At 45.2% G+C, this 1,153,433-nt stretch overlaps 2 protein-coding genes and 1 long non-coding RNA gene across 7 annotated transcripts; 1 reads left to right on the top strand and 2 right to left on the bottom strand.

Annotated features, from left to right (window-relative positions):
• Window positions 1-193,127: 193,127 nt before the first annotated feature.
• Window positions 193,128-485,791, bottom strand: CAPN15 (calpain 15). Of its 3 annotated transcripts, none has more exons than XM_069210362.1 (12): window positions 485,657-485,791; window positions 358,525-360,001; window positions 293,225-293,433; window positions 281,535-281,718; window positions 270,025-270,248; window positions 262,223-262,348; window positions 256,420-256,572; window positions 227,937-228,098; window positions 218,450-218,682; window positions 217,626-217,792; window positions 215,445-215,623; window positions 193,128-198,703 (listed from the first exon to the last, which is right to left on the bottom strand). In XM_069210362.1, the coding sequence occupies exons 2-12, from the start codon at window positions 359,977-359,979 to the stop codon at window positions 198,526-198,528; spliced, it is 3,270 nt and encodes a 1,089-aa protein (XP_069066463.1). In that variant the 5' UTR covers window positions 359,980-360,001; window positions 485,657-485,791; the 3' UTR covers window positions 193,128-198,525. The 3 variants fall into 3 exon arrangements, with proteins under 3 accessions (XP_069066463.1, XP_069066461.1, XP_069066462.1); XM_069210360.1 differs by lacking the exon at window positions 485,657-485,791 and adding an exon at window positions 420,725-420,849; XM_069210361.1 differs by lacking the exon at window positions 485,657-485,791 and adding an exon at window positions 361,441-361,584.
• A 47,529-nt stretch (window positions 485,792-533,320) lies between these two features.
• RAB11FIP3 (RAB11 family interacting protein 3) lies at window positions 533,321-1,112,331 on the bottom strand. Of its 3 annotated transcripts, XM_069210357.1 has the most exons (16): window positions 1,108,494-1,112,331; window positions 911,585-911,678; window positions 880,979-881,070; window positions 746,376-746,551; window positions 723,494-723,685; window positions 690,392-690,526; window positions 685,059-685,094; window positions 679,834-679,921; window positions 636,999-637,102; window positions 635,713-635,853; window positions 633,548-633,629; window positions 632,631-632,768; window positions 564,528-564,683; window positions 536,662-536,802; window positions 536,384-536,493; window positions 533,321-536,290 (listed from the first exon to the last, which is right to left on the bottom strand). In XM_069210357.1, exons 1-16 carry the CDS (start codon window positions 1,109,454-1,109,456, stop codon window positions 536,281-536,283), a joined length of 2,658 nt encoding a protein of 885 aa, XP_069066458.1. In that variant the 5' UTR covers window positions 1,109,457-1,112,331; the 3' UTR covers window positions 533,321-536,280. The 3 variants fall into 3 exon arrangements, with proteins under 3 accessions (XP_069066458.1, XP_069066459.1, XP_069066460.1); XM_069210358.1 differs by lacking the exon at window positions 690,392-690,526; XM_069210359.1 differs by lacking the exons at window positions 533,321-536,290; window positions 536,384-536,493; window positions 536,662-536,802; window positions 564,528-564,683 and adding an exon at window positions 630,063-630,245.
• Window positions 1,112,332-1,112,424: 93 nt separating this feature from the next.
• Window positions 1,112,425-1,124,104, top strand: LOC138261420 (uncharacterized). The gene is made up of 2 exons (XR_011199090.1): window positions 1,112,425-1,112,627; window positions 1,123,734-1,124,104. It is a non-coding gene; the product is annotated as an uncharacterized lncRNA (long non-coding RNA).
• Window positions 1,124,105-1,153,433: the final 29,329 nt, after the last annotated feature.

The raw sequence follows: 1,153,433 nt of genomic DNA, 5'->3' as shown, positions 1-1,153,433 counted from the left end.
GGTGGTGCAGGTCTCTCAATCATATCTATGAGGCAATGCAAAGTCACCCTGCGGGCCCTTGCGTTGCCTCATAGATATGGACAAAGGCAAGGCAATGCAAAGTGCTGCATTGCCTTACTCTACATCAAGGATGTGTCCCATGGGCCTTACAGCGGGTTTCCCTATGTAACACCAATAACATTTGAAACATTCCTAGAATTACAAGGACCTAGAAGACTGTAAATGTGTCAACATGTGTGCCTCCCCAGGCAAGGTGTAACAAGGAGAAATAACTTCATTTCTCCTTGTCATTTACTCATTCTATGTGTGCTGCATTCTGCTGGACACATACAAAGAGGAAAAGCTTCTATTGTTTGTTCTTGTGCAGGAAGGTGCCCCTTTCCACATAAAAACAATTGAGCCCATAACACAGACACACCTTCACTCTGCTGCAAGGGGCATGTGTTGGTGCTAGTCACCAATCTGTGATCTTGCGCATGCTGAAGGAACAACAATGCGCTGTTTTTTGTTAATATGGCACATTCATGCCCTTTTCTTTTGATGCAGGGCAGTGCAGCTAAGTGACTCCCTATGCTGCCCTGTGACAGCAACCCATAAATGAGGCCCTGTGTGTTTTGGAATGATAAAAAGATCCTCAGCAGTGCAACACTATGCATAATGCTGTGTCACAATACTGTGTTGAAGAAAGGGCCTCCATTTCTATTGTCTATTTGTCCACAGGTCATTTCTATGGTCATGAGGCATGTCACGTAGCCAATACTTGTGAAACTGAAAAGGTTTCAAATATTTGGCCCTCCCCAGGTCATGTGTGCCTTGGGAAATACCATTATGCATCATATATACACACCTGTCATCATATATCCACTCCATTGTGTGCCCGACAAACCTACTCTAAGAGTCATCAAAGGGTTCTAACTGTGCATCAAGGTAGACCCTCATGCACAAAGTACAGCTCATAGGACAGGGAGCCACACATTCACCATTCACATAATGTGCCTGCCTTCGTGCTATGCCGCCCATTGTCTGCCAGTGCAGGCTTCAAACCCAGAACACTGGATCATGTTGAAAAATAAGTCCTACACTGTCCTCAGTTAGTAAGGCAGTGCAATTCTGAGAGTTTAACAGTTACATGGTTAGCACAAGACTCCAACATATCTCACCCCTTGTGTACTGTCAACATAGTGATGTTTAGGTGTAGTTTAGGTTAGATAGGTAAGGTAGTGTAGGTTAGGTAGGTTTAGGTAGGATACATTTTATACATTACATTAAATATCATTATTTTCTACACCCAAGTCTACCTCATGTTTTACTGCGTAGGAGTTAGCATATCTGCCTAGGTAATGTTAAGTATGTGCAGTTGGCTTTGCTAGCAGTGCTTGTAGATATGTGTGACTAGGTGAAAGACCTATGGAGAGGAATCTCTCAGGTTGGGCATGGAATCGCATAAGGGGTCGACAAACCTAGTTGTGCACTCTAATCGGCACTCTTGATATGAATGGATAGACAGGACAAACAAGTATTCACATTCTGTTGCCCTATGTGTGTAAGTCATGCAACAGGCATTGGAGGGATGGTGATATCAAACCAGAGTCACTAATCAAGGAGTATCAGGGTTACACACTGATGCCAGCCCCTTACACACTCACCCTTGCATCTCTTGCTTGTCACATCAGTGTTGCTGGCTGACTAGTATCCATGAATAGACTCCCCACTAGTGCCGCAAATTGATTCACCATTAACACTGACTGCATGATATGTGTTTCACTTCATTCTTGTGACCTTGAGTAACTACTTGCTAGTCTACATATATACAGGGTTCAACAAATACCCTTCTGTGTAGCTTTGTCCATGACTCCATTACATACATGTCCTTGTGGGGAGTAGTTGGTGTCTTTGCCTCACACAATCCACCATGTTCTACATAGCCCAGACTCCAACAGACATACAACACACAGGTTGAACTCAGTGCATTTATTTACATGTGCAACAGTTTGTAGAATCATAGGCACAGTTACTAGGGTAACAACCACAAAAAGTTTGTTTGAGCAATTGAATGTCCAGACAGAGTCCATGGGGGATACGCTGCATGGGACATGTGGAAGAGAAGAGTGTTTCAGCAAGGATGAAAATTAACAAATTGCCAATAGGGAAGATAGTCCACATTGACAGTCCACAAATGGGTGAAATCAATATGTGGGACAGCAAACTGAGGACAGTACCAGTTGGGAAGTACATTGGCATTGTGGTCAGCACTGGGCAAAGGAGAAACTGGCAATTTGGCACAGGGAAATGCTACTGGGCAGTTTTACATTGGAAAGAGGTGACGTCTGCATCGTCCTCTTCTGATGTGTGTGGTGCTGCTCATGAGTGGGGCTTTGTAGGTGCTGGAGGCAAAAGAGGCACACACACACATCAGGGACTGAAGATGTGGATCCCCAGTCTGCAACCGCATTTCTCAGTGCCAACAAATTAGGCAGCACTGCACTGAGAAGGGCCTGCTGGTTTACCAGCACAGCACCAAGGTTGCGGTGGCAGGCACCCATTGTGGCAATGTATGTGTCCCATTGTGTTTTGCCCCAAGCTGTTTGGCAACCTGGCTGGTGCTACTTTGGCAGGGCAGTTGTTTATGCCTCTGCCTCATAACTCCAGCAATGTCAGCCAGGTACTGTTGGAGACCACAGAGCGGAGGGTAGGTGCCTCGTATAGCGGCCGATGTGTCCTTATTGGGATTCAGGCATCTATGGACTGCCTCTAGGGTGCTTGCCAGGGGCTCCTTCCCCACCTGCACCACATCTAGCATCTGCCGCTGAACTCTTACCAAACAATTTGGGATTTCTACCTGGGGGCCCTCGGACTCCAGGGCTGGGTGTGGGTGTGGGCTGGAAGGTGGTGTCTGTTGGGTGATGAGTGAATCCTTTGGAGACACTGCAACACTGTTGGCCTTCCCTCAACACTGAGATGGTGTGTCAAAGGACAGGATTTGCTGGAGTGTGTCTTTGTTAGGAGTTGGCAGGCTGTCATCCTCATCCAGATCGTCATCACGGACAGGCAGCTGCACAGGAGGTGTAGGTACATCCTCTGCAATGAGAGAGAGACATGTTAATTGTGTCCTATGTTACATGTTTTCATGAGTAATCTGAATGACTATCAGGCTTGCTAATATTTGAATTTCAATACAACATTGAGGCATAGGATGTCAGTTACACAGAGGTATGAAGGCAAATTTGCACTGTAGTTGCCTTTCAGATAGCTGTATCTCTGTATTCTTAATACAACCAGTGTGTAACAAGGAATACGTTTTGAGCCATGGCACAAATTGCAAGAGAATTACACAGGTCACTGGACATATGATAAGATGATGCCTATAGTGATTGTGTTTTAACATGTTGACAACATTACTGTTCAGATTGCCTCGAATCCCCAGGGTGCCTGCATTCCCTGTAGCCAGTATTCAGCCCACTGCTCCGGTGCTGGTGATGTGTGTTTAGCCATAAATTTGTGATGATCCTGCCATCTGGGTTTCACACTGTCCACTATGACACAATCTGCGTTGTTGTGCTGTCTTGCATGCACATTGTGCTTCATGTGGTCAAGGGTTGATTTTGTAACACCTATCCTGCTCAACTCATACACCAAACAACCTCCTCATTAGATTTGATTGTATATATGTTTGGCTTCATCTTTGCACTGACACTCACTCCAGTTGATAATTGCCAAAGGTGGGTATCTGCTTAGTATGACACATCCTTTGACTCAGGCCCACTCACTGATACATGTACATGCCTCCTCTGTAGCTCCTCATTTTGTGACAGTGACTCAACTTACTGACACACAGTGATGTAACCCAGATCATAGATTGACTCTCAGGTGCCTACAAAACCAACAATACGTCTGCCCATATTCAATGTACTAACAAGTCTGGCTGGTATTGAGGGTTATGGACCAAGCTGTACCTCACATGGTAGTAGTGCTGGAATTGGTGACAGGTATCTACCAAGGTTTGCAACATGACTGGCAAATCCACCTCAGTCTCCAACCATCGCTGACTTTTGCCCTTTGTGGTGGCAGTCTAGTTCTTCCTGTACCTTGACAGATTCCTATTTCACATCCTCCTACTGAGACATATGAAGCATGGTGTGACAATTTCCCTTCAGACTCCCTCCTGCCACATGCTACATCTTCACCCAGGAACACATCACATGTATGGTGTTGTACCCCAGTGGGCTCTTCTCTGTCATCCCTTCCTGCTGCAACACAAGAGTGACACTGTCAGACACAGACGTGCATGTGTATTGGTCTAGCTGTCTTGCAGTAAACATATCCATTTTGAGATCCTTGCTATGCAATGTCTCCCCATTCAGACACAGTGGCAGTTCAACCTACTCCTCCAGCACATACAATGCACTGCACAACCATGGGTCCGCCAGGGCCACACCTCAGCTTTGGTTTTATCACACATAGCCTCTGATGTGCATCACTTGCATTAACCCTGACCCAGTCAGATTCAGTACATGGTGTGAATTCTGGTGGTCCCTACCATGGCAACTGACACCTGTGTGGTCTCACCACGCACATCAGGACAACTGTGTGCTATGTATTGTCATGCCAGTTAATAAACACGTGGCTCTTGGCATGTTCCTATGTGTTGATACTTCTCATACCTCACACTTGACCCCGCCTCTCAGGCGAACTGTTTCTCCTCTCACAAGCACATGCCCTTGGTGTACTTTACAGTGCATATTTGTGTTTATGGGCCCATGGAAGACACAGTGGCCTCTGGGTGCAAGGCGGCCTGCATTGTTACCATCAGGTTGTGTAGGGTTCAGATGTCTATGCATGATGTGTTGTTCCAGTGCATGGGGCATATTTCCATTCAGTGCAGGGAGAGAGAACAGGAATGCATGTTATCTTGTAGGTACAGCCCATTCCTACTGATTCCAAATGGCATAGGGCAGCGTAGAAAGGTTACTAGCAGTGCTGCCCTTCGCCACTTACCTTGTTATTGGGCCCCCATGTTTTTACTTTGTATTGTGGGACTTGTAGTTTAGGTGATTCATGTTGTACATTCCACTACACATGTCAGTATACAAAGGAGAACCTGGACTGGTGCTGCACTTCCCAGATGTAATGGATAAACGTGACGGAGCCTGACTGAGCTGTGCAACATGTAACTGGGCAGTGTGACTGACATTTCTGCACCATTTAACAGGACATGGTCCAGATCCCTTTCCTTTGCCCTGCTGACAGCACATTGGAAGTCTTGGACATAGCTAGCTGCACTGCACAACATAACTTTTTTGCCCACATTGCCTCTTGTTAATATTTACCCTGTGTCTGTGGTTGTTCCTCGCATGCTGCACTGCCATGTCCTGGGAATCCAGCCACCAACCCATCTGGGATGACAGCTGTTGCCACTCCTCCAAGGCATCCAGCTTCTCCTGGGGCGCAGGCCTCCCTCCTCCAGTCTGCATTGCTGCCTTAAGGTTGTTGGCCAGTTTCTCCTTTGTCCTACACTTATAATCTTGCAGCACTTCTTGCAGTCTGTGATGGTCCTCTTTGCTTGTCCCACACTGTTGACCTTCTCCACTATGGACTGCCAAATTGCCTCTTTCCTCCCTAGAGGCAATTTTGAGGTGACAAAGAGCTGATGTTGGAGCTTTGTCACCTCAGTGATCAAGATGTCATTTTCCTCACTGAAGTTGCACATCCTCTTTCTCTTCCCCTGCGAGTCTGTCTGGACATCCTGGCTGATGCTGGGGTTGTTGTCCTTGCTTCTGCTGCTTGCACCATTGCTGCCTTCTGTGAAGTGTGCCATTTTGATTTCAAAGGAAGTGTCATTTTTAAAACTTTTTTTCTGCATGTCACACTCACAAGTGATGCAGGGCCGATTTGTGTCACTTTAGGTGGCAGAAGTCATCCCTGCGTCACTTTTGCAGCAGAAGCATCAGAATTCTTTATGACATGGTGCACATGGATGCGTAGTTTTTTTGACACAGCCAGGATCCTTACGCCATGGTATGCCATATTTTAAACACAACGCTTCCATGGCATAGGATTCTGTTGTACCGAAGCGCAAGTTATTTTAATGCATGGCTGATGCAACCCAGCGATGCATCATTTCTTGTAAATATGGCCCAAAGTCTATATACAAAAGGGACCATATAAAGAATCCTTTATTTTGCCCAAAAACTCAAACTTCACAAAAAGTCCACTGTCCTAAATTATAATAAATTAATTGTCTGAGCTAGAGTCATGTTCCTGGCTTAGGGTCAAAGGTTTCTGGCAGTGCTCAGTCTCAGTTTTCACCACAGCGATGGTTAAGACCTCTCCTGGCGTGTATGTTATATGTGGACCATTGCAGGCCTCGAAACCCAATGGGAAGGAGAAAACACAGAATTGCAGTGGAAACAGGAATGACAGAAAATTGACAGATCGGACAACAGGCAGTGGGGTGAGTTTGAAAGGCAGATGCAATATTAGATCTGCTGTCAAGGAAGTCATAAAGCCACCTAAGGATCGGAGATGTTGAGTGACCATTTCTCAGTGTATCTGGGTCTCTCCTACTAAGTTCCAGATATCGTGAGAGATGGCTCCCTGATCTTCTCCAATTAGCCTCTGGACCTCCCTGAGAGCAGCCAAGGACACATAATCTGGGAGAAGAGAGTGGGCTGTGCAAAAGGGCTGTACGATATCAGGGTCTAAAATATCGGTCAACTGCTGGTGTTGTTCTGAGCAGGCACTTGGCGATGATGATGCCAGTTCACGGGGTGCAGCTAGAGGTCCAAAGGTATGAGGCCACTGGAGGTAGGGTGGGCCAGGCCCAGATCGTGGTGGGTCCTGCTGTTTGAAGACCAATGGTTGGTCTGGCTCAAGGCCAGGAGGAGCACCAATATCTGCCTCCTCCTCGCTGGTGGTGTCCCACAGTTCTCCATGGCCTCCACCTGCAGTATTTTTTCAGTAGATCTTGTTTGTCTTGGGGAGATGCGCAACCCCTGCTTTTTGGGCTTCTTTCTTGTCGCTGCTAGATAGCTCTGTGTCTGCCTTTAAGTTGAGGATCATCTTAATTGCTCCAGATCCTGAAGATGGAAAAAATAAACTTTGAATTCATATGTCAATGCTGCATGTTAAATGTACTTTATTTAAAAGGGATATTATATCTCTAAATAAAAGAACTGATATTGTGCAGTCTTTAGCAAACGTGTAGCAACCCAATGTTTATATACCAAGGGGCTTATTTACAAGACCCTTGCGCCGCCAGTATGTCAATTTTTATATGGGAAAAAGTGGCACACGTGCGGTGCAAGGGGCTTGTAAATAAGCCCTTAACTTCCAAATAGTAAAACATGATAATTTTGCAATCAGGCATTCAATGGAGGTGAAAGGGTTGATCAAGGAGGGTTTGTTTAGCTAAGTTGGGCTTAAACTTGTAAATGATGTTTTGCAATATCTTCAACATGTTACCTGTTGGAAAATGGCCCTCTCTGAAGGGTCACCACAAACTTTTTGACTTCCCCCTCCTCTTTTTCTGACCTTATTTATGTTGGCTTTAGGGCTCTAGACACGTTACCACTGCTAATTAATGCTAAAGTGCATGTGCTCTCTCCCTAAAAACATGGTAACATTTGCTCTTGATGCCATCTGTGCCTTACATCCTTTCTCCAACCCACGTCTGCTCTGTGCTGGTTGATAGCTCCCCTTGTGCATTCCACTCAGACAGCCATAAACACAGGACACACAGTCACATCTGCACTCATCTGTATACTGAATGGGTCTCCCTGGACAAGACAGGTAGAGGGGGTCTCTCTTACACTTCAAAGGTCAGTGGCATGCCCTCCCACAAAGGACTGATAACCCCCCCACAGGGATCCTGGCAGACAGGACTGGGTTGAAAGAGGAACTTGTGCACTTCAAAACCACTCTTTGAAGTTTCCCCCACTTCAAAGGCATTTTGGGGATATATACTGGGTCTGTGACCCTCCAAAAGTAGACATTTCTGGATCTACACCAGGACTCTGTCAGAGGGACTGCCTGGCTGCCCAAAGGACTCATCTGGACTGCTTTGCTGAAAAAGACTACTGCCCTGCTTGTTGCCCTGCTGCCTGCTGCCTGCTGCCTGCTGACCCCTGACTCAGCTAGAAGGACTCTGCCTTCCCCACAATGCTTTCCAGGGGCTTGGCTTGAACTTGCCTACTGTTCTGAACCTTCAGGACAACAAAGACTTCACCAAAGAGAAGAAAATCCCCGTGCTTTGGAAAATCAGTGCAACGCCTGCAGAAACCGACGCAGCGCCTGCCTTGCAGCTGAAAAATTACTGCATCGCCTCCCGATCGACACAGTGCCTGCTCATTCTTACCAGCCCATCAAGGATTTTCAACGCATCGTCTGTGCCACGCCGGAAAATCTGACGCACCCCCTTATTTTTCAACGCATCTCCTCCTCTGCAACCCCGTGCATCGTTATACTTGGGTGCATCCCACGAACTGTGTGTTACAAGGATGTAACCACTGATTCTTAAGGATTGAGACTCATTTAAACCTTTAAAAGGTCATATCTTGACTTATGCATATTGGATTTTTTTTATTTTGATCTTGTTTTATTTGGATAAATATTATCTATTTTGCTAAACTGGCGTGGAGTACTTTTTGTGGTGTTTTCACTGTGTTACAGTATGAGTTATTGCACAAATACTTTACACGTTGCCTTCTAAGTTAAGCCTGCCTGCTCCATTGCCTATCTTAGATTAGATTACAGCGTATTTGTACAAGGCAAAAATCATTGTAAAGGATTATGGGGGTCATTCCAACCCTGGCGGTCGGTGTAAAAGCGGCGGCCAACCCGCAAACAGGCAGGCGGCCCAAAAAATGGAATTCCGACCCTGGCGGGAACCGCCAACACAGCCCGCCACTTTAACACTCCGACCGCCACGGCGGTACAGACAAGCAGGGCGGCGGTCACCGCCAACAGACAGGCGGCAGACAATGTACCGCCCACCTTATCACAACTCACCAATCCGCCACCTTTTCCAGGGCGGGAGCCCCGCCGATAAAAACACGTCGGAAACAGACTTCGAACGGGAAAACGCTCACCTCTACACACTCCACGAGGAATCTGGACAGCATGGAACTCGAACTACACATCCTACCAGCTATTGTCTACCTGCTCCTCTACCAGGAGCACGAATGCCGGCGCAGAAGACAACGGTGAGTACTGCACCTATGACACAGGGGAGGGGAGAGCCAAAAATTACGGGGACACACATACGCCACACACCCACCCCCACCCTCACCCACTACAACACACACATCAATGCAGAGCAACAAGTCAGAGTGACACCCCCCCGGAAGAATGCAAAGACAAAATAAAATGATCATTAAAAATGAAGTATATTATAGCATAATTGAAGTTAAGTGAAATATGAAATATATAAATAAAATATATTACATCATGAACAATATATACATAGGTCAAAAGTCCGGGCCATATTGGCTATCATCCATTGTTCGTGGGCCAATGGGCCTAAACACATGGGCAAAGCCCACCCACGAGACCCGATTCCATTGGAGAGAACACTGCAGGGGCATCAGATAGTAAAACTACAGGCACCTCAGGGGGAAGGGAAGGGGGGCACCTCAGCCAGTTGAGTCCACGACGCCAGATCCACGAGGGGCCTCCATGGCCACTGTACCATCCTGGGGAGTGCAAAGCCACAGTCTCACAAGTCTCTACAGTGGGTGGGTTGCCCACTGTACCATCCTGGGGAGTGCAAAGCCACAGTCTCTCAAGCCTCTACAGTGGGTGGCTTGCCCACTGACCCATCCTGGGGAGTGCAAAGCCACAGTCCATCAAGTGGATTACAGACTCCACTGGTTCTGGAGGAGGCATGGTGCCCAGAGTGCTTCGTGTAGCCCTGGCCGACACAGATCCGGCCCTGCCAATGGGCCAGCGGTGCTTGAGATGAAGGGCCCAGCGGAGCGGTGCTTGAGAGGAAGGGCCCAGCGGAGCGGTGCTTGACAGGAAGGGCCCAGCGGAGCGGTGCTTGAGATGAAGGGCCCAGTGGAGCGGTGCTTGACAGGAAGGGCCCAGCGGAGCGGTGCTTGACAGGAAGGGCCCAGCGGAGCGGTGCTTGAGATGAAGAGCCCAGCGGAGCGGTGCTTGAGATGAAGGGCCCAGCGGAGCGGTGCTTGACAGGAAGGGCCCAGCGGAGCGGTGCTTGACAGGAAGGGCCCAGCGGAGCGGTGCTTGAGATGAAGGGCCCAGCGAAGCGGTGCTTGAGAGGAAGGGCCCAGCGGAGCGGTGCTTGAGATGAAGGGCCCAGCGGAGCGGTGCTTGAGAGGAAGGGCCCAGCGGAGCGGTGCTTGACAGGAAGGGCCTAGCGGAGCGTTGCTTGAGATGAAGGGCCCAGCGGAGCGGTGCTTGAGATGAAGGGCCCAGCGGAGCGGTGCTTGACAGGAAGGGCCCAGCGGAGCGGTGCTTGAGATGAAGGGACCAGCGGAGCGGTGCTTGACAGGAAGGGCCCAGCAGAGCGGTGCTTGAGATGAAGGGCCCAGCGGAGCAGTGCTTGAGATGAAGGGCCCAGCGGAGCGGTGCTTGAGAGGAAGGGCCCAGCGGAGCGGTGCTTGAGATGAAGGGCCCAGCGGAGCGGTGCTTGAGAGGAAGGGCCCAGCGGAGCGGTGCTTGAGATGAAGGGCCCAGCGGAGCGGTGCTTGAGATGAAGGGCCCAGCGGAGCGGTGCTTGACAGGAAGGGCCCAGCGGAGCGGTGCTTGAGATGAAGGGCCCAGCGGAGCGGTGCTTGAGAGGAAGGGCCCAGCGGAGCGGTGCTTGAGATGAAGGGCCCAGCGGAGCGGTGCTTGAGAGGAAGGGCCCAGCGGAGCGGTGCTTGACAGGAAGGGCCCAGCGGAGCGGTGCTTGACAGGAAGGGCCCAGCGGAGCGGTGCTTGAGATGAAGGGCCCAGCGGAGCGGTGCTTGAGATGAAGGGCCCAGCGGAGCGGTGCTTGAGATGAAGGGCCCAGCGGAGCGGTGCTTGACAGGAAGGGCCCTGTTCAGCGGTGCTTGTCACGGCGGGGCCCAGTTCAGCGGTGCTTGACAGGAAAGGCCCTGTTCAGCGGTGCTTGTCACGGCGGGGCCCTGTTCAGCGGTGCTTGTCACGGCGGGGCCCAGTTCAGCAGTGCTTGACAGGAAGGGCCCTGTTCAGCGGTGATTGCACGGCGGGGCCCTGTTCAGCGGTGCTTGTCACGGCGGGGCCCAGTTCAGCGGTGCTTGACAGGAAGGGCCCTGTTCAGCGGTGCTTGCACGGCGGGGCCCTGTTCAGCGGTGCTTGTCACGGTGGGGCCCTGTTCGGCGGTGCTTGACATGTGTTCCCAGGGAACCAGATCGGGCCAATATTTTCCGCTCAGTCGCCATCCGACCTTTCGCTTGCGGGGCCCTCCTGTGCTGGAGTCCTGGGCCCGTGGGTGTCCTCCTTCACACCCGAAATGGGGCTGGTGGGGCCCTCCTGGGCAGCTCGCCTGCTGCCGGAAATGTCCGCCCTGCTGCCCTTGCCCTCCTTCGCCGATTCTCTGGGGCCCTTGCCTCCCTTTGTGGATGTGCCAGGTGACGGTGCCAGGGTAGTGCCTTTGGGGGCTGCCGTCTCTGGCCTCTCGCGCCGGCCCTTCCCTTTTTTAGTTTTTTTCCCAGGGGGTGGGCTGGCTGTCCCCTTGCTGCTGGCCGATGTTGCTGCCCTAGAAGCTGGTGGACTCCAATAGCCCTGGACTATGGTCCTTGTAGGTGCAGGGCTTGTGGTGGCTGAGGTGCTGTTTGGACTCTTACGAGATGGAGGGGGTGGGTCAGGTGATGCAAAGAGGTTAATTTTGGAGAGGAAAAACTTTTTAGGAGCAGTGGGAAGGGTAGGTGCAGTGGGTATGGGAGTGGAGGAAGAGGATGTGGTTGTAGGAGAGTCAAGTGTGCTGTCTTTGGGTGCAGGTGCTTGTGACGGAGGCTGTCATGAGGTGGATGGCTGTTGGGTGGGTGGCTGCCTGCGTTTGTGTGGTTTGGAAGAGGGGGTGACAGACACACTGGGAGAGGACACAGGGGACGTGTAAATGGCAGTGGGGGTGGTGACTGCACGTGTGCGGAGTGTTCTGGTGGGTGTACTGGTGATGGACGTACTGGCTGATGGTGGTGTGCATGCAGGTGTGAGTGGAGACGTCACAGGGAGGGAGGAGGGAGACGAGGAGGAGGGGGACACAGAGGAGGCAGTGGCTGTTGGCATGTCTGCATGTGGATGTTGCATGTGTGAATGCTTGTGTGATCTGTGGTGCTTATGTCTGGATGAGCTGCCCTTGGGTGTTGATGTGTGTGCAGGCTGGTCTGTAGGTGTGGCTGGGATAGGCAGAGGAACAGGGGAGTGGGACTGGGATGAGGAAATTGGAGGGGGGAGGCAGGAGACAGGGACAATGGCTGCCGTCAGTGCTAAGGCCAGAGCGTTGAACGATCGCTGATGGGCAGCCTGACCCGAATGAATGCCCTCCAGGTATGCATTGCTCCGGTGCACCTCCCTTTCTACACCCTGGATGGCATTCAAAAGGGTAGACTGCCCAACAATGAGCGTCTGGAGGAGGTCAATGATCTCCTCACTGAGGGCAGCAGGGGTAACTGGGGCAGGGCCTGAGGTGCCTGGGGCGAAGGAGATGGCCGCCTTCCTGGCCGAGCGGGCACGGGGCGAACGCTGAGGGGCTGCTTGGAGGGCGGAGCTGGTGCGCGGGGTGGCGGCTGTACCTGTTGTAGCGGTGGGCACGGATGTTGCCGCCACCACAAGGGAGCTCCCTTCCGAGGACGTGTCTGTGTCGCTGACGTCTCCACGGGTCCCCGTTGTGGAGCTCCCCTCGCCCTCCGTCTCACTGGTGAACTCGGAGTCGGTTGCATGGCCCTCCAGGGCCATGTGAGATGCAGCTCCCTCGTGCTCCGATGCCTCTTCTCCTCCGCCTGATGATGCTAATGCACACATGAACAGGAAGACCACAAAAAAGGGGGGGGGGAGAAAGAATGACATGTTGAGTGCATGCAATGGCGACACCGTTGGCGGAGAGGACAGACACAGAAGCCCCCTGCACTACGCCGCGCACTCGGTGTACACTACTCAATTATTGTGACTTGGCCTACAAGCCTATGGACGACAACTGCACACATAGGTGACCTTATGGAGGGGACCAGCCTACAGAAGTCGCCCTGGCCTAGAGATACCCACAGCCCTCCTCCCCCACCCAGACACCTCCACTGTGCGCTAACATAGCAGAATGTGCTGGTACTCACCCCCTTGTGTTTGCTGTGATGTCCTCACGCGCCCATCCAAATCCGTGTAGGCCACCGCCAGGATCCGGGACATCAGGGGGGTCAATTGACGGGAGCCACCCCTCCTACGTTGGGAGGCCATCCCCAGCAGAGCCTCCGCGGTCTTCCTGCTCCCGCGGCGGATGTCCTCCCACCTCTTGCGGCAGTGGGTGCCCCGTCTGTTGTGGAGCCCCAGGGTCCGGACGTCCTTGGCGATGGCACGCCAAATGTCGATCTTCTGATGGGCGCTGACCTATGTGACATGGACAGGGTGGGAAAATAAATATCATCATTTTCTGCATGGTCGATGTGAGTGGCCCCCCCTCCCCAACCTAGCCATATGGCACATGCTCTCATCTGTCGTGCGATGCATGCCTCATTCGCTCCCCTCCCCACCATCTTTTATCCACCCCACTCAACACAGGCATTGCCCACAAAGCATGGTCCCAGTGTACTTACCTGTTGGTCTGGAGGACCGTAGAGTAGCGCATACTGGGGGAGGACCCCATCAACAAGTTTCTCCAATTCCTCAGATGTGAAGGCAGGGGCCCTTTCCCCAGTCGCAGCAGCCATTGTATCTTCCAGACCGAGGTCACAGCAGCACTTGCAGTATAGGTCCTCTCCTGTAGATGATCAGGTCTCGAGTGATTAAGCAGATAGAAGATGGCGGTCACGCCCGCGGCGGTGCGTACCGCGACCGCCGGCGCACATCGTCATTGGCTCCTGAGACCCATAGGGTTCAATGTTAACCAATGCTGCTTTGCGCCGCGGTCTTCGACCGCCTACCGCCACGGTGTGCCACGCCAGCGCATTGACCTCACATCCCATTGTCACACTTCACAGGTCAGGCAGCCGCCATTTCAAGGGCCCACATGGCTTAATTTGTACTGCGTCACACAGGCCTAGGCCTTGCATTGCCACTCATACAAGCCATTCAATGCATAGCGAATCGTGTTCTGTGCAAGCTGTGGTTACGTACCTGTGGGTTGCTTGACTCTGTGCTCCATGTTGTCCTTCCTAGGCACCGTCCGCTGGGACTTGCGAGGAGATGGAGGTATGTTCCCGTGTACAAACCGCTGGTGGACCTGTCGACAATGGAAGAAAGACATGTCATACTGACATACAGACTTGACCGAGCCACTATACAGGAACTGTGTGCCCAGCTGGAGCCAGACCTGATGTCCCCCATTCGCCAACCCACAGGGATTCCCCCTCTAGTGCAGGTTCTGTCAGTACTCCATTTTTTGGCTAGTGGATCATTCCAAACAACAGTGGCCATATCATCAGGGATGTCTCAGCCTATGTTTTCTAAGGTTTTGTCCAGAGTGTTGTCTGCCCTGATGAAATACATGCGGAGCTACATTGTTTTCCCTGAGGTGGGCGATTTGGCTACAGTGAAGGGTGATTTCTATGCCCTTGGTCATATCCCCAACATCATTGGTGCCATTGATGGGACCCATGTGGCTTTGGTTCCCCCCAGTGAAAGTGAGCAGGTGTACAGGAACAGAAAAAGTTATCATTCGATGAATGTCCAGGTGGTCTGTTTGGCTGACCAGTACATCTCCCATGTAAATGCCAAGTTCCCTGGGTCAGTGCATGACGCGTACATCATGCGAAATAGCAGCATCCCTTACGTGATGGAACAGCTACAGAGACACCGTGTGTGGCTAATTGGTGACTCTGGTTACCCCAACCTGTCGTGGCTACTGACCCCAGTGAGGAATCCCAGGACAAGGGCAGAGGAACGGTACAATGAGGCCCATGGGCGTACTAGGAGGGTGATCGAGCGGACCTTCGGCCTCCTGAAGGCCAGGTTTAGGTGCCTGCATATGACAGGTGGATCCCTAATGTACTCACCAAAGAAGGTGTGCCATATCATCGTGGCCTGCTGTATGCTTCACAACCTGGCTTTGCGACGGCAGGTGCCTTTCCTGCAGGAGGATGGTCCAGATGGTGGTGTTGTAGCAGCTGTGGAGCCTGTGGAGAGTGTAGAGGAGGAAGACGACGGGGACGACACAGACAACAGGGACACAGTGATACAACAGTATTTTCAGTAGCACACAGGTACGAATCAACCCCGCCATTTTACATTTACTTAAAGTCTCCTGCCTCTCTAATGTCTGTGTTTCCCCCCAGTTCCTGTTAACTGAGTTGTGACTTTCGCTTCCGTTTTCAGAGCTTTGGGCCCCACTGCGTGATCTCTGCTTTGTTTGCCCATGGACTACAGCTGTGTGACCGTGGTATGTTGTCATCACAATGTAACTGAACATTTTGGCAACGTTATGTCTAATACATTTGTTCAAAATACAAGCAGACTCCAGATTTTGTTAAGTGCAATAAGTGATTTTATTAAAGTGCTAAATTTAGGGACATGATTGTAAAACGGTGATGGGTGATGGTGGAGTAATGTCCATGGCAGAGTCCAGTTTTCAGTCTCACAGGTGCATTGTCCATATGCCTGTGGAAGGATGGAGCAGGGGCAGTTTAAGTTTGGACAGGGTGACAATGTGGGACAGTGGGATGACATCAGGGGGTATCGTTTGCTGGCGGGGGTCTTGGCATCCTACTCTGTCTTCTTGTGAGATCTCAGGTACCGCTTGCGGGGTGGTTCTTCTTCTGCAGGAGGTGGGGTTCTGGTGGCCTGTCGTTGTGTGGGGGCCTCCTGTCCACTAGCGCCGGCGGAGGTGGTAGGCTGTTCCTGGTCCATGCTAATGACAGGGGCCCTTTGTGGTGCCACATGGTCCCGCAATGTGGTGACTATCTGGTTAAGGGCCACGACGATGGTCCCCATTGCGGAACTAATGTTTCTCAGTTCCTCTCTGAACCCCATGTACTGTTCCTCCTGCAGTACCTGGATCTCCTGGAACCTGGCCAGTACCGTAGCCATCGTCTCCTGGGAGTGGTGGTATGCTCCCATGATGGAGGAGAGGGCCTCTTGGAGAGTCGGTTCCCTGGGCCTGTCCCCCCCCTGTCGCACAGCAGCCCTCCCAGTTCCCCTGTTTCCCTGGGCCTCTGTCCCCTGGACCGTGTGCCCACTACCACTGCCCCCAGGTCCCTGTTGTTGTTGGGGTGGTGGGTCAACCTGGGTGCCCTGTAGTGGTGGACACACCGCTGTTTGACGTGTCTTGGAAACAGAGGCATGGGCCCGCTGGGTGGGAGCTGTGCTGGTGTTCCCAGAGGGGGTTAGGTCTGCTGTAGCTTGTGGCTGTCTGTGGGGAACCGACTGTCCTGAGGTCCCCGATGGGCCGGGCTGGTCATCTGGGTCCAGGGAGACAGAGCTGCTGTCATCACTGGGGGCCTCTTCTGGGGGTGGGATGGACATCTCTGGACCCGCCTGGGCGGTGTGGTGGCGTTCGGGTCCTGCAGGGGTATTAGAGTATGGTTATTGCTTCTGTGTGTGCCATTTCGTGTAATGGGTGGGTGGCTGTGTACCCCAGTGCTGGCATTCCCTTGTGGGGGCTTTTGTGACGGTGGCTTGTGGGGGAGATGGGTATGTGCAGTGGGCATGCTTTGGTGATGGGTGTCCATGCTTTGGGGAGGCATGCAGGGCTAGGTTTTGGGATGGGTGGGTTGTGATGGTGAGCCATTTGCAAGGAGTTGGTGTGATGGGGTTGGGGGTGAGGGTGGGGTATGATTTGGCATGCAGGTGGGGTGGGGGGAATGAAGTAGTGAAGATTTGACTTACCAGAGTCCATTCCTCCGCCTACTCCTGCGAGGCCCTCAGGATGCAGGATGTGCAAGACTTCCTCCTCCCATGCTGTGAATTCTGGGGGAGTTGGTGGGGGTCCCCCGCCAGTCCGCTGTACCGCGATGGTGTGCCTTGATACCATGGAACGCACCTTCCCCCGTAGGTCGTTCCACCGCTTCCTGATGTCGTCCCGATTTCGTGGATGCTGTCCCACAGCGTTGACCCTGTCCACTATTCTGCTCCATAGCTCCATCTTCCTGGCAATGGTGGTGTGCTGCACCTGTGCCCCGAAGAGCTGGGGCTCTACCCGAACTATTTCCTCCACCATGACCCTGAGTTCTGCGTCAGAGAGCCTGGGGTGTCTTTGGGGTGCCATGGGGTGGTGTGGATGAGGTGAGGGGTGGTGTATGTGTTGTAGAGTGTGGTGAGTGTGGTGGTGTATGGTGTTTTGTGCGTGGATATTGTGTGGGTGATGTTGTGATTTGCCTCTGTGTGATGGTCTACTCTATGCTGTGCTGTCTCTCTCTGTCCTTCAGTCGCAATTGTGGTCATAAGGGTTTGTGGGTGATGTGGGTGTGTGTTTTATATTTAATTGGGTGTGTGGGAGTGGTGTGTGTATGTGTCTCAGGTGTGTGTATTTTGAATTGTCCAATGTGGTAGTGTTTTTGTAAAGGTGTGTGTATTTTGACCGCGGCGGTGTGTACCGCCAATGGAATACCGCGGTTGAAAGACCGCTGTGGGGATTTGTGGGTCAGAATGGCATGGGCGTATTTCTGTTGGCGTGACGGTGGAGGTTTGGTCATCGCCAGTTTTTCGCTGGCCGTTGCTGTGGCGGACTTTTGTTGATGTCGGGTTTTTGGCGGTTTGCCAGTTGCGGGTCAGAATGACCGTGGCGGTTTACCGCGACCGCGGCGGTGTTATGGCGGTCTTGTGACCGGCGGTAAGCGCCTTTTACCGCCGAGGTCAGAATGACCACCTATGTCTTATGTTGGATTCAAGTGTAAAGTTTTCATACATTCATTTAAAAATTATGTGGATTTACTTTTTAATAGAAACGACTCTGGTGGCTTGAAATTAAGGTAGAGCTACACAATGTCAATATCACATAAACTAAATTTGACAACATAGAATTGTTACGGATCCCAAATGTTGAAGTTGTGTTTGAATTGCTATGTTGACCCAAAATATAGTATTTGAAAAGCATTTCCATTATGCCAGAAAGACTATTAGAGAATCCAAATAAAGCTACAACGACGCATGTATTTTAGTATTTCTAAACTTTCATTCCTTTCATACCACACTAACAACTAATAATTACAACATGAAATGCTAGACAAACAAAGGTCATGTAGAACACATAACTGAATCCCACTTTTAAAATGCATGTGCTCTATAGTGTTTATAGAAATAATACATGTATGACCTGTCTTCAGCTCAAACGTTTCCAGTAGGCCAGGCAGCGCTTAGGACCCTCCTGTGCAGTACTGTAAATCAAGGGTATCAGAAATGTCCTAATTGTCCTGGGCCCAACATTCAGGACCCAGTTACAAACATCCTCCCAGGACTTGCTGCATAACTTCCTGTGCTGGGTGTGGACACCTACTGCGTTGCAGTGTGTGGTGATGTCTCCCTAAATTTTTGCCAGCACTGTGTTGCTCAGCTTTATATCATGCCCCTGATAATGCTCAGGGTACCTTTGTCGGACCCCCTCACAAATAATCTCAAATTATTAAATAATCATTGGATAGGCTCTCTCATCTTGCCCTTCAACCCTCTTTGGGGTTTAATAAAGGGAGGAGCTGCAGGATGGAGGAGTGGTAGTCCATTACTCATCATTGGCAGGAAACTGTGCAACTACATAAATGCAGAAAGCAAACTCGCAGCTAATAAAAAAAAAAATCAATAATCAAGCCTGTATCAGTATTCCCTGACCTTCTGATTTGTACCCCACCCTGGGTTCCCTGGATGTGGGCCTAGATCACGTTCAAGATCTAAATATATGCTTTGACGCATGCCAATGCTGTGCAACACACAACAGGCTACAACAATCTTGCACACAATTTCTTTGGAGTACACCAGAACCCTCTTGTATGGCCAAAATATCTGAATCACAATTTAAGGATTCCAAAAGTGTGTTCAATAACATTAAGTGCATGTATACATGTGAGCCTTAATACACCTCTGTTGAGGTAGTATGGTTGGACATCTTTAGGGTGTGAGGATATAGGGAGAGAGAGCATTCCTTCCATTACTTGCAAGACATTTTTTTACAATTTCTTAAAAAGGGACACTTTTCTAAACAAAATACATCATGCCTTCATACAATTCCCTTCCCACCCTTTGCCTTTCCTTCAGTGACTCTGTCTCGGAGGTAAACTGGGTCACTCTTCTGTTGAAACATCTCAGTAACCGATGCAAGCATCAAAACTGGTTTGCCTCTGAGATGCCCACATTGTCAGAGCTGGCCCTCTGGAAAGATCATATAGCAGTAAAATGAAGTGCAGCCAGTATTATTACATGAGCAGGGACAGACATACTTCAATCATGCTCCTGCTCCCAGTCTGCAACCATGGCAAATATCACTTAACGTATGAAGCGGTATCTGGCACTGACTGTATCCCCTTGACATCCTAAAAATGTTGGTTACTAGCCTGTAAACCCTTTCCGTCCTCCTCAAATAATTGTATAAAATGAGTGGCAAATCACCAAACACATTCACCGACATATTGAAAGTAGAAAAGGGTTGTTTGGTGCATGAGTGGATTTCTTATGTGGTTATAGTGGTTGTGATTGGTTGGTGTTGATATGTGTTTGACCAGCAATGTGTGGTGGAGTTTGGAAAAATTACTCCTTGCTTTAGAAGGTGTGTTGCAAGTTTTTAAGCCTTGTTATACAATTCAGCAGCATTAGCTTTTTAAAAAATAAACTTATTGGATATAAAAAAAACTTGTTATAACATTACAGAGAATTTCCTTCAAAGGTTATAAAATTTGGGGATCTTAAAAATCGTAAAGGTTCCTTTCTTTTCCAATAAGTATCTCCAGTTATTTTTTGACTCCATTACTAAGTTGAGCCTACCAGGCAGGCCAATTATGGACTTTGCAGGAAGCTACAGTGGGCTTACAGCCCATTCACTGTTTGCATTGGTTCCTTTTATAGCCACTGTAATTTTCTTGCTTCCTATTCGATTATGTTTCTTTGTTCATCTAGGTCCATATTTATAGGAAAATTGACGAAGCGCGTCCCTGTGCCAAAATTGGCAGCGCCGCGCTCCGTCATTTTCACAGCGCAGGGATGCTTTGTATGTAATTGAACACGGCCCACCCCTGTGTTGTCCCCTGCGCTGGCGCTAAATTTATCTGCCAGCACCAACGCAAGCATCCTTGCACCATCGTGCAAGGAGGTCTGCATTGAGGAGTGCGATTGTTTATGTGTGGAAAGGTGTCCCTTCCTGCACACAAACATTCACTGATGTTGATTTGGCACCTCTGCAGAATGCAGCACACACAGAAGGGCTAAAGCGTCATTTTCAGATGATTGTTTATGTGCAGGAAGGGACACCTTCCAGCACATAAACAATAATTTCTGGCATTATGCTCTTTCTATGCGTGCTGCAGAATGCAGCCCACACTGAAAAAGCAAAAAAACGAAGAGGAATAAAAGTATTCCTCCTCGTTGGGCCTTGCTAACGCCACCCCAGGGGTGGCGTTAGATTTTGGCTCTGCCTCAGGTTTAAGAAAACTCGTAAATCTGAGACAGTGTCAAAATGCAAGGGGTGTTGCTGTGGCACACCCACAGCAATAACCAATGCATGCCTCTTCCACGCAAAGGGCTGCGTGTGAAGGGGTCGTATTTACAAGGTGGCGTTAAGCCACAATAAGTGGCTTAACACCACCTTGCAAATACGGCGCAGGGCATAGCGCCACCAGAGCATCTCGAAAAATGACACTCCGGTGGTGCTAGGGGCTCATAAATATGACTCCGTAGTGTTTGTCACTCCCTTGGTGAATTCCCTCATTACAATACTTTTGTTTGGCTTAAATGTATTGTTTCACTGTTGACATGCATAGAACTACTTTTTTTTTTCTTCTTTTTCTTTAAGCTCTCAAAGAGAATGCAAGTGTTTTGCAGAACGTTCCTTCATGGGGTGCATGTCCAAAACATTCCCCTCCATGCTTTATATTGCTCTCCCTCCCCCTCCTCACAGCTTATTCCTGGCTTTTCCACACTGCTTCCTGTCCAGCTTGGCTTTATTTACTTACTTTCTGCTTTTTAATTCTCTCTACCACTCCCATTCCCCTGCTCTTTCCTGCTGAGAAATACTTGGTCACAGCATGCTGCTTCCCAGCCTGAGGACGTTTTCCTGCTTCTTCCTTACAGTCACTTAGCATTTATTTGCTTTTTCACTGTCAACGTTGCGATGGGTCTGTCAGACCTATTACTGTGAATTTCCCTTGCCAGTTTTCTCTGAAAGCTCCCATTTACACACCATCTCACTTTGTCTTCCCTGGAAGGAGCCTTTTACTCCAGGACCAACTTACTTTCAAGAACAGCAGCACTTTCATTCTTAATCTTATCAGCAAAATTCCAAGGAATTGAGTCACAATCTTTGGGGCATATGTACAGTGAAGTGGGGCAGGCGGCGCAGCAAGTGGTCTTGCTGTGCTGCCCTGCACTACGGGGAAAGGGCAGAAAAGCACTGTATTTATGAAATATAATGCATTTGTGTCATTTCCCCCGCACAATTTGCTGCCCAGCACCAACGCAGGCACCCTTGCTCCACAGAGGCATTTTCCTAATTTTCCTCTTTCTTTGTGTGCTGTAGAAAGAGTAAAAAAACACAGAGAAATAAAGGTTTGGTTTGACTGCCCTGGGGAGGTATAAGATTTTGACGCATTCCCAGGTTTGCCTTGCCTTGTAAATCTGGAAATGTATCAAAATCCATGGGTGTTGCATGGGAAAAACCACTGCAATGCCCATGGATCTCCCCCCTGACGCATTGTTAGGTTATGTGGCGACTTGCGCTGCGTTGCCTTACATCATAGCTAAGAGGCCAGTGGCTTTGTGTGGCCTCGTAGATATGGGTCTGCACTATGCACAGCTGGAGCATAAAAAAAAGTGGCCCACCTGTAGCCTCTGTTTAGGGTCAAGCGCACGAGCACTCCGTCCCTATTGTAATCTCTCATTGGGCTTTTAACCATGCCCATGTCATGCCTGTCACTTTCATTGGTTCGTGGGCTTGCCTTTTAAAATCCGCTTGATTTAATTAGTGAAAGGCACGCATACGTGATGCGTTTAAAAAGTCAAGCAATCATGTGGTGTCTCTCAATTTTCAGTGCTTAATTTGAGCCAACACTCGGTTTTGGGGACCTTCTCAGGCAGTTACGAGCATAAGAGAGAGAAAACAAACAAATCAGAAAGACGGAGGAAGATAAAGACGGAAAAACGCCACAAAGGTAGACAGCAGGAACCTGCAAGCAGGGTTGTAGATTGGTCAGTAATATTGAGGGTGTTGTGAGCATGGACGTCAATTCACCAACATGCCAGGGGTAGCAGAAGTGACATCACATGCTACTTTATCTTTAAATTCACTCACACACGTTTACACATGCACACACATTCACTTTTTTTACACAAGCACACCTGCAAGCATGTACACAACATACATTAAAAAGTGTCTTTTTTTCTTACCTCAGCTAACATGGAGGGTCATAGACGCATAGTCCATCTAAATGTACTCCATTTATATTACAATAATAGTGAATAGTATAATATCATACACTATTATCGTAATAAAAAATCTGATTGAAAACAAGGAAGTGGATCACCAAGTGACCTCCGTAAGGATGAACTGCCCCTGTGTTCCTGGCACTGATTTTGCCACCTTTGAGGCCAGGTGTCGCAAAGGTAGTGCCGGGGTTCGCAAGGAACTGGGGGTCGCAGCTGCGACCCCTGGCAACCCCTAAATGAGTCCATGGTTGTGAGCTGCAGACTTTCCAACAATAAAACACTGGCATATAATGTTAAATACAGTATACAACAAGCAGGGCGCACCAGAGGGGCTTAAGGGGCAGTGGAAAGGGAGAGGAATGCAGATTGGTAGAGCTACTAAGTGAAAGAAAAACAACATTTTGTACAATAACCAACACTTTTTAAATCTTAAAACAATGCAGAGGGGAGAGAGTGTGTGGGTTTTAGTCTGTGTGTATGGAAAAATCCTGATGAAATCTGACAGACACCTCACAATACCCGACTGAAAACCCCTGTACCCAATTATTTACCTGAAAATACATTTATTAGAGGGGTGTAACACCCCAAACACCCCCCCCCCCCCCCACTAAGCAACGCCCCTGCGTGCAACAGTGAAATAAAGGGTCAGGGAGTATATGGAAGTGGATTAAAAATGCCTTAAGTGGATTATAGACTACCCAGCCTTGGTGTTCGGCGCTCAGGTTCAGCTGTGGACTCCTGAGCAGAGCTTTGGGCACTGGCACTAGTTCTTTTACAAATCAAGCACTGATTAGCCCTTGCGAAGCGCTATGTAAGTGTTTCTTTGTTAGCATCAAATTCTGGTTGTTACCGTCCCCTCAAAAGTAAGTTAAGATAATTTGTGCCTGTCTTGACCAGTAGCGTCCTACACACTGGTATATAAAGAGCTCATGTCTGCGTATCACTCTTTTCGGACAGCGGGCAAGGACTGTGAGTGCGGCGCGTATTAAAACTCATCTACTATCTTTCGCATTGAAACTGGCAATTCGCAAATCACCCTACTCTGCAGGCTAGAAGGCAATAAAAGATGCAGGAATTTATCAAACAGCACCAAAACCTACTATCCCAAACTGAATGCTTTTCCTTACTAGCACATGTAAAACTTTCAGAATTAGATCTTGCTGAGTTTTTGAAAAATAAAGGGTCAGATTTACTAAAAAGTGGCGCAGCGCGGTGCTGCGCAAAAAATTTCAGTGCCGCTATGCGTCACTTTAAAAACACTGGGATGCACTGTATTTAATCAAATATGGTGCATCCCTGTGTTTCCTCCTGCGCCGAAGCTAAATTTAGCTGCCAACGCAGACATCCTTGCATAATACTGCAAGGATGTCTGCGTTGAGAGGATTGATTGTGTATGTGCATGAAGGTGTCCCTTCCTGCAGATAAACAAAATACAATGGCAATTTGGCACTTCTATGTGTGCTGCAGAATTCCAAATCGTCATTTTGAAGGATTGTTTATGTGCAGGAAGGTGAACTTCCTACACATAGACAATAATTCTTGGCTTTTTGCACTTTCTATGTGTGCTGCAGGATGCAACACACATGAAAAAAGCAAAAACTAGGTGGAATAAAAGTATTCCCCTTTGATGTGCCATACTAATGCCAACCTGGGGTGGCGTTTGTTTTTGGCGCTGCCACAGATTTCAGACTTGTTGTAAATCTGGGGTAGCATCAAAAGCAATGGATGTTGCGGTAGAACATCCACATCAACACCCATTGTACGCCCCTCTGACGCAGAAAAGTGCGTTGGAGGGGCCCATATTTACAAGGTGGTGTTAAGGCACAAAATGTGGCTTAGCACCACCTTGTAAATGTGGTGCACTGCACAGACCACCCGAGCGTCCCAAAAAGTGGTGCTCCGGTGGTGCAATGGCATTGTAAATCTGGACCAAAGGGCACTCAGACTTCATTGAGTGGTAAAGGGCTCAGGGCGTATACAGAATGATGTGTTTATGGGTTTTGGTGAACTACTCACACACTGACTATGTCTACATAATAACCACTGCAAACACGGAAAAAAAGCAGATGGTGTATGGCTGATGATTCTCCTTTCGGACATAAAAATCCAGAAGAGTAAAGGTCTGATTCACAAAGGTAATTTACATGTTTGAGTAAGTTAACTTTTAGTACTTAGAAACTCTGGCCCAGATTTATACTTGCTTTGCTCTGAATTTGCGTCATTTTTTTACGCAAATTCGGCGCGAACCTAACTCCATATTTATACTTTGGCACTAGACCCGTCTAGCGCCAAAGTTTTGGAGTTAAAGTAATTTTTTGCCTGCGGTAAACTACCTTGCATCAATGGGATCAAGGTAGGCGTTCCCGTGCAGAAAACGACGATATAGCCTTAGAGCCATAATTACCCCCCCATGCTAAAATCATGCACTGGGGGAAGGGTGCCTTAAATAATGGTGCTAAGCTTGTTTAGCGCCATTATTTAACGCCTGGGACAAGACAGGTTTTAGGGGACCTGTTTCCATGGTAAGAGACCATGGAATGGGCCCACATGTGCCCTTCCGTGGTCCCATGGACACCCCCACCCACACCAGAAGGACACCACAGGATGGGGTGACCCCATCCCAGGTAAGTAAGGTAAGTATTTTTTTTTTTTAAGTGCCATGGGGGGCCTTACTTGGGCTCCCCTACATGTCACTGGGACCAATGGCCATGCCCAGGGTACGCATAGCAAAGACAGGAGTCATGTCCATGGGGGTTTTATGTAAAAAAATGACGCTAGTCTGGTTAAAGGCATTTTCATGCCTCTGACCATACTAGTGTCATCCTTTGACGCACAACCTCCTGTTCCCCCTACGCCTCCCACACCCGGCTAGCTTCCTTTTTCATGACGCTAGCCACGCTTTATCACCAACTACTGTCTTCCATAAATATGACGCCTGGCCGGCGCCTTGGAATGGCGCTAGCAGGCGGTATACTTTTTCACGGAAACCTGCGTTAGCACAGTTTTGTGTGAAAAAGTATAAATCTGGGCCTCTGAGTGTAAACTTACTACAAAAGTTACAAGTCTTCACCCCCCCCACAGTAAAACAATTGGCTTACTCTTTTATGGGTAAGTGATGGCCCTCCCTCAACCTCTCTCAGGCCCTACTCTAAACCCATTTTACCCTTCACTAATCCCATCCAGTTTTGGAGTCATTCTGACCCTTCTCCTGCCACCGCCTTGTGTTCCTCTCACATATACTACTAAAAAATATACTTATGTATTTATGTGTGCGGAAGCTCTGCAGTCATGGCGATGAACTCCACATACATAAGTATAGGTAAAATATAAATTTTGTAGCATGTTTCGCAGTACTACAAAAGGGACTTCAAAGTGTAGTTGTGACTCAGGCCCTAAGTCTTTTTTTCGTTTGGATTGACAGTGCAGCTGTCTGCATGACCTACTGTAACCAATTCTTTAAAATGTACATGTATCCAGAGGAATAATTTCTCTTTTATCTCATCCTATTGTCTGTTTGGTGTATCATCCTGTTTCCCATGGAGCTCTGACCTTGCAATGGACTATTTTTCATCTCAAAAGTACAAAGAATCATTGAATATGGAATCATCTATTACATAAGTGCATTTCATATAGAAATCAATCTTATTTTGTTTTGTGTTTTTTCATTGCAGCAGGCATTTTTTAATATTTTAATCAGATCTCCAAATGTTATCCAGGCCTATTGACTTTACCAGTTCTTGTTTCTCCAACATGCTGTTTTCCTTAACCTCAGGCAAGAGTTTTCCCAGACCCTGCTGTGTTAGAATCTCTGGGCATCTACTGTGATCTCGGTGCCGGTGCATTAACCTGCCTCCAGGCTGCTGCTACCTTTTGGAATGCTCTCTTGCTATTATGTGGATTCCCTGCACTTTCTTTCACACAATGGCTCGAAAGTGCTTCTTTTAAGATCGGTGTGGCAGCTTTTCTCTGTTCCTCCTCTCAGGCTGTTGTTCAGAGTGCCCAGCTCCCTCCAGGCTGTTATGTAAAAACACCAAACAGACCTTATTTTAATATTGCAACCTATATTTTTTACAAGAACCATTTGTGCTCACAACAGAAACACTATTAGGAAATATTTGCTCTCAGTTTTGCATGTTAGTGAAAGAAAAGATGAGGGTACCATACCTGCTGTCCATCAGACCAATAAAAGCTCAGTTGTATTTTACTGTTCTCTGTGAACAAAACATATCTTTATGGACTCACCACAGGAAGTGATTTCATTACCTGTTCCAAGTAACAGCAAAGTGATCAGGGTAAGCTGTAGGCTCTTCCTTGTGATAAACCTGTATCCTTTTACTGTAACTATCAAGTACCACAAAGCAGGGGAGCAGATACAATACTTTACCGCTAAAGTGAAGGAGGCAGAAAATGCCCCCCGAGAACTTTTTAATGTGATAAATACATTATCCACCCCCCTTAGGCCTCGGGATCAGGAGAATTCTCAGGATTACTGTGACAAGGTCGTGGAGCACTTCAAAAATAAAATCCTCTGAATACATGCTACCTTTGACCCTCATGTGATTTCCAGGGAATCCTTGGCAGATTCGGTCACAGATGTTAATGTAAGGGACACACCTTTAACTGAATTTCATGCCCCCACTCAGGACCATGTTAAAAAGATGATTTGCTAAATAAAGTCAGGCTCCCCACTGGATCCGTGCCCCCCGTTCACTTTTAGATTAGCCCCTGACCTGATGGCTCGGGCTTTAGTCTCGACCTTCCAAGAAGTGCTAGACTCTGGGATCTATCCCTCCTCCTGGAAGGAAACGATAGTGATGCCATTAAAAGAAAAGCATAACTTACGGCCTATAGCGCTCCTCCCCTTTCTGGCCAAAATTCTAGAGAAATTGTTGAATAAGGAATTGGCAGAATTCCTAGTGGATGGGGGAGGCCTGGATTTGTCACAACATGGCTTCAAAAAAGCGCACAGTACAGAGACTGCTTTGATCTCTTCTTCTGATTCAATCCGGAAATTGGTCGATGATGGCCAAGGGGCCATTCTATATTGCTGGACTTGTCAGCAGCATTTGACATGATTTCTCCTTAGCTATTGATATCCCGCCTTAGTCAAGCGGGAATTAGAGGGTGAGCCCTTAAGCTTTTAGAATCCTTCTTGTCAAATAGGTGGATAACTGTAAGCTGTGGCAATTTCCAATGTTCTCCTTTTTTATTGCCATGTGGGATTCCTCAGGGCTCATCCTTAAGCCCTACTTTGTTTAACCTCTATGTTGCACCTTTGGCCGATATCATCCGATCGTTTGGGTTTATCCCAGCCTCCTATGCTGATGATACTCAGTTTATTATACCGATTGCAAAACCTTGGGAGGAGGTTGCGGACCAGTTTAGCAATTGCATGCAAAGTGTTAGCAATTGGATGAAGACAAACTTGCTGAAAATGAATACCAGCAAAACGGAAATTCTCTGCTTTGGGCCAGCAAAAGAATTATGGAACTCACATTGGTGGCCAGTAGACTGTGGGATTCCTCCAGCACCGACCACGGTCAGTAGGAACCTGGGCGTTTTCTTTGACGACCATTTGTCTTTCAGAAATCACGTAAATCACACTCTGAAGACATGCCTCTGGCTGATCAAAATGCTTCGCAAAATCTTTCCTTACCTCAAGCAGGAATGGAGAGTCTCTGCGGTCTTAGCTCTAGTAATGTCGAAAGTTGATTACTGCAACGCCTTACTCCTTAATGTTGATAAGACATTGATTAATAAGCTGCAGATGGTCCAAAATGCAGCAGCTAGAGCAATTTTAAATCTTCCACGGTGGAATTCATTCAGTGGGAGCCTTAAGAAATTACATTGGCTTCCAGTGTCCCAGTGGATTATTTTTAAAGCACTTTTGTCTAACCCACAAAGCAATTCATGGAATAGGTCCCAACTATCTCACCACTAGGCTTTGTTTGTACACTCCCAAGAGAAACCTGAGGTCCGCTAAAGCATTTAGAATTCAGGTTCCTCGTACACACAGAACAAGATGGGGGGACAAAGCTTTCACGGTGGCTGCTGCTAAAGGATGGAATTCATTATCGCTGAATATCAGGCAAGAACCAGCTTATTTAAGGTTTAGGAAATTGGTCAAGACTTGGCTCTTTCCTCGATAGTCTGTTGTTTTCTGGTTAACTCTTATCTTAGTAGCATTTTGGTATAATTGAGGAGGGTGGGATGAAGGTTGGGTTTGCTAGTCTGTTTTCTTCCTCATCTTCTACTCTTTTTAGCGCTTCAATGCTCCTGGTGAGTCGGAATGCGCTCTACAAATACCACATTCATACTTCACACTGCTTCTATGACAATACCCCCTTCATATCAAAATAGCCCTATTCGAACCAATTAAAAACAAATAACAGCCAAAATGGTGCCGCACAAGATGAGTCTCCACCACACCTCATACAATACACAGCTCTCGCTACACTTCCTTCCACAGCAGCTTTTTTGTGAGGCATCTTCTGTTCTGAGGCATAAATCCGTCTCTTTACGCCCTGTCTAGAAAGCGCATGTGCTGTCTCTTTGAGGCCTCTGGTTTTCTATCAGTGAGCTTAGAGACCGCTCATTCATTACCATCAGTTGGATTCATTGTCACTCTCATTTGCTTGCTTCTTATTGGGCTGCTGCTGTAGGCATACTTCCTCTATGAGTGTTTGTACTTCCCCTGCATCATGGATGCTTCACTCAAATGTCCTTCTACTGTTTAATTTTTGTAAGTGCTACTTTTTTCTTTTGATTTAGGCACTTTACCAAAGAGCGTCTTTTTCAGGTGGCCCCCTCGTGTACTTTTCCCCCCTTTGTGCTCTTCCCCTGTGCGTGTGCCTGCGTTCACCCAACCTCCCTTCTCCCATTGTCAGTGATGGCATGCCCCTGCCCTCCCTCCTTCCCTTTATTTGCGTTCAGTATTGGCTCCCACTCACCCTCCCTTCTTTGTGTAGGTTAGCTTACTCCGACCCTCCATCCGTTTGTTATCCGTGTTTGCTTGCCCACACCGTCCATTTCTCAGTGTGTTGTGTGTTAGCTTGCCCACACCCCACTTCTCTTCCTTCCTTGTCATGTTTTCTTGTCCCATCCTCCCTCCCTCTCCCTTTGTTGTCGGTGATGGCTTTCTCTGCGCCCATTCTCCCTTCCTCCTTCAGTCGTCCATGTTGCCCTGACCCCTGCCTCTGTCCACTGTCTGCGTTGCCCCCAGCCGCCATAACAAAAAGAAGCGCTATGACACGGACACTGGACACATCGTAGTGCTTTTTTCCCCCACACCCTTCACTTTCCAATTTGTCTGGCCTCCCTCCCTCTGTGTTGCATCCTACCCTGACCTCCTTCGCACCAGTATTTAAAAAGGACTATGGTGCAGACACTGCTAACAGCGTTACAGAACTTTTTTCTCCACACCTTTCACCCTCCGTGTTGCCTGACTCACCTCTCCCTCTAAGGTGGCTTGGGGGGAGCGAGGGCTTGCCCATCTCCCCCCAAGCAGATCGGGCATGGGTGGTACAATCCATCTCACAACATTTGATTGGGCAAAAGAATGGAAGGGTGGGCCCTTTGTTTAGGGGTATATATGGAGGGGGCAGGCTGTGGGTGGCCTCTTTGGCTGTCTTGCCACACCCAGGGTTGTTGCTGTGGGAGATTTTTGTGTAGGTAGGCCTTAGAATAATAGAAGTCACGTTGGTTTTTGAAGTTTAGTAAGCAGTATGGTTACCTCAGTTAGAGTACTGGAGACTTTGAGGGTTTTGCAGGAGGAGGGTAGGGAGGACCTGTTGCAGCAAGGAGTATTGGATCAGGAGGGGATGGGGTTAAAGAGGCCTAGGAGGGTGTCATCTGAGGGCGTGACGGCAGCTGTAATGGCTTGTTCGTCACCGGTGTCGGGAAAAAAGATTAAACAAAAAAGTATTGTGGGCCGGCGTTATGCGCAGTCAGGGGCCGATTGTGAAGTTGTGGAGGGATTTGACTTGGCAGGCTTACCGTCGGGATTTGCTTGGCCAGGAGGGGCGGTTCGAGGCTCGCACGATGCGCAGGAGCCTCGATTAGGCAGCGTGTAGCCTCTCGTGGGAGAGGCGCTGCCGATCCTTGTGCAGTGGCAGCTGTTGGCCGCTTGGGGGCGGAGGCGCGAGCGACTGCGCATGCGCCCGCTTTGAAGAAGAAGGTGGCGCGTTTAAGAAAACAAGCTCCACTCCACTCACGAAATATTAGTGAACGAGGGGAGGGAGTTTTCGAGGAAAGGCCCTTAGCGGAGGGCGGCAAGATGTCGGTCCGCATGGAGGATCGGCAAGAGCCGATCCTCATTGTGTCAGATTCGGATGGGGACAACCCCATGGGCAATTTTAACGCTAAAATGTCAAAGAGGGACATTGAGGCTTCCATGAGGAGACAGAATAGGGCACAGGTGCAATGGGTGCCTAGGTTGGTTAGCCCGATGTTGCACAAAGTGCAGCATTGGGATGTAGAGAATAGGACCCTTATTCAGTCAGGGCAATTGGTTGAGGTTATGGATAAAGGTGAGATTAGGGTAGCATGTATAGCCCTTGGGGAAGCTGAGTTAGGAGATAATGGCTGTAGGGCGCAGGTTAGTGCGGATTTCTTGAACCCTGGTTGTGTGCATGGTATGCCTGGGAGTGGCAATGCGCTTGCCTTGAGTGGGCTTGAAGAGCATATAACAAAGGCAGGTCACGGGCGGCCTGCCATTGCCCCAGGACACACGGTGGGGGTTAGTACACCCCTAAGACACCGAGAAGAAGAGAGGGTGAGACCAGGAGCGGCTCACCCGACATCAGGGGAGGCACCTTCATCATCTCAGGTGTTTAGACGACGTATCCCTTACGATGAGCCCTCTACTAGCCAGAGCGCTAGTGGATTGACAAAGGATATCGGTTCTGGGGAGGAATTCTTGGATTTTGATGAGGTCAATGAAACAGTTGTTCTAGTTGGGGGTCTTCAAAAGGAATTAGGTGGGCAAGGGAATAACAAGTCTTGGAGTTTTGGTGTCTTGCAGGATCAGAGGAAGGCGGCGGTCCGGAGCGATCGTCAAGGTGGAGAGAGGAGTTTATCCAGTTCGGCTGTGAACTTGCCTAGAGGTGAGGAGAGACCTTTTATTTCAGGTTTCGAAGGGGCAGTGGAGCTTGGGTCAGCTGGGAGGAGGGCGAGGGTACAGAATATGGGTGTGCAGACTAGTAGTTTGGACAATGATGTGGTGAGTTCAAAGGTTGCTGACTCGGAGGTAAGTATTCTGTCAGGCAAGGCAGAACCGGAGCGTTTTGCCCAAAATCAAGGAAAACACTGGGGGGAGTGTAAAGAATAAGAAGCTTCCTTACATGGGAGTGTCGATGCCTTTGGGGGCACATCTCACTCAATCTTTAAAAGATAAGATTTGCAGGGGTGAGTTTATAGATGTGTTTAAACTGTTGCATAGGGAGATTCAAGCCAAGGAAGGGTCAAAGGAAGAAGAATGGGAGTTGGCCAGGAGCCCAAAAGTGCCAACTACGATTGAGAATTGGACTTCGGCATTTTTGATATACACTAGTGTATACTGTGAACGCTTTCCAGATAGGAGTGTGGCTTTATTAAAATACATGGACATTGTTCATCGGGCCCAAATGGATTATGGAGGTTTTGGGTGGTTTTCGTTATGATGAGGAATTTCTAACCCGCATGGCGATTTATCCTGAAAAATAATGGGGTGGAATTGACAATGAATTATGGATGCAGTGGTTGAGAACGGCGAGGAATGCGCCTGTCATGCACACAGCTAGTGGTTTACCTTTACAGTACAAGCCCTTTCAGAGCCGTTCCACCCAATATGGGGTGGGGAATATCTCAAGAGGTCAGTTGCCACCGAATGGGTTATGTTGGTCATTTAATAGCAGAGGATATACGAGGCAACAGTGTAAATTTAGGCATGACTGCTCCAGCTGTGGGGGTAGACATCCAGTTTTCCAGTGCTTCGGGGGTATGCATTGGGGAGGACAAGGATCGCAGGGACGAGGTGGGGATAGGGGCAGGGACATGTGGCTGCTAAAGGGCCCTACACCTATTAACCTGGAGGTTTTGAGTTTCTGGTTACAGGCCTATCCGAAGGAGATAGAAGCAAAGGTGCTGGAGTGGGTATTTACAGTTAGTTTTAAGTTGGGTTATCAAGGGCTGAGAGTTAGGAGGTGGACGAGGAATTTGAAATCGGCCCTAGATCATCCGGATGTGGTGAGGGAAAAGTTGGACAAAGAAGTTTCGTTGGGAAGAATTGTTGGTCCATTTCATAGTTGGCCTTTGGAAAATTTGACAATTTCTCCAATGGGTGTAGTGCCTAAGAAACAGCAGGGCGAATTTCGTTTGATCCACCATTTATCTTGGCCTGTGGGTGCATCCATTAATGATTTTATTGCCACTTTGGATTCGGTTGTGCATTATGGGTCAATAGACAAAGCAATTGCTTTAGTAAAACGTTGTGGCAAAGGGGCAAGGACGCAAAATCTGATATTCAGTCTGCGTTTAGGCTTCTTCCAGTGCATCCTGAGGATTTCTCTTTGCTTGGCATTCAGTTTGGAGGTGTCATTTATGTGGATACGATGTTGCCTATGGGATGTTCTGTTTCTTGTTCACGGTTTGAGATGTTAATTCATTTTTGCAGTGGTTTTAGGACAGGTTATAAATTGGTGACGCATTATTTGTATGACTTCTTTTTTGTGGGTGCGGCCAAATCAACCGATTGTGAAGGGGCGCTATGTGGTTTTCAGAGAGTCACATCTGAGTTGGGAGTTCCTTTAGCGCCTGAGAAGACCGAAGGTCCAGCAACTTGTTTGAATTTTTTGGGAAGCGAATTGGATTCGCAAAAAATGGAAAATCCGTTTGCCTTCAGACAAGGTGCAGTTACTGATTGGTTTGCTGGAAGAGGCTGTACTCAAGACTAAGTTGGAGTTGAGGCAGGTTCAATGTTTACTTGGTCATTTAAATTTTGCTTGCAAAGTTGTGAGGGTTGGAAGGGCTTTTTGTAGGAGACTAGGGGGCATATTTATACTCTGTCTGCGCCGAATGTGCGTCAAACATTTTTACGCACATTCAGTGCAAACGTTGCCCCGTACTTAAACTTTGACGCCCAAGCCCGCGGACGACAAAAGCCTGCCGTGTGCGTCATTTTTGGGATGCGGCAACCCGCCTTGCATTAATGATATGCAAGGTAGGCGTTCCCATCCAAAAAATGACTTAAACGGCCGTGCGTCGTATTTATGCTTTCGGGCAAAAATGACGCACGGCCGGAGGCGGACCCGGAAAATGACGCACAGCCCGATTTGCGTCAAAATTTAACGCCTGGTCAAGGCAGGCATTAAAATGGGGCAAACACACCTGTATTTAATCAGAACACACAAAAGCAACAGCAGAGCAGCAGAGCAGCCAAAGGGAGACATGGAGGGGATTCTTATCCAGCGTGCACGCAGACGCAGAGCCCAGCAGCAACAACAGCAGCTACCACAACACCAGCAGGGACCCCAAAGGCAGCGCAGAAGGCAGGAGAGGATATTCCGCCCCAGAACAACCCTTCATGGCCTCAGGGAACACAACATCATCCAGAGGTACAGGTTGAACTGGCAGGCCATTCAGCAGCTGCTGCGAAACATTGAACCGCAGTTGGCACCCACCTTGCTGACACCCCGCACCATCCCAACAGAAACCTAGCTGCTTGCCGTACTTCACATGCTAGCAAGTGGCTCTTTTCAAACAACTGGTGCCCTGGTTGCCAGAATATCACAACCATCATTCTCTGCCTTTTTGCCCAAAGTACTGGATGCCATCATTGGACTTACACCCCGCCACATCTGCTTCCCTAATACACTGCAGAAGCAGCAGGAAACAAAACAGGGGTTCTACCTCATTAGTGGCTTCCCACACGTCCTTGGTGCAATCGACTGCACACATGTACGCCTTGTGCCACCTGCTGCAACTGAACACCTCTACCCCAACAGGAAGCACACACACTCTATCAATGTGCAGGCCATAGTCGATCACCAAGGATTGATCACCAACATCGTGGCTAAATATCCTGGGAGTGTCCATGACTCATTCATCTTCCGTCACTGCACCATCAATGAACACTTCCAGGATGGACGGTACGGCAATGGACTACTTGCTGGTAAGTACAAAAACCTACTTATTTACACACTGCACAGCAACCCTCTAGGACACACAACACATACACCACAACAGCAACATGTGAACAGGAACACACTGAGGTCGTGACATCGCTAGCCATGTTTCTTAGGTCACCATTGAACCTGTCACACATCGGAAATTAGTGTACAGTCTAATGTTAAGACGTCAAAGGTCACAATGTGTGGAGTGGGTTGCCTAAATGTCACCTTGCAAATTGTAAGTGTCCCAATGACGTTTACATTAATCCATTGCATAAGTCTAAAGGTATGGGATGTCAAGGGTACATCGATATGAACGTGTTAACAACACTGTCAAAATGATTCTGTGTATGGAACTATCATCTCACCCCCAGTGAAGACACAGGGACACCTGTATCACAAGTCACAATGCTAGGGAGGGCACACTGTACAGCAAATCCCAAAACATACTGCTGACAAACGGTCAGCAGCCAAACACTTGTTCAGCCAAGGAAACAACACAATGCAGATGGTACATCCTACAGGCCTAGGATGCGACATAATAACACAAAAGAGTCACAGACAACACAAGACAACTACTGCCATGAAAGGTCATTTCAATGGGGCTAGCTACATCAACATGATCCCATTCATTTTCTCTTGCAGCTGATCAGGGGTAATGGATCCAGCCATGGATAATGACACCTATTGGCAACCCGAGTACTGCATATCATTTACGCAAGGCGGGTTGCCGCATCCAAAAAATGACGCACACGGCGGACTGTTGTCATCCGCGGGCTCGGGCGTCAAAGTTTAAATACGGGGCAACGTATGCGCTGAATGTGCGTCAAAATATTTTACGCACATTCGGCGCAGACGGAGTAGAAATATGCCCCTAAGAGCGGAAGAAAGCATAGGGCATTATTGTCCAAGGATGTGGAAAGGAAGAAAGATGGGAAAGATGATGTGGATGGTGATTACATGGTTGGCGATGGTGAAAGGGAGGAAGATCAATAAGTGTGAGTCCAAATTTTCAGAGCCGTTGGATGTGGTAAAGGTGTACAAATATTCCCTGCTGTTCAGTGATGGGAATATGTGTAATCGCAGTAAAGTTGTAAAGGTTCTGGAATGCATTAGGTGGAAAATATATACCAAGGTTAGTACCAAATCATTGGTCACGGAGGATGGTGGCCATGGAGTGAGATTGCGTGACAGGACAATGCTAAGGTTGCCCAAGAAATTGGAGGACTTTGTAAGGTCACAGAGAATTATTCTTCTCTGCAGTATTAATGTTTTTCTAGGCCAAGGTAATCTAGTGAGGGAAGGGGATGTGTAATGTTCTTCATTTTATGTTATGTTGATACAGCCTCATGCTGTAGAATACTGTATGAGGATTCTAAGATACGGTGAGGGCTTGGAACGGAGGAGCTCAGCAGTTTTTGAGAGTCTCCCTCTCGGTCGCACTTGGAATAAACTTATCTCCACTTACCTGCGTGCTAACTCAGTTTCTTTACAGTGCCCTCCATATGGAAAAGATAGGTGAGGTAGAGCTGCAGATATAGACTATAATATTACCACATATTATGACCTCAGGGTTAGTGCTTGTGCAATTAAAATGAAAGTAACCTGTGATGTAATGGGCCCGTTTCACAAACAAATTTGTTTGTGCACGGTGAAAATTAAGCACTTACATAGAACACTCATGTGGAGGCGTTCTTGTTTCTAATTCACAGAATTAGGAAATGTTCACATTTGCCATATAACTGGGATTTCTTCACAAAGAAATTCCTCCAGTGGCGTGGAATTTTCACGAGACATAATGTGCTCACAGTTTTTTGGCTTCTAGAGTGGGTCTACCTGTAAATGTTGGTAAGGTGAGAAAACAGGCTCTTTGCAGATTTCTGCAACTTTTTGCCCCATTTTAGACAATTAATTGCTGGTTTTCGACTTTGAGAGTGCATTGAGGCCTGCTGTCCATACGTCATTGACAGTGTTCTTTCCTTTTCAAAATGATATGTTTAATTGGGTGTCCCCAATTGGCACGTGCTGACTTACTTACAAGTCCCTAATATATCCTACCCAGGTAGCCAGGGCAGGTAAGGCTGGTTGTCAACATAAGTGCTGCAGCACTGGTTGTGCCACTCTGTGTGCGACAAAGTGGAAACATGACTTTCAGCTGTCACTGCAGACTGCAGAGGCTGTGCATGCACTGCACACACAACTTTACCATTACCACTAATGTAAGGTGCACAAGACCCTTAACTATATATATATGTATATATATATATATATGTGTGTCTCCTCTAAGGCAGGCCTATGAAGCCCAATGGAAAGGAGCTGTATATTTTTAAGATAGACATATAGGGAGTCATTATGACCCCGGCGGTCGGTGTAAATGTGGCGGTAGTACCGCCAACAGGCTGGCAGTACATACCACCACCTTATGACATTGGCGGTTGGCTGAAGACAACCCACCAATATACTACACCGACTGCCATGGCGGTAGCAGCCGCCGGGTCGGCAATAACAATCTCCAGCTCGGCAGCCGCTACTGTACCTCCGACGGCATTTTAACCCTGCCTACCACCATGGTCTGTGGCATTCCTTCCCTATCACTGGTAGGAGGCCCACCCACCTCCCTTACACTCCCCAGACGCCCCAACCCCCCTCAATCCACACTCCCCGCTTCCACTCCCCCCATACACGCACACTCGCAGGCACACACCACACATTCACACACTCACTCACACAGGCATACACGCATTCATACACGCATGCATCCATTCATTCACGCACGTATCCGTACACACATTCATCCTGACATGCAGACACGCATTCACATTTCCATTCATACATGCATTCTCACACATGCACACACACATGCAAACAACACTACATACATTTGCATTCACGCACATACTAACACATTCATGCACACACCCCCACACACACACACAACACCCCCCCTCACCTGTTGGAAACCCGACTTACCTGTATCCAGGGAGTCTTCCGGCAGGGGACGCGACGGGGCGCTGCTACAGCCAGCAGTGCCCGCCAGCAGAACACCGCTAGGCCGTATTATTTGACATAATACGGCTGTCTACTGGCGTGGCGCTGCTGGTGGTAGCAGCGCCACCTTAATGCCATCCACCAGTATGACCACAGCTGGATTTCCCCCCTTCTTGTGGCGGAAATCTGGCTGTGGTCATATTTTGGCTGACGGATGTTACTGCAGCGACGGTCTTTTGGTGCCCGTCGCTGCGGCAGTAGGCAGCACTTACTGCCAATGTTATAATGTGCACTATAGTTTTTTATATGTCTATACATCAAAGTTCTAAAGTGTCGGTGTTTAAATAGTTAAATAGCCTTATAAGGTAATTGCAGGGTTAACAATTGGCACGCAAATGCATCTAACTCCTGACAGAGGCTACCTAACTATGGCAAGTAAGGTATCAAATTAAAGGAGACATTAAATGTGACTCAATAGTGCAGTCAACATTGATAACAAATTTAATGCTGGCAACTTCTTCAGACGTTGGCATTCTTTGACCCAGCTGATCCAGTGACTTTGAGAGGCACTGGGACTGAGACAGGTTTCTGCCTGCCTGGGGAGGTGTGTAAATGACTCCCAGTCTGGGAACAAAGGCTGTTGCCGCACTGTAGATGTAAACCCCTCCAACAGGATGCACTGCAAAGGGTGTTAGCCCAAAAGACAAGCACCAACAGTGATGCCCCCTTTGAAGGGCCGCTGTGACAACACTCCTGTGCAGGGAGCCTTTTGTTACCTCTAGACAAGGTAGGCCCATTGGCTAGTGACCTTGTTGTCCCCTCAGGGCACTTTACTAGGATATAATGGGTACCCCTGGTACCCAAGAACTCAGTACTTGCTGCATTTGGATCAACAACAAGAAGAAGACCACTTTGCACCTGTTGGAACCGACTGCAACTGCACCTGCTGCACTTTTGGCTAATGGAGTTTGGACCCTGATCTGCTTGCCAGGCTCATGGAAAAGTTGACTCTCAGCCCCAATCCGAAGAAGAGACTCCAAGGGTCAATTGGCTGATCTCAGAATGGCAATGGAGACATTAAAGCTGGAAGAACCCAACTGCATCTCTGTTAGCCACCTCAGCTGTTTTTCCACTACCGGTCGGCGGATACTTTGATAGACGATTTGGAAATAGCCATCGGTTGCACCTGAGTCTGCTGGACCCGTGGGTGTTTGTTGTGACTGGATTCGTCCACCTCAAGGGACAATAGTCCCCACCAAAGGTTTGCACCATGATCCCTGTGTTGCACAACCTAAAGGTCTGCATCAGCAGCCCATTGACCCTTGCATAGAGGACTTCGTGGGACCCTGAGATCTGTGGCTGGAGTCACCCCACTCACTTCTAGACCAGGGACTACACCGGATTTAACCCCTAAGGATTGTGCAGCATCTGGAGCATTCACTGAGCATCTTTAAGCCTGCCTCCCTCAGCATCAGGACCACTCAATAGAAGTGAATGGCGGTCATCCTGTAAAGTTAGGAACTCACTCTAAAAACACTTTGGTGGCAAGGAAACTGTCCAAAGATTTCTTTTACGATTTCTGGACCTTGACCCTTTTGGATTTGGTCTCCAAACCTGGGTCGGAGTTGCTGAACTCAGTGTTACAAATGCTTCCAAATTTTTCAAAAGTTGTCAAAGTTTGACTTGCCAGTGCTTGTTTGCGGTTGATGTCAAAGTCTTTAAATGCTTTAAAAATTCATGTCTCCGGACCCCTCCAGTGGATTTTGGTCAAGAAGGACTTTAAAAATTCATAAAAATATGCTCTACTTTTATAAATTCCTGTTGTGTCTCTTTCTTGTTTGGTGACTTTCGTATTCTATTGTTTGGTGCTGTTAAATGCTTTACATATTGTTCCTTTGCTAATCCTCGCTGCTCTGTGCCATAGCTACCAAAGGGTTGAGATGAAGGTTCAGTAAGTAACTTTGACTGGACCCAGGAGATAAATGTGAGTGTACTGCACAATGAGACCCCCACCCTATCATATAGTACACCCATTTTCTTACTGTAAGTATCCACAAACTTGCAGATCTGCCAGTATTCACTAAGGCCCATGTTTATGGCCTGGTTTACACTGCTCTTGCACCACATAACGTGATGCAAGAGCGACGCAAACCTTAAGTGAGATTTATTAAGCCACACAAGGCTACATTGCATGGCCCTGCGTGACTTCATAAATCTTGAGTAATGTAACACAGCGCATATCGCTGCGTTACATTACTCTGCCCCAGGGAGGCATTTCCATAGTTGTTATGTGCATGTTCCCATGCAACATCCATGGACTTTGATGCATTCAGAGAGTTACAAGAGCTTGTAAACCTGCGAATACTCCAAAACGATACGCCTCCCAGGAGAGGCACAATGAGGAGAAATATTTATTTCTCCTCAACTTGTCCTCATTCTATGTGCGCTGCATGCTGCAGCACACATAGAAAGAGGAAAATGCCACTCAGGATTGTTTTTGTGCAGGAAGGTGTCCCTTGCTGCATGAAAAAAATCCTGCATGCAACACAGGAACCCTTGCACATGGTGCAAGTGTGCCTGTGTTGGCGTTAGGGCGCCAGCACAGGAGGAAAGGCAGGAATGTGCCACATAGAATAAAAACAGCGCATTCCTGTCCTTTCCCTGTGACGCAGGGTAGCACAGCAAGGTGACTTGCTGCACTGCCCTGTGCCACAAAGCCCATAAGTATGGGCCTAAAATTTCTGTAGTTACTTTCACCATCTAAAAATATGTTTAGACTTGTTTTGCTCAAGGACAGGAGTAGTTTAGTTTTCAGAATAGAAGTGGGAAAAGAACATCCCTGGAATCGATGGGGGTTTGGGGAGTGGCGTTCTTCACAATGAAGAAGAATGTTTTAACTGTGGAGAAACAAAATAAAAGGTTAAAAAGTGAAAATTCACTTCAACGTAACACACCCCCATCCAGAAATTTACATTTGGTGTAATTTAAATTGAGGTCTGATAGATTTTGTGGTGCACATGAGTGCTGCTGCAAATCTGTGAGGGGTTCAAAGTTTAAAGAGTACTACTGGATTTCTTTGAGGGTCCTTGCAAAGTCAGAAATTTGGTCACAACCTAGGCATAAAGCAACAAAAGTAAATTCTGACTTTCATTGGACACTTTTGTGAATGCGGTCGAAGGTCACCAAAGATATTACCACAATTGTTTGACTTAAGTTTCCAACAGCTTTTGCTCATGGAATCAATTCATTGTAAGCCCAACCAACAGAGGAAATAGGGAAATAAGCCTTTCAGTGCGACACAACTATTTCTTTATGAATATCTAGGCGCGCCTGCCAAAGGCACTGGTGGTTGGATGAAATTCTTCATAAGACCCAGTTCAATATGTTATTTATATGTTATTTTATGACATTTTGCTTTGTTCAAGCCGGCCCATATCCCCACATATGCTTTTTCATGCCTCATATTAATAGCGCAATGGTATGAATGAGTGCAGGAATTGCTCTGCTAAATAATTAAACACTATTTGACACGATATTGGAACTTTAATAGTTTGCTGATTTCTCGTACCTTAAGAAACCACGGCCCATATTTAAACTTTTTGGAGCAAAACTGCTGAGCGCCACCCAGATGCCATATTATTGGAATAGCGCAAGCCGGCGCTAAGCTTGGGCTAGTGTCAACTAAAATGACGGGTGGGGCTGGCGGGAGTGGAGATGGAGGTTGAGCATCAAAAATTACTCTAGGCTGGTTAGAGGCAAAAAAATGCCTCAAAGCAGCCTACCGTAATTTCGAGACACACAAATATCCATAACACATGACTCCTGTCTCAAAAAAGACAGGGGTCATGCCCACCACCCCAGTGGCCAGCACAGGGGACCAGTGTCCCCTGGCCATGGCCATTGCACCCAGTGCCATGCAGGGGCCCCTTATTAGGGCCCTCAATGGCACTTTAAAATAACAACAAAAAATACTTACCTATAGTTACCCTACTTACCTGGGATGGGGTCCCCCATCCTCAAGTGCTCCTCTGGTGTGGGTGGGGATGGTCCTGGGGCGGCCACCTGTGGACCCATTTCATGGTGTTTGACCATGAAAATGGCTCCACAGGTCCACTAACGACTGGTCTGACCCAGGCGTTAAACAATGGTGCAAAGCAAGCTTTGCACTATTATTTAGCCCCTTTTCCCACCCGTGCATCATTTTAACATGGGGGATAAATATGGGGCTATGGGGTTAGCACCATTTTTTAGATGGGAACACCTACCTTGCATCTCATTGACGCAAGATAGGTTCATGCATCCAAAAAATGGTGCTAACGCCAATACTTTGACACTAGACGTGTCTAGTGTCAAAATACAAATATGGAGCTAAGTTTGTGTAAAAGAACAATTATGCAAATTCGGGGCAAACAGAGTATAAATATGCCCCCACGAACTTTTGATTCCATTTTACAAACATTTAAACTGGCAATCTTCTGTATTAACAAAACCTCCAGATCTTCCACTGGACCAAATGGTCATGCATTGTAACACATTGTAATCTTAATTATCCAAACAAATGTGATGAATTCATGATATTCAACTCGATCCTGTCTTCATCACACGACGTTGTCCTGAATTCTATTGTCTACAGTATAGTTATGCCAGCTGTGAAATTATGCTACCACTACTCTTGCTATCTTCAGGTTTTTCTTTTTGTTGAAGAAAATGTGTGCATCTTTTACAAAACGTTTATTGACAAATTTACCAGCTGCTATAAGACAAAATATTCCAGATTGTGCCTTCAACTCTGCCAATACTTTACGGAATTTCCAAAAATATATGTTTCTTCTAGAGGTTTTACATAAATGAGTCACTGCCACTTATTGATTTAGTGTGCCATCCTCCCTCCATACTGATCCTTGTATTTCCTGCTGGCACTCTTGGCCACCGTCTAACAAATGCTGCCTATAAATCTTTTGTAGCTCTGTTCACCACCTTTGCTTTATAGCTGGTGCTAATGGATCATGGATTCTACGCAGTGTCATGAGCTCAACCTCTTCTGTCGATTTAGAGTCACGCTTTGTCTTGTGGAATATCATTGTATGCACCTCTCTTTTTGGGACGTTGCTCTATCCAACAAGCAATAATCAAATTATTATGTTGCTAATCAGTCTAATAATTTGGTGTCCGTTTCAAACCATACAAATGCTAGATAGACTGGTGAATGTGAAGTGAAGTCTGGTGGTCTCAGTGTCCTAACCACTATTGAGAACCTAACGAAAGAACACTGTTCCAAGAAGGGTATATCCAGTGGCAACTCCTCCGTTAAGGCAGAGGAGCGTCGCCTCCCCCCACCAGCAGCAACAGCTGCAAAACCTTTAACAAGGAAAGGATAATAAACTATCTTTGTTATCCTTTTCTTGTTAAAGGGTGGGGCATGTGGGGTGATGAGTAGTGAGGGGAGTGCACTGTGCACTCCCCTCACTGCGCATGTATGTTTGTCCGGCCGTACACACATGCGCAGTAGGCTCTCTCAAGCCCGGCAACTGTGTTGCCGGGCTTGAGAGAGCCTGTACAGGCTCCCATTCTGCTTGGGTGCGCCCTGGCTGGGCGCTCGCAGCCAGTCCTGACGCTGCTATGAGCAGCGTCAGGATTGGCTCCCAGTCTGCCTGGGAGCGCCCTGGCTGGGTGCTCGCAGCCAATCCTGACGCTGCTATGAGCAACGTCAAGATTGGCCGGGGGGCAGGCTGGGAGCCTGTGCCTGCAGCATCTGGATGACAGAGAGGAGAGGAGTGGCCTGCAGAGTGGAGGTAAGTTTTTTCAAGATGAATTTTATTCGTATATTTTGTGTAATGTCCCCCCACCACCTCCCCCGTGTGCCAGCCACCCCACCCCCTCTGAATCCCACAAGCCGCAACTGGGTATATCTAAGTTCATACATTCAAATTACTGGTGATGCCAGTGAACGAAGAATCAGAGCAGCCTTGTCATAAAAAAATGAGACTAGAGCAGACTTCTCCACCGAGTAGCTTGCGAGGTACTTGTAGCTCTCTGGCTATCTGTAAGTAGCTCTCTTGTGTGCATTGCAGCGTATGAAATTGAAACACTTTGGGCCTGCACCCCTTAGTGCCCCCCTAATGCCTCCATGTGCACGCCATATCTAAGATGCAGCCCACCATGGCAGTAGTTAGTGAAATAGCGCCAACATTTTTTACGTCTAGTTCGGAGCTTTGCAAGATTAGCATAAAAAATTTGGCGCTAATCCTGCAAAGCCCATTAAAGCCCATTGTAAACAATGATGTGCCTCCTTTTAATGCCCACTCTGTGCAGGCATTAAGAGTATCGTAAAAAGTAATGCAAAGAAATCTCTTAGATTTCTTTGCGCCATTTTTTCACTCCCCCTTACGGGAGAACGCCCATTGCATACATTATGCCTGGCGCAGGCATAATGTATTGCAAAGGGTTACAAAATGGCTCAATGCATGCATTGTGCCACTTTGTAAATTTGGCACTGTGATTTTTGCCTCGTTGGGCTACATTAGCGTAAATAAAAATGACGCTATTGTGGCACAAGGAGGCACTAAGGGCTCTCAAATTTACTCCTTTGTGTGGTTACATTAATATGAATGTATGCCAAGTTGTATATTTAGGGGCAAAGTGTGTGTTTTTCAGAACTCATAAGTAAATGTTTGGAGAAAAAGTGGCAACATTTTCAATTTTAAATCTGTTCTTTTTGAGTGATAAATCATGTGAGGAGACTTAATAATAATATTATTACAAGGGCACTGCAGCTGCGACTGACTGCATTACCTTTGTACAGTCATTCCAAACTGACAAAGCTTTTTTACATTACTGCTGGCTAGCCTGCCTGCTGGCAGTGACTAATTTGTAAAATAATGAGTGCCAGTGCCCAAAGCACTGTTTAAAAGCCTGAGGTTGGCACTATTAATTGATAGTACACCCAGTACCAAGGATGCATAGCCCTAAAACTACCTCAGGCCTCTTTAATCCACTGCCTTGCACTCCCTGACCCTTTATCTCACTGTTGCAGGTTTCAGCTTTTTTACTTGGCGATGTTTTTTCCATCTTTCTGTTCCTCATCCTTTTCCATTCGTGCATTTTTCATGCTCTTGGGAAATGTCTGATGAGGGAAAATAAGTGCTGGACCCCAAAAATGAGTGCCGGTAGCTTCCACTGGAAACCACAGGCTCAGATTAGGCACTGGCTGCTGGTAATCGCACGTATGGTGGCCACTAATGTAATCTTGATCGGTGTGATCACTATTACAACACTACAATTATTAGTAGCTTGTAATCATTTTAATTGAACATAAATACCTTGTGCTACACAAAAGGGCAAAGACCCCTGAATTAGAAAGACAGTTGCTTTTGCATTCGGTGCTGTGAATGACTCAGAAAAAATACCCTGTCATTGAGTGAGGGGGAAGCATTAGAAGCATCATGGGCATGGACTATTTTAAGGGATTTTTGTGTGGGGAAGAAATTACTTTGCAAACAGATTCTAAACTGCAGCTGAAAATGTTAAGACCTTTGGGTCAATAAATCAATCAAACAAATTTCTTAAGCGCACTACTCACCCGGTAGGGTCTCAAGGTGCTGGAGGGGGTATCTGCTCGAAAAGCCAAGTTTTGAGGTGCTTTCTGAAGGTTAGGAGGTCCTGGGTCTTGCGTAGGTTGGTGGTGAGGGAGTTCCAGGATTTGGCGGCGAGGCGGGAGAAGGATCTGCCGCCGGAGGTGGTGCATTGGATGCGGGGGACTGTAGTGAGGGGCAGGTCGGCAGAGCGGAGCTGTCGAGTTGGTTTGTGGAAGTTGAATCGTTCGTTGAGGTAGGCCAGTCCGGTGTCATGGAGGGCTTTGTGAGCGTGGACAAGGATTTTGAAAATTATCCTTTTGTTGATGGGCAGCCAGTGTAGGGATCTGAGGTGGGCAGAGATGTGTTCGTGGCGAGGGAGGTTCACGATGAGGCGTGCAGCTGCGTTCTGGATTCGCTGGAGTTTTCTCTGGAGCTTGGTTGTGGTCCCTATGTAGAGGGCATTGCCGTAGTCCAGTCTGCTGCTTATGAGGGCGTAGGTGACTGTTCTTCTTGTTTCTAAAGGAATCCATTTGAATGTCTTGCATAGCATGCAAAGGGTGTTGAAGCAGGAGGATGATATGGCGTTGATTTGTTGAGTCATGGAGAGAAATGAGTCCAGTATGATGCCAAGATTGCATGCGTGGGTGGTGAGTGTTGGGGGTGGTCCAAGGGTGGTGGGCCACCAAGAGTCACACCATGCTGTCTTGTTGGGACCAAAGATGATGATCTCTGTTTTTTCTGAGTTCAATTTGAGGTGGCTTGCTGTTATCCAGTTAGCGATGGCGAGGAGTCCCGCATGTAGGTTATTCTTGGCAGTAGCTGGATTCCTCGTGAGGGAGATGATGAGCTGGGTGTCGTCAGCGTATGAAATGGTGGTGAGGCCTTGGGGCGTATGATGTTGGCGAGAGGAGCCCTGTAGATATTGAAAAGGGTGGGGCAGAGGGAGGATCCTGGGGGACCCCACAGATGGTCTTGGTGGCTGTAGACCGGAAAGGAGGGAGGCAAACTCTTTGGGTTCTTTTGGAGAGGAAGGAGGTGAGCCTGTCCAGGGCTTTGTGGTGAATTCCTGCGTCGAAGAGGCGTGTGTGGAGGGTTTGGTGGCATACGGTGTCAAAAGCTACGGAAGGGTCTAGGAGGATGAGGGCGACGGTTGCGCCCTTGTCCAATCTAGTCCTGATGTTGTCTGTACAGGCGATGAGGGCAGTCTCGGTGCTGTGGTTTTTGCGGAGTCCAGACTGGGAGATGTTGAGTATGTTGTTGTCTTCTGGGAATCAAGACAGTTTTGTGTTTACTATTTTCTCCATGACCTTTGCAGGGAAGGGGAGAAGAGAGATAGGTCGGTAGTTTGTGAGGCCTTCAGGGTCTGCTTTAGGTTTTTTTAGAAGAGCGTTGACTTTGGCGTGTTTCCAAATATCTGAGAAGGTTGCGGTCTCAAAGGAACTGTTGATGATGGCCCGGAGCTGGGGAGCGATGGTTTGTTTGGCCTTGTTGAAGATGTGGTGGGGGCAAGGGTCTGTTGGGGAGCCAGAGTGGATGGAGCTCATGGTTTGCCAATTTCTTCATCGTTGGTGGGGTTCCAAGTGTTCAGTATGTTGGTGCGGCAGGGTGTTGTGGTGTTGGTTGTGTCGGTGGGGGTGATGGTGGGTGCTGACGGTGTGAAGCTGTCATGTATGTCTGCGATCGTGCGGTGAAAGTAGTTGGAGATGGAGTTGCAGAGGTCTTGGGAGTGTAGAGGGTCAATGGTGCAGGATTTGGGTTTGGTGAGTTCTTTGATGATGGCAAAAATGTCCTTGCTGTTGTGTGTGTTGTTGTCTATGCGTTCTTTGTAGAAGGACAGTTTGGTGGTCCGGATGAGTTGGTGGTGTTTACGCATGGCTGTTTTGAGGGTGGAGAAGTTGCTCATTGAGGGTTCTTTGCGCAAGGCTTTCTAAATTTTTCGGCATTCTCGTTTGGAAGCCTGAAGTTCTGTGGTGAACCAGGGGTGGTCTTGATGGGGCGGGTGTTGTTTATTTTCAAAGGGACGAGGGAGTCTGTGCAAGTTTCTAACCATCGTGTGAGGTTAAGGGCGGCAGCGTTGGGGTCGTTGTTGCGGGGAGGTGGAGCTTGTGCGAGGTTGGAGATCATGTGTTCTTTGGAGATCTTGTTCCACTTCCGGTAGGGGTTAGGATGTTCGTGGTGGGTAGGTGGTTTCAGGAAGGAGAAATGGGTGCAGTGGTGGTCAGTCCAGTGGAGTTCGGTGGTGTGATTGAAGACGATGAGCCTGCTGGATATGAAGATGGCGTCTAGCGTGCGTCCGGCTGAGTGGGTGGGTGAGGTGACCAGCTGCTTGAGGCCGAGGTTTGCGAGGTTGTCCAGCAGGGCCGTGGAGTTGCAGTCGTGAGTACTTTCCAGATGAAAGTTAAGGTCACCAAGGAGTATGTATTCTGTGGAGGTGAGGGCGTGGGAGCTGATAGTGTCGGCAATGGTGTCACAGAATGGGGGGCGGGGTCCTGGTGGTCTGTAGATGAGGGTTCATCTTAGGGTGATGTTGGCGTTGATGTGTACCTGAAAGTGTAGGTGTTCTGCGTTGTTTAGGGTGTCCTTGGTGTTGGTGGAAATCTTGATGGAGTTTCTGTGTATGATGGCGATTCCTCCTCCTGGTTTGTTGTTGCGGTCTCTACGGGTGATTTTGTAAGCTTCTGGGATGGCTATGGCGATGTCTGGTTCTGATGAGGAGTTCATCCATGTTTCAGTGAGGAAGGCGATGTCGGGAGAGTTTGTGGTGAGTAGGTCCCAAAGCTCGATGGCGTGCTTGTGGACGGAGCGGGTGTTAAGGAGGATGCAGTTGAGGTGATTGGGGGGTTTGGTGTTGTTGTGGTGCTTGTTGGTGTTGGTGTGAGTGCAAGAGAAGTGGCATTTGAAAGGACCATGTGTGTGTTTGGGGGTGGCCTGGGCGCAGGCGGGGTGCCGGCCAGGGTTGAGAGCAAGGAGCACTGTGGAGGAGTAGTGGCGCTTGGGGGGGCCGGAGGAGTGTGGACCAGGGGGACAGACGCTGGGCGCAATCCAGGTGCGGACGGGCGCAGACCGGCTCGCCTCTGACGCGCCAGCGGCGCGGCTGCCATTAAGATGGGGAGGTGGGAGGGAGGAGCATCAGGGAGGCGGAAGGCGGGAGGGAGTGGCCAATGGGGGCGTGAGGGGGGTGGGGCCGCAGGGGATGCAGCGGCACGGTCAGAAAAAAACGGCAAGAGCCGGAAAAAGAAAAACGGGCACAATCAGAGCAATACGACGAAGTGGAGTAGAAAATGGGCACAGGCAAGTTTTAAAACAGTGTGAGAAACGAAAAACTAATTGCAAGAAATGAAATACGATAGGCAAACAACAAAATACATGGTACAAAGCAGATACGCCTACCACTAGGCACCAGGGACTTCTCCTTGCAGCAACGGCAGGGTCAGGGGCATGAAGGCAAGCTGGTGGAGCCGAGTGTACTCCTGGCCCAAAGTAGGTCAGGTGGTCCGGATAAAAGTTCTGCCATGTTAGCCATATTTGCTGCCAGATTACAACAATTCACATACACCATGGAGTACATGCCATGGTGGCAGAACTGTATGATAGATTGTCTGTCAAGACTGCCTAATGGGACTGAGGTCATGAATTCATTTGAAATAAAGGACATTGTTGTGGCCTGTGTAAATGATGCCAAAGAAGCTAATTATGATGGTGTATTCTGGAAGGACTGAGTTTCAGTCATGAATAAAGATCAGGTGATAATATGTGTAATGAGGTTGATCAGGAGGGTTCTAAAAGAGAACGTTGTTTGCTAATAAGTGTGAGACCCTATAATAAAGTCACATATGAATTGCAGTGCAGAGTTGGTCATGAGAGGTGGGAGACTGGTGCCGCCTCCCTGTGAATTCGGAAATGCATTGATCAGGGTGGCACCCCAAGGGCATTTGGGTCTAACAATAACCAAGAAGAGGCTAATTGAGTGATTTTTGTGGCTGGAACAGGATTTAGAGATTACTAGAAGTGTAATTGGTTGCCAGTATGGTGAGAGAAGTGATTAAAAGTGGGAGTAGGTGATAGCAGCTGACCACAACACATAAGGAATCCAGGTTCACCTTGGAATAAGATCTGTGCAGATTTTATTGGTCCATTTTCTTTCCTTTCAGAAATTCAACAATTTCAGGCTGTCATTGTGGCTGTTCACTTCATGTACTTAGAAGTGAGTTATGAGTATTTGCCCTACCTCTAGCACTATTGAATTTGTAAAGGATATTTTTACCAGTGAAGGGCTACTACAATACATCATCACAGATAATAGAACACAGATGGTGCCTGTCCAGATGAAACATTTAATTACAAAGAGTGGAATCAATCATGTTAGGACTTGACTCTGTAATCCACAGTCCAGGGGTGAAGTAGAAAGGTCCTTCTCCATGGACACTGGCCATGCACAGCTTCAGTGCAGTCATAGCTGTTGCATGCATGTTCAGTGGTGATCAGACTTTAGGATGCTGCAGAAAGCAAAAATCCTTTTCATCATCCAGGGCTAGTGACAGTTACCACACTGCTCCAAAGATGCCATATTTTCAGGTGGGGGACAAATATGGAAAGAAGCACACAGGGCCACCATCCAGGTGCCCAGTCAGACGTCACCTGCTGACATTGCAGGAAAGCTAAGAACCCTATGAAACTCTTGAATGTAGATGCTGTCTCAAGAAAAACAAAAGTCACTAACATATTCCACTACTACTCTCATCATGTTAACACAAGGTGTGAGGGCAGAACATGGAACGAGTTACCATTCCCCAGGTGACACTCTCTCACAGATTAAATCCTTGAGACTCTCAGTCTCAAGGACTTAAGCTGACAATATACAAAGTGAAACATCTTTCAAAAAATGCTGAACTCTAATGAACTGTCCCAAAGAGTTACTCCATATCCTCTTACAGTAAGCTTCTGTCCAGGGCACAACAACTGGATGAATTGAGATGCAATACTTTAGAGGTTACTTCTCAAGCAAGATTACCAAGCCAAGGAAAGAAATGTACAACTTGCCTGACTCCACTACAGAGATAACCACCTTCACATCTAGACAACTCATATCAACAAGTAGCTCCTTTAACCCCATCATTCCTAGAGACTTTAAAGAAATCATTATAGAAACAATACCATTGCATTATGCCGATGACCCCATCCCTACATCCAAGGGGAAGGTAGTGCTAAGGGACAACTTTTTTTTTAGTCCCAGGATATGCAATTTTGCTCCAACCAGGTGGGGATGGTGCTAGCCCCAGATCCAGTTCTGCGTAGCTTAGGAAGAGGGGTGTTGTTTATTGTTAGTACATTTGTTTACTTATCTTTATATTCAATTGATAGTATGTACAGCTGCTGGGCTGGAATCTGTGTGTCATTTGGAATAGTCATTGTTGGGTATTGCAATGCTCCAAGGAGATTGTCTGTTGGTACCTGACTGTCCAGCACCTGTGCCTGCTCCCCGTGGGCTCTTTCATATTTAATATCTACTAAATTATTTTCGTATATACTTGCCTGTTTTCTGTAAATGTCTCTTTTCAGTACAGCGACTGCTAATTTTTCCAAAAACACTCCTACCTGGCAAATAAGCTCACTTTAAGAGCCCCTGAGAATAGTGCATTCAGAGGCAGTTTGCAATAAAAGGAACTGCAAAAGTGGTTAGAGTTGTCTCTCAGACCTTTTCACCCATTGGCTTGGAAGTGCCCATGAGTCACCCCTCACTCACTGGCTATTGAAACCTACAGAGCTGGCGCCTCACCCACAGCTCCAGAGAGCACTTTCTGGATCTGTGGAAGAACAGATGAAGGACTGCTCCTGCTGGTTTAGACCTGTGAAGAGACCTGAAGGGCTGGACCTGCTCTCACTTGTACCTGGACAAAGAAGTGGACTCCAAGGGTCAGTTTACTGACCTCCTGTGTCGCCACAAGGACATCATAAACTGCAAGAGGCCTTTTACCTAAAGTGACCAATGGGCAGTGCTAACTGGAAGAGGACTGGACACTGCAGGTGGCCTCTGTCAGAGTGAGCTCTAACCCTGAGTGCTCTCCCTGATGTCATGTGAGCCTTAGTAAGGACTTATTCTGAACTCTGTGAAAAAATTCAGACCTAGAGAAGACCAGGACCAACCACTGAAGCCAATCCACCCAAAACGTGAGCTCCCTGAGCAAAAAATCAAATTGGTCCCGACCGAAGCTTTAAGCTGCACTAAAAGCCAGTTCAACAGACCGTCACAGGAATCCAATTTGACTTCAGTGCAACTTTCCCAGATACAGCTTTCCCTTCTGGGGGATTCTGAGCTCTAAAAAAGGGACTAGGGACTGATCTAATTTAGAGTTTGGAGGAGGGGTTACTTTGTCACAAACATGGTGGATATACCATCCGCCATATTACAAGTACCATTCGATATTATGCACTTATAAAATGGACGGGATATCTGTCACGTTTGTGACAGAGTAATCTGTCTGCCAAACTCTAAATCAGGCCCTACGAATGTAGAGCTCTCGACCTGGCAACAGCTTCAGCAGGACCTTGTCAGAAAAGCTATCTGTCTTCAAGAGGTCTTCCCTGGAGGCAGTCTGCAACCTTGCCCCACTGGAGGATTGCAACTTCCATATCAGAGACTAAGAGGCATATTGATAATGCCCTAGAGCCACCTTGCGCCACATTAACGTAATTATTTCTTACGTTAATGTGGCCCAACGAGGCAGAAATCCCCACATCGTATTTACAGAGTGGCGCAATGCATGCATTGCGCCACTCTGTAACCCTTTGTGCTGCGTTATGTCTGCGCCAGGTATGCAAAAAGTGCGTTTCCCCATTTGGGGAGCCGTAAAAATGGTGCAATCTATGAGATTTCCTTGCACCATTTTTATGGCACGTTTAACGTCTGCTCATGAGCAGGCGTTAAAAGGGGGCCTTCATTCTTCAGAATGGGCCCCCATGTACTCTGCAGGAGTAGCGCCAACATTTTAACGCTACTTCTGCAGAATACATCAATAGCGTCATGAAAAATTCCACTATTGCCCCTACCCGGCCCATGGTGAGCCGTATTTTAAATTCAAAGTACACATAGTGGCGGAAGGGGGTTGCTAAGGGGTGAAGGGAAAGTGGCACTGCACTCGGTGCAGTGCCTCTTTCCATAAATCTGCCCCTCAGTTAGAAGGTAGAATTTGTGATCTGGACAAACCCGCTTGGCATATCCAAGCCACGTTTCATCAGGGTCCTCCAGAGGGTCCCTGGGTTCTGACAGGGAACTCTGGGAGCATCTGAGTGCCCAGGCCAGACAGGTGACATCAGAGCACCCCCCTTATAAGTGCTTACCTGATTAGGTGACCAATCCCCCTTTCAGGGCTATTTAAGATCTCTCTCTTGGGTGGGACCTCAGATTCAGCTTGCAGGATTCCAGCAGGACTCCTCTGCAACCTCTGCTTCGACTTCTGGCCACTGGAACAGCGACTGGACCCTCCAGGAACTGACAAACGGTGCTACAATGAAGAAGACTCTTCTGCAACTTTGTTTCCACATCTCCTGCCAGCTTTGCAACATTTACCTGGCCGTGCATCCTCAGAAGACTGCAACTCGTCAGCTTGCAGAAGAAGAAGAAGGAATCTCCCTTGGAGTGAAGGAGTCACTTCCCTGCAACAGCAGGCACCTACAGCAAGCGACGACCAGTTACGTGGATCTCCTTTCATCTTGAGCTGTGTGGATCCTACATCACGGGTGATGGTCTGAAGTAGTTCTCTTGGTCCTCTCTGCCAGCTGTTCAACTTTGGTGGAGGTAAGCCTTTGCCTTCCCACATAGGCAGTACCCTGTGCACCACGTCCCTTGCAGCTGCCAAGGCTTGTTTGCATCTCCTCCAAAGGATCTTCAGGCAACGTGTAGCTCCAGCCCCCAGCACTCCATCCTGCAAAGCACATCCTCCTGCGTGGTTCTCCTGCGGCGTGGGATTCCCTCTTGTAGTGCTGCAAGGGCTTCTCCTGTCGCTCCTGTGTCCCTGACCTGTGGGACACCTGTGGGTGCTGCCTCCGCCCCTTTGGACTCTCTGCGACGCTGAGGGTCTCCTGTGACTCCCCCTCATGGGATGAGTCCTCCTGGGCCTTGCTGGTCCCCGCAGCACTCCTTTTCCACTAATCACGAGTTTGCCTTTGCTAAAGCTTGTTGGTGGAATTCCTGCACCGACACCCATCTGCAATCTTCCTTCCAACGTGGGACATCATCTGCATCAATCAGGAACTCTTCTCCGACACCAGGGCTGCAGTGCTGACCTGTTCTTCATCACCGTCGACCAACTCCTGCATCCACAGCTGGGTGGGTAGTAGCCTCTACTCCTGCACTCCACTGTGACTCTTGGACTTGGTCCCCTCTCTCCACAGGTCCTCTTTCTTCAGGAATTCACTGCTGGTTTTCTTGCAGTCTTGTCTGGGTGTCTTCTTTTCTTCTTTTTATCCTTTTGGGTAGTTTGGGGAAAATCCAGTGTTTTACTGCTGCATTCCTGGTAGCTGGAGTGTACTGTGTTACTAACCTCTGTGGTTTTCTAGTACTCCCAGCTCCCCTCTACACATTTTACTTACCGAGGTGGGGGTACCTTATTCGCATTCCATTGTTTTAGTATATGGTTTGTGCTCCCCCAGGGTCACTATTGGTTATTGCTACTTACACTGTTTTCTAATCTTTTCTATGCCTGTTTCTGATTACTAGTGTATATATTTAGTGTATTATTTACCTCCTAAGGGTGGGTCGCCTTTTCTAGTATTTTGTGGTGATTTATTAAAAAAATAAAGTACCTTTATTTTGGAACAACTGAGTGTTTTCTTTCATGTGTGTAAGTGCTTTGTGGCTACAGTAGTACTGCATGAGCTTTGCATGTCTCCTAGATAAGCCTTGGCTGCTCATTCACAGCTACTTCTAGAGAGCCTCGCTTCTAGACACTGCCTACACTTCACTAAGAGGGGAATACCTGGTATAAGGTGTAAGTACCATAGGCACCCACCACACATCAGGCCAGCTTCCTACAACTCCACTCTACCAGAATCAACTAGGCCGTATGCCACACTGCTTTCTGTAGTCTCCATCACTTTCAAATACTACACGACACGCCACTACACGCTACTGTGCAACACAGTACTCCAATTCATGACACTTTACTCAACTGTATGTTATCCCACTCCACTTTACTGCACTCCACACCATTTAGTCTATAACATGCCACTGCACTCTGCAACACTTTCCTCTACTCCACGCTACCCCACTCCAGTGTACCCTACTTTACTATATTCCACTCTGCTACACTTTAGCCCACTCTACGGAACTGAAACATACTCTGCTATTTGCTGCTCCACTGTCCAACACTCTACTCCAATCTATGCAGCTCCATTCTACAATACTGTACTATGCTCTATGCCACTCTATGACATTCAACTCCATTCTATGCCCATCTACTCTATGCCTCTGTACTACATTGTTTAACACTCAATGACATGCCACTCAACTTCCTTTCTTGATATGCCATTTCACTGTATGATATAGCACTTCCCTCTATGTCACTCTCCTCCTCTGTACTCTACGACACTCCACTTGATGATACTCCATTCTATGACACTCTACAACACCCTACTCCACTCTAAAACACTCGAGTCCACTCTCTGACAATCTACAACACCCTTCTTTACTATTTGACATGCTATTCCATTGTATCACTCATTGCTTCAGTCTATGATTCTTGACTCCACTATGAGACTCCACGCCACAACAATATATAACACTTTACTACAATGGACGATACGCTACTACACTCTACTACACTCGATTCCAATCTACAATACTCTATGACAATAGACTTTACAACACTCACATCTACTGTACTGTAGGACACTTCACATAACACCTCTCCACTGGACTCTACATTTTGAAACACGTTTTCATTAAAAACATTTTTTAAAAACCATTGAAATTCAATGAAAGCACCAAAAGTTAAAGCTTAGATATAGGTAGGAAAACTTATTTTCCCATTACCAACCAAGTTTAACCAAGATTGAAAGTGTAGCCATATTGAGTATATGGTCTGGGGGTTTGTCATTACAAACTCCACAGTTCTATAATGGCTTCAATGAAGAATGGGAAATTTGGTATCAAACGTCTCAGCTCAATAAACCCACACTGATGCCAGTGTGGGATTTATTAGAGATGCCCCCTGTATGTTAGCCAAACTGCTAGTGTAGGACTGACCGGTCTGTCCAGCCTGCCACTTTCAGGCAAGTTTCTGACCACATGGGGTGAGTGCCTTTGTGCACTCTGTGGTCAGAAACAAAGCCTGTCCTGGGTGGAGGTGTTTCACACCTCCCCCCTACAGGAACTGTAACACCTGGCGGTGAGCCTCAAAAGCTCAAGCCTCAGACTACAGTGCCCCAGGGCACTCCAGCTAGTGGAGATGCCCGCCCGACAAAGTCCCACTTTTTGGCAGCAAGTCCGGCGGGAGGAAGCACCACCTCAGCCAGGACCACCGAGCTGAGAATCCTCCATCTTGATTTGGAGGACAGGGACCAATAGGATTAGGTTTGTGCCTCCCTCCCCATAAGGAGTGGGCACAAAGAGGGTGTAGCCACCCTCAGGGAAAATAGCCATTGGCTACTGCCCTCTAACCCTTAAAACGCCCCTAAATCTAGGATTCCAGGTACCCCCTGTCTTTATAGGAGCCCACGTTAAAATTGCTCATCTTTGACCTCTGCTCCCGGCCGTCCCCATGTTGCTGGTGGTGGGTGTTTGGGGTTAACTTGAACCCCAACCAGTGGAATTTCTAAAACCCGGAGACTTACACTGTAAGTGTTGTACTTACCTGTAAACCGATCTAACTTTTCTTCCCCCCAGGAACTCTTTCTGAAAATTGGTGAGTCCATTTAAAAAAAAGATTATTGCCAATATTTCAAGAACTGTATTACTTATTGATTTCAAACAAAGTATTGTTGTTATCTACGTGAAATACAAACCTTTTAAGGTACTTACCTGCTACTTGAATCTTGTGGTTCTAAAAATAAAATTTAAAAATCTAGCTTTGCCATATAAAAACCATTGGTCTGGAGTTAAGTCATAGAGTGTGTGCTTCTTCTATTGTCTGTGTGTGTACAACAAATGCTTTGCACTACCGTCTGATAAGCCTAACTGCTCGACCACACTACCACAAAAGAGAGCATTAGTATTACCTACATTAGCCTCTGTTAAGCCTCTGGGGAACCCCTGGACTCTGTGCACATTATGGGCCATATTTATACTTTTTGACGCAAAATTGCGCTAACGCAATTTTGCGTCAAAAAAATTTGCGCCGTCTAACGCCATTTGGATGCGCCATGCGGGCGTCAAATTTATACTTTGACGTACGGCGGCGCAACCAACAGGTGGGAGTCATTATTTCGTGACGCAGACAGCGTCGGTCTGTCGTAAAGGAAACCAACGTAAATGCGACGCACATCACTGTGGGTCGATTTACGACAGCGAAATCGTGAAAACGCCGTTTTTTTTCACGCAATTGCGTCACATTTTTGCGCGAAAACTGCCCTTTCAGGAGAGGAGACCCAAAATGGATCCTAGATGCCCCAACAGACCCCAGGAGGATGAGAGCAGACCAGGAACCAGCCAGGAGGAAGCATACAGGAACCAGGACATTTAAAAAAAAAATAGAAAGTGTCGCTTCAGTGCAGAGGAGCAGGACATCCTGGTGAAAGAGGTGACGGAACACCAGCACCAACTTTTCATCACCTCCAAATTGCCACTCAGTAGGAGAGAGGCCATCTGGAAACAAATTGTGGACAAGATTAACAGTGTGGCTGAAGAACGCCGGACAGTCACCGAGTGTAAGAAACGCTGGCATGACTGCAAACGTAGGACCAAAGAGAAAATGGCCAGGAACAGGAAGGCAGCAATGCAGACTGGAGGGGGGAGTCCAGCACAACAGGAGGCCCTGGACCACATGGAGGAGATGGTCGCAGCCGTCATCCCGGAGGAGATCGTCACAGGGATTCAAGGACTGGACAGCGCAGACTACCACGACACTACGCACATGCAGGGTAAGTCGCATGGGGAATCCTAATACAATAATGGGGACTGTAAGCAGGGGGGGGATACCTACTACACAATGCATGTAAGTCAGCACATATATGAAGTGGCATGGGGAAAGGGGCACGGCAGGGGGGCATGCCCAGTACTGACCGAAGCTGGGGCACGACAAAATACAGCAACCACAACAGTCCCACGGGGACATCCTGTAATTACAACAAGAGAGCCAAGGGAAAGCAGTGACAGGTGGGAAGGACACTACCTCAAATCCACATCCAGGCACTTGTATTGCAAAATCTATTCTACATCAACTAGGTCCCTATCTGTAATGCAGTAGCAAATACAACAACTGTAACTTAACTGCAAACACAGTTGACAATAACACCTCTCATCTCTGTGCAGCTATAGTACCAAATGGCAGAAACCCCACCCTGGAACATACATACCTAAATTAGGGGGTGAGGGTGACATCTGCAATTACTCCTAGAAATAAGACAAAGGTACCAGTACACTCAAATGCCGAATGTCCATAACTGACACATACATAAGCCTAAGTAAACAGCAATAGGAGCCACACAGCACTAACGATACACACATGCTGCATACGTCAGGGTCCCTCACGTGCCTGGCTAACAAGGCTACATCACTAATGTCATACTGCTCAGACAACAACATTGAGGAGGGGACACAGGCAACTGGTCACTGAAACACACCTGCAAAGTCGGACAAACAAATAGGACCTTCATACGATAAACAGGCCAATCCAATTCAAAACACATCACCCAACATCATCTCAAAACATCAAGAATGTTTACATCCATACCACATCCTAACATTGACATGCATAGGTAATGCCACGTTACATGTACAGATCATGCAATGTGAATAAAAAGTGTATGGGGCAGGTCCTGAGAGGCAAGTGTGCTGGCAGGGCAGTCACAACACCCACAGTCAGTCAAAGTGTAGTGTGGCAAGTGAAACGTATACTTTGCGCATTAGCCTCAGGCTGGAGGCCTTTGTGCATCTTACCCTGAATGTACTTATACTCATTTGCTCACATCTAAGTGCCTCAGAGCAATTTGCACTAAATGATTCTCATTGCCCTTCCTATCAGTTAATGTAGCAAATAGTCAGTCCTAAGGTGTTGTCAATTAGTCGAATCACACTGTTTTGCCTATTTCTGCACTGGAGTTTGCCAGAACATATTCACTCTGTGCCCCAGTCAAGGATACCGTCTGGTACGTTGCTGATAGATGTGGTAGGGGTCAAGGTTTGGCATTCCTGTATAGGGAAACTTTGTCATCACCATGACATATGTCTTTTACATTCACTCCCTTGTCCCAAGACACGCATGGGGGAGTTTCCAACAGAAAATAACAACTAGATGCTGCCTGCCTTGCTGCTGATGCACAACCAGATCCTAGCCCATTCCTCTGATATGAGGGATGATGTCTCCCCTGTGATTCTGACAGGCAACCTCCAAACTTAACAAGCTGTGCTATACATAGAACATGCAGGGGGAGAGTAGAAACAGTTAGGCACCATGAAAGCTGTGTACTAATGTATTACTCTCCTGCGGACTATTTCAATTCTAACAGTGTGTATTGTTTGTGTAAATGGGGCTCACACCTAAATTCCTACAAGTCAGTTGTACAATAAAACTTCATATCAAACTAATACTGTCTATGTCATTTGTGTATGGGAACCTACCGGAAAAGATACAAATGTGTAGGACCTGAGTGACCACCACTTCCCTGAGAAGATCCAAAGATGTCATGCGCTCGGATGTCTAAACATTCCTTTGATGTGGGAGACCAGAGGCACTGCTAGTTAGTCTTAGCTAAATTGAATATCTGGGTGACAGAGTTATTTTCAAGTGGGTCAAACTTAGTCCCCCACACCATTAGCTATCCTGCTGCCTACAAAGCCAAGAATCACATGTTGGATAATGAGAGCCCACCCTACAAAATGTCCCTCCATAACAATAGTGAAACACCGAGTGAGGAGTAGGAGAAAAAAACACATATTCCTAAATAATTACAAAGCAACACCTAGAGGCGACCTGGCAGACATGTCTGAAAGATCCATATCAAACATGTGACACACAGGTGGGCCATAGGCCTACAACAATGCCCTATGACGGACAGCAGATACCTAGACAAACACAGAGTACAATGTTAAGGCATCCAAAGGCTTGTATCTTACTGCAAAATTGTCACAACACAGACACACTAATTGTACCCTGTTTCATTGCAGAGGAACACGGATCTCCTGCTGATCTGCCTGTCCATGAGTTCCCTGATGACATGGATGACGACACCATCAACCTCCCACAAGAGACCATTGACATGGTCCTTGAAAGCCTCCAAACCCCACCTTCAGTCACAAGGAGGAGCACAGAAGAAGCAGCCACCACAGTAGAACCACCCGCCACCCCAATTGTAAGACCTGCCAGCTCCAACACAGCTGAGGACTCTGACGACACTGGCACCAGCTTCGAAAGAACTGTCGTTGGGGTCCAGAGGGAGCTGGCCAAGGAGGTGCGGGTGGGGATGCAAAATATGGCAGCCAGCCTTGAGGGGGTGCGTTCGTGCATGTTGTCAACTGCTGATCAGGCAGCTGCAATGCAAGCCAGAAATTTTCTCTTGGAGGACATTTCAAAAACACTGAAGGAAATTGGCACAGCTGTCATCCAGTTGACACAACAACTCAAACTGCAAGCCACTCAACGTGTGCACGAATGCAACATAGAACCCCTCAGGGCCGACCTGGCTGCCTACCATCGGGATGTGGCTGCCATTCTGAAAAACCAGCAGGCCCTCCTTGCTGCAGTACTGCCCTTCCTTACTCAACAGGGATCAGCCCCCGGAATGTCTGCTTCCATGTCTTCTAACACTGAGGTGTGTGTTGCCCCTTCACAACCAACAACAACAAGGACACACCAGGCAACACACACATCAGAAGAAGAAGACATGGAACAGATAACATTCACACGCAAGAGTACCCGGAAGCCCTAGTCCCTGCACCATGCCCTAGTCTGACCAAGGTCCTACGTTTTGACACATGCCAGTCTCACTACAACTAACCTCAATGACTGTTCGGCAATCCACTGTCTGACTTGTCCACCTTGCCAGTGAATGTTTCTCTCCTACCATTTGGCATTTCATGTTCCTCTGCACTGTCTGTGACATCACCCCAGCATGTCAGGAGCATCATCCACACCCCTTCTGTAGGATCACCATGTAATAATGCACCAGAAAGGAGTCAGCAAACATGGTGAATGGACATTTTGCACAACACCACTTATAAATAAATATCACTTGCACACCTATTGTGTCTCTGTGTCATTTCAAAATTCAACTGTGCAGTAGATAACTCCAAAGTGGCTGTGTGGAAACCATGTCGATTCTCTATACTACTGTCCTGATTTCATGTATACTGAATCATCTGTGCAGTGGCCAGGATTGCATCATAGCTTTACTATACTGAGGAAAATAACTGATGAAGTGACTAAGCACACACAATCATGCTGTGTTGGACAGAATGATGCACCATCTATAGCTATTCTACACAACTAATGGTGGCTGAGAAATGTAGGCACCATGCAATACTAAAATTTGAAATTATGCTGTAGAATGAAAGGAATGATAAACAAATTACACTGCATCAATCACCCTTACGGCGTATACTTCTATGAAGGAAAGTCATGCTGAATCAGTACACACATGATGTAGGTCAGCAATGATAGCAACAAGACAAGAGTGTGAACAAATCATCATCTATAAAGCTCTCCCTGAACTTCACAATGCTGTCCGACCTATCTATTTACCTACAATAACAAGTCTGGAAGCACTCTTTGTGAAGTAGGATACATACCAACCCCAAACCTTGATGATCAATGCACACTACCAATGGTGGCTCTCCAACATGGTGGATACTTACCAAGTTAGCACACGGGTAGCTGGCATGTTAAACCTCATAAGCCTGGGGATAGGGAGCATGGAACACAAATGTCATACTTAACATTTCTGCTACACTGATGTCAAGGCCATGAAAAGGTAGCACCTAACGCATCAGGTAAAGGGTTAACAAAATTTTTATTTAAAAGTAGTAATAAAAGAGGCAACTAAGGGAAAGGTAAACCTACACTAATCTAACCTGACTACTACTAACCCACAACTGTCCCTAACTAACCTAAGCTAAACTTACTCTACACATGTAACGAAACGATCTAAACATCAACCCCCCACCCACCATTAAGAGACAAGACACATGCAGGACAACACTTACTAACCTACACACATACTATACTATCCTAAACAAACATATATATATATATATATTTTTTTTATTATTTTTTTTTTTATTAAACAGGAATCCCAACTTTGCCCCCCACCCACCCACACAAAAATATTAGATAGAAAGTATAAGGACCCCCCACCCTCTTACCTAACACTAACTAAGCTAATTACCTATACTTATCCTATAACTAACCCCCCAAACCCAACTAACAGTATGAAAAGAGGAAAGAGGGGAGAGGGGAGGGGTAAAAGTTCAGGAGGGCAAAATAACTAAAGATTTGCCCTCTGAAGTGTGCGCCGGATGGAGCGCACCTTCTTTTTAACCTCCGCCATGTCCTCCGTCAGGTTGTCCACCTTTTGAATTAACCTGTCCAGTTTCCTAGACAATGCCTGGAAGGCTGCAGGGTCAATTGGAGGGTCACTGCTGGTCTGCGTGCCGGTGGAGGTGGAGATTGTCGCTGGAGTGGAGTGGCCACGGGACAGCCCTGCTCCCAACACACGGCTGGGTCCAGGTCTTGAGGAAGATGGCTGGTCCGTCGCTGGGTCCCCTTGGGCAGACCTGGTGGTTGTAGGTGGCACCGTTGGTGGAGCCTGTGGTGTGGCATACCACGCCCCGGAGGCCCGATCGGAATTGTATCTGCGGGCCATCCTCCGATACCCACACTGCACCTGCAGGATGTGCCTGTACCTCATTGCCCTGTGCTCAAAATGGTTGCGCTCTGCGGCACTCAGGTTTGCAGCTGTGAAGAGAAAAGGGAAATATTGAGCATTGAATTTACAGTGGGTTGAATCCCACACTGGCTCATTTGTCCATTACTAGAAATATATTGTATGCAGCAATTGTTACAACATAGTTCACGGAAATGCTCAGAGGAAGTACATGTGAATCATGCATCCCTAAGGTCATATCACACCTAGCATATCCATGTCTCTACATGATGGATGACATCACCCTAAACTACTCATCCAAATCATACCTAAGGCATTTGACATTATGGCACCAGCTCTTCCGCATACTGACTTCAGTACATGTGTCATTCTATGTGATTACACTCACACTCCTCACTCAATAGCATTTTTAATTAGTTGTGTGCTAAGATTGAACCCCTGGCCCAGAATCATGTGTCCACACTAGGTGTCAGATGTAGGAATTTAGGAAAATCAACTAGCAAATTGCAAAGCAGAACGGTGTCTCTGACACCGTCTGCGAGTTGCTATGGGGTCCCTAAAACCCACCTCATGAACATCAATGATGTGGGTTCCAAATTGCCCCACCTTAGCAACATGGGCACTCACGGGGAATGGTGGCCTGCTGGGACCAGCAGAACTCCATAGACGTGACTGTTTTTAAATTAAGCAAGTTATTTCTCCCCAAGTGTAGGCCGTTTACCGGAAAGAAAAATGAGCTGCAATTATTTTTAAATCACAACAATTGTACTTGGAAATTTTCACGGTAATTATTGGTCCCTTAGACCACTGGCTTTTTTGCGCAGGATTTTTTTAGTCCACTCACAAAGGCTGAAGCTTTACAATGAGGACCCCTTCCAGTCAGCAAGGTGGTTACCATCCACTTCAAGTGGATGATAACAGCTACTCACTTTGCAACCACGTACTCGGTTGCAAATGGGATTGCCTACCACTGTGATTTGCAAGTAGGTCTGGTAAAACCCTTCATTATATCAATTTTGAAAAGCATTTTACTCATATGTACATGACCACCAAGGACATTTTGGATTAGGAAACAGACGTTTGCAAATCCCACACAGATATTTATGCCATTTGCAACGTGTAGACATTTTTCTCACTCTGGCCCAAGGTACTAACTCAAGTCACAAAAGGTGTTAAGTACGTGTAACATACTGGTTGCTACAGTCCTAGGTACCCTGTTTCACAGTAACATCCCAGTCTTTGTGGGTGGTGTGGGAAGAACAACCAACAATCCCATGTTCAATGCACACCCAGGAGTGTACAGAAAGTGCTACAATTATGTGCCTTCACACACAACACCTATGAAGGGCTAGCCACACGTTGTAGTCAGCCCAACCTTGTCACATCCCAGGTCCACACATGTCAAAATGTTATGATTTAGCCCAACATAACATACTATTAGTGAGGCATGTTTAACAACACACACAGGGGAGGTAGTACACCCATTCACATGATTCAACTGAACACCTAGGGCATTGCACTCAAGTCACACACACTTCGAGTTCACCTTGTGGAAGTACATGCCCATGGAAGATCCAACCTACAGTGTACACAGTCCATCCTCAACTAGGAAGAAGCACTTGTCATCAATGCCATGTGCCTAAGCTATCTGGGAGACTGTCAGTCTGATATGCAAACTCAGTTCATGGCAAGTCCCTGACCAAGTCTAACATTGACCAGTCTATTCGAAATGAGTCATACCATTCCCAATTGCCGCCATAATTGAATGGGCTACAGCCCCTCAATCTGAGAGATGACTACGTATTGCTTTGCAGAAACATAATTCTAATTTGATATCACACTAAAAGAACAAAGCCAATGAACGGCCAGCACATCAAATCATGAATTCTCTTGAACACACAGTAATCCATCATGCGTCATTACCAAACAATGTAAATAGCACTCAGGCGACACTCACTGTAGGTATCGGGGTCGTCAAAATGGGCCACCTCTCCCACGGTGTACGGGGCTGGTCCACCTGTAAAGCATGAAACAAAGATTATACTCAGACTGGGTGAACGGACAAAAGATTTCTGTTACAATGACACTGTGGGAAAATGACATGGTAATGATAGACTTTCACACATGCTCATCCTGCATGGATCACTTTGTATTCAACATTAACATTGGATGAGTCTCCTGCTCCAGTGTCACACCCTACTACACTCATGCAGTGGTCAGGACAGTCAGGTGTCGTCCAAGTTAATCCTCCATGAGTATGCCCCAACAATAATGTTATCCATACATCTCAGCATGTGCATCCCCGAGAGACATTCCAAAACTGGTTCCATGAGGACTGCATGACCACTCACAATTAAACAGGCTATTTGGACAGGGTCAACAGACAGCAAACAGACACACATGTGACATATGTGTGAACAACATGACTAACTTCATGTGACGTGACGGCAACACACATGTATAGCATCATCATGTGTTTCCAATTTTCTGTCTAGCTATGGCGTCTGCATATGTAGGTATGTTGTTTCTACATGACATACTCACTGGCCATTATGACCAGTGGAGTACAAATGGAGCCGTTCACGTGTTGCTTTTCTGACACAAAGGCAACACTACATTACATGCAGCTACAGGCATCTGGTATGTGTTGCAAAAATGATCCATCGGACTGGTAGCATAGGTCTTCATACACATTCTGCAACAAATACACATTAGGACACATATGTATACCTTTGTAGCGCAGCATTTGAAACATTTTGGGACGCAGAGAGGGGGCGACTTAGCATAATACAAATAGATGTTGAATTTATAAAGCTGTCATTGCGTGTACATGTGTTGCAAGAATGGGGATTAATGTGTATAACCATGGGCCTAGGTTTCCCTGGCATTACACACACTCAGCTACTTATTTTGCAGATTCGCTAACAATCATCACATGTTCCCACACCGATTTCTGTCATTCCCATGTAATTGTTTTTTACTCACCAACATGGCCACCAATCTGGAGTCCCAGGTGGTCCAGCAGGTCCTGTTCCCTGGTGATCAGATCTGCCCAGCGGTGCTTGAGTTGGTGTACATTCCTGAGACTCCCATAGACCCGGACCAGGTGATGGCGCACCTTCTCCCACTGGATTTTCCTGGCCTCCGTGTGATACCCCTGTATCACACGGCCCCCAGCTTCCAGCATTAGTGGGAGGAAATGGCTTACGAGCCATATGAACCCCCCCAATTCGTCTTCCCCCATCCTGGACAGGCGAGGCCTACCTGACATATTGAGAGGGATAAGAATGTACCAACAAAATATAAAATATAAAGGGGGAAATGGGGAAAGGTAGAGGTGTGAAAGAAAAAGGAGAAGTAGAAAAATAGCCCAACTAACCCCCCAAACTATGCTACCCACAACAGACTCCCACAGACAATACAAACTATCACAGGTATAGACAAAATAACACTAAACCGACTGAGACAATGTGATACAACAATAATAGATTGACACTAAGACAAAATACAAGGCACACAGGACACTAGAGCAGTAAAACACACGACAACACCTTTCACACAACCACACAGTCTAGAGAAATCTGAGACTGCAAAGTGAAAGTGAAAGTTACCTCCCAGTACAGATTTTGTAAACAGGATATCCTATTACATCACTTCCTGCATAAAATGGCCGCCGTTTTTATTTTCCCATTATGCGTCATATTTTCACGCATACACAGTTGTGCGTCAATTTTTTATGACGCATTACAGTGCACATGATGCGGAGTGAAAAAATATGATATGAATATTAATAATTAATACTGTACATGAAATGACCAATATATTGTGCATGTAGCGTCAATTTCACCACGCATACATCATGGGCGTCGTTTTTTTTACACGTACAGTGGTGCACATGATGCGGAGTGAAAAAATATGATATGAATATTAATAATTAATACTGTACATGAAATGACCAACATAATGTGCATGTAGCGTCAATTTCACCACGCATACATCATGGGCGTCGTTTTTTTTACACGTACAGTGGTGCACATGATGCGGAGTGAAAAAATATGATATGAATATTAATAATTAATACTGTACATGAAATGACCAACATATTGTGCATGTAGCGTCAATTTCACCACGCATACATCATGGGCGTCGTTTTTTTTACACGTACAGTGGTGCACATGATGCGGAGTAAAAAAATATGATATGAATATTAATAATTAATACTGTACATGAAATGACCAATATATTGTGCATGTAGCGTCAATTTCACCACGCATACATCATGGGCGTGTTTTTTTTTACACGTACAGTAGTGCACATGGTGCAGAGTCAAAAATATTGTGGATGTAAATAATATTTTGAAGGCGAAAGATCAAGACACTTTTGGATACATTTGTATCTGACTCTGCATTGTGTGCACTCATGTACGTGAACAAATTATGACGGCCATGCTGTATGCGTAGAATATGGAGCAAATTTATCCAAATGTCTTCATGTGTTTAGCTTTGGAAAGGTGATTTGTCATGGTCAAACGGTGCGATGTGAGACACATTTGTGTTTGTATATGACAAATGTCCGTACTTTTATGTATAGACGGCCTTCACACTGTGATGTTTGGGATACGTTAACTAATGTATTGACCATATTTGACAACATATTTGGTGTAATTGCTGATGGCTATTTTGAAATGATGTTTTTGATACCATTATGTATTCCGTCTCCAAAATGTGCCCACCTTTATGATGGGGATGCTTTTATCTGTAGTCCTAACAGGGAGTGGGAGAGTCACTTTCAGTTTTTATGGGGCTGACCATGTCCCATTATGATTTTGTGTTTCATATTTGTGTAGGACTTGTGACATGGAGGCCACACATGTGCCTTATGCATGTGTTTAGTTCACAAGTACATGATTCTTGTATGTTTTGGGGGTGGTAGAGGTGGAGTTAGGCCCCCAGCACCCTAGGATTTGACCATCCAGAATAGCTACTGTATCCATGGAGTATTTTTATCATATCATGGCAAACCTGCAGCAACGGGCGAATGTAAGGCCATATGGTATGAATGACTGTTGACCATTCATTCATCTCATTAGCCCATTTGACGTTTGCAGTAATGATGATTTTGAGCTAAGTTGCATACCATTTTCATATGACTAAGTTTGCAAGACTCTCAGCGTTCACGATGTGATAATGCGAAGATTGTTTTGCTTGTCTGTGTCCCTTTCTGCATAAACTGGTTTAGTGTCATGTTACAATCTTCCTGCTAGGTTCAAACTGGGACACAACTGTGATGGTCTACTTTCAAATATTAGGTTGGTTGTATGACATATGTGTACATGTGTGTGGGAATGTGGATCCAGTATGACCTGTCTGTGTGTATGTTGTCACTGTAACTTCAAGGTCTCCTCCTGAGTTAGTGGCAGCTGATGTTGTTGCAATTGTGTATTGCTCACATCATAGACTTGAGAGAAGCCATTGATGACATGTTCACGTACACATGGATGGTCCCACCCTGTCTCTGAACACGTGTGATGTGACTTTCAAATGATCTCCAATTTTGGGCAGGATGAGAGACTGTTTCAGTTGTTTGGATCCGGCATGTGTAATTGTCACATTTGTGCTCTTGTTGGGCTCTGTGTATGGTAATGTAACATGTCACATCCTACCCTCTGTGCATAGAGTTGTGATGTTTATTTTTGGTGTGATGAATTTTTATGGCATTCTTGATCAATGAGACGACATTCATCTTCAGCTATTTCAAACTAAAGGTGGTCAGAAATGAATAGGCCAAAGCATGATGTGGTGTTTGTTATCTGTGTTTATTTACAAGTGTGGAATACAAGTGATTATAATAACTTAAGTACAAAAATTGTTCACAAGCTGTTGGCGCCTACGCACTCCTGCTGCGGTGTTAGGTTGTTCCCCCTCCTGTTGCAGGCCAGCATCCTCCTCATCATCATCCTCAGGCATGTCTGGGTCCGGTTCAAGGAGGGGAATGTTCCTTTTTACACAAATATTGTGTAATATGGCACAAGTGAGTATGATCTTGCAGACCATCTCTGGGGAGTATAGTAGGCTTCCGCCAGTGATTTCAAGGCAGCGGAACCTTGACTTTAGGATCCCAAAGGTCCTCTCCACAATGCTGCGTGTCCTCTTGTGGGCGTCATTGTATGCCCGCTCAGCAGCAGTATTTGGGTTCCCATATGGTGTCATTAGCCAAGGCTGGATGCCATACCCCTGATCAGCTGAAAAAGAAACACAGAATGGTATCAATTAGATGTACGAGGCACTGTTGTACGTATCTTTGATGGCAGTAGTTGTGTTGTGTTGTCTGTGACTATTTTGTGTACTAATGTGACAACCTATGGTTGTTGGTGGAAACTTTGGCATTGTTTTTTTTCCTTGGCTGAGCAAGTGTTTGTTGTCTAACTGTTTGTCAGCAGGATGTATTGGTTTCTCAAGTACAGTGTGCCCTCCCTTGCATTGTGACTTGTGACACAGGTGTCCGTGTGTCCTCACTGGGGGTGTGATGATAGTTCCATGCAGAGTTGAAACATGAAAGGGTATTAGAAACGTTCATATGAACATACCCAGGCCATCCCATCCCTTAAAAGTTATGCATTGTATTAGTGTACAGGTTATTGTGAGACTTCCAATTTGCAAGGTGACATTTAGGCAACCACAGTCATGAATGTCTTCACACTAAGCTGTGGAGTAAATTCAAATGTGTGAGAGGTTCAATGGTGACTTGTGACACGTGGCTAGTGATGTGAGTACCTCAGTGTGTTCCTGTCTAGGTGTTGCTATTGTGGTGTATGTGTTGTTTATCCTAGAGGGTTTCTGTGCAGTGAGTATATAAGTAGATTTTTGTCCTTACCAACAAGTAGTCCATTGCCATACCGTCCATCCTGGAAGTGTTGGTTGATGGTGGAGTGACAGAAGATGAATGCGTCATGTACACTCCCAGGATATTTAGCCACAATGTTGCTGATCAGTCCTTGGTGATCGACTATGGCCTGCACGTTGATGGAATGTGTGTGCTTCCTGTTGCGGTAGAGGTGTTCACTCGCAGCAGGTGGCACAAGGCGTACGTGTGTGCAGTCGATTGCACCAAGGATGTGCGGAAAGCCACTGATGGCGTAGAACCCCTGTTTTGTTTCCTGCTGCTTCTGCACTGTGTTAGGGAAGCAGATGTGGCGGGGTGTCAGTCCAATGATGGCATCCAGTACTTTAGGCAGGAATGCGGAGAAAGATGGTTGTGAGATTCCACCAACCAGGGCACCAGTTGTCTGAAACGAGCCACTTGCCAGCAGGTGTAGTACGGCAAGCAGCTTTGTTTCGGTTGGGATAGTGCGTGGAGTCACTAAAGTGGGGGCCAATTGCTGTTCAATATTTGTCAGCAGCTGCTGAATGGCCTGCCAGTTCAACCGGTACCTCTGGATGATGTCTCGTTCCCTGAGGCCATGCAGGGTTGTTCTTGGGCGGAATATCCTCTCCTGCCTTCTGCGCTGTCTTTGGGGTCCCTGGTGTTGTTGTTGTGGCTGCTGTTGTTGCTGCAGGGCTCTGCGTCTACGTGCACGTTGAAGAAAAAGCACCTCCATGTCTCCCTGTTGCTGCTCTGCTGCTCTGCTGCTCTGTTGTTTGTTCTGTGTGTTCTGATTAAGTACAGGTGTGTTTGCCCCATTTTAACGCCTGCCCTGACCCAGGCGTTAAAATTTCACGCTATTCGTGCTTTGCGCCATTTTTTTGCGCCGCCTGCCGCGCGGGAGTGATTTTTGCCCTTGGAGCATAAATACCACGCACTGCTATGTGCGTCTGTTTTTGGACGGGAACGCCTACCCTGCATGTCATTAACGCAGGGCGGGGTGCCGCTTCCAAAAACTGGCGCACATAGCGCCATTTTCCTGGTGCGCCGGATCGGGCGTCAGGGTTTAAATATGGGGCAACGTTTGCGCTGAAAGTGCGTCAAAATTTTTGACGCACATTCGGCGCAAACGGAGTATAAATATGCCCCTATATCTCATTTTGATATAGTGTATACAGAGCCAGCGTCCTACAGTAAGGGTATAAGCAGTGCATGGAATATGAATGAGTTATAGTTATAGATATAGTTGTAGTTATAGAGGAAGGGTTGCCCCGAAAATCTCCCCAATCCAGCGTGCAAGAAGATGGCAATAATAAGGCGCAGAAAGAATGGCACACACCTTTGAGCTAATGACAAAGGAAGAAGGTGAGACGGCTCTCTGGCTGGAACATGGACCGCAGGGGAAAAGAAGGATATGGCCACTTCTCTGGCTTGTCGGGTTTCATGCATGGGCATCACGAAGCATGAGCAGGGGTCGCTGTCGGCCACACAGCAGGAAGACTGAGTATGGCATGGATGATCTTCCTGTGCTTATCTAAGTTAAGGGGGTCATGTTCTTTGTTATACTGGGGGGGTCGTTGTTGGGAAGTGGGGGTTAGGTGTTGGGGGTGAAATTTATCACAGTTGAGCCCAGTTGGCTAGGTCCCTAGACACATCATAACAGGTTCTTCTGGTTCGTGAAGTACAGGGGGCATTGGGATGGAGGGAGTGGTGGGCTGCTGGGGGGTTGTTTTTTTTTCTTTTTAGCTTAGGTAGTGGAACCCAACAGATAATCAATACAAAGTCTCAATGGTGACAGGTGCAATGTTTCAACATACCTTTATTTGGAAGATATAATTTTGTCCGGGAATGACAATTCACCCCCTACGAGGCTAGATACCCTTCAGGTTCTGTCATGGAATGTAAACTGACTCTTAGACAAGATTAAAAGGGGAGTGGTTCTCAAACGAGCATCGAGAACAGAGGAAGATAATGTTCTCCTCCAAGAGTCTCACTTGTGGGGAAATAATTGCCCATTCCTGGTTTGTAGGGAATACTCCAAAATCTACCATGCAGGTTTCCATAGAGGCTTCAGGGGCACAGCCATCCTGATCATTAAGTGTACTCCATTGGTGATCTCAAATGTTTAGCAGGAAGGCTTGGGCCATTATGGGGCGGTCACTGGGGCCCTTCAAGTTCTACCCATATCAATAATACGTGTCTGTGCCCCACTTCCTCTCACAATGGGCTTTTGGGCTATGCTGGGGAAATTGTTGAAAGAGTTAGCGGAGGTCCCATGGATGCTGAGAGGGGATTTTAATGAAGTGTGTGATGTGTATAAGGATCGCTCCATGGCAGGGATGGAGGAGGAGAACCCACAAATTTAGCTACCTTTGTAAGTAATCTGAACCCAATAGATTTGTGGAGGATGCACCATCCAATAAAGCGGGGCTATACCTTCTACTCTGGTGCACATGGGACATATTCTAGAATAGGTCACTTTTTCATGCCTGCCAGGGAGTGTCATAGATTGTTAGAGGTTAAACATCTTACACAGGGTCTGTCCGATCACTTGCGGGTGGAGCTAATTCTGTCCTGATGGACGGGAGGGGTGAGGGCTGGGTGGAGACTCGATTGCTAGTACTTCCAACAAGATGATTTTAGAGAACTATGTCAGCAGTGAAGTAAAGAATTCTTGGCAGACAACCAAAGCTCAGTGTCCTTGCCTGGAGAATTATGGGAAGCCGAGAAGACCACCTTGAGAGGTCAAATTTTTTGTTACAGTGAAGGACTCAAGGAGAGGAGTAGGCAGAAAGTTCAGGCTCTGGTGGAACATATTTTAGATTTAGAGAGTCGATTTGCTGCCTCCAGTCAGGAGGATATCATATGTGACTCACTGCATGCACAAGCTGTGCTTTTCCAGGAATTGACACTGGAGGTTCGGGTTGCTTGGAAAGACACACATAACAGAATTTATCAGTGGGTCGATAAGGCCAGTAATACCGTACACTGGCTATGTACACCCAGACTCCAGTGGCATACTTACAGTTGCAAGATGGATCAAGGGTGATGGGTAGTGAGCCGAGTGCAGGCTCTTGCCGCCTATTATCAGTACTTGTATCGGGTGGATCCGTTGAGTCCACGTGCAGACCTGTCACAATTCATACAAGACCTACTGTTTCCCATTTTCTCTCTGGAAAACAGGGAATCATTGGAGGCTGATATTACTTTCGAGGAATTGTGGCAGCCCAAGCCCAGTTGCAACTGGGTAAAGTGCCTAAGTTTCCACACGAGTATTGATACTTGGTCTGGCCACATGCAAGTCAGCCATTGTTGGATATGTTCCAGGAGGCTTAGAAGAGAGATGAATCGTCCTCAGACCTTAGGACGGCAGATATCACAGTATTAACAAAACCAGATACAGATGGCGCACGCTGCGAGAATTTCCAGCCCATTTCGTTGTTGAATACCAAGATGAACCTGTGGGCTAAGATGCTGGTGAATCACATTTGGACATTGAACACTTGGTCCAGCCGGACCAGTCTGGGTTTATGCTGAAGTGGGCCACTCAACACAATCTATGGTGAGTGCGCAATGTAATAGCCTTGAGTCGGTCATGGAGCATAGATCCTTGATGTCAGTAGATTTTCAGAAAGCTTTTGGCTCTGTCGATTGGGCATACATGTTTGCTCTGCTTGAGCAGATCAGGCGTGGTCCCAGGTTTATCAGTTATGTGCATCTCTTATATACAGATCTTAGAGCTAGGGTGAGCATGGGAGTAGTGGTCTCTAAATGATTTTCAGTGATGAGGGGCACCCATCAAGGGTGCCCCCGTCCCTGCTGCTATTCACAGTCATGAGTGAACCATTAGCTGCCTGGGTACGTGTTGTTGCCCTGTTTAGGAGCTTTAAATGGGATGAAGCGATAAACGTTAGGAAGCCCCTATGCGGGGATGATGTACTTTTGTACCTGAGAATCATCAGGGCCTAGGGTGCTGCAAATATTGGATGTGTTCGGTACATTTTCAGGGATCCCTATCAACACCCAGAAATCGGTGAATACTCTTTAGCCCTATGCCCGACTGTTATGACATCGGCATCTGGCCTGTGGCTACAACCTAATGGGCTCCTATACTTGGGGATGTTTGTCATCAGAGATGTACAGCAATCCTTTGAGAGACACCTGGCACAGCAGCTGGAGTGGCTGACAAGGAACATTAGGATCTGGACAGCCCTCCAGCTGTGCCTATAGGGTCGCTCACCCATCTTTAAGATGTATGAACTACAGCGACTTCTATATCACTTGCAAAATCACCATTACCCAATTGCCAATTCCTGTTTTTATGAAGGTGAATGAACATCTTCAAGCATTACTTTGGGAGGGAAGGGCTTCTGACATCTGCCTGCAAAAGTGCTGCCAACCAGTATTTGGGGGGGATATTGCCACACCTGATGTTCGCTTGTATTATTAGGCAGCACATCTTGTTGTTGTCAACGTTTGGTGGTCGAGGGGTTCACAGATCCGGCTTACGTTCTGGAAGGCAGGGCCATGGCACTTTCCACTTTTGCTGTATGGTGGTGCCACATGAGGGGACTTGCCCTTGGCGAATTGGGTGGTATTTGAGGTGTGATTGGCAGCAAAGAAAGTCATAGATTAGATAAATAGGCTAACACTGGAAACTCCACTTTGACAGGGAACCTGCCTCCCACAGATTGTGCACCCTACAGTGGTTCACAGCATGAGACTCCACAGGGATTTCCACTCTGGAGGATGTCTTAAATAATGGGGTATTGAAATCCTTCCAAGAACTACAGGAGGAAGATGCTCTCCACCGCACATAGTTCTTTTGCTATTTACAGCTTCGCCATGCCCTAACGCCAGCGCTTCGAGCAACTCCGGAAATCCCTGAGTTCTCACCATGGGAGGCTAAGCTCCTTCTGACAAACATCAAAGAACACAAATTATCTCAGACATACAAGATGCTCTTAAGAAACATGCCAGATCCAAAGGTGGCAGTACGCAGGGCCTGAGAGAGGGAATTAGGAGAGCTTGAGGATGATGGCTGGAGAGAGTCATTGGAGGCAGCCAGGGAGGCAGTTATGGCATCAGTTTCGACACATACAACTAAAACTACTTCATCGCATATATTACACTAGAGCTTAGCTCCATCTAATGGATTTCATCCCAGGTGGTGGATGATTGAGATGTGGAAGTTCTTCCGGGGACTTGGCACACACGTTTTGGCATTGCCCCGCCCTCTCTCTCTTTTGGGTGGAGTTGTGGGGAGCTTGGGAGAGCTATTGGGTTAGAGCGTCCCGAGAGACCCTAAGCTGGTGCTCGTACATGTTACAAATTAGCTGTGGGACACACAACACCAAAGGGCGCTCCTACGGTTGGGCCTCATAATTGCCAAAAGGGATATTGCGAGGGCCTGGAAAGACGTGGTGGCCCCCTCAGTAGAGGGTTGGGCCAAAGAAATGGACTATCGTACGGAGCTAGAACAACCCATATAAAAGGCACAGGGATGCTCCAAGAAGCATTATAAGATATGGAGAAATGGGTGGAGACACAAGGAATACATTTTGGAGACATGCCTAAACAAACCATGGGGGACAGACGGCCTGGAGGGGAAACATGGGGATAGCAGAAGGCCACAGAAGTATTAGGTGCCAGGGGGTTGGAATGGAGGGGAACTGCACGCTGGATATGTTGTTTTAATTATTCTCTGCCTCTAGAATATGCGTGATCATAATCATTTTTACTATTGTTATGCTTACAGCCAAATGCAATGAATGTAATATGCGATATTGCTCCACTATGTTTGTGAAAAAATCAATAAATTGTTTATTTAAAAAAAACAAAGGTTACAGGGATCTCATAGTTAGGTTCTGAATTTACATGCACAAACTCAGAGAAATTCAGCAGTTATAGTTATGGCTATGTCAAGTAACTATAAATCGTGCCCTAAGGTAACTATGACTTGTGGCCTCGCCATGCACAGTTTTCTCCTCAATAATTTTACTGCAAATGTTACATTGATATCATCAATGATGTTATCAAAGATATCATTAGTGATGTAATATGGAGGTTTAGCAGCAGTGCATGGAGAGAACACGAGTTGTAGTTACCTTAGGGCACGATTTTTAGTTACTTAAGATAACCATCAATCAATCAATCAATTTTTGTAAAACGCAGCTACTCACCAGTGAGGGTCTCAAGGCGCTAGCTATAACTGCTTTATTTCTATGGTTTGTGAATGTAAATTCAGAACCTAACTATAACGTCTCTGTAACCTTTGGTTTTTAAAGTGAATTTCTATGTTTTTTTAAATTTTATTTCCTAACTACAAAATCCCTGTAACCTTTGTTTTTTTCAGTGAATTTCTATGTTTTTTTAACTTTAAGTAATTTAAATTACTTTATGTTAATCCAATGGCCTTCAACTGTGCACAGTGGAGGTTTGCCGCAGGGCTTGGTCTGTGGCCAGGCCCAATGGCCTACCCCATATATACACCCATCACTATGCCACACACGGCCTTTGGCCATGCACGTCAGGGGTTCTCTGCAGGGCCTGCCCAGCAGCCTACCCTTACATGATCTCAACCACACACTACGCATGGCCTTTAGCCGTGCACTGCAGGGGTTAGCTGCAGGGACTGGCCTTTGGCCAGTCCCTGCAGTCACCCACCTATGACCCCCTATAGGCACCCAACGTTGCACCAGTCGTGGTAACAACCCAACAACCCAATGAAGCAGGCAAACCAGTGCCACGAACGTCCTAGGGAGAGAAAAGAAAAAGGGGCAGGGTAGTAATATTCTGACCCCCTAGCCTTAGGGCAGGGGTCACCCTGGGACCCCCACCAGGGCAAGAAGGCACTTTTTAAAAAATGTTGCCACAAAATCACGGGAGGGCAGCAAATCCATGGCAAAAGCTACAAAGAAAAAAACAAGCATGGTCTTCTGCGCTTGTTTTTAGTTTAGCCCCCGAGTGGGCCAGGTCCAGGGGCATACATTTATATAAAACAAAGAAAAAGGGCACATGGGCCCCCACTCCTAAGGCTCTTAAGAGCCCCAGGAACCACCAACTCCCTGGGGCTTGACTCTTATTATGGAGGGGGATGCATGGACCCCCCCTCCTTTGGCTCTTTGAGCCCCTGGGGACCACCACCTCCCGTGGGCTTTATTTTATAAAAAGGAAGGGGGGGCGTGTGGACCCTCCTCCTGAGGCTTCAGTTTGCCTTGGGGACCACCATCTCCACTGGGCTAAATTTACATAAATAGGGGGCCGCGTGGACTCCCCAGCACTGGGGACTACCACCTCCCCGGAGCCAAATACCTGATTGAAATTAGGAGGGAGGGTGGCCCATTTTGTGCCCTGGGACCCCACCCCTTGGGCCTGGCCACGTTCTCCTGCGTACCCTGGCCCCAACCGGGGCTTCCACTTTACCATGATGGGCACTGCGGGTGGAGCCTTAAGGCCTGTGGTCCCAGTCGGCTCCAAGCCTCCTGCGGGAGCCAACATTGCTCCTGCATGCAGGGTGCTGCCAAATATGCAGCTACCTGCATGCAGGAGCAATCTTTCGTCTTTTTTCTCTGCCCACATAATTTCAGGCAGGGAAACAGATGAAAACTCTGCTCCCAGCAAGCGGGAGCAGTTTTCACACTCCCACTTGCTGGGAATGAAGTAGCTGCCTTGACAGGAGCTGTCACAGTTTGACCAAGCAAAAGCAAACAGCTAGCTCCAGAGGGTAGGCACCTCAGGAGATAGCAGGAGCAATCCTTGGGGGTGGCGGTCCCCAGGACTATTAATGGCTTGGGGGAGCACACTGCCCTCCTCCTTTAATAGGCTCTGGCCATGCCCGGGGAGCTGGTGATCCCTGATGCCACATATGGCCCAAGAGAGAGGGTCTCAATTTTATTACGTATTTGGTCCCTGGGGGTCCAGGTGTCACCCCATGCATTTTTTTTTTCTGCTTAGCACCATTATTTAACGCCTGAGTCTGACCAAGCGTTAGGGGGCCATGGCTAAACACCATGGAATGGGCCCACAGGTGCCCACGCCAAGCCTCAGCAACACCCCCACCCACACCAGAGGGACGCCATAGAATGGGGGACCTCATCCTGGGTAAGTAGAGGTAAGTATGTGTATATATATATATATATATATATATATATATTTTTTTTTTTTTCAGTGCCATTGGGGGCCCCTTACCTGGGGCCCCCTGCCTGGCACTGGTTATTATGGCCTTGCCCAGGGTCACTGGTCCCCTGGGCTGGCCATTGGGGTGGTGGGCATGACTCCTGTCTTTACTTAGTCAGGAGTCATGTTTGGGTGGTAGTGCGTCAGGATATCACGCAAGGCTGGTTGGCAGCATATTTCTTGCTGCCAACCATCCTAGCGTCATTCCTGGCCAACTAATGCTAACGCAGTCTTGCATCAAAATTCATAAATATGGGCCCTAGTTTCTATAGAAAATCAATGTTTTACGTGCCTATATCTTTGGCACCTCTTGACAAATCTTCACAAAATTTTCCAAACAATTTCGACAGTCATGTCAGTTGCTGTATGGAAAGTTTTGGGGTGATCCGTCTCGTGGTGCCCTCCCAAAAAATAAATTAATAATTAAGCCAGGCCCAATGGGATCCCCCCGGGCTGAGATCGGTACGGGAAGGGAGGCCAAACGGCCCTTCTTCTAAAAAAAAAAAAGAATACAAAATTAGCCTGGGCTCCAGGGGAAGGGGTCATGACGCTAGTCCACCTGACTACCGCCATGGTGTGCCGTATTTTAAATACAGCGTACACATGGCGGTGTTGGGAGGGCGCTAAGGGGCACAAGAAAAGTGGCGCTGCACTAGGTGCAGCACCACTTTTCATAAATCTGGGCCATAGTTTGTGAATACGAAAGAACTTAGGGGCAAGTTTAAGAGCCCCTGGCCCCTCCTAGTGCCACATTAGTGCCATTTTCTTTATGCTAATGTGGCCCAACGAGACCAAAACCGCCACGCCAAATTTACAAAGTGGTGCAATGCATGCATTGTGGCACTTTGTAACCCTTTGCACTACATTATGCCTGCGCCAGGCATAATGGATGCAAAGGGGATGTTCCCCCGTTGGAGGGGAGGGGTGAAAAATGGTGCAAAGAAATCTAAGAGATTTCTTTGCATCATGTTTGTCGGAACTGCACCTGTTCCTGTTACAGAATAAATATTACTTATCCTATAACTTAGTTTATTTTCGATGTGGCTTACTTCATAGGTGTAGAATGAGGTTCTATCCTTCTAATCCCTGGATAACATTAATACGCTCGTAAGCATATCTCTGCTTAAGTGCAAGCAAGCAGTTCAATGGACGAGGAGAACCACACTGACAAGCAAGGACACCCCTATCTTAGTCCCACACCCCAGGAGAAAGGTTGGGACAGAATCCTATTTATCATAAGCCTCGCATTCAGAACTGTGTAAAGGTCTTTTTAATAAGCAAGGTGGATATGTTTTTCTTCTTGCCGCTGAAGCTTGTTCAAACTTTGATGTCATTGAGTTTAATTGGCTGGAAGCTTTTTCACAACTGTTAAGCCAATGGGCAGCAGAGGGTGGTGGCCTCGCCTTTGACTAACTGTCCTGCGACTGCGGGTGACAGCGAAAATACCTGAAAGGGGGTTAGTTTAGCCTGTTACATGGAAAAGCAGTATATGGTAACATGAAAACCCCCATAAAGAACTAGGGGCTGATTTAGAAATTGGCAGATTGACTACAGTCCATCAGGGTGGTGGAGGACATTACCTCCACCACCATCACAGACCACCACCCGCCAAATCTAGAGATAGCCCAGCGCCATCTATGAACATTGTGTACTGACCTGTGACAGTGGTTCATTTCAGAGTACTAAAAGTTTGGTGGTAAAGCACCGTCTGTTTTGACGGCCACCCATCAAAATATTAACTTTCTTTTGTTTTTCAAAACAAATTCGCAAAGCCTGTACTGGTTTTTAAAAACCAAAAAGACAAGTGATACCACCCCTGGGGTTGAGGGTCATTATAGTTTTTTCCTGCTGCTGACTGTGAAAGACAGAAAAAAAGACACTACAAAATTTACCCTAACGAAAAGGCGAGCGATGTAATGTCTTTCCGCCAAAGGCCCCTTCTACATTGGGCCGTAGGAGGAAGTATTCCGGTGACAGAGCTAACTCGGGCTACATAGACAAATTCTTAGGGCCATATTTACTAACCTTACACACAAGGCAGTGTAGCAAGGCAACTTGCTGCACTGCGTTACATGAAAGGGAAAGAGCAAAAATGCATCATATCTACTAAGAAATGGCACACTTCTGCTCTCTAATATCCCTGGCGCAGTTCAGGCAGCCTAGCTCCAACACAGGCGCCCTTGCACCACTATGCAAGGTGGCCTGCATTACAAGTAGAATTGTTTTGTGCAGGAAAGAACACCTTCCCGCCCAAAAACAATCTCTCAAGGTGCTTTCCTCTTTCTATGTGTGACGCAGATTGCAGCACGAATAGAAAGAGGAAATAACAAGGAGAAAAAAATATTTTTCTCCTTGTTACGCATCCTCTGAGAGGCGCAGCGATTTCACGCAATACCAGGTTTTACAAACCTTTGTAAAACCTGGGTCTCCGTGAAATTCGTGGGTGAATGCAGGGGGGGAGCCCCCGCTCCACCCATGGAACACCTCCCAGAAACACAAATCATAAGTCGCTACATTGCATTACATTTCTTTACAAAGCCACGCAATGCGGCACAAACCACCTCTTGCATAGCTTGGTAAATATCTAATAGCATTTTACGTCATGGAAGCGCCACAAAAGTGGTGCAAGCATGATGCAAAATGTTAGTAAATCTGGTCCTTAGGGTCTGCTTGTCTGTAAATTAGCTGGGTGGACTAAGGGTTTGGCAAGGAGAGTACTCCATCATGGAGTAACAAACAGTTAGGAGCACACCTGCCTAACATCCCAGCAAATAATCTGCCCCATTGCATCATGATAAATGTAGTTTCCTCAAAAAACGAACTCAGTTACTTTTAAATATTTCACCTCTAAATAGGTGCAGCCTTTGCTGTGTATCTCTGGACACATGTGTTTCTGGGTTAATCCCTTCTTCAGCAGAGAACAAGTTTGCGGGGTGCTGGAAATGCTGCCATTAATCATCCGGTTTCAATACCTCTTCACTGGCATGCCGGCGCCTGCTCCAGAGCTCGTCAGCCCAGTGGCTCAAGGGAGCCTTTTAAAAGTCACAAACAGTTAGGAGCACACCTGCCTAACATCCCAGCAAATAATCTGCTCCATTGCATCATGATAAATGTAGTTTCCTCAAAAAACGAACTCAGTTACTTTTAAATATTTCACCTCTAAATAGGTGCAGCCTTTGCTGTGTATCTCTGGACACGTGTATCTGGGTTAATCCCTTCTTCAGCAGAGAACAAGTTTGCGGGGTGCTGGAAATGCTGCCATTAATCATCCGGTTTCAATACCTCTTCACTGGCATGCCGGCGCCTGCTCCAGAGCTCGTCAGCCCAGTGGCTCAAGGGAGCCTTTTTAAAGTCACAAATAGTTAGGAGCACACCTGCCTAACATCCCAGCAAATAATCTGCCCCATTGCATCATGATAAATGTAGTTTCCTCAAAAAACGAACTCAGTTACTTTTAAATATTTCACCTCTAAATAGGTGCAGCATTGTTATTTTTTGCTGAAAGAAACTTACTTTCTGCTTGCAGGTTTTACATGTTTACAATATAAATAACCGAAGGTGACACATCTGCTTAAGCACACTTAGCATGACCAAGAATAACAGGGCTGCGATGGTTACACACAAAAACATAGAGTACTGTTCCAAGGGTGAGAAGCAGGAAAACCTAAATATTTAGGAGCAAGAGCTCTCACACATCCAATTGGATGTCATGCTTCATCATCGGGAATGCTCCTCGTCAGACCGGCACCTCAATGTCTAATGGGCTCCCCAAAAGGGGGCTCTTTGCCAGAGTTCTTTAGTAGTTACTGCCGTAATAGAATATACTGTGGACAATGCCTACCTGCAGACACTAAGGGCCGTATTTATACTCTGGTTGCGCCGAATTTGCGTCGTTTTTTTCGACGCAAATTCGACGCTAAACTAACGCCAACTAACGCCATATTTATACTATGGCGTTAGACGCTTCGGGCGCCAAAGTGCCCGGAGTGTGCGTCATTTTTTAGCGTGAACCCCTTCCTTGCGTTAATGATATGCAAGGGAGGCGTTCCCGTCTTAAAAAATGACTCCCAGGCCTTTACGTGGAATTTATACTCCCGGGCAAAAATGACGCCCGGGAGTGGGCGTGGCCAAAAACGGCGCATTTGCGCCGCTTTTTAACGCCTGGGTCAGGGATGGCGTTAAGGGACAAGTGGGCTCAAAATGAGCCCAGAGTGCCCTCCCCTGCCCCCAGGGACCCCCCCCTGCCACCCTTGCCCACCCCAGGAGGACACCCAAGGATGGAGGGACCCATCCCAGAGACATTAAGGTAAGTTCAGGTAAGTATTTTTTTATTTATTTTTTGTGGCATAGGGGGGCCTGATTTGTGCCCCCCTACATGCCACTATGCCCAATGACCATGCCCAGGGGACATAAGTCCCCTGGGCATGGCCATTGGGCAAGGGGGCATGACTCCTATCTTTACAATGATAGGAGTCATGTTGATGGGGGATGGGCGTCGAAAAAAAATGGCGCAAGTCGGGTTAAGACGATTTTTTAGCGTCAACCGGACTTGCGCCATTTTAAGACGCCCTAACGTCATTTTTTCCCAACGCCGGCGCTGCCTGGTCTACGTGGTTTTTTTCCACGCACACCAGGCAGCGCCGGTCTGATTGCGCCGTCTAACGCCATTCCATAAATACGGCGCCCGCATGGCGCTTCAGAATAGCGTTAGACGGCGCAAAATATTTTGACGCTAAACTGCGTTAGCGCAGTTTAGCATCAAAAAGTATAAATATGGGCCTAAATAAACAGGAGAGGGAGAATCTAAAATTGGCTCTAAACCTCAAACAACATCACCTATTTATTCAGCTAATATAAGGTGTAGGCCAAGATTAAAAACAAGTCGAAAGTCTCAGTTTCTCTCTGAATAAATAAGAGGCCGGAAATTATCACAGAACCTCTAATCATGGGTCTGCGATGGTTACAGTCACACCAATATGCATTTTTCATTTACACCTATTAGCACCAACCATAGGCCAGCTAGTATGTCCTCAGCCCACTGTAAAGTTCATCTCTTATCACAAACAGCTGTTCTAAAGTGGCACGGAAGAGTTCCGGCATGCGAGTTCATGGAAAAAAGGAGTACACAGGGTCTCTGGGTCAACCTTTGGCATCCCGTCCAGTAGACAAATGGTGAAGTGGAGCAACACACCTTTCAGACTGTCACTCAGTCAAGACTGTGCTCCATGAGTCCTTCATTTACGTGACATCAGCCTCATACATTCGTAGGTAGCTTTTGGCAGGGCCTCCAGATTGTCACTAAGGGCAGCTCTGAAAACAAATATATGTTTAACAGAGTTCTTCTGGAAGGTGGGTTGAAGGATTCTGGGCCAAGATATAAGAAAAGTGGCCCTTCATTACATGAAGCACCACTTTTCTTGTGCCTCATTGCGCCCTCCAAATGCCACCATATGTGTGCCGTATTAATGATACAGCGCACAATTTCTGACGCTACTGTAGTACTTTGCAGGATTAGCGCCAAAACTTTTGGGGCTAATCCTGCAAAGTACATAGAGGCCCATTATAAACAATGGTACCTCAATTTAATGCCTGCAAAGAGCAGGCATTAAAAATGAAGAGAACAATGGCGCAGTGGAATCTAAAAGATTCCACTGTGCCATTTTTCTGGGCCTCCTAACAGAGGAACGCCCCCCTTGTATACATTATGGTTCAGGCATAATGTGGTTTAAGGGTTTACTAAGTGGCGCAATGCGTGCATTGCACCACTATTAAATTTGGTGTGGCGTTTTTGCCAACCTAACACCACATTAGTGTAAATAAAATGATGCTGTGGCGCTAGGTGGTGCTGGGCCCTTCCTAAATTTGGGCCTACTTAGGTGTGCTGTTACCAGAGATTGTGCTTGACTAACTCAAAATCCGTCTTCAACTGACTGTGTATTTTTTCTTTGGCCATTTTTGCTCTGCTTAGTAAAGAGGTGGATACACAACTTCCGCAAAGGCATGGGTGCAGTAGCCAACTGGATGAAAAACACCTGCCTCCAACTCAACGCAAACAAGACAGAAGATCTCATCATGGGCCCACAACCCGACGCATGGAATGACTCATAGTGGCCACCCACCCTCTGAAACCCGCCCACCCCCAAAAACCAAGCCCGAAACTTCTGCATCATCCTGGAGGCCAAACTCAATATGGACCACCAAATCAGCTCAGTCACATCCACCTGCTTCCACACCCTCTTCCTCCTACGCAAGACGTTCAAATGCATCCCCCTGGAACACAGAAAGACCATTACACACGCCCTTATCACCAACAGACTGGACTACGTCAATGCGTTCTACGCCGGGATCAACAAGAAGCTCACCCGCAGACTACAGAACATCCAGAACGCCGCCGCCAGACTGGTCCTCAACCTGCCCGACACTGCAGTATCTCTTAGCACCTGCGAACCCTTCACTGGCTTCCCATAGAAAAAAGAATCACCTTCAAGATCCTCATCCACACCCACAAAGCCCTCCATAACACCGGACCAGCCTACCTGAACACCTGACTAAATTTCCATGTACCCCACAGGACCCTCCGATCAGCCCAGCTCTCCCTTGCTGAAGTACTCCACATCAGGAAATCAAGAACAGGGGGACGCTCTTTCTCCCACATCGCAGCCACGGCCTGGAACACCCTCCCCCTTCACCTTAGACAAACTACCTCCCTCCTCAACTTCACGAAGTAACTGAAGACATGACGTTTTGGAGAACCACATCACTGATGGTAGCTATGCAACCTCCCCTCCCCCAGCGCCTTGAGACCCCTACGGGTGAGTAGCTGCGCTACATATAAGCAATGCCTTATCTCATATATTATTCAGGTCTGTACTTTCAGAACATCCTTTATCTCCACCACCATTACCCCTTATTTCATCGTCAAACTTTTTCCTCACCATCACCTTTAGCAGTAACACTCTATTCTTATTCCATATTCTACCATCAGCCCTTTTTACAGCATTGTGAAATAACTTAATTACTTTCTGTGTTTTTGTATATTTGGCCATGCCACACATCCTACAGGAACTTTGATTTTCACAATATCCCCTATTTTAACTTTTACATCACAAACATTTTTTCTTCTATCAAAATCCTGTTTCCTTTTCAACATAAGTCTTTCCTCTTTGCTCCTCCAATTTGTTGTATCGACATTTGTCATGTTTTTGCTCCAATCCATCCAGCCTGGGCACAAATTAGTGTTGGGCAGTCTTCCTTTGAACAGTTCAAATGGTGATTCCCCAGTTGTCATGTGGGGAGACAAACGGTAAGCTGTTGTCCTTTCCTGCAGCTCCTTTTTCCAATTCAGGCAGTTTACTCTTGCTAACTGTATACTATCTTTTATGCATTTATTAACTCTCTTGTTGGCTTCATTAGTTTCCGGATGATAAACCGCACACTTTTTGTGTACAATGCCACAAGACTCCAAATATTTTTTTAATTCTTTGGAACAAAACTGTGGTCCATTATTGGACAAAATGCTCTTAGGGAAACTTTTTCTCCTGAAAATGTCCTCCATAATTTTTTTACACTCAATGGCAAAATACCTCTTACACTTTTAACCTCCACTCACCTTGAGTACACATTCAGCAACACACTAAGGTAAGGTGTGGACTGTTCACCCTGCAAAGGACCCACAATATCTATGGAGATGTCATCCCATGCCTTGTTGGGTAGTTTCCTGCAGATTAAGGGCACATGACGAGTTTTCAACACTTTTTCACTACAAGAGCATTCTATACACTCTCTGACAGTCCGCTCAACCTCCACATCCATTCCTGGCCACCAAAAACTGTCTGTCATATTTTCTTTTGTCTTAACAAATCCTAGATGACCCACATGAGGCTGTTGTATTACCTTATCGCTCAAACGTGATGGTGGAATTAATCTGGTTCCTCTTAGAAACACAGTTCTGTCAATTAATAGCTCCTCTTTAATTAGATTCCTAACTTTTTCTAGTTTGTGAAATTTCCCATTATTCACTGGTTCCATGACTTTCACCAACATCTCATCTTTACATAATTCATTTTTCTATTCCTCCTCCATTATAGCGCCAAGAGTAATCTCACTCACCTCCCAATCGATTTCACATACATCTTCTTCCACACCTTGTTCCATATTTTGTTCCTCTTTGGTTTGATTCACATTAACTAACCTTGAAAGTTAGTCTGCACTAACATTTAGTATTCCAGGTAGATATTCATCTTCGTATTCTTGCAGAGATGCAGTCCATATGTTTATTCTTACATATTTCAGCTAGTGGCTTGTTCTTAAATTTTCTAAGGGCCCAGAAAATGGCCAAAGTCTCCCTTTCTATTACTGAATAGTTTTTTTCTGCCACACTCAACATTTTATATGCACATGCAATTAATCTTTTCTGTCCATTATTGTCTTGTGTCATCGCAGCTCCTAAACCTTTGGTGCTGTATGTCTCTCTACCAGGGACAAATGCCTGTAAACACGATTCTTCTTTTAACTCTTCTTTTATTCCAAGAAATGCTGCTTCACATAACTCATTCCACGTAAACTCTTTGCCCTTCTTCCCCCTCATATTCACCGACTTCTCCACTAAATGTTTTATGTTTCTACCATAATATTCAACTGTTCCAAGAAAAGAGCTCAACTCCTACTTTGACTGTGGTGCCATTACATTTCTTATGGTGTCAACTAGTTCTTACTTAGGTTTCACACCTTCCTCTGAAATCAGATGCCCTAAGTATCCACCCTTAGTCATGCTAAATTGGCATTTCTTCTTCTTGAGAGTGAGACCAGCCTTTTCCAACCTCTCTAATACATTGCAAACCGACTATCATGTTCTTCCACTGTTTTACCAAATATCAACATATCATCCTGGTAGCACTTAACTCCCTCCAGGTTCTTTAATACTTTGCACATTATGCATTGAAGCACCAATGCAGCTGACACAAGACCGAACAGCACCCTCCTGAATTTAAATGCTCCGAAAGGTGTTATAAATGCTGTAAGGTCCAGTGACTTCTCATCTAACTCCACCAGATGGTACGCAGATGCCAAATCCAGTGTGGTGAACAGCTTCGCTCCTCCCAACAACGGCAATATTTCTTCAAAGTTGGTACGAGGGAACCTGTCAACCACTACTTCTCCATTTAATGCTCTGAGGTCCACACATTACCTAAAATCCCCATTGCTCTTTTTTTGCCACCACTATGTGGGCTAATCATTCAGTTGCTTCTACTTCTTCTATTACCCCTGACACCTCTAGTCTCTTAAGTTCTGCACTTACTAAGTCCTGCAGTGCCAAGGGAATTCTTCTAACTTTAGCAACCACAGGAATGGCATCTCTCTTCAATCTAATACTATGTTTGTATTTTTAAGACAAAGCAAAAACAACAAGTGATGGACGGAATGCTGAACATTGTCAAACACTCACACCCAGTCATAGATCTGGGTTTAATCCATCGTTCTTTTGCTCACCTTGCCACCCCAGTTTGGACCCAGCCATATGCAAATCAGTCTTGACCCTGTTCCTCATGGGAACAGTCCAGACCGAACTGCCAAGCCAGGTCCTCACTGGACCGGAAACAAGCATCCTGGGACCGGTTTCGGGGTTTCACCCCTCATCAGCCAGGCTAGCTTGAATCCAGTGGCATGGGAAGCACGGGACCCACGTCCGGGCATACCCTTACCACTTAGGGCGACAAAGCAAAAACAACAAGTGATGGACAGAATGCTGAACATTGTCAAACACTCACCCCCAGTCATAGATCTGGGTTTAATCCATCGTTCTTTCACTCACCATGCCACCCCAGTTTGGACCCAGCCATATGCAAATCAGTCTTGACCCTGTTCCTCATGGAAACAGTCCAGACCGAACTGCCAAGCCAGGTCCTCACTGGACCGGAAACAAGCATCCTGGGACTGGTTTCGGGGTTTCACCCCTCATCAGCCAGGCTAGCTTGAATCCAGTGGCATGGGAAGCACGGGACCCACGTCTGGGCATACCCTTCCCACTTAGAGCGACAAAGCAAAAACAACAAGTGATGGACGGAATGCTGAACATTGTCAAACACTCACCCCCAGTCATAGATCTGGGTTTAATCCATTGTTCTTTTTCTCACCATGCCACCCCAGTTTGGACCCAGCCATATGCAAATCAGTCTTGACCCTGTTCCTCATGGGAACAGTCGAGAACAAACTGCCAAGCCAGGTCCTCACTGGACCGGAAACAAGCATCCTGGGACCGGTTTCAGGGTTTCACCCCTCATCAGCCAGGCTAGCTTGAATCCAGTGGCATGGGGAAGCACAGGACCCACGTCTGGGCATACCCTTCCCACTTAGGGCGACAAAGCAAAAACAACAAGTGATGGACGGAATGCTGAACATTGTCAAACACTCACCCCCAGTCATAGATCTGGGTTTAATCCATTGTTCTTTTGCTCACCATGCCACCCCAGTTTGGACCCAGCCATATGCAAATCAGTCTTGACCCTGTTCCTCATGGGAACAGTCCAGACCGACTGCCAATGTTCAGCATTCCGTCCATCACTTGTTGTTTTTGCATTTGTCGCCCTAAGTGGGAAGGGTATGCCCAGACGTGGGTCCCGTGCTTCCCATGCCACTGGATTCAAGCTAGCCTGGCTGATGAGGGGTGAAACAATGAAACCGGTCCCAAGATGCTTGTTTCCAGTCCAGGGAAGACCTGGCCTAGCAGTTCGGGCTGGACTGTTCCCATGGGGAACAGGGTCAAGACTGATTTGCATATGGCTGGGTCCAAACTGGAATGGCATGGGCAGCAAAAAAACGATGGATTAAACCCAGATCTGTGACTGGGGGTGAATGTTTGACAATGTTCAGCATTCCGTCCATCACTTGTTTTTGCATTTGTCACCCTAAGTGGGAAGGGTATGCCCAGACGTGGGTCCCGTGCTTCCCATGCCACTGGATTCAAGCTAGCCTGGCTGATGAGGGGTGAAACCCCGAAACCGGTCCCAGGATGCTTGTTTCCAGTCCAGGGAAGACCTGGCCTAGCAGTTCGGGCTGGACTATTCCCATGGGGAACAGGGTCAAGACTGATTTGCATATGGCTGGGTCCAAACTGGAATGGCATGGGCAGCAAAAAAATTATGGATTAAACCCAGATCTGTGACTGGGGGTGAATGTTTGACAATGTTCAGCATTCCGTCCATCACTTGTTGTTTTTGCATTTGTCACCCTAAGTGGGAAGGGTATGCCCAGACGTGGGTCCCGTGCTTCCCATGCCACTGGATTCAAGCTAGCCTGGCTGATGAGGGGTGAAACCCCGAAACAGGTCCCAGGATGCTTGTTTCCAGTCCAGGGAAGACCTGGCCTAGCAGTTCGGGCTGGACTGTTCCCATGGGGAACAGGGTCAAGACTGATTTGCATATGGCTGGGTCCAAACTGGAATGGCATGGGCAGCAAAAAAACGATGGATTAAACCCAGATCTGTGACTGGGGGTGAATGTTTGACAATGTTCAGCATTCCGTCCATCACTTGTTGTTTTTGCATTTGTCGCCCTAAGTGGGAAGGGTAGGCCCAGACGTGGGTCCGGTGCTTCCCCATGCCACTGGATTCAAGCTAGCCTGGCTGATGAGGGGTGAAACCCTGAAACCGGTCCCAGGATGCTTGTTTCCAGTCCAAGGAAGACCTGGCCTAGCAGTTCGGGCTGGACTGTTCCCATGGGGAACAGGGTCAAGACTGATTTGCATATGGCTGGGTCCAAACTGGAATGGCATGGGCAGCAAAGAAACGATGGATTAAACCCAGATCTGTGACTGGGGGTGAATGTTTGACAATGTTCAGCATTCCATCCATCACTTGTTGTTTTTGTATTTTTAAGACAACCTAGAGATTCAGAGAATACTTCTGGAAATTTCAACACAAAATCCATCCCATTCTTTTTACTTCCCAAACTTGTACCTGAGGCTGGGCATTAGGATTAAGCACCACACCTAACGATCTTTGATGTGACCAACTTTCAGTTTGTCCCTTTTGTTTTAAACATATACTTTACCTAATATATATATCCCACCTAACTACAAATATCCTTCAAAACATCTTAGTGTTTTAATTGGCTATCCCCCATGCCCTCCAGGGTTCACATCCATTGCATGCAATTTCTTTCACTTCACAAATATTCTTTCAAAACACTGCTTTGAAATAATGGTCAAATGCGACCAAGAGTCAAATCGCATTAGCACTTTCACCCCAGCCGCTATAACATTCTCATTGGGATGTTAATTCTTGTCCGGAGACATTTTAACTTGAAACACTACTTCTTGAGACAGTTTTTGACCTATTTTGTAATATATTTTTTTTTTCTCCTATTACGGGAACACCTGTAAAAATGTTATTTTTTTCCACATCCATTGCATACAATATTCAAGGTAGGATAATTGCATGCATTTGCCTTATGACCACTATTGCCAGTACCAAACATTCTCCTTTAAATTACATACGTACTTCCTTCTCTTTTTCCTTAACCACTTCCTTGTTCTTCACCTCACAGACCACTTCCTCAACTTTCTCTGTGCTAATTTTTTTTAAAAATCTTTAATAGAACTTAACTCTGTAACACACTTCAACATATGCTCAACTCTCTTTGCCACCATAATCACTTCTTCTAAAGGTGGCTCATCCTTCAAACACAACTCTTCTCGGATCTTATCACTACTACATTTTAAAACAAATTGATCACAAATCCTTTCTTCCAGCCGTGCCCTGAATTTACATGTGGCTGCTAATTTCCTTAAACTTGTTATGTAATCTTTCACAGGCTCATCATTTCCTTGTTCCCTCTTTCCAAAATAATATCTTTCCATTATCGTACTCACTCTGGGTAAATAATGTCTATCCATTTTCAATAAACACATTTCAAATTCATTTAATTTTTTTCTTCTTCAGCATTCAAATCTGATAAATTTTCCCAAACCCCTTGCCCTTCACCACCCAAGACAATGCATCAATAAAGTATGTTTTCTCTCAGCACTTAGCGTGGGACCTCATACTCTTGCATAGTGATTAAACATTTTCTTCCACTTGCTCCATTGATTTACAGGTTTACCTGGGCTACTTGACAAAAATGGGGGTGGTGTACCATTTTGCATCTTGACTAAATAAAATTTCCTCTCTCTGTAAAACAACCTTTGTTAACTATTTCCCCTGTCACACCTTTGTTTCAGTGCACACCAACTAACTTTAATGTTGACCTTTCTTATTTCCTGACCCACTAATCTGTTCACCACCAAATAAAACTGTAAAAAATCTCAACTGTACAACAACAACAAAGTCATATTTCTTGAGATATGATGACTGGCTCTGGTGTGCCTGACACCGTTTTTATACTTGACAGGGTGTGCCCATCACCACAACTTGTAATCCTTTGAGGTGTGCCTGTCACCGATCTTTATTACAGGCAAGTGGATAATTCAAGCAGGTGTACCTGTCACCCAGTAAGACAGAGTAGAATATAATGCTTACCTCACAATACGTGTACCATTAAATAAACGCCACAATTTTCCTTTAGAGCGCACTCATCCTCTTTTCTTGTGTAACGCCACACCCAAAATGGCCACTCAACGCTGCTGTTATGTAATTTTCAAAGGTGGGTGGCCTCACTCTTCATGCTCTAAGCGAACCCCTGAAGGCGGAGTCCTTCCAGTGATGAACGCTGACCACACTGGCAATACAAGCATCCCCACTTTTCCTCAATTCTCAATGTCTCGGTTAGTGTCCAATGTCCGAGATCTCCACTCCTCCCAGCCGATTCAACTGTGCTCCTCCCCAGTCCGCACTGCTTCCTCTTCCTCTGTAAGTACAGTCCATCACCGCACGCCAACCCTCAGCATAACCGACAGAAACTCTTTGCCATGCTGAGGCGTATTTTTCCACATCGCTCATCGCCAATGTAAAGTTAATAATAATAAATATTCTGACGCCGGTTGTTAGAAAGGAAAATAACATAGGTTTATTCGTTACACCTCATCCATGGACAGCCTCATCATATTGTTCCTTCGCAAATGTCAGCCGTCCCGCATCTCTCATTGTTTTCTTAATTCTACTCAACTGCATGTGATTCTATGTGTAGAATCACATGCAGAGAACACCACAGTAAATTTATGCAGGTTTGACCTGATTGACCTGAGCTTTAGCGGGGGCGCTAGTGGGACAGATAAAATTAGCTTTAATGATCGTTCTCACCTGTAATCTGCAATTGGAAGGTCATAAGACCGAAGCAGAAGGCTAATAAATACTGAAAGAAATTAAGATTCCATGCCAGAGCAACAATGCCGAACAGGATGATGAAGAGGGATGATTAAAATGACAAAGAAAAATTGTGAGGGGCAAGCACGAGGAGTCATTTGCATCATCCAGCTGTACAGGAAGTGACATCACTGGATTTCCCGCCATCCATCTGCACAGGAAGCGACATCACTGGATTTCCCATCATCCATCTGCACAGGAAGCAGCATCACTGGATTTCCCATCCTCCATCTGCACATCACTGGATTTTCCATCATCCATCTGCACAGAAAGTGACATCACTCCTCTCCCCTCCCAAGACCTACTTTTTGCCTGCCACTGGGTAGACGAGCAGTGAACGGACGCAGCGGGCGCTACACTGGCGTGCCAAAAGCAAACCCATCTGTGCCCAGGACCCTGGTCCTCCATCCTCCTGCTGCTACCAAGTTGCAACCCTCTGCACCTTCAACTCTTGCCACTACTCTACACTCTGCTGCCTCGCTGCACCACACAACACCAAGGGGGAGTTCTCCCGAGCTTCCTGCAAGTTACCCACATTCAATACTCACCTCACCAACAGCACCCTACTTCCCGCTCTCTCACACTTACAGACTCCTACAACCAGCCAAACAACACTCAACATTCGCGTTTGTTCTCCTCAACACCTGCTCGCTCACCAGACATGCCACAGAGATCTGAGCTCAGCTGCACAACAAAACCCCTAACCTGCTTTTCCTCACTGAAACCTGGCTGAACCTTGCATCAGCACTTGACATACCCACAACCATCACTCCCGGCTACAAGATTGCCAGGCAAGACAGACTTCACAAGCTTGCAGGCGGAATCGCCATCATCCACAAGAACACCATCAGCTGCACCATATGCACGGACATATCATCCTCCAACATAAAACACCTGTAGTTCAACTTCCACATCACAGCCAACTTCACCTTAAGTGGCACTCTCCTCTACAAACCACCAGGACCGCACACCAACTTCACCAACACCATTACATACTTTGCTGCGCCACTCACCCTTGAGCTAGTAACTACATACTGCTCAGAGACCTAAGCTTCCAACGGGAAGACCCCACTGATCCTAACTCAAGAACACTCATTGAAGACCCTGGAAGCCTTGGCCTCACCCAATGAGTAAAGGAACCTACCCACATCACCGGACACTTTCTGGACCCTATTTTTACCAGCTTCAGCAACTTCTGAGTCAATGAGCCCAAATCAGTCCCCTGGACAGACTATGCCCATGTCAAGTTCAGCATCCCCACCCTGGTCCAACACACATGCATCACTGCCAGACCAGCCCACCAAAACAAGACCAGAATCACTGACAAGGATTAGAACACCACTCTCAACACTCACTGACCCAAACACAGCAACAGAGCCCTGTCAAAACCATTAATGATTTCAACAATTGGATTAACTCTTCCACCAACTCCATGACCACCTTCAAACAAGGCAATCCAAAAAGATCCAGACCTGAGGCCATTTAGTACATGGAGGAACCCAGATTGATGAAACGCCACTGCAAAAAACTGGAGTGCTAATAGAGAATGAGTCAGGACAATGCAGACTGGAGCATGTTCAAATCCACCCTAAGACGCTACCACCAAATCACCAGGACCACAAATGCGCCATTCTGGCAGACCGCATCAATGACAGCACCAGCAGAAGCAAAGAAATCTTTGCCATTGTGAAAGATTTCACCTCATCATCGGCTGCCTCCAACTCAATCACCCTCTCACAGGCCCTCTACAATGTTTCTGAAATCTTCAGCAACAAAATTACCACCATTCAAAGCAACTTCAGCCTGCAACCGAACCTGACAGACCTCACCAAATGCCTCCTGATCTAATCCACAGAACCACTGCTAACCGCTTGGCCCATTATCACTCTAAAAGAAACCTCTGCCACCATGAATTCCATCCACTCAGGGGCCCCATCGGACCCGTGCCCCACCACGTCTACTCCAGAGTACTGCAACCCATCAGCACCATGATCACACCCATTCTGAATCCTCCACCAATTTTTAGACCTTTCCAGATGCTTAGAAATACGTACTCTCCTCTCATTGCTGCAGAAATCTTCTGCGGACCCTTCAGTATTCGTAAACTACAGACTGATCTCCCTTTTACCCTTACCATCCAAGGTCTTAGACAAAATCATCAACATACACTTTACCGAATACCTCAATGTCCACCAACTACTTGACATCTCTCAGTCTGGCTTCAGACCCAAACACAGTATGAAAACTGCGCTTATCACTGCCACAGATGACATGTGCCTGTTTCTTGATGGAGGAGACACAGCAGCCCTCATCCTTCTGGACCTCTCGACAGCATTTGACACAGTCTTCCACAGCATCCTCATCCAATGCATACACGACATTGGAATCTAAGGACAAGGACTCCGATGAATCTGCTCCTTCCTGACTAGAAGGACTCAGTCAGTTAGTCTGGCATCATTCACCTCAGATGCCCCCAAACCCATCTAAGGAGTTCGGCAAGGATCCTCCCTGAGATCGACCCTCATCAATGCCTACATGATCCCATTAGCCAGCATCGTCTCCCACAATATCAATGTCCTCTACTACGCCGATGACACCCAACTCATTCCCTTCCTCACAAACAAAATGCCCAGTACCTGGATCAAGTTCAATGCCTGCATGATTTAAATCTCTCACTGGATGAAGACCAACGTGCTAAAGCTGAACACCGACAAGACTGAAATATTGATTTTCAGGAAGAGCACCACCTGCTAGCTACTCAGTATGACCACCCAAGTCAATGCCTTCACTGCCTCATGCTTCCATACTCTAAAGATACTGACAAAGATTTCCAAATTGGTCCCAATCAGCACCTGGAAAAGCGTCATGCATGCCCTGGTCACATGCAAGCTGGACTACTGGAACACCTTCTATGCCAAGAGCAACAAAAAACTCACCAGAAGGTTCCAGATCATTCAGAACTCAGTGGCCAGAATCACTCTCAACATCCTACACCGCACTTACATCCAACAACTCCTGAGGGAGCTCCACTGGCTCCCCAATCACAAATGTGCTCAAATTAAACTCTTCACCCACACTCTCAAGGCACTACATAGCACTGGCCCAGCATATCTCAACAATCGTATCTGCTTTCACAAAGCTTCCAGGCGCCTCAGTTCATCTGAACATCTATTTGCACGAATCCCATGCATATGGAAAAATAGATCTGTTATTTGAGACTTCTACACAAAAGAGCCCCTCCTCACTTTTTGAATTCCACAAGAAGATGAAGACTTGGCTTTTCAAGTAGTCCGCCTAGGCCATAGGTAGGACTAGACTCACACCTGTATTTACAAGAAAGTGGCACATCAGCTCTGATGCATCACTTTGCTTGTGTCGCCCTGCGCCACCCAAACGTCAGCATGGTTGATGTATTTACTATACAGCTTACCATTGCACATGTTAGCATCATAGCATTAAAATGTATTACGCTATTGTGGAACTATGCTGGATTAGTAGCACCATAAATTATGGCGCTAGTCCAGCAAAGCATAGGGAGGCCCATAGGTTATTATGGGAGCATCACTTTAGCGCCTGCCCTGAGCAGGTGTTAAAAATGACGGAAAAAGTGGGACAGTGAAATCTTGTAAATTGCATTGCACCATTTTTTTGGGCTTCCCTGCATGGGAACACCCCCATTGCATACATCATACCTGGCGCAGGTATAATGTGGTGCAAGGGGTTACAAGGTGGCACAATGGCACAAGGTGGGGCTTCCTTAAAGCCTCCTTACCATAAAAGAAACATTATGCTAGGGGGGCGCAAGGAGGCACAAGGGGCTTGTAAATATGCTCCTTAGGGCCATATTTACAAGCTACTATTGCCTCCTTGAGCTGCTCTAGCGTCACTTTTTTTTACGCTAAGACGGCGTCAAGAAGGCCTTTTCCCAGCGCCAGATTTATAAAGTGGTGCAATGCAAGCACTGCACCACTTTGTAACCCCTTGTGCCAAATTATGCCTGTGCCAGGCATAATGTATGCAAGGGGGCATTCCCCTGTTAGGAGGCCCAGAAAATGCTGCATTTGTAACGCCTGCCCAATGCAGGCGTTAAAGTGATGCTCCCATTGTTTCCAGTGAGCCGTCCACGCATTGCTAGTCGACCAATGTGCCACAAATAGTCAAAAATGTTGATGCTATTGTGCTAATGTGCACCGTGGTACGCCCTATTGTAAATACGGTGCTACTATAGTAACATTACAGGGGTGCAGGAGGGAGCAAGAAAAGTAGCGCATCATAGTTGATGCGCCACTTTCTTGTAAATATGCCCCTTAGTGTCATACGGTTCAAAGGAGGAGGCATTATAATTTTCTCCTTTCTCCTTTGTAACAGGGTAACAATATTTCTTGCTAAAGAAAAAGACAGCCCAAACCAAAAAACACAAATTAACTCTCTATATAACTGCAAGCAGCCCCTGTTATGTGTTACACTTTCATTCCCTCCTAGCGCCAGATTTGTTAAAAAGTGGCGCGGCGCAGTGCTGCTCCAAAATTTGCAGCACTGCGCTGCAACACTTTAGAAATGCAGGGATGCGCCATATATACCAAAATACGCCGCACCCCTTTGTACCCCCCTGCGCCAGCGCTAAATTTAGCTGCCAACGCAGGCACCCTTGCACCATAGTGCAAGGGTTTAGGAAAATGCCTCTGTTGGCATGGTTACCCCCTAACTTTTTGCCTTTTGTTGATGCTAGTTATGATTGAAAGTGTGCTGGGACCCTGCTAACCAGGCCCAGCACCAGTGTTCTTTCCCTAAACTGTACCTTTGTCTCCACAACTGGCACAGCCCTGGCACACAGATAAGTCCCTTGTAAATGGTACCCCTGGTACCAAGGGCCCTGTGGCCAGGGAAGGTCTCTAAGGGCTGCAACATGTATTATGCCACTCTGGGGACCCCTCACTCAGCACATGCACACTGCCTCACAGCTTGTGTGTGCTGGTGGGGAGAAAAAGACTAAGTCGACATGGCACTCCCCTCAGAGTGCCATGCCCACCTCACACTGCCTGTGGCATAGGTATGTTACCCCTCTAGCAGGCCTTACATCCCCAAAGCAGGGTGCACTATACTACAGGTGAGGGCATAATTGCATGAGCACTATACCCCTACAGTGTCTAAGCCAATTCTTAGACATTGTAAGTGCAGGGTAGGCATAAAGAGTATATGGTTTGGGAGTTTGTCAAACACAAACTACACAGTTCCATAATGGCTACACTGAAAACTGGGAGGTTTGGTATCAAACTTCCCAGCACAATAAATCCACACTGATGCCAGTGTGGGATTTATTGAGAAATGCACACAGAGGGCATCTTAGAGATGCCCCCTGTATACCAGTCCAATTACTAGTGCTAGGCTGACCAGTTTCTGGCAGCCTGCCAAATTCAGACGGGTTTCTGGCCACATGGGGTGAGTGCCTTTGTCACTCTGTGGCCAGGAACAAATCCTGCACTGGGTGGAGGTGCTTCACACCTCCCTCTGCAGGAACTGTAACACCTGGCGGTGAGCCTCACAGGCTCAAGCCTGGTGTTACAGTGCCCCAGGGCAGTCCAGTTAGTGGAGATGCCCACCCCCCGGACAAAGCCACCACTTTTTGCGGCAAGTACGGAGGAGATAATGAGAAAAACAAGGAGGAGTCACCCTCCAGCCAGGACAGCCCCTAAGGTGTCCTGAGCTGAGGTGACCCCTGCCTTAGGAAATCCTCTGTCTTGTTTTGGAGGATTTCCCCCAATAGGATTAGGGATGTGCTCCCCTTCCCACAGGGAGGAGGCACAAAGAGGGTGTAGCCACCCTCAAGCACAGTAGCAATTGGCTACTGCCGCCCAGACCTAAACACATCCCTAAATTGAGTATTTAGGGGTGACTCTGAACCCAGGAAACCAGATTCCTGATGACCTACAACAACAAGAAGGACTGCTCATCAGAAAGCCCCGCAGAGACGACGGAGACGACAACTGACTTGGCCCCAGCCCTACCGACCTGTCTCCAGACTCAAAGAACCTGCACAGCGACGCATCCAGCAGGACCAGCGACCTCTGAGGACTCACAGGACTGCCCTGCAACCAAAGGACCAAGAAACTCCCATGAACAGCGGCTCTGTCCAAACTGCAACAAAGAAACCATCTTTAAAGGGACTCCACCCTCACTACGGAAGCATGAGTCCCCAACACTCTGCACCCGATGCCCCTGGTTCGTGTACAGAAGAACCAACACTGCAGAGAGGACCCCCAGGCAACTCCAACGACGTGGACACCCTGAGACGACCTCCCTGCACCCCCACAGCGACACCTGCAGAGAGGATCCACAGGCTCCTCCTGACCGCCACTGCCCGGTAACAAAGAACCCGATGCCTTGAAGAAGCACTGCAATGCAGCCCCCAAGCCGGCGAGAAACCAACTACCGGTGCAGGAGTAACCAGCAGGCGGCCCTCATCCTTGCCCAGTCGGTGGCTGGCCTGAGGAGCCCCCCTGTGCCCTGCCTGCATCGCCAGAGTGACCCCCGGGTCTCTCCATTGATTTCTACCTAAAACCCGACATCTATTTTGCACACTGCACCCAGCTGCCCTTGTGCCGCTGAGGATGTATTTTGTGTGTCTGTTTGTGACCCCCCAGTGCTCTACAAAACCCCCTTGGTCTGCTCCCCGAGGACGCACCTTCGTACTTACCTGCTAGCAGACTGGAACCGGAGCTCTCCTAGTCTCCATAGGCGCTTCTGTTATTAGTGCTCTACTTTGACCTCTGCACCTGACCGGCCCTGTGTTGCTGGTGCTGGTTGTTTGGGGTTGACTTGAACCCCCAACTGTGGGTTACCTGTGCCCCGGAGATTGAACTTGTAAGTGCTTTACTTACCTGAAAATCTAAACAACACTTACCTCCCCCAGGAACTGTTGATCTTTGCAGTATCCACTTTTAAAATAGCTTATTGCCATTTTTGCCAAAACTGTGTCCATTACTGTTTTAATTCAAAGTTCCATATTTACCTTTGCCAAGTACCTTACAATTTATGTACTTACTTGAATTCTGAATCTTGTGGTTCTAAAATAAATTAAGAAAATAATATTTTTCTATATAAAAAACTACTGGCCCGTAGTTAAGTCTTTAAGTGTGTGTTCTCATTTATTGCCTGTGTGTGTACAACAAATGCTTAACACTACCCTCTGATAAGCCTACTGCTCGACCACACTACCACAAAATAGAGCATTAGTATTATCTAATTTTGCCACTATCAACCTCTAAGGGGAACCCTTGGTCTCTGTGCAAACTATCTCTCACCTTCAGATAGTATATACAGAGCCAACGTCCTACAAAGGGTGTCTGCGTTGAGGGGATTGATTGTTTATGTGCAGGAGCGTGTCCCTCCCTGCACATAAACATTCTACAATGCCGATTTGTTACTTCTGTGTGTGCTGCAGAATGCAGCACACATAGAAGTAGCAAATCCTCCTTTTTTAATGATTGTTTATGTGCAGGAAGAGGCCACCTTCCTGCACATAACCATTCACTCATGGCTTTTTGCTCTATGTGTGCTGCAGAATGTAGCACACATGGAAAACGCAAAAACAAGGAGGAATAAAAGTATTCCTCATCATTGTACCATGCTAACGCCACCCCTGGGGTGGCGTTAGTTTATGGCGCTGACAAAGATTTACGCCTTCTTGTAAATCTGGGAACGTCCACATCAATATCTACTGCATGCCCCTCTGCAGCAGCAAACTCCATTAGAGGGGCCCATATTTACAAGGTGGTGTTAAGCCACAAAAAGTGGATGAGTGCTGCCTTGTAAATGTGGTGCACTGCATAGAGCCACCAGAACATTGCAAAAAGTGAACTCCAGTGGCACTAGGGCCTTGTAAATCTGGCCCCTAGTCTTTTAAACACCAGCAGTTGGGCCCAGATTTAAGTGGGCCTAGTGTCATATATTGCTACATTAGCATCATTTTTTTTTACGCTAATGTGGTGATATTGTGGCAAAAACGACGCTCCATTGCATGCATTGCGCCACTTTGTAATCCCTTGCACCACATTATTCCTGCACCAGGCATAATATATGCAAGGGGGGGCGTTCCCCCGTTAGGAGGCTGAAAACATGGCGCTATGAAATGTAAAAGATTTCTTTGTGCCATTTTTTGCTGCATTTTTAACACCTGCACAGAGCAGGCGCTAAAAGGAGGCACAACATTGTTTTCAATGGGCTTCAATGTGCTTTGCAGGATTAGCTTCAAAAATGTTGGCGCTCAACCTGCAAAGCACCAAACTATCATCAAATATTTGATGGTAGTTCCCTAACTACCGCCATGGTGTGCCGTATCTCAAATACGGCGCACACGTGGTGGTGTTAGATGGGCACTAAGGGGCGCAAGAAAAGTGGCGCTGGGAGGATGCAGCGCCCCTTTTCTTAAATTCGGCCCTTGGTATTCTCGGACTTGTAAGTAAGAACTCAACAATCCCACCATGCAAATTTCTGTTGGCTAAAAAGCCAGGACTAGCTGAAGGTGTCACGCAAGACATCGAACCCCTTGACAACTGTGTCACTCCAGCATCAGAAGTGGAAAGTATTCCATTTCCTATCCACCTTTATGAAGAGGAGAGGGCATCACCTGGGGAAACGCCTACAAAAAAGTGGGAAAAATTAATGTCGTCTGTGGACCTATTGATGTCACTGTGGTGCCGAGTGCACTGACAAAAGACTTTAGATCCTCGAGACTGAACCTGCAAAAGAACAGCTCGGTGGGAAGTACCCGCCGCCAACACACACACATACACGCACCCTCACGAACCACCACGTCCATGTTTTCCAACATTCCCTTGTCTCTAGGCGGAGATTTGTGGCGTAAAATGCACAATATGTTCCATCTGCCCTGTGGGAAGCATAAAATATTCACCAGCAGCTCCCATTATAGTCAGAGCAGATCAGGCAGGCGCGCGGCGATGGCTGCCTCGTGGTGACACGCCGCGCGCTTCCCTCCTAATGGGGTAAGCTGTGCAGCTCCCAGGCCTTCACTAGCGCTCAGTGGAAACACCGCGCGCAGACATCTAGAAGGGCCCTGCTGGGGAAACGGAGAGGGGGCGAGAGGGGCCCACTGCAAGCCAGCCGCTACCACCTTACACACACACCCTCCACCACCACCACATCACTGACTTATTTTGGAGATAGTAGCGCGTACTGTCTGTCTGTCTCGCTTCACAGCGCTGTGCCACTCGTTGCGACGTCACCATAGTAAAGGTGGTCAGACCAGCAAATTCACAGGAAGAGCTTTCCTTACCAGAGCTCGAGGTATGGTTTTGCCATAAGAACAAAAATATGATCTAAAAAATCGAAATAACTGCAGTGGTGGATGGTGATTGCAAAAAGTGGCGGGGCTTAAGTCAATACATGGAACTACATCATGTAAAGCCAAAGTCAGTGGTATTCATTTTATCGACCTCAGCAGGATGAACTGTTGACTGAACTTACCAGGAATCATTTGAAAGTGTACTATGGAGTCAAACACAGATCCTTCCAATGAATACATTCCTTAGTGAGATGGGGAAGTAAATGGAAAACTTAAAGAGGTTTTTATCTTCACTTTGCAGGCACTCAGAATAGATTTGGACATACTGTTTTTTTTCTTTAGTCACCCAGTGCGCTGCTATGGTGGGGCATGTCTGGGAGACACTTTCACAGCTGTGACACTTCACTTGTTTTGATGGCAGGCCTGATATGCTGAGATCCTGATAAGCATTTCGTCCTGTCACATGTACAAAATAAAAAATAAAAGCAGATACGGCCTGACATTAGAGAATACAAATTATGCAGTATTTCAAACTGTTTTTAATCTCGCCCCTTCCATTTCATCACAGGGTGGGTTGTGGTTATCAATTCCACTTCCTGATTCCACAGACACCACCACCCTTTGACAAAATGGAGAAGGGTGGAGAAAGTGTTCTTGATTGACGTTCAGCCTCCTGGAGCCTGAGCTGAAGAGTGAAACGCCCAATGCTAATTTCTATAGCGCCGCCAGAAAGAGGAGGAGACTGGGAAACAACGTTACATGGGATCCGAGGCAACACAAATGCTGACTGTGCATATGCCCTGTTTCTGCTATGAAAATGCACTCAGAGGTGCAGTGACTGCAGCTGCTGAAAGGGCCTGACTGCTGATCTCTCTGTATCAGAGCGAAGCAGTCAGGCATGACCTACATTTACCATGTCTAAGTAACTAACTTTATTTATGGCAGAATACACTTGGTGGGCGAAGCCCCAGCGCTCTCAAGCACGGGCCGCTGCTGAATAATTGTCAAGTAAAAAAACTCAGGGCCTGATTTAAGAGGCCTTAGCGCCACCATTGCGTAATTTTTTTTACAGTAATGCGGTGCTTAAGTGGCTTTTTACACGTGCCATATTTACAAAGTGGTGCAAAGCATTCTTTGCGTCACTTTGTAAACCCTTGCGCCACATTATGCCTAAGCCAGGCATAATGTATGCAAGGGGCGCCTGAAAAAAGGGCGCAAAGAAATCGAAGCGATTTCCTTGCGTAATTTTTTTCCGCATTTTTTATGTCTGCTTCGAAAAGTCGTTAAAAGGGGGCATGCCATTGAATAGAATGGGCCCCTCCGTATTCCACCGGAGTAGCGCCAATATTTTGGTGCTACTCCTGCAGAGTACATCAATAGCATCAGGAATTCTGACAGTATTGCCCCCTACCCTGCGCCATGGTGTGCCATATTTTAAATATGGTGCACACATGGTGGAGGTAGGGGGGGTGCTATAGAGCGCAAAGAAAATGGCGCTGTGGTGGGCGCACTGCCACTTTTCTTAAATCAGCCCCCTCAGTCTTTTTTTAGTATTTGAAAGTGTTTCAATTTTGTACAGTAAGTTATTGTTCTATGAGTCCAACAATATTTTGACCTCTAACATGCCCACTGAGCCACAGTGAACGCCACTATACATCTTCCAAAAGGAATTAAAACCAAAAATAGGGGCTATCCCTCTGGACTTGAATATCTAAATGATACTGCTATGAGTGATCTAAGAAATAAGCCATGGTGTCCTGTACACTATGAAAAATAGAAATGTACGGAGCTTCATTATGCCAATTTAAACTGTATGAGTGAACATTTTGCTTTTCCACAACCCTTGATCTGAATAGCTTCAGGTATAGGCGATGGAAGGAACGTCCGGTCAGAGGTCAGCCATTTGCCAATTACTTTTGTTCCTTTTTCCAGTGGGAATAGATAACCTGAGCTACCGGGTCAGGTCCCCACCAAAAGGGAATACAGGCAACTGAAGACCAAATTGGGCCTTGAATCCTGAGGCTGACTGAGCACAGCTCCCATGTCTGGGCATACCCTTTGCCACTGTTGGAGGTGGGATTGAGGCCAAAGAAATTAGAGACTGGAATGGGGTCTATAATTGGGCCAGTTGGCCTCTATTCCTTTGACGCAGATAACAAGGTCTGGTCACAACTACTAATTCGCGAAACAGTACAAAGCCACCACTGCCCTCCATTCTAGATCCATGACTGGGATGGCAGTCCACTGTTTTATTTCTGCTCTAGGGCCAGACTGGCCTTTAGGGCTATCTGACAGTGCCAAAAAGACTGATCTGACACATTACTGTATGGGTCAATTTATGGCTATTTATGGGCCTGTTTTAAGGTTTAGTTAGCCCGTTTTTACTTTGAATGCTCTATTACCACAAGCATTACCTGTAGCTCGTACAAATGTATACAATCTCCCAAGGCTTGCAATACATCTGTATAGCATCTCTTTGCAAGTTCAAAACTGCCCAAATTTCCAGAAGGTGGTCCACTTTTTTAGCGATCCGTTATTCTAATGGGAGACACTTTCATTTTGGTGCCCAGGGCTACTTGTTGTCCCAGGCTGACCCTGATCTGCTGTAAACAACTGCATGTAATCCCTAAGGCATGAGATTGAATCGTTACAAGATGTACCTCGACGTTTCATTCTTATAAACTTAATAAAAGGCGTACAACCAAGTTAGCAAATAATTAACAATTATTAATAATTCCGAGAAACAATTTGGTTTGTTTGGAATGCTTTATGAACACGCCCTCACAGGATTTGTGCGAATCCCTCGCCACTTTCTTCCATCGCAAGATCAGCGACCTCCACGACAGCTTCGGACACCAGACCCAACCATACACCACTGAACCCGCTTCCCCGGACATCACCCTCAACAACTGGACCCACATCAACACGGAAGAAACCAAATCCATCATGAACTCTATCCACTCCGGCGCCCCTTCGGACCCCTGCCCGCACTTCATCTTTAACAAAGCCGACGACATCATCGCCCCGCACCTCCAGACCGTCATCAACTCTTCTTTTTCTTCTGCTACCTTCCCCGAATGCTGGAAGCACGCTGAAGTCAACGCCCTACTAAAGAAACCTACGGCTGACCCAAGCGACCTGAAAAACTTCCGCCCCATCTCTCTTCTACCTTTCCCAGCCAAGGTAATAGAAAAGACCGTCAACAAACAGCTGACCACCTTCCTGGAAGACAACAACCTGCTCGACCCTTCACAAACCGGATTCCGAACCAACCACAGCACGGAAACCGCCCTCATCTCAGTCACAGACGACATCAGAACCCTGATGGACAACGGTGAAACAGTCGCCCTCATTCTCCTCGACCTCTCGGCTGCCTTTGACACCGTCTGTCACCGCACCCTAATCACCCGCCTACGCTCCACCGGGATCCAAGGCCAGGCCCTGGACTGGATCGCCTCCTTCCTCGCTAACCGCTCCCAAAGAGTTTACCTCCCTCCGTTTCGCTCAGAACCCACCAAGATCATCTGCGGCGTACCTCAAGGCTCATCGCTCAGCCCGACACTCTTCAATGTCTACATGAGCCCCCTCGCCGACATCGTACGCAAGCACGACATCATCATCACCTCCTACGCCGACGACACCCAACTTGTACTCTCCCTCACCAAGGACCCCGCCAGCGCCAAGACCAACCTACAAGAGGGTATGAAGGACGTCGCAGATTGGATGAGGCTCAGCCGCCTAAAGCTGAACTCTGAAAAAACGGAAGTCCTCATCCTCGGCAACACCCCGTCCGCCTGGGACGACTCCTGGTGGCCCACGGCCCTCGGCACCGCACCGACCCCCGCAGACCACGCCCGCAACCTCGGCTTCATCTTGGACCCTCTTCTCACCATGACCAAGCAAGTCAACGCCGTGTCCTCCGCCTGCTTCCTCACTCTCCGCATGCTCCGCAAGATCTTCCGCTGGATCCCCGCCGACACCAGAAAAACCGTGACCCACGCCCTTGTCACGAGTCGCCTGGACTACGGCAACACCCTCTACGCTGGGACCACCGCCAAACTCCAAAACCGCCTGCAACGCATCCAAAACGCCTCGGCCCGCCTCATCCTCGACGTACCCCGCAACAGCCACATCTCCGCACACCTGAGACACCTGCATTGGCTCCCAGTCAGCAAAAGGATCACCTTCCGTCTTCTCACCCACGCACACAAAGCCCTCCACAACAAGGGACCGGAATACCTCAACAGACGCCTCAGCTTCTACGTCCCCACCCGCCCCCTCCGCTCCGCTGGCCTCGCACTTGCTGCCGTCCCTCGCACCCGCCGCTCCACGGCGGGTGGGAGATCTTTCTCCTTCCTGGCGGCCAAGACCTGGAACTCCCTCCCCACCAGCCTCAGGACCACCCAGGACCACTCCGCTTTCCGGAGACTCCTAAAGACTTGGCTGTTCGAGCAGCGATAACCCCCCCTTTCCCCCCTAGCGCCTTGAGACCCGCACGGGTGAGTAGCGCGCTTTACAAATGCTAATGATTTGATTTGATTTGATTTGATTTGATGAATGATCATTTTAGTGTGATTACATGCATGCACTCGCCTTTCCAATCTTGATTTATCTCTAGGGCACCCTGGGAAGTGGCAAGCAGATTGCATATTTTTTCCCTGGTGGCCTGCTGAGTCTCGTGGCATGGTGTGACACACTGCCTATATTTGCCGACTTTAAATTCCAATATATTCTCACAGCTTGGATAGAAATCCACCAAAAGTTATTACCCGATTGTCAATTATGTGAAGCTTGTTGAGCTGGGCAAGCTGGCAGGCAGAAATGAGGAAAAAGTGTTCAGTCCTTTCAACCCATCAGTATGCAGCTTCTGCACATGACAAAGCACACACTGAATGAGGCAAAGGTACCTTTGAAGGGACCCTATTGTCTCCACACAGCACTGGAGTCAGAATAATAATATTGGGCCAGTGGGACCTCAGTTCTGGAACAATAATAGCCCTCCGAACCACATCCCGACCCTTTATCTCTATATGGCAGCACTGGGCACGCTGGGCAAAATAATGGAATGACTGTCAGTATTTTATGTGAGGATGGTAAATTGGATGGGGATGACTACTTTTTTGTTGTCTTTTTTTTTAATGAGGGCAATTGACTCTGAGGCATCAGCATTTGCCCCCCAGCGCCTTGAGACCCTCATGGGTGAGTAGCCATGCTTTACAAAAACTGATTGATGTAAGGAACTTCAGTTCAACTCTTTATACGTTTTGAATTTGTTTTACTATCTTTGAGATAGATTGGTATGACTGTTTTTAATACAAATGAGTGGCTATTTTGCATTTATTTCAGAGTTCGTCATGCTTCGGTGGTTTCAAAGTTTGTCCATCTTTCTGAAAACAAAAGTAACTAATTATTAAATAGGAACAGATCTCCTACCAGGCTTTCAAATTAGCAGTAGTCCTGGAGCCCCGGGCTCCTTAATTACGGGGAGAGTTCTCTGATTAGCCTCTGCAGCTAGCCCTCCAGGCTACTTGACTTTCCCATTTGCCGTTGTTGACAAAAATGCACGGTTGCCAGGCTCAGGACTGAGTTTCTGTGGCTGTTGGCTGCCACCAATCCTTGCAAATCTCCTATGATACTGTGGTTGCTGCGCTGCATTGTGTGAAGAGTTAGTAAGTCGGCCCCTAGTTGTCTCTCCTCCCCAGGTCTTTTATATTTGTTAACATCCCTAACCACTTCAGGAGATAGAGATATATATATATATATATATATATATATATATATATATATATATATATATATATATATATATATATATATATATATATATATATCTTTCTCTCTCTCTCTCACTCTCTCTCTCTCTCTCTCTCACTCTCTCTCACTCTCTCTCTCTCTCTCTCTCTCTCTCTCTCTCTCTCTCTCTCTCCTCCCCTCCCCTCCCCTCCCCCTCCCCCACTGCATCAGAAATAGGCCTAGATAAGGGTGTGAAGGTAATCATTCCAAGGTTTAGGGATTATACTTCTGTTTGTGGTCGCAATTTGGCAGATGTAAACTAGGCTACTTCTTTTTCTGATTTTAATTAGCCCAAGTAGTGGTCAGGAGAGGCTGTGAGTTGTTACCAGTGGGGAGTATTTTTACGCAGGAGTTTCCTGTATCTTTGTACATCTGCGAGTGTACATGCGTATTCCTGCTTTGTCAGAAGGTTAGAGTGCCAGCAGAGACGAGACACTCATGACATCATTGTGGAATGTTGACTGTGTGCATTAGTTGAAAGAGTAAAGAGAGAAGGTGATTTTCCAGCTTAGGTTTAGGGGACCAGGAGCTGGTGTTTCTGGTACCCCTAAAGATGTCTTTGCGCACCTAGTCCCACGAGTAGCTCTTAGTTTACTGCGCGGCCAGCAGGGCCTCTCTTAGGCTTGTTCTGGGAGATGCCCCAGTTTGCCGGTGACACAGGATGTATCGAGTGAGCCAAGCCTTACTCTAGGACAAAGGCTTTTGGTTGAGAGGTGGACCTGTAGTAATTAGTATCTAGGTGAACCATCAGCATCCCACTTATAGCTGCATTGTGAGTATGACTGGCCTTTCTTTGTGACATTTGCAAGTAGAACTGTTCTGATGAGTGCATGGGCGGAGTGTACTGTGACCTCAATATACACAGAAGTCACGCAATCCAACGCAGCAAGCAAAGTTGCTGTGCTGCGTTGCATGAAAGGACGAGATCTCCTAAAATGGACACTGCTCTGCCATCTCACTGCACGGGCAAAATTTTGGCTGCCATGTGCCAATGCAGACACACTTTTACCACTGTGGTACTGTGATATATATATAGGCCCATATTTATACTTTTTTAGCGCCGCATTTGCGTCACTTTTTGATGCAAGAGCGGCACAAGGTTACAAAATACAATTATATTTTGTACGTTTCGGCCGCTTTTGCGTCAAAAAATGATGCAAATGCGGAGCTAAAAAAGTATAAATATGGGCCATAGTTTTTTTGTACAGGAAGAGTTCACACCCAGTGCAACAACTATGGAGATGGTTCCACTTTGTATGTGCACTGTACAGTGCAGCTGACATGCAGACGGAAAAACGAAGAGAAGAAAACATTTCTTCTTGTTAAGCCCACCCTCATGTAGGCATAGGACTTTGCCCTGAATACATGTCTACAATTCTTTGTAGATGGGGATTTGCATAAAAACCCATGGGGAGTTGAATAGGAACGTGCATGCATCACCCATTGAATGCTCACTTACTGCAAAGTAATGCAAAGTAGTGCATTTGCCAGCTTTCCGTTACTTTTCATTACAATCCAATGCAAATTGTGATTTGCTTTTGATTGTAAATACCACCACCATTACACTTTGTATCTGGTTTGCATTAAAGTAATGCAACTTCGACAAAAAAGGGGTATATTTACTGAGCTTTTGCGCTGTGTTTGCATCACAAAGAGACACAAATTGACACACATTTTTCTTCCAATTAACTTTCTAGCGCAAACGTTTGCAAAATATACTTGAAAGTTGCACTGCTTTGCTTTATTCAGCACCAAGGAGCCGTTCCTTATGTGGTGCATGGGTGTTTCCATGCAACCACCCAATGATTCTTGACACAAAAACCTATTTACTAAAATAGTAGACAGGATTTTGTATTAAAAAATAATGACTTTTGTGAAATAGGCGCTATCAAGGAGAAATGCTTTTATTGCTCCTTTAGTTTCTGACTTTGCATGTGTGCTGCAATGCACAGCACCGATACAAACTGCGAAAAATTTGAAGTCAATATAAGCATAGTAATGCCATATCTCTGTAGACGTGGAACTGTCCTGCTCGCTCCTTCCCAGACAACACAAGGCAACATTTTTGGCTGCTGTCCTGCGTTACATGAGAATTTAGTAAATAGACCCCAAAGTGTTGTGTATCTGTGCTCACATGTTCAAGGGTTTTAGAGAAAACAGGAAGTTAAGGGATCAAGGCAATAATTGTAGATGGAGGTGGATTTTGCCAGATGTCCTTAGGAGTCTTCAAAAGACAAGAAGTTTTGAAACTTTGACAGCAAATGTCAACCGGAAGGAAGACAGGATAGGACTCGAGGTGAGAGACAGCTATATGTCTGGGCATATGAAGGTGAGTGGGTGTATGAGAGTCAGAGGGTGGCCATTTTAAAAATGAGAATAATAGAGGGGTTTCTTGGGCACCAGGCCACGAGCTGAGTGTGATAAGTGGGGGGTGAGAGAGAAGGATGGAATGGAGAGCACCTAGGCACATGTGGAACTTGTGATTGAGATTTTGGACATTGGTAGTGAAGAATGATTCCGATTTTAGATGTTGGTGATGAAGACTTCTACAGAGACAAAATTGAGTAATGGCTGTTGGTTGGTGGTGGGGGCAGGGACCTGAGAGTGTGGGAAAGCTCTTAGGGGTGTAAATAGAGACAATCAAATGAAGCACTCCATTTCTTATACTGGTTGCACACCTCAGAAGATGTTCAAATGGAAGTGCCCCTAGGATTCCAGATGTAGTATGTGAAGCTCAGAAGATGCTGACGAGTTGCACATGCTTGTCCAATGCTGTTGTATAACAGAATTCTGGAGTAAAATTGCAGGAACCCTCTCGGATCTGCTGAATATAGATATTGTTTTATCAACTGGGGTGATTGTATGGGATTTTCATGATGAGTTGATAAATGCTAATAGTGTCTTTATTTTTAACTCGATCGTAGTGGCAAGATTATGTATTGCCATGGAAAGGACTAGCCATCAACCTTCAAGTAGTTAAAAATGGTGGAAGGCAATGTATCATACTTATGAAATTGAAGCTGATTTGCAATTGGCTAAAGGTTAACAAGAAAAAAGACTTCATTAAAACGGGGGGCACTAATTACGGTGCACAATTATGGCAATACAAGTAATTTCCACCCCAACCCATTATTTGTTTTCTTCTTTCTTCCTTCCTTTGACTATTGAAATTTATAAAGAATGGAGACAGTAGTTATGCAATATCTAAACTTAATTGTGCATTTGAATACTATTGCCTATTCAAGTATGTGTGTGCGTATATATCTATATATATATATTTCTTCTGCCAATTAAAAAAACAGATTACTGCTCTGGTCTTTCAACTGAACTGCATGTCCGGCATGTCTGGTCCCCAGCCTGGCCAAGTCAATGCACATATAGTCTGGTAATGGCAGACAGATACCGAGAGTGCACTATAAATTGCTTGACAGATTTGGTTCTACTAAATCCATTTCCATCTACAGGAGAAGATGTACTTTCCATTAGACATAACAATTGGACAATTAGCAGATACACGTTTTTTCAGTTTCTGACTTTCAAAATGACTGTTCGAAAGTTTGTGAATCACCGTTTTTTGTTTGCTTAAATATTAAATAGTTCTAATCACTATTTATGACTCTTCCCTTTCCTCTTGCTTATGGAAGTAGTAATGTGCTCCTGATGAAGGACAGAATGTCTGAACAGCATAGAGAATTATTACCATTTGTTCCACCATCAAACAATCAACATAGAGAAAAGAAAAATATTATGTTTTCAAATTGTTCAAAATTTTACTTTAGTCATAAATACATAAACAGATCGAACAGATTGCGGTGGGCCTGTCTGAAACCGTGAGGTTTCGCCTTGGGCCCAGAGAGCTTTCTCTGATGCTTTACACTCAAGTCATTGGAGGAGCAAGTGGTGAGGACCTGGAAGGTTGTTCCTTTCTGCAGTGTCGACTGCAGACGAGAATGTAGAGAGGACCAATTGGCGGCCTGTAAGGTTTTTCAGGAGTACAGGGTTTCCTTCCTTTGTAGGGAATCCACATATTTGTGTTGATGTTGTGGATGGCAGACGTCTATGTTGTTAGGAAACTATTTGTGCAGTGAAGGCTGTTATCCCTGGTGCAAACCATTCCAGTCTAATTAGCTCATTCATCCCCCCTTGTGCCATGTGAGTGGGTCCATGAGCAAGCCTTGTAAGGGGAAGGAACATACTACGTGGAGCCACAGGTCTCCCATCCTGGTGGACCCATAATCCCTCATCATTTTGCAAACACCCAGCATCAATCCACACTCTTTCCTCAGCTAGTGTTGCAGACCATTGTGCTTTCTTTGCATCAGCTAGCAACAATTGTCTCTGAATAAGCTGAATTTTTTGAATGCTTTTTGCCATTAGGGGCACCATTTGTACTGGCTTTAACATGCTTTCTCTTGCTGCTGTGTCAAATTAACAGGCTGCATTTTTTAATGGTAATATTAGTGTTAGACAACAACGTGCCCTCATAACCTGTGTGCCTGGCTGCCGAAAAATGCTGTGTTGCTGCTGATGACAACAACAACTGTACCGAATGTGGCACATAAACAAAATAAGGGTAGTCCATCACAATGGGAGCCGCCCTCTTTACCATCACAGCGGCTGCCCCCACTGCTCTCAAACAGGCTGGATGCCCAGTCACTGCAGAAGGCAAAGTCACAGAGTAATACGCCACAGGTCTTTTTCCAGAGCCATGCTGTGTGTCAGTACACCATTTGCAATACCATTTTGCTCTGACACATAGCGATGGGAGGGCAGTTTGTAATCAGGCAGCCCCAATGCTGGCACAGTACACAATGTCCCTTTCAGTCTCTTGAAACATTCTGCAAGTTTATTACTCCATACAATGTTGTTGGGTGCATCTTGTAGCGTGCATTTACTCAAGAATGCATCATAGGATCTGTACTCAGGGATCCACTGGCGCAGTAGTTCATCATCTCCAGGAAGGACATAATTCTGCCATTCATACTTTGAATCATTTTTATCCTGTCAGGTGATACGCAGCGTGTACCTTTGGATACCACATAACCAAGGTAAGTCACTTCTTTTTGGCAGCACTGAAATTTTGACAATGAGGCTTTGTGTCTTCTCTCCTGGAGGTGGTTCAGCAGAGCTAGTGTCTGTTTCACAAGCCTCAAGTGATGGAGATGCTACAAGGAGATCACCAGGGTACTGCAAGATTACACTGCTGCCCTCCGGGTGTAGGCTGTCCAGGTCTCTCTTTACTGCCTGTGCATAGACTCTCTGTGAAGCCTTGGGCCAGTCTTATGAAAGTGCACTGGGTATCATTTACTGTGAAGGCAAAGAGGTACTCACTCTCTGGATGGACCGTAATACTGAAAAACACACTTGCAAGACTTAACTGAAACGTACTCTGCTTCTGCAAGTATAGAAGATAACAAAGTATTGGTGTCAGGCAGAACAGGTGCTAAGGGAACCACGATGTAGTTTATCTGGCGTAAATCCTGTATGAATCTATATTGCCCAGTGTTGCCCTTGGACAATGGAATTATTGGACTATTACAGGGGCTATTGTACTTTTTAATGATACCCTCTTGTAAGATAGACTCAATCACAGGTTTTATTCCCTCCTCTGCCTGAGGTGACAGTCTATACTGACGCACATAAGGTAGTTCTGCATTTTCCTTAAGCGTTACTTTGTGGGGAGGGTGTGTTTTTAATTATCCTGCCTCATTTTTATGTTTGCCCAAACCTCTGAGTTCAGTTGTTCTAGGACCTTATTTTCAGTCAGCTGTAAAGTCATATTCCCTTCAAGCTTGTCAAAAACTACAGCCCTGTTGTTTCTGAGCATACACAACATTCAACACCATCCTTCTCCATCTCCCAACACAGTCACAACTCCCAAAGGAAATGTAAAATTCTTAGTTACCATGGGGCCCAAATTTGTAGGGTAGAATCATGGTGCTACAGCTATAGACGTGCTGTTCTGAAGCTGGCCCTATAAGAATTTCTCTTTGTGTGATCCTAGGTCAATGCTCACTGCTGCAGTTTGCGCTGTGTTACTCAATTCTAACCTGCGCTCAGGTGCTTGTAAGTAAATCCCATTTCTCGAAAGCATATACTGTTGCAGAAATTGTGGCAGATGAGGTATACCCCCAGCTAATTGGTGGGGCACATCCATATTGAAATTAAGAAATCAACCATTTTATCTCCTACCTTAGTTGGAAACATTGTATTCTCTTCAGATGTGTCAGATACCTCCATCATAAAGCACCAGGTTCATCGGTTTTCCACTGCATGGGTCATGTCTCTCTCTGCGTCATCCTATGTTCCTACTTGTTTTCTCTGGAAAGCGTTCCCCAATAGTGTTTTTTCTTCTGTAAGCCTCTTGGCATGGGCAAGAACAACACTGATCCCTACTCTTGTCTCCTTGCTGGTATCCTTGCCCTCCATCTTATCTATACTGTGCCCCTTGATAATGTTATTCAATAATGTAAGTCCTACCTTGCATATCTCCTACAAAGGTACTATTCCTCAAGAAAACAGCAAAAACTCTGCCCTGTCCTTAATAGAATCTGCAATTCTTCCTTTATCCAGTCTTGTTAGTTGCTTAGTGATGGTCCCTCAAGGAAGTTACAATCCAGTGAGACACCGGCTCCTTCTTTTAGTTACGTTTTATTGACACTGAAAAATGCATCATAAGGGGGTCAATCAGTTTCATTCTTGGACCTCGAATGGACCTATGGTGTTCAATTTAGTTTCAAGAGGGCTGAATCAAAGCCAGAAATGTATTGCTACCACTCTGCTAATTCTTCCATTTATTAAATGTATTTAAATTAATAATGATGATATTCTAAAACAGTTTACATGTATTCAGCAGCAATTTGACCCTCTTTTTACAAAGCAGAAGGACTTTCTTTCATTTATTAGCTCTTTTTTACCGAGTATGTTCTGGTTTGTATATTACTCGAAGTGGGTTCTCCTACCATGGAATAGTTAGAAAATGTAGGAAATTCAGTTATTCTTAACCTACTCTTCAAAATTACAAGCATACATTATATATTTTTTTCTTTGGTCTGTACTACCTATTTAGAATAAGTTGCACTCCAGTGTGCCTTTTTTTGTGTTTGTAACTTTTATGAAATTGTGCTCATTCAGTGTGGTGAGGGCTAACATGACACTGCACTGTTTGCACGTGTGTGGAAGAGAGACGTTTCAAATGAGGACAAAGCTGCAAGCCTCCCTACACAAAGCATCTGATGCAAACCATAAGAAATAGAAGCAAAACTGCTGAAACGAAGTAGCCAGTCCTCCAAACTAGCTCACCCTTTTCATTTTCTTTAATATCATTACAAGTAGTATATACTAAATGTACAAATTGCATTAGTACAATTAAAAATGTACATGTATATATACATATGTATCTCATATTTAAAATATGGTGATGACCTGCAGTCATGCTTTCACAGTCTAATGTAGACCCTTCAGCAGTTTGCCAAGCTGCGCGTGTGCATGTGTCCCTTTCAAATCATTTAGATAAAACCAGTTTAATCAGTGTACTGCTACAAATCTGGTGTAAAATAGGACTGCCACATTTGTCATTACTTATTTGCATAACTTTGAGGAAATAATCAAAGATACCCTTGAGTTTTTTTTTTTTTTTTTTGGTAACAGCAGTGCAAGTCAGGGCTAATTACAGATGCTTAGCATCTGACACTTGAACCTGCTGTCGTAAATTCACATCCCCTGTCCCAGCACAGTTAACAACTGCTGTTTAGTGTTTTAGTGTTTGTCCTATGTGAGAGTCCCATCAGAGCTCTGCAGGGCCAGAAGCATGACTGCTTAACATCCACATTTTCAGTCTTTGGAAAGGTAGGATTTAAACTATGCTGTTTTTGTATTTCTGTGCCATGCACTCTCTACCACCAATTAACATCATTAGGGAAAAGTAACCTTCCAAAGAACTGGCTAAAGAAAATTTAGAATGCCAGTATGCGCATAGAAATCCTGTGCAAAAAACAGGCCAGGAGCTGGGGTACTTGAGAACAGTGCAGCCATGAGCCCACATTGAAACTAAAGCTCACATTTTAATTTTGTCTCTAAGATACAGAAATATTGGCATTGTTAGAGCTCACAATTATCCTATTTTGTACTCAAGATATTTTTACCTATTTAGACCCAGAAATCTGAGTGTATAATGTGAGAAAAATGACACAGAAAAGTAGCAGCACCTTAAAAGTGTGCTTGAAGCCGTAGAAATGCAAAACGTTAACTGCTTCTTAATAAGATGTTATAACAGAATACTTATGAAAAATACTATTTAAAATCATTATGTGGACAGAATAATGCAATTCTAATGATGTGCCTTAGCCTTTCTGTTGCCTTGCATTGTAGTACACCATGAGAAGAAAGGGGTGCAAAAATGTATGGGAATTAGTTACATAGCTGATATTTAAAGTAGTGATATTAGACATCATAAACATCATAAAAATGAAAAAACGATTTTAGTAAAATTAATTTTAATAATAATTTACATGTGTGTATGTTGAGCAAACATTGTGGTAGTTGGCCATATTCAGCCTTGGTCATTACTGAATAATGTTTTAAGGTCTTCAAGCTTTAGCTTCACACTGTAATAAGTGTTTATTCAGAATTTACATTTTATGTTGATATCTTTATTGCTGCGAACATGATCCCGTACTGAATCCTAGAAATGTTTATTTTATCCTTTAGATATAAGTAATTATTTCCCATCCAACCACAAATATATTTGAAAGGTCTTTTTTTTTTTTTTTAAAGTTTACCTAGTGCCCAAGGCCAGTAAATTAAATGCTACTAGGGGGCGGTAGTACTGGTTGTACCACCCACAGACGTAGCCTTTCAAAACCTGTCTCAGGCCTGCCACTGCAGCCTGTAGGCGCAGTTTACTGCTACTTTGACCTAGCATTTAAAACTGTTTGCCAATCCGTAAAAATCCCTTTTTGCTACATATAAGTCTCCCCTAAGATAGGCGCTAGATAGGTGGGGCATGTACTTTTAAGTTTACATGTCCTGGTGGTGTCACGCACAAATTCGTTTTTTTTTTTTTTCTTTCTTTCACTACTGTGAGGTTTACTCCTCTTAAATTGAGTGCTCTTTTAATATTAAAGTTAGTTTTATCATCACTATGTTCTAAATGTCACTCCTAAAATGTAGATATGTGTCTGCTGTTACAGTTTTGTGTGCATGCAGCCTGTGTTTAATACCCAGGCTTTGTTACAGCTGCACTCTGCTTTTCCTCTCTCTGTCCACATTAGCACGCAAACTAGTTTACATTTGTTACACAGTCTGTGTCCTTCTTACCTTGCTCTATGGGGCTATCTGGTCAAAACATTTCTCGCCTGTCATCTGTTTAAACAACTTTTGAGTCTTTTTCAGCATTCTAGGGCTTACCACCATTACGTTTCCTTTAGACTTGCCGCTGCCCATTGTGCCCTTCCCTCTCAATTTTACAATCTGGAAAAAATAAACACAATGGTTGTATCCTGCAAAAAAAAAAATTGTTAAACAGGGAAAAAAAATTGTTATGCAGTGGTGGATAGACAGATAGATAGAGAAAACAGGAGCTGTTGACAATTTAGAGGCACAACATAAAACATTTTTCTTGTCTAATACATGGAATTCAAAAACATTGCAATGAAACATAGTGGCACATTTACACTTAAACAACACATAATTCAAATACAGCCATTGATCAATGACAGACTATTTGTTTTGTCCACATTTCAAAATCATTTCCTGTGTTCCGGCGCCAGCCGATCAAATGCTTCCCAAGCTACACTCCAGGAGGGTTTTAATTAATTAATTAATTAATTTTCTCTCTGGGATTCCCGTTAAACAAAAACAAAATTCTCTTCTTTCTGTTCAGGATCTCCTGCGTGGAATTACAATTCGCCGTACGAATTTGTCACTATCATTTAACGTAATGATACGGGTAACTTAGTTATTCCTCAGTCACCTATTAAATAGCCAGCTATATTTTTATTTACATCAATCCCCAGTTTAACTCTTAGCTAAGCGTTGAAAGGCCACAACAACAGGCATTTAATTAACTTACCAGTGGTGGCATTTCACGCATCCCACTTCTCACGCCATTTGTTAGGAAACTATTTTTCAACCCTCCCCAGAGTGGCGCAAAGAAAACACAAACACCAGGCAAGGCTCCGGAACAGATGAAAAGGGTCTTGAGGTACCAAGGTTTATTGACATGCCAAGGCAGAAGGCAGACGCACATCCCAGTGTTACGTCTTACAAGCTGGCATCTTCTGCCCTGAAGCATATAAGTCAGGCACTTATATATGTTAATAAGTGATGTCACAGCACAACCCCAAAAGGGGACACAGTCCAAACATGGGCACGCACATACAAAAGAAATGCTGCACATACAAAACTAGAAGTCCATAGTGTAAAAATATACATAATGCAGTGTGAGCATGAACACGTGAACAGGCAACAGGTGGTCCCTAAAGAAAAGGGGGCTGGGTTGCTGACTGGCTGAACTAAAAGTGCGGGGAGGTTTGTTTGTACAACTGGCATAGGTGTCAGAGAGGTCAGTAGGGAAGTCTTACTGGGATTCAGATAATGGAGGAGAGAATTGGAACTAAAGTATCATATCTATAGGTACATACATGTGAATATATATTTTTCCCGACATATGTTTGGGGAATGGGGGCCATGATGCCAACGATTTTTTGAATTATTGAAAGCTGAAAGTCAACTGGAATGTGTTGTTGAAAAGATCAAATTGGTTAGGTTCTGCTCGGGCATGTAAGAAGGGGTTGGTTGTGTGCTATCTCTGGGTGATGAGGAAGGGTAGGTCGCTCCCCCTGCCGCTGCAGCTCCTCCAGCTCCTCCAGGTTCCTGAGTTCCTGAGACCCACCTCACAGTAAGTACCCCCCACCTCCCAGTCCCTCGCTCTGCCCCGAGGTACTCACCCTCTCTCCTGCTCCTGCTTCTTTTCTTCTTTTCTTCTTCTCTGTTCTTCCTCCTCGCTCCTCGTCTGTAATCTTCTTCTGTACTCTTCTTTTCCCCGTCTTCTCTCTTCTTCTCTTCTTCCTCATCTTCTTCTGTGGTCTTCTGCCTTCTGTTCTTCGTTTTCTGTATCTTCTTCTGTGTTCTTCTGTGTTCTTCTGTGTTCTTCTGTTCTTCTGTTCTTCTGGTCTCCTGTTCTTCCGGTCTTCCTTTCTTCTGTTCTTCCGGTCTTCTGTTCTTCTGTTCTTCCGGTCTTCTGCTCTTCTGTCTTCTGTCTTCTATCTTCTGCCTTCGGCTCTTCTGCCTCCTCCGTCTTCTTCTCCCCGCGCCCGCCCTCCTGCTCCTGCCTCATCCCCCTCCCTCACTCGCCTCCCCCCTCTCTATCACCCCTATCTAACCTGTTCGCTATCTACCTCCCTCACTCCTCCTATCTACCTATCTCTCTATCTCTCTATCCCACTATCTAACTCCCTCACTCTCCACCTCCTCCTATCTACCTATCTCTCTATCTATCTATTTCTCTATCTATCGATTTCTCTATCTATCGATTTTCTCTATCTATTTCTCTATCTCTCCCCCCCTTCCCGCCACCCCCTCTATTACCTATCTTCCTATTCTCTCACTCTACCTCTCACCCTCACCCACCTCTACAACCCCCCTCCCGTATCTTCACAACCCTACTCCTATCTTTCTCCCTAATCTCCTAAACCTCCTAACACTCACCCCCCTCCACCCTTAAACCCCCCTCCCCCAGCTCTTCTCACTCTACCTGTCCCCCCCTCCCTCGCGCTTTCCCGCCGTGACCTCCTGCACGCCCCCGCCCCCCAGCCCCCATCCGCCCCCAGCTGACCCCTCCCCCCCTCCTACCTCATATGGCGGCCGCTGCGCGACAGTGGTAGCGACCCTTGACCCAAGGGTAGGTCGCTCCCCCTGCCGCTGCAGCTCCTCCAGCTCCTCCAGGTTCCTGAGTTCCTGAGACCCACCTCACAGTAAGTACCCCCACCTCCCAGCCCCTCGCTCTGCCCCGCGCTACTCACCCTCTCTCCTGCTCCTGCTTCTTTTCTTCTTTTCTTCTTCTCTGTTCTTCCTCCTCGCTCCTCGTCTGTAATCTTCTTCTGTACTCTTCTTTTCCCCGTCTTCTCTCTTCTTCTCTTCTTCCTCATCTTCTTCTGTAGTCTTCTGCCTTCTGTTCTTCGTTTTCTGTATCTTCTTCTGTGTTCTTCTGTGTTCTTCTGTGTTCTTCTGTTCTTCTGGTCTCCTGTTCTTCCGGTCTTCCTTTCTTCTGTTCTTCCGGTCTTCTGTTCTTCTGTTCTTCCGGTCTTCTGCTCTTCTGTCTTCTGTCTTCTATCTTCTGCCTTTGGCTCTTCTGCCTCCTCCGTCTTCTTCTCCTCGCGCCTGGCCTCCTGCTCCTGCCTCATCCCCCTCCCTCACTCGCCTCCCCCCTCTCTATCACCCCTATCTAACCCGTTCGCTATCTACCTCCCTCACTCCTCCTATCTACCTATCTCTCTATCCCACTATCTAACTCCCTCACTCTCCACCTCCTCCTATCTACCTATCTCTCTATCTATCTATTTCTCTATCTATCGATTTCTCTATCTATCGATTTTCTCTATCTATTTCTCTATCTCTCCCCCCCTTCCCGCCACCCCCTCTATTACCTATCTTCCTATCCTCTCACTCTACCTCTCACCCTCACCCACCTCTACAACCCCCCTCCCCTATCTTCACAACCCTACTCCTATCTTTCTCCCTAATCTCCTAAACCTCCTAACACTCACCCCCCTCCACCCTTAAACCCCCCTCCCCCAGCTCTTCTCACTCTACCTGTCCCCCCCTCCCTCGCGCTTTCCCGCCGCGACCTCCTGCACGCCCCCGCCCCCCAGCTCCCATTCGTCCCCAGCTGACCCCTCCCCCCCTCCTAGTTCATATGGCGGCCGTTGCGCGACCGCGCCGCTGGAGCACCGGAGGCGTGCCAGAGGCAAGCCCGTCTGCGCCCGCCCCGCGCCCAGCGCCACGACCCCTGGTCCCCAGCTCTCCCAAGCCCCGCTGATCCGCTACGACCCCACCACCCTCCACGCCCTCAACCCAGGACGCTCCAACACCTGCTTCCAAGCTCACCCCAAACGCACCCATGGACCCTTCGCCTGCAACTCCTGCAAACGCATCTTCCACCACGCAACTACCACAACCACAAGCCCACGTGCCATCAACCACCTCAAGTGCATCCTGGTCAACGCTCGTTCCGTCCACAAGCACGCCGTTGAACTCTGGGACCTCCTGGACTCCACAGCCCCGGACGTCGCCTTCATCACGGAGACCTGGATGAACGCCTCCTTTGCTCCAGACATCGCCACCGCCATCCCCGAAGGCTACAAGATCTCCAGAAAAGACCGCACCAACCAAGTAGGAGGAGGTATCGCCATCGTCTTCAAAGACTCCATCAGCGTCACCACCTCCACCGAAGACACCCCTCTCGCCGCTGAACACCTGCATTTTCGGATTCGCACCGACCCGAGGACCACCCTCAGAGGATCCCTCGTCTACCGTCCTCCCGGACCGCGCGCCCCATTCAGCGATGCCATCGCCGACTTCATCTCCCCGCACGCCCTCGCCTCACCGGACTACATCCTCCTAGGCGACCTCAACTTTCATCTGGAACAAAACAACGACCCCAACACCACCACCCTGCTCGACAACCTCGCCAACCTCGGCCTCAAACAACTGGTGAACACCGCCACCCACATCGCCGGACACACGCTCAACCCTATCTTCTCCGCCAGCAAACACATCTTCTTCAGCCACACCTCCGCTCTACACTGGACCGACCACAGCTGTGTCCACTTCACATTCCGACACGAGACCCGCCACCTCCGCACTCAACCCATCCCTTGTCGACAGTGGAACAAGATCCCCGAAGAGCAACTCTTCTCCGCACTCGCCGCCAACCAACCCACCCTCACCACCGACCCCAAAGACGCAGCCCTCAGCCTCACAAACTGGATCTCCAACTGCGCATACAACCTTGCTTCCCTCCAACGCACGCATCGACAGACCAACACCAAAAAACCTCTCTGGTTCTCTGACACCCTCAAAGAATCAAAGAAAACTTGTCGCGCTCTCGAGAAGGCCTGGCGCAAGGACCACACCGCTGACAACATGACCGCCCTCACGAACGCTACCCGCGAACACCACCACCTGATCCGCGCTGCTAAAAGGAACTTTTTCACCGACAGACTGGACAAAAACAGCCACAACAGCAGAGAACTCTTCAGCATCGTCAAGGAGTTCTCCAACGCCAACGCCATCACGCCCTCACAGGATTTGTGCGAATCCCTCGCCACCTTCTTCCACCGCAAGATCAGCGACCTCCACGACAGCTTCGGACACCAGACCCAACCAAACACCACCAAACCCGCACCCCGACCATCACCCTCAACAACTGGACCCACATCAACACTGAAGAAACCAAATCCACCATGAACTCTATCCACTCCGGCGCCCCTTCGGATCCCTGCCCTCACTTCATCTTTAACAAAGCCGACGACATCATCGCCCCGCACCTCCAGGCCATCATCAACTCTTCTTTTTCTTCTGCTACCTTCCCCGAATGCTAGAAACACGCCGAAGTCAACGCCCTACTAAAGAAACCTACGGCTGACCCGAGCGACCTGAAAAACTTCCGCCCCATCTCTCTCCTGCCTTTCCCAGCCAAGGTAATAGAGAAGACTGTCAACAAACAGCTGACCACCTTCCTGGAAAACAACAACCTGCTCGACCCTTCACAAACCGGATTCCGAACCAACCACAGCACGGAAACCGCCCTCATCTCAGTCACAGAAGACATCAGAACCCTGATGGACAACGGTGAAACAGTTGCCCTCATTCTCCTCGACCTTTCGGCTGCCTTCGACACCGTCTGTCACCGCACCCTAATCACCCGCCTCCGCTCCACCGGGATCCAAGGCCAGGCTCTAGACTGGATCGCCTCCTTCCTCTCAAACCGTTCCCAAAGAGTTTACCTCCCTCCGTTTCGCTCAGTACCCACCGAGATCATCTGCAGCGTACCCCAAGGCTCATCACTCAGCCCGACACTCTTCAATGTCTAAATGAGCCCCCTCGCCAACATCGTACGCATGCACGACATCATCATCACCTCCTACGCCGACGACACCCAACTTATACTCTCCCTCACTAAGGACCCCGCCAGCGCCAAGACCAACCTACAAGAGGGTATGAAGGACGTCGCAGATTGGATGAGGCTCAGCCGCCTAAAGCTGAACTCTGAAAAAACGGAAGTCCTCATCCTCGGCAACACCCCGTCCGCCTGGGACGACTCCCGGTGGCCCGCAACCTCGGCTTCATCTTGGACCCTCTTCTCACCATGACCAAGCAAGTCAATGCCGTGTCCTCCGCCTGCTTCCTCACCCTCCGCATGCTCCGCAAGATCTTCCGCTGGATCCCCGCCGACACTAGAAAAACCGTGACCCACGCCCTCGTCACGAGCCACCTGGACTACGGCAACACCCTCTACGCTGGAACCACAGCCAAACTCCAAAATTGCCTGCAACGCATTCAAAACGCCTCGGCCCGCCTCATCCTCGACGTACCCCGCAACAGCCACATCTCCGCACACCTGAGACACCTGCATTGGCTCCCAGTCAGCAAAAGGATCACCTTTCGACTTCTCACCCACGCCACAAAGCCCTCCACGACAAGGGACCGGAATACCTCAACCGACGCCTCAGCTTCTACGTCCCCACCCGCCTCCTCCGTTCCTCTGGCCTCGCACTCGCTTCCGTCCCTCGCATTTGCTGCTCCACGGCGGGTGGCAGATCTTTCTCCTTCCTGGCGGCCAGGACCTGGAACTCCCTCCCCACCAGCCTCAGGACCACCCAGGACCACTCCGCTTTCCGGAGACTCCTAAAGACCTGGCTTTTCGAGCAGCAGTAACCCCCTCTTTCCCCTAGCGCCTTGAGACCCGCACGGGTGAGTAGCGCGGTTTATAAATGTTAATGATTTGATTTGATTTGACTTTTACCCATGTTTTTCCACATTCATGGCAATCTGGGCATGAGTAGAGAATGAAGGGTCAGTGGTGGGGATTTAGCTAAGTGAGGTGCTTGAGGTTAGTGTTGGATCAGTGAAGAGGGAACCTGTATTAGAAGGTATGTGCAGCATCACAGGCTGTGAGTGTGACACCACAGGACAAAACCAAAACACAGCCTTGAGACACGGTAAAAAAATATACCTACCTTACCATGGGTTCAAGAAATAAGTAACTTAAACAATTAAACCAAACAAATGTCAAGACCTCTGACAAAATGTCATGTGTATCACAGCAGATAATCACAGTAATTCTAGGAAGGTGCAGGAGTAAGCCTCAGAGTAGTGAAAAAACGACCTTGTTTTTGTGAATTGTCACTCAGTCTTGGAGTGTTTGACTCTCCAGTCAAAGGTACCTTAGGAGTTGGGATGCCTGAGGTCGGCTGCCTACCGACGGCTCCATGGGAACAACAGGACCTCTCTGGTCAGACATGTTCCATGATATCAGTTGTAGGCCCAACTTCCCTGAGTATTTTTTCAGTGACATTCTTGAAAACAGACATGTTCTCTCTTACCATATTGCTGCTATGTTCTACAGTTACCACCAACACCTTCTTGGTAGCAACTGTCCCCGGACACAAATCAAACAGAGTTTGGGATTTGCTACCGTGGAATCTACTGCACAGGAGAACCTCGTCTCCAATCTAAGGCCCAGAACAAGGAGGGCCCATACCCACTTTAGCGCTGCCTTAGTGTCATTTTTTTTACGCTAAGGTGGCCTTTTCCCCGTACTATATTTACAAAGTGGCGTAATGAATGCATCACACGACTTTGCAACCCTTTGTGCTACATTATACATGCACCAGGCATATTGTATGCAAAGGGGGGCATTATCCCGTTAGGGGGTTGAAAAAATGGCGCAAATAAATCTAAGAGATTTCTTTGCGTCATTTTTTCGGCACTTTTAACGCCTGCTCAGAGCAGGCATTAAAAGTGGGCACACCACTGTTTACAATGGGCCCCTATGTACTGTTCAGGGTTGGTGCCAAAATTTGGGTAGTAACCCTGAACAGTACATCAATAGCGTCAAAAATGTTGATGCTATTGCCCCCTACCCTGCGCCACGGTGCACCATATCTTTGATACAGCGCACACATGGTGGCGGTAGGGGGGCGCTAAGGGGCGCAAGGTAAGTGGTGTTGCACTTGGTGCAGCGCCACTTTCCTCAAATCTGCCCCTAAATGTTACATTCTGCAGATGGCTTTTACCACATGCCCATGAATATTGAAATTGGTGGCAATTGCTCACACCACTCTCACTTTCAAAAACAGGTAAGATCGGATGTGTTAGAATGCTTGCTATTGCTCGAACTCCGAACATCAAGGCAGGGTTATTGCTGGTGGGCAAATGAGGAGCACTGTGGTATTCACATAGCCATCTGGACATGACCCACTCGACGCTGTCACATTCCAGCTCAGCAGAGGCACCTTCTTGCTGCGAGTCCTCCTGTAACTTCAGGCTTTGCCTGGTCCACTGAGGTGTTGTCTTACAATGGATAATGTTTATTGATGATAGGTAGATTCAAACTCATTCCATTGGGAAAGCGGGCTGTGGGCAGTGCAGACTTCCTCTGGAATGTCATGACATTTGGGCACTATTTCATCCACTGACATGAATTGTATAAACTCTACCTCTAGATGTTTGCTGACATCAATGACCATCACAAAGAGATGATGCCTTCCTGGGAGGCTGGCAAGTTCCACGCTACTCTGCGATAGGCGGATAGAGGGGATTATTTCAGTAATAACAGTGTAAGCAGGTCCCTGGGTCCAGTAGCTTGGCATGACAGTCAACTGGCTATCAAGTGTTCAAGTTGCTGGCCAGTATCCGGGCACCGCACTTTCTGTTGAAACCATCCCACGTCTCTTTTACCCTCGTTTTACTCACAATCTCCTGATACTCGGCACGAGTTGACTTTAGAATGTGTGGCGCTAGAGATGTGGAATCTACAATTCGGAAACCCCCCAGCAGCAGTCTTTCCTTATATTTATTTTATTTGAAATTGTTATATAGTTTGCTCAAGGCCCATAACAAAGCCATTGTCTAATCAGAAAAAATGTAACAGAGAAACAAAGCATTACAGTCACCCAGAGTCGTGACACGATAGCACTTCGGCCAGCAAGGGCTCAGATAGTAGGTACCTAGAGTCCTGTAAACTCCTCACCCTACACATTGATGAAGAGAGTAGTATTTAGCCAAGTACAAGATTCTCATAAACAGTAGCTCCCAGGCAGCCAACCTGATTCTGTGCTGATTCTGTGAGATTACTCTATATGTAAAGAGGGTAACGTAAGTTACACCAAGACCATCATCACAGTGAGTATCAGGTGCATAGGGCTAATGTCAGAAGATCTAGCCAGGCTGTCCCAGACAGACAACAATGTCCTACAGATGAGTCAGTTAGGAGGTGGAGTGCTTGAAATAGTGATTGAGCAGGAAAGGTTATAGGCCGTTTCGGAAAGTAGGTAGGCAGGAGGTGCGAATGGTAGGAAGGAGTGAGTTCCAGATTTCGGGTGCACATCCTAACAATGACTGGGTACTCATGAGTTCTTTGTTCGAAGCTGGTGCTTCAAGTAGTGATCCTAAGCTGTGTAACTGATGTGCACCATTACAGAGCTTCAGTATCTGTGCCAGATAGTTCGAGTGAACAAAGTGAATCAGTTTGGGATCCATGCAGGCAATTTTATAGATGGATTGAAACTCCCAGTCACCCAGATCAGGTGTGATGGTGCGTGTAAAGAAACTTTATGTGTGCCTTATGAAGTGTGGGAATACCAGAATGAACCAATTTCTCATAGTCTAATCTTGACAGGACTAGAGCACAAATAACTTCCTGAGGATCTTGTTTATGTAAGAAAGGCTTGAGTGACCTGATCAAGTCTGCGCTAATGATTCAGGTTTCAAGCCATGGTATAGAAATATTTATGAAGATTCAGCCCACTGGCCGGAATGAAGCAGAGAGAGATTTTGTGCTATGAATGATCACAGGGTAGTAACCAAATATGTTGTTGAATTGCAGCGATTCATGCATGAAGCCCTGCAGAACTCCTTGTTATATGGAGACTTGGAGGGTCAGTGGGCTGTCTGCTTTAATCAGTTGTAATTCATTAGCTATGTAGGATGGGAAGTAGTTGAGAACATTATCTTTAATTCTTGTGTGAGCTTTTAGTATGTGGAGGGTGATATCATGATTGATGGTGTCGGATGGGGTGAGAGATTCAGTAAGATCAGCTGACATGAGTCGCCATTAACGAGCATCCCAAGAGTGCCATGAATCATTTGCAGGATGGCAGTCTCAGAAATAAATGCCGTTCGGAAGCTAGACTGGAATTTGTCAAAAGATTTCTGTCATGGGTAAACTGTTTGAGTTGACTTTTCACACATTTTTTCCAGGTGTCTAATGACACAGCGAAGACTGGACGAAGTTAAGTTCATTGGGACATCTTACAAGTTTTCTTAAATGGAGATTCAGTCGTCTGACATTTAGGAATTCAGGAAACTTCTCTTATGATAGGAAGAGAATAATTAATTTGACTCACTTTTCTGCAGATCAGCAGAGAGTTTTGAAGGATTAAGTTTGAATATGGTGATGGAGGGTTTCACTTGGAATATTTCTGTAGAGGTAAACCAGGTATTAGGTGTTTTTTATGCACAAGTCAGGTCAGGAAGAATTTGGTTGACGAGAAATAGATGCTACACAGTTTTTAAACTTGGTATCAAAGAAGTCAGAAAGGGGCAGATGTACGATGGAATTCTGGGGTTGCAAAATGTAAAAATCGCCTTTTGTGACCACAAAATGGCCTTGTAGGATGTAATATCCCTATTTTGCGAATTGGTATCCATTTACTGACTTGCAAAATAAGGATTGCGACTCGCAATGAGGAAGGGGCGTTCCAAGGATGTCCCTCCCTAATTATGACTCGCAGGCCCATGTATGATTGTTTTGTGACTGTGAATGCAGTCGCAAAACAGTTGCAGTTACCACCAATTTCAAATTGGTGGTAACCTATTTGCAAATGGGAAGGGGTTCCCAAGACACACCTTCCCCTTTGTGAATGTGGGTGCCGACATTTTGTTAGAGCAGGCATTGGTCCCAAGGACCTCTGCCTACTCTGAAAAAATGAAAAGGTAACTTTTCAGTTTTGCTTTTTAAATGCATCCCATTTTCCTTTAAGAAAAACGGGCTGCATTTCTTTAAAAAAAAATTGCTTTATTAACAAAGCAATCACAGACATGGTGGTCTGCTGACCCTAGCAGATCACCATCCATGTGATTGTTGCCATTCACAAATGAGTCACAATTTGCAACCTGCCTCATGGATATTGATAAGGCAGGTCCCTTGCATCCCATTTGCGAATTGCAAACAGTGTGCTTGACACTGCTGTACATTTTGTTTTGAGACTCGCAATTTGCAATTTGCAAAAACTCGCAAATTGCACATCGCAAAACAAAAAGGTCGTACATCTGGGCCCAAATTCTTTGCATTTTTTCAGGATCAGCTATACTGGGATGGATGTGGGCTGTGTGTCAAAAAGCTTCGGTCTTTTTTCAGTCAGGTAAATGTGGGATTTGATCGACTGCTACTTTGCTTCCTATGTGCCATGATATAATCGTCTGGACATTCCATCTTGAGTCACTGAGAGTTGTGTTCACACATGGAACTGGCACTATAATGTAATTTTAGCTTCTTCTATATGGTGAAATAGTACTTGCATTATTTGGAGCCACAAGTTATTTTTGGATGCATTCTTGGCAAGGACTAGGCATTCATACTAGGCATTCATACTAGCAGCAGCCACCCTACTCCCCAGTGTGTATTCTTCTGAATATTCTGGTTATTCAACTTCTTCGGCAGTCACTTCATGTGGATTGCATGACAGATAATATAATGACTTGCCATTGTCGGGTTTGTACACCCCTTCAAGAGTTCTTGTAGTTGCAAGATTCACTTCTCTATGCAAGGGGGCAGGGGGTGTTGCAGACCCCCAAAATAGAAGCAGTGTGTGTGTGTGCGTGTGTTGGTGTGTAGCCTGTGCCTAAACAAATTAGATGTGGAAATGCTGCCAACCCTGTAGATAGCTATTGCTTTCTTTCGATATGTGAATATTGTTACACATGCTCAGTTACTGCCCATCATGCATAGACTTCCAGAGTGCTTAGGGGAAGATGGTGGCAGATTGTCCAGGATGGTGCTTAAAATCATTGAAAAATCTACCATATGGGTAGATCACAAAAAAGTGGGTGTCAAAAAGAGCAAGAACTGTGAAAGAGAGGTTGATTTCACCCAATGGGGCAATCGGGGCAGGAATGTAAAGGCCTTCCATTCTACTAGTTTGCTGAGAGGGATGGTAAACACTCCTACTAAAGATACAAATAATGCAGACCTGCCAACTTCAAAAAATATTCACCATGTGAGCTAGGAAGTGGAGAGGTGTCAAGCGCTCCTTAAAGCATCCAGCTTTCCCCAAAAAACAAACAAAAACTAGTGAGGCTGCCGCTGATGTCTTCGGGAAGTAGAAAAACATTTGATGGACATCAGCAGCACACAGCCTCCACACAAACAAGCTGGAAACTCACTTTTGCAAGGGTTTCCAGCTCACCTTGTGCTGCAATGTGCGATACTGACTCTGCACTGGGTAACCACATGAAGACAGTGAATATCATGTGACAAATGGCAGATCTGAAAATGGTCTGTTTACGGGCCATCTTCTTTAAGCACATAACCCACACAGTGCACTATTTACTGTCTGTGTGGCTGCTTAAGACATATGTAGTGGATGGTCAGTGTCCTATGGTGGTGACCTAGTTGTGAACACGGGCCCAATTTGCTTTCCTTTTTAGGTGTGATGCCTAATGAGTACAGCTGACAATAAAGATGTATAGGATTATTCTTCCTCTAAGAAGGACAACAGTGTCTGTGAAACTCAGCCAAAGATAGTGGGTAGTGAACAGTGGTCATGCTGTGCTTGCCCTAACAGACATGGTTGGTCTGGCCATTCTGCTACTCTTGCATTTCTGTAGTTGGTTACAGGTGAGGGAGCTGCTCTTTGAGTCACATTGCCTGCCTTACCCCATTCCTTCCCTGATGTTCAAGTTATGACTTCCTGCAGCATGGGGCTGGTTTGAACAGTTTCTAGGTCTCCGCTCTAGACAGCACACATGTGCTGTCTCCAACCGAGACATGCTGTATCTACATAGTGGGCTTTAGCCCGCCCATAGGCTTGCCATTTGCTGGCACCATCGTCGCTCCTTTTTGCTTCCCCCCCATTGGGCAAGGGCATGCATACGTCATGCCTCTTCTGGGATTTAGCTGTCCCCAACCTCACCGCCCAACTACTGCTAAACATACGCAGTGGGCATTTTCTTGCATTGTTTTGGAACTACTTTTTTGTTTTCAAGTGTGTGATGGTCCCACCACAGGTTAGGAGCGCTGGTTATGTCTTGCTGCCCCTTTTATTCACAGATTTACACACATTTAAAATGTGAATTTGATATAACATGCACAAGCAATGGACGCTGAGCTCAATATACCAAAGAGACAGGTGGCAAGGACAGATTTAGTGAAGATAACAGTGGTCAACCAGCATGTATCTTCGTATGCTTGTTTTTTTTTTTTTTAATACCCGGTATTGCCTGTAGAAAAATCGGTTTAGTTTGTAGATGGCTATCTGAGTTACACGCACTTAATTACATCAGTTTAAAAGGATTCACTAATATTTAAAGACTATCAGATTACTCTCCGTTGGCGCCCAGATTCTTTTTAAATAAAAAAACATTTTGTGCAACAGGCAGTGGCTAATTACAAATGCTGCAGACTAGTTCTAAGCTCAGGCTAGTTTTTCCTTATACGCGCGTGTGGGCTAAGAGAACATTCTCAGTCCTATAACACTTGCTTGGGATGCAGCAGCATTACATTTCACCAAAACCAAGAATATATACATCGTGGACCACTCGACACTGCCACAAGACCGTATTATGGGAACAGAATTCTATATTTCTTCAACATTCTACAAACCATGCCCTGTTTGAGCCCGTAAATACCATCTGTCACAGTACGTGCAATTCACTTTGGCGTTACCTTGCTAAAGATACCACGAATCCCCAATCACTCAGAAAGTGACCCACTGTTCAAGAAGTCTGTTCTAGAGCCTGGAAGGGATCTTGTGACTGTCATAAAACACTCAGGGCGATTTTAGTATCCAGTCCAGCCTTGGTAGCGATTGTAAAGACAGCAGTGGAAAAACAAAGCCAGCCACACTTCGCTCTATGGCTTGCAGTCTTTGCGGTGGGAACATGTGCAGAGCTCCTTGCATAAGATGGAGAGCCAGGGAGCAACCGACCAGGATGTTTCATTTGACGTCTAGCAGTTCATAAAATACCTGCTTACAATCTTTTTCGAGGTAAGATACAGTTCAATGTGTTGGACAAACAACTGACTGAAGGAAAAGTCTGTTATAGAGCACGTTGGCTTTATCCATTTGTGTTCATCTCTTTATTATATTCGTTAAGTTGCTTCAAGTAACATGAGACAGAGATGTTGATCAATTCAACCTTTGAGGTAATGTTGCATATCTCACATACATAACTTGTGTGTGTGGGTGTACATGTGTGTGCGTGTTTCTCTCAATCTTATTACTAATAATACCATTGCAGGCCACTGTTGTATGCAGTCTTGATGATTAGGGGGCACCAGGAGCTGAAACAGGACCTGTGCAGGCAGTAAGGTGCATAGCAAATGGTTCAAAATGTCGTGTGAGTGCATGTGGGTTAGAGTATATGTTTGTGTTAAATTAAGTGATGGTATTCAAGTGCCTAAAAAATACGTACTAATCGTGGTTTGAGGCACGGATGCATGCTGGCCAATCTTCTGACAAATCTACATACAGCTGACTTGGGAGCATCTTTAAACCCCATCTGGCTACCTTCAACAGCCCTCTGCTTCAATATCTAAAAAAACATAGCCATGCTAAAAGGAACTCCTGTTGGTTTTCAATGATCGATGGATACATTGAGGACAATAAAAGGAATGATTTTGAGGTAAACACAAAACAAACACCATAGTTTACAGTAAAACAAAATGTAAATTTAGCTGGACGATGGGTACAAGCAAAATTGGCCAGGGGGACTCTTACCAATTTCTGGAGGTGAGGGAAGTGGGTGGGACATGATAGATAGTGTGCACTAAAACCAATTGCACGCTCAGAAACTTAGGGGCATATTTAAGAGCCCCTAGCGCCATTCTAAGGCCACATCAGCGTCATTTTTGTATGCAAATGTGGCGTTAGAAGGCCAAAAACACTGCGTCATATTTACAAAGAGGCGCAATGCATGCATTGCGCCACTTTGTAACCTTGTGTGCTAAATTATGCCTGCATCAGGGGACATTCCCATTTTAGGGGGGCCGAAAAAACGGCGCAAGGAAAACTAAGAGATTTCCTTGCATCATTTTTATCAGCACTTTTAACGCCTGCTCAGAGCATGTGTTAAAAGGGGGCATACTATTGATGACAATGGGTCCCTATATACTCTGCAGGAAGAGCGCCAAAATTTCGGCACTACACCTGCAGAGTATATCGATAGTGTCAAGAAAAATTACGTTATTGCCCCTACCCTGCACCATGGTGCCCCGTATTTGAAATATGGCTCACAAATGGTGGCGGTAGTGGGGTGCTAAAGGGCGCGAGAAACGTGGCACTCCAGGTGCGTTTTATACATTTTGAGGCATTTTCACATGAAAGTGACACATCAGCTCTGATGTGCCACTTCTCTTGCATCACCCTGCACCCCCCTAATGTCACCATGGTAGCGCTGTATTTAGAATACAGCATATCATGGCGAACGTTAGCGTCATAATTTAGCATGCTATTGTGACGCTTTGTTGGATTAGCGTCATAAATTATGGCGCTAGTCCAGAAAAGCACAGGAAGGCCCCTGGGTTATTAAGGGAGCGTCACTTTAATACCTGCCCTGTGCAGGTGTTAAAAAGGATGGGCAAAATGGCACAGTAAAATCTTGTATATTTTACTGTGCCATGTTTTTTGGGACTCCTGCGTGGGAACACCCCCCCTTGTATACATTATACCTGGCGTAGGTATAATGTGGCACAAGAGGTTACATAGTAGCGCAATGCATGCATTGCGCGACTTTGTAAATATGGTGCACGGTGGAGGCCTCCTTAACGCCTCCTTAGCGTAAAACAAATGACACTAGGGCGGCGCAAGGAGGTGCAAGGGTTAGTAAATATGCCCCTTTATCTACAATCCAACTCTGACTGGTGGATAAAAAGATAAAAAGATAACACCCCCTACAAAATAACACCAATGGCAGCATGCAGCCTGTCTCAATATAATTTGGAAATCCAATATGTCCCAAAGGCGAGACCTATTGGCTTTCCCAGTGCTTGTTCCTTTTTCTATGTGTGCATTCTAGCACATAGCACATAGAAAGAGGAAAAAGCCTCCCAGGAATGTTTTTGTGCGAGAAGGGGCATCTTACTGCACAAACACAACTCTGCCTACAATGCAGACTTTTGCACCATGGTGCAAGGGTGCCAGCGTTGGCGCTAGGCTGCCAAAACGGTGCCAGTGCAGGAAGAAAGGACAGGAATGCGCCGTATTGCTTAAATATGGCACATTCCTACCCTTTTCCTTTGACGCAGGGCAGTGAGGTAACAAAACTTCAGGCCCCTCTCCAAAGTCCCTTGAGGGAGGGCCCCTTCCCCGGACTCAGTCAGGAGCCTGCCGCCTGTGCACAGCAAACCGTGCTGAGGGGCTCCCTGGAGCTCGCCTCCCATTCCCCGCACCTTGAGGTTGCGGGCTCTTAGTTACACCACTGACGCAGGGCAGCAAGGTGACTTGCTGCGCTGTCCTGTACCAAAAGCCCATAAATATTTGCCACAGTGTGCAAAGTCAGAGCCAAACCTATTGGCATTGTCAGTGCTGGTCACACTGGTCTACTGAATTCCAGTGAAAACTAAACAGTTGGCCCTTGTGCTGCCTGAACACGGAGGGCCCACAGCATAGCCTGGTCTGCTTCTGGTTTCCTGTGTGAATGGAGAGGCCTGCTCTCCTCCTCCCCTCCTCAATCCGTCCCTCCATCTGTCTTCCTCGGTCGGATTATAATGGCAAGTGACAGGGGCTCTTGAAAGCAAATATGCCTTGCCCGGAAAGAAATCTACGGAAGTTGCTCTAAGAAAGACAGAAACGCTGTCCGTCTGTCTCGCCCTACTGGTTTCACAAGGTACATACCCCAGGCTAACGTGGGTTTGAGTCTGCCTCACACAGTCTGCTGCCTTAATTCTGCTGAAAAGCTAGATCTCCCCTACCCCTTCTTTCTCTCGCCCTGCACGCTTTGCTTAATCAGTTTTCTCCCTCGATAATTTCCCAGGCTCAGAAGAGCAGCCAGGGCGCTAGGGGACCCAGTGCAGTGAAGGCCTGTGCTCCGGGTCCTGCCTGAGCAGTAACAGACAGTAACAACAGGAGTCCAGAGGACCCTCACATCCCGACCCCGGTGCCACTGCACCTGCTGCACCATAGGTAGCTGAGCTTCTGCCTGATCTTTTTTTTGCCTCGGGGGCAAAAATGGAGAAGGGGTAATCCCAGAAGGAGCAGAAATCCCTGACAGAAATTATGGGGACGAGTGCGAGAGCTGATCGCAGAGGGGGGGGCAGGGAAATGACACCCAGAAGGATGACGGGAAGGGTGGAGATGAGCAGACAGGCCGCGTACAGTAGAGGTTCTTGGAAAAGTGTTGCTTTTTCATTTTCTTGATGTTGGATCGAAATTCCGCTGCATGGCTCCGAAAGCCTTTGCAGCTCGCTCTCTCCGTTTTTCCTGTCCCATGTTATGTTTATAGCACACAGGATGCTCGACACACCCCAAAAGCATTACAACAAATTCACGCGAGAGCTATTTCGTAACACCCAAAGCTGTACTACTCCAAGGGGCGTGGCTAGTAATTCCTTACGCGCCGAAACTTGGCCGAAAACATACGCCAGGCAGACTCTCACTACATGCATGTTCTTTAGTTACTCCTTCAGGTGTGCTGTGCTCGACTACCACAAACCACCTGTTGGGTGGGGGCGGCTGCCTCCCCATTGTTCAGAATGGGTTTCCCTTGCTTTGGGATGCTCTCTCCCGTGCTGCTCGCTGCTGTCTGGCAACATCGGTCCTCTGTGGGACCTTGACTGAGGGCGATCCGCATCCAGCCCTTGATCAAGCTGTTCTGGCCAGGAGCTCTGCTCAGGAAGGCCACGGAAACAAAATACAGAGAAGCAGCCGCACATCTCCAGCAGAGGCCGAAGTAATCACACTTTGAAAAGCCTGCATGTTGTTGGCTTTGGCTTTCCGGCTGTGTCCACGCATAGAATAAATATTGGTGCGCTTGGCTCAGTAATTTATGGATTATTTGAACACCAACGTGGCCCTGCAGAACACAGTTGGGCAGTTGTATTACCAGAAACTGAGCCATTGCTGGTTGCAGCCCTCCCTCAGGCTGTGGACAAGCCATGTTCCTGCAGGACACGGAGGCCGCGACCTACTGGAGACGAGGAGCTGGACTTCAATGCTGCGAGATAGGTTGTGCCCGATCAATGGAAAACTCTTACCTCATTAGATGGGATCTGGGTTTTTGTAGCTGGGGTGAGGGACATTTATTTAATTTTGCTCAGTTATAACTGGAAACTCGGCAACTGGGGCACTAGCTCTCTGAGTGCCCAGGTGACTTTGAAATTGAAGCCCGGGCTCTTTGTAGTAAGATGTATAATTTTTGGATGGCATCTCTGCAATATTTGTAAATTTTGCAGTACAAAATGCAAAAAAGACTCGATGTTTCCTGAGATCACTCGAGCACACCCATATAAGATAGCAGTGGTCGTACAGTCAGTGTTCTGAAAACTGCATTGACCTTTATGTAAATGTAATAAAAATGTGTTGCTTTAAATGTCGGCTATAGACGGTGTTAGCAGTTTCTTAACTGATATTTGCAACCCTTTTTTATGTGTTATTTTTACTTACATGTAAATATATATTTTTAAGTCTAGCACTGGATGGACATCAAAGTAATTGGGTGCTGTTTATTTGTCATGTTGTTTGTGTGTTTCACCCCTGCTGCCTCTTAGGGCAAGGTTGAATGCTCGACTTCACCGCCCAGGAGGATCCTAGCGCCTAAAGGGAGTAATTTGACTATCAATTGGAGTCAAGTGGAGACCACCTTCTTAGCATTATGGTCCCCCTTTCATTGCTCATCCTACGCCTGGTGCTCAGTTCGGCAGGGTACCTCAGGCATATTGTGCCAACTTTTAAGGATCACGGGTGGAATCTTTTTTAAAGCTCTGGTGCTGGCATCTGTAATAATGAACCCCAGTGCAGGGATGTGAACGGGTGAGTTGGAGAGGGCAGCGGAGAGATGAGAAGGTGCTGGTATGTGGAGGGAGTTATGGTCAGGCGGCGTTGAGTTAAGGTTGAAGGGAAGCTGGTACTAAGTTGAGGGGGTGGCTGAAGCACAGTTTTGGTAAGGGTGTGTTGTAAATTAAGGTGTAGTGACTGAGGAAGAAGGTTGCAATGAGTGTGAGTTGAGAGAGGAGCAGAGGTGAGGTGCTGCTCAGGTAGGGATGTGGTAAAGTGAGGTTGGGTATGAGTGAGACTGAGGTGGGAAGAGAGTGAAGCCTTGGGGGTGAGGTGATTGGGGTGAGGTGATTGGAGAGAGGCCGTAGGTGCATTTATGGATGGGGTGATGTGAAAAAGAAGCTGTAATTTTGGTATGAAGGGCATGACACTTAGATGAGTTTTAAGTGCAGTGGATAAACGGCTGAGTTAAGAAGGAGGTGAGGAGATGGTTCACTTGGGTTACGTCAGTGAGATGTCAATCTGAAATATAAGGATAGGCAGATTCAAGCTGAGTCTAAGATGTTGAGGTAAACTTGAGGTTTGGAAGAGATAAGCTTGAGATAGGGTGGTGGGGAAGAGTTTTTGTTTTTTAGGAAGAAGTGAAGTTGAGCTGAGGTTGATATTAAAGTCAGGATGTGGCTGAGGTGTGGTTTATGTGAGGATGAGACTTCAGCCAGGCATGCACCCCACCATTTGGGAATGCCACAGAGGGAAATTTACAGAAAAATGGGACTAATTCAATTTCTCTACTTGTTTACATTGGAGTGGAAAACCTTTTTAATTAGGGGAGAGGGAAGAATTCCACTCCACCTGCAGAGTTTTCCCTACTGCGAGTGGAGTTCCGAAAAAACTCTGCAAAGTGACATAGAGCAGAGTTTTTTCTCTCACTCGCGTTTGCCAACGTTAAGTTGGCGAGGGTGAGAAATCACTGAGTTGGCAAGCGAGAATTCTGAACGCGAGTAGTCTCAGTAGGGCGGGACCGCTTCTGATAAGAAAGCTGCTGCTCGTGTTGAGGAAGCTGCTGTTTGAGTAGAAAATCTACTTGAGCGGCAGAAGAAAGTTATCACTCTCTGATGCGCCGCATGATGCAGTCTGCGCTGATTTTACAGTACAGGAGAAACTCCTGATGCTGTAAATCACAGCTAATAGCGTGACTTACCCAAACTCCGCCTCTCGCGGAAGTCTACGTAGCATGGCAGAGTTTTTTCAGTACTTCGCGGAGTCCTGCATCAGTGAAGTCCACCCAGACCTACTTTTAATGGAGAAAACACTAACATAACATTTTTGGGCCTATAAAACTGTGAGTCGCCCACCTAAGCCTGGTGTGTTGACATGTATTCCCTGGTGAGGTTAAGGTAAACTTAAGGTGAGGTACGTGTGAGTTCAGATCATGTCAGTTTTTGGTGGGGGGATGAGGATGAATTAGGCATGAGTCTAAGGTAAGGAGAGTCTAAGGCTTATTTGAGGTTGAGATTAAGATGAAGAATCAGATCAGCAGAAGATGCTCCTGAAGGAGTTAATGAATTACACATTGTCTCCCTGAAAGGCATATGTCACACTGGTCCACTGCTTCTACAGCTGCTGCATGCAGGATTCCCTGTAGAATCGCCTGTCTAAACTTTTATGTGAAAAACATAGATTGCCCTGGATACCTGGCAGCTTGTACTGTTCTGCTGCTTCTCGCTACCTCCACTATTTAATTTGAGCCAGCGGTGCAGCACTCATTTTTGGGGACCAGGACGTATTTTTCATCATCAGACTTTGACCCTTGGCACAACAGAGAATGACTGAAGAGGATGAAAGAGAAGCCTGAGAAAGATTGGAAACCAGAAAGAAGGGAGAGAAAAAACATCAAATGAATGAGATAAGAGACAGAGAGTATAGGGTGACCCACAAAAGAGGCATTAGATGGAATCAAAGCTAGGAAGCCTGGTATGTGGCAACCCGAGCATTCTGAAGCACCGGATGTTCATAGGCAATCCTTTGGCCCCTATAATGTAATCCAATCTACCTATCTATCTATCTATCTATCTATCTGTCATGAGGTTATTCTAGTGAGCTTTTTATGGGCACGTTATTTTAGCCATAGGCCTGCCGCTTGTGCCCTTTAGCCCAATAGCAATTTATTTTATTTGTTTACATTTCTGAGCAAAAGCTTAATTCTGTGGTGATGTTTTATTTCTTTTGTCTCATACACTTTTAGCCTAGGAACTGTTTTCATTCTTCTTAGTAGGACATTCTCGTTCTATACCCTGCTCAAGGCTGTACTCAATATGGTTGCTAGTACAAAGTAGGAACACTACAATCTTTGCCACTTTACAGGAAACATATGTGTTCTTATGTTAGGACAGTTTTCTCAGAACACTAGCTGTTTTATTATAAAACATTCCTCTGCCCCCCATTACGTTAGAGGCAGAGTTCCAGCCAGAAAACTGCAACTGCATACTGTCGCTTCACTGCAGCTGTCTGCTGAGACTTGACATCTTTTCGACCTCCCTGGAAGAGGACTCTCAGTAGGCCAACAGTCCTCTTTGCTTCTGCTATATTCAGGTACGGGGAATGGTGTCTTCCTAGGGATCCTGATGGGTGGATATGGGCTAACACTGCTGTGCTCTAGTAGTACCTTAGTAGTGTAGTTAGGAATTCCAATCTTTAGCATTCTCACACTATGGTGGGACTTTTCTTATGTTGTACTTTTCTTGTCACTTTATCACTAATGTTATGTTTTATCTTTACAGTACATGCTATTGTAGCTAGAACACTGTTGATTCAATAAAATGTATTGAACCAATTCTTACTTCTGTTTGTCTTCGCATGCCTTAGACAAATGTAACAGAGAGAAAAGGATGAGATCTGTTACACCATGTTTTTCCTGAGAAATCAGAATGTCATAAGCACGGCTGCCACACATCACTGCCACTTTTAGGTGCTGGTGAGGTACTGCTAGCTGGCCAGAAGGATTAGGCCGACAGTTGTCACACGATGTGGAATTGGACTCAGTTCCCCACAACCTGGTGGTGCTGCCATCTGAATCCAGCAGTCTCATTGGTACAGTGAGGGCCAACATGACATATCTATTGCTTAACAAATTAAGCATTGACTACTTCATAGGCTTGACTTCTTAGTACATTACTTTCTGCATCCACACATTCCAGACACTCTTGAGGGCTACATTGGCAACATTAGCTTTATCTCACATTTAGTAATGGGAAGGGTCACAGTCCAAGATGGTGAAGTAGTGGTTTACGTAAAAGAAAAATCACTCAAACCACTGTGTACTGATGCCCTCTTCACCATCCATAAAAATCAATGGACACACTCCTTGACAGATTGAGGATCTGAGAGTCTTCCTGCCTTGCGGCTCATTTCTTGCAATATAATTAGAATGTTTTACAGCTAATGGAGCTAAAATGTTAAAAATGTAAAAGAGAGTGGATTATGAGAGAGATAGATATTTAAGTGGAGGGTCCCAGAGACAAGAAAGCACACATAGGTGAGAACATGTACCTCTATCATTTGTAAAGTGCAAGACCACTAACACAAACCACAAAGCCATTATGTTGCTTTACAATTGCAGATAAATGCATGGATTATGCAAAGTAGTACAGTGAATTCTGGGTCTGTACTCATTTTAGTAGTGATCACTGCAATGGACATTTAGGAAACCACCAATGGCATTCAATTTGAGCCCACTCATATACTGAGTTCTAGCAAAGGTTTTAATCATTGGCTCAGGATTAGCAAAACACTACGGGGCTTATTTACAAGTACCCGTGTGCTACCGGAGTATCACTTTTTTTACGCTCCTATGGTGCACAGCGCAGACCAATATCGTGAAGGCCACGCAAAGCCATCCTGCATGGCTTTACATGGCCTTGTAGATATGGTGTAGGGCAACACAGCACAGGTGGCTGCGTTCCCTCACACTGCATGGGGGAGGCGTGCTATGGGCAGTGCTGTGGGCGTTCCCATGGACATTTCCACTCAATACCCATGGTTTTTTACACTGACCCAGATTTACAACATAGAGTAATGTGGGGCAAGGCCAAAAACAAATGCCTCCCCAGAGCAGGCGTAACAAGGAGAAATGTTTTTACCTCTTTCCACATGTGCTGCATTCTGCAGCATACACAGAACGAGGAAATGCCTCTCTTGATTGACAAAAACAATCATGCCAACAACACAGACACATTGCACCATGGCGCAAAGGTGCCTAAGTTAGTGTTCAGCTGCAATTTGTGCTGGCTGGCTGAAAGGACTGGAATGCACTGTATCTTGTAGATATGGTGCATTCCTGCACTTTTGAATTGCCTTAAGGTAGCGCAGCAAAATGATTTGTATCACTGCCCTACGCCAATTCTTTGTAGATAAGGCCCTACAAGTGCCCAGCCTTGAAGCCACATGGGCGTCAATTTGGTTTAGTCAGTAGCAGTTCCTTCTAAGTCTGGCCTCTCCTTTGATACCCGTGGTACTGCCCTACATATCCCTGATTTCGGGATTCATCAAGGCAGAGGAAAAACAAGACTTAAATTGAGCTTTAAGAGCCATTCACTCACTGATTTGCCCTGCTATAGACTCCCAGCATCAAATAGGAGGCAGTTGAGGGGTTAAAGAGGAAACAAGGGATCTGCCCTCTGATGTCATCTGAGATGTGTGTGTTGTCACTTACGCTCCCCTGGCGTCATGGTGTAGGTGCGTCCATGGAAAACACTGAAGACATTTAGCAGTCCAGGCTACCCTTTGCAACTTTTGGGTTAGTAAAAAGCTCCCAAGCCCGCCTAGACTAACGTATAAAGCAAATCTTTACATGAAAGATTGTGGATAGTGGGTTACGACTCAAATACTATAAGACTTAGACAAATAGAAAACTATAAGTGGGTTCAAATAGACTGCTGGAGTGCGAAGCGTTTTTTCCATCGGATTGCTGTCTGACTAATTTGGGAAGTTACCCAGAGTGCCATATGTAGAAAGAGAGAGGGAAACTCTTATTTACATACAAACAGGCTTTTGCTGTGTGCCAATGCAAATGTATTAATGTATTTAGTTCACCGCATTGCCTCAGTAGTTTACTAAGTGGGTCAAACATCTCAGCTTCCAGCATGAATTGGGAATTATAGAATTTTAATAAACACATAGACTTTGCACCTTATTTTTCTCCACATATACACAGTGAAGATATAAAACTCATAAATATTTAATCATGAATAAGTTGAGTTATGAAAATAAATGTTCTCTCTGGAAGATAAGCTCATGAAGGTAAACAGTAAGGTAGTGGGCACTTCAACCAACTAATGATCCTTATGTAGAATGCCCTTACATATGCAACACGTTTATTGATCACCCCCAGTGTACTACATTAGGCCCTCATGGCATGGGACTTGTCTACTGGCACAGATTACCCAAAATCCGATCTGTCCAGATACTTGAATAATGAGTTACTAACATTAGGTATGAGATAGTATATGAGCACGCATCATAACATAACATAACATGCCATGTTGGCATAGTGACACTGGGATGCTATAAACAACCCCCCACACCACCACCATCAAGTATTCCATTTCTTTGATGGATGAGGACCAATCCTCGGCCTCTGTCTTCAATCACCTTTTGCACCAATGCCGGATACAGGTGACCCTGGGAATTGCTTCGCAGACCCAAGGTGAGATAAGTACATCTCTAGTAAACGCTTTGGCCTACCCTCTATTTTTGCAGTAACATAAGAGATAAGGGCTGGCCTCGTAATAAACTGATCAACACATTTAGACAAGCATCTGCTCCATTGGGTGAGAACAAAGACTACGGTGCAAACTCATCTCTTAATATCTCCCGACACATTTTCCCATCCATGCATATGATAGTGGATGGAGCTGATTGGTGTGGGAATAATTGTGGTCGGAGGGCAGGAAGGAGTTGAATTAGTTGTGTTGTTTGTTAATTATAGTGACATGCAGCAAATGCATTTCCTGCACTGAGAGATAATCCCTCCTTTACAGAGATTAATCCCTAATAACTATTCTACTGCTGTATAAAATGACACCCATGCACAAGGCTAAGAAATTGATTTTCCTTTTGTGGAACAACTGGGGATTGACTAATCCTCAGAAAGTCTGACAAGTACCAACAACCATAGAGCGAGACATGGACCTGATGTGGTCCTTCTGCTGGAGGCTCGCTTATATCCGGGCGAGGTGACACGGCTAGATCACCTGTACTTTCCAGCAATTCCACAACCAGTATCCTTGATAGGTGGAAACAGGGCTTTGAGTGGTTGCAGGGAGCTGGGCTGCTGAATCCCGGACAGTTATACAAGGAAGGGCCATTTATATCTGTAGCACAGTACACCGAGGGTAGGAATGATCCAGCAGTGGACATGTTTCTAAATTTCAGACTTCAGTGTTACCATCAGAGAGGCAAACCAACAGTTCCAAATGAACCATCAGTAAATGTGCTTCTAACACACCTCTTGCATATACTGGACAGCAGAAGGCAAGACTCTAGATTATTCGACACAGTGCCGATAAAGGGTTTTAGTATATTATAGTAATCACATGATAATAGATAAAATGTATGTGCAGTTGATCGCATTTATGCCAATATTTTGTAATGTAGGCTTGGAATTCAAAATGTCAACTCTGCTTAAAGCCATCTTTCAGCACACAGTCATCTTTTAATTTCTGTCTCTCTCTATACACAGGCATTTCTTGCACAAGCAAGCTTGTAAACAATGTTTTCAGATGGAATGGAATTTTTCCAGCCACAGAAAGATGTTAGACCGCTGTAGAACACAGGTCTATTGAGAGTGAAGGTTTCCAATGCCCCCTCTTGGAGCCGCAATGTGATTCTCATGAGGACGTGTTCATGGACATCAAGTAGCGGTCTGTGTACTTACTGGTTAAGTGCTTGGAGGGCACCAGGGATGGAAACTGCATTATGTGAATCCCTGGGATGCTGCATTCTTTGCTGCCGCGGTTTGTGTGCCAGGAGGTCTAAGAAAGGAGACTTGCGCTCCCAGAAACCAGTGTTGGGCCTGAGAGGGTGGCCTGACTCCATCGCGCTTATAGTGCTGCGAATCTTCCAGTGGTGCGGGACGTGCCCGGGCCAAGAGCAGGCCCGTCTTCCCTCCTCATCGCCCAGAAGAGGCCGGGCCTCCCCTGTTGGATATGTCATGAAGCAGTCAGTTATTTGATCTGGAATGTACTCGTGCCATGAGGCAAAGTGACTACTAAGCGCTTGCAGCTATTGGCAGTGCTTGAAATGGAAAAATAGAAGTGCAGGTACTCTGTACTAGAGTGCCTGCGTGTTTCTGAGTAGTGCTGGTTCTCTCCAATTAAAAGTGTTACATTTTTCTTGAGAAGAGCAGGTACTCTCCCTCTCAAAATAAATAAGTGCCAGTACTCAGTACCGGACAGTACCGGCCCATTTAAAGCACTGCCTATTGGTTTATCTCTTTTCTTCTTCCAGTTTTGCTAGCCCTCCTGAGCGAAAGGACAAATTAAAAACAACAGCTGGGCCAATTTTGCCCCTCGAAATTAATTCCCGCACTACTATAGACAGTTTTCTAGTTCGAAAAGTAGATGTTGCCTCAAAGTAGATCCAGCTTGCGGAATGCAGACTCTTCATCACGGCCAAGGAGCTGAGTGGCTTATCCACCTCCGAGACTCAATCCCCAATAGAGAGCTGGGGCAATGTTGAGAGCGACACCAGTGCCTTTGCCAGATGGGAAACTACCTGACATGGCCTCTGCTGAGCCCCCCCATTGAACAGGCACTCCAACAGGCACCGGGTATAACTAGTTTAGAAGTTCTTAAAGCCCTGGAATCAATTGCACCTGACAAGGCACCAGGGCTGGATAAAGTGCCTGGAGACTTGTTTAAGCTGTTTAAGGATGTATGGAGTCCTTACTTCATCCTGTTTTTAATGCTCTGATGGCTGGAACGCCAATGCCCCCTACTTGGGCTGGGGATGAGACTATCCCTGTTTTTGGTTGTAGGTCCTTACCTGAGTGAGTGGAAGATTTGCTTGGATGTCTTGACCCCGCTATAAGATGTCTTTAGAGATGAGGTAGGAATGATTGATCAGGTATTTCACCTGCAACTGCTATACTGGAAGTATGGCTCTCTGAGGGCTCTGAGGGGTGGCAGACTTTATTTTATATTTGTGGATCTTCAATCTGCTCTTGGCCTCTCCCCTGGTGAGTTGTTATGGAGGGTGCTGTTGGGGATGGGGGTTCCTCCCTATCTTCTCAAAGTTATTATTAGATTACACACTAAGAATTTTGCTAAGGTTAGATGCAGGTCCCAGAGTGAGCTAACTGACCAAATCCCCAACAATCAGGGAGTGAGACAAGGGTGTGTCTCATTTACATTAATGATTTAATATCTGAACTAAGGAAATGCAAGGGTGATGTTCCATGCTTAGCAGGAAACAAGATTCCAACCCTACTATTTGCAGACAATACCCTTCTGCTGCCCAAATGCCCCATGGGTGCACAAAAGCTCTTGGACTGCTCTAGGGCCTTCTGCAGGCAACGGGGGCTGGAGATCAACCTCAGTAAGACCAAATACATGGTACTTAACCTTTGCCCAACATCACGCTCAAACCCAACTCTCAATGGTGCAAGTTTGGATTGTGTTCAGGTATTTGATTATTTGGGGGTCACACTCTCTGAACACTTTGATTGATCATTCCATGTTCAGAAGCTCAGGCTTAAGCTTGAGCAGTACTGTGGGGGAATATTGAAGGCCCAGTTTAGCTCTTTTTTCCAAACAATCTCCCCAGCCCTTGAGATCTACAGGTGCCAGGCAATGAGGGCCGAATTGTACAGTGGGGAACTGTGGGGCCACTTAGACCCCAGGGCTCTTGAGCAAGTAGAGAACCGATTTATGAAGAGCCTAAGCAACCTCCCACCAAGCACTCCTTTGCGCCCCCTGTGGCAAGATTATGGCTTAAAGCTCATTATTGATGTAGTCGGCCTGAAACTGTTGTACTAATGGTGGATATGGACAGTTTCTGAGCTCAAACATTTTAGTAGGGCCTTAAAAGAAGTAATAGGGCAGGCTGGGGCTACTAAGATCCCTTGGCTCAGGACGGTTAGGGACCGACTGAGGCAGATTGGGTTTGAGAACATTTGGTCCACTCCAGTGGATGTTGTAACAGTCCCGAAGCAAGAATTAAAGAGTGCCTACTGGTGTTATATTGATCATCTCACTTTAGCCTCTTGTAGGGTTGGGCTCAAAGATGACTATAGTCTAGAACCATTTCTGGGCGAGGTTGAACCCTTCCTTGCAATGACTCTATGGCCCTCATTACAACATTGCCAAAGGCCGCCTTTCAATTTTGTACCGCCAGCAGGCCGCCAATGCGCCTGAATGCCGCCAGCCGTAATATGACATCCCTGCTGGGCCAGCGGACGGAAACAGAGTTTCTGACCGCCGGCCGAGTGCGGAGTACGGCCATAACATTGCAGCCGGCTCCTAATGGAGCCGGCGGAAATGTGGCGGTGCGGCAGCACCCGTCGCGCAATCCACTGCCCGTAATTCAGGCAGTGGATTGCACGACGGGGCTGTGCATGGGGGCCCCACGAGTCACCCATTCCGCCAGCTGTTCCATGCCGGTATTTACTGCTTGCAGCGCTGCCCTGGGGGAATACAACCACCGGGACTGCCATGGCGGTAGCCTGGAAATCCCCAGCGGTATGACCGTGGCGAGACCGCCATGGTCACAATGCGGGATGTAGGACGGCCATCCTGTTAGCGGTACTACCACCACTTTTGCGGTTGTAATGAGGCCCTATATATTACATTTTGCTTAGGAACCTTACTTATTTGTTTCTTCTTGGCTACAAGGAATCATGGGAACCCCAACCCTATTTAATTAATTAGAGGGACACTGGACCAAGCCAATGGTAAGATCACATAAGTAAGGAGCAGTTTCCAAGCCCCTTTTTACATTTTTTTTTTTTTATTCAACAAAAGATTTGGCAAGCACAGCGTCCAAGCGCAATTATGCAGACAAAGCCTAAAAAGTGCTAACAGTGGTATCATCTAGAATAGAGTTTAAAATATCTTTCAGGTAGGCATATCCTCGAGACCCGAAGAAGAATTAACAGAGTAATAATGGACATATAGCTCATGTATGTCATTTAGGAGTCGCCAGGGGGTCACATCTGCGACTCCTAGCTTGCCCCTTTGCAACCCCTGGCACTGCCTTTGTGACCCCTGACCTCAGAGGTGGCAAAATCAGTGGCAAGAGCACACAAGTATCTTTCATTTACCGCTTCTGGCTCAAAACTCGTTTTCTGCTCATTTTTATAACACTAATAGTGAATAACAGTCTATTATTAGTTAAAAGTGTAGTGTAGTTAAAAGTGGAGATGCAGGGTGTGGAATGGACCTTTACTGGCATTTAAGGTGAGAAAACTAAAATGTCTTTAAATGTATGTTGTGTGGGTGCATGTGGGTGAAAGTGAATTTGTGAGAGTGTGTATATGTGTGAGCATTTATGTTTGTATGTGGGATTGTGTGTGTATTTGCGTGAGTAAATATGAGTCAGTAAGAGCAAGTGAGAGAATGTGAACGAGTGAGTCAGGGTAAGAGTGAATGCAAGAGACAGTGAAAATGAAGGAGTGCAAGTGAGCGCTCCGCAAGACTGAGTGTGAGTGAATGTAAGTAAGCATAGGTGAGAATGAGTTATGCTTGAAAGTCTGATTTTGGACCTGGCATGCTTCTTGTCTTATAGAAATACAATTGTAAAAATGCTATCACTGGCTTACTGTAATCAATGCTTGCTTACGGGACATCCACAGCAAAATGCTTGCGCTGGCTACACCATGGGTCAAATGTGGCATGGTTGACACCTGCGGCAAATTGCTGATGCTGGTACACTAACGGAAATTATTGGCATATGGGAGGACAAAGTGGCATATATCAGGGTGCCATCAATGGCAAACTATTGCCCTCGACATACTATATATAACATTTTACATAACGCCCCCCTCACTAGAACATGGACAGCAGTACTAGCAAAATTCTGTCTCTGGCATATTGTGTATAATGCTTCAGCAGGAGACGCTCCCAGAGCAAAACACTGGCCTGGGCATTGGAGGTAATTTTTGACATATGGAGCACACATAGGATATTTTAAAAACATAATAGGTCAACTCATTGGCACTGTCAGATTTCAATAGCTTGCCACACCATGAAAGGACTTTAAATGCACTATTTAGGGCCCATTTGTGTTCAAAATTGTGTCAGGGAGGAGAAACTTCCACCCTCCAGTCGTCATTAGAAAACTTCAGACTCACTTTGCTTGCTTACTACAATTCATGTACCTGTTCCCTTAACATATTATATCTGCACCTTTATATAGATGATTTCCAAAAACAGACATTTATTTGTGTTCTATTAATCATGCAATGATTATAGAACTTCACCAGTGTTAATTATTGTGATATCTTTGGGATTAAGATCATGTGACATCATTGCCTAGGAAGATTTAAAGTCAAAGGTCATATGATGTCACATGAAGGTTAAATGGTATATGCCACTTCTGCTACCCCTAGCATTTCGGTGGCATCTATGATACAGCTGCTCACAAACAACAAAACCATCTGTGAATGTAGACACAAACCAATCCACTTTAAGATTCTGCACCAGTGGCTAGACACAGCTTTACCCTATCCTAGAGTACAGAGTGTAGAAGATGTCATTCTGTGCAGGCTTATTTCCAGTATTTAGCATGGTCCTGCCCAGAAGTGTGGGAATACTTGTAACAGATACTCAAATGATCAAGTTCATGTTTAGACAGACATCAACTGTGGTACTGCCGGGCTACATACGTACCTGACTGGTTCCACAGCGGGTACAAAAAAACAAGCATTTGCAATGCAGTCGTTCTCACATTTGCTCCAGTTAGAGCTATTGGTGTTGTAAATTCCTAACTGGACTTTTCTTGCCACATAATTTGAAAATGAAAAGTAAAACAGTTGACAAAAGCAAGCTGATTCAAAGCGCCATGACCGCCATGAGCGTGAAGGAGGGACACAAATGGAAAAAGAAGTTCGCTCACAGTCAAATATATCAGCAATCTTGCAATTATCCATTAAACAAGGTCAGTATGCAAGGTGGTAACAAAACCTCCCCAAGGAGGGACAAACGTAAAGCAAGCCTACAAACGAGTGAAAGTGATAGGCGTGAGGTGGGCGTGGTTAAAAGCCCACAATACTAACAACAGATCAAAGCGCTTGCGCGCTCAACCTAAAAACGATAGCTCTTCAAGCACTGCGGGACAGACGGAGTGTGGAATTGTGATAATGGCAAGGCTCATGGCATGTCAAAAAATTAAAATAACCCTAATCCACGGAAAATATATTGTATTTTGCAGAACTCAGATATGGTTGCGATGCAATATAAGATGTGAAAGTTCTTTCAAATTTGTGGACTAGGTCAGCCTTCTAAACATTCAAACCTGCCTTTAGATGGTGCCTTTTCTTGTATGATACCTACGTCTGCTATTTCCTTTTTGAAAATGACAAACTTAAAGAAAACATGAAATAGGCTGTACCAGTTCTTTTTTTTTTCTTAGCTCATCTGCAGAGCAGATCGAGGGCAAAAAAAACTCCTAAATCCACTTCACAGGTGATCTAGAAGAAAGAGCATTTTCCTGCCATGAAACATGAAAGTTCAAAGAAACTTTCTTGCTTGTGCACCCTGCCCCTTCCGAAGCGACAAAACCGCAAAGGGAGGCATGGCCTACAGATTGTTTTGGGCGAAAAGGCTGTCCACCACCAATCCGAATCAACTAACCACCAAGACCATGATTCTTGGCAGTGATAATTGCTGAAAAGATCCACTGTTGCAAGGCTTCTGAGAGGCTGGCATCAGCCAATCAGATCAGGTTTACTGTGAGATAACTGCTGGAAGTCTCGCTCTCCTTATTTTTTTTTTAATAAATGGCAAGCAGAAGTGCATCCTCACAATTCCTTCCTTGATCTGCTAACTGCAAACTTACAAACGAATTACTGCGAACTCTACTGATTAAGTAATATTTTAATTTCCATCCTTGGTTTCCATTGCCCAGACAATGAGCATTTGCAATGCAGTGGGTATCACGTTTGCTCGAGTTAGAGCTATTGGTGCTGTAAATTCCTAACTGGACTTTTATTGGTGCATATATTGAAAATGAACAGTAAAACTGTTGACATAAGTGAGCTGATTCAAAGTGCCAAGGCCACCATGAGCATGAAGGAGAGACAAAAGGAAAAAGAAGTTTGCTTGCAGGTAAATGTATCGCAATCACGCAATTAAACACGTACCAGGGTCAGTGTCCAAGGTGGTAAAAAAAAAAAAAAACACCCCAAGGATGGACAAACGTAAAGCTTTAACCAATGGTAAAAAGGATTTTGAAAGGCAAGCCTACAAATGAGTGAAAATGATGGGCATGCAATTGGTGTGGTTAAAAGCCCACAATACTTACAAAAGGTCAATGCGCTTGCACGCGCGTCCTAAACATGATGGAATCATAGTTTGTTTCATTGCTTTTGTCCAACAGAGTGAACCCAGTGAGGGTGTGCCGTGTATTTTGACATTTTGTCAGTAGAGCACCAGACAATGTTATTCCCCAGTTATGGAGAAGCTGGTGTTTGGTAGCCTCTAGGGTGTCAGTTAATTGCATAAAACGCTTTGCCTGTGTGTACCATGCAGTTATTCACCCCAATTCACTCACTCCCTGCATTTACGTGGTTAGTTGTGACACAGACATGTATGCCGTGCATTTTGTCATCATGTGCCCTGTGGATGGTGTACTACTGGAGGGCAAACTGAAGTAGCATAATATGAAGGTCTCCATCCCAATGTTGTCAGTTGATTTGGCATTCCATATGCAGATCCCCATTGCAGTGCCCTTCCTTCAGGTCAGCTGCGAGGGGTGTAGGAAAGCCAAATGTAGTTCTGTCCAGAACCAAGTCCTCCAAAAATAATAAGTTATGTCTGATATCACGCTTGTCTGTTTTGGCAGTAACTGGCAATGCTTGTTTACAGTGCTTGGCCCATCACAGCTTAAATCCTAATCTTGTACCTATCTGCAGTTTACCCCTTTTATCTTGCAAAAAGAGCTATCTGGAAATTACAGAGACTCCACTCAGAAAGCCTACCCTCTTCTTTCTGGAATTCATATTCCTGTGACTGAGGCTGTGCATGTCCACCCCTCCATCATGGAGTGAGCCCGGGACGATGTGCTGTTCACTGGTTGGGTAGTTCCGACTTTGAACATACCACATAGTTTGATTGGCCTGACTTCCTGCCACTGCCACCTTAGTTAAAAAGAATTGATCCTTTAGGGGTATTCCCTTATATTTATCTGCACCTCTGGAGACATTCTGTTGCACCAGCAAAATAGGGCCTTCTGACCAGGATGGTAGCTGAATCCCTCCAAAACTGGGAGTAAACATATTACTTTAAAGGAAGCCCTGCTGTGCCGAGAGACATTTTAAAGCATAGGGAAGGTGGCCCATTAATTGGGGGTCCAACTTTCCAAGGGGCACCTTAGAAAATTAACTTTTGCTCTTTAAACATATGTCTAGTTCTCTATTTCAGCCTTTAACATATGATTCAATAGTGTTTCACATCACGGGCTTCAATTACGAGAAAATGAGTAATAAAATTCAGAGTTGTTCCGATCGGACGCCCCTAAAATACTTCTTGTCTGAGGCCCCAAAAATCCTTAAGGTGACACTGCCTGTGGTGACCTGCCTTCTAAGAAGCTGAAGCTCTGCAGCCCTGTCTGGAGAAGAATTGTCCGCGAACCAGAAGGCGGAGAGCAAGATCCAAAGGACGGCAGTCTCAGCTTCAGTCAGACACAGGGTCCCCCCTAACAATAAAAATAAGCGAGCTCTCACAGTAAAGGCAAGACCTCAATATTTAGGGGCATATTTATCATAGTGTTGCATTGCCCTTGTGCCATGCAAGGGAGAACAAGGGCGACGCAACGCTAAAGTCAGATTTATCAAGCCACGCAAGTTGGCATTGCTCGTCCACGAGTGGCTTGATAAGTCTAGAGTAAGCCAACGCAGAGCAAATCACTGCCTTGTGTTACTCTGTCACAAGTACTGGTCGATCTGGGAATGTGTCACAATGCTACGCCTGCCCAGGGGAGGCGGAACAAGGAGAAACCCACCTTGTAATATTAAATATGGCACATTCCTATCCTTTCCCTTTCCCGCAGTAAAGCAAGGTGGCTTGCTGCATTGCGCAGGATGAAAGTTTGATAAGTTTGGCCCTTAGTGTTTTACACACAGGAATCCAATGCAGCTCAGGCGACCTTGTAGAAAAAAGGTGATACTGCAGGCAGAAATCTGGGATCATGGGAAAGAGAGAGAGATGAACTTCAACATAAACTAGAATATAAACTATTTAATAATTTTCTTCTCTTAAAAACCAAGATGTCAACGGGAGACTCTAAAAGTCGGGTACATTTTCTTAGGCACAATTAGCCCGAGAAACGGAAACAAGGGTGCAGTGATTACAGTTACACTAACATGCAATTTTTCTTTATGACTTTAGACGTTTTACGGAAAATACATTGAGGAGGATTCTCTCGTGACTTTTGTACACACGGGCATTCGTCGTATACAGATTTTGCACTGACCACCCACGAACCGTATTTCGCATAAAACACATACTTTAGTGAAAATGACAGGTATTTTCTGTGGAAAAAATAGCCACAACCCAGCTACACGAAAACGCCTGGAGCAATTAGAATAAAAAACTTGTTATAGCTGGTTGCCTTTGGAACTGTGTCCATGATAAACAATAAGTAATGTGCAATAAGTATTCCATTCCAATAGCATATTATGTCATCTAGAAGATAGGTAGGTATAATCATTGAGCAATCTCCACATACAATATGCAGGAGTAAAACGAGTGACGCTTCAACAAATAAAAGAAGTAGGAAGAGAAAACCGATAGTAACCGTGACCCTGGCCCTGATTCTTCATAGCCGAATGTATGTCGGAAAAACGAATGCTGGAACAACGCATGCCTGAACAATGCGGTCGGAACGACGACCGCGTTGTTACCTCTAATGCCTTTACCACGAATGCCTTAACAATAATTTTTCTTTGTAAAGGCATTCCTGGTAAAGGCATTAGTGAACGGCATGCATGGTCCCAGCATGCGTCTCCGCTAGCCCCCACCCCTGCCCCTAAAGTGATCCCCCCACCCCCACCCCAATTCCCCGAGGAACATTCCATACCATTCTTGGCGTGTTGAAATATTCAGCCTGCCAGCTATGTGCTATTAACGGGGGCCTACAAACAAAGCTATAGTAACAGAGACCCCAAAATTGCCCAGCCTAGTCGAAAACTAACAAACTTTCACTCAAGGGATAAAATTTACTTTTGACACCCTGGATTTTTGTATTACTGCTTAAGCGCTATAAACTGTTTGGGGACGCGTCAGGAATCACCTAGTCTGTTGATAGCCCCTCATTTTAAATTACACTTCATTTACGTAAAGATCTGTTCTGTTGAAAATGTGGGTCCTTCAGGGCTGTTTTGCGTTTACTGTGGCCGAATGTTTCTCAAACTGCAGCCGAACTTCACACTCTCAATCACCTCCTGGCCAGCTTGGCGAGCAGCCCTCAGAGAATCAAAGGAGTAGCTTGGTGAGCGGTTGACTCGCGGCGCTAGACGGCCCTTGGCACACACCCGGTGACCAGCATCTACCACAATCACTGCCCATTAACCTTGTCGGCCTCGTGGCCCAGACATAAGCCACCACACCCCCTGAAGGCAGCATGGGTTGTCCTTATTTTGTTTCTACGTTTTCTGTAATGATATGGATTTTAGTTTTCGAAAAGGAGTGATGGTCAGACCAAATCGCTTTCATGATTTCCACCTTCTACGCAGGGTGAGATTTCACTTTAATTCTCTTTAGTGCCTCTAACGTCTTATCTTTGGAGATTACTTTCTTTGCCAAACCTGTGAACCCTTCCTACACCTAGTAAAAAGCCTACATACTCTGGCAAAGCAGTTACATTGTGAGAGCAGGACTACACTGTGCCCCTCTGCCAGGCCTTTACCAACCACCCTCACCCCCATGTCTGTAGTGCATTTCCCTCCCTCGGATTCCAGTGATGTAAGCTGGGGGTCCTGGGCCTTAGTGCAAGCAATGAAACTTGGCCCCACATCTGATATTAAAATGCAACCATCAATAAGGTGAACCGCGCCCATCACACCCCAGGACCCCGGTGTCACTGCACCTGCCCACTGATGTTATTTACGGGTCGCTCCGTTGTTCGTTCTACTGCCTTCCCTTCTCGCGGTCTCTACCCGCTCCTCGCACCTGCTCCCTTTCATGCGCTCCTCTGCCCCGTCCCTCCCTCTCTCTCTTCTCCCCCTTCCGTCTCTCTCCTCTTCACCTTCTGCGCTCACTCTCTTCTTATTTCTGGATCATTTCTTTCCCTTGCCCACTCTGCTCACATCCGTCACCCTTATCTTTCCCGCTTAACCTTTCTTTATTCTCCCATTCTCACCTTCTCCAGACCCCCTCTTCGCTCTTTCACTCTCTTCTTTCATTCCTTACCTCTCTCTTTATTATTCCCCGATCTTCAACTCCCTCGGTACCCCTGCCCTGAAAATAAACACTGACAAGCCCCTGTCGTGCAGTCTAAAAAAGATTAGAACAGACAGGCTCTGAAATAACAACAGAAGGTGCAGGGCAGAATCTCCCCCCCTCCCCAACACACACACCTCTGAGCCCGGTGCACCAGTGATCGCGTCAGACTCGAGTCTAAGGCGTCACCAAGACTGACACCGCAGCACTGGAGGGAGGTCGCTGAGGCCTAGAGCGGAGAGAGCGGGAGGCCATGGCGCCCCTGTGTGCACTCGGCACCTTGCTGCCAGCGCACTGGGTTGGCCAGATCCGCAGGGCTCGGCGGACCGGAGAGTGATGGGTGGGGATGGTGGTAAAGCAGAAGGGCCCATTGGGCTACATTTACAGATGATTAACGTATCCGTCCTTTTACTGCGCATCGGACACTCGTCCACATCCAACTCACTGGAAACAGTTCATCCGGCAGAAAGCATTTCGAGGGTGGATAATATGAAGACCAACACGACAACAGTTAAACATGTTTATTTAAAGCTAGCACATCAAACTGAGCATCTGCACTCTTGCTAAATGCCCATCGAGGTCTGGATTTGGTAAAACTTATCACCAGGTTTGTGTTCCTTTTGTAACGCGAACCCGGCGCAAAGTGTTATGTTGGCATTTACTATCCTGGGCACATCAGGATTTGTGTTAGTTATTTTTTCCAAAGAAGGACAAAGTTGCACAATGTGCTGCTTTGCGTTACAATGTTCTAAAGGGGTGTGCTCTTTGGGAGTTGTAGGAGTGTTCCCAGTAAACCATCCTTTGGTTTTGATACAAATCCCGATAGACAAACTATTGTAGACAGGGATTTGCAGAAAAATCCTACTCCTCCTCGAAGCAGGTGCAATGAAAATGTTCCTTTTTCCCCGACTTTGCATGCGCGCTGCATTGTACAGCACATATACAGAGCAGGAAAATGTTAAAGCATAGTGTTTGTACTGGAAGGGTATCCCTCCAGTATAAAAACTGTTTCTGACAGAACTATGGTGCAAGGGTGTTTGTGTTGGTGCATGGCAGCCAAAAGTGCTTCAGCGCATAGAGAGAGGACACCAGTTCCACATCTTAGTAGATTCATGCAACACAGTACAGCAACTTTAGTTGCTGCACTGAGTGGCGGCTGCCATTCAACAGGGGTAGCAGGGCAGGGCGAGATGATACGGAGGGGTGAAAAAAAATAGAAAAAAGAAAAAAAATGCTTACCTTTGGAGGAGACGCATTTGTCTCCTCTCCACTGTCGTCCTCTTCCTGGGTGCACACAGGCTCCCAGCCAATCACTTCGCTGCTGTCACCAGCATGATAGCAGCGTCATGATTGGTCTGAGCAGCCTGCTTCCCTGCTCAGACTAAGAGTGGGATCCTGCGCATGTTCTCCACTCAACGGTTCAATACAGCCGGGTAGAGAACATGAAAAGTGCACGTCTGTTTGGCCGGCCCAACACGGCTGGCCAAACAGACATGCAGACTCTGTGGTGCACATAGGCCTTCTCCAGCCCTTCTCCAGCCCTTCTCCGGCCCCCTCCCTCCAGCCCCTCTCCTTCGCCCAGGAAAAATAAAATGATTATAATGTAGCATTATTATCATTTTATATTTCCTTTCCCCACAATCCAGTGGGGCGACGCTCCTCCACCTTGGCGGAGGAGCTGCCCCCCTGGCTGCACTGTTTTACATGACTTTTTAGTAAATCTAGGCCGGGGTGCTTCATCTATTCCATGTGGCTGCTTTACATGTCTCAGAATAGGAGACATTTCTCTTGATGGCCATGAAGGCTGCCATTGTTCAAGGGGCATGAATGCCATTATGCCAAGAGCACAAGACCCTCTGTCACAGCTTGGATAAATCAGGCCACAGTCCAACTAGAAAAGGTGGCTCCGGTAGCTTTTCTGAAAGGCATGTTTGCTTTGGTAAAGGCAAGACCTGAAGTACCTGTGGTCTCAATGCTGTGCATATGTAACAATGACTAGTATTTGAGTTTTTATGTCCACATTTTTCATTCCCCTGAAGTTCCCGTGTGTGCAATTGACATTTATTCCACATCAGACCACAGATTCAAACTTCAAGTTTTGCTCACTCAGTGAGCAGTGGGTGTAAGAAATAAGAGGAGAAGCCCTTACCAGCTTCTGTACCCATGCTACCCAGTACCCTATGTTCTGACAAAGAGCTGAAATGTATATTCGATTTCCACTTTCTCAGGCAAATCAATTATTTTCTATGGTTGCCTTCCTTTGTCCCTACTCTTAGATTGTTGGTGTTTTCTTTAAGCACTCCAAACACTGTCTTCCCATAAAGGTACTAACTATTCTCACAGCAATAAAACCGCTCATAACCCCAAATTCATTTCTTCCAAGACACAACCCGTGCCAATTTCCGTGCTAATGTAAAACATAGAAAGCCTGTTATTGGGTTATGTCTGGGCCAGATGTTGAATAAGGGCTGCAGCAGGCCTGTGCTTTATTTTTACCTCAGATACTTCAGATCAGGTTCCTAAGCAGTAAGCTTTGGTGTTTACCTTGTGATGGAGGTCTGCAAGATGAGGAAACATTTAGAGCCAGCCAGAGAAGCTTATGGTGTCTGTGATGCCATCGCGGAATGTGGAGGCTGGAGCGCACTGAAACCTGCACGGGGCAATTGTTGACCTAGAGTGTGATAGAGGTAAAGATTGGAGGGAGTACACCAAGTCTTATGAGGAGCCTTCATTTGAAGGGCTTCTAAAGAAGAATGTTCACATTAGATTTCTATCCATGCCACTTTCATGAACTAGTCATAAGAATGACACCTGCATTTTGCCAAAACTTCTGGTGGCCACAAATCCTTAAATTAATGCAGCTTTAGGAGTCTGGAGATGGCCTCAGCAACCATAAGCAGATCCCCTGGATCCTTTTTATGTGACATTATAGAGGGTGTTGATTATGGTATCTTCTTCTTAAGAAATAAAACTCTCATGCTCGAATTGGTGCGGGTCCCTTCAGATTTAATGTGGAATAGCAGCAGCACCCCCAAGTACATTGGCCTGGATTTACCAAAAGGCAGACAGCTCCGCGCATCGTCGCACTGTGTCGCATGAATGGAAATAAAATTGTTCAGGACCACATTTACAAACAGTCATGCACTAAGTATGACATCAACTGTTTTAGCGTAATGTCAATTGTTGCACAACAGTCGAGGCAATGGGGTCTTGCATGATACTTGTACCAAGAGATCCACCCTTCAGTAGAAATTTCTATGCAGTGGCAACTAGCCAAGGGTAATAACCAGTCAATTTCCTGTCCATATACTCGGTAACTGCTGCAATATTCAGAAGGTGACTTTTATGACTTTTTAAGAACAAGTAGTGACCAACAACAATATATTAAATCATATATGAAAAATTATCAATATGTAGAATTACAGAAGGGCAAAAGTGATTTTTTTTCACAGAGGGGTTCCGAGTGACATCAAATAGACAAGACTGGCGAAGCTCAAATTGTTTTTGAAGTCACTCAGAACCCTGATATGAAAAACATCCCATTACCCACTTTTTACCCATCTATAACTTTTTGTTACGTGTAGCAAAATCATCTCCCCATGCTTTCAATTGATACACAGGCGCAGAAGGGTAATGGGAGACACACATAACATGGCCTTTCGTCTCTGTCCAAAATGTAAAAAATAAAAATAAAAAAGATAAAATAAAACTGACTTCCTGCCAGCCACCCCCAAAAGCCTCTCTTTCCACACTTTTCATGAAGCAGAGTTCTCTGCTCTCCATCTGGCGCTGAACTGAGGGGCTCTCTGACCTTCCTGACAGTGTGGCTTCATATGCCTTTACAACATAGCAGAAAAGCATGAAACAACTCATATGTCCCCCTGCTGTAAGATCATATCATTAAATAACTAGATTTAGAATCTGGTACTCACGCTAGGGGCACTCAGTGGGAGACATATATAACATGATATACTTCATTTGTAACAGTGCAGTGTGGTTCAATATTACCATTGAGGCATTCTGGGGACATCATGAGCCATCAGGCTGAAGGCAGAGAGGTCTGTAGATATCACCAGAACTCCAGGTGGCAATCTATATAGGATCAAGCACTGCCTGATGTATAAGGATATTGCAAGTCACAGAGGACTTCCACAACAATAAAGGGGAACGAGGCTGAAGACCGAGTTCCTTTGAAATGTAATGGAACTCTGAGATGACTTGCAATATCCTTACCACGTACGGCAGGGAGTACTTTATTCCTTACAATAAATGGTCACACCAGCACCTTTACCACAAACCACTTAAATCCTTGCTGCGTAGTTAATGGATATGAAAGTGAGAGCAGCTTTGCAAACACCTGTCTATAATTACATCAGAGATGCAAAAAATAAATATGTTGCCATAAATATCTCCTTTCTGCTTGTCATTACACAGTAAAACAGAGAAGAAAGAAAAGCCATGTAGTGCTTTAAACAGCAAAATGAGGTATAGCCCCTAATTCCAGTGGCTTTGACACACCAAGGTGTTAGGATCCACCGTGTCACATGCCACTGAGAGGTCCAATAAAACTAATGCAGACGTGCCTGGAATCGTCTTCCCCTCTAAAGGCATCCATCCATATCTGCCAATAAGAGCGATGTGGTGTTGTGTCCAGAGCAGAAGCTTGCCTCCTGCCAATCCAAGAAATGTGACATTTGATGGTGGTTACAAATGACGTCAGAGGTACATGTTTCCAGGATTTGAACCAGAATGAGAGCCAAGAAACGTGTCTACAGTTCTTTGAGACAGTCGGGTCGGCTGGTGCTTATTCAGCGAGGAATTACCGATGCATTTATCAATTGATGAGGTACCACTCGCTGAGACAGAGAAGCACTGCGAGAGGACAAGAGCTGGCTGTGAATCGGAAGCCTATTGGAAAAGCAGGGATTGAGCAGAGAGCCCGATTTTACTCTAGAAGTTATTTTCTGGCGAGTAAATAAGTTGGTTAGTGAAAGATCATCAATTGCTGCAGCAGGAGCCATCACCTTAGTGCCTGCAGATTGAAAGACATCACCAATAACGTCATCACTTTTGTCCTTGAATTGACCTAGAAACAAGAAGTTCTCCCAGTCACACAAAGCATTGGGGAGTTGATTCCCGGTAACATCCTTCCTAAATATTAGAAACATTCAAAATCTCAATGGCATAAATTGTTTAGTATCTGATAAATGTTGCTTATAATCATGCATACGTCCTTTATATCTCAACCTACCCTCTTCCAAATAGTGTCTGTGGCTGCATAATTTGCATTTTTTTACAGCCTAATCATGAAACCTTTGCCGAATAAGATGGTCCTCCATGTCAAATAATCCTTCTGGCCCAGGCAATGGTAAAGCTCTGCCTTTTGAGGGGCTGCCATTATGATAATGAAATCCATATTTCACAGGGAAAAAACACAATATGGCACTGTTCCTTTTGAAATATGGGTTTTATATCACTGCATTTGTGCAATAACAAACACTCAAACATGTACTGTATAAATGTATACTTAATACAAAATATGTTAAAAAACATTCATTAAAACGATATCTCAACTTAAAAGACGTAAGAAAGACATTGTAAAACCCACATTGACATTGTCTTCTTCTATAATACATTCCTTATATACTTGGAGTCTGCCACGCGACATCATACAGAGCTTGGCAACTTACAAATCATCTCTCCAGTTTTAAATCATACTGACGCCTTTCGGTAGCTACATCTAATTCACTCTACCGTCATCAGGTCATTGGACAAAAACTTCAACAAACAAATTGATTCAAAACTTGTGGGGACATCACCGACCTTCATACAATAGTGTTACCCATGTACCCCAACAACGCACTAGTGCTTCCTAAACCAGTCCCCCTTAAAGCATTGTAGAAGCATTGATAAGATATGATCATCAGTATTACCGAAAGCCATCTATACCTTTTTTGGTTAGATCTTCTATGCAAATTATGTCCAAATAGTATTGTGATGGAAGCAACTGTTGTGAAGGTTGTAACATTTACTCTATTCTCCGTTATTAATTTAGAGGAAAGCAGGATTGCCCAATAGGGAAGACATTTGAAAATAGCTGGTTCTACCATGGTCCACATCGAGTAGTTCTTCTTCCAGACATTCCAAAGCTCACAAACCGGTTCCGTGATAGTGGGGGAGAAAAAATATGGTAAGTCACAAAACAATTCTGTAGAATTGCACGGTACAAGTGGAAATTTCACGATATTCAGCTTCTTCATTGTTTATGCCTGGTTTCATTTATTGCCTGAATTTCACACACGGCCAGGTCATGCTTTTTAAGTGATCGCTTTGTGTGAAATCCTATGGTTGTTTGCGCTGTTCCAACCCTCTTACACTCCCTTTGCTATTAATAACAGCGATTTGGCATTCTGTGATACAAAGTAATTGCCTTAGTGTAAATTTGCTTGCCCAAAATATATTTTGCACTGGAAAGATCAAAGTTGAAATTTGCGCCACAGAAACGCGCAGTGAATTTGGGTCATTTTTTTTCCCCACTGCCTCAACTCAAACCCTTCAGGTGGAGACCCTACCAATATTCCAAACATAGGAAGATCTGCAAGGTGCTCCTGATGATGGCAAGGGGCATCAAATACCAGGCAATGGGTGGACTGCTTGAAGGAATCTCAGCCACTGAATCCCTCAGGCCACTTCCCTAGCAATCCTAACTGAGGTGGCATGGTGGGTGAAAAATGATGCGTTGGGATGCGGCTCAAGTGATTGCCAGTTATCTGAGATTAATTGAAGCATTCCATCTGCCACTTTGTTTTTGGTGCTGTAAGTGGAACTGGTATGTCCAGACATGCCTCCTGTGCACACTGTGTTACTGAAACCAAACTTTACCAGGCTGATGAGTTTGAATAAGGGCAAAACTGGTCCTAGCTGTCTCGTGTTCCGGTTCCAGCAGGATCTGGCCGTGCAGTTTGGGCTGGACTGTTCCCATTGAAGCAAGGACAAGACTGATCTGCATATAGCGGAGACCAAACTGAGGCAGCATAGTGGGCGAAAAATGATGGACTGGGATACAGTCCCTGGCAATTGCCAGTTAATGAGATAAATACAGGCATTCCATGCACCTCTTTATTTTTTATACCCTGATGACAGGAAGGCATAACTAGGTACAAAATGAAAGATGGCTAAAAAAAAACACATTATAACAGGAGTGTTCCCTTGAAACTTACTATAGAACAACATTTTCTGCTTCTCTTAATACCTGGAAAAAGGATTGGTATATGACAAGTCCTGCTACAAGTAAAATGGGATTTTATAGAGTGATGGTTCACCTGGCAGGGTGCTCACATTCTAGCAGAGTCCTCATCTGTAATTAGGGATATTAACCTAAAAGGTCTACATTGAAAAAGAAAATTAACAAGTCTAGGGCACGTGACCCCAGTGAGCGGGCTAGGTCACTGTTCACCTCCACCAAGGAACTTGTGGTATGAGATACCTGAGCCTCAAGGGATAAACGCCCTGACAAGGGGACAGGAGTTCACATTCTGAGAAAGAACAGTGCCTAGTCCAGACTTTTATGAAATACTATAACATGAGAAAGGTCATCTCTAATAAAGACACAGAAGGTATATCTGTAACTTGGTGATCACACAAATGTTGATTGTAACCTAAAAACCATAAAAATCACTTGAGAGGAGTGAATTGGAGGTGAATCGGCGCTCAGTAAGTAGTCATTATTCGGTTTACCTGACTAGATTGGTTCTCCCTCACTACACAGACCGCAGTGACACCACCTGAGATGGTCACTGAGTAATTGGCAAAGTGAGGTAGGAGTAAGACGCCATCTGACAACTATGGTTGTGTGAAGAAAAAGATGTCCTTTTACGAGGGATTGCGCTGAGGTGTATTCATGAGGAGATCGTATTTCAACAACTCAGCTATTGTGCTAATAATTTACTTATCAAATGAGTGGGACACTTTTCTCCTCGTGCTAATGGTGTAGACAGTGTTTCTTTAGCAGTGTTTACATGTTTCGACAACAGACAAGAAATGTCTCTCTCATCCAGAATGTGCTTTGGGTTCAGGAACTGAATGGTTGTACATTGCTATTTCAATCCAGAATGTCAGTCTAAGGTTTTTTCTTTTAACACGGTCCCTAAATGCATTCCTAATAATTACTAATACGAGGGTTCAGATTGATTTAGCCTTTGGAAAACAAGTGGCAGATATAAAAAGGTTTTGCCTCTGGTTTGTATTACTTTTTTAATACGGACCAGACACAAAATCCTTTTTGGTATTCAAAAAAAAAAAAGTAGCACCGCAGCGCATGCGCGGCCTCGTGTTACTTTGCAACAGGGAGGCATTCTTTGGGCGCGCGGGGGCATTCTTGTGCACCATTCATGAATTTTCACGCAAACCCATATCTACAAAGCCGTATAGACATGGATGTGCGAAAAGTGTCTGAGCCCGCCGTAACAATGAGAATTATATTTATTTCTCCTCCTTATTTCCTCTTTGCACGTGTTAGGAATAGGAAATATCCTCAAAGGATAGTTGTTGTGCAGTAAAGTACACCTGGCGGTGTGTTAACACTAAATAACTTCAAACATTCTTAGTATTCAATAAACATGAGTTCTACACTATATACTTTGTAAATACACAGCATATAACTCAGGCCGATTAACACTTCACCCGATCGCCCAGACACTTTTCTAAGTCTCTATTGAAAGCAACAAGGACCATTAGCAGCGACCTCTACTTTTCAGGGTTTCTAAATAATCCCAAAGGACAGAGGGCTGGTGCGTAAACGGAGGTACTTCTAATGCAGTACATCTGCCTTCCCTAAGTCGAGACTCTTTCTTCGTACACAAAACTGAAAAACAAACTGCAGGCTGACATTGTTACAGGTGGAAAAGAATAAATCAACGCAGAAAGTTTAATATATATGAGAACACAGTGACCCCTGGTGGACAATAAAGATACTTAGTAGGAGCAGCCCGAGTCTTCAGAAAAAATATGTGCAATTCTTACTTGCAAATCACCGATTTAGACCGTAAGGTACTGTTTTCCAGACAGCACTAATGCCTGAAGATTTCAGTTCACAATCTACTGCTTTTTTTTCCAAGAAGTAGGTGATCCGCACGGCATGAGAAACTCACGAAATCGGCCTTTTTGTCCCGGAAAAGCGATATCCACACAGCTCTGCCACAATTTCTGGTTATGTAGTGGAACTAGAATTCTAAGTTCCTTTTGCCGAAAGCCTCGTTCTCAGTGGTTCCTCGGGTTCCTTGAAGCTACGTTTCCAGTTTCCTCCATTTTCATGGCGTTTCTTCATGGTTCCCCTTCCGCCTAGGCTTGCTTGCTGGCCTATAAAAGACAGCCTACCAGGCCGAGGGTTATATTCTACCTCTCGTCATTGAAGTAAAGAAAGAGTTCACGTACCAATGATGATCAAAGGTCTTGCTAATGCTAGGTATTGGCTTTGCCATTCAATGTCTTTTACCCATATTGTACAGCAGCATGGCGAAAAATTAAATTAGAAAAAAAGCACTATTACATAGAAAGCGCTGGTGCCGCGTCATACAACTTTTTTTCAGGTAGAATGAGCAAGCCGGGATGGGGGTACGACAAGAAACAAAGGTGAAGGAGTGGAAAGGAGGTTCAGCAAGACAGAAAATGGGTGGGCTGGAGCCAGGGACAGCAAGACAGAAAAGGAGTGGGTGGGAAGGGAAAGTGAAATAGTACCTCAATCACAACGCGAGCAACGGACGGACAATTAATAGAAAACTGTCTGTGCTTAGTCCATGTTCCACAGAAAGAAAAGGAAGTGATGCCTGGCACGTGGTGGCCAATTAGGAGGCAGAAAAGAAGAGTGGCTGTCAAGCCAGAGAATAGTAAGCAATGGGTGGACTCCAAGCTCTTTATTGTAAACAGTACCCCACACATGGGCGTAGGAAGTGTGGGGAACGCGGGGGATGTATCCCCCCAGATTTTGGAGTGTGGGGGATACAGGGGACAAAATAATTTCCACTCTCATTATGATTTGCAGGGCCATTTCGTCCCAATGTATTTTGACATTTTCACAAGCGCCTGCACACACTTTCAGAAGTGCTTTCATTCCTTCCAGGCAGCATGGAAGAGGGTTTCTGATTTAAAATTTCTGCTGACCCAGGACAAAGGTTGAAATTAAGGGGCCATCAGGCATTCTTTTGATTGATTATTCTAGCTGGAAGCTGTCTGGAGCCTCACACCTTGGTGCTATTTAGGAAACAAAAGCACACGGCTTGCTATTACTTCACAGGTATCCAAGAGAGACATGGTTTTGACTGTGTTCAGGCACTACATATAAGATATAGGTATTCACTGTAAGAATGTCATATGTGTTGGTTTGCCCCAGTATTTACATAAATAACAATTTAAATACCACTATTTAAAAAAAAATATGTTTATAGCGCTACTTAATCCAATGCAGGGTGTCCAAACGCTTTACATCATACACATTATTATTATTCCCTGAGATATACCTGGCACACAAAGATCTATTCAGTAGATGTCTTAATCTCCACAAAATATTTTAAAATGCAGACTTTGCACCAATTAAGCAGAAGTGATTTACTGCCACATTTCTCCGTTATGCCAATTTCTTGGTGGCAGAGCCTCTAAAAAATAAATGTATAAATTGAGGCCCAGATATTGTGTCAAGGTTGCCTAACACTTTTGGCACAAGCCCCAAGCAAAATCTAATTTGTTATATATAGTAAAGCGCGCAAATGTACTCATGATAGACCTGCTAAACATATGTCTTGAGGTGTTAGGATCTGATGCCACCTTCTTTGAGGTCATGGGTTGTGATGCCAAGTGCAATGTCACATGCCATGATGTCATGCGTTGTGATGTCACTTGCATACTGCCTAACTTGGTTAGTCCCCCCACTTCTTTTTTTAGGACTTGTCCCTGAGTATTTGTAGTTGCCTAGGATCACACCACTTACTGAAACTGGTAAGGCGAGTTTTTATCTTCTCACACTATACAATTTATCTACTAGAAAGGTATCTCTTTCTAACATTTACACGTAACGGGGATCCGCCCCAAGTGCAGACGTAAAGATACTGCTTGTAAATGTCCTTTGTGAATTCCCAAAAATCGTAAAATTAGAAATTTGGTCTAAATTTAGACCAAACATCTAAGTTTACCTTTGTGAATAAGGCCAAATGTTTTTTTATCTAAGTAATAAAGGGTTGGATTACAATGTAGCTAACAGGGAGAAGCCACGTTTAATATTAAGCTGTTTGCCTAGCAAAATTAGTTATGTTGTTGGTATTGTCACATACTTAAGCATATTGAAGTATATTATCTTTTCTGTATTTGACATTCTTGTTTGATTTGTATTATAATTGTTTTAATTAATTTTCCATTTTTATGAGTAGACAGAAAAAATGGCAAATAAAGAGTAACAGTAACATGAGGATACATTGGTGAGAGGGCCACTAGAATTATGCAGCAGGGGAGGGCCAAATTATGTGGCAGGGTAAACTAAGTTATGCAGGCAGAAGAGGCAAATTATGCGACATAATGTGATAGTATTTCATTATTTTGTCATTTTTACACATGTTAACACTCTCTGGGCTTAGGTTTCACCTCATTAGTACCAGCGTAACACCTAAATATAGCAACAAGCAAAAGAAACGTTAGCAGTCAACGTTTGCAAAGGGGCCTTCCACTGTGCACAAACACGTGTTGCTGCGCTTTTAGTAACTTTTGAACCTTTTTTGTTTAAATCTGCAGATTAAGCAGCAGATGTTAGATTTTGTGGCAAAGGCGGCAAATCCATAACTATGCGAAAAACACTGCAGCGCCCAATCACATAATTCCAGTGGCCCTGGTGATAGCTAACTCAGGCATTAGAAATACAGTGTTCGTATCAATGCATTTGCAAAGATCTGCACACATTTCATAATGTTACAGGACAATACAGCAGTCCTGGCCCATAAGAGCGTGTGTAAAAGGCCCTAAATAGCAAGATACAGTTTGACTGTCACAATCACAGAGGAGTTCCAGTTCATTAGATCGAATCTGTCTGGTTTGCTAAAGTCATTTAGAGGACATTTGGAAAGCTCCCCAGGGAATGCATTCCACCCACTGCTAACCTTTGACTTTGCAACTAACATTTACTTGATTTCTATTTGCTAGCTGTATTTGATTTAGGCTGTCCAGCTTGAGTTTATCCCTCCAGTAGAGCATCTCTTGTATACTGTATCCTTCCACCAGTGTTTGATGTCTATAAACAGGCCTTTAAATATTATTCTTATCTAGTCTCACTTGCTGTGCATTCAAAGACGAAAGTCAAATTATAGGCTCTGTCTACCCATGGAGCTTGGCGTTTATCTTTCTTTCTTTCTTTGACTTCAAAGTGAGGGAACTTATATGACAATCATGATAGCTACTGGGGGTGTGGTGGAGGAAGGCTTTAGGATGCTATTTTATCCTCCACACAACAAACTTCAAATGTTTGTAAATGAAATGTGTTGATACTTAAGAATATAAGTGTAGTGGAAACAAATATTTTAAGATGATCAAAACAAAATCAATACACTAAGTAATGACATTTCCACACATTAACATTTGTGTGCTGTATGTTTTTATCAGTAAAACTGTATGTCTTTGCAAATGTAACGGTCATTTCAGCTGAAGACGTGTTGCCTGTAATGTAGTTTGCTTCCGCACTATGCATACTCCACTTTATGTCACTCCACTTTACTCTGGATCACTCCATGCCACTGCAATCTACTCTGCACCACTCCATTCTGCACCTCTCTACCCTGTACCATTCTACTCTATGCCAATGCACTTTACCCCACTCTAGACTAGGCCATTCCACTCTACTCTGCACCACTGTTGACTATGTCCATACACTCTACTATACACCACTGTACTTTACTGCAGCACTCTACTCTACCCCACTCTATTCTACTCTGCACCGCTGCACTCAACACCACTGCTCTCTACATCACTCTAACACCACTGCACTCTATGACCCCCTTAACACTGCACATTACACCACTCTATTCCACTCTGCACCACTGTACTCTATGCCACTCTATGCGACTACACTGTACGCCAATGCACTCCATGCCACTCTACTTTACACCACTGCCCTTTATGACACTCTACTCTGCAACAGTGCTGACTTTGCCACTGAACTCTATACGACTGTACTCTGCACCACTGCACTCTACTCACCACTGCTCAACTCTGTGCCACTGTACTGCACTCTTCACCAATGCACTCTACGCCATTACACTGTACACCCCTCTATGCTGCATTACTGCCCTCTATGCCACTCTATCTTGCAGCATTCCACTCTACCATGCACCACATCACCCTATGACACAGCGCTCTGCACCACTGCAATCTATGCTTTACCACTCCACTCTGTGGCTCTACTCTTCACCACTAGGGTAGTGCACTCTACTCAAAACCAGTGCACTCTACACCAATGCACTCTACACCACTTTACTAAAAACCAATGCACTCTGCACCACTGTACTCTGCACCACTTCACTCTAGACCACTCTACGACACTTCACTCTGTGACATTACACTCCATAATATTCCGTTCGGACACTCTACTCCATTAAACTTTACTCCACTCTGCGCCACTATACAACACTTTACTCCACTCTGCGACTCTCTACACAATTGCCTCTACACCATTCCATGCCACTTTACTCCACACTATTCTATGACATACTACTCCACTCTATGCTACTCCAGGACATTCTATTCCACTTCAATCTATGATACTCTACTCCACTCCACTATATGACACTCCATGCCGCTGCACTATACCACAATGTACTATGCTCAGCAACATCCTACTTTACTCCACTCTATGCCACCCCACTCTTCTTTATGCCTCTCCACTTTACTCCACTCTGACACTACTCCACTCTACCACACTCTACTCACTCATTGACACTCTAAGCCACAAAAATCAACAACACTTTGACGTGTCATTCTCCTTTATGCCATTAACTTATAGCCATACTGAACAGCAGCCATGCTAGTTTACAACACGGCTAAAACACACAAGCATAGCCAATAGCTCTGCATAGGTGAGACCTATTGGCTTTGCCAATGCTTGTTTATAAAGTATGGAACTCCAAGATGACTTGCAGTATCCTTATCATCTATGCCAAGGGGTACAAAATCCCAGTTAATACATGCTCACACCATCAACTTACCCACAACCCACTTAAAACCTTAGTGCAGCAGTTCCCAACCTGTGATCTGAGGCCCTCCCAAGGGTCTGTGACGCATTCCCAGAGAATCTGCAGACTTGGACCAGCAGAAAGACACTTCTCCAGCTGGGGAATTTAGAAACACATGTGTTTTTATCCTTTGTGCAACAGTTTTAAAAACACTGCAAAGTTCCTTGTACATTCAGCAGCAGCAGCTCCTCCGCTAAGGGGGAGGAGAGTTGCCCTACTGCTCTGAGCAGTGCATAAAAGGAAAAATAAAATGATAACAACACAATGTTATTATCATATTATTTTTCAGTGCAGAGCCAAGTTAGGGCGGGGTGGGCTGGGCTGTGTCACACGGAGGAGGGGTGGAATATGCACCATAAGTGCGCATGACAGTTTAGCCGGCCATCTTGGGCCGACCAAACAGACATGCACACTTAGTATTTCCCCATCCGGCTGTATTGCACAGCCAGGTGGAGAACATGAACAGGCTCCCACTCCGTCTGAGTGCTGAACCAGGCTGCTCAGACCAGTCATGATGCTGCTGTCATGCTGGTGACAGCAGCGTTTTGATTGGCTTAGGGGAGTTTGAGAGCCTGTGTGCTTCCATGCTGCCGGGACTCAGGAAGAGAAGAGGATGGAGGAGAGATGGCAGCCATACACAGATTAAGTGTTCTTTTTTTATGTTTCATCCCCCTACCTCGCCACCCCGTTTCTTAGCAATCACCAGAGTCTTTCGGGCAAAAATAAAAGCATCAAGATAACTCTGGTGATTAATGTACCTGTGGGCGAGAGGTAGGGGTTTTGTCTAGTGACAGTTTTGACTCATCTAAGGTAGCTCAGATGGTTAATATGCCTGCTGCTTAGAACATGTATCATGCAAAGAACAGTATTTTATGTGCCTAACACAGTTGTTACTACTTTTGTCACAGAGATTCTTTTGTTACTGTGCAGGTCATAAGTTACAATCGTAATCTAGCACAGTGACCTATGAACTGCCATCAAAGAGCTGCATGCAAACTGCATGGCACAAATTAGAGAGTTATGTTTTGCTTTCCCAGTCTTTCATTTTTCTTAGGCTGCTAAATAAAGGTTTGCGTGTGTAGAAAGCTATTCTTATTATTAAAGTCAAAGCTAACCACTGTGTTATGTTCTGAATCCAAAGTTTGTGCTTCTCCACACCAATTACTCTTAAAAAGTGCCTACCAGTGTGGATGACGTGAATCCTACACCTTGTAGTCCCCTGTAAAGTGCACCAACACCTTACACTGGTATGAGAGGTGCTATTAAACAAATGAATTATACGTAACAGAGAGGCTATGGAGAGATGTGAGACCCTTATGGTTTACTTCTTTTCCCCACCACGTTTATGTGAATAAAGCCTTTTCAGATCTTACATACCTTAAAAATAAAAACAGAAATCACCTGGGAAATGTAGAATTGGACCTGAGGATTCAGCTTTCGTAAATAAGACCAAACATCAGTCACCTGAGATGCAGCGCCAACCTTCCCATTAAACTTTTTTGATTCTTGGATATTTATATAAAATAATGAGATCTTTAGTAATTCGAGTGTTTGTTTGGTGTGAATTTGCTTGTGTATTTTATTTAGCAAATTACTGTTTTAATGTTTGAAATTTAAATTATATATTTTGCTTGGGGGTCCTCGGCTTCCAGTAGTGATTCAGTGGAGCTCCTCAGGAGTCAAAAGGTTGTGAGTCACTGCCTTAGCTTAAAGTTACAGAAGCTGCGCACTATTAAAATAGAGCAGAAGAAAGAAAAGCAATTTTCTATTTGTTGCTTTAAACAGCTGTTTTAATTATGTTTCATGTCCTGACCTGCCTTTCACCTTGGCTGCTGGCTCTGGCAGAAGGCAAGTCAAAACTGGACTTTAACAACCTTATAATAGTCGAGTTCTGACGTCTTTTCTTTGTAATTGGTGACTTGATTCATTAGAAGTAGCCAATTATATAGACATTAATGACTGCTGTTTATGCAGGGATCACAGGATCCCATGTATTAAATAGTCTGTAACACCAAGAGCTTCTTCAGTGTAAATGCTCCCAGTTTTGACTGATGTGGAGCTGACCTGCCCAAGATCGCACAGAGGAGCAGAAGTGTTATTAGAACTATGGTTTCAGAGCACAGTTTACATTTATTGTACCTGATCGCTTTTGATATCTCGTGTACGGTTTCGATTTGCATGAGGTGAGAGCCATGATTGGTGCGGGGAACAAAAGGTATGTTCTTCCTTCTCTCCCTCCTACCTTTATTTGCTTGGTGCATGAAGATGCAAGGTTAATCAACATGTTTTTTACATTTGGTATAAAATCTTTGTGAATGTAAATAACAATAAAACATACTTTCAAACTGACAACACGCCTTCTTTTGTCCCTATTTCATGTCCAAACTATATGAATGTACACTTGTATCTGAGCCTGCATTTCGCAAACAGTGGGCGATTTGAATAGGGTCAGATGAGAAGTCCCCAAGGCTGTTGCTGTCCCCCCAGATTTTTTTTGTCTCCTGCGCCCCTGACCCCACACAGCAACAGCAGGTGTACTATTGGTAGGCAACACCTAAAAATGGTTCATGAACCCAGTCTTGCTTCGGGGGCCCTCGGAAGAGGCAGTTCTTGCATCCTATGCATGAACTGAGCTAGGTTCAGCACAGAGAGAGCAAGTGATAGGGTGGGACGAAGCTGAGGGGCTCAGGTGAGAGGACTAATCTAGCATGAACTTCACTGGCTCTGGGGGCCCTGTGAATACGGAATGTAGCGCCCATGTGCTCAAAGCGCTTCTCGATGCTTCCTCCATACATTACTGCGATATGCAACAGGCCTGGAAAACCCAAAGCAGACGGTGGTCTGAGATCAAACTGCTCAATTGCTCGTGAACACATCCACACAAGTGACACGTACATTTTGTTCCACATCTTTAAATAAATGCTTTTAAGACATGCAAACAGCTCCTATATTTTACTTTGAGCTAAAAGCCATAATCGTTACTTTGTGGATATATAATCCAGAGCCCTGTTGACCAGGCCCTAGCTGCGAGTTTGACTCTGAAAGTGAAGGCTTTCTGAAGGAGACGGTGTAACAGGGAGGTTGCTGGGATTGCGACACCCTGCCTCCAGGGTATCTGCCCCACCCAACCTTTAAAGGGCCGTTCTAGCCATTCAAAGAGCCCGTTCTCTGCTATCTGTGAATCTGCATTCCACTTCTGTTGATGATGTAGCAAAGTGGAACTACTCGGAACACTATTAAGATCTTCCTTTGGCCTTCGCGGAAGCATTAAAGCATTTTTATTTTGCTAAAAGCCTCTCAAATGTGAACGTTATATTTTCCCTTGTTCTCGACTGCAGGTGTTGCCTTCTTTTTTTACGTAGCGCCTAGAAACTTTTGAGTACCCACAGCGGTGTACAAGTATTCAACTCGCCTAGCACTTCTGTTGACCGAGTACTCACACCAGCATTATTTGCCCCAGACTTTCTATGACTCCTGGGTGAAACGCTCTCCCGCTGACCCATACTGGCGATCCTTAGCAGCCCTATTACTGGCAAACATTTGCCAAAATACACATTTGGCAAAGCAAAATATTTGCATCCATCTTCAGTGGCAAAATTGAAGAAGCAAAAAAGTAAGAAGATGAAACCCCAAAACCTGCACATAGGTTAGAAGGATGCATCTATGTTTTTGTACATTTGGTGGTTAAATTCCTCTGGTTTGTTGAGCGCTGTAATTGTTCTAATGCTTTACATGCACAAGTGCTCGGTGCAGAGAAAATCGTTTCGTGCATGCTCTGGTGCACGGAATAGAGGGCCTACATACATGGTTTTCTTAGTATGACCAGTGCATATCAGCCTATACCCTTGGGGCCAAATTTACAAGAAAGTGGTGCAGCGCTGAGCTGCGTCACTTCAGAAACGCAGGGATGCGCTGTATTTCTGAAAAAAACAGGGCACACCCCTGTGTTTCCCCTAGCGCTGGCGCTAAATTTAGCTGCCTAGCGCCAACACATGCACTCTTGCACTGTAGTGCACCGGTGCCGCGTTGCAGGGAATGATTGTTTATGTGCAGGAAGGGACAGCCTCCTGTACATAAACAATCCTTCATGGCGTTTTGCCGAATGCAGCACACATTGAAAAAGCAAAAACAAGGAGAAATAAAAGTATTTCTCCTCGTTGTGCCCTGCTAACGCAAACACTGTGGTGGTGTTAGTTTTTGGTGCTGCCTCGGGTTTACGAATGCTTGTAAATCTGGGGCAGCATCAAAAAGCAAAAGGTGTGGCGTGGGTACGGGTACGCCCACAGCAACACCCACTGCATGCCCCTCTGCAGCAGAAAACTGCACGGGCCATATTTACAAGGTAGTGTGTTAAGCCACAAAAGGTGGCTTAATATGCTGCCTTCTAAATATGGTGCAGGGCATTGCTCCACCAGAGCGGTGCTGAAAGTGATGCTCCAGTGGCACAAGGGAGTAGTAAATAAACCCCTTGGAGTCAAGCATGGCACTATTGCATGTGCCATACAACACTTTTTGAGCCCTTGGATGTACAACACCTCATATTTTTGTAGGAAGCGAGGCGTGTGCATTCAGATGTCCATTGCGTTCTATTGGTATAATTGCACAGCAGATGCCCTCAGTATGCACAGTGCTGGGCACTTCTTGCCCTGTGGAATTGACAGCTTTGAGAGTGCTCAGATGTTGGATGCATCATATTTGTATAAGGAGCTGGAGCAATTCATGATATACACTCGATGTTGCAAGGTACTGTCCACAGCACAATACCATGTGCCTGCAATCACACAACAAATCCTCCGATATTCATAAAACACAGCTCATGTTTGTTTAAAGTGCTCAGGGAACTTTCCGTCATGGTATACGTGCTATGATCTACAGTACATGCATGCACAGCATTCTGGGTAAGCTTAGCACGTGACACAAAGAGCTTGAATGTCCCCTGTGCATACAACACATTAGCACAGTTAGGAATGGTAGAGCAATGACGCCCGGGTGGTTATCAGAGGCATGCTTACGTGTGCCCTGCACTGAGGGCCCAGTCTGCACTCGGCGCTATGTAACACTTTAGGTAACTACAGCAGGTGAGACAGAGTGCGAATGCCCTTTGCATATACAACATATGGGTTGAAGTTGAGAAGCTTATGTGACCCAGACCCACTTCCAACATGTCAGCGCTGACGAGCCGACAAGCGGGTGGAGCAAGCGTCGAGGCGCGTCGAGCAGAGCGCCTTACTGCAACCTCACTTGCCACTGTTCCATCACCCCCTCACCTCTGGCAGTAAGGCCCCTATCCGCAGCCAGCAGCCAATCTCGAGGGTGTGTGCCAGCAGCTGGCCGGAAGATAGGACAGCAAGGATAACGGGTATCTTGCATCGCACCACAGCACCAGCAGCCATGACAACAGTCACTGCAATCAGGACTCAGAGCTGATCTACCCTTCAGTGAGGCACAGCTAAAATCTACAAAGCTAGAAGCCACTGCCAGCAGCTGTCTAATTGTTCTCCTCAACGAGTGAGGAGTAAGGAAGGAGCAGCAAGGAGTAATCTGCAGGCAATCGGTACTGCCCAAGGGGGGTGAAGTTGCGTGAAGTAGTACGCGGGCTGCACGGGGAGAGCAGGAGAGCATGAGAACCCGCAGCTCCCTCCTTCTGGTGGCCCACGACAGGGTGCAGAACCTAATGAAAGGAGAGAAGGTGGCCCCAAACAAATTGGGGGGGTGTGCAAAAGGGTGAAAGGTGAAACGTTCCTCCAGGCCCCCAACAACGACACAAGCAATACCTCAGGGGATGAGAGTCGAAGGAGATAAAGGAGTCAAAGGAGCTCACCTCTGGAGAGCACAAATTGACACAAGTGAGAAGTTGAAAGGTGAACATAGGGGGCAGAGACATCGAGTACTTCACGCCACTGGGGAAAAATGTCAGCCATAAAACCCTCCCTGGAGGAACTTTTCTGAGATCACAGCTCAACTGGAGATCTTTTAGCGACAGTGCAGTTACCCTGGGCACTTCCTGGGAGGATGCTCCACCAAGTAAAGCAGCACAAGAATCTATGCCGGAACTGTCTGCACCAAGTGCACCACCTGGTCTAAAAGTCCAATATAATCTAACTGAGCACGCTACCCAACTGCAGAAGTGAGAAGTCCCCCTATCTCCAATCATAGTGATAAAAGGCAGAGGCAAGACATCTGAAGACTTAATTTGTAATGGCCATCACACAGAAGGAAGCCTTGAAGGAAACTTGGTATAGTTGACCTTAAAACCACCAATTTCAAAAAAGAATCTTACCAGCCTCCGCTGGGAGGTCTCTCACACAGGAAGAAGTAGAGGAGGTCTTCAACAAAGAAGAATAGGAGCAACGCTCAGTGGACGGGGGTGCTCACCCAACGCCTGCAGAAACTAGTGTAAATCAGTCCTCTACCAATAAGTCACAGGCATTCAATTCATCACAGAACTGAGGACTTACTGACACAAAAGACGCCCAGCTTTTGACAGGATGGGATGCCTTAAACAAAAATAACGGCCATAACTAACGCAGCAATCTTCAATACAGACAAATTGGACATTCAAATTCAAATCCTTCAAAGTTTGGCAACCACCACCCTGGCAAAAGACAAGTTGGACAGGTTAAATGTGCTCATTAGAAGAGCATAAGCTCAAGTGGAGGCAGACAGGGAGTTGGCAAACCAGACTTACTACTGTCATTGTAGCCCAATTCTGAACAAATTGCAAGAATTGCCGTTAATTATGTCCACAATAGTGACAGATCTAAAACAGGAGTTGGAACGGTAGAGAGATGGCAGGCGGCGTCCCCTGTGTCTACACGGCCCAGAGACAACAAACAGCTTGCAAGAAGGAGTGCCTGATGAGGCAGCTCAGGAAGTATCAAGCCAAGCACAGGCTTCCGGAGAAACAGCGGAAAGCTCAAATAAGCAGCTCAAAACTGTGGACGTACCCGTCACATCTGTTCTGTCCAGGAAAAACAAAAAACGCTTAAGGAAAATGCATAATAAAACAGTTATGGGTCAGGAAAAGAAAGACCCACACCTCCCCACATACAGCAATGACACCCCACTGAGAGGGAAGCCCAAGGAAAAGTGCACAAAAAAAGTGGACAAGACAGAGTGCACGCCTCTTGCTCAACTGGCAGACACTGATACTCAACCCATAATAGCACAGCTGCCAACCTCACATCGTTGAATTAATCTTCAAAGGCAGCAAGAAGAGGGAGGAACAGACTCAGCTGGATGCAGGAACCCATGAGTCCCTGGTTTGTTAACCGCAATAGTAGAGCCCGAAGGATCACGACAAAATTGTCAAAGGTAAATCCACCTGCAGTCAGTACTCCCTGAAACTAATACTCAGACACCCACTGCAGGGACCCAGGATGGAACAGGAACAGATCAAGGAACTGTCTTTAGCTCAGAGGCACAACCTAAAAAAACAAGAGAGGTGGAGTCCCGCGAGAACTGTTTCCATGTGGATCAATATGAGACCTCCATTAAGGCAACCCTTCTCGGGACGGCCCGAGGGGACAATTGAGCAATCTGGCGACCCCACCCATGTGGGGTCCGTATCTTGGGCCCCAAGACCAATGTGGCCCTACACAACCCTCCAGCTCGTCAGTTTAGTATGTACACCACAAACTAGGTGCCCTTTGTGGCAGAGCAAAAGGCAATCACAGACGCCACAATTACATCAGCCCTTCATATCACAGAAGGCCACAAGGCAGCAGCATATAAGCATTTGCTGCCCTTAAAAGTTAGGGGTGCTTACACCCTAATGTTTCGCCCGACATAGAAATCCCAGGGTCCATGGGATGTCCTCAACCTTATGAGAATCCGTAAAGGCTTGGAACAAATAAACAGTAAAGACCTCAAATACGTAGCTTTCTTAGTAAATGAGTGCACTGAAGTTTGTTTCGGCAGCAAAGAGATTGTGCAGTTACTGTTGTTGAAGTCAGAAATATTTGAAGACTGGGGCAAAGAGTTAAAGGAAGTTAACAGAGTAAAATACCCATCCTTTCTCATCCCTCAAAGAGAAAACACAAAAAGTGACATTGTCTCAACAACTAACTCCTTGGCAGGCAACAAGAGAACAGTTCTTCAATGCGCAAAAGGGGCATCCCCCACCTTCATAACGGGGCCAAGTGAGTTCTCAATCTCCATCGCACAGGGCCACCTAGGGAAAAGATATTACCAGGAAGTGGGTTTGCAAAATGAGGAAGCTAGCAGGAACAAACTCACCCTTTGATCCTGACACAGCCCTGCTTTAAAAGGATGGAGCTGAAACCAGCAACGTCAAAGTAATCCCAACCTTAGGACCTCTGTCCAAATGCCGCTGGGGAATACAAATTAATACCCTGGAATATTGAAGGGCCAGCAAAATCGCTCAAGATCCTAGTTTGGAATCCTTTTGGAGGGACTTTGACATCATCTGCCTACATGAAATCTGGCAAGAAACTGAAAATCCATTTGCTGGGTTCCAAGAATTCCGAAGCCCGGCTGCAAAGGCAAAGCCCAATGGACACCCAAAAGGAGGCCTCTCAACCTACATAACAAGCAAATCCTTTAACACAAGAAACATTGACCTGCAACCAGCCCACATGTTAACAGTTATTATTGAAAACTGGTTACTGGAACAGACATCTACGTTCATAATAATAAACAATTACAATAATCCAAATGCGTTACATAAACAGCATCTATTAGATATAACAGAAAATGAATGGTTAGCCTTAAGAGAATGCCTCTTGGCTCATTACAAGCAACTTTAACCAAAACATGGCCAGCCATGGGTAAAGACGTTGCAGAGAAGGCACTTTGGATCAGAGCCTGGGTATCCCGCAACAAATACCGCTCTTCAGGGATATGAATAAATGTGATCACCTTCTTGTAAGAATCCTTGAGGCGCTAGGGTTGAAGACCCTAAATGGCTGATTCCCCAAAGACTGCCCAAAGAATCAGACGCATAAGTCAAACAAATCTGCATCTACCCTAGACTACACATTTGCCATCTTCAAGTACTTCCAAGCCTTTAGTATAGAGGTGGGATGTGAAAGCGACCACCACCCACAAACTATGGAAATAGCAAACAACAATCATTATGTGGTGCAGTTATAGAAGATAAGAGAACAGTACCCTGGAAGCCACCTACATTGCATACGAATACCCAATCTGTGTATGGAGAAATACGAGGCATGGAAAGCCAACTTATTATCCAACCAAGTGGTACAGGTGGATATAATCACAAAGTGGGAGGCAATGTTGTCATCATTAAGGAACCAGCTAGAACCCAATCAAAGGCCAAGGGCTTTGAGAGTCCAGCAGCAGTGAGTTTCAACGAGGACTCATGTGTCTGACCTCCCCGTGTGATTTATTCACTCTTTGTCGGGCAGTGCATGTGGGGTACTATGTAAATTATTCACTCAACGCGTGCCTCACACTTGCAAGCCTTTGACTTATGAGCGCGTTTTGGGGTGCCCCTGATTTTTGCTGACTTCAAAGGGAAATTGGCATCGAAACCAGAGTGTCGCCTAGCAACACCAAAGTCCTGTGTGAAGTTGACTTTTGGCAGGGACCTGTCCCTGGAGAAAACCTTGCCCTGCACGGTGTCTGGTCCAACCGCCTAAGGAGACTAAATCACCCCGAAATATGCCCATATCAGCGCTGTCACCGAGGGTCACTTCAGCGGCCACCCAACACCGACCACGTACTGTACACGGGGGAGCGGTGCGGACTGGTCAGCCCCAGGGTGTGCATGCACCGATTCTGGGCTGCTGTTTTGGTGTTTGTTGTCTCACTTTGGCCCCTAGTTACAAGGGACCGTAAGCTGTACATCAGGAGGGAGTTGGTATCCCCGGTGAATTATTCCGGTCGGAAGACCGCACCTGAACTAATCTTGTGAGGCTCTCCTTGAAAGAAGAGACATTATCGTAAGTCCATTAAAGGGACTGCTTGCATCTTTCCTGAGCACCAAGATCCCGCATCAGAACAAGACAGTAACTTTAAAACTTGCATAATGCTTGAAATACTGATTGGATCAGTGTCATTTTGGTCTGATTTTAATTTGATAAGGACTGTCTATTTTTCAAAGACTGGTGTGGAGTCTTTTTGTGGTGTCTTTCACTGTGTTACTGTACCACAGTGGTGCACAAAGACTTTACACATTGCCTCTTAAGTTAAGTGTGACTGCAGTATGCCAAGATTCCAGAGGGTGAGCAAAGGGTAATTTAGGGAGTGTAACTGACTTACCCTGACTAAGATTGTGGTCCCTACTTAGACACAGTACATACCTCTGCCAACTAGAGACCCAATTTCCAACAGGAGTAATACTTCAGATTTAACTAAGCACTGGCAATCAATCACCCAGGGTAGTATCCCCTCACACACAGGTTACTGTGCTACTGGAACCAAGCTACATCCAACTGCACAGCCTAAATCAAGGGGAAATTGGTCTTAGGTTGCTTGTGTTCTGGTTCAGAGAAGACATGGCTTGTTCTGGACTGTTCCCATTAGAGTAGGAACAAGTGATTTGCATTTGGCTGTCGCTAATCTCAGGTAGCAAGGTGGGCAAAAGAACAATGGATTGGAATTCTGCCACAGCGACTGCCGGTGGTTAGATTTATTACATGCATCCTCCCATCACCTTTTGTGTATTTCACTGACTATTGGCTGTCATGGCAAAATTGGTGTGCTTTGCTGCTGGTGCATCTCCTTAAGCCTCCTGCTGCATCAAACTACACTCTACTTTGAGAGTTTTGATGCTCTCACATGAGGCTCCAGCTGTGAAACCTAACCTGGATGGTGTAGGTCTGAGTTGTTGCAGCCGCATTCCTTGCAGGTATGCATTGCGGCGGCTGTTGTACTCGAGTATAAAAGGAAGGTGTGGTTCGCACTAGCACACTTACCAGTAGATTTGCTCAGCTGTCCGCTACCTAGCGTCCAGTCAGAGTGGGTGTTTAGTGCTGCTCGAGCACAGAGACTGACAAAAAAAGATCTGCTTATCACCCAACACTACAGAGAGACTTACCTTCACCAAGATTAGAACCAGTACCTAATAATACTGTAACTTGCGTCCCTTTCAGCAGATGATGAGTGATACCTGCGTTTTGATGTTTGGGAAGATATCACAACTCTTGAAAAGCTGACTAATAAAATAATGTTGTGCCTACTGCCCAGCGATGCCAATTGACTGCAGTGTGTGTAATTTCTTTCCAGATGCAGAATGTGGCCTGGGAACTGACCATGTTCTGTCTGAAATTTTTCTGTGAGACAGATACCTCACCAGACACGCCAAAGAGCAGCACCCATATCTTCCCTCAGATACCTATGAGGACACCCACCAATATCCACCAGATACACGTACAAACATCTTCCCTCTGACACCCCTAAGAGGAGCATCCACTAACATCTTTCCACAGGTACCCCTGAGAGGAAACCTACCAATGCCTTAGTGCAGACACCCCTGGGGGAACACCCATCAACACCTTCTCCCACCTGCCCTTTGGAAAAAACCCATAAACAGCTTCCGTCAGACAACCCTGAAAAGCACATGCACCAATACCTACTCCTAGAAAACCCTAGAGGGATAGCCACCAATACCTTCCCTGAGACTCCGGAGAAGGCACCCACCAACACCTTCACCCAAAAAAGGCTGACAAAAATATACACTGTCCATGCACATTGCTAGTTAAAGCAGTTCTTACGCAACAGGGAATACACCAGGTCCAGCATTTTATTTTCCACTACCCTCAAGAATCTGTGAAGTAAAAAAAAATCCATCCATGGAATGTGAAAACCAGGAGTGGTAGTGTTTCAGTTTTGTGATCACAGTGCCAACATAAGTTAGAAATACAACAGCCTATGTCCAGGTACCCTTACACATCCATCTTTCTTTGCATGTTTGAACACCTAACCACGCATGCAGGCTTCTGGTAGAGACTTGATCTAACTTCAGACTCCTCACCTTAGAATATTCCTCAAGTGTCAGATTGGATCCATAAAATCTTGAGCAGTACCTCTGCGCACTGGCAGGTGGTGTCATTCTGCTCCACGTCTGCTTCTGAAGTGACGTTGCAGTGCCTATATAGGCACTGCCATAAGTTTCTTTCATGACCAGGTCTGTGCCAAAAATGCGGAGCCATGTAAAAAACAAACTTTTTTGACCAGAGTGCAGTGTCTAACAGGATTTTTGGGGTAAAGAGCCCTGTTCACAGAACAGGGGGGGTGGAAGGTTCAGTAAGGAATCTATGGTTAGAGTCTCTACCAGAAAAAGCATTACCAAAGGTAAGTTCTTTTTACAGACACTTCTAATCGCAGATTCCTCGCCACAGACTAAATACCCAACCAATACTTACCTGGAGGTGGTTCTATGAACAGGCTTAGACCAAACACTCCTGGTAGATTGAGTGGGCAAATTGCCTAACAGGACAGGCTTGACTGTTGAAGCAGTAGTGCTTTGTGAACATAAGGAGAAACATCAATGTGACAGCTTGGCAGATGACCAAGACAGGTACTCCATACTCTAACGCAGTAGTGGTGGCCTTGGCTTTGGTGAAGTGAGCCCACAAGCCCTCAGGGGATTGCTTATTTGCCAGTGCACACCAGATTTTTATGTAGAGTACTATCCACCCAGAGATGGTTTGTTTCTGCACAGTTTTGCCCTTCTTTGCTCCAGTGAACCCACTGAAGACCTGATCGTCCATCCAAAGACCTTTGGCGTAATACACATAGAATGACAGAGCACTTTTAGGGTTCAAATGATGGAGTCTGTCCTCCTCCTTGGATGGATGAGGTGGTGTGTATAAAAAAGGCAGGGCGATGCTCTGGCCTATGGGAAAGGGGGTGACCACCTTTGGAAGAAAAGGCTGGTGTCCGAAAGACTAGTCTGTCAGGGAAAAGGTTGGTGTATGGATGACTAACTGCCAGAGCCTAAAATTCATAGACATCCTTGCTGATGAATGGCCTCCAAGAACACTGTTTTTATAGTCAAGAGACGCAAAGAGCAGCCCTAAAGAAAGAAGAACAACAAAACGTCAGTTTGTGGTGAAGAAAGAGGGTCCAAATTGCTTGAGAAACAACAAGCCACAAACTTATCCCAACGGCAGGCATAGACAGTTTTAGTGGAGGGACACCTGGCTGCTAAGATCACATCACAAACTTTGGGAGGGAGATCGAAAAACCTCAAATGTCACTGCTCAATCTCCATGCAGGAAAGTGTATTGTGCGCAGATTCATGTGTACGACCCTTGCCTGGAGACCATCCTCAAGGGGCAGCCAGACTGGAGGACAGATGATCATGCTCAGGAGTTCTGCATACCATACTCTCTATGTACTCTATCCAGAGCCACTAGATGACTTGGGCCTGGTCGTCCTAATCTTCTTGAGAACTCTGGTCAGGAGTGGTATCTGTGGAAATGCGTATAGTAGCCCCAAGTTCCATTGGAGGCGGAACGCTTCTCCAAGTGACAGCCGCTTTAGAAACTGATTTGTTCAGCATTCCATCCAATGGCTGTGTCTGCTCTTTTTGCCAGACGTGGGTCCCGGGCTCACTGTGCCACTGGATTCAAGGTAGCCAGGCTGATGAGGGGTGATACCTCGAAAAAAGTCCCAGGATGCTTGTTTCTGGTCCAGAAAGGACCTGGCCTGCCAGTTCAGGCCGGACTGTTCCCATGGGGAGCAGGGTCAAGACTGATTTGCATATAGCTGGGTCCAAAACTGGGGTGGTGTGGTGAGCAAAAAAAACGATGGATTAAACCCAGATCTGTAACTGGGGGTGAATGTATGATTTGTTGAGCATACAGTCCATCATCTTTTCTTTTTGCTTTTGACACCCTAAGTGTAAGGATATGCCAGACTTTTGTCACCTTAAGTGGGAAGGATATGCCAGACGTGGATCCTGTGCTCACTGTGCCACTGGATTCAAGCTAGCCTGGTTGAGGAGCGGTGATACCCCAAAAACGGTCCCAGGATGCTTGTTTCCAGTCCAAGGAGGACCTGGCCTTGCAGTTCGAGCTGGATTGGTCCCATGGGGAGCAGGGTCAAGACTTGCCTATGGCTGGGTCAAACTGGGGTGGCGTGGTGAGCAAAAAAAACAATGGATTAAACTTAGATCTGTGACTGAGGGTAAATGTCTGATTTGTTCAGCATTCCATCATCTGTTCTTTTTGCTTTTGTCACCCTTGGTGGGAAGGTTATGCCCAGACGCGAGTCCAGTGTTCACTGTGCCACTGGAATCAAGCTAACCTGCCTGATGAAGGGTCCCAGGAAACTTGTTTCGGGTCCAACAAGACATGGCCTGGCAGCTCGGGCTGGACTGTTCCCATGGGGGAGGAGGCTCAAGACTGATTTGCATATGGCTGGATCCAAACTGTGGTGGCGTGGCAAGTAAAAAAAAAACAATGGATTAAACCAAGATCTGTGACTGGAGGTGAATGTCTGACTTGTTCAGCATTCCGATCATCATCTGTTCTTTTTGATTTTGTTGCCCTAATATGGAAGGTATGCCCAGACGTGGGCTCCGTGCACACTGTGCCACTGGATTTGAGCTAGCCTGGCTGATGAAGGGTGTCAGGATGTTTTTTCTGGTCCAGAGAGGACATGGCCTGGCAGCTCGAGCTGGACTGTTCCCATGAGGAACAGGATCGAGACTGATTTGTAAATGGCTGGGTCCAAACTGGGGTGGCGTGGTAAGCAAGAAACAATGGAATAAACACAACTCTGTGCCTGGGGTGAATGTTTGATTTGTTCAGCATTCCGTCCATCATCTCTTCTTTTTGCTTTTGTTGCCCAAGTGGGAAGGGTATGCTCAGACGTGTGTCCTGTGTTCACTGTGCCACTGGATTCAAGCTAGCCTGGCTGATGAGGGGTGATACCGTCCCAGGATGCTTGTTTCTGGTCCAGGGAGGACCTGGCCTGGCAGTTCAGGCTGGACTGCTCCCATGGGGTCAAGAATGATTTCCATATGGCTGGGTCCAAACTGGGGCGGCGTGGTGAGCAAAAAACAATAATGGATTAAACCCAGATCTGCGACTGGGCGTGAATGTTTGATTTGTTCAGCATTTTGTCAATCATCTGTTTTTTTTGCTTTTGGAAACTACAGCACACAGAAGTGCTGACATAGTGCATTCTTGGCAGTAATGAACAGATGGAGCCAAGTTCTCCCCAGTCTCAGAAGATACCTTGCTCCATGTCTGGATGTAGATGCCATTTGGTATCTGCGATGCAATGACGGCTGAGTTCACCCACCCTTGCAATCAGAGATCTTCCCTGGTGTTGTACAACCAGGGAAATGTCTTGACGTTTCAGCTATGTTCAGAGGCACAGAGCCTCCTGGCACTAGGTCCACAACCCCACCCTGTCCTGTATGTTGCAGTACCACATGCCAATGGTGTTGTCCTTGAACGCCTAAACCAGCCTTCCTTTGATGGATGGAAGGAAGGCTTTCAGTGTCAAGCCCTCAACTTCACCAAGTTGTTGAAGAGCTGAGGTTTTGCCAGAGACCAAAGTCCTTTAATCTCCACCCCTCCCAGATGGACACCTCAACCCAGGAATGATGCATCTATCACCACTGTGAGCTCTGGGTGGGGAAAGGAGAGAGGTCTGCTGCTAACCCAATTGCAGTTCATCAGTCACAACTGCAAATCTTTCACAGTTCCCTCTAATATCTGGTCCAGGTCGGAAAGATTCCCCTGATGCTGCGCCCACTGAGACTTCAACTCCTATGGCAGAGCCCACATATGCCATTGAGCATGCTGTTCCAGCACGATCCAGGAGGCTATGAGACCCAGCAGCCTCAGAGTCTGCCTCACTGAAATCCAAGACAGAGGCAGAAACATCAGAATCCTGGCCTGAATATCCTGGACTCAGCGCTCTGGAACATAAGTGCAGAACTGCAGTGCCCAGAATGACTCAGATGAAATGGGGCGCCCGAGAGGTAGTCAGGTGTGACTTTGGCATGTTATTGTGAACCCCAACAAATCCAGAAAATTAACAGTAATCTGGAGGTGAGCGACGACTGCCTGTGGCAAGCCCAACTTCAACAGCCATTTGTTGAGGTAGGGAAAGACTGGAACCCCTATTCTCCAAAGATAGGCTGTAAACATCCCCATCACTTTTGTGACCATCCGAGGGGCACTAGTGAGGCCAAAGGGGAGCAAAGCGAACTGGACCTGCCTGTGGCCCACCGTGAACAACAGGTAATGTCTGTGGGCCAGCAGGATGGGGATGTGGAACTACACGTTATGCAGGTCGAAAGCTACCATCCAGTCTCCAGGATCCAAGGCAGACAGAACCTGAGCCAATATGAGCATCTCGAATTTCTCTTTTTCCAAGAAGGCATTGAGAGGGCACAATCTAGTGTAGGGCAGAGGGCTCCATCTTTTTTCGGCACCAGACTAAATTAAAATAAAAAGAAATGGACAGGGGGTCGCCTGTGGGCAGGGCGACCCCCTTTGGGGGCAATATTTTTTTTAGTTGTTGTAGGGTTTCCCTGGGGGCCATTTTGACCCCCAAGGAAACCGTACAACTACTAAAAAAATATAGATCTATATATATAAATATAGATTTATATATATATATATATCTATCTACATGGATATATCTATAAATAGATCTATATGTATATAGATCTATCTATGTAGATATATATATATATATAGAGATATATATATAGAGATATATATATATATAAAAAAATCACTTTTGTCAGTACATGTGTGGTTTCCCTGGGGGCTGCGATCGGCCCCCAGGAAAACCAGACCCACATATAAAAGTGATATATATATATATATATTTTTTTTCCACCAGTTGTCTTGCAGTTGCAGCTTGCGTCTTCAAAGCAATGCACATACTTCAACTGACGCATTTCAACTGCAGCTTTTAGGCAGCAATAAAAAAAGTCAAGTAAGTATTGTGATTATGTTTCTGCTACAAAAGGGTCAGACTTTTGTCTAGTGGCAGTTTTAGTGCCATAGAGAAGCGCAGAAGGTTTATATGCCTACTGCAAAGAGCAAATCTGTATTTTAAGTAAATAGCAGAGGACCTTAGTAAAGTCAGCCATTACCTGCGCTATAATACAAATTAAATGTATGTGCGTGGTGGAGGGCGGCTATGGAGAGATGAAGGGCACTTTTGCTGGGTGGTAATGAGGGAATCCGAGGAGGAGGGAGTGGGAGCACCAATAATGATTGTTGGACTGGGTGCAGGAGGTGCTAAAGACTGTGACGAATGGTATATGACAAGGTGTTTTTTGAGTGTCTTGAAAGAACATGCTGATTGAGGGAAGAAGCGCAGGTAAGGTGGCCTCTACTGTTGCACGTATCTCACACACACCATCGATTTTGTGACTGTCTACGTAGGCTAGTGTTTTAGAGCAATAGTTTAGCCAATAGCAGAGATGGCATCTTGATGGATGACTGCTGCCGTCACTGAGGTTATAGAGGACAGCTCTGACATAGGATCAGAGACTGAGACATCAGATACTGAGACAGCATCTGAGGGATAGGACAATGGCGCAGACTCTGGGAGTGATTTTTCAGTCGGAGGAGTCCCATTTGATAACTCCTCTTCCAGTAAATTATGAGGGAGGTGATGAGGACAGTCCTGCTGTCCCTTCGCAAGCACAGTCTGTAAAACGGGGTAATAGTGGGTTAGCCCAACCCAGAGAGCAGGTGAATGCGGCGGCAAGCAGAGAGAGAGAGTGCTCTCTTGGGAGCTCCCCAATTTAGTTCAGCCCCAAAATCCACCGCCCAAATCGTATTGTGGAGACATCAAAATTATCTATCACAAAACAAACTGGTTTTGTAAGGCAGGCACCTGTGTTTTTGGTCCTGGGATCAGCGGCCATATAGAGAAACACACTAAACACACTAAACCCAAACATTTCTGGAAACTAGACATTCGGGGGAGTCCACAGAGGTGTGACTTGTGTGGATTCCCCAAAGTTTTCTTACCCAGAATACCCTGCAAAGCTGAAATGTTGAATAAAAACTCTATTTTTCTCGCATTTCTGTCACACAAACTACACAAATATGCTGGGATCCACAAAATTCCTACCACCCAGTGATTCCTCACCTGTCCTGATAAAAACACTACCCCACTTGAGTGCCTACACCTAGTGCCTGCGTCAGGAATGGATCACCCCAGGGTCAACAGCTGCCTCATGTAAGGACCAACATTGACCGTTGTGTGATCTATTCCGGTCGCTGGCACCAGGCCTACCCACACAAGTGAGGTACCATTGTTATCGGGAGACTTGGAGGAACGCTGGGTGGAAGGAAATTCGTGGCTCCTCTCAGATTCCAGAAGTTTCTGTCACCGAAATGTGAGGAAAATGTGTTTTTTTTAGCCAAATTCTGAGGTTTGCAAAGGATTCTGGGTAACAGAACCTGGTCAGAGCCCCACAAGTCACCCCATCTTGGATTCCCCTAGGTCTCTAGTTTTTAAAAATCCAGCATCTAAGAGGTTAAAGGGCCAACCTGCTTAGCGTGGTCCGCACTCAACGGGGTATGGCCACAAAAGCACTCACCTCAGTTTAACAGAAACAAGGCCACTTTCACATCTTTTTTGGAAATTCAGACCGTTTCTCACAGGACAGAGTGGCTGGTCTGTAGTGTGGGAGAAAGCAGTTCCTTTCCGGTTTGGCTGGGGACAGCTTCAGTTCTTTGTGCTACTGCAAGGAATGTGCAGCAGCACATTAGGTCAATGCTCTTGCAAACGGGTTCAGTTGGTGAACGTTTTGTCTGGCTGCAGAGCTGAGCCCATGCTAACCAGAATGACATGCGCAATGAGAGGTGCTCTGCGGAAACGCGCAGGTACACGCTGTGAATTTGCTATTGGAGTTTGTGCTTAACTTTCAGAAGTTATGGCTGACTTTGAAGCCCAGAACCTTCCGTTTGCCCTCTCTCCGCTCAGTCCCATCCCCACAGCGTTCCCACCACTGCAGAAGCCAAACCCTTAACTCACCCAGCTTACTCCTGCCGCCAAAGCCCGCCAACTCACTGCAAGTCCGTGTCAACCATCTTTCAGAACGCACCTGCACTTATAAACATTTTTAATCCACAAAATCATATAAGAGAAGCTGAGGGCTATACTGTGCATATGCAGGATCCCCTCCATGCTGCACAGGCCTCAAGCGACCCTCATTTAGAGTTTCCCGTGGTTATTGTTGTCCAGTTGCATCTTTTACATAGCATAGGTGATAAATTTGTGTGTTTATGATCCCAGGGCCATAGGTCGTGGCAGCTCATCAGTGCACCGTGCATCATGTGATAACACAAGTGCTACTTGCACATGGTGCATACACAAATACACACACCCTGCACCAGTACTGCCTTCACACTTCTGTATACACGTGTCATGCGTAGTACAAGCACCATGTAAACACACGTGACTGCATTAGTGTTACATTAATGGGTGCCCACATTTATCATCCCCCCCCCTCACACACAGCATCAGTGCTACATGCACCACGCCCATGTGCATACATCAATACAACATTAACCATTTGGGTTCCGGAGTAGCGTGCTACTTGCCGAAAAGCACTTCAACACCTCATCAGGGGTATTAAGCGCTATATAAGGAAAATGTCACTTACCCAGTGTACATCTGTTCGTGGCATGAGATGCTGCAGATTCACATGCTGTGCATTATCCTGCCATCTAGTGTTGGGCTCGGAGTGTTACAAGTTGTTTTTCTTCTAAGAAGTATTTTCGAGTCACGAGACCGAGGGACTCCTCCCTTTCGGCTCCATTGCGCATGGGCGTCAACTCCATCTTAGATTGTTTTTCCCGCAGAGGGTGAGGTAGGAGTTGTGTATATAGTAAAGGTGCCCATGCAATGGAGTAAGTATGTCTGTACAGAATGTGATTGTAAGTGATATATATTTACAAATTTACAAATGTACACGTTTTTTCAACATATAATATATATAGTTTTCATCAACTTAAAACGGCTACTGGCTCCCGGGGAGGCGGGAGGGCGTATGTGAATCTGCAGCGTCTCATGCCACGAACAGATGTACACTGGATAAGTGACATTTTCCGTTCGATGGCATGTGTAGCTGCAGATACACATGCTGTGCATAGACTAGTAAGCAGTTACTCCCCAAAAGCGGTGGCTTAGCCTGTAGGAGTTGAAGTTGTTTGAAATAATGTTCGTAATACTGCCTGTCCTACTGTGGCTTGTTGTGTTGTTAACACATCTACACAGTAGTGTTTTGTGAATGTATGAGGCGTAGACCATGTGGCTGCCTTACATATTTCTGTCATAGGTATATTTCCTAGAAAAGCCATTGTGGTGCCTTTTTTCCTAGTGGAGTGTGCCTTTGGGGTAATAGGCAGTTCTCACTTTGCTTTAATATAGCAGGCTTGAATACATTTCACTATCCATCTGGCAATGCCTTGTTTGGATATTGGATTCCCTGCATGAGGTTTTTGGAAGGCTACAAACAATTGTTTTGTCTTGCGAAATTGTTTTGTTCTATCAATGTAATACATTAGTGCTCTTTTAATGTCTAATGTATGTAAGGCTCTTTCGGCTACTGAGTCTGGCTGTGGAAAAAAGACTGGAAGTTCCACTGTTTGGTTTAGGTGGAACGGTGAGATAACTTTTGGTAACAATTTTGGATTTGTGCGTAGAACCACTTTATGTTTCTGTATTTGTATAAAAGGTTCTTGTATAGTAAATGCTTGTATTCCACTTACTCTTCTAAGAGATGTGATTGCTATTAGGAAGGCAACTTTCCAGGTTAAGTACTGCATTTCACAAGAGTGCATGGGTTCAAATGGTGGACCCATGAGTCGTGTTAATACAATATTAAGGTTCCATGAGGGAACTGGTGGTGTTCTTGGGGGTATGATTCTCTTTAGACCCTCCATAAATGCTTTGATGACTGGGATTCTAAAGAGTGATGTTGAATGTGTATTCTGCAGATAAGCAGATATTGCTGTGAGATGTATTTTAATGGACGAAAAAGCTAGATTTCTTTTTTGTAAGTGTAATAGGTAGCTTACAATGTCTTTTGCGGACGCATGTAGCGGTTGAATTTGATTATTATGGCAGTAATCTTTTCCATTTATTTGAGTAACAATGTCTTGTAGTAGGTTTTCTTGCTTGTTTAATGACCTCCGTACATTCTTGTGTAAGGTCTAAATGTCCAAATTCTAAGATTTCAGGAGCCAGATTGCTAGATTGAGCGATGCTGGATTCGGGTGTCTGATCTGTTGTTTGTGTTGAGTTAACAGATCTGGTCTGTTTGGTAGTTTGATATGAGGTACTACTGACAGATCTAGTAGTGTTGTGTACCATGGCTGGCGTGCCCAAGTTGGTGCTATTAGTATTAGTTTGAGTTTGTCGTGACTCAATTTGTTTACTACGTACGGAAGGAGTGGGAGAGGGGGAAAAGTATAAGCAAATATCCCTGACCAACTCATCCATAACGCATTGCCCTTGGAGTGAGGGTGCGGATACCTGGACGCGAAGTTTTGGCATTTTGCGTTTTCTTTTGTTGCGAATAGGTCTATTGGTGGTGTTCCCCAGCTTTGAAAGTAAGTTTGTAGTATCTGGGGATGAATTTCCCATTTGTGGGTTTGTTGGTGATCTCGACTGAGATTGTCGGCTAACTGGTTTTGAATTCCTGGGATTTATTGTGCTATTAGGCGAATGTGATTGTGAATCGCCCAATGCCAAATTATTTGTGCTAAGAGACACAGCTGTGATGAGTGTGCCCCTCCCTGTTTGTTTTATGTAATACATTGTTGTCATGTTGTCTGTTTTGACAAGAATGTGTTTGTGGGCTATTATCGGTTGAAATGCTTTCAATGCTAGAAATACTGCTAGCAGTTCCAGATGATTTATATGAAGTTGGCTCTGTTGATCGTCCCATTGTCCCTGAATGCTGTGCTGGTTGAGGTGTGCTCCCCACCCTACCATGGAAGCATCTGTTGTGATCACGTATTGAGGCACAGGGTCTTGGAATGGCCGCCCTTGGTTTAAATTTATAGGATTCCACCATTGAAGCGAGGAGTGTGTTTGGCGGTCTATCAACACTAGATCTTGAAGTTGACCCTGTGCTTGTGTCCATTGTGTTGCTAGGCACTGTTGTAAGGGCCGCATGTGTAGTCTTGCGTTTGGGACAATGGCTATGCAGGAAGACATCATGCCTAGAAGTTTCCTCACTTGATAGTGTTGGTTTGGGTGCATGTTTAGCATTACATTTTGGAATGCTTGTACCCTTTGTGGACTTGGAGTGGCAATCCCTTTTTGTGTGTTGATTGTTGCTCCTAAGTATTGTTGTATTCGACACGGTTGTAGATGTGATTTCTGGTAGTTTATAGAGAACCCTAGCTTGTGAAGGCTTTCTATAACGTATTTTGTGTGTTGTAGACACTGTTGTTGAGTGCTGGTTTTTATTAACCAATCGTCCAAGTAAAGGAATACGTGCATGTGCTGCCTCCTGATATGAGCAGCTACTACCGCAAGGCATTTTGTGAATACTCTTGGTGCTGTTGTTATCCCGAACTGTAACACTTAATTGGTAATGCACGCCTTGGATTACAAAACTTAAGTATTTCCTGTGGGAAGGATGTATGGGTATGTGGAAGTAAGCATCCTTGAGATCTAATGTTGACATGTAGTCCTGTTGTTTGAGCAAGGGAATCACGTCTTGAAGTGTCACCATATGAGAGTGATCTGATCTGATGTAAAGATTTAGTGTTTTGAGGTCTAATATGGGTCTCTGGGCCTGATTACAACTTTGGAGGAGGTGTTAATCCGTCCCAAAAGTGACGGTAAAGTGACGGATATACCACCAGCCGTATTACGAGTCCATTATATCCTATGGAACTCGTAATACGGCTGGTGGTATATCCGTCACATTTGGGACGGATTAACACCTCCTCCAAAGTTGTAATCAGGCCCTCAGTGTTTTGTCCTTTTTTGGAATTAGGAAATACAGGGAGTAAACTCCTGTTCCTTTTTGATGGTTGGGTACTAGTTCTATTGCTTCTTTTTGTAACAGCGCTTGGACTTCTAGTTGTAACAGGTCTAAGTGCTGTTTGGACATGTTGTGTGCTCTTGGAGGCACATTTGGTGGTATTTGTAGGAACTCTATGCAATAACCATGTTGGATAATGGCTAGGACCCACAAGTCTGTAGTTATGTCTTTCCAATTTTGGTAATAATCTGTGAGTCTCCCCCCCCACTGGTGTAGTGTGTTTGTGACGTTGGAGTCACTGTTTAGTTTGTGGGGTTTTTGGGCTTTGGAATTTCCCTCTTTTAGGGAACTGTCCACCCCTATATTGTCCCCGGAAGCCTCCTCTTTGGTATTGGCCCTGGTATGTGGGTCTGGCCTGTGAGGTAGAGGGTTCTGTGCTTTGGGCCCGAAACCCCCCTCTAAAGTGTGGCTTCCTAAAAGTGCCTCTGCTCTGTGGGGAGTAGAGCGCGCCCATGGCTTTGGCCGTGTCAGTGTCCTTCTTTAGTTTGTCTATTGCTGTATCCACTTCCGGCCCAAACAATTGTTGTCCGTTGAATGGCATATTCAGCACAGCCTGCTGGATCTCTGGCTTAAATCCGGAGGTACGTAGCCACGCGTGTCTCCGAATGGTGACCGCCGTGTTTACTGTTCTGGCCGCCGTGTCTGCTGCGTCCATAGCTGATCTTATCTGATTGTTGGAGATGATCTGGCACTCCTCTACAACCTGTTGGGCACGCTTCTGGAATTCTTTGGGAAGGTGTTCAATGAAATGTTGCATTTCGTCCCAATGTGCCCTGTCGTATCTTGCCAATAGGGCCTGTGAATTGGCAATTCGCCATTGATTGGCTGCCTGTTCTGCCACCCTTTTGCCTGCAGCATCGAATTTCCGACTTTCTTTGTCGGGTGGTGGTGCATCCCCAGAAGTTTGTGAGTTTGCCCTTTTTCGGGCTGCTCCCACTACCACTGAATCAGGAGTCAGCTGTTGCGTAATGTATACAGGGTCCGTAGGGGGAGGTTTATATTTGTTTTCCACCCTAGGTGTTATGGCTCTGCTCTTGACTGGGTCTTGAAACACCTGTTTGGCATGTTTTAACATGCCTGGTAACATTGGAAAACTTTGGTATTGGTTATGTGTTGATGACAGGGTATTGAACAAGAAGTCATCTTCTATAGGTTCTGAATGCAATGCTACGTTATGAAAAGTAGCCGCCCTGGAAACCACCTGCATGTAAGCAGTACTATCTTCCGGTGGCGATGGCCTTGCCGGGTAGCAATCCGGACTATTATCAGAGACTGGTGCATCGTACAGATCCCATGCATCTGGGTCATCTTGGCTCATCCCTGTGTGCATTGGTGACTGCACCATTGGTGGTGTTGCTATTGGGGACAGATGTGGTGAGGCCGGTGGCGATGGCTGTGGAGAAAACTGTGGTGTTGTTTTTTCTTTAGCCACTTTTGCTTTTGGCTGCATTTCCGCCTCATGGAATGCAAGCTTCGGCTTCATTTTAATGGGGGGGGGGGAAGTGTACTTATTTTCCCCATGTCCTTCTGTATATGGAGCCTCCTCTGTGTATGGTCTGGCTCTCCCATCCCCAGTTCTTGTTGTAATTGTGAGGACAGGCCCTGTGTTCCTCCGTATAGGAGCTTTGTTTCGGCTCCGAGGCTGGGTGTTTCGGCACCAAAACTTTTTCTGTAGTCTTTTTCGGCTCCGAAGAAACCTTTTTGGCTTTCGGGGTACCGATTTCTCAGTGCCGGATCTGCTCGGAGCCAGTATCTCGGTGCCGAGTATATTCGGAGCCGGTATCTCGACCGGAGTCGGATGTTTTCGGCTGTTGTGAAGCCTTTTTCGGTGCCGATGCTTGGTCACCGTGCTTTCGGGTAAAGCCATGGCCTGTCGGCGGTGGCGTCCCCTTGGCTTTCATGATTTTCGAGTGAGTTTTTGCTGGGGCTGGTTTACTCACGGTTTGTTGCCTCGTCGGCTGCTCACTCTCGGGCTCGTCCGAGTCCGAATCTGGAACGGAGAATGTCTCTTCTTCTTCGACGTCGGGTTGTCCGGCCGGTGTAGACGCCATTTGAAGCCTTCGAGCTCTACGGTCCCGCAGCGTCTTCTTCGACCGAAATGCCCGACAGGCCTCGCACGTATCGTCTTTGTGTTCGGGGGACAAACACAAATTACAGACCAAATGTTGGTCTGTATAAGGATACTTAGCGTGGCATTTAGGGCAGAAGCGGAATGGGGTCCGTTCCATGAGCCTTGAAGACGCACGCGGTCGGGCCGACCAGGCCCCGCCGAGGAGTGGAAGCCCCGAAGGGCTGCCGGAGCACTTCTTTTCTTCGGTGTCGATGTGTTATCACTAACCCGATACCGAGCGCAAACAATACCGTCGGATTTTCCGATTGTTAACTAACTTTTCCGAACCGAAACACGGAGCGAAGAGGAATACGTCCGAACCCGATGGCGGAAAGAAAACAACCTAAGATGGAGTCGACGCCCATGCGCAATGGAGCAGAAAGGGAGGAGTCCCTCGGTCTCGTGACTCGAAAAGACTTCTTCGAAGAAAAACAACTTGTAACACTCCGAGCCCAACACTAGATGGCAGGATAATGCACAGCATGTGTATCTGCAGCTACACATGCCATCGAACATACTATTACGATACAATGTGCACATAACTGCTTCGGTACTACACTGATGGGTACTCAAACACCCCCAAACACTTGCACACAGTATGAAAACTTCACACTACCTGTAGCCGGTGGGCACAGAAGACAGCAAGTGCTACTGCCCCCAGGAGACACAAACTCACCGTATGTCAGTAAGTCCTGCACCAGGTGTATACACACACACACACACACACACACACACATCACAACATCAGTAGTACATGTACCAGCTTGAAATCTCACGAGAACATAATTACAAAACAAAACTTTATTTGGTCCAAGGGAACCTGAGTTTGTGAACGGTCAAAGGGTTATTATATTACAAGGAATAAGAGCTCTGTTGTACAATTGGTAAAATATCCTATGTAATCACTGAACAGTATATACAGCTTTTAAAATATTCACATCTCAGGCGAAAATAGGGTAAACAACGAAAAAATGAAACATGAAGGGTTACAGGTGAAGTGAAAGAGTAAAAAAGGATAAAAGAAGAAAACATGATTCCACTGACTATGCGCTGAGAGAAAATAAGGAAGAAGCAGGAAAGAACACGGGAGGAGCAGAGAAAGCCAGAAGAGAGAGAGAGACATATGAAAAGTAGAGTACGACATTGAAAAGAAACAGGAGAGATAATTTAGTATTCCTATGTCAGGAGTCATTATTCCACAACAACAGTGGCACAAGTCAGCCCGTAACTCTCTCCCCAGTGAGAATCAGCTTTAGAAGACAGAACCTCCTTGAAAGAGCCGTCTGCTGCAGAGGCTTCTTGCAAACTACCAAAACCTAGTGTTAAAACACAAGCATCTACCCACAGAGGCAAACCTCCAGACCCCAATCAGCAGTACGACCAGAGTAAGACTTTAAGTGTTCCAGCAACAACCCTCAACCTAACAGAAAGCCACAAGGTGGCATCATGCAACCTGTACACACAAGTGAATCGCACATATCGTGCCTGCAATGGTACACAGTTAAACGCCTGCCCTCCACCTAACACACCGCTTCCAGGAAATGCTGATGCAATGGTACACCGATTCTAGGAAGACCTGTGCTCCTTGTACACAACCTCCAAGAAATAATGTGCCACGTATGCACAACTTCAAGAAAACCCTGTGCCTCAATAAGCAACCTCCAGGACAACCTGTGGTTGCGAAAGTTAACTTCTAGAAAATTATGTGCCACTGGCACAGACCATCCCAATAAACTGATCACTGTACAGGATTTCTGCCATCATAAAAATATATAAAAAAATGCTTCTATGCTCTTAATTTTATAGGAACTATACGTTGTCGGGCGCTACTTCCCATGAAACCCTGTCTCCCTGTGTGCAACTCTGGCCCATTTACAACCATGGTAAGGTAGGACCTGATAATACAGTAGGAACACAACATATGGTCAGGCCCATAAGCCAATTCACTTGTTCAAATTTTGGTAGATCATTGCAAAAAATGTAATATATATACTTTCAAAAAATAGCCTAGACTTATCCCGTGACCGACCATCCTGGGCAGCTATACTCTAAAAAGCTGGTTTTCAAATAAAAGCACAAATAAGGCAAGTATAATCACAATTCTAAAAATAGCAAACACCCAGGTATAAATAAAGCATAACTCTATGCATATATCTCTAGTTATGCTCCGTTTCTCTTTCATTCAGGCATATTACAAACCATTGGAAGGACCAGTGCTAAGCTGTTCTGGGTACAGCAAAGATTAATAATTAAAAAAGCTTACATTATTAAACGAAAGCAGAGATGCTCCCTAACACGAGGCCAGATTTCACACTGGTCCAGACATCGTAGTAGAAAACATTAATTGCTATACAGGGCCAACTCACACTTCAAAAATAGAGACAGGAGAACAACTGCTGGTCAAACCAGGTAACCTCTTCGAACAAGTATTAAATAAATCATTTTCAATTAAAATATGTGGCCATTAAGTAGCCACACATATGCCCCTCAATTAGATTTTTTGGAAAGCCAATAGGCAGCAAAAGGTCTGACACAGCCTAATACGGCCAAGCGAAGCTTCTCCTTAATGCCACTGCACCAGAGGGCTTTGAAAACCTTTGGACTCTAGAGGAACCCACAACAGTTAAAAAAGATATGAGATTACGGAATTGGTTGGTCAAAGAAGCAATGATCAAAAGTGGAGAAGCTTCTGCCAAGAGATTTAAGGTTGTAGCTCAAGAACCTCAAGGGGTTCTAGCTCTCAAGTCATAGGCATGCGCTTCACTTCATTTTAAGAGTGATTTGAAGATGTACCCATCAAAGTGCCTTTCCTGATGCTCTTGATGAAAGCTAATTACACACTCAACTCCTTTAAAAGACCTAAGCAATTGCAGTACGCCACTGCTAAACTGGGAGAGACTGTTTCCTATGTTTTGTTTTAAATATGATCTACTGAAAGCCTTCATCACTCATCTTACATCTTACTGCCCTTCTCAGAGGCTTGAAAAGGGAAGGGCCTTGTGAGGGGCTCTTACCTCTGCAGAATAAAGGATCAACCACAGAGCTTGCTTGATGGGGCTTGGACGGATCACTTACATCACCAAGGAACTGGCTAAAGGGCTCAAAGCTATCTTTTACCATATGATGCGAAGGAAAAGGGCACATTCACAGGGTTTAATTTCCTGCGTCCGAAACAGGGCATGTATCCTGTGTGCTAGGTCACTTGCCACTACTTTTAGGGACAGGATTTCCACTCTGGTGTTTAATCTATCATCTGATCTCATAAATCTATATCAAATTTAGACCTGTGGGTGGCAGCTTTTGCCTGCTGGTGTATTAAGGCGCTACTGAGGTAGGGGTCTCTGCAGAAACATTCCATATTCTTAGTTTAACTTTAAAACGCCGGGTTACAATTTCATAGGATATATATATATATTCCAGATAGACAGGATATCAGATGATCCCATTATTACCACATATGGGGATGTTCCTGAAAGCAAAATCGACTTGGCCAGTTGAGCACCCTAGGGTTTTTTTCTGGATCTCTTTAGACAAACCATCTTTCCTGAAGAGTAGACACACATGATCCAAACAAAACCAAAACATGATTTGGACTTTTCTGAACAAACCCTCCTGTGTCGTAATGGTCCTGGGACTACAGCGAAGTTCCTCTGTTTACCCTGTGGTGGTGTTCAGAGTTTTCTTGTCTTTTTTAGCCTCTGGGTTAGTTGGTGGTATGATTTGCAAAGGCACAATACAGCGCATAGAAAAGGTGGTGTAAGCACATTGGCCAGTGGAGTTGGCTAGAGCACAGGTCTATTTTAGATATGTTGGCCTTGCAGACAATGCAGATCTTGATGCCCTACTCAAAAGCTATCCACAAAAGCATCATTCAACAGTAAAACAAGGTTAGTAGATCAACAGGGCAGCAAGCCCAAAATAGTCTGAGTGCAAAAAACAGAAGAAGGGCATGAATGTTTGCACTGCACTACTCAATAGGGTCAACAACCTCTATGAAACCATTAAGTGTTGTATATAACCTCCAACAAAGAAGAACACCGACCTGCTATGCACCTTCCAATAAACCCGATGGTTCTTTTAATGACATTTAAATTTTAGATCACCAAGCCTACTGAAACACAATTTGTGTACAAGCACCAACCATGTTTGCATATTTAAGCATACCAATGAGAAGTACTTTACTTGATGGTGCATACCACCCAGAAACCTTGACTATTGATTTGCATTCTGATAAACTACGAAACAAAAATGTGTTGGAGCTATACCTCATTGAAACTCATGCCATGATCCATTTGTGGCAAAAAAAATGTGACTGCATGAAACGTATCAAGGATGACTTACTATTCTTTCTCCAAACATCTATCAGGATAATATTCTGTCCCATTCACCAATAACGTGCTCAAGGTATAACTAACACAACATTTCACCTTTGGTACCTGTACCATTATGATGCTTTTAACAGTGTTTCCGAAACTCAAAAAACCCAATTCATAAAATCTTCTCCTAGCCAACATAACAACCTAAGATGTCATTATGTCTGGGAATCTAAGCACTGCTTTATCAACCCAGAATCTAGTTACTACACACTTTAAAACCAAATTATCTGACCATTACTTAACCTCTTTCTAACACTGGAGAGATTCCCATCCTCTTCATGGAAACTAGTTTATCAGCATTTTGCTTTTGACTCAAAATCTTGTACTTCGAGACACTGAGCCTCTAATTCTAGTGTCCAGGGACATAGGCATTTCATCGCTGCCCCCGGAACATACAATCATTTAACAATCAACAGCTTTGCAGACATATCCTGGGAACCCATTCACCTCAACCCTTCTAAAAGAGCCTGGTCCAGAGAGACAAACATATTCAAAGCTTCTTGTTCTTGCACCAAGAATCCAAAAGCAAATTCCCAGCTCATGGAATGGAAGAATCTCAACATCAAGTGCTTCAGAATTGTATCCCACAAAAGGGAAGCAGAACAGCCCAAGACTTACAGAAAACATAAATGCCTGTAGATAGGAAGCTAATCAACTGCCTTACAGGAAAGCTGAGTACCTGCGCATCATCCTAGGAGTCAAAAGTGCCAGCTTTACACAGTGAGCCCAAATGTTGCTTAATAGAGAACCACAATGTCTCAGCCTCGCATATAGAGCCCAGGCACATCACTCTCACCCTAGTAGTCCAAGGGTTTCCCACTCACATATAGAGCTCAAGCACCACACTTTGGGAACTACAATCTCTCAGCCACGCATATGTGGCCAGAGTGCCTCCTACTCACACAGGGAGAGTTCACATCTCTTCACACGGGGAACAGAATGGCCCATTCTCAGAATGACTGACACTTTATAGTTATGTCTCCCTGAGTTGCACGTTCTAACCATGGAACCCACAACAATTGAAATGTAGCATTAGAAGCCCTTAAGGTCCCATTTTGGAATACTCTGGCAAATTCAGTAAAATGTGTGTGCATATTAGAGCAGGCGGGCGGATGAGATGAGACGCACAAGGGGTAATGTTACATTTGAAAACTAATCTTTAAAAAAGGGTCCCAAAAATGTGTAATTGAAGAGGACAGCCAATAACACAATGCCACCACCCAGGTGATACCAGTTAAAGGACTGCAAGGATGTTCAAAGTACAGCCTTTGACACTCAACAGCGTGTTTCTCAGAAGACAGCCTGGCTTCCTAAGCGGGTCCTGATTTCTCAGACGCACACAGAAAGGACCTGCCTTTCTGACCAACAGACAGCAGCAATGCGCAGTCTTGATGAGGCAGTAGTCTCTCCTTGCAAGCTGTGCCAGTCCTCAACCCCATCATACCGGTGCCCTGAGAGCTGAGAAAATTTCAAGCTTGGTTTGCATTAATTCACACTCTTCCTTGATTTTCAATTTACCCAGTATAGCATGGCATAGTTCTTGAGAGGGTCACAGCAATAGGCAGAACACAGACTGCAGGAATAATGATCTTATCAGGAGAAGAAACTTCATTCTGTGCTGTTCGTTCGATCACTGTTCACACCAGGTGCCCACCATAGTTGTTCATGATATAGATTCAAGCACATTTCCTCAAGATTAGAAAGATGGGTGCTTCACGCCGCTGGAAGGCTCTGGCATTTTCATAATTATGGGTTGATCTGTGGTACCCAAGGCAAAAAGGATAGGATGGTGAAGGGTCCATGTGTCATAGTGGTCGAGGGCCATGCAAACCAGCCACCTCTGGAGTGAGTAAAGGGCTATGGGTCCCTTTCGTGGGTATCCAGTCATTGAGGAATGCCTGACTGGCCTTGCGGTGGGCCAAGCGGTGGGTGATTGAGAAACCTGCGTTGCCTTCCAGCTGAGAGAGGATCACCAGCACCTGCCTGAAAACACATAACAAGAAAAAATAAGAGAACTGCATGCATGTTAGCTTGCACTACATGTCAATACATTTTCTGTATAACTTCTTATTTAAAGCAACACATCATTGTGAGCTTCTCAGCCTGCATTACATTGTATTGTAATTGCATTTATATAGTGCTTACTACACCGATGAGTGCAAGAGCTTTATGCTGCACAGCACGCTGCCCCAGGAATCCAAGGTTAGAGGTTAGTCCAGAGTTTAATGGTTATTACTGGTTTTTAGATTAATCTTGTGCTCTCAAGGAAACCATTCCATGCATTGACTCCAGTTCCTTTGAGGTAGTTCCAATTAATAGCAGTAGGTGTGATCTTTAGTAGGAGATAAGCGAGTTCATGCAGATGACTTGTGGGATTAATATAGTGGGTTAGAGGGGATGCAGGGTTATTGCTTACGAAGGAGTTTGTTACGATCTTTAAAACAAAGTGAGGAAATGTGCAGAAATGCAGCAATAGAGACTAAGGCACATACACATTAGACAGAGGAGACTGTATTTAGAAAGAGGAAGACATGTAGAGATGGGAGGTAGGAGAGTATCATTCAATGAAAACGAGGAGAGGCAACAATCAGAATTTTAAGTCAAGTCCAGTGTTCATGCAGGGTTTTAGGACTACAGAGGAGGCTTTTTGAGATAGGATGGAATATGAGGTTAAAAAGAGACACGTTTTAAGGCTGGGCAAAGTGGGCAACTGCCCAGGGCTCACACCTTCCATGTGTAAAGTTAAACGACAGATGACATTTCTGTCATATTAACGCTGTTCATGAAAATAAGCTACTTTAATATGACATCCAAGTACACTTAACAAGACTTAGAGCCCCATTTACTAAGGATTCGTCCTGGGGAAGTGTCATGTAAAGTGATGCAAAGCAATGCAAATATTGCCAGGGTACGTCCACTCCACCGCAAAGGTTATTTTGCAATGGAAAGGTACCCTTTTCTAAGTGTAGACAGCGATTTGTGCTGCTTTGTGTCACTGCGTCAAGAGGGCATTACTTGGGTGAATTAGTGAAAGCACCCCTAGTTTCTTTATTTTGACACAAAGCGTGATCTACAAAACACAGTCAGACCGGGATTTGCATAAAAAATAAGGCCTCCTTGCACCAGGCTCCAACATGGAGAAATGTTTTAATTTCTGCAAATATTCCACACATTGCATATGCGCTTGCCTGCACAGCACATATACAATGTGCGAAATGCTTAAGAATTTGTCTAGGTATGGGAAGGGTATGGTTCTAGTACACATCCAATATACACAAAAACCTCTGCATCATTGTGTAAGGGTTGTTAACTAACATAGGGGTAGTGAGCAGCAGCAGCCCAATTAATAATGCGGCCGTGAGCTGCGTTCTCCCCACGGCACAAGTCAGCACAGCAACTATGGTTGCTGCCCTGACTGTGCTAAAAAATGAATCGGCCCCTTTGTGTGCATGTCTGGCTTGCCCAACCTTCACCCTTGTACCTTCAGTTAGTTGGTCACTCACCTCATATCTCCTCACCCTGCCCCTTAACCTTCTTTCTCTAGCTCCACTTCTGTATGCACTTTCATCCTCTCTATTCCAGCTCTCTTCCTCTCCTTTGCCTGTCTTGCTTCTCTTCAATATACCCAAAATACCTCACTCAGTTTCATCCATACCTTTCTCATGACCTTGACCCTCTCCCTTTCACTCTTTGCACCTATATCTGATTCTGTCACTCTTGATCCTCTACCTCATCTCTCTCTCCTCCTCATGCCTCTTTGCTTCTGCACTTTTTTCATGTGACATCCCTGTATCTCTCCTCCATCTACCTCACTTCTCGGACAACCTCTTTTCTACCTTTTCACTTCACCTATGTAACAGTCTCCATGTCTATGCTCCCATGCCTCTCAGTATCTCTCAGCCCTTCCTCACCACTCTGCTTCACCTCACCGCACATCTCCCTCACTACCTCAGCTCTCCATTCTCCATCACTCACTCACTCTCAACTGTCCTCACCAATAGTTTCCTAACTCTCCTCACCCCTCCTCTCTTTCTACCTCTGTTCCCCTTCATTCACTTCCCGAAATATCATACACCTTTGTGGCTGCCTGTTTCTCTTCCTCTTTTCCACAGTCATCTCTTTCTCTGGCCCTCGGTCTCTATTTCTACTCACCACCTCCACCTCGGCAATCGCCCTCAAGCTCTTCCTGTACAGATGCCATTACCTCATCATCACTTCCTCTATTTTATCTCACAACTCTATCTCTGTAGAAAACTCACCCATTTATCTCTAATTCATGTGTCTCTCAACTTCCTCTTTTCGCTCCACACATTCCTCCGTTTACCCTTCATCCCCTCTGCCTTGGTCTCTTCCGCACTCCTCTTTGTTATTCCTCAAGTCTCCCTGTCTCTGTCTCTACGTGCACCTCTCATCGCCGGTATCTTGCTCGCATTCTCTTTTTCTGTACATTACCATCTTTCTCCACCTACATTGTCATCTTTCTGCTTTCATTCTAGCCTCCTCACCTTTCTTAAATTGCTTTACTTCTTTCCCTACCACATATATTTTTCTATTTTCTATTTAGGGTAAATAACGCACACATCGAACAGGAGATTCTGCAAATGCTGGAGCAGATGCCGTCTGGTCTTCTGCTGTTGACCCTTAAAGTGTCCTCATTGTATTAATTACAAAAGCAAAGTGGATACATTTAGATGCCCCTCGTTTAGGAGGGCACAAAGTGAGGGACAGGAGACCTTCCCCATACAATGGAAATGTATCACATGCACTCCTTTGACTGGACACTGGAAATGCAGACACTGAAATGAGAAAGGTGGAGACTCCATATATACTTTGTTAGGAGGGGGCTACAGTTTAGTTTTTCCTGAGTTCTGCCATTTGGTGGGCTGTAGTGTCTGTTCAAAATAAAGAAGTTCTTGCCAGGCGTGTTCTTTTGTCTGTGTCAGGAAGGATGAGGTGCAGAGAAAGCACACATCACTGTGCCCGTGTTGTGAGTGCTCCTGCTTGGAGCCAGCCCGAAACTTCACTGCTGTGAGAAGCATCACTTCACACAAATAGACTTTAGGGTAGCAGACTAAAATGACACTTAAAAAAGAACAACTCTAAACTGATTCCACAGCAGTAGACAGTGAATGTATTCTCTATGGTGCTGTTTGCCGGACTGAACAAGCGCAGAAAATAGCTACTTAAAGCAAAAGGCAGAGAAGTCAAACATACTTAGGCCTTCTAGGTGCAGCAGCACAATAGGAAAAAATTAAATATTTAAATTAAAAAAAAACATTAAAAACGGTGGCCTGTAGGTTGAATAGATATCTGCAGTAACTCAACTGATCCTCTTTGATTATATTTTATATGTCACTGGTCGTAAAGTCTTAAAGATAATGCATCAGAAAAGGTACATTTGAAGGCTGCACTTGAGCTCAGAGTCTCTGGAGGAGGAATAAGTGATGCTCATCAACCACAGCAGCTCCATTTGGAATTAAATATGACTATAACTGGTCCACTGGCTCCAGAGAGGCTGCATTAAGAATGCAGATTACATTTGGGCTATAGCAGTATGTTAAGACTGTGGAACAGAAAGACAGACAAAACCTACTGAACAATTTTAAAGCAATTAAGAGACAGCAGTATTCTGCACTTCAATACACTATACATATTTGTGATTGCAAGCCTTTGAAAATACATTAATTTCAAAAATATATTTTTGTTTCACTACGATGCCCAAGATTTCCAGCTCCTCGAAAGTTTAATGCCGTAAACGTAAAGTTTTAAACATATCCATACTAAATTTCATTTCATTATGGAAGCACATCTGTAATATCTACCAAAATCGAACTGTTTCAACATATTTGCTACAGCTCTTTCAATGAGCTGTTATGTAGGAGTTGTGATCTGTGAGGGAATTTTCAAAACACAAGCATTCAGGGCAATTTATGTATGCCTAAATAGAAAAAGAGGGGACCAAACCAGTACAGACCTCTGGCTTAAACAGTATTAAACTAGCAGATGACTTAACTATGGTAATGTACAACAAGTTACTTACCTTCAGAAATGTTTTATCTGGTAGCAAGTATATCTAGCCATAGATTCCTTACCCTAAAATCATCCCCAGGCTTTAGGCTGGATCCAGAAATTGTTTTTCAGTACCCTTGTGCACCAGAAGGTGATGTTGTTCTGCCCCACGTGGTGTTGACAGTGCAGTCCATGTCGGAAATGGCACCCGTGGACCCAGCACTTTGACGCGAGTTTCTTTTTGCATACAAAGTACATCAACCACTGGTATAGAAAACTAGGCCCCTAAAAGGGAAGGAACGCTGCCCCTTGAAATCCGTTTGCTGAGCGAGGAGGATGGGTGGGTCGGTAAGGAATCTGCGATTAGATATAGCCTGTACCAGATAAGTAGTTACAGAAGGTATCTGAAAGCCGCAGATTCCTTACCTTAGAATAGATACCCAAGCAATCTTGGTCTGCAGACCAATATCAGATGAGGAAGTCCTCCAGGATCACACGGGCAAAGTGCCCAAACTGTCCAGCAGTAGTGTTTTGTGAATGAGTCGATAAGGCAAATGTTTCTGCCTAGCGGATATCCAGGACTGGAACTCTGGTGCTAACACAGTGATCGCTACTTTAGCTCTGGTGGAATGAGCATATAAACCCCAAGGGAGTTGCTTCTTGGCCAGTGCATAGCAGATCTTAATGCAGAGCACCATCCATGGGGAGATGGTCTGTTTCTCCATGGCCTTTCCCTTCTTCACTCAGACATACCCCATGTAGTTCTGGTCGTCCACGGGTAACTCCTGTGTGTTGGATCCAGTTGGTGGAGTCATTCATATTCCTTGGAGGGATGTAGTGGAGCATAAGAAGTAGGAAGGGTGATGGATTGGCCTACGTGAAATGGAGTGACCATCTTAGGAAGAAAGGAGGCTCTGGTGCGAAGCACCAGTTTGTCAGGAAAGATACTGAGGCAAAGAGGCTTGTATGATAAAGCCTGAAGCTTACTGACCCTCTGGCAGAATTCACAGCCAAAAGGAAGGTTGTCTTAATGGGAAGTAGCCTGAGAGGGCAGCTTCTCAAAGGGAGTGCATATTAGCAACATCAAAATAAGATTCAGGTCCCACTGATGCATGATAAAAGGTGAAGGAGGGAGCATATGTTGAAGACCTATCAAGAAGCGATTTACAACTGGAGATTTAAAGAGGAATAGCTGATCAGGAATCCACAAAAAAGTAGACAGCAGAGCGATAGCTCTTCAGAGTGTCCAGAGCAGAGCCCTGCCAGGCAAGAGAAAGAAAAACCTGAGAGTGTTTGGGGGTGGCGGGGCGAGATCAGTTTGTTTTTCTGAACACCATGCCACAAATTTTTGGCAACAGCAGGTGTATACCGTTTTGATGGAGTGCTGCCTGGCTGCCAAGATAAAGCCACAGACTTCAGGAGGAAGGTCCAAAGCGGTCAACTGTCGCTGCTCAATCTCCATGCAAGAAGGCCGGAGAGTTGACAGGTTTGGGTAGAGATCCCTCCCCTGCGGCAGTGATAGAAGATCCTCCAGAAGGGGCTGCCTGATCAATGGATTGATGGTCATGCTCAACAACTCAGGATATCAAACCGTCAGTGTCCAGTCCGGGCCACAAGGATGACTTGAGCCTGATTGTTCCTCATCCTTGAGAACTCTGGGTAGGAGTGGTATGGGGGAAAGGTGTACAGGAGGCCTAAGCACCACTGCAGACAAATAGCGTTTCAGAGCGAGAGCTGCCTTGGAAACTCTAGCTGACATTGTAAGTTCTCAGCTGTGGTGAACAGATCAAACCAAGGCTCTCCCCAATGTTGAAAGAGACTGATTCGCTAGGCATCTTCAGCTGAGTTTGTCTGCCCTGGCGTTGAGAGAGCACACCAGTGTTGAACTGCCAGGGAAATGTCCTGACGTTCCAGCCATGTCCAGAGACAGATGGCCTGTTGAAAAAAGTTCACGACCCCTACCCTGCCCTGTTTTTTGCAGTACCACATGGCAGGGGTGTTTTGCATGAACGCCTGCATTAGTCTTTGGGTAGAAAGGCTTTCAATACCAATCGGATCACTCGTAGGTCCAAAAGGTTGACGTGGAGTCTGGATTTCACCAAAGACTAGAGTCATCTGATCTCCACCTCTCCCAGAAGGCCACCCCATCACAGAAGTAACATATCTCTCAATATTGCAAGGTCTGGTTGGGGGAGACAGAAAGGTCTGCCACTGGCCCAATCGTGGTTCGCTAGAAGCTGTGCACACCGGAACTTTAGGTCCCAGTGCAGAAATTGCATATGCCAGCAGGAATGCATCACCAGCAGGATCCAGGAGGCCATTAGTTCCATCAGCCTCACGGTCAGTCTCACCAAAATCCAGGATAGAGTCCAAAACATCAGTTGTCAACAGAAAGTGTACAACACCCGAGGGGCACGGGTAAGGCCAAAGGGAAGCACAGTGAATTGAACGCGCTTGTGGCCTACTGTGAACCTCTGGTAACACCTGTGGCCAGGCAGGCCAGGAATGTGGAGGTATGCATCCTCCAAGTTCAACGCTACCATCCATTCTCCCGGGTCCACGGAATACATGACCTGAGCCAGTGTGAGCATTTTGAACTTGTCCTTCTTGAAGAACTAATTTAGAAGGCATAGGTCTAGGATAGGATGAAGGTCGCTGTCCTTTTTCAGCACTAAAAAGTAGTGGGAACAGCACCGACAACCCACTTCTGGTGGCAGTACCCTCTCTATGGCTCCCTTGGCCAAGAGAGCTGGACCTTCCTGGTAGAGAAGGGATGGGTGATCCTACGTCTCCCTGTTGTAAGTTGGTACTGTGAGGGGAAGTGTAGTCATGAAAGGGAGGGACCCCTTCAGACGATTTGCAAAACCCACCTGTCCAATGATATGGATTGCCACTGGGGCAGGTGAATCCTGCAGCCAACTGGGTGCCCATGATGGTAGAGGGCAGATTAGGAGGGTTTGGAGGCTGCTGGGGGGGGGTGGACTGATGTGAAGGACATGAAGGAATCTTTCTTGCATGATTAATTAAAATCGTTGCAGCAACTTACAATAAAAGAGAAAAAGGAAGCAAAGAAAACAAGAAAACACCCTTCATATGCCAAAGCTCTGAACCAGCATAATCCCACCTAGGACCTATAAGGGTGCATAATCATAAAACCTTCTCACTGAATACAATAAAATACCAAAAAAGGAATCCAATCATGGAATCCCTGAAGATCAAACTATTGCACAAAGTAAGCGCCCATTGTGCCTCCCAGAACAGGCACCAACTAATTGTTCAAACATTAACCCAATACCATATCCAGCGTTCCCCTAGGCCCTCTGATTGGCTCATCCTTTAGAGATAGAAGTACAAAGAATACATTCCGTGGGCCCTACGTACATACCACAGAGCCATGCCAAACTCAATGGAGCTTGCCAAAGAGCTACTAACTTCTCAGGTCGATGAGCTATATCAAACTAATATAGAAAACAATACAGGCTCCAATAAACCACTTAGGTCGTATTGGGGGAGTGCAGAAGCCAGCGACCATGAGTCCGAAGCTGCTATGCATAGATTACCTCTCGCAGTTCGTGATCCAGAGCCATTAAGTAGAAATGTGGGATAGCTTAAGTGGTAGGAGCCATTTCGTCAGAGGCGTTTCTTTATAGACCTCTCCCCTTCTGTAAATACCCACACTAATTTGGCCCCTAGCCTGACGCAAGGCTAGTCTCAGCTTATAAAAGAATTTCCCGAAGCAGGCTAGTTCCATGGGGACCACTGCATAAATGGTGGTGGTGGACTGTCCCGACCGCTGGCTGCCCCACCCACGAGGTCCGTGGGTACTGTGCTCTTGGTCACAGTGGCTGAAAGGGTAAAGGTGCAGTTGGAAGACTCTTCTGTGGCCATGAAAGTAGCAAAAGGTGGATTGTGGTGATGAGGGGCCATGGAAAGGAGCTATGGCTGTAACCCTGCTGTCTTTAAACACTCCAGCGCCAAATACGCCTTATCTCAAAATTTATGGACATGCCATCAAAGGACATGCCCTTAAGTGATGATTGGACATCCCCAGAAAAGCCAGGTATTCTCAACAAGGCGTGGTGGTGTAAAGTCACTGTTGCTGAAACCGCTCTGCCCAGTGAATCAGTCATGTCCAGTCTACATCTGATAGTGAACTTTGCTTCGCGGTAAGGTCACCGTCAATGAAACCGCTCTGCCCAGTGAGTCAGATGTGTCCAGTCTACATCTGATAGTCAACTTTGTTGCACCTCTCCCGTCGGCAACAGCCTGAGAGGACAGCCAGGGCCTCCTCCAGGACCGATAAGAGCACCCACCCAGCTGTATTACACAGTGCGTGGCAATAACAACCCAAAAGGCAAGTGGTGTTCCTGGACTGCAGTGTCAGGGATGTGGAAGAAACCCTCTTCTTCCCTAAAGTGTCTGACCTCTTGGATTTCCTATCCGGGGCTGTAGTAGGGAATGCACACGAATTTACGTGGGTAAACAGGCTTAGACTACCAAGGGTTTTGGATGGGGAAAATTACGTCTCCTGGAGTGAGCGGTGGCAGTGGGCAATGACCTATTCTCAGGAGCTCCTGTGCTGGGATTGGACCAGGGTTCAAGTAGAAAGTCTGTGAGGGCCTCGGAGAGCAGGAGTAGTGGTTCTGAGAGGGACATCCCCGATTGTAGCACCTCTATTGAGAGGTTAGTCTTCAATGCCACCAGGGGCAACAGAAGGTTGAGAACCTCAGCTGCCCTACGCACCACCACTGCGAACGACACTCCCTCCTCCGTAGCCACGGTTGAGGGCGAAAGCATACCAGTATCTGGAGAAGTGTCCAGTCCACTGGCCTCATCCAGATCCTCATACAAGCCCATGTTGGGGTCATAAGGCTTGTATTCTTCAGGGTCCAGAGACCTGTCCCAGTCCTCCTCGAGGCTTAAACAAGTAGAATAGGGCTCAGGCTCTGACCTAGAAGTTATGGCTCCAGACGGCACCCTAGGCGGCGTCAATCGACACCCATCTGGCTCTGTGTCATCGTTGGGGATGAGGACTGGGGCAGCACCAGGGGCGTCGGCGCTGGAACCAGTGCGGAGGAAGGCCAACATGGCATGACTGGCGTGGGCATCGGTCCAGATCCAAGATTGGATCCTCGGGGCCTGACTGGCCAGAGTGATTGGCGTGGAACCAGAAGGCGCTCCTTCCAAACCCTTGGAGCCCGATGGCATGCAAATATGAGGCACATGGCCTCATAGAACTCCTTGAATTGGTGAGTAACACTGGGGAAGTACGGAGATGCCCCAGTGTTGGCTGTACCGTCGAGCCAGGCCTCGATGAGCAGCACTCCCTCATCTCGTCGGCCAATGGACGAGGTGAAGTTGAAGACCTCTTCAAGACTTCTTTTTGTGGGGACTGGACTTGTCTGAGTGACCCGACAACTTCAAGTGCAACAAAGATCTTGGGCTCTGTGACATCTCCCAGAACCTTCTTCTCGACCAGGATCTGGATTGTGTCGGCGCAGCACACCAAGCTGACGGGAGCATGAGGGATCACTCCCTCAAGGCTTTTGGGTTCAGGGCATGACAATTGGCACAGGCCTTTGGTTTGTGGTCATGCTTGAGGTGCCAAAGACATACAAGGTGCATGTCTGTCACCAACACTGAGCAGTGACAGGCGCGGCAGGGCTTGAAACTGACCCTTTGAGATAACATTCCTGCCACACATGGAGGAAAAACTTCAAAAAGACGTCAACAAAAAGTTTTTTTTTTAAAGTAAGCCAAAAAATGACTTGAGGTAGCTCTTCTCCAGATCTGCGCTGAGTGGTACAGAATGAAAAGAAGTGATGACAGGGAGCTAGGGTGGCGCCTATATAGGCACCGTGAATGGTATTTCCAGAGTAGGGGAAGCCAGAGCGGAACAGCCTACCAGCACACAAGAGTACTGCTCACAAAAACAATTCTGGATCCAGTCTGACGCCTGGGAATAATTCTAAGGTAAGGAATCTGCGGCTTGAGGTCTCTATCAGAAATAAAGTTGTTATCCCACATGTAGGAAGCTGGCCTGGTGTGTTGTGGGTACCTATGGTACTTACACCTTATGCCATGTATCCCCTCTTAGGGAAGTGCAGGCAGTGTGTAGAAGCCAGGCTCTCTAGAGGTAGCTGTGGACAAGCAGCCAAGGCATATCTAGGAGACATGCTAAGCTCATGCAATACCACTGAAGTCACACAGCACCTACACACATGAAAGAAAACAGTTGTACAAAAATAAAGGTTCTTTATTTTTGGCACAAATCACCACAAAATACTAGACAGGTGACCCACCCTTAGGAAGTAAGTAATACACTAAATATATATACTAGCAATCAGAAATAGGCATAGAAAAGGTTAGAGCACAAACAAGCTGGGACTACTAAAGAACCACAAATGTAAGTAACACAGTCCCCCCCAGCGACCAGGAATGCAGGAGTAAAACGCTGGATTTTCCCCAAACCACCCAAAAGGAGGAAAAGAGGAATAAGAAGAAACCCAGAGAAGACTGCAAGAAAACCAGCGGTGGATTCCTGAAAGAAGAAGACCTGTGGAGAGAGGGGACCAAATCCAAGAATCACAGTGGAATCCAGGAGGAGTAGGAGATACCACCCACCCAGCTGTGGTTGCAGGAGTTGGTCGAAGGTTCTGAAGAACAGGTCAACACTGCAGACCAGGAGCCAGAGAAGAGTTCCAGATGGATGCAGAAGATGTCCCATGTTGAAAGGAAGATTGCAGGTTGGTGCTGGTGCAGGATTTCCACTAACAAGCCTTGGCAAAGGCAGACTTGCGATTAGTGGTAAAGAGGTGCTGCCAGGGACTAGCAAAGCCCAGGAGGACTCAACCCAGGAGGGGGACGGGGGGTCACAGGGGACCCACAGCGTCACCAAGACCACAAGAGCAGAGGCAGCACCCACAGAAGTCCCACAGAATGGGGACACAGGAATCACAGAAGGCGACACTACAGAAGTGGATCCCATTTCGCAGAACCATGAAGGAGAGGCTGTGCTTTGTAGGATGGAGGGCTGGGAGCTGGAGCTACTTGTCGCCTGAAGATCCATTGGAGGAGATGCAAACAAGCCTTGGCAGCTGCAAGAGACGTGGTGCACGGGGCTACTTTCCTGCGTGGGAAGGCAAAGGCTTACCTCCACCAAAGTTGGACAGCTGGCAGAGAGGACCAAGAGGACTACTTCGGACCACCACCCGTGATGCAGGATCCACGCAGCTCAGCAGTAGAGGGGATCAGCTGGTCATCGCTTGCTGGAGGTGCCTGCATTTGCAGGGAAGTGACTCCTTCACTCCAAGGGAGATTCCTTCTTCTTCTTCTTCTTGTGCAGGCTGACGAGTTGCCATCTTCTGAGGATGCACGGCAAGGAAACTGTTGCAAAGCTGTCCGAATCCCTGGAAACAATGTTGCTGAAGAGTCCTTTCTTGGAAGCAGCTTGTCTGGTCCTGGTGGTTCCAGTCACAGTTCCAGAGACCAGAAGTCAAAGTATAGGTTGCAGAGGAGCCCTGCTGGAATCTTGCAAGCCGAATCTGAGGACCCACTCAAGAGAGAGACCCTAAATAGCCCTGAAAGGGGGATTGGTCACCTAACCAGGTAAGCACCTATCAGGAGGGGTCTCTGACGTCACCTGCCTGGCCTGGCCACTCAGATGCTCTCAGAGTTTTTTGCCAACCTTAGAATTAAGATGACAGAATCCATGGACCTACAAAAGAAAAGGGATCGGTGGATTAAGGGTCCAGTGTATACCCTCCTGAGAATCTATTAATATAATGCAATACACGGTTCCAGAAAAGATTAATGAAAAGAAAACAGGGGAGTCCTAATCAATAGGAGCAAGAGTCCTCACACACCATATTAGGTGTCATGCTTCATCATCGGACGGCTCCTCGTCAGACCGGCGCTGCAATGTCTGACGGGCACCCCCCGAAGGAGGGCTCTTTGCCGGAGGTCTTTTTACTACAGATGATGCCGCGGAACCAAATATGGGTCTGAGAAGAAAGGAGGAAAAGTCAAAAAAGGTAGAGAATAAAATTGGCTCAGAACCCTTACTAACTATTCATTTATTCTTTGATGTTTGGGTGATGGCCAAGATTAAAAAATATATAACAAGGGAGTGTGATAGAGATAATGCTCAGACACTCACTAGTAACAACAATAGAATGGGAAGGAAGTCGGTCATTCACAGACGTTCCTTAATATACGGTCGACATGTTTCGTGTCTCTTTTGGTCCATAAGGATCCTGTGACGCTTCTTCAGGACCTATTATATCACTAGACTTCTCCAATAAGAAAAAACAAATGGTATAGACTCCTACATACTGACGCTCACAGTCAAGACGTCTACAGTCACTTACTCAAGGTCACTTCAACCCGGACTTGCTGTTCCTATCAGTCACCCATCCCAACTAGAGGACGAGCTTCATGGGATCGCGCAGGCCTGTTGCCAGGTTAACAACAGATTTGTGTGTAGACTGGTGTCCGAATTCGCACCTTTCGTTTAAAGGTACGCTGTGACGCAAACAAGGAAAGTGTGCCCTACAGGTATTACAGGCCCAGGAGACCAAATGGGACCTGAAGAGGCAGCAAGGTAAATAATACTTTTAAATACTGTGTATGCATGCACCAGTGTTTGTCCGTGGGAGCGCATGTGTGAGCACATCTGTGTTTCTGTGTGTGTGAGTGAAAGTGAAGGAGTGTCAGTGAAGGAGTGAGTCAGAAATGAGTGAGGATGAGTGTCAGGAAGTGTGAGTACAAGGGAGAATGGATAAAAGCTAGGGAGAATAACAAAACACTACTGAGAAAGTCAAAGGGAGTCAAAGAATAAGTGAGAAAGAGTAAAAATAAGAATCAGTGGGAACGACTGACTGAATCAGACGGAGTCAGAATGAGTGAGGATGTGTGAGCCAGAGTGAGCCAGAGTGATACTGAGTGATAGATACTGAGTGATCCAGAATGAGAGGGAAAGACGGCGAAAGAATGGCTGAGACTGGCTGGGGGTGAGTGAGACTGAAGGGGGCAGTCAAAGTGAGACTGAGTGAATCAGAAGTGATGGGAGTGGATCAGGGGAAACAAAGAGGCTAGGTGATAATGAGTGAGACTGAGAGGGAATGAGTGAGTCAGATGAGACTGGGTGAAATTGAGTCAGACTATGTGAGAATGAGTGCACCATGGTGAGAGTCAGTCAAAATGAGCGAGACTGAGTCAAAGTGAGATTGAGTGAATCAGAAAACGAGAGTGAGAGTAGGTGGCAATGAGGGAGACTGAGTGGGTCAGAGTGAGAATGAGTGAGACAGTCAGGTTGAGTCAGATTAAGTAAAAGTGAGTGTACGTGTGAATGAAAGTAAGTGAATGAGATCATGTGAGGGATTAGGACTGAGTGTAAGTGAGTGTGTGCGAACCTACCTCAGGTAAGTCAGGCTCACTCACTGGAATTTGAGACAAGGATTACGCCCACCACTTTTAATGGTCACCAGTTGCCACAGGTTTATATTGCTTGTACCAGACGAGTAAACTCATTTAGAAAGCATTCATTTCATCCAAAAGAAGTGTCTCCCATTGTATGCACTGTCTCCTTGAAATCATTATTATTTGGGTATGTAGATCTGAACGGGCATCTAATCCTATACACTTCTATCAAGCTCCACTTACCTTTTGAGAGGTATTAGATAAGCCAATGGGACCAAAAAGAAAGATAGGAAAAAGCCACATACAACTCGTCCTGTGCTTCTCAGTTTGCCAGCTGACTATTCCCCTGACTGTCCGCATCAGTCACTGAGTCAGAGCACAAACCCAACTATGTATATGAAGAACTGTTAATGTGAAAAAAACTCAATCCAAAAGGTCAGATATGCAAAGTATTACAAGAAACACAAATTTAGTCATATTTGAGGAGAGGATAAATGGGCGTCATGGTAAGCAATGGTAGAAAATTATAGAGAACACATACTACAAATGTTGAAAGGCTAATTCAACTTACAAGAAACATCAAGAGGAGGAACTATCCCCAAAATGAATAAAAGTATAAAGCAAGTGCCTCTTCCCGACAGGTGCAATGATGGGGCTACAAGGCTGGTAAGTGATTGTGGCTGGCTCATGTGACTCTAAAACTGATTCTCAACGTCTTAGAGAAAATTGTTGTCTAAATCCTACAACTAACTGCAGCCTTTCTATCGAGCTGTTAGGAAGCAAGTAATTCAGTTTAGCATCACTGAATGCTAGGTCAGAGGAGAATAATAAAAGACCTGTATTAAGGTCATATGAAATAATGGTGTGAAAACTGTAAGGTCCCCATTACACAACCAGAGACGGCCGGCCAGCCAAACACACATGCGCTGTGAAGGGGGAGTGCTGAGAGCTCCTCCTCAGTGCATGTCACCCCTGTGGCCCCGCCCCTTTCAACATAGTTTATTATAGTTTTCTTTAAAAGGTTTTGCGGCTGCCGCTGCTGGTGGGGAGGGCAACGCTCCTCCGCCCAAACGGAGGAGCCACCACTGGTCTCTTGGGACATGTTTGCTGTGTGGCTATGGTTTGCGGGCGATAGGTTACATATTGAAATATATAGATGGTGCAACCCAGCAATCAGGCGTTGAAAGTTAAAATGCATATTATTTTGAGAGAGGTATATATAATTTGCTGAACCTTAAAGGACATCAGCAGTAACAGGTCATTTTACTTTTGATGTACTATGATAAATTTGGACAAACAGCTGGGTGGCAGAATGTCACTAGGGGAACGTCAGAAAAAAACATACTAAGAATAAATATAAAGCTTGAGTTGAAACATCTCATTTGAAAGTGGTGAGCCTTTAAATTATTTCAATTAAGTATACATATTTAGCGAGACCAGTCAATTAACAGAGTTTTTTTTATATACTAGTAGAACCACTCTGGGCAAAAAGCTGTTACGGTCTTGCCCACCTCCCCCCCAAAAAATCATAATATGTTAGAGGTGTGATTTTTGCGTTCTTTGTAGTTGTAATTTTATGAATTACATATGTAATAGTTTTAATCAACCAGACAAGCACACATGAATGGGTTTCCAGTACGATTTACTGTTATGCTAGTAGTCATTCATGCAGACTCCTCCTAGTGCCGACCCTCATGTTCTGTATCTGGAAGAGACAGCTCCGAACTCCCACAAGTGCAGACTCTTACAGCTCTGTGTAAAAAGGCATTGGAAGACATATCTTGGACTATTCTTGCAGTCCCTTATATATTTCTAAAACTCCAGCTCCTTGCCTCGCACACTGTAGGCGCGATGCAATGAATACTTGGAGCTGACAGCCGCTGCTTACAATGTTGCTGGACCAGGGTGCTTAGATGCTATGGTGGATGGCTGTGGCCATATTGTTGTGTACTCCGTTTAATGTTTTCACACTGCCTTTACTGCGTGAGTACATCAGAAAATGGAACATCATGAAGTGGATTCCATAAAAAAGGTGAAATAGTTCCACCGCGCGAGCAGCATAGGCTAATTAATCTGTACATGGTCCGTGCACCACCACCAAGCAAAGGAAGGGACACATGGACAGAGCTGCCCAATGAAAAGGCTAGAAAGAACAGGGACAATGATGCAAACGAATGGTAAGCTATGGGCAGGTTCCAAGACCATTACTAGACACAAGAGTCTCCCAAGTGAGCATGCTCTTGCGCATGCTCTTGCAGGTTCAACCTAAAAAGGGCCTGTTTTGGAACTCCTGTGACTGAAATATAAAGTAAATTACATGTGGCTGCCAGGAGATTATTTCTTTTGTGCACTGTGGGCTGAAGGAGTCTGAAAACTGACTCTCAACCTGAGAGGAACGGTACAAAACTACCATTCTAAGAACCAACTGTTGGGGAAGTGGAGTTATAATGGCTGCTTCCTTCTGACAGTGGCTGCATCTGCGAAGACGGTGTAGAAATAGTTCCATGTAAGTGAATTAACTTGGGGGTTTCTCCCTGCAATGCTCTGTAAAAGTTATGGTAGTGTGTGCTTTTCACAAAGGATGCCTTGCCTTTTTATAAAGGCATCAGGTGTGGGACCGTTATCGTGCCCTTGTCTAGTTTCTGGCACTCAGCAGTGAGTTACCCATCAGCAATGCCCTTTCTCCGAGAGGAACGGGTAGAGTGAGCTCTCATCGTATACCGACCTTTCAATGCTCAAGTAAGCCAGAAGAGTGGTGAATACAGCAACTGAAATACCATGATCCAGAAGCGATACAGGCTACAAGCAGAGTGTCTCTCCAAACAGTGCCAAGTTCACTCTGCTTGGATAGTAACATTGTGAAATTCTAAAAATCAGTGCCCTCAGAAGTGCCAAGTTAGAGAGACAGAAACTCAGTAGCAGCACTCTCTCCTCATTATGCCCTACTACCAGCATCAACCTGGCAGTACAAGTGAGCTATAGGAGGCGCCAGGAGTGTTCTCAGCGTGCCGTACGATCCAGCAGTACTCCTTTATGAACAAGGTGTAGACAAGAAGATGGAGTGTATACAAAAAAGGGATGTTAATGTAATGGCTCCACAGCAGCATGCAGTGCTCCTAGGGTGTTAGGTCAGAGACTCAGTGGCCCAACAAAGGCAAAGAAAAAAAGTGATGGAGAAAGGGAAGTTATGTGTGAGTGCATGTTTGTGCATGTAGAGATGGTATGTAAGCAGGGAAGTCAAACACTGGTCTAGAATCACGGAATCACTGGCTGTGTAGACAGAAATCCTCTGTACCTGTGCAACGGAGGCACGCTGTCCTGGGTTTTCAGGCTCCCTCTTGTAGAAACCACATTAAAGCTGTCTGTGCAGTCACACTGTACATGGAGGTAAGACTTCGGATGTCGGTTCTCCACGACCACAATTAGTCCGGCCCAGCCGTGGGTCAGGTAATAGCAGGTCATCCCCTCCCGACCCTAAAATAAAAATACCAAAATGTTACAGCCCTTGAGGTAGACCTCTTTATAACTTATTTTTCACAGCAGACTTGCTTTAGAAGTCTTGGAGGCAAACCCAGGTACACAAGCAGCCCGACAAGATAGTCCTAGGATGGGACTCCACTTGTCCTACATTTGTTTTTTTATCATTCATTTGAGTTATTTGGTAAGACCAGGTCTGGTGCATGCACCATGATAGGAGTGAACCAGTACAGGCACTGCAATTGTGTAAATATATACAGCACAGCGGTTTAAGTGGCAATAGGTGTGCTACAGGCATCAATCACTCAGTGAAGGAAAATGAGGCTGTTGAATTGACATGCAGGATTACAGACAAACAGTCAGGATCCATACAATGTAACCATAGCCATTTACCAAAATGTTTTAACAAACTTATTTCGGATTTCTTTCTTCAGTGAAAGTCCATAATGTTATGAAAACACTTTGAACTTGTAGGCGATGAGGATCTAGGACAAAGTCTAACAGCCTGTATTCGCCCTGAGGATAATACAATTTGCCATATTAACGTATATAAGGTATGGGAATAGGACAAGAAGAAAAAGAAGCCTATGTATCCAGTTTTGCATTGAAGGTATGCCTCCATGAAGAGGAGGTCTAGAATAATTTGAGCATTTGGACAATGAGAAGACATCGTGTGGCAAGACCAAGTATACATAAACTCAGTGGGTGGAATTTCAGAAAAGGAGAGCCAATAGGGAGAGGGTAGGCCAGGTCAGTAGGATTAGGGTTTCCAATGTAGGTCGTATTCTACTGTCAGATTTCCAGTATCCACATACAATACATTTACATACAAGGAATCTAAATGGGATTAATTTACATAGCAAGTGGATACAAAGCCAATCTGTTGTGGAACTGCCGTTCCTAATCCCACATATCAGAGGCATCCCAGCCACAGAAGAAGGTTAAGTAAAGTAACCATTCACTTATGAGGAGTTGTTTAAAAATGTATTTAGATGCACACAGCATTGAATTCTTTGATATTTAGTAGAAGTTGTGAACAAACTATCAGGTACTCCACGTACCTATTTGAGGAAAGCACATTTTTCTTACCGACACCTGTGAAGTTGCTTCATATTTTTAAACATTTTTGTGTTCTAGAATTATTACTCATTTAACTCATCCTCTATGTTCATCAGCAAAGATATGACTAGCATAGTCAGACACTAAAGTAGCAGCTAGTCATTGAGGATATGTGAAACTCAATGGAGCAAGACAGGAGATTGGGGCCTTTGACCCGTGACACGTGTCCATCTCTTACACCTTCAAAGGTTAAACTCCTTGAAAGATCTTATTAAGGATAGTGATTTCCCCCACTTCTAATAAGCAGCAAGCATTATATTGCCAATTTACTCCATCCAGCCAAGAGATGGAAAACCATGTAATGCTATAGGAGTTTGTAAAACATCCATCTCTGTCATCCCTTGCCCACGCAATCCTCAGGGTCGAGGATGAATAGCCTTTAACTAATTGCCAAGGACATCTATAACTAAACATAAAATACTTGCACAATATCTGCAGTGCTAAATATGAAAGGCAATTTAAGGGCTACACTAATCGCCTGAGCTATCTAGGCAAGTCTCCCCATCCCTGTGCTGATGCATTTTCATTTGTCAAAGTCCAGCCATCCAGGTCTCTTTTAAAAGGCGCAACATGACTCACAAAGTTAAGAGCTTCCTGCAGACATCTGGGTGGCCTGCCCAGGAGTTTAAATCCCAGCAAGGACAACTAAGCTTCTGATCCTTCAAAGGTTATTAAAGTGAATAGTTACATAAGGTAATATATTCCTTAAACACAGCAACGCTGTGGTATTGTGGTATTAAAATTGCGGTAAAAAAAGAACTTTATTAGTATCATTTTCAGTCTGTCACCATATCCAGGTAACTTCAATGGTAGGGTGCCCCAACACGAGAGGGTGCGTGGAGGCTTATCCTATACCACCGGCATACACTAATGCCCTCACCTCATGCCGCTCGCCCTTGTCCTCAGTCAGCAGAATTATGGCATCAGCTAGCGTTGTAGGCTGTGCCTCAACCTGCTCCACCATCACCTGGCGGGAGCTGTAGATGCACAAAATGTAACCAGAGTAGTCCATCGAGGTGCGTCCACCACCGCTAGTGGGACTGGAAACTGTGAAAGGAAATAGAAACAAAAAACAAAAAATAATAAATAATTTATGCATGGAAAAATGCATGCTCTCTTTATTCTTAATCTGATTAAAAAACAACCTTTATATTTCAGTCGCCCTGGTGGGTACAAACGGTGCCTCTAGTTAAATACTTAACTTATATGCTGTAATGTGACACAGTCCACATTGATGAGTGATAAATTATCCATTAAATATTAAATGTAGCCTAATCAGTCAAGTTAAATGCTACTACACCAATTCTATTGCATCTCACAGAAGAAACGTTTTTTCAGGGATGAATCCAATTTGTTTTGCATTAAAAAACATGGTAGACATGTACAAAGACCGATTACATTCTCTGCAACACATATACAGCTCAATCCTGACATGCAGCACAAATTAGTTTTCCAACAGAGGCAGCCTAGCACAACCCTTCAATAAACCCATGAATTCCACTCTGCTTGCACATCAAACACCACTCATTCAAGCCGCTCTCTTTTGACTTTCATAATCGGTCCTAACCAACTTAGACCCTCCTAAATAAAGCAGCACATGGCCATGCATTTTGAACCAGACATGTATTAACCTTGCTAGTCTCTTACATATGCCACTCATTCATTCCCGTCAATGCATTTCACCTATGAATTACTGCCGGTTACCCTGAGAAGTGGAGGAGGAGCCTGGCATAGACGTATGCCAGTGGTTGAAGGCACAGGATACAACAGCATACTCGCCCGGTTCCAGCATGACGTCACAGCCGACAAACTTTTTGACTGCTCGCTTGCTGTGTGCCACTAGCCGGCCAAGGGCTAGCTTATTCCCACTGCTGAAGGAGGCACGGAACACCATGATGCAGAGGTCCAGCAGGTGGCTGTCTACGGTGTCCGAGCGCCTGCAAGGGAAGACGGAAACAAGGCATGGTAAAAAAAATAAAAGAATGCAGTGGCGAACACCATAAAACAGCATTATTTATTTCAAAGCACTCAATCTCTATGTTCCAGGGCTAATTATATGGAGTTGGAGGTGCAACATGGCTATTTTGCCATAAAGTATATCATAGGATGAGACTTGAGAGCCATTATATTTCAAGTTATAAGTTACAATAAGCTTGAATAACTTCAGCCACAGGTAGGAAATGCATTTTAGGGCTTGCCATCTAACACAGGGGCACAGTAGATGCCTATCCGTGCCATTCCGTATAAATTTGCAAACTCTAACTTCACCAAACATTATGGTTTACTTTAATACCAACAGTCCCGTTTAAGACCGGGCATAGGCATAGGGTTAGTCGTTATATCCATCTAGGACAATCTAAAACTCACAGAGAACAAAAACAGAGTAGCTGCCTTACTTCTTCTGGATTAATCAACTGCATTGACACTGTCCAACACCACATGCCACTGCAAAGACCTCACATTATCGAAGTCTGTAAAAATGCTTTAAAATGGATAGCTTATTATCTTACAGACATACAAAGTGTAGTCTACCTACCCGCTTTCACATCACCAACTCACACACAACACTGTGGCATCCCTCAGGTGCCCATAATATTCCCTCTATTATTCCACATCTACCTAACAACCTTACCAGACTTGATTAAATGATACAACTTCACCAGTTACAAATATACAGATGTCATCCAAATCATTTTAAAAATGGAAAGTCCGAAGACCTCAGCAAATCAAAACTCAACTGCCTTCATGCCATAAACACATGGATGATGAATAGCTATCTAATGCTCAATATTGGAAAGACAGAGATTATGATATGAGGACAATGGGAAAACTAAAAGCCTGCCACCAAATGGGCTAAGGAACTTAATGCCCCTCTAACAACATCAAGAGAAGTTTGAAAACTACGAGTAACCAAGGATTCAGACTTATCCTTACACATGCCAACTATGTCACAAAGAGAGCATTCTACACAATATAAAGCACTGAGTCACATCTTTCCATACCAACATAAATTGCAAGTCATTCTCAGGCTCCACTGTTTTCTAATTGCTGGAAGGGCAATGTTCAAGGCACTCTGCATTATCCATGGAAGGAAAAGGATTGCTATACCAACAGGGTAAATTCAAGCAATATAAACCAAACAGAACACTGTGCTCCAAGTTTGCACCACTTATCATACCACCTTACCAAATGATACACTTATGAGGTACTGCTTTCTCAGTACAAGATGCCACACTCTGGAATTCAGTACCAGCTAGTATCAGAAGCACCCAACACAAAATCTCAGATTGGACAACCCAGTGCAGTAACCACCCCATACATCTATCTGCTGAGCTGTTTCAATGCAACCAATGCTACCAGCGTGCTGAAAACCATAAAAATGTGCATCTGCCTCTTACAATTAACGATCCAAACACTCTCCCACAACATGATAACTGCACCTAACAGCACCTCGGTGGTCAACACGCACAACACTGAACACCTGCGATGTAAGAACACAACAAAAACAACTTCCTTCCAACCACACACCCTACATGATATAGCATGCCACTCATGTAGGCAAGACCAACATAAAGGGGTAGTAAGCGCTTTATAAATGCTGCAGTACCATACAACAGTGCAGAGCACGCAGGCCAATGCATGGGGGTTGGGTCAAAACTGGGAAGGAGCTGCGAGGTACAAATGGTACGGTCACACTGAGGTCTCTATAGCGAAGACCGCAATGAATCAGGGTCGGACTGGCATGTAGGAAAATTTGGCAGTGCCTGAAGGACTGTTCTGACAGACAGTGGGTGAGGCAAGTGGGTAGGGCAGTTTGTGGTCCTGTTTTAAGGTCTGGCTCTTACTGTTAAGCACTGCCTGCACCAATCACAAATGCTTGTAGTCTCCCATGCCTTGCAAAACACCTATACAGCATGCCATGACATGTTCAAAACTTGACTGATTTGCAAAAGTGAGTCACTTTTTCAGGTACATTGTTTGCTAGAGGGGGATACATTTATTTTGGTGTTGGGCCTATTTTTTTTTTTTTTAACCAGTCCGACTCTGGGGTCTGCCCTGGGCACCACTGAAAGATAAACCAAGGCTGCATCCTAGGAAACTAACGAGGTATAAAGGAATAGCAGAAAATCCCTATCTCAGTCACAAAAGAAGGCCTAGAAAACCTGCTTGCTGACTGGCAGAAAGGGTTTGAGTAAACACTGTGGGGAACTATGGTTACCTTTCAAACAGAACAAGGCATACACTTTACTGGCATCAGGTAGATATGCAATAAGTGTCAAATGTCTGTTGAAAATTAATCCAACAATGGAACAACTCATGGACATGCTCATTGCAAATTTAGAGAGCAAAGCGAAATTCTGCACAGAGAAGTACAAGGATTTAGAAAATAGATCCATATAGGATAATATCTGGATTAGTAAACTCAAGGAAGGCACCAGGAGAAGCAATATCAATATCTGCCCCCTTGAGATACTTAGGAGGGTATTGAAGTTGGAAGCTGTTTACCAAACAGGAATAGTTAGAGGGCACATGGTGGACCAAAGATCAACAGAAATAGATAAGTTCAGGAGGTATTGTGGCAAAAAGTGGCAGAATACCAGCTGAACAAGGAATTATTCCAAGCTAGCAAGATACCCAACATCCCATACTTCAACAGCCGGATACTGCTCTTTCATGATTTCTCAGCAGTGACTGTGCAGAGTAGGAGAAGCTTTAGACTTTTAACCCGGGAATTAAATAGGAAACATTACGTTTTGATGGTTACTCCCATTAGGGCTATATTCTTCCGGGCACTGAGAAGAGAGAACAATTCCAGCCTTGAAGGAAGGCATGAAAGTGATCAAGGTACCATAGGCACCCACAGTGACAGCAGACTCACACAAAGATCCACAATCAAGAAATGGCTTGACGAAGGGAAAGCATTTAACAAACTACCAAAAAATTATAAGGACAGATCATTAAAAAGGAAAGGAGGTAAAACGACTGTTAACGGATAATCTACCATGGGCAAAAGAGGCCTGGGTGTGCAACTCACTAGGGAATTCAAGCAAAATCACTCACAGTGCAAACCAGATTCCATTATTCCCATACAAGTGGGACAGTAGTGCAACAGGCAAAAAAGGGGGGCAAAAATGAAGAGTGAAGCAGCACACTGTGGGTGAGAAGCTTGGATGGCGATAGCATATATTCGATCAACAGCAGATGGTGTAACGATTTATGGGGGTGAAAGTGGGGGTGTGGGTTGCTCAAAATCAAAGGGGGAAGGAGCAAAGGAGCACACCTCTGGCCCACCTCCCAAATGAGTGAGGAATATGGAAACACTGATAACACTGGGCAACAAGGCCCAAACATTTTTATCTTTACATAAGCAGGCAGAGGCCTTACATAGAAACATCCTGGGTGAAGGATGGGGAAACTAGGGACAAGCATACCTAAGTGGTACTTGAGAATACCATAATGAGAATGTATATACAAATTATGGTACATGACATCAACAAGGCTCCACCAGATATTCCCAGCGGTGCCGGACTGATGGCAGTATTGCTCAAAACAACAGGGTTTTTTGTTTCACATTTGGTGGGAGTGCTCAGTCATCACCTTGTACTAGAAGGAGGTCCTTAGCCACCCAAGAGAGGAGTTGAGATATCCAGTCTCCTTGAACAACTGGGTTAGGTATTGATGGGCTTCAGTGCGGGTTGACTTACTGATCATGTGGAAGCAGTGACTAAGATAATCCTAGCAGTATGATGATCTAGCGCATATTGAGAGACACTTTAGTAAGATATGGAATCCACTCTTCAGTTATACAGCATGCACTGAACAACCTATACACCACACCACCAAAATGACATTAGAAAGATGTATACAAACACCGCAGACTGCTGTCTTAAAAAAAAAAAAAAAAAAAAAAAAAAGGGGAGTTCAGCCTGGATTACAGTATCATGGAGAATACCTCAAAAAAATTAAATTGTTTTTTTATGTGAGTGCACCATAATTTTGTGCGGATGGGATTATTCAGATTTATGTTTTCTGTGCTTGTGAATGTGTTCAAATGTAATTTGTCAATTCCCATCTTCTTAACCTGATAGGTGCGGGCGTCACCAGGGAGAATTTCTTTTTGCATTCAAACCCCCCATCAGGAGACACGGAAGAGCTTCTGTGTCTCCCCTCAGCCCAATTTTTTGAATAGTTGTATGGTTTCCCTTGGGGGGCACTATGGCCACCTCTCAGGGAAACCATACAGCTATGGCGATCACTTTTGTCAATGCCTGTCTGTGGTTTCCCTGGGGACTGCGAACGGCCCCCAGGAAAACCACACCAACATATAAAAGTGACCTCTCTATATATATATATATTCGCTTCCAGGTCTCTTGCAGCTCGCGTCTTCAAAGCAATGCACATACTTCATCTGACGCGTTTCAACTGTAGATTTTAGGCAGCAATGAAAAAGTCAAGTAACTCTTGTGACTATGTTTCTGCTAGAAAAGGATCTGACTTTTGTCTAGTGGCAGTTGTGATGCCATAAATTAGCGCAGAAGGTTTATATGCCTACTGCAAAGATCAAAACTGTATTATATGTGAATAGCTGAGTGGATTAGTAAAGCCAGCCATTACCTGCACTATAATACAAATTAAATATATGTGCGAGGGGGGCTATGGAGAGATGAAGGGCACTTTTGCTGGGTGGTAGTGAGGGAATCCGAGGAGGAGGTCATGGGAGTGGGAGCACCAAAAATGACTGTTGGACTGTGACGACTGGTATGTGACAAGGTGAAGTAATAGTGTCTTTTTTGTGTTTTTGAGTATCTTGAGAGAAAGTGCTGATTGAGGGAAGAAGAGAAGGTAAGGGGACCTTTACAGTTCCACGAATCACACACACACCAACCAGCAATTTTGAGACTGTTTACGTAGGCTACTGTTTTAGAGCGACAGTTTTGCCAGTAGCAGAAATGGCATCTCGTTGGATGACTGCTGCTCAAGCCCTAACTCAGGTTATAGAGGACAGCTCTGACGTAGGATCAGAGACTGAGACAGCAGATACGGACAGCATCTGGGGGACAGGAGAATGGCGCAGACTCTGGGAGTGATTTTTCCAGTCGGAGGAGTCCCATCCGTTAACTCCTTTTCCGGTGATTCTGAGGGAGGTGATGAGGACAGCCCTGCTGTCCCTTCAAAAGCATAGTCCGTGAGGTGGGACAATATCAGGTTAGCCCAACCCAGAGAGCAGGTGCATGCGGCAGCAAGCAGAGAGAGTACTCTCTTGGGAGCTCCCCAATTTAGTTCATTCCCAAATTCCACCGCCCAAATCGTATTGTGGAGACATCAAAATTATCTATTACAAAACAACCTGGTTTTGTAAGGCAGGGACCAGTGTTTTTGGTCCTGGGCTCGGTAGGGAACCTACCAAACCCAGACATTTCTGGAAACTAGACACCGAAGGCAGTCCACGGAGGTGTGGATTGTGCAGATTCCCCAAAGTTTTCTTACCCAGAATACCCTGCAAAGGTGAAATGTTGAATTAAAAAATCTTTTTTCTTGCATTTCCGTCACACAAACTACAGGAATATGCTGGTATTCACAAAATTCCTACCACCCAGTGTTTCCCCACCTGTCCTCATAAAAACGCTACCTCACTTGAGTGCCTGTACCCAGTGCCTGCATCAGGAATGGATCACCCCAGGGTCAACAGTTGCTCTCATGTAAGGACTAACATTGACCGTTGTGTGATCTTTTACTGACAGGGGCACTAGGCCTACCCACACAAGTGAGGTACCATTTTTATCAGGTGACTTGGGGGAATGCTGGGTGGAAGGATATTTGTGGTTCCTCTCAGATTTCATAACTTTCTATCACCGAAATGTGAGGAAAAGGTGTTCTTTTGCCACATTTTCAGGTTTTCAGAGGATTCTAGGTAACAGAACCTGGTGAGAGCGCCACAGGTTACTGCATCGTGGGTTCCCCTAGGTGTCTCGTTTTCGGAAATGTCCAGGTTTGCTAGGTTTTCCTAGGTGTCAGCTGAGCTAGAGGCCAAAATCCACAGCTAGGCACTTTGCAAAAAACAGGTCAGTTTTCTTTGGGAAAATGTGATGTGTCCATGTTGTGTTTTGGGGCATTTGCTGTCGCAGGAACTAGGCCTACCAACACAAGTGAGGTACCATTTTTATATCGGGAGACGAGGGGGGGAGCTGGCTGGAAGGAAATTTGTGGCTCCTCTCAGATTCCAGAACTTTCCAGCACCAAAATGTGAGGAAAAGGTGTTTTGTGTTTTTTTGCCAAATTTTGAGGTTTGCAAAGGATTCTGGGCAACAGAACCTAGTGAGAGCCCCACAAGTCACCCCATTCTGAATTACCCTAGGTGTCTAGTTTTAAAAAAATGTATAGGTGTCCTACGTTTCCCCAAGGTGTCGACTGAGCTAGAGGCCACAATCCACAGCTAGGCACTTTGCAAAAAAACAGGTCAGTTTTCTTTGGGAAAATGTGATGTGTCCACGTTGTGTTTTGGGGCATTTCCTGTCGCGGGTGCTAGGCCTACCCATACAAGTGAGGTACCATTTTTATCGGGAGACATGGGGGAATGCCGGGTGGAAGGAAGTTTGTGGCTCCTCTCAGATTCCAGAACTGTGCAGCACCGAAATGTGAGGGAAAAGTGTTTTTTTTGCAAAATTTTGAGGTTTTAAAAGGATTCTGGGTAACAGAACCTAGTGAGAGCCCCACAAGTAACCCCATCCTGGATTCCCCTATGTGTCTAATTTTCAAGTATGCACAGGTTTGCTAGGTTTCCCTAGGTGCCGGCTGAGCTATAGGTCAAAATCCACAGCTAGGCACTTTCCAAAAAACACGTCAGATTTCAATGTAAAAATGTGATGTGTCCATGTTGCCTTTCCTGTCGTGGGCACTGGGCGTACCCACACAAGTGAGGTACCATTTGTATCGGGAGACTTGGGGGAACACAGAATAGCAGAACAAGTGTTATTGCCCCTTGTATTTCTCTACATTGTTTCCTTCCAAATGTAAGACAGTGTGTAAAAAAAAGAAGTCTATTTGAGAAATGCCCTGTAATTCACATGCTAGTATGAGCACCCCTGAATTCAGAGATGTGCAAATAACCACTGCTTCTCAACACCTTATCTTGTGCCCATTTTGGAAACACAAAGGTTTCCGTGATACCTATTTTTCACTTTTTTTATTTCACCAAATGAATTGCTGTATACCTGGTTTAGAATGAAAACCCGCTGCAAGGTGCAGCTCCTTTATTGGTTCTGGGTACCCAGAGTTTTTGATGAACCTACAAGCCCTATATCCCCGCAACCACAAAAGTCCAGCAGACGTAACAGTATATTGCTTTAAAAAATCTGCCATAGCAGGAAAAAGTCATAGAAGAAAACGTGGACAAAAAGTACTCTTTCACCTCAATTTCAATATTTTTTTATTCTACCTGTTACTTTCTGAAGGAAAACCTTGAAGGATCTGCACAAATGACCCCTTGCTGAATTCAAAATGTTGTCTACTTTTCAGAAATGTTTAGCTATCCGGATCCAGCATTGGTTTCACACCCATTTCTGTCACAAACTGGAAGAAGGCTGAAAGCACAAAAAATAGTAAAAATGGAGTATGTCCCAGTAAAATGCCAAAATTGTGTTGAAAAATGTGTTTTTCTGATTCATGTCTGCCTGTTCCTGAAAGCTGGGAATATGGAGATTTTAGCACTGCAACCCTTTTGTTGATGCCATTTTCAGGGGGAAAAAACATGCTTTCTGATGTAGCCCTTTTCCCATTTTTCTGAAAAGAAAAGTGAAATTTTAGCAATTTTTTGGCAAATTTATTGGTCTCCTCCAGGGGAACCCACAGCTCAAGAAGAGTAGTGAGGCACTGAACACCTTATGGTGACTGCTAGGCAGATGAGAGGTTGCATACTAAGCAGTACATCTTTCAGTACGTGAATGTGATAAAGGGCGAAAGCTGGATCTGTGTTTTGCTCTAAGGCACATTCATGAACCCCTCAGCATGCTGTGGTGATACTCGAGGAAGCAGGACAGCCTGCCCTTCAAGCACATTGCCAGCACCAGTGTGAGGAGGGGAATTGGTAGTGGTAGGTTGCAGCAGAAGCATCCATGTTACTGCCTTGGACACAAGTGCTGAAAATGGCATGGTTAAATGCTTACCCATCTCTTATGTCTTCGAAGAAAATCGAGCTATGAATTATGTGTTAACAGAACTCTCTTACATGTACTAAAAAACTAGACACAGAGTTCCAACTGATTTAAAATAACTTCATTATTCACAGGCCAGAACCATAATATATCCATCTGTGAATCACTGTACTACTTTACACTAATAATGACCTCCAGCTGTTTGGTTTCCACTGCCTCCATGCTCCTACTTTATTAAGCAGGAATTTAAGGTGAAAACAGGATAATGCAAACAGCTCCTACAGTGCTGTCTCCCACCACTCACAGCAGGAACACTCTTTATACTGCCACTCCAATGGCTTCTGGTCTGGGTTTATCAGGTGAGCCAAAAAGTGAGATGCCATGTACCAACTCCAGGGACTAAACTGTACCAAGAGATGCCAGTCACAAAGTAGTAAGCATTTATGAACTTTCACTTCCCTCATGTGTAACACTAAAGACCCTCTCAAGTTACTTTTCAATTAAAGTGTGGTTTCTGCCATTCAGAATTATGAAACAAGAACCAGGTGATGGGAGGGAGGATCAGAGCGGCAGGGCCACCACACCCCTAAAATCTATAACATAGCTAGACAGTTTGATTACACCAGGAGCAGAGAACGAAGACTTTATCCAAGTCACAAAGAGTGACTTCAGGGTTACTGGACCACTCCAATCCACTTTTTCCCAGTGTTTATCACACCTACAGATAAATGAATGCCTCTCTGTCACGGCCTCATACCAGTTCATACATGCAGTGGGGCAATAGGTGGTTTTGGAACAAGAGGTGTTAAAATGAGCTTTCCAAGGGAAATTATCAGTCACTTTATTTTCATTATTTCCAGTACACTCGCTGTGCCAGACAGGCACCCTTATCCTGTTCATATGGCTCATATCCGTGCAAGTGCTGCAGATCACATTTTAAGGCAAAGATCGGCTTCCATGTTCTACATTTCAAGGGGGAGCATAATGCACAAGTACCAAAGCCACTACCTAGTACTTTAGCGTACCCTAGGGGCACATACCTGCTGCCCTCCTGGAAGAGGGCAAACTCCACGGACGTGCGCTCCACTACTGTCAGAGAAGTCACCGTCATGGGCCCACTCGCTCGGTTGGGGAAGACGCCCTGCACCCGGACCTCATGCCAGTCTGAATGGATCTTGCATATATCCACAGAGTCAAAGTACCTGCCGCAGGTAGACGAAAAAGAGGAAACTGGTCAGGCCCTGTAGCAACTTTAAATTTGTGTGATTGACATTTATAGTATATATGAATTACATGGAACATGGACAAACTATCGCAACTCCTACAAGAGAATCAACAATTACAACGGCAAGCATTACCAGGACATATAAAACACATATGTACAGGTCCTGCCTTTTACCTACATAGCACCCTGCCCTCTGGGTTACCTAAAGCCTTCCTTAGGGGTGACATATATGGAGAAAAAAGAGTGTTTGAGGCTTGGCAAGTACTTTTCAATGCCAAGTCGAAGTGGCAGTGAAACTACGCACACAGGGCTTGCAATGGCAGGCCTGAGACATGGTTAAGGGTTATTTATGTGGGTGGCAGAGTCAGTGCTGTAGGCCCACTAGTAATATTTAATAATTTACAGGCCCTGGGCACATGTAGTGCACTTTACTAGGGACTTACAAGTAAATCAAATATGCTAATTGGGGATAAACCAATGTTACGATGATGAAGGGAGAGAGCATATGAACTTTATCAATGGTTAGCAGAAGTAAAGTGCACAGAGGCCTAGAACCAGCAAAAATAGTGTAAGAAAAGTGGAGGGAGGCAGGCAAAAAGTTGGAGGATATCCACATCCTAAGGCTGACAGGTCTAATATGCGCTTTAGCTGTTTTTATTTTAACAAAAAAGCGTATTTGATATGGCAACTAACACTTTTGATTGGGTGAGCAGAACTATCTACAGTAGAGAAGAAAAAATGTAGCTATGAGGCTATTGTTTGGGAATATACATACATTACATAATGAAGAAAAAAGATGAAGTGGTAAAAGGTTCGATTCTTAAAGCGGTAGGCAGTGTTGTCCATTTCTAAGCTTCCCAGATCTAATCCTGAAAAACTGCACTTTGGCCGCAAGCCCAGCAACTAGAATTCACTCAGGGGAGAGGATGTAGCACAGCGGTCAGAGCAACCGCCTTGGGAGCTGGAGATCTGGGTTTGACTCTTGGCATCGGCGCGCTATATACATCTACAATTCATTTCTAATGGAGAAATATATATTGATGCACTAAACAATGAAGCCTGAATGATGTCTGTAGGAAGTTGGCTCTGTATGTGCTATTTCAAAGTAAGGAATAGCATGCACAGAGTCCAAGGGTTCCCCTTAGAGGTAAAATAGTGGTAAAAAGAGATAATACTAATGCTCTATTTTGTGGTAGTGTGGTCGAGCAGTAGGCTTATCCAAGGAGTAGTGTTAAGCATTTGTTGTACATACACATAGACAATAAATGAGGTACACACACTCAGAGACAAATCCAGCCAATAGGTTTTGTTATAGAAAAATATATTTTCTTAGTTTATTTTAAGAACCACAGGTTCACATTTTACATGTAATAGCTCTTTTGAAAGGTATTGCAGGTAAGTACTCTAGGAACTTTGAATCATTACTTTAGCATGTATACTTTTCACATAAAACACAATAAGCTGTTTTAAAAGTGGACACTGTGCAATTTTCACAGTTCCTGGGGGAGGTAAGTTATTGTTAGTTTCAACAGGTAAGTAAGTCACTTACAGGTTTGAGTTTTTGGTCCAAGGTAGCCCACCGTTGGGGGTTCAGAGCAACCCCAAAGTTATCACACCAGCAGCTCAGGGCCGGTCAGGTGCAAAGGTCAAAGAGGTGCCCAAAACACATAGGCTTCAATGGAGAGAAGGGGGTGCCCCGGTTCCAGTCTGCCAGCAGGTAAGTACCCGCGTCTTCGGAGGGCAGACCAGGGGGGTTTTGTAGGGCACCGGGGGGGGACACAAGTCAGCACAAAAAGTACACCCTCAGCAGCGCAGGGGCGGCCGGGTGCAGTGTGCAAACACGTGTCGGGTTTTTAATGGAAGTCAATGAGAGGATCAAGGGATCTCTTCAGCGTCGCAGGCAGGCAAGGGGGGGGCTCCTCGGGGTAGCCACCACCTGGACAAGGGAGAGGGCCTCCTGGGGGTCACTCCTGCACAGAAGTTCCGTTTCTTTAGGCGCTGGGGGCTGCGGGTGCAGGGTCTTTTCCAGGCGTCGGGAAATGGAGTTCAGACAGTCGCGGTCAGGGGGAGCCTGGGGATTCCTTCTGCAGGCGTCGCTGTGGGGGCTCAGGGGGGACAACTTTGGTTACTCACAGTCGTAGAGTCGCCGGAGGGTCCTCCCTGAGTTGGTTGTTCTCCACCAGTCGAGTCGGGGTCGCCGGGTGCAGTGTTGCAAGTCTCACGCTTCTTGCGGGGAGTTGCAGGGGTCTTTAAATCTGCTCCTTGTAACAAAGTTGCAGTTCTTTTGGAGCAGTGCCGCTGTCCTCGGGAGTTTCTTGTCTTTTTCGAAGCAGGGCAGTCCTCAGAGGATTCAGAGGTCGCTGGTCCCTTGGAAAGCGTCGCTGGAGCAGGGTTCTTTGGAAGGCAGGAGACAGGCCGGTAAGTCTGGGGCCAAGGCAGTTGGTGTCTTCTGGTCTTCCTCTGCAGGGGTCTTTCAGCTCGGCAGTCCTTCTTCTTGTAGTTGCAGGAATCTAATTTCTAGGTTCAGGGAGAGCCCTTAAATACTAAATTTAAGGGCGTGTTTAGGTCTGGGGGGTTAGTAGCCAATGGCTACTAGCCCTGAGGGTGGGTACACCCTCTTTGTGCCTCCTCCCAAGGGGAGGGGGTCACATCCCTAATCCTATTGGGGGAATCCTCCATCTGCAAGATGGAGGATTTCTAAAAGTTAGAGTCACCTCAGCTCAGGACACCTTAGGGGCTGTCCTGACTGGTCAGTGACTCCTCCTTGTTATTCTCATTATTTTCTCCGGCCTTGCCGCCAAAAGTGGGGGCCGGGGCCGGAGGGGGCGGGCAACTCCACTAGCTGGAGTGTCCTGCGGTGCTGTGACAAAGGGGTGAGCCTTTGAGGCTCACCGCCAGGTGTTACAGCTCCTGCCTGGGGGAGGTGTTAGCATCTCCACCCAGTGCAGGCTTTGTTACTGGCCTCAGAGTGACAAAGGCACTCTCCCCATGGGGCCAGCAACATGTCTCTAGTGTGGCAGGCTGCTGGAACCAGTCAGCCTACACAGATAGTCGGTTAAGTTTCAGGGGGCACCTCTAAGGTGCCCTCTGTGGTGTATTTTACAATAAAATGTACACTGGCATCAGTGTGCATTTATTGTGCTGAGAAGTTTGATACCAAACTTCCCTGTTTTCAGTGTAGCCATTAGGGTGCTGTGGAGTTCGTGTAAAACAGACCCCCAGACCATATACTCTTATGGCTACCCTGCACTTACAATGTCTAAGGTTTTGCTTAGACACTGTAGGGGCACAGTGCTCATGCACTGGTACCCTCACCTATGGTATAGTGCACCCTGCCTTAGGGCTGTAAGGCCTGCTAGAGGGGTGTCTTACCTATACTGCATAGGCAGTGAGAGGCTGGCATGGCACCCTGAGGGGAGTGCCATGTCGACTTACCCATTTTGCTCTCACTAGCACACACAAGCTGGTAAGCAGTGTGTCTGTGCTGGGTGAGGGGTCTCTAGGGTGGCATAATACATGCTGCAGCCCTTAGAGACCTTTCCTGGCATCAGGGCCCTTGGTACCAGAGGTACCAGTTACAAGGGACTTATCTGGATGCCAGGGTGTGCCAATTGTGGAATCAAAAGTACAGGTTAGGGAAAGAACACTGGTGCTGGGGCCTGGTTAGCAGGCCTCAGCACACTTTCAATTCAAAACATAGCATCAGCAAAGGCAAAAAGTCAGGGGGTAACCATGCCAAGGAGGCATTTCCTTACAATGTCCCTTTTGCAAACGAAGAAAGCAATTTCAAGTAATATTAAAGATTTGCATAAGGTCATAATTTTGCCATCACGGCTACCACAGATATGCCCTAACAGCAACTTCTGGTTATTCATCTACCCATAAACCAAAAATCACTTAAAGATTTCTTTATCTTATGGCTATGGTCTAAATTACTAAAAAGTGGAGTTTCTAACGTGCAGTATAGTTTTATTTAATTGACGCCTCTGTTTTTAAAGGGTGAGTGGACATAGCTGGGGGTCTAGGCTTGATACATTAATTCTTTAAATTGTATAAAACGTTAATTGTCCTGCAGGGCACAAGAGAACAAATGACAGGAACCCACCTTTTCTTATACAAGCATTCAATTAAGGGGGGGGGAGCAATCTGAGTAGCCTTTCTTCACTGGTGTAAAAGGGATAACAATATAATCCATTGCAAGTGCCCTCCTTTTAACAAAGCTTACCTATATGTAGCATTTATATTTTATAGTCCAAGGATAGATTTTTGTCTGGCGTGTATGGTCATTATTAATCTTTATATTTCAAGTGGAAAAGATTCCAAAGTTCCCCTTTGAGCTGCGCGCCAGACCTGTATTGTACCACACTACACAGAAGAGCAGAAATAAACTGTGTAATGAATAAGGATATTAAATTATTATGAAACTTCCTGCTCCTACTTATGTGCTTATGGTACTATCAAGCATCAGTCAGTTTCTCGACAGGTACGGTCATGAAGCGTATCAAATTATTATCTGAGGATCCAGTTGAAAGAGTAGCAAAATACACCTAAGATCGTGTTTAGTTGCCCTCTCTGTTCACAGCACAATATACCAGGACACACTCATACCAATCGATGATGCCCTCTTTTCCCTTTCCACCTTTAATGAGCGTGCATTACTTAGTTCAAACATATTTCCCTCCCTGTGTCTGCTTCAGCCACCTACAGTCACGGCCATACCTCCCCTCTACTATTTTATAATCCTCTGCTGATGTAGACATTGGAGTTAATCATGCCTTTATGTTTGTATCAACAGGTAGTGGCAACATATCAGCTTCTCAGAAAACTGTACAAAGCATCCCTTGTTTCAAATGAGTGAGAAACATGTTTGATGCATCCAAAACAATGAATGGGCCATGATGAATTTAAGACTTGGCAATACAGACGGTCGTCAGATCATGATTTATGCCAATTGGCTATGTTTGTGCTTCATCAAATTTGTAGCCACACTGCAGAGCTGTCTAACATCACGCATTTTAACTTTTTAATAAAGTCCAGCATTGCCCATTTGGCAAAGTCCAGCGTTAGCCATTTGGAAACTTTTGGCCACTTCTAATCCCGTGCCTTGTGCTTTGTTCTTGTTTACGGTCAGTTGGTAAAGATTGGTGTACAGCTGACCAACTAATCTCAAAAACCAACAGTGGACTGGTTCAGAAGGGTGGCAAGATGGTCAGAGTACAATAAGCATTTATCTCAAAAATCTCTCTAGATTAAACTACAAAATGGAGAGCTAAGTATACATGCTTACCCGCCAAACTCCTCTTTCTGCAGGTAAAGCTAAGGTCAGAGAGAACATTTGTGCAATTTTTCAACTGGTGTAGACTTGCATGTGTACATTTTGAAAAACAGAAGGAAGGCAATTATCAGTTATCTACACTTGCAGCCATGAAGTTGCATAATCATAGGTATCGATGGCAAAGACCACAAAACAGCAACAGTTATCAACAACACTGTCTTCCATGCTGAAAGTATTACATAATCTTAACTTCCTCTTGTTCGGTTACGAGTTTACAGCTTGGACTCCTTATTCTCATCTTTTTGTTGTGCGGTCAAGAGTTCACAAAATGGCTGGACTTGCTTGCGCCCCCACTCCTCCACATAGTCTGCGGTCTGCTGTCTTTACACGGTGGAACAGCGTACTGTGTGCTACACACCAGGGACTAGTGTTTGGGCAACGCGGTCTAGCAGAAGGGCAGCATCTGGTGCAACTTGTGGCTCAGCAGGGAGGAGTAACGTTGAATCAATATGCAGCTGTACTGGGTCCAGTTTTGAGCAGAGTGGCTTTGCTGTGAATTTGGTTCAAGTTCTGTGCTGCCTGGAAGCACTGCATAGCGTTGAGGCTGCCACATCCTACCCTGTTTTGGTCGGGCAATGCGAGCGGTCACTGCTGGAGTGGTATGGACAAGCCCAAATCAACATTCTGGGCCAGAGAGTGTTGTGGAATAGCTCTTGTTTCCTCCTCCTCGCTGCAGACAGCTGCCAGGCGCACTCTTTTTCTGCCTCCTTTATTTTTTTCCGCTTCAGTGTGCTCACCTTTATGCGGAGGTAGGGTGACTGTGTGGCAGGGAATGAAGAGAGAGACTCACACAGTCAGACGCCCCAGGCAACCTCTGTGCCATCTGGTGAGAAGATGGCTGTTGGCACAGTTCACAGAGTCAGCCATAAGCACAATGAGAGACAATATGCACTAAAGTCTTTTGAAGAGGCACCAACACAATTTAAAATTGCATTTCTGCACATGAATAACTTTGGAGTTACTTTTTGGGATTATCTGGCAGGATTTCTGAACAAATAACACTTGAAGTGATTCACACATACTATTTTTTTACTGCTATGTTCATTTTGACATAATGTGACAAACAAGATCAATAACAAAAACGGATCTTCAAAAGTTAACACTGGAAATCTTTAGAAAGGTAGTCCTAAATTCACCTACAAGCTGTCCAAAGTAGAAGGCGAGACATACTTCTCTAATATACATGTGGAAACTTCAGCCAATTGGCAAGTTTATTAAAATTGTAATCTTCCTAAAACTGTATCAATTAAAACCTGCAAGCTATCTTATAATGATAATGTTGTTACTTTAACATATAAATCAGGCAAGAGAGGTGGGGAACGCACTATTACAAACGCATTGATACACTTTCTGAATAGATCATGTAGGGTTCAATTGCAAGCATGCCGTTAGATGATTTGCCTTTTGGTAACATATATACTTCAGAGAAAGAATACAGAGTTTTTTTTTAAATATTGATAGATCCATATGAAAACATCTGACAAAGTCAGAATGTGTTTGCAATAGCACTGATGATTGCTCTCCAAAATAAGTTGTATTATACCATGAAAAGATACACTCCCTGGCCTCTGTTGATGACAGTTCAATAATCTAGGCTAGTGAGCCTTTTTGGAAACCTACAAAAATAGCCACACTTTATTATGTTTGTCAGAGAAAGCGGTGAAGACTGAAATACATAGTCAACAAACTGACTGCAAAAGGCCACTTTCGGTCGTGGAATTTGCATTCTCCGATTTGGAGTGTGCAGGTGTACCACGGAATGTCACAAACTCTGCATTGGAGGAACCCAATTCTACTGAGAATTATGACTAGGGAAACAAATCTATGAATTGTTAATGTCTGCAAAAGATATATTCTAATCACACATGAAATCAAGACCAATTTTCCCGTACATATTTCAAGATGCAAATCAAGGTTATAAAAGAACCGCTAGACTCAATGGCCTTATTATTACAACTGATCGCAGAAGCTGTGTAATGTCATTGTTCAAAACTGGATACTCAAGTCTACATTCTGGAAATAGTGGCATATTATTTTACATCTTTTGTTCAAAAACTAGTGAGTAAGATTGATGATATCAGTAGCAATCCAAATCTATCCAACAAATTAACATCAATAAACTCTGGTTTTCTGGTACAACCACTAATAAACTGGTTACCCTTTCCAAGTGTTCTAAAGGATATGATGGATGGGTGGCAGAAGAGCTCCTCAATACTATTAGATAATGTATCAATTATACTCCTAAAAATAAAAATGGTAAACGCGATGATAGTCAATAATGATATCACTAAATCGGACATAAATTAAAAAAGTTAGAGTACTATTGGGGCAGTCACCAGGAATAGTGGTTGATCTGCATGTAGTTAAGGAACATGCAGAAATGGCACTGCTAGCATGTTCAGAAGAGGCATCCGACAAAGCATCTAATAGTCAGTTAATTGCACCAATTAATGCTGATCAGGATGAAACAAATTTGGATCAACCACTTGTAAAGTTTATCTCTCGTAAAAACAAAAAAAAAGAATCTCCTGGAGTCAGAGAAGCAGAATACCTTTGTTTCGGCATTAAATAAAAGAGCCATAAGCAACAATAATAATACTAATGTTTTACCAGTTTTACTGCCTATTAAACTTCCACAGGCCAAGGTAATTGATAGACAAGCAGAGTTGTAAATCTACAGTACTACATGCCACAAACAGATGTCTACTGGGTAAGTAACATTTTCTGTTCAATGGCATGTGTGGCTGTAGATACACATGCTTTGCATAGACTTTAAAGCAGTTCCTGCCCAATAAGCGGTGTCTAGCCTCTAGGAGTTGCAGTAGCTTGAAAAAGTATCCAGAGGACTGCCTGACCAACATTTGCCTGTTGGCGTGCTAAAACATCTACACAATAATGTTTAGTAAATGTGTGTGTGGTGTAGACTAAGTAGCAGTACTGCAGATATCTGCTACTGAAATGTTTCCTAAAAATGCCATACAAGCACCTTTATTCCTGGTGCTTTAGGAGTTATTGGTAATTGTCTTTTAGCTTTGAGATAAGTTTGAATATACTTGACTATCCATCCTGCTAATCCAATCTTTGAAATTGGATTACTTCTGCAAGGCATTGAAAAAGCTACAAAAAGTTGTTTTCATTTTCGAAAACTTTTTGTACTGTCAATATAATACATAAGAGCTCATTTAACATCTAGTGTATGCAGAGCTCTTTCAGCAACTGAGTCTGGCAGTGGGAAAAAAAGCAGGTAACTCAAATGATTGATTAATGTGAAATTATGAAACTACTTTAGGTAGAAATTTAGGGGTTTTCCTAAGAACTACTTTATCTTTATGTACTTGGAAAAAAGGTTCCTCTAAATCTAAAATGAATACTCTTATTTCACTTACAAATCTCAGGGAAGTTATAGCTACTAAAAAGGCAATTGTCCATGAAAGAAATTGCAAAGAACAGGAATGCATGGGTTCAAATGGTGGACCCAAAAGTCTAGTAAGGACAATTTTAAGGTTCCATACTGGAGCTGGAGGAACCGTGGGTGGAATAACTCTCTTAAGTCATCTAGAAATGTCGTAATAACAGGAATTCTTAACAAAGAAATATGTTGTCTGTTTTGGAGGTAATCATTTATAGCTGCTAATTGACATCTAATAGAGGAGTGTGCTAAATGTGCCTTTTGTAATCAGAGCAAATAACAATGTCTTGTACTGACACTTTGAGTGGATCAGGGTGTTTAGGGCAAGAGTAATGTACAAAACATTTCCATTTTGCAGCATAACACTGTCTGGCTGTAGGCCTGTGTGCCTCTTCAAGAATGTCCATACATTCCGAAGGAAGTTTTAAATATCCAAACTCTATGACTTCAGGAGGTATACTGTAAGATGGAGTGTTTTGGGGTCTGAATGCCTGATTTGACCTCTCTTTTAAGTCAAAGGGTCTGGTCTGTTGGGAAGTTTTTGATGGGGAACCACAGACAGAGCCAATAGTGTTGTGTACCAAGGTTGACGTGCCCATGTGGGAGCTACAAGGATCATGGTCTGTGACGTTTGTTTCAATTTGCGTATCAGAAATGGAATGAGTGGGAGAGGCAAAAAACGTAAGCTAGTATCCCTGATCAATTTATCAGTAGAGCATTGCCCTTGGAATGAGGGTGTGGGAGTCTGGACGCAAAGTTTTGCCATTTTGAGTTTTCTACGGTTGCGAAGAGATCTATTTCTGGTGTTCCCCAAAGGCGAAAGTATTGGTGAAGTACTTGTGGGCGAATTTCCCATTCATGGACTTGTTGCTGCGTCCTACTTAATAGGTCTGCAAACTGATTGTCCATTCCTGGGAGATATTCGGCCAGTAATTGAATGTGATTGTGAATCTCCCACTTCCAAATTGCCTGAGCTAGAAGGGATAATTGAGATGAGTGCGTCACCACTGTTTCTGTAGATAATATATAGCTGTTGTGTTCTCTGTACGGACTAATACCACCTTGTGAGAGATTTGTGTCCGGAATGCTGTGAGCGCTAAGAAGACTGCTAGCAACTCCAAATAGTTGATGTGATGTCTGTTGAATGGGATCCCATTTCCCTTGTATCGTAAGGTTGTCGAGGTGAGCTCCCCAACTCATCTGTGATGCATCTGTTGTGAGAATGATCTGGGGCACAGGTCCTGAAAGGTTGGTGGGATTCCACCAATGCAAAAGTAGTGAGTCTGGCAGTTCAACAACACTAGATCCTGAAGATGACCCTGTGACTGAGACCACTGATGAGAGAGGCACTGCTGAAGTGGAGGCATGTGTAGGCTTGCACGGGGAACGATGGCAATGCACGTGGCCATCATCTCCAATAGTTGCATCACTAGTTTTACTGTTTAAGTATGATTCTCCTGTAATTGAGCCAGGAGATTTTTTAAATCTTGATTCCTTACTGGGTTTGGCTATGCCTATGCTGAGTGATTATTCAGAACTGCTCACAGATAAGGCTGCATCTGTGAAAGTTGAAGATGGGATTTGAGAAAGTTTATGGTAAATCCCAAAGTGTGTAGAAGATTTACTGAGTACTGAGTAAGCTGCTGGCATTTTTGGATGGTATTGACTTTTATGAGCCAATCGTCCAAGTATGGGAAAACGTGGATGTGTTGTCTTCTGAGAAATCTAGCTACTACAGCTAAGCATTTTGTGAATGTCATTAGGGCGGTTGTTACCCCAAATGGTAGTACTTTGAATTGATAATGTTTTCCCACAATGACAAATCTTAGAAATTTGCGGTGTGCCGGATGTATGGGAATGTGGAAATAGGCATCTTTGAGATCTAAGACTGACATGTAATCTCCTTGCTGTAATAGAGGAATCACATCTTGCAGAGTGGCCATATGGAAATGCTCTGAAAGTATGGATAGGTTGAGAGGCCTGAGATCGAGAATTGGTCTTAAGAAACAGTCTATCTTTGGTATAAGGAAGTATAGTGAATATACTCCTAACCCCTGCTGTGATAGGGGGAATGGTTCTATAGCCCCTTTAAAAAGAAGGGGCTGTACTTCTTCTTTTAAGAGAATGAGATGATCGTGTGAGTTTGTGAAAACAAGGAGGCATGTTTGGTGGAGTGGAAACGAGTCCTAGACAATAACCATGTTGGATAATTAATAGCACCCAGTGGTCTATAGTGATATTGGGACATTGGGGATAAAAGTTTGCCAATCTTCCTCCCACTTGAGATGTATGTGCTGTGAGAATTTGTAAAAAGTCAGAATTTTGTATTAGAGGGAGATCCGCTACAGGTGGATGTTTTACCTCTCCCTCTACTATTTGGACCTCTATAAGATCCTCTGAAGTAACCCCTGTTGTAAAATGTGTTCCTTGCTTATTTTGTGAGGTGGAATATTCAGTGGCTGATGTTTTGAAACCACCCCTAAATTGTGGCCGACGAAATTTACTCCTGGTGGGTGAAGTAAATAAGGCCCCCATTGCGTTAGCTGTTTCAGAGTCCTCCTTTTATTTTTGTATCATGTGGTATCTACCTCTGGGCCAGATAAATGTTCCTTGTCAAAAGGCACGTTCAGGACTGCCTGTTGTATTTCTGGATTAATCCTGAACACCTCAACAAGGCATGTCTTCTTATGAGAATACTAGTGTTCACACCACATGCAGCAACAATGGCACATCTGATTGAGTTACTGGCGATGGCCTGTCCATCTGCAACTATCTCCTGCCCTATTTTTTGGTGTTCCTGTGGAAGATGTTGTAATAACTCTTCCATTTTGTCCCAGTCGGCCCTGTCATACCTCACCAGAAGTGCTTGAGAATTTGCATTCCTCCAATGATTTGCAGCTTGAGCAGCCACTCTTTTGCCTGCTGCGTCCAGATTTTTGCTCTTCTTATCTGGAGGAGCAGCATCCCCTGTGGACTGACTGTTAGCATACTTTCGTGCTGCACTTGCCACTATAGAGTCTGGTGGTAGTTGTGTTTTTATGAAAGTTTGATCTGATGGTGCAGCTTTATATTTCTTGTCTACCCTTGGTGTAATTATTCTTGCCCTAATAAGTTCTTTGAATATATCAGTAGCATGTCTGAGCATGCTTGGGAGCATGGGTAGAAAATGAGACTCTTTGTGTATGTTGGTTAGTGTGTCAAAGAGGAAATCCTCTTTGATTTGGTCTGTATGCATGTGCACATTAAGATAAGCTGTTGCCCTAGCAATAACTTGGTTGTATGCAGCATATCCTAAGGGGGAGAAGACTTTGTTGGATAAAGGTCAGGGTCATTAAGTAGAATGAGATCTGGATCTTATAGATCCCATGGATCCAAATCTTGTGGAACATCACCTAAGTCATCTCTATGAGATGATGATGAGGCTTGTGGAGAAAATTGTGGGTGAACAAATAATGCAGGTGATTGTGGGGGTGGAGCAGAGGGAAGCACTGGAGAGTGAGGTGGCGGAGGCTGTTCTGGATCCTTGTCTTTTTCTTTGGAGACTTTTTTAGGGGGAGGTGCATTGTCCAATGTTTCTAAAAATTTCAGTCTACTTTTGATTGGAATAGGAGGAGAAACCATGATTATTCCTGTTCCCTTTTGTATATGAATTTTTCATTGTCCAGCGTTCATCACTTCCAAAATAGGCTCCACAGAAGAAGTGTCCTCAGGGGAAACAGAGGAATCTTTGTCCATTATACTTTTCGGTTCCGAACTCTTCCGTCCCAAATCCTTCTTTCGAGCCAAAAGTGTTTGCTCCAATGTAGATGGCAATGTCTGTTTCTTCTGCACCAAAGTGGTCGATTTGACTATTCAACTCGAACCCGAAACAGATTTGGATGTGGTTGTCTCCTTGGTCGGTGCCAAATGCATTTTGGTCTTCACAAATTTGGTGCTGAACCAGAAGGTGGGACATCCGAATGTATTCTTCGGATCCAACCAGGGCCCGAGGGCAGTGGAGAACTGATGACCAATTTGGAAGTCTTTTTGAATGTCTACTCGGTGAGATGGTACTGGTGTACTCACGTACTGCGCCGCTGGAATAGGTTGGCTCTCGATGTCCGAATCTTTGTCCAACTCAGAGTCTCTAATCGAAAAGGCTGCCTGGTGTCCAACTTCTTCCTTTGCGTGCTCTTCTCCGAAGATGTCAGTGGTATCATCTGTTGCCTTGGATGCCATTTCTAATTGACGCGCTCTGGGGTCCCAAGGGTCTTTTTTGATCGAAACGACCTACAGGTGTCGCAGGTCTCCTCTTTGTGTTCCGGGGAGACACAAATTACACACCATCCATGTACGGAAACTTAGAGTGACATTTAGGGCAGAATCGAAACGGTTGTACGTTCCATTAGCCTATCATTCTCTGACAACAGTTTTTGAAGTAGGCCCAAAAAGGACATAGACACTCCAAAGGGAGTTAAACCGACCCCGACAAAGATCAGATTGAATCGTAAAAGTGTGGAATACACGATCGAAAACTAGAACGATGTTGATACAAATTGGACAAAAGAACCATTAATTTGCACTTTTTCCTAAAATGGGACTGTAGGAAGTTGGCTCTGTATGTGCTATTTCAAAGTAAGGAATAGCATGCACAGAGTCCAAGGGTTCCCCTTAGAGGTAAGATAGTGGCAAAAAGAGATAATACTAATGCTCTATTTTGTGGTAGTGTGGTCGAGCAGTAGGCTTATCCAAGGAGTAGTGTTAAGCATTTGTTGTACATACACATAGACAATAAATGAGGTACACACACTCAGAGACAAATCCAGCCAATAGGTTTTTGTATAGAAAAATATATTTTCTTAGTTTATTTTAAGAACCACAGGTTCAAATTCTACATGTAATATCTCATTCGAAAGGTATTGCAGGTAAGTACTTTAGGAACTTCAAATCATCAAAATTGCATGTATACTTTTCAAGTTATTCACAAATAGCTGTTTTAAAAGTGGACACTTAGTGCAATTTTCACAGTTCCTAGGGGAGGTAAGTATTTGTTAGGTTAACCAGGTAAGTAAGACACTTACAGGGCTTAGTTCTTGGTCCAAGGTAGCCCACCGTTGGGGGTTCAGAGCAACCCCAAAGTCACCACACCAGCAGCTCAGGGCCGGTCAGGTGCAGAGTTCAAAGTGGTGCCCAAAACACATAGGCTAGAATGGAGAGAAGGGGGTGCCCCGGTTCCGGTCTGCTTGCAGGTAAGTACCCGCGTCTTCGGAGGGCAGACCAGGGGGGTTTTGTAGGGCACCGGGGGGGACACAAGCCCACACAGAAATTTCACCCTCAGCAGCGCGGGGGCGGCCGGGTGCAGTGTAGAAACAGGCGTCGGGTTCGCAATGTTAGTCTATGAGAGATCTCGGGATCTCTTCAGCGCTGCAGGCAGGCAAGGGGGGGATTCCTCGGGGAAACCTCCACTTGGGCAAGGGAGAGGGACTCCTGGGGGTCACTTCTCCAGTGAAAGTCCGGTCCTTCAGGTCCTGGGGGCTGCGGGTGCAGGGTCTCTCCCAGGCGTCGGGACTTTAGGTTCAAAGAGTCGCGGTCAGGGGAAGCCTCGGGATTCCCTCTGCAGGCGGCGCTGTGGGGGCTCAGGGGGGACAGGTTTTGGTACTCACAGTATCAGAGTAGTCCTGGGGTCCCTCCTGAGGTGTTGGATCGCCACCAGCCGAGTCGGGGTCGCCGGGTCCAGTGTTGCAAGTCTCACGCTTCTTGCGGGGAGCTTGCAGGGTTCTTTAAAGCTGCTGGAAACAAAGTTGCAGCTTTTCTTGGAGCAGGTCCGCTGTCCTCGGGAGTTTCTTGTCTTTTCGAAGCAGGGGCAGTCCTCAGAGGATGTCGAGGTCGCTGGTCCCTTTGGAAGGCGTCGCTGGAGCAGGATCTTTGGAAGGCAGGAGACAGGCCGGTGAGTTTCTGGAGCCAAGGCAGTTGTCGTCTTCTGGTCTTCCTCTGCAGGGGTTTTCAGCTAGGCAGTCCTTCTTCTTGTAGTTGCAGGAATCTAATCTTCTAGGGTTCAGGGTAGCCCTTAAATACTAAATTTAAGGGCGTGTTTAGGTCTGGGGGGTTAGTAGCCAATGGCTACTAGCCCTGAGGGTGGGTACACCCTCTTTGTGCTAACCCTATTGGGGGAATCCTCCATCTGCAAGATGGAGGATTTCTAAAAGTTAGAGTCACTTCAGCTCAGGACACCTTAGGGGCTGTCCTGACTGGCCAGTGACTCCTCCTTGTTTTTCTCATTATTTTCTCCGGCCTTGCCGCCAAAAGTGGGGCCTGGCCGGAGGGGGCGGGCAACTCCACTAGCTGGAGTGTCCTGCTGGGTTGGCACAAAGGAGGTGAGCCTTTGAGGCTCACCGCCAGGTGTGACAATTCCTGCCTGGGGGAGGTGTTAGCATCTCCACCCAGTGCAGGCTTTGTTACTGGCCTCAGAGTGACAAAGGCACTCTCCCCATGGGGCCAGCAACATGTCTCGGTTTGTGGCAGGCTGCTAAAACTAGTCAGCCTACACAGATAGTCGGTTAAGTTTCAGGGGGCACCTCTAAGGTGCCCTCTGGGGTGTATTTTACAATAAAATGTACACTGGCATCAGTGTGCATTTATTGTGCTGAGAAGTTTGATACCAAACTTCCCAGTTTTCAGTGTAGCCATTATGGTGCTGTGGAGTTCGTGTTTGACAGACTCCCAGACCATATACTCTTATGGCTACCCTGCACTTACAATGTCTAAGGTTTTGTTTAGACACTGTAGGGGTACCATGCTCATGCACTGGTACCCTCACCTATGGTATAGTGCACCCTGCCTTAGGGCTGTAAGGCCTGCTAGAGGGGTGTCTTACCTATACTGCATAGGCAGCGAGAGGCTGGCATGGCACCCTGAGGGGAGTGCCATGTCGACTTACTCGTTTTGTCCTCACTAGCACACACAAGCTGGCAAGCAGTGTGTCTGTGCTGAGTGAGAGGTCTCCAGGGTGGCATAAGACATGCTGCAGCCCTTAGAGACCTTCCTTGGCATCAGGGCCCTTGGTACTAGAAGTACCAGTTACAAGGGACTTATCTGGATGCCAGGGGCTGCCAATTGTGGATACAAAAGTACAGGTTTAGGGAAAGAACACTGGTGCTGGGGCCTGGTTAGCAGGCCTCAGCACACTTTCAATTGTAAACATAGCATCAGCAAAAGCAAAAAGTCAGGGGGCAACCATGCCAAGGAGGCATTTCCTTACACAACCCCCCCCCAAACGAAAGAGGATGAGACTAACCTTTCCCAAGAGAGTCTTCATTTTCTAAGTGGAAGAACCTGGAAAGGCCATCTGCATTGGCATGGGCAGTCCCAGGTCTGTGTTCCACTATAAAGTCCATTCCCTGTAGGGAGATGGACCACCTCAACAGTTTAGGATTTTCACCTTTCATTTGCATCAGCCATTTGAGAGGTCTGTGGTCAGTTTGAACTAGGAAGTGAGTCCCAAAGAGGTATGGTCTCAGCTTCTTCAGGGACCAAACCACAGCAAAGGCCTCCCTCTCAATGGCACTCCAACGCTGCTCCCTGGGGAGTAACCTCCTGCTAATGAAAGCAACAGGCTGGTCAAGGCCATCATCATTTGTTTGGGACAAAACTGCCCCTATCCCATGTTCAGAGGCATCAGTCTGCACAATGAACTGCTTAGAATAATCTGGAGCTTTGAGAACTGGTGCTGAGCACATTGCTTGTTTCAGGGTGTCAAAGGCCTGTTGGCATTCCACAGTCCAGTTCACTTTCTTGGGCATTTTCTTGGAGGTGAGTTCAGTGAGGGCTGTCACAATGGATCCATATCCCTTCACAAACCTCCTGTAATACCCAGTCAAGCCAAGGAATGCCCTGACTTGAGTCTGGGTTTTTGGAGCTACCCAGTCCAGAATAGTCTGGATCTTGGGTTGGAGTGGCTGAACTTGGCCTCCACCTACAAGGTGGCCCAAGTAAACCACAGTTCCCTGCCCTATCTGGCATTTGGATGCCTTGATAGAGAGGCCTGCAGATTGCAGAGCCTTCAAAACCTTCTTCAGGTGGACCAGGTGATCCTGCCAGGTGGAGCTAAAGACAGCAATATCATCAAGATAAGCTGTGCTAAAGGACTCCAAGCCAGCAAGGACTTGATTCACCAACCTTTGGAAGGTGGCAGGGGCATTCTTTAAACCAAAGGGCATAACAGTAAACTGATAATGCCCATCAGGTGTGGAGAATGCTGTCTTTTCTTTTGCTCCAGGTGCCATTTTTATTTGCCAGTACCCTGCTGTCAAGTCAAAGGTACTTAGGAATTTGGCAGCACCTAATTTGTCTATGAGCTCATCAGCTCTTGGTATTGGATGAGCATCTGTCTTGGTGACAGAATTGAGCCCTCTGTAGTCCACACAAAACCTCATCTCTTTCTTTCCATCTTTGGTGTGAGGTTTGGGGACTAAGACCACTGGGCTAGCCCAGGGGCTGTCAGAGCGCTCAATTACTCCCAATTCCAGCATCTTGTGGACTTCCACCTTGATGCTTTCCTTAACATGGTCAGACTGTCTAAAGATTTTGTTCTTGACAGGCATGCTGTCTCCTGTGTCCACATCATGGGTACACAGGTGTGTCTGACCAGGGGTTAAGGAGAAGAGTTCAGGAAACTGTTGTAGGACTCTCCTACAATCAGCTTGCTGTTGGCCAGAGAGGGTGTCTGAGTAGATCACTCCATCTACTGTGCCATCTTTTGGGTCTGATGACAGAAGATCAGGGAGAGGTTCACTCTCTGCCTCCTGATCCTCATCTGTTACCATCAACAGATTGACATCAGCCCTGTCATGGAAGAGCTTAAGGCGGTTCACATGGATCACCCTCTTGGGGCTCCTGCTTGTGCCCAGGTCCACCAGGTAGGTGACCTGACTCATCCTTTCTAGTACTGGGTAAGGGCCACTCCATTTGTCCTGGAGTGCCCTGGGAGCCACAGGCTCCAGAACCCAGACTTTCTGCCCTGGTTGGAACTCAACCAGTGCAGCCTTTTGGTCATACCAAAACTTCTGGAGCTGTTGGCTGGCCTCAAGGTTTTTGGTTGCCTTTTCCATGTACTCTGCCATTCTAGAGCGAAGGCCAAGTACATAGTCCACTATGTCCTGTTTAGGCTCATGGAGAGGTCTCTCCCAGCCTTCTTTAACAAGGGCAAGTGGTCCCCTTACAGGATGACCAAACAGAAGTTCAAAGGGTGAGAATCCTACTCCCTTCTGTGGCACCTCTCTGTAAGCGAAAAGCAGACATGGCAAGAGGACATCCCATCTCCTTTTGAGTTTTTCTGGGAGCCCCATGATCATGCCTTTTAATGTCTTGTTGAATCTCTCAACCAAGCCATTAGTTTGTGGATGGTATGGTGTAGTGAATTTATAAGTCACTCCACACTCATTCCACATGTGCTTTAGGTATGCTGACATGAAGTTGGTACCTCTGTCAGACACCACCTCCTTAGGGAAACCCACTCTGGTAAAAATACCAATGAGGGCCTTGGCTACTGCAGGGGCAGTAGTCGACCTAAGGGGAATAGCTTCAGGATACCTGGTAGCATGATCCACTACTACCAGGATATACATATTTCCTGAGGCTGTGGGAGGTTCTAGTGGACCAACTATGTCCACACCCACTCTTTCAAAGGGAACCCCCACCACTGGAAGTGGAATGAGGGGGGCCTTTGGATGCCCACCTGTCTTACCACTGGCTTGACAGGTGGGGCAGGAGAGGCAAAACTCCTTAACCATGTTGGACATATTGGGCCAGTAGAAGTGGTTGACTAACCTCTCCCACGTCTTGGTTTGTCCCAAATGTCCAGCAAGGGGAATGTCATGGGCCAATGTTAGGATGAACTCTCTGAACAGCTGAGGCACTACCACTCTCCTAGTGGCACCAGGTTTGGGGTCTCTGGCCTCAGTGTACAGGAGTCCATCTTCCCAATAGACCCTATGGGTTCCAGTTTTCTTGCCCTTGGACTCTTCAGCAGCTTGCTGCCTAAGGCCTTCAAGAGAGGGACAGGTTTCTTGTCCCTTACACAGCTCCTCCCTTGAGGGTCCCCCTAGGCCTAAGAGCTCAACCTGATAAGGTTCAAGCTCCAAAGGCTCAGTTCCCTCAGAGGGCAGAACTTCTTCCTGAGAAGAGAGGTTCCCTTTCTTTTGCTGTGTTGCAGTTGGTTTCCCAACTGACTTTCCTGTTCTCTTGGTAGGCTGGGCCATTTTTCCAGACTCCAGCTCTACTTTTTCACCCTGTGCCTTGCATTGTGCTCTTGTTTTCACACACACCAGTTCAGGGATACCCAGCATTGCTGCATGGGTTTTTAGTTCTACCTCAGCCCATGCTGAGGACTCCAGGTCATTTCCAAGCAGACAGTCCACTGGGATATTTGAGGAGACCACCACCTGTTTCAGGCCATTGACCCCTCCCCATTCTAAAGTAACCATTGCCATGGGATGTACTTTTCTCTGATTGTCAGCGTTGGTGACTGTGTAAGTTTTTCCAGTCAGGTATTGGCCAGGGGAAACCAGTTTCTCTGTCACCATGGTGACACTGGCACCTGTATCCCTCAGGCCCTCTATTCTAGTCCCATTAATTAAGAGTTGCTGTCTGTATTTTTGCATGTTAGGCGGCCAGACAGCTAGTGTGGCTAAATCCACCCCACCCTCAGAAACTAGAGTAGCTTCAGTGTGGACCCTGATTTGCTCTGGGCACACTGTTGATCCCACTTGGAGACTAGCCATACCAGTGTTACCTGGATGGGAGTTTGGAGTGGAACCTTTCTTGGGACAGGCCTTGTCTCCAGTTTGGTGTCCATGCTGTTTACAGCTATGACACCAGGCCTTTTTGGGATCAAAGTTTTTACCCTTGTACCCATTGTTTTGTGAAGAGGCTCTGGGCCCACCCTCCTGTGCAGGTTTTTGGGGGCCTGTAGAAGACTCTTTACTATTTTTAGTTTTGGTTGTCTCATCACCCTTCCCCTGGGGAGTCTTTGTGACCCCTTTCTTTTGGTCACCCCCTGTTGAAGTCTTGGACACCCTTGTCTTGACCCAATGGTCCGCCTTCTTTCCCAATTCTTGGGGAGAAATTGGTCCTAGGTCTACCAGATGCTGATGCAGTTTATCATTGAAACAATTACTTAACAGGTGTTCTTTCACAAATAAATTGTACAGCCCATCATAATTACTTACACCACTGCCTTGAATCCAACCATCTAGTGTTTTCACTGAGTAGTCAACAAAGTCAACCCAGGTCTGGCTCGAGGATTTTTGAGCCCCCCTGAACCTAATCCTGTACTCCTCAGTGGAGAATCCAAAGCCCTCAATCAGGGTACCCTTCATGAGGTCATAAGATTCTGCATCTTTTCCAGAGAGTGTGAGGAGTCTATCCCTACACTTTCCAGTGAACATTTCCCAAAGGAGAGCACCCCAGTGAGATCTGTTCACTTTTCTGGTTACACAAGCCCTCTCAAAAGCTGTGAACCACTTGGTGATGTCATCACCATCTTCATATTTTGTCACAATCCCTTTGGGGATTTTTAACATGTCAGGAGAATCTCTGACCCTATTTATATTGCTGCCACCATTGATGGGTCCTAGGCCCATCTCTTGTCTTTTCCTTTCTATGGCTAGGAGCTGTCTCTCTAAAGCCAATCTTTTGGCCATCCTGGCTAGCAGGAGGTCATCTTCACTGAGAGCATCCTCAGTGATTTCAGAAATGTGGGACCCTCCTGTGAGGGACTCACTATTTCTGACTAACACAGTTGGAGACAGGACTTGAGGGGTCCTGTTCTCCCTATTTAGGACTGGAGGAGGGACATTGGCCTCCAAGTCACTAATTTCTTCCTCTGTGAGGTCATCATCAGAGGGGTTGGCTTTTTCAAACTCTGCCAACAGCTCCTGGAGCTGAATTTTGGTAGGTCTGGAGCCAATGGTTATTTTTTTGATATTACAGAGAGACCTTAGCTCCCTCATCTTAAGATGGAGGTAAGGTGTGGTGTCGAGTTCCACCACATTCATCTCTGTATCAGACATTATTTTGCTAAGAGTTGGAAGACTTTTTAAAGAATCTAAAACTGTTTCTAGAATCTAATTTCAAACCTTTAACAAACTTTTAAACTCTAAAAGACAATGCTAAACAGGGACTTAACACACAAGGCCCTAGCAGGACTTTTAAGAATTTAGAAAAATTTCCAATTGCAAAAATGAATTTCTAATGACAATTTTGGAATTTGTCGTGTGATCAGGTATTGGCTGAGTAGTCCAGCAAATGCAAAGTCTTGTACCCCACCGCTGATCCACCAATGTAGGAAGTTGGCTCTGTATGTGCTATTTCAAAGTAAGGAATAGCATGCACAGAGTCCAAGGGTTCCCCTTAGAGGTAAGATAGTGGCAAAAAGAGATAATACTAATGCTCTATTTTGTGGTAGTGTGGTCGAGCAGTAGGCTTATCCAAGGAGTAGTGTTAAGCATTTGTTGTACATACACATAGACAATAAATGAGGTACACACACTCAGAGACAAATCCAGCCAATAGGTTTTTGTATAGAAAAATATCTTTTCTTAGTTTATTTTAAGAACCACAGGTTCAAATTCTACATGTAATATCTCATTCGAAAGGTATTGCAGGTAAGTACTTTAGGAACTTCAAATCATCAAAATTGCATGTATACTTTTCAAGTTATTCACAAATAGCTGTTTTAAAAGTGGACACTTAGTGCAATTTTCACAGTTCCTAGGGGAGGTAAGTATTTGTTAGGTTAACCAGGTAAGTAAGACACTTACAGGGCTTAGTTCTTGGTCCAAGGTAGCCCACCGTTGGGGGTTCAGAGCAACCCCAAAGTCACCACACCAGCAGCTCAGGGCCGGTCAGGTGCAGAGTTCAAAGTGGTGCCCAAAACACATAGGCTAGAATGGAGAGAAGGGGGTGCCCCGGTTCCGGTCTGCTTGCAGGTAAGTACCCGCGTCTTCGGAGGGCAGACCAGGGGGGTTTTGTAGGGCACCGGGGGGACACAAGCCCACACAGAAATTTCACCCTCAGCAGCGCGGGGGCGGCCGGGTGCAGTGTAGAAACAGGCGTCGGGTTCGCAATGTTAGTCTATGAGAGATCTCGGGATCTCTTCAGCGCTGCAGGCAGGCAAGGGGGGGATTCCTCGGGGAAACCTCCACTTGGGCAAGGGAGAGGGACTCCTGGGGGTCACTTCTCCAGTGAAAGTCCGGTCCTTCAGGTCCTGGGGGCTGCGGGTGCAGGGTCTCTCCCAGGCGTCGGGACTTTAGGTTCAAAGAGTCGCGGTCAGGGGAAGCCTCGGGATTCCCTCTGCAGGCGGCGCTGTGGGGGCTCAGGGGGGACAGGTTTTGGTACTCACAGTATCAGAGTAGTCCTGGGGTCCCTCCTGAGGTGTTGGATCGCCACCAGCCGAGTCGGGGTCGCCGGGTGCAGTGTTGCAAGTCTCACGCTTCTTGCGGGGAGCTTGCAGGGTTCTTTAAAGCTGCTGGAAACAAAGTTGCAGCTTTTCTTGGAGCAGGTCCGCTGTCCTCGGGAGTTTCTTGTCTTTTCGAAGCAGGGGCAGTCCTCAGAGGATGTCGAGGTCGCTGGTCCCTTTGGAAGGCGTCGCTGGAGCAGGATCTTTGGAAGGCAGGAGACAGGCCGGTGAGTTTCTGGAGCCAAGGCAGTTGTCGTCTTCTGGTCTTCCTCTGCAGGGGTTTTCAGCTAGGCAGTCCTTCTTCTTGTAGTTGCAGGAATCTAATCTTCTAGGGTTCAGGGTAGCCCTTAAATACTAAATTTAAGGGCGTGTTTAGGTCTGGGGGGTTAGTAGCCAATGGCTACTAGCCCTGAGGGTGGGTACACCCTCTTTGTGCCCCCTCCCAAGGGGAGGGGGTCACAATCCTAACCCTATTGGGGGAATCCTCCATCTGCAAGATGGAGGATTTCTAAAAGTTAGAGTCACTTCAGCTCAGGACACCTTAGGGGCTGTCCTGACTGGCCAGTGACTCCTCCTTGTTTTTCTCATTATTTTCTCCGGCCTTGCCGCCAAAAGTGGGGCCTGGCCGGAGGGGGCGGGCAACTCCACTAGCTGGAGTGTCCTGCTGGGTTGGCACAAAGGAGGTGAGCCTTTGAGGCTCACCGCCAGGTGTGACAATTCCTGCCTGGGGGAGGTGTTAGCATCTCCACCCAGTGCAGGCTTTGTTACTGGCCTCAGAGTGACAAAGGCACTCTCCCCATGGGGCCAGCAACATGTCTCGGTTTGTGGCAGGCTGCTAAAACTAGTCAGCCTACACAGATAGTCGGTTAAGTTTCAGGGGGCACCTCTAAGGTGCCCTCTGGGGTGTATTTTACAATAAAATGTACACTGGCATCAGTGTGCATTTATTGTGCTGAGAAGTTTGATACCAAACTTCCCAGTTTTCAGTGTAGCCATTATGGTGCTGTGGAGTTCGTGTTTGACAGACTCCCAGACCATATACTCTTATGGCTACCCTGCACTTACAATGTCTAAGGTTTTGTTTAGACACTGTAGGGGTACCATGCTCATGCACTGGTACCCTCACCTATGGTATAGTGCACCCTGCCTTAGGGCTGTAAGGCCTGCTAGAGGGGTGTCTTACCTATACTGCATAGGCAGTGAGAGGCTGGCATGGCACCCTGAGGGGAGTGCCATGTCGACTTACTCGTTTTGTCCTCACTAGCACACACAAGCTGGCAAGCAGTGTGTCTGTGCTGAGTGAGAGGTCTCCAGGGTGGCATAAGACATGCTGCAGCCCTTAGAGACCTTCCTTGGCATCAGGGCCCTTGGTACTAGAAGTACCAGTTACAAGGGACTTATCTGGATGCCAGGGGCTGCCAATTGTGGATACAAAAGTACAGGTTTAGGGAAAGAACACTGGTGCTGGGGCCTGGTTAGCAGGCCTCAGCACACTTTCAATTGTAAACATAGCATCAGCAAAAGCAAAAAGTCAGGGGGCAACCATGCCAAGGAGGCATTTCCTTACAGGGACATTCTGGCAACAAAGCTGCAAAAGATGGATCATTTATCTGGTGGTTTTACTTTGGTGAAGTCAGGTAAAACTGAATTTCAAAATTACCTCTTCGGCTATTCAAACGGGTTATATTTAGGCATTTGAACTGGATTTTGGTTTGGAGTATGACCTATGATACTTAACCCAGTAAATGCCTATGTGCAATCTGATAATCTCAGAAAATGTTGTGCTAGAAAACCTTAGTGGGGTGAATTTGGATACAACTGCAAAAGGATGTGGATGCTTGATTCACAGTCACTGTTGATTTTAACAATATGTGCAATGCTTATGTAATATGTCATGATGCACCTAACAGATACCTACCATTTGCTGTATCACAGGGATGATCTGCCCACATAAAAGCAAACCTTTGGAAAGAATGTCTTGATTTTTAACATGCTTTAACGATAGAGTAAGTCTGGACATTCTGACACAGCATTCACATAACTGTGGGAAAAGCTCAAATGTATTACACTATGCACTGATTTCAGGTTCACTTTTTGAAAGTACAACCTTCTTCGATATTATAAAGTGATACAACAGTGATATTATGCCCTATAGCCTTAAACTTAACTTAATGGTAACAAAACTCTGGTTAATAAATATTTGGGCTTGCCAGAAGGTGGGAATCCCCTGCGACTTCTGAAATGGTCAATTCAAAAAATGTATTAGTTGACTGGAAATCTAGGGTTGATAATAATTTTATTGACATTACTTTGTCATTAAGTAATCTAGTCTGGAGATCCTTCATTTATGGGGAAGTAGTAAACTAGAGAATCTAAATGTAACATACTTAAAGCACAGAAGATGTCTAAACTAAAGGAAACTTTGCAGTAAAATGGGTAAGATTAATGAGTAACATGGGTAAGATTAATGAGTGGTTTACAGAAGAATTAAAAACTAAGAAAGAGATGTACGGACGCACTTTTGGCTTGCACACCCTGTGACTTGGCAAACTGCAGAGCTTGTGAAAGGAAAATGTGTTTTTCGAATGTACTAAACCCATTTAGAGATTTGGTAATGTTACTGAATCGATACATGAAATTGGAAGGGGTGCATTTAGGGAGTCTCTGCCCCCTTAAACAGAGATTTCTTATGGTATGCAATAATGTATTTCAGCAGAAATCCGGTCACAAAACATTAATATTTCACCTTCTAATGAAGGGTGGTGGTACCCTATTCACCAATAGGAAGGAGACCCCTTTGTTAACTAACAAACTTAGTTCGGTGTTTTGTGAACTAATCTATTAGTACATAGGTCGGTTAGCAAAATACCATAGGAGTCGCAAAAATTTGGTGCCCAAATTGAGAACATTGTTTGTTAATCCTCCCTTAGTATATGTGGTTCTACAAAATGTATGGGTAATAACCTCCAAAGAAAATAGAGTTTATCATATGCACCTGCTATAGATTCCTGTAAGATGAAACCTTTCAGGAAAAAAATAAGAACTGTGGGATACAAGTGCAGATTTTTATGCAAGGAGGTAGAGGATATTTTGCACTAGACATAATCATGATGTAAAAAAAAATTGGGAATTATTGTCAGGTCTCTTGTCACTTCTAGAATAGACTTTGAGATTGCCTTACTAGCTTGGTTCCCACATTCACACTTGACTCCAATCAAAGCAGTATTACATTCAGCTGCAATAATGGTGTACAATGCAAGAAGTTTGGGCTGCATCACTCCTATCCTTTATGACCTTCAGTAGCTCCCTCTTCCAGCTAAGATTTGATTCAACCTCTAATTCCTCACTCAGAAGGCACAACATCACAAGAGTTCACCATACATAGCAAAACTTCTGTCCATCACAGGCAGATCCAGAGGCTGAAGAAGCAAGAACTCTCTGCTCTCAGAGATACCCAAATTCGAGACCTCTCTAGCTAGGAAATAGCCTTCAATTTTAGAGAGAGACTACGTCTTTCCTTGTCTCTAGATGACAACCTTAAGCACACATTTGAACAATTCCTTTCCCAATCCTTGTGTAACATTGTCATCCACGAGAACATGTTACTGCCATAAGCGCCTCTATGTTACTTCTTTTTGTTTATTTCCTGAAGCTAACATTCACTGTCTTCTTTCATTGTTCTAATCTATGAACCTTTTCCTCTTCCCCCCTTTCAGTATATACCCTATCTTGGTGTTTGTGCTTCATGTAAATTAACCTCATACCACTTTTGATCCACGCTTTGCTCTATACATTTATAAATAAACAGAGATTAGCACTTAGTCTAAATGACTGTAGACTTGACCAATATTCAGACTAACGATTGGATCTACTATGTTAGGTCATTATTCTATGACTCAAACACATCTGAATGGAAATTATGAAGAGTTTCCAGCACTCAATCAAACAATGCATGACACTGTTATTAAAGCAAACGTTTTTAGAACCCCTGGCCCAAATGGCCTTCTTATTAATATCATTAAGGCGGATTGTAATTTTTTTAACTTAATACTTAACACCTCTTTTTCATCAAACATTGAATAACAACAGGTCCCAGATTTCCGGCGGGGATCTGTTCGCCAACAAATTCAAAATAAGGGAATTGTGAATAGAATGCAAAATTACTGCACTAAGGTGCAAGCCAAAATCATTTTGGAGGAACTAGGGGCCTGGGTTGAAGAAAGAAATTGGCATCAAGCTGATTTTTGGAAGGGAACAAAGACCATCAATATAACAGCTGCTTGGAAAATGATGGCTTTGAAAATTATGACAAAGGAAACTATGATGTGTCAGGAAGGCAAGCTGTTTGCCTGTTTTTTAGATTATTCTTCGTCATTCAACAGAGCTACTCAGGCCATTTTATGGAATAAGTTTGGAAAGTGGGAGGTTTCTAACCACTTGCATAGAGTAATTCAATCATTACACTGAAATACTCGAGTGAGTGTAAAGATTAGGGATGTAGCAAGATAATGAGAAAAATATCAACAAACAGGGTACTGAAGCATGGATGTATGCTAGCCCCTAGAATTTTATTCTAAATACATCAATATTTAATCTAAATACATAAGGGATTTCCCTTCCAAGCCGGAGGGTAGGAGGCACGCATCTCTGCATCAGTACAGATGGATATTGTATGATACAGTTATTTTAGATACAACTGCTTATAACAAGGCTAATAATTAGAAAGATAACATGGTAAAATCAAAAATCATAGCTTACAGTCAACCACATACCTCTTAGTTGGAAACTGGAGACGATAAAGGCGAGTCTGTTGGCTACTTACAACTATCTGTGCATGTAGCAGGACAATGCAGCTGGTCCGAAAGCTCATTTGCAAGCTTTAAAACCGAGACATTCTCAGTTTCAGTTCATGCTCAAGAAACTATATTTTTAAAATTACATATATGACAATGTTTTTGATAGTCGCAGCAAGCTGGGCCTCTCACTTTTATGTTTTATAATGTATCTGTCTGGTAGTATGAACAGGAAGAGTTAAATTACTGATGCAGCTGACCCATCACTCAGACATCAAGGCAATCAAAAAGGACTGTACAAGAGTATCAGGAACAGATTGGTATGTCACTGAGAGAATTATAATTTATAGGTCTAATGCTGTTAAAGACCGGAGTTGGAAAATCCATAACTGTATGTGTATGGAGAAAAATGTATTTAAATCCAAATAATAGTTTCATACAATGGTTTATTGTAAGATGGTACAACGCTGACCAGAGGGTCCCTGACTAAAGTGAATAAATATTCTACTGTAAGGGAGGCCCTATAAAACACTTTATAAAAAAATATTTATGAAAAGTATTTTGCTTGTAAGACATACCTTTAAAGGCTCTCTTTATTTAAACAAATAAAATTGCTTTTGCAGTTTTAAAGAGTCTGGCTAGGGATAGTTTGGTTGATTACACAGTTGATTATCTTCTCAACAGGAAAGGAGTTTTCATGTATAACTGTTGAGTATGTTTTTACTGTAATGATGCTTAATAAGCCATCAATAAATAGTCAGTACTACTAATATTACATGTTGATTCACTTTACCCTGCCTGCCTGTCCCAAGTCCATCCTGAACTTGATCCAACCAACTGCTCTACGGAAATCATCTCTGACAGTCCTTCAGTTGTTTTTGCAAAAATGTTACTGAGGGTTTCAAGTAATGGTATTACCCTAATGCAAGAAATTACAGAAACCTCACCGGCTATAAGAACTAGAGACCGCAGGTCTACTCAAGATTTTCTGATTTTGTCTGTTGTAATATTAGAAACTTGAGTACACAGAGATAAATCCAAGGTACAATCTACTGCTGGGCTTATTGAAGCTACTTGACAGGATACAGAGTAATGGGGTCCTATAATTTCATGCAGGGCTTACGTGACATAATGTTGTGGCTCAGTAAACAGGAGCCTTTCAATGGTCATACGCAGTAGGATCCATGTTACTGTTTCTCTCCTAGTCCCATCCTGCAAGACATTTAAACACCCACAGGAAGCTGCAGGTGGACTCATGATTACCACTGTTCTCTAAGTGCCCCATCTATCTTCCATTACAATTGGGTTATGAGAAAAAAAAACTACCTGATAAAATCACTGTATTCCATCCAGAAAACACCATCACTGCTTCCATGAGCCATTAGCTCCTGTCGTAGTGGCTCCGGCCACTGGGTCCAGTCATCTGACCACTTGCCGTTCCAGGAGAAGCGTCCCCAGGGGTTGCGGAGCCGTAAGAGCCTGTGGCGAAATGAAGTAGAACAATGGAGACCAGGAAATAAAACTGCAGTAGAGCTAAAGGAGAGCAGATATGCGCCTATACAATGTTTCATCTTACAGCAAAATGAGGGACAAAAATCTTGCACTAGAAAAGACTTCCTTCCACCCAACTCAACTCGGTATAAACTATGATGGGCAACCTTTTCCCCAGAGCCAGGATTGCATCAATGTATAAAGATAGAAAATGAGAAAACAGACTACAAAGTTTGTACACCGTCTACCTGGAACCAGGACTAAAAGTGTACTTGTAAGAGCAGTTGACACAACCATAAATAAGTACCAGGCCAAGCATGAGGCATCACAGGCCACATGTGCCCCTGCACAGTATGGAACATCTAGTGGTTAGTATGTGTACAGTATTGCCAGTTTCTCATAGGCACTTAGGATCCCAGTAGCATGTAGGAGGACAGCGCACGAGGTAGCCAACAGGTAAATTGGACCATGGTAAATAAGCAAAGAAGAGGGAGTTTAGTGTTCAATCTTTAAAAAAGACACTCTGGGAAAACAACAGATGAACTTCCAAAAGAGTCATTTGATCAGACTTTTGGTTGAGAGGCAAAAAGAAAGACGGAGCAATAAATGCAAAGTTAAGAAAAGAAAGGGCGACAGAGAAAAAGTGATAGAAAGGGAAAAGAGTCAGGAAAAATGGAAAGGCAGAACGGGGAGAGAAGCCAGATAAAGGTGGTTACATGCCAATAACATCTGGTAAGCCTTTGAGTGGCATTATTTGAAAGCAGAAAAGGGCTGCGAACTGAAAAGGATTATGGTATCTACCCTGTAAACATCTGTTCATGGCATGTAGTGCTGTAGATTCACATGCTCTGCATACTCCAGCGATCTAGTGTTGAGTATGGAGTGGTGCAAGTAGTTTTTCTTCAAAGAAGTGTTCTAAGCCACAAGATTGAGTGACTTCTCATCTCTGTGACATTGCACATGGGCATCGACTCCTTTATTACACTGTTTTCTAACAGGCGGATGAGTAGGGAGTGTTAAGAAGGAAAGTATAGGGAAAGTGATGTCCATGAAAAGTGTAAATACGTATGCACAACTATATATGGATGAAATGTAACTGCAACGGTCACAGGCATCCGGGGAGGAGGGAGGGTGCGTGTGAATTTACAGCACTACATGCCACAAACAGATGCTTACTAGGTAAGTAACATAATACGTTCGATGGCATGTGTGGCTGTAGATACACATGCTCTACATAGACTGTAATGCAGTCCCTCCCTAAAAGCGGTGGCTAGCCTGTAGGAGTTGCAGATGACTGGAAAAAAAGTGTACATAGCACTGCCTGACCTACTTTGGCTTGTTGACGAGCTAGAAATCCACACCGTTTTGTGAATATGTGTCAGCTATGGGAATGTTTCCAAGGAAAGCCATAGTAGCTCCCTTCTTTCTAGTAGAGTGAGCTCTAGGAGAAACAGGTAAAGGTCTCTTGGCCTTAGCATAACAAGTCTGTATGCATTGGACTATCTATCTGGCTATGCCTGATTTGGATACTGGTGGAGAAAAAGCTACAAAAAGTTGTCTGGTTTTCCTAAACTCTTTAGTTCTGTCAACATAAAAGATGAGTGCTCTTTTGACATCTAGCGTGTGAAGGTCTCTTTCTGCAACTGAGTCAAGTTGTGGGAAGAACACTAGTAGCTCAATAGACTGATTTAGGTGAAACTGAGAAATCTTCCAGGTGACCCTGTGACTGAGGCCATTGACGAGACAGACATTGCTGTAGGGAATGCGTGTGTAGTCTGGCATGGGGAACTATGGCGATGCAAGAAGCCATCATCCCCAGCAGACACATAATGGTCCTGACCGTTAGGAATGGTTCTCCTGAAACTGAGGGAGGAGGGTCCGAAAATTCTGGACACAAGCCAGGTTGGGATAAGGCAACTCTAATCTGCATTCCGAACAGCCTCTAAGTAAGGCTGCACCTGCAGGGGCTCGAGGTGAGATTTGGGAAAGCTGAGAGTGAAATCCAGAATGTGAAGGAGTGTGCTGTTGGCACTGGTGTGACTTGCTGGCTTTCATGAGCAGTCGTCGAAGTATGGGAAGAAGTGAGCCTTCACAGGTGTCCTGCGGCTACTGCTAAGCATTTTGTGAACACTCTGGGAACGGTGGTGACTCCAAAGGGGAGGACCTTGAACTGATAATGTTTGCCTGCAATGGCAAATCTTAAGTACTGTAGATGTGCAGGGTGAATTGGTATGTGAAAACAGGTGTCCTTTAAGTCCAGAGCTGTCATGAAGTCGCCTTGCTGTAGAAATGCGACGACATCCTGAAGGTTGACCATATGGAAGTGTTCTGAAAGGATGTATGTGTTTAGAGGCCTGAGGTCTAGTACCAGTCTGAGAGACTCATCATTTTACGGAATCAGGAAGTATAGGAAGAACACCGCTGAACCTTGATGTTCTAGCGGAACAGGCTCTATGGCCCCTTTGAGAAGAAGGGCCTGTATTGCTTGTTTGAGAAGGGTCAAGTGTTCCTGAGATAGCCTGTGAGAGCGAGGGGGAATTTTGGGAGAAGTGGTGATGAGCTCCAGGCAATCACCATGTTGGATAATGCCAATGTCAAGGACACATTGGTCCGTTGTGATGGTGACCCAGGTAGTGTAGAAGTGTTGAAGTCTTCCCCTGACAGGTGTGGGATGATCGTGGGGAAGATGTGGCAGTGCTTTCTCCCCTCCCTTTGCTGTTGGAACCCCTGTAAGAGCCTATGTAAAAGACTCTAGTGTAGCTGGACTGAGGTTGTCTAGGGTGTGCAGTAGACGCCTCTGTGGTTGAGGACTTATATGCTCCCATGAACTCAGGGCAACAAAAGGAACACCTTTGTGTGTTAGTCTGAAGGGCACCACAGCCTTGGCAGTGTTGGTGTCCTTTTTTAAGCTTCTCTTAGGTAATATCTCTATGTGGCCCAAACTGGTGCTCTTTATCAAAGGACATGTGGAGGACTGGCTGCTGGACCTCAGGTTTTAACCCTGAGCAACACAGCCAAGCATGCTCTCTTAAAAGGACGCCAGTGTTCATGCCGCGAGCTGCAGTGTCAGCGTCATCAAGGGCGCACCTGACTGAATTGTTAGAGATGGCTTGACACTCAAACAATCTGTTGTATCCTTTTACAGTACTCCTTGGGAAGAAACTGAAGCAGCTACTCTGTTTCATTCCAATGGGCCCGGTCGTACAGGGCCAAAAAGGCTTGGGAGTTGGCTATGCACCAGCGGTGTGTGGCTTGCGCAGCCACCCTATTCCCTGCGGCATTGATTCTCTTACTCCTCTTTTTGGGGGGAGGAGAATCCCCAGTGGCCTGACTAATAACCTGTTTATGAGCAGTCATTGCCAAGTTGGAGCCGGGTGGTACCTGTGTTCTGATGCAGAGCGGGTCAGAGGAAGCACCCTTATACTTTTTGTCCATCCGTGACATGATAACTCAGGAGCATACAGGCTCCTTAAAGATGTCGTCTGCATGTCGAGGCATGCCAGAGATCATGGGGAGGTACTGTGTATCCCTGTGAGTGGTAGTAAGAGTGCTGAACAGGAAATTCTGCTCAAAGGGATCTTTATGCAGCTCCACGTTATGAAAGGCAGCTGCTCTAGAGCCTACCCTGTTGGTAAGAGGTAGTGTCTTCTGGTGAGGAGGGGCATATTGGGTAGAGGTTAGGACCATTAAAAGGAATGGGATCAGAGCTGTAGGCATCCCAAGGGTCTGTAACATCTCGATGACCCCCTAAACTCCCAGAGTATGATTGTGGGGAACCATGAGAAGTGTAATCCCCATGTAAAGGTGATATAGGTGATTGTGGATGGGAGGGGGAGGAAAAGAAGGAAGTGGAGGAGTAGTAGGTGGGCGAAGGTCTGCATGGAGGGCTAGTACCCTTGTTTTTCATCCTCCTTTTGGAAAGGACAGGATCATCCAAAACCTCTTGAAAGGAGTCTAGGAAGCACAGGAGAGAAAGGAGTGGCATTGATACAACCTGTACCCATTTGAATCTGGAGCTTGCACTGCAGAGAATCAATTTTCTCCAGAATCAGCTCGACAGGAGATGGGCTGGTATTAGACTGGTTCAAGTCTCTGGTTTCCAAAGTTTTTGACTCCGAAAGCCTCGGTGCTGAAGTATTCGGTTTTGAAAGCTTGGTCGGCACTGAAGTTGAGGCTGGCGACTGTCGGCTCAGTCCTGAGGTCTGGATCGATAGCGAAACAATCTCTTGGTCCGAAGCTATGGACGCTGAAGCCAATGATGTTGTGGCTTCCTCTTAGTGACCATTTTCGGTGCCCAGCATGAAGGCAGGGGGGACGAGCCTGGAGGCAGGGCGGCCGAAGCAGTCTGTCGGTACTGACCATGGCCTGATGGCAGTGGCTGACTGGTGACCCTCAAGGATGGGCTGTAAAGTCTTTTTGAGGGATTTTTGTGCTACAGCAGGGGCCACAGTCCTCTCACGCTGGGCAGAGGTGAGTTTGTGGCTTCAGATTTCAGATTCGATTTATGGCTTGGAACCGTCTTGTAGGGAAAGTGCTTCCTCATGCGCAGGTTCTTCCTGAGCATGTTCCTCTCTGAAGAGGTCCGGGGTGTTGTCCAGTGTCTTCTGGTCCATTTCCATTGGATGAGCTTGTCGATCCCGAAGACTCTTTTTGGTGCAGAAAGACTTGCAGTTGTTGCAGTCTGCCTCGCAATGGCCCGGAGAGAGACAGAGGTTGCACACAAGGTGTTGTTATTTGGTGTGTGGGAACTTTGGCATGGTACTGAGGACAGAAGCGTAATTCAGTCCGTTACCCCATGGAATCATTCCCATTGGTGCCGGAGCCACATGGAAAGTAGGCCAGAGGCAGGGGCTGGCGCCCCAAAAGGAGTTGGTCGGAGCCCGAACTGACAGAACTACAAGAGCGCTAATGTGGGAGAAGTGCGAACAATAACAATACTGTTGGAATGGGAAAAGATTAGAAAAAACAAAGCGAAGAGAGTCAATAGATGGAGCAGAGGCGCACACGTCCAGACCCGACAGCGGAGAGAAAACAAGTTGATGCCCACGTGCAATATCACTGAGAGAAATAATTTGATCTTGTGACTCCTAACACTTCTTTGAAGAAAAGCACCTTGCACCACTATAGACCCAACACTAGATGGCAGGAGTATGCAGAGCGTGAACATCTACAGCCAAATATGCCATTGAACAGTAGCTTCTCAGTCCCAAGCATCAGCAAACAATCTATCCCTGTGGGAGATGCAGAGGCTGTGGATAAGGAAGGCCTCTAGTAGGAAAGCCTGTACGCTCTAAGAATATAGCTGGATGATGGTTATACCTGTAACACTGTGGAAATGTATCACTTAGATAATTAACAGCCAATAAGCAAAATCTTGCAAGGGCAGTAATGAACCACAGTGCTCCAAGAATTCCCATGAGAGCTTTAAGCAAAACAGATTTAACCACCGGATGAAATAAAGTTGCAAGCTAAGTACACAACATGGATGAGGAAAATTATATGGTACAAGGATATTACAGTCAGGCTAATTTTCAAATCACACTTGCTGCACATTTGACTATATGAATTAAGTACGGGGAGCATAAACAGTCCCAAACGCCATCATTCTTATGTTTCTATGCCCCAATCCAGTACTTACCGCCAGCTTTGCACATCTCGCACGTCCAAAATGGAGTAGGCATGCCTTGGCCGGAGACCAACACTCTCATAGGATGAGTCATCAACCTTCATGTTACCCCCTCCGCATGATGCGCCCATCAGAAACCTATATGTATACAAAAGGAGAAGAAGCAGGGAAGATGATGACCCATTATCTGCATCCACTAGTGGGAGATAGGGTCAGAGTGCTGACGCAGTACGCAACAATATGCATTAAAGATGGGGTGCAAAAGGTGCATTGGTTGTACACTAGAAAACTGTATTCTAGGACTGGGGTGCAAAAGGTGCATTGGTTGTACACTAGAAAACTGTATTCTAGGACTGGGGTGCCTTTGGCAGTGTAGTTTGCTGGTTCAGTGATGAAACGACAGCAGGGCATTCAGTTTATCATTAAAGTACACTGATCCTCAACATAGATATGACGTGGGCTACTATTCCGCTGGACCCCAGCTGGGAGAGACAACAGCTCCCTCATGATGGGCAGTTACTGTGTAGCGAAGGGTCACAATGAACATCCATGTGCTCTCACCTTAACGTTTTTGCTTGCTTGTCAGCCAAGGAATTGTGACATTACATGCCATTCTTGATTTATTATAACCTTCATCGTGAAACCTGCCCTCGCTTTAATGAACACATCAAACATTAAGTGTACATGTGTTCTAATTTACGTAAAACTCTCTGTTACCGGCTCTGGTCTTTTTTGTGCTTTACGTGTGCTATAAAATTTCAAATCCATCGTTTGTAACATATGCCTACTCCAACCTCCGTAGGAGGATCATGGAAGAAGGCTTGCCAGGGCAGTGAAAGGAAGGGCGATGAGGGACACACGTAGGTGGAACGGCAGGACAAGTAAAGAGGGATGTATAAGAAGGACAGAGAGGTGAAGGACAAGGGGAGATGTTAATGAAACAAAGATAATTTGATAAAAAGCAAGGAGAGCTAGAAGCTGGAGAAGAAAAATAAATAAAAAGTCTGCAGAGGAAGCTTGGAGGGGTACAGCAATATGATTCCTCTAAGAAAAACAAAAAAGAGAGAAATGGACGAGCAGCAAAACGTAGACTTCAGTGAAGAAAGGAGTGAAGGGAGAACTTAACAAGGGAATCCTGCTGAAAAACAAGAAGATGGAGGGAAACACCCACTGAAAATGATATATACAAAAAAGTTCCTGTGGGAAGTTAGGTAGAAAGAGGAAGCAAAGGAGAAGGGGGCAGTGAATTGAGCAGACAGGAACAAGGAAACAGAGGGCTGAAAAAGTTGTAGTGAAATGGACAGTGCGGATGTGCGGTCCTCCCTCGTGTTATGCGAAAGTTGCTTTTCTGAGAAAAGTTACAAGGAAAGAAAAAACTCAAACAACAGGGCAACAGGTATCACAAAATTCTGCAAGTCTAGTTTAGCCACTCTTGTTTTGTCAGGATAGACATCTAGACAAAATTGCCATGATCACACTGATAAGTGCCTAAGCCATTACATTAGATCCATCTAAATAAAGCGGCTTGCCAAGAAGAAGCAAGTGGGATGCTGGCAGGTATTAAAGTGCCACATTGATACACTCACAAACATGTTCCAAGTTTAACTTCTCTATCTCGCACATGTGTCTCTGATACTGTGGCAAAACCTTTAAAGGCATGGTAGGACAGAATGTGGTAAACAAATGCTGAACATTCTAAGAAACATTTCTGAAGTAATGTCCAGTGGTAGCAAAGTCGAGCAGTCCATGCGTTCTCTAGAATAATCTTTCTTTCTTTTCACTGTCTCTCTTTTATATGGGGTTTCTTGCACCCAATTGAAAAAACATAAAAGTGATCAAGTTTTTTTTTTGTTAATCCCGTAGGAAGCGACCAAATATTGAGCAAGAGCTGATAGAATGCCATCACAGCTGGCTTGGGGAAGCTTCGAAACAGAAGCGATTTAAATCCTCCAACAATTACACTCAGCAATGAGAGTCTGCCTTGCATGAAAAAGTTTGAGGAGGTGTCAAAATCCATATCCAATGCCCACAATCAAGGGGACCTCTACAGTGACATCTGAAGATCTTAGATAACTAGCATCATAACCTTTTCAGAAGAAGGGATGAGACCTCTGGTGATATCTGTACAATCAAAAAGGGGGCTTCCAAAGGAACGTTTCTTCACACAAACGGGGCAACAAACTGGACGATCAAGCTAACAAATAATGTTCACAGCTTTTTAATTACATGCAGTAGCCAAAACAGTTTGCTTATATCAACACAAGAACCAAGAAGCCGAAATAACATACAATGGACATACATACCTGACCAAACTGTGAACTGTATAGACCACAAAGTGTGTTAAAAACATAAATCTGCAATTTAAAAATACTCCTACAGCAACTAGGTAGTTTCACAAATGGGCGAGGTCAAATTCTTATGGAGACTGAAAGAAATGTAGTCACTGGGCCGTATTATGAGCGTGAGACCATCCCCTGGACATTCGCATGGGTTAACTGTCCAATTATTGGACTAAGTAGGAATGTGCATCAGTCTACCCCAACTACTAGAAAGAGGTCAGGGTACGGTGCCCAAGGTCAACTGTAATTTATCAGGGTCCTTGAGTCGTGTCATTCAATGCAAAAACATCTATTTCTGCAATAAAGAAAATTAGTGCATCTGCAGGAAGCATGCGAATTAGCTAGTCAAGAGGAGTTTGCAGGATTATGTCCTATAGATCGTTAATACACTCCAAGCTGACCCAATTTACTGGTTAGCACACTCTCCAGATTACAGACGTCTGAGAGCAAAGCTGACATCCTAGGCTCCTGTGCAACAGTTGGACGAAGAGCTAAAAGCCACATTGAAAAACTTTTTAATGCCACCTTCACACTGCAGAAAGTAAGCAAGTGCAGCATGTGAGCCTGACTGTCTCTCCAAATGGGTTTGAGAGGGTGACTTCATGAAGAACTTTTACTTTTAATGGGAACAAAAAATGATTATTGTACAGCTATCACTAAAACAGTATATTTTACTGGCAGAGATAGTTCAACATTTCAGTACTTCAGGGAATAGTACGTGTATATCTATAGCAGAAAATTGCAAAGTGCCCCCAGCACGCATTCAGTGTTAGGTGGGCTGAGGACCCCTAAGGACACCATGTCCAAGGTTATAATAAGGGTCAAACAAGCAGACAACTGTTATGGAGACACAGTCTCCACAAATTGTTTCCACCAAGTTCAAAAACAATGACATACCCAAGTTATCTATCCTGCTGAAGAACAAGTTACTTAACTTCGGTAACAAACTATCTGGTAGAGGGATATTCTAGTTGCAGATTTCTTATCTCAGAATTTCCCCCAGACGTGAGTCTGAATCTGGAGATTTTTCTTCAAGCAGTACCTCTGCGCACCATCAGGTGGCGCAGGTCAAGTCGGCGGTCATTGCTGGCATCGTGCTCGCCAGATATGATGAAGTGGGTCCTAAATAGGCACCATCCTGAAGCGCCGACATCCATTCTTTTTAGGATCTTCCACGCCAGAAGTGTGGAGCCATGAAAGACACCGACACTGGTGCACTGAAACTAGGGCCCTAAAAGGGTCGTCCCTGACCCCCCCCAAAATAAGTTCATTTCAGTTCGGGGCAGATGGGTGGGTCAGTAAGGAATCTGCAACTAGAATATGTCTCTACCAGATAATTCTGTACTGAAAGTACGTAACTTGTTCATCTAGTTGCAGATTCCTTACCTCAGAATAGATACCCAAGCAATACCTCAGAATAGATACCCAAGCAATACCATCCTCGGTGGTGGGTCTGTGAACTTAGATCATACTAGGAAGTCCTGCAAGACAGAACAGGCAAAGAACCCGTCCTGCAGGACCTGACTGTCCAGACAGTAGTGTTTAGTGAATGTGTACAAGGATGCCTACGTTGCTGCCTGACAGATGTTCAGAATTGGGACTCCTCATGCTAATGCAGTGATTGCAGCTGTCGCTCTGGTAGAATGAGTATGCAAGCCCTCAAGGGGTAGCATCTTAAGCTACGTGTAGCATGTTTTGATGCAGAGAACAACCCACCTAGAGAGGGTTCTCTTCTGCTATGCCCTACCTTTCTTTGCACCCATGTACCCAACAAAGAGTTGCTCATCCACCCGGAACTCTTTGGTACAATCAAAATAGAATGCCAACGCTCTTTTGGGAACTGTAGGTGGAGTCTATCCTCTTCCTTAGTAGGATGTGGGGCCGCATATAAAGTAGGCAAGGTGATGGATTGGCGTACATGAAAGGACGTGATTACCTTAGGCATAAAAAAAAGCCCTGGTACGAAGCACCACAGTGTCAGGGTGGATGGAGATGAAAGGTGGCTTCAAAGAAAGAACCTGTAGCTCACTCTCTCTGCAGGAAGAGGTGATAGGTACAAAGAAGACTGTTTTCAGAGTAAGCCGGCGAAGTGGGCTGTTGTGAAGTGGTTCAAAAGGAGCACGCATCAGAAAAGTAAGAACCAAGTTCAAATCCCATTGGGGCATTATGGATAGGGAAAAAGGTAGGTGAGACCCTTAAGTAATATTCCAACAATGGGACACGGGATCCCACGTCCCCGGCCACACTGAGGCTGGGCAGCATGGGCGGCAGAGTAGCTGGAGGGAAACGGATATGGCTGGGTGTCCCTTCCATAGCCATGAAAGGGGCCTAAGGCAAACTGAATGGGGCGCAGGGCAGCTGTGAGGCCAAGGGACTGGGACGTAGCTCGGGTTTCCTTAAAGCGCTTGACCGCTGAGTCTGCTCTGTCTTCGAAGAGATGGGTGCCATCAAAGGGCATGTCCATAAAAGTGGATTGGACATCCCTTGAAAATCCAGATGTCCTCAACTAAGCGTGGCGCCGCAAGGCCACCAAAGCAACCAATCTTCCCAGAGAGTCAGCCATATCCAGTCCACAATGTATTGTGAACTTAGCTGCGTCTCTCCCATCAGCAACAGCCTGGGAGAGAATGGCCCAGGCCTCCTCCGGAAACTGTGGCAACACTTGCACGACTGTATCCCATAAAGTATGAGTGTAATGGCCCAAAAGGCATGCAGTGTTCACAGACCGCAATGCCAGGCTGTAGGAAGAAAACATCTTCTTCCCAAGATAATCCAGCCTCTTTGATTCACTATCCAGAGGAGCAGAAGGGAATGGGCCATGGAGGCCTGGATAACCAAGCTATCAGAGTTAGGGTGTTGGGTCAGGAAGGCTGGGTCATTAGGTGCAGGCCTATGGCGACAGACAATCGTTCTGTTCAAAGGAGCCCCTGTGCTGTGTTTGGCCCAGGTCCCCAGCGCAGGACATCAGTGAGGGATTCTTTGAAGAGTAAAAGGGGTTCAAAAGTAGAAGCCCCAGGTTGAAGCACCTCAGTAAGGAGGTTAGTCCTGACAGCCACTGAGGGCAGCTCGAGGACCAGGACCTTGGTAGCGCTCTGCACCACCATTTAATATGACGTACCCTCCTCCGTAGCCAAAGTAGGGAGAGAAAGCATGCTAGCATCAGGAGAGTTATCTAGACCGCTGGCTTCACCCAGTTCCTGAGCCCAGTCCATGGGATCATCAAGCTGGTAATCTACAAGTTCCAGCAACACCTCCATACCCCCACTGTATCCATACTCCTAGGAATAAGGGTCAGGATCCACCCTATGGAGCATGGTCCAAGTCAAAGTAGGAATCTGCGTCAAGTGAACCCAATTTGTCTCTGTGCCGGAGTAAGTAATGAGTATAGGGTCGACACCAACCGCCAGTCAGAGTCGGGAGCGTCAGCACTGGAACCGTCATCGGGGAAGGTCGCAGTGGCATGACCAACACCTGTTCTGATCCAGAAGCGGATCCTAGGGTGCCCACCAGAGCTGCCGACATGGAACCCGAGGAGGGCCCCTGCTGATCCCACGGGGCCCAAAGGCATTCCAGCAGGGTTGGTCTGTCCAAAGATTAGGCACATGGCCTCATAGAACTCACGTAATTGGAAAGGAGTGGTCATGGCTCTCAGAAACTCAGGGAGGTGCAAAGCCGACCCAGAAGCAGGCTCCGAGGACGGAGGCCCAAATTGTTGACACTCTTTGTCCTGATTCTCGTTATCCAATCGACGGGGTGAGGTTGAAGAACGTTTCGACGACTTCTTACCCGAACGTCCCAAAGATCTTGAGTGGGACGAGGACGAGTGGTGAGGGCTCCGCAAGCAGTCTTGTGACCTTCCTCTCAAGCGAGATCGGGAGCAATGTGGAGGAGAGTGCCAGGCCGCCATGAGCTTTAGTGTCCGCCCCCACCATCATTTGTTCATAAAAAAAACTAATTACACATGCAAATCCTGGGTACTTAGTACTTATAATTGTAATTGTTTTTTTCTTTCATTTTGGTCTTTAATAGCAGGTTCTGTTTTTTCTTTTTATTTGACATTCATCAGATTTTAAGCAAAAATGTATTTCTGTGCAATTCATCAAAAAGGAGATTTTGAAAACGGCTGGATTCTCATTATTGTTTTTTCATTAAAATGAGGAATAGGCAAGCTGCACCTTAGTCAAACCACTCAAAATCAGGGGATACTCAGCATGTCATGGGTATAGGCATCACTGTTGGCATGAATTCTACAACAATCAAATGTACCACTGCAAATCGAGTTCAAGAACTTCATTAAAGACTGCAGCTTAAGATGTAATTCCTGATGTCAAGATGGCATTAATATTATCTGAGGTTTTCCAAGACATCAAGTAAACTCTAATCAAGTCCCTCTCCATTCTAATGCCCTCCTTCCTCTTTGCCAGCATCCACTGCACAATGACTCATATAGGCAAATGCCTGGCTAATATAATGGTTGACCCAGTTTTTCCTTCAAAATTTGATAAGGCTCAGCTTTGAGAAAGAGATCTTTTTCCCCTACTCTTGCCAGCTCTGTGAAATGTATCTGAGTGAGATAAACCTTAAACTATTTGTTGGAGGTCCTTTTAATTTACATTGAAAAAACTATAACAATTTTCCCTTGCTAAATATCAAAGGAGCAAAGAGAAGTTGTTTGCAGTAATCACTACCTCCTGGAGCTTAGATGCACTGATGTGTTTAGCATACAGAAGTTATATTAGCTATAGCTCAGCAGTAAAGTATTAAAACTACAATTTTGCTGCAGAGGATGGTGGAGGGGCAATGGTCTAGATGCCCATAAACAAAGAAAAATGTGAATATATATATATATATATATATATATATATATACATACACACACATACACACACATACATACATACACACACATTCCAGAAATAGAATATACAGTTTAACAGAAATAGGTCAATCCAAAACAAAACTAAAATAAGCGGAGGGTTAGCTGAAAGGGCCAGATACAGGAGGCTTTCCCTTTTCAGAAAAAAATAAAAGGACAAAAAAGAAAAGTACATAAAAACTGGAACAATAAAGGCATCCACTTCCAAAATTGAACACGTACATTTAGATATACTTCTGGCCTTTAACCAAACAGATAATTTTCAGCTTGTTCTTGCTCTTTTGCATAACCCTCTTGACTATATTTGAGTCACATTCTTTAATTAGAGTTCTTTCTCAACTCTACTTTCCAGAGCCAACAATTAGTTCTCCATTCTGTTATTTACACATCAACCTGTTTTGGCAAGTGCCACGACTGCTCCTTCTTCACACTTCATAACCTCCCTCTGCACAGCAAACCTGGTCCGCCTCTTTCACCTCATTGTACATTTTTCTCTCTGTCTTTGTAAGATTAACGAGGATGCTCACCTCAGCAACCTTGCCCTCGTACCAAGCTGATCCCGCCCCTAAGTAGGCTGGCCCCTCCCTCCTTCCTCTTACCCAGCCTCCTTAGAGCTCAGCATTTTGGCCCAGATGAGGTCAGTGTCAATAGGCTCCTCGCGGGGGTTAGTGGAGCTGACCTGCAGCATCAGGCTCTCGCAGGGGGCGCCAGTGAGTGTAGCCAGGCCTTCAATCGCACGCCCTGCCTGGAGGGCAAAGTACGAACCGTGCAGCTTGGCAAGTGCCTTCTCGATCAGTGCTACCCACAGCTGCTTTCTCTGCGCCTGTCAAAAGAAAGAGGTGTGTCAGCGAGTAATGTTAGGGCAGGACGAGAAAGGAGTGGCGGAATCTAATGTACACAAAACTCATTACAACCTCGAAAAGTGTGTAATTCATAAAAATAATAGTTGAATGTGACAGAGATGGTACAAAGAAAGAGTTAAAGCAATGGGCCATACCTCAACCACATGCCAGGGTCTGTAACTTCAATGACGACCAAAGTTCTACAGGAAAACCACCCACAGGGAAAGATCACCATTTTAAGCCAATAGGTGAGGCTTATATTTTGAGTCCCGAGTAAAACATGAATAAAACCTTGCTTCAATGTATAAAAAAAAAAAAAAATTATGAATATAATGTGCGATGAGCAGCACTTTTAGATAACCAAAATGGTCCCTTATGCGTTGCAATGCAAATACTCCATATGAGGCACAACAGTACATTAAACAGCTAATAGCATGAGGGCAGTAAATTACGCATGTAGGCTGAGAAAAAGCCTACTCCATGTATATTTTAAAGAGCAGTAACAATAGGAATACAGGCAGCTGTGCAGTCAAACAAGAACTAATCAACATGGTCACTGGTTTCCATGCAAAGCAACTTTCAGAAACATAAACTTTGAGTAGCAGATTGGCTAAGCTATTAACATACAAGTTTCCACCTTCTCCAGCACACTTGTTAATGTCCAGTGACAATAGTGAAAGTGAGTTACCCACCCAAACAAAATTAACTTGGCCACGAAAGACATAGGAAAGGAACAGACCGAAATAAAATAGTAAATTACCGTAATAGTCACTTGCCTGAGGTCACTTATTCTTTACCGTGTCAACCAGTTTGCATCAACGGTAATTTAGGTGAGAGGGTAAAGGAGTTGAAAGGTATAGAGGGAAAGAACAAAAGCCAAAGCTTTTTGCTGATGCTGTTCAGCATCCGCAAAAAACAGAAAAAAGTGTGATGACATGTAGCTAAACATGCTTCATTAAGCATGCATACATATTCTTTATGATGCTACGTCAGCCCACCATAACGACATGCTTGTGCAAATACATCACTAAGAATGCTTGCGGTGGTGGAGCAAATGGGAAGCGAGTGAGGGAGACGTCAATGCCAAAGGTAGTAGAGCCCAACAGGAAGCCATGGGAGGGGAGGAACCAGAAGACCTTGTGAGGGGGAGAGAAAACAAAAATAGAAGCAAAACAAGCATTAGCAAAGCCAATAGGTCATGTCTATCTATACAGGAGCTAATGGCTTTGCCAATATGTTTAGCCATGTTGTTGGCAGCAGTTCAGCATTGCTAAAAAATGATGCTGTAAATAAGAGTGTTATAGAGTGGAGTGCCGTAAATTAGGGTGTCATGGCACAGAGTTGGGTATTATGGAGTGGCGTAGAGAGTTGTGAAGAGTTAAGTAGAGTACAGAGAAGTGGACAGTCATGACGTTGCGTAGAATGGAGTGGCATAGTGTTGTGGAGTGTTCTGAAGGGAGTAGACTGTCTTAGAGTGGAAGGGTGTAGAGCAGAATAGAGTGTCATGGAGTTGAGTAGAGTATCAGAGTGGAGTGTCAGAGTGTTGTGGAGTGGTGTGGCATAGAGCGCAACGGCTTGAAGTGCATTGGTTTTGAGAAAAGTGAGGTAGAGTGCAATGGCATAGAGTGCAGTGGCATCGAGTGGTGCAGAGTGGAGTGGCGCAGCCTAGACTGCATTGGAGTGCAATAGCGTAGAGTGGAGTGGCGCATGGTGAAGCAGAGTGGGGCACAGTGCCGTGGTGTAGAGTAGATTGTTTCAGAGTAGAGTGAAGTGGTGCAGGGTAAAATGGATTGATGCGGAATAGAGTTCAGATAAATAGAGCAGTGTAGTGTAGAGTGCAATGGTGCAGTCTCGTACAAGGTGTAATGGAGGGCATTGGTTCAGATTAGAGTGGCGTAGAGTGCACTGGCATACAGCTGAGTGGTGCAGAGTAGTGCAGAGCAGAATAGAGTTCAGTGGCAGACAGTTCAGTCTTGCATAGTAGGGTGTCTTAGAGTGCAGTGGAGTAGAGTGCACTGGTGCACAGAAGAGTGTTGTAGAGTAGAATGCTGAACAGAGCAGTGGTGTATAGCACGTACAGTGGTTAGGAATAAAACAGTGGCGTGGAGTACAGTGATGAAGAGCACAATGGTATAGAGTGGCGTAGCGAGCAGTAGAGTTTAATGCTGGAGAGTGCAGTCTTGCGGAGCACACTGTCTTAGACTGCAGTAGTGTAGACTGCACTGGCATACAGTGCACTGATGTAGAATGCAGTGGCTTAGAGTGTTGCAGAGAAGAGTTCTGTAGAGAGCAGTGGCATACAGTACAGCAGTGCGTAGAAAAGAGTGGATTCAGCGACAGAGTGCAATGTTGTAGAATGACGCAGCGTGCAGTGGCATAAAGTGTTGTAGAGTATAGTGGTGTAGAGTGTAGTGGTGCAGAGTAATTGGCATAGAGTGTAGTGGCGTAGAATACATTGGTTTTGAGTGAAGTGGTGTAGAGTACATTGGGTAGAGTGCAGTGGTTTAGAGTAGAGTGGCAGAGCGCAGTGGCATAGAGTGGCGCAACGTAAGAGTAGAATAGAGTGCCATGGTGTAGAGTAGACTGTTTTAGTGTAGACTGCAGTGCTGAAGGGTAGAATGGAGTGGCACAGTGTAGTGGCGTAGAGTGTAGTGGTGCACAGTAGAGTGGAATGGCTTGGACTGGTGTAGAGTGCAGTGGTGTATAGTAAAGTGGACTGGTTAAAGTAGAGGTGCAGAGTAGAGTACAGTGGTGTAGAGTGAAGTGGTGTAGTGAAGTGGCAGAGTGCAGTGGTGTACAGTAGATTAGAGAGGCGTAGAGTGCAGTGGTATAGAGTGACGTAAAGTGAAATAGCGTAGAGTGGTGCAGTGGCATAAAGTGCAGTGGCAGAGTAGAGTGGCGGAGAAAAGAGTGACAGTGCAATGTGCAGAGTAGCATTACAGAGTAGAATGTCGTAGAGTGCAGTGGTGTAGAGTGCAGTGACAGAGTAGTGGAGAGTAAAGTAGCGCAGAGTGCAGTGGCATAGTGAGCAGTGGTGCGGAGTAGAATAGAGTGACGTAGAGTGAAGTGGAGTAGAGTGTTGCAGAGTAGGGCATAGTGACATACAGTGCAGTGACAGAGCACTGGTTTTGCGTAAAGTGGTTCAGAGTGGAATAGTGCAGAATGTAATACAGTGGCGTTGAACACAGTGGCATAGAGTACAGTGACAGAGTACAGTATTGTAGAGTGCAGTGGTACAGAGTAGTTTATAATGGCTTAGAGTAGACTGGTGTAGATTGCAGTGGCGTGAAGTGGTGCAGGGTAGAGCATCAGCTGCAGTCACATAGAGAGACGGTTGCAGAGTAGAGAGGCATAGAGTGGGGTGGAGTGGCATAGAGCAGCAGTTCCCACTATGGGGTCTGCGGCCCCCAGAGGTCTGTGACATAGTCCCAGGGGGTTCGCAGGCCTGGGCCTGCAGGAGGTCACTTCTTCAGCTGGGGCCTCTGACAGAAAAGTGTCTCTCTTTATATTTATTTCTTCCTTAGTGCAACAGTTTTAAAATCACTGCAAAATTATTGTACATCCAGCATCGTTTGGCAAAAATAAAAGCGTCAAGATAACTCTGGTGATTAATGTATCTGCTCGAGAAAGATGGGAGTTTTGTCTGTGGCAGTTTTGACTCTTCTAATGCAGCGCAGAAGGTTAATATGCCTGCTGCAAAGACTGTGTACCGTGCACAGAACAGTATTTTATGTGCATAGCACAGTGGGATACTGCTTTTGTTACAGATATTCTTTTGCTACTGAGCAGTTCAAAAATTACAATCGTAATCTATCACAGTGAGCTATAAACTGCCATCAAACAGCTGCATGCAAAATGCATGGCACTAAAAAGAAAGTTTGTTTTTCCAGTCTTTCATTTTCTTTATGCTGCTAAAAAAGGTTTGCTCAGGTAGAAATACAATAGTATTATTAAATTCAACGCTAAGCACTGTGTTATGTTCTGAATGAGTTTTTACTTCTCCAGACCAAGCACTCTTAGAAAATGCCGACAAGTCGACAAGTGTGGATGACATGTGAATCCTACATCTTGTAGTCCCCTGTAAAGTGCTCCGACACCCTACACTGGTATGAGAGGTGCATAAAACAAATGAACTATATGTGACAGAGAAGTTATGGAGAGAAGAGAGGCTCTTATGGTTTTACTTCATTTCCCCATCGCATATTTATGTGAAAAAGCTTTCTCAGATTTTATGTACCTAAAAAATGAAAACAGAAATGGCTTGGGAAACGTAGAATCTGACCTGAGGATTCAGCTTTCCTAAATAAAACCAAACATTGAACAGTTACTTGCTGAGATGCAGCGCCAACCTTTACATCAAAATGTTTCAATTTTTGCATATTTTTTCCAATTTAAAATAATTATATCTTTAGTAATTCGAGTATTTGTTTGGTGTGTACATGTTTGTGTATTTTTTGCGAATTACTTTTTTAAAGTTTGACATTTAAATTGTACAAATTGCTTGGGGGTCTACGGCTTCCAGTAATTATTCAGTGGGGGTCCTCGGGAGTCAAAAGGGTGGGAACCTCTGGAATAGAGTGCACTGGCAAAGAGTGCAGTGGTGCTTAGTAGAGTAGGGTAGAGTAGGGTAAAGTGCATAGGTGTAGAGTGATGTAGAGAGGGGTAGCTACAGGGGCGTAGAGTGGAATGTACAGAGTAGAGTGCAGTTTCAGTGTGGCATGGCGTAGAGTGGAGTGGTGTGGTGTGGTACCAGTGGTGCAGAGTAGAGTGAAGTGGCGTGGAGTGGTACAGAGTAGAGTGGAATGGGGTAAAGTGGAGTATGCATGGTGTGGTAGTGTACTGCCATTACAGACAACACATCTACAGTTGAAATGACCATTACATTTCCATAGATATACAGTTTTATTGATAAAAGTACAGCGCACAAACTATAATGTGTGGAAATGTCATCATCTAGTGTTTTGATGGTATTAAAATACGTGTCCACCACACTACAGAACTACCCCCATTAGCTAGCATGATTGTACTCACTTTGAAGTCGGAGAAAGAAAACTAAACACTGAGTTCCCTCGGAAGATGGAGCCTGACACTCTACCTCTGTCATTGAATGCACAGCAAATGTGACACGATAAGAACAAGATTTAAAGGCCTATTTACAAAAAGAAGGATTCTGTAAATAAGGTTTGGGCAAGTGAAGGGATAAACTCAAGCTGTGTAGCCCAAAACAAATAAAGCCAGCAAACAGAAAGCAAGAAAATCTAAGTTACAAACCAAAAAGCCAATGGTAGGCAATGGGCGGAATGCATTCAAAGGGAAGCTTTCCAAATGCCCCCAAGATGTCCTTAGCAAACCAGACAGCTGCGCAGCTAATAAAGCCAGCAAATAGAAAGCAAGAAAATGTGAGTTACAAGCCAAAAAGCCAACTGTAAGCCAAAGGGGGAATGCAGCCCCAGGGAAACTTTCGGAATGTCCCCAAGATGTTGTTAGGAAACCAGACAGCTGCACTGTGGGTACGCTTCGACTTACAAAGCTGTGGAGGAGAGTGTATGAGGTAAGCATTAGACAAGCTGGGGAGGGAGAGTAGGGAGCAAGACGGAGCATGCGGTGGTGTACTTAAGAAGTGAAGCAGCGCAGAAGAGGGAAAGCAAGAAAACGCCTATACACCCATTTAGTGCTGAAAAAGAAAAAGGTACTTCCCGGAACAGGAACAGTGGAAGGATACAAGACATTCTATCAAAAGAATGCTAAAAAAGCTATACTCTGGGGAGGGACAAACAAAGTAAGAGAAAGATAAGCAAAGGGCTGGCCCAAAGCCCACTTCAAGTACTGGAACTCTCCATTACAGGTCTTCTATAAACAGAATCTAAAAGCTGTTGGTAAGCAGCCTAGGAACAAAAACAAACAAATGCATAAAATAGGGTAAAAACCAAAGAAATGAAATATCGATTCCCAAAGATTTATTGCACCATCTAATTTGTATGCCGAGAAAAAAAACTCAGCTATTTTATTACCATTTATTAGTTTATGTTAAGGAGGTTACATGTGCTGTGGCTCCCCAGGGGCTCATGTGTGCTGAACAATCAACATGAAATTAAGGTTACCTTGTAAAGTTAACAAAATCAGATAGTAGCCAAACTCTGACTGGAGAATACCAGAGAACAGATTACAGCAGTGGCTGCAGACTGCATGGAAGTGGCTTAGCGGGAAAACCAGCCAGAAGATATAAAGTCCCAAAGTGGGGCCACATAATTTCAGGCGTAGAAAAAAGGGTCTAACAAAGTCTAGCATCTTCATGGAGAGAAGGTTTTTACCAAGATGTAGTAACACCAAACGGGACACAAATGCAGCATGTGCAGCAGCAGTGCAAGCTCCCCATATACAATTACAGGTACAAGACAGGTGACAGCTGGAAACACTGGAAGGTTCATCGGCCTCAGCCCCCCCCAACAAAAAACAAGCATTTGCAATGCAATAGGTCTCACATTTTCTTGAGTTAGAGCATTGTAAATTCATAACTGGACTTTTCTTGCTACATAAATTGGTCAACCCGGTCTCATAATTTTGTATTTTCTTGCCATGTTTTGGTGATTACTGGCAGCTACTGACATCGGAAATCACAAGCCCTTGAGGAGAGACGATGGAAAATAAGGCTGGAAAAGTTTTTTTCTTTTTATTTGAACAGAATGAAGTCTGGGAAGCGTTCTTGCCTCGCATTTCAACAAAGCTCTAATGAAGTTAACAATCGCAGAACAGACTGAGAAGGTTTATGGCCCCAATAAAGGAGATAAGTAATGTCCTGTGTGCGATATCCTGAGTGCTGGCAGGGAGGGGCCCTGGAGGAGAGACTCCAGATACGAGGTTAAGCAAGTTCCACATCATTGCTTCTAGATTTAGCTACATTATACCAGAAAGGAGAGCAGTGAGCTAAACGGTCGGGTGTTTCTTTTGTAAAATAAGCTTATTTTAGGAGCCAGCGGTGAGGACCGCACTGGAATAAAGCCAAAACAAATGTCAGTGACATGGGAGGAGGTGGGAGAAATGAAATGCTACAATAAAACGCAAGCAGCTACCAGCCTAAAACACCCACAGTGAAAAGGGAGCACCAAAGAAATGCCAAAGTAGGCTGTCACCGCAACAGATAAAGAAACCAAAGTGGAATACAGTAGTTGGTCACTGCTCTGAAACAGAAAAAGGAGGGAGAAAAAGGCAAAACTGACCACTAGCAAGCAAGATTTTTTAAAGGGCACTGCAACCAACAAATGAAAAAGCTTTAAGCCATTAGAAGTAAACTAAAAGTAAAAACACTCACACACACAGGTGGAAGAAGTATTGTGAGGAGTGGGGGCATGAAGGAGGGTAGTGCGTTAAATGGGCAGGTACTTTCCCGCACTGAGTACCTGCACTTCTTGAATTTGAAAGGGAAAGTACCTGCAGTTCCTAGCACTGCTGAAATACATGTAATTAGAGAGTACCAGCAGTTTTCTGGCGCAAACGCTTACTCTAAATAGTGAGTACCCACACTTCTTTATTTCCATCTCAACCACAGGAAGGAGGGCGGGTATAAGAGGAGGGTGAGGCGGAAAAAGGAGGGCAGTGCTAAATTTGTGCCAGTGGCTACCGAGGAATACTACCGGCACTTATTTGGGGGCACCAGGACTCTGAGTGTAATTCCAGAGCCACATAATTGAAATCATTTCATGGGTCAAGGTGGACTGTAAGCACCGGTTCTGTGCTGCGTTAAATGCACATATAAGAAATTAAAGAGCCTGGTGTGGCAACTACACAAGGTGTAAACACCAGCACGTTTCTAGTACGTGGTTTGCGAAAGCCAAGTGGTGACAGGACAGAGTTCTGAAGGTTTATCTGAGCACGTGGCTCCAGCCATTCCGGAGACAGATAACACTCGGGATGGGCTACCTGCCGGGCTGCTGGAGCGCCTGACCTACCATCCATTATAGGACGCGGTGAGTAACCTACTGGTTATGTATTGGGTTCATCATAAAATAGTTTGGAGGGTTGATGTGCCTGCTGCTAAGCATTACACAGGTCATATGCTTTTATCCAATAGCTCAGTGAGCTAATGTGTTTGTTTCTGTAGAAGTCCATGCGTAAAATGCAAGTTCTAATCCTGGTAAAACAGCTCAGTGGGATACACACAGCGGTGCCTCCATGCAACGTCTATGGATGTTTGCAGGGTTTATCCCATTTGGCATCCTCCAAGGATCATAAAACATGTGCTACTGACTTTCAAATAATAAAATCCAAGTAATGGCCAAAAACCAATTCACCCCTTAGGTCTATAGCTGTAACATTGCTATAGAACTTCAGGAAGTATGATGCGCTCAGTTCTTAGTTTACATCTTGATGACATGGGCTGCAGAGAGTACCTTTGTTTCAGTTGACGGGCTGCTGAGTCTGGTGGCAGTGCCATCTGTCCTGCTTTTAAATGAGGATTCTGGAGCCAGGCATGCTGGTGTAAAGTAAAGGAGCCTATAGGCAGGTTGAAGCTCAATACAGGCAGAGCACACATTGAATGTGCACGGACACTGCACTAGGACTTGAACCTGTAGAGGCGAGGTTCGCCAGACAAAACTTCTGCTCAAACCAACATTTCTGGCATCAAACTGTCTATGCAACCAAACGAAAACTGCTGGTCAACATGATGAAACCTCACCAAAGACAGGATGAATGTGACTTCAATACATGAACTGGATATTTCACTGTCAACAGATTGCAATATATAGTGCTAATATACATGATGGAATATAAGGAATTTGTGATTGTTCCATCTACAGGCTGCTGAGGAGCTAATTTCTACAAAGTTCAAGTCTCAATATGAAACAGGCACTGACAATGCCAAGTTTTATGTTAAGTTCTATGCATTTGTAAAGTGCACTATCACCCGCAAAGGTGTCTTGTCGCTGAGCAGGTGTGTGTGTCTTGTCCTGCCTATGTTAGGTTGGTTAATCGAAAAGCCAGGTCTTCAGCCTCTTGCAGCATTCAAGAAGAGAGGAGGGGGCTCTGCTGTGGAGTGGGAGGCCATTGCACGCTTTAGGAGTGATGTAGAACACGTGACCTCCTGATATGGTTCTGTGTATGTGTGCGATGTGTGCAAGTAGGTGTCCTGGAGAGTGGAGGTGTCTGGGTGGTTGGTGAAAGGAGATGCGACTGTTCAGGTAAGTGGAGCCTAAGTTGTTTTGTGCCATGAATGTTTGTGTGAGGAGTTTGAAATTACCATGTTTGTATATCAGGAGCCAGTTTGAGAGCCTTGAGGTGTGGTGCAATGTAAGTTTGTGTGAGAGGTTGAGGATGAGTCTGGCTGCAATGTTTTGGATGGTTTGTAGTCTTCTGGTGAATTGCTTGGTGATCTCGGCATGGGGGTTGGGGGGAGGGATCCCATAGTCCAACTTGCTAGTGACTAGGGCATGAGTCATAGTTCTTCTAGTGTTGCTTGAGAGCCATTTGAAGATCTTCCTCATCATCTAAAGGGTGTGGAAGCAGGATAGTGCCAGCATCAACTTGTGCTGTAATGTTCAGGTTCTGTTGATTACGCCTAGGTTCCTGCACTGGGTGAGGATCGGAGTTTAGCCGGCCACCAGTTGGAGATAGTTGGTTTTCATCCTGTTAATGACTTTCTTCATACAAATGACAAACTTGTTTCTTTTTTGGGGGTCTTGTCCAAGTGTGAGAGCGCGAGTTGCGGTCCATCAGCGTAGGAGAGGATGTTAATGTTGTGTGCACAGATGATGTTAGCCAGAGGGATCATGTATGTGTTGAAGAGAGTGGGGCTGAGCGATGAGCCTTGCCACACTCCAAAGATGAGTTTGTGGGCTTCCGAGGAGTAAGGTGCCAGGCTGACAGCTTGTGTTCTATATGTTAAGAAGGATCAGGTCCATCGAAGAGCAGGTCCTTTGATTCCAGTCTCATGCAGGCACCCGATGAGGACAGTGTGAGACCCTGCGAGATGCTGCAGAAAAAGTCAAGTAGAATGAGCCAGTTGTTGTGGCCTTTGTATAATGAACAGTTCTTTGCAAAGCTCATCTACAACTTAAAACAGGTACAGCAAGGGCATACAAGTGCAATCTTACCTAACAGAAAGACTAGGTGCAGGACAGAAACTTAAGTAAAAATGCAAGGTTCACTCCACAACAGTAATGACAGAGGGAATGAAGTTGGAGCGTTACTGAGACACCCATTCATGCAGTGAATGGTTGCCTAGAATTCCAGGCTGGGTGACTACAGGAGTGCCAACAGTACACAAATTGGTGCCCACTTAGATGATCTAAAGGAGTCTGCAGATGCCATCCTTTTTCCCTATCGACAGCAGGCGTGAGCACCAAAATAAAAGTGCCCCCCATTAGCGCATCAGACCAATAAAAAAAGTGTCCCATGTTCTGTAAATCAGGACAGTTTGGAATTTGTAAAGGCACACTGTATAAGATGTGCACAGGGATTGGGAGCCTGCATGCATGTGTGCTTGCTGCAGGCAATGCTTTTGGTAATATTAGGGAAATCAACAGTAAATAATACAGCCTAATAGACCCATAAAACAGTCTCACATAAAATCCATAAAACAGCCCACACACTGACCTGTCAGATGAGCTACTCTCGTACTGTTAGACTGCCCTATGAGGCAGTCCAATCATGATGACATTTTAAAGACCGGGATACTGGTTATGCCAACTTCCATTCAAGCAGAGGAGCCAAGGGGTAAGGCTGGAGCAGTGCACAAAGACCACTAAACGGTGCACGATTGAGAGCTCAGCAAGGCAGGAATAGGAGTGCCATAGAGCCATGAGGCAGTGGAGGTGACCAGCATGAGTTGCAGGGATGAGTGAATTTCTGAGATGAGGAAAGATATCACATCTCAGCTCTTATCAGTTCTAGGTCTCGTGGCTCTTGCATTGCTGAAACATTACTGAAAACACACTGCTGCCATGCTGGCTGGACTACTGGACCCAACAGAAAGAGTAATTTTCATTCACAAGCCTGAAAACATAAATTATAATTGTGGATTATCTACAAAAACAACTTTGATTTATGTTCAGAGTCAATAAAAAGATGCAATTATGTGTTTAGTTTTTTAACCTAAATACACAGATTTTTCACGTAACGCAATCTAAAGGAACAATTCATGTAAATAACGGATTTCATTCACTGTTTTACTATAACAATTTTAATGTAATGTTAGACTATCTTCTTGTTGTGGATTGGAAATAACATGCCTTAGTCCATATGTTTGGTCTGTGAAATACAAGTGGACTGACCTGAGAGAAGAGGAGGTAGCCAGCCTCGTCACAGGGAAGCATGTCATCCACTAGCACCGTGGTCCAGGTGCCATCCTTACAGAGCCGCACCTGGTATGCGCCCTCTGGGCAACGGTCCCGTGTTATCATGACTCGCTCCACCAGCTCTGGTCTCTCTGCCAGCACTGCTAGCGCACTCAGAAACCTATATGGGGTAAGAAATGTTAAAGGAGGACCATGATTTATACAACACTTAAGGGACCCCCATGCTCACAATAGTTATTCACACTTTTGTTACACAAGTGAATATGCACCGAAGGTTTGAAGCAAAAAGGCTTGGCTTTGGACAGCAAGTTCTCGGCCTCACAGAGTGGTAAGATCTTTGGAGATCGAAGACATCTTCTTGGGTTAGAAATCACTAAGTAGTGAACTGAATAAATTCATCAGGATGTAATGATACTTTCTGAACATTTTAACGCAGACAGAATTGTGGAAGACATTCAGCTGGGAATTAAAATACTGCATAACAAACTGCTTAAGTAACCTAAAGAACAAGTTACTCACCTTTGGTAACGCCTTTTCTGGCAGAGACTTTGGGCGCAATTTAGATCTTGGCAGGCGAGTTACTCCGTCACACCAGTGACCGATTTCCCGTCCCCGGAAATATAAATCCCATTGTATCCTGTGGGATTTATATTTCCGGGGACGGGAAATCGGTCACCGTTGTTACAGAGTATCCCATCCGCCAAAATATAAATCGGGCTCTTTAGCTAACCGCTGATTCCTTACCTCATGATTCTTCTCAGGCACCAGAAAGGATAGCAATTCCCTTGCGCGTCACGTGGCAGTAGGTGTTGTGTGGCTCCATGTCGGATCCATCCCACCACGGTTGTAACTTCAGGGCCCCATATGTGCACCACCTCTGTGCGTTGGCATCAATTTCTTTCTAATCTCTGTCTGCACCATTAGACGCAGAGCCATTAAAATCAGAATACGGCAGTGTGCAGACTTTCAGATATAGGAGCTTATTAATGTATTAAATGAGACCGTTCCTCAGAATGGGGAGGAGGGAAAGTAAGTGTGGAATCTGCAGTTAAACAGAGTCTCTACCAAAAACACATTACAGAAGGTAAGTAACTTTTTTATTCTGATAGAATTCTAACTGCTAATTCTTCACCGAGAGAATAGATACCCAAGCAGTACCTCCCTGGGTAGAGGGTCTGTGGAATGGCTCAGACCAGGAAATCCTGCAGAACAGATTGGGTGAAGTGCTCATCCTACCAGACACAACTGTTCAGGGAGCAGTGTTTCGAACATTTATGGAGGGATGTCCATGTAGCTGCCTGGCAAATGTTCAAAACTGGTACACCATGCCCTCGTGCATTAGTAGCAACAGCAGCTTTTGCTCTGGTGGAAAGAGCGTGCAATTCTTCTGGTGGTGTTAGCCAGTCCATAGCAGATCCTGATACATAATACAACCCATCGGGAGATGGCTCTCTTTTGCATCGCTTGGCCCTTTTTCACTCCACAGAAAAGGACGAACAGTTGATCATCCTGGCAATAGTCTCTGTTCTGGTCAGTGTAGTAACTCAGGTCCCTCTTGGAATAGAGATAGTGGAGCGGCGCTTCTTCCTTGGAAGGACGGGGCAGTGCATACAAGGTTGACAAGGTGATGGACTGCCCTATGTGGAAGTGTGTTACTAACTTGGGGAGAACTGCTGCTTTTGTGGGATTAGACAGCTTGTCTCGTAAAAAATTAAGTGAATGGCTGTATCTCGGCCAGTGTCTTCAGTTGGCCGACTCAATCTTGTTGATGTGGTGATGACAAGGAATGCTACCTCAATGGTGAGCCAACAGAGAGGACAACTGAGTATTAGTTTGAAAGGAGCGTACATCAGATAAGTAAGGACCAAATTAAGGTTCCACCTCGGAATGGCAAATGGTGACAGTGGGACATATGGATCAGCCCCTTCAAAAAATGCATCACAACTGTTGACTTGAAGAGGGATGTCTGATTGTGCACACCTAAGAAGGCCAAAATGGCCAAAAAGTAACCCTTAACTATTGTCAGAGCAAGACCCTTCTGGGATAAATAAAGACAGAACATTAGAAAAATATGTATTTAAGTATTGGATGTTACGGGAGGAACAACTAACTTCTGCCAGCGTCCGGCGTATACAGGCATGGTGAATCGATGTGTGGCTGGCATATACCACAATCACTTCGAAAGGAAGGTCAAAAGCCATCAATTATCGCCATTCAAACACCATGCTTGGAGGTGTGGATTGTGCAGGCTAGGGTGGAAAACTTGGCTTTGCTGCTGCTACAGGAGGACCGCCGAAATGGGATGCTGGATTAGAGAACATGTGTTCAATGGCCAGAAACTCTGGGTACCACATCCTCTTTGCACAGTAATAGCCACTAGGATGACTTGGGCCCTGTCTTCCTTGATCATTTTCGGTACCGAAGGAAGAAGAGGCAGGGACACAAAGGCATACAGGAGTACCAATCTCCAATGTAGGCGGAAGGCATCTCCAAAGGAAGGAAGCCTTGGGAGTTCTCACATGCAAAAGCTTAGTCTCTACACGGTCTCTGGTCATGGTTCAGTGGTGAATCAGGCAAACCAGGGTTCTCCTCATTGCTAGATGATTTTCTGTGCCACCTCTGTGTGTAACCGCTACTAATGATCCACTTGGCAATGTCAGCTGAGTTCATCTACCCTGACAGTTAAAGATCCTGGCAGGTGTCCTGTGACCAGGGAGATGCCCTGATTGTTCAGCCACTTGGAGTGGTGTAGTACCTCTTGGTCTAGGACCCACAGCCCCACACCGCATTGTCTGTTGCAGTACCACACAATGGTGGTGTTGTCCGTGAGAACCTGTACCTTTTCCCCTTTGATGATAGAGTGGAACAACGTAAGTGCCAAGTAAATCGCACACAATTCCAACAAATTGACGTGGAGGCGAGTCCCTCCCAGATATTAGAGTCCTCTGATCTCCACCTTGCCCAAATAACCTCTCCAATCCACCAACAATGCATTTGTTACAACTGTCAACTCTGGGTTGGGTAGGAAGAGGTCTCTACCAGCGGTCCAACTGCAGTCAAGCAGCCACCACCGCAGATCTTTCACAGCCTCCTTTGACACCTAAATGGAATCTGATAATTCCCCTGGAGCACTAGGAGACTTCAGATCCTACTGCAGAACCCACATGTACACCCTGGCTAGGTCCGCAAGTAGGATGCTAGAGGCCAAGAAGGATTAGATCCTCTCTCAAAGAGACATAGGTCAAGGGCTAAAACATCTGGATCATATCCCAAATGTCCTGGACTCATTGAGTTAAGATTCAGAATAGCACCATATCCAGGAAGGCTTTGATGAAGGGGAGCCATTGTGAAGGCATCAGGTGAGACTTTGGCATGCTCATGGAACATTCTAACAATGTCTAACAGGTCGGCCATTGCCTGGAGGCGTATTACGGCTACTAGAGGTGAGCCGCCTTCAATATCCAGTCATCGACATATGGGAAGACTGGTATTCACCACATACACTGATGTGCTGTGACCACCACCATAACCTTCGTGAGCACCTGAGGTTCACTGGTAAGACCAAAGAGGAGCACAGAGAACTAAAAGTGCTCTTGGCCTACATGAAACTGCAGGCAGCAACTGTGGGACTGGTGGATGGGAATGTGGATTTGAAATAGATGTCCTAAAATCCAACTCCACAATACTGTCTACTTGGTCCAGAAAAGACAAAACCAGAACCAGGGTGAGCATTTTGAACCTCTGCTTCTGGAGGAAGAAGTTCAGAAAGCAAAGATCTAGAATGGGACAAAGGCATCTGTCCTTCGGCAACAGAAAATAATAGGAGTAACAACCACTTCTGATTTCTGGTCATGGCACCCGATCGATTGCTGCCTTTCCTAAGAAAGCCTGAACTTTTCTTGAGTATGGATATGCAGTCCTCCAGAAGGTGTTGTGATGTTGGAGGCATATCCAGTGGATGAGACAGGAAAGGTAGAGAGTAGCCCTGTTGCATGATCTTGAGCACCCCTCGGTCGGAGGTGATGTAACCACACAAAAGGGAGATTGTGTGCTTAAAGGGCAAATTAAAGTGGTTTCCTGTAGCCTCAGGGAGGTGGCTGGGGTCTGGGTAGCATGTTGCACCTAGGGGCCAGGATGCTCTCAGCCTCCTCCCTGGCCCTTCCCTGGAAGTGCTGGGAGGCTTCCTGCTGCAGAGGTATGTATTGGCATTGCCTCTGCTCGTATCCCCCGCAGAAGCGGGCAAAGTTGCAGGGGGAACCGCCGAGAACTGCCGAGCAGGCTGGTGTAGCTTGGAGAGCGAACAGTGGCCTTATTCTCTTTAAACCTTTCAAAGGTCAAGTTAGCCTTCGCTACAGACATCCTAGAGCCATCAAGAGGCATGTCCATCAAGGACTGGGGGATGTCTGAGGATAGGTCCATGGAGCAAATCCACGCATGGCTCTGAAGTACTGTACTGGTGCTGACTGCTGTACTCAGATAGTTATTGGTATCCAGGTCCAAAGCAACTAGAGTAACGTTGGTCAGATTTCCTCTGGAACTGTTGGCAGGATGTCTGTCACTTTGTCGAACAACGCAAGTACCTGTCCAGGAGACAAGATATATTTACAGACTTGAGGGGGAGGCTGGCAGAGGAGAACATTCATTTGGCAAATTCCTCCATCCATTCCAATTTCCTGTCAGGGGAAGTAGTGGGTAATAAATTGCGATTCCAGCAACAGGTGAACACATGTGCCACCAAGCTATCTGTAGGAGGACGCTGGAGGAAAACATTTGGATTTTCAGGAGCAGGGCTGTGCCGCCACACTACTGGCCTATTCAGTGGGCTGGGGGGGAGATGCCAATATCCGGGGATGTACCCAGACCACTGTTATCCTTAAGTTCATCAAATATATTGCCTTCGTCAAATTAGTCTTGGACAACATCACTGTAAACATCATCACAGTAGGCGACATGTCAGGTTTTGATTGGGCATTATGTCGAGGTCTGGATGGAAGGGGATGAGTCTCAGAGTTTGATAAGATGATCAGCTCTGTTTCCGATGCTAGCACCAGCATTAATGATCGAACGGATGGCTTCAGTCGGGACTGGAGTAGGCAGAGCTGAGCTCGAGGAAGGGTCTTGGCCTCGAATCGAGGTGCACATTCAGCATCAGGGACAGACCTACTGGCAGTACCTCAACGGGAAGTCCCCAAGGATCCCTGGGCCAGAACGTATGCCAGAGGGATGCGGTGGGGTACCAAATACGGTGTCAAAGGGCAGTTTCAGCTCTGTGAGCTATTGGGGGCATAATGGTATTAGTGCAGGAACTGGTTATGACGTGGAGGACCGACTCTGCGGCCTAGAGGTTCTGGGGCATTGTGCAACTCTGATTGGTGGGAGTGGAGGGACGACAGAGACCCAGGTTTGGACTTCTTATATTTCTTGGCCTTTTTGCCTGAACCCCATGACCTCAAGGCCACAGCTGCGGCTCAGGGAGCAAGAGAGCCCTCAACTTCTACCGGCTTCTAAATGTGATGATGAAATTTGCTTCACCATCGCAGACAGCCTTACATACTATTTTGGCACAGGTTTCACACAAGGCCGATTCTTGCCTGGAACTGAGGCATCAGAGTCACTCCTGTGTCAGTCACCCACATTTGACTATGACAGTCATAACACAGCTTGAAACATGTTGTTTTATGGAGAGACATACTGAACACTGACAAGTTTTAGAGGGGAAAAAGTCTATCAGAATGACAGGACTCATACCTCAGGATCCTCATCAGAAGGCGCAGAAAGAAAGTAACTGATGTCAGCGCAAGGAGGTAGAGCATATATGGGGGACCCCAACATCACATCTGAGGCAGGATGGATCTGAAGCAAAGCTGCATGATGCCATATGCTGATTTGTGAGGCAATTGCTAGCGAAAGGTTCCAGATATAGACTGGCACCTGGAGAAATTTACAAGGTGAGGAATCTGCAGTGAGAAGTGTCTCAAAAATGCAAATCTCTCTGACAGTTTATAAAATGTTCCATTTCAAAGTAAAATTGGTATTTGGCCAATAACAAACCTTTACAGACATACAAAACAGCAAAGTGTAACGACAAAATGTAAAAACACAAGGCACTGCATTCAATCTTCCTTTCTCAATCCATCTATCATTACAAGAGGTGCTAAGAAATAAGATAAAGACTGCCAAAAGTGGGAGTGCGCGGGGTGGGGTTTCGGGTAAATGTCCCATGTAGACTTTACACACTGGCCAACCAAATGTTAATTTTATCAACAGTGTGGTTCATTTTCCAAGGACCCTTAAGATGATAATTTCCTCTAGCATAGTTGCATTTGTGCTTCCTGCCAATGTGACTGTGACATGCATAGGTTGGTTTGCACACTATTGGGAGCTGCAGCCTTCCTATTCTTCCTTTCTAGTGGTTCTGGTGCTCCTTGAGTGTTCAAGTGATTGTGCTCTTATAGGTCATTTGTGGGATCACTGCGCAATGCTGACTTCCTGAATCCTAGCTTTCCTTATCCTGTGGGTCAACTTGCTATATGAAGACTAGAAACTAATTTCCAAATAAAAGATAGATCATCTCATCTAGATCGTTTGTGAGCAGGTTTGTGATTGCTCCTTTGGGCCCCACCCCCAGATCATGGTGAAGGGTTCTTCACCAAACTGCAGTGGCGTATCACCACTTTTATTTGGGCTGGGAAGACCCCCCAGGTTGTCTTCCGCAAATTGTCACCGCGTCTCAGGCAAAGCTGGGCCGGGTGGGCATTTCCGTATACTACTGGGCCTCACAGCTCGTCACCATAGTCTACTGGTTCCAGGCAGACAGAGGGGATCGGGGTCACAGATTGGAAATCATGCTTCTTCAGCCCCATGGTCTGCTCTCCTTGCTGAATGGTCGGGCCCCTGTGTTCTCTCCTGCCAGTAACCCAGGTCTCTATCAGCTGTTGGCACTCCGCGCGCCATCAAATGCGGTTCCAGGGCACACTCACGGGAGCTACCCCTAGTGGCATGGGACATGACTGGCAGAAACTGCAAGGCTGGATGGATTTCCACTGTGGGACCTAATTGACATCTCTGCCTTGGGTGATGTCTGGAGGGACAGCAATATGCGCTCCTTCCAGCAGCTGGTGGATGACTTTTGCCTTTAACCCTCCACGTTTTATCGCTACCTGCAGCTGGGGTATACCACAGAACAAGATAGGCTCACAACACTTTCCAAATTCAACCCGCCTGAATGCAAGTTAGTGACTGATGCACTGGGCAGGGGTGGGATATTTCGGCTCTATCTACAAATACTTGGTCACAAATGCATCAAACCCCCTGAGTGCACTGTGGTCCAGGTGGGAGGATAATGTTGGGAACCTAGACAATGGAGACTGGGTTGAGGGTATGATGGCCTGGCCTCATGGTCCTGGCCCGCAACTTGACGTTTTGCGCTGTGGTTCCACTCCTTGTGCCCTTTACCATACTATCTGGACGTGTCCAGGGGCGCAGGCATAGTGGGCGTCGGTCAACAGACACATGGGGCAGGTGATAAGTATTCCACTGGAACCCAATCACAAAATTGTGTACTTAGGGACAATGGACTGTGTGGGAGATTCTAGAGCAATCTGCTCACTCACTGCGTTGGCATATGTGGGGGCCAAGAGAGATCTTGCTAGACACTGGACAGATGGGCAGGCCTCATCATTACAAGAGTGGATTTGAGGCATGGACTTTCGTGCAGATCTCTCAACAAATTGTTGTATTAGGCAAGGGACATTCCACAGAAGTTCAACCAAATCTAGGGGGTGTGGCTCGAGATGGTCGACTGTTAAGACTATGATCGATTGTAACAGTAATGAGTATTCCGCTTTAGAGGCAGTGACAGCTGCCATCCCCGATACTGTGATGACTCTATGCAACTTATCGGTATTGCTCAAAGTTTAAACTGTCCCCCCCCCCCCCAACCATCTCAGCTTGATGTCTGTACTGTTTATGTTGATCTATCATTAAACCAATTAAATTAATTATTTAAAAAAATAATGCTAAATGCTATTTTTTCTTAGTCCAGATACTCTGCCTCTCGGTTTTGTCAAATTTATTACTACTGATGCTTTTTATACTTAATATATCTGAGAAGGCTCAGCTACACTGTGTAAAAGTGTTTGCACCAAGAATGTTTTCCACACATCAACTATGCTTTGAAACAAAGAGTTTTGTCTATACTTCGGGCAGACCATGTATGTCTATTGCAAGAAAATGTGTTGGATAGGCAGTCAGACACTTCTGATATTGCTGACTGGTTTGAGCACATTTGAGTGATTGTGGATTATCTCTGTGAGGCACCTCAAGTACATATTGAAGAGATACACAAAGAGAAGGCCGTGAGAGTGTTCCTTCTAAGGTAACAGAAAGAGATGATCAAGTATCTCTCATGATGAGCTTTTGTGATCTGCTGAATAGAAAGAATGTGACCATCTTGTCTACTACACCACTGCCACTTCATTTACAATTCAAATTCTGAACTTCCCACAAGAAATAGGTAACCAACAGATTAAGAGATATGTTGAAAAAGTTCCATGAAGTGGCTTAAAGCTCAAAAAGAGCTAGGAGCAATTGTCTCCAAAATGCCCTACTGTGGCGTGGGGCAAATAAATTGTAGACTTGACTACAACCACACAGTCTGATAACTGCAGGAGTTCTCCCAGAGGCCACATCAATAAGAATAGACCTTCTATTCTGATGCTGTTGAGAATGGTCCTGGAGCTAAATGAAATGGTGTGCCTCCTACCCCCATATCACAATGCAGTAATATCCGGCAGTTCCAAGGGCTGATTCCTCTAACTAGGATTGGTGTGGGAAAGCACTGGATCACAACAAAGCTGGATGGTTTGTTTGACTGAGGACCCGCACTGCAACTGGAACTGCAGATCCAGTATTCAGCACCCATGATGCCTGGTAAAGGGTGAAGGTAAATACTGGGGACATTGGAAATATAGCTCTAAAGAAAAATCTGTGTGTTCTCTTCGGAAAATCAAGACAGTCTGTGCCAGAAGACCCAGATACAGAGGCCCCAATTGGCCTCTCCACTGTTTTCCACGTTCACAGGCGATGCACTTGTGAAGCAGCAAGAGGAAATTGGGAATACACTAATAAATCTGCAGATTGTAGGTCAGCACATTATGAAAGTAGGTTGGTATGAATTCAGAAGCTTTCGGGTTTGTGGTTCGCTTGTCTTGAAGACAAACTGGAGAATGCCTGATTGGGAGGTTTAGTTTTCTGGGCTTTAGAAGTTTTAGGACAAGGCATGGTTTACTTCTTGTGCTTCCTTCGTTATAGCAAGTAAGTCCTTCACTCTAATGATATTTTTGGGTCTTGTCACTCTAAACCTCTATAATACAATCTCTGCGTAGGCAAACAACTGATGCAAATCGCTGCCCTCACTCCTCTTTAGACACAACAAGAATTGCAGAGTGGATGACTTAGCTGACGTCACAGTTTAAGGCTGCAAAATAACTCATAGTAGTCAACGTGTGCAAACTGATCCCTGGCTAGCTCATTTTGTTCCATCGCCCTGGTAAGCGTTGCGATCCAAGACAATATCAGAGCACCACTATGGTCACTCACACACAATGTCAAAATGCTACCCACTTATACCGAATTGCAAGTACACCATCTTTCCTACCAAGCACTGTCCCATGCGTGATTCCTGTCATCTAATGTACTTCTCTGCTTTGTAATGGCATATGAGATGCTATGCAAATGAAGTCACACTTAATGAATTGTTCTACCTTTTTGTAAATCTGTGCAGAAAGTGTTATTATTGGAAACTATACACTATCTTTCCATGTATCTTTATGAAGCAACAGTCATTACTTAACAGAATTTATTACTATTAAGTTCAAAGAGTTTGTTAAATCAAGTAGGACAATCAGCAAGAAAGATTTAAAGCCCCAAAAGAAGGCTTTAAGTCTTCATTCGAACACTATATCTGCAACCTTCTTATGATTTAACACAGAAGTCTGACTACAATTTCACATGGACAGTGCATTGGTGCCCTTGCATGTGGTGATTTTGTAATAAATTAATAGAAATGTGGCTTACCCTTCCCAGACACCCTAGGCAGATACCAATAAATTACTGCAGAATAGAATATGTAATGCATATCATTCTGGGTTACCAGGTATTAAGGGGGATTTTTGTTTGTCAAGCTCTTCTTTTACCACAAAATAGTCCAATGTTGTATGCCTGCTAAAAGAAAATAAAGTAAGCTGTAGGACTTTACTACTACCCATAAATGTATAGGCTACATTACCCCTTTTGAAATTATTGAAAATTGTACAATTCAATAAAATGTTTATTAACGTTTTGTGTACAATTGTGCTCCGAGTGATGAAAAAAAGAAGAAAATGTGCATATGACTTTTCACACACTATAGACAACATGCTACTGAAATGTTTAGTGGGGGCTTGTTTTAATGATGAATGGAATAATGACCATTACGTTTTTCTTATGGTGCTAACTGGAAAGCCATACTAGGTTTCCAGATGCCAGCCTAGCAGCTCACCAACTCCAGGTTTTTCCTTTGCATTTGGATACCTTATGTACTCAAATCATAATAAATACAACTGCAAGAAAAAATTCCTAGACTGAATGAAGTACTCAGAGATCTGGTCTTGCAGTTTGTGTCATGAAACAAACCCCTTCGTAATCTAATTAATCAATAAAACAAACTCCCACCAAAATTGGGACTCAGAAACCTTAAGAGCTCTACACACCTCTTTAACTGCCATGTTATAATCCTAAAGAAGCTCAGCTGGTGTGGATCCAGGACTAGTTGTCCTAGTGATGCCTATAACAGAATATGGCCTCTTTTTCAAGAGCCAACTCGAAAAGTGACATGTTGAAATTGGACAGACTGTGCTCTCAAGCTTCACATTGGTGCCCTTTGTAGCAGCGTTGAGGCTGGAGAACATTGCACCTGATGCAAAGTTACTCCTTACTCAAAGAAGATATTCAGGATCTGCGTAACAGCAATGCTGGCAGGATAAGATATATTTTTTAGATGATCCAGACCATATTCTTCTTTCTTGCCAGGTCTCACAGCCCACAAACTAGAGGTAGTCAGAAGGAAAACTGAAATTTGGGAAGCAACATCAGAATGGATTTTTAGAGTATTTCAAACGTCGTCATGCAGGGAATGCGGTGTCTGTGACCTAAGGTTCATACGTATGGCAAGAATATTAACAGTTTTACAAAAATGCGAGTTGATACCGAGCTTTAGAGAAAGCCTATCTTTGCAAGTATTAGGAAAATTAAGATAATTGCACCCGCTTCCAGTGGTGGTAACATTATTGTACCAGCTGCTTCTAGCCGTTAGGTAACATGCATCACATGCTTCACAAAGTTATTGTGATCCTGGCACAGCTATTACGTCTAAATTCCTTCACATTTCTAAATTCCACAACAGCATAAGACGAGGAAGGTGCTTCTGAGGTCAGCAGCCAAACACTTCTTACACATATCAAGAGTTAACAAAATGGTAGAGGAAAAAAGTTGACTATTCCAACACTAGCCCAGTTTATTTGCCATTGTTACTTTACCCATGTGGTCTGACAAGCTTTTCCACTGACCTAAGCGAGAACCAAAAAACAAACTGATTTGTTAACATATGTTAATGCCAAAGACATTACCAGCAATTCCCCAACAGTCCTTGCAAGATGTCAGAGGGCCGCGGTGTGCGAAACACCGACCACTTGACTTTGTAATCTTTGGAGGTGCTGCCATTGATTTCGTGCGGACGCAACCACTGCTTCACCCGCTGCTGGACACTGTCCCCATCAGGAAAGCCCACAGACTTCGGCCCAGGGGGGAAACTGTCATCCACAAAGTTCACCTTGTTCTGCAAGATGAAAAAGACATGGGCACAAGTTATATGTGTGTGTACTCCTTTAAACAGCTGAGCAAAACTGTATACGTAAAACCATAAACTACAACAGCCAGTCTCTCTTGACCACAATACTCCCACAAAAAAAGCTTTATACCTGGATCTTGGCACGGACCTGTAGGACACAAGGTCTTGTTCTTATAGGGACTAGCTCAAAAAGTCCAAATGATTTGATTGCTGTCATATTCGGTATCGTTTGAGAAGAGTCAGTATTTCTAATATGGAATGTGCATACACATACTTCGCAGAGGAAAAAATGGGAGTGTTCTATTACAACTTTCACTGACATTACAATGAATGTGAGGAGGCTGCTTCCCCTATGCATGGAAACCACCTCCTTATGTAGAAGTCCTAGCTTGTAAACAAGGTAGCAGTTAAAAGCAGGTCGAAAGGTTTTTAAATCCACCCTTTCATAAGTTTCATAAAATACATTGGAGATATTGCAATAATAGTATTCTTACTGTAGTTACAGGTTCCAGATTTGAACAAAGCTTTTAATTTATTTTCAGGTTGACCTATAAATTGACACTTTTCGTTCCACTTTTACTAGTTCGAATCATAAACCTGTAACTTGCTTTCATGTTAATTCTTTATTTCCATTGTTGACATTTGCTGCACATATGTAACCTCTCTAGTGAAGAACAGTAGATTGTATTGCAATTGCATTTATTTGCTGGTTACTACCCATGACCATATGTTGACGTGCTTTGTGGGGAGTAGCATGCTACTCCAGAACCTTAGTTTAGTGGTTAATCCAAGAGTTATTGGTTAATGTTTTGCCCTCAAGGAACCTTGCCATGCATGTTCTCCAGTTTCTTTGTGGTAGGTTAAATGAACAGTAGATAGGTGTGATTGTTGCGGTGCGTATGTGAGGTTCATGGAAATGGTTAGTGGGATAAATAGTTAGGCTAGAGGAAAGGTAAGTATTGTTAGATCCAGGGATATGGTTTCAAAAAAAGGAGAAAGTCTAATCTATAAAAGGTGGGAAATTTCCAGAGATACAATAATAAAGAATTAAGACGGCAATCAGACAACAGGATAGGGCATACTCAAAAGAGAGGAGGCATGAAGAGAATGGAAGAGAACGAAAGGGTAATTCAATAAAAAGAAAGGATAGTGGAACAATATTTTTAAGTATAGGTACATTCTTTATGCAGGCTTTAGAAATGCATATGCGTTTATTGTGGTATGGGACACAGCGCTTGGCAGTTTGATGGATTAGAAAGTTTGAGAAACTGAAGCACATTTTTATAGCTTGTAGTATACTTGCAGAACTGATTAGCTATTTCAGATCTCTTAATTGTGTTGGCAATTATTCTTTTAGGTTCACTATCCCATTACCTAACATGGCTGTGACTTGAGGCGATCCACTCCGATCTCATGGTTATATGGAAGTAACAGGTGTGGTAGGGGAGTGAATGGGTATCTGTGGTATGCCCAGACAGACTGCATTACAGTCCTCCTTTATACTACTGCTATTATGAGATGTCAATGAAGAGTTACATTGTGTTATAAATATCTTTATGCCATTACAGGCAAATTAACCTTAACTGAGATTTTTTTCAGTCTCTCACATTTGGAACTAGTGGTGCACTGATAAGCATACACAAATATTACCACGGCACAAAGGTTAAATTCCATGTCACTATCACAGTACAGTCTAATTTGACAAAATCACTAATATTTCACAGGTACATAAAATCACCAATTACTGATGTGTAAAACCAGTGCTTACTGCTTCAGTTTCAATGTTGCTGGCACTTCAGAGAGGAAAACCGGCTTTAGGACGGGTGGCGCCCTGTGCGACAGTTTATTGTGGCGCCACCCATCCCATGACCTCCTCGGTTTCACTCACTACCACCCGGCAAACATGCCCCCCATCTCTCCATCGCTCCACTTTCACATACATTCATGTGTTTTAAAGCACTTGTAAAGGCTGGCTTTACTAATCCACTCAACTAGCCACATAAAATAGAGGGTCATATTTAATAGCCCTTAGCGCCATTCTAACGCCACATTAGCGTAATTTGTTTATGCTAATGTGGCGTTAGAAGGCCAAAAACCCTGTGCAATATTTACAAAGTGGCGCAATGCATGTATTGCGCCACTTTGTATCCCTTTGCGCTACATTATGCCTGCGCCAGTCATAATGTATGCAAAGGTGGCATTCCCCCGTTGGGGAAGGGGGGGGCAAAGGTGGCATTCCCCCGTTGGGGTAGGGGGAGGGGGGGGGGGGGGGGGACGGACGGACCCAAAACAATAGTGCGAATAAATCCGACAGATTTCTTTGCGTTCTTTTTTTCCTGCACTTTTAACGCCTACTCAGAGCAGGCGTTATAAGGACGCTTCTGTTGGTTAAAATGGGCCTCTGGGTGCTTTGCAGGATTAGCATCTACATTTTTTACGCTAATCCTGCAAAGCGTCAAACTAGCATCAAGAATTCTGACACTAGTCCCCTAACTACTGCCATGTTGCGCCGTATTTAAAATACAGCGCACACATGGTGGCGTTAGGGGAGCGCTAAGGGGCGCAAGAAAATTGGTGCAGCACTGTGTGCAGCGCCACTTTTTCAAATATGCCCCACAGGGTCATATTTAAGAGCCCCTAGCGCCATTCTAATGCCACATTAGCGTCATTTTTTTTTAATGCTAATGTGGCGTTAGAAGGCCAAAAATGCTGCGTCATATTTACAAAGTGGCGCAGTGCATGCATTGCGCCACTTTGTAACTCTTTGTGCTACATTATGGCTGTGCCAGGCATGATGTATGCAAAGGGGCCATCCCCCCGTTAGGGGGCCAAAAAATGGTGGAAAGAAATCTAACAGATTTCTTTGCGTCATTTTTTTCCCGGCACTTTTAACACCTGCTTGGTTACAATGGGCCTCTGGATGCTTTGCAGGATTAGCGTCAACATTTTTTATGCTAATCCTGCAAAGCACCGGACTAGCATAAAATATTCTGACCCTAGTCCCCTAACTACCGCCATGGTGCGCCATATTTTAAATATGACGCACACATGGTGGCATGGGGGGGTTAGGGGATGCAAGAAAAGTGGTGCAGCACTGTGTGCAGCACCACTTTTTTCAAATATGTCCTATAGGGCAGTGCTTAATTTGTAAATAAAAAGGTGCCGGTGCCCAAAGCCCTCCTCTTCAACACGTAGCTGCTGCAATTAAATGTGTGAACACGGAAAACAGAGGCAGCATAATCCTAAAGCCATCTCGGGCTCTTCAATCCATTTACAGGCACTTCCTGACTCTTCAGCTCACTCTTGCGGATTTCTGCTTTTTCCCATTGTGGCACTTTTTCGTTTTTCTCTTCCTCCGTCTTTCCCATATGTGTCTTTTTCTCGCAGTAAATGCTTGAGGCAGAAAAATAAGTGACGGTGCTCCGCACCGGAAACAACAAGTACAAATTAGGCACTGCCATAGGGGCCTATTTAAGAGCCCCTAGTGCCATTCTAACGCCACATTAGTGTCAAACCAGGCATAAAATATGCAAAGGGGGGCATCCCCCATTGGTGGGGGGGGGGTGCAAAAAAAATGACAAAGAAATCTGTCACATTTCTTTGCGTCATTTTTTTCCGGCAGGCTTCCATTGGTTATAATGGGCCTTTGGGTGCTTTGCAAGATTAGTGTAAAAAAATGCTTACGCTAATCCTGCAAAGCGCCAGACTAACGTAAAAAATTCTGACACTAGTCCCTTAACTACTGCCATGGTGCACCGTATTTTAAGTATGACGCACACACAGTGGCATTAGGGGGCGCTAAGGGGTGCAAGAAAAGTGCCGCTGCACTATGTACAACGCCACTTTTCTTACATATGCCCCATAATTCTGTTTTTTGCAGCAGGCATATTAACCCTCTATGCTACTTTATGTTGAGTCAAAGCTGCCACTAGGCAAAACTCCCATCTCTCTCTCTCTCTAGCAGAAACATTAATCACAAGAGGTGTCTTGACATTTTAATTTTCTTGAAGGCTAAACGCACAAGGAACTTTTCAGCAGGTGCTTTTAAATCGGAAGTTATTGCTAAACACAGCGCCCCCTGCGGTCGCACCGCCCAAAAGCCGGCCCTGACTGAACCCATACTCACAATATCCACTTAAAAGTAAGTAAGTAGTACATTATATAACTTTTACGCATACAATTCCAGCATGACATACACTATATAATGCAGATGTGTACGTGCGGAATATGCTGCTTTTTGCTGCGAACGATGGGAGGGTGGGTCTGGGCATCCAGACCCACTCTAGGCTCCGCCTCTACCCACAGTCAAGGACGGAAATAAATTGCATCAAACACTGCACGTCAGCAAATAAACTGCATGTGACATATCCGGTGACTGAGCTGTGATTGCACAATCGAGTTGTACCCGTGATGTATTAAACAGGAACCTCCAACACCAAGTTGTTTATAGAAATCACCAAAACCGCAAATTTGCATAACTGGGCTAAAATAAAAGGAGTATTACATGTAGGTTAAAAAATGTATGTTTTACTTCGTTTAACAGATAGACAGAATAAATGTTTTTAAGAGAATCATAATTGCACCAATTTGAACACTGCACTATAGTATTTTGTCGTTTATTTTATGTATTTTACGTGGGGGAAAAAACTCATGTTTCCATTCATGTTCGTCAGAAGGTGTGATTTTCTAGGCGGAAGAGAAGGGGTCTGCAGCTACTTTTTTGGATACACAGTTAATGACAGACTTTTGATACTGTTTAAATTGTATGCATTTTTCGTGGATAAAATGCTAATGAACCAAAGGATTGATTCTGTTGAAGTTGTTTTTGAATATTCGAATTCATTTTGAAGATAGCAGCAAACAAATTCTGAAAAAGTAATGGAACAGAAAAACTGCTTTTATCGATGAAATCCAAAATTAATGATGGCCAATAGTCATGAATTATGAAACTTATTTCACAGGTATGACATTCCAGTTCCGAAACTCGTGGCGTTTCTGCAATAACAGTCAACACAAGACTGACAAGCAAATAAATAACATTTTAAATGACTGCAATCTGTAGCCACACACTTGGCTCCTGTTTAATTTAAATAATCTCACTTCACCCTTTTAGGGAAACGTAGGAGTGTTATAGGAGTATATATGAGTCACACGAGTAAGCGAAGGACTGACTGATACCTGCAGATAATGCACACCAACAGAACTGCACAATCTCACGATGGTGTTTTAATTGTTCTTAATCAATTTAGATGAGTTTTAAAACTATTTTAAAATTAAATTATATTGGCACATTTCTATCTCGCACACGCTTAGTATGGACAACGTTTTGGAGATTATCTTGCCCGTCTCGTAATGTATACTCACTCCTTAAAAACACAGTTTACCGCCCGCTGTAAATGTTTTAAAGAGCTAAGCAGCAGCTTGGGATATATGATCCCTAATGAGACCCATGGAGGTTGGAGTGAGGGGGAAAACATAAGATAACTTTTTGGAACTTCTTTTGACTCATTTTCACCAGAAAGGACGAAAACAAACCCAGGGAGTTACTTACCTTACGCTATTTCGAGTAGATTATGTAACTGACTGCAGATCCATCTCACCTTTTGAGTGTCTCCATGTGCCAAACTGGATCCCTAACTTTTTTTTATAGTAAGTGCTACCAGGCACCATCGCACTCAACGGCGACCTCACTCCGCCTCCAGGAGCAACAGAGGAAAGCGGCATATAGGAGCCGGGCCTGCACAGTAATGTCACTTAACCTTTGAACACTTTCATGCCTTCAGAGGCAGATCACTGTGACAAAATGAAAGAAGGTTGATGTGTGGAATCTAACTTGGGGGCATTTAAGGACCCCAAACGTCCACTCCATAGAATGAGGAAGAGGGAGGGTAGTAAGGAATCTACAGTTTTCTTTTTTTTAAATAATTTTTATTTTTGCAGTTATAGATAACAGAACACAAACATAAAAATGCTCCGATACCAACCAATACAGCTAAGAGTCAGCAGAAGGTACAGTTCACAACTGGTGTCATAGAAGTCAACATGAGTATACCTCAAGGAGGATGCGTCATAGCACCGCTCAGCGATGCATGAACAGAGCAGCATCATGAAGACATCCAGATGTAATTGATGAGAAATAAAGGAAGAGATAGAAGGCGGAGAGCCGTGGGCAAGAAAATGCAAGGAAAAAGAGAAGACAGAGGAAGAAAGGAAAAAAAGGGGAGAGAAAGGGTGGGGGGTAACAAAACACAATAGCCTTCAAATTACCCACAGTAAGCAATGATAAAAGGGCGTGGATGGGGAGCGCATCTATTGCATAATCAGTGGTGAACACTGGGCGACCGCATGTCGTTCAATACCCGGGTCTCCAAGTAGGATCGGGGCTCGCCGTCACCCCCAGCTCATCGCGAGCCTACGCTTGGCAAGCAGCAGCAACAGGCCCACCAGCCTCCGATGCGCAGGGGGAATCCCCTCAACATAGCCCAAGAGAGCAAGCTTAGGGGTGTGCAGCAGCAGGAGTCCCGTCATCTCCTCAATCGCCCGCAACACCTCTGTCCAGTATTCACACAGCACCACGCCAGCGAGGTGCAAGAAGCCAGCCTCAGGAGCCAGACACCTTTCGCAGCCCGCATCGGTTCTAAGACCAATACTTTTCAGTCTACTGGGGGTGTAGTATAAGCGGTGTAAAAAATTTAAATGTTTAAGACGCAGCCTATAATTAGGTGACAGCTCCTGCATGTGCACGCAGCAGCGATGCCACACCTCGTCAGGAATGGGCTCATCAATATCCGCCTCCCAGTGGGCCTTTGCCTTCCTCCCGGTAACAGACACCGTATTCTGCATGCAAACGTAAAAGATTGTGATAAGCCTGCGCGGAGATCGAGTTTGATAGAACAATTCCAACGCTCAGCACATCGGGGGCACAGCAGGACTCCTACGCTGACAACACCCAGCTCATCATCTCCCTCACCAGGAACCCAGCCACTGCCAGATTAACCTGCACGCCGGACTCCTCGACGTCGCCAAATGGATGACAGCAGGCCACCTCAAATTAAACTCAAACAAAACAGAGATCATCATCTTCGGCCCCAACAGGACAGCATGGAACGACTCCTGGTGGCCACCAACTCAGACCAACCCCAACACCCACCCACGCACGCACACAACCTTGGCATCGTTCTAGACTCATCTCTCTCCATGACCCAGCAAATCAACACCATATCATCCTCCTGCTTCAACACCCTTTGCATGCTACGCAAGACTTTCAAATGGATTCCATTAGAAACAAGAAGAACAGTCACCCACGCCCTCATCAGCAGCAGACTGGACTACGGCAATGCCCTCTACGCAGGGACCACAGCCAAGTTTCAAAGAAAACTCCAGCGAATTCAGAACGCAGCCGCACGTCTCATCCTCAACCTCCCTCGCCACAAACACATATCTACCCACCTCAGATCGCTACACTGGCTGCCCATTAACAAAAGGATAATTTTCAAAGTCCTCGTCCACGGTCACAAAGCCCTCCACGACACTGGACTGGCCTTCCTCAACGAACAGATAAACTTCCACATACCAACTCGACAGCTCCGCTCCGCCGCCCTCGCTACAGTCCCCCGCATTCCAACGCACCACCTCCGGCGGCAGATCCTTCTCCCACCTCGCCGCCAAGACCTGAAACACCCTCCCCACCAACCTACGCAAGACCCAGGACCTCCTAACCTTCAGAAAGCACCTTAAAACATGGCTTTTTGAGCAGTAACCGGCAACACCCCCCCAGCGCCTTGAGACCTTAACAGGTGAGTAGTGCGCTTAAGAAATTAATTGATTGATTGAAAGCAGGAATAACGAGCGCGGAGCAAGGCGCGGATTATGAAAAAGAATAATCTGTGCAGCGCTGAGTCATGCATGTCACCAAGGGCAGCCTTCAAGGAGATAAACCTCCCATCCAGAAACCAAGATCCAAAGGTAAGCAAATTGGACTCTCGAAGAAACTCACGATTCTGGAATCCTCCGACAGCGCCGCGGCATCACACAGTGGCATCGAAGGTGCAAAGGGCTCTCGCACAGCAGCGCAGTCCAGGACATCGCCATACAGGTCACTGTGTCGACCCCACACGGTCGGGCCTGGTCGGGCCACCGAGCACCTGCAACAGCCTGTCCTGCCATACCGGTTCACACTCAGGCGCCACATGTGGCAGGTAGCGTGTAGGGTGCAGCCAGAAGTGTGCAAAATGAGCCTGTGCACAATGATAATAAAGTTCTGGATCCGGAGCAGGCCAACCTGTCAGCCCATTCAAGGGGGTATCTAGAGGGGCACGGCACCATAGCCTCGGACAAAGGCAACACCACCGACTTCGACCAATTAATGGTAATCCCAGAAATGTGCCCAAAGCAAACTCTCTCATCTAGCAGAGTGTCTAAGTGGAGTTGTGGATAGCGAACGTACAGGGCAACATCATCTGCATACATAGAAATCAGAATTGGACGCTGTTGGAATGCCAATCCCCTGTGATTATGGTGCTGTCTCAGACGTGCCGCAAGCAGTTCCATCGCCACCACGAAAAGCATCAGAGAGAGGGGGCAACCCTGACAAGTACCTCTCTCAATCGAAAAAGGGGCAGAAATAGTCCCACTGACTCTCAAATGAGTGGAAGGCCGCACATACAGAAGGCAAATCAGTTGGCTAAACCTGCCACTCAACCCCACCCGAGCCAACACAGCAAACATATACGGCCACGCAAGGGAGTCAAAGGTCTTGGTGGCATCCAGCAACATCGCCGCCGCACAATCATCAGGATCGATCATGCTAGATATTGCAAAATAAGTGCGGAGGTTATACAAAGTGGAGCGCCCAGCACGAATCCGGACTGATTAGGTAGCACCAAGGAAGGAAGCAGAGGCTGCAGTCTGGCCGCAATAAGCTTCACCAGAATCCTATTATCTACATTTATTAATGAGAGGGACCGATATGAATCACAACAGCACTGATCCTTCCCGGGCTTCAAAATGGTCAGAATGAGAGCCTCCCGCAACAAGGCTGGGAGAACCCCGCCCTCAAGAGCTTCCGCACATACCTCCAAGAGGTGTGGTGCCAATATATCAGCGTATTCCTTATAAAATGACGGCGTCTAGCCATCCAGCCCAGGGGCCTTATCGACAGGCAGACTATGTATCGCCTGTATAACATCATCCACCGAAAAAGGAGCACACAGGTACTGCCTGTGTGAATTCTCAAACCACAGCAGGCTGATATCCTCAAAGTAGTCAGAGACGGCTGCAGCACCAGGACCCTGTCGCTTTGCATATAGATCGGACAAGAAATCAGTAAGGACTCGCATAATCTCCTCAGTGCCGGTACGACTCACGCCAGACAAATCAGTCAGCTCTACAGTGTAATCATTTGCCCACCGCTTACAGAGCATTGCTGATAGCGTTCGGCCAGCCCTCTTACCCTCACCATATCTCCTCGCCGTAGCGTCTTTCCCTAGGAAGCGAACCTCACGAAGGGCGGCCTCCTCAAACTGTGTCATCTTTGCCCTCGGGTCAGCTAGGAGGTCACAAGACCAATCAGAAACCAATTGTCTCTCAAGATTCGCAAGCTGACTCTCCTGTTCAGCCAAGTCCCGCCGTAGCAACTTCAGCACACCGTGCTGTTTTGAGATACAGAGCCCGCAAATTACTACCTTGAAGGCCTCCCAAACAGTGCCCGCAGAAGACACGGAGCTCTGATTCTCAGCCAAGTAATGGACAATAGCATCCCAGATCTCGTCTCTAAAAACCTGATCCCTAAGGGCACCAGGAGGCAGCTTCCACATGAAGGCGCGGCCGGGGCCTTCAGGGACAAGCAGCTCCTGCAGGACTGGCGAATGATCCGACAAGGTACGGGCCTTATGCTCAACTTGATTGCGTCCAGAGCTCTACATCTCTGGCACCGAGCCATCTGTCAATACGGGGCCAGCTTCCGAGCTTCCGTGCACATAGTTGACACAGGTACCCTCCCTGGCAGTTCCATGCCTACCTCTCCATAGGTCAACCAGAGCACCTTCAGCCATTACAAGAGACAGGGTCTTAGCCGCACCCACATGCTGTGGTCTAGCCAGGTTCTCACGGTCCGCCACAAAGTCCAAAACCACGTTGTAATTCCCCCCCCCCACCCCCCCCCCCCTCCCCACAGCAGGAACCCGGATCCCAGTGAGCAGATCAACCACCACACCTCCCCAAATAATTCAGGATCATCTGTGTTTGGTCCATAAATCGAAACCAACCTACAAGGTCTATCCAACAGCGTGCCTCTCATCATAACATAATAACCATTCGGATCCACAAGCACCTTTTCAGTACGCCACTGCAGACCCTTCCGGATCAAGATCACCACGGCCCGTACATGTCTTGAATACATCGCAGCATGCCACTCACCAATCCAACCAGCTTTCACTCGGTGTTTCGTGGCTTCCACCAAATGAGTCTCCTTTAGCATACAAATATCTATTACATGCCGCTGCATGTAGGTGGATATCAACCTCATCTTGCGCCCATCATTCAGCCCGCGAATATTCCAAGTGAGGCAGCAGACAGACGTCACACTCTGTTGCACCATCCCAGCAATTTGTCGAAACACAGCACTCCCCAGATCAGCATGAAGAAGGCATAGGCTACGTGAAGAGGAAAGGACAGGAAGAAAGGAAAGAAGGCAAGGAAGAAAACCCCGATGCAAGACATTGCAAACCCAGAATCTACAGTTAGATTATCCACCAGGAAGGCGTACTGAAGGTAAGCAACATGTTTTTCTGATGGATACTTTTAACAGTAGATTCCTCACCTTTCTGAACAGATACCAAAGCAGTACCTCTCAAAAGGTGGAAGGTTTGAGCAGTGGACTTATACCAAGTCCTGCAAGAGCAAGCAGGCAAAATTGCAGTCCCTGAGGAACTGATTGTTGTGACAGTTATGCCTGTTTAAAATGTGTGTGGAAATCCATGTGGCATCCTGGCTGATGTTCAACACCGCAACATCTTGCACCAACAAGGGTGTGGCGGCCTTGCCTCTTGTGGAGTGGGATAGAACGCCCTTTCGAGGCACCTTTTTGGCCAAGGCATAGTATGTCTTTGCACACAGAACAAAAGTTCATTTCTGGCCCAACTTTCCCTTCTTAGCACCACAAAGCAGTTAGGAAGTTGATCACCCACTCAGTGCATTTTCATGTGTTCATATTAAAACTTAAAACTAGTTTTATCGTCTCCTCCTCTTTAGATGGGTAAGGTGGAGTGAAAAAAGCAGGGAAAGTGTTGGGTTGTCCCACATGAAAAGGCAATAAATACCATTTTCAGCAAAAGGGAAGCACATATTTGCCATATCAATTTATCCATGAAAAAGGTGTTATGATGCAGTTGCACTGACAGCGCCTGCATCTTGCTGAATTAACCATAATGAGAAATATGATCTTGATGTTCAGTAATCTCTGCGACAATTGTGCATGTTTTGGAATGCAGACACATTAAAAACATAAGGACCAAATAAAGGTCCCAATCGAGTCATATTTGAGCGTGCTGGGGGAAACATGTCTAAGAGGCCCTTCAAAATCGTTTAAAAAAATGTAACACACTGGTGACTTGAATTACAAAAGTTGATCAGGCAAATGTGGAACGGCCAAAAGAAGCAACAAATTATTTTAATTAGTGTCTACAGTAAAGCCTTTCTAGGACAGAGACAGAACAAATAACAAAACATTCAACAGATTGGCAAGCAGCGAGTCAGGTTGCTGGTCTGCACACCAGGCTACAAAATTAATTAAACAACCAGAATAGATGGTAATGTGGTAGATGGCTCCTTAGCTACAAGGATTAATTTCTCTTTTTCAGTAGTTGAATGAAATCTGCTAAGGTGGTGCTGCTCAATCTCCACACATGGTGTTGTAGGTTGCTGAGTTTTGGGTGCAGGAGACAGCGCTGTTGCTTTGAGAGAAGGTATCTGCATCAGGAGGGAAAGCTCAGACTCAACAGATCGAGGTACCACACTCTCCTGGCCCAAACCACAGCTATCATGATGATCTGTGCCCTGTTCCTCCAGGACTTCTTCAGAATTCAGCCAACAGAGCAAAAAGTGGGAAGTTGTACAGAAGTGCTGAGTCCCACTGCAAGTGGAATGCGTATCCCTGGAAACCTCTTGATCTAATCTCCAGCACGTGAAATTAGTGACACTGAGCATTCTCTGCAGTGGTCAAAAGATATGACCAAGAGTCGCCACACTAGGTGAAGATGCCTTGAGTCACCTCTGGTTAAAGATGCTACTTGTTATCTGCTAGCTGACATTTGCTGATCTCATCGGCCCGGGCATTAAGTGATCCCACCAAATAATTGGCGGTTAAGCAGTTCCAATGAAAGTCCAGACATTTCAAGAGATGTAATACCCCCTGGCAGAGGATCGGTAACCTTACGTCACCTTGCTTGCTGTAGTACCACATGGAGGTTGTATGGTCTTTCAAGACCTGAACTTGCTTCTCCTTGCAGCCAGATAGGTTGGTGCCCAAAAGCCACCACAGGTGTTGCCTTCAAAATGCAGATTGTGCCTGTAAGACAGCCCCAGTTCTGAGCTCACTGCAGGCAAAGGTTCCACTGCAATGCTCTAGTGTGCCAATGGGAGCATGGGACCAGCAGAGTGCATGAGACAAGGAGAGTAACAAGCCTCAAAACTGTTGGTGGTGGAAACCAGGATTGAGACCATAGCATTGGGCTCATAACCTGAAATGTCCCAGGTTCGGATGGAAAGGCTTTGGATTTCACCAGGTCTAGGACTGCCGGCCCAAAGCTTTGCTTATGGAAAGTCCAGGGATGACAGCTGTCTGTAGGTGGTCCACTACTGACTGCCGCAAGCCTGCCTTCAGCAGCCAGAAAACATGGATTTACGACCTGTAAAGATAATTTGCCACACCGTCACACCTTTTTAAACATCTGTTAATATCTTGAACGTGGTCTTCTGTAGGAAGATGTTCAGAATTAGAAGTTAACAGGAGTAGCTCCCCCACTCCACCCACTCTTCACCTCTGGAACCATCTCAATGGCCCCACTGTCCAGTAGCAACTGAACTTTCTGTACACGGACTGGACCATAATCCGCTGAAGTCTTAACAAAAACAGCAGGAATAGGAGAGGGAGTGGGTGCAAAGGGGAGGGTGTAACCTTGTTGAACTATCAGCAGCACCCAATGGTCTAAAGTTATAGTGTGCCAGAAGGGCTGGAAAAACAATAATTCTGTTTCCTAACTGTTGCATACATACACTGGAGGAGAGGATCACAGTGGCTTGGTAGCAACTGTGGCTTTGGGGGGGGAGACAAAAGAAGGCTGCTGCACCTAGTGGTGTACACGGCCTCTGCCACCACCACACTCTCTCCAAAACCACTATATAGCTGTATTAGTTATTGAAAGGGCTGTGAGCACTGGGACTTTGGTGGTAGGCAAGGCCTCAAGAATATGCTCTGCATTTACTGAACTATTGAGGGAACTGGCTGAAAGGAGAGAGCAAACCTAAAGACAGTGCAGTAGCAAGCCTGTCTTAAAAATGTTCCAGCACAAAATCTCCCTTCTCACCCACAGCATGCAACCATAAAACGGCATAGCCATACGAGATGCCTGCACATCACAAACCCTATGGCATACATAAAGGCATGATAGCTGATCACGACACACTGTGCCCATTGTGCGAACCACACAGTCCGACATCCCCAAGACCACCCTTTCTGCGTCCTGTTAGTCTTGGATTGTATGAGCGAAGGCATTCCCGAATTCTTATGGGATGGCTGGCAAAATTTCAATGGTCATATCCCAAAGTGCATGCTTGTAACATCCCAACAGGCAGAGGACATTCAGGAATCTCATAGTCAAGCTAACAGAAGAACCTTTTTCCGATTACATTAATACGTTTCTACTTAGGGGTATGGTATGGAATGCATTGGAATTTACCATGCTAGTAGAAGCTTGACCACCAGGCTCTCATGAGTCTGGTGCTGAGTCAAAAAGGCCAGAGCATAATGGACAGGAAATGAATACCTAGCTACAGGGCAAATTTACTGGGGGAGTTGAACATGGCTTCACCCAAGTCACCATCAAAGGCCTTCTTTAAAAGCAGTACTGGGGCTTCTAAACAGCAGGCTAAGGCAGCAACATCTCTGTAGGTCTGCCTTAGTCTCTATGGTAGATAGTTGTAGGCCAAACTGTGTCTCCAAAGAAGTATACAGGTTTTGGGCATTCTGCAGATCTAAATATAAGCCAGCTCAGTCTAATGAAGAAGAAGCAATTTTGTTTGCCTCTTAATTGTCATCTTCACCATGCTGAACATTTTGGCGCACTTGACTGGCATCAGAATCCCGTTTGACAAAGCTTCTAGCCACTGATAATACTGAGGATTATCCAAGTGTGTGTGTGTGCAGGGTGGGGGAGGAGGGTTGAGGTCAAGGACTGCATCTTGGTAATTTCACAGTGAGACACTGGCTTGGAACAGGCACAGGGCGTCTCTAGATCAGAAACAGGCATCTGAGCTGGATTCAATGAGGGTGCCACTTGAGTTGGGCTGGTGCCTGTGAACTGGCAAGGCCTCCAGCTCAGGAGAGGGAGCTTGGGGTGATGCTGGCAGAGAGACCGGCAGAGGGCCAACAGGGTCAGTTGGAGCTGGGTCTGCCCCACTGGAGGAAGTCCAACTGGAGATATTTTCAGCTATGTGTGGACTGAAGGTACCCTAAATGGAGTCGGCATCACCCTGAAGAGTTAGTTAAAGGGCAATCTCTCCTGCATGGTTGACAACAGGACTGGTAACTTGGGCATTGTGAGACCAGTTGCAGTGCAAGCTTAGAGCTGGACGATCGAAACGTAATCAGGTCCTTGAAGTGCCAGCTGCGCTTCTTCTTCCCAGGGGATGGCGAGATGGCATTGAGCCCTGCTGGGGTTTCCTGTATTATAGCGCAAACCTAGTGAAAAGGCAGTGGAGCACTATATATAGTCAAAGACAAGCATAGAGTGAATGAGTAACAGGACAGGAAACTGGATTTTTCGCACACTGAAGTGCAACTTATCACTTAACATCAGCTTCAGCTTACTAGAAGACGCAGCCTGGAGTGTGACTGGACATGGTGCAGGCCTGCAACTTGAAGCAGGTTTCCTGTCCCCTACCTCACTTTCTGTGTTCAGCAGTGCAGTTTCACCTGACACTGCCTGATCATCTTTGGGTGCCTCAGGGGGCATTTGTCGCATCACTTCAAGATATTCCCTGACTACAGACCCATCAAGCTGACATTCTTTGGATACATGACTAACATCTGCTTCCAGCAGTCACAGCCTGGTTTGAAGTCTGAAATCTCTTTATGGGAACATATCCCTAGCACACAGCCTTTGCTGAAGAGTGCAATTTTGGTGTTGGTGAAAAACGACAAAGTTGGGAGAGGAAAATAAATAAAGTCATTAGGCAGGGCTGGCACTACATACAGCTCTGTGTCGTCACTTCTGGAGGCAAAGCGATGTTGCATCAGAGTCTGAGGGGTTCACCTGTGGGTACGCAAGAGCAAATGCTTTCAATAAGTTCAGGATCTAGGCTTTTGCCAGGGAATGTTCAAAAGGTGAGCAATCTGCAGTTAGATGTATCCTTCACAAACATATTTTAGGAAATGTCTGATGTGAATCGGTTTCAGGAGGCCATATAGCCCATGAAAAATTGGTTTCAAGATAAAACAATTGCTAGGTAGCTTGCTTAAGAAGTGAACACTTATAAATATCTACTGTTCGAGTTTTGTCCTTCTGAATCATACATGGCAAGCCCTGGCAAAGCCAATAAGCCTGGCATTGGCTGCCAGTCTTTTGGCTTTGTCAATACTTCTTTTGTATCGTCATGGTTTTTGTGAAACTTCATTGATGGGGAAGCTGCCGTGCCCTTATCTTAAAAAAACAAGCAAGACTAAAAGTAAAAAAATATATATATATATATAATAAAAAAAAGATTTTGGTCTTAAAAAAAAACATTCTTTGCCACTCTGTGTGTGCTCCTTGTGAAAGGGTATAATACTGTCAACTCATGGTAAAGTTGGCCAATGGTTGAAGTGGGCTTGCCCATTGCCCCCTGCATTATGCTGTAGTGGAGGTAAGAAAAATATGAATGATACAGTAACAGACAAATGAATGAAAACGGCTTCAAGTATATAATACACAATTTTAGTAAACATAAAAAGGTCTTGGCTAATGCGAGTCATAATAAGCATTGGCAAAGACAATAGGCTTGGTCTAGCTAGAAGCAAAAGTTTTCCTTTTGGTCTCACAAATACATATTGCCATGGTAGTCCCTGGTAGTTAATGGAACTAGGCTATTTTGCAGGGCATTTGCGAAGGCTTCAAACATTCTTTTTGGAGGGGGGGTTGATTTCAACATCATCTTTTTTTGCCAGGATATAATGCAACCCTTGAAATACAAGCTTATTTATAGACATGGAAGCAAGTTTTGTAAATTTGGCTTCCTTTCTTCCAGTGAAGGGCCCACAAATTAACTTGCTTGCAAATCAAAATCTGCATCTGGGAGAGGGAGATAGTTATTCTGTATTTCTGAAGGTAATTTGGACAGTTCACATGGCGTATCTCTCATCAGATCCACGTTCCAAACAAACTCCACAGTGGTCTGTGTTTTTCAGAAGGCTTCTATAGTTTGCTTGTTCCGTACCTCCAGGTTTTTGGCCACTAGCTGCTGACTGAAAAGGTGCTGCTAGAGCTGGGCATGATCCGAGCATCTGTGACAGTGAGGCAGCCGGAAGCAACCCATCCGGAGGAGAACCCTGCTAATGGTTTTGAATGTAAGTGCCAAGTGATTTACACAGTTCAGTAACTCTTTGGTTTTGTGATTAGGGAACTAAAGACCATCCATGAAAGGCTTGAAGATGTGCTTTCAAGTCTTTCAGAGCCCCCTCTGCAGCACGCTCAAGTCAATGGTTACAGCAGCGCCATACCAGAAAACCTCTGCTTTTGTTCGCTGTGCTGAAACTCCAGAAATCCACCCCGTCACTGAAGCTGCTCTGACAGCTGTAAAAGATATCCGTTTTTTCCTTAATAAAGTCTTGTGGGAAATATTCTGTGAGGAAAGATATTGATTTCCTAGTTATCTCTTCAGCAGTTGTTTGCTCCAGTTCTAATAACTCAAGGAAATTGTTGTTAGCTCGGCTGTAACTCCAAAGCCCGCTCTGACGCTGATAAAACAGAGAGGTTACTCACAGCTGTACACTCGTCAATCAAGATACTAGACGTCAAGCATTTTTTCACTTATATGCTTTGAAATGTCCCTTTACATTTATTCACCAATGAAGTCACAGATGTCTGCCGTGCTCTTCCTTGACTGCAGAATTCTCCCCATCTGGATTCCATGGGTTACTTGCGAACCAACAACTACAGCATGTCAGAAAAAGTTCGGACTTGTTTGATAATCAAGTAGGTTGTTCTAAAACAAAAATAGGCATATAGCTTCCTCTTGTTCAGCATTCGGTTTCTGAACGGTGTTTTAGAAATCTCCTTGCTTTGCTAGAAGCACAATCTTCTCAGTGTGCTGGTCATCTTGATCCTGTGTTCATTTACCCCAAAAGAATACCTGACACTTGTACGCAGAGCATCTGGGAAAACCTAACATTCAGGCACAGACCCTTTGAATGTTTTTAAGTTCATTTGGGGATTTCCCTAAAAAAGGGTGAAGGCCCACAACGGTGGCATGCTTCGTCATCAAGACCTCCACCCTTTGTAGTATCCTGAAGGCATACATGATGGGCTGCCCCTGGAGCTCTTTATATGGAGATGTAAGTTTACCTCCGAGCTCGTGGGGTATATGGAACCTACTGATAAGCATTAGCAAAGCCAATTAGCATTAGCAAAGCAATCACAGGTCTTGCCTATGTGTGATTTATTGGTTTTGCTAATGTTTTTAGCTATTTTGCAAATGGCTGAAAGTAATGAGAAAAATGTGTATGACACAGCCAGCATCGTCCATGTTATAACACTTTTTTTAATAATAAGTTATGCTGCATTGAAGCCAAAAAAATGAATAAATAAATAAAATAAAAACTACTGACAAAGCCAATAGATCTCACATAGGTGAGACTTATTTACTTTGCCAATGCTTGGTATGGAATGCCATATGGTAGGTTATAAGTATTTATATTGTATTTACAACTGCTGAAGTGCTGGTGCTATAGAATGGAGAATGCCCTTGCCAAGGTGTGACCGTGTCCAGATACAGAAGCATTTTAGGACCATACTAAAACTGTGAAAATGTGCCATATAAATGTGCTGAATGTAACCTAAATTGTAGGTAGACAGAAAAGTTCAATAGGTTACAGCTTTTATTGCAGTGACACTTTAGGCTATGTGTCACTTTGGGTAAATGGTTACAAAAGAATAAAAAAGCACTCCTGACTGCTTGTTTAGTAGTAAAATATAGCAATAATCCGTGTTCAGTGGGTTTCCTAGAGCTTTTGGCCACTGTCCCTGCTGCACCATTCAAACCGTACCCTCCACCCCCCACCGAGTGCATACAAGGTAACTGTGCTTGTGACTGCTTGTTCAATCGTAGCATACAGCGTGGCCCCCTATTGCCTGCAAGGTATCTGCGCTTGTGACCCCGTGTTTAGTGGTAACATATAGCGTGTCCCCCTAGTATCTGCAATGTAACTGCGCTTGTGACTGCTTGTTTAGTGATAACCTGTAGCAATAATCGGTGAATGGTGTGTTTCCTGGAGCTTTTGGTCCATGTGCCACTGCACCTGCTGCACCATCTAGATCATGGCCTTAGTGCCTGCAAGGTAGCTGCGCTTGTGACTGCATGTTCAGTGGCAACGTAGCAATAATTGGTGCTCATGGTTTTCCTGTAGCTTTTGGCCCCTGCGCCATTGCACCTGCTGCACCATCCAGATAACAGCCCTAGCGCCTGCAAGTTAACAGCTTGTGCCTGCTAGTTTACTAATAGTAGAGCAGAAGAGGCCAGGTCGATGGATGTTATTCCCAGCCCTGGCTACAGCCCCAGCCCAGATCTGACCCCAAGCAGCCCGGACCTGGTCCCAGAGTCCTCTGCAGCCAATCGCTGGCCTCGGAGATCCCTGCAACCCATGGTTTGCCACACTATTTCCTGCAGCTGATGTTGCCCCGCTTCCCCTCAAGCAGAGTCCTTGGCCCACAGCCCCCAGTCCTGGTTCCACGCCACAAAGGCCCCAGCACAAGCCCACTCTGCTATCCCCATGATAAAGGTGAATTATCTTTAAATGAAGATTCAACAACAATAAGCATCAATGGCCTGAAACCTGAGCTTCTTCAGTATAAAACACAGCAGGCTTCTTGCTCACCTCCACAGTGCTGCATTACTTCTGCATGGCCCTCGCAGGATTGTCCACTAGACTGTACCACTTACATGCCAATGTTTACTAGCACCAACAACCACTCCTCAGATAATACCTCTCCCTTTCTGAAGGCCATTCTCTTTTTGCGGGTGATCCACTGGTGAGGAAAGTAACCCCCAGTGTCCACAGCTGAATGTACCATTACGCCTGCAGTGGAAGTTCGCATTCCACTCCCCTCAATGGTGGAAGCCGGAATGAGCCTTGCTGTTCAAATCTGGAATGGGCTTTCCTTTAGTGCGAGTTGTGTCCCCTCCTCTGGCTGAGCCTCCGTGCACTGCAGGTATGAGTCTCCTGGCCTTTCATACTAACATGTAAAAGAAAAACCCTTCCCCTCATCCACCAGCAGCACTGCACAATTATTCATTCCAGTGAGAGATGCTATTTTCATACCATGCATTGTACTCCCACCGTGCTGGTGAATGGGTCTCTTATGATGGAAACCATATAAGGGTAATTTAATACGTTCTATGTGATTACTGGGTAATAGGAACATTATCAACAAAAAGGAGGGATCGGGAGAATTATAGGTCCAGTGTACGTACTCCCAATATGATAAATCAATGCAAAAAGTACACTGTTCCTAACTCTAGGGTGAACAATTAAAGTTTAGAAGCTAGAGCCCTCACACACCCAAAGGGTGTCATGCTTCATCATCGGGAAGCTCCTCGTCAGACCGGCAGGTGCAATGTCTGACGGGCTCCCCTTTCGGGGGCTCTTTGCCGGAGATCTTTTTATGTATGGTGGCTGCCGTTGAATCAAGAAGGTCAGGCACTCAATATGGCAGGAGAGTAGAGAAAATATTAAGATTGATTAGGGACCCCTCAACTGGTCTGTTTACTGGCAATATAAAGGGGTCACGATCAAGATTAAAAACATAGTTAAGTGGACAATGAGAATAATGCTCAACCACTTAAAAAAGCCTGGAGTACTGGGAAATTGTCACCTGACCCCTAGGGTCTGGTCAACATGTTTCGCGTAAATGCGGTCATTAAAGATCCTCTAACGCTTCATCAGGACCTATATCAAATTAGACTTCTCCTGGCTATATATAGATGAACTCACTAACCTATTATGTATGTGAGAAAAATTAGGTATCAGTCACTTACATTTTGAGTAAACTGTCCCGTCAAAAGTCTCAAACAAAAAACGGGTCGCCCTAGAGAAAATAGAAAATAGAAATACAAACAAAACTGAAAGCACGGTTAAATGACCAATCACACCCAATGTGGATCTGTGCACAAAGTGATGTCAAACAAAAGAAAACTATGCTTACCCGCCCTCTTCGTGTGGGGGGCCCCTTGGGAAGTAGCACGGTCCAGCCTATTACTTATAGCAGAGGTTAAACGTTGTCAGCACAATGAAAAATATATCTATGTGATTATTATATGCAGTGGAAAATTCCCTCTCACGGATGGTATTAGTGTTGACAATCATCAACATACAATGCAGTGTTAACTTACAATATATTGACATAATTACTAGATAAAGGAAGTGATAACCACGTGTAGTTTCCTGCTTATCTACAGTAAGTATCTGTCAAATCAGCTGAATCACCAGAATGATCTAATTACTGGTTCAGTACAAACATTCAGTCGTGATCAAGCTGGAGTAAAAGTCGGAGGAAAAACAAACCCGATATGAACATATTAGTAGCAGTGAGAAATGATCAATACAGTAAAAATCCTCAAAGCGATGTGCCCAACAGACTTACTTTTAAATAGGCGTCCTCGATTCGGGAAACCTACCCTCGGCGTGCTCTCCCCGGAGACACTGTGCCGAGGTTGGGTCAGGGTATTTAAAGCCCAGTGCGGGAGCTAATTGCTTCTGCGTTGCCTGGAGACTGATTTCATTGAAAGGGGAAACGGACTCGCGAGACTCCAGATGGTGAGCTCGCATCGGCTTTCACTCTACTAGAATGGCGGCCAAAAATGCTCAAAAATTAGACTTCTACGTCATGGGTATTGAAAAGGAGATATAATGTCAGCATTATGGATAGTGATAACACGTAATAAATTAGAAAAACTCAAACCTAAATCGGGTGACTCCAAGTAATAAGTGGCATCGAGTAGTTCTCTGCTTAGTATGGCGGCCATCTTAAAAGGGTAAAAAGGCTCAACTCAAATAACTTAAGGAGGTAAAGAGGGAACACTTAAACACTAGATATATTTTATAGTACTAGGTCGTGATTAAAACATAACGAAGTGATCCACTGTCAGGATCAAAGCTTATGATTGCAGATAGTATCTCGTGGTCAAATGAGGCTACGAGTCGTAATGGAGAGAGATAGATATCAGGTCCAAGACCCAGAAAGGTTGCAGCTAAGTCCATCGTTTAGGGCATTAGGACGGTTGTAAGACAATAGTCCTAACTTTAATGTGAATAGGTCATTGGTCTCATAAGGCTATTAGCGAGACAAGGCCACCCAAGGGATATCGTCGTTCAGCCCAATGGTGTTAGTGTGTAATTTAAAAACCCAGCGTTGTTCAAGCCTGAACAGTGATTGAGATGAGTCATTAATAAACTTGGGAGCTTCCAAAACAACCCAGCGTAAGTCATCTGGATTATGGGGTTTCTCAAGGAAGTGAGCACATAGTTTGGTGGTTATGCGGCCACATCTGATGTTGCTCTTGTGTTCATTAATCCGTGTCTTGACAGGTCTAGAGGTCATTCCGATGTATCGTAGACCGCATGGACATGTTATCATGTAAACACAATTCTTTGTGTTACAATTGGTATGTTTGGTCAAGTTCCATCGGCCGATGGGTGCCAAATCGAGTGTTTTAGTCTGTTGTGTCAAAAAACAAACGTTACATTGTCCACATGGATAATGTCCTGACACTGGAGGGAGATTCCAAAGTGTCGACTGGGTCTGGATAGTATTTCTGGGACGGGTATGAATTATCAAGTCCTTGATGTTCTGTGACCGTTTAAAAGCAAATAGAGGTCTAGGAATAGTACAGCCGCTGCTGCTAAGTATTGACCATCTTTTCAGGATGAATCTCTTGATCTTATTAGACAGAGGGGTAAAGGTGGTAACACATGTCAATGACTTGCTGTTATTCCTAGTGTTCGGTGCGAGTAATGCTTCGCGATTATTATTCCTCGCTCTTTTACGGGCTCGATTGACAATCTCCCTGGGATAGTTGCGTGCTAACAACTTGGTTTGGAGGTCATCAGCCTGGGTATTGTAAGTGTATGTTGAGCTGCAGTTGCGTCTTAGTCTCAAAAATTGGCCAAACGGTAAGTTATCGCGTAAAGATTTGGGATGATGGCTGTCGTATGTAAGAAGGCTATTGCGATCTGTTGGTTTGTGATATGTGCTGGTGATTAATTTACCATTCTGAATGGTAATCAGTAGATCCAAAAAACTAATCTCATTGGTAGTCATTGTTGATGTAAATCTCAAAAAGGGGTTGAGTGTATTGATCCATTCGGTAAAGATAGAAGCAATATCCAAAGGACCATGCCACACTATCAAAATGTCGTCGATGTAACGACGCCATAATTTGATGTTGGCAAAATATGGATTTGTGGGTGGTAGAATGAATTGTTTCTCAAAATTGTACATGTACAAGCATGCCAGGCTGGGAGCAAAAGTGCTGCCCATACATGTCCCCCTTATCTGGTGATAGAAATCATCCTCAAACTGAAAAAAGTTTTCAGTCATTGCTAGGTGCGCACATTGCATGATGAAGGAAACCGGTGACGTGAGGTCCTCACTATTTTCTAAAAGAGTTGTTTCAACTACCTGTAGGGTTGCATCCTGTGGGATGTTTGTATACAGCGCTTCAACATCCAAAGTGATTAGACCGTGTACATCGACCGTCTCATTAATTAGATCGATCAAATTTAGTACATCCTTGGTGTCTTGTAAATAGGTGGACGATTTTTTGACCAGTGGTTGTAGAAAATGGTCGCAAAATATGGACAAAGGTTCCAAGAGGGAACCAATACCTGACACAATAGGCCGTCCCGGTGGTGGTGAAATGCCTTTATGAATCTTGGGAAGGCAGTAAAAGTATGGAATTTTAGGGTGAAGTGTGTCTAAGAAGGCAGCTTCTTTTGGAGAAATCCAAGTGTTATTAGTTGCTTCAAGTATCATTGACTTAATCTTGGATTGTAATCTAGGGGTAGGATCCCTGTTGATTTTAGCATAGTAAGTATCATCACTGAGTAACCGTAGGCACTCATCCCGGTAATCTCCGGAGTTCATTATCACTATCGCTCCTCCTTTATCAGCCTGTTTAATGACGATAGTGGTATCTTCATTCAGTGTCTTAAGGGCCTGCCTTTCAGTAGTGGAAATATTGATAAAAGGGCGTTTAGGATGTATTGTCGCTACGTCGGTTAAGACCGCTTTCTCGAAGGCTAACACCTCGCATGGAATAGTTGGAGGTGGCGGAGTGAACGTAGATTTAGGCCTGAGTCCCGAGTCGGTCTGGACACTGTCAGATGGTGTATCTGAAAAGTAGAATTGTAATCTAATTTTGCGGAAAAATTGTGAAAGTTCGCAATTTAACCTGAAAAGATCTTCAGTCGGTGTGGGCACAAAGCCCAGACCTCGATTAAGGACCCTGGTTTCTATCACAGAGAGTTGTCTGGTAGAAAGATTCACTACTAGGTTCTCGGGGGTTGGTTCTTCCCCTGGCTTCTGGTGATCATCTGGGGTTCTTCCATGGCCCATTGAACACGTCTGCCTCTGCCTCTTCTTCTGCCTCTGCCTCTGCCCCGGCCTCTGCCTAAAAAAGGCATGTATGGCATAAAAGGGCGAGGTTGGTAGAAGGGATAGGGTGGCTGCCATGGTACATGTTGATTTACAGGGTAAGGAGAGTAGTTATAGAACGGTGGAATGGGTAAATTCTCATCCGTGCTCCATCCATCGGAGGATGAACTATTACTGATTTTGCGTGGTTTTTTGAAAGAAGATTGAGAGTCATCTGATGAGTGCGACTGTCCGTCTGTCTCAAAATCCTCAAGAGTGTAGGGATAGATTTTTTCTCGACTAAACCTGGTGATGTCTTTTTGAAGTTTTGTAATCTTTTGGTTCGTCAAAAAGACTTTTGTCTCATTTAGTTCTGTATTGATCTCGGCTAGCCGAGTCTTAAATGCCGCCAGAGTCACGGTGGTTCTTAATGTGCCTTCTAAAGAATTAATCTGGATGGTAATGGAGTCTGCCAACCGTCTGGAAGTATTGATGATAAGTACTAACCAGTCTCTGGTGCATTTCCACGCTATCTGAGCCCAGTCTTTCCTAAATGCAAGATCTTGCAGGAAGATCCTGGGTATATTGGACACTAAAAGGCCATTGGGGGCGATATTGGCTCTCAGGTATTCGGTCATTATAGTCCCGTGCATAACAGTTTTAATAAGGTCACGCTTCAAGGTAGACAATTTGTCCCAATCTTCTTTAAGACTGCCCATAGGAGCTGACCCATCATTGTTTAAAATTGACGGTGTTTGCAAGATTGCTGCAACCATTTCATCGTCAAAACTCAAACCCTGGAAAGTGTCCATTGTGTCGGAGACACTGGGTGAGTATTAATGGCTAATCCCACAGTAAAAAACTGTGCAGAAGTATCAACAAAAAGGAGGGATCGGGAGAATTATAGGTCCAGTGTACGTACTCCCAATATGATAAATCAATGCAAAAAGTACACTGTTCCTAACTCTAGGGTGAACAATTAAAGTTTAGAAGCTAGAGCCAATATAAAGGGGTCACGATCAAGATTAAAAACATAGTTAAGTGGACAATGAGAATAATGCTCAACCACTTAAAAAAGCCTGGAGTACTGGGAAATTGTCACCTGACCCCTAGGGTCTGGTCAACATGTTTCGCGTAAATGCGGTCATTAAAGATCCTCTAACGCTTCATCAGGACCTATATCAAATTAGACTTCTCCTGGCTATATATAGATGAACTCACTAACCTATTATGTATGTGAGAAAAATTAGGTATCAGTCACTTACATTTTGAGTAAACTGTCCCGTCAAAAGTCTCAAACAAAAAACGGGTCGCCCTAGAGAAAATAGAAAATAGAAATACAAACAAAACTGAAAGCACGGTTAAATGACCAATCACACCCAATGTGGATCTGTGCACAAAGTGATGTCAAACAAAAGAAAACTATGCTTACCCGCCCTCTTCGTGTGGGGGGCCCCTTGGGAAGTAGCACGGTCCAGCCTATTACTTATAGCAGAGGTTAAACGTTGTCAGCACAATGAAAAATATATCTATGTGATTATTATATGCAGTGGAAAATTCCCTCTCACGGATGGTATTAGTGTTGACAATCATCAACATACAATGCAGTGTTGACTTACAATATATTGACATAATTACTAGATAAAGGAAGTGATAACCACGTGTAGTTTCCTGCTTATCTACAGTAAGTATCTGTCAAATCAGCTGAATCACCAGAATGATCTAATTACTGGTTCAGTACAAACATTCAGTCGTGATCAAGCTGGAGTAAAAGTCGGAGGAAAAACAAACCCGATATGAACATATTAGTAGCAGTGAGAAATGATCAATACAGTAAAAATCCTCAAAGCGATGTGCCCAACAGACTTACTTTTAAATAGGCGTCCTCGATTCGGGAAACCTACCCTCGGCGTGCTCTCCCCGGAGACACTGTGCCGAGGTTGGGTCAGGGTATTTAAAGCCCAGTGCGGGAGCTAATTGCTTCTGCGTTGCCTGGAGACTGATTTCATTGAAAGGGGAAACGGACTCGCGAGACTCCAGATGGTGAGCTCGCATCGGCTTTCACTCTACTAGAATGGCGGCCAAAAATGCTCAAAAATTAGACTTCTACGTCATGGGTATTGAAAAGGTTAGTGAGTTCATCTATATATAGCCAGGAGAAGTCTAATTTGATATAGGTCCTGATGAAGCGTTAGAGGATCTTTAATGACCGCATTTACGCGAAACATGTTGACCAGACCCTAGGGGTCAGGTGACAATTTCCCAGTACTCCAGGCTTTTTTAAGTGGTTGAGCATTATTCTCATTGTCCACTTAACTATGTTTTTAATCTTGATCGTGACCCCTTTATATTGCCAGTAAACAGACCAGTTGAGGGGTCCCTAATCAATCTTAATATTTTCTCTACTCTCCTGCCATATTGAGTGCCTGACCTTCTTGATTCAACGGCAGCCACCATACATAAAAAGATCTCCGGCAAAGAGCCCCCGAAAGGGGAGCCCGTCAGACATTGCACCTGCCGGTCTGACGAGGAGCTTCCCGATGATGAAGCATGACACCCTTTGGGTGTGTGAGGGCTCTAGCTTCTAAACTTTAATTGTTCACCCTAGAGTTAGGAACAGTGTACTTTTTGCATTGATTAATAGGAACATTAACCATTAAGTCCCAAAAATCAAGTCTATTTGTAACTCGGGATGCTGGCTGAGTCGGTTTGTTGAACCACCCCATGATCTGAAGGTCTCACTGTTGAATCCTGTTCAGGACCTCTGTCCTTCAAGTGTAAGTAAATTTAGCACAAAATTGGGTGCTATTAAGCACTTGGAAACAGGAACAGCATACGTCCCGCCATGCCTCTCATTCCTTTGAAATTGCAAAGTAAATAACTAATGTTCAGTACATAGTTCAATTTTACCATCAAACTGAACAAAACACAAGTGTTTTCTTGAGTCAGGTTAATTCTATCTCGACTTCAAGCATTGGTAAATAAAGTGTTTCTGGGTCAATGATCTACAATATTTAAAACAGATTTTACGGTATCTTCGATACTTCTGCATTAGAGTTTTGTCTTGCACTCGGATTAATCACGAGATGGGAATCAGCATTGCCATATTTGAACAATACTGAAGCGCTTCCCTCCAGAAAGACCATTTACTCACGATTCGAAAATACAGCATAAGCACTTAAATGAACACTACAAGGCATCACTTTTGAAAATCCGACTTGTTGCTTAACCTCTAACGCAAAATGCTTTAGAGGATGACGTATTGCGAAGATTTCTTTTTTCCCCAGACTGGCTGAACCTTAAAGCATTGTTAAACCTTACTTCCTGTGCTAACAGCTAGATTCAAGCAGATGTCTGATCTATGTGTGGGGAAACACTCATTTCAGACAATAAAAAAACAGGTTTCCTCTATCACCTCCTGCAAAACCTTGACTATTATGTGACAAGTAAGTCAGTGCGTGCTGCACACGTGGTTGCAAACGTATGTGTGATTACACTTACACACACAACAGATTCACACACAGCACACACTGCACATGCATACCAATATAAATATAGATGCAAACGGCCCCCCCAAAAAAAAAAAACAGTAAAAAGAAAACTAACAAAAATACCCAAACCAATTAAAGTATCGGTTGATTACAAGGTTGCTTAATTGATAAGCTGTCCCACTGCTCGGAGACGAGGTGTGTTATCTGACACCTGCGCCGAGGCTAGGAAGATCTTACTGAAAGGGAATCAATTATCTGGGAGTCCTGGAAAGGGCTCAGTGAAAAGAAACTGTCTGTCAGCATGGAGCTCGCCGTGCTGAAGCGGAAGGGAAAGAGCCCCCTAACCCTGAGCAGACAGCTACTCACAGGGAGCCCCACCCACTCCAGGTTAAAGTGGGAGGGGAGGAAGTGCTGGGACCAACGCGGAGCCTCGTTCTGGATCAAGAATTCCTGCTGGAACCAGGGTCCGGCTAGTTCCCGCGTAATTCCAGCACTGATGGTTTTTGTTCAACTTTATTTTGGAGGCGGTGCCGTGCGCACTCGCAAAAAAATAAATAAAAAAAACACTGACTTAAATCAAAAAAAATATTTTATAGCTATCACAAAGCACCCCTTGCCAATGGCAGTAACTTGTAGGAAAAGGTACTTACTTTGGGTGGATGTGCTCTTTGTGAAAGAGCAGAATGCTATAACACACAGTGAAGTTGGGTTATGTGGGCTAAACAAGTGTCCCAAGTTGTATGCTGTAGTGAGCAGAAGAAAAATGTGAATGATACAATAACAGACCAATGGATGAATGGGCAAGCCAAAAGCTCCTATAAATAAGAATGCCATATATTTGAATTGAGTAAAATCAAAAGGACTTTGTTAACCCGAGACCTACAATTTATAAGAATCACAAAATTCTAAAAAGATGACAAAATTGGCTACTACAAAGAATGTCTCTAACAACAGAAAATCAAGTAGGATTGCCCTGTTCCGTTACTTGCCCTCCAAGAGACAAAACCGTGGCTTATTTAAAAGACAGCCTTTGCTTTAGCTTTAATTGAAGAATAGTTGTGCTCCAAAGGCTCCACCCAAACAATTATCTTTTAAAGGAAAGAGGAAACCCCATTTTTAGCTGAACACTACACCTCTTTAAAAAGTGCAAAGAAATACAATGAGGACAATCAGTAAGGTTTTCACCCCTACCAATGATAGCCACATCTTGTTTCCCTAAATAGAACCCCTTTCAACTCATCTCTACTTTGCCACTTTGGATTGGTCTGAAAGGAGTTAGAATGGAATTCAATAAAAGGAATATGCCTACACACCCCCTGGGTGCATCAGTCTAAGCACAGTAAGAGATAAAACATGCATGCCAAATCTGAGGTCTATTGCAATGGGAAGGAAATGTTGAGCTTTTACTGCCTGTTGTGTTTCGATTTTCCCGTCCATTTGGTGTTACTGCCTCTGAGCTGAAAAGAACATTTTATGATTTCCACCAATTTAAACTCCAATGTATCTTCAAGCTGCAAAAAGATATTTCGGAATCAAAGGGGGGGGGGGGCATTGCAACCTAATTCAATATCTTGGTGAGGAACAGTTTAAAAGTTCATGTGTTTGAATGATTGGCTCCAGCCAAGGTTTCTGTCTCAATCCAGCACGGTGTTCCTCCGTTAACACCAAAGTCTGATTTCCAGAGCATGTTTCACTTCTTGGATAGCCTTCTACTTGGCTAAACATCCCGTCCTCAGCTGTGCACAGGGTGGTATCTAGCAAGTGGGTACTTTAGAGGAAGCACAAAAAGCAACCACTTTTGCAAATGTTACTAATGTGAAATCATTGGCCGGGCTGAGATGTACAATGCAACGTTCTTTGAAGTACTTCAACTGGTTTGCCTGAGTAATGAGGTCTTCCTTCGAGTTAAAAAAGAATTAGGCACAGAAATATTGCGTGAGTTAACATCAAATTATTTTATTTGGAATCCTAAACTTACCTAGCACGGAAATTCTTACAAATGCTTTCTCTGACAAAGTGAATTTGTGGCCAGTGTAAATCTGCACTTTACTCTAACTTTTTAAAGAAATGGATTTCTTGTTGTCAGTGAGAGGGAGGGCGATTTGAGCAGTGGAAAAGACAGCCGCAGGATGAGGCAGAGTGAACTTTGTAGAAGGGGTTTAGGGAGAAGGAAGTATTACTAGAAGCAATGGAATACCTGATGGTCATCAAAGAGGAGCAGGAACAAACTGGAAAGCAAAACAAGTTCTGCCCAAAATGCAAGGTGTTTTAAAGTTGCTCCAAACCAGTGAGAGTAGAAACAAAGTGTAACACACTCCAGTGGGGTAGGGTGTTCTCTCCGCCCCCCCCAAGAAAACCTTTAGAAACAAGCACTGGCAAAGGGCACAGGTTTCAGCTCTGGGACCCACTGACTTTTCCAATGCCTTTTGCTAATGCTTTAAAGCATCGGGAAAAAAGCATGTTTTGCTAATGCTGTGTGGCACTGGCCAAAAGCAAAAAAAAAAGTGAGCTGACGCATCCACATCATTTTGTAGCCACATTGATGCGTGATGATGTGTGCATCTATCACCACTTACGTGAGAGTCTATGATCAAATATTGGCCCAATTCTATTTTTATTTATCAATATAAGATGGATAAAAAAAACAAATTGGAGTGCACAAAAAGCACTTTTTTGTAATGCAAAAGGGCCAGCAGCAATTTGCCACTTCTCTGTCCCAAAAAAGTAAAAAAACAGTTATAATTGAGAGAGATGCACGGTGAGGTTTGGAGAAGCACATGAGGAAGAGAGAAACATACAGCGTGTAGGGACACACATTGGAGAGACTGAGCAGCACACGAGGAAGAGGGCAACACAGAGCACAAGGGTGAGTATTTGCCAGGGGGAGAAGGACACAAGGGAGACAGCTAGAAAACAGATGCATTTTGATGGACTGCTTAACCAAAAAGAAAAAAGTAGTTCACTAGAAGTGAGTAGTGAAATAATACAAGTCAGACATTCAAAAGGATGGTAAGGAGGCAATACTTCAAAGGACAATGGAAGTCATTCAATAAGAAGCAAGCAAATAAGTGTGACAATAAAGCCAACCGATGCCAAGTAATGTTGGGAGCTCCTGTGGTAGTCCACTTGACTGCCTGTGATCACGAGCCTTCATTCTCTAATCTGGGATTGGCTGAATTGTTCGATATTGCGAGATGTTAAATCTGGTTGCCAGGCCATGCTGCAAATGGGAAGCAGCTGGCCACCAGACAGTATTTTAAAACCTGCCGCGGAGCGATTTTGAACTTGCTTTGGCCTGTGAGAAGAAAGGAAGAGCCAAATTAAAAAAGAACAATCTTAAACCAGTCGCTTTTGGGGAAACTGCTGAGCCTTCTCCTGAAGATACAGTCACAATGGACTCTACTCAGGAGCGGATAGAAGCTGCAGTGGAGGCAGCTTTTCCTGAGAGAGTCAGTCCTAGTCCTGCTAAGCTTCCAAGACGTTTCACTCCTTCACAGTATTTGGGTGGTGACGACAAGGAGGGAGAGTCTGTGGACGCACTGTCTATGCTCTGGAGCTTTCTGAAGTGCGGCACCACCGGAGACAATCTAACTATGACTGTAAATTACAATTCCCCGGAGGAGTTTTCCAGTCAATATCAGAGAAAGGAACCTGGCAGCCTTCCTCTTCATTCCTTTGTTACGGTTTTGTCACATGACAGAAGTAATGTCGACAGGCAGACGTTTCCAAGGTTCCGAGCTAGGTGCTTACTTCTGCTTAATTTTGCTGAAGGGTTTCCACTAGTAGTAAAGGTGGATTCACTAATGGTGGGATTATCCTCTCAAGGATAATTTCAAATGAAACAACTCCCACGGATTCGGTGATTAAGTAAGTGTAATCAGCAATTAAAAGTTTGTATGCAGCATCTAATTTGACCATTCGGGCTAGTGAGTATTCTAACTATGCTATTTAATCCCTGTTGAAGGACTACCACAACCTGGTAGATCACATTTACCTGGGAATAGACTTTGCTGATACACTTTCAATCATAGAGCAGCAAGTGAGATTCGTTGCAGATGTTTTATTTTTAATGTAACTATCATTGCTCACCTCTCCCTCATTGAATGTGCACAGATTTTGACCCAAATGCATTTAATTTTAGTTTTTGCGTAATTAGTTGTATTTATGAGCATTCATATTATCGGTTGTGCAGAATTGTGAATATATGCTCATCGTTAAAACACAGATCTGTTAGTACAAGGAGCATCACTTGATTCAAGGTTCTTTTGAAATGTATAGCAAAATATGTTCTTACTGTAACAATAGGTTTACATCTTGATGCTATCTTAGATTCATTGCTCTGTATTATTTGGGTATGTAGGGAGATGGTCCGGAAAATGTCTTATAAACATAATTTTATTCTTGGTAATCAAACATGAACAGAGGCAGCATGACCCATTAATCTGTGGCTGTAACACTACAATGCTCCACAGATACAGGCCGAGAGGCTCCATAATATTCTATTTCCATCTTCCAGAACCCCTTTGCAATGCACACTCTACTACTAGGCATAATACGCACCATGTTACCAGAAAGCTGCTCACGTTATTGAAAGAATGCACAAGCTAGCGGAGGGATGCAAAAATTAGCAGAAGAATGGCATGACAACTAACAATTATTTTAGTTTATCCAAATTCAGAGAAGAGAGCAGGATTCTAGTAAGTTCTATATTCTCTTTCTGCTTCGTAGGTGAGTTTTGGAGGGTTCCAAACTGTGTTAGCCTTGCAACAACTATTAAAAGGCAGGCACGTATGCTCGTGGATAGCAGCCCTTACTTCTTTTTCTTCTGGGCAAAGTCAGCTGGTTTGTGTTCTTTGATGAGACTCAGTTCTGGCTCAGAGCCAGTTTCCTTCCTGATCATTTTTGCCAGCCTGATTAAGTGTGCAGCAGGACAGCCTTATTTTTAATCACGCCAACCTCATTTGACTCCGCACAAGTCAAGGTCCTGGTCAAGAGGAAGGGAGCGGTCACGGAGTCCTCCATCATCGTCGTCCCACTCCAAGTCCTTGGGGAGATTGGGTAAGTCAAGGCACAAAGAGAAGAGTAAGAAGTTGAAGCGTTCTTCAAGCTCTCCTCGTCCTTCAGCTTACAAGATGAGGGAGCGTTGGCACTCTAGGCCTTGTTCCGAGAAACCAGCACCTAGGCCAACCCCACGCCTCCCCGTTGGGAGCAACCCCTGCCCAGTGCTGAGACTTTTACGAGGTCACGAGATTCACTTTTGGGCAGTCCAACTCTACTGAAGTGTCTTCGGGCCTCGCAGAAGCAGAAGGGGCCCCTTTGGATTCCACACTGGTGGCTTCGGCCTTGGTGCTGAGGGGCAACCATGGATCCAGTCCTAGATCAAGACTGGCGTCGCCTGTACCAGCCTGACCTTCCCCGACACCATCTGCACCCGCGGGCAGTGACATCCCCATTCTCATTGCCGACCCAACATGCACAGCATGGAGCCTGATGGGCATTGTACAATGCTGACAGGAGCCTGGCCTCCTTATTTGGATCTTGAGCCCCTCTTATGGTCTAGGTTACAGTGAGGAATGGGAGTGGTTGCTGGACCCTTCAGAATAACAGCTCCAAGACCCTATGGACTGGGGTGAAGACTTGGGTAAGGCCAGTGGACTGGATACTCTCCAGACACTGGCATACTTTCTCCTCCTACTGTGGCTATGGTGGAGGGCGCTTCTTATTCAGTGGTGATGAGAAGAGCAGCTGAGATCTTGGACCTTGAGTTTCCATCGGTGACAGTCAGGACTAACCTCCTGACGGAGGTGGTTCAGCCTGGAGTTTCCTCCTCAGATCCCATGCTCCCCTTTAATGGAGCCCTAACAGATGTCCTACTGGGTACCTGGTTCAAAACCAAGCACAGGGACTACAGTGAACAAGACAACTGCTCGCTGCCATCGCCCCACTCCGGGGGACCCAAGATTTCTGATGCAACACCCCACCACTGAGAGCTTGCTCATCCAAGCACCCCCTCCCCAGGGTGGGCTCCCTTACACCCCCCCAGATAGCAAATCCAAAAGGTTGGATACACTTTGTAAGAAGATTTTTCCTTCCTCCAGCCTAGCATTGCAGTCTGTGAACACTACATGCCTTTTAGGCCATTAGTCCCACTCTGTGGGATACGTGTGCACAAATGCTCCCACAGGTCTAGGAGGGGGCCTGGGCTGTACTCTCTCAGACAGTCGACGATGGGAGAGATGCAGCAAAGTTCACCATCCTTTGTAGACTGAACACGACAGACTTGCTAGGCAGACCGGTCTCATCAACAGTGGCCCTGTGGCGCCACACCTGGTTGAGGACATCTGGCTTTTTGGGGGATGTCCAGCCTGCTTTGATGGACATGCCTTTTGATGGCACTAGTCTCTTCGGGAGACAAGGCAGACTCTGCGCTCGAGCGCCTCAAGGGTTTTTGTGCTAAAGTCGGGTTCTTGTGCTAATGTCAGGTCCTTGGGCCTCGCAGCGGCCCGTTGTCCCCTTCAGTCTGCCGTTCATGGCTACCGCCTCCATTCCTGGCCTGCCACCATGACGCACATGCTGCCCAGCCTCTGCGTGGCCGAGGGCATGGAATCCATTGACCTTGAGGAGCAGGGAGTCAGCGGTCTGGCCCCTCTAGTGTTCACCAAGGTGAAGACTGTTGTCGCAGCTCATCTGCACAGTCTAAGGGTTTCATTCTTCCCTTATCTCGAAGACTGGCTGTTAAAGGTGGCTTGCCGCAGGCTGTCGTCTCCCACCTCCAGACTATGGCAGGCCTCCTGCATGCGCTGGGGTTCACTATAAATATTTTGAAGTCACACCTGACTCCCTCTCAGATGCTCCCTTTCATCGGAGCTGTTGTAGACACAGTGCAGTTTTGGGCTTATCCTCCCGAGCAGCAAGTCCAGGATATTCAGGCTATGATACAGATGTTTCAACCTCTATCCTGGATCTCGTGAGAAAGACTCTGAGGCTCCTGGCCCTCATGGCCACTTGCATCCTGCTGGTGACACACGCCAAATGACATATGCGGGCTCTGCAGTGGGCCCTGAAGTTCCAATGGGCGCAGCATCAGGGAATCTCTCGGACAAGGTCTAGTTCTCAGAGGGAACTGCGCAAGAACTGCACTGGTGGTTAACTAACCGCGACTGGGTCAGAGGCAGATCCCTCTTCCCTCCCCAACCAGTTCTGACAGTAGTGACACACATGTCACTCCTGGAATGGGGCGGCCATTTGGGAGAAGTGGAGATCGGAGGCATCTGGTCTCTGGCATAGTCCTGGTGAAGCTCTGTGCGATCCGTCTAGTAATGAAGGCATTTCTTCCCTCTGTCGAGGGGACGATGGTGCAGGTGTTCAAAGACAACACCACCATCATGTTGTACTGCAACAAGCATGGCAGGGTGAGGTCGTGCACCCTTTGTCAGGCGGCTCCGCGCCTCTGGACGTGGCTGGAGCAGCAGGTTCAACATCTGGCAGGCTCTCTGAATGCCATCACAGGCAAACTCAGTCAGCAGTGGGGAGAGCCTTGGTTAGATCTGATCACCTCCTCAGAGAACACACAATGTCAGCAGTTTCGTGCACTGGAGTTTCCAAGGCGGCAATTGTTCTGAGACACTTTTTGTCTTGAGTGGAACTCAGGCCTCCGGTGCGCCGTACCACCCATACCACTTCTCCCCATTGTTCTCAAGAAGATCAGGGACGACCAGCCCAAGTAATCCTTGAGGCTCTGGACAGGGCATGGACAGTCTGGTATTCCGAGCTGTTGAGCATGCCCATCAATCCTCTGATCAGACTGTTGCTTCAAGAGGATCTTCTGTTACAGCTGCAGGGGAGGGTTCTGCATGTGAACCTGTCCACTCTCCGTCATCTTGCGTGGAGATTGAGCAGTGACAGTTGACATCTTTTGGCAGCCAGCACCCCTCCACCAAAATGGTATACGCCTGTTGTTGGAAAAAAATGTGCCATGGTTCACAGACAAGTCTGCTGACCTCCCCTACTGCCCCTCTCTCTGAGGTCCTATTGCCTATACTTTCTCTGGCCCAGCATGGCTCTGCTTTGGACACTCTCAATAGTTATTTGTCTGAAATGTCTGCTTTTTTGAGGTTGCTTTATCAACCTTCTTTGTTTAAGTCCCCTATTGTACATAGGTTCCTTAAAGGTCTTACACATATATTTCCTTCATCACCATTCATTATGCCCCAATGTGATCTGAATTTGGTTTTTGCATTTCTGATGTGCACTCCTTTCAAACTTTCCCACAAATGTCCTGTCAGACTTCTTACTTTGAAAACAGCCTTCCATGTGGCCATTGCATCTGGCCACAGAGTGAGTGAGCTGCGGGCGTTGTAATCTAAGCCGCCCTACCTTTCTATCTATCCTGACAAAGTGGTGCTTTGCACCAGGGTTTCTTTTCTACCTGTCCGCTGCCTGGGGGAAATTCAAAGGTAAGGATTCTCAAACTAGAAGTCTCTATCAGATCTTAGAAATACTCATCTTGTTTGAGGAGTCACATCACTCTCTTCTTGTTGGCAAGGATGAAATTAGTATGCTGTAGGGAGAGAGGCTGCCAGACAGAACACCTGTGGAATGAATCCCCTCTAGCATTTTCTATCAAAAAACTTTTTTAAGTCTGGTAGATGAATCTAAAGGTCCAGCTTTCATGGAGCCAACAACACTCAAAAACACTTTTTGGCTCACTTTAGCTCTTCTTCTAATCATTCCATAGCTTTGCCTCCCCACTGGTTTGCCTCATCTAACACCAGTGTAAAGAGAAGTGCCCACTGATGTGGTTGGAAGTTGGGTCAAGGGAAGAAGAGGTAAAGGTAGCAATTGCAGTCATGAGTCAGACAAAAACAAGGTTTGAATCACCACAGGTGATGCATCTACGGCATAATAAAGCATCTATACGCTGCTCTGACTATTCAGCTCATCCACTGCTGCCAATTCAGTATCTGCTGAATAAGGCTATAGTAGTCTGTGTAAGGGTAAGGGGTGCGCCAGCCAGACAGGAGTAGGTTGTATTCCTCCACAGCCAGCAAATTAGGATTTATGGACAAGTACACTTTCCTTAAAAGGATTAAAAAAAACAAGCAGTGTTTGCACTGGTCTATCAAAACTAAGTTCCCAGCTTGAATTAGAAATGAAATACTCTGCTTTGCTGTGAAGTAAGTCACCTTTTATGGCTTTCATCCATCCTCAACCTTCTACTTTTCTCTGCATGTTTATTTCCTACGTGTTGAAGAACTGTAATCTAGTCCAGCGTTCCAGCCTTCTTTTGAGCCTGCTCAGGGAATCTAGACTTGAAAGTGAGCAGTTATCTCTCCTTTCCTTTGGCTCTCTGTGTTCAGGTTCACAGAATGAAAGGACAATGGACTCCAGAAGCCAGCAGCAGCCCAAGATCACACTATGGGTGAACCAAAAATTGGGACTGAATTCATTCTGAGTCCCCCTCCTTAAGAGCCCCCTCCTTTTCATAAGGGAAAGTTTGTATTGGAAATGGGTCTTTTCCAGATTGATGCATCAAATCTAACCCTTATGTGGAATGCTGGTCCTGTTGTAGATCACTCAAAATGTCCCCCCTGTAACCCATTCATTTTGGTGCCTATTAAATTTGCTTTCCTTCTGAAGGTGGACTCAGCTCGGCCTATCTCTGCACGTCCTATCTCAACAACTCTCTGCTTTTTTTGAGTCCTGCAGCTGTCAATGTTTATGGCTGAACTGTGTGGTCTTCTACACATTTATACTGTGGCTCTTCACTGAAAAGCACTATAACAGATTTTGAATACTTCCTTTGAGACTGCAAAAATTCTGTGACTTCATTAAATCTCACATATGCTGTTCGCTCAAAGTCATTGAAAAGGCAGCCACAATCCCATTACAGCTACATTTAGAACAGGGCCTGAAACCTGGAGATGGGCAATCACACGCCTGGGACTGCCCATCTGAATGTCCAAATGACCCTTCCAAGAATCACAGCAGGTAACCATGCCAATCCCGTTGATTTCTCTATTGTTCTGACCACCCTCAACTACAATACCCTATTGTTTAGACTGTTAGAAGCTTTGGGGATGTTGGAGCATAGGAGCAAATGGTTCACCTCATTTTATCTTAATGACCAATGAGATGAAAAATTGAAGAAACAAAATTACTACCACAACTATTGCTGTATGGAGTACTGCACACGGTGTGGCTTTCACCACACCTTTTCTATGTATATATTCAGCCATTTGAATATGTTCAGCCATTGCATGACAGGCCGCAAAGTCAGTTTCATAATTATGTGGACGACAAGCACATCATCTTGCCATTAATTAAAGATTTCTCTGAGGATCAAATGGTAACCAAAGTTTTCCAGTTTTAACAGAATGGATGGGTGTGCACTGATTTGAGTCTTAAATCATAAATCAGTGATAATCAACGAAAACAGTAATACAATCAGGGACAAGCAATAGGCACCAAGTGTGGCCTTTGATTTGCATGTATCAAAGGTTAGCTAAAGCAATGCCGTGGGAGTAGCATCCAACCTTCACTTACAATTGCTCCACAGAGCCAGACAGCTTCCCGTGAGGAAAACAGAGGCAGACTCCCCTGTTTTTTTGTGGGGGTCTGCCCTAACTGTCTCCTTTGGCACTACAAAATTTGTCAGAGCTTCATGGAAAACAGAAATAAGCAGTTATTGCAGTAAAATAAATCCCACTCGAACAGGGGAAAGCAATGAACCCATATATAGCCACTGTAAAACTGAAAACTCCTACAATTGCTGATAAACCTATGTGTGGGAAGACCCAATACTAACTAAAATCAAATTCATTTTGCACCAAACTAACAGGTCTCTGCCCTGCAGTGGAAAACAGATCCTTGATTATGCGAATATCAATTACGTTCATGCAGAGGGAGAGCAGTTTCCTGCACAATGGTAGAACTACCTGAACAAATACGGCTCACGAACCAACATGTTTGTGCACTACACAAATAAAGAAGAAACCAGTTGGATCTCATTAATGGTGACCTGGAAACAATTGCAGTTAAAGGTGTCAGGTTTGTCAACTGCCATAGAGTTGAGATTGGACATCATATGATACTGCAATTTTCCTGGGATGAAGAGGGTCAAGATGTCCTCCTTTACCAGCAGAGGAGCTAAAATTGTCTTGATAGGTATTGTGGAGAATGCGTTCCATCAATGGGACATTAGCCATGAACCACCATTTCTTCTGTGTAAAAATCTAATTCAATAGGGATGCTTGTAGAATAGTATTTTTTCTACATGAATTGCTTAGCAAAAATGACAGAAAAATAATACAAAAGGGTGGTGTGGGAAGATCAGGAGACGTAGCAAGAATGTTGTGTAGCAACGTTTGCAAGGGCAGAAGTGGTGCAAGTTCGCTGCATCCTACTCAATGCAGTCGACAGATAGCAATTACATGCAAGAGAAAACAGTATGCACTGTTTTGTAACACATGGTAGACACAGTGCTTAAAATCATCCCATTCATAATACATTTTGGGATTAGAAGGATTTACATGACAATACTACATTATTAATTAATATATCCATTCTGAGCACTGTTGTGTGAAGAAAAATGAGAGGTGAAAGTTCTCTAGCTGCCATACAGGTATTGATGAAGCCTAGATGGTGCTGTGCAGCTGTACCCACAAGATCATGGTCAGGCACTGGCACTCTATCCCTGCCCACTTGCCCTTTTCCCATGCCAAAAGCGTGGTGTTTTGACTAGTTTTCTTCAGATGCTAGTTGTGAACAATTGCAGTTTTCTTAATGAGACAACTTAATCTGCATTGTCTGCTTTGTGTGGGTAGGTCTGGAACCCAGAAGTGAACCTTGGATAGATATGCTGGTTGGTCGGCTGTTGTAGTGCTACCAGTGGAATTGGCCACTGGAAACCAGCACACAGATTCAACACACGTGTGGTTCAAGGGAACCCACTAAATGAGGATCCATCCACGAGTTAACAAATGCCTTGCTCAAAGCATAGTTATATCTGCTTTTTCCTCATATTTGGTCAGTAATATTACATTAAACATTTTGTAATTACTAAATAACATGTGAATCATACGTAGGACCCTGAGCCTGCGGTAGTCCAAGAAGCACAGGTGGCTTATTTATTTGTAAAACAAGAAGGAAGTTGATAAGGCTATTGAACCCTGATGCAGAGGTATACCCTTTGTCAGAGAGATGCCTAACTGGAATAATAAATTACCAAGCAGGTCCCAACAGCCCTTTTGCTAAGAGGCAAACTAAAGAGATCGCATTTAGATTTAATAACTTTCACGAACCCAATAAAGCACCTATATGCCACATACCAAACTACTAAATATCTCTGAACATTACTTTTCCCCAACACATTCAAACACAAATTGTTCAACACATTAGCCAGAGTATTTTACATGCATTCAAGCTAGCAAACATTTTCCGAATTACTGTATTTTGGAGTATTTATAGAAAGAGAGAGACTGGTGCTGTTCGGGTGCACCAGTTTTCCTCTCCAGCAACCTGATGTAATAGAAGGAGCAGTTTTGGAGGAACCCTGCTAAGAGCACTACAGTTCATGTAATCATTAGGAAAATCCAAACATTCTTCTGTTGCTGTTTTTTCACTCTTGTTAGCTTCAATTTAGAAATTCAGTCCATTTGATTTCATTCCAATCAATAAGGTTTGACAGTCATTACAGTGAAAATCGCTTTCTCAACCTTGAAAAGGTATTAGCAGTATCCCAATTGATATCTGCAAATCTCAAATTGTGGAATGGAATCAAATGCAAATGAATTGAAATTCAACACTAACATAAGTTATGCCATGGAGCTGACTATTACCATGACCAAAACAGGACATCCCACCATAAAGTACTACACACTAAAATCCAACAGAACGATTAATCAGAACTAATATAAATCCAATAGCGCCAAGATACACCATGAGGTTGGCTACTGTGGAACCCAACAGCACCTGCTTCTAGAAAATGAAACACACATATCCATTCACTGTGCAATGGGCACGTCCACCCCTAGCAGATGCACAATCAATTGCTAAAGCCTCTGCCTTCAGACACCAAAGTCATACAGATGGTTCAATGAACTACCTCTTCAAAGAGAAATGGACCAGAAGTCTATAACTTTAACAATTCGCACCCAAATGCCTGAAAGCACTATGTGGCCAAGTTGATGGCAGAACAGGTGGTTGTACATGTCACTAATATAAGACATGCATGCTCTGATCTAGTGGAAGGGCATCCACCAGAGTCTATCTCTGACAATCCAGAGGTGAAGTAGTAATGTTTGGAGTTACATCTTGCTGCAAACAAGTCCACTGACACAGTTCCCTATTCTTTGAAGGTGTAGCGACTGTTTTTGCCGGTGAATGCCAGGTTATTAAATGTTTTGAAACTGGTGCTGTGCTCACAGAATTATCCCATTCAGAACTCCTCTGTACCACAGTGAACAAGCCAGGGACAGGTTATGAAATATGTGATTGTGTAACTGTCCATTGTGCCTGTACTATAGGCAGAAAAGAGGTGAGTGCAAGTCTGGGCATTAAAAGATCTAGCTGGATGTTGTGCAATGGGATAGTTTAGGCTGCAAGAAGCAAGGCATCGGAGATCACTGTCACATTTGATGTGGGTTCCTTGATGGCAATTTTCCCGAAGGGAAGCCCTTCCTAGACAAACAGGACTCGAGAGAGATTCCATTAAACAAATGTTAAGTCCTCTCTCTGTCCTTTGATCTGACTGCAGTGGCTGTTCAGAAACTGATTGAGTGTGCTCATACCAGAAGATCCAAAATAGGTCCTTAAAAATGCAAACATACATGAGAGACCTGGACAGGCTCGAAAGTCCTCATTATTATTCATGATGGGTTATGGAAGATGCCAATTGCTGCTGCACACAAGGAGTCACTTTTTGGATATGTTTTAACTTAAAATATTCTTGCTTTCAAAACCACACCTGCAAACATAATGCAGTGTGCAGATGGTGCAACTGGTTTTCTTGGTTGATCAATTAATGTTAGTAAGACAAACCTTGTGCAATACATTGTCGTCATTTTAGAAAAAAATCTTGTCAGCACAAAAAGCGATGAATGGAAATATATGAACCAATAAGAAACACTGGTATTTAACTCTGGGTGCTTACAAACATGTACGGATGAAAAAAAATATCTTACAGTCAAAAGCCATCTGCCCCCTGGTTTTCTTCTGCCCTTCAATCTATGAACAAACATGTTGTAGACAGGGGAAAGCTTGGAGACAAGACTACAATTATATAGGCAAAAGCAGATAGAGGGGTGCAATCTGTGAATATAAAAAGAACTAGTAATGGCTGAAAAAAACAAATTTTACTACGAGAAAATTAAATTGGCCTCTAATTCCTCAAAAGAATGTTTTGAAATAGTTAAATCTCTTTCAAGTGCCAGCCCTCCTTCCAGTCCCTACCCCTTGACAGGCGTTCTGTGACAAACTAGTTGAATTTTGTAAAAATAAAGTGGAGTCAGTTTATAGGGAGTTCGATTCCTTCTGTACCTCATCTGATTCGAGTGTAAAACCCTTGTTTACTGATTAAACAAAAAATCGGAACAATGTAATTTTCCCCTTCTAACTGTTCATCAACTGATCGTTTTAATCAAGCACATTAAATCAGGAGTCACCTCGAATGCTTGGCCACGTAAGTTAGTACAAAATCTGGCAGACAGTGTTGCCCTAGCCCACACAATTTTGAATACAAATTGCATTAGAGCAGGCATCTCTCCACCGGAATGCAAGAATGCGTCCATACCGCCTTCACTAAAAACAAAAACTAAAAAAACTTAATTCGACCCTATGGAGGTAAGAACTTCCGCCCAATATCAAGACTTCCGTATGCAGCCAAGTTATTTGAAAATCATCTTAATACCTGTTTGTCAGACTATCTAGAAAATAATTATCTCCTACAAGACATACACGATGGCTTTGGAGCAGGCTATAGTACCTAGACATCGTTGATGGCTGTCTCAGAAGAGATTAGATCTAATAAAGATGCCAGCGGGAGAGCTGCAGTGGTCCTTTTGGCCCTTTCCGCAGCTTTCGATATGGTGAGCCTTATCATACTGTTAGATCGTTTTTCTGATATTGGTATCTCTGTTCTGACGCACAATCTCTTCTCTTCTTTTTGAGGGCGAGCGATGAGACAAGAGGCACTAGGTGAACTTAATTCTAGATCCTTCTCCCTTCCCTGTGGCATCCCTCAGGGGTCTTCGGTCAGTCCTACGCTTTTTAACATGTACGTAGCCCCTTTGGCTGAGCTGATTCACTCCTTTGGGTTTGCCACAGTTGCATATGCTGATGACACAGATTATGGCCTGTGTTGCAGGCAACCTGTAAGAAGATGTTGACAGATTTAACAAGTGTATTAGCTCAACTGTATGACTGCTAATTGTCTGAAGATAAACTCAGACAAAACAGAGGTTCTTATTTTTGGGAAGGAAAAGTGTTTTTGGGGCGACTCATGGTGACCAAGGACTCTTGGTTCCTTCTCTGAGCCTATTTCTAAGGTACGAAATCTCAGAGTGGTCTTTGACTCTGATCTATCTTTCAGGGAACAGATAAACTGACCTCTTCCTGTTTTTTTTACGTTGAAACCCTTGAGGAAAGTGTTGCCTTTCATTCCTTTCCAGCTGCAAAAAACAGTAGTCATCACCCTGGTTCTATCAAAGATCAACTACTGTAACGTCCTTTATATGGGTGCCACATAGTGTGCATTGAAAAAGCTCCAGACATTGCAGAATGCAGCTGCCCACCTTCTTAACCTCATTAGTGCAGGCGTCGGCCACTGGCTGACGCCCACACTACTTCCCTGGTGCGGGTCAGGACCAGTGGCCGACACCAGGGAGAGGGTTAAAAAATATCCTGGGAGACACGGAAGATCTTCCCTGTCTCCCCCCGCCCCCGCACCCACCCCTTTACTGTTTGTTTTCTCCATCGGAGCAGGAGGGAGTTTGGAAGGACTCTCCCCTTTCAAACGAGGCCTTCCTGAACAGGTTTCCTGGCCTTCGATCACCACGCATCTGCGATCGAGGGGCAGAAAACCCCCCACTAGACACCAGGAATTTCACTTGGGGGGGGTCAGCCCCCACGGAAAACGGGCCTCCCACCCGCCCCCCGGCAGCATAATTTAAAAAAACAAAATTAGGTTTACCCCTGGGGGCGCGCTATCGCGTCCCCCAGGGGTTAAAAATTAAAATTAAAAAAAAGGAAATTAACTGGGTGTATAGTTTCCCTGGGGGCCACTATGGCTCCCAAGGAAACCATACAGCTAAAAAAAAATATACAGATCTATATATACAGATCTATATATATATATATATATAGATTGATATATATAGATAGATATAGATATATATATAAAGAAAAGAAATGCCGAAGCCCGACAGTTGAAACATCTCACGTTCTTTATTTTCAATATCAATTAGCAGCATGCGGAGACTCCTGATGCGTTTCGGCTTCCACAATGCAGCCTTGATCACAGGTGAGTCGGTTCACAATACGTAATAAGAACTTCCTTTTAAATTCAGGCTAGCACGTGACTGTAGTACTTGACAAGTGTCCTTAAAAGACCATAATGCACCAATCACAGTGTATTTTCATGATAAAGCTAAAATAGCGCCTCAACATTATAAATGACAAATGTGTTTGGACGCTATTTTAGCTTCATCATGAAAATCCTTTTTTTTATTTATATGTTTCAGGGGGATCTTCGCCCCCTGCTGGGTTGGGGGCTCCTAGGATGGAGTGCTGTTGGGGATATATATATATATATATATATATATATATATATATATATATAAAATGTCACTTACCCAGTGTACATCTGTTCGTGGCATGAGACGCTGCAGATTCACATGCTGTGCATATCCCGCCATCTAGTGTTGGGCTCGGAGTGTTACAAGTTGTTTTTCTTCGAAGAAGTCTTTTCGAGTCACGAGATCGAGGGACTCCTCCCCTTTCGGCTCCATTGCGCATGGGCGTCGACTCCATCTTAGATTGTTTTCCCCGCAGAGGGTGAGGTAGGAGTTGTGTATATAGTAATAGTGCCCATGCAATGGAGTAAGTATGTATGTACATAATGTGATTAAAAGTGTTATATTTACAAGTTTACAAATGTACAAGTGTATTTTTATCAACTTATAACGCCTACAGGCTCCCGGGGAGGTGGGAGGGCGCATGTGAATCTGCAGCGTCTCATGCCACGAACAGATGTACAGTGGGTAAGTGACATTTTTCGTTCGATGGCATGTGTAGCTGCAGATACACATGCTGTGCATAGACTAGTAAGCAGTTATCTCCCCAAAAGCGGTGGTTTAGCCTGTAGGAGTTGAAGTTGTTTGAAATAATGTTCGTAATACTGCCTGTCCTACTGTGGCTTGTTGTGTTGTTAACACATCCACACAGTAATGTTTAGTGAATGTATGAGGCGTAGACCATGTGGCTGCCTTACAGATTTCTGTCATTGGTATATTTCCTAGAAAGGCCATGGTAGCACCTTTCTTTCTAGTTGAGTATGCCTTTGGTGTAATAGGCAGTTCTCTGTTTGCTTTAACATAACAGGTTTGAATACATTTAACTATCCATCTGGCAATGCCTTGTTTGGATATTGGATTCCCTGCATGAGGTTTTTGGAAAGCTACAAACAATTGTTTTGTTTTGCGAATTTGTTTTGTTCTATCAATGTAATACATTAGTGCTCTTTTAATGTCTAATGTATGTAATGTTCTTTCAGCTACAGAGTCTGGTTCTTGATAGAACACTGGGAGTTCTACCGTTTGATTTAAGTGGAACAGTGATATAACTTTTGGCAAAAATTTTGGATTTGTGCGTAGAACCACTTTATGTTTGTGTATTTGTATGAAGTTTAAGTTTTAAGGATTTATAAAGCGCATAGTTACCCTAAGGCATCCCAGCGCTAACATAACATGACTAATGGCAGCGACAAGAAAAATCCCGAAAGTTACCTACAGAAAAGGATAGTCTTGAGTTTTTTCCTAAAAAGCTGCTCTGAGGATTCGTGACGAAGTTCATAGGGAAGATCGTTCCAAAGGCGGGCAGCCTTGGTAGAGAAGGAATTGGCTCCCCAAGTTCTCTTAAACCGAAAGATGTTAACATGTCGGAAGGATGAAGACCTCAGACTTCGGGAGGGGGCATAGATATGGATCCGTTTTCTAAAGAACATCGGACCCTTATCATGGACGGCTCTGTGAACAATACACAGGGATTTAAAGTGGGTGCACTGCTTGATGGGGAGCCAGTGAAGTGTTGAAAGGGCCAGCTTTGCAGATAGATGTCTGGGAAGATCAGTAAGAAGCCTGGCCGCTGCATTCTGAACTGTCTGCAGCTTCTTTATCACATAGGCCGGGGAACTGAGAAACAGAGAGTTCCCATAGTCCAGGCGGGAGAGAATCAGAGTTTGAACGAGGATTCTTCTGGCCGTAGAGGGTAGAAGGTTGAAAACCTTCCTAAGGACTCTTAAAATACCAAAACATGTAGAGGAGACTTTTTTTGCTTGAAACTCCATAGTCAAGCGGGAATCCAGCCAAAAACCAAGGCTTTTTACCTGAGCCTTGGGTGGAGGAAAGTTGTTAAAAGCCTCGGAGTGCAGTGAGAGGGGGGAGGCTGGAGAGCCATTGCCCAACACAATGACTTATGATTTTCCATCATTAAATTTAAGCTTAGATTGAATCATCCAGTCTCCAATATCTTCCATACAGCAAGAAAGATTGGCCGCGGATGAATCCCCATGAAGGGTTCTTGTATGGTAAAGGCTTGTATTTCACTAACTCTTCTGAGAGATGTGATAGCTATTAGGAAGGCTACTTTCCAGGTTAAGTATTGTATCTCACAAGAGTGCATGGGTTCAAATGGTGGACCCATGAGTCGTGTTAATACAATATTGAGGTTCCACGAAGGAACTGGTGGTGTTCTTGGTGGAATGAGCCTTTTTAGACCCTCCATAAATGCTTTTATGACTGGGATTCTAAATAGTGAAGTTGGATGTGTAATTTGCAGATAGGCAGAAATTGCTGTGAGATGTATTTTAATGGATGAAAAAGCTAACTTAGACTTTTGTAAGTGTAGTAAGTAGCTTACAATGTTTTTCGCGGACGTGTGTAATGGTTGAATTTGATTATTATGACAGTAATAAACAAATCGTTTCCATTTATTTGCGTAGCAATGTCTTGTAGTAGGTTTTCTAGCCTGTTTGATGACCTCCATACATTCTTGTGTAAGGTCTAGATGTCCGAATTTTAAGACTTCAGGAGCCAGATTGCTAGATTGAGCGATGCTGGATTCGGGTGTCTGACCTGTTGTTTGTGTTGAGTTAACAGATCTGGTCTGTTTGGTAGTTTGATATGAGGCACTACTGACAGGTCTAGTAGTGTTGTGTACCAAGGTTGTCATGCCCAAGTTGGTGCTATTAGTATTAGTTTGAGTTTGTTTTGACTCAATTTGTTTACTCAATACGGAAGGAGTGGGAGAGGGGGAAAAGCGTAAGCAAATATCCCTGACCAACTCATCCATAACGCATTGCCCTTGGAGTGAGGCTGTGGGTACCTGGGTGCGAAGTTTTGGCATTTTGCGTTTTCTTTTGTTGCGAATAGGTCTATTTGCGGTGTCCCCCAGTTTTGGAAGTAGGTTTGTAGTATCTGGGGATGAATTTCCCATTCGTGGATTTGTTGGTGATCTCGACTGAGATTGTCGGCTAACTGGTTTTGAATTCCTGGTATGTATTGCGCTATTAGGCAAATGTGATTGTGAATCGCCCAATGCCAAATCTTCTGTGCTAAGAGACACAACTGTGCTGAGTGTGTGCCTCCCTGTTTGTTTAGGTAATACATTGTTGTCATGTTGTCTGTTTTGACAAGAATGTGTTTGTGGGCTATTAGTGGTTGAAATGCTTTTAATGCTAGAAACACTGCTAGTAGTTCTAGTCGATTTATATGAAGTTGTTTTTGCGGAGTGTCCCATTGTCCCTGGATGCTGTGTTGGTTGAGGTGTGCTCCCCACCCTAGCATGGAAGCATCTGTTGGGATCACTTATTGAGGCACTGGGTCTTGGAAGGGCCGCCCTTGGTTTAAATTTATAGGATTCCACCATTGAAGCGAGTTGTGTGTTTGGCGGTCTATCAACACTAGATCCTGAAGTTGACCCTGGGCTTGTGTCCATTGTGTCGCTAGGCACTGTTGTAAGGGCCACATGTGTAATCTTGCGTTTGGGACAATGGCTATGCATGAAGACATCATGCCTAGAAGTTTCATCACTAATTTTACTTGATATTGGTGGTTTGGGTGCATGCCTTGTATCACATTTTGGAATGCTTGTACCCTTTGTGGACTTGGAGTGGCAATCCCTTTTTTTGTGTTGATTGTCGCTCCTAAGTTTTGTTGTATTTGACACGGTTGTAAGTTTGATTTTAGGTAGTTTATTGAGAACCCTATTTTGTGAAGGGTTTCTATGACGTAATTTGTGTGTTGAAGACACTGTTTCTGAGTGTTGGTTTTTATTAACCAATCGTCTAGATATGGGAATACGTGTATGTTCTGTCTTCTGATATGTGCCGCTACTACAGCAAGGCACTTTGTAAATACCCTTGGTGCTGTTGTTATCCCGAATGGTAACACTTTGAACTGGTAATGTACTCCTTGGATTACAAACCTTAAGTATTTCCTGTGTGAAGGATGTATGGGTATATGGAAGTACGAATCCTTTAGATCTAATGTTGAGATGTAGTTTTGTTGTTTGAGCAGGGGGATCACGTCTTGAAGTGTTACCATGTGAAAGTGATCTGATTTGATGTAAAGATTTAGGCCCTCATTCTGACCCTGGCGGTCAAAGACCGCCAGGGCGGAGGACCGCGGGAGCACCGCCGACAGGCCGGCGGTGCTCCAATGGGGATTCCGACCGCGGCGGTAAAGCCGCGGTCGGACCGGCACCACTGGCGGGCTCCCGCCAGTGTACCGCCGCCCCATTGAATCCTCCACGGCGGCGCAGCTTGCTGCACCGCCGCGGGGATTCCGACCCCCCCTACCGCCATCCAGATCCCGGCGGTCCGACCGCCGGGATCCGGATGGCGGTAGGGGGGGTCGCGGGGCCCCTGGGGGCCCCTGCAGTGCCCATACCACTGGCATGGGCATTGCAGGGGCCCCCGTAAGAGGGCCCCTACATGTATTTCACTGTCTGCTGCGCAGACAGTGAAATACGCGACGGGTGCAACTGCACCCGTCGCACAGCTTCCACTCCGCCGGCTCGATTCCGAGCCGGCTTCATCGTGGAAGCCTCTTTCCCGCTGGGCTGGCGGGCGGTCTGAAGGCGACCGCCCGCCAGCCCAGCGGGAAAGTCAGAATTACCGCCGCGGTCTTTTGACCGCGGAACGGTAACCTGACGGCGGGACTTTGGCGGGCGGCCTCCGCCGCCCGCCAAGGTCAGAATGAGGGCCTTAGTGTTCTGAGATCTAAGATGGGTCTCAGAGTTTTGTCCTTTTTGGGTATTAGAAAATACAGGGAATAAACACCTGTTCCTTTCTGATGGTTGAGTACCAGTTCTATTGCGTCTTTTTGTAACAACGCTTGGACTTCTAGTTGTAATAGATCCAAGTGCTGTTTGGACATGTTGTGTGTTCTTGGAGGCACATTTGGTGGTAATTGTAGGAATTCTATGCAATAACCATGTTGGATAATGGCTAGGACCCACGAGTCTGTTGTTATTTCTTCCCAGTTTTGGTAAAAATCTGTGAGTCTTCCCCCCACTGGTGTTATGTGTTGGGGATTTGTGACACTGATGTCACTGTTTAGTTTGAGGGGTCTTTGGGCTTTGGAACTTTCCTCTATTTTTAGGGAACTGTCCACCTCTGTATTGTCCCCGAAAGCCTCCTCTTTGATACTGGCCCTGGTATGTGGGTCTGGTTTGTGAGGTTGAGGGTTCTGTGCTTTGGGCCCAAAACCCCCCTCTAAATTGTGTCTTCCTAAATGTGCCTCTGCTCTGTGGGGAGTAGAGCGCGCCCATGGCCTTGGCCGTATCAGTGTCCTTCAGCATCTCTATAGCTGTGTCTACCTCCGGCCCAAACAACTGCTGTCCATTAAAAGGCATATTAAGCACACCCTGTTGGATCTCGGTCTTTAACCCGGAGGTGCGTAGCCATGCGTGTCTCCGAATAGTGACCGCTGTATTCACAGTTCTTGCGGCTGTGTCCGCTGCATCCATTGCCGATCGTATCTGGTTGTTCGAGATACTTTGGCCCTCTTCCACCACTTGTTGTGCACGCTTTTGGAACTCTTTGGGCAGATGTTCTATAAAGTGCTGCATTTCATCCCAATGAGCTCTGTCATATCTTGACAATAAAGCCTGGGAATTGGCAATACGCCATTGATTGGCCGCTTGTGCTGCAACTCTTTTCCCCGCTGCATCAAACTTCCGACTTTCTTTGTCGGGTGGTGGTGCATCTCCAGTGGTGTGTGAATTTGCCCTTTTACGTGCTGCGCCTACTACTACTGAGTCGGGTGTCAGTTGTTGTGTGATGTACACAGGGTCTGTAGGGGGAGGCTTGTACTTTTTCTCCACCCTAGGTGTGATGGCTCTGCCTTTGACGGGTTCTTGAAATACTTGTTTCGCGTGTATCAACATCCCTGGTAACATTGGGAGACTTTGGTACTGACTGTGTGTCGACGACAAAGTATTAAATAAAAAGTCATCCTCAATGGGTTCTGCGTGCAGTGCCACATTGTGAAAAGCCGCTGCTCTGGACACCACTTGTGTGTAGGCAGTACTGTCTTCAGGTGGTGATGGTCTTGCTGGGTAGCAGTCTGGACTATTATCTGATACTGGCGCATCATATAGATCTCATGCATCTGGTCGTCCTGGCTGATCCCTGTGTGCGTTGGTGACTGCATCATCGTGGGGGTTGCAATTGGTGACAGTTGCAGTGAGTGGTGTGGTGATGGTTGTGGCGAAGAGTGAGGTGGAGTTACTGCTTTAGCCACTTTTGCTTGTGGTTGTTTTTCTTTGTCTTGGAAAACAAGTTTCCTTTTCATCTTTATAGGAGGGACAGTTCTTATTTTCCCTGTTTCCTTTTGAATATGGAGCCTTCTTTGTGTATAATCTGGCTCCCCTGCTTCTAGCTCTTATCCAAATGTATGGCCTTGTAGTTGTTCCGAAAGGCCCTGTTCTTCGGAGTAGGAGCTTGTTTTCGGCTCCGAAGCTGGGTGTTTCGGTACCAAAACTTTTTCTACAGCCTTTTTCGGCTCTGAAGTCACTTTTTTCGGTCTCGGTGTGCCGATCTCTCGGTGCCGACTTATCTCGGAGCTGGTATCTCTGTGTCGAGTCTGGTCGGAGCCAGGTTCTCGGTGTTGAGTATGCTCTGTGCAGGGATCTCGACCGGAGTCGGAGGACTTCGACACGTGTGTGCCCTTTTTCGGTGCCGATGGATGGTCACCGATTTTACGGGTTAAGCCATGGCCTGCCGGCGGTGGCGTCCCCTGGTCCTTCATGATTTTTGCGTGAGTTTTGGCCAGGGCTGGTTTACTCACGGTGTTCGGCGTCTGCTCCGTTTCGGGCTCGTCCGAGTCAGCGATGGAGAAAGTCTCCTCTTCCTCAACGTCGTGGTGTCCTGACGGCGCCGATGCCATTTGAAGCCTTCGTGCTCTCCGGTCCCGTAGCGTTTTCTTCGACCAAAACGCCCGACAGGCCTTGCAGGTATCCTCTTTGTGTTCGGGGGACAAACACAAATTACAGACCAGATGTTGATCTGTGTAAGGATACTTGCTGTGGCATTCGGGGCAGAAGCGGAATGGGGTCCGTTCCATTAGCCTTGAAGACGCACGCAGTCGGGCCGACCAGGCCCCGCCGGGGGATAGAAGCCCCGAAGGGCTACCGGAGTTCATCTTGATTCTGTGTCGATCTGCGTTAACTAACCCGATACCGAACGCAAACAATACCGTCTAATTTTTCCGAGATTTAACTAACTTTCCGAACCGAAACATGGAGCGAAGAGGAACACGTCCGAACCCGATGGCGGAAAGAAAACAATCTAAGATGGAGTCGACGCCCATGCGCAATGGAGCCAAAAGGGGAGGAGTCCCTCGATCTCGTGACTCGAAAAGACTTCTTCAAAGAAAAACAACTTGTAACACTCCGAGCCCAAAACAGCATGTGTATCTGCAGCTACACATGCCATCGAACATATATATATATATATATATATATATATATATATATATATATATATATATATATATATATATATGAGAGAGAGAGAGAGAGATATATATAGATATAGATATATATAGATCACATTTATCAAAGCACGTGTGGTTTCCCTTTAAACTGTAGCTTTTAGGCAGCAATAAAAAAGTCAAGTAAGTCTTGTGATTATGTTTCTGCTACAAATTAATCAGACTTTTGTCTAGTGGCAGTTTTGATGCCATAAAGTAGCGCAGAAGGTTTATATGTGTACTGCAAAGATCAAATCTGGATTTTTTGTAAATAGCTGATTACATTAGTAAAGTCAGCCATTACCTGCGCTAAAATACAAATTAAATGTATGTGCAGGGGGGCTATGGAGGGATAAAGGGCACTTTTGCCTTGTGGTAGTGAGGGAATCCGAGGAGGAAGTCATGGGAGTGGGAGCACCAATAATGATTGTTGGACTGGGCGCTAGATGTGCTAAAGACTGTGATGATTGGTATGTGATAAGGTGAGGTAATAGTGTGTCTTTTTTTGAGTGTCTTGAAAGAACGTGCTGATTGAGGGAACAACCGAAGGTAAGGAGACCTCTACTGTTGCATGTATCACACACACACACCCACCAGCAATTATGTGACTGTCTACGTAGGCTAGTGTTTTAGAGCAACAGTTTAGCCAGTAGCAGAGATGGCATCTCATTGGATGACTGCTGCTCAAGCCCTCACTCGGGTTATAGGGGACAGCTCTGATGTAGGATCAGAGACTGAGACAGCAGATACTGAGACAGCATCTGAGGGATAGGTCAATGGTGCAGACTCTGGGAGCGATTTTTCAGTCAGAGAAGTCCCATTATAACTCCTCTTCCATTGATCATGAGGGAGGTGATGAGGACAGTCCTGCTGTCCCTTCGTAAGCACAGTGCGTGCAGTAGGACAATAGTGGGTTAGCCCAACCCAGAGAGCAGGTGCATGCGGTGGCAAGCACAGAGAGAGTGCTCTCCTGGGAGCTCCCCAATTTAATTTAGACCCAAATTCCACCACCCAAATCATATTGTGGAGACATCAACGTTATCTATCACAAAACAACCTGGTTTTGTAAGGCAGGCACCTGAGGTTTTGGTCCTGGGCTCGGCGGCCTTATAGGGAAACCTACAAAACCCAGTCATTTCTGGAAACTAGCCATCCGGGCGAGTCCACAGAGATGTGACTTGTGTGGATGCCCCAAAGTTTTCTTACCCAGAATATCCTGCAAAGGTGAAATGTTGAATAAAAACTAAATCTTTTCTTGCATTTATGTCACACAAACTACAGGAATATGCTGTGATCCAGAAAATTCCTACCACCCAGTGTTTCCCCACCTGTCCTGATAAAAACGCTACCCCACTTGAGTGCCTGTACCTAGTGCCTGCGTCAGGAATGGATCACCCCAGGGTCAACAGTTGCCCTCATGTAAGGACCAACATTGACTGTTGTGTGATCTATTCCTGTTGCAGGAACTAGGCCTACCCACACAAGTGAGGTACCATTTTTATCGGGAGACTTGGGGAAATGCTAGGTGGAATGAAATTTGTGGCCCCTCTCAGAGTCCAGAGATTTCTATCACCGAAATGTGAGGGAAAAGTGTTTTTATTTTTGCCAAATACAGAGGTTTGCAAAGGATTCTGGGTGACAGAACCTGGTGAAAGCGCCACAAGTTACCCCATCCTGGGTTCCTCTAGGTGCCTATTTTTCAAAAATGCAATGGTTTGGTAGGTTTTCCTAGGTACAGCCTAAGCTAGAGACCAAAATCTACAGCTAGGCACTTTCCAAAAAACACGTCAGCTTTCAATGTGCAAATTTGATGTGTACATGTTGCTTTTTGGGGCGTTTCCTGTCGCGAGCACTAGGCCTATCCACACAAGTCAGGTGCCATTTTTATATCGGGAGACTTGGGGGAATGCTGGGTGGAAGGAAGTTTGTGGCTCCTCTCAGATTCCAGAACTTTGCAGCACCAAAATCTGAGGAAAAGGTGTCTTTTTGCCAAATGCTGAGGTTTGCAAAGGATTCTGGGTAACAGAACCTGGTGAGAGCCCCACAGGTCACCCCATTCTGAATTCCCCTAGGTGTCTAGTTTCCAAAAATATATAGGTTTGCTAGGTTTCCCTAGGTGCCGGCTGAGCTACAGGCGAAAATCCACAACTAGGCACTTTGCAAAAAACACGTCCGTTTTCTTTGGAAAAATGTGAATTGTCCACGTTGTGTTTTGGGGCATTTTCTGTTGTGGGAACAAGGCTTACCCACACAAGTGAGGTACCATTTTTATCGGGAGACTTGGGGCAATGCTGGGTGGAAGGAAGTTTGCAGCTCCTCTCAGATTCCAAAACTTTGCAGCACTGAATTCTGAGGGACAGTGTTTTTTTGCCACATTTTGAAGCTTGCAAAGGATTCTGGGTAACAGAACCTGGTGAGAGCCCCACAAGTCACCCCATCCTGGATTTCCCCTGTGTCTAGTTTTCAAACATGCACAGGTTTGGAAGGTTTCCCTAGGTGCCGGCTGTGCAAAATCCACAGCTAGGCACTTCCAAAAAACACACCAGATTTCAATGTAAAAATTTCATGTGTCCATGTTGCGTTTCCCGTCGCGGGCATTAGGCCTACTGATGCAAGTGAGGAACCATTTGTATCGGGAGACTTGGGGGAAACACAGAATAGCAGTACAAGTGTTATTACCCCTTGTCTTTCTATACATGTTTTCTTCCAAATGTAAGGCAGTGTGTAAAAAAAGATGTCGATTTGAGAAATGCCCTGTAATTTACATACTAGTATGGGCACCCGGAATTTAGAGATGTGCATATAACCACTGGTTCTCAACACCTTATCTTGTGTCTATTTTGGAAATACAAAGGCTTCCTTGATACCTGTTTTTTACTCTTTATATTTAAGCAAATGAATTGCTGTATATCCGGCATAGAATGAAAACCCACTGCAAGGTGCAGCTCATTTATTGGACCTGGTTATCTAGGGATCTTGATAAACTTACAAGCCCTATATCTCCCCGCAACCAGAAGAGTCCAACAGACGTAACGGTATATTGCTTTCAAAAAACTGACATTGCAGAAAAAAGTCAGAGTAAAACGTGGAGAAAAATGGCTGTTTTTTTACCTCAATTTCAATATTATTTTATTTCAGCTGTTATTTTCTGTAGGAAAACCTTGTAGGATCTACACAAATGACCCCTTACTAAATTCTGAATTGTGTCTGCTTTTCAGAAACGTTGAGCTGTCCTGGATCCAGCATTGGTTTCACACCCATTTCTGTCACTAACTGGAAGGAGGCTAAAAGCACGAAAAATAGTAAAAATGGGGTATGTCCCAGTAAAATGCCAAAATTGTGTTGAAAAATGTGGTTTTCTTATTCAAGTCTGCCTGTTCCCAGGCTGGGAAGATGGTGATTTTAGCACCGCAAACCCTTTGTTGATGCCATTTTCAGGGGACAAAAAAAACACATGCTTTCTTCTGCAGCTTTTTTTCCCATTTTTCTGAAAAAAACATAATTTTAGCTGTATTTTGGCTAATTTCTTGGTCTCCTCCAGGGGGAATCCACAAACTCTGGGTACGTCTGGAATCCCTGAGGATGTTGGAAAAATAGGACGCAGATTTGGCGTGGGTAGCTTATGTGGACAAAAAGTTATGAAAGCCTAAGCGGGAACTACCTCAAATAGCCAAAAAAAGGGCTCAGCACTGAGGGGTGGGGGGGTAGGGGAGAAAACTACCCAGAGGTCGGTAATAAACGCCTTTGTGGAGCTTCCTTGGCTTCCTGAAAGGAAGAGGGTTGGCTTTAAGGCACTTTTTCTGGCCCATAAAGCTTTGATTGGAGTGGGGCCTGACTACCTTAGGAAAAAATGTAAGTGGTACCACCTTCAGAGAAGACTAAGATCTGCCTCCTTACATCTGATCTCTGTTCCCACGATAAAAAAAAAGCTTCCTGGGGCAGCCGCAGCTTTGTTTTTTACCACCTGCCGGCTATGGAATACCACGCCATTACACAGTAAAAGCCAGTCCATCTTGCCTAGTTTCCGCAAACAGGCTGTTTTCTCTCTCACTATAAGTCTTTATATGCCTCTAGACAAAGTTGAAGGTCCTTAGCGCCAAGACACCTTTGGGTACTCGCGCGCTCAAGAATATTAAATATCAAACCATGATGTTTCAGCTCTTGCCTATGCCTGACTAAGGCAGTACAAAAGCGATTGATGGACAGAAAACCTCGAGCTAATCGCTACCAGTGGTATTCAATCCGAGTGCATTAAACCACTGCAGCTCACCTTTGCCACTACAGATGAGGATCAAATCAGTCTCAACCGAAAAAACACAGTCCGGCACACGTCCTAGGCCACGTCACTTCTGAACGAGAAAGTAAGAAGATACAGTGCGAGTGCACAGTGAATCCCAAAGGAACGGCACTGAGCGCTCCCACACTACTTAGAAAGCACGCACGCGCTGGATGTATATCCTTTAATCAATGTGAACTCATAGTTAATTGCTCCAAATACATTCTGTTCTTTCATTTTCAGCACTTCTGTGAAATCACAGACACGTACCAACTCTATGAAAAGAGGAGCTGAACACAGTTGCCAGTCAACTACGCACTTACATCTTCTCTAAAAGGGAACAAACAACCCATGTCCTATCGCCGGCTTGGCCGGGCCTCAGTGAAGTGCAGAGTGAACTTCTGTAGACCGACATCTGGGCATAACCACCCAACAGGCTTCCGCCTGCCCTAGGCAGAACAAGCGTGTTACATGTAAATGCTTCAAGCAAATGGAATCACGGGCAGTTATTCTCGTACTTTGCTTGTCCGCACCATTTTCTTTAAACCACTGCACTAAAAAATTAGGTCATATAATTTCTGAATGTGAACACGAACAGCTCCATATGCGTTATGCCCGTGTAAGAGGGTTCATTTTCAGAACTTAAGTTGTTAGCATAAGCAAACTCAGAACTCACAACTGGGCATGCCCAGCCAGTCTTCTTAACAATAGTAAACATTAATCCATTTCCTTCTGAGATATGTACTGACCATACCAAAGAATCTGTTCAAAACTCATATGGTTAACTTTAGTCCTATCAAAACTGGCAACGCTAGTGTCCCACTGTGCATCCAAGGAGAGTCACTCTTTCCCATCACCAGGAAATCATGTATTACCAATTTCTTGGCACAGGCAAGAAATATTCCAAATACTTGCACAGGATATACTTTTGTGTTATTTTGTGTACTCTTAAGTGATCAGAGATCAGGGTAATGATTAAATAACTAGTTCCACAGGAGCTTTGACAATGACATTCTCTGCCTTTTCCAGGAACACTTACACGTGGCTTCTTTCTTATGGTTATACAACCAGACAAATGACCAAGTGGCTGAATCCTATTCAAAAGTAATTTGCAAAAACCTTCTTCGTGAGTCAGCAGACAGGCAGGCAAGGCTATACGAAGAGGGCAGCAAGCCTGGCGTGGCAGCAGTGTATTATTAGCAGCTTGTTCTGGTTCATTAAAATGAGTTATCAGACACTAGAGGCCCGTGATCAGTCCTTTGCCTGTATAACCGTGGTCTAGCTTTAGCCCATGACAAGGACTGTGATGCATTAACCATCTTGTTACTTTGGCAGTAACTTTAACAAGAAGTGGGCTGCACTACAGTAACATTTCTCTGCATTCAATGTATCAGGGTAGCTAGGATCTGGAAGAAATGATCGCCTTTCCCCTTTTTAAATCAGGTGGCTTCATTGCCAAGCTTGCTTCCTTAGTGCAGTGACAGCCGAGGTTCCCAGTTCTTGAGGACTCCCCAAGGCTTCGTGCAGCTCGGTTTCATTTAAGGAGAGCCCTAGGAGGACAGCTGCCAGGATGTCTGACAGTTGCATCTATGGATCCTTTATACATTTCTGTATATTCACTGCGAATTTCTGCAGTCACAGCTTCCGAGCGTCCCAAGGGTCTGGTGCAGCTATGTTGCAAGTGGGTCAGGTCTCCGGAGATCTGACGGCAGCAATGCATTTCGGGGAGAACTGCAGCTGGTACTTCCTAATTTCGTTCATGTCCTTGCAGACCTCTGCAGTGCTGTGTTCTAGAGTTGCAGTCTGTTTGGCTGTCAATGCTGAAGCTGAGGTGCTTATTAGGACTCAAGAGACAACTTCGCAGCCATGAATTCTTCACTTTCTACCCATTTAAAATACATTTTAGACTAAGTGCTATGCAAATATCTGTTAACACAGAATAACAGAAAGGTAACTTGTTTTAACCACTGAGGCACCTTGCCATTTAACTGATGCCTTATAGGTCAATGCTTTTTTCCCCTCTGTGATCTTTTACAGGGTCCAGCCCTGGATGCCTATTTTTTTTTAGTGTTCTTTTGCTATGTTTGAGGTTTCTTAGCAGTGGCATCTGCCCTGCAACAAATGTTTCTTAGGGGTCTCTACTCTTTCTATCTAGTCTTCTCTGCATCTTTCAAAGCTCTTAAGGTAATTTAATCTTTTCAGCTCAAAGTGCCAACATCCGCCCGCCCGCGACTAGCTGCATTTTCTCTAAAAGGTCAAACCTACTGTCTTTCTGAAACCCACAACAGTCCTATGGATATACATGATCTTAGGATCATGTTACTCACTGATGGTCTATGCTCCCAAATCAAAAGGCGCGTCAGGCACTGTGGATGGTACTTCAGAGTAAAAGTGGGCTGCCACAGCATCTTAGAGCACAGTTTTTCTAGAGGCCAAACGAGTTAAGTCGAAGAACCAACCTCTTGGTAGAATTCTGCCTCTACCAATATATCAAGAGCCTGTGATAAGATATGCTGAGCAAGACAACAGTGTTAGCTAATTGCAAAGCTAAATACATTCCAAAAGGGACCTTCTTCAACCTGTCATGTAGTATAGTCAGCAAAGTTCTGATGATAAATTAGCAGGGTCTGCATGACTGTGCCTTGCTGAGGAGACAATCACTAGACCACAAACTTACTTCCTTAATGAAGGAAGAATCACCTGGAGTGCCTTTGAGGTGCTGAAGAGAGGCTAGTCTTCTTCAAAGGAGCGATTTGCATTATTGATTTTTCATAGAATATCACTGCCGAGCAGAAGACATGCTCTGAAGGACATCAGTCACGTTTTGTGACTTGCCAAGCGACTGTAGGTGGCAGATGCCTGGAGGGGAGGAAGGCTTTACGGGAGTAGCTACCTCAACCCAGTTGTTGGACTGTTTGTTTTTCCACTTTCTGGCTCATCTACTGCTATCCTTATTTCACGATGTCAGAAAAATAGGGTGTTTGATGCAGACTTTGCTTTCGAGTGTATGTAAATGTGACAGGATGTATCCACTGCTGAGATGCCACAAGCATTTTTAACACGCATCCATTTAGAAGCTGAAAATGTGTCATCTAAACATATAAATTTCAAGCTAAAGAAAATCTTAGCCTCAGCGCAGTCCATGTACAAAAAAGGGAGTTGGGGTTTCAGGGAAAATCCCTTCACCATGAATGGAGTACATCTCAGGCCCTCCCATTCAGGGATGTGCATCTGAATTTAGGCACAGTCACTAGTCACTGTCCTCTTGTCCATCTGCTTTGGCTTCCAGAATTCCCTCAGCAGCATCATCACACATCGCATAAGAATCCATTAGCCAATCTATATTTATATATTTTTAACAGACCCAGAAATGTCAAGTAGAGTTCAGCAGGACACAATCGGAGCACATCTCTGGTACTCGTGCACATAATCTATCTCTTTGGTGATCACAGGACCCCAACACTGTAGGCAAACATATACATTTTTAGACTCTACCTTACAGATGAATGCCCCAATGTAATATAAGTACCCCGAGAATGTGTTACAGTAATCACTCAATCAATCAATCTGATTTTAAAGCGAGGCTAATCACCCATGTGTCTCAGAGAGCTGTTTGTGGGCGTGCTGCTCAAATGAAGAGCCAGATCTTGAGGTCCTTCCTGAACAGCTTCAGTGATGCGGTCTGCCTGTGCTTGAGAGGTAGTGTGTTCCATGTGCAGACTGCGGGGTAGGAGAAGGATCTTCCTCCTGCTGTGCTTTTCCGGATCTTGGGAACTGCTGCAAGGACCAGCTGGGAAGAACAGAGATGTCTGTTGGGTACGTAGAAGATGAGGCAGTGGTTAAGGTATGCCAGTCCTATGTTGTGTACTGCCTTGGAGATGTGGCTATGTAGGGGGATGTCCAGGATGAGTGTAGCTGCTGTTTTCTGGATTTTTTGTAGTCTTGATTGTAGTTTCTTGGTGATGCCGGCATAGAGTGCGTTGCCGGAATCCAGTTTGCTAGTGACGAGTGCGTGGGTGACTGTCTTACTTGTGTCGGAGGCGATCCACTTGAAAATCTTTTGCATGAGTCAGAGGGCGTGGAAGCATGACGATGAGATGGCATTGACTTGGTGGGTCATGGATAGAGAGGAGTCCAGGATGATGCCCAGATTGCGTGCATGGTTTGTGGGAGCGGGGGCATGTCCCAGTGTGGTGGGCCACCAGGAGTTGTTCTAGATAGAAGGGGTGGAGACAGTTACGAGGAGCACTGTCTTGTCTGAGTTGAATTTGAGGCAGCTGGCTTCCATCCAGGCGACGACTGCTCTCATTCTGTTGTGGAAATTTCTCTTGGCCATTGCAGAGTCATCGGACAGGGGGAGGATCAGCTGGGTATCATCGGCATAAGAGACAATATTTAGCTAGTGTTGTTTGATGATCTTCACTAGCGGGGCCATGTAGATGTTGAAAAGCGTTGGGCGGGGTGATGATAATTGGGGCACTCCGCAGAATGTGATTTTGGGTTCAGACGTGAATTGCGGTACTCTGACACTCTGTGTTCATCCGGTGAGGAAGGTCCTGATCCAATCCAGTGCTTTATTTCGATGCCGGCGTTGTGTAGTCTGTCGCAGAGGGTGGAGTGGGAGACAGTGTTAACCGCAGCAGAGCGGTCGAGGAGAATGAGTGCAGCTGTGCCTCTGTGGTCTAGTATGAAGCGTATGTCATTGGTGGTTGCTAGGAGTGCTGTTTCGGTGCTGTGGTTGCTTCTGAATCCAGATTGGAATTGGTCTAGGATTTGGTGTGTCTCCAGGAATATTGTGAGTTGCTGGTTGACTGGACTTTTCTGTTACTTTGGCTGGGAAAGGGAGCAGAGAGATGGGTCTGTAGTTTTTCAGCTCCCTTGGGTCAGAGGTGGGTTTCTTGAGCAGCAGGTTGATCTCGGCGTGCTCCCAGCCTGATGGGAAGGTGACGGTCTCAAAGGATCAGTTGATAGTTCTGCAGAGCTCAGGTGCTATGGTGGTGCTGGCCAGTTTGAAGATATGATGAGGGCACGGATCAGAGGGTGCTCCCGAGTGAACAGAGTACATAAGTCTTTGGGTATCCTCTTTGGTGATGAGGGTCCAGGAGTTCAGGATCTGGTGTGGTGCTGGGTTCGTGGTGGAGTTAGTGGGTGGTGCGTTTTGATTACTGAAGCCTTCGTAAATGTCATGGATTTTTTAGTGAAAAACGGTGGCGAGGTCGTTGCTGAGGTCTTGGGAGGGACGGACGGATGAGGTGTTTGTCTCGGGGTTGGTGAACTTTTTGGTGAAGACCTCTGTGCTGTTGTGAGGCTTGCTTGAATGGCGGCTTTTTTGCGGCTCTGATGTTCTGGTGGTGCATGGTGACTGCATCCTTGTAGACTGTGCAGTCTTTGGTTGATTTGCTGTTCCTCCATTTCTGTTCCAGTCGTCTGCAGAAGCATTTGGATTCTTCTAGGTATGCTATAAACCATTTAGGTGTTTTGCTATGTCTGTTTCCTGGAGGTTTCCTTAGGGGGGCACGTTGTTGGCACATTCAGATAACCAGCGGTGGAGATTAACTGCAGCTTTATTAGCATCCGCTGCGTTTGTTGTGGGGAGTGGTTGAGAGCATTGGTGAGTTGTGCTTCTGTAACTTTGCCCCAGCGTCTGCCGAGGGAACGGGGGCAAAGTGGCGTGTAGTGTTCTTTGTGAAGGTAACGTGGATGCACTTGTGGTCGGTCCAATGGTGTTCGGAGGTGTGAGAGATGGTGATGTTATTCCCTGCTGAGAAGACGGAGTCGAGAATGTGTCCAGCTCTGTGGGTGGGGACGTTGATGAGTTGCTTTGAGGCCGAATGTTGTGAGGTTGTCCAGGAGGTTTGTAGTGTTGGGGTCATCGTGGGTATCAAGGTGGAAGTTGAGGTCACCGAGAAGGATGTAGTCAGAGGAAGTGAGCGCTTGGGGGCGACGAGGTCGGCAATCTCTTTGCAGAATTAAGACCGGGCAGCCTGTAGATGTGTGCCATGAAGGCAGGAGTTGGGGTTGGTCTGAATCTGGAAGTGTAGGTGATCATGGGTTGGCTGAGACTGATTCTTTGGTGGTTGTCAGGCAGAGGGTGTTCTTGTAGACTATGGCAATGCCTCCTCCAGGCCAGCTGGCTCTGTCCTTGTGGATGATTTTGTAGTTGTCCTGGATGGCCATGGCGATGTACGGGGCAGAGGTGGAGGTGATCCATGTCTCCGTGAAGGAGACATTCGGGGAGGGAGAGTTGAGGAGTTCCCAGACTTCTACTGTGTGCTTGACGAGGGAGCATGTGTTGAGGAGTATGCACTTGAGGTGGTCATCCTTGCTTGGTACGGAATCGTGAAGTGCTCCCTGGAGGGTGCGGGAGCATGTGCAGCACAATAAAAAGTCCACGAGTGTTCCTGGGGTTGGCTAGGAGGCAGGCTGATGTTCTATCAGGGCTGAGGGCGCATAGAGTGCTGGTGTCGAACCGGCAGATGGAGCGAAGACCAGGGTCTGTGGAGCTAGGCACGGTCCAGGCACAGACGGGCATGGATGGGCACAGACTGGCTTGCCTTTGGCACACCAGCGGGCGCCATTAAGAAGGGGAGGGAGGAGGGGGTCAGGTCAGCTGGGAGGCAGGAGGGCGGGGAAAGCACTTTGCATGGGGTAGGGGAGAGGAGCCGCAAGGGCAGTAGCAGCATGGGGAAAAAGCAGGGAGAGTGAAAGGAGAGAAAAGAGACAAGAGGGAAAAAGATGGAATAAAAGACAGAAAATAAAAACAGAAGTAAATGCAGAAGTAAAAAGCAGGAGTAAAGAGAGACAGAAGATACTTACTTGCAGATGGCCACTAGGCCACCAGAGATGAGGCGCAGGCAGGAGCCAGCAGGTGGAGGTGGGCCTCGAACTGGCAGTCAGACAGGCTCTAAATTTGTTCCTGGCAGAGGAAGCAGCAAGTGGAGCTGCACAGGGGAGGGCAACAGACACTGACCAGGCGATCAGAGGAGCCGCCTCTCAGTGAGCAGCAGCCATCATTAGGAAGTGGGGGTGGGGGGGGGGGGGGGGGGGGAGTCCAGTCAGCTGGGAAGCGAGAGGGCGGGAAAAGCGCTTTGCCAGGGAGAGGGCCGCAGGAGTAGCAGCGGCACAGGGAAAACGCAGGGAGAGTGAAAGGAGAGAGAAAAAGACATGAGGGGAAAAGATGGAATAAAAGACAGAAAATAAAAACAGAAGTAAAAAGACGAAGTAAATGCAGAAGTAAAAAGCAGGAGTAAAGAGAGACAAAAGATACTTACTTGCAGGTGGCCAGTAGGCCACCAGAGATGAGGCGCAGGCGGGAGCCTGCGGTTGGAGATGGGCCTCGAACTGGGAGTCAGACAGGCTCTCAGTTCGCTTGTGGCAGAGCCAGCAGCAACAGGTGGAGCTGCACAGGGGAGGGCAACAGACACTGACCAGGAGATCAGAGGAGCCACCTCTTAGTGAGCAGCAGCCGCCATTAAGAAGGGGGGGAGGCGGGGGTCCAGTCAGCTGGGAAGCGGGAGGGCGGAAAAAGCACTCTGTGGGGGGGGGTAGGGTGCAGGGGTAGCAGAGACGTATAGAAAACGCAGGGCAAGTGAAAGGAGAGAAAAAGAGACAAGAGGGAAAAAGATGGAATAGAAGACAGAAAATAAAAACAGAAGTAAAAAACAGAAGTAAAGGCAGGAGTAAAAAGCAAGAGTAAAGAGAGACAGAAGATACTTACTTGCAGGTGGCCACTGATTTCATGTAAAGCACTCTATGGCTAGGTCTAGGCTATACAAATATCTTCAACAAAAAATACAAAATGTCTTTGGATACAATGCTTGGAACATGCAACAGCATTTGCAGGCCATACCAGTGGCCAATGTGGGCTCAGTAGATGCCAATGACAAAAGAACATAGTGACTAAGAGGAGAACAACTCCTCAAAAACAAAACCCAAAAAACAAGGTCAACATACTCACACAAAGAGACAAGAGGAATAGGAGTATCAAAAATTAAACAAAGAAAGAGTATGACATCCACTACTGTGGTGGAATTATATATATACATCTATTTGCCCAAGCTAGGTCTTTCTGCCATTGGTATCACCCCGTCCTTTTACTTATGACATTTCACCGGCTCGCCGTGCAAGAAGCCTGAGTGAGGGTGGCCAAATCCAAAAGTAACCAAATCAGTAGGGACTCGAAGAGGCTGTAATGAGACCACCGAAGGCTCGGTGGTAAGTCATAGCACAGCCATAAATGATGAAAATGACATATCAGGGTCGCTACATTGTCGAAAAAAGGGTGACACAGCAAAGTGGAATCATCTAAAGAAAAAACTAAGAATCTAGCCCCCCACACACAACCACACATTAGGAAGCACTGAATGGCAAATTAACAAATTAACTGCAGAGATTCCCATGCTACATTAATACTTGAAAACAAGAGTGGAGAGGGCCCACCTAAAAGAAGTTATAAATAAACATATGACACAGGCACTGATAAATAGATTCACTTACTCTAAAAGTGCTTTCGTCATTACTGAGCTCGATAGTAATAGAAGCATGAACATTGAGTGAAAGTCATGTTTTGTGGGAGCCTGAGATTTGGCAAGTAAGGTTCTCAACACTGCATAAGTGACTCATCTGAATGCAAAGAGAGGGTCCCAGAGATGATCAATCTGACCAACCTGATTGACTGACGATGCCCCCTCCAACATATCTACGTCTGAAGGGCTCCCAGCTCTATGACACTAACCCTAAACAGCAGAATGCAGCAAGATCTCTCACACACCTCCCCCTCCCTAAAACCCAAACTCTCTCAATAACACTTGAAACAAACAAAAATGTTTCCATCCCCTCGGAGGTTCTAACCAAATACTTCCATTTTACCTATCCATCTATCCATGCGAAGAGAAGACCCCATTTCAACGTATTCCACAATATAGATGCAAGTAAAGATTATACTATGAAACTGCACTCACCTCTCGACAGAAGCTGACAATGTTCTCCCATAAAGCCTTGGCCTCGCCTTCATCTGTCTGCCGTCGCTTCTCCACGTGCATGCTCTCCCTCCTCTTGAGAGGCTTGAGTCCCTTGCGCTGCATCACATACTGCTGCGGCGTGTGGCATGCTGCACAGTGCTTGGACTTCATGTCGTTGAGGAGCGTACAGGCTGGGCAGGACCACTGGCCAGGCCGTTCTGGGGCGGGAAACCTTTGTGCTACCCTCCGCGACAGGGCTTTGGTGCCACAGGAGGAGCATGGCAGTCCAGGTGCAGTGCTGCAGCGGTCCTGGCTGCACTCCGGGCAACTGCTCTTGGGCTCGGTAGGACCAATGTACTCCTGGAAACCCTGTAGCTTTGAACAGTGGCAGGCCATGCACTTATGGGTGCTGGTGGGGTTCCGTAGGGTGCACTTGGAGCAGGACCAGTTTGAGAAATCTGGACTGGAGGGGCTACAAGGGGTAAACCGCACAGTGTCTCCAGTCAAGTCAATGAGATCAATGCCTCGCTGAGCTCCGCAGATCTTGCATTTGGCTTCTCCAGAAGAGTTCACCAAAGAGCATGTGCCACACGTCCAGTTTGAAGGAGAGGCCTCCATCTCCTCCTCAAGAACACTGAGACGCTTGCTGCCACTCAATTCCTGGAATCGTGGGGCTGGAATGGGACGGGTCAAGCTCTTCTGCCCGCAGGCAACCTGGGTTGTAGGCTGGGCAGCATCAGGTACCAACGGCTGCAATAAAGGAGGCACCTCCCGGCGGCTTCGTGGTACAGGGTTGTTCTGCAGACCAGGAGAGAAGGGGGCAAAGGAAGGTTGCTTTGGGACTTCAAGTTCCATGGAAGTGGCCGTGCCACCATTGGGGTCACTACCATCTGTGGGGACAGTAGGCTGTGACCCAGTTGCCACTATCTGAAATCCAACAGGGGCTATCACTTCAGGGACCACCAGTGCCTCGGGGGGTATCTTGGGCAGTGAAAGCTTACGAGGCCCACCACAGGCCGAGCAGGACTGTGCCACAGGGGTGTTGTGCAGAGTGCAGCGTTGACATTCCCAGCCATCAGCCTGAACTGCTACCTCAGGACTCCTGGCATCGGAGTCTTCACTGTCTGTTTCCACTTTTTGTGCCACGTCCTCCCGGGGTGCTGGCTTGGGTTCAGTCAGCACAGCAGGTGGAGGTAGGACGCCGTTTACCACAGGATGGGCTGCTCCACCTGGCACAGTATCAGGGCTGAAGCCGCACACCTCGCAAGTGCCCTTACCCAGGAAGTTTCGGAAAGTGCAACGGGAGCAGGTCCATTTCTGTTCCTCTACACTCAGTCGCAAGATGTGGTTCAGGTCTGGTTTCTGGCGAGGCGCCTCGCAGATGGAGCACTGGCGCTGTCCGGCAGGGTTCAAGAAGGTACAGCGACCGCAAGACCACTCCCGGACAGTGGCCATAGAACCAGGAGAGTGCGTGTGACTGCAACAGAAGAAAAAGAGGTCAAAGTTATGCCATGTCAGTGCCATAGTTTGTTTATCTTTACAATACACAACATACATGCTGGCAAACAACCAAGGGACTCTGTATAAGCATATTCTTTCCCAAGCCAAGAACTTCCTTCGACCGGTTTCAAAGGATATAATGACCTCCACGCTTAATTTTCTCCAGCTGCCACAATAAGATCCTTGACTGAAATGATGTCTCCCGTCCACACACTGCCAACAAAAACCAGGAGTTCTGGGGCCACCAGTAAAGAAGGGAGAACCATTAGCAGAGTATCCTCCATGCCTTAATGGGGAACGTAAGGTAAGGACGGTCGTAATGTGTAAGGCAGCCGGGTAAGGCAAAGGGGACCCACCTTACTAACACCACTGCATCAGTGTTCAGCACTTACTATCGCAAAATGATTAGGTCCACGCTGGCATTTTGCATCTCCTGGAGCACGGAGACAAGAAACCTGTTTGCAGTGCTTTAAATGGGCCGGTACTTTCCGGTATGGAGTACTGGAACGTTTTTATTTTTAGAGGGAGAGTAACTGCACTTCTCACGAAAACCTTAATACTTTTAATTGGAGAGTGCCGGCACTTCTCAGACATAAGCACGTGCTCTGGTACAGAGTACCTGCACTTCCAGTTTTCCATTTCAAGCACTGCCTGTTTGTGAACCGTCAATGCTGACCCCGAGCACAGCACAAAGGAAGAAGCACTAGGCCCAAGGGCCACCGGAAAATCCGCTCTTCAGCCACCACCGTGCAAAGCATGGGAAGCACAAACAGAGCACAGACCCGGTGTGGACACTGCAATCAACGCCGAAACAACACAGCTGTTACTGTACAGATCAGGTATAACATTATCTTCAACCCCTGAACACATACACTCTGAGCACTGCAGTCGTTCGTCAGTCACAAAACACGTGAAATGCTGCACCGTAAAAGTGGGTCACTCAAAAAACAGATACAGCACAGACACGGCAATAGTTCTTCGCAGGGCAAGAACGGCAATCAGCCTTTACACACAGAAAAAACCTAAAGGGGCGCTGTAGTTAATAATCCACGGTGCAAACACAAGACATACATCACCTACGTAAGCATCCCTAATGAATAGAACAGGCAGCAGGAGGGGGGCACACGGTTTCCACGTGCAGAACTGATATAACAGGCGGCATTGGGGAAACGTGTACTCACACACAAGCACACCGCGGTTTCAGCAGACTACGCGTCCCTGTTCACACACAAGAAAAAGGTCACCCACACCAACAGTTCGAGCAAGACAGCTGTAGTGCAAGCTCCCCAACACATACATATGTGTATAAATAACCACACCAGCTACAGCACGGAAACAGCACTGCAAGCTTCCCAGTGGACGAATAAAACAGTCAGCAGGAGTGCAAGCTTCCGAAGCCGAAATCCGTGCCCTTACCGGCCGGCATTGCTGCTTCTCAGGGGAAAACTGTGCACATCGACCGGGACAACCACCTCCAAACCGGCGCTGCAATCGAACTCGGGTACAATGAAAATATGGATCCCAGTTACGCGAAGAGACGGCTCTTCGCTGCCACCCCCCTCCCCCCCGCCCACCCCCAGAGAGATCCATGCGACATAAAAAAGGGACCCACTACCCCTGCAGGTCTGATGTCAGGGGTTACCTTGACGGCACATAGTGACGTCAGCGGCCGGGAATCTCTCGGTGCAGAGCGCACGTCCGCGCGGGGAGCACGCGGGCGCCGCAGGGGGCGGGGCGGTGTGTGGGCATCGAGGGCTGGGCTCTACAGTCAAGTCACCGAAACGGAGAAGGGATGGGGTAGTTCGCCGGCCGAGCCCGGACCGCACTTCACAAAAGTATCTCACACCAGGCTCGTACCAACGCAGAAACTTCAGGCGCGACCCCATGTGTCTCAAACGTTAGATCATTAGACGCTCCAAAAAGGTGGAGGGTAGTTTCGGTTTTACGAAATAACAACGATGTTCGTCCGTATTTTTTGACCTGGCCTTCGAAACCTAAAATGCCGTGATCCATAAACGGCGCATCTCTGACACGTTAACGAGGCGGCGAGCAGGGACTGTTCACAATGGCTGAACGGTTTCAGGAGAAAAGAACCGTTATTCATTTATTTATCCTTGCGTTTGTACCTTGAAGCCAGGCCTGAGCACAAGCTCAAAAGGAAATTCAATTTTATGTTTTTCTGAAGTATCCCGGAGACACCCTCTCTTCCGACCAGGACGATGGGGTAGTCTGAAGTAAGAGGGCTGGGACGAAGAGTACTCGAGCATGTTAACCAGGTATTCAAGAGGCACATGTATATTTATGTAGGAAGACAATCACTGCTTGTGATTCCCTATCAACTATCAAGGGATTAAACTGCAGCTAAAAGTGCTAATTGATAAAAACGATAATACCATTTAAGTGAAATCTGATAATCTCTTACTCAGCGAAGGCTTAGAGATGAACAGCTGGTATTAATGTGCAGGAGGAGGTGATCACATTAAAGGAAGAAACACCAATTTTTATGTTTTTCCACCAGTTTGTTTTGATATCAATTCGACCATAGTGTGGGACTGAATCTCTTCCAGGCTTTTCTGGCACTGTCTGTGTATGGATGCAATACTTGTCAGACAAAATTGCACTTGTTGCTTATGATCAGCACAAACTAATTTAAATTAAAATGATTCAATTTGATAGCTAGTCCTTTAAAGTAAACCCCATTTCAAAAATGCAAATAACACTGCAATATATAACCATTTAGCACAAGATGAGGAACCATGAGTGCAATTGCTCGCGAAAACATACATTTCTGATGAATAAGCATAAGGGATAGAAGGGGACTGCCCTAAAAGAGGGAAGGGAAGGGAAGGGAAAGAGAGAGCGAGAGAGAGAGAGAGAGAGAGAGATATATATATATATATATATATATATATATGACAAATAGCACCCCAAAGATCAGCTACTGTCCAAAGAACCAGCAGCATAATATAAATTCAAAAAGGAAACTGTCCAGTAAAATTGTGCCTACCCGGATGCAAAAAAAGGGAGCCCTCCCTCAAAACACTCAAGTTGTAGGAGGGGCTACACTGCTTTTGTCTTTTCTTAAATCTTTCCCTAAAGGGGATAAGGGTGCGAAGGCCTTGCAAGAAGCAATTGTTTGCTCCTCTGCTGGGGGGAGGGGGGGTGTCGGGGCAGGTTTAAAGGAGCAAGAGCTAGTAAACAGTTATAAGGACTCCGCTCAAGCACTTTTTAGTATACAAATGGAGGCTACACACCCATCTCCCTCAGGATATCTAGAACCTGATTTTTGGTCAGACCCCATGTGGCCTCACAGCCCAGCTGTTCAGGACGTCTTAATCTCATTAACGAAGGAGATCAGAGAGAAGTTTGGGGTTTCCGAGCGTAACCAATGGAAAATTGGAGAAGTATGTGAGGCTTTGGATAGCAAGATAAATATTCTATGGCAAGGATGGGCAGACTGGAAGAGGCGGTGGAAGAACAGGATATACAGTTGTTTGCAAATAGCCAAGATATCTCTAAGCTGAAAACCGGTGAAAAAGTACTTCAGGATAAGTTAGAAACTCTGGAAAATAGTATGAGGAGAAATAATATCAAACTGCTGAATGTCCCCCAAGGGGAGGAAAGAGACAATATTAAGGGCAATCTAATTTCCATAATCAGAGATTCTATTCCGAAATTAGTTAATCTAAATTTTGAAGACGACATTCAAAAAATGAATTGAGACCCTTTTAAGAGAAATGTTGGAAGGAAAGTTGCTAGGAAAATACTAATAAAATTTGGTACATATTCCATCAAAGAGAAAGTTCTTTCTGAAGCCCTTAAAGCGGGCAGTTTTTCAAAAGGGGATTGGTCTTTTCGTGTACGATCTGACGTGTCAAAGGCAACACTGGACAGACAGTGGGAATTGGGGAATTATATGCAGAAATTTAGGTCCTTAGGTGCAGCAGTCCAGATGAGGTTTCCGACCGCCTTGAAGATTATGTGGCACAGTAAGATGCATAATATCAGGGATCCTAATGAAGTTTCTGCTTTTCTAGAACAGTTTAAGGCATCACGTTAGATCATGTTCAAGCTGTCCAGAGGACAGCTCAAATGGGGTAACGTTATGTTTCTCCCAAAGAAAGATTGGAGGATTCCCCGGGAGGGGTGTGTGGTTGGGGTGGTTTCAAAAGGTTTATGGGTATTCTTTTGCACTAGATGTGGGAGCATGTGGGAAAAAGAAAAACATGTTCTTAGATACTCTACATACAGGTTTGGCAGGGGCTCATTGTGCTTTTTTTATGGGTAATGAGTAGATACGAGTTTACCCAGTTGAAGATCCTCTCTTGGAATGTTAAAGGCCTCAGGGTCAAGGGGAGAAGGAGGAAGATTTTTGAATTTTTGAAAATGATTGAAGAAGAGGTGGTTATTCTTTAGGAGAATCATTTATTACGGAAGGAGTGGGAAGACCTTCTTAAGCAAATACATTGGGTGGGTTATAGTATAAGCACTAATCAATCTTGTGTGGTTAAATGTGTGGCAATCCTCTTTAAAAAAAAAAAAGTCCACAAAGGTAATGGTGGGCAATGTAACAACAGATTCAAAAGGTAGATGGTTGATTGTGGAAGTGGGTTTGCATGGGTTCTGGTTTACAATAGCCGAATATGATGGTCCCAACATAGATGACCCAACACCCTTTCAGGTTTTATATAATCATTTACTAACAGCTAAATATCCAATCCTACCAGGAGGAGCTTTTAATATATTGTTAGATCCTATTCAGGTTAAATCCACCCCCAGAGGAACTGTTAACTCTCCCAAAACACGATCTTGGGTGAAGCAGGCCATGGTAGATCTTGGCCTAGTTGATATTTGGCGATGGAAAGGGGGAGAGGGCACCAGATTCACATTTAATAATGAGAAGTAGAGTCATCGATCTAGGATAGACATTATCTTAGTGCACAGTAGTCTATGCGGAAAGGTTAACTATGTGGGGCATGCTCCGGCTCACCTTTCGGACCATTCTGTGTTGAAGCCACATCTTGGTTTTAATACACAGACTTCTAATTTTAGGTGGACAGTAAATCAGGTTTTATTATTGGCTGAGTTGATTGTCGAAGGTTTAAAGCCAACACCAAATAATTTTTGGCCATGAACTATGGATCTGCCACCTTACAGTCTGTGTGGGATGCATATAAGGCATATATTAGGGGCAGACTTAATAATTTGGCCGCTTAAAAGCATAGGGAGGAGAGGGAGCAGTTGAAGAGTTTCTAATCTGTTATAGCCATTTTGCAAGAATCTATGCATAATGCTTATCAGCTGGAGAATAAACACCAGTTGGGTTGTCTGTAAATTCAACTTGGGAAGGCTAAATTAGACCTGGAATCATTTTCAGAAAAGAAAAATAGGAGAAGATGGGACAGTAGTCGGTATGCACATTATGAATATGGGGAAGGCTGTAGTAAGCTTTTAGCTTGGAAAACTAAGACAGATTGTACAAGGAACTATATTACATCGATTAGATTCAAGGTCACAGGTAGTCTTTGAAAAAAGGAGGGGAAGGCTTCTTCTATATATGATTCCTCCAGACAGTCACTTTACACTGACAATTTAGGGGTTTCAGAGGAGCAGGTCAGAGGATTTTTTTAAGGGAATTCACCTTCCTGGCTTGGATGAGATTGCAAGGCAGCAGCTAGAGAGAAAGAGGAGAGAGAGGTGCATGAAGCAATTAAGAATTTGAAGAAGGGAAAGGCTCCTAGTCCGGATAATCTTCCAACTGAGCTCTATAGTCTATTTAGGGATGAGCTCATTCCAATTATGTGGAGTTGTTCAATTATGTCTTCTTTGCGGGTATGGAAGTGCCAAAATCATGGGATGAAGCCACAATCAGTCTGCTTTTAAAACCGATGAAAGATTCGGCCCAGTGTATGTCATACGACCTATCTCGTTATTAAACTCGGACTATAAACTTTATACACGTATTTTATCTATAAGGTTTGCAAGAGTGGCCAGTAGTTTGGTGCACTTGGACCAGAAGGGCTTTATCAAAGGAAGGCAACTTCATGAACTCACTCATGATCTATTGGGCGCAGTGGACTTAGCACTCCAGGAGTGGGCTTCTTAAGCGGTCCTTACTTTTGATGCAGCCAAAGCTTTTGACCGGGTCAATTTGTCTTTTTTGCAGATTACCATGGAAACGTATAAGCTTGGGAACATTTTTATTAGGGCAATTAAGACCCTGTAGAAGCACCCAACAGCTAGAATATTGATTAATGATAAGTTGTCACAAAAGTTTAGGATCAGACGAGGGACCCATCAAGGTTGGCCATTATACCCTCTTCTTTTTAATTTGTATATTGAGCCTTTGGCATCAATGATTAGAGCGAATAGCAATATCTTTCCTTTTCAAAGCAATGGTTGGGAAAATAAAGTGGTACTATACGCTGATGACCTTATGATCTACACTAGAGATGTGGTCGGCTCTCTAACCAGTATTAAATCTTTAGCAGAGGATTTTGGTAGGAAGTCGGGTTATTGTGTGAATCCAGAGAAAACAAAAATGATGTGTTGGATTGTTGCCTATATCAGCCCACTAGTTAAGCAAGAGATCAGATACTTGGGGATTCTGGTTACGGCTAATTTGGAGGAAATGTCAAAGGTTAATTTTGTTAGAGCTTGGGTGGATACTAAAAAACTCCTCAAGACGTGGGTTGGTCTTCCCCTGTCTCTAATAGGAAGGTCTAACGTTTTAAAGATAATTATTGTCCCAAAATTTAGTTTTTTTGTTTAATGCAATGCCATTGGAGTTTAAGGCGTATTGGTAAAAAAAATTACAGGGGGACCTGTATGCGTTCATATGGGCATCTAAGGGAATGCGTATTGCATGGAAAAAGTTATGTAGAAGGAAATAATTTGAGGGGATTACAGCACCAGACTTTTACAAATACTATCTTGCATTTCAGTTAAATAATGTGAGGATTATTTTAAGCGATAGATCAGAGTATACATCTCTTTTGAAAGCAAGGACTCAACATCTTTTGAAGGCGGGCGACAAATTTTTATATAAAAGTTGGCCACCCGAAATATTTCAAGAAGGTTCGCCTGAAGATTCTTAAAGATGCATGTAGGATTTGGCTCCAGATCCATGGCACCTTAGGGATAGCTCACTATAGCTGTTTTGCCCCCGTTTGGGATTCACCGGGCACTCCTGAATTTCTTTTAAACAAGTTATCATTTCTGTTAAAGGCCAATTGGGTGACAAAATGGGGGCAAATTATAGAAGATTTCAAGCTGATAGCTTGATCCACATTTACAGAACAAGCAGGGAATATGATTTCTAAGTTTAAATATTATCAGTTGGCAAGTTGGGTTAATACTCTTCAGAAAGAAGGAACTGGGAAGAGTATTTGGGATGAGAAATTATTACAGAAGTCTGTCCATAAAGAGGTTGCTTTGTGGTATCAGGCACTATTAGAGACAGCGGAAAAAGGCCTGTCTCTCCCGGAGATGAAGTGGGGAAGGACTTTCCAGCTTCAGATACTGTTAGTCTTTTGAAAACATCATGGTTCAGACTTAGACAGCTTTAGGAAAAACAAAAAAAGCTGTCCTCGCTGTGGAGATGGGAGGGCGAATGATCTTCATATGTTTTGGCAGTGTCCGAAGCTTGGGGAATTTTGGGAAGCCCTTGAAAAAGTACTCAAGGAAGTTATAAGTCCAGAAGTGGAGGTAAGCCTTTCAATGATAATTTTTGGGATATTTAATGAAGAAATTCAAGGCAGGAATCTCCCCATGCAACATGAGTATCTGTTGTTTGTGTTGATGCTTTTGGCCAGGCGTGAAATCTGTTTAAAATGGGTTTTGTCATCACCCCCTACAGTTCAGGAGTGGGTGGCATTGATTAATTGCATGTGCAGTGTGGAACGCATTGGTCCCCCTAGAAAAAGAGATGAATTCTAGTCTATTTGGGGAAAATGGTCATCAAGTAATTAACTTTCTTTGGGCAAATGGATTTTGCTGAAATAGTCCGACGATTAAGCTCCCCTTTATCCACCAGGTTATGTCCGGGCAGAAGACTATTTGGCAAAGGTGTGTGGATTCCTCGGGTACTTAATAAGTGCCAATGGTTTAGTGTGGAGAGAGGGGGGCGGTGTGTGTCGAGAGGCAGTGACCCGTTCATATTGAGGGATCTCTCCCCAGAGATGCATAACCATGACTCCCCTTGACGGAGTGGAACCTTACTATGAGGACAAAATAAAAAGGGGGAGTGGGTAGCAGGGATCATTCATAGGTTCTGTAGCACATCTTGGAGACCACCCATATAAAGCCCATAATTCACGTGATAACCAGGAGTTATTTCACTATGAGTAAATAAATACTGTTTGCTACAGGAATCTTTTTTAAACCAGACCAAATTGGAGCTATGTTCTTTTTTTTTCTTTTACTCATGAAGAGATGATCAATGAACAATTACTCCGCAAATAGCTAGTAGAATCAATCCACACTGCATCAAAAATACAAATACTATTAGAAGATGCCTTCTACTCTACCCCTACTACATCAAGAGGAGCTTGGAAGACGTATTTCACACCCCCACCCTCACCAGAAGGCAACTGCATTTCCTAACCTGAAGCATGCGTTAAGTGTAAATTTAACTTGTTTTCTTTGCTGACCCTAAAAACGTATGTAGTGGTAAAGGTACACAGTATTATACTACAGAGCACACATTTTAGTCTGTACTATTTAAAGTAAAGAATAAATATACTCCAACTCATCCCTGGAACCGGGGAATAATTTCAATACATTGGAGGAGCAGCAACAGAAGAAGACAAAAGTTACCCATCAATGTGTAAAGAGTAACAAAAGTGACCTATCAATATGCAATAACTATAATTTTAAAGAAGCACTAGCAGAGCTAAGTACAAAATGCCTTCACTCCTTACATTCAACTTGATCGCATTCTGGGTGTTCTAAGGATTACATAACCTCAGTTAGATGGATTGTCAAGGATGCCCTTATCTACCGATAGAACTCCAAGCACCATTTAATCCAGATTGCTGTGACACAGGATTAGGCCACATAGCAAGTGTGCTCAAAGAGAGTCCAGAATAGGCACCATCCACTTTAATTTTAAGGCATTCTGAGTAAGAAATAGTGACCGTATACCCCAATACACAATGTCTGGAACGTGGGGGCTCTCAGAGTGACATTATCACAGTAGAATGCTAGGCTAGGACAGTACAGTTAAAGTGACTACTGGGTACCAAACTGAGGATGTGGAGGGGGGGGGGGGCATATAACTGTAGGAGCAGTGAAGTCAAACAAAACCCAGGTTCACACTCCGAGCATTGTGGTATCAAAGCACTCAACTTTCCCAAGGCATTAAGTTAGAGTGAACACCTAGTTTAAAAGATGATGGTGCTAGTGAAAAAGCAACAAAATAAAAAAAGCATAACAATTTAATGTCTCAAAAGATACAGGATCAGGGTCTGCTCATGGAGAAAGTTCCTTTCACACACTCCTTACCTTCGCATCCGGTGATACAAGTGCTGCTCTTGCTGGGTTATGAGGGCACCTGGCCAAATTGGAGCACCTGTACTAGTCCTATACCAGGCCACGGCCGGTGGCCCCGGGAAGGAAGAGCTGGTAAAGCCATGGTCGGAATCCCTCTGGGCTGCCAAGGACGAGGCTGAGCTCCCCATGGGGCTCCTGCCCCAGTTTACAGAGCAAGAGAGGCCCAGGCAGAAGCTGACTGCAGGTCACAGCAGTGTCCGCAACATTGGCAATCCAACACTGCCGGGGGCCTGCCCGGTGCCAAGGCGCGGAACGATGGGATGATGTGCACTCTGAAGAGCAGAACGTAGACTCTGATCACAGCAGAAAGACACATGAGAAAACAGTAAAGAAAAAGGAAAGTAAGAAAGAGAAAAATAAGGTGTAACTTAACAGAGAGAGTACAGAGTTTAAGATTATTTAGAGCAGTGTGCTATGCTTAATCTGTGCATCGCTATTTAGTTGATAGAAAGACGGAGACACTCGTCAGGACAATACCAGACTTTTAAAGAAAATCTGCTCACACTTCAGAAGTCCAACTAAAAACATTTTTTGAATCTCCGAGGAACTGAGGGAAGGATGTATCATTCCATTACAAGTGCATCAAAGTGCCTCATTATGAACTATCAGAACAAAATGAGAGGCAGAAGTGTCATTAAACTATTCCCCCAGTCTAACAATTTGGACGGCTATCTCCCTAACCATGCCTCCTTCGCCTCAGGCTTCAGGTTAACCACTTATCGACCCACCCGGGAGTAAAGAAATGGACACTTTTTTGCACCACCATCTCTTTGCAGAACCCAGCAAGCAAGTGACTGCCTGCCACTCGGTGGGATATTGATTGATGCCAGAGGAAATGTTGTCCCCTATGCTCCCTCTTGCAACATGCATGCTTTCTCTTGATCATCTTCTCAAATTATTATTTTTTTTAACCCTTATTTTAGAATTGTTTATCCACTTCCTACAGGAGTGCCTCCCACGAATCAATATACGATTCTATGGGTAATCCTAGTTGTTTCTTACAGAAGGTTAGTTTCTAGGTTAACAATGGGAAGAATCAATGATATAATTTTTAAGGGGCTTGCTAAAACGATTCTATAGGAAGTAGCATGATCGGTTTGGACAATATAAGGCAGGGAGGACAAGGTATCCACTTTAAGGAAATTCCTAGGTTTACTGGTAACGTAGACAGTTGTCCTTTAAGAAGTTAAAATACAAATATATCACAGGATTACCTTATGATCCATAGATTATCCTTCAGATTGTCTAAGCTTATCCTTACGCATAACATGATATTACTACTTTAACCAGGATGAAACAGATGTAGCATGTCACTTCTGTGACGTCACTGGATGAAAGGCCACGTGAAGTTGCTTCTGGTGGAGTCATCAAAGGTTTAAAGGGCATAGAATGTTTCTTTCGACTTTGGTGAAATAAACCAAGACAAGGAGGTAGATAGGGGTCATTGTAGTAGAAGAACGAATACTTCCCGTTGACTACAGAGTGACCCATCAATCAATGGGATTCATCAGAAACCAGCAAGGATCGGTGACAAGACAAACGCATTCCCCATAAAAAATCAGAACCGGGGACCAAAAGGACTAAAAGAAGATAATTCTGGGTGAAAATACGGCATAAAGTAGGGGAATTATGTAATCAACAAAGAAGCATTTAAAGGCTAAACAAACTAACACTGAACAACCATTAGCACAAAATATTAGCAATTTAACAATGAGGTACGATTAGGCAACTATGTGTTACATTTGGTAGCGAACTGCATAAATAAACAAAAACCCGAATAAGCAAGAACATTTTTAACCAAAATAGTCACTGTTAGTCCAATAATCACTGCAAGGTCTTAAGCACAGACAGGGTTTATTTAAACTGCATTTTAAATTTGAGTTGGTAATTTGTTTATTCTACAGGACAATAATTCCGCTAAAGTGAGTACATTTTACCATTTTCTACCAAAATGATAGAGGATTTGTGTATTCTATTGGTCCCTAATGAAGATCGGGAGCTTGAGAAATGTCACTTTTGTATTTAAACTCTTGTGTTGGCATATTTATGTGGCATAAGCGAAGTAGAAAGATGCATTCAGTATGCAAAAACAAGCAATACAAAAGATATGGAAAATTAGATGGAAAGGTGAAAGTGAAGAAAGGGAAGGTGAAGATTATCAAGGGCACGAATTAAAAGGTGAAAGATGGAATACCTGAAATTATCTAAATCAATCATTCTGGGACACATTCCAGTTCATTGTTTTTTTCCCCCACATTGTGTCTTTAGAGACATGAACCAGCCATATAGAAATCACTATTGTCCATGGCCCAAATGAAGCTGTCCAGTCCACACTACTGGACCAAGGCCCATTCCGAGGTAAAAACAAGCAATACCAGTTTGGCTCCGCCTAGTGCCTCAAGTGCGATTTGAGTTACTGTGGAACACTGAACTACAATAACCCCCACTGGGCATATTTGTGCCACATACGGTGGTTAACGGAAAAAAATAAAAAGTGAAGGAAGAAATGTCTGAATTAATATCAGCCATTAATAAAAACTCTTCTTCTTACACAGTAAGAAATGCAACATGTATATCAAAGAAATAGGAAAACAGGTATGACAGGCTCCACAAAAGTGAAGTCACAAATTGCTATCGCCACTCGGATTACAGGAGTTTAAAGAAACGGGAGCCACAGACAAGAGAAAAATATCTGGGCAATGTCATTTACCCTGTAGCTGTGAACACTACTCCGCTAGTAAAATTCCGTTCATGTACAAACGTGCAGATACGTTGTGGGGCTGACCTGGTGGCCTATGGATTCCAACCTATAAATTACATAAGTGTTGTGTGCACAATTACAAGCTGCAAATGGGGCCGTCCTCTGGACTCCAATGTAAGGGGAAACAAACGAACACACAAAACGCACTGTGCTTGCATGTGTGACTATACACATAAGGGCTAGCCTGTGCGAGAGACACACAAACCACTTCCACCACCTAAAAAGATTAAAACTATAAGGGAGACACACACACTAATGTAGGGATGTGAGTGCCCGTACTGCAGAGTCAGCTATGCCATCCTGTATTTTTTTAGGCCTGGTGGCAGCTAAGACCTATATACTCAAAGAGCACACTTTCCCTATGCAGTTACAGGCACTGAAGTGTACTACTTTATGTGTGCATGTTCTCCTTGTGAACAAGATGGCTGACCCATTGCTCCATGTCATATCCAGTAGTGGGCGGAATGAAGATAAATTGTATTTACTTGCAGGGTGGAATTATATAAAAGACCTAAGCTCATGGGCTTTCATCCTATACTCTTCAACCACTGGTCTGGTACTGCGTCATTCACATTTTTATTTTAACGACTAGCCAAGTACCTGCTTCCAGCCCATCCTTTGTGTAGCAAGCCTAATATAAGGAACCATGCTGTAATTGGCAGTTAGGAATTATCAACACTGCACATTCCGTGATTGGCCTTGGTATTCCTCAACGGATTCCTTTAAATTTCAAAAGAGTGTACGAAAAGTGTTTCCCTGAAGTTTAGGGAATATCATTCCAAATGGAGCAGGCATTAACTGAACAGCTCTGGAAACATTCAAGCAAAAGATTAAAGATACAAATGGGCAGCCTTTCCTTTTTCGAGGTGGGAAAGCACGAGCTAACCTACACCAGAGTATGTTTTCTACAGAAATAACTGCAATGGCCCTAAAATACTGCACAACTGCCCGTGTGCAGCGAGATGCCCAGGCTCTGTGCCCATATAACTCATGTGCAACACACTACCCACGCTTATTTTTTGCATCAATAGAGAGCAGATAGGAAGATTAACTTGTTATAACTAGTAAATGGACTTGAATCTAGCAATAGTGGAGTTACACTAATTGGAAAAAAAGCTTTTTACCTGTAAATCCATATCTCTTCCCAAATCAAAGCTCGAGACTGTAGTGTTACCAGCAAGCATGGCGGTGAATGACCTAATCTAAAATGGTGCTGACTTTGTCAAAGCGACTTTCTTTATAGTATATTTAAGGAATGGATCATAACAATTTTAGACTGTGGACAGTTTGCAGACATCTAGCACATCTTTCCTCTAACTATGCATCACGTTACGCAAATTTGCTACACAATTCAGAGACCATCTGACCCTCCCTACACTCTCACACATTCCTTTCAATAAAAGTGTATCGAACATGCGACAAGATTGCACAGTAGGTGACAGTAAACATCATGTAAAGACTAAATTGTGAATGATCACGTCTGGCGTGTAAAGTCACAGAAAACACACAAACATTTGATCTCGGAATTAAATTGCTCATGCGCAGCCAAGATACCATCAGACTGGAGACGCAGAAAAAGAAAAAGCAACACACCATGTCCAGTTATGCCCCAAGGTCTTGAACCAAATCCCAGTACCCATCAGGATTGACACAACCCTCCTACAATTTAGTTAAAAGCTGAAAACACATCTTTTTTAAATGATACTACATCACAACAAAGTCACAATCCACCTCAACTCTCATAACCCCGCTTCCCCTTCGATCGCTGATTAACTGCAGCTTTGTTTTGGGTTTTGTACAGTGCTTTGTGGTTAGGATTGCACTTTACCAATAAGACAAACATATATCAGAATTTCTGATGGGTCTTTTCTATAAACCATTCACCGCATTCAAGAGATCAGATTCGCTGCCTCAGAATTACAGCTCTAGTGAGCTGCCAATGCCATGTTCGATTGGGCTGTCACAAATTAGGCTCAAAAGCAGTAAACTACACAAACAACAGAGGACGAATTGCACAGCAGTAAAAAGATGTAAACTACTGTAAACCACGAGGCGTTCAGGTCTTGACAAGTACACACAAGGGGAGATTTCTGGCCTATCTCATTCCTACTAGACGGTTGCATGTGACGAAACCCTACATCAGAGAGCTGTAAAATTAAACTAGACGCTTACCTTAACGCAGTGGAAACTCAGGAATACGCTCCACGCGCTCGTAAAAGAAATGGAATTCACAGCTCACCGACTTTGCAGTCCTCAATTACGCAGGGGTTGGCTGAATTTATTTTCATTTCTCTTATCGAGCACTCCGCGCTATATGTCCCAGCCACGTAAGCCACAGCCTCTACTAATCTGTGAGGATGTCTCACCTAGGTGTCAAGCCACTTCTCGATGACACACGTCTAAAGGGATGCCGCTGTCTGGCGGCACTTAAGAGGTGACAAAGTGATTACAGGTCTGCAGCCAAAGTCTTATCGAGAGACCTGGAGGTACTTGAATCTGCACTGTGAGGAAACAACAGGGACGGGAGGACGTGAAAAAGACATGCAAATCCCTCTTATGTGTAAACACAGGATAGCATCTGTCTCTAAAATAATTCCAGAAGGCTACAAACATGGCATTTTTTCAACATATTAATGTACGATACCTTTACATATACTGATCAGTAGTTGCCTGAAATTTAGCATGGAACCGGCCCTCCTCAAACTATGTTGGACATGACTGCAGCAAAGATGCATGCCTGCAGGAGAGGGAGGTGCCTATCTGCAGCAGAGGTGCATGCCTGCAGCAGAAGGAGATGCATGCCTGCAGCAGAGGTACATACCTATAGGAGAGGGACGTGAAGTCTCCAGCAGAGATACATGCCTGCAGGAGAGGTAGGTGCCTGTCTGCAGCAGAGGTGCAACGCCTGCAGTAGGAGGCGCATATCTGCAGTAGAGGTGCATGGCTACTGAAGGAAAATGTGCATGCCTGCAGCAGAGGGAGGTTCATGTCTGCAGCAGAGGTGCATGCCTAAGGTAGAAAGAGATGCTTGCTTGCAGCAGAGGGAGGTGCATGCCTGGAAAGGTGCATGCCTCCAGAGGAGCTGAATGCAGTTGTGGCTGCTTCCATGTGAAAATGGTGGTTCAGATATTTTGATCAATTTACAGACACTGTGAGAAATCAGCAAAATTCTCAGCGGTGCTCTGTTACACACATTGTTTATAAGGGGCCACAATTGACAACTCTGGAGTTGAGGCTGAAGCCAAGGTAGTGCGAGTTTCTCACACTGCGTGTAAGCGTGTAGAAAAGCAGTTTTTATTGAAAATAAAATAGCGTACTTACCCACTGCCTCGAGTTCCTCTTCGGTCCCCCAGTCCTTGGCTCCAAGGCAGCAAGGGGTCTTACAGCCAAATCCCCTAACCAATCCAGCTCTCATGCTGCTGATAATATTAGCCTGCATGAGAGGAGCGCTAGGATTGTTTGTAGCAGACTGGCTCAGCATCCTTACAGATACTGGAGGCCCGTGTCTGCTCACCACCCAGCTTTCCAAGACAGCTGGGGTTAGAGAGATTTAAAGTATTTATATCAGGCTGGCAACACAGCCAGCCAAAGTGACATGCGCAATTTAATCTTGAGAAGCCACCTTCACAGGTCCCTGCTGCAAATCAGCAGTAATGGGCGCACCCCTCCCTGATGCTCGGCTTGGGAAAAAATAAAATGGTAACAAAATTATTGTATTTTTTATGTTTGCTACGCTGGCAGCAGGAGGTGGAAATGTTGCTCTGCCGTAACGGTGGGACCAACCCTGACTGAACATTTAACACTGTGCAGACCCCATTCTAGAACTGGTCAGTAGTTATAAGTAATACTGCCTCCAGCTGTTTTCACAGGCAGCACAATAGGCATATTGTTATTACACACATGCCACAAGCCATAGAATGGAGTCTTGTTGTCAAGTGTTTGTTCAAACATTAACAAACACAAAACTAAAAAAATAGAAGACGCCAAGCAGAAGAGAGAAGGAGCTACATGCTAAGAGGGAAGGCCTGTGCAAAAACATGATGAAAAGGTTCTCCTCTAAGAAGTCGAAGAGGATGGGAGGGTGATACAGTGTGCAGCAGGAGTAAAGCATTCCCCTCACCTCCAGTCTACGCACCCTTCATGCTGCGTGCACTACAGCTTGTGATTCAGCAGTTGAAGAGCATGTGGCTGCTGCTCATTGAATATGTGCGTACCTACTGGCTGTGGTGCTGGAAGCATGGGTGCGGAGGGGGCTGCAGTTCGCCCCCCATATGCCCTTGATAAGGTTCAGCTGGAGAATTGATAATGAAGAGGCTTTTAGTTCTTAGTCCCGGATCTTTTACAGCAACTTCAAGTGCAAATTGTCACATGACAGGTAACGCCGATTGACAGCGTTATGTTAATTAGGTTTGGTTTTACTTTGTCTGACTGCAAATGTAAGGTATTTTGAAACTTTACCTTTGCCTACAACCACAAGCAGGTGTGGAGCTTACATGTTGCGCCAAATCTCAATCACGTTCTCTGCATCTCACACTTAACAAAAAAATTCAACAGAAAAAGCTGCGACTACAGCCAACACCCCTTTCCTCCATTTACTGTGTATGTTCTGGCATTTTCCAAGCACACAACCCCACTGAAAGCCACCCCACACCAATAAACTGGTTTGTATTGGGTACATGTGATCCTATCTTGTTAATCCTTTGCTTACAACCATAAATTTAAGCTACACCAAGTCTACAGAACACTCTTTGTGCCTCACACACAACACCAAAACTCAACCCTAATAGACCCAACTTCTACCAGCACTCTTCTACTATCCATGGGCTACCGCTGTACCTGACCAATCTAGAAAGTGGTTCAGCACTTGACAAGAGGTAGGAAAGTGCCATATACATGCTATAATACAATACCATGGAAAATGTTGTCTTTACAGTCGGATAACTTGTGTCATATCCGGCTCATTCAACCCTATCATGTCATGTAGTGAACTCCTTCACCAAATCACAGAGCCCACACCAGGAGACGCCGCCCATGCGCCCCATGCAATTCTGCTTAAACATACCATGGTGCCCACCTTCTGCAGTCCTTTCTGCTTCTTGGCTCCTTGTAACCCTCCTCCGTCACCACCCTACACGGCGAGCCCTCTACATTCACCACATGAAACCCTGTTCCTTGCAGAGTCTACTTCTTTCACTTGATAAGAGAAAGCGAAAATCAACGCATGTTCTTCAGAAAGGGGGAAATAAAAACGTACGAGAAGTTAAGGAAGAAAATAATGAGAACACACACAAAGCCTCAGCGAGACCTCAAAAATGTGAAAGTAATGCAACCACAGGCTAGGGTTAATCATGGGAGGAGAAAGCAAGCAAAGGTTATTGACGTGACCTGTAAATGTCTACATGTTAAGAAGTACCCTTACTATCCTAAAGGATTACAATGGTGTGGATTTTTGTGATGGTTACATGGTGAATGCCACACCAATTAGATAGACATTTTGTTCGTGCCTATGAGTCGCAGTGGGAGAAATACCTTTTTTGTCAATCTGTAGAAAGCAGATGTGAAACTGAGGGCAATTCTACCTATTCTGCAGCCACTGTCTGCGGGATGAGAAATAGGAATGCAGGCAACATGGCTTGCAGAACAAAAATTCCTCGTGTGTGCAGCGAGGAACGCACGACACCCAGGATTCTGGCAGTCCAGCACGGACAGGGGCTGGACAAAGTAATTAGTGGTAATTATAATCTGTTAATCATACTGCTGGCCCCCAGAGTGCTCTACAAAGCAACTTCCCCAGTCGGGGAGTTTTTGTGGGGTACGTATCTGCTTAAGCGCTAGGAAGTCCCAGCAGGCAGCGTGGCACACAGACTGCTGGTAGTAGCTTTGACCTCAGAGGTCCAGGCATCTCACAGTGCTCATAGAAGCGACTGTGCTTTTGGCTTTTTGTCTGCACATGGAGTGAACTGTTAGACATGCATTCTGCTCGCCAGGCAAGAGAAAAAAAACAGAAGGCGAATTTGCCACATTTCATTTACTGCGTGGAAACTTGCCCCATCTCTACGCCTGAATTCAGCTAATGTCGCCACAAGGGCACTGATGGGCATTAGAGTGGTTCTAATAGACATTTAGTCGATCTTCTTGCTGTCAAGTTATTCAAGGCACCTCAATTTTATAGTTTAAACTATTTTAATTTGAACAAAATCTATAGCTATGATGTTTGTGGCAGTGTTTATAAATCACAACAAGGACAAGCAGGACTGTGAGTAAGCAGAGGGTAACAGAGCAAGGCAGCCTGGTGACTCGGAGAGACAACCAGAGCAGGATGAGGGGCAGCGGGGCCAATAGAGCAACCGGCTGCCGAGGAGGAGGAGGACCATCAATCGCAGCCAGCAGAGGTTGTGATGAACGAGGAAGTACAGTGAGTACAGATTGAGGGAGGGCGAGATATAGAAAGTGAACGCTGAAGAGAACAATGCAAACAGAAGGGGCAGAGGAGAATGAGCATCTACCACATGGACAATGTGCTCATGATGAGGTACTATCCAGCTAACACAAAGGCAGCTGATGAACAAAGCACAGCACGAGCAGTTTGAGGAGAATGGGTAAATACAGCAAGTACAAGTCCAAGGGAATAACATGCAGAATTGAAGCAGCACAGGCTGCAGAGAACAGGAACAGCACAGACTGTGAAGTATAGGAACCGCACAGCCTATGGAGAATAGGAACCAAGCAAGTTATGGAGAATAGGAACAGCGCAGACTGTGGAGAATAGGAACAGCGCAGACTGTGGAGAATAGGAACAGCGCAGACTGTGGAGAATAGGAACCGCGCTCGCTGTGGAGAATGGGAACCGCGCTCGCTGTGGAGAATGGGAACCGCGCTCGCTGTGGAGAATGGGAACCGCGCTCGCTGTGGAGAGTAGGAACGGCGCTCGCCGTGGAGAGTAGGAACCGCGCACGCCGTGGAGAATAGGAACCGCGCACGCCGTGGAGAATAGGAACCGCGCACGCCGTGGAGAATAGGAACCGCGCACGCCGTGGAGAATAGGAACCGCGCACGCTGTGGAGAATAGGAACCGCGCACGCCGTGGAGAATAAGAACCGCGCACGCTGTGGAGAATGGGGGCTTGGGGGGAGCCATGGGCTTGCCCGGTCTCCCCCCGGGCTTATCGGGCTGACGTGGTATGAACCACGATCACGAACGGAGATTGGTTGGCTGGCCAGGATGGGGCGGTGGCTTAGGCGGGAAGATAAAGAGCAAGGGCTGGGTGTGGGAGGCCTCTTTGGTCGTTGTCACACCCAGTGGGCGTTTTGTCTTTGTGAAAGTGTTCTAGGTAGGCGTTTCTTTGCAAGAGAGGGGGTGTGTTTGAGGAGTTATTGGGTGGAGTTTAGGCTAATTTAAATAATTTTATTTGAATTTGTGACAATGGAGCCTAGTAAAGTGGTTATGGCATTAAAAGTTTTACAAGACGAAGGGAGGGAGGATTTAATAAAAGAGGGTGTATTAGAGGAGGCTTGGGTGGGCTTGAGAAGACCGAAACGCCGTTCGGCAGAGGGTGTGTCAGCCGCAGTGGCTGCTTGTTCTTCCCCTAAATCGGGAAAGAAGTTTTTACGAAAAAGTGTTGAGGGTCGGAAGGTCCGTCACTCACCTGATTTGGGGTCTGATATTAATACTTCCTTGCTGTCGGTTTCGGCGTCAAGGTCACGAGGGAGACGAGGGGGGTATTTGCCCCGGCGGAGAGGTTCGTCATTTGTGAGGAGGATTTCGTCAGGCGGCCGCAGCGCTCTGACTAGGCCTGCGGTAGCAAGTGCGGGCCGCATGGTGGCGAAGGGAAAAGGCGCGCAGGTGCAAGTGAGCGCGCGCTTACAAGCCCAATCGCCCGTAGAAAGAGGCGCTGAGCAAGATTCAAGGAAGGATGAGGAAAGGACGTTAGCTGGCGCTCGCAAGATGGCGGCGCCCAGAAAAAAGTTTCAATCGATGCCGGTCATAAGTGAAACAGTAGTGGGCAAGCCAGATGTGCCTGTAAATGCTGGTTCACAGTTAATTAATGAGGTGGTAGTCATTATTGACAGTGAAGAAGAATTGCAAGAAGCTGACAGAAGGATTATAGACCCGGTTTTGGGTGGTACGTGGGTTTCTCATGGCTCAATGAACAACAGGTTGATACAATGGACCCCTAGATTGGTCAGTCCAATGATACATAAGGTTCAGTCATGGGAAATTAATAATCAGGCTGCATTTCAATTAGGTGAGCAGGTGGAGCTAGTGGATGACAGTGGGGCAGTGTTTAAAGGTATAGTATGTAGTGAGGCTGGGATTTCGGGCATGCTGGATAAGGTTTATGTGGGTTTAGATAGTCGGCAACTTGTTAATGAGGGTACATCTGGGTGTGACACATCGCATGTTTCGGGCGAGCATGGGGTGCAGGCGATATATCGGCAATCTGGGCGGATTGTTGGTGATAAGAGTTTGCCGGTGAAGGTCCGGGCGCCTTCAGAACATCGGCCTGAAGGGAGGGTGCGATCAGGAGCGGTCCATCCGACTTCGAGGGATGCAGAAGTTTCAGTGGCGGCTCAGCCATCCACTAGCCAGAGCGCTGGTGATGATTGGGCTGGGTTGGATGAAGAATTACTCGATTACGAAGAAGTGGAGGTGCCTGTCATGTCGAAGAAGAGAGTAGTAGTGGCAGATGAAGAGCCGCTTGTGGTTCAGGGAGGCCATGTTCCAGTTCATCGTCAGGAGAGAACAGTGGGCAGCTTACCTAGAGGTGAGGAGGGATGCGTTCATGGTGGTGGTGATATTTCGGGGAAGTTGAGTCGGGCTAATGTTTCTAATGTTGCAAGGGGCTCCAAGGAGCTGCAAAACAAGGTGGATGCTGCGATTCAAGTGAGCGCGGTCACTGAAACGGAAGGCAAGAAGGAAGTAAGTGGGGGTAACGTTGATAAGTCATTAGAAAAGGATGAAGCAGGTGTGGGTGGTAAGTCGGGTGCTATTTCTAGTGGGGACGTGACGGTGAGTGGTAATAAGTTAAAGAAGTTGCCTTACATGGGAGTGTCGATGCCTTTGGGGGCGCATCTCACTCAGCATTTGAAAGACAAGATCTGGAAAGGGGAGTTTATTGATGTTTTCAAATTATTGCATAGAGAGGTTCAGGCAAAAGAAGGGTCAAAAGAAGAAGAATGGGAGCTAGCTAGGAGACCTCGAGTTCCAAATACGATAGAGAATTGGACTTCGGCTTTTTTGATTTATGCAAGTGTTTATTGTGAAAAGCATCAAGATTCTTGTGTAGCGTTATTGAAATACATAGACGTGGTTCGGAGAGCTCAAATGGATTTTGGAGGTTTTGGTTGGTTCAGGTATGATGAAGAATTTAGAGCAAGGAAGGCAATGGATTCATCTAAATTGTGGGGAGAAATTGATAATGAATTATGGATGCAGTGGTTAAGGACTGCAAGAAACGCGCCAACGATGCATACAGCAAGAGGTTTGCCGGTGCAATATAAGCCCTTTCAAGGGCGTCCCACCCAAGTTGGGGTGGGTTTCGGGCATAGAGGGCAATTCCAAGCAAATGGGTCCTGTTGGTCTTTTAACAGCGGGTTTTGTAACAGGCAACAATGCAAATTTAGACATGATTGCTCCAATTGTGGGGGGAGACACCCTGTGTCACAATGTTTTGGTGGGATGCAAGGGTCTTGGCACGTGCAATCGTCAAGAGGAGGGGACAGGGGTAGAGGATTTACACAGCAAGTTGCAGGAAAAGGGTCCTACTCCTATTAAATGGGACGTTATGGCTTATTGGTTGCAGTTTTATCCAAGGAGGGACGATGCTAAACTTTTGTTTGATGGCTTTCTAGAAGGTTTCAGGTTACGTTACCAAGGTTTGAGGTTGAGGAGATGGGCAAATAATTTGAAGTCAGCAAGAGAGCATCCAGAAGTTGTGAGAACAAAGCTGGGAAAAGAAGTGAATTTAGGCAGGATTGTTGGCCCCTTTTTAGAATGGCCGCTGTCAAATTTGACTATTTCCCGCTAGGTGTGGTTCCGAAGAAACAGGATGGGGAATTTAGGTTGATACATCATTTGTCTTGGCCGGCGGGGGCCTCAATAAATGATTTCATCGCTGCAGAAGATTCAATGGTGCATTATGCATCTGTGGATGAGGCTATTGCCTTGGTACGAAAATGTGGAAAAGGCGCAGAGATGGCGAAGTCAGATGTGGAGTCAGCATTTCGTTTGTTGCCGGTTCACCCAGATGATTTTTCTTTGTTGGGCATGCAATTTGAGGAGGCCATATATGTGGACAGGATGTTGCCTATGGGTTGTTCAGTTTCTTGTTCCTTGTTCGAGATGTTTAGCTCATTTTTGGAATGGTGTTTTTTATTTTGCAGCCGCGGTTCTTTGGTGACCCATTATTTAGATGATTTATTTTTTGTTGGCAAGTCTGGGTCTGGCGGTTGTGGCAGAGCATTGCAGGATTTTGAGAAGTTGATGTCCAGATTTGGTGTTCCATTGGCGAGTGACAAGACAGAAGGGCCTGTGTCATGTCTTACCTTTTTGGGTATAGAACTGGATTCGGAAAGAATGGAAGTGAGGTTGCCTGAAAACAAAGTGCAACATTTGATTTCTTTGTTGGAGGAGGCAGTGGCAAAACCAAAGATTGAGTTGCGTCAGGCACAATCATTGCTTGGTCATTTGAATTTTGCCTGCAAGGTGGTTAGGGTTGGCAGGGCATTTTGTCGCAGGCTTGGTTTTTCCATGCGGGGAGCTGTTTTACCACATCACCACATTCGCCTTCGGGCACGTATTAAGGATGATTTGAAGATGTGGATCGAGTTTTTGAAGGAATTCAACGGTGTGACTATGGTAGTGGAAGATGAAAGTTGGTTTTGGCACGTTCAGATTTTTTCAGATGCCTCCGGTGCTCATGGTTTTGGTCTATTTTGGGACGGTCATTGGGCAGCGGAGGCTTGGCCCGCTAAATGGAAACAGTCAAAGTTTAGCATTGCATTTTTGGAATTTTTTCCTTTAGTGGTTGCGTTGGTGCTTTGGGGCCGGTTTTTAGCCAACAGGAATGTAGTTTTTAATGTAGACAATCAAACTGTAGTACATTTGGTTAATTCACAGAAGACAAAAGATGAGAAAGTGCTGAAATTATTGAGGATTTTCTTGCTGAACTGTTTGAAGTTCAATATCTTGTTCAAAGCTAGACACGTGCCTGGTGTCTTTAATGACATCGCTGATGCTTTATCTCGATTTCAGTGGCAGAGATTTCGTGGTTTGGCGCCGGGAGCAGATGTACGGAAGACAGTTATACCTGGGGAGTTGTGGGATCTAGGAGAGTGAGGATGTTGGAGTTAGTTCAGCAATCAATAGCTCCATCGACGAGGAGGACTTACTTTCAGGCATGGTTGGATTTTCTGGATTCAGGTGCGGTACGAAGGTGGGGTGAGAGTGATGTTATATATAAGAGACAGGACGATGCAGTTCGATTCATTATGCAACAGATTGAGTTAGGTCTGGCTGCAGTGACTATTTCGGGTAAGTTATCAGGGGTTTCTTTTTATGGTAAGTATTTTTGGGGGTACGATCCGGTGGAGGGTGAGTTATGTAAGAGAATTTTAGCTGGTTGGGCCAGGTCGGGTGGGGTGAGGTGTGATAGGAGGCGTCCTATAACTCATGATTTGTTGAGGGCCCTGTTGGGGTGTTTGGGGGAAGTCTGTTTTTCTGAGTGGGAGGTCTCTTTAATTTCTCTTTGCATGTCCTGGTTGTTTCATGGGGCTTTTAGGATTTCTGAGCTTTTAGGGTTAAAAGGGAGGCAGGGGCTTATATTGGAGAACGTGCATGTGGGTGTTCAAGGAGTTTGCATATGGTTACCTTTTTCCAAAGGGGACCAGCTGGGCAGGGGCCAAGAGCTGTTATTGAAGGCATCACGATCCAAGGACTGTCCAGTGAGTTGTTGGTTGTCTTTCATGGCATTAAGGTTACATTATTACAGGTTTGTATTTATTCATCAGGATGGTTCGCAGCTGTTAGCATCACAGTTTTTAGCAGTTTTAAGGATGGCAGTTAGGAGATTGGGTTTAGACCCTAGTAGTTACGGTACACACTCTTTTAGGATCGGGGCTGCGACGGAAGCGAGGAGACAAGGTGAATCAGATCAGTCAATTAAGCAATTAGGCAGGTGGAGGTCTAGATCTTTTCAGAGGTATGTACGCTCGTTTAAGCAGTAGTTAGGTATTTCTTGGGAGTTTTTTATTCATGGGTAGTTTTGTACAAGTGTTGCTGATTTGCTGCACCGCTCTTTTTACAAATGCTCTCTGCCAATTTTTCTGTATGTTTTGATTGTTATAATTTAAGATGGGTATTAACATATTTCTCTTGTAGGTTGCGTCGGGGGGCCGGACAAGGTTTGTGCCGTTTGGATCGTAGGTCACTCCTTCGTTCGCTGGGCGGAGAAGCAAGCGGCATCGCGGCATTTTGGAAGGCAATTGGGGCTGGATGGGGCCAGAATAAAGCTTAGTTGGGTAGGTAAGAGTGGCATGAGATGGGGGGAGTTGCTGTACGTTTTGGCAAAAAGGTTTGATCGTGGTGTTTGTCCTGATGTATTAGTTTTACACTTGGGTGAAAATGATTTGGTTGCGCTTTCGGGCATTGGTTTGTTGAAGGCGATGAAGTTAGATTTATGTAGGATCAAAGAGCGTTGGTCAGGTACACATATTGTTTGGACGAGTTTTGTACCTAGAAGGGTTTGGAGGGGTGCTTATTCTTTTAAAGGAATTGAGAAGCAACGAAAAAAGGTGAAATGGGAAATGAGGAGTTTTTGTAAGGATCAAGGTTTTTCGGTGCTTACACATGAGAATATTGGGGTTTCTGATGCAGAATTGTTTCGGCAGGATGGGGTTCACTTATTGTTTTTGGGTAATGAGCATTACTTGTTAGAACTTAGGTTGTTGATTGCTAAGTTATTGGGCGAAAATTTATGGGATAAGTAAAATTTTTTGGGTGGGGCAGGAAAATGCCTGTGCGGGGCAGGAAAACGCCTGTGCGGGTTTTCCTGTGTGGCCTTTTGGGGGGGAAGGGGTAGATCAGAAAGATGAGAGGGCAGGGAGTTTGCACAGACAAGGGGAACTGGAGAAGGTGACTGCAGGACACATGGGTCAATGGTTGGTCGAGTCAAGGTGGGGATGGGACAAGGGGTAGTGCAGTGGGGTCATTTTAGAGGGAGGGGTTAGGTGATGAATTTTGTATTAGTGAGGATTGGGTAGTTTTGTGAGGCTATTATGCCAAGGTTGTAATTTTGCCAGACCTGTTCTATTAAAGCGGCCTTTTACCCCTTTAAGCGAGTGTCGTGGTCATTTCATGTGTCGGCCCGATGGGGGCTTGGGGGGAGACATGGGCTTGCCCGGTCTCCCCCCGGGCTTATCGGGCTGACGTGGTATGAACCACGATCACGAACGGGGATTGGTTGGCTGGCCAGGATGGGGCGGTGGCTTAGGCGGGAGGATAAAGAGCAAGGGCTGGGTGTGGGAGGCCTCTTTGGCCGTTGTCACACCCAGTGGGCGTTTTGTCTTTGTGCCCGCCCGCCCTCCCTGTAATTTTGTTAGATATTAGTGTTGCGTTTAGGTGGTTTTTTGTAGATTTGAACATTACGTTTTTAAGGAGTTTTTTGTGGTTTGAGAATTAACTTTTGCTATAACGGGATAGGTACCAACTCTGTTTTATTTTGTTTTTCATTATGATGACAACGGCATAGATATGTGAATAAGGGGGGGGTGTTTTTTTATTTTGCCGCTGATAGGCGGGTCTGGTGGGGTTTTCTATGTTTAATAAAGTGGCCTTTTGGGGGGGAAGGGGTAGATCAGAAAGATGAGAGGGCAGGGAGTTTGCACAGACAAGGGGAACTGGAGAAGGTGACTGCAGGACACATGGGTCAATGGTTGGTCGAGTCAAGGTGGGGATGGGACAAGGGGTAGTGCAGTGGGGTCATTTTAGAGGGAGGGGTTAGGTGATGAATTTTGTATTAGTGAGGATTGGGTAGTTTTGTGAGGCTATTATGCCAAGGTTGTAATTTTGCCAGACCTGTTCTATTAAAGCGGCCTTTTACCCCTTTAAGCGAGTGTCGTGGTCATTTCATGTGTCGGCCCGATAATAACCGCGCTCCCTGTGGAGAATAAGAACCGCGCTCCCTGTGGAGAATAAGAACCGCGCTCCCTGTGGAGAATAAGAACCGCGCTCCCTGTGGAGAATAAGAACCGCGCTCCCTGTGGAGAATAAGAACCGCGCTCCCTGTGGAGAATAAGAACCGCGCTCGCTGTGGAGAATAGGAACCACGCTCGCTGTGAAGAATAGGAACCGCACAAGCTGTGGAGAATAGGAACATCACAGACTGTGAAGAATAGGCACCGTGCAGGCTGTAAAGAATAGGAACAGCGCAGACTGTGAAGAATAAGAACTACGCGAGCTGTGGAAAATGGAACTAGCGAAAGCTACAGACGATGATATCAGTGAAGTCTGCTAAGAATGATACCAGCACAGGATGGGGCGAATGGGAACAGTACATGTCTTAAAGATTGAAATTGTGCAAGTTACGGCGAAGAGAAGAGCACATGCTGACAAAAGGAGCAGTATAGGCCCTGGAAAACGGGAGCACTGATAGTTGTGAAAACTGGAGCACGACAGGAAGTGGAAAATGGAAGATATGCAAGTTGTAAAGAATGGGAGCAGCACAGGCTGTAAAAAAATAAAATAAGGCATATAGGGAAAACAGTAGAAGCAGAGGTTGTGGATAAAAGGGATAGTGCAAGCTCTGGAGAATGGAGCTGTGCAGGGTAGAAAAAATAAAATGATTCATGTGTATGAAACAGTAATAACCCAGGCTCTGGAGAAAGGGAGCAGTTCAGGCTGTGGAGAATGGGAGCAGTGAAGGACGTGGAAAACGGGAGCACCACAAGTTGTGGATAAAAAAATAAAGCAGGTTCTAGACAATGGGAGTAAAGCAGGCTATTGAGAAGAAACTAATGCATGCTATGAACAGAGGGAGCAGTGCAGGCTGTGGGGAATGGAAAGAGCACATGCTGTAATCAATGAGAGCAATATAGGAATGGAAAACTGGAGGAGTGCAGGTTTTGGTGAAAGGGGGCAGTGCAGGCTTTGGCAAAAAGGAGCGGCTAAAGCTGTGAACGGGGAATAGGGGAGACGCTCCGACAGTAGAAGGCCATGGAGTGCAGGTTGGGAAGAACAAACTAATATATGTTGTGGGGAAGAGGGCAGTGCAGGCAAGCCCCCTTCTGGACTCCTGCAAGTAAAGAGTACAAAAATCCACAAGTAACTGAACACCGAATGAGACAGGATCCATGTAAACAAATAAAAACACTCATGCCATATACCCGAGTTCTGAGACACTGGTACATTTAGTGTGCCCAGGATAAAGGCATAAATGCACTGTAGGCAGTGGACCTAGACTATCACCTCCCAGAAGAAGCACTTAGAGGTCAGATATATGAACTATAAATGGACAAAAACAGAACAGTTTTGACCACAAAGTCCTACAAAATACTGTAAATCCTCTTTTTGTACAAAATAGCTTTTTCAGATGCTTGTGACTGAGGTTTTATTTTTGTGATGATGACCCATGCATGTGTCAGGTGAGTGCCGACACATCAACTTGCACAAGTAGAAAACAATGGGCGATCAATCATTCATGGAGTTTATCAAAAACAATTAGGTTCTTAATTGTAGATGATCTCACATTTACATATACATGTTTTCATTTACATCTGTAAAACTTTTTGATACATACTTTGAGCATGAGCACACAGAGTACTACATCACTATTTGCTCTTCGTGCTATTGCTTTTATTCTCTCCTTGATGCCACAAATATATGCTCAGTTATGCAACAGTCTTTGTTCTTGTTTCACGTAATCCAAGAGCATTGATTTCGCTTGACATATGCATTGTTGGATATTATTTTATTTTTGATTTTATTTATTTTTAGAGTTTATGACATAATGATGCAGACCTTTGGCTGTGTTCAAGCCAAACACCTTGTTTAGTTTTCAAGATGAACCACTCTTCTTCGTTGTACCTTGCTCATTCAGGTTCACCTTTGAAAGATAGGCTAGCAACAGTGTTCTGTTATAAGGCCTGTAACTTAAGCAAAACATGAGCTCCAAGCTATGAGGTACCCAAGAGCAATGCAAACACCGGGCAGCACCTACAAAGATCTAGTCTTTCCCTGTAACCAGAGGTGCCACCATTATCAACCCCACACATGCTCATCTATCCTTGCCAATTTGCTAGGGCAAATCCAACACAAACAGAAGCTGACATGCTCCGATCCTTCCTTCCTCCTCCATAATACATCAACTGTTTGGCCAGAAACTACAGAGTTGTGTACTAGAGCCCCAGGGTGTTTGGGGATCTTACAACAGGCTGTCTTGCATTATCACGGATGGGTGTAGAATTTCATCGGACTCCATCTGTGTCTAAGAAATCCCAGCATGCAGAAAGTTCTACCAATTAACTGAGTTTTCAGTACTCAATAGAGTTGGGTGCAAGAACAACCATGGCTGGTGTGCACAGAACTAAAACAGCAGCTTACAGCAGGTCCCCACACCCCTGGATTCAGTGATTCACAATCTAACTCTGTATGCATTATTAAGATCTTATTTTATAATCTTATTATAGAATCATTACCATAGGCAATACTAACAGGGTGATGGCAGCCCAGTGTGATGCAAACAAACTGTAGCAGCCACGCAACAATGCTAAGCACTGTACGGCAAAGTCCAATGCACTGTTATTTAGAAAACCATCCCATGAGGTACGCAGAGCTGAAGGCCCTCAATATCTTCAGGAAGTCGCAGCAGGGGCTCTGCAAAAGCTCTGCCTCTTGACTCTTCTACCTGCTGTACCTTCACTTCTCTGGCCTTTGGCTGTCCAGTCAACTCCAGGTTAAATGACTGCTATGTTGAATGCCCTCTCTTTTTTGCTGTTTCCCTTCCTCGTATCTTTCAGCTTTTCTTCCTGGTAACTCTTACATCTGTTTTCCATCCTGTTTTAGTTATCAGTGTAAACGTCTGCCTTTCAGAATTCCTCCATGCTGCATATTTTAAGAATGTAAAATTAGGAGTCAGGAAGTAAAATGATTCAACATGTTTCAATTGTCACTTCACGCTGTGCACAATCAAAAGTATTATTAAAGAGGTCGATTGCCATTTTTCTCTCCTAATACATGTATCTAAGATAAGGATAGCGATTTTTGATAAAGCAAGATAAATAACCGGATTAACTTCAAAGGACAGAAGAGGCACATTTTGATGCTACATTTAACTATTTTTGCTTGAAACAGGAGCATAAAAGCCAATTAATACAATAAAAAAGGTACTAGAAGGAATGAAAATATACTTAAAAAGATTATTCTAAAAGCACTCAAAATAATGAAACATTAAGACTGACCAGACCTCTGGCTAAAACCCCCGTACATCTGCGGATGCTGGAAATGTCACTCCATCACAATCCATTTAGAGTCCACACCCAAGCTACCTCTTCTATCACTCATTGACTTTATGTGTCTTTTTCACCCTGTGCGACGTTCTGCTGGATTTTGACTAGATTAGCACTGTAGAACTGGCACACATATCAACACCAAAACATATGCGTACAAAGGCACCAAGTGATGAAATATCATACAACCAACATAATAAATCACAATAAAGTTCCCTTTCTTGACAAGATTGTACCATTCTGGAAGAAGCTCCCTCCACCTCTTGCTGCTCGTCATTAGGACGTGAGCAGCCACCACCAACCTGACAATATTGAAAATGTAATGAAACTCCAGTTGGTTATCTAAAGGGGCCGTTGCACGCTAATCTGAATTTTCCATTGCAGACCACAGTCTGAATTGGATAGTAGTGAAATGTTCTTACGTGGTGTTAAGTCCAACGCTATAACTGTAGAACATAACTTTTCTGGTGTAAGGATGAGGGGCAGATCCATTAAAAAAAGGCATAATATATGTTATTTTCAATCGTGGAGTGGCCATGTTGGCTTCTTAAAGATATGGGTCTAGAATATTAGTGCCTGAATGGTAAGGCTAGGTCACTGATAGCTAATGTATCTTAGAACAGCAGTAAGCTTCTGCCGATGTAGGCATGGACTGAAGAACGACTCAACAGAGTGGGGCGGAGCCACGCCGCCGACCATCATGGCCGCACAGTGTTGAAACTCCAGTGGGTGTTCTCCCACAACATAATTCTTGAGCCTCATAGAGCGAATATATGATGGCAGAGAAACCCTCCAGGTGCCCAGGAAGATGTAGGCGACCTGGAACGTGAACAGAGAGGCATGCGGGTGCGTAATTGGAGTTGACTGGCAGGACAGGCAGACTTGGTCTTAAACTCCGGAGTCCACGCAGCGACAGGGGCCACGGGCGAGCCTGGAACGCGAGACTGACAGGCCGCATGGTGCAGCATGATCACCTGCGGTGCACCATGCCTGACTGCTATGGCGGAATTTCTGCTCACCGCGCAGCTACATAACCAGCACAGGCAAATTCAAGCAACCTGAGAGCTCGAGTGGCGGCTGGGCCTCATCACGTTGCTGAAGGCTGCGTCGATGCTCGCAACCGATGGGAACTACATCACGGCACATGCTGGTGGGGAAAGTTGTTTTCTCTTTTTTTTTTATACCTGGGCACTCCACAAAAACACACCTGCAATTTGATGACCCAACCGGGGAGAAATACTCCATAGACTACATAAACTTGCCACAGTGGGACGTATGCAGCCCTACACTGAAGTGGCCCTGCTTGTTAACCAGAACGGCTTCGCCTGCTTGCAATTAATGAACTGATCTGGCCCAGGCTGACCTGCATTTTGACCCAAGGGGAAAAGGTACTCAGACAGTGTTCAGCTGTATATTGGTGGCACACTACACAATAAGGAGCACAGTTCTGTGACCCCCTTGGAAGCACCCACGTCACAAGAGCCCACAGGTGCACCGGACACTGTGCCCCACCACAAGCGACCCAGCATACAGCAGAGAACACACAACTGAGTGGGCCCCAAACAGAGAAAACTCCCCTTTGAAAAGCCCAAATGAACTCCTCAGACTCTACAATGGCAGAGGAGAGTGGAGCCTCGGTAGGCACTCTGCAGCAGCAATCCAATGACCTAGACACCATCATGGCAGAATTGCACTCTCTGTTTAGAGCAATTGATGTCAGATTTGATGCGATCATGACACGCCTAGATGCAATGAGGGACCGCATGGACAGACAAGACACTTGAATACAGGGCACAGAAGACCGAATCTCACAGCCAACACCAATAAACCTGAAAAACGCCTCGAGCCCAGGCTATGCACAGTAACAATAAAAAAATGAAGATTTAGAAGCCCGCTGTCGACGAAATAATGTCTGCATCCTGGTGATAGCAGAGTCCACAAATAAAGACCGTCTGGACACTTTTGTGGAAACGCTCCTGACCGAATTGCTGGGGTGCACCAACTTCACCACCACATTTGTGGTGGAATATGCCCCAGAACACTAGGACCGCGTACGATCCTGGGAGCGCCACCTAGACCAATACTAGCCCATTTGCTTAACTTCACAGACCACGACACAGCACTGCGCTTAGCAAGGAAAAAGGGCCCTCTGCAGTACCAAGGCATTTCGGTCTCAATATACCCCGACTTCACAGTCGCTGTCCAGGAAGCATGGTGTAAGTTCACTGATGCCTTGGCACTACTGCAAAAAATGGGAATATGATATGGATTGTTATATCCTGCGTTTCTCCGGGTAGACGTGGATGGCAAACCACGCATTTCTTAAAAATCAGCAGATGGCCTGCAGTTCAGTAAAAACTTTGCCAAGGACCAGACACGGACTAAAATTTCCACTCCAGATCGAACACTGCTGGACTCTCAGGCTTCAAATAGCATGGACCTCTTCACAGTGGAGTGATAAACATGACATCACCACGCGCACAGCCTGCACGACAACCAGACATCACCGCTATCGAATTGTGTCAATGCATTGTTTGTTAACACAGTAAACAGCCACCAAATATGACACTGAATGGCTCATACAAAACTCTGGTATAATAAGTATCCTTCAGACGCTGTGGCGTTGCTACTCCCTCATGGTGGATGGCACATGTTCATGGGAATTTAAGTTTTATTGGTTAAGTTACCGGGGTTTCATCAAGCAACTCATTTCAGCGTGTGGGAGGGGTGATAGGGAAATGTCCTGCGTAGACAAGCCATGTTCATTGCATTGTTTTGTTAGATTTGCCTGACTGTCTCCATTTGTATTACTTCACCTCCACAAGCACATATACGCAGGTGGTTCACCAAAGACGTAGGGGTCAAACTGCCCTAGACACAACTTTCATCTCCTGGAATATTCGTGGGCTAAACAATCCACACAAGGGCAAACTAGTGCTACACTCCCTCAACGGACATTGGGCACACATAGCCTTTGTGCAGGAGGCACACCTCCCTCCACAACACGCACACGTTTGCAGCCAGCTGCAGTTCTATGCGCGCGGGGTCTGCACTTTAGTGCATAAAGAAACTACCATTTCACCTCCACTCTACCTCCACAGATGAACAGGGTAGATATGTATTGGTGGCGGGATCGCTATGTGACCACGGCGTATTATTAGTGAATGTTTATGCCCCAAACACAGACGACCCTAAATTATTATAAACCTTACTAGCTCGCATTGACCAAATGGCAACAAATCACATCACTATAGGGGGCAACTTCAACATGATCACTGACGCGCGATTGGACACAACAGCCCCAAGTCCCACCATGAAACCCGGAGCGCTGCGCCTCCTGTAGAATATTTACAACACTTATGGCTGCCTGACCCATGGTGTAATCTACACTCACAGGCCACTGCTTACACCTTTTATTCTACTCCGCACGACACATGGACCTGCACAGATTACTGGCTAGTATCAGCCACTACCTCATTATGGGTAGATTCCATTGGACATCTACCACCCACCCAGTTGGACCACTCTCCGGTGAGGCTCATTTGCAAAATACCACAGTCAATGCCACACGAACACAACTGGCATTCCCCCATACAAGCACTCTCAGACATTCTTTTCCGCACTGAACTCCGCATGGCAATCACAAAATACTTCACCCTTATCAATGGCTCGGTCGCCAGGCAGGCAACTCTATGGGAGGCATTCAAGGCCTATGTAAAGGGAGTTTGCATAGCGAAACATGCAAACTTTGTGAGAGGCGTAAGCAGCAGCCTATCCAAAGTATGGAACGCACTGTCAGAACTGGACCGGGTAGACGCGCTACTGCATATTCACCCTGATTGGAGCACAAGAGCTCACTACGGAGGAGTTTAAACACCTTGCCGAATGTGAAACACATTATTTAGTTAAATACGTGCATGCCAGAAAATACAGAGAGAGGGAATCGACCAGTCCACACTCTGGCAAATGTACTGAACCCCACCCCATCCTCATCCAACCCACCAGGACTACACGCAGCTAACGGCTCTTGCATAATTGATACTACTGGCATTCAGTCTGAATTCCTTAACTTGAACACACAACTCTAGCATCCTGACACAGTTGCAAAATGGCTGACAACACACTACCTTGAGGAGGTGGCGTTGGTACGGCTCACTAACGCCGAACAACTATTTTTGAGTGAACCCCTTCCAAGTGATAATATCGTCCATGCAATAGAGGCTCTGGATGACTCACGTGCACCCGGCCTGGAAGGAATCGCAGGAGCCTTTTACAAGGCGTACACGCATATTTTTGGCATATCACTTGCTAGCATTGTTCACCGAAGCGATGGAGTCCGGTGTGCTGCCGCCAAAAATGAGAGAAGCAGTAATCATTCTACTACCCAAGACGGGTAAAGATTGCACATCGTGCAGATACTATCGTCCACTATTGTTGTTAAACTTCGATAATAAAATCCTCGCCAAATTATTAGCAACTCTGCTATCCCTACTGAAAGATAGTATTAGCTTTCTGGCTCAATCGGGCTTTGTCCCACATGGCTTCACCACCATTAACCTCTGCACATTGTTTGCCGCACTACACAGACTCTCCCAAACACACCGGTGGCCGTAGCAGTCGTAGATGCAGAAAAAGCGTTTGATCCATTGGAAGGGACATTTCTGTGGGCTACGCTTCGCAAGTTGGGCATACCTCTGGGATTTCTCATCCCTAATCAAACTATTGTACTCCGCACCATCGTCCCCCTAACTCTTTATCATTGCTATGGAGCCCTTGGTGCGACACCAAGAAATCCACATGCACAGGGGATTGCAGTTTAAAAAAGCCCCCCTGCTCCTGTCGCTAAACGCAGACAATATTCTTCTATTTCTGCGGCATTCCTGCTGAAAATTTGGACCCCCAAACTGCAGGAAGTGGAACATTTGGGCTCCACTCAGGGCTATGCATCAACTGGTCAAAATCGGAGATTTTTCCACTCACAGACAGTGCCACCCCCTACCAGTCGTTGTTTCCACTGACTATGTTAAGTACCTAAGAGTGCACATGCATCAGAATAAAGAACAGATAAATCCGCTGAACTACGGGACTACAATTGACAAATTATCCACACAGGTTGACTGGTGGACTCCTCTTCCCCTCTTGATGGCGGGCCGCATAGCTGCCATGAAAATGGTCATTCTACTACGATTCCTGTTCCTGTTTACTAATATCAGTGTGCCTTTGCACAACTCATTCTTCTTGACACTCAGGGGATTGCTCACACGGCCAATCTGGGCGAATGGGCACCAGAGGATACATTGGGATGTCCTCACACTACCTACAAGCGAGGAGGGCTGGGGTTCAAAATTTTCAATTGAACTACCTAGTCGCTCAGAGCCAATTCGCACATCACTGATATCACCCATATGCACAACTGTCATACAGCATACCTGAAAGATACCTAGTACAGCCGACTTCACTGCGCACTCTCCTTTCTGCAGGGCATCCACTGGCCCCAAACGACATACAAATATTGTCAACCACTTGCAGGTTATGGCGCAGGCTAGGCCGATTATTACACTTCAACACTCTGAACTCCCTAGCACTGCCACTGCCCAACAATTTGTGGCTTCCTATCTCTAACGAAAAGTTGGTCCAGCGCGCATTAGCCAACTTTTCCCTACACATTTTTGGAGACCTTTTTCCAGGGGGCGTGTGTTCTCCAGGGCAGAGGATACCCTGTTTGCCTCAGCCACTTACATGGATCACTTTGTGCTTCGGCAGCTCCAGCACGCTCTGAGGGCTCAAGTCACCTTATACCCCTTAGAACCAAAAGACTTCAAACCCCTCAGCCTGTACCACGCTTGTCTGGATCTCTTCCCCACCCAAGATGCCAAGCTACACACCGCCTAGAAGGCAGACATGGTACACGCAACCACTGACAAATTGTGGAAAGCATGCTGCACAGAGACACGCTTAATCTCCATGAATCACCACCACAAGCTAGTCCACTATAAATTTCTGAGACCTGCGTATGTAACTCTGGCAGACATGGCCAAAATAGACCCTTATGCACCCATCACACTGTCCTAAATGCTCAGCACCCTAGGCTGACTTTACCCACATGACTTGGACGTATCTCGGATTAGCAAGATATCTTCACCCAGCTCTCCCTGATAATTGATATTACACTAGATCCACACCACCTACTGGCACTCATAGGCTATGTAGCTGATGTCCCCAAAGTCTTTTAGAAGGTGTACAGTGATCACCCTCTTGTTGGCAAAAATCAAGATTGCAATACATTGGTCTAGTAAAAACTCACCAATAACTAAAGCGTAGATTCATAGTCTTCTATACTATAACACCACTAGCAAATTATAAACCGAGCTACAACCCCCCCCCCCCCACTTCCCGCCCCAAGAATATTTGGCAACCTCTCCGAGACTACCGAGCCTTTAATGACCCTGCTTCACAGTGAGGCACACACGAGGAAGTGAGTCCCCGGTCAGCCATGCATTTTGCCCAACACCCCAGACTACAGACACTCTGAATACAGGTATGCCCTTGGAGCCATTTTATGCCCACTCAGTAGCATTCTGGATGGAATAATGTACAACATGTAACCACTCTGAACGATGTAATACTTGTTTTGTGCGTAAAAGCATAATCTTTCAGCAGCCAATACACAGCGTGCGCTTGTTTTTCCTTGTTTTACATATAAAAATACAAATAACGTTTCAAAAAAATATATATTTTAATTTTATTTTTTCATTTGTGATAAAAATGTTATTTCTTTAAATTACTTGTTTTATATGCTATAAATAAATTTATTATTTTAACTTTAAAAAAGAATGCCTGGGCAAAGAAAATAAACAACTATTTTAAAAGTCCCAGCTATATACGTCTCATTTAGGCATATGTTTAGGACACACACTTGGTTCAGAAAAAAAACAACTATTCAAAATATGACAGGTTTTCAGCGCTTAGAGGGGCATAACACCTTGTACAGTTACGTTTCAGACTTCTGTATCCTGAAAAGAGCTTCCCCATTGTGAATTAATCCCAAATGCGAGGAGGAGAAATCGGTAAAGAAGAGCATTTACTGGAGGATGCTGATGTCATATGTCATTCCAAGCCATGCGCATACAAAAACATCCCGTAAGTCACATAACATCACCTTTATTGAATTCCACCACGAAATTAATTTATAGGACAGGCAGGGGCTGTGGGGAACAGGGAACAGGCTAAAACTCTGAAGTAATGTCCTTTATAATGAGTGAAATTCAAACTACACTATCCCTCACGAGGATTACATATAGCGACCAACCAGGAAATAAATGACCAAAGCCTTTTCCACTAAACCTTTCATCAATCTCCATCTCAGAATCCACAGAACAGGATTTTGAAAGAAATATGCCGATTTCCTTAGTTCCAGTAGTGGAAATATCTGATGAAAGCAGTAAGAGCTTTCTTGACCTGGACAGAATGAGCAGCTGGTCCCCCAGAGACCACCTCTATTTAACAATGCCAAAGCAGAAGGTAGTACAGTGCACCAACATCTGGAAGTGGATAGAAACAGCATTCCCAAAACAATTCCAGTCAAAAGGTTCAATCCCTACCCAGAACAAAAGCAAAAACCTATTTAACCGCCAGAATAAGAAACACATTTTTCCTGATTAATGAATGAGGGAGAGAAAAAAAAAAAAAAAAAACACCAGAAAAGTCAAAGATTGCTAGATGTGCAAAAAGGATCATTCAAAACCGAAAATGCTACTTGTAAGTGCAGTGAATCATGTACTGTACCTGGAAATCAAAACTGGTTCTACTGATTAGCTCCCCTTTAATCCTCACACCAAACAATGAGCGCCAAGCATGGAGGAGCTCTTCAAGAGCAGCAAAGACAGACAAAATATGCCATACAACTCCAGAATTTTGCAGTAACATAAGCTAAAGAGGAGATCCACAATTACGAGGCACGCAGGGAAAATGATAGCAAAATACTTTAATGACAGTAAATATGCAGCGGTGTAGTTCAGGCGTCCAAGAAGCAGAATGAAGACCTGAAGCAAGAACACGAAATTCTGCAAAGATGTGTGATCACCAAAGTCAATGTTCCAAGCTCCCAAGTTAGATTCCCCACTGTTGGGGCTATAAACCTCAGGCTCCCGCCATGCTTCTTTAGCACCGCATTGGCAGCAATAGGTCAAGCAGGTTCTGGAAATACCTGGGGCATATGGCACGAAGGGGAGGTGGCTGTCACTGAAAATGAAGACAATAGAGAAGGGAGAGCTGCCAGAGAGCAAAGTCCTCCCCTCAATTTTAACAACAGTGCCATAAGGGTAACAGGAGGATCATCTCCTAGCTCAAGTAGAATATAAGCCCGACTCCAATGGTTCCATGACACTGTCCTGAAAACAACAGCCAGACTTTGAAATGCGAGTTGCTTTAGAGGATGTAACGGAGCGGCATTAGGCTTAGGGCTAACAACTTGTTACCTGTCCAGGCTGTTCGTGTGGCACAGCAAGCCCAGAGCGCACAGTCAACCACAAATAGAATGATCGCGAGGCATGGGAACTATAATTATAATAACATACAAGACAGAAAAACTTAAGTTAAAGATTAAAAGATCTTCTTAAGCTGACCTGATGTCCTCACTGTGAACAACTGGGTTGGCTAATTCCCATTACACCAAACCTCTAGCACGCAGTTGCCTGTATGTAACGGTCAATAAAAAAAAAAAAAAAAAAAAAAAAAAAAGACATTGCTATTTCAAGTGTTGAAAAGATCAAAGTGTTAAAAATGGGCTCTCTAGCTGGCAGTTGTTTGCACCCTTTCCGAGTATGGACCCTGACTAGTCAGGGTAAGGGAGTCACATAGCTAAGAGTACCCCTGCTCACTCTCTTGGTAGCTTGGCTCAAGCAGTCAGGCTTATCAGAGGCAATGTGTAAAGTATTTGTACATATACACACACACACACACACACACACACACACACACACAAACACAGTAACACAGTGAAAACACCACAAAAGTGTTCCACACCAGTTTAGGAAAATAGCCAATATTTATCTGAGTAAAACACGACCACAACAACACAAAACCAACATACATAAGTAAAGATATCACTTTTTGAAGGTTTAAATGAGTCTTAATCCATAGGAATCAAAGGTTGTACCTTTTTAGCACAAACTACCTCGGATGCGTCAACAACAAAGACAACGCAGGACACAGGGGAGGGGAGGTGCCGAAAGGTAATGTGATTCATCAGTTCCTTACTGCGCATGAAAGGTGATGCATAGATTTTTTTTCCTCACAGGAGAGGCGATGCGTCAGTTTCTTACTGGCAGGAGAGGTGATGCACCCATTCTTTACTCGCAGGAAAGGTGATGCGCTGATTTCCAGACCCGCAGCCTCAGTTCCTTACTGTGGTGCAGGGTAGATGAAAATTTAACGCCCAGGAACAATGCGTGGAAAAACCAGATGCGCTGTGATGATGGAGCTACGGTGAAACGGGCGCTGCATCGATTCTACGGCTGCAACACTGCGTCGACCCTCCAGCCATGGGGACAGGTGTTGTGCCAATTGTTTACCTGGGCACGTCGGTGCACAGATTTTGCCCTTCAGGTCACCAACTTACACTTCCAAGTGACCAGGGACTGGAGTTGGCACCACTTGAGAAGTCAGGATTCACAGCAGGAGAATCCAGTCACTGGCAGATTAAGTATCTGATGTTCCTGAGACTTCTTAATAGGAGGCAAGCTCAGTTCAAGCCCTTGGAGAACCTTCAAAGCAGGATGTACAAAGCAAAGTCCAGTCATTTCTCTCCCAGGACAGAAGAAGCAAGCATCAGGCCAGCACTACAAAGGAACGGGCAGAGTGGCAGTACCTCCTACGGCATCCAGCTCTTCTTCCTGGCAGAATGTCCTCAGTCCAGAAGTGTTCTAACTGTGTGGTGTCAGAGTACCCATTTCTGTCTTTGAAGTAGGCAAACTTCAAAGAGAAATCTTTTTAGTTCACAAGACCCGGTCTTTCCCTGTCCTGGCCCCAAACACACTCCAGGGGGTTGGAAACTGCTTTGTGTACGGCAGTGCTTAATTTGTAAATCCAAAGGTGCCGGTGTCCAAAGCCCTCCTCTTGAACTCGCGGCTGCTGTAATTAAATGTGTGAACATGGAATACCGAGGCAGCGTAAACCTGAAGCCATCTCGAGCCTCTTTAATCCATTTAAAGCCACTCGCTGCCACTTCAGCTCACTCTTGCAACTACTTGTCCTACAGCCAAGTCAGAAAAAATAGGAGGAAGAAGGCGAAATGTTCGGGGATATCTCTGCAAAAAGAGGGCCGGGTCCAACACAAAGCAAAGCATTACAGTGTGAAAATGTAAGTCCCTTCTTTGTGAATGGTATAATGGAAGAAGGTCTGAGATTGAGTGGCTTTGAAAAGGGATAAATAAGAAAGGAAACAAAGCCTTGTGGAGTGGGGTGTTGGGTGCCCGGGGCTGGAGGGAAGCCCAGCCCCAAGCCCACGCCACGCAAGAACATAGTCTGTGCGGAGGGGGGAGACGGGTGGGGGCAGGGTCTGCAGGGTGTAAGGTCTGTGCCCATCTCTACACAGAAGATAGTGCACTGTGGGGTTTGGCTACCTGAGGTGGGTTTGCTATGGTAATAATATCTTACTTTACATTACAGAAACCCTAGAAATTCACTGAAAAAACAAAGGTCAAACTGATGCTATAGTTAGAACATGTGTCCCAACATAACATCACTCATGACATCACTGATAATATTTCAAATTACATCATAATGATAACACCGGGAACAGTGAGGGCACAGGCTCTGGTTAGCTCTACCAAATACAGGGAGTGCAGAATTATTAGGCAAATGAGTATTTTGACCACATCATCCTCTTTATGCATGTTGTCTTACTCCAAGCTGTATAGGCTCGAAAGCCTACTACCAATTAAGCATATTAGGTGATGTGCATCTCTGTAATGAGAAGGGGTGTGGTCTAATGACATCAACACCCTATATCAGGTGTGCATAATTATTAGGCAACTTCCTTTCCTTTGGCAAAATGGGTCAAAAGAAGGACTTGACAGGCTCAGAAAAGTCAAAAATAGTGAGATATCTTGCAGAGGGATGCAGCACTCTTAAAATTGCAAAGCTTCTGAAGTGTGATCATCGAACAATCAAGCGTTTCATTCAAAATAGTCAACAGGGTCGCAAGAAGCGTGTGGAAAAACCAAGGCGCAAAATAACTGCCCATGAACTGAGAAAAGTCAAGCGTGCAGCTGCCACGATGCCACTTGCCACCAGTTTGGCCATATTTCAGAGCTGCAACATCACTGGATTGCCCAAAAGCACAAGGTGTGCAATACTCAGAGACATGGCCAAGGTAAGAAAGGCTGAAAGACGACCACCACTGAACAAGACACACAAGCTGAAACGTCAAGACTGGGCCAAGAAATATCTCAAGACTGATTTTTCTAAGGTTTTATGGACTGATGAAATGAGAGTGAGTCTTGATGGGCCAGATGGATGGGCCCATGGCTGGATTGGTAAAGGGCAGAGAGCTCCAGTCCGACTCAGATGCCAGCAAGGTGGAGGTGGAGTACTGGTTTGGGCTGGTATCATCAAAGATGAGCTTGTGGGGCCTTTTCGGGTTGAGGACGGAGTCAAGCTCAACATCCAGTCCTACTGCCAGTTCCTGGAAGACACCTTCTTCAAGCAGTGGTACAGGAAGAAGTCTGCATCCTTCAAGAAAAACATGATTTTCATGCAGGACAATGCTCCATCACACGCGTCCAAGTACTCCACAGCGTGGCTGGCAAGAAAGGGTATAAAAGAAGGAGATCTAATGACATGGCCTCCTTGTTCACCTGATCTGAACCCCATTGAGAACCTGTGGTCCATCATCAAATGTGAGATTTACAAGGAGGGAAAACAGTACACCTCTCTGAACAGTGTCTGGGAGGCTGTGGTTGCTGCTGCACGCAATGTTGATGGTGAACAGATCAAAACACTGACAGAATCCATGGATGGCAGGCTTTTGAGTGTCCTTGCAAAGAAAGGTGGATATATTGGTCACTGATTTGTTTTTGTTTTGTTTTTGAATGTCAGAAATGTATATTTGTGAATGTTGAGATGTTATATTGGTTTCACTGGTAATAATAAATAATTGAAATGGGTATATATTTGTTTTTTGTTAAGTTGCCTAATAATTATGCACAGTAATAGTCACCTGCACACACAGATATCCCCCTAACATAGCTAAAACTAAAAACAAACTAAAAACTACTTCCAAAAATATTCAGCTTTGATATTAATGAGTTTTTTGGGTTCATGGAGAACATGGTTGTTGTTCAATAATAAAATTAATCCTCAAAAATACAACTTGCCTAATAATTCTGCACTCCCTGTATAGATGTTGTTTTTCAGTGTTTTTTTTTTTAGCTTAAAATGTTACATTTTAACTGACATTTTCAACCAACTTCAGCATCGCTTTAACTTTTTTCAGAGAAAATGTCATATTATATATGTATATATATATATATATATATATATATATATATATAGATACTTATATATTTTTTCTAAACAATGATTACAAAGTATTGTACTGAAAGTAATCAAAGGAGATTGAAAAAAAATGATGATTGCTTCTTTAATAAATGGAATAACTGAAGAGAGACTAATTTTGGAACACATTCATGTGTTCCAAATACATTTTCAGAATGCCTACATGGCAGATATGGGTGAACAAAGGGTTGTGCAGGATTACACACAACACTCCGTATTTTGGATTTTTATTCATCACCACATTCATAGTACAGAGGATGAGATGGGCAAGGAGACACGAAAGGAATGCTAAAGGACCACCTCAAACAGGTTACGCCACTAATCAAACCTAACCCGAGGAGCAAAAAAAGAAACAGACACTGACAAATCCAATAAGTGTTGCCGTTATGACCTAATGGCACAAGCCAAAGCCTTTTGGAGATGCTGCACAGCTTTGGCAAGATGCTGGACAGCATAGCTAAAAGTCAAAAAATAAAAACTATGTATAAAAAAAAGGTGCAATGATGTGGCAACAGCAAGATTTTGTAAGCATGCACATGAAGGGTTTGCTGTTTCTTGGCTCAGAGAGTTCAGTACATATAAAGACTGTTCAAAATTCAAAACTGTGTATTATTTTAGAATGCAACCACTGCAGTGCACTTCAATTTATTATATTAAATTATGTCATTGCATTCAGTGGCCAGTGTTAGAAAGTGATAAATCCTATTCATAAACTTTGAAACATTCGTACTCACCACCACTGCCCTGACGAAGATGCTATTAGTGAACCAAGAGGAAAGCTGGCTTCTTTTGCTCCCTTATACATGGCCTATTGTGTTACAAGAGATGAATTAACATTATATACTTTTACTTTTGTGCATTGCACAGCCGAACTGATGTATTCCAAGGTGCTGTCATGTGATGATAAAAGTATATGATTTGTGTTTAATATTTTGAGGTGCTAAATCAGTCCATTGTGTTATTAAATCTGTTATGACTGCTGTTAGCAAAACATCAGCTAGCCATTGAGTGGCTTACATCAGGCAGCCGAACGGTGGACTCTAAAGAGAAGGATCTTGCAGAATGGGAAAATTGCAAAGGAACTCAGAATGAGAATGGTCCGTATGGATGTCCAGCTTGCTGATGATCTAGGAATTTGGCCCAGAAAGCTCAATACTTTAATGTTGGGACAGCGAAAGGGGCAGAGATGCCTCAAATAGGTAAGTTAAACAAATTCAGTATTTGGCTGTAAGCTGCATTGGTCCAATAATCTGTTATCTCATATGTTGCTGACTTGGCTGTTTGCACTAAAAGCATAATGGATACTTGCAAAAAAAAAAAGTGCATTGCATTTACTGTATGTACTAGAAGAATTTTTAACAGTAGTTCTTGGAAATTACTATATTTTGCAATGCTTGTTTGCAAAGACCAATGCTTGTTGGAACTAATGCTTGATAGAGACCAATACTTGTTTGGGAACACGTGTTGCACAAGCCTCCAGTCCCTTTGACTAAGACTGGATGTGGCTCCCTATGACTCAGACTGGGTGTGGCTAGATGAGGAAGGTATTTAAACCTAACTGGCCTGAGTGAACTGCTTGCTGTAAAGGTCACTGGCTGCAGAGAAGGAATCTCTGCTGCTCTGCCTTTGATCTTCACATTCTGTTCTGTCCAGCATCTTGGAGGCCGCTTCTGGAAGAAGGAGCGTCTGAAGGGATTAACCCTTAAAAAGGCGGTAATGCGCTATGCGCAATCCAAGCAGTAGTTTCGGAACTGCTCAATCTACAGCAAGGTAATAGGGATTTGCTGACATACGCAACCATCTTTAATAGACTGGTGGCTGAGGCTGATTGGCCGACACAGAAGAGGGGGTCCTTGTTTTATAGAAGGTTAAAAGATTAACTTAAGGATCTTTTAACTCAAGTAGTTAATCCACCTCACTTTTGCAAAGAGCTAATTGATTTAGTGGTCAAATTGGATCACCAGTTGTCAGAGAGACGGAGTGACAAAGGTCGCACCGACCACAGGTTGTTGATGATTAAAGATAAGAAACAAGACACCAACAAAGGCACTAATGAAGGTGAACCGATGCAAATCGGTACCGTTAGGGGCCCACTTACGAAAGAAGAATGACATCGAAGACGTGACCAAAATTTGTGTCTGTATTGCAAAAAAAAAAAAAAAGTCTCTTTTTGAAGGATTATACTGTTAAGCCGAAGAAACAGTACATAGGGCCTAAAGTTCTGAAAGTGAAAAGTTTGAGGGAAACTAGAACACCTAACTACTGTGGAGACTAGTTGTTCGGGTATGAAAAGACCAGAAGTCTCATTTGTTTCGCTCAAATTAACTCTCAGAAAGAATTCCGTCACTGATATAGATCTGCACAGATGGAATGGCTATCTTCAGGCCGCCCAATCCTGCTCAACCTCCTGGAGGATTCAGGGGCCACTGGCAATATCATGGATATTGCCTTTGGAAAGCAAGTTGGGATACCACTGCTGCTTAAAACCAGTCCTGAGGTAGTTAAAACTATTGATGGCAGCCCTTTGTCTTCAAGCCCTGTTACAAAACTACTTGTGAGTTAACCATGTGTTTATACTCTAATCATCGTGAAATCATACAATTCGATTTGATACGTGGCCCTCAATTCAAAGTAATATTAGGAATTCCATGGCTACAGAAACATAATCCCACCATAAACTGGGTTACACAAAGTGTTACCTTACAGTCTCAGTTATATGAAGACCACTGTCAGGCAGAGGCCCTCTCACATAAAGGTACTGCTTTAAGCGTAGGTAATGCAGAAAAAGGAGAAGATGAGTTACCTTGGGTATACCAAGATTTTGTAGATGTCTTTGATAAAGGGAAGGCCACTACATTTACACTGCATCATCCCTTTGACTATCGGATAGATTTACAGCCAGGTTCACAAATTCCTTGAAGTAGAATTTACGCTGTAACAGAAAGGGAAAATTTGCATTTGTGCCAATAGTTAGATAAGATGCTGGCCACAGGATTTATAGGACCCTTAGGTCCCTAGTTTCATCGCCACTATTGTTCATGCGTAAGAAGGGAGGGGAACTTAGGGTTTGTATTGAATCTAGAATCCTAAACAAGATTACGATAAAAAACAGATACCTGTTACCTTTGATTTCAACCCTTATAGATCAGGTAAAAAATGCATCCATATACACGAAATTGGATTTGCAAGGGCATACCATCTTGTAAGAGTCCCGGAGGGTGACAAGTAGAAAACAACTTTACGGACCAAATTTGGTTTATAAGAGTACCACGTCATACCTTTTGGATTCTGCAATGTCAATATATCACCAACGAGGCACTACGTGATTTTATTAATCAGTGTGCTGTTGTCTATATTGGTGACATTTTGATCTATTCCAACTCCTATGAAGAACATGTGGCTCATGTCAAGGCCATTTTACAAGACTTGCGACTAAATAATCTCTTCGCAAAACTAGAAAAGTGTAGTTTCCAAGTTGAAGAAGTATAATTCCTCGGGTATATCTTAATTCCAAACAGGGTACAAATGGACCCTAGGAAGGTTGAAGCCATCGCTAAGTGGAAGGCTCCACAAAGTGTCAAAGAAGCACAAAGCTTCCTAGGGTTTGCCAACCTGTATAGGTGTTTTATTGATCACTTTTCCACCATTGTAGCTCCCATCACGAAATTACTTTGTAAAGGAATAACGTTTCAATGGGGAGAAGAGGCAGATAAGGCTTTTCATCAATAGAAAGACAAGTTTAGCACCGCCCCCATTTGACAACACTCAGTAATTTATCATAGGAAAGACTGGCTCTTCAAGAACCATCACTAGACATCCAGATCCAGCCCTGTGACTCCAGTGTCTCTCTCCTTTTCTCATCCATCCCCTTTTCCCCGGGACGCTGCAGTGCCGATCATGTGTATTTAAGTGGGAAGCATGCAACGTTTAGGTGGAATTGGGAACAAGCAGCTTGGCCAACACTGTGTCTCAGTGGGAAGAACAGGTTAGTGCTTGACATTTTTGTTGGCTTTAGGACTCTGCACACTTTACTATTGCTAACAAGTGGTAAAGTGTGTGGGATCAGCCTTTCAAACATGGTAAACTTTATACACTCCTAATATGCACATTTAATGAACTCATACGCCATAGCAAATGATACATGTACCCAGGGACTGTAAACTAAATGCTACAACAGGGAGCAGCACTCATTGTGCACCCACTAAAGTAGCACTGCACAACATGTCTCAGGCCTGCCACTCCAGTCTATAGCGCAGTTTTAAAACTGATGCTTCAAACTGGCCAAATAAATAATTTGCCAAGCCCAAAACTTCCTTTGTAATACTTATAAGTAACATATAAGTTAGGCCCTAGCAACTCTTGGAGCAGGGCGCACATATCTAAAAAAAATATGTCATGTATATTTAGGTTTTACATGTTCTAGCAGTTGGAAAAAAAAAAAAAGTCACTACCGTAAGACAAGCTCTTTCCTTGACGAACACTAGGTTACCTCATAACATTTAATGGGTGATAACTTCAGTTTGGGAATAGCTAGAAAAATTCTTCTTCAACTCACTGGAAATGTAATCTAAAACTCCCTTTAAAGATTTTAAAATACTGTTTTGAAATGCCGTTTTTAGACAATTGGCATTTTTCTGCCTAATCCAAATGTGCCTGTCTGCCAGTGTCAAGGGTCATGTGACTGTTAATGGCTTTCCTATGGTGAGATGTATTTTCCTTCCATACTGGAGACAAAATGGGATTGGGTGCAGAGATGTATGTTCCTTTCTTTACTAGGATGACTTTGGGGTTGTACTCAACCCTTCCAGAGCTTCAAAAGTGAATCTGGGGGCCATACCTGGCTACTGAAAATGCCTGCCGTGACTCTAGCAAATGCAGTCCACACTTGAGCCTGCCTGCCCATTGTTTCCCTAGCCAGATTGGAGGCTAACCTAGGGAAACGGGAAGAACTGATCAGAATTAATATGGGGTTAGACAGTCCAGCCCCCTCCTGAATTCTGCAGATGCCTGCCTCGACACTAGCAAATGAAGTCCACATCTGACCCCCACCTCCCCTTGTTTCCCTAGACAGACTGGAGGTAAACATAGGGAAAAGGGAAAAATTTACCAGAACCAGTTTATGGTTAAACAAAAGGGGTGTCCTCCACAGAGAGGATGGCACTGGATATAAAAGTGACGCCCACAGAGCCTTCTCTCATCAGAACACTCCTGGATCTGTGGATACTAGAAGAAGGGTCACCATGCTGTCTGAAATATGCAGTAAGATTAGACCTGCTTAGCATGAACCCATGACCCTAGAAGTGACCCACTGAGGTCAGCTGGCTGACCCTCTGTTTGAGGTACAGGGACACAAAAAGCTTCCAGATGCCTTTTCCTACTACTTCCCAGCTTACTAGTACTAACTGGGTCTGCTTGAACTCTGCTGCTGACCTCTGCTTGAGTGCGTCCCAACCCAAGAGGTGCTGCTCCCAGATTCTGGACCATTTGGTGATGTTAGAAAGTACTCCTCCAACCTCAAAACTACGATAAATGAACTCAAGATAAAAAAACAGAGGCTCAGGGCTCTTCGCATCGAAAGTACTGCCTCGTTCTCCTTCCAAACTGACTTCACCATGGTCAAAGCAGGACTTGCATCTGAATGCCGACACAACCTTTCTGGATATAGAACCCGGACTTCACTGCCCAGATAGCTTTGTACAGACAATAAACACCCCACATTTCCCACCAAAGCAAAGTTCTGATCATGAACCAGCTTTTCACCCTGACAACCACACCACCAAGATGAAGTTCAGACTGTAGCCTGACACTTCAGCAATCAGCCGCTGACAATCCCCTCTCTGGATCCATTCTGCAGCCCCACCACCACGACTTCGTCAACAACTGCTTATCGCATGAAAACTGGACTAAGTTAGGATGTAGACTTTCCACTGGGATGAACAGTCCCTTGATCTGACCATTTCTCAATTGCGGTTGAGTTTGACCCGATCCAACGTGACAAGATAATCATGATTGGTACTTTGTGCTTTTTAGTGCTATTACTACTGAAAACTTAAAAAATTGATATTTCCGGTTCTACTAATTGGATTTTTGCAGTTTTCGTGTATTTCTTTTTTACTTTACTTTTATTTTTCTAAATTGTTTTGGGATTCCCCTTGTGTTGTGTTGTCCCTTTATTATAGAGTGCTGCATAAATACTTTACACATTGCATCCAAGTTCAGCCTGCTTCTGTAACAAGGTACCAGAGGGTTAAGCACAGGTATATTTATTTACTTCTGTGGCTGATTTTGACCAGGATTGTGATTATAACTTGTTTGGGGCTCTTCCCCCTTCCAAATACTAAGTCAATGTAATTGTAAGTGCAAACTGGAGCACCAACCCTTGGTCAAGGCACTGAGACCATTTGCTCCACGTACCTAAAAGTCTTTATTCACTGTCATCCAATCTTCAATGAATTCAATCTACCCACGTCACACCATCTGACCATTCATTGAGCCGTGACTTCAATCTCCATCCATCCATTCAATGATTAGGCATGGTTCTATAATGAAAGACTGTTGTAAAACAAACCATATTCGATTTTTTTTTCAAACTTGTCTTGGAGGGGGAACCAACCCAAACCCTTCTTTCAGTGGTCAGTCTTGCTTTGATCCAAACACATACTATGGATACTGGTCTGAAATTGTTTTGCCAGAGCTGCTTTTGGGTCCCGGCTCGGCCTTGTATGTAAAGCAGCAATTGTGGCACCAGGATTTGATAAAGAACTGAGAACAGCCACTACACCCTACAAGCAAACAATGCAACACCCAGTCACCAGCTGAGTGACTAACGGTGACTAATTAAAAAAGTGAGATATTGATACAAAGGAAAGCCTGTTCGTGCTCGTTGTAATAAAGTTAGGAACTGAAGGCTGTAAAGTGCATGGTACTAACAATATTAAATATCGTTTTTGTTACGACATTCTGTCGTCACAAGGTCATGACCTATTCAGAACGAATAATGAAAATAATGGGAAAAAAATGAGTAATAAACGTGGTGGACTGAGGGCAAATTAAACGTAGAGGAAGGTCTCCTAGATACTTTTTATGATTTCATGACTTGGAACTTGTGTACTCAAACGTTTTGTGTAAAGAGCAACACTTCAAGAGGAGATGCACGACAAAGAGTTAGTTAAAGCTTTTGTTAAAAAAGAAACATGCACACAATCTCATGTCGGTTGCTTCAAGTAGACCCGACCCCGCCAGTGGATTTCACAAGCCATTACAGCAAAACGAAAAAACATCCTCCACTGCATAAATGAATCACTCTTTACACAATTATGGCCTAATGGACACGTTGTTTTCTCACTCAAATATTGTGTTTACAAATTAATATGTGTTTGCACATAAGGATAGTGGAACAGTCATTATAAATCCCGGGTTGGGTAGGGTTTAGGAGTTGTTTTACAGGTTGCCTCTGGAAAGATTTAGTGAAAAGCTCACAAGCTTGCACACTTGAGGGTATTCAAAGATTTTGATGGTCGTTGCCACCCTGGCAATGCGCATAAAACTGCCCCTGCTTAAGTCAGGAGCATATGCCTGCTCCTCAGGATAAGAAACACTTCGATGTAAGTGTTGCAATGAGTTTTTAAAAACTACATGTGAAAATCCACATTTCCACATAATTTACTCTTGCAGATTTTCAACCTACTGGAAAATGTGCATGTGTATGTTTGGCAACACTGCAGTATGCGTATAAATATAAAATTGTTGCAAGTGTTCAAGATTACAGCTCGGATAGACAAAAACACAAAATAATATAACAGGGGTTAAAAAAAATCCATGGTCGTTTTCATTGCAAGCACACAGTCTGTGAAACAGTAGGTTAAAAGGCATTAAATAGAATTCGATGAAGGGCTCAGAAAAACTAAAAATGTAAGGGTGGAACACTTGCATTAGTCTCTAGTCTCTGCAACTTTTCTGTTTCGTCTGAACAATGAGTTTGCTCAGATGTCAGTCCCATGATCACTTTGCTGTAGAAAAAAAAACAACACCTCACTAATGACGCCTAAATAATCCGAAACCGGTCTGGGGTTGCTTGTGTTCCTACCTAACGGGGACTGCATGGCATTTTAGGCCGGCATTAGACTGTTTCTACAGGTATACGTTAGACCGACGTTACTCAAAGTACGGCCCGCGGGCCCGCGGACGTCCGAGAAACGCCATATAATAATGGCCACAGTACATAAACATAGAAGAGGGCTGCTGGAGCATGCGCAATAGTGGCTACTTCGTGCATGCTCCCGCGGCCCTCCTCTATGTTTACCTACGGCGGCCATTAGTTATGGCGTTTCCATGACGATCCTGGCTAGTGGTGGGAAGCCAAAGCCCCTTAAAAGTTAGCGCTTGCAGCTAACTTTTACGGGGCTTTTTTGTCTGCTTCCTGTCACCGTTTCCACGTCTGCCGCCCGCCCGCCTGCCGTGCCGTTGTACATTTTTGGCATCTTTACAGTGCTTTATTAAGGCAGGTAAGGCTCTTTGGTTATTTATTTATTTGTTTTTAATGTAGTGTGTGTGTTACTGGGGTAGGGGTGAGAGCAGATGGCGCAGTGTGTGTGCTCTGTGTGTGTGTTACTGGGGTAGGGGTGAGAGCAGATGGCACTGTGTGTGTGCGCTGTGTGTGTTACTGGGGTAGGGGTGAGAGCAGATGGCGCTGTGTGTGTATGGCGCTGTGTGTGTTACTGGGGTAGGGGTGAGAGCAGAAGACGCTGTGTGCAGATGGCGCTGTGTGTGATACTGGTGTAGGGGTGAGAGCAGATGGCGCAGTGTGTATGCGCTGTGTGTGTTACTGGGGTAGGGGTGAGAGCAGATGGCGTTGTGTGTGTGCGCTGTGTGTGTTACTGTGGTAGGGGTGAGAGCAGATGGTGCTGTGTGCAGATGGCGCTGTGTGTGTGTTACTGGGGTAGGGGTGAGAGCAGAAGATGCTGTGTGCAGATGGCACTGTGTGTGATACTAGGGTAGGGGTGAGAGCAGAAGACGCTGTGTGCAGATGGCGCTGTGTGTGATACTGGGGTAGGGGGGAGAGCAGATGGCGCAGTGTGTGTGCGCTGTGTGTGTGTTACTGGGGTAGGGGTGAAAGCAGATGGCGCAGTGTGCAGATGGCGCTGTGTGTGTATGGCGCTGTGTGTGTTACTGGGGTAGAGGTGAGAGCAGATGGCACTGTGTGTAGACGGCGCTGTGTGTGTTACTGGGGTAGGGGTGAGAGCAGATGGCGCTGTGTGTGTTACTGGGGTAGGGGTGAGAGCAGATGGCGCTGTGTGCAGATGGTGCTGTGTGTGTGTGTGTGTGTGTGTGCACTGTGTGTGTTACTGGGGTAGGTTTGTAGTTATACCTGGATTCAAAATGCAGCATTGTTTAGCAATTTGCTCGTTTTTCTATGAGCTCGCTACAGGAAGTGCTTTCACCCCATGAACTCGTGAGCCGCACCTAAACAAGAGCCCGGCATCTGACTGTCACGTTGGCGGGGAGCGTTATTTAACATTTTCAGGACTCGCCTTTCCAGTCTGCCACGTGCTCGAAGACAGCTAGAGAAATCTGTCATGCTCGATTTCAAGGCACAAGTCAAGATCAATGGTCCTTGAGAGAAGAAAAAAAAGAGGCCATCTGCGGCTGAATGAAGAGCAGTGAGGCCAGATTAAAAGTGCGCGGACTGTAAACAAGGCAATGCATTTAAGCAGGCAGCGGGGGAGATTTTAGTCAAAAGAAAGGCCTCAAACTAACGTGAACTCCATCCTATAGTGGAACCGACATTTATCAAACATTGGGGCACATTCACTTGGAAGGCGGGCCTAGTGCAGGAAGTTCCAGGCAGCCTGTGTGATTGCGAACACGGGGCACGTAGGGGAATTCTCTGTCCAGACAGACTGTAGGTGACTGTCCCAAAAACACTGCCACACAAGAGAGGAAAATAACGAACGCGTTGTTTGCTGTGCGTTACAATCCTTCATGTTTATGGACCGTTGATGAGGGAATGGGGGAGAAATTTTTCTCCTCCTCTACTCCGAATAATTCTGACTGAAAATGAGAAAAAAATAGACATTTCAAAAATGCTTCGTCCGTTTGAGAAAACAAATTACAGTTAACAGCATAATTCTAACGCTAAATTTGTAGCTTAGCTCCACGGATCATTTTTACACACAAAGCTGGCAATACTGCATGAATGCAAGTTGTGCGTTTTTAAACATACCCTGCTGTGTCATTTGTGTTTAAATAAAAATAAAACATGTATGAAACAACCACCAGCCAATTAAAGGAGGAGGTTGAGGTCCCGCCCAGAGAATCATTTGTCTAACGATCTACACCGGATCCACCATGTGGTCAAGGTATTGTGTGGAGAGGTGAGGGAGTAAGGGGGGGACAAGGAGACAGAAAGGCGCGTGCATTGTGAAAGCTGCGTTTAGAAATGTGTGTGAAGGATGTGAGCATGGCCTGTCTGGACGGTGCGAACGCACATTCTACTTGTTAATGTATCAGGACTCCCTGCGCCTCTGGGTGAAAGAATGCGTTTGTAGAGCTGACGGGTGTAAGGTGTGATAAGTGTGGAGAGAGAGAACGAGAGGGAGAGATAATGTATGTCACTATTGACATGCTGCAAGTCAAGGGGTGAACGCACCACTACTGCTCTCTGCAAAGGATTAAACCCCGATGGCCCAGACTCCATGTTTTTCACGCCCAACTCGAAGCTACTGAAACTACTGCGCAAAGAACAAGTTCAAAGTGCATACATCAAATTCATAAATCGTGGTTTCCCACCTAGGATCAAAAAGACACGTAACTTGGCCACTGCTTTTGGGGGGTTAGTATACACTAACAAATCAAAAATGCTCAAATATCTAGAGATAAACAACTCAGATAACATGTGTAAGGAAATGGCTCCCTGAGGCAGTTACCCCTCACTTTTTGCCTGATACTGATGCTGACTTGACTGAGAAGTGTGCTGGGACCCTGCTAACCAGGCCCCAGCAACAGTGTTCTTTCACCTAAAATGTACCATTGTTTCCACAATTGGCACAACCCTGGCACCCAGGTAAGTCCCTTGTAACTGGTACCCCTGGTACTACAGGCCCTGATGCCAGGGAAGGTCTCTAAGGGCTGCAGCATGTCTTATGCCACCCTAGGGACCCCTCACTCAGCACAGACACACTGCTTGCCAGCTTGTGTGTGCTGGTGGGGAGAAAATGAATAAGTCGACATGGCACTCCCCTCAGGGTTCCATGCCAACCTCACACTGCCTCTGGCATAGGTAAGTCACCCCTCTAACAGGCCTTACAGCCCTAAGGCAGGGTGCACTATACCACAGGTGAGGGCATAGGTGCATGAGCACTATGCCCCTACAGTGTCTAAGCAAAACCTTAGACATTGTAAGTCCAGGGTAGCCATAAGAGTATATGGTCTGGGAGTCTGTCAAAAACGAACTCCACAGCTCCATAATGGCTACACTGAATACTGGGAAGTTTAGTATCAAACTTCTCAGAATAATAAACCCACACTGATGCCAGTGTTGGATTTATAAAAAAATGCACACAGAGTGCATCTTAGAGATGCCCCCTGTATTGTACCCAATTGTTCAGTGCAGGACTGACTGGTCTGTGCCAGCCTGCTGCTGAGAGACGAGTTTCTGACCCCATGTGGTGAGGGCCTTTGTGCTCTCTGAGGACAGAAACAAAAGCCTGCTCTGGGTGGAGGTGCTTCACACCTCCCCCCTGCAGGAACTGTAACACCTAGCAGTGAGCCTCAAAGGCTCAGGCTTCGTGTTACAATGCCCCAGGGCACTCCAGCTAGTGGAGATGCCCGCCCCCTGGACACAGCCACAACTTTTGGCGGCAAGTCCAGGAGAGATAATGAGAAAAACAAGGAGGAGTCACTGGCCAGTCAGGACAGCCCCTAAGGTGTCCTGAGCTGAGGTGACTGACTTTTAGAAATCCTCCATCTTGCAGTTAGAGGATTCCCCCAATAGTATTAGGGATGTGTCCCCCTCCCCTCAGGGAGGAGGCACAAAGAAGGTGTAGCCACCCTCAAGGACAGTGGCCATTGGCTTCTGCCCTCCCAGACCTAAACACACCCCTAAATTCAGTATTTAGGGGCTGCCAGAACCTAGGAAATCAGATTCCTGCAACCCAAGAAGAAGAGGACTGCTAAGCTGAAAAACCCTGCAGAGATGACGGAGACACCAACTGCTTTGGCCCCAGCTCTACCGGCCTGTCTCCCCACTTCTAAAGACACTGCTCCAGCGACGCTTTCCACAGGGACCAGCGACCTCTGAAGCCTCAGAGGACTGCCCTGCATCTAGAAGGACCAAGAACTCCCGAGGACAGCGGCTCTGTTCCACAAAGACTGCAATTTTGCAACAAAGAAGCAACTTTGAAACAACTCGCATTTCCCGCCGGAAGCGTGAGACTTGACACTCTGCACCCGACGCCCCCGGCTCGACTTGTGGAGAACAATCACTTCAGGGAGGACTCCCCGGCGACTACGAGACCGTGAGTAGCCAGAGTTGACCCTCCTGAGCCCCCACAGCGACGCCTGCAGAGGGAATCCCGAGGCTCCCCCTGACCGCGACTGCCTGCTTCAAAGACCCGATGCCTGGTAAAGACTCTGCACCCGCAGCCCCCAGGGCCTAAAGGATCCGACCTCCAGTGCAGGAGCGACCCCCAGGTGGCCCTCTCCCTTGCACAGGTGGTGGCTACCCCGAGGAGCCTCCCCCCTTGCCTGCATCGCTGAAGAGACCCCTTGGTCTCCCATTGATTCCTATTGCGAACCCGACGCTTGTTTGCACACTGCACCCGGCCGTCCCCGTGCCGCTGAGGGTGTACTTTTTGTGTGGACTTGTGTCCCCCCCGGTGCCCTACAAAACCCCCCTGGTCTGCCCTCCAAAGACGCGGGTACTTACCTGCTGGCAGACTGGAACCGGGGCACCCCCTTCTCCATTGAAGCCTATGCGTTTTGGGCACCACTTTGACCTCTGCACCTGACCGGCCCTGAGCTGCTGGTGTGGTAACTTTGGGGTTGCTCTGAACCCCCAACGGTGGGCTACCTTGGACCCAAACTTGAACCCCGTAGGTGGTTTACTTACCTACAAAAACTAACAAACACTTACCTCCCCCAGGAACTGTTGAAAATTGCACTGTGTCTAATTTTAAAATAGCTATATGTCATTTATGTGAAAACTGTATATGCTATTTTGCTAATTCACAGTTCCTAAAGTACCTAACTGCAATACCTTTCATTTTAAGTATTACATGTAAATCTTGAACCTGTGGTTCTTAAAATAAACTAAGAAAATATATTTTTCTATACAAAATCCTATTGGCCTGGAATTGTCTCTGAGTGTGTGTGTGTTCCTCATTTATTGCTTGTGTATGTACAACAAATGCTTAACACTACTCCTCTGATAAGCCTACTGCTCGACCACACTACCACAAAATAGAGCATTAGAATTATCTATTTTTGCCACTATCTTACCTTTAAGGGGAACCCTTGGACTCTGTGCATACTATTCCTTACTTTGAAATAGTGCATACAGAGCCAACTTCCTACACCATGAGAAGGAAACATTGTGTCATGGAGATATGAACAAAAAGAGGGTTTTGCAAACCCGCCACTGAGGCACTCGCCTGGCTAAACCCAGTCCCTTCAAACTCCGTATGATGAAGTGGGCAGCACATTATGTTATAGTGGCAAACACACTGGCACCATTCCAATCAGATGATGGAACAGCTTTTTCTTTTAATAAATAAAAGCCACCAGCCTCCCAAAGTTGACCACAACAGGTCACTCCTGAGGGCAAAATGAGTTACACATCAATCCTGGCTGCAGCCACTGGTGCCCCTCTCTTTTATTTACAGCGAGAAGGAATTTGAACACAATCACAACCTGACTGAAAAATGATAGAAAGAGGAACAGCATCTCTCCACAAAAAAAAAAAAAAGTCAAGTGCTGGACCAGCCCGATAAACTCAGCCTAAGCAAGGCAGCAATGAAAGATCTGCTAAAACTGTGCCTGCTGGAAAGAAGCGCCCAAAAAACTGACAGCCTTGGACTCTTAAGTAACGCAAAACTTGACCACAGATCTTTATTGAATCCCACGCTTTACATTAAATAACAATACTTCTGAATTATTCCTGTGCGATGCAAAAATTAGCAGTGAACAAGACTCCTACTAATTCAGCTCCAATCAAATTTGCTATAATGTCCTTGCTGTGGTTTTGGCAGCAAATCATGAACTAATTTCCTGATTTTATGCAAGGCATATACTTCAAAAGGGAACACCTGGACTACAGTTCAGCAAATTGGTGTCAGAAGCTTACTGCTAAAATTCTAAAAACGTCTACTGTGGACCATCCTAACCAAAAGCTCAAGTATGACAGCAGCAATTGACCAAGGATAAGTACAGTTGCTCCTGGGCTAGAAAAACAACAATGCTACTGTAACAAGCGAGCAAATCAACCACGGCTGGTGTACTCACCAACAACTTGAAGCCGAACACCTGAAATGGTACACAACCAAATATGGAATGTATTCTTGACTAGCTAATAATTTCACTTCTCTTATGTATTTCTTTAAATGTTCAATAATTCATAAATAATATCTCATGCCATTATTATATTTTCAACATTATTGACAATATATATATATTTTTTCTCTAGTTAGGTTGTAGATAAGTGTAACTTTGTAATAATATATTTTATCATTTTGACATAATATATATTTGATTATTATTTCTCTGTCAGGAATATCAGATATAATATAATTAACAATGTTTTATTTATGGAAAATATCTAAACATCTCACTGTACACTGGAATCTCTTTAATGTGAATCTAAGTTCTTTCTTTATCTTTTTGTATAATCTATAATTATTTGTTCACTTATAAAAGTTTAATAAAGAATTGAAAAAAAAAAATGAAATGGTACACAAAGCTGTCTGCGGAAATTACAGGGGGGTCCACAACGTGCCTTACCTGCAGGCACCTCCCAGAGTGCATCCATGGCCGGGCCATATCACACAACTTGTAATACAGGCTTCAAACATTTTTTTTCTATTCATTTATGCACTTTTTTATCTTCCTGGCACATAACCCATCTTAACTCAGTAGTCACAACCTTGGACAGTTGCTACATCAGTCTCCTCAGCGCTCCAAAACTCCACAGCTATTCCATTTCACAAATGGGAATGTTTGTGCTGTGGGAGAGAGTTGCACAGAGCGAGAAAGAAAAAGCCATTGAGGGCGCTGATCCGAGTGTGTGCTCGCCAGATTTCACTTTGCCAATGCCTTTCTACAAAGCTTTCCGTAGAATGGTCCCCACTTGCCTTTCACCCCCTTACTTAACAGGAACGCTCAATGTTGGGGTTCCCTTCGGGCTACTGGGTTCCGGCTCGGTTTCTTTTCTCCCGGTCTCCAGGTCTCCAGGGCGCCGGTCCATCCACAGACTCTCCACCCCGGTGCCGCAGCGTCTCTGTACCCGAGATAAAATCTCCTGACCGTGACGCTTAACACCAGCAGGGACCAGAGTTCCGACATTAATAATTTAGTTCACAGAAGGCCGATACTAATTAAAAAGAGTCAGAGAAAGACAGTTTACACTGGAGGTGTGTCACCGAACAAACCCCGGGGGAAAGGGTGCGCAGTGCACGCTCCGACGCCATGACTTCGCTTTGAACTTCAGAGATGGCTGGTCACCTGGGGGGGGGAGCTTTTTATAAAAGCACCCCTGCTCTTTGTATTTCTACCCATTAACGGCTAAGTGCTCTGAGGAAACCGTAAGGTGCCATACTGGCATCACGTAAAAGAAAAACTTTGCCGCAGGCGCTATAATTCATTGGCAACCCAAAATAATTTAAAATTATGGTGGTTGTTTATGAGAAAAAAAGTGAAGTTAGTCAGTGGACCATATCAAGTTCTTAGAGGAAATAGGTTTTCTTAAAAAAAAAAAACCCTCCCCCTAAAAAAGCAAAAATAGGCTCTTGACTCAGCTTTGCAAGGGCTCTCAGTACAAAGGTCAATTAACTAGAGGATATGTGATGGAAGTGACCCAAGGACCTCACATCTGGATGTTGCTCCAGAGGGCACAAGGATGGAAAGCAACCTCCCAACCAATCCTTGAAGAGGAACCCTCCAGGGCTGGCCACCATCAAATGGATTTGAAGACTTGACACTTCTGTGGGGGTCTCTGCTGACAAGCCAGTGGATGGATGGATATAAAGAGATATAAAGAGATGCTCCCTTCTCATCCATGAACGTGACCCCGCCAAGGAATGCAAACTCCACTCTTTACGTTTGTAGGCAACGTTCTGAGGGTGACTAATGGGATGAAGTGGTCAGTAAAATGCATCTCCTACATGGCCGAATTCACGGGACTAGGGTCAGCCATGAGCACCCCTTATTTCTGTCACTGGAGTTCACTGACCTCCTTGCAGGGCACCTGTCTCATAAGGACAGTGAGAGAACTCTGCAGACCCCCTGCCTACAGAATGTATTCCATACCTTTTTGATGGCGAATCAAGGGCCTTGTCAGTGTCACCGATTCACCAAAAAGACTCCAGAATGATGGGCACTACCCACCTCTAGCCCCGCACTCCTCACCACGAAGAATCCACATCAGCTGAATTCTGGGATCTGCAAAGTGACACCTAACACAGAAGAAGGAGGGGGCGTCTTACCGCATATTGGCACCTGAGCATTGCACCTGCATGAACAGAGCCCAAAGTGAGGCCACAGGACAGTTCAGCTGACCGTTTTGTAAATAAACTATTGCAGCAAGAAGCATGCTAGCACATGCCAGCTTGGATAAAGAAACCAGTGTGGCTGCGAGCTGGACCTCCATAAACGTTCCCTGGACAGACAAATCTCACTTTATACCTCTCAGAATCCTTCACACACAGCAGACATTTATTCCAGGTATTATATCATGATGAAGACGTAGTCGCTCACACTCTTGCACGCCCCTTGCGAGCTGCAACAAGCAAACTATTGTTGCTCAGCCCACCCCATTGATGTACAGTGCAAAAGCAGACATGCCTTCCAGGAGTACCCATGGATGACCAGCAAGGCCCAAGGTTAGCGTGCCTAGAAGCGAGGATTCTTCAGCTTCTTCCTGAACTGCAGGAGCTGTTATGACACCATTCTGTCAGGGACGCCTGAGTACACATCCAAATGTCCCATCACTTCATTGCAGGCGCACCTATTACCAAGAACAGACTCAGAGTTCCACTTCCCCCTCGAGTCGTCCAACGGCTTCACAGCCGTTAATACCATTTTGACCCATGAGGTCCATCGCCCAACGAGCCATAGATTATGTAACAGACATACAAGAGCTCTTTAACCACTGTTCTCTGCCGCCATCTCTGTCCAAGTGTCTTTGCTACGCTCTTTATAACAATGAACTTCAAACTTTTTAATACCAAGCCCAAAATAAAAAAATAAAATAAAAAAAAAAAGTCATTGGGCCGACCAGAATGACAAACGTATTTTCTTACAAGAATTCCATTAAATCGGCAGCTCTGAACATATTTAAAAATTCAAGCATTGTAGAATTCAAGCACTGTAGTTCTGTTCACTTACCCCTTATAAAAATGCAAATACACGATAGCCAACATACTACTGGCGGCGCGGTCTCCCTAAACGGATCTAGAGGTGAGGGCTTCAAGAGGTCTTTGGAGCCACCCCCATCCCCATTCTGACACCTACAGGACATGAGCAACAGAAACATTACTGAGGGCCCGTTACGGAGGGGCTCGACGCCACGTCTTCTTTCACTAAAAGCACAGCGCTCTTTCAAGCAAGTTTGTCTCTGCTCTCCATGGAGAGGGAGCTGGGTACAGTAAATGCTCTTCTTTGCCGGTCATCCTCCGAGAAGGGGGGGGGGCACCACAGTTTGACGGCCTCTGCCTTATAACGTTTTGTGTAGCTTTTCATACACTTCCGCTGCTTCCAAGCACGGTAAAATGACAGGCCCTCCCCATTACTCAACTTAATGGCACTCAGTTTACTGTCCTTGCAGAGTGGAGGCTGAGGCAACCTTGCAGTTTCCTACTCGTGACCTTCACATCCCAGGTGTCAGTAACGCGCGATTTCCGCGGACACAATTCGCTGCAGCTAAGAGAATATGTATGCAGAAGGCCAACAAAACCCTATGAGGGTGGCAGACATTAGGCCATGACACCATCACACGCTGCCTGCCCATCACCACCCTCAATACCTTCAAATATTCAACCTGTGACTGCCATCCCCCCCCCCCCCCCCCCCCCCCCTCAGCATTACACCATCTAGAGCAATACTTTACACAGACACTCACCGCAGGGCGGGAAGGTCGGGTACACCAGTAGCGTCACTCAGGCCACAGCCACAAATGTAAGCCCGGCTTCTACAGCGCCACTCTGTGCGATCCCAGGCAAAGCGCCATCTTTCTTCCTCTGCCTCTATGACAATTGTACAGTATAGGTGAAAATGAGAAGTGACAAGGAGTCAGAGTAGAAGTGGGTGCGGGAGAGGGCTGGGGGTCAGAAAAGTGCTGTCGCGCCTTATCGTCAGCCACAGCCATCCTGCTGCCGGGAAGGATCAGCCTGACGCGACAGCCGCTCCCTGCCCTGGTAGACGCCGCCCCAGAGACCTGGCCAACCCTATCTCGGCCACGGGAAGCTCCGCATGTCAGGTCTGACAGCTCAGACTTGTTGAGCATCCTGCTCCGTCGTGCGATCCGGGAACTTATGCCAAAAAGGTTTGATTTAAACCACAGTAGAACCTCACAGATGAGTCATACCCCGATGCCATGTCCAGCAGCACAGCCTCAGGCCTGGTGACTCACATCTTCACACACACAAGGGCATTCCAAGGGTGAGCGTGGCTGCGCTTGAGCATGGCTAAACGTTTGTGGCATAGGCAAGAGGGGAGTGACGTGGAGCGATAGTGTGTCCTAGAGTGGAGTGTTGAGGTGTGGAGAGGCGCAGAGTGGCATAAAGTAGAATGGCACTGAGTGAAATGGCGTAGACTGTTGTGGAGGGGCACAGAGTGTTGTTGAGGGGAATAGCATGTTTTGGAGGGCCACAGAGTGTTGTGGAGGGGCACAGAGAGCAATAAGGTGTCGTTGAATGTCAGAGTGGAGTGGAGTGCCACAGAGTTTCTAAAGTGGAGTGTTGTAGACTGGAGCGGCACCGTGTGGCACAGAATGGAACAGCAGAGAGTGGAGCAGAGTTTTGTGGAGTGTCATGGAGAGCCGTAGAATTCAGTGTCACAGATTGGAGTGCCCTAGAGTGGAGTGTCATGGTGTAGAGTAGCGGGGCCTGAAGTGGAAGGGCACTGAGTGGAATGGCGCTGAGTGGAGCACTGTAGAGTGTTGTGGAGGGGAACAAAGAGAAGAGGCATAGAGCGGAGGGGCACAGAGTGGAATAAGGTGGTGTAAAGTGTAGTAGAATGCCATAAAGTGGAGGGGCGTAGTGTGTCTAAACTGAAGTGGCACAGAGTGGAGCGGCACTGAGTGGCATAGAGATGAGTGGAGTGGCACTGAGAGGAGTGGCACAGAGTGGAGTAGAGTGTTGTGGTGTGGAGTGGCACAGAGTGGAGCGGCGCTGAGTGAAGTGGTGCGAAGTGTTTTGGAGTGGAGTAGAGCGGACTAGCATAGATTAAAGTGTAGTGGATAGTCGTTGAGTGGAGTGGGGAGAGTGGAGGGGCACAGACTGGAGTAGAGTGTCGCAGTGGAGGGGCTTAGAGTGGCACAGCACAGGGTGGAGTAAGGTGTTGAAAAGTGGAGTGGAGTATTGTGGTGTCGATCATTGCAGAGCAGAGGGCATAGGTAGAGCAGAGTGGCAAAGAGTGGAGGGGCGTAGGTAGTGTGGAGTGGCATGGAGTGGCGTAGAGCAGAGTGGCGTAGTGTGGAGTAGAGGGACGCAGAGTGGAGTAGAGAAGCATAGAGAGGAGCAGAGAGGCATAGAGTAGAGTGGAGGAGCGTGGAGTGGCATAGCATACAGTGGAACAAAGAGTTGTAGAGTGGAGTGCCTTTGGGTAGTGTAGAGTGGAGTAAAATGGAGTAGAGTGTTGTGGAGTGGCATATACGGACTAGTGTGTCGTAGACTGGCATAGAATGGAGTAAAGTGGAGGGGCGTACAGTGGATTAAAGTGGCGTGCCATAGAACAGAGTGGAGTGCCGCTGAATGGAATAAAGTGCCTTAGATGGAGTGAAGTGTAGTAGGGGCGTAGAATGTAGTAGAGCCTAATGGAGTAGTGTGAAATGAGTATAGTACAGTGGAGTAGAGTGTTGCAGAATGAAATGGCATGGAGTGGAGTAGAGTGGCACAGAGTGTCAGAGTGGCGTGGAGTGAAATAGGGTGGGGTGGTGTAGAATGCCATAACATTTAGTGCTGTGTCGCATCACAGAGTGGAGTAGAGTGTCACAGAGTGGAATAAAGTGTAGTAGACCAGAGTATAGTGACATAGAATGGCATGGTGTAGAGTGTAGTGTCAGAGTGAAGGGACGTAGAGTGGAGAAGCATAGGTTAAGGGGCGCAGAGTGGCACAGAGTGAAGTAGAGTTGCGTATAGTGTCAAAGTGAAGCAGAGTGCTATAGAGAGGAGTCATGTTGACTGGCGGGGGGTACAGTGGAGTAAAGTGTTGGTGTGAAATTCCATAGCGTGAAGTGGCGGGGTGCAGAATCGAGTATAGCAGCGTGGAATGTTGTACATTGACATAGAGTGGCGCAGTGTGGAGTGTTGAGGACTGGAGTAGGGGGCGTGGCCAAAAGTGGCATGGAGTGGAGTTGTGTAGAAAGGAATAGAGGGGAGTAGAGTTTTGCAGTGTGCCATGGAGTAGAGGATTTTACAGTGGAGTTGCGTAGAGTGGAGTATGCACTGCCATTACAGACAACACATCACATTTTTTATTGAAATTACCATTACATTTGCAGAGATATACAGTTTTAAAGATAACACTGTACAGCACACAATGTGTGGGAATGGCATCATCAAGTGTACTGATTTGTTTTAATCACATTAAAATATTTGTTTCCACCATACTTTAGAATTACAAAATAAGAGCTTTGTTCATTCCTAATTCTTATGTATATGCAGAATTAATTTATGGACACCTAAATTTTGTTGTGTGCTAGAAAGTTTAATATCCTACAGCCTCTCCTCTCACATGACTACCAAAAAGGATTATAACACATCATCTCACTTTGAAGTCAGACAAAGAATAGTAAACACCAAGCTCCCTTAGAAGGCAGAGTATGGCATTTGACCACGGTCTTTGAATGTACAGCAAATGTTACAAGATAAGAGCAAGATTTAAAGGCCTGTTTACTGAAAGTGAGCTGTGGAAGAATACAGTAAATAGGGTATTCTCCACCGGGCAGACACACTCAAGCTGGGCAGGCTAAAACAAATAAAACCAGCAAATAGAAAGCAAGCAAATGTGAGTTACAAAACACAAAGCCAAGGCAAAGAATGGGTGGAATGTATTCCCAAGGAGCTTTCAGAATGTCTCCAAGATGTTGTAAGAAAACCGTTGGCTTCAACCTAAAAATTAGAAGAGAAATGCTGCCCTCAACAGCGGACAGTCTAAGTGTAGCAATGCCCAAAACAGGTGTAATTTTAGGCATGATAGAGACCTCAGCAATGAGCATTCCGAAAGAGATAAAGCCCTGAACAAAAGTAATTCTAGGGGTGATAGTAGCCGAAAACAAGTACTTTGTGTACATTTTGTTAAATATCGAATTCTATACCGACATGATCATGCCCTTAACATAAGTTATCCCAAGAACAATAAGGCTTCTAACAAAACAGGGGGAGATCAGTCTGCCCTGTCATTCCAGAGCTCTGACGCCTTCAGATGTCACTCTAGGCGTGACGGTGGAGACCAATCCACAAGGCAGACGGCCGTAAGAGGTCCTTCCAATGGCGGTCACTCAAAGGCTGCCTGGGGTGTGAAGGTAACCGAGGCAGTCCAGTCCTTGTTCAGTAGCTGTCGATCACGTGTTTCACGTGCGGAGTTTAGCGCTCCGTGGCGTTTGGCTCAGACTAGAACCGCTGCCTCATTAGCCGCCCAGTTCAGGGACAGTTCAGCATCTGCACATTCACGCTTCCCCGAAGATGAAAGCTGCATTTTACACCTTCAAAGGATGGTGGGGCGTCGGCCAGCGAGGTAAGGGGGACGCACACAAACGGTAAGTTGGCAAGGGCGTGGGTGATGGTGCCCGCTGCTCCGCCTCGCGAAGGGGCAGTCCGCGACCTGCAGCAAAGCCGCACCAACTGGCAACTGAGGGGAGGGCTGGATTAGGGTGACCACCTGGCATTGAGGCAAATTCTGGACAGGACTGTTAAAAATTCAGGACAAAGGGTCAAAATTCAGGACAAAAATTCAGGACAAACGGTCAAAATTCAGGACAAAAATTCAAGAACAAACGTCAGTTTTACAGACACGCGCAAGAGAGGCCATGTCTCACTATGTTGTCAGTGCATTTCTTTACTCTTTTTTTAACATAGCACTATTTATTCACTGTGGACCTTTTGTGATTGCCTCCTGGTATGCTACATTCAGGTGTCACATTACGTCCTTGTTCAGTAGTAAATTAATGCCCTTCAGTACTGCGGCAAGGCCATCATCCCTACCCAAATCTACCCGATCTTTCCTGAAGAGAAAGTAACAGCAAAAATTGTATTATGTTTCTGAACATTTTAAAACCCCTGGCAAACAGTTTGGGACACATTAAGGTAATTAACCTTATGCCAGTTTAAACAAATTGAACAAAAACATCTGGCTTACCCCAACCGCCCATGGACTTTCAACCTAATTTTTTTTTAAAGAGGCAGGGCAGATGGTGTGGGCGACAGTCTCACACCTAATGTCAGGATGTAATGTACCTATAACTTGTCTGTAGTCTCACTGCACTAGAGTGTATAAATGGAACTCTACATTTATCTCAGAAATTGGAGCCCGGACTACCAATCAAAGATAATCAAAGAGGAGGATGAAACTGAGATCAAATGGGAGATCCACGGCAAGTAATTCAAAGGGTTGTTGCTAAGAACTGGATAAATAAAGAAGAGAAGAACAAGGTGGGACAATTCCTACAATCAGACAAGATGGGTCCACCAAGACTATTTGAAGGTATTGGCCACCTAGGGAGTTGTCTCTGCACACAGGAGCGAAACAGAAGGGGCACTGTCAACTGGTTGAACAAGCAACACCCATCAACCTTGGCAAACTCTTCTGGTGCAATGGTCCGCTGTTAGTGCTTTTGAAGGGTGAGCAGGGGCCAGACCCCTTGCAAGGTTGTGCAAGGCAATTGCTCGCTTTGTCCATGTCTTTATATGGTTTTGAAATTGAGCAAAAGCCAAACTAGAGATTTGGGTTATCCCGAAGGGTCAAGTACACATAGAATCTTCAAAATATTTGGGATGTAAATTGCACAAACAAAATTTTGAAATTTTAAAATGTAATTAGTGTTTCTTTAACATATGGCACTGTTTTTGCCTTCATATACAATTAGATCTCAGATTGAACTGGGAACCAGTTACCTTTTGATACCTAGTGATTAATATCTACCATTCTTACACTGATTTCCAGGATGAAAATCTCTGCAGAGCGAACGGTCCCTCCAAGCCCAGTTTGCTTTTTGGTCTTCTCTTCTGCTTTCTGTAAAGGCCACGTGGCACTAGTGAAGATGGTGTGCTACCCCAATGATAGTATTAATTTGCAAACCTTCCCCTGCTTGTCCTTCATTCCTTCTTCAGATAGGCCACACGTCTGATTTGGTCACTGCGGCGCCATCGGGAGCTCTTTCCACTCTAAAGCTAACTGCGGGTGGATTAGGTCTTCTGGACTTAGGATGCTATTATTCAGCTGCACAGGTCCAATGGGTGGCTCACTGGCTTTCTGCCCACTTCCCTGCATGAGATGGGGTTTACCAGTAAAGACTTTTAAGGAAGGCTTAATGCACTGCTCATTGTTTCCTACTGACCATTCTACGGATCACCATCTGGGGTTATCATGCACAGCTTTCTCTTGGCTTGCCAGAACCTGTAAACTGACACGAAGAAACCCTATGCTCCTGCACTACCTTTGCTAAGCCTTCCCACTTACACAGGATGGCTGTGCTCGGAGCAACTCCATCAGTGGCCTGTTGCAGGTGTCTTAAAATTGGGGACTGAACAGTGAGCTACTAAATTTCCAAACCCTTGTGGCAGACTACCATGTTCACGCCGGTCAACTCCTTACTTACAACCACCTTAAGTAATCATTAAATGCCCTATTTCATGTCTGCCACCTAGCACTAACCCTACAAGAGGTGTGCCAGAAGCTCTGTACCATAGGAAATGGTGGCAAACTGATAGAATGGGTGTACAGACCTTTCCTGCAACATAGAAACCACTCCAGGTCTTCTCGCCATACTACCTGGGTGATTGATGTAGCCAAACCTCTGCAAGATATGGACTAAAATACTGGACTTTCCCCACAAAGTACCCCACAGCTGTCACTTTAAGTAAATTCATAGTGCTTCCTTGTGAATGCATTTTGCCTGTTGCTTGCCATTGACCTTGCGGTTTGTAACTCACAATTTGTTGCTTTCAATTTGCTGGCTTTATTTGTTTTAGGCTATGCAGCTTGAATTCAGCCCTTCCCTTGCCAAAACCTTATTTACAGTATCCTGCCGAGTGCCTTTCTGTAAACAGGCCTGTAAATCTTGTTCTTATCTTATCATATTTGCTGTGCATTCAAAGAACAAAGTCAAATGTCAGGCTCTGTCTTCGGTGGGAACTTAGTGTTTACTTTCCTTTCTCTGACTTCAAAGTGAGAGGGTTTATGCGACAATCTTGCTGGATACTGGGGTTAGGAAAGAGTTTTTTCTATCACATGACAACATTTAAATAAACTTCAGAATATATCAGAATTAGAAGTACAAATCAAGCACATTTTTGTTAATTCTGAACTGTGCTGGAAACAAATACCTTTACATGATTAAAACAAATCATTGCATTAGGTGATGCAATTTCCACACATCATCATCTGTGCACAGTATAGTTTGATTTGAAAAACTGTATATCTGTGCAAATGTAATGGTCATTTCAATCAAAAATGTGTTGTCTGTAATGGAGGTGTGTTAGCATATCATCCATACTGCACTCCACTCTGCTCTGCACCACTACACGCCACTGCACCCTAGTCTGTATCACTCTACTCTACTCCATGCCACTGCACCCTTCTCCATTCGGAACCACTCCACATTATGCCACTGCACTCTATGCTACCTCACACTATGCCTCTCTACTCTACTCTGTACTACTCTACTCTATGCCACTGCACTTTATGCCTCTCTACACCACTGCGCTCTGCTCGTCTGCACGCCATACCACTCCAGTCTAGGCAACACCAATCTAATCCACACAACTCCACTCTCTGCCACTCTGCAACACTACACTGCACGCCACTGCACTCTAAGCTAATACACTCTAAGGTAATGCAGTTTACTCTGTAACACTCAACTATATGCCCCTGCACTCTACATCAATACACTGTATATCACTCTAATCTACTCTGCACCCCTGCACTCTATGCCACAGCACTCTACACTACTTTACACCATCACACTCTGGCCCTCATTCTGATTCTGGCGGGCGGCGGAGGCCGCCCGCCAGAATTCAGCCCTCCATAATACCGCTCCGCGGTCAAAAGACCGCAGAGGGTATTATGAGTTTTTCCCTGGGCTGGCGGGCGGTCTCCAAAAGACCGCCCGCCAGCCCAGGGAAAAACTCCCTTCCCACGAGGATGCCGGCTCGTAATCGAGCCGGCGGAGTGGGAAGGTGCGACGGGTGCTACTGCACTCGTCGCGTATTTCACTGTCTGCTATGCAGACAGTGAAATACTAGCGGGGCCCTCTTACGGGGGCCCCTGCAGTGCCCATGCCATTGGCATGGGCACTGCAGGGGCCCCCAGGGGCCCCACGACAATCCTTACTGCCATCCTGTTCCTGGCGGGCGAGCCGCCAGGAACAGGATGGCGGTAAGGATTGTCAGAATCCCCTCGGCGGCGCAGCGAGCTGCGCCGCCTTGGAGGATTCTTAGGGGCAGTGGAAAACCGGCGGGAGACCGCCGGTTTTCCCTTTCTGACCGCGGCCAAAGCGCCGCGGTCAGAATGCCCAAGGGAGCACCGCCGGCCTGTCGGCGGTGCTCCCGCCCCCGTTGGCCCTGGCGGTTCTCTACCGCCAGGGTCATAATGAGGCCCTCTATGCCACTTTATGCAACTCCACTATAACCTGCACCTCTCCACTCTAAGCCACCTCACTCTACTGTGAAATAATCTACTTTATGCCACTGCACTCTGTGCCACTGCATTCTATTCCACTGCACTCTCCACTCTATGCAACTGCACTCTACTCTGAAACAATCTATTCTACGCCACTGTATTCTAAACCACTCTGACCACTGCACTCTAGTTCAATGCACTCTACACCACTGCACGCTGACACTCTGCAACACTGCACTGGCCGCCACTATATTCTACACCACTCGGCTCTGTACTACTGCATTCTGCACCAATATACTCTATTCCACTGCATTCTATGCCACTCTACTCTGCCCAATGCCACTATATGCAACTGCACTCTACACCAGTGCACTCTAAACAACTGCACTGTGCCCTTTACTCTGCACCACTGTACTCTATGCCACTGTTATCTGTACCACTCTACACCACTATACTGACTCTACTTTGCAACTCTGCACTCTACACCACTCTATGCCACTGCACTCTAGGCACTATACTCTACTCTACACCACTCTACAATACTCCACTCCGCACCACTCTACACCACTGCACTCTGTGCCACGAGTCTACTCTGCACTCCATGACACTGCACCACTCTGCATTACTGCACTCTGCTACTCTATTGTATGCCACTCTACTCCACTGCACCCTATGTAACTCTACCCCATGCCACTCTATGCCACTGCACTCTGCGCCAATGCACTCTAAACAACTGCACTGTACGCCACTGCCCTCTACTCTGTACCACTGTACTCTACGCCACTGCTCTCTGTGCCACTCTACTCCACTCTACATCACTGCACTGACACTCTACAGCGTTGCACTCTCTACCACTGTACTATACACTGATGTACTATGTACTACTGCATTCTATGCCACTGCACTCTATGCCACTCTACTCTGCATCACTCCACTCTACAGCACTTTGCTCTACTCTGCACCACTCTACACTACGCCACTGCACTCCCTGCAACGTGAGTCTACTCTGCAATCTATGCCACTGCACCACTCTACGCTAGTGCTCTCTCTGCCACTCTAATGTATGCAACTCTACTCCACTGCACTCTATGCCATTCTACTCTGTCCCACGCCACTCCATGCCACTGCACTCTAAACCACTGCACTCTACGCTAACACACTCCAAACAACTGCACTGTACCCCGCTGCACTGTACTTTGCACCACTGGGCTTTACGCCACTGCTCCTATGCTACTCTACTCCACACCACTATGCCACTAACTTTAAGCCATGCTGAACAGCAGCTACTCTGGTGTATAACATGGCTAATGGCTAAAACACATTAACAAAGCCAATAACTCTTTTGTAGATGAGACCTATTGCTTTGCCAATGTTTGTTAGTACTATGAGGTACCTGAAAGAACTGTGAAAAATACAATTACATCATAATAAAGGCTGCTACAAAAAGCGCAAATACATTTTGGTTAAATAAAAAAAAAGTGCTTCTGAAATACAGATTTGAATAATATACAGTTTATACCTAATACTAAAAAAAATTATAACACTCCATTAAAACCACACACTCCACAGCTCACCTTGGAACACCATTACAACACCTCTCTAAAAGTAATGTCTTTGCCATCAGAAAACTTCAAGTGACTCCTTTTAGTAAAGTCAATGCGGGTTTTCAAGCCCTTTTGTATTTGCAGATTTACCAGTTGTGCACATTTGCATGTCTTTAGGGAAGGAGACCCACTGGCGAGAAGGTCTGATTCTTAGCTGTCTGCCCCTCCCTCCCTCAGAACACAGGAGACTCCCAGCCTTTGAAACCTGCTGGGGAAACTCATCTGCCCGTAATTTCGCCCTGCCTCCCTTGTCCTTTAGGTGAAAGGCTGAAATTACGGACAAATGCCGTCCGTTAAAGGTTTCATCACGGACAACGGACGGCAGGGCGAAATTACGGACAGTCCGTGAAATTTACGGACGGGTGGTCACCCTAGGCTGGATTCACATACAAAGAACCGCTTCACAGCACCAAAGGCCACCCACACGCCACAAAAGAGCAAGTAATTGTCGTAACTGCTCAGCACATCATTATGAATCTGATGTCGCAACAGCCGCGACCACAAGGTGTAAGAAATGATTGATCTCCTGACGGGAAATGCTTCGCAGACGGTAACACAAGTGTCCCGGCCGCGGTGCGCAGTGACGGAGCCGGCGGGAGCAGTCCCTTCCAGACCTGCAATCACCAGTCCGGTTAGAAAGCGCGGATTCCGACTGAGATATAACTTCTGCGCCGGAAGTGGGGCTATTGTGAAAATATTGAACATTTTTCAACCTGAACGGTGAGGTGCGGCACCACAGCTCGCACACAAAGGGCTGCGGATCGCAGGGTTTCAACAAAGCGTCAATGCATCTCAGCTAGTTCCGAGGGAAAGCTGGGCGGAGGGGAGGCGGCTCCGTGCGTTAAATGTTCGCCGCTGACGTCTGCTGTGTACTGCGCAGGAAGTGAAGCCATTGTGAAAAAAAATGAAGATATGCCAGCCTGAGCGGTGCGGGTAGACCGCAGGGCATGGTGGGTGAAGAGGAGGCGGCTGTGCGTTAAATGTTCGCCGCTGACGTCTGCGGTGTCAGAGGTCACGAGCTAGAACCTGGCCAGTCCAACACATTATCCTATCCTTCCACGGTCAATTAAATTGGGCATTAGTAACAGCAACTCCCTACAGCGCGTAATAACAGTAGTATGCGGTGATAGATGAGCTGATACTACTGTATATAAACAGAAGACAGAGACCAGATAAGAAAGGGGTTTCGTTTTAAAGAGGCATCCGTCTGTTTCGTGCCCACTTGGAGTTAAGCGCTTAGAAGATCGCCACCCTCACTACTGTGCGCTGAAAATGGGCATCCCGAATAGATCCGCCAAGAACGGACGGGATCTCGAGCCGCCCGACCCACCCAGCAATAGGAAACAAGACCGTGACCTCTAGATCAGTGACCCAGTTAACATGTAATGAATGGTCTCACGGACATAACTCACCTCACCCCTGGAGAGACAGATATGTAGCTGTAAGTGTGGTTCCTCCCGGAGCACAGATGGTCCTGGAGGGAGCTCCGGAGGGAGGCCTGGATGAACAATGTCGCTATACTTATTCACAGCTCCTAAAACAAGGCAAGGCCCAGTACAGACACCTCGAGTGTGGGAAGAGGGCACCCCTCCACTGAAAGCTTTTATATATCATTTAGATGACCAACATAAGTGACATTTTAGGGGTCCTTTATAAAGTTTTTACAGAGGGCTTCGTTATTTGGGATTGCACTACCGAGGCCTTATTATACATAGAGCCCTGTCAGGGCTCCGCGTTTGAGCCAGCGTTCTATGCCCCCGGGAGACAACAGCACTGCAGAAGGGGCCACAGACACTTTTTTTTTACCAGTTTTTATTTACACCAAAAACAACAGTCTACAGCACTACCATTGTATGACAATAACACACACATAGTGCTTACATTACATCAACGAAGTCAAGCATGACATAAGCACAAGAACGGTAGGCGTTCCGAATCAGCCAGTGCAATTTGGAGTGTAACAGGCACAAAAAACACCCACAAACAATTTCCAACAGTAAAATGTGGTGACGATACCCACCATTGAGAATCTCCACTGCTATACACACACCCTTGCCATAGTGAATCAATGGGACCCCAAGGAATCTTTGCAAATGGCCTATGCAGGCTTTAATAGATTATAAAATACTCAACGAATGGCAGCTACGACAAGGCAGCCCGGGCACAACAAATGAACGAGTAGCAAGGATCGTGCAGCAGCGCATTTCAACACTAGGATCAAGATCCCAATGTGGTCGGGAGCATAACATCCAACAGAGCAAATCCGGTAAAGCGCACACCGGTTAGTGGGTACTAGGGCACTAGGCTTTAGCTGTAAGTGTGTAAATCAGTGAGCAGCATTTCCCAGTCAGCTGCAACTGTGGATTTACGCAGGCCTCAAACCTCTTCAGGCCTGAGCGCCGCCACTGCCGCGCATCCCCAATTGAACATCGCCCTACACCAGTGCAACAGTGCCAGAAAAACCTGTGCCTCCCAGTGCATGGCAATGAGCGGACGAGCGATCAGCAGAGCTAAATCAATGAATTGGGCACTTGCCTTTATCCCCTGAGGACGTTTAAACGGGTCTAGAAGTGCTCCCTCTGTCGTGCATAGGTCTGAACACTGTCACCTCCCTCAGCGTCTCAGAAACCTCCTTCCATAGAGATACCACTGTTAGACAAGTCCAAAACATGTGCAGGAGGTCTGCTCCTAAATGTGGACATCTGGGACACTAAGAGGAGGAACCAAACACCGATGCAGGTGAGTGAGACAGGCTCCATGGAGATGTTAAGCTGAATATTTTGGAACTTTGCCTTCCGGGATACTTTCCTAGGGTACCGTAACACTTTATCCATTTCCTTCTGTGTGAACTCCCTGCCCATGTACTCTTCCCAACAATACCGGGTTGCTGCCAATGGGTCTCGTGTGGTGAGTGTCAGTGCACGGACAAGCCATGTAACAAGGTTACGACCATCTCCCATAGCATATATAGTGATGCAGTAAGGAGTGCTGAGAAGGGTCAGTGTCTGTAATACCCCAATGTCATTCCAGCAGCACCAGGAGACCACCTTACATCAGAAAATGTCCCACCAGAAGATCACACACCTCCCTAAGCTGCTCGTAGGGCAAGAGAGCACCATCACGGAACAAGTGCCCTATAGTGTGCACACCTGTTCCCTGCCAGGTTGCCATCCCCACCCTACCCAGAATGCGGACAAAGGGTTCCAGTGAACTTAATGTAATCTCAGGGGAGTATCCAGGGATGAGTCGCACGCTGCGTTGGAAGCTGAGAAAGGCAATTCAAAATAGACTGTTCACCCTCTGCGGGAGCCTGGCTTTTAGTACAAAGGCATGATGCACCATCTGCTGGGCCAGGGAACTGTCAGAAAGAGCCAGCTCCTCCATGAGACAAACCACCAGCCAGCTCGTGGGCCACTGCTACTGCGCCGCTAGGTAATACAACTCAAAATTAGGGGCTCCCAACCCTCCTTCTTCCATGGCCAATTGTAGTTTGCAGAGTGCCACACGCTTTCTCCCCTTATTTCAGATGAAGCTACCTAAATCTGCATGCAGTGCCCGAAAGGTGGATTTACGAATATGGACCAGGAGTTTATGAAAAAGGTATGAGAGTCTTTGCAATATCACCATTTTAGGCTGCATGACGCGACTCTGCACAGTCAGGTGTAGAGTGCCCAAGAAAGTCATCTGAGGACGTAGCGAGGCTATGGCCTTAGTACGGTTGCCATCAATTACATCTTGTGTCTCATGATACATATTTATCCCAAGATAACTGAATGAACGCAGCTCCCAGGGGACCAGACAGACGTCAACTTCATAGAGCTGTTGGTGTCAGTCAGGGTGTAAAAGGGACATGCCGGATTAAGCCTAATTTACCGCAAATCCTGATGCCTGTCAGAGTTTTTGCAACACCGCCTGTATGCTAGTGATGCCCTCCCGAATTGTCCCTAATGTTTACTAACACATCATCCGCGTATAATAAGACAACAAGAGTCTTCCCATGTAGTGGGATACCCCAATCTCGTCCTTGGGCCAGAGGCTCCATAGCTAAAGCAATTAGGAGAGGGGAGAGAGGGCATCCTTATCTTGTCCCCCTGGTCACTGAAAAAGAATGTAAAATACACTGGGCAATTTTAACTCGGGTGGAAGCCCTGGCACAGAGAGGCCAAATGAGACCTAGCAACTGTCCCGTGAGGCCAAAGGCAGTCAAGGTCAAGAATAAATACTCCCAGTCCACAGTGTCAAAGCCTTCTCCAGGTACAGTACCAAGCAAGATGCATAAGACCACTGGATCCGGGAAAGCTCCAACACGTGATGTAAATGGCGGATATTAAGGGTTTTGGAACGTCCAGACACAAACCTGCTCTGGTCTACATGCACCAGGTATGGTAGATGTTCATATAAATGCCCGGCTATGATCTTGCTCAGCATCTTATAGTCAGACCTCCAGCATGGACAGTGGTCTATAGCAGGCAAGTTCCAAAGGATCCTTGCCAGGCTTCAGACAGAGACGAAAAGTGATTCGTGCATCGTGGGCAGAAGACGCCCCTCTTCTTGGGCAACCTGAAACACCTTGAGCAATTTAGGAGCAATAAGGGAGTCCTATGCCTTGTAGAATTCTGTAGGAAATCCATCGAGTCCCGGGGTCTTACTAGTCACTGATCCGCAGATAGCTCCCCACAACTCTTGCCAGGGTAGGAGCATCGTTTACTTCGTTTCTTTCCAAGGGATCAATTGTTTAGAGAGTCACTGTTGCAAGGAAGCAGTCTATAGCCTCCTAACAGATCACAGGAGGGGGGGGGGGGGGGGCAGACAGAGCCTGGTAATATGGGATGAACGCATCATGCTTTCCCTCCTGGTGCATTACCACTGGCCTCCCGGACACCTCATCATTGTAATCAGTTTAACTGTGGTGGCGCTCTGCAAAAGCCATGCCAATAACCGGACAGATTTGTTCCCTTCTGAGTGCATTTTCACTTGATATGCGTGGAAATCTATGCAGCTTAGTTTCTCGATAAGTTGGGCATGGAGGTCTAAAACTTCAGTAAGCGCTCTTATGTTCACTTGGTCAGCGTGGGCCGCAGTCTCCAGACCACCCAGGAACTCGACTTGTGTCAGATCCTTCTATAGGGTCGCCCTCATCCCCCTGCTGCACATATGTAATGTCCCTGTAATACCACTTTCTTTGCTTCCCAATCAATCAATTTAGAAGAGGAAGTTGCCCAGTTATCTGTCAAGCAATTGGTCAATGCCTCTGCGGTGGTTTCGTGATACACTGGGTCCTCCAGCATGGATGGCTGCAAGCCCGAAGTGGGGACTGGGAGTCACGGGTGCTCCCCACTCCAGCTGTAGGGGATTGTGGTCAGAGAAGGTCCTCCTGAAATACTCCACTCCTGGTGCTAGTAGTCCGGTGGAAGGATCACAAAGTATGCGATCTAGTCGAACATGCAAATTACGTGGAGCTGAGTAAAAGGAGTACTCACTGGAATCGAGGTGCAGTGACCGCCAACAATCTAACAAGGGGCAATGCCAAAGTCATTAGGAGAAGTGTGCCGCAGCTGCGATCACCGGAGAAGTCGATAACCACAGATGTGAGTGGTCCAGTTGTGGATCGAGTATGAAATTATAAACACTGACCAATAGCATGGTGTATGAGTGCATTTGGTATGAAGCGCTGATAATTTCGATAAAAAGACTAGTTACCCTGTGTTAGGGCCATATATGCTTCCCAACAATACAGCCCTGCCATCTAGGAGCCCCTTTACCAACAAACAGCGACCCCGGGATCTATATAGGTCCCATGCGTCAGGAGGGAACCCCAGGCCAGATCTAAATTAGCACGCCTCGTGCAAAGCCAGAGTACGTGGTGCAGAAGCATTGACTCCGCCACCCCTTTTTCAGCTTGATCTCCCTCCCCCCCACCACCCCAGGTTACATGTGTCTCCTGCAACAAAGCTAGCTGCACTTCCCTTCAGCAGTATTGCTGAACCGCATGACTCTTGCGCATTGTGCCCATACCGCAGACACCCCAAGTGACAATACCCACTTTAGTTATCTCAGCAATAAAGCATAAGCATTATGTCCCAGAGGAATTACAAAGCGCAGCATCAGGGCTGCATAGGTAAGGTGTACATGCATGCCATATGAAGGGTACAGGATAACACACAGACCATAGACACTTATAACCTTCTGTAACATGGATGGCATCGGAGCACATTTTGCACAGGAAAGATCATAAGGCCGCATACCCTTATTTGCAGCAGGGCATGGTTCCATACAGATGATGGAAGCTTTAACGCCTGCTCCAGATTATAAATGCAGGTGCCGGGGCAGAGAAGCCACCAGGAGGCACACTGACTACATATTGAATATGATGTGGAGCGCAGCGCACCCCCTGGGGACCCACGTGGGTCTCAGGGACTCCCCAATCATTACCCCGCAAATGGGTGCAATTACACACTACACCAGTCTCTGGGAACATTCACAGTGACAAAGCTCTACTATCCAACATGTCTATAATGAAACAACAGGCACGTGATTCACTTGGATCACCCCTATCCCCCGGCTGATCTCCATGCCCAATCCTTACACATCTGTTTCAATGGTTTACAGCAGTAAAAAAAAAAATCTAAAAAGTAGAAAAAAAGACAAAAAGTAGAATGGACAAAGAAATAAGTTACAAAAATCAGTGAATACAATGCATAGGTTATTGTTGGAGTCAGGGTCTGGGTTAGGAAGCAGTTTTGGGGATTAGAGTAAGGCTGGCTTCTCCAACAAGTAGTTTGTGAGCTACTAGTAGTTCTCCGGATACCTGTAAGGAGGTCTTCTCTGTGCAACCCAGTCTATTAAATTAGAAGCTTTGCTTAGTTAAATTAATATCTACAGGGAGTGCAGAATTATTAGGCAAGTTGTATTTTTGAGGATTAATTTTATTATTGAACAACAACCATGTTCTCAATGAACCCAAAAAACTCATTAATATCAAAGCTGAATATTTCTGGAAGTAGTTTTTAGTTTGTTTTTAGTTTTAGCTATGTTAGGGGGATATCTGTGTGTGCAGGTGACTATTACTGTGCATAATTATTAGGCAACTTAACAAAAAACAAATATATACCCATTTCAATTATTTATTATTACCAGTGAAACCAATATAACATCTCAACATTCACAAATATACATTTCTGACATTCAAAAACAAAACAAAAACAAATCAGTGACCAATATAGCCACCTTTCTTTGCAAGGACACTCAAAAGCCTGCCATCCATGGATTCTGTCAGTGTTTTGATCTGTTCACCATCAACATTGCGTGCAGCAGCAACCACAGCCTCCCAGACACTGTTCAGAGAGGTGTACTGTTTTCCCTCCTTGTAAATCTCACATTTGATGATGGACCACAGGTTCTCAATGGGGTTCAGATCAGGTGAACAAGGAGGCCATGTCATTAGATTTCCTTCTTTTATACCCTTTCTTGCCAGCCACGCTGTGGAGTACTTGGACGCGTGTGATGGAGCATTGTCCTGCATGAAAATCATGTTTTTCTTGAAGGATGCAGACTTCTTCCTGTACCACTGCTTGAAGAAGGTGTCTTCCAGGAACTGGCAGTAGGACTGGGAGTTGAGCTTGACTCCATCCTCAACCCGAAAAGGCCCCACAAGCTCATCTTTGATGATACCAGCCCAAACCAGTACTCCACCTCCACCTTGCTGGCGTCTGAGTCGGACTGGAGCTCTCTGCCCTTTACCAATCCAGCCACGGGCCCATCTATCTGGCCCATCAAGACTCACTCTCATTTCATCAGTCCATAAAACCTTAGAAAATCAGTCTTGAGATATTTCTTGGCCCAGTCTTGACGTTTCAGCTTGTGTGTCTTGTTCAGTGGTGGTCGTCTTTCAGCCTTTCTTACCTTGGCCATGTCTCTGAGTATTGCACACCTTGTGCTTTTGGGCACTTCAGTGATGTTGCAGCTCTGAAATATGGCCAAACTGGTGGCAAGTGGCATCGTGGCAGCTGCACGCTTGACTTTTCTCAGTTCATGGGCAGTTATTTTGCGCCTTGGTTTTTCCACACGCTTCTTGCGACCCTGTTGACTATTTTGAATGAAACGCTTCATTGTTCGATGATCACGCTTCAGAAGCTTTGCAATTTTAAGAGTGCTGCATCCCTCTGCAAGATATCTCACTATTTTTGACTTTTCTGAGCCTGTCAAGTCCTTCTTTTGACCCATTTTGCCAAAGGAAAGGAAGTTGCCTAATAATTATGCACACCTGATATAGGGTGTTGATGTCATTAGACCACACCCCTTCTCATTACAGAGATGCACATCACCTAATATGCTTAATTGGTAGTAGGCTTTCGAGCCTATACAGCTTGGAGTAAGACAACATGCATAAAGAGGATGATGTGGTCAAAATACTCATTTGCCTAATAATTCTGCACTCCCTGTATATACCAACATTGAAAAGCGGGTTTTCAAGATGAAATTGTGTGTATTTTCAGGACTCGTAGGCTGATGTTTGGAGAAAATTGGTTGAAATTGCAAAATATATTTAAAGCTGATATTTGAGTGATAAATCATCTGGCGTCTGGAAGAGGTATTACTCATACTACCTTAGTGCCAAGGGCATTGCAAATATGGCTGTTTTGTATTACCCAGCTAGAAGCATTCCAAAATGATTAAGCCATTTTTATCTTATGCACTGATGCGATCTTGCATTACGTAGCTACTAATATAATTGTTTCTGATAGTCACTATTTACAACACTAACGATATAAGTAACTCAGGTTAGTTTTCAATAAACATAGATAGCTCTCATTAAAGAAAAGGTGAGTCCCATGGGGTAGTATAGTATTAGTGTAAGGCAGGCCTGGTGTAGTATATAGAGGGAGCAATGCATGCAATTTGTCTAACCACTGACTGTTGTCCAGTGTAGCATTTTAACCAATCATTAATTTGGCTCTAAATGGCCAGGGCTATGCCCAGATTTGGGTCTCTTATTCACAGTGCCATTGGAACCAAGCTGTACCTGTCTGAAGAGGCACAGTCAAGCCAAAATCGTCCTTGGGTTGCTTGTGTTCCATTCAGAGAGGACCTGGGTCAGCAATTTGGGCTGGACTGTTTGTACTGGAATAGATCCAAGACTGATTTGCATACTCTATGTCTACTTTGAGATGTCAGGGTGGGCAAACGAAAAATTGGTTGAAATGCTACCTAGAGTGATTGCCCATGGTTTGGAAAAATTAAAAGCATTCCTCCCATCTCCTTTTGCGTGTCTTATACAGCTCCCTAAGTGGCCGTGGGTGGCCACGGCCTACACGGGCACTCTAACTGTAAGTGCGGGGGTTGGTTTGCTACTGCAGCACCTCCACAATAACATACTGGAGTTCAGAAAGTAAATGGGCAACAAAGATGCCTTTAAACTGTGTTTATGTCATGTCACATTGGATGTGCGTCCAAAGACAGAGGTCAGATGTAAGGCGATGTCTTCTGACAAATTGCTGATTATTCTTTTAACATGAAGATTGGTGTTTACAAAGTAGTCCTCCAACTTTGCAGTCAGAGAAAGACAAGCAAAGTGAAGTACCAGACAATTTTGCTAGGGTACAGGGTGTGCAAATAATGGATGTGGGATGTTAGTTTTTGGTAGCACACAGCAGAATTTAAGTACCGGTAAATGAACTGTACAAATATTTCAAAATATGTCAGCAGTTAGGAAAAGACATGTGAAGAACAGTTTTTTGTTATTATAAATTGCCATGGAAATAAAGATTTAAATAGGATCAAAACAAACAGAGACACTACTTGGTAATGTGCAAATGATAAATGTATGCTGAAACCTGATTTTCATACATTATTTGTGTGCTAATTAGTTTTATCAGTAAAACTGCGCGTCAGTGCAAATTTTGTGGCTGTTCTAATGGAAAAAGAGCTGTCTGTACATGACAGTGAACTTCCACATCATGCTTTGGTAATATATTTGTGAAAGTGCGCTTCAAAATGCACCACCAGCTACATACTACACCATTACCACTCTCTTGCTGAAAGTTTGTGGTGCGTTTGCTATACTTGCACTTTGTGCGACACTTGGATTTTCACAGTCTCTATCACTTCAGTGCAGTAACACGGATTGCAGCACACTCACTCAGATTATTGTTCCGGCACCACTGTAGACGTGGGTACCTTGCTCACTTTGCCACTAGAACGTAACGGCACCAGACTGAAGAGGCTCAATCAGGCTGAAAACCATCTTGGGTGCTTGTGTTCCGGTTTAGAGATCCTGGATTTGCAGTCCGAACTGGTCAATTCTTAATGGAGGGGAGCCAGTGCTTCTTTGCTTATGGCTGGGTGTAATCTGAGGTGACATGGTGGGCAAAAGAACGATGGGTTGAAATGCTACCCTAAGAGATCGCAAGTGGTTAAACAAATTGCAAGCATCTCCCCAGATCAAAAGTTACTAAAACACTGCCCACTTGGTGCTATGCAATACCCACCACTTTGCAAAAGTCAACTGGTCACCTTTTATCTGCGGAATGCAATTTTGTAGAGACACTGTTAATAGCCCCAACTGATGGACATGGAGTTGGGCAATTGTCTGCAGAAGCTATCAAGAACCCTGTACATTGAAATATAATTCAAACAGGGTGGAAAAGGGAATCCCTTATTTGTAGTGTAAATGTTTTGTTTTGTTGTTCGTTTAAATTCATGTTTACATCACAGGCACATTTGTCAAAGAACAGAAAACTCAAGAGGGTCCTACAAGTTAAGAAGAACTCAAAATACTTTGTGTATCTTTTTAAGGTTTTATGTTTTTAATGTTAAAACGAGACACTCAAAAAACATATGTATTGTACAATACTGTTCTGCAGGGCTGATTCTTAATGGGAAGAGGTGCTTGTAGAGGCCGTGCTTAATTTTATTTAAAAAGAAAGTGCTTTGGGTTTTCTTGCCGACAGGGAAAAGACTTGTTACTGCAAAGAACCCAAGTGAAAGAAGACATCGAGGCCAACAGGATTACAGAAAAGGGGTGCAACACAAGCACAACCCATCAAAAAGGGGTGCGGTCCATGAGACACTTGCACTTGCTTCTCAAGCATATTGACAGGCCTAGGGATAAACGTGTGTGGCGCCTTGACAGGTGGGGACCCATTTTGAGAAGAGGTAGAGAGCGTCTGAGAAACAAAAGAGGAACAAGGACAGGACGAATAAGAGGATCAAGTCCGTGACAGGAAGGAGTCAGGCGGCAGTCTCGTGCATTTCCCCCCCCATTCTATGCTGCAAAACACTCGACATGTCCGACACGTGCAAGTTGACCTGAGGTTTATTTAGTTTTTTATTGGAAAGGAAAATCTATAATTACACCACACGAAAACGTAGGTAGGAATGTGCTGTTTTGATTTCCAGGAGAAGAAAAACATTCCGTGACGCAACAGAACTGTGTGAAGAATCGGCGGATGGGAAGCGGGCACGGTGGCTGAGGGCTGTGCATTTGCACGCTTTCCATTGCGCACTAGTTAGTTGGTTCACTGCGAGCCCTCAGGCAGCCTCCATTCCCACTCAGAGCTAGCTTGTGGCATAGGCGAGCTGGGCCAAAGCCGAGAGCGCCAAGGACCACTGGGCGAAAAGAATTGTCTGCATAAAGGTCCTGCAAACAGCAACGCCCCTCTATCTTTACTCCAGTGATTCCGTTTGAAGTGTTTTTACCGTGCTCCCGTCTCCGTTTTTAGCACCGTATCAGCTCCTACCTTGTCCTCCCATTTGGGTGACCAGAATTTTAAGGCAAAAAACCGGGACATGTCAGAAAAATAGAAGAAAGACTACACTTTGACTTCAACCGAGCGCACAGAATGACAGCGCTCATCAGCAAAGAATTACAGAAGAAGCACTAAGAACATAAATAAAATGCATTTTTAAGCCAGTATAAAGCTTGTTAATTACAATGCTTTCTGATAACACCTGCTAACTAGCTCTTGTTTGGAAAACAACAAAAAAATCACCTCTCAGTTTTCAGGCTACCCTCTGAAAAAACTGGGACATGAGCTAAATTTCCCGAAATCTGCCGGGACAGCTGGTGAAGAAAACTGGACTGTCCCGGCAAATCCGGGACGCCTGGGCACCCTACCTCCCATCTACCTCACTCCCTCCCACCACCCATCAACAACCCCCCCCCCCCTTCCTCACATACAGCACAGAACCTCTGTGGGAGACAAGTTGTGAGTGATTAAGGTGAACTTGGGGAGGTGCGGAGATATGTGTTCAGAGATCAGTCACCGCCAGCCAGGGACTAACCTGTGACAAGGGGCTGTAGCCATAATGTAACTTTTTTTTCTTAAATCGCCAGCAGTAGCTGGTGCTACTGGAGCAAGGGCCGGCTATGCTCCCACCGCTGCACACACACAGACCTGCGTGGCGTTGATGAATGGATAGACATCTACTTGCGCAAGGATCATAATGTGGCACCCTGTGGTTAAACAATCATTAGCAAAATCATCATGCCTCACATATGCGAGAGATATTGGCATTGCTAATATCTTTTAGCCATGTTGTACTGCAGCGTGTAAGCAAAGTTAGTAAAAAAAAGTGCTATGATGCAGCCAAGGCTTCCTCATATTTTTTCCAGACAGGACAAAGATGGGGCAAGGAGGTGGGAGGGTGGGGACAACAAGGACAGCAAGGTGTGGAGGGATGAGGGGAAGAAGCAACACGATGAATGTGGAGAATCAACACGCTGAAGGGGTGGGTGAGAGGGTTTGGAAATGAAACATGGTTAACGGGTAGGTGGGAACAGTGGACAATCAACATTTGTGAAAGGGTGGGTGAGAGCAGGAAGAAGTAACACAGTGAAGAGTGAAGAATCAAAACGGTGAGGCTTGGATGAGAGGAATAGAGGGCAAAATGTTGAAGGGATGGGAGGGAGGGGCGGAAAAGCAACATTGTGAAGGGGTGGGTGGGAGGGGTGGAGAAGCAACACGGTGAAGGGGTGGGTGGGAGGGGTGGGGAAACAACAATGGGAGGGGGAAGCAAAACGGTGGGTGGGTGGGAGGGAGGAGAAGAAGCAACACTGAAAGGGGTGGGGAGGGGTAGAAGCAACACAGAGAAAGGGTTGGTGGGTGGGAGTGGGAAGAAGCAACACGGAGAATGGGTGGGTAGGAGGGGGAAGAAGCAACACGGAGAAAGGGTGGGTGGGAGGGGGAAAAAGCAACACAGAGAAAGGGTGGGTGGGAGGGGGAAAAAGCAACACAGAGAAAGGGTGGGTGGGAGGGGGAAAAAGCAACACAGAGAAATGATGGGTGGGAGGGGGAAAAAGCAACACAGAGAAATGATGGGTGGGAGGGGGAAAAAGCAACAGAGAGAAATGATGGGTGGGAGGGGGAAAAAGCAACACAGAGAAATGATGGGTGGGAGGGGGAAAAAGCAACACAGAGAAATGATGGGTGGGAGGGGGAAAAAGCAACAGAGAGAAATGATGGGTGGGAGGGGTAGAAGCAACACGGAGAAAGGGTGGGTGGGAGGGGGAAGAAGCAACACGGAGAAAGGGTGGGTGGGAGGGGGAAGAAGCAACACGGAGAAAGGGTGGGTGGGAGGGGGAAGAAGCAACACGGAGAAAGGGTGGGTGGGAGGGGGAAGAAGCAACACGGAGAAAGGGTGGGTGGGAGGGGGAAGAAGCAACACGGAGAAAGGGTGGGTGGGAGGGGGAAGAAGCAACACGGAGAAAGGGTGGGTGGGAGGGGGAAGAAGCAACACGGAGAAAGGGTGGGTGGGAGGGGGAAGAAGCAACACGGAGAAAGGGTGGGTGGGAGGGGGAAGAAGCAACACGGGGAAAGGGTGGGTGGGAGGGGGAAGAAGCAACACGGGGAAAGGGTGAGGGGGAGAAGCAACACGGGGAAAGGGTGGGTGGGAGGGGAGAAGCAACACGGGGAAAGGGTGGGTGGGAGGGGAGAAGCAACACGGGGAAAGGGTGGGTGGGAGGGGAGAAGCAACACGGGGAAAGGGTGGGTGGGAGGGGAGAAGCAACACGGGGAAAGGGTGGGTGGGAGGGGAGAAGCAACACGGGGAAAGGGTGGGTGGGAGGGGAGAAGCAACACGGGGAAAGGGTGGGTGGGAGGGGAGAAGCAACACGGGGGAAAGGGTGGGTGGGAGGGGAGAAGCAACACGGGGAAAGGGTGGGTGGGAGGGGAGAAGCAACACGGGGAAAGGGTGGGTGGGAGGGGAGAAGCAACACGGGGAAAGGGTGGGTGGGAGGGGAGAAGCAACACGGGGAAAGGGTGGGTGGGAGGGGAGAAGCAACACGGGGAAAGGGTGGGTGGGAGGGGAGAAGCAACACGGGGAAAGGGTGGGTGGGTGGGGAGAAGCAACACGGAGAAAGGGTGGGTGGGTGGGGAGAAGCAACACGGAGAAAGGGTGGGTGGGTGGGGAGAAGCAACACGGAGAAAGGGTGGGTGGGTGGGGAGAAGCAACACGGAGAAAGGGTGGGTGGGTGGGGAGAAGCAACACGGAGAAAGGGTGGGTGGGTGGGGAGAAGCAACACGGGTGGGGAGAAGCAACACGGAGAAAGGGTGGGTGGGTGGGAAGAAGCAACACGGAGAAAGGGTGGGTGGGTGGGAAGAAGCAACACGGAGAAAGGGTGGGTGGGTGGGAAGAAGCAACACGGAGAAAGGGTGGGTGGGAAGAAGCAACACGGAGAAAGGGTGGGTGGGTGGGAAGAAGCAACACGGAGAAAGGGTGGGTGGGTGGAAAGAAGCAACACGGAGAAAGGGTGGGAGGACGGGGAAAAAAGAACATGGAGAAGTGGAATGGAAAAAAGAACATTGACAAGATGTGGGTGGAAAGGGGATCAAGCAACACGGACAAGGGGCAGGTGGGAATGGAAACCAGCAACACTAACAAGGGGCAAGTGGGAGGGGGAACAAGCAACATGGAGAAGGGGCGGGTGGGAGGACGACCAAGTAACACAGAGAAGTGGGAGGGGGAGAAGAAATAACATCTCAGTCACAGCACAGGCAGCAGATAGACACTAATCAAGAGGAAGGAATCACTGCTTGGTCTATGCTCCACAGAAAGAATACAAACTGAAGCCCAGCACAAGCTGGCCAATTATGAGGCACCAAAGAAGAGTGACGATGAAGCTTCCGAAAGGTAAGCAATGGGTGGGTTCTAAGCCCATTACTGTAAACCACACCCTTCTGGCAGAGACAGAGCAGATGCTGTTGGCATGGGAGAACTAAAAAAATATATAAAACTTTTTTTTTTTAAACTGAATTTAAATTCAATATTGGATACTACTCTTTAACAAACTTCTAACTGACAACACTTTTTTTTAGGTGTGGCACTAGAGAAGACCTTTTGATTTTGACTAATTATATATCGTGCATACGAAGCTGCAATTCCTGTATAAAAGCCACCTTTTGTCTGCTGTTATTGCGTCCAATACAGCTGTCAGTCCAGTTCCGCCACATGATAACTTCACTGTGAGCAACAGCATTTATTCATTTTACATGGGGTATAAACTCACACAAATGGTTCCATAAAGTGCGCTTTCTCAGAGCAAATATTTTTTGCTTTTAGTCAATATTTTGATTTATACTGATAAGGGCCTGGAAACTTCCACAATAATAGACTTTGGCAAAATCCAAGAACAAACATCAGTTAATGAAGACAATAGACTGGACGCCAATACAATTGTTATTGCATTTGCCATTGCTTCATTACTTGCTTTCTTGGGTGAGGCATTAAACAAGAGTCTTTTTTTTTTTAAACAAAATATACTAACTTCTCTGTGTCATTCGCCAGCCATCTTTATCCACTGGCCTGTTTTTACGTCATTCACATTTTTCTTCTGCCCACTACAGCTTGGGGTAGTAATAGGTCTGCCCACTTCTCTGGGAGTGATGCATTCCGCTCTTTCACAAGAAGCAGTTCCAGTGCAAAGGACTATTATGGCAAAGTCCAGCACCCAGCTTCATATCCGGCTGGCTTTGCCAATGCTTGGTTTCTTTCTCTCTTGAAAACGGTGTTTTCTATTGCTCGGCAAGGAAAACCTTTTAAACTTTATCTTCAGTGGCTGCAACTCAGACCTTCTTGGGGTGAGGTATGAACGTGTGCTCACTACTGTATGCTTTTTAAAGGTGGAAATACATTTTTAAGGGAGAGTACTATATAATGTTTCGCTCGTACATGGGGCCGCCTTTACTGAACTTCCTTCACCGTCTGACACCATTTTATTTAGTTGGTACATCTTGTTGTACAATTGTTTTAAATCTAAATTATATTTTAGGGAGCTCCTGTATGGTGTTCATTTACGGGAAATGATAGGTGTTCTTCGCTAGTGGGTGTGTACAGTGCACATTCCTCACTGACAAACGCAGTATTTACATTCAAGAGACTTCGACCCACCTTGGACAGTTTTTGATCCAAATACCAGGTATTTTGCAGTTATGTCCCGATCTATCAGTCCAGATTCTAACTAGGGGCTGACCTTCCCAAGGATATATCTGCAAAGATTATTCATAATGCGATAGGGTCTTTCAATATTTTAGTTTAATTACTTAGAACCACAGACCCCCATTTTCAATTTTAACAGATTTTCACAAATACGGGAAAACAGTGGGTTTTACAGTCTTATTAATTTGTGAACATAAAAAAATGTAAACGGGCTGGGCCTGGACCAGCACTCTCGACTTCGAGTCCATGGAAAGGGCTCATGGTCTAGAGACATAATCAGACTCCAAGCTTCTCCCTGGAGACATCGCCCCCTTTGGAAGGAAGAAAGAAAAGATCATCCCCACCAATACTCGAACCTCAGCTTTTATACCATAAAACATGAGATGGACTATGGCAGCACAGAGAAACGTTCTCAAGACATTTCTGTGAAATTTCAATGTACACTGCAGGTGTGAGGAAAGCCCCCACATTCAACACTGAAGCACGAGAGAGATTACGAACATGGCTAGAGGATCCAAGAAATATTAAATTTACAAATGTATTTCTCATTCCTGGTTGTGCTATTTAGTGCAGCACTGGACGGGCCGAGCAGCTCCATTACTCACGCCTGGGCTAATGCCAATCAGAGGTCTACACACAGAAACTGAGATTAGCACACATCATATGATACATTCCTACATAAGGGCGGGGTGAACAGCTCTTATCTATTAACACAGCCCTTACTGACCTTTGAAACTATGTTCTCAGAGCAGTTTCTCCATAGCAAAGATTGCCCACGTTATGTCCCATAAAGACTTTATTGGAAATGGCCCTTTATGCAAGGCTATCCCAAAATTTTCGCCTTCTTCCTCTTATGTTTTCTAACCCATTTTTGCTGGTTTATTGTCTCTGCGCACTTTACCAATGCTGATCAGTGCTAAAGTGCAATTGCTTCCTAAGTAAATTGTACTGGTGATTGGTTTATCCATGGTTGACATCTCTGATTTACTGGTAGATCCCAAGTAAAGCACACCAGAGGTGCTCAGGGCCTGTAAATCAAATGCTACTAGTGGGCCTGCAGCACTGATTGTGCCACCCACACGAGTAGCCCTGTAAACATGTCTCAAATCTGCCACTGCAGTGTCTGTGCGTGCAGTTTTAAACTGCTAATTCGACCTTTTTGTACATGTAAGTCACCCCTAAGGAAGGCCCTAGGTAGCCCCATGGGCAGGGTGCAGTGTATTTTGAAGGTAGGGCATGTACTGATGTGTTTTACAAGTCCTGACAGTAAAGTATTGCCAAATTTGGGTTTCACTGTTGCAAGTCCTATCTCGCTCATAGGTTAACGTGGGGACTGCCTTTAAATATCTTCTAACTGCAGCTTCCCATTGGGAGCAGATGGAGATTTTGAGTTTGGGGTCTTTAAATTCACAATTTAAAAATATATCTTTTGGTAAAGTTGGTTTTTAGATTGCCAATTTGAAAATGCTATTTTTTTAGAAAGTGGGCGTTTTCGTGCATAACCATTCTGTGCCTCTGCATGCTTGTGTATTCTATGTTTGAGTCAGACTGACAGTTGGGCTGTTGTGAATTCCCCCTGGACAGGGACACAAAGGTAACTGGGCTGTAGCCTGCATATCCTGATTAGTCCCCTGGGCCAGAGTGGGAAGAGAGGAGCTGTGCCTGTCCTCACACAATGCAGTCTCCGACACACTGTAGAGTGTCTGGGGCCAGGCCTGGGCAAGACAGGATCTTGTGAATAATAGACACTTTCCTTTGAAGTTTGCCTACTTCAAAAGCAGAAAGGGGTGTACGTAGTGGACCCAAAACCCCAGACTTTTAGAACACTTCAGGATCAAGAGGAACCTCTGCCAAGCAGAAGAGCTGGAGGAGGACTACTGCCACTTTGCTGGATGTGCTTTGCTGGGTTGGCCTGCAGTTGCTGCTTCTGACTTAAAGAGGAAAAAGATTTGACTTTGTTGTGTATCCTGCTTGTGAAGTTTCTCCAAGGGCTTGCCTCCTGTTGGAAGTCTCAGGGACATCAAAGACTTAAGCTTCATCTGCCTACAGCACTGGGAACTGTGTGTTTTGTGCTGCAACTGAAAAAACCCACTGCAACGCCAACAATGACGCCGCTGACTCCGTGACCTGACGACGCCACACGGAATCGTGGCCCACTTCGCACAGCAACCCTGGTCTCACCGATGCCGCCACCTGACGCCATCACCGAGCCGCTGCTTGCACCGTGATCTGTGGGCCCCGCACTGCGCATCACCTTGCTCACACCGCATCCTTGACATCCCCGATGACAACGCTATACACACTGACACCGATGTTGCTGCCTGTACCATGGCCTGAGGACACTGCTCGTGAGTTGCACAGAGCACTGTCCCGTTACAGTGTCGTCAACAGATGCCCCTGTCTGCATTGCGACCTGTGGGCCCACACAGAGCCAACCCAGAGTCGTACCGCGGGCTTGGGCCGACCGACGACAGCGCTTCAGCAACGACACCGCAGCCTGCACCGTTACCTGGAGACACTGCACGTCACACTGCCCCATTTCACACCACAGTCCTGGTCTCCTTGATGCCACAGGACGCAGTCACTGAGCTGCTGCCTGCATCGTGACCTGTGAGCACCTCACATCACGTCGTCCCCCTTCACACCGCAGCCTCAACGCCATCCATGCCAGCGCCCCCGTCTTCGTCATCAGCCTGGAGTATGATCTGTAACGTGTGTGACTTCATGGGTCCAATGACTCCCACACTGACCTCTGGAACCAACACCTGCGAAGCCGCAACCTGGATCTCATTGAGAGGATCACAATGCCCTGCATTTCCAAGGCACTGCTAGCAGATCTTCCTGACACCTTAACTGGCTCGCGACGCCACGGCCAGCCTGAATTTTTGGATTTGTTGTTTGCAAAGACGGGATAGCCCCAGACGGAGCTATTGACTTCAAAGAACTGTATTTTTGAGTTAATTCTTGAAAAAGTCATATCTTTATTACTGTATGTTGGATTTTTCTCGTTTTGGTCTTGTTTTACACAGATATACAGTGGCTATTTTACTAAAACTGGTGTGGTGTCCTTTGGTATTGTTTTCACTGTATTACTATATATTATACGCTAATGCTTTACACATTGCTTCTGAGGTAAGCCTGATTGCTCGTGCCAAGCTGCCAAGGGGGGTGAGCACGAGTTATCTAAGCTGGGTATCTCCCTTATCCTGACTAGAGTGAGGGTCCCTACTTGGACAGGTTGCAAAACCGACTGCCAACTAGAGACCCCTTTTCTAACAGACCTGATTTGACCAATTTGAATTCATAAAAAAAAAAACAAAGAAATGGTGCCAGAGAAAATTGAGTCCAGTGAGAACTTTCCTTTCCACCAGTTCTGTCGCATTTTAAAAAATCTGCAGGCAGGATAACTGGTTTAGGGTGCCTTTCTTTTTCAATTGCCTCTCTATGCTCTTCTGCAGATAGTCATTGTAGGGGGAGATGCTCCTCACAGCAGGGTAGTCCAGCCTGGAGTACCCACAACACTGGCATAAAGAGGTGGAACTATCTGCACCAGGCTATGATGGCCACAAAGAGTGATCAGGAAAGAGATTAAAGGGTGGTTTTAGCTAGAAGAAACTGCTCACTCTAAGCAATAGAGACTGCAGCCCCCTTGAAATTGATGAACCACAAAGTGGCAGTGCTACAGAAAGACTAGTCAGGAGCCCCTCTCAGATAACCTAACCTGATTTCTAACAGAGCCTTGTCTCTTTTGTCCAGACTTCACTGTCTAGGAAAAACAACATTCCCCCCACTTTGTTCTGCACAGGAACAAGCCAGGGACTTTCAAAATCTGATAGATAGATAGATAGATAGATAGATAGATAGATAGATAGATAGATATGTATATGTATCTGCGCATTGACAGGATGCGCTCAACCTGTCCCAAGTAACTAATTTTAGTGAGTAGTGAAAAAATCTTTTATTACAAAATAGTGAGGGGAGATCTTCAAATGACACCTTTTTCTGCACCAACTCTCAGCATATAGACTTTGTACCAAGGTTGGGAAACTCCAGATTATGTTTAAAAGAGCTGATCTAGACTTGGTACACAGCAGGGTAGGGCTCTTATTTGTTTAAATGATGTGTACTCTCATAATCCCGTTCAAGCGGTCTCCCCGGATATTAAGAACTCAATATAAAGTTGTTTCTTTAACTAGCATACATCCTCCAATTGTTTGCTATCTCAGAAAGTCTTCTCCCACTATATTCCTAAAACCCTTCATCAACAAGCATTGGCAAAGTCAATTGGTCTCACCTATGCAAGCACTTTTAGCTTGGCCAATGTATTTAAGCCATGTTGTACACTAGAGTGGCTACTGTTCATCATGGCTAAACATTAGTGACGTAGAGGAGACTAGCGTGGAGTGTTGTGGAGTGGAATGGTGAAGAGTAGAGTGTAAGAGTCAAGTGGCACAGTATGATGTACTGGAGTGGCATAGAGTGGAGTCACGTAGTGTGGCACACAGTGAAGCATTATAGAGTGGACTGGTGTAGAGTGCAGTGGCATAGAGTCTTGCAGAGTAAAGTGGCATAGAGTGCAGCGGCATAGAATTTGACAGTGTACAATGCAGCATGTGGAATGCAGAGGCATAGATTAGTGTTGCATAGTAGGATGCAGTGGCAGAGTGCAGTGGTGCAGAGCCGAGTGGCAGAGTACAGTGGCATAGAGTGGTGGAGAGCAGAGTGGCGTAGCGTGGTGTAGAACAGAGTATAGTGCCATAGAGTGCAGAGTGGAGTAATGCAGAGTAGAATGGCGTAGACTGCCAGATAGAGTGTTGTAGAGATTAGTGGCACAGATTGCAGTGTTGCAGAGTAGTGTGTTTATGGAGTGCAGTGGTGTCGATTGCAGAGTAGATTAGAGTGGCATTCAGTGGATTCCCATAGAGTGCAGGGGTGTAATGTGGAGAGGAACAGAGTTGAATGCATTGGCGTAGAGTGTACTGGCCTGGAGTGTATAGTGCAGTGGCGTAGAGGGAAGTGATGCAGAGTGGAATGACAGATTGGAGTTGTGCATATTAGAGTGGAGTGGCCTGGACTGGAGTGGTGTAGAGTTCAGTAGCGTAGGGTGCAGTGTTGCCAAGAAGAGTATTGTACAGTGCAGTGGTGTTGAGTGGCGTACAGTACAGTTTTTAGAGTAGAGTCACGAAGAGTAGAGTGGCATATTATAGTGTGGCGTACAGATCAGTGGTGCAGAGTAGAGGGCAACAGTGTAGATTGCAATGGTTTAAAGTACAGTGGCACGGAGTGCAGTGGTGTAAAGTCAATTGTTTCAGCAGAGTGGAGTAGTGCAGGGTAGAGTGCAGTGGCGCAGAGTGTAACAGCATACAGTAAAGTGGTATAGAGTCAAGTCATGCAGAGTATATTAGAGTTGATTGGTGTAAAGTGCAGGAGAATACAGTGCAGTATTGCGGAGTGGCCTAGACTGGAGTGGTGAACAGTGCAGTGGTACAGAGTAGAGTGGCATAGAGAGTGTTAGCATAGAGAAGAGTGATGCATAGTAGAGTAGAGAGGCATAGATTGAAGTGTCAGAGTGCAAGGGCATTGAGCGGAGTAGAGAGTAGAATTCAGTGGTTCAGAGTGCAACAGTGAGATCTAAAGTGCAGGGGCATAGCTTCGGGGGGTGTTTGGGGTGTTACACCCCCCAATAAATGAATATTCTATCAAACAGTTTGATACAGGTGCTTACAGTCAGGTATGGTAAGGTGTCTGATTTCACCAGGAATTTTTTACACACAGACACAAAAGCACAAACGCTCTCTCCTATGCTGTTAAAGTCTTCAAAATGCTTGTTATTTGACAAAATATTGTGTTTTCTCTCACTTAGTACCCCTATCAATCTGCATTTGTCTCCCTTTTCACTGCCTCTTAAGCGCCTTTCATGCTCCCTGCTTGTTTTATAATGTATTTTAACATTATATGCTAGCATGATTGTCAGAAAATTGGAAGCTCGCAGCCCCCAAATCTTACTGACCAAGCTACACCCCTGATAAAGTGAAGTGTTGCAGAGTAGAATGGAGTGGCGTAGTGGGACATGCATGGTGTGGCAGCACACTTCCATTCCCAAAAACATATTTTCAATTGAAATCACAATTACATCTGTAGACAGGGTTTCACTGATAAAAGAATGCAGCTCACAAACGATAGTGTGTGGAAAAGTTAGCACCTAGTGTATTGATTTGTTTTGATTGTTTTAAAATATTTGTTTCCACCACACTTCAGAATTATTTAAAAAAAAAAAAAAATGCTTCATTTGGGCTTTTCTAAATCTGAAATACCTGCACAGTTCATTTACAGACATTAAAATTTTGTTGTGTGCTAGAAAAAAATATCATCCGCCTAAAACAAATAGAGCCAACAAATCGAAAGCAAGCAAATATGAGCTACAAACCACAAAGCCAATGGTTTACAACAGGTGAAATGCGTTCCCAGGGAAGCTTGCCGAATATCCCCAAGATGTTGTAGCAAACCAGACCGCTGAGCTAGCATGATTCGTCCTAAAAACTGAACTTGACTTACTGCCACTTGATTCCTCTCTCTTTTCTTGCCTCAGAGAGACACTCTGCTTACATCCCATCTGCTGTATGCCTTCTACTTCAGAGGACAGCCTCCTCTCAGATTCAGGTCTCTCTGCCTTAATACTTCTTATTGTAATTCTGTGATTGGCTGATACTTCATTTCATAGATCACAACCTCTCCTCTTTATCGGGCCCCCCCCTCACAATTTTTTAAACAATTATTCTACTAAGCTGGCAATGTTTAAATATGTCTAGACTTACTTAAACATTGCAGTTAAGTTCTGTTACCATTTTAAAAATGCAATAATTTTTTTCTGGTTAAAACAAAGCACCGTTATCTGCATAATATATCTTAGGGGCAGCGCCTGGCACCCCCCCCCCCCCCCCCCGGGATCACTTGAGGCCCCCCTAGGGGGCCCCCCCCCCCCAGTTTGAAGAACCCTGCCCTACCACTATAACATAAAATTAGCTGTTCTATTTCAGTGTATCTATCTCACCAACCAGTCACCTGAAACCACATAGCCCCACCTGTGATCACCCCTAAAGGCATCATGTCATCTATCTCAAAGTAACTGTAATAAATGCATGCAATTTTGTTTTGACAAGCACAAGACGAATCACAATAACCACTGAGTTAACCATTAGCCTTGGGTTCTGGAGTAGCGTGTGACTCATTGCAAAGCACTTCCAAGGCTCAGGTCAGGTGCCCAAAGGACCAACAGATCATCACAATCCACAGCTCCTGCCCACTAACCCGACAATCCTCCAATATGAAATGCAGAATGCCACCAGAAACTCCCAATACCACTGGTAATTAAAAACACGACTGCCTGCTCTGCACACTGGTGAGAGAAGATGGAATAGGTTTCCTATTTTACACAGAAGACACCAAACTACCTGAGGTAATCAAGGAATAAAAACAATAAATGGAAAACTCAAGACCTTGACTAACAAAGGCCGAAAACGGACCTTGGCCACAAAAGTCTCTAAATGTCTAGATCATCAAAACAGAACAAAAAACAGCCATAAATGAAATCCAGGAAACGCATTTCATCACTCAAATTATTGCCCTATTCAAAGTGTAATGCTTAAGAAAGATTATCATCTGCCAAAAGGAACTGAAAATGAATGCCGAAATCTTCTTGTATTTAGAATTAGGAGTTTCTACTGAAGAAAAAAAAACATTAGGCAGAAACCTTACCACAAACAGCCTGGGAAGCCAGAATGTAAAGAATATTAGCAGCAAAACCGGTTGTCTTTAAAGCGTTTAATGAACAACACACACCAAATCAGAAGAGCCACAAAATATGGTTAAGAGCCTGCAATAAAACACACTCGAGCACAAGGAAATATAAACTCATCTAATGTAGATGCACTCACTAAAGCGCCTCTAAAATTCTACATCTTCAAGTGCTAGGAGTCTTTAGTCAACTGGCTCTATTTAGAGCCCCTACACATTGTCCATCACTTCAGTAAAGGGGGTGCTGTGGTCCTTAAAGTGACTTTGCAGCACAATACTTGTGACCGGCAAGGTAATCTTAGAAAAGCAATGCAACTTACCACAAACAGGACCAAGACGTTACGAAAACAGACTCTGCTCTGACAAGACTGATCGCTCACTGCTTAGGACCTGCCGCAGAACAGCTCTTCCAGTGTCTACGCAACCAGTTTCCAAGAAGCTCCACCTGGAAACCGAGGGAGCAAGGCGCCTAGGTGAGACACCGTGCTCCTCTAGCTCAGAAAGGAGCTGCATGCATGAGGTCGCCAAAGCAGACTTACCAGACCAACAGGCTCTGTAAAGCGACACTGGAAAATATATTTCTAGTTGTTCCTTGTGTAATATGCACCAATACCAAATTCAACAGAAACGCTTTGTACTCACTGCTGCGGGTTGAGGCAACTCAACTACTGGAAGAAATTAGAGAATTGAGAAATCTCTCTGCTACATTTTAGTTGCCTAAAGGGCCAAAATAATATTCGAATTACAAAGCTACTTGCACATGTATGTTCAACTTACAATGCACAATTTGCCATTTCTGTACTTTGAATATGGTTTAATACCCATAAAAGATTACATCGCAATCTTTTTTCTGGGAACAAAACCGTGGCAATGACCAAACTTATTTCCTTGTGGGTATTCTATGTTTGCCTTGTCCAACCATGGAAAAGTAAACCAATTTACTCCTGCAGAGAACAGGAGCAATTCATTTTCAGTGTGGACATGAACAACTCCAGAATTGGTGAGGGTGTTAGTGCAAAGGCTTTCTCCATAGGGAAAAATATTCTATTGTGAACAAACAAGAATTACAAAGTGAAAATCCTACTACAATTTTTGCATGCTTAATTTTACTCTCTACAATAAGGTATTTAGACATTCATTTGCATGTGGATAACTAGAAATTCTAAACAGGTTTCCCAGACTGCTCCTGGGAACCTGTGCGTGGCAATGCTTTCAAGGCTAAATATGCAAACCTTTGTGGGTTTTTGGTAGGGAATTTCCAGCAAAATGTATTCAAACTTAGGAGGCACTTAAAGGAGCAAATTTTGGGCAGAGCGCACGCACCAAGGTATAGCGCGCCCCCAGGGCAGGTGAGGACCGGGATCAGGCAGCGGCCCAACAGTGGGTGCCGCGCACTTTTAAAAAATAGCGCTCACCCCGCGGGGTGAGCTGATTGGTTGAGGGGGGCGTGGTGGGGGCTTCTGGGGAGATCAGCAGGGGCAGCCAGACCGGGTTTAAAAGGGGAAAGCAAGTCCCTGGAGGGTCATGTTGTTTACTTGACCTTGGCTGCCCCTGACGATCGATCGAGTGCACAAGTCTAGAGGACTGGAGGAATTCTTTCGCGCCCACCCATCCCCAAAGAATAGCAGGAGTAGGAAGACCTTAGGAGGGAAGGAGTCATGTTTGGGCACAAAGCAGGTGGATAACCTTGGCATCAAGAATACTAGTGCAGGTGAACTCAAGACGGTATCAGAAGCCTTTTGGCTCAAACCACGTGGCGGTGTTGTGGATGTAGGAAAGTGGCTGGGCACGACCTCTACCGTGAATGTCCATAGCTCCCCCACGGTACTCCATTACATGGCACTGGAATTTTAATTTGGGGGGATGGAGACTGCGCCAGGGGACCAAGGTATGGCCCGGTTGCCCAGGACCATCCCCATCGGGTGCCAGGGGGATCCCTTGCTTAGGGTTGGGTCTGGCATGGTTGGATTGGGGGACAGTTTTCATGCTAGCCTGTGCCCCCTCTATCTTGAGGGGGCAGGTGAGTCTCGCCTTGTGAAGTGTAATTTGTTTGGGGGGGGGGGGGGGACACAGCCCCAGTCTACAGTCGATGCCACAGGTGCCTGGTGGGTGGACAACCATGACTACTTTTTAAAGAACCAAAACTATGACTTGAGATGAAATATTGGAAATAAATATTGGAAATTAAGGATGAAAGAAAAATACAGAAAAAATGTGGTGATTTTTTTATGTCGTGTTTATGTGGCTGTGAATAAATACGGCTGGAGAATTGTTATATTCTCTATCGCAGGAAGGTTTCAGTCTGCTTTGTTTACTGTCATGTTGGGGCGCGGGGGGACAAAAATTAAGTACGCTCCTTCAGGTGAGAGGATCACAGATGGGAACCAGTGTGAACTATTTGGCTATTTGGTTGAAAGTCTTGGTACGGTCCCTCACCTGACGATTTTACTGGTGAACTGGGCGCTTTATCAGCATGTACCGTTTTCTAGTCACTGCCACACATCAGTAGTAGCAATGTTTTCAACATTCATTGGCACAGGTCTTGCAAACCTTGATCAGCTGCAAGAATGAATACTGCAATGCATTATTTGGTGGCTGCTATAAAGGGGAACGTGTGCGTGACTTAAGGAAAGAGAGTCTGCCTATGGTATCATCAATAAGTTGTACAGAAAAATGTGCAACCACCATCAGGGCCAGGTCATCGCACCTTTTGTTTTTATTTTAGAATTTTGACTATGCTGAACAGCATCAGCAAAAACATTGTGCAAAATTTTTACCAATACTGTTTCAGATTGCTAAAAAGCACTGGCAAAATCACTATGTCCCAAAGCGATAACTTTTGGTTTTATCAATGCTTGTTTGCAACTTTTGATGCGTTTGAGCTAAAAACATTATTTTGTTGAAAACTGCAATTTTGCTACTGATGGTGAAAATGTGACAAATGAAGCAGCTCTATAATTATACGAAAAATGCCACGGCCTCAATTTCAGCCTCCGCCCTTATAAGACCTTGTGCAACTGCGGGGCTTTGAGCCTGAACACTGCTGAATACAAGGTTATCTTTAGATACATTATTCACAGACACAATGAATGCACGTACGTCTACGAAGAGAAGGGCTAACGTTGCTTACACATAGATAAATTACTGTCCCGTAACAATCTCCGCTACAGACTCGCGGGCATGTGTGTTCTGGGGGAACATGGTTTAGTAAACTGTATGCAACGCAAATTACGATTTAACACAGACACACCATTCCCGCCGAAAATATGACTGATGAAGCTCCTCGGTTAATCCCCGCGACATCCACCCATGACACCTCCTGTTCACTCCCTCTCTCGTCACCCCTCTCCACTACGACTGAATGTGTCCCTGCATCCAGCAGAGGGCGCCCCACCACGTCCCTCCTGACAGAGGATGTACACACCCGAGCTGTCGCGCTGAATAAATATTATAGAGTCCAGTAACCGGAGACAGGCTCCTCTCACAGCAGGCCTCGTGCTCAGTACAACAGGCGCACTATGGCGCCTGGAGGCCAAGGCCCTCCCCAGACAGCAGGTCCTTGTGTACAGGGAAGAGGGGGGGAGGCAGCCACGACCCAGCTGTTCCCACATGCACGTAACCTGCTCTCCGGAGGCCCGGGACGCACCCTGAAACGTGCTAAAGTTTCACTTTTAATGGGGCCTCAACGCACCAGAAAGGTGTGCTAAAATACTTGGAAAACAGAAAAGTTTATTTGAAAAACTGTATTAGCGAATGTGTCAGAAAATATTAATAGTGTAGGGCTTAAAGTTTTCCTAGGGAAGTGCAGTCAATGCAGTCGAGCACTAAGGCTGCCTCGTCCTCAGTCCACCTCATGGCACTTTCTTTGACCACCCTACACTTCCGGTGTCCTCCTCTCACGCTAGCATTTTTTCATCCCTGCTTTTCTCTTTTAACAATGTTTTACTTTCTCTTGCCCACTCTCTCAATTTTCGACTTTTCTCTTTCCTACCCGGGGTCATCCTAGCACCCCAAAATATGGCCCTTCGCCGGCAACCGCAGATCAAAATTAGACATAAGGCCAGATGTATGACCATTTCATTTTGACAGCATCTAATTGTGACTTTTTGCTAGTCCCAATTAGAGACTCATGAAATATACAGAGGTGTCTCATACACATTTAGCGATTCCTAATGAGGTCGCAAAGACCTACCTCATCAATATTTATGAGGTTGGTCGCAATTTGCGACCCCATTGGGCATGACCACACTCACTGGGATGGTGGCCTGCTGGGTATAGCAGACCCCCACATCTGTGACCGCTTTTTAGATAAAGGTTTTTGTTTTTTAAATGCAACCCGTTGTCCTTAAAGGAAAACGGGATGCATTTCAAATCAAAAAAATGAAAAGTTTTCTTTTCATTTTTTAAAAGTAGGCAGTAGTCTGTGTGACTACCTGCTCTGAAAAAACATTTTCGCTACCATCCACAAAAGGAGAAGGGGTCCCATGGGGATCGAATTTCACCATCGTAAGACAATATTACATGGCCCTGCGACTCGCTATTACGAAGGGATGCCCTTGACACGCCCCTTCCAAATGGCGACTCAAAAACATTTTGCGATTTGGTAAAGGATTACCGAATCACAAAATAGGGTCTGTAAGTCCCGAAATGCTTTTTCTGGTCGCAAACTGCCTCATTCACAGAATGAGGCTGTTTGCGACAAGGAAAAGCATTGTCCATCTGGCCCTTAGAGATTACCAACTGAATAACAAAGTGCAAAGTTCAAGAATAACGTGCATTTCAATTATTTTGGGCAACTTTCCAATAATTATCGCACCCGGTAAATATCAAACATCTACCTCTATGCCGGTTTTTAATCAGCCAACTGATAAGGAGGGCTGTTATTTTTTTGCAAAACACTCAGAGGAATACAGTGTTTGAGTTCAGGTAACATGTCTCGTGCCTGCAAACACACCAAGGAACCACTCCAAACAGTCTGCACCGACATGTGTTTTTCTAGGTTCTTTTAGAAACAAGCCCATGAGCCAAATAATGGAAGCAACCAACTATACAATCAAAGACAGCAGAAAAGCCAATCTCTACTTAAGAGCATCAGCTGGAAGCGAGGAATAAATGCACAATACAGGCCCAACATCGATGCGGGCTTCTCCCAAGGGAACGTGGCGCGCACAAGAACCACGGAGGCAATACAGATCTTTTCCACAACGATAATCAATGGAACAAGCTAACCTGTGCCACCTGTTCAAATCAGGCACCAGCAAGCTGCTAAATTAGGGGCATAGCACGTATCTTGGGAAATTACCGATTAGTCCTAGGAATCTATTTTATTGGGCGTCTGCTGCTAGATTATTGGACTAGCACCACCCTAGCATTTACATGGTACTTCAGTTTAGTGAAATAAGCAGGTAGCTCCTTCAAGAGCGCCATTATCCGCACAGGTCATCAGGCCCAAAAGAATAGACTGAGTCAGAGATGCAGAAAGCTCGCACAAACACACCTAAAACGACAATAACTCATGGAGAGGGCTGGGAAGCGAAGGCGCAGGGTCCACCCCGCTCATCGCGAGCGCCTCCTGGTGGCGGCACACAGGAGAGGCAGGAGACGCTGCCACCCGCTGCCTTCACCCTTGGATGCCAACGTGAGGCCGCGGCCAAAGCAGGCGAGCAGGCACAAGTAAGCCGCCTGCTGCTAAACCCAGAGCAGGACCGCGGAGCGGAACAACACTTCTTTGTGGAAATAATCAAAAAAGAACATCAGACCTGAGGAGGGAGAGCAGGCCAGAGGGCATGTTCGACAGGAGAAAAAAAGCAGGTGTGTCTTTGCAGGCCTCGCCCTTGTCTTTCACAGTTCAGATTAGAACCCGAATAGGAGGGCGCGGATCGCTGAGTCAGTCGCCCGAGTCTCAGAATAAGCCGGCTGTCTCGGGCTGGGGGGATTACCTTACAGAGAGGAGCCGTCCGCAGCTGTCCGGTGGCGAGGGGCGCGCAGGCAGCGCCGGGCCGGCGGCGGCTGGAGGGCTCACTATCCCTAGAGCCAGCACACATCCTCTCGCGCCCGGGCCACGTCACGAGGGGCTCCCTCGGTCTGCTCTCAACTTTCCACCATAGCCTGCTCTCTCCTCAAGAGTTTGAAAAGAGAAACAAAGCATCCTTTCGTCAACAGGTCTTCCTAAACAAACTAGAAACACCCAAAATGTCATGCAATTGAGTACAAGGTTCTAACCAGGTTCATATAAAATGCACTGCACTTGAAAGTTTCATTAACATCTAATACTACCTAAGAATTTCTTTCCAGTACACTTCCACGCTCTTTCAGGTGGCAGGCATGCAGAGCCAACAGGTCAGGATTTGGCTACCAGCCTTTTGGCTTAAGTGGTCCCTAAGAGGGAAGTGTTAGCCTCAACTTACATGGTAAAATTTAACACAAACCAGCTATCAGTCACTTGTACATATACTTGCATTTTGTGTAGTACTTGCACACTTTATATTCACCTTTTCACTTGAAGCGCACCATAGCACTCTTTGAAACAATTTATGTTTTCAATGTATTTGCTAAAATTAAATACAAGAAATCTATTGAATAAATTGTGTTTCAATCCGAGGATGAACTAATAATTTGATGATTTGTATTATCTGTTGCCATGGAAGTTGAGGCAAACACTTCCCCTTAGGGACCATTTGTTCCTTTAATAATTGTTCTATCTTGGTCCATCTCAGGGTTACTGGGTTGCTGGGTTGCCCATTTTACTTTAGGAAGACTTCTTTTGCCAAGTTTTTTTTTTTTTAAACGTGTGTGTTGGGGGAGTTGCCGGGCCCTCGTCAATATAGAAACACCTACCCAAAAGGCAAAATATATTTTAGTTTCAAAAATCATACAGTGCTAGATTAATTCTTGGCACTCAAGGAAACTACTTTCTTTGCAGATGTGGCCCTTGTGAAAGATCACAATGCCGTCACACACTGTGAAAGTCATTAGTGGCTGACGTGTGCGAAACCACTGCCCCATGCAGTGTGCTGTAGTGCTCAGAAGAAAAACATGACTGACACCACAACAAGCCAATGGACAAAGAGGTCTGGCAGAAAGCCCCACTAAGTATATTATGTATTTCATTTTAGTAAAATCCAAAGGTCGAGGTTAACACCTGACCCAAAATGTCACTGCAGGGTATGGCATTGGACGTAAACTGAGGTAAGACCTGTACTGCAGCTGCATCCATGTCTTTTTAGGCATTCAATATTCAACCAAAGACCATTAGGGTTGTATGTCAGATTACTGGATACAAGGATATCTATTTCCTGATAGAACTATGGTGTTCTAAACAAATATATCCCCTGAACGGGTGAACAGTTCCCATCATTACCTTCAAAGGGACAATATTTTCATGAATAGTACTTCCAACACTAACACTATGTTCTTGTGAGACGAGAGTCTGGTGACATGCTTACACTTTCTTTCCTGGACACACTAAAACTCCAAAACGTTACTGCCATCATAGATTTATGATAAAAGAGAACACTTGGTCATGTGCCTTTTCTTTTGCTACAGTGGGATGGGTGCTTTTGCAGAAACTTTCTTCAAGTTTACAACTAAAACAAAAGTAAATAAACAAACAAGTAAAACACTATCAATAGCAGAGGAAAACGATTCCTTAAACTCTCTTTGATCAACAAATTATACTGCGCTTATAAGGGTGACAAAATTAGAAGAGTGAAGGCTTTTGCTGCAGCCCAGCCACTGGTATTTGCCGATACTCATTTATCCCAAATGAACAACTGGCATGTTAGCCGTCCTTACATTCTAAGGGCAACTTAGCAACATGGCATCATATGACGACACAACGAGGAACGCAGCGTGGACTGCACTCACAATACATTTTACTCACAATTCTGTCTGAAAATAATACTAATCCCGTTTAAATTTACTGCTATTGGCAATTGTACAGTGGAGAACTGTGGCTCAATGGTTAGAGCGGCAGACCCTGATGCAGAAATCTGGCCCGGGACCAGGGTTCAATTCCCGCCTTGGCGGGTCTTGGGCTCAATTTCCTCAGACCTGATAATTCTCGCATCGGTGCCTAATCTAATTCATGGGTCCCACTCTGTAACTCTGGGCAATAGCTTGCTTAATCTCCACAACGGCCCCAACAGCGCTGGGGTGCCTGGCTTCACCTTGGAGATTGCCCAGGAGTGGGCACCTCATAGGGAAAAGCCAGGAGGGGTTCCACAGCGGTATGCGTACAGCGCCTTGAGACCCTAACGGGTGAGTAGTGCGCTATACAAGTACGAAGTTTACAGTTTACACTAGCGTACATTGCTGCAAGTCCTGGTAAAAGCAGTCAGTCACATGCCTATGGGGGCATCAACCTTACATCAAAGGAAGGAAGGCCCGGTTTCAAGGTTTGTTTTGGAGTTAAGAGGGATCCAAATTGAAGAAGTAGACTCTGATACAGAAAGCTCTACACCCAAGCAAATGTGTTGGCACAACACAGGTCTTAGTACAAATTTCTTGGCGGCTTTGGGGAGAAGGGCATGACTCATTAATCTTGCAATGCCTCACTCGGCATAGAATACCTGACATTTTGGAATGCACAAAATGAAGCAACACTGACTGGCACTCTCCAAGAACCGACGGAAAGGAACTTGTCACAAATATGACTGGCCCTGCCCCAAACATCTACTGACAAAAATTATGCAAGAGCTTAAATTGGTCCATAACCAACGCGTGCTGTAGTTTAAAGAAACAAGTTATTTACCCATTTTCAACATGAAACTCCTGAAGGAATTATTCTAAATTAATCTATGTTATAACTTTTATATGGTCGTTTCATGATCCAATCTAGCTAACTCAATTGATGATTATTATTTATGTAAAAAGGATCTTTTGAGGGCACAGAATGAAAGGTAAGAATTCCGTGGTATTGTATAAAAAAGTCAATCTACTATAAAACAAATATAATATACACACACACACACATCTGTGTAGCAAAAATTAATTCAAAATATTTTTTCTGGATATTCTTGCTGTTCCCATTACTCACCCATTTCCCGAGGGAAGACTGGGTTACCCTATTTTGTTCTAGTTGTATTCACAAACGCTGGCGTTTCATGGTATCTTGGAACACCCCCCTAAAATAATAGATACACTGGGGAATTTAATGAGGTGGCATCCATTTCCTTTTCCGAGATTTGTAGATGCAAAGGCTCTTGAATAGAGTAAAGCACCACAAGTGTTTCAGGTCATCTCAAGAAGCATCGACCATTCAACAGGACCCAGCCTTAAAATCCCATACACCTGCTTAACTCAAGGTGGTAAAGCCATTTCCTTGAAAAGTAGCAAGTCAGGCCAGTGTTCTTCCCTCACTAAGAAATGCCCAGATTACAGACCTGAAAACGAAACTGCTTTTGTCCAAGTTTAAAACTAGGTCATAGTGACAGACATCCTTCAATATCAGAGTTGGAATCTCTATCTTTAGGTCTTTTTTGTCTTGAGTTGTACATCGCTCAAAAAAAGGTTGTCATCCTGAGGGGCTGTCAACCAAATGAAACAAGAGGTTGGAAGTGGGTCATGTACCTCTCTCAAAAGGATGTGCCTCAAATTCATTTGTGACCACCTGTGGTCAACCTAAGCCAACTTCACCATCTGGCCAGCCGCCAAGAATTTCCAAATAGATTAGATTTATGCACTTAGTTAAAGTTACACACATAACTCTGCCAAATTCAATGTCTCACAAAAAAGGTCACAATCTGGTTTCTTAAAAAAAATATAATAATAATAATAATTCAGTCCCTTCTACACCTGCCTCTTCACTGCACTCCCAATATGACGCCCACCAGATCTCAGGCAGCAGTTCAGCTGCTACTGTGGTGCCCCTTTCCCCCTTATCTTTGTTTCAGCGATTCACTCAGATAGGGATTATTATGCCTGCCGTCACATTTAACATTGTGCCATGTGTTGGGTAAGCGCAGTTAATGCCCCCATCTTTGTCAGACATTCTATGCTTGTGCAAGCTACTATGCAGTACAAATTAAGTCTTACCTAACTGGAATTTTTACTCATTGTGATCTTACATTTGCAGATTGGCTACACCAATAGCGATATCCAACTATACGATTGAACCTTTAGGCAAGTACGCGTTGACAACATGTTTATGAGCACAGTGACTATGAGCCACTTGAAGATTCATCCGCACTTACAGATTCAGTGATACTATCATTCTTTCTTTTACACCCCCTTCAGATAATTATAGTGCCATTTTTGTGAGTATTGGGCATTTGTTGTCCCTGGTCACTTTGGACAGTTAAGTCTTCCTCATTTTTGAATTTCCTAACAGAATTAGGCAGAAGGCCTTGAAGTCTTGTGGAGCCCCTCCCACAGGCACCTTGCTGGCTTGAAACATCGACGTCGCTTGTGCAAAGACACAAACACAAGAAAAGTAGAGAGTTTGACAGTTTTAAGCTGCAGTCAAGAGTTGCACCAACTGAATTGGTATCTTCTGCACATATTGCACAAAATAATGAACGAACACTGCGCTGTCTGCACTATTCCAGCTTTTATGTATTCATAGCATTATACTGAGTGTAAATACAAATATATGATTGTTTGCGAAACACTGAGTCCTGTTTTGGATACTGTCTTGCTGTAATATATATATATATATATATATATATATATATATATATATATACATACATACACACACACACACACGAGTAAGGTAGTACGATTTTCACTTGGGTAAAAAAATAGGCATTCACAGAAAAAGCACTACAGTTTAAACATCTAAACAAACTAAACAAACAGGAAAATTATCAGATATACATAACTGACATACTTATAACTTGCACCATCAGATATTTCAGATGTCATCCGTGATATAATATAAAAGGTTATAAGAAGTGTATCACATCGGGGCAAGTTATAGTATAACTGTTGCATTTCCAAGATTATTTGTTTTTTGTTTTTTTAAATGGTAGTGCTTTTTCTGTGAATTTTTAGGACCTCATAACACAAGAAAATGAACAGACAGAAGGTACTATTAAAAGGATACCCACAATCCGAGACATTCCAAATATGCCAAGATCTTCCTATAGAGACAAAAAATATAACATATGAAATTGTACAGTCTGAGATTTAGCTTAGTGACCATACTGAGCTCACAAAAGAGAGGAGCAGCCACCAACAAAAGGCACTTCAAAACACAAAGATCTCAACAAAAAAACACCAGCAACTGTACGAGAGCAGCAAATGCACTATCAGCCCCCAATCGGAACAGTTTCTCTCAACAGCAAGCAGAAACAAGTACTACATCGGCCTCATTCAGCTCTGGGTCTGTTGTAAGTAGCCATGAAGTGCCTAGCAGACATATCTTCAGTCATTCCAAACAATCAGGACTTCAAATAGGGAGCACAAATGATAACAGAAGTTGAGATCAAAATCCTAGATCCTTCAAAGAAGTATTAGAACTCCCAATGGGAAACAGAACAGTACATGTCTTCAGCATGTAGAATCCTCAAAGTGTCACAGAAAACATAGCAAAGACATGACGAGAGAGCAGAATAGTTCTAAACCCCTCAACGACATTCAAACAGGAATCACACCCAGCAACTACACAAGTTACCCACACAGACAGAAATACTTTGCAAGCAAACTCAATGGCTTCTCCCTCACACTCCAAACCCTCAAACTGCCCAGAGCATCAGAACCTTCTAAGTTGCTCTGAACTAGATATTCACTGAATCAACACTCAGACTACAATGTCAAAACATGCAGTGGAGAACAGCAACAACTCAAGCTCCACAGGGTTATCTCACTGCATGAAATATCACGTCAGCAAGTTGGTGCAGAATTCTCAGTAGGGAACCCAAACACAGGAAAACAACAGGAAATGGCCTCTCAGATTCACAGGTCTCACTCATACTGCATTTCATTAAAAGGAAATCCAAAGCCATATTGAGTTTAGACAACGGCCCGCTTCCACCAAACAGGAAAAGGATGTGCTATTCCATCGGATGCCAACGTGTAGAAATAAGTTACAGTGGTTATATGCTAATAGATGGCAAGTGGAAACAAGGGAGGGAAAATATAATAATCCACATAAATGGTTTTCCTGGGTACTGAGACCACTACAGGCATAACGTAAACTTAAAAGACCCAAGTAATGAACTACAAAAATAACCTAGATGAACCGGTTTACGATATGAAGTATTTATATAAAACCATACTCATACTGCGTAGAACATGGAAGACAGTTGCAGGGATAGAAGAACTGGTCTGGAAGGAACATGATTGAGAAGAGACTGAAGATGGATGAATCTGATTGAGGGGATGGACAGATCACTCACAAACGACATGTGAACACACACACACGCTCTTGTTCCAAAGACCACAGCAACAGAACAACAATATGAAAATTTAAAATGGCGCAATAATCCATGGTTCATCAGGGGAACAAAGAAAGGCTTCAGGGCGTTCTCTATTTCAGATGCTGAAACAATGAAAAAAGCCCTGAAACCAAAGAGCATGAACCTACAGACAGCAAGCTGTCCTAGGGGTAAATGATTCCTGGGGTTGCATGCTAGCACACAACCAAAAAGAAAAAGACCATTCAAAAGATAATAATGCTGAATTGAAAATAGACTGAGGTAAATTGGTGGTGTTTCAGAATGTATTAATTCATTTGATGATCTGTATGTTTCCGGATGCTGTTCTTAGGTTGGTTCAGGCAGGGCAATTTGGTGATTTCGGTTCTGAGTGACACAAATAATGTGCTGGTATGCTGTATGAAACAATTAAGTATAATACTATAGGATCTTTGTGGTTACAGAAACAATGTTTAGGTGTTTATATCGAGCTTAATTAGAGGTGTACAATGGGTTAGGCTGTCCAGGCAGAGACGATTTTTTAAGCTCTTTCTTTTACTTAATACTAAGCAGGTGTCACCATGACGCGGAAAAGAGCGGGGGAGCGACAAACAACAACTAGGAACAAAGTGAATAACACAGATGTTTGTGAAGTCAGAATATTTACGTTATTGGTCTAGTAGGTGGTTTTGCTCCTTTTGACAAGGCTGCAATACACATGTTCAGCCGGCAAAAATGCTGAGAACATACTTTCACCCACCAGTACAAATGTTCTGCAAGATATCTGACCTGGGCTCAATGTTGACTATGGCCTTCTGAAGGGGCCAAAAATGGCAATACCAAATGTGGGCCCTTCTCAACCACTGAAACCCCATTTTGAACCAGCCATAGACAATGGGCTTCCCATTTATCTCAACGGGGCCAATGAGGACCATGAGGGTAATATCTGATACTCAAATTACAAGCAGAGCTCAAATCAGTTCATGCGTAGGTTAACCACTGGTTAATGCTGGACAAAAACAGTGTATCCTACCTTAACATGTGAGCGAACAACAATGTCTATTCGGTTTGTACTACTTACTGTAATGTATTGAATGTTAATGTTCCTAATAACTGGTGCAAGGCATGCAGTTGCTTCTGAAAAGAGTAGGCATAGCGCTTTCTAAACTGAAACCAAATGGACCATATTTAACTGGTCCTGGGTAGATTTTACTGGCCCCCACTGAGAAAACCTGATTTTAAAGTTCTTATTTAGTCCATCAAGATGTTCACTGCATATGACCTAGCCCTCCTCGTAGGAAAATGAATCACTGTATGCCTGCAAGACCATTAATGACCAAGTTAAAGATTTATACTGGTCGGGCCCACACTCCAATAAACCCTGGTTCAGTGAACACTGTTTCCCTGCGCAGGGGACAATTCTATGTATTGCTTTTTAAGAGTCCCCAGCCTGCTTTGAGAACCTCATTCACTTCAGAAAGGCCCTTAAATCTCAACCGGATCGTTCAGCGTTTTCCTTCTAATAACAGTAGAAATTAACCTGGAAGAAAGCATTCAGCAGAAAGAGGCCTGGTCCCTGCTGCTCTACAAAAGTGCTGCGAAACAGGGACAGAATATGAAAAATTATTTGCAGCTCACAGGAGAAGGTGGTTATCAAATTTCATCATGTGCACAAGACATTAGCAAGCCTGGTGACTAAAGACATGAAAAATGGGAAGTAGCATCACACTTTCAATTAACTAAAAAACAAAAAAAGACTTCTGAATCTAAAAATGTGGTGGTATGATGCAAGTCAAAAATACAATAGCAAGTCAAGATACAATTGCCAAATACTTAAATCCCAAAACGCGCAATTCCCCTGTGATCGAGCACTGCGAAGGTCGAACAATTGATTTTTGGAAACGTAGGAACAGGTAAGATCGCATAAATGCCAGTAATGCATCCGGTTTGGCCGATATGTGGAAAACAAGCATCGCACAGCAGGAGAACACTGCAGCATTGCATTCATGGAAGCCGCTCACAGATTGATTTCCTGGATCTCCTTCCTATTTGAATCAAGCAGATGATTGCCCGCTCTCAAGCCACTTCAAAGCAGCACGAGCGCAATACAAATTCCCTAGTTGTGTGACACAGTAACATAATATTGTGAAACAAGCAGAGAAAAAGTATCAACTAGCACGGGACTGGTTAGTTCTTTACTCTGCCCCACTAAAGACCTTAGGGACACGGATGACAACTAGGGGTAACAAAGAACAAGGACCAGCCGCAGAAGAGAGACTGGACCCAGCCGCAGAAGAGAGACTGGACCCAGCCGCAGAAGAGAGACTGGACCCAGCCGCAGAAGAGAGACTGGACCCAGCCGCAGAAGAGAGACTGGACCCAGCCGCAGAAGAGAGACTGGACCCAGCCCCAGAAGAGAGACTGGACCCGGACCCAGCCCCAGAAGAGAGACTGGACCCAGCCGCAGAAGAGAGACTGGACCCAGCCCCAGAAGAGAGACTGGACCCAGCCCCAGAAGAGAGACTGGACCCAGCCCCAGAAGAGAGACTGGACCCAGCCCCAGAAGAGAGACTGGACCCAGCCCCAGAAGAGAGACTGGACCCAGCCGCAGAAGAGAGACTGGACCCAGCCGCAGAAGAGAGACTGGACCCAGCAGCAGAAGAGAGACTGGACCCAGCCGCAGAAGAGAGACTGGACCCAGCCGCAGAAGAGAGACTGGACCCAGCCCCAGAAGAGAGACTGGACCCAGCCCCAGAAGAGAGACTGGACCCAGCCGCAGAAGAGATACTGGACCCAGCCCCAGAAGAGAGACTGGACCCAGCCCCAGAAGAGAGACTGGACCCGGACCCAGCCGCAGAAGAGATACTGGACCCAGCCGCAGAAGAGATACTGGACCCAGCCGCAGAAGAGATACTGGACCCAGCCGCAGAAGAGATACTGGACCCAGCCGCAGAAGAGAGACTGGACCCAGCCGCAGAAGAGAGACTGGACCCAGCCGCAGAAGAGAGACTGGACCCAGCCGCAGAAGAGAGACTGGACCCAGCCGCAGAAGAGAGACTGGACCCAGCCGCAGAAGAGAGACTGCTGACTTCCTAGAAATAAGAACTGGGTCACAGCATCTCACAGGCGATGCTATGGACAATTTACAACCTTTATACGCCAGGGCTGCTTAAGGCTCCAAAAAATAAACGGGATGCAAAACAGCAGGCAAAACCTGAGGAGAGTAAAACATACACAAATATTAAGTTACTTTCAAGAAGGAGGAGATGAGCAAGTGCTTCGCTCTCAATTGTCAGCCAGGTGCTAAAAACCTGGTGCATTCACAGACCACCTTCACAATATCTCACCGAGGCAAAGACACTAGTGCACTCCATGCAGTATGAAAGGTGCACTTGCCAATGGAAGTGAAAGAAAGAACAATGTACCTTCGTAATCGATAGCATCCATTTTATAGTGCTTGTCCAGCATTACTTTTGGTGGTCGGGACAAGCAGTCACAGGTTAAAGTGTAAGGCACAAAACATAGGGCTGTAGACAGTACACTGGACCCGGGTAGAGTGCTACTTAGGGCGCACAGTATTATCATGGTTACAAGTGAGCAAACTTGTTGATATTTGTTGAACCGATTTCCACCAGACCTGGTAACTAATGCTAAAACCATCGGGCCAGCGAATAATGGTCCAAACCCAACACACAGTGGCCTTCCGGAATATCAAACTTGGGCCACGAAGATATTTCAACCTTTTCAAAGTAGACTTGTATGTGGCTCAGAGAGATTATGGGATATTACATGCAGAGTAGCAGAGAGATTATCCTGCACACAGTGCACTACCACTTTTCTGGTAGTACTGAAATGCGACAAGGGAGGGTGGTGGCACGGGGGCTGTTTCAGTGGGTGGAATGGTACCCCAATGAAAAGTGTGCACTTCTGCAAACCCCTATTTCAAATCTAAGCCATAAATTCTTGCCCCTTACTGCGCATGTGGAAACAGCATAACCAACTTAGAGAAATTAACCTGTAGACATTAGCCCCGAAAGCAAGTCCTGTACCTAGCTAAGATCAAGTAGTTGTTAGAAGCAGCTAATTCACTGTAGAACAACATATGTTCTATTCTCGATGAGATAAAAGGCTTGTAAATGGGAAAAAAATACTACAAATTCAGCCTTATAAAAGAGTTTGTATGCTGCATGCTGACAATTTCTCAGTATTAGCACACTGAGTAGAAGCTTAGGAGCCGGTCAGCCGATCAGCATGCTGCCTGTGCGGGCTATTTTTAACATTATAGGTTACAAAGGGATTATCTGGTGACAGTGTAGCTCCAAACGCCCGCAATGTGGGCCAATCGGGAGTCCTGCAGGAGTATGCTAAGCCTCTCACCTAGAGGTTTGGCTGATAAAAAAACAGCTCCATCCTCCAGCACCGCCCCCTCTTCGGAATCAAGCTGCCTGTATATAGATTGTTGTGTGGGCTCCTCTCCTTGCGTTTGGCGAGGCGAAGCCCAATAAACCAAAGAAAAGTAGAAAAACGAAAACGTTTTGTGTTTCTTTGGCTTACTGGGCTTCCTTTCACGCAAGAGGATGAGCCACGACAGTCATCTGTGTAGTAACAGCTCAGGAGGATGGAGCCCTTTCAGGTGAGAGACTGACTGCACATGCCTCTGCAGTGCTCCCCATTTTGGGTGTTTGTGTAGATGTGCTAAGGGTTATAGCCCATTCCCCTCACCTGCAGGGCAATAACAGCTGTTTATTATCCACCCTCGTAATGCACCCCACCTGCAGCTCAGGGCCAAGGCTATGAGGAGTGTAATAACACAAGAAATACTGAGAGCTCCGTGGAAGGCAATTCAGTGTTTCAGGGCCAATAATGACTGCTATAGACCATCTGCTGTAACATTTGATTGTTAGTGGATGGATGGAACGTTCCAACAGCTTCATAACTTTTTCACAGTGGCCTAAAATATTGTTAAGGGCCTTCTCACTTGCTATAGGCAAAGAAGAGGATCTTTACCAACTGTTATTGCCCACTTCCCTTTTTTTGCAGTACCACCACAGTCTTGCCACTCCTAACAACCAAGGTCCTTCCACATGCAGCTGTTTATTTTCTATGTATCTACCATGCAACTTAAGCCAATATACTTTCTTCCAGCTACCACCAGATCTTCTATGAAACTACAACTTTCCACACACGTCCCTTGACCAGCGACTACTCCTCCCTCCCTTCCCATTACTGCCCAACTTCTCCCTGTTATAAACATGACTAGCACTGTTCTTTCTTAGTTCCAAACTACAACCCCAAAGTTGAGGGACCCCAATATGTTCTGCACCCGAATTAAAAATGTTGGCCTCAAATGAGCTGGTCATCTGCATGGTTGTGAACCGGCCGGCTTGGGTTGGCTTTTTCAGACTAGAGAGATGTCTCTTACTTCGAGACATAAATCACTTTGCACTATTTTTTTTAAATGTACACTTATGAAGTACCAAAATAACAAAATATATGCCTGGGGTGTTATGAATAAACGTGCTCCGGAAAGCAGGCGGAGTTTCCCGAAGTCTTGCTTTGACACACGGGCACATCCTGGGCACTCCGATTCTGCCAGCTACACAGCAAACACACTGCAGAGGAGAATGCTGCTCATTCAAAAATACATTTCTGAGGGACCATTAAATAATTTTCACTGAACTCAAGCTGGTCTCGTTATTTAAAAAAGAAAAAAAAAAGTGGCGGTTTTGGCCAGGAAGACGCTCGAAGATAGTGGTTTGTGCAGTACCAGAGCCAATGACATGGTGGTTTGCGGGAAAGAACAATTTGTAGACTGGACTAGTTAGTTCCAGTGAGCTCAGGCAGATGTTCTTTTTTTTTTTTTTTATACAAACTGAAAACACGATATGGACATTTAATTGATTTTAGAAGGAACAGGGCAACTTGGTATTCGCCAAGGGATTATTCCAACATCTGGTCGACGTGCTGTTGCAGGGTACATACAGAACGTGCCCTGGGCCTTCCGACAAAAGTAAAACCCGCCGTGGCGCAAGATGCCCGTGAGGGGCACAAACCTGCCCAGTGGCCTTCAGAGCTTAAGAAAGAAAATGAGAATTCGGCAATAGATGAGAAAGGCAGTGTGTTAGGACGCAGCACAGTGCTTTGACTAAAGGACAGCGCGGCCAGGCGCTACCACCAGGCCCTCTTATGGCCTGTTTAAAATCTGGCATCCTTAAGCATTTATTTCACGAAAATCTCCCCCACCCATCCCGCTCCGCAGGAAACTCATCTTTTCCATTAAGAAAATCTGTGAGGAGGGGACACACACACCAGCGCTCTGCACAGCCCCAAAAGGTGGTGTGCTGGGGGGCGCATCCATAGTGGGCACGGTGCCCGGAGGCGGGCTTCCCTCGAGCCAGCTGCGCACACACGCGCCCACGCACAGGGAAACCAATGTCAACAGCGGCAACAAATCAAACGGCAGACAAACCCAGGGAAAAGATGCACACAAAACCTCGCTGTCACCGCGTAGTGATGTCTCTAGCCGGAACGCCGTGTTTTGTGCTCACTTATTAAACGCAGCCTTTTCAGAACACAGAAGAAGATATTTTCTGCCCAGATGGCTGGGCGTGCTGCTCAGATAAAGAACATCTTCCAAGTCCAATATTCTTACGGTCTTTGGGACTAAAAAGAACAATAAGAATTTGGAGGGAGTAAATGTGATACTCTAAACCATCTGCACAAATAACAAACATTTGCAAGGCAATAGGTCCCGCATTTGCGTGAGTTAGACCTACTGGCGTTGTAAATTCATAACTGGACTTTTCTTGCCACATAAATTGGTCAGCCCTGCCTCATAGTTTTGTTTTTTTCCGGCCACATAATTCCAGTGGCCCTGCATATAACTAAATCACTTCCATTTACCTTCTTCCTCTATCTGCAGCCAAAAAATGAAAAAGTTGCCATTTAGCAGCCTAATTTAAATCTGCCATGCTAATTCCAATAGAATAACGCTTTCACCACCCCACCATCAGAGTTGCTGGCTGGCTTACACAAATCCCCTCCAAAAAAAGACACAAGACAGCCATGGAGAAGTAATGAGAGAAATAAACTAGAAAGGTCACCCAAGCAAATCATGAGTGTTCAAACATTCATAGTGTAATAAGGATGTTAAGTTGGCCTGAATCATGGTCATAATTTCAATAAGGAGACATTTATAAAACATATATATTTATCACGTACACCCATTAAAACATTTATAAGAAATAAACTTTTGGCATTAGACTGTTCTGCTCAAAACAGCCCCTTAGAGGACTCCACAATGAAAATAGCATTTGTAAGAAACATGGTCATATAACCGTAGAGTTAGCCCCTAGAGGGTACAACCAAATGAAAAGAAAATGTCAGAAGGTAATGCACTGTAAACATACATTTAGCCTCTAGAGGGCATAACGGATTAAACATTTTTAGGGCTAGCAGGCCTACTTGAATGAAATTACAAACAAGGCCTTCAAAACACAAACTACTCCCAGCTGTAAAATAAAAGTTACAACCATGAGTGCACTCAAAAAGAGACTGTATGGTGGGAGAGGTTATTATGTTGGGGTCCTCACTAACCTGTGTGGGGACCCATAGATGATGTAGAAAGAAAGAGCATGTCATGGTGAATGTTTTGAAGGTAGCCCCATTGTCCTAGGACCACCACAGGCTGCATTACGAGCAAAAATATTTTGTAAAAGTAATGCCATGCAAAGCATTTTTGGGGCGCGTTTCCGTGCCGTGAATATGGTACTAAGATGATATGTTGACTGTAATGCTAATCACAGCCCTTAGAGGACACCACAATGAAAATAGAATATGTAAGAAACATGGTCATGTAACCATACAGTTAGCCCCTAGAGGGCATAACCACATATAAAGAAAATGGCAGAAAGAAATGTAGTGTAACCATATATTTAGCCCCTAGAGGGCACAGTGCCTTACACATTTTCTGAACAGGCCTACTGAAATGATATTACAAACAAGGTCTTTAAAACACAAACTATTCCCAGCTGTAAAAAAAAAAAAAAAAGTTGCAGCCATGAGAGAGCTTAAACAGACACTAAATGGTGGGAGGGGTTATTATTTTTGGGTTCCCACTAACCTAGTGTGGGGACCCGGAGATGATGTAGACAGAAAGAGCACACTGTCTTGAACGTTTTGGTGGTAGTCCTATTTTCCTAAGACCATCACAGGGGTAGGTATGAGCAAAAATGTTTTCTAAAAATAATGGCCTGCAAATAATTATGGGGCCAGTTTCCCGAGTGCAGTGAATATTGTAATATCGGCTCTCCCTGTGTGTGAGGAGAGCCGCTTTGAGGATTTCTGTGTTTCACATAAAGCATTTATTAATTAAAAGTGTTTTTGTGAAAGCTATCGAGCATGAAGGGGAGAGCCAAGAAATATGACTGATTAGGTAACAGTGTGAATAATGTGACCAGTTCAATACACCCAATGGAGTTCGCGCTATGAGCGCCATAGCCGCCACGGAACATGAAGGGGAGAGACAAAAGAAAAAAATATTTTGCCTACACTGAAGTACATCGGCAAAAGTGCAATAATTCATGTAACAGGGTCAGTCTGCAAGGCGGTTACAAAACCGCCCCACAGCGGGACAAACGTAAAGCATTTACCAATCACATCAAGGGATTTTTGAAAGGCAAGCCCACGAATGAGTGAAAATGATGGGCGTGAGGTGGGCGTGGTTAAAAGCCCACAGACTACTTACAACAGGTCAAAAAGCACTTGCGCGCTCAACCTAAAAACACCACACAAGCACACATAAACCTAGGGAGGGCTGGTTCCATCCAGTCTGAGTGTTGTACAGGCTCCCAAAACTGTGATAGGCTGCACAAGAGTGAAATTATTAACGAATGGTGAAGTTGCACTCATAAATCCTTGTTACTAGTCTAATGTTACCTCGCACTTATGTGATATACTAGGAGTAAATCCCCAGAAAGGAATGGGGACTGGAAGTTTCAAAGAGCAGTAGGCCTTGAAAATCTTAAGCATTTTACCGTTAAATTATTTTTAAAATTATTGGTCTGACAAAGGAGATAATACTGGAACGTGCAAACTCTGTAAAGGTGGGATTCAAGACATTAAGTATGTTTTCTTCGTTTGCCCCAGTAAGCGGTGACGGAAGCCAAAAACTATTTTCTAAAACCTTTCTGTTTTAAATTTAACATATTTAAAATCAATGATCTGATTGCCCGAGCATAGACCCTTCCTGATGTATTTGTTTGTTACAATACTTCCGTTTTTTAAATCGTTTTTACCTATGTATTAATAGCAAGGTTTGTATCAAGACCGTCGTGTCATTTTTCTGTCCTTTTCTTTTAAATGCATTATTTATAATTGCATTTACGGTTTATCTCTGAGGGGATCTACATCAATAACACATGAATTGAACTGAAAATTTTAAAACCTAATCAATCAAATACGCTACTGGCCGTTTACCCGCTTGCCTCCATCCCTTTCCAACCTTACAAAGGGTGTAATTTTGATTCTGTCAAAGACAGGAGTAATTCCCTTTAAAAGGTGGGGAAGGAGAGGAAGGAGTTTTCCCGCAGATAAAAATATTTTCTTCACTGAAAAGAAAAAAAAGCAACAAAAAGGTGTCACTGCACAAAGAGGTTGGCACTTGACAGTGCACAGTTTTCACCTTTGGGCAATTCTGCATTATTTAAAAACTAGCATCTGAACACCTATCCATTCCACCTGTCGCCAACACCCAAAAATTGAATTCTCGAAAAACCCTCTAAGGATTGAACGTAGAATTCTGTAAATGGAGCACAGTTCCAAGTGCACATTTTGAAAGCTTTCCCTCAATATTAAAACTAATTTAAAATATGTACTCTACGTTATGTACATTGTTTTATGTTTAGTTTTGCCCCGATGGTTCAATTCAGAACACTTTTCCCTCTTCTGAATTCTAGTGAGTTGAGCTGATAAATCAATTAGGCCCAGCGTCAAGGTTTCACAAACTTTTGATTCGACTCTATTTTACACTGCTAAATTTGAAAATGTTGCAACTCTGCTAACAACCTTTCCACCAATACATTGGTAATGAGGATTTATTTATGCTCTCTGTTTAATATTTTTTTTATTTCTTGACATTTCCATACTATTGTATTCTTATTTGCATTTTTGGTCAGGAAGACTATAAATTTACACACTTACTTAACATTTCACCGATTCTTGCACTTTTGTGTCAATGGGGTTTTGGTGTGCTAAACTGGATGATACAATTAATCTATAAACTAGCTCCAAAACGTCAGCTCTATACTATACTTATGGTGCCTGTGCAGTTATTTACAATTGATTAGAAGTCATATTCAAAATTTAAACTACTTATGCTGTCATTATGGGCAGCATTTGGGATAGTGAGACACTCAAAATATCTTCAATTTTCTGTGTTTTCTCCTTTAGAAAATACAGGCACTTAAGGTGAGTGTTTTTCATCTGCATTTATAGGTGAAAATCAGAAAACAAATGGAAAACTAGAGGCATATTTATAATGAGTTCACTCATCAACAGGGCAACCGATTCTAGTTTTCTGTTGACCACATGGGCTGACAAAACCGATCTGCTGATCCATATTATACGATCATGACTGATACCTGTAGCATGGGGAAATCTCTACAGAAGACACAGAGCTGGGGTTCAACATTGTTGCTTTCTGAGTTTAAGGGCTAAATACAATTTCACACACTGTTAGATCCTTCGATTAGACCGCTGGTCTAGTGCTAATCATGGTCGTCAGTTACTAAACTGATTCACACAGGGCGCTTAAGGCTTAGCCTAAAAAAGAGAACGTGTGACCTTCCAAAAAAAAAAAAAAAAACTCTCAAACGAATATTCTCTACAATTATTACATGTTATATTAATATATATATAAATATATATATATATATATATATATATATATATATATATATAATGAACTATTCGAAACCACTGAAACGTTGCTCAAAATGTGTACCATAACACTGTGCAACACAAAGAACCATGAAAAGGTATGCCAAGCAGATATACATTATGAGTGGCAAATGCCAACCTTACATCTATAAGAAGAACAGAGCAACGCAAAATATAAAAAGAATATGAGCAGTGTGTGAGATGTCAGGGAAGGCCTTATAAAGGGTACCACAATAACAGTGCAAAGCCATACTTGCATAACTTGAGCTCTGTGATTAAGGGGTCACAATTTCAAATTCAAAGCCATAATTTAAGCATCATGTCTTTGAAAGGTGTTACAGCACCACTGCAAAAGGACTACAAGAATCATTCACTACGAGGCTCGATTAAAAGAAACAAACAAGAAATGATTTGTTCTAATACCAGGTCAAGATATGCCAATAAGAGATCTGAAGAGAATGCATATGGAGCATGAATCACAGGCCAGGGAGAAGCAGAACTACCACTTACATTCAACCCAATTTCTTCTTTTTTATAGTTTTCATGAGAAAAGTACAGTATGAGTTGCAGTCTAGTGTTTTTAGGAACTCATGATGCGTTCAGTGACGCCCTTCTGAATTTAGTGATGCCGTTCTGCACAGATAATGTGGGGAGCGGGATAACCCAAGGGAATTCAGTTGAGATCTGTAATATTGAGCAGAAGGACATGTTTACACGAATACATTGGAATTCATAATAAGTTTGTAGAAGCAATGGTGCTGATCCCCATTAAATATGCAACTAGAAACCGCTGAACGCTCTCCAATTACAGAGCTCTCGTGTCCACAGTTCAAGAGCTCGTGTTCTAGGGGTGACGTTTGGTTTTCTTATGAATATCCAACTCCATGGAGAAATACCATCATTGCTTTACCAGTGGCACGATGCTAATTTCAGTATAATTAAAGCGAGCACCTTTCCAGAAACCTGTGCACTGCGCTTTCTATCCCTTTCCTCAGGGCTATGGCCACTGTTCGAAGGTGGCATGCAATCTGGGGGCACAATGCAGACCCCTGGAGTCTGTATAGCGCAGGGGCCCAAACTCTTCAGGGCGGGGGTGGTATTCAGCCCAAGGCCAATGAAGATCTGAGATATGGGATTTCCGAGGGGGCCTCATCACATTCTTTACGGCATAATTTTGCGTCAAGCCACTGCATGCAATAATTATTTTTTTATTTAGATAAATGGGTGCGTGCTCTTAAAAGGACCAGCACGCAGGCCAACCAAATCTAAACATGCTGCCGGCTTTGAACTCTCCCGCCATGCTGGTACTATTTGTGCCTGAAGGACAAATCCACCTGTCCAAGGCGCGGCCAACAACATGTGTACACACAGGACCCCCTTAACGGTGACCACGCTCTGCAGCTGCAACACAAAAAGAACTTACAGAAGACGCCAAACAGCCCGTGTGTGCGTGGGAGACAGCCGACCTCTCGCACGCACTCGGAACACAGAACAGCGCCTTAAGGCGCCTCGCAGGGCCACAAAGAGTACAGGCTGCAGGGAGACACATAAAATGGAGTTGCAAAACAGCACACGCTGCAGGAGTCAACGGTGGAGCCAGTATGTACGTCCAAAGGGTGGATCTAAATTTGACACAAAGGGCGTTATTCATCTTGTTTAACCCACACTAACATTGCCCACGTTATGTTTTTTCTCTATCGCCTCTGCTGGTTTACGTGTGTGTTCAGCTACACGGTTTGAGAAGTATTTTCTGAATTAGATTCTGAACTTCCCCAACACATTCTATAAAAGTGTTTCTGATTAAAAAAAAATGATTATAGTGTTTTTTCAAGCGCTATTGAAAGTATCGGGGTCTCTATGGAAACTATACACACATGATGTAGACGTTTTCAACTCTGTGACATTGTTTTAAATTAAAAGTATAATTGATTACTGTTAATTATTGTATTGTGAGTTTTACTGTGACTGTAAAGCTAAGTATGGGAAGCAATAAAATATTTATATTACTGTGTTTGTGACGATTCACACCGGCACCCGCGTGCCCCTGCACCAACATGCTTCGACCTCTTAGTTTCCAAGGCTGGTGGTTACATGCCTGTTGAATTCTGAATGAAGGCCTGCCCTCCAACCAACCCCTCGCCTACCTCACCAAGTGAGAAATGTGCCTGGAACTCTGTAAGAATGGTTCGCACAGACAGCAAAACATTTATTTCCCTATTGCGCGTGCCCTCGGCATCCTCTGTTAAGAGGAAACAAGGCGACCAATGTATTTTGGTCACTGGAGGGCTTGGCTGCACAGAACCCCTGCCGCATGTCAGGATGTCCCTAAAGGAAGATTTTCACAGGAAGGCTGCGAACGTACCATTCCTTCCTGTCTGTGTCTCATTGCTCCAGGCTCCCAAGCCAAGTAGAGCAGTGTTTGTAGTCTCACCGTGACGTGCAGGAGACAAGTAGGACAGGCACGTGCCACGCACGGTACAGTCTGTACGTCAGCCTACGCCTGTATAATATACACTGCAGAGCTTAAGGTCTCAGGTAAGCACAGGACAAACAAATCCCTATGTTTACTTCTAAAAGAATATGTGCCGGGGCCCAAGGCTTTGTTTACAGGCCCGCGGCTGGCACCAGAGAATGTCGGAGTGCCAGCACCCAAGCTGCCTAGGTTGAATTTAACTTCATGCCTCTTTCATCTCCCCTCGGACACTCACAGCTCCTTCAGTGCACTCGTACAGGTTCCCTTTGTCACTGGTTTTCTTTCGCTCCCTCCTCCTTTTTCCATTCTGTGTTTTTCTTCATCTTGCTCTGGGTAAAAGTCGTGTGAGCTAAAAAATTATTGCCAGTTCCCAAAAACGAGTGCTGATGGGTCACATTTGCAATCAATGGCTCAAATTAAAGCGCTGCTCAAGTGCCTGGCTGCACTAAGCACTTTACACACAAGCTTTTAAAAAGCCTATACACAAACGCAGCCCTTTTGGATTTTTCTATGCATTTTAATCTGGGTCGATAAGCAGACAGCCAAAAAGTAAACCCTCTGCTTGGTGTCATCTAGAACACAAGAAGAGTTCATGACGTGAATGGTGTAGCATGCAACCTGCACGCATGTGGTTAGAGGCTGGTAGTGTGGGATCATGTGGCTGGGCTATAACAGACGGTTGTCATTACACTGTGAAAAGGACAGGCTTCTGTGTTAAGCTACTTTGGGGGCCTCTGGAGTTTTTTAAAGTTGTGCTTTACCACCAGAGGTTTTTCTGTGTGATACGGCTGTCAATTTTAATTTTCGCATGATACCTAAAGACCTAAGCCATACTAACACAATGAGCATACCAAAGGCCTACACCAGCCATATGTCGATATCATAAGTGACTAGAGCGATTACCAGACCTTTCTTCAACTAGCTCTGATCTTGGTGCATCTTGATGCTTTGTCCTTCTAGCCACAGTTCAAAGCCCACCCGAATACCCGGGTCATTACCTAATTTTGCTCAGACTTGGCTCACCCTCTGTGCTTTCTACTTCCACTAATTATGCCCTTGTGCTAGGATGATTTAAGTGACCACACACCTTATATGAAGACTTGGGCCAACCTCAATGCCTGCTGGAGAACACTCTGGCGGGCCCGCAGCCCCCAAGTTTGTAGCTTACCAGGAGTGATGGGTGGAAATTGGATTTTGCCAGACTCACTCAAGACTGGCCTCACTTGATCAAGGTGATAGCACTACCAAGAGTAATTTATGTCCTACAAAATTACCCCACCTGGCTTCCCTCTTAAAACAAAGTAACTTCCTTAACGAGGTTCCTTCTATGGCAAAATGGAACCCCAATGGTTACAATGACAAAATGCTTTAAATTCACCTGTGATGGCACATTGGCTGTGTCGGACGTCACATCATATTAGTGAGCTGTTCACGTAATAGGGATCGACCTACGACTCTATGGCTCCCAATACAATCAGGTATATACACGTGAACTATAGGCAAAGGCGAGAAATTACCCCAATTCACTACTTCTATGGTGGGAACCATGCCCTTTCTTGCCCAGTATGTTCCGTGACCAAAGTGGTTGTCAATGTACAGTAAGCTCTATCCTACAAATGAAACGGGCAAAAGACCCTTCAGAACGCACCCCACTATGGGAAGGAAATCTGTTTCCCCAAGGCTTTGGGTTTAGGATAAATAGGAATCCTCAATGTTATGAGCCTCATCTACCCGGATCAAACTGTTCACCGAGCTCCAGGAAGAATGTGGGTTGCAGCAATCACAAGTCTACTGCTACCTACAACTCGGACATGCCCCCATTCCTCAACTACCTTGGAGGAGGTACCAAGCTCACCAGGTCAAAAATGTAGAAAGGGGAATGATCATTAGGGCCTTTAGAGTCCCTGCAATAAACACTTCAGACCTGTTTGAGGTGTTGAGGCTGGCCTGTGAAGCTCACCCGGTCCCTCTGAAAGACAAAGAATGATTGATCACTTTAATGGCAGCCGGGATAGCAGTGATAGCCACTGGTTAGGACCTGATCTAATTTTAAAAAGTATACAAAGTCTATTATACCCCAGAGCGTCTACGGCGCAAGAATAGAGTGGCCACCCCAACCTATATCAGGTGCTTGAAAGAGAAAATGGATATTGCTCTATACAACCTGGTCATGTTAAATAATCTGACCCTTTTGGAAAGGCAGAGCATAACTGCAAAATTGCAAGAGGTTTTGGGTTGCCCTATTAAACTTACTCTAAAAGTGTCACTACAAAATTTTGGAGGATGAAGGCTTCACATGGGCTGAGAAAACCCTGCTGATTTTAGGGATGGTTTGGTGAAACGAGAAATAGCACAAAACTAGAGATAAAAAGTGCCTCTAGTGTTGCGAGTTGGAAAGCTGGCCTACCGACTTGCCACTTTCTGCAATTTTCAGTCTACAAAGCCAGAGGCTGCTACCAAAAACATAAAAGATTGCAAAAATGGATAGAATGCCAGGGGTGTGGGAGGAGGAATGTGCAGAAGAGCTCGCCAAAATGGTTGAATGGGAAACGAATAAACTGCGAAATGTCCATGTTAAATGATAAAGTTACAATCTGAAGCAACAGACATGGGGCAGCAAGTTATAAACGTCGAATTAGCATGTTATGGAGATATGTACCATTTAATGCACTGTACTCTTGATATGAATATATTTTGATAAATACCAATAAAGAGAGTTTTTTTTTAAAAAATGACTTACCCACACGCCATTTTCTGCTGGTTTATGATGGCCTCCTAACAGGAGTGCTACCAGAGGGCCTAAAACCTGGGTCACCCGTTGGTCTGTCCTTCCAGCCATGCTTAGCATTTGCTCCATGTTAAGAGGCAAGCCCAGGCTTACACCACCCTCTCTTTGCTGAATTATTTTGCACTGCATTCCATGCAGTGCAACAGCATTTTAGGCATTGCCACAACCTTTACCCAGTTGCCACCGCAACTGTTTCTGGATGAGGCATCCCTCCATTAGTTCACGATGACTACACCTAAAACTAGGGAGCCGCAGCATTCATTTACAGTTACCCTGTCGCACTTTAGACTATTAACAGAGTAATATAGGCCCAGCCCAAGTAGCCAGCGCAACAACATGCTCAAATAACATTTGCACCAGGCCGGGTGTGTTGTTTCATCTACTAAAAATGTAACAACCATAAATAATTAACTCATCACAGGTGCAAAAACTCTGAACATGGGCTCGGGTCAAACTACCCAGCATGTGCTTTCTTTCCTGCAATTTCCCCCACGATTCTACAAACACACCCGCTAGTGTTGGCTTCAAAGGGTGGATAGGTGGATGGGCAGACTTTCACAAGTTCAGGTCCAGCTCCCCATCAATCACTCAAGAACATTTTGTGTAGAGTGCAAAGGAAATTAGACAGCATGGCGAACTTCCGGCACCTGTGCGTTCATTTCCCACATGTTCCCAAAAGGGTGGGATTTCATCATGCGCTGCACAGGACAACCTCACTCTTGCCCCTTCACCTCCCTGTCTCTTTACTCCCATATCTCAGCACTACACTCACTAATTTCCATATATCCACAGTATATAATGCTGCTTACCTGAGCCCTGCTCTATCCCCTCAATCCACACTCAAAGTTAGGCTCTCACCTTTAGTCCAAGACTCATCAAATCCCTGCTCTCCATCGGCTGCCTTTCAGAAAAGGCCATGTCCCTCCAAACTACTGCCACCATCGTCCAGTTCAAACCCAGCCCCCCCCAGATCCTATCTTTGGTCTTCAGGCAGAGAGTAAGTGCTGAAAACACTCAGCACCAAGGTGGGTACTGGATCCAGCAGCTAGCACTAAGCTGTTAGGGTAGGTTTCAACGAAATTTGATGGCTATGTTGGGTGCAATTTGATGACAGTGAAGCACATTCTACAGTAACCGCGCTTTGTCTGCTTTGCGCTCAGAGTTTCAACCAGCCAGGGGTTATGAAGGTCTCCTATTTTAGGTTCCAGCTGAACACAACACAAATGCCTCACTTCAAGAGCCATTAACACTCCTTTTATTTGAGTCTCTTCCTGGCTGCGACCTAACCTAACACCTTGATGTTAGTGCCACTGAGGAAACAGACGCTCAGCCTTTTGTCACTTCTCACTTGCTTAAATGTAATCTAAGATTTGGAAGCAGATTTTTGAGTTTTCCAAGCAATGTATGTATGAGATGTGTGTGCACAGTAAGAGATGCCTGTAGATGCACTTCGTCATTAACGATTAAATACTACTTATTATAAATACAAAGTTTAATACTACACAAAGGAACACTTTTTAGCTACCTGAAAATTATCGAAAGATTGAGAAAAAACTATAACGTATACACTTAATTTTGCAATGCACGTGCAGTTCCCTGACGTAGTTTAATAACTTATCGAGCTATATCACAAAAAGCCTAAAAGCAGGAAACTCAAGGATCTCTAGAACAAAAGCAGTAACCCACTCAGCTGTCTAAATAAAATACAAATCTGTCAGCTGCATGGTAAACTTTATGCTTTGCAGTAGGCACGGTAACAATTTATGGTATTTTGTGATGAGTCAAATTTGTGACTAGACTGCACTAGGATCGCTCCAGCAACTGAATTATAAAACATCCTGTTGTGACCAATTAAGTCAGCTAGATTCCCTATCACATTTGCCCATGTTGCCCGTTTCATGAAGCAGAGTTTAAGTATATACGACTCCACTCCTCGTGACTCCAACCCTTGACCCCTAATTTATGGGATCGAAGAATGAATGTTTTTCCACTTCCGACACTGCGATGACATAAACCTGTCCCATGTTCCTCATACCATTGACTGCACCTTCAATCCTGTGTCCTCTTATCCGCCCCATGGCACTCGTTGTTCCTTCTGCCTTCATACCCCCTAAGATCCAACGGACTCTTCCCCCCCCCAGCACCATGCCCTTTGGGATCCTGGCCTCTGAGCTGCCGGGATCATTCACCTTCAAAATCAGAACCCGTCTAATCAGTTCACCTGACCTCGTTCCTCTCCTTCAGCTCTATTAACCATCAGTTCCCCCACCCCTTTTTACCCCCTTAATTCCAATCCATCTGCTTCCTCTTGCCCTGCTTTTACTCACTCGCCCCCAGTCACCTGCCCCTGCCCTTCATTTCTTTTGCCCCAAATTATCAGCGCAACTGCCACAGCCCCATGCACCTCCCCATTCATTGCTCCGCTGAGGACCGACAACCAGATCACAACTCTCCCCTAAGCCCCCAGATCCACCGCAGGTCCGCTCCCGTGCACAGCCTCGGACCCTCGTCTTCCCATGCAAACCCATACATCTTCTATGTACCCCCTCCCTTCTGCACCCGCATCACCGTTCTTCCCCCAGCCTCGAGCACAGAGACCCCTCACCTGGCCAGCCTGCCTCCACGGCTCCGTGTCTCCCCCGCCTGTCCCGGGTCAGCAAGACTCTCCTCCCCCAGCTTCGGGCCGCTCTCGCTCAATGAGAAGCACCGAGAGCGGCGGCTCCTGGAGTCCAGAAACTGAATCCTACGTCAGCACCGCAGCTGCGCCCACCGCCCGTCTAGCGATGCCCTCCCAGCGCTGCGCTCCAAGCGCAAACAGCGTCCGGAATACCTCTAGTAGACTACAATTCCCAAGGGTCAGTGCAAGCCAAAGACGGAAGTGCGGCAGAGGCTGCGCGTCACCCACGGAAGGCTGCACAGCGCTTGTAGTTCTAAGTAACACTACTCTTTAATGGGTGGTTCTGTGCGCTTGTTGGAAAAGCCATAGTAAAGATGCAGAATAACGAACCTACCCCGTGCTTCTATAGTCAAGAGCTAGCGCGGGGTCGGGCGGAACGGAGTATATCCAAGCCCTATAAGATTGAGCGTTGTAGACTACAATGCCCACAACGCACGGGGCATTGAGAAAGAGGATGTGACGGTGGGACGGTTATGTTCTGACTGCTGCTGGCCCCTGCTGGCTTAGGGTGACACTGCCGAAGTACCGGCATGATCTAGCCGTGCACAGTGACAGCGGCAGATACGGGATAGTGCGCGGGCCGTAGTCTTCCAGGATAAGTCGGTCCCACCAATGCTAGTACGAACACTGAGTTCCTTGTTCTCGTAAGTGCGACCCTTTAGGGGAGCCTTCCTCCTCAACTAGCCTCAGCCACAGTCAAGGGCGTAGGAGACACTGAATTTCTAGAGGGAACGCGGGTATCTTTTGGGAGAGACGAGCTAGTTGTATACATTGGGTCCAAGAGGCAAAGCAAAAGATGTAAATCAGGCGACTAATGTCATGAAAAGTAAGACTTAAACATGAATATATATATACTGTTCAGCATTTCTTGGTGTCTCAATTAAGTACAAGCAGTGCTTGAAATGAGCAGGTACTGTAAGGCACTGAGTACCTGTACGTCTCTAAATTGAAAGAGCGAGTACTTGAGCTTCTCAGCACTCCTGCTATAAATTTAATGGGAGAGTACGAGCACTTATCAGGAGCAAATACATACGCTAAATAGAGAAAGTACATGCATATCTATATTTCCATTTAAAGCACTGATTAAAAGTAATATTCATACATACTAATAGACCCGATTCAGGTGGGAGACTCCCTTTTTATGAAGTCAAAATAGGTTTCTTTAGGTGTCTCCTGCCTAAAATCACCTCTGCTGCCATATAAGGCAATGAGGGAAATAGATTCCCCCATTTTTTCTAAATCTCCCACTTACCAGCTTAAAAACGTTGGCACGCATGGATATTGTTTTAAAACTTGAAGCGATCAAGAATACCCCCATGCTCTGAAGCATTTGCCACAAGCTACCCAAAATGTGTCCATTTGGCATGTTCTCTAGTTGTATGGTCTGTTATTTTTAAGTGTGAAGCAAAATTATTTAATATTAACCTCAAGTTAGGTTTTTGTTGATATTATGTGGTGAGTTACTAGAACTTGCTCTCATACTGGATAGTTAAGGAAAATTATACAAGGTAAGGTAAAGGGATGGGCTGTGGATCACACAATTCGGTCACGTGGGTGAGCCGGGATTTGAGCCCAGGATTATATATAGTGCAGTTCAGAGATTTTAGGGTTACAGCCTTTCCTCTTCTTTTTAACACCAACGGCTTGTGATTTGTGTTGAGTTATGTTATTTTTGTTCAATTAGTTTTAGCATATGGAGTTCAGTAAATGCACTTATCACACCATAAATCAAACCATCACTGTCCGCAGAGATATAGATGTGCATAGGCATACGATTTAAAGGTGTTCTTTTCTGTTTGAAATGTTTTTACAGACACTGAATATCAAACACCATGACAAAAATGCTGCATTTCTCAAGCTTCTCTTTGGAGTGCTGGTCTAAAGAAGCAAACTGTGGGTGGGTCCCCAAGGCTCATTTGTTTTTGCTAATCATTAATCGCTATTTTTGAGGAGTTGAACTTCTCCAAAAACATTATTTTTCTCAAGTCAGCTGAGACAGCAGTAACCTTAATTTAAAATAGCATCTAGTGCTTTCCCTTACTTAGCTGGTTCTACAGGCTTGACAAACAGAATGATTTTAGAGGACTCTCACCACCACAACGACCACAACTAAATAATTAACAAAACAAAGAGGTCATAGAGCCCCCACAGAACTTGCTCATTCAGATACATTCCATCACATTACGTTAGGCGATATTCAAGGTAGCCTCAGAGAGACATGGTCTGCACTGTTTAATCTCAGTTTCCACTACAAAATCTGAGGAAGATACTGTCCCCAGTGTCCTACCCACTCCAAAATCTGGGGATGAGGATGCATCCCACCTACTCCCCATGGTTTCTACGCCCTTGGCCTTAGTACACAGATGGGCAGCCTCCAATCTTCAAGTCCCACCTCTCAAATTGATAGCATCCTTCCTCACCGGAAGAACACCTTTCACTTCGGATGCCCAAGAACATGATCTGCAGCGTCCCTAAATCCCACTCTGTTTAACACCTACATGACGCCCCTGGCCAACATTGTCAGAAACCACAGACTAAACATTATCTCCTATGTAGACAACACCCAGCTCATCCTCTCTCCATCTGAGGTCCCTTCCACCACAAAGGCCATCGTCCAACTGTGTATGACCAGTGTCACTGACTGGATGCAAGACAACTGCCTCAAGCTCAACACAGACAAGACAGAGGCACTGATCTCCGGGAACACCTCCTAGCTGTGGCCTGCCGAACTGGGACCCTCTCCCACCCCCACACACCATGCCTGGAACCTCAGCATTATCTTGGACAGCAAACTAACCATGAAGAAGCAGATCACTGCTGTCTCCTCCGCCTGTTTCCTCACCATGCATATTCTCTAAAAGATCATCAAATAGCTCCCATTCTCCACCAGATGCACCATCACTCAAGCCCTCATCACAAGTCGCTTGGGCTACAGCGACACACTCTATGCAGGCATTGCCTCACACCTCCTCAAGAGACTGCAGACCTTTCAGAACTCAACAGCCAGACTCATCCTCAACCTCCCCAGACAGACCCACGTCACTGCTCACCTGAATAAACTCTACTGGCTTCCCGTCCACAAGAGATGCCAATTCAAGATTCTGACTCACACCTACAAGGCTTCGAACAACCAAAGACCAGCATACATCAACCACTGCCTGAGCTTCTACCAACCCTCCAGATTCCTGTGATCTGCCTTCCTCTCCCTCGCTCACACCCCCTGCATCTGCCTAGGCACCAGTGGAGGACTCTCCTTCTTCTACCTTGCCGCAAAATACTGGTACCCCCTCCCCTCCATCTCTGAATTTCACCCATTCTTCACAAGTTCAGAATGGGACTTACGACCTAGCTTTTCAACTGATGCCTCCGAGTAGCTCAGATCTCAGCACCTGGATACCTTCACAGGTGATTAGTGCGGTCTGCAAGTCCTGATTGATTGAATAATGTTTAGTTGTGGTCTCCACAGGTATCTCTAAACCAATTCTGACTGCTGGTCGGTGGCCTAAAGCATGCACTGCTGGCGAATAATGTCCCTGGGCTTCACTGTCACCTGGTGCCCATGCATGTTTAATGTCCCTTTTACTGGGCAAACACTGTTTAGCCCGGGGCTTGGATCTGAGGTAACAACAACATTGGCACCCGAAGCCTTGTTTTACAGGCAAGCACTCACTGTAGTACAAAACAATTACCCATTCTGCTTGATTCTGGGGTTCAAATTGATCTGGCTAATGTAATCATGTGTCATTGTGGTTGGTTAATGACATTTCCCAATATAATAAAGCATTGTAGCCTGCCGTACAGGCTATAACAACCATTAAAGGCTATCTACCAAAGTTAGAGAGGACATGTAAAGACAGGTATAGCCCAAGGTAGAAAGGCTTCACAGTTATTAAACAATTCACCGTTGAGGATAGAGTGTTTTAAATTAAACAGGGAGAAATAGAAAGAGAAGCACTGGGATGCTGAAGCAAAATGCATATAGTCACCAGTGAGCCCTCTGACACTCATATATTCAATAGAGCTCTCAACATTCCCACGTTCTTATAAACATGAAAACACTGTAATGCTGAGAATCATTCACTTTCCGGGGCAGAAGGCTGAATATGTACAATAAAATAGTTCTTCTTTACTCTGGCACCACAAGCCCCTGAAATAAATAAGTCCACAAGAGATTTTCTTTCCATGTACTTATATTAAAGTATTTCCACTATGTGGATGAGGCCATGACATTGCTGTGTTTTAAAATAGTACTCTCCTTGTTTTGTCTATTTTTTTATCATTCATCTGCACAGGCAGTGACATCACTGGATTTTCCATAATCTATCGTCACAGAAAGTGATCTCACTAAAGTTCTCATCATTCATCTGCACAGGAAGTGACATTGCTGACTTCCCACCAAAACTGCCTTCACTTAATGGCTGCTGTTTGGGAGGTGCACCACAGGCAAGTTTTTCTGCACCCTCCCTGCACCAGGACCCCATGTCGTCCGTACATCCCCTCTCCCCATGGGTACTCTACCTTGACCCTTCACGACCTAAACCCCGGTCTTATCTCCCAACACTGAAGATGCATTCTACTGCACCACTTGCCATTTCACATGCACCCACCTCACTCCTCCGCCACCTCACACACTCAACACACATGACAACACACACAACCCCCACTACACAGCACCCCTCCCAGTCCAGCATACTTCTCAAGAAATGCTCCCTCACTAAACACTCCACTGAACGTTGGGATCTGATTCACAAACGCTCTCCGAACCTGCACGTCTTGACCAAAACCTGGCTGACTCCCTTGTCGGCCCCCATCATCACCACTGCAATCCTGCAAAGGTGCAAGATATGAAGGACAAACAATGCCAGTGGTGGCATCACTATCATCTTCAAAGAACCATCCAATGCCCCTCCCCTTTAGAAAGTACCACCAGCAACATGGAACATTTGACCTTCAAACCACTCATCACCGCCAACTACACCCTGAACATCACCCTCATCTACTGTCCCGCTGGACCTTGCTTCAACAACAACTGCATTCTTGTTGATTTCAGTATCCCTCTGATCCTCCATACCCTTGCATTCATCCTAATTGGCAAAGTTAACTACACCTGAAGGACCTCATCGATCCCAAAGCAACCATCCACCCCAAGGACCTGGCCAACCTCGGACTCACCCAGCAAGTGGAAGTCTCCATGTATGCTGCCAGACATCTACAGGACCTCATTTTCAGCCGCTTCAGTGACATCAGAGTAGATAAGCCCATACAAATCACCTGGTCCGACGACGCCCTCGTCAACTTCAACACTCACCTCACACTACAGCAGAAACACAATAGCCAAATTTCTACAGTGGGACAGGACTGCCAAATGATATCAGAAGCGTCCTGGTCTTCTGGACTCCTACAACACTGACCTCGACACAACAACAACTTCCCTGGGTCCTTCACCAACTTCAACGCCTGGAGAATGCCTGCACAGAGACCCTGGCTCATCACAAAGCCATGAGAACCAGACCACAAGCAAGCTGGTACATAGAAGAGCTCAGGCTCACCGAACAACACTGCAAGCAACTTGAATACAGATGGAGACAACGTCAGGACAACATCGACAAAAGCACCTACAAATCTGCCCTCAGACACTACTACCAGCAAGTCACAGCCACCAAACGTTCCGTGCTCATTGACCATATTGAAAGCAGAACCAACAGTGCCAAGGAAATCTTTGTCATAGTAAAAGACTTCACTTCTACGGCTGCAAGCTCCACCAGCGTAACCCCTTCTCAGTACCACTGCACCGAACTGTCCCCTTTCTTCAGCAACAAGATCATCGGCTTCTACAACATGTTTAAACCCCAATCAGACCATTCCAATCCTCCTGCCCATCTCAACCAATAGCCAGAGAATCTACCTGACCACCTGCCTCCCCAATAACCACTCAAGAAACCTCAACGACCAGCAAGTCCATACACACAAGAGCACTGCCATTACCCCATCTTTACTAAAGAATTGGACCCAATCAGCGCAGTCCTCACTCCAATCCTGAATGACTCAATCATCACAGACACCTACCTGTATGCCTGGAAACATGCTGCAGTACTTCCCCTTCTCAAGAAACCCTCAGCAGACCCAAAGACACTTGAAAACACTGCTCTAGCTCCCTGCAACCTCTCCCGGTAAAAGTAATGGAGAAATAATATACAAACACCCAGCCATCCAAATCAATGACACCCACCTCCTCAATACAACTCAATCAAATCCACGCCCAACCACTCTACAGAGGCCACCCTTATCACCATCACAGATGACATTGGATGATTATCGACAGAGGTGACAACACAGCTCTAATCCTACTGGACCTTTCTGCAACTTTGTCACCAACTCCCATCCCATCCTTATACAAAGACTGCACAATGAGGCATCCAAGGGCTCAGACTCCTGGATTTGCCCCTTCCTGACAGGCCGCACCCAGTGGGTCAGTTGCTGTTAAACTCGGATGGGGAGTTCCACAAGGAGCTTGACTCAGCGTTGTTCAACATCTACATGACCTCACTCACCAGTATTATCTACGCCATGGAATCAACATTATATCCTACAATGACAACACCCAGCTCATCCTCTCCGATAAGAAGGCAAACACCCAGACCAGTTTCTCCACCTGCATGACCAAAGTCACCAGATGGATGAAAAATAGCTGCCACAAGCTCAATACAGACAAAACAGAAGCAATATTTGTTGTCAAGGGCACCTCTATTTGGAGCTCCAACTGATGGCCTGCGGACTACAGATGCACATCCCTCCTATCAGTGCACATTAAGAACCTCTGAATAGTAATCAACAACCAAGTCACCATGACCGGCCAAGTGAATGCAATATCCATCTCCTGCTTCCACACAATCAGGATGCTCAAACAAAATTCCAAAGAACTCCCCACCAACACCTGCAAAACCAACACCACAGCCCCCATCAAGTGAGACTATGGCAACCCACTATGCTGGAATCAACAATCACCTGACTAGAAAACCCCAGGCTATCCTAAACTCAGTGGCCAGGCTCACCTTCAACCTCCCACACCTCACTCACATCACAATGTGCCTCAAACAGATCCTCACTGACTCCCTGTCCACAAATGAGCACTCTTCAAACTCATCACGCACACATACAAAGGCTGAAACAGCATTGGCTCCACGTACCTCAACAAATGCATGAAGTTCCACAAACCTACCAGACATCTCTGCTCAGCTAGATTCCTACTGGTACACACCCCAACTTACTCAGAATCATATCTGGCAGTTATGCCTTCTCTTACTTCGCTTGTAAAGACTAGAATTACCTGCCCCAGCACATCAATGCAGCCTCCTCAGTTCTTGTATCCCCCAAAAATACTGAAGACCTGGCTCTTCACCTACCACTGGCCCTTCCTGGGAGCATAACCGGGTTAGATGTGCGCTGTACAAAAACACACAACATGACACTTTCAATGTTAATTATTTCAAAATATGCTCTATTATCTTATAATGTAGTAACTTGTGAGGTATATAGAAATATTTTTGTATAAAATAAATATATATTTCTAAACATGTTTATAATTTGCCTTTATTTAGCTCACAATAAAAAAATATTTTGATGGCAGTCACTTTCCTCGTGGGTGGATGAAACTTCAAACAAAATGAGTCAGGAGAGGTAAAAAGAAAAATGAAAGATCAAAAATAACCACTCAGTCGGAGGATCCCACTACCCATAGAAGCATAATTCTATTCATTTTAAATATGAGCGAACAGTTTCTTGCTCCTCCAAAACATATATTCCCACTCATTTGTGTGGAATATTGAAAACAACTTCTATGTAAACCAAAATGTTAATATCTTAAAATTAAGGAGTTGGGTGGGAAATAAACGGGATGAGTAGTCCGAGGAAACATGAGAAAAAGGGATTATGGACGTATTATGGACTAATGTAGGATATCTCTCTATTTAACTATTTGTAGCCCTTTTAAAATATATGATGCCATATTAGACTATAAATCCAGCCAGATTTTGGAAACAGTTGGTTTCATATTTGCATTAACCACTTATATTTACTTTGTGCATGTTTTATAAGAAAGATGTTGCAGCAACATGGCGTTAAGTGGTGCCTCACTATTGTGGTGCATATATAACACTAGCCTTCTAGTTATTCATTAGATCTCTCTGGAGAAAATGCAGCATACCAGCGGGGACTGAACTGGCAGGCTGCTGCTGGTGATGTAAGTAAATGTTTTTTTCTCTGCATATGAGACTTTTCCATACATTAATGAGACAGATGTTTGTGAACTTATAGAAAAAGTTTCCTCTTTTTCGCTTCTGGAGCACCAAATATATTTTCCATGAAAAAATCAGGGAACCATTTCCTCACAAAATGGTTTACGAAATCCCAGCAAAGATTCAGCATTTTTCAAAGGGTGAAATGTCAGTAATTTCCTAATTTCTAATATTAGCACAGTGCCAGAAAGGAACAAATTATATTGCTACTAAAATCTGTTATTACCCTTTCTATAATTTCCTTCCTGTGACCCTCAAATTCAGACATTCACTAAAATCCATTTCAATAGGTCAAAAATGTCAGAGACTTATCAGCAAACAAAAGTCCAACCGGTAAGTTTCTTGTAACTCTCCACCTAAATAGTACCATGTAAAAAATGCAATCGAACAAACAATTTAGTGAATTTCACCACCAATTGTATGGTTCTCATTTACAATAGCAACATTATCTAAAGGGAAGACAACATCCAAGTAATTATTGAATGGGATGAAGGAGGGACATATGCTTCGACTCCGACCCAGTGCTTAATTTGTGCTTGTTGTTTCCGGTGCCGAGCACCAGCACTTATTTTTGAGGGCCGGGGCTTATTCTTCTGCCTCAAGGATTTACTGCGAGCAAAAGACACATATGGGAAAGACGGGTGAAGGGAATAACGAAAAAGCGTCACAAAGGGAGAAAGCAGAAAACTGCAAGAGTGAGCTGAAGGGGCATGGAGTGGCTTTATATGGCTTGAAGAGGCCCGAGATGGCTTCAGGATTACGCCGCCTCAGTATTCTGTGTTCACATATTTAATTGCAGCAGGCGCTTGTTTAAGAGGAGGGCTTTGGGCACCAGCACCTTTTTATTTACAAATTAAGCACTGCTCCGACCCTTGGACTCCACCCTGGACTACAACCACTTGAGAGTCCCGTCCCCTTGAATACTAGTGCTTGATTCAGGGGTGTGGAATTTATTAAAATATCTACTTGTCCAGGGGACAGGTTGCTTCTCAAATCTACTTGTCCTGTAAAAAGATCTACTTGTCCCTTTGGTGCCATGTAGTGTGGCGACAAATTATGGCAGCAATTAATAGCCTCTCTGATTATGCCAGGGCTACTACCATAGTAGGGCTTGAATACTTGGAGTTTCAATCCCTACTGTAGCAATTTCCTTATTTTGCCACCTTTCTGCAGATCTGCATACTGGGGCTGGAGGAAGCAGTAAGCAATAGTTCCAGGGCTGGAATGCCTTTGAGTCTGCAAACCTACTAACCTGCATGTTTTAAGGATTTTTACCAGCTTCTCTCTAATATTTTCCCATAATAAGAAAGGTTGGACATTTACTCCTGACCATGGCAGAATTAGAACTTCTTCCAGGGTTGGGAAGAAAGTGGCTGGAGGGAAAATGAACTTGCAAATGCTCAATAGATTTTCACATGAGCAAATCTACACATCGTATTTACCCACGCTAAAATACAGTTCACAAATATTTTATAGGGGTACGACATATACCATGGGTGCACTTTTGTGACTTTCTTTAAGAATTTGGGGCCACAAGTAGGTAGGTTCAGATTTGTGACCTGCAAATTGTGAGTCGCAAATCCGAATGTAGGATGGTGTCCTTGACACCATCTGTGATTCGCAAGGGCTTCGCAAATGCCCACATCATGAATAATCATGAGGTGGGTCGCAATTTGCGACCCCCTCACGAATGGTGGCCTGCTGGAGACAGCAGACCACCATGTCTGTGACTGCTTTTCAATAAAGCAGTTTTTTTTGTTTTTTTTTGTAATGCAGCCCGTTTTCCTTAAAGGAAAACGAGATGCATAACAAAAACGAAAAATGAAACGTTTTCGTTTCATTTTTTCAGAGCAGGCAGTGGTCCGCAGGACCACTGCTTGCTCTGAAAAAATGTTTACAGTGACATTCTCAATAGGAAAGGGGTCCCATGGGGATCCCTTCCCTTTTGCGAAAGTGTTAGCACCCATTTGAAATGGGTGCAAACTGCGATTGGTTTGCGCCTGCGTTCTCGGTCACAAAACAATCCTACATTGCACTGCGAGTCGCAATTAGGAAGGGAACACCCCTTACTAATTGTGAGTCGCAAACCCGTTTTGTGATTCGGTAACCAGGTTACTGAATCGCAAAACTGGGTTTGTGCATCGCAATGTGCTTTTTGCACGTCGCAAACAGCGAAAGTCGCTGTTTGCAACATGCAAAAAGCTACCTACATGTGGGTCTTGGTCCCAAATTAGGTCTGGTGTTAACAAAGACATTTTGTTTTTATTAAACTTCTATTTCTCTCTCTTTCGGCTGGCTTTACTGTGAGTGATCGCATTCTGCTCTTCCACAAGGAGCATATTGCCACACAAAGTAGTTTTGTTCAGTGTCAGGAACTACAGTGGCAATCAGTGACGTAACGAAACTGGAGGGTGCCCCTTTGCAAAGAACATGGAGGAGCCCCCTCTCCAGACTCACTTAGGGCAGGTGCTGTGCTGACGGGGCCCCCTGGAGGGCGGCTGCGGGGCCTTTGTTATGCCGCTGGTGGCAACGTGTGCTTTAAGAGTTCAAAAACGTTTTGGGGGGGTTTTGCCAATGTTTGTTACAATGTCGAGGTTCCTGGTAGCTCCCACAACAATAAAGTGTTACAAAAGCCATGTCAAAACAAGACACGCATTGATGAAACTAAAAGACTTATAAAAATATGTCAGATCAGTTGGCTTTGTCAGTGTTTGTTTATTTTCATGCTTCCCATAATCGTGTTGAAAATGGTTACATTGATTTTCCATTAGAAATATTTTTGGGAAATACTAGCATGCATCAACACATTTTACTAAATGACACTTCATTTGCATATAATCAGAGAGCATTCTGGGAGCATTATACTTAGCCTCTTAGCCTAAACTTTTCAAACATGTGTGTACACGTTTTTTTTTTTTTGTACTGGAACCAACGTCAGTAGTGAAGTGTGACCTTAAAACATTTATTTACAGCACGCACCCTAATAATGAAGGCTTTCAAATAATGAACCATAAATACAAGTTGGAACAGCATTATCTTTTGGAAACACATTACCTCAACTCTCTGTAAACAGGCAGCCAAAGGGGTTGTGCGGCAGGGCGTCGGGCAATAGGAATTCCACATCCCTGATTGATTAGAACACTGGAATATTGGGAGCTCTACTGAAGGCAATGGCACAGCACAGGGTTGTTAATGATTGGTCTTGTGCCCCAACATTCCAATGTTTGTTTTTCTGTTTCTCTCCGTTTATTTGGAACATTTTACTCTCAGACATCTTTCACTTGCTGTATGCCTTACCTGTTGCTCAGGTCTATTATTCAGCCAGGGAGTTTTAAACAACTGGGGTTGTCTTCTGCAGAAAGACTAGAAATGTTTGCATTTGTTAGTGTGAGGTTGAGTCTAATCCTTTCTGGTCTCGTAGTAGAGCGGTTTACCTATGGAAGGTCTTCTCTATTGGTTTTGATTCCACTACAAGCCTTGTTGCAAGTTGTTTGGCCTGAATTCATTGTTCTTGTCAGCAGCTCCTTTAGGTAGTTTTATTGTTCCAGAGGAGTGTTAGGCACATTTATGTGTGATATGTCTGAGCTAGTCTCTTCTGTTCTGAGAGGTTAAGAGATATATTTTGAAGACTGTTAGCAGTCCCCTGTTCAGGTGGCAATGTTTTGCCAAGTACATAACATTGGTGTGGGGTTGTGTGTATAAGTGTGCCAGGAGTACTGAACTTGTACGACTGGGGTAAAGTGAGTGATATGGTGATTTTGAAAGTACTGGGATTAATTTATTTTTTGAGGTGTGTTGTTGACAATTGATATCCATACATATGACACATCAAAACTATGGGCCTGATTTAGAGTTTGGCAGAGGGATTACTCCATCACAACAGTGATAGATATCCTGACTGCCGAAAAATAAATCTTATTATATCCTATGGGATTTATATTTCAGGGGACGGGATGTCCGTCACCGTTGTGACGTAGTAACCCCTTCATCAAACTCTAAATCACGTTCTATGTTGGTTCCATGTGAGAAAGTCTGTGTTAGTCCCCGTTTTGGGGACACAAAACAGACAGGGGCTACTGGGCCTCAACCATGGTGTTTAAGGTCGTTTGTCACTGGTTTCCTTGGATCCAGCCTTCTATGGCTCTGAAAGCTGGGCTGAGTACAACCCTTTTCACATGTGACTCTCAGTAGCAAGGGCAAACACTCACTGGCTTCTTAAGAAGTAGTGTGGGAGGGACCTCAGCTGAAAAGTCAACAATCAACCAACAGGCACATTAATTTCATTGCCCAGCCCAAGTGCTTGTCTTCTTAAAAAAGAAAGCACTTTTTAATCTCACATCAGTGCTACAGATTACACAGTTTAATCCAGAATTCAGGGTAGTGATCCTGGTTATGATTCTCCCTTGTGGCACTACAACCACTGACTCCCCCGTGTGCTTCCTTCTGGTGACCCTTGGTAAGCTTGTACTCCCCAGCAATTATGGACTAAGTATTAATCCATCTCAGGTGCACTCTCTCAAGTGATATGCGCAATCCGTTCCGATGAAGTGCATGTTTTTACCCCTGGTGGTGTAGTAGTTAGAAAGTTAGTCTCTCACACTTGACTACTGCAGATCCGATGAGTTTTCCCCATGGAGGCGCAAACCAGCAGTAGTTGCAAGCAGTTCTTAGACACTGGTCAGAGGCCAGCTGCTTCCATTGTCCTTTTTCATGCAGCTGTCCAGGTTCAGTTAAGTGTTGGTCAGTGCCCTAGGTTCTTCCACCCAGGTGCTGACCCAGCTGCCGTTGGGCTTTTGGCTAACATGGAAGCAGGTACTGGCCCAGGCAGGGCCAATATGATTGCGGCGACAGTTGCATCCAGACTGGGCTGCTATGTTCACAACGGTAGTTGCAGCCTGATCGGGCAGACACAATCACCATGGAAGTTGCTGCCCCGACCGCTCTAACGCAATCACCAAAGCATTTGGAGCTTGACTGGCTGACATGCTCACCATGACAGTTGTAGCCTCAGCTGGGCTAATCCAATCACCAACGCTGTGGCAGTCATGACTGGGCTGAGATTTTCACCATGGCAGTTGGGGTCATGGTTGGACCATTGCATTCTTGTAGGCTTTTCGCAGTTCCTGCTAGGAATGCTCAGAAAGGCCAGGGGGCCCTCTGTAACACACAGCACTCCTGGCCTCATTCTCACTTCGCTTTCTCTGGGGGGTTCTTCACTTCAAGGACATGCTAAGCCACTCCTCCTGACAGTTTCACATCACTCAAGGCCAGTCAGGCTCTTCTCTCTCTCTCACCTAGCAGGAAGCCTTCTCCGCACTAGGCAGACCCTCAATTCTCCCAGCAGAAAGGGCAGTCTTCAAGTTATGTTCCCATACCCCTGGTAGACTCTTTCAGGCAGACAACAGCCTTGGCCACACAGCAGTCCTTCAGATAGTCAGCAGAACACTTCCCTCCTTGGTCATGAAAAACCTCAAACTGGAAGAAAGTAGGGTGGGTTGTGTACCACTTTATGCACGTTTTCATGACCGGGGATGTGAAGCCACTGCCTCAACCTTCTAAACAAATTTTAGGTGGTTGTCTTTCCAAGTATCCTTCTTGGGACAACCCCAGTGAACAGGTACAAATGGGGGTTGGAAAGCAAATTAAATGAAGAACTTGCTCTGGGGAATCTGACACAAGGACTTGAGACTTTTTCCCCAGGCTAATACCTGGAGTGAGAACTATTGAATTTGAAATTGCTCCTCTAACTAATAGGGGTAACATTGAAGTAATCAGCATCTGTGCTTAATTCATCCGCCTTCATGCAATACACTGAATACTATAACCATTAGAAACACCAGAGTGGTAAGAGAGTAACTAAAGGGGGGTGTCATAACCAAGATTACACGTCTGTAATTGCCATTTCAATTGAACCGTGTAGTATTTAGTTCTACTGCTTGATTAAAGTATTTTATTATTCATAAAATATAAGCACTGGGAATTATGTTATTGTGTCCGTTGGTTGACTGTTGAGTTCTGAGCTCATGAACTCCCCCCTCAGACCCCTCACCCAGCCTCCCTGAGAGACCTTGTACTGTTCACCGTTGCTTCACCGAAAGTCAAGTATAAAAAGGGTTGTTCTGGTTCCACTTTGCAGAGCCACAGTAGGACAGATGCCAGCACACCAGTGGCGATGTACCTTAACCAGCACGGTTTAGGGCCTAGTAGCCCAGGTCTGCTCACTGGCCCTTGGCAGGGTCTGAGACAGGTGAAACTTGTATTACAATTAGGTGAACTTTCACCTGGAGAATAACAACGACCCCTAACACCATCACCCTAATCAACAACCTCACCACCCTCGGACTCAGGCAACTCGTCACTACCCCAACACACTCCAATGGCCACACGCTGGACCCCGTCTTCTCTGCTAGCCCCCACGTCACCTTCAGCCACACCACCGAACTCCCATGGACCAACCACCACTGCATCCACTTCACCTTCCAGAAACCCACCACGCACCACCGCAGCCAACAGATCCCCCGCCGCAACTGGAGCAAAATCAGCCAAGACCAGCTGAACACCAGCCTCGCCCGAAAACCACCCTCCAAACCCACCAATCCCGACCTCGCAGCCTGCAACCTCTGGCGCTGGATCGACGACTGAGCCTACACTCTCGCCCGCTCAATAAACCTTCCAACAGAGGTGCCAACAAGAGAGCCAGCTGGTTCACCTTGGACCTTCAAGCCTCCAAGCAAACCTGTCGGAAACTGGAGAAAAAGTGGCTCCTCGAACAGACACCGGACAACTATGCCGCCTTCAAGAACGCCATCCGCAATCACCATCACCTCATCAGATCTGCCAAAAAAACCTCCTTCAAAGACCGCCTGGACAACAACGCACACAACACCAGGGAGCTCTTCAACATCGTGAATGAACTCTCCAACCCCAGCTCCAGCACAAACGACATTCCACCTTCACAAGACCTGTGCAACTCCCTCGCCGCCTTCTTCCACCACAAGATCGCAGACATCCATGACAGCTTCAACAGCCAGACCACCCCGCCAATCACCGACTCCTCAGACTCTCCACCCACTTTCAACTACGACCCTGCTCGTCTGGGCCAACGTGAACGAAGACGACACAATCAAATCCATGGGCACCATCCACTCTGGATCTCCGTCAGACCCATGCCCGCACCACATCTTTAACAAAGCAAGCGCCACCATCGCACCCCACCTCCGCAAAGTCATCAACATCTCCTTCGAGACCGCGACCTACCCCGAGAGCTGGAAGCATGCTTAAGTCAAACACCTACTCAAGAAACCCATGGCGGACCCGAGAGACCTCAAGAACTTCCGCCCCATCTCCCTGATCCCATTCCCGGCCATGGTCATCGAGAAGATCGTCAACACACAACTGACCCAATACCTCGAAGAAAACAACATCCTGGACCCATCCCAGTCAGGGTTCCGCAGCAACCACAGTACTGAAACCACCCTCATCGCCACCACCGATGACATCAAGGCCCTGCTTAACAACGGCAAAACCGCGGCCCTCATCCTCCCGGACCTCTCGGCCGCCTTCAACACCATCTGCCACCGCATCCTACGCACACACCTCCACAACGCAGGGATCCGGGACAAAGCTCTGGAGTGGACCACCTCCTTCCTCTCCGGCAGAACCCAGAGCGTCCGCCTCCCCCCTTTCCGCTCCAAGCCTCCAAGATCATCTGCGGTGTTCCCCAAGGTTCGTCCCTCAACCCTACACTTTTCAACGTCAAAATGGCCCCGCTCACCCACGTAGCCCGGCTGCGCAACCTGAACATCATCTCCTACGCCGACGACACCCAACTGATCCTCTCCCTCACCAAGGACCCCCTCACCACCAAATCCAACCTCCACGAAGGAATGAAGGCCGTCGCCGAATGGATGAGGAACAGCAAACTGAAGTTGAACTGAGATAAGATGGAGGTCCTCATCTTCGGCGCCAACCTCTCAGCCTGGGACGACTCCTGGTGGCCGACCGCTCTGGGAGCAGCCCAACACCCACCAACCACGCACGCAACCTGGGCATCATCCTCGACTCAACACTCTCCATGACCAAGCAAGTCAGCGCCGTCTCCTCATCCTGCTTCAACACCCTCTGCATACTCTGCAAGATCTACAGATGGATCCCCACAGATACAAGAAGAACAGTCACCCAAGCCCTCGTCAGCAGCAAACTTGACTACGGAAACGCCCTCTATGCAGGAGGCCCGGCCAAACTCCTCAAACGACTGCAACGCATACAAAACACCTCCGCACGACTGATCCTCGATGCCCACCACCACAGCCACATCACTCCCCTTCTGAGAGACCTACACTGGCTCCCCGTCAACAAAAGGATAACCTTCAAGCCCCTCACCCACGCACACAAGGCGCTCCACAACACCGTCCGAGCCTACCTCAACAGACGACTCACCTTCTACACCCCGTTCCTCCAACTCCGCTCAGCCGACCTCGTCACGGTCCCCCACAACCGAAGAGCGACTACCGGAGGCAGATCCTTCTCCCACCTCACCACCAAGACCTGGAACACCCTTCCCTTGCCCCTATGACAGACCGAAGACCTGAAGACCTGCTGACTTTCAGGAAGCGGCTCAAAACCTGGCTATTTGAGCAGTATCAACACCCCCACCCCCACGGGTGGTAGTGCACTCTACAAATACACTGATTGATTGATTAGGTGCAATAAGGACTGCATTGGAATGGTCACCAGGCCTTCATATTAATCCCATTTGTGGAGAGAGAGGGTAGCAGAGGATCTTGAGGACTGAAGAGCACGAGTAAGCAAAAAGATGCTGCTGGAATCCTTAAAAATATCGAAAAACAATGTTGTGTGAAGAGATTAAGAGCCTTTCTTACCCATCCAACCACCACGAACAAGACTTAAACTGATAAGAGCCTCATACCTCCTCCGTTCACCTCAAATAAGACTTACATGAGCCCTTTATTGTCTGTCAGCATTGCATTGCAATAGGGTTAAGGACTATGGAGCAGATGAATCCATATTTCAAGCAGCGCAGCAAGCTACTTTGCTACACTGCATGAATGGGAAATAGCAGGAATGTGCTGTATTAAACAATATACTGCCCATTCCTGTCCTTTCCGTGCACTGGTGCCCATTTGGCTGCCTAGTGCCTGCGCAGTTACCCTTGCACCTTGGTGCAAGTATGCCTGTGTTGCAGACAGGATTGTTTTTGTGCTGAAAGGGACACCTTCCTCCACAATAATCCTCTGAGGTATTATCCTCTTTCTATACATGCTGCAGAATGCAGCACACATAGAAAGAGGAGAAATTGAGGAGAAATAAAGATATTTCTCCCTTTGATGTCTCACCTGTGGAGATGTAGCATTTTGACTCATTCTTAGATCTACCAGTAAAGGTAAATTTGGGAATGCACCAAAATCTGCAGGTGTATACGTGGGAACATCCACGCCCCACTGATGGAACGCCTCCCTGGGGCAGAATAATGTAACGCACCAATTTGCGTTGCGTTACTCTAGATTTATCTAGCCACGCAGGGCCACGCTGGGTGTCCTTGCCTGGCTTGATAAATCTGACTTAGTAGTTGTGTCGCCTTTGCGCCCCCTTGCGTGGTACAAGGGTGACAAAACCTATTGATAAATATGCCCCTCTAACTCTCAGCCCTCACCCAACGCTCAAACTAGGAAATAGTGCACAGTTAATCATCAAGTGACATCAGGTTTGAAACTTTGAAAATAAACAGCAGAGCTATCTCTCTGGTTGTTTTAGATATAGATCTTGCAATTGTTATATTTAAAGGTCATGGCTAACTGTCACATCAATTAGGCTAGGCACCAGGAACAAAAATCACCAATAATTTTCACCAACATTCATTGCATAAAGATCATTAAATGACATCCAAATCCATTTTATATCTGTGCCGAGAGCAGTGTCAAGACGTTAGCAAAGACTGGGCATGTTCAAGAAGGGAAGAAGCTCTCCAAGCCCTGCTGGCCAGCGCGTTCCCACAAGCTGCGCTCTCTGCATGGCTGTGTCCACGCCGCTGGGACCACTTTTGCGTTTGGGCTCATGGTTACATGGAGGGATGTTCTGTGCACTGCTTTCAGTACCAGGCATAAGGGATGCCAGTGGGATTCTGGAATTCTGTGTGGAACAATGGATGTCAAACTTGGGATACTACTTTGTTTACCAAACTAACGCCCTGACTTTCTGGAAAGAGGCGTAGACAAGCTTCGTAATCGGCCCCTCTCCTGCCGGAAAAGGACTTACCTCGACACACTGTAAACTTAAAGAAATGTCCTGGAATATTAGAAGAACTGATTTCCCCCTTTGCAAAGTTGAGAATTATGATCCAATGGGAAGCAACTATTAGTTCCACCAAAGATAAATCAAGTCAGATCGAGGGGAAGGTTTTTTTCTAAACAAGCAAGCAACCAACAGAACTTGCTGTCAGCTCAGACACAGGTGACTGAGCAGGTACTTCCATTTAGCACACTCTGAAGATGCATGTTCAGGGAAGCAGGTTCTGGCCTTCTTTTGCTCCTAGCACTAAGGCCCATATTTACACTTTTTGGTGCATAACTGCACTAACGCAGTTTTGCGTCAAAAAGTTTACCGCAGGCTTGCGTCATTCCAAAGCGCCAGCCGGGCACAAAATCTATGGAATGCCGCAAGCCGTCGCTAAGCTTGGGCTAGCGTAAACAAAACAAAAAGACGCTAGCCGGGTGGGGGTGGCGTAGGGGTGAAGGGGGTTTTGCATCAAAAAATGACACTAGGATGGTTAGAGGCAAAAAAAATGCCACTAACCAGCCTTGCATCATTTCCAGATGCACCACCATCCAAAAACATGACTCCTGTCTTAGCAAAGACAGGAGTCATGCCCACCACCTCATTGGCCAGCACAGGGGACCAGTGTCCCCTGGGCATGGCCATTGCACCCAGTGTCATGTAGGGGGTCTAATGTTAGGGCCCCCAATGGCACTTTAAAAAAAATACTATAATACTTACCCATACTTACACTACTTACCTAGGATGGGGTCCCCCATCCTCTGGTGTGGGTGTTCCTGGGGCTTGGGGTGGGCACCTGTGGGCCTATTTCATGGTGTTTGGCCATGGAAATAGGTCCACAGATCCCCTAACGCATGGTCTGACCCAGGCGTTAAATAATGACACTAAGCAAGCTTAGCTCCTTTGTTTGGGTCCCACCCATTGGGTCATTTTAGCACGGTGACATACATATGGCACTAAGGGATAGCATCATTTTTTGGATGGGAACGCCTACCTTGCATCTCATTGACGCAAGGTGGGTTGGCGCATCCATAAAATGGCGCTAACTCCAATATTTTGACGCTAGACGTGTCTAGCGTCAAAATATAAACATGGAGTTAAGTTTGTGCCGCATTTTTGTCAAAAAAATGACGCAAATGCAGCGCTAACAAAGTATAAATATGCTCCTAAGTGTTTCGTCTCCAATTAGGCCTAAGTGCTACAAATGTAGGAGTGATGATGATTATAATCAATGAGCTTTTTGCTGCTGCATGAGGAATGGACGGGGCAGTGGCGGGAAAGTTTGAGCGCTCAAAGTTTCTTAAATTGTGCATGTTCCTTTGACATATCACAGTCTTTACCACTTGTTTAACCACTTATTTATTTTATTTTCTAGGAAAAACAGAAATATAATACCATTGCAATTGAGTATATAACATGTCCACAGTGTACTATGAGTCATTGACAAGGGATACAGTTTACATTCTTTACAAGTGACCTTCATCATAACGCACGTACAAAAAGGTACGTGGATGACAGTATACCATTTATATAGGGTCTAACCTTCCTTTAGCTCTTTATGAACCGCTAACCAATGCCTTTCTCTAACCAATGCCTTGAAAAAAGTTTTGAAAAATAGATCACAACTGTGAAATTCGGCCTACATCATTAGATAGTGGGAGGAAGGGAATGTCCTCAGACTGAGCAGCGTGGAATCCACGGTCTCTCCAGGGAATTCACAGTCAGGTTCCCAGCCCAAATTACATGATAACATTCTGGAGCGAGGCCAGACTGCCTCGAAGGTGGCAGGCGCCAAGGGCTCAACAGTGTCAACTTCGAAACTACAAACACACCAAGTATGCAGAGTCGGACTTGGACAGAAAATAGGACTGGGCACCATGTGAAAGTGGTTCCTATTAGTTAATTAAAAGGCTGAAAAGGTGGCCCATGTTTGAAAATTGTCGCAGTTTGCACTTGTAAAACACCCGCTCTATAGGGGGCATATTTATACTCTGTTTGCGCCGGAATTGCGTCGTTTTTTTCACGCAAATCTGACGCAAAGCTAACTCCATATTTATACTTTGGCGTTAGACCCGTCTAGCGCCAAAGATCTTGGAGTTTGCGTCATTTTTTTGCGTGGACACCTACCTTGCGTTAATGATATGCAAAGTAGGCGTTCCCGTCCAAAAAATGACTCCAAGGCATGTGCGCCTTATTTAAACTCCCGTGCAAAAATGACGCACGGGAGTGGGCGGGTCAGAATTTTTTTTTAAACGCCTGGTCAGGGCAGGCGTTAAGGGACCTGTGGGCTCGGAAGGAGCCCAGAGGTGCCCTCCCATGCCCCCAGGGATACCCCATGCCACCCTTGCCCACCCCAGGAGGACGCCCAAGGATGGAGGGACCCATCCCAGGGAACTTAAGGTAAGTTCAGGTAAGTATTTTATTTTTATTTTTTTGTGGCATAGGGGGGCCTGATTTGTGCCCCCCTACATGCCACTATGCCCAATGACCATGCCCAGGGGACATAAGTCCCCTGGGCAAGGCCATTGGGCAAGGGGGCATGACTCCTGTCTTTGCTAAGACAGGAGTCATTTCAATGGGGGTTGGGAGTAAAAAAAAATGGCGCAAATCGGGTTGAGGCCAATATTTTGCCTCAGACCTGACTTGCCCCATTTTTTGACGCCCAAGCTCCATTTTCCCCTACGCCGGCACTGCCTGGTGTGGGTCATTTTTTTTTACGCACACCAGTCAACTGCGCCGGCTAACGTCATTCCATAAATAAGGCGCCCGCATGGCGCTTTGGAATGGCGTTAGCCGGCGTTAAACTTTTTGACGCACAACTGCGTTGGCGCAGTTGTGCGTCAAAAAGTATAAATATGGGCCTGAATGTTACTGTCTGCAGCCCAAGCTGCAGGAAGAACAGGAACTCCTGTGAGACCGTGGAGCAGAGCGGACATTGTGCCCTATAGAAGGAAAAGAAAAGAAAACTGTATGGAAAGAAAAAGGCTAAGAAACATTATAGACAGACTTTCTTTGCGGTGCACTGAATACGGCTGGTCAGTTGGGAACTGGTTTCATAGACATCAGAGGAAGTCCAAAGTCAGGCCAGGGAACAACAATAATAATGTAAAGCTGGACCTACTGCAGGACAGGTTAAGGTGCATTTTTAAATCTTTAGGAAGAACCCAGCATGGCTGCCAAATAACAGGATTAAGCTGGATTCTTAACCAAATGTCAGGATTAAGATGGATTCTATGCCAGGACCGGAGGCTCTGATTATGCTTCTCAATCTTTACTAATCAAAAAAACAGCAGTCAATAAAAAAACAGTAAACACTTAATGAGGCTTTGAACCACACCTCCCATAACCACCAATAGTAGTCCAACATAGTCTATAAACTGGAGAGGTACCATCTGTCTTCTTCTTTCTTTGCTGCTCCGCAGTCAGATAAGAGCCTCCCCTTTTTCAATGTATTAAAATATATAAAATGTGTTTTTAATGACAATACGTGGTGTTTTGTCTTTCTGCCTATCGCGCGCACGTTTCTTGCTCCTCCACGCGCCAAGGTGCATGTTGCGTTCGTAATTTTTTTTTCTTTCAGGCAAACTTGTATTGTAGCTGCCGCTTAGTTGGCGTTTTTTTTGTGCCTGTCAGACGCGCTTCAATGAATTTGTCCGTAGTTTCTATTTCTGTGGCTTACAATGTTGGCGTGATTGCCGCCGCCTCACTGCTGATTTAGCGTATGTTGGAGGCGCTCCTTTGAAGTCCCATGACCGGTGGGGGTTAGGCAAAGTTTTGCCTGACTTCCGGGTCACGTCTACTGTGCACCAAAAGACACGTGTGATAGCCCAATTGAGCTATACACACGTGTGCACACCCTACGAGAGGGAAAGTGACGTCTTTGTCAACTTCCTTTCTCATAGGACGACAGACGCTGGCCCCAGGCTTTACTAACGGGGGCAGTGATCAATTAAGCCCAAAATTGCCTCCGTTTTTTCCAAAAAAACTATCGATCCTACTCCTGGGATTGTTTTTTTGTGGCAATCAATTACTGATGCAGCTGACAATTGTTCTCAGACGCCCTTGACCAGAGTTGGCTGGGGCTGTAATAATTGAAGAATTTTTGCTGTTTATGCAATTGAGGTCACTTCACTTTTGTGAAGTTAAAACAGTGATAAAATCATGTCTGATGAAGAGTATTATGAGCAGGGCTTGGAGATGTATGGACCATATGAGGACGAAGATTACTATTTTGGCCCCTGTTTTGAACAGTTTATTGACTCTTCAATACAGAAATCCTTGGATAAAGTTATTACCAGTGCCCCACAACCCTTGTCTAAAAGAATTGATGACTTGGCTGGTCCTTCTTCTTCTCTTCCTTCTGGAGATACATCATCCCCTTCTGTCTCTTCTACTGAACAACTTTGGCCTCACAGGAGCAATTTGGCCAATATTTCCCTATCTTCTACATCTATAGCTTTGCCTTCTGTGGCTTCTGATTCCGATTCTTCTTCATCACATGAGTCCTTACAAACTAAAAAACACATTAAGAAGTGTAAACTTTCCTCTTCCTTTTCTTCTTCTCCTTATACTTTTGAACCATCTGATATTATTCACCCCAGATCTTCGGATTGGGCTCCAGCCCCGGCTGTGGCAGATTATATGCAGTTACGTATTCGGAAAGGGTTTGAAAAGGAGGTCAGGTCCAGATTGAGATCCGAGTGCCCTCGCCCGAAACTGCCCCATAAAACTGCAGTCACCCCGAGATGGATAATACTATGGTGACTTTCCTTAAGAAATATAATAAGGATCCAAAGAAAGGAATAGACAGGGCCCTCAAGGCTTGTCAAGACAAACTGCTAGATGTTTCAGGACCACTTGCAAAAATCCTGGAACTAGCTGTCCAGGCTCAGGAGACGGGGCAGCTATCCATCTGGAGGTTCTGGCTGGGTGGACTCAGCAAGCTATTTGTTTTTTGGGAAACGCAAATTGTGCTTTGGCATCAGAGCGAAGAAAGTCTGTCTTATTACACATTGATCCACAATTGGCAGATCTGGCTTTGGCTGAAGCAGGTCCTCTAGCGGAGGGACAGCTTTTTGGGGACAATTTGTGAGACACATTGTGAAATTCATCAACACCTTCACGTCCTTGGACAAATCTGAGTCCTTTCTTAAAAGAATGTTCAACCCCCTTTTTTGGAAGGGCAGGTCGATTTTGAGGATGCTCAGCCGGCCGAAGCTTCTAGCAAGGTCCTGCAAGAGGAAATTTTTCACGACCTAGGGGTTATACCCAAGACCCTTCACAAGCAGCCTTCTATCCCTGCAAATGTAGAGGAGCACGCAACAGCAACAATCGAGGGGCTGGCAAAGGTTACAGAGCCATTTATAACACCCCCACAGGTAATAAACCTTCCTTTTCCTTCTATCCCTTTAGGAGGCAGATGGAAATATTTAGTACAAAAATGGGCCTCCATTTCTTCAGACACATGGGTTTTAAGTACGGTACAAGGGTATTCCATAGAACTTTCAGCCGTCCCTCGACAACAAGCCCTTCCTCTTCCTATCCTTTTTTCCCCAACTTGACAAATCCTTTATAGATGGTGAAATTCAGGAATTGCTAGCAAAGAAAGCTATTACTCTAACTTCCCATCACCCAAGGTTTTTTTGCAGCAACGTCTTTTTGGTGCAAAAGAAAGGGGTCGAACAGAGGTTAGTCCTCAACCTCAGAAACTTCAACCCATTTGTAGTCTACCGTCATTTCAAGATAGAGGGCATTTTTCTGTTGCGAGATCTTCTTCAAGAGGGAGACTGGATGGTTCATCTGGATCTCAAAGACGCTTACTTATCGGTTCCCATAGCTCCTTCTCACCGACGGTTTCTTCAGTTTCGATGGAGAGAAGGTTGGTACGAATATCTGATGCTCCCCTTCGGTCTATCTTCAGCTCCTTGGGTGTTCACCAAACTATTGAAACCAGTGGTGGAACACCTTCGCAGAAGAGGCATTCCCTGATAATCTATCTAGACGACATGATAATCATGGCACAGGATCAGCCCCTGTTTCTGACTCACTTACATTGGGTAGGTTCTCTTCTCCAGGAACTGGGGTTTGTAATCAATCACAAGAAGTCTTCCATGATTCCGTCACAGCAAATGGAATTCTTGGGATTTCAGGTGGATTCAGTAAAAGCTCAACTGTTACTTCCTTCTCAGAAAATGAAGTGGATCAAGAGGGAGTTGATAATGTCATTATCGAAACAGATGGTATCTTTGAGGTTCCTGGCATGGATTGTGGGCCTTTTGGCTTCATCGATTCAGGCTGTCTTCTCGGACCCTCTCCATTACACTTGAAGAGACTAAACATCCACTTCCTGCAACAGGGTTTCTCGTACGACCATCTGGTTCCCCTCTCACTAGAAGCCCGAGCAGAACTTCAATAGTGGATCTCTCACATGGAGGCCTGGAACGGCGGGAGCCATTTTTGGAGAATCACCGAAGGTGGTGATAGAGTCAGATGCCAGTCGTTTGGGCTGGGGAGCGAGATGTGGTCCTTTTTCGACAGGAGGTCATTGGTCCTCAGAGGAACTTCGACTCCACATCAATTGTCTGGAACGCTTAGCAGGTTAATTTGCCATCAGATCGCTCTCCCCTCTCAGGAACAATTGTTGCATTCTCCTGAAAATGGACAATGTGTCCGCAGTAAGATACATCAACCGCTTGGTGGGGGGGGACCGGGTCTCGCCTCTTAGCGAATATTGCCAGGGAGTTTTGGCATCTTTGTCTGTATCAAAAGATCATGGTGATAGCGGAATTCCTCCCAGGCAAAGACAACCTCGTGGCAGATTGGAACTCCTGATTTTTAAGGATTCCAGCGATTGGAAACTTCTTCCTTCTGTGCTCCAGAAGCTCATGGTTTTGATGGGCCCGTGTCAGGTGGACCTGTTTGCATCTCGTCTCAATTTACTGATCCCAAAATTTTTCAGCTGGAGACCGGATCCGTTGGCTCTTGCAACAGATGCTTTTTTTCAAGATTGGTCAACTCAGATGAATTATGCATTTCCCCCGTTTGCCATGATCCCACGGGTAGCGACGATTTTGCTTCATCAAGCAGCATCTGCAATTCTCATCACCCCGTTATGGAGGAGTCAACCATGGTTCCCATCCCTGCTGGAACTCTCGATTGCTCTCCCTCTGCAGCTCCCGATTTTTCCTCAGCTTCTTCTGGATCCTGTAGGATCACCTCATCCTCTTCTAATATCGGGACAACTGTCTCTTATGGCCTGGAAGATATAGGGAGACATTCTCAAGTACAAGGCATTTCGTCTTCAGCTTCCTCATTTATACGACAAGCTTGGGATCTGTCCATCCATAAAAGATATTCTTTGGCTTGGAAAAAGTGGGTGGGTTGGTGCCTTTGAAGGGAAGCGAATCCTGTGGGATCCGAGGTCAAGAACATTATACATTTTCTGTCTGAATGTGCTGAAACAGGACTGTGTTACAGGTTGGTAAATAAATTTAGATCGGCTATTTAGGCCGGACACTCATGGATAAATAATAAACCTGTTGGTCAACATCCATTGGTATGTAAATTGCTTAAAGGTTCTAGGGTGGCAAAACCACCCAAACCACGTTATTTACAATTGTGGGATGTGAATGTTGTATTATCGTTTTTGAATAATTGGCCTGATAATCATTTGTTATCTATAAAAGAATTATCTGCAAAATTGACCATGTTGCTCTGTTTAATATCATGTCGCAGGGTTTCTGATGTGAAAGCTTTAGATCTAGCAGAAAGACTGTTTTCTCCTTCTGGAGTTTCGTTTCTTATTTCTAAACGTACAAAATGCATATCTACTTCTGTGGATTATCCGGCTTTTCCTCATAATGTGAATCTTTGTGTGGTCAAGTGTTTAAAAGTTTATGAAGAACGCACTGCGAGTTGCAGTGCGGATCCGCTGGGTCCTCTTCTTATATCCATTCAAAAACCTTTCAGACCGGTGTCAGCAGCTACTTTGGCCCGCTGGGTTTGTTGGGTGATGTCAGAAGCAGGCATTGACATGTCTTTATATGGGGCCCATTCAACCAGAGGTGCCATGGCGTCAAAAGCTTTTCTTTTGGGTTCTAGGTTAGAAGATATTCTTAGAGCTGCCGACTGGTCCAGTGACTCCATGTTTAAGATGTTTTATTATAACCCAGTAGAGCATGTTTCTAATTTGGTGGTGGATCAGCTTTGAACCAGCATAATCGGAGCCTCCAGTCCTGACATAGAATACAAACTTTTCTAGCTTTGCGTTAAGAATTTTAGATTCTATTAAGGACACGGAGGCGAGGATTATCCCACCCAGTAAATAAAATGAAATAAAATGTTATTTACACAATTTGCTTTGTGATGTAAGTATTTTCCCCACCCTTGAAATTACAGGTTTTTATATACTTGAGTCTCATAATTGTTTTTTTTCAGAATCTGATTCCAAACAAGGGTGAAGTTTTGGTGGATCATCCGTTTTTCATTTTGGCAGGCATGAATCTTTGGTTAATGTTCTTTTTGATCAGGAGACTGTTTCTGGACTTGGGCACTGAATGGTATAGCTCATATACGAAGAAAGAGGAAGTCAGATGGTGCCTCTCCAGTTTATAGACTATGTTGGACTGCTATTGGTGGTTATGGGAGGCGGGGTTCAAAGCCTCATTAAGTGTTTACTGTTTTTGTTTTATTGGCTGCTGTTTTTTGAGTAGTAAAGATTGAGAAGCATAATCCTCGCCGCCGTGTCCTTAATAGAATCTAAAATTCTTAATTCAAAGCTAGAAAATTTTGTATTCTTAGCCAAGTATCAGGATTAAGAAGGATTCTTAGATCTGCAGGCAGAACCCAGCACTGCTCAGCATGGCTATCTAATGTCAGGAGTAAGGCACATTCTTAGATCTACAAGAAACACATAGCACTGCCCAGCATGGCTGCCACATGTCAGATTTAAGGTGCACTGAATACTGGCATGTTCATCCCTGTACTGTACAGATTTGCCAACCCTACTGATTTAAGATAAAACTGCAACTTACCGATTCCCCCCAGTCCTCCTATTGCTTTTGAGGAAGCTCTGGATTAAACCTGTTAAGAGGTAAAAGTCAGCTCCCTGAGCAGGAAGACAATTAACAAGAAATGTCTCAAAGCATTGCAGTATTTTAAAAATGTATGTGTCACGACTGCTTCTGCAGTGGTTATGTGACATCACTGCACCGCGCATGTATGTTTGCAGCTGACCAGATGTGTTAGCAAGATTAAGGATGGCCACATCATCCCTCTCTATGTCATGGCATTTATTTTTCAAGATGGCATCTGCTTAAGAAAGGATGTGGTCCGTGTTTGCAATGTCCTGCAGTATTTAACGTAATTCCCTGCAATGTCATTATCAGGGTAGAGGTCATGCGATGTAATTTCTAGTTTCATTTAATTTCAAAAGTAATGCACAGTTAATGTCAGAACGTGTAGAGCTTCAAAGAACCCAGTACTTAATGGGAGGCTGCCAAGAGTTAGAACAATGTGCACTAGGCATCTATGTGCAGATCCCAGTAGCGGATTGGCGGCTGCCATGCACTAGAACGAAGTGCACTGAGGGTCAGATTCACAAAGGTAAACGTACACTTTTGTGTAAGTTTATGATTGTTTCCTATTCACAAAGAGATTTACTAGTAGTATCTATATGATTGTGGAGTTTACGCACATAAAACGTCCTATCTTTTTATGTGCGGAGACTCCGCACTTGTTAAGATACTTCTAGTAAATCCCGTTGTGAATAGCAAACAATTGTAAACTTACACAAAATTGTAAGTTTAACTTTGAAACTCAGGCCCTGAATATCTATGTGCAGATCCTGTGAGCACATGGGAGGCTACGAAGAGTTAGAACGACGTGGACTGAGCAGCTATGTGCAGATCCCAGTAGCGGATGGGAGACTGCCAAGGATTAAAACGAAGTGCACTGAGGGTCAAATTCACAAAGGTAAACGTACACTTTTGTGTAAGTTTATGATTGTTTTTTATTCACACTGAAATTTACTAGTAGTATCTTTATGATTGTGGAGTCTATGCACATAAAAAGTCCTATCTTTTTATGTGCTGAGACACTGCACTTTTTAAGTTACTACTACTAACGCTCTTTGTGAATAGCAGACAATGGTAAACTTACACAAAAGTGTAAGTTTACCTTTGAAAATCAGGCCCTGAGTATCTATGTGCAGATCCTGTGAGCACATGGGAGGCTGAGAAGAGTTAGAACGACGTGGACCAAGTATCTTTGTGCAGAACCCAGTAGCGCATGGGAGGCTGCCATGGGATAGAACAAAGTGCAGTGAGTATCTACGTGCAGAACCTAGTAGCAGAAAGAAGGCTGCCAGGAGTTAGATACTCGCTACACTTCAGTCTATGTGCGGATCCCAATAGCAGATTGGCGGCTGCTTTGGATTAGAACAAAGTAAGTTGAAGGGCAGATTCACAAAGGTAAACTTACACTTTTGTCTAAGTTTACGATTGTTTCCTATTCTCCAAGAGATTTACATGTAGTATCTTTATTAGTGCAGAGTCTCCACACATAAAAAGTCCTATCTTTTTATGTGCGGAGACTCCGCACTTGTTAAGATACCTCTAGTAAATCCCTTTGTGAATAGCACACAATCGTAAGCTTACACAAAAGTGAAAGTTTACCTTTGAAATTCAGGCCCCGAGTATCTATGTGCAGATCCTATTAGCACACGAGAGGCTGCCATGGATTAGAAGAAAGTGCACTGAGGGCAAGATTCACAAAGGTAAATGTACACTTTTGTGTAAGTTGAGATCACGTCTCATGTTTAAATTGATCATAGTGAGCAGCACGCCGTGGTAGAACAGATTTTTAACTGGTAGAGGATTTATGATAAACATTATGTTGTGACACAGAATGGTGTTATTTTTCCTCCATAGGATTTTCGGCGTTTTTTTTTCTTTTTTTTTTTCTTAACAAATGATGCTTACTGGCAGAGCCTCTCCGATAGCAATGATATTTGCCTGGTGTGCATCCCCACTTATTTTTTCACATGCTACACAACTTTTGTGAGGACAGGTATGTGGTTTTCTGCTAGAGGTAGACATTGTTCCATGATGGAATGGGAGAAAACATAGTGCAGAAATATTTCTTTAGGTCCCCTTCACGTCTGCCAGAAAACCCAAGGACGTTTTAGCAAATATATTTGAAAGATTGGGTGTTAAGTACACTGTTTGGCAAATAATTGTAAACTTACACAAAATTGTAAGTTAAACTTTGAAAATCAGGCCCTGAGTATCTATGTGCAGATCCTGTGAGCACATGGGAGGCTGAGAAGAGTTAGAACGACGTGGACTGAGCATCTATGTGCAGATCTCAGTAGCAGATGGGAGACCGCCAAGGATTAAAACGAAGTGCACGGAGGGTCAAATTCACAAAGGTAAACGTACACCTTTGGCAAATATGTTTGAAAGATTGGGTGTTAAGTACACTGTTTGGTTGGTAGAAAACCCTTCCACTCTAGTGATATGATACTCATGGCCTCAGAGGATCCCAAGCATTTTGATCTTGTTACAATGCCAACTCGGTGCTGTAGGGTTTCACGTAGATCCAGCGCCCCGGAGGCACCTTCTCAATGGTGTAAATCAGTGTAGCCTTCCTTCAGTGGTGCTTGATAAGCACTTCAGGAAGTTAGCAGGGTGTGTCTAATGTAAACTTAACTTCTCAGGGCTATCGGAGTCCCACAATGTGCCCTTCCTCTATGAATGCCTTACCCGTGCTAGGGTGCCAGCTTCCTTGCGCAGCGCCTTGTCAGAGTTATAGGACTCTAGCAGTGGGACCTTCCTCCAGCAATGCCTTGTCAGTGTACAAGGGTCCCAGATAGTCTGCCCAAGAAGATTGGGCTTCAGAAGGTGCACAGATGAACCTCTAAACAAAGGAAGGTGCAATGGGCCAAGGCAGTGATGGAGCATTATTAGTACAGAGGATGCGCTTTATACTGCTGGGCACACTTTACTCACCCAGGTGGGTGGGTAATGGTCAATCCTTCATTATCCCAGGTGCATGTGTGTGGGGACAGTATTTAAATAGGTTGCAGCTCTGGATATTATGCACCACTAGACCGTACAGCTTCACACTATGTTGTGCTGCATTTTCGCTTTTTTTTACTAATTTACTTCGAAACCTTGTGCTGCTTCAGGTTTATAGGGAATGGCAAGCTGCAGCACGGAGTCCGACGCTTTTTGGGGGGTTTGGGCAATATTCAAGGAAACCTTCCCACCTACTCATCACATCCCCATAGTGTCTCCAACACCAATGGGAATGAATGTGCACCAACTGATTTGTGTCCATAGCTTAGTATTACAATAGGGGGAGGGGACTGCAGGGCAGGATGAAGGCAGACTCCACGGTTTTTGGATGCAAACCTGGCTCTTCTACAGTAAAGGGAATTGCAAGTTAAGATGCCAGTGCTTTGCTATGTGTGTACATCCCCCCGTGGTTTAGCAGTGGGTGAAAAGGCCTGGCTGAAGGTGCATTGACAGCTTTGTGCACCCAGTACTGTATAGTAAGGCCAATACATAGGAGAGTTATATATAAAGTACCCCTTGTATTACAGTGCAAGGATAGTGCAAGTGACCAGAAGAACAAGGCCGAAGGTTGTGTTACGGGACCCCAAGATGCCTTGCCATATCCTTAAAATGTGTGGCAGGGAGCATTGTATTCCTTATAATACATGTTCACATCAGACTTCCCCAAAACAACTTAAATCCTTGGTGTCAGAAAAGCTGCAGATATAAAGAATTGAAGCAGAATCGAGTGTGAAATTAAACATCAAAAGCAGTTAAGAATTTGTTGCAAAACGATAATAGAATCAGTGTTAAGTAAGCCAGTTTAACAAAATGATGGGGTTCACTATGTATAATGCAGAGATATTCTTTTGCTCCTGAAATGACCGTTAGTGTGCAAAAATTGAACATGTTCACATAAATATCTCATTTCTTCTCGTCGTTGTTTCTTGATGGAAAAAATTATCAGAAGAATGAAAAGACACTGTTTTCACTTCTTTGTTTAAACCGCAGCTGTAATGATGCTCCGTGACCTGCTTTTCACCTTGGCTGCTGGCTCTAGCGGCAAGCATTATGACATCACAAATCGCCTGTTTTAGCTTATTACACTTTAGCAGCTATGTCATTTCGTTATTACAGCTGACTAGAAATGTCACAAGTCGCCTATAACAAGTAAGTTAGAGACGGGTTTTTATACATGGATAGCAGGCTTCCATGCACTAAAACCACGTTCTCTCCTGAGATACATTAACAGTCCAGCCTCAGGACGGTCCAAGGATGCCCAACACTTCATTTAAGCGGTGTGGTCGTACCTGGCAGCGAGTGACGGGTCTAACCCTAGTAAATAATGCAATCCTTCCTAACTCGTCGGGGTTTGGGTGACTAAGAAGACGCCATGTATTGTTTGTATCCTTGGTGATACCCTGGCACACTCACGGAGTTCTACACCTGAGACACGCCTATTCCTGGATCTCAGCCAATGACTTTTTTTTTTACGTGTACCTGGAGCGCCACCTGCTGTCAGAACAAGAATGTAGCTGCCGGTCTTGGAGCAAAGCTTGGTGCAGTGGACGATGTGAAAAGCTGGGAAAGACTCGAGAATATTTATGTTCGGCGTTGTCATGACGTGCTTGCTGCTCACGCTTTATGCGGCAAGTACACATGCTTGCAGCATTCGATGATGTTTTTAAGCACACAGTGCGGGGTCCTTGTGGTTAAATTGCAAACTGTGGAAATCGGGAAACCCGGAGTTGTAATTCCAGCTTTTCCCGTTGACCAAAAAGTGTCAGTGGTAACCTTCGTGCCAAAACATTTGCTTTCTCTCAGTGCTGTCTTTACTTTCATTAATATACTCTGTTTTCCTGTTAGTCGCGCGCGGCCTTCTGGAATGTGAAACGATTGCTGCATCAAGTGCATGAATTTCAAGTGCTCTTCCAGTTGCCGGAGGTTGTTTGCTCTGAGCTGTCCGCTCTCAAATCGTGGGTCTATTTATTTTGGATTAAAAGGTCTACAGCAATTTACAAGCTTGTCTGTGATCCCTGGTATGCTAGTGTTCTTGGGAACACTGCTTTTTATCTTCGCATGGATTGCAGCATTTGTTTAGCGCTTAGAACCCCCTTTGTGGGGCGATGAAGCATTTATACACATGGACAGCACGCCACATTGTGCAGGTGTGTGGTTTTCGAATTGACCTGGTGAGGGAAGTGTTTCCATGACATGCGGATGACCACGAAGGTGCGATTATCATATTGTGGGAGGCTTTGGATGAGAAAGTGTGAGCGAAAGATCCACCATTTTTATGATTTGTGTTATGCTGGCTGTTTTAATCAGCTCTACAGGCCTCTTTATTGCACTGGTAGTTACTTCTTTTACGTTCTCCATCCGACGTCGACTACTGGGTGTGCCAGGCAGTAATTCATTGTGAGGTCTTATAGATCAAGGGGAAGGTCACAGCTGACATTATGAGACGTCAAGTAAGGACATTTGCTAAGATGCACTGTTGTGGTTTTTTTAAAGAACTTTATTGAGTTTCTTAACATTATATAGCATTTCATTACAAGTCTCAGGATATACGAGGCATTGCATCCCGCAAGAGGCATAGTCCAGCATACATTATTTCAGGATGTAAAGCAAAACAAGCCAATACGCAGTTTTAGTCCTCATTTTTAGTTTGATCCTTCTAGACAGAATATAGATATATTGTGGGCTTACCAAAAACATACAGGGGCTTGTTGGCTTTCTTGTCCCTCTTATTTGCATGCTTCTTGCTTGTCAATATTGTGCTTGTCCCTCACATGGAGCACGGTCTCTTTACCATCTCTTTTAATAGGCTGGCTTCTGTGCTCTCAGGCCTTGCCTGTTAAGCACTTTTTTATTTTGGGTAAATAACTCCACAAGAGTGTTTGTGCTTTTCAGCTGTCTCCCTTTTTATACTTCTCTCCGTCTGCAGTGTGTTCTTTCCACCCTGCTCCTACCAATGCTTCCTGCACCCACACCCTCATCTTGCTTCCCCCGTCTTGTGTTGCTCTTCACCAGATCAGTCAATTAAAAAAAAGTGTCATTTTGAAGGTGTACACATGCCTGTTGCGCGCAGCTACAAAACGACAGTACCATTCGGCCATAGCTCCTTTTTTACAGTGTTTTTATAGCCATGTTACACAGCACTGGGGTGCTGTACAGCAAGGCAAAAAAAAAAAAAAAGCATTGGCAAGGACAATAGTTTCCAAAGGCATGACCTATTGGCTTTGCCAGTGCTTGTTTATAATTGACATTATGGGATGTTGGTGGTCGGAGTTTGTGACTATTTGGGACTTACAGGGTGGACTATGTTAGAGTTCTCCCAGGACACCAGTGAGTTACAGATCTTCTCAGTCCTGTCTGTGCGGTTAGTTAAGGAGGCTAGTATTGCCTGTATATTTGTTCCTTCCCGTTTCCAGGTTTTCTAAATTCCGTGGTTTACCAAACTTTGAAGCACTTAAAACTGTCAAACTGCTGGAAATAAAAGTGGTCTAAAATTGTTGTGAATTAGATAGAAAGTAGTCGACAGGCAGGGAATTTATTAGAGATAGGATCTTGCTTGAAGTATTAAGTGGTTCAGGTATTAATTGTAATCAATCACAATGTCCCAGTCTACACTGGGCACACCTGAGGATGCACGATGCCACAAATAAGGATAGTGTACAGCTGTGTCATTCAGGCACACTTAAAACAAAACAAAAAAATGGGATTGGGTCCAGTCCATTCTGGCATCGGGCACACCCCCACCCCTAGAACCCAGTCTTCCTCACCCTTGGGGCCCAGAGCCGTAATATTGCCCCCATTCCTATAGCAAGTGAGATGACATGTATATCCCTTGGGTTTAGTTTTGACAGGTGGCCCAGCACACAAAGGAAACCCAACCGTTCTGCCTCCCAGGTGGGGCTGTCTGCCCTGCAATCCAGTTTCAGAAGGGGCAAGCTTTGCACCTCATTTTGTGGTGGGGGGGTAATTCAGATTTCCCGACCCCCGCACCTTCACCACCAAAGAGGGCCAGATAATGGGTAAACTTCCCCTCCATCTTCCCTCTCAAAGGAGGCTTAGAGCCCACCAGACCACCGGTAAAAAGTGCTGAAAAAAAGGGGGTGTGGGCACTGGACTGCCTTGGCTCTGGGCCCCACTCTGGGTACCAGATAGTATGTCTGTCTACAGTGGGAGGAAGAAAGAGGGGGCGTTATCCCCCTCTCTGCAATCTTCTATTTTAAAACTATGCCCAAAGAAATCCTACATTTCTCTCTCTTTTCATAGGAGATGGTTGCAAAATTTCAGCCAGGAGTCAGCTGGCTTCTAGGAAGCCCCTAGCAACACTGGGCATTTCTGAAACTTAACAACCCAGAGAAATCTATGGTAGTATGGATCCCAAAACAGTTTCTTATAAAGAAAGCCCTACAAAGTATGGGTTATAAACACAATTTACCCCATATTTATGTTAAAGAAACCATGGGCACTTCCAGCTAGTGACCATAGTCTTAACCACCTACGTTCCCATGTTTCCGATAAAAATGCCACCTCCCATTGGTGGGTTGACCTAATGCATGGGATAGGAACAGACCAAAACTGTAACCATGTGGAAACCACATTGACTCCACATTAACTTTACTTGGTCCAAGTTTTGACTGGTTCCTGTCCCACTGCCACAAGTGGTGTACTGTTTTTATTTGAATAAGTGTGGGAACACTGGGTTGCAGGACGTATGTCACTTCTCACAGATTTCAGCACTTTGCCACTGAAATGTGAGAACATTCTGTGAAATTAAGCAACGTTTATTGTTTGCAGGGCTTCCTGGGTGAGAAAAGGTGGAGTGATCCAAATATGTGACACCACCCTGGGCTCTGTGTGTCTAGTATTCAGGAATGTGTAGATTGGTAGCTGTCCATCTCTGCCAACTGACCTTGGGTCAAAATACCACAGATACCCATATCACCAGAAAGATTTCAATTCCAAAGACTTTCCTCTTGCGGATACTATGCCCAACCACACAAGTACGGGAACACAGAATAGTAGAACATTTGCCATTATCTGTTGAATTTCTCTCCACTTTTGGCTTCTAAATGTAAGTCAGTTTGAAAGAAAGAACACATTTGGCAAAACACTCTGAATCACATGGTATTATGGGTAACCCCAAATTCAGAGTCATACACATAACCACCATTCCTAAAGTCAGATACTTGGGCACATTTTAAAAATGTATTACTTTCTTTCTTACCCTTTTTTCATTCATAAGCTTTTGCCTTATGACTGATGCATCATGTACACAATGAAAAATTGTTATAAGTGGTAGGTCATATGATATCTCTGGGTATTGCATGCATTTGGCCAGCCAACAAAACACTATATTTCTCTGTGACCAGAAAAGTCTGATAGATGTGCGTGTATATTACTTTTTTATATTGACCTTCAGGGCAAAAAATACAGATATTTCATGGCAGAAGCAGGACCTCTGTAGGAGCGAAGGTAATAAACATATGACTCCCAAACCATACTCATTTCCATCTGTTGGACCTCCAGGCAAGTAGACAAAAGGCAAAATGGCGGTACACATTCCAAATCATGATTCTGGAGCACCACTCCCTTCCCTGAAGGTACTTTGGCCAGCCTGTTTGACTCTGGAGTCACATTGTGCTGCCTGGTGGAGCAGCTGAATTTCTCTTGTCACTGCTTCCCTGGGGTGCAGCCCAATATCTCCCGCTGCGTTCAGATAATTTCCAGTGACTGCATCTGTGTTCCGCTAGATGTACTAGCAGGACTTCTTTCCAAATGTGTCTGTGCCCATCTGTGAGGATTCCAGGAAAGAAGACTGACATAGGGCATTTAATGATGAATGTATGGGACTTTAATGACAGGGGTGTTAGGACATTTGATGGTGTGTTTGATTCTAAGAGCATCTGATGGTGAGTATGAGAATCAAAACAGGTGTGTGGATGTCTCGTGGTGTTTGCATGGACATTTGATAGGGCGTGTGTGGGCATCTCAGGGAGGTTGTGTGTCTGTTGGCATACATTGCTGCCTAATAGCATGTATTTTGATTCTATGTGAATGCATCCAATGAAGACCTGTGCTTATATCGGTTGGTGTTTGTGTGGAGGAATCTGATGATGGCTGGTGGGAATCCAATAAAAAGAGGGCAGGCATCTTAATTATGTGCCGACACATTATGGTGGGAGTCTGATGGTATGTGTAAGCATCTCATGGAGTGTGTGCATTTGATCGTGGGCATGTGGCATTTGATGGTTGTCTGGGCTTTTGATGGCATGTGTTGGCATCAGATGGTGGGAGTGGGACTGTTCTGTCATCTGTTGACTGTGCGCCTCATTACAACATGATTGGCAATTAGAGATTACAGGGATTAACAATTCTGACCAATATCCACCCACACCACAATGACTGGGCATCATGAATTTTCAGCTCTAGAAGGGGGAATAACATGCAGGACCTCGATTTACTGGGTCCAACATCGCATGGGATTCCTTATTCAGAGATCATTTTTGCTTACACTTTCCTTCTGATTTTAGTAAAATGTGTGCAGAAATATATTTGGTTTTACAGGGTTTGTTCCCACTCCTAGTAAACCTTGTAATCAAACAAAGGCAGTGCATTGGGCAAAGTAATGGTTCACTGAGCAAGCCATAAGTTGACAATTTTAGAGGTGCTTTTGGTTTGTTTCTGTCACGACTCACGTGCTGCTTGCGCCTGGAGTTTGCAGATCTTGAGGCGTGGATCTTGAGAGTTCGACTTTGGCCCAAAAAGGGGCGACTCTTTCTGGTAGCCACGGTGCTGTAGGCAAAGGAACGCCAAGGACAGACCGTGACCGTGAGAAAGTAGCGCCAGAGGGAAAAAACCCCTTAAGAAGAAGAGGAAAAAACCTCCAAGAAGATTCGCAGAGGATTCCTGAAACAAGAACAGAGGAACAGGAATCAAAAAGGAACTGACGTAATAACACAGAAATGGCGAAATCCAAAACCAAAGGCTAGGAAATCAGGAGCGAGGACACTAACTGAACAGAGAGTGTTGCAGCGCAAAGAGGAGAAGAAAACACCACCCTTAAATACCATAAAACAGGAAGTGACCCACAGGAAGAAAAAGGACACCATCTTAGATAGGGAAAAGTAGATAGAATAGACTGGAGCAGAAACCATAGAGAATAGGGAAGGAGGAATGCTGGGAAGACAAGGGTAACCTGGGAAGGGGAAAAGACAAAGGAAAGAGCAAGAAACAGACCCAAAAAGAAAGAAGACAGAAGAAAGAAGAAAAGGAGCCCAAACAGGTAAGAGGGGTCAGGAGACCCCAACAAAACGGAGGGAGAGAGCAGCGCGAGGCCCCAAGTAAGCCTTGGGGCCTCGTAGGGTGCAGGAAAGGCTCGGGGCGCGCCGCGTCTTAAAGACGCGAAGCGCGGCCCGAGCCGAACGCGCGGCTTGTGCCGAACGGTCGGCTCGCGCCGCGCGGTGCGGCGCGACAGTAGGCCCCCCTCCCGAAGGCCCTGGTTTGAAAGGAAATAAACGGTGAAAGCGCTGAGTCAGAAGAGGAGCATGAACAGAAGATGCATCTTCCCAAGAACATTCACTGAGAGGATAACCCTTCCAATGAATCAGATACTGCAGACGGGTGTGAAAAAGACGAGAGTCACAAATCTCCTGAACCTCATATTCAGGAACATCATCCACTAAGACAGGAGGAGGACAGGAAAACTGACGAGAATATGGATCTGGTACATAAGGTTTGAGTTGGGAGACATGGAAGACTGGATGAATCTTCCACGTGTGAGGCAAGTGAAGACGGACAGTGACAGGATTAAGCAACTGGAGAATACGGAAAGGCCCGTAGTAGCGAGGTGTGAATTTTTTCTGAGAAAGACGTGAGGGTAAGAATTTTGAAGAAAGCCAAACTTTATCTTGTGGATGGTAGTCCGGAGTGGCCCTACGTTTCTTGTCTGCTACTTTCTTCATATATCTCTTGGTGTGTAAGAGATTAGAACGAATCAGTCTATGGATTTGTAGAAGACGTTTGGAAAAATGAGTAATAGCGGGCAAGGGAGTGGGAGACCGAGAAGAAGTAGGAAAAGATGTAGGATGAAAACCATAAGAACAGAAAAAAGGAGTGGTCTTGGAGGCACTATGGACTGAATTATTGTAAGAGAATTCAGCAATAGGGAGATAAGTGTTCCAGTTGCTTTGAGTTGAGTTGCAAAAACAACGAAGGTATTGTTCTAAGCCTTGGTTCAGACGCTCGGTCTGTCCATTGGTCTGAGGATGGAAGCCCGATGACAGAGCTCTATCGATATTTAGTGTCTTACAAAAATACCTCCAAAACCGGGAAATGTACTGAGGTCCTCTATCAGATATAATAGTATGAGGAAGTCCATGAAGACGGAAGATATGTTCGATGAATATCTGGCTTAATTCTTGGGATGTAGGTAGCTTTTTCAAGGCAGTGAAGTGAGCCATCTTAGTAAAGGAGTCCACAGTGACCATGATTACCCGGTTTCCTGCTGAAAGTGGTAACGAACACATAAAATCAGTAGAGATGGTGTGCCATGGAGTTGGCGGAACCGGCAAGGGCTGGAGTAATCCTGCAGGTCTGGTTCGGGGAATCTTGACTTGAGCGCATGTGGGACAAGCCTGAACGTATGTTTCAATATCCTGTTTCCAAGTAGGCCACCAGAAAAATCATGATAACAGTTCTTGTGTGGCCTTGATGCCTCTATGACCAGCAACCGGTGAATCATGACACATTTGTAATGCCTTTTCTCCAACTCTGTTAGTAGGGATGAATAACAGATCGTGATAATAATAGTATCCTTGTCTCTTATGTAAAAGAGGCCTTAAGTTCTCTACTTCATCATCAGATAGATTGGAGTATTCCAGTTGTACCTCCTCCAGAAAAGACTGAGCTACCCCAATGATCTTATTAGGTTCCAGTAGGGGTTGAGCTGGGACAGGAGTACAATCTGGATAACGACGCGACAGAGCATCAGCCAGAATGTTTTGGGAGCCAGGAATATATGTAATGTAGAAATCATACTGGCTGAAGAAGAAGGCCCAACGAGCTTGACGACTATTTTGGCATACGAAATTTCGTAAACATTGTAAGTTTCGATGGTCTGTTCTCACTTCAAAAGGCTCCTTGGAACCCATCAGAAACTGTCTCCATTCAATACAAGCTGTTTTCAGAGCCAACAATTCTCTTTCCAGTACTGAGTAATGTTGTTCTGCAATAGAGAGTATATGAGACAAATAGAAAACAGGATGTTCAAGACCATCATCCTCTTGTTGGAGTAGGACTGCACCAATGGCTTTTTCAGAAGCATCGGTGACGACAATAAATTGTTTGTTGGTATCTGGATGTCTTAAGATGGGAGCTTGTGTAAATGCCTTCTTTAAATCCTGAAAGGCTGTTTCGGCAGCTTTAGTCCAGACAAACCCTTTAATAAGATTTTCCTTCTTTAAAGTGTGAGTTATATGGCTAGTTTGTTTTGCAAAGTCTGCGATGAATTGTCGATAGAAGTTCGCTAATCCTAGAAAGCATTGTGTTTCTTTAATAGAAGATGGAGAAGGCCAATCTAGAATAGCTTGTACCTTTTCTTGATCCATAGCTACACCGGTGGGACTTAAATGATATCCCAGATATTTGACTTCCGTCTTGTCAAACTCACACTTTTCGGGTTTGCAAAATAGTTGATGTGCCCGGAGTCGTTGAAGGCCTTGTTTCACATAGGAAGAATGGAGTTCGGGATTTCTAGAATAAATAAGAATATCATCAAGGTAGATTACAACTGTCTGATTCAGGAGATCAGAGAATACTGAGTCCATAAATCTCTGAAACATTGCCGGGGCATTAGTAAGACCAAAAGGCATTACCCTGTATTCAAAGTGACCAAATGGAGTCCTAAAGGCCGTTTTCCACTCATCTCCTTCTTTAATGCGTAAAAGGTGGTAGGCTCCCCGTAGATCTAGTTTGGTAAACCGTTGGGCCCCTCTGACTGCCTCTAAAATGTCCCTTATGAGAGGCAAAGGATAATGATCTTTAATAGTTATTTTATTCAGGCCTCGAAAATCCAGGCAAGGGCGAAGATCCTTTGTCTTCTTGGGTACGAAAAAGAGAGGAGCCCCGGCCGGAGAAGACGATGGAACAATAAGACCACTTTGAATATTTTCATCCAAATACTCCTTTAGTACTTCCTTTTCAGTTTCCGTGAGGGAATACATCCTGCCAAAAGGAACGATAGTGCCAGGTTCCAAGGGAATAGCACAATCGTAATCTCGATGTGGAGGTAACACAGGTTTGGAAGGTTTTAGGAAGACATCTTGAAAATCCAAATAGTGTTCAGGAACTCCTTGGACTGTTTTTATGGTCGAACCGGTAGTACCCTCCGTGATTATTGATCTCTTAGGCGACCAATACTTGTCTGAAGCAAAACAGTGCTCGTGACAGAACTGTGAAGACAAAGAAACCGTCCGGGTAGCCCAGTTCACATATGGATTATGTCTGATGAACCACGGGATTCCAAGAATGATGGTATGGTTGGGGGAAGTTATAAGATCAAAGGAGATGTGTTCCTGATGGTTACCGATCTGTAGATTCAGCATCAGGGTAGTTGTATCAACTGGACCCGATGATATCAAAGATCCGTCCACCGTGTGTACTTGTTCGGGAATCTCCTTAGGTTGTATAGGAACTTGTTGAGTAGTGGCCCACTTCTTATCCATATAAATACCACTAGCTCCACAATCTAGTAGTGCCATAGTCTTCTCTTGACGGCCATCAGGTAATTGTAACATGACTGGTACAATGAACAAGGATGTGGTATTGTCATTGAAAGAACTGATGGAAGGTATAGCTGCTAATCCCGTCCCCTCCCTTCTTACAGAGGACGGGAAGCGGCGTTTCCCGATGGCCTTGATGGACGTACTGGACAGGTACGTAGTATGTGGCCGGCAGAACCGCAGTATAAACACAAACCCTTCTTTCGTCTATCTTCTCGTTCGCTAGCGGAGAGAGGGCCTCGAGTTGTATCCACCTGCATGGGTTCTCCTTCGGTGTCTCTGACAGGAGGGCGAGGTTCCTCAGAACGATGTGGAAAAACTCGTGAGGTGCTTGGTTGAAAAGACCCTCTGCTCTTTCTCTTCTCTGCTCTCCGTTCCTGAAGGCGATACTCGATGGAGAGGGCTTGATCCATCAGGCCACGAAGATCTTCCACTCTGGTGGAATGTACTAGTTCATCTTTTATTTCTTCTTTGAGTCCTCTACGAAACAAAGTCACCAAAGTACGTTCCACCCAGGTGGTCTCTGCCGCTAGTTGACGAAAGCGTGTAATGTATTGAAGGACATCTTGTGAACCTTGATGAATATCGCATAAGGCTTCTTCCGCTGAAGCCTCCAATCCCGGACGACTAAACATCAGCTTGAAGCGGTTCACAAAGGCGGAATAATCCGACAATACCGGATCGTTAGATGATACCATCGGGGTTGCCCAGGCCAAGGCAGGACCGGATAAGGCACTGATGAGATAACCCACCTTTGTTCTGTCATGGGAGAATTGGGTGGGTCGGAAGGCGAAGTACACTGTCAAGGAATCAAGGAACTCACGCAGCTTGGTTGGTTCACCAGAAAAACGATGGGTAGAGGCGGAGAGCGTCGGAACATCACCACTACGGAAAGCCAAAGCCTGTCGCAGCGCAGCATTCTCACTACGTAGTTGCTGTAATTCTTGAGCTTGTTGCTGAATTGTAGTTAGAAGAGCTTGATCCGGATCTGCAGCAGCTACCACAGTGTCTTCCATGGTGTTAGAAGACGTCGGGATGGTTTGGCGCTGCAATCTGTCACGACTCACGTGCTGCTTGCGCCTGGAGTTTGCAGATCTTGAGGCGTGGATCTTGAGAGTTCGACTTTGGCCCAAAAAGGGGCGACTCTTTCTGGTAGCCACGGTGCTGTAGGCAAAGGAACGCCAAGGACAGACCGTGACCGTGAGAAAGTAGCGCCAGAGGGAAAAAAAACCTTCAGAAGAAGAGGAAAAAAACCTCCAAGAAGATTCGCAGAGGATTCCTGAAACAAGAACAGAGGAACAGGAATCAAAAAGGAACTGACGTAATAACACAGAAATGGCGAAATCCAAAACCAAAGGCTAGGAAATCAGGAGCGAGGACACTAACTGAACAGAGAGTGTTGCAGCGCAAAGAGGAGAAGAAAACACCACCCTTAAATACCATAAAACAGGAAGTGACCCACAGGAAGAAAAAGGACACCATCTTAGATAGGGAAAAGTAGATAGAATAGACTGGAGCAGAAACCATAGAGAATAGGGAAGGAGGAATGCTGGGAAGACAAGGGTAACCTGGGAAGGGGAAAAGACATAAAGGAAAGAGCAAGAAACAGACCCAAAAAGAAAGAAGACAGAAGAAAGAAGAAAAGGAGCCCAAACAGGTAAGAGGGGTCAGGAGACCCCAACAAAACGGAGGGAGAGAGCAGCGCGAGGCCCCAAGTAAGCCTTGGGGCCTCGTAGGGTGCAGGAAAGGCTCGGGGCACGCCGCGTCTTAAAGACGCGAAGCGCGGCCCGAGCCGAACGCACGGCTTGTGCCGAACGCTCGGCTCGCGCTGCGCGGTGCGACAGTTTCACGAACATCATGCCAACGTTTTAAGAAAATCTGAGTTTTTTAAAAACATATTTTGATATGTTGTACTATAGGGCAAAACATATAAAGTTCCAGGCAAGTTATTTTCAGTGAATTTATGGCCAGACCTTTGATGTGGGTGCAGTGGTAGCTGGCCACAGAGCCTGTCATTTGACCTCGCCCTGCAGTCAACCTCTTGGGTCCTCAAACCCTGCTGCACATGGCCTTTTGTCATGTACAGCCATCTCTGTCCACTGGGCCAGCAGGAATCACTATATCCACCATGCTCATTGCATAGTATTTGACTGTATATTTTTACTTATTTGATCAAGATTCATAAAAAAATGCCGCTTACCATCAAACCTGGGTCTGGGTACTCAAACAAATTCACGGGTCTTCAAATGTGGGTCCAGGTACTCATGCCCTGCAACAAAACTGTCTTCTTTTATTTCTGAGGGCAGTTATATCCTCCTCTGGGAACCCCTCATCCTCCTTGGAGTGAGGGGATGCTCCCCCAAAACCTATCCCCAGGACACTGTATTTGATGCATGGCATCCTCTAATGTCCAAGAAACAAAAATGTCCAGTTGCTGCTAGCCAAGTAGAGCGCTGAGATTCACAGAATTTCACTGGCCAATGGAAGAAAACGTTCCTTTGTATGATGGCATTTGTCTATTTTTAATCATTTTGGATTGCTGAATCCTGCCCTCGGACTAACCGTCAAGATGGCAGATTAACTATTCAAAGCCCTCCAGAACTCTTCAAAGCCCCCAGATATTTTAATAATGCAAATATCTCGAAATCTGTTGAACGAATTTACAGTAAACTACAGATGGGACCTATTCTGAGTAATATTTTAGTTTCATGGCAAGTTTGGTGTAACTCTGTCCAGCAGCTTCTGCTGTACAGGCGAACGAACATTCCCATACAAATTAAAACCCACCTTCGTTTACACACCCTGCCCCTTTACTCCCAGGGCACAGATTTGACACAACCTGACCTGCCAAAATGTAGCAGATCAGACGAAAGGAGATCCGTATTTCATGCATACGTGTCAAACGCCTCCAAAGTAATAAATCACAAACTGTCATTTCCAAGGAAACTGTGACGTGACCATACATTCAGACTTTATTACCAGCTCTGTAAATTAGATTCTACACCTGGAAGGGAATTGTTCAATAGTGGTCGGTCTTGAAAAGATGCATGAATCTGAGCTCACTGGCTAGGGGTATGGCTGAGTGTTAACGTGACCCAGTTGAATTATTGTTTTGTGATTTGGAGTTTGTGGCTAAACAAGGGACAAACTGAAAGCACTTTCCTGGGCAGTCAGGGATTTTCACAACTGAAGCAAATAGATGTTTTCTGATCGAAATGAAGACGTTTGTTAAGCTGCTGTTCACCTTACGGGTTTGGGCCGTTTCCCTTTCATCTGAGTGACGAAAGATATTTATGTGACTACAGCCATAAGTAGAGCTGCCTAGATGTTGAGAATTATTTGGTTTGGTGAAGGCGATCAGAGGACCGGAGATCTACGAGTTTTAGATCTTGTTGCAGTTTTTTGATGTTAACATTTGGACAGTGATGGTGAGCTGTACTATGTGTGGATGTTAGGTGTTTAAGATAGAACATTTTCTTCGGGATCTTCTTACTGTTATTTCTGGGTTTGTAGTGTTATACTACCAGACAGTATATATATTCCATTTTGGAAAAGTTACAATGGCTTATGTCTTAGATGTATATGAAAGGTTCAATTCATTTATGTATTTTTTATTAACACTAGCTAATTTTACTGTGACTCAGTGAGGTTTTTTGCTCTTTTCTGTCCTGTTTTGATCCAAGAGTAAATCTGTAAAATTTAATAAAAAAATCATCCTAAAAAGAATGGGTCCTTGGACCTTCCACTTCTATCTCCGTTAACAGCAGGTGATCTTCCATCTCTAGGTTTTACAATCTTGTGAGTCATACATGGCGAGCAGGTAGCTAAGCTTCTGGTACTAAACTCTTCCCTACTTATCTAGAGCTAACTCTAGAGCTCCAGAAGGTATTTAGGCCCTCACTATGAGTTCGGCGGGTGGCAGAGGCTGCATGCCAAACTCAAACCGCTGAGAGACCGCCTGTGCGGTCCAAACACCGCCGGCTCTATTTGAAGTTCACCGCAGGGCCAGTGGGCGGAAACAGCATTTCTGCCCCCTGGCCCTTCGGTGAACCGGGCCTTAACATTGCACCTGGCGGTAATGTGGCGGTGCAGCAACACCCGTCGCGCATTCCACTGCCCTTAATTCGGGCGGTGAAATGTGCGACGGGGCTGTGCATGGGGGCCCTCAACGCCGCCAATCCACCAGCCTTTAAATGGCATTGGAACCGCCATGAAAAGGCTGGCAGTATGAGGACCCGTAAACCGGAGGGCAGCACTACTTGCAGCGCTTCCTTGGTGGATTACAACCGCCGAGGCTGCCAGGCTGCCGGCTGGCAGCAGTCTGCCTTTGTTGGTGGTCCGACAGTAGCGGCTCCACCACGGTCGTAATGTGGCGGTCAGGCCACAACCGTGGTGGTCCAACCGCCACCATGAGTCTGGCGGTCTCAAGACCACCAGACTCATAATGAGGGCCTTAGTCTGCACAAGCTGAGAATGTAAGTACTTCTCCAGATTTAGAATACAGGAGCATGACCACCTTTAAGAAACCCATACCAAGTCCCTCTAAATTGAGCGAGGAGATTTGGGTAGTAAGGCTCATGCTAGTAGGTAGAGCCCAAAAAAGGTTCAAATGGACCGACAAATAAAAACAATAGGGTGTATTAGGAACCAAATGGCCAATCCAATGGAAAAATAAGGAGGATACTATAACGAGCCAACACTTGCTAATAAACAGTAGACTTCTTGGCACACATGGCTCACTGTTGGCTAACCAAAGATCTTTAAGTGAACCTTCTTAACCTCAGTAGTCTTAAACAAGGGAAGCAAATACGTGTTTTTCTTAGCTTTCAAATGGAACATTTTCATTGGTCAGGCTTCACAGTGTTCGTTACATACAAGCACAATGGTATCACATCCAAAGGACCCATTTCAATGCACTGAAAACCAACTGAATCAAAGAGGCATCCTTTTAAGGCTTATTTCGCTGCTTCTAGAGCATCCAGAACAAAACGCTGGCATTCAAGAAGATCAATGAGAGCATTAACTTTGATTTGTCTGACTTTACTTACAAGAAAAGAAGCCGTAAAATTATTTTATTCATAAAAAGGTGAACGATTAAAAGAAACAAGACTGGAAATTTCTTATTAAAAATTAAACAGCAAATCTTGCAGCATAATTTGATTCTGTTTAAAAGAAATAATGAGTGAAATTGTGTGGCTAAGAAAAAATGTGTATGCATGATGAAATAATAAAATAGTGCCTGGTTGAAACTTTCTTTAAACTTCTTTAAAATGTAAAGTAAATACATTAGGAAGCTATACATAAATACTCTTCCTGAGATTAATCATTTTAGCTGAGAGAGCAGACACACTGAAATGAGTCTTTTTGAGGGCGATTCGCTAAAAATAAGCAAATCGAATAACCATTTTTGGAAAAATTATAAAGTTTGTGAATTCTTGCTTTAGCTTGAATTTTCATCCTTATTTCACAGCCTGAACATAACATTGCACAATCAGAAATTATTCCAGAAAAGGTAACAGTATTTTTGCTACACATATTTGCATAAAATGGCATGTGGAATCAATAACATGTAACAACATGAAAAGTTGTAAAAACAGCAACATCTTTAAAAATAGGCCATTTAGGGAGCACTAAAAATACATTGTAAATCTAGAGTGAAAGAGATTTATGTCAGCATTCACCACTGTCCAATAGCTAATTTTTTTTTTTTTAATGCAGTTCATCAATTGTTGTTGGTATTATTCTAAATAAGGGACACTGTTATAGTGGATAAATCACAGCTCTCTTTTTTCCTTTGCTTCCATTAATCTTCTTAAATGTAATAAATGTGTAATACCAAACTAAGGAATTTGTTTCTAGCCTAAAACCCTTTAGCCGGTTTGAAAACTGGTCAAGCGGTTGGATAGGGATTCAGGATACATTAAAAAAAGTTTCTGGTCACGTGAAACAACGAAGAGGACAAAACACTTATTGAACTGACCAGACACTGGAAGGTGTGTGTATTGCGCTAACCCAAACTGTTCCACCAAGTGAGTGTTACTATAGTGCATTCAACATGATCTTATATCTCCTGTGTTTGAAACACTATAATTAAGATTTGGTTGTTTTGTTTTTGACATTAGTTAAGCTTGGAGTAACAAGGCACACGAAACAAAATCATTGCAAATTTTTAATTTTGATCATTCATGAATATATCATTTATACACTTCAGTCAAGGTCATATTTAGAACCCTTAAGACATCTTCCTTCATATATCGCTTGGCTCGCATCTCTCTTTGGATATCCCTCTTGTGCTCAGTATTCTTCTCTTCATTAAGAGGCTTCACTAAAATGGTATCATTTCATCAATCACGTAGAACATAAAACATAATCCCCTTCTGCTGTGCCACCACACAACAGGGCTTATAAACATGTTCTACTGCTCAGAAATGCAACAGTATCTCCTCTCCCCCACCACATAATTCAGGATTGCTCGTCTTCTTCCCATTTACAGCCCCCACTTCATCAAAATCAGCATTAGTAAACAGTAATTTCATGATCTGTCTGATCTCAACTCCACACTACGACTGAGGTTCCTCTTTGCAGGCCACTGTGAAGCACCAATCTTTTCCACCATTCTCTTTACAATCTGCCCCACTTTTAAAATGTATTTATTCCAAGGGGCTGAGGGAGAGTCCTTGGCCAGCAGAACCTGAGCAGCCGTGTGTTAAAATAGTGCAAGGACATTTTAGACTGTAAAATCTCACAGCACAGATATAAAATCTCACTGCACAAGCATGCCCCTAGGCACATTAGAGTAGACCCTGTTCCCTGGCTGAGCGAGTACCAGAGAACGCAGACGATGTTTGGAAAGGCAAGTAGATCTTCTAAATATATATATATATATTATATCATACATTCATATATGTACACGCACAGCGATAAAGATTTTTCTTTTACGGTATTTCAAAAAAGCTTTTAGATCAGCCATCATTCTATAAAAAATACCTACTCTACAAGATAGAAAAATCTGTCCAAATATACACCGATTTACACACACACGCCAGAAAATGTACATTGTGTATGGCTACATCTGACATTTTGGGGACCAGAGTAAAAGGGAGAACTAGAGTTTAAGATTGGGGAGCTGGCCTTCTAATAATCACAGGATTCTCAGCTTCTTGAAATACAACTTTGAAAAGTATCATGATAAATATGAATCCGAACTCATTGCACCTACTGTTATCTTCACACACCTTTTTTTGTAAAAAGTTCAACATGTTGATACCTTTTTAGTTTGGGCATGCATGTTCTAGTTGAGGCATTCAGGTAATATGCTCTGAAATAGATTGTTTAAGTAGAAAACCTGAAGGTGGAGCCAACACCTATATTCTGGGAAATTACAGCTGTGAACTTGCGTTCCATACTCATGAGGTTACTTCAGAACCCAAGTGTCCACCCTCCACATCATAAGGAAGCTTCAGGCTGCAATGCATACCATAGCACATTGCCATAGAGACGCTTTACGTATGAACAATATCAAAACTTACAGATTTTAGGGTAGTGCTCAAGTGTTGATAACAGAACTGTGAATTCACAGGGACTCCTGAACGATGGCAGTTAAGGGTTAAGGATATTATCTTGGATATCGGTGGCACCACTACTCTCCCACCTACTGCTGCACTGATGAGGAAGAATAAGAAGCATCTTATGAATATGTTGTTGTTTAACAGACAACCTCATACCCAGCAACAGCTTGCCAGACCTATTCGAACAGGGAAGATTTGCTAATCAAACTGATTTTCAATGCTCCCAATATCATCAAAATAAGGACCAGATCCAAACAAGCCTTCTGGGTCTTTCACAATTCCACTTTCGGAGTGTTTGGAGGTGAGGAACCAGTAATCATCTTACAAATCAGACCATTTCTGGAAAATTACAAGGCAAAGTGATGCTACAAACGAAAATACCAATGAGATGTCTCATCTATCTCATTAGGGAGATACACCAGCTTGGAGGCCCTTAGACATGTGACCCTAACCACTAGGCTTCACACCATGAGTTTACTGGTCTTATCGCTTGCTTAGTTGATGGACCTTTAGAGCACTGTAGCAGGCAAACGCCCAGTGACACATTAGTACATGACAGGAAGTCTAAGTGAGTAATCTGCCACACTAAAACAGTAACAAGCTAGTTTGAACTTAAATTATTGCCTTCCTATTCAGGATATAAGCGCACAACTATCATGATTCCTTGTTCCATATGTACAGAGCCAATGAGTGACTCTGACGCTAGTCAGGTGTGTAATCTGTACAATTACAACTTCAGTAGTACTCACATCCCAGAGAGCCTTGGTGTACATTGCAGTGCAAGAACCACACGTCTGTGCCGTTCTGTCAGTACCCAGCTCTTTGTGGAAGCATACTCATTGTCATACCCATCATATACAATTTGTGCGCTTGAAAGCCAGCTTACTTTAATATACAATCTAATTTACACAATTTTCTGTTACTCTTCGCCACCCCACGCTCATCCTGAGTCTTGCTTGATATCTAAATGCTACCATAAACTGAACTCAGCTTATGAGTGTGTTGACCTTTCGCATAGGAATTTTTCTAACACTTTTAGAAAACTGGCAGCTTCACAGAGGTTTAATGCCATCATTGTTAACATTGGGTTGGTTCATTTGTTTTGAATGCAGACCAAGTTCATGTCAGAGCCTAGGAACACTATTCAAAATATACAATCATTTTCACACTGTTTCTTCATCACCGTTGAGCTGCTGTGTCCTCTTGAGGGAGCCCTGAGGCCACACACTAACGCCAGTAGGACTAACGGGTCATGGAGTAGCAGCAGCACCAGTCCGACAAAATATATGAGCGCAACAGGAAGACATCCAGATCTAAGGGCGCAGCCCCAACTGCGGCGCAGGAACTGCAGGGATCTTCAGCTGGAGTACAACGCGTTTCCGGAGTACAATCCACCTCATCCCGGTTGAAGGTTTCATCAGCAGAGTATCCGGTGGGCTCCGGCCCATTATTGCGACCAATATCCACTTTCTCCCCTAAACACCTTAGGGGGCGACTTGGGTAGAAATATTCAGGCACGTGGGGGAAAAGGAATCCGAGGTCTGGAGGTTATTCCAACCTGCAAATATAAAATAATTGTAATTTTTCTTAGCCACAGAATAAAACAGACAACAGGGTTTTGCGATACGCAGCTCATGTTATGTACACTTACTTCACTTCCAATATGGATGGATTGGTCTCCATAATTGCTACAATAATTCGGTCAATGTAGTCCTGAAGGCGGAGATTGATTTCCTCCTGTTTCTGAATAGCCTCCATGAGCTGTGGAGGAAAAAGTACGGATGGACAGTTACAATGATGATCCATAGAACTACAGCGGTGGAGGGTCTGCCTGTCAGATGGATCCACAGGGAGACCGGACCACAGTAGCAAAGTATAAAAGAAAATATTTTCCATTCACTTAGGTTAGGAGATCGCAAAATTCCTTACTTCATCTCTAGACACAGAGCTGATCTCTGCAGCGAGGGAATCTGAAAAGGACGTGGAGAAGAGATGTTTCGCTCCTTGTATGCTAAGATTGATTATCTGGCCATTCAGCTCGTCATTCTGTTCTTTCAAATTTCGGTTATCCTAATTAAAACGAGACGATGGAACGTTAGTCACTGCTGCACAACGTTCTAATACGTTATAACATAGTTCATCATTTTTACAAATCGATTAACTGTAAAAATTGTCTTAGGCCATTAGTGAATTAAAGTCCGACTCCTTTTAAGTCACCTGTAACAAATATGTTATACGCTGCTACTGCTACCAATATAAAATACATTACCTTGTACTTTATTAATATTCTGGGCATTTTAATACCGCACATAGGCAAGAAAGAGTAGGCCTGGGCGAAATTTAAATTAGGTTGGCATGATTTACTTAATTTCACATTATACTCGTCACAAAAAAAATCCCCAAATTTCGCCATTGTGCCACGTCACATAAGCATGTGCCATTTGCGGTAAAAGTTTAACGAGAACACCCGGTAATAACAGAACAGGAGTGACTATTTTCACAGTTCTTTCTCGTTTTTTTGCACTATTATTTTAACTTGCATTAAAAATGATAGACCTGTATTTTGAAGATTTTGCCAAAGTTTTCCGCAATATTGCAAAGGCAGATTAAACAAATTTTACACACCTTTAATAAAAATCACAGACAACTAGTGATTGCACATGTAGAACAGTCTGGGGGGGCTACATGAGAGAAGGCTGGTTATTTATCTGTAGCTAAGCGTTCCAAGACTATCAATTCATTTAGGTAACCATGCGATTAATAATACAGAATAATAATTGTTTTTCTGTATGGTGTTTCATACTGTTTTTGCCGCCTATACGTGCTCTAAGTAACAGGTGGTATCATAAACCAATAAAGTGGCATCCAATTAACTGACTCCCAAAAGGATGGAAAGCTGTGATGAGTGTCTAGGCATTTGAACTTCTCACATGCTAAGTTACGGCACAGATCAGTGGCTAGCATTAAACCCAACGAGCAATTCTACAGGATATCCTTCTTGCCGAAGAGATAGCCCCTAGAGTACCTTTCCCTCGTACATGTAATTAAAGAGGTGTTTAAGTCAAGAGAATAAATCACCCAAGCAATTAAAAACGATGCTGGTTGTGACACACAAGAGGCAAGGCTAACATCTAGCTGACCGTGAGATTCTTACGTAAGGAGGGGACCCAAGAAAGATACCAGCTTCTTCTTCCTTTCTCAGTAGGGATCACCGTCTCAAGGATGGGATGTGGCCATGAGAGTTTTATCAGAGCAAGTGTACTGCACTGTCAGGTCCATCATCCAAGTATTTACTTTCTAAGCACTCTTTTCTGCCCATTAAATAAATCAACATTAATGCTGCAGAAAGGAACCCACTGACATTTGGACAAATGGAAAACACTCCTAAATGGTGACAGGCAGCTGCTATGTGGTCACATCTGGAGAGGCGTGTAAAGTGCAAGTGAATCTACATCAATACAGCTGAAAAAACTTTCCTTTTGCAGTACGTGCTGCTGTGGGGAACATGCTGTCAGTTCAATTTCCCATGGTGATTTTAGACATGACTACAGTCTGAACCGCTGGACAGAATTACACCAAATTTGGCAGAAAGCTAGCTTTTTGGTGTAAATCCGTTCAGCAATTTTAAAGTTATTTAAGAAAAAAGACATACAGATTTTTAGGGATGCCAAGTCTCCGTGGATCTGACAGCTCTCATGCTGAGATCTGATTGCCTGCCGACACTTCAACCAGGAAGTGTTTGAAGCCATCCTGGGACTTGAACCCTGCCTGGGGCCCAAACATTTTTTTTTTTTGTTTTATTTCTTCAGTGGATCCACAAATCTGCTGTAAAATTAAAAAAACAAACAAAAACAGGCAAATGCTCCCGCGTTTGTTCTTCATATGCCCTGGTGTGGGCCAGGTATGGGGTTGGTGGGGTGACTCCATTCCCTGGGGGCCTGGCTGATGTTCAAAACTGCGGCCTCCATCCCCCAGAAAGAAAACATTTTCTGATGTACAAGGCAAAATAATGGATGTTGCTTCTAGTGGCCGCAAATCGAGTGGAAGACCATGCAAAGTTTGTTGGGCCTATTGTGTTGTCTGATGTGGCTTACACAGTATGCTGCTCATGAGCAGTGGAGAAGTGTGGCTCAATGGTTAGAGTGGCAGACCCTGATGCAGAAGTCTGGCCTGGGACCAGGGTTCAATACCCGCCTCGGCGGGTCTTGGGCTCAATTTCCTCGGACCTGACAATTCTCGCATCAGTGCCTAATCTAATTCATGGGTCCCACTCTGTAACTCTGGGCAATAGCTTGCTTAATCTCCACAACGGCCCCAACAGCGCTGAGATGCCTGGCTTCACCTTGGAGGTTGCCCAGGAGTGGGAACTCACAGGGAAAAAAGCCAGGAGGGGTTCCACAGCGGTATGCGTACAGCGCCTTGAGACCCTAACGGGTGAGTAGTGCGCTATACAAGTACGAAGTTTACAGTTTATGATTTGGGTGCTTGTGAAGACACCCTAGAATCGCCCACTGTGACCACACCTCGCGAATATTATAAAAATCATACAAAAAGCACTAACTTTGGCAAGTGGGCAACTCAAAATAATCTCCACTCTCTGGTGGTGTCCGGCCTCCCGTCTCAGCTATCCAGCTGGGAACCATTTTACTGGTGGTGTTTGCTTGCGGAGCACCAGACTCTTTAGATCTCTGACAAACGTGGCTGGGCTGTTAATTGGTGCCTACCTCTCTGAAAGGCTGCTTTCTGTGTCTTTAAACTTAATACAGTTAGGACAGAAATCCGCTAGTAAAGGGGGTACGGGGATATGTGAGTGATTACTACTTCACAGCAGCACCAATCCTGTTCATAATGAAAATGGTGAGCAGCAGATCGGAGAACAGCTTAGTCTCCTTTCTTACAAAGAATAGTTTATTTGAAATTGATGCCGTGGTACAGGAGGCATTGTAATGTGTTACTTATTGTCACATAGCTGCATGGGACGTACCATAGACTGGAGGTGTATCAGCAGCAGGAGGCAGCGTCTTGACTCTGCACCTGAGGGCCAATTCACAACCCTTTTCCAGGCGTTAGTCTGACAACAGAAATTGTAATTTAGGTATATGTAAAGTATGGGCAGGCCATTGGAATTATGCAACAATAAGGAGCCAATTTACGAATAGGAGTTGACAATATTATGCCACAAGAAAAGGCAATTTATGAGGCATAATGCTGCACTATCTGTGACAATATTATTTCATTATTTTGTCATTTCAACACCCATTAAAACTTTATGGGCAACGTTCAGTTTAACTCCATGATACAACAAAAAAATCATGTAATCAGTAAAACTTTCTAAGGATCTGCCATTGTGCAGAACCTCTTTTTGGAGCATTTTTAGTAACGTTTGATCAATTTGAGCTAGAACCTTTTTTTGGTGAAATCAGCAAATTATGTAGCAGATGGTAGATTGTGTAGGAAATCGATAATTTTGTAAAAAAAAAAATGCCACAGAATTGCATACTTGCAGTGGCTCTGAGTATTGTCGATTCGCAAAGATACACTTCCAGTTTGCTGTGCAATGTTTTGGGCTGCTGGGTTTACTGGGAAACTCAGTGGGTAGTCTTTTCAAATGATGTATTAATGTTAATTAATATTGTAAATATTTAATTTAGTTTATTGCTGTTTATGTTACAGACCCACACAGCCACTCACACACCCACTCTCAGACCTATACAGCCACGGACACACCCACAAAACCACACACACTCACTCAACCAGAAACTCACTCACAGTCCAATACAGCCACTCACATGCCTGTGCACAGATCCATACAGCCACACACCTCCACACACACCCACTCACAGACCCATGAAGCCAGTCACATACCCACTCACCGACCCTTATAGCCACTCACACCCACTCACAGTCCAATACAGCCACACACACCCACAAAATCACAAACACCTCCACTCACAGACCCACACAGCAACTCTCACACACCCATTCAGAGATCCACAAAACCACTCACACACAGCCACTCACAACCAGACACACACACCTATACAGCCACTCACACGCCCACTCACAGGCTCATACAGCCACTCACACATCCACTCACACAAAACCACTCACACACCTACTCACAGACCCATACAGCCAGTCACAACAACTCACCGACGCATATAGCCACTCACACACACCTCCACTCACAGACCCATAGAGCCACTCACTCACACACACACACTCACTCACCGATTCATACAGCCATTCACACACCCATTCTCAAAGGATACAGGGACGTTATAGCTAGGAAATATATATTTTTTAAAAGCCTTAGAAATTCACAAAAAAAAAATCAAAGGTTACAGGGTCATTATAGTTAAGAATCAGCATTAAAATACATAGAAATTCAGTGAAATAAAGGTTGCATAGGAAATCGAATTAGAAAAAGCTCAGAAATTCACTGAAAAAACAAAAATAATATATATATATATATATATATATATATATATATATATATATATATATACACACACACACGGAGAGAGCCTAGTGAGGACGATATTACTGAGGGATTACTCTTAAGACAACTGTCTGGCAAGACATTCCTGTAAAAGGTGCATGTGTAACCTTGAGTTTGGGGCTAGAGCAATACATGATGTCATTCGCAACAGCTTCATTATCATTCTCACTACAAGGGGAAAAAAAGTTTATCACTCTTTCAGTGTTGGAGAAGGCTTTTCATGTTACTGATCTGAGTGTGGCTCCTAGAAATGCCTGGGTCTGTTCAGGACACAGGTGAGACTTTTTGATAGCAATTGTGAAGTCCCATTGTGGGAGAAGGAGTGTCGCCTGTCTAGTACGGGCAAGCAATTGCACTTGACTCTGCCTCTTCTATCAGAGAGGTATTCTAGTATGGGAGCACATTAATCTGACTGTGCCATAAAGGCACTGCCATTATGGCTAGAACTTCGGTAAGCACTTGTGGGGCTGCAGTGACCCCAGAAGATCCAACTATGAATTGGTAATGTGTTGCTCTTAGTACAACCTCAGGTAGTGGTGATGAGCCCGGCATATTGGGGTGCACAAACAGTCATCCTTGATATCTAGTCTCGCCACATAGTCCCCCAATTGTCAGAAGCAGAATTACAGGGAGTGCAGAATTATTAGGCAAGTTGTATTTTTGAGGATTAATTTTATTATTGAACAACAACCATGTTCTCAATGAACCCAAAAAACTCATTAATATCAAAGCTGAATATTTTTGGAAGTAGTTTTTAGTTTGTTTTTAGTTTTAGCTATGTTAGGGGGATATCTGTGTGTGCAGGTGACTATTACTGTGCATAATTATTAGGCAACTTAACAAAAAAAAATATATACCCATTTCAATTATTTATTATTACCAGTGAAACCAATATAACATCTCAACATTCACAAATATACATTTCTGACATTCAAAAACAAAACAAAAACAAATCAGTGACCAATATAGCCACCTTTCTTTGCAAGGACACTCAAAAGCCTGCCATCCATGGATTCTGTCAGTGTTTTGATCTGTTCACCATCAACATTGCGTGCAGCAGCAACCACAGCCTCCCAGACACTGTTCAGAGAGGTGTACTGTTTTCCCTCCTTGTAAATCTCACATTTGATGATGGACCACAGGTTCTCAATGGGGTTCAGATCAGGTGAACAAGGAGGCCATGTCATTAGATTTCCTTCTTTTATACCCTTTCTTGCCAGCCACGCTGTGGAGTACTTGGACGCGTGTGATGGAGCATTGTCCTGCATGAAAACCATGTTTTTCTTGAAGGATGCAGACTTCTTCCTGTACCACTGCTTGAAGAAGGTGTCTTCCAGGAACTGGCAGTAGGACTGGGAGTTGAGCTTGACTCCATCCTCAACCCGAAAAGGCCCCACAAGCTCATCTTTGATGATACCAGCCCAAACCAGTACTCCACCTCCACCTTGCTGGCGTCTGAGTCGGACTGGAGCTCTCTGCCCTTTACCAATCCAGCCACGGGCCCATCCATCTGGCCCATCAAGACTCACTCTCATTTCATCAGTCCATAAAACCTTAGAAAAATCAGTCTTGAGATATTTCTTGGCCCAGTCTTGACGTTTCAGCTTGTGTGTCTTGTTCAGTGGTGGTCGTCTTTCAGCCTTTCTTACCTTGGCCATGTCTCTGAGTATTGCACACCTTGTGCTTTTGGGCACTCCAGTGATGTTGCAGCTCTGAAATATGGCCAAACTGGTGGCAAGTGACTTTTCTCAGTTGATGGGCAGTTATTTTGCGCCTTGGTTTTTCCACACGCTTCTTGCGACCCTGTTGACTATTTTGAATGAAACGCTTGATTGTTCGATGATCACGCTTCAGAAGCTTTGCAATTTTAAGAGTGCTGCATCCCTCTGCAAGATATCTCACTATTTTTGACTTTTCTGAGCCTGTCAAGTCCTTCTTTTGACCCATTTTGCCAAAGGAAAGGAAGTTGCCTAATAATTATGCACACCTGATATAGGGTGTTGATGTCATTAGACCACACCCCTTCTCATTACAGGGATGCACATCACCTAATATGCTTAATTGGTAGTAGGCTTTCGAGCCTATACAGCTTGGAGTAAGACAACATGCATAAAGAGGATGATGTGGTCAAAATACTCATTTGCCTAATAATTCTGCACTCCCTGTATGTCCATAAGTGTTGTCATTTTAAGTGGTTGGTTGTGATGTAGGGGCTGAGCATTGAAAGACAAAACACTGGGTGTAAGGCTTCACACTTTTTTCCACTTTTTAGGATTTAGAAAGTAAAGGGAGTACACCCCTTGTCTCCACTGGTGCACTGATACTATTTCCGTCATGCCCTTGAAAAGGAGGGTTTGCACCTCTTCTAAAAAGTTAGATTTTTTTGGAGTGGTTGATTTGGAAGGATGGTGTGTGGTTCCATGCAAACAAAGACAATACTGAATAGCACCCACGGATCCGAGGTTAAGCCTTCCTATTAGGGCAGGCACAATCTCAGAGGTCCCTTGACAGATGCTGGCTGGTCAAAGGGAATGTGGGGAAGGTCACTGTTTGATGGCAGAAGTGTTTCTTCCCTGGCTACTTTCGTGGGTTCCTTTAAGCGCCTAGACTGGGCACCCTTATTTCAGTTCTAGGCCTGTAGTCTGTGCCTTTTTACACACATATACATTTTATTTGTTTATTCATTTTTTTTTGTTTTAGAACAGCTTGCTTTTCAGCTGCCTTTCCGAAAAGACATAACTATTTGTGTTTTACTTTTATCAGTCCTTTGCATGACATTTCACTCTGTGCCCTGCTCAAAGCTGTCATGTTTGTAGACAATTGTTTACCCAGAATAGCAGCTCCAAGAGTTACAAAGTCAAACCTCAGCCATAGACATATCATCACGTCAGGCCTGTTCTTAGAACACTACATGTTTTGTTATATAAACACTGCATAGGCCTATAGCTGTTTAGAAATGTACATCACCTCCATTATGTGAGCCTCCGCATCTTCCCTGTGTCCTAATACAGCCCAGTGTTCAAGAATTGCAAAAAGACATAGGTAAGGAGCCCCTAGATTTTTCTGGGTAAATAGTATTATTTGTTCAAAAGTGTTTATTTCAGAGACCTGTGTCTGTTTTACTGTGGACTCTCTGTGTTTCAGGCAGCCTGGCCTATTTTAAAGTGGTGTTTTTTTAAAATTAGTTTTTGCCATGACTGTGTGAATTGCCTTGCTAGTTTGTGGCACATAAACCCCCCGCCCCCACCTTTTTTTCTTATAAGTAAAAAGGCTACATACATCTTGCAGAGTGTGTTTTTAGCAGACTGTTTTAATCTGTTTCTGCAATTTAAATTGTGTTTAGAAACTGTCTGCCCCCCTGTATTTTGCCTTTAAAAAAAGCCCGATTTCAGAGTGCGCGTTGAGCAGTATTCCAGTGTTCAAGTAGACTCTGCTAGCTTGGAAGTGTGGATTCAACCTGTCTGTATCCAAGGAGATTCTGAATAGAGCAGCAGTTGTTTTCTCCCTGCCCACAGGGACTGGACTTCAGTTAACTTGCTCCTTATAAAAGTTCCTATTGGTTGTAGCATGTGTTTTTGTGATAGGTTGTTGGGAGATGGTCTTTCCATTGGTTGCTGGCTCCAGGGCTGGGGTTATGATTGGTGGATAGGGCTGGGATTCTGATTGGCTGCTGGTTTTAGGGCTGGGGCTGTGATTGGTGGTCAGGAATAGGGCTATGATTGGTGATTAGGGCTGGTTCTCCCATTAGGTGTTTGGATCAGGGCTAGAAATTGGATTGGCTAGGGTTAGGACAAGCTTCTTATTGGCCAGTAGGGCTATTTAAGCCTAGGACTCAGGGCGTCTCAGCCCAGGCATCAAGGCAAAGGGCGGAGAGGACAAGGGCAGTTGCCTGTTTGGGCCTGTTTGTGACAGGTAGGGACTAGGCCCAGAAATGCTGCCCAATTCTCAATTGACCAGGAATGGTTTCAGCCCCTTCACATCCCTCAACATGCAAAAACATATTCTACAAAGATATCCAACTCATGCATCACAAACTGACCACAGACAGATTGCAATGTCCCATCACCCAACACAATACCCTTTATACAACACATATACACATATCCTCCACAACTACAACAGTCAAACACCTTCATTCTCACAGCAAACACTACTCTGTCCACTCCCACTAACACAACCTGCCATCACCCACACAACACACAACTATAGTATACATTTCTCTCAGTCTCAGCCTTCCAGATACACACTCTCTGCTCATACTAACCAACAACACTATCAGCTGTTTGCTCCACACAGACCACCTGTCATCATAACAATGCCCAAACCCTGCCTTCAAACACACCATATACAAACACTCTTCCCCTCTCTTCACCATTACACACAACCATACAATCCCCACATTTCACTCTACCACACATATTACCTCTTCCAGTCATCAGAACTAACACTAACTCCCCTGACACACATCCATCACCTCTTACACACCTCGTACATTCATCTCCAACACACATCAACACCCCATCTAACACTCAAATTCCACTCACCAGCACTAACTCACATACAAATCCCTCACCAAAAACAACTACACCAATATCCCCTCTCACTATTCCACAAGAACAATACAGACCACACACATCAGCACATCAAATCAACACAAACTTACATTACACTTATCAGCATACCCACTCCCACCCTCAGGACTACACAAAGAATACAAATTCCATCCCATCTTCACCCCTACTTTCTCACTCTTCACAAACACCTACCACAAGCACCCCAACCCAGCAACTTTCATTCACTCGCCTCTCCTCCATTGCACAATTTAGAGCTTTACATCATGATCCACATGCTCCTCCACCACCCCTAACCCATACTCCATCCACACTAAACAAACGCAAACAAAATAAAAAACATGCCACTTTTAGCAATCTCGCATCCCCTTGTCTATTACATAATAAGACTACCCTTCAAAAAACAGTTCACTCTTCATGGCTCTCTCAGCCACCAAGTCCACCACCCACACACACACATACCCAACAAAATGCCTCCTTAACCTGCTGGAAGAGGAACACTATATTGAAAAGCAAGACTATTGTGAGCCTCAAACAGTTATCAGAACTAGCAACACTCCTGCTTCAAGCTCATATTATACTACTTACCCTTCTCCTAAACAAAACAACACTACCACTAACACACCTTTTCTAAACTGCCAGCTCATAAATGCTCGATCACTCTCAAAAAACAAGCACCACATCTACGACCTGCTCACAGACACACAACCTGACTTACTATTCATAACTGAATCCTGGTTGGGAGATGACATTGCCCCAGTGCTGCACGAAGCCGTTCCTCCAGGCTATCAAACCATCACACAAAACCGTATATACAAGAGAGGAGGTGGACTAGCTGATATATTCAAACAGGCAATGAACCTCAGTAAAACAGACAACATCTCCCTACAAGGTTGTGAAGCCCTCCTTGCCAGATGCCACCCTACTCCAACTTCCTCCTGTAACTTTCTCCTTCTTTACAGACCTCCACCTAACAACTCCACATTCCCAGATGCTTTTCTAGACACAGTCTCAAACCTTATTACACTATACTCCAACCTATGCATTCTTGGAGATCTAAACGTTTGGTTTGACAAACCCAATATGCCCCATCCAAAAGCTATCACCACTGGCCTAGTCGCATTGAACCTACATCAGATTGTACACAATCACACACACATCGCTGGACACATCCTAGATGTCATTTTTGCCAAGCCTGAACTAGTTACTATTCATAGCATCACGCCAATCACTTGGTCAGGCCACCATTTGATACATTTCCGACATACAACTCCACAAATCAACACACCCCACAACTACTTACATACATGCACCTATCGACCATGGAGCAAACTCAATTTGGATGACTTAGAAACACAACTAACAGCCAACACAGATCTAGATACAATTAATTCTGTGCCAAAACTGAGTGGCTACAGGAAGCTTTTGATATCCTAATACCACTCAGAAAAACTAAACACGACAAAAGAAAACCAACACCTTGGAGAAACACAGAACTTAAAAAGATAAAGCAACAAATCAGAAAGTTGCAGCGGACCTGGCTCAAAACAAACAACAGTCAAGACAAACAGAAGCTACACAAACTTAACAGAATATACAAATCATCAATCAAAAAAGCTAAAAAAAGGTACTACTCGGCCAGAATTCAAAATGCTAAATCTACAACCAAGGATTTTTATAAAATTACCAATTAATTTTGAAAACCTGCATGTATGGAAGGAAGCCATCCTACCACTCAAGATTTCACAAACAAATTGGCAACTCACTACACAACCAAGGCAGACACATTGGACTCATATTTAAAACAGAAGAAAAACATCAGCACCAACCCCTTTCCTAAAATACCCTCTAAGAATAAACCAACCCAACCTCTACATTCCTTCAAACAAATATCCCAAGGTGAATTTATGGATTTGGTCAAAGCAAGCAGACCTTCCGGTTGCCCTTCTGACCCTTGCCCACCACAAATCTTCAAGAACATTCTTCCATCTACTTCTGCTGCCACACCAGTAAGAAGAATCATCAACAACTCTTTAACTTCAGGAACTTTTCCTGTAGACCTGAAAACGGCATACATACGACCGTTATTAAAGAAAACAAACCTAGACCCACAAGACCCCAACAACTACAGACCAATCACAAATGGACCTTTCCTGGGCAAATTGACAGAAAGCAGCATTCGCCGAGATGTCACAATTCATTGAAGACAATTCTATACTTTCAGACTTCCAAACTGGATTCCGCCCAAGAAGAAGCACTGAATCAGCACTCATAGTAATCTGGGATGATCTTAAAAACACAGTCGACCGCAATGGAGTTGCTGCACTACTTCTCTTGGACCTCTGGGCTGCCTTTGATACGGATGACCATGACACCCTAATTCAAAGACTCCACGAAACCGGCATACAAGGGATTGCTCTCGACTGGATTACTTCCTATCTTCAAAAAAGATCTAATATCATCCTCTCGCCCCCCCTTCTCGTCCGAACCCTACCTCACAAAAGCAGAGGTCCCCCAAGGATCAATCATCTCACCTTTGCTTTTCAACATCTACATGATATCTTTACCAGAACTGATCAATGATTTCCATCACACATGCTACAACTATGCAGATGACACACAAATACTACTTAAATTAGAATGCCCCAAAAACATTAAAAACTCACAAATCTTCAATTGCCTCAGAGCCGTTGACCAGTGGATGACCTGGAGCCATCTCAAACTAAATACCTCCAAAACAGAAATACTCATATGTGGTGACTGGAAAAGTTATGACCATCTTTGCGTCTGGCCTGACGATCTCGGACCACCTCCTCAATTATCCAAGGAAGTTAAAAACCTTGGAATCACCATGGATTGCAAGTTAACTATGAATGCCCAAGTGGACAAATTAGCACGAACAAGCTTCATCACCTTGAAGACTTTACGACGCATCTTCCCCCACCTCGGATTTCCACACAAGGTGCAACCTACTATCTCGCTTGTACTATCCAAACTGGATTATGCCAATGGCCTTTACCATGGTCATCTAGTATGTATTATGAAAAAACTACAACGTATCCAGAATTACGCAGCCAGGCTACTATTACATGTAAAGCCGCAAGCCCATATCTCCCCTGCATTGAGAGCACTACACTGGGTACCCGTTGCCAGAAGATGCACTTTCAAGCTGCTTTGTATCACCCACAAAGCTATACATGGAACAGGACCGCTTTTTATCAGAAACAAAATAACCAAATACATCTAACAAAGAAACCTCCGCTCAAGATTGGCTCCCCGCCTTAGAACACCACCATACAAGAAAAAGTCTATAGGTGGTACATCCTTCTCTGTTCAAGCAGCCAAACTATGGAATTCATTACCCCCAACTATAAGAGCCACAGATAACTTTCTTGTCTTCAGAAAACTACTCAAGAGTTGGCTCTTTCCTTCATAACCACCATATTCAAACAACTATTGACTGCATATGCCTTTGTTGATAAATAGTTTTTCTGATTATGTGTATATTTCTAGTAATGTATAGTTCTTTAGAAAATATGTATCGCTACTATGTAGTAACAATAAAATACACACACACTCTTTAAACCTGTTTGACTAAGTATATTTACCCATGGTTCTAATTATGTATTGTATGTACATATATGTGCGCATATGTGTTTGTATGTGTGTGTGTGTGTATATTATATATATATATATATATATATATATATATATATATATAAAATGTCACATAGTGTACATCTGTTTGTGGCATGTTGCGCTGCAGATTCACATGCTGTGCACTGTTCCTGCCATTTAGTGTTGGGCTCGGAGTGTTACAAGTTGTTTTTCTTCGAAGAAGTCTTTTCGAGTCACGGGACCGAGTGACTCCTCCCTTTCGGCTCCATTGCGCATGGGCGTCGACTCCATCTTAGATTGTTTTCCCCACAGAGGGTGAGGTAGGAGTTGTTAAAGTAAGGATACTAGAGGTGCCCATGCAATGGAGTAAATGTGTGTGTACATATAATATTAAAGTCAAAATTATTTACATATTTACAATTTTAATGCAACTAAAACGGCTACAGGCTCACGGGGAGGTGGGAGGGCGCATGTGAATCTGCAGCACAACATGCCACGAACAGACGTACACTGGGTAAGTGACATTTTCCGTTCGATGGCATGTGTAGCTGCAGATACACATGCTATGCATAGACTACAAAGCAGTAATCTCCCCAAAAGTGGTGGTTAGCCTGTAGGAGTTGAAGTTGTCTGAAATAATGTTCTGAATACAGCTTGTCCTACTGTGGCTTGTTGTGTTGTTAACACATCTACACAGTAATGCTTAGTAAATGTATGAGGCGTAGACCAAGTGGCTGCCTTACAAATCTCTGTCATTGGTATATTACCAAGAAAAGCCATTGTGGCACCTTTTTTCCTAGTGGAGTGTGCCCTTGGAGTAATGGGTAATTCTCTTTTAGCTTTTTGGTAACCGGTTTGTATGCATTTGACTATCCATCTGGCAATGCACTGTTTGGATATAGGGTTTCCTGCATGTGGTTTTTGGAAAGCTACGAACAATTGTTTCGTTTTACGAAATTGTTTTGTTCTGTCAATGTAATACATTAGCGCTCTTTTTATATCTAACGTATGTAATGCCCTCTCTGCTACTGAGTCTGGCTGTGGGAAGAAGACTGGGAGTTCTACCGTTTGGTTTAGATGAAACAGTGATATGACTTTTGGTAAGAATTGTGGATTGGTACGGAGAACCACCTTATGTTTATGTATTTGTATAAAGGGTTCTTGAATAGTAAACGCCTGTATTTCGCTAACCCTTCTAAGTGAAGTGATGGCCATTAGAAAGGCTACTTTCCAAGTTAAAAATTGGATTTGACAAGAATGCATGGGTTCAAATGGTGGGCTCATGAGTCGTGTTAATACAATATTAAGATTCCACGAAGACACTGGTGGTGTCCTTGGGGGTATGATTCTTTTTAGTCCTTCCATAAAGGCTTTAATAACTGGGATTCTAAAAAGCGATTTTGTATGTTTAATCTGCAGATAAGCAGATATTGCAGTGAGATGGATTTTAATGGAAGAGAAGGCTAGATTGGACTTTTGTAAGTGTAGTAAATAACTTACAGTGTTTTGTGTTGAAGCGTCTAGTGGCGTAATCTGATTAGCCTGGCAGTAACAAACAAATCTTTTCCATTTGTTAGCGTAACAATGTCTGGTTGTGGGTATTCTTGATTGTTTAATGACCTCCATACATTCTTTAGAAAGGTTTAGATATCCAAATTCTAAGACTTCAGGAGCCAGATTGCTAGGTTGAGTGATGCTGGATTCGGGTGTCTGATCTGTTGTTTGTGTTGTGTTAACAGATCTGGTCTGTTTGGTAGTTTGATGTGAGGTACCACAGATATCCAACAGTGTGGTGTACCACGGCTGGTGAGCCCACGTGGGTGCTATAAGTATTAGTTTGTTTTGACTCAGTTTGTTGACCAGATAAGGAATGAGCGGGAGAGGGGGGAAAGCGTAAGCAAATATCCCTGATCCATAGAGCATTGCCCTTGGACTGAGGGTGTGGGTACCTGGACGCGAAGTTTTGGCATTTTGCGTTTTGTTTTGTTGCAAATAGATCTATGTTTGGTGTCCCCCAGCTGTAGAAGTGATCCTGTAGAATCTAGGGATGTATTTCCCATTTGTGAGTTTGCTGTTGATCTCGACTGAGATTGTCGGCCAACTGATTTTGAATGCCTGGTATGTATTGTGCTATCAGACGAATGTTGTTGTGAATTGCCCAATGCCAAATTTTTTATGCTAAGAGACACAGCTGTGACGAGTGTGTCCCCCCTTGTTTGTTTAGATAATACATTGTTGTCATATTGTCTGTCTTGACAAGAATGTGTTTGTGGGCTAGATGTGGCTGAAACGCTTTTAATGCTAGAAATACTGCTAGTAGTTCCAAGTGATTTATGTGAAGTAGTTTTTGTTGATTCTCCCATTGACCTTGTATACTGTGATTGTTGAGGTGTGCTCCCCACCCAATCATGGAAGCGTCTGTTGTGATAATGGCGTGAGGCACTGGGTCTTGAAAAGGCTGCCCTTTGTTTAAATTTACAGGGTTCCACCATTGAAGCGAAGAGTGTGTTTGGCGGTCTATCAACACTAGATCTTGGAGTTGACCCTGGGCCTGCGTCCATTGTTTTGCTAGGCACTGCTGTAAAGGCCGCATGTGTAGCCTTGCGTTTGGGACAATAGCTATGCATGAGGACATCATGCCTAGTAGTTTCATCACAAACCTTACCGTGTATTGCTGGTTTGGTTGTATGCTTGATGTTATATTTTGAAACGACTGAACTCTTTGTGGACTTGGAGTGGCAATTGCTCTTTGTGTGTTGAGTGTTGCTCCCAAGTATTGTTGTATTTGGGATGGTTGTAGATGTGATGTTTGGTAATTTATAGAAAACCCTAGTTTGTGTAGAGTATCCATGACGTATTGCGTGTGAAATTGACATTGTTGCTGAGTGTTGGCTTTTATTAGCCAATCGTCTAGATTTGGGAATGCGTGCATGTGCTGTCTCCTTATATGAGCTGCTACTACAGCTAGGCATTTTGTATATACTCTTGGGGCTGTTGTTATTCCGAACGGTAGCACTTTGAATTGATAATGTTTGTTTTGTATTACAAACCTGAGGTATTTCCTGTGAGATGGATGGATGGGTATGTGGAAATACGCATCCTTGAGATCCAGTGTTGTCATGTATTCCCCTTTTTTTAGTAAGCGAACTACGTCCTGAAGTGTTACCGTGTGGAAATGATCTGATTTGATGAAGAGATTCAGTGTTCTGAGATCTAAGATAGGCCTTAGTGTTTTGTCTTTTTTTTGGGATAAGGAAATGCAGGGAGTAAACGCCTGTTCCTTTCTGGTGATAGGGTACTAGCTCTATGGCTTGTTTTTGTAGCAGTGCTTGGACCTCTATTCGTAATAGGTCTAAGTGTTGTGGAGACAATCTGTGCAGTCTTGGTGGAACATCTGGAGGGAATGTTGTGAATTCTATGCAATAACCATGTTGGATAATTGATAGGACCCACATGTCTGTGGTAATGTGTGTCCAATTGTGATTGTATTTGGTTAGCCTCCCCCCCACTGGTGATAAGTGTTGGGGAAGTGTGATATTGAAGTCACTGTTTGGGCTTGGTTTGGAGGGCTGGAATTTCCCTCTTCCTCTTGGGAATTGTCCTCTGTAGGAACCACAAAACCCCCCTCTCTGGTACTGCGACTGGTAGGTGGGTTTTGTTTGGGAGGTGGATGGTTCTGGTGTCTGTTGTCTAAACCCTCCCCTAAACTGTGGTTTTCTAAATGTTCCCCTGTATTGTGAAGAGTAGAGCGAGCCAATGGCTTTGGCCGTGTCCGAGTCTTTTTTTATCTTCACGATTGCGGTATCTACTTCCGGCCCAAACAACTGATGTTGATTAAACAGCATATTCAGTACCGCCTGTTGTATTTCTGGTTTAAATCCAGAACTTCGCAGCTATGCATGCCTTCGAATTGTTACAGCTGTGTTCATTGTCCGTGCTGCTGTATCTGCAGAGTCCAGGGTAGACCGTATTTGGTTGTTTGATATGGCCTGTCCCTGTTCAACCACTTGTTGGGCACGATTTTGGTGTTCCTTGGGCAAATGCTGGATGATGTCTTGCATTTCATCCCAGTGCGCCCTGTCGTAGCGTGCAAGTAGGGCTTGTGAGTTTGCAATTCGCCATTGATTGGCTGCTTGCGATGCCACTCTTTTCTCCGCTGTGTTGAATTTTCGACTCTCTTTATCAGGGGGTGGGGCATCCCCTGATGATTGTGAATTCGCCCTTTTTCTTGCAGCCCCCACAACCACTGAGTCCGGAGGGAGCTGTTGAGTAATAAACACTGGGTCTGACGGGCGGTTTATATTTATTTTCGAGCCTTGGAGTGATGGCCCTCCCTTTTACAGGCTCCTGGAAGACCTGTTGTGCGTGTTTGAGCATGCCCGGTAGCATTGGCAGGCTTTGGTAGGATGCGTGAGTGGATGCCAGAGTGTTTAACAGGAAGTCATCCTCCACCGGTTCCGAGTGCATTGTTACGTTGTGGAACGTAGCTGCCCTGGCTAGTACTTGCGTATATGCTGTACTGTCCTCTGGTGGTGAAGGCTTGGTCGGATAACACTCTGGGCTGTTGTCCGATATAGGTGGGTCGTATAGATCCCAGGGATCCACATCATCTTGAGTCATCCCAGTATGTGTGGGTGACTGCACCATCGGTGTACCCACTGGTGACAAGTGTGGTGATTGCAGTGGGGATGGTTGTGGTGAGAAATGTGGTGGTGGTGACTTGTCTCTAACCACTTTGGCTTAGGGTTGCATCTCAGTCTCTTGAAAAGCTAATTTTCTTTTCGATTTGAGTGGAGGGATGGTTTGTATCTTCCCTGTGTCCTTCTGGATTTCTAACCTTTGTTGTGTTTGGTCATGTCCTTCTAAATCCAGATCTTGCTCAAATCTGTGCTTTTCTTTGAGCTGCATAGAAAGACCTTGCTCCTCAGTGTAGGAAGAGCGTTTCGGCTCCGAAGCCATTTTGTTCGGTACCGAAATTCCCAATGAAATTGTCTTTTTCGGTCCTGATGAGGTTTTTCGAGGCTTGCCCGACTCGATAGCTCAATGCCGACTTTTTTCGGTGCTGGATTCTCGACCGGAGTCGAAAGTCTTCGGCAAATCTTTGGCCTTTTTCGGTGCCGATGTTATTTGGTCACCTTCTTTTCTGTGGGTTGAGCCATGGCCTGCTGGCGGTGGTGTCCCCGTGGCCTTGAGTTTTTTGGTGTGACCCTGGGTGTGGGACGGGGCAGGTGTACTCACTGTTTGCCGCGCCGTCGAGGGTCGATCACCGTCAGATTCATCCAAGTCCGTTTCTTGAATGGAAATTCTCTCTTCCTCCTCGACTTCGAGATGTTGTTTCGGCTTCGACGCCATTTGTAGTCGTCTTGCGTGTCGATCCCTTAAGGTTTTCTTGGATCGAAACGCTCGGCCAGCGTCACAAGTATCCTCTCTGTGTTCGGGAGACAAACACAGGTTACAGACCCGGTGCTGGTCTGTATAAGGATACTTGGCATGTCACTTAGGACAGAAACGGAAGGGGGTCCGGTCCATTAGTCTTCGACAACGGGTGTGGTCGGGCTGACCAGGCCTTGATGAAGAGTGGAAGCCCCGAAGGGCCGCCGAAGCGGTCTTGATGTCGGTGCCGATACGCTAAAACGAAAGCGGTACCGAACGAGAACAATACCGACAAATTTTCAATTCTTTTCTAACTTTCCCGATTCGAAATACGGAGCGAAGAGGAACACGTCTGAAGCCGATGGTGGAAAGAAAACAATCTAAGATGGAGTCGACGCCCATGCACAATGGAGCCGAAAGGGAGGAGTCACTCGGTCCGGTGATTCTAAAAGACTTCTTCGAAGAAAAACAACTTGTAACACTCCGAGCCCAACACTAGATGGCAGGAACAGTGCACAGCATGTGTATCTGCAGCTACACATGCCATCGGTCATATATATATATATGTATGTATGTGTATTTATGTGTATATGTTGTTTCTGTGCTTGGAATGTTCGTGGGTCATTGCATGGCTCCTGGGTGGGTTGTTGTACTAGATATCTATGAATCCCTGCTCTCATCTTATCACACTTATCTACCCATCATCATATGTCATGTCTCTATCAAACTATCCTCCATTCCCACTCTGACTCATCCCAAATCCTTTCTACTACTTTCATCTCCTAAATAACTCTGCCTAAGCTCTTCCCTCCGCTTCCACATCTAACTCACCAAACCTCACTCTACTACCATGACCTCCCACACAACCCTACTAAATTCTCCCTCATTTATCTCACCCTGCTACTATGCTCTCCCTAACCCTTCCACAGACTCTTCCCTCCTCCATCCCCTTTTACTCATCCCAAGCCTTTGGGTTGAGTAAATGAGGGATATACTCCCAATTAACACTTCCGGCTTTCTTTCCTTCTCCACCCCTCCATTACTCCAGTCAATCTAACTAACAAACTCTCATATCCGCGGCTCAAATTAACTCATAATAATAATAAAACTGTACCCATATTTCCCGATACTAATCCATCAGTAATTCTTGTTGGGTTCCAGAGTAGCGTGCTACTCACTGAAAAGCACTTCGCCGCCTCGTCCGGGGTAGTAAGCGCTATATAAATACTATTACAATACAATCATTCTATTGACAGCTCAGCTGATCCTGGCCTTCTCTTTCCAGCCAACCAGGAGGATTGCTGGCATACAACGGGCAGATCCTTGCTCACCTTTCAGTTATGGGGTTGGGCTCCTTCCATAGACCAGGAACAGGCAGAAGGGCTAACACCACTATGCTCTCAGGTTTAGACATCAGTGTGAAGCTAGAAATTACTAGATCAGTCTTCTCCAACGAAGACCTTGTGAGCTACTGGTAACTCTCCACCTAACTATGAGTAGTTCTCCTGTGTGCTGTCCAGCCTTCTAAATTAGAACCTTTTGCTTCTGTGAATTTATATATAAATGCCAAATTGAAACTTGAAAGTGTCAAAACAGATGGAGAAAAAGGATAGATTTTCCAGAATATATTGTTTGCTCACATATGAGTGTTAAATCATGTGGTTTGGTGGAGGATCATTTATAATATCACTTTGGCATTACAGCTTTGGCTGTTATGTATTACTTATGTAAAGACATTCCAAATTGACAAAGCTTTTTTTACATTATCGCTGGCGATGCACTGAGGTAAATACTACTGGTAACCTTGCAAAACATAGGCACAAACGTAATCTTGCACACAACAATAATAGTATTAGTAGCTCAGGGTGATTTTCACTGAACATAGGTATCTCTTAATACACAAAAGGTTGGAGACCCCTGCACTAGATCTTATGATTAGATCAGGATGGTGGGACTGTTTATATGTTTTACTCTGATGGTCACAATCGTCACTGTATTTTGTTTCATCTGCCTAATAATCGCAGCTCATGCATTATCATCATCGGATGCAATTGCTTCAATAAATATTGAAGCTTAATCTGCATCTGTTGCCTTAGCATGTGTGAGACTGTCTATCTGAGAGAAAGGGGTATGATCTGTTTCACCACAACTTACCTGAGGAGCCAGAGAGTCATGTTTCTAGGCTGCCACAAATCACCTCTACTTTTTTAGGTCTGGGTAAGGTGCTGCTAGCTAGCTGATGAAGTCAAGCTGACAGCTTCCAGTCGGTGTGGGACTGACTCAGTCACCCATACATGGTGGTGCTCCCGCACTAAATAAAGCAGTCATACCGTCAGGGTAAGAGTCCTATGACACTACCTCTTGCCTAGAGGAGTTCTGTAATAAAAGGCCCTTGAGGAATAATGTCATGCAGAACTGCTGCTAGCTTTCCTGAAAGGACTGCTCTGGCTGGTAAAGTTGGCTTGGAGTGCCAGCCTTTGTTTTGGGTGCTAGAGGGGCTTGCGTCTGCCAAAAAGCAATTTTTTGCTGGTGATGCTGGTGGTCACGCATGGCTTTGGCTGTGTCTGTGTCCTTAACAGGCCATCAACTTGAAGTCCAGATAGGCACAGGCCATCAAAGTGTAGTAAGAAGAGATATTGTTGAACAGCTGACTATAAGCCACAGATCCATAGCCAAGCATGATGACGCAGGAGAATGCTTGTTTTGGTTTGCCTAGAGGGCTTTCCGCCACTTCCAAGGTACACCTAATGCTGGCATTTGAGATATTTTCTTTTTGCCTCCTGCACAATCTTCTTTGCTCTTCTCCTGTGCAAGTGAGGGAGATGCTGCAAGAGTTCTTCCAACTCCTCCAGCCAGTGCCAATAAGGTTGAGGAACTGGCAAAATCTCATTGAGTTTTTATACCTAGAGGTACTCACTTTGCTCCAGCATTGATTTTCTTCCTTTTTGCATCCGGAGGGTGCGCCACCCCGTACCTTCTTGAGGGTAACTTTTCAAGGCTGTGTACACTAGCCTGGGAGCCTATATTCTTGAATGAACAAGGGGTTGAATTTTGTTCCCCATCTGTGGTTTGAATTTTTTCTCCATCTGTGGTTTAACTACACTGACTGTCACTGGGTCCTTAAAGTTCTCTAACAAGCACTTAAGCATTCTTTTCAACATAGTCAAGGAATGGGGGCTGCTCACACTCTTATGAAGTGTTTTTATGATTAACTTCAACTTCTTCTGCTGCAGCTCTCACTGTAAGTGTGTGATACGCAGAGGTTTTATCGGGCAGAGAAGGCTTTACAGGGTACAGTTCTAGATAGGGGGTCATCATTGGCATTTACCCTGTAATCACACCAAGCATTTCCCTTTTGTTTTGTTGACCCCGAGCCACATTATGGTCATGCCATAGGCCCTTTTCGTAGTCGGAATGGACAGAGTGTGGTGAGGACAGTTGTTGGGTGGTGGTGCTTTGATGGTGTCAACTTTTCTTTTCTTTGGAATAGGAAAAGCCTCAATCTCTTCTGAAATTGCCTCCTCAAAGGAAAACACAGTAGCGGAAGAAAACAATCAGAAGTGGTATCTGTAGCTTGATGCACTGTTGGTTCCAGGGGAGGAATCACACACCACCTTGAAACCGAACCCCATTTATAAATAAATACAACCTGTAAAGTTCCCAGCATTACACTAAAGGCTGGAGTGTTCACAGCATGTGAACTTCAGAACTGCATACTGCAAACATATGCCTTAAACTGGTTACGTAAACCTACCTTCCTGGTAAAGCACTATACAAATACCTAAGCTGAAACGTTTATTCCAGTTAGCAGAGAGGATGACTGGAGAGTGTAAAAATTAAGGAGGTGAGTAGAGAAGGACTTTGGTTACAAGAGTAACTTTTGCTTCCTCAAATGTCCTCAGTATCCCTGGTCTTTATTGGATGAAAGGTTCATAAGCACAGATATTTAGTGGTTTACATATATACCTAACAGGATCAGCCAAAGATGTTACTGAGCAAGATCTGACCAAACTAAGCATTGGCACTGCATTTCACATCAGATGCATTTTGCCAGGAAATAGGTTGAGCTGTGTGTGGGACTTCTGGCTTGACCCCAGCAATATGTGAAAATACCATTTGGGAGAATGAAACCCTCTCTCTAAATTACTTTCTAGCTCAACACTGTTTACACTTTAGACATGTTTGCAAGAGTCAGAACCAATCTAAATTACAAAGAAAAATAATTAAAGGAGTGAAAACAACTAGTACACTTGAAGTTGAACCCAAGAGTCCCCATATTATGTTCAGCGCAGCACCTGAAGGAGGATTGTGAACAAAAGTTGTAAGAAAGATACCGATTAGAATTAAAAAGAACCTCAAATCGGAAAGCACTGAAGTGCCTTCCGCATGTTTTCTTTCTGAATACTAGATAAGAATCCTCAGTTGGGAACACCTGAAGTCCCCTCCCCTAGGCGAGTAGAAGCGACAGCAACAATAAACAGTATTCTGTTACTGGCTTAAAGTCCCCAAAAAGAATGTTTTAAAAATCTAGAGGATGGTATTTAAGTTCTGAAAAGGATGAGGTTTCTTGACCGGCAGATCCGACAAGCGAATCAAGATGACAAATGTCCTTTGAAGTGAGGAACATTCCTTCAGGTGCCAAATGGAGTAACAAAGGACTTGCATACCTCAAGTTGATACTAAGCCGGTACACTTGATGAAAAAAGAGCAGTGAGCTATTTAAGAGTATAAATTCCGATTTCAAAAGACCAACAGCTAAACCTGGATCAGTCTTTTGTCTTTGATGTCTTATAGGATATAGTTGCTTTTCTGGCACAGAACCATAGCTCAATGACTTATTTACTAAAGCACCAGTTGGAATGCAAAACACAAATGTTTAAACAGAAAGCCTTTTCTTATGGACTATAGAAGAGCATCTCAACATTACTGCAACCCTTTAGTATATATGGAGCACGATGTCCTGACCCTAGACTGTTTTGTGATCACTAAATTCTGGTGTTTAGTTAGTCAGAAATACATTAAATGATTTCAAATCATAGCATGCAACTAGGCCATGTCAATTGCCTTTCCTTTCTCAATTCTTAGTGGAATCAGCCTCTCTCCAGACTCTGACGTGTGGATGCTCGGGTGCATGAATTCTCTGCAAAGTTTAAGCAACATCATTTTGGAAACTGATTGAAAAAAGAGGTTTCAAGCATATGGCAAGCAGAAGTTTGTTAGGTTAACTCATTTTGAAAAGGCAGGAAGCATGTTTGAAAAAAAGTTCTTAAGAGGGGAGTGGAGGGCCATGTGGTAGGCATGGGCCTCAGCTGTTGTGGTTGAGGTTATTTGGTATTGATGTTTTAGGTCTATGCTACTATGGCTGTTCAAATTGGGCCAAGTAAACCATTTTCACTCGACTCAGGATAGTTATGGCAAGGGTCACAGGCATTTCAGGGATGTAGTGTGAGGGTTCTCAAGCGCAGCACTCACCAATCAACCAACAGACCCAATAATCTTAATGTCCAGCTCAGTGCTTCCATTTACAAGGGAGTGGACTTCATTCACACAGTTTCACTAAATATTATACTAGTTAAAGTATTTCAGTGCAACCCCCTTTTTAGACAACTTCCCCCATACTCTATGGTGATCTCTCCTAGCTCTGCATTCCCCTTCTAGCAAAACTCATTTTAATGTGGTCTAATCCCTCCATGGGATAGGTGTCAAGTCCTCTTTGGCTGGTTAATGCCACTTTCCAATGAGTAGGCAAGCCCTGTTGGAGAAGCTGAGCTCGGCATGGGCTGCACTTACCAGATCAGAATTCCTGCCAAGCCTCTACTAAAGATGGTGTGGAGCCGGGGCTGGTATAGTAGAAGACACTTAGCGTGCCCCCCCAGGTCACAAGACACATCTAGGATCTGACAGTCAGAGACAGGCCTAAGTCTCTGAGAACAAGCTTTTAGATCAGCGTGATGCCAGGGTCAAAATTAAAATTCGGGATCCAGATATACATGCATTGGAAATTTAGGAAAGGGTAAACGTGTTTAAAAAAAATATATGGGATATTTCTGTCCCAACAGGAAATCAAAGGGCATGGCGATTGAATGCTTCAGGACTGTACGTTCAATAAACACAGACCCGAAATGGAGTGTTTTTTAATATCGAAACTGAGTTCCACAAAACCTAGGAATACTCGGTCTTGTTAATTATCATATGTTTTTATCTACTGTTGGGACCCAGTGAGGACTAGGTGAATGCTGTACATATTTGTAAAACCATTGATCTTAGGAGGGTGCGCTTTTTCATATCACTGCAGATAATCACTTAAGACTACCAAGGCATGCACTGCAACCAATGATGGTACAGGCCGTTACAGGAATAAGAACAATCAAACAAACCCACTGTGCCAGAATGTTGGAAGTGGGCTGTGTTACAAACAGCAGGAAGCACAGCACCAGCACAATCACAATCCACATAGTAGAAAGGGACACAATAATTAAAGAAGAGGGGAACACTTAAGGGAAGAGAAAAGGCGAGGGGTATGTCTAGTCATACACACATTTGTGTGTGAAGTAATTAGAGGGTTATGAGGAGTCTCTGGCGACAGATGGTAATTCCCGTGCAACATTACACAAAATGTGGCTGGGAATTCACAGGGAGGTCATTGGTAAGGACATTTATACAGTGAACTTACTACATTAAAATAACCTAGAACCCAGAAACAGCTTAAGGTATAAACAACGGGGACTTAGGAATATCTACTTATCTTTAAGGATCTCTACTGTATTGAGGTGAGCTGCTTCTGTTAGTGGACAGATGAAAAATAGTGATTTGAGGTGTACTAAAGGCAGACATGTTCACACACATCTGCTTGGAGACATGAGTTGTTAAAAAGGCATAGGTGAAGGCAGGCAACACTGAGTTACAGAAGAGGAGAAGTTGGCAGACACAACAACCCAACATCCAATTCAACAGAGGAGAATGTGTGCAGTGGGGCCTGTTGGCCTCCATTGCTGGTGCTTCTGCCAGCCACACGTCTCAAGTACAACTCTTATGGGACTGCCACAGTGTAAGTGCCTTACTGAGACCAGGAGGTTGCAATAGCAGGGGTTAAGCTGCTGCTTATGCTAATATCAATGTTTTCAATTTCTTCGAGGGGCTTGTTTATTGGTTAAAAAGACAGCTCTGTATAGCCACAGAGACGGACAACTCCTTTAGAATGGGATTCAATTTACAAGTGCCATATTCAGGAGCGGTTCGTGGAAGGGTTGGGCGGCATGCATGGGGGGGGGAAATCAGCGGGAGGGGGAGGAAATAAACATTACATTTAATAAATAAATAAATAAAAAAACACTTACCTTCTCCGCCACCGCTCCTCTGCTGCAGGCAGGCACAGACTCCCTGCAGCCAATCCTGACGCTGCTCAGAGCAGCGTCAGGATTGGCTGGGAGCACCCAGCCAGGGCGCTCCCAGGCAGACTGGGAGCCTGTGCATGCCCTCTCCAGCCCGGCCACTGTGTAGCTGGGCTGGAGAGAGCCTACTGCACACATGTGTGTTTGGCTGGCCCGAGACTGTCAGCCAAAAACACATGCGCTCTAAGGGGAGGGGAGTGCTGTACACTCCACCTCACTGACCGTCACCCCTGTGGCCCCGCTCCTTTAAAAGAAAACGATAATAAACAAAGTTTATTATTGGTTTCTTTTAAAGATTTTGCAGCTGCCACTGCTGGTGGGGGCAACACTCCTCCACCCTAATGGAGGATCTGCCCCTGGCCAGATTCTCTTCTTTCCTTCATTGTTTAGCAGCCTGCATATTTCATGGCCCTGCCATATAGCAGCAAAACAACATTCATGGAATCCCACAGAAAACGGCTCTACAGCGCAGGGGGCACATTTTGATCACACACCTCCTTGTTTATATGCTGTCTTGGAAGCCAGATGTATCTTCTCAAAGATATGTACAAATGCTGAGTAAATCACGTTTTGACCTACTTTGCTTCAAAAATAAATAACTGACCCATTTTGACCTAGCAATTTCGTCTTTCTCTTTATAAGGGTAGGGAAGATCCATCCTTTCCCTCTACAGTTCTTCTCAACCCCCACACAAATAATCTTCAAGATCAGGGGAACTGTTGTATATATGTTTTTTCAGATGATCATCTACTAGTTTGATGTATGGTAAACATACTTGGAACAGAACTGAACTCAAATTCGGTAACACTGCACTGTCAATTGCTTTGGTTTACCACTAAGGTCAAAGTTTCATGTGAGCTGGTCCACCAATCAAATGATTATATTGGTTACACAACACAAATGATATCCATAAAATATGTAAATATCATATTCACCCTAAGGTCAGATTCTTGACCGGGGTACCAAATGCACCAGATAAAGATGCTGGACACTTTCCAAACCTTTGTGAGAACTGAATAACTAAAGATCAGACACACATTGTACCTATGTTTTTGTAAATGTAAAAGGCTGATTTTGCCTGAGTATTATTTAAACGTCAAGCTAATTCTGGAGATGTATGTGGATAGTTAGACAAAAAATATATATGTGGCAGCTCCGTGCATATGCTGCAAGCATCAAAGACATGTTTTGCAGTACAGATGTTGACAGTGGAAATGGGTGTGCTGCTTTGCAGTGCCAAAAAGCAGCAGCCTTTACCAAGGAAAATACAGCAATATCTCAGCAAGAGTTTGATCCCCCTTGTTTCATGAGATAGACGGATGACATTATGGTAGTATACCCTATTTAGGTCTATGGTACAGGGTCAATTCCTCCTCTAAGAACAGAGACTACCATACCTGCAAATATTTCTATATTCTTTCTTCAGAAGCGTGTTGACATTTCTTTAGTCCTTAAAGGGGCAACCACTGCCCAATATGATTTGTAATTCTTTAAATTAGGAAACAGGAGGATCTGGAACCTCTTGTTTAGCTGTTCAGTTAAACGGCCATTACTGCAGTGGTTCCATCATGGCTATATTCCTGAACCAAAGGATGCAGATATTATTTGCCTAGAAGGAAAGGCAACTGTGGTGCATCGCCTTTCCATGATTGTCAAGATCCACCAGACTTGTGTTGACTGCCTAAAGCTGATTCTCCTACTCTTGAGTAAGCGGAGGTGCGGGCAAGCTACACTTTCATCACTTTGTCTGTAGCCTCTGTCTCACTAACTGTACAAATGTATGACAATTAGCAAATCTCTCCGGGATCTCCCAAACAGTGCCATATAAGCCAACACTGGCTATAAGACTTAACGTTCCTGTGAAATGTGCCTCAGTAGGTGAAACCCCCTTCTTGTTTTGTCAATAGCACTTGTTAATAAAGTCCTATTCGGAAGTGTCAGAGCACTGATTGGCTGTTTAATTTATAGTGTGATACTCAGTGTTGCACGCTGTACTATGGTTTCCAATAGAGAACACTTCTGCTTGATTGCTCGAGTTCTCCCTTGGAAGGCAACTATCCAAAAAGAGTAACCCGCGTTATCAATTTAACGTGCAATAGTATTCATTAAGGATAGTGGTAGGCAACTGCACCGTAAAACTCTAAGAAAATATATCACGAAGAATACAACACTAAGGTAGTCAAACAGCCTATACGTCTCAAGATATGGAGATTTCATCTGGTTTATACTATACTGTACTTGAAAGCTGTGCCAGGGTAAGAACCTCGGGTATTCTCTTTATCTTGACTGTGTCCATCCGGTTATTAAAAAATGGCACATTATACGCAACTCTTTCTGTACCTGTTTCAGCCTTCGGATTTCCTGCTCCAGTTCACTCTCGCGAGTTCGGTTGTTGTACTCTTGCAGCCCCGCACTGTTCGCCCGACCCCGTTTCTGCTCTACTTCCAGCTTGTAGAGCTGCAGCTGTTCCAGCTGTCGGCGGAGGTCTTCGATCACCTGTAATGTGAACAATGCAGTTACTTCATGTGTATATGTATATATATATATATATATATATATTATACGCAATTATCAACTAAAGTGAACACGATTATGGAGAATGTCACAGCTGATAAGATTATTTCGAACACATTTAATCTCTACAGCTTTTTAGTGTGAGAAGACAGCATAAGTAAAAAATAAAAGAGGACTATGGGGTTGTCTCATCTGTTGTATGCTTTATGATGCATCTTATCAGAGCAGCAGACTACTTTCGTACAGGTTTCCCCCTCAGGTTAAGTTTGTGTGGTATTGCTTCAATCGAGATTCTCTATTACCTTTCATTCCAGTACTGACGGTTTTCTTGACAGTTTTACAATTTTGGTTGAGAGCGTTAGTGACTACAGGGTGGTTGCTCGGAGAGGTTACTGCGAGGTACTCAAGCAGTACTCCCGACTTCAGTGGTCGGCCATTAGCACTCCATGATTAACAACCACCCACAGCAAAATCTTCATCACTTGGGCCTTTGGTCTTCAGGTAAACCAATAACGTGTCCTTCACCTTTCTGTGGTACGGCTGCCAACCACTGTTTATAATGAGGACATTTCTTTAAACGTTAATTACTTGGAATATCTTCCCAGCTCTTAGATACAAAGGCTGTTTTGAAGGTTAAAACGTAAGATGCTACTTTTCTTTACCTTCCACTAATTTTCCATCCTACGGGACGAACATTGGATGGCTCTGTGTTGTAACTGATGTTTTGCTGTTTACGCTGATTTCTTTAATCCATCTTTCGGTCTACTTTGTCCTGCACTTATTTTTTAACTCCTAGTTCACATTGGTCATTTATGCTAATGATCGTTTTTTGCTCAAACCCTTTCCAAAATACATTCCGCTACTTTGTGTACTTTTTAGTTACGTGGACAGGTCTGGTGGGTTCCTTTTGATTTTCTTGCCCTAAAAAGGTGGATACAGTCTTTGAGATATTACACATTGTACCTCATTTTAAGTATTTGTCCGGCAAATTTTGAGTTTGCCACGAAGGTGGCAGTCTTTGTTTGGCACAGTGTCTCCTGCCTCCATAGCGGGAGCTGCTTCGAAGAAACAAAGAGTCACAGACGGCCTGCCATGCCATGGAGGTTAGTGGATACTTTTTTATATTTTACAAAGACAGACCAAAACACAAACCTGTTCTCGGGAAATGTGAATGTGCGAGCTTTCTCTCAGCACTTGGGACCCATTTTCCCCAGTGCAAAACCCCTATGGTGCACCTGGCAGTCCCAGGTAGGGAAAACACCTGGCTCTCATGGTGTCAGAAGGCCCACCCTAAAACGAGCAAGACTTCTAAAGCCATGTTTACTGATGTTCAGGCCAACCACGGGGACCTTCACATCAGCGGGGCTGGTGTTGACTCATCTGTTAGGCAAACGGATTTCCCATCATCTCTATGTGATTACAGGGAAAGCAAGAGGTGGGCAGATGAAGCAGGTCACAATTTCTGTCGGATGCCCATTACTGCCCATCTGTAAATTACCCCCAGGCTGTTTTTGTGGGAAGATGAAAGGTTAAATCTTCCCTCTTCATTTCCTTTTTAATTGAAGGTTCATGGCTATGTATAGGTTTTGGTCTAGTGAGAATGTCTCATAAGTTTTAATCCTCCACTGATTTCAGAAACAAAAATCTTTAAGAGAGCAAAATGAAGATGGCATCTTAACGCCTAACAATGAACTAGATGCCCAAACTACACCTTGATTTTTCCTTGAAACAGAGAATATTGAGAATACATGTCTTTTGCGTAAACAGGATTGTTCAGAAGGCATGTTGGCAACTTACATGAAGAATCGGATTTTGAGATAAACATTTACCACTGTGCTTCTTCATGTTCTGTTCTTATTGTACTGCGCTATCATTTTTAATCCTGTCGTGAAAATACATTAACTGGATGTGTTGACGGCTCAGAAATGGTAACGTTCTTGGATTCAACATCATGGTTGACTATCCTTTTGTATCAGTCACAAAGAGATATTTGCTCACAGCAGAAACCCAAGGGTAGTCCTTCCAGAACGTAGCTAAGTCATGCATGGCATCAACATCACCCTCACAGTCAATGCTGATCGCAGACCTTCCATCAACCAGTCTGGAGGATGGACATTATCCCGCAACCTCTCCTTGACACATGTGCTCCTTTACATGCTTTCCTGATTGATACCAGAACAACTCCACTTTCCATTCTGAAATCTGGGTTTGCTTACCATGATGCTGGTAATTCAACAGCTTAATGGGGGGAGGGAGGGTCAGGGGTGGATTGACATTCTGTGAATCTTTCCTTGCTTTGGACCATATGTTTAAACCTGTAGAATATATTTTGTATACGTTTCTGGTAAGATTTCAAAATAGACGTTCTCTGTTTCATTCCAGAGTTGTGTTGTGTCGTATCTAGCTGTTGCTAACTGGGATCCTATGCACTGCTTTAGGTGGCTCTTGCCTCCTCTGTGCTGTTGGTAGCTCTTGGCAGGGCTGTGTAAACTGCCAACTCCACCGTTTGTGGTCATGGGCTGGAATGGCTCACCAAAGAGTTCTTTCCTCCAACTCTATTCTCCATTAATGACCCTCACTTGAAACTCCTGCTCTTACTGTTTCTCAATTTCCTGTGTCTTTACCTAGTGCAAATGTATCTGTGAGCTTCACTACACCACAGAGTAGCGCTGTTTCTGCACGTTTCTGTCTTTATCCTGTGTCTGTGTTTGTGTCTTACTTTCTTGTTCCTGCTGGGCTCAAACATTATAGTTTTTGCAGAACTGAAAGCAGTCTTCCGTATATTTAGTTGGTTTCTTTCTCAGTCCAATTTCTTTTCTGCCTCTGAGATTCCACGTATTTGAGAGTTGCCAGTACCTTGTTTCTCCTTAAGCTGGAGTTCCTTTGCATGCACGCTTGATATGTGTTCCTGTTCTAACTTCTTGGCTGGTCATTGGCTGTCTCAATCCCTACCAGAAACCCCATCACGGATCATGTTCTAGTTCTGAAGTGTCGGCAGAGCGCTTGTTGTCCCTGTGTGTGTCGGCACATGCATAGATAATGTTCCCTTGTAGTAACCAATGAATGATAGTTACAGCTAGCTCGAACTCTGTATAACTGCTCACGATTTTCTATTTTTAAACACATGTTTATCATGTCCATCCTCAAGAAGGCGGCATTTTAGACATGCATATCGTGCCAACAAATGTAAAACCTCCTTGTACTACAGTCGAATATTTTTCACAAAATAGTTATAAAGGTCTACAGTTTATCAAAACTTATCAGCTTAACCTTATCATTTTGGAGATGTCTGAAAAGTAGTAAACAACCTGTTTACCATTAGTTTTTTTAAACGTCTGTCTGCAATAAGTCACTACAGTCTTGTGCTGTGTCAGCCTCGGTCTCTTCTATACCTTACAATAAAGAAAGTAGTGCTTTGAATCTCAGCCCAGAGTTTCATCACAGAGACAGGCAAAATCTTTTCCCAATATTCTGCTATGCCCGGGCAGGCCCAGACCATACGATCTTCGCATCTTGGACATGAGGCTGAAGAGATCGGAAACATTCTATGTACACTTTTATGGGAAAATTAAACTCTATGTGGAAACACTATAGAAGTTTGAATCTTGCATTTCTAGAGATTTTCGGTGTGTAACTTGCAGTCAGTGTCCATTCACCATTGTTCAATTCTACATAGGTCCCTTGGCCAAGCGAATTCTCTAGGATGCATCTTGTCATGTCCACCATTGCCATATTTAGCACCATCACCCCCATTACAGCCAAATCATCGCTCCCCAGCTCTGTGCCGTCATCAACAGTTCCTTCGGCACCGCAACCTTCCCAGATATTTGGAAGCACGCCGAAGTCAACGCTCTTCTCAAAAAACCCAAAGCAGACCCTGAAGACCTCACGAACTACCGACCCATTTCTCTTCTCCCCTTCCCGGCAAAGGTCGCTGAGAAGATAGTAAACGTACAATTGTCTCGCTTCCTAGAAGAGAACATCATAATTGACGCCTCCCAGTCTGGATTCCGCAAGAACCACAGCACTGAGACCACCCTCATCGCCTGCACAGACAACATCAGGACCAGAGTGCACAAGGGCGAGACCATCGCCCTCATCCTCCTAGACCTCTCTGCAGCTTTTGACACTGTATGTCACCAAACCCTCCGGGCATGCCTTTTCGACGCCAGAATTAGCCACAAGGCCCTGGACTGGCTCACCTTCTTCCTCTCCGAAAGAACCCAAAGAGTTTGCCTCCCTCCTTTCCGGTCTACAGCTACCAAGATCATCTGTGGGCTCCCCCAAGGATCCTCCCTCAGCTCCACCCTCTTCAACATCTACATGGCTCCTCTCGCCAACATCCTCAGCCCCCACGGCATCACCATCATTTAATACGCTGACGACACCCAGCTCATCATCTCCCTCACTAGGAACCCAGCCACCGCCAAGAAGAACCTGCACACCGGACTCCTCGACATCGCCAAATAGATGACAGTCAGCCACCTCAAACTGAACTCATACAAAACAGAGAACATCATCTTCGGCCCCAACAAGACAGCATGGAACAACTCCTGGTGGCCCACCACCGTCGAACCACCCCCAGCACCCACGCACGCAAGCTTGGCATCATAATGGACTCGTCTCTCTCCATGACCCAACAAATCAATGCCATATCATCCTCCTGCTTCAACACCCTTCGCATGCTATGCAAGACTTTCAAATGTATCCCTTTAGAAACAAGAAAAACAGTCACCCACGCCCTCATAAGCAGCAGACTGGACTACGGCAACGCCCTCTACGCAGGGACCACAGCCAAGCTTCAAAGAAAACTCCAGCGAATCCAGAACGCAGTCGCATGTCTCATCCTCAACCTCCCTCGCCACGAACACATATCCACCCACCTCAGATCCCTACACTGGCTGCCCATCAACAAAAGGATCATTTTCAAAATCCTTGTCCACGCTCACAAAGCCCTCCACGACACTGGACCGGCTTACCTCAACAAACGAGTCAACTTCCACATACCAACTTGGCAGCTCCGCTCCGCTGACCTCGCCTTCGCTACAGTCCCCCACATCCAACGCACCACCTCCAGCGGCAGATCCTTCTCCCACCTCGCCACCAAGACCTGGAACTCCCTCCCCACCAACCCACGCAAGACCCAGGACCTCCTCACCTTCAGAAAGCACCTAAAAACATGGCTTTTTGAGCAGTAACCGCCCCCCTCCCAGCGCCTTGAGACCCTACTGGGTGAGTAGTGCGCTAAAGAAATTATTTGATTGATTTATATATTGCCTTATTGCATGCGTAGGCAGTTCCAAATTGGCTTCAACACACATTTATCGCAACTTTCCATAAGTGACCAATTAGCCTGGTTGCATATCATATTTGTATCGGGTCCCGGAACGTCGTCTGCACCCCTGCTTCATACACATCTGATAATTCCTTGATTCCTGTATCCAAGAACCAAAAGCAGCTGTGGCAAAAATGCTGAAATCAGCTGGTCTCCATGTGCAATCTCTCTTCCCAGCCAACCATTCTCTCTCTACCCTGGTCTCTTTTCTCTGCTCGTTTCTTAATACCTTCCTCCTCCATCCCGCTCTCTTGAAGCCTCTGCTGCTGTTAACCTAGGGGATCGGGCGCGCTTTCAGAACCACCCTCCAAGAGTTCCAGCCACGAGGTGTGCAAAGTGGAAAAAAGGCCTGTCCACCCCTGCCCAAGTCTCTACTGTGTGGTGCCACTCTGCTCCATCTAGGACAGGTAAGCTATGGATCGGGATGTTGGAGGCATAAGTATTGTCATGGAGATTAGCCTTGGGCAACTGTCCCAACCGTATCTAAGAGCAGAGTTGACCTCTAGAATGCTCTCCACAACGGAGTCAGTTTCCTCAGAGTTATCCTGCATGTTTCTGAATACCATTTAAACACAACAGAATAGTGTCAAATTCCTTTAATAATTTGCAGGACTAGCCGACCAGCATATTGGCAAGATAGCTATCTTGGTAGGGCCACAATCAAGGCAAATGCTAACCTACCCAGATTTGATAAAGGAGGATCCTCCAAAAAGCAATTATTCAGAGTGTGATCTGGTTCTTTGCAATATTTCTATCAATTACATCTGAATATGTAAGTTATATTTAGACCCTTAAATATTGAAAGAATCCCTTTCTGGCAGGACCAAATCAGAAAGTATACTATTTGAACCAATTCCCTTTCAGACCCTATAAGTCTCCAAACCTTTCCAGGTCATCTACCAAAAAGGCCAACCAGCATTAACATCTTGATACAGTAAATCGTCTGCACATACTGAGATAGCATGTGTTATGCCCAATACATATATGCCCTGTCCCTACTCTCTTGCCTCATAATATCGGCAAGCAGTTACACAGCCAGAACTTGTAGGAAAGCTAGCTCTTCATATGATATATCAAAATGAGATATATTGTGCAAAATATCCAAGGGTTCCCTTACCAGCGGACAGAGGCTTGCTCTTGTGATCCCAAGGTGCTCTTTTAGGGGGTAGTGTGGTCGAGCAGCCTTAGGATTATCAGAAAGGAGTGTGAGACATCTGCAAATACACACACAAAAATGAGACACGACTCAAGAAGGACATCCACACCAATTTACAAAGACAACAAGTATCTTTGTATATGTTTAGGCACCAGAATCAATATGATCAAGTAAGTTTTTCAAGAGAAACCTTTACAGTTTTGAAAAGTCGATAGTGCAATTTTTGGAAGCTGCAATGTTATCCTATGGAAGAAAAACACAAACGGCAAACAGGTACACTACAGCGACTTACAGGACCAATCTCCTGGACTTAAGGTAAGTATTGGGCAAGGGTCAGGACCACACCAATAGGTCACACAGGGCTGCACTTGGGCGGCCGGCTGCAGAGGTGTGATACTGCATCGGGTGCCCAATGTTAGTCAATGGGGATTGGTCGTTTTGCAAAAAAGCTGCAGGTTTGGACAGGGAGTCCAGTCGAGAAAAACCAACAGGTGGGTTCAAGTCTTGAGATGCTCGGGACATGGGGACACCTCAGGGCCTCTTCTCTAATTGCCAGAGGTGCTGAGGTGCGTTGAGGCGTCAGGTTTTCTTCACTGATGGGCTTCCTCTCTAGAGGGCCGGGGGACCTCATTGGCACCGTTAGTTCACTTCAACTCAGGCTGTGCAGCACAGGTATAGTGGTGTTATCAGGTTTGGAGTGGTCCAGAGTCCTCGTACTTCTTCTTGGGGTGCCTCCAAGATGCAAGGAAGCAGCTCTGCTGCTTCATTGGAGTTCCTGGGTCTTTGCTGAAGGCAGGCAGTCCTCCCAGGCTTTTGGAGGCTCAACAGCTGCAAGAGGAGTCAACTATGGCTCAATTCAGCAAGAGCAGCAGACAGACCAGCAGGGCTAGGCTGAGGTCAGGTGCTTCTTCCTTTTTACTTTTATGAATCTTGCATGACCTTCTTCGTAGATCAGCATGAATCTGCTTTCCTGGTGCCAGGGGCTCCCCTAGATACTGAATTTAGGGGCATTTCAGGGAGTGTGGGTCACTACACCCAGCTATAAGACCCCTTCCTGGAGAAGTGGACATAAACCTGTCCCACAGTTCCTAAATCTACCAACACCAAGATGGCAGATTTCTAAATGTTGTGTCCACATCAGGCAGTGCACCTTATGTGCGGGACTGATCAGACATGTGGACACACCTCTCTGAATACTAAATTTCCTGCCAAATGGCCCCTGGGGCAGGGAGGTCGGCATCTCTCCTTTGAGTGAAGTCAGATCAGCATACCTAGGTGGTGGGCTTCTTTGAAGCCCCCTGCCTTGGAATGCAGATTTGCAGGTCATCCTGTTGAGTGGTGTGTGTAAACACCTACCCCAGAGCAGGCTTTGTTTATGACCGCCCCAGAGTAAAGGCTCACACCCTGGGAGGTCAGAAGCATGTTTGGTGGTGGCAGGCTGGCACAAACTGGTCAGTCCTCACACCGGTAGCTGTTAGGTTTTCAGGGAGCATCTCTAAGGGGCCCTCTGGGTGCATGTATTAATAAATCCATCGCTGGCATCGGTGAGGGTTTATTAATATGAGATGTTTGATACCAAATAGCCCTATTTTCAGTGAAGCCATCATGTAGCTGGGTAACTCGCGGTGACCAGTGTACAGCACATTTACTTAAAATAGCTTCCCTGTACACTTCACTAAAAAAGGTAACATCCAGTGTATGTCTACCGGATTTTGTAAGAGAGACTCACAATGCTTCTCCCATTGAGGTGGGGTAGAATGCCCTTAGTATTTGTAACTGAATAAAAAGCCAGGTAGCTTTGGCGCTAGCATTTTCACATGTCAGGCAGAATTCCACCAGCACCCATCAGTTCTGGAGTCTTCCCCTTCACTAACTCTGTGATCATCATTTTAATCTTCTGCATAGACAGGGATACTTGCGAATTGCTCTGTAAGGCCAGGAGGGACGGTATTTATATTTGCGCTGTCCAAGTAGTTTCTCAGCTCTCAGCCGGCCACAACATTTTTTTCTTTGTACAGCTCAGACTAATTTGTTAAGAAAAACCTGCTTGCTATGCTTTTAGGTGCATTCTAAATCATTCGTGTTGCTTTGGACTTTTCTAATATGGATCGCCCTCAAGTCTGTTTTGGTCAACTAGCAATCTACCAGATTTGTCCACCTCAGAGTACTTTTTTGTCATGTTAGTGAGATAGTATTGAGTGAAGAATATGCCAATGTATTAGAACGGATGCCTAGGCTGTCTTTCAGGTCCTTTAGAGGTACATTTTAAGTGGATTCGTGGTTGGAAGATGTAATCTGATCCACCTCCTGTAAGCCTGATTTCAGGGACTGACATTCATGTTCCAACTCTTTACATATGTTGTGAGATTTCCTAGTACATTGGCCCCTAATCACTACTTTGACAGTCTTCTACTCAATCAGTGCGTTAGATGTGGACCTGCTGTTTCCTTGAAAATAATGACAGATTCCACCTATTATTCTGTTCTTAGAGAGAAGGTCTTTAAATGTTGACGTCTGCAGTCTCCAGATGGAGATTTTGGGGAAAAGGCTAGCCCAATGAATCCCTAATTGTAATGCACTATGGTCAGATATAGTCCTACCTAGGTATTGTGTTTTGTCCTCCAATACTCGCTGTTGCCATAAGCAATAAATATTATTCAACCTAACATACATGAAGTGAACACTGGAATTAAAAAAATATACTTTGGCAGTTGCTTAGCCGTTTAATTAGACCTCAAGCTGTTCTCATAACTAGTGTAGTGGTTAGAGGGACGAGTGATCTATTTGCATTTAGGTTGTCCACATAATTATATTCTACTCCAAGTATTATGGACAATTGAGCTGACCATGCCATTTGTGTTGACATTAAAGTCAAGAAACTGTATTTGTCTGGTGTAGATGCATAAATGCTTGCTAACCAAATATCTACTCCATTCACCTTCAATTAAACCAGGACATGTCAGTTTTGATGATCTATCTGTGTTTCATGCAGGATGAAAGGTACCACCTATTCTCCCCTAAAGCAATGTGGTCCTGTAATGCTCCGTAGCATGTGCGCAATGCAGCTTACCCAGCATACTGCCTTCATGAGGCGAGGTGAATTTTCCAGAGTAAAATAATTCGAGCACTCCGTAAGGTTGAGACAGGAATAGACTTTATTTTCTTTGACAGCATTGTTCAGACCTTTGATGTTCCATGTTAAGCTCAGATATTAAGTTAAAGGAGCCACTCATTTGTATTGAGGAGAGCCAAATCTACAGGATCAGGCCCGGTAAATCCCAAAATCCACCAGTAAACACCTAAAGCAATCTGCCCAGCTGCTGCAGACGTAGATTTATGCCTTACAGAAATCTGTAGTGCTTTAGAGTCAAATCTTCAGGTAATCAACCCCTGAGCACCAAAGCAACAGCCCACTACTTAATCAAATCATAATTTGTGCATCTTTAAAGTCCTAGTCTCCAATTCTTGGAGGCAGGAATAAAAAGAGGGTCAGCTAGCCTTCAGTTGCAATGGCCCCTGTTGGCAACACTTTAATCTGGTAGGTACTGTGGTTCTCAAAAACAGGATAATATCCATCAGTGAAATTAATATTTATAATGCACTATCAAGTTCCTCTCATCTATGGACTATAATGTAAGAACTCAAATCTTTTGAAGATCTGAGAGTGATTTTGGATATCTCGCTGTTATCATTTGTGAAGTGATCCAATTCCGATACAACATGTTGCACAATTTACATTTTACCACCAGAAAGTTGAGGGGCTGTTGCTGGTTTGACTTTGAGTAGTCTGGGAATATCATAATTTTAGTATTTTTAACAGTGACATAGACTACCTTTCTTGCTTTCTGCCGATGTTTCAGTAATACAGGGGTTTCACTAATACTGGTCTTGTGAGTGCCCTTGGTGGTGGTGGTATTGTTAGAACCCTATGCACTCTCAAATAGTTGGTGAGACCCTGGGGTGCAACCTGGCCATTAAGCCACTGCCCCAAGAATGGAGTAAAATTTAAGCCATCAACACGTTCAGGTAATTTTAAAATCCTGATATTGTTATGCTGAGAGTAGCCTTCAAAGTCTTCAGCTCTATATTCTAAAACAAAAACGACCCTGGACATATGTGCTTTTACTTGTTGTAGTTTGTAAGTGTTTGGTTGTAGTTCATTCAACAGACCCTCAGTTTTCTTTACTCTTTACAGAAAGCGTTTGCTTATTTATTCCTTAGCAGGTTCATATCAGCCACCACTGTAGCTATCTAGCTATCTTGTTGTCTAATCTGAAGTGTCTCTGGTGGCATTTATGGCTTCCACATTTCTATCCACCTTGTTTGATGAGGCTGTTTGGTCTGAATCCATGTTATCCTTCACAGTACCCATGGCCATCCCAATCTCTGTTATCCAGGTAGAGGATTTATGACTGTTGTGTTTTTGTTCTTTGGTGGCTTGATATCTGCCCACACCGTTACTTGTAACAATTGTTAAAAGCCCTGTTTGAAGTTAATATGAGCTGGAATAATATGAAAGCAGAACTCGAGTGCAGAGTTGGGTTCAATTAAAGCAACAAAACTCAACTCAACAGCTTGTGTAATGCTCCTTCAGAGAGGCATGTGTTAGTGCAAAGCGTGTTTTATTCAGATATAGCACATCGTTGACATAGTGCATTGTTGGCTAAGTGTTTTCAATTTTATGTTCAGCTCAGTTACAGCATAGGTGCATTTCCCTGCGCCATACACTGGTACCTCAGTTAGTAATCATTGGGGCTACTGCTCCTGTGGATTGTGGACTTTAATAGCAGTTTTGCTGGATATGTTTTTTAATCAGGATTGATTAGGTCAAGGCTTTGGCCACCCTGGGGTTGGGAGGTATTTCTTCAGTTAGACCCTTTCTGCAGCATGCCTAAAGCACTTCTACTTCAGGCCATTCAACACTTCCTTTACCTGTGGCAGTGAATTCAGAGTTCTAATGCCGCTGGGCTGCTCCTTCCAAGGACAGGAGTGCTGCATCTTCTCCCAAGCATAAGGGGATCCATCACAGCCATCAATGATGCACAACCTCTCAATGACAAACCCTGGCTATCAAGCCTTTTTGCCGGGGATTTTCTCCCAGACAGGCACCTCGGGCCCTAGTCGGGAAGCATCTTCAACAACGAAGTTGTGAAAAACGAAAGCAGAACAACACTTTCGTTAACCACAACTTCCTTGTTCAAGGCCTTAACCGTACATGCGTGGTTAAGGCACAAAAGAAGGGAGTCGGCTGAGGAGGAGGATGCAATCAAGGAGGTGGTAAGTGGGGGTCAGGGTATTTTTAGTTTAAGGGGGTGGGGGTGGCTTAGAGGCAGGCGGGGTCGGGCATTTTTAGTTTTAGGGGCAGGTTGGGGGCTCGGGCTATTTTTTTAGTTTTTGGTGGTGGGGGGCTCGGGGTGATTAAGGTTTAGGGGCAGGGAAGGGGGTCAGGGCATTTTTAGTTTAAGGGGCGAGGGTTGGGGTATTTTTAGTTTAAGGAGTGAGGGTGGGGGGCAGGGGTATTTTTTGTTTTTGGGGTGGGGGATGGGGTGGTTCAGGTTTAGGGGGAGGGGAGGTCAGGCATTTTTAGTTTTAGTGGTGGGGGTGGGGGGTTCGGGGTATTTATACTTTTTGGGTGTGGGAGGTTGGGTAATTTAGGTTTAAGGGGCAGGGTGGGGGGGTTGGGGTATTTTAACTTTTTGGGAGGGGGGGTTGGGGTAGTTTATGTTTTAGGGACGGGGTGGGGTTGGGGTATTTTTAGTTTTGGGGGGTCGAGGTGGTTTAGGGGAGGGGGTCGGGTTATTTTTTGTTTTAGGGGCGGTTTAGGGGCGGGAGAAGGGGGGGGGTCGGGGTATTTTTAGTTTTAGGGGTGGGTTGGGCGGTTTAGGTTTGAGGGGATGAGTATTTTTTGTTTTAGGGGCGGGGTCGAGGTATTTTTAGTTTTAGGGTGGGGGTCAGGGTGGTTTAGGGGCGGGGGGTTGGGCATTTTTAGTTTTAGGGGCGGGGTGGGGGGTCGGGGTATTTTTAGTATTTGGGGTGGGGGTTTGGGGTGGTTTAGGTTTGTGGGGTGGGGGGTCAGGGTATTTTTAGTTTTAGGGGCGGGGATCGGGTATTTTTAGTATTTGGGGTGGTTTAGGTTTTAGGAGTGGGGTGGGGGTGCTTTAGGTTTTAGGGTTGGGGTGGTTTTAGGGGTGGGGTGAGGAGTTGCAATAATTTTAGCGGTGGGGTGTTGGGTTGGTTTTAGGGGAGGGGTGGGGGGCCAGGGAGGACACATGCTGGAACCATGCATGCCGTCCACTAGTGCCTTTACCAGGAATGCCTTTACAACGAAAAATCGTTGTTAAGGCATTCGTAGTAAAGGCATTAGTGGTAACAATGAGGTCATTGTTCTGACCTCAACGTTCAGGCATGCATTGTTCCAGCATGCGTTGTTCCGACGTATAATCCCCCATTCACATGCCTCTGGCCTGTAAACCTTATCACATTACCCGTTTCATGGCGAGGCTGGGGGAGAACAATGTGAAGCATGTCTTGTGACATTAGCTGCTAATGACGCCACCTCATAATTTCTACTTTTGATATTTTTTCCTCACTTCTTGCTGGCTCCGGAGATTTCCGATTACTGTTCAATCTCCTACCTTTGTTTCCAGCTTATTTAATTTCTCATTTAAATCTTCTAACCTTGCTCAGGCAGTTGTCTAAACTTAGCGAGTGCAGACATGCCTCTTTAAGGCAGCAGTTGCACTATATAAGTATTGTTTCATTCATACATTCTGCTCTTTATCTTTTTCAGTGTTATATGCTTCTTATTCTTTCCATGCATGTTCTGCATTCAATCTCTGAATCTGTCCACTGTGCTGCAGCCTCTTATCCATTTCAAATTTGACTGCTCAGTTGGCCCCAACATAGTCATCAGTTTATTTTGCTAGGCCCTTTGGAATCTTACCTCACTCATTGTTATGTTCAGACACAGCTGATTTTTTACAGAGTACAACGTTCTCTTCCAGCATGCCCTAGATGCATGACTGGTGCTAAGAGCAAAGTGCTGGCCTTGATTAAATGGGCTTTACCTAATCTACAAAGAAAGCCCCTACCTTAAAACCATCCATTAGACACTTCTAGTTTAGCCCTTACTATGAGCAATCCTTGTTCCCCAGTACATTCTCTGGCTCACAATGGATCTCTGCTTATAGCCAGCTCCCTACATGATATACGCCATTCAAAAAGCCACAACTTGATCATGTAACACTGGATCTCCAAATCTGGAACTACAAGTACTGTGCCAGCACATGAACATACCCCATTGGTCAGGCTATGCTGATGTTCAGTCTTGGGTACCAAAATTAAGACAAGTATTGACAAAACCAAAAGGTCTGGCTTTTGTTTTAGAACTAAAAATGCTTCTTTAATTAATAGCAAGTGTGGGCGGGTGGACAAATGAGTCTGTGAATGCATCAATTGGAAATTGTATTAATGAAGGAGTGAGTGGCTGAATGGGTCAGATACTGGGTGACCTGGACGGATGAATGATGTATGACTCAGTGAGCAGTAGCAAGATTTGAGACAAAACTCCTGCTCCCAGAAGAACTCGAACACCAACCACGTGCAATTCATACACTAATTATCTTACTCACACCTTTAGCTATCCATGCTAAAGTCATCTAGCAGTCATACCATTTATGCCCTTGCAAGTTCATCCATCTATGCATTCACTCAGCCACTCATCAATGGAATCACTCCTAAATTCATCCATCCAAGCACTCACATATTCATCCACTCTGACTTATTCTCACATTGCTCAATTTACTGGTCTGTGCACAACTACACATCATGTCACAGACTGGAAATTAAAAAAAAGGAGGTATGAAAAGATGCTTATCAGTTCCTGGTATTTTCCTGAAAAATGCTTAAAAAAAAGTAAAGACAAATTGTAGTTTAATATGATTTTCAGTTTGCAGGCAAAACAGTCCATCTTTAAAAACTGCAAGTGACTTCAACAAGTTAGAGAGAAAGGTGATGTTGGAGAAGGCAACTACGTTGAAATCTGCTCCTTAAATATTTAAACATAAGTATTCCTGCTGAGGATCCTAGCTAAATAGGCATTGTGGCATTAAACTAATTTTCAGAGTTAATAAACAGTCGACAACTGCTGCGTGTTTGGGCCCAGCAGACTTTTGCAGCTTGTTTGCGCATGATGAAAGTACAGCTAATAATTAAACAATGTAGTAGGCCTTGCACCTTCCTGAATTAGAAAAGTTTTTTGCGAAATACAGCATTATAGTGTAGTTAGTCCAGTTTCACGAGCAGAGAAACCTTTAGGTAGTAGTGGGTTTATACCTTTCTCAAGGAACTACCTGTAATCCTAGTTCTCTTCCAGGAGAATCCTCATCATATTCACGAGCACTGAATATTGCCACCAATATGGGAAGTCCCAGGAGCATATATCAAATGAATAAGTACATAGTAAACTTTATATATATATATATATATATATCACCTAGTGGTGGTGGCCATTAGGTAGTTATAGTTAGGACCTAGTTTCTAAAGAATTGTTTTTCTAATACCTTTGGCACCATTTGATGAATCTTTCTGAAATTTAGCCAAAAAAAAAAAACAACGGTGCTCACTTCAGCTGCTGTCTGGAAAGTTTCTGGATGATTCGTCAAGCAGGGGCCGAGAAAAAGGGGCGTCCCCAAAAGGCTTTTTCCCATTCATTTATCCATAGGGACTTTGAACAGCGATAGCGCCTGAACCACTGAACGGATTTACACCACTTTTGGCAGAAAGGTAGCTCTTGGTCCAGAAAGATGCCTTTCTGTTATTTGGTGCAAATCCATTCAGTAGTTTTTGAGATATTAAAGAAAATCCAAATGTGTATACATAGGGACGGAAAGCTTTGCAGACACTCCTGATCTCGTGTTGAGATCCAATTTGCTGCCAACACTTCAACAACGAAATGTTGGTAGCCATGTTAGAAAAAAAGAATAAAAAAAACAAAAGGGCCCAGGGTAGGCACACCCTGACCCCTTAGGTCTGTTACTGGGGTCCCAGAGCTAAAAAGCATTAAAAAATCCACACCGGGCCAAGTCCTGGGGGCATTGCCATTCTCATGCGGGAGGCCACCTGTCTCCCCCCCCCCCCCCCCCCCAACAGCCCCAGGGACCACCACCTTCCCAGAGCTTTCACCAAATATAATATGGGGGGGGGGTGGGGTGCCTGGCCCCTGCAGCCCTGGGTACCGCCACCTCCCAGAAGCTTTTACGAAATATAACGGGGGAGGGCCACCCCACAGCCACTTGCCCGGGGTTTTCACCAAGTTTAACATGGGGGGCCAGAGGCTTTTACCAAATATAATGGGGAGGGCCGCCCCCACCCCCGCAGCCCTGCGGACTGCCACCTCTCCAGGGCTTTCTCTAAGTTTAACACTCCCCCCCCCCCCCCCCTAATCGCCCACCCCTGCAGCCCCAGGAACCGCCACCTCCCTGGGGCTTCAATAAAACAATGAAGGGGGTCTTTTTCGGACCCCTGGGCCCTGGGGACCACCACCACCTCCCATGGCAGCCCCCACAAAGCAAAAGCAAACAAAATCTGATTTCTGCAAGTGAGAAGGGTCAATCAGCTCTCACTTACAGAAAGCGGAGTTTTCATCTGTCTTCCCTGCATACAAGTATGCGTGAGGGCAAGACAGAAGAAAACATTACTTCAGCAAACAGGGAGCTGCTGTTTAAAGCAGCTTCCCGCTTGTGGGAGCAATGCCGGCTCCCACAGGACGCGGGGAGCCGGCTAGGACCGTGGGGACCTTGAGGCTCCCCCCACAGTTCTGCCACTCTCTCTTTCATCCCCTAATGGGGTGGAAGAAAGCGAAAGAGAGAGAGAGAGAGAGAGAGAGACCGACTCATTGCACTGGTCTCTCCATGCAATGACTTTTAAAACAATAAACAAACAAAAAGTAATAGTACTGTGGCGAGTCACCTGTGGCATAATGGTTAAGGTCACAGACATTCACACTGAAAGTTGAGGGCTCTAGTCCAGGTGTGTCTGTGGTCATTTCCCTACTTTAATTTATTTTCAAATTCAAAAGTTTGAGGTTCATAATTAAAGGTGATCTCACTATTTTTAATTGACAAATACATTTTTCTTTTCAATTTCTCCCAAAATATCTAATTCTAAGTATATCATTCACCAAAGCCTAAAAAACTGTCTCACTCTCAATTTCTCTTTTTCAATCTTTCTCCCACTCACACCGTTACGCACCCACTCAGACTGACACCCACTCACTCACACACCCAGTAACAGACCCACTTAAGCCCTCATGCACACACTCAGAACCACACAGACACTGATGCACTCACAGAACCACACAGACACTGATGCACCCACGCTCACCCCCAGATACACCCTCTCATGTCTATTCTCACACCCAGAGAGGCTGGCCGCGGCCAACTCCTGCCGTGCACATCAAAGGGCTGTGCGTGGTGTGGGGTTCAGTGGTTGGGGGGTTTGCCCGCTGCGCACGCCCTTTGGCCGTGCCCGGCGGAGGTTGGATTAACGTATAATAATGAAAATGTCTTTAAGTTAAAAAACACATAGAAATTCAAAGAAAAAAAACAAGGGTTACAGGGACATTATATTTAGGAAATAGAATTTTAAAAAACACATAGACGTTCACTTAAAAAAACAAAGGTTAAAGGGACGTTATAGTTAGGCTCACACTTTAAACATACCAAACTATAGAAATTCACCTGTTGGAGTTATCTCAAGTAACTATAACTCGTGCCCTAGGGTAACTATAACCCACACCCTCGCCATGCACTGCTAATTACCCCACAAATTACAACACTCATGACACCTTTGATAACATCAGTGATAATATCAATGTTATATTTGCAGTAAAAGTTTTGACGAAAACACTGCATTGCGTGGGGCGTGAGTTATCGTTACCTTAGGGCACGAGTTATAGTTACGTGAGATAACTAACTATAACAGGTGAATTTCTATGGTTTGGTAGGTTTAAAATAGGAGCCTAACTATAACGTCCATAACCTTGTTTTTTTATTTAGTATATATATATATATATATATATATATATATATATATATATATATATTCCAAAACCAAGCGGCTCAGTTTATGGCGCCGCGCTCCAAGTGCCGGTGCTCAAACCAAGGGCAAGCCGATCCCTCAATGAAATATTCAAAAACAACATTTGGTTGAGCACTCCACCAAGAATGATAATTCAATTATTTATTGACTGTGAAACAAAAAGAGAACAACGCGTTTCGACCGTTACGGTCTTTGTCAAGTTCAAACATTTCATGATTCCATTCCCATTCTATTTATAGCCAATTACATTTGTACTCAAGCAATGCAGGCTGGGACTCGTAGTATTAACTAAGCAATGGAGGAAAGGAAAGGAAAAAACAAAAAGTGCCAAACTACAAAACATTTACTAGCTGAAATCAGCAAAGGAACATATATCTATTTCCTGCGTACTTTTTAACATAAATCGAATTATAATAAAATTTATAAATTGAAAATTAATGAATTAAAAATTGATAATTAAAAGTTTAGTACTTCTGCTATCACATACAATGTTGACTCATAATCCACATCAATTGATCAGTACTCAAAATCTTTTCATCTAAGTCTAAATCTCCCAAAATTATATTAAATTAGGTGTAATTTCATACTAGTCCTAATGTGTTAGAACAGTGGTTCCCAACCTGTGGGCCGGGGACCCCTGGGGGTCCGCGAAGCCTCCTCAGGGGGTCCGCGACTGCTTAATTTGTTTTATAATATTAGGTCCCAGCTATCAGTAATGACTCAGTAGGGGTCCCCAGGTTCCAATAATGATTCAGTGGGGGTCCCCGGGCTCCAGTATTGATAAAATAGGGGTCCACAGAAGTCAAAAGGTTGGGAACCACTGTGTTAGAACATCGTACCATATGTAAATAAATGAAGAAATGCTCACTGACCACAGTAGCTAATTCATCATCAAAATTTCTCAAAATTCCAATATTACATTGATATATTTTATAAATGTACATGAAGTTCCTCATCATAATTCATTCCATACGGAATTCTCGTTCGCATTTGAATTATGTACCTAGACTCCAGCTGTCGTAACTTTTTAGTACGGTCACCTCCTCTTTCCTGGTCTGGAATGTGATCTATTCCATAATATCTCAAACTTCTCCAATCATTCAATGTATGTGTCTGCATATGTTTTGCTGTTGCATAAGTCATGTCTTTATTAGTTATTGCTCTCATATGTTCTAATATTCTTTTCTTAAGTTTGCAAATGGTACTCCCAATGTATTTGTGACCACAATGGCATTCAATAATATAAATTACAAATTTGGTATTACAAGTGATTCTATATTTAATTTTCCTCACCTGCCCATTTGCAAATAGAATATTTTTCATAGATTGACCTATTTTGCACGCTTTACAGCTATTACACTTGAAAAAACCTTTTTGTTCCACTTCCAACCAATTTGAGTCTTTATTAAGAGTGAAGTGACTTCTCACCACTAAGTCTCTAATACTGGGTGCCTTTCTAAATGAGAACGGAGGTTTGGAACCCACTAATGGCCCCAAGTCCTGATCCCTTTCAATTATTTTCCAATGTTTCTCAATTATGTTCTTTATACAGCCGCTTTCTTTTGTGTATTTCATAATCATTCTCACTGGTTCCTTCGGATTAAATTCTTTTTTCTTAAATAAAATTTCCTCTCGTTTTTTTGATTTGATTAAGGTCATATTTTTCTTTAATATGTTTTCATTGTATTCTCGATTCTTAAACATTTCATAAGTTTCTAGACATTTTATGGATAACTCTTTATCATTAGAACAGATTCGCCTCATTCTAAGAAATTCTCCCATGGGTATACTCCTCATCAAGGGTTTAGAATGGAAGCTTTGACCGTGTAATACACTATTGCAGGCAGTTTCTTTGCGATATACTGTTGTTTCTATTTTGTTGTTCTCAATATAAATGGTGATATCTAAAAAATTGATCAATGTTGTGCTTGTTTCATATGTAAATTTTAGGCCTACCTGATTATTATTAAGGATAGTGAAGTACTCCATAAATTCAGCTTTAGACCCATTCCAAATAATAAAAAGGTCATCAATAAAGCGGACCCACAATAGTACTCTCTCAACATATTGATCATTCATTCTAGTCCATGCTATTTCTCTTTCCCACCACTCCATTACTAGGTTCGCATAATTTGGGGAAAGAGAAATGCCCATAGCTGTGCCGCATAATTGGTGAAAAATTTCGTGATTAAAAATGAAAATATTATTCTTTAAACAAATATCAATCATAGATAGTAACATGTTAGAATGTTCTAATTCAGAAATATTCAGTTGTTTCAAAAAATATTCTATTGCTTTCAGTCCAACTGTATGATTGATAGATGTGTAAAGGGAGACTGCATCAATTGTAACCAGTAGATATTCTTCCTGCCAATCGGTATCTACCAAAATTTTTAGTAAGTCTCCTGAATCCTGAATATATGAACTTAAAGTTCTAACCATGGGAGCTAAATAAATATCAACGTAATCCGACAGTCTTTCAAATAATGAGTCACATGCCGAGACAATTGGTCTTCCTGGTGGTGATATTAATGATTTGTGAATTTTTGGTAGAAAGTAAATTGTCGGTAAGGTTGGATTTTCTTTTCTCAAATAAGTATGTTCTTCACGATTCAATAATCCCTGTTGAAACCATTCATCCAATTTAAAATGTAAATGTGCAGTCATCTCTTTTAGAGGATTTTTCGTCAGTTTTTTGTAATCATGTGGGTTGTTCAATTGTCTATAGGCTTCTGACATGAAGAATAAATAGAAGTATACAGTGCTGTATGTAAGATTCGTCCAGGGAGGAGGGCAGGTTGCTTATGACTGATGAGGATTCCCCTGGAAGAGAAATAGGATTACAGGTAACTTCCCCTTCTGTTCCAGGGGATCCTTATCAATAGTCCTAAGCACTGAATAAAATAGCAAGCCCATCCTACACTCCTGAGGACGATTCAAGGATGAACAGCAATATGTACCTTTACAACAAACCAGATTTCTTAATGAGGGCTGCCCTATTTGGGTGTCTGTCTTAGTATCTGAATCTAGACAGTAATGCCTTGTGAAAGTATGCACCGATCTCCAAGTAGCAGCTTTGTTGATTTCAGAGATGGGGACATTCATTAGTAGGGTTGCTGTAGCTGCCTTGCCCCTTGTAGAGTGGGCTTTGGTCCTGCCAGGCAATTATTTGTTGGCCAACTGAGAGGAGAATAAAGTACAACAAACTATCAATCTGTAAATAGTTTGATGAGGTGAAACCAGTCCTTGTAGGACCATACTTCACAAACAGGTGGTAAGACTACCTAATGTCTTCAGCGTTGTCTAGATAAAATTTCAGTACTCTCTTCAGATCTAAAGAGTGTAGCGCTCTTTCCGCTGGTGTTGACGAATTGGGAACGAATGTAGGAAGTGAGATTGTCTGGTTAATGTGGAAATCAGATACCACATTAGGAAGGAAACTGGGGTGAGTCCTCATCACTACCCTATTTGCATAGAATACTATATAAGGCTCTTTGGCACAGAGACTGAATTTCACGGACTCTGCATGCCGAAGTGATAGCAACAAGAAAAGTAGTCTTCCATGTAAGATGGTGTAGGGAAGTCTTATGTATAGGTTCAAAAGGTGGACCCATGAGTTTTGAGAGTACCACATTTAACTCCCAAGGATGAGAGGGAGGCAAACAGGAGGAAACACCTCCTTTAAACCATATAGAAAATCTTTAACAGCCATTTAGAAAAATTATCTTTGAGAAGGTGATTTTCTATAAGCAGTAATTGTTGCAAGATGTACCTTAGTAGAAGAAAACTGTAAACCTAATGTTGCTAGGTGGAGGAGGTAGGGTGATATGACATTCTACTGACCCAGAATTGGATGGCAATTATTCTGAATACACCACTTGTAAAACCTCTTCCATTTAAAGGAATAAGAACGTCTAGTTGATGGTCTTTGCAACTCCTTAAGAACATTCATGCATTCCTGAGAAAGACCCAAGTGTCCATACTGCAGGGATTCAGGAGCCATGCTTTCAAGCTCAATGAGGGAAGGTCTGGCCGTCCTGCAAGACGGCCGTCACGCTGTGAGGCTCTGCAGGGCAGGGGCATAAATCCGTCCAAAATCCTGATGGATCGGCTACCCGAGACGTTATTGCCTAATTGCTCCAAGTCAGGAGGCCCCTAGGAGCCACGTGCTAAAGAAATGGAGCCGGCCCATCGGTAGGAGAAGCGTGGGGCCTATGCGGCTCATGTGGGTGGTGTCTGGCCTTGTGCACTTCGCATGGGCCACGGCTGAGCGCGTCCTGCTGGAGGACGAGAGGAAAACACAGGTGGTGTGAGGATCAGTGGCTGCCTCCCCTAAGGACAGAGATCGGAGGCTCTGCTGCTGGGGTCCCTTTTGCCACGTTGAGCCTCCGGCACTAGATACCTGCGGGACCGGATCGGCAGTGACAATCAGGCCGCGGGCCCTGCGGGTATGTGTGCTGGCAAGTTGGGGACCTCTGCGCGGGGCCTGTGGGTGGTGTCTTGCCCTGTGCACTGCTTGTAGGGGCCGCGGTTGAGTGCATCCTGGTGGTGAACTGGGAGTGCTCGTTGGCAGAGTGAAGGACGGAGGCTGCCTCTCCTCTCCCCCCCCCCCCCCCCCCCCCTCAAGGACGGCAATCTGAGGCTGGGTGCCCTTGGGCCACATCAGCCTCTGAAATTGGATGCCTGAGGGGGGCCTGGTTGGCGGTGACTTTTTCTTTTTCTGACTTGGGGGTTTGTTGACGGGGGTGGCACCGTGCGCAGATACTGGCATGTTGGGGCATTAGACGCGCCCTCACCCGCCCCCCACGGTTCGCACTGCTAGACGTGACCGGGTGGTACCTAGCACCCTTTTGGGCGCTTTAATAGCACTTTTTGGGTGACGCACCTTCCCCCCTCTTCCGGGGTGAGTTCTTGATAAGATGGGGAAGGCAGACCAGAAGCAGCCCAAACTCACGTTTGAGGGAAAAAAAGAAGTGCAGTCCAGCTGCCAGGTCAGCGAAAGATCTGCTGCAAGAGGAAGACACTCAGTCGACCTCAGTGAAGGCTATGTTCTTGGATCTTAAGCATAGTTTGGCCAGCATTGACACCAAATTGGACCACTTGACGGAAAAAATGGATCGTTTAAAAGAAAGGGTGGATGGCCACGATACTCGCCTTGAGCATGTGGAATCTTGCACCTCTGATCTGGAGGACGGTCGGCGCGGAGACGGAGAGAGAGGCTACTGCAAATGGAGCGAGTGTAAGAGGTAATCCGGAACAAAAATGAGGACCTTGAAGCCCGCTCCCACCACTATAATATCCGTATTTTGGGTCTCCCGGAATCGACAGCCATGGGATGCATGGAGGACTATGTTGTCTATGCTCTTCCCTGGTGAGCTCTCCCAGATGCTGGTGGTGGAGCGGGCCCATAGGTCACTTGGGCCGAGACCACCGCCTGGGACACCGGCGCGCCCAGTCATTGTGTGCTTATTGAACTATAGGGATAGAGACAGAATGCTTTGGCTAGCTAGAGAGCGCCGTCCCGTGATTTACAACAACAATGAGCTCAACATCTTCCCAGACTACACCCCTGGGGTGCAGGCGGCTCGCAGGGCGTTCCTCCCGGCTAAGCGCACTTTGAGCCAGACGGATGCCAAATATTCCCTCATTTATCCGACCAAATTGTGGGTTCAGCACAAGGCACACTACATTTTTTTTACTGACCCGAAACTGGCCATCAATATACCAAAACGGTCCCCAAAAAAGCAACCCCGTACTGCTCGCAGGATACTGGCGGGGGCAGCGACGCTCTTAGTGATAACCACTGAAAGCAATTGGTTTTGGAAGACACCTGTGGTCCTGAACTGCGATATGGGTCCTGTCGGGCCTTGAGTGAGACTCGAACGTCAGTGCAGCCTGGCTTGTAGTATAACTGGTGTTGTGAGAGCTCCTGCCCACCTACCCATATCAGGTTGGATGACGGATGGCCTTGCTGACGCCCCCATTGGATGAGTACAATCAAGTTGTTTGTTGATATGTTGTGGGGCATGTGTCTGGGTGGGTTTTTAGGGCTGGCTCAATTGGGGAGCCAGCGTGGGCAGGGGGTGTTTGCTGTCTTGTTGGTTATTGCATTATATGCTTTCTCTTTACCTTTGCCTCTCTGTATTTTCCTGTCCTCAATGCTGTTTCGAATTGTGACTAGGTGTGTGATGGCCGTGGGGTTTGCTAGGATGGCTTCTAGGGGGGTGACATATGTGAATTGTATGACCTGGAATGTCCGGGGGCTGAACGATGGGCAAAAGATGCGATTGATCTCGGCCTATATGCAGTGTCATGCAGTAGATGTTTGTATGCTCCAAGAAATTCACCTGACTGTTGCCACGAAGCACAGGGTACGGCTGGCTGGATTGGGGAATGTCATGTGGCTGTGTATTCGAGCTATGCGCGAGGGGCTGCCATTTTGATCAGAAAGGGACTGCATGGGCATACTGAGAAAGTGATTATAGACCCGCAGGGTCGTTATGTCCTCCTGCATGGCACATTGTATGACAGACCGTTTCGTCTGGTGTCCGTATACGGTCCCAATGATGTTGACACGCAGTTCTTTGAGGAGGTGTGGCGCTTGGTGTGCTCCCTGGGGCCAGGGTCGATACTGTCCGGTGGACACTTCAATGTGGTTCTAGATGCAGTGGCAGATCGTGAGAGTCGAGTTCGGCCTCAGCACGTGGCGGCCGCTGGGGCACTTTCTAGAATCATGACGTAGGGTGCTGTGGTGGATTTATGGAGGGTAAAACATGGTAATGATAGCGAGAGAACATGCGTCAACACAGTCCATAACAGCTTGTCGTGGATTGATAGATGGCTTGGTACCAGGGACGTGGAGCTCTGGACGGAGACTAATGAACACATGCCTCACACCCTGTCAGACCTTTCTCTGGTTCTTCTAAAGCTGGGTATTCCCAGGGGTGCGCGCCATGATTTTCTGTGGAGACTACTGCGTAATGCATTGAAAGATCCAGTCTTTAGAGGGGAAGTGGAAACTGCTATAGCGGAGTACTTTACGGTTAATAAGGGCTCCGTTTCGTCAGCTGCCACCTTATGGGAGGCATTGAAGGTGGTGTTTTTGTTTAGTTAAGGAACATGGCATGCTCAGGGTGATACGCTGGGAATTGGCAGATCTAGAGGCCTAGCTGATTGTGCTGGAGAAATGACTATGCGCTGACATGTCCAATGCCCTCTTGGCAGAGTTCCGGGAGAAGCTGTCTGAGTACGAGGAGGCAGCGCTTCGTGAGCTCTGCTTTCTGGGTAGGGAGGCTAAAGAGAGACAGTATGGACAGGGCGAGAGGGCTACCAGAACGCTGGCGGAAATGCTGCGTCGGCCGTGGGCTGGGAATGATATTGTGGAACTATTGGACTCCGCTGGTGACTGTTGGACTGGTGCGGACGAGGTCAGGAAAGTGCTGACTGAGTTCTATGCTTCCCTTTATTCTGCATCAGGGAGACCGGGCACGGAGACACATACAGAATATTTTGAGGATGTCAGCCTGCTTTGGCTGGAGAATACGCACCAGCAGTATCTGGACTTGCGGTTCTCTGTTGAGGATATTGTACAGGTCATCCGCAGCCTGCCTTGAGATAAGGCCCCTGGCCTAGATGGGCTTACGGCGACCTTCTATAAGGAATGTGCAGACTTGTTGACCCTGTATTTAGTAGATGTGTATGCCGAGGCGCTCAAGGGTGGCACCCTGCCGCCATTGTTGTGTGAGGCCCTCATAGTTACTATACTGAAGCTTGGTAAGGATCCGTGCTCTTGTGACTCGTATAGTCCACTACGCTTATAAATCTGGACAATAAGATATTAGCGAAGCTTATAGCAACACGTCTGCAGCCCCTTCTCCCATCTTTGGTGCTCCCGGATCAGTCCGGCTTCGTGCCGGGTCGCTCGACCTTGAATAATCTTCAGACCTACTTAGCGGAAGCTCTGATGGTGACTCCTGTGGACCAAGTTGCGTCTGTTTTTTTGGACGCCACTAAGGCATTCGACTCTCTAGAATGACCATATTTGTTTGGCCTGTTGTCAAGGGTGGGTTTGAGTACCAGAATCATTCAATTAATCTGTCTGCTATATTCGGCTCTGGTGGCACGATTGAGAATTAAAGGAACGATGTTGGATCCTTTTCTGGTGTCCAGGGGTACTCGGCAGGGCTGCCCCCTCTCACCCCTGCTATTTGCGATGGAGCCGCTGGCCACGCACTTGCGAAAGCATCATACCCATAGGGGTTTGGCGTTTAGACGGCGCCTAATCCTGGTCTCTATGTACGCTGATGATGTTGCTCTATATGTACGGGACCCGCGGGCCCACCTCGACATACTTCTGGGTGAGATTGCACGTTTCGATCGGATCTCTGGGATCACTATGAACTGGTCTTGCCTTTGTTGGCCGTTAAGGTGCAGTATAACTCAAGATACCCCCTGAGTTGGGCCGACGGTTCGGTCGTTTTTTGGGCATTTGGGTGTGCAAGGAGCTAGATGAGTTATGGTCAGCCAACTAAGGTAGGGCCATTGTGTGGCTGGAAGACAAGGTCAGGAGTGCATACCTTCCCGCTTTCGCTGACTGGCTGCATAGCCATTGTGAAGATGGTGGTCATGCCCAAATTTCTTTATCTGTTTGCCAACATCCCTCTCGTGCTCACTTCCAGCTTCCGGAGAGGACTTAGGTCTCTACTTATATCACTGGTTTGGGCCGGTAAGCAGCCCAGGATATCATGGGAGACACTCACACTGCTGTTTGAGCTGGGCGGATTGGCCGCTCCAGATTTGGAACTTTATTATAATTGCGCACAGTCCCACTATGCGCATTTCTGGTCGCACCCCATAAAATATTTACCGGACTTGGCTCCGGAACAAGACTCACTTTGGCTGTCCGACTGTCTGGGGTGTTATATGACAGGCCCAGCTCTGGTAAGCGGGGCATGGATATGGTGGCATTCACGGTGCGGGCCTGGCAGGTGCTTCTGCAGCCGGCTGGAACTGGGGTGCCATTTGTGCCTTCGGCGGCAGTGCAGGACGTTGTGCACCCACGTGTATTAGGGGGGTGGCCAGCTGAACGGGCATCTGCACGACTTACAGCTGACGACCCTGGGGTCCTGGTATCCTGAGAACTCATTTATCTCTTCTGAAGCTGCGCTTTGTGCGCCGTGTGACAACATGCAGTATCGGCTCACTTACCTTCAGATCAGGGAATTCCTGCGATCCAGGTACCCTGATTTCCCGGCGGCGCCCCTGATGAGCCACGACTTGGAGTTATTGTATAGGTCCTCATCTCGCTGTGGCCTTATCACAAGCTTGTATGTGTGCATGCGGACGACTGCACCCGTGGCATCATCTAGGGCAAAAGCGAAGTGGGAATTGGATATCGGAAAGACCCTGTCGGATGATGTATGGCGATATTGCTGTGTGCACATGCAGGAGCTCTTCCCCCAATTACAGGCTACGATTTCTGCATTTTAGATTTCTGCACCGCTTGTACTATACGCCCTAGGCCTTAAGAAGATGGGCGTTCGGTCTGACAGATGCAATAGGTGTGCGGTGCCGGAGGCAGATTTCATACATCTGGTGTGGCGCCGTGGGGCTTCTGGACGGATGTGTTGAGTGCGCTGGAGGAAATGGTCGGGCTTGAATTGCTGAGGTCCCTTAAACTTGCTTTTCTAGGATACATTAGAGATCCCCCCCTGAGAACACGAGATTAGTGGGAATACTTTTGGTGCTGGCGAAGCGCAGAGTGCCGATGTGCTGGGGTAAAGGGCAGGCACCTCATTGCCAGGATTGGTTGCGGGATGCTGCGTACTGCCAGGAGCAACTAGGGAATTATTTGGAGCTGATTCCACCCAACTCTCGACCACGGGATGTGTGGTCCCCTCTGCGGACCTTCCTTGAATGTGGGCAGCAGAAGGTGTGAAAGAAACTGGTGTCTAGCACTGCCCGTGTTCTCTGGTTCCCCCCTCCTTTGTTACAATGAGAATACGCTCAGCTCGTTCGGACTGACTGTGATAGCTGCGAGGACTTCCTCTTTTCTTCCTGTTTCTCTTTTTCTCTCTTCTCTGGCTATCCTTTCTCATTCTTCTTTTTCCTGATTCTAGCATGCATAATTGGGCTAACTGCCCCTTGTTTGCCTATACCTTTTTTGCATGGAAATGTATTGCATGTAAGATCGCCGATGGGAACGATGTGATTATTCACCAGGCTCTAATGTTTGATGTGATCTTTTGTTTGTTTCATCTGCAAAAAGATTTATTTGTGGTTGCCCCCATTGCCTAAAAAATGTCTTGCACGACGTTGTCATTTAGAATCCAGTTGTGAGCCTCTGCAAAGGTGCAACTTTGAGAGTCTGCTTGAGTGTTTAGTGACCCTGGTAGTGGAATGGCAGAAACTGTTAGACCTCTGGCAAGTTCCAGGTGGCTTGTGCTTCCAGAGATAGGGGATGTGAGTGAGTTCCTCCCTGTTTGTAAAAATAATGCATTGTGGTCGTGTTGTCTGTTTGGATGAGTAGAGAGTTTGTCTTAATGGATGGTAGGAAAGACTTCAGTGCGAGATGGACTGCCCTGTGCTCCAGCATGTTTATGTAATACAATTGTTCCTTGTCCAACCACAAGCCTTGAATTTGTACAAAAAACGATGTGAGCTCCACAACTCTTAAGGTAAGCATCAGTGATAAGAGTCTGTTTGGGAAGCTCCTGATAAAAGGGCACCCCTATTCGCAGTTGTTGGCTCTGCATCCACCACTTGCGTGATTGTCTGGCGTCTTGTGTAAAGATCACTCTGTCGTCCCATAGGTTGAAATACTGAAAGCACTGATCTTCCAGGGCTTGCTGTAGCAGCCTCATGTGTAGTCTGGCATTCGGGATGATAAAGATGGACAAGGCCACTGAACCCAACAGCAATGCTACTTGTCTGGCCGATGGACGAGGTGTGCGAGGAGAGAGTGACATTTCATGTTGATTGAGGATGACCTCTCCTCTGAAGGATACACTCTTGCATTGTTTGTATCCAGCATTGCTCCCAGGTAGTGGAATCATTGAGTCGGTACTTGTGTAGAGTTTTTGAAGCTGACTTGGAGACCCAGATCTCTTAGGTTTTTGAGGCAGATCTGATAGTGCTGTTCCGTAAGTGCTAGAGAGGAGCTTTTGACTAGCCAGTCATCTAGATATGGGCAGATGAATATCCTTCTTTTCGAAGGTATGCAGCAAATACTGTACTGCCATCCATTACGAGAATGTTCAAGGCGCTGATTTGAGCTTGAAGGGTAATACCTTGTACTGGTAGTGCTTGGATGCCACTCTGAAGCAAAGAAACTTCCAATATTATCTTGTGATTGGAATGTGGAAGTAGGCATCCTGAAGATCGATGGAGCACATTCAGTCCCCCTAATGGAATTGAGGGTAAATCTGTTGAAGCATCCTGAATTTCTCCTTGCGAATGAACTTGTTCAGAAGTCTTGGGTCTAGAATTGGTCTGTACTCTTGAGTTGGACCTTTTTTCTGAAATACAAAACAGAGCGAGTATATTCTTTTTCCAACTGTGAGAATGAAAATTTCTCTAGTGCTTTTTTCAAGTAGTGCATCTACCTCGCTCCACAGTAGGATTTGTAGGTGACAAGATGTTTTCGGTGGGAAAGCTGGAGAAAGAGACTTGAACCTGACAGAGTAACCATTTTGTACAATGTTCCAGACCCATTAGTTGTTTGTTATCTTGCGCCACTCATCCAGGTGTTTGATGATACTTCCCCTCCCCCCAACAGAGCGGGGAATGGAGAAGAGGAAAGTAAGAGATCATTGTTTTGGTTGTGCCTTGGACGAAGATGCAGAAGGACAGGAGGGATGTACCTTTTCTTCGTCCTGGGCACCAGGGACGGTAGAGAGATCTGGCGTGATATTGATGCTGTGGAACCCAGTGAGGGGTTTGAACCCTATACTGGTAAGGTCTCCGATTATAAGGCCTGAATTTCCGAGTGGAATTTTTTCTTCTTCTCGAGGCCCAGAACTTTGAGAGTCTCTAACTCAGCTTTCATCTTTGCCATTTCATCATCAGTATGTAAAGCTGAAAAGGGATGTTCCAGAGAAAGGTAAATTCAGGATTCTTTGTTGGGCCTCAGGTTTTAGGCCTGTAAGTCATAACCAAGAGAATTTTCTTCCACATATTACATGTGCATAACCATGAACCTTGAGGTCAGAGGCACAGCTGCAGCACTGATGACCTGGTTGGCAACCAGACCACCTACTTCAAGAATTTTTTGAAAATATTGCCTGTCCTCCCTTAGTAAATCTTAGTAAACCTGGACAGAGAGACCCACAATGATCTGTCATACCTCCCAAGCAGTGCGGAGGTGCTGGCAACTTTCATGAAGGATGCAGAGGTATTACACATCTTTTTTTTTTCTTCAAGAAATTGAATTCTCTCGTAGGGGATTTCCATGTATAGTCATAAGCACTGAATAGTTCCGCGCGCCTGCGGGGACCCCGGAGCACTGATGTGAAGTATATTCTTAAGTGCAAACACCAGCCGTTTGAAGAAAAGGTCTGTCAAAAAACACTTAAGAATAACATTGTGCAGCCTATGTGAACAGCTACACAGGCCAAATTGTTGAAAAGAAAATCAATAGTAGAGTAAATTCATGTTCAAACACCTATTTATTCTAGAAATGTAATAACAAATACATTCTCATACTTTATTTACACCTCTGATGAGAATAAAACAATGCAGGGCAGTGTAGCCCATAGGCTGCCATTATACAGAATGTAAATAGAGCTGTGCCTTTAAGAAAGCAAAGTCTTCCTGTATCCCATCATGCACAGCAACAGGCAGTTGCCTCAGTTCTTTTTTCCGGCTCCTGCTGACAGGACCCTGAAGCATTGAGCTCTACCTCACAAAGCTTTTTGTGACAGAAATTCATTGAAATATCTTTTGAATTTCATTTTCACTCGACGTTTTTACCTTTGAGTGATCATTTTCTACTGATTTCTGTTAAATTCTGACAGAATTTTGAGGTTTTTCGAGTTAGAAATGCCTTCACTTTTTGATAAATGTCCTTCTTGTGGCAGAAAGAAGGCTAAAACAGATCCACATAGGGTCTGTATAATTTGTCTTCCATCCAGCCACAAACCGGAGTCGTGTGACATTTGTAAAACCTTCTCTAGAAGAACCCTTCGTGATAGAGAGAAGATCCGACTTCAGGCGAGAGAGGACAGGAGAAAAAGTGGCCATTCCACTACAGAGCGAGGAGAAGGTCAGGCTTCTACCAGGGCTCAACCTGTTTCCTCCATGACTCCTTCCAGACCTGCTGAAAAACGACATAGATCTCCGACGACGTCGAGAGCGTCGACGTCGAAGCAGGGAACGGCGCCAACATGTTCGCCGTCGAGGAGTGGTTCGCCGGCGAGAAAAAGACATCGTTCGCCGTCGACAGCTATTTCGCCGTCGAGGCGGCGAAGACACCTGACGTCGAGAGGATCTGGGTCACCGTCGACACGGCGCACACAGTCCACGCCAAGGAGATCCGCGTCGGGCTCGCCGTCGACACGGCGAGGGAGATCGCCGTCGAGAGAGAGTGTTCGCCGTCGGAGGCGTTCACCGTCACTGCACCGACGTCGAGGGTCGTCGTCAAGAGGTTCTCAGGGGCGAGACGAGTCGACGTCTAGAGGCACTCGCCGTCACCGCAGTTCGACGTCGAGGAGTGCTTCGACGTCGAGAAGACCATCTAAGAGGCCTAGAAGGGTTTATACAACCTCGGAATCCTCGGCCTCGCTTATCCTACTTCCAGCATCGCCACAGCTCTCGCAAAGGCAGTCGCCGTTACCACAGACGCCGGTAACACCTACGGCTCCTCTTCCGGCGCCTCCTCCAGAGTCTGTTCCGAGGACTCCAACGCGATCTGCAGGGCGTTCTGGATATTCGTCGAGGCGTACATCTACCTCTAGGCACCGTCGTCAGGAATCACATCATGGACATTCTTCATCGTCCACACGGGACTACTCTCCAACCTTATCGGACTCACCGTCCCCAAGAGTGTCCCCCATAGATGATGTCAACACATTTCAGGAGGTCTTAGTGAGAGGGGCAACCAAGCTGAATATCCCGCTAGCAGCTCCGGCCCCATCGACATCAGTAATCTTTGAGACCTTGCATCAAAAGACATCTTCACGACCTTTACTTCCACTGGTTCCGGGTCTTATTGAGCCAGCAATGGACATTTTTCTCACGCCGGCTACAACAAAGTCTGCTCCTTCCAGACTCATTAAAAAGTACCGTCCACCAGAGCAAGATCCTCTATTCTTGAGGTCGGACCCAGTACCAGACTCGGTAGTTAAAGTGGCAGCGAAGAAATCGCATTCGACGTCACCGTCTTCCTCTGCTCCTCCAGACAAAGAGAGCAGAAAGATCGATGCTGCAGGAAGAAAAGTATGCTCGACGGCATCCATCACCATGAAAGCAGCCAGTGCCACTGCTTTATTAGGGAGATATGATCGATCCCTCTGGGACTCTATACTGCAGTTCGCGGAGCATCTCCCTAGGGACAAAAGGGAAGATTTCCTAGAGGTCGTGAGCGAGGGAGCTATGGTTTCTAACCAGATTATAAGTGCTGCGGCGGATTCTTCAACACTATCCGCACATAACTATGCTCATGGTATAGCGCTCAGGAGACATGCATGGCTGCGGCTTACATCGCTTAAACCCGAAGCACAGCAGAGGATACAGAACCTACCTTTCTCAGGCTCCACTTTGTTCGGCTCTCATGCCGATGACGAGATGGCCAGAATGAAGTCGGAGCTGGATACCCTGAAAGCGGTAGGCATGGAGCGACCTAAAGAACAGCGAAAAGGATTCCGCCCATATCAAAGAAGACTGTTCACCCACAGGTATCAGACTCCACATTGGACGTCTTCACGCCCTCAGCAACAGCAGCAGCAGCATCAGAGGGGCTTCTCCAGAAGGTCGACAAGGGGTCGTTCAACACCTCAGACCCAGACACCTCGACAGGCGCCCGCGTCTAAGCCCTGAATCTTCGCTTCCCCCTCCTCCGTTATCCACTCCGGTAGGGGGAAGTATCTCAAATCATCTGGATGAGTGGCTACGCATCACATCAGACGCCTGGGTTTTGAATATTGTGAGACATGGTTACGTACTCAGATTCACCAGTCCTCCACCATCTGTTCCACCCAAAACAACCAACCGACACCTCGAAGCTCTTCAGTTAGAAGTCACCATCCTATTGCAAAAAAGAGCCATAGAACCCGTCCCGATCAGCCAGCAAGGGAAGGGGATTTATTCGAGGTATTTCCTTGTGCCAAAAAAAGACAAGCAAGAGTTTCGTCCCATTTTAGACCTAAGGACAGCAAACAAGTGGATTCGCAAAGAGAAATTCAGGATGCTATCCTTGCACCAAATTTACCCACATCTTCGTCAGGGCGACTGGCTCTGTGCAGTAGACCTTTGCGACGCTTATTTTCATATTCCAGTGGCCAAGAAACATCGAAAATTCTTAAGGTTCACCGTCGGAAAACATCATTACCAATTTGCGGTTCTGCCCTTTGGCCTAAAATCAGCGCCGAGGACTTTTTCCAAATGCATGGCGGTGGTAGCCGCCCATTTGAGGAAGCATCGAATTTTTGTCTACCCCTATCTAGACGATTGGCTCATAAAGGCCTCCAGTTATCTAGAGACGCAACAACATTTCAAATGGACTCTACAGCTGTTACAGAAACTCGGTCTTCAAGTAAATCTCCTGAAATCCACAGCAACACCGGTTCAGAGGTTGCATTACTTAGGAGCCATTATAGATACAAATCTAGGAAAGGTGTTTCCTTCGGAGGAACGACGATTATCGATTCTCCAAAAGTGCAAACAACTGCAAGAGGCTCCACAGACCACTGCAAGAGTAATAGCTTCCCTACTGGGCTCGATGGCGTCTTGTATCCATCTCGTTCCCAATGCTCGCCTCCATATGAGACCATTACAGGAAAACCTGGAGGATCAATGGAGTCAACTAATGAACGAATGGGAGAACAAAGTCCTCCTTTCTCCCCACGCCTTACAGTCCCTCAAGTGGTGGTGTCTACCCGACAATCTCTTGGTGGGGATTCCGTTCCAACGACAGCCTCCAGCTCAAACCACAGTAACAGATGCGTCACTGCTCGGATGGGGAGCGCACATGGAACATCTTCGAGTCCAAGGCAAGTGGTCACAGAAAGAGAGTCTCTATCACATCAACCTGCTGGAACTTCGAGCGGTCCACCTTGCGCTCAAAGCTTTCCTTCCCTCTCTGAGAGCGGAAACTCTCCTTCTTCAGACGGACAACGTGGCCACCATGTACTATGTAAACAAACAAGGAGGCACCAGGTCCAGGATTTTATCCAGGGAGGCTCAGACAATCTGGCATTGGCTTCTAGCCAGGAACATGTCGCTAGTAGCAACTCACCTGCCGGGCATCCAGAATGTGCAAGCGGATGCTCTCAGCCGAGTAATGGACGAGAACCACGAGTGGGTTCTACACGACGACGTCGTTCATTCCATTTTCGCACTATGGGGTTCCCCCTCTATAGACCTGTTCGCAACCCCAGAAAACAAAAAATGCCAAAACTTCGCCTCCAGATATTACCATCCAGGGACACTGGGGAATGCCCTGTGGATAAGCTGGTCAGGAGCATTTCTTTACGCCTTTCCACCGCTTCCCCTGATTCCGGCGGTCCTCCAGAAGTTATCGAATGCTCAGTCCAAAATGATCCTGATTGCTCCGGAATGGCCACGACAATGGTGGTTCCCAGACCTTCTTCACCGGTCACTCAAACCACACATCAGGCTCCCTTATCGTCCGGACCTGCTCACGAAGTTCGGAGGGCAGATATCTCATCCCAACCTCTCATCACTGAGTTTGGCAGCATGGCTCCTGAGCTAGTGCAATATGGACACTTGGACTTACCTCAGGACTGTATGGAAATCCTGAGAGAAGCTAAGCGCCCTTCCACACGATCCACTTATGCAAGCAAGTGGAAGAGATTTTGTGTGTGTTGTTTAGACAACAACATTGACCCGATATCCTGTGGAGAAGAGTCTATTCTGCCATACCTCCTAACATTGGCAAAATCGGGCTTACAATTATCATCAATAAAGGTACATTTGGCGGCTCTAACAGCATACAGGAAGAGCCCATCACAACCTTCCTTTTTTCGAATCCAAATTATTAAAGACTTCCTGGAGGGTTTAAAAAAGGTCTTTCCCCCCATTAGAAGGCCGTCTCCTCCATGGGAATTGAATGTTGTCCTACCGCGCCTGATGCTACCTCCATTCGAGCCAATACATAAGGCATCGCTTCAACATCTCACATGGAAAACTGCTTTTCTGGTGGCAATCACTTCACCGCGTAGGGTCAGTGAAATCCAAGCCCTTTGCTCTCAGGAACCCTACACGGTTTTTCATTCTGCGAAAGTGGTAATGAGAACTCATCCAAAATTTTTACCGAAAGTCGTCTCCGATTTTCATGTGAATCAAACCATTTCACTTCCAACTTTCTTTCAAAATCCAGCTACTCCTGCTGAGAGAACGCTGCACTCTCTGGATGTAAAGAGGGTTTTGAAATTTTACTTGGACAGGACAAAATGCTTACGTAAATCACAACAGCTTTTTGTTAACTATGGCCCACTTAGAACAGGGTTGGGCACGTCTAAGCAATCACTATCCAGGTGGATTGTTTCATGTATAATGTTATGTTATCAGTTAGCGAACAAGTCCCTCAGTGGTAGGCCAAAAGCCCACTCTACTAGAGGGAAGGCAGCTACTACAGCCTTAATGAGAAATATACCTTTGGCAGAAATATGCAAGGCTGCCACTTGGAAGTCTGTCCATACCTTTACTCAGCATTACTGCCTTGATACAGACGCTAGGGCGGATGCACAGGTTGGACAGGCCTTGCTTAAGAACTTATTTGCATAACTTTAGTGTTTTGGCACTATTTTTCTGTCTGCTCCACCGCGGTTATGGGGATGGGCTTGCTACTCTATTCAGTGCTTATGACTATACATGGAAATCCCCTACGAGAGAAGGAATGGTTTCTTACCTGTAACTCCAGTTCTCTCGTAGGGGTATTTCCATGATAGTCATAAGCAACCCTCCCTCCTCCCCGGTGGAGTTCACATAGAAAAAGTTACCATAAATATGGTTGATGTTGGTACTCCAACAAAGCTTGTTCCAGGTTAAAAGCCTTCAAAAAGAACTGAGGCAACTGCCTGTTGCTGTGCATGATGGGATACAGGAAGACTTTGCTTTCTTAAAGGCACAGCTCTATTTACATTCTGTATAATGGCAGCCTATGGGCTACACTGCCCTGCATTGTTTTATTCTCATCAGAGGTGTAAATAAAGTATGAGAATGTATTTGTTATTACATTTCTAGAATAAATAGGTGTTTGAACATGAATTTACTCTTCTATTGATTTTCTTTTCAACAATTTGGCCTGTGTAGCTGTTCACATAGGCTGCACAATGTTATTCTTAAGTGTTTTTTGACAGACCTTTTCTTCAAACGGCTGGTGTTTGCACTTAAGAATATACTTCACATCAGTGCTCCGGGGTCCCCGCAGGCGCGCGGAACTATTCAGTGCTTATGACTATCATGGAAATACCCCTACGAGAGAACTGGAGTTACAGGTAAGAAACCATTCCTTGTCTGCTATCCTTCTCTGGAGGTACTGTTGAAGAGGATGCTGCAACCTGCGTCTTTCTTGCAGCTGCCACTATGACAGAGTCTGGAGGTGGATCAGACTGGAGAAAATGAGGGACCTGGTCAGTCGTTTGATATTTCATAGCGATATGTGATGGCGCAGCGCATAAAGAGGCTGGGGTTAGGAAAACTTGCATCGCAGATTCCAAAAGACCTGGTGCCAACGGTAGAAGTGGTCTGGAAGCTAACCTGTGGAGGAGTGTTTTCAAAATTACAGATGACTATGCTACTGATGTTGCAATGTCAATATTCAGCTTCACTGATCCTCTGACCAGCAAATCATTGAGAGTAATTAGACTGTCCACTAATGAGACACTTGCTTGTGGGAGGGTGGGGGGGAGTTTGAGTCAGACAAAGTTGGTGAGTAATCTCTTACTAATGAGCGAGAAGATGTGGACCAGGAAGGAGATCTGGGCCTGCGTCGGTGAGACATGGAACGCTAGGAATGGCATCAACTAGATCTCCTATGTGGTGTCCTTGATCTTGTTCTGTGTGACCTCGATAGGTGATTTTTGTCTCTGCGGCGTTCTAGATTTTCTCTGCAGTAAATCCTGCCACTGAGGAGTTGCAGATTGGAGGAGAAAATGTACACAAGGGAGTACGTCTTGGAGTAGGTGTACGTCTGGATGGAGAGGAAATATGACAGTAATCAGATCCCCGGCTTTGATGCTGAGGAGACAGCCTTGGTGAGTGAGCTCAGGATCTTTCTGCCACTAGTGTGGTCAATGGAGGCAAAATTCTGACATCTGAGGAAGGAGATCTGCTTCTTGATGTCGAGGAGCCTGAACGCAGTGTCGACCTTGATCTTTTGCAGTGATGCCTTATATTCCTCAACGCCGATTAATGTCTCGACTTTGGTTGACAATGGCTGTCTTTCAATGTCGGAATGAGATTTTCTGTTGCTGGTGGCAACGTCCATTGCCTGGATGAATGCCTTGATGTTGAACCTTGTGGATGAGAGACTTGTCACACTGTTTTTTGTGCTACGTCATCTGCTTCGACAGCGATTTGTATGATGCTGATGTATGTTGCCTCTGCGTTGCCTGTGTGTGAGGAGGCAGGGCTTTCCTGGAGTATCGCAACAGTGATTTCTCCGTCAGTATCCTTGACGTCGATGGTGAGTCTCCTGACGCCAACAGCGAACAGATAGGTATTTGCTTTGCCAGAGATCTCCTATTAGTTGACGGCTATTTTGAACGTCATTTTTCTCGTGGTCTTTCTGTGTTTCTGAAAGGAAGGCTCTTTGAAGAAGGCTCTTGACCTCAAAAAAGGTCACTTAAAAGGTCCTACCTTTCCTCCCTCCTGGACTGCATGAAATATGTTCTTTTCCCTGTCTCTCAGAGTTCTTTTGGAAAATCTCTTGCAGTTGTATCATGTGTAAGGATTGTGTGAAGAGGGTAAACAGACATGGCACAAAGAGTGTGGAGCGGAAAGAGCCATCATTCTCCCACATGAAGGGCATTTGTAAAAAAAAAAGAAAAAAAAGAAAAAAAAAAAAAAAGATCGCAATTTGACTGGATACAAAAATACTTTTCAGTCAGGCAAAAGATTCAAAGTACTCTAGGCACTTAAACACGTTGAGTAAAGAGATTTTTTTTTTTTCCTAAATCAGTCAAAAAAACTGAGGAGCCAATGCTCTGGGCTCCTCACTTAAGGAGCCAGAAAAAAATGTACTGATTTAACTGTCACCCAACAGTCACCTCTGGGTCATGATGGGATACAGCAGGTCGTAGCGGTCTTAAAGGCACAGTGCCAGCATTTTCCTGCTACACTTTTAAATGCAGCCGATTGGCTATTAATGTCTTTGGATTCCTTTGCAGATTTTGCTTTAATAAAAGCTGTGGTTTTGCACCCTATACTCTTTCTCTTCGGTTTTACAGAAATGTTGGGAGTCTGATAAGAGGTTTATTATGAAAGTGGCATTTTTAGCCCTGACTATAGGCTGATTAGATAAATATAAAAATAAAATTCTCTCTCCCTCTCTATTTATAGGCAAAAAGTTACTTACCCTGTAGACATCTATTCATGGCATGTAGTGCTGAAGATTCACATGCTTTGCATTAGTCTGCTATCTAGTGTTGGGCTCGGAGTGTTACAAGTTCTTTTTCTTTAAAGAAGGTTTTTGGAGTCACGAGATCGAGTGACTCCTCCTCTCAGTCATAGTTCGCATGGGCATAGAGTCCTTTGTTAGATTGTTTTCTCGCAGGAGGGTGAAGTAACGAGTGTAGAAATGTATATGTATGTACCAATATATATTAAAAAATATATATATATAGAGAGAGAGAGAGAGAGAAAAAGAGAGAGAGGGAGAGAGAAATGAAGATGTCCATGCAATGTTTGTACATGTTTACAAATAAAGTATCACAACGGCTACAGGCTTCCAGGGAGGGCGCATGTGAATCTGCAGCACTACATGCCACAAACAGATGTCTACTGGGTAAGTAACATTTTCCGTTCAAAGGAATGTTTAGCTGCAGGTACACATGCTTTGCATAAGCTATAAAGCATTCCCCTCCCAAAATAAGCAGTGGCTAACCTTTAGGTGTTGGAGTAGTTTGAAATAGTGTTTTAAGTACTGCCTGTCCAGTACAGTAGTGTTTAGTAAATGTGTGTGGTGTGGACCATGTGGCTGCTTTACATATATCTGCCATTGGTATATTTCCTAAGAATGATATTGAAGCTCCTTTCTTTCTAGTAGAATGTGCTTTTGGGGTTAGTAGTAACTGTCTTTTAGCTTTAAGATAGCACGTTTGAATAAACGTTACTATCCATCTGGCTTGTTTTAAAATAGGATTACCCCTGTGAGGTTGTTGGAAAGCCACCAAGAGTTGTTTAGACTTTCTGAATTTTTTTGTTCTATCTATATAATGCATGAGAGCCCTTTTAACATCAAGGGTATGAAGAGCTCTTTCAGCAAATAAATCTGGCTGTGGAAAGAAGACTGGCAACTCCACTGACTGATTGATATGAAATGGTGAACCTACTTTTGGTAGAAATTTAGGGTTTGTCCTAAGGATTATTTTATTCTTGTGAATTTGAAAGAAAGGTTCTTCTAAAGTGAATGCTTGAATTTCACTAACTCTTCATAAGGAAGTAATTGCTACTAAGAAAGCAACCTTCGATTACAAAAACTAGAGAGGGCAAGAATGCATGGGTTCGAATGGTGGACCCATAAGTCTTGTGAGCACAATGCTAAGATTCCAGGCAGGAGCTGGAGGAATAATTCTTTTAAGGCCTTCCATAAAAGCTTTTGTAACAGGAATCCTAAACAGGGAGGTATGCTGTCTGTTTTGGAGGTAAGCAGCTATTGCTGTTAAATGAATTTTATTAGAGGAATATGCAAGATTTGCTTATTATATATTAAGCAAATAACAGACAATAACCTGTACTGACGCTTTAAGTGGGTTAATGTTTTTGGGCTGACAGTAACATACAAAACGTTTCCATTTAGCTGCATAACACTGTTTAGTTGTAGGTTTATGTGCTTCCTTTAGAATATCCATGCATTCAGATGGAAGCTGTAGATAGCCAAATTCTATGACTTCAGGAGCCAAAACGACGGGTTGAGCATCCTGGGATTGGGATGCCTGATTTGACCTTCGTTCTGGGTCAATAGGTCTGGTCTGTTTGGTAGTTTGTGATGTGGTACTACAGACAGACCCTATGGTGTTGTATATCAGTGCTGACGTACCCACTTGGGAGATATGAGTATCATAGTGAGGGAGATGTGACGGGTCTTGTTGACCAGAAATGGAATTAGTGGGAGAGGGGGAAAAGCGTAAGCCAATATCCCTGACCAACTAGGTATTGCCCTTGGATTGAGGGTGTGAGTACCTGGATGCAAAGTTTGGGCATTTTGCGTTTTCGCTTGTGGCGAAGAGGTCTATGTCTGGGGTTCCCCACATTTGGAAGTATTGTTGAATTACTTGTGGGTGAATCTCCCATTTGTGTACTTGTTGCTGCGTCCTGCTTAAGAGGTTCGCTAGTTGATTGTGTATCCCAGGAATATACTCCGCTAGTAGTTGAATGTGATTGTGAATTGCCCATTTCCATATTGTCTGTGTAACCAGGACAATTGAGATGAGTGTGTCCCCCCCCTTGTTTTTGCAGATAATACATTGTGGTCGTGTTGTCTGTCCTTATCAACACTGTCTTGTGTGTGATTTGTGTTTGAAAAGCTTTGAGTGCTAGGAACACTGCTAGTAATTCCAAATGGTTTATGTGATAAGTTTGTTGAATTGAGTCTCATTCCCCTTGTATGGTAAGGTTGTTGAGATGGGATCCCCAAAATATCATTGATGCATCTGTTGTGATTATGGTCTGTGGAACAGGGTCCTGAAAGGGCCTCCTTTGTAATAAGTTGGTGTGATTCCACCATTGCAGAGAGTGATAAGTCTGGCGGTCCAACAAAACTAGGTTCTGAAAATGACCCTGTGCCAGAGACCATTGTTGTGAAAGACACTGCTGTAGTGGTCTTATGTATATGCATGCATTGGATACTATTGCTATGTAAGATGTCATCATTCTCAATAGTTTCATGATCAACTTTACTGTGTAAGTGTTGTTGTTTTGCAGTTGAGATATGAGATTGTGAAAAACTTGAATTCTCACTGGGTTTGGGTATGCTAATGCTGATTGAGTGTTCAGAATTGCTCCTAGATACGGTTGTATTTGTGCTGACTGCAGGTGAGATTTTTGTTAATTGATTGTGAATCCTAGGTAGTGTAGGGTGTCCACTGTATACTGTGTGTGCTGTTGACAGGTTTGAATTGTACTGGCTTTTCTGAGCCAGTCGTCCAGATACGGAAAGGCGTGTAAGTGTTGTCTTCTGAAGAATGCTGCAACTACTGCCAGGCATTTGGTGAATACCCTTGGTGCTGTTGTTATTCCGAAGGGTAGTACTTTGAAATGGTAGTGCTTCCTTGCTATAACCAATCTTAGAAATTTCTGATGTGCTGGATGTATGGGAATGTGGAGATAAGCATCTTTTAGATCTAATGCTGTTATGTAAACTTGTTTCTGTAGCAGGGTAATGATGTCCTGTAGAGTGACCATGTGAAAGTGCTCTGACAGAATGTACTGACTGAGGGGTCTGAGATCTAAGATTGGTCTGAGAGTACCATCTTTCTGGTATGAGGAAATATAGTGAATACACTCCTGACCCTTGTTGGGATACAGGTACCATCTCTATGGCACCTTTGAGTAGTAGTGACTGTACCTTCTGATTTAATAAATTGAGATGTTCCAGAGTAAGTTTGTGCGAGCGAGGGGCAATGTTTTGTGGAGTAGAGATAAGTTCTAGGCAATAACCATGTTGGATAATTCATAGAACTCATTGCCATTGATTTGTAGTAATGTTGTGCGATCGTGGGTAAAACCTTTCCAGTCTTCCTCCCACAGGAGATGTGTGCTGTTTGGGGATCTGTAAAAAGTCACTGTTTGGTTGAGGTGGAAGAACCACTTGGGGCAGTTGATTCACCTTTCCCTCTATAATTATTCCCTCTGTAAGACCCTCTGAAGGACCCTTTGTTGTAAAAATGTGGCCCTTGTGTCTTTTGGGATGTGGATGGCTCTGAGGTTGATTGTTTGAAACTACCCCTGAGCTATGGCCTACGAAAAGTTCCCAGAGTGGGTGTAGTGTAAAGGGCACCCATAGCTTTAGCTGTATCAGATTCTTTTCTCAGCCTTTCTATTGTGCTATCAACCTCTGGCCCAAATAGGTGTTTCTTATAAAAGGGCATATTCAACACTGGGTGTTGAATTTCTGGCTTAAACCCTGAAGCCCTTAACCATACGTGCCTTTTAATGATGACACTAGTGTTGTGCCCTTTTCTGGTGTTAGGTACTGTAACAAATCTTCCATTTGGTCCCACTGAGCTCTATCATATCTTGCCAACTGTGCTCGAGAGTTTGCAACTCTCCAGTGGTTTGCAGCTTGAGTTGCTACGCTTTCCGGCTACGTCAAATTTACAACTTTCCTTGTCTGGAGGAAGGGCATCCCCTGTAGATTGGCTATTTGCTCTCTTTCTTGTTGCACTGGTCAGGTGGCAATTGAGTCCTAATAAAAAACAGATCAGAGGGTGTAGGTTGATATGTTTTATCCATCCTTGGTGTAATAATTCTAGATTTTACTGGTTCCTTGAAAATGTCTTCTGCATGTTTAAGCAAGCCTGAGAGCATAGGGAGACATTCATACTCCTTATGAGTAGATGTTAGGGTATCAAATAAAAAGTCAACCTCAATGGGATCTGTATGTAATTGTACCTTATTATACGCAGCTGCCCTAGTTATAACCTGATTGTAAGCAGTGGTATCTTCATGAGGAAATGGTCTTGCAGGGTATATATAAATCAGGATCATCAGGAGGGATGGGATCTGAATCATATAAGTCCCATGGATCTATATCCTGTTGAATGTCAAATCATCCCCATGTGTTGATAGGGGATTGTGGAGAAAACTGTGTATGTGAGGGTGGTGGTGGAGGAGGAGCAGGAAGTAAAGGAGAATGTTGTGGTGAAGGCTGTTGTGGTGCCTTTGGTGTCTCCTTTTGTTTAAATATTTTAGCAGGTGGAGGCCCAGTTTCTAAAGTTTCTTGGAAAGTCAATTTTCTTTTGATTGCTGGAGGAAGAGAAGCTATGATTTTTCTTGGGTCCTTATGTATACGGATTTTTCGCTGTTTAGCGTCCATTACTTCTAATATGGGCCTTATTACAGAAGACTCCTCAGTAACTGGAGCATATTTTCCACCCCCTGGTTTCAGCTCAGAAAGTCTGGATACCGAATGTTTGAGTCGGTCTGAAAAAGTCGCTCCAAAAGTGTTGTTCGTTTTTTCGGCTCCGAGGTGGAAGTCTCCGATTTTCGGCTCGATCCCAAAACAGGTGTGGCAAGCTGTTTGGTCAGTGTCAAATGCATTTTGGCCTTGTGTTGTGGCGCCGAGCCCAAGGGTTGGTCATTCAATTGTATTTTTCGGGGCCGACCATGGCTGGCAAGCAGTGGGGGACTCAAGACCAGTGCTAAAGTCTTTTTAGTTGTCTTTGGTTAATGGGAAGGTGCTGATGTATTCACGTACGGCTCTGGTGGTATGGACTGGCCGTCGACATCGGAATCTTGATCCGAATCAGAGTCTGCAATGGAAACGGTCGCGTGATGTGCCATTTCCTCTTGTGTGTGTTCTTCTACGAAGATGTTGGGTGTTTGTTCTGACGACTCGGATGCCATCCCCAACCGACGGGCTCTTCGACCCCTAAGAGTCTTCTTTGAACAAAAGGATTGACAAGTGCCACAGTTCTCTGATCCGGAGAGAGACAAGAGATTGCACACCGAGTGCTGATCGGTGTAGGGAAACTTGGCGTGACACCGAGGGCAAAAGCGAAACCGAGTCCGTTCCATCAGCCTAACATTGTTCGACTACCATGCGTGGAAATAGGCCGAAGAAGGGCGAAGTAATTGACCCCGATGATTACGATCGGATCAAATGTAAGATTGGTAAAACCCAATCGAGAACTATACCGATGTTTATAAAAAAAAGAAGAGAGAAGTTCAGATAGTACCGAACCAAGATCTACCGGACCGAGAGGAAACATGTCTGAACTCGACGGCAGAAAGAAAACAATCTAACAAAGGACTCGATGCCCATGCACACTGAGAGGAAGAGTCACTCAATCTTGTGACTCAAAAAACCTTGTTTGAAGAAAAACAACTTGTAACACTCCGAGCCCAACACTAGATGGCGGACGTATGCAAAGCATGTGTATCTGCACCTACACATGCTATTATATATATATATATATATATATATATATATATATATATATATATATATATATATATATATACACATACATATATTCACCAAAAGGACTCGAATTACCGAGGCTCAAAACGTGGCGGTCCGACCATGGCTTCGAGAAATGCCATAAAAATGCAAAGAAAATCTTGTAATGACAAGAAAGGTCAGGACACTTCCAGTATAATTAAAGCTTTTTACTCTTTACAACGAAATTCCTCCAAACGCGTTTCAGCCGTAGCCTTGTTCACAGATGGGGGAGCTTGGCAGATTAGCATACAAATACCTACACTCAACAATATATTTTATATAGTTATGTATTTGATATATTCTTCGATGGCTGGGAATATTCAGTGCTTAGGACTATTGATTAGGATCCCCTGGAAGAGAATTAATGTTCTTTGTAATATATATTACTTTAAAAGGGGTTGTTTCATTGCTGTGTTTTCGATACTGTTCGATACTGTTCCATTACGGTGTGTGAATTGTAACCTTGTTTAATTTAACTGCAGGATGGTAAAGCGGAGGGGTTGAGGGATAGGGACAATAAATAAGAAGTTAATTAAACTTTCACCTAGCCATTTTAATGCAACTCGAACACTTCGAAAGAGCAGCGTTTTACAAATGCTAAATATACTCCCAAGGCAATGAGGACGAGTGGCCTCAGGGAAACCCACAAGACCAGTGCCTCAGAGATAGGTGTGGCTAGACCACGCCCACTCTTGCTGACCAAGCGGTGGCACAGGCGTAGGTCTAGGATTTACTGTGCTATGCATGCAGTATAATAACATTAAATCCAGACAAAGAAACAATACATACCCATTGTTGTTTCTATTTCAAATAAAGGTTGAATGGCAAGGCAGCCATCAGTAAAGTCAAGTCAAAATAACTTTATTCGGCTTATCAAAAGCCATAAAAGTATACAAAAAATAAATAGTTTAAAAATATACAAATGGCAGTTTTGTGATTTGTTCAGTAGGCCTCAACCAGCAACCTAGCCAATACTTGAAATATATTTTTAATACCTAGATCTCTATTAAAAGGTCACCTAGTGAGCTCTCTGTACATATAACCTTCATAAAACACTATCAATAAAATACATCATTGTCATAAAACTACAGGCATACTACATAAAATTTAAAATCTCTCTAAAGTGCTTGAGCATATATTATTCTTTTGATTTTGGCAACTGTTTCGAATTTAATGATTAGCAGAACCATGCTAGATTAAATCTCTCAACTCAACCGAGTGACATAACTGCGTAAAGTGCATATATATATATATTTTGTGAATCATTAAAAGTCTAATAAGTAATCTAATGATAAACAATACCATACAATAAAGTCATAAGTGAGGCTACTCCAATTGATACCCCAATAATTGTCCCCCATTGTTCTCCTACTGTGGCTAGCATTAAAAAAAAAAAACTGCACACCCCAGTACAGACATCTGTGTTACGTAACAGCTGGAGAAAAGTTAAGCCCTCTTTATACAAACGAATACCTGATTTTTTAAACAAAGGCTTAAGGTATGTCTGGAAAAATCTCCTATAAAAACCACAGAAAAACACAAAATAAAGTAGGGATCGCTTTGCTTCGCCATTGCACGGACAAGGCTGAAACAGAGTGCCCGACACATCATTTCCATCATTGAAACAGAGTAGTCACCATACAGTACCTGACCAGAATCTAAACAGTATTGATTTCTCCCATCTTGATAACTCTAATGTAAAATCCAAGGGAGTATCACCAACCGCCAGGGTAGAATAAAAATTACAGATGCTTGGTTTACTAAGAGCATCATGAATTCTCTGTTGGGTGGTGTACTCCTCAAAACTCCGCCTTACCACCATCTTATCTGATTTAACAATCAACTCAGGGTTGTTAAACAAGTCTGGGAGGCCAATGTTGGTCAGGGAATTAGCTATGTACTTTAGCCAAGGAATGGTAGGCCATTTATCCAATTTCAAACAATCCCTGATTATTTCCCTATTAAGGCTCACCTTATTATTGCACCACACTCTAACCCAGAGCAGGAGAGGAGCCCGCTTTATCACATCCTTAATGTATTCAGTGATCAGTTCAGAATGTAAGATAAAACTAGCCCACGAAGGCGGAAGATTCAGTAGACGCCTTAGAATTATGTTTTCTTCCACCTGAATTGCTGTGGAGTTTTGATATCCCTATACTCCAGCACCATAAGTCGCAGTCAGTATACATTGCTTTTGGTAGTTTCATAAATGGCATGATACGTGGACCTTCCGTCTTTCCTCACTAAATTAAGTAGAGAACCAGCAGATCTACCCAAGTTCTGGCGAGCTATAGATACATGAATTGACCAGGAACTATTTGTAGAGAAATCCTATCCCAGATAACAAAAATTCCTGATAGCATTGAGGAATTTTTCCCCCACGCTCATGATCTTTTTCCATGACTAATGGTCATAATATGCGATTTCTTAAAATTGGTGGTCATATCTCTGTTATGCATAAAAGTCACAAAAGCATCAACTAATATTCGTAAGGTGCACAGCGTTCTAGACAACAAAACCGCATCATCACAAGGTCTAAATCCACTCCTAAGTTGATTAAAATCATCCAAAGCTTACTTCTATTTACCCTGTCGAAAGCAGTAGACAGATCCATAAATGCCAGGTACATTGGGCAGCACCTAGCAACAGTATATTTGCTTATCATAAGATGTAGATTCAAGCACTGCTGTACAGTTCCAAGACCTGGATGAAAACCATATTGGCAGGGGGACAGTACTTTGTTCTCTATGGTCCAGGCCTGCAGACGATTAAAAATAACTCTTCCTATTATTTTAACAGAACTGTCAACTAAAGAAATGGGCCTGTAACAGTTAGGTGATCCCGTCTCCTTTTTTTTTTTAAACTGGGACAATTGTGGAGAGCGACCATGACTCAGGTATCTTATTGCTTAAAGAATTGTTGAATACATTCGTGAGCAGAGGTCCCCAGAAACCCAGATGACATCTAAGAAGATCCATAGGGATAGCACGTTCCTTTGATAGAGGCTGTTGACTTTCTCTCAGAAAACCTTACTATTATTTTGAGCAGCAGCCCGTTCCAACATTTCCCAGACCTTGTGAAATAAAAAATGCTTCCTTTCTTTTTATGGCCCCGTTATAAAAGCGTCTTGCCTCCTGAACCTCTTTTCTGTTTGTGGGAAGCTTCACTAACGCTGATCTCAAACGGCAAATGGCAATAGAACACTTTGCATCAAACAAACAGGGACTATTTATTTCTGGTTTAAAAGGTTGTGATAACATTCTTGACTGCTTCGAACAGTAGCATATAGCACTGGATCAACTCAGCCCCAGAGCCTTCCTCCAAGCAACTCAAAATAATTGAACGATTATCTCTTATAAGGCCCATTAGTGTTGCTATAGGGTCTTTTAAGTGCCACACTACCCTTAAGCCATCCCTTGTATGTTTATTAATGTCATCAGACATTTTTGGATTAGCGTCCTTATTCAGGGGAAAACAAGCATCTAAATGGATGGCATTATGATCACTCCATAACGTTTCTAATACCATGCTATTTTTACACCACTGTAGACAGTTTTTGTGACAAATATATAATCAATGACAGAACCATGACCCCCTCCTCTGTACGTTGGCTTATCTGAACCAAGGCCTTGAAAGAAATTAACTACATTGGTCATATCATATTGAGCTACTAGTTTCCGCAGATACAATCCTCTTGCATTATAGGGTACTTCTTCAGTAATCTTACTCCTTTATACAAAAACTGAATTATCAATGCCCATTTTAGCATTAAAATCACTGCAAATTAAAATGCTTGGCTGTTGAGTGATACTCTTCCCATAAAGCTTTAGGCCTCTAATAAAGCTAAATAGCTCCTGAAACAGGTCACCGTAAGTATTGGGAAAGTTATTATAAAAATGTACTAAATATAAGCTGAACGCTTGCTTATTGTCTCTAATAAGTAAGGCCTGATTAGCAGAACTACCTGTATCTATAACCGTAACAGAAATTCTGATACTAATCTTTACCCAAACAGCAAGACCTCTACTAGCTCTTCCAAAAAGAGCAGCAACAGCAGGGCAAAAATAACAAGAAAAAACATTTAAAACTACGGAAGTGGTATCCCAGGTTTCTTTGAATGCAATAAAATCACAACCTTCAATAAAGGAAATCCACTCTGGATTGGCAGTTTTACTTCTCAAGCCAGACACATTCCAGCTTAGCAGGGGCAATTGACTAGTCCTAACCTGGCTATTACAATACATCTCACTTCCTTGGCCCATTTCCCCTGGTATGATATTTGACACAGGCACATGAATAATGGAAGAGACCTCTTCTAAAGTAGGCTCACTATGGTGTGAGAACACACTATGATGAGAAACGGGTCTAAAGGGAACATCCCTATCCGATTCCCTATTTCGGACACATGGAGCTACCATTTGCAGGCCCCTATACTGTCAGTACATCTCGTTAAGATCTGCCAATAGGCCAAAACGGTTATCACACTTAACACTGGAAATCACCTAAAGAGGGCTGTGCTAGGCAAGTCAAGGGAGGAATCTTGTTAGGATCTGCCAGTGGAGCGAAGTGGCTTTTACACATAACTCTGGAAGCACCAAAGGGGGGGCTGTCCTAGACAAGTAAAGGAAGGAGTCATAAAATTTCAGAGGTTGTTTGGTCTATAAATAAAAAAAAGGCAAGCGGTAAACCTCTAGTATTACCCAAATTGCCAGGAGTCTGAGACGGCTGGGAGAGAATTTTCTTTGCCAGATATGTATACCTAAAGTTAACGATAATGCAGTCACCAGCGATACATTTTCCAGAGGGACCGATCCAAGAAACACGTAGGGTCAGCAAGATATTCCCATAATCACGGATATTAAAATTAAGATGATTAACTAACCAATGACAGACCTTGTTTTGTAGTTGAGAGGTAGATTTTAAACGTGGTTTTAGCACAGAAGGGACACCAGCCAGAACAACAAAATATGGACAAGAAGCAGGAGGGAGATTAATCACTGGTAAGTATAGGGGTGATACTACAGCTAAAGATTCTTGTAGCGCCGCATCAGGGACAATTGAAGACACGTTGGGAGCAGATGAATTACCTATTACCTATAGGAGCTAAACTGGGTGCTGGTCACTTATCATGCAAACAAAGGCTAGGGCACTGTCGACTACTTCTTGCTATCTCCTCCTGTCTGGTATTTGCAGGGGGAAGAACGTTCAATAAAAAAAGTGCGTCCTGAAAGGTTCTTCTCAGGATTGTTTGTAATCTCTATAGTGCCCCTTGGTGACAGCCTTTTTGACTCTGACATAATCCTACAAAAGTTTCTACTCTAATGCTACTTCTAATTTCCCCAATCTGTCTGTCAGAGGAGTTAGACACTTGTTCAAAGAAATTATGAACTTTTGGGCAACTATATCCCAATCTGGTATTTGTATCATACTCTGATTGACTATATCACCAAGCTCTTCTATGGTTGGCCCTCTTATAGGAGGCGAGAGCATAGATAGTCTTAGCTTTCCTCTTACGCTTAATGGCAGGTGAGGCTGTAGTTATAGATCGGTTTGGGCGCTCCACATGAGAATTAAGTACCCTACTTCTGACCACAGGGGCATCTGAATTAATTACAGGGGTAGTGCTATTTAAGGGGCTAATAGCCTGCTCTCCTGTCTCAGTTTCTACATTAGGCGTCTCTATAATATCAGTATGGGGAGAACCTGCGCAACCCAAAGACACCTGCCTTTCTGCCAAATCAATCTCCTTAGAGACAACACTAACTACTCGAGCCAAAAAGGAATCAATGGTTGTAGAATTGCCCCCTATGGGCGTTTTACTGCAGGGTACCCTCTTCTTGCCCATGTCTGCTTTCTTGTCTAATACAGCCCGCTACCAATGGACGCAAGCTTGTTATAGCCCTATAGCAATCCTTATTGTGCACCCTTTTTCACTCACCACTTTCTATACTATACAAGTCAACATTCAATGTCTATGCGTAAAAACATACAATAGAAAATTAACAGAAAATCCAAGAAAATGGGCCCAGACCAGCCTCTTTCGGCCGCAGATTGACCCGACCGGGCGCAGCGTGTCCCGTGCTGCAAAGCTCTGGCCGCGCTTTATTGCACTCGTTAGTGGGCTCTTAGTGAGAGCAGCTGGTCCCCAATATGGCCGCCTCCTGGAGCCAAGAGAAGTCTGGGATGTGTAGTCCCCCACAGGTTCCTTAGCGCGTCCCACTCTGCGAAGATCTGGCCGTGCTTTATAGCGCTTGTTGGTGGGCTCTTAGTGAGAACAGCTGGTCCCCAAAATGGCTGCCTCCTGCAGCCAACAGGAGCTTGGGATGTGTAGTCCCCCACAGGTTACTTAGGGCATCCCAATCATTATAATCCTCAATTCGTTTGTATCACACAGAAAGAAAGGAAAGACTAAGATGAAGGCTCTCTTGCCACTGGATCTTCTTTTGACATAAGACAGTGGCGAAACGGAAAATGATGCGGCTTCCCAACCTCCGCCTGCAAAATGTACTGAGAGATCCATGAGGTTCCCAGATCTCACAGGTATTCATGGGCTGAATGGAGGCCCCCTCAAGAATCGGGGACCTCCCTGCACTACAGTGTTTTGCAGGGGCATGTGTGACACCCCTAACATTAGTATAAGGATTGCCCATGAGAAGTAGAGAGATGGAAAGAGTGGCAGGCAATGAGGAACATTCAGGAAAAGGGGATGGGGGCAACCGTGAGGCAGGTGGTGGGAAAGCGGGACACAGAAAGGAAGGAAGAATGCGCAAGGGTAAAAAGTGGCACACAAAGAAGGAGATAGGGAACACAGAGGAGAAACAGTAAGACACGAGAGACAGCAGGAGAGCACAGAGAGGGATATAGTTGTTAACATGTTCCTTATGCAGCTGAATTCAAGCTCTCAAGTAGAGGTGGCAGGATACAGCATGTCTATATCATTAGGTGAGAGATTAACACTCCACATGCTTGAGCCAAGAGTGACAAAGTCTCACACAATAGTTAAAAAGGGCTGGTTGAAGAAATCCAGTGTCAGAAAGAGATGGTCCCAAAGCCCACTCTATGTACTCTGTAGGTAAGAGTGGGCTTTGGAAAACATCTGTTTGACAGCTGGACTGGCAAAACTAAGACCTAATAAAAACGGCAGCTGTGTTTCAAGATACTACTGGCATATTAAAGTCGCTGCTGGGTAGCTCTCCAACTTGCATTGAACCAATTATGTTGCTTGCTTGCATGTTGCTTGTATAGCTTAAAGCTTACAGTAACAGGAAACCTATGCAGTTTTAGTGCAGTGACACATAATCAATCTTAATATGACCTTAATTGCAGAATTCGGTTTAAATAATAAAACTTTGTAATGGAACCGGAGAAACCCTTGATTTAGCAAAGGTGCTAGCTGAATAAACACCATCCTATCCCTTAAAAGCTTTGGAAAGAAATGACAATATGGAATGATGGAGGTACGCTGTTATGTTATCCTCGGGCCTCACACAAGGTGTAGTGAGACTGCTGCATGGCTTGGGGCAAGTGAATAGTCCCTCCATGCTGACTCATTTTGTCACATCCACAGGCAAAGCTGTGCAGGACATGCTAGCCTATGAGCATTCCTGAGAGCATGCACAAGCCACCCAGGGTTGTTCTGGCAGTCTTCTGACTGCAGATAAGCCATAGTGATGGTCTTGACTGAGCGTCTCCCAGCCAAATCTTTCAATAAAAAACAAGCAGCAAGGTACCATGCAATCTCGGTAACAGTTAACTTTGCAAACCTAAAAGACACTGTCTGCTTGTGGTTACTGCAGCATGCATTCCCCAGACTCTGCTCACACCGCTCCACAACCTCTACATCTTTTAGCAGAAGGCAAATCTGTGTTGACTTCCCTAATGTGTGGAAACCGTTCACTCTAGGGTTTTTCCCAGCTCCTCCTAGGTGGGTCCACAACTGTTCTCAGGGGCTACTAATTCAGCCTCTGCAGGTGCCTCACCGACCAGGGGCACACAAAAGTTGGCATGGTGGGGCTGATGGAGCACACAGCCTCTGGACCCCCTTCAATTACGTGTTACATAGAACTGCCCAAATGATTCACAGCAGTGATGGGGTTTAGAGATGCTGTTCCCATCACCCTGTGAGCATGGGGCTCGTGGAGTGTCTCTGGCATCACAACACCCCAGACATCAGTGTCACGGTTTTGATGGAGTGGAGATGTGTGGATGGCCCAGTGTGCTGGGCATCTATGCTGCATCTTGTCATTGCCCACAAGTAGATGCCATGTTCGGTAATGCATTGCAGACATGATGGCACAGATACAGGCAAGCTGGCACGCTGTCAAGTACCCCACAAAATGCGACTGCACCTTCAGTAGAGCGAACACATGTTGTGGGCTCTTGAAGTGTTATGGACTTTAGCGTTTGCACCACCATCACAGTATGCACTTCCACAAAGCAGGGCCTTCGAGCACTGGTGTGCAGGAAACATAAAGGAGCCTTTTAGAGAACGAGTTTGAGTCTCAGGCACCTATAGTCAAGTGAAAAAATTACTACTCGGAATGGTTTTAATGTGCGCTGACAATTACGAGCAACACAGAGTCCAATGCCTCAATCTGTATTATGCATCAAAGGCACACACCTGGCAGAATGTAACACTGCCAGCCCTAAAAAGACATTCAATAACTGAAAAAGGACAAAGAAGGCAATAAAGAAAATAAGAGTGTAGGTAATTTCAGTTGTACAGACTTAGCTAATAAGGATTGCTATACTTGAGGAAAAAAAAAAAGGCCAGTGAGATTTCCTTATACTCGAAAAAATACGTCATGTAATAATTTGACATGAAACACAAGCACATAGTACAGTAGAGTGAATAGGTTACATACTTTTGGTAAAGGCATCTGCCCATTTTTATCTTTCAAATATCCTAGACAAAGAATTGAACTCGGCCGTGACGTCACCTTGGAAATAAACAGCACTACCCGGCCAAACTAATAAGTTCATTCACATATCAAATGTTCTATCCCATAAGGGCCAGAGGATCTTAAGCACTAGGTGGCTAGGTAGGTGGGACACAATTTACAGAAGGACCCTATCAGTACAAACAAATCCAAAGGAACTTTTTTTTTTTTTTTAACAGTATATAGCATTTCCTTTCGAAGAGTGCTCTTCAAAACGTAAACAATTTGGATGGCTGATGATCAGATAATTAAAAGAGCCAAGACAACCTGTGAATGTGCTGAACCACCAATCGGGCAAACAAGGCTTTAGCTCTGGTGTCTCTTTCAAGGCCATACTGCTTTGCAAATGTATAAGGAGAAGATACATTAAACAAATTCCTGCAGGAAGGAAAAAAAGTCCAAAAATACCAGACTATAACTCATAAGTTTACCAATCACTTTTAACATCTACAATAAACCCCTCACATTAAATGAGATTGCGCCACTAAAGCAACACCTAAGATGATTTAGCGTCTATCCCTTGAACATTTCATCTGTTTTTTATGGCTTTCTTCGCTGATTTCACCCCTGAAGAATATAGTTTATCCACTGTATGAATCCTAGTTAACACTTCAGGTGGACTAAATTGTGCATATGTTTAAAACAGTTATTTGAGTTTTATTACTCTCAGATTAACCTTATCTTCTCTGCGTCACTAAAAGCAGCCCCTGAATTTACCATCACATAGGCATAACATCGGCAATGTCAGGAAACAAACACTGCAATCGCACAATCAAAAAATTGCCCCAAACTTTATAACACCTAAAATGCAGAGCTACAAAAATTCCTACAACCCCTAAAAAGAAAATGAGTAACTTACCTGTAACTTGAGTTTTCCAGTATTGGTATCTTTCATGGGTTTACATGCTTGAATCTTCCATGTCGAAGTGGGAGTCCCATGGTATATTAACATAGCAGTATATATCATTCCATAGGCCCTAATGGCAATGAACAGACTCTTTAATAACATATCCATGTCCTTTAAAAAAAAAAAAAAAAAAAAAGTACCAAACTTGAGATATGACCAGTCAGGGCGACAACACTCCCAAGAGAGGCTGATCCCTTCAGATTTTCGGGCACAAGTGGGCATTTTTATCCCTAGATATAAAGGGAGGGTGGGTTGCATGTGAATCTATGAAAGATACCAATACTGGAGAATTGAAGTTACAGGTAAGTAACTTATTTTCTTCTGCAGTATTGGATCTTTCATAGATTTACATGATTGAATTAGATTTGAAAGCAATAAGTGGAATATTTGTCTAGTGTGTATAAGCGGATGGTGGGTCTTAATATGAAAAATGTTGGTAAGGTGACATGCATACAGCAATATAAACATGTATACGTATACCCATGTGTATAAAACTGTAAATATATATCTATATCAATATATATGTATATATAAAATAATAACAGTAAGGACAGTTATAATCACGATAATAACAATAAAAATCAATCAATGAAAAAAACGATTTCAATATATAGATTTAGAAGCATAAACAATGGAGGCTCACCTTACTGAAAGAGAAGGGATAGCACTGCCTGACCAAATGCAGCATCAGTGCGTTGAGCCAATTCTAGGCAATAGTGCTGCGTGAAGGAATGCCCACTTCTCCACGTTGCCGCCCGACATATCTTGTCGAAAGGTACACCAGCAAAGAGGGCTGTAGATGTAGATGTAAACACTGCTCTGGTTGAGTGCGTTCTGACCTTGCTCGACAAAGGTCGACCAGCTTTACAGTGACAGAACTGTATTGCAGCTGAAATCCATCTGGCTGTCGTTGCTTTAGTCACTGGAGTTCCTTTAGTCACAGGAGTCCTGTATGCTTTTGACTATAGGATACCAATAGTTGAGTAGTCTTCTTGAGAGTTTTTGTACGATGCAAGTAAAACTTGAGGCATCTTTTGAGATCCAAGGGATGCAGAGATCTTTCTGCCGGTGAGTTTGGATTCGAAAAGAAAGTTCTTAGAATTATAGCTTTGTTAAGATAAAAGTCACAAGGTACTTTAGGAATGAATCTCAAGTTTGTTTGAAGAATAACTGCGTCATCTGTGAGGCAAAAGAAAGGTCCCTGTGGTGAAAGCCGGAATTTCACTTATCTTCTAGCACTTGTAACAGCTAGGAGTAAAGAGACCTTCCAGGTGAGGAACTTGAGGCCAGCCTTGTGAATGGGCTTCAATGGTGGCTTCATTAGTTGTGCTAAAACTATGTTTAGGTGCCATTCAGGTGGTGTAACCCTCACTGGAGGAATAACTCTAAAGAGCCCTTTAAGGAACTGTTTAATGACTCTCCTGGAGTATAAGGAGGCAAAACCATGTGAACTAGCATATCTTGAGATTGCAGCCAGATGTACTTTTAAAGAAGAATGAGCCAGACCTGACAGAGCCAGTAAGGCAGGGGCTGTTTCGGTGATATTTGAAGAGGATGTAAGCCGGACTTCGAGCATCACATGCAGAATCTTTCCATTTTAATCTGTATGTCTTCAACATTGAGTCTCCTTGCGTCTTAGATAACATCTCTCAACAGTCTTGAGAGATGTTCAGGTCTTTGAATTAATTGAATTCAGGAGCCATGCACACAAGTGGAGAGATGCTGGGTCCGGACTTGGCCATTGTTGATCGATAACAGATGAGGCACTGGCTTGAGGCGAATGTGGTTGACGTCAAACAGCAGGAGAAGCTCTGTGAACTAGTGTTGCCTGGGCAACCTGGGAGCTATCAGTATGATTCAACATCTTTCTGATTAGATTTTCTGAGAACTTTCCGGATCACAGAAATTGGGGGAAAGGCCTAAGCAAAGATTATGGACCATCTTATCAAAAATGCATCCCCCCACAATCCTGGATGGGGATACCAGTTTGCAAAGTACTGGCATTTGCTGTTCTGTGGTGTTGCAAAGAGGTCTAGTGTAGGTTTGCCCCACAGAGAGAATATGTGGTCCACAGTGGCTTGATCCAGTTCCCTTTAGTGGCAGGTTGATGTCATTCTGCTGAGGCTACCAGCTAAAGTGTTGTTGAGTCAGGCACCGTGCTCTGCTCTATGAGTGATGCCATGCTTCATCGTCCAATCCAAATCCTCTGCACTTCTGACGATAGGGGAAGTCATCTGGTACCTCCCTGCTTGTTCATGTAAAATATGCTTGTTGTGCTGACTGTTTGCACGGGGACTGAAGCATTTTCTATTCTCGGCAGGAAGGCTTGAAGACTGAGGTAGATCACCCAAAGTTCTAGGTGGTTGATATACAGAGTTTTTTTTGAGCTGCAGTCCACTGTCTTTGGACCTGTAATTCTTGTAAGTGTCTTCCCCATCCCTCCAGAGATGCATCTGTGGTGATAACGTAGTTGAGGAGCTGAGGAAGGAATGAGAGGCCTTTGCCTAGATTGTGCATAACTGTCCACCAAGCCAACGCTGATATATTTTGAGGTGAAATCTTGATTGGATCCTCGAAAGACCCGGTTACTTGCAACCACTGTTTGTCAAGCTCTTCCTGCAAGGGTTTCATCTTCACCCGAGCAAATGGTAGGAGATCTGTAGAAGAGGACATCATCCCCAAAAGCCATTTGTAAATCCATTCTGAAACGCACTGTTTGTATTTTCACTGCCAGACGTTGTAATCGTTGTTGTCTATCCTGCAATAGGTATGCTTTGTCTTGTTGAGTTTTGAGAATTTCTTCAAGAAATAGTATTTGCATTGTTGGTAAGGTGGATGATTTGAGATGGTTGAAAGTTAATCCCAGGTTGTTTAAGAGCTTCAGGCAGGCTAAGGTGGTTTATGTTGCTTAAGCGGCCGATGGTGCTTTTATCAACCATTTGTGGAGATATGGGAATGTTTGATGCCCTGAACTTCTGAGCGAGGCAGCCACTGGGGCTAGGGACTCTGTGAAAATACGTGGCACCGACTTGAGACCAAAGGGAAGAACTTTGAATTGGTAGTGAGTGTCGGCCAACGTGAATCTGAGAAAACTGAGATGTTAGGGATGAATGGGGATATGAAAGTATGCATCTTGCAGATCCAAGTTGATCATATATTTCTGGTTCAAAAGCTTGAGAATGTCTGAAAGTGTGATCATATGAAAATATTGCTTCTTCAGGAATTTGTTCAGCTTCCCTAAGTCTACAATGGGTCTTCATTACCCTGATTTCCTTCTGATTAAGAAAACGCTGGAATATAAACTCATTATCCTATTGGATGGAGGAACTCCCTCTATTGCTCCTTTCTCCAGCATGATGCAGGCTTCTTGACCCAGTAAGTGAAGACGAGGTGGGTGCGCACCTGTTGGCAGAGTTTTTGGTGGTTGTTGGATGGACTCCAGAGTGTATCCGTGGGCAATAAGGTCTAGTACCCACTTGTCCGATGTTATGCTTCACCAATGGTGAAGGTAGTTGGTAATATTAGCACCGAGTTTAAATTTGGGAGAGGTGGTAGACTACACTCGATACAAGGTCACTTTGTTCTGTTAAGAGTCCTTCCCATGAGAGACCTGTCTCTTGCGAGGCCCTTGCTTGTGATAAGCTGCTAAAGGTGGCTGCCTATATGTCTGCTGTTGGATATAAGGCCTAAGTTGGTGGTAAGGTTGATGACATTTTTGATAAGCACCTCTAGATGGAGAGGCCTCTCCCTCTAGCTCATCTAAAGGGAGCTTTTTACGGAATTGCAGTGTACCTAACAACCGGGCTGTGTCTGCCTTTATAGTCTGTAGCAGTTCATCAAAGTGTTTCCCAAAAAGCACTTGTCCGTCAAAGGCTATGTCTATAATCTTTATCTGTACTTCCGGCCTAAAAGTAGTACATTTTAGCCATCCTTGTCTCCGTAAGACTGCAGCTCCTGCAAACTGCCGGAATCCGGTCGATGCTATATCCATAGCTCAATATTTATATCAGAGGATGTTCCTTCTCGTTCTTGCAGCAATTTCTTGCTTCTGCTCTTCTTTCTTCAGGAATGAGTTTGAGAAAATCCCCAATGTCAGACCATATTTGTCTGTCATAGTGTGCCATTATAGCCAGTGCGTTAGCTCCTTATACTTTAACTGCAGAAATTTTATTGAGCGTTTCTTATGTTATAGAGATGCCTGCATTCTTTATCAGGAGGAGCTGAAATAGGCGTTGCTGGATTTTTGGAGTGGTGTTGTGCTGCTTGAACAAAATATAACCAATTATCGGTATGGCCCTTACCAATTTTCTTTGAGGTTATTTAAAATCATACAAGGAGCAGTTTGTCTGCTTTACTGACATGGGGAGATGGAATCGGTCAGCAGCCCTTACCATGATTGCATGAAACCCACCAATATCCTCAAGCAGAGAATCAACTGAATGCTAAGGCGGTGGGGACGTGTTGGCAAAAAGTATTCATCCCACTCATGGTGAGAACGAGTGTCCTGAATTTTGCCTTCTTCATGCTCATCACTAGATGAAGAAGGATCATCCTTCGGAGGAGCAGCAATGGTAGACAGACGAGCCATTCTTGGGTGCAGTCGGAGAAGGAGCAGGTAGCTGATCTGTATCTGGTTGGCGAGGCGCATCTTGGTCCCTAGTTTGGTAATCGTTCAACATCCTTTGCGAATCTTGCAGTAATGTTACAGGTACTTATACCAAGTCTTGAGGCACCCGATGTTGCTCTTGTAATCTAGAACTCTGAGAAGGGGAAGGTCTACTAGCGTATCTTGGTTCTTTATACTAGCCACCATAATATTGGTCATCATCCTCTCCAAATATTGGCATTTTACTCCTAGCTGCTATGGATGATATTCGAACCCGGATGGACCCTCAGCGTCCGAATCCTCTTTATCTGAAAAGTGGCTAGGAGGATAAGGAGAAACCTTGCTAGGAGAAGGTATGCTCTGGTCTAATGATCTTTTTTGATATCCTGATAACCGTTGACAGTGTTGTTGACAATGACGTTGACGAGGGTTGTGGAATTGTAAATAGTGGCAGTTTTGTATTTGAATCAGTCTTCAACGAGGTCATCGGTACCATCGACGGTGGGATCGTCAGTGGTAAGTCGATGGTGGAACTGTTGTTGGTAGCATCATCGATGATGTCAACGGCCGTGGAGTCTTCTTGGATGGAACCTTCGTCGGCAGTAATGCTTGTGATGTAGTCGACGAGCTTGTCAACGGGATAGGCGTCAGTGCGAACATTGACGGTGTCGTTGTCGATGACGCCACAGTCGATGTTAGTGTACTTGTCCCCGCCATCGTCAATGTTGCCGTCGACGAGAGCTTCAAAGCTGATTTTGCCGTTGGCAATTCTGAAGACAGTTTAGAAGAGGTGACAGACTTTCTGGATGGAGTAGAAGGACAAGATCTACTCCACCTAGCCGCATGTCTTCTTATTTGTGTCAGCTGTGCCTTTGGCAGTCTGAGTCATGTTGAGACTTTTTAAAGGCTTTCTTTGAAGACTTAGATTGTTCCTCTAAGAATATTTTCCTTTTTGATGTTTTTTTGGGAGGAATAGGAAAAGGGTCTGAGTCCTCTTCTGAACTGAGTGATATTGAGGCCTGAGATTTTTGTAGCCATAATAAGAGTCTGCCTTCTCGAGCTTTAAGAGTTTTCGATAAAAATTTGCAGCAAATCTTGCAGTCCTTTACCTTGTGGTGAGGATGTAGGCAGTATATACAACCCTTATGACGATCATCAATAAGTAATCTTTTTTCCACATGTAGAACAGGATCTAAATAATCCTTTTTAGGTGTGTCAGCCATATCCAATCTGAAATACCTGAAGAAAGAAATGGGAAGATCCCAGGGAGACTCCCTCTCACACAACATGCAGTAGAAAATCTGAGGGGATCAGCCTCCCTTGGGAGTGTTCTAGAGGGTGTTGTCACCTGATTGGTCATAAGTCAAGTTGTCTTTTTTTAAAAAGGACACTAATATGCTATGAAAGAGATTGTTCTTTACCATTAGGGCCTATGGTAATGATATATACTGCTATGTTATTATACTGTGGGATTCCCATTTTGACGATGGGGATGATTCAAGCATGTGAATCTATGAAAGATCCAATACTGGAGAAACACATTTTACACAAATGTATTTGGATATTAGTGCCTCTGCATTCCCTTTCCTCAAAGAACATAACTCGTTCCTCCTTCTTTGCTGCACATTCCATTCTATCAGTCTTCTGTCTTTCTATCTAAACTAAAGCAAATTAGCTTTGAGATCTGCTTCAACCTGTATTCTTAACACTTACAATATGACTTTTATTCTGTTCTTTCCACATAAACCTAGCTCTTAACTGAAACTAATGAGCTCATCACTTTATTCTTTCAATATATTTGATCACCCTATTATGTACATTGTGCATCTCTTATTGCCTGAATGGCTTGTTCCATTCTGTAGTTTTTTTCTCTATGGTATGCATCAGGGCTCTCATAGCCCACTTCTCCATTAACAACAATTCTATATGACCAATTATCATTTTTATGACTTTGTCTATTTAATGACAAAATCCATATGTATTTTTTTCTTTAACCTTTCAGATTCTTTTCTACTGATCTGCTTCGGATGACTACCCACTACTTTCAGCTTTACCTGTACACAACTAAAATCCTCTTCTTCCAAGGTGTTTTCCTTTCACCCCACATTTATTTCTACCTGTCCTTCCTGTTGCTTTCAACTGTTTATAAGTTCCTAACAATCACTGCCTTCTCTGTCACTAAACAAATTGCTACTAACCATCTTAAACACACACTCTTGTTTTCTCAAGTACTGGTCTTCTTTTTTTTTTTTTGCATCCGCACTATACAAAGCCAACTTACAAAAAAGCTTCCCCGTGGTTTTCAACCATCTCTCTTTAGTATCTTTTATCTCACTACATCTCAGATTCCAAATCATATGAGTTTGCACCCACTCACTTCTTTTCTTAACTCTTTATTCACCACGTTGAACTATGTGCTTATATGCCCAAGTTCTTGACTTCCCCTATGCTCCCCCACACTTCTACTTTTATTCCTAAAAAGTCTCAACCTGATCACTCTCATGTTTAAAATTAAATTTTAATTGTTTCTTACTTTTTGAAACTCAGTTTAACCTTTTAAATTGCTATCCTATCTGTACTCTCTCCGACATTGTTTCTTCTAGACTTACAGTGCTTCCCCCACATTGTTCCTATGCAGCAGTTCATTTATACAGTTAACAAAAAAATATATACATTTTATTTGCTGAATATAAAATATTGTTTTAAGGATGACATTTGATGATGCTGGGGGCTAGAAACTCACTTGTTATGAAGTAAAAAACAAAAACTAGGATTGTTTTTTGGGGGTGGAGAGGTGGGGGTAAGCGGAGTAGAGACACAAGCTTTTAACCTATAAAGCTCATTTATAATCCTCAATGTACCAATGCACTCATTTTGCATAGATCAAACACCTTCAAAATAAAATGCCAGCCTTTTTTTTTTTGTTTTTACTGAGACAATCTTAACTGTCTTTTATTATTTGAAATTGTCCTCTGTAATTTAGTTTTTAATACATTTGATCTGCGGCTGGGGTCTCACTTAAGCCGGAGTGTCTTCTGCCTCCTGCAACACACCTAATTGTGTATGGATTGTTTTATGAGTGAATGGCAAGTTTTCCACATAAAAAACTCAGACTAAAGCATCCACTAATGCGTGTGGGAGTTGTTTGAATGTGACTTCCCTGAGGTCACAGGTAAAAGGCCCGGCAGATCTTAATCAGCCTTTATTTCTTCAGATTGAAACAGTGATTTAGACCAGTGGTTCTTAACCTTTGGTCTTCTGCAGACTCCTACTTAAATCCAGGGACCCCCACTGAATCTTTATTGGTATTCGGGGTGTGTGGGGGGGAAGCGGGGGGGAGGGCTGGGGGTGCGGGGGACGGCACTGAGTCATTTCTGAAAAAAGAGGAGCCCGATTTAATTAATGTGGATGATTTGAACCTCAAACAAATACATACAAATACAGAAATAAACATTCATCAAACATGTACACAAATGATAATTTATTTTAATTCACAAATATATTTAAAAAAATAAATATATCTAACTTTATCATATACTATTTTTTTTATTCTTTCACTGAGTCGCGAATCAGTCGGAGGACACCAACCTAATTTTTAGGCTCCAACTGCAAATTCCTTCACATTTACTTCCCATTGCAAAATGTTCAATGTTATATTTTTATTTTTTTACAAGGTCTTTATTAATCTATTATTTAATCTGCTAAGCAGTCATGGACCCCCGAGTAGACATCGTGGATTCCCAGGGTCCCAAGTCTACAGGTTACGAGCCACTGCTTTAGACTATCAGCTTGCCTAAGAGCCACTGTGTTGATAACCACCTGCTCTTTATTTTTCAAGTATATATGCAGCACTCGTGATTCCCTCGTTTGTTCAATAACATACCCAGGAAACTTTCTGAAACATTCCAGCTTGCATTCAATCATCAGAAAGCAGCTCAAACCCTTTAACAATGGGACACTCTTTGGTCCCCACGTACATTCCACCTTTAAATGCAGATCTAAACCATTATACCTGAAATAATTTATTTGCATTTTGATTTCATTTATATAGTACTTCCTGGGCATGGAAGTTCATTATTGGATGTGTTGTGAGATGCTCGGTGGGAAGTGTGTTGTATTTGCTGTGAGCATAGGGGGAAGTGTTTCATCAGTGACATCTGGAATCGCCAGAGTTGCACTCTTATGTCTTGGGTCTCAGTGCTTAGCGATATGACAGAGGAAGAATAAGTGTGATATCGGCAGGCTCAGATCATAATTAGCTAGTAATTGTAATTTACTCTGCCAATCCAATCTCGAGTTTATGGTGTTTTTGTTCCAGTACATCCACTCTATGGGCCTGATTACAACTTTGGAGGAAGGTGTTAATCCGTCCCAAATGTGACGGATATACCACCAGCCGTATTACGAGTCCATTATATCCTATGGAACTCGTAATACGGCTGGTGGTATATCCGTCACATTTGGTACGGATTAACACCTCCTCCAAAGTTGTAATCAGGCCCTATGTCTCGAGTCTCGAAATTAAATGAATTGGTAGACAAAAAAAGGGCAGGTATCCCCCTGTATGGTGTGCATTACAGTCATCCGTATATCAACAATATAGGTTTATTTTTAATTATGATGAGAGGATATGGTGGCCATCCATGCAGGATCTGCATGGAAGGACCATATTAAAATCTCCCAGGACGCTATAAGTGGCAGACCTTTTCATACATTGACCGTGTCCCCCTTTTTGATATGGAATGGTTTGGGGTTAGGAGAAATACTAGTTGTCTTTAGTGAATAAGCATACACTGTGGAAGTAGCAATAAGCATACACTGTGGAAGTAGCAGAATGCTTCAGAATGTATATTCCTTAATTCAGAGGACTGCCAATTCCCTTCACCTCATATGAACCTTAATAATTAACCTTATGGAAAAGGAAAGTTTGATAGCATTCCATGGAACTCCATTTCCCGCTCCACCACCACTTAAACCAGGATGCGGGGATCACTGAGAAACTGGTAGAAGCATGGTTTGAAAATAACTTACAGCTATGCATGGAACTCTGATGTGATGAGGCCATCCAGACCAAGGTGTATTTTTCGCAACCACTACCACTATGGATGACATTTTTCCTATTATCTTCATTGATGTTCCTGCTTCAGTTTAGCTCATTAAATATATTAGCTTTTATTAACTGAAGCATGACAAGTCTTGGTGATCATTCGCTTATTTCATAGCATTATGCCACTCTTAGCCTCCTTTGCAAACTGAAAGGTATACATATTCATCTCTTTGGGATTTTCTGTGTTATGCCTCGCCAAACCGTTAGTTTTGAGACTCTTAACGCTTCTAAAGTCTGTCAATATGTTTAATTTTGACATGAAAACTAAACACATAATTCAAAATATCATCTTATATATGTTGTATGCATGATATATGTGATAGTGCAGTTACAAGTTACTTCACTATATTTTTCTTAGTTTAAAGCTACTTCTTGGCGAGTATGTTGCATGTGCCATCACTTACTGGGCAATCTTACAAAATTAGTGTCTAGTTTTTACCATTTAGCTTGTCACTCAGTAAAGTATCAAGAGGACTGTCAACTCAAGACCAATGCCAACTGCATATCTCTGTTATAATTCCGAATGTTAAACGTTAAGCATGTTACCATGGTAAGTATGATCTGTGAAGCAGCCCAAAAAAATGAAATGACATATTAAAATTATCCCATGGTACTAATATAAAAGAAATGCCACATGGAAAAAAACACATTTATTCATGATGAAATGCTTCGGGCTCTCAGGTACTTTAAACTAAAACAGGAGCGAGTATGCGAGCAAGAGGATCATGAAGGGTGCCAGCCAGTCAATCTTCACTCCATTCTGTCCTGCACAAACACTGGCAAGATTACCTGGAGGATATTCAAGCCAGGATTTTCTTAGGCCCACAGCAGCGCATTGACAGAATGTAAAAAGCAGCTGGAGACTGGTGAGGATAAGAGCTATCTGGGCACACTAGTCATCTATCACCATTTATAAGTACACCCCAGTGCCACGCCCACTTCTCCTGTAATGCTCACCAATGGAAAGAAGCTAAACAATGGAGGAGTCAGGGTTCTAGTCTGGCCTCAGTTTCTCACTGGCTGCCACACAACAGTGTTCTAAAATAACATAAAAGTATTAATTTTGTTGCCATAGAGTAGATCCTACTGGTTTAACTAATTTAACAAAGGGTAAATCTGCTCATTTAGGTCTTCCAACTATTCGCTTCTACTAACCCAACTTGCTTGTTTGCTCATTGTCTCTTTCTGGTGCACAATTTGGCACTGTAGTCTCTACTTCAATATATTTCACGTCTTTATTCACTTAAAATTCGTTTCCATCATTTGGTTAGATTTTATTTTCATTTAATTTTCCACAACAACCTGACTTTTGGTGTTTTAACTGCATCCGATAAAACTGCCTTGTCTTTTTATGTACTACTTTAAGAACATCGGACCTTTCTCAGATGTGTTTAGAGTTAGAATCGGCTTTTAAAACAAATAATTTGGCTGTACTTTCCATCTGCTTCACATCTCGTATATGTGTGCACTTCATTTATTCATGATCACTTAGCCGATGGATGCTATAAAATTAAAACAGTGATCAACATATATTCGTTTTTTTCCAAAATACAAAAAGCATGACGACATATGTCTTCTGACGATTTTATTACCTGGGAAAGCCATATTCTTGACTGCCACTGCAGGAAAACTCTGAAGTAGCACACATTGACAAGGCACACCAAAGAAATTTCATTGCAAGTTTATTAACCCACAAATTCCTGCTGCACTACACATCTCCCCATCTCGTTCTGCCGAAGCTACTGCAAACCACTGTAGTTATGATAGGTAGGATGGGGCTGCGGGGTCTTGCAGACATACGCTTCCTGATCAGCAAATTCTAGCGGCATTTCTTCAAGAGAAAGAATGTTAAAAGAAAACATACGGTCATTGTAATATCTAAACAAGAAGTGTTCTTGTTAAGCGGTGTGTGAGCGCAACAATAGCTTGAATAACAAGACTTCCTAAGGGACCTCAAGACTAACAGTAATGTCTCTGTAAGTTGGGATGGAGCGCTCCGAGTCACAACCATTAATGCATATTTACTCTGTTAATAACTCTGGGAAACCTGCCATATATACAGTGGGTTAGCTTTGTAACATAAGCTTTTAAGGGAACACGGTGTGCTAGGATGCAAGTACATCACAATACCTATAAGAGCAGTGGTAAGCCTCCTTCCCCTCACCCGAGTGAGAAGAAAACTAGGCCACTTCCAATAAAATGAACAAAGTGAAAGCAGCTCACTGGACAGTCTGGGGCAAAGCAACAGAGACTGGGTGTTCAATTAGGCTAGCGATCCACCTACCTGGGGGCCTAGGTTTCCTGATGGTCTTTGCAGTCAGATCTTAGTATTCCATTCAGGAAACTAATCCTATCTCATGACATGCAGTTTAAAGTTAAGCTCCCTTCCCTCCGAGTGGATTACCAAAAAATGTTAGCCCAAAGAACCTGTGGAAGTCCAGAAGTCATTGCTTTATTTGCATAGTGTTGTGTTCCCTGGGGGACAAGACACACAAGAATAGGGAGGATCAACATCAACAGATAAGGAGAGCAGTAAAACGGAAAAAGCCAGTCACCCAACCTGAACAATGGGTTCCCCAAAAGCCCACACTAAGTATATTATTTTGTAGACAATAGGTCTAAAAGCTGTCTCTAGGTGAGGCCTAAGGAAATTAAAGTTAACTTGAGGAACTAGAAACCCTTTGGTAACATCCATTTCCACTAGATTCCTGAAAAAGGGTACAGAAGGCATTTGATGGAGTGAAATTACAGGTCCGAAATTTAATTTATTAGGCAATGACATTTCGCCTCAAAACTATCCAACAGAACAGATGATACTTTACCTATTAATCCAACAACAAACCTCACCATCAAACAAGTCACAGGACATATGTACTCATAAATACCTAAAACAGTGAGCCATGCTAATGGCAAACTGTATTATACACATGCTCAAAAAAGATATAGCCTTTAACTTAGATAGAAACATCTGAAAAGGCTCCTTAGGAAACCAGCGAGTAACATAAGCATATGAAAGATCCAATACCAGAGAGGACACGTCATGAAAAACGTTATTAATAAATAGAAGATAAAAGAAACAGGCACATTTGGATATAGAAACAAAAACTGGAGGGCACAGGTGTGCAACTATGTACCCTTACAATTTAAGTCCATATTTCATATATGCGTGGTGGTCTTTATAAATCATCCAATTTTAGATTCCTATAGCCAAATGCTAAGGGTAAAAGTGTAAAATGTTAATTTTCGCCAAGTCTTATTAGTGTTGCATTTAAGTCTTAAATATAGTATACTTGAGTTTTAACCTCTGCTGATCAAAGTATTATCATGGATACTGAACAGGTGAAAAGTGAACTCAAACTGAATTCTGGCAACCGTAATAACACAACTATAGCCTTGTCTAGCGGTTTACCCTAGCAGCTTCGTGTAGAAAAATATTTCAACAGTATATTCACAGCTTGTGAGGGTGCAGACTTTGAGCGAGAAAACCACAAATTTTTCCCAAGTGTTTTCTACCCATCTACTATGAATCAGAGCCAGCACCACGAGTTATAAAAAATTGTGAAGTAACCACAGCACCTTAAAATCAGTTTAAACAGGAGAAGATCTCTCCAGCTAAACATTAAAAAAAACGCAGGCGATGAGAACCAAAAGTAAGGCAGATAATGCATGCACAAAATAGATAAAGGCAAATATACCTACAGCAGCAGTGTTTATTGACGAGAAGATAGTCATGGTATGCCACACTGTAGAATTCCCAAGAGCCCTTTATGTAATTTTCAGAAACCTAATGACTAATACATGCCTTAATTGTTTTCGGGTACTCCACAATTATGCCATGTTACATATAAAAGTATAAATCCATGTTATCTGTGCTCTAGCCAAGTCCAGTCGCTAAAGGACAAGCAATGCCAACGTAGTTATCTCCTATTAAGAATACCCCAGTTCTGCCCTAAAGACTGATGCATGGTTATTTACAGCAAATCGTCTGGCAGAAGAATGCCTTCCACTCTCTGAAAGTATAACCTTAACACCAAAACTCTGTGACGAAAGTGGACAGGTCAATTTTGGGAATGGCAATTTTGTTTTGGCTGGCACATTATTAAAAATATTTAATGGAGTCAAAGGGGTGTGTAATGAATCCTGCCTAATGTAATGCCCAGAGGTCCGCTGTGCATGTGTGAAGACATGGTTACCACAATTCTCTACCTAAACTCACCTTCTGGGAAGACTCGCTTTCCTTTTGGTGCTTATGCCGTTCACAGCCGAGCTTATCTTCAAGCTTCTTTGTGCAGGAATGAGCCTCCTTCAGTTCATGAGAGGTCTCTTCAGCCTTGTCCATCATTCGACGCTTGATCTGTAAATCAAAAGTCCAAGAGACATGAAACAAACCTAAAAATATATTTTTGCTGAGTTGGAAATCACATCCTTTCACGTTGTAGTGCTTAGCAATTTACACCAGTGTCCTGTGCCAATAGGAATGCACACATCTTAATGGGATTGACTTTATAACTCCAAACAGTTATCCAATGCAGGTCCAGGAGGGCTTGATGCATGCCATTTTCAGGATAACAAGATAAATGGGTTCTATTCAAGTTTACTTTATGCAAATATTTTCTGTGGTGATATCCAAAATAACTGGCATGGATCAACACCGCCCACGCTTGTATGGGCTAACTGTAAGGTAGAATTTGTCCTGAAAGGCAACATGCCTCCTAACCTCCTAAAAAGAACAATCACTCATGTTCCCATCCCCTGATCACATTCAACACATTTATATTGTTTGGGAAGAATAGGAACGTTCAAGGGCCGTATTCATTTACCTAATGGTAGACGTTAAGATATGAGTGGGCAGTTGGCACAATTGTTTAAAAAAAAAAGTGGACTGCATGTAAAAACAAAGGTACCAAATGAGACTAAAACAGAAAAGGACAAACAAGTGTTCCACCATTTTAGCATCCAAATAGGGAATTTAGAAATTCTGATTTGTGTTAAAGGGTGGGGAGATAGTTTCCTGATGTCAGAGAAATAGCAAGGGATCCTATGTGGAAAGACACCAAGTTGCAGTAGAGGGGATAAGGACAGAGGATTAAACCAAGGCCTATAGTGTCAAGAGTAACATGTTTTTATTCTCACCTCCTCCAGTCTTTCAGCATGTGCTATGATGCACGGGATAGTAGATCTTAATTCGCGATTCTCATGTTCAATAGCCTTTACTCTTAAAACAAAACAAAAAAAAACCAAGTTTAATGAACTTACATCACCCCCACAGCAAAGGTATCATATCAGATCAGGTGCTTAGAGCTTTGGTTCAACAATGTAGCTAGCAGTCTCTTTGCCGCTCAAGGTTTAACGATTTTGTAGCCATGCATTTACCATACACATTTACAGGTGGATATTTACGTTAGCTTAGCAACAGAGCTACACAAATCTACACTATGCTCTCAGTAACTAAACAGTTATATCATGCTCTGTAGTCAGTAAAAGAACTTCACCAGACTAAGGCATAATAGTAAAACCAAACATTCAATAGCACATGCAGCAAAGGCAGCTTCTGAACAGAGGAATGAAACCATGATCTTAATAGAGAAGACAAAAACTGACACTCTCATATGATAAAGGGGTGGAACAGGGATAGAAATAGCAGCTGAGGGAGAAAAGGTGAATTAGACCATAACTGACACTATCTGAAATCAAGATAAAATAATCAGTGGCAAAGTTCCTTAGATGTTGCATGGGAAAATTAAATCAAGCTGCTCCTGCAGAGAGTGTATTATGCGTTTGGGCAATGCAGCGCTTGGAATTAAGTCTTTTTTTGGTTGCATTTTTTACCTACATTTTCTTTTATTATGAGGCTGGCTATCCGACCGCCACATTACAACCCTGGCGGGCAGACCCACCAGGAGACCGCCGTTCCCACTGGGAACGTTGTTCCAGACAAGGTGACAGCAGTCGGAGTTGCTTTGCAGACAGTGCGCATTCCGAGGGTGCTGTGTGCTACAGTATTGGCCTTGGCTCCCTTAAAGAAACGGAGGCCAATATCATAGTACTGTTCCCACCAGTCAGCCCAGTGGGAACGCGTGTTACAATGTTCCCACCGATCAGCCCGGTGGGAACATTGTAATATGCTTGGAAGCGATGCCACCGCCATGGATAGGGCCTTTGCAGGATAGGGCTTTACAGTGCAGGATAGGGCTTTACAGGATAGGGCTTTACTGTGGCTCCTGCACCTGATGGCAATGATGTCGCTACTCCAACAATCTTTAGCCAAGTAAAAGTAAAGAAAATAAGGGACATACGCATCCTAAAAAAAATTTACACAGCACATACATTACAGTTTACCCTGAAAAATAATTTTTTTTGCTGTATTTTAACAGTCTTAACTGCTTCTAATGGCCCCCACTACGCCATAACCACTATCACCAAAGTTGGAGCATGGAAACCCGGGTGTGACATGGTCATCTCAAATTCCCATTTGCAGAGAAAACTGTTATTCATAGATTAATGTAAAAGAAAAAAAACAATACCATGGTACCAAGCAGCCAGGAAATAGCTGGGTTGCGGGACTCTTAAGAAGCAAATAATATGCAACAACGCAGTAGGTAAACCAATGCATGTTGGCTGGCACAACAGAACTACTAGGGAGGGGTGTAACTGTTAACCTTCCTTTCTGCTGTAGCAAGAATGGGGGAGGCGTAATGGGAACGTAATGTCCCGAGAGCTTTGGTAAGAAAGTAGGCTTTATTTACTTTTGCTCACTGCGAGAACTGAGGAATGTAACAGATTACTCAAAGTAGAAATGAGCATACAAATTCATTACCATGGCAAGAAATTGATCATGAACCTCCTTGCTCCCACTGTAGTGATGAGTGGATAAATGCCCACAACCAGGGCATTCCTAGGACATGCTACACCAGTCCACAATGGTAGAATGAGGTTATGTAAGCAATTAGTCCTGGGACCGACATGTGGGGATGTAAATACTTATACAGAAAGTGGCATGATAGCTAAATATCCATTCCAGGGTCCAAATGATCATGTGTCAAAGAAATTTAAAGAGCTTTTTCTTGTCAGACAAATGTTAATAAAAGAAAGCACTGGATGATGACATATCATTAGCCGTGGGAGACCCTTAAATTCTTTTAAAATTAGGAAACAAGTACCTGACAAGTTAACACGTTCCCAAACATGCCTTGCATTTGAGGAAAAAATGGAATGCTACTGAAAGTCAAATGTTCTATTGCAAAACAATTACATAAAAAGGGGACAACCTAAATTGGTCCGAGTTGTGAGCTCATTACCTGCAAGCCAACTGCTCATAATCCATGTCCTTCTCTCTCTCAGTCTTGCTCAGGAGATCTTTATGTCTTCTGATTTCCTCAGACAGCACCTCCTCTGCTTTTAATTCCTGTTCCTTCAGCTGTTCCTCAAGAGCGTTAGCCCTTCACAAACAAATTACATCAAAGCATAAGGGGATTAGTTGTATTTTCAGTCACTTTACACAAGTCAAAGAGACCAGCTACTCAATAATTCAGCACTAATGGTACAATAGCAGCGACTCATATCCATACTCAGTTTGTGGCCCTATGTCATTTGTCAGAATTCTGACTCGTTATCTGAAAGTATTGGAGAGCCATAAACTGCTGCGTTAGTGCAAATTAGCCTGCATTAAAAAAAAAAATCTATATTGAAAAGTTAATTTTCATGGAAGGATCCTTAAGGAAGAACAGTCGCTTTAAGATTAGCTCTTCAGAATTATTATGGCCAAATTTATAGGCTTTTACAAGAAAAAGATAGGGAGAGACTGGAAACATTCTACTAATTTAAATGTTTTCATACTACGGAGACGTGCCCCCTAAGAATTCTAAGCTTTTATGAGGTACTGACTCCCAGAAGTTTCTGAACGTTTAAAGAGGTAGCTGGAGTTTGAGACATTTAAGGTGCATTTTAAGGTTGTGTGGCATGAGGGTTCCTTGAATGCGCATGTGTGAAATCATTTCAACTGAAGAATAGCCTCACTGTGCAGATGGGTCCCGGTCATTATTGTATTTTATAGCAGTCTCCTGAAGGAGAAAAAGCTTTGTCCAGGGCAGCAAGGCTTACTAAACACAATAATTAACCCTAATTATGAGGTAATTCTGATATCAACAAGTATCATCAGGGTATATAACATGTCTCCACCTGGTGAAGTGGCACTTAAGATACAGTTGGACAGCATGCAGCTTGTGTTCCCAAATAAAATAAAAAACAGTATCCTGTGTGGTTTTCCCAGAAGTAAATATATATCAAAACCCTGTCTCCAAATACTTCTATTATTTGAAGCATTGCGACTAGAATAACCCGTTTTAAGTGAAACCTTCACTGCTTCACCGCACTACACAGCAGTATTTTCAAACTAATCGTTAAATGTCATGTAATGATAATTCAGGATACAGATTCCTTTTCTGTTACATTGTTTTGTAGCGTGGAAGACTGCTCTCCCAAATGGCATAAGAGTGCATGATTTTTAAGAAAAACCTTGGAGCCCTTCCATAACAAATAAAATGCGGACTGGAGAGTTATGCAGAGGGTAGGTGGAATTTCTTACCTGTGAACAAGCTGCAGGTTCTCCTGCTTCAATCTTCGATGTTGCTCCTCGTTGGAAGCAGCGTCCTTTTCCAACTCAGTTACTCTCTTTTCCAAGAACACCACCTGGGACAAAAGCAATCAGTTACAGCCAGAAATTTAACATATTATAATCTTGCTCTTAGGTGATCACTAATAGCCAGATTGACAACACAGCGTCCGAGTAAAACCTCTTTTTACCACTGCAAGTTACTGACTCCAGCTGGAGGGCTGCTTCCTTTTACTGTTCGCGCTTTAAAAAGAAATTTCTTTACAAATACATTTTTGAGTTTAGATCTATAACTGCCTACTATTATTGAGAAAGGTATTCTACGAACATATATGTTGCTCATCATGGGTGCACATCTTTTGGAGGCAAGACTAGAAATGTGTTGATGATCAATCTTTGTATGCCACTAGAGAATCAAACAAATTGGACTAAGTGGGGAGAAACTACCACTAGCCCACCTTTCTGTCAAATTATATTTACTTTTAAAAGTTAAAGCAAGCATAGAACCACCTATTGGAGAACTAAATCCGACTACAACAAAATTCTTTCTTTATAAATCCTAGTCAGGGTAGATTTCATAAGCAAATCTACAACACAAGCCTTAACAAAAGTCTGAAACTTTCTTCTCAATGATAATTAGTGGTCTCAAGTTCTTTTAATCTCAGCTACACTCTAAAAAGGTAAAGATAACCCACCTGCTACTCCACTACCATTAGCTTCATCCAACGCCATACACTGACTGGCTCAACACTACCAACTGAGCCTACACCAGCTGAGCCACCTTGGTTACAGAGATGCCACAATGCTGCAATTTTGACATCACAATGCACCAGCAGGTGATGTCTCAGGGCTGTAGTTGAAAAGGCTTGCTGGTTATGGCTGCCACATTGCAGTAATGCCTGTGTGATACTCTAAGGGGTAGATGGTCAACTTTTAACAGTAAGAGATTTAAGAAGCAGAACACTAGAAAATTTAATAACACTAAAGAGACAGTAACACTAAAGTGACATCACGCACAGTACTACAAACTCAAATCTTTAAATATTGATCAAAAGCACAATGTGGAAATGCTGCAAGTCAGATATCTAAATACTCAATTTTTGTGCTCACACAGACAGCAGTGTGGCATACAAGGGCAATACTTGTGGTGTTGAATTTACAGTGCTCGAGCGGTTAACAGATGCATAATGAAAAGGTGTGAATTAGGGGAAGCAGACCAGCACAAATGGAATTGAAGGATCTCAATGTCAATGAAAATAATCATAAGAACGATGCCCAGCAGGCCCTTAGAAGGAGAATAAATATGAAAAAACACAAAGGCTAGGAAACCACCTTATGGCTTGGAAATCGCAGCACTCAGGCAAGGTAGGAACTGAATGGCAACAATTTATGGGTGGACAATTTATTTTTACAACACGGATAAGCGTCAGCAACCATTTCATAGAAATGGATCACTAATAAGATAGTGGAGCTTCACTCCAGTTAAAAAAAATATATATATTGCATTTTTTTTTACTAATGAAAACCTTATGATATAAATTATGCATGTTAATAACATTCTGTTGCAGTGATCCACCTCAGTTTATAATTCTTTTGTTTACAAAAGGAAAGCCTAGTTGCCATTTCCAAATGCCCAAAGAAAAGCCCAAAAGCTTTGGCTGAAAATGCCCAAAACATTAGTTCATCAGTATGTTCCTCAATGTAACTTTGTCTAATAGACAAGCACATTAAAACTATGGATATCGGATTAGCACAGTAAAACTATGGATATCGGATTAACACAGCAAGCTCACTTTCACAGCACATTACTCATTCACAAAGAAGAAACTATGCATATTTTTATTTTTCTGTCCCAAATTTCTGATACCATTGCCATTTTATCTCAAGGGGCTTAATATGTGGCAAATCCGAATAGTTATTATTGTTTTTGGCATCTGCAGACTGGGGTCTCAAATACGAAAGCCAACCATAGCAGTACTGCTATCTTCCAGAAGCAGGTGAACTTTTGCTGTGCTTTGTTACAATTCTGTAGTGGACTATTTAGTGAAGTTACAACTAGATTGTTACAATCCTCATTTTCTGCACAAGAGTGAACACAATGAACTTGACCTAACTTAATGGGAGAATATAAGGAACGCATGTGCCAGTGTTTGAATGGTAGGAATGTTATAGATTAAACAATAAGTTGCAGAGTAACACCAATCAAAGTGTTCCTGCCTCACCTACGTCTATAGGTGCATATCCATAGGAAATGGCTGAATAACATACAAATAAGTGCACCAGAAATAAAATGATTGTTCATTGACATTCCCCAATATTAATTTGTGTGTATTATACAAAAGGAGAATTAAAAAATTAACATACCTGCTTGCTGTGACCAGCAGCCACTGCGGTGAGCCTCCCCCACCCAAGGCACGGTGCCTATTGACACTTAGCCCTGGCTGCCAGCCCTTAACTAAACTAGCTCACAATGTTGTGATGCAATCGCAATTGTTGGCCCAGGTTACTGGGATGTCTGCAGCATTCAAACTGGTGACTGCACGCTACCTAATGTTGCTCCCATGTTTTCCTGTAGGTAGATATGCTCAAAATACATTCTGTCTTTAACCTTGCTTATTTCATGTGAAGTAGCGAATCGATGTGTAAAGAACACAAGCACTCTAAGCAAAGATTCCATCGAGCCACCTCTGAATGAACAAGCCAGAGTTCTCTGAAACACTGTTACTAAAGGTCAGACTTCTGAGTAGTGTACAATTTCAGAGCCATGGACTGAAAGGAGCTATCTTTGTCCCAAACACAAATCCTCCACCCAACTGGCTAATGGCCTCACTGAGCAAGGATGGTAGCCTTCGCCTTTGAAGAAGGGGGCATGCCAGATAACGAGATTAAAACATGCAGTGAAAACAGGAAACTACATAATGATACTGGCACCATTAATAGTTGGTCTCCCTCGTTCACAAATTATTGGGAATGAAAGACTACAAGCAAACCCATAAAAAACATACCAAAGATATTGTTATGTTACTTTTTATATGGGTCCCCAAAGGGTGTCCTTTCACCGCAGGCAAGCCCCATACTCTCATCACATGATCCAAGACCTGTTGCCACCTGTTTGTAGTGACATATGTGATTTTGTGTTTCATTAGGGAGTAACTTGGTTGGTGGAAAGAGCAAGCAAGATCTAAAATCATCACAAAGGTCGTTTTTCTCTACTCAGTCGTTCTTGCTCTCTCTCCTTCCCAACTCGCTGGGGACCGGATTCCACAGCTCGAAAGGCTGTGGAAGGGTGAAAGAGCAAATGTTGGACAAGTCTACAAGCAAAAGGAATATGCACAAGCTTCATGACAAAAGCTGCACCTTCGTGGGAGAATGCCACAGATGTATAATGCTCACAAAAGGCACATTTGGTAATTTAAGGCGCTGCATTTAAAGTTACAAATTTCCACAATATAATGCTTGCTTATTAGGTAGAGTGCGCTTGAACTATTTAAGGACCTAGAATTCCCCAGTTCGTTGTACACTTTGGACATGCACAATCCTAGCCACCAGCAATCGTTGTCTTACCTTCTTCATCAAAACAAATGATTATTTTGCTTTTGAGAGGGAACATTTACATACAGAATGTGAAAGCCTTAGAAACCTTTATTTTATGTAAGGGTTACCTAGCTAGGGCTTGGTTGAAAGGCTGGAAAAGCTATTTCCTCTTAAGGGTGGAATTTTGCCTAAACCATAGGTACAAAACAAGTGACCATTTTCAAAAACACTCTCCTTTTGTAAAACAAAAAAGATATATGGATCTTGTTAGACCTTGCATCCTTGGCGTGGTCTCCCCTAATTTTTTGCCTTCTGAACTTCTGTTTGCTGACTTCTTTTTTGCTGGCTTTAGGTCTAAGGGCACTTTACCATTGCTGACCAGTGCTGAAGTGCATATGCTCTTCCCCTAAAAGATACCACTGACTTATCCACAATTTGGCCATTTAATTTGCTTATAAATCCCTAGTAAACTGCACTACATGTGCCCAGGGCCTGCAAATTAAATGCTACTGGTGGGCCTGCAGCACTGAATATGCCACTCACACCAGGAGCCCTTTAAACATGACACAGCCCTGCCCTTGCAGAACCCGTGTGTGCAGTTTTAAGCTGCCTTGTAGGGATGACAAGCTAACTCTTTTACCAGGCCCAAACCTTCCTTTTTACTGTATAGAAGTTACCGCTAACCTCAGCCATGGACAGCCCCAACGGCAAGGTGGAGTGTATTTAAAAGTTGGACATATACTTTTAAGTTTTACCTGTCCAGGTAGTGAAACACTCTAATTAATTTTTCAGTACTGCAGGGCCTATCTCTCCCATAGGTTAACATTAAGACTGCATTATTACATTTTCTAAGTGTGATTTCCAAGTGTGAAGGGATGGTACCACCAAGTGTGTTGTCTTTGGAATCACAATTTAAAATCACAACTTACGGTGAAGTCGGATTTTAAATTGTAATTTTTAAAATGCTACTTTTAGAAAATTGGTATCTTCTTACTTTAAATCATCTAGTGCCTTCCGCCTGTCTCTGAATGCACATCTGGGTGGGTGGCAGCTGGGTTCTTGTGGATTACCTAAAGGCAGCCACACATAAAGGGAGCTTAGGTGTGACTGAGTGGCCATCTGCATGTTGATGGCCCATCCTGGACAGGATGGGAGGAAGGAGCTGACACACATGAATGGGCTGTGTCCTGAGCCCTCACAAAGGGCTACAATAACCTCCTGGACCGTGTCTGGAGCTGGAGCACAAAGGAAAGGGAATTTGTGCACTTCAAAGACCTCTTATAAGATAACTGAGCTTCACTCTAGTAAAAAAAAAAAAAAAAAAGTATTGCATTTTTTTTTAATAAGGAAAACCTCATGATATAAAGTATGCATGTTACAAACATTCTGTGGCAGCGATCCACCGCAGTTTGTAATTATTTTGTTTAAAAAAAGAAAGCCTAGTTGCCATTTCCAAATGCCTAAAGAAAAGCCCAAAAGCTTTGGCTGAAAATGCCCAAATCATTAGTTCATCAGTATGTTCAAGCAGTGGCGGCTCCTCCGTTTGAGCGTTGCCCTTCCCCCCCCCCCATCTACCCATACCGCCAGCAGCGGGAATAAACGATAATAAACTATGTTTATTATCATTTTCTTTAAAAATGGTGGGGCCATGGGGGTGACGTGCACTGAGGGGAAGTGGTCAGCACTCCCCCTTCACAGCGCATGTGTGTTTGGTCGGCCGTCTCGAGCCAGCCAAACGCGCATGTGCTGTAGCCTGCACAGGCTCCCAGTCTGTCTGGGAGCACCCTGGCTGGGCACTCCCAGCCAATCCTGATGCTGCTCTGAGCAGCGTCTAGATTGGCGCACGGCAGTCGGGGAGCCTGTGCCTGCAGAGGAGCGTTGAGGGCAGAGGAGTAGCGGAAGAGGTGTTTTTTTATAATTAAATTTCATGTTTATTCCCTCCCGCGGTCTCCCTGCCCCTTCCGCGGCTCTCAAGCCACTACTGTGTTCAAGGTTGGTCCCTGTATCCAACCTGTGCTCCATCGCGGTCAGTTTGACTTTTCAGATTTGACCCAGTCTAGGGCTACCAGTTAGCCCCGGCTGGCGCTTCTTAGCACTATGTTTGCAGATATTCCTAAAAATTAATCCCTCAAATTTTACTAGCTAGATTTTTGTTGTTATGGTCTTGTTTTGTTTATTAAAGTAAGCTCTATTTTTCTAACCTAGTGTGGATTATTTTTGTGTGGTGGTTTCATTGTTTTAAGAGTTGCACAAATACTTTACACACTGCCTCTTAAGTGAAACCTGCCTGCTCTGTGTCAAGCTACTGAAGGATGAGCACAGGTTAATTTATGGTGTGTAAATTACTTACCCTGACTAGGACTCTGGACCCTACTTGAGCAGGGTGCAGTCCTCTGCCAACCAGAGACCCCATTTTCAACAGATCTTTTGAAAGGAGAGCTTGATCCCAGTCGAGATAAGAGCAACTATGGATGTTATGCCGTTCTCAATGTCTGCGGCTCAAGGTGCTTTCTGTTGAATCCCTGTTCAGTGGAAGGCACTGATTATCCATACCTCACTGCCACTTCTGAACTTCACAGCTTGGTTCCTGAGGAACTAGTCTATGCCCATCTGCCCTTGTCTGAAACAAACATTGGTGTTATCTATGCAGCTAGGCAAAACTCATCTAAGTGCCAAAAGCAAATGGCTCTGCTTTTCTTATTAGATCTTGAACATCAGCTTAACCTTTTAAACACATTTAAAAACTAACATTTATGAGGCACCTAGCTATTTTGGGGAACCTAGTACAACCTACAAACAATATTTCTTGGCTATCATGTTCTGCCTTACTGTACTTGAAGAAAAACAAAAAAGTGATGGGAAGAATGCTTGAATTAGTCCCAACCGATGGTAAATGCTCGAGGCTGCAGGCCAGTCAACCTTTATCTGCTGAATGTGCACAAGACTTAATTTAAAGAAAGTTTATCAATAATAACCTATCAAATAAGCTACTTACCTTCTTCCTTCAGTATCAATCATTTTACTGGCTACCCAATCTAACAGCAGATTCCGTTAGAATATCCAGAGGCACCAGACCGGATCTGAAGAATTCTTCAGCAATGTTTCAGCACAAAGACATGTGGCGCCAAGAGGCACCGTGGTGACTCCGTTTTATCCCTGAAGTGACGGAGCAGAGCTGCATGTAAGTTCCATCCCTTTGTGCTGACTTATTTAATCTTTCTCTTCCGTGCCCTCAAAAGGTGGTAGACTCAAACAAATTGTAGGAGTCAGTTTGCCAAAATGTACCTATTATGATGGTCAGAAGCCCACCACACAGAACAGGGAGGACAAAGGGCATTGAGGAATCGACTACACAGAACATGGAGGGGGAAGGGCATTGAGGAATCTGTGGCTAGACAGAGTAACCATCGGAAATCGATTTACCTAGGAGAAGTAACTTGTTCTTCTGATGGATACTTCTTACCACGGATTCCTCATCTATAGAACAGATATCTCAGCAGCATATCCCAAAGGAGGAGGATTTATGGAGTGGGCTCGAAAAAAATACTCTGACTTTTCTCTGTACCATAGGTAGCACAAATAGCAATCTCTCACTTGCTCTGTGGTCCTCTAGGCCAACAGTAGGTTGATTTCATGGAGCAAGATTAGTAAATGGTCCACAGAAAGTGGCTCTGATGGTGAAAGACAAAGGGGAAGTTTGGAGGGGGCAATGATACGTAGGGTGTAGCCCCTCTGAATGCTGTGCAAGTCCGATTAGTCTAACGTGATGAATCTCCTGATAAGCAGGAAATCTCCTGCCACCTATTGATTAGACGTGGACCTGTTTTGGTAAATTAAAGTGGTTTGGCTATTGAGACTGGAGAGAAATAGATACAGGAAAGCTGTCCCTGCTGGTGTGACGTCCTCTGCCACCATGCTGCTGCTGCACAGGGTGGGAGGGTCAGTGTTGTCTGTAAGCACTTTGATACAGTCTCAAAATGTTCTATACGGTTTGTGGAACTGTGTGGAGGAAAGAAGAGCCCTCAAGGTTAGCGCAATTGCTCTACTGTTGTTTGTGAGCTGAATCAGCCTCCTCTTGAAACAGTCTGGAGTCATGCTCATCAAGGAGCCATGTTCATCCCCTGAAAACCCAACTGATATCATCCAGGCATGCCTCAAAGCATGACACTGATGCCAAGAGCTCTGCCTGTACAATCAGTGGTGCCCTTCCAGCACGCAAGACATACTTTGCAACGTCCTGTCCATCATGTATCCTTTGAGCCTGTGAGGGGCTGAGGTCTCCCTGGCCTGCTGGCATGTTCAATGCAGTGTGGATGTGCCTGCCCAGAAACCACACCAAGCTCATGGATCTTAAGGCTTAACTAGCCAAAGAGAACATTATTTTCCTGAAGGTAAGACATCAATATCTTTACTCTATCCAGATAGTTGGTGAGATAGACATTAGGAGTAATTTTATTTGTGGACACCTGTACCATCAGGATTTTAGGCGTAGAATGGTTTATGAAAACATTGGGATCACTGGGGGCCTGCTTATGTTGCCTGGACATAGATCAACTGAACAGAGGTCCTGAGCACGGCTCTTATCAAGTAGCTATGATGTGTCTGGAAGAGCCTTGTGTTAAATGGCAGTAGTGTCATGATGCAGTTAGACATAGTTGAAGGATCTCCGTTAATATATTTGCCTTAGTTTCAACAGTAAGTAACTAAGTCTAGGACTTCAGCTGCCCATGGCACTACCACTGAGAAAGAGACACTTTCTTCCATTTGTATCCCAAGTGTCATGTCCAGCTGTGTCTCTATAGATTTATCAAGCTCACTGGAACTCTGTAAATGCAGATGTAGCCTGTCAGCAGTAGAGTAAGGGGGAGAAGGTGGTCACAGTCAGATCCGAATAAGGCCTTTCATCTTGGATAGTGTTGGTGTTGAGGCAGAGGTGTCGTAGGACTCCATTACTGGACTGAGACTGCTGGATTCTGGGCAGCAGGACCACCATTTGCGGGTGACTGAACCAATCCTACACCGTCTTGGCAGCTGTCGGCCCAACCCGTTTGGCTAGTTAGCAACACATCATCAAAACCTGTAAGAAAAGGTGATTTGTGGCTGTCTCAAACATGACACTCTGGCCTCTCAGGGGAAGTCATGGTCGACAAGTATCACCCCTTTAGCAAATCAATCAATCAATCAGGAATTTGTAAAGTGCACTACTCACCCGTGAGGGTCTCAAGGCGCTGAGGAGGGGAGAGGAGTGGGAGGGGGGGGGGGGGGAGGGGTGCTGCTACTAATGCTCAAACAGCCAGGTCTTGAGAAGTTTCCTGAAGGTAAGGAGGTCTTTGGTCTGGCGCAGGTGGGTGGGAAGAGTGTTCCACGTTTTGGCGCCAAGGTGCGAGAATGATCTACTTCCAGTTGTAGTTCTGCGCATGCGGGGGACGGTTGCGAGGGCGAGGCGGGCGGAGCGGAGATGCCGGGTTGGGGTGTAGAAGTAGTCTCGTCTGTTGAGGTATTCTGGTCTGGTGTTGTGCAGTGCTTTCTGAGAGTGGGTGATGAGTTTAAAGGTGATTCTCTTGTTGACTGGGAGCCAGTGCAGGTTTTTCAGGTGGTCTGGGATGTGGCAGGGAGTGTCCAGGATGAGGCGTCCGGAGGCATTCTGGATGCGTTGCAGCCTCTTCTGGAGTTTGGCCGTGGTTCCTGCGTAGAGGGCATTGCCGTAGTTCAGCTTGCTGCTTCCGAGGGCTTGGGTGACTGTTCTTCTGGTTTCGGTGGATATCCATTTGTAGATCTTTTGGAGCATGCAGAGGGTGTTGAAGCAGGAGGAGGAGATGGCGTTTGACTTGCTGGGTCATGGATAGTGAGGGGTCCAAGATGAATCCAAGGTTGCGTGCGTGGTCGGTGGGAGTCGGAGTGGTTCAGAGAGTGGCAGGCCACCAGGAGTGATCCCATGCAGCGGCGGTGGAGCCGAAGATGAGGACTTCCGTCTTGTCGGAATTGAGCATGAGGCAGCTGCTCTTCATCCATTTGGGGATGGTCTTCATTCCTTCGTGGAGGTAGGTCTTGGTGGAGTCCTTGGTGAGGGGAGGATCAGCTGGGTGTCGTTGGCATATGAGATGATGTTGAGGTTGTGGGATCGGGCGATGTTAGCGAGTGGGTCATGTAAATGTTGAAGAGGGTCGGGCTGAGGCACGAACCCTGGGGTACGCCACAGATGATTTTGGTGGCCTCCGAGCGTAATGGGGGAGGCGGACTCTGTGTTCTGCCGGTGAGAAAGGAGGTGACCCAGTCCAGGGCTCTGTTGCGGATTCCAGCATTGCTGAGGCGTGAACGTAGGGTGTGGTGGCAGACGGTGCTGAACACAGCCGAGAGGTGCAGGAGGATGAGGGCCCTGGTTTCGCTGCTGTCCAGTATGGTTTTGATGTTGTCTGTGGCGGTGATGAGGGAGGTTTCAGTGCTGTGTTTGCTGTGGAATCCGGATTGCAAAGGGTCCAGGGTGCCCGTCTCCTCAAGGATGCGGGTTAGTTGTCTGTTGACAGCCTTCTCGATTACTTTTGCCGGGAAGGGGAGCAGGGAGATAGGCCGGAAGTTCTTGAGGTCCTCTGGGTCTGCCTTGGGTTTTTTGAGGAGGGCGTTGATCTCGGTGTGTTTCCAGCTCTCCAGGAAGGTGGCGGACTTGAAGGAGCTGTTGATGATCTTTCGTAGTTGGGGTGCGATGACGGAGCTTGCTTTGTTGAGGATGTGAGGAGGGCAGGGGTCAGATGGAGAGCCGGAGTGGATGGTGTTCATGATTTCCATGGTGTTGTCGTTGATGAGGGTCCAGGAGAGCAGGAGGTTGGTTGGAGGTGAATCTGTGGTGTTGGTGGTTGCCGGGGGGTCTGGGTGCTGAAGCTGTTGTGGATGTCTGCAATCTTTCAGTGGAAGTAGGAGGCTAGGGAGTTGCAGAGGTCTTGGGATGGCGGAATATCATTGGCATTGGAGCTGGGGTTGTAGAGTTCCTTCACGACGCTGAAGAGCTCCTTGTGGCTGTGTGCATTGTTGTTGACTCGGTCTTTGAAGGCGGTTCTCTTGGCGGCTCGGATGAGTTGGTGGTGTCTGCAGATGGCATTTTTGAAGGCTGTGAGGTTGTCCAGAGTCTGATCTTGGCGCCACTTTCTTTTCAAGTCTTCGGCAGCTTTGCGTAGATTCGTCGAGGTTGGCGGTAAACCAGAAGGCCTTTCTGTCGGTGTATCTGTTGGAGGGATTCTTGATTGGGGTGAGAGTATTGGCACAGGTGTTGACCCATTGCCTGAAGTTGTGGGCAGCTGCATCAGTGTCGGTGGTGTCAATGGGTGGGTTCCGGGAGAGGGTTGTGATAAGTTGGTCTTCGTGACCTTGTTCCAACTGCGGTGGGGGATCTGTTGGGGGGGTGGTGTGTTGTGGGTTTCTTGAAGGAGAAGTGGATGCAGGGGTGGTCTGTCCAGTGGAGTTCGGTGGTGTGGCTGAAAGGGACGTGACTGCAGACAGAGAAAATAGGGTTGAGTGTGTGTCCTGCGGAGTGGGTTGGTGTTGTGACGAGCTTTGAGGCTGAGGTTGGAGAGGTTGTCCAGCAGGATGGCGGTGTTGTTGTCACTTGTGTTCGCGAGGTGGAAGTTTAAGTCTCCGAGGACTATGTAGTCAGTGGATGCGAAAGCGTGCTTGCTCATGATGTCGGTAATGGAATTGCTGAACTGCTGCTGTGGGCCGGGGGGCCTGTAGACGAGGATCCCTCGGAGGGTGGTGTTTGGATCAATGTGGATTTGGAAGTGCAGGTGTTCGGCGGTGCTGAGGGTGTCTTCGGTGTTGGTTGTGATACTCAGGATGTTCTTGTGGATGGTGGCAATGCCTCCTCCTGGTTTGTTGGAGGGGGCCCTGTGGGTGATCTGGTAGCCGCCTGGGATGGCTATGGCGATGTCAGGCGCTAAGGAGGGGTTCATCCAGGTCTCGGTCAGGAAGGAGACGTCTGGGGAGGCTGAGTCGAGTAGATTTCATAGCTCTACTGCATGCTTGTGGACGGAGTGGGTGTTGAGGAGGATACATCTGAGATGGTTGCGTCCTGCCTTGGCAGGTGGGTCGTTGGCGTGGAAGCTGCTGAAGGTGCAGTTCCGGTAGGAGAATGGTCCGTGGGTGGCCTGCTTGAAGGCAGGCGGGAGAGCGGCTGGTCTTTAGGGCGCAGAGGGTGGCGTTGTCGTAGTGAAGACGTGCACGGCAGCGGTTGGGGGGTGGGAGGGGAGCCAGGGGTTCTGGCACTGGGTGTGGTCCAGGGGCGGACGCGCACAGACTGGCTTGCCTTTGGCGCGCCTACTGCATGCGTCCACTGCGCCGCCATGCAGCGGCCGCCATTAAGTAGGGAGTTGGGGGGGGAGGAGAGGACAGCTGGGAGGCCAGAGGGGGATGAAAAACAGCTTGAAAAAGGGGGGAGCCGAAAAAGGGGGCGGGCTGCAGGGGCAGCAGCGGCGGGGGAGAGAGACAAGGAAGGATCCACAGAGCATACATGTGCAGATGCCACAACAATATTTCTTGCAGCGGCAGATGTTGAACGAGACAGGAAATCCACAAGTATGGCTCATAGGATGCTTTGCATATCAACCGCAGTCTCAATAGACATGTCAGTGAATGAGCCCTCAACAAGAACATAAACAGATCTCTGTCCACAAAACGTGCTGGCTGCAGGGCAAGAAACACCTTCTGTGCACCCTCGAAAAAGCACCAGAAACAGTGGAAAATCGGCTGCACACAGGTCAGTATTGGTCAGAATGTCAATGACCAATTCAGCTCCAGCTCTTCCAGCAGTGAAACTCTGAAGTACTGCATCATGCAATCACAACACAGGTGGGTTTGTGGGAGCGCCATTACTCCACTTAGCTGAGATGGGACAGTCACTGCATATCAAAAACAGCAACAGCAAAATGCCGTCAATCAATGCCAAAGTAATTGGGAATCCACCAAAGACACTTGCAAAGAATGAATGGGTGGCTGAAGGTATCATTCCGAATATAGTCTAGAAGGTGCTACCAAATCCAGATCCGACAGCCTTAAAGAAGTGCACAATTCCTGCAGTATTGGATGCGTGGAAAATCCTGACCAACTCTCCAAAATGATTGGGGAAGTTGGTATTTAGTAAGCACTGTATCTCTGCTGACGACCTTGCTACTTGGAGGCCCTAGGTTTCTCTGGTTGTCTTAGCAACCTGTTTTTGAAACAATAGCACCTTTAGTCTACTCAGCTTGTAAAAATTTACATTTGAAGTAGCAATGTGCGCCCACATTTCTGCTACTTTTATCTCATGTAGAGGGATATAACAGAAGACTGCAGTAAGTTACAATTTCAGAAACTGAAATCACATACTGAAATGTGGAAATGGGCAGATTAATCACTCCATGTATTAGCCATACTGCCGATGAAATTTCCACTACAGGAAAAGGCAAATTTACCAATCTTGACATGTTAAGCATGATGTAACCCACTTAATTTTTGTCCATTATCTGTTGTTGTCTGGTCAAATTGAAACCAGCAAATAACTCAGTAGAGTTAACATGCTGCCAGGGCATGTGCCACTTTTAAGAACCTGCAGGGTCTAACCCAGCTGCATAATGGACTAAGTTGATTCTGTCCATGATTCAAAAATGACATAGCATTGTCAGTGATGTCTATCGCAGATGACATGATGGTATTTAGCATGTAAATGTGGTTGGACAATGTATTCATACCATTATCGACAACGGTTAAAGCCTTTCCCATGTTTTCTTTATGAAGCTGCCTTAAACGTGCAACAACTTCCATTTGTGAAAGCTTCCAAATTTCATTGTATATGGCATATAGAAAAACTTTGAGCGTGGCCTTCTTGGACACAACATGAAATCTTGTAAGTCAACCTCTTCTGAAAGGAGACTAAGGTGCTCTTTGACAGCTGCTAATGTGGAAGAACGTAACTCTGTTTACAAGGTTTACCCACACTATATGTTGCAATGATAAATTAATGTTGATGTGTGATGTAGCGAAGGTACAGTCGGCTTGCTCTGGAATCCCATGTGGAATTTAAAAAACATGCCTGTCCAATGGCCACAATAACCATGCACCAGGACGTGTAAGTGAGGAATTGAAGGTACCATTCTGAACCCAACTAGTAAGCTGTTCTTCAGTGACATTTAAAAGTGTCTGCCAATTATGAAATTTTGCTGGTGTTGGGATGCTGGGCGCATGCAGTTCGTTTATTTTTGCTAACCCCATGCAAGTTGTTTGCTGAACTGTGTCATTCAGAAATATTATTTGTAAAGAAATATGGCATGCTCTAAATAAAGCTTCCCTACTCTGTATTTGCCAAACATGTGTTCCCCATACACTCTTTGTATCAACAGTTTTTCCCCAAAATTCCCAGCCCTTAATGGCCAGCCAGGAAACAAAGGAATCCAAATAGGTTAATTTTGTGTTGGTTAGCAATATTTTTCTTACTTTAGAAGGAGGTAATTAAAAGTAGTATGACACTGCATTTATAGCACCATGCCCAGAAAAATATGTAAACTTTTCAACATATGTTTTGGAACTTCTCACTGGAGGAGTCCGACAGTGTTCCCATTGTGTGCAATTAAAAACTGATCTTGTTGGTGCAGAAAGTGATGTCCATAATGGTGGTAACAGAACATTTCACCATAATTCACTGTACTTGTATATACATCTTCACTTTCAAATACAGTATCCTATCCTATTCAAGCTCAGAAAGCATGGAATCATCTGTTTTAACATCCGAATCATCAGAAACAATCGCAGGTGTAATAATAAAATTGATAGAAACTTAAAAAATATATCAAATTTGAATGACCTCAGTTAGGACTAAATATATCAAGTGGTACTTTATCCTACAAATCCCATAAGGAATCAGGGCAGCTGAAATGTTCACAAGGGACAACTCTCTTCAGACCTTATGGGAAGAAAGGTAAGGTGTCAAAACCTCATCCACCAGTTCAACAGCAGAGCATTAAGGAACATAGGGCCAGATGTAGCAACCCGTTTGCGACTCGCAAACGGCGAAAATCGCCGTTTGCGACTCGCAAACGTGGGTTTGCTATGCAGAAATGCATTTTGCGAGTCGGATCCGACTCGCAAAATGCATTTCAGACTCGCTAATAGGAAGGGGTGTTCCCTTCCTATTAGCGACTCGCACTGGTATGCAATTCCATTTGCGGCCGCGAAAGCGGCCGCAAATGGACTCGCAGTTACCATCCACTTGAAGTGGATGGTAACCCAGTCGCAAACGGGAAGGGGTCCCCATGGGACCCCTTCCCCTTTGTGACTGGACCAGATATTAATTTTTCAGGGCAGGGAGTGGTCCAAGGGACCACTCCCTGCCCTGAAAAACCGAAACTAAAGGTTTCGGATTTTTTTAAAGTGCAGCTCGTTTTCCCTTAGGGAAAACGGGCTACACTTAAAAAAAAAAAAAATCCTGCTTTATTGACAAGCAGGTCGCTAACATGGAGGCCTGCTGACGTCAGCAGGCCTCCATGTTAGCGAGTGCCTATACTCGCAATGGGGCCGCAATTTGCGACCCACCTCATGAATATTCATGATGTGGGTCATTGCGACCCCATTGCGAGTTGCAGTCGGTGTCTGAGACACCGTACTGCATAGCAATTTGCGAGTTGCAAATTGCGAGTCGCAGGGACTCGCAATTTGCAAGTCGCAAATTGCTTTTTTCGTACATCTGGCCCATAGTGACCATTTATCAATAAAAAGTAAACAATGACAAACCCAATCGAAAGCAGGAAGACAAGCAATGTCAGTAGTATCCATAGATGGTGCCATGGACGAACCAAATAACTATTTAAGCCAGTTATAAAGCTTATGTGCTGCTGAAACAGGTGCTGTTTGAAGCAGAGGAATTTGAAAAAAGTCATAAATGTCAACAAATTAACAAGAAGCTGTGAAAAGACAGTGGCCGGTGCATAACTGGTAGATGCACCCAATTGTTGAGGTTCATAATAAACTATATCATCTGCCTTTGTTGAATTGGAGTAGTAGAGATGAAAACAAGTTACTTACCTGTAACTACATTTATCCAGTATTGGTATCTTTCATAAATTCACATGCTTGAATCATCCTAGTCGTCGAAGTGGGAGTCCCACGGTACGTAAAAAAGAAGTGAGTAAAAAATGTCCATAGGCCATAATGCTAGCAAAATCACATATAGCCTATCCTCGTCCTTTTGTAAAAAGAACCAAACTTGACTTATGACCAATCAGGCTCCAGCACCCTCTAGAATATTCCCCAGAGAGGCTCATTCCCTCAGATTTTCTAGCACAAGAGTGAGGCATATGTAATGAAAAGGACCTGCGAGCCTCAAAGGGGAGGAGGGTGGGTCACATGTGAATTTATGAAAGATACCAATAATGGATAACTGTAGTTACAGGTAAGTAACTTGTTTTCTTATCCAGTATTGGATCTTTCATAAATTCACATGCTTGAATCTGAATAGTCAGCAGTACTCCTAATAACAGTTATGCCTGCAGTGGATGGTGGGTGCGAGCATTGCAATCTTTCTAATTATATTACTATATAACATATCTATATACATTCCTCTACTCATATTGAGTAAAACATATCAAACAATAATTGCATAGGAATTATAAACTAGTGCATATAGAATTAGGTATACACATTCAAGGAAAAATCTCAAATCAATGAAAAAGATGACATAGGACCTCCTGTCCAACAAGTGAATCAGCTCTTTGTGTTGATTCCAAACAGTAATGCTGCGCAAAAGAATGCATAGTCTTCCACGTTGCAGCCTGACATATCTTGTCCAAGGCGATCCCTTGAAATAGTGCAACTGATGTGGAAATTGCTCTTCTAGAGTGTGCTTTCAGGCGGGTAGTTAATGGTTTTCCCACTTTTGTGTGGCAAAACTCAATGGTGGATGCAGTCCAACGAGCTATCGTAGCCTTAGTGACTCCTGTACCCTGACGACCTTGGGCATATGAGACTAATAGCTGGTCTGTCTTCCAGAGCTGTTTAGTATGCTGAATGTGGAACTTCAAGCATCGTTTGATATCCAGTGTGTGGAGAGTCCTTTCCGCCACCACTGATGGATTCGGGAAGAAGGTTCTTAATATCACTGGTTCATTCAAATGAAAAGATGAAGGCACCTAATAGATGTATCTCGGGTTTGTTCTAAGAAGAACAAAGTCGTCTGAAAACATAAGCTAGGGTTCATTAGTGGTAAAGGCCTGTATATCACGGAATCTTCTTGTGGATGTAAGAGCAAGTAGAGTTGCTACCTTCCATTTAATAAATTTCAGCTCCACTCTGCGAATAGGTTCGAACAGGGCTTTCATTAGTTGTGAAAGAACCACGTTTAAATGCCATTGGGGCGGAGGTGGTCGCACCTGAGGGAAAGTGAGAAACAGACCCTTCATACACTGTTTGATTAGTCTGGGTGAACCAAGGGAGGACGTATCCGCAGAGCATCTATAAGATGATATAGCAGCCAAATGGACCTTAACAGATGCATGACCAAGCCCCGCCTTTGATAGAGTGAGAAGGTATGATATAATTTACTCTGGCAAGACCTTTAACTGATGCAAATTGTTTTGATGGCACCAGATTCAAAACCTCTTCCATTTGAGCCTGTAAGTCCTGTTTGTACTGTCAGCTCATGCCCTAGACAAAATTACTTTGTATTCTTCATCAATGCTCATGCACTGGAATTCATGGAATTCAGGATCCATGCGTGAATTGGAGAGATGCTGGATCTGGATGAAATATCTGACCTTGACTCTTCGTTAGAAGGTTGTGCTTGCAGGGAAGATGTAAGGGATTGGCCACTGACAGGAGAAGGAGTTCTGTGAACCAATACTGTCTGGGCCACCTGGGTGCTATGAGTATGAGCTTGCAACCCTCTTACTTCATCTTCTTCAGAAGCCTATGGATCAATGGGAAGGGGAAAAAAGCGTACGCAAAGATCCCGGACCATCGCATCGAAAGAGCATCCCGCCACGATCCTGGGAGTGGGTATCAATTGGCATAAAATTGCCATTTGGTGTTCTGATTGGTGGCAAACAGATCCAGGGTTGGCCGTCCCCAGCATAGAAAGATATTGTCTAGTTCCCTCTGATCAAGTTCCCATTCGTGGCAGTTGTCGTCCGTCCTGCTGAGAGAGTCTGCTAGGGCGTTGTTGATACCTGGAAGTGTTCCGCTCTCAGACAAATCTTGTGAAGTGTGAGCCATTTCCACAGAGATTGAGCTTCTCTTGAGAGGGAAAGAGATCTTGTTCCTCCCTGCTTGTTGAAGTAGAACATGCCTGTTGTGTTGTCTGTGCGGACCAACACTGAGGATCCTGAAGTCCGCGGAAGGAACGCTTTGAGCGTAAGAAATATTGCCTTTAATTCTAGCAGATTAATGTGCAGTCTCCTCTGCACAGTCGACCATTTCCCTTGAATGCACGTCTTGCAGATGACCTCCCCAGCCCTCCAATGAAGCATCTGTTGTGATAATGAAATCGGTCATTGGAGTTAGAAAGGTCAATCCCTGAGAGAGATGGTCGGTCTGGGACCACCACCGCAGAGTCTCCACCATCCTTGGTGTAATATTGATTGAATCCTCAAAGGATCCTTGAGATTGGGTCTATTGTAGCTGCAATTCCTCCTGTAATGGTCTCATTTTCAACCCTGCTAGGTGGACTAAGGTGATGATGAGGAAATCATACTAAGGAGTGACTTGAACGTTTGTACTGAAACAGACCTTCATAGACATTTTAGTCAGTTTCTGTTGCCGTGCCTTTGAAAGATAAGCCTTGTTCTTGATGGTGTCGAGTTCCGCACCCAAAAAGACTATCTGGCATGGCGGAAGAGTGAGCGATTTTTGGAAGTTGACTGATATACCTAGATTGTGCAATAGTCCTAGGCAGGCGTTGGTATCCTTGGACGCCAGCTGTGATGTAGGAGCTTTTATCAGCCAGTCGTCCAGATATGGGAAGACTTGAAAACCCTTGCTGCGGAGGAAAGCTATGGGAGCAAGACATTTTGTGAAGATTCTTGGCGCTGACTTTAAACCGAATGGGAGGAATTGATAATGGGCACCAGCCACAGTGAAGCGGAGATATTTGAGATGCTTTACATGTATCGGTATGTGGAAATATGCATCCTGGAGATCCAACAATGTCATGTAATCTCCAGTGTTCAGAAGATGCAGGATATCAGACAGTGTGATCATATGAAAGGATTGTTTCCTTAGAAACTTGTTACATTTTCTGAGATCTAGGATTGGTCTCCATTACCACGACTTTTTCCGTATTAGAAAGAACCGGGAATAGAATCTGAGTCCCCTCTATTGCACAGGAACCTCTTCTATCGCCCCTTTGGAGAGCATTAGGAAAACCTCTTGCTGAAGCAAGTGAAGATGAAGTGGTTGCGATTTTCCTGGCGGATGGTGTGGTGATTTTTGTAAAATTCTAGCGTATGACTTTGAGCCACTATATACAGCACCCATTTGTCTGATGTTATGTTTTCTCAATTCTGAAGATGGTTCAAGATGTTCGCTCCCACTTGAAGGAATTGTGGAAAATATGGAACCGTAGCCAGTGCCAGACAAGGATCATTGCTTGCGAGGTTGATCCCGGGTTTGAGTGCTCTGTTTCCTTCTCCCATCTTGTCGGATGTAGGAGGCCCTGGATGGTTGCCCGTAAGTCTGCTGATAGGCCGGTCTATATTGAGGCTGTTGGTACTGCCTACGGTAGGAGCCACGAAACATAGAGAAACCTCTACCTCTTGCTCCCCGAAAGGGCTGTTTCATATACTGCAAAGTACCCAGAGAACGAGCAGTGTCCGTGTCAGTCTTGATGGCCTATAAGGCATCATCTGTATGCTTGCCGAAGAGAGATTCTCCGTCATAGGGCATATCTAATATCCTGGACTGGACCTCTGGCCTCAAAGAGGTTGCTTTCAACCATCCCTGACAGTGCAGTACAGCTGCTCCTGCCAGCTGACGAAAGCCCGTGAAGGCTATATCTAGAGCACAGTCAATTATCTCTTCTGAAGTACATTCTCCCTCCTGCAGAATTTTACGTGCCTCAGGTTGCTTGTTCTCAGGAATGAGCTCTAAGAAGGCGTTCAAGTCAGACCACATGTGGCGATCATAGCGACCCAAAATTGCTAGAGAGTTGGCTGCACGGACAGTTACAGCCAACATGGCCGAGAATCTCTTTCTCACGTTGTCTAGGTGCTTTCCTTCCTTATCTGGAGGAGTAGGTATAGGCGTCGACGGATTCTTAGAACGCCTTTGGGCAGCTAGAGAAATGACCGAATCTGGCTTTGGATGACCTGTCAAACACGCTGGAGAGTCCTGTGTAGCCTTGTACTTTTTATCCAGCTTTTGTGGAACTGGTGGAACAGTAGATGGATTCTCCATAATTTTAATGCCTTCACTCCAAATAAAGTCTATGATTGAAATTTCCCTCACCGACTTTCTTGCCTGTTCTTTAAAGTCATGGAGGAAGCATTCCGATTGTGAGACAGAAGTTGGTAAACGAAATCGTGGGGCCGCTCCATCCATTAAATTATGAAAACCTCCTATATCCTCCGGTGGAGAATCTGATGGAAGAGGACGTGGTGGTGATGGAGTAGGAGCTGAATATTCGCCCCATTAATCATTAGGATGTTGGGGTGTTGAAATCTCTCCTTCTCTTTCATCTTCTGAAGAGGAGACGTCATCTCTGGGAGGGGCGGCTATTTTAGACTGCGGTGTAAGCCTGGGAGTTGCTGGAAGTGGAAATATACTCCTTGGTGTAGCAGGAGAGGAAGGAAGAGACGGCTGTGTCTCAGCTGCGATTGGAAACCTCCTTTTATAATCCTGTGACATAGACTGCAAGTCTTGAATGAAAGAGGGAGGCATTTGTACAGTGTCTCTTGGCTGATGTAAAGGCTCATAATAGCGTCTTTGATGAGTATAATAAGACTGATACTGTTGCTCGTACTCATCCTCATCTTCCTCCTCCTGATACTTGACATGCAACTGGGATGGGCTGCGTGCATCACCAAACGGCCCTTCATCTGACTCCTCCCAGTCTAGCAGATGACTAGGAAGTAAGGTTGTTACCTTACTTGGTGATGTATCTGCCGGATAAACAGTAGACCTAGACATCGTGGTAATTTTCACTGTGGCTTGGAGGTCAGGAGATCCAGAGGAAATGGGATCATGCTGCCTTGACTTACAGGAACTAGTGGCATCGTCAATGGTGTCGACGACAATGGTCCAGTCGACGGTATTGGCGGCGTCGACGATTTATCCGTCAGCAACGGTCTTGTCGACCTTGGTGTTGTCAACGGTACTCTTGGCGACAATGGTTTCAATGACGATGCTCTTGTCGACGATGGTGTCGAGGACAGTGCCCTTGGCGTCACACGTACCCTTCAACAACGAGGTCTTTTCTGAAGCAGCTTTGGTCAATGGCTCCAACGAAGGATGCGACTTATCCGTGACTCTTACTGAAGGAAGTGGAGCCTTTATTACAGACATCGACAGTCATAGTCAACAACGGTCTCGTCGACGAGACGGTAACTGTGGAAACCGTTGTCGTCGTCAGTGTGGACGGTTGTGTTATCGTCGGCTTGAATTTAAGAGAAACATTTCTAGAAGTGGAAGGCTCTGATGAAGGAGAAAGAAAGGTGACAGGACTCCTTTCTGCGACGAGGAGAGGATGGCTCAGATGAAATTGAGCTTTGTATGTTCTTGGCAGCCTCCTTATGGTGCGTTTTGTGGTGTTTTCTGGATTTCTCACCCTGCCCCAGGGCCACAGATCTGGTCCTTTTATGATGTCTTTCTGAATCACTCTCCTCGCCAGAAGTACAGGATTTAGCCTGTAACCAGATTAACAGTCTTCCTTCTCTGTCTCTGAAGGGTCTTCACAGAGAAGGTGCAGCATATTTTACAATCATTTACCTGATGCACAGGATGTAAGCAATATAAACAGTCCTTATGTGGATCATCCACATGCAGCCTCTTCTTGCCACAGGTCTTACAAGGGTGGAAAAGGCCTTTTCTTGAAGAATCAGACATTTTCTGAAGAAAAAAATTGTCTTGAGAGGAAAAAACTGAGCAGAGATCAGGGAGACTCCCTTCACATGACGTGCGGTAGAAAATCTGAGAGAATGAGCCTTTCTGGGAAATATTCTAGAGGGTGCTGGAGCCTGATTGGTCATAAGTCAAGTTTGGTTCTTTTTACAAAAGGACAAGGATAGGCGATATGTGTAATATTGCTAGCATTATAGCTTATGGAATTTTTTTACTCACTGCTTTTTCATGTACCGTGGGACTCCCACTTCGAAGACGGAGATGATTCAAGCATGTGAATTTATGAAAGATCCAATACTGGATAACCATAGTTTGGATGTTTCTTGTCGATAAAGTGGTCACAGGAAAGCAGCAGAAGTTCATTCTCTGCCCTCCCCAAGGTAGGGGAAACAACTTTAGCACTGGTACTTGTAGAAGCATTGTTGAGTACTTAAAGTGGTAGATCTCCCACTTGGTACTGAGGGAGGCTAGGAAATACCAAGGAATCCTCATAGTCTACTGTGCAGGATTGGCCACATGGTGCAATTTGAAATTGTCGATTGAAACAAAACGGTTTACTTTAGAACCAGGCAGCGGCAGTATGATGACAGTTCTGGTACAGTGTATTCCCAGAACTGGAACCAGTGATTTATAGGATGGGCCAAACTCCTTTTTACAACAATTTTTTCTTGTACTAGATCCCCTGCTTTAGGAATCCAGTAGGTGGACTTTGGCAATTCCCTCATTCCCAAGGTGGCGGCATAGGCAGATTAATTTTCATCACAAAATTGCTGTGTTTCTTGTAAAACAGTGGCATGTTCATTAATGTCAAAAAGTGTTTCTGCCGCCACTGCACAAGGGCCATCAAGATCTGGGACATAGATAGGTATCCCATAATAGGACCTCGTAAGGGATGTGTCCTGCCAAGTACCTTCTAGGCAGATTATTTAGTGCTCTCTGGACCCCATATATACGTCATGAAGCCAACTATGACCAGAACCTAATACCCTTGCTGGTAAGGATTGCTTCTAAGTCTCGGTTCTTCTGCTCCACAGCAGAATTTCCCTCAGGATGATATGAAGACGAGAAATGGAGTTGAACACCCATTGTTGCCATGGTGTCCCTGAATGCCCTAAAGGCAAATGCAGGGCCCTGGTCCGAGTGGAATGCAGCAACTGCATATGTCCAGATGAAGACTTGCAAATCTTTAATAACAGTTCAGGCATCAGTCGATCATTGTGGCAATACCCACAGGAATCTATGACATAAATCAACAGTGACTAAGATGTATTTGTAGCACCATCAATGGCCAAGGTCCACAAATTGTAGTGGTTTGTTGGACACTAAGAGGGGTGTGTTCGGTAGGCATTTGATGGTGGACCTTTTACTTTGTTAACAGATGTCAGAACAAAGGACATACTGTGTGGTCTGTTTGTATAGACCTGGTCACCAATAGCATTTTTAGCAGAGAAATACTAGCCGCCACACCAGCATGGGTAGAAACACCACCCTCATGCGCAGCTTTAATGAGATCTGGTCTCTGATCTTGTTTGGTGATCACACGATCACCCTCCCCTAGAATTGTTGCAAATGCAATATTTGGGGCACCGAGGTGATAGGTATACTTAGAAGGGTATGCTTTTGGAAAGGCTTGCCTTCAGCCGAAGCTTTCACAGCAGCCAATGTCTCATTGTCCAGTCTCGTGTGAGAATGAATAATTGTAGCAACAGAAGCCAGAGCTAATGCCCATTTGGCAGCTTCGTCAGCCAAAGTATTTCCTACAGCATGTACTCCTACATGTTGGCGGCCCAATGTATGAACTACATGAGCTCTTGGTAGTCTGCCCTTAAGATCTGTTACACTCCCCCACAGGCTTTTGTTTTTGATGGTGTTCCTTTTGAGTCTCTGAACCCATTCAGGTGCCAATGATGTAAGTAATCATTGAAGGACTGGACACAGTAGTACAAATCACACACAATCAATGTGGGCTATTCAAGATCTGTATGCTCCAGTGCCAGAATTAAAGCCTTAAGCTCTGCAAGTTGTGCAGTGCAGTCCCCTAGAGTATGCATGTAGGTGTCTTGAGGGTAGAATGTACCAACGCTCATTAGGCCGCTATCAGCTGCACAAGCAGCAGAGTACTGGTGTTTTGTACCTACAGCTGGTTGTGCTGAACCATCAGTGTAATGATTGTTCTGTATTGATCAAGAGGCATGATGTTTGAGGGCATGGATTACTTGAGTTCATATTTTAGAAATTCTTGGTTCTGTAGTTTGGGGTTGAAAACATAATCAGCATCAGTGGCGGTCAAGGATGTTACCCATTGAATCCAACGTGGATGTAATGCTTTCGTGACTGGAACCCCAGCTTTGGTAACCGCCTCAAGGCCTAGCACCGGGGTAACAAAAATAATGTGTTTCCTTTGTGCAGGGTGCATCTCCTTAATGATAGCCATCTGTACAGTAACCAGTAATTTTTTTTTGTGTGCAAATCTTTGGTCTGCATTGAAGTACAAGTGTGATTTGTATGCCATGGGTACTGTGTCACCCTCATTAAATGTGACACAGGTGAACCCAATGTCACCAGGAATTATTCTGATGACCAAATTTGTTTTGTTGTCACCTGTGTGTAAGAGTTGTGCTTCTAGCATGTCTTGCTGTAATGTTTTGAGTATGCATGTATGTTCTGGTGTCCAGTGTTTGCTTGAAAAATCTGGACAAATTAAATCATCAAGTGGTTTTATTTGTTAGGCATAGTCAGGAATGTATGTTCTGCCAAAATTAAAGAAACCCACTAATGACTGCAGCTTTTTGATGGTATTTGGAGGTTTAAGTTGAGCGCACCTTTCTAGAAAGTGCAAGGCTAGGCTTTTGTCTTCATTGGATAATTGGTATCCTAAAAATAGGGCACTAAGGAAAGCAGTTTTGGTTTTGGCTGTATCAAGGAATAGGTATCAGAATCGGAAACACTAATGGGGGAATCCTTTACAGGTTCTAGCTTGAACAACCTGCAGCCTAGATAGGTGCTCCCTATTGAGCTGTGGAGGATTATACCTAGGACCACTGCGGATATGTTTAGGTACCTTTAGTGTGTGTGAGACACACATACTCAGGGTACCTGTATAATTAGTGCCTTACCAACGTTGGCGGCGCTATGTCGTAGGACTCCTGTTATGGGAACAAGACTGCTGGATTTGGAGCAGCACCACCACCGACTGTGTTAATCCCCCCACCATCTTGAAAGCTGTCAGCCCAACCCTTTCGGCTAGCAAGCAGCACCTCACCAAAACCTGAAAAAAAGGTTATTTGTGGCAGCCTGAAACATGACACTCTCTGGCTTATCAGGGGAATTTGTGGTCAACAAGTCTCACCCCTTTTTCTTGTTAGCAAAAGGTCTAATTCGCACACATAGGTCAAAGAAAGATATGCGGGGTAGTTTTCAATACATTTATTGAAAAGACTGCAATCTACGATAAAATATATGAGCTGCAAGTATTAGGGCAACAAGACATAACAGGAGTCGAATTGTGGTGACCGGTAAGAAGCAAATAAACAGTCCCAACCTATTGGAATAACATACAAAGATTAATTCTACCTAACCCCTAACTCCTAAGCGAGAACATAATGGTGATACCCCAATCTGTCCGTACTTAGTCCAGAAGAGGAGCACTCACCCCATTACCTGGAAGATAGGGGTCTGCCCGCCATCTCCTGGGCTGGCTGCAGGGGTCAGCAATGAAATGGCATGCAGCATGGATGGAATCCTAGGTGGGTGTAAGGAATCTGCAGCTAGATAGTCTCTCTACCAGATGAAACAAGTTACTTACCTGTTACTGTAGTTCTCCAGTTTTGGAAACTTTCATAGATTCACATGCTTGAATCATTGCCCGTCGTTGAGATGGGAGTCCCCGGTGTAATACAAAAACCTTACTCAATTGCATAAAAAGCTCAGAGGCACTAGGCCTCTTAATTAGTAACATCTTATAGTCATTTTATAAAAAAGGACCAAACTTAAAAGACAACCAATCAGCCCTCACCACCCTCTAGAACCCTCCTGTGAGGAGCTGATTTCCCTCATATTTTCTAACCACAAGTGCAATAATGGATCTAGGACTGAGGAAAATGAAGATGTGCTCCTCAGGGGAGGAAGGCTGGGTCGCATGTGAATCTATTAAAGTTTCCAGTACTGGAGAACTACAGTTACAGGTAAGTAACGTATTTCTTACTCCAGTATTGGAACTTTCATAGATTCACATGCTTAAATCAGAATAGTAAGCAGTGGATAACACATTTTTGTCCTATAGATAGCAGCATAGTACTCTGAAATGCGAACTGACATGATAATATGTACATTCACGTCTTGCTATTATCTACAGCATTATTATAAAGAAAATGTGATATAACAAAAAACAAGAGGATGGAGGGAATGAAAATGTCACTTACCCAGTGTACATCTGTTCGTGGCATCAGTCGCAGTAGATTCGCATGTTCTGCAATAGCTCGCCATCTGGTGTTGGGCCGGAGTGTTACAAGTTGTTTTTCTTCGAAGAAGTCTTTCGAGTCACGGGACCGAGTGACTCCTCCTTTTGTCTCCATTGCGCATGGGCGTCGACTCCATCTTCGATTGTTTTTCCCCGCAGAGGGTGAGGTAGGAGTTGAATTGTAGTAATAGTGCCCATGCAATGGAGTGACTAAGTATGCACCTATTTAAGGTTGAGATGATACATATATAAATAATTGAAGGTAACTTCCAAACTGCTACAGGCTCCCGGGGAGGCGGGTGGGCACATGCGAATCTACTGCGACTGATGCCACGAACAGATGTACACTGGGTAAGTGACATTTTCAGTTCGATGGCATCTGTCGCTGTAGATACGCATGTTCTGCAATAGACTAGTAAGCAGTTATTTCCCCAAAAGCGGTGGATCAGCCTGTAGGAGTGGAAGTAGTCTGAAATAATGTCCTTAATACAGCTTGACCTACTGTGGCTTGTTGTGCGGATAACACGTCTACACAGTAGTGCTTGGTGAATGTGTGAGGCGTAGACCATGTGGCTGCCTTACATATTTCTTGCATTGGGATGTTTCCTAGAAAGGCCATGGTAGCACCTTTCTTTCTGGTTGAGTGTGCCCTTGGTGTAATGGGCAGCTGTCGTTTAGCTTTAAGGTAGCAGATTTGGATGCATTTAACTATCCATCTGGCTATACCTTGTTTTGAAATTGGGTTTCCTGCGTGAGGTTTTTGAAATGCAATAAAGAGTTGTTTAGTCTTTCTGATGTTTTTTGTTCTGTCAATGTAATACATTAATGCTCTTTTGACATCTAATGTATGTAGTGCCCTTTCAGCTACGGTATCTGGCTGTGGAAAGAACACTGGAAGTTCCACTGTTTGATTTAGATGGAACGGTGAAATAACCTTTGGCAAAAATTTAGGATTGGTCCTTAGGACGACTTTATTTTTGTGTAGTTGTATAAAAGGTTCCTGTATAGTAAACGCCTGAATCTCGCTTACTCTTCTCAGGGAAGTAATGGCGATGAGAAATGCCACCTTCCAGGTTAGGAACTGTATGTCGCAGGAGTGCATGGGTTCAAAAGGTGGACCCATAAGTCTAGTTAGGACAACATTTAGGTTCCATGAAGGAACAGGTGGTGTTCTTGGTGGTATAATTCTCCTAAGGCCCTCCATGAATGCTTTAATGACTGGTATTTTATATAGGGAAGTTGAATAGGTAGTTTGCAGGTATGCAGATATTGCTGCAAGGTGTATTTTAATGGAAGAGAAAGCCAGGTTAGATTTTTGTAAGTGAAGCAAGTAACCCACTACATGTTCTGGAGTTGTGTGTAATGGTTGTATTTGATTAATATGGCAGTAGCAAACAAACCTCTTCCATTTACTTGCATAGCAGTGCCTGGTGGATGGCCTTCTTGCTTGTTTTATGACTTCCATACATTCTTGGGTAAGTTGTAAGTGCCCGAATTCTAGGATTTCAGGAGCCAGATTGCTAGATTCAGCGATGCTGGATCTGGGTGTCTGATCTTTTGGTTGTGCTGTGTCAACAGATCTGGCCTGTTGGGCAATTTGATGCAGGGTACCACTGATAGGTCTAGCAGCGTTGTGTACCAGGGTTGCCTTGCCCAAGTTGGTGCTATCAATATGAGTTTGAGTTTGCTTTGACTGAGTTTGTTTACCAGGTAAGGAAGGAGAGGGAGAGGAGGAAAAGCGTAAGCAAATATCCCTGACCAGTTCATCCATAGGGCATTGCCTTGGGATTGTTTGTGTGGGTACCTGGATGCGAAGTTTTGGCATTTTGCGTTCTCCCTTGTCGCAAACAAGTCTATCTGAGGTGTTCCCCAGAGTTTGAAATAAGTGTTCAGAATTTGGGGGTGAATTTCCCATTCGTGGACCTGTTGGTGATCTCGAGAGAGATTGTCTGCGAGTTGATTTTGTATCCCTGGTATAAACTGTGCAATTAGGCGAATTTGGTTGTGAATTGCCCAATGCCAAATTTTTTGTGCTAGCAGGCTTAACTGCGTGGAGTGCGTCCCTCCCTGCTTGTTTAGATAATACATTGTTGTCATGTTGTCTGTTTTGACGAGAATGTATTTGTGAACTATTATTGGTTGGAAAGCTTTTAGTGCTTGAAAAACTGCTAGCAGTTCTAGGTGATTGATATGCAGTTTTGTTTGATGTACGTTCCATTGTCCTTGTATGCTGTGTTGATTGAGGTGTGCTCCCCACCCTGTCATGGAAGCATCTGTTGTTATTACGTATTGTGGCACTGGGTCTTGGAAAGGCCGCCCCTTGTTTAAATTTATGTTGTTCCACCATAGAAGCGAGAGGTAAGTTTGGCGGTCTATTAACACCAGATCTAGAAGGTGACCCTGTGCTTGAGACCACTGTGATGCTAGGCATTGTTGTAAGGGCCTCATGTGCAGTCTTGCGTTTGGGACAATGGCTATGCATGATGACATCATGCCTAGGAGTTGTAATACCATCTTTGCCTGTATCTTTTGTGTTGGATACATGCGTTGTATGATGGTGTTGAAATTTTGAATTCTTTGTGGACTTGGAGTGGCTACTCCCTTTGATGTGTCTATTATGGCTCCCAGGTATTGTTGTACCTTGCGTGGCAGAATTTTGGATTTTGTGAAATTGACGGTGAACCCGAGTTTGAAGAGGGTTTGTATGATCTGATTTGTGTGATTTGAGCACTGTATGAACGAATGGGCCTTGATTAGCCAGTCGTCCAAATATGGGAACACATGTATTTGCTGCCTTCTTATGTGTGCAGCGACTACCGCTAGACATTTGGTAAAGACTCTTGGTGCGGTTGTTAATCCGAAAGGCAGTACCTTGAATTGGTAATGTATTCCTTTGAATACGAACCTTAGGTATTTCCTGTGAGATGGGTGTATTGGTATATGGAAATAAGCATCCTTGAGGTCTAAAGTTGCCATGTAGTCGTGTAGTTTTAGCAATGGCAATACTTCTTGTAGTGTGACCATGTGGAAGTGGTCTGATTTGATGAAAGTGTTCACTACTCTGAGGTCTAGGATTGGTCTCAGCGTTTTGTCCTTCTTTGGTATCAGAAAGTACAGTGAGTAAACTCCTGTGTTTATTTGTGTGTTTGGCACTAATTCGATTGCATTCTTTTGCAATAGTGCCTGCACTTCTATCTCCAGGAGATTGGAATGGTGTGTTGTTAAATTTTGTGCTTTTGGTGGTATGTTTGGAGGGAATTGTAGAAATTCTATGCAATAACCATGTTGGATAATTGCTAGAACCCAAGTGTCTGTAGTGATTTCCTCCCATGCTTTGTAATAATGACCTATTCTTCCCCCCACTGGTGTTGTGTGGAGGGGGTGAGTGACATGTGAGTCATTGTTTAGTAGTAGGGGTTTTGGGGCTTTGAAATCTCCCTCTATTTCTAGGGAATTGCCCTCCTCTATATTGTCCCCGAAAACCTCCTCTATACTGTCCCTGGTAAGTGGACGGTGTTGCTTGTGAGGTGCTGGCTTGTGTGCTTTGACCCCGAAACCCCCCTCGAAAGGGCGTTTTACGGAATGTGCTGTAATTCCCTCTGCTCTGCGGGGAGTAGAGTGCGCCCATGGCTTTGGCAGTGTCTGTATCTTTTTTGAGTTTCTCAATCGCTGTGTCCACTTCTGGACCGAACAGTTCTTTTTCATTAAAAGGCATATTGAGAACTGCTTGTTGAATCTCTGGTTTAAATCCAGACGTTCGGAGCCATGCATGCCGTCTGATAGTTACAGATGTATTAATTGTCCGTGCAGCTGTATCTGCAGCGTCCATGGAGGAACGTATCTGGTTGTTGGAGATGGTCTGTCCCTCCTCAACCACTTGTTTCGCCCTATTTTGGAAGTCCTTGGGCAGATGTTCAATGAGATGTTGCATCTCGTCCCAGTGGGCTCTGTCATAGCGCGCAAGTAGTGCCTGGGAGTTCGCGATGCGCCACTGGTTTGCAGCTTGTGCTGCGACTCTTTTACCAGCTGCATCGAACTTGCGGCTTTCTTTATCTGGGGGTGGTGCATCTCCAGATGTGTGAGAGTTGGCCCTTTTCCTAGCTGCTCCTACAACAACAGAGTCTGGTGGCAGCTGTGTAGTGATGAAAACCGGGTCCGTAGGAGGCGGCTTATACTTCTTTTCCACCCGTGGTGTGATTGCCCTACTTTTGACCGGCTCCTTAAATATGTCTTTTGCGTGCCGGAGCATACCAGGGAGCATAGGCAGGCTTTGGTAGGAGCTGTGGGTGGAGGAGAGTGTGTTGAACAAGAAATCATCCTCGACCTGTTCTGAGTGGAGGCTTACGTTATGAAATTGTGCTGCTCTAGCCACCACCTGAGAGTACGCGGTGCTGTCTTCTGGTGGAGATGGCTTTGTAGGGTAGGCCTCCGGGCTGTTATCTGACACTGGGGCGTCGTATAGGTCCCATGCGTCCTGATCTTGGTCACCCTGGCTCATGGTGGTGTGAGCTGGGGAGTGAGATGGAGTTTGTGCTGGTGAAACGTTAATCACGGGCGGAGGAGAGGGTGGTGGTGTAATTCTTTTAACCACTTTTGGTTGTGGTGCTTGTTCCGTCTGGAACTCCAACCTTCTCTTTCTCCTAATGGGGGGAAGGGTGCTTATTTTTCCTGTCCCCTGCTGAATGAAGATACGCTTTTGCGTATGGTCCACATCAGTTGCTTGTAGCTCTTCCTCAAACCTATGCTTTTGCATTTGGGAGGTTAGCGAGTGCTCTTCTGTATAAGAGCCTGAAGCTGGGTCGCTTGCAGTTTGTTTCGGCGTCGAAACTTTGTCTGCGTGTTTTTTCGGCTCCGAGGTGACTTTTTTCCTTTTCGGGGCCGAAACCTCTCGGCGTCGATCTGTTTCGGTGCCGCTGTCTCGGCGTCGAGCCGTGTCCACACCGGTATCTCGGTGTCGAGGCTTGTCTCCAGCACTTTCTCGGTCCCGAGAAGGCTGCGTGCCGGTGTCTCGACCGGAGTCGGACGATCTCGGCACTGTTTTGGCCTTTTTCGGTGCCGACGGTCGGTCACCGAATTTATGGGTCGAGCCATGGCCTGGTGGCAGTGGCGTCCCCTGGGCCTTGTAAATGTTTCTCTGTGTGTTTTTCGACGTCTTACTCACGGTTTGTGTATCGTCGAATCCTTCGGAGTCTGAGTCTTGGATCGAGAAGGTACCTTCCTCCTCCTGTTCCTCGAACTCCCGTCGGGCTGTCGGTGCGGACGCCATTTGAAGTCTTCTGGCTCGACGGTCTCGGAGTGTTTTTCGGGACCGGAACGCACGACAGGCCTCGCAGGTGTCTTCGCTGTGCTCAGGTGACAGGCACAGGTTGCAGACCAAGTGTTGGTCTGTGTAGGGGTATTTATTGTGGCATTTGGGGCAGAAACGGAACGGGGTCCGTTCCATCGGCGTTCCTCAGCACGCGGTCGGGCCGACCAGGCCCCGACGGAGGATCGAAAAACTACCCCGAAGGGCACCGGAGCTCTTCGATCTTCGATGCGGTGTTGAATCTAAGTACGCCGATCCCGAACGCAACAATACCGACGAAAATCTTCCGAAATTAACTATTTTTTCCGTTCCGAAACTCGGAGCGACAGGAACACGTCCGAACCCGATGGCGGAAAAAAAACAATCGAAGATGGAGTCGACGCCCATGCGCAATGGAGACAAAAGGAGGAGTCACTCGGTCCCGTGACTCGAAAGACTTCTTCGAAGAAAAACAACTTGTAACACTCCGGCCCAACACCAGATGGCGAGCTATTGCAGAACATGCGTATCTACAGCGACAGATGCCATCGAACATAATGATTTGGCTCACCTTCATTGAAACAGGATTTGAAGGATCGCTTGACCAACAGCTGCATCCCGAAGTGACTCAGTGTCCAAGAAGTAATGCTGCGCGAAGGTGTGATTTGTCCTCCATGTCGCAGCATGACAGATGGCTTTAATTGATACACCAGCAAACAGCGCACAGGACGCAGTTATAGCTCTGGCAGAATGCGCCCTTACGCCTGTGTGCAATGGTCTTCCTGATTTCTAATGGCAGAATATGATTGAGTCTTTAATCCATCGGCATATAGTCTGTTTCATTACAGAGTGACCTTTTCTAGCGGCAATGAATGCTAAACATAACTGAGTGGACTGTCTGAACGACTCTGTTCTGTCCAAATATAATTTTATGCATCTTTTAAGGTTGAGTTCTTTCCGCAGCAGTTTGCCATTGACCGCAAACCTCAGGTACTTTCTGTGGAGCGGGTGAATGGAAATGTGAAAGTACGTGTCCTGAAGGTCTAGAGAGGCCATGTATTCTGCTCTGTTCAGAAGCTGGAGGACGTCTTGTAGGGTGACCATCCGAAATGTTTGCTTCTTGAGGTACTTGATTAGCTCCCGTAAGTCCAGAATTGGCCTCCATAGGCTAGACTTTTTTCGGATGAGGAAGAAGCAGGAGTATAAACCCTTTCCCCTCTGGGAATGCAGAACAGACTCTATAGCCCCTTTCTTCAGCATGGTTATTACCTCCAACGGGAGTAGACGAAGGTGCTTTTGTCGAATCTGGGATGGAGGCATTGAAGGGGGAATCTGGGTGAATTCCAACAGTTGTCCGAAGTGGACGACATCCAGCACCCACTTGTTTTTGGTTATTTGTTGCCAGCATTGGATATGATGTTTTAGAATTCTGTGATAAATTGTAGGAGGAGAGTGTATAGGATGTGTCGTTAGACAGTCATTGTCTACATGCAAATTCTTTAGGTTTTCGCCCCGACTTGCTCTTGTGGTAGGGCCTGGTATATGCTGTGGGAGGCGGTTGCCTCGGCGGGTATTGTGTCCTAGAAGGCTTAAACGTGGAGGAATAGGATGGGTACCTATATTGCTGGTATCCCCCACGAAAGGTTGACCTCCACCCCTAGCACCACGAAAGGGCACTTTTCTGTACTGCAGAGTGCCTAAGGATTTCGCCATCTCCATATCCGACTTGATGGCTTGAAGGGCGTCGTCGACGTGCTTGCCAAACAGAGCTTCACTGTCGTATGGCAGATCTAGTATTTGTCTGTACTTCGGGATGAAAGCTGGTGGCTTTGAGCCAACCCTGACGCCTCAACACAGCTGAACCCATGAGCAAACTGAAGCCCATTGCCGCTATATCCAGTGAACAATCTATCTCTGCGGAAGATCGCTGGCCCTCTACAAGAACTTTCCTAGTTTCTGTCTTGGAAGCGTCTGAAAGCTCCTCCAATGAATGGGATATGCCTGACCAGAGCTTTCGATCATATCTGCCTAGTAGAGCAAAGGAATTGGCCGCCCTTACCACAATAGCAGACATAGAGGAGAAACACTTGCCGATGTTATCTAAGCGCCTCCCTTCTTTATCTGGCGGTGATGTCAATGGCATAGAGGGGTTCCTGGAGCGACGTTGGGCAGCTTCCGATATCACGGAGTCTGGCTTCGGGTGTCCTGAGAGGCAAGCCGGAGCATCCTCCGTGGGTTTATATTTCTTATCCAGTCTCGGCAGAACTGCAGGGACTGTTACCGGATTCTGCATAATTTTCAGGCCCTGGCTCCAAACATGGTCTATGTTGGGTATAGCTCCGACCATTTTCCTGTGGGGCTCTTTAAAATCATATCGGAAGCAATCCTGCTGAGTTGCGGGCATTGGAAGATCGAATCACGTTGCGGCACGCTTAAGCAGGTTATGGAAACCACCTATATCTTCAGGTGGGGATTCAACCATGGGTGCTGTAGAAGAAGCAGGTGCCGGTATAATGTAATCATCCCACTCATCATGGTCAGGTTGTATCTCATCTTCGAAGAAACAACAAAAGAGGGGCAGAAAAATGGGATATTCGGAGTGAAAACTCCTGGTCCCGTGTGTAAGTATCCCAATAGACAGTAAATCAAAAAAGATTACACATGGTTCCATATAGTGCTGTGGGTTTCAATCAAGTGAAAAGCTTGGTCAGTAGATAGGAACCGAAGCTTCTCGAAGCAAGAGCCCTCACTCACCATCCAGTGACATGCTTCATCATAGGGCCAGCTCCTCGTCAGGCCGGCACTGCAATGCCTGACGGGCCCGCGAGGGGGCTCTTTGCCGGAGTTCTTTTGAGAATCGAAAATAGCCGGTCAGGAATAATGAAGTGAAGGATTGGTATATGAAAAAAACTATTACAAATGCCTAGAGGTAACAACTAATTATTTTTAATACTTGTGCTCATACCTCTGACAAGATTAAAAACCAAGAAAACGGGGAGTCGGTGGAGTAATGACCACAAACCCCATTGAAATATAGGTAGGTATAATAATGTCTCTTAAAGAGAATTTAACATACAAGAGACAGAGCACACAGGATCCCCTGTGTCACTCTACGTAGTTGGTCAACATGTTTCTCGCTTGTAACAGAAGAATTACCTTATGCGATTCATCAGGACCTAATAACAAACCTAATCCTTTAAATCGTGGAAACTTCCACAAATATGTAAATCATAAACCCTCCAAAAATTTAGGGTAGGGCCACATCGGGGGAGACCTGGGGGGCTGCGGGTGCAGGGTCCTTACCAGGCTTCGGGTTCTTAGAAGCAGGCAGTCGCGGTCAGGAGGAGCCTCTGGATTCCCTCTGCAGGCATTGCTGTGGGGGCTCAGGGAGGTCAACTCTGGCTACTCACGGGCTCGCAGTCACCGGGGAGTCCTCCCTGTAGTGTTGGTTCTCCACAAGTCGAGCCGAGGGCGTCGGGTGCAGAGTGCAAAGTCTCACGCTTCCGGCGGGAAACGTGTGTTCTTTAAAAGTTGCTTCTTTGTTGCAAAGATGTTACTTCTTTGGAGCAGAGCTGCTGTCCTCTGAAGTTCTTGGTCCTTTTAGATGCAGGGTAGTCCTCTGAGGCTTCAGAGGTCGCTGGACCCTGTGGAACGCTTCTCTGTTGCAGTTTTTCATTAAGTGGGGAGACAGGCCGGTAGAGCTGGGGCCAAAGCAGTTGGTGTCTCTGTCTTCTCTGCAGGGTTTTCAGCTCAGCAGTCCTTCTTCGTCTTAGGTTGCAGGAATCTAGTTTCCTAGGTTTTGGTGAGCCCCTAAATACTATATTTAGGGGTGTGTTTAGGTCTGGGAGGGCAGTAGCCAATGGCTACTGTCCTTGAGGTTAGCTACACCCTCTTTGTGCCTCCTCCCTGAGGGGGGGGGACATCCCTATTCCTATTGGGGGAATCCTCCAAAATCAAGATGGAGGATTTCTGAAGGCCGGGGTCACCTCAGCTCAGGACACCTTAGGGGCTGTCCTGACTGGTGGGTGACTCCTCCTTGTTTTTCTCATTATCTCCCCTGGACTTGCCGCCAAAAGTGGGGGCTGTGTCCAGGGGGCGGGCATCTCCACTAGCTGGAGTGCCCTGGGGCATTGTAACACGAAGCCTGAGCCTTTGAGGCTCACTGCTAGGTGTTACAGTTCCTGCAGGGGGGAGGTGTGAAGCATCTCCACCCAGAGCAGGCTTTTGTTTCTGTCCTCAGAGAGCACAAAGGCCCCCACCACATGGGGTCAGAAGAATAAGTTACTTACCTTCGGAAACGCTTTTTCTGGTGGATACAATAACTACCCGTGGATTCCTCACCTAAAGAATTCTCCCTCGCGCCAGCCCTCGACGGAAATTTCTTCTAGCTCTGCACGTCGACGATGACGTCACAATCGCCCGACTCCACGCGACGCCACATGATGTCATCCAGGCAATAAGAGGCCCTCGTCGACGTGCAGACATCAGTTTTCACCATTTTTACGTGCCATAGAGGCGAACAGGTTAAACCTAAAGAGTACACATTCATCCAGAGTAGATGAAAATAAAACATTTAATATAAAACTCAACAAAAGTCACAGATATGGCTGCTCAAACCGAGATAGAAGAATAAGTTACTTACCTTCGGTAGCGCTTTTTCTGGTGGATACAGTTACTACCTGTGGATTCCTCACCAAAAGAATTCTCCCCTCGCGCCAGCCTCGACGGAAATTTCTTCTAGCTCTGCACGTCGACGATGACGTCACAATCGCCCGACTCCACGCGATGCCACATGACGTCATCCAGGCAATAAGAAGCCCTCGTCGACGCGCAGACGTCAGTTATCACCATTTTTTTGTACATGCCATAGAGGCGAACAGGTTAAACCTAAAGAGTACACATTCATCCAGAATAGATGAAAATAAAAATATTTAATATAAAATTCAATAAAAACCACAGTTACGAATGCTCAATCCGGGACAGAAATAAATATATATCTATATGTACAATTCCAGTCCAAAATGTCCTTTTCACTATTTTAACTTGCAAAGGAAAAGTATATACAATGAAAACAACCATAAGCATGTGAAAGCTATATACATATATATACAAGTCCAAGGATGCGCACCCAAAGAGATCTTGGCTTGACCAGTCAGGCAACGGGGAGGTGGGTGGGACCGTAAGGAATCCACAGGTAGTAACTGTATCCACCAGAAAAAGCGCTACCGAAGGTAAGTAACTTATTCTTCTGATGAATACACCTACCTGTGGATTCCTCACCAAAAGAATTGAGTCCCCAAGCAGTATAACCTCCGGTGGTGGGTGCCCGAATGGTCAAACCAAGAAATCTTGCAGCACCGAGCGAGCAAAATGGCCATCCCTCCTGACCTCAGAGTCCAAACAGTAATGCTTGGCAAAAGTATGGAGGGTGCCCAGGTCGCTGCCCTGCAGATGTCAGCCACAGGAACACCTCTAGCCAAAGCTGATGAAGCTGCCTTGGCCCTGGTGGAATGGGCACGAAGCCCCTCAGGTGGGTCTCTCTTCGCCAAAGAATAGCAGATCTTAATACATAGAATGACCCACCTGGATAGCGTTCTCTTGTGGACCGCTCTACCTTTCCTCTTCCCTACGTATCCAACGAAGAGCTGTTCATCCTGTCTGAACTCCTTGGTCCTGGCGACGTAGAAGCTCAGTGCTCTTCGCGGATCCATCCGATGGAGCCTCTCCTCCTCCTTGGATGGGTGAGGGTGGAGGGTAAAAGGAAGAGAGAGTAATTGACTGCCCCAGGTGAAAGGGTGTAACAACCTTCGGTAGGAAAGCCGCCTTGGTCCTCAACACCATTTTGTCCTTGAAGAAGGAAAGGAATGGGGTTTCTACAGTTAGAGCCTGAAGCTCACTAACCCTTCTGGCAGATGTTATGGCCACCAGGAAAACAGTTTTTAATACCAGGTACCATAAAGAACAAGAATGCATTGGTTTGAACGGAGCCCCAATAAGAAAAGTTAAGACTAAGTTAAGGTCCCACTGAGGCATAACGAATGGCGTGGATGGATACCTATTAGTGAGCCCCTTTAGAAACTTTAAAACAATTGGTGATTTAAAGAAGGACGGCTGATCAGGAAGGCACAGAAAAGCAGATAGTGCTGACAGATAACCCTTAACAGTGGCAATTGCGAAACCTTTCTGTGCCAGATGGAGTACAAATGACAAAATGCCAGACAAACCAGCTTTTAAAGGATCTAAACTAGTCTCTCCACACCAGCTTGAAAATTTAGCCCAACGATTAGCATAGATTGACTTGGTGGAGTGTTGCCTGGCCGATAAAATAACTTCCACCACATCTGGAGGGAGAGAAAGAACTCAGGATGCCCCGTTCAATCTCCAGGCATGAAGGTGCAGGCTCTGGAGGTGGGGGTGTAAAACCTGCCCCTGCGACTGCGAGAGGAGGTCTGCCCTGAGAGGGAGACGGAGCGGAGGGCACAGTGAGAGTTGGAGAAGGTCCGTGTACCATACCCTCCTTGGCCAATCCGGAGCTATTAAGATGACTTGGGCCCGGTCTTGGCGTATTTTCCTCAATACTCGAGGAATCAAGGGTATGGGGGGAAACGCGTAAAGCAACTGGTTGCACCAGGTCCTCTGAAACGCATCCACCAATGCTCCCTGTACCGGATACTGGAGGCTGCAGAATAACGGGCAGTGCGCGTTTTCCCGGGTGGCAAACAGATCTATCCGAGGAAACCCCCACATCTGGAAGATTAGATGGACTTGATCTGGATGGAGACGCCACTCGTGATCGGCCGAGAAATGGTGACCGAGACCGTCCGCACGTACGTTCAAGACTCCGGCCAGATGATTTGCTACCAAGCAAATCTGATGGTCCTTTGCCCAGGACCATAGCAGAAAAGCTTCTCTGCAGAGAAGGTACGACCCTACCCCTCCCTGTTTGTTTATATACCACATCGCGGTAGTATGGTCCGTCAGGACCTGAACCGACTGACCACGAAGGGATGGGAGGAAGGCCCTGAGAGCCAGACGTACAGCCCGTAACTCCAACAGATTGATATGAAACATCTGTTCCACTGGAGACCAAAGCCCTTTGATCTCCATGTCCCCCAGATGAGTTCCCCACCCTAGAGTGGAAGCATCCGGTATTACTGTGGCCACTGGTGGAGCTTGCGAGAACGGCCTTCCTCGTGAAAGATTGCCGCCCGCAATCCACCACTTCAAATCTGTGGAAGCATCTCTGGAGATCCTCACCAAGCCTTCAAGATCTCCTTTGTGTTGAGACCACTGCCTTCGGAGACACCACTGAAGAGCCCTCATGTGCCAGCGAGCATGCGTGACCAACAGTATGCAGGAGGCAAACAGACCGAGCAGACGTGGGACCTTGAGGACTGGAATGACCGCTCCACTTTGAAACATTAAAACCAACGCCTGAATGTCTTGAATCCGCTGAGGCTGAGGAAAGGCTTGATTCAATGTTGTATCCAGTACTGCCCCTATGAACAGGAGGCGCTGAGAGGGCTCTAGGTGAGATTTGGGCACGTTCACCGAAAAGCCCAGGTTGAACAACAACTGGGTTGTCGACTGCAGGTGATGCAACACGAGCTCCGGAGACCTGGCTTTGATCAACCAGTCGTCTAGATAAGGAAATACTGCTATCCCCTTCCTTCTGAGCTCTGCCGCAACCACCGACATCACCTTCGTGAAGACTCGAGGTGCTGAAGTAAGACCAAACGGGAGGACCGCAAACTGATAGTGCTGCAACCCCACCACAAACCGGAGGTACTTCCTGTGCGACTTGAGTATCGGGATATGAAAGTAAGCATCCTGCAAGTCGACAGACTCCATCCAGTCTCCCTTGTTCACCGCCAAAAGCACCTGAGCTAGGGTCAGCATCTTGAACTTTTCCTGTCTGAGGAACCAATTCAAGATCCTTAGGTCCAGGATTGATCTCAACCGACCATCCTTCTTGGGAATCAGGAAGTACCTTGAGTAACAACCTTGACCCCTTTCCTGCTTGGGACCAACTCCACCGCACCCTTTGAAAGGAGGACTTGAACCTCCTGTTCTAACAACAGGAGGTGTTCTTCTGAACAATAAGATGGACGGGGCTGGATGGGGGGCGGAAACTCCCGAAAGGGAAGGGTATAGCCCTTTCTCACAATGCTGGTAATCCATGAGTCTGAAGTTATGACCTCCCACTTGTGGAGAAAATTCAGTAACCTCCCCCCTACAGGAGTGGAGTGAGTGGGAATTGGTGGAAGCCTAAGGCTGCTTTCCCTACTGCACCCCTCCAGAGGAAGAGGAAGAGGCAGAGTGCTGCTGAGTGGCTCCCCTGGTACGGACCCTACCCCTCCCTCTGAAAGATCTATAGGAAAGAGCAGAGGTGGGTTGCTGGAATTTCCCTCGAAAGGAGGAGGAGGAGGAACCACGACCAAATCCTCGAAACCTCCTAAAAAATCTGGAGGAAGTAGAAGAAGTGGCTTGCAAGCCCAGCAACTTGGCCATGGCCCTACTCTCTTTGAACCTTTCTAAGGCCGAATCCGCCTTGGCACCAAACAGCTTGTCACCATCAAAAGGAAGGTCCAGTAGGGTCGACTGCACATCAGAGGAAAATCCTGAGTTACGAAGCCAGGCCTGCCTCCTCGTAACTACAGCAGTGCCCATTGCCCTAGCAACCGAGTCAGTTGTATCCAACCCAGATTGGATAACCTGAGTTGCAGCTGCCTGAGCATCAGATACCAGGCTTAATAATTCCTGAGGAACCTCTGTGTGCGTTGATTTAATCTCGTCCATCAGGGCATAAATGTATCTTCCTAAAATGCATGTAGCATTGGTGGACTTTAACGCCATGCTACATGATGAGAACACCTTTTTGGATGACATGTCCATCTTCTTGGAGTCTCTATCCGAGGGTACAACTGGAAAGGGCCCAGGAGCAGACCTTGCTGAGCAGGAAGCCTGGACCACCAAGCTTTCAGGTGTTGGATGCCTGGTAAGAAAACCTGGGTCAGCTGGTGCAACCCGATACCTCCTAGCCACAGATCTATTGACGGCTGAAGAAGACACCGGCTTCTTCCAGACTTCCATTATGGGGTCCAGTAGCGCTTCATTGAATGGCAAAAGTGGCTCTGCTGATGTATAGGCAGGGTGCAACACTTCTGTCAATAAGTTCTGCTTAGCTTCAGTCACTGGCAAAGGGAGGTCCAGGAAGCCAGCTGCCTTCCTGATAACAGAATGAAAAGTGGCCGCCTCCTCTGTGTACTCCCCAGGTGATGACAAGTCCCATTCTGGGGAGGTATCTAGGCCACTAGCAGTGTCAAGTCCATGGAGACCCTCACTAGAATCCTCGATCTCCCCTTCCTCCAAGGCTTGTCTCTGGTATTCCTGTTCTTCAAGAAGGCGGAGAGCAAGCCTCCTCAAGTGTAGCCTCTTCTCTATCCTCGGCGGCGACATGGCGTCAGCAGACATTTAAGAATGACGCTGATTGTCGGATCCGTCAGACGCCGGGTTTTCAGGCACCATAGTTGTCTTCGGCGCCGAACGAGGAGCCGGAAGGTGAGAAGACTGTCCCGGCGTCGGAGGAGGTCTAGACGGCGTCACGAGCTGAAAAATCGAAGCCACAGGAGCCGAAGCCTCAGGAGCCGAAGCCACTGGAGCCGATACCGGCGCCTAGCCCACGTTCCTCAGGGGGAGAAAGGGCATAAAGGGTGCCGGTCGAAGTGGAGCCGGGGCACCCATGTTGAAGGCCAAAGGGCCCGAAGGACCAGCCGGTCCACCACCTGGAGCCATCTGTTGGAAGATGGAAAACTTCGCATTCAGGAATGCGGTACTGTCAGCTCCAGGGGCCGGGAAAGCCAGGTACTGGGGTGCCTGGTTCGAAGGCGACACAGACGCCGGTTTCAACGTCTGCAAAGACGGAGAAAACATCTGAGGCTGCGGAACCTCGAACACTGAAGGAGGATGGCCCGATGACATGGGCGAAGTCGGTGAAGCCGGAGATGGTAACGGCGTCGTCGGCTGGGGAGTGACAGTGGGACTGACTTCCCAAGTCTTCCGACGTCGAGCTGATGGAGACCTCGACCGAGACCTCTCCCTACTCGACCGGCGCCGTGAATCTCGACGACGACGGGAGTCCAGATGACGCCGATGAGACTTTGGTGACGACTTTCGATGGTGTTTCTTCTCCTTCTTTTTCGACTTCGCAAGAAAAAGCTTGGCCTCACGCTCTTTCAAGGCCTTAGGATTCATATGTTGACAAGAATCGCACTTATCAACATCATGGTCGGACCTAAGACACCACAAGCAGTCAGAATGTGGGTCCGTTACCGACATTTTGCCACCACACTCACGCAGGGCTTGAATCCTGACTTCCTTTGCGACATTGTAATCTCGCAAAGTAAAAATTGCCAAAAAACAAACTGTAACTGTCGATACAGCAACAGTAGCTCCCTCGAAGATAACCGTTTCGAATGGCACGGAAAAAAGGGAACTGACGTCGGCGAGGACCTCTTATTGCCTGTATGACGTCAGACGGCGTCGCGTGGGCAGTTGTGACGTCCTCGTCGACGTGCAGAAGCTAGGAAGAAGATTTCTGTTGAGAGCTGGCGCAATGGGAGTATTCATTAGGTGAAGAATTCACAGGCAGTGTATCCATCAGAAATGAGGTCTGAAGGGGTCAGTCAAACAAAGAAGAATACATAAAGTGATGTAATACCACCAAGAGATCCATTCAGACAGAAGGAAATAAAGGAAGTGATCCAGTGCGTTATAAGGTCCATGCAGAGCACGGAGAGTGACAAATGAAGGCAATGCTTAAGTACAGTAAATGAGATCAGATAGGATAAATGAATAATGTCTCTCTGGAATTCTATATACAATGAAAGCTTGGCAGGCATGACTGTCCTGTCTGTCATGTGACTGTAGAGGCAGGCCTTCATGTTGGCGGTTTGATGCTTCTAGGCAACAAAAAAAAAATCCTACCTTACAACTAGCCAAACATATTAACACTTGAAGTAGGATGTAATTCTGTTGGCACACAGTGGCGAGCAGGCGATATGCAGGTGAGAAGTTCAATGGGAAGTTGAACTAGTGGGAAGTTTACTAGGAAGCTGTACTAGAAGCATTGGGAAAATATAATGCTGACAATTGTAGAAAAAGAAACATAACTACTTTTAATACAGAAATGCAGATGTCTAACAGCTACTGTAAGGTGAAATGGATGTATGTCTTTAAATTATACATGGTCATGTGCTGAAACTTCCTGGGATGAAACAAAGGCAAAATATCACATGAAGTACACTTCTTTCCCTCTTATGTTTTAGGTGAAATTAAACAAATCTAACTGACAACGGTCAAGAAGCAAAATGGGCATATAAATTCAAAACAGAAGAAATCTTCAAGGGGGGGGGGAATATATATATATATATATACACATTTTTTTTTCCAGCACATCACATACATACCTTATCATTCATGTCACTATCTTCGCAATCTATGTGGTTGTGCAATGGCTCCTCCATGTTACTCAAGGTGCTTGTCTGATGGAGACGTCTAAAGCCAAAGAAAAAAGGGCATCAAAGAAGCATAGCCTGAAAACAACTTAAACATGCAAAAGTATCTGCCTCAGTAGTATCCTGTCATCTTTGTGGTAGGCTCAAGGGGAGGCCTTTTTACCATATAGACCCTGCACCATGTTGGAGTTCTTGGGTTAATGTCATTCAGTTGCTGATCGAGGCTGCAGGACACACCAAGTCTACTGCTTAAGTGCTGCAAATGCAAAAGAAATGAGCCAGTACAGCAGATTTCTCATCCTCCCCACATTTACTATTAACTACAATAACAGTATGAAGATAACACGTTTAAATAGGCACATAAACTCGATGAGGCTAGCCAACACTGTACAAAAATTGGTTAGTAGATTTACCCAGCTTAGTGGTAATTATTTTATCTACCTTACAAAGATGAAAGGCTATGTCAAGATTGCAACAAATAACTGTCAGACCCCCTTCTGTGCCCCAACAGTAGTGATTGGAGGGGTGAGCAACTGGAGTACATTTTAACATGGTTTGATCAAGAACAACTCTCCTTGTACTTGACTCTTATGGGGACTAGGGCAAGCAGTCCAAGGTCCTTAGGCAGATAGTGTGGTTGCTGAAGTGCACAGAACTCAACAAGAAACCAAGAGGCACTATAACTTAAGGTACCACCCAGTGCTTGTCTTTTTTTTTATTTTTATAAAAGAAAGCTCTTTTAGTCAAATAGCAAAACAAAATACTACACAATTCAAATTTGCGAATACAGAGTAATATCACTGTTTATGATTCCCCTTGGGTGCTATACTCCCACTGTTTTCCTCCAGTCTAGGCAAGTCCTTCTCTTTTTTGAACAGCACCCACTCATTCAGCCCCGCCAAAACATGTAAATCTTGGCATCTAACATCCACACTATTCTAGCACTAGGTCTTACACCGTCCTGCCAATGCATCTCAGTAGTGCTCCTTTAATCAACCTTAGTTGGACAAATTGACAGATGAAATTTGAATTTACGGCTTGCAGATTAAACACGGATCTTTGGAGAAAATATCAAACACAAGCATTTATCTGCTTGGATTTTCCTAGTGTCTGCGAAGAGTCCTAGCACTGCCCATGACAATGCAAGGACTAGGACCAACACTGACCTGGAGGGGTGTCCCAAGAGTGCACTCAGTTGATAGTGGATTACTGCCCCTGTCCTGAATATAGCACATAAAGAGATGGTGGCAGCTTACTGTGTTTTCTGAGCTTTCTTTGGGACAGACCTTTTTACCTGTGCTGTTAAGCGTGTGGCCTATCGAACCCTACTGGATAAATTACAACTGTTATATGAAACAGAGAACTGAGCACTGATATCCTGTGTGCATCTTGACTGTAAGTATAGTAAATGTGTAGCATGTGTGGTAGTAAGGTTTCTGTGTGTGGAAGAGTATTGAATCCAGTAGGATCAAGTTTTGATGCCCCTGGTTTGGCATGACAGAAGATGGAAAATTAGGACAGTTTTCCAAGACAGTAAAAGTGGACTGTCTGCATTCCAGTGGATTGAGGGTGGAGATTCAAATACTAAAATGTGGAGGACTGGGACATGTGAACCTCTAGCAATTCTATGAAGACTTAATTAGCAAGGGGCTGCTGAATAATTGTTCCTGAGCACTAATATTTGTTTGGTGTAGGGGTGAGGGGTGGAACGGCGGTTTCTGTTCAAGGTGAGGGGGTTTCTATGTCACACCTGCCCTTTGACTGTTCCCCAGTACTGCTTCATTAGGTCTGACAGCCAGTTGACACAAAAAAAAAAACCATTTAATTGTGCTCATGTTGTAGATGCTCTTGCTTGGGAACAGTCACAGTGCTACCTGCTGTGATAAGCATCATTTTACACAAAAGCTCAGTCTGGAGAGCAGCCTGAGAAGGGCATGTGAAAAGAGAACAAACCAAACCGGTTCTGAAGGTTGAGACAGTGGATTCAAATCCTCTGTCTAGAAAACAAGTGCAAAAGTGGGATCCAAACACTGCACTTTATTCCAGTTCCAAGTTCACCATGGCCAAGGAATGGAGTGTTCCATGATGTGCTGCTGTCTGCCTGATAGCCAGACTTCGAGAACTGAGAGATCACCTGAAGTCTGCAATTTCTGCTTGAGGAGCTGAGGTCCTGCCTCGTGCCTAGAAACCAGTCTTATGAGAGAAGGGAGGAGTCTGCCTGGCACTCACGGAGGGTAGACTGTCCAAGAAAGCCCAGCATGTTCCTGGAGGGAGGAACACTCAGTGAAAGCAGATTGCATGAGAGAATGAAGCCAGGAGTGACTGTTGCTGTGAGTGGGTCTCCCTCTGCATTTCCTGCAGCCTATAGTATCTAAAAGACTATTCAAATTCTACAATCTGTATGCCACACGGTCAGCTGCTGAAGGGCACGATTTGGTGCTACTGGCAATGGTGTGAGAAGCTGCAATTCTGCTGACGGAGAGCTGATCGGCCGAGGGTGGCAGCAACTGGCAGGAACACACAGCTGCTTACTCACTGGTCCAGTGGGGCAGCAAACTGCCTTGCCCTAGAACTTGTCTGAAAGGTGGCCTCACACTCTGAAGACTAACTGTATCTGACATCCCCCCTCGCCAGCTACAGAACCAACACATAAGTACTGAAGACTACCGCCTGCAGTCAGAACAGAGTACCTGAGAGATACTGACTGGAGCGCCTGGACATGACGCTGTTTCTGTCCATATTAATAAAAGGGTCAAATGAGAACTGACCGCACATCTGAAGCTCTGAGAACCTAATCAGTAACTGTGGCCAACTTATGCATCTTCCAAAGACTACTGGATCATATAACCAGTAGGATCACTCAGGTGGGATAACACACTGGAGAGAAAGTGTTGAGAGTGTAGCACCCCGGGGAATCATCTTTGCAATTATTAAATAACGATTGTTTGCAATTCGCTATTTGGTAATCAAACACCCATGTACGATAATGTGCTTTACACTTTCTGCGATTCCCAGTGGGTTGCATATAGACCTACCTCATTAATATTTATGAGGCAGGTCTCGCTTTGCGACCCATTGGGAATCGCTAAAATAACAGGGATGGTGGTCTGATGTGGTCAGCAGACTACCCCGCCTGTGATTACTTTTAAACAAACACATGTTTTATATTTTTTGGGAATGGAGTCTGTTTTCCTTAGAGGAAAACGAGATGCATTTCAAAAACAAAAATGAAAGGTTCTCTTTTCATTTTTTAAGAGTAGGCAGCCTGCTCTTAAAATGTTTTTTTAACAACCATCCAGTTCCTTGGAGACTCCTTCCCATTTGTGAATGGGTTACCCCCTACTTGAAGTAGGCGGTAAAATGCGAATGTTTTGCAACTGCATTTCGGTTGCAAAACATTCACACATACCACTGCGAGTTGGTATTAGGAAGGGACCCTAAACATGCCTGTTCCCAATACTAAATCTCAAACACTATTGGCGATTCAGTAATAGGTTACCGAATCGCAAATAGGGCCTTTGTACATTTCAAAAACCTTTTTCTGGTTACAAACAGCCCGATTGTGTGAATCAGACCGTTTGTGACCCAAAAATAGATTTGTAATTCTGACCCCAAGTTATTGTGCCTTCTGACAACTTGTTGAGTACTGTGCTCCTGTCACTCTCACTACCTGCCTGAGAACTTTGAACTGCTCGCCCTCCCCACACAGAGTGAAGTGTAAAATGGGTTGCACTTGGTCCACCTAGCACTGTCATGACAGGATGGGCACCACTGGCTAACCCCCTCAAACACCACTGTTGGGGCACAGAACGGGATACTACAGCCATCTGCTGCAAACTTGACATAGCCTTTCATCTTTGAAAGGTAGATAAAATGAGTACCACCGAGATAGGTAAAAGTTCTAACCAATTTTAGTACAGTGTAGGCTAGCCCCAATTAATGTATGTGCTCAATAAAAACGTGTTATTTCATATTATTACTTTAGCTAACGGAAAATGAAGGGAGGATGAGAAGTCTGCTCTACTGACACTTTTTGGCATTTGCAGGATTTAAGTAGTAGACTTAGTGTGTCCTGGAGCGTATATCAGCCATTGAATCACATTGACCCTGGAAACATACCAACTCCAACAGAATGCAGTGTCTAAAAGGCAAAAAAAGACTCCCCTTGTGTCTACCAAGTGGAGAGTGATGGAATTATGGGAATAGAGAAAGAAGAAAAGGGAAGGTGGTAGAACAGCAAGGGGAAAAGAACAAGAAATAATAAGTCAGACTTTAAATTAGTAAAACTATCAAAACACCCTTATTACAATCCCTGATTTTTAAACTGTCCTCATTTACACTGAAGGCATCTCTAGCACAGGGAGTTAAGCTATTATACCCAACATCAACTGATGGGGAAACAGCATCAGAAACTAAGTATTTATGCCATAGCCAACAGAAAACGAAACTTCTCCAGTTCCTACTAAGGCAAAAACACGGACAGTTTTACTGTCTTAAACAATCTTCGGAGGCAATACTTATATTAAACATTCTGAAAGTCGTCTCCTTTAGACATGCATTTCAAGTTCCACACCAAGTTTAGATTCTGGGATCCAGATTATCACTTCAGAGAAAAAAGGTCTATATACAAATCTGATATTTTGATTGTAACTGCATCTTCAGCACTAAGGGAGATGCTTAGTTTGATGTGAACAATGGAGCAAATAATTCCTTAATACAGAAGATCCACATTAATAAAAAGAATTGAATAACAGAATAAACAAGAATAAACAAACTGAAGGATGAAGTAGTACTCTGGTGTTATGGTTGCTTTAACAATAACAAAATATGAAATAACCAGTGTATTGTGGCCCTGTATTGGATCCCTTCACTTGAGTGGGTTTTAATATATTAACCTTATAATAATATAATAAGCATCTCAAAAGTAGTTAGCCAAGGATGAAAGTCTCGGCTGGGTACTCAGGCAAGTATTGTTTGTCTGCAAAACAGATTTCCGACCCCACTGCATGGATAGCCCCATTTCACAGTCCTAAACAAAACTAAATGGTCTGTTGTCAAAATATGCCCCTTGAGGAGGAGGTCAGACCTGTACATTAGCTACACCTACTATATACTGAAAGGGCTTTGAGGCACCACAGCATAATTCAAAATACAAATAAAGGTGCATTTGGACTTACCGTGCTACCTTCTTGCTCGATAATCTTTTGTCTGGACTGTGTTGGGAACAAAAATACAGGAAAACAATAAGGAAAGCGATATGAATGAGCTGACATTAACAGGAAATGTATGACTCCGGATATCCTTTGACAACAAGCAGCCACATGCACCCTGTGCATATTATCAGAAGACTGTGCCACATATCAGCCCACACTTAAGTCATGCAAAGCTGGACTTTCACCCTTCACAGAATGTGTGCTCCCACAGTAAAGACATCCATAACATTTTCCTCTCAGGTCAAACCACAGTAAGAAAGTAAGAAATTATGAGATATAATGACAGTACTTGGCTCTGCTTGCCTGGAAGAGCTAATCATACTCTATATGCTCCCTCTTACCACGTAATACAAAAAAAGAGAAACAATCTTCCAAGGTCATCCACGGGTGGTGCATCTGCAAGATTCTTAAGAACACTGCTTCCAAAGTATCTTTACACTTGCAAAAGCCTCTCAGCAAGCGAAGGTACCCTGTGCTTACAGTATACACTGGTTCTTTTCAGTTCTACAGCATTTATAATGTTAAAAATACAAGTTACAAACACAACAAATAAAATAGTAGAACTATGTGCATCATTGGAGACAAAAACAAAAGTTCAGTATCTTTGGTTTGTTATGTTACGGAGGCACAAACAGTAGACATTTTATGGGATGGGTACTGCCATCTCCTAAGTTGTCTAATAGATAGAGATGAAGAACTGGGTGACTGAATGCTTGCTTGAAGAGCTAAAATCATACATTTTCATTCAATATAACGTTCAGAAACTGGGACTTGAACTGATAATCGCTTCCACGATCAAACTGAGGTTAATCATACAATCCACAACTTCAGCAGTGTTTCCAGTGTCTAGAGATCATGAGCCTGCAATATGTGATTTTCTTTCGGGCAATTAGCCTATTAATCAGAAAAGTAGACTTTCCCCGTGCATTCCGTTAACAATACATTACATCTTAAATGTATTATATTGATTTAGAAGGTAGTGTAATTAACGCAATGTTTGGAACAAGTCATCATAACAAATGAAACAGGCTGAGTCTGCTGCGCAGCACTGTTAACCTTGATGCGCTTCATGTTATCTCTTTCATGTTGCATCTATCAGACTACGATGTAAATCAAGATGCAGTAATCAGAATAGAGTAAAATTTCCACAACTGTTTACAAGGTGCTTGAATGTTTTCTCAGTTCTGAAAAGCTCACAAGCAACAATATAGGCCAATTGCTTATTTGAAACAAAATGGCATTTCTATCATACACATCCAAAGCAGAATTCCTCTACATTCTGAAATATAACTGCAGCTCGTCTCCTATAGTCACTCAACTAAGACCCTCCCCTCTACATATAATTAATCAACACCCAACAAGTTTCTAATCCACAATGCCTGCATCTGCATTCCTCCAAGGGCGGTTGACTTTGGGGTACATGCCTTGGAGATGCACCATTGTATATTACCATCCATAAAGGTTCTTGTAGTTTATTTCTTTGTTTTTGACGATGTAGGCCGACCATGCATTTCCATCCCCAGTCGCTCCCACTGTTTATGGGCGACCTGTTTGCCTATAACCCTCTACAACTCCAACATGTGGTAGTTTGTGTATCTGTTAACATTTTGTGTAGTTTGAAAATGGCTCCCTTGGTTCCTAAGCTAGTTCTCCATATGTATTTCAGCTGTTCCATGACAGAGTGATCTTTCCAAGTGTAAAAGCATCACAGTAGCATCTTTCCTTCTTGGATATTATCCCCTTGACGTATACCCCCCTCTTGTCTCTCAATTTAGCAAGGTGTCTATTTTGCCCCGGGACACACATGGCCATTTTATCAAATATAGCGATGATAACTCATCTCTATTCATGAGCCTCATCTGAGACCTAGCTGTCATCAGACTGCAATGGAACTGTGTGGTCAAATAGGTCTTAAATTCTGTTTGCGCTTAAGTGTGCTTCTGTCTCTGTATTTTTAAAGACCCAAGTAGCTCAAGATGAGCCATGCTGGCAATGCATTTTCCCAGATTACTGCTTTAAAAGCTTCACAAACCCCATCCTCTCCCCACGCCCGACCCCCAATACCCTCTCTGTCCCCTTATTCTGGACAAAGTATTCAAATACATTTCTCTAAGCTCCGCTCCAAATACCGTTTTTTGTATTAGGAAGGAGTGCAACCTCCATGCTTTGTTCCCAGCTGCTGCCCTTGAATACAACCTGGATGTGGCCTGAGACAGAGTCTGAACCACTGACAGTGAAAATATTCTTGAGAATTAGTGCATTACTTACTATGATGTAATCTAAACATGAGTGTGAGCAGGGTACGAGTGTTCCTCATCTAACATGTGCATCTTGCTCCAAGTGTTTCCAATTCCCATCTCATTCAGGGCCTATTTAAATTTCTTAAAGAAATCTCCCGCTTGTCCAGGTCACCTAGAGCATCTATCCTTCTGGGCATCCCACGCCAATGTAAAAGTCCCTTGTAATTATAATCTTGCATTTCGCAATTCACGCTTGGAATGTGTCTTATGTGGAGATTGGTGCATAGCTAGTGTCACCAGATGGCTGTACATGGCACCCGTCAAGATCAAATACGGGCTCCCCCCCATCTGCCATCATTTTACTTATTACTAACGGGAAATTTCTTCTAAGAAATCCAGCCATCCTATATTGCTTAGTACTGTCAGAGGAGTGATATGTAGTGGAGAACGCCCTAAGTCTCATCATGGGTTTATCTTTTTTCAGCAGATGAGTTTCCTGAAGATAAAAAATGTCAGGTTGATTAGTTCGCTGACATTTGTAAATTGCTCCTCTTTTGATTGCACTGTTCAAGTGTTAAATTGGGTTTCTTACTGGCTAGGTTATGCACCAAAGCCAGGCAGAACCCACCACTCTAGTGAGGGCAAGTAAGTTACACATTTAAGATAACCTGTGCTCACACTCTGGTAGCTTTGCTCAGAGCAGTCAGGCTTATCTCCAGAGGTCATGCGTAAAGCGTTTGCGCAACACCCCCACACAAGTGACAAAATAAATACACCACAAAAGGGACTTTACACAGTATTATATAAAATTAGATTTCTACATTGTATATATTCCAAATGACATCATTCCATAACACTGCGCATGGTATCTCATCACTGAAATAACATTCTTTATCCCTCACAAATGACATACATCATAAATACTGTGCATAAAAAGAAGTACTTGCTATACTGACATTGTGTAAGTGTTGTGAGATAAAACTTGTTATCCTTCACAAATGACCTACTTCATAAACACTTTGCTTAATATGCAGTACTCATTATACTGAGATCGTAGAGGTATTCAGAACTACTTACCCTAAATTATCAGGGCATGAAATGTGGTAGTTAGGTTAGGGGCGTAACACAAAAACCACCAAAACGTCACTGTGGTACACAAATCCCCCACATATCCCCATACGCTCCTCCGACCCAGGAAATCCCCGTGGTGGGGTAACCCTTGTACCTCTACTAATTTGCAATGAGCGTACTAGGTGGGAAGCGTAGGCTGCAGGAACTCCAGGAAGCCTATTATAGGTTATATGGAATTGTCATTGGGTAGTTTCCTAGATCCACAAAGCGGCGGGCACAGTCTAGGACTCATGCCGTGAAATCACCAATGCGGCAAACCAGGGCCCTGAGGTGTGTGCAAACACGAGAGGGGGGGGCACACATACCACTGAATTCCACAGAGCAACCTGACATGAGAAAAAGTGCTGGGATGCAGCCACGTGCAGTATGGCTGTTTTCACACCTCTTCTCACTCCGTCATGCTGCCTTCTTACTTGTAGAAGTGATAGCCCAATTCCAATGGTGTGGGGTGCAACAGCAGTCAGAGTGGGGCTCAGCACAGAGTGTGTCATGGCAGGGAAAGCTATACGCATTCAGGGATCGCCACAGAAAGTTAAACACTTGCCAAGTGCCAGAGGAGGCGCATGCCATGCACTTTGTAGCCAGGTACGGGGAAGATGAGTTCTTTGTGCAATTCAGCAGTCCTTCTGACAGAGGTTCCATCACAGTTCCAAAAGTGCTCTCAAACTCATGGGATGAAAGCCCCTATACTTATATTCCAAAAATGCTTTTGTCTAGAGGGTAACTTCAAAAGAACCTTTTCAAGTGAAGCACAACACCCTTTCGCCCCAGCCTTGTCTCCAGACCAGTAAGTCACCCCTAAGGTATGCCCTTGCAGTGCTCGGTGCACATGTAAGCACTTCCAAACCTTCTCTCAGGAAGGGTTTAATTGGACATAATGGTATGATGATTTGAGCCCTTTCATTTGGTATTATAGGGGGGGTCTCTCCTCTTTCCCCAGTCTCTAGGAGGGGTTGGCAGCCAGGGTCCCGAGCCACCGCTGCACTCGTTACGGATCCTGGTTCTTCTCCCCTACCCATCAGGATGGATTTATGATCCTATTAACTTTCCAGGGCAGCCCCTGTCCCGATCCCACCTCATTAGTTCAGCATCGGCCTTTCTCACCGACTACCACAGGCATCACAGGCCATCCTCCCCAGGTCAGGGGTACACCTCAGCGCATATGCCAGAATGCCCAGTCCCTTTTGGTAGCCATGTCTCCTCTGCCACAGCAGGTTGCAGACCAAAATCTAGTGAACTACTTTGGCCTCACTAGTAGTGCTCTTTCAGTAACAGACACAGCACGTATATGCCAATCACCATTTTGTAAGGTCAGTCTTGTGTGCCCCATCTCTGCTTACCTACCAGAGTCAATTTCTTTGTTCCTATTTAGCCCGCATTTCAGTCCAGAGACTTTTGTAATTCACCTTCTCACTGGAGACGCTTTCTTTTTTTGTCAACAGGGCTGGATTCGCTAACTTGTTTCATTGCAGGCAGGGAGAACACAAAGAGCACCCTCATTTGGCATTTTTAAGACTATAGACAAAGTGTCATATCTGATTTGTATTTAATAAGCATGTGCATAACATAAGAACAAAATCACGACTCTTGGCTTACATCATAATGCCTATTGAACACAAACAATTGGAAAAAACAATCAGACAATCAAATAAATGTTGGTTAACCTTTAAACAAATCTGCAAATATCTCTTATATACTTACTGTCAAGGAAACCATAGCTACACCATACAACACAGAAGAACACAAGACAACACTGATGCCATGTCACAGACAATGGGGAAACATGCAAATAGTGAAGCCACGTAACATTTAGCAGTGACACATGCTGGTGCTTGAACCACGTGATAAACACATGCTATAATTTGACATATGATAAAGAAGGAAATGCATGCTGACACCGAAGCCACACACACAACCGTGCGTTACCTATTCATTTCGAGATCATTCAGACGGGCAGAGAGATCCTCAAGACGGTTGACCTGTTTGTGGCACTGGCTACAGTAAAACTCAAATGCCTCATCTGTGATAATGCTGTGAAGTTTCGCCGCAAGTGGCTGGATGCTAAAGAAAGCATAAGCATCATTGCTCAACATATATGATAAGAACCAAGACTGGCAGCTTTGGGGCAATAAAATGCATTACGTGGAGGATGGGATGATACTCAATGAAAATGATGTGAATAGAATGGTTTTTTAAGTGCAAATGCCTTTAAATGTTATGTTCACATTGTATGTAAGTGTGATACCAACTAGTCCTCAAAAGGAGACCTTGTGGATGCAGTTTAAATGTTATTACCTCAATCACACAAACTTGAACTAAGAAGATGCTCAAACCACACAACTCACACAGTCCCACCACATGTCACATGATATTGACTTCCCTCACATAGGGGGTCATTTCAACCCTGGCGGTACAGGACCGCCAGGGCTGAAATGGCGGAAGCACCACCAACAGGCTGGCGGTGCTTCCAGGGTCATTACGCCGCGGTCGCACCGCCGGGGCCGGCGGTTTCCCGCCACAATGGCCCCGGCGGTAGTAATCTGCCAGGGCAGTGCTGCCACTGGCATGGGCAGTGCAGGGGGCCCCTGACAGGGTCCCATGCGGCTTTTCACTGTCTGCTATGCAGACAGTGAAAAGCGCGACGGGTGCAACTGCACCCGTCGCACGGCCGCAACACCGCTGGCTCCATTTGGAGCCGGCTCCCATGTTGCTGCCCAGCGGGGATGTAGAACTGGGGACTGCGGGAGTGCGGCCGCATTGCCGGTCGCCAATGTTGTAATGAGGCCCATAGTCTCCTAGTGAAGAACCAACACCACACAGTGGGGGGCAAAGTTCAGTGGCGATCCCTTCACTGACAGGGTCTCCAGCTTGTGGAAGGAGGGTTTGCTCATAAGATGGCCATTTAGGGTTTTGCAATCTCTATAGGACGTTGGCAGCAGCCTCACAAACATTCTTCTGGGGGGCAGTGGGTTAGTAGAAGCCTCTACACAAGGCAACACCCCCTCTCCGTAGCGCGCCCCCTTAAAGACCCTCACACAACTGAAACAGTAAGGGGCTAGAGGCCCTTCCCCTTAATAGACCCGACACCCTCTTCTCACACAATATAAATATTTTGTGAGTGCTGCTCAGTATCTCTAATATGATCACAGCATGTCTTCCTTATTTCGGATTAAAAACACCATCCATAAAAGAGAAATCCATACACAGTCAATAAAACAACCCAATCAATGAAACAATCTTAAACACAATTAGAAAAATACACCTTACTATCAATAAATACGTTTCAAATACCTCTAATAAAACATAAATCAAAAATACAATTTTCAAATAAAATTCTCATTATCTTCCTGACGTTTTAAAACCAAGATACTTTATCCAACAACAGCACCATAATATCTTTTTTTTTTTTTTTTTTACTCTAACTGCCCGAGCCAGTAACTTAGCCACCTGAATATAAACAATGGAAGACTGTAACATTTACAAGTAAATTAATGCAGGTTTGCTTATAAAAACCTTTCCCTCTTAAGTGGGGGACTAAATAAAGCTGTTGTAAAGAGGAAAAGTGGCCACAAAAAAATTATAAAGTGTATGGTATGCTGGGTAGAGAAGTCATCACAAGAGCAAGGAGTGTGGTCATCCCCATTATATCCTATCAGGGGGAAGCTAAAAGCCAACGTAACAAATTAAATCTAAAACGTGTTAATAAAAAGCGCTGGTATGCTGAAATCACAGTACCAAGATAAGGCTCCAACCCAAGTTCAGTTTGAATAAGTATGTAAGCCCTAACAGAGGTTTTGTGTAACTCTCTAGCCTCTCTCTTGGATTTTGCCAGTGACAAACTGTTGCTTAATCCAGAGTAACTATTTTTTTCAATTCAGACAGGGGTAGCAAAAAACTGGGGCAACCTAGCTTTTCGAACATCCTTTTAACATAAATTAGCCACGGAATCTTGGAGACTTTATCTAATGCAAGACAATCCGTGATTATGACCTGATTTAGTACTATCTCTGGATTAGACCATAGCTTAAGACAACATGCTACCGGGGCTAGGGCCAAATTATCAACTACATACCCCAAACCTAATTCCTCATGGACAGCGAAAGTGGATCCTGACCGAGGAAGAACAAGCAATCTTCTGACAAACACATTCTCAACCTAATGAATCTCCCCACAATCTCAACGCCCCCAGAGACCACAACCACATGATGATATTGCTAAAAATTTGGCAGAATAAACTTTCAATAATGCTGGGACAGGCCTGGCCCCTAACCGTGAGACAAAATCAAAAAGTGAAGCCACGGCCCTAGCCATAGCATTCCTCCTCGCCTTCAATTGTGTGCCCCATGTTCCATTTTCTTCAAATATAACCGCTAAATAAGGGAAAACTTTGACTCTCTACAATTCCGGCCCCTCTCCAAAAATGTTCTTACTCTGCCTTGTGCCAGGCCCAATGGTCAAAACATGGGACTAAGAATAGTTAATATGTCAAGCGATGCCATAAACTTGCCAAAAGAATCAAGAAGATGTTGGAGACCCAATGAAGTTGTGGCCAAAAGCACAGTGTCATCAGCATAAACCAATGCTGGTATCAGCCTCGAACTCACCCGCACATCATTAGAGGCATAGCTTAAAACTAGATACAAATTATTGATATATAAAGTAAACAATAATGGCACCAAGATACAGCCTTGCCTTACCCCATTGTCAACATTAATCGGAGCTGTCAAGGACCCCTCAGAATTAAATCTTACCCTTGCCATGAGATTCAGATGGAGATTATGCAAGAAGTCCACAAGCTAAGGGTCCAGGCCCTTATCAATAAACAGAGACAAATTATGTGCCTATTCACGTGGTAAAATGCAGAAGAACGGTCCATAATGGCCAAATATAGACAGTAATGTTTGGTAACAGATTATTTTCCAATTAAAAGATGCAAATTTAAGCATTGATCCACTGTCCCCCTGCCAAATACCATACTGAAAATATGAAATGACTTTCCTTTCTTCTAGCCAAAAGGACATTCTAGGCAAAATGACCCTTCCCAAAATCTTTATAGACAAGTCAATTAATAAGATGGGTCTATAGCACTTTGGGTCAGGTCTATCTTCTTTTCTGAACACCAGGATGATAACAGAACCTAACCATGAACTAGGAGGGTCCACATGCCAAGCTGCACTGAAAACATGGGCAAGAATCTTTGTCCATAACCCCACATGGTGACAGAATAATTCTGCTGGCACCCCCTTTGGACCATTGGCCTTATTTTTTGACATAGCATCAACTCCCTTCTCCAACTCCTCCTCAGTAAACCTTATAAAAACTCACCCCTTGCCCTGACCAAATCGCACTTGGATCATACACCTCGCCTGGTTCCCATATACCCCAGTAAAGTGTTTTACCCACTCAGCTGCCGGGATAAAACAATCAATTGACTGATTCAGCTCTCTGGAAAAAAGGGATTTGACAAATCATCCTAAGCCTCCTCCCTGATCTCCTGTTTTCGCGCTTGGGTAGCAAGTTTATAGACCTTCTTGGCCTATGCAATGTCCGCCCTGTTTCTTGGAACTCTTTTCAGTACTGCTTTCGAATTCTGAAGTGCCACTGAGCACTCAGAATTAAACCACCTTTCCCTAGACATATATGGGTGGCTCTTATTTACCCTAAGCTGACCATCAATCTTTTTACAAATCCTATCAAAGGACTGCATAACCACTCCATCCTCCTCTAGGGCACTTAGACAAAGACCAATGCCAGGTTCCCACAGACCCAAAAGAGTTTCTAAAAAAGCCTCAGATGATCCGTCACTCCATTTTATTCTCCGGTCCTGATCCTGTGATGAAATATCCTTATTCAGGGGACCTTGCTCCACTGACCCATGCTGCCAAGGACCCCAATCAATCAGACAGACCTAATGATTATGACCTCTAAAGGGTGACCAAAAGATATCAAATCTATGAATAAACATAAGGAGAGTGACAAACAAAAACATAATCAATAATAGTATTAGAACCACAGCCCTTGAAGGTAGGGGCAGAGAACCCTTCGGGGCTCACCAAAACTTGACTCAAATAAAAATCTGGCAAAACCTCTTCAAGCTAAATGCCTTCAGGGGGATGTTCAAAATGGGGTCCTCCCTCAATAACTCCCTCTTCAACATATTTGTTTAAGTGGCAGTTAAGGGGACAAGGGTGCAAGTTGAAATCTACCACGAGAATCAGTGAATGTGGGCCTTGATGATTTAACCAAATGGACCGAAGTGCTGCATCTAATGAGGCTAAATGTTCACTAGCTGAGGTCCGCTCAAAGGAGTTGTACAAATTAAGCAAATAAACGCTTGGGCCGCACTCCAAAACTAATCTTACTACCAACAAAGTCCAAGATTGAAGTACAACACGGAGAGAAGAACATTTTAAACCAAGAGTAACCAAAATTAGTAGTCCACCCCACCTTGCTCTGCCCATCTGAGACGATACAGCTGGAACCAAAAATGTATTATACCCATCAAGGAAACAATTTGCCTCACTTTCTAAGGCCTCCTAGAATCCCACAATGTCATACCCCTTAATTGCTCTCTACCATGCTTCATCCTTTCTCTTATTCCCCAGCCTGCTATATTCAAGCAACAAATTTTAACCATCATTGAATGGTCACACTGGGGGGCTGTTGAAATTACCTATTGCTCCTTAAGAGCACCACTGTCTCGAATTTGTCAGTCCTATCCTTCTAACCCCTCATCTGTTGAAATCTATTCATGGTTTCCAGAGGTGAAGGCGACCACCCGATACTGAGAGGCACTGCCTCCTTGGAGTAGGGAAGTAACCATTCATCCTACTCAATACAGAGCCTCAGTCCAGAGAGTAAAATTAATCTAAGGGAAAGACTATAATCTCAGACCTCACCCCTCCCTCAGAAAAGGAGCTAGAGAACAACTGCACGCAACATTCGGTTCATTAAAATTTAGAACACAACCCCCCTTAAACAGATTCCTTCCCGCCCGATCCATCCCACTCTTCTAGTCATGAGAATCTTGTCACAGTCCCAAGCAGGCATGCCCCCCTCCGTGAGCACCAGTGCCTGAATTCCGAATTAAGACCCCCATCAACTCTCACCCCCAGCCTTCAACGATGGAACATTTGCCAGGATTGCTATAAAAGGGGTAGCAGCCGGTGGGAGATACAGCCTCGAAAAGGGTGCCCATCTTGAGTAATTCGATGACCTGGGTGAAGGTCCATCCCCCAACCTTGATCATTAATGCCCCTGGTTACCAGGGGAGCTTCCGGTGAAAACAAGTCCACAGGGAGATCCTGTCCCATTGGTGCCAGACTACCAGAGCCGCCAGCCCCTGGGCCAGATCACTCTCCATTCCCAGCCTCAGTTAGCAACAGAGGGTAGTTATCAGATGGAATAACAGGTCACCCACTCTTACCCTGCAATCCACCCAAAGCAGGGCAATCTTGAGATTTACCTGGGACCAAAGCCAGGGGGACCACAATTAACAGCCTCCCCAAAGTATTAGCACCCTGACACCTTGCTTTCGGGGGCCTTCGGACACCTACAGTCCAAGCGAGACTCGATTTTAGCCAGGCGATCTCTGATGGGAGTTAAACAGGATTCCAAAATTAGTTCTAATCATTTAGTGATAGACTCCTTGTCAAACCCCTCCTCCTCCAAAGAGCCCACAATCTCCGTCTGCTCCCCTGCAGGTACACTCTGCACCTTTAATCCACCTTCATGCGGACCTTGCCTGTTCGTTTTGGTAACCGGCTCTCCTGGTGACACAGGACACCCTTCATCTGCCCCCCCCCCCCCCACCTTCTAGCTCCTCCTGGGGGCACTGATCTGTCCAAAAGATGGAGTCATCTCTGCCCTCTCCCCTCCTCTAGCCCCTCAGCAGAGTCCAAAGCTGGCCCTTCATAGTGTTCTTCTTCCATCTGCAAAGCTACCTGGTTCATTGACAGTTTGATCAATTTCAGTAGACACTACCCCGATAACTCACTCCAGCATGGTGTCAATGCTGGTGTTACGGGGAACAGCTCCACTACCAGCCATTTTGCGCTTCTCCATTACCCAATAAGCAACAGGCACACATCAAGATCTTTAAAACTAAACCAAGGTAGGGGGCCCAGCCTCCTCTGGGCTGTGAAGGGCGCAGACGGGCCTGCTCTTGGCCCGGGCATGCCCCCAGGAAAATCCTGCTGTGCAGGAGAGCTGCACTGGTTATAACCCATCACCTCCTGGCATGAAGATGGGAGCGAGCGGAGTCTGCAATGCAGCCTGGTGACGGCGGGGAGGAAGGCCTTGAGTGCTAAACGTGTCGCCCGCAATTCCAACAGATTGATATGAAACATCTGCTCCACTGGAGACCAATGACCTTTGATCTCCAGGTCCCCCAGATGAGCTCCCCACCCTAGAGTGGAAGCATCCGTTATCACCGTGGTCACTGGAGGTGGCATTGAAAACGACCTTCGTTGGGGAAGGTTGCCGTCCACAGCCCTCCATCATAGATCCACTGCAGCGTCGCTGGAGATCTTTATTGATTCCTCAAGATCCTCTCTGTGTTGAAACCACTGCCTGCGGAGGCACCACTGAAGAGCCCTCATATGCCAGTGTGCATGAGTGACCAACAGAATGCAAGAAGCAAACAGACCGAGCAGATGAAGGACCTTGTGGACTGGAACGACCGCTCCACTTTGAAACACTGGAATCAACGCCTGAATGTCCTCAATCCGCTGAGGCAGAAGAAAGGCCCGACTCAATGTTGTGTCCAGTACTGCTCCTTTGAACAGGAGGAGTTGAGAGGGCTCCAGGTGAGATTTGGGCACATTTACCGAAAAGCCCAGGTCGAACAACAACTGGGTTGTCATCCCCAGGTGATGCAGCATGAGCTCTGGAGACTTGGCTTTGATCAACCAATCGTCCAGGTAAGGGAATACTGCTATTGCCTCCCTTCTGAGACTTGCTGCAACCACCGCCATCACCTTCGTGAAGACTAGAGGTGCAGAAGTAAGACCAAAAGGAAGGAATGCAAACTGGTAGTGTCGCGACCCCACCACAAACCGGAGATACTTCCTGTGCGACTTGAGAATGGGGGTATGAAAGTAAGAATCCTGCAAGTCGACAGACACCATCCAATCCCCTTTGTTCAATGCCAAAAGCACCTGCGCTAGGGTCAGCATTTTGAATTTCTCCTGTTTTAAGAACCAATTCAAAACCCTCAGGTCCAGGATAGGCCGCAACCGACCATCTTTCTTGAGGATCAGGAAATATCTCGAATAACAATCCGGACCCCTTTCCTGCTCTTGAACCAACTCCACTGCACCTTTTGACAAAAGGACTCGAACATCCTGTTGCAACAACAGGATATGATCTTCCGTGCAGAAGAATGGACGGGGAGGGATGAGAGGGGGTAACTCCCGAAAAGGAAGGGCATGGCCTTTCCCCACAATATTGGTGACACAGGAGTCTGATGTGATTGGCTCCCACATTCGGAGAAAATGCAATAGCCTTGCCCCTACAGGAGAAGTATGGGATGAAACAGATGGAGGACTAAGGCTGATTTCCCTGCTGCACCCCTCTGGAGGAAGAGGAAGAGGCAGGGTGCTGCTGGGTGGCTCCCCTCGTCCTAACCCTACCCCGCCCTCTATATGACCTATAGAGGAGATTAGTAGTAGGCTGTTGGCCTGCTTGCTGGAATCTTCTCCTAAAGGAAGAGCCATTCCCAAATCCCCTGAACCTCCTGAATGAACGAAAAGGGGTGGTGGTAGTAGCCTGCAAGCCCAGAGATTTAGCTGTAGCCCTGCTCTCTTTGAACAGCTCCAAGGCAGTCAGCCTTAGTACCAAATAGTTTGTCCCCATCAAAAGGTAAATCTAGAAGGGTCGATTGCACATCAGATGAGAATTAAGACAACCTCAACCACGCATGCCTCCTGGTTGCTATGGACGTGCCCATCGCCCTGGCCACCGAATCAGAAGTATCTATCCCTGACTGAATGACCTGGGTTGCCGCTGCCTGTGCATCAGACAAAAGGCTCAGAACATCCTGAGACAAATCAGGCTGCACAGCCTTGGCCGCGTCTATCAAGGCATAGATGTACCTGCCCAAGACACAGGTTGCGTTGGTCGACTTCAGGGCCATACTGCAAGATGAAAAAGGTATTTTTGCAGATTGTTCCATTTTCTTGGATTCTCTGTCTGAAGGCACCCCAGGAAAGGGCCCAGGAGCTGCACGAGAGGAACACGAGGCCTGCACTACCAGACTCTCTGGAGTTGGGTGTCTTGAAAGGTATCCTGGATCTCCAGCAGCCAATCAGTGTCTCCTCGCCACAGATCTATTGATGGCCGAAGAAGAGACTGGTTTCCTCCACACTTCCAGGATCGGATGCATGAGCGCCTCATTAAAGGGGAGGAGCAGCTCTGCCACAGCCAAAGTTGGATGCAATACCTCAGTGAGGATATTGGTCTTGACTTCAGCAGCGGGAAGCGGAAGGTCTAGAAAGTTTGCTGCCTTCCTCACCACCGAGTGGAATGAAGCAGTCTCCTCAGTGTACTCCACAGGAGATGCCAAATCCCACTCTGAGGAAGTGTCCAGACCGCTGGCGGAGTCCAACCCCTGAAGATCTCCCAGGGGCTCCTCGATCTCACCTTTCTCCAGGAGCTGCCTCCTATATTCTTGCTCCTCAAGCAACCTCAGAGCCTTTCTCCTGGAGCGCAGTCTGGCCTCTATCCTTGGAGTCGACAAGGACGCCGAAGACCTCAGTTGACACAAATCTTCGGATTCGCCTGACACCGGATCCATCGGCGTCATGGACGGGCGGACCCTCTTCTCCGGCATCGACTGGAGTCGTGACAAAGTCAACGGCACCGGGGCAGCAGAAGCTAGCGGCGTCACACAGGCCTTCTTGGCGATGCCAACGGCATCGGCTCCAAACCAGCACCTTCCACAGGACAGAAGGGCATGAAGGGCATCGGTCTGCGTGAAGCCGGAACACCCAAATCAAAGGCCAAGGCACCTGAAGGACCAGCCGGTGCACCACAAGGAGGATGTTAAACATCACATTCAAAAATGCGGCCGAATCCGCACCCGACGCTGGGAATGCCAGATACCCCTGCGGCTTCGGCACTTGAGGTACTGTGAACTCCTGAGGAGCCGGCGTCGGATCGGGCACCTCCGATTGTGCCGGCGAGAAGTCAGGACTCTGGTGAGGTTCGACCTCATAGACCGATGGCACCGGAGACGTCTGAGGAGTCTGCGGTTGAGGCGTCACTGTTGGGCTGACCTCCCACGACTTACGGCACTGAGCCGATGGAGACCTCGAGCAAGACCGGTCTTTCCCCGACCGACGCCGGGAATCATGCCAACGCCGGGAGTCATGACGACGCCTCTTATGTGACCTCGAAGACTTAGAAGAAGACCTCCGATGATGACGCTTCTTCTTCTTCGATTTCACCAAGAACAACTTGGCCTCACGCTCTTTCCGCGCCTTCGGGTTCATCTGATGGCATGAACCACACTCCTCCACGTCATGCTCGGAGCTTAGACACCACAAGCAGTCATTATGCGGGTCCATAACTGACATACGGCCCGCACTCCTACAGGGTTTAAACCCAGATTTACGTGGCAGAGACATACCAACAAAGTATCAGTATCAGCGATTCAGTTGCTCCCTACAGCCTTGGAGAAAAAAAAACATTACCCGAAGGCACGGTAAAAAGGGAACTGACGTCAGCACGCCGGCGAGGACCTCTTATTGCCTCGATGACGCCAGACTGTGTTGCGTGGGAGTCGGGCAATTGTGACGTCCTCGTCGACATGCAGAGCTAGGAAGAAAATTACCGTCTAATGCTGGCGCATTGGGAGAATTCATTAGGTGACGAATCCACAGGTACTTGTATCCATCAGAATGTTTAAGCAAACAGATTTCTGAGGGAAGCCTACCCTACTTGAGCACCTGCTCTAGCATCATAGTCTAGGCAGTAGTGCTTGGTAAAACTATGTACTGATTTCCAAGTGGCTGCTTAGCAAATATCTGGATATTGTGTAGTAAAGCAGCAGTAGCCACTTTCATCCTAATAGAGTGTGCTTTAGGTTTAGCTGGTAGAGATTTAGGAGCTTTTTGGTAAAACAGTAAAATACATGAAACTATCCATCTGGAGATTAATTGTTTGTAGGTGGCTAATCCTGTGCGGACCAGACCATAGTTAATAAATAATTGGTCCGTTTGTCGAATATCCCTTGTCTCATCGAGATAAAACTTCAGAATCCTCCTAACATCCAGTGAATGGAGAGATCTTTCTGCTGGAGTAGAGGGATTCTGAAAAATTGTAGACAATGAGATCGTTCGATTGACCTGAAAGTCTGATACTACTTTAGGAAGGAATTTTAGGGGAGTTCTCATAACTAATTCACTAGAATTAAAGACAGTGTATGGTTCGTGAGAACATAATGCTTGTATCTCTCACCTGGCAAGCTGATGTAATCACTACCAGGAAAGCTGTTTTCCATTTTGGGGGTTATAAGGAAGCTTTGTAGATGGGTTCAAAGGGATCCTGCATAAGGTGAGAAAGCACTATATTGAGGTCCCAGGGAAGCTAGCAATGCCTAATGTGAGGGAAAACCTTTTTCAACAACTCTAAGAAATCCTTTATGACAGGGATTTGGAAAAAAGAGGTTTGTGACGGACATTTCCTGTAGACAGTAAGAGCGACCAAATGAACCTTTATGGAAGAGAACTGCAAGCCAGATTTAGCCAAATGTAGAAGATACAGTAGAATCACATCCTCCTGGCAAGTAGCCGGGACACGTTCTTAGAGGAACACCAGATGCAAAATCTCTTCCATTTGAAGGCGTAAGTGGAGTGAGTAGAAGTCCACTTAGCCTCCCTGAGGATCTCCATGCAGTCTTGTGGCAACGTCAAATGTCCCTTCTGCACTAGCTCAGGAGCCATGCCTCCAAATTCAAAGAGGAAATATTGGGGTGTACCATCTGTTCTCTGAATTTCGTCAGTAGGTCGGGCCTGCATGGCAGCTTGAGCTGTGGATGCTGTGACTGGTGAAGAAGGTCTGGGAACCACCACTGCCGTGTCCACTCTGGAGCAATTAGGATCATCTTGGCTTTGGAGTGAAACAGATTGATCAGGAATGACGGATTCAGGGGAATCGGAGGAAAGGCGCAGAGAAATGTGCCTGACCAGATTATTCACAGGGCATTCCCCAGTGACTCTGGGTGGTAATACCTGGAGGCAAAGCTACTGCATTTTGTGTTTTCTGCAGTATAGAAAAGGTCGCTAGAAGGAGTGCTCTCAAGCCGAAGATGCTTTGAACAACTTCTTTGTGCAAGACCCACTCGTGATTTTCATCGAGAGTTCTGCTTGCACATTCTGTACACCTGGAAGATGAGTTGCTGTTACCCTCAGGTTCCTTGCCAAAAGCCATTTCCAAATTGTCTGGGCCTCTAATGACAAGGCTCTAGACCTGGTGTCCCCTTGCTTCTCCAGGTAGTACATGGTGGTTGTATTGTCTGTCTGAACAAGCAGCGTGTCGGTGGTGAATGATGGGTGAAGGCATTGAGCACTGCATGAACTGCGTGGAGCTCGAGGAGATTGATAAGGTATGTCATCTCTCTCTCTGATACCATGAGCCTTGAATCTGGAGGCGATTCATGTGGGCTCCGCATCCGAGCAACAATGCATCCATCACAATGGCTTGAGAAGGGACCCATTGGTGGAATGGCATCCCTTGAAGGAGATTGCTAGGAGAACACCACCACTAAAGGGATCGTATCACATGTAAGGAGAGTGTGATCTTGTCCTCCCAGCTGTCCGTCAGCTGGCCCAACTGGTCCTGTAGTCACTCCTGGAGAGGTCACATGTGGAAGCAAGTATTGGGAATGAGGAAGATAAAGGAGGCGATTGAGACGAGAAGAGATAAGACTGCTCGTGCTGTTGGATGAGGCACCCTCCTGAGTGTTGACATTTCTGAAGGATTGATAAGCTTTACTCCTCTGAAGGATACACCTTTGCGTGAATGGTGTTAATCAACGCCCCTAAGTAATGCAACATCTGGACTGGTGTTTACGTGGATTTTTTGAAGTTGATGTGAAGACTAAAATGATGAAGGAGCTGACAAGCTCAATTGTAATGCTGTTAGACTTCTTGAAAAGTGGACGCCTTTATGAGCCAGTCGTCTAGATGGCGTAGACGAGGATTTGGTGTTTTCTCAGATGGGCTGCCACTAAAGCCATGCACTTGGAGAATGTTCTGGGTGCTGACCTGAAGTCAAATTGGTAGTACTGCGTAGTGGTTGCGCCCCACCAGAAATCTGAGAAATTTCCAATGCTTCTTGGTGATTTGAATGTGGAAGTATGCATTGTGAAGGTCAATGGAGCAAAGCCAACCCTCCTGATGAAGTTGGGGACAATTTTGATGTTCAGGATGTTGGCTTTACTTCTTCAGAATCCACTTGTTGGCGACTTTTAGATCAAGGATGGGTCTGAATTCATGCTTGTCTTCTTTTGGTACAAGAAAATACCTGGAGTAAATGCCCCTCCCACGTTGACTATTGGGAACAGGTTCCACTGCCTTCTTTTGTGACAAGATGTTGACTTCCACTCTGAGCATGCCAAGATGGGAAGCAGACTTCTTTGGTGGAATGGATAGTGGTTGAGTGGTAAATCTGAGACAGTATCCTCTCTGCGCAAATTTCAATACCCAGGTGTCTGTAGTGATGCGTTGCCACTCTTCCAGATAATGAGTAATGCTTCCCTCTACCGGAGTGGGGGAGGGGAGGACTCAAGGTTTTGTGGCTGATGCTTGTTCACCTTGGGTAGGCTATTGGACAGAGCTACCCCCTCAACTGCTTGTGCTGTGATTGGTAGGATCTCTGGTGTTGTTGCTGAGATGTCCTCGGAAGCCACTGAGGGGTTTGAACCCTCAGTGCATAAAACCGATGTCGATAAGGTCAGAACGATTTGTGCTGTTCTCTGGGTTTCTCTAGACCCACAGCCTTTAATGTGTCCATCTCAGTTTTCATCATTACCATCTCGTCGTCAGCATGTCTGCCAAACAGTGTGGAACCCGATATTGGCTTCCGGTTTTAAAGACATTAGTCGGAGCCAAGCATGCCTCTGCAAGGTGACTTTGTTTTTTTAGAGACCATATAATCTGATTAGAGACTAATGCCTCTTTGTGGACGAACTCTAAGAAGTGTTCCCTTTTGTCCTTAGGCAGGTGGTCAGCAAACTGTTGGAGGGAATCCCAAAGGGCTTGGCCCTACTTGCCCAAGGGGGTTGTAGCACAGGCTGCCTTCATAGAAGTGGCCACTGTACTGCAGACTTTGTGGCCTGCCGAGTCCAGTTTTGTACTCTCCTTACCCGAAGGTGAAGATGATGGAGAGGTGGAAAAGACTTTTCTAGCAGCCAAAATGACGACAGAGTTGGGTGGAGGATTACTGAGAAGAAATAATGGGTCTTGATCGGAAGGCTGGTCTTTCTTTTGAAGCCTGGCTGGAGCAGCCTTAAACATGGCTGGAGTTAGGAACAAGTCCATGGGGGTTCGAGGAGACCTGGAACCACTGAAAGCAACGGTCTGGAAGCAGTATGCTGATGTAGCATTTCAAAGACTACCGACGTGGACAGTGTGGGTACCGACATCCGTATATTAAGCTTTGTAGTGCCTCAGACGAGCATGTCTTGAAAGCTAGTAATGTCATCAACTGGAGAGACTCAATGTGGTGGTGAGTCTGATAAAGTTGGGGAATAATCCCTTGTGGATGAAGAGGAATGATTAGTATGACGACGACAGGAGCATGACCTTGACCTATGGGGAAATCTGTGATGACAATGTGAATGTGTCGCAGCAGAAGAATGCCCAGGTGTATGATGTCCATGACGAGTGATGGTGCGAACGGGAGCACATTCGAGGCCCAGGAGCAGGTGTGCTTCTGGATCCTGAAGGAGTAGATACCGGAGGAGGTGTTGATGAAAGAGGAAGCACCAGTGGTAGAGGTAGTGATGTCGGAGGGTGCAAAGCCGGTAGAGGAGGTGAAGTTGGAGGAGGTGATGGAGATGGTAACACAACTAGAGAAGGTGAAGACTCCGATGAAGAATAAACTTCTTCTCTTTCTCCTTTCCCTCCATGGCATCAACAGACTTCTCTTATCAATGTCCTTCTTTCCAGTCAACGTTTAGCCCTCAACGTTGACCGTCCACACCGTATCAATTGTGAAGCAACACTCCTCAATGACGAGGCACTTCAACGTCATACACCTGCGATGCACCCACAGCGTATAATCCCTCGACGTCGACTGATGTCACGTTGATGGCGAGCGTCGTCGTGTCCTCGAAGTCAAGCCAGCTCTTGAAGACAAACATGTTGTCGCTGTACCTTGCCTCGGCGTCGATCCTCTCTGGACCGAAGTCTTCTTAGACTGGAAACCTACTTCTCAGGCCTTCCACGTCTACTGGAAGCTGAGGTAAGAAGTGTGGTGGAAGACTGACCTTCCCCGCGCTCTGATGTCTGGTTAGTAGGCTGTACTTGCTGACAATGGCTCTCTTCCTTGAAGGCAAATCTTCTCTAAGTCTCGCATAGTGCCCCTGGAAACCTTCCTGCAGATGTCACAGGTGTCAGCAAGATGTGATGAAGGTAGGTAGAAGAATACAGACCTCATGAGGGTCTGTTTTAACCTTTTTCCTGCCACAGTGTGGACACTTGTCAAACAAAGAAGGCATTTTACTTAACAAAAAACCTCAGTGTTCTGTAAAAAAAAAATAAAAATAACAGAAAAATGCAGGAGTTAAAAAAAAAATAAAAAAAAAAAAGGTCGAGTAAAGGTCTTGTCACCAATTTCTGTCAAAACTTTTTGGTTAAAAAAAAAAAACCTATAAAAGGTCAAGCTTAATGCTTCAGAGTCCTGTCAGCAGGAGCTGAAAAAAATGAAGTGAAGCAACTGTCACCTGCTGAGCATGATGGGATACTGGAGGCTCCTAAGTTATTAAAGTCACAGTCTCTATTTTAGACATGCAATGGCAGCCTATGAGGCTACTCTGCCCTGCTCTCCCTCATCTCTATCATAAAAAGGGGTCTGTGAAGGAGATTTATACTGTTAGCAAAACATCTTAAATTATACTTATTTGTAATGTATTGGCCCTTTATTGACTTCATGACAAAGAATTGGGCCACTGTATCCTACATATATGGGCTGCATTAACTGTCTCTTTCTTAAGCACCATTGCAGGCTGTCCTGAAGAAAGGCGAAAATCTTCACTTAAGATATATTAAAGAACTGCTCCAGGGTCCCAGCACATGGGCGGGACTATTCAGTGCTCATGACTATACATGGAAATCCCCTACAAGAGAATTTGATCTTCTCAGAACATTGAGTGGGATGGGCAAGAATATAACATATATGATGAAGACCTATAAATATATGTAAGCATTGTTTATCCATCATGGCATCTTAATCAGAACTACAAAATACTATAATGGGCTACAAAATAGTACACTAATCCTATATGGTACGAGGGCACACAAGGGAGGGGGAAGTTACTTGCTTGTAATAATAGTTCCCCATCAAAGGAATCTTTCTAAATACATTCACAACTTCTAAAGCCTGTGGAGGCTATCTATTTGCATTTCTTAACATACTAGAATGCAATGCAGTACCAATTCCTGAAGCCCTTGCATGCCGATGTCCTACGTCAAGATGGTAAAGCTGAACAAAAAGAAAGAAAAGAGCCATTGTGGTTGTGCTGTCTGTGTGCACCATTATTCTGTTGATTGTCAAATGTTAAGAAGCGCTTGAGAGCGAGATGGACTGCTCTCAATTCTAAGACAGTGATAAGCTACATGTGTCCCTTACACGACAAGCCTTGACAATCAATCAGTTTCTGTAGTAGGGCTCCCTATTCCATCAATAAGGCAATCGTCACAATGTTTGACTTAGAAGGTCCAGATTAAATGGGACTCCCTTCAAAAGGTTGCTGTTCTTGCACTACAAAGTAAAATATTGTCTTGCTGGAAAAGATGGGGTGAGCTCGTCTTCCCACTTGTCCCTCCACTGAGATCACTGATCTTTTAGACATTCCTGTAGAGGCTGCATATGGAGTATTCCATTGGGTACAATATTAAAGCAGGAGGCCACAGACCCTACAACGGAGGCCACCTGACAAGCTGATGGGGACATGGCTGCCTGACTAAATCGAATTTCTGAAATATGGAAGATACTCCCTCATGTAGAGGAGACACATTTCCTCACTCTGTGAGTTCAAGTTTGCCCTAGATAAGTCAACTTCTAGGCTTGTGATGATGTAGATTTCTGACTATTTATTTGGCAGCCCAAGTAGTGAAGGTGAGGCGCTTTCATGCTCAGGTCTCAAGGACAGCTTTTTCTGTGGAGTGGACTTTTATTAACCAGTTGTAGGGAGAGCGGCAAGTACAAATAGTGTAGAACATTCTCTTAAATAAAGTTGCTACCTCTGCCATGCATTTGGAGGTCAACTGGCTGAGTTTAATGTCTCAATGCCAACCAACCTGAGGAGCTCTGGAAAGTAAAGCATAAATGCTTAAAAGTTCATCATATCTAATATTCAACACAGCCTGTTCAGATGGATGATTATTCTGTCACTCCATTAATATGAAGGTACCATAAGAACGAATTACTTACCTTCGGTAACGACTTTTCTGGTGGATACATTAGCTACCTGTGGATTCCTCACCTCATGAATACTCCCATGGCGCCAGCATTCGACGGAAATCTTCTTACTAGTCTCTGCACGTCGACGAGGACGTCACTGTCTCGCACGCGATGCCGTCTGACGTCATACAGGCAATAAGAGGTCCTCGACGACGTGCAGACGTCAGTACCAATCATTTTTTACGTGCATGAGAACAACCAGGCAATGCAATGAAAGAGCAAGGCAACATCCATTATATTGTAAAAATACACCACATTGTATGAATAACTGTAAATCTTTTTATGTACATATATATATATATATATATATAAAACTCTCTCTTTTAAAATATATACACACACCAAGTATATACATAAAGATATATACACATATACATATATATATATATATAAATATATTATATATACATCTATTGCACCCTCAAAGACCAAGAGGAGCGCACTCAAGGATTACTTGGCAAGACCATAAAGGCAACGGGGAGGCGGGTGGGACCGTGAGGAATCCACAGGTAGCTAATGTATCCACCAGAAAAGTCGTTACCGAAGGTAAGTAACTCGTTCTTCTGATGGATACAACTACCTGTGGATTCCTCACCTCATGAATAGAGTCCCAAAGCAGTACCACACCCGGCGGTGGGTGCCTAAATGGTCAAACCAAGAAATCCTGCAGCACTGACCGTGCAAAATGGCCGTCCCTTCTAACCTCAGAATCTAAACAGTAATGTTTTGCAAAAGTGTGAAGGGACGACCAAGTTGCGGCCTTGCAGATGTCGACCACAGGAACACCTCTGGCTAAGGCCGAAGTGGCCGACTTAGCTCTGGTGGAATGAGCTCTAATGCCCTCAGGAGGATCCTTCTTTGCCAAAGAGTAACATATTTTAATGCAAAGAACAACCCACCTGGATAGTGTTCTCTTGTGGACTGCCTTTCCTCTCCTCTTGCCCACGTATCCAATAAACAGCTGATCCTCCAGCCTGAAATCCCTTGTTCTATCGATAAAGAAGCTCAACGCTCTCTTTGGGTCCAGACGGTGCAGTCTTTCTTCCTCTTTGGAAGGATGAGGCGGAGGATAGAACGTGGACAAAGTAATTGCCTGAGCCAAATGGAAGGGTGAAACAACCTTCGGGAGGAAAGCAGCCTTGGTCCTCAACACCACCTTATCCCCATAAAAAGTTGTATAAGGGGGTTTTACTGATAAGGCCTGCAACTCACTCACTCTCCTTGCTGATGTTATAGCTATCAGGAAGACTGTTTTTAAAACCAAATACCTCAAGGGGCAAGAATGCATAGGTTCAAAAGGGGACCCCATAAGGAAAGTCAGGACTAAGGACAAATCCCATTGCGGCATAACGAATGGCTTTGGAGGATATTGATTTAGAAGACCTTTCAAGAATCTGATAACAATAGGGGATTTAAATAAAGATGGTTGGTCTGGAAGACATATGAAGGCTGACAAGGCCGATAAATAACCTTTAATGGTAGCCACTGCACAACCTTTCTGCGCCAGAGATAGAGCAAAAGACAAAACGTCCGATAGATGAGCATGTAAGGGATCAATCTGCCTCTCTCCACACCACGCAACAAATTTAGACCACCTATTAGCGTAGATAGATTTAGTGGAGTGTCGCCTGGCCGCTAATATAACATCCACTACCTCAGGCGGGAGAGAGAAGGAACTCCGGTTGCCCCGTTCAATCTCCAGGCATGTAGGTGCAGACTCTGGAGGTTGGGGTGTAGAACCTGCCCCTGCGACTGTGAGAGGAGGTCTGCCCTGAAAGGGAGATGGAGCGGCGGGCACGTTGAGAGTTGGAGAAGGTCGGAGTACCACACCCTCCTTGGCCAATCCGGAGCTATTAAGATTACTAGAGCCCGGTCTTGGCGAATCTTCCTCAATACTCGAGGAATCAAGGGTATGGGAGGAAACGCGTAAAGCAACTGGCCGCACCAGGTCATTTGAAACGCGTCCCCCAACGCTTCCTGCATCGGATACTGAAGGCTGCAGAACAACGGACAATGCGCGTTCTCTCGAGTGGCGAACAGATCTACCCGAGGAAACCCCCACTTCTGGAAGATTAAACGGACTTGATCTGGATGGAGACGCCACTCGTGGTCTGCCGAGAAGTGGCGACTGAGACTGTCCGCACGCACGTTCAAAACTCCGGCCAGATGGTTTGCTATCAAGCAAATCCGATGGTCCTTTGCCCAGGACCATAGTCGAAGAGCTTCTCTGCAGAGAAGGTACGACCCCACTCCTCCCTGCTTGTTTATGTACCACATCGTGGTAGTATTGTCCGTTAGGACCTGTACCGACTGACCACGAAGGGAAGGGAGGAAGGCCTTGAGAGCCAGACGTACAGCCCGTAACTCTAACAGATTGATGTGAAAAATCTGTTCCTCTGGAGACCAAAGACCTTTGATCTCCAGATCCCCCAGATGAGCTCCCCACCCTAGAGTGGAAGCATCCGTTATGACTGTGGCCACTGGTGGCGACTGCTGGAACGGCTTTCCTTGTGAAAGATTGTTGCTTGCAATCCACCACTTCAAATCCACAGCAGCATCTCTGGAGATCTTGACAGTACCCTCGAGATCCCCTCTGTGTTGAGACCACTGCCTTCGGAGGCACCACTGAAGAGCCCTCATGTGCCAGCGAGCATGCGTGACCAACAGAATGCAGGAGGCAAAAAGACCGAGCAGACGAAGGACCTTGAGGACTGGAACTACCGCTCCATTTCGAAACATTGGAACCAAATCCTGAATATCTTGAATCCGCTGAGGCGGAGGAAAGGCCCGACCCAATGTTGTATCCAGTACTGCCCCTATGAACAGGAGGCGCTGAGAGGGCTCTAGGTGAGATTTGGGCTCGTTCACCGAAAAGCCCAGGTCGAACAACAACTGGGTTGTTGACTGCAGATGACGCAACACAAGTTCCAGGGACTTGGCTTTGATCAACCAATCGTCCAAGTAAGGGAATACTGCTATCCCCTTCCTTCTGAGCTCTGCCGCAACCACCGACATCACCTTCGTGAAGACTCGAGGTGCTGAAGTAAGACCAAACGGAAGGACCGCAAACTGGTAGTGTTGCGATCCCACCACAAACCGGAGATACTTCCTGTGTGACTTGAGTATCGGGATATGAAAGTAAGCATCCTGCAAGTCGACAGACACCATCCAGTCTTCCATATTCAACGCCAAAAGCACCTGTGCTAGGGTCAGCATCTTGAACTTTTCCTGCTTGAGGAACCAATTCAAGATCCTCAGGTCCAGAATTGGTCTCAAACGACCATCCTTCTTGGGAATCAGGAAATACCTTGAGTAAACTCCTTGACCCCTTTCCTGCTCCGGGACCAACTCCACCGCGCCCTTTAAAAGGAGGACTTCTACCTCCTGTTCTAGCAACAGGAGGTGTTCTTGTGAACAATACGAAGGGCGGGGCGGGATGAGGGGCGGAAACTCCCGAAAGGGAAGGGTGTAGCCTTTTCCCACAACACTGAGAACCCAAGTGTCCGACGTAACAGTCTCCCATTTGGTGAGAAAATGCTGTAATCTTCCCCCTACAGGAGAGGAGTGAGTGGGAAATGGTGGAAGCCTAAGGCTGCTTCCCCTGCTGCACCCCGCCAGAGGATGAGGAAGAGGCAGAGTGCTGCTGAGAAGCTCCCCTGGTGCGGACCCTACCCCTCCCCCTAAAAGATCTATAGGGATGGGAAGAGGCAGGTTGCTGATATCTTCCCCGAAAGGAAGAGGAGGAAGAGCCACGCCCAAATCCACGAAACCTCCTGAAGAATCTGGAAGAGGCCGTGGAAGAAGGAGCATGGAGTCCCAACGACTTAGCCGTGGCCCTGCTCTCCTTAAACCGTTCCAAGGCCGAATCAGCCTTAGCCCCAAACAGTTTGTCCCCATCAAACGGGAGATCCAACAATGTGGACTGTACATCTGCCGAAAAGCCCGAGTTACGGAGCCAGGCCTGTCTCCTTTCCACCACAGTTGTGCCCATTGCTCTGGCTACCGAGCCGGTGGTATCCAGTCCAGTCTGGATAATTTGGGTCGCAGCAGCCTGGGCATCAGAGACAAGATCCAAAAGACCCTGGGGAAGCTCTGTAAACGAAGAGGAGATGTCATCCATCAGAGCATGAATATACCTCCCCAGGATACAGGTTGCATTGGTGGCTTTTAATGCCAGACTGCAGGACGAAAAAATCTTCTTCGACTGCGCCTCCAGCTTTTTTGAATCTCTGTCCCCAGGCACCGTCGGAAAAGAACCAGGCGCTGACTTGGACGAACAGGAGGCCTGCACAACCAAGCTCTCCGGCGTAGGGTGCCGAGATAGGAAACCAGGATCAGTTGGAGCCGTCCGATACCTCCTGGCCACGGCTCTGTGAACTGCTGGGGAAGATGCCGGCTTCTTCCACACCTCTAAAACCGGATCCAGCAGAGCGTCATTAAAAGGTAATAGAGGCTCCGCCGCGGCTGAGGCCGGATGCAACACCTCTGTCAAAAGGTTTTGTTTCGCCTCCACCACCGGCAAAGGCAGGTCCAAAAAACTAGCTGCCTTCCGTACCACTGTATGAAAGGAAGCAGCTTCCTCGGTATATTCCCCCGGGGACGAAAGGTCCCACTCAGGGGAAGTGTCCAGCCCACTGGCCGACTCCAGTCCACGCAGCCCATCACCCGAGTCCTCTAGCTCTCCTTCCTCTAGGGCTCGTTGGTACTCCTGCTCTTCTAGTACCCGGAGAGCACGCCTCCTTGAATGCAGTCGTTGCTCAATCCGCGGAGTCGACAATACCTCCGCCGAAGTCGGAGATCGGCGCCGATCTTCCGAAGCCACCGACGCCGCATCCGGCGCCACAGGTAACTTCGGCGCCGACTGAAGAGCAGTTGAAACGGATGGACCCACCGGAGTCACAGGCCGAAATCTCGACGTCGACGGGATGGAAATCCCTGGGGCCAATCCCTCCGAAGCCACCGGAGCGGCCACCGGCGCCGACACTGGCTCCGAGCCCACGTTCCCAAACGGGAGAAAGGGCATAAAGGTTGCCGGCTGAAGAGGCGCAGGATCACCCAAAGAAAAGGCCAAAGGCCCAGCCGGAGCACCCCCTGGAGCCATCTGTTGGAAGATGGCATACATCGCATTCAAGAATGCGGAACTATCGGCGGGGTGGGAAAAGCCGGATACTGGGGTGCCTGACTCTGAGGCGACCCCGACGCCGGCCTCGGCGTCTGCGCCGGAGAAAACACTTGAGGCTCCAATACCTCAATCACCGACGCCTGTCCAGGCGAAGTTGGAGACGCCGGAGAGGGCAACGGCGTCGAAGGATGCGGCGTCACCGTGGGGCTGACCTCCCATGTCCTTCGGCGCCGATCCGGAGACCTGGAACGAGCCTCCCTTGAATGACGCCGAGATTCTCTACGGCGCCGGGAGTCTCGATGACGCCGATGTCTTGGAGAAGACTTTTTCTTGTGATGCTTCTCCTTTGACTTGGCCATAAACAGCTTCGCCTCGCGTTCTTTAAGGGCCTTCGGATTCATGTGCTGACATGAATCACAAGTCGAGACGTCGTGGTCGGAGCTCAAACACCAAAGGCAATCGGAATGAGGATCCGTCACCGACATCTTGCCTCCACACTCACGACAAGGCTTAAATCCAGACTTTCTCTGCGACATTATTTCCACAGAGAAAGAGTACGCAGCAAGATATACACTGTAACCGCAAGAGTAACAGTTGCTCCCTCGAAGATAACCGTTTCGAATGCACGGAAAAAAGGGAACTGACGTCTGCACGTCGTGGAGGACCTCTTATTGCCTGTATGACGTCAGACGGCGTCGCGTGCGAGACAGTGACGTCCTTGTCGACGTGCAGAGACTAGTAAGAAGATTTCCGTCGAATGCTGGCGCCATGGGAGTATTCATGAGGTGAGGAATCCACAGGTAGTTGTATCCATCAGAATGTTGAATTCTAAAGGTTTATTTTCCAAACATCAATTTCCAGCCTGGCCAATGTGTTTCGTCCTTTCAAGAGGACTTCAATAAGGATAAAGATTTTCATCAACCTATCTCAATCTTCCGTCTACAAATCGCATATTGACCAGCATCCGCTGAGGACCACATGATAATATTCCCCATGTAGGTCTCAAGTGGACGGCTGGTGGTTCGAAGTCGGTATCCTGTTATTTGCATCTGCTCATTCGCCATTTTCAGCCGGACATCCTACCTCCAGCCCTGTGATAGTACATGAAATGGCACGGATTAAAGTTAGTACTCATAGATCAGTCTGCTTCCGTCTGAGGTTCATGCCGCCGCGGTATAAGCACTCTCAGACCTCAATGAGCTCTACAAATGATTTTAGTATGAAGGGGAAAAAAGTGTACTGACTTCCTGCATTTTCACTCTATGTATCCAAGGAATGTCCTGTGTATCCTCGAAACCGGAATGTAGAAGTAGGCATACTGCATATACACTGCACACATCCAGTCTCCCTTCTTAAGCCACAAAAAATTGATGAAGGGCTTCCTTCAAATCCTTTCCAACTTGCGGTAACTGTTGGCTAGCATAAGGCCCAAGAATGGTCTGAATCCTGTATACGGTGGGTATCAAAAAATATCTTGAATAGATGCCTTTTCCAGATTGAGAGAGAGGAGCAGGGTTTTCTGCTTGCCTGTGTAGCAACACAGCTGCTTATCACCTTAACAAGCACAGTTGGTGTTTCGGTGCAGGTTTTGGAGAAGTGGATGGTGATGACAAAATTGGATTGTGTAACCTTGTTGAAATAGTCAAAAAACATTTTTCAATGGATGGTCTGGCACGCTTTGAGATTTTTTGACACGCCCCATTCCACTGCAGTGGCAGACTGCGCAGAGGAAGTGAGACAGACACTGTCTGGGATGGGAGGGAACTTTACCTCAAGAAAAGTACCAATACTGCAGCTATTGTTGTCCTCTTCCTCTAGGTGTTCTCCTGTGTTAGGATGATCTCTGCTGAATTTGGGGCTCTGTTTGGTTAGCCACCGGGGGACTGAACCTTATTCATTGGTTGGCGGTATTAGGCAGTCTTGAGGCCATAATTGAGACTTGAAAAAGTGGTTTTGTTTCTAAAAGCCAACAGCTTTCAGCATTTCTAAACACTTTTTCAAAAGCTGTATTTCATTGCTGCTATGGAGAGCAAACAACACTTGGCCCATGAAAGGAAGGTTCATTACCTAAAGCTGAGCCTCTGGCTTTAGAAATGTTAGGCAAAATGAGGAAGACCTTCTCAGTGACAGTCCATGGCAGGATTCAGAGCTAGCCAGGACTATTGAATTCAGAGACATTGATGATTTGGTTAGAAAGAAGCATTTCTTCTTGGACTATCTCAATAAAATCGTGTTTTGTTGTCTGGAAAGGTTGTCTACAAAGATTTGTGAGGATTACCATATTGCTATATTGTTTTTCCCCAGTAGAGCTTTTGCTCTAGCTACTTTAAAGGCTGTGGTTGCAGTACCACGAACTGTTCTACCAATCACATTTATCTGCTTCCTATCCTGGTCAGAAGGAACCGATGTCTCAGGCACAGATGCAGTTAAGGTTACCAAATCAGATTTTGTTTCCTGGCGAGGGTAGATGAGATCTCAACTGGTGTCCTATATTTTTATATAAGATTTGTAGTGGCAGCCTTGATAATGGCAGTAGTGAAAAACATTTCCCTGCGAATTCTGCAAATCACAAGACCAAGTGAAGTTAAGGACCAGGTGAGGCTCGCAGCTGGTGTGTCTCCATAATGGCTGACACCTATGCTATTGTGACCTAAGATGCAAAGTTTAGTTGCTCCCCTAACCAGTTCATCTTGAAAGGTGGTTATGTCCTCAACTGGCGAGGATGTTTACAAGAAATAGGTTAGAAAAGTCAGAACATGTGCTGTAGACATGTCTGTGCCTGAACCTGAAGCATCATAAGAGGCGAGTGGAGGCTTTTGTGGTCGAAGCCGTCTGATATGCAAAGAGATCTTGGGGACTTTATGAAAGCTTTCGTGGGAAGGTATTTTGCCAACTGCTTAATATTAGCTTTGTGGTTTGTAAGTCGCATATGCTTGCTTTCTATTTACTATCTTTATTTATTTTAGGCTGACCAGCATGTATGTGTCTCTCTCATGTAGCAGAGCTTGTTTACTGTATTCTTCAACGAGTCCTCACTTTCAGTAAACAGGCCTTTGAATGTTGTTCTTCTCATCAAATTTGCTATGTATGCAAAGAGAGGTCAAATGTCAGGCTCTGTAGTCCAAGGGAGCTTGGTGTTTAATTTTCTTTCTCTCATTTCAAAGTGAGAGGCTCTATCTGACAATCTTGGGGTGTGAAAGGAAACAAAGCTTTCTAGCACTCAACAAGGTTTAAATGTCTGTGAAGGAACTGTGCAAATATTTCAGAATATACCAGAATTGGGAAAGCACAAACAAAGCACTGTTGTAAAATAATTCTGAAGTGTGGTCTAAAACAAATGTTAATATGATCAAAACAAATGATTTCACTAGGTGATACCATTTCCACATAATATAGTTTGTGAGCTATATATTTGTATCAGTATAACTATTTGTCTGTGCAAATGTAATGGTTATTTCAATTGAAAATGTGTTGTCTGTTATGGCAGTTCACTACCACACCACATATACTCCATACCCCTCTACTCTAGGGTCCTCTACGTCACTCCACTTTATGACACTGCACTCTGTGCCACTCTACTATACTCCACTCTTAGCCACTCTACACCACTCCACTCCACTCCACACTACGGCATTCTACAAAACTTTACGCTACTCCATGCAATTCCACTCCACGACTCTCCACTCTATGACACTCTACACCATTCTACAACACTCTATGCCACCCCACACACTACACCCCATGCAACTTTACTCCACTCTACAATACTCCATGCTATGCCCCTCCACTCTAAGAAACTTTATTCCACTCTACTCCATTCCACAACACTTTTCTCCACTCTATGACATTTTACTCCCCTCTACGGTACTCTATTCCACCCGACTTCATACTCCTGTACTCTACACTACTCTGCACCACTCTACTCCAAACTGCTACACTCCTCGACCAGTGCTTAATTTGAGTCAATGGTTTCCAGTGCTCTGCACTAGCACCTAATTGTCAACACCGGCACTTATGACAGTCTACCACATGGTTAGAGATGAACACAACAACAGTTGTTTATTATTCAATATAAATTAAAAAAGACTAATACCTATGACTCAAGCCATTCATATCACCTTGGTGGTGGACTGAAATAGTTGGAATTTTCACACTTGTAGGGTGTGGTTCTGTCAGGGACAATAGGTAGTGGTACAATGTACTTTTCAACGATTGCTCACTACAGCTATAGCAAGACTGATCTCAAAGCACGCAAAACAAGAGGCGAACACTGCAGGACATCACAAGAGAATTGTGGAAGAATTATCAAATGGAGGTGAGCTTTCCCATGCACTGCTGTTCTTATATGAACTCAAGATTAACTTGATTAGAAAGCTGGAGAAGGCAATCAAATGCGTGCCCCGACCACCAAGCTGACAGTGAGAGAGACAAACTCAAAACGGGAATAAATGGGAGAAATTCAGAAGTGGCTGGAAATAACACCTCCAGCCTGTACATAGCGATTAATATGATGGAGACAAGGGACATTAACTTTACATGTACCCCTTCCTTGAAGTGGATTAAATAATATATGACAAAAGCTGTTTTAATATAGGATGGCAGCTGCACATGTTTAATGATACTTGTGGGTTTCTGATTGGAGTTTATCACAGGATTTCTTAACCATACCCGGGGTTGTGTATATATTCCACCTCGAGATCAATGTTTAATGTTAAATATTAAGTTTGAGGTTCACTTAGCGTGTTGAAGGTGGATGGGAGGAGAAGAGGGAGACCATTTCAGGCCATAACTAGACGATACACATGTGGATATATGACCTACAGAAGATGAGCCACAGGATACACTGGCCAACAGGTTCAGTAAAATTCCACCCAAATGGTTTGCTTATTAACATGGAATGTTAAGCTACTGAATGCCACAGTAAAACGGCATAAAATATGGCGAAGACTCCTACCATCTCACAGGATGTGATATGCTAACAACAGATGTACTTCCCTCCTATTGATACCATGCTCATGATACACAGGCTATTTCCAACCCAGATCCATTTTTGTGCCAAAACAAGTCTGCTATAATACAGTAGTGGATTCACAAACAGTTACTATTTGATATGGAACAGGAGGTGTAGAACAATTAAGTGGGCAGGTATATTAGCCTACGAGGGGAAACAGAAGGCAAGGCACTGAAGAGGGAGTGAGAGAGAAATATATATATATATATATATATTTATATTAGGTTGTGACCCCTGATTAAGACTTAAGAAAAGGGTATATAAAGAAGATGTGTCGTCTCAGATGAAAGAGGAGTATTTTCTGCAAAATGAAAAGGGTGAGAGGACAAAGGGGGCTCTGGGATGCCTTCAAGGCTGTTATTCAGGGCAAATGTGTAGCTGCAAAGGCAGAACAAAACTGGAATTAGGATCTAATGAAAACGAAATTGGAGGCAGGACTTAACCTTCAAGCGCCATTAAATATCTTAGAAAAGTTACAGCACTGAAGGGCCAGCTCAATGTGCTAATGATTAGAATGTCCAAGAGTGTCCTCCTGAGACTGAAACAACGCTGAGAATAATAAAAAGCCAACAAAGCTGATGAATTACTGAGAAAATCAGAATTTCCCAGTATAGGGAACTCTCTGACAGACTTGGAGATGGGAAGAAAACAGTAATTTGAGTTTTTCTTTTTGAAACTGTTGGCTTACCAGTGCTGAGCTCACAGGAAAGAGAACATTGAGCAAAGTCCATCACTGAGGAGGAGGAGGTAGGTCAGGTGAAACGGATGGTAAACCAAGCTCTGGACCCCGTTAGGTTGACTGCACACTTTTATAAGAGATTTTCACCTTCCTTAACATCTTGCCTGGAAAAACGCTATAACTACACTAGAGAACCTGATGCCCTAATGGGTGGACCCTGACCAATCAGGCTTCACAAAATCTAGACACACCTTTGACAACATTCAGCAGCTCCTGCACCCCACAGAGAAATCTAATAAGTGCAGGATCCTAAAGATCATACTTGCCCAAAACACCAAGAGATGTTCAATTGAGTTGATTGGGCCTTCTTGTGACGCACCCTACAGAAATTAGGAAAAGATACCATGAAGAAATGATGCATATGGACTAGCTATGCAAGCCAGCCTGGTGAGCAACACAACAATAAATGGGAATAAAACACTAACTTTAAACTTAAGCAGGCAAACAAGGCAGGAGTTCTCCCTTTCCCCACTTTTCTTCACACACTCGATAGAAGCTGCTAGAATAAATGGTAAGGCAGTCCGCAGTGGTAGAAGTGATGCACTTAAAAGGTACTCTCAACAGAATTCACCTGTTCACCAAAAATATCCTGCTAACATCAGGATGTCCAGAGATGTTGATACTGATAATATAATATATCCTAGAGAAATACATATCTATTTCAAGGTTCATGTTGAATCCTGCCAAAACAAAAATGCTTGGTGGTATGTAGGCCTTTAACAGACTACTTGAGAAAGCTGACATATTTCCCACTTCAGCTGGTCTAAGGGAAAGATCAAGTACTTGGACATATGTTCGACTGTGATGATACAAGGACTTTATATGGCTACCAACCACTGCTGGCAGAAATCAAGCGATAATGTAATAGATGGCAACCACTGTTTACTTCTGGGTTGGGCAGAATGAAGGTAGTATATATTTTTCAAGGATTGCCAATCTCCGTCCCCAAACAAGGCATGCTAGCGATACAAACGATACGTGAGTTCTTCATATGGTAATGCAAGAAGCCCTGAAAAACAGGGAAAACACTGCAAAACATCAAGAGGGAGGGGTTCTGGGACCTCCCAAAAGCTGTATAATTAGGAATGCCATTTGAGTGGTCCTTATGAGCCTACGAGAAACACGGATTCCCTATAGAAAGGGCAGTAGTAAAGTGCTAAATATGGGATTCGGTATGGCTGCCTAAAAAAACACAGTCCCACAGGTGTCTGTTTCTGAGATACAAAACCCACTACTAGAGATGTAGGAAGTGCTTCATGCCAAAGAGATCACAACATTCCCTTTACCTTTCACACCACTACATGACAATCCTGATTTTAAACCATGCATGTCAGGAGGAAATTTTAAAAAGCTTAGGAAGAGACACTGCGGAGCAGTGAGGGAACATTTCTATCCTGGAAGGGTCAAAATGGTTTACATGTGTAAAAGATATCTCGGAGGGAGAATCTGAAAAACTCCAGAACCTGCATTTAAACCAATGGGTTACACCCTTCCATTCCCTCACCTTAATGGACAGAATTTGAGAAACTGTTCATTAGATACTAAAAGAGATCAACTATCCAACATCACATCTACACAAGAATAGCTAACATGCACACCTTGTCATTAGTGGCTGTACATGAAAGCATGGGAAGAGCTATCAGGAAGGAAAGTAATATCAGGAAGGGAAGCAAAGCAGGACCAAAGGTTACTATTAAGGTGGGACATTCCAAATATAGCTTGCAGCATAAAACATAGCAAAACAAACAATAAAATAATGGTTAATTGGATCAGAACCCTGAGCAGGCTGAGTAAGATATTCCCAAAAGCAGAAAAGCACTGTTGGAAACAATGTGGCGTAATGGGTGATGATGTGCACATCTGGTGGAAGTGTCTGATACTGAGCACCTACTGCAAAGAGTTTGTAAGCCACATCAGAGGGAGTGCTGGGTTCCTTACACCAAAATATGTATGCACAGCAGTCATAAGCCTGAGACCTGATGAATGGATGCCGAAAAACAACTGGGTTGATGGCCAATATGCTCCTAGCAGCAAAATAGTAGATAACAATGCAGTGGAGAAAGTTAGCCTGATTTGTCTAGGAGGCTGTTGTCAACTACAGTTAACATAGTTTCTGGAAGCGCTTATATTTTATTTCCGAAACTACTTGCAAACTCATATGCAATTGCTATCTCACCATAAAACCTTTTAAAAACATTTGAACTACTGCGACCTTTGAAATTGAAAAGAAGGGTGGGAGTTGATTGAGAGATCATAAGGAAACGAGAACCAGGCTGATTCCAAAACGTATATTCCCATTAACGTTCAAAATAAATATATAATAGGATGCTATGAATGTGGGCCTTTTAAGGAAAGTCTGTCCCAAAAATCCCACATTAGTTATATTGACAAACCAATAAGTCAATAAAGAAAACAGACTGCTGTATGTATTTCTAAAAATCAAAAATACAGAATGACTTATTTTCTGAAAATGTGACAAAGGCAAGGGGCAGAAAAGTCAATTGGACCCTAAGTAATGTATACCATTTCCAGACGTTGAAATGTAAATAACATCACAAAGACTCTAGGAAATAACTGATTAGGATTTAGGATTGTCAGCGTTGCCAATTACTTGGCCTACTTGCAGGTCTGTAATGGTATGTTGTCCAAATGGAAGATCTCTTTTAGGACAAGGCTGATTGCCCGTTTGCTGCCATAGAAGGGCGTGGGTGTTCTGGTTCAGACGGTTAACCCAACGTAGGTGCTCCATTTATAATTAGGGGCTGGGTATTAAGAACGTCGAAACTATGGGAACTGGCTGTGTTCTGGATGGTCTCTGCTGGGTGGATAGCAGTGGGGACAAGTCTTGCAGACTTCCATGTATCCTACAGCAGCTGAGGTAATGCGGTCTTAATTTTTGGGGTAATGACGAAACTCTGAATTAGTCAAACAAAAAAAACAATCAGTGTAATGCTTTAATTAATCTCTGTAACTGATAATTAGTGTAGCATTCTAAACCATCACTTTCTGCCCATCTTCCCCCTCACACTGGAACACCCATATTTGAATTAGCCTTGGACCTGCTCCACAGGCCTCATGCTACAGCTCACTGACATCTGCCTTCTCAAAAATATTGGAAGTAGTTTCTGCTGACTGCCACTGCATTCTCATATGTGACCAGCATACCAAAAAAAGAAACTTATTTGAAGAATATACTTTCTCTTCATACTCACTATAGGCCTGACATATAGCAGCTTTGAGCTTTAATTATAACAATATTGTAAAATGCCCATTAAGGGTTTTTGTCAAACCATCTTTGATATATAAACCGTGGAGGCAAGTTGATCTGTATATGACTGAAACTTTGAAATATGAAAAGCGGTTGTGAGGCAGCTGTTATTAATTAAACATCTATAGATCCTAACCAATCTTTTCCAACCCACAAGGAATCAGAAAGGTAGGCATCTGGGACAATATATTATCTATAGAGAGATCATTCTCCGGTCTCTTTTTTGTTCACAGATATAAAGTGGATAGCGCACATAGATAAACCATTAAGAAGATTTGAGATCAGATGGTAAGGTCGGCTATTAACAAAGTATGTGTATCTCAAGTGTCTTGTGGGACAATCCATGATTGGAGTTTTGTTGTAGCATGAGAGACCAGTTGTTCAAAACCTAGAAATGATGCCGGAGAAGGCTTAACACCTAAGGATAATTTATACAAATAAAGTGATATGGACACATCCAGTAGTATATCTCAACTTCAACACAACAAGGTGCAAATTAGTGTCATACAGAAGAACTGATACAACAGCAAAAGAATGTAATACACAGTCTTAAAGTATTATAAGACCGCTGTAGGACGAACAACTGAAATCCATGCGACAGGAGACAATCTCATTTTGGAAAACAAAACAATGTCCAGTGCCTATTGTATATGCATGTATGACTCCAATGTTGTTACTGCAAAAGTCACAAAATAGGATGACAGTGAGCTCAATCGAGAGACTCCTATATGTATCAGATGATGCCTCAGAAGAACATAGGGAAGGGGGTTAGGCATTCCTGATTCTGTAGTTGGTTCTGGGCCTACCTTGTAGAAGCAGATGCTAACAAAAACAGTCTCAGCAGACACCGCAAAGAATGGAAGAGAGGCCTCGTAACCAAACACATGTGAGAAGTAGCCGGGTAGGAGGAACCCAACTTTTAAGAACGTCAAATGAAGGGCTAGAGGACATAGAACTGAACGGTCCTGATGCTGATTAAGTCACTTAGCCACGTTTCAAATACTTATGCAAAGTCCAATGATTAGGAGGCACCAGTAATATCATGGCCATTTGACAGCAGATAAAAAACACTGACGTATATTTAATGTACTGCAAAAGGAGACACTGAACTGGAAAATAAAGACAGAAGGTTAAAACAGAAAACATTATCAAGCTTAGACAGTCAGAAAAATGTGCTTATAAAAGCAAGAATAAGCACACAAAAAAAAGGTTAAAAAAATAAATTCAAATGATGAATACTATTCCACCATGAATAAAGGGATCAAATCCAAGGTGCAACTTTCAGGCATCCAATGATGACAAAAAGGAAACTAGAACTGATACAACTGCATTTTGTCCATGACATTTTATGCAGTCTCTGCTTAAGCAAGCTTCAGTTTTAAGGTGTCAGCGGTTCTATTTTGGGTGAGGATCCATATACGTTGTAAGAACACCATAAAGGAAAATGTATTATTTTATTTTAATTTGGTATTTTTCCGCACACTTTCCTGGCTCACCCAAACATGCATGGAATTTATATGGCTATGAACTGCGATAGTGATGACAGGATGGAGAACAAAGGATTCCCTGGTAAACAGAACTGTGCTTTCTTATAACCTTGCAGCCAACAGTCTAAAATTACAACTTCAACCTCCCTTTGTATGCCAAAATCTCCTCCTCATAGGACCGATGTCTATACAGGATGGTGTTGATCAGCATCAACAGAATGCCCTTTACCCTCCATCCCAACAGCGGTGGGCATATTGGTAGTGACCTTGATGCATGGGCTTCTGATCAGTTTCTCATCCCAGCAAATCTTGTTACAATAGAAAAGTAAGAATTCGTGGCTGATGCCTCTAACCTCTCTTGCATATTTAAGGATTTATGAAAAGGAAATGTTGACCAAGAGTCTGGCGCTTCGCGGCACAGTGCCTGCTGGGAGAGGTAGAGGTGCACTGCCTTCCAAAAGAGTAAAAACTATTTCTGGAAATGATAAACTAAAAATCACCATGAGACTGGTGGATAGTATTCATCAGAGAAGGAAAACCTCACATCTGCTTGAGAATAAGAAACTCACATTTAAATGTATGCCTTAGCTCAACAAAAAGAATGTGGAAAAGGCAACACCATTGTATTTTGTTCCCTGTTCACATACACAGAACTAATGTTCGCATCTACCCAGCTATCTATTCCACAATCGCAGTACAGAGCATGGGCCTTACCTGGGAGAAAGTAGAAGGGGGTTGTCCAAAGTGTCACCAAAACTGGATTCACCAGTGCAGAGAGAACTAGAAAAGACATCTGGCTGATTGCATTCACCATAATCCTCAAAGTGTTCCTCCTCACTGCTTACAACTGTAACCATGGAATCTGTATTGAAGTCTGCACGGAGGGATAGCTCATCCAAGTGTGACCTATGACAAATCCAACACACAAAAATCATTATTAATGGTCTTACTGGCATCCTACAAACAGAGGAACATCCCATCAAAGACAACCTCCAGAGTGTTTCATCATACAGGGCAGGAGCAACAGAAATGTCTCTGAATGTAGCTGGGAGGGTCACGACTGCACTGCTACATGAAAGAATAAAATGAATTATATGGTGGCAATTTCAATGATAGGTCATAATGCTCCTCCTTAACTCCCCCTTAAGAGTGGTCACCGGTTTGACAGTGCCCAGCAAAGCAGCAGCTGGACATTGTGAGCTGGAGTTCTAAAGCCAGAAGCAATAGTAAGACACCACTTTGAATGGTGTGGCAGTATGGTAAAACTAACTGATTAGATATGAACTGCTCTTAACTGCCCAATACCTAATGGCATATTTTTCCTGATGAAGAGTGCAAGTGGGCTTAAGCATGCTTTGAAAAGGAGACGAGAATAGAGCCATGGTGCTAGAATGATATGGAATGCTCTTTTTCCCCACCTTAACCTGTTTTGGAAAGTTCAAAAGTTAAAGTTCAAAATAGTGCATTTCTTACTTGTGCTCTTTACATAAAATAACAATCTTAAAGATGTAATGCCATAAAAAAGTAAGATGTAACAGATTTTGGCAAATTACACATATTCTACAAAACGTTAATCTTACACAGTGTACAAAAAGGTAAGCTGGGCAACTTTGCGCCTACTTTGAAAGGAAGTAAAAGCAAAAGCTGTTATCAAATATTTATAATAAAGAGCCCAACCATCATAATGGGCTCATCATAGGGGTAAAATAAATGAAAGTTAATTGTAAATGGTGACATATAGATGCATAATAAATGGATGGATATGCTTTAAAAAAAAAAAATACTATTGGTATTGCATTGTGTTACACTGACATACAGGCCACATGGCATGGGGTCATAAGCAGTGGCCCCCCGTAACTAGATGCAAGAAGAGTGGGGGCGGTAACTGATACATGACACTAGCAAGTCTTTTGTGGTTTAAAGCTAGAAGGCTTAGGTGGTGATAATATTGAAGTATGTGCAATACGTTTGAAAGAAAGAAAACGAAACAAAAATGTTGAACATTAACATTAAGAAATATTAGCAGCTCTACATGTTGCATGCATTCTTTGAGTATCAACAAAAGGAAATGACAAAAGTGGTGCACGTTGAGCCTTATGTAGCAATCAACACGCCTTTTCCAGTGGAGCCATAAGATGCTCTTCTTGACCCCAATCAGCAGCCTCTAACATATGTGAAGAGGACTAGGTAACAAAATATTTTGCGAACCAGTCTAAAGTTTGGGTCAGGGTTCAATTAAAGAGTCTGCAGGAGCAAATATCCAACAAAGAATACCATTTTTCACATTGTCATAAATGTCAGAATTTGATGCACAGGTCAGCGTTTCCCAAACTGAGGATCATAAGCCCATTTTTTGTGGTCAAGAAAGTCCCGAAAAAAAAAAAAAAAAAAAAGATGCCTTTAAATGCTGTGTTCATCTTGCCATCCTTTCTGGAGCTTCCAAGACAGAGGCCAAATGCCACGTTATGTCTTCTGACAAATTTCTGCTTATTCTTTTAACATGGAGACTGCTGTTTAACCTTCTTCCTCTGGCTAAAAAAAACTGAGTGGAGTTTTTACAGTGTATTATATGAAAATCTTGGGGTATGGGAAGCATGAGCACAAAGGATGCAGAATGTTTTTTGCAACACACAACAAAATGTAAATCCTGTAAATGAATTGTATGTATTCAGCAGTTAGGAAAGCAAACATTAAGCACTTTTTTTGTAATTCTGAAGTGTGCTGGAAGCAGGGATTTTAATAGGATCAAAACAAATCAATACACTTTATTTGATGATGCACAATGATAACTATTCACAGAGTATTTTGGTACTGATGGCCAGGTGTGGACCTTAAGTCTTCGTCTGCATGAAGTTAGAACACACTAATGCATTCCTACTTCAGCTGCGGACAGAACCAGTGGCAACAGACGTTTCAACAACAGGGCCAATTACACTTTGCTGACATTCATAATGATCGAGGGTCACAATCAAGATCAGGTTTTCAGAACGTAGAGTTAGCCCTAACCACTAAGATCTTGTTTTTTAGCTCTTCTGGAATCTTGCTGGAATGTTGCCAATCCATATTCCCCAACCCCATAGCATTTTAGTCGGTCAATAAGGCAAGACTCACTTTCAGGTAAGAACATGTTTACTCTGCTTCATGACCCCAAGAATTTTCAGGGATGCATGAAAGCGCCAGGTTTTTCACAGCAAGCACAGTGTTTCACAAAACACACCCAAGCTTTAGGAACCTCTGAACATCATATATATAAGCCTGGAGGTGCTTGTGTGGTTTGTGTGTGAAAAGTAAGTTTAATCAAGTGGGGCAGAACTAACATCAAACAATTATTTCTAACACCTACTTCTGTTGGCCATCCCTCATCTGCCGGTGGCTCAGTAAAGGAACATTTGTTTGCGTGGAAAGTAATAAGGGGATTAAACTCTATGCCACCTGGTATGAATGAATGAAAATCTTTATTTCGATTATAGAAAATATTGATAAAAGCACAAGTCCATGTCATACAATAACAATTCATCTAATAGAGTAAAAACCACAAGCTTAAAATCCCTAAATCTCATCAGTACAAAAGGCACGTTTAGAACAAGCATCATACTAAAACAAAAAAACAAAAATGTAAAAAGAAAAAGAAAACCTCAGACAATTACAATAAAACCCCCAAATTCATAATCTTAATCCAGTAAAGTGCACTCTTCCAAAAAACAGGAAACCGCCGTGGCAACAATAAGTTCTTTCATCATCTGTAAGTATATAAAAGCAGGGTGATATGCATAGAAACCCTTGCCTTTAACAACAGGCAGCAAAAACCTTCTTCTAGGTAGATAGTAGTGACTGTAAAACAGGACCAGATGGTCTAGGGTCTGGGGCGAAACATAGCAACAAGGACGAACCTTGATGAGGATGGCTCATATTGCCCAGGAGGGAAATATAGGCTATATCGGACAGAGCCTAATCTAAACCTGGTAAGGAGTAGCCTCTCCCATGGATTTCTAACAAAAGAAAGCTAGGGTCCCATGCCAGGACAAGTGTTTAAAAGCAACAAAGCCCTGGCAGAGAGACTACTCAATGCCACGTTTTGTCTAACCTCTCTGGCTTGCTGAAGAAATAACTCCTTCACAACCTTTCTGTCTGACCGTTTTTAGCAATTCAGGGTTATAAAATAATTCAGGACTCCCCAACAACAAAGCTATAAATCTAATATAATTAAGCCGCAGGATTGTATTGCCTTGCTCGCACCGAAGGCAGTCCTCGATGACCTCCCTGTTAAATGTAGTGAACTCCCTACTCCATACTGCAATTCACAGCATCATCGAGGCAATTTTAGCATAATCGTCTGCAAAATCCAGGCCCAGTTTCTCATGCATAAACAAACTCGAGCTGGCAGGGCCCTCCCCCAATACTTTTCTGCAGAAGAGTTTTTCTTCGTGCTGAATACCCCCAGATTTCTGCACCACGCAATAAAATAGGTGAACACTTCAGTTTATATATCTGCAGCAACGGCAAGACAGGTTTGCTTCCATCCATCTGAGCAAATCTGAAAAGGGCCCCACATGATTAATCGAAATGCATACAGCGATTTGCAAGACATGGGGTCCAACTGCAATGCTAGTCAAACGTAATCCCTAAGTAAGAGAAGGAGGTCACCCTTGTCACTACCTGCCCCTTGATTGTAATGGGTCTGAGTTTTGGATTCCGCTTCCCATAAACCATGAAGTGTGTTTCTGAGGTATTTACATACAATTCTAAGTCACCCATAATATCAACAGATCCACCAAAACTTTAAGCCCATTCATTGCACGGGAAAGTAAAACTGCATCATTAGTGTATAGTAAGGAAGGAAGGAAGGTGTTCTTAACTTTCAAAAAATCTTTACCATAGGCAGTCAGATGCGAATTCAGGTCATTAATACATAATCAAAATAAAATTGGCACTAGGACACACCACTGCCTAACACCCCTTTACAATTGGAGGGTGTCAGAACACCCCCCTGCTGTATCAAATCTTACTGAAGCATTGACACCCGTATGGAGAGCCCGAATAAAGTTTACCAAGGGTTGAGGTAGCCCAAAACCTTCCAAGATTGACCACAGCTTCAAACGATTAACCCTATTGAATGTGCAGCTTAAATCCATGAAGGCCAGATACACAGCTCCCTTCTTGGCCACCGCATATTTGTTCACAAGCAGATTAAGATTCAGGCACCGTTCCTTCATCCCCTTACTCTCTCTAAAGCCGTACTGGGCCAGACAAAAACCATTGTTCGCTTCAATCCACTCTTCAATACGGAGAACAACAATACGCCCCACAATCTTAACTGTGTAGTCAAGTAAAGAAATATGACAGTAAGGACGGCAGCAGCCTGGATCTTGCCTACACCCCTATAACTGCCGACTTCCATGATTTGGGGGTACCAATTTGTGCGGCAGCATTAAGTATATTGGTCAATAGCGGTGCCCACAAAGTAACATTGTCCTTGTACAGGTCCATGGGAACGCCATCTGGGCCGGGGATTTGTTGGGGCACTTACCTGAGTTCAGGGGGTCCTCCGGCAGGAGACGGGACAGGGTGCTGCTGCCAGCAGCAGCATCCACTAGCAAAACACTGCCAGGCCGTATTATGGGTCATAATACTGCTGGCAGCGGTCTACTGGTGTGGAGCTGCTGCTGGCAGCAGCGGCACCTTACCGCCATCCTCGGCATGGTCACAGCTGGATTTCAGCCATTCTTCTGGCGGAAATCCGGCTGTGGTCATAATACAGCAGACGGCTGGTAGCCGCGGCAACGGTCTTTTGGCGGCCGTCATAATGAAGGCCTACATCTTCCCCCTCAGTCAGTTGTTCCACATTATCCAAGGAGTAAACTGTCTCAAAATAGGCGGGAATATTTGACCCTACAATCTCGGGGGGAACTAAATATGCAGGTTTACTATTCACTATCTTCCAGAAACTCCGCATTCCCAGCTTGCAAGCGCTCACACTAACTGCTCCCACCTCTCTTCCTTGAGGCTTTGCTTTCTATTTCTGATTGCCTCTTTATAAGCTACCCTTGCTGAGCTTATATACTGCTGATCTCTAGGTTTATCCTTAAGGGCTTAATGCAAACGCTTGCTTGCAGCTCTGCAGTGTTTATCAAACCACCCCTCTTTGGGGTCCCCTACGGGTCCTGAAAGATCCAACATAATGGATCTAAGGGTGCTATTTAACGTATGAAAATCTGCCAAAACGGAAGCCAGCAGAGTTTCTTGCAATAGAAGAGAGCTAAAAAGCATATTCCTGCAACTCCTAACTAGCCTTACCAATAAAATAGGAATCAGGATTCTTTACCAACTGATTTTCCTCTGCTGGTCTTTTGGGGTCAGTCCGACCACTACTGATGCCACAGCCTGAGGGCCGGGAAGGATAAGTTACTTACCTGTAAATCCTAGTTCTCTTCCAGGGGTATCCTCATCAAAGTCATAAACATTGAATATTCCCGCCCTTGTGCGGGGACCCCGGAGCATATATAAAATACACACATATTATACATGTGTAAAACAGCAATGCAGGATATAATGTTAAACAGGCTAAAATGCTTTATTTCTATGAAGTTTTTATTTTATTTTATTTTTTTTATATTAAAATTACAATAGAGAATAAATATCTACCAAAGCCCCAGAACTGGGCCTGGGGAAATAAGCAGTAGTAATCATCAGAGAAAAAACTACATTGAAAAACAATGGAGCATTCTTAGCCAATAGGCTGCATGCAGGTTAACACAGGAGAACCATAAAAACTTTGGCACCGTGCCTTTAAGCCCCTGAGCACCTCCAGTATCCCACCATGCTTCAGGGGTGAAGGAAAGGTGACAGTTGGTTTACAGTTAGGTCAGTACTTTTTTGCGGTGACAATCTGTGTAACTGATTAGAAAGACAGTTTGTCCTGCACTTCTAGGAGACGTGAGTCCTGGGAGGAGGGTGGGTTGTTTATGACTTTGATGAGGATACCCCTGGAAGAGAACTAGGATTTACAGGTAAGTAACTTATCCTTCTCTTCCAGGGGATCCTCATCAATAGTCATAAACATTGAATAGATTAGCAAGCCCATCCCTAAACTCTGTGGACTGTCTAATAGAAGTGCAGGAATAGATACATATTATGCAAATAAATTTCTCAAAGAGGCCTGCCCCACTTGGGCATCCGCTCTTGCATCTGAATCCAAACAGTAATGTCTAGTAAACGTATGTACAGACTTCCATGTAGCAGCCTTACAAATCTCAGATATTGGAACATTGTTAAGGAGGGCAGCAGTAGCCGCTTTTCCCCTTGTGGAATGCGCTTTAGACCTATCTAGTAATTTTTTATTAGCCAGCTGGTAAGTATTAACAATACAAGAAACTATCCATCTTGATATCGTTCGTTTAGATGCTGCCTCTCCTGTCCTCAAATGACCATAATTTACAAACAATCGGTTGGAATGTCTAATCGATTTTGTTTTATCCAAATAAAATTTCAGCACTCTTTTCAAGTCTAAGGAGTGCAATGCTTTCTCTGCCGGAGTCTCCGGATTGGGAAAGAAAGTTGGTAAAGATATAGTCTGATTGATATGGAATTCTGACACCACTTTCGGAAGGAAAGATGGGTGAGTTCGCAGAACCACTCTACTGTCGTGAAAAACCAAGTACGGTTCTTTGGAAGACAAAGCCTGAATTTCGCTGACCCTCCTCGCCGAAGTAATGGCCACCAAAAAAGCCGTCTTCCACGTAAGGTGCTGTAAAGAGGCCTTTGTGTATAGGCTCAAAAGGAGGGCCCATAAGTTTTGACAATACTATGTTCAGTTCCCATGGAGGAGATGGTCTCCGAATGGGTGGAAAAACTTTTTTCAGACCTTCTAAGAAATCCTTGACTACAGGTTTCGTAAAGAAGGATTCCTGAGAAGGTGACTTACGATAGGTTGTAATGGCAGACAAAGGTACCTTAATGGATGATACCTGCAGACCGGACTTTGCCAGATGAAGTAAATAGGACAGTAGGACATCCTCCTGAGCCCGTATGGGATTCTGGCCTTGTTGACAGCACCATATGTAGAATCTTTTCCACTTAAAAGCGTAAGAACGTCGCGTGGAAGGTCGTTTGGACTCTTTCAAGATGTTCATACACTCCTGTGAGAGCCCTAGGTGCCCATACTGCAGGAATTCAGGAGCCATGCTGTTAAGCTCAGAGAGGGTAGGTTGGGATGTAGGATCTTGCCCTCCATTCTGCTCAGAAGACCCGGTCTGCACGGCAGCCTCCTGTGAGGTTTTTCGGATAGGTTGAGGAGATCTGTGTACCAGAATTGACGGGGCCATTGTGGCGCTATGAGAATCATTCTGGATCTGTAAAGTTTGTTGATCACTGCCGGTATGAGGGGAATCGGTGTAAAGGCGTAGAGAAATATCCCTGACCAGTCGATCAACAGGGCATTCCCTCGAGATCCCGGACGGTAGAACCTGGATTCGAAGTCTGGGCATTTCTTGTTTACTTCGTCTGCGAAGAGATCCAATTGAGGTCGACCCCATTGAGCGAAGATGTATTCGACGACTTCGCCTTGTAGGACCCAATCGTGTGCGTCCTCTAGGTGTCTGCTCAGGAAATCTGCTTCCACGTTTTGTTGTCCTGGCAGGTGAACCGCTGTAAGTGACATTCCTCTGGCCAGGAGCCAATGCCATATCGTTTGGGACTCTCGAGATAGGGGTAGGGATCTCGTTCCCCCCTGTTTGTTCAAATAATACATCGTAGTTGTATTGTCCGTTTGTATTAGGAGAGTTTTCCCCTGAATTAATGGTGTGAAAGACTTGAGAGCCAGATGGACCGCTCTGAGTTCCAGCAGATTGATGTGGTACTGCTTTTCCTTGTCTGACCACAGACCCTGAGCTTGAAGGGGACCCAGATGAGCCCCCCATCCCTGAAGAGACGCATCCGTTACGAGTGTGTCGGATGGAACTACCTGGTGAAACGGGGCACCTACGGACAGGTGAGGTCTGTGCATCCACCATTTCAATGACTGAAGTGCTGCTGCCGGTAGTCGCACTCTGTCCTCCCAGCGACCTGTCCTTTGGCTCCAGTTGCTCTCCAATGCCTCTTGGAGGGGCCTCATGTGCAGCCTGGCATTTGGGACAATGAAAATGCATGATGCCATGGAGCCCAGCAGCGATGTCACCTGACGTGCCGTAGGTGTGTTGGCTTTCAACAGATCCTGACACTTCCTGTCTATTGAGGATAGTCGTTCCTCCGAAGGATACACTCTTTGGAGTTCTGTGTTTATTATAGCTCCCAGGTAGTGAAGGTTCTGTGTTGGACTCAAGGTTGACTTTTGGCAATTGACCTGAAGACCTAGAGACTCGCAAACCCTGAGCACAATGTCTCGATGGCTTCTCGCCTGCTCCGGAGAAGAAGCCTTCAGTAACCAGTCGTCTAGGTATGGGTAGATGAATATCTTTTGTTTTCGAAGATGTGCCGCTACCACCACCATACATTTCGAGAAGACGCGTGGGGCAGATTTCAGGCCAAATGGTAGAACTCTGAACTGATAATGCTGTGACGCTATTTGGAAGCGCAAGAATTTCCGATGCTTGGGAGCTACCGGGATGTGAAAATATGCATCCTGCAGGTCGATGGAGCACATCCAGTCTCCCTGATGTAGTTGAGGGAAAATCTGGTGAAGCACTAGCATCCTGAACCTCTGTTTTCTTATGTATTTGTTCAGCAGCCGTAAGTCCAGAATTGGTCTGAAGACGCCCTCTCGGCCCTTTTTCGCCACCAGAAAATAACGGGAGTAAACCCCCTTTCCTCTGTGCGCAGGTGGAACCCTTTCTATGGCATTCTTTTGTAAGAGGGCGAGAGCCTCTTTGCGCAGCAGGCCGAGATGAGATGGATTGCATTTGGCTGGTGGCAAGTGTGGTGGAGGCTGTGTGAAAAGAAGAGAGTAGCCATTTTCAACAATATTGAGCACCCATTTGTCTCTTGTGATAGAGTGCCACTCGTGAAGATAACCTGCAATACTTCCCCCCCACCGGAGTGGTGTACAGTGTCGAGGGAAGCGAGATCTCATTGTTTGGCCGGCACTTTCTGTGTGGACTGCTGAGGTCTACTTGACCCTCGCTCCCTTGTGTTCCTTCGCTGAAAGAGGGTGGCCCTGCCGTTGTTGTGGCCTCTGGGACCAGTGAGGGGATTGAACCCTCTGCTGGAAGGGGCGCCTGTCATAAGGCCTTCTCCTGAAATCTTTCTTCCTTTCCAGGCCTACAGCCCTCATGGTGTCCACCTCGGTCTTCATGCGGGCCATTTCCTCGTCTGCATGGGTACCGAACAGCGAGTTCCCGGCGAATGGGAGATTAAGGATGCACTGTTGTGCTTCTTGTTTTAACCCAGTCAGTCTCAGCCAGGAAGACCTTCTTGCACAGATTCCATGTGCATACCCATGTGCAGCTAGATCCGCACCATCTGCCGCCGCGCTGATAACCTGGTTGGATACCAGGCATCCCTCCTGCAAGATCTCTAGAAAATCTTGTCTGTCTTCTCTGGGCAATTTCTTTGTGAATCTATTGAGGGAGTCCCACAGAGAACGGTCATACCTGCCCAGGGGTGCAGAAGCACTGGAGACTTTCACTGCCGAAGCCGCCGTACCGCACATCTTTCTCCCCAGAGAGTCTAGATGCCTGCTCTCTTTATCCGGGGGGACCGTGGAGGATGATGCCACCAAGTGGGTTTTTCGGGCTGCGGCCAAGATTACAGAGTCCGGTGGCGGATCTTTTCTTAGGAACAAAGGGTCCTGTTCGGGAGCCTTATATTTTTTCAGAATCCTAGCCGGGGCAGATTTGAGCGTAGCTGGGGCCAGAAAAGTGTCCGTGGTTGGCTGCAACAAACCAGGCACTAGAGGCAGTAGCTTTTTTGACGCTGATCTATGCTGCAGAGTCTCAAAGATGACTGATGAGGAGGTAGATGGCTCAGGAACCTCTATGTTTAATTTCTGCGCTCCCCTTAACAGCACCTCGTTAAACGTGGTAATGTCATCCACCTGTGAGATCCTAGCAGGCGGAGAATCTGTTAGGGTGGGGGAGTAACGCCCGACAGATGATCCTGAAGACGACCAAGAGGGTGATCTCCTTCGTGAACGAGACCTGGATCGCCGTTGAGAACGAGACCTGCTGCGAGACGCTGTAGCAGAGCGCCCAGGCCTTGCGGTCGGTTGACGAGGAGCAGAACGAGCCCGTCCTGCTCTTGCTGTCGGTGATGGCGTTCTTGGAAGGGAGGCAGTAGGCGAGTACATTCGCGAATACTGCGAATCCGGGGAGGCCGCTGGTCTGTTAAGGCTCTCTAGCCATCTTGGAGATATGTTGATGGCCGAAACATGCCCAGATGATGCCGCTCTTGAACGAGATGAGTCGCTCGGTATGGAGACCACGGAGATGGTGCGGCCTTGTCTGCTGGCGAAGGGCGATGTTCTACTCCCTGCGGGACAGGTAAAACATGTGTCGACGTCGACGGCTGTGTCGACGTTGAAGGGCGCCCCATCGGTTGCTCTTACCTTGACGTTGAGTGCCTCGACGTTGAGTGCCTCGACAGAGTGCCTCGACGTAGAGTGTCTCGACGTCGAACGGCGATCTTTGGACCTCGACCTACTCGCCGTCGTGTGCCTCGGCATGGAGCGGTGGGAGGTCGACGGCGGATGTCTCTCATGCCGTCGAGGTGATTTCGACGTCGCGTCTCTTGACGTCGGGGCTGTACGGCCTTTGGCGGCGACCGGGCACGCCGGCGATGGCTCGACGTCGATCGGCGGGCTGCCGTCGACGGAGATCTGCCCTTGCGATGGTGTTCCCTCGACGCCGTATCCTTCGACGTCGGGTCTTTCGCCGTCGACGGCGATCTATGCCGGTGAGACGGTGGCAGCGACGACGTCGACGGGGAACAAGCAGGGACTTTCCTACCTGCTGACGTCGACCTCACCATTCTCTCCTGAGAATGGCCTGCTGGTTGCCTGGGAAGAGAGGAGGACGATGTTTTCTGCCTCTCATGAAGCCCATGTAGCCTGATCTTCTCTCTGTCCTTCAGAGTCCTCTTTGACATATTCTTGCCGTGCTTGCAAGTGTCAGGGCAGTGAATCGGAGGCAGGCACACAATACAAACAGAGTGTGGGTCTGACTGGGCCTTCTTCTTCCCACAAGAAGGGCATTTGACAAAAAGTGAAGGCATTTTTCTGTCAGGAAAAAACTGCCAAACACAGACAAAGATGTTATCTGTCGAATGAAACAGGAAAAAACGCTTTTTAAAGGATTTTTCTGAGAAAAAACTCAGAAAAACTGAGAGCTCAATGCTCCAGGATCCTCTCAGAAGAAGCCGGAAAAAAGAACTGACCTAACTGTAAACCAACTGTCACCTTTCCTTCACCCCTGAGGCATGGTGGGATACTGGAGGTGCTCAGGGGCTTAAAGGCACGGTGCCAAAGTTTTTATGGTTCTCCTGTGTTAACCTGCATGCAGCCTATTGGCTAAGAATGCTCCATTGTTTTTCAATGTAGTTTTTTCTCTTTTTTCTCTGATGATTACTACTGCTTATTTCCCTAGGCCCAGTTTTGGGGCTTTGGTAGATATTTATTCTCTATTGTAATTTTAATATAAAAAAAAACTATAAAAAAAAACTTCATAGAAATAAAGCATTTTAGCCTGTTTAACATTATAGCCTGCATTGCTGTTTTACACATGTATAATATGTGTGTATTTTATATATGCTCCGGGGTCCCCGCACAAGGGCGGGAATATTCAATGTTTATGACTATTGATGAGGATCCCCTGGAAGAGAACAGGGGTCTACCATCCTGGCTTCAATAGCATTATGATCACTCTGCAGTGAAGCATGAATCTGTCCCTTAGTGAAAAAATCTCCAAGCCTACTGGAGGTAAAGATATAATTGATTGTAGTCCCCTTACCTTACCCTATGAATGTAGGTTTACATGGGTCAGGACTAGCCACCCATTCCAATAAATTATATAAGCCAGTCCGTCCAAATTTGTTAGTCAGCTGCCTACCTCTAAGGTCAGGCGGTACCACATTCAATACCTCATCTCCCAAAAAAAGGATCTAAAATAGTCGAAATCGTACCCAGTTTAGCATTGAAATCCCCCGCTAGAAAAACATTAAAACAACCACAGCCTATGAGCAGCCCTTTCCTCCAGAATTGATAAAACTTGGAATAGAGTCTCAATCGGACACCCTAGGTTACACACTGAGTTGTAAAAATTCACTACAAAAAAGTGAAATTCTACAGAAAGAACAACCCATAGAATCTGGATCCCACTGCGCCCAAGAAGGACCGGTACAGATTGTAACTGTGCTGAGACTTGGAGCTTGATGGCCAAGCCTTCCCTGTCTCTACAACCTAGAGAAGGGGTTGCCGGGACAACATAGGTCTCAAATCCCTCCCCCCCCCCCAACACACACACAGAATATTTCCTGGGGCAGTATAATATACTGAGAAATAAATGTAACCCATTGGTGTCGGAGATTTTATCCCAGAGACCCGCACAATTCCATGAAAGGAAACTAAGTTCCCTTCCTGCACAGATAGTGTTTCCTACCCATGGGCAAACATCATGGAATTTGTCTTCAGTTAAAACCCCCATGGGCACAGTATTGGACTGTCAATCATTATTACCCAACTAAGAACGAGGAGAGAATCTGTTCCTTGTGGAGACAGAAGAACCCATTTGTAGGAAAATGGCTACCTGTTGCAGTTACCCCCCACTTTTTGCATGATATTGATGCTGACTTGAGAGAAATGTGCTGGGACCCTGCTAACCAGGCCCCAGAACCAGTGTTCTTTCACTTCAAAATGTACCATTGTTCCACAACTGGCACATCCCTGGCACACAGATAAGTTCCTTGTAAAAGGTCCCAGAGGTACCAAGGGCCCTGTGACCAAGGAAGGTCCCTAAGGGCTGCAGCATATGTTGTGCCACCATAAGGGACCCCTCACCTAACACATACACACTGCCATTGCAGACTGTGTGTTGGTGGGGAGAAAAAGGCAAAGGCAACATGGCATGCCCTTCAGGATACCAGGCACACAAAATGCTGCCTGTGGCATAGGTAATTCACCCTTCTAGCAAGCTTTACAGCCCTAAGGCAGGGTGCACTAAACGACAGGTAGGGGCATAGCTGCATGAGCAATATGCTCCTACGGTGTCTAAGTATATTGTTAGACATTGTAAGTACAGTGTGGCCATGTTAAGTATATGGTCTGAGAGTTTGTCAAAACGAACTCCACAGCTCCATAATGGTTACACTGAATACTGGGAAGTTTGGTATCAAACTTCTCAGAATAATAAACCCACACTGATGCAAGAGTTGAATTTATTACAAAATGCACACAGAGGGCATCTTAGAAGATGCCTCCTGTATTTTAACCAATCCTTCAGTGCAGGACGGACTGGTCTGTGCCAGCCTGCCACTGAAACGAGTTTCTGACCCCCTGGGGTGAGAGCCTTTGTGCTCTCTGAGTACAGAAACAAAAGCCTGCACTGGGTGGAGGTGATTCTCACCTCCCTTTGCAGGAACTGTAACACCTGGCGGTGAGCCTCAAAGGCTCATGCCTTTTGTTACAGCAGCCCAGGGCATCCCAACAAGTGGAGATGCCCGCCTGTCCGGCCACTGCCCCCACTTTTGGCAGCAAGGCAGGAGAGGATAATGAGAAAAACAAGGGGGAGTCACCCACCGTCAGGACAGCCCCTATGGTGTCCTGAGCTGAGGTGACCCCTGCCTTTAGAAATCCTCCATCTTGAGATTGGAGGATTCCCCAATAGGATTAGGGATGTGCCCCCCTCCCCTCAGGGAGGAGGCACAAAGAGGGTGCAGCCACCCTCCAGGACAGTAGCCATTGGCTACTGCCCTCCTGACCTAAACACACCCCTAAATCTAGTATTTAGGGGCGACCCTGAACCCAGGAAATCAGATTCCTGCAACCTGCACGGAGAAGAAGGACTGCTGACCTGAAAGCCCTGGAGAGACGACGGAGATGACAACTGACTTGGCCCCAGCCCTACCGGCCTGTCTCCAGACTCAAAGAACCTGCACAGTGACGCATCCGACAGGGACCAGCGACCTCTGAAGCCTCAGAGGACTGCCCTGAACCGAAGGACCAAGAAACTCCCGAGAACAGCGGCACTGTTCACCTACAGCAAAATTTTTGCAACTTTGCCGGAAGCGTGAGAATTCACCCTCTGCACCCGACGCCCCTGGTTCGAAATCCAGAGAACCAACACTGCAGAGAGGACTCCTAGGCGACTGCGACCTCGTGAGTAACCTGAAACGACCGCCCCTGCACCCCTACTGCGACGCCTGTAGAGAGGATCCAGAGGCTCCCCCTGACTGCAACTGCCTGGAACAAAGAACCTGATGCCTGGACCAAGCACTGCACCCGCGGCCCCCAGGCCCGAAAGGAACCAACCTCCAGTGCAGGAGTGATTATCAGGCAGCCCTCTGCCTAGCCCAGTTTGTGGCTGGCCCGAGAAGCCCCCCTGTGCCGTGCCTGCATCGCTACACTGACCTCCGGGTCCCTTCATTGGTTTCTACAGAAAACCAGATGCCTACTAAGCACACTGCACCCGGCCGCCCCTGTGCGTGTGTTTTGGGTGCCTGTTTGTGTCCCCCCAGTGCTCTACAAAACCCCCCCAGTCTGCCCTCTGAAGGTGCAGGTACTTACCTGTTGGCAGACTGGAACCGGAGCACCCCTGTTCTCCATAGGCGCCTATGTATTCTGGGCCCTCCTTTGACCTCTGCACCTGACCTGCCCTTTGTTGCAGCTGCGGTTGCCTTGAACCCCCAACGGTGGGCTGCCTATGCCAGGAAACTGAACTTGTAAGTGCTTTTCTTACCTCAGAAACTTAACCAAACTTACATCCCCCAGGAACTGTTGATTTTTGCACTGTGTCCACTTCTAAAATAGCTTATTGTAATTTTAACCTATACTGTGTATGTTACTGCTCTAATTCAAAGTTCCTTACTTACCTGTGTGGCGTACCTACATTTTATGTATTTACTTTAAATCTTGAATCTTGTAGTTCTGAAATAAATTAAGAAAATATATTTTTCTATATAAAAACTATTGGCCTGGAGTTAAGTCTTTAATGAGTGTGTGTTCCTCATTTATTGCCTGTGTGTGTACAACAAATGTTTAACACTATCCTCTGATAAGCCTACTGCTCGACCACACTACTACAAGATAGAGCATTAGAATTATCTAATTTTGCCACTATCAACCTCTAAGGGGAACCCTTGGACTCTGTGCACACTATCTCTCACTTTGAGATAGTATATACAATGCCAACTTCCTACACCATTATTCTCTGCTCAAGGCGATTAGAGCCCCAAAGGTTAGTGAGAACGCGGGCTTATAAAAGAAGCCCAGGGGCAAAATCCTAATGCCCAATCCCAGGTTTGGTGGTTGCCTAGCTGTAAAAATCAGCCTCTTAGCCATATCAGGTGTTCTAAAGCTAATCACCACAAAATTGCTCCCAATAGTCTTATTCGTTGGGCCGATCCAATCAACTCTTCTCACAAATAATATATCCCTTGACTCCATAAGGTTAAAATGTACGTTTTGACTCCGCCAATAACAGACTGCAAATATTCGGCATACTCAACCTGAGATACCTCAAGATGGGGGACTCTTGCTAATAATGGGCAGCATTCGGGTGGCAAGTTCACACAGGGCAATCTGTGAGCTGGCCTATAGGGGCTGGGGGGCTTCCTCACCTCAAACCCATAAAAACACCATTCACAACTTGCTTAGATCGTATCTTTGCCCCCCTACCATCCTGGGACGGGAAACACCTAGTGTTACAGGCCAATAACCCAGGTGCGCAAGACAAACAAAAAAAAGGGGGGGGGCATTGGACGGGGTGTTAGGCACATTTCCAGAGGTAAAGAAATCCCCTCCCCTGGCTTCAGGATCACTCGGGGCTTCCTTCAGTGAATGAGACTCCTCATTCATCTTTCCACCCAGGGTGGACTTTCCAGCAGCAGAGACTGCGGTCCTGATCTGTCCATAGTAAGGACAGTTAACTCCAAATTATGCAGCCTTCTATCAAAGGGGCCACAAACTGTTCAAGATACAATCCAAATTCAGGGAGGTCACTTCCTGAGCCTGATTTATACCCAAGTCCCACACTCTACTTCCCAAGTTGTCATTGGTCACTGTTTGTTTTGTCTGTTGCTTCCTTTCAACTCCCGGTGCGCAGTCTCTAGTTGTTTGAGTCTTTTGCTAATGTGTCAGCTAAAGGGACACCCCCAGCTACCCCCACCCTTGAATGAGTATTGTGATCTCCTGGATTAGATTGATCAAGGAGCATTAAGGAATCAATTAATCAATCAGTGCTTGTAAGGCACAAATACTCAGCCATTAGGGTCTCAAGGCGCTTGGTGGGGGGGTCTTACAAAAGCCATGTCTTCAGTTCCTTCATGAAGCTGAGGAGGGAGGTGGTTTGTCTGATGTGGAGAGGAAGAGCGTCCAGGCAGTGGATGCAAGGTAGGAAAAGGAGCGTCCTCCTGTTCTGGTTTTCCAGATGCGGGGTACCTCTGCGGGAGAGAGAGCTGGGCTGAGCGTAGGGTCCTGTGGGTTTACGTGGAGGTTGAGTCGCTGGTTCATGTAGGTTGGTCCGGTGTTGTGGAGGGCTTTGTGTGCATGGGTGAGGATCTTAAAGGTGATTCTTTTCTCTATGCAAAGCCAGTGCAGTGTACGCAGGTGTTGCGAGATGTGGCAGTGTGAGGTAGGTCGAGGACCAGTCTGTTGCAGTTCTAGATGTTTTGTAGTTTGTTGATGAGTTTCTTGTTGATTCCGGTATAGAGTGTGTTTCCAAAGTCCAGTCTGCTGGTGATGAGGGTGTTTGTGACGGTCTTTCTATGTTCGAGTGGGATCCATTTGAAAGACTTGCGTAGGAGACCGAGGATGCAGAAGCAGGTGGAGGTGACTGAGTTGATTTGATGGTTCATGCTGAGATTTGAGTCCAGGATGATCCCGAGGTTGCGGGCTTGGCTGGTGGGGGTGGGCGGGCGGGTGTCCGAGGGTCAGTGGTCACCAGGAGTCATTTCACACATGGGGTTGAGGGCCCATGATGAGTCCTTCTGTCTTGTTTGCGTTGAGTTGAAGGCAGCTGTTTCTCATCCAGTTGGAGACTGCTTCCATGCCTTTGTGGAAGTTGTGCCTGGCTTTTTTGGGTTTGTGGGATGAGGATGTGGATCCAATAACAGAGAAACAGCTGATTGCAGAACACCACTTGGACCCTCCCCAGGGTCTAAATATATAGTCTCTCAGCCAAGTCAATTTCTTTGGCAATCATCTTCATGGCCCGAGTTAAAGAGGAATCAATTGTAGTTCATTGGTGAGGCTTCAGGGATAAACTCTTGTTTACCTGCAATTTGCGCTTCCACATGATGAATTATACAAAACTCAGGGGCCCAGAGTGTTATATGGGGAGTAGAACTTACAAAAAGGAATACAAATATAAAAAGATGTAAAGAGATGGGGCCCAGCCCAGTCTCCTCCCGGCGAAGATGGGCCTGCATCCCACACAACAGGAGTCACGCTGCCTTAAAAGCTACTCTGGGCACAAGTGACGTGGTGCGGAGGGCGGGCCTCCTGACTGCGTTGATGTCTGGGCCCAGTTGTCGGCCCCACTCTCAGGTTCCCCCCAGAGTCCGTAACACAGAAGTAACCCCCTCAGCTGGAATTGCGCTGCTTTTAAAACTGTCTCTGGTCGCAAGTGACGTGGTGCGCACCTTCTGGCTGCGGTTGATGTTTGGGCCCAGTAGTCGGCCCCAATCTTAGGCTCTCCCAGAGTCCATAAACACAAAAGTGCCACCTGGTATCATTCTTTATTGTTATGTAACATGAATACAGTACTGCCCATAACCTACGTGAATTTCATACAGACCCTTTACAATAAAAGTGCAGTTTGGAAAGTTCACAATACTTCTTAGTTTCATCTGTTTTTTACACCCTATGGATGTGTGGATTTGACTCAGAGGGTTGGATATTCACAATGGATGGTGTGATGCTTCCCATGTCTAGTAGAACTAGTCCAACACTGACAGTGCCCAAGCTTCCTAATCTGGATCCATCTAACTGGTACGAGTTGAACTGCCTTAAGCAATATGAAGTGTTGACTTGGAAACCACAAGCCAGGGTTCCAAAGTAATTGTTAATTTCTTACCAATACAAGAGGCAAAAGAAAGTCTCCATGCCTTGAGAACCTTATGAGCTACCCGTGAACATTTATCAGTTTCACATCAGGTTAATACTCACTGACATTATACAGTGTCTTTGTTAGAATAAAGTGTTACAGCAATCAGCACCTACTGTTTCATTTTAGGTTGTGGTGTATTTTGTTTTATACAGGAGCTATCAAATATAGTAATCCTTTTGAGAAGCTTATCAATTTGTCTGATTTAACAGAAGTTCATGTTGAATATTTAACACCCATTGCTGCAAAAAGACGTGGTATTTACTGGAAGAAAAGAATGGTGACGATAGTTTGCTACACTGACACATTTTTCTGCACAGTCAAGTGCACTAAATAAACAACTATGAATCCTATAGACTCATGAAATAGCCAATATCGCTCGCTCAGGATCTCCCATCCTCAATGTGTGGAACATCCTCGTAAAAACTAACAATCCACCCGTATACAGATTCCCAAACATTTCTCCAATGCAATAGTTAACAGAAGTATTCATGAGGGCAAGATTTACTGTTAACTTCAGTTAGCATAACGGTAAACCTTTTAAAACTGAACTTAAAAAAAATTCTCTGCTAAGGTGTATGTGTGAAACTTGGAAAATGAGACAGAGATACTGTCTGACACACAAATGACCTTACTAATAACTAAGGCTGGATTTAAGGCATTTTGATGCAAGTAATTACTTTGTCAGTAGGTAATCATACTTAGATCTTTAAAATCTATATTTGTTATGGAACCAGCCCATAGAAAAATAATTTGTAATGGGATTTTACTCCAAGGGTTGGGCCCATTGATTTTGGCAATTTTACATTTATTTATTAGCACATGTGTTGAATCTCTTAGAACTAAATCAGTCTAGCAGAAGTAAGGACTCTCAACATCACTGTGACTGATCTTGACCTCTCAGTTCATGAGCAGAACATGAGCGATAAAATAAAAGAACAGTTTACCTGCCATGCCTTAAGCAAATTTTCCACCAAATCTCCTATTTCATTCTTTGAGGAGAATTAATGCAAATATTCTGAAGGAACGAGATCCACCTAGGGACGGTATCTCTAGTATGTACCTTTTAGGTCTAAATTGTAACAGTGGAGCGGTCAAAAAGACTATTTACCATATTCCAAGAGAGGCTTCAAGTTTGCCCCACTGGCTTTCTTCAGCCAGCTTTTCAGTCATTGGCTTAAAACGTTGTCAACCATGTCCTGGCTTAGCCCAGTGGAGTATACATCGCTCACCTAACCCTATTGACTGTTCGGGTATATCCTTCTACCGCCACTTCAGTGCTTGCAGCAAAATGCATGTGGGCCAACTTTACATCTACAGCTCTCTGAGTTTTCTCCAGTTGGCATATGTTAACACGTTAAACCAAGGCATATTGGCTTTCCAATGTTTGTTTTATATCTCACTGGTGGAACAGCCTCAGCCCTTCAACTCCGGGAGTCTTCTGCATTTCACACCCCCTGAGAGGCTACCGCAGACATGGCCTGGAATAATAAATAATGTGTAGGAATAATCAATGATGATCAAATACAGAGGCCAGGCTTTACAAGACATGCAGTCACTAACTTTACTCACACAGGGTCTGGAAAACCAAAGAATGAATCAAAGCACAGAAAACCCTTAATGAGAGAGAACAGATAATGAAGGGGTGGGGAGAAGATCACCATCAAAAGGATCATTAAAATTAAAATTAAAGATCACTTCTTCCCTGAAGATATGACAGCCTTCCTTAAAGACAGAGTTGCAGAACCAGGAGGCCCTTAAGTGGAAGAAATCAGAATAAGTCATTGGAATGACAGCAATCACACATCTAGCAGTTACCACCAAGAGTCCAGGTAGGAAAGTACTGAGAAGATTCATAGAACAAAGGGCTCTAGCAATGTTACATCAGAAAACTGTGAAGCCCAACTGTCACTTGAAGATCCCCTGTGTCTAAGAGTTGTGCTGACTTCGGATCAGGGTGACAATGTTGAAAATGCACATATTTTGCTAAACAAGTTACACTCTCATATCAGCACTGACAAATATTTGGGGTTTTCAAATGTAAATCCTCAATCTTCATTTTGTAAACACGACTTAAGACCAAGTCTGCTTAATGCATTTGCGACAACTTATGTTCACATGGAGCCTGTTTTCTATGTTATCCTTTAACGTGGAACAATAATTTCCTTAATTACACTTTTAAAACAATGTGAATTTTTTTTTCCTGATTGGGCATCTCCAGAAGGAACTCCAGCATTCTCCAGGCTATTTATTTGAATGTGAGGGGACACAATGGGAACAATATGCTAAACAGACTAAGTTGACTGTGAACATACATAGGGCCTTATTTAAATATTAGTGTAGGAGTTACGCCGTCACAATGGTGACGGATATCTCGTCTGTCGAAATCTAAATCCCAAAGGATATAATGAGATTTAGATTTCAGCGGACAGGATATACGCCACCATTGAGACAGAGTAACTTGTCTGCCAATATCTAAATCAGGCCCTAAAATATTGACATGCTGTGCGCGAACAGATGTATTTTGGTATGATGGCAAATTGTACAATTAAGGAGATCACTGTTCCACTTTATAGGTTAAAAGCACACTTCGGTGGTGCCTGTTAATTCCTTCTATCTTCACACATTACACTAGGGACTCCAGATATTGCAGCCAGGTCAACGCAAACTGATTTTCAAAACAATTGTGACTTAGAGCACACGTAGTGGAGGAAAAGTCTCCAACCTAATCACAGACTCTTAAGCAAAGCTCAGTGTCTACCTTTCCCATTTTCTTAACACAGACATTAGTGAAATAAGCTCTAAGCAATATTTTAAGTTGTATGTGGCTAAAACCAGCCCTGATCTCAAGATCCCCGAGGTAGTATAGTGCTTCCACCCACTCTCTCTAGGAACCCAAATCATTATACTATTCCATCTTTAAGCAGGTACAGGTTTAAGGTGCATTACATCTCATAAATTGATGAAATGGTCTTCTTAAACGTGCCTTCCATCAGCACTCTATTTTCAAATGGTTAACATTCCTCAATTTGCCCCCTGCCTACACTGTTCTGCAAAAATGTATCTAAGTAATATATATCAAAACTCTTTTGCATGAGCCTGCTCATATTAAGTTTAAACTGATCTAAAGTTTTTATCACAGTTGTCAAAAGACATCACCAAATGTGCACATCCCTACTAGGTACAACTGCCCGAATCATCACAATGCTCTAGGTCTTTTAAACTATCATTAGACCAAAGTGGGGTACACTTAGGAAGCTCTCCTTTTCAGCCTAACCTAGCAGTAATATAATGCCATGCCTTCACCAGAGCTTTAGTATGCTGAGGCCACAAGTGGCACCCTCCCGCTGATTAAGGCAGCCAAATTATCAAGGTGAGCATTGTGGTTACATATGGTTCCTTTTGTGGCTGTAGTGCCCATTTGTTCACAGTAAAGTCTATTTGTTTAGTACCATTACTTATGACACCCAATAATATTTTCAGAGACAACAGGTCATAATTTCTGTGAAGGGCTCTGACATAGTGCATATACAGAGTGTATAAAGTGATAACAGCTTCTGACCACCACAGATTCTTTATTTTCACTTCAGGGTACAAAATTCAGCAGAACAAGTGAAGAAAGGTACACAAATACGAGAGCAATGGAAAATACTGTCAACTGTGAATGAGTGGGCATAGTAAAAATACATTTGGAAGGTGTACAGCATAAAACAATCATAGACATGGGAAGATCTCACATGTTTAATCATCTTGTGTGTTTGGAAATTAAATGTTTCATTAAGCACTTTCCTGCATCTTGAAACTAGATTATTATGTTAATCTAATCAAGATACTCATTGTTTGCTTTCTTTGGAAGGATGATAGCCTGTTCTCCATCAGACAATTCACAAATTTGCCTTTCCTGATTAGACCTACCCCCACATTCTATTGTGAGATTTATCACCTTTTTCAAAAGTATCCCTCTATTATAATGCTTTTGGTGGCTACTAAAATGCTGCCAGAAACCATGTTTAATATGTAAAAATAAATAAAAATACTCTGACACAATTATCTTACAGACATGAAACAATTGTGTATTACGTACGATATACTTGTTTCTTCCTGACATTTCGAATGGAGTGATTACTACCAAACAATGCCATGCTGGGTGCTCACAAAAGATTTTATCTGCTTACTCATTTTGAGATTTGCAATGTTTTCAGTTCTGTAATGTTAATTAAATATGTTCATACTTTTTTGGGAAAAGAACCATGGGGCCACTGTGCACCTTATGTTTATGTTTTTGTAAAGCTCTTCATCTAAGTACAGTTATGATTTGTCAGTAAAATAAGACAACTGAAATGAAGTCTTACCGCCCTGTGGAAAGCAGCAGTGACCCGTTCAGATGGACCTCGATGGCACTGTCTGGCTCCACCTCATCACCCATTTCATGGTGTGCCAGGGCACCTGTGTCCTCATCGGTGAAGGTCTCACACTCGCTGTATGTGCTTTCAGAGCCCACATAGGCACTGTCAGTCACCTCATTGGCCTGTTGGAAGACAGCAAATGTTAAACATGAACCCTTAAATTCTTACCCCTAAGTGTAAGGTTAGTCCCAGGCAACAGAAAAGGAATGGTTTCTTACCTGTAACTCCAGTTCTCTCGTAGGGGTATTTCCATGATAGTCATAAGCATTGAATAGTTCCGCGCGCCTGCGGGGACCCCGGAGCACTGATGTGAAGTATATTCTTAAGTGCAAACACCAGCCGTTTAAAGAAAAGGTCTGTCAAAAAACACTTAAGAATAACATTGTGCAGCCTATGTGAACAGCTACACAGGCCAAATTGTTGAAAAGAAAATCAATAGTAGTGTAAATTCATGTTCAAACACCTATTTATTCTAGAAATGTAATAACAAATACATTCTCATACTTTATTTACACCTCTGATGAGAATAAAACAATGCAGGGCAGTGTAGCCCATAGGCTGCCATTATACAGAATGTAAATAGAGCTGTGCCTTTAAGAAAAGTAAAGTCTTCCTGTTTCCCATCATGCACAGCAAAAGGCAGTTGCCTCAGTTCTTTTTTGGAGGCTATTACCTGACATGAAGAAAAAACAAAACATTTGTTGGAGTACCCACCTCCATAATATTCATGTTCTATGTCAACTCCACCGGGGAGGAGGGAGGGTTGCTTATGACTATCATGGAAATACCCCTACGAGAGAACTGGAGTTACAGGTAAGAAACCATTCCTTCTCTCGTAGGGGATTTCCATGTATAGTCATAAGCATTGAATAGAGTAGCAAGCCCATCCCCATAGCCGCGGTGGAGTCGATATAAGAATACTGAGAAAAACATGAATCATGCAAACAAATTCTTGAGCAAAGCCTGTCCAACCTGAGCATCTGCCCTAGCGTCTGTATCAAGGCAGTAATGCTTAGTAAAGGTATGGATCGACCTCCAAGTGGCAGCCTTGCATATTTCTGCCAAAGGGACATTTCTCATCAAGGCTACAGTAGCTGCTTTCCCTCTGGTCGAGTGGGCTTTTGGTCTACCACCAAGGGATTTGTTTGCTAACTGATAACATAACATTATACATGAAACAATCCACCTGGATAAAGATTGTTTAGATGTGCCCAAACCTGTTCTGATTGGGCCATAGTTAATAAAAATCTGTTGTGATTTTCGTAAGCTTTTTGTCCTGTCCAAGTAAAATTTCAATACTCTCTTTACATCCAGAGAGTGCAGAGTTCTCTCAGCAGGAGTAGCTGGATTCTGAAAGAAAGTCGGTAATGAAATTGTTTGGTTCACATGGAAGTCGGAGACTACCTTAGGTAGAAATTTTGGATGAGTTCTCATTACCACTTTTGCAGAATGAAAAACCGTGTAGGGTTCCTGAGCGCAAAGGGCCTGGATTTCGCTGACCCTACGCGCTGAAGTGATTGCCACCAGAAAAGCAGCTTTCCATGTGAGATGCTGCAGCGATGCCTTGTGTATCGGCTCGAATGGCGGCAGCATCAGACGTGATAAGACAACGTTCAGTTCCCATGGAGGAGAAGGCTTTCTAATGGGAGGAAAAACCTTTTTTAAACCCTCTAGGAAATCCTTAATAATCGGAATCCGAAAAAAGGAAGTTTGTGAAGGACTCTTTCTGTATGCTGTTATCGCCGCCAAGTGAACTTTTATTGACGACAGTTGTAAGCCCGATTTTGCCAAACTTAACAAGTATGGTAAGATAGATTGTTCTCCACAAGAAACCGGGTCAATGTTGTTGTGTAAACACCAAATGCAGAATCTCTTCCACTTGCTTGCATAGGCTGATCGTGTGGAAGGGCGTTTTGCTTCCCTCAGAATTTCCATACAGTCCTGAGGTAAGTTCAAATGTCCATATTGCACTAGCTCAGGAGCCATGCTGCCAAACTCAACGATGAGGGGTTGGGATGAGATATCTGCCCTCTGAACTTCGTGAGAAGGTCCGGGCGATATGGTAGCCTGATGTGTGGTTTGAGTGACCGGTGAAGAAGGTCTGGGAACCACCACTGGCGTGGCCACTCCGGAGCAATTAGGATCATTTTGGTCTGAGCATTGGACAGTTTCTGGAGAACTGCCGGAATCAGGGGAAGCGGTGGAAAGGCGTAAAGAAATGCCCCTGACCAGCTTATCCATAGGGCATTCCCCAGTGTCCCTGGATGGTAATATCTGGAGGCGAAGTTTTGGCATTTTTTGTTTTCTGGGGTTGCGAATAGGTCTGTAGAAGGGGTACCCCAGAGTGCGAAAATGGAATGAACGACGTCGTCGTGTAGTACCCATTCGTGGTTCTCGCTTATTACCCGACTGAGGGCATCCGCTTGAACATTCTGGATGCCGGGCAGGTGAGTTGCCACTAGCGACAGGTTCCTGGCTAGAAGCCAATGCCAGATTGTCTGGGCCTCTCTGGATAAAATTCTGGACCTGGTGCCTCCTTGTTTGTTCACGTAGTACATAGTGGCCACGTTGTCTGTCTGAAGAAGGAGAGTTTCCGTTCTCAGAGAGGGAAGGAAGGCTTTGAGCGCAAGGTGGACTGCGCAAAGTTCCAGCAGGTTGATGTGATAGAGACTCTCTTTCTGTGACCACTCGCCTTGGACTCGAAGATGTTCCATGTGCGCCCCCCATCCGAGCAGTGACGCATCTGTTACGATGGTTTGAGATGGAGGTCGTTGTTGGAACGGAATCCCCACCAAGAGATTGCTGGGCAAACACCACCACTTGAGGGATTGTAGGGTGTGAGGAGACAGCAGGACTTTGTTCTCCCAATCGTCCCTCAGTTGACACCACTGATCCTCTAGATTTTCCTGCAATGGTCTCATATGGAGACGAGCATTGGGAACCAGATGGATACAAGACGCCATCGAGCCCAGCAGAGAAGCTATTATTCTTGCAGTGGCTTGAGGTCTTTCCTGCAGTTGTTTGCACTTTTGGAGAATCGATAACCGTCGTTCCTCCGAAGGAAACACCTTTCCTAGCTTGGTATCTACAATGGCCCCTAAGTAATGCAACCTCTGAACAGGTGTTGCTGTTGATTTCAGAAGATTGACTTGAAGACCAAGTTTTTGTAGCAGTTGTAGAGTCCATTCGAAATGCTGCTGTGCCTCGAGATAGCTGGAGGCCTTTATGAGCCAATCGTCTAGATAGGGATAGACGAATATTCGCTGTTTCCTCAAGTGGGCGGCTACTACCGCCATGCATTTGGAAAAAGTTCTTGGCGCTGATTTTAGGCCGAACGGTAGAACTGCAAATTGGTAATGGCGTTTTCCGACAGTGAACCTTAGGAATTTTCGATGTTTCTTGGCTACTGGGATATGGAAGTAAGCGTCGCAAAGATCTATCGCACATAGCCAGTCGCCCTGACGTAAATGTGGGTAAATTTGGTGTAAGGCTAACATCCTGAATTTTTCTTTGCGAATCCATTTGTTTGCTGTCCTCAGATCTAAGATGGGACGAAACTCTTGTTTGTCTTTTTTCTGTACAAGGAAATATCTCGAATAAATCCCCTTCCCATGTTGGCTGATGGGAACGGGTTCTATGGCTCTTTTTTGCAATAGGATATTGACCTCTAACTGCAGAGCTTCGAGATGGTGGTTGGCTGTTTTGGGTGGAACAGATGGTGGAGAACTGGTGAATCTGAGAGCGTAACCATGTCTCACAATATTCAATACCCAGGCGTCTGTTGTGATGCGTAGCCACTCGTCTAGATGATTTGAGATACTTCCCCCTACCGGAGTGGGTAACGGAGGAGGGGGAAGCAAAGATTCAGGGCCTAGACGTGGGAGTTTGTCGAGGTGTCTGGGTCTGAGGTGTTGAACGACCCCTTGTCGACTTTCTGGAGAAGCCCCTCTGATGCTGCTGCTGCTGCTGTTGCTGAGGGCGTGAAGACGACCAATGTGGAGCCTGATACCTGTGGGTGAACAGTCTTCTTTGATATGGGCGGAATCCCTTTCGCTGTTCTTTAGGTCGCTCTATGCCTACCGCTTTTAAGGTATCCAGTTCCGACTTCATTCTGGCCATCTCATCATCGGCATGAGAGCCGAATAAAGTGGAGCCTGAGAAAGGCAGGTTCTGTATCCTCTGCTGTGCTTCGGGTTTAAGCGATGTAAGCCGCAGCCATGCATGTCTCCTGAGCGCTATACCATGAGCATAGTTATGTGCGGATAGAGTTGAAGCATCTGCCGCAGCACTTATGATCTGGTTAGAAACCATTGCTCCCTCGCTCACGACCTCTAGGAAATCTTCCCTTTTGTCCCTAGGGAGATGCTCTGAGAACTGTAGTATAGAGTCCCAGAGGGATCGATCATATCTCCCTAATAAAGCAGTGGCACTGGCTGCTTTCATGGTGATAGATGCCGTCGAGCATACTTTTCTTCCTGCAGCATCGATCTTTCTGCTTTCTTTGTCTGGGGGAGCAGAGGAAGACGGTGACGTCGAATGCGATTTCTTCGCTGCCACTATAACTACCGAGTCTGGTACTGGGTCCGACCTCAAGAATAGAGGATCTTGCTCTGGTGGACGGTACTTTTTAATGAGTCTGGAAGGAGCAGACTTTGTTGTAGCCGGCGTGAGAAAAATGTCCATTGCCGGTTCAATAAGACCCGGAACCAGTGGAAGTAAAGGTCGTGAAGATGTCCTTTGATGCAAGGTCTCAAAGATTACTGATGTCGATTGGGCAGGAGCTGCTAGCGGGATATTCAGCTTGGTTGCCCCTCTCACTAAGACCTCCTGAAATGTGTTGACATCATCTATGGGAGACACTCTTGGGGATGGTGAGTCTGATAAGGTTGGAGAGTAGTCTCGTGTGGACGATGAAGAATGTCCATGATGTGATTGACGACGGTGCCTTGAGGTAGATGTACGCCTCGAGGAATAACCAGAACGCCCTGCAGATCGCGTTGGAGTCCTCGGAACAGGTTCTGGAGGAGGCGCCGGAAGAGGAGCCGTAGGTGTTACCGGCGTCTGTGGTAAAGGCGACTGCCTTTGTGAGAGCTGTGGTGATGCTGGAAGTAGGATAAGCGAGGCCGAGGATTCTGAGGTTGTATAAACCCTTCTAGGCCTCTTAGATGGTCTTCTCGACGTCGAAGCACTCCTCGACGTCGAACTGCGGTGACGCCGAGTGCCTCTAGACGTCGACTCGTCTCGCCGCTGAGAACCTTTCGACGACGAACCTCGACGTCGGTGCAGTGACGGTGAACGCCTCCGACGGCGAACACTCTCTCTCGACGGCGATCTCCCTCGCCGTGTCGACGGCGAGCCCGACTCGGATCTCCTTGGCGTGGACTGTGTTCGCCGTGTCGACGGCGACCCAGATCCTCTCGACGTCGGGTGTCTTCGCCGCCTCGACGGCGAAATAGCTGTCGACGGCGAACGATGTCGTTTTCTCGCCGGCGAAGCACTCCTCGACGGCGAACATGTTGGCGCCGTTCCCTGCTTCGACGTCGACGCTCTCGACGTCGTCGGAGATCTATGTCGTTTTTCAGCAGGTCTGGAAGGATTCATGGAGGAAACAGGTTGAGCCCTGGTAGAAGTCTGACCTTCTCCTCGCTCTGTAGTGGAATGGCCACTTTTTCTCCTGTCCTCTTTCGCCTGGAGTCGGATCTTCTCTCTGTCACGAAGGGTTCTTCTAGAGAAGGTTTTACAGATGTCACACGACTCCGGTTTGTGGCTGGATGGAAGACAAATTATACAGACCCTATGTGAATCTGTTTTAGCCTTCTTTCTTCCACAAGAAGGACATTTATCAAAAAGTGAAGGCATTTCTAACTAGAAAAACCTCAAAATTCTGTCAGAATTTAACAGAAATCAGTAGAAAATGATCACTCAAAGGTAAAAACGTCGAGTGAAAATGAAATTCAGAAGATATTTCAATGAATTTCTGTCACAAAAGCTTTTGTGAGGTAGAGCTCAATGCTTCAGGGTCCTGTCAGCAGGAGCCGGAAAAAAGAACTGAGGCAACTGCCTTTTGCTGTGCATGATGGGAAACAGGAAGACTTTACTTTTCTTAAAGGCACAGCTCTATTTACATTCTGTATAATGGCAGCCTATGGGCTACACTGCCCTGCATTGTTTTATTCTCATCAGAGGTGTAAATAAAGTATGAGAATGTATTTGTTATTACATTTCTAGAATAAATAGGTGTTTGAACATGAATTTACACTACTATTGATTTTCTTTTCAACAATTTGGCCTGTGTAGCTGTTCACATAGGCTGCACAATGTTATTCTTAAGTGTTTTTTGACAGACCTTTTCTTTAAACGGCTGGTGTTTGCACTTAAGAATATACTTCACATCAGTGCTCCGGGGTCCCCGCAGGCGCGCGGAACTATTCAATGCTTATGACTATACATGGAAATCCCCTACGAGAGAAGGTATATTTTTCCACACTTTTTATTAAGATTGTTTTGGTGAGCACAGTTTGAAAATTACAATTAAGCACCGCTTGCTTTGTTATCTGGATTACACTCAGAGATTCTAGCTGTCCATTTAAACCTCCTGCCACCCAATCCCTTGCAACACTTTCCATGCAGAAAAGATCACTACTAACTTAATAGACCTATAGTTCCCAAACTGTGGTCCGGAGACCCCTGGGGGTCAGCAAAGTATCCTCAAGGGGTCCGTGATGGCTGACCAAATTAACTAAATCAACAGATTAATAAAGTGTATACAGATAAAATGGCTAAATGTACAACTGAAAATTTTAAAAACGTACTGTAAATGTCAAGGAATTTCAAAATGGAGGCTAAAAACTAAATTAGTATCTTCAGATCGATTTGCGGGAACAGTGCAAGTGCATCAAACAGAATATAATAGGGATGTGTGGCTTCAACTGAATTTAGAAAAGCTCCAACCTTCCTTTTAAAATTTGTATTTTTTAATTTTATTTGTTTGTAAATTAAATAAGATGTGTTATCGTTTGTGTATGTGTTTGATAGAATGCTAGTTTAATTTTTTGTGTATTGTTTTGCGGTTCAAATCATCAACAATGTTTAGGCCTGGGGCCCTGGCTTCCAGTAATGACTCTGTGGAGGGTCCCCTGATTCCTGATTATGATTCAGTGGGCGTGCCCAGGTTCCAGTAATGATAGAGAGGGGGCCCACACAAGTCAAAAAGTTGAGAACCACTGTACTAGCCCATGAATTGAGTGTCACATACAAATATCACTTCTTAGCACCCCTATTCTACTTTTGTGAAATAAACCAATGCATTTTTTAAATTTAATGTAAAAGGCTAAGGAACAAGAGTGAACAACGGTACTACAGAAATACTGAGGACAAGGAAAATTAAGGGGGGCAAAGGAGTAACACAAATGAATTAAAGGAAGGCATCTTATAATAATTTGCAGTTTATATCGAACCTGGAGGGAAAATGTTCTATAGAAAATTTTATACACAATTAATAATCCCCAATGGAAATTGATAATAATTTTATAAAACCTCAGAATGACTAAGGGCTGAGCTGGTACTGTTGGGATTCCGAACTGCAGTTAATACCAAATATCAACAGTGGGAAATTAACTGCTTGAGAGTGTTACTGTTATGGGCAGTCTATTTCATTAACGCCTCGTAGATAATTAAACTAATCAATCTTCATCCCAAAATTTAAGACCTGATGTTATCACCGTGTCAGTATCCATTACCTGGCAAGGAATCTAACTGCACATTGCAGAATGGACCTGCCTTTGTTTGCTTTTAGGTTAAACACACCTTCAAAAGAATGGAAAACGTACTGAAATAGAGTAAACTACTGCTTGCATCCTCAAAATAGGACAAAATGCCCCCTACAGTATTCGTATGCTAAAGACCAGACCCACAGTGCCTCATTTCCAAGGCAAGTACAAGACTGTTGCGGTCTTTTGCAAAGCTTTTCAACACATCTACAGCAGCCATTTGTAGCACTGTATTCCCAATGGAATAGAGTAGTTACAGTATACTCAAGAATTATCCTTGTGGCTGCTCTGTTCATGACCAACACTCAGAGGGCTCAGAAGCAGCTGCCAAACACAATAAATTAAACCGTTGGTCAGGGTAATCTACTTGCTGCACTTCAGCTTTATCATTGCTCAAAAGGGAACCTAATACAAATTTAAATTAACGGCAGCAAGACAAATAAGCATGATTTTCTTTGTTAGGTACATGTCTAAATTTAAAAATATGAAGCAGGTTAGAAGAGTAGGGAAAACATGAGTAGAGGAGAGCTGTCCAGTGTGGTCATGCCAAAGGACATAAATGAAAATATTCTCCAAAATCATACTGCTAAGATATACTTTTGTTGTTAATCTCTTGGAATCTATGTGCAGGGCACAATGTGCTTCAGCATACCAAAAAAAAAAGACAAAGGAAATGGGTTAGGCAAGGTTGGTGGCACGCTTTCTCAACCAGTGAGGTGCTTTCACATACATCATTAATCATATTCTAACTTCAATATTTTCGATCTAAAAACCTCAGGAAAAAATGGCCTTAAGTAAACTTCTGGCATTTCAGCTGAAGTGGCCCTGTTCTTCACTGCACAAGTCTAGTTAAGTACTTTTAGACCTGCATAAGTCATACCCGGATCTTGCCGGGCTTAAAGATGGCTGCCGATTATGTGTGCTCCTCCGGCCGTTTATCAATCCATCAAAATCCTGGTGCTTAAAGCCACACAATTGAAGCCATGGCCACTTGCCCTATGTGTGCTGCATTGTGTGCTCCACTATTGGCTAAAAAATAGAACTTTGGGTGGCATTCTTTAGTTCGGAGTTAACTCAGCACCTACCTCGCGATCAGCCCTCGACACAAGAAGTGAGGTGAATATGTGTGTGTGTGTGTGTGTGTGTTTAGGGGGTGGCTGCGGTGGTTCCTGATGTGAGCAGACTCGTCAGGCAGGCAGTACCTAACCTAAGACGACAGCCTGTGTGATTTAGCAGATTTGTCACTGAGCGCAGTGTGACTGGTGATCTGCACGGCAGGGCTCAGAGGCCGACGCACGGAATAGCGTGGGCCCCTAGGACCCAGCCAAGTGCTTCATGCAGCAAGTGTCTGACCAAGAGTCCCCGTAAAGGGGCTGTGACTGCAGAGTGCTGTGGGTGGCGTGGGAGAAGTGGAGGGCCCGGCAGAGCAGAGGAGAGGAACTGAACTTGAGGGTGTGAGGCACCTTACCCCAGGCCCTAATGTGCAAGGGCCCGTACCCCTAGACAACATGCCAATAACTGAGCACTCACAGCGAGGATGAGTTGAGCAAAAGCCTGCAAGCAGAGGCGATCCCTGAACTTGTGGGGCAGTAGGACTTCACTGAAAGTGGCTTTCCCTGCTGGGCTCTCAACAATAATACTTACACCCTGCCTTGAAACACACCAGCAGCAGGCAGTTGGTAAAGCCTTATCAGGAACTGTCTCATGGAACACAGATCCCCACTGGCGACTGCCCCTAACTGGGTGGCGAGGAGGATGACGTGGCTCAACAAAACAGGGAGGACCCTGCGCATTAGTTGGTGGGCGCCTTCTCACAGACCCCTCGAGAGCCAGGAGGAATCTTACAAGTCTATGGGCTGCTTTGTCAGCGGGAGCTGGAGGCACATAACATGTGAGCTAATTCTAATTGTAGGGGGAGACTTTTTAATTGAAGACTTTTTCACCTCTAACTGTGACTCTGCAAGGGCCCACTCAGCACTTTTGGAGTGCCCAGCATGCTCCTGGGCCCTAACCCTGTCACCATATGACTGTTTTGCTGTGGACACTCTGGCTGGGTAGAGTCCTCTGCTCCCTGAGGTGGCTGGGTCTTGAGGAGCACAATCTTTCTCGCTACATCAGAGCTGGCGACTCGGGCAGGCCCAGCGCGAGGGAGCGACACCCTTGGGGAGAAAGTCATGCATGTTGTCCTGGAGATGCCAGCTAGAGTAAGTGGTGCCCAGCGCGGGGTGCTAACGCTGCCAATCAAAAGAATGGGCAAGACGAGAAAACGCAACTCAAACTTAAGTTGAATCTATGAAAAACTTCAAAGGCTCAAAATTACGGTGCAGGTCCACCAGGAGCCACACACAGGGAGCCTAACGCAGAGACACTGATCTGAAACAGATTCTAGCGGCTATGCAGCACAGCCTCACCGAGATCGATGGCAAGTTAAACACTCTAACCTTCAGGATTGATCGTATGTCTGAACGGCTAGATAAGCATGCAGAGCATCTAGACACAGTACAGTGGAGAGTCTCAGAAGCAGAAGACAAACAAGTTACTATGTCTGCATCACAAAAACAAATGGACAAGTTACTGTAAGCAATGCAATTGAAGGCAGAGGATCTCGAGGCCCACTCACGCAGGCACAACCCTAGAATCGTAGGCATAGCTGAGTCCACAAATATAGACAATATGGAACGCTATATAGAGCGGTTCTTGACTGACCTACTGGGGCGGAAGACTTTCTCGGAGGTCTTTGTAGTAAAGCGTGTCCACCGCTCTCTTGTGCCGCGCCTGGTCCCGGGGTCCAAACCTCGCCCAATTATAGGGAGAATGTTAAATTACAGGGGTTACAACGCTGCACTGTGCAAAGCATGAGAACTCAGAGTTCTCCGACATGAGGGCTCATAACTATCCCTGTAACCAGACTTTATGCAACAGGTGCAGGAGGTGGGGAGACAATTAATTTCAAGCAAGAAATGACTCCCGGAGTTCCAAATGGGCTACAGCATGCTGTACCCTGAGGAATAGCGGGTAATGATCAATGGCAAAGCAACGATCTTCACCGATCTAAAGCAGATGCAACAGCTCCATAAGCGCAGGGAGACAGCAGGGGGGCAACACCGCTCCCCCAGGTCAAGCACTGGAGACACCAACAGCATACCAGAAATGGAGGAGTAGACTCATCAGGTCGAGTGATTCGGTACCCCCACTGAGCTTCTTTGGTGGTGACCTCCGTTTATGGAGCGCTGTTATTTGTTGAGGTACCCTGTTTGGTATGACAGGGTGATGCCTCCTTCTCCTGGCAGCCCGGAAGTGGCTGGGTAGCACTTACACAGCCTTGACATGAATGACTGCAGGTGACAGTACCAATGGAGTGCGATAAGACGGTTCTCTCAACTGTGTTATGAGGGTGAGTGATTGACTGTTACCCATACAGACCATGCTTGATCCAGAGGTTGCAGCTACAACTGTCACATTTGAAGTGTTTTCATTATTGGTTTATGCATACACTATGTATGGTTATACTGCCCCCATGTGGTTATTAGGTGTACGAGGTGACGGGCTGGACAACATCTGCATTTGTATTTGGGTATTTATAGAGCACGTAAATCATCCCTCAAGGGATATCCCAGCACTAGACAGTCTATACTGGTTCAAGTGAGGCCTATTGTGGATATAACCATGTCTTCAGCTTTTTTTTTCCTAAGTGAAAGCAAGTGTGACATAGTACGTAAACTCTGAGGGTGCCTATTCCAATGAGTGGAAGCTAAGCAATTAGAAGAACAGACACTCATCCAGGATCTTTGAATTCTTTTACAAGATATCAAAACCATACTGGCTGATCTGAGATTCTGGGTAGGTTTGCAAAAGTTAACTTTGTTTAGCAGTAGCATAGGCCCAGACGCTTAAAGTGCTCTGTGCAAATGGCACAATAAGCTAAATATAGCTCGTTTACTGAATGGCAACCAATGAAGCTGGTTAAGGCAGGCCGATGCTGAACTTCTCTTACCTTTATTGCAAATACGTTTGGCGGCTGTATTTTGAATAGTCTGAAGCCTTGAGAACAAATACTCGGACATGCCAAAATACAATGCGTTTCCATAATCAATCCTACTCAGGATTAAAGCTTGGGTTATGTTTTTTCTCCAAGTCACTAGAATCCATTGAAATTGCAGTTCGAAACAAGTTCCCCATTCCTGGCTACTTGTTCTTGTAAAACAGGGTATTATCGATAAGGAAACCCACATTTGTTTACCACTTTTTTGGGTACAGGATCAGGGCCTAACAGTTGGCCACCATGAATCATTCCAGAATTTTTCAGCATCTCCAAAGAACAGTATCTCGGAGTTATCTGCATTTAATTTCAAACAATTTATGCAACCACTCGGCTACCTCAGAAAGGCACAAAGTAGATTGTCCTTTATTTCATCACACTTATTGTCAATAGAGATAATCAACTGAGTGTCATGGGCGTACATAATAATCTCAAATCCTTGTTTTTTCAGAATGTTAGCCAATGGTGCCAGATAGGTATTAAACAATATGGGGCTTAAATAAGAGCCCTGGATAACTCCACAGTGTGGGTCTTTGGGGTTTGATTTAAAAGGTGGAGCATTCGAAGTAAATGATAGTGAGACACAGAATTGAAGGCTGCCGATAGGTTTAATAATTGTAGTATAGTTGATTTACCTTGGTCTACTAATGATCTAATACCGTCAGTCAACGCAAGTAAGGTGGTTTTGGTGCTTTTCTTTGCCCTGAATCCTGTTTGCGCTAGGTCCAGGATACTGCTCTTCTCCAAATACCGAGCTAATTGGGCTTTAACTAATCGCTCCAATACCTTAACAAAATAAGATGTCATTGAAATGGGCAGATAGTTGTAGAGAGTGGAAACATACACTCCTACCTTCTTCACTAATGGCACAATTGAAGCCTGTTTTCCAGCATGCAGGAAAGTCTGCCTCCTTTAATGATCTGTTTAGGAGGTGTTACCTGAGGTGTGATTACAGGGATTAAAAGAGAACAAACAAAATGGGGCGCCATGTGTGCACCATGTTATTCTGTTTGAGAGTTAATTGAGTGGGGTTGGGGTGGGTTCAGGGGTGGCATTGTACCGCTGTGTAAGTTCAGGGGGTCCACAGCATGAATGTGGAGTGGGCATTGTTCAATGCAACTGATTACCATGTGCTGGCTTTGCCGCGTGTGCTGCATTGTCAGATATGCTTGGAAGAGTGAATCCGATTGATGGCGGTGGATGATGAACAGAATGCAGTCTCAAGAGCATTGAGTTCCTCACTGGTACTGTTCATTACGTGGGCAGTAAGGGGGCGGAATTATTGTTGAAAAATGCGCAAGGTGGTGGCTTATCTTCAGAGACACAGAGCTGACTTTGCTGTATTACAGAAATACATTTAGCACCTGGGAGCAGAATGCTCTTGCCCACAAGAGTGCAGGAGATCTGCTGCACTGGAGGTATCACTTTTCATGCTGGGGGGGTCTTAATATGTGCTTGTAGGGGGCTCTGGCGTGAAGTTGCAGGAGGTGTGCACAGATTCGGGAGGCAGGTACATGATAGCACGCTGCACCAAAGATGATTTTGCGATTCTGCTAGTCAGGTGTACGGGCCGAACTACAATGACCCGCAGTTTCACCGAGTACTCCAGGCCCGGTTGGCTCAATGGGGCAACCTCCTTCAAATCTGGGGAGGTGATTTTATTTGCATGTTACACCCAGACCTCGAGTGATCCAGGGGACTGCCATGGTGGCCCACGCCATTGTGGAGATAGGCGACTGTGATGGATTGCTGAATATCTGGAAACACAGGGCTCCTACGATCCTGGGCTACATTCACTACTCGAATGTGTATGACATTCACACCTGTATTGATTTTTGATGGCTAGTCTCACGCGTGTGGCAGTGTGAGATACTGCTGCACACGAATTCCAACCATTCGCTAGTTCTTCTGGAGCTGCACATTCCGCAACTACTTGCATTTGCATGGTGGTTTCCTCCTATTACCTTCTGGATTCTGCTTTCTGGGACGAGCTGGCACAGGCAATGGAAGAGTACAAGAGTTCTTCGGTATTAAAGTAGGCTCTGTCAGGGGTGTGGAATTTAATAAAATATTTACTTGTCCATAGGACAGGTTGCTTCTTAAATCTACCAAGTCTGCAATGCCTTTGAGTCTGCAAACCTATTAACTTGCATGTTTTAGGGATTTTTTCGACAGCTCTTCTCTAATCTTTTCCCATAATGAGAAAGGTTGGAAATTTACTCCTGACAATGGAAGAAGTAGAAGTTCTTCCAGTGTTGGGGAAAAAAAGTGGTTGGAGGGAAAGTGAACTTGTAAACGCTCAATAGATTTTCACTTGAGCAAATCTACAAATGCATACTTGCTCGTGCTAAAATACAGATCACAAATATTTTCTAGGAGCATGATTTCCTGTGCTACTTCTGTAAGTTCTCATGAATCCATGAAAGTGACTAATTCAAAGACATTTTGGGCCTGATTACAACTTTGGAGGAGGTGTTAATCCGTCCCAAATGTGACGGATATACCACTAGCCGTATTACAAGTTCCATAGGATATAATGGACTCTTAATACAGCTAGTGGTATATCCGTCACTTTACCGTCACTTTTGGGACGGATTAACACCTCCTCCAAAGTTGTAATCAGGCCCTTTGTTTTTATTAAAGTTCTATTTCCCTCTCTCTCTGTCTATTGGCTGGCTTTACTGTGAGTGATCACATTCTGCTCTTCCACAAAGAGCATATTGGCACACTAACTAGTTCTGTTTATTGCCAGGAACTACTGTGGCTATCAGTGGCATAACAAAACTTAAGGGGGGGCCCACCCTGCAAATAACATGGAGGCCTCTCTTCTGGAATCACTCAGTGCAGGTGCTATGCTGGGAGGGACCTCCTTGAGGGTTGAATCCTTTGTTATGTCACTGGTGGCAATGTGTGGTTTTTTGAGACCAAAAGCTTTTTTTTTTTTCCCAGCGTTTGAGACAATGGTGAGGACCTGGCAGCTCTGACAACAAAGTGTTACAAGAGCCATGTCAAAACAAGACACACATTGACAAAACCAAAAGACTCGCAAAAAATGTCAGATCGGTTGGCTTTGCCAGTACTTGTTTATTTTCATGCTTTTCATAATCTTGTTGAAAAAACTTATCAACACAATCAACTAAAAGACACTTTAAAGAAATAGCACCTAAAATTTCATAGGAGCTAAACTTTTTTTTTCCTGCTTGCATTTTTTTCTGAACATTTTATTTAGAAAGCAAATAATCATTGCTCTTGCTTACAAGCTTCTGCAAACATTAGTATCTAATCAGAGGGCATTCTGGGAGCATTATACTTGGCCTCATATTGTTCAACCTTTCAAACGTGTGTACACTTTTATTTTTTCATGGAACCACTGTCAGTAGTGCATCTAGTAGTAGTTACAGCGCTCACCCTAATAATGAAGGCTTTTAATTAATGAATCATAAATACAGGTTTGAACAGAATTCATATATGAACACACTACCTCAACTGCAGAAAGTTCCCTTCTCTGTAAACTGGCAGCAAAAGGGTTTGGGCTGCGGGGAGTTGGCCTACTTGTCCCAAGGACAAAAATAAACATGAAAACTTGCTGCCCTTGACCCAAAACAATATGTCCCGGGCGTTGGGCGATAGGGTATGGGAGCCCTTCAAGGTCTACATATGGGGGGTCACTTAGTCCAAACATGCTGGGGTCTTTTTGTCACTGAGGGGTCGCCTAACACGGCTGTAAAAGGAGATCGTAGATTTGGAGCAGCAGCACAGGGAAATAGGGGAGCAGGGCCTTCTGGGCACTATTAGGGTCAAAGTAGACAAATAGCATGAAACAGTGCAATGCGAAGTGAAACACCTGGGGAACTATGCGACTGCACAAATGTATGGTGAGGGTGAACGTCCTGGAGCGACTCCGGTGGCACTTTTCCACCCCCAGTGTCACGAGGACGCGATCTTAGAAGTGTAAGGTGAACAGGAGCTACCTTTGTGCACTTTCAAGCAGGTCTCAAACCGATTATGCAGGTATTATGCTGACTCGTACAAGTCACATGTTTATGACGACAAAGTAACCACAAAATACCTTGCACACATAGCAATGAAGTGGCTCACTAGGGAGTGCCTCATGGCACAGCTACGTCTGGAGGAGATACATGCAGCCCCTAGGGGTATGCTGGATGGAAATGCCACAGGTACCAATGACCTCCCAGTTGCCTTTTATAAGGCTTATCAGGACCAATTAATTTTGCTTCTGGTCACATTACAGCCCAGATACCCCTTGGGGTGACATTGCTGCTTTTTACAAATGCTGTTTGATAGATTGATTATATGAGGAAATGGTAAGTGAAGGATGTATGCCTCCTACCATTTGTGAGGCCCTGCTGGTAACTCTTTTGAAGCTGGGCACAGTGGCAGACTGATGCTCTTCATACAGGCCCCTGTCGCTTCTAAATGTAGACACTAAGATATACGCGAAGATTCAACCAATCGGTTGGCTCTGCTGCTCCCAGGAGTGGCGGGGCCAGATTAGGTGGGCTTTGTTTCGGGCCCGAGCCTGACGCTCAATCTCAGAACAATTTTTGGCGCGATCCAACACTTATATCTTACAATGCATGCCATGGCGGTCTTTCTTAAAGCAGAATAGGCATATGATTCAGTGGCGTGGGGCTGTATGCTTGCAGTTTTAAGGCACATCGGGTGGAGGACACCTTCCTACAACTTGTTTGTTAGAAATGGGGGTCCTCCTTGGCTAGGGTAGGCACTTTTGCCAGGCAGGGACCACCACTCTAGTCAGGGCAAGGGAGTTACACACCCAAGATAACCCCTGCTCACCCCCTTGGTAGCTTGTCACGAGCAGTCAGGCTTATCCCAGAGGCAATATGTAAAGCTTTTGCACAACACGCACAACCCACACAACACATGTGACCCAATAAATACACCACGAAGGAACTCCACAACAAGTTATAAAAAAATAAACTGTATTGCACAAAACATCATTAGATCAAAAAACGACATGTATCAGTAATACCCTGCTACACAAACAGTTGTCAGAACATCATACAGGTTACTAGTACTCTGTGCAAGCAAGCAGTAGTCAGATAAACGCATAGGTTACTGGGATTCTGCAAAAAAAGCAGTAGTCAGGTTATCATTATCACGAAAAGCACCGGTCATAACTACCATCATCATCATCATGAATGCAAAATAAGAAGTTACATCTCCATATTGCATATGTCATAAAACATTACATCCCCATCCCAAATGTCTACAATGAGAATCCTGAAATATGTTGGTCCTCCTCAATTTGGCAAGCACGACCTATGGCATGAATCAGGTTATAAAACAGTATAGAAACAGAGAAGGCAAGAATCATGTGGCGAAATACACTTTCTGTCCGGGTCTCCAACACTCCCATCTGTGTGAAGATTCCAGAGTGTCTGTGCGTCCTATACAAGATATCCGGTAGGTACTCACCCCTATGTCCACCATAGGTGCTTCTGCACGCCCACTGTAGTGAGTGTGGTACTTTCTCTGTAACAGGAAAGTAGCCCCACTCCTCTCATGGGTGCTACAACCACAGGAATTACTTTCCCAGCCGGGGGTGTCCCCACAAGGAAATGATGAGGGAAACCCTCCCTGGGCTTTCCCGTGCTGGAACTCATCAGGGGTCGTTGCCCTGGAGGATGTCGTGCAGCGGCTCTTGAAGAGGTGGCTCCGGTTGGCTCACTCTCCAAGCAGAGGGAGAACCATATGGCAGCCGCCCATGTCCGTGGCTGCTTCCTCCCACAATACACATTTTTTGACGAGGGACGCGTCCAGGGCCCTCCAGGATCTCCCGGACGGCTACCACCTGTTGTGTTCCACGGCCGGGCCACCTCACAGCTCCTAGTTGCAGGCCGGTTCCTTCCTTAGTTCCTGCCCGGGTCGCTGTAGGGATTATGTACAAGTAGGGGCCCAATGGTGCCCCGTGGGTACTGGCAAGCATATGCTGGCCCAGGCTTGCTCATTGATGCCTGTGGGCCGGCAATATTCTTTTTCTCTCCCCGACTGCTCCTCACAGGGAAGAAGGGGGGGACACGAAGCACTGTAAAAGGGCCCACAGCCACGGAGCAGCAGGGGCGCTCGCCACGCACACTCCCTGCAGGCAGGTATAAGGTTCCCAAAAGCAGTAGGTTGCAGCGCTCACCTCGCTCTGGGATAAACAAAGCAGGTAGTTATACACAGCACTCCCATACGCTTGTACAGTGATGAAGGGAAATCGCTTTTCACGAGCTGAGACGATGCAGCAGGGAGCACTCTACTCGTGCCCTACTCTGGCCATAAAAAGAAAACAGCACTAGAAGAACACCAATGTAGGGGGAAGGGTGGGCACACCACCGAGCCCCTGGAGACAGCTAAGGGGGCACAAGGCTGCAGGGCCCAGTCAGGCAGGTCAGCACAAAGGTCCTGATGAAAGCAGTGGCAGTCCTTCTAGTGACCTAACAGGTCACAGGTCAGCACAACAGGAGGGCAGTCCCAAGCTGGTTCCTGGCGAGTCCTTCCAGCAGCAGCTAGGGCCCAGTCCATACAGTGTCCATCAGTGTTCCCCAATGTGGGGGACAACCCCCTGTACCTATACTCATTCTGCTCAGCTTTTAAAAAGGTGGGGAGGGGTTTCAACCAGCATTAGCCAGTTCCAGGAATGTCCCCCTTCTCCTCCAGCACTGGCTCCTGACATCAGTAGGGAGTAAATGAGCCCTTTGTGAGGCCAGGGTACAGCTTTTTCAGATCCATGAGTGCTCTGCCTCTACCTCTCCCAGCCCAGGAAGACCATTCAGTATACAGGTGTACTCCTGTTACACACCTCCACTTTCCCTATGTGATGGCTGTCTGAAAAGTAAGCACAAAGCCGAGCTGTCATTCGACCCCCAGAATGGATTGAAGTTGAGCTGCAAAAGCACTAGAGATATAAGCACAGAGAAATGCTCACTTTCTAAAAGTGACATTTCTACAATGGTAATAAGAAATCCACATACACCAATAAGCAGGCTTTCTCCCTACCATTCCAAACATACTAAACATGCCCACACCACCCCTCATAGAGTAGACAATTCCACTTAGCCATATGGAAGGGCATTTCCAATGCACTCCTATAAGAGGAGCAGCACTCACAGTAGTGAGAAACTACATAGGCTGTTTGTCACTACTAGGACATGTAGTACATAAAGACATATGTCCTACCTTTTAAATACACAACACTCTGCCCATAGGGCTAGTTAGGCCCTACCTTAGGGGTGACCTTTATGTAGTAAAGGGGAGTTCCAGGCCTGACAAGTAAATTTAGATGCCACGTCCATGTGGCAGTAAACCGTGCACAGGCCCTGCGGTGGCAGGTCTGAGATAGGTTTGAAAGGCTACTTCTGTGGGTGGTGCAAGCTGCGCTACAGGCCCACTAGTAGCATTTAATTTACAGGCCCTGGGTGTAGGGGATACCACTGTACAAGGGACTTACAGATAAATATAATGTGCCAGTCAGGCGTAAGCCAATCATACCAAGTTTAGGCGGTGGAGCACATGCACATTAGCACGGATCAGCAGCCATTCAGTGCCCAGAGTCTTAGTGCCAACAAAAAGAGGTCAGAAAAATAGGAGGAGGAAGGCAACATTTTTGGGGTTGACCCTGCAAAAAGGGCCAGGTCCAACATCGTCAAAGTGCTCTATGCGCTCCCACCGCTTGGGCCTGGGTGAATGGTATGGTCAATGCCACCCCATTGTTATCACGAGGGGCACAAAACAAAGTTGCCGCCTGTCCCCATTGTTATATGGCTCGGACGCCAAGTCTCTGGCCTGTGCGCTCCAGGAATACCATACCATGCGCATCGGGGTTTACAGTTCCCAAATTACAACGTAATCATTTCAGCATACAGAGACACTCTGCTTAACATATGCGATCCGAAGTATAACCTGGCCATGGTATTGCGAGAGGTGGTAATGTATGGTGTCATCATAAACTGGGACAAATCCATCGCATTCCGGCTCACTCCTACCACGATACAGGTGCAGTTGAATTATCCACTGCAGTGGAAGACGGACTAAGTGCACTATCTAGGGATACAGGTGCACAGGCCCAGCGATTGTGATGCAAGACAATTATGGCAAATCGGTGCAGAGGCTGACGGAGGTGATCGCTGGGTTAGGCTGCCACTGTTTCTAGCTGGGCAAATACCCGTTGTTGCACCTGGTCCTTTTTGCAGGGCCATCGTCAATTTTTTTTACATAGTTCCTCTTAAATTTTCTGATCAGTTTTTGTTGGCTTTAGGGCTCTCGGCACTTTACTACTGCTAAACAGTGCTAAAGTGCATATGCTCTCTGTAAATTGTACTGTTGATTGGTTTATCCATGATTGGCATTTTTGATTTACTGGTAAGTCCCTAGTAAAGTGCACTAGAGGTGCCCAGGGCCTGTAAATCAAATGCTACTAGTGGGCCTAGTTGTGCCACCCACATTAGCAGCCCTGTAAACATGGCTCAGACCTGGAAGTGAAGTGTCTGTATGTGCAGTTTTAAAATGCCAATTAGTTGGCAAGTGTACCCACTTGCCAGGCCTAAACCTTCCCTTTTAGTACATGTAAGGCACCCCTAAGGTAGGCCCTAGGTAGCCCCATGGGCAGGGTGCAGTGTATGTTTAAGGCAGGACATATAGAAGTGCGTTTTGTATGTCCTAACACTGAAATACTGCCAAATTTGGTTTTCACTGTACAATGCCTATCTCTCCCATAGGTTAACATGGGGGCTGCCTTTAAATGTCCTTAATGCGCAGATTCCCTTTGAGAGCAGATAAAAATGTGGAGTTTAGGGTCTCTGAACTTACAATGTAAAATGACATCTTTTAGTGAAGTTGGTCTTTAAATTGGTCTTAAAATTGTCAGTTTGAAAATGCCACTTTTAGAAAGTAGACATTTTTTGCTTCTGTGACTCTGCCTGTTTGTGGATTGTCTGTCTGGGTCAGTTTGACAGTTGGGCTGTTTGCACATCTCTCTAGACAGTGACACAAATGGGGCAGGTTGTAGCCTTCATATCCTGATAAGCCATCTGATCTAGAGGGGAGGAAGGAGCAGTCATTCTCACCTGAAAGGATTGTGCCTGCTCTCACAAAATGCAGTCTCCAACCCCCTGGTGTGTGTCTGGGGCCTGGCCTGGCCTGGCCAAGGAAGGATCTTGCAAACACCCGAGACTTTGCTTGCAAGTTTGCCAACTTCAAAAGCAGAATAAGAAGAAGACCCAAAACCCCAGACTTTTAGAATTTTTCTGGAATCAAGAGGCACGTCTGCCAAGGAGAAGAGCTGAAGAGCTGGAGGAGGAGTACTGTCCCCTTGCTGTTGGACTGGCCTGCAGTGGCTGTTTCCGCCGTAAAAAGAGTGCAAAGGGGGAACGTTGCTGTGTGTCCTGCTTGAGAAAGTTCTCCAAGGACTTGGAGTAGAGCTTGTCTCCTGTTGGAAGTCTCAGGGAAACCAAAGACTTCAGTTTCCTCGACCTGCAGCACTGGGAACTGTGTGTTTTGTGCTGTACAAGAAGAAAAGCCTCTGTGGCGCCGCCAATGAAGCTGCTGTCCTGCACCGTGACCTGCTGACGCTGGACGAAGTCACATTGCCCCACTTCACATCGCGACCCTGGTCTCACCGACGGCGTCATCAGATAACTTCACCGAGCCGCTGCTCGCACCGCGACTTGTAGGCCCCGCACACCGGCATCGCCTGCTCACACCGCAGCCTGGACCTCCCCGACAACGACGCTCCTGCTGACACCAGCGCCGCTGCCTGCACCGTGGCCTGTGGACACCGCTCGTGAGGAGCACAAAGCACTGTCCCGTCCCGCACCACAGCCCCGGTCCACCGACGCCAGCACCATCAACTCCAATGTCGTCACCAGGCATCCCTGCCTGCACCGTGGCCTGTGGACACTGCTCGCGAGTGTCACGAAGCCCCGTTCCGTACCGCTGCCTTGGGCCTACCGACGACAGCACTTCCGCAACAAAGCCACTGCCTGCACCATAACCTGTGGGCACCGTACATTGCACTGCACCGCTTCACACCGCAGCCCTGGTCTCACCAACGCCACCGGACTCCGTCACCGAGCCGCTGCCTGCACCGTGACCTGGGGGTACGGCACGTGGCATCATCCCACTTTGCACCGGAGCCCGATGCCATCAACGCCAGCGCACCTGACTTCATCAGCCCAGAGTTCGATCCACAAGGCATGTTACTTCAAGGGCCTGACGACTCCTGCACCAACTCTGGAACTGACGCCGAGATGTCAGTGACGCCGGTCTCCAGCGCTCACCACAAGGATTACGACACCGTACAAATCCAAGGTACTGTTTGCAGGTCTTCCCAACACCGTAGCTGGCCCGCGACTCTACCACGGCTAGCCTGAACTGTTGATTTTGTTGCTCATGACGCTGTGATAGCCCCAGGTGGAGCTACTGACTTCAAGGAACTGTATTTTTGAGTAAATCTTGCAGAATTAATATTTTTTTAATGTATGTTGGATTTTTATCGTATTTGGTCTTGTATTAAATAGATAAATATTGGCTTTTTTTTCTAAAACTGGTGTGGTGTCCTTTTGTAGTGTTTTCACGTGTTACTGTGTGTTATGTGCAAATGCTTTACACATTGCTTCTGAGATAAGCCTGACTGCTCGTGCCAAGCCATCAAGGGGGTGAGCAGGGGTTATCTGAGCGGGTATCTCCCTTATCCTGACTAGAGTAAGGGTCCCTAGTTGGACAGGGTGCAAAGCAACAGCCAACTAGAGACCCCATTTCTAACAGCTGTCATGAAAATGTTAATGTTACACCAATTCTTATTTCTATTCACTAATATCCTGATATTGCTGCCTGAGCACTTTTCGATAATCTGCGTGGGCTCAGTCCGTATAACCTGGGCAGGTAAGCAGCTGCGAGTTTACTCGGAGAACTTGACCTTACCTTACCTTATGATATGGGGGGGGAGAGGGGGGAGAGGGGGGGGACTCAACGCCCCCGATTTGGCTGCCCCATTTTATAGAGAAGCACAATGCATGTTTGCTCATTATTGGGCACATGGTCTACAGGGACTGCTGCTTCCTAGGCTGGAGCAGGATGTTGCTGCTCCACTTACCTTGCCTCAGGCGCTGGTCGGGAGTCCAGTGCAGCGTCATAATGCCTTAGACTCATTGAACACAACAATCTGCTCCTGACAGTGCCTTCTGGACCAACAGGTCAGGTCATGGCTGTATTCCCCTCTTTTGCCCCATATCTGGAGTCTCTGGTTCCCAATGGATCAGAAGCATGGTGCTGTATGTGCATTGCGGTCGCTCAGTACATAGACCATGGGAGACTTTTCAGTGAGGGCTCCATGTGCAGTTGGGATGTGGGCTGTGAGTGATGTGATAGACCCACTGCCCTAACTCAATTCCACTACTACACAGCATGTCACATATATCAGGGCTTATTGGGAGAAGCATATTCTGGAACCTCCAGAGATGTTAGCATTATCCTCTCTCTTGAAGATTACAATCCTCTGCCGTATGGTGGGTAGATTCTATGAGTATTGTCAGGAGGCGCAGAGACCTGGAGTTTCACGGGTCAGGCTTGACTGGCAGAGGGATCTGGGGATCACAATTAGTGACCAGTACTGGAAACACTGCTGCTCAGTGGTCTGTCTGTCTACCTGAACAACAGGCATAGACTCTTGCATTTTAAATAGGTCAACAGGGTGTAATACACACGAGCCCGCCTATTCAAGTATGATACGCATGAGTGCGTGATAGTGCCGGCTACCTGTACTGCAGAGAGGAGGCAGGATTCACACACCTTGCCTGGTTCTGCCCTGGAGTGTACAGATTTTGGCAAGCAGTGTTTAAGGAGTTTGAGGGGATAAGAAGTGAGGTGGTGGAGCCAGAACTCTTAGGGGCCCTGCTGGATTATGATAAGGAGGTACAGGCAGTCGTTAAGCAGTGTTTAGTTTAAGTTTAAGTTTACTGCTGGCAAGGCACTGGATAGAGATTTGCTGGGCTTGTGGCACGCTCCCAATCCTGTGGGAATGGCATGGTGACATGGCATACAGAAACACACAGTCAGACACTTATTGTGAGCTGGTCCCGTTGAGTAGCCACTTAAAGGATGTTTGGGGTTCATATCAGGCTTATTTGGCAGCAGCAGCTGGGACAGATGCAGAGGGTTTGATAGATGTTTTTAACTGTGACCCAGAGTGACATGGATTATGTATAGAAACTGATCAGATGGGGGCTCTGCGTGCTGACATGTTCTTAGGTTGTGTGTGCCATATGTTTTTATGCCTATTACTACAGTTGATTATACAGGTCAGCCCCAGTCTATTTAAGTGTGGAATTGGATAAGTATGGTTATGGACAATGCCCTGCAGAATTCCCCCTTGCATTGTACCTTCTGCCAGGAGGCTTATCATCACACCTGCATGTTGTGGTTTTTCACTGCCTTTCTTCTATATCTGTACATGCAGCTAAGCCCAAGACAAATGTGTCAAACTGTTATTTGTCGTAAAATCTCAATGAAGTTTAAAGAAGAAGTTACATAGGCAGTCATTGACTGGTGGTACAGGGTATTATTCATTTCACTTCATAACTTTCAGTATTTCTGTTACTGTCTCAGTGCCAAGTTCAGCTGCTTCCATGCTTGGGAACCTTGTGGCCCAACAGTTATCCACTGTCAAACCTGCTGCTGAAAGATATGAGGCGGATGGTTACCAGACTGTCCAGCACTAATCCGTGTAGTGGAAGATTGTCATTTTCACTCTGAAGTCTTGCCTCCATAAACCTTTCCTTGGCAGGATGCAAGGGGAGGGGGGTTCTGCATTCTGCTGAGAATCTCAGGTTATGTGTCAGATTGTAGTTGATGTCTGTGGCCAGAGCATCCTGCTTCCGTAAACCTTTATGTTGAAATCTGATGGAGTAGTCATAATAGGAATTGTGGAGTACACCTTTTGTTCTGTGAGGTGCTGGGGTGTCCTGATGTTGGCTGCTAACCTCAGGCTGCAGGTCACTTCTGGAAGACTGTTAGCCCAAAGTTATGCCTCAGTAAACCTCTTTTGTAGTACAAAATAGACTTGTTCTTTAATTTTTTAAACCTCAACAACAGACAGTTTTAAAGATCATCCAGACAAAACACAGAAGATTAACGTTTTGTGCATAGTTGAGCAGGTGGTGTGGCTGAGAATTTGAAATCAATGTAGATCTTCTGGTGGTTTCAAATGGTTTATGTCACATCTTGCATTCCTATTTTGGGATTGTTTTTAAATGTGTTAGCATCTAGTGATACAGCCGCTGATTTGTGCACGATCCAGAAGTGGTGTTTAGAAGCTTGTTACTGCAGGGAGAAGGAATATAACCTTCCACCCTTAGTTTTGATCACCTGCAAAAGAGTACTACCTTTGTAGTTCTGTATGTGACTATATTGTAGCTATTGCTCCTAACACACAGTTGTGATTCTAATTGACCAATCTGATGCATGCAACAAGCAGCAGCAATGCAGCGTCTTTGACCCAGAGCTAGTGCTTTCTCCCGCTCAGTCTCCACCTAGCATGCTACATGTCACAGAGACTCATGTGTGCTCTCATTCTGTCTGGTGGGGAGGGATGACTCACACAGGCTGGCCAGCCAGTGATAGAGGCTCAACAGTCATAAACTCTGCCAGGCCTGGTAACAGGTATTCAAAAGCCACATCTCAACAGGGCTATCTGTACTGAATTGCCTGTGGCCAGAGTCCAGCCACACAGGTTTGCCTAGTGTCCTAAGAGCTTCACTTCCTCACCCTAGAAATAGACAGAGGCATTCGAGGCGACAGAGAAGGACCGCACTTCATCTACCGGTGTGTAAAATGCTGTTTTACACTGGGCAACAGTAAAGTAAATGTTTTTTTAAATAGCTTACCTCCTTTCACAAGTATCCATCCTGCTTGGGACTCTTTCCCATGCCGCTGTCCATGCTTCCATTCCCCCAGCTACTCCTGACTGTATCCTTTAATGTGTTTGTGAGTAAAACTGAACTGCTGTGCAAAGAAGCTTGTACTGCTGTTACCTGTGCTTTGCCTGTTGTATGGACAACTCACCTGATCCTGGTTATGCAATACTTTACTCTAGCTGTTGTATGTCTGTGTGGACCTTACACTAATTCCAAGTGTACTGTATTCCTTTAGCCTGTTAAAAAATCTTGCAATGAAGCTTTCAATGTTTTACACGCTCTGCACGTCAATGGAAGCGATGACTGCTACAAGTTATTATGTGAGTGTGGATTGCAGTTAATGATGCTGAGCAAGTATTTTCCACTTTATAAACATTAAGACGATTGACTCAATGTGAGTGTTTTTAAAGGGGACAGGAGTGGAAGGGTTAGGCATGGTGAGCAGGTTTTGCAGTGATATCCAAAGAACCACAGTAGAAACAGAATTAATTCTGAAAAATAGGAACCTTTTGTTCTCTAGACGAGCCAAGCAAAGAACTGGATACCCCCACTCTACAGGTGGAAACGGTTCCAGGACAGGAAACTTGTTTTTTGTGAGTGCAGTGAGGTGAGACCAACACATTCATTAAGCCACTTGTTTTGCTCTACGTTATGGGCTAGGGAAGTGCTGGGGTTAACAGAAACTCCATTTGGCTGGTAAATAAGTAACACGAAAACCATTCACATATGAAAGACAAGGGACAGTCAGCTACAAAAAAAACATTAACATGCAGTTTGTGTGCGCCACCTGAAATTTGAAGCCACTTGGCAGATTGCATTGTAGCTCAAATCCACAGTAGATAGGTTCATACTACTATAATCTCAGTTGGGACCCTTGTTTCAGCTTTCCGTACCCACTGAAGCGACCAACAAAACTTCAGAAAACACATGAGGCCTAATTTGCAAAAAAAAAGTTACCTACGATTTAAGTACTACTAGTTTACTGATGAACTGCAGGAGCTCTCTTGTAATTTTGCACTAAATCTGCCATGCAACACTTAGGGCCACATGTACAAATGTAATCACTTGCAATTACCAAATATCACATTTTTGCAATTCGCTATTTGGTAATCACAGACACCAATGTACAAATGCATCTGACACATTTTGCGATTCCCAGTGGGTCGCAAATAGACCTACCTCATGAATAATATTCAAGCAGTTCCCAGTTTGCGACCTATTGGGAATCGCTGAAATCACAGGGATGGTGGCCTGCTGGGATCTGCAGACCACCATATCTGTGACTGCTTTTAAATAGAGCAACCTTTTTTTGAAATGCAGCCCGTTTTCCTTAAAGGAAAACAGGAACTTTAAAAAAAAGAAGAAAAAAAAAAGAAAAGTAAAGATTTTTATGGGATCGCTGCCTGCTCTTAAAAAAATGTTTTTATAAACATTCACAAAGGGGTAGGAATTTCTAGGGGACACCTTCCCATTTGCGAATGTGTTAAGTGGTAAAATGCAAATGTTTGTGAACGCATTTCGGCCGCAAAACATTAACACATACCACTACGATTTGGCATTATGAAGGGACGCCGTAAACACTCCCCTTCCTAATACCGAATCACAAACCCAATTTGCGATTCGGTAAAAGGTTAATGAATCGCAACTAGCGCTTTATACATCTTATAAAGCTGTTTTGCAGTCACAAACAGGCCGAGTCAGCGAATCAGATCGTTTGTGACCACAAAAACGCATTGCACATGTGGCACTAAGTCACATCTACACAACAGCAAAATATTTCTGAATCAGATCTATGATCTTTCGAAACTTAGCTAATGATGGAAATAACACAGCCAGGAGACAGACAACTTGTACACATTTACTGCTTTATGCAGCCAATTTTCTCCAGTTTTGTTGCCATTTGAAAGTAGAAACAAATTAAATTCCAGATGGCGAGTGAGATGCAGAGGAATGGCTTCTTTGAGCAGAGGTCATTTGAAAGACGAGGTTTACGCTACAGTCATCGAAACAAGAGTCTTTGTTTGTTTGGGCCTATTTGACGTTTTGCAGGTGGGTTACTCTGTTACTGAGTGAAGAGTATGTGGGTCTTAACCTTGCAGGGGGAGCCCTACTTTAGAGTCTACAGGCATGCTATTGAAACCTTAGGCTACCCCTTAGCCCTTAATGGCAGACGGGTGTAGGAAAGCGCCACTGTTGGCATGGTTACCCCCCGAAACCCCCAACCCACACATTTTGTGTCTAGTGTTGATGCCAACTTTGATTATGATAATGACAGTGTGAGATGTACTGAAACATGCACACAGAGGGCATCTTAGAGATGCCCCCTGTATGTTAGCCCAACTGCTAATGTTAGCCCAACTGCTAGTGTAGGACTGACCGGTCTGTGCCAGCCTTTAACTTTCAGACGAGTTTCTGACCACAAGGGGTGAGTGACTTTGTCCACTCTGTGGTCAGAAACAAAGCCTGTCCTAGGTGGAGGTGCTTCACACCTACCCCTGCAGGAACTGTAACACCTGGCAGTGAGCCTCAAAGGCTCAAGCCTCAGATTACAGTGCTCCAGGGCACTCCACCCCTAGCCAAAGCCCCTCTTTTGGCAGCAAGTCTGGCAGGAAAACAGGGAGGAGTGACCACCCCATCCAGGACAACCCCTAAGGTATCCAGAGCTGAGGTGACCCCCTCCCTGGAGAATCCTCCATCTTGGTTTGGAGGACAAGGACCAATAGGGATAGGAATGTGCCCCCTCCCGAAAGGGAGGGGGCACAAGGAGGGTGTAGCCACCCTCAGGGACAGTAGCTATTGGCTACTGCCCTCTGATCCCTAACACGCCCCTAAATCTAGGATTTAAGGGCCTCCCTGAACCCAGCTCAGCAGATTCCTGGTGACCTACAAAGAGAAGGACTGCTAAGCTGAAAACCCCCAGCAGAGAAGAAGGAAGACGACTGCTTTGGCCCTGCCCTACCGGCCGGTCTCCTGCTTCAAAGAACCTGCAAGAAGAACAGCAACGCATCCAGAGGGCCCAGCGACCTCTGACAACTTCAGAGGACTGCCCTGCACCCCAAAGGACCAAGAACTGCAGAGGACAGCGGTTCTGTCCAAAAGAAAATTTCAAACAAGGACTCCCACCTCACTCTGGATGCATGAGTCCTGACCCCTGTGCACCCGACGCCCACCACCCGTGTCCAGGTGGTCCATCCAGCAAGAAAGGATCCCCAGGTGACTGGGAACAAGGGCCCACCCTGGGCTGACCCCTCCAAGCCCCCACAATGATGCCTGCAGAAGGAATCCAGAGGACCCCCTGTACGCAAACTCCGGACAAAGATACCTGACTAAAAAAGGACCCACTGCACCCACAGCCCCCAGGCTTTGGAGAACCTGACCCCCAGAGTAGCATAAGCCCTCTCATCTGTCCGACCTGTGGTGTGCCCGAGACACCCCCCCAGACCTCACCTGCAGCCTCTAAGTGACCCAGTGTTCCCCTCATAGAGTTGCATTGGAAACCAGACGCCTTGTTTGCACCCTGCACCCTGCACCCGGCCGCCCTAGTGCCGCTGAGGGTGTGTGTTTGGTGCCTATTTGGGGCCCCTCCACTCCTCTCTTGAAACCCTCTCCCCCCCAGTCTGCCCTCCGAGTCCTGGGTACTTACCTGCTGGCTGGCCGGATTCCGAGAACCCCCCTATCTCCATAGGAGCCCAAGTTTACCGGGCTCTCCTTTGACATCTGCTCCTGACCGGCCCCTTATTGCTGGTGGTGGGTGTTAGGGGTTAACTTGAACCCCCAACGACGAACTACCTAAAACCCGGAGATAGGAACTGTAAGTTGAATACCTGTAAAACTGTACAATCTTTTCTTCCCCCAGTAACTGTTGAAAATTGCAGTGTCCATTTTTAAAATAACTTTTTGCCATTTTAAAGAAAACTGTATACATTGTTGATTCCATTAAAAGTTCTGATTATAACTATGCAAAGTACCTTACATTTTATGTACTTACCTGCAAACTGAATCTTGTGGTTCTAGAAATAAACAAATTACATTTTTCTATATAAAATCCTACTGGTCTGGAGTTAAGTCATTGGGTGTGTGTTTCTTCTATTGCTTGTGTGTGTACAACTAATGCTTAACACTAGCCTCTGATAAGCCTAACTGCTCGACCACACTACCACAAATAGAGCATTAGTATTATCTATTATTGCCTCTGTCAAGCCTCTGGGGAAACCCCTGGACTCTGTGCACACTATATCTCATTTCGATATAGTATATACAGAGCCAGATTCCTACAATGGGTGTCCTGGAACCTATTGTGCCATACTATCAGTGGTGAAGGCTTGAAAGGTGGCAACAAGCCACATGGGTTGGGGAGACAACCTGACAAAAAGTTTAAAAAATGCAACCTTACTGTCATCAGCAAATTAAGGGATGTCTGTGATTAAACGTGGTTGCTATTAAGAGTGATTAAAGAGGAATACAAAATGGTGATCTCTGAGATATTCGGATATCTGCAGTTCAGACATTTTCTAGTGATCCTCTTCCAAATGAAGCTCAGGTCCCCACTTAAAAGCAGAGTTATTTCCACACCCCTTCCTTAAAAGGTGATATCCTCTATATATAGAAAAATTATTAACAACTCGCTAGAAAGTCAAAAGTTCTAGTGGATCCAAAAGAAAATGTTACTTACCTTTAGTAACGCGTTAGCTGGTGGAGACTATCTAGCTGCAGATTCCTTACCTTAGAATTATCCCTAAGCCTCAGATTGGATCTGGACATTTTTTCATAAGCAGTACTCCTGCACACTGGTAGGTGGTGTTGTTCGGCTCTGCGTGGCATCCTCCATGCTTAAGGGACTTGTGTGGTGCTTATATTGGCGCCACTCCAGCGCACTGTTGTCAGTTTCTTTTTTGCGACTTTTCATGCCAGGAGCGAGCACCACAAAGAATACTGGTCACTGGTGTGGAAAACTAGGGCCCTGAAAGAGAATAGCCCTGACCCTTGAAATCTGTTCACAGAGCAGTGAGGAGGGTGGGTTGGTAAGGAGTCTGCGGCTAGGTAGCGTCTTTACCTGGTAAAGTGTTACTGAAGGTAAGTAACTTTTTCATCTGATAGAGGTTTCTAGCTGAGGATTCCTTACCTTAGAATAGATAACCAAGCAATACCATCCCCTGAGGTGCGTCTTCAAACCAATTTCACACAAGGATGTCCTGCAGGACCAAATGGGTAAAATGGCCATATCAACAGATCTGACTGTCCATGCAGTAGTGCTTTGTGAGCATGTGCAATGAAGCCTATGTTGGTGCCTAGCAAATGTTCAGGACTTGAACTCCGCGTGCTAACATGGTGGTTGCAGCTTTTGATCTAGTGGAGTGAGCGCCCAATTCCCCAGGAGGTTGTTTCTTAGCCAATGCGTAGTAAATCTTGATACAGACCACGAGCCATTGGGAGATGGTCCACTTCTGCGTAGCCGGTCCTTCATCTTAGCTCGGACATAACACACGAAGAGATAGTCGTCCACCTAGAGCTCTTGTTTGTGGTCAAGTTAGAATAAAAATGCTCTTTTTGGGGCCAGATGGTGAAGTCGCTCCTCTTCCTTGGAATTAATGGGCTGAAATGTAAAAAGTAGGCAGGGTGTTGGACTGGCCTAGGTGAAAGGGAGTGACCACCTTTGGTAGAAAGGAAGCTCATGTACAGAGCACCAGCTTGTCAGGGTAGATGGTCAAGTAGGGAGGCTTGGATGGCAAGGCCTGAAGCTCACTGACCCTCCGGGAGATGTCATAGCCACGAGAAAGGCAGTCTTGATGGTAACGAGCATGAGGGGCAATTGTGCAAAGGCTCAAAGGTGAGGAAAGGAATGAGATCCCACTGGGGCATACTGAAAGGGGAAGGTGGAAATAAATGTTGCAAACCTTTCAAGAGCCTATATACAATGGAGGATTTGAAGAGGGATGGCCAGTGAGGCAACCAAAAAAATGCAGGAAATGCAGAGAGATAGCCCTTTAGGGTGCCCAGAGCAGAACCCTACTGGGCAAGAGAAAGGATGAAAAAGATAACTTGAGAAAGGGGGTCAGAAAGAGGATCCAGCCGCCTTTCTGTTCACCATGCCACAAATGTTCCCCAACAGCAGGGGTCCATCTTGGTGGAGCGACGCATGGCTGTCAAGATAACATTACAGACTTCGGGAGGAAGGTCGAAGGCTATCAAGTGTCGCCGCTCAATCTCCACACAAGAAGGTAAAGTGTTGACAGGTTCAGGTGAAGGACCCTTCCCTGCTGCTGCGACAGAAGATCCTCCCGAAGGTACAGCCTGAATGGACGATTGATCGATGGTCCCACTCAAGAGCTCAGGATACCAAACTCTGTTCCCAGTCCAAAGCCACAAGGATGGCTTAGGCCCTGTAGTTCCTGATCTTCTTGAAAACTCTGGGCAGGAGTGGTACAGGCAGAAAGGCGTACAGGAGGCATCAGCTCAATGCAAGATGAAAAGAATCTCCAAGCGACAGCAGAGTTGGAAACTCCAGCCCCCAGAACTGCTGACATTGCGAAATTTCAGCTGTGGTGAGCAGATCTAACCTAGGCTCTCCCCACTGCTGAAAGAGACCTTGCACCACCTCCGAATGGAGACGCCATTTATGATCCACTAGGCATCCTCGGCTAAGTTCACCTGTTTTGATGTTCAGAGAGCCCCTCGGGTGTTGAATCACCAGGCATATGCACTAACGTTCTAGCCATGTCCAAAGACGCAGGGCCTTTCAACCTAGTGTCTAATAACCCACCCGCCCTGTTTGTTGAAGTATCACATAGTGATGGTGTTGCCTGTGAACACCTGTACTAGCCTTCCCTTGATGGAGTGTAGAAAGGCTTTCAATAACAGTCAGATTGCTTAGCACTCCAACAGGTTGATGTGGATACCACTTGAAATCAGAGTCGTCTGATCTCCATCTCTCCCAGATGGCCGCACTATCCAAGTAGGGATGCATCTGTCACTACTGTTAGATCTGGTTGTGGAAGGGAGAAATGTCTGCCGCTGACCCACTGCCAGCTCCTCTGCCACCACTGCAGATCTTTTGCAGGTCCCTCTGAAATCTGTACCATTTAGGAGAGATTCCCCTGGTGCTGCACCCACTGGAACTTCAGATCCTACTACAGAGGCCTAATATGCCAGCAGGCATGGGTTACAAGCAGGATGCAGGAGGCCATGACTCCCAGCTGCCTCAGAGTCAGTCTCTCTGAAATTCAGAATAGAGGCTGAAACATCAGTATCATAACCTGCATTTCCTGGACTCACCGCTCGGGAGGATAAGCCCGAAAGTGCACGTGTACAGAACAGTTCGGATTAAAACGATTATCTGAGAGAGAGGCAGATGTGACTACGGCACGTTGAGAGTGAAACCCGGCGAATGTAGGAGGTCCACTGTAGTCTGGAGGTGGAAAAAGACAGCCTGGGCTGAGCCCACCTTTAACAGCCAGTCACCGGAATAGGGGAAGGCTGGCATCCCTGATCTCCGCAGAAGCGCTGCAACCACCGCCATTAACTTGGTGAACACCCATGGGGCGCTGGTAAGGCCAAAGGGAAGCACAGTGAACTGAAAGTGCTTGTGGCCCATCTTAAACCGCAGGTAATGCCTACAGGCGGGACAGAAATGTGAAAATATGTGTCCTACAAGTCCAACACTACCATTCAGTCTCCTGGGTCGAGGGCAGACAAGACCTGAGCTAGAATGAGCATCTTGAACATCTTCTTGAGAACGAAATTGAGAGGGTGCAGGTTTAGGACAGGACAAAGGCCTCTGTCTTTTTGGGCACCAGAAAGTAGCGGGAATAGCAACCACAACCTACTTCTGGCGTCAGCACCCCCTTCTATGGCTCCTCTGACCAACAGAGCCATAACTTTCTTGCAGAGAAGGGATCGGTGATCCCCCGTCAGCCTTTCACAAGTAGCTGGCATGGGGAGAGGGGTAGTCATGAAGAGGAGGGAGTCCTTTGGATGATCTGCAAAATGCACCGGTCCAATGTTATGAATTGCCATTGTGACAGGTGATGGCAAATACTGCAGCCCACTGGCTGCCCATGATGGTTAGAGGGCAGATTAGGAGGGATTGGAGGCTGCTGGGGAAGGGTGATGGACTGACCCGACCACTGGCTGCCCAACCCACGCGGACTGTGGGTACCCCGTTCTTGGTCATGCAGAGGCTGGGAAGCTTGCGCAATGCAGTGGCTGGTAGAGTATAGACGCAGCTAGAAGCCCCTTACGTGGCCGCAAAAGAAGGGAATGTCAGATTGGGGGTGACAAGGAGCCATGGAAAGGCCGAAGGAACTGGCCATAGCCCTGCTGTCCTTAAAGGGCTCCAGCACTGAATCCGCCTCGTCTCCAAAGAGACGGGAGCCATCAAAGTACATGTCTATAAGCAATGCTTGGACATCCCCAGAAAAGACAGACATCCTCAACCAGGCATGGCATCACAGGACCACGGTCAAAGAAACCGCTCTGCCCAGTAAGTTGGTTGTGTCTAGCCCACAACGAATTGTGAGCTTGGATGCGTAGCTCCCATCAGCGGCCCTGGCCTCTTTCAGCATTGTTGGCAGCACCTCAGCAACTGTATCCCACAGAGCATGAGAACAGCAACCCAAAAGGCAAGCAGTGTTCACAGACTGCAGTGCCAGGCATGGAACAAAACATCTTCCCTAAGGTATCCAGCCTCTTGGATTGCTGATCCTGTAGTGTGGTTGAGAATGCGCCAGGATTTACATGGGAGGTGAAGGCTCGGACCACCAAGCTCTCCTGGGTGGGGTGGGATGTTATGATAGAAAGTTTGGGTACCCAGGCACAGGCCGGTGGTGGCAGGCAATTGTCTTGTTCACAGGAGCCCCCATGCTGGGCCAAATATAGGAATGGATCCAAGAGGCCAGACTGGGGCCAGAGCTGCTGGCGTGGAACCAGAAGGGCCTCTCGACCAGGACCTCGATCATCACAGCATCACACATCGAGCAGCCAGGATCTTGAGGGATCGCTCCCTCAAGGCCTTCGGGTTATTGGCGCGGCAAATCGGCGCAGGCCTTCAGGTCGTGGCCGTGTTCAAGGAACACACTAGGAGGAAAAAAAAACCTCAAAAAGAGCTCAACAAAAGTAAAAGAAAAGTTTAATCAAACAATCAATGGCTTGCTCTCCCAACAGGTAGTTTCTCTGCTGATGCATGATTATGCACATGACAGGGTAATTTAAAAACAATGCGGAGGTTGAGGAAGAGATAATTGCAAGCAAAGAATAACTCTGCACTCCAGGGGACTTCAAATTCACACAGATTTAATTTGCATTTAGAATCGCCACAAACACCAATGCGTTTCAGCCATTACTGACTTGATCATGGTAGTCTGGTCACAATTTCCAATACGTGCTCACATGCCTTTAATACCCTGACGGGCATTCTGGTACTTGGAGTCTAATTACTGTTCACCCTCAAAACATTGTTGGTTTAAAAAGTATTAGATAAGTTCCCAAACGTTCTAATTAGGCACTCATATTCACTCTCATGCCAAAGTGATATGTGAAACCCCCAGACCCTAGTCAATTGTAGGGTTGCATTGAAATGAAAGGCAATGTGGTCAAGGACACAAACTCACCATATCCCATGAGACTGTCCTCAGCAATTTGTTTGTTTCAGAGATTACCAAGGAATAATGGAAATCCATGCCTTTCTAACACTCCTACTTAGATGATCTCTGGGAAATTATGCCTGTCATAGTTTGATAGTTCCCCTGTGAATCTTTCTAGAGAATACCACAGAGATCTATAGTAGCGACCTAAGAAGGCAGTTAAGCTTACAGTCTTCATGTCACAGCAGGTATGCCACACTACTTTCTTCCCATTTAATCCATGTGATTACTTTACTTATCTGGAAGAACTGAGGATGAAGGTGCAACGGCATGAGATTACTTTGCTGCAGAGATGATTACAGAGTCAGGAGGAGGATAAGATCTTAGAAAGAGAGGGTCTTGATCTGGTGTTTTATATTTCTTTAGTAATCTGGAAGGAGCGCACTTTGCTGAGGCTGGAGCCAATCACAACTACAAGGAAGGTTCCGAAAGACTCGTAACCAGTGACAATGACTTCCTGGTCAAGCCCTGTGATGCAGCGTTTCAAAAATCACTGACATGGTGGTTATAGGCATCAGTATAGCAATACTTCATTGAAAGTGTTGAGTTAATTCACTGGTGAAACTCTTGCTAGAGAAGGGTGTGAAAGAGTTGGTGAATGATCCCTGATGTAGGATGTTGTAAGACTGCTTTTCAAAGTCTCTGTTGTAGGCTGAGCAACTTGATCATCTGTCTGTCCTATAATGCCCTTTTAGACATTCTGATTTACGATGTCCAAAGTCTTCAGGATGGTGATCATCCTGAAGGCACACAATGCAGATATCAAGGGGATCTGACTGGACGTTTTTAATTATCACAGGCAGGGTACTTCTCAAAAACTATAATCATTCTAACTGGAAAAGATATTAAAATTCAGTCAGATAATACGTGTACACCTCTATACTCCAAAGGGACACTGAGTGAGGCGGTTAGACCACATTTTGAAAAATAATTTTGTGAGAAACGCCCAAAAAAGGCAGCGCTCAGAAAATCCAGGAACTAGAAAAATGAACTGACCTAACTGTCACCTCTAGCCATTAGTTAATGGAGGAAGGGTGAGACCTACCAGTGTCAGTTTTGATGGTGTAGCTGTGCAGACTAAGCGCACGGATTGCCCTTTATTCCCTTTATTTTTCCCTTTTTTTAAAAACGTTTTGTTACTGATATTTCTAGTCAGTTTAGACACAGTGACTATTCTAATACAATTGGAGATATTTTAAAAAATTGAACAAATTAAGTTTCTCAATTTCTACCCTTTTTTTAGGCTGCCAAGTCTATTGGTTTTATGTATATACGCTTTTTCGTTCACCAAGAGTTTACACACACATATGTGTGTGTATATGTATATGCGTGTGTGTGTTATATGGAAAATTTCACTTACCCAGTGTACATCTGTTCGTGGCATGTTCCGCTGCAGATTCACATGCTATGCATACGTCTGCCATCTAGTGTTGGGCTCGGAGTGTTACAAGTTGTTTTTCTTCAAAGAAGTGTTTTCGGGTCACAGGATCTTCGGCTCCATTGCGCATGGGCATCAACTCAATGTTAGATTGTTTTCCCGCAGAGGGTAAGGTAGGAATGATAGAGTATAAAGAAAAGAGATGTCCATGAAAATGGAATATATACACATACATATGTACAAGTGTTTGTTTAACTTAAACGGCTATAGGCTTCTGGGGGTGGGAGGGTGCATGTGAATCTGCAGCGGAACATGCCATGAACAGATGTACACTGGGTAAGTGACATTTTCGGTTTGATGGCATGTGTAGGTGCAGATACACATACTATGCATAGACTAGAAAGCAGTTATTCCTCCCATAAAAGTGGTGGTTAGCCTGTAGGAGTTGAAGTTGTTTGAAATAATGTTCTTAATACAGCTTGACCTACTGTGGCTTGCTGTGCTGCTAAAACATCTACACAATAATGTTTAGTAAATGTATGTGGTGTTGACCAAGTAGCTGCTTTACATAGTTCAGCCATTGGTATATTTCCTAAGAAGGCCATTGTAGCCCCTTTTTTCCTTGTGGAATGTGCTTTAGGTGCAACTAAGAGTTGTCTTTTAGCTTTAAGGTAACATGTTTGGATGCATTTTACTATCCATCTTGCTAAACCTTGTTTTGAAATGGGGTTACCAGTATGAGGTTTTTGAAAAGCTACAAATAGTTTTTAGTTTTCCTGAATGGTTTTGTTCTATCTATGTAGTACATTAGAGCTATTTTAATGTCTAATGCATGTAGAGCTCTTTCTGCCACATAATCCGGCTGTGGGAAGAAGACTGGTAGTTCCACTGTTTGATTGATACAAAAAGGTGATACTACTTTAGGGAGAAATTTAGGGTTAGTTCATAGTACGACTTTATGTCTATGTACTTGTATGAACGGTTGTTCAATAGTGAAAGCTTGAATTTCACTAACTATTCGCAATGATGTAATTGTGACTAGGAAGGCAACCTTCCATGTTAAGAATTGCATTTGACATTAGTGCATAGGTTCAAATGGTGGGCCCATAAGTCACGTAAGCACTATGTTTAAATTCCACGAAGGAACTGGAGGTGTTCTGGGTGGAATGATGCGTTTTAAACCTTCCATGAAGGCTTTGATAACTGGAACTCTAAATAAAGAGCTGTGTTGTATATTTTGCAAATATGCGGAAATTGCAGTGAGATGTATTTTTATAGAAGAGAATACTAAATTTGATTTTTGTAAATGAAGTAAATAGCGTACAATATCTTGTATTGATGCTGAAAGAGGGGCAATTTGTTTAGATTGACAGTAATATACAAATGTTTTCCATTTGTTGGCATTGCACTGTCTGGTAGTGGGTTTTCTTGCTTGCTTAATTACTTCCATACATTCAGTTGGTAGTTGTAAATACACAAATTCTATGACCTCAGGAGCCAAATCGCTAGATTGAGTGTGTTGGGATTTGGGAGCTTGATCTGCCCTTGGTTTTGTGTCAACAGATCTGCTCTGTTCAGGAGTTTGGAGTGTGGTAATACTGACAGGTCGTTGTGTACCACGGCTGACGTGCCCACGTTGGCGCTATGAGTATCGGATTGAGCGTGTTTTGATGCAATTTTTTGACTAGAAATGGAATGAGTGGGAGAGGGGGAAAAGCATAAGCAAATATCCCTTACCAATTGATCCATAGAGCATTGCCCTTGGATAGGGGATGTGGCTATCTGGATGCAAAGGTTTGGCCTTTTGCGTTTTTGTTGGTGGCGAACAGATCTATGTCTGGTGTTCCCCATTGATGAAAGTATTTTTGAAGTACTTGAGGGTGAATCTCCCACTCGTGTGTCTGTTGATGATTTCTGCTGAGAACATCTGCTAATTGGTTGTGTATCCCTGGAATGTAATGTGCTACCAGGTGAATTTGGTTGTGTACTGCCAATTTCCAAATTCTTTGAGTTAGGAGGGAGAGTTGGGACGAATGTGTCCCTCCTTGTTTGTTTAGGTAATACATGGTGGTCATGTTGTCTGTTTTGATCAAGACATTTTTGTGAATAAGGAGAGGCTGAAAAGCTTTGAGCGCTAGGATGACAGCTAACAGCTCTAAGTGATTTATATGTAGCTGTGTGTGTCGGGCATCCCATCGTCCTTGAATGTTGTGATTGTTGATGTGAGCTCCCCAGCCAATCATTGATGCATCTGTTGTAAGTATGGCCATCATGCCTAATACTTTCATGACCAATTTGGCAGTGTACTGTTGACCTGTCTGTATTTGTGCCAATATATTGTGAAATGCTTGTATTCTTTGCGTATTTGGACTTGCAAGCGCTTTTTGAGTAATTAGTACTGCCCCTAAATACTGTTGTATTTGGGCAGGTTGTAGTTATGACTTTTGGTAGTTTATGGAGAATCCTAGCGTGTGCAGGGTTTGTATTACATTATGTGCATGGTTTTGACACTTAGTATGACTGTTTGATTTTATTAGCTAATCGTCTAGATATGGAAAGACATAAATGTGTTGTCTTCTTAGGTAGGCTGCGACTACCACCAGACACTTTGTGAATACCCTTGGAGCTGCTGTTAGTCCAAAGGGTGACACTTTGAACTGCTAATGCTTTACTTGAATGACAATCCTGGGATATTTTCTGTACGCAGGATGGATGGATATGTGAAAATATGCATCTTGAGGTCTAATGTTGCCATGAAATTGTGTTGTTGAAGTAGTGGGATAACATCCTGTAGTGTCACCATATGAAAGTGTTCTGACAGGATGTAAAGATTGAGGGTTCTGAGATCTAATATTGGCCTTAAGGTTCCATTCTTTTTAGGAATGAGGAAATACAGTGAGTAAACTCCCATCCCTACTTGATTTTGTGGCGCAGCTTCTATTGCTTGTTTGAGTAATAGAGATCAGACTTCTTTTCTAACAGAGTGATATGGTCTGTGGATAGCCTGTGTGGTTTTGGTGGAATGTTTGGTGGAGTTTGTATCAATTCTAGGCAATAGCCATTGCGGATAATTGATAATACCCAGTTGTCTGTGGTAATGTTTAGCCAATTGTTGTGGAACTTTTGCAGTCTTCTCCCCCAAAGGGGAGGTGTGGATTGGAAAGGAATGGCACAAGTCACTTTTTACTTTGTTGTGAGGCTTGTTTTGGTGTTTGATATTTTCCCCTGCCTCTGGGGTACTGGCCTCTATAAGTGCCTTTGAAACCACCTTGTTGGTATTGAGGTTGGTAGGCCGACTTTGCCTGCGATGTGGATGCCTCTGCAGTTTGGGCTCTAAATCCACTTCTAAACTGAGGTTTACGAAAGAATCCTCTGTATTGTGTGGTGTACAGTGGACACATGGCTTTTGGGGTGTCTGAATCCTTCTGCATTTTTTCTAAAGCAGTGTCGACTTCTGGGACGAAAAGCTGTTTTTGGTTGAATGGCATATTCAAAACTGCCTGTTGGATTTCAGGTTTGAATCCTGAAGACCTAAGCCATGCATGTCTCCTTATGGTTACAGCAGTGTTGATGGTTCTGGCTGCTGTATCTGCAGAGTCTAGGGCTGACCTAATTTGATTGTTAGTGATGGCTTGCCCTTCCTCCACTATCTGTTGTGCCCTTTTTTGCTGTTTTTTGGGGAGATGCTGGATTATATATCTTTAATCTCTTCCCAGTGTGCCGTCATATCTAGCCAACAACACCTGAGAGGTTCCATTGGTTGGCTGCCTGAGATGCCACCCTTTTCCCAGCAGCATCAAACTTCCTACTCTCTTTGTCTGGTGGGGGTGCATCACCTGACTGAGTTCGCTCTCTTCCTGGCAGCGCTTACCACTACTGAGTCTGGAGGTAGTTGTTGGGTAACAGATAGGATCGGAAGGAGGTGGATTATATTTTTTCTCCACCCTAGGAGTAATTATTTTTGCCTTTACTGGATCTCTAAATAGCTGCTCAGCATGTTTTAGCATGCCGGGGAGCATAGGAAGCAACTGATATGTTGCATGAGTGGAGGAGAGTGTATTAAATAAGGAATCATCCTCTAATGGCTCAGTATGCATGGTGACATTATGACATGTTGCCGCCCTAGCTATCACTTGAGTGTAGCCTGTACTATCCTCTGGTGGTGAAGGCTTAGAGGGATAACAATCTGGGTTATTGTCTGGAATGGGGTCAGGATCATAAAGATCCCATGAATCCACATTGTCCTGCTGCGATTCAAATAGGTGTAGGACTGGTAGGAATAGAGATATGTAGATGTGGAGAGTGAGGAGGAGACTGAGGAGGAGAAAATTGAGGAGGTGGAGGTCTCTCCTTTGTTCTTGTCACTTTAGCTGGAGGCTCTGTAGTGTCCAATTCCTCCTGAAAGGCTAATTTCTTCTTTGGTTTTGGAGGAGGTGCAGTTAAAATTCTGCTAGTTTCTTTATGGATATGAATCCTGGCTTGCCTTTCATCCATTGCTTCCATTTGTGAGTCCTCCTCAGTAGTTTTGTGGCTTTCTTTAAGTGCTTGTGAAAGTCAATGCTCCTAGGGTATAACTATGTTTTTTCGGCTCCAAAGCTGTATTTTTCGGTATCGAAAAAGGTGGGGTTGAAGATGGTCTCGGCTTCGAAAATGATTTTTGAGATTTTGACTCAGAAGAGCGGTGTTTGCTCGGTTCGGAGCCAGAGCTTCGGCTCGAGTCCGATGGCTTTGGAGGGGTGGCCTTCTTTGGTGCCGAACTGATGGGTTGGTCACTGAGTGTTTTCTTTCGGGTCGAGCCATGGCCTTCCGGCAGTGGCGTTTCCAAGGCCTTATGTGTGGGCCTAGATGACACAGGGGCAGGCGAACTCACGTGCTGTCCTGCCGTGACCGGTCTGTCCTCCTCGGCATCCTGGTGGGAGTTGGATCCTCGAACGGAGACTGCGGTCTGCATGATTTCTTCCTCTTCGACGTCGAGATGTTCGGTGCTCTTTGATGCCATCTCGAGTCTCTGTGCTCTTCTGTCCTGGAGCGTCTTTTTTGACCGAAAGGATCTGCAGGCCTTGCAATTTTCTTCCGATGGTCGGAGGAAAGGCAGAGATTACAGACGAGGTGTTGGTCCGTATAGGGGAATTTAGCGTGGCACCGAGGACAGAATCGGAATGGAGTCTGATCCATGAGGCTTCCCCGCGGTCGGCCTGACCAGGCCCGATTTGGGCACACGTGCGCCCCAAAGGGTGAGTAAAGATGTTTGTTTCGACGGTACGGAAGTGTCGATCGAAGGTGTAACGCAATCAAAACAATACCGACGAGAAATTAATAGTTTAAGATTTTCCGAATCGAACTGTCGGAGAGAAAGGAAACACGTCCAAACCAGATGGCGGAAAGAAAACAATCTAACATGGAGTCGACGCCCATGCGCAATGGAGCCGAAGAGGAGGAGTCACTCAATCCCGTGACTCAAAAACACTTCTTCGAAGAAAAACAACTTGTAACACTCCGAGCCCAACACTAGATGGCAGACGTATGCACAGCGTGTGTATCTGCAGCTACACATGCCATTTAACATATATAAATACATACATATACATACACACACACACACACACACATACATAATCAAATAAAATTACCCAGTGGCTGTCACCACTGGGTAGTTATAGTTAGGGACGCATTTCCTCATAAAATGCGTTTTTTGTTTTGCTAATAACTTTGGCCTGTTTGACGAATCTCCAGGAACTGTTCCAAAAAAGTGGTATTTTTTTTACTAGCTTGTGCATGGAAGGTAAAGTTTCGGGGTAATCCATTAAATGGGGGCTGAGAAAAAAAGGGAGGGGGTCACAAAAAGCAAAATCCCCCTGCATTTTCCATCGAATTCTTTAGGCAGGGCTACAGGAAAAACAGCTGAACGGAATCACACCAACTCTGGTATGAAGCTAGATCTTTCTAAGTAGATTATGCTTTTTGTGATTTTGTGTAAACCCTTTCATTAGGGTTTAAAAACATTTGTATATCTGGGTGGTGGGTTCCATGGGTTTTTTGCGAGAGTCTCAAGGCAACGCCAGCTTAGAGCATTCTGATTGGCCCAGGGAGATTTTTTTCACCCCTCGAGCCATCTCACCCCCAGTGGAGTCAGACTCCTGCCTCCCGGAGGAGCAAGCGGGCTGATTGGGTTCCAGCAATATGTGCAAAATGTTGCTGGAAGCCACTACACAACTCTTGGACTTAGTTCCTGTTCTGAAGTTTAATGAAAAAAGATATAAGGGGAAGGCATCCCTAAGCCACATAGTGGTGGTGACCAAAATTGGGTAAAGAAAACTGCAATTTTTAATGAGATCCCATGGGACTGTAAAAATAAAAAAAACACAAAAAAACAAAAAAACTAAATGGCAACCCAGGCCTGCATTCTTTAATTGAGGGAGGGGAGTGTGCGGCTCCCCTCCCTAAGCCATTTTTGGTCCTGGCTACCCCATCCCCACAGGGCCCAATTTCATTATTGAAGGGGAAGGGGGCCCGCAGCTCCACTCCCCAAGCCATATTTGGTCCCAGGGACCCCAGGGCCTACAGAATTATTTAAGGGGTGGGGGGCAGGCAGCCCTCCTCCCAAAGCTTTTAAAAAGGTCCTGGAGACCCCATACCCAGGGCCATTATTTTGAAAATAGGACAGGGGTGCCGTATGGCAACCCTCCTTGAGCCTTTAATGGCCACAAGGATCCCATCACCCAGGGCCAGCTCACTTGCTGCGTACCGGGGAGCCCATCCTCGGGACACAGTAGTTTCCCTGCCCAAACGTGTTTGTTTTCAACTGGCAGGAGCATTTTTTAATCTCCCACCAAACAGGAGCAAACACAAGCTCTGCGCCCAGTTGGTGGGAGCTTTAAAAATTCTCCTGCAGGCAGGGCACAGACTTGAGATCTGTTTTCCTGCTCGCACTCCTACGGGCGGGGGAAGAGGACAAAATCTTGATCCCACTTGAAGGAGCAGCATAAATAGCTGCGCTCCTCTGGCGGGAGCAAAGCCAGCACCCACCTTTAACAAAGGTGGGCCCTGGGAGATGGAGTTCCTAGGGCCTAATGAGACTCGGGGAGAAGGGCCATGCGGCCCCATCCCCTTTAAATATACATACATCCCTGGGGAGTGGGATTTCCAGAGCCTAATGAGGTTGAGGGAAGGGGGCTGTGTGGCCTATCTACCTGTTTAAAAAAATACAGCCCATGGTGATAAGGTCCCCAGGGCCTAATGTGGGGCGATGCAGCCCCCTTCCCTTTAAAAAAAATAAAAATACAGACCTAGGGATAGGGTCCCCATGGCCTTGTGAAGCTTGAGGAGGAGGGGGGGGGTGAGGGGCACACAACCACCCACCCCTTTGAAGAGGAGTAAAGCATGTTTTATTCTCAGCAGGAAAGCTGAGGCTGAGAAACAATTGCTCATAGCTCTAAGTGGTTGATGTGCAAAGCTTTCTGAGCTGAAGACCACAGTCCTGAAACTTGCAACTCTTGCAAATGTCCTCCCCATCCACCCAGGGACACAACCGGGGTAATAATAGAGTCAGGGACTTCAGGCAGGAATGAGAGACCCTTGTCCAGATGGTGAGGAAGAGTCAACCAGCTTAGGGCTGATATAATACGAGACGTTACTGTGATTAGATCCTGGAAGGATCCCCTTACCTGTAACCACTGCTTGTTGAGGTCATCTTGCAAAGCCCTTATCTTTAAGCAAGGGAACGGTAGGAGATCTAAGTAAGAGGTCATCATTTCTAGGAGCAATTTGTACATTCGCACTGAAGCATACTTTGTTTGAAGTTTCAGAGCCAAGCGTTGTAGTGTTCATTGTCTGTTCTGCAACAGGTAGGCCTTGTTCTGTATGGTGTCCAAAGTTACTTCTAGGAACATTATTTTTGTTGATGGTACAGTTGAAGATTTACGACTGTTGACTGTTAGGCCCAGGTTGCTGAAGAGCTTCAGGCAAGTTGAGGTGGCTTTCACTGCTTGACTGGCTGATGATGCTTTGATCAGCCAGTCGTCGAGGTATGGGAGTACCTGAAATCCTGAACTTCTCAGCACGGCTGCCACTGGGGCTTGGCATTTTGTGAAAATAGGTGGCGCTGACCTGAAAGCAAAGGGAAGAAAATTTGGTTGGTAATGCCTTCCTGCCAGATGTACTCTATAACTGGGATAGAAAGCACTATTTTTTTTTTTGAGGTTCTCTAAAATCTTACAGAAAACAGTCAGATTGTTTGACTTATTGGGAGCTGAAATCTATTAGCTAATCTCTTCATTACAGCATTAAACCCGCCAAAAGTTTCAGACGGAGAGCCTACTGGATGGAAAGCTGGTGTAGATGGTGTTTGAAGGGGATATTTGTCCCACTCTTGGAGTGAATGAACGACATGGATTTCTCCTTCCTCATGTTCGTCACTAAACGATAAAGGATTACCTCGAGGAGGAGCAGTAATGGTGGACGCTGGAGTCATTCTTGGCGGCACTGGATGGAACAGATGCTCTGGTGTTCTCGGTACTTGCGGAGGAGGAGGAACAGTGACATGTTCTGCAGTGGGCTGCCAAGCCGGATCAGGAAATCTAGTGTGATAGTCTTGTCGTAATTTGGACTCTTGCTCTGGGCAAGACTGCTGATTCAAGATTGACAGTACTTATGTTTGTAGGCGACTATGCCTGTCCTACAACAAGTTGCAACTGTAGTCCCAACCCCTCCGCCTCCCTAGCAGTACCTCACCAAAAACCCAAACAGTTAAAGGTGATTTGTGGCAGCCTTTACGTATGGACTCAGAAGTATGACATCTCAGGTAGTGTCATGGTTAAACGGAGATTACCCCTTTCTCACAGATATATCATGTCTCAACCAAACACAGGCAATAACGAAGATGCAGTAATGTTTCAATAGTTTTTATTTAATACAATATGGTATATCGCATGGGCTGCCGTGATTAAGCTAATGAAAGTGCAAGAAATAGAATTGTAAAGACGAGAGTCCTGATTATGAAGACCCCCACCATCTTGCGTTAGCATGGAAAGACAAAGGGGGTTATTCCAACTTTGGAGGAGGTGTTAATCCGTCCCAAAAGTGACGGAAAAGTGACGGATTTACCACCAGCCGTATTACGAGTCCATTATATCCTATGGAACTCGTAATACCGCTGGCGGTATATCCGTCACTTTACCGTCACTTTTGGGACGGATTAACACTCCTCCAAAGTTGGAATAACCCCCAAAGTGTAAAATATGTCCTAGTACCCTATCATAATAGGCTTAACCCTCTACCTCGAGGAGAGCTGGGTATGTTAAACCTAATCTGCCAATGCCATGTCCCTGGAAGGAACCCCCAAGCCTCGTTACCTTAAAATGAGGTCTCAAGCTCAAACTTCGGAATACACGAAGTTCGGTTCAGCGTAAAGGCGACATGCAGCATCGATAGCAGCAATGGTATCTGGTCGGACTCCCTCTGATTATCTGTCTAAAGTGGGATGTATTTAAACAGATCTACTTGGACTCCTGACATAGGTTGTTCCAAAACAACAGATAACACCGCATGCTCGGGAAGGTAATTTCTAATGTGAGCACCTACAGTTTGTTTGTCTTTGTCACATGAGTTGACGCCTTAGCGCTGTGACACTGATAACATAACTGTAAACAAAAGGGCCTAACTGTAAACAAGGCAGCCACTTTAGAAGAATTAATTAAATAAATGGTCTAAGACAGAGCAAGCTAAGTAGGTTAAAAGTCACTAGGTGACGGGGGCACGAGCCTGCAAGCCAAAGGCTAAGCTAACTCCTGTTATCCCATGAAAACAAACTAGGTTTCACTACACCCTCCCCACTGCAGTAACAAGTATGATGCCATTACTGGACGCCACCGAAGGTGAGGGAATTCAAAAAGCTAAAATAAAACTGCTCTGGACTAAAAAGTGAAGCATAAAAACCAAAGTTAAAAACATAGTTAAAATTAAATGTTAAAAAACATACTAAAGAGACTTAAAGTCAACCATGACAAGCACAGCAGGCCAATCATACAGTGGATGTTAGTTAGATAAAAACATTATCAATCATTGTGGCGTGGAACTATAGTCATGATCTTGAAGACTAGCTCCAAAGTCACCTGTTAAAAAGTCATTAAAAAAATGAGGCCAAATCGTCTGATGTAAGATCGATCACTTGGGCGAATGTATTCACAGAGCAAAAGTGCACAGTAGTCTCATGTGCAGGTCCACCTGCATCAGTGCCATTGTCCGTAGATGGAAGAGACAACTCCCCCAACACTGAGTGTTCATAAGTGGCCTCGCGGATCAGCCTTAGTCTTATGGTGCACACCCTGTAAATCCAGCAGTAAAGACAGAGGATTTGAACCAGTACTTGAGCTGCATGAGATCTCTCATGAAATTGGTAATGCTCATTTGACAGAGGCGGTCTATTAGCAAATCTGGGCTCCTGATAGTATTCCTCATAAAACTGTATATCCTTGTCATCTTTCATCTAGGTCTTGGCATTTTACCATTAGTTCAGAGGGACAACGTGCATTTCTGAATGGACTCGTTGTCGGAGTCATCTAAATCAAGGAGATGACTTGAAGGATATGGGGATACATTGCTGGGAGAGGTGTTCAGGACGAATGAATTTTTTTGAAATTTTAAATCACTGTTGACGGTGTTGTCAACGACGCCATCGATGTCTTAAGGACTGTAAATGGTGGTAGTATCTTCTCTGACAAGTCTGACGTCGACGAGGTCTTCGTTGTCGACAGTGGTGTCGTCGATGGTAAGATTGTCATTGTCGTCGACAAGATCATCATCAACGGAATAGAAGTCAAGGCAAAAGTGGACGGAGTCATCAATGTTAGAGTCGTCGATGCCATAGTTGACATTAAAGCAGTGCTTGTCGTAGTCGGTGGTGCTGTGCTCTTCAACAAGAGTTTTAAAGTGGATTTTACCATCTATGGTTCTAAAGAGGATTTTGAAGAGCTGACATCAGATTTTTTAGATGGAGTAGAAGCTTGAGATCTACTGAGCTTAGATGAAATATTCTCCTTTTTGTCCTTGTCAGCTGTGCCCTTGATAGTCTTCTGGTGAGACTTTTAATGGCATTTTTTTGATGTTTCAGGGTGTTCCATGACAGAAGACCTTTCCTTTTTGATGACCTTTTGTGAGAGGTCGCAGAGGAATCAGAATCCTCTTCAGAGCGGACAGGTATAGAAGCTTTAGACCTCTGCAGCCGCAGTAAAAGTCTTCCCTCACAATGTTTTAATGTCTTTGATGAAAAGATGCCACAGATTTTACAATCTTTCACCTTACGAATAGGGTGTAAACAATATATCAAATCTCTGTGAGAGTCATCAATATGTGGTCTTTTCTCTCCACATGAATTACACAGGCTAAATAACTTTTTTTAGGTGTTTCAGCCATATCCAAATTGAAATAAAAGGTACAATACCAGAAGTTGAAATAAAAGGTACAATACCAGAAGAAAAAACTGAGCAGAGCTCAGGGAAACTTCCTTCACACGATTGCAGTAGAAAACCTGAGGGATTCTGCTACTCTTGGGAGTGTTTTAAAGGGTGCTGGTCATGGTTAAACTGTGGCATTTGTTTTTTAAAAGGACATAGATAGGTTTTTAAAGAGACTGCTCATTCCTATAAGTGCCTTTGGTAATGATGTGGGCTGCTATAACAAGGTACAGTGGGACTCCCTCTTCGAGGAAAGAGATGATTCAAGCATGTGAATCTATGGTCCAATATTGGAGAACCACATATACTCACTAGAACACCAAGCAGGGTGTACCAAACAGACAATAGAACTATTCATAGCCTTTTTCGGAAATACCCAGTCGTCATATCAATCTATGCATTTTAGGGCACATACCTTCCTTAGGGGCATGCACATGGATAAAATCACCCAATCTCACATAATTCCGTTCTACTCCCAGTACTCATGAGGGGTTATTAGATATGCCATAGCATTCACATTGCTATTTTTTCTAGTATAGTGCACATAGGGTATTCTAATCACAGAGTGTGTCCCCCAAGGCTCGGTTCTTGATGCCTGCCCCTTCCCCCGTACGTCACAGAGACATCTCATTATTTGGCTTCTCATACACACGATCTGGCAAACAAATTCAGATAACCGGCCCCAGGATGATTGTTTCCAGTCCAGGAAGGACCTGGCCTGGCAGTTCGGGCTGGACTGTTCCCATGGGGAACAAGGTCAAGACTGATTTGCATGTAGCTGGGGTGGCATGGTGAGCAAAAGAACATTGGATTTAACCCTGATCTGTGCCTGGGGGTGAGTGCCAGAAAAGTTTCAGTAGTCTATCCATCATCTTGTGTTGCAAAAAAATCAGATATGCTTCTTTCCTAGAAAAACCTTCTTCAAACCAAAAATCACAGATTCCTTCATAGTCACCCATGAGTAGACAGCACTTCACTCACTCTTGCTCAAATCTGTCATAACCAAAACCAACACCCCCAAGTCCAACCATCAAGATTACTTCCCTCCCTATTTACTATACTTATATTCTCCAACCAACAGTAACTCCACTTCCAATAAGCACTCAAGAAAATATGGACCCTGTAGAACCAGCTGCAAAATCCCACAACATATTCTGTGCTATCCTGCTATACAGCAAACGGATTCTTACGGATTCTCTCTTTTGGACATTCACTTTATCAATACATTATTCAAGTGTGCACCATACACTACTTGGTAACCTCTTCTGTACCGACCCATTAGCTGTGTGCCACCACAGACCCTTGCTTTTCTATGCTACCTTTAGAGCTAACATACAGCTTTTCGGGATAAGGTGCAGCAGGTTTCCAATTAAATACAGTATTGATTATCCAAACACAAACCAATACACATGCCATCAAGGGGTTTCTCTTACTAAATGGAAAATAAGTAGTGATAAGTAGGGAAGCCCTCCTGACTACAAAAAGAAAAACACGACTGAAGAGATCGTCTTTCCAGAAATTCTTCAGTTTCTAAAGTATCTTATGAATGACTGTGAAGCTAACATTGGGAAATGACCCATACAAAGTATGCTGAAGCTTACTGTAGAGAATATTTAAAGACCCAGGGGGACAATGTAATATAGTGACAGTATTTAAAAAAACAAAAAACTATTGCCCTATATATTAAGCCCCATCACTTTCAGGCTGTTTGGACACCTCTGTGCCACAGCTTTATATATATATATATATATGTAAAGAGTGTAGAAATGGATATATATAGGGTGAGAAAAGAAGATGTCCATGCAAATATTTACAAATAAAGTATCACAACGGCTACAGCCTTCCGGGGAGGAAGGAGGGCGCAAGTGAATCTGCAGCACCACATGCCACGAACAGATGTCTACTGGATAAGTAACATTTTCTGTTCAATGGCATGTGTAGCTGCAGATACACATGCTTTGCATAGACTGTAAAGCAGCCCACTCTTAAAATAAAAGGTGGAAAGCCTGTAGAATAGTTAGAAATAGTGTTTTAAGTACTGACTGTCCAACATTTGCTTGTTGGCGAGATAATACATCTCACAGTAGTGTTTAGTAAATCTGTGTGGTGTGGACCATGTGGCTGCTTTACATATATCTGCCATTGGTATATTTCCTAAGAATGCCATGGAAGCTCCTTCCTTTCTAGTACAATGTGATTTAGGAGTCACTAGTAACTGTCTTTTAGCTTTAAGAGAGCACGTTTGAATACACTTTACTATCCATCTGGCTAATCCTTGTTTTGAAATAGGATTACCATTGTGAGGTTGTTGAAAAGCCTCAGAGTTGTTTAGACTTTGACATTTTTTTGTTCTATCTATATCAGTGGTTCCCAACCCGGGGCCCGGGGCCCCTGGGAGTCTGCAAAGCCTCCTCAGGGGGCCCGTGACTGCTTAGAAAATGAAATAATATTAACCGATTAGGTCCACTTTCAGAAATGACTTAGTAGGGGGTCCCGGGATTCCAATAATGATTCATTGAGGGTGTTAAAATTCTAGGCAGGAGCTGGTGGAGCTCTAGGTGGAATAATTCTTTTAAGGCCTTCCATAGAAGCTTTTATAACAGGAATCCTAAACAGAGAAGTATGCTGGCTGTTTTGGAGGTAAGCAGCTATTGCAGTTAAATGAATTTTAATAGAGGAATATGCAAGATTTGCTTTTTGTAAATGGAGCAAATAACAGACAATATCATGTACGGACACATTAAGTGGGTTAATGTTTTTTGGCTGACAGTAATGTACAAAATGTTTCCATTTAGCTGTATAACACTGTCTAGTTGTAGGCTTGCATGATTCCTTTAGAATATCTATACATTCAGAGGGAAACTGTAGATTGCCAAATTACATGACCTCAAGAGTCAAATCGCCAGGTTTAGCATACTGGGATTGGGATGCCTGATTTGACCTTTGTTCTGGGTCAATAGGTCTGGTTTGTTTGGTAGTTTGTGATGTGGTACTACAGATAGATCCAATAGTGTTGTGTGCCAGTGTTGACGTGCCCAGGTGGGAGTTATGAGTATCATAGTGAGGGAAGTGTGACGGATCTTGTTGGCCAGAAATTTAATTAGTGGGAGAGGCAAAAAGCGTAAGCAAATATCCCTGACCGCCTGATCCATACAACATTGCCCTTGGATTAAGGGTGTGGGTACCTGGATGCAAAGTTTGGGCATTTTGCATTTTCGCTTGTGGCAAAGAGGTCTATGTCTGGGGTTCCCCACATTTGGAAGTATTGTTGAATAACTTGTGGGTTAATCTCTCATTTGCGTACGTGTGGCTTCATCCTGCTTAAGAGGTCCGCTAGTTGATTGTGTATCCCTGGAATATACTCCAACAGGGACAATTGAGATGTGTCCCCCTCCATGCTTTTGCAGATAATTTATTGTGGTCATATTGTCTGTCCTTATCAACACTGACTTGTGTGTGATTTGTGTTTGAAAAGCTGAGTGCTAGGAACACTGCTAGCAATTCCAAATGGTTTATGTGATACGTTTGTTGAATTGAGTTCCATTCCCCTTGTATGGTAAGGTTGTTGAGATGGGCTCCCCATCCTATCATTGATGCATCTGTTGTGATTATGGTCTGTGGCACAGGGTCCTGAAAGGGCATCCTTTTTAATAAGTTGGTGTGATTCCACCATTGCAGAGAGTGATAAGTATGGCGGTCCAACAGCACTAGATCCTGAATATGACCCTGGGCCTGAGACCACTGTTGTGAAAGACACTGCTGTAGTGGTCTCATGTGTAGGCGAGCATTGGGTACTATTGCTATGCATGATGCCATCATTCCCAATAGTTTCATGATAAACTTTACTGTGTAAGTGTGGTTGAATTGTAGTTGAGATATGAGATTGTGAAAAGCTTGAATTCTCACCGGGTTTGGGTATGCTATTGCTGATTGAGTGTTCAGCATTGCTCCTGTATACAGCTTTCTTTGTGCTGGCTGCAGGTGAGATTATTGATAATTGATTGTTAATCCTAGGTTGTGTAGGGTGTCCACTGTATACTGTCTGTGTGTGTGCTGTTGACAGGTTTGAATTGTACTGGCTTTAATCAGCCAGACGTTCAGATATGGAAAGACATATATGTGTTGTCTTCTGAGGAATGCTGCAATTACTGCCAGACATTTGGTGAATACCCTTGGTGCTGTTGTTATTCCGAAGGGCAGTACTTTGAATTGGTAGTGCCTCCCTGCTTTAACAAATTTTAGAAATGTTTTGATGTGCTGGATGTATGGGAATAAGTATCTTTTAGATCTAATGCTGTTGTCTAATCTTTTTATTGTAGCAGAGGAATGATGTCCTGTAGAGTGACCATGTGAAAATGCTCTGACAGAATGTATTGATTGAGGGGTCTGAGATCTAAGATTGGTCTGAGTGCGCCATCTTTCTTTGGTATAAGGAAGTATAGTGAACAAAATTCCTGTCCCTGGTTGAGATATAGGTACCATCTCTATGGCACCTTTGAGTAGTAGTGACTGCACCTCCTGTTTTAAAAAATTTAGATGTTCCAGAGTAAGTTTGTGTGAGCAAGGGGGAATGTTTGGTGGAGTAGAGATAAGTTCTAGGCAATAACCATGTTGGATAATTGATAGAAACCATTGATCTGTAGTAATGTTGTGCCATTGTGGGTAAAAATAATCCAGTTTTCCTCCCACAGGAGATGTATGCTGTGTGGGGATCTGATAAAAGTCACTGTTTGGTTGAGGTGGAAGAACCTCTTGGGACGGTTGATTTACCTTTCTCTCTATAATTATTCCCTCTTTAAGAGCCTCTGAAGGAGCCTCTGTTAAATACATGTGGCCCTTGTTTCTGTTGGGATGGGGATGGCTCCAAGGTTGATGGTTTTAAGCCACCCCTAAACTGTGGCCTACGAAAAGTTCCCCGAGAGGGTGTAGTATAGAGGGCACCCATAGCCTTAGCTGTATCAGAGTCTTTTTTCAGCTTTTCTATTGTGGTATCAACCTGTGGCCCAAAAGATGTTGCTTATCAAATGGCATATTGAACAATGTATGATGAATTTCTGTCTTAAACCCTGAAGCCCTTAACCCTGCGAGCCTTCTAATGAAGACACTAGTGTTGATACCTCTTGCTGCTGTGTCTGCTGCATCGATAGCAGATCTAATTTGATTATTGGAAATGGCCTGCCCTTCTGCTACCATCTGTTGAGCCCTTTTCTGGCGTTCTGGTGGAAGATTCTGTAAAAAGGCTTCCACTTGGTCCCAATGAGCTCTATCATATCTTGCCAACAGTGCTCGAGAATTTGCAATCCTCCAATGGTTCGCAGCTTGAGTTGCTGCTCTCCTTCTGACTGTGTCAAATTTACGACTTTTCCTTGTCTGGAGGAGTATCTCCTGTAGAGTGGCTATTTGCTCTCTTTCTTGCTGCACTAACGACTATAGAGTCAGGTGGCAATTGATCCCTAATAAAAACCGGATCAGGGGGTGCAGGTTTATACTTTTTATCCACCCTTGGTTTAATAATTCTTGATTTTGCTGGCTCCTTGAAAATATCTTCTGCATGCTTAACCATGCCTGGGAGTGTAGGGAGACATTTATTCTCCTTATGAGTAGATGTTAGCGTATCAAATAAAAAGTCATCCTCAATGGTATCTGTATGTAATTATACCTTATGATACGCAGCTGCCCTAGCTCAAACCTGATTGTAGGCAGTGGCATCTTCAGGGGAAGATGGTCTTGTGGGGTATAAATCAGGATCATTAGGAGGGATGGGATTTGAAGCATACAAGTCCCATGGATCTATATCCTGCTGGGTGTCATATAAATCATCCCCATGTGTTGAGATAGGGGATTGTGGAGAAGGTTGTGTAAGTGGGGGTGGTGGTGGTGGTGTATCGGGTGGTGGAGAAGCAGTAAGTAAAGGAGAATGTGGAGGTGAAGGCTGTTGTGGTGCCTTTGGTTTTTCCTTTTGTTTAAATATGTTAGCAGGTGGAGGCCCAGTTTCTAAAGTTTCTTGGAAAGTCAATTTTCTTTTGATTGTTGAAGGAAAAGAAGCTATGACTCTTCCTGTGTCCTTATGTATATGGATTTTTCGCTCTTTAGCGTCCATTACTTCTAATATGGGCCTTATTTCAGAAGACTCTTCAGTAACTGGAGCTTATCTTCCACACACTGTTTTCAGCTCCGAAAATTTGGATACCGAATTTTTGAGTCGGTCCGAAAAATGTGGCTCCGAAAGTGTTGCTAGTTTTTTCGGCTCCGAGGTGGAAGTCTTTGATTTTCAGCTCGATCCTGACACGTGTAACAAGCTGTTTGGTCGGTGCCGAATGCACTTTGGCCTTGTGTTTCGGCTCCGAGCCCAAGGGTTGGTCACCCAATTGTATTTTTTGGGTCTGACCATGGCTGGCAAGCAGTGGGGAGCCCAAGACCAGTGCTGAAGTCTTTTTGGTTGTCTTTGGTTGATGGGAAGGGGCTGATGTACTCACGTACTGCACCAGTGGGATAGACTGGCTGTTGACATCGGAATCTCGATCCGAATCAGAATCTGCAATGGAAACATACACATGCTGTGCCAATTCCTCTTGTGAGTTTTCGTCTCCAAACATGTTGGGCATTTGTTCTGATGACTTGGATGTCATCTCCAACAGACGTGCTCTTCGATCCCCAAGAGTCTTCTTCAAGCGAAAGAATCGACAAACGTCACAGTTCTCTTCTCTGTGATCCGGAGAGAGACAGAGATTGCACAACGAGTGCTGATCGGTGTATGGAAACTTGGCGTGAGACAGAGGGCAAAAGAGTCCGTTCCATCAGCCTAACATTGTTCGTCTACCACGCATTGAAGTAGGCCTAAAAAGGACGAGGTCGCCCTAAGGTGCTGTAATCGACCCAGATGATTACAATCGGATTGAATGTGAGATTTGAAAAACCGATCAAGAACTATACTGACATTAATAGAAAAGAAGAGAGAAGTTCAGATAGTGCTGAACTGAGATCTACCGGAGCAAGAGGAAACAGGTTCGAACCCGATGGCGGAAAGAAAACAATCTAACAAAAGACTCAATGCCCATGCGCACTATCACCAAGAGGAGGAGTCACTCGATCTCGTGACTCGAAAACCTTCTTCGAAGAAAAACAACTCGTAACACTAGATGGTGGACTTATGCAAAGCATGTGTATCTGCAGCTACACATGCCATCCTATATATATACATATTTTTTTATATTGTTCAAGCACATGCATCCCTTTTGTCTATAGATAAACCATGCGGTTTTGGCACATTCAGGGCTACATATTGATGCAAATGCCTCAATCATTGCAGCCCTAATATAGAACGAAAAATCTGAAAATATTGTCATTTTTTTAATTAACAGATTTGCTCCAATTTTTTTTTTTTCTCAAATGGACAAACACAAATCTGGGAACGCTAACCAAGGAAATTTCACTATTAATATCTGCAGCCCAACAATACCAAATCTGTGTTGGTTTTCCTAGGGAATGTAGTCTGCACAATTTTGGAATATTAGCAGAGAAGGTACGACCCTACTCCTCCCTGTTTGTTTATGTACCACATCGTGGTAGTATTGTCCGTCAGACCACGAAGGGATGGGAGGAAGGCCTTGAGAGCCAGACGTACAGCCCGTAACTCCAACAGATTGATATGAAACACCTGTTCCTCTGGAGACCAAAGCCCTTTGATCTCCAGATCCCCCAGATGAGCTCCCCATCCTAGGGTGGAAGCATCCGTTATGACCGTGGCCACTGGTGGCGACTGCGCGAACGGCTTTCCCTGTGAAAGATTGTTGCCCGCAATCCACCACTTCAATTCCACAGCAGCATCTCTGGAGATCTTGACAGTACCTTCTAAATCTCCCTTGTGTTGAGACCACTGCCTTCGGAGGCACCACTGAAGAGCCCTCATGTGCCAGCGAGCATGCGTGACCAACAGAATGCAGGAGGCAAACAGACCGAGCAGACGAAGGACCTTGAGGACTGGAACTACCGCTCCATTTCGAAACATTGGAACCAATTCCTGAATATCTTGAATCCGCTGAGGCGGAGGAAAGGCTCGACTCAATGTTGTATCCAGTACTGCCCCTATGAACAGGAGGCGCTGAGAGGGCTCCAGGTGAGATTTGGGCACGTTCACCGAAAAGCCCAGGTCGAACAACAACTGGGTTGTTGACTGCAGATGATGCGACACAAGCTCCGGGGACTTGGCTTTGATCAACCAGTCGTCCAAGTAAGGGAATACTGCTATCCCCTTCCTTCTGAGCTCCGCCGCAACCACTGACATCACCTTTGTGAAGACTCGAGGTGCTGAAGTAAGACCAAACGGGAGGACCGCAAACTGATAGTGCTGCGACCCTACCACAAACCGGAGATACTTCCTGTGCGACTTGAGTATCGGGATATGAAAGTAAGCATCCTGCAAGTCGACAGACACCATCCAATCTTCCTTGTTCAACGCCAAAAGCACCTGTGCTAGGGTCAGCATCTTGAACTTTTCCTGTTTGAGGAACCAATTCAAGATCCTCAGATCCAGGATTGGTCTCAACTGACCATCCTTTTTGGGAATCAGGAAGTATCTTGAGTAACAACCTCGACCCTTTTCCTGCTCTGGGACCAACTCTACCGCGCCCTTTGAAAGGAGGACTTGAACCTCCTGTTCTAGCAACAGGAGGTGTTCTTCTGAACAATAAGATGGGTGGGGCGGGATGAGGGGCGGGAACTCCCGAAAGGGAAGGGCGTAGCCTTTTCCCACAATGCCGAGAACCCAAGTGTCCGTTGTGATAGACTTCCACTTGTGGAGAAAATGCTGTAATCTTCCCCCTACAGGAGAGGAGTGAGTGGGAAACGGTGGAAGCCTAAGGCTGCTTCCCCTGCTGCACCCCTCCAGAGGACGAGGAAGAGGCAGAGTGCTGTTGAGAGGCTCCTCTGGTACGGACCCCACCCCTCCCTCTAAATGACCTATAGGGGAGGGAAGAGGCGGGTTGCTGGAACCTCCCCCGAAAGGAAGAGGAAGAAGAGCCACGCCCAAATCCCCGAAACCTCCTGAAAATTCTAGAAGAGGCAGAGGAAGAAGGAGCTTGCAGTCCTAACGATTTGGCTGTGGCTCTGCTCTCCTTAAATCGTTCCAAGGCCGAATCTGCCTTGGCTCCAAACAGTCTGTCCCCATCAAACGGGAGGTCCAGCAGGGTCGACTGCACATCCGCAGAGAACCCTGAGTTTCGGAGCCAGGCCTGTCTTCTTGCCACCACAGCCGTGCCCATCGCCCTGGCCACCGAGTCGGTCGTGTCCAGCCCAGACTGGATAATCTGGGTCGCGGCGGCCTGGGCGTTCGAGACCACATCCAAGAGACCCTGGGGAAGCTCCGTAAATGAAGACGAAATATCATCCATCAGAGCATGGATGTACCTCCCCAGAATGCACGTTGCGTTGGTGGCCTTCAACGCCAAACTGCATGACGAAAATATTTTCTTGGACTGCGCATCCAGTTTCTTGGAGTCTCTGTCTCCAGGCACCGTCGGGAAGGAACCAGGCGCTGACTTTGAGGAACAGGAGGCTTGCACCACCAAGCTCTCCGGCGTAGGGTGTCTAGAGAGAAAGCCAGGGTCAGATGGTGCAGCTCGATACCTCCTGGCCACAGCCCTATGAACGGCTGAGGAAGACACCGGCTTCTTCCACACCTCCAACACCGGATCCAGCAAAGCCTCATTAAATGGCAAGAGAGGCTCAGCTGCAGCAGAGGCCGGATGCAATACCTCTGTCAGCAAATTCTGCTTCGCCTCTGCCACCGGCAAAGGCAGGTCCAAAAAGCTCGCTGCCTTCCTCACCACAGCATGAAAGGAAGCAGCCTCCTCCGTATATTCCCCTGGAGATGAAAGGTCCCACTCAGGGGAAGTGTCCAGCCCACTGGCTGTATCCAGACCATGCAGTCCGTCTCCAGAGTCCTCAATCTCTCCCTCCTCTAGGACTCGCTGGTACTCTTGCTCTTCTAAAAGACGGAGAGCACGCCTCCTCGAATGAAGTCTCTCCTCGATACGCGGAGTCGACATGGCCTCCGCCGACGTCGAAGAACGGCGCCGATCTCCAGAAGCATCTGACGCCGCGTCCGGCGCCACAGGTAGCTTCGGCGCCGAGGCAGGAGCCGGAGGACGAGGTCTTGGAGCCGATGGACCAACCGGAGTCACAGGGCAAAATCCTGACTTCGACGGAGGGGCAACCTCCGGGGCCGAAACATCCGAAGCCACCGGAGCGGCCACCGACGCTGGCACCGGCGCCGAGCCCACATTCCCAAAAGGGAGAAAGGGCATAAAGGGTGCCGGCCGAAGAGGCGCAGGATCACCCAACGAAAAGGCCAAGGGCCCCGAAGGACCAGCCGGAGCAGCTCCTGGAGCCATCTGCTGAAAGATGGTATACATCGCATTAAGAAACGCGGTACTATCGGCTCCAGGAGTGGGAAAAGACGGATACTGGGGTGCCTGGATCGAGGGCGACCCCGACGCCGGAGAAAACACAAGAGGCTGCACCACCTCAATCACTGACGCCTGACCAGGCGAAGTCGGTGATGCCGGAGAGGGCAACAGCGTCGATGGATGCGGCGTGACCGTGGGGCTGACCTCCCAAGTCCTCCGACGCCGAGCCGAAGGTGACCTCGAACGAGACTCCTTGCTGGAGTGACGTCGTGAGTCTCTACGGCGCCGGGAGTCTCGATGACGCCGGTGAGACCTTGGCGAAGAAGACTTCTTATGATGTTTCTCCTTCTTCTTTGACTTTGCCATGAATAACTTGGCCTCACGCTCTTTGAGGGCCTTCGGATTCATGTGTTGACATGAATCGCAAGTCGAGACGTCGTGGTCGGAGCTCAAACACCATAGACAGTCTGAGTGAGGATCTGTAACTGACATCTTGCCCCCACACTCTCGACAGGGCTTGAAACCCGACTTCCTCTGAGACATTGTTACCGCAGAGAAGACTACGCAGCAGACAATACACTGTAACCACGAAGGTAACAGTAGCTCCCCCGAAGATAACCGTTTCGAATGCACGGAAAAAAGGGAACTGTCATCGGCACGTCGGCGAGGACCTCTTATTGCCTGTATGACGTCAGACGGCGTCGCGTGGGCTAGAGTGACGTCCTCGTCGACGTGCAGAGACTAGTAAGAAGATTTCCGTCGAATGCTGGCGCCATGGGAGTATTCATCAGGTGAGGAATCCACAGGTAGTTGTATCCATCAGAAACTATATATTTTCCAATTCTATATAATCAGATCCCATCAGTGCAAGCTTGGCCTCCACTGAACTGACTGGTTGGTCAGTAAAACACTCTGAACAAGATTTACGCATTGTTTTTAGCAAGTATTGATCCAAAGCATAGTAATTCCCTCCAGTCTTGCACATGCAACAACATTTCACTGCCAAGGCTTGACACCTCCCCCATCACCCCAAATTTCTTCCTCTGGGTCTCCTGAGAGTGGGAATACCAGATATGTATCGACTTTATATGGGGTCAGGATGCTCAAAGGCAATAAATTAGGTGCAGAGCATTTTGGAAATTTGAAGTGCCTGAGATAGAACTGACAGCTCAGGCCACTTGAGTTTTGGTTATAGGTAGCAACCCTTGGCTGTATGGAAATCAATCAAACATATTTTTGAATATCTACACATAACTAAGGTTCCCATCCCTGAATTCCAGACCTCCCTCACCCTGACTAGATGGCTGGCAGACTGCACTGAATGTGATCTTTGTGAGATTTTTGCATGTGTTTTCCAAAACACAGTAATTCTCTTGCATTCTCCTCTGACAGGAACACTTCACTGCCAAGACATCACTCTCAGCTTTGTTCCCGTGGGTCTCCAAAATGTGGCTTTACCAAACATGTATAGGGATTCTATAGGTTTATGGTGTTAATAGGCGATAAACGGATACAGTGCATTTTTTTAATTTCTAAAGAAGCTGCAAGTGAAATGCCAGTTTATGGTACTTTTCTTTTGGTCATTGATATGACCGGTTGACTACAGGGAAATATATCATAATTATATATTTTTAATATCTACACATCTTAATGTTTATATCGGTGGGTGCCACACCTCCCTCACCCTGATTGGCTGGCTGGGAGAGCATGCAGAACACAAGCTTATCAGATTTGTAGCATTTGTTTTCCAAAACTTTGTAATTCCCTCCAGTCCAGTCTCTCCTACTGGAACATATGCCTGTCAAGGCTTGACCCCCAATTATGTTCCACTGGGCCTCCTGAGCAAAGGGAATCGCACATATGTGGGCTTTCCATGGGTTTGAACAGAGATCCACACACTAGACACCAGTGAATATTTTGGGTGGGGTCACCTCTATGAGGAATGTCTGTAGCATTTGGGCTTGCAAGGACGCCACCACTTTTTCTTACCCATAATTTTCTGCACATGTTAAACACTGATTAAAATGGTGTTACCTTACATTTTTGTGTTATGGTATTTGAGAATGTTTTAGGAGCAAACTCCCAACAGCCAGTGTTCTTTTACTTCCACCACTAAAACATTACCCAACATGTGTGGGGCGACCTTTGATAACTGACAGAAACAGGCAAAATATCTAAACATGTCACAGTTTTGGTCCATTCCTGTGCAGAACACGAGGCCCACTCACACCTGTGGGGTGCTCTTTTATCCAGGAGATGTGTGTGAAATATGGATGTTGAGACATTGCTAGCTGCCTGATGTTCCAGAGGTTTATGAGGTTGTCTGTCACCTAGGGAAACCTAATAACCATTCAAGATGCCACCAGGTGTCTAGTGTTTGGAAATCTCAGGGGTTTTTAGGTATCCTTATATGCCGGATGATGCCAGACCCAAATATATCAGTCTGCGGACCAACAAGTGCTGGACACTGTCTGGACTTTTTTTCTTAGGATAAGAAAACATCAAAACAGCATCATGGCGCTGCGGTGAGATGCAGAGGTGTGATTCTGTGTCCAAGAAAGGGGTTCAACACCGTTTAGCTGAAGAAAAATCCAATGTCTAGTTGGTTACATGTCCAGGATTCTCCTAGACAAAAAAGCAATGTGAAATAAAGGAGTTGTAAGAAAAACAAATCCGAAAGTAAAAATTGGAAGGCGAGGGACTAGGAACAATCCTAGTCCATTCCCTTTCAATTACCACCCTGTAGTTTATTTCTTCTGTTGGTGCAGTGGAATGTGTGGGAGGAGATGGACTGCCTTCTCCCATCTGCCTCCATCCTACAAACTAAAAATATGGTTCTAGTGGGTGTGTACATCTAGGGAGGACCTGAAGGTAGTAATAGCTTCCCTTGGAACATTTCGTAGCCCCGCCCACCAGACTGATTCTTGGGTAGACCTGGGAGGATCTAGGGAATCACTACCAGGCCCATCCAATGTGTGACATCACTGATGATATCACACTCATGAATATTAATGAGGCAATTCAGAAGGGAGTACCGACTCGCCACATTGAAGAGTTTGCGAGTGCTCAGTCAAATGAGGTACCCACAAATTCTCCCCACCCCTCGTCCTGGAACAAAAACCTAGCTGGGTGCTGGGTTGAAGGAGAGGTAGGAAAAAGGGAGTTGGGAAAAAAATTTAAATAAATAAATAAAAAGCCCACCAGGCTTGGGGACCTTTCCATACTGACATAAGAAAATGTCATATGGAACCCTCTTGGGCGTTGTGAGCAAGACTAAAGCCACCTCTTCATATTAGAAAAAAACTGATAAAACCACAAATCATATCAAGGCAAGTACACCTTCAAATGCTTTTTCGATGTTTGTGCTCCTTATTTGTTCAGTATGAACAGGACTATGAGTTAAACTAAACATGGACCTGTTTGGCAATGAAGACTCGGATAACCTAGTGCTAGACAGACACATCTTATGGTGGGGAGAGGAGCATATTTTAAACTTAAAAAGCAGAATTTTCTATGAGATCATCTCAGAGAATGAAGAAAAATGTTGTCTTTCACTTTGAAAAACATCCAAAGTCAGATATCAGAATTAAGCATGGCTTGAGAGCAAAGCAAAACTTCATTTGAGCCTAAACATCAAATTACGTTTGCTGATCTATCAAAAAGAACATCGCCCATTGCAATAATGTATAACAACTTATTCTCCTTCTGCTGTTTCAAGTAGTCGAGATAGCAGTGATAGCTACAGCTCGAGTATGATATATCCCAGCAGGAATTTTACAGTGTGTTTCCAGGAGCCTGAAAAATGCACTATGGTGATATGAAATAAGCCTCACATTAATAACTTCAAGTTTGAAGAGACTTGTCTTAGCTGTATTTGACGTTACATTCCTTGCAACATACAAGGACTGATGCGATTAATGTTTGCTTTTCTTTGCTCTTTTCTCCCTTTGCTTTTCACATGTTTGTCTGTATCTGGTATTCCCCTCCTGTGTGTGTGGTGCAGGATACATTTGCAATTGTTTCAATGTGAATGTTTTGTATCTTTTTATATCACTTGTGCACAACACGAAAGGCTCTTGGTTAATCTAAAACAAGCACTGGCATTGCCAACAGGTCTTGCCTTTGGGACCTTAGAAATATTTAGCCATGCAGCACATTAAACATTTATCAGAAATAAACTGTGTTTGTGCGTTCCTTCTTACACTTCACATTAGACCGTAATGGTCAGAACATCCCATACAGGGCACCACAATAAAAAAGAATTTGGACAAAACATTGTCATGTAACCATATATACAAATACAAAGAGGGAGAAGGAGATTGTGGCGCTGGGTCTGTCCTCATTAAAGCCTATATAACATTATAAAAGAGGCCCAGCTAAAAGAACTACCACAGGATGGATAGGAAAAAGGATTTTCCGGTTAGAAAAACCCTCACCCACCAAGGTTACCCCATGGGGCATGCTTCATCATTGGGTTTCTTCCCGTTCCGCTAGAGAGCAGGGCGTGCTACGACCTACGGGATACGTGGGAGCACTGATGTAGTCTTGTCAATGCAAATCACAGGAGGGATAGGAGTGGTGGGGTCTTGTGTGAGTTAAAAATACCTGTCTCCTAGTAATTCCAATGATTTAATAGATTTCTTGGGGGTGGTATGATTAAAAAATGGCTGCGGAAGAGGAGGATGTAATGTACCTGACTTCCTACACTACACGTTTCAGAGCCTTACCCCTAGGCTCCTCTTCAGGACCAAGGTGGACTCCCTGGTGAAAGTATAGTTTCAGACCCTGGAGAGTTGAGCATTAGGTACAGAGAGGGAGTGTCGCTTTGAGGAACGTGTGACTACAAGCACACACCCCGCCCGGAGGAGTTATGATATGAGAATCCAAATACTACAGATTATCAATGATGGACACCATAAACGATAGGTATCATCTTATTTATCAAGTATTTAGTAAAGCGCATTTTTACCAGAGGTATCAAAGCGCTATGAAGGGAAGTGAGACCATAATACTACAATTGCTCTAAGTTAAGCCTGAAATAACCAGGTTGTCAGTTGTTTACAAAATAGCTGAAGAGAAAGGATATTCTTAACTTTCAAAGGGACAGCGTTCCATAATTTAACCGCAGTTGTAGAGAAAGCTCGGTTCCCCCATTTCACTTTCTTGGTCCTAGAGACGTAAGCTAACTTCAGGTCTGGAGGGTCCGCCCGGGTATGTACCACTTGATAAATGGAAGAGGCGAAAAAGGATCCTGTAATTAAAGGGACTTATGAGCTAGGCACAATGTTTTAAAAATGATTCGCTTGCTAATTGGTAACCAATGGAGTTTGTGCAGGCTAACTTTGGCAGACGCAAACTTGTCTAGACCCAGAAACAGACGCGCCCTATGATTCTGAATCAGTTGTAGCTTGTTTAACGAGGCTTGATTACTGTTCAAATAAAGATCATTGTAGTAGTCCAGTCTCGATCCAATCAAGGCTAGCACTACCCTTACTCTCAAGTCCTGAGGTATAAAAGGGAGGATATTCTTAAGCATCTTAATGATTCAGATGCAAGAATTGGTGATTTTATTAACCTGGATGACAAAGGTTAAGGCACAGTCACAGAGGACTCCAAGATTTTTCACTGTGGCTGAGGGGACCCGAAGTGTCCCACAAAGCTCCGGCCACCAATTAGAATCCCAAACAGATGACTTGGCCCCAAAAATAATGACCTCAGTCTTGTCTCCATTCATCTTGAGACAATTACTATCCATCCAGTTCTTAACTTCAAGCATGCAGGCCTGAAATTGTTTAGCAATGTCCTGCGTCTTGTTTCCAAAGGAGGCAATGATTTGTGTATCATCAGCACTGGAAGACACCTGAAACCCAAAGGAGCATACTAGTTCTGTCAAAGGTGCAACATACAAATTAAACAAGGTTGGGCTAAGGGAGGATCCCTGAAGAACTCCACAAGGGAGCTGAAAAGGGTCCGAAATATAGTCACTACATTCACCTGAAAGTGATCTATTCTTTGGGTTAGTGTTTGCTGGGGGTGCGAAGATGCTGGCGCTGGAGGAGATCCAGTTATTGAAACAGTCTGTGTTTCTGTTGGTGTCAAAAGAGTAAGTAGGGAGGTGGAGCTGGAGGGTGTTGAGCTATGCGATTTCTGTCACCTTCTTCCAGCTGCAGATGACGGTGCATAGCCTCCGATGTGGTGAGTGCGGTCAAGATGTTGAAGTGTATGATGAAGTGGTCCATCCAAGTGAACGTGGAGATGTGGCTGACCTTTATTTTATGGCTGGAGGTAAAGACGGGTGTCCAGGGTGTATCTTGCGGCGTGGGCCCTCTCACGAGCTGAGCGAGTATGATGTTTTGTAGACTATCTAGTAGGTCTATGGTGTTAGAGTCTGTTGGGTTGTCAATATGGAAGCAGTTGTCGTCTAGGAGTAAGAATTCTTTGGAGTGTGTGGCAAAAGGGGTGACAAGGTCGGTAAGGAGCTTGCTGAAACTGCTCCAATGGCAGGTATGTGAGGATACCCCTAACAGTGGCTTAGCCGCCTGTCTGGAGCTTGAAATGTAGGCGTGCTAAGAAAGTAGTTTCTGGGTTGGTGGTGTATTTGATGATGCCTCTGTGGATGATGGCAAGGCCAACACCTGGTTTTGTGGTTCGGTCCTGGTGCAGAATTCTTGTAACCAAGTATGATGGCACTGGTGATGTCAGGGGCAGAAAAAGGGTTGAGCCAGGGGCAGAAAATGGGTTGAGCCAGGAAGACAAGGTCTGGCACATGAGAATGGATGAGGTCCCAGGCCTCAACTGCATACTTGATGAGAGAGTGGGTGTTGAGGAGTATGCATGCAAGTGATTGTTGGTGAGTGGGTGAGGTGTTGTGCAAAGTGCGGGTGGAGGAGTCAGGAGTAGTGCTGTGTAAGTGGGTGTAGCTGGAAGGTGCGAGAGTGTGGCAGAAGGTGAAACAGAAGTGTAAGCATGTGAAAGGAGCAACCGTTGAACAGGGTGTGGAAGTGGTGAAGCAGGAGCAGTTTTGGTGGAGTCCATGGTTGAGACTAAGGAGTTCCTCGGAGGAGAATCTGTGGGAACTAGGAGGACCAGGGTTTCTGGTGCTGGGTGCTGTCCAGGCGCGGACGGGCACAGGTGGGGTTGCTTTTGGCGTGCCGGTGGTGTGCTCACGCTGGAGTCTGCATTAAATAGATCCTGGGGTGGGTGGGGCTTGGAATCGCAGGAACGGGCAAGGCGGGAACAGGGCAGCAGTGGTGCAGTCAGCAGGCAAACAAGCAGGTAACAGCTCGAAAGAGGACAGAAACTAAACTAAGCTAGTCCAGGAACTTGTCCAGCCAGAGGAGGGGCACGCTGTGGCTCACTGGGCGCCCAGATGAGCCAAGAGAGCAGTTTCAACACCCAAAGAGGCATCACAGATCAGCATTCATACCCTTGCACGGAGATAAACGTGCAGTGCCCATACTCCCTCAGGGGTTACAATGTTGTCTTAATGTTCTAGCGCCCAGGTAGCAGAGAAGTATCTGTGCTTCCACGGCGATTAAAGAGAGCAAAGTCCATGCATGTCGCACTGTATCCGCAGTAAGACAAAGTCCAGAGGAAGGGGGCTTTATAAATGTCATCCTTGTGACAAAAACAAGAATGCAAGGAAACAACGGACTACCGGTATAGTACTTATATGTCACCGGTTTGGTGTACATAAAGCAAGAACAAGGTAAGAACGGCACATCATGTACCAAATTAATATATAATAGCTGTGCACATGTAAATACAGTTAATCATCTGCCAAGGCTTGTACAAAAACATTTGGGTATTCCGTTTTAAAGAAGAGTGAGGAACATGAGTTCAGTGGGGCTGCCCTTTAAGTCAACCATGCTGACACGAACACAGCAACCAATTCACCGTTTACTCACTGCGTGTATACCGTCCTCTTACCTAGTAACTGTGCCCACTCCAGAACAAAGGAGTTGCTGGTTCAGGCTCTTACCTATTGGCTGTGCTCCACCTGCAGTACAAAGAGTTTGAATATGCTGTCCTGAACAAGAAACGCATCTAGGTTTCAAAAATATGCACTACATTCAAACGGTATGTTACATTTCCAACAAACACACAGATCTTATCTTCGTGTACCTTACCTGCAGTTTTGCAGAAATGCGGTTAGAGCTTGAGTTTGAAACTTTCTGAGCCAGTGTGACTCTTCTGCACTTTCAAACACCGGAGGTGTGCAAGTGCCTCCTGCTTGGTTACACGCTTGCATATGAAAGTGCGGCTTTCACCTGCACAGCAAACAGAAACCCTCCTCTACCTATAGCAGCCAACGTTTAATCCCGATCGAGCTACGCTCTGTTACACGTCCCTGCCGCGGAGAGGAGGAGTAAAACAAAGTCCAGGAAGTACTCTACTGCTGGCCTGCCCGGCTAACCTCAAAAGTCTTTTGACAAGAGTCCCTTTTGTTTCTGACCTTGCACACTTCACAACACCGAAGGGGAACCGATCACGCCTTTCAATAGAGCTTTATTAGACACACAGAACTAATCATTAAGTCTGCTCTTTTCAAAGCACAAGGCAACTGCAAAACCCAAACATTAAAAAAAAAAAAATTATCAGCCCTTTTGCTGCTTTCATGCACGCCCCAATCCTTTGCAGATGGCACTGCCAGCGTTCACATTTATTGAGGTTTTATGGTCATGCTCAGACCAAGAGGGATACTGAGCAGTAAATAGGGCTCAAAATGTACAAGATTTATAAATAACTATCGACAAAAGTTTAATAATCCAGATAAAGTAATTACAGAGCCAGTTCCAGGACTTTTGGGTCTGGGCAGAAAAGTGACGCGCGAAACACCTTTAACCTGCACACAACGTGACATCAAAGGAAATAATATCACAGGAAGTGACATCAATTGACCATTAATGATCTGGCAGCATTGAAGACACTTTACAAGAAGGTACTTTACTGTGCGCATATCAGTAAAATAAAAGAACAAAAATTAACCCTAATAAAATCAGCACATATATTATAAAGCTTTTTCAAATAGAACAGGTTATATTAGTCACACCGGTGGAAAAACGAAAAGCAGGTGTCTCCAAAACGTATTACCCTGACTCAGATGTTAAATAACGGTTTCCAGATTAGTGCATACTTGTGTTGATTTGTGGCGTTTATGCAGTGTGACCCTAACCGAAAGGCAATAGAGCACTGTACAGGATCAACTGCAAACACACAGTTAACAAATTATAAGAAGGGTAGCTTGCCTGTGGACTGTTACTGAATCATGATGTGTATTCTTTAATGAGGCGAGTCTTCAGCTCTTTTCTGAATCTGAGCAGAGTTGAGGTAATGCTGAAGGACATGGGGATATCTTTCCAGATCGCCGGTGCACAGATGGAGAAGGCCTGTTGCCTTGTTTTTTTCTTTGTTTGCACTGCTTCCTAGCCAGTCTGAAGGTGTCCTGGCCGTTGGTGTGCCAAACCAAATCACAGACGTTGAGCTTGTCATCCAAGTAGCCACTAGTAGGGATGGCTTTGTAATGATGCAGCTGATTTTAAAGTTCATAAGGGTTTCACAAGCAACTCGTGCAATTTTATCAGGGTGGTGGTGTTATGGTCATATTTCTTCAGGCCCTTATCGATGAATTTTGCAGCATGTAAGATGACCTTCAGTTGGGTGAGTGTGGATAAATGTTTCAAGATTCCAAAATACCCAGTGCAAGATAAGGTATGCAATACAGAAGATATCTTAGCTAGGAATATATAAATACAAATCAAACAATTTGAAAATAGTTTGATTTCAATTAAAGAAATTTGTGAAGTCACTGGAAAACTCAGAAAAAGGATCTAAGATTTGATACATTTACCTTTACATTTGAAAGTATGTATAATTAAGGGCATTTCAGATCTAGTAAACGAGCAGCAGAGTGCTGTACAAGTAAAGTGTATTTAGGTGTTTCTAGGACAGCGATTAGATTTCTGATGTTTCAGCCCAAACTTACATTGTTAAATTTTATGCTACTGGAATGCTAGAAGGGGATGGGATGTGCCATGATCCATGGCTAAAAAGGCCATTATCAACTACTGGTCCAGCCTTGAAAAGCCCTAATACTAATTATTGGTATACATTTAGGTGGGCCTCGTAAGAGCCCATTTTTAAGGTCATGTTCACCATCAAGGACAGCAGATGTTAAGAATGTTAACAAACACAATACAACGTGGATATGAAAACCAGAAATACTGAAAGAAGGGATAGTGCATCAATATTATCATTAAATCTCTACGAAGAACCATGTAAAGCTCTGAGGAAGACCAGGCTTGAAGTTCACTATGTATGCGTACAGAAATTGAATCATAAGCCGATTTGAAGCTTACTAGAAATTCTGGGTTCACACTTTTCATGGGCTACAACAAACACACTACATTCAAATGTCATAGTAGTTGAGGGTTGAACACACAGGAACACAAATGAAATAGTACATAAAACGGCCCTTAACCAGTGTTTGTATAGAAGAATACTCAACCTCTGAATTTTTTAGATCATCTATAGCTTCAGCTATGTACTGTCAGATTCCATCTAGATGCCTGGCCTGGCCAATTTATATAAAAAAGAATACATTTGCCACTCAACAGGAAACTTTGATCTCTAAGTACAGTGACAGAACCATAGCTGCTTCGTACAATACTGTTGCTTTGGCAAAGCCTTTCTGGTGTATTCAAGGTTGTTTATGCCATTCGTCAGGTTAATCCTGATCAGTGAAAGACCGAGGGACGGAGAAGAAAAACCCTGACCTCTCACTGAGGTTCTCTTTATGAGCAAAAGGTTATGTGTGCCGCTGGCCCTGTTCCGGCAGATCCAAGTAAAAACTTACTGTGCCAAAATGAAAATTGTACACCATACTTTTTTCTGCACCTTGTGACCCACTCCTAGGTCAACAGGTAAACGTGAAAAAGGCCAAAATTAGTCTGTGCCCTGGGGTGTTAAGAAACGCATTTCCCCAGACACACAACCCATGCCCATCTCCAGGGTCCAGGGAGGTGATGTTTCTGATGATGTACAAACGCCCACCATTTAAGTATTCTTCCTGAAAGAGGAGGATCATAGATCACTAATTGCAGGAACTCATGCTTAAGAGGAAAAGTTGGCTTCGGCTCACTAATAACTTTCCTTGTTTTGTACCTATTTAGTTTTCCCTTTAATTGAGTCTTCCTAAAGTCTTTCCCAAAACTCTGTCATCTTCTGACATTTTTCTTTCCCCACTCGCTTTACCAGCATTATCACAATGCCAAGCGAGTTCGGTCTTTCTCAAAATCAAGGTGTCCTGTAAGGAAGCCTCACGGTTCAACCAAAACCTGTCTCCTGCATGTGCTAGGCATACGTTGAATAGGGTGCAGACTCACTAATTGTAAATAATAAACATTCAGTAATGTGTCATTTACTTAGGACTGTTCTAATGGTCCAAGGATTTTCAGACATCTGTATTTTAAACTACTGGGAAGAACTTCTTTTGTAAGGCGTGCCTTCTGTGTTGAGGCAACCTTTTAACAATACTGCTGCAGTTGGTGCTCTGAAATGCTAGATTGACAGGAGCTGTTGCCTCTGCTTTTTTGTTGTCTTCTATGCTTCTGGGGTGGAGAAACTCGCGGCGTGCCTCAACACTGCAGGAGGTAGGCCATTTGGGCTTTAAATATCAGTGGTGTTACAATGATTGTTGACTGTGGCGCTCAACTCCAGGGGCAGAGGATGAGTAAGAAAATAAATTACTCACCTGTAACTGTAGTTCTCCAGTATTGGTATCTTTCATAGATTCACATGCTTAAATCATTCCCCGTCGTCAAGTGGGAGTCCCACAGTAACCTAGAAAGCAGTACAGTACAATCTGCATAGAAGTCAATGTTAGAGATGTTCACTTTTACAGCTTATTAGTATCATTAAAAATTACCCAAAGTCCATCTAATCAAACAACAGCACCCTTTAGAACCCTCACCACAGAGGCTCCAGTTCCTCAGATTTCCCCAAACACGGGTGAGGTAGAAGCAAAGAGCAATAAGAGAAGCCTCTATGGGGAAGAGAGTGGGTCACATGTGAATCTATGAAAGACACCAATACTGGAGAACTACAGTTACAGGGAACGTATTTTCTTCTCCAGTATTGGATCTTTGATAGATTCACATGCTTGAATCAGGATACTCAGCAGTTTGTGTATGTAGATAACAGGATTACTAAAAGGAAGCAGATGGTGGGAAAGAAGGAATTAGCATTTGGTTCACCTTATTGGACTAGATGTCGTAAAACAGTTTGCCCCACTGCAGTATCCGACTTGTTAGCCACATCCAGACAGTAATGCTGGGCGAAGGCGTGTCTGCTGAACAATGCTGCTGGTCTGCAGATCTGCTGAATCAGTGCACCACCAAACATGGAGATGGCTGTAGAAACAGCTCTTGTAGAATAGGTCTTCACTCCGCGCGTCAAGGGTTTTCATGCTTTAACATGGCAGAATTGGATGGCTGTTGCAATCCACCTTCTGATAGTGGACTTGGGAGCTGGAAATCCTTTTCTTAAATTGCCAAAAGACACAAATAACTGGTCTGATTTGCAAAATTGTTGAGTTCTGGGCAAATAGAACTAAATGCACTTTTTAACATCCAAGGTGTGGAGAGATTGCTCTGCCATTGTTTGAGAGGTTGGAAAAAATGTATTTAAAACAATGGTCTCATTAAAATGAAAAATGCTTGTAGTTCACCAACCCTTCTAGCTGATGTAAGTCCTAGTAGTAATGTCATCTTCTATGTGAGATATTTTAAGTCTGCTTTGTAGACTGGTTCAAATAGGGCTTTGACTAACTAGCTCAACAAGATATTGAGATGCCTAGCAGGAGGAAGTGCCTTCACAGGAGGAAAAACCCTGAAAAGCCCTTTGATTAATTCTTTGATGATCCTTGATGACCAAAATGAGGGTGACTGGTCAGCTCTCCTAAAGCGAGATACTGCTGCTAGCTGTACCCTTATGGATGGACGTGCGAGGCAAGATTTTGCTAAATGTAAGAGATATATAACACAACCTGTTCAGGGGTTGAAGAGAATCTGTGTAAACTGTTTTGTTGGCATCAAACACAGAAACATATCCACTTAAGCTTATGCCTTGTTGGTGAAGTCTGATCTTGCCCTAGCGAGGATTTCTCTACAATCTGTGGGAATGTCTAGATTTTTAAACTCACAGAGCTCAGAAGCCAGCCTGACAAATGTAGAGATGTTGAATTGGGGTGCAGTATCTAGCCCTTCTTCATTGTTAACAATGTCAGACTGGGTGTTAACTGGATGTGGGGTTGTTCCGAAAGCAGAATCATCTCTGTGTACCAGAACTGCAGGGGCCATTTGGGAACAATGAGGATCAACTGGCATGGTTCTCTCTTCATTTTCCTTAGTATCCGCGGGATTAAAGGAACCAGGGAAAAAGCTTATGCAAATATTTTTTACCATAAAAAATGCATTCCCCCACAATCCTTTCTGGTGATGCTAGTATACTAGTATTGCCATTTCTAGTTGTTCCTGCACCATCGAGTGAAGATGTATTGCAGGAGTTGAAGGTCGAGCTCCCTCTTGTGGCAAGTTAAAGTCAACCTGCTTAATGTAGTCTGCCAGCATATTTGATGCCCCTGGCAAATGCTCCGCTCTCAGTGATATCTTGTTCTGTATAGCCCACTTCTAAATTCCCTGTGCTTGTTGCGACAGAGCTGTCGATCTTGTTCCTCCGTGTTTGTTTAAGTAGTGCAAGCTGGTGGATTTGTCCGTTTTGATTAGTACGGATAAGCCTGCAACTCTGGAAAGGAACCAGAAGGGAGCTAGAGCTATGGCATTTAGTTCCAGACAACTTATGTGCAGTTTCTTTTCGGAGGTGGACCATTTCCCGCTGACAGAGATCCTGGAGATGAGCATCCCATCCCTTCTAGGGTCGCGTCTGTCATGACTGCAAAGTTTGCAACATGTAGGAGAAATGTCAGTCTCCTTGATATACTGTATACTCTTTCAGAGTCCACCACTTCAAAGATGAGATCATTATTGGGGTAATTTGAACGATATAGTCATAAGATCCCTGAGCTTGCATCCACTTCTCGTCTTCAGACTCTTTTTTTGGCAAGCTTTTGGGACAATTGCTGGATTTTGTTCTGTTGTTCCAGAGAGATAAAACCCTTGTCGGTTTTGGTGTCTAGAACTGCACCGAGGAAGGTTACCCTTGTCTTCAGAGTGAGATGACTTTTGTATGTTGGTTGTGAGACCTTGTTTCTTGAACAACGAGAGGCACAAGTTTGTATGGACTGTGGCTTTTTGAGACTTTGGAGCCTTGATGAACCAATCGTCCAAGTATGCAAATACTTGCACTCCTTTCTGCCTCGGGTGAGCTGCTGCAGGTGCAAGACAATGATTTCCATTGATGGATATAGGTATTAAAGACGGCTTTGTTGTCTCCGTCGATGGTTACTCAGTTGTTTTCATCGTTGACAATGGTTTATTTCGTGTTTCATCAGGTACACACATTTTTGCTGAGTAAATAGTCATCGACGAGTGTCTCATCGATGGTGTAGTCAATGGGACTGAAGTCGACAGTGATGGTGCTGCCGTTGACAGTTGTTCGTCTATAAGTCAGTTGACAGTGGTGGTTTCATCCTCGTTGATGTAGTCGACAATCTCTTAAGATGGCTGCTTAGACAGCAGAGAGATGGGGGATTTCTTCTTTGACGGTGCTGTTGATGTTAATTTGCAGGAGATTATGGTTGTCAATGCTGAGACAATGAAATTATCATTGGCAACGCCACTGTAGTAAGTATTGACGTCATTGTGGTGGGTGTCAACGGCGCTTTAGTCAATGATGAAAACATTTTTTTTTTTTTATTTTTTTTTAAACAGAAACAGTCTCTTTTGATAAAGGAAGCGATTTTTAAATTCTTCTGAGAGAAACGCCCTTCACAACTGGGGTTGCAGGTTCTGAAGAAACCTTAGAGGAATTTTTATTTTCTTTAGTAAGATTCCCTTAGCCTTTTTAGTTTGCAGATGATGAGACTTTTTAAGTGGCTTTCAGGCTTGTTCTGAAAGTGTGTCTTCCTGTGATGTGTCTCTCGTGTGGGATTATCCAGTTTTTGAAGAGTCATCAGTCTCTTCTTCAGAAACTATGTGCTCCCTTGATTGAAGTTTCTGCAACCACAAGAGTAGGCTTCCCTCCCTGTCCTTCAGAGTTTTCCATGATAAAGTGCAGAAGACTTAACAGTCTTTGACTTTGTGCTCTGGATTGAGACACTAAATACACTCTTTATGAGGGTCCTCTGAGTGTAATTTCTTTTTGCCACAGGTATTACATGGCTTAAATAAACCCTTTTTGGATATCTTGACATGGTCAGAGAATTCTAGGCTGATATAAGATGAAAAATATATCTGATCTGAGAGGACTATTCTTGCAAGTAGCTGTTTTTAAGTATAAACTGAGCAGAGCTCAGGGAGTCTCCCGTTCACGCAGCGTGAAGAAGAAAATCTGAGGAACTGGAGCCTCTGTGGTGAGAGTTCTAAAGGGTGCTGTCGCCTGATTGGATGGACTTTGCATCATTCATAATGATACTAATATGCTGTAAAAGTAAATGTCTCTAACACTGACTTCTATGCCAATAGTACTTTCTAGGTCACTGTGGGACTCCCACTTTGATGACGGGGAATAATTCATGCATGTGAATCTATGAAAGATCCAATACTGAAGAAAGACTTGTTTCTAACTTGTAATCGTAGTTCTCTCTCAGGGTAGCCTTCATTGAAGTCATAAGCACTGAATAGTCCTTCCCACATGCGGGGATCCCAGATCACTTCTTTATAAAAAAGGTCTTCTTAAGTGTAGATGTTCACCTTTCTTCAGTAAGGACTGGAGACATACCTAACGCATGAATGCAGCCTATAAGCAAGGCTATATTAACCAACTGCTTAAGAATGAATTAAAAAGAGTTTAAAGAAAAAAGTATATATATATATATATATATATATATATATATATATATATATATATATATATATATATATATATATATATAAAATGTCACTTACCCAGTGTACATCTGTTCGTGGCATGAGACGCTGCAGATTCACATGCTGTGCACTGTTCCTGCCATCTAGTGTTGGGCTCTGAGTGTTACAAGTTGTTATTCTTCGAAGAAGTCTTTTGGAGTCACGGGACCGAGTGACTCCTCCCTTTCGGCTCCATTGCGCATGGGCGTCGACTCCATCTTAGTTTGTTTTCCCCGCAAAGGGTGAGGTAGGAGTTGGTAAAGTGAGGATACAATAGGTGCCCATGCAATGGAGTAGAAATGTATGTACATAGTGTGTAGTAAAAGAATATTTATTTACATATTTACAATTTTCATGCAACTAAAAACGGCTACAGGCTCCTGGGGAGGTGGGAGGGCGCATGTGAATCTGCAGCGCAACATGCCACGAACAGATGTACACTGGCTAAGTGACATTTTCTGTTCGATGGCATGTGCAGCTGCAGATACACATGCTGCGCATAGATTACAAAGCAGTAATCTCCCCAAAAGCGGTGGACAGCCTGTAGGAGTTGCAGTTGTTTGAAATAATGTTCTTAATACAGCCTGTCCTACTGCGGCTTGTTGTGTTGCTAACACATCTACACAGTAATGCTTAGTAAATGTATGAGGAGTAGACCAGGTGGCTGCCTTACAAATTCCTGTCATTGGTATATTACCAAGAAAAGCCCTTGTGGCGCCATTCTTGCTAGTGGAATGTGCCCTTGGTGTAATGGGTAATTTTCATTTAGCTTTAAGGCAACAGGTTTGAATGCATTTAACTATCCATCTGGCAATGCCTTGTTTGGATATAGGGTTACCTGCATGAGGTTTTTGGAAAGCTACGAACAATTGTTTTGTTTTACAAAATGTTCTCGTTCTGTCAATGTAATACATTAGTGCTCTTTTTATGTCTAATGTATGCAATGCCCTTTCAGCTACTGAGTATGGTTGTGGAAAGAAGACTGGGAGCTCTGCAGGTTGGTTTAGATGGAATGGTGATATGACTTTTGGTAAGAATTCTGGATTTGTATGGAGAACCACTTTATGTTTATGTATTTGTATAAAGGGTTCTTGAATAGTAAATGCTTGTATTTCACTCACTCTTCGAAGTGATGTGATGGCTATTAGAAAGGCTACTTTCCAAGTTAGAAATTGGATTTGACAAGAATGCATGGGTTCGAATGGTGGGCCCATGAGTCGTGTTAATACAATATTAAGGTTCCACGAAGGTACTGGTGGTGTCCTTGGGGGTATGATTCTTTTTATTCCTTCCATAAAGGCTTTAATAACTGGGATTCTAAAAAGCGATGTTGTATGTTTAATCTGCAGATAAGCAGATATTGCAGTAAGATGGATTTTAATGGAAGAGAAAGCTATATTAGACTTTTGTAATTGTAGTAAATAACTTACAATGTTTTGTGTGGAGGCTTCTAGTGGCATAATTTGATTAGCCTGACAGTAGCAAACAAATCTTTTCCATTTGTTCGCGTAACAATGTCTTGTTGTGGGTTTTCTCGCTTGTTTAATGACCTCCATACACTCTTGTGAAAGGTTTAAATATCCGAATTCTAAGACTTCAGGAGCCAAATTGCTAGGTTGAGCGATGTTGGATTCTGGTGTCTGATCTGTTGTTTGTGTTGTGTCAACAGATCTGGACTGTTTGGTAGTTTGATGTGGGGTACTACTGATAAGTCCAATAGTGTTGTGTACCACGGTTGGCGAGCCCACGTTGGTGCTATAAGTATTAGTTTGAGTTTGTTTTGACTCAGTTTGTTGACCAGATAAGGAATGAGTGGGAGAGGGGGAAAAGCGTAAGCAAATATCGCTGACCAGCTGATCCATAGAACATTGCCCTTGGACTGAGGGTGTGGATACCTGAACGCAAAGTTTTGGCATTTTGCGTTTTTTGTGTGTTGCAAATAGATCTATGTTTGGTGTCCCCCAGCGGTAGAAGTGATCCTGTAGGATCTAGGGATGTATTTCCCATTCGTGAGTTTGCTGGTGATTTCAACTGAGATTGTCGGCTAACTGATTTTGAATGCCTGGTATGTATTGTGCTATCAGGCGAATGTTGTTGTGAATTGCCCAATGCCAAATTCTTTGTGTTAAGAGACACAGCTGTGATGAGTGTGTTCCCCCCTGTTTGTTTAGATAATACATTGTTGTCATATTGTCTGTCTTGACAAGAATGTGTTTGTGGGCTATCAGTGGTTGAAACGCTTTTAATGCTAGAAATACCGCTAGGAGTTCCAAGTGATTTATGTGAAGTAGTCTTTGTTGCTTGTCCCATTGACCTTGTATGCTGTGATTGTTGAGGTGTGCTCCCCACCCAACCATGGAAGCATCTGTTGTGATAATGGCGTGAGGCACTGGTTCTTGAAAAGGCCGCCCTTTGTTTAAATTTATAGGGTTCCACCATTGAAGCGAAGAGTGTGTTTGGCAGTCTATCAACACTAGATATTGTAGTTGACCCTGTGCTTGCGTCCATTGTTTTGCTAGGCACTGTTGTAAGGGCCGCATGTGTAGTCTTGCGTTTGGGACAATAGCTATGCATGAGGACATCATGCCTAGTAGTTTCATTACAAACCCTACCGTGTAGTGTTGGTTTGGTTGTATGCTTGATCTTACATTTTGTAATGATTGAACTCTTTGTGGACTTGGAGTGGCAATTGCTCTTTGTGTGTTGAGTGTTGCTCCCAAGTACTGTTGTATTTTGGATGGTTGCAGATGTGATTTGTGGTAATTTATAGAAAACCCTAGTTTGTGTAGAGTTTCTATGACGTATTGCATGTGAAATTGACATTGTTGTTGGGTGTTGGCTTTTATTAGCCAATCGGCCAAATATGGGAATAAGTGCATGTGCTGTCTCCTTATGTGAGCTGCTACTATGGCTAGGCATTTTGTAAATACTTTGGGGGCTGTTGTTATCCCGAACGGTAGCACTTTGAATTGATAATGTTTGCCTTGAATTACAAACCTTAGGTATTTCCTGTGAGATGGATCGATGGGTATGTGGAAATACGCATTCTTGAGATCCAGTGTTGTCATGTATTCCCCGTTTTTTAGTAAGGGAACTACGTCCTGAAGTGTTACCATGTGGAAATGATCTGATTTGATGAGGAGATTCAGTGTTCTGAGATCTAAGATAGGCCTTAATGTTTTGTCCTTTTTTGGAATAAGGATTACAGTGAGTAAATGCCTGTTACTTTTTGGTGATTGGATACTAGCTCTATTGCTTGTTTTTGGAGCAGTGCTTGGACCTTTATATGTAATAGGTCTAAGTGTTGTGGAGACAGTCTGTGCGGTTTTGGTGGCACATCGGGAGGGAATCTTGTGAATTCCATGCAATAACCATGTTGGACAATTGATAGGACCCATGTGTCTGTGGTAATATGTGTCCAATTGTGGTAGTATTTGGTTAGCCTCTCCCCACTGGTGACAAGTGTTGGGGTGTTGTGACATTGAAGTCACTGCTTGCTAGGGCTTGGTTTGGCAGGCTGGAATTTTCATCTTCTTCTTGGGAATTGTCCTCTATAGGAACCACAACCCCCCCCCCCCCTCCCCCTTTGGTATTGTGACTGATAGGTGGGTTTTGTTTGGGAGGTGGATGGTTCAGATGTTTGTTGCCGGAACCCCCCTCTAAATTGTGGTTTCCTAAAAGTGCTTCTGAATTGTGGGGAGTAGAGCGCGCCCATGGCTTTGGCCGTGTCATCTTTTCGATCGCAGTATCGACTTACGGCCCAAACAACTGATGTTGGTTAAACTGCATATTTAGTACCGCTTGTTGTATTTCTGGTTTGAATCCAGAACTCCGCAGCCATGTATGCCTTCGAATCGTTACAGCCGTGTTGACAGTCCGTGCTGCTGTATCTGCAGAGTCTAATGCAGACCTTATCTGATTGTTTGATATGGCCTGTCCCTATTCAACTACTTGCTGGGTACGGTTTTGGTGTTCCGTGGGCAAGTGCTGGATGATGTCTTGCATCTCGCCCCAGTGTGCCCTGTCGTAGCGTGCAAGTAGGGCTTGCGAATTTGCAATTCGCCATTGATTGGCTGTTTGTGATGCCACTCTCTTGCCCGCTGCCTCGAATTTTCAACTCTCTTTGTCAGGTGGTGGGGCATCCCCTAACGATTGTGAGTTCGCCCTTTTTCTTGCAGCCCCTACAACCACTGAGTCCGGTGTGAGCTGTTGCGTTATAAACACTGGGTCTGTCGGGGTGGTTTATATTTCTTTTTGACCCTAGGCGTTATAGCTCTTCCCTTTACAGGCTCTTGGAAGACCTGTTGTGCGTGCTTGAGCATGCCCAGTAGCATTGGCAGGCTTTGATAGGATGCGTGGGTGGATGCCAGAGTGTTGAAAAGGAAGTCATCCTCCAATGGTTCAGAGTGCATTGTTACATTGTGGAACGTAGCTGCCCTGGCTAGTACTTGCATATATGCTGTACTGTCCTCTGGTGGTGACGGCTTGGTTGGATAACACTCTGGCTGTTATCCGATATTGGTGGATCATATAAATCCCATGCATCAGCATCATCTTGGGTCACCTGAGCATGTGTGGGTGACTGCATTAACGGTGTTCCCACTGGTGACAAGTGTGGTGAGTGCAGAGGGGATGGTTGTGGTGAGACCCGTGGTGGTGGTGACTTGTCTCTAACCACTTTGGCTTTTGGTTGCATCTCTGATTTTTGAAAGGCTAGTTTTCTTTTAGATTTAAGTGGAGGGATGGTCTGAATCTTGCCTGTATCCTTTGTTGCCTTTGGTCAGGTTCTTCTATATCCAAATCTTGCTCAAAACTATGCCTTTCTTTGAGTTGCATCGAAAGCCCTTACTTCTCAGTGTATGAGGGTCGTTGAGCCATGGCCTGCTGGCGGTGGCGTCCCCATGGCCTTGAGTTTCTTGGTGTGACCCTGGGTTTGGGATGGGGCAGGTTTACTCACGATTTGTTGCACCGTCGAGGGTCGCTCACCGCCGGATTCATCCGAGTCTGTTTCTTGAATGGAGATTCTTTCTTCCTCCTTGACGTCGAGATCTTGTTTCAGCTTCGAAACCATTTGTAGTCTTCTTGCGCGTCGATCTCTCAAGGTTTTCTTCGATCGAAACGCTAGGCAAGCTTCACAAGTATCCTCTCTGTGTTCGGGCGACAAACACAGGTTACAGACCCAGTGCTGGTCTGTATAAGGATACTTTGCGTGACACTTAGGACAAAAACGGAAGGGGGTCCGGTCCATTAGTCTTGGACGACGGGTGTGGTCGGGCCGACCAGGCCTCGATGAAGAGTGGAAGCCCCGAAGGGCCGTCGAAGCGGTCTTGATGTTGGTGCCGATATACTAACACTAAACCGGTACCGAACGAGAACAATACAGTTGAATTTTCAATACTTAGCTAACTTTCCGGCTTCGAAATACGGAGCGAAGAGGAACACGTCCGAACCCAATGGCGGAAAGAAAACAATCTAAGATGGAGTCGACGCCCGTGCGCAATGGAGCCGAAAGGGAGGAGTCACTCGGTCCCGTGACTCGAAAAGACTTCTTCGAAGAAAAACAACTGGTAACACTCCGAGCCCAACACTAGATGGCAGGAACAGTGCACAGCATGTGTATCTGCAGCTACACATGCCATCGAACATATATTTCACTGGAAAAAAACAAAGGTTACAGGGACGTAATAGTTATGTTCTGAATATACTCATACAAAACCATAGAAATTCAGAAATTAGAGTTCTTTCAAGTAACTATAATTTGCACCCTAAGGTAACTATAAGAAAACTGTTTTCTTACCTGTAACTACAGTTATCCAGTATTGGTATCTTTCATAAATTCACATGCTTGAATCATCCCAGTCGTCGAAGTGGGAGTCCCACGGTATCCTAAAAAGCAGTAAGTAAACATTTTCCATAGGCTAAAATGCTAGCAAACTCAAACATATAGCCTATCCATGTCCTTTTGTAAAAAACAAAAAACAAAAAACAAAAAAAAAAGAATCAAACTTGACTTATGACTAATCACCTCTAGGATATTCCACACAGAGGCTCATTCTCTCAGATTTTCTAGCACTAGAATGAAGAGTATGTAATGGAAAGGAAATGTGAGCCTCAAATAAAAACGAGGGTTGGTCGCATGTGAATTTATGAAAGATACCAATACTGGATAACTGTAGTTACAAGTAAGTAACTTGTTTTCTTATCCAGTATAGGATCTTTCATAAATTCACATGCTTGAATCTGAATAGCCAGCAGTACTCATAATAACTGTTATGCCTGCAGTGGATGGTGGGTGTGAGCATTTAAATTCTTTTTTTAGATTATATATACACACACATTTCTACATATATCCATTAATATATAACAAGCAATAATTGTGCAGGAGTTAGAAGCCATTGCACACCGAATTAAACATGCACATTCAAGAAAGGGGCTCACCTTAATGAAATAGATGACGCAGGACCACCTGTCCTACAAGTGAATCAGTTCTTTGTGTTGATTCGAAACAGAAATGCTGCGGCGAAAGAATGTGTAGTCTTCCACGTTGCAGCTTGACATATCTTGTCCAAGGGGATCCCTTGAAATAGAGCAACTGATGTCGAAATTGCTCTCGTAGAGTGCGCCTTAGGCCAGATGGTTAGTGGTAATTCAGCCTTTGTATGGCAAAACTGAATAGTGGATGCAATCCAACGAGCTATTGTTGCTTTAGTAACTCTTGTACCCTGACGACCTTGGGCATAGGAGACTAGTAGCTGGTCTGTCTTCCGGAGTTGTTTAGTAAGCTTCGTTTGATATCCAGTGTGTGGAGAGACCTTTTGGTCACAGTTGATGGATTTGGGAAGAAGGTTCTCAATATCACTGGTTCGTTTAGGTGAAAAGATGAAGGCACCTTAGGGATGTGTCTTGGGTTTGTTCTGAGAAGAACAAAGTTGTCTGAGAAAATGAGGTAGGGTTCCTTGGTGGTAAAGGCCTGTATATCACTGCCTCTCCTAGTGGACGTAAGTGCAAGGAGGGTTGCCACTTTCCATGTGAGATATTTCAGATCCACTCTGTGTATGGGTTCGAACTGAGATTTCATTAATTGTGAAAGGGCAATAAAGGAGGAGGTGGTCGCACAGGAGAGAAAGTGCGAAACAGACCCTTCATAACTTGTTTTATAAGCCTGGATGAACCAAGGGAGGGTGCATTAGCAGAGCGTCTGTATGATGATACAGCCGCCAGATGAAACTTAACTGATGCATGTCCTGTCCGAGCCCAGTTTTAGATAGAGCAAGAAGCTATGATATAATTTGCTCTGGCAAGACCTTTAACAGATGCATATTGTTTTTATGGCACCAGATACAAAACCTCCTCCATTTGAGCATGTAAGTCTTGTTTGTAGTGTCAGCCCATACTCTGGACAAAATTACATTGCATTCCTCATCAATGTTCATGCCCTGGAAATTCAGGAGCCATGCCTGCAATTGGAGACAGGCTGGATCTGGATGAAATATCTGACCTTGACTCTTCGTTGGAAGGTTGTGCTTGCTGGAAAGTCGTAAGGGATTGGCCACCGTCAGGAGAAAGAGTTCCGTGTACCAATACTGTATGGGCCACTTGGGTGCTATGAGTATGAGCTTGCAACCCTCTGATTTCATCTTCGTGAGAAGTCTGGGGATTAATGGGAAGGGGGGGTGAAGCATATGCAAAGATCCCGGACCATCGCATCGAAAGAGCATTTCCCCCACAACCCTGGGAGTGGGTATCGACTGGTGTAAAATTGGCATTTGGTGTTCTGATTGGTGGCAAATAGATCCAAGGATGGCTGTCCCCAGCATTGAAAGATCTTGTCCAGTTCCCTCTGATTGAGTTCCCATTCGTGGCAGCTGTCGTCCGTCCTGCTGAGAGAGTCCGCCAGGGCGTTGTTAATACCTGGAAGGTGGTTTACTGTCAGAAATCTTGTGAAGAGTGAGCCATTCCCAGAGAGATTGTGCTTCTCTTGAAAGGGAAAGAGATCATGCTCCTCCCTGCTTGTTGACGTACTACATGCTTGTTGTGTTGTCTGTACAGACTGACACTGAGGATCCTGAAATCGGCAGGAGGAACGCCTTGAGCATAAGAAATATCGCCTTTAACTATAGCAGATTTATGTGCAGTCTCTTCTGCGAGTTTGACCATTTTCCCTGCATGCACATGGCTTGCAAATGACCTCCCCAGCCTTCCAATGAAGCGTCCGTTGTGATAATGAAATCTGTCATTGGGGTTAGGAAGGTCAATCCCTGAGAGTTATGTCTGGTTTGGGACCACCACCGCAGGGTCTCCACCATCCTTTGTGTAATATTGATTAAATCCTCAAAGGATCCTTGAGATTGGGTCCATTGCAGTTGCAATTCCTCCTGTAATGGCCTCATTTTCAACCTTGCTTGGACCAAGGAGATTGATGAGTAAATCATTCCTAAGAGTGACTTGAACGTCCGCACTGAAACAGACTTTCTTTTTGAGACCGTGGTAGCCATGTTGGCTAGCCTCTGTTGCCGTGCCATTAAAGATAAGCTTTGCTTTTGTCAGTGTCGGGTTCCACACTCAAAAAGACTATCTTGCGTGTCGGAAGACTAAATGATTTTTGGAAGTTTACTGTTAGGCCTAGGTTGTGAAATAATGCTAGGCAGGCGTTGGTGGCTTTGGACGCCAGCTGCAACGTTAGAGCCTTTATCAGTCAGTCGTCCAAATACGGAAAGACTTGAAAACTCTCGTTGCGAAGGGCAGCTGCTATCGGCGCGAGACAGTTTGTGAAGATTCTTGCCGCTGACCTTAATTCGAATGGGAGAACTTTGAATTGGTAAAAGGCACCGGCCACGGTGAAGCTGAGATATCTGCAATGCTTTGCATGTATAGGGATGTGGATATAGGCATCCTGGAGATCCAACGATGTCATTTAATCTCCGGTGTTGAGAAGGTGCAGGATATCCGAAAGTGTGATCATACGAAAGGATTGTTTCCTTAGAAACTTGTTCAATTGTCTGAGGTCTAGGTTTGGTCTCCATTCCCTGACTATTTTCTTATGAGAAAGAACCGGGAATAGAACCAGAGTCCCCTCTGTTGTGCAGGGACCTCTTCTATTGTACTGTTGGAGAGCGTTAGGAGTGCTTCTTGTTGAAGCAAGTGAAGATGAAGTGGATGCGATTTCCCAGGAAGGTGGTTTGGTGGTTTTTGTACAAATTCCAGCGTAGGACCGTGAGCCACTATATCCAGCACCCATTTGTCCGATGTTATGTTTTCCCAATTCTGCAGATAGTTTGAGATGTTTGCTCTGACTTGATGGAATTGTGGGAAACATGGAAGTGTAGCCGTTGCCCGAAGAGGATCATTGCTTACGAGGTTGATCCCGGGATTGTGAGTTCTGTTTTCTTCTTCCAACTTGTCTGATGTAAGTGGTTGTAGATGGTTGTCTATAGGACTGCGGATAGGCTGGTCTGTAGTGTGGCTGTTTGTACTGCCTATGGTAGGAACCACGAAACGAAGAGAAACCCCTACCTCTGGCTGCCCGAAAGGCTGCTTCTTGTACTGTTGGATACCCAGAGAACGAGCAGTGTCTGTGTCCGTCTTGATGGCCTGTAACGCGTCGTCTTTATGCTTGCCGAAGACAGTTTCGCCATCATAGGGCTTGTCTAATATCCTGGACTAGACCTCGGGCCTGAAAGAGGCTGCTTTTAACCATCCTGGGCGTTGCAATACCTCTGCTCCCACGAGCTGCCGGAAGCCTGTGGAGGCTATATCTAATGCGCAATCGATTATCTCTTCTGAAGTATGTTCTCCCTCCTGCAGTATTTTACATGCCTCAGGTTGTTTGTTTTCCCGAATGAGTTCTATGAAGACGTTCCTGTCAGACCACAGCTGACAGTTATAGTGACCTAAAATTGCCAGAGAGTTGGCTGCACGGACAGTAATAGCTGACATGGATGAGAATCTCTTGCCCACGTTATCCAGGCATCTGCCTTTCTTATCTGGTGGAGTAGATATAGGCGTCAACGGATTCTTGGAACATCTTTGGGCAGCCTGGAAAATGACAATCTGGTTTTGGGTGCCCTGTCAAAGATGCTGGAGAGTCCTGTGTAGCCTTGTATTTTTTATCCAGCTTCTGTGGATCTGTAGCTGGAGTCTCCATAATTTTAATTCCTTCACTCCAAATAAAGTTTATGATTGGGATTGCTTTCACCGACTTTCTTGCCTGTTCCTCACAGTCATGGAGGAAGCATTCTGAATGTGAGACAGATGTCGGTAAATGAAACCATGTGGCAGCTCTGTTCATTAAATTATAAAAAACCTCCTATATCCTCCGGTGGAGAATCTGAGGGATGAGGAGGTGGTGGCGATGGTGTAGGAGCTACATAAGCATCCCATTCATCGTTAGGATGCTGGGGAGTTGAAATCTCTCCTTCTTTCCTTTCATCCTCTGAAGAAGAAACGTCCTCTCTGGGAGGGGTGGCAATTTGTGACTTAGGTGTAACCTGGGAGTTGCTAGAGGCGGAGGTATACTCCTTGGTGTAGCAGGAAAGGAAGGTAGAGGCAGCTGCGTCTCAGCTACATTTGGAAACCTCTTATAATCCTGTAACATAGATTGCTAGTTTTGAAATAAGAAGGCAGGCATTTGTACAGTGTCTCTCGGCTGATGTAATGGCTCATAATAACGTCTTTGATGTGTATAATAAGACTGAGACTATTGCTCGTACTCATCCTCATCCTCATCCTCCTGATACTTGACATGCAATTGGGATGGGCCGTGTGCATCACCAAATGGCCCTTCATCCTCCGACTCCTCCCAGACTAGCAGGTGACTAGGAAGTAAGGCTGTTACCTTAAAAGGTGATGTATCTGCAGGATAAATGGTAAATCTAGACAGTGCCGTAATCTTCATTGTGGCTTGAAGGTCAGGAGATCCAGAAAAAATGGGGATCACGCGGTCTTGACTGACAGGAACTAGTATCATCGTCGACAATGGTATTGTCAACGATGATGTCGTTATTGATGGAGCCGACGACGAATGCCTTGTCGACAGTGTTGGTGTCATCGACAATTTTGTTGCTGATGAAGGTCTTGCTGCCGACGTCGACGCTGGTGCTGACAATTGTGCCCTTGCCGTCGGCACTCTCATAGAGCAAAGTCACTCTGACGACAATGCCATCATCGGCGAACCCTTCAACGCCAAAATCTTTTCTGGAGCAGATTTCGTCGACGGCTCCGACGATGGCTGTGCCGTATCAGTGACTCGGATTGAAGGAATTGGAGCCTTTAAAACAGACGTTGACGTAGTTGTAGTCGACGACGGTCTCGTCGACGAGACGGTGGAAATGGTAGCTGTGGTAACCATCATCGCCACTGTCGTTGACGGTAGTGTCGTTGACGACTTGAATTTAACCGAAACCTTTACAGAAGTGAAGGGTTCTGATGAAGGAGAACGGTGGTGGGATTCCTTCCTGTGACAAGGAGAGGATGGCTCGGAGGAAGTTGAGCCTTGTAAGGTCTTGGCACCCTCTTTACGGGGCGTCTTGTGGTGTTTCCTGCCTTCCTCTGCCTGCCCCAGGTCAGCATATCTGGAGCTTTTATGAGGCTTTCCTGGATCACTCTCCTCACCAGAAGCACAGGATTTAGCCTGTAAAAATATTAACAGTCTTCCTTCTCTGACTCTAAGGGTCTTAACAGAGAACGTGCAGCATATCTTACAGTCTTTTACCTGATGTAAAGGATGCAGTCAATATAAACAGTCTTTATGTGGATCATCCACAAGTAACCTCTTCTTGCCACAGGTCTTACAAGGGCGAAAAAAGGCCTTTCCTGGAAGTATCAGACATCTTCTGAAGAAAAGAGTTGTTTTGAGAGGAAAAAGCTGAGCAGAGCTCAGGGAGACTCCCTTAACACGACGTGCGGTAGAAAATCTGAGGGAATGAGCCTCTTTGGAGAATATTCTAGAGGGTGATGGACCCTGATTGGTCATAAGTTAATTTTGGTTCTTTTTTACAAAAGGACATGGATAGGCTGTATGGTTGAGTTTGAGCATTATAGCCTAAGGAAAAAGTTTACTTGCTGCTTTTTAGGATACCGTGGGACTCCCATTTCGACGACAGGGATGATTCAAGCATGTGAATTTATGAAAGATCCACTCTACTGAATAACTCGTGCCCTTGCCATGCACAGTTTTCTTACCAATAATGTTATTGCAAAAGTTGTAGTGAAATCAAAGATGGCATACAAGACGTCATCAATGACATAATATGTGGAGTAAATAGCTGTGCATGGCAAAGGCGTGAGTTATAGTTACCTTAGGGCGCGAGATACAGTTACTTGAAAGAACGAACTATAACTGCTGAATTTCTACGGTTTTATATGAGTAAATTCAGAACCTAACGATAACGTCCCTGTAACCTTAGTTTTTTTCAGTGAATTTCTATGTTTTTAACATAAAGTAATTTTAATTACTAAATATTATTCCAATCCCTGCCGTGCACAGGCTTCAGCCGTGCGCATCAAGGATTGGTCGCAATACCTGGCCTTACACCCAGCCCTTGCAGCACGTTTCACTGTGATTAAAAAAAAAAAAGCAGAATCTCATGCACTTGCTTTTTATTTACCCCTCCCCCTCCTTACTCCACCCCCATGTGGGCCAGGTCTCAGGGGCAAAGCAAGAAAAAAGGAGCGGGCGCATGGGACCTCCCTCCTATGGCTTATGAAAGCCCTGGGGACCACCACCTCCCTGTGGCACTGCAAATTATTTATGCGGAGGGGGCGGGGCCAGCTAGTCCAGCCCTCGCCACAGAGACTGCCACCTCCCTGGGGCAAAAGTTGATCAAATAATGCTGGGGAGGGAGGGCGCCCGCAGCCCCAGGGACTGCTACTTCTCCAGCGCAAAAGCTGTTAAACTGATGCAGGGGGGGCTTGCGGCCACCCCCAATCCCCGGGGACCACCACCCCCCCAGGGCACGGAAAAGTATTTATGTGGGCAGGCCCGCTGCAGCCGCCCGTACTCCCAGGGACCTCCACCTCCCCAGGCAAAACATCTTACATGAATGTAGGGTGTCCGGTGTGCCACCCCATATCATTCAGTAGGTTGAAGGTTCAAATCCTGGTATCTAATGGCAGTGAGTTTGTTTATTTACTAGTGTTTCCACTGTTAATCATTCCTAGTGATGGAACACTGACATCTTTTGCTATCAAAATCTTTGGGTTTAATGGCATATGTATGTCTGGAACAGCACAGCAAAGAGTCCCCTGTGGCCTAGAGGTTAAGGCCTCAGGCCCTCACTCTGAAATTTAGTGTTCTAGTCTAGCTGTCAGTAGTCACATTCCTGCTTTAATTACTTTTTTAATTCAAATATTTAAGGTATATGCTGAAATGTGATCTTACTCTTTTCACTTGACAAATACATTTTTCTTTTCAATTTGTCCTAAAATATCTCATTTTAAGAATCTCAGTCATCAAAGTCTAGAAAAACTCTCTCTCTCTCTCCCACTCAACCTCTCACTATCTCTTTCTCTCACTCTCTCTTCATCCCATAATTGGATGGAAGAGAGAGCGAGAGAGATTGGTATTGCAAAGGTCTCTATATACAATGACTTCAAAATGTCACACTAGCAAGATGTTTGGTTCAATTGGTATAGCTATGTTTTGATGCATAGTTCAGCAGAGTCACTTGAAGCCTACTGGTTAAGCTCTTGAACTGATGCTCAGTAGGATTTGGGTTCAAATCCTCCTATTTCATGGTGGTGTGTCTGTTTATTTACTAGTGTTTTGATTGTTAAACCTTTCTTGTGATGAAACATACAAGTCTTTTTCCCAGCAAAATCTTTGGGTAGTGGCCAACCCCTTATCACCGCGCAACCCCAGGGCAGGCCCTGCAGCCAACCCCTGCTGTGCTCAGCTGAAGGCCGCAGGTGGTGCAGGGTTGGGTGGTTATAGGGGTATGGGTGGTTTTAGGGGATTGGCCCTGCAGCCAACCCTTGCCGTGCACAGCCAAAGACCGTGCATGGCACGGGGTTCGGTGGTTATAAGAGGTAGGCCGCAGGACCTGCAGCCAACACCTGCAATGCACAGCAGAAGGCCGTGTGCAACTGTGGTTGAATTAACGTATAGTAAATAAATTACTTTATGTTAAAAAGAACAATAGAAATTCACTGCAAAAACAAAGGTTACAGCGACGTTAGAGTTAGGAAATAGATTTTAAAAACTAGACTACAGAAATTCACCTATTATATCAAGTAACTATAAATCGTGCCCTAAGGTAACTATAACTTACGCCCTCACCATGCTGAGCGTACTGCTCGACCACACTACCACATAATAGAGCATTAGAATTATCAAATTTTGCCACTATCTTACCTTTAAGGGGAAAACTTGGACTCTGTGCACACTATCTCTTACTTTGAGATAGTATATACAGAGCCAAATTCCTACATTATGCAATATCACAATAGTCACACAGTAATTTATCACACATGTCCCCCCAGGTAGGTAAGTACACACTATATATATATATATATATATATGGAAACTGTTACTTACCCAGTAGACACCTGTTTGTGGCATGTAGTGCTGCAGATTCACATGCTTTGCGTAAGTCCGCCATCTAGTGTTGGGATCGGAGTGTTACATGTTGTTTTCCTTGGAAGAAGCTTTTTCAAGTCACAAGATCAAGTGACTCCTCCTGTCGGTGATAGTGCGCATGGGCTTCAAGTCCTTTGTTAGATTGTTTTCCCGCAGGAGGGTGAAGTAAGGAGTGAAGAAATGTATATGTAAAAAAATAAAAAAGGTCCATGGAGTGTATATACATATTTACATAAATAAAGTATTAGAATGGCTACAGGCTTCCAGGGGCCAGTGGGGGAGGGAGGGAGGGAGCATGTGAATCTGCAGCACTACATGCCACAAACAGACGTCTACTGGGTAAGTAACATTTTCCATTCGATGGCATGTGTAGTTGCAGATACACATGCTTTGCATAGACTGAAAAGCAGTCTCCCTCCCAAAATAAGCGGTGGCTAGCCTGTAGGAGTTGGAATAATTTGAAATAGTGTTTTAAACACTGCTTGACCAACATTTGCGAGATAACACATCCACATAGTGTTGTTTAGTAAATGTGTGTGGTGTGGACCATGTGGCTGCTTTGCATATATCTGCCATTGGTATATTTCCTAAGAATGCTATTGAAGCTCCTTTCTTTCTAGTAGAATGTGCTTTAGGAGTTACTAATAGCTGTCTCTTAGCTTTAAGATCGCAAGTTTGAATACACTTTACTATCCATCTGGCTAATCCTTGTTTTAAAAATAGATTACCCTTGAGAGGTTGTTGAAAAGCCTCAAAGAGTTGTTTAGACCTTGACTTTTTTTGTTCTATCTATATAATACATGAGAGCCCTTTTAACATCAAGGGTATGAAGAGCTCTTTCAGCAAGTGTATCTGGCTGTGGAAAGAAGACTGGCAATTGTACTGACTGATTGATGTGAAATGGTGAAACTACTTTGGGTAAGAATTTTGGCTTAGTCCTAAGTACTATTTTATTTTTGTGAATTTGAAAGAAAGGGTCTTCTAAAGCGAATGCCCAAATTTCACTAACTCTCCTTAAGGAAGTAATTGCTAATAGGAAAGGAACCTTCCATGAGAGAAACTGCAGAGTGCAAAAAATGCATGGGTTCAAATGGTGCACCCATAAGCCTTGTGAGCATGATGTTAAGATTCCAGACAGGAGCTGGTGGGGCTCTAGGTGGGATAATTCTTTTAAGGCCTTCTATAGAAGCTTTTATGACAGGAATCCTAAAGGGAGAAGTATGCTGCCCGTTTTGTAGGGTAAGCAGCGATTGCTGTTAAATTAATTTTAATAGATGAGTATGCAAGATTTGCTTTCTGCAAATGAAGCAAATAACAGACAATATACTGTACTGACGCTTTGAGTGGATCAATGTTTTGGATTTGACAGTAATATGCAAAATGGTTCAATTTAGCTGCATAACACTGTCTGGTTGTAGGTTTATGTGCTTCTTTTAGAATGTCCATACAATCTGTTGGGAGCTGTAGATATCCAAACTCTATGACCTCAAGAGCCATATCACCAGGTTTAGCACACTGGGATTGGGATGCCTGATTTGACCTTTGTTTTGAGTCAATAGTTCGTGTCTGTTTGGGAGCTTGTGATGTGGTACTACAGACAGATCCAACAGTGTTGTATACCAGTGTTGACATGCCCACGTGGGAGCTATGAGTGTCATAGTGAGGGAGGTGTGACTGATCTTGTTGACCAGAAATGGAATTAGTGGGAGAGGGGGGAAAGCGTAAGCAAATATCCCTGACCAAATGATCCATAGAGCATTGCCCTTAGATCGAGGGTGCAGGTACCTGGATGCAAAGTTTGGGCATTTTGCGTTTTCACTTGTTGCAAAGAGGTCTATGTCTGGGGTTCCCCACATGCGGAAGTAACGCTGAATCACTTGTGGGTGAAGCACCCATTTGTGTATTTGTTGCTGCATCCTGCTTAAGAGGTTCGCTAGTTGGTTGTGTATCCCTGGGATATACTCTGCTAGTAGTTGAATGTGATTGTGAATTGCCCATTCCCAAATTGTCTGTGCTAGAAGGGACAACTGAGATGAGTGTGTCCCTCCCTGTTTTTGCAGATAATACATTGTAGTCATGTTGTGTGTTCTTATCAGCACTGTTTTGTGCGTGATCTGTGGATGAAATGCTTTGAGTGCTAGGAACACTGCTAGCAATTCCAAGTGATTTATGTGATAAGTGTGTTGAATTGAGTCACATACCCCTTGTACGGTAAGGCTGTTGAGATGGGCTCCCTTAACCTATCATTGATGCATCGGTGGTGATTATGGTCTGTGACACAGGGTCCTTAAATGGCCACCCTTTGATAAGTTGGGAGTGATTCCACCATTGCAGAGAGTTGTAAGTTTGGCAGTCCAACAACATTAGATCGTGAAGTTGACCCTGTGCCTGAGACCATTGTTGCAAGAGACACTGTTGTAGCAGTCTCATGTTTAGACGGGCATTGGGTACTATTGCTTTGCACAAAGCCATCATTCCCAACAGTTTCATGATAAACCTTACTGTGTAAGTGTGATCGTATTGTAGCTGAGATATGACATTGTGGAAAGGTTGAATTCTCTGTGGGTTTGGGTATGCTAATGCTGACTGAGTGTTCAGAATTGCTCCTAGATACGGCTGCAATTGTGCTGTTTGCAGATGAGATTTTTGGTAATTGATTGTGAACCCTAGACTGTGTAGTGTATCGATTGTGTATTGTGTGTGCTGTTGACAGATTTGAACGGTGCTGGCTTTTATGAGCCAGTCGTCTAAATAGGGAAAGACATGTATGTTGCCTTCTGAGGTACGCGGCAACCACTGCGATGCATTTGGTGAATACCCTTGGTGCTGTTGTTACTCTAAAGGGTAGCACTTTGAACTGGTAGTGTTTGCCTGCTATCACAAATCTTAGGTATTTGCTCTGTGCTGGATGAATGGGAATGTGGAAGTAAGCATCTTTTAGATGGAATCTGGTCATGTAGTCTTGTTTTGTAGTAGTGGAATGACATCCTGAAGAGTGACCATGTGGAAATGCTCTGAGAGGATGTACTGACTGAGGGGTCCGAGGTCCAGGACTGGTCCGAGAGTACCAGCCTTTTTAGGTGTGAGGAAGTATAGAGAATATACTGCTGCCCCTTGTTGAGGTATAGGTACCATTTCTTTTGCACCTTTGAGTAGAAGTGATTGTACTTCTTGTTTTAAAAAATATAACAAATTTAGGTGTTCCAGAGAAAGCCTGTGCGAGCGAGGAGGAATGTTTAATGGTGTAGAGATGAGTTCCAGGCAATAACCATTTTGGATAATTGATAGCAGCCATTGATCTGTTGTGCCATTGGTGGTAGACATATTCCAGTCTTCCTCCCACAGGAGATGTATACTGTGTGGGGATGTGCAGAAAGTCACTGCTTAGTTGAGATGGAGGCACCTCTTCTGGTGGTGGATTTACCTCTACCTCTGAATATGTGTCCCTTGTAAGATCCTCTGAAAGAACCTCTGGTGTAAACTTGTTGTCCTTGCTTTTGTTGGGATGTGGATGGCTCTGAGGTTGATGGTTTAAAACCATCTCTGAACTGGGGCCTACGAAAAGTTCCCTAAGCAGGTGTAGTATAAAGGGCACCCATAGCCTTAGCTGTCCAGAGTCTTTGTTTAATTTCTCTATGGTGATATCCACCTGTGTGTCAAATAAGTGCTGTTTATCAAAAGGCATATTGAGTACTGCCTGTTGTATCTCAGGTTTGAACCCTGAAGTTCTTAACCATACATGCCTTCTGATAACCACACTGGTGTTGAAACCCCTTGCTGCTGTCTCTGCTGCATCTAAGACAGATCTAATTTGATTGTTAGAGATAACCTGGCCCTCTGTAACTATCTGCTGTGCCCTTTTTTGGTGGGCTGGTGGAAGTTACTATAAGAATTCCTCCCTCTGATCCCAATGAGCTCTATCATATCTTGCTAATAAAGATTGAGAGTTTGCAATTCTCCCGTGATTAGCAGCTGGAGTTGCTACTCTCTTCCCTGCTGCAAACTTGTGGCTCCTTATCTGGGGGAGGAGATTCCCTGTGGACTTTCTATTTGCCCTATTCCTCCCTGCACTAACAATAATAGAGTCAAGTGTCAATTGTTGTGTGATAAAAAGCGGATCTGAAGGTGCAGGCTTGTGCATTTTGTCCACCATTGGTGTAATAATCCTAGGTTTCACTGGCTCCTTAAAAATGTAATCTGCATGTTTAAGCATAGCTGGGAGCACTAGTAGGCATTGATACGCTTTGTGAGTGGATGAGTGTATTGATTAAATAATCATCTTCTATGGGATCTGAATGCAGCTGCACCTTGTGATATGCAGCTGCCCTAGCTATGACCTGATTGTGGGCAGTGGTGTCTTCAGGTGGATATGGCCTAGCCAGGTATAAATCAGGATCATTGGATGGAATAGGGTCTGGATCATGTAAATCCCATGGGTCTATACTGTAATGAGTATCTCCCAATTCATCCTCATGTGTAGAGATAGGGAATTGTGGAGACAATTGTGTAGGTGAAGGTGGTGGTGGTGGAGTATCTGGGGATGGAGTAGCAGGAAGCAAAGGAGAATGTGGTAGTGAAGGCTCATGTACTGCGTTGGGGTTGTCCCTATGCTTAGATCTCTTAGCAGGTGGAGGCCCAGCTTCTAAAGTCTCATGGAAAGTTAACTTCTTTTTAGTTGTAGGAGGAGGAGAAGCAATAATCCTTCCAGTGTCTTTATGGATTTAGATTTTGTGCTGCTTAGCATCCATCACTTCAAGTATGGGCCTTATTTCTGAAGACTCTTCTGTAGCTGGAGCATATTTTCCACCCACAGGTTTTAGCTCTGAAGGTTTGGAGACCAAATGTTTTAGTCTGGCCGAAAATGTCAGCTCCGAAGTGGATGGTACTTTTTTCGACTCTGGAACAGATGGTAGGGTTTTCGGCTCCGAGGTGAAAGTCTCCGCTCTTTGACTCGATCCCGAAACAGGAGTGGAATGCTGTTCGGTCGGCGCAGAATGCACTTTGGTCTTTTTTGGTGCCGAACCCAAGGGTTGGTTATCAGTATATATTTTTCAGGTCCGACCATGGCTGGGAAGCACTGGTGGACCCAAGACAAGGCTGATCTCTTTTTCGTTGCCTTTAGGTGATAGGAAGGGGTTGATGTACTGACGTATTGCGCCGTTGGAATCGATTGGCTGTCCCCATCAGAGTTTCGGTCTGAATCAGAATCTGCCATGGAAACTGCCATCTGAGCTTGTTCTGCTCCGAAAATGTTGGGCGTTTGTTCCGACGACTTGGACCCCATCCTCAACCGACGCGCTCTTCACTCCCTCAGAGTTTTCTTCGAACAGAAGGATTGACACACTTCACAGCTTTCCTCCCTGTGATCCAGAGAAAGACAGAGGTTGCACACCAAATGTTGGTAGGTGTACGGGAACTTGGAGTGACACCAAGGGCAAAAGCGAATTGAAGTCCTTTCCATCAGCCTGACATCATTCGACAACCATGAGTTGAAGTAGGCCTGAGAAGGGCGCGGTCGCCCAAAAAGGGCGTTTAATTGATCCCGCCGATTGTAATCACATCGAATGTAAGTGAGAAAACGCGATCCAAAATGATACCGATGTTTATAGTAAGAAGAGAGAAGTTCAGATAGCACCGAACCGAGATCTACCGGGGCGAGAGGAAACACGTCCAAACCCGAAGGCGGAAAGGAAACAATCTAACAAAGGACTCGCTGCCCATGCACACTATCACCGAGAGGAGGAGTCACTCGATCTCGTGACTCGAAAAAGCTTCTTTAAAGAAAAACAACTTGTAACACTCCGAGTACAACACTAGATGGCGGACTTTTGCAAAGCATGTGTATCTGCAGCTACAAATACCATCTAATATATATACAAACACACACAGAGTAATAATTAGGAATTGGCACAAGAAACAACAAGCATTGGTGAGAATTAGTGAAAAATTGTTGGGCCCCTAGGGGAGGACCAAACAATATATTAAAATAGTGGAATAAGAAGTGAAGTCCCCCACCTAAGGATATGGAATAGTTAGGGGGAGCTGGAAGAACTAGGGACCCCAAGAGGTGAGTATCTAAGTGACCCCCAGCGACCAGGAGAGCAGACCTAAGCACCTGGTCTTCCCAACGACTAACAAGAGGACTTAGAAAATGGATTGTGCAAGAACAGGACAAGACCAGATGAAACCAAAGGTGGAAGAGGAGGACCTGCAAAAGAAGGGGACAGAGTCCAGTCCACGATGGAGCATCCAGTCAGGGCAGGAGCCACTACCCACCATTCTGTGGATGAAGATCCGGGTCGATGGGGGGAGAAGATGACCAACTGTGGGGCCCAGGAGTCCTTGGAAGAATACAGATTGTGTCCCATGTCGTTAGTCGGGTCGCAGATGGTCAGTGGTTACGAGAAACCACTAGCAAGCCTTGGCAAATGCAAGAGGAAGCAAAAGAAGAGTTGCAAGGCTGAAGAGGACCAGCAAGTTCCAGGGGACTCAAACCCTCAGCAGTCAGGAGAGGGAGCAGAAGCAGTCACAGCCCCAACAGGCAACCCATTGACAGCAGGCACAGTAATTTGCGGTGAGGACCAATCAGCACACCTGGAGAGGAGTCCCACGTCGCTGGAGCAGCAGAGAAGAGATTGCCCTTGACAGGATGAAGTGCTGGAGGCCGGGGCTACTCGGAGCATGAACATCCCTTGGAGCAGGAGTCAATAAGCCTTGGTTGCTGCAGGAGTCGCGGTTCACAGAGGTTCTTTCCTGCATGGAGAGGCACGGGCTCACATCTCCCCATTTGGACAGCAGGCAGTGATGCAGGATCCACGGAGTTTCACAGAAGAGCAGATGCACGCAGCCAGTCATCGTTGCTGTGGGTGCCGGCAGATGCATAGGGGTGACACCTTCACTCCTTGCTTCTTGGTGCAGCATAAGTCTTGCCTACCCCAGAGGATGCACAGCCAGGGAAATGTTGCAGTTGCTGGAAGGAGACTTGGAAACAATGTTGCAAGGCAAGGTCATCTCAGGAGTTGCAGTCTTGTCAGTTCCTGAAGTGTCCAGTTGCGGGTCCAGTGGCCAGGAGCAGAAGTAAACAATGCAGAGGAGTCCTGGTGGAGTCTTGCACAATGAATCTGGGGACCCAAGTCGAGAGTCCCTAAATAGCCCTAAAAGGGGACCTGGTCAACTTGCATGGTGACCACCTACCAGAAGGGGTCTCTGACGTCACCTACCTGCCTGCCCTGACCACTCAGATGCTCCCAGGGGTCTCTGCACATCTTGGTTTCAAGATGGCAGAATCAAGGGGCCACCTGGAGGAGCTCAGGGCACAACCACTGGGGTGGTGATGGATAGGGGAGTGGTCACTCCCCTTTCCTTGATCCAGTTTTGCGCCAGAGCAGGGACCAGGGGTCCCTGGACTGTTGCAAACCAGTTTATGCAAGGAGGGCACCAAATGTGCCCTTCAAAGCAAACCGGTGGCTTGGGGAGGCTGCCCCTCCCAAGCCTTGTAACACATATTTCTAAGGAAGAGTGTTTTGCCTCCGTCTCTCACAGGAAATCCTTTGTTCTGCCTTCCCCTGCTTCAGCTAGTCAAGAAGAAGGAGGGCAGAAACCTGTCTGAGGGGTGGCAGCAGCACAGGGCTGCCTGGAAAACCATAGAAGACTGGAAGGAGCAATACTGGGGGGTCCTCTGAGGAGCCCCCAGAGTGCATGGAATCATACAAACAATACTGGCATTAGTATTGAGGTATGATTCCAACATGTTTGATACGAAAAAAGCCCAGGGTCAAAGTTACCATTATGTAGCAGGACACAGGTAAAATGGTTTCCCCGCACTCACGCGTCCAGCTGCATTTGGAAACCCATGGAATAGGAGGCACGGGAGCGTCTGAGGGCGGCGCGCCCTAGACCCTCTATAGATGGTAAGGTGGCTTGTACTCCTCACATAGACCCAAAAATGGCTACATTTATAACAAGATGTATTAAAGTCTCTAAGGGTCTAGACGGAGCCTGGAGGGAATGCCAGGACAAGGTCCTTGAAGTCCTGGGTCCATTGACTAAAATTCTTGACATGGCCGAAGATGCCAAAGATTCTGGCCATATGATTGACTCTAACTTACTGTCTGGGTGGGCCCAGAGGGCCTTATAGTTTTCTTAGCAATGACAACTGTGCCTTATCTACAGAATGACGGCACTCACTTCTAATCAGAATTGAACCCAGAGTAGGCGAGCTTGCCACCACGGAAGAGGGGGGCCGTGGTGAATGGTGGTCTTTTTGGAGACCGATTTATTAAGGCACTCTCTCATTTTGTTAAAACCTTTTTTAACTTGGACACAAGCGATCTGCAAGGTGTTCAACCAACAGGTTTTTGGTGGGGCCTGGCGAGGTAGAGGGCATTCCTCCAGTCACACAAATGCTTCCAAACCCCACAAGCTGCAAACGAAACAGTCCATCCAATGGCAGGACCACAAGACTTTGAGGATTCTACCCCTCCCATGTCTTAAGCAGAATTTGAGGTGGCAAAAGAGCCTTCCGTGGAACCAGCAATGCACCAGGCAGTGCTACTGGTAAGAAATACCCCTTCTTCACTACTCAATGTGGTGGGAGGTTGCAGAGGTTTAAGCGTAATTGGGAGACCATTACAAGGGATGCATGAGTTCTTTAGACCATGACAGGTTTTCACATGGAACTCTATGGCACTCCCAAACAGAATACTCATCCAAGACCCCTTCTGTTCTCTCGAGAACAATCTTAAGTGGTAGCTCAAGAAATGGCAGACTTCTAGAAAAGGGAGCAGCTGTTTCTTCCACCCTTCATCCCAAAGGATTTCTGAGCAACATCTTCCTTGTGGAGAAGAAGGACAAGGGTTTCCGACCGGTAATCAGTCTCAGAGATTTCAACCGGTGGGTGGTATATCGCCACTTCAAAATGGAGGGGATTCATCTCCTGCAGGACAACCTACTGCCCAATGATTGGATGGTAAGACTAGATCTCAGACGCCTATCTCAACGTTCCAATTTTTCCAGCCCACAGGCATTTTCTTCAGTTTGAATGGGGAGGACAGATTTTCCAATTCACTTGCCTTCCGTTCGGACTCTCCTCCGCTGCTTGGTGCTTCACCGAGGTGCTGCAGTCGGTTATGGAATGGCTTTGGGCAAGAGGGGTCAGACTGATAGTATATCTAGATGACATCCACTTAATGCACCAGGACAGAACCACTCTGGTTAACCATTTACACATGACGTAACCCTTCAGCAAGACTTGGGTTTCATTGTAAATCGTGAGAAATCAATCTTTGTTCCAGCGCAACGGATGCCCTTCTTGGGCTTCAAGATAGTCTCAGTGAAGCAATCCCTCTGGCGTCCTCAAAAGAAGATATCCTGATCCTTTGGAAATTATGCAAGACATTTTAGGAGGAGAAATTCTCCTTTCAGCATCTAGCAAGGATCATAGGCCTGCTATTGTCACCCCCCTCCCACCCACCCGGCAATCTTCACGGGGCGATGCATGGCTGGGCTCTTCAGCGACTGAAAGCTCAACATCTCAGGAGGAGAGTGTTGTATGCTTTAGAGAACCCTCTGTTCCCAGAGGCCAGAATGGAGCTTCAATGGTGACTCAACCACATGCACGCAGGGACATCTGCGGGACAGCCACAGATCTGGTAATCAAAACTAACGTAAGCCATCAAGGGGGGGGAAGGGGAGCACATGTTTGGGATATTACCACAGAAGGACAATGGTCAGAGGACGAAGAGTCACTTCACATCAACTGCTTGGAGCTCCTGGCAGGCTCATTCACAATTCAGAGCCTGGTGATGGACAAAGGGCCTGATTTAGAACACAGCAGATGGGTTACCCAATCACAACGGTGACGGATTTCCTGTACGCCGAAAACTAGATCCCATCATATTCTTTGGGATTTATATTTCAGCAGACAGGCTATATCTGTCACCATTGTGACGAAGTAACCAGTCAGCTGAGTTTCAAATCAGGACCAAAGTGTCCTGTTCTATCCTGCTGAATGGTGGGCAACATCTCAGTGGTGCGCCACATAAACCTATTAGGTGGTCCCTGGTGGATCTAGCCAAAACATTTTGGAATCACTCTTTGCAGAACTATCTGTTGATTACAGCGGAGTATCTGCCAGGAAAATTCAACCACACAGTTAACTGGAAATCGTGACATCTGAAAGATTACAGTGCTTGGAAGCTGAATCCTCTTCTCTTCCAGAAGATAATGGACCTCTGGGGTCTGTGTCAGGTAGATCTCTTTGCGTCGAGACTCAACTATCAAATGCCACTTTTCTTCAGCTGGCACCCGGAGCCTCTAACAGAAGCAACAGATGTCTTCCTCCAAGCCTGAAGCCAGTTCCTTGGATACGCATTTCCTCCTTTTTCCATGATCACCAACAACTTAAAACGTCAATCAGACAAAAAATCAGAATACATGCGTCTGAGAATAGGCTAATCCAAATACGAGAAAGTCACCAAACAAACAGACAAACAGGAACGTCGGCACGCTGCTCATTGCGAGTGACTGCAGTTTCTTATGAATTGGCGCCTGGACTTATCATGGTCCATAGTACCCATACACCTGTGCCTTGTTTTGGAATTTTCCGTTTGACTGACTTTCTCGTATTTGGATTAGCCTATTCTCAGACGCATGGATTCTGATTTTTTGTCTGATTGACGTTTTAAGTTGTCGTGCCAGTATTACGTTTAAATAGCCTTGAAAAAGTCACCAGCGTGACAAAACACGTGTTGGCTGTGTTTGCAGTGAAGTACTGTGTGTACCCTGAACACCACAATCTTGTCAATAAAGGCTGTCTTTACAGTGAAGTACTGTGTGTACCTCGAACACCACAATCCTGTCAATAAAGAACATCACCTGCCAAATATTGTCTGACTTGGACATCATGCATTGTTCATCCCATCTACTCAATGGATACTAGACATCATTTGTTATTTATTGGACTCTTGCTTTACCCAAAATGTTTGTCCTGTGTGTGGTGTTCTATTTCTGTTTATCTCTACTTGTGCTAAAGAGAGTTTTCCTCTCTCTTTGACACTTGACTTTGCCCATGGGTGGTAGGGCATCAAGTTCACCAGCACCCTGTTTGTACTTTCTATATATTTAAATAATTGTGTTTACTTCCCATGAGTGCGGCCTCTCTCACCTTTACTACCCCCTTCATCAATCAGGGAGGGTTAGGTGTGACGGGTTACATCTGCATTCACCTACATACTGATGGTCCACCTGGGCTGGGAGAGGCAGAAGACGTTCACACTTTACACTTATATAGGTTGTGTCCTGCCCTCACACAAAGGACTTGTTTACCTCCCAATGATGTCTGGAGCCAGAGTAGGGGAGGAGAGAATCTCCTGGAACTGGTCAGACCTTGCTGGAAACTTCTCCCACCTTCTAGAAGCGGGGCACCAGGGTATAAGTACAGAGCTCTGACCCCATTATTTATAAACGCTTTTGGAAATGGGATGGAACCTCTGCCAGAAACACTGCTTGAACTCATCTGAACTGCTCTTTTGTTGTTGCTCTGCAGTGGCTGATGGGTGGCATAAAGGACTCACTGGATGGCTTTTCTGCTGTCGCCCTGCTGCTCCCTGACTTTGGACTACCTAGACACTACCAGGACTGCGGGAGGAACAGCCACCCCTCTAGCAGAGCTGGCCTGCCTGCCCCTGTTGTGCCACCTTGAGTGTCTCCCAAGAGGCCCAGTGCAGAGAGAGCGCTGATTTACTGCCCCTTGGTTTTCTCCCTCTAGTGTATACAGAGAGCTTTGCCTCTGTCCCCTCTCTTTTCCTACATCAGCCCAGTGAGCATTATTTCCTGCTTCACTGGTGTTCATAGTGCCTAGTGGGCACCTGGTTCAGGGCATGGTGAGCGTCTTTTTAACCCTGTTGGGCCCCTGGGCCTAGCAAAACTAGAGAACTTTGTACAGTCTGCGAGGTAAGAGGGACCGAGGAATCCATCTCACTGATTCCTTGCCCGAGGCAACAGGGAGCTGCCGTAGGACAATGTTGCTGCTTGGCACTGCCTTCTTCTGGGCTTGGGGGGGAGGGAGGGAATAGGGGGAAGTAGGTTAGAGGTGGTGGGGGTGGGGGGCTTTAGCCCATCCTGCACACGGGGAGACCTATAGTGAGGCCTTCCCACCCTCATCAACAGTGTGGGTGCCTTTCTCCCTATTTGGACTTACCTCAGGGGACACACTGCGCTGAAGTAAAGGGTCGCCACAGCAACATCCTCAGGAGAAGCGAGGGGTTGCTTCCGTGATGGCTCACCCAAAATTACGATATTTACCCGAATAAGAGTGTAGGTACTCCGCATCCGGTGTTTGAGGGTGATATAAGGCGATTTACTTATTATGTTCATTGCCTGTGCCATTTCCAGAGCTAACATAAGTATGTGTGTTGTTTGTGTCATACCTTGTTTAGGTTAACGAATACTACCAAAGGTGACTGCATAGGGTAAAAAGTAGTCATGCGTTATGTCATTGACACCCTACAAGATTAGGATAACAATAGGTATTTCAGTGTAAGCGTAATGTGCACAATAGTCATAGTCATAATGAATGTTGTTTTGCCAGAGGAGCCATTCACTTCCAATGCTTGGTGTTGCCTAATGTATAACATCATGAACTTGCCATTAGCATGATACTGAACTTTACTACAGTAACTGCATTTGGTGTCTCATCTGTATGATTTATGTCCTTGTGTAGACCTATGATATGTACAATATAAGAACCATATATTTTTATATAACTCTGTGTCGAGTCTCTTTTGTAATGTATTCATTGTGGCACTGGTTATGTGTGTGTTGCATTAATGCTTCATACATGACCTCTGGGGAGAAGCCTGACTGCTCTGTGCCAAGCTACCAGGGGTGAGCACAGGTTATCTTTGTGTGTAAGTTACTTGCCCTGCCTGACTAGAGTGGTGAATTCTGCCTGGCTTGGGTGCCTAGTCTAGCCAACCAGAAATGCCATTTCTAACACCTGTACACTGTGGTTCTCCAGTATTGATATCTTTCATAGATTCACATGCTTGAACCTTGCCAGTGGTCGAGGTAGGAGTTCCACAGCAATTATAACAAGTTGCAAACTTCCAACCTCAGATTTCTAAGCACAAGTGCAAAAAGAGCACCATAAATGGAAATAAAAGAACAATGATGACGACTGAAAGGGGAAGAGGGAGGGTTGCATGTGCATCTATGAAAGAAATCAATGCTGGAGAGAAACAGTGTACAGGTAAGTAACTTGTTTTTTCTCCCGTATTGAATCTGCTCAAGCAGTCAGGTTTATCTCAGAGGCAATGAGTAAAGTATTTAAAGTATTATTTATTTATGATAGGTAACTCTTAACGAGGTCCACATAAAAGTTTTAAAAAATACATACACGAACAAGCAGATTAATCATCCAACAAACATTAGACTCAACATAGAAGGAAAATCATATTTAAAATCCATATATTTAATATAGATTTAGAAAACGCTTTTAAAAAGTTAGTAATTCTAAATCAGAACAATTTATTAATGAGGTCATACAAGGATTGAAAGAACTCCGAAACAGACGACAAACATCTTTAAAAACAAAACAAACAAAAAAACGTCCCTGATACAACAGAGTACCGAGTCACCTATCAGCCCACAAACATTACACTCAACATATGAGACAAAACATATTTAAATTCTATATACTTAATAAGTTTAAAAGCAACATAAAAATTATTTTTTTATATTTTTTTAAACCAAACACTTCATTAGGAGGATCCTACCAGGATTGAAGAAACTCTGGTACGGACAAAACAGAGAGCTGGAAACAAATGGGTCTTAGTCACTTACGACAAAAAGGAAAAAGACATAAAAATAGCACATGATTTAAATCTTGGATTACGGCTCGACAGAAGTTACACTGCATTGCAGAGCCATACCACTTCGCCAGAAGAACATTCAGTGGAAATAATCCCTGGTGGAGCAAAATCCAGGATCGCCTAACCTCATGCTGTAGGTTCCATATAATATAAGATTGCACTTTTTTTTACTAAAATGGAATCCCGCTAAATTCTGGCAGCTGCTCTTTTTTGCACAAACGTCTTTATCTATTTGAAAAAAAGACCATGTGGCCAGTTTCAAGCAGATTTTAAATTGTGAAGAGGTGATAGCCAAGACCTGATTGCAGTCTAACTTCAGCATCTCTAGTGCATAGGAAAAATTCCTACAAATAGTGAACATACAATTATTATTCGCCAGATTTTCTTTCCTCAGCAAGGACCTTAGTGTATGGTCTTCAATTCTTGCAAAGCAGGCAACTCAGCGCACGACCCCTGCTTAACCCCATCTCCAACCTTAAGGCTGCCACAGAGGTAGCCATGTAAAGTATTTGTACACACACATACACACACAGTAACAGTGAAAACACCACAAAAGTACTCCACACAAGTTTAGAAAAATAGCCAATATTTAGCAGAGTAAAACTAGACCAAAACGACTAACATCCAACATTCACAAATAAAGATATGAATTTTTAAAGATTAAATGTAGTATAGAGCTGAGAAATACAATAGCACCAACTGGTGTAATCCCGACGTCTTGACAGAGACATCTCCAACAGTCCGGCGCCATCCACAAGGGAGCCCGGCCAGTCACGGAGTCGGGTAGACCCCGGTCACAGGACTTTGGAAACCAATGAGGAAACAAAGACGTTGCACAGATTTGGGTAGGTAAGGCGTCTCTAGAGCCGGAGCGGCATCAGTTCTTTACTGCCACCGGGGAGATGAGGTGTAAGCTCCTTACTGCTAGGCAGGGGAGGTGAGATGTTGGTTCTTTAGAGTTGCAAGGGAGGCCATGCGGCATTGACAGCGAGGCATCGGTTCTTTAAGACAAGGCGGGATAGATGGATCTAGCAGGACGGGAGGTGTTGACTTTGTGGTGACTCGATCACCACAGGGCCACTGGTGCTGCGGCAGAGTCAGGTGTCACAGACGTCAGTGACACGACACTCTGGACTCGCGCTGTGGCAAGACTTTAGAAGCACTGTGGCTGCGGCAGGCTTGCAGTGGAGGTCACGGTTGTTGCACTAAGCAGGTACCATGGCTCTGGTGCAGACAGGAGTGTGGGGTCAGAGAGCAGCACCGTTCCTGAAGTCGTTCTGGACGTCGATGCACCAGAACTCACTCCTAAGGGCCCAGGAACTGGATTTCGCACCACTTGGCAAGTCAGGACTCTCAGCAAGAGAGCCCAGGCACTGGCAGGTGAAGTCTTTGACGTCCCTGAGACTTAATAGGAGGCACACTCAGTCCAAGCCCTTAGGGAACCTTTGGAAGCAAGATGTAGGATACTAAGTCCAGTCCTTTCACGTCCAGGACAGAAGCAGCAGCAAGCACAACCAAGCAACAGGCAGCGTGGCAGCCCCCCTTCCAGCATCCAGCTCTTCTTCCTGCCAAAATGTCCTCAGTCCAGAAGGATTCTCACTATGTGGTATCAGAGGTCTAGTACTTATACCCATTTTTGTCTCTGAAGTAGGCAAACTTCAAACACAAGTCTTTGTAGTGCACAAGACTCTACCTTTTCATGCCTGGGCCCCAGACACTCCAGGGGGTTGGAGACTGCTTTGTGTTAGGACAAGCACAGCCCTGTTCAGGGGCAAGTTCCAGCTCCCACCACTCTAGCTCAGGACAACCCATCACCATGGTGATGGACCATCAGGAAATGCAGGGCACACCTTAGCTCCCTTTGTGTGACTGTCTAGAGTGAATGCACAAACAGCCCAACTGTCATCCTGACCCAGACATGTATTCAGCAAACAGGCAGAGGCACAGAATGGTTAAGCAAGAAAATGCTCCCTTTGTAAAAGTGGCATTTTCAAACTTTGAATTCAAAAGCCAACTTCACCAAAAGATGTATTTTTAAAGTGTGAGCTCAGAGACCCCCAACTCCAAGTTTCTATCTGCTCCCAATGGGAAATTTCACTTACAAGATATTTCAAGGCAATCACCATGTCATCCTATGGGAGAGATAAGCCTTGCAAAAGTGAAAAACGATTTTAGTAGAATTCACTATCAGGAAATATAAAGCACACCAGCGCATGTCCTACCTTTTAAATACATTGCATCCGACCCATGGGGCTGCCTTCGGCCTACTTTAGGGGTGACCTACACGTAGTAAAAGGGAAGGTTTGGGCCTGGCAAGTGAGTGCATTTGCCACGTGGACATGGCAGTTTCGAACTGCACACAGACACTGCAGTGGCAGGTCTGAGACATGTTTACAGGGCTACTCATGAGGGTGGCATAATCAGTGCTGCAGGCCCACTAGTAGCATTTGATTGACAGGACCTGGCCACAAGGAGCACTGTACTATGGACTTACTAGAAAAACAATCACCAATACATTTTAGACAGAGAGCATGTGCACTTTAGCACTGGTTAGCAGTGTTAAAGTTCCCAGAGTCTTAAAGTCAACAAAAACAGGTCAGACAAAATAGGAGGAAGAAGGCAAAATGTTTGGGGATAACCCTGGTAAAAGGGCCAGGCCCAACAGGCGCCTTGACTAGGAACGTTAAAACCCACTGCAATGTTGACTTATTGCATCCACTATTGCAAAACATTCACTATTTCTAAAGTAATACAGATGACGACATTGAACAAGCCTTTGTTCGGCATGCACTGCTTGTCCAGTTGTTCCATCAGTGGTCTCATGTACAAACAATAGTTCAGGATGAGAGGAATGCATGATGATACCATTTCTAGAAACCATTTGAATTGCCTTACTGAAGTGGACCTTTCTCCTGATAGGATGGACGCCAATGCTATTATCTTTGCAAATCTGTCTTTCGTCGGATACATCTTGCAAAGTTTTGTGTTCAGAATTGCCAACAGAAAAGTAATTGTTAATTTGTGGAGGTACACAAGACGTTTCCCTGTTTATCTGGATCCTCTAAGAGCTGTAGACATGCCGTTGTAGAATCTATTACAGCCCTGTAGGAATTTGCCTTTATTAGCCAATCGTTCATGTAAGGAAATACCTGATGGACGTTTCTTCTCGGGTATGCTGCTACTGGTGCCATGCATTTGGTAAAGACATTAGGTCAAAGGGTAGCACCCTGAATTGGTAGTGACTTCCGGCCACCTCAAATCTGAGATATTGCCTGTGCTTTACATGTATGGGGATATAAAAATAGGAATCCAGAAGGTCCAACAATGGCAAGTGGTCTCCTGGGTTTAACAACTGAATGATATCTTGTAGCGTAGTCATTCTGCAAACTATTTTTTTAGGTACTTGTTGAGCTGTCTCAGGTCCAACACCTGTCTGTCTGCAATTTTGGGGGACTTTGTTTATTGCTCCCTTCAATATCAGAGATTTGTTTCCTCTCTTAACAGCCAAAGATAGTGGTATGACCTCCTGATTGGTGGATGGTATGGAAGTTTCTGGGTAAACTCTAGGGTGTGCCCAAACATAATTATGTCTAACACGTATTTGTCAGAAGAGATGGACTTCCAGTTTTCATAACAGTTGCAAAGAGTGTCTCTGAAATTAAAAAGAGGTGGAACTGTAGAGGCGGCCGGCGTTACTATAATGCAGTGGCGGCCGGCAGCTTTAGGAGGGAGGGGGCAGGCGGGATACACACACACACACTCATTCTTTCACACACAGACATGCACGCACATCCATTAACAACACTCATAACGCTCAAACATGCACACCAAACATTCAATTTAAAACATCACACACATCCACACACACACACACACACACACACACACACACACACACACACACTTACCTTCAGCCTCCAGGTCCCAGGAGGGAGGGAAGGCAGCAGTCCCAGCCTTGTCACAGAGTGGGATGGGGTCAGTGAGACTGCTGACCCCACCCCACTCTGTGACAAAGTGTCCCTGATTGACACTCGCCCTGGGCACTTCAGGGCTTAAACCTAAAGCGCCCAGGGAGAGTGTCAATTGGTGACGCTTTCCTCGTCACCCAGGGGAGGACCTCGAGGCACCTTTGCTGAGCCGAGGAGGTCACGCCCATAGGAGCTGTGACCGCCTTAGCCCAGCAAAGTTCAGCTCAGGCAGCCAGGAGTGTGCCAAATCGTGCATGTCTGCTCCTGGCGGCCTGAGCTGAACATGGAGAGTGCCTGTCAGGCTGACCTTTGTTCAGCCTAACAGACACTCTTCATGAGGGGCAAAAGGTGGGGGGGGGGGGCCTCCGCCCTAAAGGACAGGCCGCCACTGCTATTATGTCACTGTCTCCTAGAGGGCTCCTGTTTTTTGCCTGTTTTACCTGATTGTCTGGAGATAGCTGATGTCTGTGCAGGTCTATATTGCAGAGAGAACTGTTGACGATGAAACTGTGACTGTTGGTGATACGGCTGAAATCGATAAGGTTGGTATCCCCCTCTAAATGAATATTGTCCTCTGCTTCTATCACCTTGAAAGGATTGAAACATTCTCTCCTGCAGTACTCCCAAAGACCTTGCAGTCTGCCGCTTTGATCAATTGTAAGGCAGAGATTCACCATTGTAGGGCATGTCCAAAATCTTTGACTGCACTTTGGGTCTGAATTATGTGGCCTTTCGCCATGCTTGCCTTCAAGACCACTGCTCCAGCCATTTGTCTGAAATCGGTGAGGGCTATGTCCATTGCTGTATCTGTTATTTCTGAGTATGTCCTTTCCTTTTCTTATAGGATAGCCCTAGCTTCATGTTTTTTATCTTCTGGCAGAGTCTCTAGGACTTGATTTAGATCTGGACACATTTGGCGGTCATACCTACTCATTATGGCCAGGGCACTGGACGCCCTTACGGTGATTGCCGCCATGGCAGAGAAACGCTTCCTATGTTGTCCAATCTCCTAACCTCCTTATCCAGAGGAGCTGGACAGGGTGTCATTGATTTTTTTCGACTTCCTCTCCACTGCCTCCATAATGAATGACTCAGGCTTTGGTTGACCAATCAGGCAGGCTGGAGAATTCTCAGGGGACTTGTCTTTTTCTTTTTTTAAACCAAGCCTAATCACTTGGTAGCTCGCCTGCGAAATGCATGGAATTCCCCTATATCATCTGCCAGTGAACTAGCTGCTGGAGGTGTTTGCGGGGCTGAAATAGGGGTCACGTAGTTATCTCATTTGCCACCAGCGGTAGTCATCTGATATTGTCGTATCTCACCCTCTTTAGGCTCATCTTCGTCATCTCCATGGTCAACATAGTCATCATGAATAGTGATAGTCTCTAGCTGTCGCGGTTATTAAATGTCTTTTCATTATACTAACTGGGTTGCCTGTTATGACAAATTCTCTACTTGTGGCATCCCAGTTTTAACTTCCTTTGAAGGTGTAGTTTCTTTTAGGGGAAATCTTTTACAATAGTCCTGCAACATTAGACAAATCTGTCACTAGGGTCATAGGGACTTGCATCATAAGTTCTTGTTATTCAGGTATACCTTCCTCATAAGTGCAAAACTCCAGGAATTATTCATATGTTTTCACCCCATGCTGTCTGTCCTTAAATGAAAAGTCATCCTGTATATATTCATGGTCTCCTTCAACTTCATCATCAGACTCTTGACATTTGACGTGTAATTGTGATGGGCATGTGACACCTCCAAAAGGGCCTCGATCATCTTCTTCCTCCAGTCCTCCCATTTCCAGAAGGCAAACTGGTGATAAGGGTGAAACTTTGCTAGGAGAAGTTAATTCCAGCCAAAAAACTGGGTCAGCAGTGACAGTCCACGGATCCGTTGACAAAGCTGTCATCAAGGGTAATCATCTTCAACGGTCTGATCTTCAATGCAGTCCTTGGAACCGGCATCGACAGGGGAGCCAACAGTGCGACTATAAACGGTTTCAACAATGGCACAGCAGTCTTTTGTGTTAACAAAATTAAACATTAACATTGGTAATTTTGCCGTCACTATGACGTCATCGACACAAGCCTTACCGTCAACGAAAGCATAGACACCGTAGAAGTCATTGTCGTCGGTGTAGCCTTTGTCGCCGTAGACTGTCATCGGAGATTTAACAGGTGACGTGCCTGACTTTTCAGAGTTAGATTTGATGGTGTCAGTAGAAGCTCTTTCAAAGGGTGTTGATGGCTCAGATACTGATTCCTTTAGTTTCATTGATCCATGAGGTGCTGAGGAAATCAGCTTTTCCATTTCTAGCTTCTTCTCTGCCATTTTTAGAATCTTTTTAGGCGGCTCACTTTTGTCCTTTTTTAGGTCTTGCCCTCTTCATTATTTTATTCCTCTTAGAAGAGGATCCTTCATCTCCAGAGACTGAAGTTCCTGAGGGTTATTTTCTTTTGAAGCCACAACAGCAGTTTTCCTCTCAGTTTTTTTTTTTAGAGTTATTTACAATACTTGAGTTTGTGATGCAGGTGCAGACAGCACAAGCCCTCCTTGTGAGTGTCTTCAGAGAAGGGCCTCATTTTCCTACAGGTCTTACATGGGTGAAATAAACCTTTTTTTAACCCTCTGATTTATTGATAGTACCTGTCAGCCATGATACTCTTTATGAATAAAGTTCACCTGGAGGTCACAGATGTGGCAAAATCAAATTCTGAAGAGAAAAACAGAGCAGAGGTCAGGGAGACTCCATCTCACACGATGTGCGGTAAGAAATCTGAGGTGTGAAGCCACTGGATAGGAGGAATGGAACACAAGTTTCTTACTGAGTGGTTGGAGTTTGTTGTACTCAAAACAATGTGGATTACTACATAATCTACAGTCTTGGTCAATTGAAGTTTACTACTAGATTAAACCATGTGAATTTATCAATGATTCAATATTGAATAAAGTCAAAAGATGTCATGTGCTTTTTGTACCAAATGAACAAGTTACCTTCGGTAACGCTTTTTCTGGTGGATACACTAGCTGCCTGTGGATTCCTCACCTTATGAATTCTCCCAATGCTCCAGCATTCAGTGGAAACTTTCTTACCAGCTCGTCACGTCGATGAGGTCGTCACATTTGCGCGGCTCCGCGCGCTGCTCCGTCTAATGTCATTGTGGCAATAAGATGTTCTTGCCGGCACACTGCCGTCAGTTTCACCCTTTTTTACGTGCCTTTGAGGCGAACAGGTGAAAACCGACCTCAAGAAAGCAGATATATATGGAAAATGTCACTTGCCCAGTGTACATCTGTTCATGGCATGAGATGCTGCAGATTCACATGCTGTGCATTATCCTTCCATCTAGTGTTGGGCTCGGAGTGTTACAAGTTGTTTTTCTTCGAAGAAGTCTTTTTGAGTCACAAGACCGAGGGACTCCTTACCTTTCGGCTTCATTGCGCATGGGCGTCGACTCCATCTTAGATTGTTTTCCCCGCATAGGGTGAGGTAGGAGTTGTGTATATAGTAAAAGTGCCCATGCAATGGAGTAAGTATGTAAGTACATAATGTGTCTAAAAGTGATATATATTTACAAATTTACAAAAGTACAAGTTTTATCAACATATAATATACAATTTTCATCAACTTATAACGGCTAGAGGCTCCCGGGGAGGCGGGAGGGCGCATGTGAATCTGCAGCGTCTCATGCCACGAACAGATGTACACTGGGTAAGTGAAATTTTCCGTTCGATGGCATGTGTAGCTGCAGATACACATACTGTGCATAGACTAGTAAGCAGTTATCTCCCCAAAAGCGGTGGTTTAGCCTGTAGGAGTTGAAGTTGTTCGAAATAATGTTCGTAATACTGCCTGTCCTACTGTGGCTTGTTGCGTTGTTAACACATCTACACAGTAATGTTTTGTGAATGTATGAGGCGTAGACCATGTGGCTGCCTTACAGATTTCTGTCATAGGTATATTTCCTAGAAAGGCCATTGTGGTGCCTTTCTTTCTAGTCGAGTGTGCCTTTGGCGTAATAGGCAGGTCTCTCTTTGCTTTAACATAGCAAGTTTGAATACATTTCACTATCCATCTGGAAATGCCTTGTTTGGATATTGGATTTCCTGCATGAGGTTTTTGGAAGGCTACAAACAATTGTTTTGTTTTGAGAAATTGTTTTGTCCTATCAATGTAATACATTAGTGCCCTTTTGATGTCTAATGTATGTAAGGCTCTTTCGGCTACCGAGTCTGGTTGTGGAAAAAAGACTGGGAGTTCCACTGTTTGGCTTAGGTGGAACGGTGATATAACTTTTGGTAAAAATTTGGGATTTGTTCGTAGAACCACTTTATGTTTGTGTATTTGTATAAAGTGTTCTTGTATAGTAAATGCTTGTATTTCACTTACTCTTCTAAGAGATGTGATAGCTATTAGGAAGGCTACTTTTCAGGTTAAGTATTGCATCTCACAAGAGTGCATGGGTTCAAATGGTGGACCCATGAGTCGTGTTAATACAATATTGAGGTTCCATGAGGGAACTGGTGGTGTTCTCGGGTGTATGATTCTCTTTAGACCCTCCATAAATGCTTTGATGACTGGGATTCTAAAGAGTGATGTTGAATGTGTAATCTGCAGATAGGCAGATATTGCTGTGAGATGTATTTTAATGGAGGAAAAAGCTAGCTTCGATTTTTGTAAGTGTAATAAGTAGCTTACAATGTTTTTTGCGGACGAATGTAGTGGTTGAATTTGATTATTATGGCAGTAATAAACAAATCTTTTCCATTTATTTGCGTAACAATGTCTTGTAGTAGGTTTCCTAGCTTGTTTAATGACCTCCATACATTCTTGTGTAAGGTCTAAATGTCCAAATTCTAAGACTTCAGGAGCCAGATTGCTAGATTGAGCGATGCTGGATTCGGGTGTCTGATCTGTTGTTTGTGTTGAGTTAACAGATCTGGTCTGTTTGGTAGTTTGATATGAGGTACTACTGACAGATCTAGTAGTGTTGTGTACCATGGCTGGCGAGCCCAAGTTGGTGCTACTAGTATTAGTTTGAGTTTGTTTTGACTCAATTTGTTTACTAGATACGGAAGGAGTGGGAGAGGGGGAAAAGCATAAGCAAATATCCCTGACCAACTCATCCATAACGCATTGCCCTTGGAGTGAGGGTGTGGATACCTGGATGCAAAGTTTTGGCATTTTGCGTTTTCTTTTGTTGCGAATAGGTCTATTTGTGGTGTTCCCCAGCTTCGAAAGTAAGTTTGTAGTATCTGGGGATGAATTTCCCATTTGTGGGTTTGTTGATGCTCTCGACTAAGATTGTCGGCTAACTGGTTTTGAATTCCTGGGATGTACTGTGCTATTAGGCGAATGTGATTGTGAATCGCCCAATGCCAAATCTTTTGTGCTAAGAGACACAGTTGTGATAAGTGTGTCCCTCCCTGTTTGTTTAGGTAATACATTGTCGTCATGTTGTCTGTTTTGACAAGAATGTGTTTGTGGGCTATTAACGGTTGAAATGCTTTCAATGCTAGAAACACTGCTAGCAGTTCTAGATGATTTATATTAAGTTGGCTTTGTTGAGCGTCCCATTGTCCCTGTATGCTGTGCTGGTTGAGGTGTGCTCCCCACCCTACCATCGAAGCATCTGTCGTGATCATGGATTGAGGCACAGGGTCTTGGAATGGCCGCCCATGGTTTAAATTGATAGGATTCCACCACTGAAGCGAGGAGTGTGTTTGGCGGTCTATTAACACTAGATCTTGAAGTTGACCCTACGCTTATGTCCATTGTGTTGCTAGGCATTGTTGCAAGGGCCGCATGTGTAGTCTTGCGTTTGGGACAATGGCTATGCATGAGGACATCATGCCTAGAAGTTCATCACAAACCTCACTTGATAGTGTTGGTTTGGGTGCATGTTTTGTATTACATTTTGGAAGGCTTGTACCCTTTGTGGACTTGGAGTGGCAATCCCTTTCTGTGTGTTGATTGTTGCTCCTAAGTACTGTTGTATTTGACACGGTTGTAGATGTGATTTTTGGTAATTTATAGAGAACCCTAGCTTGTGAAGGGTTTCTATGACGTATCTTGTGTGTAGAAGACACTGTTGTTGAGTGCTAGTTTTTATTAGCCAATCGTCTAAGTAAGGGAATACGTGCATGTGCTGCCTCCCAATATGAGCAGCTACTACCGCAAGGCATTTTGTGAATACTCTTGGTGCTTTTGTTATCCCGAACGGTAACACTTTGAATTGGTAATGCACGCTTTGGATTACAAACCTTAAGTATTTCCTGCGGGAAGGATGTATGGGTATGTGGAAGTAAGCATCCCTGAGATCTAATGTTGACATGTAGTTCTGTTTGAGCAAGGGAATCACGTCTTGAAGTGTCTCCATGGGAAAGTGATCTGATTTGATGTAAAGATTTAGGGGGTCATTCTAACTCTGGCGGGCGGCGGAGGCCGCCCGCCAGAGTTCCCCCCTCCAGAATACCGCACCGCGGTCATAAGACCACTGCGGTTATTCTGTGTTTCCCGCTGGGCTGGCGGGCGACCGCCAGAAGGCCGCCCGCCAGCCCAGCGGGAAACCCCCTTCCCACGAGGAAGCCGGCTCCGAATGGAGCCGGCGGAGTGGGAAGGTGCGACAGGTGCAGTTGCACCCGTCGCGAATTTCAGTGTCTGCTAAGCAGACACTGAAATTCTTTGTGGGGCCCTCTTACGGGGGCCCCTGCAGTGCCCATGCCATTGGCATGGGCACTGCAGGGGCCCCCAGGGGCAACACGACACCCCATACCGCCATCCTGTTCCTGGCGGGCGAACCACCAGGAACAGGATGGCGGTATGGGGTGTCTGAATACCCATGCTGCGCCGCCATGGAGGATTCATGAGGGCAGCGGAAAACCGGCGGGAGACCGCCGGTTTTCCTGTTCTGACCGCGGCCAAACCGCCGCGGTCAGAATGCCCTGCGGGGCACCGCCAGCCTGTTGGCGGTGCTCCCGCCGACCCTGGCCCCGGCGGTCCTTGACCGCCGGGGTCAGAATCACCCCCTTAGTGTTCTGAGGTCTAATATGGGTTTCAGTGTTTTGTCCTTTTTTGGAATTAGGAAATACAGGGAGTAAACATCTGTTCCTTTTTGATGGTTGGGTACTAGTTCTATTGCTTCTTTTTGTAACAATGCTTGGACTTCTATTTTTAACAGATCCAAGTGTTGTTTGGACATGTGTGCTCTTGGAGGCACATTTGGTGGTAATTGTCGGAATTCTATGCAATAACCATGCTTGATAATGGCTAGGACCCACGAGTCCGTAGTTATCTCTTGCCAATTTTGGTAATAATCTGTGAGTCTCCCCCCTACAGGTGTTGTGTGTTGGGGGTTTGTGACGTTGGAGTCACTCTTTAGTTTGGGGGTTTTTTGAGCTTTGGAATTTCCCTCTTGGTTTAGGGAAATGTCCACCCCTATATTGTCCCCGAAAACCTCCTCTTTGGTATTGGCTCTGGTATGTGGGTCTGGCCTGTGAGGTGGAAGGTTCTGTGGCTTGGGCCCGAAACCCCCCTCTAAAGTGTGGCTTCCTAAAAGTGCCTCTGCTCTGTGGGGAGTAGAGCATGCCCATGGCTTTGGCTGTGTCAGTGTCTTTCTTTAGTTTGTCTATAGCTGTATCCACCTCCGGCCCGAACAATTGTTGTCCGTTAAAAGGCATATTCAGCACTGTCTGCTGGATCTCTGGCTTAAATCCAGAGGTGCATAGCCATGCGTGTCTCCGAATGGTGACCGCCGTGTTTACTGTTCGGGCGGCTGTGTCTGCTCGGTCCATAGCCGATCTTATTTGGTTGTTGGAGATACTTTGACCCTCCTCTACAACCTGTTGGGCACGCTTCTGAAACTCTTTGGGAAGGTGTTCAATGAAATGTTGCATTTCGTCCCAATGTGCCCTGTCATATCTTGCCAGTAGAGCTTGCGAATTGGCCATTCGCCATTGATTGGCTGCCTGTGCTGCCACCCTTTTGCCTGCTGCATCGAACTTCCGACTTTCTTTGTCGGTGGTGGTGCGTCCCCAGAAGTTTGTGAGTTTGCCCTTTTCCAGGCTGCTCCTACTACTACTGAATCAGGAGTTAGTTGTTGCGTAATGTAAACAGGGTCCGTAGGGGGAGGTTTATATTTTGTCTCCACCCTAGGTGTGATAGCTCTGCTCTTCACCGGGTCTTGAAACACCTGTTTGGCGTGTTTTAACATGCCTGGCAACATTGGCAAGCTTTGGTATTGGCAATGTATTGATGACAGGGTATTGAATAAAAAATCATCTTCTATAGGTTCCGAATGTAATGTTACATTATGGAAAGTAGCTGCCCTGGAAACCACCTGCATATAAGCAGTACTGTCCTCTGGTGGTGATGGCCTTGCCGGGTAACAATCCGGACTATTATCAGAGACTGGTGCATCGTACAGATCCCATGCATCTGGTTCATCTTGGTTCATCCCTGTGTGCGTTGGTGACTGCATTATTGGGGGTGTTGCTATTGGGGACAGATGTGGTGAGGGCGGTGACGATGGCTGTGGAGAAAAATGTGATGGTGTTTTTTCTTTAGCCACCTTTGCTTTTGGCTGCATTTCCGTTTCATGGAATGCGAGCTTCCGCTTCATTTTAATTGGGGGAAGAGTTCTTATTTTCCCTGTGTCTTTTTGTATATGGAGCCTCCTCTGTGTATGGTCTGGCTCTCCCATCTCCAGTTCTTGGACAAACTTGTGGCCTTGTAGTTGTGAGGAAAGGCCCTGTTCGTCCGTATAGGAGCTTTGTTTCGGCTCCGAGGCTGGGTGTTTCGGCACCAAAGCCTTCTCAGCAGTCTTTTTAGGCTCTGAAGAAACCTTTTTTGATTTCGGGGTGCCGATCTCTAGGTGCCGAGTTTAGTCGGAGCCGGTATCTCGGTGCTGAGTATATTCTGAGCCGGTATCTCGACCGTAGTCGGATGTCTTCGGCTGCTGTGTGCCCTTTTTCGGTGCCGATGTTTGGTCACCGTGCTTTCGGGTAAAGCCATGGCCTGTCGGCGGTGGTGTCCCTGGGCCTTCATGATTTTCGAAGTGAGTTTTGGCCGGGGCTGGTTTACTCACGGTTTGTTGCCTCGTCGGCTGCTCACTCTCGGGCTCGTCCGAGTCCGAATCTGGGATGGAGAATGTCTCCTCCTCTTCGACGTCGGGGTGTCCGGCCGGTGTCGACGCCATTTGAAGCCTTCGAGCTCTCCGGTCGCGCAGCGTCTTCTTGGACCGAAATGCCCGACAGGCCTTGCACGTATCCTCTTTGTGTTCGGGGGACAAACACAGATTACAGACCAAATGTTGGTCTGTATAAGGATACTTAGCGTGGCATTTGGGGCAGAAGCGGAATGGGGTCCGTTCCATGAGCCTAGAAGATGCACGCTGTCGGGCCGACCAGGCCCCGTCGAGGAGTGGAAGCCCCGAAGGGCTGCCAGAGCTCTTCTTTTCTTCGGTGTCGATGTGCTATGTCTAACCCGATACAGATTGCAAACAATACCATCGAATTTTCTGTTTGTTAACTAACTTTTCAGAACCGAAATACGGAGCGAAGAGGAACACGTCCGAACCCGATGGCGGAAAAAAAACAATTTAAGATGGAGTCGACGCCCATGCGCAATGGAGCCGAAAGGGGAGGAGTCCCTCAGTCTCGTGACTCGAAAAGACTTCTTCGAAGAAAAACAACTTGTAACACTCCGAGTACAACACTAGATGGCAGGATAATGCACAGCATGTGTATCTGCAGCTACACATGCCATCGAACATATATATATACATATTGCAACATTTACTCGCATAAAAAATAATCAAAACGTATATACATTTATAATAAAGAAGTCTTGGTATGACCAAACAGGCAACGGGGAGGCGGGTGGGACTGTGAGGAATCCACAGGTAGCTGCTGTATCCACCAGAAAAAGCATTACCGAAGGTAAGTAACTTGTTCTTCTGATGGATACAACTACCTGTGGATACCTCACCTTATGAGTAGAGTCCCAAAGCAGTACCGCACTCGAAGGTGGGTGCCTGACCGGTCACACCAAGAAAACCTGCAACACAGAACGTGCAAAATGGCTGTCCCTCCTAACTTCCGCAACCAAGCAATAATGCTTCGCGAAAGTATGGAAGGAAGCCCAAGTTGCTGCCTTGCAAATATCCACTATCTGAACACCTCTAGCCAAAGCCGAAGTGGCAGACTTACCCCTGGTGGAATGAGCTCTAATACCCTCTGGAGGAACCTTCTATGCCAATGAATAACAGATCTTATTGCAAAGAATGACCCACCTGGATATGGTTCTTTTATGGACAGCTCTGCCTTTCATCCTGCCCACATCTCCAACGAAGAGTTAGTCATCCAAACGAAAATCCTTTGTTCTTTCAACATAGAAACTGAGAGCCTTTCTCTGGTCTAATCGATGGAGTCTTTATTCCTCTTTTGAAGGGTGAGGAGGAGGATAGAAGTATGAAAGAGTAATAGACTGCCCCATATGGAAAGGAGTGACAACCTTGGAAAGGAAAGCCGCCCTGGTTCTCAGCACCACTTTGTCAGCACAGAATGACGTAAAGGGGGGTTTGACACTAAGAGCCAGAAGCTCACTCACACGCCTAGCAGACGTAATAGCAACAAGGAAAACTGTCTTTAAGACCAACAACCTTGAAGAACAAGAATGCATAGGTTCAAACAGTGAACACATTAAAAAAGTCAAAACCAGATTTAAATCCCACTGAGGCATGAGAAACGGAGTGGGAGGCAACTTATTAGTTAGGCCTTTCAAGAACCTAACTATAGGCGATTTGAACAAGGAAGGTTGATCAGGAAGGCACAGAAAGGCCGATAGCACCGATAAATAGCCCCTGACAGTCGCAACTGCACAACCCTTCTGTGCTAAAGTAAAGGCAAACATCAGAACATCAGACAAATGGGCTTTCAAGGGATCAATTTGTTTCTCACCACACCAAGTCACAAATTTCACCCATCTGCCGGCATAAACAGTGTTGGTGGAGTGTTGCCTGGTCGATAAGATGACATCCACCACTTCTGAGGGAGAGAAATGGAACTCAGATTGCCCCGTTCAATCTCCAGGCATGTAGGTGCAGGCTCTGGAGGTGGGGGTGTAGAACCTGCCCATGTGACTGCGAGAGGAGGTCTATCCCTGTGAGGGAGATGGAGCGGAGGGCACAGTGAGAGTTGAAGGAGGTCTGTGTACCACTCCCTTCTTGGCCAATCTGGGGATATTAATATGACTTGGCCCCAATCTTGGCGAATCTTCCTCAGAACTCAAGGAATCAAGGGTATGGGAGGAAACTTATAAACCAGTTGGTCGCTCAAGGTCAGCTGAAACACATCCCCCAATGCCGCTGCATCAGATACTGGGGGCTGCAGAACGACAGGCAATGTACGTTCTCGTGAGTGGCAAACAGGTCTATCTGAGGTGCTCCCCACATCTGGAAGACGTGAAGAACCACGTCCAGATGGAGACGCCACTCGTGATCAGCCAAAAAGTGCCAACAAACTGTCCCCACGTATGTTGAGAACTCCGGCCAGATGGTTTGCTAATATGCAAATTCGAAGGTCCTGCACCTAGGACCAGACCCGCAGAGCCTCTCTACAGAGAAGGTATGACCCTACTCCTCCCTACTTGTTGATGTACCACATCGCCCTAGTGTTGGCTGGGAAGACTTGTACCAACTGACCGCAAATGGATGGGAGGAAGGCCTTGAGACCAGACGTATCGCCCGCAGTTCTAAAAGATTGATATGAAACATCTGTTCTACTGGAGACCAAAGGCCCTTGATCCCCAGGCCCCCCAGATGAGCTCTCCACCCTAGAGTGGAAGCATCTGTTATGACTGTGTTCACCGGAGGTGGAAGACAAAACGGCCTTCCTTGAGAGAGGTTGTCGTCCACAATCCACCATCGCAGATCCACCTAAGCATCTCTGGAGATCATTACGGACTCCTCGAGATCCCCTTTGTGTTGAAACCACTGCTTGCGGAGGCACCACTGGAAAGCCCTCATGTGCCAACGTGCGTAAAGTGAGCAACAGAATGCATGAAGCGCACAGACCGAGCAGGCGTAGGACCTTGAGGAATGGAACAGCCGCTCCCTTTTGAAACATTGGAATCATCGCCTGAATGTCCTAATCCTCTGTGGAGGAGGGTAGGCTCTATTCAATGTTGTGTCCAGTACTGCCCATACGAACAGGAGGCACTGAGAGGGCTCCAGGTGAGACTTTGGCATGTTTACCATAAAGCCCAGGTTGAACAACAACTGGGTTGTCACCTGCAAATGGTGCAGCATGAGCTCTGGGGATCCGGCTTTGATCAGCCAATCATCCAGGTAAGGGAATACTGATATCCCCTTCCTTCTGAGATCTGCTGCAACCACTGCCATCACCTTCGTGAAGACTTGAGGTGCAGAAGTAAGACCAAAAGAAATGACCGCAAACTGGTAGATACTTCCTGTGCGACTTCAGAATAGGGATATGAAAAAAAAGCATCCTGTAAGTCGATAGACACCATCCAGTCTTCCTTGCTCAAAGCAGAAGCACCTGTGCTAGGGTCAGCATTTTGAACCTTTCCTGCTTGAGGAACCAATTCAAAATCCTCAGATCCAGGATAGGCCTCAATCGACCATCCTTCTTGGGAATCAAGAAATACCTCAATTAACATCCCTGACCCCTTTAATGCTCCAGAACCAACTCCACTGCACCTTTTAACAAAAGTGTATGCACCTCCTGCTGAAGCAACAGGAGATGCTTTTCTGAGTAAAATGAATGACAGGGAGGAAACTCCCGAAAGGGAAGGGCATAACCTTTTCCCACTATGCTCATCACCCAAGAGTCCGATGTAATTAACTCCCACTCGTGGAGAAAATGTAAAAGCCTTCCACCCACGGGTAGGACATGCTGGTGAAAGGTGCAACAACGGGGGCTGCTTCCCTGGCTGTATTCCTGCGAAGGATGAAGAGGAGGAGGTAGGCTGCTGGACAGTTCCCCGCATTTAAACTCTCCCACGACCCCTGTAGGACCTGTAGAGAGGGTTGGCACGCTGTTGGACACAGGATTGCTGCCTCCCACAAAAGGATGATCCGCGTCCAAACCCTCTTAATCTGCGGAAAGGTCTGAAGGGAGTAGAAGAAGCTTGAAGGTCCAAAGATTTTGCAGTGGCTCTGCAGCCTTTGAAACTTTCCAAGGCTGAGTCCGCCTTTGCTCCAAACAGCCTTATACCATCAAATGGGAGGTTCATTAATGTGGCCTGCACATCATAGGAAAACCCCAAATCTCTGAGCCAACCATGCTTCCTAGTTGCAATGGAAGTCCCCATGACTGTAGCAACGGAATCCACAGTGTTGAGTCTTAATTGAATCACCTGCTTAGCTGCCGCTTGGCTGTCCTGCAACAGTTCACTAAAATGCTCCTGAACTTCCTGCAGCAACTTAGGGACTACCTCCTTCACCGTATCCATTAGGGTGTAAATGTATCTCCCCAGTACACAGGTTGCATTCAGTGCTTTCACGGTCATGCTTCCAGAGGAGAAGCATTTCTTTGCCGACTGCTCCATGTGCTTTGACTCCCTATCAGATGGTGTTGTAGGGAAGGAACCGGGAGCCGATCTAGATGAACAAGAAGCTTGTACCACCAAGCTTTCCGGCGTTGGGTGTTGAGACAAATTGCGGATCACCAGGAGCCACTTTGTACCTTCTGCTATAGTCTTAAAAACCGCAGGTGTAGTAACCGGTTTCTTCCATATTTCTAATATGGGTTCTGTTAAGGTATCACTGAATGGGAGGAGGGGCTCTGAAGAGGAGGCCGATGGATGCAAAACCTCTGTCAGAATATTGTTTTTTAAAACCGACGCAGGCAGCGGCAAGTCCAAACATTCTACGGCCTTCCTTATCACCCCATGGTAGGTAGTTGCTTCTGCAGTGAGTTCACCGCCAGGGGATAAAAGCTCCCACTCAGGGGACGTATCTAACCCACTAGCAGAGTCTAAACCCTCGAAATCTCCTGAAGGCGCCGGGATTTCTCCTTCCTCCAATTGTTGTTGTTCCTCCAGAAGTCTCAAGGCCTTCCTTCTAGACCTCAGCCTAGCCGGCGAACGAGAATTGATCGAGGACGCAGGCTTTGAAGGAGAAGGCAACACCGGCGGAGGAGAGGGAGGAGACCAATCTAAACTCTGCGTCGAAGTAGAGCGTCGAGATCCATCTGACGCTGGTATCGACGACGGCGCCGTCATCCGGGGTAGAGGTGGTGACATCCTCAGCGCCGTGCCAGTACCCTTGTAAGGTGTTGCTGGTAAAAAGGCAATTAATGGAGCCTGCTTATATGACACCGGCAACCCCAGTGTAAAAGCCAACTGACCCATGGGACCAGAAGGTGCACCAGAGGGGACCATCGCCCTATTAAAAATGCTAAACATAGCATTGGGGAACAAAGACGTATCCGCTGCCGGAGTCAAGAAGGCAGGATACTCTTGTTCCCCTTGTGGTGGTTGTGCTGGATCTGGCACTCGAGCCCCAAACTCCTAAACGTGGGAGGATGCAGGAGAAAAATGAGCCGCTGGACTTGCAGGCGATTCCGAGATCTCAAAGTCAGCACCAGAGATGCCTCAGAAGACTGTGGAGTCACAGTGGGGCTGTCTTCCCATGTCGTGTGGCACTGTCTCCGGGGAGACGCTGACCGATCTCTGGATGAACAGCACCATGACTCATGGTGTTGCTGTAGCTTCTTATGAGACCACAAAGATCTGTGCGACGAAGTGTCCTGTGTCCTCGACCTTCGCAGACTTCTTTTCTCCTTCTTAGCTTTTGACAGAAAAAGCTTAGCCTCTCTCTCTTTCAGAGTTTTCGGGTTTATATGTTGGCGGGATGAGAAGCCTGCCACATCGTGATCAGAACTCAAACACCAGAGGCAGTTCTCGTGCAGATCAGTCACCGACATATGGCCTCCGCACTCGCTTCAAGGTTTAAATCCGGATTTCTTTGGTGGGGACATAATAGGGCTACCCCCTCGATACACTTGAGATACAACAGAGAGGTAGAAAACAGTTAGTGTCACAGGCGTGGAAAAAAGGGAACTGACGTCAGCACGCCAGTGAGGACTTCTTATGGCTCCGATGACATCGGACAGAATCGCATGCGGAGCCGAGCAATTGTGACGTCCTCGTCGACGTGGAGAGCTAGGAAAATATTTCTGTCAAATGCTGGCGCATTGAGAGAATTCATAAGGTGAGGAATCCACAGGTAATTTTATCCATCCGAATAGTCGCTACAAAGTTTGAAACCTGAAGTCTTAGGAGGAGACATTGCACTGATGAGAACTAAATGGGAATGGACTCCAGATATGCTTACGGAGAAGCATAAAGAAAGGAACTAACGTTACAAGAACGCATGGTAGTTACATGAGGCTCATGTCTGGGGGTAATATTAAGTCAACATGGAGCCACCCAATGATGCGCTGGAGCAATGCTTTTTAAATCTAGATCCAATCAGGTGATGTATGTATGTTTATAAGTACCCATCCAAAATATTTAAAAAAAAAAAAAAAGCTTCTACATAACATTAGAAAGGAGGATAACCATAAAGAAAAACATCGAATGAAACCAGGAAATTCAAATTTGTGACTAGTCCTGTGATAAAGCACTGGGGCATTGGTTTTGGTCTCACGGGTAAAACTTAATCGATCGTATTAAAGTAACTCGATGGCATTTCAAAAACGAATAATTCAACGACATGCTTCGCTATTTAACAGCAGAGGGCGCAGTTGCCTTGCAACACTTCTCGTGGCCTCACATTGAAGACCGACTAAATTTGAAACGGGGAAAAAAGGAGCCCATACCTAGCTGTTACCTGATCCTGGTCCGAGTACAATCACTCGGCAGGCCTTAAAACAAGCAAAGCTGGAGATTAACTTGAGGTCATTCCAAAGAGCACACAGAAATCGTCATATTGGTAGGTGCTACAATTCACCTCAACAGGAAAGAAAAGTGGGAGTTATTTCAAATTCACTGCCAACATAACGTAGGTAGGAGGTTAAAATCTTTACTTTCTCTCTAGAAAACAAATATGTCGCCTAAAACATTTTATTTTACTTTATAGTAGAGGTGACCTTGTCATGGCGGAGAGGCCAGGAAATTCCCAGCTTTCATTTCAGCCTCGAACAAACTATAGAACCAAGCATTTTTTAGAATTCCTTAAAATTCAAAGATGCTAACTTTAGATCCATTTCAAACAGTACTTTATCAACGCACATTAAGGCATCCCATAGCAATTACCACACAAATGTATTTGCCTCAAAATGGACCCTCCCACCTTCAAACCAACTGAGGTAAAGTGTAAGCAATTTGGTACAGATATTCGGCAAACCCTAACAAAACACCGAACAAGTCCCTAAAAGGGCGATACACATCCTAGTAGCAGTACTCCTCCATAAATCGGTATCAGACTATGGTCTGCGACAAAAATGCTTGGAATGTCACACGGCAGCTAAAAGGCACTGCAAGGCCACACCATGGCAGACTGTGCTTTATTCAAGTACCAAACAATAATAACAAACTACCTAAGCTACACAGCAGTCTATAGCCACAATCATTTTGTGGGACATGGGAACCTGTTCCCTCCATGTGTCCGGGAATAAACTGGTTCAGGAGGGAGCAAGTGTGATCTCCTTGAAGTGCCTCAATTACGCAGATCATCAAAAAATATATATATATTGTTAATGAGACCCTTGCAATTATCTACATGCTTTAAAGCTGGCCGAGACTAAGCCGGACCTTTAAACCAAAACAGCATAACGCAGTCTGGCTTCTAAAGCAGCAGACAGGACTCTCAGGCCTTCACAAACATTGTTCTATTGTCTAAGTGGGATGGAGTGTATCCCAGGAAGAGGCAGAAAACTGAAGGAGGTAGCAATGGGGAAATCGGAGATTACACTTTCTTGCTGTAGGTCAAGTGAAGGGCGGACAGAGAAAGCTATTAATTTAAGACGTCCTGCCTAATATTGTCCTTCCGAATTTAAACTGACCGGAGGTGAAAATAATTATATTTAAAGGAGGCAGTAAGAATTCAAAGAGACTACTGAAGCAACAAAATGAGAAACAAGTTAGTCACAGATTATTATTAGTAACTTTGAATGGAAAATCCGACACTACAGGCCACAAAGCCTTTAAATGTTTGTTGCGTCACTTTTTTAAAATAATGTTCCCTAAGCTACTGGCTATGCAAGGTGCAGAGGTGTTGAAAGCCAGGAGGGCTGGTTACTGGGATATAAATTCCACCTTGTACTTGCAACGTAGATGGAGAAAGGATGAGAGGAGCCACGTGAGAATCAACTAATAAAGGGAAGTAATTACGAACATAAAGTGGGTCACTTGTGAGGTTTCAAAATCACAAGGTGGCGATATGCATCTTTTGAGGCATTTTCCTCTCGGTAGACTTTACAATTGGTAAAGTTGGAAACGAGGACACTTAGGTTCTGATTTAGAGTTTAGCAGTGAGCGCAATCTACAGCAGCAGTAACAGAGTACTCTCTCCGCCAAACTGAAGATTCCCCCGCCTGATTTACAGACGGACGAAGCTTAAGTATGTCAGCGACTGAAATTACTCTCTCTTTGTTACAGACATACTCCCCCAACTGCCTGATGAAGTAAGGGATTGTCTGAGGTTTGGCAATTAGACCGCCAACCCAATTTATAGTGGGTGATTGAATGGCCAGTTTTTACTAACTCTTAGTGCCAGATTTTACCTGGCTGCAAGGGGCAGTGAAAACTGCGAAATTACCTCCACACGATAGAACACAACTCCTATCTTGTGAGGGTCCATGAATATTTGTATTTTCAACAACAAAAAATCGCCTTGTGACTTTGTTTTGAACATAACAAAAACATACTAAAGGTTTGACGGACGATATCATTATTTTGATGGCACATTCCGTCAAACTTGTAATACATCAATAAGAACCACCGTCATAGCTTTTCCGGCCACCTAAAGATGTTTGCTGGGTCAGCAGACACCTCTAGAGTTTTCAAACGGAGAACACTCGTTATAGCGCGAGTAAATAACTCCCCCGTTCTAGCCGGTTTACCCTTGCCTGACAAAATGTAAATGAGGCCCTCTCTTTTATTGTTACAGTTTAGGGTGAGACTTAACCTACTGAAAATGGCATAATGTGCATAACTTATAACAAAATACAAGTCACACTTAGCAGGAGATACCAAACGATGTCTCAGGAGAAGCAATCCACCATGCTAAGCAAAAAAGGTTTTTTAATTGAACTAGGCAGTTTCTAATAACTCAACGAAACATAAATAGTTTCAGACACACATTCGGTCTATAAATGAACCTTAGCAGTGGCTTGGTTAGGCAAAACTACACTGGACACAACGGCTGCCAGCCAAATATAATATGCATCAGGTTTTTATGACATCGATATTTGCTAACATTCGGCAAGACTGCTCCATCTTTCACCTCATACGCTATGTCTTAACAAACCATTTGAAATGTTGATTTTTATTGATGCCAAACTGTAAACAGTAAAATAAAATATTACCTCTGAAAAACAGCTGCACACTTACTCCTGCCTTCCTCCTCGGACCATGGTAAGTGGGCTCACTACAGCAGCCAGAAAAAGTATAGAGTGAAAGTAACACCATACTGATAAGGCACTAAATTATGTGTCGCCGAGCAAGCTTGTTTCTGTGTCTATCATGCTTTCAGCAAGTCTGCGAACAATGGAAAGGAGAGGGCTACTTACTTGGGACAAAGCCATGACTTTGGGCTCTTGGGCCTCACTCTGCATGAGGCCCCAACTGGATCTGGGGGTCTGTCTGTCTCTTCGACAAGGTTCAGATCAGTAGTCTGGCGAGGCATGCTGCTGATGCTTCCCAAAATGTAGAACTATAATGTAGGCCCCACAAACGGGGTCCAAGTGATCGGACTTCGTGGACTGCTGTAAGTGAGGTCTAACGAGAGGAAGAGACACGAGCAAGTGGTACTCTCATATTTCCCAACTAAGTATTTTGGCAACTCATGAGTAGATCTAAAGTGATCATGAAAAGATCCAAGTGTGCACATGTGTTTTACCACAGTGATTAGTAAAGTAATTTTAGATGGAATTAAGACGCCGGGGTCATTTTACTACTGCCCAAGATCATGAATGATTCAGTATCTTTTGCAATGTAGTCAGTTTACTTCCAGGAAAGCTGGGGAAGCAGTTAACTGTCCGAAAACAGTATTAATTAGCTACAGGTGCTAGTATCCTTCTTACAGAGCCTATATTATGATGGAGATGTATTTAACTAATATTGCAGTTCAAGTATAGAACAATGCTTTCTAAATGAAAGGCAGGACGTATAGATAACTTAGTTAGTTGAGAATAATTCAGACTGCAGAAAATAACACTTGAGGCTATTCAGAAGAGGCTATCCAGCAGAAAAAGTACTTAACACAAATGTGATTAGCATAATTCAATTTTTCCAGTTGTGTACGAGTATTAACAACAATCATGTCAGATTCCTGTTAAGTAGTCAACACGCTACCGCCTCTAAGCAATATTATGTACATACTGCACACACATTATTACTGTATTCTAATAGAGACACAATCAAGTGGCAATGGTTGGGTGGCTTACCACTTAAAGGGTAATAGGGGCAGAAAAATAAATATTCTGGTGGACTGTAGACTTCATCTGACTGAAGGTGTAATTATTCTATAGAAAATGTTAACCAAGTTTTAATCCCAGCACTAGCAGTCCAATCCAGCCCCAAACCCGTACAGAACCCCAAAGACGCTACACAAATATAAAAGAAGAAACAAATAGATTTTTCAACGAATAATTCCACGACAAAACCAGAAGAAAGTCAAATTGAATCTTACAAGAAAGTATGGATGGAAACAAGCTAAGAGACCTAAAAGGACACTTAAATGTATTGCGGGTCTTGATGAACTGCCTTCATAAACAAAGAAAACAGGATGCTCCGTTGGCAGACTCACAGAATAGGGCATTACAGAGAAATGTAATCTGTATGTGACAAATATCCTCAACTCTGCACAGTACTGACCAGGGTTGTAGTCAGTGGCGGCTGGTGAAATTTGAAAGTGGAGGGGTGTAAAGATCATTCTTGACTTGCACAAACCAAATGAGTATGACTGAATAGAAGCTTGTGGTGGCTATCTAGTGGCATAGCAAGGGTGTCATTGGCCATAGGTCCATCAAGGAAGATGGTCCCCCTCTATCACGCGTTTGGTTGTATTAAAAAAAAAAAAAAGCCACATTTGGGGTGCAGAATACCCCTCAAAAACCGGAGGTCAATGCCACTGCAGCTGCTGCACTATTTACAGTTAGGTTCTTGTGAGTGCTAACTGCAGCATGGTTAGACAGAGTCCTTGGTGTGAACTAGCATAAGTATTGCCGTTAGTAAGAACTGTAGACATAAGATCTAATATTTTGCTGTTTTTTACGTAATAATTAGTGGTCTTGGAATTAAATGGCAGAGGAAGGAGCAGATTATGCAGCACGAAATGGCTGCTTATGCGACATAATGTTGCACTTTCGTGATAGTATTACCTCATTAGGTCGAGCGTGCAAGCGCTTTCAAGCCTTTTACCTAGGTGTGGCATTTTAACCGGGCCCATCTCACACCCATCACTTTCACTCGTTCATGCGCTTGCATGTCAAAAACCCCTTGATGTCATTGGTAAATGCTTTGCATTTGTACCGCCTTGGAGCAGTTTTGTAACGCCTTGCAGACTGACCCTGTTACATGGATTATTGCATGATTGCCGATATACATCAGCGTGGGCGATCTATTTTTTTTTCTTTTGTCTCTCCCCTTCGTGTTCCATGGCAGTCATGGCATGAACAGCGCAAACTCCATTGACGGTATTGAAACGCTGGTCACATTGTTAACATTTTTACCTAATCTGAGTCATTTATTTTGTCTCTCCCCTTCGTACTCCATAGCTTTCACAAACACTTGTAATTGATAAATGCTTTATGTATAAAAAAAAAAAATATTAAAAAAAAAAAAAACACAGAAATCCTCAAAGCGGCTCTCCTGACACAGCGGGAAAACTGATACAATATTCACTGCAATTGGGGAAAATCGTCCCATAATGCTTTGCAAGTATTCTTTTTCAAAACGTGTTTGCTCATAACTAAGCCTGTGGTGGTCCTACGACAATGGGACCACCACCAAAATGTTCAGCACAACACACTTCCTATTTAGGTAATCTCTGGGCCCCCAGGGTAGGTTAGTGGGGACCCCGAAATAATATCCCCTCCCACCATTCAGTCTCTTTTTAAGCACTCTCATTTCTGGAACTTTTGTTTTACAGCTGGTAGTAGTTTTAAAGGCCTTGTTTGTAGTAGTATTGCAGTAGGCCTACAAATGTGTAAGCACTATGCCCTCAAGGGGCTAAATCTATAGTTATACAGCATTACTTTCTGCCATTCTTTTTTCAAGCGGTTAGGCTGTGTAGGGGTTAACTATATGGTTACGTGACCATGTTTCTTACAAATGCTATTTTTTTGTTGTATCCTTCAGGGGCTGTTTTGAGCATTACAGTCAAGACACTACAATATTCGCTGCAGTAAAAAATTCGTCCCTCAATGCTTTGCAGGGCATTCCTTTTTCAAAACATTTTTGCCAATAACTCAGCCTGTGGTGGTCCTACGACAACGGGACCAACACCAAAACGTTCAGCATGACACAGGTCTTCTCTGGGTCCCCACACTAGGACAGTGGGGACCCCAGTATAATAACACCTTCCATCATTCAGTGTTTTTTTAAGCTTTATTATGGTTGGAACTTTTGTTTTACAGCTGAGAGTAGTTGGTGTTTTAAGGCCCTAGTTAACATTCTAGTAGGCCTGCTAGCTCGGAAAATGTGTAACTCGCTATGCCCTCTAGTGGCTCAGTCTATGGTTGCACTGCATTACTTTCTGCCATTCTGTTTTCATGTGGTTATGACCTCTAGGGGCTAACTATATGGTTACATGACCATGTTTCTTACAAATACTATTTTAATTGTAGTGTCCTCTAGGGGCTGTTCTGAGCATTACACTCTAATGCCAAAAGTTTATTTCTGATAAAGGTTTTTATTGGGCTTATATGATAATTGTATATGTTTAACTAATCTCTCCGTATTGCAATTATGACCATGATTCAGGTCAATTTAACATCCATATTACACTATGACTGTTTGAACACTCATGATATGTTTGGGTGACCCTTCGAGTTTATTTCTCTCGTTACTCCTCCGGGGCTGTCTTGTGTCTTTTTGGGGGGAATTGTGTTAGCCAGCAACTCTGATGGTGGGAATCTGGAAGTGGTATTCTATTGGAATTAGAATGGCAGATTTGAATTAGGATGCAACATTTTCATTTCGGGCTGCAGATAGAGGAGGAAGGTAAATGGAAGAGTTTTAATTATATACAGGGCTACTAGAATTATGTGTCAGGAAAAGACCAAATAATAAGGCAGGGTTGACCAATTTATGTGGCAAGAAAAGTCCAGAATTTACAACGCCAATAGCTCTAACTCAAGCAAATGAGACCCAGTGCATTGCAAATGCTAGTTTTATTTTCACATGTTAATCACTATTTGGGCAGATAATTCACCTCATTAGTACCAGTCTGACATCCAAATACAGCCATAAGCTATTAAATTAAGGACCTCTCATGTCCATTTCATTTTACAAAAACATCTGGAATTACTATTTTGGGGCTGAAGCAGATAAAGTACTTACATGAAATAAAATGCCCTGAATGCCATCAGCAGTTAACAATAACCAAGAGTGAAGGTATCCATCTTTCACCATTTATGTACAGCAGCATTTCATATTTGAAGAAATAATTTAGACACCACACATCACCTTTCACAGTGTTTGCAAGTAGGTTTTCAATTATAACCATATGACATTTTAACTAGTATCAAGCCTTATCAAAGAAAATATAATCTGTAGGCAAAGCCTATATCTAAAAATAAAATTTAACACACTTCTTTCAAAAACAACATTAACTCACTGTGACTTTAAAGAACTATTAATAAGCAGTGAGAGCCAAGGCCTGCACACATGCTCAAAGGCCAAATGAAGGCTGAATCACATGACAGCTCAGACCACCTCACCGCTACATGTCCATTCGGAACTTCGACTGCAGGAAACAGTAACAAGGACAGGCCCCAGCAGCGCTGTTCTGCTCCTTTGTGGGTGGAATCGCTGCGCAGCAATGAACTTATTCCAGCCATTCCTGATGCTGTTTTCATACTGTTTACTACAGTAAAGAGAATGACAGAAGCTTCAGGACTGGCAAGGGCAGGATTAGCAAACTCTCCCCTGGAGACTGAGGGGCTGCGGTCTCTGCACATTATGAGGCTTCCATTCAGCCAACTTGGTTTACAGTACGCATATAAGGCTGGCCATTACAAAGGCATTGGTCAGATTGACATAAGTGCTTCAATGACACAGCAGACACAGCCTTCACTCATTGCCATAACAATCATGTCACGGCCACGCCTCTCCTCCTATGCGACAACGGCTTGGCCCCAGTACACTATATTAAACAAATGTGAATTGAAAGGAATTTAAAATAGTGAGGCACTGCTATTATGCCCCCTGTAGGCAAGCCACTCCTGGTTCTAGTACTAATCTACAGAACAAAATCCCTGCTTAGCAAAGTTCATCATCTTTCGTTTTCATTTCATGCTAGTGCATGCGTCTTGCTTGCCAGACTCTGTTTAGGGTTGAGCCTGGTAGAGCCTGACCTAGCACACATGTCTCGGTTGAAAGACTCTGTTATTAACTAAAAAGGGCTTGGATCCTGCCCGTTGTTTACCATTTGTTTGATAGCCTGACACTCTTCTTTACAGTGTCCAAATTGGGCACTGTAGGCCTAACATCATTTCCATTACAATCTGTAGGGCAGGGACCAACCACTGAGTGATTCAACTTAATCAGTGCCCGTCTGCTGCTCTCGACATCACTGACGTACTTCTTTTTAACTTCCAGGGCTCTGCAAACAGAAGGCATGTAACTGGCAAAAAGGTGCCCAGAAGGACAAACAAAAGGGCAAAGTTTGCTTTTCTATAGTTAACTCTTTTCTTTCATTTTGCCAGGTCTTCTTTTCTCACTTTGCACTCATTTTTTGTTTTATTTTTGCTCATCGGCGCTGTTCTCAAATGATGAAGATTATCTTGTTCTAAACACTGCAAAGCAACATTGTTGTTTTCTTATGTGCCATTTCCAAAATTATGCTTTAACACATAATTGTGTACTACACTCCAATCCACTCCAATCCATTCCGCCCAATCCAATCCACGCTGACCCACCTCACATCACTCCAACCCACTCAATCCAATTCACCCCACTTAATCTAATTGACCCCAGACCACTCCAACCCACTCCAATCCAAACCAAACCACTTACCCCAACCCACTCCAGTCCACCACACTCCAATCTTCCCAGCCCACTCCAATATGCCCCACTCCAATACGCAAACAAAATAAGCTCCACTCCAGTCCCTAGGAATCTGCCCCAATCCAACCTCAAACAATCTGTCCCACTACAAATTTCCCCACTACAGTATTCCCTACTTCAGTCTGCCCCACTCTAGTACACAACAATCTCATCCACTCCAATCCAGTTCACCTCACCCCAAACCTATCCACCACTCTCCATCCCATTTCACTCCAATTCAGTTCACCTCATCCCAGTCTAATCCACCACACTCCATCCCATTTCACTCCAATCCAGTTCACCTCACCTGTGTCCAATCCACACACTCCATCTCATTTCACTCCACTTCAATCCACCTCACCTCAATCAACTTCATACCAATCCAGTACAACCCCAAACCAATCTAATCTATCCCACTCCAATCCACCGCCCCTCCCACTCCCATTCCCATTCACCCCACTCTACCCCAATCCAATCCACCCCAGGCCACTCTAGTCCAATCCACCCTTTAGTTGAATCCACCCCACTCCAATCCAATCCAATCCACCCCACTCCAGTTCAATCAAATCCACCACGCTACAGTTCACTCTAATACACCCCACTGCAGTCCAATCTAATACACCCCAATCCAATGCAATCTAACCCACTCCACTCCAATTCACCCCACTTCAAACTACCCCATTCCAATCCAATGCACCCCACCCAAATTCAGTCCACCCCACCCCAGTCCAGTCCTATCACTCCAATCCAATCCAGTCCACCCACTCCAACACAGGGTCAAGACTGACTTGCATATGGCTGGGTCCAAACTGGAGTGGAGTGGTGGGCATAACAAAATGATGGATTAAACCCAGATCTTTGTAACTGAGGGTGAACGTTTGCATTGTTCAGCATGCCGTCCATCATCTGTCCTGCTTATGTCGCCCTCACTGGGAAGGGGGTGCCCAGACGTGGGTCCAGTCCTCACTGCGCCACTGGAGTCAAGCTAGCCTGGCTGATGAGAGGCGATACCCCAAAACTGGTCCCAGGATGCTTGTTTCTGATCCAGGCAGGACCTGGCTTGGCAGTTCGGTATGGACTGTTCTCATGGGGAACAGGGTCAAGACGGATTTGCAAATGGCTGGGTCCAAACTGGGATGGCGTGGTGGACAGAAAAAATGATGGATTAAACCCAGATCTTTGTGACTGAGGGTGAATGTTTGCAATGTTCAGCATTCCGTCCATCATCTGTTTATTTTTTTATTTTTTTGCTTTTGTCGCCTTAAGTGGAAAGGGGATGCCCAGATGTGGGTCCCATGCTCACTGCACCACTGGATTCAAGCTAGCCTGGCTGATGAGAGGTAATACCCTGGAACCAGTCCCAGGATGCTTGTTTCCTGTCAAGGGAGGACCTGTCTTGGCAGTTCGGGCTGAACTGTTCCCATGGGGAACAGGATCTAGACTGATTTGCATATGGCTGGGTCCAAACTGGGGTGGCGTGGTGGGCAAAAAACGATGGATTAAACCCAGATCTTTGTGACTGGGGGTGAATGTTTGCATTATTCAGCATTTTGTTGACCATATACTCTTTTTGCAATGATTCATGGAGTGTAGAGTATTCACTTATAACTAGGGATGTCTTGATTGTCACCTGAATAAGGTCGAGGACCAAAACATATTTGGATCCCCCTTTTTCTCTATATGCTGTCCTGGGATAGTGGCGTGCTTGCTCTCCGTGGGTGATCGGGGATTTGACACCTCTACCCAAGTAGTCCTTGTTCTAGTAACATTTCATTTGTTAACCACGTTTTTGTTGACTGGACCTCCATTGATGGTTGCTTGATATGTTTAGCTGATGGTCCCTTTATCAATTGAGAGAGATGCAGATGGCTAACACAGTGGTCTTGATTGGCAATGATGTGACGGAAATGCCCAGGACAAAGCCTTGTTTATAAAGGCTTGATCAAAGATAGGACATGAAAGTCTATGGTTAACTAGATAAAGGAGATTCAACAAAATCTCACTTAGAAATCACCAACTAGGAAGTCTGAACTCATCCTTTCTTTAGTTTATTTTGAGTGTCCAGTGATTGGCTCAAGAACTACCCAGAGCAGGTCAGTGCCAATAACCATATAACCCTTTTATAAAGGAATCTACTTCGTTTGCAACTTAACGGTGTAGGAGGTTAAGAAGTTTACAGGTCCTGCTAGACTCGAAATTTGAGGTTGAAGATTCCTACACAACTGCCCAACAGATGAAATTACTTCCTAGAGACAAACATGCCTGCAATTTCTGTGTCTTTTGGGGTCATGGAGGACAACCCTATGAACATTTCATACTCATCCAGGGTATCGCCCAGAGGCAGCCAATAGATGTAACCAAAAAGAATGACAGCCATCAGCAAATGATTCATTCATGCCAACAGCCTGACTAGAATTCCCAATAGAGGTAACAAAGCAATTGAGCTCAAACCAGTGGATAAGCCACTGGGGTTTGCTGGCCTCTGGAAGAGACAGACAACTAGGTAATCTCATGGAGATGTAAATCAATAGTGTATGCTACTGTAAAAAGGTTGCTGATTCCAGTCTTTTGGAGTTTGCTGCAATATGTCTCTCAGAAACAGTGAAAGAAAATTGAGTAGTCTTTGAGGACTCTTGGTCAAATGCCATGCACCACAAATTCTAAAGATGGTCTTCGGCTGTGGATCATAAGTGTATCCATTTCACTCACTAGTTAATTAAAAAAAAAAAAAAAAAGTGCACTGAAGTGCATAGGCTGTGTCACTAAGCGAGTTATTTGTGTCACTGCTATTCTATTTATTTACAATAAAAAAAGCCAGTCTTTCAAAAGGGAATGCTTAAAACATGCTTATGCACTAACCATCCAATGCTGCATAATGTACATTCAGAGAAAAATATTAATAAAAACTATTTGAGTTTAGCCCTGATCGAGACAACTGGTTTGAACTGTGCAGGCTCACTCAAAGCACAGCAAATGTACTCTAACAGGTTTATTGCAGTGAACCCTTAAGCATTCCAAAAACACCATACTTGCCTCAAAGGTGGCGAAATCATCAAACTCATCTGGGCATACAGGGTGGTCATCCTCTGCAGAGTAGCCCATATCATACAGCTGATGGTCGGGATCTGCAAGAAGTAAAGGGACTACATTAATAATTTTCCCCAGACCAGACACTTTTCAAACCATAGGGAAATCAGCATTGCAGACTGCCAAAGGGAGGAACAATTTGTTACAAACAGATCAGCTAGACAGAGTGTATGATAAACCTCTCCTTATGCCCACCTTTTGATCAGGCCACCAAAAGCAAGTTTTCACCTTCGTGAGTTCAGCCTACAGCTCCCTGGGTGGTCATATCTCAGATAAAACGCATGGTGCAACCAGGCCACAACAGTTTTTGGTGCGCACATTAAGATGTAAGATGTACAATCGATTTCAGTGCAGCATTTACAACCTGCTACATGGCTATTTTGGGTAGGTAAAATAGCTAATAGTATAAGTACTTAGTGCATTTTTAACAAACCCATATGATTAGTAGACATCAAGCTCTCCTTCTAATTATGCATCAGTAGTATTTCATGAAAAAAGAGTCTATCGATAATTACTAGTAGATTTCAGGCTAGTATTAGTTGAAAGGGGCCTTGGAATCTGACAAATGGAGAAAGAAAACAATGCTGCACTCCCTAACCTGAAGTTCTATCAGTTGTAAGGTATTGCTCTGTAACTATTTGTAGGAAAGTATGATCTTTATGACATGGCTGCCCCCCAATGTTTGCCTGGTGTCAGTGTGTTTTGACTATAGCACACTGGGATTCTGCTAACCAGGACCGCAGTGGCAGTGTTCTCTCCCCTAAATTTGGTTGGTAAGTAAATCTTTCACCCCACAATTGGCATACTAGTGTACCCCTGTAAGTCTCTAGTATATGGTACTTAGGTACCCAAGGCATTGGTACACCAGGGGACCCCCATGGGCTGCAACATGTATTACGCAACCCATGGGAGTTCATGCAAACTGTGACTACAGGCCTGCTATTGCAGCCTGTGTGAAATGGTGCATGCATCTTTTTACCCCAGATATAAGGTTTACATTATACCCTCGTCACTGCACTCTGACCCTATAAGTCACCCCTAAGGAAGGTCCTTTAGCCCAAGGGCAGGGTGCAAGGTTCTAAGGGTGAGGGTAGCCCTGCGTGAGCAGAGGTACTCCTACAAACACCAGACCCCATTTTCTGGGATTTCTAAGTGTGGGGAAGCCATTTAAAAGGTATGTAGTGAATACTGGTCAACACAAGATGTCCAACTACATAACGGCGTCACCAAACCAGGTCATGTTTGATAACAAACATATTGGAATCATGCAACTTCACCGATTCCAGTGTTAGCTGCATGGTAACATTTACTTTTGGGGGTTCCTTAGAGGATCCCCCATGTCTGCCTGTGCAGCCTTGCAGGGTCTGCGTGCAAGCCAGTGACGCTGCCAACCCAAGACACTGTTCTGCCCTCCCGTTGAGCTTAACTTGGGCAGGGGAAGGTAGAATAAAGAATTTCCTGTAGAGGAGAGGTCACCTCTTCTTTATAAATAGGTGTCTCTGGGGTGGGGTGGCTCCTGAGCACCACCAGACTGCTTTGAATGTCACATTTGGTGCCCTCCTTGCAAAACTGTTTTTCTAAAGTGCAGCCCCCCCACCGGCTCCTGTGCTGGCATGAAAACTCACAAACGACAGGGGAGTGACCACCACCCTATCCAGCTCCTCCCCTAGGAGGTGCCCAGAGCTCTGCCAGGTAGCCATTTGATTCTGCCGTCTTTGAAATAACATGAGATGAGGCCCCTGGGAGCATCTGACTGGTCAGTCCAACAGAGTAGCATCCCTGATCTTCACCCCCGTCCCCCAATAGTCAGGTCACCTCAGAAGTCACCCAAACCCCTGCCTGGGTTACTTAAGGGCTCCCTTGAGGGTGGGACCCTGAATTTGTCTACAAGATACATCGACTAGGTTTATCTACAAGATTCATCTTCAAGACTGCTTCTGCGACCTCGATACCAGATTCTGCTGCTGGATTTCACGATAAGAGACAAAACTGCATCTGGTAGGAGGGTGCCTACTTTAACTTTGACCCTGAGTACTGGAAGGACTCAGCAAGTTCTATGGCCGTACATCCTCCAGAGTCACAAGGACTGCACTAAGGACATCTAGAAGGAATCTCCCTTAGAGTGAAGAAGTCATTCCTGTGCATCCGCAGGCACCTTCACATCGAAGAATGGCTGGTGGATCTTGCTTCAAGGCTCTACAATTGGCTCTGTGGCTCTCCAGTTGTCTTATCTGTCTCTCTTGAAACTGGGAAGATTGTGCCCCCTCGTTGGAGCTGCTGGAATGGAACCCCTGTGCACAGTGTCTGTTTGTTCTTGCTGAGGCTGTTGGCTCTTTAATCCTAAGACCTCCTTGCTCCAAGAAGCACCACCCTCAAGCATCACACAGGTCCAAGACCGATGTCCTCTCAGCAACTCCTTCAAAGTGGGCATCCATCTTCTTTGTGCTGCTGAGGCCTCCTCGCGACTCCCTGTGTCTGTTGTCAGTGTGTCCTCCTCGGGTTTCCAATGATTCCTGCTGGCTCTCTAGCTTGCTGAGGAATGGCCCTGACTTGCTTGTAAAAGATGAGTCACTTGGACCTTGCTAGTCCCCACTCTGCAACTCTGCTTGCATAATCTATTTTTTGCATTTGCCAAGGCTTGTTGGTGTTCCTGCAGACCACTGACCCCTCGGAAATTGGATGTCCGGCGTAAGACAGGTCATGGATGACTCCTGGGATCCTTCTGCATCAACTGGTTGCCGCAGCTGCATCTCCACGACAACCGTTCAACAGGAAAGCATCTTCAAGACGGGTGGGCATTGCCCTCCTGGACATTCCCGGGTACTCTGGACTCCGTCCCCTGTTTCCGCAGGTCCTCCTCGTTCAGAATCCACGCCTGGGTTCCATTGACCTGGTCCACATGTCACAACAGCAGCTAGACAGCCAAGGTCCCCATTGACTTCAACAGGTGGCTCTGACACAAATTCACCCCTATGCACCGGGGCTCCCTGGTGTAGATACTCCAATTCTCTGGGTATCCATGGTTGAGGGTACTGTAGAATCTTCTTTGTCCAAATGGGTTTCTTCTGGGAAGGGCCCTGAAACATGAAACCGCAACATCTGCATGTTATCCTATGGCCACCTGACCTGGGGTAACATCTCTGCACACCGGCACCCGGGGAATCCTTGATACTTACCTCTGGTGTTTTAGTACTTCCACAACACCTAAGATCCTTGGGTGTCAGCCTCGGTTAGTTGTGACTTTCTCAATCCATTTTTTTAGTGTATGGTTTGGTCTCCCATAGGGGCCCAGGTTATTTTATACTTCTACCTACCTGTTTTGAAGTGTATTTCTGTGTGTTCATATCTCCAGTTAGGAGATATTTCAAGGTAAGTCTAGTGCTTCTGTTTTAATAAATAATACATTATTTTTCTAACACCGGAGTGGTTCTTTCTTATGTGCAAATCGTTGACTGACTTTGTGCTATTACAACTGCTTCACACCCTCCCCGATAATCCTTAGCTGCTCTCCACGGCTACCCTTTGAGAGCTTTGTTAATTAGGAACCACTTACACTATCACTAAGGGTTTCCTGGACTCAGTGCAGGGTGAATCACCTATAGTTGTACACCATATACTGAGCCAGCCTCCTACATTATTGTCTTCCCAAGCAGATCTTACTTGTGAATACTAGTCATGATTCTCCCATAGCCTGTAGGAAAAGACTGTTCATCTTGTGATGTATGATCTTAAATAAAAAAAATAAAAAAAACTCCAACCAGCTGGTTTACTCTTTGTATTATTCCTGAAGAATGTGAAAATGGGGAGGTGTTTTAATCTGTTAAATAAAAATGTGATAGTGTTTGTAGGTGGGAAGTGGCCCTTTTCCCCTCTGTTGATCTTGCTTGGAGTGTTTGAGGGCTCCAGGGGCACGCGGGCTGAGGGATCCTTCTTAGGCATGGCCCTTCTGGTCGCTAAACATGAAACAGTGGCATGCTGGAAGTCACCTACTCCTCCTACACTGTCTGGATGGCATTGGGAAGTATACTGGTGTGTGCAACAGGAACATGTGATCTATGAAGCCAGGGGCTGCCCCAATAAGCATGACGGAATAGGGGGAAGTGGTTGGGTTCATTTGCTTGAACATCGTACTTAGTGCACAGATTTGGGGTGTGCTCAATGTGCTGTTTATGTACTGCTAGAGAGCTGCTGGTATGCGTCATTTCCACCTTCTCTCTCCTTGTTTAGAACTGCCTGTGTGTCACCTGTTCAACTTTGCCACTTTTGTGGTTTAAAATCAATAACATTTGTTTATAAAAAAAAAATGTGATAGTGGTCTAAGGAAAGCAGTTTTATATCACTTAGCCAAACAAGTAAGAAGTTTTGCATGTCAAGGAAGACTGCATGTGTTGTTTGGAATGAAAATCAGTGTCCTACAGCTCTGAATCTTTCTATACTTGGTACTGTCAGATGTCTGGGTGGTAATTATGTATTTGTCCTTCAGGTACTCTAGTGACTTACAGGTTTACACCCTGACTTCCACAAGAGGACAATTTAGTCTGGTTTGTATACCTTCAGCAATTCCCCTGGAGGAGAACTAGCACTGCAGGTAAGTAACCCTGTAGGGGGTCCTAATTAACAGTTAGGAGACATTAATAGAATAGCAAGCTCAGACCACATCATAAGTGAGTGTGGAATTAACAACAAATCTTTTTCTAATCCATGCAAAAAAGGTTCTTTGAGGAAACCTGATCTTCTTGGCCATTGCATCTGGAGCCTGGTTCAAGATGATAATACCTTGTAAATGTGCGACGGACCTCAAGAAGCAGTTTTGCATATTTCCAAAATGGGAACATTTCTCGGAAAAGCGGTCACAGCAGCTTTGCCCCTAGTAGAGTGAGCTTTAGGGCTGTGAGGAAGGGCTTTGTTTGTCACTTGGTAACAGTGCAAAATACAAGACATTATCCCATCTGGAAAGGGGCTGTTTCATAGTGCTAACCCCGATCTAATGGGCCTACAATTCGGAAATAAATGATTGCTAAGATCTTTAATTCTATCTAGATAGATTTTAACTCTTTCATTACATCTAGAGCAGGTTTAGCCAAGGAACAGTTTGTAAGCTATTGGAGCTCTCCAGAAACCTAAAAGAACAAGTTACTTACCTTCAGTAATGATTTTTCTGGTGGATACATTAGCTACCCGTGGATTCCTCACCTAATGAATTCTCCCAATGCGCCAGCATCCGACGGAAAATCTTCTTCCCAGTTCTCAACGTTGACGTCGCAGTTGCACGGATCCATGCGACTCCGTCTGACATCAACGTGCCAATAATAGGTCCTCGCCAGCGTGCTGATGTCAGTTTCACCCATTTTTTACGTGCCTTTGAGGCAAACAGGTGAAAACCGACCTCACAATAGCTCAAACGAATATATACATAAAACCATAATGATGTAATATAATTATAACCATTATTTACATATACAAATCATTACCAAAATATATATATACTTGTAAAACAAAAGCCTTGGTATGACCAGACAGGCAACGGGGAGGCGGGTGGGACTGTGAAGACTCTACAGGTAGCTAATGTATCCACCAGAAAAAGCGTTACCAAAGGTAAGTAACTTGTTCTACTGATGGATACAACTACCTGTGGATTCCTCACCTTATGAATAGAGTCCCAAAGCAGTAGCGCATTCGGAGGTGGGTGCATGACTGGTTACACCAAGAAATCCTGCATTACAGATCGTGCAAAATGGCCGTCCCTCCTAACCTCTGAGTCCAAGAAATAATGCTTTGCGAAGGTGTGGAGGGACACCCAAGTTGCTGCCTTGCAAATATCCACCACCGGAACCCCTCTAGCCAGGGCCGAAGGGGCGGACTCAGCCCTGGTCAAATGGGCTCTAATACCCTCAGGGGGAACCTTCTTTGCCAAAGAGTAACAAACCTTGATACAAAGAATGACCAACCTGGATATCATTCTTTTATGGACTGCTCTGCCCTTCCTCTGTCCTACATATCCTACGAATAGATGGACTGCCAAGCGAAAGTCTTTTGTCCCATCAATATAAAAACTGAGAGCCCTTCTGGGGTCCAAACAATGGAGCCTCTCTTACTCCTTCGAGGGGTGAGGAGGAGGGTAGAAAGATGGAAGGGTAATGGTCTGTCCCATATGAAAAGGAGTGACAACTTAGGTAGGAAAGCCGCCCTCGTTTTCAGCACCACTTTATCAAGAAAGAATAAAGTAAAGGAAGGTTTAACACTAAGAGCCTGAAGCTCACCGACACGCCTAGCCGATGTAAAAGCTATTAGGAAAATCGTCTTAAGAACTAAAAATCTTAACGAGCAAGAATGCATGGGTTCAAACGGTGAACCCATTAAAAAAGTTCAAACTAGATCCCACTAAGGCATAAGAAAAGGAGTGGGAGGAAATTTATTAGTTAAACCCTTTAAGAACCTAATAACTATAGGCAATTTAAACAAGGAGGGTTGATCCGGAAGGCAAAGAAAGGCTGGAGGGGCCGCCAAATAGCCTTAAACAGTAGCAACTGCACAACCCTTCTGTGCTAAAGCTAATGCAAACAACAGAACATCAGACAGATGGGTCCTCAAAGGATCAATTTGTTTCTCTCCACACCAAGCCACAAATTTTGCCCACCTGCCGGCATAAACAGTCTTAGTGGAGTGTCGCATGGGCGATAAAATAACATCCACTACCTATGGTGGGAGAGAGAAAGAACTCCGATTGCCCTGTTCAATCTCCAGGCATGAAGGTGCAGGCTCTGGAGGTGGGGGTGTAGAACCTCCCCCTGCGACAGAGAGGAGATCTGCCCTGAGAGGGAGACAGAGCAGAGGACACAGTGAGAGTTGGAGAAGGTCTGTGTACCACACCCTTCTTGGCCAATCCAGAGCTATTAAAATGACCTGAGCCTGATCTTGGCGAATCTTTCTCAGAACCCGACAAATCAAGGGTATTTGGGGAAATGCGTAAAGCAACTGGTTGCACCAAGAGATCTGAAACGCGTCCCCCAAAGCTCCTTGCACTAGAAACCGGAGGCTGCAGAAAGATGGGCAGTGTGCATTTTCCCGAGAGGCAAACAGATCTATCCTTGGAGAACCCCACATCTAAAAGATGTGAAGGACCAGATCCAGATGGAGACGCCACTCGTGATCGGCTGAGAAATGTTGACGGAGAGTGTCCGCACGTACATTGAGCACTCCGGTGAGATGATTCACTATCAAGCAAATCCGATGGTCCTGAAGCCAGGACCAGAGCCGCAGTGCCTCTCTGCAGAGAAGGTACAACCCCACTCCTCCCTGCTTGTTTATATACCACATTGCGGTAGTGTTGTCCGTCAGGTCCTGAACTGACTGACCGTGAAGGGACGGGAGGAAGGCCTTGAGAGCTAGACATATCGCCCGATTCTAACAGATTGATATGAAAAAGTCTGTTCCACTGGAGACCAACCACCCTTGATCGCCAGGTCCCCCAGATGAGCTCCCCACCCTAAAGTGGAAGCATCCATCATGACCGTGTCCACCGGAGGCGGCAGTGAAAACGGCCTTCCTTGAGAAAGGATGCCATCCACAACCCACCATCGTAGATCTGCTGCAGCGTCTTTGGAGATTGATATCGACTCCTTGAGATCCCCTTTGTGTTGAAACCACTGCTTGCGGAGGCACCACTGGAGAGCCCCCATGTGCCAACATGCATGAGTGACCAACAGAATGCAAGAAGCGAACAGATCAAGCAGGTGTAGGACCTCGAGGACTGGAACAAATGCTCCATTTTGAAACATTGGAATAAACGCCTGGATGTCCTGAATCCGCTGAGGCGGAGGATAGGCTCGATTCAATGCTGTATCCAGTACTGCCCCTGTGAACAGGAGGTGCTGCGAGGGCTCCAGGTGAGACTTGGGCACGTTTATCGAAAACCCCAGACTGAACCACAACTGAGTTGTCATTTGCAAGTGATGCAGCACAAGCTCCGGATACTTGGCTTTGATCAACCAATCGTTCAGGTAAGGGAATACCGATATTCCATTCCTTCTGAGACTTGCTGCAGCCAACGCCAACACCTTTGTGAAGATTCGAGGTGCTGAAGTAAGACCAAACGGAAGGACCGCAAACTGGTAGTGTTGTGACCCCACCACAAACTGTAGATACTTCCTGTGCGACTTGAGTATAGGGATATGAAAGTAAGCATCCTGCAAGTCGACAGACACCATCCAATCCTCTTTGTTCAACGCCAGAAGCACCTGTGCCAGAGTAAGCATCTTGAATTGCTCCGGTTTGAGGAAGCAATTCAAAATCCTCAGGTCCAGGATTGGTCTCAATCGACCATCCTTCTTGGGAATCAAGAAATATCTCGATTAACAACCCTGACCCCTTTCCTGCTCTGGAACCAACTCCACTGCACCTTTTGACAACAGGATTTGAACCTCCTGCTGCAACAAGAGGAGATGATCTTCAGAACAAAACGAGGGACATGGAGGGATAGGAGGGGAAAATTCCTGAAAAAGAAGAGCATATCCTTTCCTCACAATGTTCAGAACCCAGGAGTCTGATGTGATTAACTCCCACTCACGGAGAAAAAGACAATCTTCCCCCTACAGGAGACGTATGGCTGAAAATGGGCAGAAAACTAGGGCTGCTTCCCTTGTTGTCCTCCAGAGGAGAAGAGGATGATGCAGGGTACTGCTAGGTGGCCCCTCTTGTCTGAATCCTCCCCCACCCTCTAAAGGACCTATATGGGAGGCTGGCAGGACGTTGGACTGTGGACTGAGGTCTCCCATGGTAAACGGTTCCATGGCCAAATCCCCTGAACCTCCGAAAGGACCTCAAAGGGGTAGTAGAGGAAGCATGCAGACCCAAAGACTTTCCTGTGGCCCTACTGTTCTTAAAGCGCTGTAAGGCAGAGTCAGCTTTAGCACCAAAAAGCTTTTCCCCATCAAAAGGCAAGTCCAAGAGAATAGACTGGACATCCAAAGAAAAGCCAGGGGACCTCAACCACGCATGCCTCCTGGTAGCGATAGAGGTACCCATCGCCCTGGCCACCCAATCTGTAGAATCCAGACCAGACTGGATAATCTGTTTAGCTGCCGCCTGAGCATCTGACAGGAGTTCTACAAATTGTCCTTCACCTCCTGCGGCAGGGTCTGGAACCATAGCCTTAGCTGTGTCCATCAGGGCGTGCACATATCTACCTAATACACAGGTAGCGTTTGCTGCTTTGAGGGCCATATTACAGGAAGAAAAAGTCTTCTTTGCCGACTGCTCCATCCTCTTGGACTCCGTGTCTGACGGAATCACAAGTAAAGGAGCCTGGTGCAGACCGTGTGGAACATGAGGCTTGAACAACTAGACTCTCCAGGGTAGGATTTTTAGACAAAAATACCGGATCTCCAGGAACCACCCTATACCTCCTTGCCACAGATCTGTTGACAGCTGGGGACGACACAGGCTTCTTCCATACCTCTAAGATAGGCTCCGTTAGAGCATTATTAAACAGAGGTAATGGTTCCGCTGAAGCCGAAGAAGGATGCAGGACCTCAGTTAGAATATTAGTTTTGACCTCTGCAGCAGACAACGGAAGATCCCAAACATTTGCAGCCTTCCTGACCACAGTATGGAAAGAGGCCGCCTCCTCCGTGAACTCCCCTGGAGAAGAAGGGTCCCATTCAGGCTAAGTGTCTAGCCCACTTGCTCAGTCAAGTCCTTGATATTCCCCTAAGGGCTCCACAATCTCTCCTGCCTCCAGCAGCTGCCTTTGGTACTCCTGCTCCTCCAAAAGCCTTAAAGTTTTTCTGCGCGACCTCAGCCTGGCCTATAACCGTGGCATCCACATAGAATTAGACGATGTAGATTACACCGGCTTCAAGACTGAAAGACAAGGACCAGGAAAGGAAGGCTGACTACAGTCTAATCCGGAGCCATCCGGCGCCGGAGCGGATCCCTTCGGCGCCGTGGTCACCTGAGGCTCTGTCATCGGTGCCCCAGGTCTATAAGGTGATGTCATCAGCACCAAACCGGCACCATCAGGCAGATAAAAAGGCATAAACGGCGCTTTCTTGTAAGGAGCCGGGGAGCCCAACGTAAATGCCAAAGGACCCGTGGGACCAGCCGGTGCACCAGCAGGGGCCATAGCATTAAACATACTTAACATGAGATTTCAAAATGCCGCTGGATCCGTTCCCAGAGCTGGGAAGGCAGGATACCGCTGGTCTCCATGCGGCACTTGCGCCAGTTGAGCATCTGCATCTTGCACCACAGGTGAAAAGCGGGGACTCTCTGGAGGCGCGACCACTTCCAAGACCGACGGCGCCGGAGAAGCCTGAGGGCTTTGAGGCAGTGTAGTCGCAAACCTCCCACGTCGCACGGCACCATCTAGATGGAGCCCTGGACCTTGAACGGCTCCAAGCCAAACAACGCCGAGATTGGTGACAACGCACCTTCTTATGCTTCTTCGACGAAGTGTGAGAAGACGATCTATGATGGCTCTTATGTCCTTTCTTCACCTTAGCCAAAAAGAGTTTGGCTTCTCTCTCCTTCAGAGCATTTGGATTCATGCTCTGGCAGAATACACACTCCTCAATGTCATGCTCAGAGCTTAACCACCAAAGGCAGTCATCATGGGGATTGGTAACCAACATGCGACCCCTGCACTCTCGACAAGGCTTAAACCCCGACTTCCTAGGAGGAGACATTGTAACCAGAAACAAGATTGTAACCAGAAACAAGATGGAATACCTTCAACAGTAGCAAGAGCTAGGAGAAAACAGTTAGCGTCGAAGGCATGGAAAAAAGGGAATTGACGTCAGAACGCCGGCGAGGACCTTTTATTGGCACAGTGACATCAGACAGCGTTGTGTGGAGCGTGCAACTGTGGACGTGGAGAGCTGGGAAGAAGATTTTCCGTCGGATGCTGGCGCATTGGGAGAATTCATAAGGTGAGGAATCCACAGGTAGATGTATTCATCAGAAGTAGCTCTTCTTTGTGCAGTAGAGCCTATTAAATTAGAAGTTTTTACTTGGTCGAATTAATGTACAAGTTACTTACATTCAGTAACGAAATATCTGGTAGAGACATATTCTTGTTGCAGATTCCTTACCTTTGAATTTCCCCAGGCGTCAGACTGGATCCAGAGATTTCAAGCAGTACCTCTGCGCACCGTCAGGTGGCATCGGTCGACTCCGCGGGCGTCGTTGGCGTCGTGCTCGCCGTGATGACGTCGCAGTCATATATAGGCGCCACCCCAGCGCACTGACGTCAGTTTCTTTTCACAACTTTCCACACCAGTAGCACGGAGCCATGAAGAACACAGAGTGGTGTGTCAAAACAAGGGCCCTTAAGGGGAAGTTCCTGTCCCTAGAAATCAGTTCACAGTGTGGGTCGGATGGGTGGGTCGGTAAGGATTCTGCAACTAGAAAATGTCTCTACCAGATATTTTGTTACCGAAGGTAAGTAACTTGTACATCTGATAGAGACTTTTAGTTGCAGATTCCTTACCTTTGAATAGATACCCAAGCAATACCATCCATGGTGGTGGGCTGCGACCCAAGATAACACCAAAAAGTCCTGCAGGACCAAACGGCCAAAGTAGCCAACCCTTCGGACCTGATTGTCTAGGCAGTAGTGCTTGGTAAAAGTGTGCAGAGATATCCACGTTGCTGCCTGACAAATAGCCAGGACTGGAACGCCCCATGCTGTGGTAGCAGCAGTAGCTCTGGTGGAGTGAGCTCGCAAACCTACAAGAGGTTGTTTCTTAGCCAGAGCGTAGCACATTTTGATGCATAAGAGTACCCATCTTGAAATGGTCCTCTTCTGCACCACCTTCCCCTTCTTTGAACCCACATATCCCACAAAGAGTTGATCGTCCACCCAGAAGTCTTTGGTACAATCAAGATAGAACACCAACGCTCTTTTTGGGTCCAGACGGTGGAGTCTCTCCTCTTCATGAGAGGGATGTTGGGATGTGTAAAAGGTAGGCAAGGTGATGGACCGCCTGACATGGAAGGGTGTCGCTACCTTAGGAAGAAAAGAAGCCCTCATGCGAAGCACCACTTTGTCAGGATTTATGGCAAGAACAGGTGACTTAGATGACAGAGCCTGGAGTTCACTAACTCTGTGGGCAAGGTAAGTTAAGACCAGGTTGAGATCCCATTGGGGCATGTTGAATGGGATAGGAGGAAAGATGTGTGAGGCCTTTAAGAAACCTCACAACTATGGGAGATTTAAATAAGGAAGGCTGATCAGGTAACCTCAAGAAAGCAGAGATAGCAGAGAGATAGCCCTTAAGAGTGCCCAAGGTGGAACCCTGCCGGGCAAGGGAAAGAATAAAGAGAAGAACTTGGGAAAGAGGAGCAGATAGAGGATCGACAGAATTGTCGATGCACCATGTCACAAATTTCTTCCAATGACCGGCGTATACAGTTTTGGTTGAGGGACGCCTGGCTGCCAAGATAACGTCACAGACTTCGGGTGGCAACTCAACAGATGTCAACTGTCGCCACTCAATCTCCACGCATGAAGCTGCAGAGTTGACTGGTTCGGTGGAGGACCTTCCCCTGCTGCTGCAACAGAAGATCCTCCCAAAGGGGCAGTCTAATCGGAGGAGCTATGGCAATATTCAAAAGCTCGGGATACCAGACTCTTCGTGCCCAGTCCGGAGCCACCAGTATTACTTAGGCCCGGTCTTGCCTGATCTTCAGAACTCTGGGTAGAAGTGGTTTAGGCGGAAAGGAGTACAGGAGGCCTGAATTCCACTTGCGACAAAAAGCGTCGCTGAGCGAGTGCCGCCTTGGAAACGCAAACGTGCAAAACAGCTGACATTGCTCGTTCTCTATGGAGGCGAACAAGTCTAACCAAGGTTCTGCAGGAAGAAACCTTGCGCCACCTCCAGATGGAGACGCCATTCGTGGTCGACCATGCATCATCAGCTGAGTTTGTCTCTTCTGGTGTTCAAGGAGCCTGCCAGGTGTTGAACCAGCAGGGAAATGCCCTGATGTTCCAGCCAAATCCAGAGGCGAAGGGCCTCTTGACAAAGGGTCCACAACTCCACTCTGCCTTGTTTGTTGCAATACCACATGGTGGTGTTGACTGTGAACACCCGCACTGCTTTCCCCTTGATGGAGGGAAGAAGTGCTTTCAATGCTAGTCTAATCGCTTGGAGCTCCAGATGACTGATATGGAGCCCGGTTTTCGCCGGAGAACAGATGCCTCTGATCTCTGTCTCTCCCATGTGGCCATCCCATCCCAGGAGTGACGCATCTGTCACGACCGTAAGATCTGGTTGGGGAAAGGAGAGGGATCTACCCTTGACCAAATCCTGATTCGTTAACCACCACTGCAGGTCTTTCGCAGTCCCTTCCGAGATCTGGACCTTGTCGGAGAGAGTCCCCTGATGCTGCACCCACTGGAACTTTAGGTCCCACTGCAGAGCCCGCACATGCCATCTAGCATTTTGAACCAGCAGGATGCAGGAGGCCATGAGGCCCAGCAGCCTCAGCGTCATTCTCACCGAAATCCAGGACAGAGGCTGAAACATCGGTATCATAGCCCAAATATCCTGGACTTGCTTTTTGTGAGGATATGCCCGAAACTGCACTGTATCCAGAACAGCTGCAATGAAAGGGAGTGTCTGAGAAGGAGCCAGGTGTGACTTCGGCACATTGATAGTAAACACCAGTGAATGCAAAGGGTTCGCTGTAGTCTGGAGGTGGGAGACAACTGTCTGGGGCGCGTTCGCCTTCAACAGCCAATCGTCGAGGTAGAGGGCGACTGGGACTCCTAACCTGCGCAGATGAGCTGCCACCACTACCATCAACTTCATGAACACCCGAGGGGCGCTAGTAAGGCCAAAGGGGAGCACGGTAAACTGAAAGTGTTTGTGACCTACCACAAATCGTAGGTAACGTCTGTGAGCCGGCAAGACGGGAATGTGGAAGTATGCATCTTGCAAGTTCAACGCTACTATCCAGTCTCCAGGATCCAGTGCAGACAGGACCTGAGCCAATGTCAACATTTTTAACTTCTCCTTTTTCAGGAGAAGATTGAGGGACCGAACATTTAATACAGGTTGAAGACCTTTGTCCTTTTTTCGGAATCGGAAAGTAGCAGGAATAGCAACCACGACCTACTTCTGGCAATGGAACTCTCTCTATAGCTCCTTTGGCCAAAAAGGTTTGGACTTCCTCGCAGAGAAGCACCATATGATCCTCCGATATCGGATTGTATGAAGGTGGCATGGCTGGAGGAGATGTCTTGAAGGGGAGAAAGTAGCCAATTCGGACAATTTGGAGGACCCCTTGTCCGAGGTAATGGATTGCCATTGGGGCAGTGTGATGGGTCTCCTCGATCCGACCCACACTCCGCACAGACTTGTGCTGATTCTGCCTTTGTTACACCAGAAGTGACCCCGGATGACTGTGCTAGCATTGGTGTATTCCGAGACCGCGGAACCTATCAGGATTTAAAAGTCGGTTTCCTCTGTTTTGGAAGGGGCACGGCGGGAATAGGAGTTGGGAGGCATCGGAGCTCGTGAACTTGGAGGAACAGACGTTTGGAGAAACCATCGGGACCAGAACAGAAGGAGCCGCTCCACGAAGGAGCGGAACGCCGCCCGAATCGAAAACAACAAGAACTCTGAGGACGGCCGCGGACCAGGGAAGCTGAACGGAAAAGCCGCCACGCTTCAGGAGAAGCGTGGCCTTTCCAGGTACGGGGAGCGTTACAAGGGAAAAGGGCGGGACGACAGGAGGTAAAGGAGGTAAAAGGGGGAAAAAAAGGGAATACGGCACGGGGAGCACTACGAAGGAAGGGAAAACAAAAGGGGGGGGCGAGACACGGGAACACTTAAAAGGGGGGGAAAGCAGAGCCACAACAATACTGGGAAGTAACAAAACGAACAGAAGAGCGATAGAAGACAGGAAAAGAGTTGTAAATGAGTATGATGAAACGCTAAAGGCAAGGAATCAAGAAGGGGAAAACGGGAAGAAAGAGTATCTAGATTATTCGATCCAGAGGAAGGAAAGAAGGAAAGAGAGCAAGGAGAGAGAGAAAACAGGCCTCATGAAAACTCAGAATAAAGAAACAAAGAAGGAAAAGACAGGAGGAAGGGGAATACAGGCGAGAAGAAGAGCGAGAAAGAGAAGGAAAATATTGAGAGTAAAACCGCAACCCCACACTTACCGATTCTATATTCTTTTCTTTTCCACACGCTTCCCGCGAGGTCCTGGGAGAAAGAGAAGAGAGGAGGACGAGAGAGACGGGCCTGAAGGAGAAGTCCCCACCGGCGGAGAACACTCATCTGTAACTGTTGCCTATATATTATCAAACCAATAAATCCAAATCTACTAAATCACAGACAACCCACGCAGTCTGGTGTATCTATCCAACCATCCTACCACAAGTGGTGTCAGAAGTGGGATCATGGGGGAAAAACCGACTATGGCCGATGTTATGACACAACTAGCAGAGGGGCAACGACATCTCCAGTTGATGTGGGAGCAACAAATGAAGGAGGCTAAAGAGGAGAGAGATGCGTTACAAACCGCACTTAAGAGTCAGGCTACAATTATGGCCAATAATCAACTCGTCCACGAAACAGCCCTAAGCAAGTTAACAGAAACTATTGCCCACACAAAGGTACACCGCAATGTACCCAGTAGCGTACTCCAAAAATATCAAGAACAGGAGGATCCCGATTCTTTCTTCCGGAATTTTGAACGGGTGGCCAGATCTGCTAGTTGGCCCGAAGATAAATGGGGTCAGTATATTGCTCCTCTATTGACAGGACAATTACAGGCTACATATCAGGCAATAAATCCTACGGGTACACTCCCGTATACGGACATTAAAAAGACCATACTGGAAAGAGTGGGCTTGGATAGTGAAAGCTACCGACTTAAATTCGGACATATGAAATGGACAGTACAGGAGAGCCCTCGTACTTTATATTACCGGGTTCAACATGCAGCAGGACGTTGGCTGCGACCCACAGAAAAAACCAGAGAAGAGATGTTCGATGTCGTAGTACTGGAACAATTCTTGGATGCCCTACCGATATCCACAAGGAATTTGGTTCGCCAACATCCTGGGTTAAACAATGAAACAGCCATTGAATTGGCGTGTGCTTTCCATAGAAGCCCGGATTTCAGGGCCAACCCTACTAGGAACCAGACATCAGCCGCCATACGCCCCGGAGTGGGAAAAGGACTACTTTCTTGCACCCCGACTGCCCACGAACCGGAACGAACACGTATGCCTCATCCAAATCCAACCTCGTATCCCACAAATGGACCGCAATGTTATAACTGCTCAGAGTGGGGGCATATCGCCCGAGTCTGTCCACAAAAAAAAGACAGAGGAGCCCATGGAAATTGGGGTTACGAAAGGAAGGGTGTTCTGGGCCGGGGTGACCAAGCCCACATACACACTACCCATTCTTTTAAACGGACAGGAGAAGGTAGCTCTGGTAGACTCAGGCTGCAGTCAGAGTGTGATAAGACAAGAGCTGGTGAGCCCAAAACAAACCATACCTCAGTCCCATATCTTAATTGCATGTGTCCATGGAGACCAGTCCTATTATCCTGTCGCTATGATTCAATTCCAGTGAAGGGGTGAGGAGGAGCCTCTCAGGGTCGAGATGTTGCCACATCTTGAGGAGGACATTATTATTGGGACTGATTATCCAGCTTTTACACAGTTGTTAAGTAAAGCTGGGGAGGAACACATTATGAGAAAGTGGTGGGAAGAAATACCTTGCAATACGGAGATTACAGAATCACATCCCCTAAAGCCCCACTTAAGTAGAAGACAAAAAAAGAATCAGAGAAGATTATACTGTGGGGAGAACGGTGGGAACACGGAAGAACCAGACGTCCCCATAAAGGTATATACCATAGCGAGTGATTTTAGACGAAATCAGAGAGAGGATCCCACACTGAAACATGCATGGGAGAAAGCCCTTAGCAATGAGAATACCGGAACAGGACCCTCCTTCTTTATTCACAATGATCTGTTGTATAGGAAATCACAGAAGGGTAATAACCAACAACGACAATTAGTAGTCCCTAACAGCCATTATTTACAGGTGTTACAGTTAGCACATGGGGGAGCCGGGGAAGGGCATCTCGGACGGGAGAAGACTGAGGAGGCGGTCCTTAAAAGATTCTATTGGGCAGGAATATATGGGGAGATACGTAGGTTCTGCCAAAGTTGTCAAAAATGCCAGCTTTATAATCCAGTCAACCAACCCACAGCCCCATTACAACCCCTCCCCATCATAGAAACCCCTTTCTCTCGGGTAGGAATGGACATCATTGGTCCTCTCCTTCCATCCGCTCGAGGGAGACAATATATCCTAGTACTTGTTGATTATGCCACCCGGTACCCTGAGGCAATGGCCCTCCCAAGTACCCACACCAAGGTTGTCGCTCAGGCCATGATTGAGTTCTTTTCACGTGTGGGGTTCCCAAAAGAGATCCTGACTGATCAAGGTTCCCCCTTCATGTCCCGACTCATGGGAGAGGTCTGTAAGGTATTGGGAATAAAACAAATTAGAACTTCCGTGTACCACCCTGAGACCGATGGTCTAGTAGAACGCTGTAATCGGACTATTAAATCATTACTTAGGAAAAGTGTTGCAGAGGACGGAAAAGACTGGGAGAACAAATTACCCCTTGTACTATATGCAATACATACACACTCTCAATCCTCTCTTGGACATAGCCCCTATGAACTATTATTTGGCCGAACCCCTCGCACTCTCCTAGATATGTTAGTAGAACAATGGGAAGAGACGGATGAAGAAACAAAAGACCTATTGACGTACACTAAAGAATTAAGAGAAAACTTACAGTCAGTTTGGAATAGGGCGCATGACAACCTCCGAGAAGCTCAGGAAAGGCAGAAGAAACATCACGATACTAGAAGTGTCCTTCGTACCCTTAATGTCGGGGACAAGGCCCTAATCCTCCTCCCCAGTAGCGAAAATAAATTGTTGGCCCGATGGCAAGGACCTTATGAAGTAATTGAACGAATTAACCCCACAACATATAGATTGGCCCTTCCCCATGGGCCGCGTCAAGACCAAATTTATCATATCAACCTGTTAAAAAAGTGGCAAGAGACAGGAAACCCACAGAGTATCCAATATATCACAACCGACCATGGAGACGACATTCCATACCCCACCTTCTATCCCATCCAAGACCCAGAGGTAGTCCAACCACAAATCAACACCGACTTATTGGGCTCCTATAAAGAATCCCTCGCCCAAGTTGTTCAATCCTATACTGATGTTTTCTCCCAACAACCTGGCCACACTTCCTTAACTGAACATAGTATCCGCACAAAGAGTAAAGAGATAGCAAGGCAAAGACCCTACCGAATCCCCGAGGCCAAGAAAGCGGTAATAGAACAAGAAGTCCAAAATATGTTAAGGACAGGTATTATCGAACCGTCCCATAGTCCTTGGTGCTCTCCGGTGGTATTGGTGCCTAAACCAGATGGGTCTACCAGATTTTGTGTAGATTACCGAAGAGTCAATGAGCTTACCTATTTTGACGCCTACCCCATGCCCCGAATAGACGAACTATTAGAGAAAATAGGTCACGCCAAGTTTATGTCCACCCTAGATCTAACCAAAGGGTATTGGCAGATTCCTCTAACCAAAACAGACCGAGAGAAAACTGCATTTGCAGCGCCTTCCGGGTTATATCAGTTTACAGTATTACCCTTTGGATTACATGGAGCTCCTGCCACCTTCCAAAGATTAATGGACATGGTTTTACGACCTCATTACAGATATGCAGCCGCATATTTAGACGACATCGTGATATTTAGTGACACATGGTCAGACCACCTCCAACATCTATCAGCAGTCTTACAGGCATTACGGGAAGCACACCTGACCGCCAATCCCGTAAAATGTAAATTGGGATATACGTCTATACGGTATCTGGGATACATCTTAGGTTAGGGGCAGGTCCGTCCTCAAGAAGAGAAAGTGGAGACAATCCAACAAATCCCTACCCCGTCATCAAAAAAAGACATACCGGCCTTTCTAGGGCTCGTCGGGTACTAACCTGCTGAAAAATAAATCCCCGAAAACCTTCAAAACCATGTCCGAGACTTGCCTACAGAGCTTTCTACAACTCAAGAATGCTCTATCCACTGACCCCGTATTATGTTGTCCTGATTTCAATGTCCCCTTCTATTTACAGACTGATGCTTTAAGAGTGGGGTTAGGGGCTGTGTTGTCACAACCACAACCTGATGGTACTACCCGTCCCATCCTATACATAATTAGAAAACTACTACCCCGGGAACTCCACTATCCAACTATTGAGAAAGAGTGTCTGGCCATTAAGTGGGCCATTGAATCCCTTCGGTATTACCTCAGTGGTCGCCCCTTCACCCTCATAACTGATCACGCTCCTCTCACTTGGCTCGTTCGACATAAGGACACCAACCCTAGAATCCTGCGATGGTTTCTTTCTCTCCAACCTTTTTCTTTCCAGGTGTTCCATTCTCCTGGTTGGGCCATGGTTAATGGGGACTTTCTCTCCCGCCATCCCATGCCAGAGCGTCATGGGCAGACGCTCTCTAGGGGGAGTGTTTGTGATGGGTCTCCTCGATCCGACCCACACTACGCCCGGACTTGTGCTGACTCTGCCTTTGTTACACCAGAAGTGACCCCGGATGACTGTGCTAGCATTGGCTGTATTCCGAGACCGCGGAACCTATCAGGATTTAAAAGTCGGTTTCCTCTGTTTTGGAAGGGGCACGACGGGAATAGGAGTTGGGAGGCATCGGAGCTCGTGAACTTGGAGGAACAGACGTTTGGAGAAACCATCAGGACCAGAACAGAAGGAGCCGCTCCACGGAGGAGCGGAACGCCGCCCGAATCAGAAACAACAAGAACTCGGAGGACGGCCGCGGACCAGGGAAGCTGAACGGAAATCCGCCACGCTTCAGGAGAAGCGTGGCCTTTCCAGGTACGGGGAGCGGTACAAGGGAAAAGGGCGGGACGACAGGAGGTAAAAGGGGGTAAAAGGGAGAAAAAAAAAGGGAATACGGCACGGGGAGCACTACGAAGGAAGGGAAAACAAAAGGGGGGGGGCGAGACACGGGAACACTTAAAAGGGGGGGAAAGCAGAGCCACAACAATACTGGGAAGTAACAAAACGAACAGAAGAGCGATAGAAGACAGGAAAAGAGTTGTAAATGAGTATGATGAAACGCTAAAGGCAAGGAATCAAGAAGGGGAAAACGGGAAGAAAAAGTATTTAGATTATTCGATCCGAAGGAAAGAGAGCAAGGAGAGAGAGAGAAAACAGGCCTCAGGAAAACTCAGAATAAAGAAACAAAGAAGGAAAAGACAGGAGGAAGGGGAATACAGGCGAGAAGGAGAGAGAGAGAAAGAGAGGGAAAATATTAAGAGAGTAAAACCGCAACCCCACACTTACCGATTCTATATTCTTTTCTTTTCCACACGCTTCCCGCGAGGTCCTGGGAGAAAGAAGAGAGGAGGACGAGAGAGACGGGCCTGAAGGAGAAGTCCCCACCGGCGGAGAACACTCATCTGTAACGGTTGCCTATATATTATCAAACCAATAAATCCAAATCTACTAAATCACAGACAACCCACGCAGTCTGGTGTATCTATCCAACCATCCTACCACAGGCAAGTGATGGCGTAACCCGCCGCCCACTGGCTCCTGATGTACCCGTGGACTAGGAAGGCTTGGAGGCTGAAGAGGGGGAGGGGGTGGACTGGGCGACCCGCTGGCTCCCTGATCCCCAGGAGCATTGGATCCTGAGTCTGCAGCCGTGCAGGGGCTATACAGCATGCACGGGTAAGTGGCCATGGGGAAAAGGACACGTTTGGGTGCGCCTTCCATAGCCACGAATGCCGGACTGCTGGGGTCTAGATGCGGGAGCGAGGCCAAAGGACCAGGCCGTGGATCGGGAATCCTTAAAGTGCTTGAGCGCTGGGTCCACCTTGTCTCCGAAGAGACGTGTGCCATAAAAGGGCATGTCCATCAAGGATTGCTGGACATCCCCCAAAAATCCAGATGTTCTCAGCCAGGCGTGGCATCTCAATGCCACCGTCGATGCAACCGATCTGCCCAGAGAGTCGGTCGTATCCAGTCCACAACCAATTATGAACTTAGCTGCATCCCTCCCATCTGTTACAGCTTGGGAAAGGGCAGTCCGGGCCTCCTCCAGAACTGCAGGCAGCACTTGCGCGACCGTATCCCAGAGAGTATTGGAATAGCGGGCCAAAAGCCATGCGGAGTTCACGGATCGCAGCACTAGACTGTTGGAAGAAAACAACTTCTTCCCCAAATTATCCAGTCTTTTTGATTCCCTATCCGGGGGTACGGCAGGGAATGCGCCAGATGAAGAAGCCTGGACGACAAGGCTCTCAGGCGTGGGGTGTTGGGTCAGGAATTTCGGGTCTGACGGCACAGGCCGATGGCGGCGGGCAATCATCCTATTCACAGGAGCCCCTGTGCTGGGTCTGGACCAAGTACCCAAAAGGACGTCTGTCAATGCTTCATTAAAGGGTAGAAGAGGCTCGGAAGAGGAAGACACTGGCTGAAGCACGTCGGTTAGGATGTTAGGCCTAACGTCCACAGAAGGTAGCTCGAGGTCAAGGACCTCAGTCGCCCTTCTCACCACCATTGAATAAGAAGCACCCTCCTCCATAGCCACGCTAGGAGGAGAGAGCATACCAGTGTCAGGGGACGTGTCTAGACCACTGGCATCACCCAAGGACCGCACCCAGTCCGTCGGGTATGAGGATGGGATTGACGTAGATTGTGGGCTCAACCGACGTCTGACCCGATGCTAGGGAAGGTCGTTGTGGCACGACCGGCGTCAGGACGGATCTGCGATTGGATCCGGAGGGGCCCTCCGGAGCCGTGGCTGAAGCTGACTGCTTTGAAACCGAGGGGACCCCAACTGACTCAACAGTGCCCGAAGGCGCAGAGGGTGGGTCAGACTGCCCAAAAATGAGGCGCATGCCCTCGTAAAATTCCTTAAGTTGGGTGGGGGTGGGTCCAGCTCCCAGGAAGTCAGGGAAACGCGAAGCTGACCCAGAGGAAGGCTCCGTTGGCAGAGGCCTAGGGCGTTGACGCTCTTCCCGCGTCGTATCATCCGATCGACGGGCTGAAGTGGAAGAACACTTGTCCTTCTTCGACTTCTTTTTGTGACCCGAATGTCCCAATGATTGGAGGACGAAGAGTGGTGGTGACTCCGGAACCGGTCTTGAGACCTTCCTTTCGAATGGGACCATGAGCGCCGCGCAGTCGAGTGTCGGGCTGCCATGAGCTTTAGGGACCGCTCCCTCAAAGCTTTTGGGTTCATGGCCCGACACTCGGAGCACGACTGAGTCGTGAGTGCGCTCCAGGCACCAGAGACACACGAGGTGCAGATCCGTCACCGACATGATTCAGTGACAGGAGTCGCAGGGCTTGAATCCGGTTTTGCAGGATATCCTTTGATGCATCCACAAACTTGTCAAAAATTTCGACAAAAGGGTCAACGTAGTAAAAAAATGACTGAGGTAGCTCTTCGGATCTACGCGTAGGCTGGCGCAGAAAGAAAAGTACTGATGTCAGCACACCGGGGTGGCGCCTATATACGACCGCAACATCATCACGGCGAGCACGACACCAACGATGCCCGCGGAGTCGGCCGACGGCACTTGACAGCGCGCAGAAGTACTGCTCGACGAAAAATCTCCAGATCAAGTCTGACGCATGGTGAAATTCAAAGGTAAGGAATCTTCAACTAGAAGTCTCTATCAGATATATGTATACTGAAAGTGAGAGTGTGCATTTGAGAAGAAAATTTGAGTATTTTCACAACTCATTCGCTGTTTTATGAAAAATGGCTGAATTTCCAAAATATACTTAAAGGTGATATTTGACTGATAATTCAAGTGGTGAAGACTTATGACTGACTTAATTACCTTGGTGCCGGGGCACTGCAGCTATCGCTAATAAGTATTACCTATATAGAGAGGCATTCAAAATCGACAAAACCTTTTTTACATTACTGCTGGCAACCAAGCCTGATGCACTGAGGTGATCGCTGCTTGTAATCTTGCTTGTGGTGGTCACTAATTTAATCTTATCTGACGTGGCCACTGTTGCAACACTAATGAGCAACTTACATACCTTCCGTAACACATTATCTGGTAGAGACAATATCTAGCTGCAGATTCCTTACCTCTGAATTTCCCAGGCCTCAGACCGGATCCAGAAACCTTCCTGTGAGAAGTACGCCTACATGCTGTCAGGTGGCTTCGTTTAGTTCCACGTGTCGGAGTTGTTGGCACTAGAAGTGACGTATGGGTCACCTATATAGATGCTATTCAGGCAGGCAGACTTCAGTTACTTTTCATGACTTTCCACGCCAGAGGCACAGAGCCATGAAGTGAACTGATGAATGCAAGTCAAAACTTTGGCAATGAAAGGGGAACAATCCTAGCCCTACAAATCTGTCCGCAGAGGAGGGAGGCATGGGGGGGGGCTCTGTAAGGAATCTACAGCTAGTTATTGTCTTGACCAGACAATGTGTTACCGAAGGTTAGTAACTTGTTCATCTGATCGACTTCTAGTTCCAGATTCCTTACCTCTGGAAAGATACCCAAACAATATCCTCCTGCTAGGGGGCTGCAGACAAATTCTCTAAACTAGAAAGTCCTACACGAACGAACATGGGAAATGCCCATAACTGCGGACCGGACTGTGCAGGCAGTAGTGCTTGGCAAACGTGTGCAGTGACACTCATGTTGCTGCCTGGTAGATATCCAGGACTGGAAGTCTATGGGCTAATGCTGTGGTCATAGCTTCTTCTCTAGTGGAAAGGGGCCTTAGGCCCTCTGGAGGCTTCCATTTAGCCAGGGCTTAGCAGATTTGATAGAGAGAACAGCCCCGTGCGAAATGATTCATTTCTGCACTTCCTGACCTTTTTTATCTTCTATATAGCCCACGAACAGTTGGTCGTCCACCTGGAACTCTTTTGTGAGGTCAAGATAGAACGACAATGCTGTTTTTTGACACAGGCGGTGGAGTCACTCCTCTTCTTTAGAGGGATGGGGAGGAGCATAAAAGGTGGGCCGGGTAACAGATTCTCCCAAATGGAATGGGGGGTCACCATTTTCGGGAGGAAAGAGGCACGGTAGCAAAGCACCACTTTGTCATGGGACACTGTAAGATAGGGAGGCTTGGATGGTAAAGCCTACAACTCACTCACCTTCCGGGCTGATGTTATCGCTACTAGAAACATTGTCTTGATGGTAAGCAGCCAGAGGGGATAATTGTGCAGTTGCTCAAAAGGAGTACACATGAGGTACCCGAGAACCAGGTTCAGGTCCCACTGAGGCATGATGAAGGGCGATGGGGGAAACATATGAACAAGCCCTTTCATAAACCTATTTATAATAGGGAACTTAAATAAAGAGGGTTGGTCAGGCAGCTGCAGAAAGGCTGACAGTTCAGAGAGCTAACTCATAAGAGTGCCCAGAGCAGAGCCCTGCCGGGCAAAGGTAAGAATGAAGAGAAGAATACAGAAAGGGAGGCAGAAAGAGGATCGATAGACACTTCTATACAATATTTTACACATTTTTGCCAATGGCAGGCGTATACAGTTTTGGTGTGTGTGTGTTGGGGTGGGGGGGCCTGGTTGCCAAGATTAACTTTACAGAATTCGGGAGGAAGGTCAAAAGTTATCAACTGTCGCCACTCAATCTCCACACAAGAAGGCGAAGAGTTTACAGGTTTGGGTAGAATACCTTCCCCTGTTGCTGCGATAGAAGATACTCTTAAAAGGGGCAGCCTGGTCGAAGGATCGATGCTCATTTTCAGAAGCTCAGGATACCAGACTCTACGTGCCCAATCCGGAGCCAAAAGAATGATTTGGGCTCAGTCGTTCCTGATCTTCTTGAGAACTCCGGGCAGAAGTGGGATGGGCGGAAAGGCATACAGAAGGCCTGAACTCGAATCAAAATGAAAAGCGTCTCCGAGCGACAGGAAATGACTGTAGGAGGCTGGATCAGTATACGGTGTACACCTATAGGTGAGGCACCTTGCACTGAGTCCAGGCAAACCTTAGTGACAGTGTTAGTGGTTCCAAATAACCAAAGCTCTCAAAGGGTAGTTGCAGAGAGCAGCTAAGGCTGATCAGATAGGGTGTCCAGCACTTGCAAATACAACAAAAGTTAGTCAGTAATGTTCATTCAAGAAAGAATAACGAACAAGTTACTTACCTTCGGTAACGCCTTTTCTGGTGGATACATTAGCTACCTGTGGATTCCTCACCTAAATAATTTTCCCTCATGCACCAGCTTCAACTAAAAATTTTCTTCTAGCTCTGCACGTCGACGATGACGTCACAATTGCCCGACTCCACACGACACCATATGACATCATCCAGGCAATAAGAAGCCCTCATCGACGTGCAGACGTCAGTTATCACCATTTTTTACGTGCCTTTGAGGCGAACAGGTGAACATTGACCTTGCAGAGAAATATAATTACATCAAGTAAAATTATATAGCAACATTTATTGCAATAATATAAAATGAAACTAATGGAAACAACACCCTCATATGGAAACAAATATATATATTCAAATCCAAACATGTTTCCTTTAAAAAATACCATATATAGGAAGAAATACATATATACATGTCATCATTATATACAAATATACAAGAAAACGGTGCTCACCCAAGGAATTCGTGGTAAGACCAATCAGGCAACGGGGAGGCGGGTGGGACCGTGAGGAATCCACAGGTAGCTAATGTATCCACCAGAAAAGGCATTACCGAAGGTAAGTAACTTGTTCTTCTGATGGATACACCTACCTGTGGATTCCTCACCTAAATAATAGAGTCTCAAAGCAGTACCACCTCCAGAGGTGGGTGCCTGAATGGTCAAACCAAGAAATCCTGCAGCACTGAACATGCAAAATGGCCATCCCTCCTGCCCTCAGAGTCCAAACAATAATGTTTGGCAAAAGTATGGAGGGACGCCCAAGTTGCCGCCTTGCAGATGTCAATCACAGGAACACCCCTAGCCAAGGCCGATGATGCAGCCTTAGCCCTGGTGGAATGAGCTTGAAGCCCCACAGGTGGTTCTTTCTTTGCTAAGGAATAACAAAGTTTGATACAGAGAATGACCCACCTCAACAGCGTTCTCTTGTGGACTGCTCTGCCTCTCCTCTTCCCAAAGTATCCAACGAAGAGCTGATCGTCTTGCATGAACTCCCTCGTCCTGTCGACAAAGAAGCTCAATGCTCTTCGTGGATCCAACCGGTGAAGCCTCTCTTCCTCTTTGGATGGATGAGGCGGAGGGTAAATGGAAGAAAGAGTAATAGACTGCCCGAAATAAAAGGGTGTAACAACCTTCGGGAGAAAAGCCGCCTTGGTCCTTAAACCCACATTGTCTCTAAAAAAGGAAAGATATGGGGACTCTACACTAAGAGCCTGGAGCAAACTCAATCTTCTGGTCGATGGTATGGCCACTAGAAACACAGTCTTTAAAACTAGGAAACGTAAGGAACAAGAGTGCATCGGCTCAAATGGCGATCCCATTAGAAATGTCAATACTAAATTAAGATCCCACTGTGGCATAACAAACGTAGTGGGCGGAAACTTATTAGTGAGACCCTTAATGAACCTCAATACCAAAGGTGGCCTAAACAGAGAGGGCTGGTCTGGGAGGCACAGAAAAGCCGACAGTGCTGATAAATAGCCCTTAACTGTGGCAACTGCACAACCCTTCTGTGCCAAGGGAAGAGCAAATAACAATACGTCAGACAAGTGAGCCTTCAAGGGATTAATTTGGTTCTCTCCACACCAACTGACAAATCTGGCCCATCTGCATGCATAGATCGATTTGGTGGAGTGTCGCCTGGCCGATAAAATAACATCCACCACCTCCGGCGGGAGAGAAAAGGAACTCCGATTGCCCCGTTCAATCTCCATGCATGAAGGTGCAGGCTCTGGAGGTGGGGGTGTAGAACCTGCCCCTGCAACTGCGAAAGGAGGTCTGCCCTGTAAGGGAGACGGAGCGGAGGGCACAGAGAGAGCTGGAGAAGGTCTGAATACCACACCCTTCTTGGCCAATCCGGGGCTATTAAGATGACTTGGGCCCGGTCATGGCGGATCTTCCTCAGAACTCGAGGAATCAAGGGTATGGGAGGAAACATGTAAAGCAACTGATCCTTCTTTCCATGCAGTGATAAGGAAGGCTGCAGACTTTTTAGATCTTCCTATTCCAGCTGCTGAGGTAAAAAGGAACCTGTTGACAGAAGTGCTGCATCCAGCTTCTGTGGCGGCTGAGCCTCTCTTGTCTTTTAATGAGGCTCTCCTGGACCCCATCAAAGACGTATGGAAGAAACCTGTGTCTTCTTCAGCTGTCAACAGGGCAGTAGCACAACGCTATCGGGCGGCTCCAGGTGACCCTGTCTTCCTATCCAAGCACCCAACACCGGAGAGCTTAGTTGTTCAGGCTTCCTGTTCTTCCCGGTCCTCTCCTGGCTCATTCCCTGGGACCCCTGCTGACAGGGAGTCAAAGAAAATGGACCATGCTGCAAAGAAGGCCTTTTCATAATGTAGTATGGCCTTGAAGTCAACCAATGCAACCTGCATTTTGGGATGTTATATTCACGCCCTTATGGAGGAAGCAAAAGGCCATCCGAACTTGTCGCAGGAAGTGTTGCAATTGCTGACGGACGCTCAGGCGGCGGCGACCCAGGTGATCCAGTCTGGGTTAGACACTTCTGACTCTGTGGCAAGGGCTATGGGCACATCCATAGTATTGAGACGTCAGGCTTGGCTGCGCTCATCAGGCTATTCAACGGATGTGCAGGCGACTCTCCTGGATCTGCCTTTTGATGGTGAAAGACTTTTTGGGACAAAGGCAGATTCTGCTCTTGAACGGTTCAAAGAGAGCAGGGCCACAGCAAGGTCGTTAGGACTTCAGGCGGCTACTTCCTCTAACCAAAAAATATTATCCCCAGTAGTGAGCGTCATCCTAGCAGGGAAATTGCTGTAGCAGACTGTTAAGGTACAAAACATACACCCCCTTCCACTTTGTGGTCTTGGTTTTCCGGGCTTACCATTATGGCACGTACTTACAGATCTGTTGTTCAATTTACAAAAGTCTGCTTACAGAAATGTAACAGATGTACATTTCAACAGGCAGAAATGAGAAGCAAAAGTGCATTTGCACAATTAATTTAAATTTTCTTTTTTTTTTTTATCATTTTCCCCAGGAAGAAATACCTTCCCAGAAAGCTCATCAATTCTGCCTTGTTCCATTACCTTCAGCCAACCCCAAAAACACACTTATTTTTACCCTTGACAAGAGAAAACATACAAGCATATCGGGGTGGAAAACCAAGTGCAAGTGTGAGCACTGGTTTTCACAACTTTTAACTGGTGGTCCCACCAAGAACCTGCCCCACAGTGACTTATTTGCTGACAAAAAAAATCCGTCATACTGGCAGAATTTCCAAACAACTAAATCCCATATTCAAAATAGATTTAAAAATCCATACCGCATTTTCCAAATCAGGAAAGGTAATTTCAGACCTTCCAACTTACACAATGCCACCGGGTGTCACACAATATCGACTCCCATCACACGGTCACACAGTGAGGAGCAGATATAACACAGTGTGTACACAATTAGCTGGAAACCAGGCAGAAGGCAGGTTTTCAGCTAATTGTTTGGATGTCCATTACGAGAAATTAAACTTCCACAGGAGATCGGTGACATCCCGGAACGCTTTGCTGTAGAATGATGTTGGAGGAGGGAGGTGGTGATTTCAAGAATGCCTCAGGCTGGGCTCAGCAGTAAGTCCACCCCCTTTAAGGTCCTGCCACCCTTCACGGAAAAAAAATTCACAAGTTGGCAGGTCGGTAATTTGCCCTAGCAAATTATATTTTAGATCCCTAAAGTGCAATTAGGTGCATACAAAAGCTTTAAGAAATGCCCTAAATGTTTTACTGCCTAGGTTCTGGAGGATTTAAAACAAAGTGTAGAAACTTACCATACAAACTCCACATGTCCTCCTACATTTAAGAGTAAGACCAAGGTTACCTATGAAACATACAGCTGACGCAAACAATATGACTGAGAGGATTGGCTTAGCAAAGCTTCTGTGACCCCCTTTTGCATAAATGTATCTATTATGAACTGCAAGCAGCCGCTCGTACACTACATAACTGTTTTCCAAAAGCTTCTGTGACGCTTGAGGCCCTAGAGATGGTTCTGACCACAACCTCTTTGTGTCGCTTAGTCACAAAATTGTATCTCGCGATGCAGAGGACTGCGCCGGCATACAACTGGGTAGCTTGGGAGTCTCACTTAACACAACCTATTAACTACGATCAGTGGAAGTACTGCTGCGCACAATCTCATACCCTCTCCTCCAACTACAGGCTCCGTCTCATTCATTTTAAATTCTTACATCGACTGGACTATCCCGATAAACAGCTGCACAACGTCTGTGTGGGGATGCTCGCTGTTTGTGCTGCATGATGCCACGAGCGGATTTTTCACACTTAGCATAGAATTGACATGGGGTGCAGATTTATTGGGTTACACTACTGGCCTTAAAGAGGGGCATACTATTCTGCAGGCGCCGCTGACTACACTGTTGGGCTATGTTAATACTGCCCCGGTCGATGGAAGCAGTTTGGTAGGGATGTTGCTTCTTTTGGCAAAATGGCAAGTGGCAGTGTGCTGGGGAGACGTCGATTGCCAATTTAAACTGGCTGGCTGCATGTTGAGGCCTATTGTTAAGAACAGTTGCAAGCATATTGGGACTTGATGCCAGCTGGCTCCCGCCCTCGGAATATAAAGACTCCACTATATTATACCTGGGCACGACTGCAGAAGGCTCATCAAGAGCTCCTACGCTCTATAACGATGCTGAGTGGATTTACCTAGCCCGCATCGGATGCATTATGGTGGTGACTTGTTTCGAATGCTGCATGATTACTGTTATACTAATATAACTGAGTGCCTACCGGTTCACCAAGCTCCCATTCCCATTCTCCCTCAACCTCTCCCCCCCTTTACCCTCTTCAACCCTATCCTCCCCTTTCTTTCCTTTACTTCTGGTGAAGAAATGACCATCCAACTGTTTATTTTTTTCTGCAATGCTCTGAACGTGCGGTCGATTGATCTCAATCTCATCAGCCTTTGCTGTACTGTCACTTTTTTGTTCCCGTTTGTGTACATTTTCATAAAATATGACGGGGGGAGTAATCTACAGCCCAAGTCTTTTTGAATGTTACCGTTTATAGAGTCAAAGAAACCTGGTTCTCAAAAACGAGCTCAGAGTGATGTCATCTGGAATGGTGGGTGAAAAGAACTACAGACTCAGAAGTGTCTCATGCTAGACAGGCCTTAAAAAATGAAAATGCAGGTGATGTTGCCCCTCAATTTAAGACCAGTGGTGATTCCATAATGTTTGTGCACTACAAAAAAACACAACCAAATAAAACAAAAACGAAAACTCCAAGCGAATAAACTCACCCCCGTCTCTAATCTGAGAGATTCCACGATAAAAATCTTCAAATCCAATAACTCCAAGTCCAGCAGGGTCAAGGTACCTGGTCAAGTCCTTCACCTACAGAGCATCAAAACAACAGACATCAAAGGTAGCAGCGGCTTCATAAGATCGTATTACATATAAAGATTTAATGTTTGGCAGCTTTGCTATTGGTGACAGCAAGGGTATATTGAATTTTTTTTCAGCACACTGGTATTGTTTGTAGTTCTAAATTGGTGTGAATAGCCAACCAGCAAAACAGACAATATGTGATATTAAAAGTTACAGTTGTGGCACAGATTATGCATTATGAAGGAGTGCTCTGGGGACCATGCTGCCAGCACTGAATTATTCTAGAGATAATGACTATCAATGAAGATCCTACGATTCAGAACCAAATTTACACATCCCCAGAGACCTTACATCAGCGTAACATAATTCTGCACTGAAAACATTTGATCCTATAGATATAATAGTAAATTGGAACACAGAGTCAGTTATTGCCTGTCTGTTTTATGCTCATCTGGTAATGCTCAGACATCTGGCACACAAGAAAAATCATATGGATTTTAAAAACACAAAATTTTAAAGAGGAAAACAACGCATAACAGTAAATAATCCATGTCTCCATTAGCAGTGCTTCACCAGGATTGTTCACATTTTTAGTCCTCAAGAGGTTTTAAAAACACTTTAAAAGTGCTCCAAATAGATTCTGTTTTCAGCGCCACATTAAGTCAAGCTTTAATATAGGATACAGCATCTCAGGAAGTCACATACCTAGCACCAGTGAACTACGGTCCGTGTTCAATGACTCATTAGAACTTCTACTGTATGTTGACTGGATCAGATTTATTTATACATTGCGTCTCCTATTTTATATGCATATCTTTTAATGCATAGTTTTATAGGTACACATATTACTTTGGGTAAGACTGTAATGCTGATTTATTTCATTATTTATATATATTTGCTATGGCATTCACATTCTACAATAGAAAAACAGGTTTTCTTCTTGAGGCTGCCCGTATGTTTAGGAAACTGTTGAAAATAACTTTTAAACCGCCCGTACGCTAAAGCAATGAAATAAAGTACCTGGGAGAGTTTGTTTGCATGTTACGAAAATTTCAAAACTTGAGGCTCAATGTTTTAAAAAAACACTAACAAAGCCAATAGGTTTACCCTACGTGACCTATTCGCTTTGGCACTGTTTTGTAGTGCATGATGTTCAGCAGACTGGATGCTTTGCAGTGTGGCTAAAAATAATTTTAAGAAGCATTATAATGCAGCATGTGCTAATGTGCTTTCTTTTAAAAAAAAAAGTGCATTAGTGCTAGATGTCCTTTTTTAATATTATTATTTTTAGCCACGATGCACAGCATCCACGCTGCTATACAACATGGTGACAAATCATTGCCAAAGTTGGCAATGTTCATATTATACAGCATGAACAAAAGGCAATGACAAAGCCAATTGCTCAGAGGAGAGATCTAATGGCTTTGCCACTGCTTGTTAGGACTTGGCACAAGACCCCCGTGATTCTGAGCAAATCAGTTAGTCTTACATGAATATGGCATTTGACAAAAATGCTATCACGTATAGAAAACAATTGTACCCATGTCTTAGTAAAAATAAGTTAGGAAGCAGATAACATCTGTTCTCACACTAAAAGCAGGTAACATGTTATCAGAATAAACATCCATTTCAGAGGAGAAAAGAGCATCTTTGAAGTGTGTGTAGCATAGTAAAACATAGCTATCAATGGCAAGAGACTCAACAAGGCCAACAGGGAAAAATAAAATAAAAATAGTGTCCCAATCACACCGCGATCAGCAGAAAGACCGCAATCAAGCTGAACCAATCAGTACTTGGTCCATGCTCCAGCCAAAAGAAAAGGAAGTGAAGCCAGAAGGCACTGTCCAATTAGAAGGCAGAAAATAAGAGTGACAATAAAAGCAACCAAGCTGAAGCAATCAGTTCTTGGTCCATGCTCCAGCCAGAAGAAAAGGAAGTGAAGCCAGAAGGAACAGCCCAATTAGGCAGAAAATAAGAGTGACAATAAATGTTAAGCAATGAGTGGTCTGCAAGCCCCTTGTTGTATACATTATCTCTCACACGCAAAAGTGCATGTGCTGTCACAGGCGAGACCTAAAATTTAAAACTGTGGTTGCAGGGGGTGAGATGGACCACAGTGTCACAAGCAACACGTAGGGTTCAAACTTCTTCTGTAGCTGTAAGCAGAAGGAGCACAAAAGATGATAGGAGACCATACCATGTTCCAAGACACCAGAGACTTTAGGAATCAAAGCCAGTATCCCCATCTGCAGACACTATGTGGTATGCAAGCCATTTATCCTGACCACCACCATGTGTTTAAAATCTAGCAGGTTCTGATCAGGATCCTAAATAAGAACTCCATCACTGAGCTAAATGAGCATGTCCGACAAGAATTCTCAAAAACATAAAAACCCCAGAACTGAAGTAAAGGAGATATTTTTTTAATTCAACATTTATTGTTCAAAACACAGTAGCGTATACGTACATCTGTCAAATATGGAATTCTAGTATAAGCATCATGTCAAAATACAAAGTGAGGACCCACAGGGAACAGGTCTGTGATATATCCTCATAACCTAGTTAGGGGGTTTGGAATCACAACCTTCCCCCATCAAAGGGGCAGTAAAGGACTACTATGTGTTGTTGTGTAACTGTTTTGGTTATAGCTTCATACACATTACTTTAGCAAACTAGGCCTGCCGCTGTGCACTTTAACCTAAACATATTTCATTCAGCTTTGTTTTATTATTTTAACAATAGCCATATTTGCGGTCTTGTTTTATTTTCTCTATATAGCTGTTCTTTGCCTAGGCCAGCACTGCGTTCTTAAAAAAGAAATTTCTTTCACTCTGTGCTTTTCTCAGCGCTGCAGTAAGATAGGTTGCAGGCAAAAGTGGTACTCTTTGTCTCTAATGTTCACAGAAACATACACACTCTTTCTTGAAACATCACCTGTTTTATTATAAAAACACTACTTTGACCCATATACGTTAGAGGGAGATTCCAGCCAGATGACCACGACTGTATGCGGATTGCTGAGTGCTTTGCTGCAGCTGCCTATGTAGACTACAGGCCTCTTGCTCAGGTATGAGGGATGATGTCTTACCAGGGGAACCTGAAGGGCAGAATTAGAGCTTAACATTTTGGGCTCTAACATGGCCTAGGTAGGAGCTATTCTTAACGATAGTAGTGACAATATGATACCGCTATTTTTATGTTTCACTCTCCTTGTCACAATTTTAATTCTGTTATGCTTTATCATCCTAGTTATTGCAATACATGCTTTATTATCTAAGATGCATTTACTTCAAAAAAATCTTATTGAACTATATTCTGTCTCTGATTGTCCTTGCATATGTGAGACTAATGTAACTGAGAGAAACGGATAACATCTGAGTGACCACAATTTCTTTGAGGAGTCAATTGTGTCATCCGCTTGGTTGCCCAATCATCCCTGCTCTTCGGTGGAGATGAGGCACTGCTAGTTAGCCAGAGCAAAACCTAGATTAGGCTGACAGGTGTCACCTGTAGTGGGGTTCAGACTCAGTCTCCCACAGTGCAAGTGATTCTGCCACCTAAATCCAGTAGTCTCATTAGGATAATGAGGGCCTATGCGACAGTGTGTCCTATTAAAATATATATTTTAGCAGCATAGGTACCTGTGAGTAGTCAATCAAGTTCAGATTGTCTGCACACAGGGTAGGTATATTTTTTGGAGTATAAATACTCTCCCCACTCGGCTACCCACCTAATTTTTCATTATGAGTGATGATTATCATATTAGTTTCCTATACCAAAGACCATTCACCAAGATCTATCAGCCATTCTTCCTCTCCCTCTCAATGGACCTCAGCATTTATCTATTTAGTCTCTATGTAAGGCATCTTGACTTTAGCATCCTGGCTTTCTTTTTATTCTTGTAGTCCCATGCATATTGGTGGGATTCCCAGTAGGTAGGTCTGGGATGTACTTTTCAACAGATCCTGTGCATGCATCAGTGGCCCTATCCCAGAATTTTGCTATCCTGGGGACGTCCAGTAATAAATTTAAAACTTCAGCATCTGTCAATCCACACTTGGGGAAAGTATTACCCCTTTATTTAGGTCTAATTTACAAACGAAATAAGGGGGTAGCTACATTTGGTGCAATAATGCATAAAGTCTGGTATTAGGTGACTATTATTGAACACAGCAACATGCCTTATTCTATTCTTCCTCTGTGATATTATAGTCACTATTTTTCCTGATACTTGTCTCACAATTTTTTGTCTCCATCTTCTCCCTTCTGTTCTGTTTTGCCTTGTACACTGTGAAGTTGCTTTGCTTTCTATTGCTAAATTAAGGATACCAGCCAGTGTTTCAGATGCTTCTGTGGCCTCAGGAAACATATTCCAAGCATTGTTGCCTGTTCTGAGCAGTCACTTTTACTGGAGAAACAGCTCCTAGGCCTTGGGCATTCCAATAATGAATTTAACATCTCAGAATTATAATCACCATTTTAGAACAATGCCCTTAAATTTAATCCAATCCCTCACCTTCACTGTGTATATCCACCATCCTTCCATTTACTGATATCAACATCGCTAAACTCCTTTCTACATTTTTTTTAGGCCTCAGAACACAGACTCTTCATAGTAGTGTGTCTGAGCACCTTGCATTTTCACCACTGCTTTGTCACCAGTGTAATTAGCATGGATATTATGTGGTCTCCCCAAAGCGGCCAGAAATCACATTTGTAATGTTCTAACACCAATCCATTCTTGCCAGCATGGTCTTATCTATGATAGAGCTGTTCCCGAACCGCAAAGTAATTAACTGTATAACTTTCCATTTTAGGTACCTGGAAGCCTTTCACACTCGTCTGTCCAGGTTCAATGCACACCTGAATGCCACAAAGCATGTCACCTCTAATCCAAAATATTATAAAAATAGCATCGCTCATCAGAAAGGGAGTACAGGCAACACAATGTGCATCCCTAACACACCCATACAGTATGGAATTGATGTCCCAGTTAATTTGCAATCCAGGCCTTGCCACAAACTTGTCTTGTGTTACTCCTAGTTCCAAGGTCATCCTAGCTGAGGTACTTAAATACCTCCGCATATTGTATGCTTACACCGAAATATCTTGATGCTCCCAATTCTAATCATGCTGCCTATTGTTACAGTACTTCTTTTGCAACCAAGTCGTTCTACTTCCACAAGAAACAGGAGTGACCTAGTTCACAGCTCTTGGATAATGTTATGTGAGTTCTGAACAGTGCCAGTGGTTTAGTATGAAAGAGCTTTACATCTAGTGCACAAAACTGGAATAGATACTCCCAGCATATGCAGTCTAAGTCTAAACTATTTCATAATCTAACACTGCTACTACACTGTCTATTACCACATGTGCCTGTCATCTGAGGGTATGAGATGTGTTTAAACTGGAATAATGCCATTATGGTCAGAATGTACTAATCCTGTGAGCAGTTAAAATGGCTTTTCATATATTTTGTGATCAGTACTAAACACTGATAAAGGTCGAATGTCACTGGATCTTTGAGGACCTGCAGATCATCTCCATGCATCTCTCATACACTCGTTTTAACAGAGTTCCGTCATCACCATTAACAAGTTATTAACTAAAATCTGATCTCCGTGTCTTTGAAACTCTAATCAGTCTGCCACACCTGGGTTTTACCTGCCTGTATTCAGGGATTTCCTAGATATAAAATGTTCTTCCTCATGAAAATGCTATACAGTCCTCCCATTTGTACTAATATGTGGAGTTCACACAAACTAAACCAATCACAGAATTCCGTTGGTGCAGGCTTGAGTGGCTTAATGGAAAGATCTCTTAGATATTCAGAGGGCCTTGTAATTGTTTCTCCAGTCTCAATCCCAGCTTTGAATTTCCATATTACCTTTAGTACCAGTGATCCTCTCTTATGTGGAGTCTCACAGTAACACCCCACTGTAATATTTGTATTGCTTCCCCTTCAACATTTCTAATATTGCAAGATCAATCATGAAACGCACAACACTTGTAATTCCATCCTTCAAATCATGTGCAAAGTTCGGGTCGGGCAACACATTCTTCAGATATTTCCTTGTTGGGGCTTTTTCACATCCATAAACTGCCAGCAAATTAAAGTGATCCGAGATTGTGCTACTTTGATACAGTGAACAAAAAACAACCTGCATGCTTCTCTGGTCTTCCATGTAGTCTAACCTCAAATGCATCTCACAGGCAGACTTTGAAAACATGTTTTGCTGTACATGTCTATTTTGGTCTCACTATTTATCTATGAGATGGCGTTTAGGATTACCAGTTATAGCCGTGGCGACGATGCGACTTGAGTGAGCTCCTCCCGGGCCTTTGGTTTAATCCTGTGACATCCTTCGCCAACCCACAATTGATGCTCTACACCTATAGCCTGACACCCCTGGACATAATGGCACCCGATGTGAAAGGGACCTGGTCGTGCACTCTCGCACTGCAGTGCAGTAATTGTTGGTGAACTGCGGCCTGTGCTGGGCAGATGGCTTCAGTGGCTCCTCGAGGAGATCCTGCAGAGCAACTAAAGCGGAGTGGATTTGGGGGCTCAGCCACACAGACATGGAGAGCTGTGGCCAACACTAGCTCTGTGAAGATGTAGACTGCAGCTGATGCTGGCCCCGGACGTGGCACAAGGGGCAGAGGCCCAGAAGAACCTGCTTTTCAGAGGGGAGCAGCCATGTTGGAGGCCTGATAGTGCATAACTGCCTGCACCTGGAGGCTGCCATGAGATAGGAGGGGCCCCTCAGGATCGCCGACCTGATCGCGCCGGAGGCAATATTTTGCCCCTGAGAAACAGACGGCAAGGATCATCAGCTGGAGGGGTTATTTGCAGTACATAGATGTGGGCCACGTCATACGATGGCGGGGGCATCGGCCAGGCTGGAGACGCATAAAGATTGTACCAAGGGGGGCCGAATGAAGTAAGGAAGATGGCTGGCCAAGCCCTGACCCACCTGGGGGGCCTGGTGTTGGCTTCAGAGAGAGGTGAGGAGTCCTGTCTTTTGTCCCCTTCCCCCCCCTTCCTGGTGAGCGTACAGTGGGGTGCAGGAGGGAGTAGCTCAGGGCTCCCTGTAAGGAGAGCGTGGCAGAAGGGGCGCGTGGTCAGACCGCGGGACTGCGACTGAGCCCCACTGCAATGAGCTGGGATCGACTGGACGCCCAGATGCTGAAGGAAGTAAGTTGAGGAGTGAGGCAATAGCTCCTGATTTGCTGGCGGCCCCCCTACCCCCATTCTGGAGAGCTCACCAAATTGACCATATGTAATGGAGACTGCGCTTGAGTGCGACACCCTTGTGTAATACCCTGGGAGTGAAGTGAAGAAAGAGGCCTGGTCTAATCATAAAGGACCAACACTTCAAAGGCCATTTCAGTCTGGGCTCAAAGAGATACGAAGGGCAGGGAGTTACGGGGACGGTTTTCCTTCCTTGCTGACCTGGAGGGACGTCTGCAGTGATTGGTGGGTGTCTCCTGCTGGTCTAAGAAGCTATTGGAGTAGTTGACATGTGAGATAGAATCCTTACTGAGCCATGATACACTGCTTATTGCGCAGAGGTGGAGAAAATGGCCAGGGATAAGAACCCCAAGCCCCCTCGACAGGGAAAAATGGACAGTTACACAAAAGCCGTTCCACATAGCAATTTAATCTTCCCAAGAGGCTCTAGAGGGAAGAGTGGGTGAGATGTCTTGCACCAAGATCTCCACAATGTGGGGGAGAGGGTCACCTCGCAGAATCAAGAATCTCGGAGCTGGAAGACACAGTCCAGGGCCTTAGTAAGGAGGTGACTGAAGTCCTCAGCCACCCCCACCACATTCCCCCACCCCAAGATCTGTGATGGCAAGATTCCTTAACTTTCAGGATCGGGACACGCTCTTTGCCAAAAGTACAAAGAAAGGGAGAAGCGTGCCAGGAGAACAATAATATCATGATTTTCCCAGACTAAACACGAAAGATCCAAACGAACAAGTTACTTACCTTCGGTATGCCTTTTCTGGTGGATACACTAGCTACCTGTGGATTCCTCACCTAATTAATTCTCCCAATGCGCCAGCATCCAACTGACATTTTCTTCCCAGCTCTGCACATCGACGAGGACGTCACAATTGCACGACTCCCACGCGACGCCGTCTGACGTCATCAAGGCAATAAGATGTCAGTTTTCACCATTTTTTACGTGCCTTTGAGGCGAACAGGTGACCACCGACAATACATACATGACACAAGATGTAATCAAACATAAATTTCAAAATACCAAATTAATATATATATATATATATATATATATATATATATATATATATATATATAACATATAACCTCACATATGAACAAATATATACATATACCATCAGGCAAAAATACACAATCTTATGTACAAACGTACCCCAGGTATCCCGGCAAGACCATTCAGGCAATGGGGAGGCAGGTGGGACCGTGAGGAATCCACAGGTAGCTAGTGTATCCAACAGAAAAGGCGTTACCGAAGGTAAGTAACTTGTTCTTCTGATGGATACAACTACCTGTGGATTCCTCACCTAATGAATAGAGTCCCAAAGCAGTACCGCACTCAGTGGTGGGTGCCTGAATGGTCAAACCAAAAAATCCTGCAGCAGGGACCGTGCAAAATGGCCATCCCTCCTAACCTCCGAATCCAAACAATAATGCTTTGCAAAAGTATGGAGGGATGCTCAAGTTGCGGCCTTACAAATATCAGCCAAAGGAACACCTCTAGCCAAGGCCGAAAAGGCCGACTTAGCCCTGGTGGAATGGGATCTAATTCCCACAGGAGGAATCTTCCCTGCCAAAGAATAACACACTTTGATGCAAAGAACAACCTACTTTGATAGTGTTCTCTTGTGGACAGCCTTGCCTTTCCTCTTCCCCACATAACCGACGAAGAACTGATCCTCCACTCTGAATTCTCTTGCCCTTTTGATGTAGAAACTCAACGCCCTTTTTGGGTCCAGCCGATGCAGTCTCTCCTCCTTTGATGGATGTGGAGGAGGATAGAAGGACGAGAGAGTTATAGACTGTCCTAAATGAAAGGGTGTAACAACCTTCAGTAGGAAAGCCGCCTTGGTCCTCAACACCACCTTGTCCACATGAAAGGAAGTGAAAGGGGGCTTAACGCTAAGCGCCTGAAGCTCACTCACACGCCTAGCAGATGTGATGGCTATAAGAAAAACTGTTTTTAAAACCAAAAACCTTAAAGGACATGAGTGCAAAGGTTCAAACGGTGAACCCATCAGGAATGTTAATACCAAATTTAAATCCCACTGAGGCATAACAAAGGGAGTGGGAGAAAACCTGTTAGTAATGCCCTTTAAGAGCCTTAAAACTATAGGGGACTTAACAAAGGTTGATCAGGCAGGCACAGAAAGGCTGACAGTGCAGCCAAATAGCCTTTAACAGTTGCAACTTCACAATGCCTCTGCGCCAAGGATAATGCAAGCGATAACACGTCCGACAAATGGGCACGTAAGGGCTCAATTTGACTCCTTGCACCGGATACTTGAGGCTGCAGAAGGACGGGCAGTGCGCGTTCTCCTGAGTGGCAAACAGGTCTATCTGTGGAAATCCCCACATCCGAAAGATATAAAGGATAAGGTCTGGATGGAGACGCCACTCGTGATCGGTCGAGATATTGCGACTGAGACTGTCCGCACGTATGTTCAGAACTCCGGCCAAATGGTTTGCTACTATGCAAATCCGATGGTCCTGTGCCCAGAACCAGAGCCGCAAAGCGTCTCTGCAGAGAAGGTACGACCCTACTCCCCCCGGCTTGTTGATGTACCACATCGCGGTAGTGCTGTCCTTTAGGACCTGAACCGACTGACCGCAAAGGGAAGGGAGGAAGGCCTTGAGAGCTAGACGTATCGCCCGCAACTCCAACAGATTTATATGAAACCTCTGTTCCCACTGGAGACCAATGACCTTTGATCTACAGGTCCCCCAGATGAGCTCCCCACCCTAGAGTGGAAGCATCTGTCATGACCGTGGCCGCTGGTGGTGGTGGTAGTGAAAACGGCCTTCCTTGGTAAAGGTTGCTGTCCACAGTCCACCATCGCAGATCCGCCGCAGTGTCTCTGGAGATCCTTATCGACTCCTCGAGATCCCTCTGTGTTGAAACCACTGTCTGCAGAGGCACCAATGAAGAGCCCTCATGTGCCGGAGTGCATGAGTGACCAACAGAATGCATGAAGCGAACAGACCGAGCAGACGAAGAACCTGGAGGACTGGAACAACCGCTCCACTTCGAAACATTGGAATCAACGCCTGAATGTCCTGAATCCGCTGAGGCGTAGGAAAGGTCTGATTCAATGTTGTGTCCATTATTGCCCCTATGAATAGGATGCGTTGAGAGGGCTCCAGGTGAGATATGGGCATGTTTACTGAAAATCCCAGGTCTAACAACAACTTGGTCGTCAACCACAGGTGATGCAGCACGAGCTCTGGAGACTTGGCTTTGATCAACCAACCGTCCAGGTAAGGGAATATCGCTATTCCCTTCCTCCTGAGATTTGCTGCAACCACTGCCATCACCTTTGTGAAGACTGGAGGTGCGGAAGTAAGACCAAAAGGAAGGACCGCAAACAGGGAGTGTTGCGATCCCACCACAAACTGGAGATACTTCCTGTGCGACTTCAGAATGGGGATATGAAGGTAAGCATCCTGCAAAACAGACACCATCCAATCCTCTTCGTTCAATGCCAAAAGCACCTGCGCTAGGGTCAGCATTTTGAATTTCTCCTGTTTGAGGAACCAATTCAAAACCCTCAGGTCCAGGATAGGCCTCAACCGAACATCCTTCTTTGGGATCAGGAAATATCTTGAATAACAATCCTGACCCCTTTCCCGCTCTGGAACCAACTCCACTGTACCTTTTGACAAAAGGACTAGAACCTCCTGCTGCAACATCAGGAGATGGTCTTCTGTGCAGAAGGATGGGCGGGGAGGGATGGGAAGGGGAAACTCACGAAAAGGAAGGGCATAACCTTACTCCACAATATTGATGACCCAGGAGTCCAATGTGATTGACCCCCACATACGTAGAAAATGCAATAGCCTTCCCCCTACAGGAGAAGTATGGGATGGAATGGATGGAGGACTAAGGCTGTTTTCCCTGTTGCATTCCTCCTGAGGAAGAGACAAGGTGGTGCTGGGCGGCTCCAGCCCCTCTGGTCCTAACTCTACCCCACCCCCCTTTATGACCTATAGGGAAGAGTAGTGGTAGGTTGCTGGCCTGCTGGCTGCAATCTCCCCCGAACGGAAGAGCCACGCCCAAACCCCTGAACCTCCTGAATGATCTAAAAGTGGTGGTGGTAGAAGCCTGCAAGCCCAGAGACTTAGCGGTAGCCCTGCTCTCCTTGAAACGTTCCAAGGCAGAATCAGCCTTAGTACCAAACAGTTTGTCCCCATCAAAAGGTAAGTCTAGGAGGGTCGATTGCACACCAGATGAAAACCCTGACAACCTCAACCAAGCATGCCTCCTGGTTGCTATAGACGTGCCCATCACCCTCGCCACCGAATCAGATGTATGTAGTCCTGACTGGATGACCTGAGTCGCTGCTGCCTGCGCATCAGTTAGAAGGCCGAGAACATCCTGGGACAAATCAGGCTGCGCAGTCTTGGCCACGTCCATCAAAGCATAGATACACCTGCCCAAGACACAGGTTGCGTTGGTAGACTTCAGGGCCATACTGCAGGATGAGAATGTTTTCTTTGCAGATTGTTCCATCTTTTACGATTCTCTGTCCGACGGGGCCCCAAGAAAGGACCCAGTAGCTGTGCATGAGGAACACAAGGCCTGTACCACAAGGCTCTCTGGAGTCAGATGCCTTGACAGAAAACCTGGATCCCCAGGAGCCACTCGGTATCTCCTCGCCACAGATATACTCACAGCAGGCGAAGATACTGGCTTTCTCCACACCTCCATGATTGGTTCCATGAGTGCCTCGTTAAAGGGGAGGCGCGGCTCCACCGCAGCTGAAGCAGGATGCAATACTTCTGTAAGGATGTTAGTTTTGACCTCAGCTGCAGGAAGCGGAAGATCTTGAAAATCCGCCGCCTTCCTCACCACTGAATGGAACAAGGCAGCCTCCTCAGTATACTCCCCAGGAGATGCCAAATCCCACTCCAAGGAAGTGTCAAGACCGCTAGTAGAGTCCAAGCCCTGACGGTCTCCCAGAGGCTCCACAATCTCTCCTTTCTCCAGGAGCTGCCTTCTATATTCCTGCTCCTCTAACAGTCTCATAGCCTCTCTCCTGGAGCACAACCTGGCCACTATCCCTGGTGTCGACAAGGAGTTATACGACGTCGAAGACCTCGGATGATGTAGATCTTCAGATTTGCCCAACACCGGATCCATCGGTGCCGTGGACAGGCAGGCCCTCTTTGCCGGCGTCGACTGGAGACGTGGCAAAGTCAACAGCGCTGGGGCATCAGAAATTATCGGCGTCGCAGGTCTTCTTGGTGACGCCAACGGTACCGGTGCCGAACCAGCACCTTCTACCGGACAGAAGGGCATGAAAGGCGTCGGCCTGCGTGGAGCTTGAGAACCCAAATCAAAGGCCAAGGGACCTGAGGGACCAGCTGGTGCACCGCCAGGGGCCATGGAGGCGAAGATATTGAACATCACATTCAAAAATGTGTCCAGATCCGCACCCGGAGCCGGGAACACCAGGTACCCCTGCAGCGTTGGATACCCTTGCGGCGGCGTCGTAGACTCCTGTGGAGCCGGCGTCGGATCAGGCAGCTCGGATTGCACTGGCGAGGATCAACTTCAAAGACCGCCGGCGGTGGAAAAGCCAGAGGGCTCTGAGTCTGAGGCAACAGTGTCAGGTTGATCTCCCACGTCGAACGACGCCAAGCCGATGGAGACCTTGAACGAGACCTGTCCCTCTCTGACCGACGTCGGGAGTCATGACGATGTCGCCTATGGGTCTTCGAAGATTTGGAAGACGACCTCCGATGTCGGCGCTTCTCCTTTTTCTTCGACTTAGCCAAAAACAACTTGGCTTCACATTCTTTGAGAGCCTCTGGATTCATCCATTGGCACGAACCGCACTCCTCCACATCATGCTTGGAGCTTAAACACCACAAGCAATCATTGTGTGGGTACGTCACCGACATACGGCCCCCGCACTCCCTACAGGGCATAAACCCGGATTTCCTAGGAAGAGACATAATACAAAGTATCACTCCCTAGAGCCTGGAGCTAAAAACATTACTTGAAGGCACGGAAAAAAGGGAACTGACGTCAGCACACCGGCGAGGACATCTTATTGCCTCGGTGACGTCAGACGGCGTCGCGTGGGAGTTGGGCAATTGTGACGACCTCGTCGACATGCAGAGCTTGGAAGAAATATTCCGTCAAATGCTGGCGCATTGGGAGAATTCATTAGGTGAGTAATCAACAGGTAGTTGTATCCATCAGAAACAGAGGCGCAGCTTTGACTCAGTGAAGTCTAGACTGCGGAGACTCAACCTGTGTTATATTCTCCTATACCCCACAAAACTGAAAGTCCTATTCCAGAGGAAATCATTTTGCTTCCAGGCTCCGGAGGATGGGTGTGGCTGGAGAAGCATCACACGCCGACTGGCCAAATTAGACATTAGGCCGACTCACGCCTCACCGGAGGGAAGGGAGCCCAGCCAAGGGACAGATAGAAGCCCAGGAAGAGAGGTAGGGGCCTGCAGTACAGGGGGGGGGACTGTGGAGAGTTGCAGACCCTGGGAGACAGTGAGAACTCTCTTCGGACTCAGAAGTGGAACGATGTGTGGATACTAAAAAGAGCAAGAGTGATGTCCTGAACAGAGACTCCACACATGGTTACACCGGGGATGATCCGGAGAATGGTTTGGATACCCCTCATCCTTTGCCAGATGCCATAGCTAACCTAGAACACGAGTCTCAGTCTACTCCCTTTGACCCCACAGCTTCAGGACTGATGGCGGCACCATGATCGAAGGGCTGGTGATGAGATCCAGGGCTGGAGACCAGTGGGTAGTGCAGCTCTACACCCTACTGCAGACAGCTAGATGAGCCTGAGTGGCACACTTAACTGATACATGTAAAGGAGTCACCCTGTACAGAGGTGGTGGACTCTGACAGTGTTACAGTGGTTCGAGAGTTGATTTCTCCCCACCCCCCAATTATTTGAGATTGTCTGTTGTAGACTGCATGTTGAGTGAGAGCAGAAAAAGTGGTAAATGCATATTGATTTGCGAGCGTCTGAATGGGGTGTAAGACTGAAGGGGTGAAGAGAGTATGAACTGTTTCAACAATTTGAAAAAAAAGTTAATTGTTGGGGTGTTAGACAAGGTTGGGTACAGACCTCTCAGGCCTAACCTGTGACGTGGCTGTTGTCTTGAAGACATGAGGGTAAGCACGAGCTGGGGCTGGGTGGTAGGGAGGGGGGACAGGAGTAAATGTTTTTCAGTTTGTCAAGTTATTCCATATCATTTCTCTCAGCTCCGAACGCTAAGATAGTTGAGACAGCAGCACCACTATATAGCTAATTACATGGGTGGTTGGACACAGTCAGACTACAGAAATGGCAGGACATAACGATTTAGATGAAGGGTTAACCTGCATACTGTCTTGGAATGTGAATAGCCTAGGGAACAAAGTAAAATGGGGATTAGTGATCACCTATATCAAAAGATTAAAACCAGATGTGGTCTATTACAAGAGACACACCTGATAGGATCCGGATGCAGCTTTCTGAATAGATGGGCAAACACCAAGTTAACCGCAGGGTCCTGAGGATAGGCGATTTTAAATAGGAAGTCCCCCTACCCCTTTAGAGTCCAAAAGACTCAGACAGATCTAGACAGGAAATATGTGGCTGTACGGGGAATGTGGGGCAGGAAGGACGTTATGCTTATTAGTGCCTATGCTGCCCCAAGTCTGCAGCAGATCACTCTGGAGAAGGTGGCGAAGATACTACTGTAAACTGATTCCTCTCTACACATCATGGGATGAGATTTTAATGATAGCATGCTCCCTAGTTTAGATAGGTCATGGCCCACTCAGGATTCCCCCAAGAGAGACACCACTGGCTAGCTCTGCTCACACCCTAGGACTCACTGGTCTCTGGCATAGATGTCACCCTCAAAGCGGCAAATACTCCTATTTCTGTGGCACCCATAGAATGTTCTCTCACCTGGATTATATCTTTGACCCCGAAGGGGAGGTAGCCACAATAGATAAAGGTGAATATCTGGTGAGAGGAATATTGGATCACTCACCACTTTTAAAAACTATGGACAGAGGCTCGCCGCCCTTGTACAGGATGTAGACTAAGGGCCAGATGTACAAAGCCATTTTATATTTCTTAATGGTCCAAATTGCCATTTCAGTCCATTAAGAAATGCAAAATGGGCTTTTCAGATGTACAAAGCCCTTTAGGGAATCACAAATTGCGATTTCAACCCACTAGAAATAGCAATTTGCGATCCTCTGAATAGTAAATCACAAATAGGGTTTTTGCGATTCCCATTCAGATGTACAAAGCAATTCCTAAATGCAAATTGGGCACTTAGGAAGTGCAATAACCATTGACTTCAAGTTGATGGTAACCATGAGCAATTTCCATCATCATCATCAAAAGTACTTTATTTCGATAAATAAATATCATAAAAAGGCAACAAAAAAAAAAAAAAGTACAATCAAAAATTACAGGCAGTCAACAATTCACATTATCTAAAATGTTTCAAAAGGGGGTCAGTAAAGTAAAACATCCTAAAAACATCATTTAACGTGAAACATTAATATTCTCCCAGAATCGCAGAGCTTACATTTCCTATAAAAGATTAATTAATCACTCAATTCATTACAGTAGAATAATCGGATTGATGGCAAACTTCTTTTTCTTAACCCTAACAGCTCCCACTAAGAAACTAGCAACATGGAACATAATCCTAGGGGTCTGCAATAACTGTAAGAACAAGAGGGCAGGTTTGACCTGTATAAACCCCTCCTCCTTTAAAATTGGGAACAAATATTTCTTTCTTAGGGCCGCGTAATGGTCACAGAATAACAGAAAATGCATTGTATTCTGGATCGCGAAATTATCACAATTACACGGCGTTCCTTTTTCCGGAGGAGACCAGGTTTGAAAATGGCCAAGAGTTAGATGAATCAGGTTAAACCGAAAGCGTGTGAGTAGAAACCGGTGGAAGGGTTGATTAACAATAGACAAATATAGTTCAGGGCCCACATAAGTACTCAAAATAATACTGGCCCGCACCGATGGTTTCTCATATTCAACTTGTTCTCTTTCTAAACATAACAGATCTTTCATCATGCTTTTAATCAGTCCAATATCTTTAACAGTTATTGATTCCGGGGAATAAAAAAGATCCGGTCTCCCTAATCTAACGAAACCATTTTTGATATAAACTAGCCACGCTATTTTATTTACTTTATCCAGCTGCAGGCAATCTTTTAAAATAGAGTGGTTGAGCGGAATTTCTTGATTCAGCCAGATCTTTAGCCAGGCTAGAACGGGGGCCAGTTTAATCATGTCTGAAATGTAGCCCACACCCAATTCAGTATGGACAATGTGTGTGGAAGTAGACTGGGGAAGAGAGAGAACCGATCTTAGAAATTTATTTTCCGTGATCTGTATACTTTCCATAGAGCAATAGCCCCATATCGCACTTCCATACGTTGCTATTGCAAAGCATTTTGCTTCATAAATTTTTAGCAAACTAACAATTGGCCTCGCCCCGAGTTTATTCATAAAACCCCGAAGAGCAGAAGACGACTTTACAAGGGCAACATTTCTATTTTTTATCTGGGGGCCCCAGGAGCCTTTCTCATCGAAGGTGATCCCTAAGTATGGAAATATTGCTACTCTACACAGTTCTTGCCTCCCACAAGTAAATATTTTGGGGAGTTTATTTTTATTACCCTTACCCATGATCATAATCTGGGACTTTTTAACATTGATCTTTAAATCCAGGGAAGTCATAAAAACCTCAAAGGCGTCCAATAATCATTGAAGACCAACACCAGTACGAGAAAGCAGGACAGCATCATCCGCGTATAGGAGAACCGGAATACCGAGTTCTCCTATCCGTGGGGTGTCCTGGGTAGCATCTTTTAGTGTGGATTCCAAGGCATTTATATAAATAGTAAAAAGAAGGGGAGCCAGAATGCACCCCTGCCTGACTCCCCTTTCTGAGTTAAAGTGGCTAGTGCATCGCCCCGCAGTAGTAACTCTAACAGAAGCTGTTAGGTCAGTATGTAAATCTACTAAGAGGTTAACAAGAGCCTTGTCCAGTCCCATGTCAAGTAAGATTTTCCATAATTTAGATCGATTTACAAGATCAAAGGCTGACGAGAGGTCCATGAACCCCAGATACATGGAACCCTCCTTCGCCTTCGTGTATTTCTCTATTAATAAATACAAATTCAAACCTTGATCTATAGTACTCCTTTTAGGTCTAAAACCATACTGCACATCTGCTAGGACCCCTTTCTCTGTTAACCAATCGTTCAATTTTTTTAAAATAACTCGACCTAAAATTTTCTCTGAGGAGTCAATCCGTGAAATCGGCCTGTAACAAGATGGGTCTTGCCTATTACCCTTTTTAAACACTGGTATAATTATAGATTTCTTCCAGGAAGACGGGATTTTATCAAATGCAAGATTATTAAAAACCTTGCATAATACCTTAGACCAAAATTTTGGAAAACTTTTAAAAACGTCCCCAGGTACCCCATCTGGGCCCGGGGCTTTGTTTTTTGTGGTTAGGTCTATAGCCCTTTCAACATCTGCCACTGTAAAAATAACTGCATCCTTGTCAGGGGAGGTTTCCCCAACTTCATCTACTAGAATTCCACCAGGAGGACCAATATTAGAGTATATCTGACTAAAGTGTTTTGTCCAGCCCTCATCTGGAATGTTTGCCTCTAAAGGAGTATTAGTTTCATCAGAAAAAAAGGGCTGATTTATTATTTTCCAGAATAAACCACTGTTTTTTAGGGTATCTGGATCCAGGAGTTGAGCCAAGGCATTATCTTTCAGAGTCCTTTTCCTCTCTAAAATAGTTTTTTTATACACTTTCCTAGCATTTACTATTTTTGATCGATCTTTAGGGATAGTTTTTAATGCCTTTAATAGTACACCATGTGCTTTAGAGCATTCCTTATCAAACCATCTATTGCCCTCTAGCACCTTCTGGCTAGATTTAACCTGGAGACTACAATTAATTTCTAAGCAAATCTGATCAAATGCTACTATAACCTCCTTAGGATCTGGATTTTCCGCTAGACATATAGAGATTTCATCCTCCACTTTAGATAAGACCTCCTGAAAAAAAGTTTCAGGGACTATTTTTGTCCACTTCAACCTACGATTCTGGTCTTTGACTTTAAGGTTCAAGCCCCCTCTCTCTGCGACTAATTTGAGAGAAATCAGTTCAGTGTTCTTAAGAACAAGTACAACAGGATTATGATCACTAAAAACTGACACCTCAGTACAATAATTTAAAACACTATTTAACAAAAAGGAAGACAGATAAATATAATCTATAGTAGTACCATTTTCTTTGCCCTTAAACGTAGGGGACCTACTATTCTCGTCTCCACAGCCAGACTCATATAAATTCCATTTGGCGAGGAAAAGCTCAAGATAATCCCCCTGCCTAGTATGTTCTGGATGAGCAGTTGAGGAAAAGAGAGGGCCTTCCTCATCCCTCCTAATACATGGTAGGGTACATGGATGTATATTAAAGTCCCCTAATAATATTAACTCAAAAGTGTTAACATTTATACTATAGACTGACAAAAGAATTTCCAAGTCATCCAGGTTTTGACTGGTGCAATCATTTGCATGCGAATGATAAAAATTTATAAAAAGGATCCTACCCTTATCCTGGGTGGCAAGCTCAACAATTAGACAATTTACTGAGCCCGAGGGGCATTGGGTTAAGGTACCTTTCATATCCAGATTGAAAAGGCTTAATAGACCCCCCCTTAGGTCTTCCTGCCACACTATTAGTAGCTGGAATGCAAAAATGACAAAAGCCATCCAAAGAAAAGCTATTCGTTTGATCCCAGGTCTCTTGTAAAGCAATGACGTCAAAAGATTTTAATGTCCTTTCCCATTCGGCTATCCCAGACTTGCTCTTTAAACCGGCAATGTTCCATGTAGCAATCTTGATAGACGATGCTGAGGGCTGGGAAGAATTTCCCAAGACATTTGGCAGTCAGTCATTTTCCTCCATAGAAGATAAGGCAGCATACCGATTGTGAAGAGGTAAAGTGTTGACGGTCTGCCTGTAAGTCAGCTGATGCCGACTTGGCTCCCCCCTAATTTGAGACCGGGACATATTCACCAATACATTCGGGGTACAGGCATCCATACCTCTTCCGTTCTCATTTGAACATTGCCCTTGCTCATACAACGTGCGACATTGAGTATTGGCCCCATGATTATAAAAGAAGCCAAGGGGTCTAGCAAAAACCGCATTTTCTAGAGTTGGCAAAATTGCAGCTCTCAGAAGCACTGTTGCCACGTGTTGTGGATATTTAAAATTTATGATAATACAGTCTCCGCCTCTTTTTTTAGGGCCATTTCCAATCCAGCTGACTCTACGGATAAATAAAATGTCATTTGTAAGGGCACAAGGAAATCCACAGTTCTTATTCAGCCAAGCAAGCGTCTTGTTTTTAAGAGCAGGATACGTTTCTACCCCAGAACCATTCAAGCACATGTCAACCTCTGGGACATTTGTTAGAACCACAGTATATGGTGCACATTCTGGCGGGAGATTAATAGAATTATGTCGCCAAGTTATACTTCTTCTATCAGTGACTGTCCCTCGTATAGTGTCCGGAGTACTCCTTTGTATTGCTTGTTTTGCTCGTGGTTGACTATATGTATTTTGTACACTAGCCGACCCTACTGGCGGTATAGACGAGGATGAGGCAGTCGGCACACTTACAGTCGGTGGGGCCTGAACAGTGGCCCCCAAGCCCTCCACCCTATTACTGACTATAGAGTGTGTAACTGAACCCACTGGACGGTTATCCATAGAGCCTATTAAGTCTACGTGGGTACTCAGTGGAACAGTGGACCGAGTCAGACAAGATTCTACAAGGCCTTCCAGTCTAGTAACCCTAAGAAGCACTAATTCTACCTTGGCCACCAGGGGACTGATCAGTACTTCCAATTTAGACTCAAGGATTGTAACCAGAAGATCAATTTGACTTGAGTGCAGACTAGTCCCCTCAATAATATTGGTGGGCTCAGGGACATTTCCCCTATTGGTAGCTGTTGGGCCAGCTTTTTTTGGCTTCAGACACCCTGCTTTCTTGACAGGCCCCTTCCTACAGGCACGTACCGCTCTCCTAGTGGGAGATTGAATAAGAGGAGACCTTGGTGGTAATGTCCGATCCTGTACTTGAATAGGTTCGGAACAGCAAACCTGCTCTACCACAGAGACATCAATATTTAAATCGTTCTCATTGTTCTCATTGTTAGAAATAGTCGAGACACTCTGAGACAATGATGTAGGAGGTAAACACTGCCTTATGGGAGATGTTTCTGGACTAACCCTACTTAATGATGATCTCCTATCTTTATTAATTTTACTAACTACTTTAAAAAGATAGTTATCCAAGGTCTTTGAGTCATTATTTGTAGCCATTTTAGAGGACCTCAGTTTGGACATGATGGGAACAGCGGAGTCGTCGATTATCTAGTGGAAATATTCCTCAATGGATTGACTGGATTGCCTATTTATCACAGTGCCCCCACAACAATACACGTCAGCCGGCTATCTCGATTTATTGCCCGTTTGAATCCACTGCGATGACTCATCAACCAGAACATAGCATTCTCTGCCTTCGTCGTAACGACTCCCAGTGACTGTCAGAAAGATTCCACAGCACACGGGCCACGAGACACTACTTCCGTTTCCTTTTGCCTTTTGCCTGCCGGGACCCTCGGCTCCTTCCTCTTTCCAAAGAAGAACAGGATAACTTCCTAATTTTCGCTAGCGGGAGACTTCCTCTTGTGGTGGTACACACCCGCCCACCCAGCGCCTGCACTTATTCTACCCGGACTCACTCAGCTCCGGGTGTGCTGCTGCTGCTCCGATAGCCCCAAGGCCCTGCCCCTCTCGCCGTACCTCGTACCTTGTACCTTGTACCTTGCACTGAGACCCCCCTCGGCGGGGCTACGGACTCCAGGGCCGGTGTTATTGCGCAGGCTGTGACGGGAGGAGTGGGTGGGTTCCTGGTTCTGCCTCCTCCCCTGCTCCCGGGTTAGCACTACCTGCGAGCTCGGATCCTAGTGCTTCCCTCACAGTGATTCATGGAGAGGCGGGAAATACAAACAGGCGGGACCGAGGCAGGTGATTTTTCGGGAAACTCAAGGTGTAGTCAAGGAGTGACCCGCACACCAAGATCCCGACCGGGAACCCCCAGGGACAACAGGAATAGCTGCTCACCCGGTCTCACCCAGTCTCATCCGATCTCCCAGTCTCTCCCGGTCCCCCGGTCCCCCGGTCTCCCAGTCTCCTCCGGTCTCCTCCTGGTCTGCTCACCGGGCACCTGGTCTGGGCAACTGGTCTGCGGGGGTCTGTGAGGGTCCACGTAGTCCGCGTAGGGTGGCAGCAAACCACCCTCTGACTCTCCTTGAGGCTCCTCGGGCTCCTCCAACCTAGGTCCAACAGCAAAGACAGCGAGTCTACGCTGAAAAGGAGCAGGGGAGCACCCACAACCCCCTCAGCCGGAAAGCCGGAAAGCAGCCGGAATGCACACCGGCAACAAAAGTCTAAAAACAGCCCCCCCCCCCGGGTCGTGCGGTTCGTGCGGCTCGTGGTTCGCGGTTCCCCCGAAGATCGCCGCTGTAACAGCGCGTCCGCGTCTTCCACCCCGCACTCCGCAGTCCGGGTCGGGTCTGAGACGTGAACCACCCGGCACCAACGTCCTTCCGCTCCGATTCCCATGAGCAATTTAAAAAGAGCACTCCAAAATATATATTTTTAAAAAGTAGAATAGAGCACACACATGTCCCTTGGGCATATCTGTGCGCTACATGTGTAGCGCTATTTTTGGGGTGAATTTCGGGAGGCCTTTTGCCCATAGTCATCCTTGGTTTTGCATTTCCCAAATAGCATTTTGCCAATTGGAAATCGTTATTTGGGAAATGCAAAACTGGCTCATTGTCACAAATGGCATCGGATTTCTTATTTGTGATTTCCTATAGCGATTGCTACTTTGTAGGACTCATTATTAGGAAATCAGTATCTTGGTACATAGCCCTTTGAATTTCCTAAATAGCGATTTCTATGAAGTCGCCATTTAGAAAATGCAAAATGGCATCTACATACATCTGGCCATGGGAGCTGCGAGATGCATGAGTCTCAAAATAATTAAGGGTTGGCACGGAACTATAGTTTGCACAACACAAAGACTCTGAAGACTCAAAAGTAGTGCTATGGGAAACTTACAAAACAGTTCTTCAAGATAAAGCCCAGAATATTACAGCACACAAACAGAAAATGGAAACACAAGAAATGGAAGATATGGAAAGCAGACTGCTAGCCACTGAAAAACATACTCATACTGAACTAGACCCCTGACTCTCCGCACCCTGGCAATCCTTCTGGAGGAATATTGTGCTCTGGCAGAAAAGAAATTGAAAGTACAAATCCTGGCCATGAATCATAGGCTGTATGATGCAGGAAATAAGGCAGGTAGATTGCTGGCCTGGCTAGGGTGTAACGAGAGAGAGACACATTGGGTGCATAGCATAGTAGATGATGCTAATAAAGTCCATGACACCAACAAAGAGATTGCTCATGCATTCACTCGATATTATGCAACCTTATACGAGGCACGCCTGCTAGCAAATGTTCCTCAGATAGAGGCCTACTTGGCGGCCATTCCAATGCCAACTCTCCCGCTAGATGGCCATAACGACCTGGAAAAAGACATCACTCTCTCGAGGATAACAGAGGCAATTGTGCAATTTAAGTCAGGCAAAATCCCAGGCCCGAATGGATACCAGCTGAGTTCTTTTAACAGCAATGCCCGAACCCTTGCTCCCCACTTTGTATAACTGTATGAAGAGGTTAAACAGGAGGGGAGACTGCCACCTGACTTGCGAAGGACTACAAACGTGGTCATACACAAGCTAAGGAACCAGTCACGCATTGTGGCTCCTATCGACCAATCTCACTTCTCAATGTGGAGACTAAAATATTTGCAACTGTACTGGCCACAAGGTTGGTGTTGATTATCTCCCCATTGATCCAGAAATACCAGTCAGGCTTCATGCTAAGGAAATCTACTGGACTTAATTTGCTTAGGCTGTACAACTGTCTACAGTCAGTCAGAACTAGAAAAGATCCACATGTATTCCTCACATTGGATGTGGAGAAAGAATTTGATGCAGTCCATTGGCCCTTTTTGATGCAGGTACTCAGGTGTGGTTTTGGGCCAACATTTCGTAAGTGGAGAAGATTGCAATACAGTGACCCAGTAGCCACAAACAGAGTAAATGGAGTGTTGAAGACTGAATTTCCCATTGGGCGAGGTACCAGTCAGGTCTGCCCGTTATCCCCTCTCCGGTTCGCCTTAGTCCTGGAACCGCTGACCTATCTGATTAGGATGCACCCTGTTATAAGGTGCTTCTGAGCGAAAAAAGTGTTGAGCGAGGATGAATATATATGGCTATACGCGGATGATATCCTTCTCTATGTGACTCACCCGAGAGAGACTATCCCAGTGATACTCCAGGTGTTTGAGGGCTATGGTGCTCATTCTGGGTTCACCAATAACTGGGACAAATCAGGTATTTACCCACTGGGAGAAGAACGAGACTTAGAAGATCTGTCTAGAAGACTGTAGATCATGTGGGAGGGATTAATTCAAGTATCTTGCCATTTTTGCCACCCTAGATGGAGACCAAGATTTGGACTGCAACTTGCAACAATTGCTCAGAGTTCCAGACAGACGTTGACTGGTGGAGGAAGCTACCACCGACGCTGCTGGGGTGAGCAGCAATGTTCAAGATGATTACCCTGCCAAAATTCCTAAACGTCCTCCAAAGTAATTATTACCTTATCCCAGTTGAGTACTTTATCAAAATAATTGAGGAGTTGCATAAGCTGCTATGGGGTAGGCCATCCCAGGGTAGCGATGCAAACCCTACAGCAGAATCAATAAAATGGGGGTATTGTCCTCCCTGACATCTGAGCATATTAGCGGGCGGCCCAGTTAATAGTAATTAATTATTGGATATACACACCTGGAGCCCACCCCATCTATTTCCTGGAACGTCTCCAGTTCCGCAACAGACCACACTTACATTACTTATATGGCAGAAAAGGAATGACAAAACTGCTCCCTTTGTATCAGGTGGTCATTGAAGCCTGGAACAGGACAGGGAGATAAATGGCATGGGAGAAAAGATACACCCAGGAGACCGCGCTGTAGTAGTTAGGGGCGAGGCTTAAGAAGATAGGTAAATTGAAAGGCTTTAAAGCTTGGGACCTCATCGGGATTTCCAAACTGGGAGATCTTATTGAAAATGGAGAGCTAATTCTTGTCAGCTCTCTCCAGTGGTACTATCAGATCAGTACTACGCAACATTACATACAATTGACACATGCATGGCGCACCAAGATCCTAGATGTCACAAACATCCCGGGGTATGCCCCATTAGAAGAGAGATTACTTCAGGAGGAACTGCTAGAGAAGGCGGTCTCTTACACATATATAAGACCATCACTAATAATATGCCAGGCAAGTTACAGAAATTAAGGGAGAAATGGGAGGACGAATTGGGTGAACTAGAGAACACAGACTGGGAAGCTATGCTAATGCACCCAAGAGAAGTGGCAATTAAATCAAGACTCTGATTAATACAATACAAGATCCTTCATAGGATCTGCTGTGATCACTGTACGCTCATACTGAAATGCAACAGTGGAAGAACTGGACAAGATCCTCAATACACCCATACAGGCGGGCCCCACGCACATACTCCTTCATATCCCAAATGATGTAGATATCCTGAAAGCCCAGTTTCTCTTTTGCAATCTCAGTCTGGTAGTGGAAAGAGATTTAGCCAAATACTGGGGAGCACTGGAGATTCCCACTTTAGTGGGATGGTGGAGGAGTATGGATCTCTACAAGGTTGCAGAAAAAGGTCATGTATAAAGCTAGGGGTTGTCCAAGGAAACATGCTAAGATCTGAGGTCTCCAGTGTTAATATTATGGAAAGGATATGACTGTTGAGGATCACCCAATTACGCCGCAATAATACTTAAAATGTCCAAAGTCACTGTGGATGTGGCAGTGTGTAACTTGTTCTATATTGGACTGTCTAATGTGCGAAGTATAAGTATCATGCTGCCAACTGTGTTTCATGCTAAAATGTAATTCTGTGAGAGATAGTGTACAGTGTAGGTCTTTGTACACCAAACTTTGTATTGTTCAATTAATAAAAATACAAATATTTCGAAAAAAAGATTGTCATTTATATGTGGTTCAACCTCTAGCGAGTAGCTGTCTATCAGTTTCAGCATCCAGAAAACAATTAAACCACTTGTCCATTTCACCACGTATCAATGCATTAGGCAACGCTGTTGGCAATTCCAGGGAAAAAAGTAGGTTATCACCCTCACTGGAGGAGTAAAGGTCAAGAAAGAACATCTCCAACCTCTAAGCGCAATAACAAATGCATCTCAGTGAAAGGTGATTTGGGAGATATCCATGAACCAACTTCACTTGCAGGTGAGGAATATGGTGGCCAGTGTAAGTGGTCCCTATGCTAAAGACTTCACTGCACATTAAGGTGTGCCTCCTAGAAGATAGCAAGTCAGATGGGATATCGTTTAAAAAAAGAACCAGGACTTATTTTTGGGCAATTGAATAGCCCTTTAAAATTCCAGGTAAGTTTATTTGTAACACAACCATACTCTTTTCAGTAGGTTTAAACGTTGCCAATGACTTTGTAAAGGTCCCAGCAGAACCACCATTATACCATGTCCCTTTAGTCCAATGGGTGGCTCGCTGGCTTTCTGCCCACCTCCCTCCATGAGATGGGGTTTACCAGTAAAGACTTTTAAGGAAGGCTTAATGCACTGCTCATTGTTTCCTACTGACCATTCTACGGATCACCATTCAGGGTTATCATGCACAGGTTTCTCTTGCCTTGCCAGAACCTGTACACCACTGCACTGACACTCTACTCTGCAACTCTGCACTCTACACCACTCTACTCTATGCCACTGCACTCTAGGCACTCTACTCTACACCACTCTACAATACTCCACTCTGCACCACTGCACTCTATGCCACATGAGTCTACTCTGCACTCTGACACTTCACCACTCTGCATTACTGCACTCTCTGCTACTCTATTGTATGCAACACTACTCCACTGCACTCTATGTAACTCTACCCCATGCCACTCTATGCCACTGCACTCTGCACCAATGCACTCTAAACAACTGCACTGTATGCCACTGCCCTCTACTCTGTGCCACTGTACTCTACGCCACTGCGCTCTGTGCCACTTTACATCACTGCACTGACACTCTACTCTGCAGCGTTCCACTCTCCACCACTGTACTATACACCAATGTACTATGTACTACTGCATTCTATGCCACTGCACTCTATGCCACTCTACATCACTCCACTCTACAGCACTTTTCTCTACTCTGCACCACTCTACACTACGCCACTGCACTCCCTGCAACGTCAGTCTACTCTGCAATCTTTGCCACTGCTCCACTCTACACTACTGCTCTCTCTGCTACTCCATTGTATGCCACTGTACTCCACTGCACTCTATGCCACTGTACTCTGTCCCACGCCACTCCATGCCACTGCACTCTAAACCACTGCACTCTACGCTAACGCACTCTAAACAACTGCACTGTACCCCACTGCACTGTACTTTGCACCACGGGGCTCTACACCACTGCTCCTATGCCACTCTACTCCACTCCACACAACTATGCCACTAACTTTAAGCCATGCTGAACAGCAGCTACTCTGGTGTACAACATTGCTTATGGCTAAAACACATTAGCAAGGCCAATAACTCTTTCGTAGATGAGACCTATTGGCTTTGCCAATGTTTGTTAGTACTATGAGGTACCGAGGTACCTGAAAGAACTGTGAAAAATACAATTACATCATAATAAAGGCTGCTACAAAATGCGCAAATACATTTCGGTAAAATAAAAAAAAAGTGCTTCTCAAATACAGATTTGAATAATATACAGTTTATACCTAGTACTAAAAAATGTTATAACACTCCATTAAAACCACACACCCCACAGCTCACTTTGGAACACCATTACAATACCTCTCTAAAAGAAATATCTTTGCCACCAGAAAACTTCAAGTGACTCCTTTTAGTAAAGTCAATGCAGGTTTTCAAGCCCCTTTGCATTTGCAGATTTACCAGTTGGGCACATTTGCATGTCTTTAGGGAAGGAGACCCCCTGGCAAGAAGGTCTGATTCTTATCTGTCTGCCCCTCCCTCAGAGCGCAGGAGACTCCCAGCCTTCCAGTCCAGCTGGGGAGACTGATCTGCCCATAATTTCGCCCTGCCTCCGTTGTCCTTAAGGTGAAAGGCTAAAATTACGGACAAATGCTGTCCGTGAAGACTTTCATCACGGACAACGGACGGCAGGGCGAAATTACGGACAGTCCGTGAAATTTACGGACGGGTGGTCACCCTAGTTAATCTCTGAGTTAATACCAAAATGCATCATTCCTGCCATCGGACAATACCAATGCACCTCACTTGTAAGCACATGTACCTTGTCCTAAATAGGCACATCATTGCATCACGCTATTTACACGTCTGGCCGTGTGAATTAGAGGAACAGAAGAATGATGCAACCCCCGCTCCATAGGGTACACACTTTATACAAACTCAGATGAAAGCAAATTGACTAGGGCCCCGTCACTGTCTTGTACGTTCGTGTGAGCTGCCACTGCCTACAATTTATTACTGGGTGTTTGCCTATATCATGTGATATAATGCCTGGATAAAATGCAATGGAGCGGTAGACCAGGGTACCGATTATCACGAGGAAGGTAAATGTTTAATTAAATAACGTGGTACCTACGTGCGTGTCGCTGCACCACTAGCTTGTTTTTTCTCATGGCGTTTCACATATTCTGCGTTCGACATGCTTCTTTAACGTTCAAAATGTCAGTAGTTGTAAAACTTGAAACATTTCCGAGTTTATTTCAGCTGAGTTCAGCCGACACTGCAAGGAGCGCTAACTGTGGCCACATACACAATGTCGCACCCTGTTCGGCTACTGCATGTTAAAATAAACAAAACATTGAATTTTGGGTGGAGTGCCCTTTTCCCTACATCAGCTAGTGCGGCATAAAAGATGGTTGTTTTGGTGACTGAAAGCCGAGTGGTTTATACACGTTAATTAAAAGCTGAATCAGCGAAAGGCACAACCAGAAACATTACTGTTGGTTTCGATTGACAGTTACTATGAGTGTAATAAAAAGTGAGCCAGCAAAATTGTTAAAATTATCTCCTGGAAGAGGTCTTCACTAAAGCTGCGTCCAGCAAGACAAGCTTCTAACAGTAAATCGTATCACGAATACATAGATTCTTATATATATATAGGTACAGCCAATGTTCACATGCAAAGGAAGGCACTCCTTGCCATTCGCTGCAGGTCATAGAGCACCCAGAATGCAGCAGCACATGACTTCTATACAATGGCATGAAGGACCACACAATGAGCATTGCTCTGAACTAGCTCCCAGTTGCAACATTTAAGTCCTTTTTGGAATTGTGCGTTGCCCAGCAAGTCACTAGGCCGATCTTCCGAGAGCAGAAACGTGCACGTACTGAACCACACTGTCTCGTCTTCGGACATCTCGTGTTAAAAAAAGACTTGCACTGTTGGATATTCCTTTTCAATATAGCCAGCCAAACTCCGGGCCTATCATCCTGCAGCAATAAGAAACCTGCATAACCACCCGGACTTTCAGAAAATATTAAAGACCTAGCGATTTCCAAACACCCTGATGTTCCGTTAATGCATGCAAGACTTCCAACAAACCATCCTTTAATTTGAAGCCAAGCAATCCAGCGATAAAGACCACAGAAAGAAGGCATGTTTGTATACAATACAGTTTAATCGACCTCACAAGCGGCACAATTATGGACCACTTTATCCCACATCCACAAACAATAAATTAATTTAAAGGGGGGAGGAGGGGAGGGTGGGGGCGTATGTATAAATGTAATACTTGTCGAAGATGGTGTAATCAAAAAACAAACTCTTCTGTGTCCATCATGAGACCGCACTGTGAGCTCTTGAAATACATGAAGGATTCTCGAATGTAAACATTTTATCTCGATATCAATCACAAGAATCAGAAGAATCCAAGCAGCATCATGTCTTATTTAAGCACACAGTCAAAAGAAAAAGCTATAGAATCCAACGTTTTTCAAAATGTATATATTGCCCTGCCAAAGGAAAATCTTTTTATTGTCAATTACATTTAAATGACTTGTCTCGGATGACATGGAGAAATGTGTGAACGGCGGCTTTAGAGCGACCTGTTTCTCTGATTCCCCCACCACCACCCAGCAAAAGTGCCCCTCATCTCTCCATAGTCCCTTTCTCACATACGTTTCACTTTTTTTAAAGCGTTGGTAAAGGCTGGCTATACTAATTCACTCAGCTATCCACATAAAATACAGATATGTTCTTTGCAGCAGGCATATTAACCCTATGTGCTACTTTATTGCGATTCAATACTGGCACGAGACACACCTCTCTCTCTAGAAGGAACATTAATTACAAGAATTACTATGCTATTGTATTGCTGCCTGAAAGCTGGACGCACAAGAACTCTACAGCAGTTGCTTTTAAATCGTAATTTATTGCTAAACACAGCGCTCCCTTTGAGGTCAGTGCCCAGTGTGGCCGCACCAATAGCACCACCCTGAAGCCAGCAATGCATGGGGTACTTTCTGTCATGATTTGTAACCACTTTTACAAGTTCTTTAATGAGGATCAAGAAACACTGCTGTAGAATCATCAGAATAAAATCCATTTTACTTTATTTTCACATCAAAAAATAATTTATTTCATTTTACCAATATGCTAAATAGAAAATGGGTTCCTTGTATTATTGAGCCACAAAAAGGCATCACAACGCAAAACACAGCAGCTGATTATCTGTAACAAAGAGCAAATTAAGGCCCTCATTTAGAGTTTGCCAGGCGGCAGAGGCGCCCGCCAACCTCCTTAGGACAGAAAAATGCCATTCCGGCTTTCTGCCTGCTGGCCCTATTATAAGTTTCCCGCTGGGCCAGCAGGCAGAAACAACTTTTCCACTCGCTGGACCAGCGGGAAACAGGCCACAACATTGACACCAGCGCGTTACTAAGCCGTCAGCAATGTTGAGATGCATCGGGTGCAATAGCACCAGCCGTGCTTTTTACTGCCTGTAATTCAGGCAGTGAAAAGCGTGACGGGGCTGTTCATGGGGGCTCCTGCACTGCCCATGCCCCTGGCAGCCCGTCTCCGCCAGCCTTTGCATAGCAGTGGAAGCTAGCAGAGAGGGGACTCGTAATCCCCAGGGCAGCACTGCTTGCAGAGCTGCCCTGGCGGGTTAAGACCGCCTGCACCACCAGGCTGTTGACAGGCGGCAACCTGGTGGTGCCATCGGTCGGACTGCCACGGTCATAATGTGGAGGCTGGACAACTGCTTTGGCGGCTGTCCAACCGCCAATGCAAGTCTGGCAGTCCCAGGACCACCAAACTCTTAAAAAGGGCCTAACTGTTTAAGGCCTACAGTCTATTTTAAATGGAGTATAGTGATGATGAGGGTGCAGCCCACATGTTTTTCAAAGTTTTCCCAAGGTTTCAGCATTGGAATGAATTGGACCCTACCTATGGTTGGTGGGGGGCTGAGTGGAAGCAGCTCAGGACGTGCTATTCCAAACACCTGGCTGACCGGCTAGGGTGGGGCTATGCCCCCAGCTGGCTTTGGGGCATCACCTGTTTTGGTCTAGAGAAGGCGGGCTCGCGCTGTGCACTCAAAAGCACTTGCCATCACCACAGTCTGGTGACATCAGCACGCCACAAGGCCTGCTGCCGCCACAATCTGTTTTCCCCACCAGGGCAGGAAGCGGAAGTAAGGCCACTTCCTGCTCCGGTGCGGAAAACGTGCCCAAACGGGCCTCCCCACCATTTGGGAAGGCCTTGCTTGAAAGGGGAGATTCTCCCCTTTCAAACAAGGCCTTCCTGAAGCAGTTTCCTGTCCCTGGATCACAGCACAGGAAACCACACTAGACAACCCCCTCTGAAAACGGGGGGCATTTATATTTTTTTAAAGTACGCTTAACCCTTGGGGGAGGGGGGGTGCGCGCCATGGCGCCCCCAGTTTAAAAAAATTAAATTAAATTGACGGGGGGTTACCCATGTGCAGGGCGTCTCCCTTGGGGGGTAATTATTTTGCCCACAGGGAAACCATACAGCTAAAATATATATATATATATATATATATATATACACACATATATATATATATATATACACACACACATATATATATATATATAGAGAGAGAGAGAGAGAGAGATATCACTTTTGTCAATGCATGTGTGGTTTCCCTGGGGGCTGCGATCGGCCCCCAGGAAAACCACACCCACATATAAAAGTGACATATATATATATATATATATATATATATTCACCAGCAGTTCTCTAGCCGTTGCAGCTTACGTCTTCAAAGCAATGCACATGACCCATTTCAACTGTAGCTTTTAGGCAGCAATAAAAAAAAAGTAAAGTAACTCTTGTAATTATGTTTCTGCTACAAAAGGATCTGACTTTTGTTTAGTAGCAGTTTGGATGCCATAAAGTAGCGCAGAAAGTTTATATGCCTACTGCAAAGATCAAATCTGTATTTTATATAAATAGCCGAGTGGATTAGTAAAGCCAGACATTATCTGCGCTATAATACAAATGAAATGTATGTGCGAGGGGGGCTATGGAGAGATGGACACATTTTCTGGGTGGTAGTGAGGGAATCCGAGGAGGAGGTCAATGTAGTGGGAGCACCAATAATGATTGTTGGAGTAGGCGCCAGAGGCACTAAAGACTGTGATGATTGGTATGTGACAAGGTGAAGAAATAGTGTGTCTGTTTTTTTTTTTTTTGTGTCTTGAGAGAACGTGCTGATTGAGGGAAGAATCAAAGGTAAGGTGACTGAACTTTACTGTTGCAAGCATCACACACACACAGACAGACAGACAGACAGACACACACAGACACACACAACACCCCGCACATTTTGTGATTGCCTATGTAGGCTAGTGTTTTAGAGCGAGAGTTTAGCCAGTAGCAGAGATGGCATCTCGTTGGATGACTACTGCTCAAGCACTAACTGGGGTTATAGAGGACAGCTCTGATGTAGGAGCAGAGAGACAGCGCTTACTGAGACAGCATTTGAGGGATAGGACAATGGTGCAGACTACGAGAGTAATTTTTCCAACAACTCCTCTTCCAGTGATTCTGAAAGAGGTGATGAGGACAGTCCTGCTGTCCCTTCGCAAGCATAGTCTGTGCAGCGGGACAACAGCAGGTTAGCCCAACCCAGAGAGTAGGTGCATGTGGCAGCAAGCACAGAGTGCTCTCTTGGGAGCTCCCCAATTTAGTTCACCACTCAAATTGTATTGTGGAGACATCAAAATTATCTATCACAAAACAACCTGGTTTTGTAAGGCAGGTGCACCTGCGTTTTTGGTCCCGGGCTTGGAGGCCATACAGGGAAACCTACCAAACCCAGACATTTTCTGAAAACTAGACACCCGGGGAAGTCAACTGAGGTGTGACTTGTGTGGATTCCTTAAAGTTTTCCTACCCAGAATACACTGCAAAGGTGAAATGGTGAGTAAAAACTATTTTTTTTCTTGCATTTCTGTCACACAAACTACAGGATTATGCTGGGATCCACAAAATCCCTACCATCCAGTGTTTCCCCACCTGTCCAGACAAAAGCGCTACCCCCACTTCAGTGCCTGTACCCAGAGCCTGTGCAGTAATGGATCACCCCAGGGTCAACAATTGCCCTTATGTAAGGACTAACATTGATCATTGTGTGATCCATTCCTGACACGGGCACTAGGCCTACCCACACAAGTGAAGTACCATTTTTATCGGGAGACTTGGGGGAATGCTGGGTGGAAGGAAATTTGTCGCTCCTCTCAGATTCCAGAAATTTCTATCACCGAAATGGGAGGGGAAAAAGTTTTTTTTTGCCAAATGTTGAGGTTTGTAAAGGATTCTGGGTAACAGAACCTGGCGAGAGCACCACAAGTCACCCCATCTTGGATTCCCCTAGGTGTCCAGTTTCCAAAAATATATAGTTTTGCTAGGTTCCCCTTGGTGCTGGCTGAGCTAGAGGCCAAAATTCACAGCTAGACACTGCAAAAAAACAGGTCAGTTTTCTTTGGGAAAATGTGATGTGTCCACAAAAGTAAGTTTCGAGGCATTTGCTGTCATGGGCACTAGAACTACCCACACAAGAGAGGTACCATTTTTTCGGGAGACTTAGGGAAATGCTGGGTGAAAGGAAGTTTGTGCCTCCTCTCAGATTCCAGTACTCTGCAGCACCGAAATCTGAGGGGAAGTGTTTTTTTTGCCAAATTTTGAGGTATGAAGAAAATTCTGGCTAACAGAACCTGGCAAGAGCCGCACAAATCACCCCATCCTAGAATTGCCCTAGGTGTCGAGTTTTCAAAAATGCACTGGTTTGGTAGGTTTCCATAGGTGCCAGCTGAGCTAGAGGCCAAAATCCACAGGCAGGCACTTTCCAAAAAACACATTAGATTTCAATGTAAAAATGTGATGTGTCCATGTTGCGTTTCCTGTCACGGGCAATAGGCCTACCTACACAAGTGAGGTACAATTTTTATTGGGAGACTTGGGGGAACACAGAATAGAAGAACAAGTGTTATTGCCCCTTGTCTTTCTCTAACTTTTTTCGTCCAAATAAAAGACCATGTTTAAAAAAGAAGTCTATTTGAGAAATGGCCTGTAATTCACATGCTAGTATGGGGACCCCGGAATTCAAAGATGTGCAAATAACCACTGCTTCTCAACACCTTATCTTGTGCCAGTTTTGGAAATACAAAGGTTTCCTTGATACCTATTTTTGACTCTTTATATTTCACCAAATGAATTGCTGTATACCCGGTATACAATAAACACCCATTGCAAGGTGCAGCTCATTTATTGGCTCTGGGTACCCAGGGTTTTTGATTAATCTACAAGCCCTATATATCCCCGCAACCAGAAGAGTCCAGCAAACGTAACAATATATTGCTTTCAAAAATCTACCATAGCTGGAAAAAGTCATAGAAGAAAACGTGGACAGAAATTGCTTTTATTTTTTTTCACCTCAATTTCAATATTTTTTTATTTTAGTTGTTACTTTCTGAAGGAAAACCTTGAAGGATCTACACAAATGACCCCTTGCTAAATTCAGAATTGTGTTTACTTTTCAGAAATGTTTAGCTGTCCGGGATCCAGCATTGGTTTCACATCCATTTCTGTCACTAACTGGAAGGAGGCTGAAAGCACAAAAAATAGTAAAAATGGGGTATGTCCCAGTAAAATGCCAAAATTGTGTTGAAAAATGTGGTTTTCTGATTCAAGTCTGCCTGTTCCTGAAAGCTGAGAAGATGGTGATTTTAGCACCGCAAACCCTTTGTTGATGTCATTTACAGGGACAGAAAACACATGCTTTCTTCTGCAGCCCTTAGTTTCCCGATTTTTCTGAAAAAAACAAAATTTTAGCTGTATTTTGGCCAATTTCTTGGTCTCCTACACAGGAACCCACAAACTCTGGGTACCTTTAGAATCCCTAGGATGTTGGGGAAAAAAAGTACTCAAATTTGGCGTGGATAGCTTATGTGGACAAAAAGGCCTAAGTGCGAACAACCGCAAATAGCCAAAAAAAGGCTCAGCAATTGGGGGTGGGGAGAAGGCCCAGCAGCTTAGGGGTTAAGTGTTTTCGGGGTGTATTTCTCTAACAGCTGTGAACAAGAAGGCTTGGTAGGTATATTGTAATTGTATACTAGATAAACTATATATATTAAGTTTCGCCTAGTTTGTTTTAACGTCAAATATGATTTTGTATTTTTAATCTATGATGCTGTTTTGTATTGTTTTTATTCTGTTCTTTTATGTTTTTTTTTTTTTTTTTTTTTAAAAGACAGACTAAAGATTTATTGAATTGATTGACTTCCAGCCGCAGATTCCTTACCCTAGAATAGACACCCAAGGAATATCATCTCCGGAGGTGAGACTACGGACCAATTTCAGACCAGAAATTCCTTCAGGACTGAATAGGCAAAAAATCCCATCCAGATGGACCTGACTGTCCAGGTAGCAATGTTTCGTGAATGTGTGCAGAGGTCCACATTGCTGCCTGGAAGATGTCCAAGACTGGAATGCAACAAGCTAATGCTGTGGTCGCAGCTTTGCCTTTGGTGGGATGAGCTTGCAAGCCCTCAGGGGGTTGCTTCTTGGCCACTGCGTACCAGATCTTGATACAGAGGACGATCCATCTGGAGATGGTCAGCTTCTGCACAGCTTTTTTTTTAAACATGTTTTTATTGATTTTTCAAAAGAACCATACATTGTATTACATACAAGTGTTAGCAATGACAGGATGTTGATGGTTTCAGTAGATCGTTAGGTTCTCACAAATTAAGATTAACAAACAACTAAAGACATTCGTACACTTCCAGGTCTGAGCAGTCTAATCAGTATGTTGGGTTTTGCCTACGCAAATAATTAGCGCGTTCTATTGTGGTGGGGCTCTATCGACGCCTAAGATGGGGTCTTGGCTTCCGTGCGGGGGGGGGTGCGGGGATGGGGAGGAGGCGCGAGACGCTGGGGTGCTGGTGTCTATTAATTGAGCGTACTGGCCTGCAGGCACTGCCCGACGTGTGCGCACTTAGGGTTTTGGTGTATTATCAGTAAAGTTGAGGTGTTGTTGACAGGTGTGTGTGCATCCCCTGACAAAGTGCTGCATTGTAGCCGGGTCCGAGCGGGCGACCGCCTGGGTAATCGTGGCAGTCCACGGTTCAAGGGGGCCTTTTGTCGTTTTTTGCCTCTAGCCTAGAAACTAACGTGCTCCAAGTTTCGCAACCCGCGTGTCGCAATCCCCCTCGCACTAGGTTCATTAGTACCTGGTACTCAGCGCGGGTCCATCGTAGTGTGAGGGTGAGCCAGGCTTTCAGGTCCGGTGCATTGGGGGTTTTCCAGTTCATGGCTATCAGTGTTTTGTACGTTGCATAAGCTAGGTCCACAAACCTGTGTAAGTGTTTGTGTTTTTTCGTCCTTGTCCTAAGGCCGAGTAGGCAGGACTTGGGACTCGCGTCCAGGTCGAGATCCGTCATTTCTGTTAATGCTTTAACCACCCCAGCCCATTCCCCTTGTATCCGTGGGCACTCCCAGACCATGTGATAAAACTGTGCTACTGGTGTTTTGCATCTGGGGCAGGCCAGGTCCGTCCCGGGGAACATGCGTTTGATCCTGGCTGGCGCTAAATATGTCTGGTGTATGTAATTAAACTGTGTGTATTGGAATCTGGGGTTTCTTGAGACCTCACGGGTGTGGCTCAGGGCTTTTGGCCATTCTGCCCTTGAAATCGGGGTAGGCAGTACGGCGTTCCACCTCTCCCAAGCTTTTAGCAAATTGGGTTCCGGGGGCTTGTTCAGGAGTTTACATGAGTTTGAGACTGCTTTTGCTTGGGTGTCGCAGCTCAGCATATGATGCAGGGTAGCTGAGGTGTCTGGTTCTAGATCTCCAGATGCCCATGTTTTTCTAATTGCGTGGCATATAGCGTGGTAGGCCAGGAATTGTCCCAGGCTCACTGCTGTGAGGGCTTGCATGGATTCAAAGGACATTAATTTCCCTTCCTCGAAGCAGTCTCCCACTGTATATATGCCCGCATCTGTCCAGGTTGCAGGCAAATGTGATCCAGTCTCAGCCCACCCGGGAAGCCGTTCTAGCAGGAGAAGCAGTGAGTAGGGAAGTTCTTTTGCGTCTTTTTGAATATACCTCTTCCAGCATGCGTGTGCTGCTGCCATCAATGGGTTTTCGCGTGAGCTTTTGGCTTGCTTATTCGTAAGCCATACGAGCAGGGGGACTCCCTGAAGTCGGGACTTCAGCCAAATGGATTCCGCTGAGCTGGGCCTATGGATCCAGTTCAGTATCCACTACAACTGTGCGGCCGCGGAATAGAGCTCAAAGTTTGGGGCGCCCAACCCTCCCGCAGCCACCGGATAGTGTAGCGTGGTGAGTTCGACCCGCTTTCTGCCCTCTCCCCACACAAGTTGCAGTAGGATAGCGTTCAGACTGTTAAAAAAACCTTTGGGAATAATGAGTGGCAAGGCCGCAAAGTGATACAACAATCTGGGTAGTATCAGCATGTTTGCTAAGGCCACCTTGCCAAATGGTGAAAGTGGTAGTTTATTCCAGAATCGCATTGAGCCCTTCATAGAGGCCACCGCTCTCCCCAAATTACCATCCCTGAGGTCCTCTGTTCTGTGGTAAATGTTGACCCATAGGTATTTAAATGTGTCGAAGCACCATTTTAGGTGGCCTGACGGGGCATTCTCTTGTTTCGCTGAGGGCCAACTGGCTAGCGGGAATATACAAGATTTTCCCCTGTTGACTATTAGGCCGGAGATCCCTCCAAACTCAGACAGCAGCAACATCACCGGGGGCAACACCTCTTCCCCTCTATGTATATATATCAAGGCATCGTCTGCGTATAGGGATATGGCGTGGAAGGTCCCGCTCCTTACTACCCCCCACACTTCTTTTTTTGCACGAACGCGTGTGGCCAGTGGTTCCATCGCCAAGGCGAATAAGAGGGGGGGACAGGGGGCATCCCTGTCTTGTACCCCTGCTGATCGAGAAGCTCCCTGATATGACTCCACTTGTTTTCACCCCGGCCTGTGGGTCAGTGTACAGTATGCGTACCCAGCGTGTGAATTTTGGGCCAATACCCATTTGTTGCATGGTGGCAAACAGAAAATCCCATTCTAGTGTATCGAACGATTTTTCAATGTCAAGTGAGATCACCGGTTCCTCAGATGCGTTCGGGAGGGTGTCGCCCATTACGCTCAGCAGCCTCGGGATGTTAAGAAAAGTGTTGCACTTTGGGATGAATCCGTTCTGATCCTCGTGTACCAGGGTGTGCATATAGGGAGCTAACCTATTGGACAGAATTTTACCAAGTATTTTGCAGTCTAGATTTAGTAATGATAGGGGTCTGTAGGATTTAACGTCAGTGGGGTCGCGCCCTTGTTTCGGGAGGACCACTATCATTGCCTCCCTCATTGTGGGGGGTAGAGTCCCGTTGACCCATGCCTCTTCGAATACTTTCAGGAGGTGTGCATTAAGATGTGTCGCAAAGGTAGAATAATATTCTGATGGAAGGCCGTCTGCACCTGGAGCTTTATTCCTAGGTAGTTGTTCAAGGGCCTTATTGAGTTCTCCTAATGTCAGGGGGGCCTCTAGTATCTCTCTATCTGTTTGTGTAAGTTGGGGCAGGGGTGAGTCCGCCAGAAAGGACCTGAGTTGTTGAGTGGTGCATGATGTACCTTTAGCGTATCATTTTGTGTAATATTCCCTGAACGCATCGTTTATTTCTTCCTGTGTGGTTGCCAGTGCGCCTGTGCCAATCTCTATTGCCCCGACTGGGGGGCGCTGCTGGTCCTCACGCAGGAGCCATGCAAGTAGCCTACCCGATCTGTCGCCTTCTATTTGTAGTCGGGTCAAGTGGTATTTGTGATTGTGAAGGCGTAGTGTGGTGTCGGCGGTGGCGTATTCTGCGTGCGCATCTTTTAATGTCGTGTATGGTGTTTCGGTGCGGGCAACTGAATTTTCTAGTGCTCTTAGTTTCTTCTCCAGCTTGCTGACCTCTGCGTGGAGTGTACGTCTCACCCCCCATGTAGTAGAGATACAGTGGCCACGAAATCACTACTTTGTGTGCGTCCCACTCCACTGCTCTTAAATTTGTGGTGCCAGTGTTTAATTCACAGTACTGTTTTAGCACTGTTCTCAGTGTGTCTGTGAATGCTGGGTCCTGTAGGGCTTCCACCTGAAGTCTCCATGTTGGGATCGCTTGGCGCTTCCTACCCCAGTCCAGAGTTATTTAAGCGGTGAGCGGTCCAATAGTGTCTTAGCTAGGTATTCTATCCCGCTGGCTATTGTGCAGATTTCCTGAGTGCCCCACAGTAAGTCTATCCTGGTGTGCACCTTATGTGGTATTGAGTAGAATGAGTATTCCCTATGTAGTGGATGCTTCACGCGCCATATGTCATGGAGGCCCATATCACTGGCCCATGCCAACAGTGGACGTCTGGAGTATCTATTAGCTGTCGTTTGTGTGGGGGGGGGTTAGACCTGTCCAATGCCGGTTCCGGCGTACAATTAAAATTTCCACCCAATATAGCAGGTGTTTCAGGATTCACTAATAATGCTGGGGTGAGCGAACTCAGGAACTCGGGCAGGGGGTTATTGGGAGCATATATCCCTATAAGTGATAGTTGTTTGCTGTCTAGTCTACCCTCCATTACCACATACCTGCCTCCCTGATCTATCCCGTGTGATGTTTGGAGGAAGGGGACGCTCCCTGCTATCCATTTGAGAACCCCTCTCGGGAAAGTTGAGTAAGATGTGCCTACTATCTGTCCCCCCCCCATTTGCTCCACAGTTCTTGCAGGTCTGGATCTTGCAGGTGAGTCTCTTGTAGGATTGCGATGTGTATGCCTTGGCGTTTAAGTCGTGCATGCACCCTGGACCTTTTGCTCGGGGTCCCAAGTCCCCTGACATTCCAGGTGACTATCATATTTATGTGTACTATAGGCTGTGGGTTGGGCCATGTTTTATTTTGTGAGGGTGTATCTGGCACTCTACCTACTAATAGGACCCGGCCGGTTCCCCCCGCCCCCGTCGCATCAGCAGTCAGGCCCCCCCAGTCTTGGCAATGTTCCCTGTGTTGTGAGCAGACCTGTAGTGTACAAACTAGCAATTACCCTCTTTCCCTCCCCAACTGGATCCCATCTCCAACGGTGAACTTGCAACAAACTACACACCCCGTTGGGGTGCAGACAAAACTGTGTCCATGTGGATATCTGTGGGGGAGCAATGTTACTGTCCTGGTGTGGCTCGTTATGGGGCTCGCATCCCGGTCTGCGGATGACTTGGGGCGCTCCCGGGGTGAGCTGATCCCTCCCCCCCGGTGTGCCCCCGCCGCCAGCTACGCGCAGTTTAAATGTAGGAACTATTTCCAAGAATAGAAAAAAGATACATAAGTTCAGGTGTGATAACCACCCACTTCCCGTGGGGCACGCAAAGTTCAGTTCTACTCCTCAGTTGTGGCAGCCGGTCCCAACGGGGGGTGGGTCAGTGATACTCGGTCAAAGTGTATCTGCGGTCCTAGGGGTGAGCTCCGGGCCCTTTAGCGCTTCCGTTAATGTGGAATCCGAGCTGATCGAGTCCGATTCCGAGCCTTCCTCCGGGTGTGTCCTGAGAGTCTCAAAGGAGTTCTGTGTCAGCAGGGGAGTTTCTTTCAGAACCCTGGCTCTCTCTTCTGCGGCCTGTTTCTCCGTGGGTTGTCCCCTGGGGCGCCTCTTGGAGCGTTTCCGTGACGAGGTCGTTGACCAGTTCTTGTCGGTGCCGGTTGCTTCACGGGGGTGGGCGAGCCCCTTGGCATGCATCCATGTCCTAGCGTCCTCCGGTGAAGTGAACACGTGGGTGCGTTCGTCTGTTGATACTCTTAATTTGGCGGGGAATAGTAGTGCGTACTTTATGTCATGTTCACGGAGGCGTTGCTTTATTTGGACATAGGAGTTGTGTTGTTTTTGCACTTCTTGAGTGAAGTCTGGATAGGCGTGAACAATTGAGTCCTCATACTTGAATGGGCCTTTGTTGCTGAACTGCTGCAGTATGGCATCACGGTCTCTGAAATTCAGGAACCTGGCTATCAACGGTCTTGGGGGTTGGCCCGGCACCGGGGGACGTCCAGGGATCCTGTGCGCTCTTTCTACAGAAAAGAATTTCGATGGGGCTCCATTCAGAACCTCTTTAATTAACCAGTGTTCCAGCAAGAGTTCTGAGTTTTGATCCAGTGATTTTTCAGGGAATCAGAGGAACCGTATGTTGCTACGGCGGGATCTGCCCTCCGCCTCCTCTGCTCTTCTCAGCAGTGTCTTTACTTCTGCATCTAAGCGGAGAATTTGTTTTTGGTTGTCCGCTACTGTGGGGGCCAGTTCATTTAGCACCTCTTCCATTGACTTCACCTTTTCGGATAATTTGCGATGGTCTACTCTAAGGATGTTCAGATCTTGCGACACTGTGTCTATCCTGCTCTCCAGTGAGGATTTAGTGTCCATGATTGCCTGTAGCACTTTCTCGAATTGTGAGGAGTGTGCCTGGAGTGTAGTTTCCAGCAACTGCAGGGTGGGTATAAGTTGTTGATCACCAGGTGCCGTTCCGTGCGTGTTCCGGTCTTGGCTTTTCGCTATTTTGCCTTGTCTGTAGTTGTCCTTTAAGTGGGTATACTGCTCCACCAGGTGCAACCAAGCGGCTGAGTTTGTTGGGAACACACCTGTGCCTCTTTCGTGTGTGTCCTCGTTCCTCTTGCGCCCACGCGCTCACCCACGTTCCCTGGACCGTTCGGGCAGGGGGGCTACACGTCCTCACGGGTCAATGCCGGTGTGCACTTCAATTTTTGGGATTTCGGCCCTCCTGTTGGTCTCCAAGATAAGTTCTGGCTCGGGCGGGCAGGGGCTCCTCGTCGCTGGGCCCATCAACCAGCGTGGGCAGGAGAGAGGCGGGGGGCAAGACCCACGTGCCCCTCCTGATTCCCCCGCTGACGATTAATCCCGAGCCCTAGATCCTCTGACGAAATGGGGGGGAAAGAGGATCCTTCCCGAGAAACATTTGGAGGCCCCTTTCATAGCCACAAAAAGCAGATTGTGGGTGGCGAGGGGTCATGGAAAGCCCAAGGCCCTGGCTGTAGCCCTGCTGCCCTAAAGTGCTCTAGTGCCAAATCTGCCCTGTCTACGAAGAGGCAGAAGACATCAAAGGACATGTCCGTGAGGTATGCTTGAACATCTCCAGAAAAGCCAGTAGTCTTCAACCGGGCTTGGTACTGTAAGGCCACCACTGATGAAAACGCTTGCCTAGCGAGTCGGTGGCATCCAGTCCACACCGTATTGTGAACTTAGCTGTGTCTTTCCCATCAGAAACAGCCTGGGAGAGTACGGCCAAGGCTTGCTCCAGGACCGTTAGAAGCACCTGAGCAACCATATCCCACAGAGTGTGGGAATAGCGGCCCAAAAGGCACGCAGTGTTCACAGACTGTGGTGCTAGGCTGGTGGAAGAAATCATCTTCTTTCCAAAGGTGTCTAGCCTCTTGGATTCCCTATTTGATGGAGCGGTAGGGAATGCACCAGAATTTACATGGGTAGTAGAGGCGTCAACCGCCAAGATCTCTGGGGTAGGGTGCTTGGTTAGAACGTTTGGATACCTTGGGGTGGGGCGGAGGCAGTGAATTATCTGTTCACAAGAGCCCCTGTGCTGCGCTTAGACCAGGTTTCAAGCAGGATGCCCATGAGGGCTTTGTTGAATGTGAGTAAAGGTTCTGAAGGGGACACTCCCAGTCACAGCACCCCTGTCAAGACATTAGTCTTGACTGCCACTGAAGGCAACTGAAGGTCACTGCCCTTTTTACCACCATTGCAAATGATGCTCCCTCCTCCGTAGCCATAATAGGGGAAGAAAGCATACCAGTACCTGGAGAAGTGTCCAGTTCACAGGCTTCACCCAGAGCCTCACACATGTACATGTCTCATAAGGCTGGTATTCTGCAGGGCCCAGTGACCACTCCCAATCTTCACGAGTCCTAGCCTACAGGAGTAGGGCTCAGGCTCCGACCTCGAAGGCATGGCTCCAGTCGGCGCTGGAATCAGTGTTGGCAGATGCCTTTCATGTTCCATATCGGAGTCGGGGAACAGAAGAGGGGCTGCAGCACCGGTGGGTGCTAAAAGCAGTGACATCAGGATTGGCGCCGGGGAACATCAACATGGTACGACAGGTGTTGGTCTGGGTCCAAGAACGGATCCTAGGAGCCCGACTCGCACTTGAGGCAGAGTCACCTGCATGGAACCAGAAGGGGCCCTTCTCGAACCAGAAGGGGCCCAAAGGCAGGGCCTCATAGGACTCCTAGAGTTGGGTGGGGGTTGCTCCGCCTCCTGGAAACTCAGGGAGGCACAGAGACAGCCCCGGTGCTGGCTCTACCACAGAGCCAGGCCACTTCTTTGTCTCGTCAGCCAAAGGATGAGGTGAAGTAGAAAACCTCCTTGACTTCTTCTTGTGTCGGGATTTACCAAAGTGAGCGGAGGACTTAGGGCCGATGTAGCAAAGCTTTAGCGACTCGCAAACGGCGAAAATCGCCGTTTGCGAGTCGCTAAAGCCACTTTGTTATGTGAAATGCATATTGCGAGTCGGAACCGACTCGCAAAATGAATTTCCGAGTCGCAAATAGGAAGGTGTTGTCGCGCCGCACCACGCGGCGCGAGCCGAGCATTCAGCTCGCGCCGCACAGCGCGTCCTTAGGACACGGCGCGCCCCGAGCCTTCTGTGCACCTCGCGAGGCCCCAGATTTTGCTTGGGGCCTCGCTCTGCTTTTTCTTGCGTCCCTGGTACCCCCTGACCCCTCCTTACCTGTTCTTTTTTCTTCTTTTCTTCTTTGGGGCATTTTATTGTACTTTCTTTATGTCTTTTCCCCCTTCCCATGTTACCTTTTTCTTCCCAGCATTCCTTGTTCCCTATTCTCTATGGTTCCTACTCTATTCTGTCCTATGTACTTTTCCCTATCTAAGATGGTGTCCTTTTACTTCCTGTTGGTCATTTCCTGTTTCTTGGTATTTAAGGGCTCTGTTTTCTTCCTTTCCTTGCGCTGCAACACTATCTGCTCTGATTGTGTCTTCGCTCCTGATTCTTTGCCTTCGGTTCTGAATCTTGTCAAATTTCGTGTTTACCTGCATTTTTGTTTCTTTTTGATTCCTGGTTTTTGTTCTTGTTTCAGGAATCTACTGGTTGGAGGTTTTTTCCCCTTTTTAGGTTTTTTTTTCCCTCTGGCGCTATTTCTAAAGGGCACTGTCTGTTCTTGGCGTTTCCATTGCCTACAGCACCGTGGCTACTAGAAAGAGTCGCCCCTTTCTGGGCCAAAGCCGAACCTTCAAGACCCACGCCAATCGATCTGCGGATTCCAGGCGTAAGCAGCACGTGAGTCGTGACAGATTGCAGCGCCTAACCATCCCAACGTCTTCTGACACCATGGACGATACAGTGGCGGCTGCTGCAGATCCTGATCAATCTCTCCTGAATACTATTCAGCAACAAGCTCAGGAATTGCACCAACTACGCAATGAGAATGCTTGTTACGACAGGCTTTGGCCTTCCGCAGTGGCGATGTTCCGACTATCTCCGCTTCTACTCCTCGTTTCTCTGGTGAACCAACTAAACTGCGTGAATTCCTTGATGCATTAACGGTGTACTTCGCCTTACGACCTACCCAATTCTCCCATGACAGGACAAAGGTGGGATATCTTATCAGTGCATTATCCGGTCCTGCCTTGGCCTGGGCAACCCCGATGGTGTCATCCAACGATCCTGTATTGTCAGACTACTCTGCTTTCGTGTCTCGCTTCAAACAAATGTTTAGTCGTCCAGGATTGGAGGCCTCAGCGGAAGAAGCCTTATGTGACATCCAGCAAGGCTCCCAAGATGTCCTTCAATATATTACACGTTTTCGTCAACTAGCGGCAGAGACCACCTGGGTGGAGCGTACCCTGGTGACTTTGTTTCGCAGAGGACTTAAAGAAGAAATAAAAGATGAATTAGTACATTCCACCAGAGTTGAAGATCTTCGTGGCCTGATGGATCAAGCACTTTCCATCGAGTATCGTCTTCAAGAGCGACGAATGGAGAAGAGAAGGAGTAGAGGGTCTTCCCAGCCAAGCACTTCACGGGTGTATCTGCCTCGTTCTGAGGAATCTCGTCCTCCTGCTAGAGACATAGAGGGGGAACCCATGCAAGTGGATACTACTCGAGGGCCGCTCTCCGCTAGTGAGCGGGAAGACAGACGTAAGAAAGGATTGTGCCTATACTGTGGTTCCGCTGGTCACATGCTTCGTACCTGCCCTGTATGTCCACCAAGACCCTCGGGAAACGCCACTTCCCGTCCTCTGTAAGAAGGGAGGGGACGGGATCATCGGCTATACCTTCCATCAGTTCATTTAATGACAATATGACATACTTGTTCATGTTACCTGTCATATTACAACTACCTGATGGCCGTCAAGAAAGAACTATGGCATTACTAGATTGTGGTGCTAGTGGTATTTACATGGATAAGACTTGGGCCACTAATCAACAGATTCCAACACAACTCAAAGACATTCCTGAACAAGTGCACACAGTGGATGGATCCTTGATATCCTCTGGTCCAGTTGATACTACGACCTTGATGTTAAATTTACAGTTTGGTAATCATCAAGAACACATCTCCTTTGATCTCATTTCATCTCCCAACCATACCATCATTCTCGGAATTCCGTGGTTTACAAGACATAATCCGTATGTGAACTGGGTAACCCGGACTATTTCCTTGTCCTCACAGTTTTGCCATGAGAACTGTTTTGCTTCCGACAAATATTGGTCACCGAACAGATTAACACCTATTAAAAGTACTACGGAATATTCCATCAATACGGTCCAAGGAGTCCCTGAACACTATTTAGAGTTTCAAGATGTGTTCCAAAAACCATCCAGACCTGTATTACCTCCACATCGAGAGTACGATTGTGCTATTCCCTTGGAACCTGGAACTGTTGTTCCCTTTGGGAGGATGTATTCTCTCATGGAACCTGAAAAGGAAGTTCTAAAGGAGTATCTGGAGGAAAATGTACAGAGTGGTCTTATTGTTCCATCGTCTTCTCCGGCAGGGGCTCCTCTCTTTTTTGTACCCAAGAAGACTAAAGATCTTCGTCCTTGCCTGGATTTTCGAGGCCTGAATAAGATAACTATAAAGGATCGTTATCCTTTGCCCCTCATCAAGGATATTCTAGAGGCAGTCAGAGGGGCTCAACGTTTTACCAAATTGGATCTTCGGGGAGCCTACCACCTCTTACGTATTAAGGAAGGAGACGAGTGGAAAACAGCATTCAGGACACCATTTGGTCATTTTGAGTACAAGGTCATGCCTTTTGGTCTTACGAATGCCCCCGCAATATTTCAAAGATTTATGGACTCAATATTTTCTGATCTCTTGAACCAGACAGTTGTAATCTACTTAGACGATATCCTTATTTATTCCAGACATCCCGAACTCCATTCTTCCCATGTGAAACAAGTCCTTCAAAGACTCCGGGCACATCAACTATCCTGTAAACCCGAAAAATGTGAGTTCGATAAGACGGAAGTCAAATATCTGGGTTATCATTTAAGTCCCACCGGCATAGCTATGGACCAAGAAAAAGTACAAGCAATTCTCGATTGGCCTTCTCCCTCTTCTATTAAAGAAACACAATGTTTCCTAGGATTAGCAAATTTTTATCGGCAGTTCATTCTAGACTTTGCTAAACAGACCAGCCATATAACTCATACTTTAAAGAAGGAAAATTTAAAGAAGGGGTTTGTCTGGACTAAGGCGGCTGAAACAGCTTTTCAAGATTTAAAGAAGGCTTTCACTCAAGCCCCCATCTTAAGACATCCAGATACCAACAAACAGTTTATTGTAGTTACTGATGCTTCCGAAAGAGCTATTGGAGCTGTCTTACTCCAACAACAAGAAGATGATGGTCTTGAACATCCTGTTTTCTATCTGTCCCATATACTCTCTACAGCAGAACAACATTACTCAGTACTAGAAAGGGAGTTATTAGCTCTGAAAACAGCCTGCCTAGAATGGAGACAGTTTCTGATGGGTTCCAAGGAGCCTTTTGAGGTGAGAACAGACCACTGTAATCTACAATGTCTACGTAATTTTGTATGCCAGAATAGTCGCCAGGCCCGATGGGCCTTTTTCTTCAGTCAGTATGATTTTTACATCACCTATATTCCTGGATCCCAAAACATTCTGGCTGATGCTCTGTCTCGCCGTTATCCAGATTGTACTCCTTCCCCATCTCAGTATCTACTGGAACCTAGTAAGATCATTGGAGTTGCTCAATCTTTTCTGGAGGAGGTACAACTGGAGTACTCCAGCCTGTCTAACAGCGAAGTAGAGAAACTAAGAACCTTTTTATGCAAGAAGTAAGGATACTATTATCATCAGAATCTGTTATTCCTCCCTACTAACAGAGTTCGAGACAAGGCTTTACAGATGTGCCATGATTCGACGGTTGCTGGTCATAGAGGCATCAAGGCCACACAAGAACTTCTTTCGCGATCTTTCTGGTGGCCTACCTGGAAGTCAGATGTTGAAAGATACGTTCAGGCTTGTCCCACATGTGCTCAAGTCAAGATTCCCCGTACCAGACCTGCAGGATTACTACAGCCTTTGCCTGTTCCACCAGCTCCATGGCATACTATTTCTACTGACTTCATGTGTTCACTTCCACCATTAGCTGGAAACCAGGTTATCATGGTCACTGTTGATTCCTTTACTAAAATGGCTCACTTCACTGCCCTAAAAAAGTTACCTACATCCCAAGAATTGAGCCAGATATTTATCGACTATATTTTCCGTCTCCATGGACTTCCACATACCATTGTATCTGACAGAGGACCTCAGTATATTTCCCGGTTTTGGAAATATTTTTGCAAGACACTAAGGGGGTGATTCTGAGACTGGCGGGCGGCGGAGGCCGCCCGCCAGTCTTCCCCCGACAAAATACTGCTCCGCGGTCGCAAGACCGCTGAGGGTATTTTGAGATTTGCCCTGGGCTGGCGGGCGACCGCCAAAAGGCCACCCCCCAGCCCAGGGCAAATCTACCTTCCCACGAGGACGCCGGCTCCGAATGGAGCCGGCGTAGTGGGAAGGTGCGACGGGTGCTGTTGCACCCGTCGCGTATTTCAGTGTCTGCTTTGCAGACACTGAAATACTTTGTGGGGCCCCCAGGGGCCCCGCGGCACCCCCTACCACCATCCTGTTCCTGGCGGGAGACCCGCCAGGAACAGGATGGCGGTAGGGGGTGTCAGAATCCCCATGGCGGCGGAGCGCGCTCCGCCGCCATGGAGGATTCTCCCGAGCAGCGGAAAGTCGGCGGGAGACCGCCGACTTTCCGTTTCTGACCGCGGCTGAACCGCCGCGGTCAGAATGCTCAACGGAGCACCGCCAGCCTGTTGGCGGTGCTCCCGTTGTCGGTGCGGTGACCGCCAGGGTCAGAATGACCCCCTAAATATCAATATAGCACTATCATCCGGTTTCCATCCTCAGACCAATGGACAAACCGAGCGTCTGAACCAAGGATTAGAACAATACCTTCGCTGTTTTTGTAATTCTACCCAAAGCAACTGGAACACTTATCTCCCTATTGCTGAATTTTCCTACAACAATACTGTCCATAGTGCCTCCAAGGTCACTCCTTTTTTCTGTTCTTATGGCTATCATCCTACCTCTTTTCCTACTTCTCCTCAATCTACCTCTCCTCTGCCTGCGATTACATCTTTTTCCAAACGTCTCCTGCAAATCCATAGGCTAATTAGATCTAATTTATTGAACACCAAGAGATATATGAAGAAGGTCGCAGATAAGAAACGTGGACCCACTCCAGATTATCACCCTCAAGATAAAGTCTGGCTTTCCTCCAAATTCTTGCCCTCACGCCTTTCTCTTAATAAGTTCACACCTCGCTATTACGGGCCTTTCCGTATTCTTCAGTTGATCAATCCTGTCACTGTCCGTCTTCGCTTGCCTCATACTTGGAAGATTCATCCGGTCTTTCATGTGTCCCAGCTCAAACCTTATGTACCTGACCCTTTCTCTCGTCAGTTTCCTTGTCCTCCTCCTGTGTTGGTGAATGATGTACCTGAATATGAGGTTCAGGAAATTTGTGACTCTCGCCTTTTTCACAGACGTCTTCAGTATTTGATTCACTGGAAGGGATATCCTCTTAGTGAATGCTCTTGGGAAGATGCATCTTCTGTTCACGCACCTCTTCTGATTTCTCGTTTTCATCGTTTGTTTCCCTTCAAACCTGGGCCTTCGGGGGGGGGGGGGGGGGGGGGGACCTACTGTCGCGCCGCACCACGCGGGCCGAGCATTCAGCTCGCGCCGCACAGCGCGTCCTTAGGACACGGCGCGCCCCAAGCCTTCTGTGCACCTCGCGAGGCCCCAGATTTTGCTTGGGGCCTCGCTCTGCTTTTTCTTGCGTCCCTGGTACCCCCTGACCCCTCCTTACCTGTTCTTTTTTCTTCTTTTCTTCTTTGGGGCATTTTATTGTACTTTCTTTATGTCTTTTCCCCCTTCCCATGTTACCTTTTTCTTCCCAGCATTCCTTGTTCCCTATTCTCTATGGTTCCTACTCTATTCTGTCCTATGTACTTTTCCCTATCTAAGATGGTGTCCTTTTACTTCCTGTTGGTCATTTCCTGTTTCTTGGTATTTAAGGGCTCTGTTTTCTTCCTTTCCTTGCGCTGCAACATTATCTGCTCTGATTGTGTCTTCGCTCCTGATTCTTTGCCTTCGGTTCTGAATCTTGTCAAATTTCGTGTTTACCAGCATTTTTGTTTCTTTTTGATTCCTGGTTTTTGTTCTTGTTTCAGGAATCTACTGTTTGGAGGTTTTTTCCCCTTTTTAGTTTTTTTTTCCCTCTGGCGCTATTTCTAAAGGGCACGGTCTGTTCTTGGCGTTTCCATTGCCTACAGCACCGTGGCTACTAGAAAGAGTCGCCCCTTTCTGGGCCAAAGCCGAACCTTCAAGACCCACGCCACTCGATCTGCAGATTCCAGGCGTAAGCAGCACGTGAGTCGTGACAGGTGTGTTCCCTTCCTATTTGCGAGTTGCACTGGTATGCAATTTCATTTGCGACCACGATTGCGGTCGCAAATGAAAGTGCAGTTACCATCCACTTGAATGGGACCCCTTCCCCTTTGTGTCTGGAAAAACAAAATTAGTTTTCAGAGCAGGCAGTGGTCCAAGGGACCACTACCTGCCCTGAAAAATACCAAAACTAAAGGTTTCGGGTTTTTTTTCAAAGTGCAGCTCGTTTTCCTTTAAGGAAGACGGGCTACACTTTGAAAAAAAAAGACTGCTTTATTTAAAAGCAGTCACGGACATGATGGTCTGCTGTCTCCAGCAGGCCACCATCCAAGTGAGTGCCCTGAATCGCTATGGGGTCGCAAATTGCGACCCACCTCATTAATATTAATGAGGTGGGTCTTTGCGACCCCATAGCGACTCGCAGAAGGTGTCTGAGACACCTTTCTGCATTCCAAATTGCGAGTTGCAATTTGCGAGTCGCTGGGACTCGCAAATTGCAACTCGCAATTTGGAGTTTTGCTACATCTGGCCCTTAGTGTGGTGAAGATCTAGGGCTCCGCGACCGCTCCAGAGACCTTACTCTCGACTGGGATCTTGAGCATCACTCCGTCTAGGCCTTCAAGTTTAAGGCACGGCAATCAGCACCGTCAATAAATGACCAGGGCTAGCTCTTCTCCAGATCTGACTGGTGCGGAAAGAGAATAAATTACGTCAGCGCACCTGGGTGGCACCTATGTGGGCATCCCAATTGTCACTTCCAGAGCTGACAACGCCGATAACGCCACCTACCGGAGTGCAGGGGTATTGCTCACAAAAACATTTCTGGATCTAGTGCGACACCTGGAATAATAGTAAGGTAAGGAATCTGCAGTTAAAAGCCTCAATTAGATAAAAATATTTTTCTCAAAACTTCCTAAAAGCTAGCTATGTCACCCTCCGTCTCGCTCTCTCTTCCCTTCCTCCACGAGAAAAAACTGAAACTGTTTCATCATAGCCTCTTTCCTAGTGCAAGTAAACATTAAGGCAGTCATATACCTCAAACTTTTCAAGTGGACTGTCTTTAGAATTGAAAGCCTGGAGAGCTTACATAAATTTTTTCAGTTTTGAGGAGCCTGTTACGTCTCTTTAAGATCACAGTGTTTCGCCATAAAACTGTAGCACAAGAGACTATAAACACTAAATGATGCCTGTGTAGAGTGAATAATATACTCGCTAAAAAACCAAGTGGTTAGAATCTACTTCAACTCTCCTTCTATGCACCATTGTCTACAACTCAGTGAGATCAAAATGTTTAAGATTTTGTAGCAAATGCCCTGTGCGAGAGCATCTGGAAAGTTGTGGTTTCATGCCCTATATAAAAGTGTCTGAGGAGTGTACACTGTGAACTCTGTTGAAGCGTTTAGACCTAGTGAGAAGTGGTAGAGTTTCTTGTGAGAAATGAAACAATGATACTGATATAAGTATATAAATCCACTGAAAAAAACAATGAATACAGGAATGTTATAGTTAGAAATTAGAATTAAAAACAAAACATAGAAATTAGTAGTGCAAGGCGAGAGCACGAGTTATGCTTAATTTAGGGCACGAGTTATAGTTACTTGAAATAATTAACTATAAAAGCTGTATTTATATGGTTTTGTATGTTTGAAATATCAGCCTAACTATACCATTGCCGTAAACTTTGTTTTTTCAGTGATTTTTTATGTTTTTTTTCCACGTTGTCATTTTAATCACCCTACGTTAATCGACCCCCTCCTGTACACGGCCTTTGGCCACCCAACCCAGCGCCACACACGGCCTTCAGCCATACACAGTGGGGTTGGCCTCAGGGTCTGGCCTGTGGCCTTTGGCCGTGCGCGGCAGAGGTTGGCGGTATGGCCTGCAGCCAATCTCCTATAATCACCCAATGCTGTGCCACACACAACCTTTGGCCATGAGCGGTAGGGCTTGGCCACAGGACCTGGCATGCGGCTAGGTCCTGCAGCCTATCCTATAGCACTTATGAAGAGCTTCTTTGTTCGGTGGATATGTGATCATATTCCTATGCACCACGAACGTGGCTCCAAAATTGGCAGGAAACATGCTTGTGGGGTACTTTTAGTAAGCTGTCTATCCTCCTGTAAAAATGGAGGGAGACTCTGCATATCACTAATGTATATGAGATGGGGCCAAAAGGGCAGCGCTTCTAGGCCATTTTACATACTTGTAGTTTTTAAAAGGGATACCACAATCTCTGGCCTCAGCAGCAGATGACAAGAAGGAACCCACTTGTGACAGTCATTACATGAGATACTGTACTAAAAATAAAAGCAAGGATGCAAACATCTCAATCAAGGATTACAGATAACTTTAGAGCGGAAATGCAAAGACTTGTTCTGCCTTCACTGTGCACAAAAAGTTATGATGATTAGTACTTTATAGAAGTGGAGCTTCAACTTGGGCACCTGCTTTGTTTATATCTGTAAATACTTCTTGTTGAGATTTCTTTTCTGTGAAATGAGCATCGTGCCAGAAAGAATCTTGCCTGGCATATTTATCCAAGAGGCGGCCACAGTTTTCTGCAGAACGTCTACCCAACCGGAATACTTTCTAATGGTTAGTCGTTGCAAACTTGTTGGGTAAATGTATAGTGCATCTCCTACATTAAAGCTTAGTAAGGGAAGCCAAGGTAATGTCTCCAGTGTCCTTGTGTGTCTATAACGTTGCCAATGGGATTGTGCCTCGAGCGTCTTCATCAGATAACTCAAACTTGAACTGCAGGGAAAACACTTCTCCAAAGTAAAAATCATCTAAGAGTAAGTGCTTCTTTGTTAGGTAGTGATGTGCTTGTCTTACTAGCCACAAACAAGGTAACGCCTCAAGGCCACTGTTGTCCCAGCCGACTCCTTGCCTCCTGAGTGAGCCGGCAGTGCTCCCTCATGCAGGGACCTGCTGAAAACACAGCTCCATGCATGCAGAAGCAATACTTTCATCTCTTTCCCTGCCCGCATGTTTGCAGCAGGGAAACCAGCCGCAAAAATGGTCCCCAAGGCATATATAGCTCCTTTGTTTAGTTCGGTGGACCCCAGGGAGGTGGTGGCCTAGGGCAGTATGTTGCCCTGGAAGGGAGCCACGTGCCACACCCTTCTTTTCAAATAAGTTACTGGCCACGTGGAGGTGGTGGTGCCCGGGGCCGAGAGGGTCTGCATGTGACCTCCGCTTCATAATTCAATGCAGCCTTCAGGAGGTTGTGGTCTCCGGGCCCGGAGAGGTTTGCAGGGCACCCTATTTATTTTTCATTATTTAGCCACGGGTAAGTGAGGGGCCCTGGGGCGCTGAAGGGTGTGGGGGCGCAAGGGGGGGGTGGCTTGTATTTTATGAAACCTAGTTCTTGGGAGGTGGTGGTCCCCTAGGCTTTTTAGAGCCCAAGGAGGGAAGGGGCCCATGCATTCCCTCATTTTTATGACACCACAGCCCTGGGACCTGGCTCACCTGGGGACAAAAGTAAAAGCAAGCGCGGGAGCCTGTGCTTCATTTTTTTTTTTTTTTTTTTTTTTTTTTTAAGTTCACAGCGAAATTCGTGAATACTTGCGAATTTCGCCATGACCCTAAAATAAAAAATATTTTTTGCCCTGGCTGCCAAGACTAGGGGGTTGCGGTATTCGTACCCTGACCCTTTTTTTTTGTTTTTTTTTGCTGCCAACACTTCCTGGTTCAAGTTTTGTAGCCAATCAATCCTCTGCACGAGATTGGCAGTATTCGAAAAGTATTTGTGTTTCTAGATATACAAATTTGCATTTCCTTTATTATATTGAATACTACTGAACTGATTTAAACCAAATACCAAAAAATCGTGATCTGCGGACCAAAAGCTACCTTTCTGCCACATTTGGTATAATTCCGTCCAGCCGTTCGGGCTGCAGGCGCATCTAAAGACTCAAAGGGAGTTAACATGGTAAACATACTTTTTTGACGCCCCCACCTTTTTCTTTGCCCGTTTGATGGATCACCCTGAATTTATGCATGACAAGACCCAATTTGACACTTTTTGGGGAAAATTCCAGTTTTGTCAAACGGCGCCAAAGATACAGTCATGTCAAAAAATCATTTTTCTATGGAAACTAGGTACTAAAAATAACTACCTACTGGCGACCCCCACAGGTGATATAATATTTTACCAAGTGGCAGTAGCCACTCAGTAGTTATAGTTAGGGTTACCAGAGATAGGGATTTTTTCAGATTTTTGTCCCCCTTTATAACTTTGCACCCATTGATGAATGTGCATGAAACTTTGCAAACCTGCTGCCCCAGTTTCTTTTTGAGAAAACTGGATGTTTCAAAGCATTTGGACAAGGGGGTTCCAAAAAAAAAAGGGGGATTAAAAAACAAGCGTCAAATTCAATATATTTTCCATAGACTCTTGTGTTTCACATAACGCAAAGACCGGAAGTTGGACTTTTATGATATTTGGCAGTAATACATATTAGGGAGTGCAGATGATTCTGTGGGGTACTGCAGATAAGTAGAGTAAGCTATAACATTTTTCAATGTAGTGATATCTTGTAGCACAATACTACTAAAAGTAGGAAAGAAGCCTAAAAAACAAACTAGACTGCATATGTAAAGGTTCAGATGTAATACTTGAGCAACTGAAAGACCCATTTATGGTCACAAGCAAATGGAAATCTATAAACAAATACATCATGTATAGAATACATCTTAATCTATATACTTAATCTTTCCATGCTCCCTGGCTCACAAAATAAAAGTGAGCGAGCAAGCCAAACAAAAACCATCTTTCTTATGTACCCCTGTGCAACAAAATGAAAAGATGCCTTAGCAGTGTGCCACACAAGCAACTAATTGGAGGACATGATAACTTGCCACTAGAGAAAAATAATAATCTCAATTTTTATCACAAGGACTGCCTTTTGTTCATTTTGGCTTTCATATGTAGCACAATCCTACAAAAAGTAGGAAGGAAGTATATAGAATAAACTAGACTGCATTTGTAAAGTTTCAGATTTACTACATGAACAACTAAAAGACCCATTTATGGTCACAAGCTAATGGAAACCTATAAACAAAAACATAATAAAGTAAGTCTTAATCTACATAAGCTTTCTTTGCATGCTCTCTCTGGCTCACAAAATATAACAGTGCCCAACAAGACAAACAAAAACATCTTCCTTATCTACTCATGTGCAACAAAACTGAAAAGTGACCTAGCAGTGAGCTACACAAACTACTACATGGAAAGAATGATCACTGGCCATTAGGAAAAAAATTATAATCTTAATTTTATAACAAAAATGATTGTGCTTCATAAGAAGCCCAAAGTGATTGAGACCCAATCTACTGAAGCTCAAACTAGACTGCATATGTAAGGATTCAGATTTACTATATGATAAACTTAAAAGACACATTCATGGTCACAAGCTAATGGAAACCTATAAACAAAAACACAAAAAATTAAATACATCTTAACCTATAAGCTTTCTTTGCATGAGCTCTGACACACTAAATAAAACTGTACCCAACAAGCCAATCAAAAACCCTCTTCCTTATCCACTCGTGTGCAACAAAACAGAAAAGTGACCTAGCAGTAAGATACACAAACTACTATACGGAGGGAATGATCATAAAAAAATAATACACAAAAATGATTGGCTCTCGTTCACTTTGGGCTTCATATGAAGCACAGTCGACTAAAAGTAACAATGAAGCTCAAACTAGAAGGCATATGTGAAGTTTCAGAATAACTACATGAACAACTAAAAGACACATTCATGGTCACATGATTATGTAAACCAATAAACAAATACAATAGATAAAAAGAAAGAAATCACATTAAATCTGATTGCCACTCAGTATTTAGTCAGTATTCAACAAAGATAGTAATTCCTCTGATATTACCTTCCTAATAACTTTCCACCCATTTGATAAATCACCACAATATTTTCCATACCTATAGCATTTTTTACATTTTGAGATGATGTAAAATTTGGTGGTGAATTGTTAAGGGGGTGCAAAGATTAAAGGAGGTCTCAAAACATGTTCTTCCAAAAATTAATTTCCATAGACTATGGTATTTGACATAGTGCGAAAATGGCTGAATGGATTTACATAAACTTTGGCAGGATTATACATCATGGTGCAGAGACGATGCTTTGTAAGTACTGTAGTTAAATAGGGTAAGTATTTTTCAAGTTATAAGTGATTTAAACTTAGTGAAATCTGTTGCCACTGTACTTTAGTGGAATTTCACTAAATTGTGCTAAACTACCACCGTACATGGCCATGGCCTTATTTCAAAATATATTTTAAAACATCCTACCTATTACCACTTCATTAAAGTGGTAATTGGTAGGGAACTACTACTTACCTACATCTAAGCCCCTAACACTAAACACAGCCAATGTACAGTAAGAACAATACGACTGCCTTTTCATTCTTAAAAAAACAGTCATGACCCAATTACATACTGGCTTGTCATCGCCATGTACCACGGTGTACAGCAAAGTTATCACTATATAACATGGCCCAGAATATAACTACGGACAAGTTCTATCATTGGATTGTGACATCCTCACTCCTGGTGTTGCACAGGCAATGCAATACTTAAGTCAGATTTACAAAGCAAGGCAAGGCCACCATTTGTGGCCCTGCGCTGGTTGGTAAATCTGGAGAAACGCAACACAATGTGCTGTTTGTGTTACTCTGCACACTATAATCTACACTGCTGCTAAATTTCATATACATCCATATGCCACACCACTGTAGCCACTCCACTATAAGTTATTCTATTCCACTCTATATCTCTCCACTGTACGAGACTCCACTCTACGATATTACACTCAACAATATGACACTGCATGCCCCTCCAGTCTACATCACTCCACTGTATGCCGTGCCACTCTACTATACAGTATCCCACTCTAAGCCATTCCACTATACAGCACTCCACTCTACTGTATTCCACTATATGCCCCTTCACTGTATGCTATAATTAAGGCTCCCGTGAGCCTCTGAGCTGACGAGCTTGGGTGAAGCACCTGTGCCTTCTTGAGTGGTGCTTAAACCTGTGAATACTTTCAAGGCGGCATTTCAAGCAACCCCGCCAGCTACACGTTGCTCTTCGCTGATGACGGCCAAATAGCCAGAAACACGTGTCCGAAGATACGGCACTCGCCGCACCAACTTATGGTGAAAAACTTTCAAAACTCTATTCAAATTTGTGCTAATAACTGCATTTACCATGATGCCTTGGGGTCACAAATGCTGGAATGGAAGACAGGGTGCTCCCCATTTTGACTCTACTATACAGTATTCCACTCTAAGCCATTCCACTGTACAGCACTCGACTCTACTGTATTCCACTATATCCCCTCCACTGTGTGCTATTCTACTGTATGCCACTCCACTGTATGCTACTCCACTATATGCCACTCCAGTGTACACCACTCCATTCTATCTTAGTCTCTTGGATGCAGGGCTGGCATTAGCGCTAGTGGTACCCTATGCAACAGTTTCTTTTTTGCACCCCCACCCCATGACCACCGCCTCGGATTCACTCACTACCACCCGGAAAGTGTGCCCCTCATCTTTCCATTGCACCCCTTTCACATGCATTCATTTTAAAGAGCTTGTAAAGGCTGGCTTTACTAATCCACCCAGGTACCACATAAAATATAGTTCTGTTCTTTGCAGCAGGCATATTAACCCTCTACGCTACTTTATGCCGAGTCAAAGCCGTCGCTAGGCAAAACTCATCTCTCTCCATAGCAGGAACATTAATCACAAGCGGTATCTTGACATTTTAATTGTTTCCTGAAGGCTAGATGCATAAGGAACTTTTCTGCAGGTGCTTTTAAATTGCAAATATTTTTAGTCATTGCTTAACAAGCACCCCCCCAATCCAGGTCAGCACCCGCTGCCGTTGCACCACTCTAAAGCCGGCCCTGATTGGATGCCACTCTGCTACATGCTATATCACTCTCCCCCACTACATTGTACACTACTCCAGTTTATCCCACTCCACTGTATACTACTCTATTCCAATTTACACAACTCCACTCTATTCTACGATATTCTACTATACGCCACTCCATTGTATGCTATTACACTTTCTGCAACTTCAACATTTGCCCTTCTACTGTATGGTATTCCACTCTAACCCACTCAACTGTACACTACTACACTATATGCTATTACACTCTACGCCACTTCACTGTATGCTGCTCCACTCTATGCCACTCCAGAATACCCTCCTCCACTCAGCGTAAGTCCACTCTACAAAACCCTACTGCACTCTAAGCCACTACTCTATCCCTGTACATTCCACTGCCCAAATCTGGTCTCAACTCTATGCGTGTCCTCTATTGTACAATTCTACTCCACTCTACGATAGTTTCTAATAAAGTATGATACAGCACTCCACTCTACTGTATGAGACACCACTCCAATTTATAACAGTTTCCTCAACTCTATGCTCTGCTACTTTAATGTGTATCACCCCACTCTATGCTAATGTACTGAACCCTACTCCATTCTATGACATTCCACTGTCCGCCACTCTAATCTATGCTGTTCTACCCTATGCTGCCCCCACTCTTCTACACTCTACTGTAGAGTATTCCACGGTACACTAATCCACTGTACGCTACTCCACCTTATGGTAATCCATACAACATCACTGCAGTGTATGCTGCTCTACTTCACACCGGTACAATGTATGCCACACACTCTTCCACTTCACATAACTTCACTCTATGAAAGTCTATCACACTTCACGGCACTCTAACATCCTACCAAACTCCCATATCCAACTCTATACTCCACTCGATGGCTGTACATATCAATGTACACTATTCCACTTAACAACACTTTCTATAAAACAGCATCCCACTCACATGTACGGGACCCCCATCAAATTTTAAACATTTTTCTACTTACACCACACCAGTATACTCCTCTCCATGCCACTATAGGACACACCAATACATTCTATTGAACTTTACTCCACACTATGTTACACCAACACCAATCTACTCAACTCCACTGTATGAGAATTTACCGCACTCTAAGCTACTATACAACAATCCACTCTACTCAGCTCCACTATTTCACATACTACTGAACTCTAAGCATCGCCACTCTACAACACTGTATGCCACTCTCCTACACTTTATTCCCATCTATGCCCGGTCACTCCACTGTAAAACACTGTACTATACTCTTTAGATATCCTGTGATTTGTACCATGATGGAATGACCAAGAATCCTTATACTCTTTGTAAGTTAAAACCTGCCAGACTGCCTGGTTGTGAAAGACTTACAGCGGGCATGTCCGTAGCTGACCAGGAAAGCAACTCCGCCAATTGTTTTCAACTGGCTTTTTGTTTTGTCACTCTTATTTTCTAGCTTTATTCAATAGTTTTATTTGTTTTAGCCCACACTTTGTCCTTCCCGTGGAGCATAGCCTGTTTACCAACTCCCTGACTGGCCCATTTGATCCTTCTAGTATGCTTTTCCGGAATCTTTTATATTATTTTTTTAAAAGCACTCCATGTGGGTTTATACATTTCCCCCGTCCTCTGTTTTTTTTTACTTAACCCAACACATTCATTCCACAATGCACAACACTCTATTCCACTATAATCTATGATACTTTTGGTTTTCTTTACAACACTATAAACAACTCTTTGTATGCCACTGTACTTTACTCCACTTTTTCACACTGTGTGCAACTTCCTTCTATGCCACTCAATGCCGTTGTATTGTAAACCACTGTGTGCCAATCCACTTTACAACACTGTACACCACTCCATTCTACAAAAATCAACTATACTGTATGCCGCTCAACTCTACCATAGTCTACAACACTTTCCAATACTGTACAAACCGTCTTACACTCTACTGTACAACACAGTACTTCAATTTATGACATTTTACTCAACTGTATGCTATACCACTCAACTTTACTGCACTCCACTATAGTCTACGACATGTGACTCCACTCTAGACACTTTACTCCTCTCTACACTACCTTATTCCAGTGTACTTCACTCCACTATACTCCATTCTCATACAATTTATCTGATAGAGACTTCCAGCTGCAGCTTCCTTACCTTAGAATTCCCTGGCGTCCGCTTCAAATCCGGAGTTTTTTGTGAGCAGTACCCTGCGCGCGCACCATCGGACGGCGTCGTTCGGATCCGCGTGCGTCAGCGGAGTCGTCTATGACATCACGGTTGTCTATATAGACGCCGTCTCGGCGCGTGTACGTCAGTTCTTTTCCTTCCGCGCCAGTTAAGCGCAGTTTTGGAAAGAGCTACCCTGCTTCGACGGTTTGTCAACGATTTTTTTACTGTTTGGAGTCATGTCTTCGAGAAAGACAGGATTCAAGCCGTGTGGTGCGTGTCATCGCACCATGTCGGTGACGGATCCGCACCGAGTTTGTCTTTGGTGCTTGGACAAGGACCACGATTCCACCTCGTGCTCCGATTGTCGGGCCATGGCGCCGAAGGCCTTGAGGGAGAGATCCCTTAAGCTTCTTGCGGCCCGACATTCGTCTTCGGTCAGCGCGACTCCGCGGAGGTCATGGTCTCACAGTAGGAGGAGGTCGCGGAACCGCTCCCGGAGCCCCAAGTCCTCTTCCTCGCATTCGAGTTCATCGGAAGGTAAGAGGCACAAGAAGAAGAAGTCCAAGCGGACTTCGTCTTCGCCACGCCCGTCGACCGACGAGGCCTCTAGGGAACGTCGACGTTCCGAGCGCGGTTCTGCGGAGCCGTTGCCAGGGTCGACTCCGCGTCTTCCCCCCTTTCCGGGGACCGGATCGACCCCCGCTCAAATTAAAGAATTTTACGAGGCCATGCGTCTCGTCTTTGAGCGGGCTGTACCCTCGGGTGGGTCTTCAGGCCCGCGGGGTCAGCAGGGGCCCCTTCAGATTTGATGCCGCCGGCTTCCGCCTCAGCACCGTTGGGGACCTCAGGATCCGATAAAGGATCTGGACCGGCACAGGTCTCTCACAGTCGACCTCCTTCGGCGCCGGGTCCGACGTCGACGATTCCGCCACTGGCGCCCACCGGTGGCAGCCCCATCCTTGTTCCGGATGATCCGGAGCGACGTCGTACGACGTCGACGGAGCCGATTCGCCCCAGATCATTGTCTGAGCATTATTTGGAACAGCCAGACGCAGGAGAGGAATGGGAGGGGTCCGAGGACCCTTTAGAATCAGGATTGCACCAGGACTGGTATGTGGATCTAGGGGAGGCAAGTGGACTGGACACATCTCCAGATACTGGTATGCTCTCTCCTCCTAATGTGGCTACGGAGGAGGGGGCTTCTTTCGCTATGGTGGTGCGTAGGGCAGCTGAGGTCTTGGACCTAGATTTGCCTACGGTGCCAGTCAGGACAAATGTCCCGACAGAAGTGCTTCAGTACATCGGAACCGTTGTTGCCATTCAATGAGGCTCTTACAGACGTCCTTCTGGGTACGTGGTCCAACCCCAGCACAGGGGCTCCTGTGAATAGGACGGTCGGCCACCGCCATAGACTCGCTCCCAGCGACCCTAATTTCCCGACAACACCCCACTCCTGAGAGCTTGGTTGTCCAAGCCTCTACTTCACGTGGTGCTTTCCCTTCCGCTCCCCCGGATAGGGAACCCAAAGAGGCTGGATCAGCTTGGGAAGAAGATGTTTTCTTCCTCCGGCCTGGCATTGAGGTCTGTAAACACCTCTAGCCTATTGCGCCGTTATTCCCATACTTTATGGGATACGGTGGCACAAGTGCTGCCCCAGGTCCCGGAGGGCGTACGGGACACTCTCACCCAGGCTGTAAAGGATGGGAGAGATGCAGCCAAGTTTACAATCCGGTGTGGCTTGGACACGACTGACTCGCTGGGCAGAGCAATTTCATCGTCAGTGGCCCTTCGCCGCCACACCTGGCTACGTTCTACTGGTTTTTCAGGGGATGTCCAGCTTGATGGACATGCCCTTTGATGGCTCTCGCCTTTTTGGCGAAAAGGCAGACTCCGCGCTTCAGAGGTTCAAGGATTCTCGAGCCACGGCCAGATCCTTGGGCCTTTCAACACAGGCACGACAGCAGTCTGTCTTTCACCCATTCCGAGGCTTCGGGAGGGGCGTGGTGCCACGCCAGCCACAGTTTAGCCACCGTCCTCAGGCCTCACAGCATCCCGGAAGAGGACGTGGTTGTGGTACCATCAGACCCAGAGGATCTGGCCAGAGGTCGGCTGCCACACAGCCCCCCTCCACTGCGCCCAAGCCCTCCTGGTGTGGTTCTGCAGGATCACATCCGTCCAGTTGGAGGGAGGATTCGTTTTCATCTCCCTCACTGGTTTTCCATCACCACAGACAAGTGGGTCCTGCAGATCATACGGAAGGGCTACTCCCTTCCCTTCCAGTCTTTCCCTCCTTCTATCCCTACGACAAAGGAATGGCTGATGGAGGACCATTTAGCTTTGCTCCGCAAGGAAGTTACAGCTCTTTTGGCCAAGGGAGCCATAGAAAGAGTCCAGATATCAGAAGTAAACAGTGGTTGGTATTCCCGCTACTTTCTGATTCCCAAAAAGAAAAAAGGCCTTCGCCCTATTTTGGATTTAAGGGACGTCAATCTCTTCCTCAAGAAGGAGAAATTCAATATGCACACTCTTGCTCAGGTTTTGTCTGCCCTAGACCAAGGAGACTGGATGGTAGCGTTGGATTTGCAGGATGCGTATTTCCATATTCCTATCCTGCCAAGCCACAGGTGTTACCTGCGGTTCAAGGCGGGCCACGAGCACTTTCAGTTTACCGTGCTTCCTTTCGGTCTTACCAGTGCCCCTCGGGTGTTCACAAAGGTGATGGCAGTGGTGGCAGCTCATTTGTGCAGGTCAGGTATTTCCGTCTTCCCCTACCTGGACGATTGGCTGTTGAAGGCTCTTACGCCCCAGGCTCTCGTCACCCACCTTCAGACGACGGCGGACCTCTTGCATTCGCTGGGGTTCACTATAAATGTGCCGAAGTCACACCCGACTCCCTCTCAGAAGCTCTCTTTCATCGGAGCTGTTCTGGACACAGTACAGTATCGGGCTTATCCTCCCGATCAGCGGGTTCAGGATATTCAGGTTATGATTCTGATGTTTCGGCCTCTATCCTGGATCTCGGTGAGACAGACTCTGAGGCTGCTGGGACTCATGGCTTCCTGCATCCTGTTGGTCAAGCATGCCAGATGGCGCATGAGGGCTCTGCAGTGGGACCTGAAGTTCCAATGGGCACAGCATCAGAGAAATCTTACCGACGTGGTTCAGATCTCGGAGAGGACTGCGGAAGATCTGCAGTGGTGGTTAGTGAACTGCGAGTGGGTCAAGGGCAGACCCCTCTCCCTTCCCCAACCAGATCTAACGGTAGTGACAGATGTGCCACTTCTGGGAAGGGGCAGCCATCTGGGGGAGGTGGAGATCAGAGGTCACTGGTCTCCGGCGGAATCTGGGCTCCACATCAACTTGTTGGAGCTTCGGGCGATCCGGTTAGCATTAAAAGCATTTCTTCCAGTTTTGAAAGGGAAGGTGGTGCAGGTGTTCACGGACAACACTACTGCCATTTGGTACTGCAACAAGCAGGGCGGTGTGGGGTCGTGGACCCTTTGTCAAGAGACTTTACGCTTCTGGACATGGCTCGAACAGCAGGGCATGACCCTGGTGGTTCAACACATGGCAGGTTCTCTGAACGCCAGAGCAGACTAACTCAGCCGAAAATGCTTAGAGGATCACGAATAGTGTCTCCATCCGGAGGTGGCACAAGGACTCTTTCAGCAGTGGGGAGAGCCTTGGTTAGATCTGTTCGCCTCCGCAGAGAACGCGCAATGTCAGCAGTTTTGCGCGTTGGAGTTTCCAAAGGGGCTATCGCTAGGCGACGCTTTTTGTCGCGAGTGGAGTTCAGGCCTCCTGTACGCCTTTCTGCCTATACCACTTCTGCCCAGAGTTCTCAAGAAAATCAAGAACGACCGGGCCCAAGTAATCCTTGTGGCTCCGGATTGGGCACGGAGAGTTTGGTATCCAGAGCTTCTCAAAATGATCATCGGTCCTCAAATCAGGCTGCCTCTTCGGGAGGATCTTCTGTCGTAGCAGCAGGGGAAGGTTCTCCACTCGAACCTGTCAACTCTGCACCTTCATGCGTGGAGATTGAGCGGCGACAGCTGATGGTTTATGACCTCCCTCCTGAGGTCTGTGATGTCATTCTGGCAGCCAGGCGTCCCTCAACTAAGTCGATCTACGCCTGCCGTTGGAAACGTTTTGTTTCTTATTGTTCAGAGAGGTCTATTGATCCTCTTTCTTCTTCTCTAACATACTTTTGTTTATTTTGTCTCTCGCCCAGCAGGGTTCCTCCTTGGGGACTCTCAAGGGCTATCTTGCTTTTCTTCAGTTGCCTGATCAACCATCTCTGTTTAAATCACCTATAGTACAGAGGTTTTTGAAAGGGCTTGTACATCTGTTCCCGCCTGTGCCTTTCGTTATACCCCATTGGGATCTTAATCTGGTTCTTACCTTCCTTAAGTGTGCTTCTTTCAAGCCCTTACATAACTGTCCTCTCCGGCTGCTCACTGTTAAGACAGCCTTTTTGGTGGCAATCACATCTGCCAGAAGAGTGAGTGAGCTGCAGGCTTTATCTTCTAAACCTCCTTATCTAATGATATATCCTGACATGGTGGTGAAAAGCACTCGTGCCTCTTTTCTCCCCAAGGTGGTGACCCCTTTCCATCTGGGTCAACATATCACCCTGCCCACCTTCTTTGCACCACCGCATCCCTCTAAGGAAGAGAAGCGTCCCATCGGCTGAACCCAAAAAGAGCGTTATTGTTCTACCTTGACCGCACTAAAGAGTTCCGGGTGGACGACCAACTCTTTGTGGGGTACGTTGGTGCAAAGAAGGGTCGGGCAGTACAGAAACGATCCATCTTGCGCTGGGTCGTTCTCTGTATAAAAATATGCTACGCTTAGGCTAAGAAGCAGCCTCCCGAGGGCTTGAGAGCTCATTCCACTAGGGGTAAAGCTGCTACCACTGCGTTAGCAAGTGGCGTACCGGTGGTGGACATATGTCAGGCCGCAACGTGGGCTTCTTTACACACGTTGCGAAGCACTACTGCCTGGATAGCCAGGTGATAAGAGAGGGGCATTTTACCCGTTCTGCCTTGATGGATTTCCTTATATAAAAAAATATATATATATCTCCTTCAGACCCAACACCATGGGTTATAGCTTTGGTATCTATTCTAATGTAAGAAAGCTGCAGCTAGAAGTCTCTATCAGATGAACAAGTTACTTACCTTCGGTAACGAAGTATCTGGTAGAGGCTCTATCTAGCTGCAGATTCCTTACACCCGCACAAGCCTCCCCGCTCTGGGGAAATTTTTTCTCATGTGCATATATACAGGGAGTGCAGAATTATTAGGCAAATGAGTATTTTGACCACATCATCCTCTTTATGCATGTTGTCTTACTCCAAGCTGTATAGGCTCGAAAGCCTACTACCAATTAAGCATATTAGGTGATGTGCATCTCTGTAATGAGAAGGGGTGTGGTCTAATGACATCAACACCCTATATCAGGTGTGCATAATTATTAGGCAACTTCCTTTCCTTTGGCAAAATGGGTCAAAAGAAGGACTTGACAGGCTCAGAAAAGTCAAAAATAGTGAGATATCTTGCAGAGGGATGCAGCACTCTTAAAATTGCAAAGCTTCTGAAGCATGATCATCGAACAATCAAGCGTTTCATTCAAAATAGTCAACAGGGTCGCAAGAAGCGTGTGGAAAAACCAAGGCGCAAAATAACTGCCCATGAACTGAGAAAAGTCAAGCGTGCAGCTGCCACGATGCCACTTGCCACCAGTTTGGCCATATTTCAGAGCTGCAACATCACTGGAGTGCCCAAAAGCACAAGGTGTGCAATATTCAGAGACATGGCCAAGGTAAGAAAGGCTGAAAGACGACCACCACTGAACAAGACACACAAGCGGAAACGTCAAGACTGGGCCAAGAAATATCTCAAGACTGATTTTTCTAAGGTTTTATGGACTAATGAAATGAGAGTGAGTCTTGATGGGCCAGATGGATGGGCCCGTGGCTGGATTGGTAAAGGGCAGAGAGCTCCAGTCCGACTCAGACGCCAGCAAGGTGGAGGTGGAGTACTGGTTTGGGCTGGTATCATCAAAGATGAGCTTGTGGGGCCTTTTCGGGTTGAGGATGGAGTCAAGCTCAACTCCCAGTCCTACTGCCAGTTCCTGGAAGACACCTTCTTCAAGCAGTGGTACAGGAAGAAGTCTGCATCCTTCAAGAAAAACATGATTTTCATGCAGGACAATGCTCCATCACACGCGTCCAAGTACTCCACAGCGTGGCTGGCAAGAAAGGGTATAAAAGAAGGAAATCTAATGACATGGCCTCCTTGTTCACCTGATCTGAACCCCATTGAGAACCTGTGGTCCATCATCAAATGTGAGATTTACAAGGAGGGAAAACAGTACACCTCTCTGAACAGTGTCTGGGAGGCTGTGGTTGCTGCTGCACGCAATGTTGATGGTGAACAGATCAAAACACTGACAGAATCCATGGATGGCAGGCTTTTGAGTGTCCTTGCAAAGAAAGGTGGCTATATTGGTCACTGATTTGTTTTTGTTTTTGAATGTCAGAAATGTATATTTGTGAATGTTGAGATGTTATATTGGTTTCACTGGTAATAATAAATAATTGAAATGGGTATATATTTTTTTTTGTTAAGTTGCCTAATAATTATGCACAGTAATAGTCACCTGCACACACAGATATCCCCCTAACATAGCTAAAACTAAAAACAAACTGAAAACTACTTCCAAAAATATTCAGCTTTGATATTAATGAGTTTTTTGGGTTCATTGAGAACATGGTTGTTGTTCAATAATAAAATTAATCCTCAAAAATACAACTTGCCTAATAATTCTGCACTCCCTGTATGTGTATATATATATATATATATATATATATATATATATATATATATATGTTTCATTTTTGCAACTTTTGCCTTTCTTACAGGCATGAAAGTGTTTTTCTCCAAACAGTCAAAGAGGTTAAAAGTGTATTGGTTGGTTCTTCCATGACTGTGCTTCTGGCGTGGGAAGTTGTGGAAAAGAACTGACGTACGCACGCCGAGACGGCGTCTATATAGACAACCGTGACGTCAATGACGACTCCAACGGCGCTGACGACGCACGCGGAGCTGGTCGACGCACGCGGATCCGAACGACACCGTCCGGCGGCGCGCGCGCAGGTTACTGCTCACAAAAAAAACTCCAGATTCGAAGCTGACGCCAGGGAATTCTAAGGTAAGGAATCTGCAGCTAGATAGAGTCTCTACCAGATACTTCGTTACCGAAGGTAAGTAACTTGTTCATCTATGTCACTGTACTATACTCTGCTTTACGCTGCTCCACTGTCTGACACTCAACTCTACTGTACTACACTCTATGCCCAACCACTTTTTCGCCACTGTACTAGACTGTATAATACTTGTCACGCCACAACTCTCTACGATACACTACTCCATGACACTCTCCCTCACTGTACTCTTCGACACTCCACTTGACAATACTCCACTCTGACACTTCATCCTACTCCTCTCTAAAACTCTCTGCTACATTCTATAACAGTCTACAACACTCTACAGTACGGTTCGACATACCATTCCATTGCACAGCTCGCTGCTTTAGTCTACAATACTTGGCTCTACTATTTGAGACACCCTGACACTACACTCTATAACACTTTACTACACTGTACAATACACTACTCCATTCAATTCTAATCTACAATACTTCAGTCTATGAGAATAGATTTTACCACACTCCTCTCAACTGCACGGTACAACACTCCACATAACATGTCTACACTTGCGCCCTGGATGACATTACACTCATCAACACTGAACTATCTAACTCTCTACTCCACTGATCTCCACTATACTTTATGACACTGCAGCGCTCTACTCAATGACACTCCACCACATTCCGTGACACTCCAGTCGACGACACTCCACTGAACAACGCCCAGCTCCACTTTTCAACACGCCACTACACTGTACAACGCACCACTCCACTCCACATTACTCCACGAAGACACCACACAACTTCACTATTTAACACTTTACTCCACTGTATGCTACGTCACACCACTCAACCCCACTCTATTCCACTCTACAATACTCCACTCTATGACATTAGACTCTATGACAGTCTTCCACTGTCCTGTACTACACTCCACTTTACGACACTCCAATCAATGACACTCCACTCTGCAATATAAAACAAAAATAACCATTAACATACAATGAAGAAAAACAAGGTTAAAGATAATTTATAGTTAGACATACATTATGTAATCTTTCTAAGCAAGCCCAATTTAAAATACACAAATATTACAAATTGTAAAATTATAATTATAACTTCAATTTATAATCTATGCACCACCTTCAAATCACTATAAATTGCGCACCTCTGAACACAGTCTTGTCACCTCACGCGGCACACTACCTTAACTATAACTCATGCCTTTTCCATGCACTGTTTATACCTTTGCATACATCACTTGTAGCATGTGAAATCATAGCATTCATAGCAACACAACACCTCAAAAGACAATATTTGTCACAACACAATGCATGATAGAGTGGTGAGTTAATAGTTAGCGATGTTTAGGTTAGCAAGCTGAAAAGAACGTGTGAGAAGGTCCGTTATTTATAATAGTTTGAAGGTGGTGGATAAATTGTAAATGAAAGTTATAACTATAACTTTAGAATTTTTTTTAAGTTTTACACTTAGTTTTTATAGGGAAAATACGTTTTCCCAAATGTAACTAAGTTCTAACCTTTGTTTTAAAAAGACGGCTTCCAGGATATTATGATTATGAGAATTAATTCAGACCACTAACAGAGCAGGGCATTGCCTAAGTTATTGTGGATGGAAAGTGAGCAAGGATAGTGCTACCTAAGCTGCAAAGCTGCAATTGCCTTACTAGAAAAAGGTGGGATTGCTGTCATCTGTTTAGTAACATATTACAATGTGGCTGTGATGCAACATATGTCAACTTTCAGCAAACGTGGCTTGCAGCAGGCATCAGAAATGGTCAGAGTGACCACAGCACAGAGAGCAATTGCAAATTTTAATTACAGACAACTTTAAACTCTGTTACGCAAACGACCTATTCCCGACTCCAGAAGGGTATTCATCATCAGAGATGAAGCCAGCATATTTCTGGCACAGGCAGTTGAGGTGCAAACAAACTGTGCCTTTCTGGAATCACCTAGTAAAGCATCATGAAGACTTTCTGGGCTATGATGTACAAGCCACACACAGGCTGTGATTTATTAGGATTTGTATCACAAAAAAAGGAGTTCTCAGTTGACGAACGTTTGAGATACGTACCAAATTGATCAATATGGAAAAGGATCTGAAAATGGCGAAGGCCACTAAGACTGTGAAAATATATTATATACAACACAGTCTCAAATGACTTGGATTCGAGCCTCATGCCACTTTTGGTATACTTTTGGAGTTTTTTTTTTTTTTTTTTTTTTTAGAATTTTGAGAATGAGTTTATTGGTAAGAAGGATTTAGAAGTAAGAACAATGAAAAAAGAGGGCTAGAGCATGAAATAAATAGGTATAAATGGTAAGGTAGGACAACAATTTAAATTATGGTAACATATACTATTTGGTTAAACTGGAACTGCAGTAGATGGTAAAGTGTGATGGAAGCGAGTTCCCTATTAACAGATCTCTATTTTGCAAATTAATAACGAAATTGCAAAAAAGGACAAACGAATACCCACTGCCTAAAGGGTATGTTCTTGACCCTGCATCGATTAAAAACGTTCAGTGGATAAGCAACTGGGATAAGGGGACACAAACACTTACAGCTCGGGGCATGAAAAAGGGACCACAATAGCTTTCATTCCTTTTTCTAATGAGGCATTGATTTTACTGCAAAACCAGAGGGTAGCATAATTCATAATCCTCCTTTTTGGTACAAACAATTGAGTGATAGATAAACCACAACGAAAATAATTCTAGAATACAATGCCTCCTCAGTCTGCACAAACCCCAGCAACAAGTCTCATCCTCTTTGAACTGCTGCTCCTGAAAGACGAGTATTTTATTTTAGCAGAAACTCTGAATAATCTTTATTTAAACTTCTGAGTGAGTTGTTTTATTAGGAAATATAGATGGCTTCTAATTTACAGAAGCTTAGTTTATGTTGGCTCTTTAATGAGGTCATTTAAAGCGATTTTTTTTTTTAAGGTAAGGCATCTTTGCATGTGAATTTATTAAAAACATTTTAAACCCTTTCAAATGGTAATTCATGAGCTTGCTTTCTTTGATTAGGAACACTGCACTACCTTTTCTTTGATGCCAGGCGTCTGTTGAAGTTGAACAAGGCTGCCTCTTGAAAGCTCACTGCGCAACGATGTTTGTCGTGTCTGAGCAGGGGCGCTCGAGCCCTCTCATCGTCTTGTTTCCCCGAGAAGGGGGTAAAGTGTGCAAGAGGCTGCTGCTCGAGGCCCACATTGCTCGGTGGCCATTTTAGATTGGGCTTGAGCCCATCGTCTTATCACCATTGATTATTATTCATTAAAGGCCGCTTATATTACGGAAGGAGACGTGATCTTCTTGGTAACGGTGCAGTAACAGGTGGTTGGTAAACTGTCTCAGAGGTGCCTGAGCGTTTCATTATCTTTTTCCTAACATTATAGCAAATCTGATGCATTTCTTTTATTACTGGAATAAGATTTAATACATTTACAATTTTTGTAGGGTTTCATTATTTTATTCATATTGTTATTGTAGAATTTGTAGGAAGTCGTGGTAGAGGATCAAACACTATTGGCTGATCTTTCGGCAGCAGTGAATCAGGATTTTTTTTGTTTTTTTTTATGATTTACTGAAGCAGATGTGAAGATGAAGAAGGGTGCTCTTTCTAATCGCTCTCTGATGAAGAGGAATTTGTCGAAACCAACATCTGTCATCAATGCCAGAGGTGCCAAATCTAACTAACAGAGCTGCAATGGGGTCAGTCGGCAACAAGGCTGAGTCTATGCTGCTCTAGAGTGGTTGTCAGATAGTAAAGTTGCACGGATGGCCAGCATGGTTATGTGGCAAGTTTCAATTTGGCTGACAGAGATCCTAGAAGGGAGTAAACCTACCTGTGGGATTGGTTTTAAAACTTGCACATGCTCAGATAAAGAGCGCTCTTTAGATATCCTGTGATTTGTACCATGATGGAATGACCAAGAATCCTTATACTCTTTGTAAGTTGAAACCTGACAGACTGCCTGGTTGTGAAAGACTTACAGCGGGCATGTCCATAGCTGACCAGGAAAGCAACTCCGCCAATTGTTTTCAACTGGCTTTTTGTTTTGTCACTCTTATTTTCTAGCTTTATTCAATAGTTTCATTTGTTTTAGCCCAGACTTTGTCCTTCTCGTGGAGCATAGCCTGTTTACCAACTCCCTGACTGGCCCCTTTGATCCTTCTAGTATGCTTTTCGGGAATCTTTTATATATTTTTTTTTTTTAAAGCACTCCATGTGGGTTCATACGTTTCCCCCGTTCTCTGTGTATTTTTTACTTAACCCAACACATTCACTCCACAAGAGTGCCTAAGTATTCTCCCTTCTCTGTGCTTTCTCGCTTCTTCCAGCATAATTCTTTCTATAACATTATAAAAATTTAATTTTCCCCAACTTTGTCCTTCGAGACTCTCACATATGCTTTTATTTGATATAGTCACCCTCTGAAACACTCTCCCATACGCTTCAAGCACACATTCTGCTCTCTTCTTTCTTTCCTTAAAAACCCCCTCCACATGAAACTTGAAGACTTTGGAAAAGACATATGATCAAAAAAGTCAAAAAGATGCTTAAATATGTTGAAGTAAACAGGAGAAAAGGCAGCTCTAAATGCCATCTCAATGGAAGCCCAAAAATAAACGAACTGGCTTCTAAGGTGCCTTTTAGTGGAGCTGCAATATCATTCACTGTGAAGACTCCAAGTTTGAATAACATATGACGGATAGAGACACCTGGTGCAGGTGACTACACAGCGACTACCCCCTCTCCAAAATTCTGCTTTGGGGACTGGGAAGGGTTTAAAGTAAGAAATCTGTGGAAGGAGGTAAGAATTAGAAACATGGACTGTCAGTAAAATCCTAAAAGTCACCAAACTATGCAGACTATACTAAATAACAAACATGAACTGAATGAGCAAAGAAATGGAAGTTAGCTAAAAGAACTAGCGACTTAGGTATGTTTCTGGACGCCCAGGACAACCCCATGCTAAAGAGTGAAATATGGATATTAGAAGAGAACAATTAGGGAAGACCATGAAATAGATCATTTCCATTCAAATCTTGATAACTCGGTAAACTGATCAGAGGTACATACAAAAAAGACCTTTGTGTGAGTTTTGAGAATGATGAATCTTAACTGAAGCCAGGAAATTAATTTGAAGAAATTATCAGAGGAATATATCTCTGAAAGCAATGTTTAATCAGGAAGTGGGAAGGCAGCTGGGAGTTAAGACGTTCGCAGCTGAGATATATAGTTATCTACAGGTCATGACCTAAAATTGTGGAAGAGCCAACTGTTTTAAATCCTTCTGAGGTCAGTGAATTGAGTACTAATAAGATGGGTTATTAACACCATTATTAGCTATGTTCAGAAAAGGCAGAAATACAGTATAAATAGCAAACTAGAAAAAAAGAAAAAAACTGTAGATGAGCACATTCAATTTTAGTGACATTCTGTTTTTTAGCTTGCAACAAGCTATACTAAATCAAAAGACACTAATCATACCACAAACAACTAACAAACTGACAGCATAAAATAATATACGATGCTTAAGGGATGCCCGGTCGACTTAAACAACAATCCGCTGTGCAAATGGCTTGGCAAGTTTGCACCTAATTCGACCTCATAATAGTCTTGCATGAATCCACACTTTAACATTCATGTCAAACCAGAGAACAGGTTGACTGTTTCTGGTCTGGTTGAAAATATACAGGCTAGGTACATAAACTGGTCTTAAACAAGAGAAGTTCTGGCCCCTACACTATGTCAGATCAAGTTGCCATTTAACAACAAAAAAAGCCAAATCGGAGCAGCCACCTTTGTTCGCAGTTTTCCTGCCCCCGCTAGGATGTTAAACATGCCCGCTCCAATAACGTTTGTAAGTCAGTAAAATAAGAATGCATTTTCACTATCCTAGCACAAAATGAATTTGTTCTCAATCAGTCTGACACCAGGAAGAGAACGGTACACTTAGGTGTGTAATTGGGAATAACTAAGTTCTATAGAGGGTCTTTCAGAAAGCAGTCCCTATGCAATGAGATCACTGAAATCTGTAATGCTCTGTGACTTCCAGACAAGATGTGCTCGGGTTCTGGTTCGCCAGCACTTGTTCTAGCTCAGTGATCTCCAATTAATAATGAAGTACCTGCTCTTGAGCCAGATAGGAGGAATCAGGAGGAGACCCACTAAATCACGAGTTAATTTCCTGCTTAGGGTCATACTTGCCGCCACAAATACTTACCGTAAGATAAATCATTTAAAAGGCTTAAACACAAGCAACTGCAACAAAGAACAAGCACTGGCAAATAGGTTCGACGTTGACAAACTTGTGTTTTTTTTTTTTTTTTAAACTTTTTGGGAAAACATTTTCAATAGACATCAACAGTGCTAAAGTAATAAAAAATAAAAATACTGCCATTTAAAGGTGATGGTGATGTTTGCCCAAAAAAAGTAACATAATAACCACTGCAAGAATAAATAAAAATAATATGAAATGTAAGCATATCTTTGCCTACCAGCCCTGGCAGTGAATTTGGCTGCTTTTTAGGTGTATGAGCACACATGTAAGAGCATAATACCGCCACTCAAAGTGAAAGAACCAATGGCTGAAGAAAGCGGATTCACCGCCCCATGCTGTAGGCTGTGATGAGCAGAAACAAAAGTGAATGTGATAAGCAGAAACAAAAGTGAATGGCACTTGAACGCACTATGTGAAGACGGCTGACTAAAAACCCCTCTCGACATATGTATGTGTGTAATTTTATTATCTGTTTAGTATGAGGCTGGCCATACAGCTAAAGTTGTGTTAAAGCCAGGCGTAAAAATAAGGAAATAAAACAGTTCTCGCTTAAGCATTTTCCATGCGCTGTATCTTCCAGAGGATGGAAAATGTTACATCTCCAAATTACTAAGTTTAGCTTCACGCACGCGCGAATACTTTCGAGCTAATGTGTGTGGGGAAGGAGGCTTGCTTGGATAGAGGTGGGAAACGGTAATGTATTGCTCTTCGTGTGCCTTCTCTGGTGGTGAAAACAGTAAAGCTGGGTCGGAGGTATGAGGGTCTGCATAAAGCCATCGCAACAGAACAATGGAAAGATTCCAAAATAATACGTTCCGATGTGTGGCATACATTACGTAAAACGAGCACTGGCAAAGCCAAGATCTATGGCGTTTGCCAGCCAGTTTTTTTTTTTTGCAAACATATGTAAAATGCATTACAAGTGTAAATTATTAAAGAGTCACACTGCTGCCATCTAAAGGTATACGTTTGCAAAAAAGTACAAAAAAGGACACATCACACAAATAACTAAAAACTATGAAATGAGCACAAATGAAAGTAGAGAAGAGTCGACAGGCTGGCACTAAAGAGGTTGACTTTCTAAGCGGATGTACACATACGTAATATTAAAATTGCCATCACTCATAGTGAAGAAAACTAATGGTTGAAGTGGGCTGTCCAAGTCCCCATAATGTAGGTTGTGGTGGGCAAAAGTAAAATATGAATGATAACTGAACGTACCTATCGATGAAAACTACTTGAACATGGTGGCTAGGAAGGATAAGTTACTTACCTGTAAATCCTAGTTCTCTTCCAGGGGTATCCTCATCAAAGTCATAAACATTGAATATTCCCGCCCATGTGCGGGGACCCCGGAGCATATATCAAATATACACATATTATACATGTGTAATAAATAATCATGCAGACTATCATGTTAAAAACAGGCTAAAAATGCTTTATTTCTATAATTTTTTTTAATTTTTTTTTTAATTTTTTTTTTTTATATTAAATACTACAATAGAGCATAAATATGTGCCCAAGCTCCTAAAACTAGGATTAGTGAAGTGAGCAGTAGCAAACTCTAGAGAAGAAATAGAAAAAACTGCATTGAAAAACACTGAAGCATTCTTAGCCAATAGGCTGCATGCAGGTTAACACAGGAGAACCATAAAAACTTTGGCACCGTGCCTTTAAGACCCTGAGCACCTCCAGTATCCCACCATGCATCAGGGGTGAAGGAAAGGTGACAGTTGGTTCACAGTTAGGTCAGTTCTTTTTACGGTGACAATTTTCATAACTGATTCAAAACACAGTCTGTCCTGCACTTCTAGGAGACGTGCGTCCGGGGAGGAGGGTGGGTTGTTTATGACTTTGATGAGGATACCCCTGGAAGAGAACTAGGATTTACAGGTAAGTAACTTATCCTTCTCTTCCAGGGGATCCTCATCAATAGTCATAAACATTGAATAGATTAGCAAGCCCATCCCTAAACCCAGCGGACTGTCCGATAGAAGTGCAGGAATAGATAGGTATTACGCAAATAGATTTCTTAGAGAGGCCTGCCCCACTTGGGCATCCGCTCTTGCATCTGAGTCTAAACAATAATGTCTTGTAAACGTATGGACAGACTTCCATGTAGCAGCCTTACAAATCTCAGATATTGGAACATTGTTAAGGAGAGCAGCAGTAGCCGCTTTACCCCTTGTGGAATGCGCTTTAGGCCGCGCTAGCAATTGTCTATTGGCTAGCTGATAAGTATTAACAATGCTAGAAACTATCCATCTTGATATTGTACGTTTAGATGCTGCCTCTCCTGTCCTTAAATGACCATAGTTTACAAACAAACGGTTAGAGTGTCTAATCGACTTTGTCTTGTCCAGATAAAATTTTAGCACTCTTTTCAAGTCTAATGAGTGCAATGCTTTCTCTGCCAGAGTCTCCGGATTGGGAAAGAACGTCAGTAAAGTAATGGTCTGATTAATATGGAATTCTGACACCACCTTCGGAAGGAAAGATGGGTGAGTTCGTAGAACCACTCTATTGTCATGAAAAACCGTGTACGGTTCTTTTGCCGACAAGGCCTGGATTTCACTGACCCTCCTCGCTGAAGTAATGGCCACTAGAAAAGCCGCCTTCCACGTAAGGTGTTGTAAAGAGGCCTTATGGATAGGCTCAAAAGGAGGGCCCATAAGTTTTGCCAGGACTATGTTCAGTTCCCACGGAGGAGAAGGCCTCTGAATTGGCGGAAAAACTTTCTTCAAACCTTCTAAGAAATCCTTGACTACAGGTTTTGTAAAGAAGGATTCCTGAGAAGGCGATTTGCGATAGGCAGTAATAGCAGACAAATGTACCTTAATAGATGATACCTGCAGACCTTTTTGTATTTCTGTGTTTATGATAGCTCCTAGGTAGTGAAGATTCTGCGTTGGAGTCAATGTTGACTTCTGGTAATTGACCTGAAGACCTAGGGCTTCGCAAACTCTTAGTACAATGTCCCGATGGCTTCTCGCCTGCTCCGGAGAAGAAGCCTTTAGTAGCCAGTCGTCTAGGTATGGATATATGTATATCCTTTGTCTTCGGAGATGCGATGTCACCACTGCCATACATTTCGAGAAAACTCTTGGGGCAGATTTCAGGCCAAAGGGTAGAACTCTGAACTGGTAATGCTGTAACGCTACTCGGAAGCGCAGGAATTTAAGATGCTTTGGAGCTATTGGGATGTGAAAGTACGCATCCTGCAAGTCGATGGAGCACATCCAGTCTCCCTGATGCAGTTGAGGGAAAATCTGGTGAAGCGCTAGCATTCTGAACCTCTGCTTCCTTATGTATTTGTTCAGCAGCCGTAGATCCAGAATTGGCCTGAAAACGCCCTCTCGACCCTTCTTTGCCACTAGAAAGTAACGGGAGTAGACCCCCTGTCCTCTTTGTGCAGGTGGAACCTTTTCTATGGCGTTCTTTCTCAGGAGGGCGAGAGCCTCCTTGCGTAGCAAGCTGAGGTGAGATGGATTGTCTTTGGCTGGTGGCAAGCGTGGTGGAGGCTGTTTGAAAAGAAGAGAATAGCCATGTTCGACAATATTGAGCACCCATTTGTCTCTTGTGATAGAGTGCCACTCGTGAAGATAAGCCGTAATACTTCCCCCCACCGGAGTGGTGTACAGTGTCGAGGGAAGCGAGATTTCATTGCTTGGTGGGTGCTTTCGGAGTGGACTGTTGAGGTCTGCTTGACCCTCGCTCCCTTGTGTTTCTTCGTTGAAAGAGAGGGCGTCCCTGTCGCTGTTGTGACCTTTGCGACCAATGAGGGGTTTGAACCCTCTGCTGGAAAGGGCGCCTATCATACGGCCTGTACCTCCGCCTGAAATCTTTCTTTCTTTCGAGGCCCACCGCCTTCAAGGTATCCACCTCGGTCTTCATGCGGGCCATCTCTTCGTCTGCATGGGCACCGAATAGAGAGTTCCCGGCAAATGGGAGATTCAGGATGCGTTGCTGTGCTTCCTGTTTCAAGCCTGTGAGCCTCAGCCAGGAAGATCTGCTCGCACAGATACCATGTGGGTACCCATGAGCAGCCAAATCCGCCCCATCCGCTGCCGCGCTGATAACCTGGTTGGATACCAGGCATCCTTCTTGTAGTATCTCCTGGAAATCTTGCCTGTCTTCTCTGGGCAATTTTTCTGTAAATCTACTGAGGGAATCCCACAGAGAACGATCGTACCTGCCCAGGAGCGCAGACGCACTGGAGACCTTCATTGCTGAAGCCGCCGTCCTGCATATCTTTCTCCCTAGAGAGTCTAAATGCCTGCTCTCTTTATCCGGGGGTACCGTGGATGAAGAAGCCACCGAGTGGGTCTTTCGGGCGGCAGCTATGATCACCGAGTCCGGTGGTGGATCTTTTCTAAGGAATAAAGGGTCTTGTTCTGGAGCCTTGCATTTCTTGAGAATCCTAGCCGGTGCAGACTTAAGCAAGGCTGGGGCCAGAAAAGTGTCCATAGTTGGCTGCAGCAAGCCAGGCACCAGAGGCAGCAACTTTTTCGACGCTGATCTCTGTTGTAGAGTCTCAAAGATGATCGATGAGGAGGTAGATGGTTCTGGAACCTCAATGTTGAGTTTCTGCGCTCCTCTTAGCAACACCTCGTTGAATGTGGTAATATCATCCACCGGTGAGACTCTAGCAGGTTGTGAATCTGTAAGGGTGGGTGAGTAACGCCCGACAGAAGAACCTGATGAAGACCAAGAGGGTGATCTTCTTCTTGACCGCGACCTGGATCTCCGTTGAGAGCGAGATCTGCTGCGAGACGCTGTAGCAGAGCGTCTAGGCCTCGCGGTCGGTTGGCGAGGAGCTGAACGAGCCCGTTCTGCCCTGGCTGTCGGTGATGGCGTTCTTGGCAGGGAGGCAGTAGGTCAATACATTCGCGAATACTGCGAATCTGGGGATGCCGCTGGTCTGTTGAGGCTCTCCAGCCATCTCGGAGATAGATTGATGGGCGAGACATGCCCAGATGATGCCGCTCTAGACCGAGAAGAGCCGCTCGGTATGGAGACCACTGGAGATGGTGCCTTGTCTGGCATGGGGCGATGTTCTGCTCCCTGTGGGACAGGTAAAACCTGTATCGACGTCGATGGCTGTTTCGACGTCGAGGGGCGCCCAGCCGTTTGTTCCTGTCTCGCCGTTGAGTGCTTCGACGTTGAATGTCTTGACGTCGAACGACGTTCCTTGGACCTCGACCTGCTCGCCGTCGTGTGCCTCGACGTGGAGCGATGGGAGGTTGACGGCGGATGTTTCTCGTGCCGTCGTGGTGATGACGACGCCGTGTGTCCTGACGTCGGGGGGCGCACAGCCTTTGGCGGCGACCGGGCACGCCGGCGATGGCTCGACGTCGAGCGGCGGGCTGCCGTCGACGGAGACCTGCCCCTGCTCTGATGTTCCCCTGACGCCGTTCCCTTCGACGCCGGGTGTGTCGCCGTCGACGGCGATCTATGCCGGTGAGACGGTGGTAGCGACGACGACGTCGACGGTGAACAAACAGGTATTTTCCTACCTGTCGACGTCGACCGGGTCATTCTCTCCTGAGAATGGCCTTCTGGATGTCTGGGAAGTGATGAGGACGATGTTCTTTTCCTCTCCTGAAGCCCATGAAGCCGGATCTGCTCTCTGTCTTTCAGAGTCCTCCTAGACATGTTCTTGCAGTACTTACAAGTGTCAGGGCAGTGACTCTGAAGCAGGCACACTATGCACAGAGAGTGGGGATCTGACTGGGCCTTCTTCTTCCCACAAGCAGGGCATTTGACAAAAAGAAAAGGCATTTTTCTGTCAGAAAAAACCTTCCTAGCTCAGACAAAGATGTTATTTGTCGAGTGAAAAATGAAAAACGCTTTTTAAATAATTTTTCTGAGAAAAAACTCAGAAAAACTGAGAGCTCAATGCTCCAGGATCCTCTCAGAAGAAGCCGGAAAAAAGAACTGACCTAACTGTGAACCAACTGTCACCTTTCCTTCACCCCTGAGGCATGGTGGGATACTGGAGGTGCTCAGGGTCTTAAAGGCACGGTGCCAAAGTTTTTATGGTTCTCCTGTGTTAACCTGCATGCAGCCTATTGGCTAAGAATGCTTCAGTGTTTTTCAATGGAGTTTTTTCTATTTCTTCTCTAGAGTTTGCTACTGCTCACTTCACTAATCCTAGTTTTAGGAGCTTGGGCACATATTTATGCTCTATTGTAGTATTTAATATAAAAAATAAAAAATAAAAAAATAAAAACTTCATAGAAATAAAGCATTTTTAGCCTGTTTTTAACATGATAGTTATTACACATGTATAATATGTGTATATTTGATATATGCTCCGGGGTCCCCGCACAAGGGCGGGAATATTCAATGTTTATGACTTTGATGAGGATCCCCTGGAAGAGAAGGTCATATACAAACGGCACCTATGTGATATGGTATCTTAAATAGAAAGACAGTGGCACAGCCATCGGTCTTAAGAAACCAATATACCCGGTCAGAAGAGAATTCCTGCCATCAAGAAATAGGAAGAATGCTGCATCCAGGTCCATTGGTTCAGCTGGTAATTTGTGTCTACCTTTTAAAGCCACAGTTGGTATGCTGTTTCCAGTTCTGGGGGTCTCATCTGGAGTATGGACTCCATATACGGAGTACCATCCACCAAACCTTTAAATATATAGCTTTGTTTTATGTGTGCAGGAGCCTCTTGTGCATCCAATTATGTCTTCTAGGGTGCAAGTATGAGCCCAAAATGTTCAACTGAGACGAACAAGTTGCTTACCTTCGGTAACGCATTATCTGGTAGATACACTACCTAGCTACAGATTCCTTACCTTTGAATTCCCTGGCATCAGCTTCGAATCCGGAATTGTTTGCTAAGCAATACCCTGCACGTGCCACCGTGTGGCATCGTTCGGCTCCATGTGGCATCATCAGTGTCGTTGGAGCCGTCTGTGATGTCACAGTTGCCTATAAAGGCACCACCCCGGCACACGTACGTCAGTTATTTTACCCACAAACTTCCACACCAGAAGCGCAGAGTCATGGATAGAACCAACAGTTTGTCTGAGCAAACTAGGGCCCTGAAAGGGATAAACCCTAACAGTACTAGACATATCCACAGAGTGTGGAGGCATACGTGGGTGTAAGAAAACTGCAGCTAGATAGGGTCTCTACCAGATAAACAAGTTACTTACCTTCGGTAACGCATTATCTGATACAGACTTCTAGCTGCAGATTCCTTACCTTTATAATACATAGCCAAGCCATAACCTCCTGGTGGTGGGCTTCAGACAAATTCAATTCAATCTAAAAAGTCCTGCAGAACCGAACGGGCAAAATGTCTGTCTCTGTGGGCCTGATTGTCCAGTAGTGTTTGGCAAAAGTGTGCAGAGATGCCCACACTGCAGCCTTACAAATGCCCAGGACTGGTACACCTCTTGCTAACGCAGTGGTAACAGCTTTGCCCCTGATGAAATTAGCTCTCAAGCCCTCAGGAGGCTGCTTTTTGGCCAGAGGGTAGCAGCTTTTTATGCAGCGAACAATCATAGTGCAAAATGGTTCTTTTCTGCACAGCCTGATCTTTCTTCGCTCCAAAGTACCCAACAAAGAGTTGGTCATCCATTCAGGACTCTTTTTGTGGTCAAGATAGAACGACAATGCTCTTTTTGGGTCCAGTCGATGGAGTTGCTCCTCTTCCTTGGATGGATGCGGGGGAGCAAAGAAGGTGCACAGGGTGATGTTTTGACCGAGATGTAATAGGGTCACCACCTTAGGAAGAAAAGAGGCACGAGTGTGAAGCACGACTTTGTACAAAAACATGGTGAGATACGAAGGTTGGAATGAGACAGCCTGCAACTCACTCACCCTCCTGGCTGATGTTATTGCCACTAAGAAGGCTGTTGTGATGGTGAGCAGCCAGAGGGGACATATTTGCAAAGGCTCAAAGGGAGCACACATGAGAAAAGTGAGGACCAGATTTAAGACCTACTGAGGCATAATAAGGTCTTAGGAGGAAACATATGTACAAGCCCTTTAAGGAATCTATTTACAATAGGAGATTTGAATAAAGAAGTCTGATGGGGCATTCGGAGAAAAGCTGATAAGGCTGAAAGATATTCCTTGAATGTGTCCAATGCAGAGCGCCCTGCTGGCAAGGGGCAAAATAAAGATAAGGATATCAGAGAGCGAAGCAGAAAGAGGATCAATAGATCTTTCTGTACAATAATATACAAAGTGTTTCCAACAGCAGGTGTATACTGTCTTGGTGGAGGGACTCCTGGCTGCCAGAATAACTTTACAGACTTCAGGAGGAAGGTCGAAGCTAGCAAACTGCCACCACTCAATCACCACGCATGAAGGTGCAGAGTTGACAGGTTGAGCTTCCCCTGCTGCTGCGACAGAAGATACTCCCAAAGGGGCAGCCTGATTGGAGGATCAATGCTCATTTTAGAAGCTCATGATACCAAACTCTCGGTGCCCAGTTTGGAGCCACCAGAATTACTTAGGCCCGGTCGTTCCTGATCTTCTTGAGAACTCTGGGCAGAAGCGGTATGGGCAGAAAGGCGTACAGGAGGCCTGAGCTCCACTCGCAACGAAAGCATCGTCGAGCGAGTGCTGCCTTGGAAACGTCAATGCGCAATACTGCTAACATTGCGCGTTCTCTATGGAGGCAAACAGATCTAACCAAGGCTCTCCCCTCTGCTAAAAGAGTCTGTGTGCCAACTCCGGATGGAGACACCACTCGTGATCCACTAGGTGTTGACGGCTGAGTTAGTCCACCCTGGCATTCAAAGAACCTGCCAGGAATTGAACCACCAGGGTTACGGCCTGCTGTTCCAGACATGAACGGAGGCACAGGGCCTCTTGAGAAAGGGGCCACAACCCCACACCACCCAGTCTGTTGCAGTACCACACTGCGGTGGTGTTGTCCGTGAACACCTGCACTATCTTCCCTTTGACAACAGTAAGAAATGCCTTCAATGCAGCCGGACTGCCTGAAGCTCCAGCAAGTTGATATGGTGTCTGCATTCCGCCAGAGACCAGAGACCTCTGATCTCCACCTCTTCCAGATGGCCGCCCCATCCCAGAAGTGATGCATCTGTCACTACAGTGAAATCTAGTAGGGTAAGGGAGAGAAGTCTGCCTCTGACCCAATCGCAGTTCTTTAACCACCACTGCAGGTTTTTTGCAGTTCCCTCCAAGATCTGAACCGTGTCGGAGAGATTTCCCTGATGCTGAGCCCACTAGAACTTCAGGTCCCACTACAGAGCCCTCATAAGCCATCTGGCATATTTTACTAACAAGAATACAGGAGGCCATGAGGGTTAGCAGCCTCGGAGTCGGTCTCACCAAAATCCAGGATAGAGGCTGAAACATCGAAATCATAATTTGAATATCCTGGACTCGCTGCTTGGGAGGATAGGCTCGAAATGGTACTGTGTCTAGAACAACTCTGATGAAAGACAGCCTCTGAGAGGGAGTCAGGTGTGACTTCGGCACGTTTACAATGAACCACAGCAAATGCAGGAGGTTCACCGTAGTCTGAAGGTGGGTGACGACAGCCTGGGGCAAGACCACCTTTAACAGTTAGTTGTTGAGGTAGGGGAAGACTGAAACCCCTAACCTGTACAGATGAGCTGTGACCACCACCATCACCCTGGTGAAAACCCAAGGGGCACTGGTAAGGCTGAAGGGGAGCGCAGTAAACTGAAAGTGCTCTTGGCCCCCTTGAACCATGGGTAACACCTGTGGGCAGGCAGGATGGAGATATGGAAATAGGCATCCTGCAAGTTCAACGCTACCATCCAGTCTCCTTGGGCTAAGGCAGACAAGAGCTGAGCTAGAGTAAGCATTTTGAATTTCTGCTTTTTGAGGAAGAGACTGACGTCCTGTAAATCCAGAATAGGACAAAGAACCTTGTTCTTTTTGCATACCAGAAAGTAGTAGGAATAACAAACACTGCCTACTTTTTATATCAGGACCCTTTCTATGGCTCCCTTGGCCAAGAGAGCCGCAACTTCCTCCCGGAGCAAAGCCAAGTGATCCTCTATCAGCTGTTCTTTTGAGGGATTCACTGGGGGAGCGAAAGACTGGAAGGGGAGGCAATAGCCCTTCTGCATGATCTGCAGGACCCATTTGTCTGATGGTATGGACCTCCTGTGAGGGAGATGAAACCGAATCCTCCGTCCAACTGGACATACATACTCTTGTGGAATCACACTAGGAGGGCTTGGACGCTGTAGAGGCAGGGAACTGGGTAGCAGACGATTTCTGGCCAGACCCTCAGGGTCTGAAAGCACCACAACTGCATCTGCGCACCGGATGTGGGCCTGGCGCCAGACAGTGGCTAACTTGTGAGTGTCGTGGCACCATGCCCCTCCCATTGCCATGGAACGGACGAACGGCAGAGTGTGGGAAAGAGACCACTGAGAGGCCTAAGGAACAAGAGTCCTTAAAGCGCTGTAGTGACAAGTCTGTCTTTTTGCGGGACCCATCAAAGAGCATGTCCATAAGGTTTGCCTGGCCCACCCCCGAAAAGCCAGATGTACATACTCAGGTGTGGCACTGGAGAGCCACTGTCTATGAACTCACCCTACCCAGCAAGTCAGTCGTGTCTAAACCAAACCTAATAGTAAACATTGCTGCCTCCCTCCCATTCTTAACTGCCTGAGAGAGAATGGCCCATGCGTCCTCCGGGACCTGAGGTATCACCTGCGTCACTGTATGCCACAAAGTGTGGTAAAAACAGCCCAATGAGCATGAGGTGTTTACCAACCTAAATGCCAGGCTGTTGGAAGGATCAGTTTCATCCTAAGCAGGTCAAGCCTCTTGGAATCCCTATCCAGAGGTGTGGAAGGGAAAGCACCCTGGGAGGTGAAGGTTTGGACTACCAAGCTCTCCGGGGCGGGGTGTTAGGTGAGGAAACTAGGGTCACCCGGAGGAGGGCTATGGCAGAGGCCAATTGCCCTATTTGCAGGAGCTGCTCTGCTGGGTTTGGACCACGTCCATAGCAGGACGTCAGCGAGGGCTTCATTAAAGGACAACATCGGTTCCGATGTGGAAGTCCCCGGCTGTAGCACCTCTGTCAGGAGGTTAGTCCTGACCTGCACTGAGGGCAGTTCAAGGTCAAAGACCACTGCTGCCGTACGCACCACCATTGCATATGTTGCAACCGCTTCCGTAGCCACAGTAGGATAGGAGAACAAGCCAGTATCTGGAGAGATATCCAGTCCACTGGCCTCCACTAGTTCCTCATACCAGTCCAAAGGCTCCATATTGGTTCCTAGAGGGTCCAAAGACCACTCATTCCTCACCAGAACCTGGCTGATCAAAAGAAAACCCCAAACAATGATCTGGCACCTGTTGGCTCCAAAATCAGCATTGTGCTATGTAATTCTGGCTCATCTGTGATGAGAACGGGGCTGGCACTGCTGGTGGCGCCAGGAGCAGCATCGGAGAAGGTCGACTGTGTGAAGCTGGTGCTGTTCCCGAATCGGATCCACAAGACCCCATTGAAGTCAAAGTTTATTTAAACTTCTTCTTCTTTTTATTCTTGTGCCTCTTCCTCGAGTGCCCGGAGGACTTCGAGTGGGATGAAGAGGACGTGGGGCTCCTGGAACAGTCCACAACCTTCTCCTTGACCGGCACAGTGACCTTCGAGGAGTCATGCCTGCCAATGTCAACTGCTGGGCCGCCATTAGCTTTAGGGACCACTCCCTCAAAGCTTTCGGAGCCATGGCCCGGCAGTCCTATCACAACTTCGAGTTGTGGTCGCACTCGAGACACCAAAGGCATACCTGATGGGGATCCGTCATCAACATGGCGTAATGGTAGGTGCCACACGGCTTGAATCCCATCTTTCTCAAAGTCCTCCTTCGCAGAGACAAAAACACTTGATAGAAAGGTTGAAAAATGCTTGTCAGAAAAGGCAGAGGGTTACCTCTATTCCGGATGCACTGCCGTACGTGCACCTGGGTGGTGGCTTTGTAGGTGACTGTGACATCACAGATGATGCCAATGATGCCACACGGATCTGAACTACTCCACCCAACGGCACGCGCAGGGGTACTGCTCAGCAAAAGTTCCGGATTCCAAGCGGACGCCTGTAAATTCTAAAGGAAAGAAATCTGCAGCTATAAGTCTCAATCAGATAATTGTTTTTTTCACTTGGACGGTTCCTGTTGCACCAAGAAAAAGGATACACAGACAGCCCTGGGACTACATTTTGGAGACTGTGATATGATTGGTTGTTTTGTTGTGTTGCTTTCCCTAGGTTTATGGGAAAGGTAGTTTGTTTACTTAAAATGGCTGCTGTTCGAATAAAGAGTGAAGAAAGAAGGCATAACCCTCGCCTCCGTGTTCTTAATAGAATTGAAACTTTTTGTTAAGCTACCTAGGAAATTTCTCATTCATCACTATAGACTAAGCTGATTTTGAATATCATTTTCCTAGGTAGTATCAGCCTCTCTGACACATCAGAAGTAAAAATGCATATACAATGTTTAAAAAAATAGAAAATAAACTCAATAGATCTTTATAAACCTGTTGCTTCATTACACAGTCATTAATCAGTACCCGGTACTTCTTAGAGGAAGACTCAATCAAAGGGTTAAACCAGGAAGCACGAAAACTACCAGAAAAGAAATAGCTGCCCAAAAATATCTGGTGATTACACTTCTTTGCACTTAATTAGTCTAGTCGTATAAACCTAACATTTTAATTACAGGTTAAAAGAATAAACTGGGGAACATCAGAGCACGGAGCTGTTGATCTTGCATGATTATGTCACATCTGCATAAAAAAGAGAAAACTTATCTCCAGGGCAGCAGTTTTCCTTTTGAAGATATTTGGAGACAGAATTTATGGTGGGCAGTTAATCCATTCGAGCAATAACATAAATTTGAATTGTGTCTACCATTTGCACATATTATATTTTTTTCCTGGCATGATCTATGAGTCTCCAAAAATACAGCCCAGGAATACTCCTGAAGTGCAGAAGCTTTGCTGCACCCTGGAAGTAGGCACAGCAAATGTTGAGCACAAAGTACTGGGAAAGGAAAAAACGATTACGCCTACATTTTAAAAGGTAAAGCACATTTATTGATGTGTCCAAGCACAAACAATGTATTAACATCTACAGTGACACAGTGTACATATTAAGTATATATAAGTTATAAGGGTACTGAAGAAGTTTATAAACACACACAGAGGACACACTGGCATGTCTTCTGCTCTAAACTTCAAGATCTCTTGCAAAAAATAGGGGAAAATTACCCTTACTATGAATTCAAATAATGCAAAATAGAAAGAATACTTATCATTGTTAAAGGGATGTAAATTTAATCAAAGGAAAATAAAATGTGCTTTATCGCTACGATTTTCAAAGTATTGTTCATAACAATGACGTGAGAGCAACTCCAAAGTAAAGCTAGCCATGCCACTTAAAACAATGCAGATCTCGGGCAATTAAGCTATCATTAAAATAAAACAACCTTGGAACAAGGATGTGAAAAGTGTCCCCACCTACACACATTCATTCATTCTGATACTTGCTACAAGGCCATTAGGAACAGATAAAAATACAAAATCCCTTATTTATCATAAAAATGGCAACCAAATCGTCCCCCTAGACATTTGATCTAAGATCTAGACTATGATAGGCAGCTATTACTAAATCCCGTGATTTTAAATATTTCACCTTACTTATGGTAATCAGAAGTAAGAAAAAAAGGAAATTAAACATTGTGATCAGAGCAGTAAACAGTGCAGAAACAGGAACAATGTTGGATAGAAATCAGAGACGTTTTGCAAATCTTGCACGGAGGGCTAAAATGCATCTTACCAACATTTCCTACGCAACAAAATTCAACAGGATTTATCTTCAACTTCCACCTCACCAAGGAGGTTCATATTAAGTACCTTACGAAACGTCCAACTTTCACTTTCAACTGTTGGAGAAAAATAGTTTTTTTTCCTCGCAAATAACTTCCATAAAGCCTTGCAAGAATTAGTCACTGATTGAATTAAGTATTAAGAAAATTCCATTCTTTATGGAATACCGACAATCATGTCTCTTGGAGCTTTTTCACTCAGCTGACAGGATCTCTATAAACTCCAAAATTAGAACAATGGTCTGAATAGCGAAGATCTTTAGAGCTCCCTTTGGAGACCATAAACAATTTTACACTTGCCATCAAGAAGGCACTACATAGCCATGAACCCTCCAACCCTGAAAGTCTGCTTTATGTCTCTGGGTCTGTCCATAGCACTCAAATGTCAATCTTACTTAAAATTAGAAACCCCCAAGATCCATACTAAACAAGCTTCTCATCAGTCCATTCTAGGTGCTGTAGTAAAAATAAAGCACACTCTTATTTCAGATAGCCACACCCATGCACCACGCTATCTTGCAACAAAAGCCTGACAAATTCTTTCAGCTAATTCCTGAATGACTATTCTCTAATGTACACACTGCTTTCCTTTTTTGTTTCTCCCGCCTCGTTTCACTCACTCTCGTTTATCTCACTCCCAATATTGGGTTACGAAAAAAACAAGTTACTTACCTTCAGTAAGGTACCTTTCTGGTAAAAACTATCTAGCCGCAGATTCCTCAACTTTTGAATATTCCCCAGGTGTCAGACTGGATCTGGAAACCTTACAGCAGTACCTCTTTTTGCCAGTAAGTGGAACCATATGGCTCTTATTAAAGAATAGAATCCAATCACAGAACAAGGAGGATGGGAGGGCCGGTGTGGAATCTGTGGCTAGACAGTCTCTCTACCAGGAAGCCGGTAACAGAAGGTATGCACCTTGTTCTTCTGATAAAGCCTTCTAGTCGCCGATTCCTCACTTTCTGGATAGATACGATTGCACTGCCTATAAGGAGGTGGATCTGTGGATGGACTAAAAGCATACAGCCCTGTAGTACTGAACCTGCAATATGCCCATCTCAGCTGAAATGACATTCCAGACAATAGTACTTTGTGGAGGGACGCCCATGCAGCCACCTGGCAAATGTCAAGGACATGGACTGCATGTGCTAATACAGTGGTGGTATCTTTGGTCGAGGTAGAATGAGCATAAAGTCCTTCCAGAGGCTGCTTTTTAGCAGTGTGTAGCAGACTTCAATGCAGAGCACCTCCAACAGGAGATGGTTCTCTTCAGCACTTCATGCCCTTTTTCACTCCAGAGAACACCACAAAGAGCTGATCGGCCAAACGTTGTTCTTCGTTATAATCTATGTAAAAGCACAGCGCTCTCTAGGGCTCCATAGAAGGGTGAGGCAGAGCATAGAATGCCGGCACGGTGATGGCCTGACCAACATGGAACGGCGTCACAACTTTTGGTAAGGCTTTTGGCATTCTCAGAATCAGTTCGTCTGGGAAGTAGATGGTGTACAGCAGGTGGACACAGCTTAAGGCTCACTTACCCACCGTGACGGTGTAATGGCAATGCGGAACACTGTCTGGAGGGTGAGAAACCGCGTAGGGCAGCTGTGAAGCGGTTAGAAGGGGGAACACACCAGGAATGTAAGGACCAAATTAACGTCACACTGTGTCATGACAAAGGGAAATGGAGGACACAAATGTTGTAAACCTTTCAAAAGGTGCATAACAACTGGAGATTTAAACAAAGAGAGCTGAACTGGCTACTGCAGCCACACTTGGCGCCAAATGGCAACACTGGTGCCAATGGCTCGTCTAGTGGAATTGGTGGTGTTCAAGCCATAACAGATTGTGAACTCGGCAGCATCACAACCAACTTGGATGGCCTGGGCAAGAACAGGTCAGAGATCTTTGGGGACACCAGGGACAACTTCAGCCACCAAGTCCCAAAGAGCGTTGGAGTAGCATCCCAGAAGTCAGCTGGCATTAGATGAACAGAGGCAGGCTGGTGCTAGAGAAATCTTGATAGATGGAAGGGGTCTTGACCCTTGGGGCCTGAAGGAGCACCAGAGGAGGTCTGCAGGGAGACAAAGACCAGAGAATGGCTGCACCGAACGCTTCAATCTGTTGTGAAGTGGCAAACAGTCCCAGAAACTCGGATTGTGCTGAATACAGCTGCAAGATCATCTCTGAAGTTGAATGACTTTGGGAGCGAGATCGAGATCTATGGTGCCTCCCCCTCGCCTCTTCAAGTGAATGTAAGTGACAAGAGCGGGCAAGTCCCTTTCTGATTTTTCGTTCTTCTTTTTGGTCGCACCCCATAATTTGGATTGTGCTGAATACTGGTATCTGGAGCAGCTTCTAGAGTAGAAGCAGGACCATCTTTGGATTTAGACTGGGAATTAGATTGGTCTCAGAGAGATTTCTTGTGCTTAGCCATGTAAAGTTTTGTTTTTGCGGTACCAAACTCAGGTACCACAGGCACACATATTTGCTTGCGACAGTGCCTACTGGGCTTAAAACCTGTTGTTTCTGGGGGAGACATCCCTTGCACATTGAGAAAAGCTGGTACTAAATTAAGGTGAGTCTCTGAGAGACAACAGAGTGTGCTCCAGATCAGCATCTGGGGGTGCAAAAAGAAAGGAAGTAACATCAGCATGGGTGGTGTCAATATAGGCCCCAGACGTTTCCAGAACAGAAAAGCGTCAGTGCTGAGCAAGACAGAGCCACCTACCAGTGCACAAAGGTACTACTGAAAAATGTCAGTATTCAGTCCGAAGCCTGGACAATATTCAAAAGGTGAAGACTATGCATCTTGAAGTTTTCTATAGAGGTGTCCTCCTGGATACATTTCTAACTACTGCCACTACTGTAAATCACATTTATTTCTGGATCTTATGTATTAGCTTATGTATTAAACATTGGTCCCAGGTTTATGGCATGTTTGACCTCTTATCAATCTATGTCCTTATCTTTTCCCCTCATCTTTCTGGATGGGTGAAAAAGTTATACTTAGGAGATTTCCACTTTAATTAATGAATGCTCTCACTTCAAAACATGTAGGTTTTAACTGCACTGAGGTGATAAATACAACAAAAACAAAAAAAATGAACTTACCCAAGAATATTATCATTCGAATACAAATGTATGTGGACTTATGATGTTATTTAAGCTTTGTTACAACCTCTTGTACCTAGTGTAAAAGGGGTTTAGGGTTGTCCATTAGTTGGCTTCATCATCACCCATTTTCTTGCTTCTAATTGGTCAGCAAGTGCCAGTTTCACTCCCTCTATGTGTTTATCCCTTCCCTGCAGCATCGACCAAGCATTGCTTCCTTTCGACAACCAGTGTCCTTCCGCTGTTTGCATGCTTTTGGAGGCACTCCTGAATATCATTGTTGCATGCTCCTCTCTCTTCAGCATGACATTATTGTATTCCACCGCCCCTCCTACGCCCTGTCGCATTCCATTGTTGCTTAGCCCATCTATTGCACCTTCTCCCATATTCCATTGTTTTACTTGACATTGTCCACCCGCGCCTTCCCTGTTGTAGGTGTATGTTCCGTAACCACAGCCACTCCCACCATTGTTGCTTGCCCTGTCTACCCCCTATTGTTGCTTACCCTGTCCTCTAACCCCCTCCCACGTTGCTGCTTGTACCCTTCCCCCTACCCATCCCACCAATAAAGGCTCTATGGTGCTGCCAGTGCTTGTAGCGGAATATTGCTTTTTTCTGTCCCCAAACATCTGCCGTCATTGCTTGCCCCATACCACCTGCCTCATTGTTGCTTGCCCCACCACTGACCCTGGGACTCTTGATGCTGTAAAAATGGCTTTTTACAGCCGCATTACAGAGTTAAAAAAAAAAAAAATTAATAAACTTTTAGTTATGCTTCACCGTACATGCGCTGCTGTCCAACATGGCTAAAGTAAATTGACTAAACCCACAGTTCTCGCCTAGATGAAACCTACTGGCTTTACCAATATTAATTTCTCCCTGTGCATACAATATACTTTGCTGTTAAGACTGATTGTCATGATTGGCAATAATGAAGACGTGTCAAAGGAGGTGTGATTAACGTATTTTTCAATTTGTAAAAATAAATTCAGACAACGTTAGCTTTTTTTTGCCCCGCTGTCTTTGTGTGCAGACTTGAGTAAAAATTTAACATGGGGAGACTCGGTTATAACTAAAGAGCATGCTCATTTACAATATTGGTTTCCTATCACTTTTTCTCCAGGAATCAATTCTGGTTAAAACTGCTGGATCCTGAACCTACAGCTCATTTGAATAGTTTATCCACCCATATGGCCTATCGATTTTTATTGGACAGTTTCCTCATAGCAACTGAATAAGAGTATGCTGGGACTAGTGTTTCGTTTAAGAGCTAGGCTTTCTCATTTACAATTCTTGAACTGCTTATATGGAATTACTTACCTTCCAGTAACGGTCTTTTCCTCCACATTGGTAAATTTCAGTTTGTTAGAGTTCATACCCTTTGCAGAAAAGTGACACTATGAACCCTGGAACTGCCTTCACACATAGCTAGTAGATAGATAGGGGTTATAAGTCCACACCCAGTAAATAAACCTATCTCTAGGTACTCTCGTCTATGTAGTGATTAGAAATTGCTCCATATAAGTATGGTGATAAAGGCACAGCTGTTTTATTTGTTTGATGATCTACCCTGCATGTAAAGGTTTCCCATGCACGTATTGTGGATGACAACTCTGGGGAATTGTCCTTAAAGTTCCATTCCTTTCCGTGGCCCTGCTCTCCTTAAAACGTTCCAAGGCCGAATCAGCCTTAGCCCCAAACAGTTTGTCCCCATCAAACGGGAGATCCAACAATGTGGACTGTACATCTGCCGAAAAGCCCGAGTTACGGAGCCAGGCCTGTCTCCTTTCCACCACAGTTGTGCCCATTGCTCTGGCTACCGAGTCGGTGGTATCCAGTCCCGTCTGGATAATTTGGGTCGCAGCAGCCTGGGCATCAGAGACAAGATCCAAAAGACCCTGGGGAAGCTCTGTAAACGAAGAGGAGATGTCATCCATCAGAGCATGAATATACCTCCCCAGGATACAGGTCGCATTAGTGGCTTTTAACGCCAGACTGCAGGACGAAAAAATCTTCTTCGACTGCGCCTCTAGCTTTTTTGAGTCTCTGTCCCCAGGCACCGTCGGGAAAGAACCAGGCGCTGACTTGGACGAACAGGAGGCCTGCACTACCAAGCTCTCCGGCGTAGGGTGCCTAGATAGGAAACCAGGATCAGTTGGAGCCGTCCGATACCTCCTGGCCACGGCTCTGTGAACTGCTGGGGAAGATGCCGGCCTCTTCCACACCTCTAAAACCGGATCCAGCAGAGCGTCATTAAAAGGTAACAGAGGCTCCGCCGCGGCTGAGGCCGGATGCAACACCTCCGTCAAAAGGTTTTGTTTCGCCTCCACCACCGGCAAAGGCAGGTCCAAAAAACTAGCTGCCTTCCGTACCACTGTATGAAAGGAAGCAGCTTCCTCAGTATATTCCCCCGGGGACGAAAGGTCCCACTCAGGGGAAGTGTCCAGCCCACTGACCGACTCCAGTCCACGCAGCCCATCACCCGAGTCCTCTAGCTCTCCTTCCTCTAGGGCTCGTTGGTACTCCTGCTCTTCTAGTACCCGGAGAGCACGCCTCCTTGAATGCAGTCGTTGCTCAATCCGCGGAGTCGACAATGCCTCCGCCGAAGTCGGAGATCGGCGCCGATCTTCCGAAGCCACCGACGCCGCATCCGGCGCCACGGGTAACTTCGGCGCCGACTGAAGAGCAGCTGAAACAGATGGACCCACCGGAGTCACAGGCCGAAATCTCGACGTCGACGGGATGGAAATCCCTGGGGCCAATCCCTCCGAAGACACCGGAGCGGCCACCGGCGCCGACACTGGCGCCGAGCCCACGTTCCCAAACGGGAGAAAGGGCATAAAGGGTGCCGGCCGAAGAGGCGCAGGATCACCCAAAGAAAAGGCCAAAGGCCCAGCCGGAGCACCCCCTGGAGCCATCTGTTGGAAGATGGCATACATCGCATTCAAGAATGCGGAACTATCGGCTCCAGGGGTGGGAAAAGCCGGATACTGGGGTGCCTGTCTCGGAGGCGACCCCGACGCCGGCCTCGGCGTCTGCGCCGGAGAAAACACTTGAGGCTCCAATACCTCAATCACCGACGCCTGTCCAGGCGAAGTTGGTGACGCCGGAGAGGGCAACGGCGTCGAAGGATGCGGCGTCACCGTGGGGCTGATCTCCCATTTCTTTCGGCGCCGATCCGGAGACCTGGAACGAGCCTCCCTTGAATGACGCCGAGATTCTCTACGGCGCCGGGAGTCTCGATGACGCCGATGTCTTGGAGAAGACTTCTTGTGATGCTTCTCCTTTGACTTGGCCATAAACAGCTTCGCCTCACGTTCTTTAAGGGCCTTCGGATTCATGTGCTGACATGAATCACAAGTCGAGACGTCGTGGTCGGAGCTCAAACACCAAAGGCAATCGGAATGAGGATCCGTCACCGACATCTTGCCTCCGCACTCACGACAAGGCTTAAATCCAGACTTTCTCTGCAACATTATTTCCACAGAGAAAGAGTACGCAGCAAGATATACACTGTAACCGCAAGAGTAACAGTTGCTCCCTCGAAGATAACCGTTTCGAATGCACGGAAAAAAGGGAACTGACGTCCGCACGTCGTCGAGGACCTCTTATTGCCTGTATGACGTCAGACGGCGTCGCGTGCGAGACAGTGACGTCCTCGTCGACGTGCAGAGACTAGTAAGAAGATTTCCGTAGAATGCTGGCGCCATGGGAGTATTCATGAGGTGAGGAATCCACAGGTAGTTGTATCCATCAGAATTGCTCCATATAAGTATGGTGATAAAGGCACAGCTGTTTTATTTGTTTGATGATCTACCCTGCATGTAAAGGTTTCCCATGCACGTATTGTGGATGACAACTCTGGGGAATTGTCCTTAAAGTTCCATTCCTTTCTTAGAGGACAGTAAACCAAAATGATAACCCATGATTAGTGTATGTCTATGATACAGTTAACTGCAAGGTATATAAAGGACAATATAGTTTCAGAAGACAAGTTCCTTAAATTTCTTTCATTTACTTACAGATCACAAAAGAACATTGCTAGTTTCCCTTTACAATTCCATTCCTATCATTATATCCATACTACAAACTCCCCCTTTTCACTACAATTTCTACCATTCTATCCCTGCTCCTAACTCTACTAAACATGTATAAAACCAAGAGCACAAACTTGACTAATGCTTGAGAAAAAAAATTGTACTGACCTACTAACTACTAATTTTGAGTTCCATAGTCTTATGCTGCTCGCCAAAAAAGCACTTCAATGCCTCATCAGGGGTCATACGCACTATATAAATACACTTACAATCACACTCTGAATAGTGTGGTTGTAGCCACAGCTGACAGGACGGAAGCTCACTCTATAAAGAAAGTATTAACAGCCATCATAGATGATAAGCAGCAACAATTCTCACCTGTATCACATGAAACAGCTACTTTACCGTACTTCATAAGTAAACGCCTATACAATATGCAATTACAGCTTCCAATGTAACCCCACCTGCAGTGCTACTTAATGACTGATTGGACCTGTTTTATTGGGAGTGATACTCTTGGGCTAGTGAGCAGCCTTTAGATGGTGAAGGTGGTTAGAGGTGAATAGATGGAGAGTATGCTCGCTGTGGGTGAGTGGTTTTGCTTCAATGGTCAGAGCAGACACACTGGCAAATTCCGCAACAGCATCTTCTCTTGCACTAAGCACACCATAGAAGATGTCACGCCCCAAACCTACTGTCAGAGCCAATAGGTCTTGCTTTTGGGACCTTAAAAGTATTTAGTCATGCAGCACATTAAACATTTAACAGAAATAAACTGTGTTTGTGCATTCCTTTATACATTTGGCATTAGACTGTGAGGGTCATAACATCCCCTGGAGGGCTCCACAATAAAAACCGCACATGAAAAAAGAAGAGCAGAGAACACTGCAGAGTAACCATATATTCAGCCCCTAGAGGGCATAGTGCATTACATATTCCCTATATAGAGTTTGCGCTATATGAATAAATAAATACAAAAGAATCCCCCTCCAGCTTGCAGCCTTTGTCAGGTGCAGACACCGCAAAGAAACAGTGAGATGCCAGAGGAAGAAACAACATACCACTACGAGCGCAAGCAGAGAAGCAAAAGAAAAAAGTAATGTGCTGACACTAAGGTATATGGCCGATCGTGCAATATTTCCATGTAACATGGTCAGTGTCCAAGGCGGTAACAAAACAGCCTCACGGCGGGTCAAATCTAAAGCATTTACTGTACAAACCAAAGGAATTTTGAAAGGCAGGCTAAGGAACTAATGAAAGTGATGGGCATGTGATGAGCGTGGTGAAAGCCACAGAAGAAGATTACACATGCAGAGAGACCGCGCATGCACGCTGCCTTCGCTCTACCTAAAAATGGCACGCTGTTGTGATTGCTATGTTGATGAGACAGATTGTGGGAATGGGGGTCAAGTATATCTTGCTTTTTTGCTACTAAATTGAAAGTGTTACATGAATGTAAGACATGATCATGGCAAAAGCAGGGATAAGAGGAATCCAGTAGAGGGGGAAACAGGGGATAAAGGAAAAGGGGGATGGGTTCTAAATCAAAGCAGAAATAAACAGAATGATCAGATGACAGACGTGCATGCTACACAATTTTGTAAGCTGAACACATTACATTACTCTGCATTTAGGCACTACCCGTGATTTGGTGAAAAATATGGGAACCTAGTATATCAGCATAAACCAACTATTGTATAGGAGCTAACCTAAGACAGGAGCATCCCATTTGTGTCAGAGGATGCGGTTAATCCTTTATCTGATTTTTATTTACTAAGTGCACGATGTGTTGATCCCTGGATCGTATAACTCTCTACTCTGAATAGAATTAATAGCCATACCTAACTGCAAAATTTGGATTGTTGGGTGGCCAATCTTTTTCAGCCAAAATGAATCTGCTCAGTGATGCACTTCCTTTTGAGCCTGACATTAAATCAGCCATATTCGAGACAGAATAATTTAACAAGGGGACATACTTCATGTGCCACATTATATATGTATATGTATATATATATACAACACACACACACACATGCCATCATTAAGTACCATGAACCCATAAGTTTCCATATAGATGGTGAACATAACAAAAAACAAATCCTTTAAGGTACCCCATACAAGATGATAGTGGATAAAAAGGTACAATTTTCTAAAAGTAACAATTTTAAAAGGAAGAAAGAGAACCAGACTATGAGCACACCCATTGATCCCCAACCTGGTGATGGAGATTGCTATGAGTACCTCCTGCCAACCATGACAAATGCAGCAGAAAGGTCAAATAGAACCCATTGGCAGGAATCACAGTGTAATCACGCACACAGAGTGACATACTCTGTGCTACATTTAGACCTGAACCCAAACAAAGAATTTAGCAGGCCATCACTAGCAAGTTGGGAACTTAGCTGAATACTAGAGTTTATTGAACAAGCAGTGGCAAAGCCAAAACAAGTGCTGTCATTTTGTAGGCATGCATCAACATGGATGCGAATGACTACAAAATGAGGTGAGTATTGTTTTTTCATTTTGTTTACGAACCAAGATGGATTAGTAAATAAAAGGTGATGTAAAATGCACTTTTGTGATAGTGCCTTAAAGCAGTTAAAAAAAAAAAAAGGGAAGGGAAGTGGGCCGGGGACGAGGCAACGCAGAAGGAGGGTGGGAGATAATGATGCGGGAAGGTGACAGAAAGACGGAGGTAGGGGAGAGCCAGACAAGCGAGAGACAACAATGGGGGAGCAAACAGAAAACAGAGGATGGGCTGGCACAGTGGAAACAAGAATAGCAATTGAGGGAGGGGAAGGGGAGAAACACATGAGGAAGAAATAACATGACGAACAAAAAGGAAACACCTGGAAACCACATGCTCTCTTGCAGATTGCTTATCCAAAAAGAAACAAGCACTGGCAATGCCAATAGGTAAAGCTTATGAATGAGCTGTCAAGCCAGCCCTAAAAAAACATGTACATTAATGAGTGCTTCCTCACCATCTGTGCTGCTGCCAGTGAAAAACGCTGTAAATTATTGTTATCTAAGACACTTTAATAGCCTTATAGTAGCATGCATGCGACCCTGAAAGTTCAAGCTCTAGCAACTGCATTAATAAACAAAATGATCATAGCTGTTTGGAAGGCAAGCACTTTTTTTGTGGAAGTACACTACTTGTGCCCAATCAAAACATGTAACCCTGGCTGCCAACATGTTGGAGCCAAAGCCCCCCTCCTCGTGGTTCTCACATAATTGTCTGACAATAGCTGTGCTGTCAAGCTAGATCATACAAAGTGTCATTTGAAAAGGAGCAAAGGAAGGACAAAAATAAGTAATGGGTCCATGCTACAGGAAGGCACACATCCCGGAAATGAAAGGAATTCCCACAGAAGCTGACAAATAAGATTCAAGCAAATTAGAGTGCCAATAAAGCCAACCGATGATAAGCAAAGGGCGGGTTCTAATCCCACTGGCTAATACTAAAAATATTACTTGCTACAGACAGCAAATGCGCTGTCTTAATCTAGGCCAAAAAACCTTACCCATGAAGAAAAGTTTGACTGTAGGTCCCAGTTAAGACGGTCTTTTAAAAAAGATGTAATTTGACCCAATTTTAGTGCAGGGGGGAGATTACTTGGTTCACATAGGGGCTGAAACACCTAAGATTTATGTAATTAGTAGAGAGGCATGGGATGACTTAAACTGTGATTGAAGAAGACTTTATAACTGAGAGAGTGGTAATTGCTGATTTAGGGCCTGATTTAGAGTTTGGCGGATTGGGTTACTCTGTCACAAATGTTACAGATATCCCAGCGCCGTATTACAATTCCATAATATCCTATGGAAATCATGATATGGTGGCTGGGATATCCGTCACGTTTGTGAGAGAGAAACCTGTCTACCAAACACTAAACCAGACCAATTAGTCTGAGAGCTGGAATGGTCAAAAGTAGTTGGGGTTTCATGAGTGGTGACATGCACCAAAATCTTTGAGTATATGGGGAGGAGAGTGCATTTTCTTATTTGTGCCTACGAAGACGGCAACAATGGAGGTAATCTTATCTGAATGGGGTGGCATGGGAGCAAGGAGAGTGCATGCAGTGCTTTGAAAATTATTAAAAGTCGAATAAGGAGGAATACATTTACATTTGAAAATCTAAGGTTTTAGATTGTGTGATCAGAGACTTCTCTTTAGATTTTAAAGATTTCCACAGAATATTACTTACATTATGTTGTTGCAATGTAATGGCTTGATAATAATCATAGTCAAGAATTTATCTTCTACTAAGACCGCAGAGAGCCAGCAAATAAGTTGAAGCGAGCTGCTTTATAGTGCCAAAATTACAACAAGGGTTACAGGAAAATAGCCATGAGAAAATACCTGGTCCTGCTGCCTCAGATAGGTCAGAACACTCAAAGTTACATATTGGTTTTCTACTCTCGACTCAATAAGTGATCTTAATGTACAGAACATTTATTCTCCAGTTATATTCCTCAAAACTGGGATTATTTTCCAAGACTTCGACTGGAGCACTTTGGTCTGCTTTGCCTGCCTGGGTCTTCGAAAACATTACCTCAAATGACAACTGCACTTTTTAGACACAAAACAATTATGTACATATTTGCTCTATACTCATGCTTTACTTATTGACAATACACTAATTAAGAGAAGCATAGACATTCATACACAGTGAGGAAACTAACCTGCTGCACAATAGTCACTACCTTGCTAAAGACACCTTGGGGACATTCGGAAAGCTTCCCTGAGAATGCATTTCGCTAATTTCTTACCAATGACCTTGTGATTTGCAACTTACATTTGCTTGCTTTCCAGCTTGAGTTTGTCACTTGCCAACGGCATTCCTTAATTACTGTATTCTTTCAAGTGCTCCCTTTCTGTACAGATGCTGTTAAATCTTGATCTTGTCACATTTGTTGTGCATTTTAAGACAGAGCTCAAATGTCAGCCTCTGTCTTCCAAGGGAGCTTGGTGTTTACTTTTCTTTCTCTGACTTCAAAGTGAGAGGATTTATGTAAAAACCTTGCTGCAAAATGTCTTTTTTCAAGCACACAACAAAGTTTAAATATCTGTAATGAACTGTGCAGACATTTCACAGAGTGGGAGTGGTGTAGAGTGCAGTGGCATGAAGTGATGCAGTGTAGAGTGGAGTGGCAAATTAAGAACATGCCAAATCCACTTCACTCTGCACCACTTCATGCCACTGAATTCTACTCTGCACCACTACACTCTATGCCACTGCACTCTATGCCTCTCTACTCCACTGTGCACCACTCTACTTTAAGCCAATGCACTCGATACCACTTCAGTCAAGGTCATTCCATTCTACTCTGCACTACTCCACTTTGCATCACTCCTTGCCACTCTACTTTGCAACACTGCACTCTCCACCACTGAAATCTACACCACTCCACTCTATGCCAATGCACTTTACTCTGCACCACTCTACTGCACTCTAAAGCCAGTGTCCGCTACACCACTACTCTACATCACTACACCACTGCACTCTACTCTCCACCACTCTATTTTACAATACTGCACTCTACAACACTCAGTCTGCACAACTCTAAGCCACTGCACTCTAGTCTGCATCACTGCACTCTACGCCACTGTACTCCACACGACTGCACTGTATTTTTTAAACAAACTTTTTTTTTTTTTTTTTTGCCGTAAGTTCAGCTGTGCATACGACAAAATCCCTTGACATGTGTAGCAGTACAGGAGGCACATCATTGACTGTGTCTGGCATTACAAAGAGAACACAGTAGTAACAATTGTACAGTTTTAAAACCAGTGAACTATAAGAGTTCAACCAAACAATTAGTGTAACTTTGTGAAGCAGTCATGAGCATATTCATTCAGTTGCGGCTAAGCCTGGGCAGCATCAGAGGCGTGAGGCGGCTCATCTTCGTTAACTGCTCTTATGTGTAAGGGTATAGCATGGTTTGGTTGTGCAAACCCAATGGCTAGGAAGCAGGGAGGTGGGGGGGCTTTGGAGGAATGATCCAATCTGTCAATGTTCAGGGGTGGAAAAGTCAGTGGGTATACATGTTATGAGTCTGTCAGGTAGTGCTGGATTCACCTTCCAGATCCTCCTGGAGGACTGTGACCAATTCATCCTATGCCAATGAAACTAGACGTTTCCTTATGCCGTGCGATTCTTCGGGGCAGAGCACCACTGACTCTGCTGATGCCCAGGGCATCAGCATGCTCTGCCATTGATTCGCATTGGGCAGTGTGGGGTCTTCCAGTGCAGGGCAATTGCCCTCCAGGCTTTCAGTAAAGCTAAATCTATAAAGCATTTAGAAGGTCCCCCTGGTCTCCTTATTGGTACAGTCCCAGGATACAGCTTAACCCACAATTCAGGACCTGCCAGCCAGTGACATGTACGAGGACTAGGCATATTCTTGTCTAAAAGAACGAGTTACTTACCTTCGGTAACGACTTTTCTGGTGGATACATTAGCTACCTGTGGATTCCTCACTTATTGAATTCTCCCCTTGCGCCAGCTTTCGATGGAAATCTTCTTCCTAGCTTCCGCACATTGACGAGGACGTCACAATTGCCCATGCAACGCCGTCTGACGTCATACAGGCAATAAGAGGTCCTCGCCGACGTCAGTACCAACATTTTTTACGTGCCTCTGAGACGAATAGGCCATTGAAACAAATAATCATATAGCAATATTTAATTACACCAAAAGATAAAACATCATTCCAAAATGTCAATACTATACATAGCAATCTTACAAACTCTCCCTTCTCTTCTTTTTTTAATTTTTTTTTAAATAAATTTATATACATAAATATATACATTATATTTGAAAACCATCAACCACCAAGAGGAGCACACCCAAGGATAGCTTGGTAAGACCAGAAAGGCAACGGGGAGGCGGGAGGGACCGTGAGGAATCCACAAGCAGCTAATGTATCCACCAGAAAAGTCGGTACCGAAGGTAAGTAACTCGTTCTTCTGATGGATACAACTACCTGAGGATTCCTCACTTATTGAATAGAGTCCCAAAGCAGTACCACACTCGGTGGAGGGTGCCTGAATGGTCAAACCAAGAAATCCTGCAGCTCTGACCGAGCAAAATGGCCATCCCTCCTAACCTCCGAATCTAAGCAATAATGTTTTGCAAAAGTGTGGAGGGATGACCAAGTTGCGGCCTTGCAGATATCAACCACAGGTACACCCCTAGTAAAAGCCGAAGAGGCCGACTTAGCTCTGTTGGAATGAGCTCTTATTCCAACAGGGGGTTCTTTCTTTGCAAGAGAATAACACAGCTTAATGCAAAGAATGACCCACCTGGAGAGTGTTCGCTTGTGGACTGCCCTTCCTCTCCTCTTTCCCACATACCCGATGAAGAATTGATCCTCCAATTTAAACTCCTTCGTTCTGTCCACGAAGAAGCTCAGCGCTCTTCTCGGGTCCAAACGATGCAGTCTTTCTTCCTCTTTCGAAGGATGAGGTGGAGGATAAAAAGAGGAAAGAGTAATAGTCTGGGCCATATGGAAGGGTGAAACAACCTTCGGCAAGAAAGCAGCCTTGGTCCTCAACACCACCTTATCCCCATAAAAGGATGTGTACGGGGGCTTAAAAGATAGAGCCTGCAGCTCACTCACTCTTCTAGCTGAAGTAATTGCAACAAGGAAAACAGTCTTCAAAACCAATAACCTTATAGGGCAAGAATGCATTGGCTCAAACGGCGAGCCCATAAGAAATGTTAAGACGAGATTTAAATCCCACTGAGGCATAATGAAAGGAGTGGGAGGAAATTTATTAATGAGACCTTTTAAAAATCTTAATACTAAAGGAGATTTAAATAAGGAAGGTTGGTCTGGAAGACACAGAAAGGCTGACAGGGCCGATAAATAGCCCTTGACTGTAGCCACTGCACAACCCCTCTGTGCCAGGGATAAAGCAGAAGATAAGACATCTGATAAGTGGGCACGTAAGGGATCAATTTGTCTTTCTTCACACCAACACACAAATTTAGCCCACCTGCTAGCGTAGATAGACTTAGTGGAGTGTCGCCTGGCCGATAAAATAACATCCACTACCTCAGGTGGGAGAGAGAAGGAACTCAGGTTGCCCCGTTCAATCTCTAGGCATGAAGGTGCAGGCTTGGGAGGTGGGGGTGTAAAACCTGCCCCTGCGATTGCGAGAGGAGGACTGCCCTGAGAGGGAGAAGGAGCGGGGGGCACAGAGAGAGTTGGAGAAGATCTGAATACCATACCCTCCTTGGCCAATCCGGAGCTATTAAGATGACTTGGGCCCGGTCTTGGCAAATTTTCCTCAGAACCCGAGGAACCAAAGGTATGGGGGGAAACGCGTAGAGCAACTGGTCGCACCAGGACATCTGAAAAGCGTCCCCCAACGTTCTTTGCACCGGATACTGGAGACTGCAGAACAACGGGCAGTGCGAGTTCTCCCGAGTGGCAAAAAGATCTACCCGAGGGATTCCCCACATCTGGAAGATCTATCGGACTAGATCTGGATGGAGACGCCACTCGTGATCGGTCGAGAAGTGCCGACTGAGACTGTCCGCACGCACGTTCAAGACTCCGGCCAGATAGTTTTCTACCAAGCAAATCCGCTGGTCCCTTACCCAGGACCATAGCCGCAGAGCTTCTCTGCAGAGAAGGTACGACCCTACTCCTCCCTGCTTGTTTATATACCACATCGCGGTAGTATTGTCCGTCAAGACCTGAACCGACTGACCGCGAAGGGAAGGGAGAAAGGCCTTGAGAGCCAAACGTATTGCCTGCAACTCCAACAGATTTATATGAAACATCTGTTCCACTGGAGACCAATGACCTTTGATCTCCAGGTCCCCCAGATTTGCTCCCCACCCTAGAGTGGAAGCATCCGTTATTACTGTGGTCACCGGCGGAGGTTGTGAAAACGGCCTTCCTTGAGAAAAATTGCCATCCGCAATCCACCATCTTAGATCCGCCGCAGCATCCCTGGAGATCTTTACCGATCCCTCGAGATCTCCTTTGTGTTGAGACCACTGCTTCTGGAGGCACCACTGAAGAGCCCTCATGTGCCAGCGAGCGTGAGTGACCAACAGAATGCAAGAAGCGAACAGACCGAGCAGACGCAAGACCTTGAGGACTGGAATGACCGCTCCACTTTAAAACTTTGGAACCAACGCCTGAATGTCCTGAATCCGCTTCATGTGCCAGCGAGCGTGAGTGACCAACAGAATGCAAGAAGCGAACAGACCGAGCAGACGCAGGACCTTGAGGACTGGAATGACCGCTCCACTTTAAAACTTTGGAACCAACGCCTGAATGTCCTGAATCCGCTGAGTCAGAGGAAAGGCGCGATTCAACGTTGTATCCAGTACTGCCCCTATGAACAGGAGGCGCTAAGAGGCCTCTAGGTGAGATTTGGGCACATTCACAGAAAAACCCAGGTCGAACAACAACTGGGTTGTCGACTGCAGGTGACGCAACACAAGCTCCGGAGACTTGGCTTTGATCAACCAGTCGTCCAGGTAAGGAAATGCCGCTATCCCCTTCCTTCTGAGCTCTGCCGCAACCACCGCCATCACCTTTGTGAAGACTCGAGGTGCTGAAGTAAGACCAAACAGGAGGACCGCAAACTGATAGTGCTGCGACCCCACCACAAACCGGAGATCCTGTGCGACTTGAGTATCGGGATATGAAAGTAAGCATCCTGCAAGTCGACAGATACCATCCAATCTCCATCGTTCAATGCCAAAAGCACCTGAGCTAGGGTCAGCATCTTGAACTTCTCCTGTTTGAGGAACCAATTCAAGATCCTCAGGTCCAGGACTGGCCTCAAACGACCATCCTTCTTGGGGATCAGGAAGTATCTTGAGTAACAAACCTGACCCCTCTCCTGCTCTGGAACCAACTCCACCGCACCCTTTGAAAGGAGGACTTGAACCTCCTGTTCTAATAACAAGAGATGCTCTTCTGAACAGTAGGAAGGGCGGGGCGGGATGGGGGGAGGAAACTCCCGAAAGCGAAGGGCATAGCCTTTCCCCACAATGCTGATGACCCAGGAGTCTGATGTTATAACCTCTCACTTGCAGAGAAAATTCAATAACCACCCCCCCACCAGGAGTGGTATGAGAAGGAATTGGTGGAAGACTGAGGCTGCTTCCCATGCTGCACCCCTCCAGAGGAAGAGGCAGAGTGCTGCTGGGCGGCTCCCCTGGTTCGGACCCTACCCATCCCCCTGTACGATCTGTAGGAGAGAGCAGTGGCAGGTTGTTGTTGAAATCTGCCTCGAAAGGAGGAGGATGAACCACGACCAAGCCCCCTAAATCTTCTAAAGAGTCTGGACGAAACAGAAGAGGAGGCCTGCAAGCCTAAAGACTTCGCCGTGGCACTACTCTCCTTAAATCTCTCTAGAGGCAGAGTCCGGCTTGGAGCCTAAAAGTTTATCCCCATCGAAGGGAAGATCCAACAGGGCTGGCTGGACATCCAACGAGAAACCAGAGGAACGAAGCCAGGCCTGCCTCCTTGTAGCAAGAGCATCGCCCATAGCCCTGGCTACAGAGTCAGTCGTATCCAGCCCAGACTGGATCACTTGGGTTGCCGCAGCTTGAGCATCGGAGACCAGACTCAACACCTCTTGAGGCACCTCAGCATGGGACGACTTTATCTCATCCATCAGGGCGTAGATGTAGCTCCCCCAAATACATGTATGTAGCATTAGTAGATTTTAAAGCCATGCCGCATGAAGAAAAAGCCTTCTTGGAAGAATGATCCATCTTCTTTGAGTCTGTCTGAAGGCACACCCGGAAAAGAACCTGGGGCAGACCAGGATGAACATGAAGCCTGAACCACCAGGCTCTCAGCGGTTGGGTGCCTGGACAAAAAGCCTGGGTCCGCAGGAGCCACTCGATATCTGCGAGCCACCGATCTATTGACTGCCGAAGATGACACCGGCTTCTTCCAGATTTCCAGAATTGGATCTAACAGAGCCTCATTAAAAGGCAGAAGTGGCTCTGCAATGGTCGAAGCAGGATGTAAAACCTCTGTTAAAATATTGGGCTTAGGCTCAGACACCGGCAAAGAAAGGTCCAAAAAAATCAGCTGCTTTCTTTATTACAGAGTGGAATGAAGCAGCCTCCTCTTTATACTCTCCAAGGGATGTTAAGTCCCATTCTGGAGAGGTGTCCAAACCACTAGCTGTAGCTAAACCTTGGAGGTCCCCCAGAGGTTCCTCAATCTCTCCTTCCTCCAACGCCTGCTTCTGATACTCCTGCTCCTCAAGAAGGCGAAGAGCAAGCATTCTTGAATGCAACCTGGCTTCAATTCTAGGCGTCGACATGGCTTCAGCCGACGTCGAAGCTTGACGCCGATCCTCGGATCCATCGGCACCGTGGACTTCTTCGGCGCCGTATGAGGCAAAGAATGGACAGGAGAACGCTTTGGCGCCGGACCCGTAGATCTACTCGGCATCACCAGCTGTGAAGCTGACACCATAGGAGCCGGCGCCGAGCCCATAGGAAGGAAGGGCATGAAAGGTGCATGAAAGGTGCATGAAAGGTGCCAGTCGTAACGAAGCCGGAGCACCCATGTTGAAGGCCAAAGGACCCGAAGGACCAGCCGGTCCACCACCTGGAGCCATCTGTTGAGAGATAGCAAGCATCGCATTTAAAAATGCGGAACTGTCGGCTCCTGGGGCCGGGATAGCCGGATACTGTGGAGCCTGGGCTCGAGGTGACATCGGTGAGAACTCCTGACGCTGAGGAACCTCAAACACAGATAGTGGATTGAAAGGCGACGTCGGCGAAGCTGGTGATGCAAGAGGCGTTTGCGGCTGTGGAGAGATGGTAGGGCTAACTTCCCATGTTTTACGAACACGATCTCTCCCTACTCGACCGGCGCAGAGATTCACGACGACGCCGGGAGTCACGATGACGCCGATGGGACTTCGGAGAGGATGACTTGCGTCGATGCCGCTTTTCTTTTTTCTTGGACTTTGCCAAAAAGAGCTTTGCCTCTCGCTCTTTTAACGCCTTCGGATTCATCCGTTGACAAGAGTCACATTTGTCAACGTCGTGGTCGGAGCTGAGACACCACAAACAGTCTGTATGCGGGTCCGTCACTGACATTTTGCCCCCGCACTCATTGCAGGGCTTAAAACCAGACTTTCTTTGAGACATTCTTTCTTTCTCAAAGAAAGAAACAGTAACAATAACTGTAACTACACAGAGTAGTAACAGTAGCTCCCTCGAAGAATAACCGTCGTTAGAATGGCACGGAAAAAAGGGAACTGACGTCAGCACGTCGGCGAGGACCTCTTATTGCCTGTATGACGTCAGACGTCGTTGCGTCGGCAATTGTGACGTCCTCGTCGACGTGCGGAAGCTAGGAAGAAGATTTCCGTCGAAAGCTGGCGCAAAGGGAGAATTCAATAAGTGAGGAATCCACAGGTAGTTGTATCCATCAGAACACACAGGCTTCGGGCAGTCCCAGAATATGTGTCTCATGTGTACCATAGAAGCGGTACACCTGGGGTACAGACTGCAATGTATGCCACTCTACTTTACACCACTGCACCCTCTACATCAATGCACTCTAGTCTACGCCAATGCACTGCAGTCTACTCTGCACCACTTTAATCTACCCCACTGCATTCTATGACACAGCAACACTCCACTCTACGACACACTATGCCACTCCATGCTACACTCCTCTATGCCACAACTTTTAGCCATGCTGGTATACAACATGGCTAGAATACTTTGGCAAAGTCAAAAGCTCTTGCATAGCTAAGACGCATTGGCTTTAGCAATGCTTGATTTAACCTGGCAATGAACATTTAAAACCTTATAATACAAGCAATTTACAATCAAGGTTATACCTATGATATTTTATAACACAGGGGCAATGATTAAACTCCTTTCTGAATATTTAAGACACACTGAGTAGTGGTTCACCAGGTTACAACAAGGCAAAAAGCAAAGAAACACTTTTTTAAATTAATTATTAAATTGTAATTTATTCAACAGATTTTTTTGCTATGGTGGGATTTTTTTTGGATTTTTTAAAACATTTGGTTATACAAGACTGGCACCATTTTTTAACATTTCACATGATGATTTATAGTATTGCATATGGCTTTAAATACCTGGTATAGCAAGACAATGAATTAACGTTGATTACAGACAACCACTAAAACACACATTACAATTTAAAAGATCAGACTATTGGAGTTATTAGAATTGAAGGTTGAGAAAAATGGAATATAAAAAATCTTACAACATTCCCATCACATTCCAGAATGGAAGAAGTTAATTTGTTGTGCTTAAAGTAGATAATATATGCAGAATTTAAAAAGTGCATTAAACCAGCTAAGCATACGGGGAAGGCAAGGGTCTGCTGCAAATGGATTTGAATTTAAAGTGCTAATTGTAAATATACAAACAAGCGTTACGTATATTTAATAAAGGACTGTGTTTTTAGCAATTGGTAATACAATCAATACATGTGCTATCGAGAGGAACGACCAAGATGAAGAACCGGCCCCTCCACATCCAGCAGAAATCCCTCAAAATCTACTTTAATTCCGCCTCAGTGTAGATTTTGTAGTGAAAATAGTCGTTACTTTTTCACATCTCCCTGATGAGTCACATTTCCTTCCCATACATAAAGAATTTAGACTAGGCGAGTGCAAAATGTTGCCATTTGGAAGCCCTTACATCTAATCATGAACAAACACTTTAGCGTAGTCTTCCTAGTCTGTGGAAAATCCTCTTACATTTCTTGGGAAATGAAACTTTACTTTAAAAGTAGGTTTTTCATCAAAACATTAGCAGCACTACTACAGCTAGAATGCCTCATTTCACAGCTTTATCAAAAGCATTAAATCATTTTGTGTCCGAGCTTCTGACATAAAAGAGTTCTCATATAGCTCTCCTAAGAGGCACGTCCTTAACACAAAAATCAACCATGGCCAAATTTAAAAGGTATTCTGGGAAGATCACTCTTTCAGGTCCAGAGAAGCGGTATAAAACAAGGTCTCTTTATCATGTTGTGTTGCGTTACTGGCATTCTTAATCTCCGTACCCAGTTTGTGTCTGGGAATGGCATTAATTGCCAATGTTGGTTGGTCGTTTTCCATGGAGTGAGGATTGCAGAGGCGTTATTCAGTGTTAATTCTGTAAGTGGTTTTGTGGATTAGTGAGAAACTAAAAAAAAAAGTTAGTTCTAGGTGAATATCCTATTTTTACGTGTGGATAGCAAAGTGATCAAAACTACTTTTAAACTTTTTCTATAGATTGTGTAGTTTGTAGTCCATTTCCCAACAACTGCAAAGCACTTTCTGTACCCACGTTGGAAACTATGATGTCATGATGACACTTGTGACAGAGTATGTTTTGCTACTTTTATGATTGTAAAGAGTATGTGTGTGTGGTGCATGAATGCACTGTTGATTTGGTATCACTTAGCTAACTTAGTTGGCTTTAATGCCCTGTTGGGCAGTGAGAATGAAAGGGTTCTGTCTTCAAGCATGTGTGTGATGGTAAGTGGGGTCACTTGAAGGGTAAATTGGTCAGTGGAGAAGAAGCAGGCAAACAAAATGCAACAATGCAGTTTTCGGAATATCGCATGCATAAATTAGGTAACAGGGTTTTTGTGAAATATGTGCCATTAGAGAACACAGTATATTTTGTGATCTAATCTTTTAGTGTAGTCAATCAAATAGTACACACAGGAGAGAAAAACAGTCAAGCAATGTGTCTGCTGTTGTGCAGCATGGTTGAAAGTTTAAACAAGCATTAGCAAAGCCAATAGGTCTCGCCTATGCAAGAGCTATTGGCTTCACCAATGTGTTTTAGCCATGTTGTTCACCAGCGTGGCTGCTGTTCAGCATGGCTAAAAGTTAGTGGCATAGAGGAGAGTGGCATGGAGTCTCGTAGAGTGTAATGGCGAAGAGTGGAGTAGAGTGTTTTAGAGTGGAGTGGCAGAAAGTCATGTATTGGAGTGGCATAGTGTGGAGTCGAGTAGACTGGCATACACTGAAGTGGTGTAGAGTGGACTGCTATAGAGTGCATTGGAGTGGAGTGCTGCAGAGTAAAGTAGCGTAGACTGCAGTGGCATTGAGTGCAGGGGCACTGAATTCAGTGGCGTACAATGCAGCATCGTACAATGCAGTGGCATAGATTAGAGCGGTGCAGAGTAGAGTGGAGAAACGCAGAGTGGAGAAACGCAGAGTGGAGAAGCGCAGAGTGGAGAAGCGCAGAGTGGAGATGGAGAGGCTTAGAAGTAGAGATGGAGAGGCACAGAGTGGAGTGGTGTAGAGTTGAGTGAAGCAGAGTGGATTAAAGTGGTGTAGAGAGCAGTTGTGTAGTGTATAGTGATGCCGGCTTGAATGCAGAGGTGTTGAGTGCAGCTCAGTCGAGTGCATTGGCAAAGAGTGCAATGATTAAAAATGGAGTGGCACAGAGTGCAGTGGGATAGAGCCGAGTGGTGCTGAAGGGAGTACAGTGGCATAGAAAGCAGTGGCACAGAGTAGATTGTTTCACAGTAGTGTGAAGTGGCGTATAGTGGAGAGGTGCAGGATAGAGTGCAGTTGCATAGAGTGGCTTAGAATGTAGTGACGGCACAGAGTAAATTGGTGTAGAGTGCAGTGGCATAGATTGCAGTGGTACAGTGTAGATTAGAGTGTGGTACAGTAGACTGGCTACAGTGGAGGGGCATAGAGTACAGTGGCGTAGAGTGCAGTGTTGCAGAGTGGTGTAAAGTGGGCAGAGTGGAGTTGTGCAAGAGTACATGGGTGTGACCTGTAATTGAATGGTGTAGAGTGCAGTGGCGAACAATGCAGTGGTGTAGAGTGGCAAGGAGTGCACTGACTGAGAACAGTGGTACAGGGTAGAGTAGAGAGGCATAGCGTGAAGTGGGGTAGAGTGCTGTGGAGTGGTGCAAAGTACAGTGGAGTGGTGAAGAGTGGAATCTCATGGTGTGGTATCAAACTGACATTAGAGACAACACATTTTCAATGACAATTACATTGGCACAGGCATATAGTTTTACTAATAAAACTATACCGTGCACAGACAAAAATGTGGGAGAATTGCATCACCTAGCTTAATGATTAGTTTTGATCATTTTAAAGTATTTATTTCAAACTAACAAAATTTGCTTCATTTGTGCGTTCATAATTCTGATATATCTTGAAATACTTACACAGTTCATTTAAACATTGTTGTGTGCTAGAAAAAAAAATATTTCCTACCCCCAGTGTCCAGCAAGGTTGACACACAAATCCTCTCACTTTGAAGTCAGAAAATGAAAACAATCGCCCTTGGAAGACAGGGCCTGACATTTGACCTCGGTTCTTGAACGCACATCAAATGTGACAAGATAAGAACAAGATTTAAAGACCTGTTAACAGAAAGCAAGTTCATGGAAGGATACATAACACAGGGTTTAGGCAACAGGAGGGATGAACTGAAACTGGAGATGCTAAAGCAAATAAAGCCAGGAAATGAAAAGCCAGAAAGTGAGTTACAAACCAGAAAGCCAATGGTAATCAACGAGAGTAATGCATTCCCAGGTAAATTTTCTGAAATTCCTCAAGATGTCTTTAGCAAACCATATAGGCTGAGACCTCAGAAGTTCTATGATGCCTGGCCATGTCAAACACTTTATTTTAATGTTGGCAAGAGAACAAGCTATAGACATCTACACCCTGGGTGCTGTTTGCCCTTCTTCCCTCCATGATGCCTCCTGCCCCATCTGCAATAAAAATAAAAACAAAACGCTATGACATGGCTAGCTGCTGTGCAACTCGGCTAAAACATTGACAAAGACAATAGCACTCAGAGCAAGACCTATTGGTTTGCCAATGCTTGTTTACATTACATTTTAAACCATGTTCACTGGAGTGTGCATCTTTCATCATTCAAAAGTGACCACCATGTTTCCTTTTCCCACTCCCATCACGTAGATCCCTCTCTCTATTCTTCAACTCAGCCCTTTAACTCAAGAAGAGAGCCCTGCTCCCTTTGCTCACCCTTATGTCAGCCACATCTTGCCTTGGTAGTCCGGATTTACTTTTACGGAAAACAACGTGCAGGAAAGTACCATCTTGCCTGGCAGGTTACCCCCATATTTCACTGAATATATGTTGTTTTAGTCTATGTGTCAATGGGACCCTGCCAGGCAGGGCCCCAGTGCTCATAAGTATGTGCCCTATATGTGTTCCCTGTGTGATGCCTAACTGTCTCACTGAGGCTCTGCTAACCAGAACCTCAGTGGTTATGCTCTCTCTGCTTTCCAAATTTGTCACTAACAGGCGAGTGACTAATTTTACCAATTCACATTGGCATACTGGTACACCCATATAATTCCTTAGTATATGGTACTGAGGTACCCAGGGTATTGGGGTTCCAGGAGATCCCTATGGGCTGCAGCATTTCTTTTGCCACCCATAGGGAGCTCTGACAATTCTTACACAGGCCTGCCAGTGCAGCCTGTGTGAAATAACGTCCATGTTATTTCACAGCCATTTACCACTGCACTTAAGTAACTTATAAGTCACCTATATGTCTGAACTTCACCTGGTGAAGGTTGGGTGCAAAGTTACTTAGTGTGTGGGCACCCTGGCACTAGCCATCGTTCAGACCAAATTCCCTGGACTTTGTGAGTGCGGGGACACCATTACATGCGTGCACTATACATAGGTCACTACCTATGTATAGCGTCACAATGGTAACTCCGAACATGGCCATGTAACATGTCTAAGATCATGGAACTGTGGGGGGATAATTCCATGATCCCCCGGGTCTCTAGCACAGTACCCGGGTACTGCCAAACTGCCTTTCCGGGGTCTCCACTGCAGCTGCTGCCAACCCCTCAGACAGGTTTCTGCCCTCCTGGGGTCCAGGCAGCCCTGGCCCAGGAAGGCATAACAAAGGATTTCCTCTGAGTGAGGGTGTTACACCCTCTCCCTTTGGAAATAGGTGTGAAGGCTGGGGAGGAGTAGCCTCCCCCAGCCTCTGGAAATGCTTTGATGGGCACAGAGGGTGTCCATCTCTGCATAAGCTAGTCTACACCGGTTTAGGGATCCCCCAGCCCTGCACTGGCGCGAAACTGGACAAAGGAAAGGGGAGTGACCACTCCCCTGACCTGCACCTCCTAGGGGAGGTGGCCAGAGCTCCTCCAGTGTGTCCCAGACCTCTGGCATCTTGGATTTAGAGGTGCTGGGGGCACACTGGACTGCTCTGAGTGGCCAGTGCCAGCAGGTGACGTCAGAGGCTCCTTCTGATAGGTTCTTACCTCTCTTGGTAGCCAATCATCCTTCCTTGGTAGCCAAACCTCCTTTTCTGGCTATTTAGGGTCTCTGCTTTGGGGAATTCTTTAGATAACGAATGCAAGAGCTCACTAGGTAAGCTCGCGACGTGGGACATCCATCCTCCAAAGGGGAAGTTCCTAGTCCTCTTCTTTCTTGCAGAACTCCAAGCTTCTTCCAACTGGTGGCAGCTTCCTTGCACCATCAGCTGGCATTTCCTGGGCTCCTGCCCACTCTCTGCACTGTCGCGACTATTGGACTTGGTCCCCTTGTCTTACAGGTACTCAGGTCCGGAAATCCACTGTTGTTGCATTGCTGGTGTTTGTTCTTCCTGCAGAATCCCCCTATCACGACTTCTGTGCTCTCTGGGGGTAGTAGGTGCACTTTACACCTACTTTTCAGGGTCTTGGGGTGGGCTATTTTTCTAACCCACACTGTTTCCTTACAGTCCCAGCGACCCTCTACAAGCTCACATAGGTTTGGGGTCCATTTGTGGTCCCCATTCCACTTTTGGAGTATATGGTTTGTGTTGCCCCTATACCTATGTGATCCTATTGCAATCTATTGTAGTTCTACACTGTTTGTATTACTTATCTTGCTATTACTTACCTAATTTTGGTTTGTGTACATATATCTTGTGTATATATCTTATACTCATACTGAGGGTACTCACCGAGATACTTTTGGCATATTGTCATAAAAATAAAGTACCTTTATTTTTAGTAACTCTGTATTGTGTTTTCTTATGATATTGTGCATATGACACCAGTGGTATGGTAGGAGCTTTACATGTCTCCTAGTTCAGGCTAAGCTGCTTTGCCATAGCTACCTTCTATCAGCCTAGCTGCTAGAAACACCCCTTCTACACTAATAAGGGGTAACTGGATCTGGCACAAGGTGTAAGTATCTCTGGTACTCACTACAAGCCAGGCCAGCCTCCTACACAACGTTTTAATTTTTTCACATGTTTTGCCTTCAAAAGAAATACACAATTTCTGTTTTAGTATTTTTGTACGGTTATCTTCATTTTCCCCCCCCAAAAAAAAGAAAAGAAAAAACAAGGTTACAGGATTCGTTTCAAACGATTTTTGCCCCAATATTACACCTCTGGAAAAGTATAAAAGGGTGGAAAAGGTATCTAAGATCATATTTACTCTTACTGAACAATTTTCGCTAACTTCAGGCATCAACCATAATTCACAGTAACTTTCCCCAAATTAATGTCTGCACACAAAGGTTGCAACAGAAACCAAATAATGCAATTCTCTACAGAACTCTTCCATCTCTGCCAGCAAGTTCATAACCAATATTCGGGATCATTTCATTGAACTCAAGTCGCAGGTTTCGCGCAGAATATACGGTACCCTGTAGTGCTCTTCTAACACTCATCTACCCAAGTATGCCAATGAGCTTTGCAGATTAAACCAACATTTTCTTATATCAAGTTAACGCATGCACATGCCAATGTTACTCAGGTTAGATTTGATCAAGTTTAACTGTGTAAAAGCAAGTACAATATACCATGTGACATTACATTACAGATTAATTGTTTTTAATACTAGTGATATCTGAAATATAAAATAATAACAATCATTGGCAAAGCCAAAAGGTCTTGCCTATACAATAGCTATTGGTTTTGGCAATGTGTTTTTGCCATGTTGTACATCAGTGTGGTTGCTGTTCAGCATTGCTAAAAGTTAGTAGTGTGGAGTGTCACAGTAGAGTGGGGGAGTAGAGTGGAGTAGGGAGAGTAGAGTGTTGTAAAGCTGAGAAGAGTTCAATGGTTCAGTGGCAGAGTGTAGTGGCGTGGAATGGTGTGGGGTAGAATAGGGTGGAGTGGGTTAGAGTGGACTTAGGTAGTCAGAAGGTTTGCAGTAGAGTGGGGTGTATTGAATAGAGTGGGGTGCATTGGATTGTGCTGGGATGAAATGTGGTTAAATGGATAGGACAGGGGTGATTGGACTGGACTGAAATGATGGGACTGGAGAGGGGTGGATTGGATTTGGGTGGCTTTGATTGGAGTGAATTGGAGTGAAGCAGCTTATATTGGAATTGGGTGGATTGGATTCATTGGATTGGAGTGGGGTGGAATGGACTGGGGTGGGGTGGACTGGATTGGATGGACTGCAGCGGGGTGGGGTGGATTGAAGTGGGGTGGATTGGAGTGGGGTTGACTGGATTGAATTGGGGTGGGGTGGACTTGAGTGGGGGTGGGGTGGACTTGAGTTGGGGTGGGATGACTGGATTGGGGTGGGTGGATTGGAGTGGGTTTCGTGGGGTGGACTGATGTGGATTGGACCGGGATAAGGTGAGGTGGATTGCACTGAAGTGGGGTGGATTGGACTGGAGTTAGGCGGACTGGAGTGCAGTGGAACTGAGTGGGGTGCTATGGAGTGAGATGGACTGGTTTCAGGTGCACTGGACTGGGGAGGGGAGGAGTGGAATGAGGTAGATGGGATTGGGGTGGGGTGGATTTGTGTGGAATGTTTTTTTTGGAGTCGTGTGGACGGGAATGTGGTGGACTGGATTTGAGTAGGGTATATTGTGGTGGATTGGACTTTAGTGGGGTGGACTGGACTGAAGTAGGTTGGATTGGAGTGAGGTGGATTTGAATAGAGTAAGAAGGATTAGAATAGAGTGGGGTGGATTGGACTGAGTGTGGTGGATTGGACTGGATTTGACTGGTGTGGGCTGGTCTGGATTGGGGTGGGATGGATTGAGGTGGTTTGGAGTGAAGTGGATTAAGGTGGACTGTATTGACTGGGGTGGGTTAAGATGAATTGGAGTGGAGTGGAATGGTGTGGATTGCATGGGGGTGGATTGGGTAGAGTGAGGTGGATTAGAATAGAGTGGAGTGGACTGGAGTGTGGTGTGGTGGATTGGAGTGCAGTGGGGTGGATTGAAGTAGAATGGGTATACTGGAATAGAGTGGGGTGGACGGAAAGGGGTGAGGTGGACTCAACAGGGTGGAGTGGGGTAGACTGGAGTGGGGTGGATTGGATTGGGGTGGCCTCAAATGGATTGCGTGGGATGGATTGGACTGAGGCGTGGTTTGGTGGACATGAATGGGGTGGAATGCATGAAGGTGGGTCAATTGGATTTGAGTGGGGAGAATTGGATTTGAGTGGAGAAAATTGGATTGAGTGGAGAGAATTGGATTGAGTGGAGAGAATTGGATTGAGTGGAGAGAATTGGATTGAATCAGGTGAATTAGACTGGAGGGGCTTGGACTGAGTGGAGTAGAAAGGAGTAGAGTGAGGTGGATTGAGTGGAGTGGTGTGGATTGGACTGGAGTGGGATGAATTAGAATGGGGTGGATTAGATTGGTGTAGAGTGTGGTGGGTTGGAATGGTGTGGAGAGGGGTGGATTGGAGTGGAATGGGATTAAGGGGGTGTCCTGGAGGATTGGAATGGAGTGGGGAGGATTAAGGTAGCCTGGATTGGCCTATGGTGGGTTAAAGTGGATTGGAGTAGGGTGGACTGGAGTGAGGCAGGTGGACTTGAGTGGGGGGGGATTTGGTTAGACTGGATTGGGGTGGGATGGCTTGGAATGGGTGGAATGGAGTGGGGTTGGTTGGACTGGATTGGGGTGGGATGGACTGGAGTGTGTTGGATTAGTGTGGGGTAGATTGGACTGGAGTGAGGTAGATTGAATTGAGCTGGATATGATTGGTCTGGATTGGGGTGGGACTGGATTGGTCTGGGTGGATTCTGGTGAATTGGAGTGGGGTGAATTGGGATGGAGTAGGGTGGAGTGAGGTGGATTGGATTAGGGTGAGGTGGACTGGATTGGAGCAGGGTGGTCTGGAGTGGGGCAGATTGTTTTGGATTGGAGTGGGACAGACTTTTGGATTGAAGTGCCGCATATTTGTTTGGGGCAAACTGTTTTGGCTTGGAGTGGGACAGACTGGAGTGGAGCAGATTATTATGGATTGGGGTGGGGCAGATTGCTTTGAGTTGGAGTGGTGCAGATTGCTTTAGATTGTAGTGGGGAAAATTGCTTTGCATTGTAGTGGGGCACACTGCTTTGGATTGGAGTGGGGCACACTGCTTTGGATTGGAGTGGGACAGATTATTTTTCTGGATTGCAGTGGGGCAGAATGGAGTGTAGCAGATTGTTTTGCATTGGAGAAGGGCAGATTGTTTTGTATTAGAGTGGGACAGATTGGAGTGGGACAGAACGGAGTGGGGCAGATTGGTGTGGATTGGAATGAGGCAGAATGGGACGGGTTGTTTTGGTTTGGAGTGGGGCAGATTGGTGTGGAGCAGAATGAAGTGAGGCAGATTAGAGTGGGGTGGACTGAACTGGAGTGGGGCAGACTGGATTGGAGTGGGCCCGATGATTTTGGATTGAAGTGGGGCTGTTTGTTTTGGATTGGAGTGGGGGAGATTGTTTTGGATTGGAATGGGCAGATTGTTTTTGATTGGCATGGGGCAGGTTGTTGGGGATTAAAGTGGGGCAGATTGTTTTGAATTGAAGTGGGGCAGATTAGAATGGGAAGGGAGGATTGGAGTGTGGTGGATTTGGGTGGGGAAGTGAACTGGAGCGGGCAGACTGGAGCAGGGCAGTATGGAGCGGGTTGATTGTTTTGGACTTGAGTTGGGCAGACTGGAGAGGGGTGGGTTGGGAGTACTGCAGTTTCATGGATTGGGGTGGAGTGACGTGGATTGGATTGCAGTATAGCGAATTGGACTCGAGTGGGGCTGACTGGAGTGGGACAGATTGTTTTTGAGTGAGTCAGATTGCTTTGGATTGAAGTGAGGCAGGTTGGAGTGGGGCAGACTGTTTTGGATTGGGGTGGGGAAGATTGCTGTAGATTGGAGTGGGACAGATTGTTTTGGATTTCAGTCATGGAGTGGAGCAGATTATTTTGGATTAGAGTGGGCAGATTGCTTTGGAGTGGGGCAGATTTGTGTGCTGTTGGAGGATTGGAGTATAGTAGACTGGATTGGATTGGGGTGAGTGGTTTGGATCGAAGTGGGGCAGATTGGATTGGAGTGAGGTGGATTGGGGTGTATTATACGATTAAGTGTTAAAGTATAATTTCGACAATTACACATAGGAACAAAACAATGTTGCTTTGCAGCATTTAGACAAGGGTGGCTCCTACGCTATGGTGGAGGAGCATCATTCACCCCTCCCTCCCCCCCGGTAGCAGCAGTAGCTGCTAAACTTTTATAGTAAAAACATAATAAACTCTGTTTATTAGGTTTTTTTACTATAAAAGGGGCAGAGCCATGGGCGTGACGGGGACAGAGGGGGAGTGCACAGCACTCACCTTCAGTGAGCATGTGTGTTTGGCCAGCCACCTCAGGCCGGTCAAACATACATGCACACTAGGCTCTCTCCAACCCGGCAAGAGAGCAGGCAGAGGCTCCCATCCTGCCTTGAAGCGTCCTCGCTGGGCGCTCCATCCAATCCAACCACTGCTTTCATGCTGCCAGCAGCATGAAAGCAGAGGAATGACTGGACGCAGGGCAGACTGGGAGCCAGTGCCTGCAATGCAAGACAGAGCAGGGCAGATTGAGCGGCGCAGAAAAAAGGTAAGTTTTATGTTTTTTTTATTAAATTTTTTTTGGGTTGAAGAAATAGTCCAGACGCCTTGAAGAAATACCATGACAATTCCACAAACTCAACACAGAGGGAACAACCGTTTTTGAGAACATTGTATTGTCTTTCTCAGACAGCACATGACCAGGACATCAATTAAATCACCTCTCAAACTCTGCATAAGAAACTGCTCATTTATGACTGGTAAGACCCACAGGAGAAGTAGGTGTTTTACACAGTCACCAAGCCATCAGTTCCACCTTCAAAAGGTACATCAGTGCACTTTGAACAACGCCCCAATGCCTTCCACTCCATGATGTTTTGTTTGCTGAACCAGGATGGATAACATCTGTTAATCATGCACAGCGTCTAAGTACATTTCACCTTCTTGCAAACTTGCACTACCAGTACCTCACCTAAACCTTCTTGCTCTGTGCGCCCTTTATAGGCATTCTAGGTACAGCATCTTATATAATGTGCTATGAATTGAGCACATTTTTGGCCCTCTTGGACACCAGCTACATAGGGGACACAGCTCAGCTTTCCAACACATGACCACTACTGTGCTCTCTCATCAGCATTTGCTTTCCACACCCTGTGCAATAAGTCAGTCCAGTACCACTTCTAAACCCCTCCTGCTCTCTTGTGTGATGCAATACTACTAAGAGATAACCAGAGCACACTTTTGGTTAAATTTGTCACCTGAACATCCCTAAATGCTTGTGGTTGCCTTATTGTCTGTGATAAGGTAATTGTACTAGTTCTAGCAATACGCTAAATAACGCCTGTGAAAAAGGGCAACCAAGTGAACCAACAGACTAAGGGGGTCATTCTGACTCCCGCCGGGCGCGGTCACCGCGCGCCCGGCGGGAGCCGCCAAAATACCGTACTGCAGTCGGAAGACCGCGGCGGGTATTTTGAGTTTTCCACTGGGCTGGCGGGCGGCCTTCAAAAGGCCGCCCGCCAGCCCAGGGGAAAACGACCTTCCCACCATGAAGCCGGCTCGTAATCGAGCCGGCGGAGTGGGAAGGTGCGACGGGTGCTACTGCACCCGTCGTGTATTTCACTGTCTGCTATGCAGACAGTGAAATACTTTGCGGGGCCCTCTTACGGGGGCCCCTGCAGTGCCCATGCCATTGGCATGGGCACTGCAGGGGCCCCCAGGGGCCCCGCGACACCCCCTACCGCCATCCTGTTCCTGGCGGGCGAACCGCCAGGAACAGGATGGCGGTAGGGGGTGTCAGAATCCCCAAGGCGGCGCAGCATGCTGCGCCGCATTGGAGGATTCTGACGGGCAGCGGAAAACCGGCGGGAGACCGCCGGTTTTCCTGCACTGACCGCGGCCAAAGCGCCGCGGTCAGAATGCCCTGCGGGGCACCGCCGGCCTGTCGGCGGTGCTAGAATCACCCCCTAAGTGTACTTGAAAAGGCCAAAAGTTGGCATGTTAATCGAGATACAAACATCTTACATAGAAAACTATGCAAAGCAGTAGGAAGTGAAGGAAAGATCCTAAGAAATTTGAGTCTAAGGATCCGTGAGTGGGCATGGAACCCAACGGTGTTGAAAAATGAGGTGTGGTGACAGTCCATTATCAGGGCACTTGAACAAGGGCAGATTTTCCTCTTTACCTAATGAGCTAGGTTGGTGCCTAATAAAGGAGTGAAAAGCAATAGAAGAGTCAGGACCATCCAATACTTCCAGTACTTGATAACAGTCCGTAGCAGCCTGTGGTGCATTTTGAGGTGGTAAGTATCTTTCTAGGGATGGGTAGTTCAAAGTGAATAGCTGTTTTGAGCTTAATGCTTAATTACTATCCAATTGAACCAGTCCAACTTTAACATCCTCGTAAGGAATCAGTGTAGCTGCCTGCAGAGGTACAGAACCCACTGAACTATTTGACCAAAATTAAAAAAACAGAATTCCGTTGCATTTCCGAAATAAACACACAGTCGCACTGATCTCATTTACTAGGATTTAAATGTGTGACCCGCAGATTAAACTCCTGACCAGCTTTACCAGTAATTAAAGCTAAAACATACCGGATAAATATGGATCTGTGCTGCAGCCTTAACCCACTCAGATGATTTACTAGTGGTAACTTGGCTAACAGATATCGCTATTAAGATAGCAAGGTGGGTTAATATCCTTACTCTAAAATGAATGCCAGAGATTCAAATCTCGTTGTGGCCAATTCAGTTTTTCGATCTTCTAAGTTTTGGGGAACAATAACACCTATTACTTACAATGATTCAATTTCCATGAGGGTGATAAGAAGTAGCATGTAAAACAAAAGTATTATTGTATGTGGGCATGCACCTATGTGTGTTTTATGTCTTCATTGTAAACACAAGATGGTAATGATTTCGGCCACGATCTCGCAAAAGGCAGGCACAATCATTAGACCATAATGGTCACCTATACAAGACCCTTTTCCTTCTCTATGACCACTAAATATCCACACAACTGTACAAACCCAACCAAATATAAGAATCTATGAAAAAAGATAAATTTACAAAAGCATCCCTGAACGCAAAAGTTTTTTAAACTGCAATATTAGACTATGACATTAAGAGAAACATTTTGTGTGGATGTGTTCCTTGTGAAAAAGCAGAATGCCTTCACTCACAGTGAAATCAGCTAATGGCTGAATTGTACTGACCAAATGTCCCATGCTGTATGATCTAGTGTGCGGAAGAAAAAATGTGAAAGACGGACCAAAGAATGAAAAGGGCTGCCTGAAAGCCCCTTTAAGTAAGTATATTATTAGTTTAATTTTAACAACCTAAAAAGGTCTTTTAAAGCCAGACTTAATAAGTGAAACTATGATTGAACTGTAGTATAGTCGCACCGATCCACTTCTGAACCATGTTTCTAACAGTTAAGTTAGCAAGTCAGCAACTGTAGAATACCCGCTCTATAAAAAGAACCATATGTTGGATAGAATGCTGTGGGTTGGTCTGCCCCGAGTTAAATGGTTTTAAAATAAACTAAAAGGTTACAGCAATGAAAAGAGCTGCCTGCAATATGTGCTTGAGATCTAAGAAACAAGACACTTTCTGAGTAGTACTTCAACCTCCTCTTGGTAACAAATACGAGTAAAACTGCTACATACGAGATGAGAAACTATTTTTGTTCAGCCTCTTAGGAAAATGCTATTGCAATATGCTGCACCACTCTGGCCTTCTTCATGGCAGACAGTAGAAAACAACCAATAATGCATAATTGTAACAAGTGGCGCACCTTTACAGGGGGAAGATCACTGCTGATGCCGAAGAAAATGACATCAGCAGACCAAAGCAAGTAGAACTTGAGTAAACGCAGACAGTATTCCAGTAGTAATGCTACAGCTCACAAGCAAGTTCCACTGTGTCAGGTTTCAGTATTCCGGTTACATTTATGAAGCAATACGTATCCGATGTACTTACGGAGTGTCAACGATGTGCCATGTTTACTGATCTCAGGCACTCCAATTAGTGTAAATCATATGGATGCCCGACTTCGCACTAGCTATTGTTATCTTTGATATAAAACTGATGCTTTATTGTTGCTTAATACAATTGTGGGAAAATAATTACATGCAGTTGAGTTACAGAAAGATACTGCATTTCTGCCAGCACCTACTAGAGGTATTACAAGTCACCACACTATGTCTTTGGGGGCAGGGGGGGCGGGGGGGTACATACTAAAAGTTGCTTGCCATCTCCTGACTCCACCAGGGGTGGGGAGATAATAATTCTCTTAATTAATACAAGCTGTCCTAGGCAAATACTCTCTAGAGACAGAAAAGTAAAAGGTACATTTGCAATGGCTCTACTCATAGATCCTCCCTTGTTATCATCTTTTGTGATTCTGATTCCAGGTACTGCTGGACTGAACACTGCTTCTCCCGCCTCAAATACTGCTTTGATATAAACAATAAAGCTGCTTTGCGAGTACCTCTTACAGCGCCGGTCACTTCCTGATACTCCATCCTAATCCCTCCACAAACAAACAGTAAATGCAGAGAGCTATGCTTTATCAAATTTCCTAATCCAGGAACAACTAAACCCTGGTGCATGAGAGGTGACGGAGTGACATAAATCAGACTGGACTCTAGGGAAAGGTAAGTATGGGGGGGGCTATGAAATCCCCATTTTACAGTAGGTTTTCAGCGAAGCTAAGGAATTTAGATAGAAGCTTGGACAGTTAGTAAAAAAAAATGCAATTAATGTACCCTGACCGTGCAACATAAGACAGGAAGGTAAGAATGACACGAGTGCACAGACACAGCTTACATGAGAAATAGTCAGAAATTCTCCTGGTCAAACTCATAGCAGCTATGTCAAAGAAAGGTTATGGTTAACTTAGGACAATGTGAAAAGTATTTATGCATTATCAAAACAGTGATAAAGTCAAAATGCAAAACAATAAATATCCCAAACTGAATTAGATAAAATAGAGTAAAATTTAATGAGCAAATGTACGCCATAAGAAAAAGTCACTTACCTTCGGTAACGCTTTTTTCTGGTGGGTACAATAGCTATCTGTGGATTCCTCACCTTATGAATTCACCCTTGCACCAGCATCCGACAGAAAATCTTCTTCCCAACTCTCCACGTCAACGAGGATGTCACAATTGCACGGCTCCATGCGACTCCATCTGACGTCACTGTGCCAATAAGAGGTCGGCGTGCTGACGTCAGTTTCACCCATTTTTTTACGTGCCTTAGAGGCAAACAGGTGAGAACGGACTCCACAATGACTCCAATAAATACATATATACATAAAGCCTTTATGATGCTACACAATAAAAACCATTATATATATATATATATATATATATATATATATATATATATATATATATATATATATATATATATATATATATATATACATACATACATACATACACACACACACATACATATATATATAGGAAAAGTATCAATATATACAAACATTTATACAACCACAAATCGAAGTGCAATCAGACAGGCAACGGGGAGGCGGGTGGGACTGTGAGGAATCCACAGGTAGCTATTGTATCCACCAGAAAAAGCGTTACCGAAGGTAAGTAACTTGTTCTTCTGATGGATACAAACTACCTGTGGATTCCTCACCTTATGAATAGAGTCCCAAAGCAGTACAGCACTCGGAGGTGGATGCCTGTCTGATTACACCAAGAAATCCTGCAAAACAGATCGTGCAAAATGGCCGTCCCTCCGAACCTCCGAGTCCAAGCAGTAATGCTTAGCAAAGGTATGGAGGGATGCCCAAGTTGCCGCCTTGCAAATATCGACCACCGGAACCCCCCTTGCCAGGGCCGAAGTAGCAGACTTAGCCCGGGTGGAGTGGGCTCTGATTCCTTCAGGGGGAACCTTTTTCACCAACGAGTAGCAGATCTTGATACAAAGGATTAGCAACCTGGAGATAGTTCTTTTATGGACTGCTCTGCCCTTCCTTTGTCCAACATACCCCACAAACAGCTGATCTTCCAGGCGAAAGCCCTTCGTCCTTTCAAAGTAAAAACAAACCCTTTTAGGGTTCAACCGGTGAAGCCTTTCTTCCTCCTTCGAGGGGTGAGGAGGAGGGTAGAAAGATGGAAGAGTAATAGCCTGCCCTATATGAAAAGGAGTGACAAGTTTTGGCAGGAAAGCCGCCCTGGTTTTCAACACCACTTTATCTGGGAAAAACAAGGTAAAGGGGGGTTTTACAGAAAGAGCTTGGAGCTCACTAACCCGCCTAGCAGAGGTTATGGGAACAAGAAAAACTGTCGTAAGCACTAAAAACCTTAATGGGCAAGAGTGCATGGGCTCAAAAGGTGATACCATTAAAATGGTCAAAACAAGATTTAGGTCCCACTGAGGCGCATGAAAAGGAGTGGGAGGGAACTTATTAAGTAAACCCTTAAGAAACCTAACTACAATAGGTGATTTAAACAATGAGGGCTGATCCGGGAGGCAAAGAAAGGCTGACAGAGCTGCTAAATAACCCTTAACGGTAGGCACTGCACAACCCTTCTTTGCTAAGTCCAAAGCAAATAATAAAATATCAGAAAGGTGGGCCTTCAAAGGGTCAATTTGCTTTTCTCTACACCAAGCCACACATTTTGCCCACCTACTGGCATAAGTGATCTTAGTGGAGTGTCGCCTGGCCGATAAAATAACATCCACTACATCAGGTGGGAGAGAAAAGGAATTCAGGTTGCCCCTTCAATCTCCAGACATGAAGGCGCAGGCTCTGGAGGTGGGGGTGTAGAACCTGCCCTGAGAGGAGGTCTGCCCTGAAAGGGAGACGGAGTGGACGGCACAGCGAGAGGTGCAGAAGGTCCGTGTACCACACCCTTCTTGCCCAAAATGGGGCTATTAAAATAACCTGAGCCTGATCTTGGCGAATCTTCCTTAGAACCCAAGGAATCAAGGGTATTGGGGAAATGCGTAAAGCACCTGGTTGCACCAAGAGATCTGAAATGAATCCCCCAAAGCTCCTTGCACCGGATACTGGAGGCTACAGAATGACGGGCAGTGCGCGTGCTCGCAAGTGGCAAACAGATCTATCACTGGCGTACCCCACATCCGAAAAATGTGCAGAACAAGATTCAGATGGAGACACCACTCGTGATCAGCCGAAAGGAGCCACAGAGAGTCCGCACGCACGTTGAGCACCCTGGCCAGATTTGTTATCACGCAAATATGATGATCCTGAAGCCAGGACCAGAGACGCAGAGCTTCTCCGCAGAGAAGATACGACCCTACTCCTCCCTGCTTGTTTATATACCACATCGCAGTAGTGTTGTCCGTCAGGACCTGAACTGACTGACCGCGAAGGGACGGGAGGAAGGCCTTGAGAGCCAGACATATCGCCTGCAATTCCAGCAGATTGATATGAAAAGTCTGTTCCACTTGAGACCAACGACCTTTGATCTCCAGGTCCCCCAGATGAGCTCCCCACCCTAGAGTGGAAGTATCCGTCATGACCGTGGCCAGCGGCAGTGAAAACGGCCTTCCTTGCGAAAGGTTGTCGTTCACAGCCCACCATCGCAAATCCGCTGCAGCATCTCTGGAGATCGTTATCGACTCCTCGAGATCCCCTTTGTGTTGAAACCACTGCCTGCGGAGGCACCATTGGAGAGCCCTCTTGTGCAAACGTGCATGAGTGACCAACAGAATGCAAGAAGCGATCAGACCGAGCAGGAGTAAGACCTTGAGGACTGGAACAACCGCTCCATTCTGAAACATTGGAATCAACGCCTGAATATCCTGGAGCCGCTGAGGCCGAAGATAGGCCCGATTAAATGTTGTGTCCAGCACTGCCCCTATGAACAGGAGGTGAGATTTGGGTACCTTGATCGAAAAACCCAGCCTGAACAACAACTGAGTTGTCATCCGCAAGTGACGCAACACAAGCTCTGGAGACTTGGCTTTGATCAACCAATCGTTCAGGTATGAGTATACCAATATCCCTTCCCTTCTGAGACTTGCTGCCACCACTGCCATCCCCTTTGTGAAGACTCGAGGTGCTAAAGTAAGACCAAATGGGAGGACCGCAAACTGGTAGTGTTGCAACCCCACCACAAACCAGAGATACTTCCTGTGCGACTTGAGTATAGGGATATGAAAGTACGCATCCTGCAAGTCGACAGACACCATCCAGTCCTCTTTGTTCAGTGCCAGAAGTACCTGCGCTAGAGTCAGTATCTTGAATTTCTCCTGTTTGAGGAACCAATTCAAAATCCTCAGGTCTAGGACTGGTCTCAAACAATCGTTTTTCTTGGGGATCAGAAAGTATCTTGATTAACAGCCCTGACCCCTTTCCTGCTCTGGAACCAACTCCACTGCACCTTTTGACAATAGGGTCTGAACTTCCTGTTGCAACAACAGGAGATGGTCTTCTGAACAAAACGAGGGACGGGAAGGGATGGGAGGAGGAAACTCCTTTTCTCACAATGTTTAGCACCCATGAGTCTGATGTAAATAACTCCCACTAGTGGAGAAAAAGACGTAATCTTCCCCCTACAGGAGAAGTATGGTCGACAAAGGGGAGAAAACTAGTGCTGCTTCCCTTGTTGTTGTCCTCCAGAGGAAGAGGATGACGTAGGGTGCTGCTGGGTGGCCCCTCTCGTTCTAACCCTCCCCCGCCCTCTAAAGGACCGATATGGGAGGATGGTAGGCAGCTGGACTGAAGAGAGGGGTCTCCCTCAATAAACTGTCCCACGTCCAAACCCACTGAACCTACGAAAAGACCTAAAAGGGGTAGCAGAGGAGGCATTGAATCCTAAAGACTTCGCCGTGGCCTGGCGGTCTTTAAAGCGCTCTACGTCAGAGTCCGCTTTATCTCCAAACAGTTTTTCCCCATCAAATGGCAAATTCAACAAGGTGGTCTGTACATCTGAAGAAAATCCAAAAGGACCTTAACCAAGCGTGCCTCCTGGTATCAATTGATGTACCCATTGCCCTGGCCACCGAGTCCATAGAGTCCAGGCCAGACTGAATTATTTTTTTCGCCGCAGCCTGCGCATCAGACAGGAGTTCCCCAAATGGCCTCTGTATATTTTGCAGCAGATCAGGAACCATGGCTTTTGCAGAGTCCATGAGGGCGTGCACATACCTACCCAGCACACAAGTAGCGTTTGCAGCCTTGAGAGCCATGCTGCAAGAAGAAAAAGTTTTCTTTGCGGATTGCTTGTCAGATGGAATCACAGGGGAAGAGCCAGGAGCAGACCTTGTAGAGCAAGAGGCCTGAACCACCAAACTCTCAGGGGTAGGATGTCGTGATAAAAACCCCGGATCACCAGGCGCCACTCTATATCTTCTTGCCACAGCTCTATTCACCGCAGGCGACAAAACCGGCTTCCTCCAAAGTTCTAAAATGGGTTCCGTAAGAGCCTCATTGAAAGGAAGCAAAGAGTCTGCAAAAGCCAAAGAAGGATGCAGCACTTCCGTTAATATGTTCGTTTAACTTCTGCAGCAGGCAATGGAAGTTCTAAAGAGTCCGCTGCCTTCCTGATCACCGTGTGAAACGAAGCTGCCTCCTCCATAAATTCCCCCGGTGAAGACAAGTTCCATTCCAGGGAAGTATCCAGCCCACTGGCCGACTCCAAGCCCCGATAGTCTCCCAAGGGCTCGACAATCTCTCCTTCCTCCAACTGCCTTTGATATTCCTCCTCTTCCAAGAGACGCAAGGCCTTCCTGCGTGACCTCAATCGAGCCTCCATCCTCGGCGTCGACACAGAATTTGCCGACATCGAAGACACCGGCTTCAACACCGGACGAGGCACCGGAGAGGAGAATTGACTCCGCTGGAATCCATCACCCGGGTCTGGCGCCGGCACAGATCCTAATGGTGCCGAAGATGCATGTGACTCCACCATCAATGCCGGCTGACGGGGTGATGATATCTGCGCCATAGGTCTAGAGGGTGACGTCATGGGATTCACAGGACCTCAAGGCGATGTCATCGGTGCTGGTCCGGTACCCTCAGCCGGATAGAATGGCATAAACGGCACCGCCTTGTACGGAGCCGGGGAGCCCAAAGAAAATGCCAATGGACCCGTGGAACCAGCCGGTGCGTCAGCAGGGGCCATGGCGTTGAACATAGTAATCATGACACTCAAAACCTCCGCCATATCTGCTCCTGGAGCCAGGAAGGCAGGATACCTCTAGTCTCCCTGTTGCACCTATGCTTGCTGACCATCTGACTCCTGAGGAGCAGGTGAAAATCGAGGACTGTCCTGAGGTGCCACAACCTCAAAGACAGACGGCGCCGGAGAAGCCTCAGGACTCTGGTATTGCGGAGTCACTGTCTGACTCACGTCGCACAGCGCTGCCGAGATAGAGACCTCGATCTTGATCGGCTCCGAGCTGAACGGCACCAAGAGTCATGACTCCGCCGTTTCTTATGCTTCTTCGAAGAAGCATGGGAAGAAGATCTTCTACGGCTCCTAAGACCCTTCTTCGCCTTGGCCAAAGAGTTTGGACTCCCTTTCCTGTTAAAGCCTTAGGATTCAAGCTATGGCAAGACGCACACTCCTCGACGTCATGCTCAGAGCTAAGGCACCAAAGACAATTGTCATGAGGGTCAGTGACCAACATGCGACCGCCACACTGTCTGCAAGGATTGAAACCGGATTTCCTCGGGGGAGACATTGTAACTACAAAGAGCAACAAGATGAAACCTCCAACAGAAGAGACAGCTAGGAGAAAACCATTAGCGTCGAAGGCACGGAAAAAAGGGAACTGACGTCAGCAAGTTGACAAGGACCTCTTATTGGCACAATGACGTCAGACGGAGTTGCGTGGAGCCGTGCAATTGTGACGTCCTCGTCGACATGGAAAATCTTCTTCCCAACTCTCCGTTGGATGCTGGCGCAAGGGTGAATTCATAAGGTGAGGAATCCACAGGTAGTTTGTATCCATCAGAATAACAAAAATCCAAAAAGGGGAAATCGAGATATTAATTTTTACAGTTTTAAGTAGAAAGCTCACCAAAAATCACAAAATACCACTGTTAGTCTATGGTCACAGTAAATCAGGCCCTACGTGCAATCTGAGGCTGACTGCGATGGATCGCAGGTTGAACATACACAGGACACAGGTTTGTCCTGGTTTTTACCTTCTGACATAGTTTTTTAAGGTAACGGCCATCACAGGAGTACATTTCGAAAGTCCTACAGGACTTCAGGGTAGGCACTTACAGCCTCACATGCTATCAGGCAGAGTTTAACAGCAGGGTCTAGGCTAGGTCCGATTGCCACTGCTCTGCTTAGTATTTCAATGAAAAGAAATCTTGTAGTTTGTTGTACATCTGCAGCTTAAACAGGTGTTCAGCCTTATGACCCTTGCAGCCCACTTCTTTGTCATGGGTAGAACAGAGAGCAGGCCCAGTCCTTCAAGGCTTTTCTCAGGTCAAATACTGCATGTCCAGTCCTCTTCTGAAGGTTCAGAAAGTGTTCTGAAGTGGGATCCTGGAGATGCTACATTTATGTTTGTCACTGGCTAGTGGTTTGTGGGTTGGAATGTCTCCTGGGAATACCTAACCAATGGGGGTAAAAGTTCCTAGGGCCAGGTCAACCCTACCCACTTTGGGCATTTTCAAGATGGTGAATGTTTTTGACCACATTTAACTTGAGCTCTGAGGGCTGGGTGTGTGTAGGAGTGTACAATGGTGATCTTAGTGTCCACCTACGTCTTACCCTAAAATTCAGTTTGAGGCAGTGACAGTACCCACAATAAGCACAGAGAAAAGTCTGGTAAGACAAAGGTAGAGTCCTTAAGCAACTACTTAAGTGGGCCATAAAAACTGTTATGTGTCCTATTCATTCCATTTCAAGTATACCCCTAGGGTTGTACGCAAACCCAGGAGATCTGCTATGTAGGATTTGACACAGTATTTACTGAAAAGGATGCCTTCATTGCTCACCCTGCATATTATGAGAAGTTCAAAGGAGTCATCTCTGCTTATTCAATGTTTGTTCCTGGGAGGCATTTCATACCTATTCACACATATTCAAGGCTAATTACTGGCTGAGGGAAGGTAGAGACTTGTGTTAATTGGCCTTCTGAGCGTTCAAGCAGATTAAGTGTAACATTATATAAATTACTTTTATTTCATATTTATTAAAAATACAACTTCATAATTGAATTTGATTTTTACTATCAAAAATATATATATTTTTTTTTTTTTGCTGGTCCCTTTCATGAGATGCAGTATTAAAATTTTAATATGTACTCTGGTTTTCTACATAGGATAGCTAGGCCTGCCATGGTGAAAAATAGCTTTTGGGTGCTAGTCACTGTAAGGACATGTTAACATGACATTTCTACTTGCCCTACTTTTAAGTGCCATGTAAGCTACCTTGAGGGCTACAAAGCCTACATAGGGGTAACTTAGTAATATTTAAAGGGGTGTTATTACCTGTCAAAAGGGGTTTTTTGACAGGTTGAACTGCAGGTTTTACTGCTACAGTCAGGCTACAATGGTAAACCTGAAGCCATGTTTTCACGTCCACTATAGTCAGGGCCATTGAAATTAGGCAACTGTGCAGCCGCAGCGATTTTCTCATAATTAGAGCTTTGCCGCATAATCCATCATCTGCCGCATAATCTGCAGATTTAAAAAAATAAAAAATTTGTTTCCATCTGAAACGGTTCTGAAGTTACTAAAATGCAGTGACATGTTGCGGTGTGGTGGAAGGCCCTTCACAAAGCTGGACTGGCTACTTTTCTGTTGCGTATAGTTATATTTGGGCATTAAATTGGTATTAATGATGTGCAACCATGGTCCAAACAGCGTTACCAAGTTTTAAAATGACCAAATAATGAAATAATACTATACCCAAATGTGTTGAATTATGCTGCATACTTTGCCTTTTCTTGCAGCAAAATTTACTCAACCCTGCCGCATAATATGGCCCTCTTCTGGGGCATAATTCAAGTGGCCCTACTTTAGTGAAGGCGGAAAAGGTGCTGAAGTCTACTAGTGGCATTCAACTACTAGGTCCTGGGAACATTCTGTATCATCTACCATGGACTTACAGGTAAGTTAAATATACCAATTAGGTGTGTGCTAATTTGGCCACGTTTAAAGGCCAAACACAGGCACCTTACCACTAGTTAGTAGGATTAAAGTGCACAGAGTTCTAAAGACAGAAAAATGTATGTTCCAGCTAAAACTGAAAAATCTGTTGTGACTATGCAGAAAAGGCAGATTTTCTACAGACGCACAATCCAGTGATCAGTGAAACATGTAACTAACTGAAGAAGAGCAACAAAGCAAGTTGATTAAAATAAAGTCTTATGGGTGGGAAAACTTTTATTAAATTTATTTAAATCAATTTGCTTATATTATGCCTATACTTTTTTTTTTAAATCAGCCCCACAGAGCACAAAATAAATAAAAACATGAATGGGAATTCTTAAGTACTTAAGAACCAGTCATTGCACATCGAAGAGTTGAAATATACTAAGAGCACACATTACTCGAGCATTCACATAAAGCAGGAAAGGGAAGTTGAACTAAAGCCAAAACATACAGGATCGAACAGGGAAGGATGGCCAACACCCTTAGAAATTCTTAAGATCTAGGAGAACCAGAAAGCCTGCTTTCATGGTTTAGGAATGTAGCTCTCAACAGGCAATTGTGCATGTAAATATCAAAATAACAAGCTGGCTAAAGTTACTGAAGGGATCAAAAAGGAACCTGGACATTTTACCAACGTAAAGAGGATGCACAGGTAAGGCGGCAGTAATGAATGCTTAATTCAGACATTATGAATATTGCGTAAGCAGTGGAGGGGCTAAGCTTACCTCGTACACGTGATATCAAAGCAATCCGTTTTGCTCTTCTCTCTCTGAACCCCAACCACAGTAAACACAGCAACAGTTAAATTTTCCATCATAGCAGAACAGACAAGGCTCAAATAGGTGTTAGCCAGAATGTTTGGGCACCCCCATTCCCAGTGGCTGCCACCAAGAACCTGGATATTCTCTCTTACAAACTAACTTTGAGATCAAGCTTGAAAAAGGTCGGTCACCTTGCTACTTGCAGCTCTGCCTGTCTAATTCCTCCCTCCCTGGCTTCACATCATGTCCGTAAGCAGGTGCATGAGTCTGTGCTACTTAGACGATGGCAATGCCTTTTGTTTAGGACTGCCTGCCACCACCGTTGAGGGTACAGAACACAGCGCTAAGACTAATATGCGGCAATCATCGTTTGACAATGAATCTGCAGCACATTACTACCACAGTAGTTGACAGAACTAGTCCGGGATGGCTTGTGTTCCCATCTCGACAGAATCAGGCTTGGAGTTCGGGTAAGACTCTTCCAAGTGGCACAGGTTTAAAACCTATTTGCATATGACCCCCTAGAATGGCACATTGGATGAAAAACAATGAACTGGAATGCGGCTCAAATCAATTCAAGTATTCCTTTTATCATTTTGTCATTTGCTGTCGTTGATGCCCTAAAATTGAACAGATAGGCCCAGACTTGAGTCTAGTGCTCACTGTACCAAAGGACTCTAGTTATGCCTCACTAATAAGGCCAAAGTAGGCCGAAACTTGTCTGGGGTTTCTTGATGTTTCTGTCTGGAGGAGACTTGTCAGTTCAGGCTAAACTGTTCATATTAATCAGGACGGAGACCGATTTGCTTATGACTGGTCTATGTTTGGAATGGCCCTTTGGGGAAAAACCATCAGACTGGAATGGGACTGCTGCGATTGCTAGTGACTGAGATCAATCCAAGTTTCCTTCCATCACTTTGATGTTAGTTGCACAAATGATAGATGAGAAGATGAGAGTGTGTGACAGTTACCCATAAGCACCATGCGGTCTGGGAATCTACAGTAACACGGCTACGTAATCCCAGACTGCAAATTGTATAAGTCATTTACTTGGTGTTTATTCATATCAAACAATATTCCTTTATTTCTAATTTTATTGATGTTTATCAATATGCATGCTATAATCAAGAACGAATGACTAGTTTATCTGCATGTTATTTTTTTAACTAGTCAATTTACACTCACACTTCAGTATCTATTGAATTGAGTGCACAAATGACACAAACAATACAGTGGCATGAAAACCTTATCAATTTTTTTTTACAAAGACATGAAAATACGGCTATTCAAGTTTCAATAGGAAGTCATATTTGTTCACCTTTACTTTTAACTTTGTTAGCTGTTTTTAAGCTTAGCTACTGGCAAGCAAGTCACAAAAAATGACATGCACACAACGATACAGGTCACATTTCTCTAGGTTTTCCATTCCTAAATTTGTTTGTAATGGTCGGTAAAAAGAGAAAGCCAGGCAAAAGGTTGAACTTTCATGACCTTTACGGTGGACAATTTGACTGGTTAAATGTGCAGAATCTATTGAACCATTATTCCCTTCATATAATTATGTTTAATTGACTTTCTCACAAGCAACATCTACTACAGAAGTAAAGTGCTTTAAGCAAGTTATCCAATGCCGTTGACTGCTTTGATACCTGAATTGCCCCATCTATGTTAAATCCAATTCACATACAGTACAGGGAGTGCAGAATTATTAGGCAAGTTGTATTTTTGAGGATTAATTTTATTATTGAACAACAACCATGTTCTCAATGAACCCAAAAAACTAATTAATATCAAAGCTGAATATTTGTGGAAGTAGTTTTTAGTTTGTTCTTAGTTTTTGCTATGTTAGGGGGATATCTGTGTGTGCAGGTGACTATCACTGTGCATAATTATTAGGCAACTTAACAAAAAAAAATATATACCCATTTCAATTATTTATTATTACCAGTGAAACCAATATAACATCTCAACATTCACAAATATACATTTCTGACATTCAAAAACAAAACAAAAACAAATCAGTGACCAATATAGCCACCTTTCTTTGCAAGGACACTCAAAAGCCTGCCATCCATGGATTCTGTCAGTGTTTTGATCTGTTCACCATCAACATTGCGTGCAGCAGCAACCACAGCCTCCCAGACACTGTTCAGAGAGGTGTACTGTTTTCCCTCCTTGTAAATCTCACATTTGATGATGGACCACAGGTTCTCAATGGGGTTCAGATCAGGTGAACAAGGAGGCCATGTCATTAGATTTCCTTCTTTTATACCCTTTCTTGCCAGCCACGCTGTGGAGTACTTGGACGCGTGTGATGGAGCATTGTCCTGCATGAAAACCATGTTTTTCTTGAAGGATGCAGACTTCTTCCTGTACCACTGCTTGAAGAAGGTGTCTTCCAGGAACTGGCAGTAGGACTGGGAGTTGAGCTTGACTCCATCCTCAACCCGAAAAGGCCCCACAAGCTCATCTTTGATGATACCAGCCCAAACCAGTACTCCACCTCCACCTTGCTGGCGTCTGAGTCGGACTGGAGCTCTCTGCCCTTTACCAATCCAGCCACGGGCCCATCCATCTGGCCCATCAAGACTCACTCTCATTTCATCAGTCCATAAAACCTTAGAAAAATCAGTCTTGAGATATTTCTTGGCCCAGTCTTGACGTTTCAGCTTGTGTGTCTTGTTCAGTGGTGGTCGTCTTTCAGCGTTTCTTACCTTGGCCATGTCTCTGAGTATTGCACACCTTGTGCTTTTGGGCACTCCAGTGATGTTGCAGCTCTGAAATATGGCCAAACTGGTGGCAAGTGGCATCGTGGCAGCTGCACGCTTGACTTTTCTCAGTTCATGGGCAGTTATTTTGCACCTTGGTTTTTCCACACGCTTCTTGCGACCCTGTTGACTATTTTGAATGAAACGCTTGATTGTTCGATGATCACGCTTCAGAAGCTTTGCAATTTTAAGAGTACTACATCCCTCTGCAAGATATCTCACTATTTTTGACTTTTCTGAGCCTGTCAAGTCCTTCTTTTGACCCATTTTGCCAAAGGAAAGGAAGTTGCCTAATAATTATGCACACCTGATATAGGGTGTTGATGTCATTAGACCACACCCCTTCTCATTACAGAGATGCACATCACCTAATATGCTTAATTGGTTGTAGGCTTTCGAGCCTATACAGCTTGGAGTAAGACAACATGCATAAAGAGGATGATGTGGTCAAAATACTCATTTGCCTAATAATTCGGCACTCCCTGTATTGAGTCTTGTTTGGTGAGAGCAGCAAACATGTCTGTGATCTTCGGGACCGACACCTACAACAACATGCTTGAAAAGTGTGCACTAATGAAATGTTTGATATATGGGCCATTTCTTAAGCAAGAAACCATAAGTATTATTGGCACAAATAAGCATGAATCCACTCTAAAGTGAAATGTTCTGAAAGCTGCATCATGTTGTCATTACTTAACAAACAACAGCATCCTGTATCCTGTATTCACAGCAAAAATGGAAAACTGGGATGAAGGCAGAGAGTGCTATGAGGACAAACATTTCTCAGCCGTGGCAGATAAACTGCTTTAACGGCCAAGTTTATTAGGTTTACTGCTTAGGAAGGTTGACAGAGCCCAAGTTCTACTCTCCATAGGCTTCAGGACCCCCAAAGAAAGTTTCTTAACTGCGTTCTCCAAAGTAGTGCGCATCGAGGAACGATGCTAGACTGCCAGGGAGAATGGGTAACTAACATTAAGTACCCCACATTAGAAGATGGTGGCTTACTACTGCACCTCACATGCACACACTGCATGCAGGGGGTGATGGGGGAGGCATGGAAAACATACCCACTATTAAATAATGTCATGACTTGTCATAAAGTGAACTACTTGGTTGTTGGGCTGTTTCTTAAGCACAAAGCCCACCGGTGAATTTTTATAACAAAGGAAGATGGAAGAAGGGCATTCCTTTTTCTACTGTTGTTGGGAGTTTCAAACATACCCAACAATCTGAGACATTCCATTTCCTTGTGAAAAGCATCCATAGTTTGCATAGAGACATTGGCCCTCATTATGTCCTTAGAGGTATGAACCGCCTACCGCGTACGGCAGTAAGGTGCCCACCGCAGACCGTATCATGATCCATGATACGGCCTGGTGGTGTTCTGCTGACGGATGCTGCTGCTAGCAGCACCGCCACGTCCCGTCTCCTGCTGGAGGACCCCCTGCAAGCAGGTGAGTCGGTGCTCCGAAAGGGGAGGGGGGGTGGCGGGGTGGAGGGTGTTTTGTTTTGTGTGTGTGTGAGTGTGTGTGTGAGTGTGTGTGTGAGGGGCATGGATGTATGTGTCTGTGTGCATGCATGGGGGTGTGTGGAATGTGTGTGTGCATGAATGGGTGTGAGTGTGCGTGTATGTAGTGTTGTGTGGATGTGTGTGTGAATGTATGTATGCTTGCGTGGGTGAAGGGGGGTATGAGTGTGTGAATATGTGTGTATGTTGTTGCGAGAATGTGCATGTATGTCGTAGCGGGGGTCGGGAGGGAGAGGGTGGGGGATAGGGGCGGGGGGACCCCTATTAGTGTCAGGGAAGGAATACCTTGGCACTGATAGTGCCTACCGCCATGGTTTTTGTGGCGGTAAGGAAGCCACGGAAACCATGGCAGTAGGTGGGGTCATAATCCCGCGTGTGGGACAGTGATGGCCGCCTGGCTGGAGACCGAAGTCTCCAGCCCCGCGGCAGTTACTGCCCTGGCGGACGGAGTGGTACATTGGCGGTTTGGCTTGAGCCAAACCGCCTATGTCATATTTAGGGGAAAGGTACCGCTAGCCTGTTGGCAGTACCATTCTCCAAAATACCACCATCTGCCAGGGTCATAAAGAGGGCCATTATCTTTATATTCCTCATGGTGATGATCAGGGACATCAAGCAATATGGGAGTTGACGTAGGAAATATAACAGGCATTAATATTTCAAAGATGAATATAGAATAAATTATTAAACAACCTATCAGAAATGCTAATATCATGATACAAGCAGGTTTAGTAGAATTTTTTTTTTTTTTTTTTTTTTTAGTTCTTTCAACTTCTTTTTTTCCGCCATCCATTATTTCCTAAAAGGGCATGGATGTAACCTTCAGTGAGGTTTTGAGCACTTACAAGTCCTTTTTAGGGTCAAGCCTGCGTTGAATGCGCTCGCGCATGCTTTCGCAGCGAGACTCTTTTGTATTTAGAAAAGGGCTCGGAGCCCTGTCAACTTCACCTCAGTGCTTTTTATTGGTTCGTGGGCTTCCCCAATATAATCTGCTTGCTTTCATTAGCCAAGGCACCCATATGTCATGCCTTTTCCGATGGCTAGCCCTCCTCGAGCGCAGCGACCAAGTACAGAAAACATGCGAGGCTCGCTGTTTTCCATCGGGCTCGTGGACTTCTTTTTCTCTAATTTATGAGCGCGATCTCGCTTGGCAGAAGTCGAGCGCTTTACATAGTTAATTTCACTTTTTCGGGTTATGTACATAAATGCACTTTTGCTCGATAGGTGAAAAGTCCGGTTAAGAGTTTACAACGCGATCAGCTCTAACATGAGCAAACGTGAGACCCGTTGCAATGTAAATGCTTGTTACTTTTATTCCTTATAGTTCCTTTGTACTTTTTGTTTCAGATTGTATCAGGATTTTACCGTATACACTGCTTGCCATAAATATGGTCCGATTTCATTCTGTTCTTGACATGTCGATGCAGGTGCCCTCTTCACATGAAAAGTGTACACCCAGTTTTTATAAGTACATTTTACTCCAGTAGTGGTAATCAGCAGAATTTGTACCGGACCTTTCCAACTTTGCTGCTGACAGTTTGTTCCCTCATTTTTTTTTTTTTTTTACTGAGACCCACTCGCCAGGCTTGGGATCATACCCCAGGGTCTGCAGAGGTTCCAGCAAGACTTCCTTCACCTGCTGGTGTAAAAGTTGTACCTGCTTAGTCAGGGTAATACAATAGTCTATTAGCAATTCATTAGAAAAATACAATGTTACAGCATGTTGGGAAGCCCCCCTAGTTAGATACCAGGTGCCCTGTTACGATTTCATGGGGCTCGCTTTGTTGAACCAGGTGCACTGCGCTAACTCGTAAGAGCCAACAGCAGAGCGTCCACCTATGTCAAGGTTGTTTCAGCGCACATTTTTGCAATTTTGGCTTTCAGTATGCCATCCAGTTTCTCCACTGCGCCCGCTGCTTGTGGACAATATACACAATAGAATTTCTGCTTGATGGCTGAAGAAAAAACGTAGCCCATTGTCTGACAATCATATTTTAAGCAGCCTGAACCTTGTAATACTTCCTTCAACAAGTTCTTTGCAACATTAATGGCATCATTTAGCTTAGTGGGGTATGTTTCTATCCAACCTGAAAACATACAGATTACCACAAGTACATACTGATATTTGTTTGTTTGAGGCATCTAAATATAGGCAATTTGCAAATATTCAAATGGTGCCTCAGATGGTATAAAAATTTCCTGTTTCCATTGATATTCCCTTTCCAGCATTATGCAAGTCCATAAATCATGCATGTTTGACATACAGCTTCAGCATGTTAGCGAAAGTTCCTGTTCTACCAATCTGTGAGAAATGCTTGCACATTGCATCCTACCCCAAATGGATGGGTCTGTGTATAATTAGTGCCATATTTCGTACCACTGCATCAAACAATCTTATTCTTCACCCAGATCCCACCAAAATATAATTTAACAATGTTCCTTCCTTTTGTCATTTTTGTATCTCCTGATGGGTTCCTGACTTCTGCAATTCTTGGGGACTTAAGTGTACAGGATCAAGTCAACAAATCAATATGATGGGATATATACATAAATGCATTCAACAACTTTACAATGAGCATGCCAGGTTTTATTCTCTCTCCTGTGGATGTGAGAAAACCTCTTTCTTGCTACATCTTTCCAAAGCTAGGGGCTACTCTGAATGCATACTATCAGTATACATATTTAATATAAACCCCTTACTTAGTTCACATGCTCTAGTCAATGCACTGATCTCTGTTGCTTTTACAGATATTTACGCAATGAACAAGTTACTTACCTTCGGTAACAAACTATCTGGTAGAGACTCTATCTAGCTGCAGATTCCTCACCTTAGAATTCCCTGGCGTCAGCTTTGAATCTGGAATTTTTCTGATGAGCAGTACCCTGCACGCGCCATCAGGTGGCATTGCTCGGATCCGCGTGCGTCCTCCTGCTCCGCGTGGCATCGTCAGCATCGTTGGAGCCGTCTATGATGTCACGGTTGTCTACATAGATGCCACCTCGGCGCATGTACATCAGTTCTTTTCCAACAACTTTCCACCCCAGAAGCGCAGTCATGGAAGAACTAACAGTATGTAGTTTAGCTTTTTCACTTCACTGTCAGAAGAAAATGTTTTACTTGCCTTTAAGAACCGCAAACATGCCCAAAACACACACACACATATATATATATATACACACACACACACACACACACACACACACACACACACACACACACACACACACACACACACACAGCGGGGAGGCTTGGGTGGGTGTAAGGAATCTGCAGCTAGATAGAGTCTCTACCAGATAGTTTGTTACCGAAGGTAAGTAACTTGTTCATCTGATAGAGACTTCTAGCTGCAGAGTCCTTACCTTAGAATAGATACCCAAGCTATAATCCCTGGCGGTGGGTGTGAAGGATATATTTTATACTAGACAGTCTTGCAGGACTGAGCAGGCAAAATGCCCTCCCTTCTCACCTGACTATCCAGGCAGTAGTGTCTCGCAAACATGTGCAAAGAAGCCCGCGTTGCCGCTTGGCAGATGTCAAGCACCGGCACACCACGAGCTAATGCAGTGGTAGCAGCTTTCCCTCTGGTAGAGTGAGCCCTCAAGCCCTCCGGAGGGTGCTTCTTGGCCAAAGCGTAGCAGATCTTTATACAGAGAACGACCCAGCGCGAAATGGACCGTTTCTGTACTGCCCGACCCTTCTGTGCACCAACGTACCCCACAAAGAGTTGTTCACCCACCCAAAAATCTTTTCTGCGGTCAAGGTACAACGATAACGCTCTTTTGGGGTCCAGCCGATGGAGACGCTCCTCCTCCTTAGAGGGATACGGTGGTGCAAAGAAGGTGGGCAGGGTGATCATTTGACCCAGATGGAAAGGGGTCACCACCCTGGGGAGGAAAGAGGCACGAGTTCTTAATACTACTTTGTCAGGATATATCGTGAGATACGGTGGTGTTGAAAATAAAGCCTGCAGCTCACTAACTCTCCTGGAAGATGTAATTGCCATCAAAAAGGCTGTTTTAATAGTGAGCAGCCGGAGAGGACAGTTATGTAAGGGCACAAAAGGAGCACACATTAGGAAGTTAGAACTAGATTAAGATCCCACTGAGGCATGACAAAAAGCACAGGTGGAAACAAATGCACAAGCCCTTTCAAAAATCTTTGTACTATAGGAGACTTAAAAAAAGATGGTTGATCAGGCGAGCACAGAAAAGCCGATAAGGCAGCAAGATAGCCCTTAAGGGTCCCCAAGGACCCTGTTGGGCAAGAGATAGGGTAAACAAAATGATATTAGAAAGGGTAAAAGAAAGGATCAATAGACCTCTCTGTACAATATGAAACAAAATGTTGCCATCTGCAGGTGTAAATCGACTTAGTAGAGGCACGCCTGGCTAACAGAATGACATCAGAGACTTCAGAAGGGAGGTCATAAACCATCAACTGTCGCCGCTCAACCTCCGCGCATGAAGCCGCAAAGTTGACAGGTTCAGGTGAAGAACCTTCCCCTGCTGCTGCGACAGAAGATCCTCCAGAAGAGACAACCTGAATGGAGGACTGATGCTCCTTTTGGAAAGCTCTGGATACGAGATTCTCCGTGCCCAGTCCGGAGCCACTAGGATTACTTTGGCCCAGTCTTTCTTGATTTTCTTGAGAACTCTGGGCAGAAGTGGTATGGGCGGAAAGGTCTCCAGGAGGCCTGAACTCCACTTGTGACGAAAAGCGTCGCCTAGCGATAGCCGCCTTGGAAACTCCAACGTGCAAAACTGCTGACATTGCACGTTCTTTACGGAGGCAAACAGATCTAACCAAGGCTCTCCCCACTGCTAAATGAGTCCTTGCGCCACCTCGGGATTGAGATACCATTTGTGATCCGCTAAGCATTATCAGCTGAGCTCGTCCGCCCTGCCGTTCAGAGAACCTGCCAGGTGTTGAACCACCAGGGTTATGCCCTGCTGTTCCAGCCATGTCCAGAGACACAGAGCCTCTTGACAAAGGGTCCACAACCCCACACCGCCATGCTTGTTACAGTACCACATTGCGGTGGTGTTGTCCGTGAACAACTGCACTACCTTCCCTTTCACAATAGGAAGAAATGCTTTTAATGCTAGTCGGATCGCCCGAAGATCCAACAAGTCGATATAGAGCCTGGTTTCCACCGGAGACCAATGACCTCTGACCTCCATCTCTCCCAGATGGCCGCCCCATCCCAGAAGTGACGCATCTGTCATTACTGTGAGATCTGGTTGGGGAAGGGAGAGGAGTCTGCCTTCGTCCCAATCGCAGATCACTAACCACCACTGCAGATCCTTTGCAGTTCCCTCCGAGATCTGAACCACGTCGGTAACAGTCCCCTGATGCTGTGCCCATTGAAACTTCAGGTCCCACTCCTATGCCATCTGGCATGCTTGACCACTAGGATGCAGGAAGCCATGAGTCCCAACAGATTGACAGCCTGGCTCACCGAAATCCAGGACAGAGGCCGAAACATCAGTATCACAACCTGAATATCCTGGACTCGCTGCTCGGGAGGATAGGCCTGATACTGTACTGTGCCCAGAACAGCTCCGATAAAAGTGAGATTCTGAGACGGAGTAAGGTGTGACTTCAGCACATTCATAGTGAACCCCAGCGAGTGCAGGAGGTTCGCCGTCATCTGCCGATGGGTGACAAGAGCCTGGGGGGAGCCTTCAACAGCCAATCGTCAAGGTAGGGGAAGACTGAAATCCCTGACCTGCGCAAATGCACTGCCACCACCGCCATCACCTTTGTGAACAGCCAAGGGGCACTGGTGAGACCGAAAGAGAGCACGGTAAACTGAAAGTGCTCGTGGCCCACCTTGAACTGCAGGTAACGCCTCTGAGCTGGCAAGATGGGGATATGAAAATACACGTCCTGCAAGTCCAACGTTACCATCCAGTCTCCTTGATCTAGGACAGACAAGACCTGAGCAAGAGTGTGCATCTTGAATTTCTCCTTCTTGAGGAAGAGATTGAAGTCCCTTAAATACAGGATAGGGTGATGGCCCTTGTTCTTTTTGGGAATCAGAAAGTAGCGGTAATAACAACCACTGCCCAATTCTGACATCAGGACCCTTTCTATGGCTCCATTGGCCAAGAGAGCAGTTAACTTCCTCGCGAAGCAAAACTAAATGATCCTCCATCAGCCGTTCTTTTGTCGTAGGGATAGAGAGAGGGAAAGACTGGAATGGGAGGGAATAGCCCTTCCGTATGATCAGCAGAACCCACTTGTCCGTTGTGATGGAAAGCCAGTGAGGGAGATGAAATTGAATCCTCCCTCCAACTGGACGGACGTGGTCCTGCAGAACCACACTGGGAGGGCTTGGGTGCAGTGGAGGGGGGCTGTGTGGTGGACGACCTCTGGCCAGACCCTCTGGTTCTGATGGTACCACGTCCTCTTCTGGGATGTTGTGAAGCCTGAGGGCGGTGGCTAAACTGTGGCTGGCGTGGTACCACGCCCCTTCCGAAGCCTCGAAAGGCAGACTGCTGTCGTGCTAGCACTGAAAGGCTCAAGGATCTGGCCTTAGCTCGAGAATCCTTGAAATTCAAGTGTGGAGTCTGCCTTCTCAACAAAAAGGCAACAGCCATCAAAAGGCACGTCCATCAAACTGGACATCCCCTGAAAAGCCGGTTGAACGTAGACAGGCATGGTGACGTAGGACCACTGACAATGTAATTGCTCTGCCCAGCGAGTCGGTCGTGCCCAATCCACATCTGACCGTAAACTTGGCTGCATCTCTCCCATCCTTGACAGCCTATGTGAGAGTGTCCCATACGCCCTCCGGGACCTGGGGCAGCACCTGTGCCACTGTATCCCATAAAGTATGGGGAAAACAGCCAAATAGGCAAGAGGTGTTTACTGACCTCAATACCAGGCTGGTGTAAGGAAACATTTTCTTTCCAAGCTGATCCAGTCTCTTGGATTCCATATCCGGGGGAGCGTAAGGGAAGGCATTACGGGAAGTAGAGGCTTGGACCACAAACCTCTCTGGGGTGGTGTGTTGGGGCAGGAAACTAGGGGTGCTTGGAGCGGGTCTTTGGTGGCGGCCGACTGTCCTATTCACAGGAGACCCTGTGCTGGGTTTGGACCATGTACCCAGAAGGACGTCTGTTAGAGCCTCATTGAAGGGCAACATCGGCTCTGATGTTGTCACCCTCGGTTGAAGCACCTCTGTCAGGAGATTCGTCCTGAATGGCACCGTAGAAAGTCTAGGTCCAAGACCTCAGCTGCCCTACGCACCACCAAAGCATAAAAAGCCACCTCCTCCGTAGCCACATGGGGAGGAGAGAACATACCAGTATCTGGAGATGTGTCCAGTCCACTGGCCTTCCCTAGATCCTCATACCAGTCTTGTTCTAGGTCATATTCTAAAGGGTCCTTAGACTCCTACCATTCCTCTCCTGTGCCTGGCTGTTCTGAATAATGCTCAGACGATGATCTGGGCCGAATCTGTGCCGTCAAAGTCGGCGTCATACGATGTCGCTCCGGATCATCCGGAATGAGGATGGGGCTACCACCGAAGGGCACTGGTGGTAGAGGAAGCGTAGACGTCGGATCCGGCACCGGAGGAGGTCAACTGTGAGGGACCGGCACCGGTCCAGATCTGGTATTGGATCCGGGGTCCCCAACAGTGCCGAGGCTGAAGCCACCTATGTCAAACCTGAAGGGGCTCCTGCTGACCCCACGGGGCCCAAAAACCCACTCGAGGGTGCAGCCCGCTCAAAAACGAGACGCACCACCTCATAAAATTCTGTTGAGCGGGGGTCGCTCCAGGCCCCGGAAAAGGGGGAAGATGCGGAGTTGAGCCTGGCGACAGCTCCCCAAAACTGCACTCAGAACATAGACGTTCCCTTGACGCCTTGTCAGCCAACCGGCATGGCGAAGTCGAAGTCCGCTTGGACTTCTTCTTCTTGTGCCTCTTACCTGAATGATCAGACGACTTCGAATGCGAGGAAGAGGACTTGCGGCTCCGGGAACGGTGCTGCGACCTTGTCCTACTGTGGGACCGTGACCTCCTCAGAGTCGCGCAGACTGAAGACGGCTGTCGGGCCGCAAGAAGCTTGAGGGATCTCCCCCTCAAGGCCTTCGGAGCCATAGCCCGACATTCGGAGCACGAGGTGGAGTTGTGATCCTTCTGGAGGCACCAAAGGCAAACTCTGTGCAGGTCCGTCACCGACATAGTACGATGACATACACTACACGGTTTGAACCCAGTCTTTCTCGAAGACATGACTTCAAACAGTCAAAAAAGGTGAAAAAGTAAGGGTAGCTTTAATCCGGATCTGCACTTAACTGGCACAGAACGAAAAGAACTGACGTACATGCGCTGAGGTGGCGTCTATATAGACAACCGTGATGTCAGACGGCTCCAACGACGCCATGCGGATCCGAACGACGCCACCTGACGGCACGCGCAGGGTACTGCTCAGCAGAACAATTCCAGATTCGAAGCGGACACCAGGGAATTCTAAGGTAAGTAATCTGCAGCTATAAGTCTCTATCAGATTGGTCATGTTTTAACAAGTTTTTACTGTGGTAACAGCATATGCAGCACTAGTATCCCCATTTGGCAAAGTAAAACAGGATCCATCTACCCATAGATCTCCATCTCTTTCCTGAAAGGGAACATCTGTTAGATCACTTTGGCCTTTAGTCTGTTCTTCGGTTATGAGAACACAATTGTGTGGTATAGCCTTTACCTGCACAGGCATGGGCATAAGAGTAACTAGGTTCAAGGTGGTGCATCGATGCAGGACAACATTGGAGGCATACAATTATAACTCTGTGAATAGAGCATTTATTAGATTCTGTAGCTTTCTTTTGTTCTGAATCAGATAAACAACTTGTATTTCATCATGTATTGTTCCGTCATCTTTCTCGCCTTCTTTTAATGTTGCATTATGCCACTTCACTACCTGTTTGTCTTCTTTACATTTTTTCACATCTCTGCTGGAAAGAAGATGGAAAACATCTGATCGAAGTCCCTTCTTGTCAACTATCCTTAGTATCCTTTCTGTGTGGGTATACCATTCATCTGCATTTTCCCTAATGATTAGATAGTCTTTAGCAAAAGCCAATAACTCTGCTTTAGTCCAAGGTATGCGTCAAAGAAACTAAGGCGGAGTAGAGTTATACCCAGGAACTTCCCACATTGGATAATGGCCAGCAATACACAACTGTTATCTTCTCAACTTTGGATACTAAATGCATCAATAGAAAGGGTGCCTCTTCTTCCCCAACTTGAAGATTGAGTGCCAAGTAATCAATATCCTGCAGCTCTGGATCCCCTTCACATTTTAATTGCACTTTCTTGTCATCTGCCTTGGCCCCATGTTCTTTCAAATCCTGAAAAATATGTTTGCACCCGTGTTCTTAAACATGATTTTTCATGAGAAGAGTAAACCCTCCAGGGAACTTTACTTTTTCAACATCACCCCAAAAATGATCAATGCTGTTGCGTATCACAGTGCCTGCATAAATAACAGCGGTGGACAACGTGGTACCTACTAATCTTTTACACTTTTCAGTTAGGTTGTTGTGAGATACAACCAGTATAAGTAATGTTGAAGTTTTAGACTGTACAGGGGATTCACTTCCATCTTTGTCTTATCTATTTTAGGCTGTTCAAATGGAGGACAGATCGTCCCATTTAGTAACTCATCTATAATAAGGTTTCCTTGCTATGGGTTGAGCTCAGATGGTACCGAAAGCAGGGCTGGGTAACATTTTTCTTCTATTAATTCATCCTGCCTCTCTTGTTTTGTTCTTTGGTCCCTTACTTCCCTGGCCACTCCTCAATTATTCTTTTTCGTATCTCTTTTTTTTCCTTGGCCTGTTTTGCTAATCTCTCATTGGCACAGTTCCCCCTCACCCCCCAATATAATATTTCAAATTGTGTTACTCTTATCTTTTTTCTTACCTAGTGTATACAATGTTTCCTGAAGTTAATCTAATTCATCAAAGGCAAAGGTGTCTGTACTCTGGAATTGTAAGTCTTAGTTTTTGCTAGTATCATATTTCCACGGTTTCAGAAAAAGCCAAAACTGAAGTCTATTTTTCATCATTATTTCAAAAGCAGGTAAATCTCTTGATTGGGCTTGATTCACCCAGGTAGGTGTACAAAATAGGTTTCCCATGGTCTTACTTTTTAGGAACCACAAAAATACGCACAAGTCTGGGAACTTTTACATAGTCCCATTATTTAATATAATTATTCAGGGGAGAAACAGGACACCTAACTCCCTTTAACTTTTTAAGGGATTCTAACCACTCTTAGTTTGTTAGAGACTCTAACCTCTACTACTTTTGTTGGGGACTCTAATCTCTGACTCTAACCCCTAGTGTTACATTGGGGACTCCAACTCCTGTTTGCGCTACAAACTGTTAACTAATACATCATAATATAACAAAGGAGAAACCGCTGAAATTTCAATCTTACCCAATCTCGACATCTGTATTTACAATAGATTGGCAAGAGAGCAAGAAATCAGTCTTGTACCTCAGGGTTACACAGTCAGGCCCTCGGTTGGTGCTGACTCCGGGAAATGAAATCCCCCTCTGGAGGAGTACACATCAGTCCTGGGAGGTACAAACCAGCCCATGGATCGCGGCGTAGAGACTCTAGCTGGACTGATTCAGTCTATCTCAGCTGTGCCTTAAGTTTGACTGAGTGTAAATAATGTCACTGCTCATAAGTAGGACAGAATGCAGCCCTGGAAAAGAATCTTGTTTATTTATCTGCAGTGCTGCAGACAGCCCGGTATACTTCAGACAAGCAACTTTGCCGAATGAAACATTCACATTATATATATATATATATATATATATATATATATATATATATTCAAGATACCTTTGGTTATAACTGAAACAGATGAGTCAGGGAAGAAAAATATCAGAGTGGATGCCTAAATCCTTGAAAGGATGTGGCTATACATGTTCCTGACAGATTTACCACTTTTGCACTTCTTAACTATAGATTTCTTGTCTTTTCAACTTTAGTTAGAAAGGCCTAATCAGAGACTTTCCAGAGTAAGAACACACAACTCAGCAGAATTTTCCTACAGACCTCGGCTATCCTCTTTTGCAAAAGGTCAAGCCTTGAACACTGAGCTATTACAAGACAGGAAAGAATAACACTATATAGCTGTTCCTGAGTGTAAGTAATATTTGGAGGTTAGCGGTATGTGAACAGATGAGCGTTTCTCAGGAATAAAACACGTAGATGAATCAACTAGTGAACAATAGACTATGAAACTTGGTTGGCGCACAATGAATGAGAACTGTAGGAAGCATAGAAATGAAACATTCTCAAACAGCTATACAGAAATATTTGAAACTTTCAAGCTCTGAATAACTTCTCTCACAGTGGTGCAGAAATAGTTATGTGCGGCCTGCGTAAGCAATAAAAGAATACAGTATGTTAAGGGATTCTGAAGCCACAGCAGGGGGCAAAATGGAACTGCACCAAAAATCTAGCTCGGCCTTGCGGTGTTATAACACTGTCAATTCAGTTTAACAGCTACTGTGCTCAGTGCTGCTGGAACAATTGTCAGACTGGGGGTATTGCCATTTATGTTACATCACTGGTCATAGTCATTGTGAAAATTCCAAGCCTTCAGCAAAGAGAACAAGTGTAGCAAGTATATTTAGCAGGAAAGTGGTAGGGGTGTAGTATGCAGCTGGTGGTGCTTTTCGAAAACCCTATCATATATTAGTAGAGCCTGGTGTGGTAGAGCACTGTCATTTTCCACTGAAATGACCCCACATTTACTCAGACATAGTTTTTTATATTGATAAAAAGTGCACAAGCAATAAGGTGTGAAAATCGGGTTACAAGAAATAATGTGCTTCGATGTATTTTGAGCCTATTAAAAGCTACCCGTACAGGATGGAGACCACAATCTGGCCACATCCTGGGAGCAGTTCCAAATCTATCAACTGGAGGCAGCAACATTATACAAAATATTCAGCCAAAATGACATAACTCTCCTTTTCTAACAGCTCAGCCAATTAATTCCATGATGTACAAATCGGTATGAAACTAAGCTGTAGACAACAGGTTTGATTTTTGGCAGGACCCAATCTGCATTCCATCCCTGTAGACCGCAATCACATAAAGTCAACGGAGTGGTAGAAAGTGTCAATGTTACTACAGTGTTATGTTGCCCATAGGACTGTGGCTGCAATTGCATTACAAGCTCCCCAAAAATTTCAAAGGGGCCAGAAACAGGAATTACCGGCATCGTTGAAATTCTGAGAGGACACCACATATTCCATTGTAACTCATCCCAGAACTCCAACTGAAAGCAGCCAAAACATGTGGGTAACACAGTAGGGAGGAACTCAGACATTACTGGGGGGGTGGTTTGGAGTTAATCGGATGTAGAATTATCAATTCCCATGTTAATTCCTCATTTGTCAGGTGAGTCTCAGGGATCCTCATTCCTAGTACTTCTGCACCCACTGTCCTCCGTGGGGGAGGACATACCACTCGCAATTGGCTTCTCTGAGGTTTAAGAACAGTGGATCATGCCTTACCATATCTCTCTCATGAGTCACTAACAAAAGACCGCCCCATCACCAACAAGGAAATCACAAAAAACAGCAGCAACAAAGTCATCCAACCACAGATGCTGGGAGGCCTCTCAGCCACATTTCTGTGGTCTCCCTGAGGAAGGAGCAAGTTGAATAGGTCTGTTTCCTTGATATCACTTTCTCACCTTTGTGGTTACTGACTGACCTCATCAGCAGAAATGCCCGCCTTACTCCCCACTATCACATTAGTGATACACAGTATAGCAGAAGCCGAATTCAATTAATTCACATTCTGAAACGAATATCGAAAATTGAGAACAGACATGCATATTTTGATTTTAAGAGTAGCGTATACTGGGAACAGATGTATCTAATTCACAAAATAACCAGACAATGTGTACACTGGGGTCAGATGCATCTAATTCACAAGATGGCCAGACTCTGCCAGACATTGCGGACTAATGTAGCACAGTGTAAGCGGATGAATGCATTAATGTACAAGATAACAATACCCTCTAATGCAGGCACCCTGGCAGCAGTCAGAAACACGTACAGCAGTGGTTCCCATCCTTTGGTCTGGGGACCTATGGGGGTCCACAAAGTCTCCTCAGGAGGTCCATGACTGCTTAGAAAATAAACTAATATTAATAGGCTAATAAAGTGTATTTAAATAAAGTGGCTAAATGTGCAATTGAACATTTTAAAACATACTGTAAACGTCATGGAATGTGAAATTGAAGCCTAAAAGTTAAATGAGTATCTTCAGTGATCAAACAGAATATAGTATCGACGATGTGCCTGTTCAACCGCATTTAAAAAAGCTCCACCCTTCCTATTAATTTTATTTTATTTTATTTGTTGGCAAGTAAAATAAAATGTGTCATCTTTTGTGCATGTGCTTGATTGAATACTTGTTTCTTTATTTTTTGTGCATTATCCTGCGGTTTAAATCATTAACAATGTTTAGGCCTGGGTCCCCGGGTTCAAGTAATGATAAAGTTGGAATCCACAGTAGTGAAGAGGTTGGGAACTACTGACCTAGACTATCTGAGCTCAACAACAAGTGAGACCAGGAAGCCAGCGTACGCATTGAGACAGATACATTTAATGCACAAAATATCCAGACACTAACAGAGACCGATGCAGCAATGTACAAACTGAGACTGATCCATTTATTTCACAAGATAGCCAGATACTAACACGACCAGGGTAGCTGTGTATACACCGAGACAGATATATTTAATTTACAAGATAGCCAGACACTAACAGAGACCAGAGCTAACACATGCACACAGACATACATTTAATTCACAAGATAGCTATACACAAAAGGAAAGCAGGAAAGCAGTGTCGACAGTGAGACAAAGTTAAATTCAATTGACAAGACAGCCAAACACAAATGGAGTCCAGGGCAGCAGCGTGCACATGTGCCCGAAGCATCTAACTGAAAAGATGGCCAGACACTAACGGAGACTGAGGCAGCAGTGTTCACACGGAGACAAATAGATTTGATTCACAGGATAGCCCAACGCTATCTGAGACCAGGGCAGCAGAATACACATGAAAATAGATTAATTTAATTCACAAGATAGCCAGGCACTGATGGAGACAGCTGCAGCAGTGTACACATTGAAACAGATGTACTGTATTTGATTCTCAAAACAAACGGATACTAACATACTGGGGCAGCAGCGTATAATGTACACATTGATAGTCAGACAGTTACGGAGACCAGAGCAGCACTGTACACACAGAGACAGATGCATTTAATTCACAAGATAGTCAGACAATAACACCACTAGGACATTTCAAACTTTGACACAGACCAGGGCAGCAGAATATGCTGAAGACATCTGCACTTCATTCACAAGATAGCCAGGCAGTGTGGACACTCACTCAGACCAGGCCAGCAGTTTACTCTAGGGAATGATGCATCTAATTCACAGGATAACTGCAGACCATGGTAGCAACATTTTTTACTGGGAACAAATGTATCTAATTCACAAAACAGCTTAACACTACGGAAAGTAACAAGACATGGGCAACCTTGCACACAAGGGAAGAAAGATACATCAAACTTACAATGCAACCATATACTGAGACAAAAACAGCATCCTACACAGGGGTTAAATGTATCCAATTCACAAGAAAGTCAGACACTGCAGACACTAAGACATATCTGGGTAACAGCATACACTGGGGACAGAAACATACTTCAGAGAATCAGTCACTGCAGAGACTTAGGGACTGATTTAGATTTCGCCGGACGGGTTACTCCATCACAACAGTGACAGATATCCCATCTGCCGAAATGTAAATCACATACGAAACAATGTCATTTATATTTCAGCGGACAGGATATCCGTCACCGTTATAACGGAGTAACCCGCCTGCTGAAATCTACAATCAAAATAAGGCCCAAAGTCAAACCCAGGCGGCAGTTTACACTTGGGAATAATGCATCTAACTAAAAACACAGCCAGAAACTGTAAACCCTAACGTAGAACAGGGTCCATCCAGTGTGCACTGGGGATATTTTCATCTATTCCATCAGCTAGCAAGATACTGCAGACACTAATAGAGAGAAGGACAACAACTAGAGCCACATATATGTAATCCTTTCAGATATCCAGAATATGTGGAGACAAACAAACCAGAGTACCAGTATACACTGGGGACAGATATTTCTAATTTACAGATAGCCAGACACTGTGAAAACAAACACAGACCAGGACAGCAGCATTCAATAGGGATAGATATATCTAATCCATCAGATAACCAAAAACTGTGGAGACCAACACAGACCAGGGCAGCAGCAGACCCTGGGGACAGATATATCTAATCCAATAGATAACCAGACACATGGAGACCAAAACTCACAAGGCAGCAGCAGATACTCGGTACAGCTATATCTAACCCTCAGATAACCAGACACTGTAGAGACCAACACAGACCACAGCAGCAGTAGACACCGGGTAGAGATCTAATCCACAGATAGCCTGACACTGTGAAAACCAACACAGACCAGGGCAACAGCATATAACAAGCATTTGCAATGCAACGGGTCTCACGTTTGCTCATGTTAGAGCTGATCGCGTTGTAAACTCCTAACCCAACTTTTCATCTATCGGCAAAAGTGCTTTTATGTACGTGCCCCGAAAAAGCGAAATTAACTGTGTAAAGCGCTCGACTTCTGCCAAGCGAAATCGCCCTAATAAAATAGAGAAAAAGTAGTCCACGATCCGACAGAAAACAGCGAGCCTCGCATGTTTTCTGTACTTGGTCGCTGTGCTCGAGGAGGGCTAACCACCGGAAAAGGCATGACGTGTGCATGCCTTCCAATAATGAAAGCAAGCAGATTTTACTAGGCAAGCCCACGAACCAATGAAACACACTGACGTGACGTCGATAGGGCTCCAAGCCCTTTTCTAATAACTAAAGCGTCTCGCTGCATTACGCATGCGCGAGCGCATTCAACGCAGGCTCGACCCTAAAAAGGACAAATATATCTAATCCATCAGATAGCCAGACACTATGGAGACCAACACAGACCAGGGCAGCAGCAGACATTGAGGACAGATATATCTAATCCATCAGATAACCAGACAGTGTGGAGACCAAAACAGTAGGGGGCAGCAGTTTACGCTCGGGCAGATATATCTAACCCACAGATTTGGAACAGATTAATCTAGTCCACCACAGAGCCAGACAATATGAGTGGTGCACCACAGACTATAGCTATTCATGACTAGATTTGCTTGATTTCTATGCTGCAATGGTCCAGTACCATACTTTAGACTGGCGTTTCACAGCAAAATCAAAACAACTACTTGACATTAACCCCTTGCACGCATCAGACAGCACAAGGATTTTAAATATCGGCAATTCTAGTTAACGGCCCATTGAACACTGGCTGCTCCCTTTACAGGGCATATTTTTTTCCTGTTTCTGCCCCCCCCCCCCCATGGTGGCAGATCAGCTTATTTTTTTTAAGCCCATCTGTCCCCAAGAAGGGGCAGAAACCACTGGACCCCAGGGATTTTAAATGTTGGCGATTTTGGGGAGAGGCCCCTTGGGCATGGGTCACTTCCCTTGAGGGAGTGAACGCTTTGGGCATATTTTTAGGCCTATCTGCCCCCGAACTTAGTGTGTGTGGACTGGCGCATTATTTGCATTTGTGATCGCAATTTTTATTTCACCTGCAAAGCTTTCAATTCCTTTGTTGTGACTCTTGCTTGCAGTTTCAGCAGTGGTAGATCTGCAGTTTGCATAGTTGCTTGTGTTTGGTAAGGAAAAGGTTTTTGTACTGTTTGCTTCAACGAGTACCATTGTTATGCATGAATTCGTTTTTATATATAGTGTAGTAAAAGAAGCACATGTAGCTTATGTTTTATTGTGTGTGAAATTCTTCTTGGTTTTGTGCACTATGTGTATTGTGCTGTCTTACCTGCAATTTTATTTCGTTTTTCCTTTTTGGTAGGATATAGCTAGTGCTTGCTGTGTCTGTGCAGAGTTGGTGCTGGTGAGTCTAACTGTTTCTGGCAAGTGAGTGGTATAAGTTTTTGTGATAAAGCCACACTTTATTACTTATTTTACGCAATGGTGCTTGTTGTTGATTTATTTGTCAAGTTACTTTTCTTACTAAGGCTTATGGCTAGCCGCAAGATGATCGTTCAGCAGGTTGTTAGTATGCTCTTTGAATCTTCCTCTGACCATGATTATGAGACTGACTCTGCATCTGAGGCAGAGAAGGAAGTGCACAATTCTGGCAGTGAATTTTCTGTCCAAGAGGAATCACCTGATGAAGAAGCCACTCTCTGTGCAGATGAAGTGCCTATTTTAGAAGAGGACACGGATGTGCAGATAGTGTGGCAAGAGGCATCTAGATTGCAGCCTGGGGCTGAAAGTCTTCCAATTGGAAGACCTGAACTCAGGGTTGCCCCAAATCTGATGCAGCCAGTTTGTCTTCCTTTGCTGGTGTTGCAGGAATAGAGTAAATACTTGCCTATGAATTTCTTTCAGTTGTTTATGGACAATGTATTTTTGGGTGAGACCGTTGAGCAGACTAATTTGTATGCTGAACAGTATTTGAAGGACAACCGTACCAGACTTACACCCCGCTCTAGGTCTACCCGGTGGACTCACACAAATCTGGGACCCCAATAATGAAGCACGCCATCAACTAGGTTTGTGGGTGAGAGGTCTTTTTACCAAAATCTAAGGGCGTTGTTTTTCACAGTTTATGTGTTTGGGACATCACAGAAGTACAAGACTTGATAGCGTGCTCGCTTCTTCCTAGGGAAAATCTAGCAACTCTAGATATGTTTGAAACCTAGACTGTAGGAAAGTACCCTCTTTCTTGGCATGGTTACCCCCATTTCCTGCCTGTTGTCAGTGTGTTTGACTGTGTTCACTGGATCCTGCTAACCACGACCCCAGCGATTATGCTCTCTCCTTTCTAACTTGGTAACGTGTACCATTTTCACCCCACATTTGGCATGTTGGTGCCCCCATGTAAGTCCCTAGTATATGATATCCAGGGCATTGGCATACCAGGAACACTTTGCATGGGCTCCCCATGGGTGGCATAATACATGCTGCAGCCCATAGGGAGCCCATACAAAGTGTTCTGCCTGGTATGCCACTGCAGCCTGCGTGAAAGGGTGCATGCACCTTTTTTCACTACAGGTCACTGACCCAGGTCCCTATAAGTCACCCCTATGACAGGCCCTCCTAGCCAAGAGGGCAGGGTGCAAGTACCTGTGTGTGATGGCACTCCTGGACTAGCAGAGGTGCCCCCCACAAACTCCAGTTTCATTTTCCTGGACTTCGTGAGTGCGGGGATGCCATTTTATGTGTGTACTGGACGTAGGTCACTATAAATGTCCAGCTACATAATGGTAACTCCAAACCTAGGCATGTTTGGTATCAATCAAGTCCGAATCATACCCCAACACTGTTGCCAGTATTGGAAGTAGGATTCCATGCACTCTGGGGGCTCCTTAGAGGACCCCTAGCATTGCTCCTGCCAGCCTTCTGGGGTTTTTCGGGCAGCCCAAGCTGCTGCCACCCTTCAGACAGGTTTCTGCCCTCCTGCTGCTTGAACAGCTCAAGCCAAGGAAGGTAGAACAAAGGATTTCCTTTGGAAGAGGGGGATAACACCCTCTCCCTTTGGAAACATGTGTCACATAGCTTGGGAGGGGAAGCCTCCTCAAGCAACTGGTATGCTTTGAAGGGCACATCTGGTGCCCTCTGTGCATAAACCAATCTCACCGGTTCAGGGACCTCCAGTCCCTGCTCTGTCGCGGAACTGGACAATGGAAAGGGGAGTGACCACCACCCTGTCCACCACCGCCCCACAGGTGGTGCCTAGAGCTCCTCCAGAGGGTCCCTGTGTTCTGCCATCTTGAATCCAAGGTTGGCACGGATCTCTGGGAGCATCTGAATAGCCAGGCAGGTGACCTCAGAGCCCCCTCCTGATATGTGGACACTTGGCTAGGTGACCAATCCCCCTTTCAGGGATATTTAGTGTCCGTCTCTTGGGTGGTCCTCAAATTCGGCTTACAAGATTCCAGCAGGACTCCTCTGCAACCTACTCTGACTTCTAGCCACTGGAACCGCAACTGGACCCTCCAGGAACCAACAAACTGCATCTACGATGAATATTCTGCTTGCAACATTGCTTTCACTAGTCCTTCAAGCTTCTGCAACATTTCCCCGGCTGTGCATCCTCTGATGGCAGCAAGTATTCAGTCTGCACGAGAAGGAAGAAGGAATCACCCTTGGAGTGAAGGACTCACTATCCTGCATCCGCAGGCACCAACTGCAACAACGACTGGCTGCGTGGATCTCCTTTCATCTAGAGCTGCATGGATCCTGCATCACGGGTGGTGGCCCGGAGTAGTCCTCTTGGTCCTTTCTGCCAGCTGTCCAACTTTGGTGTAGGTGAGCCCATGCCTTACCATGCAGGACAGTACCCCCGTGCACCACGTCTCATGCAGCAGCCAAGGCTTGTTTCTGATGCACAACCCTCAGTGTGCTTCTCCTGTGATGTGGGACCCTTCTCCAGTAGTGCTGCATGGGCTCCTCTGTGACTCATGGTTCCACGTCCAGTGGGTCTCCTGTGAGGGCCGCCTCTTCTTCTGTGGACTTCCAGCCTTTCTGATGGTCCCTCTTGGACTACCCCGTGGGTTGAGTCTTCCTGGACCTTGCTGGTCCCCGGCAGCTTCACTTTTGCTTCACCGCGACTTCTGCCTTTGTCAAGGCTTGTTGGTGGCTTTTCCGCACCACTGACCGACTGTAATCTTCCATCCGCCGTGGGATGTCGACTGCATCCTCCTGGATCTCTTCACCTGCACCAGGGCAGCATTCCTGTCTTCGTCTCACCGTCTACCAACTTCTGCATCCACAGCTGGGTGGGTAGTAGCTCCTACTCTTCCTGGACTCTTCTGTGACTTCTAGACTTGGTCCTCTTCTTCTACAGGTCTTCCTCTTCAGGAATCCACCACTGGTTTCTTGCAGTCTTGATTGGGTGTTGCATTTTCTTCATTTTCTTTCTTTTGGGTGGTTTGGGAAAAATCCAGTACCTTACTCCTTTCTTCCTGATCGCTAGGGGACATTGTGGTACTTACCTTTGGGCTTTCCTAGTACCCCCAGGTCCCCTCTACACGTTCCACTTACCTAGCTGGGGGTCCTGTGTTCCCAATACATTTGTTTAGTATATGGTTTGGGCTCCCCCTAGGTTCACTATTGTCTATTTGCATTTGCACTGTTTTCTATCACTTTTTATGCCTATTTCTGATAACTGGTGAATATGTATAGTGTGATTACTAACCCCTATTGGAGGGTTGGCTATCTAGTGTTTTGGTACTTTGTTACTGTAATAAAGAACCTTCATTTTTGTAACATAGTGTTTTCTTTCATGTGTGAAAGTGCTGTGTGACTACAGTGGTACTGCATGAGCTTTGCATCCACAGCTACCTATAGAGAGCCTAGCTTCTAGACACTGCCTGCACTACACTAATAAGGGATAGCTGGACCTGGTATAAGGTGTAAGTACCTTAGGTACCCACCACACACCAAGACAGGATCCTACATAAACACACAAGGGAATACAGGGTGGTGTGCCTCTCGTGGACTCCAGCAAGTTTTCTTACCCACAATGCCCTGCAAATCTCAACGTGATTAAAATCACACATTTTCCTTGTATTTCTGAGCCATTTTCTTCCTTGGGACAGAAATAAGCCACAAATTTCCTACCACCCAGCGTACCCCCGGTCCCCTGATAAAAATGATACCTCATTTGTGTTGGTGCCCAAAGCAGAGTCAACCTAAAATGTATTTAAAAAAAACTGAGCTTATGAACACACTTTGGTGTCTCTCAATCTCTACATATTTTGGCCCTTCTCTGTCACAGGCATTTGACCCACCCACACAAGTGAGGTATCATTTTTATTGGGAGACCGAGAAGAATGCTGGGTGGTAGGAAATGTGTGGCTCACCCTCAGATTCCAGAACTTTCCATTACAGAAATGTAAGGAAAAAATTTTTGTAGACAAATGTTGAGGTTTGCAAAGGATGATGGGTATAAAAATGTGGTGAGAGCCACACAGGTCACCGCATCCTGGATTCCCCTAGGTGTCTTGCTTTAAAAAATGTTCAGGTTTCCTAGGTTTTCATTGGTGCCGGCTTGGCTAGAGGGCCCAAAATCCACACTTAATCACATTGCAAAAAACGAGTAGGTTTTCAGTGGAAGAATGTGGTATGTCCACATTGAGTTTTCAGGCATTCTCTGTCAAAGGTATTAGGCCTACCCACACAAGTGAGGTACCATTTTATCTGGAGACTTAGGGGAACATAGAATAGGAGAACAAGTGTTATTACCAGTTGTCTTTTCCAAATGCAAGACAGTGTGCAAGAAAGAAGTCATTTTGAGAAGTACCCTCTAATTCACATGCTAGCATGGGTACCCCCAAATTCTGAAATGTGCACATAACCACCGCTTCTAAACTTAATAAATTGTGGCCATTTCGGAAATACAACGGTTTCCTTGATACCTATTTTTCACTCAATATTTTACCAAATGAATTGCTGGAAACCTGGTATGCAATGAGAATCCATTGCAAGGTGCAGCTCAGTTTTTGCCTTTGGGCAGCTTGGGTTCTTGGATAACCTACAAGTCCTATATATCCCTGCAACCAGAATGGTCCAGCGGACATGACGGTATATTTCTTTTGAAAATCTGCTATACTCAGAAAAGGGTACAGATGAAAACACAGACAAATGCCTGTTTTCAGCTCAATTTTTATACTTTTTGGTCGTGGGGGGGGGGGGCAGGAGTTTGAAGGCTTAGCTGCGAAGGGGTTAATGGGTAGAACCAGTTCAGCACAGCAGCGGGTGATGGTGGGAGTTTGTGAATGTTTGGTGTGCTGACAGCTTAAAAAATAGCGACACAGAATGTTATAGTCTTTCTTCCCAACTTCTAGGGAAAACCAAGCTCTACCAGACAGAAAAGCCGTGGCTCTTGATTGATAAAATACATTCACGGAAGCACTTTCTGACACTTAAACAGGAGTCAAGTGAGCACAGAGGAGTAGTGAAGTGCTGAATCCAGCAAGGATTAAAGATTCTGCCTGTAGTTGGGAAAAGGCGTGTATCGCTCCAGAGCACGGGAGGATTTGTAACTGGCTCGGCAGAGCGCTTTGTTTGATAATCCCCTGACGGCTGTTGCGGTGTTAGCAGAAGTTCAAAACGAGCAGCTGAAAGTTACAGCCCTGTTTATCTGCAATGCCTCAATTCTCTGCACCGACGTGAATAAATATTAGCGCTCTAAAATGGCCTGAAGGGGCTTTCTTATCCACGTGAGCTTGTACACGCTTGCCGTGTTTACAGACCACAAACTTTTCATACCAGTTTTGTGTCAACAAAGAAACGCGCTTCTGAGGGATTAAGTAGCAAGGCTTTCTTTTACCTGGAAGAAGGCTGACATTTATCAAAACGTATCCACGGTTAAGGCCACTGTGGTTTAAAACCTGCGTTGCTACTGGTAAAAGCATTCCGAGGAGAAGATGTGGGCGAGGGAGGAGTATATCCCCCACCCCATCCACCTACCCCCTAACACAGCAAATAACCATACTCCTTGTCTAGTCATATTTACTTTATAACCATCAAAGCTCTAATGAAAACATCTGCCCAGAATGACAATCAATGGCCTTATAAAACGGTGCTCGAGGTGGAACATAGGGTTCCTCATACGCTACTAACAGGTTTTCCAGAAATATAAAGTATGAAAAGATAAGAACCTTATATTTTAAAAAATAAAAAACAATTGTGTGTGCAATATCTTGCGAGAGGCAGAAAGTAATGGAACGCTGAACGCGATGGGGGTTTACAGAGAGAACTACAGGGGGGCAGGATAAATCACAACGGTTTGGGCTTTACAGTGGGAAGTGGAAGGGTACTAAAGAGATGCTTCTAATCAGTTGAAAAAAAGAGTAAAGTTCCTGAACTGCAGGTAGAGTTGGAACTCTCCAGATATAGGGTTTGGCTCTTTACAGAAGAGGAGGCTAGGAAGAGTCTGTCCGGTTTCTTTTATTTTTTCGTTTTTTAAAGTGCGATCTCTACACATAAATGCTTCTATGTAGTGTTCAGGCATCACAGCAGCAGAATTAAGATGTGCATGGAATAACGTGAAATGATTCAAAGGCACCCTGCCATGCCACCACAACAGATGAAGGAAAACCTAGCTACAATCTAAGTACCTAAACTGATGCTGAAATCCTCAAGCAGAGTGGTCTCTTCCAAAGAAAACCTTCCACATTATCTTTCTACTATCTGAACAAATCCATCTTGTGGCCTCATAAAATATAGCAGGAACCACTTTTGCTTGCTAGACAATGGACCTAAGCAGCAGCACAGCTAGCCTTCAAACGACCTAGTAACATTTATAAGACTGATCAAGGTTATTCAGGCCACTGTTAGCTTGGCACATATAACGGGGCCCACAAGAGCTTGGTATCGACCATTCCGCCCCAGGTTGTTTCCAGCTCTTCCATCCTTATTCGCCAAAGCTGTTGAAATTTACAAACTGTAAATACCCTGACTGATTGATCGGCAAATCATATTCCTCGCCATATAATCTAGGACGATTAATAGGGATTACTGAAGGACCGCAGAGGAGTGACAAACGAAGGCAGTGTCGTAGGGAAACAAGGGTATAGAGCTGGCTTGATTTCAGAGGACTTTTCCTAGCCTAGCATGCACAGAGTGGGAAATTACCTAAATTAACAGGTGGGCTACATAGAATAAATACTCATGGTTAGAATTCAACATACCTGTTCAAATGTCTATCCATTTGGAGCCCTTTAAAAATGTGAATTGTCTTTTGAATCCCAAAGAAATCATTTTTAACCCAATCTAAACACATGGGGGGGTAAAATACTACCAATGGTGGTAAAGTATTTTTCCCAGCTTGATGGGACAATGGAATGCTCCAAAACCTTAATTAATTGGTTTCTAGTAATTCTCCAGAGTTAAGAGGGGAGAAAATGGCAATTTATATGTGCTGACCCCCATGCATGTAAAGAGATTTAGCACAGCAGATCACAAACCTAGAAATGGGCTCCCAGCCGATCCAAAACATTAAGAGGAGGCTCGACTGTGTGGTGCTGCAGCAAAAGGAAGGTTCTCTGACAAGGTACCAGTTCTAGAGCACAAACACTCGAAGTTCGCTCCAACATTCGGAATGGTTTGTGGACAGTCAAGTTGCAGGTAAATTAGATAATTAGCATAATGTGAGACGACAGCCCTAGACTGCTGCAACAACATTTTGGAAAGATGCAGAATGGTATTTATCATTCTTACAATGGAACACTGGCTGAGGAAAGAATAGTCCATTTGATAGGACATACTGAGCAAGGGCTCTACAGAAGCTTCCGCTTGTAACTACCCTAAAGTGTGCAGATTACAAGAAGGGCTGTAAAGCATACAATACATTGTTTCGCTTGTGTGAATTTCCAGCAAGTGTTACATAAAATAAATATTCATAATTTGAAACATAAAAATATTTTTACCCACGTAAGAATACAAAACTTACCCCTTATGGGGTGAAACACAAGTTGTTGTTTCACAATAAAATGTACATTTTCTGACGTAACCTTATCACCTTCTCTCCAGGTCTTGAAAAAATAAAAAATAAATTGTATACGAAACGAATACCAACAAGGCTGAAACTGGTATGAAGTTGTTTGCATCCCCATATAGAGAGGACCTGGCTGGTCCTGAAGAGGACCAAATCTGGCTTGAACCTGGCTGGATTGCATAGCAAAAAATGATGGAGTAGAATGCCACCCTGGAGTAATTACCGGTGACTATGATTCATTTGAACATTCCACCCACCACTTTTGTTTTCTTGATTTAAGTGAGGTACAGAAACCTCTTGGGTAATATTGCAAATTACATTTTGAAAATGAGACAACCAACAAAGGAGCTGCCGGCTCTAATAAACATTTAAGTTCTTAGAAGGAAACTAGCACCTATCACTGCTGTCCAATAACGATCACTTAAAGGCAAGAAAAATGAATGGGAACCAATGTTATTGTGACCAAGCACTGCAATTAACTACTAGCTTCACGTAAAAAGCAACAGCACGACGAAAAAGCATGTAAGGGCCATATGTATGAACATTTTTTTCCCATAGACACAGGATGGGTAAAAACCTTTGATACATCTGTCCCTCAGTTACTTACAAAAGTAAACTAAAGATCCATGAATGCATCTTTTACTTCACATTTCTATTGCAGCAGACAAGTGCTTCATCCTGTGCACCTCACACCAGCACATCCACACAGAACATTGAGCTCTGTACTGGGTCCCATAATAGTTTGATCTTTCCAGCCTGATGGTATTAACAAGTGAATATATGCAGCTTTAACATAGCAAAATAAGATTTAAATAGGGACAATATGAACGGTAGTATTACTAAAGAAAATATGCCTGGAGGCTAAGTAAATTGGGAGAAGCAACCTAATTTTGTCTAAGGAACACTTAAAAAATGTTGGTAAAGTTGGTGAATGTCAATGGGAGGGAGGTCATAGAAGCATAGTTAGGGACCGGAAGGAGGTACAGTTTGTCATTCACCCCATTTCTGTCACCACTGGACTCGGTTACAAGTTTTGTCCAAGTCCCTCAAAGCTATGCTCTTTGCGTTCACGTCACCACCCAAAATATCCATTGCTGTATTTATACTGGCTATCTCTAGTTTAATGTTTGGCCACGTATTGTTTATCATAGCATAATTAACCATGATCATCACTGTCACTTAAAGGATTTCAACACCCTGTTTTAATCCTCACCTACTAGACAGCACATGTGCTGTTTGCTGCTAGACATATTGGGAGGTTACCAAGAACATACACGGAGCCCACCCATTCCTTACAGTTCGTTGGCTTTTCTGACGCTCATTTGCCTGCTTCTTACTTTTGTCCCAACTTCTCAATTTTAGGTTTGTAACTTCATGGAACATAGCACCTTTACCATTGCTTTTGAGTGGCTTGTTTCTATGCTTCTACTGTTTACTTTTGAAGCACTACTTTATTATTTTCAGTTAAGCGTTCCAAAAGAGTGCATGTTATTTCCAGCTGTCTCACTCTTACACTTCTGTCAACCTGCACTATATATTGCTCTGTTTTCCGTGTGCTTCTCCCCGCCCTCCCTCCATGTTACACTCAACCTAGTATGCTTCCTCACCACTGCTTTCTCACCCATGTGCTTCTTCCCTGCATACACTGCAATGCTCTCTAGCCCATTGCTTCTCCTACACAATCCTGTCCTGATTTTTGCTTTCCCCCACGAGCACCCTCCTCCACCTCTGGTTACTTCTCGTCTACTCCCCATACTCCCCCTATTGCCTACTCGTCTGTGTGCTTCTCCCTCACCCACTCCATGTTATGCTCTCGCCTCTCGCTTCTCCTCTGCCAACCACACGCTTCATGTTGCTTTTGCCCTCCCCATCCCTGTGTCGCATGCAATCCAACACTGGCTCTGGCAATTTTGTATGCATGCGGATCCATGGTGCACACGTCTACAAAATTACACAGGTGGCCACGTCAAACGCTTCTTTTTTTATCCTTTGGCCAAGATGCACAGCATTGAGAATGCTGTGCAGCATGGCTACAAACCATAGGCTAAGTCAACAGGTTCGAAAGAAGAGACCTATTGGCAATGCCACTGCTTGTTTATAAAGTGACCCCTTCCCATTTGTATTCCCTTATTTAACACCGTTGTCAGCTTCTGTTAAAAGTCTACCTTTTATGTACATGTATTTTTGTTCTTTTAGGCACGATTAAAAAAATTACCAAAAGATGTAGGTCTGTTTCGCTAATGAGGCATTCACTTGTCATTGTCTTTATCTGTTAATACTTTCCCTACAGGTAATATCACAGTGACGTCCTACGTTTTCAACACATCTGTCTTTGCATTTGGTTGTAGGAGTCCTTTTCAGTTGTAAGATTTTTAAAGATATACAAGTTAAAAAAGCTAACCAGACATGATCAATGATTCATTTTAGCACCATTTATGCATACAAATGTAAGTCTATATGATCCCAAATATTGAAGATAAAGAACGAAGAATGGCTCTACTCGCAAACACTGAATGAAAGTGGAACATTGAGTGGTTATGGATTACAAAAACACAGCTTCCAAGATTGTCCACTTCGGGTAAGACTATTGCATTCAATGCTCCATGTTCAGCATGCAAGTACTTAAATTGTAGTCATGCATTTCTGAGGCAGAGACCAAAACTACAAATACGAAAATGAAAAAAAAGAAACATGGGCAAAGCCAATACGGCTGGTGCTGGCTGCCAAACTTGGGGCGTTGCCAAAATTTGGTGTTTTTGTTATTTTTTTGTCTTGTCTTGTCATGGTATATGTGAAAGTTTGTTTTTGATGTGTTGCTGGGCCCTAACCAATACAAATTGGCCTAAAGCAGAACTAGTTTTCTGGGCTTGTGAATCACACTTTCCTATAGTGGTCCCTGGTACTCAAGGGAACTGCTTTGTGTGGACATGTTCCTTGTGGCGCCACTGAATTTGTCACTCATAGTGAAGATAGCCAATGGCTGAAGTGGGCTGACCCACTGCCTGATGCTGTATACTGTAGTTTGGGAGGGTGGAGGGAGAGAACATGTGAATGCCACAACAATAGACCAAAGGATGAAAAAAACTGAATGAAAGCCCAAATAAGTATATTATATAGATATAACTGTAGGAAGTTAGAAGGTGCCCTAGATTAACACTAGACTTAAAAACAACAAAACATGATTTCTCAATCAATTCACACCTGAAATGAGACAGCTTCAGATCTGTGTGGAGAGTTTTGAACAGTAATTTAAAAACCAAGGTGCTTTGATCAAAGAGGTATCACTCTTATGGTTACAATACAAGGAAGGAACAATAATGCGAGTTAAACAAACTGAGGCTGGAGTGTTTGAGACAATCTTAGTCACTCCTAATTACCCTGAGTGGCTTCCTTTCAATCATGTATTTATCTGTTAGTTTGTGTCATGACAGAATACGTCAAATCACATGAAAATCTGGCTTGGCCTCACCCAAAGAATAGTCTATCCCAAAACGGGTAGGCCACGTCCCCTCAGCCTCAAACATGTATCACTCTTACTGGGCTTCACAAAGGCGATGCTTGAATTCAAGTTCACAGCTACCTAAGTGAGCGGCCGAGGTATGCCAAGTGATGGTCCCCAAGCTCATGCCTCAACTACCTACAAGTACTTAAGCAACACCACATAGAAGAGGCCCAAAAATGCTGCCACTTGTTTTTCCCATTCAGAGAGGTTGCAGTCTGGCAGTTTAGTCATGTTGGACTGTTTCTTCTTGGGTAGGTCCGAGACTTATTGGTATACACTTATTCCCGGTCTATAATGGCACAACAGCAGTCAAAAAAAATAATAATAAGTTATGGCATGGAAAGCCACCCAACGCACTTACCAGGAGTTAAGAAGCGGATCACTGCACTCGGAGTGATGTTAAAAGGAAGTGTAACATAGGGCCAGATGTATCAAAGGGTTTTAACCATTTGGTGTCTATGGGAAAATGTGTTCGTACATATGGCTCTTAGTTCCTTCCTGACTAGCCACAATGCCTTCTCCATCTTCACCAGTACCCCGGAGTGGACAAAGGACAGGAAGTCACTCAAATCATAAACACGTCTGGCTAAAAAACATCTGCCAAGGGGTTAGAAGTGACTAAAGGTGAGGGCCTGGTCTCTTTTGCTTGGTGGCCTAAAAAAATCCCACCATACCTTCTTTTATTAGTAAGCCCTTCAAACTTCAATTACTTTTGTTTATTTTATTTTCTTTTATTTGGGTTCTTATATGCAACATCTCAGTGCATTACAAGGTGAACTTCGGGTGGCACAGAGAAGAAACAAACACCTAAAGGAAAAAAAAAAAAAAAAAACATTTGCAATGCAAAAGGTCTTGCATTTACTTGAGTTGACGCTACTAGCATGGTAAATGCATAACTGGACTTTTTTTGCCACATTAGTCAGCCCTGATGCACATTTTGGTCCTTTGTGCCACACAATTCTAGTGGCCCTGCATCTAACTAAAGGGCTTGTAAGCCTACTGGAATATTTTTTTTAAACAAAGCCCTTAAAACACAAACTACTCTCAGGTGCAAAATATATTTACTTGGCAGTTGGTACAGGCGACATTACCCGTGGGGCATTGAATAAATAACTGTACTCCAAGAAGGCATGCTTTCTGGATCACTGTCCCTTTACTGCAGTCCGGGGAGTCAAACAAAATGCCTGTGATTTTTCACACGCTTGAGGAGAGCAACTTCACATGATATTAATGACCCTCAGTCAGTCTTGAACTGAAATATTCTTCTTCTTGGGTAGGTCCGAGACTTATTGGTATACACTTATTCCCGGTCTATAATGGCACAACAGCAGTAAAAAAAAATTAAAAAATAAGTTATGGCATGGAAAGCCACCCAACGCACTTACCAGGAGTTAAGAAGCGGATCACTGCACTCGGAGTGACGTTAAAAGGAAGTGTAACATAGGGCCAGATGTATCAAAGGGTTTTAACCATTTGGTGTCTATGGGAAAATGTGTTCGTACATATGGCTCTTGGTTCCTTCCTGACTAGCCACAATGCCTTCTCCATCTTCACCAGTACCCCGGAGTGGACAAAGGACAGGAAGTCACTCAAATCATAAACACTTCTGGCTAAAAAACATCTGCCAAGGGGTTAGAAGTGACTAAAGGTGAGGGCCTGGTCTCTTTTGCTTAGTGGCCTACAAAATCCCACCATACCTTCTTTTATTAGTAAGCCCTTCAAACTTCAATTACTTTTGTTTATTTTATTTTATTTGGGTTCTTATATGCAACATCTCAGTGCGTTACAAGGTGAACTTCGGGTGGCACAGAGAAGAAACAAACACCTAAAGGAAAAAAAAAAAAACATTTGCAATGCAAAAGGTCTTGCATTTACTAGAGTTGACGCTACTAGCATGGTAAATGCATAACTGGACTTTTTTTGCCACATTAGTCAGCCCTGATGCACATTTTGGTCCTTTTTGCCACACAATTCTAGTGGCCCTGCATCTAACTAAAGGGCTTGTAAGCCTACTGGAATATTTTTTTTAAACAAAGCCCTTAAAACACAAACTACTCTCAGGTGCAAAACATATTTACTTGGCAGTTGGTACAGGCGACATTACCCGTGGGGCATTGAATAAATAACTGTTCTCCAAGAAGGCATTCTTTCTGGATCACTGTCCCTTTACTGCAGTCTGGGGAGTCAAATAAAATGCCTGTGATTTTTCACACGCTTGAGGAGAGCAACTTCACATGATATTAATGACCCTCAGTCAGTCTTGAACTGAAATATTAGTTCTAAAATACTGGCCATTGTAAAGCATATTCAACTGGAAGCTCTCCTCGAGGTTAGTTTTATAAATACCCACAAACACAGCTCAAATTTCACAGACTCAAACATGTGTAGTTCATTTAGTCAGGTTTCTTCTTTGTATTTGCAGCTATAATCACGTTATAAAAATAAAACTACGAGTCCCATAATGCAAAGCGGAAACAAACTAAACGAGTGAATCAAAGGAGGGAACCTCCGCTATGGTGGAGGGTCCCCCCACCCCATCCGCCAGCAGCAGCAAACTTTTCACTATAAAACGATAATAAACTATGTTTACTATCGTTTTATAGTGAAAGGGGCGGAGCCAAGAGGCTGTGATGGGGACGAAGGGGAGTGCACAGCACTCCCCCTCTCAGTGCGCATGTATGTTTGGCCGGCCAAACACACACGCGCACTGGGTTCTCTCCAAACCAGCAATGCAGGCACTGCGTTGGAGACAGCAGGCAGAGACTTCTACTGTGCCACGTAGCATCCTGGCTGGGCGCTACGTCCAATCTTAATGCTGCTTTCATGCTGCCAGCAGCATGAAAGTAGCTTTAGGATTAGACACAGGGCAGGCTGGGAGCCTGAGCCTGCAGACCAGTCTAGGAGCGGATGGGAGTAGCAAGGCGTGGAGCAAAAAGGTAAGTTTTTTTTCCCCCATTATATATATTTTTGTGGTCATGTTCCTCCCCCCACCAATACCCCCCCCCCCCCCCAACTCCCACCATGCGCTGCACACCCCCACCCCTTTTCCCTCCTGCGGGCCGCCACTGGCAAATCACATGTCACACTAGGGACAACTTTAGGAATACTACTCCAAGTGATGGTTTCCAGCTTGTATCACATTATAAAAATAAAACTACAAGTCTGAGAATGAATGTGTGTGCTGCAAAGAACGTTTACTAAGCAGATCAGAGTGCATATAATGTAAAAATGTAAAAATAACTCTGGCGATCAATGTTCTTTTTGTTGAGAGACTGTGCTTTTGTCTAGTGGAAGTTTGGACTCATTATAAGGTAGCGCACAGGGTTAACGTTCTTTCTGGAGAACGTACTTTTGTTTGGTGGAAGCTTGGAGTCATCTTAAGGTCACGCACAGGTTTAATATACCTGCTGCAAAGAACGTGTATTAAGCAGATCAGAGTGCATATAATATAAAAACAATACCGCCAATCGAGTTTGCGATCTGAGCTCAATGGCAGCCAAGAGAATGTACCTTTGTCTAATGGAAGCTTGGAGTCATCATAAGGTAGCACATGGGGTTAATGTGCCTTCTGCAAAGAACGTGTACTAGGCAAATCACAAAGTACATTTAATGTAAAAATGTGAAAATAACTCTGGAGATTTATGTTCTTTCTGGAGAGAAAACATTCTTTTGTCTAGTGGAAGCTTGGAGTCATCATAAGGTAGTGCACAGGGTTAATGGTTAATGTGCCTGCTGCAAAGAACGTGTTCTAGGCAAATCACAAAGTGCAAGCAATTTTTTTTTTTTTTATTAACTGACAATTTATCTTCTTTCTGGAGAGAGAGCGTACTTGTGTCTAGCGGAAGCTTGGAGTCATCATAAGGTAGCACACAAGGTTAAAATGCCTGCTGCAAACTTTGTCTTGTGGAAGCTTGGAGTCATCATAATGTAGCACACAGGATTAATGTGCCTGCTGCAAAGAATGTGTACTAGGCAAATCACAAAGTGCAAGTAATGTAAACAAATGTCAAAATAACGCTGGCGATTTATATGCTTTCTGGAGAGAGAATGTACTTTTGTCTAGCTTGAAGTCATCATAAGGTAGAACACAGGGTTAATATGCCTGCTGCAAAGAACGTGTACTAAGCAGATCAGAGTGGATATAATGTAAAAACAATACCACCAATCGAGTTTGTGCTCTGAGCGCCGCCATGGCAGCCAAGAGAACATACTTATGTCTAGTGAAAGCTTGCAATCATCATAATGTAGCACATAGGGTTAATATGCCTTCTGCAAAGAATGTGTACTAAGCAGACCAGAGTGCATATATTGTAAAAATGATACCGCTGATCGAGTTCACGGTCTGAGAGCTGTGAGTGCCATGGCATCCACGAAGAGCAAACAAAAGAAAAAAGTAGTTTGCCCATGCTGAAAGTATATTGGCAATCATGCAATTATCCCTGTAACAGGATCAGTGTCCAAGGCGGTAACCAAACCGCTCAAAGGCAGGACAAACTAAACGTAAAGCATTTACCAATGATATCAAGTGATTTTCGAAAAGCAAGCCCACAAACAAATTAAAGTGATGGGCGTGATTAAAAGCCCACAATACTGACAACAGGTCAAAGCACTTGCGCATTCAACTGAAAAAAGGTTCTACAACATCGTGCTTCAGGGCATCCGGTATTTCTATAATGGGACGGTAGAGAGTCTATAAGGCGGAGCCCCAAGATGGCTGCACCAAATGTTTTTGCAATTTCAAAATTCTGAGCACATGTAGGATTGGCCAGCTAATACTTCTCTAGCACGGTAGTACTCTTCTCAAAATGTTAACACAGCAAAATGCTTGAATTTAATGAGGCTGACAAGTCACTTTCACATAACCAGTCTTAGCACATTGTCGACCACCTTTGGATAGCCAGTAAGATGACCAAATTCTGTTTTCAACAAACTTGGGGCAAATATTCTTATGAAAGAAAAAGTGTGATGTCAACTATTGATTGCTGAAAGCTAAAACCCAACTAACTCATCAAGGTAAACTGCCACAGGTAGCAATGGAAACATTAAAGCTGTCACATTTCCCAGTTTGAGTAAATCAAAAATGTGGACAGAAAGGAAGCTGTTTCAGAACAACGGGACAGATGGAAACAAAAGAGGAAAAAAGGCAGAATGGTTCAATGAGGAAAGTGCCCTCTGCTGACAGCTGTGTGTGTCTGTGTGCGACTTGTATGTCACGAGTTTGAGTTCTGTCAGGACCAAGACTACCTCATGTCCTTCTGAGAATAGCAAATGAAGTACAATTAGAAATTAGTAATAGCAACTTTTCTGGTGCACATGCACACAGCACCTGCTGCCCCTCCTCTCCCACGGATGGGGCGGTTCTGTGTGGCTGCCTATATGTTTGAGTCCTTATTTAAGTTACAATTTGTGCATCTATCTTTCACATATCATCTATCATAACGACATGCTTTGATCCCCATAACACAACAAGTGCACCTCGTGGTCATCGCACAAAACAGGAAAATCCCAAATAGCTCAAAGAAACCATTTAACCTACACTCCCTGCATGGTGCAGCTAGCTGTTTATGTGGGTAAGCACGTCAACGCCCCGCATAGCGGCAATAAATGCTACAATAAAAATGGTATAATAGCAGTGGCAGGGAGGCACTGCAAAGAAAAGTTGAATACACAGACTGAAGTATTCAAAGAGTTTCGTATTCTTTTTCTGACGTCACCTTTATTTTTAGGTCTGGCCTACAGCCAGCTGCTGCTGTCTCGTTCATGTAGACAAAAAAAATCATAACTTAAAATACACAGACAACACAGTGCTTAGTTTAATTCAACCACATAGTTTTAGGTGGGGTCTACTGAAACTCATGTTTGGGGACTGAAATTTATTTTTCATTCATGAGGCTTTGACCCAGAACAAGAGAGAGAGAAAAAGGGGGAGGGTAACGAAATTACTGAAAACAGTGAGTAAGGAAGAAAGCAGGGATGAAAAGGACCCTGCAGGAGGGAGACAAAGGAGAGAGGGTCTAGGGTGGTGGATGAAAGAGGTATACAATGACTAGACCGCATTGGCATTCAGCAACTCCTGACATTCAGCACCGCCTGGCACAGGCTACTTAGAAGAATTTTGGGTACTGGCACTTATTTTACAATTTAAACACTACATGAATATATAAATATTGGAGGATCCTCGGGTCATCTCTCTTCTTTCATTCACAAAAGCTAACATTAGTGCACTGAGAGTGATTGCATTTTTCTGCACATCCACCTCAAAAGAAGGGCATTTCAGTGCAAGGGCTGGTGGGTCAACACTTTAATTTGTAAAAAATGTTTTTACATTATTTATCTTTTTTAGGTCACACGTGTTTGTACTATCTCTACAGGAAACAGTATTTTGAAAGTCAACTTTTCTGAGCACCACTAAGAATCATATTTTCTCGTGATAGAAATTAAAAGTGAAAACGGTTTCTCAAATTGTTCAAAGTGCATCTCCCACCCAAGAAGAACCCATAAGGTTAAATTAAAATTATATGCAATAGAAACTTTTAATTATATTGTAACATTTTAGTGCAAAATACAGACAAAGCCATGTTTTTTTCTCGTTTTTATGGGTGAGCGCAAAGCGCTCAGTCCATTCCGTAATCTCTCTTTGGGCTTCAAACCACACCCATGTCACGTCAGTCACTTACATTGGTTTGTGGGCTTGCCTTTTAAAATCCGCTTGCTTTCATTTGTGAAAGGCATGCATATGTCATGCCTTTTCCGGTGTTTAGCCCACCTACACAGCACCGGTAAACTACTAAAAACATACGAGGCTCGATGTTTTCAGGATGCGGTCCGGACTGCTTTATCTGTTTATTTTCCACACAGCGCGATCACGCTGCGCATTTTTCTTTTCTTTACATCGCTAAAAGCTCTAACTTGAGCTAATGCGAGACCCATTGCATTGAAAATGTTTATTTTTGTAGCATATGTCTGAGGTTTAATAAAAAAAAAAAAAAAAAAAAAAAAACAGTTACCTATCACATCAGCTCACCAAGGGCCAGATGTACAAAAAAAGCAATTTGCGACTTGCAAATTGCGAGTCCCTGCGACTCGCAATTTGCAAGTCGCAAATTGCTATGCAGTACGGTGTCTGAGACACCGACTGCAACTCGCAATGGGGTCGCAATGACCCACCTCATGAATATTCATGAGGTGGGTCGCAAATTGCGGCCCCATTGCGAGTATAGGCACTCGCTAACATGGAGGCCTGCTGACGTCAGCAGGCCTCCATGTTAGCCTACCTGCCTTTTAAATAAAGCTTTTTTTTTTTTTTGAAGTGCAGCCCGTTTTCCTCACAGGAAAACTAGCTGCATTTCAAAAAAATCCGAAACCTTTAGTTTCGGATTTTTCAGGGCAGGGAGTGGTCCATTGGACCACTCCCTCCCCTGAAAAATTAATATGGGGTCCAGTCACAAAGGGGAAGGGGTCCCATGGGGACCCCTTCCCGTTTGCGAGTGGGTTACCATCCACTTCAAGTGGATGGTAACTGCGACTCCAATGGAGTTGCATACCACTCCGACTCGCAAATAGGAAGGGATCACCCCTTTCTATTTGCGAGTCGCAAATGCATATTGCGACTCGCAAAAGGGTTGCTACATCTGGCCCCAAGTAACGACACACTGACTTGCCTAATGCCGTCTTCCCTAACAAATGAATGTTTTACAAATGAGGAAACGGTCCTACTAGAACCAGTGCTAAAAAAAAAAAGTGACTTCATTCTTGTGCAAAAATATCAGCAGATGAGATGAGTGGGAATGGTGAGGAAACAATGTTCTGTCCGTCTCTGACGCCTGCCCACTTGTGAGGGATGAGCCCTTCGGTTTCTGTGAATTCGTGACCTGTTAAATTGGATTGAAAGCATAACAATAAAAAGTTCTCGCCTTTGGTGTCGATAAGCAGAGCCTTTGTCTGGGCTTCTCAGCCCCCTTAATCCTACATCGTAGAACCAAAGGGTCCGACAAAATATGCTTCGAGAGAGATTGTGGCTCGGTTCAGCTCTTCCTGGTATGTAACCAGGCTTCCTAAATCCACCCCTACTGACCGCGCATGAATGGAAGGTCAAATAACACTGCAATACAATAGAGCAGAGGGAAGGCGAGTAAGGGATCCTAGTGACAAAGGCCAACACAATGTGGGGGGAGGGAAGGAATGTGAGGTTTGTATAACCAGCCGTACAATGGATATGCCATCTAAAAAGAGGCTTGCCAAACCTCCTAAAAACACCAAAAATACCAAAACTGGTTTACACTCAAACACTACAAATTCCATCGGTGGGAGGGTGCCGATAGGGAGTGGAAAAAAAACGCTAGGTAATAACAAAAAAAAGCGCGACCTGCTTGTTTTCTTGGCCTGAAGCACAATAAGGTAAAACACACAAGCCATAGCCCATCCCCTTTGGTATACAAATCACATTTACGATGTATGTGGCAGAGTTCTCGAGTTCCCCAGGTCCAGGAGTGATTAGTTCCCTCTGGGGCGTGTAGTCCTGATTTTATAATGGAATAAACCTGTAAATTCCAGGACACAAAGCAAAAAGATGGAACTGGACTAGCTAACTAGGCATAGACTCCGCAACTTGCAGCGCGCCGATGAATTAAATTAAATAGCGCATAAGCGTTGCCAAAGATTGCCGAGTGGTGCGTTATAGCAGCAGCAGCCCTCAAATGCCACGGTTTCATCCCAAGAGAAGTCTAAAACGGGGCATAGAAATCAATATGTGCAACGAACCTGTAGCTCAGTGGTCAAGTGTTTTGAAGCAGCAAGCGTCTTTCTTTCTCAGTAGAGTATCTAGTCCTAGAAAAAATAACGGACCTATCAGCATCAGTGAAAGCGAAAACGGATGGCAGGGTTCAATATTTTTATCGTTCTCTGGAAAAACAGGACTGTCCACCACAAAAGAAAAAATGGAGCAATTGCACCCTTACTATATGTAATTTATTGTCACTGCTGAGGTAGTATATGTAACCAGACCCCTGTTGTTTGGAAGGAGCTGTAGTATCAATGCAAAGGAAACAAGAGGACCTAAGTCCTAGGAGAATATATACGTTGCTTGAAATGGAAAAATAGACGTGCAGGTACTCTGATACAGAGTGCCTGCTTGTTTCTGAGAAGTGCCGGTACTCTCCAATGAAAAGTATTACGTTTTTCTTGAGAAGTGCAGGTACTCTACTTCTCAAAATAAAAAAATGTCGGTACTCAGTACCGCCCCATTGAAAGCACTATATACAACTGAATTCTACAGTCTTTCTCTTTTCTGTACTGATGTATATGCTCCGATAGTCTGCAATGAGCCATTATTCTTTATTTAAACACAAGCCGTGTCACTGTATTTTAAGAAGTGCAGTGGAGGTTTCTCAGCCACAGAGCCCGTTATTCAGCCTGTGACAAGGAAACCTCTTCAATGAGATGTTAGCGCTAATTATACAGTCAGCCACATGGGTACTGTGGTGTTCATCACCCGCGGTGCGAAATTTCCTACTTCAGAGATAACTGCACATATTACTCATTTCATGATAACTATGTGATAATTTAATGGATGGATGATCTATTTTTTTTTTTCCAGCGCGCTAGCATGTTGTCATCAGACACCGTTTCTGTGTTGAATTTAGCAGTGTCCTTCCATCTAAATGTGGAATGCTCGTCAGAAAAGCTGCAGATGCGGAGACATTTCTATAGTAGAAATTCAGTGGACGCCCTCAACCGATTGACTTAGGGACCGTGTTCCCTCCGACGTGTGAAACCAAGGAGCAAACCTCAAAAAAGGACCCTAAAATACTTTTATTGTTTAAATGTTTTTTCAATGATCCCCCTCACTCATTAGGTCTAGCGCTCTGACCTGCTGTAGTTATCTGTGGGCTTCTAACCACGCCCATCACTATCACTGGTTAGTGGGCTTGCCTTTCAAAAATCCTTTGCTATCATTGGTAAATGGTTTATGTTTGTTACTCCCAGGGGTGGTTTGGTTACCGCCTTGGACATCGACCCTGTTACATGGATAATTGCTCGTTTGCCAATACATCTGACCTCAAGCGATCTTCTTTAAACCTTTTGTGTCCAGGAGCGGCTCACAGGGGTGGGGGGGGGGGGGGAGCGGAGGGCGTGGGAAAAAAAAAAATAAAAAAAAAAAAAAGTAAAAAAAGGGCCTGCTTTGCTCCTGCACCGCGCTCCTCTCCGTTGCTGCTGCAGGCACAGGCTCTCAGCCTGCCCTGCGCCAATCCTGACGCTGGGAGTGCCCAGTCAGGGCGCTCCTAGGCAGACTGGGAGCCTGTATATTTTCTCCCAAGTTGAGAATGGAGCACACAAAAATGTATTGTACGAGCTATCAATAGAAATATGTTCATGAGTCCCTACACTATGTTAAAGGCCGAAACTGAAGTACATAATCTAATCAAGTGTGGTATCAGTATAGTATGTGTCAGTTTTTAAATGAAAAAAAGTTATTTAATTATCAAATTTAATATATATCACACAAAGTGTAACAAAATTCACGAAAACATACAAAAAGTACAACAAAACTACAGATTTAACAAATGACTTGATGCTACATTACATATTGACAAAAAACGTTTTTACAGTTAACAAATGCATCGAACACAAAACAATTCATCCCTAAACAACATATTTAAAAAAGAATGAAATCAATCAATTATGTGAACGGAGTTCATCCACTCTGACAACTTGATACAAAAAAGATTTCTCTTCATCCAATATTGAAATTGCTTGCAATGTTCAACCAAATTCAGCTGACACGTGTTTCGTCCTGCAAAGGACTTTATCAAGGCTTTTCTTTTCTTATTTTTGTATTCTACTCAAGTTACAGGTCCGCAAATTCTTTTAGGGTCATGAGAAGTCTGTATGTATTGGTCTCCAAAAGAGTAATAAAGTCTTGGGTAGGCATCTACAGTCACAGAGTGACTTGTGTGCGCCAAAATTGTTCATATATCTGAACTGTAGTACATCTCCATGTCTCGTATAACGAGGTCCCAACCGGTCCGTGATCCTTTGGTATCGACATCAAGTCCTGTGTAGGCTCTCTCCAGCCCAGCAACCGTGTTGCTGGGCTGGAGAGAGCCCTGTGCGCATGGGTGTTTGGTCAGCCCAAGACGGCCGGCCAAACACAAATGAGCTCTGAGGGGAGTGTACAGTGCCCTCCCCTCAGCTCGTCACCCCCAATGCCACGCCCCTTTAACATGGAAAGGATGATTAACAGAGTTTATTATCCTTTCCATGAAAAAGGATTTGCAGCGGTTGCTGCTGGCGAGGGAGCGACGCTCCGCCGCCCATACAGAGGAGCCACGCCTGTTTACGTCTCTCATTTGTGCTCATGGCGCTTTGAATCGGCTCACTTATGTCAACTGTTTTACTTTTCATTTTAAATTTAAGTGACAAGAAAAGCCCAGTTAGGAGTTTACAACGTTAATAGCGCTATCTCGAGCAAACGCGAGACCTATTGCATTGTAAATGCTTGTTTTTAGGTTGGAGCCTGCTCTCTGGTTTGCTGAAGTCATCTTGGGGTCTTTCAGAAAGTTGACCCAGGAATGAATTCCACCCACGGATTACCATTGGCTTTGTAAATCACATTTTCTGGCTTTCTATTTGTTGGCTTTAGTCTGTCATTGCCTAAACCGTGTTTACAGAAAGTGAGCTGGTGGACAAATCCAGTAAACATGCCTTTAACTCTTGTTCTTATCTTGTCACATTTGCTGTGCATTCAAAGACTGTGGTCAAATGTCGAGCTGTATCTCTGAGGGAAGGTGGTGTTTACTTTCCTTTCAGCTGACTTCAAAGTGAGAGCGTTTATTTGAATCATAGCATTTGTTAAGCGTAGCACTATCACCCCTCAGGATATCTGGGTGCAGAGGGTGGAGTGTCCCAGGCGAAAAGCCACGCCATGAGTCTCCTTCTGAAGTCAGCTTGGGGGAGGAGGGTGGGGAGGTGGGCCTGGGTTGCGCACAACCTTATATGCGAGAGTGAGGATTTTGAATTGGCATCTCTTCTGGATGTGGAGCCAGTGGAGGTTCCGGACTTGTGGGGTGATGATTCAGTACTTAAGGGAGGTTAAGGATGAGTCGTGCTGCGGTGTTCTGTAGAGTCTGGAGTCTTTTAAGTAGCTGGGAGGACACTCTGGCGTAGAGAGCATTACCATAGTCAAAGCAACATGACCAGGACGTGCATGACTCTTTCTGGTGTGGATAGAGATCCATTTGAAGGTTCAGCAGAGCATAGCTGGAGGAGACAACTGAGCTTACTTGTCGTTTAATGGATAGTTGGCAGTCAAAGATGATGCCAAGGTTTCATGCGTGGTCTGATGGAGAGGTTGTTGGTTCAAGTTCTGCTGCCCACCAGCTGTGGTCCCATACTGAGGTGTTCTTCCCAAAGATCAGGACTTCCGTTTGTCGGCGTTAAGTTAGAAAGCAGCTGTTTTTCCTCCATGTTGCTACATTGGGCATGGCATTGCAGAAGTTGGCTTTGGCATTGTGGGTTCTTTGGTGAGTGAAACGATTAGTCGAGTGTTGTGGGAGTAGGAGATATCACTGAGTCTGTAGGAACTGATGATGTCTGCGAGGGGTTCATGTAGATGTTAAACAGGGTTGGGCTGAGGGAGGATCCTTAGGGTATGCCGCAGGTGATGGTCTTGGGGTAGAAGTGAAGGAAGGAATGCAGATGCTTTGTGTGCGGCATGAATCAGGTGACCAACTTAAGGGCATTTTGTTGAATGCCTATGTTGTGGAGTCTGTTGAGGAAAGTGTGGTGGGAGACTCTATTGAACGCTGCATGGAGGGCCAGAAGGATCTGAGCTGCTGACTCTCCTCGGTCGAGGAGGGTCCTGATGTCATCCATGGCGGCAATTATTGCAGTCTCCATGCTGTGTTTGACCCAGAATCCTGATTGTGAGGTGTCGAGAAGGTGGTTTAGTTCGAGGTAGTTGGGTAGCTGTTGGCTGAAGACGTTCTCAAGCACTTTGGCCGGGCAGGGGAGCAGGGAGATCGGCCTTCAGTTTTGAGGTCGCAGGGGTTGGCAGAGGATTTCTTTAGGGGGGGTCTGACCTATGCATGCTTACATTCATCCAGGATGATTGTTGTGGAGAGGGAGGTGTTGAGGCTGCGAGTTATTTCTGTGCTAATAGTGTTGGCTTAGAGGTTGAGTGGGGGCAGGGGTCAGTGGGTGCCCTGGAGTGGATGGATGACATGATGGCCGCGGTGGTCTGTGTGGTAATCGGGGATCAGGAGGTTATGGTGTTGCTGGCGTTCGCTGCTTGAGAGATGTTGTCTTGGCTGGATGTGGAGGGTTGGGGGTCAAAATTGGTGTATATGGTGGTGATTCTGCTGTGAAATTAGTCTGGAAGGGAATCACAGAGTTCTTGGCATGAGTGGATGATGGCCTCTGTGGTTATCAGGTTACAGAATTCCTTGATGATTCTGAAGAGTTCTTTCGTGTAGTTGGCTGTGATGACGATGCGGGCAGTGATTGCAGCTCTTTTTGCTGCCTTGATATGGTGATGGTAGTTGTTGAGGGCTGCCATTTCTTCTCGAGTCGGTGGCAGTTGCGTTTGGAGTTTCTGAGCTCTGGAGTGTGCCATCTCGTTGGCTTGGAAGCATTGTTGGTTGTAGCTGGTTTCAGCAGGGCGACTCTGTAGGCAGATTTCATGATCCAAGTGGTGACATTTTGGACGGCCTGGATAAGGTCGAAGTCTACTCTGGGCTCGGGTTGTGCAGTACCTAGGGCCTCTGCCCATAGGGTCTCTGTTACCTTGCCCCAGCTTCGGTGGGGTGTCCGGAGGTGATTGGCGGTGGTGTGCTGGGAATTGAAGATGGTAAGTTGGCAATGACGTGGTCGGTCCAACTGATTTCAGTCACGTGGGTGAAAATTATTCTGTTGCTAGAACTGAAGATGGCGTCCAGTGTGTGTCCGGCTTTGTGCATGGGTATGGTGACTAGTTGGATGAGGCAGATTTTGCTGAGGTTCTCTATGGGGGAAGTGGAGTTGGTGTTTTTGGGGTCATTAAGATGGAAATTGAGATCGCCAAGTAGGACATAGTGGACGGAGTCAATGGCGAAGGGGGCAATGAGGTTGGCGACGGTATCACAGAGGACTGGACGTGGTCCTGGGGGTCTGTATGCGAGGGTGCCTCCCATTGTAGTATTGGCATCGGAAAGAGGAATGCAGCTTGCTCTCCTCATGGAGCCAGCTTGTGCCCCGTCTATGCACCATTCATGAGGCTGTAACATAACTATTAAATAGAACATCATGTAACATGCGGATGACAGATTTTTATTTTAGCTAGATATGTAATGTTATGTAAAGCGCTTCAATACCCTGCACTGAGATCAATAGCGCTATAAAATAAATACAATGGTGGTATTTACATTGTTATTTGTGCATTTACTAGGACAGACCAACATACCTGACATTCTTATAGTGCGTGCATTTCTCTTATAAACAGGAACTGAACAAAGTCAAAAGCATGCCTCTCTTAAGCACCTGTGAAGTGATAACAAGCTGTGAGCCTTTCTTTCCCCTTCTTTGCATTTTCATTTAAGTGTGAGCCTCCAGACTACAACCAGCCAGGGTCAGATTAGAGCAAAAGGAGGCCTCATGGGCCCTTAACTTCAGCCTTTATCTAAAATAGATTTCACCCACTTGCATTACCCCATCTAACCTACGCCAATAGGTTCTTAAGAAACAACAAATACTCATCAGTAATATTTCATAACACTTTAACAGAAATCTCTTCCTTTTGCACACACTTTATGTCACTCTTTCTACTTGTGCAACAGGTGGAGTCACACAAGACATCAAGGACTTAAAGAAAACAAATTACTGCCTGCATTTGAACTTTGTTTTTTTACAGGACACAAGCATATAATCCCCTCTATCTCTAAGTCACAGTACTCTATGCAACTGCATTCTACAACACACTACTCTACAACACTGCACTCTCCGACACTCTACTCTTCTCCACTGCACTCTATGCTACTGGACCACCCTACTCTATGCCACTGCTATCTAATCTACTGTGCACCACTGCACTCTACGCAGCTTTATTCTACACATCTGTACAGTACTCTGCACCGCTGTACTCTAAGGCAATGCACTCACCTTTACTATGCACCACTGCACTCTACACCAATCCAGTCTACTCTGCACCACTCACCTCTTCGCCAATGTTTTCTACACCACTACTCTATGCCACTCCACAATACCCTGCAGCACTTCACCCTACGCCACTTAACTCTACACTGAAAGTCTACTCTAAACCACTGCACTTTATGCTACACTAGTCTATGCTGCACCAATACACTCTACACCAGCCTACTCCAAACCACTGCACTTTACCCAATGTACTCTATACCACTTTACTTACAACAAATGCACTCTATGCCAACTACTGTGCACCACTGCACTCCATGCCACTATACTATACAACACTAAGCCGCTGCAAGCTATGCCACTCTACACCATTGCGTTCTACGCCACTCTATTCTACCCTGCACCTCTGTACTGACTGCCACCGCTCTCTACAGCACTCTACAACACTATATGCCACTGTAGTCTGCGCCAATGCACTCTACACCACTGTACTCTGCAAGACTGCACTCTCCGTACCTGAACTCTATGCTGCTCTGCACCACTGCACCCTATGCCATTGCACTTTACTCTGCACCACTCATCTCTATGCCAATGCACTCTACGCCACTGTAATTTACTCTGCACCACTGCACTCCACACACTGCACTCTATGCTACACCTCTGCAATCTATCTTGCACCATTATGTTACCCTGCACAACTTCACCACTACTCACTCTACGCCACTGCACTCTATACCACTTTACTCAAAACCAGTGCAATTTAAGTCACTGCAATCTATGCAAATCTACTCTGCACCACTGTACTTTACGCCACTTCACTCTAGCCCATTCTACAACACTCCACTCCATTAAACTCTACCTCACCCTGTGACATTCTATTCCACTCTACTGACACTACTCCACTCTACAACGCTCTACACAACCCCCTCTACACCACCCCATGCCACTTTACTCCATTCTATGACACTCTACTCCATGCCAATCTATGCCACTCCACAACACTGTACTCCACTCTATGCCATTTCACTCTACTACACTCTGTGCCACTCCACGACAATCTTCTTTGCTGTACAACACTTTTCTGCACTCTATGCAACACTCTCTATGCTACTCCGCTCTATACCAATCAACAATATGCCACTCAACTCTATACTACTTCACTGACACTCTACACCACTCAGCTCTTCAACACTCTACACCTTTCCATTCTACGCCACTCTACTCCCTCCACAACACAACACTCTGCCACTCCACTTTACGACACTTTTAGCCATGCTGAACAGCTGCCAAGCTGGTGTACAACATAGCTTAATTATATTGGTAAAGTCAATAGCTGTTGCATAGGCAAGACCTATTGGCTTTGCCAATGCTTGTTATAGTAAAAGCTGGTTTGGCATTCCTCGCACAAAGAGACACTAATTATGCTTACTGCAGTTCTCAAGTTCGGATCATGGGCCTGAGATGCACCCACCGCCCAATGTGTAGTTATTTCCAGGGTAGGAAGAGGTCATAACCCAATTAAGCAGCACTAATATTCTTTATTCCAATTCTTAGACTTCCTCATCAGAGGCCTTAGGCACTGATGAAAGGTCTCAACCCAACACATGCATCAATTTGCCCTGTTAAGAGTTTCACTACACAGGCCACTCCAAAATAATCAGTCTCCACAGGAGTGGGCTATCAGCAGAGGAAAAGCAGAACTGAGCTGCATGACCGAGCTGTATAAAGTTAAGTTATAGGGATGAGCGACACAGAACAGCAGAGGCAGAACTGACAGCTGTGCAGAGGAGGCTAAAACTGCATTAATATAGCTGTGTGGGTCACTGTAATTTGGATAAGGTGCACTGGACAAGATGTCAGACGTTAGCCTGGGAGTAGTGTGTGTAGGCACATCACTACACATCTGTGCGTGGAGCCTCTACTTTGTAAATGCTCTTCCACAAAATGTTTTGCCTTTGAACCCCCCTGCACTTCTACTCGTTTGTTAATTCCGGCCCTAGTCCACTTTCTGCGCATGGTAGTTCTTTCTATCTCGTTTCTCAACTTAAAATCTTTAGGGTTGATTTTACATTGGTCTCTTAATATTCAGACTCACAGGAGTTAACTGGTGTCATCCTGCCTCTTTCAATAGTATCATTAAAGGAAAATAAAAATATATTCTCGCCACTAACATTGCACCCACCGTCCAATTTGTGTATTTTTCCAGGGTAGGAAGAGGTTGTATCTCAAATAAGCAGCACTAACGTTCTTCATTCAAATTGTTAGTCTGCCTCATTAGAGGCCTTATGCATTGATGAAAGGTCTCAACCCAGAACATACACCAACATGAGTTTCTGTCTTAAAAAATAAAGATAAACTATATGAAAAATTCAAATTGCGTACAGATGAAGGCAGCCCAGAGCACCACCTGTACAGGCATAAGAAATAAAAGATATGAGGTCTATGGCGGAGTATGTGAGTTCCTGAATCTGGCAAGGAGTATTAGGTCTCAGAATAATGAAGAGTACAAGTGAATAACCTAGACAACAGTTATCAAATAATCATTTGTTCACACCGATGAAATACTAAGCAATACAAAGAGCAACCTTAATCTTTCGCACTTATCATTTGCACAAATATCCACATACCAAAGAGGGGACCAACCCATTTTCACGCCCAATATGAAATGGTCAACAAGTGACAAGGGACGGCCAAGTAAGGCACTGTATATGTCCCCAAATAAATCTCCTCAAATTCTGCCCTGGAAGCTGCCAGACTTTTAAAAGTCCTTTTTTAAACAGATCAGAGCTACGGAATTACGATCATCTAAAGCCTAAACCTATTGTCTGGGGTTAAGGACAACAAACGTTCATGTTTATTTTGTCCACATGGCAAGCAGGCCCAACCCCATGCAGCATAATCCCTTTGATTGCCAATTTACAGTACCACGCTATGGCTCTGTGAAAGAGGATCATCTACAACTAAAGCAGTATTTGTATAAATATGTATGCAGAAGTTATTCATACTTGTACATATGATTAACTTATGCAAATGTCTTTACTACTAGGGAAAGTGTTCTAAGGAATGGAATTGAGCTTGAGCTCAGCTTGTATTACTGAAAGTGGTACCACTGTAAACCCATGTACATCTGTTTTCAAAATGACGCTATTTCTAATGCCCCAGAATGCTGCCTGATAATGTGCAAAACACAATAAGAAGCTTGAAAGCAAGACTGGTGTTTGTTTACTTTCAAAATAAAATGTATACAAAAAAATTGAAACTTCAAACTAACGTTTTGGTAAACGATCGTGCAGTTTGAGATACCATTTTTCCGAGTGCTATTTTAAGTAAAATGTGTTTGATGTGTCAATATTTTAAACAATGGAGATAGATAAATCCGTTTAAAATAATCATGGTCAACATTCCCTTGTCTGAAGTAAAATTCCAACCTTTTCTAGTGTGTACGAGTTTAGAGAGTAGTTGAATACCCCTAAATATGTAAGTTGGTGGGTGTACAGACACTCACAGTGCATTCCAACCCTGGAAATACAGCTTCCCACCTATTTCCAGCTCCTGATGGAAAAATTAGAGCCTTGCTAAAATCTAGACATTGAGGAAATATGACCCGTAGTATAATTGGAGAAACTATTATCACAGCTCTGATACAATATGAACGCTGCCATAATGTTCATGGCACCAAAAAGGACAAACGGATTTTATGTGGTACAAATATGCTTCTGAAAAATATAATAGCGAATGCCAATATTTTATATAAATCTGGGAACCTATCATGTCTCAAGTATGAAGACTGCTGTCCTGAGTAAAGTAAGGGGGTTTAGGGGAAGGAAAGAAAAAAATAATTTGTGTTTTATAAATACCTAAACATATATTCCATTTTAGTATTGCCCTTCCTCGCTTTTTTCTCTTTTCATTTTTTAAATTGTAATATTCATGTTCTGCCTGCTAATTTTATTATTATACAAAGAATAATGTGACTCTTTACTTATGCTGAATACAACTTACCAAATACCAAAAAGTGGGGAGGGTGTCTAGTAAGTCGTTCTATTGGCAGCTCTGCAAAAAAGATTGCTTTTCCGTTTCACTCTAAGGCTGCACTCTGACAAGCTGGTAAAACTTCCTCTCTAAGGCCTTATGAGCTCTTTTTTGTAGCTCCTTTACAATGCATCTTTCGGTCCGTATCTAGCCTGCCTTGCCTATGGGATGTGAAAAAAAATTACACTATCGCCCCTGTGCATTCAGTTACACAAGTTGCAACATCAAGTTCCGATTTTTTCAAATTTTGTTGCATATCTGTCAAGGTGCTTGCCCAGCCTAAACACGTTGAAGACAAATTAAAAATGTTCAAGGGGTGACAAGAGGGACCGGCGGTCCTTCGAAATTCTCACACTGACTAAGACACAACTATCTGCTTGGGATATTTTTTTCTCTGAGGCTCTGGAGCGCTCTTTCTGCGAAGGCTCAGATCTACTTATCTAAACGTTTTTGCTGCGCTAAATAAATACCCCTTAAAGTAAGATTTTCATGCTGGGACTTAATTCCACTGCTATTTTGCTGCCTTGTTGCTTTGAAACAGTTTTCTGAGCTAACTAAGGAATGTTCTTTTGTACATGCACAACTCGTTAGTTTTTTTTAAAGCACTTTTTATTTTTTTCTTTCTTTATAGTTTTTATATTTTTTATGTTATTCTACTTTACCTACTTGCTTTAATTTGTTTAGTGGGTTGTCACGTTACATTTTATACATTTAGGTTTTCTGTGATTTTTTTATTAAAAAAAAAAGTAACTTTAAAAATACTGCAATTTTATGAAGATAAGCTGTGCATTAGCAGAGCTGTGTCGGATCCTTTAAGGGAATGGAGAGGATATTGTATCTGTCACAGTCCTGTAGATGCAGAAGTGAACATTCTGTACTAAAATCGGATCGATGCAGCAACATGAGCTCACACTCACTTTTAGTGAGGCAAACCAATAATTTGCTAAATTTTTTTTGTTTTTAGAAAAATGCAATGGCTTCACAGTTTGTAACCCTTGAAGACAGAGTGATAAAAGCATTAAACGGTTAGCATCAGAAGAGATACACATGCTGAAATATTCTGAGATTATAGCTGTTTATCTTTAAGGGCTAATAAGTGCAAGCCTTGCAGTGAGATAGTTATAAGGTCCATTCTAAATAATCATAAAAAGCAGCACAACGTAATTTCGCAACTCAGACATTTCAGTAGTTCTAATTTATAGGTTTCTGTGCTGTATGTGCAGTTAGCTTACAACAGACACGTAGAGATGCAAAACATGCAGTTAAGCAACGACCGGCAATCCTTCAAGTGCAAAAGGAGCTAAAAGATAATTTTTAAAATTATACTTTAGAAACTACCAGCTCTGATAAGTTTGCAACAACGTGTGGGGCCCACAAAAAAAGGCACATATGCAGGGATTAAAATGGGAAAATAGAAGAGCAAATACCCTATTCCGGAGTACCTGCTTCCTTCTGAGAAGTGCTGGTACTCTTCAATTCAAATGATTTACCTCGGCTAAGAAGTGCATGTACTCTCCCTCTAAAAAAGAATAGGTGCAGGTACTCAGTACCACAAGGTATCGGCCCATCTAAAGCACTGGTTATATGAGTTAGGAGATTCAAAAGACACACAGAAATAAAATAAAGAGATAATAGTGAAAATAGGAGCCAAAACACCACACCAGAACAAAAACAAGCACTGGCACAGCCAATAGGTTTCACCTATACCAGAGCTACTGGCTTCACGAATATATTTCAGCCATGTTACAGGAGCGTGGAGTGGCGTGACATTAAGTGGCATAGAGTGACTTGAAGTGGCATAGAGTGGCATAAATTGGAACAGAGTTGAATCATCTAGCATAGAGTGGTATATAGTAGAATGCAGTGGAGTACAGTGCAGTGGCATAGGGCAGAGGATGGACTAGGGTAGACTACAGTGGGTAGAGTGGAGCGGCATCGAGTAGAGTGCAGTGGTGTAGAGTGGCACAGAGGAGAGTGGTGCAGAGTAGAGTGGCCTAAAGTGTGTATTGTAGTGGTGCAGAGTGGTAAAAAGTAGAGTGGCATAGAGTGCAGTGTCGTACAGTGCAGTTGTGTTCACAAGGGTGCAGTTGTGTAGAGTGTAGTGCAATGGTGTAGACCAGAATGGTGCACACTAAAGTGGTGCAGGGTGCAGTGGCGTAGAGTAGAGGGTGCAGAGTAGAGGGCAATGGCAGAGTACAGAGGGATAAAGTCGAGTTGAGTAGAGTAGTAGTGCAGCAGCATAAAGTGCTGTGGCGCAGTGGTGCAAAGTGCAGTGCGCTGGCATACAGTAATGTGTAGTGATGTATAGGGCAGTGCCGTAGAGTGGTACAGAATACAGCAGTGACTGAGTGCACTGGTGCAGATTACAGCGTACGGGGTGGACGAGAAAAGAAGCAACATGGAAGAGATGGGAGAGAATAGAAGCTACATGGACTGCGATATGGGAGACGGACTGAAAACACAACACTCACATGAAGTGCTTGAACACAAAAGAAAAAGTAGCTCCAAAAACCAGACCACTGGTGGGTACAAGTACTTGATCCATGCTCTCGGGGAGGGCCAAAGACACGGAGAGGACATGACGCCCGCATGCCGTGACAAACAGGGATGAAGAAAATAAGAGAGAAGCTGACAATTGCTAAGTTATGGGCAAGCTGTAAAGCCACTGTGCGTAAACAAATGTTTCTCAGAGACAGCACAGGTGTTGCCTAGGTAAAAACCTAAAAACATACAAACTGCTTCTATGAATGACAAAATTAACATCAAAATAGCACCAAATAACCGTAACTGTTATGTGTCCCAGTCTACCTATGTATATATATGCAGCCATAAAAAAGGGGAAATCGTGCTATTGCTGGGGTACCTGTAATTCCTGAGGCTCACTTTATGTACCTTTCTTAGGACTCCTCCTAACCTCTGTCCACATTGGAAAGAGCTTAACAATGTAAATATCACCTGCACTCTTCTCCTAAACGCCATTCAGCAGTGCTCCTAGCCTAACAAGCAAAGGCTGCTGGGAACAAACATTAGAAAAAAAAAGTACCATCCAAGACTTTGTTTTATCATGCTGGCTTAATCTCAGTGCAGCTATGTTTATTCTCCTTATCTACAACCAGACGTGTATTCGATTCAAACTAGAAACCAAATAATTTCTCCCTTAGTGTCTGGATCGTTGAAAGCTAACTAAGCATGGAACCTGTCTCATCCTTTGCATTACACACTACATAAAAGCCATAATAATTCTGTGTGCTAAAATATAAGAAAATCCAAATATTGGTCAGCTTTATACAGGGGAAGGTCTAATCTCCTGTAGACGGTTGTGGTAGTGTTTTCAAAGGATTGCTCTGGGTGGTCGTTTCTGCATATGCCTTGCATGCTGTTTTCCACAATTGCCAGGGGACAGGGAGAGCAGAAGGCCTTCTCTACCAGCCTCGAGACTAAGGGGAGGTGGTCCTATGCCTGGCTGGAGTGCCTAGTTTCAAAAAGGCAAGAAAGGCAGTTGAATAAAGGTGCCCATTAGATAGAGAAGCCCCAGGTGGCACCCCTTGAATAACTCTACACTTGGCATCTTAACAGAAGCAGCAACAAACTATTGAAATTTACTTGTAAAACATCATCTGTTTGCAACCGCTGCAATACACTGCTTAGCGGTCAAGGAGAGAAGCACATGCAGGATGTGAAAAGGATCATCCAGGCAAGTCAGGAGTGGGACTGAACCCACTTGTTCCAATAGAGCATAAAAGCGAACGTATGTAGTGGAGAACTTCTTTCAATATTCACTCATGAGGACACATCCACAGCTTTAAGTGAGGTGAGCCCCTCTGGGTCGCAGACCATGAAGCAGTCAAAACCTGACCGTAAGACAGGTCTTTAGCAGGGCCTATTTGGCTTCATGCAAACGGCTGGTGTGATGAATAGAAAGGCTTTTTTAAACCTGCCTTTTTTTAAAACTCTAGCTCTGCAATTTAACACGTCACACCATTTCATGAAACATTTCTCATTTCACTTGTAGGGCTATGACAACATTTTCATTTGTTCCAGAACTTCTATGTCTTAAAATGATCCACTACAAATCATATGGCAGAATGAAGCAACAGCATGATAAATGTTAACTAGTGCCACACAACCTGACAGCACCACATCAATGGTCAACAGAAATCAACCAAGCTCCAAAGTTCTTGGTACTGGATTCAACCCACTTCTTTTATTCTTGTACACATTTTTAGATCAAGCCTTCCAGAGAGCTAATGTGAGCTTACCAGATCCTACTGCAGGCCTAAACCTGCCCATTGCTTACTATCGGTTAGCATTATTGTCACTCTCAATTCATTGATTCTTATTTTTGTCCCTCGCTCTACAGCATAGCCTCTTTACTGGTGCCCTTCCACAGCTCAATTTTAAGGAACTTTTTTCTTTAAGAACTCCACAAGGGTGCATATGTTTGTCAGTTCTCTCCCTCAAATGCTTCCCTCCCCACTCCTTGCTCCGTGTTCTTCTGTTTCATCCCTGTGCTCCTCGCCTGTGCTTCTCTCCCCACAATTCATGTTGTTCTTGCTCGCTTATTTGCTTGTCCCCCTATGGCCCTTGTTGCACCCTCTACTACGTTGCCCCAAGAAGCTGGACTGGAAAGGCCGTCTCTTCTGCTTTAACGTGGCCATTGCTTTACAAAATTGCTCTTGGTTTTCAATTATATTGTACCATCCACACAATATACTCTATTTGCCTAGTTTGTTCCAGGTCATTGAAAAAGTTTGACAGTGGTGACTGATTTCAGGAGTGGTTCTTTTAGCTCAGTTGTAATATGAATGCATCAGTAACCACCAACTAATGTCTGGCTGGAACATTAAAATAAATTCTCAACTAACTTTTGAAAGTTGCTCCTGGTCCCATTCCTGCCCCCTGTTTTACATACTATTCTGTTTCAGCAGATCGGAATTAATCTAATTTTAAGATGTTTAATTGAGTGACCCAATAGAAGTGAATGGCAGAAAAGCAGTATTCTTAATGAGCCACTATTGCCATTTTAGGTCCAGCTTTCAAGACCTGTTGTATATACTGTAGAATATACTTCTGTGTGGGCTTAAAGACTGCCCACTGCTTTTCATTTGTTTGTTGCAGTGTCCTTTAAAAATCTTTGCTTGCTAGTGGTCAATCCTTCCTCTTTGTCCCACCTTTTTAGGGTTGAGTGCGCGCTAGCTCCCCGGAACATGTTGTAATCTCTCTGTGGGCTTCTAAACACGCCCATGTCACGCCCGTCACTTTCATTAGTTCATGGGCTTGCATTTAAAAAAAAAAAACAACTATTGATTCCATTTGTGAAAGGCATGCATACATCATGCCTTTTCCGGTGTTTAGCCCTCCTCGAGCACACCAGTAAACTACTGAAAACATACAAGGCTCTGTGTTTTCAGCAGGTTTCTGGGCTACTTTATCTTTTCATTTCCTGCACAGCCCGCTCTCGCTTGGTAGAAGTCGAGCACTTTGAATGACATCTACCCTGTTACATGGATAATTGCATTTTTGCTGTTTACATGGATAATTGCACTTTTGCCGGGAACATGGATAATTGCACTTTTGCCGATAAGTTTCACTGAGTGCAAACTTCTGTTTCTTTTTCTGTGTCTCCTTTACGCTCATGGCGACCATCAGCTCGCATATGAGAAACTGTTTTACTTTTCATTATTAGCTTATGTGGCAAGAAAACTCTGGTTAGGAGTTTACAATGCTAAAAGCTCTAACACGACCAAACGTGAGACCTGGTACATTACAAATGCTTGTTCTCTTTTGTTTCCTTCCAAGGAGCAGGGACCAAGTACTGTATCTTCACACTTTGGTTGTTTATCTGTTCGGTTGGGGGTGTGAGGGTCATTTTTTTAAATTTATTTCCTGCTCATGTTACATTATGGGTGCGGGTTCAGCTTCAGCGCCTGTTTATTGCATCTTCCCTTTTGCCCCCACCTTCCACTGGTGTTGCTGCCATCCTTCCTGCACCGTTGTCAGTTTTTAACTATACTTCCTAAATCATTTAATCTTCCCGTGCCGCGCCCTTCTCTGCTTTAAACATTTCTGTGCCGTATTTTGATTCCAAACAGCTTGTTTTTACGGTTTTGCCACTGAATATTTGATTTGTTTCCGATCGGTGCGTCTTTGCATTGTTTTCTTTCTTTTTTTTTTTTTTGTAGAGACAGAGTTGACGCCCAGACTCGAACCTGGTTCCCGTAGTTCGGGATATTGCTCCACATCCTCTCTCTGCTTCAGATATTCTGAGTCTGATAATGTAAAGAGTGAAAAGGTTGTATTTGGGGAAAATACACACTCTACGTAATAAAACAAAACAATTAGAACTTTTTTGAGATCGGTTGCTTCTGTCTGTTCATGCGAGGGGTGAGTTTATTTCCCTAAAACATTTGTTGCTGGGATTCCAACCTGGAATCCTGTGGTTGTCAGCACAATGCCTGTAAGGGGTTGCTACATAAGTTACAGTAGCTATAAGGATGGTGAGTCTGGATCTGGATTCTGAAGGTGTCTCAGGGGGAGGTCAGTTGTTTTTGGGTTTTGGCGTGCTGATGCGCAGGCGGCTTAACGTAATGGGATGGTTTAACCTGTAGCAACCAAACTCTTTTTTTGGCAATGAAGCCTGTTGTCCCCTCTAATTGCTTTGTGACATGTCATTGCCAGTTAAAGCCACAATGTTACTGTGCTAATATTTCCATAATTGATCTTTGCTCTGAAACAGTGGCCACTGGCACAGCGCCAAGCATCACATTTCCTCCATTTACTGCTGACAAACACCCAAGCGGTCAGATCACGCCTGCACTGCCCTCTAGCGCCAATGTCAGGAAACTCCAGGGCCTGGCATTTCCAAAAAAAAGCCTGACCTAGAAAAACACTGCAGCCTCTCTTTGTTTTGTTCATATTGTTTCCTTGATGAAGTGACATGTTGAACCACTGACACTGGGACTGTTGTTTCACAAGCACAGGAAGTCAAGCCATGTAGTTCAAGTTTTTTTTCCTCAGGGATATTTTTTATATGTTCCTCGAGCTGCACCTATTTCACCAGGATAACTATGCTTGTTTGTTTACCCCTAAATCTAGCATCTTAAGAGTACGTCTGTTCTATGACATGCCAGCTGTAGTGTAGCAGGGATGCTGTGGGCCCTGGTGCCTTCGCCCGAGATCATCACTATTGACTCATTTGTTGTAGTTTCAACAGCCTTTGCAGTGACACCATTCTGCTTTCATGACTAAGTGTTTTGATGATGGCCAAGCCCATCCAGTGCAATATTGTTTCCGTGTCAGACATGGCTACTGCTGCCTTGCTCCCACCTGCACTTTTTATCCTTTTAAAGCGCTCTGATGATGTTCCTTTGCTGATAAAATATAATTAAATGACTAAAAGATAAAATGCATTGCATCTGTAGATCATAAATTCCAGCTACAGTGAGCACTACCCTGACCCTTAAGTACACCTCTTTACTGCATAGGTATTTGCATATTTACCATACAATCCCAGAACCAGCCCTGACAAATGCCCCACTACCAGTGTCTACAAGCCAGGGCAGATAATAAAGGGGTAAAAACAGCCGTCATGGTTAAATCTTGTACAGTGTATACCGTTTTAGAAGGCTGGCAGTAGCTAGTCCCTACTCTCTGCAGACGCATGTAACTTTAAATATGGCAGTATTCCACCAGTGAGCAGCACTACCTCAGTGCAAGTTCAGTTGAAAAAAAAGTGCCTTACTTTAGTGCTTCTTATGTAGAGTAAATTCTAATATTTATCTTTTGAGGGATTCTTCAGCATGGTTTTAATTGTAATTAAGTTTCACTCAGTGTCACACATAAGGCATGGAATGTCACACATAGGCACACTCTCACCATGGTAATGTCACACATAAGAAACTTGGCACCCATGCACAACCCAAATAATCATGCCATTCAAAGCACACTCTCCTCTCCAATATACATCTGACTGATCTCACACTGCTGACAGCTAAACTCTCAAGCAATGCCTTGTGCGGTTGTAAAGGTGCAAGCATGTAGTGTTTTACTGCCCTTAACTGAGTTGAATTGCAATGCTCCCTGCAAAACCTGAACCCTTGGATGCATTTTCAGCAGATGTGGCACACATGGAAGTGAAACTGTCTAAACAATTAGAGGGTAAGTTCTGCAGAGTAAAGTAAAGTTTATACCAACTTGCTTAAACTGTATTATCGTCTTCAGACATTCTGTATGTGCCACAAACTCAGGAGGGAACGTCACCTGCCTATCAAAATAAACTGGGACACTATTTTCCTTCTGCAAAAACAGTGAGACCTTCTTAAATGCGACATGTTTACCCATACTTGGGTCCCAGGCTCCCTGTGCCACGGAACTCCAGCTGCACCTCACTGAGGAGGCTAAAAAATGTTGGTGTGTTTTTTTTCAAGAAGGGACATAGCCCAGCAGTCAGCTATTGAATTCACTGATAGGAGTCCCTTTTATTTTGGTACCCGTACATATCCTCTAAACCCAGTACGACCCCGATAGTAGGCGGTCCACAAGCGATTAATTTGATATTTACAGAACAGAAGGCAGTTGGAGTATACCTGCTACTTGCTATCAAATGGGTGTTTGGACACAAACTGCACAGCGGAAATTCAATGTGTTTTCACTTGCATAATTTAGCTGGTTGTTGGTGTCTTATCATTTCAATTGGTTTCAGTGACTATTTTTAATATGTGGATCTTCACATGTTTTTTTGTTTCCTGGACTATAACTTTGCAACATGTGCACAGCACCCACGCTGCCCTACAACATAGTTAAAGACGTTGGCAAAGCCAAAAGCTCTTGTTAAACACTTATAAGGTCCCAAAAACAAGACCTATTGGCTATGCCAATGCTTGGTAATATTGCGAACCTGGTCCGAGGGCATTAGAGTGTTCACAAGCCCGCCAGATAGTATGCAATTTTCCTTTCAGGATTCTGAGGTCAGACTCAAACCTAGTTTCAAACTCAGTAGATCTAGTCGCTAGACTACATCTCCTCCCATGTTTCATCTACCAGTCAATGGCTTAGCTAATTACAAGGAAGTAGCAGAGGCCAGCTACCACCATCATGGTTGAGCTAGCAAATGCCAAAAAGCAATTATTTTTGTGCATTGGAATGTTGTCGGAAAGATTTCCACATTCCAATGAATATCAAATGTACTTCCTAGCAATTACATGAAACAGCCGATTATGTTGCAGTTTCAGGGGGAAAAAAGTCACCACATACTTACCCAAATGGCATTGTTGTACTACTCCATGAAGATAAACCGCGGACCAGAACAGAATTCTGCCAGTTTCACAGATGGTTCAAATAAAGAAGTCAGGTGGAGAATCTTTATCTCTTGTTTAAATAGTTGATTAAGTTTACACTAGCGTGCAAGATTATTTATATTTCAGTTCTTGGTGATTTGCTGGGCTTGCATGGGACTTCCTTTCTCAGTCGTTCATAGGTAGTATGCAAATGTCAGTAATAACCACAGTTTGATGATGGTGTGCTATCCGTCACTGGAGTGAGTGGAGTAAGACAGAGGTTTTTCCAAGCATTACAGGTGTTCACTTTCAGTCAATCCACTAGCAGACAAATAGTCACATATTGACAGTTTCGGATGAGAGGCACGACCAAATGGAGACAAAAACTGCACTTTCCTTTCCCTGCGTGGCCCAGGTTTCTGCATGGGGTTGGCACTATTTAACATCCAATTACTATTTACCACCCACTAGCATTTCAAAATTATTTAATCAGCCATTCACCTTCTACCATTACTCATTCACGGACCACCATTCTTCCATGTTCCATTTTACTACTTATCCAATCGCTATCCTTTGATTCACCAATGCTGCAGACATGACTTCAGGAACGTGGCACAACCTTCCACATGTCCCGTCCAGAACTGTGCACAATAGAAGAGAGATAGTCACCATAGTTGCACATAAACCTCCAGATGAGGTGCCCAAAAAATGGACACAACACCCTCGAAGTGGCCTCTAGAACCAAACATCAAATGAGGCCTCCAGTACCAGATAAACTATAATAAGGTGGTACTTAGACTGTGACAAAATATACCAGAAGATGCCTTCAGATGTAGGAGCAAGACTTAGCTGAGGCACGCACGCAGTACATCAAATTGGACTATAAGCACTTGAAACAATACCCCAGATGAGCCCTCCAGCAGTGATCCCAGCACCATAGATGGAGCATCTGAGTCGGAGCACAAAATGCCCGAAGTGGCCTTCAAAGCTATTAGCAATACTGCAGGAGAGGAATTGTGCTTAGGCTCAATATTATACATGGGGCCTTTAGATGTGAACACAATGTTCCAGAAAGGACCTTACCAGTGAAGTCTGCACTACTAAGTTGTAGCACTAAAACCTTTTCCTGCCCTTGGTATTACTGCCCTCTGGTCACCATGCCATATTGTTTAACCACATTACAGTCATCCAATAGTGAACTCAAAGATACTTTAGGGTAAGAGAAGCTTGCACTATTGCAACTAACACTACAGCATTTCTGTAACTATGCTGCGGGTGTAGGGGAAACTTGCACTACTAGTATAGTCGCTATCAATGGTGTGTGTGTGTGTGTCCGTCAGTCTGTCTGTTTTTGAATGTGTTGGAAGGAAGGTAGCACAGTTGCTACATATGCAGTACCTGTTTTATATGACGGTGTGTAAGTGCATGGTGCTGATATTGCTGCTTGGGTTTGAACGTGGTCTGCTTGTTAAGGAAGCTTGAATAATGCACCTGCACGATACGCTGGTGAAGCTTGGTAAAATGTTTTCAGTACAGAAAAGCCAACATGACCAGTTTGTCATGGGTTGTTTTTAATCGGGGAACACTACTGTAAGTCAGTAGAGGGAAAGTGTTTCAGAGAACAGACATTTTTAAGTCGTACCTAACAGACAGCAAAAACTTGACCCATTATAGCAGTACCAAAACTTACAGATGGCTTAAAGCTGTCAATTGCTTGGCTTTATTGTCACTCTGATCTACTTGATTCTCATTCGATGACTTGACTTGTCCATCATCTGTATGTTCCTCTCATACAGCATAACCTCCTTACCGTACTTTTATTTGGCTCACTTGAATTCTTTCATTATTTACTTTTAGAACTCTTTTTAGGTCTCATCTACCAGACAGCCTTTAGGTCTCATAGGTGAAAGCTTCTTGTAAACCATACCAAAAACGTAAGCGGATTTAGACTCAGCCCATTACTTGTTATTGGTTGGCCTTTTTGTCAGTCTCATTTTATTGCTTCTTATTCTATGGCTTGCTTTTCTCTTCTTGGAGCATAGTCTCTTTCCCATCCTTTTGACTGGCTGACTTGTAATGATTCCACTGCTCACATTGAGCGAGCTCATTTTTTCCATGCAGCACTCCATCAGAGTGCATGTCTTTTCTTGCTCTCCCTCATGTAATGCTTCCTCCCTAAAAGACCTGCCCCACAATCTCAGCTTTGCTACCTACCCATTACAACTTTTCTGTAAATGCACAACAGGTATTTTTGCCAGGGTATGACTAAAGAGCAGACTTTAGGGGTTGTTTTTCTTTTATCTCCTGCAATTCCCACGCAGCACAAAAGCTTAGGCCTTGGCACACAAAGACTTTTATGGTGGAGGGGTAAGCTACAGCAGTCAATTAGCTGGTGTTTGAGGTAGACTGTGTAATTAGCATTACTGAAAATGAGATCTCTCTTCTCCTGGAGACCCCTAAATCTATGCCCTTGGCTACTGCGGAGGAACAAATGGCAGGCGCATGTTTCAGGTCTGAGGCCTGCAGAAAGTAAATTGAACCTTGGCAAGCGCTTTCCTTTAAAAATGCTTAATCTTTTAAAATTCCATTCAGAGGTTTCCTGAGTGAAATGTATTTCAAAAATAAACCATGCCATATATACAGATTCAAAATATTGAATTCCGCGGACAGTTTTGATACCTTAAGATGTTTTTGTTTTTCCTCCAACATTTTAAAATGTTTTTTCCATTTAATGTTTTTAAACAATTCTTTAAAAACAAGGCAAAGCTAAAAGCTTGGTACTCCTTATGAAGGCGAGCCCTACTGACTTTGCCAACGCTTGCTGATACAACCCTTCTTCCTTATTCCAATAGAGTTACTTGATGGTTTTAGCTACAGCCACAATAAGTGATGAACATTAGTCGTATTATTAACATTGTCCAGTTGACATTTAAAATAATTGCTGATATTTCATGGGCAAAAATACAGTTTAACAACCCAGCGAACGCATTAAAAATATGTCAGTTGTACTGGGAAAAGAACTTAACAAAGACATACATCACTTAAAAGTAGGGCTAATAAACATTTCACATATTCCAGCCCATCAAAATAAGAACTGAATCTTGGCTATGACATCCAGCAATGCTGATGGTTGCCACACAAAGCCCTAAATCAGTGCACCCTTATGAATGAATGAACGAACGAAATTGATTAATAAAGAGTACTGTTTCCCCTAAAGGGGGTGGGGGGCTAGTACTAGCTAACAATTCAAAACTGTCCAGATAACCAGGGACAAATTAGAAGGGCAACGTTACAATAAGAACCACCAATGTTTAATTGATTCCTACAAATCAAACAATTTCCCTCTATTCTCAAAGAAAGTAGAGGTGGGTTTCAAGCCCCCAGTAACAAAGGCTGAATAACAGCTTCAGAGAACGGACTAGCTTGCTGGGTGTCAAAATACAGTTCGTGCCCTTTGTGTTTCCGACCCTTTGACAATGTATCTGTTCGTTTTTCCTGCTCCAAAAAACAAATATATTGTTCTCAATATCCCCGCTGACCATCTGCCGCCCTACTCCAACCTCCTTAGGACCCAGGTTGCTTTCCTTACCGGGCTCTAATAAAGTGGCAGCAAATCTGAATTTATGTTCCTCCAGTTCGAACACACACAAAAGAAGATCAGACGTACACAATTCTGCTTTACTCAACCTACACGCCCTCCATCACCTTGCAAGATGCACCACGGGAAAACTCCAGCATAACTGGATCTGTTTTCTGAAATACACACTTGCGTTTTCTCTATTTTAAAATTGCCCCAGCTGGGGGCTTTGTGGAGCAAACTAGCAGAGAGAGAGAGAGAGAGAAAAAGGAAAATATAGACACATATGGAAAAGAATATGAAGGGATACCATTCTAGAGTATATGTAAGGAATGCATTTTATTTACTTGGAAATTTAGACATTTAAGGATGCAGTGTCTTAGATAAAGTTAAGTATTTACCTGTTCTGCTCCGTAAGCTGTTGCAAAATGGACAAACTCTTCTATGCTAACAAATCCATCGCCATCTTGGTCAAGGGCATCAAACACAGCACGCAGGCGAGCAGCCTCATCCTCACAGATTGGGGCATCGTCCTTGGTAGGGTTAGGCAGGTTTACATCCTGAAGGGGCTCAGTAGTTTGCACTTGATGGGAGTGACAACTTGCAGCAAAACTGGGGTCCGCATAGCTTTCATGATGGGGCAGTCCTTCGGAGATTAGGGAAGGGTAACAAACATCCTCTGCACATGGGGATGCGCTATCAATGTGGCCTGCATGCTTCTCATCAAGAGAGGAAGGAGGATCAAATAGCAAAGCCTGGGAGGCTCCAAGATGTTTATAGGACTCTACAGACAAAAGGTTAGTTTCCTCTTCTAAGGTTTGCAGATCCACGAGAAACCCATTTACAACTTTGGAAGTTTGATCTCCATTATTGGAATGAGGAGACAAAGACAGGTCTACTAACAACTCCCCACCTCTAGTCACATCGGTGCATGTTTCAACAGGAAAAGGATCCAACACCTCAAAGTTAAAATGTGATTCCCATTTCTCATCTCGGCCAATGAGAGGAGGCAATTCTGACGGTGTGCTTCCATCATGCCCTAAACCATACATCTCATCTATGCCCTCTTCCAGCCGACACAAATATTCAATTGGACCTTCAGCGAAGGGATCCTGGTTATCGATCCTGTTCTTGTCATTTTTCTCCAGAAGAGGTGGCAGTTTGCTGGGAGTCAGAACGAGGCTGGGTCTTTCATGGGGGTCTCCCTGACCCAAAGGATCTGTACATTTCTCAATCTCCATGATGAAATATTTACCATTCTGCTCCGGGAACAGCATACTGCCAAACATCTGCCCCCCAGGATCAAGCCCACTTTTAACATCTGGTTCTGATATAGTTCTTAACAAATCCGCCTCCATTTTCATCGGTTTTACATACGATGAAGTAAGTCAGACATGCCCATCATCACTTTGCAAAATGCACCAACGCAAAACCTTTAACAATAGAAAGGCCAAACTGCTGTTCATTGCATTCCTACCAGGTAATGCCACCATGTAACAGGCTGATGGACACACAGCATGCATTCTTTGCAGCCCGGCATTCATTGCAGAGTCTGTGTCAGGCATGAATGCATCCCCAAATTCTTCAGAAAGAGGCTCATGATATTATGCAGAAAGATTCAAGAAAATTCAATAAACTCCCCCTCGTGCAACTCCAAAAGTAGTACTTATTCTTGGAGAGTGATACGGCGATGTAACAAACAGGGGATGTCTGCTTCTTTCATGGAAAGATTCTTCATCCGGGTGCAATGAGCTCTGATCTGGAATCTCTGACGAGTCCTGAGCAAGCTCTGACAATTGAGAAAAAAGCAAAGAGTCTAGATCAGGTGTTGGGACCTCAGAACTTTGGTCAGGGTATGGAAACTGCAGTAGGCTTTGGTCAGGTGTTGGGGATAGAGAAGAGCTTTGATCAGGAGTTGAGGACTGTGACGTCCACTGGTCAGGGGAAGGTGGCAGCAAAGCACTCTGATCAGGTGTTGGGGTGTCTGAACTTTGATCAGCAAAAGGGAAGTGCAACACACTTTGATCACATATTGGGGATTTTGTCGAGCTCTGGTCAGGAGCTGGGAACTCAGATGAAATCTGGTCAGGTGAGGGGAAATCTGATGAGCGCTCAATGAACTCTAAAAGTTGCGAAGTGCTTTGGTCAGGCTCTGGAAACTGACATGAGGCTGGGTCACACTCTTGGAATTGTGTTAAACTCTGCTCTTGGAATGGAAACAAACTCTGGTCTGGCTCTGGGAACCGCAATAAGCTCTGTTGTGGAAGTGGAAAATATAACAGATACTGGTCTGGTGATGGTAACTCCAAAGAACAGTAGTTGCCAGCTGGGAACTGTAATGAACTCTGGTCCGGCACTGGGAATTGTAAGGAACTCTGCTCTAGCTCTGGAATCAAAGATGAACTCTGATCGGGATAAGAGTACAGAAAAGAACTCTGGTCAGGCTCAGAGTCCTGTGATGAACTTTGGTCTGGTGCAGGGTACTGTGATGTACTTGTGTCTGGCTCAGGATATTGAGATGAGCTTTGGTCAGGCACAGGGTACCGAGACGAACCCTGGTCCACCACAGGGCTTTGCAAGGAACCCTGGTCCTGCAAAGGGTACTGCAAAGAACTTTGGTCAGGCAGAGAGATTAATGAAGAACTCCGAGCCAAATCTGACAGGTGCGATGAACTCTGGGTAGGGGCTTGGTGGTCCAGGTTCTTTAACGTGAAGTTGTGGTTCAAAAGGAATATACGTTGATCCTCTATCTGAGCCCAGGAAGCATAAGCATTTCACTACTTCTGAAAAGATTATACAGGACTCTGTCCTCACATCTTCATGACTGGGAGCATGAGAGCTGAAACAACTGGCCATGGGATGCCTTCATTTGTCAAAAGTAGTAAAAGTAGTGCAGTTTTATCTCCTCCGGTACTACTTGGACACTTATCTCTACTTTTCAAGTAGCAGACAAGATTCCTGTCCCATCACTCCTTGTGAAGCTTGCCCCTGTTGAGTTTCTTTTAAGTATCCTAGCTTCCCTTGGCAATCACTATACGGATCAAACCAGCACTGCATTCTTCATGTAATCAAGGAAGCAGACATCCTTTATGACTGACGCTTCAGGATTGGGGACCATCTTCAATACCTGCTGTACCAGAGCCTTTCATCAGTACTCAATGTAAGGAGGTGCTCCTCCTTGCCATACGCCAGACGTCGGCCCACTTCGTAGAACCCGTTGAATGAGATCTCTCCTCTGTATGTTCCTCTTGGGTCCCTCTCTTGTGTAAAGCATTAGCTATGGTCTTCGAATCAATGCCTAGTGTACGAAAGCCCTCTCCGTAATATCCATTGGAATTGGGCACTCTCGGCAGAACAGACTGAATCAGAGCTCTCGCTCGTGGCCCGGGGTCCTCTCCTCTGCAGCCATGAAATGGGTCCTCTTTGCACGTACCTCTGTTCCGAGACCTTCTCGGAATCCAGTGGATTGGGACTCTCTGTTTTGTGACCACTGAGTGGGGCTGTATCCTCAGTACCCGCTGATTCGAAGATCTCTTCTCCGCTGCGGCGGATGTGGGACTCTACCTACTACTGAATCCTCCTCAAAATCCACCAGTGAATAACCCCGCACCACAAACCTCCTTAATTTAGGGTCCCCCCCCCCGGCGTATACCTTGGATTAGCAAACTGCAGTCTGCTTCCACCAGGCCCGGGCCGTACCTTTCTATCCAGCACTCTACCAACGTCCTTCTCTCCGCAGTAGTCACAGAAACCCTGTTCCCATTCAATCTCTCTGTTAAGCCACTGTTAGGGTCCACCGACGGCTCATGCTTAACCTCAGGTTAGCCACTCTCCCCTCAGCACCCTGGACAGGACCCTACCCTCCGGCCTGGGAGTCACGGGCTACCAATTCCTTCAAAAAGACACCTTTTCCAAGCCTGAGGGCCCGTTCATCTCACAGGTGGACAGAGGCGCGGGATGGAGAGTCGCCAGCGGGATGCAGAGGCGGCGACGGCTGCTACTGCTCTGCTTGCTGCGGATCTCCAATGCCGTAGATGAAAAGACGCTGCTCCGCGACCTGGTATGTGACGGGACACGGTTGATGACGCTGCTCTCCTCCGCTCCGCGGTGAGGGATGGGGATGCTGATGCCTCTGTCCTCGCGACCACTGGAGAACGCCTCCTTCTGCCTAACCGCCGCAGCACCAGAGAAGTGACGTCACAGCCAAGCGCGCTCCCTGTTCCCACTGGGATTCGTTGAGCATGGGCCCGCTCTCCTCTCCCTCAACTTGAGCGCAAGCACGCACATCTACCCAAGACGCGAGCACGCGCTCTGCCTTGCGTTGCACAGGTCGGTGAGATCACGTGATGCACCAGCCGTGCTGCTGCGTTGCCACAGTGACTGTACGTCTAGGAGAATGAGGACGACATTGCCTTCCTGAAAATCTACGGTGGCCTTTGGGCTCAGAATTAGTGCAGAACAATGTGGTCGCTTAACAACGGCAGCATTTTAGAAGAAGTGGGGCAATTGTAAGGAACAACATGTTACAGGAGCCGGTATGTTGAAGCTGGTTTATTCCTAGATAACAATGCAATAGGTCTCAAATTTGTGAGAGTTACATCTATTGGCGTTGTAAATGGCAATGTCTTTTACCCATGTGTTTTGGTTTGGAGTGTAGTGTATGTATGCCAGGTGCCACAGCGTAGTGTGACCAGCTGTTTACACCAAAAACAGGTACATTCCATTGACATAGAAGTAGGACAATAATTATAGCTGTCTTCCACATAGGCACAGAGTATAAGGTAGGTAGAGTGATAGTACATGATTTTATTACAAGACCAGAGACTCACATTATGCCTTAACTTTTCTTACTTTATTAAATAGCAGCTAAGAACTACAAATCCCAGAAACCCTGGGAGAAACACTACAAAACGATATCACAATTGGGCGGACCAATCCCACGAGCCCCCACATAACAATCTTGACTAGAAGCAAGGAGCCCTCTTTTCTTGCTGCTCGCAGTCAAGATAAGTACTTTGCTTGGCCTTATCCGAATGTTCTTTAATGTTTGTGTTATAGCATAGTTCTGTATTCATAAAGTATTAGGACTCAGGTTAGGGATATTATATAAGCTAATAAGAAATGATGATGTTAAGATTAAATAATTAGTTATAATAGGAAAATAGTAGTAGTAAGTATTTCAAGTTTTAAAGTTGGTATGTTCTGCTCCCCTGTGTGGGAGATGGAAATGGAATGTTCAGACTGTTGGAGACTGGAGGGCGAGATAGAATGTTGGAGGAGCTGTGAGGTGGAGGTGAGACGAAGGCTGTATCAGGGGCAAAGCAGTGGAGAAGAAAATAAAGTCTGAATCCTGAGAAAGAAGATTTATGTATTGGACTTTATAATACTGGCGACGAGGGAGTGCGAAAGGGGGCACACTCTTTCCACCCCTTATCAGGTTGGTAACCTGTAGTACCAGTTCTGAGTCTGCCTTCTACTGCTTCTAATAACTTGACAACGTGTGCAACAGAACAACTTTGAATTCCAACTTTAGCTGCTTTAACCTATTCAATTAATAATACATCAACTTGTGGCAAAAGCGTGTTAATCAACTTATGCGCTCTGACTTAGTATTTCTCCTCCTAACTTCCAAGGATTATTTGATACTTAAATCTCCTCCACAGTGCAGTTCTCTACCAGGGATCGCACTTTTCTTGCCGCTGGAAGTTTACATGGACAAATACATCTCGCCCTGTACGGGCGGCCACTTATCAAGAATCGCACCACTTCCGCCTGTCGAGGTTCCCTCTGACAGGCGCATCTCACCCTTTACGTGGGCCGCCTGTCAGAGTTCACGCTGACAGGCACAGCCTTCATCGGTCGCCTACCAGGGAACACGGCAATTTTCCAACGCGTACCGGCATTATCTAATTGTACTGCTGCTGTCAGAGTCTACTCTGACAGACAGCGGCGCATCGCGCTGCATAGACCGCCGTTCAACCTTGCCGTTCTCGCCTGTCAGGAATCACGCTGACAGGCACAGCATTCCTTCAGCATGTTACCGGCATTCTTCAACGTGTTGTACAGCCGCCTGTCAGGGATCACGCTGACAGGCACAGCTTCTCTCGACGCCAGCAATACAGTTAATTGCCTGTCAGAAACCACGCTGACAGGCAGAGCGATTGAACCTCTACCTTTAACAAGTACGTGTATTACACTAGCAAGCACAAACGCTTTTCATGTTAATGCTTCTATTACAGTATTTCGGCGTTTGGCACACTTCAATTATAAATATATTGAAATCGCCTCAGCGGCTTCCGCCTCAGTGACTCAAGGAACAGTTTTGATTAAGTGTATTTACAAAAGAAAACTATTTTGGCAACGAGTAAGGACATTTTTACCTGCGTTAAGTAGATCCTAATCTGAAACTGTTGTATACTGCAAAAAATTACTGATTTATACTCTTTTCTCTGATTTAAACAAAGCATATGGGATTGTTTGAGCACTAAGAACTTTCTTCTAAAATTGTTATAGTACCTCATTCTACACTCTGGGACTATACAAAACTGAAGTAGTAAGGTGTATTTTACTGGTGTGAAATTTACATTGTATCTGAGTTGTAACTGATAACTCCCTGGTGAACCTAAATTTGTTAGAAATTAAATTGGTATAATGGCAGCAGCAGGGATGTCCCAACCAATTCCTTTCTTGAATGAAATGGGAGAACCTAACATTCCATGGAAGGATTGGATTAAAATTTTTGAGTCTTACCTAATTGCAATTGGCGGGGATAAATTCAACCCTATCAGGAAGCAACATATTTTACTTCACAATTTGGGGACACATGGTAGGAAAATATATGAATCTCTTCCTGAGCCACACGTTCCTGATGGTCAGGCTCAGGATGAGACTGTCACTATGTATTCTAAACTAGAAAAGCAATTTGGAGACAGAATTAATGTGGTACTTGAACGACATAAATGTTTTTCTCGTCAGAGTAAACATGAAAGTGTAACGAATTATATAGCTGCGCTAAGAGAGCTAATTACACTATGTGAGTTTGGGGACTTGAATGATTTGCTAATTAGAGACCAATTAGTTCGTTGCACTAACAACATAAAGATACAAGAAAAGCTTTTACAAAAGCAACCTGATTTACTAGACTGATTGAGATAGCAAAATCAATAGAACACACCGCAATATGTCTGCAAGAGATCAACTCCCCACGTTCTGATGACCATGTAGATGAAGTCACAGATGATGCAAGGGAGGATAACATTCTCAAAATTAAGAGTAATGAGAAACAGCTTCAAAAGTATGGAAATAACAGAACTAACTTAACATGCTTCCGTTGCAGAAGCAGCAATCATCTGGCCAATTCCACTTCTTGCCAAGCAAGGTCTGCAATTTGCAGAAAGTGCAATAAAAGAGGCCATTTCGCTAGGGTGTGCAAAGAAACTTCCAATTCTTTTGATAGCAAGAAATCAGAAGATTTACCACAGTTGGTTAAAAAGATTGTGCTACAGGTGAACACAGATGGTAGAAATAGTGCCCAATACCCGGTATGTACAATTTCAATTAATGACAAAATAACGAATGTATGCTGATTCGTGCTCACCGTTTACGATTATAAGTGCCTCAGATTTTAGTAGGATAGAAGATGGTAACAGTATTGAGCTGCAAGATCCTGATATTCGTCCTAAAGGGTACAATAAGGATCCTATTCTCTTGAAAGGTATGTTTAAAGGTATCATATCTTTTAAAGGTCGGTCCACTGTTGGGAAATTCTATGTAGTGGAGGAAGGTTCGAACTTGCTGGGTTGGCAGCATCAAAAGGAGCTAGGAATAAAGCTTGACCCAAACAATCCGGAACAAGTACTGAGCATTGACAATTCTAATTCTAGCGAACCTTTCATCCAAGAGTTCCCGGAATTTTTTTGTGAGAGACTGAGTCTGCTACCTTTCAACATAAAATCAAACTCAAACCCAAATCCAGACCTATTACACATAAAACCAGACCCATGCCACATTTGCTGAAACATGCTGTCAAAAAAGAGCTGGAGAGATTAGAATCCTTAGGGATAATTCAACCTATTGAGTGCTCGGAGTGGTTGGCCCCCATTGTTAATGCCAAGAAAAGTAATTGCAATGATATCAGAATCTGTGTGGATCTAAGGGACTTAAATAAGAATATCTGGGTTGAAAGGCACCCGCTCCCCAGGATCCACGAAATATTAAGCACCATGGGGGAAGCAACCTGCTTCTCAGTACTAGACCGCTCAATTGCATATCACCAGGTTGAATTGCATCCTGATTCCAAGTGGCTTACAGCTTTCACCACTCCTTTTGGCTCATTCATGTTTAATAGGATGCCTTTTGGGCTTGCATCAGCAGCTGCTGTTTTTCAGAAAATTATGCAAAACATTTTGGGGGATGTTTTGAATACTCTCTGTTTCCAGGATGATGTACTTATTTATGGAGCAACAGAGGAAGAACAGGACAAGGTTCTTAGAATCGTCCTTGAAAAATTAAAAACAGCAGGGCTCACTTTAAAGAGGGAAAAATGCAGTTTGAGAGTAAATTCTGTAGAGTATTTAGGGCATGTCATATCTAAAGATGGGTTTAAACCCAAAACTTCTCATGTGGACGCAGTAAAGAATGCTAAAGCCCCTAAAAACAAAGATGAATTAAGGTCATTTCTTGGCCTTGCTGAGTTTATGGCTAAGTATGTAAAAAAAAATTCTTCTATTTCATCAGACCTTACAGAATTGCTGAAAAATCATGTTCCCTACATATGAACCGATTGCCATGATCGGGCATTTAAAGAAATTAAATTAGCCATTGTAGATGCTCCCTATCTCTATAATTTCGACCATAATAGGAAAACATTTCTTATAACTGATGCCAGTAAACTAGGTCTAGGTGCTACATTATCTCAAATTATAGATGGCAAGGAAAGAATAGTAGCTTTTGCGTCTAGAGCTTTAAGTCAAGCAGAAACAAATTATTCAGTTATTGAGAGAGAAACCTTAGCGTGTTACTGTGGGCCGTAAAACATTTCGAATTTTTCCTATGGGGCACTCAATTCACTTTGCGCACGGATCATAAACCTTTGGTATATGTGTTCTCCACTAAAGGATTCAATAATAGCACACCTAGAATTGCTAGATGGATTCTGGGCCTGGAAAACTTTTGTTTTAAAGTTGATTACCTGTCAGGCAATAAAAATTATGCAGCAGACTTTCTCTCGAGAGTCCCATTAGACTGCGAGGAAAATTTTGAGATTACTGAATTCCCCATTTTATTAGTTGACATACCCTCAATTAGTAATGAAGAGTGGAAGACAGCATATCAACTAGATGATACCTTATCTCTTTTGAAATTGAGAGCCTAAGAAGGGTGGCAATTAACGAAGAAACATCTTGAGGGTACCATTAAAGACTTTTGGAAAGTGAGATTAAAAATTAACGAAAAGGACAATTTTGTTCTCAGAAATGATAAAATTATACCCCCTCAGAATCTGAGACACAAAATCGTAAAACTCGCTCATGAGGGCCACCTAGGGAGAAGTCTTACCAAAGCCCGGGTCAGAGAAAGATTTTGGTTCCCCAATATGGACTCCATGATTGAGAATGAGGTCAAAGAATGTTCCATCTGTGCGCTAAGTGACAAAACAAAAATAATCCAGAAAACGCCTATTTCTCCAGTACAAATTCCTAACAAGCTGTGGGTGAAATTAGCTTTAGACATAATTTGTCCTCTCAATTACACTGGGCTTTCAACAAAATTTGCTATTGTACTTATTGATTTTCAGTCACATTGGATCACCAGCAATCTTGTAAACCAAATCACAACTGATTCTGTTATCAACTTTCTGAAAAACATATTTAGCATAGAAGGTATCCCCGAAATCCTCATAACTGATAATGGGGTTCAATTAACTTCAGGGTCAATGAAACAATTTCTTGAATCAGTTGGCGTAAAACATTTCACTACCGCGTTATATTGCCCCAGAGCCAACGGCTTAACAGAACGGGCCAACCGAATGATTAACAATTGTATTCAATTAGCCAGTATTAAACGTTTGAATGTCGAAAATGCTATTAGGGAGATGCTGTGGGCCTATCATACCACTCCCAATTCTGTCACACAAATATCCCCTTTTTCAGCGTTACGAGGCAGAGAACCTTGCACGAAGTTTTTTCCATCTTGGCTGGGTGGGGGAAAGAAAAGTAAAAATACAATTCCACACAATAATACAAAATTATCAATGCACCAAGAAAGGTATAAGGAAAGATATGATGTCAAATTTGGGGTAAAAAAAACAGCACTGGAAAGAGGGGGATCAAGTGTATATCAAGACACCTGTGGGATGTTCAAGAACAGGAATGAAAGAGACCAAGTTCATGGGCCCCTTCTGCATTTCTAAGGTGAAAAACAATGCTGTAATTTTGGAAAATGGCCAATGTTGGAGCATGGATAGAATTGTGAAACATATAAAACCAGACACCGGCGAGACTCTAAGAGGGAATCCCAGAAGGAGAGAAACATCCCAAAACGTGTCCCGGAATAGTCTACAAAGGACACAGAGTAACCGTGCTACCAGACCTCCAGTGTGGCACAAGTATTATATGGTTACTAGATAAGGACTGATGCACAGACTCAATATTCGAAACTCTTAAAGTGTAACAATTACAACAATATTTTGTTTATCGTCAGCCTAGGTACAAAAGTTAACATTTCTTTATTTCGTTGTGAAGGGAAGATGTGTTATAGCATAGTTCTGTATTCATAAAGTATTAGGACTCAGGTTAGGGATATTATATAAGCTAATAAGAAATGATGATGTTAAGATTAAATAATTAGTTAGTTATAATAGGAAAATAGTAGTAGTAAGTATTTCAAGTTTTAAAGTTGGTATGTTCTGCTCCCCTGTGTGGGAGATGGAAATGGAATGTTCAGACTGTTGGAGACTGGAGGGCGAGATAGAATGTTGGAGGAGCTGTGAGGTGGAGGTGAAACGAAGGCTGTATGAGGGGCAAAGCAGTGGAGAAGAAAATAAAGTCTGAATCCTGAGAAAGAAGATTTGTGTATTGGACTTTATAATAGTTTGTTTGGTATTTCATGAGGTATTCTTAACTCATATTGACGCTGCTGCTCCTCCGTGATAACTCCTGCGTGTCACAGATTGGTGTGATCTTGCTGCCCTCTTATTCTCCGACTCCAGTCAGCCGGATTTTACACTCGGTGAGGGCTTTCCTTGTTGCCCTTCGTTTTGTCTGGGTTCCGCCCAGAAGACGTCACTAGCCAGCCCCCCTCCCATTTAGACCCTCCCTTTCAGTTATTCAGTTTTCTCTTAACCCTTTAGGTAGGGTTTTTGCAGGTTTTTCTCTGCTTATTTTTATTTTAACCTCCTCTTGTCACTTTTTTAACAATTTTAGTTTTTGAAAATATGTCTGGTGATGAACAGGCCTAGTCTATGAAGGACAATTTAAAATCCTTCATTAAAGACTTGGTCCAGCATGCAGTTTCCGTTTCTATGCTGAATAGTTCTAAAAATGTAAAAGCTTCCATATCTAGAACGTTACAGAACCCCAAAGACAATCTTCCTAAAAGAGGAACGAAACGTGTGGCACCCCATATGTGCCTCCCAAAGGTGTTTCTGTTAAGTTTAGGCCTCCTTCCCAAGAGGCAAATTCTTCGGGGCTCCCTACCTTCCCCCTTGATCTCATAAACCTTAGAGACATGGACAGTGATGGGGATGATGTTTTACAAGACACCATAAATGATGATCTTTATGATAATGGGCCTTTGGAGAAACGGTGTAAAGTTTCTCCCTCTGTGAGTTCTCCTCATTTAGTGTCTGATGATCTGGTTGATCATGATGGTGAACCCATTTTCGAACCCTATGTCGATTCATCACCCATACTCTTCGGAATGGTTTCCATCTGATCATGTTTTAGACTATGTCTCCTTTTATTTGAGGTATGCGCTTGATAAAGCGTCTAGAAACAAGTTAAAGTCCAAATGCCCTAGACCTTCCCTTCCTTTTAAGGTGGCTGATACCCCCTATATTGACCCCAATATGTTATTATTTTTCACTAAATTTGGGAAGGATCTCAAGAAAGGGGTTGATTGAGCCTGGTCAAATTGCCAGGACAGACTTTTGGACCTAGTTGGGCCTCTAACTAGGATTTTTGATTTGGCCGAAGAGGCAAAGATGGAGGGCAATCAAGTGGATCCTGAGATACTCTCAAATTGGGTCAGAGAGCAATATGCATGTTAGGCAATGCCAATGCCTACATCTCTCAGGAGCGGCACAAAAGTCTTCTGCTCAAAATTGACCCCAAACTCAGTTCTTTGGCAACCAAAGAGGAAGGCCCCTATGAGGATGGCCTTCTCTTTGGTGATTCTTTTAGAAAGGGAATGAGCAGATGTGTCTCTGCATTTACTTCTTTGGACAAGGCACATTTTTCAATGAAAATAATTTTTTCCCAATGTGTTTTTGGAAGGGGCGGCAAAAGAAGGGGTTGATTTGCGGGCCGTTATTCTTCAAGAGGGTAATCCCTCGGCAAAGGCTCCTTCACTCAAGGCAACCAACAGGAGTTCTATCAGGGGTACAAATCCCAATTCTATCCCTTTTGTTTCTGTGGAGACCGTAACAGGGGATCCAGATCCAAAGGAGACCAACTTGCAGGTAAGGATTTCCAATTCTGGCCTTCCTCCTGTAGGAGGCAGATTGGGCTTGTGTTTAAACGCTTGGCTATCTATAACCTCAGATCCTTGGGTTATCCAGACTGTTCAAGGTTACTGCATAGAGTTGTATCAGGTGCCTTGGCAGACTCATCTTCCTCATCCTCTCCTTTTTTCCCAAGGCCAATTCCATCTGGTTCAGGGCGAAGTACAATCCTTACTAACAAAACAGGCCATAGAAGAAGTCATTTATGACCCTTCCGGGTTTCTCAGTAACTCTAGTTCAGAAGAACAAAAAACATCGTCCGGGTATAAATCTGAAAGATTTCAATAATTTCGTAGTATGCCATCATTTCATGATGGAGACGGTTCTCCATCTCTGGGATCTCCTTCTTCACAAAGATTGGTTGATCCGCCTGGATATTCAAGATGCCTATCTTTCAGTGCCCGTTCATCCCTCCTTCAGGAAGTTTCTTCAGTTAAAGTGGGGGACCTCTTTCTTTCAGTTCAAAACTCTTCCTTTCGGCCTTTCATCAGCCCTTTAGTGTTTCACCAAGATCCTCAAACCATTAGTAGTCTTCCTTAGAGGTCAAGGGATAAGACTTATCGTCTATCTCGACAATTTCCTTATCATGGCACAGGACAAGTCTTGCCTCATAGATCAATTAAACCTTTGTTAGGATCTCTTGTCACAACTGGGGTTTCTCATGAATCTTCAAAAGTCTGTTCTAATCCCTTCCCAACGTCTCGAATTTCTCGATTTCATAGTCAACACAGTGGAGTTGGTGCTTCAACTTCCTCAACACAAGGTGTCTCTGATAAAGAAATAGATTTGCCACGCTTTATCTCTCCCTCACTGTTCCCTCAAAACTCTAGCTCATTTGGTAGGCTTTCTTTCTTCCTCTATTCAGGCCATCTTTCCAGGTCCCCTTCAATATAGGGCTCTTCAGAGGTTTAAAATCCGTTATCTTCTCAGAGGTCTGGCCTACTCAGATCCAGTCGTTCTAGATCCCGATTCCAGGGAAAAGCTTTCATGGTGGATGAGTCACTTAGACGCCTGGAACGGGAGAACAATTTTCTCTGCCACCCCAGATCTTGTCTTAGAGTCAGATGCAAGTCTGACAGGTTGGGGCGCAAGATGTGGTCAACTCTCCACTGGGGATCCATGGTCCGCTCAGGAGTCCTCACTGCACATCAACTGTTTAGAGATGCTTGCAGGTTCCTTTGCCATCCAGTCCTTTACAAAAGACAGGGTAAAGTGTTAAATTCTTCTGAGAATGGACAAACGGTCTGCAGTCAAGTATATAAACCGTTTAGGTGGAACCAGATCCAAACATTTGGCCCTCTTGGCCAAGAGTTTGTGGGAGTTTTATCTACCAAGAAATATCTCAGTCAAGGCAGAATACCTTTCAGGCAAGCTGAACGTAGTGGCAGATTGGTTTTCCAGGTATACTTATGACTCAAACGATTTGCATCTTGACCCTTCCATATTCAAGCATCTTTCTTCACTCTTCAGAGCGAGGTCGATAGACCTCTTCGCTTCAAGGATCAACTCTCAGCTTTCTGCCTTCTTCAGTTGGAGGCCGGATCCATTAGCAATGGCCACAAACGCTTTCCAACAAGTATGGCCTCCCTCTCTTTTGTACGCCTTTCCTCCCTTCCTGTTTATTGCCCGGGTGCTAGCGCAAGCCCGCAGACAGCATTCCTCCCTGGTTCTTATCACTCCATTCTGGCAGTCTCAGCCTTGGTACCCAACCCTCTTGAAGCTTTCCTCAGACCTTCCAGTATTGATACCTCCTTTTCCCGATCTTCTCTTGAACCCTCAGGGTCTTCCCCACAATCTAATTCTAGAGGGCTCCCTTCATCTCATGGCATGGAGAATTTCTGGGCTTCCTTGAGAACCCCAGGAATTTTGGAGGAGGCTGTCCAGTTTATTCAGCAATCCTGGGCTCTGGGCACTTCAAGAGTCTACCGCTCCGCTTGGTCGGATTGGTGTATCTGGTGTGTGGACAGGGATTCAGAATCCTTTTCAGCAGATGTCACCTTAGTGGTCAATTTTTAGCTTCCTTAGCTTCACAAGGTAAAGCATACCGTACGGTGAATACTTACAGATCTGCAATCTCTTCAGAACATATCAGGGAGGATGGAAGACTGGCTGGGGAACACCCATTGGTTTGCCAACTTTTAAATGGAGTACGTTTTGCCAAACCTCCGGTTCCAAAATACAATGTGATGTGGGATGTTGACTCAGTTCTTCGATTACTACTCTCATGACCGGATAATGCTGATTTATCGTTTAGACATTTGTCTGCAAAATTGACTATGCTCCTGTGTTTAGTCTCTATCAAACGTGTTTTAGATGTTAAAGCTCTGGATGTTTCCTTCTTTCATTTTTCTGCTTTAGGTGTTTATTTTCAAGTATTTAGACGTACCAAAACTAATTTGTCTTCTGTCCTTTATCCCTTTTTCCCTTCGCAACCTAAAATGTGTGTAGGTAATTGTTTGAAAACGTACGTTTCTCGAACTGCAGATCTCAGGGTTCCCTCCTCGTCTCAATTGCTTATTTCCTTTCAGAAACCACACAAACCTGTCTCAGCTCCCACCTTGGCTCGTTGGGTGAAGTGGCTCATGTCCTTGGCTGGTGTTTCTACCCTCTCTTATGGCGCATGTTCGGTGAGAGGAGCTATGGCTTTTCAAGCCTTCGGGGCAGGGGCTAGTTTACAGGATATCCTCAGATCTGCAGATTGGTCAAACGTTAGTACGTTTAGAACCTTTTATTGTAAACCTGTTGATCATCAATACTGGACAATGTTATTTCATTGCTTTAAACAAGTATAATATGAGCCTCTGGTCTTGTAATAAAATTAATATTTTCGTAGTCTTGGTGTCAGAAAGGCTAGATTTTATTAAAGACGCAGAGACGAGTATTATCCCACCACATTTCTTTAACCCTCCCTGTTTCTTTTCAGCAGTGGCCACGTCTTCAAACAACTCTGCCGCTTCCAGTTGATCTTCTTCCAGTTTCTCCTGGCCTGGAAGCTTCATGCAGAAGTTCTTACTCTCCAGTTGGTTCCTCTCAGTTCCTCATGGATCTCTGCAAGAATTTCTTCTCCGCTATTATGACTTTATATGTTGTTCTGTGGTTCCTCTCGGATTCTACTTTGGACTAACTATTGCAAGAAAAGAGGGCTTGTTGCTCTCAGTCAAGATTGTTATGTGGGGGCTGGACGTGGGATTGTTCAGCCCCATTGTGATGTCATTTTGTAGTTTTTCTCCCAGGGTTTCTGGGATTTGTAGTTCTTGGCTGCTATTCAATAAAGTAAGAAAAGTTAAGGCATAATACTCGCCTCCGTGTCATTAGTAAAATCTAGCCTTTCTAACACCAAGGCTAGGAAAATCGCAATCTTTTGGGCTTCACCTGATTCTAAATTGTTTGTTTTTCCCAATCAGTTTTACTGGGTGTGGGAGAACTAAATACAATGTTTCTGGTTGGTAAAAATAGCCGGGAAAAAAAAGCATGACACTTTGGCTGAAGGAGCCAGGTTTCATTACACTTTTTTTCTGCTAGAAAAATGCTTCCCTTTCGCTCCTATATTTCCCTCAAACTCTCCGTCAACCTCGAATGCAATGCCCGCACATAGATTTACCACTTGTTCCGAGCAGATGGTAAATGTATGCTATAAAAACGCAAGCAATTTTACTCGTAATTAATTGCATGGTACTGGAGGGAAAATTACCGCTTGGTAACAGTAAAATCGCATGTGATTTTATACTTATCCCAGTACTATGCAACTTATAATCAGGACTTTTTCTACAATAACTCAAAAGCTAGATAACATGTTACATACATAAGACCATTATACTAATAAGGATATTCTTTTCACAACGTTATCCGGGCATTTTTTGTGGTAATCACTGAGGATATTACATTCAAATGTTCTGATCCATATTAAATGTCCATTTAAGGCATAGAAACATGGCAATGACTAGGTCATGGCAGGATGTGAATGTTTGAGTTCTTTTATTATATAGCCGCACCTGATTTGCAGGTCACAAAGGAATGCTTTTGAAATTGCTTTTGAAATGGTATGTGCCACAAAACTAAGGGATGCTGTGTGGCATATGACATGTTAAGCTCTGCAGCAACTATTTTTCTCTAAATGAAGTTGATAGAATGGAGCACTTGTTTTGAAAAAAAAGAATGTGCCATAAGAATTATTACTAAAGAAGAGCTGAATTATGAGCAGCATTTCAAGTGCAGAGCTCTGGCTGACCTGACCCTGTCTCAAAACCGGGACATTTATTTACTTTGGAGAAAGCTATAGGGACACCGGGACATACGTCTAAAAAACCAGGACTGTCTGGGTAGATCCAGGGCGTCTGGTCATCCTACCACAGCAACTCTCCCAGGCCTGTTGCTGCAGGAGAGAGGACACAACAAGGCTGCCATCTTGAGAGTGTTTTCGCCTCATTCCTACAGACTGGCTGTGATATTATACACAGCAGTCCAGAGGGTGATGGGGAAGCACTCTGCACCTATGACAGCTACTGTGGGGGGTATTTGAGGTGGGGCTTCTTCAAATAGGAAGCAGTGCTATTCGAGCGCTGTTTTAGACAGCGCTTCTGGAAGTGGCATCTGCCACCAGTACATTCTGAGAGGAGGAAGTGATGGAGTTTGCTCTGCTTTTGTGCCCCATGATAGATTGCTCCTCTCACTGTGGCACCCTGTGTTAGCTTCTTTGCACTAAAGGGTTAGGAAAATGGCTGCCTCTACTAAATGAACTCTACTTGAAGAGGCACAATTTACATCCAAAGACTAGATGTTTTTTTGCTAACAAGCTTGAGGCTGTGAAGTACTTGGGTCTGGAGTCACAAATACTTTTCCACTATTTTGGAAACAACACCTTTTGCAATCTTCTTGCCTAGAACTAACCTATGTGCTTGGTTGGTGACCCTCCGGAGGTTATCAAGAGCACGTGCTATTGCCTAGTGTTAAGCTCTACTCAAGTCAGTTGGTTAATGCACCCACAGCAGAGGTCTTGACAGAACGAGAATGTCACAAATTACAATCCTGACATAGCTTTTTTACCGCTTCATCTCTGTAAGGTTGATGCAAATAAATTATAGTGATTTTGTTAAGTATGGCACCTGCTTTGCAGCTCTATGAAATGGCAGAAACTGTATTACCAAGCGCTATATATAAAAAAAATGAGTTATTCTCAGACTGCCCCAACACACACCAGACAAAGAACCATAGAGGATAGGATGTGGCGTAAGGGCCAGAGCTGCCCACTTTGGAGGTTGGGGTACACGGATCGATTCTCGATGTCAGTTCAACATCTTCTGATTCTGGGCAAATCACTTAGGGCCAGATCTATGAATCAGTTTTTCCAGTCGCAAACAGCCCATTGGGCCATTTGCGACTGGTAAAAGACTTCTACCCATGTAGCCGACTCACAAAATAGGGATTATGAGTCACTATTAGCAGGAGCAGCTCGTGGCGTGTTTAGGGGGTGGGCGGCACGTGGCGGAGGAGGAGGCGAAAAATTAATTTAATTAAAACAAAACACTTACCTGAATCATCGCCACCGTTGCCGCCACCACCGCTCTCCTCCTCTTGCCTTCACTGCAGCTCCAGGCGCAGGCTCCCACCCTGCCCTGCAGCCAATCTGAATGCGGCTGTCATGCTGCTGGCAGCATGAGCGCAGCCTTCGGATTGGTTGAAGCGCCAAACCAGGGCGCTCAAAGGCAGAGTGGGAATCTCTGCCTGCTGTATCCAACCAGGCAACTCAGTGCCGGGTTGGAGAGAGCCTAGTGCACATGTGTGTTTGGCTACCCCGAGATGGCCGACCAAACATACATGCGCACAGCACTCCCCCTCTGTCCTTGTCATTGCCCGTACACCTGCCACTTTTGTTTATTATCATTTTCTTGTAAAAGTTTTGCACCAGCTGGCCGGGGCACGACACTCCTCCACCTTAGCGGAGGAGCCGCTCCTGGATATTAGAAATGGCCGTGCCTTCCCAATAGCGAGTCGCAGGCCCATGTAACTTCAAGTTGTTAGTAACTTATTCACAAACGGGAAGGAGTCCCCAAGAGACCTCTTCCCCTTTGCGAATGGGGGTGTAAACATTTTTGAAGAGCACGCAGTGGTTCCACAGACCATTGCCTATTCTTCGAAAATGAAAAGAAAACTTTTCTGTTTTCTTTTTGTAATGCATCCTGTTTTCCTTTAAGGAAAACGGGCTGGATTACAAAAAAAAGACTACTTTATTTAAAAGCAATTGCAGACATGGTGGTCTGCTGCCCCCAGCAGGCCACCATCCCTGTGATTGTGGCCATTCCCAAACAGGTTGCAAATTGTGTCCTGCCACGTGAAAATTAATGAGGCAGGTCTCTTGCGACCCATTTGGGAATTGCAAACAGTGTCAAACACACTGTACTACATCCTAGTTTGCGATTTTTTAATTGCGAATTGCAAAGATTCACTATTAGTGAATCGCAAACCACTTTTTACATACATCTGGCCGTTAATCTCCCCTTGCTACCAAAAATGAATGTGTTCTTGTGTAACGTGACCAGTGATCATGTAAAGCTCTGTAATACCTTTGTAAAGAGTTCGCACTATATAAAACTGCAAAATAAATAAATAAAGCGTTCCAATACCTTCGTGTTCAGTTTGTGCTACATACAACTGCAAAAAAGTATATAAATGAGAAAGACTGCAGAGATGTCGCAAAGAAACAGCAAGATGCCGGAAAACAAGGAAGAGGAAGAAACAACATACGGCCACACAGCATGAAGAGACCAGGCAAAAGAGAAAAATAGTGTGCTACACTAAGTTACATGTCAATCGTGCAATAATCCATGTAACAGGGTCAGTCTCCAAGGCGGTAAAAAAGCGCCTCAAGAAGGGACAAACGTAAAGAATTTACCAACAACATCAAGGGATTTTTGAAACGGAGGCCCAGGAACTAATGAAAGTGATGGGTGTGAGATAGGAGTGGTTCAAGCCCACATAATAGATTACAACATGTCAAGAGAGCAGCGTTTGTGCGCTGCTATTCTCAACCTAAAAACGAGCTGGAATGCCACTTTAAATAGTGGTTTCCAGCTCATTTTCTCTGCCACCATGGGATTTGAGCTCCTCACTGGGTGACTGTGTGGACGAAATCGCGAGACACACAATGGCACATGTGAGTTGGCAGGTCTGCCACTGGAACAGTGACAATAAGGTTCCACATAGAAAGTTCTATGTCACAACCCAGCACAGAGCACAACACCATCCTCCCCCTTAAAAAAACACCAAAGAGAAAATGGACAAATGGAAAAATGCATAATATAAAAAAAGGGAAAATGCTAAAGGAAAGAAAGGAAAGATGTTTGCATACAAGATATAAGAAAAACAAGGCAGCAGTACAAGTTGGAAGTCAACTGTAAATACAGAACATGTAACACCAATATTACTATGCAACTCTACTGTCTACATACAGCATAAGTAAAACAACCAACTAGAAATTATACACTTATGCATACAATCATCTATGAAAAAAACTACCATATGCCATTTCCTGTCATGTTCCACCCCTCTCTTACCACCTTTGTCAGATAAATACAGGGTACGACTTCAGATCTTGCACATTCTGGTCTGGACAAGTTAGGGGTGACCCTTTCCGGTAGCCACGGTACTGCTGACAAGGTGGGTGCCAAAGCAGTCCCTGCCCTCCAAAAGGAGTCCCAGAGGAAAAACCACAAGGGGAAAAAACCTCTAGGCAGGAACTCCAAGGAGCAGGAGGAAGAACAGCTGGAAACAGGGATTCTAAGGACTGGAACAAAAGGAAGCTGCAGGGAAAACAAGCAGGAGCAAATCCAAAAGAGCAACAAGCAGGAGCGAGGACCACCACCAACAGGAAGTGTTGCAACACAAAGAAGAGAAGAACCCAAGCTCCTTATACACCGATGGGCAGGAAGTGACAAACAGGAAAAAGGAAAAACGCCATATTGGATTGGGAAAGTGCCATAGAGAAAACTGGATAGAATGCCATCTTGATAAGGGAAAAAGAAAAAGGAAACGGTGCATGATGGGAAAACAATAGCATTCTGTGAAAGAGAAAATATGGCCCCAATGTCCAGGGGAAAGAACAGCCCAAGAACCCAGGGTGAGAAGTAGAAGCAAGATCCGCAGCCCAACTCTGGGCCGCCGGACTTCGCTGCCAGAAAAAGGAGAGACGCTGCCGGCCAGACGGGACAAGAAACAGACTGCAAGCTTTGCCGCATGCAGAGAATGCAACGCCGCAGGTTGAAAACAATTTCCTACTCCCACAGCCCTCCTAAAATATTAATCTAAAATGTAATTTCATGAGTTTGGGCACCTGGTATTTCTTCTGCTGCCCCCCACTCCTGGAGAAAACAGTTGCCATATAAGTATCTGCAATTCTACCTCAAATGATGTCAGTGAAATCCTATGAAGGAACAACATGTACATAAGGATCTGTCTCTCCACCCTGGATGACCTCAGAGTTATAAACTGCCTCTCCACCATGGATGACGTCTGAGACCCTGCCTCCCTGGCTACTTAATTCTGAGTTGACTACTTGCATCTCTGCTTCTCCTTCCCTTCCATACTCATTGTCAATCCACTAACCATTCATCACAATCATGCTTTCAGTAGGTACCCTCTCCACAATTTCATCATCCACTTTCTAGATTAAGGCAGCACTCCTCTTATTCCACTGCTTCCCATTCTCTACCAGTATAGCATTACTAGAAACTTTCACCACAAATGTGGCTTGGAAAAATTTTGAACCACCTATTTTTCGATTATGTGGCCACTTGATTTTCACCACATCCCCTAACCTTAAACTGCAGATCTTTAACTCTGTTTAATGCACCATTCCTCTCCATGCTTTTCCTCTGGACCTACTTTAGCTTGCTGTAGCATTTTCTTCCTTCACAGGAATCAATACCCGATGAGGTCAACGGATCTTTGGACCCAGCATAAAGGTGTGGGAAACCAAGCAACAAATTTCAGCATAAGTCAATTCAACAACACAGTATGACCAATGTGGCCATGCAAGGAAAACTCCAGTCAGGAATAAAGGTAAAAGGTTGGTTTTATTAGAAACTTAAGCTTAAAGTCATGTAGCCAATTCTCAAGACCAAGTTAAAAAGATACAATATCAACAAGGGCTGACCAAGGCGATGAAATTGATTCAATTGAACCAACATTAAGAGAACAAGACACACTGCAAATGCAATACAAAACATCAATAAAATTATCTGGTGGCCAGAAAACAAACATTGTTCAGTTTTAATAAGCATCATGGCAATTCAATTCATCAAGGTTAGGCTAATTTGTTGTTCAACTCTGTTTATTCACAACTTTCGGACGGCAGGGGATGAGTGAATCTTGAGGATGCACTTATGTAAATTTTTAAACACAACCCCAAATGAACTTCCCTCACCCAAACCCAACCCATACAGGGGTACCCAGTCATTGCGTTCACTGGACTAGGTCTACTGATGGCTAGACCTCATCAAATGTCACTAAGTAAGACATGATCATGGATCTGTGAGGTGGCAAAGTCTCAGATATTTCAGACAAGACAAATTGCGGAATTTCGTAGTCAACAGGGTAATAAATGGGGACCATATCTCTCAATAGGAGTCAGCACGCTCTGTGAAGGTCACAGTAAGCTTTTCCATCCCTAGGACATGCCACAAGCGATGTATCTACATCCTGTGTGTCGGCAGTCTGTCTGTTCCTCTTAGTGAAAGAATAGTCTGATGAGCAGCGCAATGCTTATTTGGCGGCCTCTATGTGATTGAAGTTGGTATATAAGGGGGTTGGGTAAGCCCAGCAAGGTGTACGTCAGAGATCTGGGGAGGGTTGTGCCCAGGAAGGAGTCTGTGTCATTTAGGATGGAGTCCCAGAAAGGCGCTAGCTTAGGGCAGTCCTAGAGGATGTTTAGCAGGGACCCATTCTGTCCACAGTGCCTTCAGCATTTGGGGCTGCATGCTTGGTTACCCCTCGTAGTCTAGGTGATATAAGGTACCAATACGTCACTATTTTCTTGGCCATTTCTATGCTGGTGGTGCTGATGGCTACATGTCTAGCGCGATGATAGATGTCCCCCCATTCTTTCATTGTGAGTGTTCTACCGAGCTCCCATTCCCAATGTTTCAGGCTGGCGGCTTTGTCTTGCGGTAGGGTTGGTAGGAGTAGAGTGTATAATTTGGACACTAGTTTACAATTGTCTTTCTGTAGAATAGGCTATTTTTCAAATTTGGTCAGTGGATGACTCACCCCTTGTTTAACTAAGCTATTGGAGACCCAGTGCCTGATTTGCAGATATTGTAGTCCTTCTACTTCCGGGAGCCCTAGACGGTGCTTTAATTGTTTAAATGTCATGAGGCCCTCCTCATTAAAAAGGTGGCCAACAGAGTGACATTCAGCTCCTGACCAGTGGTGGAATGCTGTCTCTTTGAGGCCTGGGTGGAATCTGTGTTCCCAAACAGAGGGGTCAAAGGCAAGGGAAAGGATGTCAAGCCTTTGCCTATGGAGACCTTATCTCATACCTTCAACATAGCTTGTGTGATTGGGGAGGAGTAGAGTCCCCATGCTCTTTGTAGGTGTGCAATAAAAGGGATTTTCCATAGCTGGGTACCAGCAGTGGCCCCATCCATAAAGAGACAGTGTTTCTCTGACACTGGCTGTGACCATTCCACTAGGAAGTGGAGTTGGGCAGCCTGATAATATCTCTGGAGATGTGGGATCCCCAAGCCACCCTCTTGCGGCGGATAATAGCTCTGTTCCCAGTTCATGCAGGCCCATTGACCCGCCCAGATAAAGCCTAGGTAGGGAGGCAATCGCCCGGAGCGAGGGAGTAACCAGAAGGGTCTAAAACAGGAACCGGATCTGTGGGAGGATCACCATCTTCACTGCAGCGATCCTACCAAGCCAAGAGAGACGATTAGAGTGCCGTATGTTTAGGACTGAAGTAGTTTGTGTAAGTAGGATTTTATAGTTAAGAGCTGCTGTGGTCTCCGCTGTGCTAGCCACCTGAATATCTAAATAAGAAATGGATTCTTTCTGGCATTATATGGCGAACCGGTGGGCGGAGATGTGATATCAAGGGCTTGAGATTTATTATTGTTTGCCAAAAAGCTTGAAGCGTCCCCAAATAATTTGATCTTCTCAAGAAAGGCCGGGAGTGCTGCCAAAGGATTATCTAGGGTGATAATCACATAGTCTGCCTATAGCCAGATAGTATGTTCCTTCCTGCCGAAGTGAACTCCAGTAATATCTGGATTGTTTCGCACTCTGCTCGAATGGCTCCATATAAAGAGCAAAGAGTAGTAGCGAGAGAGACCAACCCTGCCTCGTCCCTCTACTGATGGTGAAGGGGGTCGATGTTACGCCTTTTACACGCCATTCACATATACAGTAGCCTTGAGAAAACTATAATTACTCACTATCCAATTAAGAAAGCATTTCCAAAGCCAAAGTGAGCTAGGGTGAGCTCCAGGTAAGGCCAGATACTCTGTCAAATGCCTTTTCGGCGTCGAACTAGAATAATGTAATTTGTTGCGAGGATCAATGTTATCCAGGTTGTGTAGCAACCTCTTGGTGTTGTCGCTGCATTCCCTATGGGGAATGAAGCCTGTGTGGGAAGGAGTGATAAGCCCTGGCATTAAGGGGTTCAAGCAGGCAGCCAGAATACTCGTGAAGAGTATTCAGGGGAGAGATGGGCCTATATGACCAGTAATGCTTTAGGTCCTTCCCAGGTTTACGAATTACACTAATCAAGGCCTATAGCCTCGACTGGGAGATACTGCCAGGACTGGTGTAAGAGTTAAAGAGTCTAGTGAGAATGGGAGCTAAGATTGTGCAGAATACTTTGTAAAAAGAGGCTGGGAGCTATCTGGGCAGGGTATTCTGTAAATTGTTTGCCTGGCGTTCGCTGCTATGACCTCTTCTATGTGAATAGGTTTGTCAAGGTCACTGACTTGGTCTGTCGTAAGGATTGTTGCATCTGCCTCCCTTAAGTATTGCACCAGATTCTCAGGCGGAAGCGTCTTGGCAGTGTAGAGCTGAGCGTAAAAGTCACAGAAGCTGGCCAGATAGCTGATCTATCTGGCCATCGTCTGTGACAACAGTCCTGTCCCCTCGGGACAAGGCCTCAACCTTGGCTTTCTGGCATTGAATGTGTAGCCTATTCGCAAGTAATTGACCACTCTAGTCCCCGCCTACGTAAAATAAGTGCTTAAGACAGTAGGGCGTATTTGGCGCTATCAATGTCCGGCCCTGCTAGTTATTTTCTTTCAATTTCAAGCTGTCACCAGACTCTAGGGGCCCCAGTATGGTGGTGCATGTGTTCGAATTCCCACACTTGCAACTGGAGCGAGGTACGTTATTCTTTCTGCGCCTTGTTATCTGACACGGAAATGGCAATAAATTCTCCCCTGAAGACAGACTTGATGGTGTTCCGGAGAAGGGATATGGGGCTAGCGGGCTGTCATCTAATGCAATGAAGTCTTGGATCCTGGTGGTAACATTTTGTAAGACTTCCGGTTTGTGTAAAAGAGTCTCTCATAGGCTCCAGGGTTGGTACACGCATGGAAGTGGGGGGAGTGGTACGTCTATTAATATAGCTGCATGTTCGGACAGTGAACGGGCAGCTGTGTCGCAGGTGGGGGACAAACTCTGAACCATCTCTGTGCCAAGGAAGTGGTCTAGTCTGGAGTATGTCTTGTGGGCATGGGAATAGAATGTGGAGTCACACGTAGTCAGATGACTGTCCCTCCAAAGATCCCTAAGATCCTGCTCCTGGAGCCAGTGTCTACAATCAGCAGAGAGTTCCCCGGTCCCTCCCTGTCTCATACTGGAGCAGTCCAAGGTGTTGTCAAATAATATATTGAGGTCACCTCCTATCAGTATGTGTGTGAAACAGCCAAGAGCTCCATCAACGAGCTATGGAGGAAGTTTTCATGCCCCTCATTGGTAGAGTAGATAAAGCCCAATGTGAAGAAGTATCCATGTATGTGAATAGTATGAGCTAGTAGGTGCCCTTTGATCTCGATCAGTTTATCCCCGATGGCCCCTCAGAATGTGCAGGTCACTAGTATAGCCACCCCCGCTGACTTTGTGGTTGTGGACAAGAAAAGTGGTTGTAGGAATGCTTTGGACCGAAGGCTGTGCCAATCCCTAGGTAGTAAGTGGGTCTGTTGCAGAAGGTTCGACTAATTTGGGCAAGGGAAACCTCTACAGGTCACCCAATCAGGGGATAACATGTGCTGGCCGGAACACGTGTGGGCAAAAGACAAAAAGGGAAAAAAAATTGAGAAATGGTAATCTCGGTCACAGGTCACTAACTAAAATGGCAAAATCTAAGTAAAAAGGTAAAGCATCAGCATGTCAAGAGCTTTCTTCTTTGGGTTAGGGAGATATCTATAAGTCTCCGCAAGGCATTTCAAAAGGAGCAAAGGCAGATAGAACAATACCTCTCAGAGTCCAAGGGGCTCAGCATTCAGGATAAAGGGTAAATGGTTCTGCTGTTTCTTTTAGGGGATTCTTCATGTGAGTACTGAACAAAGTCCAGCTGGGCATCAGTATATTAAAGCTAACAGGGAAAAATGATTTGTCAATTCATCAGTCCACCAGACATTATAAGGGCAACATCCAATAGAAATTGATCATGTGACTCCAACTTCAAAAATGTACATGGTTTCCCAGGTTTGTCATGGGAACGGTGTCCTCCTGTACTCTTCCGTGCAAGATTGAATCGATTATATAATTTGTCAGTCCACAGTCCAGGATGTTCCTTACTCAAGGACATTTTCACATACTCTATATGTGGGGAACAATAAACATCCAGTACCAAGCTGGCATTCTCATGGGAACGAAATCTGGGAGAGATGTACATGATAGCAAATTTTACAACATATACTTTCATGATAATGGCCCTGACTTGGAATGTAACTGTTTCCAAAAAGTAACCCATCAAGTCAATACTGTTCGCACTAAGTGCTACTATGCATATGCCCGGAGGCGATAACTGGGCTGACCCCCATTCCGACCAGAATAAATCGTCTGTGATGATGATAAAAGGAGACTCTGAGTTTACTGTAACTCGTAATTTTACGTTGCCAGTGTCAATATCACAAACAAGGTCACTACCCTTGGGAAGGTTTTGACTTGTCACTACCATTTTGATGGACAGCACAACTCTGCTAGCCAAATCTTCCACTGCTTCAATGTGACTTCTTGGGATTTCCTCATTCTTGATGAATGCCATGTTCTGCAAATTTTTACACATCCTTGTGAAATGTCCCACCCTTTTGCATTTCAAACAAGTTTTTCCAATGACAGGGCAACCTTTGGAATTGCAAAATGAGGCAGTCATTAAAATTGTTAGATGTTTTTCCTCCTTTTCTGTTGTCTTTTGCCATACTAGTGTTCAGCTTGGGTTCAGAAAATACTGCATTTACCTTTTCGGTATTCATCTGGTCTTTGCCTTTGTTCAGTTCTTTAGAAGACACATCTGGCCCTTCAATCCTCTGGCTATTTCTAATGTTTCATGAAGGTTGGGATTTCGACAGCATAATAACCTTTCTTGAATGCATCTTTCATGACTACGATCTGGTCTCTAAAATAATTATCGAAATTGCCATTGAATTTGGCGAGGGTTCTCAATTCCGCTAAGAAAGCATCAATAAACTCATGTTGTGACTGTCTCCTCGTGAAGAATCTGTGGCGTTCTACAATTACACCAATGTCATCCTTGAAATGGTTGCTAAGCCTATGAAGAGCTTCAGTGTAGGCATCTCATTCCATATTAGGCGGTTGGATAGCTGCAGTCAAGTGATCAAAACTACACTGTCCTTCTGTGCCCAGACAGTTATAGAGTAACACTAATTTCCTTCTCAGGTTTAACTTGTCTCCATCAATGCCTATGAAATTAGCCATCAAACATTTTAAACCTTTGTTTCCACTTACATTTTTGTATTGCTGGCTCAGCAAGAAATGGTGTGGGGAAGTTTGCATTTTGCATGATTGTATACAAACTTGTATTGGTAAAGTAGGTAAGTCTGAAACACAGTACAGGAGGATAGTAGAAATAGCAGATCTACCTTCACTTGCCTATTGCCTACTGCACATGCAAAATTACCAGCAACATTGCATCTAATAAAACATGTAATTACTTAAAGCACTTGTAGGCATTAAGAAAACATGAGCCAATCATAAGGCTGGATCATGGGCCAATTAGAAGTGTCCATGCAAACATCCTTCAGCCAATAGCATGAAATGATTGTACGACGGAACAACGACTTTAAAAACAACTACTGCCTTAACAACGAGGTCAGAACACCGCCCTCGTTCTTACTACTAATGATTTTACCACGAATGCCTTAACAACAAAATTTCGTTGTAAAGGCATTCCTGATAAAAGCATTAGTAATAGGCACCATTCACCCTACATCCCTCACCCCACCCCCCAACCCCACCCCAAAACCTAAAACCCCCTAACCCCCCACCCCCTCCCCAAAACCAAAAACACCCCACCCCCCCAAACCCACCCCAAAACCTAAAACCCCCTGACCCCCCACCCCCTCCCCAAAACCAAAAACGCCCCACCTCCCCAACCCCACCCCAAAACCTAAAAACCCCTGACCCCCACCCCCTCCCCAAAACCAAAAAACGCCCCACCCCCAACCCCACCCCAAAACCTAAAACCCCCTGACCCCCCACCCCCTCCCCAAATCCAAAAACGTTCCACCCGAAAACCTAAAACCCCCTGACCCCCCACCCCCTCCCCAAAACCAAAAACGCCCCACCTCCCCAACCCCACCCCAAAACCTAAAACCCCCTGACCCCCCACCCCCTCCCCAAAACCAAAAACGCCCCACCCCCCAACCCCACCCCAAAACCTAAAACCCCCCACCCCCTCCCCAAAACCAAAAACGCCCCACCCCCCAACCCCACCCCAAAACCAAAAACGCCCCACCCCCCAACCCCACCCCAAAACCTAAAACCCCCCACCCCCTCCCCAAAACCAAAAACGCCCCACCCCCCAACCCCACCCCAAAACCTAAAACCCCCTGACCCCCCACCCCCTCCCCAAAACCAAAAACGCCCCACCCCCCAACCCCACCCCAAAACCTAAAACCCCCTGACCCCCCACCCCCTCCCCAAAACCAAAAACGCCCCACCCCCCAACCCCACCCAAAAACCTAAAACCCCCTGACCCCCCACCCCCTCCCCAAAACCAAAAACACCCCACCCCCCCAACCCCATCCGAAAACCTAAAACCCCCTGATCCCCCACCCCCTCCCCAAAACGCGCCACCCCCCAACCCCACCCCAAAACCTAAAACCCCCTGACCCCCCACCCCCTCCCCAAAACCAAAACCACCCCACCCTCCCAACCCCACCCCAAAACTTAAAACCCCCTGACCCCCCACCCCCTCCCCAAAACCAAAAACGCCCCACCCCCCCAACCCCACCCCAAAACCTAAACCCACCACTTACCTTAGTCGACCCCTTCTCACCTGCGTCGTCCTCCTTCGCCAACTCCCTTCTTTGTACCTTAACCACGCATGTTCGTTGTTCAGAATATACGTAGTTAAAGCACAAAATAACGGAGTCGTGGTTAAAAAAAGCGTTGTTGCGCTTTCGTTAACCACGACTTTCGTAAAAACAAAGTCGTAAAAAAGGATGTTTCCCGCATGAAATATTTAGCAAGGTGTGCAACTTCCTGCTCCTGATGAAAGAAGAGATGACAATAGCCACAAGTAAGTTCTGCTGTGACAACTACTGATAGGGGCTCAAAAGAACCAATATAGTGTGTGTTCAGGATTGTACTACTTTTGTACTTCTATGTTAGAACCCACAACAGTACACAACAGCCATTTAAATAAAATAATCAGTAGAATGCATTTCCCCCATTGACATCTATTGAAACAAAAGCAATTGCAGACGGGAGACAGCCAAAATAAAGTCAAAAGTGTGGGGGGGGGGGTCGCCGGAATCGAGTCTTTTGGCATGTATGTTTTACAGCGACGGGCACTATCTAGCTACCATGCAGGGAGGGGCTGTATACATTTATTTATGGTTTAAACACATGTTTATTGGCAGTTTTATTAATAACAAAAACATACAAAAAGTCAGAACATTACCTCTGCAAAGCCCTCCAAGCAACACACAATAGGTTGATGTAGCAACACCAAGGCGAGATAAGTGAGGCAGCATTGAACAAATACCCACAAGGGCGTCCCCCGGTAGGTCTGGTAGCACCAAATGCACACTTTGAATACCAGAACACAGATTCGGACCCCCTTTGGGGTACGCCCACCATGCGTAGTCCGCAAATGAAGGAAGGGTAAAACATATAAACAAAGTAAAATAATATACAAATCTAACTGTCTCAGAAAGTGTGCAGTCCGCTAGAAGTGAATAGTAACTGAGGAGGTGTAGGGGAAGGATATCAGGGGATCGAAAGCTCTGCCACGTACAGGGGCAATTTTGTTACATCCGGGGGAGGGGTATGGGCAGAAAGGTCGCTGCAGGGGTGGGGTTGTGATACTAGAAGGATGAGGGAGACGGCCCCTCTTAGTGTGCACTCACTTCGTCCTCTTCACTCGAGCCGCTGCTCTTATCTCCATCAGCCGACCCACTCCGTGCCTCGGGCCCTGACCAAGCATCACCTTCCAGATGTTCCCAGGCCTCCAACACCTCTGTCCACAAAACAGCTATTGGCGCCATCTCACCCCCGACCATCTTCTCTCATCAATCATAATTGGCAGCCGTAAAGATCTCCAGAATGGAACACAAGATTTAACTGATCGAAGTACTCCTTTCAAGTGTGCTCCTGCAAGCCCTCTGGGTGTGATCTTCCTGGATACCCAGCTATTTAAAAGATGAGGGGGACCAGGCTAAACTGGATGGGAAGTTCAGTAGTCTCAGGGCACCTGTGTCACTGGGAGCAGCTAGGATTTGACCTAATTGTCCCAAAGGCCAGAAAGTGTCCCAAAGTCCTCCAAACATTGGAAGGCACCCGAGGCCTCAGCAGGATTGTCCGAGAGATAAAGCAGGAGGTCATCTGCATAAAGTGAAATTGTGTGCTCATGACCATCCACACCTATGCCACTGCTCCTGCTCTCCAGGTGAAACAGTTCCACCAAGGGCTAGGAAGGGAGATAATGGGCAACCCTGACTCGTGCCCCTATAGATATCATATTGACAAGAGATGGTAAAGCCCGTCTTGATCCTTGTTGTCTGGTTGGTATACAGTAATGTAACCCAGTGCACCCAGCCCTCTCCCAGCCCCATTCAACGCATAACTGTTATTAGAAAATGCCACCTAACTGTGCTGAATGCTTTTTCAAGCTCCACCGACATGAGCATAGCTCCTGGTTGAGTCTGTGCCGCAAGGTGACAGAGGACATGATAGAGTTTCCTAAGGCTCAGGGAGATACTGCGGATCAGAATAAAGCCAATTTTGATCCCTGTGGACAAGTGCCAGCATGTGAAGGAGCAGTTGAGAGGCCAGGACTTAACTGAGGATCTTGAAGTCCATGCTAAGCATGGCCAGAGGCTGGACGCTGACGTAGGTGCACCTGTAGCCTTGGTTTTAGGGAGGAGCATAACAATCACGCTTCTTGTGCACTCGGGCAGAGGCTCCCAATGTCAGTGACTCAGCGTAAAGTGCCTCTAAACTAGGAAACAGTTGTCCTCTAAAGGTGGAGTAAAACTCCTCGGAAGTCCATCCAGGCCCGGGGTTTTAACTGTAGCCATGTCTTGAAAGGATAGGGAATCTTCTGGACCGTCACTGGGCTCTCCAGGCAGCAATAAAGTGCCTCGTAGTATTCCCGAATGGGTCTTTAATAGCCCCCGGGAAACAGAGGCTTGTGCCATCAGCAGACCGGAGCTGAGTGATGGGTGTGCCCCGAGTCTCAGGCTTGATAAGCCAGGTCAGAAGTGTCCTCTGCATGCGCTATGTAATGTTTATAGTCACGAAACCGTAAACGCTCTAGTGTAGTGTTATATTGCTCTTTTGTCTCAAGGAGCCTGTGGAGAGCTGTGGGATCCATCCCCCGGTGCGCCGTATTTACAATAGGGTGCACCATTCCGGTTGTTACCACAACAGCCTCTACGTTTTTTACGCTATTTTGAATAAAAATTGGCGCTAGTTCAGCAAAGCACCGAGAGGCGCATAGGCCAATCCAGGAGCATTACTTTAACGCCTGCCTTGGGTAGGTGTTATAAATGACAGAAAAAATGGCGCAGTGAAATCTTGTAAATTTCACTGTGCCATTTTTTCGGGTCAACCTGCGGGAGACCACCCCCCCCTTGCATACATTATGCCTGGTGCAGGCATAATGTGGTGCAAGGGGTTGCAAAGTGGCTCAGTGCATTCATTGTGCCAATTTGCATGGGGGAATGGCCTATTTTTTACCTTTCGGGATTTAAACGTTATTTTCATTAGGTTTATAAATTCTGTGATTTCTGCAAAATTTCTGAAGCAGTATCTCCTTATTTTTTGTTTGGGACATTGTAAATGAGTGTGAGTTTATTTGTTTATGCAATCCAAGTCGCATTGCTTGCAACATGTAGCTGGCTGTATCCTGCGTTAAAGCAAAATTGAATTTATTTATTTACTGTTAAATTATCGTTGCTTTTTCTTCAATTACCATATGTAGGAGTATAAATGTAATATTGAGCAACAGTTCTCCATGTTGTATTTCCATCAGGATTTTATGAACACTGCAGCTGTACAAACCCTGGCTTTTTGCACATAGGCCGAGGAGGGTAAAAGTTCATAAACTGTTTATTTTTATCAGTTCCTCTTTATTCTTAAGAGCTGAAGGATCAGCTAGATAAGAAAGGATGACAAACAGCAGATGTAAAAACTGCACCTGTCCTCAGCACTGTGAGAATGTACTCATGCTTTGATGAGATTCCTGCTAGTGTTTAGCTCCAGCTTAACTTACGAAAAGTATTATGTGAACACATCTCTGACTCACCTATTTCCATATACGTGAATGAAGCTCAAACAGTATAAAGGATTTGCTAGCTGCATCAGGTAAAGTATATTTGAGAGAGTCATTGTATCTCTCAAGCTTAAACTTAAATAAATATCCCCCCCAACTGTGTTTGATTGCTGTCTCTCATAAACAAGCAAGTGTACCTGATTTGTGCATTCACAAACTGGGGGCTCTTCCGAGACCCACCAAGTCAATCCAGACAGATCAGAAGGGCCCTTGGTCAAGGGGCTGGTTGAAGAACCAACTGACTTCGAAGTACGTAACCGCAAAGGAGATTGCGTTTCTCGCAGTCCCAGTCTGAAGGGATAACCGGTACCCCCAGACACAAGTTTGACTCGGCTAGATCCAAGGAACTCAGAGGCAACACAGTCGTCAAGACCTGGTAAGAGGTACAATGGATGTGTGTAAATATATGAAGTGATATGAGAGATGTCTAATGAAAAATATGGCCATAGAGACAGTACAGTGCATTGTTAAGCAATAGTCCCATATGATTTTTAGGGGCTAGTGGTGTGCCAGGAAGCATTTGCACTGTGACAAAGAAGATTTGCCCGTTACCACACTCAAATAATTATCTTATAAAAGTAGTAAATAAACATTATGTAGATGAAGTACAGCCATGTCCAGTAGAAGGAATTCCAGCATTGGAGATGATGCCTAAACAAGGGATGGAGACTGGACCGTATCACTCATTATAGTTTCCATTGAATAGCACTTTTGAATACGATTGTTAGAAATGGGGTTCCTGGTTGGCTGGGGTAGGCACCTCAGCCAGGCAGTAACCACCACTCCAGCCAGGACAAGGGAGCTACACACATAAGACAAGCCAGGCTCAACCCCTTGGTAGCTTGGCCAGAGCAGTTGGGCTTATCCCAGAGGCAATGTGTAAAGCATTTGCCCAACACACACCACCCAGTGACACAATAAATACACCACAAAAGAGACTTCACAATAAGCTATATAAAAATAAACTTTATTGCATAAAAACACAGACAACAACAACATAAATCAGTGAATATTGTGTCAAAAACTCACTTGTCAGACCATCGCCAATGCAAATGCAAATTAAGGGAAAATATTTCCATATTGCATGTGTCCTTATAAACACCCCCTTCCCCAGCATAGAAGATAGACCCTGAAAACCTGTACGTCACCCAACATGGTAAGTACAACATGTAACAGAAATCAGGTCATAAAAATATGCAGCATAACAAGGAGGGCAGAAATATGATGGTGAGATGTAACTTCTATACTAATCACCAACCACACCTTCTACACGAAGTTTGCAGCGCGTCTGTGCTCCTCTTAGAGGATATACGGTAAAGGGAGCACACTCCTTCCACACTGGAGCTTCTGCCCTCCTCTCATATGACGTACAGTGTTCTCCAAAATAACACTAACAGGATTGGGGATGTCCATCGAGGGTCGCCACCTTGTCCTGCTATCTGGATAAACAATGCCCTCACAATGATGCCACCAGAAGTAAGGGTGGGAGTGGGGCATTTACTTTCCAAGTCAGTGGGGAGACCTCTCCGGATCTCTCCGCATGCATAGAACCTTTCAAGGTGGCCGCCCGTGTCGGTACGGTAGAGCAGCCACTCTCCAGCCACTCCTTTCCTCAAACAGCGCGACCAGAGCCCTAAGGGGCCTACCTCCCAGTCGCCCCACTGGAGGGAAGCCTCATGGGCCCTTCCGACTTTTCTGCCGCAACGGTCAAGGCACACCAGCTGATCACAGCACTGTGTACCTCGGGCTCCAACAGCAGGAATAGGTGCCTGCTTGTGCCCTGGGGGCACTACAGAGTGTGCGCCTCATTGAGCAAAGTAAAGCACTGCTGCTGCACTCCTCCTTTTCTTCGGCCTCTCCAGCGACCAAAACACTCCAAAATTAATTGGTAGAATACTGAAGTACCCACCCGGCACTTATCCTTTTGCCAAAGCACTCACTTCGCACTCCGAGTAAGAACAGTTACCAGGGCCAGAATATAGCGCTCCTCAGACAATATGGGGCAAATCTTAGAGCCCCTAGCACCATTCTAACGCCACATTAGTATCATTTTTTTTGCAGTAATGTGGCATTAGGTGGCCAAAAATGCCGCCCCATATTTACAAATATTTGATATATATTTACAAAATGCATGCATTGCACCACTTTGTAACCCTTTGTGCTTTATTATGTCTGCACCAAGCATAATGTATGCATAAGGGGCATTCCACCATTAGGGGGACCAATGACATTTTCCTGTCTCTTTTAACGCCTGCTCAGAGCAGGCGTTAAAAGGAGGCTTCCATTACTTACAAAGGGCCTCTGGGTGCTTTGCAGGATTAGCGTCAGAATTTTTTACGCTAATCCTACAAAGTTCCGGATTAGCATGAAAAATGCAGATGCTAGTCCCCTAACTACCTCTATGGTGCCCCACAGGGGAGCGCTAGGGGGCACAAGAAAAGTGGCGCTGCACTGTGTGCAGTGCCACTTTTGTTAAATATGGCCCTATATCAGTAGGACTAGTAGCAGCACTTAGTAACTGAGCAATCCTATGTTGGCCCCTCGGGGATCACTGGGGCCCCAGAGTAGGATGTGGGCAGACCAGTGTGATAGGGCCCTGGCAATCCAGTGGCAGTCCTTCTGGTGACGGTGGGGCCACAGATCAACATAACAAGCAGGTCAATCATAATAACGATCAGAGTCCCTTCCAGCAGCATATGGGTACGAGTTCATGCAGTGTCCAACAACATGGGGAACATTTTGTCTTTGATCTCAGGGAGCACTTCAAAAGACCTTCAGAGGTGCACAGCACCCCCTTCAATCCCAGCCCTGGCTGCAGACATAGGTAGTGGGTAAAGAAGCCCTTTGTTTGAGTAAAGGACACCACCTATACAAATGTAAGTGTCCCCAGCCTCCACTCTCTCAGCCCAGGAAGACCATTCAGTATACAGATGAAATCCTGTTACACCTTCACCCTCCCTGTGTGATGGCTGCCTGGAAAGTATGCACAAAGCCCAGTTGTCACTCTACCCCAGACATGGATTAGAGTTAAGCTGCACAGCACAAGAGTCACAAGCACAATGAAATGGCCACTTTCTATAACTGGCATTTCTGCAAAAGTAATAAAAAATCCACCTACACCAATAAGCAGGATTTCTCACTAGCATTCCAAATATACCAACCATGTCCACGCTGCTCCTCTTAGATCAGAAAATGCCACTTAGACATATGCAAGGACATTCCTAATACAAATCTATGAGAGAGGCAGCACTCACAGCAGTAAGAAACCAAATAGGCTATCACTACCAGGACAGTCCACACAACAAGGCACATACCCTACCTTTTACCTACACAGCACCCTGCCCAAAGAGCTACGTAGGGCCTACCTTAGGGGTGACCTATATATAGTAAAAGGGGAGTTCTAGGTCTGGCAAGTACATTTATATGCAGTTTAAAGTAAACTGCGCATGCAGGCCCTGTGGTGGCAGGCCTGAGACAGGTTTGAAAGGTTACCTGTATAAGGCATACCACTGTACAAGGGACTTACAGGTAAATTAAATGTGTCAATTAGGTGTAAGCTAATCATACCAAATATAAAAGGGAGACCACATGTACTTTAGCAGCGATCAGCAGTGATAAAGTGCTTAGAGTCGTAGAGCCATCAAAAGGAGGTCAGAAAACAGGAGGAGGAAGGCAAAAGGTTTGAGGATGACCCTGGAAAAATGGCCAGGTCCAACAACGATAAATTGAATTATCTAAGGGAATGTATGTTTGATAAAGGAAAGGGGAGAGTGAGACTGTTGCAGTTTGATTTGTCAAATAGGTGGGAAAAATAAGACAGGCAAAACATAAGATGGAAGTAATGAAGACAGAAATGGAGAAAGCAAGGGAATATGACCGAAAGAAAAGGGCTCATAAATGTGCTGAAGAGATGAGGAAACATAATATGAAGGAGAGTAAGACATTTGTGATATATAAACCAGAACAGATGGCCTTGTCTCCATCCATTTTGGAGGACCTTATGTTTGAACAAATTTAACTAAGAGACCGCACATGCCACTCTAACAAGTGGCCACCGATCAGTTAGGGCAAACACAGGTCATATCAGAAACCTCCTGTTCAGATATGCCGGCGTTAGAAGAACAGGAACACCCAATGGAGGATGACCCTCCTTTTAATCCTCCTCCTCCCAATTTGCTGCCTACAAGGGGACCTGCTCCCAGTGCTGAAATATTAAGAAGCACCAATACCACCAGAAATGTTAGATCAAATTGAAATATTGGCTCAGAACTGCATGAAATATGGAACTAACCAATATGCAGATAAAGACGATAGGAATTCAAACACCTGTGAAAATGTAGTGAAAAACTATATAATACAAGAATTGGGAAAGGTAACGTATCCCTTATGCATTAGATATAATTCAGTAAGTTTTAAAATAGTGTCAACCGCAGGACCTTACACTGCCAAATAATTTCACCCATTATGACAGCAATTCTGAGACATTTGGCCTGACTGATTCTGAATGTCATACTGCATTTACCCTATTTCTTGAATGGATTGACATGTACCTCTCCGTATGTGCCTCTATGATGGCCCTTATGCGTAAAGTACCAGGTTTTGACACCAGTAAGCCTTCTTATCATGTACATGTTCCCTGGAATAAAACAGAACTCATTGCCTTTTCCAAAGGGTAAAGCCCAGATGAATGGCACAACAGAAAAGAAACAAAATATTGCACATAGGCTATTTAACACTGATAGACTAAATGTTGTCCTGCATTCTCCCACCTGACATATGAAAGAAGTGCAGGAAGGAAAACTTAGATGTTAACTGAATTAAACTTTTATCTTTATTTTCACATTTATGTTCACAGTCCATGTTTTAAGACATAGGCCCTCACTACGACCCTGGCGGTCGGTGATAAAGTGGCGGCAATACCGCCAACAGGCTGGCAGTAAGTACCACCAAATTATGACCATGGCTGTAATATCTCCGCTAGACAGCCAATGTACCACACCGAGCGCCAGGGCGGAAACAACAGTCACCACGGCAGTAGCCGCCTACAGCCAGGCGTAAGACAAAGTTCCACCCACCATATTAAGACCCTGCAAACAGCCACCTTTTCCGGGGCGGTACAAACGCCATCAAAAGTCTGGCGGAAACACACCACAGAAGTGAAAGGATTCACCATTGGAGACACAGGGAAGAACCATGCCGCCATGGAACCCGAACTGCAAGTCTTTCCAATGACCTTCTATGTTACGCTCCACCTGGAACACCAATGCCGGCGAAGACGACGACGGTGAGTACAGCTGCCTAGCACACAAGGGAGGGTGGGAGGAAAACAAGAGTGACACACACATGCACCACACACACCTGACAGACACACGCCATACACACAACCATATGCATTACAAAAACAATTTGACCACGAAAATCTGCAGAATAATGCAAAGGCAACATGAATTTACAAAAATGATTGTGATCAGTCCAACAATAAAATCAATAATCCGATTTGACCATGAAACAGATCTGTACACCTGTATAGAAAAGGGACACTGCCCAGTTCATAGTTCAATGGGCCCACATGGCCACAGGGCACAGTCCAAGACCCCACCCGAATCCTGCACCAATCCAGATAGAACACTGCAGGGGCATCAGCTGTCAAATAGTCAGGCACCTCAGGTGTGGGGGGGGCACCTCAGCCAGATGCGGGAATAAGGCCACTGGTACTGGAGGGGGCAACATGCCCATTGTTTTTAGTCCTTGGGAGTGCAAGGCCACAGTTTCTCAAGTTGGTGTCTTCCGGGGGAGTGCAAGACCACAGTCTCTCAAGTGGGTGTCTTGCCCACTGGTTCTGGAGGGGGCAACATGCCCATTGCTTTTAGTCGTGGGGAGTGCAAGGCCACAGTCTCTCAAGTGGGTGTCTTGCCCCCTGGTTCTGGAGGGGGCAACATGCCCATTGCTCTTAGTCGTGGGGAGTGCAAGGCCACAGTCTCTCAAGTGGGTGTCTTGCCCCCTGGTTCTGGAGGGGTCAACATGCCCATTGCTATTAGTCCTGGGGAGTGCAAGGCCACAGTCTCTCAAGTGGGTGTCTTGCCCATTGGTTCTGGAGGGGGCAACATGCCCATTGCTCTTAGTCCTGGGGAGTGCAAGGCCACAGTCTCTCAAGTTGGTGTCTTACCCACTGGTTCTGGTGGGGGCAGGCCGCACAGCAGCCCTTGGAGGCCGGACTACATGGTGTCCGCCGGCGGTGATGGCTGCACTGTGGTGGTGGTTTTAGGAGGCTCCTGTTCAGCCCCTGCACCCTCTGATGGCTGCTTGTGTTGGTGGTTGTGGGAGGCTCCTGCTCAGCCCCTGCACCCTCTGATGACTGCACTGTGGAGGTGGTTGTGGGAGGCTCCTGCTCAGCCCCTGCACCCTCTGATTGCTGCTTGTGGTGGTGGTTGTGGGAGGCTCCTGCTCAGCCCCTGCACCCTCTGTTGACTGCACTGTGGTGGTGGTTGTGGGAGGCTCCTGCTCAGCCCCTGCACCCTCTGATGACTGCACTGTGGAGGTGGTTGTGGGAGGCTCCTGCTCAGCCCCTGCACCCTCTGATTGCTGCACTGTGGTGGTGGTTGGGAGAGGCTCCTGCTCAGCCCCTGCACTCTCTGGTGGCTGCACAACCACGGCTGGCGGTGGGGGCCCTGTGACAGCTGGTGATGGTGTCGGTGTTTGGCTGGCATCTTCCGCTGGCGTAGATTGCCTTCTCTCCTCCTGCTCATGGGTTGGGGATCCCTTACCCTTCCTGGCACCGGTGGATGGGCTCTTCCCTCCTCTGCCTGCTGGTGCAGGCTCCTTCCCCTTCTTTGCAGCTGGTGCAGGTTCCTTCCCCTTCTTTCCAGCTGGTGCAGGCTCCTTCCCCTTCTTAGCAGCTGGTGCAGGTTCCTTCCCATTCTTAGCAGCTGGTGCAGGCTCCTTCCCCTTCAGTATTGTTGGCCTGGAATCCCCACCTCCCAGGAGTAGGAGGCAGTGCTACCACTGGGCCCATGGACTATTTGGCTGAGGTGCTTGGCGGGGTCCTTGCCACCCTGCCCATACGTGCAGGACGGGGCAGGCATGGAAGAAGTCAATCGTGGAAAGGAAAGGCCTTTTAGGGACATTGGGGCGGGAGGAGGGAGGAGTAATGGGAGTGGAGGCTGAGGGAATGGTTGTTGGAGGTGTTTGCTGGAGTTGGGTGCATGGGCTGTATTCTGTTGTGAGGTGGATGGCTGTTGGGTGTCTGAGTGCTTGCATTTAGGAGGGGGGACAGACACGGTGGGAGAGAACACAAAGGGACGCATGCATGGATGTTGTGAGGTGTCTGTCAGTGAGGTGTGTGTTTTGCTTGGTGCGGTGATGATGCTAGTAGTGGATATTGCAGGTGAGTGTGTGGACGCAACTGGGTGGGAGGTGAAGGGGGAAGGGGAGACAGTGGAGATAGTGGATGTTGTTGTGTCTGCAACTGAATGGTGTTTGTGTGAGTGCCTGTGGGATAAAGTGTGGTGCTTATGTTTGCATGTGCCACTACTAGGTGTTGTCTTGTGTGCATGCTCATCTGCCTGTGTGCTTGAGATGGGTTGGGGTTGAGGAGAATGGGACTGGGAAGTGGAAGTTGGAGGGGGACAGTTGAAACAGGGACAATGGCTGCCATCAGAGAGGAGGCCAGAGCCTGAATTGATCTCTGGTGGGCCGCCAATCCACCGTGAATGGAATGCCCTCCAGGAATGCATTAGATTGCTGCATCTGGGCTGCCAGCTTCTGGATTGCATTCATAATGGTTGTTTGCCCTACAGAGATGGATCTCAGGAGGTCAATAGCCTCCTCACTCAGGGCAGCAGGGCTCACTGGAGCAGGGCCTGAGGTGCCTGGGGCGAAGGAGATGCCCACCCTCCTGGGTGAGCGGGCACGGGCAACTCACAGAGGGGCTACTGGGAGGGCAGTGCTGGTACGGGGGTGGCGGCTGTACCTGTAGCTGGGGTGGTCACAGAGGTGTCTGCCACCATCAGGGAGCTCCATCGGAGGAGGTATCAGAGTCTGTATTGTCCCCTCCAGTCTCTGCCGTGGTGCTCCCCTCGCCCTCCGTCCCACTGGTGCCCTCAGCGTCGGTGGACTCTGCCTCCAGGGAACTGTGGAATGCAGCTCCCTCTGTCGCCGGTGCCTCTGCTCCTCTGCCAGATGATGCTAATACACATAAGGACAGGATGACAAAACAAGAAAGGGGAGGAGAGATGTAGGAAGGTAGCCTCTTTCTGGCCTTGTTAACCCCACTTTTGGCCTGTTTTTGAGTATATGTCAGGGTGTTTTTACTGTCTCACTGGGATCCTGCTAGCCGGGGCCTAGTGCGCATAGTGAAAACCCTATGTTGTCAGTGAGTTTGATATGTGTCACTGGGATCCTGCTAGCCAGGACCCCAGTGCTCATAAGTTTGTGGCCTGTATGTGTTCCCTGTGTGGTGCCTAACTGTATCACTGAGGCTCTGCTAACCAGAACCTCAGTCTGTATGCTCTCTCTGCTTTCTTAATTTGTCACTGCAGGCTAGTGACTAAAGTTACCAATTCTCATTGGCACACTGGTACACCCATATAATTCCCTTGTTTATGGTACTTAGGTACCCAGGGTATTGGGGTTCCAGGAGATCCCTATGGGCTGCACCATTTCTTTTGCCACCCATAGGGAGCTCAGGCAATTCTTACACAGGACTGCCCCTGCAGCCTGAGTGAAATAACACCCACGTTATTTCACAGCCATTTTTCACTGCACATAAGTAACTTATAAGTCACCTATATGTCTAACCCTCAATTGGTGAAGGTTGGGTGCCAAGTTACTTAGTGTGTGGGCACCCTGGCACTAGCCAAGGTGCCCCCACATCATTCAGGGCAAATTACCCGGACTTTGTGAGTGAGGGGACACCATCACACTCGTGCACTATACATAGGTCACTACCTACGTATAGCGTCACAATGGTAACTCCGAACATGGCCATGTAACATGTCTAAGATCATGGAATTGTCACCCCAATACCATTCTGGTATTGGGGGGACAATTCCATGATCCCCCGGGTCTCTAGCACAGAACCCGGGTACTGCCAAACTGCCTTTCTGGGGTATCCACTGCAGCTGCTGCTGCCAACCCCTCAGACAGGATTCTGCCCTCCTGGGGTCTGGGCAGCCCCGGCCCAGGAAGGCAGAACAAAGGATTTCCTCTGAGAGAGGGTGTTACACCCTCTCCCTTTGGAAATAGGTGTGAAGGGCTGGGGAGGAGTAGCCTCCCCCAGCCTCTGGAAATGCTTTGATGGGCACAGATAGTGCCCATCTCTGCATAAGCCAGTGTACACTGGTTCAGGGATCCCCCAGCCCTGCTCTGGCACGAAACTGGACAAAGGAAAGGGGAGTGACCACTCCCCTGACCAGTACTTCCCAGGGGAGGTGCCCAGAGCTCCTCCAGTGTGTCCCAGACCTCTGCCATCTTGGAAACAGAGGGGTTGGGGGCACACTGGACTGCTCTGAGTGGCCAGTGCCAGCAGGTGACATCAGAGATTCCCTCTGATAGGCCCTTACCTTTCTTGGTAGCCAATCCTCCTTTCTTGGTAGCCAAACCTCCTTTTCTGGCTATTTAGGGTCTCTCCTCTGGGGTATTCTTCAGATAACGAATGCAAGAGCTCACCAGAGTTCCTCTGCACTTCCCTCTTCAACTTCTGCCAAGGATCGACCGCTGACTGCTCCAGGACGCCTGCAAAACCGCAACAAAGTAGCAAGACGACTACCAGCAACATTGTAGCGCCTAATCCTGCTTGCTTTCTCAACTGTTTCCTGGTGGTGCATGCTCTGGGGGCTGTCTGCCTTCACCCTGCAATGGAAGCCAAGAAGAAATCTCCTGTGGGTCGACGGAATCTTCCCCCTGCTAACGCAGGCACCAAAAGACTGCATCACCAGTCCTCTGGGTCCCCTCTCATCCTGACGAGCATAGTCCCTGGAACACAGGAACTCTATCCAAGTGACTCACACAGTCCAGTGATCCTTCACTCCAAGTTTGGTGGAGGTAAGTCCTTGCCTCCCCACACTAGACTGCAAACCTGTGTGCTACGTGATTTGCAGCTGCTCCAGCTTCTGTGCACTTCTCCTAGGATTCCTTTGTGCACAGCCTAGCCTGGGTCCCCAGCACTCCGTCCTTCAGTGCTCAACCCTCTGAGTTGGACTCCGACTTCGAGGGACCCTCCTTTGTGACTCTGAGTCAGCCCCGGTTCACAAATCTTCTAAGTGCCTGCTCCGGTACTTCTGCGGGTGCTGCCTGCTTCTGTGGGGGCTCTCTGTGTTGCTGAGCATCCCCTCTGTCTCCTCCTCCAAGGGGCGACATCCTGGTCCTTCCTGGTCCCCAGCAGCACCCAAAAACCTCTACCATGACCCTTGCAGCTAGCAAGGCTTGTTTGCGGTATTTCTGCGTGGAAACACTTCTGCAACCTCCAGCACGCCGTGGGACATCTTCCTCCCAAAGGAGAAGTTCCTAGCTCTCTTCTTTGTTGCAGAATCCTAAGCTTCTTCCATCCGGAGGCAGCCTTCTTGCACCTTCATCCGGGGTTTCCTGGGCTCCTGCCCCCCCCGGACACTATCGCGACTCTTGGACTTGGTCCCCTTGCCTTGCAGGTCCACAGGTCCAGGAATCCGTCTTCAGTGCTTTGCTGGTGTTTGTGGTTCTTGCAGAACCCCCCTATCACGACTATTGTGTCCTATTCACCTATTGCAACCTATTGTAATTCTACACTGTTTGCATTACTTACTTTTCTTACTATTACTTACCTGTTTGGGATTTGTGTACATATAACTAGTGTATATTACTTACCTTCTAATTGAGGGTACTCACTGAGATACTTTTGGCATATTGTCATAAAAATAAAGTACCTTTATTTTTAGTAACTCTAAGTATTGTGTTTTCTTATGATATTGTGCTATATGATACAAGTGGTATAGTAGGAGCTTTGCATGTCTCCTAGTTCAACCTAAGCTGCTTTACCATAGTTACCTTCTATCAGCCTAAGCTCCTAGAAACACCTCTGTTCTACTAATAAGGGATAACTGGACCTGGCACAGGGTGAAAGTACCACAAGGTACCCACTATGAGCCAGGCCAGCCTCCTACAAGAGAGACAAAGGATACACAGGGTCAATGACTGCACCAACACCACTGCTGGCGTACACAGCACCCTCACATACAGGAAACAGGCCTACGCACTATGCATGGCACTACCAGTGAAATGGCTAGTCCCCAAGGAATGAGGAGGGGCACACACCACCAACTGCAGCACACCCTCCAGGGTCCGCACGTCCTTGGCGATGGCATGCCATATTTCCTACTTTTGATGACCTGCAGAGGCAATACAGACAGGAGAACATCATTAGACAAACAGTCCAGCCTGTCACCCAAATGGCCCACCATGCCCGTTTGCATCACCATTGGCACACACATAGCCCAGCCCACAACATGTACACCGCCAAGAGGACATCTACCCACCCCCCTTACACGAGGCCTTCACACACAACTCCATGCATTCATGTCACATGCATCGTGCCTAAGGTGTACTCACCTGTTGGTCTGCAGGCCCAAACAGCAGTCCATACTGGGGTAAGGCTCCATCCACCAGTCGCTCCAACTCCTCCGTAGTGAAAGCTTGGGCCCTTTCCCCGGTCACATGGGCCATGGTAGGTTCCAGACACAGGTCACAGCAGCACATGCAGTGTAGCTCCTCTCCTAGGGAAGGTCAGGAAACAAGTGAGGTATCAGATAGAAAATGGTGGTCATGTCCACGGCGGTGCATACCGTCACCACCGGCGTAGATTATCATTGGCCACTGTACCCCATAGGGCCCCATATTAACCAATGATGAATTGCACGGCGGTTCACGACCGCCTACCGCCACGGCGCGCAATGGCAGCGGCATTACCTCACTTCCATCTGTCCCTACACACAGGACAGGCAGTCTCCATTTCAGGGGGGGTGAACAGGCCTATCGAATATTGCTGTGTCACTGGATAAATAGGCACATACTTCACTAATTACACTGTCCCATAACATGTTTGCACATTGCGGACTGCTGTTGTGGCTCCATTGTTCTGTTTGTGACAGACTATTCACTCTTGTGTCCCTTAGAAACCTACCGCTGCGGATGAATAGGAGATGGAGACATACCCCTGTGTACAGACTCCTGGTGGACTTAGCTACACTGGAGGACAGGCACATATTACTCACCTATAGACTGGACAGGGCCACAATCACAGAGCTGTGTACCCAATTGGAACCTGACCTGATACCTGCTATCCGTCACCCCACTAGGATCCCCCCTCTTGTGCAAGGGCTATCAGTGCTCCATTTCCTGGCAACTGGTTCTTTCCAAGTGACAGTGGGCTTGGCAGCAGGAATGTCACAGCCAATGTTGAGGATTTGGCCACTGTGAAGGCCAGATTCTATGCAATGGGACATATCCCCAATGTAATAGGTGCGATTGACGGAACGCATATTGGCCCTCATTACAACCCTGGCGGTTGATGTTAAAGCGGCTGTAATACCGCACACAGGCCTGCGGAAAAAAAATGGGATTACGACCGTGGCGGAAACCGCCAACATA

Source organism: Pleurodeles waltl, chromosome 10, assembly GCF_031143425.1.
Source record: "Pleurodeles waltl isolate 20211129_DDA chromosome 10, aPleWal1.hap1.20221129, whole genome shotgun sequence".
NCBI classification, from domain to species: domain Eukaryota; kingdom Metazoa; phylum Chordata; class Amphibia; order Caudata; family Salamandridae; genus Pleurodeles; species Pleurodeles waltl.
This window is presented reverse-complemented; position numbering and strand designations above follow the sequence as displayed.

What these genes read in the sequence shown, in the direction of transcription:
- CAPN15 (XM_069210362.1), bottom strand. Translation starts at nt 359,979, where the DNA reads ATGGCCACTGTCCGGGAGTGGTCTTGCGGTCGCTGTACCTTCTTGAAC. An exon ending in GGACTGTTGGGGAATTGCTG is followed by an intron (nt 281,719 to 293,224) that starts GTAATGTCTTTG and finishes TACCCCATATAG; the next exon opens with GTTTCTGAGTGCGCTAGCAG. An exon ending in CTCTTCCAGGAGGGCAGCAG is followed by an intron (nt 218,683 to 227,936) that starts GTATGTGCCCCT and finishes CTTCCCTTGCAG; the next exon opens with GCGCTCGGACACCGTAGACA.
- RAB11FIP3 (XM_069210357.1), bottom strand. Translation starts at nt 1,109,456, where the DNA reads ATGAAAATGGAGGCGGATTTGTTAAGAACTATATCAGAACCAGATGTT. An exon ending in AACCTGCAGCTTGTTCACAG is followed by an intron (nt 635,854 to 636,998) that starts GTAAGAAATTCC and finishes TTGTTTGTGAAG; the next exon opens with GGCTAACGCTCTTGAGGAAC. An exon ending in AAATCCGAAGGCTGAAACAG is followed by an intron (nt 536,803 to 564,527) that starts GTACAGAAAGAG and finishes CGTTTTAATTAG; the next exon opens with GATAACCGAAATTTGAAAGA.